General features: G+C 27.1%; 365 protein-coding genes across 365 annotated transcripts; 176 read left to right on the top strand and 189 right to left on the bottom strand. All coding sequences in view use genetic code 12, as the record gives it.

Annotated features, from left to right (window-relative positions):
- Positions 1 to 75: 75 nt before the first annotated feature.
- KGF54_005111 (uncharacterized protein) lies at positions 76 to 2,205 on the bottom strand (the record flags this gene model as incomplete). Its single annotated transcript, XM_051765884.1, has 2 exons — positions 76 to 2,106; positions 2,176 to 2,205. Coding segments are annotated over 2 exons (2,061 nt in total), but the record flags the coding sequence as incomplete, so codon positions are not given.
- A 580-nt stretch (positions 2,206 to 2,785) lies between these two features.
- On the bottom strand, positions 2,786 to 3,760 carry KGF54_005110 (uncharacterized protein; the record flags this gene model as incomplete). Its single annotated transcript, XM_051765883.1, has 1 exon — positions 2,786 to 3,760. One exon carries the CDS (start codon positions 3,758 to 3,760, stop codon positions 2,786 to 2,788), a length of 975 nt encoding a protein of 324 aa, XP_051619151.1.
- Positions 3,761 to 5,266: 1,506 nt separating this feature from the next.
- KGF54_005109 (uncharacterized protein) lies at positions 5,267 to 6,595 on the bottom strand (the record flags this gene model as incomplete). Its single annotated transcript, XM_051765881.1, has 1 exon — positions 5,267 to 6,595. The coding sequence occupies one exon, from the start codon at positions 6,593 to 6,595 to the stop codon at positions 5,267 to 5,269; it is 1,329 nt and encodes a 442-aa protein (XP_051619150.1).
- A 2,204-nt stretch (positions 6,596 to 8,799) lies between these two features.
- On the bottom strand, positions 8,800 to 9,081 carry KGF54_005108 (uncharacterized protein; the record flags this gene model as incomplete). Its single annotated transcript, XM_051765880.1, has 1 exon — positions 8,800 to 9,081. One exon carries the CDS (start codon positions 9,079 to 9,081, stop codon positions 8,800 to 8,802), a length of 282 nt encoding a protein of 93 aa, XP_051619149.1.
- A 2,273-nt stretch (positions 9,082 to 11,354) lies between these two features.
- KGF54_005107 (uncharacterized protein) lies at positions 11,355 to 12,869 on the top strand (the record flags this gene model as incomplete). The annotated part of the gene is made up of 1 exon (XM_051765879.1): positions 11,355 to 12,869. One exon carries the CDS (start codon positions 11,355 to 11,357, stop codon positions 12,867 to 12,869), a length of 1,515 nt encoding a protein of 504 aa, XP_051619148.1.
- A 45-nt stretch (positions 12,870 to 12,914) lies between these two features.
- On the bottom strand, positions 12,915 to 15,206 carry SMP2 (phosphatidate phosphatase; the record flags this gene model as incomplete). Its single annotated transcript, XM_051765878.1, has 1 exon — positions 12,915 to 15,206. One exon carries the CDS (start codon positions 15,204 to 15,206, stop codon positions 12,915 to 12,917), a length of 2,292 nt encoding a protein of 763 aa, XP_051619147.1.
- Positions 15,207 to 15,544: 338 nt separating this feature from the next.
- On the bottom strand, positions 15,545 to 16,726 carry KGF54_005105 (uncharacterized protein; the record flags this gene model as incomplete). Its single annotated transcript, XM_051765877.1, has 1 exon — positions 15,545 to 16,726. The coding sequence occupies one exon, from the start codon at positions 16,724 to 16,726 to the stop codon at positions 15,545 to 15,547; it is 1,182 nt and encodes a 393-aa protein (XP_051619146.1).
- A 498-nt stretch (positions 16,727 to 17,224) lies between these two features.
- KGF54_005104 (glutamine-dependent NAD(+) synthetase) lies at positions 17,225 to 19,363 on the top strand (the record flags this gene model as incomplete). Its single annotated transcript, XM_051765876.1, has 1 exon — positions 17,225 to 19,363. The coding sequence occupies one exon, from the start codon at positions 17,225 to 17,227 to the stop codon at positions 19,361 to 19,363; it is 2,139 nt and encodes a 712-aa protein (XP_051619145.1).
- Positions 19,364 to 19,396: 33 nt separating this feature from the next.
- Positions 19,397 to 20,458, bottom strand: PPE1 (carboxylesterase-mitochondrial 37S ribosomal protein YmS2; the record flags this gene model as incomplete). The annotated part of the gene is made up of 1 exon (XM_051765875.1): positions 19,397 to 20,458. One exon carries the CDS (start codon positions 20,456 to 20,458, stop codon positions 19,397 to 19,399), a length of 1,062 nt encoding a protein of 353 aa, XP_051619144.1.
- A 122-nt stretch (positions 20,459 to 20,580) lies between these two features.
- On the top strand, positions 20,581 to 21,387 carry KGF54_005102 (tRNA(adenine34) deaminase; the record flags this gene model as incomplete). Its single annotated transcript, XM_051765874.1, has 1 exon — positions 20,581 to 21,387. The coding sequence occupies one exon, from the start codon at positions 20,581 to 20,583 to the stop codon at positions 21,385 to 21,387; it is 807 nt and encodes a 268-aa protein (XP_051619143.1).
- Positions 21,388 to 21,784: 397 nt separating this feature from the next.
- On the top strand, positions 21,785 to 23,281 carry KGF54_005101 (TFIIH/NER complex subunit; the record flags this gene model as incomplete). Its single annotated transcript, XM_051765873.1, has 1 exon — positions 21,785 to 23,281. The coding sequence occupies one exon, from the start codon at positions 21,785 to 21,787 to the stop codon at positions 23,279 to 23,281; it is 1,497 nt and encodes a 498-aa protein (XP_051619142.1).
- A 166-nt stretch (positions 23,282 to 23,447) lies between these two features.
- On the bottom strand, positions 23,448 to 26,219 carry SPT5 (transcription elongation factor; the record flags this gene model as incomplete). Its single annotated transcript, XM_051765872.1, has 1 exon — positions 23,448 to 26,219. One exon carries the CDS (start codon positions 26,217 to 26,219, stop codon positions 23,448 to 23,450), a length of 2,772 nt encoding a protein of 923 aa, XP_051619141.1.
- Positions 26,220 to 26,417: 198 nt separating this feature from the next.
- On the bottom strand, positions 26,418 to 30,623 carry SRB9 (Srb9p; the record flags this gene model as incomplete). The annotated part of the gene is made up of 1 exon (XM_051765869.1): positions 26,418 to 30,623. One exon carries the CDS (start codon positions 30,621 to 30,623, stop codon positions 26,418 to 26,420), a length of 4,206 nt encoding a protein of 1,401 aa, XP_051619140.1.
- Positions 30,624 to 31,374: 751 nt separating this feature from the next.
- KGF54_005098 (cyanamide hydratase) lies at positions 31,375 to 32,058 on the top strand (the record flags this gene model as incomplete). The annotated part of the gene is made up of 1 exon (XM_051765868.1): positions 31,375 to 32,058. One exon carries the CDS (start codon positions 31,375 to 31,377, stop codon positions 32,056 to 32,058), a length of 684 nt encoding a protein of 227 aa, XP_051619139.1.
- Positions 32,059 to 32,326: 268 nt separating this feature from the next.
- On the top strand, positions 32,327 to 32,666 carry KGF54_005097 (dynein light chain; the record flags this gene model as incomplete). Its single annotated transcript, XM_051765867.1, has 2 exons — positions 32,327 to 32,348; positions 32,413 to 32,666. 2 exons carry the CDS (start codon positions 32,327 to 32,329, stop codon positions 32,664 to 32,666), a joined length of 276 nt encoding a protein of 91 aa, XP_051619138.1.
- Positions 32,667 to 32,801: 135 nt separating this feature from the next.
- Positions 32,802 to 33,368, bottom strand: APT1 (adenine phosphoribosyltransferase; the record flags this gene model as incomplete). Its single annotated transcript, XM_051765866.1, has 1 exon — positions 32,802 to 33,368. One exon carries the CDS (start codon positions 33,366 to 33,368, stop codon positions 32,802 to 32,804), a length of 567 nt encoding a protein of 188 aa, XP_051619137.1.
- Positions 33,369 to 33,704: 336 nt separating this feature from the next.
- Positions 33,705 to 35,486, top strand: KGF54_005095 (uncharacterized protein; the record flags this gene model as incomplete). Its single annotated transcript, XM_051765865.1, has 1 exon — positions 33,705 to 35,486. The coding sequence occupies one exon, from the start codon at positions 33,705 to 33,707 to the stop codon at positions 35,484 to 35,486; it is 1,782 nt and encodes a 593-aa protein (XP_051619136.1).
- Positions 35,487 to 38,400: 2,914 nt separating this feature from the next.
- On the top strand, positions 38,401 to 40,068 carry CLB2 (B-type cyclin; the record flags this gene model as incomplete). Its single annotated transcript, XM_051765864.1, has 1 exon — positions 38,401 to 40,068. The coding sequence occupies one exon, from the start codon at positions 38,401 to 38,403 to the stop codon at positions 40,066 to 40,068; it is 1,668 nt and encodes a 555-aa protein (XP_051619135.1).
- Positions 40,069 to 40,459: 391 nt separating this feature from the next.
- On the top strand, positions 40,460 to 43,060 carry ESC4 (Esc4p; the record flags this gene model as incomplete). Its single annotated transcript, XM_051765863.1, has 1 exon — positions 40,460 to 43,060. The coding sequence occupies one exon, from the start codon at positions 40,460 to 40,462 to the stop codon at positions 43,058 to 43,060; it is 2,601 nt and encodes an 866-aa protein (XP_051619134.1).
- A 189-nt stretch (positions 43,061 to 43,249) lies between these two features.
- On the bottom strand, positions 43,250 to 44,824 carry KGF54_005092 (epsin; the record flags this gene model as incomplete). Its single annotated transcript, XM_051765862.1, has 1 exon — positions 43,250 to 44,824. One exon carries the CDS (start codon positions 44,822 to 44,824, stop codon positions 43,250 to 43,252), a length of 1,575 nt encoding a protein of 524 aa, XP_051619133.1.
- A 1,360-nt stretch (positions 44,825 to 46,184) lies between these two features.
- KGF54_005091 (uncharacterized protein) lies at positions 46,185 to 48,338 on the bottom strand (the record flags this gene model as incomplete). The annotated part of the gene is made up of 1 exon (XM_051765861.1): positions 46,185 to 48,338. One exon carries the CDS (start codon positions 48,336 to 48,338, stop codon positions 46,185 to 46,187), a length of 2,154 nt encoding a protein of 717 aa, XP_051619132.1.
- A 3,012-nt stretch (positions 48,339 to 51,350) lies between these two features.
- Positions 51,351 to 53,684, top strand: MNN24 (Mnn24p; the record flags this gene model as incomplete). The annotated part of the gene is made up of 1 exon (XM_051765860.1): positions 51,351 to 53,684. One exon carries the CDS (start codon positions 51,351 to 51,353, stop codon positions 53,682 to 53,684), a length of 2,334 nt encoding a protein of 777 aa, XP_051619131.1.
- A 989-nt stretch (positions 53,685 to 54,673) lies between these two features.
- Positions 54,674 to 55,900, top strand: KGF54_005089 (proteasome regulatory particle lid subunit; the record flags this gene model as incomplete). The annotated part of the gene is made up of 1 exon (XM_051765858.1): positions 54,674 to 55,900. One exon carries the CDS (start codon positions 54,674 to 54,676, stop codon positions 55,898 to 55,900), a length of 1,227 nt encoding a protein of 408 aa, XP_051619130.1.
- A 267-nt stretch (positions 55,901 to 56,167) lies between these two features.
- KGF54_005088 (uncharacterized protein) lies at positions 56,168 to 57,910 on the top strand (the record flags this gene model as incomplete). Its single annotated transcript, XM_051765857.1, has 1 exon — positions 56,168 to 57,910. One exon carries the CDS (start codon positions 56,168 to 56,170, stop codon positions 57,908 to 57,910), a length of 1,743 nt encoding a protein of 580 aa, XP_051619129.1.
- Positions 57,911 to 58,962: 1,052 nt separating this feature from the next.
- Positions 58,963 to 61,529, top strand: SIR2 (Sir2p; the record flags this gene model as incomplete). Its single annotated transcript, XM_051765856.1, has 2 exons — positions 58,963 to 58,979; positions 59,039 to 61,529. 2 exons carry the CDS (start codon positions 58,963 to 58,965, stop codon positions 61,527 to 61,529), a joined length of 2,508 nt encoding a protein of 835 aa, XP_051619128.1.
- Positions 61,530 to 61,610: 81 nt separating this feature from the next.
- On the bottom strand, positions 61,611 to 63,437 carry SNX4 (Snx4p; the record flags this gene model as incomplete). Its single annotated transcript, XM_051765855.1, has 1 exon — positions 61,611 to 63,437. The coding sequence occupies one exon, from the start codon at positions 63,435 to 63,437 to the stop codon at positions 61,611 to 61,613; it is 1,827 nt and encodes a 608-aa protein (XP_051619127.1).
- Positions 63,438 to 63,922: 485 nt separating this feature from the next.
- Positions 63,923 to 66,628, bottom strand: DCW1 (putative mannan endo-1,6-alpha-mannosidase; the record flags this gene model as incomplete). Its single annotated transcript, XM_051765854.1, has 4 exons — positions 63,923 to 64,109; positions 64,383 to 64,547; positions 64,821 to 64,985; positions 65,259 to 66,628. 4 exons carry the CDS (start codon positions 66,626 to 66,628, stop codon positions 63,923 to 63,925), a joined length of 1,887 nt encoding a protein of 628 aa, XP_051619126.1.
- A 456-nt stretch (positions 66,629 to 67,084) lies between these two features.
- On the bottom strand, positions 67,085 to 68,872 carry KGF54_005084 (uncharacterized protein; the record flags this gene model as incomplete). Its single annotated transcript, XM_051765853.1, has 1 exon — positions 67,085 to 68,872. The coding sequence occupies one exon, from the start codon at positions 68,870 to 68,872 to the stop codon at positions 67,085 to 67,087; it is 1,788 nt and encodes a 595-aa protein (XP_051619125.1).
- A 1,244-nt stretch (positions 68,873 to 70,116) lies between these two features.
- On the bottom strand, positions 70,117 to 71,214 carry CHA1 (Cha1p; the record flags this gene model as incomplete). The annotated part of the gene is made up of 1 exon (XM_051765852.1): positions 70,117 to 71,214. One exon carries the CDS (start codon positions 71,212 to 71,214, stop codon positions 70,117 to 70,119), a length of 1,098 nt encoding a protein of 365 aa, XP_051619124.1.
- Positions 71,215 to 72,856: 1,642 nt separating this feature from the next.
- On the top strand, positions 72,857 to 73,603 carry KGF54_005082 (uncharacterized protein; the record flags this gene model as incomplete). The annotated part of the gene is made up of 1 exon (XM_051765851.1): positions 72,857 to 73,603. The coding sequence occupies one exon, from the start codon at positions 72,857 to 72,859 to the stop codon at positions 73,601 to 73,603; it is 747 nt and encodes a 248-aa protein (XP_051619123.1).
- Positions 73,604 to 73,678: 75 nt separating this feature from the next.
- Positions 73,679 to 75,295, bottom strand: HNM1 (Hnm1p; the record flags this gene model as incomplete). The annotated part of the gene is made up of 1 exon (XM_051765850.1): positions 73,679 to 75,295. The coding sequence occupies one exon, from the start codon at positions 75,293 to 75,295 to the stop codon at positions 73,679 to 73,681; it is 1,617 nt and encodes a 538-aa protein (XP_051619122.1).
- A 2,778-nt stretch (positions 75,296 to 78,073) lies between these two features.
- KGF54_005080 (linker nucleoporin) lies at positions 78,074 to 80,980 on the top strand (the record flags this gene model as incomplete). The annotated part of the gene is made up of 1 exon (XM_051765849.1): positions 78,074 to 80,980. One exon carries the CDS (start codon positions 78,074 to 78,076, stop codon positions 80,978 to 80,980), a length of 2,907 nt encoding a protein of 968 aa, XP_051619121.1.
- A 2,006-nt stretch (positions 80,981 to 82,986) lies between these two features.
- Positions 82,987 to 85,959, bottom strand: KGF54_005079 (uncharacterized protein; the record flags this gene model as incomplete). Its single annotated transcript, XM_051765847.1, has 2 exons — positions 82,987 to 83,261; positions 83,583 to 85,959. 2 exons carry the CDS (start codon positions 85,957 to 85,959, stop codon positions 82,987 to 82,989), a joined length of 2,652 nt encoding a protein of 883 aa, XP_051619120.1.
- Positions 85,960 to 86,224: 265 nt separating this feature from the next.
- KGF54_005078 (uncharacterized protein) lies at positions 86,225 to 88,351 on the top strand (the record flags this gene model as incomplete). Its single annotated transcript, XM_051765846.1, has 1 exon — positions 86,225 to 88,351. The coding sequence occupies one exon, from the start codon at positions 86,225 to 86,227 to the stop codon at positions 88,349 to 88,351; it is 2,127 nt and encodes a 708-aa protein (XP_051619119.1).
- Positions 88,352 to 90,567: 2,216 nt separating this feature from the next.
- Positions 90,568 to 92,910, top strand: REG1 (protein phosphatase regulator; the record flags this gene model as incomplete). Its single annotated transcript, XM_051765845.1, has 1 exon — positions 90,568 to 92,910. The coding sequence occupies one exon, from the start codon at positions 90,568 to 90,570 to the stop codon at positions 92,908 to 92,910; it is 2,343 nt and encodes a 780-aa protein (XP_051619118.1).
- Positions 92,911 to 93,537: 627 nt separating this feature from the next.
- KGF54_005076 (uncharacterized protein) lies at positions 93,538 to 94,485 on the top strand (the record flags this gene model as incomplete). Its single annotated transcript, XM_051765844.1, has 1 exon — positions 93,538 to 94,485. The coding sequence occupies one exon, from the start codon at positions 93,538 to 93,540 to the stop codon at positions 94,483 to 94,485; it is 948 nt and encodes a 315-aa protein (XP_051619117.1).
- A 983-nt stretch (positions 94,486 to 95,468) lies between these two features.
- KGF54_005075 (uncharacterized protein) lies at positions 95,469 to 99,782 on the top strand (the record flags this gene model as incomplete). The annotated part of the gene is made up of 1 exon (XM_051765843.1): positions 95,469 to 99,782. One exon carries the CDS (start codon positions 95,469 to 95,471, stop codon positions 99,780 to 99,782), a length of 4,314 nt encoding a protein of 1,437 aa, XP_051619116.1.
- Positions 99,783 to 99,835: 53 nt separating this feature from the next.
- KGF54_005074 (S-methyl-5-thioribose-1-phosphate isomerase) lies at positions 99,836 to 101,035 on the bottom strand (the record flags this gene model as incomplete). Its single annotated transcript, XM_051765842.1, has 1 exon — positions 99,836 to 101,035. The coding sequence occupies one exon, from the start codon at positions 101,033 to 101,035 to the stop codon at positions 99,836 to 99,838; it is 1,200 nt and encodes a 399-aa protein (XP_051619115.1).
- Positions 101,036 to 101,178: 143 nt separating this feature from the next.
- On the bottom strand, positions 101,179 to 102,513 carry PEX12 (ubiquitin-protein ligase peroxin 12; the record flags this gene model as incomplete). Its single annotated transcript, XM_051765841.1, has 1 exon — positions 101,179 to 102,513. One exon carries the CDS (start codon positions 102,511 to 102,513, stop codon positions 101,179 to 101,181), a length of 1,335 nt encoding a protein of 444 aa, XP_051619114.1.
- Positions 102,514 to 102,872: 359 nt separating this feature from the next.
- KGF54_005072 (NOT3) lies at positions 102,873 to 105,677 on the bottom strand (the record flags this gene model as incomplete). Its single annotated transcript, XM_051765840.1, has 2 exons — positions 102,873 to 104,809; positions 105,095 to 105,677. The coding sequence occupies 2 exons, from the start codon at positions 105,675 to 105,677 to the stop codon at positions 102,873 to 102,875; spliced, it is 2,520 nt and encodes an 839-aa protein (XP_051619113.1).
- A 107-nt stretch (positions 105,678 to 105,784) lies between these two features.
- KAR2 (Hsp70 family ATPase) lies at positions 105,785 to 107,818 on the bottom strand (the record flags this gene model as incomplete). The annotated part of the gene is made up of 1 exon (XM_051765839.1): positions 105,785 to 107,818. The coding sequence occupies one exon, from the start codon at positions 107,816 to 107,818 to the stop codon at positions 105,785 to 105,787; it is 2,034 nt and encodes a 677-aa protein (XP_051619112.1).
- A 678-nt stretch (positions 107,819 to 108,496) lies between these two features.
- BCY1 (cAMP-dependent protein kinase regulatory subunit) lies at positions 108,497 to 109,729 on the top strand (the record flags this gene model as incomplete). Its single annotated transcript, XM_051765838.1, has 1 exon — positions 108,497 to 109,729. One exon carries the CDS (start codon positions 108,497 to 108,499, stop codon positions 109,727 to 109,729), a length of 1,233 nt encoding a protein of 410 aa, XP_051619111.1.
- Positions 109,730 to 109,800: 71 nt separating this feature from the next.
- On the top strand, positions 109,801 to 110,211 carry ERG28 (Erg28p; the record flags this gene model as incomplete). Its single annotated transcript, XM_051765836.1, has 1 exon — positions 109,801 to 110,211. The coding sequence occupies one exon, from the start codon at positions 109,801 to 109,803 to the stop codon at positions 110,209 to 110,211; it is 411 nt and encodes a 136-aa protein (XP_051619110.1).
- Positions 110,212 to 115,310: 5,099 nt separating this feature from the next.
- Positions 115,311 to 116,006, bottom strand: KGF54_005068 (uncharacterized protein; the record flags this gene model as incomplete). Its single annotated transcript, XM_051765835.1, has 1 exon — positions 115,311 to 116,006. One exon carries the CDS (start codon positions 116,004 to 116,006, stop codon positions 115,311 to 115,313), a length of 696 nt encoding a protein of 231 aa, XP_051619109.1.
- A 393-nt stretch (positions 116,007 to 116,399) lies between these two features.
- RRN3 (rDNA-binding RNA polymerase I transcriptional factor) lies at positions 116,400 to 118,225 on the top strand (the record flags this gene model as incomplete). The annotated part of the gene is made up of 2 exons (XM_051765834.1): positions 116,400 to 116,546; positions 116,603 to 118,225. The coding sequence occupies 2 exons, from the start codon at positions 116,400 to 116,402 to the stop codon at positions 118,223 to 118,225; spliced, it is 1,770 nt and encodes a 589-aa protein (XP_051619108.1).
- A 1,193-nt stretch (positions 118,226 to 119,418) lies between these two features.
- Positions 119,419 to 120,585, bottom strand: KGF54_005066 (uncharacterized protein; the record flags this gene model as incomplete). Its single annotated transcript, XM_051765833.1, has 1 exon — positions 119,419 to 120,585. One exon carries the CDS (start codon positions 120,583 to 120,585, stop codon positions 119,419 to 119,421), a length of 1,167 nt encoding a protein of 388 aa, XP_051619107.1.
- A 214-nt stretch (positions 120,586 to 120,799) lies between these two features.
- On the bottom strand, positions 120,800 to 122,617 carry MPP10 (rRNA-processing protein; the record flags this gene model as incomplete). Its single annotated transcript, XM_051765832.1, has 1 exon — positions 120,800 to 122,617. The coding sequence occupies one exon, from the start codon at positions 122,615 to 122,617 to the stop codon at positions 120,800 to 120,802; it is 1,818 nt and encodes a 605-aa protein (XP_051619106.1).
- Positions 122,618 to 122,898: 281 nt separating this feature from the next.
- DUR4 (Dur4p) lies at positions 122,899 to 124,890 on the bottom strand (the record flags this gene model as incomplete). Its single annotated transcript, XM_051765831.1, has 1 exon — positions 122,899 to 124,890. One exon carries the CDS (start codon positions 124,888 to 124,890, stop codon positions 122,899 to 122,901), a length of 1,992 nt encoding a protein of 663 aa, XP_051619105.1.
- A 381-nt stretch (positions 124,891 to 125,271) lies between these two features.
- On the bottom strand, positions 125,272 to 126,459 carry KGF54_005063 (uncharacterized protein; the record flags this gene model as incomplete). Its single annotated transcript, XM_051765830.1, has 1 exon — positions 125,272 to 126,459. The coding sequence occupies one exon, from the start codon at positions 126,457 to 126,459 to the stop codon at positions 125,272 to 125,274; it is 1,188 nt and encodes a 395-aa protein (XP_051619104.1).
- Positions 126,460 to 126,580: 121 nt separating this feature from the next.
- On the bottom strand, positions 126,581 to 128,287 carry FAV3 (Fav3p; the record flags this gene model as incomplete). Its single annotated transcript, XM_051765829.1, has 1 exon — positions 126,581 to 128,287. One exon carries the CDS (start codon positions 128,285 to 128,287, stop codon positions 126,581 to 126,583), a length of 1,707 nt encoding a protein of 568 aa, XP_051619103.1.
- Positions 128,288 to 128,628: 341 nt separating this feature from the next.
- On the top strand, positions 128,629 to 129,279 carry KGF54_005061 (uncharacterized protein; the record flags this gene model as incomplete). Its single annotated transcript, XM_051765828.1, has 1 exon — positions 128,629 to 129,279. One exon carries the CDS (start codon positions 128,629 to 128,631, stop codon positions 129,277 to 129,279), a length of 651 nt encoding a protein of 216 aa, XP_051619102.1.
- Positions 129,280 to 129,521: 242 nt separating this feature from the next.
- Positions 129,522 to 130,682, bottom strand: PGA52 (Pga52p; the record flags this gene model as incomplete). The annotated part of the gene is made up of 1 exon (XM_051765827.1): positions 129,522 to 130,682. The coding sequence occupies one exon, from the start codon at positions 130,680 to 130,682 to the stop codon at positions 129,522 to 129,524; it is 1,161 nt and encodes a 386-aa protein (XP_051619101.1).
- A 903-nt stretch (positions 130,683 to 131,585) lies between these two features.
- On the top strand, positions 131,586 to 132,134 carry KGF54_005059 (uncharacterized protein; the record flags this gene model as incomplete). Its single annotated transcript, XM_051765825.1, has 1 exon — positions 131,586 to 132,134. The coding sequence occupies one exon, from the start codon at positions 131,586 to 131,588 to the stop codon at positions 132,132 to 132,134; it is 549 nt and encodes a 182-aa protein (XP_051619100.1).
- Positions 132,135 to 132,175: 41 nt separating this feature from the next.
- EMC9 (Emc9p) lies at positions 132,176 to 134,518 on the bottom strand (the record flags this gene model as incomplete). Its single annotated transcript, XM_051765824.1, has 1 exon — positions 132,176 to 134,518. One exon carries the CDS (start codon positions 134,516 to 134,518, stop codon positions 132,176 to 132,178), a length of 2,343 nt encoding a protein of 780 aa, XP_051619099.1.
- A 4,036-nt stretch (positions 134,519 to 138,554) lies between these two features.
- On the top strand, positions 138,555 to 140,615 carry NDT80 (transcription factor; the record flags this gene model as incomplete). Its single annotated transcript, XM_051765823.1, has 1 exon — positions 138,555 to 140,615. The coding sequence occupies one exon, from the start codon at positions 138,555 to 138,557 to the stop codon at positions 140,613 to 140,615; it is 2,061 nt and encodes a 686-aa protein (XP_051619098.1).
- A 1,180-nt stretch (positions 140,616 to 141,795) lies between these two features.
- Positions 141,796 to 143,040, top strand: LEU5 (coenzyme A transporter; the record flags this gene model as incomplete). Its single annotated transcript, XM_051765822.1, has 1 exon — positions 141,796 to 143,040. One exon carries the CDS (start codon positions 141,796 to 141,798, stop codon positions 143,038 to 143,040), a length of 1,245 nt encoding a protein of 414 aa, XP_051619097.1.
- A 155-nt stretch (positions 143,041 to 143,195) lies between these two features.
- NAT2 (Nat2p) lies at positions 143,196 to 143,879 on the bottom strand (the record flags this gene model as incomplete). The annotated part of the gene is made up of 1 exon (XM_051765821.1): positions 143,196 to 143,879. One exon carries the CDS (start codon positions 143,877 to 143,879, stop codon positions 143,196 to 143,198), a length of 684 nt encoding a protein of 227 aa, XP_051619096.1.
- Positions 143,880 to 144,063: 184 nt separating this feature from the next.
- KGF54_005054 (tRNA threonylcarbamoyladenosine dehydratase) lies at positions 144,064 to 145,365 on the bottom strand (the record flags this gene model as incomplete). Its single annotated transcript, XM_051765820.1, has 1 exon — positions 144,064 to 145,365. The coding sequence occupies one exon, from the start codon at positions 145,363 to 145,365 to the stop codon at positions 144,064 to 144,066; it is 1,302 nt and encodes a 433-aa protein (XP_051619095.1).
- Positions 145,366 to 145,578: 213 nt separating this feature from the next.
- KGF54_005053 (uncharacterized protein) lies at positions 145,579 to 146,487 on the bottom strand (the record flags this gene model as incomplete). The annotated part of the gene is made up of 1 exon (XM_051765819.1): positions 145,579 to 146,487. One exon carries the CDS (start codon positions 146,485 to 146,487, stop codon positions 145,579 to 145,581), a length of 909 nt encoding a protein of 302 aa, XP_051619094.1.
- A 393-nt stretch (positions 146,488 to 146,880) lies between these two features.
- On the bottom strand, positions 146,881 to 148,287 carry KGF54_005052 (peroxisome biogenesis protein; the record flags this gene model as incomplete). Its single annotated transcript, XM_051765818.1, has 1 exon — positions 146,881 to 148,287. One exon carries the CDS (start codon positions 148,285 to 148,287, stop codon positions 146,881 to 146,883), a length of 1,407 nt encoding a protein of 468 aa, XP_051619093.1.
- Positions 148,288 to 148,548: 261 nt separating this feature from the next.
- On the top strand, positions 148,549 to 149,433 carry KGF54_005051 (mRNA splicing protein; the record flags this gene model as incomplete). The annotated part of the gene is made up of 1 exon (XM_051765817.1): positions 148,549 to 149,433. The coding sequence occupies one exon, from the start codon at positions 148,549 to 148,551 to the stop codon at positions 149,431 to 149,433; it is 885 nt and encodes a 294-aa protein (XP_051619092.1).
- A 378-nt stretch (positions 149,434 to 149,811) lies between these two features.
- On the top strand, positions 149,812 to 150,048 carry RPL38 (60S ribosomal protein eL38; the record flags this gene model as incomplete). The annotated part of the gene is made up of 1 exon (XM_051765816.1): positions 149,812 to 150,048. The coding sequence occupies one exon, from the start codon at positions 149,812 to 149,814 to the stop codon at positions 150,046 to 150,048; it is 237 nt and encodes a 78-aa protein (XP_051619091.1).
- A 406-nt stretch (positions 150,049 to 150,454) lies between these two features.
- Positions 150,455 to 151,630, bottom strand: KGF54_005049 (transcription factor IIF subunit; the record flags this gene model as incomplete). Its single annotated transcript, XM_051765814.1, has 1 exon — positions 150,455 to 151,630. One exon carries the CDS (start codon positions 151,628 to 151,630, stop codon positions 150,455 to 150,457), a length of 1,176 nt encoding a protein of 391 aa, XP_051619090.1.
- A 239-nt stretch (positions 151,631 to 151,869) lies between these two features.
- On the top strand, positions 151,870 to 153,288 carry KGF54_005048 (arginyltransferase; the record flags this gene model as incomplete). Its single annotated transcript, XM_051765813.1, has 1 exon — positions 151,870 to 153,288. One exon carries the CDS (start codon positions 151,870 to 151,872, stop codon positions 153,286 to 153,288), a length of 1,419 nt encoding a protein of 472 aa, XP_051619089.1.
- Positions 153,289 to 153,380: 92 nt separating this feature from the next.
- On the bottom strand, positions 153,381 to 154,550 carry SOD6 (Sod6p; the record flags this gene model as incomplete). The annotated part of the gene is made up of 1 exon (XM_051765812.1): positions 153,381 to 154,550. One exon carries the CDS (start codon positions 154,548 to 154,550, stop codon positions 153,381 to 153,383), a length of 1,170 nt encoding a protein of 389 aa, XP_051619088.1.
- Positions 154,551 to 155,944: 1,394 nt separating this feature from the next.
- STF2 (Stf2p) lies at positions 155,945 to 156,211 on the top strand (the record flags this gene model as incomplete). The annotated part of the gene is made up of 1 exon (XM_051765811.1): positions 155,945 to 156,211. One exon carries the CDS (start codon positions 155,945 to 155,947, stop codon positions 156,209 to 156,211), a length of 267 nt encoding a protein of 88 aa, XP_051619087.1.
- A 398-nt stretch (positions 156,212 to 156,609) lies between these two features.
- Positions 156,610 to 157,848, bottom strand: MUQ1 (ethanolamine-phosphate cytidylyltransferase; the record flags this gene model as incomplete). The annotated part of the gene is made up of 2 exons (XM_051765810.1): positions 156,610 to 157,679; positions 157,776 to 157,848. 2 exons carry the CDS (start codon positions 157,846 to 157,848, stop codon positions 156,610 to 156,612), a joined length of 1,143 nt encoding a protein of 380 aa, XP_051619086.1.
- Positions 157,849 to 158,138: 290 nt separating this feature from the next.
- On the bottom strand, positions 158,139 to 158,942 carry KGF54_005044 (uncharacterized protein; the record flags this gene model as incomplete). Its single annotated transcript, XM_051765809.1, has 1 exon — positions 158,139 to 158,942. The coding sequence occupies one exon, from the start codon at positions 158,940 to 158,942 to the stop codon at positions 158,139 to 158,141; it is 804 nt and encodes a 267-aa protein (XP_051619085.1).
- A 373-nt stretch (positions 158,943 to 159,315) lies between these two features.
- Positions 159,316 to 160,044, bottom strand: KGF54_005043 (U2-type spliceosomal complex subunit; the record flags this gene model as incomplete). The annotated part of the gene is made up of 1 exon (XM_051765808.1): positions 159,316 to 160,044. One exon carries the CDS (start codon positions 160,042 to 160,044, stop codon positions 159,316 to 159,318), a length of 729 nt encoding a protein of 242 aa, XP_051619084.1.
- Positions 160,045 to 160,214: 170 nt separating this feature from the next.
- On the top strand, positions 160,215 to 160,871 carry KGF54_005042 (J-type chaperone; the record flags this gene model as incomplete). Its single annotated transcript, XM_051765807.1, has 1 exon — positions 160,215 to 160,871. One exon carries the CDS (start codon positions 160,215 to 160,217, stop codon positions 160,869 to 160,871), a length of 657 nt encoding a protein of 218 aa, XP_051619083.1.
- A 246-nt stretch (positions 160,872 to 161,117) lies between these two features.
- On the bottom strand, positions 161,118 to 162,092 carry CKB1 (casein kinase 2 regulatory subunit; the record flags this gene model as incomplete). The annotated part of the gene is made up of 1 exon (XM_051765806.1): positions 161,118 to 162,092. The coding sequence occupies one exon, from the start codon at positions 162,090 to 162,092 to the stop codon at positions 161,118 to 161,120; it is 975 nt and encodes a 324-aa protein (XP_051619082.1).
- A 956-nt stretch (positions 162,093 to 163,048) lies between these two features.
- Positions 163,049 to 163,678, top strand: KGF54_005040 (GET complex subunit; the record flags this gene model as incomplete). The annotated part of the gene is made up of 1 exon (XM_051765805.1): positions 163,049 to 163,678. The coding sequence occupies one exon, from the start codon at positions 163,049 to 163,051 to the stop codon at positions 163,676 to 163,678; it is 630 nt and encodes a 209-aa protein (XP_051619081.1).
- Positions 163,679 to 163,720: 42 nt separating this feature from the next.
- HIR1 (Hir1p) lies at positions 163,721 to 166,608 on the bottom strand (the record flags this gene model as incomplete). Its single annotated transcript, XM_051765803.1, has 2 exons — positions 163,721 to 166,512; positions 166,572 to 166,608. The coding sequence occupies 2 exons, from the start codon at positions 166,606 to 166,608 to the stop codon at positions 163,721 to 163,723; spliced, it is 2,829 nt and encodes a 942-aa protein (XP_051619080.1).
- Positions 166,609 to 166,830: 222 nt separating this feature from the next.
- Positions 166,831 to 168,309, bottom strand: ARO8 (bifunctional 2-aminoadipate transaminase/aromatic-amino-acid:2-oxoglutarate transaminase; the record flags this gene model as incomplete). Its single annotated transcript, XM_051765802.1, has 1 exon — positions 166,831 to 168,309. One exon carries the CDS (start codon positions 168,307 to 168,309, stop codon positions 166,831 to 166,833), a length of 1,479 nt encoding a protein of 492 aa, XP_051619079.1.
- Positions 168,310 to 169,210: 901 nt separating this feature from the next.
- On the top strand, positions 169,211 to 172,645 carry KGF54_005037 (DNA helicase; the record flags this gene model as incomplete). The annotated part of the gene is made up of 1 exon (XM_051765801.1): positions 169,211 to 172,645. The coding sequence occupies one exon, from the start codon at positions 169,211 to 169,213 to the stop codon at positions 172,643 to 172,645; it is 3,435 nt and encodes a 1,144-aa protein (XP_051619078.1).
- A 128-nt stretch (positions 172,646 to 172,773) lies between these two features.
- Positions 172,774 to 174,879, bottom strand: KGF54_005036 (aminopeptidase P; the record flags this gene model as incomplete). The annotated part of the gene is made up of 1 exon (XM_051765800.1): positions 172,774 to 174,879. One exon carries the CDS (start codon positions 174,877 to 174,879, stop codon positions 172,774 to 172,776), a length of 2,106 nt encoding a protein of 701 aa, XP_051619077.1.
- Positions 174,880 to 175,505: 626 nt separating this feature from the next.
- On the top strand, positions 175,506 to 178,534 carry PDR6 (Pdr6p; the record flags this gene model as incomplete). The annotated part of the gene is made up of 2 exons (XM_051765799.1): positions 175,506 to 175,541; positions 175,604 to 178,534. 2 exons carry the CDS (start codon positions 175,506 to 175,508, stop codon positions 178,532 to 178,534), a joined length of 2,967 nt encoding a protein of 988 aa, XP_051619076.1.
- A 197-nt stretch (positions 178,535 to 178,731) lies between these two features.
- Positions 178,732 to 180,606, bottom strand: RFA1 (replication factor A subunit protein; the record flags this gene model as incomplete). The annotated part of the gene is made up of 1 exon (XM_051765798.1): positions 178,732 to 180,606. The coding sequence occupies one exon, from the start codon at positions 180,604 to 180,606 to the stop codon at positions 178,732 to 178,734; it is 1,875 nt and encodes a 624-aa protein (XP_051619075.1).
- A 679-nt stretch (positions 180,607 to 181,285) lies between these two features.
- On the top strand, positions 181,286 to 182,761 carry KGF54_005033 (uncharacterized protein; the record flags this gene model as incomplete). The annotated part of the gene is made up of 1 exon (XM_051765797.1): positions 181,286 to 182,761. The coding sequence occupies one exon, from the start codon at positions 181,286 to 181,288 to the stop codon at positions 182,759 to 182,761; it is 1,476 nt and encodes a 491-aa protein (XP_051619074.1).
- A 37-nt stretch (positions 182,762 to 182,798) lies between these two features.
- KGF54_005032 (uncharacterized protein) lies at positions 182,799 to 184,355 on the bottom strand (the record flags this gene model as incomplete). Its single annotated transcript, XM_051765796.1, has 1 exon — positions 182,799 to 184,355. The coding sequence occupies one exon, from the start codon at positions 184,353 to 184,355 to the stop codon at positions 182,799 to 182,801; it is 1,557 nt and encodes a 518-aa protein (XP_051619073.1).
- A 1,304-nt stretch (positions 184,356 to 185,659) lies between these two features.
- KSP1 (putative serine/threonine protein kinase) lies at positions 185,660 to 188,002 on the top strand (the record flags this gene model as incomplete). The annotated part of the gene is made up of 1 exon (XM_051765795.1): positions 185,660 to 188,002. One exon carries the CDS (start codon positions 185,660 to 185,662, stop codon positions 188,000 to 188,002), a length of 2,343 nt encoding a protein of 780 aa, XP_051619072.1.
- A 2,949-nt stretch (positions 188,003 to 190,951) lies between these two features.
- CPH1 (homeodomain family transcription factor) lies at positions 190,952 to 193,057 on the top strand (the record flags this gene model as incomplete). Its single annotated transcript, XM_051765794.1, has 1 exon — positions 190,952 to 193,057. The coding sequence occupies one exon, from the start codon at positions 190,952 to 190,954 to the stop codon at positions 193,055 to 193,057; it is 2,106 nt and encodes a 701-aa protein (XP_051619071.1).
- Positions 193,058 to 193,453: 396 nt separating this feature from the next.
- Positions 193,454 to 197,653, bottom strand: KGF54_005029 (uncharacterized protein; the record flags this gene model as incomplete). Its single annotated transcript, XM_051765792.1, has 1 exon — positions 193,454 to 197,653. The coding sequence occupies one exon, from the start codon at positions 197,651 to 197,653 to the stop codon at positions 193,454 to 193,456; it is 4,200 nt and encodes a 1,399-aa protein (XP_051619070.1).
- Positions 197,654 to 198,065: 412 nt separating this feature from the next.
- Positions 198,066 to 199,244, bottom strand: GPI8 (GPI-anchor transamidase; the record flags this gene model as incomplete). The annotated part of the gene is made up of 1 exon (XM_051765791.1): positions 198,066 to 199,244. One exon carries the CDS (start codon positions 199,242 to 199,244, stop codon positions 198,066 to 198,068), a length of 1,179 nt encoding a protein of 392 aa, XP_051619069.1.
- Positions 199,245 to 199,406: 162 nt separating this feature from the next.
- On the bottom strand, positions 199,407 to 201,449 carry KGF54_005027 (DEAD/DEAH box helicase; the record flags this gene model as incomplete). The annotated part of the gene is made up of 1 exon (XM_051765790.1): positions 199,407 to 201,449. The coding sequence occupies one exon, from the start codon at positions 201,447 to 201,449 to the stop codon at positions 199,407 to 199,409; it is 2,043 nt and encodes a 680-aa protein (XP_051619068.1).
- A 130-nt stretch (positions 201,450 to 201,579) lies between these two features.
- On the bottom strand, positions 201,580 to 203,523 carry KGF54_005026 (DNA-directed DNA polymerase alpha subunit; the record flags this gene model as incomplete). Its single annotated transcript, XM_051765789.1, has 1 exon — positions 201,580 to 203,523. The coding sequence occupies one exon, from the start codon at positions 203,521 to 203,523 to the stop codon at positions 201,580 to 201,582; it is 1,944 nt and encodes a 647-aa protein (XP_051619067.1).
- A 418-nt stretch (positions 203,524 to 203,941) lies between these two features.
- Positions 203,942 to 204,934, bottom strand: LHP1 (Lhp1p; the record flags this gene model as incomplete). The annotated part of the gene is made up of 1 exon (XM_051765788.1): positions 203,942 to 204,934. The coding sequence occupies one exon, from the start codon at positions 204,932 to 204,934 to the stop codon at positions 203,942 to 203,944; it is 993 nt and encodes a 330-aa protein (XP_051619066.1).
- A 966-nt stretch (positions 204,935 to 205,900) lies between these two features.
- FGR41 (Fgr41p) lies at positions 205,901 to 206,785 on the bottom strand (the record flags this gene model as incomplete). The annotated part of the gene is made up of 1 exon (XM_051765787.1): positions 205,901 to 206,785. One exon carries the CDS (start codon positions 206,783 to 206,785, stop codon positions 205,901 to 205,903), a length of 885 nt encoding a protein of 294 aa, XP_051619065.1.
- A 1,534-nt stretch (positions 206,786 to 208,319) lies between these two features.
- KGF54_005023 (uncharacterized protein) lies at positions 208,320 to 209,591 on the top strand (the record flags this gene model as incomplete). Its single annotated transcript, XM_051765786.1, has 1 exon — positions 208,320 to 209,591. One exon carries the CDS (start codon positions 208,320 to 208,322, stop codon positions 209,589 to 209,591), a length of 1,272 nt encoding a protein of 423 aa, XP_051619064.1.
- A 71-nt stretch (positions 209,592 to 209,662) lies between these two features.
- Positions 209,663 to 211,735, bottom strand: KGF54_005022 (uncharacterized protein; the record flags this gene model as incomplete). Its single annotated transcript, XM_051765785.1, has 1 exon — positions 209,663 to 211,735. One exon carries the CDS (start codon positions 211,733 to 211,735, stop codon positions 209,663 to 209,665), a length of 2,073 nt encoding a protein of 690 aa, XP_051619063.1.
- Positions 211,736 to 212,884: 1,149 nt separating this feature from the next.
- Positions 212,885 to 214,162, top strand: KGF54_005021 (uncharacterized protein; the record flags this gene model as incomplete). The annotated part of the gene is made up of 1 exon (XM_051765784.1): positions 212,885 to 214,162. One exon carries the CDS (start codon positions 212,885 to 212,887, stop codon positions 214,160 to 214,162), a length of 1,278 nt encoding a protein of 425 aa, XP_051619062.1.
- A 10-nt stretch (positions 214,163 to 214,172) lies between these two features.
- KGF54_005020 (N-acetylglucosaminylphosphatidylinositol deacetylase) lies at positions 214,173 to 215,129 on the bottom strand (the record flags this gene model as incomplete). The annotated part of the gene is made up of 1 exon (XM_051765783.1): positions 214,173 to 215,129. The coding sequence occupies one exon, from the start codon at positions 215,127 to 215,129 to the stop codon at positions 214,173 to 214,175; it is 957 nt and encodes a 318-aa protein (XP_051619061.1).
- Positions 215,130 to 215,459: 330 nt separating this feature from the next.
- Positions 215,460 to 216,422, bottom strand: KGF54_005019 (uncharacterized protein; the record flags this gene model as incomplete). The annotated part of the gene is made up of 1 exon (XM_051765781.1): positions 215,460 to 216,422. The coding sequence occupies one exon, from the start codon at positions 216,420 to 216,422 to the stop codon at positions 215,460 to 215,462; it is 963 nt and encodes a 320-aa protein (XP_051619060.1).
- Positions 216,423 to 217,427: 1,005 nt separating this feature from the next.
- On the top strand, positions 217,428 to 218,294 carry KGF54_005018 (uncharacterized protein; the record flags this gene model as incomplete). Its single annotated transcript, XM_051765780.1, has 1 exon — positions 217,428 to 218,294. One exon carries the CDS (start codon positions 217,428 to 217,430, stop codon positions 218,292 to 218,294), a length of 867 nt encoding a protein of 288 aa, XP_051619059.1.
- Positions 218,295 to 218,359: 65 nt separating this feature from the next.
- CAT8 (DNA-binding transcription factor) lies at positions 218,360 to 221,635 on the bottom strand (the record flags this gene model as incomplete). The annotated part of the gene is made up of 1 exon (XM_051765779.1): positions 218,360 to 221,635. The coding sequence occupies one exon, from the start codon at positions 221,633 to 221,635 to the stop codon at positions 218,360 to 218,362; it is 3,276 nt and encodes a 1,091-aa protein (XP_051619058.1).
- A 776-nt stretch (positions 221,636 to 222,411) lies between these two features.
- On the top strand, positions 222,412 to 223,548 carry NTG1 (bifunctional N-glycosylase/AP lyase; the record flags this gene model as incomplete). Its single annotated transcript, XM_051765778.1, has 1 exon — positions 222,412 to 223,548. One exon carries the CDS (start codon positions 222,412 to 222,414, stop codon positions 223,546 to 223,548), a length of 1,137 nt encoding a protein of 378 aa, XP_051619057.1.
- A 76-nt stretch (positions 223,549 to 223,624) lies between these two features.
- Positions 223,625 to 228,511, bottom strand: KGF54_005015 (BPT1; the record flags this gene model as incomplete). The annotated part of the gene is made up of 1 exon (XM_051765777.1): positions 223,625 to 228,511. One exon carries the CDS (start codon positions 228,509 to 228,511, stop codon positions 223,625 to 223,627), a length of 4,887 nt encoding a protein of 1,628 aa, XP_051619056.1.
- Positions 228,512 to 229,450: 939 nt separating this feature from the next.
- Positions 229,451 to 234,202, bottom strand: KGF54_005014 (uncharacterized protein; the record flags this gene model as incomplete). Its single annotated transcript, XM_051765776.1, has 1 exon — positions 229,451 to 234,202. The coding sequence occupies one exon, from the start codon at positions 234,200 to 234,202 to the stop codon at positions 229,451 to 229,453; it is 4,752 nt and encodes a 1,583-aa protein (XP_051619055.1).
- Positions 234,203 to 235,696: 1,494 nt separating this feature from the next.
- On the top strand, positions 235,697 to 237,214 carry KGF54_005013 (uncharacterized protein; the record flags this gene model as incomplete). The annotated part of the gene is made up of 1 exon (XM_051765775.1): positions 235,697 to 237,214. One exon carries the CDS (start codon positions 235,697 to 235,699, stop codon positions 237,212 to 237,214), a length of 1,518 nt encoding a protein of 505 aa, XP_051619054.1.
- Positions 237,215 to 237,259: 45 nt separating this feature from the next.
- On the bottom strand, positions 237,260 to 238,366 carry KGF54_005012 (uncharacterized protein; the record flags this gene model as incomplete). Its single annotated transcript, XM_051765774.1, has 1 exon — positions 237,260 to 238,366. One exon carries the CDS (start codon positions 238,364 to 238,366, stop codon positions 237,260 to 237,262), a length of 1,107 nt encoding a protein of 368 aa, XP_051619053.1.
- Positions 238,367 to 238,486: 120 nt separating this feature from the next.
- Positions 238,487 to 239,812, top strand: KGF54_005011 (aminoacyl-tRNA hydrolase; the record flags this gene model as incomplete). Its single annotated transcript, XM_051765773.1, has 2 exons — positions 238,487 to 238,824; positions 239,182 to 239,812. 2 exons carry the CDS (start codon positions 238,487 to 238,489, stop codon positions 239,810 to 239,812), a joined length of 969 nt encoding a protein of 322 aa, XP_051619052.1.
- Positions 239,813 to 240,094: 282 nt separating this feature from the next.
- Positions 240,095 to 240,837, top strand: KGF54_005010 (uncharacterized protein; the record flags this gene model as incomplete). Its single annotated transcript, XM_051765772.1, has 2 exons — positions 240,095 to 240,152; positions 240,239 to 240,837. The coding sequence occupies 2 exons, from the start codon at positions 240,095 to 240,097 to the stop codon at positions 240,835 to 240,837; spliced, it is 657 nt and encodes a 218-aa protein (XP_051619051.1).
- An 89-nt stretch (positions 240,838 to 240,926) lies between these two features.
- KGF54_005009 (uncharacterized protein) lies at positions 240,927 to 241,415 on the bottom strand (the record flags this gene model as incomplete). The annotated part of the gene is made up of 1 exon (XM_051765770.1): positions 240,927 to 241,415. The coding sequence occupies one exon, from the start codon at positions 241,413 to 241,415 to the stop codon at positions 240,927 to 240,929; it is 489 nt and encodes a 162-aa protein (XP_051619050.1).
- A 266-nt stretch (positions 241,416 to 241,681) lies between these two features.
- ZCF30 (Zcf30p) lies at positions 241,682 to 244,006 on the top strand (the record flags this gene model as incomplete). Its single annotated transcript, XM_051765769.1, has 1 exon — positions 241,682 to 244,006. The coding sequence occupies one exon, from the start codon at positions 241,682 to 241,684 to the stop codon at positions 244,004 to 244,006; it is 2,325 nt and encodes a 774-aa protein (XP_051619049.1).
- A 47-nt stretch (positions 244,007 to 244,053) lies between these two features.
- KGF54_005007 (uncharacterized protein) lies at positions 244,054 to 246,201 on the bottom strand (the record flags this gene model as incomplete). Its single annotated transcript, XM_051765768.1, has 1 exon — positions 244,054 to 246,201. The coding sequence occupies one exon, from the start codon at positions 246,199 to 246,201 to the stop codon at positions 244,054 to 244,056; it is 2,148 nt and encodes a 715-aa protein (XP_051619048.1).
- A 317-nt stretch (positions 246,202 to 246,518) lies between these two features.
- KGF54_005006 (tRNA dimethylallyltransferase) lies at positions 246,519 to 247,850 on the bottom strand (the record flags this gene model as incomplete). Its single annotated transcript, XM_051765767.1, has 1 exon — positions 246,519 to 247,850. The coding sequence occupies one exon, from the start codon at positions 247,848 to 247,850 to the stop codon at positions 246,519 to 246,521; it is 1,332 nt and encodes a 443-aa protein (XP_051619047.1).
- Positions 247,851 to 248,011: 161 nt separating this feature from the next.
- Positions 248,012 to 250,342, bottom strand: RIM20 (Rim20p; the record flags this gene model as incomplete). The annotated part of the gene is made up of 1 exon (XM_051765766.1): positions 248,012 to 250,342. One exon carries the CDS (start codon positions 250,340 to 250,342, stop codon positions 248,012 to 248,014), a length of 2,331 nt encoding a protein of 776 aa, XP_051619046.1.
- A 149-nt stretch (positions 250,343 to 250,491) lies between these two features.
- Positions 250,492 to 252,294, bottom strand: CEF1 (Cef1p; the record flags this gene model as incomplete). The annotated part of the gene is made up of 1 exon (XM_051765765.1): positions 250,492 to 252,294. One exon carries the CDS (start codon positions 252,292 to 252,294, stop codon positions 250,492 to 250,494), a length of 1,803 nt encoding a protein of 600 aa, XP_051619045.1.
- A 1,519-nt stretch (positions 252,295 to 253,813) lies between these two features.
- Positions 253,814 to 256,738, top strand: KGF54_005003 (uncharacterized protein; the record flags this gene model as incomplete). The annotated part of the gene is made up of 1 exon (XM_051765764.1): positions 253,814 to 256,738. One exon carries the CDS (start codon positions 253,814 to 253,816, stop codon positions 256,736 to 256,738), a length of 2,925 nt encoding a protein of 974 aa, XP_051619044.1.
- A 198-nt stretch (positions 256,739 to 256,936) lies between these two features.
- On the bottom strand, positions 256,937 to 257,572 carry KGF54_005002 (uncharacterized protein; the record flags this gene model as incomplete). Its single annotated transcript, XM_051765763.1, has 1 exon — positions 256,937 to 257,572. The coding sequence occupies one exon, from the start codon at positions 257,570 to 257,572 to the stop codon at positions 256,937 to 256,939; it is 636 nt and encodes a 211-aa protein (XP_051619043.1).
- Positions 257,573 to 257,881: 309 nt separating this feature from the next.
- Positions 257,882 to 262,986, bottom strand: KGF54_005001 (GSK family serine/threonine-protein kinase; the record flags this gene model as incomplete). The annotated part of the gene is made up of 2 exons (XM_051765762.1): positions 257,882 to 259,113; positions 261,300 to 262,986. 2 exons carry the CDS (start codon positions 262,984 to 262,986, stop codon positions 257,882 to 257,884), a joined length of 2,919 nt encoding a protein of 972 aa, XP_051619042.1.
- A 2,289-nt stretch (positions 262,987 to 265,275) lies between these two features.
- On the bottom strand, positions 265,276 to 266,328 carry CAK1 (cyclin-dependent protein kinase-activating kinase; the record flags this gene model as incomplete). Its single annotated transcript, XM_051765761.1, has 1 exon — positions 265,276 to 266,328. The coding sequence occupies one exon, from the start codon at positions 266,326 to 266,328 to the stop codon at positions 265,276 to 265,278; it is 1,053 nt and encodes a 350-aa protein (XP_051619041.1).
- Positions 266,329 to 266,622: 294 nt separating this feature from the next.
- On the bottom strand, positions 266,623 to 268,455 carry SSN3 (cyclin-dependent serine/threonine protein kinase; the record flags this gene model as incomplete). The annotated part of the gene is made up of 1 exon (XM_051765757.1): positions 266,623 to 268,455. One exon carries the CDS (start codon positions 268,453 to 268,455, stop codon positions 266,623 to 266,625), a length of 1,833 nt encoding a protein of 610 aa, XP_051619040.1.
- Positions 268,456 to 268,680: 225 nt separating this feature from the next.
- On the bottom strand, positions 268,681 to 271,151 carry VPS36 (ESCRT-II subunit protein; the record flags this gene model as incomplete). Its single annotated transcript, XM_051765756.1, has 2 exons — positions 268,681 to 270,389; positions 270,602 to 271,151. The coding sequence occupies 2 exons, from the start codon at positions 271,149 to 271,151 to the stop codon at positions 268,681 to 268,683; spliced, it is 2,259 nt and encodes a 752-aa protein (XP_051619039.1).
- Positions 271,152 to 271,453: 302 nt separating this feature from the next.
- HYM1 (Hym1p) lies at positions 271,454 to 272,533 on the top strand (the record flags this gene model as incomplete). The annotated part of the gene is made up of 1 exon (XM_051765755.1): positions 271,454 to 272,533. The coding sequence occupies one exon, from the start codon at positions 271,454 to 271,456 to the stop codon at positions 272,531 to 272,533; it is 1,080 nt and encodes a 359-aa protein (XP_051619038.1).
- A 51-nt stretch (positions 272,534 to 272,584) lies between these two features.
- Positions 272,585 to 273,778, bottom strand: BAT21 (branched-chain-amino-acid transaminase; the record flags this gene model as incomplete). The annotated part of the gene is made up of 1 exon (XM_051765754.1): positions 272,585 to 273,778. The coding sequence occupies one exon, from the start codon at positions 273,776 to 273,778 to the stop codon at positions 272,585 to 272,587; it is 1,194 nt and encodes a 397-aa protein (XP_051619037.1).
- Positions 273,779 to 274,473: 695 nt separating this feature from the next.
- Positions 274,474 to 275,429, top strand: TAF14 (TATA-binding protein-associated factor; the record flags this gene model as incomplete). Its single annotated transcript, XM_051765753.1, has 2 exons — positions 274,474 to 274,482; positions 274,647 to 275,429. The coding sequence occupies 2 exons, from the start codon at positions 274,474 to 274,476 to the stop codon at positions 275,427 to 275,429; spliced, it is 792 nt and encodes a 263-aa protein (XP_051619036.1).
- A 205-nt stretch (positions 275,430 to 275,634) lies between these two features.
- On the bottom strand, positions 275,635 to 277,116 carry STE4 (G protein subunit beta; the record flags this gene model as incomplete). The annotated part of the gene is made up of 1 exon (XM_051765752.1): positions 275,635 to 277,116. One exon carries the CDS (start codon positions 277,114 to 277,116, stop codon positions 275,635 to 275,637), a length of 1,482 nt encoding a protein of 493 aa, XP_051619035.1.
- A 1,902-nt stretch (positions 277,117 to 279,018) lies between these two features.
- TBF1 (Tbf1p) lies at positions 279,019 to 281,208 on the bottom strand (the record flags this gene model as incomplete). Its single annotated transcript, XM_051765751.1, has 1 exon — positions 279,019 to 281,208. One exon carries the CDS (start codon positions 281,206 to 281,208, stop codon positions 279,019 to 279,021), a length of 2,190 nt encoding a protein of 729 aa, XP_051619034.1.
- An 821-nt stretch (positions 281,209 to 282,029) lies between these two features.
- UGA1 (4-aminobutyrate transaminase) lies at positions 282,030 to 283,448 on the top strand (the record flags this gene model as incomplete). The annotated part of the gene is made up of 1 exon (XM_051765750.1): positions 282,030 to 283,448. The coding sequence occupies one exon, from the start codon at positions 282,030 to 282,032 to the stop codon at positions 283,446 to 283,448; it is 1,419 nt and encodes a 472-aa protein (XP_051619033.1).
- A 460-nt stretch (positions 283,449 to 283,908) lies between these two features.
- On the top strand, positions 283,909 to 284,910 carry KGF54_004991 (uncharacterized protein; the record flags this gene model as incomplete). The annotated part of the gene is made up of 1 exon (XM_051765749.1): positions 283,909 to 284,910. The coding sequence occupies one exon, from the start codon at positions 283,909 to 283,911 to the stop codon at positions 284,908 to 284,910; it is 1,002 nt and encodes a 333-aa protein (XP_051619032.1).
- A 355-nt stretch (positions 284,911 to 285,265) lies between these two features.
- KGF54_004990 (uncharacterized protein) lies at positions 285,266 to 285,499 on the top strand (the record flags this gene model as incomplete). Its single annotated transcript, XM_051765748.1, has 1 exon — positions 285,266 to 285,499. The coding sequence occupies one exon, from the start codon at positions 285,266 to 285,268 to the stop codon at positions 285,497 to 285,499; it is 234 nt and encodes a 77-aa protein (XP_051619031.1).
- A 294-nt stretch (positions 285,500 to 285,793) lies between these two features.
- On the bottom strand, positions 285,794 to 286,672 carry KGF54_004989 (uncharacterized protein; the record flags this gene model as incomplete). The annotated part of the gene is made up of 1 exon (XM_051765746.1): positions 285,794 to 286,672. One exon carries the CDS (start codon positions 286,670 to 286,672, stop codon positions 285,794 to 285,796), a length of 879 nt encoding a protein of 292 aa, XP_051619030.1.
- Positions 286,673 to 286,858: 186 nt separating this feature from the next.
- Positions 286,859 to 287,236, top strand: VMA7 (H(+)-transporting V1 sector ATPase subunit F; the record flags this gene model as incomplete). The annotated part of the gene is made up of 1 exon (XM_051765745.1): positions 286,859 to 287,236. The coding sequence occupies one exon, from the start codon at positions 286,859 to 286,861 to the stop codon at positions 287,234 to 287,236; it is 378 nt and encodes a 125-aa protein (XP_051619029.1).
- Positions 287,237 to 287,360: 124 nt separating this feature from the next.
- On the bottom strand, positions 287,361 to 289,022 carry CHS5 (Chs5p; the record flags this gene model as incomplete). Its single annotated transcript, XM_051765744.1, has 1 exon — positions 287,361 to 289,022. The coding sequence occupies one exon, from the start codon at positions 289,020 to 289,022 to the stop codon at positions 287,361 to 287,363; it is 1,662 nt and encodes a 553-aa protein (XP_051619028.1).
- A 283-nt stretch (positions 289,023 to 289,305) lies between these two features.
- On the bottom strand, positions 289,306 to 291,393 carry KGF54_004986 (Rpd3L histone deacetylase complex subunit; the record flags this gene model as incomplete). The annotated part of the gene is made up of 1 exon (XM_051765743.1): positions 289,306 to 291,393. The coding sequence occupies one exon, from the start codon at positions 291,391 to 291,393 to the stop codon at positions 289,306 to 289,308; it is 2,088 nt and encodes a 695-aa protein (XP_051619027.1).
- An 828-nt stretch (positions 291,394 to 292,221) lies between these two features.
- On the bottom strand, positions 292,222 to 292,987 carry KGF54_004985 (uncharacterized protein; the record flags this gene model as incomplete). The annotated part of the gene is made up of 2 exons (XM_051765742.1): positions 292,222 to 292,649; positions 292,948 to 292,987. The coding sequence occupies 2 exons, from the start codon at positions 292,985 to 292,987 to the stop codon at positions 292,222 to 292,224; spliced, it is 468 nt and encodes a 155-aa protein (XP_051619026.1).
- A 219-nt stretch (positions 292,988 to 293,206) lies between these two features.
- Positions 293,207 to 294,703, top strand: KGF54_004984 (uncharacterized protein; the record flags this gene model as incomplete). Its single annotated transcript, XM_051765741.1, has 1 exon — positions 293,207 to 294,703. The coding sequence occupies one exon, from the start codon at positions 293,207 to 293,209 to the stop codon at positions 294,701 to 294,703; it is 1,497 nt and encodes a 498-aa protein (XP_051619025.1).
- A 997-nt stretch (positions 294,704 to 295,700) lies between these two features.
- Positions 295,701 to 297,239, top strand: KGF54_004983 (C1 family peptidase; the record flags this gene model as incomplete). The annotated part of the gene is made up of 1 exon (XM_051765740.1): positions 295,701 to 297,239. One exon carries the CDS (start codon positions 295,701 to 295,703, stop codon positions 297,237 to 297,239), a length of 1,539 nt encoding a protein of 512 aa, XP_051619024.1.
- Positions 297,240 to 299,042: 1,803 nt separating this feature from the next.
- Positions 299,043 to 299,300, top strand: KGF54_004982 (uncharacterized protein; the record flags this gene model as incomplete). The annotated part of the gene is made up of 1 exon (XM_051765739.1): positions 299,043 to 299,300. The coding sequence occupies one exon, from the start codon at positions 299,043 to 299,045 to the stop codon at positions 299,298 to 299,300; it is 258 nt and encodes an 85-aa protein (XP_051619023.1).
- A 173-nt stretch (positions 299,301 to 299,473) lies between these two features.
- On the bottom strand, positions 299,474 to 300,205 carry KGF54_004981 (uncharacterized protein; the record flags this gene model as incomplete). The annotated part of the gene is made up of 1 exon (XM_051765738.1): positions 299,474 to 300,205. One exon carries the CDS (start codon positions 300,203 to 300,205, stop codon positions 299,474 to 299,476), a length of 732 nt encoding a protein of 243 aa, XP_051619022.1.
- Positions 300,206 to 301,434: 1,229 nt separating this feature from the next.
- YTH1 (cleavage polyadenylation factor RNA-binding subunit) lies at positions 301,435 to 302,049 on the top strand (the record flags this gene model as incomplete). The annotated part of the gene is made up of 1 exon (XM_051765737.1): positions 301,435 to 302,049. The coding sequence occupies one exon, from the start codon at positions 301,435 to 301,437 to the stop codon at positions 302,047 to 302,049; it is 615 nt and encodes a 204-aa protein (XP_051619021.1).
- Positions 302,050 to 302,118: 69 nt separating this feature from the next.
- Positions 302,119 to 304,764, bottom strand: COG4 (Golgi transport complex subunit; the record flags this gene model as incomplete). The annotated part of the gene is made up of 1 exon (XM_051765735.1): positions 302,119 to 304,764. One exon carries the CDS (start codon positions 304,762 to 304,764, stop codon positions 302,119 to 302,121), a length of 2,646 nt encoding a protein of 881 aa, XP_051619020.1.
- Positions 304,765 to 305,781: 1,017 nt separating this feature from the next.
- Positions 305,782 to 306,219, bottom strand: KGF54_004978 (uncharacterized protein; the record flags this gene model as incomplete). Its single annotated transcript, XM_051765734.1, has 1 exon — positions 305,782 to 306,219. One exon carries the CDS (start codon positions 306,217 to 306,219, stop codon positions 305,782 to 305,784), a length of 438 nt encoding a protein of 145 aa, XP_051619019.1.
- Positions 306,220 to 306,656: 437 nt separating this feature from the next.
- Positions 306,657 to 307,685, top strand: KGF54_004977 (uncharacterized protein; the record flags this gene model as incomplete). The annotated part of the gene is made up of 1 exon (XM_051765733.1): positions 306,657 to 307,685. The coding sequence occupies one exon, from the start codon at positions 306,657 to 306,659 to the stop codon at positions 307,683 to 307,685; it is 1,029 nt and encodes a 342-aa protein (XP_051619018.1).
- Positions 307,686 to 308,166: 481 nt separating this feature from the next.
- On the top strand, positions 308,167 to 308,838 carry KGF54_004976 (60S ribosomal protein eL33; the record flags this gene model as incomplete). The annotated part of the gene is made up of 2 exons (XM_051765732.1): positions 308,167 to 308,185; positions 308,534 to 308,838. The coding sequence occupies 2 exons, from the start codon at positions 308,167 to 308,169 to the stop codon at positions 308,836 to 308,838; spliced, it is 324 nt and encodes a 107-aa protein (XP_051619017.1).
- Positions 308,839 to 309,236: 398 nt separating this feature from the next.
- On the bottom strand, positions 309,237 to 310,697 carry OSM1 (Osm1p; the record flags this gene model as incomplete). The annotated part of the gene is made up of 1 exon (XM_051765731.1): positions 309,237 to 310,697. The coding sequence occupies one exon, from the start codon at positions 310,695 to 310,697 to the stop codon at positions 309,237 to 309,239; it is 1,461 nt and encodes a 486-aa protein (XP_051619016.1).
- Positions 310,698 to 311,327: 630 nt separating this feature from the next.
- KGF54_004974 (oxysterol-binding protein) lies at positions 311,328 to 312,713 on the bottom strand (the record flags this gene model as incomplete). Its single annotated transcript, XM_051765730.1, has 1 exon — positions 311,328 to 312,713. One exon carries the CDS (start codon positions 312,711 to 312,713, stop codon positions 311,328 to 311,330), a length of 1,386 nt encoding a protein of 461 aa, XP_051619015.1.
- A 744-nt stretch (positions 312,714 to 313,457) lies between these two features.
- Positions 313,458 to 314,903, bottom strand: GWT1 (glucosaminyl-phosphotidylinositol O-acyltransferase; the record flags this gene model as incomplete). The annotated part of the gene is made up of 1 exon (XM_051765729.1): positions 313,458 to 314,903. The coding sequence occupies one exon, from the start codon at positions 314,901 to 314,903 to the stop codon at positions 313,458 to 313,460; it is 1,446 nt and encodes a 481-aa protein (XP_051619014.1).
- Positions 314,904 to 315,365: 462 nt separating this feature from the next.
- On the top strand, positions 315,366 to 316,814 carry SPO7 (Nem1-Spo7 phosphatase regulatory subunit; the record flags this gene model as incomplete). Its single annotated transcript, XM_051765728.1, has 1 exon — positions 315,366 to 316,814. The coding sequence occupies one exon, from the start codon at positions 315,366 to 315,368 to the stop codon at positions 316,812 to 316,814; it is 1,449 nt and encodes a 482-aa protein (XP_051619013.1).
- A 247-nt stretch (positions 316,815 to 317,061) lies between these two features.
- Positions 317,062 to 318,297, top strand: KGF54_004971 (uncharacterized protein; the record flags this gene model as incomplete). Its single annotated transcript, XM_051765727.1, has 1 exon — positions 317,062 to 318,297. One exon carries the CDS (start codon positions 317,062 to 317,064, stop codon positions 318,295 to 318,297), a length of 1,236 nt encoding a protein of 411 aa, XP_051619012.1.
- A 53-nt stretch (positions 318,298 to 318,350) lies between these two features.
- Positions 318,351 to 318,689, bottom strand: KGF54_004970 (uncharacterized protein; the record flags this gene model as incomplete). The annotated part of the gene is made up of 1 exon (XM_051765726.1): positions 318,351 to 318,689. The coding sequence occupies one exon, from the start codon at positions 318,687 to 318,689 to the stop codon at positions 318,351 to 318,353; it is 339 nt and encodes a 112-aa protein (XP_051619011.1).
- Positions 318,690 to 319,133: 444 nt separating this feature from the next.
- MKK2 (mitogen-activated protein kinase kinase) lies at positions 319,134 to 320,561 on the bottom strand (the record flags this gene model as incomplete). The annotated part of the gene is made up of 1 exon (XM_051765724.1): positions 319,134 to 320,561. One exon carries the CDS (start codon positions 320,559 to 320,561, stop codon positions 319,134 to 319,136), a length of 1,428 nt encoding a protein of 475 aa, XP_051619010.1.
- A 643-nt stretch (positions 320,562 to 321,204) lies between these two features.
- Positions 321,205 to 323,875, bottom strand: RFC1 (replication factor C subunit 1; the record flags this gene model as incomplete). Its single annotated transcript, XM_051765723.1, has 2 exons — positions 321,205 to 323,757; positions 323,828 to 323,875. The coding sequence occupies 2 exons, from the start codon at positions 323,873 to 323,875 to the stop codon at positions 321,205 to 321,207; spliced, it is 2,601 nt and encodes an 866-aa protein (XP_051619009.1).
- Positions 323,876 to 324,137: 262 nt separating this feature from the next.
- On the bottom strand, positions 324,138 to 325,541 carry KGF54_004967 (uncharacterized protein; the record flags this gene model as incomplete). The annotated part of the gene is made up of 1 exon (XM_051765722.1): positions 324,138 to 325,541. The coding sequence occupies one exon, from the start codon at positions 325,539 to 325,541 to the stop codon at positions 324,138 to 324,140; it is 1,404 nt and encodes a 467-aa protein (XP_051619008.1).
- A 1,567-nt stretch (positions 325,542 to 327,108) lies between these two features.
- Positions 327,109 to 328,839, top strand: KGF54_004966 (uncharacterized protein; the record flags this gene model as incomplete). Its single annotated transcript, XM_051765721.1, has 1 exon — positions 327,109 to 328,839. The coding sequence occupies one exon, from the start codon at positions 327,109 to 327,111 to the stop codon at positions 328,837 to 328,839; it is 1,731 nt and encodes a 576-aa protein (XP_051619007.1).
- A 1,164-nt stretch (positions 328,840 to 330,003) lies between these two features.
- On the top strand, positions 330,004 to 334,896 carry KGF54_004965 (uncharacterized protein; the record flags this gene model as incomplete). Its single annotated transcript, XM_051765720.1, has 1 exon — positions 330,004 to 334,896. One exon carries the CDS (start codon positions 330,004 to 330,006, stop codon positions 334,894 to 334,896), a length of 4,893 nt encoding a protein of 1,630 aa, XP_051619006.1.
- Positions 334,897 to 335,008: 112 nt separating this feature from the next.
- Positions 335,009 to 336,556, bottom strand: PZF1 (Pzf1p; the record flags this gene model as incomplete). Its single annotated transcript, XM_051765719.1, has 1 exon — positions 335,009 to 336,556. One exon carries the CDS (start codon positions 336,554 to 336,556, stop codon positions 335,009 to 335,011), a length of 1,548 nt encoding a protein of 515 aa, XP_051619005.1.
- A 1,752-nt stretch (positions 336,557 to 338,308) lies between these two features.
- On the top strand, positions 338,309 to 339,850 carry KGF54_004963 (uncharacterized protein; the record flags this gene model as incomplete). The annotated part of the gene is made up of 2 exons (XM_051765718.1): positions 338,309 to 338,355; positions 338,476 to 339,850. 2 exons carry the CDS (start codon positions 338,309 to 338,311, stop codon positions 339,848 to 339,850), a joined length of 1,422 nt encoding a protein of 473 aa, XP_051619004.1.
- Positions 339,851 to 339,998: 148 nt separating this feature from the next.
- On the bottom strand, positions 339,999 to 340,403 carry KGF54_004962 (uncharacterized protein; the record flags this gene model as incomplete). Its single annotated transcript, XM_051765717.1, has 1 exon — positions 339,999 to 340,403. One exon carries the CDS (start codon positions 340,401 to 340,403, stop codon positions 339,999 to 340,001), a length of 405 nt encoding a protein of 134 aa, XP_051619003.1.
- A 199-nt stretch (positions 340,404 to 340,602) lies between these two features.
- On the bottom strand, positions 340,603 to 341,295 carry KGF54_004961 (uncharacterized protein; the record flags this gene model as incomplete). The annotated part of the gene is made up of 1 exon (XM_051765716.1): positions 340,603 to 341,295. The coding sequence occupies one exon, from the start codon at positions 341,293 to 341,295 to the stop codon at positions 340,603 to 340,605; it is 693 nt and encodes a 230-aa protein (XP_051619002.1).
- A 342-nt stretch (positions 341,296 to 341,637) lies between these two features.
- On the bottom strand, positions 341,638 to 342,927 carry KGF54_004960 (uncharacterized protein; the record flags this gene model as incomplete). Its single annotated transcript, XM_051765715.1, has 1 exon — positions 341,638 to 342,927. The coding sequence occupies one exon, from the start codon at positions 342,925 to 342,927 to the stop codon at positions 341,638 to 341,640; it is 1,290 nt and encodes a 429-aa protein (XP_051619001.1).
- A 1,305-nt stretch (positions 342,928 to 344,232) lies between these two features.
- Positions 344,233 to 345,579, bottom strand: KGF54_004959 (uncharacterized protein; the record flags this gene model as incomplete). The annotated part of the gene is made up of 1 exon (XM_051765713.1): positions 344,233 to 345,579. The coding sequence occupies one exon, from the start codon at positions 345,577 to 345,579 to the stop codon at positions 344,233 to 344,235; it is 1,347 nt and encodes a 448-aa protein (XP_051619000.1).
- Positions 345,580 to 345,789: 210 nt separating this feature from the next.
- On the bottom strand, positions 345,790 to 346,470 carry HIS3 (imidazoleglycerol-phosphate dehydratase; the record flags this gene model as incomplete). The annotated part of the gene is made up of 1 exon (XM_051765712.1): positions 345,790 to 346,470. One exon carries the CDS (start codon positions 346,468 to 346,470, stop codon positions 345,790 to 345,792), a length of 681 nt encoding a protein of 226 aa, XP_051618999.1.
- Positions 346,471 to 346,708: 238 nt separating this feature from the next.
- Positions 346,709 to 348,079, top strand: MDM10 (Mdm10p; the record flags this gene model as incomplete). The annotated part of the gene is made up of 1 exon (XM_051765711.1): positions 346,709 to 348,079. One exon carries the CDS (start codon positions 346,709 to 346,711, stop codon positions 348,077 to 348,079), a length of 1,371 nt encoding a protein of 456 aa, XP_051618998.1.
- Positions 348,080 to 348,396: 317 nt separating this feature from the next.
- Positions 348,397 to 350,901, top strand: KIC1 (putative serine/threonine protein kinase; the record flags this gene model as incomplete). Its single annotated transcript, XM_051765710.1, has 1 exon — positions 348,397 to 350,901. The coding sequence occupies one exon, from the start codon at positions 348,397 to 348,399 to the stop codon at positions 350,899 to 350,901; it is 2,505 nt and encodes an 834-aa protein (XP_051618997.1).
- Positions 350,902 to 351,136: 235 nt separating this feature from the next.
- Positions 351,137 to 353,986, top strand: KGF54_004955 (SWC3; the record flags this gene model as incomplete). The annotated part of the gene is made up of 1 exon (XM_051765709.1): positions 351,137 to 353,986. One exon carries the CDS (start codon positions 351,137 to 351,139, stop codon positions 353,984 to 353,986), a length of 2,850 nt encoding a protein of 949 aa, XP_051618996.1.
- A 148-nt stretch (positions 353,987 to 354,134) lies between these two features.
- KGF54_004954 (mitochondrial 37S ribosomal protein bS1m) lies at positions 354,135 to 355,205 on the bottom strand (the record flags this gene model as incomplete). Its single annotated transcript, XM_051765708.1, has 1 exon — positions 354,135 to 355,205. The coding sequence occupies one exon, from the start codon at positions 355,203 to 355,205 to the stop codon at positions 354,135 to 354,137; it is 1,071 nt and encodes a 356-aa protein (XP_051618995.1).
- Positions 355,206 to 355,400: 195 nt separating this feature from the next.
- KGF54_004953 (uncharacterized protein) lies at positions 355,401 to 356,864 on the bottom strand (the record flags this gene model as incomplete). The annotated part of the gene is made up of 1 exon (XM_051765707.1): positions 355,401 to 356,864. One exon carries the CDS (start codon positions 356,862 to 356,864, stop codon positions 355,401 to 355,403), a length of 1,464 nt encoding a protein of 487 aa, XP_051618994.1.
- Positions 356,865 to 357,284: 420 nt separating this feature from the next.
- Positions 357,285 to 358,031, top strand: KGF54_004952 (uncharacterized protein; the record flags this gene model as incomplete). The annotated part of the gene is made up of 1 exon (XM_051765706.1): positions 357,285 to 358,031. One exon carries the CDS (start codon positions 357,285 to 357,287, stop codon positions 358,029 to 358,031), a length of 747 nt encoding a protein of 248 aa, XP_051618993.1.
- A 29-nt stretch (positions 358,032 to 358,060) lies between these two features.
- Positions 358,061 to 359,440, bottom strand: KGF54_004951 (uncharacterized protein; the record flags this gene model as incomplete). Its single annotated transcript, XM_051765705.1, has 1 exon — positions 358,061 to 359,440. The coding sequence occupies one exon, from the start codon at positions 359,438 to 359,440 to the stop codon at positions 358,061 to 358,063; it is 1,380 nt and encodes a 459-aa protein (XP_051618992.1).
- A 1,241-nt stretch (positions 359,441 to 360,681) lies between these two features.
- RPS8A (40S ribosomal protein eS8) lies at positions 360,682 to 361,287 on the bottom strand (the record flags this gene model as incomplete). Its single annotated transcript, XM_051765704.1, has 1 exon — positions 360,682 to 361,287. One exon carries the CDS (start codon positions 361,285 to 361,287, stop codon positions 360,682 to 360,684), a length of 606 nt encoding a protein of 201 aa, XP_051618991.1.
- Positions 361,288 to 361,741: 454 nt separating this feature from the next.
- On the top strand, positions 361,742 to 361,960 carry KTI11 (Kti11p; the record flags this gene model as incomplete). Its single annotated transcript, XM_051765702.1, has 1 exon — positions 361,742 to 361,960. The coding sequence occupies one exon, from the start codon at positions 361,742 to 361,744 to the stop codon at positions 361,958 to 361,960; it is 219 nt and encodes a 72-aa protein (XP_051618990.1).
- A 6,279-nt stretch (positions 361,961 to 368,239) lies between these two features.
- Positions 368,240 to 370,042, top strand: KGF54_004948 (uncharacterized protein; the record flags this gene model as incomplete). Its single annotated transcript, XM_051765701.1, has 1 exon — positions 368,240 to 370,042. One exon carries the CDS (start codon positions 368,240 to 368,242, stop codon positions 370,040 to 370,042), a length of 1,803 nt encoding a protein of 600 aa, XP_051618989.1.
- Positions 370,043 to 370,448: 406 nt separating this feature from the next.
- VPS35 (retromer subunit) lies at positions 370,449 to 373,226 on the top strand (the record flags this gene model as incomplete). Its single annotated transcript, XM_051765700.1, has 1 exon — positions 370,449 to 373,226. The coding sequence occupies one exon, from the start codon at positions 370,449 to 370,451 to the stop codon at positions 373,224 to 373,226; it is 2,778 nt and encodes a 925-aa protein (XP_051618988.1).
- A 1,236-nt stretch (positions 373,227 to 374,462) lies between these two features.
- On the top strand, positions 374,463 to 377,786 carry PNG2 (Png2p; the record flags this gene model as incomplete). Its single annotated transcript, XM_051765699.1, has 1 exon — positions 374,463 to 377,786. One exon carries the CDS (start codon positions 374,463 to 374,465, stop codon positions 377,784 to 377,786), a length of 3,324 nt encoding a protein of 1,107 aa, XP_051618987.1.
- A 197-nt stretch (positions 377,787 to 377,983) lies between these two features.
- KGF54_004945 (tRNA splicing endonuclease subunit) lies at positions 377,984 to 378,790 on the bottom strand (the record flags this gene model as incomplete). The annotated part of the gene is made up of 1 exon (XM_051765698.1): positions 377,984 to 378,790. The coding sequence occupies one exon, from the start codon at positions 378,788 to 378,790 to the stop codon at positions 377,984 to 377,986; it is 807 nt and encodes a 268-aa protein (XP_051618986.1).
- Positions 378,791 to 378,992: 202 nt separating this feature from the next.
- Positions 378,993 to 380,843, bottom strand: CNT (Cntp; the record flags this gene model as incomplete). Its single annotated transcript, XM_051765697.1, has 1 exon — positions 378,993 to 380,843. The coding sequence occupies one exon, from the start codon at positions 380,841 to 380,843 to the stop codon at positions 378,993 to 378,995; it is 1,851 nt and encodes a 616-aa protein (XP_051618985.1).
- A 1,543-nt stretch (positions 380,844 to 382,386) lies between these two features.
- Positions 382,387 to 387,759, bottom strand: SPO72 (Spo72p; the record flags this gene model as incomplete). Its single annotated transcript, XM_051765696.1, has 1 exon — positions 382,387 to 387,759. The coding sequence occupies one exon, from the start codon at positions 387,757 to 387,759 to the stop codon at positions 382,387 to 382,389; it is 5,373 nt and encodes a 1,790-aa protein (XP_051618984.1).
- A 440-nt stretch (positions 387,760 to 388,199) lies between these two features.
- On the bottom strand, positions 388,200 to 389,612 carry LAS1 (rRNA-processing protein; the record flags this gene model as incomplete). The annotated part of the gene is made up of 1 exon (XM_051765695.1): positions 388,200 to 389,612. The coding sequence occupies one exon, from the start codon at positions 389,610 to 389,612 to the stop codon at positions 388,200 to 388,202; it is 1,413 nt and encodes a 470-aa protein (XP_051618983.1).
- Positions 389,613 to 390,281: 669 nt separating this feature from the next.
- KGF54_004941 (uncharacterized protein) lies at positions 390,282 to 391,424 on the top strand (the record flags this gene model as incomplete). The annotated part of the gene is made up of 1 exon (XM_051765694.1): positions 390,282 to 391,424. One exon carries the CDS (start codon positions 390,282 to 390,284, stop codon positions 391,422 to 391,424), a length of 1,143 nt encoding a protein of 380 aa, XP_051618982.1.
- Positions 391,425 to 391,874: 450 nt separating this feature from the next.
- KGF54_004940 (uncharacterized protein) lies at positions 391,875 to 392,945 on the top strand (the record flags this gene model as incomplete). Its single annotated transcript, XM_051765693.1, has 1 exon — positions 391,875 to 392,945. The coding sequence occupies one exon, from the start codon at positions 391,875 to 391,877 to the stop codon at positions 392,943 to 392,945; it is 1,071 nt and encodes a 356-aa protein (XP_051618981.1).
- A 458-nt stretch (positions 392,946 to 393,403) lies between these two features.
- KGF54_004939 (uncharacterized protein) lies at positions 393,404 to 394,300 on the top strand (the record flags this gene model as incomplete). The annotated part of the gene is made up of 1 exon (XM_051765691.1): positions 393,404 to 394,300. One exon carries the CDS (start codon positions 393,404 to 393,406, stop codon positions 394,298 to 394,300), a length of 897 nt encoding a protein of 298 aa, XP_051618980.1.
- A 655-nt stretch (positions 394,301 to 394,955) lies between these two features.
- On the top strand, positions 394,956 to 395,879 carry KGF54_004938 (uncharacterized protein; the record flags this gene model as incomplete). The annotated part of the gene is made up of 1 exon (XM_051765690.1): positions 394,956 to 395,879. The coding sequence occupies one exon, from the start codon at positions 394,956 to 394,958 to the stop codon at positions 395,877 to 395,879; it is 924 nt and encodes a 307-aa protein (XP_051618979.1).
- A 411-nt stretch (positions 395,880 to 396,290) lies between these two features.
- Positions 396,291 to 397,352, top strand: TES15 (Tes15p; the record flags this gene model as incomplete). Its single annotated transcript, XM_051765689.1, has 1 exon — positions 396,291 to 397,352. The coding sequence occupies one exon, from the start codon at positions 396,291 to 396,293 to the stop codon at positions 397,350 to 397,352; it is 1,062 nt and encodes a 353-aa protein (XP_051618978.1).
- A 204-nt stretch (positions 397,353 to 397,556) lies between these two features.
- VPS33 (tethering complex ATP-binding subunit) lies at positions 397,557 to 399,590 on the top strand (the record flags this gene model as incomplete). The annotated part of the gene is made up of 1 exon (XM_051765688.1): positions 397,557 to 399,590. One exon carries the CDS (start codon positions 397,557 to 397,559, stop codon positions 399,588 to 399,590), a length of 2,034 nt encoding a protein of 677 aa, XP_051618977.1.
- An 863-nt stretch (positions 399,591 to 400,453) lies between these two features.
- Positions 400,454 to 400,759, top strand: COX8 (cytochrome c oxidase subunit VIII; the record flags this gene model as incomplete). The annotated part of the gene is made up of 1 exon (XM_051765687.1): positions 400,454 to 400,759. One exon carries the CDS (start codon positions 400,454 to 400,456, stop codon positions 400,757 to 400,759), a length of 306 nt encoding a protein of 101 aa, XP_051618976.1.
- Positions 400,760 to 401,142: 383 nt separating this feature from the next.
- On the bottom strand, positions 401,143 to 403,749 carry KGF54_004934 (uncharacterized protein; the record flags this gene model as incomplete). Its single annotated transcript, XM_051765686.1, has 1 exon — positions 401,143 to 403,749. The coding sequence occupies one exon, from the start codon at positions 403,747 to 403,749 to the stop codon at positions 401,143 to 401,145; it is 2,607 nt and encodes an 868-aa protein (XP_051618975.1).
- A 1,062-nt stretch (positions 403,750 to 404,811) lies between these two features.
- KGF54_004933 (SUMO ligase) lies at positions 404,812 to 406,057 on the bottom strand (the record flags this gene model as incomplete). Its single annotated transcript, XM_051765685.1, has 2 exons — positions 404,812 to 405,872; positions 405,931 to 406,057. The coding sequence occupies 2 exons, from the start codon at positions 406,055 to 406,057 to the stop codon at positions 404,812 to 404,814; spliced, it is 1,188 nt and encodes a 395-aa protein (XP_051618974.1).
- A 774-nt stretch (positions 406,058 to 406,831) lies between these two features.
- Positions 406,832 to 408,124, top strand: IDP1 (isocitrate dehydrogenase (NADP(+)); the record flags this gene model as incomplete). The annotated part of the gene is made up of 1 exon (XM_051765684.1): positions 406,832 to 408,124. The coding sequence occupies one exon, from the start codon at positions 406,832 to 406,834 to the stop codon at positions 408,122 to 408,124; it is 1,293 nt and encodes a 430-aa protein (XP_051618973.1).
- Positions 408,125 to 413,427: 5,303 nt separating this feature from the next.
- On the top strand, positions 413,428 to 415,569 carry KGF54_004931 (uncharacterized protein; the record flags this gene model as incomplete). The annotated part of the gene is made up of 1 exon (XM_051765683.1): positions 413,428 to 415,569. One exon carries the CDS (start codon positions 413,428 to 413,430, stop codon positions 415,567 to 415,569), a length of 2,142 nt encoding a protein of 713 aa, XP_051618972.1.
- Positions 415,570 to 415,946: 377 nt separating this feature from the next.
- On the top strand, positions 415,947 to 418,247 carry KGF54_004930 (Golgi transport complex subunit; the record flags this gene model as incomplete). Its single annotated transcript, XM_051765682.1, has 1 exon — positions 415,947 to 418,247. One exon carries the CDS (start codon positions 415,947 to 415,949, stop codon positions 418,245 to 418,247), a length of 2,301 nt encoding a protein of 766 aa, XP_051618971.1.
- Positions 418,248 to 418,335: 88 nt separating this feature from the next.
- KGF54_004929 (2-(3-amino-3-carboxypropyl)histidine synthase) lies at positions 418,336 to 419,619 on the bottom strand (the record flags this gene model as incomplete). Its single annotated transcript, XM_051765680.1, has 1 exon — positions 418,336 to 419,619. The coding sequence occupies one exon, from the start codon at positions 419,617 to 419,619 to the stop codon at positions 418,336 to 418,338; it is 1,284 nt and encodes a 427-aa protein (XP_051618970.1).
- A 194-nt stretch (positions 419,620 to 419,813) lies between these two features.
- On the top strand, positions 419,814 to 421,337 carry KGF54_004928 (Hsp90 cochaperone; the record flags this gene model as incomplete). Its single annotated transcript, XM_051765679.1, has 1 exon — positions 419,814 to 421,337. The coding sequence occupies one exon, from the start codon at positions 419,814 to 419,816 to the stop codon at positions 421,335 to 421,337; it is 1,524 nt and encodes a 507-aa protein (XP_051618969.1).
- A 13-nt stretch (positions 421,338 to 421,350) lies between these two features.
- Positions 421,351 to 422,778, bottom strand: KGF54_004927 (uncharacterized protein; the record flags this gene model as incomplete). Its single annotated transcript, XM_051765678.1, has 1 exon — positions 421,351 to 422,778. One exon carries the CDS (start codon positions 422,776 to 422,778, stop codon positions 421,351 to 421,353), a length of 1,428 nt encoding a protein of 475 aa, XP_051618968.1.
- An 831-nt stretch (positions 422,779 to 423,609) lies between these two features.
- On the bottom strand, positions 423,610 to 425,790 carry UBP13 (ubiquitin-specific protease; the record flags this gene model as incomplete). Its single annotated transcript, XM_051765677.1, has 1 exon — positions 423,610 to 425,790. The coding sequence occupies one exon, from the start codon at positions 425,788 to 425,790 to the stop codon at positions 423,610 to 423,612; it is 2,181 nt and encodes a 726-aa protein (XP_051618967.1).
- Positions 425,791 to 428,313: 2,523 nt separating this feature from the next.
- Positions 428,314 to 429,987, top strand: KGF54_004925 (sugar porter family MFS transporter; the record flags this gene model as incomplete). The annotated part of the gene is made up of 1 exon (XM_051765676.1): positions 428,314 to 429,987. The coding sequence occupies one exon, from the start codon at positions 428,314 to 428,316 to the stop codon at positions 429,985 to 429,987; it is 1,674 nt and encodes a 557-aa protein (XP_051618966.1).
- A 1,034-nt stretch (positions 429,988 to 431,021) lies between these two features.
- On the top strand, positions 431,022 to 432,710 carry KGF54_004924 (sugar porter family MFS transporter; the record flags this gene model as incomplete). Its single annotated transcript, XM_051765675.1, has 1 exon — positions 431,022 to 432,710. One exon carries the CDS (start codon positions 431,022 to 431,024, stop codon positions 432,708 to 432,710), a length of 1,689 nt encoding a protein of 562 aa, XP_051618965.1.
- Positions 432,711 to 433,104: 394 nt separating this feature from the next.
- KGF54_004923 (mitochondrial 54S ribosomal protein uL16m) lies at positions 433,105 to 433,740 on the top strand (the record flags this gene model as incomplete). The annotated part of the gene is made up of 1 exon (XM_051765674.1): positions 433,105 to 433,740. One exon carries the CDS (start codon positions 433,105 to 433,107, stop codon positions 433,738 to 433,740), a length of 636 nt encoding a protein of 211 aa, XP_051618964.1.
- A 212-nt stretch (positions 433,741 to 433,952) lies between these two features.
- Positions 433,953 to 434,329, bottom strand: KGF54_004922 (uncharacterized protein; the record flags this gene model as incomplete). Its single annotated transcript, XM_051765673.1, has 2 exons — positions 433,953 to 434,077; positions 434,134 to 434,329. 2 exons carry the CDS (start codon positions 434,327 to 434,329, stop codon positions 433,953 to 433,955), a joined length of 321 nt encoding a protein of 106 aa, XP_051618963.1.
- A 122-nt stretch (positions 434,330 to 434,451) lies between these two features.
- Positions 434,452 to 435,225, bottom strand: KGF54_004921 (uncharacterized protein; the record flags this gene model as incomplete). The annotated part of the gene is made up of 1 exon (XM_051765672.1): positions 434,452 to 435,225. The coding sequence occupies one exon, from the start codon at positions 435,223 to 435,225 to the stop codon at positions 434,452 to 434,454; it is 774 nt and encodes a 257-aa protein (XP_051618962.1).
- A 548-nt stretch (positions 435,226 to 435,773) lies between these two features.
- On the top strand, positions 435,774 to 436,985 carry ERG10 (acetyl-CoA C-acetyltransferase; the record flags this gene model as incomplete). The annotated part of the gene is made up of 1 exon (XM_051765671.1): positions 435,774 to 436,985. The coding sequence occupies one exon, from the start codon at positions 435,774 to 435,776 to the stop codon at positions 436,983 to 436,985; it is 1,212 nt and encodes a 403-aa protein (XP_051618961.1).
- A 212-nt stretch (positions 436,986 to 437,197) lies between these two features.
- KGF54_004919 (uncharacterized protein) lies at positions 437,198 to 438,925 on the top strand (the record flags this gene model as incomplete). Its single annotated transcript, XM_051765669.1, has 1 exon — positions 437,198 to 438,925. One exon carries the CDS (start codon positions 437,198 to 437,200, stop codon positions 438,923 to 438,925), a length of 1,728 nt encoding a protein of 575 aa, XP_051618960.1.
- A 141-nt stretch (positions 438,926 to 439,066) lies between these two features.
- KGF54_004918 (uncharacterized protein) lies at positions 439,067 to 440,116 on the bottom strand (the record flags this gene model as incomplete). Its single annotated transcript, XM_051765668.1, has 1 exon — positions 439,067 to 440,116. The coding sequence occupies one exon, from the start codon at positions 440,114 to 440,116 to the stop codon at positions 439,067 to 439,069; it is 1,050 nt and encodes a 349-aa protein (XP_051618959.1).
- Positions 440,117 to 440,573: 457 nt separating this feature from the next.
- Positions 440,574 to 441,113, bottom strand: KGF54_004917 (gluconokinase; the record flags this gene model as incomplete). The annotated part of the gene is made up of 1 exon (XM_051765667.1): positions 440,574 to 441,113. The coding sequence occupies one exon, from the start codon at positions 441,111 to 441,113 to the stop codon at positions 440,574 to 440,576; it is 540 nt and encodes a 179-aa protein (XP_051618958.1).
- A 361-nt stretch (positions 441,114 to 441,474) lies between these two features.
- Positions 441,475 to 443,640, bottom strand: SUV3 (ATP-dependent RNA helicase; the record flags this gene model as incomplete). Its single annotated transcript, XM_051765666.1, has 1 exon — positions 441,475 to 443,640. One exon carries the CDS (start codon positions 443,638 to 443,640, stop codon positions 441,475 to 441,477), a length of 2,166 nt encoding a protein of 721 aa, XP_051618957.1.
- A 481-nt stretch (positions 443,641 to 444,121) lies between these two features.
- On the top strand, positions 444,122 to 446,773 carry KGF54_004915 (non-specific serine/threonine protein kinase; the record flags this gene model as incomplete). The annotated part of the gene is made up of 1 exon (XM_051765665.1): positions 444,122 to 446,773. The coding sequence occupies one exon, from the start codon at positions 444,122 to 444,124 to the stop codon at positions 446,771 to 446,773; it is 2,652 nt and encodes an 883-aa protein (XP_051618956.1).
- A 215-nt stretch (positions 446,774 to 446,988) lies between these two features.
- On the top strand, positions 446,989 to 448,209 carry KGF54_004914 (uncharacterized protein; the record flags this gene model as incomplete). The annotated part of the gene is made up of 1 exon (XM_051765664.1): positions 446,989 to 448,209. One exon carries the CDS (start codon positions 446,989 to 446,991, stop codon positions 448,207 to 448,209), a length of 1,221 nt encoding a protein of 406 aa, XP_051618955.1.
- Positions 448,210 to 448,282: 73 nt separating this feature from the next.
- KGF54_004913 (tetrahydrofolate synthase) lies at positions 448,283 to 449,782 on the bottom strand (the record flags this gene model as incomplete). The annotated part of the gene is made up of 1 exon (XM_051765663.1): positions 448,283 to 449,782. The coding sequence occupies one exon, from the start codon at positions 449,780 to 449,782 to the stop codon at positions 448,283 to 448,285; it is 1,500 nt and encodes a 499-aa protein (XP_051618954.1).
- Positions 449,783 to 451,893: 2,111 nt separating this feature from the next.
- On the top strand, positions 451,894 to 453,150 carry KGF54_004912 (uncharacterized protein; the record flags this gene model as incomplete). Its single annotated transcript, XM_051765662.1, has 1 exon — positions 451,894 to 453,150. The coding sequence occupies one exon, from the start codon at positions 451,894 to 451,896 to the stop codon at positions 453,148 to 453,150; it is 1,257 nt and encodes a 418-aa protein (XP_051618953.1).
- A 1,360-nt stretch (positions 453,151 to 454,510) lies between these two features.
- On the top strand, positions 454,511 to 455,779 carry LYS22 (Lys22p; the record flags this gene model as incomplete). Its single annotated transcript, XM_051765661.1, has 1 exon — positions 454,511 to 455,779. One exon carries the CDS (start codon positions 454,511 to 454,513, stop codon positions 455,777 to 455,779), a length of 1,269 nt encoding a protein of 422 aa, XP_051618952.1.
- A 293-nt stretch (positions 455,780 to 456,072) lies between these two features.
- On the bottom strand, positions 456,073 to 457,035 carry CHS7 (Chs7p; the record flags this gene model as incomplete). The annotated part of the gene is made up of 1 exon (XM_051765660.1): positions 456,073 to 457,035. One exon carries the CDS (start codon positions 457,033 to 457,035, stop codon positions 456,073 to 456,075), a length of 963 nt encoding a protein of 320 aa, XP_051618951.1.
- A 621-nt stretch (positions 457,036 to 457,656) lies between these two features.
- MDM34 (ERMES complex subunit) lies at positions 457,657 to 459,501 on the bottom strand (the record flags this gene model as incomplete). The annotated part of the gene is made up of 1 exon (XM_051765658.1): positions 457,657 to 459,501. The coding sequence occupies one exon, from the start codon at positions 459,499 to 459,501 to the stop codon at positions 457,657 to 457,659; it is 1,845 nt and encodes a 614-aa protein (XP_051618950.1).
- A 1,360-nt stretch (positions 459,502 to 460,861) lies between these two features.
- GPX3 (Gpx3p) lies at positions 460,862 to 461,476 on the top strand (the record flags this gene model as incomplete). Its single annotated transcript, XM_051765657.1, has 1 exon — positions 460,862 to 461,476. One exon carries the CDS (start codon positions 460,862 to 460,864, stop codon positions 461,474 to 461,476), a length of 615 nt encoding a protein of 204 aa, XP_051618949.1.
- A 77-nt stretch (positions 461,477 to 461,553) lies between these two features.
- KGF54_004907 (chromatin-remodeling ATPase) lies at positions 461,554 to 464,669 on the bottom strand (the record flags this gene model as incomplete). Its single annotated transcript, XM_051765656.1, has 2 exons — positions 461,554 to 464,598; positions 464,652 to 464,669. 2 exons carry the CDS (start codon positions 464,667 to 464,669, stop codon positions 461,554 to 461,556), a joined length of 3,063 nt encoding a protein of 1,020 aa, XP_051618948.1.
- A 1,300-nt stretch (positions 464,670 to 465,969) lies between these two features.
- Positions 465,970 to 467,274, bottom strand: RME1 (Rme1p; the record flags this gene model as incomplete). Its single annotated transcript, XM_051765655.1, has 1 exon — positions 465,970 to 467,274. One exon carries the CDS (start codon positions 467,272 to 467,274, stop codon positions 465,970 to 465,972), a length of 1,305 nt encoding a protein of 434 aa, XP_051618947.1.
- Positions 467,275 to 468,817: 1,543 nt separating this feature from the next.
- Positions 468,818 to 470,578, bottom strand: AGP3 (Agp3p; the record flags this gene model as incomplete). Its single annotated transcript, XM_051765654.1, has 1 exon — positions 468,818 to 470,578. One exon carries the CDS (start codon positions 470,576 to 470,578, stop codon positions 468,818 to 468,820), a length of 1,761 nt encoding a protein of 586 aa, XP_051618946.1.
- Positions 470,579 to 472,397: 1,819 nt separating this feature from the next.
- Positions 472,398 to 472,680, bottom strand: KGF54_004904 (H(+)-transporting V0 sector ATPase subunit e; the record flags this gene model as incomplete). Its single annotated transcript, XM_051765653.1, has 2 exons — positions 472,398 to 472,608; positions 472,673 to 472,680. The coding sequence occupies 2 exons, from the start codon at positions 472,678 to 472,680 to the stop codon at positions 472,398 to 472,400; spliced, it is 219 nt and encodes a 72-aa protein (XP_051618945.1).
- A 163-nt stretch (positions 472,681 to 472,843) lies between these two features.
- Positions 472,844 to 474,313, top strand: VPS23 (ubiquitin-binding ESCRT-I subunit protein; the record flags this gene model as incomplete). The annotated part of the gene is made up of 1 exon (XM_051765652.1): positions 472,844 to 474,313. One exon carries the CDS (start codon positions 472,844 to 472,846, stop codon positions 474,311 to 474,313), a length of 1,470 nt encoding a protein of 489 aa, XP_051618944.1.
- Positions 474,314 to 474,449: 136 nt separating this feature from the next.
- On the top strand, positions 474,450 to 475,880 carry KGF54_004902 (pseudouridine synthase; the record flags this gene model as incomplete). The annotated part of the gene is made up of 1 exon (XM_051765651.1): positions 474,450 to 475,880. One exon carries the CDS (start codon positions 474,450 to 474,452, stop codon positions 475,878 to 475,880), a length of 1,431 nt encoding a protein of 476 aa, XP_051618943.1.
- Positions 475,881 to 475,920: 40 nt separating this feature from the next.
- Positions 475,921 to 479,484, bottom strand: KGF54_004901 (uncharacterized protein; the record flags this gene model as incomplete). Its single annotated transcript, XM_051765650.1, has 1 exon — positions 475,921 to 479,484. The coding sequence occupies one exon, from the start codon at positions 479,482 to 479,484 to the stop codon at positions 475,921 to 475,923; it is 3,564 nt and encodes a 1,187-aa protein (XP_051618942.1).
- Positions 479,485 to 479,806: 322 nt separating this feature from the next.
- Positions 479,807 to 481,492, bottom strand: PEA2 (Pea2p; the record flags this gene model as incomplete). Its single annotated transcript, XM_051765649.1, has 1 exon — positions 479,807 to 481,492. The coding sequence occupies one exon, from the start codon at positions 481,490 to 481,492 to the stop codon at positions 479,807 to 479,809; it is 1,686 nt and encodes a 561-aa protein (XP_051618941.1).
- An 880-nt stretch (positions 481,493 to 482,372) lies between these two features.
- Positions 482,373 to 483,833, top strand: APN2 (DNA-(apurinic or apyrimidinic site) lyase; the record flags this gene model as incomplete). The annotated part of the gene is made up of 1 exon (XM_051765646.1): positions 482,373 to 483,833. One exon carries the CDS (start codon positions 482,373 to 482,375, stop codon positions 483,831 to 483,833), a length of 1,461 nt encoding a protein of 486 aa, XP_051618940.1.
- Positions 483,834 to 484,479: 646 nt separating this feature from the next.
- On the bottom strand, positions 484,480 to 485,193 carry TBP1 (TATA-binding protein; the record flags this gene model as incomplete). Its single annotated transcript, XM_051765645.1, has 1 exon — positions 484,480 to 485,193. The coding sequence occupies one exon, from the start codon at positions 485,191 to 485,193 to the stop codon at positions 484,480 to 484,482; it is 714 nt and encodes a 237-aa protein (XP_051618939.1).
- A 1,014-nt stretch (positions 485,194 to 486,207) lies between these two features.
- Positions 486,208 to 486,606, bottom strand: KGF54_004897 (uncharacterized protein; the record flags this gene model as incomplete). Its single annotated transcript, XM_051765644.1, has 1 exon — positions 486,208 to 486,606. One exon carries the CDS (start codon positions 486,604 to 486,606, stop codon positions 486,208 to 486,210), a length of 399 nt encoding a protein of 132 aa, XP_051618938.1.
- Positions 486,607 to 486,799: 193 nt separating this feature from the next.
- On the bottom strand, positions 486,800 to 488,014 carry KGF54_004896 (uncharacterized protein; the record flags this gene model as incomplete). The annotated part of the gene is made up of 1 exon (XM_051765643.1): positions 486,800 to 488,014. The coding sequence occupies one exon, from the start codon at positions 488,012 to 488,014 to the stop codon at positions 486,800 to 486,802; it is 1,215 nt and encodes a 404-aa protein (XP_051618937.1).
- A 1,706-nt stretch (positions 488,015 to 489,720) lies between these two features.
- KGF54_004895 (uncharacterized protein) lies at positions 489,721 to 491,856 on the top strand (the record flags this gene model as incomplete). The annotated part of the gene is made up of 1 exon (XM_051765642.1): positions 489,721 to 491,856. One exon carries the CDS (start codon positions 489,721 to 489,723, stop codon positions 491,854 to 491,856), a length of 2,136 nt encoding a protein of 711 aa, XP_051618936.1.
- Positions 491,857 to 492,186: 330 nt separating this feature from the next.
- KGF54_004894 (uncharacterized protein) lies at positions 492,187 to 494,172 on the top strand (the record flags this gene model as incomplete). Its single annotated transcript, XM_051765641.1, has 1 exon — positions 492,187 to 494,172. The coding sequence occupies one exon, from the start codon at positions 492,187 to 492,189 to the stop codon at positions 494,170 to 494,172; it is 1,986 nt and encodes a 661-aa protein (XP_051618935.1).
- Positions 494,173 to 494,220: 48 nt separating this feature from the next.
- Positions 494,221 to 495,177, bottom strand: BUB2 (Bub2p; the record flags this gene model as incomplete). Its single annotated transcript, XM_051765640.1, has 1 exon — positions 494,221 to 495,177. The coding sequence occupies one exon, from the start codon at positions 495,175 to 495,177 to the stop codon at positions 494,221 to 494,223; it is 957 nt and encodes a 318-aa protein (XP_051618934.1).
- Positions 495,178 to 495,773: 596 nt separating this feature from the next.
- On the top strand, positions 495,774 to 496,064 carry KGF54_004892 (uncharacterized protein; the record flags this gene model as incomplete). The annotated part of the gene is made up of 1 exon (XM_051765639.1): positions 495,774 to 496,064. The coding sequence occupies one exon, from the start codon at positions 495,774 to 495,776 to the stop codon at positions 496,062 to 496,064; it is 291 nt and encodes a 96-aa protein (XP_051618933.1).
- Positions 496,065 to 496,188: 124 nt separating this feature from the next.
- Positions 496,189 to 496,647, bottom strand: NCB2 (negative cofactor 2 transcription regulator complex subunit; the record flags this gene model as incomplete). The annotated part of the gene is made up of 1 exon (XM_051765638.1): positions 496,189 to 496,647. The coding sequence occupies one exon, from the start codon at positions 496,645 to 496,647 to the stop codon at positions 496,189 to 496,191; it is 459 nt and encodes a 152-aa protein (XP_051618932.1).
- Positions 496,648 to 496,826: 179 nt separating this feature from the next.
- KGF54_004890 (putative hydrolase) lies at positions 496,827 to 497,900 on the bottom strand (the record flags this gene model as incomplete). The annotated part of the gene is made up of 1 exon (XM_051765637.1): positions 496,827 to 497,900. The coding sequence occupies one exon, from the start codon at positions 497,898 to 497,900 to the stop codon at positions 496,827 to 496,829; it is 1,074 nt and encodes a 357-aa protein (XP_051618931.1).
- A 310-nt stretch (positions 497,901 to 498,210) lies between these two features.
- On the bottom strand, positions 498,211 to 499,164 carry SGT2 (Sgt2p; the record flags this gene model as incomplete). The annotated part of the gene is made up of 1 exon (XM_051765635.1): positions 498,211 to 499,164. One exon carries the CDS (start codon positions 499,162 to 499,164, stop codon positions 498,211 to 498,213), a length of 954 nt encoding a protein of 317 aa, XP_051618930.1.
- Positions 499,165 to 499,352: 188 nt separating this feature from the next.
- On the bottom strand, positions 499,353 to 502,865 carry KGF54_004888 (uncharacterized protein; the record flags this gene model as incomplete). Its single annotated transcript, XM_051765634.1, has 1 exon — positions 499,353 to 502,865. The coding sequence occupies one exon, from the start codon at positions 502,863 to 502,865 to the stop codon at positions 499,353 to 499,355; it is 3,513 nt and encodes a 1,170-aa protein (XP_051618929.1).
- A 1,685-nt stretch (positions 502,866 to 504,550) lies between these two features.
- KGF54_004887 (uncharacterized protein) lies at positions 504,551 to 506,194 on the top strand (the record flags this gene model as incomplete). Its single annotated transcript, XM_051765633.1, has 1 exon — positions 504,551 to 506,194. One exon carries the CDS (start codon positions 504,551 to 504,553, stop codon positions 506,192 to 506,194), a length of 1,644 nt encoding a protein of 547 aa, XP_051618928.1.
- A 258-nt stretch (positions 506,195 to 506,452) lies between these two features.
- On the bottom strand, positions 506,453 to 507,349 carry KGF54_004886 (uncharacterized protein; the record flags this gene model as incomplete). The annotated part of the gene is made up of 1 exon (XM_051765632.1): positions 506,453 to 507,349. The coding sequence occupies one exon, from the start codon at positions 507,347 to 507,349 to the stop codon at positions 506,453 to 506,455; it is 897 nt and encodes a 298-aa protein (XP_051618927.1).
- A 1,393-nt stretch (positions 507,350 to 508,742) lies between these two features.
- AMN1 (Amn1p) lies at positions 508,743 to 510,311 on the bottom strand (the record flags this gene model as incomplete). Its single annotated transcript, XM_051765631.1, has 1 exon — positions 508,743 to 510,311. The coding sequence occupies one exon, from the start codon at positions 510,309 to 510,311 to the stop codon at positions 508,743 to 508,745; it is 1,569 nt and encodes a 522-aa protein (XP_051618926.1).
- Positions 510,312 to 512,569: 2,258 nt separating this feature from the next.
- Positions 512,570 to 514,015, top strand: KGF54_004884 (uncharacterized protein; the record flags this gene model as incomplete). Its single annotated transcript, XM_051765630.1, has 1 exon — positions 512,570 to 514,015. The coding sequence occupies one exon, from the start codon at positions 512,570 to 512,572 to the stop codon at positions 514,013 to 514,015; it is 1,446 nt and encodes a 481-aa protein (XP_051618925.1).
- A 661-nt stretch (positions 514,016 to 514,676) lies between these two features.
- ROD1 (Rod1p) lies at positions 514,677 to 517,076 on the top strand (the record flags this gene model as incomplete). Its single annotated transcript, XM_051765629.1, has 1 exon — positions 514,677 to 517,076. The coding sequence occupies one exon, from the start codon at positions 514,677 to 514,679 to the stop codon at positions 517,074 to 517,076; it is 2,400 nt and encodes a 799-aa protein (XP_051618924.1).
- Positions 517,077 to 517,144: 68 nt separating this feature from the next.
- Positions 517,145 to 517,645, bottom strand: KGF54_004882 (uncharacterized protein; the record flags this gene model as incomplete). The annotated part of the gene is made up of 1 exon (XM_051765628.1): positions 517,145 to 517,645. The coding sequence occupies one exon, from the start codon at positions 517,643 to 517,645 to the stop codon at positions 517,145 to 517,147; it is 501 nt and encodes a 166-aa protein (XP_051618923.1).
- Positions 517,646 to 519,513: 1,868 nt separating this feature from the next.
- Positions 519,514 to 521,289, top strand: SRD1 (Srd1p; the record flags this gene model as incomplete). The annotated part of the gene is made up of 1 exon (XM_051765627.1): positions 519,514 to 521,289. One exon carries the CDS (start codon positions 519,514 to 519,516, stop codon positions 521,287 to 521,289), a length of 1,776 nt encoding a protein of 591 aa, XP_051618922.1.
- A 273-nt stretch (positions 521,290 to 521,562) lies between these two features.
- TLG2 (Tlg2p) lies at positions 521,563 to 522,744 on the bottom strand (the record flags this gene model as incomplete). Its single annotated transcript, XM_051765626.1, has 1 exon — positions 521,563 to 522,744. The coding sequence occupies one exon, from the start codon at positions 522,742 to 522,744 to the stop codon at positions 521,563 to 521,565; it is 1,182 nt and encodes a 393-aa protein (XP_051618921.1).
- A 448-nt stretch (positions 522,745 to 523,192) lies between these two features.
- Positions 523,193 to 525,565, bottom strand: BMT8 (Bmt8p; the record flags this gene model as incomplete). The annotated part of the gene is made up of 1 exon (XM_051765624.1): positions 523,193 to 525,565. The coding sequence occupies one exon, from the start codon at positions 525,563 to 525,565 to the stop codon at positions 523,193 to 523,195; it is 2,373 nt and encodes a 790-aa protein (XP_051618920.1).
- Positions 525,566 to 527,247: 1,682 nt separating this feature from the next.
- On the bottom strand, positions 527,248 to 529,467 carry KGF54_004878 (beta-mannosyltransferase; the record flags this gene model as incomplete). The annotated part of the gene is made up of 1 exon (XM_051765623.1): positions 527,248 to 529,467. One exon carries the CDS (start codon positions 529,465 to 529,467, stop codon positions 527,248 to 527,250), a length of 2,220 nt encoding a protein of 739 aa, XP_051618919.1.
- Positions 529,468 to 530,588: 1,121 nt separating this feature from the next.
- Positions 530,589 to 532,901, bottom strand: KGF54_004877 (beta-mannosyltransferase; the record flags this gene model as incomplete). The annotated part of the gene is made up of 1 exon (XM_051765622.1): positions 530,589 to 532,901. The coding sequence occupies one exon, from the start codon at positions 532,899 to 532,901 to the stop codon at positions 530,589 to 530,591; it is 2,313 nt and encodes a 770-aa protein (XP_051618918.1).
- Positions 532,902 to 534,257: 1,356 nt separating this feature from the next.
- PAN1 (Pan1p) lies at positions 534,258 to 538,445 on the bottom strand (the record flags this gene model as incomplete). The annotated part of the gene is made up of 1 exon (XM_051765621.1): positions 534,258 to 538,445. One exon carries the CDS (start codon positions 538,443 to 538,445, stop codon positions 534,258 to 534,260), a length of 4,188 nt encoding a protein of 1,395 aa, XP_051618917.1.
- Positions 538,446 to 538,732: 287 nt separating this feature from the next.
- THI20 (trifunctional hydroxymethylpyrimidine kinase/phosphomethylpyrimidine kinase/thiaminase) lies at positions 538,733 to 540,370 on the bottom strand (the record flags this gene model as incomplete). Its single annotated transcript, XM_051765620.1, has 1 exon — positions 538,733 to 540,370. The coding sequence occupies one exon, from the start codon at positions 540,368 to 540,370 to the stop codon at positions 538,733 to 538,735; it is 1,638 nt and encodes a 545-aa protein (XP_051618916.1).
- Positions 540,371 to 540,512: 142 nt separating this feature from the next.
- KGF54_004874 (AMP deaminase) lies at positions 540,513 to 542,804 on the bottom strand (the record flags this gene model as incomplete). The annotated part of the gene is made up of 1 exon (XM_051765619.1): positions 540,513 to 542,804. One exon carries the CDS (start codon positions 542,802 to 542,804, stop codon positions 540,513 to 540,515), a length of 2,292 nt encoding a protein of 763 aa, XP_051618915.1.
- A 308-nt stretch (positions 542,805 to 543,112) lies between these two features.
- On the bottom strand, positions 543,113 to 544,870 carry PGA17 (Pga17p; the record flags this gene model as incomplete). The annotated part of the gene is made up of 1 exon (XM_051765618.1): positions 543,113 to 544,870. The coding sequence occupies one exon, from the start codon at positions 544,868 to 544,870 to the stop codon at positions 543,113 to 543,115; it is 1,758 nt and encodes a 585-aa protein (XP_051618914.1).
- A 1,242-nt stretch (positions 544,871 to 546,112) lies between these two features.
- KGF54_004872 (uncharacterized protein) lies at positions 546,113 to 547,744 on the bottom strand (the record flags this gene model as incomplete). The annotated part of the gene is made up of 1 exon (XM_051765617.1): positions 546,113 to 547,744. One exon carries the CDS (start codon positions 547,742 to 547,744, stop codon positions 546,113 to 546,115), a length of 1,632 nt encoding a protein of 543 aa, XP_051618913.1.
- Positions 547,745 to 547,838: 94 nt separating this feature from the next.
- Positions 547,839 to 549,008, bottom strand: HOG1 (mitogen-activated protein kinase; the record flags this gene model as incomplete). The annotated part of the gene is made up of 1 exon (XM_051765616.1): positions 547,839 to 549,008. The coding sequence occupies one exon, from the start codon at positions 549,006 to 549,008 to the stop codon at positions 547,839 to 547,841; it is 1,170 nt and encodes a 389-aa protein (XP_051618912.1).
- Positions 549,009 to 549,830: 822 nt separating this feature from the next.
- Positions 549,831 to 551,108, top strand: AVT7 (Avt7p; the record flags this gene model as incomplete). The annotated part of the gene is made up of 1 exon (XM_051765615.1): positions 549,831 to 551,108. The coding sequence occupies one exon, from the start codon at positions 549,831 to 549,833 to the stop codon at positions 551,106 to 551,108; it is 1,278 nt and encodes a 425-aa protein (XP_051618911.1).
- A 61-nt stretch (positions 551,109 to 551,169) lies between these two features.
- Positions 551,170 to 551,865, top strand: KGF54_004869 (PITH domain-containing protein; the record flags this gene model as incomplete). Its single annotated transcript, XM_051765613.1, has 1 exon — positions 551,170 to 551,865. One exon carries the CDS (start codon positions 551,170 to 551,172, stop codon positions 551,863 to 551,865), a length of 696 nt encoding a protein of 231 aa, XP_051618910.1.
- Positions 551,866 to 552,291: 426 nt separating this feature from the next.
- On the bottom strand, positions 552,292 to 553,035 carry GPM1 (phosphoglycerate mutase; the record flags this gene model as incomplete). The annotated part of the gene is made up of 1 exon (XM_051765612.1): positions 552,292 to 553,035. One exon carries the CDS (start codon positions 553,033 to 553,035, stop codon positions 552,292 to 552,294), a length of 744 nt encoding a protein of 247 aa, XP_051618909.1.
- A 492-nt stretch (positions 553,036 to 553,527) lies between these two features.
- On the bottom strand, positions 553,528 to 553,806 carry KGF54_004867 (uncharacterized protein; the record flags this gene model as incomplete). Its single annotated transcript, XM_051765611.1, has 1 exon — positions 553,528 to 553,806. The coding sequence occupies one exon, from the start codon at positions 553,804 to 553,806 to the stop codon at positions 553,528 to 553,530; it is 279 nt and encodes a 92-aa protein (XP_051618908.1).
- Positions 553,807 to 554,972: 1,166 nt separating this feature from the next.
- Positions 554,973 to 557,180, top strand: KGF54_004866 (uncharacterized protein; the record flags this gene model as incomplete). Its single annotated transcript, XM_051765610.1, has 1 exon — positions 554,973 to 557,180. One exon carries the CDS (start codon positions 554,973 to 554,975, stop codon positions 557,178 to 557,180), a length of 2,208 nt encoding a protein of 735 aa, XP_051618907.1.
- Positions 557,181 to 557,231: 51 nt separating this feature from the next.
- On the top strand, positions 557,232 to 558,491 carry KGF54_004865 (uncharacterized protein; the record flags this gene model as incomplete). The annotated part of the gene is made up of 1 exon (XM_051765609.1): positions 557,232 to 558,491. The coding sequence occupies one exon, from the start codon at positions 557,232 to 557,234 to the stop codon at positions 558,489 to 558,491; it is 1,260 nt and encodes a 419-aa protein (XP_051618906.1).
- A 1,301-nt stretch (positions 558,492 to 559,792) lies between these two features.
- NSP1 (FG-nucleoporin) lies at positions 559,793 to 562,390 on the top strand (the record flags this gene model as incomplete). Its single annotated transcript, XM_051765608.1, has 1 exon — positions 559,793 to 562,390. The coding sequence occupies one exon, from the start codon at positions 559,793 to 559,795 to the stop codon at positions 562,388 to 562,390; it is 2,598 nt and encodes an 865-aa protein (XP_051618905.1).
- A 588-nt stretch (positions 562,391 to 562,978) lies between these two features.
- On the top strand, positions 562,979 to 563,851 carry KGF54_004863 (uncharacterized protein; the record flags this gene model as incomplete). Its single annotated transcript, XM_051765607.1, has 1 exon — positions 562,979 to 563,851. The coding sequence occupies one exon, from the start codon at positions 562,979 to 562,981 to the stop codon at positions 563,849 to 563,851; it is 873 nt and encodes a 290-aa protein (XP_051618904.1).
- Positions 563,852 to 563,969: 118 nt separating this feature from the next.
- VPS20 (ESCRT-III subunit protein) lies at positions 563,970 to 564,590 on the top strand (the record flags this gene model as incomplete). Its single annotated transcript, XM_051765606.1, has 1 exon — positions 563,970 to 564,590. The coding sequence occupies one exon, from the start codon at positions 563,970 to 563,972 to the stop codon at positions 564,588 to 564,590; it is 621 nt and encodes a 206-aa protein (XP_051618903.1).
- A 35-nt stretch (positions 564,591 to 564,625) lies between these two features.
- Positions 564,626 to 565,651, bottom strand: HEM2 (porphobilinogen synthase; the record flags this gene model as incomplete). The annotated part of the gene is made up of 1 exon (XM_051765605.1): positions 564,626 to 565,651. One exon carries the CDS (start codon positions 565,649 to 565,651, stop codon positions 564,626 to 564,628), a length of 1,026 nt encoding a protein of 341 aa, XP_051618902.1.
- Positions 565,652 to 568,534: 2,883 nt separating this feature from the next.
- ROM2 (Rho family guanine nucleotide exchange factor) lies at positions 568,535 to 572,698 on the top strand (the record flags this gene model as incomplete). Its single annotated transcript, XM_051765604.1, has 1 exon — positions 568,535 to 572,698. The coding sequence occupies one exon, from the start codon at positions 568,535 to 568,537 to the stop codon at positions 572,696 to 572,698; it is 4,164 nt and encodes a 1,387-aa protein (XP_051618901.1).
- A 952-nt stretch (positions 572,699 to 573,650) lies between these two features.
- On the top strand, positions 573,651 to 574,664 carry FEN12 (fatty acid elongase; the record flags this gene model as incomplete). The annotated part of the gene is made up of 1 exon (XM_051765602.1): positions 573,651 to 574,664. The coding sequence occupies one exon, from the start codon at positions 573,651 to 573,653 to the stop codon at positions 574,662 to 574,664; it is 1,014 nt and encodes a 337-aa protein (XP_051618900.1).
- Positions 574,665 to 577,035: 2,371 nt separating this feature from the next.
- Positions 577,036 to 578,349, top strand: STP4 (Stp4p; the record flags this gene model as incomplete). Its single annotated transcript, XM_051765601.1, has 1 exon — positions 577,036 to 578,349. The coding sequence occupies one exon, from the start codon at positions 577,036 to 577,038 to the stop codon at positions 578,347 to 578,349; it is 1,314 nt and encodes a 437-aa protein (XP_051618899.1).
- Positions 578,350 to 579,862: 1,513 nt separating this feature from the next.
- Positions 579,863 to 580,612, top strand: KGF54_004857 (uncharacterized protein; the record flags this gene model as incomplete). Its single annotated transcript, XM_051765600.1, has 1 exon — positions 579,863 to 580,612. One exon carries the CDS (start codon positions 579,863 to 579,865, stop codon positions 580,610 to 580,612), a length of 750 nt encoding a protein of 249 aa, XP_051618898.1.
- A 134-nt stretch (positions 580,613 to 580,746) lies between these two features.
- Positions 580,747 to 590,496, bottom strand: TOM1 (E3 ubiquitin-protein ligase; the record flags this gene model as incomplete). Its single annotated transcript, XM_051765599.1, has 1 exon — positions 580,747 to 590,496. One exon carries the CDS (start codon positions 590,494 to 590,496, stop codon positions 580,747 to 580,749), a length of 9,750 nt encoding a protein of 3,249 aa, XP_051618897.1.
- A 521-nt stretch (positions 590,497 to 591,017) lies between these two features.
- PRP3 (U4/U6-U5 snRNP complex subunit) lies at positions 591,018 to 592,364 on the top strand (the record flags this gene model as incomplete). Its single annotated transcript, XM_051765598.1, has 1 exon — positions 591,018 to 592,364. One exon carries the CDS (start codon positions 591,018 to 591,020, stop codon positions 592,362 to 592,364), a length of 1,347 nt encoding a protein of 448 aa, XP_051618896.1.
- A 357-nt stretch (positions 592,365 to 592,721) lies between these two features.
- Positions 592,722 to 593,043, top strand: KGF54_004854 (uncharacterized protein; the record flags this gene model as incomplete). Its single annotated transcript, XM_051765597.1, has 2 exons — positions 592,722 to 592,769; positions 592,873 to 593,043. 2 exons carry the CDS (start codon positions 592,722 to 592,724, stop codon positions 593,041 to 593,043), a joined length of 219 nt encoding a protein of 72 aa, XP_051618895.1.
- A 1,288-nt stretch (positions 593,044 to 594,331) lies between these two features.
- RNR1 (ribonucleotide-diphosphate reductase subunit) lies at positions 594,332 to 596,917 on the top strand (the record flags this gene model as incomplete). The annotated part of the gene is made up of 1 exon (XM_051765596.1): positions 594,332 to 596,917. The coding sequence occupies one exon, from the start codon at positions 594,332 to 594,334 to the stop codon at positions 596,915 to 596,917; it is 2,586 nt and encodes an 861-aa protein (XP_051618894.1).
- A 456-nt stretch (positions 596,918 to 597,373) lies between these two features.
- Positions 597,374 to 599,560, top strand: KGF54_004852 (uncharacterized protein; the record flags this gene model as incomplete). Its single annotated transcript, XM_051765595.1, has 1 exon — positions 597,374 to 599,560. The coding sequence occupies one exon, from the start codon at positions 597,374 to 597,376 to the stop codon at positions 599,558 to 599,560; it is 2,187 nt and encodes a 728-aa protein (XP_051618893.1).
- A 250-nt stretch (positions 599,561 to 599,810) lies between these two features.
- Positions 599,811 to 602,105, top strand: KGF54_004851 (putative carboxylic ester hydrolase; the record flags this gene model as incomplete). The annotated part of the gene is made up of 1 exon (XM_051765594.1): positions 599,811 to 602,105. The coding sequence occupies one exon, from the start codon at positions 599,811 to 599,813 to the stop codon at positions 602,103 to 602,105; it is 2,295 nt and encodes a 764-aa protein (XP_051618892.1).
- Positions 602,106 to 602,127: 22 nt separating this feature from the next.
- On the bottom strand, positions 602,128 to 602,757 carry KGF54_004850 (protein-arginine N-methyltransferase; the record flags this gene model as incomplete). Its single annotated transcript, XM_051765593.1, has 1 exon — positions 602,128 to 602,757. One exon carries the CDS (start codon positions 602,755 to 602,757, stop codon positions 602,128 to 602,130), a length of 630 nt encoding a protein of 209 aa, XP_051618891.1.
- Positions 602,758 to 607,577: 4,820 nt separating this feature from the next.
- AMO1 (Amo1p) lies at positions 607,578 to 609,698 on the top strand (the record flags this gene model as incomplete). Its single annotated transcript, XM_051765591.1, has 1 exon — positions 607,578 to 609,698. The coding sequence occupies one exon, from the start codon at positions 607,578 to 607,580 to the stop codon at positions 609,696 to 609,698; it is 2,121 nt and encodes a 706-aa protein (XP_051618890.1).
- A 418-nt stretch (positions 609,699 to 610,116) lies between these two features.
- Positions 610,117 to 612,828, bottom strand: EFT2 (elongation factor 2; the record flags this gene model as incomplete). Its single annotated transcript, XM_051765590.1, has 2 exons — positions 610,117 to 612,641; positions 612,825 to 612,828. 2 exons carry the CDS (start codon positions 612,826 to 612,828, stop codon positions 610,117 to 610,119), a joined length of 2,529 nt encoding a protein of 842 aa, XP_051618889.1.
- A 359-nt stretch (positions 612,829 to 613,187) lies between these two features.
- ADE8 (phosphoribosylglycinamide formyltransferase) lies at positions 613,188 to 613,868 on the top strand (the record flags this gene model as incomplete). The annotated part of the gene is made up of 1 exon (XM_051765589.1): positions 613,188 to 613,868. One exon carries the CDS (start codon positions 613,188 to 613,190, stop codon positions 613,866 to 613,868), a length of 681 nt encoding a protein of 226 aa, XP_051618888.1.
- Positions 613,869 to 613,960: 92 nt separating this feature from the next.
- IDH2 (isocitrate dehydrogenase (NAD(+))) lies at positions 613,961 to 615,070 on the bottom strand (the record flags this gene model as incomplete). Its single annotated transcript, XM_051765588.1, has 1 exon — positions 613,961 to 615,070. The coding sequence occupies one exon, from the start codon at positions 615,068 to 615,070 to the stop codon at positions 613,961 to 613,963; it is 1,110 nt and encodes a 369-aa protein (XP_051618887.1).
- A 1,145-nt stretch (positions 615,071 to 616,215) lies between these two features.
- ECM3 (putative ATPase) lies at positions 616,216 to 617,955 on the bottom strand (the record flags this gene model as incomplete). Its single annotated transcript, XM_051765587.1, has 1 exon — positions 616,216 to 617,955. The coding sequence occupies one exon, from the start codon at positions 617,953 to 617,955 to the stop codon at positions 616,216 to 616,218; it is 1,740 nt and encodes a 579-aa protein (XP_051618886.1).
- A 1,254-nt stretch (positions 617,956 to 619,209) lies between these two features.
- On the bottom strand, positions 619,210 to 619,986 carry KGF54_004844 (uncharacterized protein; the record flags this gene model as incomplete). The annotated part of the gene is made up of 1 exon (XM_051765586.1): positions 619,210 to 619,986. The coding sequence occupies one exon, from the start codon at positions 619,984 to 619,986 to the stop codon at positions 619,210 to 619,212; it is 777 nt and encodes a 258-aa protein (XP_051618885.1).
- A 1,399-nt stretch (positions 619,987 to 621,385) lies between these two features.
- Positions 621,386 to 622,825, bottom strand: KGF54_004843 (uncharacterized protein; the record flags this gene model as incomplete). The annotated part of the gene is made up of 1 exon (XM_051765585.1): positions 621,386 to 622,825. One exon carries the CDS (start codon positions 622,823 to 622,825, stop codon positions 621,386 to 621,388), a length of 1,440 nt encoding a protein of 479 aa, XP_051618884.1.
- A 1,246-nt stretch (positions 622,826 to 624,071) lies between these two features.
- Positions 624,072 to 626,999, bottom strand: KGF54_004842 (uncharacterized protein; the record flags this gene model as incomplete). The annotated part of the gene is made up of 1 exon (XM_051765584.1): positions 624,072 to 626,999. The coding sequence occupies one exon, from the start codon at positions 626,997 to 626,999 to the stop codon at positions 624,072 to 624,074; it is 2,928 nt and encodes a 975-aa protein (XP_051618883.1).
- Positions 627,000 to 628,109: 1,110 nt separating this feature from the next.
- On the bottom strand, positions 628,110 to 629,093 carry PHO100 (Pho100p; the record flags this gene model as incomplete). The annotated part of the gene is made up of 1 exon (XM_051765583.1): positions 628,110 to 629,093. The coding sequence occupies one exon, from the start codon at positions 629,091 to 629,093 to the stop codon at positions 628,110 to 628,112; it is 984 nt and encodes a 327-aa protein (XP_051618882.1).
- Positions 629,094 to 630,944: 1,851 nt separating this feature from the next.
- Positions 630,945 to 632,381, top strand: PEX3 (Pex3p; the record flags this gene model as incomplete). Its single annotated transcript, XM_051765582.1, has 1 exon — positions 630,945 to 632,381. The coding sequence occupies one exon, from the start codon at positions 630,945 to 630,947 to the stop codon at positions 632,379 to 632,381; it is 1,437 nt and encodes a 478-aa protein (XP_051618881.1).
- Positions 632,382 to 632,880: 499 nt separating this feature from the next.
- SKP1 (SCF ubiquitin ligase subunit) lies at positions 632,881 to 633,375 on the top strand (the record flags this gene model as incomplete). The annotated part of the gene is made up of 1 exon (XM_051765580.1): positions 632,881 to 633,375. The coding sequence occupies one exon, from the start codon at positions 632,881 to 632,883 to the stop codon at positions 633,373 to 633,375; it is 495 nt and encodes a 164-aa protein (XP_051618880.1).
- Positions 633,376 to 633,503: 128 nt separating this feature from the next.
- KGF54_004838 (cystathionine beta-lyase) lies at positions 633,504 to 634,718 on the bottom strand (the record flags this gene model as incomplete). Its single annotated transcript, XM_051765579.1, has 1 exon — positions 633,504 to 634,718. One exon carries the CDS (start codon positions 634,716 to 634,718, stop codon positions 633,504 to 633,506), a length of 1,215 nt encoding a protein of 404 aa, XP_051618879.1.
- A 398-nt stretch (positions 634,719 to 635,116) lies between these two features.
- On the bottom strand, positions 635,117 to 635,830 carry KGF54_004837 (uncharacterized protein; the record flags this gene model as incomplete). The annotated part of the gene is made up of 1 exon (XM_051765578.1): positions 635,117 to 635,830. One exon carries the CDS (start codon positions 635,828 to 635,830, stop codon positions 635,117 to 635,119), a length of 714 nt encoding a protein of 237 aa, XP_051618878.1.
- Positions 635,831 to 636,579: 749 nt separating this feature from the next.
- KGF54_004836 (uncharacterized protein) lies at positions 636,580 to 636,972 on the top strand (the record flags this gene model as incomplete). Its single annotated transcript, XM_051765577.1, has 1 exon — positions 636,580 to 636,972. One exon carries the CDS (start codon positions 636,580 to 636,582, stop codon positions 636,970 to 636,972), a length of 393 nt encoding a protein of 130 aa, XP_051618877.1.
- A 240-nt stretch (positions 636,973 to 637,212) lies between these two features.
- Positions 637,213 to 638,517, bottom strand: SAP30 (aspartyl protease SAP30; the record flags this gene model as incomplete). The annotated part of the gene is made up of 1 exon (XM_051765576.1): positions 637,213 to 638,517. One exon carries the CDS (start codon positions 638,515 to 638,517, stop codon positions 637,213 to 637,215), a length of 1,305 nt encoding a protein of 434 aa, XP_051618876.1.
- A 1,061-nt stretch (positions 638,518 to 639,578) lies between these two features.
- Positions 639,579 to 641,285, top strand: CDH1 (Cdh1p; the record flags this gene model as incomplete). Its single annotated transcript, XM_051765575.1, has 1 exon — positions 639,579 to 641,285. One exon carries the CDS (start codon positions 639,579 to 639,581, stop codon positions 641,283 to 641,285), a length of 1,707 nt encoding a protein of 568 aa, XP_051618875.1.
- Positions 641,286 to 641,368: 83 nt separating this feature from the next.
- SAS2 (Sas2p) lies at positions 641,369 to 642,388 on the bottom strand (the record flags this gene model as incomplete). The annotated part of the gene is made up of 1 exon (XM_051765574.1): positions 641,369 to 642,388. The coding sequence occupies one exon, from the start codon at positions 642,386 to 642,388 to the stop codon at positions 641,369 to 641,371; it is 1,020 nt and encodes a 339-aa protein (XP_051618874.1).
- Positions 642,389 to 642,603: 215 nt separating this feature from the next.
- Positions 642,604 to 643,323, top strand: DPB4 (DNA polymerase epsilon noncatalytic subunit; the record flags this gene model as incomplete). Its single annotated transcript, XM_051765573.1, has 1 exon — positions 642,604 to 643,323. One exon carries the CDS (start codon positions 642,604 to 642,606, stop codon positions 643,321 to 643,323), a length of 720 nt encoding a protein of 239 aa, XP_051618873.1.
- Positions 643,324 to 643,347: 24 nt separating this feature from the next.
- KGF54_004831 (uncharacterized protein) lies at positions 643,348 to 644,200 on the bottom strand (the record flags this gene model as incomplete). Its single annotated transcript, XM_051765572.1, has 2 exons — positions 643,348 to 644,111; positions 644,173 to 644,200. The coding sequence occupies 2 exons, from the start codon at positions 644,198 to 644,200 to the stop codon at positions 643,348 to 643,350; spliced, it is 792 nt and encodes a 263-aa protein (XP_051618872.1).
- A 599-nt stretch (positions 644,201 to 644,799) lies between these two features.
- Positions 644,800 to 648,534, top strand: KGF54_004830 (ATP-dependent RNA helicase; the record flags this gene model as incomplete). Its single annotated transcript, XM_051765571.1, has 1 exon — positions 644,800 to 648,534. One exon carries the CDS (start codon positions 644,800 to 644,802, stop codon positions 648,532 to 648,534), a length of 3,735 nt encoding a protein of 1,244 aa, XP_051618871.1.
- Positions 648,535 to 649,236: 702 nt separating this feature from the next.
- Positions 649,237 to 652,545, top strand: POM152 (Pom152p; the record flags this gene model as incomplete). Its single annotated transcript, XM_051765569.1, has 1 exon — positions 649,237 to 652,545. The coding sequence occupies one exon, from the start codon at positions 649,237 to 649,239 to the stop codon at positions 652,543 to 652,545; it is 3,309 nt and encodes a 1,102-aa protein (XP_051618870.1).
- A 78-nt stretch (positions 652,546 to 652,623) lies between these two features.
- Positions 652,624 to 652,989, bottom strand: PHHB (4a-hydroxytetrahydrobiopterin dehydratase; the record flags this gene model as incomplete). Its single annotated transcript, XM_051765568.1, has 1 exon — positions 652,624 to 652,989. One exon carries the CDS (start codon positions 652,987 to 652,989, stop codon positions 652,624 to 652,626), a length of 366 nt encoding a protein of 121 aa, XP_051618869.1.
- Positions 652,990 to 653,236: 247 nt separating this feature from the next.
- On the top strand, positions 653,237 to 655,225 carry KGF54_004827 (uncharacterized protein; the record flags this gene model as incomplete). Its single annotated transcript, XM_051765567.1, has 1 exon — positions 653,237 to 655,225. The coding sequence occupies one exon, from the start codon at positions 653,237 to 653,239 to the stop codon at positions 655,223 to 655,225; it is 1,989 nt and encodes a 662-aa protein (XP_051618868.1).
- A 576-nt stretch (positions 655,226 to 655,801) lies between these two features.
- ZCF9 (Zcf9p) lies at positions 655,802 to 658,333 on the top strand (the record flags this gene model as incomplete). The annotated part of the gene is made up of 1 exon (XM_051765566.1): positions 655,802 to 658,333. The coding sequence occupies one exon, from the start codon at positions 655,802 to 655,804 to the stop codon at positions 658,331 to 658,333; it is 2,532 nt and encodes an 843-aa protein (XP_051618867.1).
- Positions 658,334 to 658,588: 255 nt separating this feature from the next.
- On the top strand, positions 658,589 to 659,632 carry KGF54_004825 (uncharacterized protein; the record flags this gene model as incomplete). Its single annotated transcript, XM_051765565.1, has 1 exon — positions 658,589 to 659,632. The coding sequence occupies one exon, from the start codon at positions 658,589 to 658,591 to the stop codon at positions 659,630 to 659,632; it is 1,044 nt and encodes a 347-aa protein (XP_051618866.1).
- Positions 659,633 to 660,364: 732 nt separating this feature from the next.
- DFG5 (putative mannan endo-1,6-alpha-mannosidase) lies at positions 660,365 to 661,723 on the top strand (the record flags this gene model as incomplete). Its single annotated transcript, XM_051765564.1, has 1 exon — positions 660,365 to 661,723. One exon carries the CDS (start codon positions 660,365 to 660,367, stop codon positions 661,721 to 661,723), a length of 1,359 nt encoding a protein of 452 aa, XP_051618865.1.
- Positions 661,724 to 661,973: 250 nt separating this feature from the next.
- KGF54_004823 (uncharacterized protein) lies at positions 661,974 to 663,779 on the top strand (the record flags this gene model as incomplete). The annotated part of the gene is made up of 1 exon (XM_051765563.1): positions 661,974 to 663,779. The coding sequence occupies one exon, from the start codon at positions 661,974 to 661,976 to the stop codon at positions 663,777 to 663,779; it is 1,806 nt and encodes a 601-aa protein (XP_051618864.1).
- Positions 663,780 to 664,805: 1,026 nt separating this feature from the next.
- On the top strand, positions 664,806 to 666,615 carry KGF54_004822 (uncharacterized protein; the record flags this gene model as incomplete). Its single annotated transcript, XM_051765562.1, has 2 exons — positions 664,806 to 665,040; positions 665,246 to 666,615. The coding sequence occupies 2 exons, from the start codon at positions 664,806 to 664,808 to the stop codon at positions 666,613 to 666,615; spliced, it is 1,605 nt and encodes a 534-aa protein (XP_051618863.1).
- Positions 666,616 to 668,591: 1,976 nt separating this feature from the next.
- KGF54_004821 (uncharacterized protein) lies at positions 668,592 to 670,447 on the top strand (the record flags this gene model as incomplete). The annotated part of the gene is made up of 3 exons (XM_051765561.1): positions 668,592 to 668,862; positions 668,952 to 669,089; positions 669,168 to 670,447. The coding sequence occupies 3 exons, from the start codon at positions 668,592 to 668,594 to the stop codon at positions 670,445 to 670,447; spliced, it is 1,689 nt and encodes a 562-aa protein (XP_051618862.1).
- A 368-nt stretch (positions 670,448 to 670,815) lies between these two features.
- Positions 670,816 to 671,307, top strand: KGF54_004820 (uncharacterized protein; the record flags this gene model as incomplete). Its single annotated transcript, XM_051765560.1, has 1 exon — positions 670,816 to 671,307. The coding sequence occupies one exon, from the start codon at positions 670,816 to 670,818 to the stop codon at positions 671,305 to 671,307; it is 492 nt and encodes a 163-aa protein (XP_051618861.1).
- A 185-nt stretch (positions 671,308 to 671,492) lies between these two features.
- Positions 671,493 to 673,253, top strand: KGF54_004819 (uncharacterized protein; the record flags this gene model as incomplete). The annotated part of the gene is made up of 1 exon (XM_051765558.1): positions 671,493 to 673,253. One exon carries the CDS (start codon positions 671,493 to 671,495, stop codon positions 673,251 to 673,253), a length of 1,761 nt encoding a protein of 586 aa, XP_051618860.1.
- Positions 673,254 to 673,305: 52 nt separating this feature from the next.
- Positions 673,306 to 674,868, bottom strand: SMF3 (putative divalent metal ion transporter; the record flags this gene model as incomplete). The annotated part of the gene is made up of 1 exon (XM_051765557.1): positions 673,306 to 674,868. One exon carries the CDS (start codon positions 674,866 to 674,868, stop codon positions 673,306 to 673,308), a length of 1,563 nt encoding a protein of 520 aa, XP_051618859.1.
- A 766-nt stretch (positions 674,869 to 675,634) lies between these two features.
- KGF54_004817 (uncharacterized protein) lies at positions 675,635 to 677,230 on the top strand (the record flags this gene model as incomplete). The annotated part of the gene is made up of 1 exon (XM_051765556.1): positions 675,635 to 677,230. The coding sequence occupies one exon, from the start codon at positions 675,635 to 675,637 to the stop codon at positions 677,228 to 677,230; it is 1,596 nt and encodes a 531-aa protein (XP_051618858.1).
- Positions 677,231 to 677,315: 85 nt separating this feature from the next.
- KGF54_004816 (uncharacterized protein) lies at positions 677,316 to 678,068 on the bottom strand (the record flags this gene model as incomplete). Its single annotated transcript, XM_051765555.1, has 1 exon — positions 677,316 to 678,068. The coding sequence occupies one exon, from the start codon at positions 678,066 to 678,068 to the stop codon at positions 677,316 to 677,318; it is 753 nt and encodes a 250-aa protein (XP_051618857.1).
- A 614-nt stretch (positions 678,069 to 678,682) lies between these two features.
- ATP18 (F1F0 ATP synthase subunit i) lies at positions 678,683 to 679,192 on the bottom strand (the record flags this gene model as incomplete). The annotated part of the gene is made up of 2 exons (XM_051765554.1): positions 678,683 to 678,819; positions 679,129 to 679,192. 2 exons carry the CDS (start codon positions 679,190 to 679,192, stop codon positions 678,683 to 678,685), a joined length of 201 nt encoding a protein of 66 aa, XP_051618856.1.
- Positions 679,193 to 679,451: 259 nt separating this feature from the next.
- Positions 679,452 to 680,426, top strand: KGF54_004814 (protein-lysine N-methyltransferase; the record flags this gene model as incomplete). Its single annotated transcript, XM_051765553.1, has 1 exon — positions 679,452 to 680,426. One exon carries the CDS (start codon positions 679,452 to 679,454, stop codon positions 680,424 to 680,426), a length of 975 nt encoding a protein of 324 aa, XP_051618855.1.
- A 19-nt stretch (positions 680,427 to 680,445) lies between these two features.
- On the bottom strand, positions 680,446 to 681,462 carry KGF54_004813 (allantoicase; the record flags this gene model as incomplete). Its single annotated transcript, XM_051765552.1, has 1 exon — positions 680,446 to 681,462. One exon carries the CDS (start codon positions 681,460 to 681,462, stop codon positions 680,446 to 680,448), a length of 1,017 nt encoding a protein of 338 aa, XP_051618854.1.
- A 726-nt stretch (positions 681,463 to 682,188) lies between these two features.
- KGF54_004812 (aromatic acid exporter family protein) lies at positions 682,189 to 685,635 on the top strand (the record flags this gene model as incomplete). Its single annotated transcript, XM_051765551.1, has 1 exon — positions 682,189 to 685,635. One exon carries the CDS (start codon positions 682,189 to 682,191, stop codon positions 685,633 to 685,635), a length of 3,447 nt encoding a protein of 1,148 aa, XP_051618853.1.
- A 1,541-nt stretch (positions 685,636 to 687,176) lies between these two features.
- On the top strand, positions 687,177 to 688,154 carry KGF54_004811 (uncharacterized protein; the record flags this gene model as incomplete). The annotated part of the gene is made up of 1 exon (XM_051765550.1): positions 687,177 to 688,154. One exon carries the CDS (start codon positions 687,177 to 687,179, stop codon positions 688,152 to 688,154), a length of 978 nt encoding a protein of 325 aa, XP_051618852.1.
- A 538-nt stretch (positions 688,155 to 688,692) lies between these two features.
- Positions 688,693 to 691,569, top strand: KGF54_004810 (m-AAA protease subunit; the record flags this gene model as incomplete). The annotated part of the gene is made up of 1 exon (XM_051765549.1): positions 688,693 to 691,569. One exon carries the CDS (start codon positions 688,693 to 688,695, stop codon positions 691,567 to 691,569), a length of 2,877 nt encoding a protein of 958 aa, XP_051618851.1.
- Positions 691,570 to 691,839: 270 nt separating this feature from the next.
- NPL6 (Npl6p) lies at positions 691,840 to 693,219 on the top strand (the record flags this gene model as incomplete). The annotated part of the gene is made up of 1 exon (XM_051765547.1): positions 691,840 to 693,219. The coding sequence occupies one exon, from the start codon at positions 691,840 to 691,842 to the stop codon at positions 693,217 to 693,219; it is 1,380 nt and encodes a 459-aa protein (XP_051618850.1).
- A 55-nt stretch (positions 693,220 to 693,274) lies between these two features.
- Positions 693,275 to 695,335, bottom strand: FGR15 (Fgr15p; the record flags this gene model as incomplete). The annotated part of the gene is made up of 1 exon (XM_051765546.1): positions 693,275 to 695,335. The coding sequence occupies one exon, from the start codon at positions 695,333 to 695,335 to the stop codon at positions 693,275 to 693,277; it is 2,061 nt and encodes a 686-aa protein (XP_051618849.1).
- A 928-nt stretch (positions 695,336 to 696,263) lies between these two features.
- KGF54_004807 (uncharacterized protein) lies at positions 696,264 to 699,060 on the bottom strand (the record flags this gene model as incomplete). Its single annotated transcript, XM_051765545.1, has 3 exons — positions 696,264 to 698,878; positions 698,940 to 698,979; positions 699,040 to 699,060. The coding sequence occupies 3 exons, from the start codon at positions 699,058 to 699,060 to the stop codon at positions 696,264 to 696,266; spliced, it is 2,676 nt and encodes an 891-aa protein (XP_051618848.1).
- A 468-nt stretch (positions 699,061 to 699,528) lies between these two features.
- On the bottom strand, positions 699,529 to 701,229 carry KGF54_004806 (uncharacterized protein; the record flags this gene model as incomplete). The annotated part of the gene is made up of 1 exon (XM_051765544.1): positions 699,529 to 701,229. The coding sequence occupies one exon, from the start codon at positions 701,227 to 701,229 to the stop codon at positions 699,529 to 699,531; it is 1,701 nt and encodes a 566-aa protein (XP_051618847.1).
- Positions 701,230 to 701,605: 376 nt separating this feature from the next.
- On the bottom strand, positions 701,606 to 702,013 carry KGF54_004805 (uncharacterized protein; the record flags this gene model as incomplete). Its single annotated transcript, XM_051765543.1, has 1 exon — positions 701,606 to 702,013. The coding sequence occupies one exon, from the start codon at positions 702,011 to 702,013 to the stop codon at positions 701,606 to 701,608; it is 408 nt and encodes a 135-aa protein (XP_051618846.1).
- A 614-nt stretch (positions 702,014 to 702,627) lies between these two features.
- On the top strand, positions 702,628 to 703,770 carry PDR17 (Pdr17p; the record flags this gene model as incomplete). The annotated part of the gene is made up of 1 exon (XM_051765542.1): positions 702,628 to 703,770. The coding sequence occupies one exon, from the start codon at positions 702,628 to 702,630 to the stop codon at positions 703,768 to 703,770; it is 1,143 nt and encodes a 380-aa protein (XP_051618845.1).
- Positions 703,771 to 703,912: 142 nt separating this feature from the next.
- SER2 (phosphoserine phosphatase) lies at positions 703,913 to 704,836 on the top strand (the record flags this gene model as incomplete). Its single annotated transcript, XM_051765541.1, has 1 exon — positions 703,913 to 704,836. One exon carries the CDS (start codon positions 703,913 to 703,915, stop codon positions 704,834 to 704,836), a length of 924 nt encoding a protein of 307 aa, XP_051618844.1.
- A 41-nt stretch (positions 704,837 to 704,877) lies between these two features.
- Positions 704,878 to 705,753, bottom strand: KGF54_004802 (aminodeoxychorismate lyase; the record flags this gene model as incomplete). The annotated part of the gene is made up of 1 exon (XM_051765540.1): positions 704,878 to 705,753. One exon carries the CDS (start codon positions 705,751 to 705,753, stop codon positions 704,878 to 704,880), a length of 876 nt encoding a protein of 291 aa, XP_051618843.1.
- A 346-nt stretch (positions 705,754 to 706,099) lies between these two features.
- KGF54_004801 (uncharacterized protein) lies at positions 706,100 to 706,948 on the bottom strand (the record flags this gene model as incomplete). The annotated part of the gene is made up of 1 exon (XM_051765539.1): positions 706,100 to 706,948. One exon carries the CDS (start codon positions 706,946 to 706,948, stop codon positions 706,100 to 706,102), a length of 849 nt encoding a protein of 282 aa, XP_051618842.1.
- Positions 706,949 to 707,233: 285 nt separating this feature from the next.
- On the top strand, positions 707,234 to 710,233 carry KGF54_004800 (uncharacterized protein; the record flags this gene model as incomplete). The annotated part of the gene is made up of 1 exon (XM_051765538.1): positions 707,234 to 710,233. One exon carries the CDS (start codon positions 707,234 to 707,236, stop codon positions 710,231 to 710,233), a length of 3,000 nt encoding a protein of 999 aa, XP_051618841.1.
- A 310-nt stretch (positions 710,234 to 710,543) lies between these two features.
- On the top strand, positions 710,544 to 711,665 carry KGF54_004799 (polyubiquitin-binding protein; the record flags this gene model as incomplete). The annotated part of the gene is made up of 1 exon (XM_051765535.1): positions 710,544 to 711,665. The coding sequence occupies one exon, from the start codon at positions 710,544 to 710,546 to the stop codon at positions 711,663 to 711,665; it is 1,122 nt and encodes a 373-aa protein (XP_051618840.1).
- A 97-nt stretch (positions 711,666 to 711,762) lies between these two features.
- On the bottom strand, positions 711,763 to 712,404 carry HPT1 (hypoxanthine phosphoribosyltransferase; the record flags this gene model as incomplete). The annotated part of the gene is made up of 1 exon (XM_051765534.1): positions 711,763 to 712,404. The coding sequence occupies one exon, from the start codon at positions 712,402 to 712,404 to the stop codon at positions 711,763 to 711,765; it is 642 nt and encodes a 213-aa protein (XP_051618839.1).
- Positions 712,405 to 712,892: 488 nt separating this feature from the next.
- KGF54_004797 (uncharacterized protein) lies at positions 712,893 to 714,131 on the bottom strand (the record flags this gene model as incomplete). Its single annotated transcript, XM_051765533.1, has 1 exon — positions 712,893 to 714,131. One exon carries the CDS (start codon positions 714,129 to 714,131, stop codon positions 712,893 to 712,895), a length of 1,239 nt encoding a protein of 412 aa, XP_051618838.1.
- A 782-nt stretch (positions 714,132 to 714,913) lies between these two features.
- Positions 714,914 to 717,739, top strand: LHS1 (Hsp70 family chaperone; the record flags this gene model as incomplete). The annotated part of the gene is made up of 1 exon (XM_051765532.1): positions 714,914 to 717,739. The coding sequence occupies one exon, from the start codon at positions 714,914 to 714,916 to the stop codon at positions 717,737 to 717,739; it is 2,826 nt and encodes a 941-aa protein (XP_051618837.1).
- A 525-nt stretch (positions 717,740 to 718,264) lies between these two features.
- On the top strand, positions 718,265 to 718,582 carry ASR3 (Asr3p; the record flags this gene model as incomplete). The annotated part of the gene is made up of 1 exon (XM_051765531.1): positions 718,265 to 718,582. One exon carries the CDS (start codon positions 718,265 to 718,267, stop codon positions 718,580 to 718,582), a length of 318 nt encoding a protein of 105 aa, XP_051618836.1.
- A 684-nt stretch (positions 718,583 to 719,266) lies between these two features.
- KGF54_004794 (phosphoprotein phosphatase) lies at positions 719,267 to 721,219 on the top strand (the record flags this gene model as incomplete). Its single annotated transcript, XM_051765530.1, has 1 exon — positions 719,267 to 721,219. The coding sequence occupies one exon, from the start codon at positions 719,267 to 719,269 to the stop codon at positions 721,217 to 721,219; it is 1,953 nt and encodes a 650-aa protein (XP_051618835.1).
- Positions 721,220 to 721,498: 279 nt separating this feature from the next.
- MXR1 (peptide-methionine-S-sulfoxide reductase) lies at positions 721,499 to 722,020 on the top strand (the record flags this gene model as incomplete). The annotated part of the gene is made up of 1 exon (XM_051765529.1): positions 721,499 to 722,020. The coding sequence occupies one exon, from the start codon at positions 721,499 to 721,501 to the stop codon at positions 722,018 to 722,020; it is 522 nt and encodes a 173-aa protein (XP_051618834.1).
- Positions 722,021 to 722,595: 575 nt separating this feature from the next.
- On the top strand, positions 722,596 to 723,678 carry RFC5 (replication factor C subunit 5; the record flags this gene model as incomplete). The annotated part of the gene is made up of 1 exon (XM_051765528.1): positions 722,596 to 723,678. The coding sequence occupies one exon, from the start codon at positions 722,596 to 722,598 to the stop codon at positions 723,676 to 723,678; it is 1,083 nt and encodes a 360-aa protein (XP_051618833.1).
- A 934-nt stretch (positions 723,679 to 724,612) lies between these two features.
- KGF54_004791 (uncharacterized protein) lies at positions 724,613 to 725,182 on the bottom strand (the record flags this gene model as incomplete). Its single annotated transcript, XM_051765527.1, has 1 exon — positions 724,613 to 725,182. One exon carries the CDS (start codon positions 725,180 to 725,182, stop codon positions 724,613 to 724,615), a length of 570 nt encoding a protein of 189 aa, XP_051618832.1.
- An 872-nt stretch (positions 725,183 to 726,054) lies between these two features.
- On the top strand, positions 726,055 to 726,807 carry VPS24 (ESCRT-III subunit protein; the record flags this gene model as incomplete). The annotated part of the gene is made up of 2 exons (XM_051765526.1): positions 726,055 to 726,102; positions 726,166 to 726,807. 2 exons carry the CDS (start codon positions 726,055 to 726,057, stop codon positions 726,805 to 726,807), a joined length of 690 nt encoding a protein of 229 aa, XP_051618831.1.
- Positions 726,808 to 726,863: 56 nt separating this feature from the next.
- KGF54_004789 (uncharacterized protein) lies at positions 726,864 to 727,679 on the bottom strand (the record flags this gene model as incomplete). The annotated part of the gene is made up of 1 exon (XM_051765524.1): positions 726,864 to 727,679. The coding sequence occupies one exon, from the start codon at positions 727,677 to 727,679 to the stop codon at positions 726,864 to 726,866; it is 816 nt and encodes a 271-aa protein (XP_051618830.1).
- A 195-nt stretch (positions 727,680 to 727,874) lies between these two features.
- On the bottom strand, positions 727,875 to 732,114 carry KGF54_004788 (uncharacterized protein; the record flags this gene model as incomplete). The annotated part of the gene is made up of 4 exons (XM_051765523.1): positions 727,875 to 728,629; positions 728,923 to 730,139; positions 730,332 to 731,355; positions 731,661 to 732,114. The coding sequence occupies 4 exons, from the start codon at positions 732,112 to 732,114 to the stop codon at positions 727,875 to 727,877; spliced, it is 3,450 nt and encodes a 1,149-aa protein (XP_051618829.1).
- Positions 732,115 to 732,356: 242 nt separating this feature from the next.
- KGF54_004787 (uncharacterized protein) lies at positions 732,357 to 732,983 on the top strand (the record flags this gene model as incomplete). Its single annotated transcript, XM_051765522.1, has 1 exon — positions 732,357 to 732,983. One exon carries the CDS (start codon positions 732,357 to 732,359, stop codon positions 732,981 to 732,983), a length of 627 nt encoding a protein of 208 aa, XP_051618828.1.
- A 394-nt stretch (positions 732,984 to 733,377) lies between these two features.
- Positions 733,378 to 734,577, top strand: POT1-2 (Pot1-2p; the record flags this gene model as incomplete). Its single annotated transcript, XM_051765521.1, has 1 exon — positions 733,378 to 734,577. The coding sequence occupies one exon, from the start codon at positions 733,378 to 733,380 to the stop codon at positions 734,575 to 734,577; it is 1,200 nt and encodes a 399-aa protein (XP_051618827.1).
- Positions 734,578 to 734,752: 175 nt separating this feature from the next.
- On the bottom strand, positions 734,753 to 735,835 carry KGF54_004785 (diacylglycerol kinase; the record flags this gene model as incomplete). The annotated part of the gene is made up of 1 exon (XM_051765520.1): positions 734,753 to 735,835. One exon carries the CDS (start codon positions 735,833 to 735,835, stop codon positions 734,753 to 734,755), a length of 1,083 nt encoding a protein of 360 aa, XP_051618826.1.
- Positions 735,836 to 736,359: 524 nt separating this feature from the next.
- PGA27 (Pga27p) lies at positions 736,360 to 738,324 on the bottom strand (the record flags this gene model as incomplete). Its single annotated transcript, XM_051765519.1, has 1 exon — positions 736,360 to 738,324. One exon carries the CDS (start codon positions 738,322 to 738,324, stop codon positions 736,360 to 736,362), a length of 1,965 nt encoding a protein of 654 aa, XP_051618825.1.
- Positions 738,325 to 738,407: 83 nt separating this feature from the next.
- KGF54_004783 (uncharacterized protein) lies at positions 738,408 to 739,319 on the bottom strand (the record flags this gene model as incomplete). The annotated part of the gene is made up of 1 exon (XM_051765518.1): positions 738,408 to 739,319. The coding sequence occupies one exon, from the start codon at positions 739,317 to 739,319 to the stop codon at positions 738,408 to 738,410; it is 912 nt and encodes a 303-aa protein (XP_051618824.1).
- Positions 739,320 to 739,410: 91 nt separating this feature from the next.
- On the top strand, positions 739,411 to 740,919 carry KGF54_004782 (uncharacterized protein; the record flags this gene model as incomplete). The annotated part of the gene is made up of 1 exon (XM_051765517.1): positions 739,411 to 740,919. The coding sequence occupies one exon, from the start codon at positions 739,411 to 739,413 to the stop codon at positions 740,917 to 740,919; it is 1,509 nt and encodes a 502-aa protein (XP_051618823.1).
- Positions 740,920 to 740,985: 66 nt separating this feature from the next.
- On the bottom strand, positions 740,986 to 742,887 carry KGF54_004781 (uncharacterized protein; the record flags this gene model as incomplete). Its single annotated transcript, XM_051765516.1, has 1 exon — positions 740,986 to 742,887. The coding sequence occupies one exon, from the start codon at positions 742,885 to 742,887 to the stop codon at positions 740,986 to 740,988; it is 1,902 nt and encodes a 633-aa protein (XP_051618822.1).
- Positions 742,888 to 743,183: 296 nt separating this feature from the next.
- KGF54_004780 (NAPDH-dependent diflavin reductase) lies at positions 743,184 to 744,908 on the top strand (the record flags this gene model as incomplete). The annotated part of the gene is made up of 1 exon (XM_051765515.1): positions 743,184 to 744,908. The coding sequence occupies one exon, from the start codon at positions 743,184 to 743,186 to the stop codon at positions 744,906 to 744,908; it is 1,725 nt and encodes a 574-aa protein (XP_051618821.1).
- A 118-nt stretch (positions 744,909 to 745,026) lies between these two features.
- MSF1 (phenylalanine--tRNA ligase) lies at positions 745,027 to 746,361 on the top strand (the record flags this gene model as incomplete). The annotated part of the gene is made up of 1 exon (XM_051765513.1): positions 745,027 to 746,361. The coding sequence occupies one exon, from the start codon at positions 745,027 to 745,029 to the stop codon at positions 746,359 to 746,361; it is 1,335 nt and encodes a 444-aa protein (XP_051618820.1).
- Positions 746,362 to 746,618: 257 nt separating this feature from the next.
- On the top strand, positions 746,619 to 746,909 carry KGF54_004778 (uncharacterized protein; the record flags this gene model as incomplete). The annotated part of the gene is made up of 1 exon (XM_051765512.1): positions 746,619 to 746,909. The coding sequence occupies one exon, from the start codon at positions 746,619 to 746,621 to the stop codon at positions 746,907 to 746,909; it is 291 nt and encodes a 96-aa protein (XP_051618819.1).
- Positions 746,910 to 747,404: 495 nt separating this feature from the next.
- Positions 747,405 to 748,331, bottom strand: KGF54_004777 (uncharacterized protein; the record flags this gene model as incomplete). Its single annotated transcript, XM_051765511.1, has 1 exon — positions 747,405 to 748,331. The coding sequence occupies one exon, from the start codon at positions 748,329 to 748,331 to the stop codon at positions 747,405 to 747,407; it is 927 nt and encodes a 308-aa protein (XP_051618818.1).
- Positions 748,332 to 751,104: 2,773 nt separating this feature from the next.
- On the bottom strand, positions 751,105 to 751,962 carry KGF54_004776 (uncharacterized protein; the record flags this gene model as incomplete). The annotated part of the gene is made up of 1 exon (XM_051765510.1): positions 751,105 to 751,962. One exon carries the CDS (start codon positions 751,960 to 751,962, stop codon positions 751,105 to 751,107), a length of 858 nt encoding a protein of 285 aa, XP_051618817.1.
- Positions 751,963 to 752,740: 778 nt separating this feature from the next.
- Positions 752,741 to 753,430, bottom strand: SOD5 (Sod5p; the record flags this gene model as incomplete). The annotated part of the gene is made up of 1 exon (XM_051765509.1): positions 752,741 to 753,430. One exon carries the CDS (start codon positions 753,428 to 753,430, stop codon positions 752,741 to 752,743), a length of 690 nt encoding a protein of 229 aa, XP_051618816.1.
- A 1,290-nt stretch (positions 753,431 to 754,720) lies between these two features.
- KGF54_004774 (uncharacterized protein) lies at positions 754,721 to 755,173 on the bottom strand (the record flags this gene model as incomplete). The annotated part of the gene is made up of 1 exon (XM_051765508.1): positions 754,721 to 755,173. The coding sequence occupies one exon, from the start codon at positions 755,171 to 755,173 to the stop codon at positions 754,721 to 754,723; it is 453 nt and encodes a 150-aa protein (XP_051618815.1).
- Positions 755,174 to 755,347: 174 nt separating this feature from the next.
- On the top strand, positions 755,348 to 756,538 carry KGF54_004773 (DNA-directed RNA polymerase I subunit; the record flags this gene model as incomplete). The annotated part of the gene is made up of 1 exon (XM_051765507.1): positions 755,348 to 756,538. The coding sequence occupies one exon, from the start codon at positions 755,348 to 755,350 to the stop codon at positions 756,536 to 756,538; it is 1,191 nt and encodes a 396-aa protein (XP_051618814.1).
- Positions 756,539 to 756,569: 31 nt separating this feature from the next.
- Positions 756,570 to 759,374, bottom strand: LIG4 (DNA ligase (ATP); the record flags this gene model as incomplete). Its single annotated transcript, XM_051765506.1, has 1 exon — positions 756,570 to 759,374. The coding sequence occupies one exon, from the start codon at positions 759,372 to 759,374 to the stop codon at positions 756,570 to 756,572; it is 2,805 nt and encodes a 934-aa protein (XP_051618813.1).
- A 657-nt stretch (positions 759,375 to 760,031) lies between these two features.
- On the top strand, positions 760,032 to 760,256 carry KGF54_004771 (uncharacterized protein; the record flags this gene model as incomplete). The annotated part of the gene is made up of 1 exon (XM_051765505.1): positions 760,032 to 760,256. One exon carries the CDS (start codon positions 760,032 to 760,034, stop codon positions 760,254 to 760,256), a length of 225 nt encoding a protein of 74 aa, XP_051618812.1.
- Positions 760,257 to 760,616: 360 nt separating this feature from the next.
- INO4 (Ino4p) lies at positions 760,617 to 761,090 on the top strand (the record flags this gene model as incomplete). Its single annotated transcript, XM_051765504.1, has 2 exons — positions 760,617 to 760,766; positions 760,830 to 761,090. The coding sequence occupies 2 exons, from the start codon at positions 760,617 to 760,619 to the stop codon at positions 761,088 to 761,090; spliced, it is 411 nt and encodes a 136-aa protein (XP_051618811.1).
- A 260-nt stretch (positions 761,091 to 761,350) lies between these two features.
- Positions 761,351 to 763,303, bottom strand: KGF54_004769 (diphthine--ammonia ligase; the record flags this gene model as incomplete). The annotated part of the gene is made up of 1 exon (XM_051765502.1): positions 761,351 to 763,303. One exon carries the CDS (start codon positions 763,301 to 763,303, stop codon positions 761,351 to 761,353), a length of 1,953 nt encoding a protein of 650 aa, XP_051618810.1.
- A 1,437-nt stretch (positions 763,304 to 764,740) lies between these two features.
- RPS9B (40S ribosomal protein uS4) lies at positions 764,741 to 765,934 on the top strand (the record flags this gene model as incomplete). Its single annotated transcript, XM_051765501.1, has 2 exons — positions 764,741 to 764,747; positions 765,366 to 765,934. The coding sequence occupies 2 exons, from the start codon at positions 764,741 to 764,743 to the stop codon at positions 765,932 to 765,934; spliced, it is 576 nt and encodes a 191-aa protein (XP_051618809.1).
- A 499-nt stretch (positions 765,935 to 766,433) lies between these two features.
- On the top strand, positions 766,434 to 767,312 carry RPL21A (60S ribosomal protein eL21; the record flags this gene model as incomplete). The annotated part of the gene is made up of 2 exons (XM_051765500.1): positions 766,434 to 766,444; positions 766,841 to 767,312. 2 exons carry the CDS (start codon positions 766,434 to 766,436, stop codon positions 767,310 to 767,312), a joined length of 483 nt encoding a protein of 160 aa, XP_051618808.1.
- Positions 767,313 to 767,623: 311 nt separating this feature from the next.
- On the top strand, positions 767,624 to 769,708 carry KGF54_004766 (uncharacterized protein; the record flags this gene model as incomplete). The annotated part of the gene is made up of 1 exon (XM_051765499.1): positions 767,624 to 769,708. The coding sequence occupies one exon, from the start codon at positions 767,624 to 767,626 to the stop codon at positions 769,706 to 769,708; it is 2,085 nt and encodes a 694-aa protein (XP_051618807.1).
- Positions 769,709 to 769,944: 236 nt separating this feature from the next.
- KGF54_004765 (uncharacterized protein) lies at positions 769,945 to 771,276 on the top strand (the record flags this gene model as incomplete). Its single annotated transcript, XM_051765498.1, has 1 exon — positions 769,945 to 771,276. One exon carries the CDS (start codon positions 769,945 to 769,947, stop codon positions 771,274 to 771,276), a length of 1,332 nt encoding a protein of 443 aa, XP_051618806.1.
- A 242-nt stretch (positions 771,277 to 771,518) lies between these two features.
- Positions 771,519 to 772,541, top strand: KGF54_004764 (uncharacterized protein; the record flags this gene model as incomplete). Its single annotated transcript, XM_051765497.1, has 1 exon — positions 771,519 to 772,541. One exon carries the CDS (start codon positions 771,519 to 771,521, stop codon positions 772,539 to 772,541), a length of 1,023 nt encoding a protein of 340 aa, XP_051618805.1.
- An 834-nt stretch (positions 772,542 to 773,375) lies between these two features.
- On the top strand, positions 773,376 to 776,549 carry ATC1 (alpha,alpha-trehalase; the record flags this gene model as incomplete). Its single annotated transcript, XM_051765496.1, has 1 exon — positions 773,376 to 776,549. One exon carries the CDS (start codon positions 773,376 to 773,378, stop codon positions 776,547 to 776,549), a length of 3,174 nt encoding a protein of 1,057 aa, XP_051618804.1.
- Positions 776,550 to 776,683: 134 nt separating this feature from the next.
- Positions 776,684 to 780,496, bottom strand: PGA63 (Pga63p; the record flags this gene model as incomplete). Its single annotated transcript, XM_051765495.1, has 1 exon — positions 776,684 to 780,496. One exon carries the CDS (start codon positions 780,494 to 780,496, stop codon positions 776,684 to 776,686), a length of 3,813 nt encoding a protein of 1,270 aa, XP_051618803.1.
- Positions 780,497 to 781,409: 913 nt separating this feature from the next.
- Positions 781,410 to 782,780, top strand: KGF54_004761 (uncharacterized protein; the record flags this gene model as incomplete). Its single annotated transcript, XM_051765494.1, has 1 exon — positions 781,410 to 782,780. One exon carries the CDS (start codon positions 781,410 to 781,412, stop codon positions 782,778 to 782,780), a length of 1,371 nt encoding a protein of 456 aa, XP_051618802.1.
- A 216-nt stretch (positions 782,781 to 782,996) lies between these two features.
- On the top strand, positions 782,997 to 785,753 carry KGF54_004760 (CCR4-NOT core subunit; the record flags this gene model as incomplete). The annotated part of the gene is made up of 1 exon (XM_051765493.1): positions 782,997 to 785,753. One exon carries the CDS (start codon positions 782,997 to 782,999, stop codon positions 785,751 to 785,753), a length of 2,757 nt encoding a protein of 918 aa, XP_051618801.1.
- Positions 785,754 to 786,021: 268 nt separating this feature from the next.
- On the top strand, positions 786,022 to 786,605 carry MMD1 (isoleucine biosynthesis protein; the record flags this gene model as incomplete). The annotated part of the gene is made up of 3 exons (XM_051765491.1): positions 786,022 to 786,057; positions 786,137 to 786,197; positions 786,277 to 786,605. 3 exons carry the CDS (start codon positions 786,022 to 786,024, stop codon positions 786,603 to 786,605), a joined length of 426 nt encoding a protein of 141 aa, XP_051618800.1.
- A 642-nt stretch (positions 786,606 to 787,247) lies between these two features.
- KGF54_004758 (60S ribosomal protein eL34) lies at positions 787,248 to 788,058 on the top strand (the record flags this gene model as incomplete). The annotated part of the gene is made up of 2 exons (XM_051765490.1): positions 787,248 to 787,284; positions 787,724 to 788,058. 2 exons carry the CDS (start codon positions 787,248 to 787,250, stop codon positions 788,056 to 788,058), a joined length of 372 nt encoding a protein of 123 aa, XP_051618799.1.
- A 241-nt stretch (positions 788,059 to 788,299) lies between these two features.
- On the top strand, positions 788,300 to 791,977 carry SPO22 (Spo22p; the record flags this gene model as incomplete). The annotated part of the gene is made up of 5 exons (XM_051765489.1): positions 788,300 to 788,330; positions 788,402 to 791,048; positions 791,104 to 791,191; positions 791,248 to 791,258; positions 791,746 to 791,977. The coding sequence occupies 5 exons, from the start codon at positions 788,300 to 788,302 to the stop codon at positions 791,975 to 791,977; spliced, it is 3,009 nt and encodes a 1,002-aa protein (XP_051618798.1).
- A 223-nt stretch (positions 791,978 to 792,200) lies between these two features.
- On the bottom strand, positions 792,201 to 794,225 carry KGF54_004756 (uncharacterized protein; the record flags this gene model as incomplete). The annotated part of the gene is made up of 1 exon (XM_051765488.1): positions 792,201 to 794,225. The coding sequence occupies one exon, from the start codon at positions 794,223 to 794,225 to the stop codon at positions 792,201 to 792,203; it is 2,025 nt and encodes a 674-aa protein (XP_051618797.1).
- A 1,577-nt stretch (positions 794,226 to 795,802) lies between these two features.
- Positions 795,803 to 798,091, bottom strand: PCL7 (Pcl7p; the record flags this gene model as incomplete). The annotated part of the gene is made up of 1 exon (XM_051765487.1): positions 795,803 to 798,091. The coding sequence occupies one exon, from the start codon at positions 798,089 to 798,091 to the stop codon at positions 795,803 to 795,805; it is 2,289 nt and encodes a 762-aa protein (XP_051618796.1).
- A 1,279-nt stretch (positions 798,092 to 799,370) lies between these two features.
- Positions 799,371 to 799,637, top strand: KGF54_004754 (uncharacterized protein; the record flags this gene model as incomplete). Its single annotated transcript, XM_051765486.1, has 1 exon — positions 799,371 to 799,637. The coding sequence occupies one exon, from the start codon at positions 799,371 to 799,373 to the stop codon at positions 799,635 to 799,637; it is 267 nt and encodes an 88-aa protein (XP_051618795.1).
- Positions 799,638 to 800,521: 884 nt separating this feature from the next.
- On the bottom strand, positions 800,522 to 801,625 carry KGF54_004753 (uncharacterized protein; the record flags this gene model as incomplete). Its single annotated transcript, XM_051765485.1, has 1 exon — positions 800,522 to 801,625. The coding sequence occupies one exon, from the start codon at positions 801,623 to 801,625 to the stop codon at positions 800,522 to 800,524; it is 1,104 nt and encodes a 367-aa protein (XP_051618794.1).
- Positions 801,626 to 804,039: 2,414 nt separating this feature from the next.
- On the bottom strand, positions 804,040 to 805,512 carry KGF54_004752 (microtubule-binding protein; the record flags this gene model as incomplete). The annotated part of the gene is made up of 1 exon (XM_051765484.1): positions 804,040 to 805,512. One exon carries the CDS (start codon positions 805,510 to 805,512, stop codon positions 804,040 to 804,042), a length of 1,473 nt encoding a protein of 490 aa, XP_051618793.1.
- A 1,132-nt stretch (positions 805,513 to 806,644) lies between these two features.
- CHO1 (CDP-diacylglycerol-serine O-phosphatidyltransferase) lies at positions 806,645 to 807,520 on the top strand (the record flags this gene model as incomplete). The annotated part of the gene is made up of 1 exon (XM_051765483.1): positions 806,645 to 807,520. One exon carries the CDS (start codon positions 806,645 to 806,647, stop codon positions 807,518 to 807,520), a length of 876 nt encoding a protein of 291 aa, XP_051618792.1.
- A 146-nt stretch (positions 807,521 to 807,666) lies between these two features.
- FGR39 (Fgr39p) lies at positions 807,667 to 808,335 on the bottom strand (the record flags this gene model as incomplete). The annotated part of the gene is made up of 1 exon (XM_051765482.1): positions 807,667 to 808,335. One exon carries the CDS (start codon positions 808,333 to 808,335, stop codon positions 807,667 to 807,669), a length of 669 nt encoding a protein of 222 aa, XP_051618791.1.
- A 287-nt stretch (positions 808,336 to 808,622) lies between these two features.
- Positions 808,623 to 810,098, top strand: TIM50 (protein translocase subunit; the record flags this gene model as incomplete). The annotated part of the gene is made up of 1 exon (XM_051765480.1): positions 808,623 to 810,098. One exon carries the CDS (start codon positions 808,623 to 808,625, stop codon positions 810,096 to 810,098), a length of 1,476 nt encoding a protein of 491 aa, XP_051618790.1.
- A 1,182-nt stretch (positions 810,099 to 811,280) lies between these two features.
- HAP43 (Hap43p) lies at positions 811,281 to 813,374 on the top strand (the record flags this gene model as incomplete). Its single annotated transcript, XM_051765479.1, has 1 exon — positions 811,281 to 813,374. The coding sequence occupies one exon, from the start codon at positions 811,281 to 811,283 to the stop codon at positions 813,372 to 813,374; it is 2,094 nt and encodes a 697-aa protein (XP_051618789.1).
- Positions 813,375 to 813,658: 284 nt separating this feature from the next.
- KGF54_004747 (uncharacterized protein) lies at positions 813,659 to 820,012 on the bottom strand (the record flags this gene model as incomplete). The annotated part of the gene is made up of 1 exon (XM_051765478.1): positions 813,659 to 820,012. The coding sequence occupies one exon, from the start codon at positions 820,010 to 820,012 to the stop codon at positions 813,659 to 813,661; it is 6,354 nt and encodes a 2,117-aa protein (XP_051618788.1).
- Positions 820,013 to 820,529: the final 517 nt, after the last annotated feature.

Below are 820,529 nucleotides of genomic sequence, written 5' to 3'. Positions count from 1 at the left end.
CGTACCGCAACATCCGTACCGCAACATCCGTACCGCAACATCCGTACCGCAACATCCGTACCGCAACATCCGTACCGCAACATCCGTACCAAGACTTTTGATTTTGGTCACTGACAGTTGGTCCTTGTGCCAATAATCATGCGGATTGGTGAAATCCTTAGGGACATTTTGAGGCATTGTCCGTGGAAGTAAATTTAAGCTATATACAGTTGCTTCGACTGCAAAACACCAGTAGTCTATCGGCATTCCTGCCTTTTTCAAAAGGCATCGGGCTGGCTCGGTAATGGTCCTATGAGACCGTTCGGCAGAACCGTTTTGGTGCGAGTTGTGGGGAACCGTAAGATTATAAGCGATTCCTTTTGAATCCAAGAACAGCTTTAAGCTGTCGTTGATAACCTCACCACCATTATCGACTTGAATAGCTTTGACGTGATTACCATGAGCATTTTGATTGTTACAGTTAATGATGAATTGCTTGATTATATCAGCACAATCCGATTTAGCCTTGATTGGCCAAGCGTTAAGGTATCTTGAACCATCATCAATTATTGTTAAAAAATAATTATAACCTCTAGTAGATTCTGGAATTGGACCGCATACATCAATATGAAACTTCTCGCCAACTTTAGACGGCTCTGAAGTACGTTCTTTTGGATAATGCATGATAGATTTGCATGTTTTACATTCCTCGCAATCTGGATCGAACGCGTGTACGCCGGATCGACGTAACTTTTGGGCAATGGTCGTACCAGGGTGACCGAGTCGGGCGTGCATAAGTTTTCTCTCAAGAAGTGATTCATCAACTACAAAAGCGGATTCAACCGCCGGATAAACAGATTTATTGTGTGTATTACTCTTAAATGTAAAAAGATTACCAACTAATGGACAGATTTCATTGAATTCATTATCTTTGAAAACAAAATCTTTGGAAATATAAGCACCATTTGCATCAAAACCGAATGATAAACCATGCCTAGCAGCGCATGGGATTGAAATTAAATTGACCAGACCAGTTGGAGTATATAAAACATCAGTTAATTCATATAATTTACCATTTGGGAAACGTAATTTGACTGAACCAATACCTTCAACCGTTAAAAATGAACCATTAGCTACTCTGATTTGAGCTTGGTGAGGTTTTAAATTTGTGAATGCAGCTTTATCTGAAACTATATGACGTGAAGCTCCAGTGTCAAGATGATAATCCGTTAAAACTTTAAAATCTGTCAAGAATGCTGTAGCATCTTCATAAACAATGGCAGACATAGTTTGAATTTCCTCGTCTTCAGCAGAATTAGCAGTTGGTGTCGGGTTCTTTTTGTTGTTGTTGTTGTTGTTGTTGTTATTGGTGTTGTTATTATTAGACTTTTTCTTACTTTGATTCCTGTTGTTGGTATTATTGTTTGGAGGAGTGGGACAATCTTTAGCAAAATGACCAATTTTGCTACATCTCAGGCACTTATAATCTTGGGCCGAGAAAGCAGTCGCGGTAGTTGCACTTGATGTAGAACCAGCAATTGAAATTTTGGTCGGAATAGTAGCAGAAAGCTCTTCCGCATAATCCATAACCGCTTCAAATGAAAAAGCTAATGTATCATTGTCTCTCTTTTTCTTTTGATGTTGAGTCTCAATGGGAACCCAATGTTGCTCCGGTAAGTTAAGTAATGCAAAAATTCCTCCTAAATCTTGGGTAGGAATATTAATAATAATATTATTAAGTAATGTCTTAAAATTTGAAACAGTAGCATTTGTAGAATGCTTTTTAATTAATTTCGCGCTCTTGACCAAGGTATTGGTCTTGTATAAGGCAACAATAGCGCGGTAGTGGTCTAATCCGTAGACTAATGAGAATTTCTCTCTAATTTCTGGTTCGACAGTGTGAACCACCATTTCTTCAATAAAATGTTCGATCAATGTAAAATATTGATTCGAATAATGGACAGGAACATGTTCTGTAATAATCGCATCGCGGCCTCTAACCAAGTAATCTTGCGTTACTGATTTTGAAAATAAAAATCCGAACTGTTTTTCCCATGTATGAAAATTAAGGTTTCCTTTTAATTTTGATACAGAAGCGTACGTGCTGGAAGCGTGACGGCTCATAACCTGTTGTAAGGTTAGAGTTAGGGACATGATAAACTGTGTGTTTGGGTGCACAGTTTGACCATTGCCTACGATACGATTTGGATTTGGATCAAGATCCATTTGATCACTAGTATTATTCATTTAAAAATACAAAAACTTAAACTTTATTAAAACTCTTTTAAATATAAAAACTATGTATTTAATTAACTCTATTAAATACTCTTAATGTTATGGCAAGACTTTATTTTGTGTGGACTATTTATTTTTTCTCACCAAATATCCATTCGCTGAAATGTTGTGAGTAAAAAAGTTGTATCACTGTTTTATGTTTTTTAGGACATAAAAAAGTGTTGTTTTTTTCATATTTTTTTCCACGTCGAANATCACTGTTTTATGTTTTTTAGGACATAAAAAAGTGTTGTTTTTTTCATATTTTTTTCCACGTCGAGGCTTTAGGTCGAGTTAGGTCGATTTTTCGACCCAAAAAAGTGAAATGGTAGCAGAAAAATTACCTAATCCGGTAATTTTTTCTTTCGCCCTAAATGCTCGACTCATTGTTTGGTCGTCATTTCGACATACATTTTCTATTAGGTCGATCCTTCTCACTGTTCTCGAAAATCAATCACGTGACCAAATTATTATGAATGCTCGACCCAATCATTAAGGCGAGGTCGACCAGAAAATTCGAGAGTAATATTTGTTAGAGAACAAAATTACAACAAGCAGCACCATTTGAATTGTTGTAATCAGCATTAAACCTACCAGTTTTTGCACCAAATCTATATTTAAAAGCTAATAATCTTCTTTCTACATCTGGAATACTTACAAATCTCCTATTTGGTGACACACAATTACGAGCAAGATGACCTAAACCAAAACAATTTGTGCATTGTACTTTGAAAAGGTTACCAACATTAGCAGGATTAACAATCACATCTGAAACATTTGATGAAACAGCGTTAACATTAATAGCAGTTGTACCTTCATCTAATTCTGGATGAACTGTAATAAATCTTTTGATATCTGAAGTATTTAATTTTGGATCATAGCCATCTAAATATTTATCAATACATCTTGATTTTGAAAGATGAAGCCAAATAAAATGAAAAAGAGCTTCTTGTTCTTCTTTTGGTAAAGTATTAACAAATTGCAAATATTCTTTTTCAGTAATAAATTTTGTTTTAAGATTAACAGTTGGATCAGCAAGTTTTTCCCAATATTTAACAACAATTTTAATTTTATCATGAGTATGAAATACACCAAAATCTTTAAGGATTTCTAAATAAATATCTTTACCAATAAAACCAAGTGAACGAATTGGAGAAATAATTGATTCTTTAACAGTTAATGATAACAAAATGTCAAGTTTATTATTATGAATAGCAGGGTATGAATCACTAGCAACCTCATCATCAACAAAAGCCTTAAATTCTGGACTAACACCTTCAGCTAATCTTTTCAAATTATTTTTCCATAACATAAAATTGACCTTTGATTGAAGCTTTAATTCATTTGGAATAACTAAACCAGAAAATATGTTATAATTACCACCTAAGCCTTGAGTCAATTGGCTCATAACCTGTTGAGTTGATTCTCCTGATGAAGTTGTAGTTGTAGTTGATTGAGCAATTGGATTTCTAGTTTGATTGTTTGAGTTATTTGTAGTATCAGACATTATAAATATAAGTCTAAATATATGTTTATTATTATTATTAAACTTTTTAATTAATCTATATAAAATATCTATCTTCAAGGAAAATCTATCTCTATTTATAATCTTTCAAGTCTACTAATCTATCTTAGACTTTTAACTAATATTCAATTTACTCCACACTATCATTTGGAGTTAACTATCTTTCTTTTCTCTTCTCAACTATCTTTAGAAGCTCTAAGAAAATCTATTATTCCTTTCTCTTCTCAACTATCTTTAGAAGCTCTAGGAAATTCTATTATTCTATTTTAATCTCCTGATCTATCTTAAGGAGTCATCTAATTCAATAAATCATTCTATCTTATTCTAATTTAATCTTTTGTATGACCATTAAATATTACCTTATATTAAAACCCCTTTATTATATTAACACCCCTTAACTTATTACACAAATCCATTTAAAACAAACTTAATTAATACAGTTCTAGAACCATCCAGATAAGTCTTGAATTATACCTTACAACAAGTGAAAGCATCGAAAATCCTCCTAATTGCTTTGGTACAACAAGTCTTTGATGACTGATTTTAACTTGTAATTTTGATTGAACAGATTCAATGATTCTTTTTATTATATGTGGTGGGATAGGTTGATGTAAATCCTGATAATAAAGTTTGCTAAATATAAATACATTGATTAATCGAATAATGACAAGTATATTTAAATCTGAAACTGGTATTTCTTGTATCTTTTTTATTAAGCTAAATGTGAAATTGTGCCAAGGATTTATTTGAAATCTGCTTGTTGTCATTGGAATTCCTAAATGATAGTGCGGTGTATCATTATATATATGTTCTGTGTAATGTAGCACTTTTTGAGTTGGAATTGCATTTTTATAGTAGATTTTTGACTTTGTCATATTTAGTTGAAGCCCACTTTCTTGACTAAAAATTTCTATTATTTCTTTAAATTTTATTTGGTCTTCTTTGTTCTTTAATAGAACCAAAATATCATCTGCATACCCTATATATTGAATCCTATGAGAATTTTTATCTGGTTGTAATCCCTCCAACTTATCCAGGAGTTGAACTAGAAGGGTTTCAGCTACGAGGTTAAACAACAAAGGACTTACGTTATTGACTTAAATTATTTGTCTTGAAAATTTTGTTTAAATATTTTTCGACTTCTGTTACTTGGAAATTTTTTCACTAACAAATCTTGTTACTTGGAAATTTGATTTTTTAGCACTACTAACAAATTTTGTTACTTGAAAATTTAACTCGCTACCACTTTGTTACTTGGAAATTTTCTCTCTAATAAATCTTGTTACTTGGAAATTTTTCGCATACAAATTTGTTACTTGGAAATTTGACTCGCTACCACTTTGTTACTTGGAAATTTGATTTTTCTTGCACTACTAACAACAGAAAAAAGAATTCAAAATTTACTAAGTGAATTTACCATACAAAAATTGTCCCGCTACCACCTTGTTACTTGGAAATCAGAATTTTGTTACTTGGAAATTTTCTCTGTTACTTGGAAATTTTCGCACTAACAAAATGTATGGCTGTTACTTGGAAATTTTTATAACACAATAGTATTTGACTTGTAGTATAGTTGTCTTGGTATTTAGTTCTAATAAATTCTCTTAAATTTCTATTTAATTTTAAAGAATTTGCATATTCTAGACTCATGTGGTCGTGAGTATGATGATGGTTAAATTGAACAGTATGTTTATCATGGTTAACAATTATTTTTATTGTGGCATTGCAGTTATCTTTTATTGATGATTTGTATTGTGTTCGTGTTCTCTTTATAGGTTTCAATTGGATTTTTATAGGTTTCAATTGGATTGTTGTTGTTTCGTCAAAGATTGATTCTGTTAAATTATTTAAAATACATGACTCTTCAATATCACCAAAAATAGAAGAACCACTACCACCTTCACCAATTGAATCTGAAATTGAACCACTACCACCTTCACCAATTGAATCTGAAATTGAACTTGAAGTTGAACCACTATCACCTTCACCAATTGAAGCTGAAACTGAACTTGAAGTTGAACCACTACCACCTTCACCAATTGAATCTGAAATTGAACTTGAAGTTGAACCACTACCACCTTCACCAATTGAAGCTGAAACTGAACTTGAAGTTGAACCACTACCACTTTCACCAATTGAAGCTGAAACTGAACTTGAAGTTGAACCACTACCCTTTTGACCAATTGAATCTGAAATTGAACTTGAAGTTGAACCACTACCACCTTCACCAATTGAAGCTGAAGTTGAACCACTACCACCTTCACCAATTGAATCTGAAATTGAACCACTACCACCTTCACCAATTGAATCTGAAATTGAACTTGAAGTTGAACCACTACCCTTTTGACCAATTAAAGCTGAAACTGAACTTGAAGTTGAACCACTACCACCTTCACCAATTGAAGCTGAAACTGAACTTGAGTTTGAATTTGTATTCACATCACCACTTGTATCACCTATATCTGTTGCTAAGACTCCATTATTGAACTCTGAATTAGTGGACATCGAATTAGTGCTTTTGACTGACTTGGAACCACCACTTGCTTTACGATGGCATTTGTAAATCTGATATCCACATTCTGCAAGATGAAAATACTTGGTGGGTGTTTTTAATTCTTCCCTTGAAAGTTCGACACCATCTTTATATTTTTGAATTTTTGATTTCTGTAGAACATAAGTGGAATACATTGATCGTTTTTCTACGAATTTCATGCATTCCTCGTACGAGTTAAACTCATACGTTACGCTATTGCATTCAGGATTTAGTTTTGCATATTCAGGATCCACCAATTCCCTAATGAAACGATGAGGTTGCATATTTGTATTGAATATTGGTAATGAATTGAAGTTTTGAGCTGAATTGTTGTAAGGAAGAGTGAAAAAGAAAAGTTTGAGAAGAAATTTGTTTATAAAACAATTGTTTTGGTTTCGAGAATTGAAAAAAAATAAGACGCGAAAAACTAAAATTATTTGGATCAATTAATCAAAAAATATCCGATAAAGATCCTGTATAAAAGAAAAAAAAGAGACTGTATATAAAACAAGTCCTGTATATTATTACAGGACTGCATGTAAAAAAGTGGTTATTTAGGATCACTCAAAAAATAAATTATTCAGAACCATAGAGAAATATCCATGCTCAATTTATCAATTCAATCTCCTAAGTTAGTATTTTACATAATCGTAGAATCATAATAGATTTGATTGATAGATAATTTAAATTTATAGTGAGCTGAATTAATGTTTTATAAGAAGTAAATCATCAAATTTCATAGGTAATTAAATTTCTAGATGATCAATTTTAAGATGTATAGTAAATTCATCTGAATTTTATTTGTCCTGATGGAGACATGTAAAACACTCATTAAAAATTTAAGTGCGTGAAATATTTGGACATGTAAAACACTCACCAAATTGTAAGTGGGTAAAATTCTTAGACATGTAAAACGCTCATCAAAATGTAAGTGCGTGAAATGTAAAACACTCACTAAATTTGTATGCGTAAAATTCTTGAGACTTATAAAACACTCACTAAAAATTTTTGTGCGTGAAAACTCTCAGTCCTGTATGTAATCCACCTTCAAAATCTTTTTTCTGCTGCTACCAATATATTCCAACTGCCATACAAAATCTGAAAAATTAACTATGGTAACTTATCGATTCAAAAAAAAGTAACTTATCGATTTAAGAGTAACTTATCGATTTTTTCCCTAACAAATTTTCGCGCTTAACTATGAAAAGTAACTTATCGATTGTTTTATTTTTATAGTAGCTGAACTTAATTATATTTTATTTAAAAAAAATTGATAGAAATTAACTCGTATAAGTACTTCAATTCATTAACAGAAACACAGATTGTAAAATTGTCTTGTTACCTTTTATATCAACTGATTACTTGATTTTTTTATCAATAAGATTTACAAATTTTACCTGTTTAGTTTACAGTTAAAACACTCACTAAAAATTTAAGTGCGTGAAATATTTGGACATGTAAAACACTCACCAAATTTGTATGCGTAAAATTCTTGAGACTTATAAAACACTCACTAAAAATTTTTGTGCGTGAAAACTCTCATTCCTGTATGTAGCACATTTTCAAAATCTTTTTTCTGCTGCTCCCAATAAATCCCAACTGCCATACTAAAAGCTGAAAAATTAACTATGGTAACTTATCGATTCAAAAAAAAGTAACTTATCGATTTAAGAGTAACTTATCGATTTTTTCCCTAACAAATTTTCGCGCTTAACTATGAAAAGTAACTTATCGATTGTTCTTATTTTTATAGTAGCTCATTTCGAATGTTTCTGTGATTGAACGAGCTAATTTCCTATATTTTGCTTTAAGTGAACGAAAAATTCCTCTATCCAATGGTTGGGTTAGATGAGATGAGTGAGCTGGGATAAAAACTGGAATAATATTATGATCTTCACATAAATCAATAAAGTCGGGATTGGTGTGACTTCCATGATTATCCATTGTTGTAATTTTGTTCCCTAACAAATATTACTCTCGAATTTTCTGGTCGACCTCGCCTTAATAATTGAGTCGAGCATTTATAATAATTTGGTCACGTGATTGATTTTTAAGAGCAGTGAGAAGGATCGACCTAATAGAAAATATATGTCGAAATGTCGACCAAACAATAAGTCGAGCATTTAGGGCGAAAGAAAAAATTACCGGATTAGGTAATTTTTCTGCTACCATTTCACTTTTTTGGGTCGAAAAATCGACCTAACTCGACCTAAAGCCTCGACGTGGAAAAAAATATGAAAAAAACAACACTTTTTTATGTCCTAAAAAACATAAAACAGTGATACAACTTTTTTACTCACAACAATTCAGCGAATGGATATTTATGCAAGAATAATAGATAGTGCTACACAAACTAAAGTCTTGCTACAACATTGAGAGTATTTAATAGAGTACATTAAATACATAGTTTTTATATAAAAGAGTTTTTTAATAAAGTTTAAGTTTCGTATTTTTAAATGAATAATACTATTGATCAAATGGATATTGATCAACCAAATCGTATCGTAGGCAATGGACAAACTGTGCACCCGAATACACAGTTTATCATGTCCCTAACTCTAACCTTACAACATGCAACATTACCATTGGCCTTTTTTTGACCCTTTTTAATTCTTGCTCTCAATCCGGAGGGACTGCATCCATTTAACTTGGCTATTTGGTTCAAGGAACGTCTTCTGTCACTTTTAAGGAGTTGATCCTTCTTGTATTCTCTATAGGCAAGGTTAACCCTCTCAGTTTTTGACAATTTGGACAATTCTTCTGGTGTCATGGTTGGTTAATTAGTGGTGATGTTTATGAAAACACGTCTTTTTTTTAAATTTTTGAGGTGCGCTAAAAACACCGCGCAAAACAGCACCAGGTCTCTAGTTTTTCTCTTGAGAATTGCGAAAATAATTTAGTATGAAAATGTACTAATTTTTCAACGACAAAATAAGTCAAACTGATTTATCATAAGTACAATATACTTGTGATCATTCAACTTAATAAATTATGTTGTTAACTTGTCAATTTTAATTATATTTATTAAAATCAAATATTGATCAAAAAGTACTTATAAAAACACTTCAATTTATTCATAAAAAAGACAGATTATTAAATTATCTTAACACTTTTTACATCGGCTGATCACTCGATATTCTTATTAATGAAGTTTATCAAATTGGAGCTGTTAGATTTACTTTTTATATTTACTTAATTTTAAATTCTTAAGACATATAAAACACTCACTAAAATTGTAAGTGCGTGAAATAAATTAGATTATAAAAAAATAATGAATATTTATATTTTATAAATGAAAAAGTAGAGATTACAATAATATAAGACTGTTGTTATTTGAATCCGAATTATTTGTAATATTCAACACTATTTATAAAATATTTTTACATATTGTCAACAAATTTGATTGAAATTTTGGAAAAAAAAAATTATTACTAAATATATACTTCAATATTGAAACTTTTAAATCTACAATGTTTATTGTAAATTCTTTTTAAATAAATTTTAAAACTTTCTATGATTTCCATTACATTATGAGCCTTATCATCAAGTAATAAATCTTCGTATTAAAGAAATTTGGCAAAATTATTTAAAATTATAATTTATTGTGAATTATCTTATATCAATTTATTAAATTTTTTTTTTTTTTTCTTAAAATTTGTATCAAAGTATAATGAAAATTATGAACAATCCATTTGAATTATTTTGATATTGAAAAGTAAATATAGTTTTCGAAATTTGTGTGAAAATGTAGAAAAATTTAAAATTTTTTGTAGTAGTAATACTAGTGATTTTACACAACAAATAATTATTCCTTCAACTTCAATAGTAAAAACAAATTTACCGTAATACCTATAATTTTTGATCAAAGAACATGGGCAAACAAAATATACTAATCAAGTATAGATTACATAATATATATAGCTATTTAATACTATTAATATGCTTTCATGAGATCAAATTTAATTATTGAGTATTTAAACAAATAATTTGTAGTAATGAAGTAATTTGTACAAGATATATTAAGTATATGATCAATAATTCTCATCTTTAAAATTCTCCATAATTTAATCTTAATGTCTTAATTAATTCCTTGAAATATTACTAACTATTATTTATAGTAATAATCTAGTTGAAATTAGTTGAATCAATATAGTTAAATTTGATGATTTGAAATTACCAAATTTTAATTTCATATATTATATGGTTTTTGATAATTTAACAAAACTTGTTATGATGAAATCAATGAATCCTCTGATTTACATTTTAAATCAATGAGTATCAATTTGTAATAAAATAGTCATTATTTAGCTTCTTTAGGATATTTTAATGAATAACTTTCAAGTTTTTAAAACCATCAATTAATTATTAAAGAGATAAAATTCAAAAAAATTATTATTGAAATTTTATTTAAAAACCATTAAACAAAAAATTCAAATATTATTTATAAATTACAGAACAGCTTTTAATTTTATTAACTTGTGTATCTAAACCAGCTAAGGCTATTAAAAAGTTCATTTTATTTAATTATCAAATCGTCAACTTATGATCTATAAACAAATATCAAAATTTATAAACTTAACCCTAAATCAAAATATAAACTTATTAAAATAATCTCAAGAGAAGAACCTAAAAAATTAAAGATGTTCTTAGCAACAAAATTATTATAGGGTTGAAAATCTCTCTAAACCAACGAAATATGAAAAGAAAGTTAGGTAGTAGATTTCAGTTAAAAAGTACAGTAATTAAGAAAATTTGTAGCCTATTATATTACGTTATTGAATTTTGAAAATTGAGCTACTTATTTTTAATTTCTGTATTCAAACATAGAGTCAATTAATTTACATTATGTAAACAAAATGAAAAGTTAAAACTAACTACCCAAAAATTTGTAATTGAAATATACTTTAATCAATATAGTTAGTTATGAAGTAATCAAAAAATCAAATTTTATTTAATTTTGCAACCAATCTAATTTTAAAACGAGCACCAAAAAAATTTAAAAAAATTTTGAAATTATGATATTTATAAATCAAATCAAACTTAATGATAACACTACGGAGAAATTTATTCAAAGGAAAACTAAAAACGCCACCATCACCATCACCATCACCAGCACATTATGAGTATTCTATAACTCCAAATACTTATACATTCAAAGTTCCATCTTTTAAAAGACCATTAAATCCAATACAATTAATATATCAAAAAGCAGTAAACTTCCCATTTGAAACTTCCATTGATGAAACATATAAATCATATCCTCACATAACATCAAAACAACTACTAAATAAAAAAACAAGACCAAAAGGAGTTATTATGACAACATCTGATTTCATTGAAGATCTGTTATATAATAAAAATTATGGATATTTTATGAAAGAAGTTGAAATTTATCATTCAAAACCTTTTAATTATAATCAAGTTGAAGATATAGATGAATTTATTGGTGAATGGAGTAAATCATATTCAAAATATTCTAAATCATCACAATTATGGCATACACCAACAGAATTATTTAATCCATATTATGGTGAAAGTTTAGCAAGATATATTTTATTAAATTATAAACTTAATGGGAATTATCCTTATGAAGATTTAATCATTTATGAAATGGGAGGTGGTAATGGTACATTAATGTGTAATATCCTAAGTTATATCAAGAAACATGAACCTGAAATATACACCAAAACTCAATATAAAATTATAGAAATTTCAAATCAATTAGCAGCAAAACAAAAGGAATCATATACAAAAAAATTAAAAGAAGAAGGATTAGATTCAAATATATTAACAATATACAATAAATCAATTTTTGATTGGGATCAAATTGTAGAAGAACCATGTTTTTTCATAGCACTTGAAGTATTTGATAATTTTGCACATGATATGATAGCTTATGATATAAATAGTGGTGAACCATTAGAAGGTAAAGTCTTGATAGATAAAAAGGGAGATTTTTATCAATTTTTCACTCCAGAATTAAGTGATTATTCAAATGCATATTTACAACTACGAGAGAATTCTAAATTTTCAATACTTGATCAACAAAAGACATTTAACGGGAAATTGGAAACCTTCAGAAGTCTTTTTGGATCAACTCACCCTTTATTAGAATCAACAACCAAACTTAAGATAAAGAATCTGATTTTACCATTTAATGATGATTTGACTCCACCAGAATTTATTCCAACAAGATTAATTAAATTTTTCAATATATTAAAACATAAATTTCCAAATCATTCATTAATCAGTTCAGATTTTCATACATTACCAAACACAATTAAAGGATTTAATGCACCTGTTGTGCAAACAGTACTAAATAAAGAAACTATAGATGTTTCTACATATATGGTACATCAAGGATATTTTGATATAATGTTTGCAACAGATTTTGAAATGGCTAATGAATTATATACAAAAATAACAGGTAAAATATCAAAAATTAATACTCATAAAGAATTTTTAGAACAATGGGCAGATGTTGATGCAACAACTACAAAATATGGAGAGAATCCAATGTTAGATTTTTATAGAAATGTTAGTTTTTTAACAAGTTAAATATTTTTAATAATCTATGCAAAATTAGTCATTAAATTTCATTTTTTATATTTTTAAATTTTCAAAATCACTAGCCTTTATGAGGTTAGAATCTGTTGTTATTTTATCATTATCTACTCCTAAATTTTCTGTAACTGCACCTTCATTTTCTAAATCTTGATCTATATCATCTTCTTCATCATAATCTTCTTCGTCATAATCATCATCGTCTTCGTCTTCTTCTTCATCATCGTAATCATCATCATCTTCTTCAACTTCTTCTTCTTCGTCGTCTGTATAATCATCATCTTCATCTTCGTCATATTCTTCTTCCTCTTCTTCCTCTTCTTCTTCTTCTTCATTATTCTTTTTCTTATTAAACAGCATAAAGCTTTTAAGTGGTGATGCAAATGACGCAGATATAGGTCTTTCAAAAGTAGAAGCTCTCGATCTTTTTTGTCTTTGTATTAATTCTGGATTATCAGTATGATCTTTCTTTTTTTGTTCATAATGCAGTAATTTATCATTTCCTTTCACTTTTTTTGTAGTCATATCTTCTTCTTCTAAATCACTTAAATCATCAAAATTTAAACTTGTTTTCCAATAATTCACATCATTATATTTTTCATCTGCTTTATAATCTTCAACAAAATTTCTTGGTGAACCTGGAGTGGGTCCAGGAGATCCAGGTGGCAGATAATGTGAATTTATTGATCTTGCGTCAAATTCATTTATTTCATGATTTTGCATATATTCCGACCATTGAGCATTATTCCAATATGATGATATAGAATTTACTTCTTTTATTGGTGGGAAAAAATGATCAACTAATTCTCCAATATGTAAATAAGATGATTTATAACCTGCCAATTCTAACAACTCCATATGAACTTCACCATTTGGATTTATTGTGAAAATACGATGACTTGGTATATGAACTGATCTATAACTTATGGCATCAGTAATTCTATTTCCAAAACCTGCATAAAATGGAGTTTGTTCATTTTCTTCTTCTTCTTTTTCATTTTCTAAATCAATTTTATCAAAAAATAAATTTCTTAAATCTGAAAGACATGCCATTTTGAAAACTTCTGGTTTTTTCAATACAACTTCTCGTCTTAGTGCAGCAAATGTTCTATCAGGACTTAATATTACTGGACCTTTTGGTAATGTTAATCCATCTTGATTTACTCCTTCTAAATATTGTCTGGTTGAATCTGCTTGTCCAACAGATCTTGCAGTTAAATATACTATATGATAACCATTTTGATTTATTTCTTGAAATAAATTTGCAACACCAGGATGAGTCCAATCTCTACCTATTAAATTTAGTACATGACCCAATGCATCTGATTTAGTAATTGTACCATCTATATCCGATATTACTATTGGAGCAGTTGATTTCCAAAGGTATAAACTAGCAGTAACTTGTGATGTACCTTCACTTGATTTAAATTTTAAAGTATTTAATCCATAATTTAAATTCATATTTTGTAATTGTTCTGAACTTAATCTTAATGTTTTAAAATAAATTTTATCATCTTGAATCGAAGATGTTCTTGATATTGTTCCTGATGCAGTTGTAGTTGATGTTGCTATAGTTGATGCACTTACTAAATCATCTTCAGTATCAATACCTTCTACATCAGATATATTTGAAATTCTTATATTTCCATTTTCATCTTTTGTTATAATTTGATCCCAAGCTTTTACTGAATTTTCACCATGAGGATAATCACCTTCAATTTCTTGTAAAAATATTTTTTTAAATAAATCTTCTGAATTATCAATATTTTTTTGAGAATTTGGTTTATAACCATCCATATCAACTAACATATCTCCATTCATATCAATTTTTGTTGGTATATTTAATTTTTTAGTAATTTTCCTAACATTTTCCATTGCTAATTTTGCTTTTTGTGAAGGAGAAGGACTTTTTGGACTTGGTATATTACTTAATTTACTTTTTTCATTTAAATCAAATTCATCTGGTTCTTGATCACTACCAGAAGCTGCATAACTACTTGGTGAAGATACAGGTGATATTACTGGTGAAGTTAATACACTATTTGATAATTCATGATTTATATCATTAACTTCAAAAACAAAATGAGCTTCACCCCCTTCACCTAATTTCATTGGTAAATTAGTTTTAACATCATTAACATATAAATCTATTTTTTTTTGTGAAGGTTTTATTATTTGAAATAAACCAAATCTAATATGCCATGGTGAAGTATGTAGTGATCCATCAGGATGTTCAATAACTATAACATCAATTGCTCCAGATAATGTTGCTGGATTTAATGAATTCCATTGATTGTATACATAATCCCCCACTTTACCCACGTACTGCATTGTTGGTAAATTATTTGGTAATTTGTTGCTAAAGTCTAGTGGAGTATAAATATACAATTGAAATGAATATTAATATGAAACAAAATTAATACTTCGGATATAAAGAAATAAAAGAGAGAGATCAAATACCCCTACAAAAATTGAACTACCAAATGTATCTTCATAATTCTTAATACAAGAGATATTGACAGATTTAATCTTTATCAAAGTTATAGAATTACATACTTTTAGAACTATAATATAGCTTTATATTTTGTAAAGATATTGAGAAAATGAAATTTATTTATATTATTTAATATTATTATTACAAGAACTAAAACAACAACAACTTCCAATTTTTATTTTACAGTTATTGGATCAATTGAACTTGCAATATTACATTGATGCATTAATCTTCTTTCATCTTTACCATCATTACCTAAACCTTTAAATTCTCCAGTAACTGAATGCCAAACACCACGATTGAAAAATAATACTAAATCACCTTGTTTCCAAGAATGAGCTAAAACATTTTCTGGTGAAATTGCAGGTCTCATTAATTTATGAACTTTTTCTCTTGATTCTTTTAAATCATAAGTTTTACCATTATTAGTATTATGTAATTTATATAAACAACAACCATGTACTTGTAAATGATGTTCTTTTGTTGTTGGATTTGTCCAAACCATTGGTAATTTTTTAACTTTCAGTTCTTCCCACTCTGGTAATTCATTAAAATCCATTTCTTTACCTTCAGAAACCATTGTTAAACCATCTGATGTTGCTCTTGCTGGTGATATAAAAATATATGGATGAGGAGCATATTCAACTGTAGTATTTAATACAAATTGTTTATCTTCTTCACTTAATTTTTTAAAAGCTTGAGCACCACTAATAAAACATGTAGCACCTTGAGTTAATTTTAATTCACTACCATCATCTTCATATTTTATAGTTTGATATTGAGTTGAAGGTGGAACTTTTATACCTAATAATGTTGTAACCATTGGTGGTGATAAATCATATAAAGCACTATCAATATGCCATCTATAAAATCTAGTTTGTTTATCTTCTTTAATTTGTTTTTCAGTTAATGGAGTATGATGGAAAGTAGTATGAGAAGGATGAGTTAAATTTATTGCTTCACCATTTTCATTACCATCTTCATCAGCCTCAAATTTACCTTGACCTAATATTTGAACTTGAGGTTGAGATTTAACAGAACAACCATCTTTTCTTAAAACTGATTTATCATGTCTAAATTCTTTACCATGACCATAATTTGCACCTTCTTGATTATTTTCTTTTGGTTCAGGAATTGATGGATCAAATCTTTTTGTTAATATATATTGAGATTTTGGTAATAAATTAGTTTGATTTGGTATAATAACAACTAAATTAGTTTCAACAGCTTCTTTTAAAATTTTAAAATCTTCATCATTTAAATAAGCAGGATCATTATTACAATAAGATGGTAAAGTAATTGAAGCACCAAATGGAGTATCTTGTAATTTATCAACAACAATAGAATCTTTATGCATTTTTTAAGTGATATTATTAATTATTGATTAAGTTCTTAGATGATATTGAAAGAATTGAAATTTATTTAAACAAATTATTCAGATCTTTTCTTCCCATTATATAGTCTATATCTCTAAGATATAATGTATCTTTTGTTTTAATTAAATTTAATTGATAAGAGAAAAGATAATTTTTGCGGAGTTGAACTTTTTAAATTTGAATTTCTTCCAACGGAACAAATAAATCTATAATTGAGTTTTCGTTTTATTCCATTATCATTATTGTCAACAGCTTTATCAATCTTGGTTCAATTAATTGATGAATCAATTGAAAATCTAATTACAAAAATATTAAATATCATTTTATAATAATGAGATTATTAACTAATTTTATGTAATTATAATATTATATATCAATTCTTCATTCTTTGTTATTTGAGTCAATTAAAAAGAGAAAAATGATCTAGAAAAAATAAAGCGGTTATTGAAATGTACTTTTATTAAACAACATCTTAAAAAATGGGTCATTATGTTACTGTTGCAACTTGTAATTTAAATCAATGGGCATTAGATTTTGAAGGTAATAGAGATAGAATCCTCAAGAGTATTATTGAGTCTAAAAAACAAGGTGCAAAATTAAGAGTTGGTCCTGAATTAGAAATTTGTGGTTATGGATGTTTAGATCATTTTGCAGAAAATGATTTATATCAACATAGTTGGGAAATTTATGGAGAAATTATATCAAATCCTATAACTCATGATATTTTATTAGATATTGGTATACCAATAATTCATAAATCAATTAAATATAATTGTAGAATTATATCATATAATGGTAAAATTTTATTAATTAGACCAAAATTATTTTTAGCAAATGATGGTAATTATAGAGAAATGAGATATTTTACTCCTTGGAATAGACCAAAATATTATGAAGATCATAATTTACCAAGACATATTACAAAAATTACTGGTCAACAAAAAGTTATATTTGGTGATTGTATTATAGAAACTCCTGAGACAAGATTAGGTTGTGAAACTTGTGAAGAATTGTTTACTCCTCAATCTCCTCATATTGCAATGAGTTTAGATGGGGTTGAAATTTTTACAAATTCAAGTGGTTCACATCATGAATTAAGAAAATTAAATACAAGAATTAAATTAATTACTGAAGCAACTAAAAAATGTGGTGGTGTTTATTTATATGCAAATCAAAAAGGTTGTGATGGTGATAGATTATATTATGATGGTTGTGCATTAATTGTTGTAAATGGTGAAGTATTAGCTCAAGCTTCTCAATTTTCTTTAAATGATGTTGAAGTTATTAGTGCAACTATAGATTTAGATGATGTACGTTCATATAGAAATCAAAAATCTTCAGGTTTACAAGCTGTTGATCAAAAGGAAACTTATAAAGCAATTTTTACTGATGTTGAATTATCACCAACTGAAAATATTTATGATCCAACTATTGCACCAACAAAACCAAGAAAATTAAAATATCATTCACCAGAAGAAGAAATTGCTTATGGTCCTGCCTGTTGGTTATGGGATTATTTAAGAAGATCTAAATGTGGTGGTTATTTCTTACCATTAAGTGGTGGTATTGATTCTTGTGCAACTGCTGTTATAGTTCATTCAATGTGTAGATTAGTTGCTGAATCAAAAGAAGAACAAGTGTTAAAAGATATAAGAGCTTTGACTCATGATCCGGATTTCAAACCAAATACACCACAAGAAATTGCTCAAAAAATTTTCTATACTTCATTTATGGGTACAGAAAATTCATCATCTGAAACTAGATCAAGAGCTAAAATTTTAGCAGATAAAATTGGTTCTTATCATGTTGATTTAAATATGGATAATTTAGTAAGTGCAGTTATATCATTATTTCAAGTAGCTACTGGTAAAAAACCTGTTTTTAAAATATTTGGAGGTTCACAAACTGAAAATTTAGCATTACAAAACATTCAAGCAAGATTAAGAATGGTTTTAAGTTATTTATTTGCTCAATTATTACCATGGACAAGAGGTAAAACTGTCCCAGGTCTTTTGGTTTTAGGAAGTGCTAATGTTGATGAATGTCTTCGAGGTTATTTAACAAAATATGATTGTTCTTCAGCAGATATAAACCCAATTGGTGGAATTTCTAAAACCGACTTAAAAAGATTTATTTCTTGGGCTGAAATCCATTTTGAATTACCTATATTACATGAATTTATTACTGCTACACCAACTGCAGAATTAGAACCAATTACAAAAGATTATGTTCAAAGTGATGAAATTGATATGGGTATGACATATGATGAATTATCAAGATTTGGTACGTTAAGAAAAGTAGATAAATGTGGTCCTTTAGCTATGTTTATAAAATTATATCATGAATGGTCTCAACCACCTTACAATTTAACTGCAGAACAAGTTGCAGAGAAAGTTAAAAGATTTTGGTTCTTTTATGCTATAAATAGACATAAAATGACTACTATGACACCAGCTTATCATGCTGAACAATATTCACCTGATGATAATAGATTTGATTTAAGACCATTTTTAATTAATCCAAGATTCCCATTTGCAAGTAAAAAAATCGATGAAATGGTTGAAAAAATTAATGAGAGACAAAAAGAAATCGATGAAAGTAATAAAAGTGTTGAATAGAAATTTTACAGACTTTTAGTTAATAATGTATATTTATGAATTAATTTTACCACCCCATTTGGGTTTAAATCCTAGATCCTCTTTCATATATTTTTCAGGAGCAATTGTCTTTTTAATGAAATCATTTATACATATAGCAACTTGTTTTGGTAAATCTTCATGAACAAAATGACCACTTTTTTGATTGTTGTTAAAAACGACCAACTGATATTTACCTTGCATTTGACCAATTATCAATTCTTTATCTAAGGTTTCATGAGCGGATAATATTAATAATTTTGCTCCTTTAAAATCTAGAAAATTCTTGGATAAACCATGAAACCAAGTATTCCAATAATTTTGAGTATTTTTCAAGTCAGTTTTCCAAGAAAGGTCCTTTAGGTTTAACAAATCTGGTACACTTATTTCCGCAGAAGTTTCATTAAATAATAAAAAATTCATATGCCATTGTATAGCAGCTGATAATGATGGAAATGTTTTCGGTATTTTCTCTATGAACTGAGGCATAACAACAAGTGATGATACTGCTGTTTCTTCGACTATATCTAGTAAAATCAATCCTTGAATTATTCTATTCGGATACTTTTTGACATAATCTGCAAAAACGGCTCCTCCTAAAGAATGACCTAGCAAAAATAATGAAGAAGGATTATGTTTTTTAGTAAACTCTTGTAATATGAAATGTACATCTTCAACTAAAGTATTTAATGAATAATCACCATCGTAAAATGATTCACCATGCCCTCTCATATCAAATAAGAAAATACCAAAATCTATATTTTTACTTAATTCAGCAAATGTCATCGATGAAGATCCAGCTCCATGTAGACATACCAATACTGGACCCTGATCTTTTGCAGGTTTATAATAGCATTTAAAAAATTTATTTGTATCTCCATAAGTTGAAGTCTCAAAACTTGATCTAGCTTTTTGATATTTATTTAGTATTTCTTGATCTAGAATATCATCTTCCTTATTACTATTACTTATTTCCAGTAAATTTGTATTGCTTGGTTCTTCCGATAACAGTGAAAGTCCTAAACTTGCTTCTTTCTGTTTAACTCTTTTCAAAAATGATTTATGTAAATCAGACATATTAATATTATATAATATAAAACATATCGAAATTAACTTGAGAATATACCAAGTACAAAAATATAATTTATATTCATTACACTAGAAATATGAAACAAAAATTTATTTCACTATAATTATTTATGAATGACTTAACAAATCATTTTAAATTTATGGCAATTGCCTTATTTGTTGGTTATAAAGCTTTGCAAAATAATGAAACACCTGTATCATGTATAGTAGTGAAAGGAGATCAAGTTTTAAGTATTGGATATAATTATACAAATATATCATTAAATGGTACAAGACATGCAGAATTTTTAGCATTAGAAAAATTGAAAGGAATAAACTACAACGAATTATCATTATATGTTACAGTTGAACCTTGTATAATGTGTGCATCATATTTAAGACAATTAGGAATTGGTAAAGTTATTTATGGATGTGGAAATGATAGATTTGGAGGAAATGGAACTATACTTTCAATTCATAAAGATATTAATTTACCTAATAAAACTTATCATAGTATTGGAGGAATATGTAGGACTGAAGCAATACAATTATTAAGAAATTTTTATATTCAAGAAAATGAAGCAGCTCCAAATCCTAAAATTAAGAAAAATACAAATTTAGAAGAAAAAGATTACCCACAAAATTCATTTAATTTAACAAAGGAAGAATTTATAGAATTTTATGGAATTGAAAGATTAAAAATTTTCGATGAATTTTTGGAAATAACTCCGGTTATGGGGGAAGGTTATTATATTAAAGATTTGATCCACAAAGAAGAATTGAAGCAGATACCATATCTTGAAGAGGAGTTGGGGATTATTGATGATGATGAGATAAATGAGTTTAATTCTTTATTTTATGAAATTGGAGATAAAGGTGAAGTGAATATTACAAGAAAAATTGATAAATTCTCACATAAAAAGAGAAGAATCAGTTGAATAATGAGAATAATAGCATAAATCGATCTCAGTACATACTAGTTTGTGGCTACGATTTTTATCATCAATTGTATCATTGATAAAGATTATAAAATGCTGTACCCAACACTGTCTGAGAATGGACCCACCTGGTTTACACATGTTTTAGATTTGTAGCCAGCGTATCAAGAAAGTGATTTGATTTAGTTAGATCAAATTCTACACTTCATGTAAAACTCTTAGTTTTCAATTCTGAATAGCTTTATACTTTGAAACTAGTATCAGATAATAAAATGAGATATATAACACAAAATTAAATATACATAAAATATAAATTTATTTAAATACTTTACCTTTTTATTCTTTAAAGATCCAATTTCTACCAAAATTATATTACTTCTCCATTTAGTTATATGATATGGATGATTCTGATGAAGAGTTCTTGTCTGGTTCAAATTCACCATCGTCAAGGCTATCATCTGTTGTTCCAGAATCACTTCCAAAAGATGGTGTATCAGCAAGAACAAGATCAAGAGGAGGTAAAAATGGTGAAATAAGTGATTTAAAAGGTGCAAATGGTTATGCATGGGAAGATGAATATCAAAGATCTTGGGATATTGTTAAAGATGATGAATCTGGTAGTGGGTCATTTGAAGCAATGGTTCAAACAATTATAGAAAATAGGAAAAAGAAAATTATGAAAAATCCAAGTACACCATTTCAAAGAGGTATAATAAGAACTTTAGTAATAGCAATTGATGGATCACTAGCGATGGCTGAAAAAGATTTACGACCTACAAGACTTTCATTAACTTTAAATTATTTACAAGAATTTGTTGTTGAATTTTTCGATCAAAATCCAATATCACAATTAGGTATAGTATTAATGAGAAATGGTGTAGCAAATTTAGTTAGTGAAGTAAGCGGACTGCCTCAATATCATATCGATAAATTACGACAACTCAAAGCAAGACAACACAATAAATTTGAACCAAAGGGAGATCCTTCTTTACAAAATACTTTGGAAATGGCAAGATCTTTATTAAAATTCAATTTTGGTACCACTTCTAATAATACAAAAAATTCCAAAGAAATATTAATAATATTTGGATCATTATTTACAAGTGATCCTGGAGATATTCATAAAACAATTGATAGTTTAGTAAAAGATGATATAAAAGTAAGTGTCATTGGACTTTCTGCTCAAGTAGCCATTTGTCAGGAAATGGTCAATAAAACTAATCATGAACCAAGAAATACTACATCAAAACACTATGGAATTATAATGAATGAATCACATTTCAAGGAATTATTAATGGATTGTGTAACACCACTACCGTTAACAGAAAATGAGGAAAAAATTGAAGAATCAAAAGGTGTACCAATTATAAAAATGGGATTTCCTTCAAAACTACAACCAACATTAACTTCAAGTATTGGAAACACAGAATTTACTGTGGAGTTTCCTCAACTCAATGCTTCTCATCCAACTCAAGGGTCTGATGAATCAAGAGACGTTGTTGAAATAAATTCTAATATACCACAATCATCATCTTCAATAATTGGTTATCAATGTCCACAATGTAAAAGTAAAGTTTGTAATTTACCTACAATTTGTCCAGTATGTGGTCTTATGCTTATACTATCAACTCATTTAGCTAGATCTTATCATCATTTAGTGCCCTTGGCCCCATATAAAGAAGTTCCTGTAAGTCCTATTTATGATAGTGAATATTGTTTTGGTTGTCAATTAAAATTTCCCAAGGGAGTTAAAGTAGGTACTCATAAGGGGACTATTGAATCAATGACAAGTTCAAGATATCAATGTATAAAATGTAAACAAGATTTTTGTATAAATTGTGATGTTTTTGTACATGAAACACTTCATAATTGTCCTGGATGTGAAAATAATTAATCACAACATGTAAAAATTTTAATTTATTTAATTTATTTATTTAGAAAATATATATTTTTTGTTTTCCAAAAATTTAGTTAATACTATTTGTAGAAGAAGTAAATCATTAAAAATCATTAAATTTTTTCGGTACAACTCATCATCAACATCATCATCACCATCATAACTATCGATTTCCCCAGCTACTATTATTGCCTTTTTTACCCCAGGTTGATCCACCACCCCAAGTTGAATTTCCACCATTATTATTACCACCCCAAGTAGAGTTGTTGCCTTTACCACCCCAACTTGAACCAGCACCATTACCCCAGGATGAAGCACCTCCATTATGATTATTATTATTGTTGTTGTTGTTTCCACCCCAAGCAGATGCTCCTCCTCTATTTCCACCCCAAGCTGATGCATTACCACCAGCTGATCCACCATTCCATGCAGAAGCACCTCCCCAAGTTGAAGCTCCGCCTTTATTACCACCCCAAGCAGATGTACCACCTCTATTCCAAGTTGATGCACCTCCTCCTCCAACAGCTGGTGTAGCTCCTCCATTCCATACTGATCTATCTCCACTTGAAAAAGTGTTTGGTGGTTGATTAAATGAATCTGAAGGTGCTTGATCAACATTTGCACCAATGAATCTTAAATAAGGAACAGCTCTATCTTTAAATAAAACATTAAGATTATTTTTAAGTACTTTAATTTTTTTACTCTTTGTATGTAATTCAATTCTTGCGTATAAATCATCAGCCTCAGTAACTTTTCCCTTAAGACCTTTATAACTTCCACTTGTTACAGCAACATCTTTATATAATAATTTATCTCTTCCTCCAACACGAGTTTTCAAACCTTGTATAGCTAATGGATCAGGAAGTTTTAAGGAAGGATTCATTGTAGATAAATCTGGACCAAACTTTTTAGAAACCATTGAATCTTTAGTTGCAACAGTTTCAACATTCATTCTATTCGTGACAAATATACCTAAATTTTCAACAAGTTCATTTGACTTTATAAATAATGAATTTTTGTAAATATGAATAATTGCTCCTTCTTTTGCTTTGTCACCTAACGCTTCTTTCACAGTATCACCAACTTTAATGGTATATCCATTTCTATCAGTTGCAATTTGTTCTCTACGACTTAATTTTAATTTGGAAGCAATTTGGGTTGGTTTTACATCTATTAGTCTTCCATCAGCTGTAAGAATATGAAAAATGTTTTTCTCTGCTTTTACAATGACACCAACGGTTGATGCACTCAATTCAACCAAATCTTTAATATCATATTTGAAATTCCTATCATCAACATTAGAAGAAGCATCTGTTGCTTTAACTAAGTAGTTTGCAAATACTCTAACATCTTCTTTAGTTTGATCACTTACTAAAATGACAGAATCACCATCAATTTTAATAACTAAACCTGTTTCATCAAAATGTTTTCCTTCAACGATTCTTACATGATCACCTTCATTAAACAATTTTCTTAAATCGTTTGCAGGTACAGTTAATTTTTGATTAACAAATTTTGGATCACCACTATTAGTAACTGTTATTCTAATTTCATTTAATGCGGCTTCTACCACAACACCTACAGTCTTAGCTTGTTCTCCTCTTCTTACTTCAACTTTATCACCTGGTTGGAAAGCTGTAGATTGTTTACCATCGGTTAAATTTTTATTTTTCAAAGATGCAGCAATAGCTCCCAAATCCAAATTATCCCCATCACCACCCGTTTGGAATCTATCAAGTTCTTCTAGTGTTGGATGTACATCTTTGGTTTGAATGTATTGTAATTTGAAATCCTTAAATAAAAATCCATCCATATATTCTTCACCTTTATATGTATAACTATTTGGACCTTTTTGTTGTAAGTTTAATCCATCATACATTTTTGCATCTTGTCCATTAAATAAATTTGGTAAAGGTCTAATTTTAGATCTTATTTTTTTCCCTTCTGAATCAACATCATCATTTCTTCCATAATCTAATCTTGGGACTAATTTACATCTTACATCTAAACCATTTTCAGATAAATTATCAACTATTGCAAGGTCTCCTTTGTATTTACCTCTTAAAATTCTGACATAGATTCCTGGAATAACCTCGACATCTGATGATTTAACTTGTTTCAATAAGTCTGGATATTCTTTAACTGAAACAAGCAATTTATCTCTTACAAATACATTTACCATACCTTGTAAAGCTTTATCAATTGCGTCGGGTCTTTTAGCTTCAATATATATATAACCTTTAAATGAATCTCTTTGAAATACCGTTAAAATATCTAAAGGCAATTTTTGTCTTTCTAAAGTTCTTTTCTTTTGATATAATTTTCGAACTAAGACTTTTTCTTTACCTGGTGTACACCTTATAGCATAAATTGATGGATCATTAATAGATGGCATTAAAAGTTTTTGTGATACTGTACCATTGGCTGCAGTTTCCCCTCGATAAACTGAATGGGTTTTTCTATATCTTTGTTTTAAAGTCTCTGCCAATTGTTCAGCATCTTGATCTTCGGCTTCTTGTCTTCGACGATCATATTGTCTATGTAATCTATCATCTCTATTTTCAGATCCGTCTTCTGCTCCATGATCATCACTGATAAATTGTTCTCTAAACATTTCTGCTTCTTCCTCATCTTCATCTACTTCATCTTCATCTTCATCATCAACTTCTGCTTCAATATCAAAATATTGATTTGCCCCTCTCTTTCTTTTCCTTCTTCTACTTGATACTTCATCTTCTTCCTCATCATCTTCGTCTTCGTCTTCCTCTTCATCTTCTTGAACATCATTTCTATCTTCTTGGTTATGATCAGATTCTCGTGGTCGTTTATTTGAATTTGATGTATTATGATTTTGTTCTTCCTCTTCTTCATATTCCTCTGGTAAACCTGTGTAATAATCTTCAGTTTCAGCTTTGACCTGTTCTGAGTCAGACATGATTGATTAATTTGATAACGTTGTAAAGTGTACAATTAATCTTTAATAAATAAAAATTTAAAAATTATTTTGTTTGTCTAATAAATTTATTACTGTAAAAAAAATGTCTGACAAAATGAAAGAGAGAGAAAAAATTATAAAACAACTGAACTACAATAGTAGTGTGTATATTAAAATTATGATCAAGGCATATTTATATCATTCATCAACATATATATGAATCAAATAATCCAAGAGTTTACCAACCGCATTTATATGCCATGGAACTGATTGAGTATTATCTGTAACCCCCAAAATGTTATTTAATATTATTAATTTTTTATATTGCATTAAAATAATCCTCATTAATGAATCTAAATTCCAATAATTTGAACAACTTAAAACATTTACTTCAAAAGTCATAAGTTGATCATTTGAATATTCTTTAATCAAATAACCTACTTTCATACTCGCTCTACTTGGGGAATTAAAAGATGGCAATTGTATCTTTGGTATCATTCCATAAATTTCCTCTCCTCCATCTTTTAAAACCATATCAGGCTCAGTATACGTTGGAGCATCTTGTGGTGATAAAAAATTTGATGGAGCATTTAAAAATTGTTGAGGAGAATGAAATGCTAACCCATTTGGTGAAGTTACTAGAAGTGATCCAGCATTTGATGTATCTCCATCACTTAAAAAGAACTCCTCTGAAACGGGATCATTTTTGGTAAATATTATTTTCGATGACCGATTTACCGATAAAACAATTAATGAAATATCCTTATATTTTAAACTTAATCTTTTCCAATGAACTAGTTCATCATCTGGTATAACACTATTAATTCTTGTTAAAACTAAGAATTTTTTACCACCTGGAGAATCAATAGATTTAAATAAATCAGCAGATATATTCCAAATGTCATCAGCTATCGATCCAATATCATGATTTGATTGTGAACAATACCATGATTTTGTTTGTGTAACGAGTCCTAAAGGATCAGACCATGCAGCTGCTATCCAATTTTTATCAATTGATCTTTCATAAGCTATATGTAAAAAGCTATCCTCTGTATTATTATTATCACGATAACTTCCATTCATGAATTTGAATTGAATTTTTGAAGGGGGTTCTCTTACTATTGGTGCAAAAATATTATTGTTGTTGGGGCATTCATTGTATAACATCATTGAAATTTTTGATAACGTATTATTACTGAAAACTTTTAAATATTGCTCTGATCTAGCAATTAGCGAAGATGGTACAATCTTAGTGAATATTTGAACTAATGGAACTTGATAATTTGTTAATGCCACTTTAAAATTTCTCAAAATTTTTGATATTTGAAGAATTGAATTGAAATTTGAGTCAAAATTGACAAACATTAATAGTAAAGGTCTGTCAAATTCATAATTATTGGTTTTGTTTATTAAATCCAATTTGATTAATTCGACTAAGGAATTTAATTTCTTATTAAGTTGTGTATAATAATCAATATTATTGGTTCTAGACTTTAAAAGCAATAATCCATTAGAAACTGGCTCTAAATCTGGTCTAGTTTCCACAGTTGATAAATTTAATTTGGATATGTGACCAAAATGACCTTCATTATAATTATCCAATAGTCTATTTAAAAATTCATTTGCATAAGGGCCAGATTCTCCAATAATTAAAATTTGGAAATTTTTTGGGGCATTTATTGGTTTGAAGTTTAAATATTTCCAGAATTCTAAACTCAAGCTATTAAGATTTACTAAATTACCATTTTTTTCAACTTTAACTTTAACTTCTGGTGTTTTGAACACTTCAGTTTCTCCAACTGGAGTTGCGATATTCAATTTTGACATGTACTGGTTATATTGATCAAAGTTAAATGGTTGATTTTCCATGAAGTTCCAAGTTGTGTCCTTCATTTTCTTATTTATAGATTCCTCTTCTCCAAACATTTGTAAAGGATCCTCATTTTCCTTAATTTTCATTTCATGAATAAATTCAATTAAAGAAACTTGATAAGTAAGCGGGAATGTTTCTTTTAACTTGTCCAAAAAGCTAAAAGGAGGGATCTGATACTCTATTTCGGAGGTTTTTGTGATATTTTTCATCAATCCTAAATCGAATACCACATTAGATGATATAAATTGAAGTAATTCTTTAACGTTTTTTGACTTTGTTATCATTTCATTACTATGCGATATTTCTAAATCATTTTCAGAATATTCTTCCATCATTGAAAAAGAAGGAAGGGCTGAAAGATTGTTCAACAAATAAGAATCTGGTATGGATGAGACGTTAACATTTCTTAAAATCAACGGTAGATAGTTAGAAGATTCACTAACTTTTGGGAATTCAAATTCCTTAGCTGAAGTAATTGATGATGATGTTGATGATTGATGATTGTGAGGGGTCTCGAAAAAGTTTGGAGTCATTAATACACTTGAAGGAAAAGGTGATTCAGTTTTGGTACCAAACTTATTATTAGTAAACGGTGACCCAAAAAATGGGTTTGTTGTTGGAATTTGTGTATTATTGTATTCATGTACTGGTTGAGCAACTTGAATATATGACTCTTCATTAGTTTCTTGTATATTATCTTCATCTTCATCACTATCGTCACTAGAAGAATCTGATGATTCACTAGAATTTTTATAACTAACTTGCTCTACTCTTGTTGCTTTCATTGACTTTTCAATAGGTTCACAATCCTTGTCATAATAAAATTTCCCACCTTTCCCATATTTATTATCTATATCCTTTTGTATAATTGGATTAAATTCTATGGGAGAAAAAGCTGATTTTTGTTTAGGTGTTGATGATGAGGCATCATCAGATGCAGTTGAGCTAATTGTTGCTGTGTTGTTTCCCGATAAAGTGGTATTAACATTAATCATTGGAGTTTGATTTACAGGAGCTGGTGCACCTGGATCTTTATAATCTGGAGTGAATTGTTTCATTGTCATTTTATTCTTTAGTGCTTCAATATAAGGAAGTTTTCTTTTATCCAGTTTCACAATTACTTCAGGATTTTCTTGAATGATTGATGTTACCTGTTCTGTATTATTATCTATAATTTCTTCTTCTTCTTCTTCTTCTTCTTCTTCTTCTTCTTGGTCCTCTCCAAATAAATCATCTATATTTTTTTCTTGTTGTTCATTATTTTCTACTACATTAGTAGTTGATTCTTTTTCACTTGAATTTTCTTCTTCTTCACCTCCAAATAATTCATCAATATCCATATCATCAGATTTTTCTGGTTTTGTGAAAAAATTATCCGAAACTTGTAAATTATATTCATCAGCTCCAAAAGGTGTTGTCATATTAACTGGAAATTCATTAGTTTGATCTGCTGTTGAGTTCAGTGATAAGCCATTGGTTGCTGGTGCCGAAGGATGTAATGAAGGTGTCTGTTCTGTTATAATTGAAGGCGGTGAAGGGGATTGAGGAGTAGGTGGTGATTCCAAATTTCTTTTCATATTAAAATCTAAATATTTTGAAAGTATATGACTTGGATTTGTTTCATTTTGTTTATGATTTTTATTATTATTAATTTTTTTTTCTTCTAATCCAAATTGTAATAAACAAAGACACCATGGCCATAATATATATTTTTTATTTTCTACTGAATGTATAAATTTTGAAATAATTGAAGTTTGATTATTTAAATGTTTTAAATTTGGTATTAATTTAATCCATAATGTATCTTTTAATTCACATTGTGTACTTAATTCTAATAAATGTAGTAGTTTTTCACTTTCAAAATGTGGTTTATCAATAAAATTATTTTGTAAATTTGTTGAATCAAATAAATGACATCTTATACCACTTGGAATAATATATATAACATAATTTGAATTATTTAAATTATTTGCTAATGAAGAATTATATAATTTCAATAAATTTCTTTCACAACATGATATTATTAAATCTCCATTATTAAGTAAAATAGGATCAATACAAATAATTGAATAACTTAAATCATCATTCCTAAAAACACAATAATTACCAAATAATTTTATTATTCCTTTAATTGATAAATTATAAAGTATCATTTTTTTAATTGCCTTTAAAAAACTAACATTTGCAAATACGAGATAATCATCATTTGAAATTTTAGGAGGATTTGTAAGTTTTTCGACAGAAACAACATCTTTATGTTTTAATGATAATTTCAGATTCAAAGTTTCTTCTTCTAATTCATTAATATTATCAAGACTAAAATAAAATAAACTTTTGTTATAGTAAGTTATTAATATATTAGGATTTTGATGACGAATTGATAATTCCAATTCAAGTAGAGCTTGGTCATTATTATTATTATTATTATTGTTATTATTATCTTGAATTGTATAAATGGAATAATGAATTTGTTTCAAATGTCCAATTTTAAAATAATTTGTTTTTACATTTGATAATTGAGTTTCAAACATTTGTTCCTTGCTATATTGAAATCATTAGATTAAGTTGATTCGGATTGAATCTGTGGTTTTAAAATAAGTAAATGGTAGTAGTACGAGTGGTGGTGGTGTGTTGTAATGTAATAATAAATTATAATTTTATTAAGCGAAAAAATTAAAATCCGAATTTATCTAAATTTACGAGATCAAAATTGGTAGCATGATAAGAAGTAAATTGAATATAGCAAGAATTGGTTTACTAGATAGGGAACTATATAATATTAAAATGGTTTAAATCTGGTGTTAATTAAAGTTGTATTGTGATTATCAAGTTAATTAAGTAGTTTGTTATGAACTGTTTATTAATTATTTTGGATGGAACTAAGTGTAGAGAAAGAATTATAAATGAGAATAGTAAACTCAAAATCAAAAGTACCTCATTTTATAGACCTTGATTATAATTATCCAATTCATGAATTAATAATTACATGAAACTAAACTTATAATCCTTCAAACATAAAAGTGTCTTTAAATTATTATTTGAAACAATTACTTAATTTGTTTTAATGTCAACAATAATAATAATTTTGCAGCAATTAATTTTCTTTAGTATTAGAAAAAAAGATATAAAAGCAATTAATAATCAACTATATGAATTTTAAGATTTCACACTTTATTTAATTCTGACTCCCTCTTTTTATAACAAGTTTTCAATAATATTCTATTCTCAATTATTCAATCTATTCTCAATTATTCAAAACTATTCAATTAAAATTAAATAAAGATGTCAAAATATGGATTTACTAAAATAGAAAGAGATATTAAAAAAGCAATACCAAATCCAAATTCACCAACTCCACAATTAATAACTGATTTACCTTCAACCCCTTTATCACAATTTACTTTAAATTATGTTAAAGAAAAATTACCAATAAAAGTTTTAAATCATTCTATTAGAGTTTATTTATATTCAATTGCTGTAATAAAAGATCAATTTCCTGAATGGGAATTAGATTCAGAAATTATATTTATTACAAGTTTATTACATGATATTGGAACAACTGATGATAATATGATTGCAACAAAAATGTCATTTGAATTTTTTGGAGGTATAATTTCAAGAGATTTAATTTTAGAACAAACTAAAAATCAAGATTATGCAGATGCTGTTAGTGAAGCAATTATAAGACATCAAGATTTAGGTGAATCTGGTTATATAACAACTTTAGGTTTAATATTACAAATTAGTACAATTTTAGATAATGTTGGATTAAATATTGAATTAATTCATAAAGATACTTTAGATGTAATAAATAAAAAATATAATAGAGAGGGTTGGTTAAATTGTTTTGCAGGAGCAATTGATAATGAAAATAAATTAAAACCATGGGGTCATACAAGTTCTTTAGGAGTACCTGATTTTAAAAATGATGTTTTAAATAATAAAGTTAAATATGAAAAATTATAATTTTATAAATATAGTTGTTATTGAATTGATATTATTAGTTTTAGTTCTTCTACTTCTGTTGACTCATCCTCTATATGTTTATTATGTTAAATAAAAAGTCATTTAACTTAGTTTGGTTCATTCTCGTGGAAAATTATATTTAAATAGAATCATAATAATAATAATAATAATAAATAATAGAAATTTAAACACACAAAATTATATAAACAAATCTATACAAACTTCTATTTATCAACACAACAATAATTACAACATTTTAAAGACTCAAATGTCTGATCAAGATAATACTCGTATGTGAAAATATTTATTTGCATTTAATTGGTGAATCAAGTTACTAACCATATTTCAATTAAGCAATACTAAAAGCATCTGATTTATCAGAAGAAATTCAAATTAAAATATTTGAATTAGCAGATCAAGCATGTCAAACTTATAAAATTGAAAAAGATATAGCAACATTTTTGAAAAAAGAATTAGATCAAATATATGGTCCAACATGGCATGTAATAGTTGGTAAAAGTTTTGGTAGTTATGTTACTCATGAACAAGGTTATTTTATTTATTTTTATATTGGAGAATTAGCATTTTTAATATTTAAAAGTGGATAAAATAATAAATTATTGAATTAATTGTTGATCAATTTCATTCTATTATCATATTAGTTACAATATTACAAAAGATAAATATATATATATATATATTCTATTTAATGTTTCATGATAAAATCATTTTTTTTAATTAATTTAATCTTTATATTTTTCTTCTTGTCCACCAAATAATGTAAATGAAGGTGCTTGTAATCTATTTCTACCTTTTAAAAAATCTAATTCCATTACAAACAAAAATTCTAAAATATCAGCACCTGTTTGTTGTGCTAAATCTCCTGCTCCAAAAGCTGAACCACCAGTTGCCAAAATATCATCAACAATTATAACTTTTGAACCTTTTGGTATAACATCTTTTTGTAATTCAAATATATCTGATCCATATTCTTTTTTAAATTCAACATTATAAGTTGGACCTGGTAATTTTCCAGGTTTTCTAATAGGTACAAATCCAGCATTTAAAGCTAAAGCTAAAGTTGGTCCAAATAAAAACCCTCTACTTTCTAATCCAATAACATAATCAATTTTTTTATCACCAACATGTAATTTAAAAGCAGTAATTAATTTATTAAATAATTCAGGTTTTGTAAAAATTGGTAAAAAATCTTCAAATAAAATACCTTCTTTTGGGAAATTTGGAAATTGTTTTAAATGTGATTTCAATTCTTTTGCTAATGAATTGATTTCTTTTGTGGTGTCTGACATGTTATTTATTTATATTAAATTAGAATATATAGTCAGTTGTTCAATTTCTAAATAAGATACTCTATTGAATAAGTTCTTTATTAATTTATAATAATGAATTTGTGTCTTCTTCTTCTTCTACTTCACATGTTTTAAAATAATTTTGATACACAGTTTTTTGTTAAATTGTCACATTTCTGTACTTTGTGACACTAAAATCTTAATGACAAACGCGTTTAAAAAATGTAAACAAAAACTTTCTCAAAATAATAATAATAATAAATATTGTAATATCAAAGTTAATACATTAATAAAAAATTCAACTGTCATAACACCAGCAATCAAGAGTAATTAACCATGGAATATCCAGAGGATACTCCTCGCTCTCGTATGGATATTAGACTTTATGATTCAGATGTTGAAGAAATTGATGATAAATCTATGTTAAGACAAAAAAGAAAAATTACAACTTTACCTGATGATTCTTCATTATTAAATAAAAATTCACCAGTAACTACCCCAACACAAAGGAAAAATAGAAATAGATTATCACCAATTAAATCAAATGTATTTGTTGATAGAATTTCAAATTCACCTTTATCAAAATATTCATTACAAAACAGTCCAACTAAAAAACCAATATCAAATAGAGAAGAAGTTTATGTTAGAGATGATATTTTATCATTAAAATCAGAAGTTAGATCTTTAAAAAAGGAAATTCTTAAAAGAGATGAAGAACGATTGAAAAGGGATAAAGAATTAGAACTTGAAAATTTAAATTTAAAAGAAAAATTAAATAATTCAAAAGATATAGATAATAACGATTATGATAATAATGATAATGATAATAACAATAATAAACAAAATCTGATTCAATGTTATTTGCTACAATCTGAAAATAATGATTTAAATTCAAAATTGAAGAAACAAATTGATATAAATAAAAAATATAAATATTCAAATCAATTATGGGAATCAAGATTTGATACACTTCAAAAACAATATAATGGATTATTAGATGTTTTTAAATTACAATCTACATTTGTTGATATGTTAAAATTACAATTGGATAATGATTCAAAAAATCAAATATCAAGAGACCATAATGAAATAATCAAAAATGAAGAATTAGTAAATAAAGTAGCAGAACTAATTAAAACTTTAGAAAAAACGAAAGAATTAAACACACCTATAACAACTTCATCTACACCAAGTATTAATAATATAACATCACCTATTTTAAAAAAAGACAAATCAAATTCAATTGCAACAAAAGTTGATAAATCAATTCTAAGTATTGTTACCCCAGATTCTACTCAATCAAAAAATCTGAAATCAAATGAAAAATCAATTTTAAATCAATTTAATGAAGATCAAGATAAATTTATTGAAAAAATTATTGAAGGTGTTAGTAATAAATTAAATTTACAACATCAAATTATCAAATCACCTAATGTATTATCTGATAAATCAAGTATAAACTCTCATACACGAATCCATAACAAATCCAAACCATTTCCAAATTTGGATGAAACTCACCAAGAAATTTTCAATTCACCACTTGCAGAAAAAAAGTTCCCTCAAAAATTGAATAGACCAATATCTACTAACCAAATTAATAAGTCGACTCAAACCTCAATACATTTATTACCTGGTCAATCAATTAGAGAAGAAGTAAAAGATAGAAAATTAGAAGAATCAGAAATAAATGAAAAAATTTCAGAAAATTCAACTAACCAAGGTAAACGTTCACAATCCGTGAACTCGACAAATCAAATCAAAGACCATTCAAGTCCAAATTCTACTGACAAATTAAACGAGAATTTTGTCGATTCCTTTAATGCATCAAACATATCGATTCGAAGCAATAAATCATCGTCGCTTAGTTCATCAACTTCAAAATTAAATACAACTTCTAAAGGCTACGAGCCATTATCTAAATCGTTCACTTCTAAAAGTTCAAAGCATGAAAATAAAAATAATTTAAATTCCATGAAAATATATGAAGAACAAGAAGATAAAACTCAAGAATTAAATCTTAATGAAATGTTTAAATTAAGTTCAAATTGTTGTGATCAAGATAAAGAATATACTGCTTCTTGTATGATCAAAGGTGTAGAAATTATTAACAAATCTTAATTAGCAATTGCATTTATATATAATGACTTCTTACACTTTTCAATCTAATGATTATTAATGAAACAACATGAGTTGTAAAGCATCTAATAAAATTTTCTTTTCATCACTTTACTATAACTTAAAGCTCAAGAATTTATTTTTAAGCATTTATAAAATTGACATATTCGATAAGTAATCAAAAAATTTATTATTACGTAAATTTAAAATTTCAAAACATTATCTCGTAAATTCATTCTATTATTTTTTATTCTTAAAATATTAATTAAAGAAACAAACAACAAATTTATTACAAACCATTTTCATTTAAAATAGCAACTTCTTAAAATCAATATTTGAAATAATAACTTATTGTTATTCAATGAAAACTTCAAGTTGCTAATGTTTTAAAAGATGAACATTTTGCACCAAAACCACATAAAAAATAAACTCTGATCAAAATTAAGTTTGTTTTTCATCAATCTAGTATACTTCTTAGAATGCATAATGATTAAATTGAACAAAAATAGAGCCAGTCCAAAAATTATCCTAAAACTTAAGATTATACATTCTATGTATTAAATATAAAAGAATGAGATTAATAAAATTTAGTAAATTTTGTCCCCCCCCCCCACACTATATATTTTAAATTCCATACCGGATTTATCAATATCCTTTTACCTAAATTTTACACGTTTGCTAGTTTTTAGATGAATTTTTTTAGTAGATTATTTACATTTAAATGAAATTCATATTCTTAACCATATTTCATGTTAACTTAAAAAGAAAACAATAAAAAAAACAATTTAAGATTTATGCATAGAAGAAAATGAAATAAAAGAAAGTAAAATTATATTAAATGGTTTACTAACCAAATGATAGTTTAAAGTTTGAGTTATTATTATTATTAATTTGTTTTAAAAAGAAATCAAAGGGCTAAAAAAATTTGAAATATGAAATTTTGAAACTTGAAATAATAATATTGCTTCTTAATTTGAAATTTCATCAATCAAAGTACATATGATGAAAATTCTTTGTTGTTGTTTAATCGTGATAAAATTGTTTTCAAAATTATTTATATTCCCCAATCGATCTACGACTTTGATCTAATGTTAGATAATATATGTTTTTCTACGGCATTATAAATTAAAAAATGTATTGACACTAATCTCCATTTTAAATGATCCACTCACTTATATAAATTATAAATTATTGAATTAAACCTTTATAAGTTTTTAATATTTATTTCTAATAACATTAATAATTCGTATTTTTGTGTATAAGTTCGTATTTTTGTGTGGTGTGTTATAAATTTATTTATTTATTTATTATTAAAATCAATGTATATCGCGTAATAAATAATAAAATACTAACTAAAATTTGATTATAACGATTTTAAAATTTCATTATGGTTATTATATTTAATTATCCAAATGTGATTCAATTTAGTTTAATTCAATTGTATATCATTATTACTAAAATAAATTTATATAATATTATAGTTTCAAGTTATAGTTTCAATTTATTTATATAAACTTGCTTTACCCATAAAAGCCCCCTAACATTAGTTCTTCTTTTGATCAAAAAGTAAACATAACACAAAAATAAATATTAAACTCGAAGAAACAAATAAAAAAATTTATGAAACTTCAAAATTTATGATATCTCAAAAAATTCAATTTTTATAGATAGAAAGAATCAACTTATTAAAATATTGTTTTAAAATTCAATCAATATTATATTAAATCAGATCAAGTCAAGTTATTATAATTGCTTAGTTTATTAATATATATATAGATAAATGGTTATATTATATAATTAAAATATTTAATTTAATTTAATTTAATTTAATTTAATAATAAATCTTAATTTGGTAATTTTATAAATAATAAACAAAATTTACTTCGAAACAAATAAATATTCTTAAATTTTACATCATTCATTTTTTTTATTTTTAATCTATCTAACAAGTATTGTCTTTTTCATATTTAATAATGTAATCTTCACTTACAAATTTGTGCAACTTAATTCAATTAACATTTATTATAATTTTATAACTGTTTAAAATAATAGATATTTGTTTGTTATATATATTATAAAGTATATTCTCCTACTTAATTTCCAAAAAAAATCTCTCTGATTGGAATATATAAATTCATTTATTCAAATTTACAATATATATCATTTATTCATTTGAAGAAAGATAAGTATACATATTTGTGAGATAGAGTATATATTATTATTATTGTGTATGAAATCAAATAAATAATAATAAATAAAAATAATAAATTTTGGAGCATAACACTAAACTCACTAAACATAATACATAATAATATATAATATAATATAAAAGGAATAACCAAATAAATAATAAAATACTCAAAAAGGTAGATAATTGAATAAATTTAAAATAAATAGCAAGAGATACACAAATATCATTTTATTAAATTTGAATATTCATTATTACAAATTATTTTACTTTTACTTTTTTTTTGATCTTCCTTATTCAAAAAAATTAATCAATAGATAACTTTTTTTTTTTTATATCAATACTTTCCAATATTAGAATAAAGAATTAGTCAAAAAATTATAGAGAATTAATTAATAATCAATCTTATCATTCAATTCATTATCATATAAAATTATTGTCTAATCATTGTAAATCATATAGACATCTTAAGATCAATCTTTTTAATTAGATCAATTTAATCCATTTTACTTTTTTTCAAATTTTAATCAAATTTTTAATATCATTCTTTACATTCATTAGTTTAATCTACTACTATTATAATCATTCATTAATTACTTTCACTCAATCCATTAATCATTTAATCATTTAATCATCTTAAATTCAAATTTTTTTACTGAAATCTTCACATTTTGTAGCACAACATTGGTTTATTCATCAAATCATCCATAACTAACACATTCAAATAACATGCCTCAACTATCAACTAATAATGAAAATGATTATAGACTAACAAGAGCCAAAATTCAACAAAATAATTTACAACAACAACAACAAACTCAATTAAATAATAATTCCAGTGATCCAAAAGTAATTTTATATAATATTAATACATCACAATTAGCAAATCATTCATCATCACAGGGTCCTATGGAAACTTCAACTCAAGAAGAAAATATACCACCACCAAATCATCCCATTGCATCTATAACATCAACTATATCAGAACAAACAATAATAAATAATAATAACAACAATAATAATAATTCAAAAATATCTTCAAAGCAATCGACTAAATCAAAAATAACGCGTCAATATTTAGGAGATGTTTCAAATCAATATCAAACAACTACAAGTCAACAACAACTACAACAACAACAACAACTTCAGCAGCAGCAGCAGCATCAGCAACATCAACAAAAGCAATTGTCACAAAATTTACAAAAAAAGAGAAAAGCATTTGGTGGTGATTTAGCGTCATTAAATAAACCATCAAAATCAATACCAATAGCATCAGACTCAAATTCTAATATAAAACAGAAAGAAAGTTTATCAATACCATCAAGATTACCACAGAAGAGACAAGCAACAGAATCATCAACAAATTTAGTTGAAAAATTAAAAATTCAACCAGAATTTCCAAATTCATCAATACATATATCTGCAACAGCTACAGGAACAGCATCATCAATCACAAACACAAACAATATTAACAATAATAATTTAACTCATAAAAAATCAAAATTAATAGATTATGAATGGCAAGATTTAGATGAAGAAGATAATGATGATCCATTAATGGCAAGTGAATATGTTAATGATATTTTCACATATTTTTATGAATTAGAAACAAGAATGTTACCAGATTCTCAATATTTATTCAAACAAAAAAATTTAAAACCTAAAATGAGATCAATTTTAGTTGATTGGTTAGTTGAAATGCATTTAAAATTTAGATTATTACCAGAATCATTATTCTTAGCTATAAATATAATGGATAGATTTATGTCAATTGAAATTGTTGAAATTGATAAATTACAATTATTAGCAACTGGTTCATTATTTATTGCAGCAAAATATGAAGAAGTATTTTCACCACTGATTAAAAATTATGCATTTTTTACAGATGGTTCATATACAGAAGAAGAAATTTTACAAGCTGAAAAATATATTTTAACAATATTAAATTTTGATTTAAATTATCCAAATCCAATGAATTTTTTAAGAAGAATTTCAAAAGCTGATGATTATGATGTTCAATCAAGAACTTTAGGTAAATATTTATTAGAAATTACAATAATTGATTATAAATTTATTGGAATGAAACCTTCATTATGTTGTGCATCAGCAATGTATTTATCAAGATTAATTTTGGGGAAATTACCAGTATGGAATGGTAATTTAATACATTATAGTGGAGGATATAGAATAAATGATATGAAATTATGTATTGAATTAATGTTTCAATATCTTATATCACCAATTGAACATGATGAATTTTTTAAAAAATATGCAATGAGAAAATTTATGAAAGCAAGTACATTATGTAGAAATTGGGGTAAAAAATTTCAATTAGAAGGTAAAGATTTATTTGATGAAAGATTATCTACTCATCGATTAACGATTGAGGAAGAATAAGAAATATATAATTAAAGAATAAGATTACAAATTTACAAAGTGGAATGTTTGCTGATCTAAATTTATAATGATGCTATGACTTGTTGCTTTTGCTTTTTTTCTAACCAAAAACTTATTATGGATACTTCAACTTAATCCATTTACAATATAAAGTATATATATAAATCTATAATACATTTGCATTACATTCAATTCTACTAATTTTGTATGCTGTTATAAAATATTTGTATTCTTTAATAAAAATTACTATATACAGTACACATCACGTAAATAATTTATATTAATACGCGTTTGTATTTAATAAATTAATACACAACAATTGACAACCAATTTTATCAAATCAATCATTCATTAATTTAATCATTTATGAACTGACCAACCAACTAATCTAATGTTTCAAGGTTCAACGTTTCTAATAATAAAGTCAATAGGTTTATCTGATCAAATAGCTGATAAATTAAAATTACAATTAAATACTTATTATGCAACAAAAATTTATATAAAAGATGAATTTGATAATTCAATAAATTATATGGATCCACCAATTATTACTCATATTATAACGAATTCAATAGAATTTATTGAATATTCTCAAGCTTTAAAATCAATGATTCCAATTATAACTCCAGATTGGTTATATAATTCATTAGATGCAAATTATTTATTACCAATAAAATCTTTTAATCCTGATCCTTCATATTTTTTTAAAAATTGTTTTATATGTTGTGCTGATAATTTACCTCAAGGTGACAAAGAATTAATTTATTCTGGTATAAAAGCTTTTGGTGGTAATTATCTTGATATTTTAACAAAACATACAACTCATTTAATTTCAATGGATATGACTAATGAAAAAGCTATAGTTGTATCAAGTATGATACCTGATAAAGATAATAAAGATCCAATTTCAAATATAAAAATCGTATTACCTCATTGGATTGATCATTGTATTACAATGGGTAAAAAATTAGATGAAGAAAAATATTGTTTACCAGATTCTGATTCTTTTGATTTAAGTAATCATGATATGTATTTTGGAGATTTAGCAATGGAATTTAGTAAAGAAGCTCTTTTACCAATAACAAGTGATTCAATACCTAAAACTACTTCAAAAAATTTAGATTATTTTCAAGATAAAAAGATTTTCATTAGTAGTGATTTTAATCTTTCACAAAGGTTAAGTAATTCTTTAAAATGTTTAATTGAAATACATGGAGGTATATTCAATTCTAAATTTGATGAAAATAAAATTGATATTTATTTAGGTAAATATCGTAATGGAGATGCTTATATTAAAAGTAAATTAAATAAAAGAATAATTATTGGTAATTTACAATGGTTTTATTCAATATTAGTTACTAAAAATTGGACATTACCATTAAATTCAAATATACTTTATTATCCAATACCTATGCATCCTATTGAATATTTTAAAAATATCAAAATATCTATAACTAATTATAGTGGTGATGCTAGAAATTATTTATCAAAGCTAATCACTTTAATGGGTGCAACTTTTACTAAAACATTAACAAAAGATAATCATTATTTAATTTGTGCAAAACCTGAAGGTAAAAAATACGAAGCTGCATTAAATAAATGGGTAGATTCTAATGGTAATCCTGAAGTTCAAATTGTAAATCATTTATGGTTAGAAGATTGTTTTATTCAATGGACTAAATTAGATGATTCTGATATAAAATATAGAAGTTTTGGAAATAATGAAGAATTAGGTATGGAACCTTTAGTGGGTAAAGCTCAATTGGATCCAGATTTATTAAATCCAATAACTAATCAAGAAGTTTCTAGTAATATTGATGATAGTATGAGTGAAGATGAAGCTACTCAATCTAGAACGAAAACAAATCCAACAGTAATATCAAGTATTGAACAAAAATTAAAAAATGAACAAGATCAACAAACAAATTTATCATCACCATCACCACCACAAGAAGTCATTAGTGTGATGTCACCACCAAATGGAACCCCAAATAAATCTACTGACGTAACTGAAGATATTATATCACCAAAAACTCCAAAAGACACCACCCCTAAAGATTTTAAAATACCGACAACTATCTCACGTTATGGTGGTAGATCAGCAGCTAAAAAGGCAGCAGAGAAATTACATAATAATATGAGTGATTTAAATGATTATTTACAGATATCAAAAAGTAAACAAAAAATGAAATCTTATATGGAAGAATTAGAAAATTCAAGTAATAATAAAAAAAGAAAAAAAGAATCAGAAACTAATGTTAAACAAGAAATAGAAGAAATAATACCAAAAGATGTTAAACGTCCACGGACAGAAGATTGTGATGTTATTGCAATAATGACAGGATGTGAATCAGAAATTGAATTGAATAAAAATCAAATTAACAAATTACAATCAATTGGAATTAAAATAATAACAGATTTATCAAAAGCTAAACCAAATACATTAATTGCTCCAAAAATATTAAGGACAGAAAAATTTTTAAGAAGTTTAAGTAAAGTTGATAAAATTGTTCATCCAAATTATTTAATTGATGTTTTAAATAATATAGAAAATGATAATATTATACATAATTTTAATATTAATGATTATTCATTAGATAAAATAATTCCAACAACGAATTCAGAATTAGGTGTTAAAAATATGTCAACAATTTTAAAAAATTCATTACATGGTAAACTTTTTGCAAATATGAATTTAAATTTAAGTGAAAATTTAAATGGTGGAGTTGAAGTCATATCAAGAATTTTAAATGATCATGGATTAGAAAATTTTAAAGAAATTAAATCAAATATACCAAATTTTAAAAAATCACATTTTCTTGAATCAACACCAAATGAAGATATTATTCTAATAGCAAATAAAAAGAAAGATACAAAATTGATAAAAAATTTTAAAACTTCAATACCTAATGGTATAGTATTAAATTGGGATTGGTGTGTTAGATCAATATTTGCAATGAAAATACAACAATATAAAGATTTTGAAATTTAATGAGCAGAATTAATTAATTTTATACTATATTTAATGAAATATCATATATATTTAAAATTTTGTAGAATTTTGTAAAAACTTATAAAGAACAGTTGTAGAAGAAGTAAGAAATAACATCTATATGAACTGAAAAATTTTATGGATGGTTAAAAAAAGTGAACATTTACATAACCTTTTATTATTTGACTCTTAAATATCTATTAAACTTGGTCCATCGTTACCTCTTTGTTGTTGATATTGTTGAGTAGGTTGGCTTTGAGCGTTCCCAAATCCATATCCAGTATATGCTGTATTCAATTGATATTGTTGTTGTGCAGGTGGTGGTTGTTGTTGCTGTTGTTGCTGTTGATATCCAATACCAGTATTTAAAAATGGATTACCAGTAGCATTTGAACTTAATCTTTGTTGTTCATTACCAGTTTGTTTATAACCTGTACCACTTGAATTTATAAAATTTTGAGTCTTGGTGTGATGATGAGAAATACGTGAAGCCCCAGTATTACCAAATGTATCTAATCCTGTACCTTGAGATAATAAATCATTTAATTCATGAGTTTCATTAAATCTTGATCCTGATGTATTTTGTTGTTTTAATGGAGCTGTAGGTTGTGTGAAAAATTGAGGTTGTTGTTGTTGTGGTGGTGGTTGTTGAGATTGTTCCTCTGCTAAATTATTCAATGTTTGTTGATGAGGTTTATTATTATTATTATTACTTGAGTCATTGCCTATTGCAAATGGATTGTTTGAACCTGTTTTCAAAGGTTGTAATTGATCTTGTGGTTGATTTTGTCCATAATTGAATCCAGTGAATTGATTAGGTTGATATTGAGGTTGTTGCTGTTGTTGTTGTTGTTGTTGATAATAATTTTGTTGATCATAAAATCCAGTTTCCATTGGATTCTGTATTGGATTTCCAAACATGTCGTATTGTTGTTGATATTGATTTGGATCTTGTTGATAATATTGTTGTTGTGGTTGTTGTTGATAATATCCTGTTGCAAAATATTGTTGTGGTTGTTGTTGATATTGAGGTTCTTCATTTAAATCTAATAAATTAGTATTATTTTTTTGTTTTCTCATTTCTTCTTCTTCTAATGATAATTTTATAGCTGCTTCTAAATCTGGATCATTTTCTGATTGTCTTGCTCTATTTTGATCTTCTTCTGCTGTAACTCTTGATAATTCTAATGCTCTTTGTAAATCTTCATCATAAGGTTCATCACGATTTCTTTCTCTTCTTCTATCTCTTCTTCTATCTCTACGATCATTACCAAAATCATCTTCTTCATCATCATCATCATATGATCCATTTCTTTTACCACGTTTTGCTAATAATCTTTCTTGTTTTAATCTTTCATCATCTCTTAATAAAGAAACCAATTCTTTTGCTTTAACTCTTATAATTGCCCCTTGATCATTATTTGATTCATCCAAATGAATAAATTCTCTTAAAGTTTTTATAATATATATATTATCTTTTGCCCATAAAACACATTTTTCAGAACCAAATCTTACTAAATAATCTAATACTGTTAATGATTTTGCTATATGTCTCCAATTTTTACCTTTATCATTAAGACGACGATCCAACATATCCATAACTTCCATAAATTCAGTTTGTGTTTGATAAGTAAATGATGCAATTTCTTCCATATCATATTTTGTAGGACCAGTTGCATCATTTGAAGTTGCATTTCTAACTAATACTTGTGAAGATGAATAACCACCAGCAACATTCTTTAATGAACGTACTATCTTAGACATTATGATAAGTGGTTATTTTATTGAATTGTTCTTGTTGATAACAATGTATGTATTGTTCCGGACTAATTGTAAGTATAATTAATCAATTGATTATTTCTCTAATTCTTTGATAACTTGAAATTTAAGTTTTTGTTCCGGATAAAAAAAATGCGAATTATTAAAATAAAAATAAATTTGCTATAAAAAATTGTTGTTTTAATATTGTTAGTTTCAATATAAATCTTTAATTATTGAATCAATATCTTTCGTTATAAACTGATTGATTAAACGGTCCAACTTGAATAGCGTAAAATTTTGTAATCTGTTAAGCACTTTTTCTCCTACAATTCCATCAATCACTTTAAAAAGATAAGCTAATATTAATTTGTGTTCAACTTTTTTTTAAATTATTGATCATAATTTTTTATTTTTCTTATTAAAACAATTTTGTGTTACACGACTCCTATTTAATGAAATCTTGTAACAATTTTTCTTTTATTTTGCAACCATTAAATAAATTTCAAAAAAACAACTGGACTAAAAGATGCCGAGGCCTCAAAATTCTGCAGAGCCGTATCACCAAGTGTGCAGCCAATAGCTATTAAAATTGATGCTACGATCAAAATACCATAAAAAATTAAAATTGAACCCTCCACCCCCAAGTATTGTATACCAGTCACTAAACTTGATGAAATACCCAACAAACTATTTGTAAATGAAAACCCAATTATTGCTGAGACTATATCAAAATAGTTTTTCTAGATATTTTTATCAGCACTTACAACATCACTTGAAAAATTGGTTTCTTTTAAAACGAATTGAATGGAGTCCTCAAAATCTGAAACCATTCGCATATGAACAAATTCAATTTTTGCTGATACGTATTAAAACAGCTTCTATTGAGCTCATCTTTGATCTGCCGGCTCTGTAAGACTATTTTGTGCATGTAAATTTTCAAAATTAATCTTGCAAAAAAAAATATTCAAATAATGACTGCAAAAAAGTGGATTGAACCTCCAAAAAGTGAAGAGTACGAGATTCGAACTCGCGCGGTAGACATACCAACAGATTACTAAGTCTTTAACGAAGGGTTTGAACCTTCTTTACTTAAGTCTGTCACCTTAACCAACTCGGTCAACTCTCCAATTCTGGTTTTTGTTCTAGCCCTGGTTTTACTGATTGCAAACCTTCTGGTATTATTTTCAGGCAGCTCCATGAGGCTGACTTTTTTATTTTTTAAACATTGTCATTCCAAAAATTGAGTTGTGCGTGGTAATCTCGAACGAATTATAATGAAACATGTAAAATTTGTTTTTTTAAGATTAAAATCGTTATATGTATATTATTAATATATTATTTTTTATCAAAATTATAAGAAAATCTATTTAATTTCAATTTCATCCAGTGAATTTTCTAAAAATGATTCTTTAAAATTTTGCCAATTATTTAAATTATCTTCAAATAATAATTTACCATTTTTAATATAATTTACCATTATAATAAGCCATTTTTTTTCTAATTTTTTCATAAATTCATTAAATGTATTCATTAATGCTTTTGTTAATTGAATCATATCATTATTACATAATTCAATTAATTGATTTATTTTATTTAATTCTTTTTCTATATGTTGTAATTTAAATTTTAATGTTGTTGTTTGTGATACAATTGGTGTTAAAGTATTTGTTGAGGATGATGAAGTTAATGAATTTGTTTGATTATTATTATTATTATGTGGTGGTGGTGGTGCTGATGAACTTGAATTTGATGTTGTTTCTTCTGTCTCTACAGGTAATTGGAAATTAAATTTTTTTGGTTGATTATTACCTCCAAATAATCCATACCATGATGATTTTTTAGTAATTTTTTTCATTGATATATTTTTTAATGCATTGTTTAAAGTTGGACTATTTAATTCTTTTAAATGATCTAAAGAATTTATAACTACTGCATCTTCTTCTTCTTGAGTTTTGGCTTCTGCAAAACTTGGTGGTGCAGAATTAATAGAATTTGAACCAATATCATTGCTATTACTACCACCAACAGAACCACCATTTAAATTATTTATATTTATTAATTGTTGAAATTTATTAAATTTTAATTTATATAAAATTTTAAATTGAATAATTTTATATTTATAAAATTTTATTAAATTTAATGAAGTTTGATGATATTGAATTAATTGATTAATTGGTTCTTGCCATTGAGGAATTAATTGATTAAAAACAAAATTTTCAAAATTTAAAAATGATTGATCTAATGTTGAACCAAATTTTTCAATTGATTCTGATAATTCATTTATATTTGAATCATTTTTAATTTTTTGATTATAAATTTGTAAAGAAAAATTATTTAAATTTCCACCAAGATCAATTAAAATATTTATTAAACCTTTAAAATCTTTTGTTGTTTTTAAATCAATTTTATTTAAAAATGATAAATTTTTAATAATTTTATGAAATTTAATTTCAAAATTTATTAAATCTTGTGGTATATTAAATTTTAAATCTTGTTCAAAACCTTTTAATTCAAATAATTTAATTTGATCATTTAATTTAAATAATTCATCATTAATCTTTTTTAAATTTGATAAATTATCACTTTTTGAATTAATATCAAATCCATTAACTATAGGTAAAATAGAATATAAACCATTTTGATCAGCAGGATTTACAGGATTTGCTAATAATAAATTATTTGGTAAAAAACTTATTGGGGGTTCATTTAATGCATTATACCAACATAATTCATAATTTGGATCAAAAAATTTATGTAATAATAAACAATTTTTTAATTTTGGATTTGAATCAAATATAATATCATTTAAAAATAATTTAAAATATCTTTTTCTCATTTCAATAATATTAATTTCATTATCAATATTTATTGAATTTAATAAATAACTTAAAATAGAATGTTTTTCAGGAATTGGAGGTATAATTAAAGTTGGAAATAATTTTAATAAATTATCTCTTAAAGATTTAAATTCACTATATCTTCTTTTAACAACAATTTTATTTTCAGATTTTTCAGATAATAATTGAATTGTATAAACAATTATTGAAGAATTTATTAATTTTTCAGAATTTATAATATCAATTTGTAAATCTTCATCATTTAATAATTGAGTAATTTTATTTGATAATCCAATAGTACTATTAACTAATTCATTTGGATATTCATTATCATTTAAAGGATTTGTATTTAAATCTAAATTTGAATTTAGATTTGGAGAAGATTGTCTTGATTTATTATTTTGTTGTTGATTAGTGGGAGATTTAGGATTATTGTTTGATGATTGTTTTAGAGATGATTGTTTATTATTAATGTGATTGTTGTCATTTAGATTATCATTTGATTGTGATTGTGATTTTGGTTGTGATTGTGAAATTGTTGATTGATTAAATGATGATGATGATTGCGGTAATGATTGTGATTGTTGTATATTATAAGGATTATTTAATATTGAAGTATTACCATAAAATGAAGGATTATTATCTTGTTCTAAATCATCAAATAAATTATCATTTGACATAATATCTTAAATATTTAAGAATAATCTGATTTTAAAATTAAAATAAATTCGTATTGAAGCAATTAAGTGTTACCTGAAAGATGTTGATGATAACAACTATATATTCTAATAATGTTAATATAAAACAAATTATTAAATATTAAAAATGAAGTTGTTGCTATTAATTAATTAGTTAATAATATATTTCTATAAATCAATATATTAATTAAAACAACAAAAAAATATATTTTATTTTTTTATCTCACTTTTAATAATTTACATAATATTTTTGTCTGTGAGTGTTTTATCAGTCTAGCCTACAAAAAAATGACTGTCAAATAAGCTACCAAATGTTTAGATACACTACCATGTGTTTAAAACGCGCGCTTTTGTTGCCACCAATATTTATCAATGATTCTACATTACTTTTGTATAATTATCTCAATAGACTTAATCTACTGTATTCACACAACCCAACCTTTTTTAATTCGTGATTAATATATTCTATTCAATTATTAATAGATAAATTAATAGATTTGTAGAATTTAATTGAAATTTATAATAATTTAATTTTTCAAATGAATCATTAGTTAAAACTCATATATATTAATATTACTAATAAATTTTATTATATTCTAATACTTTCTATTTTAGATTTACTTTAATTAAAATATTCTAAATTAATTTCGTAAATTACAAGAGAAATAAAAAAATATTAATTATCATTTCAATAAATTAATCAATTTTCAACAATTTATGTGTTTATTAAATGTTGATGACTTTAATTATTTATCTGAAAAAAATTATTTAAATAGTTGAAGATTATTTAATTAATATTATAATAAATTATTTGTTTAGACTTCAATTATCAACAAAATAAGAATAGGGTATTATTAAAAATAGCAAATTTATTGTTATTATTAATACTTTAATCTTTAAGAGGTAGAGAATACAGAAATTTTAAGGGGTAAAAGACTTTCTTTAAGGATATAATCTATACAATCTTATTTATTTATAGATTTAATATCACTAATTGAGTTTCGAGATCTTTGTAAATTTTAACGATTTTTTTCCTATATATATATTTTCAATGATTCATGAATTATGAAGAAAACAATTTAAAGGAGTTACTCATTGAAGAATGCTTAATAAGTGAATTGGACTTAATTATTCAGTAATGCAGCCTTGTAAATTCAAGAAAACCATTCATTCTTGCTTAAGACACAACTTTATTAATTCAATACTTCTTTAGTATTCCAAAGTCATTATAAACTAAAAGTCATTATAAACTAAAAGCTATAGCAATTAGTTAAGAGATCACCAATTGGTTAATTGGTTAAATGAAGATTTATGAAAAATTTTTGACTCAAGTTTTCATTTAAATATTTAATTTCGCGATAATTTGAATAATATTAAATTAAAATGAAACAACATAATATAAAATATTATATAATTAATTGATTAGACTTATAAATTAATTAACAAATATTGAGATTCGTAAATTATCTTAATTATTATATTTAATTTAAATTATGTTTTCATTCTAATTTATATTAATTTATAAGGAATAATTATTATAGACAGATAAGTATTCATTATTGAGTATACAAATAATTTATTAAATTTGTAATAGATGAATATCTTAAATAAATTAGTATATAATGCCAGTTCCAATTCCAATTTATTCATATTAATTGTAATTCCTTTTAATGATATTTATAATGCAAGATTTTTCAAAATATTTAACTCAATAAATTAAAGTCGTCAAACTTTTAACTATTCTCTATGCGACTTTTAATTATTTTTTATATAAGGCTATGTCTTAATGTTTAATAAAAAGAATCTTAATTTAAATTTAAATCTAAATATAAGAAATTTAACATTATTTTTTTAAACTAAAAAACTAAAAAATAAAAATAATAAAAATAATAAAATAAATAAAAAAAGATCTACAAAATCAACGTTTTAAGGTACATTTAAATAGAATTATTATTATTATAATTACTTGTTTCTTATTAATAAGATTATTTTTAACATCATTAACATGTTATATAATATATATATATATTATGAAATCTTTTGAACCATTCTATTTAGATTTATAGGTATTATACGAGTGAAAGTTATTAAAATAATGACATAATTTAATGAGTATATATTCCCATTTTTGTTACATTTATAATATTTTGAATTAGTGAATCATAGTAATAGTAATAATAAATAAATAAATAAATAAATAAGAAATTATTTTTCAATTCCTCCCTTTCAAATTTATAATAATAATAATAATTTATTATTAATTAGTCTAGTGTAAATAATATGTCAAAATTTTCAATTATTATTTTAATTATTAATAAACTAAAACTTGTAACGGTTTTTACTTCACAAGACAAGAACATATCAAAAGTTTCTAATTGTATCAAATAAAAATTGGCTATATTTTTTTTTAATATTTCAAATTGTAACTGTACATTCATATACAATTTTCTAAAGTTGTTGTACGGATGTTTTAATTAATTTACAAGAAGAAAAAAAAAAAAAAAATTAATCACAAAATAATTACACAAAATTAAAATAAGATTTTGTACATATAATTTATTAATAGAAATTAAAGTTTATGTAAATAAAAAATAAAAAATAAAAATAAAAAAATTTTTAACTTTTAACTTTTAAAATTTAAAAATTATCAACAACAACAACATCATCATTTTAATAATTTATATTTAAAAGATGAATAATTAATTGATATATTCATTTTCTAATTTTAACAACAAATCAATCAATTGAATTAAAAACTTTTAATAGCTAAATTATTATATTATTCATTAGATCATTTTTAATTAAATATTAAAATATTTCATTTATTTCAAATTAGACAAAAACCTTTTCAATTATAAAAGATTAAGATCAATTATCATCATTATCATCAACGTAACCAATCAATTAACTTAATCAATACCATAAACAAATTCATTGAGGTACACCACCAACTATACATTTCATATACAAATAAAAACACTCATTCTCGCAAATATGAATTCAAAATATTCTATTCCTTCAAAATTATCAATTCCTTTAAAATATTTACCTTCAAAATTAACATTTCCAACAAAATTAAAATTAAATAATATAATAATAATTGGATTATTATCATTTACATTTATAAATATATTATTTGTAATTAATTCATCTTCAAATTCAAATTCAAATTCAAGTTCTTCTTTATCATCATCATCATCATCATCATCATCATCATTATCATCAATTTCAACAAAACAAATTTTAAATAAATTATCATCATCTTTTAATATTTTTAAATTTTCAACTAATACAAATGATGAATATTCATTAATTGGTTATCATCATGATGATGATTCAAATTTTGTTATAATTGAAAAAAATCATATAAATGAATTTAATATAAATTCAGAATTAAATTTTAATAATCATTATTATAATTTTTTAAATTCTGATTTAAATTTTAAAAAAAATTATGATTTACATTTAATTGAAGGTTATAATTATCAAAATTATTTAAATAATTTAAAATTAAATATAAATTTACATTTAAATAATTCATTAATTTTACAATATGAAAATGAATTAAATTTTAATCAAGCTTTTAAAGATTTTTTTTTAAATTTAATTGAAATTATTGAAAATTGTAAACCAATGATGAGTTCAATTAATAATAAAGAACATTATTCAAATGAAAAAATTATTGAAAAAAATTTTCAAATTTTAATGAAAATAAATGATGAAGAAATGAATAAAATTAATAAAGAAGATTTTATTCATAGAGATGGTAAATTACCTTTTTATTTAGGTCATTTAAGAGAAAATTATATTAATGAACCAATAAGAAATAAAGATTATTTATCATCTTTTTTACAATTAAATTCTTTTGAAATGGATTCTCTCAAAAAATCTCATGAAAAATTTATAAATTTAATGTTAAAAGAATGGCCAAAAGATTTAATAAAATTAAATAAATTTAATAATTTTTTAAAAGGTGATGGAATTGTTTATTTAGGTGGTGATAAATATGATCAATTAGTTTTATTATCTATAAAACTTTTAAGATCAAATGGTTCAAAATTACCTGTTGAAGTTATAATACCAAAAAGAGAAGATTATAATGTTCAATTTTGTGATCAATTATTACCATCATTAAATGGTAAATGTAAAGTTATGAGTGATTATTTACCAAAAAAATATTTTGAATCCATAACAAATAAAGATGATAGATCTGGTGGTTATCAATTAAAAAATATTGCAATTTTTATTTCATCATTTGAAAATATTTTATATATTGATGCTGATAATTTACCTTTAAAAAATCCTGATATATTATTTGCAAATCAACCTTTTATAAATAATCATTTAGTTTTATGGCCAGATTTATGGAGAAGATCAACATCACCAAAATTTTATGAAATTGCAAATATTAAAGTTGATCCACATCAAAAAATTAGAAATTCTTATATAAAGGGAGATAAAAAAGGTGAAAATCAAAATAAAGAATTTAATTCATTTCATGATTGTAAAGGTACATTACCTGAAACAAGTTCAGAAACTGGTCAATTAATGATTAATAAAAAAATTCATTTTAAAACTTTGGTATTATCATTATATTATAATTATTATGGACCTGATTTTTATTATCCTTTATTAAGTCAAGGAGCAGCAGGAGAAGGTGATAAAGAAACTATTATAGTTGCAGCACATAAATTAAATTTACCTTATTATCAAGTTCAAGAATTTAATAGAGAATTTGGTCCAATCTTGGATAAAACAAATAAACATGAATTTTTTGGTATGGGACAATATGATCCAATTATTGATTATATACAATATACATCATCAAAAGCAGTAGAAGATGAAGAAAAAGAATTAGAAAAATTGAACAGCAATAACAATGATAAAACCAAAAATAAAAAGAAAACAATAAAGAAGAAAAAAACCAATAAAGATTTAATAAATTATAAATCAACTCCACCAACGACATTTGCTAAAAATTTTGAAGATAAATCAATATCAAATTATAATTATCATTTATTTCAATCATCTTCATTATTTTTTTTACATGCAAATTGGCCAAAATATTATATTGAACAATTATTTACATGGGATGAAAGAGGTCCAATAGATAAAAAAGGTCATAGAAGAAGATTATATGGTAATGATTTAAAATTAGAAGTTAATAATAAAATAGATTTTGAATTAGAAATTATTAATCATTTATATGATATTTGGTGTAAACCTCCTTGGATTGATTTAAAACATGTTCCTGAATCAGGTTCTGCAAAAAGAGATGAAGTTTGTAAAAAAATTGAATTACAACAAGGATTTTTAAAAACTACTTAGTCATAAAAACTATCAATATAAAAACTACCTAGATATATAATATACTGTAATGCCTACTTTCTGTATTGTATAATCCTTCATGTTGCTCTTATGTCAGCTTTAATCAATCTCATAATTAATTTTGACTATCTAAGATACTATAAAAGTACTGCTGATCATTGAAGATGTTGCTAAAAAAAAAATTTTAATGACTGCAAAAATCAACATCAACTGATATGAAGAGTACGAGATTCGAACTCGCGCGGTAGACATACCAACAGATTACTAAGTCTTTACGAAGGGTTTGAACCTTCTTCACTTAAGTCTGTCACCTTAACCAACTCGGTCAACTCTCCAATTCTGAAATTTTTTTGGTGTAGGATTATCCAGTATTAGCATTTAATGATTAAATGACGCAGTAAGATTTGGTTTTTTGGTGCAAATTTTTCTTGAATTTTGGACCTAAGTTTATAAGTTTAGGTCGAAGAAATTTTGGGAGTTATATTTCAGGACCTTTGTCCATCAAATTGTGCTCTAATCAACTCATCATCACATGTAGCTTGAATAATAATGAGTAAAAGCTGACACTTCTGAATTATTATGAAGTTTGAAGATTTGTACATGATTTGTAGATTTTATAAATTTTTGCAACAAAATGCTTTCGATTTATATATTTTTTTGTAGAGAAAGGTTTTTAAATTGGTTTGAATCTCTTAAATTCTCACTTCTTTTCTGCTAAACTACACAGTATTTTCACTCTTTAAGCAGATACCGAATCATTCACAGCTTCCGACTTATATAGTGTGAGCTATTACAAACAATTAGCCAAAGTTCTGAATGTTTCAAATTTATCAGCCGCACAAGTTTCCTGATCAAGCGTATTTCTAACACTATTCTCTCTTGCCACCAAAATTCAAAAATTTCGATCAAATATGAAAAACAAAATAAGTTCAAATAATTTTATCAATTGCAACTACTACGATAGTCAAGTAAATATATTCACATAAAAAATGTCAGCAATGGATATAGATTCTGATGTTTCCACATTGTTAGCAAGTATAAGGCTGGAACTAGAATCACCAGAATTGATTAATATTTTTTATCAATTAGAAGATTTTTATGAACGTAAATTATGGCATCAATTAACTCAAATATTGGATGAATTTTATTATACATATGATCAAACTCAAATTAGTCATGATTTGAAAAATAAACTTTATAGTCTATTTATTCAACAATTCCAATCAAAATTAAATTCAATAAAAGTTGTTGATTTTTTATTAGAAAGTTATCCAGTAAAAGATACATTAGATAAATTAATATCATTAAGAAAAGAATTTGTTGATAACTTAAAAAAAGAAAATAATTTCAAAGATAATGAAGATCCAGAATTTAAAAAAATTTTAGAAAATGATGATTCATTAATATATATTGATTTACAAATTGCACGTTATAATTTATATCTTGAAAAATTAGATGAAGCAGAAAAGACATTATCAAGAATTGAACCCAAATTTGAAAGTTTAAATAATGAATATAGTAGTAAAATCAATGCAGCATATTACTTAACAAAATGTCAATTATATAAATTAACTAAAAATTATAATGAATTTTATAAAAATGGTTTATTATATCTTTCATCAGTATCAACATTAAATCAAGATGAAAAAATAAAATTATGTTATGATTTATGTATAGCAGCATTATTGGGTGACAAAGTATATAACTTTGGAGAATTAATATCACATGATATTTTACAAGAATTTAATAATGAACAATCACAATATTATTGGTTATATCAATTAATTCAAAATTTAAATTCAGGAAACCTAAAGGAATTTAATAAATGGAAAAATATAGCATTTGAAAAATCACCATTTTTAAAAAATCATGAAATATTTTTAAATCAAAAAATTATAATAATGTCATTATTAGAATTAATTTCATTAAAATCTACAACAAATAAAAAATTAACATTCAAAGAAATTAATGAATTTACTGGTACTCCATTAAATGATGTTGAACATTTAATTATAAAATGTTTTTCATTAAAATTAATCCAAGGTTATATAAATCAAATTGATGAAATATTAATTATAACTTGGTTACAACCAAGAATATTAAATTTAGATCAAGTTCATTCATTATATACTCATTTAGTTGATTGGGATAATAAAGTTGAACAATTAGGTAATATTGTACATCAAAGTGGAGGAACTGTTTGGGCAGGATTGTAAAAAGAGAAATTCAATATAAAGTAAATTGCTAAGTAGTTACTTTGATTAGAAACTAATAATACTACAACAATTATTGATTCCAAACCAAACAACTCTTTGTAGTAAGTTTTACTTCTATTAATAAAAATTAACTATGAAACATTTTTTTTTCTCGGCTTGAAAAATTTAGACCTTTAAAATAATTTTGTTGATTTTAATAAGAAATCAATTATAGCCTTTATTACCGTATTAAAAATCAATTCCTAAATCATTCAATTCATATATACAATGATAATTATATCATTTTTATGTTGTCTATCTTTAGTATTGGCAAATTTAGCTAATTTTGATGATAATAAACATTCACAAATTTGTGCGGGAGTTTATTCAAAAAAGGATTGGGGTGGATCATTAAAACCTCATATTGGATTAAATTTAAAACAATTTAAAAATCATAAATATGATCCTAAAAATAAAGATAAAAAATATGATGATATATCAGTATCTTATATAATATTTGAATATAAAGATCTTATAAATATTGGAGTTGATGTTGGTGATGGGAAATATAAATTTATATGTGATGATTATGCAGTTGAAACATTAAAAATATGTACTGATGAACAAAAAGGAAATTTTATTGTTAATTCAAATCTGACAAATTCAACTATATTAGCATCTCAATTAACTCAATTAGGTCCTGCAGATATTCATTATCCAATAAATAGAACTGGTTATTATTGTGTTTCAACTTTTTCAAAATTTGATAATGATCCAAAATATAAAGGAATTATTAATTTTCAAAATGCTTTTGGACAATTAAATGCTAGTGAAATACCTAAATTACCAGCTTATGGGATTTTAACTTTATGTTATGCAATTGCTTTAGCATTATTTGGATTTCAATTTTTTAAAAAAAGAAAAGAAAATCAAATATTACCTTTACAAAGATATTTATTAGCAATGTTGGGATTTTTAACATTTGATACTTTAGTTGTATGGTCATATTACGATTATTTAAATAGACAAGGTCATGGAGGATTTGCCATAGCATATATGGTCTTTATGGCTATTTGTAATGCTATAAAAATTACATTTTCGTTTTTCTTATTACTTTGTATTGCTTTAGGTTATGGTGTTGTCAAATTAAAACTAAACAAAAGAACAATGTTATATTGTAAAATTTTAGCAGGATTTAATTTTGTTTCATCTTTGGTATATCTTATTTTCAATTATTTAGGAGGATCATCAAGTGCTTTAGTTAGTTCAGATAGTATTGATGAAGGAGGAGCAGGAAGTTTATTATTATTACTTCCCTTAATCCCAATATCAATAGTGTTATCGATTTATTATGTCACAATTTTAACTTCAATTAGAAAAACTACGCAATCATTACATCAACAAAGACAAATTATTAAATTACAATTATATCAAAATCTTTTTAGAATTATTTTCCTTGCTATTGTTATAACATTCCTTGGATTAACTTTAAGTTCATTTATATATCTTAGTATGTCAACAACTGAAATGTTTGAACAACATTGGAAGAGTGCATTTTTCATTTTTGATTTTTGGCCAAGTGTGGTATTTTTTGTTGTATTTTTAATTGTTGCTTGGTTATGGAGACCAACTGAAACAAGTTATATGTTGGCAGTATCACAACAATTATCAACTAATGCCGATGATGATGATCCAGATTATCAACAACCAGGCGGTCATGAATTTGAATTAGATGATTTATCATTAATGAGTCATGATGATGAAGAAAACAACAATCACGGTGACGACGAGACATTTGGACACACAAATAGAAATGATAGTTTTGAACTTGGGGAAGATGATAAACAACTGAAGAAAAAAACCAATCAACAACAACAAGCACCACCAACTTATGAAGAAGTGGATCATAGAAATTCAACACAAGAAAATGGAGAGAATAGAGAGAACGGAGTTACTTTATTTGATTTAGGTGAAGATGATAGCGATGCGGGAGAGGATGATCGATTGAAAAATGATAGGCATAGAGATTAAATAATAAATAGATAATTATTTTTCAACAGCTATTTTGAACTCTAAAAGAAATCTCCAACATCTTACAAGAGCGCCCCTTCTCAGACAATGCCAAAATTTATACACTAGCTGTTAATGTATTCATACCTCTTAAATGAACGTAAATGAGAAGTTTTGTCAAGTTTAAACACAGCGCCCGCATTGTTGACACCAAATATTTGTGTTTGAAGTCATTCATATTAGCAGTGGAATCTAAATCCAAACATAATAAAGCATTTATTAATCACACTTTTTAAATTTTGATTTAGTCGAACCTAACTGAACTCTCGCGTGTAAAACAAAAAATTATTAGAGAGAATTCGTTGGAAAGATTTGAGAAAGAGGATGTTACACCACAAGGATTTTAATTCTGTATAGTATATATACATTATGTATTAGATCTACTGGTAACCTTGTTCTAAATAAAAAATACTAATATATCCAATAAACCAATTTAAAAAGAGCAAAGTAATATTTTTCAATCTATTAAATTCAAATAAATCATGTATTAGTATATAATACAAAGTAGTAATAAATTCTTATTGTTTTAACTTAATCTGAAACAAAATAAATTTAAAATAATATGTCTCTTTAATTCATTATTGTTTACATTTTATTTATTACAACCATTTTATGATTATTATCAATATATACATACATTTAAAAATTTAATTTACATTCACATTCAGAGTTATTATAGCGATTCCCGATTAATAGCAACCACCACAGAAACGCCAAAACAAATAATCACAGTCCAACAAACATTATGCACTTATAACCTTAATAATGAACCAACAACAACAATTGGATCAAAATCGACAAAATCACTTTGGCAATTCTTCTGAGTTAACTTTTATAGCATCAAAATTGCCTCCAGATACAGAATTAAGACAAATTTTTAAAAATTATATAATGGAATTAAATAATAATCCTTCAATGAAAATTGCAACCCAAAACACTGTTTCCAAAGCGGCGCCAATTTAATGAAGAAGTATTAAATATTAATCATCAAGATACTTATGATAAAACAACGAATGAAATTCAGGATCATGTATTAGCTGCTTCTGCATCCAGTGCCGTTTCAATACTTTCCGGTCATAAAAAATTTAGAGAATTAAATGTTGTACAACCATCATTGTCTATTCAAAGTAGGAGACCAGTATTACCAATCCAGGCGGATAAATTATTGCCACCACTACAAGCATCATCGTCAAAATTATTCACTCCAAATACTAAAAATATAAAACAATATCAAATATCCAACGAGAATATCAAAAAATTGTTTAAATCACAAGTTACGTTTGGACCACTTTCATCACCAGACATCTTACATTCATATAAATTGCCGAGTGATGAAGTCAATGAAATTTTCAAGAATCCAAATGCCAACCTGCTCGCCCCAACATTGGCAAAATCACTAACAAATAGATCAACTGACTTGGCAACTACTCAAGTAAAAAGAAGTATTGATAATGTATACGAGGTAAATAAGAGAGTTAAATTCAACGATACAACCACCAATAGTCAACCTGAAATTTTTGTCGAATTCAATAATAAAACGAGTTCAACAAATGGAAAAAACACAAATGATGTTATTGACCTTAACTTAGATGCTGATATAACAGATGAAGCTCATCAACTGCCTTCTAATTCCACCAATATTTCGGAGCATAATATAATTAAATCAAATTTAGTTGAGGATTCAACCAGTGCAAATATTCAAGATTCAAAAAACGACACCTCCAACAATAATCCCGCATATTTAAATAGAGTTGAAAATTTAGACAACAACAAAGGCGAAGTTAGTGAGATTGAAAATTTGGACAACAAGAAAGGCGAAGTTAGTGAGATGAACAACTACACATTTATCTGTCGCTTTCGCTGGCGGGATATTAATCCAAAATGTATCAACGTTCGTGAGCATAGTAAAGAAGGAGACGATGTTGAAATAGCAAAGCTGGTCTTAGCCACTCCAGACATTACCACAAACTTACAAGATTCTAATTCAGATAAGGATGCTTCAATCCATGAAGGTGACTTTTCCAATTTAGGAGATCAAAATATTGTTGAGCAAGAACCTGATACAAATAAAGAGAATTGTGTTAATGAAGATTCGACTGTTGATAATGCAGGTACCCACGAAGATGTACAAGATTCTGGATCAAATAATAATCATGATTTACTCAATCCAAGAATGACACCAACCTCAAGTAATTTTCATAGAGAAAACTTGATACCATCTCCTTGTACATTAACTGGTGGTAGACTTGCTTTAGTTACAGAAATTACCACAAACCATGAATTTAAAGAAGACCATTTTCATGAAGGTAAGAAATTAGATCAAAAATCAACGTATCTTACACCAGAGTTGAGCTCATCAGATTCTGAAGTTGAAGAATTAAAACCATTAAACCAACGCAAAGAAGAAAAGATTTTGTCAGCCAAATATATTAATAATTTCAAAGTTGATAAGAAAGTTAGACATAGGTATAAAAATTTCATTAGAAGAAGAGGTGTTGCAGCATTTTTAGAGAAAAACTTAAATGATTCAGTTACAAAATATGATATTTGCAAATTAATATTAGATTTGGGATATCCTAAAAATGCTATAAAAAACCATACTATTCAAACCGTTAATGAACTTGCTCAGGTATTAATCAAATTAATTATGTGGGATGAACAAGGTGATTTAAATACAGTCAACAGATTTTTCCAACAACAATATTCATTAAGTAATTTTATTCATGATTTAAGATCAAAATCAAATATTTTAGTTATAACAGGAGCTGGTATCCTGACATCATTAGGTATTCCTGATTTTAGATCAAATGAAGGATTATATTGCAAATTAAAAAATCTTAATTTATCAGATCCTCAAATGGTATTTGACTTAATGACTTTTAAAATTGATCCATCTATATTTTATTCAATAGCTCATTTAATATTACCACCAGATGAAAAATTAAGTTTATTGCATTGTTTTATAAAATTATTACAAGATAAAGAAAAACTCAATAGGTTATATACTCAAAATGTTGATAATTTAGAACAATCAGCCGGTATCAATAATAGAAAATTAGTTCAATGTCATGGATCATTTGCAAAAGCATCTTGCATCTCATGTAAAAACACAATCGATGGTAAAAGAATATATGGAAATATTCGAGAAGGTCAAATACCTCGTTGCTTTGCGTGTTGGAATAAGATTGAAGAAGCACCATTCAATCATGGTATATATAAACCTAATATTACATTTTTTGGAGAAAATTTGCCTGAAAAATTCAACGATTGTTTAAAAATCGACGTTCAAAAATGTGATTTAGTGTTAGTTATAGGTACATCATTAAAAGTTGAACCGGTTTCAAGTATTATTGATAAAATTCCTAAAACTGTTAAAAAAATTTTAATTAATAAAGATTCAATTACTGATAAAAAGTTTGATTTGAGTTTAATTGGGTATTGTGATGAAATTACAGCATATTTATTACAGAAATTGGGTCAAGATTGGTTTATTAAACATAAAGATTATTCAATTCATACAAAATATAAAATTAATAATCTAGGAGAAAAAATTATCAAAATTTCAAAAAAAACCACTTAACTAAAAGGTATGACTAATTCAGTTCTTCTTAGTAATAATAATATGTAACTTTATTCATTTGTATTTCTATTTACTCAAATATTATTGAATACTATTTAATCTTTGAGTTAATTTCAATTCAACATCAGTCCATTTATTAACTAAACCCTTGTAAAAATCGATTTGTTTATCACACAAACCAACCATTGAACCTTTTAATTCGTTTTTATTAAATTTATCCCAATTTGGATATTCTTCTGTAATTATTTTATTCGTGAAGTCATTAATTAATTTTGTTTGAACTTGAATTTCATCTTCTAATTGAGCTGCTCTATTTTCTAATTTATGTATTTTATTCTCTTTCGAAGTAGATCCAATATATGGTGTAGCAGAAGTTGAAATTGTATCTTTAATTAACTGAGTAGTATTATTGACTATCCCACTACCACTACCACCACTACTATACGTTGATGAAGAAGAATGATGACCATTACTTGCGTTGCTTAATTCATTTCTTGTTTTATTAAGATAGTCCTGTAATACTTGTAAATCAATTTTTTTGTTGTGTTGCAATTCAATTAAATTGGTGAGACTTATTATATATTTTGAACAATCTTTTAATGATACCAAAAAAGATTCATCCATATATTTGTAAAGTTGAGACCACGAATCCAGAAAGTAATCAAGTGATTCTGCAAAGATTTTAAAATTTGAAGTTATAGAACTATCTTCTTCACTTTGAATTGATGATAACTTTAATATTTGATTTGAAAATTGCGAGTAGTCACTACTTAGTTCCTTATTTTTTCGATTCAATTTTAAAAATATTCTATCCAACTTTAGTAAATTTTCATAAAGTTTCTTCAATTTATCATTAATTTCTAAAATTTCTCGATTTGTTTCCTTTTTATGCTTTGATGAAGTGAGAAAATTCATTACTTTCTCTGTTATTAAATCTTCGTTTACAACCTTGTTAACTAAGCCACCTTGTTGTTCCCCATTAACATTTAATTCTTTTAATTTTAATGATGTTGTAAAAGTATTCCAATCATTTGAATCACTTATAAATAAATGGAAAATTGACAGTTGTGATAATAGTTTATGTTGAATTATAAATCTCAAGAATCTTTCTAATGAATGTAATCTTTTGTGTACAAACTCATGACTAAAAGTATCACCAGTCAAATATTTGATGTTCAGTTTTGAAGGTAAAGGTGGAATCATTGTGGTTGGGAAATCATTAGTCAAACTTTCATGTAGATATCTAAAATCACCATATCTTCTACGTACATTAAAAGTTCTTAATTGTCCATCATCATGTTCAGTTTTGTCTTTTCCCAATTTTATAATGTTCGGATTGTCGGTTGTTGTTGTTACTAAATATGAAATAAATGGTTTTGATGATGCATCTAAATCCCTATTTGGAGAAGTAGCTGATATTTTTATTGAATATTTGTCAAAAAATGAAGTGTCAATTTGTTCAGCATTCGATTGGGAAGATAAATCCGGATCATTAGATGACTGATCAATTGATTGATGAGGAATTAATGACTCAGCCTGTGAGCTCAGGCTTCTTCTTTCCTCTGTATTTTGATGTAGCTGCTGAGTTTGTACTTTTTGTTGGTGCTCTTCTTGATTTCCTTGCTGAGATATTAATAATGAATTACTTGGATCTGAATTTTCTGTTTCCTCCGTATTCTCCTGGATTGTATTATGAAAATCTTGTTCATTTTCTAACCCAATTTTAGATGCAGATAAAAAATCTTGTTCATTTGGATCTTCTTCATCAACTGATTGTGAATCAATCTTGGGATTGATAGGGTTCTCTTTCATGGTGTTTGTAATGGAATCAATTTTCTTATTATCTTCATTCTTATTAAGTTCTTCTCTATCCCAACGAATTGATGTAAATTGATCTTCTGGATTCATTTGAAAGGGTTAAAAACTAGCTGAATAAAAACCTTAGCTTCTCTTATAAGATTAAAATAGACTAAATACTTGATGATGTTATGAGACAATTGATGGCAAAAGTGAATTGTTAATTAAACAACTAATATTAATTAAATTTAGTGGGGAAGTTCTAAAAAAAATGTGTGTAAATATTTGTAAGAATAGATAAACAAAATAATCCTTTATCTAAAATAAAAGAATTAAGATAACAAACTTTTACGACACTTTCTATATTTTTAGACATTAAAATTTAGGACATACATTCTGTCAATTTCTTAACAATAAGAACTTGACTGACATTCTATAGAGTTTAGCCTGGAACTACTCGCATTATAAACTCTAAATTCTTTAATTCCACAAAGGTTCTTTGAAACCCACTTTCGATTATGTTTTAAAATTTCAAACTATGTTAAATGTTTGTCTCTAAATAATCTCTGAAACAATTGACCCTTCAAAACATCAATTTAACTTAAAAATAACCAAAACATAACTCCTAGTATTGATATTCCAATCAAACATGTTATGATTGAAGCTCCTGCTACATCCCCACGGTCTAAAGATAAAGGTTTCGAATTCTGAGGAGTAGTTGAATAACCTGAAGCTGGATGACCAACAGATGAACCACCAGTTTTCTCCGTATAAGGCGGGGGTCTAAGAGGACTCATTATGACATACATACTGTCAATTTTTTTACTATATAAAAATCAGATTGACATTCTATAGAATTAGTTCAGGAAATGAATACATTTAAAATGGGAACTACTCGTAATATAAACTCTAAATTCTTTAATTCCACAAAGGTTCTTTGAAACCCACTTTCGATTATGTTTTAAAATTTCAAACTATGTTAAATGTTTGTCTCTAAATAATCTCTGAAACAATTGACCCTTCAAAACATCAATTTAACTTAAAAATAACCAAAACATAACTCCTAGTATTGATATTCCAATCAAACATGTTATGATTGAAGCTCCTGCTACATCCCCACGGTCTAAAGATAAAGGTTTCGAATTCTGAGGAGTAGTTGAATAACCTGAAGCTGGATGACCAACAGATGAACCACCAGTTTTCTCCGTATAAGGCGGGGGTCTAAGAGGACTCATTATGACATACATACTGTCAATTTTTTTACTATATAAAAATCAGATTGACATTCTATAGAATTAGTTCAGGAAATGAATACATTTAAAATGGGAACTACTCGTAATATAAACTCTAAATTCTTTAATTCCACAAAGGTTCTTTGAAACCCACTTTCGATTATGTTTTAAAATTTCAAACTATGTTAAATGTTTGTCTCTAAATAATCTCTGAAACAATTGACCCTTCAAAACATCAATTTAACTTAAAAATAACCAAAACATAACTCCTAGTATTGATATTCCAATCAAACATGTTATGATTGAAGCTCCTGCTACATCCCCACGGTCTAAAGATAAAGGTTTCGAATTCTGAGGAGTAGTTGAATAACCTGAAGCTGGATGACCAACAGATGAACCACCAGTTTTCTCCGTATAAGGCGGGGGTCTAAGAGGACTCATTATGACATACATACTGTCAATTTTTTTACTATATAAAAATCAGATTGACATTCTATAGAATTAGTTCAGGAAATGAATACATTTAAAATGGGAACTACTCGTAATATAAACTCTAAATTCTTTAATTCCACAAAGGTTCTTTGAAACCCACTTTCGATTATGTTTTAAAATTTCAAACTATGTTAAATGTTTGTCTCTAAATAATCTCTGAAACAATTGACCCTTCAAAACATCAATTTAACTTAAAAATAACCAAAACATAACTCCTAGTATTGATATTCCAATCAAACATGTTATGATTGAAGCTCCTGCTACATCCCCACGGTCTAAAGATAAAGGTTTCGAATTCTGAGGAGTAGTTGAATAACCTGAAGCTGGATGACCAACAGATGAACCACCAGTTTTCTCCGTATAAGGCGGGGGTCTAAGAGGACTAAGAAGTGATTGCGCACATTCTAATGCTGACATCTGCTCTCCGAGTCCATAATATGAGTCCCAACCAGCAGTCCAATTAGTCCAGCTCAACCCGCAAGTCACCCCATCTGAACCACCTGAGCAAGAACCTGCAGCAGCATTTGCAGAATCAACCAACCATTTATGAATTTTTGGATAAGTATCAGGTACTAATACTGAAGTTAAACCTAAGAATCTTGAAAAATAAGCTTTGAAAGATCTTTGATCATTATTACAAGTATTTGATGGTTGACAAGCAGCTTCATACATAACAGCACTATCAGGATAACCATAATCTGACATATTTTTAAAAAATACTTGAGCACTATTTAATAAATGATGAGTATAATTATACCATTTTTCTTCTCCAGTATAATTATATAAATAAGCACAACCAGCTAACATTAAACCTTGATTATAAGTCCATTGATATTTTGTTATAGCAGAACAATTATCATGAATTTTAACACCATCATAAACAAACCACCAATCTCCTTCAGTCATTAAACCAACCCCATACATCCAATCCCAAACTCTTTCAGCCCAATCAACATATGAATCATTCCCAGTAAATCTTGCTAATCTTGCTGCAATATGAAATAAACAACCATTTGAAACTGAATTTTTATAATCATAACCAGTATTCCACTGGAAAATTTGCCATCTTAAACCACCGTTACAATCTTCAACATCCCATCTTGCAGTCATTGTATTAAATACAGCTTGAGCTAAACCTAACCAACTGATTTTATCATCATCAGGATTACTAAAATTTCTTTCGGCTGCTCCCATAACTGCAATTCCCCAAAATCCTTGATCATCATTACCTTCTGTTGTACTTTGATTTAAAGGTATATAATTATTATCATCACCAACTTGATATAATAAAGCTTCCTTAATTAATGGAACTAAAGTATCATTCTCAAAAAAATAAGTATAATCAATTAATCCACCCCAAGCTCCACCAGCTTCCCACCAATAATATGGCCAAGTAAATTCTCCAATTGTACCTCCGTATTTAGTACCATCATAGTAGTCTAATAAACCTTTTGCAATTATATTACATGCTTCTCGTATCGAAGTAACATTATTTGTATCTAGTGGTATACCTTTTATAGATGTTATTTGTGTGAATAATAATAATAATATATAATAAATTGACAAGAAAAATCTCATATTATATTATGTCAAAACTGAGTTATTATATCAATGATTATTTCTCAAAAATCGTTATGAATATGAATTTTGAGTATCACGATTGATTAGTATTATAAAAAATTTGATTCGTGTGAAAATTTTAGAATATGTAATGATAAACCAATTAGTTAAGAATAATGATCTGAAATAATTTGTTTTATAGATATAGATTTCTTCACGTAAAGTTGTACTATGTACTTTAAATTTAATTCAATTAGATTCTAATAATTTTTTTTTCTCTTTTACTTTTAAAATTTACGAGAAACAACTTTAAAGGGGATTTCTTTTTCCATGAATAAAGAGGAAGATATTTTAAAAAATGAATTGGAGAAGTAATATAGTTAAATGCTTTTTATTAATACTATAATGCAAGGTGTTTAGTTTCTTGATATAGTTTCTTGATATATACGTTAATTATTCGTCAGTACTGACAGTTTATGGTTTAAAAATTGGATCCACTATTTCAGCAGTTGTTTCTTTCTTTGTGAATTCATTTTCATTTAAGTTATTGTTTCTTGAAATATTAATTTCTGGATTATTAATCAATAGATTTCCATAATTTCCGTCTATATTAGTATCACTTTCAGTATTATTTTTATTACTATTATCATCTCCTTTTTCTATTTCTTTGTTTATTTCTTCAACAACTTTATCTTGTACTAAACTTTCTTCATCGTCCTCATAACCTTCTTCCCCTTCTTCTTCTTCTTCATCTTCGTCATTGCCCTCCTCATCTTCGTCGTAATTATCTATTTCCATTTCTTCTTGTTCTTCTTCTTTGATCACTTTCATATCTTTTTCAAAATTTATAAAGTCCTTTACAAACTTATCTTTAATTAAAGTTTTAATTGATGATTGTAAATCAGAATTATACGTTTCAAAATTTGACTTCAATTGCTCATATACTTTTGAACCATGAATTTGATCAAATATTATTTCATTACCTGATTGTGCAAAATTTTTTAAAATATTATAGATTACATTTTTAAATTGTGGTGAATAATCCATTATTTCCTGAATATTAATTTCGTAATTAACTTTAATGGTAAGGATTTGAAATTTTTTATTAAATGAAAGACTAATTGATGAATTTTTCAATTCTTGATTAATTTCGCTTGATTTTGGTATATCTCTATATTGATAATAACTTCTAATGTTATTTGAATATTTATAATCATGAAGATTTGTAGATTTTTGTTCAAAATCTAGTTGTAATGAAGCTATAATTGGATCGATATATAATAATTGTAAATTTTTTATTAAATTTATTCTTGATTGTTTTTCGTTAGATTTGAAAATTTGAGTATTAAGTTTGATACCTTCATCAAAAGAATTGTCCGAGATTTCATTACAAAATTTTAAATCAAATTCTTTTAGTAAAACTAAATTATTAAAATTTTCTTTTTTATGATTTGAATCAATAATTTTTAATAAAAATGGTTCAAGATCGGAATAAACATTTGAATATAAATATGGATTAAAATTTTCTGAGTTTTTTGTTGAATCATTACCTAACGCTCTCAATTCCTCTTTGAAGGCATTCAATTCATCTTCATCATTAAGTAATGTAAATTTTTGACCACGAGCTTGTGTATCAGATATACTAGGTAGAAGCTTTGTTTGAGTTGATATTTGCTGAGAATGTGAAGATCGTTGCTGCTGCTGCTGCTGTTGTTGTTGATGTTGTTGTTGGTGATGTACATGTTGCTGATGACTTTGATGATATTTATTAATTTTACTTTGTGATGGTTTCAGAATACTTGCTGGTTTAGGCTTTTTAACTCTTTCAATTTTTAATTTCAACGGTGCTTGCGAATCTATTGGTTTTAATGTCATTTGATATCTTGTTCCACCTGGTGATAAAGTTTCTGCAGGTACAACAATTTCATCAGTAGTATTAACTATTACTGGAGGAACATAATTTGGATTACTTAAAACTTTTCTTATTTCAATATCATAACTAAATGGTTTATTATGATATCTTTTGAAAAATTCATCTTTTAATAATCCTTCTTCTTCAATATAATTTTCAGTTGATTGTTGTTCTCTAAATTGTTTTAACCCATATAACATAGTTTCTTCAGCTAGTGGTTTTCTCAGATTCTTTTTATTTCTTTCTATTATCCTACATTTTGCACAAGTTTTATATTGTTTAACTTCCAGTGGTTCATCATCTATTCTTTTTCTCTTACATCGACGACATCTTCTTACTTCCGCTCTCATGTTCTCCATTTCTCTATTTATTTAAAATCTTCAAATTCAAATTGAAGTTTGAATAAAGTATTATTTAATATTCTTTATTTATTAATAATGTTCGTTTCAAGTTGTTAAATATTAATACCAGTAACAAGTTTTTTTTTCTCACTGCGAATATTTAAAGTTCAAATTTTGCAACTATTAGTGATGAAACTCGATTAAATTAAGTGATAGCTTTGGAATGGTCTATTCTGAATAAAAATACACGAGAATTAAGATATGATTGATGATGCAAATTGTGGTTGTATGAATGAACAAATTAATAAATGGTATGATAATGGTTGATCAATACTTTTTTTCTTTAATTTTTTTTTTTTCTGAATAAAATTATTTAACACAGAAAGAAATATATATAGTCACGTGTGTAGAATTTGAGCTGAGCTTTAGAGTATTACAGCTATGATTACTCTGATTTAAATATAACTACTAGAATGCGATTCCAAGAATTGTTTTAGACAGAGCAGTACCTAAATCTTATTTTGCAACCAATTCAACATCTCGAATTTTTTTTTTTTTAAATTAGATCGAGTGAGAATGTTGAAGTATTATCAAATTAATTTTTTTTTTGCAGCCAAAATCACTAGCGAGCATTGAACAATTATTACAATTAAGAACATTGAATTAACATTGAGAAAAAAAAAATGGTATGAGATGAATTCATATGAAAATTTATAATCATATTGTTGTTCCTATTTGAGCGTCAGTTGAAACAAAGTATGATCAAGTAGCATATGAATAATTCAGAGTTATAAGCTTTGAGGATAACAACAAAGACGTTCAATGATACATAGTAAAAGTTTCTTCAAGACATATTTATCCCTGATTGCTATTAATCTTCTCATATCTTTCAATTTTAAAAAACTCATTTGTACAAAATGATAAATCATTTTTGCAAAAAAAAAGGTTTTACCGAAAAAATGAAGAGTACGAGATTCGAACTCGCGCGGTAGACATACCAACAGATTACTAAGTCTTATCGAAGGGTTTGAACCTTCTTCACTTAAGTCTGTCACCTTAACCAACTCGGTCAACTCTCCAACTCTGGGTTTAAAATGTAGCCTGTTTAATAAGTCTACATATCAGCTGAACTTTTCTCAAGCCCAAGTTATAATTCTGAAGCCGGGGGTAACATAAATGAGTCCCATTAAAATCTCTCGTTAAAAATCTATAAATACTTAAATCTATTTATATTAAGAATGCTGAACTATATCCTAAAGTTTAATTTCCGATTTTCTTACCATTTGTTCAAATTGTTTCAAATCTTCATCGGTTGTACAAGAACCACCACATACAACAATTACTAAAATATCATCTTCTTTTAAATGTGATAAATTCTTGTATAACAAGTCAATTCTATTATAACAAACAGATAACGCAGTACCACATGCTGGTTCAACTGTTTTGTTACAACATTTTTTGTATGCTATACATGCTCTTAATGCATCCATATCATCTATTAAATCCAAAGATGATTTTATTCCATTTGTTTTAATTTTATAATACTGTAATGATTGTTTTGTAGTATATGAACAAGCTAATGAAGTAGCTAATGAATTGACTTTATTTAATGTTATAATATTATTTGCTTTGATAGTTTCTGTTAATGTTGGTGCTTGAGCTGTTTCAACTAATAAAATATCACCTTTTATATTATTTTTTATCATACCTTGATATAAGCCATTATATAATCCACCACCACCAAATGAACAAACAAATCCTTTTATCTTGTTTATATCATTTTCACCAATTTGTTGAGTAATTTCATCAACTAATGATGAATGACCCTCCCAAATTTCAGGATTATCGAAAGGATGACAATAAATTGGGTATATATCTTGATCAGCTGAACTTATAATATTTCTTAAATATTGATCAGCTTCATTAATTGAGTTACCAAATAATATTACTTTTGCACCATAATCTTTTAATTTTGATTGTATAATTGGTTTAGCAATTGTGGGTATAACAACAGTACATGGAACCTTATAAAACTTAGCAGAATATGCAGCAGCTAATCCAGCATTACCACCACTTGATGCAAATACATGAATTCTTTCCAAAGGTATTCCCTTTGATCTTGCATTTTCAATTGATACTTTGACTAAATTTCCAATACCTCTTAATTTAAAAGAACCTGAAGAATGCTCCATTTCATTTTTGAAAAAAATTCTACAAGGTGGTTTAATTGGTAATTTATTTGTTACTTCTATTAAGCTTGTTTTTGTGTGTGGCGACTTTAATTTTTTTCTTGTGAATGATTCAGAATTTGAATAGGTATCTAAATTTGGTTGCAAATTAATTGATGACATGTTGAAGTCTATATTATAATGTTAGAATTGATTAAATTAAAAAAAAAAAACAACAGTAAAATCATTAACGAATAATTACATTCATATATATATATATATTTACATGTATAAAAAACAATTCATGTTCCACATTCCATAAACCCTAAATAACATAGCTCCTGGCTTAAAATATAATATTTAAAAGATAAAAAAGTTATAAAATTCCTTCAAAACAATGCCGCATCTACGATTTATTTATATCGAAGTCAGTTTTACTTGTAACTTCTTTTTCTTCATGGTGTAGTTAAAACTTCTCTTTTTGTGTATTTAAAATTTGACTCTGTAAAAAAAAACTTGGACTTTAAAGTCCGGAATGGCATATAAATTTATAGATTTTTACCCTATATTAATTTAGTTTTTGAGATGCTATAACCATTTATAGCCGATTTGTGTTGAACATACCGGTATGTTATTAGCGATGCCATTTTATGAGCAAAAACTGTGTGGTTTTATAAGATGATGAATACGGTCCTTAAAAAAAATATCTCAAAATTAATATAAAATTCTAACAAATTCGATAAAACACAACTACATCCCTCCCAATGTTTTAAGAAGTATTAAATAATTGTTCTTTAAATTGTATCTTAATAACAAGATTCCTCATCATCATCCAAGATTCGAATCTTTCTGAACTCAAATCTTGATATCATAACAAGAATAGGATTTATACTCGCTACCAAATAATTTCGAAACATCACCAAATTGGGTTAAATTGTTTACAAAAACTTTAAATTCTAGGAAGTATAATTCATTAAACATTTTATTATAATTAAATGAAACTTAAAATGACAGTGTTACTTTAAAAACACTTAGATTATTTGGCCTCAATTTTCAATAAAAATTACTAAATAATAATTTTGAATATTTGCTTAATTTTGTAACTACAACAGCAAATAAGAAAAATAAGAAGAGAAAAAAAAAACACAAAACAGAATGACATTAAAACTGTTGTTTGATCGTAAAATGATCCATCAAAATTTTTTAAAACATAAAATCATGTCAATTACACGAATTCATATATGATTTGAAGGAAATCGAATCAAATTAGTTTAAGTCAACGAAATTTAAATTTTTATGACTTGCATTTTTCAAAACATTTTTTACTACTATTATACCACACACGTTTCAGAGCATAATATCGAAAAAAATCGAGTCATAGTGCAGTTTATAAATTCAAATTCAAATTCAAATTCAAATTCAAATTCAAATTCAGCTTCTGAATAGCATTCCGTATCATTTTTATCACAACCTATTGCCCCAACCTATTTACTTAACGTCTCATTCATACTGACTACATTTTGCGATGGCATCACCAATTTTTATATCCACAAGATCCGAATATTTTTCAATACGAATAGTCCTACGAAGTATAGAATTAACCTTAACATCGATATACAAATCATTAATCAATAAAGAGTTTTATACCACGAATAACATTTACTTATTTTTAAAGTATTCAAAATTATCAATCATACTATACATTTTATTAAATGGTCCACTACTACTAATAAAATTTTCAATAAATTTATTAAGTGAAAATGGAATAATTAATTCTAAACAAATAGAAAATCTAATAAAGGTGGAATATTTTTTAAGACATTTTATGAATTTAAATATCTTTATAATAACTTCTTATTCATTTTTTGATCAAGATTTGGAGAAATTATTTTTATGTAATTTGAAATATCAAGATTTTCTGAAAAATTTTAAAAATTATGAGAATTATTCAAAATTATCATCAAATTACAAATTAGACAAGTCAAAGCATTGGATTACAAATGTGACTCATTTATTCAAATTCTCAAGAGAGTTCAAGAATTTCATCAAGAGATATACAAATTATTATTTATTAAACTGTTTAATATTCGTATCAATAGAATTTTTACCAGAAAAGATAGCTTCAGTCGTATTAGGTTTTATATCATTTCAGACATTTGTTGATAAATTTGGAACAGTTTTTTCAATCATATTGGTCACAATTTTACAAATGTCAAATTATCATTATACTGTTTTAATTTTAACAACATTTTATGGATCTTGGAATTTATCTGAAGATTTATTAATACCATATTTCAATAAAATACATTTCACAATGTCAGAACAAAATCAATGGTTAAATACAAGAAAAGGTGTTTTATTTGGAATTGGATTAGTTTATTATATTATGATGCAAAAATTCCCATTAATATCGTTTATCATATACTCAAATGCATTTTTCAACATGGGGTTTCTAATTACCAAAATCACCAATGAAATACCCGATAATTCTAAAAGTCTAGGTACTTGGTCAATAACAGAAAGTGTATGGGACGGTCATGATAAATTTTTGGGAGAGTCTTTAACTTCTTAAATAAATAAATAAATAAATAAATAAATAATGGAATTGAAAAATTATAAAATGTATTTACAAAATTGTTTATAAAATTTACCATTCGTTAATGCAAACGTTTGGATATTCTGTTTCTTCTTCATTTTGTTCACCACCTCTAAAATTATATTTACATGCATATTTTTTAATTGGGAACCACCAAAAGACTAACATACAAATGACATAGACAACCAAGACAACACAGAAATAATTCATACCTTCAGCAGTGACTGGATAATAAGCCGGGAATGAAAAAAACACTAAAGCAAAAACTGTCCAACATAATAATACAATGTTTGTGAAATAACCAAATTTACCTAACCAAAATGGACCTGGTCTAATTTGACGTCTTCTCATCAATAAGAAAATTGTTGGAATTGAATAAGCAATTAATAAAAATGAAACACAAGCCAAAGCGGTTGCTTGTAAAGCAGCATCTGAGAAAACTAAAACTGAAACAACTGAAACGATACCTGTTGAAAAAAGATGAGCATATAATGGACTACCAGTTTTTGGATCAATGATTGATAAATATTTTGAAAATGGTAAACCATTATCTCTTGCAAAAGACCAACATAATCTTGCTTGCCAAGTTTGACTTGCAACTGTACATCCAGAGGCAGTTAAAAATACCAATGAACCTAAACAAATAGCACCTGCTTTATTACCTAAAGCTTGATAATAAATATCTAAAATTGGTAAACCAGTAGTTGAATTAATAACAGCGTCTAAATCAGTAATACAATAAAACATTGCAATAGAATAAGTAAAAGCAGTAATAAATCCAATAGCTACTGTTGATAAAACAGCTTTTGGAATATCTCTTTCAGGTTGGGAAGTTTCTTCACTTAAATGAGTAACACTATCAAGACAAGAAAATGACCATGCAGGATTAATTAAACCAACAATAAAAGCAATTCCTTTAGATGACCAACCTGTACCATTAGTAAATTCAACAAAAACGAAATGAGCATCTTGATAATTGTTTCTCGAGCAAACAAGAACCGTAATTAAAATAATACAATATGAACTAATACTGATACCAAAAATACTATTACCAATTAATGGTAAAAATTTATGCCAAATATTAAACAAAAATAAGAACCAATTCATAATGTTATAAATGATGAAAATCTCCCACTTCTTGGTAACATGATTCGGATGTGATAAATTCCAAAACCCTAACAATTCTAAAGAAACAGCTAAACACATTGAAGCTGTTGTGAAAATAGAACCTCCCCATGAAATACTTCCTGTAATATATGCCCAGAAGTTTGCATAACGTTTTGGAGCAAGTACTCTACTCCAAACATATTGTCCTCCTGCATTTGGAATCGCAGATGCCATCTCACCTAAACAACAAGCAATAGCTACTGAAATTGATGCTACAATCAAAATACCATAAACAATTAAAATTGGCCCACCAGATTGTATACCAGTTACCAAACTTGATGAAATACCTAACCAACTATTTGTTAATGAAAACCCAATCATTGCTAAGGCTATATTTGAAAAGTTCTTTTTCATATTTCCATCAGAACTTACAACATCATTTGAAGAATCAAGTTCTTTTGAACCATTTTTAAATGACATTGAGTCCTCAAAATCTGAACTTTTCTCATTTGACGGTATCGATTTTGCTGATACATATTGAGTATCTTCTATTTTACTCATATTGGATGTATTTGCGTTGTAGTAGTTGATTGAATATATAGATAAATAGAATTGATATCGAAAGGTTAAATCTTTTTGCTTTTAAAATAAATAATAATGTTATTGTCTATAATATATAATGAAACCTATGATTTAAACCAAGAAATAAATATGAAAATAAACAAAGATTGAACTAATTGAACTGAATATTAAAATTTTTAAATAAGTTTGCTAGATATATTTCATATAAAAAATCTGCAAAATAATATGAAACAAGGATAAATTTATACGAATGATTGAAGTATGAAAAGTACCTTGTCAAGATCTAATTCAAAAATGAAAGATTAGATAAGAATGGAAAACTAATTAATTACAAAAATTATTGTGCATTATCAATTAACTTAAAAAAAAAAAATTTGGATTTATCTTCCTAATTTATATAATTTTTTTCATTTTTTTTTTTAGTGAAGTTTTGTTGCTTGAGTTTGTGTAAATTTATATTACTGCAAAATTGATTATTTTTTTTTTTTTTCTTTTTTTTTTTCTTTTTTCTTTTTATTTTTTCTTATCAATAATAAAAAGTTTCATAATTTTCTATTATAAATATGTTTCATAAATTCTTAACTAGAAATTTAATATAATTATGTCATTTAAATGATCCAGGATTTAAGAAATACCTTGATTTTGAAATATTTTATAATATATCAATTTACTTTCTATTATTACTTTAGAAGTATTCAAAGTAATGTAACCAATATATTATTATGGTCATCTTTACACTACCTGTTTTATACTAAAATTACACGAAGATCTTTTTTAAGTCTAAATATATTTCTTTTTTACTAATAATTTCTTTTGCATGGTTTTTGTTTTTTATTGATTGCCTTAGATTTAATTCTTGTGATTCTATATCTAATTATGGAGATGAGAAAGATGACTTATTTTATTTATTTTTCATGATGAAAGGTAGTTTTCATCATACCGTAAGTACTTAGATAGAAGATCCCGTACAAGTCGTCAATTTTAAATTCGTCCTCTGAATTTTCACTTTGTACTACTTGGAATAATTTGAAATGATCATATATTTGTGTTAATTAACTTGATATACATATATCATCTTAAATGCACACGATATTATTTCTTGAATAGTAAATTATTCCTTGAATAGTAAATTATTATTGGTCTGATATTAAATATAATTGTACAAAACATTTAAAGTTTTTTATACGGCCAAATGAGCTACCAATTAATTTTCTTAGTTGTTCTGTACATAACTTTTGATCACATTTTGGAAGAGCTCGAGACAAGTATTATTTGCTATGCTTTATATTGACCTAATGTCTTAAAAGTGTTTCTATTACCTAATGGTTACGTCCCTCTGGGTAAAAGATGCCGACAACTTGTAATTTTTAAAAAATTTTACATTTGATTAACTATAAACTATTCGGTTGTCATGAAATCACGTCGGAAATCAAATATAAACTTTGTATTGTGCAGCTGATTTAAGATTATACGAAAGGGCTACCAAATTATTCGTAAAATTTTCTAATAAACGGCCTCCATTTGAAACAAAATTTCTACAAAAATAATTGAAATTTTAAAATGATAGAATATATTTAAAAATCTGTATGTTATTAAAATGAGCCTATTTTAGAGTCTGTGAGATTGAATTGTAAACAAGATATCTCAAACTTCAATCATCATAATTATCAGATTTTAAATTAATTTGGTTCAATACATATCTCGTAACTAAAACATTTTAGAATTTCATGAGTATTACAAAGTAGTAAATCAAAAGTATACCTAATCCTATTACAATATAGTACTTTGAATATTGACAGTGTAAATTTGAATTTGATAGAATAAGCATTATTTTGTAATTCTCACCATTTAAATTATTAGATACCAGATTTCATGATAGTTTCAGTAGCTAATCTATTCAAACTGGCCACATATCTGCTGAGCGGATGTCTCAAAGTTGGTTTATGTGCTTTGTATTCATGACTTTCATTCCCATAAAGCTAAATAGACCTTGAAGAATTCTTCACTGAAAAAAGTAAGTGAAGTTTTCAAAATCAAAGAAGAAGAACACTTTAGTGATACTTTTGAAAATTAACTTGTCAATTTCAACGCCCTGCAAGGTATCTGGAGTTTCACTATTCGGAGATTCTACCCTCAATTAAGATGCTAAGACACCAACAGACTAGTTCAATCGCCTGAAGATTGACATTAATAATTACTTCTTTTTAAATTAAAATATTTGTACCATCTGACACCTCTCTTTCATTACATAATTCCAGACAGGTTCTTAAAGATACAAGAGTTTAATCTATCCATCAACGTATCGCAATTAATATTGATTAATTTTAAGAATTAAAAGATATTATCATATTTCAAAGTAATTGATATGATACAAGGTCGGAAATCAAAAACTGATACCTAATATTATGTACCTCCCAATTTCAATTATATTATAATAACGTATATAGTTCTAGTAATTCACAAGTATAATGCACTGTCTAAAGTGATGGAATAACTTTTGGACAAAGTTAAAGAGAAAAGAAGAAGAAGAAAGAAAGATATGAAAGTGAAAAATTTTTGGTTGTAAAAAAAAAAAAACAAAACATTTAATTTTTTTGGATGAGTAGAAGAAACATCCTAACAACAGTACTTTATGCTTTCATTGTAAAATCACTTCAATTTATTTTTTTTACAACTAAAGTAAACAAAAATATTTATATTAAAATTATCAGCTAAATCAGTTAATCAAGAATTTTAATAATAACAAAGATTGATTGAATGTTTGCGAATAAACTGACTAATGCCAATCCATCATTTGGTGGTGCATTCAATTTTGGTCAATCAAATACTCAACAACCACAACAGCAACAGCAGCAACAACAACAACAACCAACAGCATCAATTGGATCAACAACTCAAACCATAATCAATCCACCAACATCAAACATAAGTTCAACTTCAAATATTGACATTACAGCATCATTAGATAATTCGAGTTCTGATAAATTACTACAAGATCTCTTGGAAGCAGCAAATAATTTACCAAAAAGTAATTTGGGAAACAATAATCAACTTGGATCTATACATTTAACTTTAGATGAGTTAGAACGTAAAACTCAAGAATTAAGGAATATTGAAATTAAACAAAACCATTACACCAAAGCTCATTATTTATTAGCAGATGCTGGAGTTAAAACTGGGGATATTGAAGATGAATTAAATGGAATTCAACTACCAAAATCATCATCATCAAACTATCAACAGCAACAAGAACAATTCAATTATAAAATAGATAACAACATAGAAAATTATTTGAAAAATAGAAAAGAAGAGAATATACTAAATACCATTGAGCAGTCATTCAATTTAGCATCACAAGATTTTGATACATACATCAATTCTAGTATATCAGTAGATTGGAAACTCAGAAGAGAGAAATTGAAGAAAGCAGTGGGGTTAAAAGATTCATCAAAATTTCAAGAAGAAGCATTAAAATGTTCAGTAGTTTGGAAATCAAATTCAGCTTCGGCAAATATTTTAACGCCATTATCAACAACATCACCAATTAGTGGAACAAGAAGCATATCTAGAGATAAGTTTGAAAATTATGCGAAAATTATCTATTCATTAAACGAATCAAGAATAGAAAATAAAAACTTTCCGTTATGTTTAAATTTTTATGAATTGAATAAGATTCAAGATGATTCAAAATCAAAACAAATTGCAGAAATTTGGAAAATTCTACAAAATTTGGTTGAAGAGAAAAACTCAAAAGTTTTACAGGAACAAAAATTTTTCAAGTCTGATAAATTGAAACTAAATAATTTGATTGTTGAGAAAAGTAAAAAATATTTGGAAAAAGAATTTTTAAATTATGTTGATCATATTTATAGAAAAGTCATTGATAAACCAAAAAATTTTACACCAGCTACAAATATAAACAAGATTTCATTTTTCATTCACCAGATAATTATTAAGAATGAACCAGATTTAGTCAATAAAACTTTGTTAGTCAATGGGGTACCAATCTGGTCATTAATTTACTATTTAATGAGAGCAGGATTATATGAAGATGCAAATGAATTAGTTTTCAAGAACCGTGAATTGTTCAACAAATTTGATAAAAACTTCCCAATTTATATTAAAAATTATACTGATAATTCCAAATTTCAATTGAATTCAGATTTACGTGAAAGAATTCATCAAGAATTCAATCAGCAATTTCAATATGTATTAAATGATATTGAAACAAATGTCAATTATGATCCATATAAATATTCAGTTTATAAAATCATTGGGAAATGTGATTTAAATAATAAATCACCACCGCCTTCAATAAACTTGAGTAATGAAAATTGGTTATGGTTCCAATTTTCAATAATCAATGAAAACGATAGCAATGATGAATCTTCATTAATTTTTGAAAACTATAGTTTAGATAATTTACAAAATAAAATAATACTGTTGGGTCCAAAATACTTTTCATCATCATCTAACAATCCATTATATTTGAAAACTTTGATTTTATCTGGTTTATATGAATTAGCAGTGCAATATTGTTATGAATCCATGAATGAAGCCGATGCTGTACACTTGGCCATTGGTTTAGCGTATTTTGGATTATTGAAATGTTCAGATTTCAACAAAGATGGTATTCTAACAGTACAAAATAATGAATATGAAATCAATTACAGTAGAATTTTAGGTTCTTATACAACAACTTTCAAATTAAGTGATCCAAAAGTAGCATGTGAATATTTAATTTTGATTGCATTAGGACAAGGTGGTGATTCAACTGAAGAACTTCGAGTGTGCCACGATGCATTGAGAGAATTACTTTTGATATCAAGAGAATTTGGTATATTGATTGGTGAATTAAATCAGATAACAGGAGTAATTGAACCTGGTGTATTAGAAATTCAAAGAAAATTAATTGGTTTGGAAAACCTAAATCTTTTCCATCGTCAAATTGTTTTAGTGACTGCAAATAAATGTGAAGAAGAAGGGAGAATCTTTGATGCATTATTATTATATCAATTATCTTGTGATTATGAAACTACCATCGTTTTAGTTAATAAATTATTAGCTGAATTAATTGCAACGAGTGATTTGAATAAACCAATAATATTATTTGGTAATTGTGATGCTTTAAACAGTGGATCAATTGATGTGAATAAAGAAAATAATATTGATAATAATATCATTTTATTATCTGAGCATATTTGGAATAGTTTTTCCAAGAATAGTCATATATTAAGTAACATCACATCACAAGTTAAACAAACTTGTGAATTATTAATCTCGGTCATTGAAATACGAAATGATTTCATTCAAAGAAATTGGAGTGAAGTTATAAACAAGATAGATAAATTGAATATCTTACCAGCTAATTCAACCGATGATTTAAGCAAAATTAGAATTTATTCCGAATTAATAGAGAATAATGATTTAGATGAAAATGTTATTAAAATTATCCCATCTTTATTGATTTTGGTATTGACTTGTGTTACAAATTTAAATTATAATATATTGACAAAAAGATACCAATCTTTAAACAATGAAAAAGATGAATTACTTCAGTGGAAAAAGATTGCTAAAAATTGTATTATATATGCTGGTATGGTTCAATACAAGATGCCTAGAGAAATTTATAGTTTATTAATTAATTTAGAATCTTCTTTATAGACAATAAAAAGTTGAAAATGTGATTTTAGGTCCAGTACTGAATTTTTCTCTGTATTTTAATGTTATTGGTTTCGTAAAACTAAGAACTTTCGTAAAAACTTGATCTTTGCAAGAGTTGTAACTGTTTTTTCAGAAACACTGCACACATTGGATCGAAAGACCTCGAAACTTTGAAAAATTTTTTAATCTCGTCTTCATAAAAGGGTTAAAGGGCGTTGAATCATTTGGTTGCCTTTTGTATGAGAAAGTTTTTTCAACTCTATTGTATCTTCTTTCTTTAAATCAAATATTCCATCTCTTGTTGAAGAGCCAGCGATTTTTAGAGCTGTAAGAGAAAGCAAAGTAGAAAGTATCTACGTGATTCATTTGAGTTAGTTATACATCATACAAAATTTTACATTAAATAACTTTATACATGAACTGCAATATTGTTGCGAGCATATTCAGAAAGGTTTCATAAAATCAAAATACCCCAACAACATAATCAAGGAACTACCTGTACCTTACTCTCCAGACGTAGAATTCAATCTAATTAACGATCACGTACTAATGGACAACCAAATGTAGTCTTGAACATCACAAGATCACACAGCAATAATTCCTATAACTAAAATGATTGAACAGTTTTAACAATAACTTGAGTTTATTTATCGACAAAAACGATCATTGGATTCCATTAATACACATTATAAGTTTGAAGGGGAATTAAAAAACATTCATCTTTTCTAGTCCCTTAAAATAAAACAATAAAGAACAATCATCATTTGTAGATCCTCAAAATCAAATCAAACCTTGAGCTAGATAAAGTTGATTTAACTCAAAAACCTCTTGAAAAACTTTCGAGAATTTTGAAAAAACCAGAATTTCAAAATCTCAAATTATTTCCCTCAACTTGATAGATTTCTCCGTTAACAGAAAACAAATAAACGCTAGATTTCAAAAGCTAATACATTCTTAATTGAGAAAACCTCTCTAATCCACGGGATTGAAACCCAGACCAAACAGGTTTACCTCAAAACCATGGGTAATATTAAAGGACGGACATTAAACCCAAATCAAAAATCCAATTGAGACTTCTTCAATATAAATCAAGTAAATCTTGATATATACTTAAAGTGATGTGTCTCACCTTTGATTTATAAACTAAAACAATTGCCAAAACTCAACAATTTTTTTATAAATGAATTCTCCAAATTTAAATATAAATCAACCATCAGCTAGCAATTGTATCAGGTTCATGATGATGCTGATAATAGTAGATGGCACTAGTACTAATTATTCAGAACAATATAGGTACGCAAAGTAGTGTTATAAAAGTGTGATTAAATTTTTTAATTCATTTTTTTTAGTCTATTTCCTATTTTTCCTTTTGTGTTTTCTTAAGCATAGATGTTCTAAGAATTTAAACTATGAAGTTGATCAGCTTCAAATCCAAATAAGCTTTAATGTAAACAGTAAATTATCTCTTGAAATGTAGAAAAAATATAGAAGATTTAACTGATAAGTGAGTATTAAAAATTTACAAATTTGTAATTTTAAGACAAAATTCAGAAATGTTCAAATTTATCAAAATTTTTGCAACCAAATTTTCAAAGCGAATTGAATTTCTGAATTTAATTAGTACATAAAGGTAAAGGTATGAAAGAGAAAATTAATGATTCTTTCAATTAACGAAGAGAAAGGATAGCTCAAATATAATTTGAACTGTTTTGAATGATTTAGTTTTAATGAGTTTTTTTAAAAATGTTGATTGTAGCTGTGATTGAGAGAGTTTGTTTGAGTCAAAATTATACAGTTTGCTTGAAACGATTGGTTGTTGAAAATTCTCTCGTGGCCTTAAAACTACTGTTTCAATTTTTAATTTATAATACAATTATCGAATTACCTACATAATTTATATTTTAAAATTTATTTCCCTACTGATTAACTATATAAATGTTATATTGCTTGTTATTTAATTCCATTTTATACACTATTAAATAATTATAATTTTTAAAATTCCCCCTTCAAACTTTTTTCATTTGAAGTTTCTCTTGCAAAGTCTTTAGCCATATCAGAACTAAGTTCGAACCACAAATTGTTTCAACCAAAATACCAGTAACTAAATACAGATCAGTATTTGAAGCTAGTCTTCCATCTTCGAAATTACCATACCTTTCTTTTGCAACTTGTCTTGGAATTTTAACTGAAGCACCTCCATTAGCAACACCTGATGAAAAAGTATCACCAAAAGCAGATTCGTGTCTACCAGTTAGTTTTTGTTCATTGTCAGATGCATGCACTAACATATATTATTTATTTCTTTTCGCAAATTTACTAAAAGCAACTTTCATAACCATCATACCACCAGATTTTCTCTTATGTTTAGTATAAACATTAGTATGACCATTCCAATCACCTTTATAACTGAAATATTTATACCAGCATATAAACAAGTTCTCTAATGAGCTTCAATGTCATCTCTTGCAACAACTTTACTTTTTTAGTTGTAAATAGTTTTGATGATATGAGTTCATCAATCAAACAATTATGTGAAATCCATCAAAGATATAACAAGCAATTATCATTGATGCAATTCAGACAAACACAAGCTTCTATTGACTATGTTGGCCAAAATTTTTGAATTCAAAGAATTCCCTTGATTCTTCCATTATATTAGCAGAAGCATTAATTAATCTATCTTTAACCCATTTACTTAATTTATTTTGAATTTTGGAAAATTTAAATCTTTTATCAACGAGGTATATTAATGAGTAATCATTTGCATGTCTAATACTTCTACCAATACTTTGATTAACAGCTTTCATACATAAATTTTCATAATAATCTGAAGATTTTTGTTTTGCTGATTCTAAAGTGCCACCGTTGACTAAAACTTGAGATTCTATATATTTACGCTTAGATATTATTTCTCCACTAAATGCATTTGGATATGGTAAACCAATCATAAGAACAGCTCTTGCCAAATCATTTGAAAAATTAATACCTTCTGATAATTTCCCACCAACTACTGAAAATAATATTGCACCTTTTCGTTGAATGTTTATTACATTGGAATAATCATTTAGGACATGATCAATTTTGGAAGAATTTGATGGTTCTTGGAAAATTTGCTTTTCATTTGCAATTTGTGAATATATCGCTGTTTTTTGCCAACATTCTAAAACTTGCTCCAAGAATTTGTAACTACTAAAAAATACAACAACTCCGTATGGTACATTTTTACAAACTTCCAAAATAAAATTTCCAAGGTTTTCCAATTGCATTAGATCACTTCTTCTATTAAACAGAAATTCAAATTCTTCACCGTTGAATCTATCAATTGCAAATACTTTTAAATTTTCATCAGGAATTATATGACCACATGAAAATTTATTAATTTTACTTTCAGGAACAAAAGGAAATAAATAGTCTATAAATTCACTCATTGGTTCCATAGTACCACCGCAAAGTAAAACACATTTAGCTTGATCAACGATTTCTTTGAAAATAAAACTTGGATCTAATAACATGTAATTTAATGAAACTTCATTATTTGATTTATCCCAAAAGAACTTTCCCTCTTTACTTGGATTTGTGAAGCACTTTAAGAATTTTATAATTTCAAATAATAAAGGACTTGATGAATTTTTATATGATTCATCAATTTTTGACATGTATGATTCTATTTTATATGCTAATTTAGTTTTAGTTAAAAAATCATCTAATTTATGAATATTAACTAGATCACCAGTGGAATCTGTAAAAATTTCATCTACTTTCACTTCTTCTCCCAAATTTAGATTTGAATTTTGATTAATGAAATTAATAAGTATTTTACAAATTTTGACTAGTTTCATGATTTGAATTCTATTATTACTATTTAATCTCTTCACAAACTTTTTGAGATAAAAATTTAATGATTTAATAACATGATCTAATTGTTTGGACGTTATTTTCACAGAATATAATGAAGTGATGGTGTCGATAATATTATGTGCCTCATCGATTATAACAATTGAATCTTTGATGTTCAAATTCCAAATATTTCGGGTACTTTTTTGAAATAACAATTGATAAGGTAATGATATAATTTCCGTTGCATCAACACTTTCTCGTGCTGAATAATATGGACATATCTTTAAATCTGAACCTAAATCCGCTAATTCTTCAATATCCCTAATTTTAGCCAAACTTAAATCAGAAAACTCCTTCGCTAGAGAAGAATCATTTTTTGATAAATATGAACAACCATCTTTGGATTTTTGTAAATCAATACATGCATCATTTATCATTTGATCTCCACTTTTATTAATTTGTTTATTGATTTTTTCATTTATACATAGTTGTTTTCTTGATCCTAATGGTAAATATTTGGTCCTTACTTTCATTTCGTCAAATGATGCATCAAAAGTAGTTAATCTTAGTTGACTTGAAAATTGATTTAGTTGTGTATGAGTTCTTGATGAAAAATATATTTTCGTAGGGCAATTGGTAATTTCATCTATAGGTATGTTTTGTTCAGCTATTTTCATCAACTTATTGATTTCTTGATTGATTTGGAAATTTTTCAATTCTGCGGTGGAGTTTTCATTAAAATCGTTGGGTAAAAATTGCGAATCATCATCATTATCTTTCTCTAGTGATGTTTGCTTTCTTCTTTTTATTTTGTCTTTGATTTTTAACTCCTGTCTCTTTCTGGATTTATACTCCTTTTCTACTTCATCTAGATGTACTTCAAACTCTCTCAATTTATCTTTGGTCTTGTTGACAATTGATTTTTGATATTCATCTTGAACCCAATCTGGCTCATCATCATCCTCTTCTTCTTCATCTTCTTCAGACGCGTTTTTTGATTCTTCAAACGTGTTTTTCTTTTTGAAATTCCTTAACCAAGTCATTGTAGAACAAATTATTGATAATGTTTTACCTGTTCCAGTTGCACTTTCAAATAATCCTATTTTGTAATCATTTTCAATAGTGTCATAAATTGCATCCATTAATTGGGTTTGAATTTCATATGGTTTGAACGGGTGATGGTAGTCCCTACATAATGAAACCATAACTTTTTAATACTATATATCAATCATCAATGATAATTAGAACTTTCTGTTTTGATAATTTATGAAATAGAATGATAGTTTGAGTTTACTTAAAACACCAGTATAATTATAAAAAAATGCGCGTTTGTTTCAGATTCTAAATTTGAAATAACAACAACATCAATAAACTTACAATCAATTCAAGCACAAACAATGATATGAGATGTCAACAATATTGGACCTTAAAGTAATTAAAGCAGATGCGGCATTGGCAAGAAATGATCCCATAAAACTATCAGATAATTCACAATTCATTATAAATTCATATGATTCATTACATATAATTGAACCTCGTTTACCATCATATCATAAAGCAATAGGTGAAACAACTACTTTCAAGTTTTTAAATACGAAGGAACTTTATTCGGTAAATAGATTATTACACTCTGAAAGTATAAAAAATTTACCGGTTAATAAGTTCAATAATGTTATATTTAAAGATGGTGATGAATTTTTAAATTTTACTGCTCAAATTCCAAGTATTGTTCAAAGTCAATGGAGTCCTATAAATATAAATACAAGAGATTGTTTGTTGGGAGTTCTATTTAACTCGGGAGAATTACTAGTTATGGGAAGAGAAAGTCTTGATTTTGGTGATTACAAAGTTAGAATTAATGTGTTTGAAAGACTTATTAAATTGTACGATGAAATAATTGAATGTGAAGGTCAGTATTACGTATCTGCTGAAGTTTTTAAACATTTGAAATTAAAATACTTTGCTTTCAATATGCTTGATAATAAGTTACATTTAGCAATTGTTGATATGACTAATAGAATAATAATATTTGATGATAAAATGAATGTTTTTAAACAAATTGATTATTCGAAGGATATTGCTAAAATAAAATGGGAAAAAGGAGTGTTTTTAATTATTGGTCAAGACAATTCATTATCTGTTTTTAATGAAGCATTAGAACAGACTAAAGAACTTATTGAATCCGGTAGATTTGTAAATCAAAGAAATGAGATTATTAAAGTTGGTGACAAAACGTATTTGGTTAGTACATTCACGTCTAAACTTGTCATATTTGATGGCGATGAAACATTTGAATATAGCATCAAAAATTGGTACAGTAATACGTCAATAATTTTGGGAATTCAAGAGAATTTACTCACCATACTACTATCGTATGAAAATGGAATGTTTAAAACTTTACAATTTGACTTGATCACCAAAAAGTTTACACCAATACCAAATGATATTTCAATGAGTCTATTCACAGAAGGAGTTATAATGTCCTTTCAAAATGCAACCGAGAGAGAAGAGTTATCACTAGAGGAAAATATCATCATACATGGAATGAATGCAATTAGTGATGAGATTTTTGCAATTACATATAAAGTATTACCAAAAAATTCAATCCACTATAGATCAGATGCTGATCTCTCTGTTAATGTTGCATTTATCAAATTATCTTCACCAATAGGTAAGATCAAAGTTGATTCTGTTACAAATACCTCAATTTCAAAATTAGTTACATATTATCTACATAATTTCGAAAAGATACCAGTTTTGATAGAGGATTTGTCGTCATCAAAACATGAAATATTTGAGTTTTTCTTAAAGAATTTTCAAGAATTTGTGAATTTAAATTTAAAGGAATTACCACAATTGAATCGAATCACTATAGATACAAGTTTAAATTTGAATCAAATTTTAATCGAGAACTTTTTGAATCAAAATCAAGTTATTGAACTACAATATTTACAAACTTTTGCAACTTTATTATCAAATACTTTAGAAGGTTATATTTCAACTTCTGATGATGCAAAATCTTTATATGACAAAATCAAACAATATAAATTCGATATGAAATCGATTGTAACTCAATATTTAAAAAATTTATTACTAGAAGCTTATAATAATAAAATTATAAAAGATGAAGCGGATAAATTTTTTTTAATTACATCTTATCAACAATTATCATCAACATCAGTTTATTCAAATATACCTACACAAACATCACTTACAATAAATGTTCACGATTCAGAAGAAAAATTTGAAATTAACTCTTTAACAAAATTGGAAAATCAATCACAACTAGATGAAAATACAAGAATGATATCTTCTACTTCGAATCATAAATGGATAACTTGTAATTTAACAAATTATCCATTAACAAAATTGAATAATAAAATAGATGAATCAAATCAATTTAAATATCTATCTTTTAATACTGAGTTTAACGATAAAACTGAAGAAGAAAAAGATAAAATGATTATTAAAGAAGTATTTGAAAGTCTTGGATTTTGTTATATAAGTGGGAATAGAATATATGATGTTAGTTAGAAAAGTAAATAGATTGTAATTTTTAATATGAAACTGAGACAATAGATTTTGTAATTTTGACATCCTAGACCCCAGCATTCAGCAGAATATTAAAACTAAACAATTTTTTTAAACTTTAAAATATCAAGTGTTATTCTCACTAATATATCATATCACTCTTACTTATAATACATTACACAAAAGTATTTTCCCCCCACATATCGGATAAATTAATAATCTTACTAAAAAGAAAAAAATTAAATAAAAAAAAGAAAAAAAAATCATATCATTTAAATTACAAATCAGACACTTACTCCACAAGAGTTATAAAACATAGTAATTTTGTTTCTGTTTAAACTGTTCGTAATACCAGTTTATAACATAACCCTTGTGTTTTTAATGGCAGAACACCCACTCAAACTTATTTGTTTATAATTTCTATTTTCATAAAATTAAGGTTTGAAATTTCACGTCAAAATTTATATTACCTCGAGAAAAAATAAATAATTTATCCGAATTATTTACAACCAAATAAAATTTAGAACGTTGCAATATACAACACTTAAATTTTAACCAGAACTTAAATTTTCTTATGAGATTGTTCGCGACAGGCGTCTTCATAACGAGGTATAACGTCTAAATGTGTGATAAAAATCTGGGGGTATAATATATACAAAACGTTTATTATTTTTTGATGTTTTTTCCGTTACTATGGTTATGAGTATAATAAAAATAAGACCACTCGATGGCTTTTTCTGATTGAGTGTCAGAGAAAATTAAAAACCAGGTTGAAAGCTACAATTTTCATATAAAATCACCTCATTTGAGCTGATTTACGCTTTTTATATAATTCAATCATCAACAAAATATTCAAGGATTACTTGATAAAACACAACGATTTGTTAGAATTAGTATATTAATTAATTAGATCTCATTATATCAATACTAAGTCTGAAGTTGATGAAAATTATGCTTAATAACATCGGAGAAATATCACCGCCTAGGTATTCCGATTTTTTCCATGATGCATTTGCTACCAATTATTAACTTAACTTAACATAAGGAACGAGGGAGAGTTTGAAACATAATTATCGTATCTTTGAATTCATCATTTAACTTGTTTAATGAAAAATTTTAATAATCAAAGTAATACGAAGGATTTGATTCAAAGCAAAAAAAGTTTGTAAAATTTTGTTTTTTTGCCAATATTTTAATTTTAATGTAAGAAATTTTTAAGAATTCAAAATTAAAACTGAAAAAGAAAATCGAAATCAAGTCAATGAAACAATGAAAAATATTTAAGCCTATTAAATAAAACTTCTTATGACAATCTTGTTGTTAAATCAACACATTCATAAAACTTTGATATTTAATAAGAGGTCAATTGTATTGTTTTTGTCAACATTAATGGATACCCGGAACAAAAAAAATGATTAATTTTCTCATTCTTATCTCCCTCTCTCTCACGCTTACGCTTACTCGAATGTAACTCTTTTAACACTTTAGTCTTTAACATTAATTAACTTTCTATTGAACGTAATTTAAATTTTAAGTCTATTTACATTTTAAATGTATGTAATAAGTGTTAACAATTAACTATTTCGATGTGTTTTATAAATAAATCAATTATTAACAAGAGAGAGAGAGAGAGAGAGAGACAAAAAAAATACAGCAAACCAAAATTACTTTTTTTTTTTACTAGACTACTTACTATTAATATTATTTGTATTGTATTATATAATTAATAAAATCAATAATTTACCTAATTGATTTATTCATCAATCATTTATATGTTAAAATTAATATAAGGATTTTGAATCTAAATATTAGTCAATAATACCTAGATTTGATATATATCTATCGTTTAGTAGAATATTCACAATCAATTTTCTAATTAATAACATTAATAATAAATAAGTCAAAATAAAAGTAAATACATAATATTAAATACATAATTTTTAAAAAGGGAAAATAAAACCAAAAAAAAAAAAAGTCTACAATTTTATTATTTATTTTATAATAGAGTTAGAACGTTATTATATTTATCATATATATTTAATACATCGACAATAAATACAACCTTATTATAATATTTAATCAATTTAACCATCATTAATCAATAAAACATCATCATTAAATTTTAAATTATCATAAATAAAAAGAATTATCATATAAACTAAAAAGGATATAGACAACCCATTTTTCAATTTAATTTTCGAAAAAAGATATTAAGAAAAATGTCTGGAGAAGTATTTACTGGTGGAGCAACAACTTCACAACATGTTGATGCGGAAGATGATGATCATTTTAATAATACAACTTTTAAATTGAAAAGAACTAGATCTTTAGGTTTATTAGATGAATTTATACCGGAAAAATTAAAAGAACAAGATCAATCTAATGAACAACAACAACAACACCCACAACCAGAAACTAATAAATCAACCCCTAACTTAAATCAACAATTAAAAAAGGGATCAATTCAAAATAATACTAATGACAATTCTATTAATAAGGATAATCAAGATATAATAAGTTATAATAGTGATTATTCAAGTTATTCTGATAATAATAATTATCCTCAACATAATAGTAATCAATCAACTTCAGTATCATCATCCCCATCTCCCATTGCTTCACCTACAACAACTCCAACTTTAAATTTACAATCTCCAGAATTAATACCTTATGATGATTCAGATTTAACTGCTGAACCTTCACGTCATGTTGATTATTTATCTCATCAATGGGATGTATCTGATATATCAAAATCTTGGAGATATGTTATTTCTAAAAAAAGAGATGTTGCAAATGCTGCAAGATTAGAAAATGCATCTTGGAGAACTTGGGCTCAAAGAAGATCAAATTTAAAAACTATTAGTCCTGAAGTTGTAAATTGGTCAAAAGAAAGTGATGTAACTTGGTTATATGGTCCAATATTAAAAAATAATAATAGAAGTAATAGTCAAGATGGTAATAATGATGGAAATGATGAAAATGATGATACACATCCAATGGATGATGAATCGATTGCTTCAAGTGCAGTTGCTGGTGATATATCAATAGCAAGAAAACCAAGACGTAATGTTAAAAATAAACCAAAACCTATATTAAAGAAAAGAACAGTTGAAGAATCAATTATAAGTCATTCAAATTTATTTAAATTAGAATTAGCAACAAGTATATATCAAAAGAAAAAAGAACAACAAAAACAATTACATGAACAACAATTACAACAACAACCACCTGATGAATATTTTAATTTTGATGCACTTCTGGATAAATTAAATGCTCAATATACAAATAAACAATCAACTGATAATACAAATGTTGCAAAATTACAAACTTTATTAAATTCAAATTCTTCAAGTTTATCAACAATAAAACAAGATGAAAATACTAATAGTAATCAACTCACTAATAAAAATGAAAACCCTCAAAAAACAAATCAATTATTTTCCAAACCTGTCCCAGCTGCTAATAGACATATTAGATTTAATGAAGAAGTTCAACAATGTATAGCATATGATTCTGATTCTGATGAATATGAAGGAGGTTTTAGTGATAATGATGATACAGAAGATGTTTATGATGATTATCATGATCAAATAAATAATAATTTATTAAGAAGTCATCTTTATGAAGGAGATAATGAAGGAAATGATAATAATGAAGAAGAAGAAGATGACGACGATGATGAAGAGGAAGAAGAAGAAGATGAAGAAGGAGGATTTTTTTTAAAAGTAAAATCAATGTCAAATATTCCATTAAAAATGGGAAATCATCAATCACAACAATCACAATCATTAAAAGATTTAAATTCTTCAGATAATGAATCAATATCAAGTAATAAAAGTTTTAGTTCTATAAAATTATTACCACCAACATCATTAAATTATGGATCAGATGAAGATTCAAGTGATGAAGATAATCCATATACTTCATCATTATCACATAATGTTAATAATGATATAAGTAGAGGTTATGATTATTATTATGATTATAATACTGTATATACATGTGATCCAAATCATTCATTATATCAAACTCCTGATGTTGTTGATTTACCAGAAAATTTAAATTTAGGATCAAATTTTGATTATGATACACTTGAAAATACAATTGAACATAATGAAAATTTTGAAGATAATAATTATAAAAATAGTCCTATTATATCACCAAATATAGATCAAAATTCATCAACTTCAAAACAATCACCTTTTCAATTCAATGATTCTGAATCTGAATCTGATGATGAACAAGAGGAAGGATTAAGCATATCATCAACTAATTCCAATCACAAACCAGGTTCAATCCCAAAACAAACTACAAGTTCAAATACATTATCACAACAATTTAGTGGTGGTATTTCAAAAGAATTAAGTGCTCAAGATAAATCATTAAGTAAAACATTTTTAAATACAAATACAAATAATAAATCATCAGTATCTCCACCACAAACAACTTCAGAAAATGTTTTTAGTTCATCACCTCAATCAGAATCAACTCAATCAATACCACCAAAACCAAAAGGAAATACTTTTCTATTTGATGAAGATTCGGATTCTGATGAAGATTAATTATTAGTGATGTCTCTCATATCTCAAAAAATAGAAACGAAAACTTCAAATAAATATTTTAAATTAAATATTCTTATAAAATTTATAAAAAACAACAACATCAAAAGAATAAAAAATAATAATAAGATGGTGATTCATTTCTAAATTAATTTCTTTAAATAAAATTGTATAAAAATTGTATAAAAATAAAAAATAGTAATAATAAATTAAATAAAAAAAATGGTAGAGAGTTTAGAATTTTAAAAAGTGTATAACAATAAATTGTAGAATTGTTTTTCTAAATTAATTTATTTTTAATTTGAAGTCATCATTAGATCTCAAATTGTAAATTTAATCGAATATAAACGTTGGAATTAAAGTATTGTTAATACTTATACTGTATGGCAAGTATAAAAGCATATAGTTCGTATTATAGTAGAGAGATCTTATTTCTATTAACTATTATCAGTTTAAGCAATTTTAATAATAATAATATTATATCATTTTTATTTTTATTTTCGTATTTATTTATTTTATTTAATTTATCTGAATTTGTACATGACATTACAATTTTTATATTTTAATACCAAACTCATTCATTTAATAATCTAAGTCGGATCAACTACATATACATATATATATATTCAAATGCTAAATATATTTATACCCAATACTTTATTACATTCAACTAATTATAATAATAATAATCCATCAAATGGAGATAATAATTCAAATAAATGTGAATTAATTGGTACATTTTCATTATTAACTCAAGCATTATTAGGATTATTATGTTTATCAAGTTTAATTTTAAAAAGATTTTATGAATATCCAATACGACGTACTTGGCCTGTTTGGATATTTGATGTTAGTAAACAATTAATTGGTGCTTTAGGAGTTCATATTTTTAATATTATATTATCTGTTTTAAAAACTGCACCGGAAATACTAGTAAAAATAAAAGAACAAAATGGAGATGATAATAATAATAATGATACTGATGAAGATAATGCTTGTGATTGGTATTTTTTAAATATGGTATTAGATTGTACAATTGGAGTTTATATATTATATTTGGTTTTCACAAGTTTAAATTATATATGTCAAAATTATTTTAATATAACTCAAATTAAAAGTGGAGAATATGGTAATATAAATAAACCAAGTTTTAAAGCATGGTTTAAACAATTAATTATTTATTTTACAAGTTTAATGATTACTAAAATTATATTATATTTATTTGTTGAAATATTTGAAATTCAATTAATTTGGATTACTTCACATATTTTATTAAGTTGGTTAGATGAATTTTCAAATGAATTTGAAATTTTCATTGTTATGTTTATAATTCCCATATTATTAAATTGTTTACAATTAATATTAATTGATAATTTTTTGAAAAATAAAATTTGGTTTAATAGTAATAAATTATTAAAATTAAAATATCCAAATTTTGATAATGATAGTGAAAGTACAAGAAGAAGAGAAATTAATAATATTTTAGATGATGAAGAAAGAATTGAAAATCAAGGGAATAATTCAAGTGATTCTGAGAATAATGATTTAAATAAAAAATATGGTTCAACTAATGAATAAAATTGATAAAATTGAAACACTTTTATATATTTGAATATTTATATATACATTATAGAATCTTTTGTAACAATATAATAATTGTTTAATATTTACAAGAACTTGCTTTATAATTTGATTATAACTCCACACTTTGTCCGCTTAGTTTTATGCTCCCCTCTTCCATTATGATTTAATTGGTTGATTTGGTGTAAATCCATAACCTTTCATACATGAATTATATTTATCTAATATTGATTTACAATCTTCACTTTCAATACCATGAAATAATGTACATTTATCTCTTTCTTTTCTTTCATCTAAACAAACACAACATGGTTTTGGTTTTTGTTCTTGACTTGTTGACATTATTGTTAATGATTTTATTTAATTTGGTTGTAAATAATAATTAGTAATATGAAAATTTATGTAAAATTAAAAGAGAGAAACTGGAAAATAGGAAATTTATATATTCAATATTTACTTTAAGTTATTAACTGTGGTTTTTTAACTATTATAATCGAATGATTTGGGACCCTTACATATTCATAAGTTGATTCTCATAATTTAAGACAGTTTTTCAATCATATACTAATCTTCGACTGATTAACTTTAGTTTTTTTCAAAGTTCAACAAGATTTTTGTATATAGAGTTAAATTATTAGAAAAATATAGATTGAGTCCGTTAATTTGTAAGAAAAGCTTATAATTATATCCCTTTATATTAAAGATACCAGTCTGAATTTGTAAAAGCTTACAATCTTTTATCGTTTCATCATAATTGATAACTCTTTTCAACTTTATCCATTTCTCAAGATCAAGGTTCATTCATCTTTATTATTTACATTGATTTGGAGATCAAGAAAACTCCTAGATTAGACAGAAAAAAATAATTGCAGCCTTTTTGAAATATTGACAACCAAAATTTAAAGAACTTTCTATAATTTATTAATTTTATATCACAAGACAATTATTATTATTATTATCAAACCAAATATTCATTACATATGTCAGATGATTCATCATATATACTAAATCTGTCATCTGTTAATGAAAGTACAATTAATTTAAATGATGATTTACCAATTGGTTCTGAACATTCTTCAAATATAATAGAACAATCTCCTTCATTCAATCATAATAATAATTATAACAACAATAATAATAATAATCATCTACGAGTTCATAGAAGAACTGAATCAACAAATTCATTTATTAAAAATAGAAGAAGTATAGATAATGAAAGTTATGTACTGTCAGGTACATTATTTACATTTGATGAAAATAGAAATGATACAGCATATTCACCATTAGGACCAAATTCAATATATGAATTAACAATTGGATCAGATACAGCAAGAGCAAGAAGAAATAGAATTCCTAAAACATCTGTTACATTAAATGGAGGTACTACAACTATATATAACATTAACACTCCAACATCAAAAGATATACCACAAATTCAATTAGAAAAATTAAACTTAAAAGTATCAAATCAAGAATTAGAAGCAAAATTTGTAAATGATATAGCAAAAGAATATAAGAAATTTGAAGATAGTCATAAAAAATTAACTGAGGATTCATTAAGAAAATTATCACAACCATCAGCACAAGGAGAATTATCGACTTCATCATCAATTGAAAATTTTCAAAATATAGAACCGTTGTTAAATGAAGTTCCTGATATATTTCTTGATCCTGATTTCAAACTAGATGATCCAAGAACATTTAAAAAAGTATTGGAAAATTCAAATCTTAAATATGAACAAGATCATATTATAAATGATACAGATTTACAAGAAAAATTTTCACATTATTTAGATCTTGTTGAAATGAATTTAATTGCAGAAATTGAAAAATCTTCTGATTCATTTTTTGATACTATTGGAGATATAGAAAATATTCAAAAAAAATCAGATAATTGTGTAAATGATTATCAAAATATTATTAAAAAATTAAATCATCTTGAACAAAATCAAGCAAAACAAGGTTTAAGAATATTGGATAAAATGATTGAAAAAAGGAATGTTGAGGCTTTGGAAATAACTACTATACAATTACAATATATAACTTCGATTTTCCAATTGGCAAATTTATCATTTCATCATAATGATTATTTCAAATGTTTGAATCAAATTGTGGCCGTCGAAAGCTTAATTCATGGAGTGCATTATGATGAAATAATTGATGAAGATGTGAAAAACCTTTATCCCAAATTAACAGTCATTAATTTGAGTAATTTACCTGCTTTAATACACTTAATAAATGATTTACAAACATTGAAAACTAACTGCTCAAGAAAATATATACATGATTTTATTGATTTATTACTTCAAGATTTGAGTTCTCATTATAAATCTGTTCCTACAAAAGATACATTGAATAGAATGTATGTGAATAAAGACAAGTCAAGAAAATATGCATCAAAACCAATTAATACATCTTTCAGGAACTTAGATCCAACATTTCAATCAAAATTACAAGAATACGTATCTAACCTTATAAAGGCTGGAAATTTAATTAATGCATATACACTTTATCAAAATAGATTCATCGGTGAAATTAAAGAAATTATTAAACTGAATATACCAACAACTCAAAAAATTGATGATTTAGACTCTGAAACTTCACCAACACCTCCAGATTCTGCTACCACAACAACCACCATAACATCAAATGCATTAGGTACTAATATAAAAGTACTAACACCAAAAGAATTTGAAGCAATGCTTTCGAAAACTTATGCACAATTATCTGAATGTTTAAGAAGGCTAACGGTTCATCAAAAATTATTATTAGATATTGCATTGAAAACGATACCACCTACTTCAAATATCAACATAATGTCATTAGATATCACAAAAGCAATTCACAAAGCGATTGAATTGACTCAAATTAGGTTGAGAAAAGTTATAAGTGTACGACTGGAGCAAACTGCTGATTTACCAATTCAATTATACTTAAGATTATTTTCTATAACATCAGCATATTTACAAGAATGTGAATTAATAAATCCAGCTTTTGAATCAAGTGGAGCAGTTGGTGATTTAAAAGCATGGTTTCAAGATCATACGGTTTATTTTATACATAGAATTCATGTTAATTCATCTAAGCTGATGGCATTAAGTTGTTCAAGAGAAACTTGGAAAATTATGGACGATCCTGAAATTTTGGGGCCTGTTCAAGTTTCATTAAATGAAATTATAGAATACTCAGAGTACCAAAAAACAAATGGTTCAAGAGGATTTTCTGGTAGTGACTGGCTAAACTCAAATGATTTTTATCAAGATGATAAAGACATAGTTGACGAGCAACCACAAATTACTACGAATAAACTTATAATTGATGATAATGAATTCATCATCCCCAATTTAGCAGTAATAACTGTTAACCATATTAAAAATTACATTATTGCATCAAAAGCATTTCCTAATTATTCAACAACTATTGAGAACAATTTATTAAATTATTTTAAAGAATTAAATTCAAAAACATCTCAAGCAGTTTTGGGTGCAGGAGCTACAAGAACTGCGGGATTAAAACATATAACAACTAAACATTTAGCAATATGTATTAGATTTATTGAATTTAATATTTCATTTTTACAAAATTTGCAACATATTTTCAAAGATGAACGTACTGAAGATCAAATTTCATTTACTAAAATGATAAGCAACTACAAGGATCATGAAACTGAATTATTTGCCAAAATTATTACTATTATGCAAGAAAGAACAATTGCTAGTTGTAATAAATTACCAAATATCAATTGGTCGGAACCAGTTAAACATCCACTTCATTGTCATCAATATATGGAAAATCTTGTTAAAGATACTTCAACTGTTGCTAAAACTTTAATGAAATATTTACCAGAATTAAAATATTCTTTAATTTTACTGCAAATTTTTGATAGTTACAAGAGATTATTTGTTGAAAGTTATTGTACAAAATTGCCCACATTTAAAGATTTTAATGAAAAACATAATGTATTGAAAGATGTTGATTATTTTAGAGTAAAATTAAGTGAATTTCCAGGTTATGGTAATTCAGGATTAGTTATTTGGGAAAATGTTAATTCAATGCCGACTGTTGAAGATATTGAAATGGAAGAAAAAATGAGAAAAAATGTAAATTTAGAACAAAAAGAAGTTACAACACCAGTAGCTGCAGAAGTTTCAGCTAAATCTCAAAATACTTTTCAAAAATTGGTATCATCTGCAAGAAGTTCATTTGAGAAAAGTAATACTCCTAAAGCAGAAGAAGTAGAAAAAGTATTGAATGAAGTAGTAGGTGAACCAGCAACTGAAAACAATGTTTTATTTGATTCTGAAAATATACAAGAAACAATTGCGGACCAAAAAGTTGAAAAAGATCTTCCTGAAATCAAAAATGACCAAAGTGAGGTTATTGAGAACGGTAATAAACCTAAAGTAGGGAATATCCAAAACGGTTCAAATGAGTCAGAAACATCAGAAGCTATAAATATTAACAATGGTCACCATTCCATTTCTGCAGACGAAAACAAAAATGGTAATCCGGAGAATGAACAAGATATTAAAGAATTACCAGAAGAAACTGTTGCTCATGAAAGTGAATCAAATGGTGCTCAAATTGTTGATGAAAGAGATGGAATAGCTCAAATGGTAAATAAAGAAGAATCCTCAATAGCTAATGAAGAAGTGGTGAATGATAAAGATGAAACAACTAACGAAGAACCAAAAAAACTTGAAAATAATACAAAAGAACGTGAAGGTGAAACAAAAGATACAGAAGAGAAATTGAAAGAAGATGAACTTGAGTCAACAGAAAGTTTAGAAGATGAAGTACTGACAAAAGAAAATGAGAAAGATCTACAAGAAAATGTAAATGAAAAACAGGAAGTTCAAGAAGAAACCAAGAATGATTCAGAACAAGATAAAGAGTCTTTAAATGACATCGTAGAAAAACAAGCCACTACTGAAAATCAAGAATCGTATGATAACAAGGATGAGCCAGCAGTTGTCGAGGAAGATACAGATCTTGCAAAGGATGCATTAATGGAAGAAGCTCAAGAAGAAGAATCACAAATAACTAAAAAAGATTCAAAAAACGAAACAGAAAAATCAGATGGTGATCAAACTCAAGAAGTAAATGAAAAGGGAGAAGCTGAATCGATATCAAAAGAGTCAGAAACTTCACTCAATGATGAAAATGAGATTACTTCACCGTCAGATATCACCGAAACAACAAACAATAAAAACAACAACAACAACGAAACACTGACATCTAACAAGTCCAAAAATCAAAAGAAGAAGAATAAGAAAAAGAACAAGAAAAAATAAGTCATCTATAATTTTTCACTTCTATTTATAATTATTTAATGATATTTTTTTAATTAATTTGATAAATCAAAATTACCATCTTTATTCTTAACGAAAGCTTTTGAATCTTCTGTTATAATAGCATCAATTAAATTATGAGGAGTTACATCAAATGCAGGATTCCAAACTTGTATACCAGGAGTTGCAATTCCTACTGTAATTTTCTCACCAACTTCTGATCCATTTAATATTGGACCAACTAAAGTAGTCAACTCTTTTCTTGGTCTTTCTTCAATTCTAATATCTTCACCATGTTGAGTTTCTAAATCTATAGTGGTCCTTGGCGCTGCAACAATAAATTTAATACTCGTATTTTTATTGGTATTAAAATAATTTGCAATTGTTGCTAATTGGAAAGTTCCAATTTTATTTGCAGTATCACCATTTTTAACAATTCTATCAGCTCCAACTATAATGAATTTTACAGGTGATGTTTTTTCATGAACATCTTTACCAACATTTAAATGTTCAATTAATGAAGAAACCATATTATCACAGATTAAAATTGAAGGAATTTTTTCATATTCTAATTCATATGTTGTTAATTTTGCTCCTTGATTATAAGGTCTTGTCTCTAAAGGATATATATTATCTAAAAAAAATTTTTCATTTGATTTTTCCTTTTGTAAAGCTTGATAAGTTGAACGAATAATTCCTAAAGCTGTACCATGACCTGAAGTTGCTAATGATCCAGTATTACAAATTGTAACAATTGAAAAAGGTCCTTCAAATTTTTCTTCTTCTAATGATTTTTTTATGTAATTCAATCCATTTTCTCCAATCTTTAAATTATTAGCTAAATCATCATCATATAATTTTGTTGAGTAATCGAGTAATTTTTTAAATATACTTTCATCTATTACTTGGGTTGTATCATAATCTGCTAATATTTTTCTTATATCATCAATTGCATTTTTGAGGTTCACTGCGGTTGGTCGAGATTTGACTAAATGATTTAATGATTCTTGTAAATCTCCAATAGTTTGTGAATCCTTGAGATGACTATAAGTATCTACTACAACTGAAAAAGCACCAACTATGGCAATTGCAGGAGCTCCTCTAACTTGCATAGATTTTATAGCTTTATATGCATCATCAATTGATTTGATTTGTATGTAATGAGTTGTATATGGTAAAACTAATTGATCTAATATTTCTAGTTTAATTTCTTTTCTATCAAACTTGATAGCTTGTAATGTTCTACCTTCACTCATTTCAATTCAACCTCGTGGGTATATTCTAGTGATCAAAAAGATTAAAAATTAAATTTTGCAACAAAAAAATAAATATGTGGCAGAATTTCAAGTTTTACTACATTCAGAAATAAAGTAAGAAATTAAAACTATCATATATTAAATTAGAATATTAATCTTCTAATACCTTCAATTTGCCATTGTTCAGTTAATGGATTCCATTTACAACCTAATAATTTCCTACCTGTTATTGGACATCTACCACCTTTATTTATATCTATTGTTGTTGTAGCTGTGATTTTTTCAGTTTCTTCTTCTTCATCATCTGAATATTCATTCTTCTCTTCAACTTCTTCTATGTTTTTAGATACTATGATGTGAGATTTTTCCAAGTAATTATATATACAAGAATAATCAAAAACATAACCTGTTTCAATAATTGCTGGATTTGTCATTTCTTTTTTACATAATGGACATAATTTACCAGATTTATATGGTTTCTTTATGGATTTTTTAGATTTTCCTAAATTTTTCAATGATAATGTTAATGCTGATGGTGGTGGTAAAGTAAAATCAAGTGAATTACCTGAACTTTTTAAAAGCTTAGATGAAAAATTTGAATTATTCCACCATTCAAGAAATTTTAATGTGAATATTGCAACTGGGAAAAAAGTACCTAATATTAATTTTATTAGTTTCCATGATGGATGAGTAATTTTATTGCTAAGGAAATTTAAAAGAAATTCAATGGTTGTTGGTGGTGCGATTTTATTTGGCTTTTTGAAATCTTTGAGTTTATCTTTTGGTTCATTTTTATCATAATCATATTGATTTAGTCTTGAGTAATTCATTTTGAAAAGGTATGTCAAAATTGTTGGTGATTTTGTAGATCCACTAAGGTATAGTAAGGTAGTTATAAAATTTGCTAGTCTATACCCACTTTGAACATAAGGATATATTTCAATAAATTTTCTTTTAATTTGAATTTTAATGTTTTCTTTCCTTGATAATGATTCATGGGTGTTTAGCTGGTTAGTGATGTATTTTGTATACCAAACTTCATAACAATAATTCATCTTTTCAGATAAAAATGCTACACCCGTAATCTCAAACAATGATATAAATTTTTGTAAACTTGTTAATTCTCTTCTATCTTCAATCATTGATGGTACTAATTGTGTTAATTTCCCACTATTGAAATCACCTTGGGATAAAGGTGTTTGATTTACCCTTTTCAAACCATAAAAATTTTCAGTGAATGATCCTTGCCAGTACTTTAAAAAGTACCATTCAATAAAACTTCTTAGCACTAAGTTCAATTCATCAAAATTGTTGTTTAGTTTTAAAAGGTACCTCGGATATTTACTTGCATAATGAACTAGAATATATCTTAATGATGGTGATAATAAAGCTTCTAATTGATTTGCAGATATTAATTCAAATAAGGTTGGTCTTTCTGAATCTAATTGTGAAGCATCTAATGATGAATAATACTCCATGATTTTGATAATGATTTGGTGATAATTAATAACCTAATTATATTTTTTTTGTGGAGAAAAAGTTGATTTTGTTGCAACCAAATACAAAAAATGATTTCATTGAAAGAGTTAATAACAAAGAATAATATTCCAGAGAAGAAATTAAAAGAGTTTGGTTTGGATAATTATAAGTTATCAAAATTTGTTGACGTTGCTATTGTGCCAAATCCTTCAACTTACACTAATATTCCAAATTTGGTTGCAAAAAATAAATCATACAACCTCATAAAACAAGAACCAGAAATACTTACATCAAGTTCTCAAATTTTAGAATCTACAAATACTCTGATATTAACATCATCACAAGATAAATTATATATTTAAAATAAAGATTTAGATGGTTCTATTTGACATAAATTAAAATCAAATTTAAATCCATATTTAATAAAAATTTCCCAAAAATTTAAATCAAATACTTGATAATCACCAAATTCAAAATTATTTTGTTCTGTACGTTCATTAATTAATTTCAATCTTCTAAACCAGTAAGAATATTGATTATCAGAATCATTTACATTATCTAATTGAGTTTTATATGGTTTCCAACCTAATTCAAATAAACAATTTTCAGCAATTAAATTTTCAGCTGGTGTTAAACCATAATAAAAACCATAAAATAAAACAAATGTTAATTCCGTTATTAATGTTGAATTATCATCTTGAGCAATTAAATTTTTAATTTCATTTGTTAATATTTCAAAACCATAATGTGCTCGTATTTTATTCCAATGTAATTGAAATTTTGTTAATTGCATTGGATGTTTAAAACTGAAATTTGTAAATTGTGAATAATAATTTGGTTGAACAATTTTTGGTAAATATGGTTTATAAATTGGTGAAGTGTATTGATTAAAATTATCAGATTCAACAAGTATTTTGAATTCATCATTATTTCTTTTTGATGCAAATGATATTACCAAATCTTGAATCCCAGGTGGTACTCTTACTAAATTCATATCTGAAAATAAATTAAGTTCTGTTTTGGATAATGGTGAATTTGAAATAATTTTTTTATATTTATATAAGTCAATGTTCTCTAATTCTAATGGTTTAAAAGGTATTATATCTTCTTTTAATTCTTCAATTGGTTCTTCTTTTTCTAATGCTTCTTGAATTCCTGCTGCTGCTGCCGCAGACCATTTTAATCCTCCAACTGGTTTAGATGGAGTTGTAGCTGGTTTTAAGGTTCTAACAATTGCGGGAGAAGCCATTTCAGGACTCTGTTGTGGTTGTTGCTGCGGTGGCGGTGGTGGTTGTGATTGTGATTGTGATTGTGGTTGAGGTACTGGTTGTGATACTGTTTGTTGTTGTGGTAGTGGTGGTGGTGGTGATTCTACTTCTTTTGAAATTTCTTGTTTCACTGGTGAAGGTGACGGCAGATTTTGTTTACCATTTATATCTCCATTACTACTAACATCTGTTGGTGCAGTGTTTTCTTCATATACTTCTGAAAAATCTTCATCTGCTGCAATTTGATTAAAAATATCATCATATAGATCAGTATCTTTTGTAAAATCATAATCACCATTTGAATTCAAATATTCTTCTAAATCTCCCTTTAATGCAAATATAAGATTAAATTCAGTGACTATACCATTTTTTAAAGATCTTATTAGTTTACGTAATTTTTTTTGATGAAACTTATTGTTAGCTATAGTTGATGAAATTTTTTCCTTTTTAGCTTCAATGGTTGATAAGTTGTTTTTTCTTAGTTTCTTTGTTGCCAATTTTTCAAATTCATGTGCATATTTATCAGTTTGATCTCTTAATTGACTTATTGCATTTTTGAAAAATATTATGGAATCAACAGTTTCTTCTGATAAATCTTCATAATCATTTTCATTTTCTTCATCTGAATCATCATCATCATCACTTCCTTCATCATCGTCATCTCCATTTATACTATCGATAAAAGTCATCATGATTGATTGATTTGAAAAAGTTTTTAGTTTGGTTTGTTTTTCAACTGATTTATAAGTTTCCATTGCAACTTCAATTGTGTTTTTATTTTCTGTTAACTTTGAACCGTAGGATGTCCCCACAGGGCCCAAAGTATTTACTGCATCATTCAGTAACCAATGTTTGATTTGTTCACGATATTTTTGAAGCTTTTTGATTTCTTTCTTAAGGTCATTCGATAGCTTTTCTTTTTCTCTTTGATTATCTGAATCATCTTCTGTATTCGTTAGACTTTCATATCTTTCGTAATGGTAGTTGAAGTCTTGTAACCCTTCCTGGATTCGTTTGAAAATGATATCTATATCCCTGGGAACTATGTTAGTATTCCACTCTAAAAAACTATTAGTTTAACTTGAACATACTTCTGTAGCTTTCTATTAGCCATTTTGGTTGTTGGTGATTGTAAATGAAATTTGATTGTTTCAAATTTTTTTACATTAAAACACGATTTAAAATTTTTTATTTCTCTAACTAATCTACTTATAAATTATATCACTTCTAAGAATCCACTTAATTCCCTTTTTAACAAGTTCTCCTTCATGTTTCAAACAATTATCACCATGTTTATGTAACAATGCCATACCTTTAGTTGGATGAATATTTAGTTTTTGTTTACCCTCATAAAAAATAGTACCACCACCTTTGAAATCATCACCACCAGTTAAATAAATTAATAAAGTCCATTGAGTTTCACCTTTCTCTTTACCTGATGGTGGGATATCACAAATTACTGATTCATCATAATGAGGTCCAAAATGATGACCTTGTAAATATCTATAAATTCTTAAATTTGGATTTAACCCCACGGCATTTTTGAAATGATTTGAAATTTCTGCGAGATCTGGATTATTATATGGATTTGATAATAATATCTTTTGTAGGTATTTCCATAGTATATCAGCAGAAATTAAATCTTGTGTATGAGCTCTATCATTATATCTAGCTGCATATTCTTTACTTTTAATTAATGGAGTTGTTTGTAAATTTAATTGTGATTCAAATGATTTCATTAATTCATTACATAATGCCTTGGAAAAAAAATTGGGTATTGTTATAATTTGATCATCTATGATAGACTCTGGTTTCGGAGTATTATAATCTGTCAATGAATTCGGTAGATTATTGAATGTTTCAGGAAACTTGTATGTTTTGGTCACTTTAGCCATTTTCTTAGTTCTTCTACAGTTCAATTTTTGTTCCTCAAAAAAAAAAATACAAATGTAATAAATTTCTATTAAATTTTAAATACCTATAAAAATTTTACTTTTTTTATTTACAATTCATCATGATCTAATTCGTCATCTGAATCATCATCTCCAAATTTAGCATCTCCACCTGGTGCACCACCTGCTCCTGCTTCGCCTCCATATAATTTAGATGTTATTGGGTTAGCAACATCAATTAATTTTTGTTTTTGTTCTTCAAATTCTTCTGCAGTAGCAGTATCAAAGTTATCTTCAATAAATTCAAGAGTTTCCTTTATAGCATCATCTAATGCTTCTTTATCATCATCCTCTAATTTAGATCCTAAACCAGTTTCTGATTTATCACTTAATTGACCTCTTAATACATGAGCATAATTTTCTAATGAATTTCTTGCTTCAATTTTTTCTTTCAATTCTTGATCTTGTTGAGCATATTTTTCAGCTTCTTCAACCATTCTGTCAATATCTTCTTTTGATAATCTACCTTTTTCATTGGTAATGGTAATACTTTCTGATTTACCAGTTCCTTTATCAGCAGCTTCAACTTTTAAGATACCATTAGCATCTAATGAAAAAGTAACTTCAATTTGTGGAACACCTCTTGGTGCTGGTGGAATACCTGTTAATTCGAATTTACCCAATCTATTATTATCTTTGGCCATAGTTCTTTCACCTTCATAAACTTGAATTAAAACAGTTGGTTGATTATCAGCTGCAGTTGAAAAAATTTGTGATTTTTTGGTTGGAATAGCAGTATTTCTTTTAATTAAAGTAGTCATAACACCACCTGAAGTTTCAATACCCAAAGTTAATGGATTAACATCTAATAAAACAATGTCATCAACACCTTCTTCACCACTTAAAACACCTGCTTGAACAGCTGCACCATAAGCAACAGCTTCATCTGGATTTATTCCTTTAGAAGCCTTCTTACCATCGAAAAATTGTTCTAATAACTCTTGAACTTTTGGAATTCTTGTTGAACCACCAACTAAAACAATATCATCAATTTCGGTTTTTTTAACATTACCATCTTTTAATACTTGTTCAACTGGTTTCAAAGTTTTTCTGAATGAAGCCATATTTAATTCTTCAAATTTAGCTCTTGAAAGAGTTTCTGAAAAATCAATACCATCAACAAAAGAATCAATTTCAACTCTAGTTGACATTTGTGATGATAAAGTTCTTTTAGCTTTTTCAGCTTCTCTTTTCAATTTGGAAATAGCTTTAGCATTTGAAGTAATATCAATATTATGTTTCTTTTTAAATTGTTTTGCTAAATATCTAACAATTTTAAAATCAAAATCTTCACCACCTAAATGAGTATCACCAGCAGTAGCTAAAACTTCAAAAACACCACCTTCAATTGATAATAATGAAACATCAAAAGTACCACCACCTAAATCATATACAATAATTTGTTTTTCTTCATTAGTTTTATCTAATCCATAAGCAATTGCAGCAGCAGTTGGTTCATTAACAATTCTCAAGACATTTAATCCTGCAATTGTACCTGCATCTTTTGTTGCTTGTCTTTGAGCATCATTAAAATAAGCTGGAACTGTAACAACTGCATGAGTAACTTTTTTACCTAAATATTCTTCAGCAATTGATTTCATTTTACCTAAAATCATACCTGAAATTTCTTCTGGTGAAAATACTTTTTCTTCTCCATTAAATTCAACTTTAACAACTGGTTTATTACCTTTATTTTCAATTTTATATGGTAAATGTTTCAATTCTTTTTGAACAACATCATCATTATATTTTAATCCAATTAATCTTTTAATATCAAAAACTGTATTATTTACATTTGATGATGCTTGATTTTTTGCAGCATCACCAACTAATCTTTCTTCAGCATTAAATGATACATAAGATGGAGTAATTCTATTACCTTGATCATTTGCTAATATTTCAACTTTACCATTTTTCATAACACCAACACATGAATAAGTTGTACCTAAATCTATACCAATAACAGTACCATAATTATCAGTTATATCATTTTCTTCTGCATTAACAAATTTAGTATTAAGGAAAGGTATTAATATTACTAATACCACATATAGTAAACCTAAACGTGATACCCAAGATCTCATTTTGTTGTTATAGATCAATTGAAAAAGTAAAGTTGAAAAAAAAAAAAAAATAATGAAAAATAAAATTTATATATTAAATATTAAATATTCCGTTATACATTTTTTCTGGTGGTGGAAGATTGACGTGGCATTACTATTTAAATTTTATTATTTACGTAATTAAATAGAGAATTCTTTAGAAATTGAATTTGGTAGCTTTTTATTGGTTGAGTGTCTGACTTTTAATGTCTCAACAATTACATTGAAGAAACAATACTTCGATATACTAATGTTATGAGATAAGTGATCACTAGGATGCTTAGTGATTTAATTTTTTGTTGAATTTTGAGATCTTATTTGTTGATTGGAATCATATACTATTTCATGAATTTTAAAATCAGGTTCCATTGGTTATAATATACCTAATTTTGAAGCTAAATTTGTTGATGCATCCCAAATTCAACCAACTTGTACAACGTAATTTAAACCTAGTTGATAAGAATCAGGATTCGTTGGTGATCCAATAACTTTAAAGATTCTCCAAATTTGATTTAATTCATAATTATTTTGGCTATTACTTCACAGTAACATACAATATCTCAGGTAGTGTATAAACCAAAAATATTCCTTTATCAAATTTCAACAAATCCCCATTTTTTTACATTTGCTATAATAACCACCACCACTAAAAATCTCATCATGTCTAATCAATTAGTTACGGAAGAGTTATCTCAATTACAAAGAGAAATACTTGCTAAAAATCCACAAGATGTTGTACAATTCTGTGCAAATTATTTTAATAATAAATTACAAAGTCAAAGATCTAATTTATGGTCACAACAATCAAAAGCTAAAGAAGCAGGTATAGATTTATTTCCTTCAACTTCAATAGTGGATAATCGAGAACCAAGTTTTAAATCACCATTTGGTGCTAATGATCCTCATGGTAACAAATCAGAATCCACCACTTCAAAAAGTGGGGTATTTAAATCAAACTACAATGTAAATGAAACAGAACAAGCACCACCTACAAAAGAAATTGACCCAGATTCAAAAGTACCAAAAACTTTTAATATAAATAGAAGAACATCAGTTTCAGCCGAAGCATTAAATCCAGCAAAACTAAAATCCGAAAGTTGGAAACCACCACAAAATAATTTATCAACAACAGAAGAAGAATCATTAGCAAATAGTTTACAAAATAATTTCTTATTCAAACAATTGGATGATTCTTCTAAAAAGACAGTTATATCAGCATTACAATCAAAAAATTTCAAAAAAGATTCTATAATTATAAAACAAGGAGATGAAGGTGATTTTTTTTATATAATAGAATCAGGTATTGTTGATTTTTATGTTAATGATTCAAAAGTAAATTCAAGTGGTGATGGTTCATCATTTGGTGAATTGGCTCTAATGTATAATTCTCCAAGAGCTGCTACTGCAATTGCCGCTTCTGATGTTACTGTATGGGCATTAGATCGTTTAACTTTCCGTCGTATTTTACTAGAAGGTACATTTAATAGAAGATTAATGTATGAAGATTTCCTAAAGGATATTGAGATTTTAAAATCACTTACAGATCAAGAACGTTCAAAATTAGCTGATGCTTTAAGTACTGAAATGTATCATAATGGTGATAAAATAGTTGTTGAAGGTGAAAAGGGGGAAAATTTTTACCTTATTGAAAGTGGTAGTTGTCAAGTTTATAATGAAAAATTAGGAGAAATTAAAAAATTAGGTAAAGGTGATTATTTTGGAGAATTAGCATTAATTAAAGAATTACCAAGACAAGCAACAGTACAAGCTTTGGATAATGTAATAGTAGCAACATTGGGGAAATCTGGTTTTCAAAGATTGTTAGGCCCAGTTGTTGATGTATTAAAAGATAAAGATCCAACAAAGGTTCAAGATCCAACTATTATTAATTAATTTGTAGAGAATAAATATTTCGTAAATTCGCAAAATTATTTTTTTTTTGCTTTTTCAAAGTAGTACCAAACATGTTTCCATTGAGTTTACCATACATAAGAGGTGGTAAACTCCCTTATTGGTTATTATTCATATCAATAGTATCGATCTTCAATTCATTCCAGTCATATCAAAAGGATTTATCATTAACAAAAAGAGTCTACAATTCAAAACCTCAAGAAGTTACAAATTTATCAGCAAGAACTTTTGGTACTTGGACTTTAATCACATCAATTGTAAGATTATATGGAGCTTATAATATTACCTCACCACAAGTATATCAATTAACTCAATTTACTTTTATTATCGCTGCGTTTCATTTTTTAAGTGAATGGTTAATATTTGGAACAACTAAATTGGGAAAGGGATTGGCTGGTCCTTTAATTGTCAGTAGTTTAAGTTTAGGCTGGATGTGGTATTATAAAGATTTTTATGTGTTTTAAGGATATACAATTAGAGTTTGGGAGAATGTAGGAGGATTGTATAGATTTTAATATTAGCGTTCAAAATATCATTTCATGTATAATATAAATTCGATCACACATGTATCCATATTTTGAAAGTCTATACGTAAAACCGGCTTTGAATCTTGTTTTCATGAACCCCATTATGTTTTTATTGATTTTATTGTTAACTTCAAAATATCTAGTTTGTGTACTTTGCTATTCTTAAATGTGTCTGAAGTTGTACGCTCTTTGAAATCATTTTCAGCAGCGATAACTTTTAAATATGCTGCATTCTCTTCCATCTAGTCATTTTCAATCATCAATCAATCCTAGTTAATATTCATTGTTAAAATTATCTCATCATGTATAATGAATATAATGACAAATAGAATGGTACCAACACAAATGTTTTGGCACCCGACTAATTTACAATCTGAAGAGTCATTATTATGAAAACAATTCAATCAATGAACAATTAAGTGGTTCAATGCCTCGATAAGTTTGAAGAATGGGTTTAACAATAAGTTAATTTGCACTTAACAATTTCTGTTGTTTCATGATCTAACATGATCGCATTCATTTCTAAATTATTAATTACAAGAGAAGTGATGATATTTGATCTTTTTCATCATTTTGAAACACGTGCATTACATAGATTATCATGATAATATACGTATATATTACATTTGCAATTATCACATATTATATATGTTTCAAGTTTGTTTTAAAATTTGTCTAATTTTAAATTCAAGTTTTACAATTTATTAAAATATATTAATAAAATAATTAATATTATGTTTTTGTGTTAATAATTGTTTAATTTTAATTTATTTTTTAATGTTTATTTCTTTTTTTTCTATTTTTATATTCATGATTAAATAAATAAAGCATATTTTACTATACGAGAAATAATAAAATATATACTCATAAACTAAATATTAAACTGATCCTCCTCTTTAGTTAAGACTTTGAATTATACCTTTTTCTCCGTGAACTAATTCTAACTTTATCAATGCAAATATAATTTAGTAGAAAGAATAAAATACCTTTAAAAAAAAAAATTTAACAAAAAAAAAGTATAAATTAATATAAGTTCCAATGCATAAAATATGCAAAGAAAATAATACAAAATCAATTTAAATTACTACAAAAAGTTAAATAAATGTTAATTATTTAAAAGTAATATATTAATAATATAAATATGTAGATCAACTTTTCAAACATTTTCCATATTACATAATTTATTATTGGTATAATAATAATTGAAATATAGCCAAATTTTGGGAAGGTTTCTGTTAATTTCATTTTTATGAGATTAAGTAATATCCATCAGTCACATAGTTAAGAATAAGTACGTACTGCATATAAAAAGGAAAAACTTTTTCTCGTTTAAAAAAATTAAATTCCGCACTGCACAAAAATGCAACGTTCTGCATAGTGAGTAAAATAAATTTAAATTAAAAATTTGACAAGATTCAGTCAAATCAGCAGCAAATCATCAGCAACATAACCATGAAACTCAAATTTGGTCAATAAAGGTCCAAAAAAAAGGAAGATGAAGTGTACGCGATTCGAACGCGCGCGGCTTTCGCCAATAGAAATCTCTAAGATACAGAGAAAGGCTTTTTGGACAAATTTTTCAAATGAATTCTCCAAATGGTCTCTTAAACCTTTGAAGACCCATTGAACGATTCGAACGCCCGCTGCCTTGAGTCTATCACCTTAACCACCTCGGTCAACACTCCAATTCTGGTTTTGTTTGAGAGCTGAAGTTGTAGGTGTAGTCAAACATTCACTCATTTTTTGTGAATTTTACAAAATTTGAGTGAATATTGTAAGTGTCAATTGGTTTCAGTATCTCGCTGATATCAATTTTAATACAATAGAGTTATACAGATGCTCCATTAAACTTGAAACTATATAGCCTGACTGTTATTTTGTTGTTCTTATTAAAATTGTATTTTTTTTAAAATTTGTTTCACCATAGCTTAAGTGAGCATCTGGTTCCTAATTGCCAANTTCGCCAATAGAAATCTCTAAGATACAGAGAAAGGCTTTTTGGACAAATTTTTCAAATGAATTCTCCAAATGGTCTCTTAAACCTTTGAAGACCCATTGAACGATTCGAACGCCCGCTGCCTTGAGTCTATCACCTTAACCACCTCGGTCAACACTCCAATTCTGGTTTTGTTTGAGAGCTGAAGTTGTAGGTGTAGTCAAACATTCACTCATTTTTTGTGAATTTTACAAAATTTGAGTGAATATTGTAAGTGTCAATTGGTTTCAGTATCTCGCTGATATCAATTTTAATACAATAGAGTTATACAGATGCTCCATTAAACTTGAAACTATATAGCCTGACTGTTATTTTGTTGTTCTCATTAAAATTGTATTTTTTCTAATTTTTGTTTCACCATAGCTTAAGTGAGCATTTGCATCAGATTTCTCTTATACTTGTTAGGTTTCTGATTGGATGTAGTTATACGTAATATAGAGTGATTACAAGAAAGAAAAAATAACGTTAGTCTTCGTTTAAAATAAATTTAATGTATAAATATTCATCAAGTATACTTTATCTCGATCTAGATTTAAAACACGACTCCATTTAAACAATACTTAGATTTTGTTACTAAATATAATGCTCTATAATAAAATATGGTATTTCTAGCCTCATCAAATATTAAAAGTTAGAGACGCCTTAGTGTGTTTCAGATTTTTAATTTTGATTTACCTTTTTTATCTGTACTATTTACTTTTTAATAGTAATAAAAAAAAATGCCACACGAACTAAGTGGGGATTTATTTTCACAAAAGAAGTATATTCATTAAAATAGGTAACAACTTCTTTACTTATGTCTTGCTATAAAATTAGGTAATGGTTAATTAGGCAAAAACCTTTTAGTTAAAGCGTAAAATAGTTAATATGATACTTGATACAATATTAAAATTATTCAAAATTGATTTTTGGATTATACAATATTGTATTACTATTAATTATTTTTTCATTTTTGTCTAATTATATTTATAAGGGAGTCCAATTGCTGTTATTAGCACAGATATTAAATAATCAATTTTATCTATGCGAATATTCTTACCTAGTGAAAGTTAACATGGTTTGAAATGTTTTTAGTTGTAATAAATATGATTGAACAGATTTTTTTTTTCTTTGTAACACTTCTTGTCTATGCTATATTATTAAGTATTGCAAAACCGGGATAAACTCAAACAAATAAAATCACCAATTGAATTTTATTGATTTTCTATTGTCATTCTAATTTATGATAAAGTGCGACTAGTCCTAGAGAAAAAAGAATGACCAATCTTTGTTCATTTGCAAGTTTTTATACAAATCATCACGAATTATATACTATCAACTAATTGTTAATTCATATGTGTAATTACCAATTATTTTTTAATTGATCAATGTTCGTCTCAATTAGCTCGATTTATTTAAATAACTCTAAACCAACAAACTTGATTTTCCAAATCAAACACCAAATCAAAAACCTATTTAGTAATCTTAATGATATGAAATAATCGTAATAAATGTTTCATAAAATACCCTTTTAATTCCTAATTTGGCATTGACAATGAAAACATACGTCGTGTAATAACCTGATAATATGAAACACTTAGTATAAAATTAAAAAAAAAAAAAAGTATTTAATCTTAAGTTAATTTCAGAAAAAAAAAGATAAATCTATTTTTTCTTTCTTGATAATTACTTATAATATCACTATTGTTTGTTCACCTTTTTTCTCCAACAAAAACACAATCAAGTACAACACTATGACAGATCAATTATTTGAATGCCTCAAATGCAACAACTACTTTGAAACAGAAGAAGAAATCAAAAATCATCAAGTTGGTCATCATGCTGATAATTCAAATAGCTACATAAAAGAGCTTGATAGATCACTATACACCAAGTGCACCGAGCCAAACTGCACCCAATTTATAAAAGATTCCGATTTCATCGATCATCTCAAAACCACACATTCATTGGATTTGAAAAAGAAGGATAAGTACTGCAAATTTTGCAATTGTTTTTTGGCCAAATCTAGCTATTATAATCATCTTCAAACAGTGGACCATAAATTGAATAGCAATACGGAAATAATATATTACAAATGCAATAAATGCAATATAGAATTCGTAGAAAACAGAAAAAAGTTCCATATAAGAAAATATCATAGAAAAGAAAAAGATCATGTTCCATTCATCGTTAAATTAAATTAGATTAGGATTGTATAAAATCATAATTAATAATATTTTGGTGTTTCACTCTTTATTACAATTTATCTCTTTCTTTTTATCAATCTTTCGTAACGAAGAATATATTCAGACTTGTGTTGAACTTAATTTCATCAAATTATTTATTTTTTATGTTACTTATCACAATTTTTTTTATTTCGTCTAATCTGAAACAAATAATATAAATACAAAAATTTTCTCCCCTTGAATTTTGTTAAAACAAATTTTCGTTTTTCTGTTTTTACAACTTTTGCTAAGGCCACTACTTTATATCATTAATTTACAATAGAATCACGATTGCCGCCAAGTCATTTCAAAATTACACAGGAACAGGACATCGTTCTTTTTTGTGTGAAACATGAGGTTAAATATATTACTTTACCATGCTGCCGATCTTTTACGTGAAGATTAGGATGTTGATAGCACTATAAATGAATTAAAAATTGCATAATCTTATTATTTGGAGGTATATACTGTAAATATGTTTTAATGCAAAAGACCAGGTTGCTTTTATCATTGTATCAATCCAATCACCATGTTCGACTACCTTGATTCAAAACACAAATACCGTCAATGTCAATTTCATGGATGTATAATTTCTCTTTCAAGAGGTGACTTCGAACGTCACATTGAGAATTGTGAGCTTTATTTAGCATTAGTTTACACAACTAATCAAGTTAATCAAGTTGGTACATAGAGTTGTTATTTTGCAGCTCAGTTTATCCTTAGTCAACTTGGTTTATAGCTTAACATAGAGTATTTACAAAATTCACGAATGTATTTAATAAGTTTTTTTTTTGCACTTTTCAAGCTATACGACTTCTTTCTTTGATTTCCAATTATCAACTTAATCTCCATTGTTTAACAAATTGATGATTAATTTTATCTAATAAAGCTCTTTGTTCAGTCAATAAAGATAATTGAATAGTTTGAAGGTTTAAAAATTTGGCTTTATCAATAGCTTGTAATTGAGCAGATGTTAATTGTGAATTTGAATTTGAATTTGAAGTTTTAATAAGTTGATTTATTTCTTGTAAATGATTTCCAGTATTAATTTTTTGTTCAATTTTCGCTGAATTGTAATTTTTATGTTTATCAATAGTTGATGCTACGATATTTTCAGTTTCACTTGATGCTATTTTGATTTTCGGGTGGTCATTGGAATTTGCTGAATATACTTGAAATGGAGTTTCGTTGTTGTTGTTTTTGGTGTAAATTATATATATTTGTGATTGTGATATTGGTAATTCATAAGTTTGACATAATTCATTAAGTTGTTGCAATTTTGCAATAGTTGACGATGTTAATTCATTATCTATTATATGATAAATTCCTAAAATTAAACATTGAGGATAAACTAATTGTAATTGATTAAATCTTGTATATAAATGATCTATATTTAATTCAAATGAAGTGACAATATTAAAATTTTCACCATCTTTATAACCTAATAAAACTCCATATTCAATTTTAATACCTCTTGCTAATATATCTGATATATTTAACAATAAATTTGATGATAAAGTTACAACTGACATTGTTTGAATTAGAAGATTAGATTGTTTTAAGAGTGATAAAGATTTACCAAAAATATTTAAGAGTAGATAAAAGAACTACCAAATGGCACATCTAATTGATAGGATTTACTAGAGAAATCTATAATTAAGTATAAAATTGTGAATTTAAAAAAAATAAAGACTTAATCTATTATAGACGTTGTTAATCGACTAATCTTTGCAACTCGGTATTACTGTTATTCAAAGTAAAGTATACTGTTGATGTATCAAATCAATCCCCTTAAAATATTGTGGAGTTTAATAAAAAATTAAAAAAAATAAATTTTGTAAAAAATAATTTTTTTTTTTTTTCAAATCCTTTCTCTTCTTATTCTTCTTATTCTTCTTTCAGGAGCAGACTTTTTTAAATACAAAATGTCATTAGAAGATCCAATAACAAGAAAAAGGAGTGGTATGGAATCTGATCAAATATCAAAACGAATAAAAAATGAAGAATCTACAGAATTTACTGAAAAAATGTATATAACTTATGTTAAATCAGCTTTTGGATCATTAGAGAAAGTATGTAATTTAAGAATTTATTTTATGATTTTTAAGGATACTAACTTTCTCATTAGGGTGATTCATTACAAATTGATACATTAACTGATAGAATAAATCAAGAGGAAATTAATATATCACATTTTAGTATAATATTAAAAGGATTAATAAATAATACTTCAAAATTAGATAATAAATCATGTAATAATTTAATATTTGCCATTTTAAGATTTAAATGGTTATCAAAAGAAAATGATTTAAATTTTATTGAATTATATTCTCAATTTTTAGTGGTTTTAGTCAGTACAATACCCAAATTTTTAAATGAGGTATTAAATAAATTAATAAATGATTTTGAAAATCACGTAAATCAATATAGTCATGAAGTAATACGAAAAATATTGAGATATATCCCTACAAGTATAAATCAAATACCACAAATTTTACAAAATAATTTCCCCCATCATATATCTTCTACAACTGAAGAAATCAATAATTACGTTACTAATATAATAAATATCCTTTCATATTGTCCTGAATTACAATTCAGTATATGGCAGTTAATAATAGAAAGTTGTATAAAACTAGATGTGGAGTTACAAAATGAATTAGATGATCTAGATGATGAAGAAATTGAAGAATTAATAAATGGGAAAGAAGATGACGAAGAATTATTGGAAGCAGAAGATTGGGATCCAAGTGTCACAACAAGAAGTATAAAAAATTTATCATCAAAATTGGATAATATCATTAATTTATTACTACAAAAGACATCTAACTCCTTCACCAATGAACAACTTTCCGATGGGGTAGGTGTCAATTTATTCAACACTATAAATTCATTATTTAAAAGTCATATTTTACCAACACATTTTACAAAACTGATTCAATTCATAATATTTCACATCACACAATATCAACAAGATTTAGCCGATTCCTTTTTGGTTTTATTGATTGATGTTGCTTTCAACCCTAATGAAATCATAGAAAAAAGATTAAAAGCAATGCAATACCTTTCATCGTACATTGCTAGAGCTAAGAATTTATCACGTCATCAAATTGTATTTATTGTAAGTTACCTTATGGGATGGTTGAACAAGTATATTGTAGAAAGAGAACAAGAAACTTTAGAAATTGGAGCAGGTATGGAAAGATTTAAATTATTTTATTCAGCATTTCAAGCATTACTTTATATTTTTTGTTTCCGTCATGATATACTAAAAAAGGAAAATGATACATGGGAATGTGATATTGATAAATTTTTTCAAAGAGTTATTATCGTCAAATTTAATCCTTTGAAATTCTGTGATGAAACTGTGGTTTATATTTTTGCAAAATTAGCAACAAAATTAAATGTTTGTTATTGTTATTCTATAATTGAACATAACAAAAGAGAAAGAATGATGCAAACTAATGGATTACCTTCATCTATTGGGAATTTTAAACAAAAACAAGAATTTTTAGATCTTGAAGCTTATTTCCCATTTGATCCGTTAGTATTACCAAATACTAAAAAAGCAGTCTCAAAGAATTATGTTGAATGGTCAGAAGTAAATCCAGAAGAAGATGATGATGAAAGTATTGGTAGTGGAAGTCATATGGATGAAGATAGTAGTAGTAGCGACGATGATGAAGATGATGATAGTGACGAGGACAGTAGTGAAGATAGTGATGACTCTTTAGATAGTGATGATGAATAAATTGATTGTTGATGAAGAAAATATTGTTACTCTTGCCAGATTTTGTTGTAGGGTGGGTGCTCTTGTCTAGCATAGGCAGGCTCATTAAAAAGCTCACTTCAATTTCACGCATTTATTTCACTCTTAACTATTGATGTAGGGATCTTAATGGTAATTTTTTTGCAACCAAAATAGTATTATATTTGAGCTTTAACATCGATAAATAATGATATCATTGTGTAAATCAGTCTGAAAAAAATAACAATTACCATCATTACTGGTGTGGCAACGTCCAGGTTTTACAAATAGGATTTGAGGATTTTTTCAACAGTACTAAATTTTCCAAGATTTTGCGTTTAAATACGTTTTAAAACTTTATAACCAACAACTAAAACAAATCAAATGTAAAGAACCAAACCAAAAAATCTCAAATTTTAACGATATAGCATTCAGATCTGGCAAAATCTAAAAGTAAAAGCTATACCCATGAGCTCTTTTGCCGGTTTGACAAATTTGCAACAAAAATGAGCATCATTCTCAAATAGTCTATTTCGTACTTCACATACTTCAAATCAGTCAGAGGTTTCTGTAATAGCTCATTAATTAGCAAAAAGAGACAGTTTTATTTTGACTTTAACCTTTGAAAGATTTATTAGATCATATAATGTAAACTGATTTTTATTACTTTGAATATGGCAAGCTAGATAGACACTCAATGATCGCTAAATGTTTTGAAAAAAAAAGTAATAGACATACAAAGTATTGGAAAAAAAAAGTTAGGGGGTAAAATTTAATTTTTGATGCACTAATGCAAAGAAATACTTTTTACACTTTTGATTGCAATAATTTACAATACAATTGACAATAATGATTAACTCAATAAAAATGAACATTTCACACCTACTGTAGTAGTTGAAGTTGCAAAAAAAATTCCTCAACCTGATCCAGCCGAGGTTTGAACTCGGGACCTTCCCGGACTTCCAAAAAAGTGTGAACGGAACATACTGACCACTATACCACTGGATCAAATTTCAAAAATGTTTTGGTCGATGTTGGTGGGTCTATCTGATTCATCGAAAAATTATATCTGAAACAGCAGCACTTTCTAATTCTTTATTCTATATTAATTTTCTCATTCCACTAATTTATACTCTAGTTGTTCTATATTTCTATACATTCTAATCTCATCTATAATTCTATTCGCATCTATAATTCTATACTCGGTCATTTATAAATTTTGAAATCAAATTAAAACCATATTTACCTTTAAAATCCCCCTTTAAAGCCTTTTTAGCACCTTTTTTACTAATATAATCTAAACTTTCAACATATACAACACCTGCATGAATTCCACCTGGTTCAACATAATAATCAATACTTCCCTTTTTATTTATGATATTATAAAATTCTTCAACTCCATCTCTTAAAACTTCTCTTTCCCCCACTATTATTATTGTGTTTCCATTATTTATTGGTATAACTTTTTTCCAATGATCTTCCCAATTTGTATTTGTAAAAGTTAAGAAATTGTTTATAAAATTTTTATCATTCTTGCCACAATAATAGTCTCCCATATTTGTTTCCATTGATCCTAAATCTCCATAACAATTAATACCTCTTTTTGACGCAACTGCTCTTTTTGTACATGGTTCAGGCCATGGTGCATCCAATATTAATGCTTTTGGTTGAGGTAACGCAGATAAATCAAACTTGATGGATCTACCTGCATGTTCAAATTGAGTTAAAGCTTCTTCAGGATATGCAATAGCTCTCGCTATTGATAATGACATATGAGCACCAGCTGAATCACCAAGTAACATTATATTTTTATAACCGTCTTTAATTAAATTTGAATAAGTGCTCAAACATTCTATTAATTGAGTTGGAAATTCATGATCAAACATAGTTAAAGAATAATCAATAACTAAAATTGAAGAATTTTCTGAAGCTTTATCATTTAAAGAATAATGTAATGCAGAAATGAAAACAAATTGTGATTCAAATAAATTTAACATATAACCACCACCATGAATATATATTATAACATTTTGTTTATCTTTTGGTTTATCACATTTATGAATCCAATAACTATATTCATCAAATTTCTCACCAAATTCATTGAGTGGTAAAGCTAATGGATGTTTTTTAAATTTAGATATTACTTTATTTATAGGTTGATAAACTACAGCTCTCATATCACTTTTTTGATAATTACCTGAAACATGATATTCAATTGATAATAAAACATTTTTCCATAATGAATTTTTGAATTCTGAATTTGTTTTGGAATAAATTGTACCAGTAGTATAATATTGTATAATAGATTTAATTATAGGATAAGGTAAAGTTAATATTTTCAAAAAGAATTCTAAAGTAATCATCTTTGATTATTTGGTTGTAAAATTCAATAAATTTAAGATGTGTTTCTATATTCATACATGTATATATATATAATGTGATTTAATAATCCACGCGTATCAAAGATAATTAATATATTTGCGGATAATAAAAATAAAAAAATAAAAAATTTATAACCGATGAATTACACTAAATATTATATAAACATGGCTTTAAACTAAACTAAACTAAACTAAACTACAATTTAAAATTATTTGAAGTTTGTGGGCCAATTGCTTTTTTCAAATTACCTTTAATATCAGTTTTTTCACCTTTTTTACCAACAACTGTAATATTTTTAGCTCTTGATAATGTATTAATAACATCATTATTTGAACTTCTTTTTGATGTTGATAATGGTTGTTGTATTGTTCTTTGTCTTTTATTTTCTTCTCTTTCTTTGTAAATTTTAGATTTCTTTCTTTTATTCGCTCTTCTAAGCCTCTGTTTTTCATCCCGATCTAATTCATCTTTTGAATATGATAATCCTGATTTTAATAATACTTCTGATTTACCTTTTGGTCCATTACCACCTTTAGAATCATCACCAATTTTATAAATTTCTTGTGGTGCTAATCTTGATTCACTTGATACATGTAATGGTTGAGCATCTTCCATACTTATAGCCGCAGGGCTTGAATCTGTAACTTTAATTTCAATATTTTTACTTTGATGAGGTTTTGGTATAAAATGAGCTGAACATAATGCATCTAATTTATGTATAACATTGGTAAACAAACCTGAAATTTCTTCATGTTGACGTTTTTCCTCTTCGTTTAATTCTTCTTGTTGTGCATCAATGTCATTGTATTCATCTTCATATAATTCAGCTAATGATTTTGATGATTTTTGTTCTGAAACTTCTGCTTGTGGACCCTTATGAAATCTTGATAAATCGGTAATTATTCTTTTTGGTAAATCATTAAATTCATCGTTTTTGATTCTTTTCCTTATAAGGTCCTCTATTGATTCTGTAATTTCTTCAGTTATTGTTGGAACTGGTTTTGCAGTACGATCAAAAGATAATTCATTTTCTTCAAGTAATGATTCTTTCGGTCTATCATTTGACGTTATTTCTCCCTTTAATGTCCATTTTTTATCTGCAACTAATTCAGCTTCTAATTTTGCTATTTCTTGTTGTAACGATCTTTGTTGTTTTTCAAATGATGATAAATTTTCTTTTTGTGGTGCTTCTTCCTCTGCAAATAAATCGAGTCTAGCCGATTCAACTGCTTTATCGTAGTCATCATCTAAAAATTCACTTTCACTTATTTCTTCGTCTTCTGGTGGTTGTGGTATTGGTTGGTTCTTTTTAGTGAATTGGCCAGGTTTATCATAAAAATCATTGTAATAATCCATTTCTTCTTCATCTTCTTCATCTTCACTCATGTTCCCAAAATAATCTATTTCTTCATCATCTTCTGGCTCTTTCTCCATTGCTAGTATTTGTTTGTTAAATTGATCTAAGTCAAAAAATCCATCATTTAATCCAAATCCATCTTTTTTGGCTCCCGATTCATTTGTTTCTTCCTCACTTTCAACTAATGTTTCTCTGTCATCATCAAATTTTTCGTTTTCCTCTGAGTCTACTTCATTTCCCTTTAAATCAAAATCCTCTTCATCCTCGGAGACTTCCTCCAGTTCATCTTCTTGGACTAACTCTTCCCCATCTATATCTACTTCATCATCTTGATCATTTAATTCTTCCTCATCCTCTTCTTCTACTTCTTCTTCTTCTTCTTCTTCTTCCACTATGCTTTCCTTTATACTAGGTATGTCTTCTCCCAATAATTGTCTCCCAATTCCATCTAGTACCATTTTAGTTTGCCCAAAGACTTGAGATGAATCTAGTCCATTTATATATATTTCATCTAAAACAGAATAATCTTTCACTATTGGATTTATTATACTTTTTGTTAGTTCATTGAAAAGATTTTCTTTGACTGATTTATCATTTTGTAGTTTGAATATATCTTGAGGATTGTCTAGTAGTTTTTCTAATGATATAGTACTCATGTTTAATGATTGTGTGATGATTTGATGATAAAAGTACGTTGTAGTTCATTTTATATGTGAGATGATATTAAAATAAATTTATATTTATTTTTGATCTATATGCAGAACGAGAAATCAAAAGCTGAAACTTCATTTTGCAACCAAATTTCTTGTTTAGTGAACGAGACATTAAAATTAGGCAGAAGTTAAAGTGCTTTAATATCATTAAATGTTGTTATTAAAAATTTCATCTATTTACTTCTATTACTACTCTATTAATAATTTAACCTCCAAAAAAACCTTTACTTCTTCTTTATGATCAAAGTTTTGATAATCCTCCAAATACTTTTTCTTGATTCAATCACCGGTAAAATTACAACAAAAAAGAAGGAGAAGAATAACCATAAAAGTATAACAATCATAAAACCTAATAAAAACTTTGGACTGAAGACATATGGAGAAGAACACAATGGCACTGGAATAACTATGACCATAATGAATGATAATAGAGCAGCCAATCCACGGTATTTTTTATATTGGTGTCTCAAGTACTTTTGATCAATTTCAGGTCTTGCTTTTATACTTAAGTCTGAGCTATTTGATTCGGTATCAACATGCATTAAGACTTCTGGTGCTTTCTCAATTTTTTCAGTCTTATTAGGAGTTGCCAGACTTTCTACTTCTTCAACTTCTTTTTCCTTTTTGATCTCCTCTGTATTCTCTTCCAAAGTAGTCCTATTTCTTGTTTTATCAAAATCAAAATTAGCTGGCCATATCAAAGATAATGAAACCGATATAACTCCTCCCAACACTAATGATGTTACATTACCAGTGAATGAGACCCATTGGTTTGATAAGTTAGTGACTGTGATCTCTCCCAAATAAGCTTTGCACATGACTAGCCATGCAGTTATTCCCAAAACCATTCCACCAATACATCCACCAACCGCACCAGCTCTATTGATATCTTTCCAAGTTACCAGAAGAATGATAGGCACAACACCACTGGCAGTGCTCGTTCCAAGAAAATTAAATAACCAGCCCATATTAATTTTTGCAGCTCCGTAAAAAATTGATGACAAACATGATGAAAATATAGCCCACAAAAAAACACTTATTTTGGCCACTTTTACAACTTGTTGAGGAGTTGCATCCGATTTATAATAACGTTTAAATATGTCAACTGAAATTAATGTTGAGGTTGCTATCAACTCACCTGAAAAGGAAGAGGTAACGGAGAAAAAAATCATTATCAAACACATAGCTGATCCTGACTTGCCCATTAAGTAAACTATTGTAGCAACAGCTGGTAAACCTTCTCCAACCTCTTGTTCACTTAATGTGGGGAAATCTGAATAAATTGAAAGGGCTTTGGCGGCAACTCCAATCATACCCATAGCAAATGGAATGCAAAACCAACAAAGTGATGCAAAAAAGTAACTTTTAGATGCATGCCTCTCGTTACTAGCGATTGCACGACTGAAATATGATTCATCATTAATCACCAAACCTAAACCCAGTATGACGCTGATAATTGAGAATACTGCTGCTGATTTTGAGTTGAAAGTTAGGTACAGTCCATGAAAATTTCCTTCAACCGAAGGTAATGTATTTAAAGCTTCCCAAATTTTCTCAGTAGAACCAATTTTGTCATTTCCAAAGTAAACTTTAATAACAAATACTATGATAAAGATTAAAATGATACATGTATGTGTAGCATCTGAAATAAAAGTTGCTCTTAAACCACCAAAACTTATATAACATGCACAACCAAACGGAATTAAAAATAATGCAGCATATTGATTAATACCAGTAATAGCAGTAAATACAGATGATCCACCAAGAAGAATGCATGCACTAACTATAGCATTACATACAAATCCACACCATAAAAAACTCAAATGACCTGCGACTCCAAATCTAAAATAACCCATTTCAACAAAAGTTGTTAAAAGATTACAATTCATTTTAATCTTTGATGATAATATTACAAATAAAAACACTTGTAATAATCCTCCAATTGCATAAAAATAACCTCCACTTGCACCTATAGTATATCCTTTAACTGAACTTTCCAATAATGTTAAAGACCAGGTCCAATTACTTGTAATTGAGGCTACCATTAATCCAAAACCCACATTTCTATTAGCATTCACAAACTCTTCAGCTTTTCTTGAATCATTTCCTGTATATTTATTTTGAATGTATGTAATTGAATTTATCAAAATTATGAAAAATAAACTTCCAAAAATGATAACGCAATACCCAGTAACTTGATTTAATGTTGGCTCCATTTAGTTGTTGTTGTTAATTTGACAGCTGTCATACTTTGAGATAATGGATTCTGTCATCTTCATTATATAGTTACTACTCAAAATGCCATAGTATTCATAGTCCTCCATCGGTTTGAAGCATGTCTAATTAATTTCGTTTTGCTACAACAATAAGAATCAAAATTACTACAAATAATGTGGCTACCAATTCATAAAATCTATTGTTTCAAATATTAAGACTGTATATAAGACTTTGTGTAAAGTTAACAAATTTAGAAATCTAAGATAACATATTTATTTTAGCTCACAAATCAACTAATTAATAGATCCAATTAGCAAATTAGTCAATCGGGCTTTTTAACGGGTGCTTCAACCGATGAAAATCCACAATTCTTTTAGACTCTACATATTACTTAAACTATATAAAATTTGAGCAACACTAGCATTGGTTATCAAACTTTTTTTCGTAGGACTTGATAAATTACCATTACAAAAGTAGTTTGGATTTTCAATAAACTCATAATTTGTAATATTAAATTTAGATGCAAAATTCGAATAAATTAATTTATAACCACAATCAACCAGATCAAAATAGAAATATTTATCTTTTGGATCTTGTAAGAATTGATATATGTAATTAGCTTGTCTAAAAACTTCTGGTTTAAATTGATCAAATTGCGAACCAATCTGAAATATATCTCTAAATCCGTTAAATAATAAATGGGAATTTTGTAAACTATTATTCCAAATTGTATTTGTATACAAACCACAAGATCGGTTGGTAGCAGCGGTCGCTAATTCAAAAATTTTGTTCAAATAAATTTTATTTTTTTCAATTAAATATAATTTTGATAACAAACTTAAACAACAACCAACTGTATACGATAGCTTACCTTTATTAACTGATGCAAAAGCTGTTTTATCCAAACCATCATAAAATAATTTATCATTAGGATCTTGAAAATAATCAAACATAAATTTCAAACATCTATGTGCCAAGTCAATTAAAGATTCATCACCATTGACTTCATATAATCTAACAGCAGCTAATGCAGTCTCAACCGTAGAAATGGAAGCAATGTAATTTTGATCATTTTGCCAAATGATTCCACCAGTATCATTAAAGTTTTGAGTTTTCAAGTATTTCATTATACCTTCAGCATAACCTAAGTATTTATCATCTTGACTAATAGTATAAGCATCAATGAAAACCCAACAAATTCGAGCATTATCATCTGAATATATATCTGTTGAATTGGGATAGCCAGCAAAAGCACCAGTTGTTGGATCATAATATTGTAAAATTGCAGTTATAAGATTTTTAAGAGTTTTAATCGAATTTAAATTAGTTATAGCCTTGCCAACTACTGCAGTATCCCATAAGGATGGTATCTCATAAGCATTATCTTGACAAATATTATCATTATAATTCCAAGTAATTTTGTCATATTCAAAAAATCTACCCCATAATTTCTTAATAGTTTGTTGGTAATTATAAACTTGAGTTTGACCTTTCACAACTTGATTGAGAAGTGACAAAGGGGAAACAACACAAACTAACCAGAATTGAAGTAAGATTAGAGGAAGCATGGTAAAGAAAGATCGTAAGGGTATCTAATACTTTATTGATAAGATAAAAAAATCATACACACACAAAGTAACACATTTTGAAACATACACAAAACTAAAAATAAAGTTTAAAATAAATTGTTTAATATTTTGCTAATTGATATAATATCTGAGCAGCACTAGCATTTGTTAAAAAGCTTTTACTTGTTGGTCCATTGGGGTTGTTGTTACAATATATACTAGTACTTGGAGTATAATTTGAATCAACTTGAAAAGTTTGAGCAAATTTATTAAAAGTATTTGTGGTACCAACATTGATTGAATCAAAATAAAGATTTGAATCCAGTGGATCTTGTAAAAATTGATAAATGTAATTAGCTTGTCTTGTAACTTCTGGTTTAAATTGATCAAATTGAGAACTTGATTGGAAAGCATCACCAAAACCAGCAAATAATAAATGTGAATATTGTAAACTATTATTCCAGATTTTTTCACCAGTATAAAATGCACCATTGATATTAGTTGCAGCAGTTGCTAACTCCAATGCTTTAGTTAAAGCGCTGATATCATTTTTTAATTTATACAATTTTGATAATGTACTGATAGCACAACCAACAGTATATGATAACTTACCTTTATTAACTGACGCAAAAGCTGTCTTATCCAAGCCATCATAAAATAATTTATCATTAGGATCTTGAAAATGATCAAACATAAATTTCATACATTTATTTGCTAAATCAATTAAAGACTCATCACCATTGACTTCATATAATCTAACAGCAGCTAATGCAGTTTCAACAGTTGAGATAGAAGCTATATAATTTTGATCATTTTGCCAAACTATACCACCAGTATTTTCAAAATTTTGAGTTTTGAGGTAGTTCATTATCCCTTCAGCACAAGTTAAATATTGTTGATTATTGGTAATTTTATAAGCATCAGTGAAAACCCACATTAGTTGAGCATTATCGTCAGTGTAAAATGTTCCAGTTTTTGGCTGATCACTAAATGCACCAGTTGCTTGATCATGATAATCTAAAATACTATTTATAACTGTGTTGATACCACTCGAGTCACCCGTATTTGTTATAGCTTTACCTAAAACAGCCAAACTCCAAAGAGGTGGAGTGACATATGAAGCATTTTCACAAATAACATCATTTTGATTCCATTTACCGTTTTGCCAAAATCTTTGCCATAATCTGTTAATGGTGGACATGTACGAATAACCAGATTGAGGAGTTGAAGAAACTACTTTAGAAAGAATTGGATTAGATTGAGATGTTTCTGTTGGTGGTGGTGAAGATGAGCTTGGTGAAGATGAGCTTGGTGAAGATGAGCTTGGTGAAGATGAGCTTGCTGAAGATGAGCTTGCTGAGGATGAGGTGATTAAAGATGAGGTTGTTGAGGTAGAAAAAGTATATATTGATGATAGTGAAGGTGACACTATTTGTAAATTTATTGATGATGAGGATGGAATTGGTTGTAAAGTTGATGTTGAAAATGACAGTGACGGGGTTGAAGTTGATGGATTTGTAGTTGTTGATGATTGATATTGAGATGATATTGGTGCTGTAACTGTTTCAAGTACTACTGAATATCGAGATTTGGAATTAAAGAACTCGGATTGTACAGATTGTATAGCATCAAATAAATTTAAGCTGGTAGGTTGAACTAAAATTGTCTCTGGAGTTGTAGGAATTTGTGTAGAAGTAGGAGATGGAGTATAACCAACGGTAACAGTAACATATTCCATGGGGGCAGTGACAACAACAGTTTTGATTATTAATGGTGCTGATGAACATATTGAGATATAAAAAATTAATGAAAGTAAAAGTTGGATCATAATGAATGTAAAAAGTTGGCTATTTTAATGAATGAATGATGAGCTGAAAAACATTTCAAAAAGTAAAGAATTTGAAAAATAAGAAAACACCCTTTCACTTTATATAGAACAGCGAATTAAAATAAGCAATGCATTGCATGTCAATTTGTATTTTATTCAAGTTTCATAATTGCATTAAAAAATAAATTATGAAACAAAACTTAAAACAATAAAAAAAAGAAAATATAAAAAAATCTTGAAACAAATTTACGAGAATTATAGATTAACTGATAACAACGATTTTCAGAGAGAAAATTCCGAAACAAACAAATTTCGAAAATTAATTGATTTAATGTACACTGATGTCACGACAACAATTAATTTTTAAAAATCCATTACTTACAAACCCAAACAAATGGTTAAAAGACGTACCCAAAAAGCATTGTAGTGATTTACTACAAAATCAATATTATAACAGGGAGGAACTTGAAACAAATTCATACGTTCAATCATTAATCAAAACTGATGCTAATTCAATAAATACTGTACTACCTATGGGGAATGCAATTAGATTATCTGAAATCAAGGATGAAAAAATTAAAAATGTGATTAAATTAAAACCAAATATTACTGAAATTAACGAACCAACTAGATTAATATCCAATAACAAAAAGTATATTCAATCAATACTACAATCTAAGAAGATAGTGAGTAAGTATAGACCATTTCATCCGGATAAACAATTTCTGAAAGTTCAAATAGAATTTGTAGAGAATATTGTTGAAAAAATCGATCAATTATATAGAGATGAGATAGAGAAGTACATGGGAGATATAAAAAAAGGTGAAGGTGATGGAATAAAACTCACTGAAGGAGAAACAAAATGGGATGGCGAAACTCTTAATGTCAATAAATCGGCTTTTAATATGAAGGAGGATTTGTTCATAACTTTTAAAGAAAATCCTATACTATCACAACTCATCATAAGGTATATTGATTACAAAGGTCTATGAAACTTAGGAACTTAGCTCAAGAATTAGCTGCATTTGCACTGACTATGATTTTGGTTGCTGGTCATCAAAATAATTTATTAAAGACAATTGCATTGACAATTGCATCAACGAATCTCGAAAAATTTCAACCGACAAATACATGTAAAGTAACTTATAGCATTAATACACACATAGAGTACAAGACTACTCTCAATTTATTACAAAACCCAAATAAATTATATTGACTAACTACCAATAAATATCTATAAAATCCACATTGTCAATAACGCAACCAAATTCATCAAAATTGATGGTTTATAACTCATACCATCTCCCTTTTTACTTGAACTACTACCACCGGTTGCACTTGCTAAAGAAGCTGAAGATAAAGTAGTTGTAGCAGAATCTTTATCATTTTTAATCCAAGAATTCACAGAACTTGCATTAACTGATTGATCAAAAGAAGTTGAATTTGAAATCCAAACAGTAACATCACCATTTGAATCAAAAGCAACACCACCAACCATTGTACCACTCAAATCTCTTTCAATATAATCACTTATAGCTAATCCAGTTTCTATTTGATCAGTACCTTGATAATCATGAACAGTACTATATAAATGTAAATATTCAGTTGTATTCATAATTTCAAAAATATCAAATTCTCCACAACCTGATCTCCAACATGAACAATTTACATTATTTGAATATTGAGCAGTTCTTGGAATTTGAGCGTTTAATAACCAAATTGCTGGCATGTTATAATTTGAAATTTTACTGGAGGTATGAGTTTCATTTGGCATTTGGAATTCAAATAAAAACATTTTAACAGCACCAGCGAACCCTTTATAAGCTGGTATGTCAGTTCTATAAACTCCACAATCATTATTTGAACCAGATGATTGACAAGTTAAATTTGAAAAAATAACATATTCATCATTTGAATTAATTAAAGTATCTTTTGCTAATATAGTTGAAGAATTAGCTTTTGAAATACCATCTTTATCAGCATAAGTTAAACCTAAACCTAAACATGAAGAATTTTTACCAGCACGTGTTAAAAATGTAACATTATCAGCTGTTTGTTCATCAGCATCATAATAACTCAATCTATTCCAATTACCTGAATTATCATCACCATATTTAAACCCATCAGATACATAAGATGCAAATTTATTTAATACCAAAGGACCTCTAAAATGAACACTAACTTCTTCATTTAATGGAGTATTTATACCTGAAAATGCTACTGGAGTTGAATCTAATGAACATGAACATGAATCTTCGTAGATATTGTTTATTTGACCAACTTTTGAATATGATCCAGAATAACCGAAATTTTCGAATTGTAATACTTCAACTGCATCTTTTGCAGATATAATTGATATAAAGAACAAAATTATTATATTAAACGATTGAAACATAGTGTAGTTACTTAATAATTGAATGGAAAAGAAAGAAAAGTAAAGGTCCAAGTCTATTGAAAATCCTTTTTATAATCATTAGTTTTATTTTAAGTTTTATTATCAAAAGTATTTATTAAGTTTCAATTAATTTTAAATGTAAATGCTAAATTACTTAAAATTAAAAATTTTAAAACAGTTATGAACCATTGATTTAAAATGATCAATTAATTTTCTGTTTTTGGAATAATTCCAAATATTAAGGGATCATCTTTTTAATGAAAATTTTCTGGCTTCGGTTGATAGCCAAGGCTTCTACCACATGGCTTCGAGAACTTAATAACATCATCATCGAATAAATGTCAGTGAAAATATTAAATACTTGACTCGCTTCGAGACAATATAAAACAAACTAGAAAGTATTTCGGTTAATTTATATTTTTTAAGCCTTGTAAAAAATCAATTTATCAATTGAGAAAATCAAAGGATCAACTTAATTGAGTTATTATATTATATCATATATAAATAGCTAGCTGAAACTATGATCTGAGAATAATAACAGGTAGACCCTAAGAAATCTGCCAGGTTACACAAGATCTAAGATCTGTAACATATTGTATTCATTTATAATCTTGGCTAGATTATATAATCATTAAGATTTATTATTCTTTTACAAGTCCGATCAATTACGCTACCAAACAATTCACGTGAGTGCGGATTCCAACCACCGAATATGATAATTGATTATCACAAATATGAAAAATTAAATCTATCACATTACAACCAAATAAAACTCAATTGTAAAAACAAGAACATACTGCCACTAATGAAATGAAAATATTTCTTCGTCAATTCAATTCATCAACAATTCGTTTCAACCATGTCTCACATCATACACAAATATCAAATTCATTTCGACTAACAATGTCAAAATTAGCATCACAAGCAATGATATTAACTTCATCAACTACAAAGGAAGAAATTAAAACATTACATGGAATGACATTAAGTTCAGTAGTTTCTTTATCTGTTTATCCAAAACCTTTTTTACAATTTAATTTACATTTACCTTCATATACTTCAATATCATTAAAAGAAAATAAATATTGTGCTATTCATTTAATGTCACCTACACAAGAAAGTAGTAAAATTGCAAGAATTTTTGCTAAAGGTAATAAATTAAAACAACAAGATGAAGATGGTGAAGTTTTTCATGAAATGACTACTCCATTTAATGAATTAACCGATAAAGATTATGAATATTATAAAATTAATGATAAAGTTGAAATACCAATACTTAAAACTGGAGTTGAACTGATATTTATATGTAAAGTTGATCAATTTATTCCAATACATGATCACGAAATTTGGATAATTGAAGTAATTAAAATTTTGAATTTTAATGATAAAAAAACCGGTGGGTTATTATATTACAATAGAGGATTTCATAAAATTGGAGAATCAGTTGAGTAAAAAAATATTAGTATATAAAAGTGATTTTTTTTTTTTTAGTTCTATACATGTACATAATCATCATCATCTAATAATTCAGAACATTCACGAGTTAAAATTTCAGTCTCATGAATAATTTTAGGTATTATGGTATCAAATTTTTCATTTATTTTTTTAATTCTTTTGGAAAATTTATTTAATATTTCAGTTTTTTTTAAATTTTTCAATTCTAAATTTAATGTTTTAATTTCTTCTTGTTTTGTTGATTGTTTTGAAATTAATTTTGATAATTTTAAATCAAATTGTGATTGCTCTTGTTTTAATTTGGTGAGGTTTGATTTATCTTCTTTAATTCTGTTTTCATAATCATTGTAAGTTTTTTCCAATTCTTTAATATCATTTTGATTATTTTGCTCTTTTAATTTAAAATTTGATTCCAATTTAGATTCTTCCTTTTGTGATGCTTCAATTTCTTCTTGTATTGAAGATATTTCATTCTCTAATTGAATTACTGAATGTTTTAAACCTTTGATTTTACCAAATACTCTATTTTCATTAACCGGTTTATTTGAATTATATTTTGAAATCTTATTTTTCAACAAGTCAATTGAATTTTTAATGTCTTGAATCTTTTTGTTCTCGTCCTTTTTAAATTTTTTCAATTTTAATTTAACATTGTTTAATTTTGTCATTGTGGAATTTAATGAAGTTTGTAATGTAACTAATGATGATGTTTCTGGTAATGACTTGTTAATAATTTCATTATCTCCCGTAGTGTTTATTAACAACTGATTGATTAATTTACCACCACCAAAGATCTCAACGTCGTATTGAAACAAGGGAGTTAATCCATATATAATCAAATATTGTTCATTGTTTTCCTTCACCAACTTGAAATATGACCATTCGATATTATTTAAAATAACATTAATTTTCCCAGTGGTTGCTGATAAAAACTTCAAAATAACTTTACTTGAATCAATAACCAACACGGCCATTGGAGTTTCCTCCACGTTGATTTTCCTGGACGATTCTCCATTAAACAAATTTGGGTTTTTTAAAATGGCTCTACAAGCAGCAATAATTGACCAAAATGGTTGAATAATTATAGTATTTTCAATAATTGTAACATTTGGTGAAATTGTTGTAGTAGTTAATGACTTTGAAGTTGCTGAAGAAGTTGATGAAGTTGTTGATGTACTTGATGCAGTTTTAGGTAATACAATAGGTTTTGCGGTTATTGAACTTGCTCTCATTCTATTTTTTAAATTTGTTAATTTACTATTAAATGGTGATACAATAAAATTTTCAAAATTTTTAAATGCAATTGAAGAATTCTTTGAATGGCTTTTATTCTTTAAATTTATTTCAATATCTAATAATTTATTTTCATCAACATTTACTGATATTTCATCACTTATATTTGGTATTGAATTTGATATAATTGTTGATTTTTTTAAAAAAAATGCTTGATTTATAATATGTATTGATAAAAATAAATAAATTTGTATTTTATAGTCCTTAAAATTATAATTATTAATATATGATAAGTTATTTACAGGTATTAAATTTATAAATGATGATGTTGTGTTTGTAAAATGAAACCAATTTAATAAATAATTTATATAATTTATTATGATAAAACAAAAAATGGCATTAATTAAATTGTTGTTGAAAAATATTTTATTTTTATCATCATATTGTATTTTGGTGGTAATTTTTTTAGTTGATATTGAATTTATATAGTTTATTGATGATGATCCAATTAATTCACTCGATACTATAGACTTTGATAATATTATAAAATAATTGAAATAACTTTTCTTGTTTATTAATTTAATCAAACTTAAGTAAATTATTGAATCAAGAATTGTAATTTTAATCGCTGAAAATGATAAATTTCGAAACCCTTTATAAACAGATTTATGTTCATTTGGAAGTAAAAAATTAATTAAAAATTTCCCACCCATAAAATTTGATCCCAAGATTAAATAAAGTACACATATCACTAATGATAATGATTGTGGTAATGATAATGTAATAAAAACTAAAGATAAAATGTCTCTCAAACTTGATGAAGTTGGAAAAATTGATGATGGCGAAGAATGATGATGATGATGGTGATGATAATGATGATGATGTTCAACAGCGCCACTACTTAGTTTTTCATCATTCTCATTTTGAGCTGTTGATGGTTGTGAAGGTTGTCCATTAACATTTTTTCCATTTAAATGATAATGATGATGATATGAAGTTGGTTGTTGTTGTTGATGTGGTTGAACTTTCGGTTTAGATGGAACCGTTGAAGTCATTGTAGTTGATGATGAGTTATATGATGTAGATGAGGAATTCAAAGTTGATGAAACTGACTTTTTATTATAAGAAGGTGTCAGTGATTGTTGCATTTAAATAGAATCATATAGTAATTTTAAGTTAATGAATGAAATGAAAACCAAAAAACTTTTGAAAAATGAAATGTATTTGTAATAATCAACTCCAAATTTTTAAAGAAATGTGTTACTAATGTAAAGTAACTTTATATTCCTCGATAATTTTATATATTTATAAAGTTATGATTAAGTTAATTATTGTTTCACGTAAAAAAAGCAAAAATTGGTTTAAAATTTTTTTTTTTATTTTTTCTATAAAAATTTAAAACTTACTATGGAGTATTTTAAATGGTTAATTAAAGACTTTCTGCACAACCTATTACAAAATTCAGAATTTTGAGTTAACAAATATCATAAGATGTTTAATGAAAGCTTTGGGTCTAAACCTTGATTGTTAAATAATCTGTAAAAGATCTTACTCATATATCTCCACATAAAAACTGTATATTTTATAAAATCTTAATAGGAGAATTATTTAACAACCGAACAGCAATAAATTGTGATATTAGACTTTCGTAAAAATTTTGACAGTTTGTCACGCGACTTCTGCATTGTCATCAAATTTACAAAACTGACATTCTAGATTAAAATAGTATAGAAAAGCGATATATATAAACTTGATTCACACAAATCATCATCGCAGTTTCGTCTAGTAAGACTGAGAGTCAAGGTCTAGTAGCTGTTTCAGCTTAAGTCGAACATAGTCAATGAATGTTTTAAGAATCGAGCTACTACAAATCAATAAATTTGGTTGCAAAAAAGAATTTCAATGATGATAAGTTTGGAGGGACGTGCCAAAATAGATATTACTCCCGGTAAATTTTAACAATGTCTTTAAATGCAGTTTGAAAAGGTACTATACTGGAAGAAACCAATCTTGATTGTAACTATAAGAAACTACATTCAATCTTTAATATGTGTTTTAAATATCATGAATACTTCAAGAGAGAGGCACAATTAAGTGGAGATTCACTTTTTCTTAGACTATTATTCTCGTATCTGCATTTAGATCTACTTTATATTGATTTTGTAAAATTAAATTGGTTGACTAATTTTGTCCTTCAATTTTAAGTAAGATTTTTTAGTCGTAAATTTGAATTTTTTTAATAAATATTTTATTCTTTAATTCTCTCTCTTGTGATCCAACGGTTTTTTTCCATAACATTTGAATTCAACACAAAAAATTGTAAAGTTTAAGATTTAGTTTGGGGAAATATGGGTAATAAAATTATTAAGTTTGTGGTGGAATTAATCCGATCATTTTTACGTTAATTCTTTCTATTTCAAGCTTTGTTAGATTAATTCTAAAGTAACCTTTTTAAATCATTTTGTAGATTTTAAGGAAATAATAAGAATATTTGAGTTAAAGCTAGCGTCCATAGATTTGAGATCTAGAGTAATTTCATCATACGAATTGACAATTAACAATATTTCATTGTAAAATCGTAATTAAAAAGACGTGTCTTTTCATTGCATTGAATCAAAGTGAAATAACAATAAAAAGAACAATACTAACGATAATAATAATAATAATCAAAACTGCGTGTGGGCAATATCCAAATTAAGTTACGATTTTTTCTCCACTTACCACAGATTAGACAGAATTTATAAAGGTCAATTATATTTGGACTTTTAGCTCTTACTTTTGTTAAATAAACTGTAGTATAATTAATTGAAATAAATCTATTTAATTAATTAGCCACTCTATACTTTTTGTATTATAAATTTTTTACTTTGAGATCAATTTATGTGTGAACTTACTTTTTATTAAGAACGATTAAATAAATTTAATAAAATACATATTTTGTGTTATTAAAATAAAACACGCTTAATAAAAATAAGCTATTATATGAAACTTAAAAAACCTGAAATTTTCACTCAAATCTGGAAATAATTCCGAGATAATTTGATATTTTTTGAAATTTTATTATTCATTTGAATGTCTTAATTTTTTCATCTTTTTGTCAAAACATTAATATCAATATATCCAAAACTATTACTAATTTTTTTTAAGACGTAAAGGTCAAGTGATAGTTTGTTTTGAAATTAAATAATAAAAGTATTATAATTTAATAAGGAAATATAATAAATTAAAGGGATGAGATTTGTACAGAAAAATGAATCCTAATTAAAAATATTTTGTAAATCCATTTTTCATTTTCATTAAAATAAAAAAATAATAAAAAAAAAAAAATAACTTAAAAAAATTAAAAAAAATAAAATAAAATGATGTCAATCAAATCAAATGATTTATTTGGAAGTTAGGAAATTAAAAATTTATATTAACCAATTAAATTCATCGGAACTAAATTTCAAGATTTCGAGTATTCCATTTAATACGTTTCATACTAAATATTGTTATTATTTGACAGACTACTCAATTTAATATTGATCAAATATATATGATAGGTATATAATCAATGTTATACGATAAATTGGTACATAAACTTCTAAGTACAACTACTTATAAAATATTATAATCATAATATTATAATAATAATAATAGGCTTTATATTTTAAAATATACTTAGTAACTTAACTTAATAATTGAACTAATAAACCCAAAACCAAAAAAATAAAAAAAAAAAAAAACGGTCGATTTATCACAAAAATTAATTTACAACCAAACCAAATAAAAAGTTTAATTTAGAAATGTAAAGTTTTTAAATTTAGACGACGATGATGATAATAATATTATTAGAACTAATAATAAGTTATTCAATCTGTCTTTAACGTATGTATTATACACTCATGAATTATACCTCACATATTAATGAAATTTGAAATCCCTTAAGATCTACAATCCCTATCCCATTATCTAATTTATTTTGTTATTATTCACAAGGCTGAAATTTTGTTAATATATATATATATATATACTATATATATTGGACATCATATATATCTACCAATAATATTTAATGTTTTTTTATTTTTTTTTTCATACTAAAATCTTACATTTATTATCAAATTTATAGATCTTTCAATTAACAAATTATACTAATTCTTTTTTGGGACCTTCTTTACATAGTCCTCTTACTTTATATTGAGAGACTCTATAATAAATGATTACATCTTTTACTTATAATACTACTTTATATTAACATCCTAATTTGTTAATAGGTTTTTAGTATTAATTATAATAATATACTAAAGCGAGAAAGAGAGAAGAGTTACAAAAGTACACTACCTCATATATTAAATACTGTATATAAATAGCTTATAANTTGAACTGATTATCTAGATAATAAAACGTAATCTAAACTCCTTTATGTATGATTTCAAAAATTTTTTTTTTTTTTTTTTAAATTCATTTTTTCTTCTTTTGTTACCAATTTTTTTATATATTAAATATTGAAAGAAGAAGAAGTTTACAACAACATTTAATCAATCAATCAATATAAATTAATAATACATCAATAATATTCATTACATTGATTATATACATTGAGTGACATTATTGTATATAATAGAAGTTAAAGATATTCCAAGATCCAATATATTTTTGTATTGAACAACAAACATAAATTAAAATTTTTTTGATCTATCTTTAGTTCAGTAGTACTTAAGTGTTTTGAGTTTGTTGAAATTTAAAAAAATCATCAAAAAAAAAAAAATAAAATAAAAAAATTTTCGTTATTGTGTTCATTGAAAATTACAAAATCATTTTAATAAAGTACTTTTGTTTTTTTCAATAAAGTATTACAAAACATATATTGATAGGATTGAATTTAAGTAATCAAATCAAAGTCAAAAGATTTAAGTGAAGGTTAATAACAATACAGATTATTATTATCAAAAAAACAACTAGATAAATTAGTAGTAGTAAAGGAGTTTTACACGTATAATTACTACTAAATTTTGTTCATTTATTATTGATATCAAATATTGTTATAACATTTTGATTGAACTTATCATATAGGTTGGGTTTAACTTGGTTACTATCCATTCATTTTATTAAATCTTAAAGTATCAACCAGATTTTATACCTTTAAAAAATTTTTTTTTGTTTGTGTTCATTGATTAAATTTTTTTTATTGGTAACCAAAACATGATGAATTTATCAAATGAAGATACTCATATATCTCATGAAAATACTAATGCAACTAATACTCAATCAAATACTCCAGTTCCATTAAATAATTTACATCATCATATTAAACATGAATCAAATTCAAGTAGTATTAATAATAATATAACTGGTAATAATACTTCAAATTCAACTCCAAGAGTTAATGATTCTTCATTACATTCTCAATTTCCTCAACAACAACTGCAACAACATCCTCATATTTTACAACAACATCCATTATCTCATCCTTCAACTTCAACTCATCATCCTTATAATTATGATGGTTCAAGTAATGGGTTAACAAATAATACTACAAATAATTTAAATGGTTCTCATTTACAACCTTTACAACAGTCTCATTTACAAGGAATTCATCAAATTCCAAATCAACAACAACAACAACATTATTCTCAATCTCATACTCCACAACCTTATCAACAACAACAATTTCAAGCTCAACAAGCTCAACAAGCTCAACAACAATTACATCAACAAATGCATCATCAATTATTAACTCCAAATCCTTATCAACAACATTATCAACAAGCTCAACAACAAGCTCAACAACAGGCGCAACAACAAGCTGCAGCTGCTCAAATGTTACCACATTTACATACTTCAACTTCTGGTAATCATGATAATTCTCATGATCATCTTAATATGCAATTTAATCCAATGGCTTATCAACAACAATCTCAACAACAACAATTGCATCATTTAGGTCATCAAGGTGTTCAACAACAACCTCAACAACAACAACAACAACCTCAACAACCAGCTCCTTTACCACCACATTTAAATCATCATTTAGGTGGTTCAATTGGTCAATCATTATCTCATCATCAAACTCCTCAACCAACTCCTCAACCAACAGCTACTACTTCAGCAACAACAACAAGACAACCAAGACAATCTAAAAAACAACAAAAGCAACAACAACAACAACAAGCAGCAGCTGCAGCAGCAGCATTACATGCTAATAATTCATCAATTGATCCTTCAACTACTCATGATCAAAATGCTATTGATGCTCATTCATTAGCTCAACAACATCATATGGAAATGTTAGCAAGAGCAAGTCATAATGATATGATGGAATCAGCAAATAGAAAAGTTGCACCAAGATCAAGTGATTTATTTAAAGTTGGACCACCATTTGGAATGTTTAAACAACATCAAAATTTATATTGTAAATCTAATGATTTACAAGTTTTCCCAAATTTATCAGCAAGAATTGATAGAGGGTTTGAAATGGGAGAAACTGGTACATGGATTGGTTATAAAAGAAATTATTTTACTTTATGTGCATCATTTAATTTACAAGATTTTGATTTTAATAGATTTATTAATAATCAATATTATACTTATGATAAATCTCAATTAAATAATGGTTCATCAATTAATAAAATTCCAACTCATAATCAACCACAAAATCATCCTCATCATCCTCATCATCAACAACATGCAGGAGAAACAAGATTAAATATTAGTTATTTTGCTATTAGATTAGTTGCAAAATGTTCAGATGATGATATTGCTATATCATTAATTCAACATACTGCAAAAAGAGATAAAGGTCCACAATTCCCACCACCAATTTATCCAGCATTACCAGGTGATTTACCAGATCATGAAACAATAAAAGCAAGTTGTAATAAAAGAAATGGTAATAAAATTGAAAATATGAATAAAGTATTTTATTTTGATAGAAATCAATATTATCAAGATTATAATATAATGGATAAAGATAATTCAATATTAAAAAATTATCCAAGTTCATCAATATCAAAAGTTGCAAGATTTGAAAGAATTCAATTTACAAGTTCAATAAGAGTTAAATCAAGTTCAACAGCTGCAAGATATTTTACTTTAAGTTGTGAATTATTAGGTATAGTTGATGAAAGTAATTCAATTCAACCAATTTTATTAGGATCAGTTGAATCACCACCATTAATTATTAGAGGTAGATCACCATCAAGTTATCATAAAGATAGAACATCCGGTTATAGACCACCAAGTAGTGCATCACCAGCTGCTTGAGCATATAAGAATTTGGTATAATCAATCATTAATTGATATTGTTGTCGTTGTTGAAACAAATCCATAAAAAGAATTATATTCATTTAATTGAATATAATACTAAGAAAAAAGAAAAATCAGAAAAGCAAAAAAAGGAAAAAAAAAAATATGTATTACTACTTTTATTATTACTATTAACTATTATTACTATTATATAGCAAAAAAAATAAATTCTTAATTATATAAATTTACTTTACTTCGAAGTAGATTTCTACGCGATTGCAAAATTCTAAACAAATTGATAAAATGCAATTTTGTAAAGAACTATCTTGCGACTTAATTTGAGGTAGTACAAAATAAATTAGATCTAAATATTTGGTAGCTACCGTCCTGATAAATTAAACTCCGTCGGATATGGTAAGTTTATATCTTGTTCTACATAGACATTTGTATTTGAAATCTAAACATAAACTTCGAGATTCAAATATCAGAATTATAATATTGAAGATAACAAAGGTTCATCTACAAGATACAACTTTGAAAAATTTAAGTTCCAGAATTAATTGATTTGATTTTGTGACCTGAGAGTATAACTAATCTAAAGTTTAACTATTTGTAAGTATATATTGATAATATAAAAGATTTATTACAATTATAATAATTATTATTTGAAAGAAAAGATATGTCAAATTGACATCGTCTCATTTTTATTACGGATTTATATGAAATTCCAATTGTATTATTAAAATCATCTTTAGTTTTTAAACTAAACATTTGATAAAAGAAATCAATAGTTATATCAAGTAGTTATTGATAACTAATATCTATAGTCATAATACATTTTTTTTTTAATTCACATTTTCCATTCTCATATTATTATTTTACTTTTCAAATTTAAATTTTAATTTTTTCTGGGGAAGAAATTTTTATCAAAATTTTAGACCAAAAATCAAATAATATTATTTACAATACACAATATACTTAAAAAACTTTTTATCTTTAGATTATTACTTCGACTTTACTTTGATAGACAAAACTGATTAGAAATTTTTAATTTAAACTGATTATATATATACTATTTAAATAATATCATTACCTCAAATGTTAATTATATAATATTTATAGAATGTCAAATAATAATATACTACATAAAAATGAATCAAATAATCAAATACAAGGAAATAATATACAAAATAATTCAATGACAACAACCACTACTACTACTACTACTAAAAATCAATCAATAACTTCATTAATACCGACACAATTTAATTATAATACTAATATTCAAAATAATAACCAAAATATACCACAATCAGGACTTTATTCAAATGATCAATCTACACCAATAGAAAGTCATAGAGTTTTAGATAAACAAAGTTTTAAATATGTAATATTATCAGGTATTGCAGGTGGAGTAGCAGGATGTGCTGCAAAAACTTTAGTTGCACCATTAGATAGAATTAAAATATTATTTCAAACTTCAAATCCTGAATTTTTAAAATATAGAGGTACATTTTATGGATTAATTCAAGCAGCAAAAAGAATTTGGTCAAATGATGGGATTTGGGGTTTATATCAAGGTCATTCAATAACATTATTAAGAATTTTCCCATATGCTGCTATAAAATTTGTAGCTTATGAACAAATTAGAACTATTTTAATCCCCAATGATTTATATGAAACTGCCGGTCGTAGATTTTTAGCAGGTTCATTATCTGGTTTAGCATCTGTATTTTTCACATATCCATTAGATTTAATTAGAGTAAGATTAGCATTTGAAACTAAAAATTTAAATCATTTAATTCAACATCCAAAACATTTAGATTATATGACACATCATAGAGGGAAAATTTTATCAACAATATTAATGATTTATCAAGAAAATCCCAAACCATCAAAATTGAATGATCCAAATTGGTTAAAATTTATGAGATCTAATTTACCTAAACCACTACTTAAAATAAGTAATTTTTATAGAGGATTTTATCCAACAATATTAGGAATGATACCTTATGCAGGAGTATCATTTTATACTCATGATTTATTACATGATATTTTAAGATCAAAATATTTAGCAAAATATACTGTTCAAAATTATAAACAACCAACAAAAACAATATTATCAAATTCATCAAAAAAATCAAGTAGAGAATCAAGACAACCTCTCAAGGCATATGCTCAATTATTTGCAGGTGGATTAGCTGGATTATTTTCACAAACTGCGGCATATCCATTTGAAGTTATACGTAGAAGAATGCAAGTTGGTGGAGCTATAAATCAAGGACAATTTTTAACTTTTAAACAAACTGCTAAATTAATATATAAAGAAAATGGAATTCGTGGATTTTTCGTGGGGTTAAGTATTGGATATATGAAAGTTGTTCCAATGGTTGCATGTTCATTCTTTGTTTATGAAAGAATGAAGAAATTTTTAGGAATATAAATAAATTAATTACCCTAAAAATTGTTATAATGAATATAAATAGACTTATATATAAAGAATACATTATATATAAAAATTGTAATGAAACGAAATATTTTATTTATTTATTTATAATTGTCATTATTTATTGTATTAATATCTATCTATTTACAAAACTAGAAAAACCACCACCATTTTCTTTTACCAGGTTTAATACCAAATTTAGGATTTGAAGCAGTAATATCTTTATAACCAGATTTAGCTAAATCTTTTGCTATTGAAGCAGTAGTACTTAATTTATCGGTACCAATTCTAAAACCCCAACATCTTAATAATTTAACTAATCCAGGAGTTATAGCTGCTGTTATTGGTAATCTTATAAATATTAAAGATTTATGTAATCCATAAGCTATTGCAAATTCAGTCCATGAAAATTGATTTTTAATATATGTAAACCAATTATTATTATCTTTTTTAGTATTTTGATATTTTTCATATTCTTTATTTTCTATATTATTTTCAATTTTTGTTATTGCTTGTTTTTTAGATAATTCTTCATCACTTATACCATAACCAAATTGTTGTTTTATTTTATTTTCATAATATTCAATTTTTTCTTGTCCCATTGAATGAACTAATACATAACATATAGGTAAATCTATCATTGATAATGCTAAATATACTCCTAGAGCTGGATACCCATATTCTTTCATTAATGCTTTTATTCCCTTCGCCTTTGGTTTTGTGTTTGTAGTAGTAGTTGATTGATATCTTTTAAAAGATTGTTTTATAGAATTTATATACAATTGAGTTGGATTAGTTTTTAGAAATGGTGTCGTAGTTGGTCTGAATCGAAACATTGTTCGAAGCAATGGATTGAAATGAAACATCTTGAACCTTTAGCTTGTTTCTAAGATTGAGCGGGCGTTTTAAAGCAATTAATCAAGATGAAGAGAGATTTTGATTTTTTGTTCCAGAAATTTATCGGTGCGGATTTAAAATTATATTCTTTCTATTAATTTTAATATACATTTTTATTTATCTTTATCTAAATTGTGAAAAATATGCTTCATCTTTAAATCTTTTATTTACCAATTCAATTACTTCTCTTGGGTATACAACTTCTAAAGGTTCACCACCTATGAGTACTCTTTTTTCATGTAATTTTTGTTCTTCTTTAGTCATTATAACAACATTTTGTAAACTAATTTCCTTTGTTGAATCCCATCTACTTAAAGTTAATCTTGTTGAATAATTTGAAATAGGTGATTTACCTCTAAAAACGTCTTCCAATAAATAAATAACATCAAGCATTGATATTTGAACTCTTTGATCAGTTTTCCCAATTCTTGTTTGTTGTCCTGCAATACTTTGTAATAAATCATCATATAATTTATATCTATTTTTACCTTCAATTGGTTCTATTGGATAATCTGATACTTTTGCTAATACATAAGAAGCAATAGCTAATCCAAACATACCTGGCATTGTCCCCAATACTGGTAGAATTCTTACTCTAAAATCTCTAAGAGCTGATAATTGATCGACATCTCCCTTTTTTATTTCATCATTTGCTAATGGTAAAAGTTTAGCTTTTCTTGGATCAGGTTTTTCTGCTGAAAAAATCATTGGTATTCCTTCAATTATACCTCTTTTTCGTAACACAATTCTTAATTTTTTACATAATGGATCTTCTTCAGTTTTAGAAATATCTGATATATTAATTCTTGTTGGATCTGATTTTGTGGCTGCTCCACCAGATGATACTACTGGTATTTTTTTATTATAACAATAAGTTAATAAATCACATTTTGTATCAAAATTATCAATACAATCAATAACATAAGTTGGATTAAAATCTAATAATTCTTCAGCTGATTCTAAATTCCATAATTTATTATGTACATCTATATTTATCCAAGGAACAATTTTCAATAAATGATTTTTTAAACAATCAACTTTGGATATCCCAACATCAGCTAAAGTAGCAACAGAATGTCTATTTAATGAACTTAATGAAACTTGATCAAAATCAATAATTCTTAAATTTTCAACTCCAGACCTTGCTAACATTGTAGCTACCCAAGATCCAACACCACCAGCTCCAACCACTATAATTCGCTGATTACGAACTTTGGTCATACCATCTTCTGTTAAAAATGCATAATTTCTTGCTAATTGTTCTCGAATAAGTTCTTCTGAATGTTGTTTAGGTTGTGAATTTTGTGACGTCTTGATAAGTTTATGACTAGTAGTGGTTGGTGTTACATATTTGTGATATAATTCAACAGCTATAGTAGTTATAGCAGCTGTAGCTAGCACCGATAGCACTATATTTCTAGACATTTTGTATTCTTTTTGTTTGATGGTGGTTGTAATTTTTCACGATGATTCAAAAGCCGCATCAAATTATTTTAGTAAAATTTATTTTTTGCAACACTTTCAGTAAATAGATAAGAAACTTTCCAAGTAAAAGAAATGAAATTTATTAATATTTATAAACACTCTATTGAATCTAATGAATTAAACTACTACAATAATCTATCTATGATATTCTCTCTATAATTTTGGTTTACTACCTTTTCTACCAACAGTACATTTAATTAACCCATTTGGATCTGGTGATGGATAAAACAATTCATCATTACCTTTTATACCTTTCCATTCTAAATTAAATAAAATATAATGTTTATTTGGTAATACATAAGTAACATCTTCAATTTGTGGAACATTTTCTAAAATTTTTGTTGCCATATTATACATTGTTGCTTGAACAGATGGTGAATTTTCTTTACAAAATAATTCTAAAGTTACATTTCTTGCTTCATTATAAGCTTTATCGAAAATTGAACCATTATTAATAATATCATCTAATGAACCGATTTTCTTAGAATCAAATTTCCAAGTTGATGAAACATCAGTAGATAAAATTCTATCTTTTGTTGGTTTTAATGTAGTATAATCACATACATTATATCCATAAAACATTGATCCTGTTGATTTTAATACAGTTAAATCTTTAATTGATGATTTTAATATATATTCTTTGGTTTTTTTATCAAAATTTAAATAAGTTTGACGAGTTTCTGGTCCATCATGTTTAAAAGAATGTTCATGATCTTTACCATTTAATTGAATTTTTGTCCATTTACTTTGTACAATATTTACTTCAACACCTTCAACTTGATCATATTTATTTGCAAAATGTTTTGCTAAATGAGCAGCAAATGATTCAATTGGCCAAACATTTTGAGTTTTAGCTTCAACTAAAATAGTGTTTTTAACAGTATCTGTTGGAACAATTGATGAATTATCAGCATCAGTATATGAAGTATCAAATTTACCTCTTAATAATACTTGAACATTAGCTTCTAAAACATCTTGGATTTTAGGGTTTGAGGAATCTTTTTTAACTTTTAAGAATTTGACGTTACCTTTTCCGTATGAACTTTCAAATAATTCTGACATTTTTATAAAATTTATGATTAATTGATTGAATTAGTGATTGAATAATGAAGAGATTTTAGAGAGGAAAGTTGGAAAATTTAGATTTAATTTATATTATATTGTTTATTGATAAGAAATGAATTATTTAATAGTATTAAAATGATTTCGGATTATACCGATATGCATAATTTGTATAAAGAATTTAAAAATGTTAAAGGCAGACCTTCACAAAATTAGCAAAATTATAAAATTACAAAATCAGATCATAAACTATAAGTAAATTAATTCATTATGCATTAGATTAAGTAAAATTACAAAAGATTACGAGAACAACAAGGAGATATCAGAGATTTTAATTTCTCTATCTCTTCTCAAGCACATCTGATTTCTATTTATTTACTAAAAGAATGTAAGTTATATATTTTTCTTATCATCATCAACAACATCATCTGATACTTCTACAGTATCTGCAAATCTTAGGTTTTTCTTTTTAATTTCTGTATTACTGCTGTTAGGATCAAGTTTTTCATTGTTTGTATCATCGGAAATTTCCACTATTGATTCTGATACAGTAGTACTATTATCATTACTTTCATATATTAATTCTGCAGTTCTTATCCATCTTCTTCTTCTTGTATACTTTGAAAAAGTATCATCAGTTGATGGTTTCTTCCATACATTATCATAATAAATATAACCTTCATCAGTTGATGGATTTGCAGTTGTTTTAGATCTTTTGGAATTTGGTAATGTAATTGCACCATCATTTGTTAAATCTAATCTCCAAGTTTTATCAACCCATCTCCAATTGGCACCGTGCATTTTAGAGTCAATTGGTAAATTAGCATCATCAATTGCATTTGGTAATTTAAAAGTATCAATTGAACTACTTTCATTTAAAAATTCATCTGTCCATGGAGTTCTTTCATACGATAAAAGATTCGAAGTCCATCCAATACCTAACCATCTTCTTTGATTTTCATAAATGACATAAGTAAATCTAACAGGTTTTGATGAAGGTTTTCCATCATTATTATTTTGAACTTTTGCAAATGCAGCTGCAAATAATGAATGATTTTTAGTTTGTGATAAATCAAGACCAGTTAAATAAAAACAAATTAATCTTGCTAATTTAATTTTCCAAATTATTCTACGTATAATAATTGAATATGATGAATGATAAGTCATAAGGAAAATTCCTGTAAATAATAATATAATTCTTGGTTTTATTAATAAAAATGTTATAATTAAATAAATTGGTGTAAGAAATAAAGTTGTAAATAATAATCTCTTCACATCATAAGCTGTTAATGATAATGAAGTGATAGGCATTAATAAAATATCTGCTTTTATACATGTTGAAGTTAATGCTTGTACAACATCATCTAAAGTTGGATGTAAATTCGTTTCTTCAATTATTTTATCATTTAATAAAGCATATAATGTAATTATGCAAACAATTATAATATGACCCAACCATGTAACTAAATTCTCGAAATATAAAACAGCAAATGAATATAAACATATTAATACTACATTTACCCAACTATCTTCATTTGTCCATGTTGCAATTGATAAAAGTTTATTGATTATTAATAGATAAGGATATGCTTTTACTAAAGCTTTTGAAACCAGTGGTGGCGTAGATGATAATAATGGTGATGATTGTGGTTTTCTATTTATTTTATTTGATGACGTTGTTGGTTCATTTGTGGCAAAGTTTGCTCTAAAATCTGAGTTGACATTTGATTCCGTTTTATCATGTATATCTGATTCTGACTCACTTGTTGTCCTTGGTTTTGACTTAGGATTCTCGGACATTATTTAAATGTTTAAATTTGTCCCTATGATATAATAAATTAACCCAATTAAGTAGTCAATTGAAGAAAGAAAATTAGTCTGAATTAAATCAATTTTAATCTTGTGATTTTAAATTTTGAATTTTTGGGGGTAATTTTGATTGTGTATTTTTTTCTTGATTTATCTATCAAACTTGTTTGGCTGTCAAATTTCCAGAATTAACAACTTTTATAACATCATTAAACGCTGACCAAGTAAATTATTTCAAATGAGTTCATAGCAATGGATTTTGCAAGCCTTATAAATAAGGAGATCAAGAAAAAGAAACAATCTCATAAAGTCAAATTAAAGAAGTCAAAAGTAATCAAAACACCAGACTTGGCTGAAGACCCTGAAGTAGGAAATACTAAAAATGAAATTGATGTGAAAACTCAGGAAGAACAATTTGTCAAAAAAGATGATAATGAATTGAACAAAGTCGAAAAGAACGAATCTCAAACACCAGAACTCACAGAAGATCAGATTAATGAGAGATTAAATGCTTTAAATGCATTAGATGAATCCTTATCGAAGGAGGAGAAATTGAAAAGGCTACAATATTTGATACAACTAGACATTCGAAACAAAAAATACAAGGTTTGGCTTGACAAAGAAGAGGAGTACTATCAAGATCCAGAGAAACAAGAAATCACTCTTAAAGCAATTGTAAATGCAGAATTAAATAAGTCAATTTTGAGAATTCAAATCAGAATTTCAATCAAACAAATTTTTCATGATTGGGAGCAGCAAGCAATTACAGATGAAGACAAATCGTTGCTAAAAGAAACAAAAAAGGGTATACTAAAACTATTGTATAAACTAAGAACCGATAAATTATCAACAGAAATGTTAATCTCACTATCAACTATTTTTTACCACATACAAACGAATGAATTTAACAAGGCCAATGAAAGTTATATGAAACTAAGTATTGGTAATGTATGCTGGCCAATTGGGGTTGTTAATGTTGGTATTCATGCAAGAAGTTCAAGTTCAAGAATTACAGGTAGTAAAAGTGTAAGTAATATAATGATTAATGATTCCACTAGACGTTGGATTATTTCAGTAAAAAGATTGATTAATTACAAGGAGAAGAAGTTCAAGGAGTTAAAGGGGTATAAAGGCTAATGATTTATGACTGTAATGAATATACGATTAATGTAATGCAAAACAATACTTTTACCTTAATTCTTACGCAATTAAATTTCATACGAGGCAACATCAACCTTTAGACCATTATTTGCAATAACAGAGGCAATTAGCAATTTGATCAACCAACTTAACCTCTTCACCTTAAGCTCTTGTTGAATACATGTAAGAGTTTTAAAATTGAATTAAAAGTATTAGGGCCAAACCCTAATTTAAAATTTATGCACACTTACTAATATTAATTTTTTTTTGTATGCGATTAACAAAATGAAAATTTCAATTTTAATAGCATTGGGTTAATATTTGAAATCTTAGTTCAAACCAAACCAATTAATAGAACCAAACACATACATAAAAATGGCCAGAGAAATCAAAGATATAAAAGAATTCGTTGAATTAGCTAGAAGATCAGATATCAAATCAGCTGTTGTTAAAGTCAACACCAAAATCAATGCTAATGGTAAAAAATTCAAACAAACTAAATTTAAAGTAAGAGGTGCTAGATATCAATATACTTTAGTAGTAAACGATGCTACTAAAGCTAAAAAATTACAACAATCATTACCACCAACCTTAGATGTCAAAAACTTATAAGTAAGAGGAAGGAGATGACGTTTTTATTTTTTGTATAAATAGCTATTAATAAAAAAAATTTAAAATTGGGTAAAAAGATTAATTACATGTAACTGGATTTAAGAGAGTATAATGAATTATGATGATTGTGATTAATAATAGATTAGGAGTTAGAAATTGTGGAGTGTAATGAACTTAGAGGACCAAGCAGAAAATTCAACTATGTTGCAGTACATAATGATGTTCTATGTGGCATAAGATAGACGAGATAACCATACGAATACACTGTCTATTATTATCATTCTGATTCAAATTAATTCCTGCTTCTTGAATACTGATTCTCTTTGACTTTGACCTCAATTCGTAAGAATACAGAGACAATACAACTTTCTATTTGAAAAAATAAAACTTATATTTCTAGGTCAGCCTATATAACATCTTCCATATCTTCATCATCATCATTGTTATCTTCTTCATTTTCTTTATCTTCTTCTTCATCAAGTCCTAGTCTTGCAGCTCTTTCTGCGTCTCTTAATTTCTTATATTCAGGTTTCAAACACCATTTTGAAGTATATGGACCTTTCTTAATTAATGTTGCAATTGAGTCTAAAGATTCTTTTAAATAAGATTCTGGCTGTTTTGTTCTCTCTTTTAAACCTTTTATTGACCAATATTCATATTCTTCAAATAATCTGAATAATAAATCTAATAAATCCTTTTTTGGCATTCTTATAGCTCTTCCTTCTGATTTGTTCTTTGGCTGTGTTGATTTTAAAAATATTGATGTGTTATTACCTCTTATAGATGGACCAGCATTTGATTGTATAACACCAGGAATTTCATTTAATAATGTGACTTTTGGTCTTGGTGGTCCTTGAATTGATGCATCTCTCTTTTTAATTAACGATGAATAATTGGCGTCATTTCTTGATGGAATTACTTGACAATCATGTACAATCTTACCGACTAAACTTGTCTTTTTGGGAATTGTCTTAACGAAGGGGATATATTTTTTGATTTGTTCACCACTTTCACCATTTTCATTGTTTTTTGTCACTTTAAAAAATTTGAATTTCCTCCTTGGTTGAAATTTTTTCCTTTTATCTTCTGGTTCTTCGATTTTGGGTTGATTTGGTATTTCGTCCATTTCTGTTACTTCCGTATTTTCCTTCTTGAACTTTTTCAAATTTTCTTCAGTAAATGCATATGAGTTCCTTACTTGAGTATTTAACATTTTTATATCATATTCTTTAGGTAGATCAGGTAATTGTTCATTTAATATCAATTTGACTTGTAATTGACCTTTAGGATCTTTTCGTATTTTAACATTTCCAAGTTGTTTACCACTTGACATAACTTCTGGTTTATTCCAATTTTCCATTAAATATTTTGGCAATTTAACTAACCATACTTTTTGATCAGTTCTAGATAAATTCATATCCAAACTTTCATTTTTTTCTAAATACTCTTCTGGATCAGATAAGATTGATGGGTCTTCATCATAATCTTGAGTCGTAGGTGAATCTTTGCCATTCTTCAAATCTATTTCCTTTTTAACTTCTGGTTGTTCTTTTTTTACAGGACTAGTTTTAGCTGAACTCATATATTAAAATTGAAGACAGGTTTTATGTTATAAAATGAGACTGATGACTCCTTTATAGTAGAATTTATGGAATCGAAGTGGTTTGATCAAAAGATGATGATGTAATTATTAAACATATTTATTTTCTCACTTTGATTTTGTTTTAAGTTTTCGTAAGCATTTAAATTTGGCAACCTAATTAATTATCACCAAAGATTATACAATTACAACCTCAATAATAGTTTTAATGGCTATATAACATGATATTCACGGCTCCACTATATGCATCAGAAAGGCATTGTGGTTATTGCAAGGATACTAAGACCGATTTTTTTGCATTAGAGAGTCAAGCAACCACCTTCAAGGAAACCTCAAATACTAAAACAACACCTTCCAAACAGTCAGTAACTTTAGGTTCTTCAATTTTAGAAATGACATGTCAAGAATATGACGAATTAATTAATTGTGGGTTCAGAAGATCAGGAGATTTTTTATATAAACCAGATTTATTGAGGACGTGTTGCAGACTATACACTATTAGAACTAATAACTCATATTTACAACTAAATAAAAAGCAAAGGAAGTCAATTAATAAATTTATCAAGGAAATTTGTCCTGATGAATCAATACTAGACCCAATACCGAAAAACACATTTAATTTAAACAGATTGTTTGAAGCTCAATCAAAATCAACAAACTTCAAAATGAAATTTGAACCTTCAAAATTTAGTAGAGAAAAATATCAGCTATATAAAAAATACCAAATCAACGTACACAATGATGATCCAGATGAAGTTAGTGAAGTTGGATTTAGAAGATTTTTATGTGATACTCCATTTCCATTTGAGGAGATAAATGGAACTAAAGAAGAATGGGACAACTTAAATATTCAAAATTGGTTTAAAGACAAAACCAACAAAGTTAAAAGAATTGGTCCAACTCATGTTTGTTACTATCTAAACGACAAACTTATAGCAATCTCAATTTTAGATTTTCTACCGAGTGGGATTTCATCAATTTATTTTATATGGGATACAGACTATGCTCATCTATCATTAGGTGTAATATCAAGTATTTATGAAATTTTATTGTGTGAAAAATTAGGTTATCGTTGGTATTATTTGGGTTACTACGTTGAAGATTGTGACAAGATGAATTATAAAGCAAATTTTGGTGGTGAAATATTAGATGTTTGTACTGAAACATACTATCCATTGAAAGATATAAGACCGTTTTTGAAAAATGGTAGATTATTTGTCATTGGAGATGAAAACACAAAGGGAGAATTAGATTGTGAAGTCAGTGGGAATGTACATAGTAAAGCCTTAACTGATGATGATACTAATATCAGCGAAACAATATATGGTAGGGCAGAAACAGAATTGGAATCAAAAAAAGATGAGTATATACTTAAAAAGAGATATGAAATATACAGTAAAGGCTTAGGATTATATAAAATACCAAATGTAATGCCAGGCTTAGTACCGTTATGGAAAATCAAAAAATGGCTAGATGAAAAAGAAATTAGTGCATCATATGAACAACAATTGCTACTCGGTGGGGATGATGTTATATATGAATTTGGAGATTTAAATGCTCAAGGAAAATCAATAATAATAGATTGTATTAGAGTTTTTGGATTAGAAAGAGTTAAGAATTCTACAATTGCATTACAATAAGTTTCAAAAAATTAGGATATTATTAATTGATTTCTGTGGAAGAATTATAAAAAGTTGTCCATAGATTGAGAGATACACCGGCCCACCATTTATCAAATTATCAAAGATGTTAAAATTCCAAGTAATAAATTTATAAAAAATCCTTTAAAATTATAACCAGAATTTGCACAGTCACTTTCAACTCCATGTAAAGTAACGTTTGATAAATTACTTAATATTGAATCAATAAATGTCTCATTATCATTATTTTTAGGATAATAAGCTTTATTATTACTATCTGGTTGAAAATTTAAAAATTTTTCAATTTTTTTCTTTTTACTTTGATGTTGATGTTTATGATCTAAATTATATTGAATTTCATCATCTTTTGACCAATGATTTCTAGTTTTGTTTACTAATTTTTGAGGTAAAACTTTAGCATCTTTTAAAATTTGTTTTAAATTTTCCTTCTTGGAAGTTTTTAATTCATCTTCTTTTATTTCTTGATCAAATTGAATTTCTTTACCTTCACTAGTTGTTGGTTCTTGAATTGGTGGAATAACTAAACCATGTTCAATTTGTTTACCATCACTTTCTTTATTATCATCTTCATCAGATTCATAAATTTCATTTTTTAAAGCTTCTAAATTATCAAATACAACACCTGGTTCTAAGGATTGTTGTAATTCAATTAATTGTTGAGTATCATCAGTTTGAGTATATTCATCAACTAAACTTTGAAATCTTAAATCATTTGCTAATTCAATATCAGCACATGCTATTTTAGTCATATTTGGATAATGGAAAACAATACTTTTACCAACAATATAAGATTTTGATCTCTTATTTAAACTTAAATAAGGATCAGTAAATTTAAATTCAAAACATGTTGAATTAATTAATCCATGTTTTCCACTTAAATCCCCTACTTGACAATAACCATCATGTTTTTGATCTAAACAATTAACTTCTGCATGATAAGGATTAAAATGTAAACCACAAGCTTCACAATTACCATTTTCTGGTACTGACCTTTCATGAATATGATAATAAAATGGACCAGAATCTTTGGGGAATCCAGTCATATCAACATGAACATTAACATATTTACCTCTTGTTGTAAATACAACATTACCTTGAATTTCTCTATTACCACCAAATGGGAAATCTGCGATGGCAACTATATTTTGTGGATTTTTCTTAATCTTTGGTGCTTTATTTGATATTGTTAATTTACTAAATAAAAGTATGTAAATTAAATTGATTGGTGCTAAAAATTTCATCTTCTTTTGTTTGTACGATACTTAATATAATCTGATTAATTTTTTTATAATAGAAAAGTTTCTAGTTGGCAATTGGTGATGAATTTGAAATCTTAAATGATATCTCTTTCATTTTGCAACTTTATTTGTTTTTTTGGTTATGGCTGCAAAACGAGATTCAAATGAAAAACATAACATAATAAAAAATCTACTAAGAAGTAATTAAATCTTGTAGTAGGTCGTACTCAGTAGATCTCTCAGATACAAGTTAAGAAGGGTCACAAAATTCTTCACTCACACGTTCAACACAAAGAACGTAGCAAATAACTCAAATAACAAAACTTATACGAAATGAGACTCGTTTGACAAATAATTTTGAAACTGTCGAAAAATATTTATCCGAGATTAAATCAATTGACCTTTCTAGCTTAATATTGAACATACGTAACTGCTAAAATAATTTCATTGAGTAATTCAAATTGGTAAGTATAGTACTCAATTATCTAGAATTTTCCATTAAGTATTAGAAATACCAATCTCGTAAAATGAATGACTTTAATAACATGACAAATTCTAGAATAAATCAATCTTATAATGTAACTTAAAAAATAATGATGTGCTGGCTTATTAATTAAATTATTGTTTATTATTTTTACTTATTAGTTAATTAATTAATTTGATTTATAGTACCCACTGTATGAGAGTATTACACAAAAAATAAAAAGTTTAGCCGCGTGACATATTCCCCACATTTCATTCCATTGAAGAATCATTCATACAAAATTAATTAAATTCATTTCTAAGTTGATGTTTCATTAAACGGATAAATTAAAAATTAAATAGTATTAGTATCTAGCCCCGTTAACGCTTTTATATGTTTTGATTTAATTAATATTTATAAAGAATGAAACATACATTAGATTATTATATACTTTAAGTTAGTCCCTATTTTTTTATATCAAATGATTCTTATCAACAATATTGATTTTGTGATGATTTTGTGATGATTCTGTGAATAAGAAAATAATAAATTTAGTTTAGGTCAGGTCATTCTAATATTACTCATTAGTTGGTCTTTCCAATTAATAGAACATTTCAATTTTGTAAAAATAACCGTTTTAAAATTACATCACAATATTATTAAATAATTGTGTAAATTAAAATTGTTGTTGAATAAATCATCAACAAATTTCAATTTGATAATAAAAATAAATTTCTTTTTGAATAAAAATCATTAACCCCTAATTTTCAAATTTAATATAAATATCAATTATTATCCCTATTTTCTAATCGACAATCTTGTTAATTTCAGAATTTTTATTTTTTAATCAATTACAAATAAATCAATTTTCATAATAAATACAACTATAGTACAATAGTATATAAAACATATAATATAAATATAAGCATCAAATATGTCAAAAACTAAAAAATGGGGAGTACATGAAAAATCACCAAAAGAATCAAAATGGTTTACTCATAATGGATTTTCAAATACTAATCCAACAAAAATTAAAAAAAATGGTGCTGGTAAAAATAATTGGGGTCAACCTGGTGATGAAATTGATATGAAAATGATTAAAAATAATAATAATAATGAAAGAGCAAGAAGAAATTCAAATCATGATTTAAATGAAATGAAATTTAATAAATTGAATGATGCAATTGATGCAAAATTTTAAATTGATGTTGGTTTTAGAGGTTTATAAAAGTGACAAAGATAACGAAGATAATGAAGATAATGAAGTAATGAAAATGATGAAAATGATGAAAAAAATGAGATAGATGAATACGATGATTACGATTATGATGATGCTGATGAGATTTATTATATATATAGTATGATGTGATTAGAATTTTTTACAAGGTGTTTTTTTATATTTTTGTATACAAACTTATAGTAAAATTTAAATTTACAAGTGTCGATATATTATAATCAAGTTGTAGAATGATTTTTCAGTGATTACCTTTTACTCAATGAAAAAAACTTAGCGGAAGTACAATTTTTTATCATATTCAGTTCTATAATTAATAATTAGTAAATTAATGAATTTATAAAAATCTATAAATTTATAAAACCTCAACTTGAAGGAATATCTCTTGATTCTTTACTCTTGAGAACTTTTTCAATTTCAGATTTCCAACCTTTCTTTTTCTGTCTTTCTTCATAAGCAGCTTTATTATTCAATACTCTATTTACAATAAATTCAGTATTCATATTATCAAATTTATGTTTTGATATTTCTTCAAAAATGTTTGAATCTGTTATAGAGTCGTAAACATTTTCATCTATTTCTGTTGGTCCATGATATACTTTTATTACATTACCTAATTTTGACAAGAAATCAGGTGTTGGTTTATATGGAGCATTTAATATAATACCACCGTTTACGTAACGACATTGTAAAACGCATAATGATCTTTCGAAAATATTCATTATTGGATAATTTAAACCTTTATATTTATTGATCGTTAAATCGTCATGTATACCAACAACTACTTTTGCACCAAGATTTTGAGCTTTTTCATTAACAATTTTTAAAATTTCAATATGACCTGGATGAAATAAATCAAATCCTCCATCTATATATACTAATTTTTCTTTTGTGATATCAAAATTTGGTGATATAATTGTTTTTAATTTGGGTTCATCTGGTAAATTCAAATAGACTCCTGATCCCTCATGTAAACCAGTTTCATCAGTTGAATAGTTTTTAAATCTTGTTAAATTATCTTCCGTCAACAAATCCTTGTAGTTTTTATTTAAATCTTTATAATGATGAGTCTTTGTCATTAATAACATTCTACCAACTAAATCAGTAGTACTTATATTTGGAGTTCTTTTAACAACAACAAATTTCCCTAAATCTTTAACTAATTGATAACAGTCTTCTCCATTTGCATCTGTTGTAATATCATCACCATGAACAACATATTTACAATCATATTTATCCATTACTTTTGGATCAGTTACATATGGTGCATCACTTATTGTTTTAGTTGACCATTTACATGCTGTTACTGCTGCTAATCTTTCTTCTAATGTCATTACTGTAGGTCCTTTGTTTTTTAAAATTTCTTCATCAGAATGTACTCCAACATATAATTCTTTACCTAATTGACGGGCTTGTAGCATTGCACCAGCATGACCTTTAAAATTAAAAAGTTAGTTCGTAGTTCATAAACTTAAAAAATATATTTCACATGTTGTTGTAGATAAGAAACAGTGAAAATTTTATAACGTACCATGATGTGCAAAGTCAAAACACCCATCAATCCAGATTCGACAATTTTCTATGCCTTCTGGTCTTTCATACATCTTTCAATTGTTGTTCTTGTAATGAACTCGGATTTTTAAAATTTGGCAACACAAATTAATTTATTGATTCAAAATTTAGACTTTCTCTCCAGAATAAAATTTCATAATAATAAAATTTGAAACACACGAGGTTTTCGAGGCTACCAAATTCTCAGTAGTTTTTTGATAACATTGCAAAATGCTATAATAATTATAGAGAGAAACTTACAACAACTCGTAATAAGGAATATAAAATGAGCGTAAATACATTAAAACCTTGTTGGCGTGATGCGTTGGACTAATAAAAATGACTATATAAATCCGGATTGTTGTTGTTGACCAACCTCGATAGTGTTCTGAGTATTTGTATTGCCAACAGTCAGCTTCATAAATCCTCGAGCTCTTTTTGGCTTCGGCTCTATATAAATTGGTTGAGGTTGTAATTGTTGAGAATATTGAACGTTTCTTGCATTTTGTTGTTGACCTTGACGTTGACCTTGAGGTTGACCACCACTAATACCAAAATGTTGTTGATTCATATCAGCAGATCCAGCTGTTTGACCTCTTCCTCCATATGTCATACCTGATGCTGCTCTTTCTTTAGCTAACTTATCAATATAAGAATAAATCAACCCAGCATTTCTTGTTGAACAGCTATGTAACCAACCAAAAAAGCTACCTATCACGGGAGGAAAAGTAATTAATAAATCAAATCCAATATTTGATTGTAATTGAGCTTGTAGTTTATTTGGTAAATTGAATTGTTTTTGAGCTATTGAAATTAATCTTGCATGCATTGCATACATTATCAATGGACCTAATACGGGGAAAAACAAAACCACAAATGGTACTAAACCTACTCCACAATCCATCCCTACTCCACAGCTTCCTAACATACATTTGTCATGTTGCCATGCTAATGACTGAATTTTATTCCAACATTTTTGTTCCTCTTTTGTCGTTATGTCTTTTGGTAATTTCAATTTTTTACCTGTTTTTTTGTCGTAATATGGATCTACACCTTTATTCCAATTCTCTTCGGCATATTCATTGAATTTATCCATTGCTATGCTGTAGCCTGGTATATTCTCTAGTTGGTCTTGAATTTGTGACATCGTAATTGTTATGTTATTGAATCAAACTGACTTGAGACTATCTAAAAGTTAGTGGTATAAAATTGAGAATGAGCTTGTATACGGCTGGGTTGGCAATTAAGTTTGAAATTAATAAAATAAAGCTCAGAGGAATGGCTTAATTATTTAGGTGAATGAATGGTTAATCAACATGATAAAATCATTTTTATTAATTTTGCTATTAATAGAAAATTTAGAACAAAAAAAGGTACAACCATAAAGTTTTGTGTCAAATTTTGTGCGGCTTACAAAATATATTTTACAACCGATATTGAAGATTAACAGTAATACAATAATTTATTAATTTATATACAACTGTTAATACAATATTTTATTAATTCATATACAACTGTTATCAACCATTAATTAATTGATCTAATTCTTTTTTACCAACAGGTATCATTATACCATCAACATTTTCATTACATATAAAACAATTGGGCTTTTTATCAATTTTGTATCTTTTCAAAAAACATGATTGACAGAAAATATGATTACATTTAGTTTTGATTGGATTTTTATAATCATTTTTACATATAACACATTTAAAAGGTTGTAATTCAGTGGTTGACTTTTTTGAACTTGTTTTAAATTTGGGTTTGTCTCCAACATTTTCCCATTCTTTTTGTATCGGTATTTTTTGCTTTGATTCACTTCTGATGTGTAAAAACTTACAAGTATCTCCATAACCACAATAACCAGTTTGTTGAAAATCTTTACATACATCAGGTTGAAAATCAGTTATTGTTGTTAACTTTATATTTTGAGGTGTCTTGCTTTGTGAATTTTTAGTTATTTCTGTTGTTATTCTATCATCATCTCTCTTTGTGGCTAGCTCTGTTGATGGAGGTTGTTGATCTACTTGTGATAGTAGTGATGATGGTTTTTTGTATGCTGTTGTTGTTTTTGAAGTAGTTGGTAAATTGGTTGAAGTCAATTTTGATTTTTTTAGTACTTGTTCTGAATTTTGATCTTTTGATTGATTTGATTCCTGATTTACCTTAGTATCGTTATCATTATTGGTTATGTCTGATATTCTACGTTTTGATGTATTAGAATCCTTGATGATTCTTTTCTTGAACATATATGGTTATAAATCAGTTGTATTAGTAAGACTGCAAAAGAAGCTAAATTAGATGATGCAAAACTAAAAATTCATTTTCTCTCTTTTTAAATCAAGATCTTCTTATATAATTTCCCCATACTTTTTCTTCTCATTTCAGCAACACTTATAACTTGTCACAAGGATTCAAGATGTTCACGAATAGACTATATATAAAGTCGCTACTGAGACGTAGTAAAAGAATAAGTCTTACGAAATTCAATTCCACTTCAGCCACCCCAAATTCATATTTCAAATTATTCCCTAAATCATTTCCAAATGGAGGACCACCAAATGATTCATTTTTGATCAATGAAAAACAGTTACGTAGAGAATATCGAGCTTTACAAAGTATAAACCATCCAGACATATCATCGACCACAGACAATTCCACCAATATAAACAAAGCATTCACAAACCTAAAAAACCCCTACCTTAGGTTAGCACATTTAATAAAATTAGACACAGGAATTGATATTCAAGACGACTCCGTGTCCAAAAAATATATAGCCGATTTCCAAAATTCAAATAATGAAAATTCTTTGATATACAAAAACATGTTATTACAAGTAATGGAAGCCCATGAACAATTAGAATTGAGTGAACTGGAAAAAGAATTAGAAAATTTAGAATTAGAAAATAATGAGAGAATTGATGAAAGTTGTGACAAAATTGAAAAAGAGTTACACCAGAAACCAATTGATTGGGATGAAGTCATTATTGATGCTATAAAATTAAAATATTGGGTTAATATTCAAAATGGTATTAAGGATTGGGAACCTGGTAAACCGGTTCATCTTACTCATTAATGGTTATACAATGTTAGATTTTATGAATTTACATACTCAGCATTTCGGTTTTTTTTTTAAAAAGGTATTAATTAACATTACTATTACTTTTTAAAACAACTTATAACTCTATAAACCTAACCTAAGATCATAATATAGCTTTTTAAAATATTGCCTTATTAGTTTTGTTATTTTTTGTTTTTATTAATATATGATTTTAATATTAATGTTTAATTATCTTTTCAATCTTTAGATACTTTACTATAACTACTCGCTCGCCATAGTTTTATCATCATCTTCTTCTAATTCTTCTTCCTCCTCATCATCCATATCTTCATCTTCTTCCTCATCTTCGTCTTCATCATCTGAGTAAGTTATCTTTGGCACACTATACTCACAGTAATCATACTCCTTTTTCTCTTCTATTGTTTTGGGATGAGTTCTTAACCATTTCATTCGTGGACCAGTTGAACTTACCTCATTTATTTTGAATCCAAATAATTTCAAACCAAAATCATTTTGACTAAACTTCTGTATTCTTATTCTACATTGATTTTCAATTTCTGGAAACATTTTCACCAATAATCCAGGAAAAGTTGTACCAAAAAATGCTCCATCTATATTCAAATATCTTGAACTTGAAGGTATATATATATCATTACAGCAGGGACAATATAATCTTACTGTTTCTTGACCAGGTATATCTGTTGATCCAACCGGTATTAAATGCATCCCATCACAAAAATATCTTGGACATGAACCAAAATCATTTTTTTCAAATTTAGATGCCATTGCCGTTAGACCTTGTTTTGATACTATGTATCTCGCATGAATTAATCCATATAGTAATTCTGCCAGATGAGCTAATAATGATTTATTTGGTAATTCTGATGTATTAGATGATTTGGATTTACTGCTATTATTGTTATTATTATTATTGTTATTGGCCCCTCGAGAATCTATATTTATGCTATTATTGTTGTTATTGTTATTTGTATTTATATTGGTTGATGTGGTAGCTGTTGTTGTATTATTATTTGTGTGATCTTCCGCTGTTTCAACTTGATAATCTAATATTGTATATAATGCTTCTCTATAAAACGGGACTTGCAGTGATAGTCCTGTTAAATTGAAATCATCTTCGATAAAATCTTGAGATACTTGTACAAAATAATCATGACCAAATAATTCACAAAATTGTTGTATCCAAGGTATATAATCGTCTTCTGGATCACTAGGCATTATTGTTTATTATATATATATTGATGTTTATTGATAACTAATATTGGAAAGTTTTTTTCGATGGAATAGATATTTATGTGAATTCCGTAATTTGAGTCTGTAGTAAAAAGTTTTGATAACTTATACTATATTTCGATGGTAAATTTTAGATTTATTTGTAGTCAATGTGAAAATTTTGATATATATAACAATAATTGGTGAATTTGATTAAATTATCTTATTAAAAATGGTAGTTGTATAATCAATAATTGAAGTATTTTACTTATCTAAAATTAATATAATTATATTTCTAGTATTAATCTCTTTTTTCGTTGATATTTATTATTAAGATATAGACTATTTGATGATACTTAAATTTTTTTTGAATGACACAATTGAATAATAATTAAATTGATAGTATTCTTAAACCCCCCTTCACTTTGATTATTGATTGATCAAGAAATTAGTTTAGTTGTTATAAAATGTTATAAATTAAGTAAATGATAAATTATTTTATTTTTTTCTCAATGATTATTTTTTTTTTTTTTAATTCTCTTCTTTCTTTATTTCAATTTTGTAGGAGAAATTAAAGAGATTTTTTATAACTTAACCACAGGGGACAATAACTATTTTAATCATAAAGAAATAATGATTTAAGATAAAGATGAACTACATATGATCGTAAGCCCAGATGTTATATCATAGGTTTCAACACAGAAGTATGCGACTAAGTACTAATTAGAATATAAAAATATCATGTTAATATATAAATAAATTTAAATAGTAGAATTTACTAAATAATAATTAACAGGTTTTACTTCTTTTTTAATGTATGAGAATAATGTCTTAAAAACTGTTCAATGTCACGATATTTTTTTCTGACATATATTCACATCTTTTTAAAAAGAGTAAATTTATAGAAAATCAAAATCATTCATCAAGTCGGTTTAAAGTCATTTTTGCATTAATCTGCTAATATGTTCACAATTGACATTGATCCATACAAGGTCATTATTATAACATTCATAATATTATTTATCCAAAAATTGATAACAAACATAGGTCAAAAGACAATTGAATCCCATATATCAAATTTTTATTTTACCAAAATATCATCAAATAATTCATTTAAAGAATATAATTTAAAACAACAAGAATTAACAAAATTAATTAAACAACAAAAATCAATAAGTGCACAAGATGAATATGCCAAATGGACTAAGATTAATAGATCAATTGATAAATTAAAACAAGAATTAGTAAAATTAAATGAAATTAATTCAGAATCAAAAGCATCAATAGTTAATATTGTTAAATTATCAATAACTGTAATAACTACATTACCAATATGGTTCTTGAGAATATTTTGTAGAAATAATCAATTATTCTATTTAAGAATTGGAATTTTACCAAATTATTTAGAATGGGTGTTAGCTTTACCCTTTTTCAAAACTGGTATTATTGGATTAACTTGTTGGATGTTTTGTGTTAATTATGTATTAGATAATTTAATCTTCTTAATTAAATTTCCATTTGAACCAACAGTTGCCAAACCTGTTGAACCTGTCAAAGTTGATGTAAAAAAGAAAGTAGAAGAAATCAAATAATTGAGTAGTATGTATATATTAATGCAGTCTTCTTTAATTATTCTATATCATTTCAATCATTTCTTTATTTCTTTCAATCATTACTTTTCTTAATAAATTATTTGAATTTCCAAAATCATAAGTATTTATCTTTTTAGTCAATTTTTCATTTTCAAATCCTAATTTTGATCTGTGTAGTATCTTATTAAAATTTTGACTGTTAGTCTTGGTTGTTTCATCAGCTGTCACGTTATAATACCAAGAATCAGTTACTTTGATCCAACATTTTAAATCCAATGAATATCCATATATATCATTACTAACGTCTGTTAACACATAAGGTGTACCATCAGATGAAATCTCAATTGATTTAACATTAGGGGTTAGTACCTTGGTAACTTTAGATTCAAGTTCAATTAGATTTAATACTGCTGCAATTGAAACTTTATTCATGTAAATCTTAAGTTGATTATTCAAAAATTTCCAACCATAGAATAACCCCAAGCTTGTCATAATTAATAAGTTTGAATTATAATACTTCATGAATATAACATTTTCAAAAATCTCAATAGTTGGACAGAAAAATTTACCAGTTTTAGCAGATATGATCTGCAAACTTCCATTAAATGAACATAAAACATAATATTTTAGGTCTTGAGTTGATTCATCTATTATTGGCAAAACTTGTTGAATTCTGAATGGAAAAAATAGTGTAAATTTACGTTTTTCACCTTCATTCGTATACACAATGACTTTTGTTGGATCATCAAAATCTCTGTCATTTTCTTTTGGATCTTCATGCCATGGTTTACCATTTCTAACTTCAATTGTTGATACTAAATCTTTTGACTCTTCACCTAATACTGAATTTTTAGGCTGTTTATAATTTGATTTTGCGAAAACTACTGAGAAGATTAAATCTTCATCAAAATCAATGGATGACCCTGTGGATAATTCAGTTGTTATATCTTTGTTATCAGCATAGGCTTTATAAATCTTGTTTATTTCCAAGTTCTGCAATGCATTGTTTACGAATAAATTTTCTGGTAAATTACTGACAAATTTAAAAGAACTAGGATATTTTGATTCAAAATATTTTCTTTTTTGTCTATTTTTCTGTCTCTTTAATGCTTGTTCCGATAATTGTACATCGTCTTGAATTCCATTAGTTGTTGTGCCTATGTCATCATTATCATTATCTTCTTCTAATGTCGTTGAACTCTGAGTAGTTGATTCTCGTTTTTTTATTCCACATACTGATGTTGATAATCCATTTCTAGGTAGTATATATGTAGGCTGAGATATTTTTGAGATCGACTGTAGTTTTCTTTTCTTAGTTGCTTGTATTGGTGCAATATTCGTTGTTGGTTTAGATGAGGAAACTAATAAAGGTGCCACTTTCTTTTTCCCTGATTTAGTGATTGTGATAGTTTGTTTTCTTAATCTGGAGGCATCTATGGTCTTTGATGGGATTAATGTTGGTGTAGCTGTATTTACAGGTGCTTGTATTTTTGTTGTTGTTGTTGATGCTGTTGCAGTTGTAGGTTTTTTAGGCTCCATTGACATCATTTTCCTTATAGCCAAAGCTCTTGCATCTTTTGAATTTTCTTCTAATCGTAATTGTTCTACACTCTCAGGTAGTATTGTAGATTCTCTATCAGCACCATATCTATTTAATTGTTGATCAATTAATTCTTCACTTACAACTTCACCCAATTCTTTATTTTCAAATTTGATACAAGTTATTGAACCATCTAAACTACTGAAATACAATGTTTCACCATTTGGCATCCAACATATATCAGTAATTGCTCCTTGAACAATCTCCAGTAAAACAACAATTGGTTTTGATTTCGAAGTTGACCATATAGCTAACGTGTTATCTTGACCACCTGTTGCTAAAATAGTTTGAAATTTATCATCATCTTTTTTACTTTCAATTTGAAATAGTCTTGGTGAAAATGAACAAACTTCAACTGGTGCTTCATGACCAATTAATGAAACATCCGAACCCCAATTACCTCTATTTACAATTGCAACTGATGGAACAGGACCATTAGTAGCATTGGGTACTGCTATATGTTGACCATCTGGTGACCAACTCATTCTTCTAAAATACGATGTAAGTGGTGATTTTTTAAAAGGATCCATTACAATATGCTCCATTTGAAATTCGTAATTATTGTATTCATTTAATTTCTTGTAGTATCTGAAAATTCTAACTGTTCTATCATCCGAAGCTGTTGCAAAAAATTTATTTGCAGGATCAAAAACAATCCCTTTTACCATTGATTGATGAATATCATATCTTTTAATTCTTTCAAAAGTTAATGCATTCCATATTATAATTGATCTATCTAGACCCACAGTGACTAACAAATTCCCATCTGGTGACCAACAAATGTCTTGAATATCATTATCATGAGCTACTAATCTTTTTCTAACTGTCCAATGTTCTAAATCTTCTTGTTCAACACCAAAAGAATTAGGTCTTTGAGTATCATCTTTTTCCCATATTAATACAATTTTATCATCTGAACCACTTGCTAACCATCGACCATCTGGTGAAAACTTTAATGATGTGACAACACCATTGTGTCTTGACATTGAACACATTGGTCTTCGTAATGATTTATCTGGTAAGTCTGATGCATTATCTAAGTCTGAAGTAGTTGTGGGGTTGTTGTTGGTTGTTGACTTTTTCAGTTTGTTATATGGCTTCTCCAGCATTTTGAAAAACGAGTTTATTGTATTTGTATCCCATATTCTAATGTATCCATCTAGCCCTCCAGATGCTAATCTTGTACCTTGTGAATTGATAGTAACTGAATAACATTCGATTTTTTTGTTTTCAGCTTTTGGTGAAGTTAGTATCGCACTTGTAAATCTGAAATTTGTACAATTGTTGACATACTGCTATGACCCAACCAGGGTATTTTTAATATTTGCATATTATATTAACATTGGTTGATATGACTGAATTACTGCAAATGGCTGTAAAACTATACTTAGATTTACACAACAAGAATTTCATTGTGCGTAAATACATAAACAGAATTTTTGAATTGTTTGGTAGCTTATTCCCATGTTTCAGAATTATACCGCCATTACAAACTAAAATTAAATAGAAATTATTATATTTAATCAAATTTACTTACAGTTTTTAATTTATTTTAATCAAGTCCAAATTCAATACTAACCGCTTTACCAAATTTTTTTAAACCAAGTACCAATTGGTCCAAAGGTACAGCAGCGTAAGTACCTCTAAAAAATACCGAAGTTTTTTGAGCAGGGTTTGATGGTAAATTCTTTTGAGGTGGGGTTGATTGACCCTCAGATTTAAACCATGAACCAGGAATCATTAATGCACCTTGCTTTATACCTTGTTCATAAATCAATGATTCAATTTGAATTGGATCTTCACCCAATTCTTTAAATTTTGGATGTTTTGATACATCAATATGAACTGTGAAAAACATACCTGCAACTGGAGGTACATATGAACAAACATCTTTGGGGAAAAACTCTTCCACTGAATCAATGGCAACATCTCTTTTGTGAGTGTATTCAGCTCTTAAACCAATTAGCCAATCTAAATAACCTGATTGTCCCCAACTTTGAAGTAATGAATTTGTCATGGATTGAGTTAAACCGGATGGACATTGTATTGATACTTCGTGCAATCTTACATATCTTTCCAATAATCTTTGTTGACCAACAATCCAACCAAATCTTAAACCTGGAGCTAAAACTTTTGAAAATGAATCTAATCTTATTACTCTTCCTTCGACATCCATTGAAATAAATGATGGTACCATTGCTTTCAAAAATTCTTCATGTCCATGAACTGTTTTAGCTTTTCTTGCTTCTTTATCCTTTGTATAAGTTTCCATTTGTAAGAAATAATAAGGTTCATCTTCAACAATTATAATATCATATTTACATGCTATTTCATAAATTCTTTTTCTTCTTTCTGCACTTAATGATGAACCTGTTGGATTTTGACCTGTTGAAATCGTATATAATAATTTTGGTTTATTACCAACCCAATTGGCTAATAATTTTTCTAATGCTTCTGGTAAGATACCATAATCATCCATTGTTACAGGTACATTATTAATTCCTTGACCATTGGAAGTTTCCAATGCAGATGAAAATGAATATTCTTCTACTAAAATTGAATCACCTCTTGAACAAAAAGTTCTTAAGGTTGAATCCCAAGATTCAGTATTACCAACAGATGCAATTAAATCCCAATCTTCATAAGGAACTTTATGAACCATATCAGTATGTTCCTTTAAAAAACTAATAATTTCTGGTTGACCTTCAGTATAACCATATTGTAAAGATCTTGCTAATTCAATTTGGTTTGGTTCGTTTTGCTCGGGTTTTTTAAAGACCTCAATAGTAGTTTTAGTTTCATCAGTTAATGGTGCACCAATTCCTTTTGTAAATGATGGAGTTGGAACATCTGCTGATATCTTGTTAAATGGAAAATAATCTGATAATGGTAAACCACCTCCCAAGAAAGTCATTCCTGGTAACTTATAATATTTAAATGCATCTTTTAATGGTGAATTTTGTCTTGATTTTGCTTCACCAGATAATAAATGTGTTAAATCTTTAGATTTATGAGATTTTCCTTGAGTCATTTTTGAATATATATGAATAGTTAGCGCAATTGAATTTTATAAAAGTCAGATTAAATAAACGATTGTCGATTTATTGAAGTATATATACTAATAAGACTGATTTAGTTTGTAGATTTTATGACTAAATTTGAATTATAGCGAGTAATCTTGAACTATAATGGATTTTAATTTTGAAACGGAATTAATACAAGTATTGTATTTGAAAAATTTTGGAATCTTACTAATAAAATTTATTTTGTGTTAATTAATAAAGGAAAAGATAAAGAAATATTTGATGTTAAAAAAAGTTAGCGTTAAATTTCCAAATTTTATTTATTATTACTCATTCGAGAATTTCATTCAAATCTGTTTGAATAAACTTATACGAAAATAATCTAATTTACTATACGGTAAAACACGGCTAAAATATTACAAAACGTTTTTTTCAAGAAGTCAATGAGTGAAATTCTATTTGTGAAATGGTAGTATTACATTGACATTAATAGTATTTGTTCTGTATCATAAATTAAATATATATAAATGTAATGAATAAAATTCAATGTTAAACTTCAACAGTTATTTGTTATTTTGTGTATTTTGTGTATAGATTCTAATTTATTTGTCAGATTTTGAGATGTTTCAAATAATGTCTTTTTTCTAAAAATTGCGACACTTTATGCATTATTATTACAATAAAGGCAACCAAAAATATATTAAAGATCTGTTTCAAATTTGAAACACATTTTATTTTCTCACATAATTCCTACCACATCTTGTTTAAATGGCAAAATAAGTAATTAATAATATAAGTCTTTCCATCATTTCACTTCTTGTTCATAGCTTAAGACTTAGTCACCAAAAATACTTTTTTATTTACGTAATAAGGTATCATTTAATTAATTATTAGGTTGTCAGAATTTTGATGCAAGTTACTAAAACAAGGTTTTTTGTTCCTCAAGAAGAGCCCATAGTTACTGAAAAAGAGTCACAACAATCTACAAATACAAATGAGGAAGGTAGTTTATTTGTACCAGATGAAGAAGATGATCAAGATGATGAAGATATAGATAGTAGTCCAAGAAAAAAGAAGAAGAAATCTGATACACGTCTTAAGGATACGACTATTTCATTGGAAAAATTTGAAAAAGAAATTAGATCAATAGTTGGAGATATTTCACCTTTAATTTTAAATTATTTATATGATAAATTTTCAACTGGTCAAGATAGTATTAGACATGCAGTTGATGAGTTATTTACAAATCCACCAGACCTTGATAACTTGACGCGTCATAATAATGGAACTCAACTTCAAACTTCAAGAATTCAAACTCAATCACCAGGTAAATCCCAATCACCTTCAAATAGACCAACTTCTTTGAAAAGGAATAACACCGATGAGATAAATGAATTAAATAAAAGAATGCATTTGGCATCAGAAGCAATTAGAAAAGAAATCGAAGCAAATTCTTGGAGTAGATATGTTGGAACTTTAGATGTACAAGCGTGGGCAACTAGACCAACAATGAAACCATTACAATACCAAGAAACCATGACGGTTAAGAGATTGATACCTAGAAATTCAACAATGCAAAAAAGTTCCATTATAAGGTTGTATTTAAATGACAGGGAAATTGCGAGATTACCAGAAGATTTAACTAGGATTTTTAGTCCATTAATTGATTTAAATATTGTCGAATTTAAAGTGATTGTTTTAGAAACAACAAAAAGAAGATTATCAACTGGTGATTCATTTGTTATTCAAATTGAAATTTACCTAAAAGATACTGGATTTATTAAAAACATCGATTCAATTGAAAATCCAGATTTGAAAAGAGCTGGTGCGAATTTTAATTTTGCTACAGAAAGTGAAGGTGAGGCGGCTCTAAGATTAAGGCAATTTGCCATATCAAATCTTTTTGAAAAATTAAAATTAAAACCATTAAAATTAAATAATGATCAAAAAGTGGATGATGATAATGGAGCAAATGAAGCTGCTGCAATAAATGAAGTGCAAAACTTGGATGAAAATGTAGATTCAGAAACTGAAGAACCAGTAGATGAAGTAAATTTAGATCAATTAAGGCAATTTTATCAAGCTAACAATCAGTCAAAATTACTAGAATCATTACCAGAAACAACAAAACCACCAGAAAAAAACTTCAAATTAGATTTGAGAGAATATCAAAGACATGGATTAGCATGGATGTTAGCAAGAGAGAAAGAAGTTGATGTGTTAGAGCAATGTTCTGGAGAGTTTCAATTATCAACTGAAACAAGAAAATCAATTGAAGAGACGGGTGTTATGAATCCACTTTGGAGAAAATATAAGTGGCCAGTGTTTGGACTGAATCCTGAGGAAGTTCAACAAACTCAAGTTGCAACTCAAAGTCAATCAGATAATTATTTCTATGCTAATTTATATAATGGTGAACTATCAATTGAAAAACCAATAATTAAAACTAGCGTGAAAGGAGGTATATTAGCAGATGAAATGGGGTTGGGTAAAACAATTGCGACATTAGCACTAGTCAATTCAGTTCCGTATGATATCAGTGAAGAAAACACCAAAAAAAGATATGCATCCAAAACAACATTGATTGTGGTTCCTATGTCATTATTATCTCAATGGAAAGATGAGTTTGAAAAAGCCAACAATAATTTGAAACATACATGTCGATTATATTATGGTGATGAAACAGAATTGGACCTTTCAAGATCTTTATGTAATTTAGATGAATCTTCGAAAATACCAGTTGTTGTAATTACTACGTATGGAACAATTTTAAATGAATTCACAAGAATGTCAAAACATCGAAATCACAAGGGAGAATTACCAAAGCAAGGATTGTATTCAGTTAAATATTTCAGAATCATCTTAGATGAAGGTCACAATATTAGAAATAGAAATACAAAAACTGCAAAATCAGTTTATGAGTTAGAAGCTACTAGAAAATGGGTATTAACAGGTACACCAATAGTTAATAGATTAGATGATTTATACTCGCTAGCAAAATATTTAGAACTTGATCCATGGAATAATTTTTCATATTGGAAAACATTTGTTACATTACCATTTGAACAGAAAAAAATATCACAAACTTTAGATGTTATCAAGTCTATTTTAGAACCAATCTTTTTAAGAAGAACTAAGAATCAAAAGAAAAACGGTAAACCATTAGTTGAATTACCTGCAAAGGAAGTTGTTATTGAAGAAATTAAATTTAATGATCAAGAAGCAAAATTATACCAGTGGTTCAAATCAAAAGCTTATGAATCGTTCTCAGAAGGTGTAAAATCTGGTCAACTATTACGTCAATATACTCAAATTCTAACTCATATCTTAAGGTTAAGACAAGTTTGTTGTCATCCTGATTTAATTGGTGGGGCTCATGAAATGGATGATGATGTTATTGATTTAGAATCAGATGAAGAAATGAAGACGTTCTTGAAATCAGTTAAAGAACAAAGTAAGCAGTTTTTAAATGATACAGAAGTTAAACAAACAATGTATAAATTATATGATGTTATAAAAGAAGAAAATGAATGTTCAATATGTACAACAAGTCCAATTCCACAAAATGAATTGACAATTACACCATGTGGTCATACTTTTTGTTTTTCTTGTATATTGGAACATTTAGATTTCCAATCTGATTCAAATAGACCAAAATTATGTCCAAATTGTCGTGAACCAATTTCAAAATACAAATTATTTAGAGTAAGAAATCAAAAAGTTACAAGTAAAGAAATCAAATTCCACACTCAAAGTTCAACTAATAAAAATTATGATTTTCAAATTTACTTGTATGATCCAAATAGAACAAGTTCTAAAATCCAAGCACTAATCAAACATCTTAATGTTTTACAAATCCAAGCTCCTAATTCAAAAGTTATTGTTTTCTCGCAATTTGCATCATATTTGGATATCTTAGAAGTTGAATTGAAATTAACATCAGATGATTTTATAGTTTACAAATTTGATGGTAGATTAAATATGAATGATAGATCAAAATTATTAAATTCATTTAATGAATCTTTAAGTAATGGTAAAATCGCAATATTATTATTAAGTTTAAAAGCTGGTGGTGTGGGATTAAATTTAACAACTGCATCAAGAGCATTTATGATGGACCCCTGGTGGAGTCCAAGTATAGAAGATCAAGCAATAGATAGAATTCATAGAATTGGACAAAATGAAACTGTTAAAGTTGTTAGATTTATAATGGAAAATAGTATTGAAACTAAAATGTTGAAAATTCAAGAACGGAAAAAACAAATTGGTGAAGCCGTGGGAGTTGAAGAAGAAGAAAGAAGGAAAAGAAGAATTGAAGAAATTCAAATCTTATTTGAAGAATAAGGTGGTGGTGGTGGTGGTGATGAAAAATTAGCATATAAATAATGACGTAATGAGAATGTAAATAGAGTTAATGAAGTTATCCTTAAAATATATATGATATTTGCATTTATAACTATTAACAAACAATATCATGTACTATATGGTTCAGTTTCTCTTCTCAACCATTTGTAAGCAAAACTATTTTTATCAAAACTACCACTTAATTCATTCCAAATATTTGAATGGTAATTGTTAATCCATTTAATTTCATCACCAGTTAATAGCTTAACATCAATTAATTTTCTACAAAATGGAACTTTTGTAATAGTTTCAAATTCTAGAAATTTTTTACCATTATAAGTTAGTGAACTTTCTTTAATAAACATAACATTTTCAATTCTAATACCATAATCACCTTCTTTGTAAAAACCAGGCTCATTTGAAATTAAATTACCTGCTTGTAATGGATTTACTGCAGCATTAGGTCTTGGACCAATTCCAATAGGACCTTCATGAACGTTTAAATATGCTCCAATTCCATGACTTGTACCATGACCATAATCTAAGCCGTATTTCCATAAAAATTGTCTTGCTATTGAATCTATTAAATTTCCAGTTGACCCTTCCGGAAATTTTAATGTTGATAATGCTATATTACCTTTCAACACCAATGTATAATTTCTAATTTCTTCTTTTGTTGGTGTTCCATAATGAATAGTTCTGGTTGTGTCAGTTGTGCCTTCTAAAAATTGTGAACCTGAATCATTCAAATAGATTTTATCTGGATTTATTATTGATGATGAGCCTTTTATTGGTTTGTAATGAATAATGGCACCATTTGCACCTGAAGCACTTATAGTATCAAACGATAATCCAACAAAATTGTCTTCTTGTTTTCTGAATTCACTCAATTTTTCATCAGCTGCAACTTCATCAATCATTTCCTGATTAGTATTTAATTCAAGTTCTAACCAAGAAAAAAACTTGATCAATGCTCTGCCATCTTTCAAATGCGCAATCTTGGCACCTTCTAATTCCGTTGAATTTTTTATAGCCTTCAATAACTCTACTGTTGATAATCCTTCGTTGAATGAACATTTTAAATTTCGTACAACTTCCCAATTTGAATTATTTGGAATGAAAAATTTTTTGTTTTTTAAACTAAATTCTTTGGATATAGAATTTAATGAATTATAAAATTGATCATATTCTTCAATTGTTACTCCAATATCTTCTAATGAATTTTTGATTGTACTGGATAGTCTATCTTTGCCAATGTAAAATTTAATTTCAGTTTTAGTCAATATTATGAAACTATAAAACACTGGATTATAGGGTATATCTGAACCTCTTAAATTTAAAAACCATGCAATCTCATCTAATGAAGTTATTACAACTCCTTCAATATCATCTTTGAATAATTTATCCTTGACTTCTTGTATTTTGGTTTTGGAATCTTTACCAGTAAAACTTATATCTAATTGTTTAATTTCTCCCAAAGTTGAAGTCGGTAATGACTCAAATTGTTCCCATATTTTATTTACTAGATTATCAAGTACTGGTACAAATTCAATTGATGCTTTAGGTGTCTTTGCCAATTGTTTTTCAATTATGGAATTAAATTTTTGAAATTGTTTATAAGTAATTAATTTTGGATCAATACCAATTCTAACTTTTTTACCACTGTCTAAACTTAATTGTGAAGCTTGAATTACTGTCCATTCTTCCCAACTTGGTTCATCTTTTGCCCCTTGTTTCAATAAAATCCAATTAAAATCGAATTCATCTAAAGCTTGAGTAAAATATCTACCATCTGTTGATAACGCTGCAGTACCTTGAGTAAAATCATCACCGGTAAAATTATTCAAATCTCTTGTTACTATTGCAACTCCAGCACTACCACTGAAACCACTAATAAAACTTCTTTTTTGATCATAAGCACTAACATATTCACTTTGATGTTGATCTTCACTTGGGATAATATATATTCCTAAATCATTCTTTGACATTTCTTTTCTTAAACTTTCTAATCTTTTTGAAGTATTAACTTCTTTTGCTTCAGGTAAACATAATGATGAAGTATCTAAAGTAAAAATTGAATTTGCTCTTGATTGATGTAAACCATCTTTTGAACCACTATTGATTCTATTAAGATTAATTCTTTTAATTAATGATGATGATTTTCTATTAGTTCTTGATAATAAACCTGGAGAACAAGTACAATTTGCACATTGAGCTCTTGATACTCTAGACATGATTTAATATACTATGTAATATAATGATAATAATCTAAGTCTATATTTGAATTTTAAAATGATAAAAATAAGTTACGCAAGGCTCAAAAAATAAATGATGTATAAAATATATAATTTATAATAAATAAATATTATTATAAATATTTTTTGTGTATAGAAATCAACTGATGAATTAGATAAAAAAAAAAGGACTATTTAAATATATATTACGTATAATTAATAATAACTTAATGTATAATAATGTATAAATTTTGCTCTGGAAAAAAGTGAAAGTATAATAATCATCTCATTTCGAAAAAAGTTTAAGATGAATACTTTTGAAATTAACCGAGCTTCTGTCTATAGCACTAATAGATTGTTTCAAATTGTTGGATTTATCGATATCCACCTGACTGAATTCAGCGTTGCAAGTAATCGTTAGCGTTTATTTTTTTACCAGCATATATAACGTATATATGTACACGACCTTCTTATATAACATGCACTCAACTTACAGGACCTTACCCAAATGGGAAGTCTAGATTTATGTACATACTTTAGTTTTTACAACCAAATTTTGCTACTTGAAACCAAACAACTAAATCAATTTAAAACTCAAATTCTTTGAATAAGTATCGAGCTGTTTCATGTCAACTCAATTGGATGTGAATAATGTCATTAAAGTACGTAACATTATTTGTTTTAGTTTTGAAAAGAAACTTTAACTAACAACTATCGCTAATAGCATATAGAATTACTTTATACATCAAAAGATGCAAGTCAAATTAATTTGGTACAAGAACAATTACAACAGTTCCAAAAACATGAACATAGCTATGAATTAGGAATAGAATTATTGAAAAATCAAAACAATCAAGTTAGATATTTTGGTGCATTGACTATTACTGTCTATTTAAATACATATGGATCAAATGAATTTTTGATTAAGTTTAAAGAATTACTGTATAATGTTCAGCAGTTAATGCAAGAAAATTTTAATGGTAATTTGTTCATAATAAGAAAATTATTAAGTAATTTATCAAACATTTATATACAAAATTTTGAGAACATAGATCCAATATTGGCATTTATCTCCATTTTAACTAAGAACGAAAACGAAAGTGTTCAAAACTTTTTATTAAACTTGTCAGACTTAAAGCAAATACAAGTTTTAATACTATTTTTTGAGATACTAGCAGAAGAAATTCAAAAGCTTATAACATTTTCACCTGAATTGCATTTACTCATTCATCAATCTTTATTTTTACATTTATTAAAATTATATGATTTTCTACTAAATCAATACTCTAACTTATCAACTGATACTTTATTACTACTGTTAGACTGTCTAAGTGCTTGGGTCATTTATATTTCGAAAGCTGAAGCAAGATCTGAACAAAGATATACCAATGATTTAAATTTATTGATTACATTTACAATGAAAAAATTGGGAGAAGATTTTGATGTTGAAAAAATGGAATCTTACAACAAAACTTTTACAGTTGTAACTGAATTTATTGATAATATACCCAGGGTAATTAATCCTTTTAAAAGCAAATTACTGGAAATTTTCTTCGGTACGGGGAACTTTGGTATTACTTTTTTAAACTCAATTTTTTCAGATCAAGATTTATTGGAAGAATATAGAATGGAAATTGATAATTACATAAACCTTTTGGTGAACTTTTTGGATTCCAACATCATTCATATGACTAGACATTTGCTCGATGAAAGTACATATAATATACTTAAGACTCTCATTGCTTTAACTGATGCTAATGGAAGGCCAATTATTGATGAGAATATAAGTTTTCAATTGATCTCATTTTGGGAAGACTTTTGCAATACATTAATTGATGATGAAGATGTGATAAAAGAGATATTGCATAATGATCAAAAATCAATTGATGAATATAATCAAAGAAGAACGTCCATACTTATGGAAGTTGCTGTAATATATTTCAAAAAGATACAAAGATTTTCAAATGAAACGACTCAAGAGTTTACAAGATATCGTACAGTAGTTTCTGATTTATTTATACTATTCTATACTTTGTTAGGAATTCCATTATTTGCCACAATTTGTGACTCGATTGGTTCAGATTTAATTATATCAGAAGCTGCAATTTATCTACTACATAAAATCACAGTAGATATACGATTTTATGACGATGAAGACGATGATGATACCAGAAACATGCCATTGATCAACCAATTTGATAATTTATTTAGTAAGAATCTTCTAGAACTAATTAAAAATAATTTAAGAGATCAACATATAACTATAAGTTTATTAAATTTAATGTCAATTTTACCATTTTTTTACAAATCAGAAGCAGGTAATAAATATTTAGCATCAAGTTTTGAATTTTTATTTGATATTATTAATAACAATCCAGATGAAAGATTATCATTAATTGCTTCTAAAACAGTTTTCAAAATATGTCAAAATGCTGAAAATAAATTGATTCCATTTTTACCTCAACTAGAATTAATTTTGGCTGAAATGTTAAGAAATCAAACAATAGATGGGTTAATTCGTGAACGTATTACTTTTTCATATATGTCCATAGTAAGATCACAAAAAAATCAAAAGGAGTTGGGAGATAAAATATTTGCAATTTTACAAATTATAATACAACAAAAACAACATGTTAATGAAGAACACAATGAAGACTATGTTACTAGTTTGATTGCTTGCATTAATGAGATTGGAAAAGCATGTCAATACCCAGAAGAAATTGAAGATTATTTCAATCCAACACAATTAGAAGAGTTTAAATCGTATTGGTCGGTGGATCCATTAAATATCAGAAGTTTAATATTAGAAAGTCTCAAAATTTTTTCATTAGATTCTGACTTTTTGAGTCAAAATACAATAGTCACTGAAAAATGTTGCTACATTTTAAAATCGGGATTAAATGAAACAATACCAGGACCTTTTACGTTTAATTTAAATTTAATATTTCAGTATATAATTGCAAAAGCATCAAGGTCAAATACTGCTTCAATAGATTATATTCATCAATTGTTAATAAGTGTAATATTAACGAACTTTAAACTAATTGAACCGGTTCAACTAGAACAAGTTTTAACAAAGGTCATTTTGGACATTGAATCAATGATCAAATTAGATGAAGACTTAATAAAATCATCTTTAGATGTATTCACTTCAATAATTGAACTAAAGCCAAGTTTATTAATTTACTCATCGGATATTTTCAATTATATTTTACAATTTGCACTAAATGCTTTTGTCAAATCTGAAACATCAATAATTAAATCAACAATAAAATTCTGGAACACATTAGCAGTTTTGAAAAAGGGTAATCAAAAAGATCAAGAATACATTAGGAACTTTATTACAAATGATTCAACTGGCACATCATTAGGTTTTAAATTAATAGAAAATCTAACATTAGCATTTATATTATCACCAAGATCGAATTTAGATTATTATTATCCATTGCTTAGAACATTTATAAGTAAGTATTCAATTGAGTTTAAAAAATGGGTATCTGTAGTTTTAGAAACAAATCAAGTAGGTAAAGATAGTCTAACAAAAGATGAAATAAATCAATTTATTGGGAAATTAATGCTTACTAGAGGTCAAAGAGTAGCCAATAATGTTTTAAAAGAATTTTGGTTGAAAATTAACAAATTAGTGGAATATTAAATAGATTTTTTATTAATGTATATAATCAGATTCACAAGAATATGGATTTGTAGATTTTATTTTATTTTCTTGGATTCACAAATTTGTTTGCAAAATTTATTCAGAACTCAAATCAAATTATTAATTGTCTCAAATATCTCAAAACACAAACGATTTATATCAAAGTAGTATTATACAAAGAACTAAAAAAAAAAATATTAAACATTAGCTAATTTATCACATAATAATTCACACTCAGCATTGAAATCTAATTCGCTTAAACCATTACATTGGAAACGAGTTTTTAAGTTATCATTAAAACTTTCTTGTCTTGCTTTAATTCTAAAATTGAATTCTTTAAAATAAGCTTTTGATATAATTTCTGCAACTTTTGATGATTCATTTTCTTTTGAAATTTTCATTAATTCATTTGCATCCATACCTAATAATTTTTTGGCTTGTTCATCAAATAATGTAACCCACATTTGATCTGTTTCATCAATTATTGATATATATAAGATATAACGCCATGTTGGTGTTTCATAAGTAGTATCACATTTTTCACATCTGTATCCATCTCCAGTTTCAACTAATTTTTTATTACAAGTTAAAGCAGGTTTACTTGAATCAGCACTTTGTGTTATATTTGTACAAGCTGGATAAGCAAAATTTTCTGGTTTGGCATATGAAAATGCAGCTTTTACTGTAAAATAAGCTGGTTTATCATCCAAGTCTTCACATGCACTATTAATCTCTGCAATTGTTTTACGTTCTGATAAATTCAATCCATGAGACCCAGTTGATTCAGATTTCAAAGATTTATAATTTTCATTAACACCTTTACTATCATACCAACCCTTTAATTGATAACTTTCTGGAGTACCTGGGTTAGGAATCAATGATCCAGATTGAGTTAAACCTAAACTTCTACCGTTAAAATCTTGAACTTTACAAGCTTTAAAAGCAATAACGGTACCTTCTTCAACATTGAAATCAACTGCTGTATTATTCCAAAGTCCAACATCAATTGCAAATCCTGTTTCATCAACAATTGTAATATCTCTTCTTTCAAATGCTCTACCAGTAGATTTTGCTGTAATTTGGAATGGTTCTTTTACTAATTTTAATGCACCAAGTACATCAATAATTGCATTTGGTTCTAAATTTTGAATTTGATCTAATTTAACGAAGTTGAAATTTAATTTTGGTACATCTGATTCATCAAAACATTCATTTATAATAGTATCTCTATCTAATTGTAATTCATATGGATGAGTTAAATTATTAAATTTTTTTCTTGCTGCAGAAACTTTTGCTTTTGAAATATAATAAACTTTACCTTCTTCCACCAAGTTATGAACTTTTTCTGCAACTTCATTAAAAGCTGAAGCTTTGATTTCATCTGATTCATCTAAAAAGTTAACACTTAAAACTTTTCCTTCACCTTTAGAATTTGACCAAGATCTTAAATCTCCTTTATATGATACTCTTGCTTTTATAGTCCAATTATTTTGATATGGAGATAAAGTTTCAATAGGTGAAACTCTTGGTGCTGGTTCTCCGGAAGGATATGTATTAGTTGGTTTTTGATTGGAAGTAAAAGGATTATGAATATTTGACTGTGCAGTTGATTGAGCTATTGGAGGAGTTTGACCGATATTAGCACCTGGTGTTTGCTCTTTTTCAGATTTAGGTTGTAATATAAAATTATCTTCTTCTGGATGTTCTGAAAAATATGTATCAATTGCTGTTAATGTATTAGTTGGTTTTTCTCCGATAGTTGAAATTACTTCGAAATCATTAATTATAACAAAATGTTTGACCGTTGCCATTGCACTATAATCATTTACTTGAATATAACAATATCTGTTACAGTTATTATTCTCCAAATATGGAGTACATTTTTCTTCAACTATACCTTGACATGAAAAAACGCCATCAGTAACTAATACTCTGTATTTTTTTTGATCATTATGTGTAGCAACTGCTTTTAAATTAGTGACTTGTAAATTTATTGGACCTGTTACTTGATCTTGAGAATCTTTTGAAAATAATTTCTTTAAAACGCCATTTGTTAATTGAATTGGTGACATATTTGATTGATTGTACTAAGATTGATCTGGAAATATAACGTGTCTGATTTATTTGTTTGTAAAAAAAGTAAACTTTTAACACGCGTTGATCCTTAAATAAAAAATTATACAAAAATCTGGTCACGTGAACAGATAGCTCCAAATAAATCCATCCCCAAGACAATCAGTACAGGTTCAGGTGGTAATTAAAATTTTGCATTTGAGATTAAGAGTGACGAATACGTTCACAATATTAGGATATGACCTCTTGCTTCCAATATTAGCATTATTAGGAGTGGAATGACTGCTCGGTCTTAATTTAAAGTCCTAAATTAAAAGTTGAATGCCTTCGATTTTCAAATTTCAATAGAGAACAGATACGAATATTCAGTATTTTAGGCTTTTCTGCAATTATTACTCAGCAAACTCCACTCATCATCAAATTCTAAGGATCTATAATTGATCAATTTTCAAAATAAATATGTCGTGTAAAATTCAATCAGCATATGGTTGCGCAAATTAATTTTGGTAGCTCTGGTTTCAAATAATAAAAAAAAAGAAAATTAAGTTGCACCTAAATTTAAAAATCAAATGGTTGTGAAATAATAAATTAATTTATTTATAAACATTCACAAGTCCTAAAACATTAAATTTATCACCCATACCTTGCAACTGGTATTCCATATCAAGTACTACGACTATGGCGGGCTTATCGGATAATGAAGAAAATGAATTTACAACATCAAAATTAGAATTAAATTCTAATTTAAAACAAGATTTAAATAAAATGAAATTAAAACAATTGAATGAATATGAAGATAAAATTAAAGAAGAATTTAAAAAATTATCCAAAACTTACTTAAAAAATAGAATATCAAGAATTGACAATATAATAGAATCATTAGTATCATCAATTAAAATAGCTCAAGAAAATGATAAATCTTGGTTAAAAATTTATAATTTTGAAATTGAAACAATTAATAATATTTTAACAAATACTGAAGATTTAATAATGGTAAAAAATGGAACTATTCCTCAGAAACCAGATTTATTAAAATTAGATGAATATGAAGAAGAATTAAAAGAAATTTTTTCAAATTTACAAAGTCCTTTTGATTTTGATGATACTTTTAAATATGATAATAAAGAAATTTCAACAAATTTAAACAATCACCACGAAAATTTAAATAAATTGCCATTTCCCTTTTTGTTCAATGATTGTTTTAAACCATATAGAGATGAATTAAAAAGTATAAATTCTTCAAAAGATTACGAACTGAAATTGATAAAAAATAATTTTAAACATAATTCTGAAATTATATGGAAACAATATTATTCAAATTTATTAAATTACAAAACAAAACTAGTTAAAGAAACGGATCATAGATTAACAGAACTATATAAAGATTATCAATTATTCAGTCAAAACAAAAATGAAATTTCACTAGATAATTATTACTATCGAAGTTTAATATCACCAGAATATTTATATTCCACAATAGATAATGAAAAAAATTCATTAACTTCATCAACAACGGAAGAAATTACAAACTTTAATCATGATACAAATTATTTCGATCTAGATACAAGATTAAACCCGAAGAACAAAATTCAATTATCAATGATACGACAAAACATTCTTAAAAATTCAAAATTAGAAAATATTCAAAAATCAATTAAAAGAACTTATCATGACGCATTTGAAGATGAAGAAATAAACCAACCAGTAGATGACCTAGATAAAGATTTAAATTTGATTAGATCAAATATAGCACTTAAGAAATCACGTCATATAGAAGAAATTGTAACAGAAGAAGAAGATGAAGATGATAATGATATGGAAGGAGAATTAATGCATTTAAATGATTTTACTTCAGAATCTTCATCTTCGTCACCTCCACCATCAGGGGAAGAACTAGATGATCATTCAGATAATGAAGAGTTAGAAGAGGATGAAGATGCAACAAAAAAAGAAATTTATATCCCAAGAATTATTAGATCATTGTGTGAATCAGTTTATGAAGAATATGATGTCGAAGAAGATATGAATGAAGAAGAATTAAAAGAAAGGAGCCTATATAAGAATGTCTTACAACAAACTAATTCGCTAATTGATGAAAATAATAAATTTATTATGCAAAATTTACCACCACTTGAAAGCTTTCCGACATTGTGAAAAAAGGCTACAAGTACATAGAATTATATAATATTCATTAATCTTTTTCTAATAATATATTTGCATTTTTCAAATTTGAATCTTCAATCGTTTTATCCAAGTTTTCAATAAATTTAAATGATTTATTTGAACTATCAGATAATGTAAATTTATCCAGTTTCTCCAATCCATAATCTTGTGAATTATTTTCTAGCACAAATTTTAACCATTCAAATAACACCGTTAATTTATCTTGTACATTTAATTTTCTCACTAGTCTTTTACCATTTGGAAATCTTATTTGTACTCTTGTAATTGGTTGTTCTGTTGGTTCTGGATGATCTATAACTTTTATAGATTCAAATGGATCTTTTGGTTCTTCTATAATTTCTTCATCTTCTAATTCTGGTGGTCCACTATCTTCTTCATCTTCATCACTATCTAGATCAATAGCATTTTCAATTGAATTCCCATTACTATTACTATTACTATTACTTCCATTATCCATTACACTTTGTTTCATAGCTAATTCAATTTGTTGTTCTTCAGTTAAGCTATCAGGATCAATTTTTCTTTCATGTTTAATTAATGGATTATTAACTTGAGGATTTAAACTAAATTCATCTAAAAATTTATAAATTTCATCAATCCATTTTTGTACTTGTGGTACTTCACCATCTTTCCATTTCATTACTCTTTCACCAGTTAATGGATCTAAGATAGCTAAATGAGGTAATTTATCAACATGATAAAAATTTATATAACTTTCTCCATCAAATGTATCCTTTTGATATTGTAAAAAAATAAAATTTTCTCTTACAATTTGTTTTATTCTTGAATTTGACCAAAAATCTCTATTAAATACTTGTGATTGAAATTCTGATGAATCTTGTATATTAATTAAAATCCATTTTGATTCTTCTTTTGCTTGATTTCTTGCTTGATCTAAATTTAATATTGAAATTATATCAAAAGGTGGTCTAAATAAATTGGCTAATCTCCTTTGAGTTGATGTTAATTCTGTATCTCTATCTTGTCTAAGTCGCCTTCTACGACCTCCATTATTTCTTGTACTACTTATTACTTCTATATCATCATTATCTTCTTCATCTGAGTCCAAAATTTCTATATCATGATTATTAGTGTTATTTGATGTATCGTAATATTCATCATCCTCTTCTTCGTCATTATCATTGTCATCATCGTCATCATATGCATTATAAGAATTTATCAGTCTATCATTAAAATTGAAACCTTGATGAAAGATTCCTTGTTGTCTTTGTCCAAATATATCAACAGGTCTATTCATTGGATTCATTGCACCTGAAAATCCTCCAAATGAATCAATTAAAGTTTCATGTCTATGTATATTTGTATCTGCTTCTCGTACTTCTTCTCCTCCATATGCTTGTTCTTGTAATTGTTTTGCATAAGATTCATCAGATGTGGCAGTATTATTATTATTATTTGAGTTTCCACCACCATGTTGACCAGATTCCATATATAAAGTTACAGCTAACTCCAAATCACCACCTGTTACTTCTAGGAATTGTTTTGCAATTGATTCATCCTCTATACCAGTTACTGCTAAAAATGTTGGGATTTGTTCATCCATTATTTACAAGATTAATGATCTGAATGAATTTGAATAAATATAAGGTATTGATCTATTAAATAATTTTGTTATGTAAATTTCAAGTAATAATTTTATTGTTGCAAATTTGAAAATGGCAAATTATAATTATTATTAAGCTACTTAATAATATTTAATATGAATAAATGATTAAATACTCTAATAGTAGTAATTAGAGCAAGAGAAAAATGTAAATGTACGTACAGACTTTAGTGAGAAGTTTGGGTCGGGAATATCTTACTCTGGGACGCCATATTTTGTCTTACAACGAAAGGTTCAAACTATGCTCGATTATAGTTCTTTATTAATACAGCAATATTACTTTAAATCAGATAATCAACCTTCGAGATGATCACCAAACTACAAACTATTCATATTTGGTTAATAAAGATACACTTTTAATAATTCTATAATATATGAAGTGTATAGAAACAATTTCTCTTTATTGTGGAATGATAAAATGTAAATAATAAATAAATAATAAAAAAAGGAGAGAAAGAAAGAAGGATCCTAAACTATGTGGAAATTGATAAGATAAAATGAACATTCATTTGAATCATATTAATTAGTGGCTCATCTCATTTTTTAATACTACATAATTATATAATGATTATAAACTTTCATCGATTAAGTGTTATCAAAACTTTATACAATTCTAAATTAACAATATTATGGTGACCCTAATATTATGATAATAATTATTGTAATTATAATAAATCTTGTTAAATAATTGATCTAGTAAATAAATTGGTAGTACGTTTCTTTATATAGAAGAATCATTCATTCTAAAACCCCAGCTTTTATTTTTTTGGTTTCTTTTAAAATTTCTTGTTGAAATAAAACAGAGAGAGAAAGAAAGACTCATTTTATTATCACGTATTACTAGTACTACGTATATAATAATTTAAGATAGACCAAATTTATTTTATCAACAGTTTTTTTTATAATATTTTGATCTTTTTTAAAATACACACAATTAAATTCAATTCACAATTATACAATTATAAACTTAATACAATATATATATTATACAACTTATGTCTTACTGAATTAATTAAATATAATAAATAAATAAATAAATACAACAGAATAATCAATCTAAAAATAACAGTCCAAAGATCAACTATATCAACAACTCAACAACTCAACAACTTACAAAAAAAAAACAATCATTTGCATTTCAATTGAAAGATTTTATATAAATCTAAGCGTCAAGATTAAATCATCAATTCAAAACACACAAGGTAAGAATAATTTATCAAATAGATTGATAATTGCTTTCAGTAATGGAACAATTTGAACAATATGATAAAGGGAAATTTTTGAGAGATCGTTATATAAAAGTTAGTGATATAAGTGAAGGTTCTTATGGTTTAGTATCTGTTGCAAAAGATACTAAAAGAAAAGATTTATTAGTTGCAGTTAAATTTATTTACCCTGTTGATTATAAGAAAAGAAAAGATTCAACATCAACATCAATAACAAATAAAAGAAGACCTTCATCAAGTCCTGCAAGATTAAAATCTCCTCAAATTGGTTCACCAAATAAACATCAACAAAATTCAATTTTTACAAGTTTATTAAATGAAGCTCAAAAAGAAATTAAAATTCATGAGATTTTAGGTTCACATCCTCATATATCACAATTATATGATCATTTTGATTCATGTTTAATATTGGAGTTTTGTTCAAGAGGTGATTTATATGAAGCAATACATAATGGGAATGGACCAGTAACAACTCAAGATTTAAAAGATGTATTTCAACAAATTTTAAATGCTGTTGAATTTTGTCATTCAAAGGGAGTTTATCATAGAGATTTAAAACCTGAAAATATTTTAATTGCTGAAGATTGGAGTATAAAATTATGTGATTGGGGTTTAGCTACAACTAATAAATTTATATCAAATAAAGATGAATTTGATATTGGAAGTGAAAGATATATGGCTCCTGAATTATTTGATAATGAAATTGAATCTTATGATGCTTCTAAAATTGATATTTGGTCAATTGGGATTATATTATTAACATTAGTATTTCACAAGAATCCATTTCAAGTTGCAAATTATTCAGATAAAAGATTTTTACAATTTGCAAGTAATAGAGAAGCATTATTTGATATTTTTTCGACAATGAGTGGAGACTTGTTTTCAGTTTTAAGATTTTGTTTAACAATTGATCCAGATAATAGAGACTTAAAAAATGTATCTGAAGAATTGGATGCATTAAGATTTTTTACAATTGATGAAGAATATGATGCAAGTGATTATGAAGAAGAAGATGAAGAAGAAGATAATTATATATCATATGATGAAGTTGAAGAAAAAAATCGATTATCAAATGTTACAGTTCCAAGTTCTCAATCAAGTAGTGTTAAATCCACTAATGGGAAAATTGATGATATTGGTTCAAGCTCAAATTCTGATAAATCAAATTCACCACCAGATTCTCAATATGAAATTCCTCATAATCATAGAGCTGATGCACTTTTATCAACAAATACAAAAGCAAAACCTATTCCAATTAATACTCATGATTTTAAATTTATTAGAAATACTAGAAAACCATTAAATGTTGCATCTTTTAATCAAGTTGCAATTATGAATAGAAATGGATATACAAATAGTCATAATAATAATAATAACAACAATAGTTGTTATAACAATAAATTACAAAATTTCAATAGAGAAGATTATTTTACTCCAAAGTCTGTTTTCAATCATTATATGGATAAATATGGAGAAAAGAAACGTAACCCTCAACTTAATGGTAATATAAATGGTAATGGAACTTATGATACTTCAAATAATAATAACAACTACAAAAAACCACCATTGAGAAGAAAACGAACATGGAAAGCTAATCAAAATAGATACAAACAAAATGGAGCTGGTCAACATCATCATCACAAAAGTGTTAATGGTAGATCATCTCATCATGAAAAATTCAACAATAGTTATAATCAAAATGGTGGTACTACAATTTTAAATGGTAATGTCAAAAAGAATGGAAATTTATCATCTACTTATCATCCTTTACCTCATCCTTCATCTTTTAATGGTTCAGCAAGTTCAGGAAAATATATTCCACCAAATTTACGTTCTCCAGTACAACAACCTCACCAAAGATCACCATTACTCGAAGAGATGGATAATTTATCATTAGGTAACGGAGATGAAGAAGTTTTCCATTTAGAAGATGATTTTGAGACTAGTGAATCAAACAAAAATAGTAATTCTATTGGAGATAGTACTACTAATGATATTTTCTCAATGTACAATAATAATGGCGGTAATAGATTAGATAATGGAAATGGTCCAAAGGGTTCAATTAAAGCATTAAAAGCTTCTCCAACTCAAGGAATTTCCAATTCTAAATATATTCCCCCTTTTAGAAGAGCTTCAATTTCAAGAACCAATAATATAACTGGAAGTTTAAATAATAATCATTTACAACCACAACAACCTCAACAACAACACCAACAACAAATACAATTCAAAAATACATTTATGAATAATGATAATAATAATGGTAATGCTACAACTATTAATAATAATAATGAAAAAATAATTACTAATAGTTTTGATGACTTATATACTGGTGAAAAGATAGACTGGAGTGATTATTAGTTCTATCTTTATCACAATGCAAATCCTTTTTTTTTTTTTTGTTTTATTTTTCTTTATGTTTTGATTAATATTTTGTATATGTATATACTTGTTTAGAATAATTGTCATAATTGAAATTTGGAATCATGAGTCTTTTGATACGTAGAATTTTTAATTGTGAGAGACATTCTAAATCATGTAACTTTGACATAGAATGATGTCACACGGAACTTTAAAGAATTTTGTAACATGTCGTAAGTTTCAGAGTTTAATAAAGTAACTAATATGAGATAAATATTGAATTTAGTGTGATGATTCAACTATGTTTCAAAAGACTAAAATTGTTTCAAAATANCCCCCCCCCCCCCCCCTGTATCAAAAACTAATATAATAAATTATTATATTTATGTACTTAAAGATCTAGATCTTACTTCGTAACTTTACTTAACTATTCATTTAAATGTATTTAAAGACGATAAATTAAAATCAATAAATTATTTAGAATTTTTAATAAAATGTGCATAATATCCGTATACAGACCAAATTAGAAATAATATTATTACTTTAACCCCAATCTAAGGGTTTTCTCAAAAAATATTTTTAAAGTTACATTGATCTGACATATACGATAGATTTATAGAGATAATCCTTTAGTTTTGGAGATTATTATTTTAAGAAGTGATATTTTTTGATGGCCCTTAAATTTTGTTATTTAGTTTGACACAAAATTTTAAGTTAACATTTAAAACACGGCTTAATATAGAAGAAGCATTTAATATTGAGTAATTACTGAATATTTCTGAATAAATTCTTAACTCTTCAACCAATAACGTTAAAGTAGGTTCATACCACATAGATGTCTTTTGAATAGAGATTGATCAAAAGTTGATACGAGGGAATAATTTTGACGATATTTTATAATTTGCCTTAAATTGAATTATAATATTTTTTCCAAGAATTATAGCAAAAGCTTCAATTATTATTTAAAGTTATATAAACAAATAATAAGTAAAAAAGATTAAACGCATTTGAGAAATATTATAATTTTGAGCATCTTATATTAATTTATTTTTAGATCCTTTTTGATACAAATTAGGTATATTAATAAGGTACGGCTATTTAAAGTTTAGTTCTTTTAGACTCTCATTCATTATTTAGTCAACTAAGATGAAATAGTTGTAAAGATCCATTAATTAAAGCCTTTTCTATATATGAAACAAAAGTGTGTCAAATATATTTGATACTATTTTTTATTTATTAAAGAATGTGTCTAGACTCGATTAAAATTCAATTTAATTTTGATTTTGTGCTGCAATTTCATAATTTGCCGCTTGAAACTTAAAACATTTTATTTAAATTGAAAATATTTTGATCTAAAGATATTGAATATTTCAATTGGTTTTCGCATTCTCAATTTGCAAGTGAATATATCCTGACCATATATTTATTTAATTTTGACTATACTGTTAGACAGCACTTAATAAGTTGAACTTCATCGAATTTATGATCATGAAATTTTTATAAAATTTAATCATTTATACATTTATATAGTAATAATAATATTTTTATAAATTATACGTTTTCAATTTCAAATAAATAATAAAAGTTTAAAATTTCATGTCGATCAAAATCAAGAACTTTTTGAAAGAATAATTTTGAATTTTAATATAATTTACAGATACGTCAAAAATTAAAAATTATTATATAACTGTATGATCAAATTTGATTATATTATTTATCAATTTTGATGATATATCAATAGATGTGGTATAGAGTTTAAACAAATACTAATGGTTTGTATATATTTGTAAAATAAGTATTAGACTAATTAGCAACAAATATATAGTACTGTATATAAAATTCATATGTCGTAAAGATAGAGACATTTTTTATATAGTTTAATTAAACTTATATAAGTTAACAAATATTATTATATTAAAATATAAAATTTGTATCAAATATGTTTCACTTTTAATTAAAGTTGAAACAAATTGACAATTGAATCATTTTAATATAAATTGATCTTGAATCCTCGTTGAATTTACAATTTTGAAACTTTATTTGTGTATTTATTTTTTTACTATTTTTATTCAAATCAATCTCGAAAAATTTTGTTTTATTGATTTAGTATATTCCACTTAATACTTAATATTATCCATTTACACAATTCAATTAAATTGATTCATATATATTCAAAATCATCAATTATATTTCCAACAATCCCAAATTCATTCATTATAATCAATCAATACCTTCAAATCTAAGAATTTACTTATTTATTACTATACATTATAATTTATTTACTTGTTAGTGTAAATTAGACTAAAAAAATAATTAATTAAGTATAAAAATTTAAAAATAAAAATTAAAAAAAAAAAAGTTTCATATTTTTAAGACTGAAACAAAATTTCCTTAAATTCAATTTTTTTTAATTTTTTAATTTTTTTTAGACTTTCAAATTCTTTTTTTTAAATTTTTAAATTTAAGATCAAAATTAATTATATAAATTCTTACAACCAAGTTATACAACCAATAATTTATATTCAACAATATATTTTACAATCAATCATTATAATCTAAATCAATCATTATTATTCATAATATATACTAATTATTAATTAATTAATTTATCAAATAAATAATTTCTCAATTTATATTATCTATAATTAATAATTTTTTTTATCAACGGAATAGTCAACAACATCAAATATTTTAATCAACAACTAATATAACCAATAGAATTTATCATTTTTATATACATATATTTTTCAATTATAAATCATTTAATAATAATATCACAAACGAAGTTGTCAAGTCAATATAAGTTTTTGAAACAATTAAATAGGAGATTTACAACACGTTAAATTATAAGATTCATTTTGAGAAGATATATATTATTAGCATAACAAAAAACAAATTGACTAATTTTTAAAACAATTTTGAAACATTTTAATCATTTTACTATAAATTATGTCTACACTAACAACATCACCATTAAATAACAATATAATACCACAACAACCTCCTGGATCTATTGCAACACCAGTATCATCATTACATTCACCAAATCCAAGTAATATTATTCTATCACATAATAAACAACAACAATTATTACAACAACAACCATCTCAACCATTAGCAGAAAGAACTAAAAAAGAAGTTGATGATTCATTAAGATTAATTGAGGATTTAAAATTTTTTTTAGCAACAGCTCCAGCAAATTGGCAAGAAAATCAAGTTATAAGAAGATATTATTTAAATCATGATGAAGGATTTGTTAGTTGTGTATTTTGGAATAATTTATATTTTGTTACTGGTACTGATATTGTTAGATGTATTGTTTATAAATTTGAACATTTTGGTAGAAAAATTTTAGATAGAAAAAAATTTGAAGAAGGTATATTTTCAGATTTAAGAAATTTAAAATGTAATATTGATGCAATTTTAGAACCTCCAAGATCAGAATTTTTAGAATTTTTATTTAAAAATTCTTGTTTAAGAACTCAAAAGAAACAAAAAGTATTTTTTTGGTTTAATGTTCCTCATGATAAATTAATGGCTGATGCTTTAGAAAGAGATTTGAAAAAGGAAAAAGCTGGTCAAAAACCAACAACTATTGCTCATAGAGAACCTGCTTTAAGTTTTAATTTTGATGAAAGTTCGAATTTATATAATCAATTAGTTAAACATATGGATACTACTAAGAATTTATTGGAAATGGATGAAAGTGATGAAGAAAATAATATTCAAAATTTTGTTAGAGTTAAAGAAGAAGTTCCACCTCCAATTACTGGTTTTGGGAATCAACTTAGTCAACTTAAGGCCACTAAAAATACTAATGATGGTGAAAATAATTTGAATACTCAATCAACAAAATTAGATGGTAAAAAAATTAGTAAAAGTTTACTTGATGATGAAGAATTATCAGATGATGAAGAAGATACAACAAATGATAGTACCACCAATAATATTAATGAAACTAATAATAATAATAATACCAATAGTTCAGATTATGAAGATGATTTCCCATTAGATTATTTTGAACCACAACATAATTCAGACGATTATATTACATTAGATTCAAATAATTATCAAGATGGTGAATATCCACATGTTATTGGTCCAAATTATGATCAATTATTTGAAAATCAAATATTTTCTCAACCTATTACAAGTCAAGTTGCTTCAAATACAGAATATTTAATTGAACAAACTCAACCTTTAAAAACTCCTTTACCTCCAATTTCATCAATACCTCCACCAAAATCTTCAGCAACAACTAAATTTTTTCAAAGTAATGCAGAATATTATAATCAATTACAACAACAACATACAAATCAACCTTTACCTCCATTATCTGCAAAATTACAAACTTCTTTTAATAAAAGTAATAATCAAAATTCTTTACCACCTCCACCAATTCATTTACCTTCACAAAATCAAATGTATCCTGAAAATTCTCAACAACAAAATTATTATCAACAACCTCCACCTCCACATCCAAATTATTCACCAAATGATAATGTTCAATACTACAAGCAACAACCACAGCAACAGCAACATGCACCACCACAACCTCAACCACCTTATTATGATGCAAATAGTCAGCCACCATATTATCCAAATCAGCAATATCCCCAACAACAAGCACAACCAAAACAACAACAACAACCAATTAATCAAAATGGCGATAAACCAACAAGACAGAATTCAACAACAAACCCTCCAATGTTAGCATCATTTCAACAATCGCCACCACCACCATCAAATCAACCATTACCAAATAAATCAGCACTACCAAAACCAAATAGACCAAAAATGCCATTAGCTGCTCAACATCCAGCAATGACAAAACAACAAGCAGTTAGTACAAAGATGCAACTTAAGAAGAAACAAATGGCTGCTGCTGCTGCTGCTGCTCAACAAAAATCAAGAGGTAGAGGTAGACCACCAAATGTTGTTAAAAAATCAAATAACGATAAAGATCAAGATCATAAAGATAAAGATAAAAAACATAGAGTTTCAATTCAAGATGTTATTGGTTCAAAAGCAACTAAAGTTGTTGATAAGAAATAATTGCATTATTATTGGAATTGAAATTTATTGGATCTGGTATTCAAGTTATACAAAAAGGGTTTTGATTGTTGTTGGCTTTTTTTCATTTTACATTTTATTTTGTCATGTTGTTCATTTATATTCAAACATTCAATTGATTTTTATTTAGTTCTATTTCATTTTTAAAAAAACAGAATTTTCTTTTAGCATTAATTTAATTTTATAGTTTATAGGTTTTAATTTTTATACAAATATATTGTTTTAGATTACAATTCATTTCAATGTTCATTTCTCCTTTATATGTGAATTTATAATTAGAGTTTGTTGTAGTTCAAATTTGTACCTTACATCATTATCATCATTAAAAATTATATACTATAAGTATACTCTATTTAGTTCTAATTTAGCACCACCATATTATTTTTGACTATAAAATTCAATAAGCCTTTGTTGAGAAATTGAATATTTTTTCTTTAACTGATTCAAGACTTCAACAGTTTTAAAATCAAAATTTGAAGAAATTTTAAACAATTTACTATAACATATGATTGAGTTTTTTCGCAAATTTATATCATTCAGGTTGAAAAAATTTCCTAATAATAAATCTAATTTTTTCAAGTTTATTTCTTCTTGATTTAAAAATTCCAAGTTGTTTATGAAATTTGATAAGTAAATTAATGATAAATTTATTATAATCTGGGAATTTTTTGGAAATTCGTTATTTGTTGATTCTGTTGATAATTTTTCAAAACTTTCAATTATTATTTCATACATTTTTTGATTTAAATTGTTGTTTGAATTAATTTGTTGTAAAATTTCAATCCATGCATAATATAATTGATTTTCGATTTTGATTAATGAATTTAATTTATTTAATACTTCCCATACTTGATGAAGATCAATTAATTCATCATATTTTAATATTAATTTCAAAAGATATAAAAAGTCAAGTATTCTCTGCAGTTGTTGTTGATAAATTTCCTCAGAATTTCCATTGTTGCCATTATTAGTGTTATTTGCAAATTTATAATTTTTGGAAAATGAAATCAAAGAATTGGATAATTTGTGCTTACCATTTTTTAAGAAAAATTCTCTAAATTCATAATTTGTAGTAGTCAAGCTTTCTAATGTTGATGATAAATTTGATATTACTCCATTGATTTCTTCCTCTTCTTCAGAGTTGTTTACAATAAAATTGGCCAATTTGACACAACTAAACTCAAATTGTTCAACTGATGAAATATTACCAATGTTAAAATTATTGAATTTAAATGAGTTTACATTGTACGTGATATTTTCCCAATTCCAATCTTGATGGTTATTGTTCATATATAATTTACCATTGGAGTTATTATAACCATTCTCACTAGTCTTTTTACAATCATTGTCTTCATAAATACTAATTTTACGAATTTTATTTGAAATTGGATTTAATGGATCTACTTTCTCAATCATTGTTTGTAATGACTCAATGGTAGGTGATCTGGTTGGACTAGATTTACGATTATGATGAACCAGGAAAGGTGGCGGTGCAATATTTATTTGAGAAAATTCATCAACTAATGATTCTGATTTTTTGGAATTAATTGAATTCAAAGTTTCACTTGATTGATGACTTATTCCACCTTGATCTTCTTTTTCCGTGGAATATCTATGTTTGACCAATTTGAAAGGTTTACCGTGAAATGAAGTTTCAATAAATGGGTCATCAATATCGTTCAGTTCGTGTATTGCTTGTGGTTCATCTTTCATATCCTCATCTTCAGCTTCCTCATGATCTAACAAGTCATTTGAATTTCTGTGAGGTACCACCATAGTAAAACCACCATTCGAAGACTCTTTAGGTTCAAAAATTTCAATTTTACCAGGATTAATTTCAGTCATTTCAAATACAGAATTATCTAAAGGTTTTTCAATCACCGTCATGATATTGTTATCGATTCCAACAATTAATTCCACTTCATCTTTTAAATTAAATTCAATATCATCTAGCAACAGCAAAAATTTATTACAATCGTTTGAATATAATTGACAAAACAATTGCTTCAAAAGATAAAAAGTCTTCAGATGTTGTTTTGAAACCATAATTAATGAAACCAAGGTGTGGAAAATTTCGCCAAATTGAACATCTGTGATTGGGGAATTTATGAAAACAATCAGAAGAGCTTGTAAACACAGCTGAGCAATTTTGAATTGGTAATTCGATATTTGCAATTTAAAGTTGTTATTTCCAGGAATATTTGGATATTCGATTGTATAATTTAGTAATTTCAAGTGTGTATCAATAAAATCCAGTAACTCATAGCATGAACATATTAAGTCAACAACATTTTGATCAAGATCATTAAATAAAATACAACAGGTTCTATTAAAATCTTCAATGGAGAATAATTTAGAGCTTTTTCTGAATAACTCATTATTTGTAGAAGGAAATAATTGTTTCAATAAAAATGGATCTTTTTCACTAATGTATCTTAATTTACTCTTTAATGTGTATGAATTTGTGAAATCATCTTTATTGTAGATTGCTGAAATTAGCATTATTACACCTTCGTAAATTTTATCTGCATCCTTTGATGCAAAGTACTCAATCATTATTTCATGTCTGTTCTTTAACGGTTCTTTTGATTCTAATTTTGGTGAATTTTTTACTATTTCTTCATTTTCCAATGGTGACGTCTTTAGAACTTCTGTTCTACTTCTTTCTCTCTCAGCTGAATTAGTTGGTTTTGGTTGTGGATTCCAACTTGATGCTCTTGGTGATGGTCTATTAGTTATATGTGGTGGTTTATTGTCGAGTTTTGGATTTCTCTTAGGTAATGATAATACAGATGGATTATGTGAGGATTCTCTTGATTCCATTCGAGACGAAGAGCGTTCTTGTTTTGTTTCTCTAGCTCTCTCAGACATTAACATTGACATTGGCTCTCTCAATGAAGGTCTTGAGGATCTTGAAGTTAACACTCTTGTGGTTGGTGTAGTGGTTGTAAAACTAAATTCACGTTGAGATCTTTCTAGTGCTTTAACAGTACTTGAGTCTAGTCTTTTAACAAGTTTCTCGGATTCCTCTGGGAGTATTTGCGAATAACACCAATAATAATCTTTTGCCATTTGTCTGACATTGGGGTTTGCATCTTTTAATAATTTAATTAATAGTTTATTTGATATATCTATTACATGTGGTAAATGATGACCAAAAAATGAATTATCTAATGAGTACCTTAAAAGTAAAATTTGTAACCACAATGTGGAAAATAGTCTTGGTTGATGATTTCTTTCAGCCATTGAACTCGAAATTTTATTTAATAGTCTTTGATTATAAGGTAGATTTGCATAGAATGCAGCAACTGCCATATTTGCATTAGATGATGTTATGTTTTTAGTTGATAAACATTGTTTCATTAATGTTGGAAAAATCAATTCAGCACATGCATCAAATTCTACTTCGAAAATTATTGCACACTCTTTAATTAATTGACAACTATGGGTACATAATGTAGTTCTCAATGAACTTGCACCTTTACAAAGTGGAACTGCAAAGTTTTTTAGACAAGATATCAAATCCGATATAAACTTAATTGAAGCTGATCCTCTAATAATACCTCTTACCTCGACAATATCTTTTTCTCTCAATTTCCAATTAGATTCTGTTTCTTTTCCTTCGAAATGATTGATGTATGAATCAAAAATATTGTATAATTCTGTTGCATTTAGAATTTCCTTCAGACCAATCAGGGATTCAAGCTCATACTTATTTTTTAGTAATAATTCAGATAATTTTGCTTCAAATGGTTGGACTTCTTGACTTTTGTTTTCACGTATTTTGGGAAATTCCTCAACAGCAGAAGGTTTGGTAAAAGATCCATTGCTTTTGCCAAAATTGCTGGAAATCAGTTGGTTGATCGTTGATGTTGATGCTGCTGAATTTGATTTGCTTCTTGGTAGTGTGATTGATACTCCATTATGTGGTATATTAAATAAATCAAACTGATCTTGAATATGATTTGCAGCATCGGTATCATTTGAATTTTGAACGAAAATATCCATTAAACTGTTTACGGTATCAATTAATTCTTTGTCATTTGAAATATTTGATAATGATCGGATAATATCAGGAATAAAGTAAGCAATATTAAATTTTTTACTTATGTCTTTAACAATTTGAATTATCCACCGTATTGATTCAATGATAAGTTGTTTGTTATTTGTATTGAATGATATTTCATTCAAAGCCTTTTCAACTTCATTAGGAGAGCTTAACCAATAGTCTTCAAGCGCCTTTTTGGCAACTGATGTATTACTACTTCCAAGTTTATTTATTAAAATTGGGAGAATCAAAAAACTCTGATCTTTTAATATTTTACCTGATTTATCTTGGACACTAATTCTTTTGATTAAATATGATAATGAGTTAAAGCTAACACTAGTGATTCTTGAATCATTTAATTCTAATCCTTTCATTATTATTTGTAAATAAATTGGTACTTTCAATAAGTCTATTGAGTCTTTTTTTATATGAGTTTTAAGTGATTGGATATGTTCAAATTTTGCATTATTGGATATAGTATCTGAATTGAAAGTATCTAGTAGATCTTTTGCTGAGTCTGAGTTTATCATGATTGGTTGTAAATGCAAAAAGAATGAACTATGAAATTAAAAATGGATTGATTTTATAGATTATTATAAATTAATATTAATATACATGTATGAAATCTATAACTCAATTATGAAGGCAATCAATTAATGTTCAGATCTGAAGTTTGAAGGTTATTTAAACGATGAGTTGTAAAAAATATTTCAATTGATCTAATAGATTTATGATATGTTTTAAAATAATTTGGTTGTAAGAAAAATGTAAACATAAAATTATAATTCTTATTTTTGTGATATTAAAATTAATACGCGATTCTATATATAATATCTACTGACAATTGATATCAAAAGTTATCTATTGCTTTTGAAGAGTTCATAGATTTTTATAATAGTTACTCTTGAATATGTTTTTATTACCAATTATATCTATAAAAGTTTAAGCCTTTGGAGAGAAAAACCATATTGTTGATATAATTATTATTGTAATTATTGTAACTGCTTTGGCTTGAGATTGTGTTATTAATTTTGATAAATTAGATGATACGTCGTCGTTACTATCTGTTTCAAACCCAAATTGAGGCAATCCCCTTATGATTTCTTTTTTAAGTGCGCTTAGTTGAATTTTATTTGAATCTTTAAATGCTTTTACTGTAGAATTTAAGACATCTTTGTCTGAACCCTCATCATCAACCAAAACATTTTGAACATTGCCAAAAAAATCAGTTAATAATACTTTATTAATATCTCTTTTAAACAAATTAGTTCTTATACCTGCATGAGAATGAACATTTTCAAAAGTTAAAACATCAAATAATTTATTCATTGTTTCTTTTGAATTTCTATTAATTTTTTCCAAAAAATCTAAACAATAATAAGTAAATCTATCAATAACTGCAACTCCAATATCCATATCTGAGTGATGGCTATAAGAACTTTCATCTAATCTTGATGATCCAACACATAAAATATTTGGTGAATATATTCTTTCATACATCGTGTTAGCTTGACATGTATCAATCATAAAAAATATTTCATTATATCTTTTCTTTTCATACATTTGTTCAAATGCATCTGCTATATCATATGCTCCAATTTCTTCCGCATCCTGAAATTTTAAAAATTCATTCCCTCCATGTCCTGTCAAATAAATTAAAATATTTGAATTTTCATCAGTTAATAATCTTTTTGATCTTGGTTGTTCTGGTCCCCATCTATCTGTTAATAATCTTATAAAATTTTCAACTGTTACTTCATAACCTCTATAATCAACTTCTATACTATCTCCATATAAATCTAATGCTTGATCCATATTATTAAAAACTGTACCTGTAAATGCATTTCTTGAATTACATGCTATGTCATCCGATAACATCAATATAATTTGTGAATCTGGTATACCCAATCTTTTTACTGTTCTATAAAAACTTAAAACATTAGCCATATGACGATAATTGAACCAAAATCTTGAAGTTGATACTAATACTGCCCAATTATTTGTATGATTTGATTTTTGAATTGTATCAAAAGCATTTTGCTGGTCTGATAAAACTACCTCTGACGCTATTAAAGTAGCAAAAAATACAGATGTAAATATCGGTAGTAGTGTTAGTCTCATATATGCTAATTTTAGTGTATTTTGATTGTTCTTTAGTAGGTTATATTCGAATTTGTATCTTTACTTGAAAAACAAACTAAATTTTGTGATTACAAATTTGACTGCGAAAAATCGTGCCAATATAATTTACAAGACTATTAAAATCTCTACAAAAAAACTAATTTAGGACAGATTGTATACTTTATACGCGTTATTTAATACTTGAGCACACTTAATCAATTCATATTCATTTTCCCCTTGATACTTTAAAGCAAAAATTAATTTACCAGTTAAAGCTTGCCTTTCATTTTGCAAAACATTTGAAACATATTCTGAAAACTCTAATTTGGAAATTCTCACGTTTTTCCTTCTCATAAACGAGTCAATCTTTTTATCAATTAACATCATTATCCAAGCAACTTGCTTTTTACTGGCTTTTCTTGCAAATGTATTTGACCTTTCAGCGTATTCCATATGAGCTTTATAGTTTTCATTTAAAGACTGGAAAATATTAAGTAAATTCTCACTAGTATGTATGATGTTTTTAATTTTAGTCAGATGAGTATGATGCAGTACCTCAAATAAATATTTACCATCTCTGACGACTTTGTTTAATATAAAGTAATCATCATTTTTACCTTGCATCCCCCAAGTGGAATTACTTTTAATGACAGTCCACGGATATTTACCTTTTAGTAAAACTCTATTAGTAATCTCATTATCTTGAAACCATATAGCAGGTGGAGAAAATACACGGTCTTGCTCTTTTAATGTAACGATTTCTTTTCTATGATAATCCAATATTCGAGCTATAGCCTTTTCTCTATTATTGTCAGTCCAAGTCGGGTTCTCTATTAGTTCTTCTTCTTCTTTCTCCTCCTCTGGTTCTTCTTCTTTATAAGTTTTAGCACTTGCCAAATCTTCTCCTTCCAAAGTCGGCACCACATCAATACCTTGTTTTGTGATGTCAACCATATCAACAATATGACAATGAGTTTTGCCTTTATGTAATCTCAAACCTCTACCGATCATTTGTACCATTAATGATCTTGACAATGTAGGTCTTGCTAAAATTAATGAATCTATATTTGGCATATCTGTACCTTCAGTAAAAACTTGAACATTACATAGCACTGGTATTTTACCTAGTTTAAAATCCTCAATTATTGCAGCTCTTTCTGTCTTCGATGTTTGACCAGTAACATATTGTGCATTAATTCCATGTCTTTGAAGTTGAGAACAAACATCATAACAATGATCAATACTAACACAGAAGATTAATGTACTATTACAATTAGTATCCTTTTGTAGTCTCAAATACGACAAGATAAGTTTTTCGTTGAAATCGATTTCTTTCATTGTATTGTATAAACTCGTAGAATCATAATCAACTTTCAGTCGTGAAACTTTATTCAAGTTCATATCAACTTGAACTTCACTAATTCTAGCATCAGCTAATTCTTTACTTGATATCATATTACTTAAAGATCTTTCAAATACTATTTTTTCAAAAACATGTCCTAAAGCTTGTCCATCTAATCTAATAAAAGTTGCTGTAAATCCAATCACACTAATTGTAGGATTATCATCTAAAGCTTTGAAGTACTTCAAAATTTTCCTGTAAGAAATTGCTGGTGCGTGATGACATTCATCAATAATAATACTTTTAAACTCCATTGGATTATATCTTTCCAATCTTTTCCTACTTTTCAAACTTGGTACTGATGCAACCACTACATCACAATCTGGTCCAGCTTTTAATCTCCTCATTTCAATATCAACTTTCAATTGAGGATTCATAGTTCTAATCTTATTAGCTGCTTGATCTATTAATTCTTCCGTATGTGCTAGTACTAAGACCTTATTTCCTCGTTTTGAATCTAAGGGCTTTAGATGATTAATTAAATGTGAAAATACAACTGTTTTACCTCCACCTGTTGCTATTACCACAGCAGGTCTTTTTATGCCACTATCTAAACTTTCAAGGACGGCATTAACTGCTTCTTCTTGGTAATCTCGTAATTTGTACTGGTGATTATTGACATTATTAAACGCGGCTTGAAATTCAGGTATGAGTTTATTTGTAGTGGAAATCTGATCGTTTGCAGATGATGGTAATGAGATTACTTGGCTAAGTGGTTTTAATGAATGGAAATGCCGTATAATTCTAGTGCATGATCTACCATATATAGTATTAAGTGCTCTTCTGAGTAGTTGATGGTTCATATATTTATCATTTGTCTTGAGAGTTTAAAAGGAAAGGATAAAATGTGCGTGTTTTGAATTTGCAAATATTTGCAACTTATATCTTACAATTTCTTACAAAGGAATTTACCTCTAATAAATATTGATCTTTTTAACTAGTATACACATCTACTCTTGAACGTTTATAAATATTATGATGATATAAATCATTTTCATTTGCAACTTTTTCAACATTGTTTTCATCAATTTCATTAACTTTTGGTGGTAATAAACTTAAAACAACGTAACTACCATCTTCAACTTCACTCGATTTACTTGGTCTTATAAATTGTCCAGGATTTATGACAACAACTCCTTTTACAATTTTAGCAAATACTTTCAATTCTGATGGTAAAATTAAAACATCTGGAATTGAAGAACCTAATTCAGATAACCCCATATATGGAATTTCTAAGCATGATCCACCTATATTTAAACCATTCAAAAATTCTCCTGATGCACCATTTGAAAGATCAGCGACATTCTCTGATTGTGTTGTGATTGTTGCAATAGAACCAGGAATTACTGGATAATATCTTCTCTGATCAAAAATATGGTTGATGATTCTGTCAAATCTATTGCTAGATAATGTATCATCTTGTTTTAAGACTTCTTTTAAATCTTTGAAAATGTCAAGATTTGATGAACCTATTAACATCTCATTTATGGCAAAACTTGAAGGGTTTGGAAAAACTTTAATATTTTTAGGTAATTGAAATTTTTTTCTGTCAAATGAATCTTGAGGATATGAGCAATGATCAGAACAACTATCTTTTAATGATGGTAATAGTATGACTTGTATTTTAGAATCTATTTTTTTCAACAATGGTGTTATTATAATTTTGAATACATCATCGAGATTTCTAGGTTGTTGATCTTTTGGCAAACTTGTAAACTCACCTTGTTCTACTTCTTTATTAGTAAGATCAATGAAAGGGCCATTTAATATCACAACATTTGGATGTATGTCATTATTGATTTTCTCTATTAAATTCTCCAATTTAGTATACGCTAATTTATTCAGGTTGGAATATGGACCTGAAGCAACAACAACTTTTAATCCTTCACCATTTTGTAGGGTTTCAAATTCTTCTAATTCTTCCTTACTTGAAACGGGAGTACCTAATTGTGGCATTGGCATAACTTGTTCAACATAAAACTCTTTTCCCGTAGGATTTCTTCCTTTTAAAATTACTATTTGACCTGTGAAAAATGAATAACCTTTGAGTTTGGATAAATCTAATGGAATTCTTTGACCAACCCCTGAGAGTCTAGACGTTTCCAAGTATAATGATTTATTGTTTAAAATTTCTTGATTATAATTTGGAGAATCCGGAACAATTCTACCACAACATATAATATCGAATTGTGAACTTAAACATGGATTACCAAATTGTAAATCTTCAGTTTTATTTTGTTCTTGATATAATTCAGCCATGGTATCTATCTGATCATCTAAAACATCTGCACTTTCTAACAATTTCATTTGCATCGTACGAAATTTATACTTTGAAGGATCAAAATTTGCAGCTAATTTCACTGGATTTATATCCTTAGTGGTTAGCTCGAAACTTTCAATTTGAGGATTTAAAGTCTCTAATAATGTATGTGATTGTTTTGTCGCTTTTATTGGTGAGGTTGTGAATGTATTATTTGCAGTATCATAGTCACCTGGTGCAGGTGATGAAGTTTCAATAGTTTTTCTTTTTTTAATTTGAGGTGTTGAAGGAGTATTTTCATTATTCATACTTCGTTTTGACAATGGTTTTCTTCCTGAATTTGTATCTTTGTTGACTTTGTTTGAGCTTGGAGTAAATTTATTGTTTGTAAGTTTATTTTGTAAATAATCATGAAATTTTATCAAATTTGTCATTTGTAATTCTAAATCTTCACCTTCTGCAAAATTAAATGATTCCCATTCTATGTATAAATCTTCTAAATCATTATGAAATATTTGAGTTAATGAAAAAAGTTTATCATATTCATCTTCTGATAATTTAGTATTGGGTCCAAAGTTCTTGCTAACTGAGGTCATGAAAGATTCTTCCACAGCCATGCCTAATATAATTTTGTCTGGGTTAATTGGCGTTAATTAGCCTTGAATGATCTTGAGGTAATGTTTTTAATAGTAAGATTTGTTAAAACAAAATACAAAACAAAAATTAAACAAATAACACAAAATAAGACGCGTTTTTTATGTATTATAGTATAATAAAAAAAATAGTGTAAAACTTAAGCAGCATTTGAGAAACAAGCAAGAGAATCAATTGTACCATGAATCCTATTAGGTCTAATGTTAGTACTGTAACAATTTTTCCAGCTCTAGACTTTGTGGTTGAGGTCGAAGTAGTAAACTTGACCAGAATATTGAAGAGACAAACAAATAAAATACCAATATACTTTGCTAGTTACATTATATATTTAACACTAGTATACATTTACATTTAACATAAATAGACATTTGACAAGTAAAGTTATTCTTTGAGTTCAGCTGCTGCTGGTTCCTCTTGTTTTTTGTCAGTTGTGTCTGAAATTTGAGTAGTAAGTTCCTCCTTCTTACCTGTTTCTTGTTGTTGTTGTGGTTGGTCTTCTTTGTTTGCTGATTTTTCTTCCCCATTAACTACTTTACCTTCTTCATTAACTTTATCAAGTTTGTTTTCTTCTTTTGGTTGATCCTCACTTGTTTTATTTCTATTATTATTTCCTTTCTTCTGATTGTGATTGTTTTTGTTGAATTTTTTACCTTTTTGATTGTTTCCCTTGAATTTTTTGTTTTTATTGTTTTCGTTAAAACTGTTTCTTCTTTTGGTGACTTCATTTTGACCAAATCTTTTACTGCTTTCTCTCATTTCTTGGAAAGTTAATAATGACATTTTTTTTAAAAGTTGTTTTTTATCTAAATCTTTTGCTTCGTCTTTTGTTAAAATACCTTTTTCGTAACTTAATTCAACATCATCTTTAACTAAAAATTCAGCATCTTGTTCATTTTTAAATTCAACATCAACAACTCCAAAGAAATTTTTATTGACTCTTCCTTTAATTCTACGAATTGAGCAAATTTCTTTATCATTTGGTAAAAATGGTATAATTTTTTCATTGAACCAATTTTCTACATCTTCTTGTGATAAATCATGAGAAAATCCTTCGATATGGACTGTGTTTTTCTTTTTGGTATTTTTGACTTCATCTAAGTCTTTCAATGGATCTTTTCTCTTAATCATGTCATTATTATCACTTAAAATTAATTTATCACTTGATTTTAATGCGTCAATAACTTTTTCTTCTGGTCTGTATTGTTTCATTCTTCCGAATGTTAAAATAGTTTTTAATTCAACCCATCCATCATTTGACTCATAAATTTTCCATAAAAATTTATCTTGTTGTAAATTAGAATCTGAAAAATAAAATTCAACTTGTTTTCTAACTTTATCATCAAAGTCTTCTCCTTGATATACAAAGTCACTCATTACTGATCAATTTTAAATTGTATAAGATTGAATTGTTGATCAACCTAAGATTACTGATTTTCCCTTCCCAAGAAATTTATTTTGAAGAGAAAAAAAATTACAATATATTTCGATAGCACAAAACAAGGGAAGAGCTATCTACAATGCAATATCCAAAATTAATAAAGAAATTTAGAATTAAAATTTAATGCAATATCACTTTCGTTTCACTTGCTCAACTATGTATGTAATTTGCTTCAGCTAGGTGTTAATTTCATAGTTGAGAGGACCAATATAAAATGTTGTCAACGTTGCAAAACCTTTTTAGTATGAGATTTTTACCATGTATGGAATTTTTGTTTTTGTGCACAATTTCTAGATCACTACAAAATTTCTAAATACAAAAAGTCCGTAAAACTCAAATTTCTAACTTGATTTTGAGAAGGATAAATGATACATCGATCTCGTCGCTTTCTTAAACTGTCGAGAATGATTAAAGATTTTGAGTGAAATTTTCCCAGCTGCACCAAACGTCATTGTCGTGTTCTATTTGGCTCATTATATATAAAAGAAGTAGTATTTCAATCATTAATAATTTATGACCGTATCTGATCATCTTTAGCATGAATTATCTCTATTAATGTAGATTGTTAATTGGATTCACCCTATGAATTAATTTATAGATCAAATGAAACTAGATTTTTTACTTGCATAATACTCAATTTAGTCGAGAATCCAGCAAAAAAAAATATTTGGTTGCAAAAGTACTAAATAGTACAAAAATTATCACTACATCAAAGTTTTTCTCTAAACAAATTTCAATTAATATAAACTACACAAATAAACGAAGATTAAAAAAAAAGACTAAAATTACCGAATAACTTCTTTAATGAAGCAGAAACTAACATACATAACCGAAAAAAATTAACTAAAACCGAAACTTTCGTAAAAAATCCACATTAATAAATTCTAGAAAACCGAAAAAACTCAATTAAGAGTAACAGTAGCATAAATTGTTGAAGTCAGCGTTACAGTAGTTTCAGCATCATCACTTGCATAATAATAATCATAATTTATATAACAAACTCCTGATGATGTTAAAGTTGTGACATTTTCAATTATCCAAGAATCAGTTGATGTTGGTACTGAATTAGCTGCTGTAATTGTTGGACCATCTGATTGATCATTTGAAACTGTAATTGCTGGTTCTAATGAAGTTGATGTAGTTTCTGCAACTGCAATATTTGATGTACTTGGTTCAACCAATGTGGTAGCAGAAGATGAGGTTGTTGAGCTAGTTGTTGAGGTTGTTGAGCCAGTTGATGATGTTGATGTAGTTGTTGGAGCTGGTACTTCATTAGTTGTTGATGGACTTGCAGCAGGTGATTTTGAAGTTACTTGAGCAGCAATTGAAGTTGATGAACTTGTAGATGAACTTGTAGTAGTAGCAGCTGCAGCATTTGTAGTCTCTATTTGTTGTTCTGTAGTCTCAGTTGTGGTAATTGGTTGAGCAACCTCAGTTGATGATGATGGGTGAACTTCATTTTCAGTAATAGGTTGAACATCAGCAGCAGATATTGGGGTAGTAGCAACACTTGTATAAGTATGAGCAATTCCCCAAATAGTTGAAGTTACTGTTGCAGTATAATGAGTTACAGTTTTTGTACTTGCGCTAACAATATAATTTGTATAAGTTGAAGTTGGAGCATTTACAATATGAGTATTTGTTTGAGTTTTTTGTATAGTTGTTTTAAGTTTTACAACAACGACTTCATCACCTGAATCATCTCTTTTTTGGTCAATTGGAGCAGATAATGTTTGTGAAATTAATGAAAGTGAAGTCAAGGTTGATAATAAATTTATGAATTTCATTGATAGGTATTATGTTATGAGAATGTGATAAATTGTAGAAAATAAGATAAAGTAATGAATGACTGTAGTTAGAATAATAAAACTAATGATTGACTAAAGTTGGAATTAACGAGTGTATAATGTTTTAAAATCAAATCTTGATTTGGGTATAAAGTACTAACAAATGAACTTTTTGATGGGTATTAAGTGAATGAATAAATGTAATTGAGTTTGGAAAAAAAGAAAAAGTTATAAAATATTTAGAAGTTTGGAAACTTTGACTTTATATATGGAATGTATAAAACGACTGTTTTCTATTGTTCAAATCATCTATGCAGCATTACGAGCAACTAAAATTTCGTCCACGCATGAAATGCTGGTTCAACTGACCTGTTTGATACAAATGTCAAACTTTCTTTTGCAACCTGAAAAAAATTATTTTTTTTCTTTGCAACAGAATGTTACACAAAATGCAAATAATGCTGGATGCAAAAAACAAGTTAGGAAATATTCATATCCAAAAAAAAAAAAATTTACGAAGTAAAGAATATAGAACCAACCAATTAATTATAAATTTCATAGTTGTTAAATTAAATATAGTAATTGAACGTAGAAGAGTGATGTAATGTAATCTTAAATTAAGTTAGTTAGATGTACGTACGTTCTACGTCATTTTAAATTCCATTTTTTAAAGTGAAAGATAATCCGATAATTAACAATAATAATTTTGTCTATAAAGATGTATATACTTGAGCAACTTATGAACTCAATATATATTTAATGTCTGGAGGTAGACACTTTCCCCTTAAGAATTTGCCTATTCGTAAATTTGTAGTCCACTTTCGTTATATTAAGGAACCCTTGTTCCAAAAATAAATATCGGTTAATACAACAATAAATTAAATCATAAGATAGAGTGATTAGATAAGGTCGTAAGCTTAAAGCAGGTGATTACTTATCTACTTTAGGAATGTGAATACCAAACATCAATTTTCTATTTACTTCCATTTCATTCTAGTTATTTCTTTTGTTTTAAATTAATCAACACAAAAATACCATTTTGTATATCCCCTCGTTAAATATGTAAATAAGCCAAAATAAAATATAAATAAACTTGTAAGGAAAGTACGGTTGTTCAATTGATTTATAATGTGGAATTGCTTGACTAAAACTTTTAGTATTTACTTCAAATGAACAATAAACCTTATAAACATCTCTAATATATATATAAACTTTAGAATATTGCAGGTTTTCCCATGACTCTACTTTACAACAATTTTATAAATGTTTCAATTTTTACTTCATAAAAAAAAAGAATAAAATATTCAAAATTTATTCTTTTACATTAATTAATTAACTGGGGACAGAAAAAAAAAGAAATTAATAATCAACACAAATAATAAAGTTACGAACAACCGGAATTGAAAAAATCTGTCTGTCAGTAAATGATATTATATTTTATTTAACATACATTACAAACATACATTACATATTAATTTAATATAATAGATAAGAGATATAAAATTAAAAGTTGCTTTAAACTAATTAATAATATATGAATTTTTTTAACGCGTCTGATTATTATATGAATAATAATAGACCCAATGAATTAACATCAACTTCAAATTCAACTTCAAGAGCTACTCCAACTCCGACCCCAACTTCAACAATTCCAGCTTCAACAATTAATCAAAATGAACCAAGCTACCAATCATCTCAGTTAATATCATCTATTCCTACAAGTACTGCACGTGAAGGTATTCAGCTAAATTCACAAAGTAGAAGAAGTTTACAACCACATCATAATCAACATCATAATCAACATCAACAACTACCTCAATTGCATCAACATTTACAACATAGTATCAATGATCCAAATTTAAGTACAGAAAGACTTGAGAATGACGTAGCTCAGCAGGCTGTAGCTTTACAAATTGCTCAACAACATCAACAACAATTACATAATCAACAAAATTCTCAACTTCATTCAAATGAATCAAATACAACACAATTCCAACCTCAATTACAAAGTCAACGTAGTTCATCATTAACCAAAACATCATCAAACCCTTATGGTCAACAATTGCAACCAAGTCCAACATCTCCAACAATATCATCATCAACCAATCCAACCAAAAAACATAGAGTAAATAAACCAGGTAAAAAATTTGGTGCCAAAAGAAGATCATGGGTATGGCAGTTCTTTATAAATCCAGATTCAGATGAAACTGATTCAGCTGAATGTCAAGTTTGTAAAAAAACTATACAAAGATTACCATCAGATAAAGGATCACCAAAGAAATTAAGTGAACATTTAAAAACTCATAAAATTACAAAAGAATTAATAGTACAACAACAATCAACCACAGAAGGATCTAGTCAATCAAAAGATAATTGGAAGTCTAAACATCTGAAATCTAAACTAAATCAAATCTCAGAAGCACAAGATGAAGAAGGAAAATCAGCATCAGATATAGATTATGAAGAATTAGATGATGAAGAACTTGCTAAATATGAAAAAAAACCGTATTCAGCAACAAGATTTCATAAACATGTTTTACAATTTTTAATGGAAAATAAATTACCAATTAGTATCATAAATTCGAATTCTTTTAAACAATTAGTATTTGATTTAAGACCTTCTGTGATAAATGATATTAATGCTCTAACTAATTTATATGGATCTATATTAAAAGTTAAAAGATTTGGTGATGGAACTGGTGGTGATGGTGATGATAATGATGATAATGAAGAATCTTTAATAGAAGGTACTAGTGAAAATGTTATGAGAGGTATAAGTGATCAATCAAAATCAAAAAAGAGTTAAAAAGAGATAATTTGAGTATGAAGAGAATACCAAACAAAATTTATGAATGAATGTATATGACTGTGTAATATTTATATAGATAGTTCTTGAATATTATCAACAACTCCATCTATACTTGAATGACTAATTTGTGCTTGTAATGCAAAACTACCAACTAATGGGGTATCACCTCTACCATATAAAATATTTGGTGTTGTTTCATGAATTGTAGCTTGTGTTGTTGGTGGAGTTACTAAATTATTTAATATTGTTGCAGGATCATTATAATTTGGTGGACTTAATGTTCGTACATCTTCATAAGTTGGTGGTACTTCATCATCCCATGCTATACCCAATCCTGATCTTTCAGTTACTGGTAATTTAAATTGCATTCTTAAAACTCTTGCTGCACCAGTTGGAACTCCCATTGGTATATTTTGAGGTTGTTGATTAGAACTTGAAGATTGTATGGGGTTTGATGTATGAGGAGTTAAAGTTGGTGATGAATTACCATGATGAGAACCAGATGATGATGAAGATCTTCTTCTTGATGATATAGTTGCACCTCTACTATTTGATATGACTGGTCTCAACCCATTTAAATTTTTATTTTCAACATTATGAACTAATTCTTCTGCAACAACAACCTCAACAATTAAGGTATGATTTACAAATATACCTAAATTTGGATCATCAATATCACAAGATACATTAGCACCATTTGAAAAATCATTATCAATTTTATAATTATCATCAGTACTTACTTTTGTTATATGATTATTTGAACCTGTTGAAAATTTATTTGCACTTATATTTCCAACTAATTCAATTCTACCTTTACCTGTAAAATCTGATTTCCAACCTGATTTTATTTCTCCATAACTTATTGTTCTTGTTTCTTCAAAATAAATATGTTTCTCATTTTCTAATTGATTTTGAGTTGATGTTGAATTTTGAGGGGTTAATGTATTGACTGTATTATTCGTACTTGGACTAACAGCTGCTTCTTCGGTAGTTCTAATATTTGAATCTCCAAAATCTTCTAAGAAATTTTGATGTGCATTTGAAGGTCCAGACCTTATTGTTTCTTCTATATCGTGACTCCCATCATCTACTATTTGATCTGCTGGTTGTTCATTGTCTATATTTGGTATATCATTTGAATTTTGTATACTTGGATTAGAAATTAATGAAGTGTGAGTATGAATAGTACTATGATGCATACCGGACGTTTTCTCTCTTTTTTGTGGTTGTTTTTGATGTTGTTTTTTTAATGATTCCAATTTCAGTTGATGTTTCTCACATACATGAGCTCTTACTTTTATATCTTCTTCTATTCTCCAACCCAATTTCCTCATTCTCCATCTCCTTTGTTGATTATTACTTACCATATTATCTAATTTTAACTCTATTGGGAAAGTAGATTTTGGGTATATGACATTAGGTAATACAGCACTAGCTGTTACATCAGTGGGTGGGAAAATTCTCAAGGAATTACGATCTGGTCCTCTTAATATCAGTCGACTCACATTTATTGGTAAAGTCAATTTTTTACTTTGTGATGAATCAAGTGCAATAATTTCTGCTATAAGATCATATTTTATATAAGAATTTGAATTTGATGAACCTAATTTTGATGTTGGTGGTAATGATCCCGGTAAAAGATGTGAAAATGGATATGCATGATTACCTGGTGTGAAATTTGATTTAGAAGTTAAAACATCCCATCTTGCTAATACTTCTTTCCTTATTGTACAATCTTTACAATTCGATGATGAATTTGATAAAATAAATGGTTTTGTATATTTCATAGTTTGTATTAAGGATAATGTTACACTCTCTAATTCAATGTTTGTGATAGTAATTAATCTCAATAAACCAGATATTATTGATCCAGTTGACTCAGTAGGACTTCCATATAGTATAATAGGAGGAGATTCTAAAGTTATTGAAACAGAATAATTTGTGGGGCTAGATGAGGTTAATGATTTATAATTATTTGTTGAAGAAGGTGATTTTGATGGAGCTATTGATGATGATGTAGAAGTAGATGAATTCATTGGAGTTAAGTTTGATGATGATCTTGGAGATGATGCAGGAGATCTTGGATGAGATGATGAATTAGATTGCAGTTTATCACCAAAAACTTTTGACAAGAAAGCCATGATTTAGTAAATTATTATTAGTCTTATGCTTGAAAAATTCTTAACTTTTTATCTATTAATCAATAAATTTATTATAATTCAAATATCTGTTCTAAGATAAAATTCATTAATATATATTTTCTTATTATTTCAATATTTTTTTGATTCGCAAAAGTCCGAAATAACCTTTAGTTAATTACCTAACTGTGGTTGCATGTAAATTTTAGTTATACTTATAGTTGAGTACGTTTACACTTTATAATTTCAAAGAACTACTGATTAATGTGAGTTCTTAAATGTAAATTTATATCAATTATATAATCTTGGTTGTAAAAATATTTGAGTGTATTGTAATATATTTATATATTCTAATAAAGATCTTCTTTATAAATTTTTTTAATAATTTTTAATATTTAAGAATTAATTTTTTCTTAAACTGGGGAAAAAAAAAAAATTATTTATAGAATAAAAATTTAAATTTTTTGTGTTAAATCAATCTAATCTGAAGATTTAATCTTAAATCAATTTGTCTAATAATGATATTAAAATTAAGAATATTTAAATTTATGAAGTAAAATAAAACTTGAATATTGAAAAGAATGAATACTTCCCCAATTAATAGGCTTTAAATTAAAAACAAATGATCAAATCAAAAACAAAAATATATTAATTCACTCAAATTTTAAAAATAATACGCCAATTATTTAAAACAATTTTTTTTGATTGTTCTGAAATAATAAATGTACTTCGAAATTAAGTAAGACACTTTTTTATTATGTACGAGTTTGAAGTTGAATATTATTATTGTATTATTGTCTTCCCCACATATTTTCTAATGTAATGATTGTATAACTGTATAATAGTAGTTGAATGAATTTGTTCATATGTGGCTCTTGCATTTTTATGTCAAAATGCCCTTTGAAGAGACGGGCCCTTTGTTTGAAACATTGATGAGGTTATTATTGTATTAATTTTTTAGTTTTACATAATTCATATTTCCGACTTGAACCTTATTGTGGTAAAAATATGAACGCAAAAAATAATTTAGTGACGCTTTCAGTGGCATGTCAAAACTAATCAGTATTTGTCACTCTGGTGTATATAAACAAAACACACAAAAAATTATAGTTTTAAAAATATATTGAAGAATTGGCAACCAAAATTAATTTCATGTCAAAACAACATTTGATAATAGATAATGGTTCATATAATATTAAAGCTGGCTTTAATCTAGATACAGAAAATACAAATCATAACAATAATGATGATGATACTGTGCTATCGAAACCTGTAAAAATATTCAATGCAATAACTAAAACAAAAGATGGTTTAATACATATAGGAAATCAATTTAAATCTCATTCCAATGCATATTCTGGTTTACAAATTAAAAGACCATATGATCAAGGGCATTTAACATCTTGGGAAACCGAAAAACCAATATGGGATTATACTTTTGATCAAATTCAATCACATAAAGAAATTGAACCATCTGAAATTCATTTAATTTTAACTGAAACTCCATTTCAATTACCTCAATTATCTTCAAATACTGATCAAATAATATTTGAAGAATATGGATTTAATGATTATTATAGATGTATACCTGCTTCATTAGTTCCTTTTAGTGTTGATCCATTATCAGTAAATCAAGATTTTACTTTAGTGATTGATTCAGGTTTTAATTCAACTTGGATTATACCTATGATTTATCAAAAAGTATATTGGGAAGGTGTAAAAAAATTACCAGTTGGAGGGAATTTATTGAATGGATTATTAAAAGAAATTATAAATTTTAGACATTATGATATTTCAGAAGATCCAATATTAATAAATACAATAAAAGAATCTACATGTTTTATAGCAGAAGATTTTAATAAAACTTTACAAAATAAAAAGGAACAAATGTGTGAATTTATATTACCTGATTTTAAAACTACAACTACTGGATTTGTTAAGACTAAAGATTCACCATCAATATCACAAGATTCTCAAATTTTAAAATTATATGATGAAAGATTTGTAGTACCAGAAACTTTATATCATCCAGAAATAATATTTGAAATGAATTCAACCACAGCATCAAGTTCAGTAATACAATCTGCACCAATTAAAAATTTGACGGATTTAATCGTAACAAGTATAATGACATGTCCCGAAATTACAAGACCTTTATTACTGTCAAATATAGTTCTAGTTGGTGGTACAACAAATCTCAAAAATTTCAAATCAAGATTGACTAATGAATTAACAAAAGAATTACCACTGAAATGGGTTGTTAAAGTTCATGACAATCAAAATGATATTCCACAAGATGAAATGAGTTGGTATGGAGGATTAAACTTGTCAAATGATGATATACTAAATAAAATATCAATTTCCAAAAAGGAATATTTCGAACATGGAAGTAATTGGTGTCAAAAACAATTTGGTTTCAAGAATATTTAGTTGTTGGAGGTTATATTTCAATTAAATGATTATAAGTTAAATATCTACTAAATAAAAGCCAGCCATATCTAAACCAAACCATTTGACTGAAATGACCATAAGCCATAGCTGCATAACTACAACTTAACATATTTAAATCTGAATATATCTTGATAGACCCGCCGTTATTAGATTGATTATTTAAATTTTTAGAATTTTTCAAAGTTGAACCAAATAAACTTATATTAATATTTATGATAGGTATGAATTTTTGGATTAAAAAATTACAATAATTGACAAAAATTTCAATATTTGTAAGTATTGTAAAACTATATTTTTCAAAAAATCCTAAAGTCTTTAATGTATATAATTTTGTTGTTGTTGTTGATTTTGGTAATTTTTCAACAAATGATTTACTTCCATGATATAAAGAAATATGATTCGGATGATTAGATACTCCGTATTCATCAAATGTAATAATTACATTATTTTCTTGATTTTTCTTAAAATCTATCAAAGAAGTTAATGAATTTATTATATCTTTTGTTGACCAAGTTTCATTCATTCCATCTTTATAATTTAGAATCTTAACTTTCTCTTTGTCTATTCCCAAAATTCTAGTAGATTTATATAATTCTTCTGTTCTTATATCTTTCAATGGTTCAAAAAAATCACCTTTTGAAAAACAAATTAAATTCAAATTATTATTGTATGGTAATTTAGATAATTCTAATATAGTTGGTGCAAAGAACATTACTTCATCATCTGGGTGAGCTATCACAAAATATACATTTGAATTTTGAATTGGTATTTGTTTAGGAAAGGTAATTGAATTCACTGGATATTCAGAAGTTGTGAAATTATTTGATTTGATTTCTGAATTTGTTCGTTGAATTATTAATTGTGGGATCGATGTCGTTAGTATTATCCATGTTATAAATGATAGTATAAAGGACTTAATGATTAGTGAAGGTAGTCTAAAAATCATAGCGAATATATATATGAAGTTAAAGTGAATTGAGTATTGAAATTTATGTGTGACTTGTTTATAATTTTGAAACTTAAAAAATTTAGAATTTGTGTAATTATTTTATTTTGAAAATTTAAAAAAAGAAAAAGTTGAAGATCGTTAAAACAAGTGAAAAGGCTACCAACTTCACCCCACAGAAAATGTTTCAAGTTGCAAAATTTTTTATTATACAATTAAAAGATTCTTCAATTTTGGGTATTTACAATAAATAAATATTCTTTTAAATTACTAAAATTAATATAAAAAGTAGTCAAGAAGTATAAAGGTCAATCAATTATTCCACACAGTTCATTTTTTTCTCATGAATGTATAGCCAGTGTTATAAACCAAATCGATTTTAGTCTTTTCTAAATCCCAACCAGTTAATTCCAATAAATCATTCAAAAATTCCTTTTGTAACAAATCAACATTACCGGTTTTTTCCTTATAATTATGGAACCCACTATAAGTTTCAAAATATCCAAGATATTCTTTAATGGAAATATTTAATTTTTTCATATCTAAATCAGTATCATCACTTGGTAATTTACTAGACACGGTGGTTGTAAAAGTCTTGATTTCTATATCATCGTAAATATCTTTTGGAATATGTGAATTAACTTCTTCACAATAATGTTTCAAAATATTTCTACCAGGTTGTTCCCAATGTGGCCCAATTAAATTAGGATCATCATATGCATACTTCAAATATAATTTATAAACTTTATCCAACATTTCATCCTTGTTGTTGGAGTTTGAAGGACCTTGAAAATCAATAATCATTGGATCAATATAATAAAAATAAGCTAAAGTACCTCCTTTTTTCAATAATTTAGAACTATTTTCAAAAAAAGAATCATAATCTTCAAACCAATGAATACATTGAGCAGCAGTAATTAAATCTACTGAATTTGGTTCAATCCCACTTTGTTGATTATTAACAAATTCTTCAACTGATCCAACTTTAAAATTTATTCTATTTGTATCAGATATATTTAAATCTTTTAATCTTTCAATTTTTAAAGAATTTGCAGTTTCTATCATCAGTGGTGATAAATCTAATCCTATAACATTTTTAACAAAATTTAAAAGTGGATATGTTGCAACTCCTGTTCCACATCCTAAATCTATAGCTTTTTTTATTGGTAAAATTTGTTGATTTTCTCCCTTTTGAATGTACTTACCTAAAATTTTGTAAAATGATGATGGATAATGCGGTCTAAACGAATTGTAATTCAAAGTTTTGAAATTTGACTTTGAAAATGTTGACATTGTAAATATTAATACTTTGTAGCTATGTTAATGAACTGTTGAAGTATTTGATGGTTCACTTAATATGAACTCCAGGTTGAAATAAGTATTTCCAAAGGGTTTCGACTAAATATTTATATAATTTGACTTTATAAATCAATTGAATTAGATTTTCATAATTTCATTTAAAAAATAAGAGTTCATGACCATATATTATTAGTTCTTAAATATGAAATTTGTCGGGGGAACAATTATTAACCAAAAGTCCGTAAATATTTGATTATACCGTGCGGCTTCAGATTTTTTCACTTTTGAAACAATTTCTTTGCATCATAATAATTTGCATCGAGGGTATAATTATTGGTTCAATTCTTTGGTCTACCTCTACATTGATGCCAAAACACTTCAATCAGAAGTAACTAGTTCGATCTCGACTTAATTTGTTTGATTCAAATTTGTACTTCAAAGAGTAGTTTATGTTTACTTCTATTTTCCGGTTCCGTAAAATGAACTTACACTTTTCTATTGTTAAAATAAATCAAATTTAGAGACCAAGTATGCATTTGAACAAAATACTAATAATTTATGTCACGGAATTTAATTGATTACTTAATCATCCAAAGTAATTTTTACTTTAGATATTAGTAGACTTTAAGTTCAATTTTCACTAATTTTAAAGTTTTTCCATGGAAAAGGAAGAAAATCTAAATTATACCGAGGTAACTGTCATAGCTGATTTTGATGGTCAAAAAATTTCACATAAACTTAGTGCCATTATTCCCTGTACTGCTCAGCGATTGATCGATAAACATAAAGTACAAAGTACATATGAAGAACTCAAACCAGTGAAGTATAAAAATTAATAATAAGTCAAATTTTGGTTTCAAAAAATATAAAAAAAGAAATCAAATCGCGTCAAATCGAAAACAAACATAATTTGATTCAAGATCAATTCGAACTTTATCATTCAAATCAACCAAACTAAAAGGAAATGACAACCAACATATGATATAGCTGAAAAATAATATGCAACATGATGATGAGGACATAATATCAGATTCAGAAGATGAACTTTTTCCGTTATATTCACAATCACAACAACTACGACAAACTTTATCAACTGAAAATTTAAATTCACAGATAAAAGATCGATTATCACAACAAATTGATTCTCCGCCGCCAACGTTCAAATATGACAGACAGCCGCCAAACGTACAACAAACACTTGATTTTCAACAATCACTTGAACCATTAGATGTAGGACTTGAGAATGAAGAAGATGATGGTGTTTTTTTCAATTGTACTCAAATGCAAAGTGCTCATGAAACTGTGATGGAGGAAGAAAGAATATTAAACAAACAAGCTAAAAGTATAATGTCTATTATGTCTTTCAAATTTGTGGAAGAGCCAGAAGTACCAAAATTGAATGGAACTAAGAAGAATAAATCATCATCAGTCCAAAAACCATCTCGATTAAAAGCTCAAAAACCTACCATCAATAAGAAAAAAAACCAATCAATGAGTAAGAATGTACGTGATCTATACAATGGTAGTGAAAACGGCTTTAGAGAAGTCATGGTTGAACAACAACAAACTAGAATTGATGAATTTGTGGGGAACAAAGTCAATGGAACTCTAAAATATAAGAAAATGGAGCAATTGCGGACTGACAGAATATTAATGAATGCTTCAGAATGGTATTCTTTTTCCAAAAGCATCAAAGTTAAATTCCCCAAAACACTATTTCAAGACAAATTGGAAATAGATGAAATTGAAGACTCAGAAGATGAAATCAATAGTGATGACGAAATCGACATGTGCCGATTATGGAATGAATCAAAATCAGACTTACATTTATCAATGGAAGAATTAAAGCATTTATACAATAAATAAGACTATTTAATTTAATGAATTTACGACACAATGCATATACATATTTATATTAAAGATCTCAGCTCTTAGTAATTATTCATATCTTGGAAAAATTGATCATTATTCAAATCCGAGTCCAAAAATGGAACTAAACCTAATGAACCATCAGTTACGAAATCATTCATGTACATTTGATTATTTGAACTAGTAACACTGAATGGATCAAACTTTAGTAAACTTTCTAAATTTTCTAAATCTTCATAATTTATATTTTTATTTGAATCTTGATCTTGTTGATAGTTTTGATTTTCAAATGATGATGCATTGGTATTGATATTGGTGTTGTTGTTATTCGGAATGATAGTTGATAAAAATTCTTCTTTAATAAACCCACTGTTTTGTAATTGCCTTGGAGTAGGTTGAGTTGAACCATTTGTTCTGTTTTGATGTTTTGGTTCTCTTTCAACTGCTGTTTTGACTATCGGTTGTGCTAATGATGGTTTCTTTTTGACTGTAGTGGTTGTTAACTTGTTCAAATTCACTCCTAATATACTCAATATTGATAATTCTAGTAATTTAGTTGAGTTTCGACTTAAAGTTCCAGGTAATTCTGATTTTGATTCAGTCGATAAATCATTGATTGAGTCTAATAATAATTGCTTGGAGTTGTTGAATAATGGTCCACCTTTAATATAATCTAAAGTTCCTTTAGCAACTAACAAGGTAATTAATGCTTGTTCTCTTGCAATATTTAAAGGTATTGGAATCATTGAAGAATTTGATAATTTTGAATATGATTTTATGACTTCCAAGATTTGACTAGCTGATTGTTGAATTAAACTCATTGTTGATACAATAGTCGTAGTATCACTTTCACCTTTTGACAATTGTTCCTTTTGTGATAATCCAACATTATGGTGATTGCCATATTTGGATATGATGGGTAGATAAATTAAAATTTTAGCATGATAGTATAAATATATTAGAATTAATTGCAGATTATTACAATTTTCCCAAACATTTCCTTCTATATGGTTGCCTTCTGAATCTTTCAATGATAAACCATTAATATCTAGCTCGAATTTTAATCCGTTTGGTAATTCCCTTCTCCAACAATCCAACATCCTATCCCTATGTAATGCTTTTCTATTTGCATCACTACCATTATCAAACCTTGAATAAATTGAATCTAGTATATTAGCTAAAACTTTACAAAATAGCATAACGCTTAAAGCCATTTTGGAAACCTTACCAACAATTGATAATTGTGTATTATTAACAATTAAAATATTGACGTTATCATCATCATAAACTTCATTAGCATTTCCATTATTAGCGTCATCATCTTTTTTACCTGAGAAAGGCATTGCACATTCAATCTCATAATCTTTCATTAATCTTGGAACGCCTAGATTCAATGATGAATAAGTATCTAAGCAATAAATACACCAAAACAAGATACGTCTTTCAGCTTGCATCAGATTTTGAAAATTTAAATCACCTTCATTATTTGAACCTAATCCCAAGACTGCAGCAGGACACCTATGAAGTCTTAATTGTTGAGCCATACTAATAACTCTGCCTCTTAAGTCGTAGCATGTCACCATATCACCAATTGCAAGACAATATTGAAGTGCCAAAGATAATATTTGTAGTGATTGAATGGAACAATATTTTGTAATTATACAGCTTGGTTTTATAATTTCGTGTATGAGGAAATCATAATGTTTCATTAATGCGATATAAGTTTGAGCATTTTCCAGTTTTAGGTAGGTATTTTTATTTCCCAAAAATCCCAAGCTTAGAATCAAAACTATTAATGCACCTACTTTTTCAATCAGTTCGTATGATTTTCTTGTAGACTCTGGTGATTGAATATTTGCTTCTCCCTCCAATATCTGTATTAGTGCCATGTAACTATTCAAAAACTTATTTTTGTTCAAAATTGGTAATGTATTACCCCATTTCTGGAAATAAATTGTAATTAATTGATCCATGTCTAATCTTGATATAGGAAATTGAACTAAATCTTGTAAAAATCTTAGTGATTCATTTTCATTTAACTTCATAATATCATCTCTATTCATAATTAATTTAAAAAGTTCATCCTGAATGGATTGATTGAAAGGGGATTTAGGTATAACATGTTCTTTCATAGATGCCAAAGTATTTGCGGCTAGTATTGATGGTTTTGAATCGTACCCATATGCTTGACAGATTCTTGCTAATAATGTAGGTACACAAAGAGTTTCTTCTGTACTTCTTGGCATAGATGTTGCTACTAACAGAGTCAACATTCTTTGTTTATCTGTTTCTTTTTCAAGTTGTTGTTGTTGTTTTTGAAATGATTTATTCTTCTGCATTTGAGCTATAGCTGTTGCTGCTGCAAATGCTCCTGGAGCTGGAGTTGATTCTCTGTTTGTTGAATTTGATGCAAAATGATGTCTTGAAGCTGTTGGTTGATACTGTGACGAAATCTGGCTTAAGTCATCTATACTTAATAAACTATCATTATCATCATCCTCATCTTCACTTAATTTTATTGAACCGGCTATAGAAGCTGGACCACCTAATTCATATATTGAACCTGCAATTGAAACTGGTTGTTCATGAATTGCATTTATATGATCACAACCACATGAACATCCATTCTCATGATCATGGTCATGCATATGTAACTCTTTGCTATTCTCTTGATCTAGTAGATTAAGATTTGATGCCGTTATCCTCAGTCCATGTTCATCTTTAACAATTATACTATTTTTTGTATCATCAACATTAAAACTATTACTATTACTATTATTGGTATTTAGAATTTCAAGTTGCTCATCTCTCATATCTAGTAATCCTACTAATTTTCTATTTTCTGCTTCCAAATGTCGAACTCTTTCTTCTAGACTTTCAGTATAACCTTTGGGAAAAGCTTTTCTACTTAATTTATCAGATACAATACATTCTAACCCAACAGCTGAACAAGTTGAACATGGATTACCTCCATCACATTTAGTTTTTTTGGATCTACATCTGTTACATGCGGTTGCAACCCTAGTCTTACCGTTGGTTTTGATCATTCTTACATTTGGCTGTTGATTGTTGGTGGTGGTGGTTGGTTTTTCCTTTCTAATATTTTCTACTCTTGATATATCTGTGCGATCAGTATCCATCCCTGAAAAACCAGTACTATATATCCTTGGATCATGTGCCCCATTAGTTTGATTATTGATATTTAGATCTTTCCTTTTGGGTATTTTATTTGGTGGTGATTCTTTATCTATACTTGATTGAGGGATATAGTTATGTTGATTTGTGTATTGATTATTATTATTGGGTATATTAATATGATTTTCCATATAAATCTGCATCTCGTTTCTTATTTATAAAGTGTTAGCCATATGACTTCGTTAAAAATTATTATTTATTGAAATATTGGTTGTAAAAATTTCCTTACTCCAGATTATTTATAAATTTTCATACAATATATAGATTACATACATACATGTGAATAATAAAAGAATATTTGAAAAAAATAAATCAGCCGCTTAACCGTTCCGTTTTTGTGTTATGAGTCAAGTTTTGAATCCAGGACCCCATAAATTTTAAACAATTGATTATCCAAGGTTTAATAAAGGAATGGGGTAGAGGGGTACTAGCAGGGTTAGGTTATGTATTTGCTTGAACACTGCTGGCTTTGCAAAGATGCTGTACTTGTACTCGTAAGTCGAATTTGCAAAATTCATTGTTATACATTAAATAAATTTTTTTTTTGCAGCAAATTAAACAGAAAATCATAAATACCAGAATCAAGTTTAAGACCCAATTAAAACCCATAAATTACTTAAAAGAAGGTCAAAACTCAGCAATATACTCACAAACCAATTAATACGTGCTGGAACACAACAATTGGCTTTATAAGTGGTAAACATGACTAATATAATGAGTTGCAAAAACCCAAACCTTAACATCTCAACATACATACTTACTTCTTGTCTCAGATTTGAAAAGATTTTATTTTAGCGCAGTCTCAAGTATGATCTTCAAATCTAATTACCAAACTAAAACGACTGCATCCTTTCAAAACTTACTTGATACCTAAACAAGCTACATGAGATGGTTTAAGAAATGAAATATTGCTCGAAAAATGGTACAAAAGAGACAACTAAGATCGAAAACATCAAAATATTTTTATGGTGATCAAGTGATTAAAAAAATCAAAGTTGAAAAGTCTAGCGATAAACAAATTATATCGCTGATTAAATCTGAAAAAACAACTCAGTTGGAGTCCAAATGTGACAGTTTAACCAAAAAAGTTTCCAAAGAAGAGTCAAACTCAACCATTACGATTAAAGAAGAAGAAATCAAAGTGGAAAAGAAACTACAACATATTGAAATAGAAATCAATCAAGATGAACTAACACCACCAAACATATTTGCAAAAGTAGATCCACAAGATGAATCAGTTGGTCCTGAAAACTGGTCAAAAATATACAACTCAATAGTTAAAATGAGATCAAAATTTTTAGCACCAGTAGATCATCAAGGTTGTGAATCAATGCCCAATACAATCACTAAAAATTTAAAACTAACTAACCCTAAAAAATACAGATTTCAGCTATTAATTTCACTAATGTTGAGTTCTCAAACTAAAGATGAAGTTAATTTCGAAGCTATGGTGAAATTAAACGATGCATTAAATAAAAAACACCAACAAGGATTTTGCATTGAGGCTGTTTCTCAACTCACTGAATCTGAAATCGATTTCTATATATGTAAAGTTGGTTTCCACAACCGTAAAGCCGTGTACATTAAAAAATCATGTGAAATACTACTACAAAAACATAATGGAGATATACCTAAAACTATAGAAGAAATTATAGAATTGCCTGGAGTTGGACCTAAAATGGGTTATTTATTATTACAATGTGGTTGGGGAATTACAAATGCAGGGATTGGAGTTGATGTACATTTACATAGATTATCATTAATGTGGCATTGGATATCATCAAAAGCTAAATCTCCAGAAAAATGTAGATCAGAATTAGAAAAATGGTTACCTTCTAGATATTGGATGGATATTAATCCATTAATTGTTGGATTTGGACAAGTTATATGTGTTCCAAGAGCTCCTAATTGTGATATTTGTGATTTAGGTAGGTCAGGATTATGTAAAGCTGCTGATAAGAAATTGGTTAAACAACAACTGATTACTGAAGAGAGACGAGTAAAATTAATGAAACAAAGAGCTGATTTAACTAATTTACTAAATGAAATTATATAAATTAAAAAGCTAATGAATATTTATTTATAAATTGTATCAAAAAGCAAAAAAAAAAATTTAACTAATGTCTATATCTCTAATTTATATAACCACCTTCTTTTGATAAGGAGTAAAATATACTATCTTTATTCTTGAGTAAATTTTGGGGTGAATCAAATTCGGCAACTTTTCCATGATCAAGTACTAAAATTTTATCACTATCCATAATTGTATCAATTCTATGAGCAATTGTTAAAATAGTTTTATCTTTAAATTCTGATCTTATAGTTTCTTGAATAATTTTATCAGTTTGTGAATCAACAGCAGCAGTAGCTTCATCTAATACTAATATTTTACTAGTTTCATTTAATAATGCTCTTGCTAAACATAATAATTGTTTTTGACCGGCTGATAAATTTGAACCATTTTCTTCAATTTGTGCATCTAATCCCTTTTTATTTGTTAATTCATCTGCATTAGAACTTGCCGTTTTCTCATCTTCTGTTGGTTCAGTTTCCATAGTTTCAACATGTTCCTTAAGATGAGCTAATTCCAAGGCTTTCCATAATTTTTCATCATTATATTCTCCAAATGGATCTAAATTCTCCCTGACTGATGCTCTGAAAGTATGTGCTTCTTGTGGGATGATTGTTAAATGATGCCTCAAATCATATAATCCAATTTCTCCTACATTTATACCATCAATTTCAATATCACCACCAGTAGCTTCTATAATTCTAAATAATGCTAATGTTAATGAAGATTTACCAGCACCAGTTCTACCAACAATACCAACTTTTTCTTTGGAGTTAACAGTTAATTCAATCTCTCTTAACACTGGATCTAAATTTTTTCTATAAGCAGTACTATATTTTTTAAATTTAACAATCCCTTCACCTGGCCAAGTTGGATCTGGTCTCTTGTCCTCAATAACCATTGGGGCTTCACTTGGTAAATCACAATATTCGATGATTCTTTCAATTGCAACACCTTCAGATTGTAAATCAGCCCAATATCTAACGACAGAATTCAAGACATATGTAATAGTTAATGAATAAGTCATAACAAAACCTAATACACCAGGTAAAATTGGGTACTTACCACCTAAACTAACAACAGCTAATAAAGCAGTTGAAAACATTATAGTTGAAGATATAAATTGTAATCTCATAGATAACCATCTATTACAATTTTGAATAACAACACCAATTAAAGTCTTTTCATCAATGAATTTCTTACTCTTGTGAACAAATCTTTCTCTTTGGAAAAATGCTTTGATTGTATCAACACCATTTATAGTTTCTTGTATAGTTGCTAAAACTGGAGATTTGGCAACAGATTCTAATCGTTTCAATTCTCTTGCAGCAGGAATAAATCTTGCTCTAAAATAATTATAAATAAATAATAAAATACCAATAATGATAATCATTGCAGGTAATGAATAAAATATAACAGCAAATGTAACACAACCACTTAAAACAGTTGTAATAAATCCAATTAAAGTCCATGGTAAATGCATATCAATCTTACCAATATCTTCAGTAAATCTATTTAAAATTCTTCCAACTGGTGTAGTATCAAAGAATGACATTGGAGAATGTAAAACTTTATCAGCCATTTTATCATGGAAGTAAGCTGCTCCTTTAATGATACAATAACCCCATATAACTAAAGCAGTTAAATAAGTCAATAAACCAGAAAGTACTCCAAATAATGCATAAATACCTAAAAAGAATGTTGGATTGACAGTTCTATTTTCTTCTTTATTTAATCCTGACCAATAACTCAACAAATATTTTTGACTGACTGTAATCAATAATGTAATTAAAGTACCAACGACATAAACTGAAAAATATTTATAATCACAAGCCATAATATATTGTTTGAAAATATCCCAGGGTACTGTTCCCTTTTTAGATTCTTCTTCAACATGACCTGTTTTTCTAACAACACCTTCTTCATCTTCATCATCTTTATCATATGAATGATTATAGGATACTAATGATGCACGACGTAAAACAGCTTGTTCAACAATACCTCTATTAGCTTCACCAACATAATCACAAATTTCATCGACTAAATCTTCAGTTTGTAGAGCTTCTTTTGGATCAATTGGTCCATTGTTTATTGGTTCTGTATTGATTGGTTTATGTTCTGGCCTATCTTCTTCTTTAGTTTCATCTTCATCAGACAGTGAGTTTTCAGTGCCACTCTTTTTACCATATTCTTTGATTAATTGAGCTAAATCACCGTTTGATTGCATAACTTTTTCGTAATTACCATGTTCAACAATTGCACCTTTGGATAACAAATAAATGTCAGTTGCTTCATGTAAGACAGGTATAGAATTAGTGGCCAAAATTTTAGTACGACTTCCAATTATACCATCATCAGATAAGACTTGTTTGATCAAAGCTTTTCCAACATGAGCATCAACAGCAGATAAGACGTCATCCAATAAATAAATATCAGCTCTTGAATAAACAGCTCTAGCTAATGAAATTCTTGCTTTTTGACCACCACTTAATGAAATACCTTTTTCACCAACAACAGTCTTATCACCATCGGGTAAATTTTTGAAATCAGCAATTAATTCACAAGCAGTAATTGTTTTTCTATAAAACTCAGAATCATATCTGTGACCAAATAAAATGTTTTCTTTAACAGTACCATTCAAGATCCATGGTGATTGTGGACAATAAGCAATTGAACCAAAAGTCTCAACACTAGGTGAATTAGCATTAGAATTGTCAGAATACTGAGGAATCTTAATTGGAATATCACCCAAAATTGCACGAATTAATGTCGATTTACCACTTCCAACTTTACCAACAATACATGTTAATTTACTCTTTTTAGCAACAAAATTGATATCTTTTAAAGCAATATTAGTTTTTGGGGTATCTTGAACTTCACTTTCTTCATCTTTAAATTCTTTAACATCAGTTGAATTTGTATTCCATTCAAATGTAGCATTTTTAATAATAACTGAATATTCAGAATTATCACTTGCTTCAGGATCTCTTTTAACATGACCATTTTGATCATCTGCTAATTCATCAAGACAAAGCAAATCTCTTATACGACCTAATGAAGTTGTAACTTCAATTCCTTCTACAATGAAATTTGGAATTAATAACATTGGATCAGATAATAAATCAAATAAAGCTAAAGCTGGGAAAACAATATCCGGAGTTAATGGAACTGAATAAAAATAAGAATAAGCAGCATAAGTTGAACAACTAATAAAAAATGGAATACAAGACCATAAAAATTGAGCTAAAGCACTAACAACACCTAATTTCTTGATATTATATAATTCTCTACCATTTCTTATATCACTTAAACGTTGCAACATTGGTTTTTCCCATGAATAAAATTTAATACTTTTAGCAGAATTTAAAATTTCTGTAATTAAACTTGTTCTATCATCTTTATCTTTCATTAATTGTAAATAATATTTTGACATTGATGTATTTACCCAAGTTGCAATTGGAGTAACAATAAGTGCTGTTATAACACCAGCCCAAGTTGCTCTATTAAATAATTTATATAATGCAACTAAACAAACTCCCAATCTTAAAGGAGCAGAAATAAAATCTCCAAGACTCCAACAAAACCAAAAGATAATATCAATATCCATAGTAATATGATTTATAATATCACCAGTTGGTTTATTTTTTCTTGATTGTGGAGATAACCTCAAAGATTTTTCATATATAATTGTAGTTAAAGCAGATTGAATACCATAACCCATATTGAATTGTAAACTAAAAGATTGATTAAAAGTTATGAAATTAGCACACGATATAGCAAACATAGTAGCTGCCCAACCATAACCAATAATAATTGGTGGTTTTACATCACTATAAAAATAAGCTGTGAAAAATTGAATAAACTTCATCAATACAAAAGGTTGAGTGAAAACTAAAGCAGTTTCAATAACTTTTAAAGCAAAACTTAAATGAAATTCTGGTGAAAAAGCAGCGAAAATAGCAGCAAATAAATTTGGTTTATTTTCACCAACTTTTGTTCTTCTTATAAATGCCCAAACATACCAAATCCAAGAAGGTTTTTTACTTAAATGAGTTACTCTATAATCCCAATTCTTGATAACTTTTGCTTTACTTGCATCACAACTAAGACCACCTAAAACATTTGGTAATTCATCAAATTTAATATCATTAGTTTTATAAATTTTATCTATAATTGGTTGTAAAAAATAAAATGTTAAATATGAAAATAAATTTATTTTATCTAAAAATGGAACATTATTATCTTCAAATCCTGGTTTATAATATCCTACTTCTAGTATAAAAATTGATAAACTATTAACTAACATTAAAATTTCTATTATATATGAAGGTCCATTAAGTGCATAAATTTTATGTTTTGAGAAAGAATCTTGTATAAAAATTCCAAATGTGAAAAAAGTATTCGATAACCAATATAATAGTGAAACATTTGTTGGAATTGGTGAATTTCTAAATTCTATTAAAATTGTTAAAAATGCTAATAAAGTAACTGCTAAAATTGGTATAAATACAGCTACATTAGTTAAAATCCAAAATAGTATAATAAATACTACTTGAGCCAATACTAAAAATACTTTGAAACTTTGTAGTATTGGAGTTGATGTATATATGAATGATTGCTTCCTATTTTTAATTGATAGTTTGATAATCTTATAAGCAAACCAAAGTCCAAAAAATAAATTAATAAATACTGATAAATAATAAATAAATTGAGGATTTAATGAATTACTATGATTTGAATATAATATATTTGGTATTTTCAAATGATATTTACCAATTGATTGTAATTTTATTAAATCATCTTGATTCAGTTGATTCAGATTCAAATTCAAATTTAAAAAATTAAAATTATGTAAAAATGATATTGGATTTAATGTAGATAGATGAAAAGGTGTATACCCTAAAATCAAATCATCTTTTAAATTTAAATTTAGCGATTGATTATTCATAAAGAATTGATCTATTAATAATTTGATTTTAAAATTAATAAGAAAAAAAAGAGAAGAAATTAGTTACATTTAAATAAATATAAAAATTGAAATTCAAATTGGTTGTTTCTATTTAATACTAAAAAAAGGATTTTCAATATTAAGTTAATGTATGTAGATAATTAATATAAATATAATATTTTGTGTAATTTTTCAGCTTGCGATAAAAACGACTGTAGTACTATTTAGCTGATTATGAAATATCAAATAAAATATAAATAAAACAAAAAATGAGTAATAAAAACAATAACAAACAACGTTTAGCCTTACTTCAATCTAACATTGTCTTCCACGACATGAATATTAGTAGGTTTGAAGCTACAGAGTTTGAATTTCGGTAAATTAGATTTAAGAGTTGTGGTTATACTTAATATTCGCTAGATTCAATCAAGTGAAAAAAAAATAATAATTTGATGTAAGTTACATTCTCAATTTCTTGTGATGATGGTATGAAAATTCTGAAACAGAAATACAGACCAAATTATAATATTATTGTAGTAGTAATTTGACATATTCATATTTTTCTTGATTGTATTGAAAAATTGATGCCATTTATTTGTATGGATTTAAAATTTATTATATTTTTTTCTCTCTCGTAAAATTTAGTAAAAGGACTGTATATAAAAAGGATTTAGTTTTGAAGTTTTTTAAATGGATTTAAACTAAAGTCCGAATCTTTTTTCACACGGCTTTTACTTTTTTAATGTTTTTGTTTACTTTTTAATTGTATGTATTTCTTATGACTCAAATAATCATCTAATTAAGTACATAAACAAGTTTTTAAGAATCTGGCGAATGATAGAGCAATTTACAAATTTTGTAACCAAGCTAGTCTTAAAATGCGATATCTCTTATATCTATAAATTAATATTCTATACTATTGAAATATATTGTACTTAACTAAATATAACCACCTTCTTTTGATAATGAATAAAATATACTATCTTTATTCTTAAGTAAATTTTGAGGTGAATCAAATTCTGCAACTTTACCATGATCAAGTACTAAAATCTTATCACTATCCATAATTGTATCAATTCTATGAGCAATTGTTAAAATAGTTTTATCTTTAAATTCTGATCTTATAGTTTCTTGAATTATTTTATCAGTTTGTGAATCAACAGCTGCAGTAGCTTCATCTAATACTAATATTTTACTAGTTTCATTTAATAATGCTCTTGCTAAACATAATAATTGTTTTTGACCTGCTGATAAATTTGAACCACCATCTTCAATTTTAGCATCTAATCCCTTTTTCTTGATAATTTCATCTGGATTTTTCAGTTTTGATTTTTCATCTTCTGTTGGTTCAGTTTCCATTGATTCAATATGTTCTTTAAGGTGAGCTAGCTCTAGAACTTTCCATAATTTGGCATCATCATATTTACCAAAAGGATCTAAATTTTCTCTTACTGATGCTCTGAAAGTATGTGCTTCTTGTGGTATAACATTTAAATGAACTCTTAAATCTAATAACCCAATTTCTCCAATATTTATACCATCAATTTCAATATCACCACCAGTTGCTTCAATAATTCTAAATAATGCTAAAGTTAATGAAGATTTACCAGCTCCTGTTCTACCAACTATACCAACTTTTTCCTTTGAATTTATTTCAAATCCAACACCTTCTAAAACTGGTGGTAAATTTTCTCTATATTTAGTACCATAATTTTGAAATTTAATAACTCCCTTTTCTGGCCAATTAGATGGTGGTCTTTTATCCTTTATAATCATTGGAGCTTCACTTGGTAAATCACAATATTCAATAATTCTTTCTAATGCAACACCTTCTGATTGAACTGCACTAATTTGTTTAATCAAATTTGATAAAATCAGTGAAATATTTAATGCATAAGTCATTATAAAACCTAATGTAGCTGGTGAAATTGGATTTTTACCAGTTAATGTCCATACTGAAAAAGATGCAGTTGAAAATAATATTATAGCTGATATAGATTCTAATCTCATTGATAACCATCTACTTATATCAACACTTACCATATTTACTAAAGTTCTTTCATCAATATATTTTTTACATTTATGAATAAATCTATCCTTTTTATGATATGCTTTTATTGTATCGACACCATTTAAACTTTCTTGAATAATTGATAATACTGGAGATGCAGCTATAGATTGTAATCTCTTCAATTCTCTTGATGCTGGAATATATCTTACTCTATAATAATTATAAACAATCGATAATAACAAGATAATAATTATAACTGGTGGAACTGTTATAATAAGTACTGAAAAAGTAATTATTGCAGTCATAACTAATCTAAAAAATGAAATTAATGTGAAAGGTAATCCAAAATCAATTGTTGAAATATCTTGAGTAAATCTATTTAAAACTCTACCAACTGGAGTTGTATCAAAAAATGACATTGGTGAATGTAATACGGCTTTTGCCATTTCACTATGGAAATAAGCAGCAGCTTTGATAATACAGTATGACCAAAGAATAAAATAACCAACATATGTTAAGAATCCAGCAAATGCTCCTGCAGCAGAATATAAACTTAAATAATATCCAGGATCAACAGTTGAATTATATTCTTTATTTAATTCAGTCCAATCTTTTAAAATATAGGTTTCTGCAACATTAAATAATTTACTTCCTAATATAGTTGCTAAAAATAAACTGAAATATCCAAGATTACATTCTTTAATGTATCTAAAGATAGTTTGCATTGGAACCATTCCCTTTTCTTTTTTCTCTTCTTCAAGAGAAGTTACTGGTTTATTACCTCCTTCAAAGGTATCAGCATCTTCATATATGTGATCAAATGATGCAACACTAGCACGACGTAAACGTTGATTACTAATTTCCCCTTCGATAGTTGCAATATTACCTTCAGTTATAGCATTTTCAAGTTCAACTAAATGTTTATTTGTTTCATCTTCAATTGTTGATTCTTCTTTTTGACGTCCATGCTCTTTTACTAAATTGGCAATTTCTCCGTTCTTGTCCATGGCTGTTTTAAAATCTCCATGTTCAATTATCGATCCTTTGGATAATAAATAAATATCATTTGCTTGATGTAAAACTGGAATAGAATTTGTTGCTAAGATTTTTGTACGACTTCCAATAATTCCATCCTTGGATAATACTTGTTTAACTAAAGCTTTACCAACATGAGCATCAACAGCAGATAATACATCATCTAATAAATAGATGTCAGCTCTTGAGTACACTGCTCTTGCTAATGAGATTCTAGCTTTTTGACCACCACTTAATGATATACCTTTTTCACCAACTATAGTTTTATCACCATCTGCCAAAGTCTTAAAATCTGCCACTAACTCACAAGCTATAATAGTTTTTCTATAAAACTCAGAATCATATTTGTATCCAAATAAAACATTTTCCTTAACGGTACCATTTAAAATCCATGGGGTCTGAGGACAATAAGCTATAGATCCAAAAGTTTCAACACTTGGTGTTTTAGAGGTATCATTATCTTTATAACCTTCTTGTTTAATTGGTATGTCTCCAAGAATAGCATTTAATAATGTTGATTTACCACTACCGACTTTTCCAACAATACAAGTCAATTGACCCTTTTTGGCAATGAAATTAATGTCATTCAAAGCAACATTGGTTTTACTTTCACTTTCTCCTTCAACTCCTTCTTCTTCATCTTTATAAGAAGTCTCAGGCTCATTCGAATCCCAAACAAAAGTAGCATTTTTAATCTCAACCGAGACGTCACCTTTAGGATATTCATCTCTTTTGATTTTACCATTTTGACTTGGACTAATTTCTTCTAATGTTAAAAATTCTTCCAATCTTCCCAAAGAAACTCTAACTTGAAGTAAACTAACAATAAAATTTGGTATAATAGCCATTGGCATCATTAATAAACCTACTAAACTTAACGCGGGAAATACAATTTCTGGAGTTAAAGGTGTATCATAGAACCAAATGAAACCTCCAAAACATGCAACACTAATTAAAAAAGGTACACAAGACCATAAAAATTGAGCTAACGCAATAACAACACCAATTTTTTTTAAATTTTGTAATTCTCTATCATTTCTTATGTGACTTAATCTTTCCAACATTGGAGTTTCCCAACTATATAATTTAATATTTTTAGCAGAACTTAAAATTTCAGTAATTAATGAAGTTCTTTCATCTTTATCTTTCATTAATTGTTTATAACTTGTGACTACTGTTGCTTGAATTATTGCAATCATTGGAGCTGAAATTAATGCAGCACCTAAACCAAGGAATGAAGCCGATTTAAAAAAATTGAATAAAAATATTAAACAAACAATAAGTTGAAATGGACTTGATACATAAGTACCCAACGATAAGAAAAACCCATTAATTTGACCAATATCTACTGAAATATTGTTTATAATATCACCAGTTGGTTTTTTTCTTTTAGATGCAGGTGATAACTTCAAAGCTTTTTCATATATTAATACTGTTAATGCACTTCTTATAGACATTGCCAGTTTATTTTGTAAAATTGCTGCTTGATTATTAACAATGAAATCAACAACACTAATCAAGAACATCAATATAGCTAATGAATATCCAACAATAATTGGTGGTCTATCTTCTTTTTTATGGTAAGTGTAGTTACTGAAAAATAATATGAATTGTTTGAAAACAAATGGTTGTGAAAACATTAAAAACACATCAACAAAACTGTAAATCAAATCACCAATTAAGTATTTATAATAAACTTTGAACATAGCGCTAAACAATACTGGTTTACTTTCATATTTCTTCCTAGTAATGAAACTCCATATCTTACTAAAAAAATGATTCTTAACTTTTAATTCATTATCCCAATATATTTTCAAAATTGGTGTATGTTGATCACATTTAATATCCTCTATAACATTTGGTAATTCTGATACTTTGATATCATCTGTTTGAAAAATCTTGTTAATTACTGGTTGTATAAACCCAAAAGTAAAATAAGAAAGTATATCAATTCTTTTATTCTCTTGTTCATCATCAGTTTTAAAACCAGGTTTATAAAATTCAGCTTCTAAAATAAATAAAACTAAGTTGAGAACAACTCCAACAGTTTCTAAACCATATGAAGTTGGATCAATTGCTAATATTTTATGTTTGGAAAAGGTATCTTGAATTAAAACAACAAACGAATAAAAAAAACTAGCAAGCCAATATGTAAGTAAAGAAGCACAAGAAATTGTTGATACTCTATATTCATAAATCGATAAAAAGCTAGCTCCAATAATAGTAATTATGTTGTAAAACACGTATTGATTTGAAGTAAAGAAATATAATATTGTTTGAATGACAATTAAAGATACCAATAAAAAATATTTTAGTATTTGAATCCATGAAGTTGGAATATATTTCTTATAAATATTTTTATTTTTAAAAGTCAATTCAATTGATTGATAAATAATAAATAATAAACTAACCCCATTAATAATTGAACTGATTAATTCAACAAATTTAGGATTTAAGGAATTACTATGTGGTGAATATAATGGAGATGGAAATTTCGATTGAGCGGACGAAGTTGTGTAATCCTTGAGTTCATCACTCAAGTATGAATTGAAAAAATTGAAATTATGGAATAAACTCAATGGCTTTAAAAAAGCATATTCTATGTTTGAATAATCATGAATATTAGACCATGAAATATTACTCATTTTTGAACTTTTGAAATATTCTAGTAAATTATAATTGCAAATTAATGTTCTATCAATTTATTTCATGACAATTAAGTGAATATATATAGGAATGTTTACTAAAACCTATTAGATCAAGTGGTTATCAATTATTTATTAGATTGATAAATTAGAATTTAAAAATTTTGGCCACTCTATTAAATGGTTATAATTGTTATAATAAAATTATTATTGTTGTATTTTTAGATAACTAAAAACTAACAATATAATATTAGTATAATTTATTGTAATAGTATAATACAATATTAATACAATATGATGCAAGTAAGACAAAAAAATTAGATTTTTGACATGTTTCAATTTAAAAGTTTATTGAACAATTTGAAAACATGTTCAAAATTATACTTATAGTCTAAAAAATTAATAAAGCCACAAAATGAATTAATTACAAGGGAAGGGCCATATATTGATAGAATTTATAAAGAGAGCGCAAAAGTTATCAATAATGTAAGTTATCACTTAAAGGATTAAAGGGTTTCATTTCAAGTTACATTTCAATTTAATTTATTTAAAATAAAGTAGGTGAAAATGTATGTTTTAAGCGTTTTAATCTTTTGATTACAAATACTACCTGAATGAATTTGAGTCAACATGAATACTATACTCTAGTTATAGTCGTTGTCTAAAACTTGAATTTAGTATAAACAAATACCTTGTTACAATATATGTAATTTTAAATGTCTCAAAATTATACAGAAAATTTGTTATCTATTCAATCAGTAAAATAAATCTAATAAAAATTAAGAGCTTGACAAAACTTCATAAGGGCTTCTATAAACAATGTTTTAATAAAGTCATCAGTTTCCTATTTTTCAATAAGTTTTGATATTCTAAGAGATATTTATAATTCTAAATTAGTATCAAAAACTATCATATTTGATATCAAGCTGTACCGAATACGGATAAATTAATTCTATATACTTAATTAGTCTAATTATTTTGCGTTTTCAGTAATAACTCTCAAATATATAATAAATTCATTCCCATATTATTTGAAGTTGAATATAAGTTAGTTTCTTTTCACTTTTCAATGACTGCTAAAACTTTTGAAATCTAACATTAAGTTACATCTATATTTGATAAAAATAATTAATTTTTTATGTATCTACTAATTTACTATTACTCTTAACACTCTTACACACAAAATCGCGATCTCACTACTTTACAATATTTATTATTTTTATTAGTTAACAAAAAGATTAAAGTATTAACACTAAACCAATTATCAAATAATGTATTATTTTTAACAACCAAATATATATTCTCATCACAAGACCCTTGCAATTAACCCCCCAGTTGGGGTACACATAACTATTCATTATACTTATTAATCATTAAAAATTGAACAAGTGATTGAAAAAATTAATCATTATTAAAACAGTTTAAGGTTGAAAACTATACATAATATTATACTAAAAATAATCTAATATTCAAGATTTTGCTCACAATTTAATCATGGAGAACCAAAACTTTTTATTGCCATTTGCATTTACTAAAACTTCATCATTTAATGAATCAGATATTTTGAATACAACTCCAAGAAATAAATCAGAAATTGATGAAAATGCAAGTAGTTTTTATCATACAAGAAAAACAATTGAGGTTGAGGTTGAAGTTGATAAAACTGATAAATTGAAAAATAGACCAAAATTGAATTTAAATCCATTATCTATGAAATCTTTAAAACGTAGAATGGGAGAAAGTTTTAATGATAAAGATGATGTTAAAAAATTGGATTTTGGTGATAAAGAAGAATTAATTGATAGTGATGACAACGATAAGAGTAGTAACGAAAAAGAAGAAGAAGAAGAAGATTATGAAGAAGAACCCACTTTTGTTGATGAAGAAGAGAATGAAAATGATAATAGACCATTACCACCTAGTTCACCAATTGGATCAATTCATAATGAAATTAATTTAATGTCAGAATTTGATTTTAATACCAACCCAACAACAAGTTTTCATGTACCTAAATCACCACCTAAAAAAATTAATAATCTATATAGTGATCACTTAAGAACTTCACCACATAAGCCAATAAGTTCTGATACAGATTTTGGAATTGATAGATTTAATAGGTATAGAGGAAGTTTTAATGACAATTATAAAAATCTACCGACTTCTTCAAGTATTGATGAAGATTTTGCAAGTATAAGAGAAGAAAATAAACAATTATCATTTAACAAGGCAAGAAATATTATATTCGAAGCATTTGAAAATACAAGAACTATTATTGATTTACGATCCATGAATTTATATGAAATACCTGATGAAATTAAAGACTTAAACAATTTAGTTATATTTGATAGCTTCAGTGAGGAAACTTCAATAGAGTTCCCATATCAGTTATATCTAAGTGGTAATAAATTAACTCAACTATCAACCTCATTATTCAAATTTACAAAATTACAAGTTTTATCACTAAGACAAAATAAATTAGTATCATTACCACCAACTATAAATAAACTAGAGAGTTTAATTGATTTATCATTGAGTTCAAATAAATTACAATTTTTACCATTCCAAATTCTAGATTTGCATAAATTGTCAATTCTCACATGTGGACCAAATCCATTTGTGAGTTTACCATCAGATGCTATTCCTTTGTTATCAAAATCGTCCAAAAATTCAGCATTCCATCCAAAAGCTAGATCAGAAATTAACTACCTAATCACAAAAACTACTACATTACCATCATTAAAATCATTATGTCTAAACACAATAGCAAAACATGATGTATCATATCAAGAGACGAAAGAATGGAAAAAACATACACCAAAACTATATCATAACCTAATAATCCAAGCAATAAGAAAAGGTAAATTCAATGATAATTGTTCACAATGTAAAATTGTTGTAGTTGAACCAATAGCAGAAGTTTATGAATGGTGGGATCTTTTACAAAATAAAAATGTTCCAATTAGAAAACAATTTTGTTGTCAATTATGTATAAACAAATATTTAGATTCTTAGCATAGCATTAATTAAATTAGAAATATTTTAGATACTTTTTTTTTTTCATTCAAGTGTAACATAATTAGATGGTAATTTCCCCCTTCTATTACCTAGTTCACCTTCCCACCAATCACCATCTTTTGATAAGATTTTAATTCTATTACCTTTACTAAATGAAAGATGTTCTAAATTATTAGTTTGATAATCATATAAAGCAAAACAAAAATTTAATTCTTGTTCTTTAGTTTGTAATTTTGAAATCTCTTTTTTTTCATAATTTATAATACCTAATTCTTCTATTTTAGAATATAAATGATTGTTTTTATCAGTAAAGTTTTTAATTATTGTTTCTGTACTTTCATTGTGTTTATTAAATGATATTAATTGTTTTAAAGTAACATAATTATATCTTAAATTTAAAAAATAAACGTCTACTTGAACATACCCCAAAATTTGTTTCACATATTCACAAACTTGTGGTAATTCATTTTTTAATGTATTATTTACAATATCATATTTGTGTTTATAATCTTCCATTTTTCTTTTTGTAGAATATAAAGTATTGTTTTGTTTTAAAGATAACTCATTAGCTTGTTGTTTAAACAATAATGAATCATAATTATTACATAAGTTGTCATAATCAATAAGACTATTGTTTCTTTCTCTTAATTTTTGATGAATAATCTTAAACATTTCTAAAACACCTTCCAATTTGTTTACATTATAATGAATAAATTCATCAATTTCAGAACCAATATCAATTTTAGATATCAAGTTTTTATATTTCATCATATTATTCCATTTATTATGTTTTTCTTCAAATGTTTCATGAGTATGATTAAAATCACAAAATGGATTAATTAATAAACTAAATGAATCACCAATTGATATAGAATCCTTTAATAAATCAGACATTGATTCATTCATATGTTTTAAGTAGTTAATTAATCTTTTTAGCGACTCTTCTTGGGTTTTAAATTGATCTTGTAAAGTATCAAATTCTTCATCTACAGTATATGATTTATCATTTAGATTAATTTTTCTTCTTATAATTTGAGGAGTTCTTTTAATTTGATTCCAATCTATAATATTGCTCTTGATTACTTTCTCATCTACTAATTTTAAAGTCTTAGCTACTTGATTACTTAGTTTGTTTAGTTCTTGATTCATTATGTTTTGGTAACAGTTAGGTGGTAATATAAATAACAAAAAACATTATTGTTGCAAAAAATTTAAATCTAAAAAAAATAATTGGCAACCAAATCACAGATCTCTGAAAAATAACCAATTATGATTCAACAAGATAATTCTCAAATAAATCAAACAATAAGTAGTTTAGATATAGCAAAAGAAAGCTTGGATAAAATAGAAACAGTATTAAAAACCAATGGATACAATTTAAATGATTCATCATTAAATATTGAATTTCCAACTTTAAAAGAAATTAGAAAATGGGTTAATCAAGATGATAAAATTTTAAAAATTGATTGGGATAAAGTTGAAAATTGTTTTGCTATTATGTTGAATGAATATTTGGAAAAGACTAATGAATTAAAACGTAAAATTGAAGATTGTGCTGAAGTACGTATAATAACTCGATTTTCTGGTGGTGAATTACGAACTAACTTGTTTTAAAGCGCAGAAGAGCATTAATCGATGAAAGTCTAAATTTAGAAGTAGAAGCAGTCAAACCAATGTATGTATAGAAAAAATACTGCGGCTGTAATATCAATTACTAATTCAGTCTTTAGTTTAGGTGAAATAAGTGAGTTAATTGTTGTAAAAGAAAAAGAAAATAACTCATTGAATGGTACAATAAATGAAACAATAAAATACGTAAGAAAAGGTTTTGAAAAAATTGATAATCCCACAAATTCAATAAATAATAATACCATCACTAACAAGAACCACAATAACAATAATGAACAAAATAATACCACTGAGTAATCACAAAAGATAACAACTACCAAAAAAATGCTATATAGTTTAATTAATACTTTTCTACCTATAAATCCAAATCCTTATTTAAATTTTACTCGTTGTTTATTTATTGCATCAATTGGAAATCCTGAACCTCAATTTAAAGGTACAAGACATAATGTTGGACATAAATTAATGGATCAATTAATTGAAATATACTGGAAAGATCATTTATACAAACAAGGTTCTTATTATTATTCCAAAAAATATCCAAATTTAATTTTATTTAAATCAAATGATACATTTATGAATTTACAAGGTAGACCAATTCAAAAACATTTTCAACAATTTCATAAAAACTCAAAACTAGTAATATTACATGATGAACTAGAACAGCCTTTAGGGAAATATCAAATTAGAAAACCCGGAACTTCGTCAAGAGGTCATAATGGATTAAAATCAATTGATGGAGTTTATAAAAATAAATATACTAAAATTGGTATTGGGATTGGTAAACCAAGCTCTAAAAATATAACTAATTATGTGTTACTGAAATTTGATCCAAAGGAAGAAGAAACCCTTGATTTTGATGTCTTACCTAATGTTGTTAAAGATTTAGAGAAAATGATTGAACAAGACTTGAAATTGTCCAAGCAAACCGAGAAAGTTGAAGAATCCACGAATTCAAATATGTAAATAGTTTGGTAATAGATTTGTGTAATTACAAATATCATTTGTTGTTTATCATTAAGTATTTAGTCATTTAAGAATGACTCTCTAAATAAAGTTGTAAAACATTCGAGATTATATTAGTTGTATATTAGTACTTCATAATAGATAACGGAATAAAATAAAATGATATAATTTGAAACTTACTTTATTTTTCTTTTTACGTTCATTTATATACCACGAGTTTAATTTTACACTTTGAAAGCATTTCACTTTATTACAATATTTATTAAGTTTGAATGACTTTCAATGGAATTTACGATTGACTTGATTGCAGAAAGATCTGTACTTAGAGAGTCAATTAAAGGTATGTATTTTTACATTTTGCATTCTTTTGAAAGAGGCTGAATCAAATATATTGAATATCAAGTTTATATACTAACGTGATATAAGGTATTATATGGACTATATTCTTTAATAGATTATTTGGACCAACAATCCCATCAACTAATGAATTTTTATCAATAACTTATCCATTAGCAACTAATTTACCTGATTTAGAAGCATTAATTGATGAAAAAATATCAGTTTTTATACGAACAATAATTGATAAAAAACCATTACCGATAAAGGGTATTATAAATATTCAATTTTTAACCAAATCAAATTCAAAAAGGAAAAGTAGTGGATGGTTTGGTAGAGATTATGAATCTGATGATTCTAAAATTTGGGAAACTTGGATTATAAATATTGAATGTTTACCTATAAAGGAAAGAACTTCAACTACTTCAACTTCAACATCAACATCAACCAAGCCAGAATATTCACAAGCTGTTGAAATTTCATTAAAAAGTTTTGAAAATAATTTATTCAAAATTTATGAATTTGTTGATAGAGAAAAAGATCATATACCTCCAATTACTTCTTTGGAAACTTCACCATTTCCTTATACTATAAATATTATGGAGTTTGGTAAAAAATTAACACCAGAGAAATCAAATAGTGATTCTGATGAAGGTTGGGGAACTTATATTAAAAAAATACTAGATTAAAATAATATCCTCTAATTGTTATAGTGTATATAGTAGTAGTATAATGTAAAATAAAAGTAATCTTATAGCCAAATACTTACTTAGTAGTTTTATAAATTAGCAGATATTAAACCTTCTTCACCTCTAACTAAAATACATTCATCTTCTTCAATAACTTTATCAAATTCACCTAATTTTTCAGCTAAATCTAATACTTCTTGATCATAACTACCAGGTTGAAACCAAAGACCTTTTATAATAGATTTATAACCTTCAATTTCTCCAATTTCTTTTAAAGTAGCCACAGTTATAGCAGGAGGAGTTAAAAATGAAATACTTAATCCATCAACTTTTGAAGTCTTGTAAGTATCTAAATCTTTATGATTTTCTATAGCTTTTAATATAGTTTGAACATTAGAAACAACTGGTTGATTTAAAATTTCTTTCTCTTTTGGATTTATTGGTATTGCTGATAAATTATGTTTTATATACCAATTTAAGATTTTATAACCAAATTTTGACGGATTATTTGATGCTCCTGCTACAGCATATTGTCTATTAGCACCAAAGAATGTTTTAATTTTAGATTTCATTGTCATTTTTAATTGAATTGATAAGTTGTGATGTTTGAAATAAGAAGTTGAGTAAAAATGATTGAAAATTGTTAATAATTTATATAATAATGGATCTATAAATTTTCCGGGGGAAGTTTTGAACTAGTAAGCCGCAGATAATACTTAATTTGGAATGTTAGTAAAATAATTTTTATCGTAAATTTTTTTACAACCACTTTTTATCTTTGCAACATAGCATTATTTAATAGATCATATCAATTTATAGAGATATTTGAAAATAGACTCATAGCATGGCTAAGGAGAAAAGAACAAAACCATGTTGTAATTGTAAAAGATCAAAAGTAAGATGTGTATATGAAGAAAATTTACCATGTCAAAGATGTTTAAAAACAGGTCAAGCTGCAACTTGTCAATTTGTACCAAAATTACCTTCTTTAAGATTACCAAGTCTTGAATCATCTACTGGTCATGTTGTACCACTACCGTTAAATTCACATCATTATCCTCAAACGCAATATGATTCGTTATCTACCATGTCCAATATACCTTCAATGATACCGACAAATAATCAATATTTACAATTAAATCCAAATAGAATGCCTCTACCTCATCCTGGATCAACAGTTCAATTACAGCAAAATACAAATACAAATACAAATGCAAATGATGGAGATAGAATGTCACACATGGAAAAAAAACTAGACTCATTTGAAAGAAAATTTGATAAGTTCATGGATTCGTTTAACCTACAACAAACTCAATATAAAGAACCAGTACCCCAATTACAACAACCACGAACCACGTATCAAAACGGAATGAATATGAATAATCTTATAAATCAGTCACCGTCAACTAATCAAACACCACAACCAGAAATAGAAAACTATAAAAAACGAAGTTCAACAGATCCAGAAACCTCTCCTAGAAAAAGGATTTCTCCCTTGCATATTGATAATAACCTAAAAGATTTCAGAAATGGTTTTCTAACGAAGCAAGAAGCAACAGACTTATTTCGTTACTTTGATACAAATATTTCACAACAATTATTTGGATTTGAAATATCAAAGTTTAGAATAGACGACATTTGGGAAAGTTGTCCAGTATTAGTTTGTGCAGTAAGTACAATTGCATCAATCCATCATCCGAAATTAAATTCAAAATCATCACAATTACAGATATATTTAAGGGACCTTTGTGGAAGTTTATTTTTTGCAAATAAACCAAAAAATAAATCAGATGCATTTAATACAATAGTTGCATTAATATTATGTAGTTTTTGGTTATCTGATTCTCAAATGTTTACTGGGTTAGCTTTACAAATTGCCAAGGAATATGGATTGAACAATCCAAATTATGGTCAAAATAAAGAAGATTTAAAATTATGGTATTTACTTTACGTACTAGATGGTCAACAAAGTTTAGCATTTAATAGACAACCATTAGTCAATTCACAAGAGTATTCATTAAAACATAGTAGAGCATTGTTAGTTAATGAAGACGAAAAGAAAATTTCAAATTTAGATAAACAAATAACATATAAAAACAACTCAACAACTAAAAAGCCATCAGATGAAGATTTAAGGAAACTTTTATTGAAACAAAAATTAACAGATTTAAGATTAGTTTCACAAGTTGAATATAATCAAGCATTAAGTGAAGCTTTCAGAGGTGATGCATGGGATTTATTAGTACCTTCATCATTTGGTATCCCATCAAAATCAAATTTAGAATTAGATAAATGGATGGTTTCATGGACTGTGTTGTTATCACCAGCAAGTTATGGAGCAATATGGTCAACTAAAAGTACATTAATCTATTATAATTTTGCTAAGATGCATATTAATTCTTCTGCTGTTAGGCAACTAACAATGAATCCAGATGATGAGAATTCATTACCTAAATGGAACGGTGCAATAGATCTGAATAATTCAACAGCAACAACACCTACTCCACCACCACCCCGACCACAACCAAAAGAACAGCCACAAAAAGAAGAAGACTATGATTCAGATGATTCAGAATCTTCTCAAGATGAAGAAGAATTTATTTCCAACCGAGAATTATTATCACCAGATGAAGCAGCAGTAAATGCAAATATAGCATTAAACGCAGCACATACAGTTATAAATTTGGTCATAAACGACAAAGATATATTAGATAACTTGAAATACGTACCAGTTCATGTACATATAATGTTATATTACGCAGCATTATTATTAATCAACCCACCATCAAAATCGAATAATATTTCAATTGAACTAACACCGGAATTATATTACAACAATTTATTAGATAATTTGAGAACTATAAATATCCTAAAGAGAAAAATTTATAGTAATCTACCAATAGATATGAAATTCGGTACAAGATTAATCAAAAGTTTAGAAGATTTAGAAGGTGAAAAACTAAATGAAATCAAGAATTTTTCATACAACTTAAAGAATCAAGATCTGAAAAATGAATTTGATAAAAAGATAGATACATTTATAGAAACTAGTGATAATATTCAAGAACTAATGGATTATAATGATAGTGGTGGCGATAGTAGTAGAGCCTCTACTCCATTACCTGAGAAAATAAGTGCTTGGCCAGGTTCTCATCATGGACATCCATAATACCTAATGAAAAGAGACTAATTAATGTAACTATATATCCATAGATATTATTGAATAAATGCATCATTAATTAATTGATCAACACTTGATCTTTCTTGAGGATCCCAAACAAAGATCTTTTGTAAAACTTTCAAAAACAAATTCTTATCACTTGAACTTTCTAAACTATTATTAAATCCCAATACAATTTCCAAACTTTTTGAATTTAATTTAATTTGCTTCTTTATTGAATTAGTTGAAGATTTATAATGATTCAAAATATTTAAATTTATCTTACCATTAAGATCAAAGATCTTATAAAGTAAAGTCTTTTTAACTTGTTTTTCATTTGGAATTGATGAATTCGACATTTGATCAAAATTTATAGATTTAATCTTATTATGATTCTGATTAATTAAAGATCTTGATAATTGTGATCTCATTCTTAGAATGGTAGACGATTTAGGAGCTCCAAAAATTTCTAATATCAAGCCAATTTGATCAATTTCATTCTTACCTGGTAAAATAGGTGTTCCAATAAATAATTCACATAATGCACAACCTAATGACCAAATATCAATTTTATTATCATAATTTGAACCAATAATAATTTCTGGGGCTCTATAAAATCTTGATTGAATATAGGTGTATATTTTTTCATCATCAAAACAAGAAGATCCAAAATCTATAATTTTGACTAGTAATTTATCAGTTTGAGGGTTAGATGGTAATTTGATCATTATATTTTCTGGTTTTATATCACAATGCATTATTTTCAATTTATGTAAAAATGATAGTCCATTCAAGATTTGTTTTGTAAATTTTTTAATTACTGGTATTGACAATCCTTGAAAATTTGTAATCTCCATTAATGAGTATAAATTCAATGACAAATATTCAGCTGCGATACATATGTGACTTCTGAAATTGAAATGATTGTAAAAATGAATTATGTTGGGGTTTTGCTTGTTTTGTTGATACATATATTTCAACATTTTGATTTCATTAATTGATTGTATAGATGAATTAAAATTATTGTTGATAATTTTTATAGCTACTAAATTCCCAGTTGGCTCTTTCAATTTATGATCTTTTGCTAATATGACATTCCCAAATGATCCGTTTCCGACTTTTTCTAAAACTTGATATCTATAGTTGATATGATCATTTGGTATGACGATATAGTTCCCATCTTTGTCGTCGAACCCAAAATTATGACCATTTTCAAGCTTCATACTTATATGTCTTGGACAATTAGTTGGAACATAATATAATGAATTTTTTCTAATAATTTCTCCTCTTTCATATACATTTAATGAATCTAATGGAACATTGTTTAAATCTAGTGGTTTTTGGTATTGGTTATGATGTTCCTTTACACACGATGAAGACTTCAAGAATAAATCTGGAACTCTTTTATGTAATAAATCATACAAATCCGTTACTGATTCAATTTTGGCTGAAGCGGAAGATCTTTTTGCTGATTTTGAAGTGGTAGTTTGAGTTGGTGTTGGAGTAACGCTTCTAAATTTTCTTTCAACAACGTTGGAGCTCTTGGTCTGATATAATCTTTGAAATACGTCATTTGAAGATGCAGGTGGTTGAGTAAACACTCTTCTTGGCTTTGAAGGAGATTCATCAATAACATAATTTCCAAAACTTATATTTCTTGGTGAATTAAATTTATGATCAATTTTAGGATTATTATAAATATTGGATATGTCGGATGGGAATGATGATGAATGTTGATTTGATATTGCTCTTTTAAATCTTAATTGTTTCGAATATTCTAATCTTTTTTTAGTTGATGATGTGGGTATTGGTGTGTTTGAATTAGACGTGTTTATGTTTGATTTTGAGGGTGTATTTAGATTGTTTAATGGATTGGATAAAGTTCTTTTTTGAATTGATGATGATGTCTCTTTCATGAATGAAAATTGGAACTCCTTTTTTGATGTAGATTGTTCCGAAAAGGAGACATGATTATCAACTATATGATTTTCATTATTAGTTGAGAATTTTGATTTTATGGTACTTTTCGATATATGATTTTGATTACTGAAATTTCTTATTGGGGTTTTAAATTCTGGTTGCTTTATATTACTCAAGTTTTGATTTGAAATTGGTTTTGGTATTATATTTGATGGATATACTTTTCTTTTTCTAGGTGATTTATTTATATTAATTAAAGCAAATTGCTCTTCAATAATTGACATGAGTAATTATATCAGATCGCGGGCTTGGATTTATTCAAACAAACTAAATACCTAAATTGAACTGAATTATGAACGGTTTGAGTTAAATTGAGATTGTGAATAGAATTGCATTCAATGATATATAAAAAATGTAAATTAAAAATAGGTGTTTATATAGAAAAAAACGCAAAATCAAATTTATTATTTAAATAGATAAATTGTAAACAAACGCTACCAGTAACTAGTTGAAACAGAAGCACAAAATTTGACATTTGTGTAATAGAACAAATGCACAAATTTACATGAATATAGGAGAATCCAATTAAGTGTTATTTGATCTATTTACTTTTATGTAATGCAATCATTTCTTCAATATGTCTTTTCTTTGCATCAGAATTTAAATTTTTTTTATGTCTTTTACCAGTTAAATGTTGTTTCCATTTTTCTTCATCAATTGCAATAAATTCTTGATCTTGAGAGTCTTTACATATTGAGCATTTATAATGTTTCCATTGCGAATTTGAACCTATTATTTTATTTGATCTGGAGTTAGATTTTTCTGTAAGTAGTGATTCCAAGCCTGGTGGAGTTTGTGGTATCGGGAAATTCGTAGGTGGTGAGTTGGTTAAAAATTCATCTGTTATTCTTATACCTCTATCTCTTACAGTTTCATTCCAATTAGTCAAGTCAGATGCATCTAAAACAAATAATTTCCCACCATTTATATAATCAAATTTAGATTCCTTTTCCAACTCAAGATGTAAAGTTTTTTGAATCCATTTAACTTGATATTTTGCGTATTGACGAGTTCTAATTTTCATTCTTTCTATACCTTCAGCTAGTTGCTTTGAATCTTGTTTCGAATTGTCTAACCATGGTAAGAACTCTTTGAAACCAATAACCTGATATATTCCAGTTGTACAGTCAGCTTTATTTTCAACATAACTCTTATATAATTCATCAATTTCTTCAATTGCTCCACTATCTATCATTTTATCAACACGTATATCTAATCTCTCATTTAATAATTTCATATCTGAATATAACCAGAATACAATAGCATTATATTTTAAAGAACTTTGTTCTAATTCATCAATTTTTTGTACATGATAAATTTCTGAAGGTTTTGTATTTGTGGTATACCAAATTTCTAATGCACGTCGTAGTTTTCTATGATCTTTTGGATGGAATTTTTCAGCTATAATTGGATCAATTTTTAATAATGTATTGAATAGTATATCTGTTGGTCCATCTAGTATTTGTAATTGATTAGAAGTTAATTCGGTACCTTCAATTTCTTTTGACTTATCCATTGTTTTATTATTGAATAATAAAGATTGTAAATAATAATGAGTACCTCCAACAACAATAGGTATTTTACCTCTACTATGAATATCATCAATAGCTAAATTTGCATCTTTTGTAAATCTATGTATGAAATATTCTTCATTCCAATTTACATAATCAATAACATGATGAGGTATACCTTCTCTTTCATTTAATGGATGTTTGTTCGTTATTAGGTCCATTCCTTTGTATACTTGCATTGAATCTGCATTAATAATTTCTCCATTTACATGTTTTGCTAAATCTATACTAAATTGAGATTTTCCAACTCCTGTTGTACCAACTATTGATATGATTGGTTTTTTTGGTTTAATTGTTGACATTTTAGATTTGAAAATTTGAGATAGTAGTTTGAGTATCATATAATCATTTTAAATAGTATTGATCTAAATTATTGTTTATTGAAAGAGTTGTCTATACAAAGTAGAGAAATGATTTTTAAATAATATTTTTTTTAATTCAGTTTTGTAACTTGTTTCATCAATCAACCAAATTTAATATTAGAATTTGGATCCCAAACATTTGATTTTTGAGATCTTGGAGATACCAATGGAACAGATTGAGTTAAATTATTATTACTAGCTATTTGTTGTTCCTCTTGTTGTAGCTGATAATTTCTTTGAATCTCAATCTCTAAATCTCTACTTTCAATTCTTCTTTTGTTTAAAAATTCTTGACACTCATTTAATACGTTATGACCTTTTGATATAAAATCATTATAAAATTTTAAACCTTCATCTAAGTTAGTTATGATTTCGTTATATTTGATATATGCTGTATCTAAATTTTGTAATGAATCTTGTCTTTTCCTAAGAGTGGAGTTTATATTTGTTGTATATTCTTGAACGAAATTTTTGTTGGTTGAATCAATTTGACTCTCTAATGATTGTTGATCTTGTTTTGTTGTGTTGATATAAGATAGTTCGGGATTGAATAGTTTAATATGGTCTTCATAGATCAATTCAAATTTTGTTGGTTTGAAGTTTCCTTGATCGTCATATAATTGTTTTTTATTTCTTTTGTATTCATCAATTAATTTTGGTAAAATGTTGTTATCTCTACTTTTTATTTCAATAGATTGTAAAAACTTTTGTCTATTTGTTCTTAGTGATGTAATTTGACTTAATAAATCTCTCAAGTCAGTAACTATAATCGCAATGTTTTTGTCTAATTTGATATAGTTTGAGTTTGGAATGTATTTATTCAATGAAGCAAATCCACCCATATAAACTTCCAAAACTCCTCTAATTTCATAAAATCTATTGATTATTACATCATCTCCATTTTTAGCTTGTTCGAGGTACTCATTCATACGTTTAATTTTAGCTATTAGTACTGACGCTGATTTTTCGGTATTGGCTCTATTCCATCTTGAAGTGCCTTGTTTTTCTCTCAACATTTGATCTTCATGTCTATCCATATCTATTCTATTTTGACATTCACTAACTAAATGATTACATTGAGATGATAATCTTGCAATATCTTTTAATAAATTTTCTATAATTTTTATTCCACCAGAATTCATTATTTCTCTTGAATGATTTATTATTGCATCGGGAATATTTTCAGGTTGTTGTAATGCATCTATACTTGCTGGTAAATTTCTTTCATTTAAGAATTTGGTTATTATATGATCGAGAGCTTGTATGGGTTCAAAAATTTTATCTTTTATGTAATCATCTTGTCTTTCTCTCATTGCTTGAGCAAAATGTATTATAACATAAGGTAACAAATCTTTAAATAATTTATCATTTGACGGTACTTCTTGGAATTTCTCCAATTCTATAGGTTTTACCATTGATACTCCAATAATAGGTTTCAAATCATTCTCTTTAGGCACAAGCTTCAAATAAATTAAATCATTATCCTTTTCAGATGTTCTTAGTTTAGTTTTAACAATCTCAAATAACCCCAATAAATCTTCAATAACAAAATTATTAACATATTTTTTATATTTCAAAGCTTGATTTATAGCATTTGAGGCAATACGTAAATGAGCTACTTGTTCACCATATTGGAAAGAATCTAATGCAACTATACTACTTCTATAATGAGCAGCAGCTAAAAAATGATAATATTTTACAGTTATATGGTTTATCCATTCTAATTTGATATAATCTGATAATTTAGCGTATTTTAATGCTTCTTCATAATATTGTGAAGTTTGTAATGACAATCTTGCGATTATTGAATCTTTTGTAGTTTCTGAATTTATGGCTTTTTGCCATATCGTTTCTTGTGCTTGTGCCAACATTAATTCTATTAAACATAATGTAGTCAGATTCTGTAAATCTCCAGGAAATTCAATATGGGAATTTGGATTTGAATTTATTTGAGTAACTAAAGTTTTGATTAATTGGAAACATCCAGCTGATATTTGAAAATATTGACAAGACTTTTTTAATCCTTCATCCAAATGTCTTGATTCACTAAGGGCTAGTTGTGAATATATTGCTCCTATTTGAAATATAATATTTAATTCTTCATATTTGAAAGATCTCATACCAATTGGTCCAATTGGTGAATTGTATAGTGTGATATACCAACTAAATTCAATTGAATCCTTGGGGAATTTTGAGTCTATGATCTTCAAAAGTGAATAATATTCAAATAATTGATCAATTGATGTTGTAGTAGCAATTGAGCCATTACTGATCTCCGTTATTGAATCTCTAAGGTTTGTTAACTGTTGTAAATCGTTCTCAAAATTTGAAGCGGGTTGAAAAAACTGAGATTTTATAACCTCTGTTAATTCTTGACCCAAATTGATAGGTTTTGATTGCTTCAAAGGTACATTTAGTAGATTATTCGACATTTAATAATTGTTAGCAATTTAGTTGTTATCATTGACCTAATGATAAAAGATCTAATAATACTAAAAAAATTCACGCGCTGTTTTGAATTATGGGGTACATTTAAGAGATCAAAGTTACAACCAAAATTGAGTTACAGATTCATTATTCATTAACTTCTTTGCCTAACTTCTTTCGACTTTCTCAGTTGAGCTATATCATTCCTTTTAAGCTCCACTGTATCATTTATTCTTTTAACATCTTCGTGTAACATCTTATTTTCCTTTTTCCGTGTTTTCTCATCTTCCCCAATTTTATAATGTAAAGAGTGAAATTCTTCATCAACTTCTGCTAACCTTAATTGAGCTTCATTGATTTGATTCAATTGTTGAGTTAGCTTATCGTCATATTCCCTACTTGAGGAATTTAACAGATTTTCAATAATCTGTGAAGAATTATGTAAATCATGTAATTTTGATATTACCATTTCAGCAACATCAAAAGTTCTAGGTAATTCAAAATTTGGTAAATTTTCATGTAACTTTGATTGACTTTTTAATTCTTTGGATATTTGATCATTGACTTCATCACTTAATATTTGATCATAATTAGTAAGAATTGGAATATTAATAAATGGATTCATTTGCAGTTTATAGTCAGCTGTCACTATATTCATAAACTCCGTTTCAACTAATGTTTCAATCTCTGACTTGTCTCCTGAGGTTTTTTTTATTGATGATGGATTGATTACAGGTAAATTTCTTTGTATTACTTGTGATTTTTGTAGTCGTGATTTCTCTTCACCTATTGATTTCAATAGTTCAAAATCAACGTCTCCATTATTTACTGATGTCGGTTCCTGTAGCAATATCTCATCTTGATTTTCTGTAATGATTGGTGTTGGTTTACCTTGATGATGAATTGGTTCCGGTAACTTATCAAAAAATGCTTTCAAAATAGGTATTACTGATTTATTTGGTTTTCTTATATTTGGAAGTACCTCTAAATTATCTTCGTCAATCAACATATCATTTTCATTATCCAATTTTCTTTTTTTAAATTCAATTTTTCTATTTTTATCATCTTCAATGTCTTCCTCTTTTCTTCTCTTTCTTTGATCAGCTCTTTTTTGTTTTTCTCTATTTGATCTAATTTTATCATCAACTTCTTTATTACTTATACCTTGTTTTGAAACTTTATACTTAAATGAATTCAACTCTTTTTCATTATCTTTATTTTCTTCACTAACATCATATGGACCTAATCCTGGTATAATTTCATGAGGTATATCTGCATTATAATCAAATTCTTTTCTTTTACGTTTATTTTTAGATTTTAAACTTATATTTATTCCAGCAGCTTTTAAATCTCTTCTCTTTTGTAATAATGCTAACCTTTTACTTTCTTCTAACATTCTTTCTCTTGCTTTTCTCTTAGCTTTTTTACCCTGGGTGTTAGCCAATCTTGCTTTTGCTTCTGCTATCATTTCTCTATCTTCATCTTCCATATCTTCATCATCAGATTCAGGAGGTTTTGTTTCTGATGCAAAATTTGGATCATTTTCTTCATCAAATATTTGTATACTTGGTTGACCTGTTGCTGGTAATGTTTCAATACCTGGACCTGATAATTTAAATTCATTGTTCTCAGTACCGGATGCTTTATCCAATAAATGTTGATATCTTTCAACACATTGAGTTGCAGTTCTACCAATTATTGATGCTATTGATCTCCATTGATTTGGTAAAATTTTATGTAATTCAATTAATCTTTTGTCTTGTTCTTGAGTCCAATCTGATTTATTAATTAATGGATTTAACCATTCTACCCATCTCGATTTAGCTTGTTGAGCTGTCTTTTTAGGTAATAATGATGATACTCTTGCCCATTGATTAGTACCATATTTTTGTACTGCTGCTTTTAAAATTTCATCTTCTATATTAGTCCATGCTCCACCTTTGACATAAGTTGACATTGTGGGTTGTTTAGTTTATTGCTATATAGACATATGTTTTCTTATTGTAATTTAATGATTATTCACATATATGATTTTGCAAAATTATATGATTATAATTTTGTGATGTTTTATTTTTGTGAGACAATAGATAATAGTTTTTGAGATATGAAAGTAGCTACCAAATGCACTATTGTTGCAAATAATCACAGGGACAACTTTGAAGGTATAACGCTCAAACATGATTGTGTTATAAATACTATATTTCGGTTGACTGATTAGCTTTGAGAGATACCCGCTCAGATTTGTTTCTAGTTTCTAGTTATTCAAAATTTTTTTGGTGCACCTATATTTCGAGAATTAAATCATGTCGAACAATACTTGTCAATATAACTTATTATCATTGTGGAGTAAATTGGTTTCTGTTTGACTACAATTAAATTAATTATGAGCTTTTGGTAAGCCCATTTCAAATGCACCAAATTCCTGAGCGGATAAATGATTGTACATCAAATAATAATGTACGGCTAATATAATTAATGAAATAAATATGGAAAACCCTTTTTAAAACCTGAGTAAAAATTTTAGTACAGATAAGAATTAATTATTTTAATTGTATTGTTCAATAGTTTTTTTATCATAACAATAATTTGGACCAGTTTTATTCAAATAGTTTGTTGAATTTTTCATTACTAAAATTGAAATAGCTTTGCAAATACACTTTCATTCATTTAATTTTTTGAATAGAGGTTAGTCTTATAAAACCAATAACTTCTATCGTTAGCTTATTTCTATATTTTAGAATGATAATCTTAGACTTAACTTTGTTATCATAGTTACATTGATATGATATGGCTAATTATAATAAATATTTTTGTATAATATATTTAATTAATTTCATAATAGAATTTAAAAATTTTAATTAACTTAATTAAGTAATTTATAATTATGAAACACCTTCAGAGAGAAAGCAAAAAAAATTATTAAACATCGGATTTTAATACGAATTTATATAAGAATTAAAAAATCACCTGCGTAAAAATAAATTAAATTTAAAAGTTGGAGATAAAAAAATTAAATACGTTTTATTAAATTTAATTTATTAATTTAATTCAAATTTTAATCATTCAAAATTATAATAATATTTATTTGACAACCAAATTTTTTTGAAATATTTAATTTTTTACAATTTTTACAACAACTTTTTTTCAAATTCATTGTATTTGTTATTCATTATTTTGATTAGATAGAGTGATAATCAAGGTGTATTATCTATTGATTATTTAACAACAATCATTAATTTTAATTTACCTATCCATTTATTATTTTCATATTGAATCAATTAAACTATAGGATCAGGGGTTTTTTTAACTTTTATATAATATTCAATTCAACATTTTGTTAATTTTTAAAATCTTATATTCATATATTATATATATATATCTACATATCAAAGTTCATTTCATTTCATTTCATTTTAATACCTTAAATTTTTATTCATACTAGTTATATTTTTATCAATTTCAAATCTCACTTCAAAATGAATAAAATATTTCAACATAAACATCAAAAATTAATTTTACAATGTTATCCAGCTGGTAAAGCAGTTGATAAAAAACCAAATTCTTCTGAATTAAGTTATTTATTATATTATGCATCAACAAGAAGAATTAAATTAGAAAAAGTTATTCATTTTATTAAAGAAAAAACTCAACATGATGCTGCAAGAAATAGAACTGGTAATTTACAAGTTACTTTAGCTATTATAAAAGAATTAATTTTAAAATGTAAAGAAAATTTAAATGTTTTTGCTCCTCAAATTTGTACTATTATGAAAATTTGTTTAGATACAAAAGATATTTCAGTTTGTAAAAATGTTGTTAAAACTTATCAAGTATTATGTCTTAATTTAGATGGTGGATTATTTAGTGGTGATAAAGAATTTGTTCAAGAATTTACTGATTTATCACAGCAATTAATTTCTTCAGGTAAAGATAAAAATATTAGTGGTCAAAATCAATTAGATTGGCAAATGATTTCAATAAAAGCTATTAATTCAATTTCAAATTGTTTAGGTTATACAAATAATACTAGTAAAAAATTTATTGCTATATCAATTCCTTTTTTAATTCAAGTTATAATGCATAATAATAATATTAGTAGTCTTATGCAAAGATTAAAATCAAATATTAATATTGAATCTGATGGAAATAAAAGATTATCAAGAGTTCAACTGCAAAAATCTCAAACAATTGTTAATCAACAAATTGATGATGATTTTGATAATGATAATTTAACTTTAACTGATATCAATGAAGAAAGTTTAACTGCTTTAAGGTCATTTTTCAATAATAATACTACAGCACAAATTTCAGAAGTTACAAGAGCTGTAGTACAACATATTTATTCAACAAATCTTAATTTAGATTGGGGGATTGTTTTATTAGAACTTTGTGTTACTTGGATTCCAATTCAATTAAGATTTGTAAGTTCATCAACTTTATTATCAACTTTAAATCGTATGAATGTTGAAGGACCAAGTAAATCAAATTATTCATTACAATTAATTTATGCAAAATATTTATTAGGTTTATTATCTTCTGGTGTTAATATGATTGGATTATCAGTTTCAGATATTATTCAACAATTATTAAATTTACAAACTGATTTAATTTTAAAACCAAGTGATTTAAGTAAATCAGAGATAGATGTTTTAACAAATATTTATTCAGATTGTATTTGTAATGTTACTACACATATTTATTATTATGATCAAGTACCAGATTCAATTCAAGAAATTTTAGTTAAAACTGATTTTGTATTAGATAGTTCTTTTGTTGATAATTCAAATCAAACGATATCAGGTGAAAGAATTCATGATTTAATTATTCAATTTTTAGATAATGTTTCTAAAATATTTTTAATTTTAAAAAATAAAACAAGTTCAATAAATAGAAATCATGTTAATTTAGAACATTGGGATATAAGCTTGGGGTTATTAGCACCAGAAACTGAATTTGATGATGATAGGAAAACAGTTTTAACAGTTCAACAAATTCATAATATTCAAGCAAAATATTTAAAAGTATTTGATGAATTTTTAAATAATGAATTAGCAGTTGCATCTAAAACAGCATATGAAGTTACAAAACAACAATCAAGATTAGATCCAGGATCAAAATTCAATAGTAGTCAAACTGATATTGATGATGATGATAATAAACTGAATACCAAAAATTTAATTGAACCAGATGTTAATCAATATATTACTCAACAACAAAATTTCATATCACATTTATTAATGTATACTGATAAATTTTTTGATACTTATGAAGCACCAAATACTGAATTAGTTCTTTTGTTGGTTACAGTATTAAAAGATATGATTAGTATATTAGGATTAAATTTTACAAGTAATTTTATACCATTTTTCCATCATTGGGTTTTAAAATTAAATAAATCCAATGAATTTACTCAAAGACAAATGTATAAAGATACAATTGCTCATATAATATTATATTATATTTTAAAAAATCTTGATCAACAATATTCAGAAGATTTAGATAATTATTGTAAAAATTCAAAATTATTTAAACAAATATTAGATGGTATTGCTTATAGAAAACAATATAAATTATGGATTCATGGATTAGATTCTTATTCATCAGATTTAGAAAGTTATTTTAAAAATGGTAGAATTATACCAAAAGATAATCAAGGAATTGATTTAAAAATTAAAATTCAAAAAGAAAATATTGAAGAATTTGCATGTGGTAATAATTTCTTGATTGTTTGGTTACATCCTCAAAAGCCATTACTTACAGAAATTGAAAAATCTCAAATTTCAACTCATATGAGTACTTTTAATAATGATTCAAGAAATACAAATAATACCCAATTTGAAATGGCAATGAATAATAATAATAATAATGAATTTGATAATCATACTAGTAATGGTTTACAACAACCTGATCATTTTATTCCAACAAATTTTATAAATCGTACAGGATTATCATCAGATGTTGTTTCATCAGATTCTGAAAAGGGGTTATATACTGGTTTAGGATTAGGTACAGCAGGAGATATTAATTCGATATATGCAGAAATTTTACAATTTAGTCAACATTTTCAAGAAAGAGGATTACCTCATGCTAATGGATATTTAACATCAAATTATACAACAATAAATGGAGATTCTCATTATGATGATACAAATGGATCAATATATACTTATAATTCCAAAACATTAAATTATCCAAGAATTTCAGAATTAAAAGATTCAATAAGTTTAAATTCAAAATTTAGAACCACTTCAGGTAATAATGGTCATTCACAAATGACTTCAAGACAAATGGATCATACTATATCAAATGATTCTATATTAAATAAAAATTTATTATCTACTGATGTTGATTCTATATTAGCTGGATTAGATAGTGATGATGATGTTGCTTTTGTTGTTTAAATCAAAAGCTAGTTACTTACACATTATATATTTATTTAGAAAATAAAATTAATTTAGATCAAACAGAACTTAAAATGTAAAAAAATTAAAAAAAAAAATAGTATTAACTAATAAAAGTATATACACATACAACCGTCCACTAAAAGAGCTGCCTTCTTTTTAAATTATTCTAATATCATTCATTCAAATTATTCATCATTATTCATCATCTTCATCATCTTCATCATCGTCATCTTCGTCATCATCATCTAAAGCTTCAAAAGCATTAAAACTTCTGGTTTGTTTATCACTTACAATTTCTCTTGGATCAACTGCCTTTGAGGACCCTAAATTTTTATTATTTGGTCTTGCTCTAATTCCAATACTTGATCCTTTAGATTTTTGTTGTTGTTGATCTTCATTTGTTGTAGTTGATGTTGAATCTTCAACTTGTGGAGTAGTAAATGATTCCCAACCATCTTCATCTTTTTTAAATTCTGGTTTCTTTTTATTATATTTATGAGCCGTAGACGTGGTGTTACCAATATTTGAACCAATAAAACCACCAGATTGTCCATTATTTTTTGAATTTCTTCTTCTATTCAAATGATGATAACTTCTTTCATTTCCCTTTTCATCAATATAAGTATCTCCATTATTCCATTTGTTTGTAGTGGTTGAGCCAGAATTTTGTTGTGGTTGTTGTTGTTGAGATTGTTGATATTGTTGTTGTTGTAATAATGAATGTTGTTTTACTTGTTCAATCATTTCATTGAATGCTTGTAAAATTGTTGGTTGTGGAATATAAGATTCTGATTTTAATTGTAATAATTGATCTTCTGTATATTTAGCCATTTTTGAAAAATATTAATTAGTAGATATGTTTAGTATTTGAAACTTTGATTAAAGTATTTGGTGATTAATTGGCTTAATTTATTGATGAATTTTAATTAACAGAATGTTAAGAAAATTTTTTTAAAGATTCTACTATACAAAATATTGGTAGCGATGCAACATAAAACATTATGTATACAAAGATTTCATAAAATTATTAAAGATCATTACATTTATATTTTTATTTAAACATAGTGTATACATACATGTACTTATACATATACATTTAATTCATTCTATATCATTACTATTGTATTTATTATTATGAATTTATTGTTGTGCTTGTTGTTGTTGTTGTGGTGGTTGTTGATAATTTTCTTGATTATGATTTTGTTGTTGATTTTGTTCTTGTTTCCATTGTGGAATTAATTTATGATTTAAATTCGGTTCAACTGATAATTCTAATTCATCAAAATCAAATAATTCAGGTAAATTTTTTAAATCTGGTTGATTATTATATAATTGATATTGAGCAGCATTTGAATGACCACCATTTATTGAACCATTATTATTACTAGAATTATGATGATGATGAAATTGTTGACTAAATAATTTTCTATAATTTGGTAATTTTGTTTGTTCATTTCTTAATTCATCAAAATATGGATCAATCATTGCTTGTATACAATTAATTCTTTCAATTGGTGAATATTGTAAAACTTTAATTAAAAATTGTATACAATCATTATTCATTTTTTTGAAAATTTTATGTAATGGTATTGGTTTTATTTGTGGGAATCTATGTTCCATATAATTAGGATTCATATTTTTAATTTGATCTTTTGATGGTGTACCTAATATTTTAATAATTTCAACTAATTGATCAATACCTGATTCTCCTGGAAATAATGGTTGCCCCAAGATTAATTCAGCCATTACACATCCTGCACTCCAAACATCTATTTTTGTTGTATAATTTGTTGCACCAAATATTAATTCAGGAGCTCTATAATATCTTGAACATATATATGAAACATTTGGTTCATCAGGCAGTAATTTTTTTGCTGAACCAAAATCACATAATTTTAATTCACCAGTTGAAGGATTTATTAATAAATTTTGAGGTTTTATATCTCTATGACAAATTTTCATACTATGAATATAATTTAAAGCTCTAAACATTTGATAAGTATATAATTTAATTTCTAATGATGGCATATTTAATCTTTTTGATACATAATAATGGGATGCTTTATATAAAGTTTCAGGTACAAATTCTAAAATTAAATTAAGATATAATTCATTTTTATCATTATTTGTATAAAAAAAATATTTTAAATCAGCAATATTTCTATGATGAACAGTTTTCATAATTTCTAATTCTCTATTTTTAAATCTTTTATCTTGTAATACTCTTTTCATTGCACAAATTTCATTAGTTGGCATTATTTGAGTTTGGAAAACAACTCCAAATGATCCATGACCAACCATTTGAGATTGAGTATATTGAATGGTTTGTACTTCCCCAGTATGACCATTTGTGACATTTTCTGTAACAACTTCTATTTTAGACATAATTAGTTAGTATTATTGATTAGTGTTTATATACAATTTATTGAGCAAAAATTATTTTTTCTTAGGCACAATCTGGATGAACAAAGTAATGAAAGAAAGTTTAGATTAATAATAATGGTGACAATAAATAAAAATTTTGATTGATAGTAATTGATTTGGCTATAATGTTTAACAAATTTAATAAATTTTTGAAAATAATGAAACAAAATGCAAATATGAAATATATAAATATAAAAGTAATAGGAAAAATGCTAATATGACAATTTAAAAATAATGAAATTTGATTAATTATTAGTAATTATAATTATTGTTTTGTAGATAAAATAATAATAAAAATTAATCAATTATTGTAAAACAAGTTGAATTGAATCGAATTTGAATCGAATTAAAAAATCTGAGATATGAAATTGTTCTTAAAATTTGAAAAGGAATGAATTATGAATTATTATTGGAGATAATCTGAAGGAATGACTTATATGGATTTATAAAATCAATTTGTTAATTGTTATTGATTTTTGTGGGGGCAATTAATAAGTAGTTTGATGAAGTACAAATTTTATTTGATATGATTCAAAATTAATCAACAACAAATATTTGGTAAAATTGTTATAGTGGATGATAGTAACTAATAAAGCTAAAAAATAAATGAATCAATTTATTTCCAATCAATTTAATCAAATGATATAAAAAATTAAAGAAACAAAAATTGATTTGATGAAAATGAAATGGGGTAGTGTAAAAATTTAATGAATCTTAAAAAAAAAAAGGAGGTTCACAATAAAATCAATTTGATAAAATAATGAAGTGTGTTTAATTGATAGTAATAATAATAATAACTTCAGTTGATGAATGTGATAAACTAATAACTATTTGAATTGATACTATAATTCTTCTTCAATGTTTGAAAAAAGAAAAAGCAAATGTAAAATAAGTTATTCTATTAATAAAATAATAATAAATTGATTTTTAGATTGTTGATTTTTTTTTTTTTTCTTTGTTTTCTTTCAACTCAATATTAAAATTCTTCAAGCAATAAAAAAAAATAAAAATAAAAAAAATGAATGATTAATAAAAACATAACACAAAACATCAATCACCACCCAAATTTTAAATATTGAAGTTAAGATTTTGAACAACAAATTAAATATTGAATGTTTTAGAATCAATAAATCAAATTTAATAAATATTACATTCTTTTTATATTTATGATTGATTGAAAATTTGATTTGTAATAGTTGGTTCAACAGGTAATTGTAGATGTTATAACTAATGATGTTGATTATGCTTTTTTAAAGATTCATTACTTATCTCTTGTTTATAAATTATTAATGTAATTAAGTTGTATGGTGATGATCATTACATCATACGCAATTTGTAAATTTGCAAAATATGGAGAATATTTCGAATAATCATTTTAATAAAGAACAATCAAAATTTAGTTTAAGTTGTCTTGCATATAATAATAATAATATTTTGACAAAATGATTTGTGTACTGTTTGATCAACTTTATGAACTTATAACAACCAACAAACGAACAAATTTAAATCAATCAATTTCAACAAAAAATTTCTGATAATCTTCAATTAAGTCAATATCTCATGATTTATGATAATAATTCAATATTAATTTTGGTGATAATATTAAAAATGATTAAAAAAATTTCTTTTTTTGTGTAAAATAGATTAAAATTCCTACCCCACTTTTACTTGTATTCCAATAAATTGTAATACTTATATACAGTACCACCACATCTCCCTTTTACTAAAATGAACAAAAACGGTACAAAATCCAAATTATTTTTTTATTTTATTTTGGGAATCTTAAAATTAAAAATTAAAATTTAACAAAACAAACGTATTAATTAATTAATTTAATTTGTTTTATTCAATCCCCTTTCTAAAAACCCCGATTATTATATTACAATTACAACCATATTGTATTCCTTGATTATTCACACTCTCTAGTTCCAGTTCATAATTCTTGTTCATTTCAATTCAAACTTGTAGGTCCCAATAGTCATTCCATTATATCTATAACTTTCTTTCTTTCTTTCTTTCTTTCTTTCTTTCTTTCTTTCTTTCTTTCTTTCTTTCATATTTTTCCGAAAATTGAGTTGCCAAAAAAATAATTGTATATGTTGTTAGTAAATTGTAGCAAAAAAAAAATACATACCAAATTGTTCACTATATCTTCTAGATTCATTAGTTAATTTCATTTTTAATTTATTTTTTAAAGTAGTTTTTGAAGATTTTGTTTGATCAAAAGTATTTGATTTTTGAATTGGATACAGTTCAAATTGTTGAGGTTGATGTTGTTTAAATTGATTATAAGTTGGTAATTGTTGTTGATATTGATTTTGTATACCATTACTATTAAAAGGTTGTAAATTATTTTGATGATTTAATTTATGATTTATTATTGAGCCTTTTCTATTCATTCCATTACCACCTCCACTACTATTAAATGATCCAATATCATCAATTATTAATTTTTCTTCATTTTCTGTTGATCCTTCACTATTAAATTGTTGATCTTCATCTGATGTATTATTATGATTTTGATTTTGATTTGAGTTATTAGAATTATGACTAGTACTTGTAAACATATTCATAAATTTTGATGCTATTGAAGTTGATCTTCTTGGTTGTATACTAGTCATTGTAGTTGATGCACAATTACCATTACTATTATTATATCTATTTTGTGACCCATTTTGACTACTGTTGATTGAAGTAATTGATGATGATCTTCTTTTTGATCCATTAATGGTAGTATTCAGATGTAATGGTTGTAAAGGATTTAAATTATTTGGAATATTTATTGAGTTATTTCTTGAATTAAATGAGGGATAATTATAACCATTATTATTATTATTATTATTATTGGTGGTGGTGGTTGTATAATTATTAAAGGAAGAAGATTTTGACATTGATATAGTTGATGGAATTTTTTTACCCATTTCAAATGGATTATTAAAAAAAATTGGATTAAATTGATCATCTTCATTTTCAACTTCAGTTTTTTCAGAATCATAACCCACATTATAATTATTATTTTGATTATTATTAGTTTGTTGTTTATATAATGATTTATTATTACTACCAGTATTATTAAAATCATCAATTTCATCAGTTTCTGAATCATAATTAAAATCATTTGTTTGAGTAAATTGAGAATTTGATCTTGACATTGTATTATCAGTATTTTCCGAAAATTGAGTTTTCATTTGATAAGGGTTTATTTGACCTGAATTTTGAATTATATCATTACTACCACCATTTGCATTATTTATATTATTAATTTTTTTAGAATAATGACCACAATAAGATTTTTTAATATTACTTCCTACTAGTTGTTGTTGTCTAAAATCTTTACGTTCTTGTTTTTGATCATTATGTAAATTTTTTATTTCTTGTTTCATTTCTTTGAGTTGTTCCTTTTGTTCATTATATAATTCTTTACGTTGTTCTTTTCGTTCTTTTCTCAATCTTCTTGATTCTCTTAAGTCCCCACAACCACCTTTAACTCTTTTTTTCTTCTTCTTTTTAACATGTTTATTTGCTTCATTATATATTGGTTTATCAACTATTAAATCTCTTAAATCAGGAGTAGTAATATTTGAATTATGAATATATGATGGATAATGTTTAAAAATTTGATAATTTTTTTCTAAAAATTCATAATCTATATTTTTAATATTTATGGAGGGGAAATTTAAAATTTCATTTGTATCATTTGGATTATAATAATCATTTGAATTTATTAATGTTGAATTATTTGTTATTGATTTTTGTAGATTATGATTATCTGAAGTTAATGAATCTAATGTTAATTTATTTATACTTTTTGATAAATGCATGTGTAATGATATTATTTTTGAATAGGAATATTTATAGATAATAATTCTAAATGAGTAGTAAAATGGAGTAATGAATGAAATGAATGAATATTTAATAAACTAAATCGAAAATAATAAAATTTTATGATGTATAATATATTTTTATGTATTTATGTATTGAAATAACCCAGCAAAAAGAAAGAAAGAAAAAAAAAACAATCTGAATTTGATAAATAACTTCTAATTCTAAATTAATTTTGATGAAAATGATCTGTGATCTAGCTAGTATCTAATGAAACAAATGATAGTATATATATAAATAGATGTTGTTGTAAATAATTTTTATAATTAGTTTGTTGTTTTTTTTTGAATATTTAATTTTGCTCCACCTATCTAATAATTTATTTTAATATTTATTATTTATTATTGTTATTATTATTGACAATTTATAATAATTCTAGTGTGAGAAAAAAAGTAATTAATATTTTTAAAAAGAAAAAATATAACAAATGTATAATATAATATAAATTATCTAGAACTTGAGTTTTGAAAGTTGAATAGTTGAATAGATGAATAGATGATGAAGGTAAGAAAAAAAGTTGTATAAAGTGTAGAAATAAATGATGTACAATTTACAATGATTTTCTTTACTAATTTAATATTAAAAGATAGACTATATGTAATAAAATTAATGATATATTAAATTTTTTAATTTTTTTTATTTTAATATTTTTAATAATATTATTTAATAATATTTATAATATACAGTACCAAATTACTTTTATAAGTTATATTTTATAATATTATAATAATTAATAATTATAATAATTAATAATTATAATATTATAATATGTCAAATATAAGGATTCTAATTAATAATATTATTATATATTAATCAACACTTTCTTTTAATAAAATTGTTGAAGTAAGGTTGTTCAACAAAATATATTAGAAATAAGTAAATTCAATAATAAATTGTTTAAATATAATATTGATATTAATATATAAATATAAATTATATTGATTAACATAATAATTTCTATAAATACAACAATATAGAAAATATTAATTAATAGATAAAAATCAATTAATTAACTAACTAACTAACTATTCACAATTAAATTAAATCATTAAGTATAAACTTTTATTATTAATCATCTTTAAAGGATTTAAGACAAATTCTGTTTGATTTGAAATAGAAGGAATTTGAAGAAAGGGTTGATAAAAAATAAAATATTTTATTTTTAAACATTAATTTTTATTTTATTTTTTATTTTTTTATTTGGGGGATGTACGAACAAAAATTACATAATTTAACACAATAAAAAAAACTCTAAACGGGGACAACTAAAAAACTTTAATAATTTTGAAAAAATTTTAAAATAATATTTTGCGGGGTAAGTGCATGAGCCGCTTTTATTACCCAATTTGTAATGTTGAAATCTATGAAATCTAAAGAATTTAATTAAATATTATATAAATATTGAACAATTTTTCTTTTTAATTTAAAAATTTTCAATATATCATTGATCTAATATAATCTAATCTGATCTAATTATTATCAAGATTATTTTTAATCTTCAACTGATCACAAATTTCCCATGAGTTAGATTGTAATAATTCAAATGAGTCGTCACCACTCTTAATTTTATGTACTTTTATTATGGTTGCAAGTTACAACCAATAATAAATTTGGTGTGAACCCAATTTAAATAAATTGTTTTTAGTAAGTTAATTAATTTGAAACGTTCGATTGATCTATTATTAATTCATTTAAGCATTGTTATAGATATAAAAATTAGAGATTTTTTTATACATTTCTAATTTCTTAATTAGAGATTTTTTTATACATTTCTAATTTCTTATTATTGGAGCTTTACTTTACAACTATGTCGAAAGAACTATTACAGAACATCTTATTTAAAGATCTCTTAATTCACCCACAAACTTTGGTCATTGCTATTTGGTATAGAATAAGTTGAATAGAGAATTATCACAAATTTAATTATGCAATGATTGTTTTCGTTAGTTATTTTACAATGAACTTGCACAGAAAAACAAAAATTCAATTTACGAAATTTTCTTAAATTTTGCAACCAAAAATTAAATAAATCTTATTGCTTTTACTTTATTGTTTAAAATTGATTATCGTCAATCGTTTAGTATAATCGAATGAAACTACATGTCAAACTTTAATTTCATACTTCGTAAACTTTTAAATTCTCGATATTTTTACCATAACTTTCCTAAAACCTAATGCATTCAATTTACCCAAAACTATTTACATTTCTAATTATTATAGAATTAATTTTAATCTTCTATATACATTTTTCTTTTACTTCTATCATATCTTATTAAGTTCGAAAATAATTTTTCAACATATTCATCATTAGAATTTGGTAAAATTTCCAGTATTGATAATCTTGGTAATTTTTGTAAATTAAATTTTTTAAAATGTAAATCATCATTATTTAATTCTGGCCAATATAAATTTTCATCATTTTCATCTTCTTTTAAATAAGTTGGAGTACCAAAAGTTTTAAAAATACATACAAGTAAATGTAAATCATTTATTTGTGAATCATTATTTAATTCATTTTCATTTTTTATTAATATTGATTTAAAATTTTTAGAATATAAAATTGTTAAAATTATACCAATACTCCAATAATCTACTTCATATGAATAATTAGTTATTCCTAATAATAATTCTGGTGATTTATATATACTTGAAGAAATATCAACATATTTTAAATCAAACGGTTCATCTTCTGGAGGATTTTGTAAATTATAACAACATCCAAAATCTCCTATAATTGGTTGAGTTATATCATCATCTTTAAAAAAAATATTACTTGGTTTTAAATCTCTATGGATAATTTCATTTGAATGTATAAATTTAATTGAATTAATTAAATTTTGTAAAAATATTTTAATATCAGAATTATTAATTTTATTTTTAATAATATGTTTCATATCTCCTTTTTCATCAATTGATCCAAATTTTAACGTTTTACTCATATATTTAGGTGTTTGTATTAATTGATTTAAAGTAAATGGATAAAAATCCAATACTAAAAACTTATCATCAATAATTTGAAAATCATTAAGATATTCAATTATACCAACATATCCATCTTTCTTTTGGTGATGTTGTAATTTTTTCAATACTTCTAGTTCTCTAGTTATTGAATGTGGTGGGATTTTAAAATCTAAATCAACTATTTTTAATACAACATATTGTTTTGTTTTTTGATTTTCTGTTATATATGGTGATTCAGGAATTGGTTTTACTTTACATATATCTGAAAATGGACTATTGTATATTAGTGTTTTGTTTGTATATAGATCATCTAGTTTCATCACTCTGTAAGTAGATGAATCAATTGGAGTTTGCTGCTTTTGTTAAATGTAATATGTGTTAGTGTTTTAAAGTGGTTGTATTTTTTTTGATATTTATCAAGAGATCAAAATATTGAATGTATTGCGCTAAATACGCGATACTTTCATTTATCCGAATATAAATAAACGATTTTTTACAGCTAATTCCTAATTGAAAAGAAGTCTTTGACTTAATGTTGAATTACATAAATGCTATATAATACTGTCTTCAATAAAATGACTATATAATGCTTAATGTCGATTCACTAATTTTGTTTAACCTCTTTTTCTTTTAGTACCATTACCTTCATCAAATCCATTATTATTACGTTTTACTCCAGAATTAGCAACCGCTTGATTATTTTGATTATTAGTAACATTTTGTCCAGTCCCACTATTATTATTCTGTTGATTATTTTGATTATTTCCTTGATTAATATCATTATCATCAAAATAAATTTTTCGATTAGGATATTTAAAATTTAAACCATCAAAAGCATTTTCTTTCACTTTAGGTAATTCCAAAAAGAATTGATGTAATAAAGCTTGATCTGCAGTTAATCTTATATCTGGATCATATTTTAATAATCCATATAATAATTCTAAACATTGTTTATTTTCACCACCAATCATTTTATACCATTGAGATAAATTTGATGAATAATTTTGATTCAATTGTTGTATAAATGAATTAAATTCAGGATATTTATTTAAATTTTGCCAATTTTTAAGATTTGGAGTACCTAATATTTCTATAATTTTTTGAAATTGATTTTTTTGAAAAGGTACTGATTTTTTATTATTTATATCAATTTTAGCTTCTTCTCCTTTAAAAATAGGTCTTAGTGATAATAATTCAGCTAATATACATCCAACAGCCCAAAGATCAATAGCTGGTGTATAATGTCTTGTACCTAATAATAATTCAGGTGCTCTATACCATATAGTAACAACAACTTTATCACCAGTATAAAAACTTTGTAATGGATTGTTAAATTTTCTAGCTAATCCTAAATCTCCAATTTTAACACATCCATTTGATGTAACCATTATATTTGCTGGTTTTAAATCTCTATGAAAAATCCAATTTTTATGTAAAAAAGTAACACCATTTAATATTTGCCAAGTTAATGATTTTATTGTTTGAATAGGAATTGGTTTTAATTCTGGATGTGAATGATAATGTATAATTTGTAAAAGATCATGTTCACAAAATTCAAAAATCATATATATGCTTTTGTTTTCCAATATGATATTTATTAGTTTAGTGATGTTTTTATTATTTAATTCTCTGCATATTGACATTTCTCTAATTGCACTTTGTGATATACCAGTATAATGAGTAATGTCATTATCTATATTTTTATTCATATTTAAATTTGAATTCATATTATTATTTGATGCATGATTATCACTTTTAAATTTTTTAATTGCATAAAATTGTGGTAATGCCTCGTCATCTTTTTTTGTTTTTGAATGGCTTGAATCAGTAGTGGGTGTAGTAGTTGCTGCAGTTAATGTTGATGTATTCGACGACGTTGTTGAATTTATTACTAAATCTGTCTTGCTCTCAAGATCTTCAGTATTACTCGAGCTACTTCCATTAACATTATTACCTATATTATTATTCTCTTCTTCTTTTTTGATATTACCTCGTAGTTTAGCTTTATATACTTTTCCATAAGTTCCTGCTGCAATATAACCCATAATTTGATAAGTAGATAGTACTGATTCTCTTGTTAAATCTTTACGATGTTTAAACGGACCTAAAGTTAAAATTGAATTCGATGCCATTAATGCAGGTTGTGGAACTGTTGGTAATTGATTGGGTATTGATCCTGGTTGATGATGATGATGATGTGAATGACTATTTGTTGGTAAAAGTGGATTATTTGTAGGAATTGTTTGGGTTAAAGAAGATGAAGATGGAATATACATTTGTTGCTTTTGTTGTTGTTGTTGCTGCTGTATGCTGGAATTATTTGAAGTTATATTTGGATTATTTCGTTGTTGTTGTTGTTGAAGATTATTCTGTTTATTGGTTTGTGGCTGGGGTATCGGCACTCCATTTATTTTTCTATATTGTGATGATGTCGGTCCATAATTCATTGCAAAAATGATATTAGTTTTTGATAATTATGGATGCTATATTGTAGTATCTTGAATGTCCTTTATGAATGATATACAATGATTTGATTCAAACCGCTTGAAAATTGGGCCAACGCTAGATTCATATAAATTTTTTGTGTAAACTTTACTAAAAATAAATTTAAGAGGTAATACTTGGTTAAGAGGTAATTCAAATATGGAGATGCAAAATAATTTTATATATTACTAAAATTGTAGACCTTCTAAACCATTTAAAGAAATCGTTGAAGGTATATGACTAGTTACTGGTGTTGATTCACTAACTATTGATTGTTCATCATTTATTGTACCAAATTCATATTCAGGATTTAAATTCACCAAATTGTTCAATTTCAATCTCTCATATTCCAGTTTCATGTTTTTGGTAATTTCATCTTGTTCTTTGACAATATCTTCTTTTATTTGTTCAATTTCTTTCAGATTATCCCAATTGAAAGTTGATGAAAATTTATTAACATAATAAAAAGTCCCCGAAATATTTTGATCAATAACAATTTGACCATTTTCAATTGATTTTTCTAATTCTTCTTTTGTAATATTATACGACCAATTGAAAAAATGAGAAATTTCTGATATTGTACATCCATAATTACCATTTTCGTGTCCACTATAATCTCTATCATATTCGTTATCATCAATCATTTCTACTCTTAATTTATTGATTTTATATTGATGTTCTTGATTGTTTAGGTATGATACTATGAATTCATCATATGCATTTGTATGAATTCTTGGTTTGATTACTACTAAATCACTTTTTTCATATTTGTTTTGCACAACTGGTAAATTTAATGAATCAAATAAATCCACCAGTTTTTGAAAATCATTTACATCTACTAACTCACATCCAAATCCTTGAGACTTAACTAGAAATCTATTATAATCTGCGAATAAGTCTTGTAATGTAATCATGGATGAATTCTTGATCAATTTGAAGTTTACTAGATATTCACTGATATGTCGACTTAGTTCATTATGATATAAATTAGATGATTTGCTTATATTGATAGGTGGTAGACTTTTGGTGATATTGACTTTATTGTTTATTAACCCATTAAATGACGATGATAAATGTAGTATATCTTTGAACTTGAACATTAATTGCTCCAAATCTTCTAATGAAGAGCTTAGTATTACTTCATTGTTCTTTCTTTGTTGTTCACCTATCAATTCTAATGCATGGATCCCTGCTCCAGTTCTTTTGATTTCAAGTTTTGGTTGTTGTAATTTTTTAGAATTTTGATTTATGCCACCTTTTTTACGTAAATTATCCCATTTAATTTCATCTATTAAATTGGCAACTTCTTGAAAAAATTTCTGTTCACCACCTTTTCGAAAACTTATTTTGACATATGGTTTATTGTTTGTATATAGTTCTGGTGATTCTAATTTCAATTTCATTGGATTAGTTTCTAGTGATATGTCGTTCATTGATTGACTCAATTCTGAAGTTGATGATGATGAAAGTTCAGTTCCACACATTTCGCAGAATTTAACGTATCTATGATTTATGAATGTACAAGTTGGGCATTGACCATTTGCTAGGGTAGATTCTGATGTCAGAACTGCAGGTGATGGAGATGTCTGAAAATTATTTGATTCTGATATTATTGGTTCTGTTGATGCTGGTGTTGATTCTTTTGACGAATTCGCTATTTCTTCTATGTACTTTTTGGTTGGCCGTATACCACATGATATACATTTGGGTAGTTCTTCTTCATCCCAGTTGAATCCACTCGGTATATGATTATTGAATGAACAAATCTTACAAACCCAATCAATTCCTTTTATTTCTTCATTCTTTTTAGGTATTTCCGTCTTGATATATAATTTAACTTTCGGTGATGACCTTAAAAATTTTTCAACTAATTCGGCTGAAGTCAATTGTTCAATATCTATAGCAATACAATTTTCAGTATTGGAATTATCAAAATATATTACTCTTTTATTAGTTAAATATAATCTTCCATTTTGATGATCCGTAATTTTCAGTTTTCCTTGATATAATCCTATATTATCTTTTATATATATATTATATTCATTTTCAAATAGTATTGGTCTATTACTTCGATTTATCTTGATCGGTGACCATATTTTTAACCAAGACATTTAACAATAAAATAAAATGGAAGTGCCATTAATATGATTAATTCTAAAAATAACACTACTGGTTTGATATCAGTTTCTTTTGGGGGTAATGGTGGTTTCTTAGGTGGTGGATCAAATACGATAAAGTCTGGTGAATGAATTTCTTTAAAACTTTTGACTATATCTGGTCTAATATTCTTAATTTCAGATTTAACAAATTTTGAATGTTTAAGTAAACTTGATTTTTTGAAACTCTTGTATAAATCTGGTTTTATATTATGAATTTCACCTTTAATATACTTTGATGGATTATGTTTAACAAAATATGAATTTTTGAAACTTTTCTTGATTTCTGATTTTATGGGTCTAATTTCTCTACAAATAAAACAAGGTTCTTTACATAAAAAGCAAGTTCTTTTCTTTTCCTTTGGTTTATCTTTGAGATCTTTAACTGAAGGAGTAGTAGTAGTAGATTTAAATAAATTAAATTGTTTTGATAAATTTGATAATTTTATAGATTTAAAATAATTTAAATAATAATTATAATTTTTGATAATTGATTCAAACATAACTTTTTTTTTCTTTCTATTGATCTACTTAATAACAAATATTAAAACAAACCATTTACTTAGAAATCACAACTTATTATTAATCAATTGATCATCAATAGTGAAGTTTGAAAAATTATCAAAGGTTATTTAAAACTCTTTTTATATCATTAACTCCTTTTAACCTTATATTAAAATTTCTGGTCATTAATCTCATAACAAATTAATTAATTATCATAATATAAATTAGTAGACTTGACAACAACAACAACCTTAAAAATTCATGTGCATAAAACCCCTCCAATTAACTTAAAACAAATACCATGGCATTTTTATTTAAACGAAATCCCAAAAATCCACCAGAATTAATAAGAGCATTGAATGATCAATTATCAAAACTAGATTATACAAATGATCCATCAAGTTACAAGAAATATCAAGATGAATCAGCAAGATATTTAAAACAAATTAAAAATATTATATATGGAGATGATGAAAATGAACCACAAATTGATCAAATAACTCAACTACTATCGGAAATCTTAACAACAAATAATCTTTATGTATTAACTACAAGTTTAAATAAATTAGATTTTGATTCAAGAAAAGATGTAGTGATAATATATTCAACTTTATTGAGACGTAACTATATATCGGGTATGAATGGAGGTATGGGAGGTATAAAGTCAATGTTATCTTCATCAAATCCTCAATCAGCACCTCCAGTGGTTGATTATTTAGTACATAAAAAGCCAGAAATTTTGAATATACTAATAAGAGGTCCTGAATCACCAGAGATTGGATTAATATCAGGTCAAATCTTAAGAGATTGTAATAAATTTGAAGAGATTAATAGATATATTTTGTATCGTCCCGAGTTTTGGAAATTTTTTAATTATGTTGAAAATCCAATGTTTGAAATAGCTTGTGATTCAATGATGACATTAAATGATTTATTAACAACTCATAAGAAAATGGTACCTGAATTTCTAGCAAAGAATTACGATACTTTTATGAATCATATAAATGTATTAATTAAATCAAATAATTATGTTACAAAAAGACAAAGTGTTAAACTACTAAATGATTTAGTTTCAGAAAGATTAAACTCCGAATTTTTACAAAAATATTTCACAGATACCAAGAACTTAAAATATACAATGCTTTTATTGAGTGAAAAACTGAAAAATTTACAATTGGAAGGTTTCCATTTATTAAAATTTTTTGTTGCAAATCCCAAGAAAACACCAAAAGTTAAAGAAACATTAATTAAGAATAAACAAAATTTTTTAGAATTTTTCAAGAATTTTGATATTTCAAGTTTCCATGATTCAAGTCTAATTGAAGAAAGAAATTACATTATAAAAGAAATTGAAGCTTTACCTGATAAAAGTACAATATAACATTCAAGTCTATAAATTTTCTAATAAATGCAATAAAGTCTCTTTTCTAGTTTATTTGGCAACTCTCGACCAATCTTTATATTCTTCTTCACCATATTGAATCTTACTTATCCAATCAGCAATTTGTGCAGTTAATTCACCAGTATTACCTAGTTCAACAGGAATATCTATATCTTGACCTCTATATCCAATATGTTTTATAGGAGATACAACAGCTGCAGTACCAGCTCCAAAAGCTTCAACCAAATTACCTTCTTCAGCAGCTTTTTGAACTTCATGAATAGTAAATTTACGTTCAGTTACATCCCATTCATCTGATGGTAATCTTTCTTTAGCTAATTCTAAAATTGAATCTCTTGTAACACCTTCCAATATAGTTCCATCTAATGGGTGAGTAGTTAATTCCTTTTTACCAGTTTTTGGATCTCTAAATACAAAAAATGCATTCATAGTACCAACTTCTGTTATGTAACCTTCATCACCAAATAACCACAAGTTTTGATCAAATCCCCTCGTGGCTGCTTCTTGTTGTGGTAATATACATGGAGCATAATTAGCACCTAATTTTTTATCACCTACACCACCTGGCCATGCTCTTACTGCATAATCTGTTGCTTCTAATGATACAGGTTTAAAACCATTCTTATAGTAAGGACCAACTGGACTACAGATTGTATATATTTTGGCTTGATTAGGTGTACCAACACCTAAAAATGCATCTGTACCAATCATTGTTGGTCTTATGTATAATGAATAACCTTTACCTTCGGGTATAAAATCTTGATCAACAATTAATAATTTATCAATCAATTTTTGTAATTCTTCTCCATTAAATTCAGGTAATGTAATTCTTGCAGCTGATTTATTCATTCTTTCCATATTTTTATTTCCTCTAAAAGTTCTTATTTTACCATTGGAATCTTTATATGCTTTCATACCTTCAAATAATTCAAATCCATAATGAAATACAACACTTGATGGATCTAATGATAAGTTGTGATATGGTGATATTTTTGGAGTACCCCAACCATTTTTGGAATCCCAGTCTATTTCTAACATATGATCAGTGAATGATTTACCAAATAACAATTGATCTTTGGATTTTTTAGGTTTTGGATTATTAGTTTTCTCAATTACTAATTTTGATGCATCTAATGGGCAAACTGTTGATGATGATGAGTTATATCGTATTGATGACGTAAGCGCTCTTCTATTCAAAGAAGCCAAACTCTTGAAATAAGACATTTTTCTAATATGTAATTAAATTGAGTTTATGAATTAAATTATTTGCAACATAAAATAATCAAAAGTATTTGCAGTAATTTGTATCATACTTTATATAATTTTTCAATAATCAACGCTACCACCGCTAACTTATGAGTAAAAGATTAAGTATTACTCACATTTATCGGGAAATTGATTACCATTATGACTTGTTTTAATTGGAGTCTGTTCTTGAGTCTCTTTCAGTTTGGCCATTCAAGTAAAAGTTTGATCGTCAAATATTGGCTATTTATCACCTAAATCTTGAGATAAATGTAGAGGTCAAAATTTCTATTTTCGGAATTGTATATGAAGTAGCCTACTAAAGGACTATACTCAAAGTCTCCCAGTTTTAATATTTAACTATCAAACATGTAATTTGGTCAAACCCTTAAGGTCAATTCAAAATGTCAGTTAACTCTAATTTATCAACTGATTTATGTAAATTCTTGATTATCCAAATTTCTTTAATAAGGGAAGAAAAAAATTAAAAAATCGCACAACAACAAACGAACCAACGATTCAATTTCAGATCAAAAAGAGGAAAAATTCTAACTCAAAACAATTTCAAAACTAAATTGTTTGTTTATTATATTTATTTGATTATTATCGTTCATTAATCTCACCATCAATTAAATTCAATTTATCAGTTCATAAGTCAATCAAAAAATATCATAATGTCTGATGTATGTATTTATCTGATTGCAATTGCCCATGCGACGGCTTAAATTTGCTCATAGTCCACACTTTTGAGAAATATCATTAGCTCAAAGTCAGATCTGATATAATTGAGCTAAAATAATGCCTTCACACCATGAAGTAAACCTCAATTATACTAACGCCTACTTAGCAAGTTAAAAGAACAATTAGGATAACAACAGAACAACATATTATGAAAGATGTACCACCAGTTGAAAATTATCCAATGAGAAAATGGTCAATTTCAATATCAATGTTAGATTCTCAAGGTAAAGAAATACCTGCCAAAATCTTGGATAAAGTAACATATACTTTACATCCAACATTTGCTAATCCTATAAGATCATTAAAACAACAACCTTTTAAAATTGAAGAACAAGGTTGGGGAGAATTTGATATACCTATTTCTATTCATATTTTAGGAATAAGTGGTAAAAATGGTGAACGAAAATTTCAACATGATTTAAATTTTTTACAAGAAAAATATATTAATGATCATGTAATTTCAATTCCTGTTGGACCAAATAAAAATCCTCAATTAAATAAATTATTAACAGAAAGTGGGTCATTACCATTTGAAGAAAATTCAAGTTCTTCTTCAGGTATAAAAAGAAAATTAGATTCAGCAAATGGTCCATCATCATCATCAACTTCAAATGTAAATCAATCACAAGCTTCAATAATTGATAAAAAGAAATCAAAGGGAGCAATGAAAGGTAATATTGATTTAGAAAAATTATCCAATGGATTAACTAAATTAAGTGAAGATGATTTAATTGTTATAGTACAAATGGTTACTGATAATAGAACAAATGAAATGAATATTAAAAATGATGTTGATAATGGAGAATTTACAATGGATTTATATACTTTACCTGATTCTTTATTAAAAAGTTTATGGGAATATGTTAAAAAACATACTGGTGAAGCTTAATTCAGGAAGTAGCTTGTGTATCTTAGAAAAATATTAAAAAATTTAATTCATATAAACATAGTGGACATCTGGTATTGATCTGAAGCTTGTCTGCTTAATGCGCTATAAAATTGTTATATAATGTATAAAAGTAATAAAGTACTGAAGGAGTAGTATAAAAATGTCAATAAGATGCACCAATTCTCTACTTGCTCTATCTTCTATTTTATACACTCCATATTTTAATTGTTGAATCCCATGAACCAGTAGCTAATCCAATTCCATCAGGACTTACAGCAACTTTATTGATCTTATTTAAATGTTCACTACCTAAACTTCCAATTATTTCATTTTTCAAAGTATCCCAAACAACACAACCATGATCAGAATAACAAGAATATAATAATCTACCACTTTTACTAAAATCAATTGAAAAAATTCCAGAATTTTCTAGTATGGAATTTCTTGAATATATACTATTTCTTCCATTTGTACTTATTATATCTGATTGATAAATTAATGATTGTGATTGTTGTTGCTGTTGTTGTAATGAAGTATAATTGTTTCCATATTGATACGTCTTTTTATCAATTGGAGTCGGTGGTGAAGTCAATTGAGGAATTTGAGACCCACCATTAACAAAGGAATTTTTAATCTCTTGTTGTAAAGAATAGTAAGAAATTTCACAATCACTTCTTAAATCAAATAATCTAATCATACCATCGTCAGAACCAGTTGCAAATGCGTTCCCATCTGGAAAAATCTTTACGCAATTGACATCTGAATTTGAAATACTAAAACTTTGTATTGATGTTGGCAGTCTTAAATCCCAACATTTAACATAACCATCACTTGAACCACTTAAAAATAAATTATTCTCCAATATACTTTTAGGAAATACGGACAAACATAGTACATCACCAACATGATCAATAAAATCTCTTATTTTGGAGCCCTTTGTAATATCCCATAATGAACATGTCATATCTCCACTACCAGTGACTATTGAATTATTATCAATAAATTCACATTCTGAAATATACGCAGTATGACCTTTAAAAATTGATTGAATAGATTGATAAAATCCAGTTTGCAATTGATAACTATTGTTAGTGTTTTTAATCAGTTTTTGTTGCTGTGTTTCTTGAACTGGATTATTTAAATTGTCTGGTTGAATTTTATATATTGTACAATGATTATCTAAACCTGCCGATGCAACTAATTTTTCATCTGGTGATAAACTACAAGTTAATACCCAATTGTTATCCAATTGTATTGCTTGTTTCTTGTATCCAGTTATAGCGTCCCATAGAATCATATAACCGTCTTGTGAAGCACTTAATATTTTGGTTGAGTTTGTATTCCAACATATTTTACCTATTTTGTTTTGATGACCCTTTAGATTATTGTATAATTTTAGTTTACATGAATCTCGAGGTATATTATTCACATTTATTGAAACTGTTTTTAAATTTGTATCTTGAGTTTTCTTTTTGACCACTATTATTTCATCATATAGTTGTTTTGCTTTAACTTTTGCTAATTCTATTTGTTTTGATATTGAAGCAAAATCTGCCTTTTGTTGTAATTGTTGATGTTGTAGAGACTTCGGCAAAGTTTGTTGAGAATGTTGAGTTGAATTACCATTTAGCATGTTATTTGATGTTGATAAAATTGGTCCACTCTCGTTAGAATATTCATTATACATCTTGTATTAATTTGATTATGTAAAAGTGTTTGAGCTTTAAGTTGTAGATGAAAAATTGAAGCTTGATTTGGTAATACTATTGGCGAATGCAAATTGTGAAAAGTGAAAAGTAAATAAATTTGAAATGAAATATGATAAATCAAATATTAAAATGAAATGAAACTAAAATGGTGAAGTGAAATTAAACTGATTTGAGATGAAATGTATCGACAATAGTAATTATTTGATAGTAAAAGCTTAAATGATGAATATAATCAAATTGATAATAAAGTCAAGTAATTAAAAACTTGGAATATCTGTTTCAAGTAAATAAAAAAAGCAAAATCATTAATCAAGTCAATTTATCAAAAATTCATTAATTTAAAAATAATTCTTAATCACTTATTAAATTGAGTTAGTACTTAACAACTACAACAAAACTAATTAATCAATGAATATTATAATTCATAATAATTAAAAATGAATAATGAATTAATGTGAGAAGTGTTAATTGAAATTAATTTTTGACTTTGATTTAGATTAAATTTTAATATTAATTTTGTGGTAAATTAAGTGTCTAAATTTAAGGGGGGGTGTGGACAATTGAATTAGAAAAAATAATTTAAAATAATTTGTTTCAGAATTGTTAGAGTTAGAGCTTGTTACGAACACAACTGTATGTGATTATATGAATTCCAAATTTTCAATTATTATCACATGTTAGAAGATTTACAATAGGAAGAATTATAAACAAATGGTCTATTGTTTATAGCCTCATAATAATTCTCGAGCTATGTTAGTTTTAAATCATGCATTTAATTTCATTAATAGTAAATTTCTTAAAAAATTTGGATGAAACTTGCATAAATAAGACAAACTTTAAATTGTAACTGAAATTTTGAATTTATAAATTATTTTTTGCATTATAGTGAATATGAATAATATAATGTTAATACTCATAAAATTAGATATACATTTGAAATATTGCATTATCAAATAAATAATTGATGATTCTCAGTAATACAGATAAGAAAAAAAAAAAAAAAATGGGGGAATACCGCAATAAAAAGTACAATAGATTAATTGAAAAAATTTAAAAATCAAGGGTACTTATTTTTAATCTAAAATTATAATAACAAAAAGAACAAAGAGAAATATTAAATGTAGTTTGAATTTCTGTAAATAAAGCAAATTCACAAACAACAAGTGATACATGTTAAGGGTAATATTAAGGTTTTTTAAAATAAGAAATGAATCTTTAGAGAATAAAAATTAAAAACTTTAATTGGATATTATAAACGAATAAAATATCCAGCCTCAAATTTTATAGATCTAATTAAAAATATTTTAATTTGTGGTAAATGAGTAAATGACTGAGTCTAAAATTTAATTAACAGATCCAAAAAAATTTACGCAAAAATTTTAGTGCCATATTTCCGAAAATAAGATCTTTGACTAAATCTTAGTTTTTTAATTTACTAATGGATAGACTACACATAAGGCTTTAATTGAAAACGAAAATAAACAATTTAGTTGGATTACGATTTAAGAAATATCACATTTTGATACTAATTTATCGTATTGGTTAGTTTTTTCTTAACCTTGTTTAAATCTATCACAATACTCTTTTTTTTTTGTGATAATTTCATTATAATTTCATTGAAATCTTCTTGTGATTTATCGTCTAGATTTAATCTATTTTTCAATATACCCGATAAAAAAGTTTACTAATAGTATTGATACTACTTTTATAACAAATCATTTCTAAATTGGCTTTTTAATTATTCAAGTTTAGGTCAGACTAATTTCATAACAGATGATTTAAATCTAAATTTAAAAGATAAATATAGAATTCTATTTCATTTAATCATTAATATATAACTAACTACCTTATCTTAATTATTATTGACCTTGTTGTTATTGTTACAGTTGTTTTGGAGCTTTTGGAACAGGAGCAGCGGCGGTTTTATCATTTCTTGATATTGATCTTTTAACTCTATCATCTAATCCACCAGTAACAGTTTTTAAATAATGAGGAACTTCCATACCATTTTTAAGATAAAAAACTTTCCAATTTCTTGCTTTATCTTTAAGTTGGATTTGACTTCTATTTTTAAGGGATTGATTTATTTTACCATCTTTACCAAATAATTCTAAAATTGCTGCCCAATGTGGACCTTTTAATTCTAATGCATGTCTAAATGCTTTTTCTTCATCTCTTGTCCATGGTCTTCTTTGACTTGGTTTATGACCATTTACCGGTATTGCTTGTTCTCTTATTTCTGATGGTAATAATTTTGAATGATCTTCACTATCTTCTGATGTAGTGTTATTTTGATTTTGGTTATATTTCATTCTTGCATTAATTTCTTCATACATTTCTTTTGGTATAACTGAAGTAGAAGGTGAACTATTTCTATCTCTTGTTGGTTTACCTGATTTGCCCCATATCAAATAACCCATATTTTTAGATACATAATCAAATAAATCCTTTAAAAAATTAAACCATTTGAAATTTTCATTTAATGGTAAATTTGTATTTTCTTCATTATAATTTAATAATAAGTTTTTTCTAATTTTACATCTTTCTATAAAATCATTTTCGGTTGGTAATAATAAATTAACTTGTCTTTTAATCATTAATAATTGATCCATATCGTCAGGTAAAATATCCTCCAATATTTCTTCTCTTGATCTTTCACCTGCTTCAATAGCTGAGATATATGCTTGAGTTTTTAAATCTAAATATAATAATGCTTGAGGTTTTAATAATTTCCCAATTTTACCACCTATGAAAGAACCCGCACCAGTTTGTATAGATGTCGTTAATGCTGACGATGAATTTTCCAAATAACTTGTATCACTTAAGTGATTCTTAACATCTAAATCGTTTGATGGACAGAAAATATCTAAGAATGATTCATTAAGGTAAAAAAACCCAACTTCCATTGTACCTAAAGTTGCTGCTAGAAATGTAGCTAAATTAACTTTTCTTAATGTAGATTCTATACTTTGTTCTTTATTTTTAAAAACTTGTGGTGTTATTTCCCCAACATGCCACATACCAGGTGCTAAATGTTCAACAGTTAGAAATGGATCTTCTTCTGAGTATAATCTTTTAGTAAATTCAAATAATGATGTTAAATCTCTATAGGTTGCACCTTCAGCTGTCTCAGTATTTGATGCTAAATCTATAATTCTTTTATATGAAGAGCTCGCCACTATTCTTAATAATTGAGTAGATAAATTATCTAAAGTTGGTAATGTATTAATTAATAATTGAATTCTTGGTGGTAAATAATCAGCTGCAACAATTGGTAATGGTAAAACTGATAAATTTGCCAGTGAAAAAATCGCATCATTTGATTCAAGATTCAGTGAATGATATTGTGATGATAATGAAGCATAAGCTGCATGCACTGTATTTGTATTAAATAACTCTGAATCTGAGGGTATTGCTGATGAAGAATATCGCTGAACTGGTTGTGGTTGTTGAAGTTGTTGTGATGGTGGTGATAGCTGAAGTTGAGTCTGTTTTTCTGTTTGTGTTGGTGGTTGAGATTGAGGTTGAGGAGATCCAGATTGTTGCTTTTGTTGCTGCTGTAGTTGTTGTAATTGATCATGTGCTTGTTGAATCGCGTTATGTGATGACTCTGGTGTATCTTGGTGATTATTGATAGTAGTAGATTTAGTTGAATTATTTATATCATCCAGTGATTTTTGTAATTCTTGTACTTCTTGTGGTTGTAACAGATCATCTATATTGTTGCTCTTATCATTATTACTCGATGATGACGTATCTAATTTTTGTTTTTTCGAAGGTGGTTCATTGTTTCCTTCATCATCATCATCTTGATTTTGACGTAAAAATAATTCAGCATTTTCTCTTATTATATTTTCACTATCATTTGCATTTTCTTCATTCACTGAATCTTTTGATAAGGCATTTGCAATAGCTTCTTCTTCTGCTGTTAATGTAGTTGGATTTGAATCCTCTGTATTAGTTTGATCATTGATAGTAACTGGTGTTGCTGATGATAGCCTTGTAGCTTGAGCTTGTTCTGATGGTTGTCGTTGTTGTTGAAATATATCATCTATATTTGAATCATCCATGATTCAATCAAGATATTTTAATGGTGTATATTAGTTGTAGTGAGAGATATCTTTAACTCGTTATAAAATACTGCATAAAATATTAATATTTAATTTTTTCTTCTTATTTGTTTTGTTTACATTTTAATGAAATTTTTAGTACAATTAACACAACATCTTTGAGACAGACATTGTTTTTTGCTAGGATATACTTTTGATCCATAGCTTAGGCATTACTTTCAGATGTGTTATGAAAGGTATAAAAAACTAGACCTAGATAAATTTTCGTAAAGTATAATTTGAGCATTCGTCTGCTGACTATCATAAAATTTTCCTGGGGTCATCAAACTGTTTGAATCGATCTAGTTCGAAAATCTAAATGAAGGAAATGATTGTTATTATAATGCTTACTTGCATTACCTTTTGTAAAGAGTCCAGATATCCGCTTGCCAGATTTAAATTCTAAATCCTTTTTCAAGTTTAAAAAAGAAATCCGCCAAAAACATAATGAATATACATTTTTTTAATCGATTTGTTAAATTACTGAGCAAATACCGGTTATTAATTTAACTACTATAATTAAAAATCCCTTTCTTAATATCAATATTGACATGATTTTAAATGGAAAGATGAGTTACAAAAGTCATTCTACCATTACTTCTAAAAAATTTGTTAGCGGCTGTTTTAAAATAATTTTATGATTACCGCTAATAATTTTTTATTATCATCATGTATTTATTCAGTTACTTTTGCTATTTTCATTAAACACACTTTTTTCTTTTTTCTTTTAATCATCATTCAACTATTCTATTCAGTTCAGCTTTTATTTGTAACAATTCGAAATGACTGTTCAATCAATTTCACAAGAATATTTTCCAAATGAACCAAAAGAACCAGTAGTTAAATCAACTACTCAAACAAAATCAAAAGAAGGAATTGAACAATTAGAAAAATCATTTGATGCAAGAAGTGCTTATTTTATTGCTGATTATGCTAAATCAATTGGTAATTATATTGCAGATGTTGATGGAAATTTATTATTAGATGTTTATGCACAAATTGCCTCAATACCATTAGGTTATAATAATCCTGCATTAATTGAAACTGCAAAATCTGATAAAATGATTAGAGCAATAGTTGATAGACCAGCATTAGGAAATTTCCCAGGTGAAGATTTAGATGATATTTGTAAAGAAATTTTAAAAGTTGCACCAAAACATCAAGATAAATTATGGTCAGGTTTATCTGGAGCAGATGCTAATGAATTAGCTTTTAAAGCTACTTTTTTCTGGTATCAAGCTAAAAAAAGAGGTTACAAGAGTCAATTTAGTCCGGAAGAAATTGAAACAGTTATGCATAATCAAGCACCAGGATCACCAGAATTAGCAATTTTATCATTTGAAAGAGCATTCCATGGAAGATTATTTGCATCAGGTTCAACCACTTGTTCAAAACCAATTCATAAATTAGATTTACCAGCTTTTAAATGGCCAAAAGCTGAGTTCCCATCATATAAATATCCATTAGAAGAAAATGAAGAAGCTAACAGAAAGGAAGATGAAAGATGTTTGAAAATAGTTGAAGATTTATTTAAATCTTGGTCAGTTCCAATTGCTGGTGTTTTAGTTGAACCAATTCAATCAGAAGGTGGTGATAATCATGCATCAGCTGAATTTTTCCAAGGTTTAAGAGATATTACTTTAAAACATGGTGCTTTATTAATAATGGATGAGGTTCAAACCGGGGTTGGTGCAACTGGGGTTATGTGGGCTCATGAAAGATTTAATTTACAACCACCACCAGATTTAGTTACTTTCTCTAAAAAATTCCAATCTGCTGGTTATTTCTTCCATGATCCAGAAATTGTACCAAATTTTGCTTATAGACAATTTTGTACTTGGTGTGGTGATCCAGCAAGAATGATTTTAGCCGGTTCAATTGGAGCTGAAATTGTTAAACATAATTTAGTCGAACGAGCATCTGAAGTTGGTGATTATTTATTCAGCAAATTAGAAAAATTACAAACAAAATATCCAAAATATTTAGGTGATTTAAGAGGTAAAAATAGAGCTACTTTTATTGCTTGGTCCTTGGAAAATGGTGAAGCAAGAAATAAATTTTTAAATGATATGAAATCTGTTGGTGTTAATATTGGTGGTTGTGCAGAAGATTCAGTTAGATTAAGACCAACTCTAGTATTTGAAGAAAAACATGCTGATGTTTTAGTTGATGCTATAGAAAAAGTTTTATCAAGTTATTAATGAATAATGAAATTAAAAAGTGATGTATCTGTATATTTTAACCTAATTTTTTTTTTAACTAGTATCATGGTTTAGTTTGTTATAGATTGAATTAATGAGATAATCTACGTTGGAATAGTGATTAAATACTGATTGTAGGATCTAGTCAGTATAAACTGAACTAATGCGCTTAAATAGTCTTTAAAACTTTACTCCATGTTTCATTACTTTGATTTTGTGTTTCTAAATTTGTATCAAAGTTTTAAGTTCACAAGATTTAGAAAAAAGAATTTTTCTAAAATATCACAGACCAAATTTAAATAGCTAAAATATCTATTCAATATCAAGAACTGAATTGCCAAATCATAACAGCTATACAACGCTCTTTAAATCAAAATCTAACACCAATTAAATGATTCAAACAATAATTTCGCTATAATCAGAGAGAAAAAGAATACAATCACCTATAAAACCATACAGAATGGAGGAATTCAAATTGCCAATGTCACATAAACAAAATAATTTTTATCAAGATTTAAAACATTTTATAAAAAATGATTCAAATGCATCTTTCATAGCTGGAGGTATAGCCGGAGCAGTTTCAAGAACTGTAGTTTCACCATTTGAAAGGGCTAAAATTTTGTTACAATTACAAGGTCCCGGGACTAATCAAGCTTATCATGGAATGTTCCCCACAATAGCCAAAATGTATAAAGAAGAAGGTTGGAGAGGATTATTTAGAGGTAATACTTTGAATTGTATTAGAATATTTCCTTATAGTGCTGTTCAATTTGCAGTTTTTGAAAAATGTAAAAATCTAATATTAAGTTATAGAAAACTACATAACCTAAATAGTCCACAACTAAGAAATAATCAACTAACTGGTTTAGAAAGATTATTTGCAGGATCAATTGCAGGTATAGCCTCAGTAGCAGTAACATATCCATTAGATTTAGTAAGAGCAAGAATTACTATACAAACGGCATCATTAAATAAATTACAAAAGGGGAAATTATCAAAACCACCAACAGTATGGGGAACTTTAAAAGATGTTTATAAACATGAAGGTGGGATATTAGCATTATATAGAGGTATAATACCTACAACTTTAGGAGTTGCACCTTATGTTGCAATAAATTTTGCATTATATGAAAAATTAAGAGAAATGATGAATGAGTCGCCAAAAGATTTTTCAAACCCAATTTGGAAATTATCAGCTGGGGCATTCAGTAGTTTTGTTGGTGGTGTATTAATTTATCCTTTGGATGTATTAAGAAAAAGGTATCAAGTTGCAAGTATGGCAGGTGGAGAGTTAGGATTTCAATATAGATCTGTTAGTCATGCTTTGTATTCTATGTTTAAACATGAAGGATTTTTTGGTGCATACAAGGGATTAACTGCTAATTTATATAAAATTGTTCCATCAATGGCTGTACTGTGGTTATGCTATGATACTTTAAAAAGTTGGATAGAAAAGTGGTGAAAAGAGGTGATTTTGTATTATTACTTTAGAATATAGATTTATAGACGCAGAAAAGATGAATATAGACAATGAAATGATAGTACATAATTAATGATTTAACAATACTGGCTGGTAGTATTAAGCTGAAACATGTCCCTATAAATTTAGTATAATTTGGTAGCATTGTGAAAAAAAGAAATCGAATGATAAATTCTGCATATAATCAACAACCAACCAAATTTATTTTAAAATAAAACATAAGGAGAAAAAAATATTAGTGTTAGTTAGTTCATAGGAATACAAGTTATCACTGCAAAGTTATACTTTCATTATTTATTCAATTAACTTCAAATCAATACATTAACAATCTGCAAATATGAGACCATCAAGAGTATTGTTATCATCAATTAAATCTGCTAAACCAAAGATTAATTATCCAGTAGAAATGACACCGTTATTTGCTGCGGTTGGTGTTGCTATTGTATCAGCTACTTTTTTCACATATAGACATTTTTCTCATGATAAAGAATTAAGATTATGGAAAAATGCTAATTTATCTGAATTGGATAATGTTTTAAATAAAGCTGAGAAAGATGAAAAAAATAAATAAGTTGATTAAATATCTACTACTACTACTTTGCATTTTTTTTCAACTTATCAACTAATCAATATCATCAAAACAAAAACATCCAAAAATTAAAATAATTTGATTGCAATTCAACTAATTACTTACGGTTCAAGTGTTACTTTTTTTTTTAAACTTTTTTGAATTGAGAGAAAGATATTTATATGTTATCAAATTTGTGAACAATTAATTAATCAATATATATATGTGTTTCAACGATATTTAAAAGATTCATTTCTATCTATCAACTTTTTTGTTCAATTCTATTTACATGGATTTCTAATTAACAGATGACATTATTCTACCTTGATGTTCATCTTCAATATTAGTAAAATAATCTACAACTTCTGGAGTCTGATCTAAATTATCAATGGCTCTAAAATAACCTTTTGAAAATTCTTCAGGGAATTGAACTTGACCATCTTTATCAGCTAAGTATCTTACTGAACTTTCATGTAATTTATAACCTTTTGAACTAATTTCATTACTTATTTTATGAATTTCTAATGGATCACATATGACTCTATAAAATTTATAAGTTTCTCCAGGTTTATACTCATTATCAAATTCAACTTCTTCAATATCTTCTGCTCCCACCTCCAAAACCATTTCAAATATATCATCAAAATTTTCAACCGTGTTTGGTTTTGGTTCAAATAAAATTTCACCTTTTTTCTCAAACATAAAATTACATGGACTTAATGAAGCTTGAAAATAAGCCATTGCAGTTTTAACTCTCATTACTGTTCTTGCCTTGTTATCAGTTAATGCAGATATTATAAATGCAACACCACCAGGTCCCATAAATTCATAACTTACTTCAGTTTGATTATTTGCACCATCATTTAATTCTCCTGAACCTCTTTTTATAGCATTTGTTATAACTTGTTTTGATACATTTAATTTTTTAGCCTTGTCTAATAATTGTTCAAGACTTGCATTTGAATCTTTCCCACCGGCTCGTACACAACTTTCTATTTTGGTTGCAATTAATGTTGCTTCTTTTGATTTTTTGGCATCATTTTTAGCTTTATCATGTTTAATATTTGCCCATTTAGAATGTCCTGCAAATCTAATAGACTGTATGGGTAGTATTCTGTGATGAAGTGTAGTTTTCCTGAGGTTGAGACGTAAGTTTTGTCGTATAATTGAGTTCATTGTTGGAGAAACTAAACAATCTGATCTATTTGGTTGTGAAAAATTAATTTAATCGAGAAAAAATATAAGGTTTGAAGTTTCACCAAAATTAATTCTAAATTGTATTATCTTTTAGCAACACATTTTAAATCAATCAATTCAATTGCCTTCTAGATTCCATACAATACATTAATTGACGATTCAAAAATGAGTTCAGGAACAGAAGCAATGGCAAAACGTAAATTAATAGCAACAATAGCAGATGAAGATACAGTAACAGGATTACTTCTAGCAGGAATTGGACAAATTTCAAATGAACCAGGTAAAGAAACTAATTTTTTGACAGTTATACCAGGTAAAACTTCAATAGAACAAATTGATGAATCATTTGATAATTTTACAAAAGAAAGAGATGATATTGCTATTTTATTAATAAATCAACATTTAGCTGATTTAATTAGATTTAAAGTTGATAGTTATACAAATGCATTTCCTGCAATTTTGGAAATTCCTTCAAAAGATCATCCTTATGATCCTGAAAAGGATTCAATTTTGAAAAAAGTTAGAAGATTATTTGGAGAATAGATGGTTCAAAGAGAAAGAATGTTGCTTTGATGATAAATTTTATTCAGTTCTTTGCATTAACTAATATTGCATTTTTTTATATTGTATATTAATATACTATTACTTATTCATATTTTTTCAATGCTTACTTCTTTTTGCCTGCTTTTTTCTTTTTAATATTCTTTTTCTTTTTATTTGAAGTTCCTTGTAGTGATGGTGAGTTCTCTTTGGAAGTTTGCTCCTCAGTTTCATCTCCGTCTTCGTTCTCTTCGTCCTCTTCTTCCTGTTGACCTTTCTCTTCTTCCTTATTTTCATCTTCATTAGCTTTAGTGACTTCAGCAGAAGGTTCCTCCTCCGCAACGACCTGATTTTTCTCTTCGGCCTCTAATTCAGCTTCTTGTTTGTCAACTTCTGCTTCAATTTTTTCTCTTACTTCATCTTTTGGTCTTTTATCTTCTAAAGGCACAGTATCAAAAGCATCATCTATATCTTGTTTTAATTCCTCTTTATTTTCTTCTTCAACTTCTTCCTTTTTATCATCTGTTGGTCCTTCTACTATCTCTTGGACAGCAGCAGCTGAATTTGGTTCAGTTGTTTGTACTACACTATTTCTGACTTCTTCTCTTATATTGGAGAGATCATCATTTTGTTCTGCAAGTGGTTCAGCAGCTAATGTTTCTTTATTTTGATCTTCACTGATTTCTTTGGGTTGTTCAAGGTCTATTTTTTCAGATATATCAATATCTTCATTGGGGTTTATGCCATCTTCAGTTACATCGTTTGAGTTTTCGACTTCTTTCCCACTAATTGGATCTTCAACTTCCGTTTTTTCGACAGGTTGGGCTAAGTCTTCCACATTGATACTTGGTGCTGTATTTATTTCCTCAGTTGAAGCAGGTGGTTCTTTATTTGATTGAGCTGTAGCAATTTCAGAATTGACTTGATTTGTTGAAGCAGAAGCAGATTTAATATTCTTACTACTATCAGCCCAATAATTCTTAGCAAACAAATCAGGTAATACACAATCTTTTAAATAAAAATCTCTAACTCCAACAATTCTTCTTTCTCTTTCACAAGCTTTTAACCATTCAGGTCTTATAATTGGAATATTCATATCATTTGCCTTGTTGAATTCTGAATTATTTTTATTTTCTCTAGTACATAAGAAATGAGTAGTATCAACTTTAACCTCTGATTGAGAAGGAGTTTTAGCACCCATTTTCACTAAAGTATTTTCAATGTCTTCTTTGTTAAATGGATCATTAGGTGAAAAATCACCTAAACATACAGTTATACCAGATAAATCAGTCATTTTATGAGTTTTTAATTCAATTTCATTACTCCATAAAGTACCTGCGGTTGTATCTAATCTTAATTGAAATTTGAATTGTTTATCAATTGGTAATCCTGATAATTTCGATGTATGATTACTAAGAGGTTGTGGGATTGATCCTAATTTTTTACCATCTTTGAATAATATTAAATTTTTTAAATTTGAAGTACCTAAATTTAATGAATCCCATTCCAAAACACATGAAGTTTGAGTTATGTTTTTTATTCTGAGGGTTGGGGATTTTGGTGAATTTGTTGTAAATGTTTCTAAAATTTCTTGTTGAAGTTTATCAAATTTTATTTCTTCTTCTTTTTCACTTTCATAATCTTGATCACATTTTAATTTGATTATTGAACCTGCTTTTACGCCATTTGGTAATAGTATTGTTGGGAATTCAATTAAATGATGATCTTTGGTTAGCAATAATGCTAATGATGCATCTAATTTACCAACTGTTAATGAAACCTCGACCATTACTAATTTGGTGGAAGTGCAATTGTTTGATAATTATTACTAAGGTTTATAATTGCAGCGGCTGTATTATGTTTGTTATTGATCTACGTAATTTATTTGAAAAACTTGTGCTACCAAATTGGGTTCAATCTATCACCATATAAAAAACTAGCTACAACAGAATCACATTAATGAAGAATACAAGAATAGTTTTTATAATTGCAATATATAGACTATAAACACTTCTTCTAGTTAGAAAATAATACAACATTAGAAACAAATTAGCAAACAAATTCTAGAATAATTATGTCCGTATAATACCCATTGCTTTTAAATCATCATTAATTTCTTCATCACTAGCTTTTCTCAACAATAATTCTTTGACATTACTTGATTCATCATCATTCTCGTCATTAATAGAAGAGCTAATAGCAGATGGAAACCCATGAAATTGAATTAAACCATTTAGTATACCCAACTGTTCATTTAAATTATTTCTTTGTTGTACTAACTCAATTATAGTGTTTTGTTTTATTGCTTTCCTTAATTTTGGTGTTGAATTCTCCATTGCTTCCAAATATGTTGATGATGTACCCATTGTAATTTCTTCTTGATTTATTATATTATTCGGTATAGCTGAATAATTGAAATCTGGTACAATTTGATCTAATTGATTTCTCTCCTTGTTGATTTTATACCACATTGATGTTGTCTCTGTTATCATGTCATTCTTGGTATCCATTATATTTTTTAAGTAGTTTTGATGTATTGAAGTTCTTGTCGCCAAGGTTTCTTTATCAATACATTTAAGTTTGTATGATAGATTTGAGTTGGCTAGATTTAGACTATCTTGATAGAACCCATTGACTTTGTAATATATTTTTGATAATTCAGGATGTGAACCTTCTAGACATAGCTGCAATTCCTTTTCTAATAATGCTAATTTATCTTCATATAATTTATCCCTTACTTCTGCAAAACATTTTTCAATAGCAACTAATCCTTCAACAGCTAATCGTCTTTGTTCGTTTAAATCAACATCGTTCTCCTCTGCTACTTTTTGTTCAGTGGTAATCGCATCTTGTTTTTGTTTTATGTCTATATCTTCATTTGTATTCAACTCTTCACTAATGTGGCCTTCTGTTTTCGCTATTAATTCATCTTCGTCATCCTCTTCTTCCTCTTCTTCAATATCTTCGTCCTCTTCTTCATCCTCTGCTTCAGCTTCATTTTCCTCATCATCTGGAGTTATTTGTTTGTTACCATTGGCTTTTTGTAAATTGTCTATTTCATATTCATCTTCTTCTTGATCTTCTTCTATTTTATCATTTTCTTCAACAGCTATTTCTTTTACTTTCGGTTGTATCACTTTGTTCTTCCGTATTTTGTCTTCTTCTTCTTCTTTTTCCACATTTCCGTCTTCTTCCTCTTTTTCTTCTTCGTGTTCTTTCACATCGTCTTGTTCAGCTGATTCAAGTTTCTGTTTCTTTTTATCACTCTCATTATTTTCCTCATACTCATCTCCTTCGGTTGATGTCCTTTTTCTAGTTATTATTGACTTAAATTCATCATTAACGTCACTCAATTCATCTTTTGTGAAAGAATCAGAGTTATTTAAACCTTCAATTGATGATGGTTTTGTATCTTTTGAAATCTCATGATCATCTTCATCAATGTCATCATTTAAATTAAAATCCATACCTTCTAATCTTGCTAATTCAGTTAATTCAGATAATGTTTGTAAATCAGTTGGTTTATCAGATGAGTCTCTATCCTCTAAAAAATCCATTTTATCAGTTTCTGCTTCTGAATCATCTCCAACTTCACTTAATTCTGAACTTTCATAACTATCTTTTCTTTGTGGATTCATTCTTATTATATTTTCTTCTGATGAATTTTCAGTTATATCCTTTAAATCGTTTTTTAGTTCTCCATTTTTTTCAGTATTATTATTGAGTTCATTTGATTTAACATTTGGTTCATTATGCATAAATTTTTCAAAAGTTTTAAAAGTTTCATCTTTATCTAAATTTTCTAAAGTATTTTTCAATTCTCCATCAAGATTGAAAGTTGAATCAGCTAAAGATAAATCAAAAGGTGGTGGTGATGTAGCAATATCAGTAAGTGGTGAGTCCTTTGATATTGTATTGTTGACATTATTGTTATCATTAATTTCAGTATCTATTACCTCTTCTTCTTCTCCATCTTTTTCTTCTTGAGTGGGTTCATCTTTTTCGACTTCAACTTTGATTTCCTCCGTGATATTTGAGTTTTCGTCTTTAGATAATGGTTGAATGTTTTCATCCAGTATTGGTGGGGATATTGGATCTGAAGTCTTATCTAGAATCTTTAGATTATGTGGTTCAGTTTTTATTTGCTCCATTATTTCCATTTATGATGTATTGTAATAAAAAATGTAATGACTCGATTGTGGGTGATATATAAACAATTTAATTTGAACCTTTTATCAAAATAAACTCTTATATATGTTAGAATCTCAAAAATTTAGTTAAAATTATAAAGAATTCACGTTTTCGAGTTTAAATTGAATGGAAAGTGATGCTTTAATAATTAATCTTATATTGAAAATTGTACTGAATACTTTAGAATTCAACTGTTAATTTTGAATTTATTGAATAATGGTGATGATTTGGAGTAATATTAAGTTGATAAGTATGTTAGAAAGATGTAATACAATTAAATTATTGATTGGTTGTCTAATATTTTTAAATTATGTATACAAATATTAAATTCTAATATTTTTAATTGTTCCATACAAATTTTATTAAACCGAAATTAAAAAAATAATAAAAATAATATTACAATGTCGTACTTATCAGTAACTTTTTGTCGTTAGATTTTGCAAGTAAAATTTTGGAAGAAGAGAGAGACATAAATATATTTGTACGACTTTCTATTTAAAATATTTAACCTGAACTCCGCATTATAATTCCAAATAAAAATTTCAATAATCAACAACTGTTGAACATATTGATCTTTTTATCAACCGAAGTTTGAGCTAACAACTACCTCCCTTAGTCTAACAATTGATCTTGATCTGCACTAGGTTTATTAATTAACGTCACAAGGTTGAAAAAGTCATAGTAACCTAACCAAGAACATGTTAAGGTAAACGTTATAGTAACAAATTACATATTCCTCTTGATGGAAGCTTTTTGAAGATCAAAAATCCATTTTCCCTAATACCGCGTCTAAAAAGCTATTCGTTATTTCGATTTGACTCTAAAACTGCAATAAATATGCCTAATATAAACAATAATACTGCAATAATTGAAAAAACTAGTGTTGTTTTGGTGTGGGGACAACAATTAAAATATTGCAGTAATTTTTTTTTATTAACTTGATTAGACTTAGCTTTACTTGTTAATACTTTTTTGGACTGTTGTTGTTTTAAACCTGGAAATGTTGACAATGCTGTTTCAAAAGTATTATTATCACTATGATGAGAGTGTTCATCCTCCAAGATATTTGGTCTTTCGTTAACTTGACCTTGTTGTGCATTTAAGAATTGATCGACTTGAGGTGGAGTATGTTCATGTTCTTCGTAACTAGGCAAAATTTCTGATTCGTCTTTTCTAATTTTTGCAACCATTTCCATTTTTTCTAAACTTTTGAAAATTTTACGTTCTTTTTAGTTTTTATAATTTGGTTCGTTATTTTGTTTGGATATATTTCCCGTTCTGTGATTGGGTTTTGGGTTCAAGGTTTTTAAATTGTTCGTTACTCAGCATTAATGGTATGCCAATAACTTGTTCATGGAAAATATTAAGGAAGTTTCAAGATTTAGCAAAATTTAAAAACTGAATGTTGAACTAGTTCACACTTCAACTTCAAAGACTTTTGCAACTGTTGTAAAGTTGTATAGCACAGCAAATTTAGTAAGTACAATCAAATTTACCAAAATCATTTCTAGTATTTTTAGAACCATTCGAGTCTCGTAGTGATATATCATTTGTTTCATTCATAAGGGGTATTTAAAATTTTGCTACTTCTAAAAAATTGAGTCTACTCAAGCCGCACAAAATCTACAAAATAGGAAAATTCGATATTCTTGAAAATATTAAGGGCTCTCATCTCACATACAAATGGATAACATTCCTTACACAAATTATATCACTATCATTATATTCTTACTTATTAAGTTAATAATCATAAAGAATACATTATTACTCAATTAATTAGTAATGTCAGGCTTTTCATCATTATTTGGAAACTCAAATAAAAATTATGATGAATCATTAAATAAAATTTTTAGTACTAAAACTGATGGTCCAATATCAACTGATCAATTAATTTCTAAAAAGAGAACCATTATAAATGTACCTGAGAGCTCAGTCAAAAGTAAGAAAAGAAAGCAATCAGCAGACAAGGAGGAGGAAGTCAATGAAATTGTAAAAGATGATGAAGAAGAAGAAGAGGAAGATTCAAGTGAGGATGACTCAGATGAAGCTGATGATTCAGAGGATGAAGATGAAGAAATTGTAGAAGATGAAGAAATAATAGAGCCAAAAATTACTACTAAAAAATCAAAAAAAAGAGATGAAAACTACGATTTAGAAGCCAGATATTTCGAGAAAAATTTCAAAAACGATGAAGAACCTACAATCCCAAAAGAACAAGAAGAAAAAGATGTAGAAGACTCAGAAGATAATCTAGCTAAAGAAACCAAGCCCTCAAAAGCACAATCAGCATCAACTATAGATTTTAAAGAATCAGAAATGGAAAAAGCAGAAAGAACTGTATTTGTAGGTAATGTACCAAGTGATGTTGTAACATCAAAAACTAAAACCAAAGAATTTAAAAAGCTTTTCAAAAAATATGGTAAAATTGAATCAATAAGGTTTAGATCAATATCATTTGAAGAAAATTTACCAAGAAAAATATCATTTGCTAAAAAGAATTTACATAAATCAAGAGATTCAGTTAATGCATATATTGTATTTTCAGAAAAATCATCATCATTATTAGTTTGTAAAAAATTAAATGGTAAAATATTTGAAAATCATCATTTAAGAGTAGATCATATTGCACATCCATCACCAAAAGATAATAAAAGAACAATATTTGTTGGAAATTTAGATTTTGAAGAACAAGAAGAAAATTTATGGAAATATTTTAATTCAAAATTAGAAAATGATGTTGAATCAGTTAGAATTATAAGAGATTCTAAAACAAACATGGGGAAAGGATTTGCATTAGTACAATTTAAAGATTCATTATCAGTAAATAAAGCATTAATGTTAAATGAAAAACCAATGGATATAGTAAGTGGTAATAAAAAGGGAAGAAAATTAAGAATATCAAGAGCAAAATCAAATGCAAAACCTTCATTGTTGTCACCAAATCATTATGAAAATTTGAAAAAGACATATGCATCAAATAAATCAAAAGATCAAGCAAATAAATTAACTGATTCACAAAAGACTAAAATAGGAAGAGCTCAAAATATTTTAGGAAAAGCTGATAGATCAAGTATTGGTAAAAAAAGTAGAACTACTAATAGTAATAATCAACAACGAAATAAATTTATAGTTGAAGGTCAAAGGGCAACAAAAGGATCAAAAATTGTTGGTATAAAAGGTTTAAAAAATAGTGGTAAAGTTAAAAAACCAAGAATTAGAGATAGATCAACAAAATTTAGAAATGAAAGAGCATCAATGGAGAATGAGTTAAAGAAATAAGTTTAAATAGGTTCTGTAATAAACGTGGCTAGTATAAATAATAATTTTTTGTATCGAAGTATTTTGTATTAGTGTTGGTATTTTGTGTTCTTTTCGTATGTGTGTTTCAAAATTTTAAATTTTTATCCAAAGTTAAATACAATATCTTGTCATTTTCAATAACAAACTAGTCATGCATTTGAGTCATAAAGCTTTGACCTGTAAGTAAAAGCAAATTTAACTCAATAAAGGGTTTGTGAACTCTTTCTTATTATGTTGATTGTATATAGTATATTCAAAAATATGAAAAAGAAGTTAAATAAATTAGCCCAACAATTGACTCTAATATTGTGGAAACCATCATGTATATAAGTAAAAGCGAGTTTTCTAACAACTATAACAGTTATGCTCTTTAGTTATTATACTTTTTAAAGTAAATTGTTAATAAATATAAATTTGAGCCTTTTTAAATTATGGCATTTTCAAACCAATAAATTCCGATCTAGGACTTATTTCCGTTTCAATCCTTTTTTTTTAAGGGTAGGACGAGTTTAATTGAAGTTTACTAAAAATAAATTAAAGAAAATTCGTTGTAAATGAGGTAGTTGTCTTAATAGTTCAGAACCTAGATCTAATTGGAGTAAATATCAAGAATGAACTTAAACTTACAAATATTATATTGATATATTCTAAATCTAATTTGAAGTTTTTCCATAACCTTTATAATATTTTTATCTTTGTATTTATTATTTTATTTTTAATTAGATAGATAAGGAAAGTAAAAAGATAACACAACAATTTTTTGAGGGGGGGGGGGATAAAAATAATTATTACAATAATACAAATAAATTCGTAATTTATAATCAATACTAAAAAGAACAATAAAGATTATTAACTCAAACGGAATTTATTGAACTTTGGTATAAATATTGAATCAAAATTCCAATTTAGTTTTTAAATTATTTGACTTAACAACATATATATATAGCATTTCAAGTTGAATAAATTATATTTAATAATGGGACTTATTTTTAAATTTGGATATGGTGCTGAACCACAACAACCAATTAGTAATGATAAAGAAATTGAAGAAAAACCTCAAGAAGAATCATTACCAGAAAATTCAAATTTAGAAGATTTTCAAGAATTTTTTAAAGGTTTAGAAGTTACAACAAAGGAAGATGATAATGGAGATATTAATCCAATTTCAAAAGATATTTTAGGAATTTGGGAAGATGATTTTCAAAAACAAACTAAAAATATTTTAAGTCAAAATATTTTTGCAAATAATGCAATTGAAAAAGTTATTGCAAAATCAAATAATGCAACTCATTTAAAAGATCGTTATTTATTTAATACTGCTGTTGAAACTATTGGTTCACCAAGTTTTGCAAATAATCAAAAATCTTCAGGTAGATGTTGGATATTTGCTTCATCAAATGTTTTCAGAACTCAAGTTATTAAAAATTATAATTTAAAAGATGATGAATTTCAATTATCTCAAAGTTATTTATATTTTTATGATAAATTAGAAAAAGCTAATTTTTTTTTAGAAAATATTGAAGATACATGGGAAGAAGAATTAGATTCAAGATTAATTCAGTATTTATTTAAAGATCCTGTAGGAGATGGTGGTCAATGGGATATGATTGTTAATTTAGTTAATAAATATGGTTTGGTTCCTCATGAAGTATTTCCAGATAATAGTCAATCAACAAGTTCATCAAAATTAAATTATATAGTTACTGAAAAATTAAGAGAATTTGGTTTGAAAATTAGAGAATTAAAACAACAAAAGGCAGCTGACTCTGTAATTCGTCAATTTAAAATTAGTGCAATGAAGACTATTTACAAGACTTTGGCTTTAACTATTGGTACACCACCAAAACCAACTGATGAATTTTTATGGGAATTTTCAGATAAAGATTCTAAATTTAAACATTTTAAAACAAATGCTCTGGATTTTTATAAGACTCATGTTAAATATGATGCTAATTCTCATTTTTCATTAATTCATGATCCAAGAAATGATTATGATAAATTATATACTGTTGAAAGATTAAATAATATTAATGGTGGTAAACCAATTGAATACGTCAACACAGAAATTGATGAAATTAAAAATGTTGCTATTAAAATGTTGAAAGATAATGAACCAATTTTTTTTGGTTCAGATGTTGGTAAATATTGTGATAGAACTAGTGGTGTATTAGATACTACTGCATATGATTATAAATCTGCTTTTGATTATGATTTAAATTTAAATAAAGCAAATAGATTAAGAACTGGTTCATCATTAATGACTCATGCAATGGTTATCACTGCTGTTCATTTAGATCCTATCACTAACAAGCCAATTAGATGGAAAATTGAAAATTCTTGGGGTGAACAATCTGGTAAAAAAGGTTGGTTTATGATGACTGATGAATGGTTTAGTGAATTTGTTTTCCAAATTGTTACAAATCGTAACTATGTTTCAAAAAAGACTTTTGATGTTTGGAAAGGTAAACAATTTAATACTTTACCTTATTATGATCCAATGGGTTCATTAGCTTAAATTAGAGTTAAATTAGTAAGTAGATTTAGATTAGAATGAAAATGAATAGTAATGAAGAATTATAAATTTAAAACGAAAAGAAAACAAATTATATATTTATAATATAAGAACCGAAATGAAAAACTATAAACCTAAACAAAAAAAGAAAGATAAAAAACAACTATAAAAAACAACTAATCACATTTTTTAAAAATAATAACAATTTCAACTTTATGACATTTACTATCAATTGATTTATCATATAATTTATAAAGGTCACAGTCATTGACTGGACATTCGTAGAATTCTGTTTTACCACATAATGCTAATAAGTAGTAACCATCTTTGTAAACGATATTTTGGAAATTTGGGAAAATGATTTTCAAAAACAAACTAAAAAGTCAAAATATTTTTGAAAATAATGCAATTGAAAAAGTTATTGCAAAATCAAATAATGCAGCTCATTTAGAGTCTCGTTATTTATTTAATACTGTCTTTGAAACTATTAATGAAGACTTTAGCTTTAAACCACTTAAAATAAATAATCTTCCAAATCGATATATATCAAGCCCAATAGTCAATATAAGAGATAGATTCAATTAATATAACCCTTTTAATGCTAGCTGTAAAAACCATTTAATACGATTCAACTCAAAGTTTACTTTTAAAATTTCTCTAACAAATGAATTTTAGCGAGTTTTGTTACATTTTGCTGCAAAAGAATTTGTAAAAATATACTTAATCTGTAGCATATCAATTGAGAAACATTTAGTCAACACATTTTTTTCGTTCAAATTAGTCACAAGTCAATCATCATGTTTTCGAAATTCATTACTATTGTACTACTTATCAACCATACATTATCAGTTTTCTTCAGCCACAATCAGCACCGTTCTTATTAGTAGCTTACTGTCCCAATTATGAAGAAAATAATGAAACATCATTATTAAATTCAGGTATTCATAAATTATATCAAAGAGATACTCTAACTTTTATTACTGACGAATTCGAAGTTAACAATAAAACAACAAGCTCATAAAAAGTTCAATATTAATTAATGGATTTTTTAAATTAAATAATGGATGATGGCATGAACTTTATTAGAGTTGATTCTAAAACAAACAGGCTAAAAGCATGTCCTCGTGGTAATTCATCGACAAATTTTACAATAGATGAGTTGCTTTATAGAGATTCAAATGTATGGTGTATATGTTTTGATGAGAATTTAAAATTAAGTTTTATATAATTTGGTACATTAAAAAGAAACAAATAGTATTGTAACTTACAAGAAGATCATGAAATTCAATTAAGAGTTATTGGCAAATACGATAGTTTTGGTACTGTTCCAGATTATCCCTTCATTAAAATTCAATACGCTAGGCTAAAAGATAAGATAATTGTGTAGTTTACGAGAGATAATGTAATATGAAACAATTTGTAGTAAATATATGCAACACGGTTTTTTTTAAGTGGTAATTCAATGATGTACACAACAAAAAATATTGAAAAAGTAAGAAATGTAAAAATCGTATATGAAACAAAAAACTATACAGAAAAAAAAGGACTAACACAAACCTCTCAAACCTGATCTTCACAATAATAATTTCTAACTTGCTCCAATCTTAATTGATTTAAAACTTCTTCATTATAATTCTTATTTTTAGATAGTTCATTCATTTCAAATTTATGCCGAAATTCATCAAATTGAATAGATTTTTGTTTTAAATTTCTTTAAATTCTAAATTATAATTCTCATTAGTTTTAATTTTTAAAATTTAATAATCTTGGTGTTATTACTTGGGTTTTTGGTATGGTTCATTATTAATGACTCATGCAATGGTTATTACTGCTGTTCATTTAGATCCTATCACTAACAAGCCAATTAGATGGAAAATTGAAAACTCTTGGGGTGAACAATCTGGTAAAAAAGGTTGGTTTATGATGACTGATGAATGGTTTAGTGAATTTGTTTTCCAAATTGTTACAAATCGTAAATATGTTTCAAAAAAGACTTTTGATGTTTGGAAAGGTAAACAATTTAATACTTTACCTTATTATGATCCAATGGGTTCATTAGCTTAAATTAGAGTTAAATTAGTAAGTAGATTTAGATTAGAATGAAAATGAATAGTAATGAAGAATTATAAATTTAAAACGAAAAGAAAACAAATTATATATTTATAATATAAGAACCGAAATGAAAAACTATAAACCTAAACAAAAAAAGAAAGATAAAAAACAACTATAAAAAACAACTAATCACATTTTTTAAAAATAATAACAATTTCAACTTTATGACATTTACTATCAATTGATTCATCATATAATTTATAAAGGTCACAGTCATTGACTGGACATTCGTAGAATTCTGTTTTACCACATAATGCTAATAAGTAGTAACCATCTTTGTAAACGATACTCCAACCTTTTGAATATAATGCACCTGCTTGAATAGCATCATCAAATTGGAATTGATGATTTGAAACAATTTCTCCAATTCTATGTTGATAATCATATAAAATAGTTTCACATAAAGTAAAATAATCATAACAATCTTCTGAAACAGTACAATGATCATAACATAAATCTTTTTCTGAATATGTATCATAAGATTTATATTTATAATAATCACCTCTTTTATAATGTTTACCTTTTCCATAATGTTTACCTTTTCCATAATATTTTGTTTCACATTCTGGTTCACATTCATCAGTATAACAGTCATATTCTTCTTGACATTGAGTAATTGGTTCAGGAGTATAACATGATTGACAATCATAAGTTGAACAAGATCTTTCTAATTGACCATCACCAATTTCAAAAACAACATAAATTTCATCTTCACCACAAACTTTAACGCCTAAAGCAAATTCATCAGCAAAAGTAGTAATTTCACTATCTTCTTCACAACATTTTGAATAATGAGCATAACCAGCTTGAACAGTAACTAAAGCAATAGAAGCAGCAACGATATTTGATAATTGCATTGTGGATTGATGATTGTAGTTGATAAAGATTTAAAAAAATCTCTGAGACTTGGGGAATTTTAACTGATATTTATAATTTTTAAATTTGATGAATTGGTATAACTTGAAAAGGACGAATTTGATAAACGTCTCATTTTAAAATTAATTATCATAATAACCCCATAATCAAATGCCATGATCTCCACTTTTGAATTGATAAATGACCTGATCATTTGATTAATTAATTTAAAAAAGCATACACATCTAAAAATAATCACCAATGAGATTATTTGCTCACATAACACATTGAAAATTTGTAGGGTAATCGAAGAAAAATATTCTTTTTTGTTTCAAATTTAAAGTTGCAAAAAAATATGCATCAGATAACACAATCTAATAAAATGCCTATTTATTTATGGGGAAACAAAATATCTTTAGTAAACAAATCAAAGAACCCATATTTGGTCCTTATCTCAACAAATTCATCGGCTGATTAATTAAATTTACTCCGCTGTGTTAGTTTACATCAATTTTGTAATATTAATTTTGAGCACATTAAATTTTTAATAGGACTCTTTGACCTAGTAAATGTAGGAATATCACATATTTAATTGATAAGGTTAAATATTAACCTAAAGTATAAAACATATGTATAGAGGGGAAGAGGTAAAGAAGAACCTATGAACTAATCTATATAGTTCATGTAATATTTAATTTGTATACTAAATTACTGTTACTACCAATTTCATCGTAACTTTTTGATATGTAAAATAAACTGGTTTATTCATTATTCAAAATACAATAACATCTGAACGGTCAAATTATTCTAGAAAAAAAGTACATTAATGTATTTTGTAGTAGTGTGGGGTATAAGAACTCACAACAAATTGATCTGTTCCATTGACTTTTAAGTGACCTAACGATCATATGTTCAAGTCCAATCTCGAAATAAAATGCTATTTGATTACGTAATAATATGCTAATAAATTACATAATAATATGTTGTTTAATTACGTAATCATTAAGTCATGTATACCAAATTTATTAAGTACAAAGATTACTAATAAGATCAAATGAATTTAAATATAATCTATAATATCGATAAATATATCAACTAATCAATTACTTTTTAAACTACAGTATCTTATCATCATCATATAAAAGAGCATTATTTAGCTTAGCGTTTCGATATAATAGCATTCATACCCAAAAGGTCATTATTTTACATCATATTTTCACAGTTATAAATCATGCTACAGCTGAATCCAATAATACATCCAAATAATCAAAAACATAGATTTAAATTTGAATCATTCTTAAGAAACGAATATAATTTTGGTTTAGATCCAGATAGACCTAAATGTCCATTATATAATCCACAATTTCCACAAACATCTTGTCCATTAGGTTCTAATTGTCCAAATAAACATGTATCACAAATGTATAACAATAAGATAGTATGTAAACATTGGTTAAGAGGACTTTGTAAAAAAGGTGATCATTGTGAATTTTTACATGAATATAATTTAAGAAAAATGCCTGAATGCTTGTTTTATACCAAGAATGGATTCTGTACTCAAACTCCTGAATGTCTTTATTTACATATTGATCCACAATCAAAAATTCCTGAATGTATGAATTATAATGCTGGTTTTTGTTCAGAAGGTCCTAATTGTAAAAATAGACATGTTAGAAAAACTATATGTCCTCATTATTTAGCTGGATTTTGTCCTAAAGGTGGTGATTGTGAATTTACTCATCCTAAATTTGATTATCATAATTTATATTTGAGAATTAAACCTGATCCTGTTTCAGTAATTACTAAAGATGATGAACCAATACAACAAAAAGAGATAAGTGTATAGATATTATAGAGGCTGTATAGAATATTTTAATGATTAATGCAAAATAACTTTTTATTAAATGTAACTTCTTTATACTCTGTAATTACGTATTTGATCTCTTTCTTGTGGGGTTAGAATCCAATTAATACCTCCAATTTCTTCTTCATCATCTTCATCAACATCATCAACTTCTCCATTTTCATCTTTTTCAAATTTACTTATTACAGGTTGATTACTTTCTTCATATTCATCATCATCCATTCCAATCAACAATACAATTTGAGTTAATTTTAAAAATTTCTCTCTCAAGTGATAATTATCTTCGCATACTTCATTTATAATAAAACTTAAATCTTTTTCCAATTTAATTGATCCCATTTCATTAATTTTAAAATTTTTTAAAGTTGAATGTAATTTTCTTTCCACCAAATTTACTAGATTTACAATAATTAATCTCAATAATTTTAACCAAATGGACTTATGTAATACTTGTAAATAAGGTTTTGTGAGTAGTGACCAATTTGACTTAAATTTAATTAGTACTGATGGATCATTGATTTGATTTGATGAATATATTATATAATTTGATTCATTTGATTCTAGAATAAATTCATTAACTAAGATCATTAATTTTTGTTTTATTGATTGATTATATAAATTAATCAAACTTTCATTTAAAATTTTATTACTTATTGAAGTAAAAGGATCCAAAAAATCTTGATTTAAAATTAATTTAATCTTTTCTGAATCTTTACCGAATGGAAAATTACTATTCACATAATTATTGGTTGTACCATCCTGTCCAATTATATTTTGTATAACTTTCACAAAATAATCTTGTGATACTCCAATAGAATTTAAATATATTATAAAATTAATTAATTTGGGACTATTTGCAGTAGTAGATGATTGTAGACTACCAACTATGGCTCCAGATCCACTAACAACACTTCCAAAAGCACTTGATGCACCTTTGAAAAATCCTCCATGACCATTAGAATTTGAATTGTGTATAGATGATCCATGAGGTTCTGGAGTTCCACCTCTTGAATTTTTTGGATTGGTTAAATGAGAACTTGTAGCTTCATCCAGCGCGAAATTTAATGATTGATTATATTTTGGTCTATTATCATTTAGGTTCTTTATAAAAAACCCATTTATTAGATCTTGTTGTAAAATTTTAAAACTTTCAATAATGAAATTTTTAACTGATATGGGGAAACCTGATTTTATTACATTACGTAAAGTAGTATTTAAAATTAATGTTAGATCTTCAATAACTGATGATACTGGTGTTTGATCTGGTGATTTTGATTTAGTTGAAAATTTTAAGTAGGTATCTAGTGGTTGTAATTCTTCTATTGTTATTGATTTTTCTAATGATCTTCTATAATAAAAATTATATAATTTCTCAAAAGATGGTAATAGTTTTTCGTTTATTTTTTTAGTGAAATTTGACTTATTAATAATATCGGGCACATGTAATTCGTCTGTTTGATTTGAATCATTAAAATATTTAGCAGTTATAAATTTACAATATAATGACCAATTTTGTAAAATTGATGATAATTCCAGTATTAAATCTCCGATTGTTTGTATAGGTAGTAAATCATCAGTTGCTTTTGAATCAACAATTTCATCTTGGTTATTATGATCTTGTGAATAATGTTCTTGCATTTCACTTGTTCTTTGAGTTAAGATGGGGAAATTGTATAATCTAATATCTTGGAAAATTTTATCTAATCGTCTTGCATCATAAAAAGTATCTGCTATTATACCAATTTGTAAGTCAATTTCTCTTTGAATTTTATTCACAACAAATGTTAAAGCTTCAGGATAGGTTGAACTATAGTATCGTTTAATTAAAGGACCATGTTGTGATAACATCATAGATACATTTTCAAATAATTGCATTGATACAGTTGCAAAAATTCCAGGTTTTAAATCACTTGCACTAATATTGTTCACAGTTTGAGTTAGATTCTTTGATGATTCATTTATAACTTCACAAATAAACTTTGAATAACAATTTAATCCAACTTCCTCTTGTTTTATTAACGGAAATAATTGGAAAAATTTAGTTAATTTTTCAACATTTCTTTCCTTTGCTGCTTCATTAAATTGATTTTTGAAAACTTCCACTAGTTTTTTTGTCCAGTTGTCTATACAAACTCGTGGTAATTCTGGAATATCAGTTGATGGAATAACCACCGAAGCGTATTCTCCTTGAATTAAACTTTGTGGAATTTTAGTATTTATAGTATGTATACAATGAGCTGCTGAATCCCATTGTTGATGATCAATTGCATAATTTATTTGATTTATATTGTTCTTGAGTAGTTGTATATTTTCAACATAAGTTAAAGTTTCATTTACATTGCCAATTTCTTGATCTAATGATTTTATCTTGTATGTTAAATTATGACCCAATTCATCAGTATTTGTGAAAAATTCAGATAATTGAGATGAATTTGTAATGGTAGATGATAATTTTGAAGTTCTTAAAGACTCGATATTTGTTATATCTTGTTGTAATTTTTGTTTATGAATTGTTATGTAATTATCTAAATTTAAATCAATTGTAGATATTGTATTATCAATTTTATCAATTAAATTATATAAATCATTGGGTGTTGTTGATGATTTGAATTTTGTATATATTTTCTGTATATTTGTATCTAGGTTTTCATTATTTAGCAAATATAAAGACTCATTTTTATTATGTCTATTATTCATACTATTTTCTAGTTTTGAGGTCTTTAAGATTTGGTTGTAAAATCATATTTTTCAAGTATTATGATTTTTTTGGTCTTACAAAATCTATAATCTCGTGTCAACACTAATGGGGATCTAATTTCGCGAAAATTTGAAATTTTACGCAATAAATATCAATACTATTAAACATTTGGTTGCATAAGAACTTAGATCAAACCTATAAGATTGAAATCGGCATATATAGAAGAGAATTTTATTTAAATTTAATGAAAACAAGGGCTGGAAGATTGAAAGTGCTAGCAATGAAAAAATTTCGGAACATGGTGGTAAATTATTAAATGTTCACAATTTTACAAAATCGAAAAATTATCAAGTTTATGAAGAACAAACCTATCATGCAAAATTAATAAACTTTCTCAATTTCCACTCAACAATATATCAAATTTTCAAAATAGTCAAAACAATATTTATATAAAAATTAATAACATTTTTGAGAAGCTCAAATTTTTAAATTAAAGTTGATACAATGTCATTTAATCAAGTTTTAACATATTTAGATGCAAAATCGACTAAGAAGGGTTTGTGTCACATCCTAAAACACTTCAAAGGAACAAAAAATTCGTTTGAAATGAAAATATTTTTATATTGTTTTACTCTGATTTCCGATTTTGTAGATTGTATAATTAATTTACCTCAACAATTAGGTTTTAATTTTAATATTAAATTTCAAAATAAGAAATAAAATTATGGAAATGATGAATTGGAGTCTTTTGATAATTTTTTTTCGAGTGTTATTATGTAAATATAGTTCATTTTTAATTTATTAATGAATTTACTCATTAGATTGATAATACTGCAGAGAATTTGTTGGTTTCAAGTAAATTGTTGAAATATTGAGAAGATTATATATTTATTTTTAAAATATTTAAATGAATCACTATATAAATATATATTATTTAAAGCATTTCCAAATTTTCAATTCTTCAAAAATTATTAATAAATCTAATGAATATCTAGTGACCAAGCAGAATTTCATCTTTAGTTTTCAAATCTAGCTACTTTATCATCGACAATGATATTAAGATCATTATGTTTCCAATCAAATACATCTAAAAATATTTGTACTGTGGAGTAACAAATTTCAGTTGATTCACCCCAAACATCAGCATATTCATCATGTAATGACTTCAATGAAAGTTTATCATTTCTTTGTAATAATTTATAGACTCTAAAAACTATTAAAGCCATTGCAATTGCTTTTGGGGAAGTAAATTCGATAGTTTGTACCTTATCATCATAAAAGATTTTAAATTGTATGGGATCTCTTCTGAATCTTCGTGTTCTTATTCTGACAACTAATTCTATGAATACCTCCAACGGACTTTTTTTTGGGTTTGAATTAATGATTTTAATAATCGGACCATAGTCGTCTTCGGGATGATAATCATCCATGTCGTATTTTCTTTTATTCAGCATTTGACAGTCTTAATGTTTAGGTGTATTTGTTGTAGACATTATGAAATGTATAATAATTGGAAAAATGAAATTTTTGTATTTGCATTAATATATATACAAAAAAATGTGGGGTATTTTTTACCCCTTAAACAATTGTGCAAAGTCTGGTACGAGTGGCTTAAAACTGGTACGGATTAAGGATGCTTCTGCGTCGAAAAAGTTTGCAATGGTGTTACACGACGAGCTCGCATAAAAATAAAAACATTTATGTTACATGTATTATTGGTAATTAATTAATATTGTTATTATTTATATAATACTTGAATTCTGTTTGACGTGTATTTTAAATCATCTATAAATATACCAACACTTTTTAATTCATCTATAAATATATCAACACACTATTAATATAATCGTTTCCATTTTTCATCATCAATTCCTATCCAAATATAAGGAAAATGAGTTCGACGGCATCTTCATCACGTCCAATTATTAGTCAAGTAGAAGTTGAATATTTAAATAATGATGACGCAAATGAGTTATATCATACAAAAAAGTTTTATTCAAATGGTGTATCTGAAACTTATGTGGCTTCCATAAATTTTAACACAACATCATTACCTACATTACCTGCAGATGATTTCAAAGTCATTTATAATGTGTATGCAAATGGTGATCTAGTACTAGGAAGCGAACAACCTGGTATATTAAAGTATATTGCAGAATACTTAGCTTTATTCTGGAATTCAAGAGCTTATGATATAAAAGTTGATTTTGATAATAAAGATAATTCAATTGTTTTACATTTAGATTGTAAAATTTTGAAAATGTTTGAAATATTTAATGAAGAAACTGGATTTATAGCTGACACGACAGACAAGATTGAAATTGATTTATTCATATTCACCCCAAGACTAGAATTGAAGTATTCTTGGACGGTAAGACCTTTAAATAATGTCTTGAGTTATTTATATATCGACCTTGAACATAAAGTACCATTAATAATGTCCTTATATGCAAGAAATTTGTTATACAAATATGTTACTTCTTTAAAATCGTGGGATCAAATTAGTGGGATTATTTTTGAATCTGATTTGGAGGATTGTGATGTTGGAGAAGATGGATTACCTGATGTATTACCTGATCAACCACCTAGTTTCACGTTAATTCCAATAAAATTATTTAAGCATGCAAATTTATATCCAGTCAAAAAAGCTCAATTTCCATACGATGAAAAAATGGCTGAAAAATTAAGAAAATGGGAAAAGAAAAAATTTAAAGAACTTCAAAATATAAGTGCAAAATTTTTAGAAAATCAACCAAACCCTTTGAAAGAGATTTCAATAAAATATTATCAAAATGAATCTATAACAAATTTATCAAATCATGTAAAAGCTTTTGGTGATATGGAATTTAAAGACTATAAGCCATGTCTTTCAGTCTTTTGCATTGATCCAGAAATAAATGGTTTAAAAATTCGTGATTAGGTATTAATTTGATGCAATCGTTTTAATGAAAATTGTTAAGTGAGTTTTAGCCTCTTTGTACTTTTCTCTCTTTAAAAATCCCTAAAATATTTGTTGATTTTGAGTTATTCAGTGTTTCAGTGTTTCATATTCTCATTTTTTTGCAGCCAAAACAAGTAGGGCTTATCACGTGTACTCTGGTAGGGTTCAGAGTTAGTATTAAGTATATTGTAAGACTCGCACTACTCGGTTTTTTCTAGAATATGCTACCAACTATACTAGTAATAAAATGTGAGTTTTATGATTACATAATCTCACGGTGTATAGATTACATAATACTATAGTTAATTAATTTTACATAGTAATATTTTGTTAATAGTAATAATAACATAGAGACAAAGAGAAAAAAAAAATTCTTAATAGAAGTAATAGTTTTTCAAATTTTCATTTAAACCATTTTAAATAATCACAACCAACAAACCTATAAATAATTACATTAACAATGGCTGAATCACACAGATGTATGTTTTTAAACCAAGGAAAGATCCCAATAGGATGGGGAAGAGAATATAGATTATATTGGAAGAGATTTTGACAAGTTACCAAGATCTGTAACTGCAATAATGAAAATCAAAAAATGAGTCAACGATAATAAAATTATCAACAATCATACAACGACGAATCCATATAATATCAATCCAGAGTTATTAGAGGTTTTATGTTTTGAATATATAATTATCAAGAAATTAGTTCGATCATAACCAAAGTTAGAGTACAATTGCAAGGATAAAGACTTTCAATATAATTCTATCTCTCACCTGTTTTAACAAAATTAGATGAAAACAAATTACTAACATTTATTTCTTTAGTATACGTTAAAGGTAAACACATCTCATACCAAAGATCAAAAAACGTTACCAACCCAAAAGTTTCATTAATTGAAATTGAAGGAGTTAACAGTCCACAAGATGCTAAATTTTATTTAGGTAAAAGAATTGCTTATGTTTATAGAGCTCAAAAAGAAATTAGAGGTTCAAAAATTAGAGTTATTTGGGGTAAAGTTGCAAGAACTCATGGTAACAATGGTTTAGTTAGAGCTAATTTCAAAAAAAATTTACCACCAAAAACTTTTGGTGCTTCAGTTAGAATTATGTTATATCCATCAAACATCTAAGGAAGTTTATACTAATCATAATTAATAACGAAGAAAAAAAGTTTAATAAACTCATTTACAATTTTAACGAAACATAATCATAAAAATTCCAAATCATAGATCAAATATTACAAATGAAATCAATATCATCATCATCACAATTTTTCAAATTCATACGGTATTACTAAATTAGTTTAATTTGTACATAAAACTATTTTGGTTGTAATCGAAATCAAATTTTTAGGGGAGAGTAATAAAGAAGTGTGTAAATTTATAGTAATGACAGTTTGGTGTTTTAATATAAATAAAATATTCCAAAAATAAATTATAAATACTGTAGAGTCATTTCTTATTGCAATTCATTTCATAAATTCATAAGCTAAATAATGCTATATACATTCATCATAAGATTCTATTTTCTAGTTTAAAATATGATTACTAACTTCCCTACCAAATACAACACACTCCAATAAGGAATTACCACCTAATCTATTTTCACCATGTAATCCACCACTAACTTCTCCAACAGCATATAAATTTTCAAAAATTTCTCCGTTCTTCTTAATAGCTCTTGAATTTTTATCAATTTCAATACCACCCATTGAATAATGTAATACAGGAGTTGTTAAACCAAAATATATTGGCTTGTTGGAGAATTTATTACCAAATGATTTTCTACCCAAAGAATCTGTTTTGGAACCACTAACCAATTCATCAATGTAGGTGAATTTTTCAATTAATTCTTTATATGATAAATCCAAATTAGGATTAATTTTTTTTAACAAGTCATACAATTGTTCAAAAGTACCCTTTTGTAATAATTTTTGATATACATAAAAATCAATATGACTATTAGCTTTTGCATAATCTTCTTCACTTATAACTAATACAGAGATATAAGTGTCCTTTTCCATTGCTAGTCCATTAGAATCACAACTAACATTACAATGTTTCAAAACTGAATCAGTAACAACATCTCTTGTTTCTAATTCATTTATAAATCTTTCTCCGTTATGTGGTGATAATAAGACCCCACCAATACCTCTTAATAATTCACCACATAAAAACTTCCATTTTGAATTTAAATCATTAATGTTTAAAAATCCTGTGGGATGAACTTGAATCTTATTCATATGAATTAATTTTACGTCAAGATCTCTTTCAGCGATTTTAACTCCGTCTCCCGTTGTTTGTTGACCATTTGATGATGCAAATTGTAATAAATCAGGTCTATGTTTTGAAATTAATGATGTGTCTAATGATTGAGTATCTGCTGAATAACCACCAGTTGCCAATACTAAGTTTTTACAAGATATTTGTTTAGTTTCATTTGTGACTTCATCAATATATTCTACACCATTTACTTTATTGTTCTTTTCATCACTTATAATCTTATTCAACTTGCTTTGCTTCAATATGGTTATAGTATCTGGTTTCTTTGTTTGAATATCTTCAATTTTTTTAATTAAACTCGAAACAATTGCAAATCCAGGAGGTAATGGACCAGAACCTCTATGAGTTCTTGGAAATGAATGACCACCTAATAAAGTAACTTTTGATAAATCCACTCCAATATCTTTAGTTAACCATTCTATGGCACTTAAAGATTTTGAAGTTAATGTTGACACTAAATCAGTGTTTGATAATCCTTTACCTGATTTTATTGTGTCTTGTTGAAAAAATTCAATTGTATCACCATTATTATGTTGATATATTGTTGGTACACCATTTATTCCGGAACTTGCTTTAACTGAATTACCACCTAATTTATCAGTTTTCTCTAATAGAATGACTCTCGATCCATTATTAATTAGTTGAAAAGTAGTTGTCAAACCAGCTAAACCTGATCCAACAACAATTGATTGATTCGTTTCTGTCATTAATGTTGATGATGTAGTAAATTTTAAAACCGAGGCAATTGATTTGTTCTTGGAAATATCAAAACAATAATTTCTAATACTTAATATCAATATGAATAATAATGAAATCTGGATATATTTACTATTTAAGATAAACAATTTGAATTAAAAATGAGTTGATTTTCCAGGACAAAATAGTAGTATGACTTTTGCTTAATTGAAATGTGAAGTTTTGGTAATGCTGAATAAGTAAAATAATGTAAACTTATTCACATTTTATAGAACGAAAATGTGAAACTTCATAGTTGAGAAATTTAATATCGAGTGGACTGATTATTTTATTTTATAATATTTCAACATTTATTTAATTATTAATTTTTTCTTTTTATATTTCTCTGTTTCTCGTATGTTTCAGATAAAAACAAATATTAGATAGCGTTTAAAATACACACTTTAAATTCATCAAATATTATATTTGATTTTTTAGATGATTCAAGGTTTCTACCTCGTAACATAGACCCTACAGTCGTTGCATATATTTCTTAGAATGATAAATGTTAAAACAGAAAGCAAATAAATTTATATAAATAGTAATATATAAAATAGTTCTAAAATGATTTATAATAATTTATAACTTTGAATACAATTTCATTATATTTTGATTTCATTTTCTTTAAATTTTTCCAAATTAAATCTCCAATGTTTTGAATCACCATGATCATATTTTGATTTTTTTAAAGTACCAGATGGAGCATTATGTATAGATAAATTAGCTTGATTAGTTAAATTAATAAATTCATCAGTTGGTTGTAAATTTGCATCTCTATCTTTATTTGAAGGTAAATCATTATAATCTAATTGATCAAACCATCTTGTTGACCATTTTATTCCCTTTTCAGCTTCTTCTTTTCTTAATTCTCTTTGTTCATTTTCAATTTTTGATTTTTCTTGATGAATTAAATTATAATCTGATTTTTTAATTGCTTCTGCTACTTTTGACCATGCTTTTCTTGATTCAAATGGCAATTGTTCTTCAATTGGTTTAACTGTTAATTTTTCTGATTTAATTGAATTTGCATCATAAAATAAATCTGAAGTTTTTGAATGTGGAGTTGAACTTCCTTTTCCAATATATGATTTTCCTGACCATTGACCATTTATTGTAACTAACGCGTTTTCCTTATGTGAACTTGAAAAAAAATCACGATAAATTCTTGCTTTAAATGAATTTTTTTTACCTGAAACCCAGCCTCTACCACTATATTCTATTACTGTATAATAACCATTAGATGCTTGTATATATGATGTACCTTCTAATTCAACAAATGGAGCTGCTGTTATTAATCCTTCGATATGTAATGGTGGTAAAGTGACTAAATAACTTTCATTTAAATCATTATAATCTAAAAGTGCATGACCATATTGTTTTATATTTATTGATGTAGTAGAAATACTTGATGTAATACCATTATAACCTTGTAATGTAATATTATTTTTGGTATTTTTAATAGCATAAGCTGTAACAGGTGGATGATGTGAGACTTGTTCACTTAATAATAAAGTTTCTCCAATGTCATCATCATGTTCCCATTTACCAACAAATACTTCCCCCAAAAATGGATTTAATGGTTTTTTTTCACTACCCATACTTTCATTTCTTGAACAATATTGAGATTTTAATGTTGATATAAACCATTTTGTAACTGCAATCATTCTTTTTAAAGACATTGCTTCAATAACTTCTGATGATGAATTATCTGGATTACTTGTTAATTTATTTGCAGCAATTAATAAATCTGGATGTTCTGCCCAGTATTGAGAATATTCTACTAATGATGTAGGTGACAATATAAAAGGAGGTGCTGTTAATGATGATAAATCACCATTAAATGAAGCGATAGATTTCAAAAATGAAGTCCAGGAAGTTGAACTTGCAGTTGATGATGATGAGGATGATTGAGTTGGAGTTATTGGAGCTGATGAAGTAGAATTTGTGGAATTCATTGAAACTTGATCGGAATTATTGCTGGATGACATTTGGTGAGTTGTTAATTTCTATATCTTATTCAATTTATTTCTATAAGTTTTATTCAATAATTCCGAATTTATTCAAATTTTGCTGATAATCAATGTTCTAAATTTTGAGCTTGATCACTGTGTAATTTATGATTTTACTTTAAAAAAGATTCAATGATATCTTTAATTTATAATAGTGCTACTAATAATTATCTATTAATTTAATCCTTTTTTCTTTTTTTTTCGTTTATAAACGATATTATTAATTTAAAATTTATTACTATGATTGATTTATTATAATATTGTTTATTATGGAAAGACGATTACAGAAAATAAAATAAAAGATAACCAGATATTGCAAGAGAAAGTACGAAAATTGCTAATAATTTTAGCTATTTTTACATAATTATATGAGATTACAACCTTGAGAAAGTGAAGAAAGATAAATTATATTGAACGTGACACATTTCCGAAAATTGACAATTTACTAATAAGTAGCCATTGGGGTGTTGATACTAAATTAGATTAATGAAATAGGACGTTATTGTTACAAATTAAACTAAATATGGAGATATTTCTTTCAGCTCAGTAAAGAACAAGCAAAGTTAAAGGTTTGAAGAAAGCTGAATGTAGAAGTTCTATACATCCTGAAGTTATTGACCGACTTATCCGTGATAGTGTAAGAAGATCCGTTTTCACTATTGTTTCAAATGTACACAAACTTCAATATAAATCTATCTGAAAACTTTTATTTTATAAAACTATTTACAACTTTATATAAATCTTGTATCTATTTAATAAATATGCAATTGAGCACCAAGTAATACTGTATCCGATTAATATAAATAATGATTCGGTATTTGATCTCTCCAATGTATTAATACTCATATTTGTTAATCCTGTTAATAAATTTGATAACAAAAAAATAGCTAAACCATTATTGTTTATACTTTCTAATAAAATTGACGTGAATCCTCTCCTGGATTCTGGTAAGAGTTTGTCGATTAAATTATAACCTAGTAATAAAGTTGCATTATATGATACTACCCATAAAACATATGATGGATTTGCAATTCTTCTTGAAATTGAGGTAGTAATTGATGAGTTATTTACAATGTTGAATACAATTTGATAAAAAATTGTAGATAATACTAAACCCTTGGTAGTTGTGACTGACAATAATGAAGATAATGATGATTTTTTATTTACTTTCTTATTGTTAAACGCAATCAAATTGTCATTAGTTGGATAACTAGTTAATACAAATGATCCAAATGATTGACCAAAAACAAAGATTGTGAAATATCCTAAAAATGAGTAAATACCTTCTTTATTCATGGTAATAAAATTTGTCAATCTATTGTCTTCTGACAATATAATCTCTAAAACATTTGTTTTTTGTAAAATTAATTCGTTTAGTACTAGTAAACCGAATGCCACAAATACTCTTGGTACTAAATTCAATATAGGATCTAATATACCTAATAATATCGGTAATAAACCTAAAGTTATAAAAAAATTCCAATGAATACCATACTCTGTAACATGTTCTTGATACTCCAATTTTTTAACACTAACAAATCTAATAATTCCTAATATCAAAATAGGTAATGCCTTTATAGTATTCTGAGTAATTGTATTGATCCAAGTCCCCAAACTAAATTTGTAACTTTTCAATTTAACTTGATTTTTAATAATTTGTCTTGAATTAACTAACCCCATTGAAAATACAAAAGATCCAACACCTAAATCCATCATTGAAGTACCCCAAGTCTCAACTTTTGCAAATCTTCTTGGAAAAATCTTAAAGTCAACTGCTAATATAGCTAAATTTGTTATAATTAACATATGAGATCTATATGCTGTAAGAAATTGTTTTCTCGGTAATAATTCAATTTGTTGATTGGTGGTATGGGCTCTTCCAATTGTTGTTGAAGTATAATGATTTAATAAAAATATTGAAAAACATGGTATAAATATTGAATAATGTAATGTTGTTGGATTATTACTGTAAATTGTAATTGAAATTAATATAGTTAAAACATTTATTACATAATCATATACAATTGGCAACAGATTAATATTATCTTTAATAAGTTTATATGATAAATATGAAGTTAGTGCAATTGATGTTACTAAATAAATTTCTTCAATTGATCCACCAGTTAAATCTGATACAAATTGTTCTTTAAGTTGTTTTAATGATGACATTTTTAAATTAAGGTTTGTACGTTTGTCTTTTGCTTTGTCAACTATTAATGTATCATATATTAGATGACTCCTTCATTTAAACTTCCTTTCGTTACTAATTGATGAGCTAATGAACGTTTTAATTTACTTGATAATTCAACTGAAATATTGTGCTGCAATTTTTAATAATATGTTTATTAAAAAAATCACAGTATAAATTATTATTATTTTTATTTGGAGTAAAAGAAAAAAAAATTGTATCAGATTTACAACCAAATTTCATATCATTATAGTATTGATACAACTTTACTTGATTAAAAAGTTTAACACTAACTGACATACATACATACTTTTAACAAGAGGTGTATAAATGATTTAAGCTCACAAATTAATATTTATCACAATTTAAATTTAAGTAATTTCATTTCCATTCCATTTTTATCAATCCTTAATATTTTTTACAACCATCAACAAATTTAATAAATGGAAGAATCACCAACATCAAAAGAAGCTATAAAAGCACCAATTCCCATCATACCAGATCAGCCATCTCCTAATGATATCACGCAACATTCATCAGATGATAAATCAAATCCAAGTTTACTAGATTCACCAAATGAAAAAGAAGATAGTAGTATAGTATTTGGATCCTCAAATAGTAGTGAAACCTCAATACCTATGTTTCAACCACCAAAATCACCAAGATTGGGAAGTGGAGGTGGAATATTTGATCCTTTAAATGGGAATGAAAATGATTTTGTTGTATATTCAGACTCGGATGATGTTGCATCACAAAGTTCCTTAGAATTACATCGTCAAGAAACTCCAATAAGACATAATTTAGGTTATAGATTAAGAAAGTTAGCTAAAGCAACCCAAAGCTCAGATGAAGAAGATGAAATAGATGAAGATGAAATAAATGTATCAAGTTTAATGTCAAATAGAGGTACTCCAATCGATTCAAGCACCAAAAATAAATTCACAAATTTGAAACCAAGTTTTTTAATTGAAGAAACTCCAAAAAGATCTAAATCAAGTTCAACATCATCCAGATCATCATCACCAAGAAGAAGAAGGAGAAGAAGTAGCTCACCAGATTCTGTAGATAATAATGAAACAGCTAATGGAACAACATCCACCAAGAAGACTAGAACTCGTAGAAAATCAAAAGAACCAAGTGAAAAATCTCATAGATCATATGAAAAAGTTGGAACTGGATATACATCAATGCCAGTTTCGGGTAAAGTTTTTAGAAATTTATTAATTTTGGAAGAAAGCATGAGAGAACAAGTGATTCAACAAAGAGCAATGAGAAGAAAATATCTAATTTTTTTAACAATATTATGTTCGATTATTGGAGCTTTGACCCATCATTTATTTATATTAGATGCATCATTTTCATCAACTGGTACAACAAGAATAATTTTACAATTTTTCTTAATCTCCACCATTATAACTTTATTACTATATCATCTTTCAGGTGAATATCAAAAAACTATTGTATTACCAAGAAAGTTTTTATCATCAACAAATAAAGGATTAAGACAATTAAATGTAAGATTAGTTAAAATCAAAACTCCATTAATTGATCAAATCACGGATTTAATTCGTGAAATTTCTTTGGGGTTAGTTTCATATACATTATTGGCATTTCATAAAATTTCACCAAACTCAATCCAAAATAAAAATTCCAAGATTGAAGTATTTTTAGTTACTTGTCAATCTCAATGTCAACCAAGAATTGGAGTTACTGATGTTAAATTGTTGCTAAATGCAAGAGTGTTTAATATTGATATAAGAGAAGGTTGGGAAACTTATCGTAGTGAATTTTGGATAAATGAAGGAATGAGAAGAAGAACCAATATGTTGACATTCATTAGTGGAGAGAAAGTCATCAAGAAAAAGAAAAGAAAATCTATTGATTTTAAATAATGGTTTATAGATGAATAGCTATCGATTTAATGATTCAAATGATTAATTAAAACTTCTATTGTACTTGTTTATTTTGAAGTATCATTCAACTCCTAATTACCCCCTTTGATAAATATAAACTTGATTTTGTGTATTGAAAAATTAATATCCAGACAGAAAAAGATTAGATAAATTATCTCATCTCCTAAATTTAATTAAGATTTGAAACAACCAAATTGCAAATACACCAACAAATTCCAATTTTATAATGAGTAGTGTGGAACCGGCGGCAAAGAAAAGACAAACTTCAAGAAAAGGTAAAAAAGCATGGAGAAAAAACGTTGATATAGAAGATATAGAACAAATTTTACAAGATAAAAGAGATGAACAAATTATAAAAGGTATAAATAATGAAGATGATGATTTTATAATAGATAATTTACCAAGTAGTATATCCAAATCTACAAATGCACCAAAGAAATTAAAAACCAAGGAAATTTTAACTAATAAATCAAAAGTCCCAGCATTAATAAATCCAAGAGTTAAAAAGAACAAAAATGATACAGTACAAGGAGTGAAGAAGACCGAAATGTTAAGATTGTTAAGTTTGCGTGGTGGTAAATATAAAGATGAAAACATAACACTCAACAGAATTGCAAAAGATGGGTTAATAAATGGAGATAGTGAAGATTTATGGGATGATGAAGAACCAACTCCTAAAAAGGCTAAAATTCCAAAATATAATACATCAACCGCAGAAGTTACAAAAGCTACAACTATACCAAAAACAATGAAAACTAAACCTATTCAAATATCCAAGAATGATTTGACTGAAAATTCCATACATGCTGGTAAATCATATAATCCATCTTTAGAAAGTTGGAAAGACTTAATAAATAAGGAATACGGAATTGAATATAAAAGAGAATTAAATAGACAAGCTATGGATGATCATAAGGAAAGGATACAAGAATTGATATCCACATTAAATGATAATCAATTTAGTGATTCAGAAGACGAAGAAGAAAATCCAGAAGAAGAAAGAAGTACAGGAGAAAAAGACTACTCATTATCTATAAATAAACCAACTAAAATCAAGATTAAAACTAAGACTAAGAGAAACAGAGAAGTCAAACATAAACAAAGAATGAAATTAGAACAAGAAATAAAAGATTTGAAAAAACAATTAAAAGATTTGAATAATTTAGATCAAATATTACAATCTCAACAAGAACAAGAAGAAAAAACCATAGCACCAAAGGAAAGAAGCACTAAAAGAGATAAATTATTTAAATACAAGCCAATTGAAACTCCAATAGAATTAAAATTATCAGATGAATTAACAAACAACTTAAAGAATTTAAAACCAGAAGGTAATTTATTTTATGATCAAATGTTGAATTTACAATCAAATGGTAAAATTGAAAGTAGAGTGCCAGTTAATAGAAAGAGAAAATATGCTAAAAAAATTACTGAAAAATGGACTTATAAAGATTTCAAATAAAGTTTTAATAAATATCATTTCGTGAATTCATTTTACACACAACTTATCCCCCTCTAATTTCCATCATTCTTCCAATCACCAAAGATGTAACCTCTAAACAATTTATCCCTCAAACTGAAAAATTGATTTCTATAAGGATCATAATAAACTTGATCAATTTGTTCAATAGTTTTAAAACTTTCAGGGGCTATGGCTTCACTAGTTTGTCCTCTATGTGTACCAGTTAAATAAAAATCTCTTGCTAACATTTTTTTATCCCATGAATCTAAAAAATAACGATCATTTTTCCATCCATTGTCCCAATATCTTATGGCTCCTACACCGTGACCTGCTAATCCAAAAAACGCGGTCATTATTGCGTAAGGGATTAAACCTTCAAATGGTACTGGCATTGTGTATTTATTATATTATTTTGTATGTAGAATAGATATGTGAGTGAAAATTAATGATATAAATGTTGTTGATTTTTTGCTCCTTTTTTGTGGTAAATATTTTGAGCTAAACGACTGTCTATGTAATGATAACCTGAGCTAGTAAATTGTAAAAATTGGTCTATAAATGTTGTAGTTTGATGATGTAAGTCTCTTGTATTAGTGTAATTGTATATGAAAATTATATTCAATAAATTTTTGATTGGTTTACTTTTTTGAATAAATTACACTACCAGTTTCATAATGTATAGATCCTATTTAATAGCTTTACTTGGAAAGAAAGTATGAATTATCAAATTATTTATTAAATTAAATCTATCTATAAGTAAAAGAAACTCATTAACATGAATTGGAAATTTTAAAAAAACTGTATACAAGTATAGTGTATTAAATGAACTGAAAAATTTATTGATTTAATTTTAAAACAACAGTTACAAATTTATCCATTTTAACATTAAGATTGGCAGACAACAAGCACCATTGATCATTTATTAATAGTTGTTTTGGAGTTGGCCTTTTAAAGCCTTCTTTTATTAAACATTTCGAAATAAAATTTTTAAAATTGGAACTCCAAAATATTTTGTCAATTTCTGAATCTTTTAAAATCAATTCACTTCTGGATACCATTTCAACAACTTCAATTGGACCTAGTGCGATATCGATTGGAAATTTACCATTTGCTACTTCTAATAGGGTCATACCCAATGACCATATATCACTTGATATTGAATAATCTTTACCCATGATTCTTTCTGGTGCCATGTAATATTGAGTACCAACAAATGTTGAAGCTAATGAATCAACTGCTTCTCCACTTACTCCAAAATCACATAACTTAACATTTCCTCGTGAATCTAACAAAATATTTGAAGGTTTAATATCTCTATGTATAATGTTTTTCAGATGTAAATAATTTAATCCTGATAATATTGATAATGCAATTTTCCCCAAAACTTTCTCATTAATTCTATTAGTTTGATCTCTTTTCAACACTTCTTTGTATATGGAATCTAATGATTGTCCATCCATATATTCCATTGCAATACCAATCATTGATTGTTTTTCTAATAAAAAAGTACCATAATATTTTACGATATTTGGATGTTGACATTTTCTTGCAATTTCTAGTTCTCTAAATATTTGTTTTTTAACATCAGGGTTTGGATCAGTAATAATCAATTTTAATGCAAATATTTGTTGACTACCGTTCTGTAGGTTGGGTATATAACATTTTGTAACTGAACCTCCATTACCTTCTCCTAATTTATTTATTTCTTTTATTTGGTTATTATTTGCTAAAAATTGCCAATCATATGGAGTTAATTCTTCTAGCGTACTTCTGGATTGAATTGGATTATCAGTTGTTGTTGATGAAGTTACTGTGGATGAACTTGATGCGAATTGATTTTGTTGTGGTTGTTGGTGTGAAAATTGGTCATGTCGTATGTTTAAAGATTCATCATCTATTATTTGAGGTAATTCAGAAGTTGATATAGGTGGTGGTTTTCTTTTTAATTTCAAATTTGTGATTGAGCCTGAAGATGAATGTGAAGTATTTGGAGTTGATGATGATAAAGATGATGATGAATTCGAATTTAATTGTAATGGAGGTCGTTGAAATTGTTGATATTGGAAATCATTACTGGTATTGGAGCTCGAGTTATATGTATTTTGATTTTGATATTGTGGTTGTTGATTGGGTACAGTGTTAAAATTTAATTGTAAATTTGGTTTTGCATTATTTAAATTTGGTGGTATCGATAATGAAGGTAGTATAGGATTATTAATTGGTTTCCTTGAGTTGGGTATATTGAATAATGGGATATCTGACATATTAATTTTGTGAACTCATTTGCTTTTTATATAATTAAAGTATATTAATATGATTCTATCTGGGGAAGAAGAGGCTTTACTTTGTAATGAAATTTCTATTAGTCTAGTGATTTTATTCTAATTATTATTAACGGAAAGACCGAATGTAATCTTTAAATTGATATATGAAGACCGTGCTGAGATTAGTTGTAAATGGGAGTATAGTAAAAATGGTGAATTTAAAGTGTTGAATTGATGATAATCTTGAAAGAAATATGGTTGTTAAAATATTACACACTATTAATTATTACTCACTATTATTATTAATAAAATTTCATGTGGTTTAAAATTTATCTCTCGTTAAATCTACTATGAATAACGATTAGACCTTGTATAAGACGCGTCTAATTATACTATCAATGATGCAATTCAATAAAATTAAAGGACAGAGATTCATTTAAAAGTGTTAATCGAAAGGTTCATACTATTATATTCCTTAAACATCACAAATTAATGAACTAAAATGATTATAAATTCTATATATATTTACTCTTTTAACCCAATCTATGCAAATAATCATATATGATCAATGGAAGAAAACGAAGAATTCAATAAGATATTATTAATATTTCATTAAATTTAAGTAAATACCTTTTTATGCTATTTATTTTTTGACTCTCTTATTACCACTAGCTTTTATTGAACTTTTACCATTTTTACTATCACCTTTAATTTTAGCTTTAATTAATTTATCTTTTTTAGAATCTATTTTATCACTATTTGAATCTTCATCATTATCATCATTATCAGGTACATCAACATCATCTTCGACAACATCTTCATAATCAACTTTTTGAGCTGGTTGTTTTTTATTACTACCTAATGAATTACCAGTTTTATAAATGACAGTTGGATGAGTAGTTGAATTATATTTTTTAGTGAATGCAGTTTTTTGTTTAGTAGTTAATTGACTTTTTTGATCAAGAATTTCAAGTAAATTTTCGAAATCATCTTTGGTGAGGTAATAATCATCCATAGTTGATATTGCTTCATCTACTTTGTCTTGTTTCAAATGATCATTAATTTTGGTGAACAATGGATATAAGTAATCGGTTCTTAGTTCTGTTTTGGTGGTTGAAGTTTGAATTCTAGTATGATAATGAAGTTCTTGGAGAATACGTTGGAATTTCAACTGAGATGAATTTTTGCCCAACCATGAGCTAAAATTCAATCTCCCAGTGACAGATCCAGCGATTTCAAAACTTGGTTTAACAGTTGATAATAATCCATGAAATGGTAATAAACTCCATTGTTGTTCACTTGATCTAATTAATGAATTAATTTCATCAGAAGCACTAATATCATCAGCAGCTTTTGCAACATGTTCTAAATGTTTACCACCTAATCTTGGATTTGTACCTAAGTAATTTTCTTGAATCATTAAAGGAGCAAAATCAATATCATTAAAATATAGATCCAATTTTTCATTTAAATTTTGTTTTGGAGCTGTCCAAATACCTGATGATAATAATCTAGTTGCAATATCAAATGGTTTTAGTATAACTTGTTTTTTCCAACTTGCACTTATATCTTTCATATTATTATTACCTAATTGTTTTTGAGTTGTTGAAACTGTTGATAGCAAATTAATCATTTGTCTAATATCATTTGATGTAGCTTGAACCATTTGTGAAATTACAGTTGGGTCTAATTTGATACCTTCTCTCATTGCAATAGTCATTAATCTACTTCTAACTTCATGTTCCGCTGGTCTTCTGAATTGTAAATCATAAGTTGTTTTATCAAATACTTTCATTTTAGGTAAATTTTTATCATTACAAATTAAAATTATTGGCATTTTAGTTATTCTACAAAATTGTGATAATGCTGCTGTTCCTCCATGATCACCAGTTGACATACCATCAACTTCATCCATGATTAAACAAATTTTCTTATTATTTTTATTGGTGATTTCATCATCTTTATGTTTAAAAAACCCAACAACTGATGTATTACTTAAAACACTTTTAACTTGAGAATTTAATAATGATTTTGAACGAACATCTGATGCATTTTTTTCTAAAATATCAAATCCTAAAGATTTTGCAACCATGTGAGCAGCTGAAGTTTTACCAATACCTGGGGGTCCACTAATTAATGCAGCACGAAATGTTTCTGGTTTCATAAAAGATCCTTTAAAATTATTTGCTTGATTTTTATGCCAATCTCCTAACCATTTTTTCAATTTTTCAACTTGACCTTTATTACCACATAAATGGGAAAATTCAGTTGGTGCATATTTCACAGTCCATAATTTATCTTTTGCCGGAATGTCGTTGAACGAAGGTTGTTGAAATGTTGAGGCTCTGATTCCGTTAGCTTGTTCTTGAGCTCTAAATTGTGCTTCTTTTTTTCTTCTTTCTTCTTCTAATCTTTCTTCCCTTTCTGCTTTTGCAACTTCTTCACGAACTAGTCTTTCTTCTTCTTCACGTTTTTCTTTAGCTTTTTGAGCATTTTCTCCAGAACCACCATCGGCTGGCATTTTAGATAATAATTCAATGAAGCCATCTTGATCAATTGCTTTAAGTTTTAATTCTTTAATTTTTTCAACTTTTGATGGACCTGCTCCAGCTCCAATAACAACTAAACTTGTTTTTCCAGAAATTGATTTTGTTACTTTTGCACCATAACCTTGTGCAGTTACTTCAGCATTATTTCTTTCTAAACCAGGCATTTGACCAGTGAAAACTATTGTTAAACCACTTAAACAATTTGGTGCAGCTTCCGGTAGTTCAATCGATGTAGTTGAAGTTTCTACTCTATTAGCTGAGAGTTCTGCAAAAGTTGGTTTTGGTGCATCTGGATCGGAATCTGGTAATACAGCATCTGGAATGGTGGCAAGAACTTGTTCAACTAATGAGTCTTGTTTAAATTCTTTTGGTGTTGATTTTTTCTTTGGTGACGCTTTGGCTCTTGCTTTTGATTTAGTTGTTGATCCAGATGATGATGAAGTTGATGTGGTTTTAGTTGATTTCTTTGGTGCTGCTTTTTTTGGCATTTCATCAATTTCCATCAAATCATCGGCTTCTTCATCTTCAAATTCAAAATTACCATCTTCATCATCCAAATCAATGACTTCTGGTTGTTTTTTTGGTTTAGCTGAAGGTTTGGCTTTTTTGGAATTTGAAACTTCTACCACTGCTTCACTTTTACGTTTCTAAATAGTTTTGTTAGTATGATTAATCCCCAAGGCATGATTTTCTTTTTTCATTAAATCGTATACATACAGTTCCCTTGGAGTTTTTTTCACCAAAGAACTCCCGGATATCTACCATTGTTGATGTTGAGGCCAGGTAAGAAGTAGATAAAAGTGTGATCTGATCTGTAGTAGATCATTATTTGATTTTACGCGTTTGAAACACATATTGTTTCAGCCTCTGCTACCAAGTTCCCTGAATCAATGATATGCTTAGAATTCGAGATGAAGTTCAGAAGATAATATTTGATTTAAGAAAGTATTAGAGGTATCTTAAACATCGCTAATTAATTTGATGTAGTTACAATCTAATTTGATTCATTGGTCGTTTATTGTAATCATCATTTTTTACTAGATTCTTTTTCTAAATATTCAGTCCATAATGATACAAAACTTTGTCTTTGAGGAATTTCATTACCATCAACATCGAATTTATTTTGTCCTGTAGCGCCTTTTTGATTCGGAATATGTTGTAAGCCAGCAGCAACTTTTTGCAGTTGATCCCATTCTAATAATGCACTTATTAATTGTAATGCTTCAAATTTTTTGGAATCACCTCTTGGGAATTGCAAAAAACTAATTATTACATTTGAAATTAATTCTCTGTCAACTGATTTGTTTGAACTATCTCCACCTTGTTTTAACATTGTTAATGCTTTTGTTAAATGTTCATTTAGTATGATAGCTTCATGACGTAGTTTTCCTATGAGTAATTGTTTATTATTAATTTCTGTCTTTAGGTCCTGTATTTTTGCAACTTCTTTTTCCAATTCCATTTGTTTTGCGTTTTTGGTTTCAAGCTCCTCTTTTAATGCATTGTTTGTGGAGTTGTGATCTTCAATTGATTTCTCCAAAGTATACACTTTTGATTCTAAATTTGATTTCTCGAGCTTGTATTCAGCTTCATTCGTAGTTATTAAATTATTAATTTCATTTAATTTTTCAACATATTTTTGTAAATCTTTTTCTTTTAATTCTAATTTTTCTTTAGAGTCATTAATTTCATTAGTATAATTTTTTTGTTCTATATTAAATTCTCCTTGAGCTATTGTAAGTTCATTGATTTCTTGTTTTAATTCATGTATGTTTTTGGATAGTTTTGAGTTTTGATTTTCTAGATTATATTTTTCATCTTGTAATTCTTGTATAGTTGTTGTATACTCTCGTCTACTTTTGGTTAATGCATCACTTAGTTTTTCACATTCATTATTCAAATCATTATTTTGTTCTTGAAGAATTTTTAGTTCTGAGGAATCAACTTTATTCTTGGTTTGTGCTACTAATGACTTACTTAAGTTGGTATTTTTAATTTTCAATTCTTCATTTTCTTTGGTTAACTCCTCCAAAGATTGTTCTAGTTGTTCTTCATTTTCCTTCATTTTTTGAAAATAAGCCTTAGTTCCAGATAGTTTGCTATACAATGAATCATATGCTTGTTGTATCTTATCTTTCTCCTCCTCTAATTCTTTTAGTTTTTGAGATAGCACTACGTCTTCAGACTCTTTAGAATTATTTTGTATATTATTGCTTTTCCCATTACTTTCGATAGGTTGATCTGAAGATGATAAATCCTTTGTAAGTTCTTCTTCTTCTTCTATTGTAAGTGAGTCAACTGATGCTTGAATCTCTGATGTTCCAGATTTTTTGTCAACTTCTTCTTCTTTGATATCCCCATTCTTTTCTAGATTGGCCTTAGCATTATGCCCATTCCCATTACTATTTTGTTTTTTCTTGTTTTTACCCATATCCTCTAAATCAAAAAAAAAAAATTTATTTGTGGAGATCAAATGAATGAATACTAAAATTTGAAGAATCAATTTGGTAACTAAGAAATACTTGAAACATTTGGATTTTTTTCAAAATTTTGTTTGTTGTTACTAATTTTGTTTGTCGTAGAATTTATATTCGTGACTTTAAATCTGAAATATTCAATACTAACATTATTTGATTTTTTTGCAACCAAATTTCACAAAACTTGACATAATTATTTTCATACTTGTATTTGAAGGTAAACAGTATTTCCCCAATTCAGCAACCAGAGCAATATAACATATGGTGGTTGAAATGTTGGATGACACGTTGGTTGACACGTTGGTTGGTTGAAACGTTGGATGAAATAGCTTTTGCGTGAACTATCATTGAAGTTTTGAAAAATAATGGGTCAATCACACAATTTAAATCTCATCACCGTTTGATGGCTTATATTTGAAAAATTGACAAAATTAATTTTACTTTGTTCATTGGGTTTTTTAAATTAATAATTGTACACTATAACTGGTCAGAGACTCTAGTATTAGTTAAGACTTCGAAATCTTATTAGTGGAAATAGTACCATACTCCTAAAACTTACGTTTAACAATTTTAGTTTCAGATCAATTAAGAAACAATTCAACCTATTTAAATGTGGAATAAATTTAGTTCTATTTACATGAGACAAAACAAGTCAAAACAAAAAAATTCCCTTTTTGATTAAATTAAATTCAAATGCGGAAAGAAGAAATTATACTAGGTTAGTAGCAAGTGTTTAGATTAAGATGATTTTGACAACTTCAAAATTTCATGAATTTCATTTATTAAAGTCAACTTTTACGAATAATAAATCTTTGAAATTATATTTATAAATATTTAATTTAAAAGCAAAGTTCTTTTTCATTCAAATTATAAAAAAAAAAAAAATTATGAATCTAGAATTTTTTAATTATAAAATCATTGATGACACAAAATCTATAATATAGAAAAAAAAATAAAAAAATCAATTAAGGGGACAAAATCAAATAAATTAATTCTTTAAAAAACGAAGATTTATTATTATTATAATTCTAATATTTTATTAAGGTTAACAAATTTAATAGATATTATTAAACTAGTTGTAAAAAGAATAAATATAAATAACTTATACATAATAATAATAATAATAATTTGAATTAAAATAATATTACAAAATAAAATTATAAATACAAATTTTACATTATAGAAAGAAGAATTATCAAATGTATCTCACGTACTAGAAGTTTAGATTTTTATCAATTCATATTTATAATTTACTTATAGAGAAACGTTATTACAAATTCTTCATTGAATTTTTATATTTTAGATTCAATTAATTCACTTCACTTTTTATCAATATATATCAAGATCAAAAAAGGGTGCAAAATTTATTTTAGATCTAACTTGTTAGATCTTTAATCTTAACAAATCAATAATTGATTTTTCATATATCAAAATTTACTTGAAAATAGAACTTGGGAATAGATTGAAGATTCAAAAGAAAAATAAACAATTATTCTCAATTTATTTTGAAGAATAAATAGTATGGAATCATCAAAAATACTTAAAAAAGATGAAGATAAACTTACTGATATAGATACAAATTATGAAAAATTAACTGAAAAAGAATTGAATCGAAAAAGCTCACCTGAACTAACTCAAGGCAGGAAAATACAAAATGAACCATCAACTAATGCATTAAAGTCACCGTATAAAGAATACCAAAAACCAAGTCAGTATCCGCTGCATCAATCTACATCTATTCCATCATTATCAATGTTAAATGAATCAATTCAAAGATCATCTGCTATGCCTAGTGCTCCAACTTCGCCACAAAAACAGCCTCAACATATAACTGATCCGGGTTTATTAGTATTACTAGGGCCTAATATAACATCATTTCCATTTTCAGAGGTAGCATATATAGAAACTATGAAATTTAAGTCAGAACAAGAACGTACAAAACAAGAGTTTTATAGAGCTGAAACAGCTAATAAAAATTTGAATATTTTACATACAGCATTACAAGCTCAAATTCCTCCCAATATGATACCTCAATTTATAAATGCTGTTGGAAGTGGTAGTTTTCAGGCAGGTTTCAATGAGAATGAAATGATTTTACAATCAATTAGATTACAACAGCAACAACAGCAACAACAACAACAACAACAACAACAACAACAACAACAGCAACAGCATCCACAACAACAACAACAACAGCAGCAGCAGCCTCAACAACAATCACTACAACAACCGTATCAAGCGTCACAGCCATTCTTGCAACAACAACAACTACAGCCACAAAAGCAGCAACAAGGGGGTATTTTGCAGAATCCACAGCATGCACAATTTATTGATAATAATCAAAAACGTATGCAACAAGAGTATCAAGAACAGATATCAAGACAACAGCAACAACAACAAACACCTTCTCAAAATCAAAAAAGTTCCAAACCATTTGGATTAATTAATCAAGATTTATTAAATGCCAATCCCAATCCGGCTATAGGATACAAATTTGGATCTTCATTTACTACATCACAAAAAAGACCTTTGTCGCCTGCAAAAATAGGAGCTGCGGCAGTAGCGAATCTAGCATCTCCAACAACACCATTCAGAGCACCAGCTTCAACCTCATCATCTACAACAACCAATAAAAGATCAACTAGAGGTCATCAACGGCATTATTCCATGCCAACAGAGTCAAGCTTATTGGGGAGAAGTAAATTGAGAAGAGAATCAACAGATCAATCTGAAAGTGCTAGAACTTCAAATCAAATACTTCAGTCTCCATTAGGTGCAACATCAACAATTCAAGTCAATCCAATTCCAGCTCAACCATTACATAAACAAAATAAACTGCAAGTTCAACCACTGCAAGAGTCAATGCAATCTTTCCAACATGTTATACAATTTCATCATTGGCAACCAGAAACTGGAATTCAGAGTAATACTAGTAATGCATCTCCATCTCACAAACGTCATAAGTCAATGTCAAGAGAAGAAAGTATATCCTCAGTCAATGCTACTCCAAAACCAACAAGCTCTGCGAAACATGGAATTCAACAACAGCCAACCATAAAAATTGAAAAACAACCTCAACAACAGGAAGTTGAAGAGGATCATGATTCATCAATGGATATGGATAATTCTTCAACTAATATTGATGCATCAAAAGAGACAGATCAACTGGCTCATCCACCATCTCAATCTCATTCACGTCAACGTTCAGATGTTGGAAGATACCCTCATAACATATTATCATCAAATAAATAGATTTATTTTAAATTTTTGAATTTATTCAGCATTTGTTTTATTTCCCACTAAATTTTAATTGGGATATAAACATCAAAAGTTACTATAAATTTTTTCAGGTTTATTTTCATTATACTTCAATTCTTTTATACATCCTTATATAGTTTCATATATTTATTAATACCATTAATTGCTTTAATTAATGTTGACTTTTCCTAAGATTTAAATAAGTTCACGTTCAATTTATGTCGTAGCACAAAATCAAATCACATAGCCAACTTTCAATTTTCAAATTTTAAATAAATTGGAGTGAATTTGGTTTTTTTCCGTCTGACGAGTCTAAGTCTTGTAGCTTGCTCAAGATTAGTAGTACTTCTCATAGTAGTTTGGTTAAAAAAGAAATTGTTCTAGTTAAAAAGCCAAATTCATTGCTGTATAAAAATTATAGAAGTCCTATAGATTTTTTTTAACCTACGTTTTGCTGCAAAAAAATCAAAATTTATAAAAATATGGAAACGAAGTGCAAGCCAAAATTAGACCTAACAACGCTCAAAATCAGCTTAGCTGAAACTATAAGGATATAAGATATCAAAAATCAAAGCTATTTTAGTATTTTTTTTTTTTTTTTTAAACAAACTACCAAAAAAAAAAATTTCAAAAAAGTTGGAAAAATTACATAACTCCCAGACAGGGAATTGAACCCTGGTCTACCATGCGACAAACGGTAATTCTAGCCACTAAACTATCTGGGATGAATTTTTACGTAAAATTTTGCTTGGTTTAGTATAAAGCCTAAAGCTATGCTGGAAAAAAAACGACCTATTTACGAGTAACCTCGCTAGTCTTCCGTGTTATTAAATTTAAGGCAAACTTGAAGGAGCTCCCTTTTGAACCAGTTCCTTCCATCTAGTTTCTAAACTACTTCTGATGAAATGTGCTTATTAATGCTGTGCTTATGTAAAATGGACTCGAAACTTCAGTCTTCAGTTGTCTTGTTGATCTACTTGAAATAACATAATTTTAATTTGTTTTAAATCTGGAAATATAAATGTTGATCGAGAAATGTAAAAAATGTGAGGTTTAAGAAAAAAACAAACTTAAAACTTTAGATTAATTTTCACAATTGCAAACAACTCATAATATTCAAAACAAGAATACAACCAATAAAGCTCATTTTGTCTATTCATGAGCTTTAAATATTTCACAGATGAGTTTTTAGAAGAATTTTCAGGAGGAGCAGGAGATGTAAATATACTAGAAGCATTAGATTCATATGATTCAACTAATTCTGAAACAGAAGATGAAATTGTATTTTTATATACTGAATTAATTTTATCATTGGAAGAAGATAAAATAAAAATTGAACATTTAATTGATTTCTTGAATGAAACCGTTAAAAATGATGATTTTGCAAGAATTTTTTGTCAAGTGTTAAATTCATTCCCAGTTAGTGAAAACTTGAAAAACTTATTAATATCATTATATAAATCAGAAAAAGTTATCAAACTTGATACAATAGCTTCATACATAGGTACGGATTTTTTAAAAGAAGCAGGAATTGTACCAGGACAAACTTTGTCCAAATCATTAAATTCAAAGTTAAGAGATAAAATATATACTCAAAAGAAATATAATTTATTAATTGAAGAAATTGAAGGTTATTCTAAATTTGTTATTGGATTACATGAAATACTTTCGAACGATAATGCAGAATTTCAAATTGATTATGCATTACAAGTTACAGAGTCATTAATTGGACATTATAGTTTAGATCCTAATAGATGTTTAAATATTGTATTGGATATTTGCACTAATAATGTAGTACGGAATTGGAGAGCAGGTATACAATTCTTGAAAAAAAGTCGATGGTGGCCAAGTATGGAAGGTGATTATTCATCATTAAGTACATTATCAAATGGAGGAAACATTAATGCATCTAAAGTAATTGGTTTACAACTTTTGGATTTTTCACCATTGAAAGATCTTTCAGAGAATTCTAAATTATTTATGACTATTTTAGTTAGAGAAGGATTCATAAGTTTTGGATCTTTATACAAATATTTACGTCCAGATGATAATGCTATGAAAGAACTTGAAAATGAACATAATAAGAGATTGGAAGAGGAGGTTCTAAAAGCAGGTGCAAACGCATTAGCGTTGGCCGCCCCACTAGCGGATGATGAAGCTGAAGTTAAAACAGAACCAAAAGCTAAAACTTTTTCAAGAGAGCCGAAACTTACTTTTGAAGAGAAATTAATCCTCAATTTAAAATTTCAATTTTTAAAGCTATGTTTAACAAATGGTTTATATTGGCCAGCAATATATATACTTTCGGAATATCCATTTCTTGCAACAGTTGATGATGAGATTAAACAGTTATTATGTAAAGTCTTTAATGCAATTATTAATGATTTATATGAGCAAGTTAATGTTAGAAATTTAAAAGGAGAAGATGTTGCAAAATTTAAAGCTTCAAGAGGAACTGCATTTTCTCGTCCAGCAAATAATGTTGTTATTGATAACACACCACCACAACAAATTAGTACTTTTAGGTTTTTGTCAAAAGACTATCCAGGAAAACTGTTTGTCTATATTGTGGATAATTGGGCAGATCGTTTACCAAAGGTAGATGACTTTAAGTCTTTATTCAAAGTATCGAAAGAATTTCTCAAGTTTATTGGCACCAATTTATCAAGGGACGTTACTACATTTATAAAATTATGTGTTGTAGTTCGTTCATTTCAAAAGAACGAAGAATATCTGGAAGAGATCTTTCATTATTTCAGAAATTTTATTTTCCCTGTCATGCCTTTATTAGATCATAATTCATTTGCAATTGATGAAGCTTACTCAATATTAGCACAATACCCACTTGAAGATAGATTTAGTGTTTATGGAGAATTATATAATAATCTTAGAAAGAACAACACGTACATCAAAATTGCATATAGTGTTGCAGAAAAAAACACCAAAGATGTATTAAAAAGATTGTCAAAAGAAAATGTCAAACCAATGATGAGAAGGTTAGCTAAAATTTGTTCATCTAATCCTTTGCCTTGTTTATTAACTATTTTACAACAAATCGAGAGTTACGATAATTTGATTTCATTAGTTGTTGAAACTGCTAAATACTTTAATGAATATGATTGGGATAATTTAACTATTGCAATTTTAATTAGATTAAGTTCAGATAGAAGTTCAACACACGATAATGGTATGGTTGAACGTCAATGGTTGCAATCACTTGCTTCTTTCATTGGTAAAATATGTCAATCATACCCTAAAAAGATTGATGTTAAAACAATTATTTCATATTTATTAAAATCGTTTTATTCTGGTGATAGAATTGGTCTATTGGTTTTAAAAGAAATGTTTATTTCAATGGGTGGGATTCAAGCAACTTCAGATTTAACTTTGAGACAAATTGATGCTATCAATTGTGGATCATCATTACAAAAGATCGTTTATAGAACCATTGATGATTTAAGATACAAAAGATTTGATTCTGGTCATCATTTATTAAAGTGTTTCATTGAGTTAGATGCTGTAAATGAATTGATAGTTCTTCTTTGTTCAATTTATAATGAATTAGTATTTGGAGATGAGGAATATCATTTAAAAGTTTTAGCAAGCCGTGCAGACGACATAAGCTCAGTCATTAAATTATTCACAACGTTAGTTTCATTTTTCGGAAAAGGTGAAGATTCTCATTTAATGCCAATTGATGAGTTACATAATATATACAAAGTTCCTATTTCATATGCATTTGACTTATGGAGATCAAAAAAAGATAATTTTGAGGTAATCAAAAGTCAGGCTCAAAAAGTTTGTCCTGAAGAATTTTCACCTAGTTTGTTTACTGCTTTTTGGTATTTAAGTTTAAGCGATATCAACTATTCGGAATCTTTATATGATGAAGAAATGGCCAAATTAGAATCCAGTTCAAAAGGGTTGAAAGATGCAATAAGACTAAATGCAAGAGATGTGGATTTTCCAATTGCAACTCTTGATAAATACGACGATGAAATCAATGAAAATTCTAAATATATTCAACAAATTCCAATTGACAAATTAAATCACAAGGAATTAAATGAATCAGTAAATAAAAAATTACTAGAATTATCTACAGATTGGTTCACATCAACTGAAAATACAAGTCAAATTGAGAAATTCGTCCAATATTGTTTAATGCCAAAAGCAATACATTCTTCATTTGATGCAGTCTTTGCTGCCCGATTTATTTTCAAGTTGAAAGAGTTGAAAGTTGAGAATTACCTGTTAGTTGATGTGTTGGATGCACTAGTGGCATCAGGATTATTATACGATTCGTTATTCTCCTCTACACCATCAGAAGCTGAAAATATTGGTTACTTTTTCGCAGACATTTTGAAACATTTACAAGATATAAATAATGAAGAAAGTATAAGGGAGTTAGATTTAGGTGATGTTGATGATTTCAAAAATTGGATATTCAAATTCCATACAAGCATATTGGAACAAATTGATAAAAGTTTAGGAGTTGATGAATATATTTCAAGAAGTAATGCAATTGTGTTTTTGAAAAACCTATTAGGTATTTATCCGGTTGTTGAAGATCATTGTGTCAAATTAATAACTTTAATGGAAAAGGTTTATGAAAATGATGAAAGAGAAGATATTAAATTAGCTTCAGGTGCATTACTTGGTCATATCAAATCCAAATCAAAACAATGGATACCAATTTGGGATTTCATACCAATGAGTGATGAAGAAAAACAAAAGATATTAGATGAAAGAGAAAAATTGAAAAAAGAAAAAGAAGAATTGGAGAAAAAAGCTAAGGAAGAAGAAGAGAAAAGGAAAGAAGAATTAAATAAAGAGAAAGTAGCTAAAGAAGAAGAAGAATTAAGGAAAAGAAAAGCAGCATCAGCTATAAATTATGATGAATCAAAAACTTCAAGAGGTAGACCCAATCATAGAGGTCAATTATCATCAGGTACTGGTAAATATGATGCTTACCAATCGACTGAGAAAGGAAAACAAGTAGAAGATTCTACTGAGAAATCAAAAGATGGAGATATTGAAAATGAAAGATTACAAAGTGCTGAAGATGTAGGTGATAATGAATCTAGTTCAACAAAATCACTGCAAATTAAAGAAAGATTGTCTCAATTAAAATCAGACTATCATAAATCTTCATCAACGGAACCAAAAGATGTTGAGATGGAAATTTTAGATGATGATGACCAAAATAATGCCAAAAACTCACCATATGACGACCAGCAACCAGATAGATCCCACGAAAAAGATCAACTAGAAGAGAAAAAAGAACCTACTAAAAGTAGAACTGGAAGTATTGAGGGAAATGTCTTTGAAAATGAAAAAGATAAAACACCAACAAGTAGAAGACCAAGTTTTAGAAAAGATCCTTCGCCTTCTCAACAAAATGTACTTAATAGAACCACTAGTCAATCAGATATAAACCCAAATAAAAGAAGAAAATCATTGTTAACACAAGAAGAAGTCTTGAGGAAAATGGCAGCTGCAGATAAAGAATCTCAACAATCCCCATCAGTAACAAAAAGAGTTCCACTACCTCCACAAGGAAGAGTATTTGATGAAGATGAAACTGCTGTAAGATATGATTCAAGAGGTTTTCATAATAATATCAGTAATACTAGATCAAATAATAATGATTCAATTCCACCACCTCCACCACCTCCAGTGACTTCATCACAACCAGCAAATTTCGGAAGAAGAGGTTATAGAAATGATCAAAATCGTCCATATGACAACAGAAATAACAGATATGATAATAACAATAATAATAATAGACCACAATACCAACAACAATATTCACAACAAGGATATGATAACAGACCTCAACATCAACAAAATCACAGACAAGGTTATGGTAATAATAATCATAACTCAAATGGTGGACAAAATGACACAAGATCAAATTATAGAGCTCCAACATATGATAATAGAAAACCACAACCAAGAAATATGACACCTGAATCACAAAATCAAATTAATAAAAGAAGAGCAGATGGTGGTCAAGGTGGTAGATCTTATGATAAAAAACAAAAATATTAAAGATTTAACGAATGTATTTTATAACTTTATATTACATTATTAGTTAATAGTTAATAGTTAATGAATAAACAAAAGTATTTATTTGTAAATAAAGTTATACAATTTTACCCAGTCAATAGTTTACTTCTGTACTCATTTCTCTATCTAAAATTGCATCAAAATCTGCATCATCGTCATCATAATCATTAAAATCATTATCATAATTAGTAGGTTCGTAATCATTAATCTCATTAGCATCATTAGCATCATTTATTTTAATCCTTTTATCTTCATTAAAATCATCATCAGTATCAAGCACTTCATTTAATTTCCTTTTCTTCAAATCTTGCTTTTCATCATTATTTTGTTCTTCTTGTTCCAACCCACTTAAGAAATTTTCAATCCTTTTCAAATTCTCATCATGCCATTTTAAATGACGTCTCAAATCATGTTGTCGTTCGAAAATTCTATCACATTTCAATTTTGGACATTTAATTTGTTTTGTTAATTTTTTTGAAATTATATTGATTATATTATTTGAATCTATTGGTATGGTTTTAGGTCTTGAACTTGTTGTTGAAATATTTGATGATTCATTTATTGATGTAGATAATGTTGAATTCATTGAGTTTGTTGATTTTAAAGCTTGGGCTGTATCTGATCTTACGTCATTGTTGAAGAAATTATCTGATGATTCTTCTTCTGTTGATAAAATTGTACTTAAGCTTTTAATTGTAGTTGTAGTAGTTTTCGTTGATGGTTTTTCAGTTGAAGTAGATTCAGTAATATTACTAGCTTCAACCATCAATTCGTCACTAATAGTTTCATCAGTGATTTTATTATTCAACAAATCCAAAGGTATATTCCCATCATGAAATTCATTATAATGATCAATTAATTTTTCTTTTTCATTAAATTTCCCTAAATCACAATAATTACATTTCCAAATCTTAATCGCATCATCATGAGTTAACATATGTGATTTCAACCCCTTTTTACCAACGCATCCCTTTCCACATACTAAACATTTTAATTTAGGATGTTCTTGTTTTAAATGGAATTGTAAGGCTGACCAAGTTTTAAAATTTTTAAAACATCCAGTTGAATCGCATTGATATGCTGGACTTTCTCCGTGGAATTTTAATTTGTGGGCTGATAATTTTGAAGGTCTTGCAAATACTTTATTACATATTGAACAAGTTAAACTTTGTTCATGAACTGATTGGATATGATGTCTTAAAGATTGATGTTTATAAAAAGATTCTTCACATCCTTCATGAGTACATTTGAAAGATTTTGTATGAGTTATTTCATGTCTTTTTAGATGTTGTGATGTATTTACTCCCTTACCACATATTGAACAATGGAATGGTTTATCTCTTGAATGAGAAATTAAATGTGCATCTAAATGAGATTTTCTTAAAAATGACTTGGTACATTCTGGATATGAACATGGATATGGTCTTTCTCCTGTATGTGATCTTAAATGTTGATCTAATAAAGATGGTCTATTATATGCTTTGTCACAATTTTCATATGTACATAAATATCTTTTAGGACGAGATGATGATGATGATGATGCTTTTGATGTAGTTGAATTTAATGTCGTAGTAGAATTTGTCGATAAATTCGATATTTGTGAGCTTATAGATCGTGTATCTTCCTCTTCTCCTTCCTTCATGTATTATTTCCAAAAATTTTATAGTAGTAGTTGACTATGTATTTATTCAAATGATATATATTATATAGACTATATAAAAATAATTTATGTATGTTTCACATTAATTATTCAGCTAACGATTAAATTTTTTTTTTTTTTTTTTTTTTCTCGTTTGTGTAAATTGTACTTTTGCTACCAAATTTTTCACAAATAAATTTATCAAAAGGATCTTCACAAAGTACAAAGAAATCAGTGGAATTTCTTTGATGAACGAAACTTTAATATTTGGAGTAAAAGGCTATTAAAGTTTTTTGACTATCGAAACACTCAATATATAAAATGTATTATGCTATTATTCTATTAAGTTATAAGGCTCAAGTTTTTGAGACAATGTACCTCAAACTCAAAAGCAATTGCCAACCTTTCTGAATATTTGAGTCTTAACCTTTGAAAAGAAGTTTATCATCATTTTGAGGTGAGACACTATATTTATACACTGTACTACAAACATATTTGATTGAACTCTAAGAAAATTTCAAAATTCAATGTGTTAGACTTAAGGGGTAAATTAAAAAGTGGCGAAGGAGACTAAATTCTTATTGATGGCAATATCTAGTAAATTTTAATACGTTACAAGTTTTTGATGAAGATGAAAAAGTTGATTATACTACAGTTTTTACTTAATCTAAGATGTTTCTAGTTAATATATTTCATTATCTAATAGAAAATTAATCATCTAGTATAAAGAAGCTGTTTCAACCGTATGGATCCGCTCGAATGAGATGTTTCAAATCGGAGTTAAATTTGAAATTTTTTAAATATTTGCAACTAAAAATTTAATTTCTTTTTAGTTTCAAAACCTTTGTCATTTAAAAATATTAAAGAGCCATTTCATGATGTATAGCCTATTCCTAGTGGTTTTTTAATTTAATGACTACACTCTTGCCAAGACTAAATGTATTTTTAGTAGATTTAATCCTCCTTCTTTAATTAAAAACTTGAAACATATGAGTGAAGTTTCCTTATCATTTCTCGGTTACTAAATTTAAACAAAATGATACTTTTTTGAATTTGTGAATAAATAAAGCCGGGTTTATATTTGAAATTTAGAAGGATATGTCATACTGAAAATAAAAATAGATTTGATCAATTAAAATATCTAAAAAGTAAATATTCTTAAGTTAATTATGACAAAAGATTTAAGTTAATTATAAGAATTCTTTTTTGAATTTAAATATTTAGAATTTTGCGGACTTTTTTTTTCTCTTCACTCTAAAATAACATGAAAAAAAAAAAAAAGCTTATAACAATTTTAAAGTATCATCATTTTAATTTAATAATTTTGAACAACATTTCATCAATGAATTTAAATATTACAAATATTTGATGAAAATTTTTTTCTTCTTTTTCGAATTGTTATAATTTTAATTAATTATTTCATCTTTATTGCAATTAGTTTTTATTCTTACAAAAGTACTTAATTTCCGATAGTAAATTTATTATTATTTATTACTGGTGATTGGTAACACAAAATTTAAAATAATTTAAACTTTAAGAAAATCTCGTTCAATTTAAATAATTCAATTTAAGAATCCAGTGTGTGGTATATTAATTGTACTAAAAGAGGAATTAAATTTAATACAATACAATATATAGTATTGGAATTCAATTGAATTGATATTATTCAATCAATAACTTAAATCAATAGATCAAGTTATAAATAAATATATTAAATACTTTCTTAATTAAAGAAAAGAATAATAATTATATATAATGGGTATTAATAATCCAATTCCTAGAAGTTTAAGGAGTGAATCAAAGTATGTATAACTTAATTCAATGGTTTAATAAATTTATCTTTTTAATGTATACCATTATTTCGAAAGTTGCATCAAATCATTATGAAACGGAACTGGCATACTAACATCAATCTTTTTTAGAAAAGCAGCAAAAGTATTATCAGCATTTATTAAACCAAATCAAGTAGCAGGACCAGATCAAGTAATACCTCCAAGAATTTTAAAAAATGCAAAAGGTTTAGCTGTTATTACTGTTTTAAAAGCTGGATTTTTATTTTCAGGTAGAGCAGGTTCTGGAGTAATAGTTGCAAGATTACCAGATGGTGGTTGGTCAGCACCTTCTGCAATTATTACAGCTGGTGCAGGAATGGGAGGGATGATTGGTGCTGAATTGACTGATTTTGTATTTGTTTTAAATACAAAAGCTGCTGTTGATACATTTGCACAAATGGGATCAGTTACTTTAGGTACTAATGTATCTGTTGCTGCTGGTCCATTAGGTAGAAGTGCTGAAGCAGCTGGTACTGCTACAATTGGTTCTGTTTCTGCAGTATTTGCATATTCAAAAACAAAAGGTTTATATGCTGGTATATCTTTAGAAGGTTCAGCCATAATAGAAAGAAGAGAAGCAAATCGAAAATTTTATGGACAACAATGTAAAGCAAGAAATATTTTAGCAGGACAAGTTGATGCACCTCCAGCATGTGATTCATTAATGAGAGTTTTAAATTCAAGAGTATTTAATAATAGATATGAAGAAGATTATGATTATTATGATGATGATTATTATGATGATATTCCTGATGATTTTTCAGATTCAACTTCTCAATATAGTGGTAGACGTGGTTCAGCTGCTGGTGGAGGTGGTGCTTTTGGAAGTGGTGGAAGAAGAGGAACACATGGAAATAGAAGAAGAAGACATTCTGATGATTATTCAGATGATGATTATTATTCAGATGAAGATGATTATGATGATGGTTATAATAGAAGAAGAAGAAATGAAAGAGAAAGGGAAAAAGAAAGAGAAAAAGAAAGAGATAGAGATAGAAGAATTGGAGGATCATCAAGAAGTGGGAACACAACATCGTCAACAAGTGCTGGATTTTCAGCAGCAAGATCACAAACTCAATCATCATGGGAAGATGATATATATGATTCAGGATATAATGGAAATGGTGGTACAAAGACAAGATCAAGAGGTAATAGTGATGTTGATAGATTAAATGCAAGATTAGGTAATACAAGATTATCACCCCAAAAAAATGGTTCATATAATAATGGACCATCAAGACCTTTAAATTCAACAAAACCAAATTTTGGAAATTCACAAAAATCAAATTCTAATCAAGCTATTGCTTTATATACTTTTAAAGGTGAACAAAGTGGTGATTTACCTTTTAAAAAAGGAGATGTTATAAATATTATGAAAAGAACTGAAACTGTTGATGATTGGTGGACTGGTTCAAATAATGGTCAAACTGGTATATTTCCAGCAAATTATGTTGAATTAGTTTAAGAAAAAAGTTTGGTAAGTTGTTATATTTATTCAATTGAAGATATGTAGTTAAAAGATTAGTGTAAATTAAATTTAGTTTTTTTTTTTTTGTTTATATATAATAAAATTTGTATTAGTTAATTTTTTATTAGATTATTTAAGTAGTGATTTAGCTTTTTTTCTTCTTATTGAATTTTTTATCATGTTTTTGTTTTATACTTTTGTCAGTTTCTGATCTTGATTGATTATTTGATAAAGGTATAGTAACTTTAATTTTAATTTTCCATTTTTTGAAAATAATATATATAACATTAATTAAACTTGGTTCATCCATAATAAATCTTGAATATTGTAATTTTATAACATGATATTTTGTATTAATACCAATAGGTGCAAAATCATAAGAAATTAAATGACTTAATTTTCCGAAAATTTCAATTAATACATGTTTTGGAATTAAACTTGATAATCCATATATTGTTATATAAGATCTTGGATATTTTGTGACTGGTTTAGGGGGTAATTTAAATTGCTTATTGTATGGAATAATTTGAGAATTAAATTCTTTCAACATTTTTTGAATTTCAAAATTTTCAAAAGTTGAAACTATTAATCTATCATTATCAAACCCATTAATTAAATCATTTTTAATTTTATTTGTTCTATATTTGATTTTACAAGTTTTATGATGTATTTTATTTTTTGGTAAACATACAATTAATCTAATACCAAAAATAAAAGAATTTAATTTCATAAACAGTAAATTTAAAGCTTCATCTTTGAAATGCATTAATATAGCTTCGCCTCCCACCACTTCTAAAATCAATTGATTTTTTATCTGAGTTTGATTCTGATTCTTCAACCCCCAAAATTTGGAAATAATCAATTAATTCTAACATTTCATTTGCAAAATCTAAAATATATTTTTCAGTTTCTGAAACTTTAAAATAAATCATTACGAAAGTTTTAAAAATTTTTGGAATTTCTAATATCCATTTACATGGTTTAACTAAGGTTGAATCGGTGAATGATAAGTAATCATAAATTGGATGAGCTGAATAATATTCATATTTATTTGTTTTTAAATTGTCAGATAATTGGAATGGTAAATTTTCTGAGTTCAAAATTGAATTTGATTCTTCAGTTTTATTAGAACTATTATTTAAAACATTTTTATTTTGATTATCTTTCATTAATAATATACTTTTTGAAAATGATTCACTTGGAGTTAATGTTTTCATTGGATTTTTGAAACCATTTGGAGCAGAATCAGTTACTTTTATTGGTGTAGTAGGGATGGGTTTTGTTAATTGTAATTCTTTCAATGTGTTTGTTTTAGTTATTTCAATTTGATCGATTGATTCTATTATAACTTTGTTATTAGCATCAGCGGCATTGTTTTGTTTTGTTTCTGCTTTCTTTTTAATACCAAATATTGATCTCATATTATCTTTAAAATTTGACATAATAAATTTAACTTAAATTTTGAAGAATTTTATAATGAATTGTATTGAGTTAGTTGGTATATCAAAAAAAAATTGTTGTAATTAAATTATAATTTTACAACCAAAATATATTACCTCTTAATATAAAAATATTCTCTCTTTTGCAACCAAAAAAATATACTTATCAATTAATAACCTACATTTCAGAGCAAAAACTTTATACCAATAATATGTTAATTAAATCATTTGAATATCAAATAACATAGTCTAATTAAATGTAGTATTAAAAGTTTTTCCCACCTAATACAATTAACCCAATTCCATAATAACCCATTTTTCAACTAAAATCTCAACTATTTTTCACTAATCTAATTTAAAAACTTTTTCAATAAAATGACGAACGACAACTTTACCTTCATCAAAGTTAGGATCAGCATGTCTTACAATAGCAGCAGCATGAGTAGCACCAGTATGTCTCAAAATTATAGGATATTTATTCCATTTTATAGTATTTAATTTTTCAACAATAAATAATTGATTTGAATCTAATTTTATTTTGGGGAAAATCTTGGAATAACGAATTTTAAAATTCATTGCATTATACATATCTTCGACTAATGTTTCTTGTTCATCTTCTAATTTATTATTTAAATCAGTTAATAATGAAGTATCTTCATTATATTCATATAAATGATTTAATTTATTATTTGAATCATTATTAAATTTACGTAATCTTGAACTTAATTTTATTCTTTGTATTATTGATGATATTAAAAATGATAATGCCCAAAATGGTGTATATATTGCTATTGAACTTAATAATTTTATCCAATTTATAGTTTTCCAAAAAAATCTCACAATTGATGATTTGGTGGTTATAGGATAGTCTTCAATTTGTTTATTATCCCTTTGTATAAAATGTAATGGTTTCAGTATATCTATTAAATTTGGTTCATATCCTTTAATGTATTCACATTGTATATTTTTAGGTGATTTATTATACATTGAATTAACTGGATCATCAAAAGATATTGAAGAAGTAAACCATGAACATCTTTTATCATTTACAACATTTGCATATAATGATTTATATTTAAATTTAGAAAGTGCTTGATAAAATTTTGAATTTTGATCAGCCATCCATACTAATAATGGTTTATGAAATTCTCCAACTTTATCTTTTAAAAAAAATTGTGAACCTGTTATTGCTAAAAAATAAGGTGCAATATTATTATATAATCTAACTGAAAAATTATGAGTTTGAGGATTTGATACACCAATATGAGGAGTACAAAATGTAACAAAATTTATAGGTTCAATATTTTCAAAATAATTTTTACTTTGTAATATACCAATTGCATATCTTGAAATTAATCCACCTAATGAATAACCAATTATTGAGATTTTTATAACTTTATCCCCTTGTAAATTTAAATCATTTGTTTGTTGTAATATTTCATCTGTTATTCTTTTACCATTAACATCTATACCATCATAAGTTAAATAACCTGAATGTGAACCAGTTTTATGAACATGTAATTTTTCACCATTAAGTGGTTTAATTTCTTCATTTATGGTTTTTTCAAGATATGATAAATGTGATGAATTACCCCATACTCCATGAACTAATATAACTAAATGAGTACCAACCATTGTAAAATTTGTGAAAATTTAATTGGGAAAATTGATTTGAAAATATGAAAGTGATAAAAATGTAGAATTTGAAAACGATTGAGATTTGTAATTAATATATATATATATATAATTTATTGATAATTCAAATTGGTAATTATTTGGATACTTTAAAGATTGAATGAAAGAATTGAAAACGTTGTGTAAAAGTTAATTGGTTGGTTAATTGGTTATTGAAATTTGGTTGTAAACTGAAAATTAATTTATGATAATATTAATAATTAATAATAATAATAATTAATAAATAAATTAATAATAATAGTAACAAAATAAAAAATATCAAATGCAAAATAAAATAATTTTGAGGGGAGGGGGGGAAGGAAAAAAAAAATACTAGACGTATTAAATATTTTATACGAGAGACAAAAAGAAAAAAGGGAATATTTATTATTTATTAATATTATCAATGAAATAAAATAAAGTAGGAAGAATAAATCAATATTAGATGATGAATAATTATTGTGATTCAATAGGAAATGATTTGTAATTTGATTGATATTCTTAGAAAAGTAAATGAATATTAAAAATTGTTTTTAATTCACCAACAGAAATAAAGTAAAATGAAAAATTCAAATTTCCATTTTTACCCAAAAAAAAAAAATAATTATTATTAATAAACAAATGAATACAAAAATAGAATACGTTTAATTATTTTTAAACTTTTTGGTCTTTAATTTTAAAATGATAAAACGATAAAACCACGGTATTGATATTAGAAGTACTTTAACTGAATAGATTTACTTATTAGTTCATTCAATCAATCGAATATAAGCAAATCGAATTGACTTTTTCTTAAAACTCTTTTAGTTTTCTACAATTTATAATTTGAAAATATAATAGAATAATCTTAAGGATTTGTGATCCCTTAATAATAATAATTATTATTAATCATTATTATTAATACATAAATTATGATAAAAGTAAAGCATATGAAATTTTACTTGGAAAAATTATATCTGCTTTTTAGATATGTATGTTGAGATGTATTATTAAAAGTATGTGTGTTAAGATGTACTGCAGATAGTTCAAATTTCTTGTATTTTTTACTTGAATTTTGCAACCAATATACAAAAATTTTTACTTTTGATTTCCTCTACATGTATAAAAATGAAGTTATTTATTACGTTGGATAATAATTTATATGAGATGATTATTTGAATATCAGTTTGGTTTTAGACATATTTGTATTAGGAAAACTTGAATTTTGTTGTCGTCATTTCATTCATTAACTTCTATATACAAGTCTTCTTCTCATCAATTTTAAGTCTATAAACAATTTTGAATAATTACACCAGTTGCAACACCAACATTTAATGAATCAACAATTTCATCATTATCATTTCTATATTTTGGAATACCAACTAAATAATCACTTCTTATTTTCATATTAGTTCTAACTCCTTTACCTTCACTTCCTATAACTAACATTATTGGAGTTTTATTTATTATAGTTTTTAAATCATTTAATTCAATAAATTTATCTTTTAAATTCATTTCAATTTTATAATTTTTATCTTTTAATTCTTCTAAATTCAAATTATCAGGTTTTGAACTTGTTGATATAATATTCCAACCATTATTTTTTACAGAATCTATAAATTTTAAACTTTGATCAGTTTGATAAATATCAATTAAATCTAATGCACCTGATGATGCTTTATTTGCAACTGGTCCTAATTTTGCACTTGTATGATCTGGTATTACTATAAAATCAACTCCATAAAAAAATGCTGTTCTTATTATTGATCCCATATTTTGAGGATCTGTTATTTCATCTAAATATAACGCTAATGGATATAATTCTTCTTTTTCTTTTAAGTTAGTTCTAATTACTGATTTTTCAATGTTTGTATCTATTCCATCATCATCTTCAATTGTAAGTTTATATTTACTATCTTCAGAATGACCTACCTCAGTAATATACGGTATGTCTAAAGGTTTTGTTTTCAATACTAACCCATTATGAACTCCATTTTTGGTTAAAATATTTAATGCATTTTTGTCTCTAACATTTTGAGTCTTTATTCCATATTCTTTTTCTGCTTTTTTAATTAAATCATTATCATCTGAATTGAAAGTATATAATCCCAAGATTGGTCTTTTTCTTGCTTGTAATACAGATTTAATAGGATGAGTTCCATAAACAAATTCAAAAAAAGCTCCACCAATTCCATTACCACCACCAAAAGCCCTTTTACTACCTCCATCTTCTTCCATTATTTCTTTAGCACTTTGTCCATCATAATCTATTTCTACTCTAGATCTTCTATATTCTGGATTTTCTTTTTCAAATTTTTGTTTTTCATGTTCCTTTTTCATTTCTCTATAACGTCTTTGTCTTGCAACTTTTTCTTGTAAACCTGATCTTCTTTCATCTGACATTTTACCATATTTTCTTTTAAAAAATCTATCTTTACTTATATTTTCAACTTCCCATGGCTTTTGTGGTTTTTCTGTTAATGGTAAATTTTTTTGAAATGATTGATTATTGTTTTTTGGATTTGAATAATGTGGTTTGAAAATTGGTCTTATATCCCTGGTTTTAAATAGTCTTGATGTTTGTATTGAGAACTGTCGCCTCTGTATTAGATATCGACAGTTTAGTAATGACATCTTGTAATGTTTTAATGTTGTGTAGAATTATGACCTTAATTTTTATGAGTGGTTGTAAAATTGTATTAGTTTTTTTGCAACAAATTTTGTGAGAGATGATGATACATAACTTTTACAAACAAGTTCTAAGTCAATAAATAAATAATTAATTACATAAATACGTGGATAAATATACTATCTAAATTTAATTAGCGACAAGTTGATAACTCTTTAAGATAAAACACCTTTGGTACTTGGAACATCATTTTTACCAGTTTTGGAAATAGCTTCCTTAATAGCAATAGCTAAAGCTTTAAAAGCACTTTCGGCACGATGATGATCATTAAATCCTCTTAAACAGTCCACATGCATTGTTATACCAGCAGATGTAGCAAAACTTTCCAATACATGAGGGATCATTTCACAAGATAAATCACCAATTTTTTCTCTTTTCAAACCTAATTCAACAACTGCAAATGGTCTATTTGATAAATCAACAACTGCTCTACTTAATGCTTCATCTAACGGTGCAAAACCATGACCAAATCTTTTGACTCCCTTGATTTGCCCAAGTGCATTTTTAAAAGCTAAACCTAATGCAATACCAACATCTTCACTTGTATGATGATCATCAATATGTAAATCTCCTATACATTCAATTTTTAATGACCAACCTGAATGTTTAGCTAATGCATGTAACATATGATCTAAAAATCCAATACCTGTTTGAATATTTATTTGTTGACCTCCTGTTGCTTGAATTGCATGATCTTCTATATGATCTGATTTAGGTAGTATTGAATTTGGAATATTTACTGGTCCACCATCTAGACTTATAGCTATTTGAATTTTAGTTTCATTTGTATCTCTTTTTATAAATGCTGCTCTTGCTATATCTCCATTTGATGTCATTTTGGTTGATTGTGATGTATGAATTGAAAAGACAAGAAGTGACTCAAATATGAAACGAATGCAAAATAAATTAAATTTTGATTTTTCAATTAGTACAAAATAAGAAATTTAAAATCAAAACAAAGATTAGATTTACAATTTATTAACTTATTAACCAAAAATAATAATATACCAATTGCATTAAATATTCCTCATTCACTTTCCTGAATTTTCAATTAAGACGCAAGGTCATAAAGGAATGTATACTTATATGGAATATCTTCAAAAATGTTTTTATAAATCTACAAATTGGAATGAAGATAACATTTTTTCAAATATAAATGCAACTTCTCAAGCTATATTAGATTTCCCTATTCCAAATGGATTAAAAATTGATACTTCATCAAAAACTTCGGATTATTCTGCTTCAAGTTTTACGTTGTCGAATTTTCATCAAATAAATGGTTCATTAGCTTATTTATATTCACTGAACCCGTTAACTAATACTATGGGTTCGAAAGAGATTTCCTTACAAGATGCTATAGCCGGATTTAGAATAATTGAACCAATGATGGTATTGAGAAGACAACAACAGAAATTAAAACAACCACTAATAAATAATAAACATCTGTTATTATATGGAAGAATGTATTTTCCAGGTTCAGCATTAGAAGCTATGATTATAAAAAGATTAAGTGAAAATACTCAATTATTGATAAAATGTGTAAATCATCCTTACCTCGAAAAAAACGGGACAATGATTATATATTTACAAAATAATCACGTCAAATATTCAAGAGAAATTATATATTCAACAAATGAATCCTTAATAGGAGTTAGATTTCTTTATAATTTAGGAAATACAATTGCCAAAAATATAAACCCAAACCTTATACCAAAATTTGATAATTCAGTAATATCAGTAGGGACAGAAATATGGTATGCAGCAAGAACCATGAGTCCTGGATTATCAACAGCATTAAGATATTCAACTAGATCAACTTCAACTGGGAAACCTCTAACTATGACATTAGCTATAAATCCCATATTAGGTCATGTGTCTTCCACATATACTGTCAAAACATCAGTTGCCTCAACGTTCTGTTCCAAATATGATTTCAACTTTTTTTCATATGCAAGTAATTTATCACTAGGATTTGAAATATACAGCTATTCCAAAAGAAAATCACCACTACCATTACAACCACATCAATTACATCAACAACAACAACCTTTTGTAAATGATGATAGTGTAATACTATCTAGTAAGTATGATAAACAACCCACTAAAATCAAAACCAAAACTTTCAAAAATAGAGGAACTGGCAATACCATTGTGGAAGAGAAATATCAAACAGAATACTCAAATCCAACGTCACTAAAACCTACAACAGCCAATGGAAACAATGGAAAACCAGTATCAGCAGCATTTCAAAATCTAGTTAATGAAAGTGATTTTTCAAGTGTTATAAAAGTTTCAACATCACTTAAAGACAAAAATTTGAAATTATTATGGGAAGGTAGAATTAAAGAATTTTTAGTAAGTACTGGTACTAGAATATCTATAAATCCTATAACTAATGTTCCAGAATTTAATAAATTGGGTATTAATTTTGCATATGCTTTTTGATACTATTATAGATTCACAATATTTAATGAATAACGAATAGACTAACAATTGCCAATTGTCATGTAGAACCTTCAAAAACACAAATGAGCTCTTAACTTGTGGAATTATTTTGTTCTCCTATGTAGACCAAAAAAATTGCAAAACAAAAAAAAAAAACAAAATATATTGTTTGAGATTTGTTTCATTTAAACAATAGGCTTAGTCATTGCCAATCATTTATTGTAAATCAATCAATTAAATTTTACTCAACAAGCTAATAATTAAAAGAACCATTTATGATCAACTAGGTGAATACATAAACTTACAGGATCATTTTAATGAGTTCCATTTCACAATATAAAAGAACAGAAGTTATTGGAAGAGGTAAATTTGGAGTGGTTTATAAAGCGTATCATAAACAGACAAAACAAGTATATGCAATAAAAGTTTTAAATTTAGATACAGAAGAAGAAGAAATATTAGATGTTCAACAAGAAATACAATTTTTAACTGAATTGAAAAATGTTCCAAATATAACTCATTATTATGGTTCGATATTAAACGATACAAAATTATGGATTGTTATGGATTATTGTGCAGGTGGATCATTAAGAACTTTATTGAAACCTGGTGTAATGGAAGAAAAATATATTGCCATAATTGTAAGAGAATTATTATTAACATTAAGTGCTGTTCATAAATTAGGAGTAATTCATAGAGATTTAAAAGCAGCAAATGTTTTGATTTCAAAAGAAGGTAATGTTCAATTATGTGATTTTGGTGTTGCAGCGAAAATATCAGCAAATGCAACTAAAAGAACTACAATGGCAGGAACTCCATATTGGATGGCACCAGAAGTTATAAAAACTGGAGAAACATATAATAGTAAAGCAGATATTTGGTCATTAGGGATAACAATATATGAAATTGCCACGGGAAATCCACCATATTGTGATAAAGATGCGTCTTGGGCAATGCAATTAATTTCAAAAGCAACCCCTCCTAGATTAGAAGGTAGTCAATATTCACCAGCATTAAAAGAATGTATTGCATTATGTTTAGATGAAAATCCAGAAGAAAGACCGTCAGCTGATGATTTGTTTAGGTGTAAATTAATGAAAATTTATAAAACATATCCAACTCATATATTGAAAGAAGTTATATCAAGATATTTATTATGGAGAGATAGAAATTCTTCAAGAGATTCAGTATTTATAAATTTAGAAAATGAAAGAGAAGATACTGTTGATGAAATTGTACAAAATAAATTACCTAGCTATAATGATTATGGGGTTGAAATTAATAATAATAATGATGATCAATTACAAGTTAAATGGGATTTTGACTCGTTAGAGTCTAGGGAGTACATGATGGAGAATGATATTGATATAAACAATATTGAGTATAGTAAAAATTATGAAACTCAAAATGGTGAAAACACTTACTCAACTATACCAACTTTAAAAGCTACAACTTTCAGTGGTGGTAGTGGTGCAACTTTAAATACACAAACAAAATCAATTGCTGATATACCTAAATCTTTACAAATGTTATTTGAAGATCCAGCAGAAGAAAGTAAAAATGAACATCCAATTCTAGCTCCACCTTCAATGATGAATGACATAAATGGTACAGAATCACCCACAATTGAAATACCAGACATGGATGCATTGTCAAATTTTCCATCTACTTCAACACTAATAAATCATGGTCATCCAGTTCTTAATAAACCACCAACACTTTATCATACCCAATCTGCATCAGGAAATTTAGAAACAAGGTATACTTCTGTAAATACATCACCAATAGAGAACAGACCTAGAAAAAAAACTATATCAAATACATTAGGACAAAATACACCCGTGAATACAACAACTACAATTCCTACTCCTCATACACCACCATATGTATCAAATGCTTCAGCAAGAAGTCCATCTCCAAAACCTCCAACAAGTTTAGGTGTTCCAGGAATATCTTCCAAAACTAGTTCACCATCCAAAATGAAAGCATTGCAAGGTCAAGGAAATAATAATCCACTTTTACAACCAATCAATTTTAAAGCAGGAAATGATTTACATTCCAAAATAACGTCAGCTGCAAATCCTCAACCCCCAATACAAGCACCACCTCAATTAGTACAACAACAATCAATGCCTATTTTACCTGTCAATCCTCCATCAAATATCAAAAATAGAAGAAATAAACCTGCATTCATTCAAATGCCAACACCATCAGCAACAGTCAACTCATTATCAGCACTAACTAACGATCATCATGAAGAGGATGAAAATGTAAATCAATTTGGAATCAATCCAGCTCAAGCTGCTTATATGCATGTATCAATGACTCCAGTAACAGAGAAAGAACCACCTCAATTTCCAACAAATTCAACAGCATCATCTACATCTACAAAAGTTGAAGAACAACAATATGAAAAACCAATCAAAGAAAGCTCACCAAATCCTCAAAGTCGACCTCATCAAAATAGTATACTGGCTCAAAAGAAAACTCAACAAGCTCCATCAAATTTAAGTATAAATACTAATATCAATCATGTTCATTCAAATTCAATACCACACAATTTATCATCATCTAATTTATCAAACCAACATCCTAATTTGAATAAAAGTAATACAACAATAAATCATTCATCTCAAGCTTCACAACAACAAAATGGATTAAATACAACGATTCAACCATCAATAAATTTTCCCATTATTCCAACTATTAAAAATGATTTCTTCATAGATTCCACAACAAACAAATCAAAATTAGTTAATGAATTAGATACAATTATAAAATTATTTAATCATGGGTTAGATGCATTAGAAGAAAATTTATAAATAGATAGACACAATCACTTTATGCCTTTTTTTACAAACACAGTATATATAAATTATATATAAATTATAGTTTTAATGAATGATTTTAATGATATAATATCTTTTAGTTCCTTATATATTTCTCGCGTATATTATAGAAAAAAGTATTTATAATTAATTTATCAAAAACAACCAACTTTTTTCTTCTTGATCTATACACAAATTAATAGAGTTTACATGTTTGATCAATTATAATATGCCACCAAGGATACGAAGAAGGCTAACGACCTCAAAAAGAAATGAGATTGAAAAAGAACAAGAAATTCAAGAACAAAGTCAACAAATAGTTCGTCCTTTTGAAACAATTCATTCATTTCCTGTTTCATTTTCATCAATATCACAAAAATCATCACTAAATCAACCATTAACGATTAAAGATACTGGAGTACTTTACTTGTCATTAATGAAATCAAGGTCAAATTATTTAAAAATATGTCCCATGTTTCAATTATATTGGGTAAAACAATCAAGTTATATCAAAAAATTAATTGATCAAGATAAGCCAATACCTGAACATTTAATGAGAGATGATATATATGCCAATAGACCAAGTATATTGAGTAATGACGTAAGTGCAAGAGATGTAATGATTAAATTAATAGATTGTGGACTATCTATTGGAGTACATTTTTTCGAAATTAGAATATTTATTGCAAAAGATGAAAGAAGTGATACAAAGGATGACAAGATTCGAATAAAACAAGAAAAGATAGAGAAAAAACTTCAAAAAGAAAAAGAGAAACTTGAAAGAAAAGCTCAAAGAGAATTAGAAATGAAGGAAAGGGAAGAACGGAAAAAGCAAAAAGAATTAGAAAAACAAGAATTGTTAAAAGTTGAAAGGGCCAAACTTGATGAAAAAATTAAACTAGAAAGTCAACCACCACCAATAACGAATATCAATGGAACAAAAAACACAATCAAAAAAGAAGCACCACCAAAAAAGAAAGAGACAGAAACTAAATCGAGTATTCCAAAACCTGAACAAAAACCTAAAAAAGTTTCTCAACCAACTCCTAAAACTCAAAATACAACACCATCGCCAAGTCCCACAGATATGCAAAGTCCAGAAAATCAAAAAATGATTGCAAATTTAAATTTCATTGGTATAAAAAATATAGAATTTAATACTTTAATGACATTAGTTGCACATGGACAAGGCAATTCTCATCAAATCATGATTTTCCAAAAATATATTAAAAAGGCAAAAGAAATGAAACCTCCACCTCATAGTGACAAAGTTGTAAAAAAAATCGTTGACTCAATTAATAAGGAAGTTGAATTAGAAACTAGAAATGAGGTTAATGCAGTTAAAAGACAATTGGAACGTGGAGAATTTGGAGAAGGTCCATCACAAGTAAATGGCAAAATAAACGAGGAGGAACAAGAAACAACAATTAAAAATGGAGCTAGTACCAACATTAAAGCAGAGAGTACAAAGTTAGCTCAAACCACCACTAGTGCGCAAGTTAAAGATGATGAAGTTAAACAGGACGGAAATAAAGTAGATCAATCAATATCAAACCAATCAGACTCAAAACATCTAGAGCAGAAACAACAAGTAGAAAAACCACCAATTCAAAATAAAGAACAAGTCAAAGAAGAATTGACATTATCAAAACAAGAAAAACCTGAGAAAATTCAAGATCAAGAAAAACAAATACAACAACAACAAAATTCACAATCTCCAAACCAACAAGAACAAAATCTACAGGACCGAACCAAGAGCTATCAAGATCAAATCAAAGATAATGAACCCAATGGTATCACCAGTCAATATCAAACACAAGACCAACTTCAAGAACAAGCCAAACTTCAAATGCAGAAAGACCTTAATATAAACCTAGACCCCATAAATTATCAAAACCCTTTAAAAAGTCTGTCAACCGAACCAAAACCTTACAAAACCAAAAAACAAAGACTTCAAGAAATTCCAAAAGATCAAAAATTAACTGCATTTCAAGAAAAATATTTAACAAATGCAACAATATTATTTGAGTTCTTGGAAAATACCAACGTAAGATTTCAATTTCCTAAATATGCAATATGTGAAATTTTAGATCCAACTACTTTACTTAATGCTGAAAATGGTGATATTTCTGATAATAAAGATATATTGGTAAGTTTTCTTTGGGTACACAATCAAAGTGAAATCGATGCTTATGAAGTTGCATTAAAAGAGTATAATGATAAATTGAAGGAGCAAGAAGAGGAAAAAAACAGGAAGATAAAGGAAGAAGAAGCTGAAGAGCAAAAAAAGAATCAATCCGAAAATGCTGAAGTTAAAGTAGAAACCAAACCTGAAGATGAAATTAGTCAGAAAGAAAGCGGAATTAATGGAAGTACCTCGCAAGAGTTAGAAACCCAGGAATCGAAAGAACAAACACCAACAGAATCAGGTATGGATATAGATGTTAAAGAAGAAGAAATTGAAGTCAAGGAAGAAGATTCTGAAATGAAGGAAGAAACTGAGGTCAAAGAAGAACCAGCTTCCACTATACCAGCAAAAAGAAGAGCTCCACCACCAAGAAGAGGCAAAAAGAAAAGAAGAGGACCAGTACCTAGAAAACCAACAGCTCCAAAGATTCTACAACCACCTGAAGAACCAACATATATTTATTCAAGCATGTCATTTACAATTCATGGAATACCAAACAAATTTGTACCAATTATTGTCAACTCATTTGAATCAATTGAAAAAGTTCAAGCTAAAATGGAACATATTTTGAAAACAGGCACTAGATTAACACCCTATCAATTATGGTATCAAGTTGATGGTAGATTAGATGAAGAATTAGCAGAAAATATAAGACAAGAATTAAATCAAGAAGAAAAAAAATCTACTGGTATACCTACTGTTAAAGAGAAACCTAAAAAGTATCCTAAGAAAAAAGTGGAAAAAGTAGAAAAATTAGTTACAGAAACGGTTGTTCCAGAAATGGTAGTACCAGATCAAGCAGTATCAGAAAAGGTAAAATCAGAGGAGAAGGTTGCACCAGTCAGTGAAATTTCTCCAGAGAAGGTTATTACGGAGCAAGTTGGTACGTAATTGGAGACTTGCTTTTGGTAAAATTTATGAATTTGTTTCTACAATCTGAAATTTGATTGTGATTTCACAAAGATGAATTATGTATTATTAATTTTACATGTATATACAAAACTATAATTTAATGACCTTTTTTAATGACACCACTAAATTATCTTGATGGTAAAATTAAATTAAGTAAACTTTCCAAACTTTCATCATCAGCTTTATTTCTTTCTGAAGTACTTGCAAAATTTGATCTATTTGAACCAGAATATCTATCATCAGTTTCTGACCAGTTACCATTTTTAATACCTTCTGAAAATAATCTTATTGATCCATCTTCACTTAATTCTGCTTCACTAATTTTAAAAGGGACAACAAATTGTCTATGATGTTTACCTGGATAATTTCTTGCGTAATTTGTTTGTAATGCTATTGAACGATCTATAACATTTGATATAAATCCTCCAATTGCTGCTTCTTTTGTACCTACTATTCTACCAGGTACTATATGATTGTATTTTACACCATTTGGAGTATTTTGTAATCTTCCTTTTTGATTATATGAAAACCCACCAGTACCTTGAATAGTTTCAATATTTTCTCTGGTGTTGTTGAAAATTGTATTTTCCTTTTTTATTATATGTTGTGAATTTCTTAAAAATTCTTTTATTATTGGTATTATTTCATTGTTTGAAGATATTGATATTTGATTTGAGGAACTTGATGATAATAAATATTGAGGATAATTTTTTGCTAAAAATTTTTTAAAATTTGAATATAACTTGGTGTTTTGAGATAAGATTTTCAAAACTTCTTCGGTTTTAATTCTTGTGTCCAAGTTTAATAAGTTAGTTAAAGAACCTTCTCTTATTGTTTTATTACTTTTATTTAAACTTGTAGGAAATAAAGGATTAGTTTGAGTGAAATGATTCTTTAATGGTATTCCAATTTCTTTGAAAATTAATTGAGTATAATGATGACCTGAATTTTTTTCAACATCAGGCATTCCCTTTGAATTATCTATATCATTGAATGAAATGTGAGATTTCCCAATCTTTGAGGGTAAGGCAGTTTTTAAACCATAATTTGATCTATATGCACTTGATGATGGTGTAAATATGATTTGATGTGTTGGTATGTTGGATGAACCTCTTATATTTTTCAGATGTGGCTTTGCTACTTGGGCAAGTCTTGAATTCTTCACCAAATCAAATAGCTCTCTACTAGCAGCCGACATTGATAATTGTATTTTGATTCAATAAATAGAATTATTTCATACCAAATTCGATATGAAAAAAAGTTTGTTCTAAAAATTTTAGTTTCCAAGGCTACCAAATTTTGGCTGCAATTTTTTATCTTGTGGACTTGACTTATTGATTTTCCTACATGAATTACTTAAAGTCAACATTATTATATTAAATCTATAAATCTATTATTGTTGTAATTGACTTAATAATTGTAATTGTTCATATGTAAGCAGTCTAGGACGCTTTGAATTTTTACTTTTTTGACTTTGCTCAGATACAATTGATAAATTTATAAGGTCATTAGTATCTTCATCTTCATTTATTTCATTATCATTATTTTGATTATCATTTAAATCTATTAAATGTTCATCTTCATTAATATTGGGGATTGTGTCATATGAGTTATTCGAGGAAGAATTCTCAATTAATGCTGTCAGTTCTACTGAATGATATGATTTGTTATCGTAACTATTTTTTAAGCTTAATAAATCAGTGTAGCCTAATGTTCCATCTTCATCATTTGAATTTGATTCATTTCCTGGTTGGAATGCACTATCCCAACTTAAAATTAATACACCAACTAAAACACCAGTCAAACCTATAATAATCCATGTGAATTGGAAATAAGTCATTTTATGTTCAACCAACAATTTATTAAAACTTAAATCATTGATCAAATTCATCAAATTGTAAACCAAAAAACATAATGGATATAATATTGCAGTTGTAATTTGTGCTAAACCTAAATTAAAAGCAGTTAACTGTAGTCCAACAATTCCCAACATTATAATGACCAATAAATACGGTGCAAAATTAGTTATTTTAAAAATATTTTTGATACCATCTTTTATTATTGTTTCAATAATTACATCAATTATAGATTTTGCAAATAAAAATGTATGAGCTGTTAAAGTACCACTTACTATACCATAATTTATACCTTTCCAGAATTGATATTTGTTGAACTTTATGATCAATACATCATTTGCACCATTTCTTATTGAAAACCTTTGCCTATGTTGTTGATTTTCTTTGATTTTTTTATCCAAATAAGTCTTATTAATGATTAAAAGCATTGCCATTAATACAAAAGTTCCAATAAACCAAATCAAAAAAGAAGGATCTAATAATTTATTACTTATTATCTTGAATTTTTTATCAATATTATGAATAGGTTCATCATTTAACGAAGGTGGTATGGATCCATTATATGCAATTGTAAAAGCTCCAACAGCTATAACTCCTGTACCAATCCATAACTTCTTGGTGAAATGATCACCAGGTAGTAGTAAACAACTGAAAATTGAATTAAATATTAATCCAATACTTTGTAATGGTGATAATATAATTAATGGTAAAGTTGAAATTTGTATCACTGATCCTAAAACATTTGCAATTATAAACATTGAAAATCCTATATACCACATATTTCTTCTATATTTTTGATGTTGATGATGAGAGTTTTGATTACTCGCGTTATGATTCAAAAATGTACATTCTGTTGAAGTTGAATGTGAAGTTGACGGTAGTTGTAAATGTAATAAATGTGATCTTCTTTGTAATGTGACTCCTAGTGATTGAATCGCGGAAGATATAACTGCTACTGAACATCCCAATAATATAGCTGAGCTTGATTCTGAGTCCGACATATTTGGTATTCAAAAATAAGAACCAACTGGTAATGAATGTGGGGGGTAAATATCCAAACACTTAGTTGTAAAATAAAGTATTGTTGTTAGCAATTAAATAGCTCGTAAATAGTAATTATTAGTTAGATTTAGTTAAGGTGATTTCCCTTATATAAGTGATGTAAGATATAGTAGTAGTATGATTGTATTAAAAATGGAAGATGATATGTATTAATTTATATTAACAGCATAACTTATAAATTTTAATATTACTTAAATTGTAAATAATTAAAACTAATTGAATTTTAGATTCGCGAACTAAAATATTAAGGCGAGTGACTTACAATCATATTTTAAGACATTTAAATGACATTCAATTTATAACTTATTAATATATTTCTTAATCATATAAATGGAACAACAGTGTGCTTTATATGTATAATGGAAAATGATATATCAGTCATAATAGAACTATTGGAGTCTCAAAATGCAAAACAAATCAATAAAGGTTTAAGTTTACTAGAGAACCTACTAAGGAACTTGTTACCAACAATTGAAAATTCATTCACAACCATTCACGCTTCAAGATCAAGTAATACACAACAATCACAACTTAATCAATTCTTAAGTCTTCAAGACAATTTTAGCTATAACTTGACCTCAGTTTTAATTAGTATATATAATCAACGTTTATCAACAGAAGAAATACTATCATGTAATAAGTTAATTCAAGGTTTGCTTCTACTACATCCTCAATCAAAGACAATATTCAACAAGAAACAAAACATGAAACTTATTCTAAATTTATTAAAGTATAATTCTTCAAATCAAAATCAAAATTTGAATATTATAATATCAACAATATCTACATTAATTCATATATTAATCAAAAACTACAAAAATTATAGAATATTTGAGAGTTTGAGTGGTTGTAAATTAATTATTGAAAATTTGAAACTAAATTCAATAAATGATCTAACTTTGAATGATACATCAAAAAATAATTCATTATCAATTATTCAACAAAATTTAAATTTTAAAATTATTGAATTTTTAATGTTTTATACTATTGATGAAATAGATAATCCTGATCCAAAATCTCTAGAAGAAAAAATTTCATTCTTTAAGGAGGAGTTCCCTGAAATTGATTCGTTAGTTGAAAGTTTGAATGAATTAATTAATTTATAGATTATAGTTATGTACGTTAGAATTTTAAGTCATAATTTCTTGAAAAATTCAGTATGAGCTTTTGCAATATTATTTAAAGAATATCTTGATGAGGATGATAATGTTGATGTAGATGAACTCAAAGAATCACTTGCTTTATTTTCATTAGCTATATTTTGTCTTTGTCGAAGATGAGTTTGTTGATTATTTTGTAAAAATTGTCTATTTAAAACTGACTTACTATAATCTAAATCAGTAATCAGTTTTCTTGCTGAATACATAGATTGTTGATTTCCATTACCTATTATGGGTGTTCCTATTTTAAAATTTGTATAGTCGCCAACTTTGTTGTACTTTGGTATGGGTTTATAAGGAATAATGTGATCAGAATCATATCTTCTTTGTTTTAATGTTAATTCTGCTTCTTCATCGATATCAATTGATCCATCATGCTTATCTTTGTAGTTTAAACCAATCAATTTTCTTTGCTTTGTGCTCAATGGTAAATCCCAACACTGATCTTGCCCTTTCACTAGTGTAATACAGGAATATAAGATGTTGATTATTGAAGGTAAACATATCAATCTACCAATTAGTATAAAATAAAAGTTATCCACCAAGGAAGAATCACTCAAACTTGTTTTTGCACCAACATTGCTTTTCATCATTTGCATATACAATGGTTGACTCTTTAATTTTAACTCATAAAGAACTAACACTTTTTTGATCAATGATTTAAACAATAGTATTATTAACAAATATAGTATATTTCTTATAAAAACTTTCATGTAATATTCAAGATCAATTTGTCTTGCAATGGCTTCTTTAACAACTGGGCTTACCCAATCATCAGTTGGGTTATCATATTGAGGGCTATAAGCAGTCAAATCATCATTTTCCAATTCATTTTTAATACTTTGTATAACATCATTATAATCATGTGTTTTTTGGGTGGTTTCATAATTGTATAACTTTGGAATTTTAAATTTTGTAGTGGATGATGGTTTCTTATACTCATCAAAGTCTATATTTGGTGGTAAACAATCTTTTATTTCATTATATATGTTTTTAACACTTGAACTTGGTGGTTGATAATATAAGGGACGATCATTCTTTTGTATTTTATTTTTAACTGTTTTTAATTTATATTTTTCTTCATTGATTGCCAATTTTGTCTGTAGAAGTCTAAAATTGATATCACTTAATGATGGAATTTTTGAATTGTTTGATCCTGCGACCGTTATTGGTTGTGATGGTTGTGGTACTTTAAACTCCATTCTTGATGCTGTATAATTTGGTAATTTCGTTAAAGCATTATTTACATTGTTTTTTGTTACACTTGCATCTATTTCTGGGTCAGGACGTGAGTATGAATCAAAATCTATCAAAGCATCTTTATATACTTGGTCTGACAATAATGATGCAGACATTAGTTGGATATAGTTGTACTGATTAAGTTTGTTATTAAATATTTAAGCTCAATTATTTACCTTTCCTATTTATTGCAAAACAAGTCACGTGATTACCCAGCGTAGAAATCTCATTACAATATTTTTTTTTTTCATATTTTTGATTTCAAATTTTTGAATCACCTTTCTTTTAAACTAATATCAATTGTTTAATATATTATTAAAGTATGTTTCAAATTTTAATAACTGAATTTTTAATGATGAATAAAATGTTTACACAGACCTGTACTGAGGTGGAGATTACGATTTCCACTCCTTGAAGGATAACGACATGCCTCTTCTGACAACCATTTGAAAATTAAGAGTATTTTACTAACTATTTCAGATGAGATTATTCAAAATAAGATTTAATTGAGCTTTAATAACTTGAACCCAACTTAAATAGGGATTTATGAATATATAAACAAATTTTGATACACGGCATTAATCATGTAAATTCACTTACATTTATACCCTCTCTTATTAGTTATAATTAATATGATAATTCACTATCACAATGACAATTTACTCAAAGCTCACTTGTTATAATCTTCAAGAGTTACAGTTTAGGTGTTATTAGCCTTACCTAGGTATCTGACATGATCAAATAACAATTGATGGACAGAGATTTGAGACAGTCTATTTAGAAGTTGTAAAGTTATTTCATTTATGCAGGTTGATCTAAAAAGCGCACATTCCAATTTACGCACTATTGACAGCTAAAGATTCACTATGTAAAATCCAATTTTTTCAACTTTGATGAAGTCAGTTCATGTTTAACATTACCGGACTCTGAATAAGAAACAGACTGTTATTCGCTTGTCTAAATTTCATTCAAAATTTGTTGTTGTAGATGTATAAGTCTTAAGAAACTTTGAAGGTATACTAACAGTTATTAAATTACACGGTATAGCTTAATAAATTAAACTCACGCAAATTACATTTAGAAATTTCATGAGGATACTATTAAGCTAAAAAGTTTGGTTCCTATCACATTTTTGAATATTTGGAAACCAGTTTCAAGTACTTGTTTCAAAAAATCTTGGGGGAAATGGTCGCAAACTTTTACAATATTCGAAATAAAGTAAATATACTTCCCTTTGAGTAAAGATATTATAGTCTAATTATTCTTATTTTTATTTATTAACAGATCCCAAGAAAGATAAAATGCTATACTTATTTAAATATACAAAACCCCAAGTATAATAAATGAATGTAATCATCTATTTTTTAGCAGTTAATCTTCTTAAGTAAAAAGCTAATTCTTCACCTTCTAAAATATAACCATCACATCTTCCTGATTGACCTGGTCTTGATGAAATAACAGCATATAATCTACCAGCACCGAATTGTGAATCAACAGCTTGTTCAATAGCAGCAGCACCTGATCTACCAGCTAATTTTCTTTCTAATTTTCTTGATTTTTTGACATCTGAAACTTCAACTGGGGCATGTTTCTTTTTACCTAAAGTTGATCCATAATGATTTTCATACCATTGTCTGAATGGAGTAGCATCAATTTGAACAACTGCTGATTTGGTTAAAGTATTAGTTCTGACTAATTCATTATTTGATGGATGGTAAACGACACCTGCAATTCTTGTTTTTCTTGAAACACCTTCAGAAGCCCATGAGAAATTCCCGGTTTCAATTCTTAAAGCTCTGAATTTTTCATTTCCTCCTCTGGTTCTAACTGAGTGAATTCTTTTTGGTCCAATTTTGGTATTAGCTGATTGTCTACCTAATTCGAACTTTCTTTTCTTTCTGAATTGGGCTCTTTTGGCACCAGTTGCTGATCTTTTATGACGACTGTCTCTTGAAATACCCATGGTGTGTTAATTAATGAAATAGGTAGAAAGAATCCAGAATATTGTTCTGATTTTTTTTTCTCTTTTACTAAGTACTAGCTCTCTCTCTCTCTCTGAAAAGTTTTTTAAAAACAGAATTACGATGATTAAAGTGTCGATTTGGTAGCATACAACGCATTAGCAGTACAGCTATCGTGGACCTATAATTTTTTTTTTCGCACAAAAAACTGTTCCAAATTTCGACCTGTATGTCAATTTCTCGCTCGCCTACAGGCTATTGCAAGTCAGTTAGGGTTATAAACCTATTCGTCTGACATGTCTTTAAATTTCTTTTTCTTTGAAATCTGATCACACAAGTCGCTAACGATAAGACTATAATTAGGAATGATCTTCTCGAAAAATTACTATAGTAGAGCATAATCAGAACTTAAAATAAGGTCAGAACAACCACCACACTAACCTTGCTTCATCCGTAATGGAATCAATATATGATGAAATTGAGATTGAAGATTTTACTTTTGATCCAATAACACAATTATTTCAACATCCTTGTCCCTGTGGTGATAGATTTGCTATTAGTTTAGATGATTTAAAAGATGGTGAAGATATAGCAATATGTCCCAGCTGTTCACTCATGGTCAAAGTTATATTTGAAGCTGATGACTTGGAAGAATATATTAAGGAGATTAGCTGATTTTATTTTGGAGTTATAATCGCATCAATTTTGTGAAATGTTGAACTGTCAACAAGTTAGTCGGTCAAACCAGTCATACAAATATCCTGTTACGCGGAGTCACTTGCTGCCAAAATGGAGAAGTTTTGCTAGATCAAATCTACACCAAATCTCAAAAGAGTTATGCAACTAGTGATAATTCAATAGTTATATCCATCAGCTGCAATTACATTTCGGCTCAGTGGTCAGTAAGTTCGATGTGTTTTAGTAGAGGGTCATCATCAGATTTACATGTTTATCAATGCCAATTTTCAAACATTATACTCCATGATTTTGAATCTGAATTATCGTGTGGTTCTCATCATCATAAACAGTCACCTTATTTTCTCCACAATATAGGTTGTACAGATATTGGATATATATACTTTACAAGTGTAGTTCATAGATCGAATCATTATCAAAATTCGATAGTTAATAAACCTTAATGTTTTGAAAAAAAAAAAAATCGATCGGTCTTATAAATTTTTTTTTTTTTTTTTATTACCCCTTAAACAAAATACAATTATTTTTATTTTGTCTGTTTTATAGTTAAATTAATTTACTTATTTAAGTAAAATAAAAATTTTTCAGACATTTTTGTGTTTCACATTTATTACTTATTGTTCTAAGTTTGTGTGAAAATGAAACCGATTTCTATTATTTCAAACCGTTTGGAGATATGGCATTGAATTTTTTTATAAATACAATAAACCATTGGAATTATCGTGATACAACGAGTCTGTTTACAAAACAGAGCTCAAATTTTCGATATTGATATTATTAGGTAAAATTGTTTAAAACAATTTTGTTAGATTTTTCAACTAAGGATAAATTTTTAAACAGAAACCTAAAATTAATCTAATTAAACAATGCCTTGTTGAGTAAGATCAACAAATGGGGTAAGTTTTAGTCATCTAAATTTTCATGTGTTAATTGAAATTCAACATATCTATTTAATCAAAATGAAATTTAAATACGAGTTATAATTCCCAATCCAGAGAATTGAAAATTTCAGATTGAAAAATAATCAATAAATAATTAAGCTTTTCTAAATTAGTATCAATATCGATTTTTCCCTTTTTGATTTAATTGAATTGCGCTTCTCCGATTATTTTGAATTATAAAATTTTTTTGTGGTTTATCTATGAGAGACCTAATATTTTTAAGTTTAATGTATTAGTTCAATTGTATAAGGTAAACAGTCAGTCTTCACTTTTAAAAAACGTTCTGCCATAAGCTGTTTTGTACGTATTTAAAATAGGTTGTTTCTTCCATTTCTACTTATCAGACTTTGTCTTTTTCGCTTATAATTCTTACTTTATTGTTTATTGTGGAACGAATAAATTTAACTTTAAACTTTTGTGGGGAGGTAAATTGTAATACCAAAATTTATAAAGTGACAGGCAAGCTTTGTTTATAAAAGAACAATTCTAGAAATATAATAAATTTAAACGGAGAAACAGCCTGTCAAAAATTTTAAATTGTATTTTTGAATTTAAGGTTTGAACAATAAAAATTAAACTACCAAATAGGCTTAACAACTTATCACATCTTTTATTTTATTGTTTATATCAAGATGTTTATCTGTTACATTCAAATATCTTATTGTATCAAGGAGTATAAGTCAAACAATTAATGTCTAATTTTGATATGTATAATAATGATTGTTTTTTCAGCCCTCTTTTTGGCACATAAAATTATGTAGTCATATCACTATATCGGATAATATAAAATAAACAAATTGGTATTGTTAATTTTTAACCGATACTTCCCACGAATTAGTTCAATATTTTGTGCAGATATGAACGTTATAGTCAAAAAATCTATAAATTTAATTCGCCAAGCCATGTCCATTTAAAATTTGTGAATAAACGGCTCCAAATTACTAATAAACTAATAATTTTGCTAAACAATAAACTTAAATTCAAATTAGTGTCTCAGAATTAATTTTAGTACAACACAAATAAAAAGATTTTCCCCATTTTTGGATCTAAAATTTGATTAGAACGAATGATTAAACAGAGGTTACTTTTATTAATTTTAAACATCGTTGATGCAATGATATGTACATGTTATAGTTTGATTGTTGATTGAGTCAAATTACAAAATGACGTAAAAATTAAAAGAATATAAAATTTAATTTAAAATGAAAAACCCCCTCAGCTGTAATATCTAAAAAACGAGATTAATAAGATTGCAAAATTTAGATAGTAGTTAGTGGCACTTTTATAAATATGTCATGTTCTTACATGAAATGTAAAAGATGTTATGTATGTATAATTCGCGAGTAACTACTTGTACAAAGATTTACATGTGCTTTTTTTCCAATATAATTTTTTATATTGTACTATTGTTAAACTTTTTTAATTCTCTAGTCTAGTATAACATCCATTACATCTAATCTATTGTTCACAATGCCAGGGTGCAATTGTTTGTTTCAAGAAGGAATGGAAACTTGACTTCAATCATATTACTTGTCATGAATCTATATTAAGAATGAACGAACATGTTAATTTTAGTACAAATTTGCATTTAAAGTGATGACATTCCTTGTCTAAAATATTGTGATCTCAAATCTAACATTTATAATTGAACCTTAATACCTTCTTCAAGCCCACATCAAATTACTACCAACATCGCAACGGCTTGCAAAAAGTCATTTGAGATGATCATTGAGGGGAATATTGTTACAAAGAGTGATCTTTTTCTTTACAAAAAAAGGAACAAGCAAAATAATAATAATGCAAGAAATACATAAAACGTTTGTTTGAAACCCAATAATAGTTTTATTAATTAAAAGAAGATTAAAAAACTTGTAATCAGTAAATTTGGCTCGCCATTAATTAAACGTCATTCTAATTACATGTAACCTCCTTAAATGACAATTGATCATCAATGGTGCCATGCTGGCACTCCTAATTTAATCTTAGTGATCAATACGGATAGAATACACAAGTGATAGTTTAACATTAATGATTAATCGGATTTGTTTTTCTTTTTGTAGTTCATTACTAAGTCCGGCAAAATTTAGTTTAAAATTAAAGTTTAGATTTGGTTTTTTTTTTTTGTTTTTTTTTATTTTAGTTTTGAACGAAAGAATCAGACACAAAAAATTAATCCGCTTGTGTAACAATTTATTTCAACTTATTTTATTTTAATATTTTAGTTTTTATTTACTTAATATTCAAGTATAAAGTATAAACAGCGATCTTCAAAAATGCACATTTATCAAAGATTTTTAACTATTTTAAGAAACAAAGTCCAGTTTTCTAAAACTTCTAAAATATTAGTGTTGTCAAAAATCTACTAATTCGTTTTATCTAACTGCTGTGTTCACTTAAAGTAACGACGTTTCAAAAATCTCAACAAAAAAATGACTTAGTAAATCTGTTCTACATTTGCTCATATATATTAATCCTTAGCATTGATTCTTAAATACAAAAATAATAACAAATTTGATTGAGCGCAGGGTAAGATGGTTCAAATTGGTAAAAATAATCAATAATACTAAATTATCAAACGTTTGATGCAAAATTTAATTAATTAATAAAATTAGATTCAATACATAAACTCAAGATTTTTAAACGAATTAAACGCATTTTTTAACCGTGTAGAACGGAAACTTGTGGTAGTAGATCTTTTTGTTCATACAAAATAAGGTTTTGTTGAAATGTAGGACTATCTATTGGCTGACTAAAATGAAGATTAATATTGTTTTTTGCGCTGATATCGTGGCGATTATTAAATAGAATCTCTTGCTGACTGAACGCAGTACTAATTGGTTACTAACTTAAAATATTATTGTAATTTTATTTTTAAGATTTTTGTAAATGAACGATCTAATCAATTAAAACACAAAACTTTACAAAAAATCATTCGATTTGACTTATAATTTTTATTTTGTTTAAGTTATGATATTGTGATAAATAACTTGATTGTTTTAAGTTATTCCGGGCGTTAGATTAAATAATTGAAGTTAGATTAAATCTGTGTTTTCGAATAATAAATTAATACGATAGTGAATGAATTTTATATAGTAATAGCAAAGTGGGGGGAACGAAATTTTAGATTGTGATTTCATCAAGTGATATAAGCTTAGCAACATATCATTTCCTGGACTTCCACCATCTTTTTTTATTGATGTAATTGATCAAATACTCTTATCATTAGTATCTATCATTGAAAACCAAAGTTAACTTACTTAAAATATATTAATCATTAACTATATCTATATTACAATGTAAATAATCACAAATTTTTGTCTGTCTGATATTAACAATTTGACAAAAAAATAAAAAAAAAAAAAAAAAAAAAAAAAAAAAAAAAAAAAAAAAAAAAAAAAAAAAAAAAAAAAAAAAAAAAAAAAAAAAAAAAAAAAAAAAAAAAAAAAAAAAAAAAAAAAAAAAAAAAAAAAAAAAAAAAAAAAAAAAAAAAAAAAAAAAAAAAAAAAAAAAAAAAAAAAAAAAAAAAAAAAAAAAAAAAAAAAAAAAAAAAAAAAAAAAAAAAAAAAAAAAAAAAAAAAAAAAAAAAAAAAAAAAAAAAAAAAAAAAAAAAAAAAAAAAAAAAAAAAAAAAAAAAAAAAAAAAAAAAAAAAAAAAAAAAAAAAAAAAAAAAAAAAAAAAAAAAAAAAAAAAAAAAAAAAAAAAAAAAAAAAAAAAAAAAAAAAAAAAAAAAAAAAAAAAAAAAAAAAAAAAAAAAAAAAAAAAAAAAAAAAAAAAAAAAAAAAAAAAAAAAAAAAAAAAAAAAAAAAAAAAAAAAAAAAAAAAAAAAAAAAAAAAAAAAAAAAAAAAAAAAAAAAAAAAAAAAAAAAAAAAAAAAAAAAAAAAAAAAAAAAAAAAAAAAAAAAAAAAAAAAAAAAAAAAAAAAAAAAAAAAAAAAAAAAAAAAAAAAAAAAAAAAAAAAAAAAAAAAAAAAAAAAAAAAAAAAAAAAAAAAAAAAAAAAAAAAAAAAAAAAAAAAAAAAAAAAAAAAAAAAAAAAAAAAAAAAAAAAAAAAAAAAAAAAAAAAAAAAAAAAAAAAAAAAAAAAAAAAAAAAAAAAAAAAAAAAAAAAAAAAAAAAAAAAAAAAAAAAAAAAAAAAAAAAAAAAAAAAAAAAAAAAAAAAAAAAAAAAAAAAAAAAAAAAAAAAAAAAAAAATAAAAAAAAAAAAAGATCGTTTTCAATCAATTAATAAAAATAAAGTAATACATAAATTTTAGAATTTATGTAAGAATTGAAATATGTTAAATTAATAAAATGTACGTACATAAACTGAATTAAAATTAAATTAATAATATAATAGAAATAATTCATATAAATTATATTATAATGTAGGCGTTTCTTCAAATAATTAAAATTATTTTTGGAAGATTTTGAAAAATTTTTATCAAAAAAATATAATCATACTAATCATACCCTTCAATATCAGTCAACTTCTTCGTTAACTATTACAGTTTTACTACATTAAAGGAATATATACATTTCAACAATTAGAATCGAAGATTACAAAAAATTCATAATCGATAATAAATTTAAAATTTCAATTTTTTATTAAATTAAACATTATAAACGAGGCGAAATATACAAGAAATTTAACATTTTGTTGGGAAACTTTTTGATTAACAATTTATGACCAATTGTCAGCTCGTAAAATCACTTGATTAATTCATCAATTGTATATCAATCCAATCAATCAAATTGTCAAGTTCATCATTTCATCATTTGATTTACATATATCTTAAAAAAATTTTGTCAAGACAATTAATTTACTAATAAAGAAAAAAATCCGTCCCTTTGTTATTATTATTATTTTTACTTTATTTTTTAAAAAACCCCCCAAAAATTAAAATTAAAATAAAAATAAAAAATAATAAATAAAAAAAAAAAAGTTTATTAATTTATTTATAAAAAATAATAATAATAATAATATTTATTCATCAACAAAAAATAAATATATAATAAAGATTTTCATTAATTTGTCAAACGAGTTATTAAAAAAAGTTAAAAACTAATTTTTTATATTCAATTTCAATTTATCATTTTAAAAGAGCTGGTCTCTAAATTTAACATTAATTATTACAACTAACCCTAATTTTTCACTTTCATTCTTTTCAAATTACAAATTTAATTTCATTTTCATTTCTAAAATCTATTTCATAATTTATAAAAACTTCTAATAAGATTTACAAAGGGCCTTTCAAACTTAATAAATAATAATATCAAATTAAATTCAATTGTTAAGAGAAACAAATAACAAAAAAAGTATCAATAAAAAAGTAATAATGATGTATGATAAATCAGCAAGTCATTTTCAGTATTTACCAACGCCCAGTGGCCATCATCAGCCAATAACGAATCAACAACCACCAATTAATGCATATACTCCAAATACATCTTCATCATTACATATATCATCAATTCCTCAACAATATCAACAACCATCACAAATAAATTCAGATCCTCATTTTCAAAATTCAACACATCAACCACAAATGTTAAATTATAATCAGCCACCGCATCAAATTATACAACAGCAAACACAACCGCAATTATCACAACCAACTACACAATATAATCAAATGCATATACCGACTCATCTTCAAAATGTAATGCAACAACAACAACTACCACAACATTTGCATCAATCAGATCCAGCCCAAAATTCAAATTCAAATTCAAACTCAAGTAGACGAGGTCCGTGGTCTCCATTAGAAGATAAAAAATTATTGGAATTAATTTCATTATATGGACCAACCAATTGGGTTAGAATATCGAATAAATTAGAGACACGTACCCCAAAACAATGTAGAGAAAGGTATCATCAAAATTTAAAACCAAGTTTAAATAGAGCTCCAATATCGCCAGAGGAAGGTGAGTTGATTGAAAAATTAGTTGCACAATATGGTAAAAAATGGGCAGAAATTTCAAGACACCTAAACGGTAGATCTGATAATGCTATTAAAAATTGGTGGAATGGAGGAGCTAATAGAAGAAGAAGAGCCAGTTTAGCAACAAGTACAAGTCAAAATAGTATAATCAGTGAAAATGAAAGAAAATTAAGTGATGATGAATCTAAGGTAAAAGTTGCATCATCTTTACCACAACCACCACAAGCACCTCCTTCTGCGGCTAGTATGAGTTCTTCATCAAGTTTAAATTATCAAAATCAACCACAACCACCAAATACACATCATTTACCACAAATTGCATTCAATACTTCAATGTTTGGTAATCAAGGTAATGAAAAAGTTTTACCAAGTATTTCAAACCCTTTGGTAAATAATCATTCACCATTAAAACCATCAAATTTTAGATCAGCAAGTTTTGATATAAATTCAAATACTTTACCACCGATTTCACAACCAAATAAAAGAAGATTGATTGATGATCAATTTAGTAGAAGACATTCAAGTGTTCATTCAATGTTATTACAAGCTCATTCAAATGGTTCGCATTCAAATTTAGCACCGCATAATAACAATCAATCGCAAAGTGGGAATGTATCGCCTTCATATCATGGGTCCCCATTAATGTTGAGTACTGCTCAATCAAGAAATAATTCAATTTCACATTTTGAATTAATTAATAATAATTTAAATTTGACTAGTAGTTCTTCAAGAAGATCAAGTTCAATAGCTCCAGAATTTTTCCCAAACCCTTTGAAATCAGATCATCATTTACAATATATCTCGCAACAGCAAAATCAACATTATCAAAATCAAGCACAATCTCAATCTCAATCACATAAAAGAAATTTCTCCCAAAATTCATCTTTCAATTCACCCTCTTTAACTCCATCAACAAGGTTTTCAATTTCATCAACTAATTCAATACTAAACCCAAACTCAACAATCAATACATCATCATCAATATTGACATCACCATCACATTCATACTACAAGAATGAATTCGCAATGAGTAATACATCAATCAACAAAGTAGAAGAACAAAATGAAGATGATTCAGTGAAAGATAAAAAGGAAAGAAATAATAGTAGTGATGGCGATGATTCAGAAGATCATGAAAATGGAAGTCCAGATGGTAAACCTCCAAAACTTAAAATGTCAGTTTCTTCATTAGTTGATTAAGAAATGAAACAATTTGTATAAGTACTCTTAAAAAAGAATATTGATTATTCTTTCAAAATATATATTATGTATTTGATATACATGTCATGTAACATTTCACTCGAAAGCAAAGAATCAAAAGAATTAAAAGAAAAAGAATATTTTGTATTATTTTGTAATTTTTTAATTGTTAATTTATTTAATTTTAAATTGAATTTGTAGTACAGTTTCTTTGTATCAGTATATGTACTCTGTGTCATTTAATTTTCGACACTATTCTCGACAAAAAACAATTACCGGTTTGATATCAAATTATTTTACAACCAAAATAGGTTCACTATTGGAATAACATACTAAATTTTGTCAATTCAAAAATACCAACAAGTATTCAAGATCTCATCAATCCCATCAATTTATCAATATCACAATGGTATTAACAGCATCAGAACAAGCAGCTATACTAAATAGTTGTATATCAAATATAAAACATCAATCAAATCTTATGAAGAATGATTTAGATGAAAATAAATTACTACCAGCTTTGAAACATTGTTCGAATTTTCTTAGCGAATTAAGAACAAACCAATTAACACCCAAGCAATATTATGAAATTTATATGTTAGTATTTGATTCTTTAGAAAATTTAAGTTTATATTTAAGTAATAATAATTCAACCACCACAACAACAGAAACTTCTTCACAAAATGCATTTTTAGCTGATCTTTATGAAATTGTACAATATTCTGGAAATATTATACCAAGATTGTATATGATGATTGTTATAGGTACAACATATATGAATTTTCAAAATTCTCCAACAAAAGATTTAATGAAAGATATGATTGAAATGTGTCACGGAGTTCAACATCCTATAAGGGGATTATTCTTGAGATATTACTTATCACAAAGAATTAAAAACTTATTACCATTTGGAAATAAACAAGATTTTAATGAAACAATTGAGTTTTTAATTAATAATTTTATTGAAATGAATAAATTATGGGTAAGATTACAACATCAAGGTCATTCATCAGAAAGAGAACTTAGATATAAAGAAAGGAAAGAATTGAAAATTTTAGTTGGATCTAACTTAGTTAGATTAAGTCAAATTATGGATGATTATGAAGCATTAAACCAAAAAGAAACTGAAGAAAATGAAAAAACAGAGAAATTCTCACTGATTGAATTTTATCAAGATAAAGTATTTCCCATCATAACTGAACAAATCATACAATGTAAAGATCATTTGGCTCAAACTTATTTAATTGATGTTATAATACAAATTTTCCCAGATGAATTTCATTTTGCAACTTTAGAAAAATTATTAAATGATGTATTTATAAATTTACATCCATTATTGAGTAAAAGTGAATTAGTAAGTACTTTAATTGATAAATTTATAACTTATGATAAATTCAATAATGATATGGAAAATCTTTCAATTAATGGAAACACCACAAAAAAAGTTGATGTTGATGAATTATTTCAAATATTTTGGAAATTTTATTTGAATATGGTTGAAAATGAAAATTTAGAATTATCAGTTGAAGAAAATTCCAAGTTGTTACAATCATTTATTAATTTATCTTTGACTTTTGATTCAAATAATTTTAAAAATTTAGATATAATTTATAAATTTGCAGGAGATTATTTGATTAATAAACTTGAAGGTAATGAAGAAGAACAACAAGATTTATTAATACTGTTATTAATGGAGTCAATCAAAAAATTTACCTCAATTAAAACCATTTTCACATTTCAAAATTTTTATTCCTTTTTTGAAAAATTAAATAAATCATTACAGAAAGAAATATCTCTAGCTCTTATAGATAAAATATTGGAGTTATATAATGGAGATGAATTTTTCACAACAGCAAATGAAATCGATGGAATATTTAAATACTTATTAATATTAATAAAAGATTCTCCTTCAAACTTAGATACTGCAAAAGATTTAGGAATTACCAAAACAATTAAAATCAATAATGGTGAAAAATTAATAACTCCAGAATACTTGGAAGTGCAAGAAAAAATAAGTTCAGTCATACAATTAATCAATGATCCAAAAGATTTAAATAAATCAATAAATAATTTATTTTATATTAGAAAAAAATATCTCAACAGAAATCATGAAAATATCATATTCACATATCCATCATTAATTTCACAAATACTTTTCAAACTCAAGATATTAGGTTATATAAATTTAAAAAATCCAACAGAAGAAAAACAAAGAATTTTAATTTCAAATTTTAAAAATTTATCAATTATAATAGATGAATTATATCAAATTCATTATGAATATTCATCAGAATTAATTTTGTCAATTTATTTAAATATTGCATCAGTTTCAGATCAATTGAAATTAAGCTCAATAACTTTTGAAATTTTCAATCAAATTTTTATAATATATGAAGAAAATTTATTAATGTTAGGTCATCAATATAAACCATATTTAGAAATAAATCCTTATGATTCTTTATCAAATGGTTCAATTGCTTATCAATCTATTATAGCAATAGCAAATACATTAATTAAAATTAGATTTTTAAATAAAGATCAATATAATGAATTAATTACAAAATTAACATTATATGGTTCAAAGATTTTAAAAAAACAAGATCAATGTAGAGCAGTTTATTCATGTGCTCATTTATGGTGGTGGTCTGAAACTTTATTACCACCAAATGAAAAATCACCAATAGTTGAAGAACAAGAAGAAGAAGAAAAAGAAGAAGAAAGAGAAGAAAAAGAGAAAGAGAAAGACGTAAAGAAAGAAGAATCAACTGAAGAATCAAATATAAAAGATCCTGAAACAGAATCTAATCAATTAGAAATTATTCCTCAATTATATAGAGATCCAAAAAGAGTATTAGAATGTTTACAAAAATCATTAAGAATTGCTGATTCATCAATTGATCCATATTTATCATTACATTTATTTATTGAAATATTAAATAAATGTTTAATTTTTCAAATTTATGGTAATAATTTAATAAATTTAAATTATTTAAATGGATTAATTAATTTAATTAAAACAAATATTGAAAATTTAAATGATTCAAATAATTTAAATAATGATGAATTAAATAATAATGAAGAAGAAGAAGAAAATAAAGAATTAAAAATTTTTAAATCTAGTATCAAATTTTTCAATGATACCCTAAAACAAATTGATGAACTTTTGCACGTGAAGAAGATATGATGTCAAATGATTATCTAGTTTTTAAGATACAAATACAAGTTACAAAATTTGATTAACTATATAGTTACTTAGTCTATTTCCTTGATCCTCTCGTTGTCCTTTCTTCTCTTTTTTCATTTCTCATTTTGAAGATTATACTTTTTGACGATACTTTAAAACAAATTAACAATCATTTTAATCAACTTAAATAAATAAACTAAATACTACAATTCTAATTTCAAATCCCGAAATGGATTTCTATAAATTTTAGTCTATTTATGATGTAAAGATAAAACTTTATACTCTTAAAAAAAACGCTAAAGCATTATCAAACTTTTTTGATAAAGCCTGTAAACATTTCCTATTCTAAAGTTGAACCTTCACTGAATGATCCATCAAAAGTAAACTTTTACAATGTGTTCCCAACCGCCAACAAGTCAACACAAGAGTCGACCCAAATTAATCAAAATTAATTTACGTGGTGCAGGCCACAATCTTTCAACTGTCTATTCTTTATTTAAAATTCTAATTTCAAATCCCGAAATGGATTTTCATAAATGCCGAGAACAAAATAAATACAAAAACTTAAATTTTCAATCACCAATATAATAATAAAATAATAATAACAAGTAATGAATAACAATCTTGGCTTCATTTGCTGTAACATAAGAAAAATTCAAAGAATATCAGCCATGCTTTTTAACATTTAATTATCTATTAAATTGAGATTGATTATTGGTTAAAACTTTATATAAATTCATTAAATCCGTGTAAGCCTTGTTTATAAAATATTTAAGGATATGAACAAAACGAATTAAAATCTTTTACTTTCTTTATGTTGCTAAACCATTACGCTAGCTTCTATTAACTCCTAAGCCGATATATTATTTATGTGAGCCATGGGACTGTAATCAATAAGTTAAATCTATTTTAAAATATTAGAGGTTACATTATATAAATACAACAATAAATGATGTAATTCAAATTGAATGTTTTCTTTCTTTCTTTCTCTCTCTCTCTCTAATTTGCTTTGAAAAAAAAAAAGTTTAATTTACGGCTTCAAATAATTTTAAAAGGGGGCTAATTATTTAATAATATTTATTTATTTATATATATAGAATTCTAATCCTTCTTTTTTTTTGACAACCATAACAACCACAACTACAACAACTTATTATTATTATATATATTCTTTTTTATTTCATTATTTAATAAATTGGTATTATATATACTTTAATTTGTGAATCAGATTCAATAATGTCTAATCACAGTGAAGAAGTTGATAAACCTTTATTATCATCTATTGATGGTATTAATCAGCAACCACAACAACAACAGCCACAACAACAACAAAGAGATTCAATAGATTCAAATTTATCTAATTATTCAGATGATGAAAAAGAACCATTAATTTATAATGAAAAAGAAGTATCAGAAGAATATATTGATGAAAAAAAAGATAAAATTGATTTAGAAGCAAATAAATTAAAACAATCAAAATCAAAAAAATGTTTGACCACAATTAGATTGATTAATGGTATATTTATTTTGGGTTTTTTAACTTATTTATTATGTTCAATTTTCAATATTCAATTATTTAAACAAAATAAAATAGAAGAAGCATTTATTACATCACCAGAATCAATTATTGAATCAATGCAAGGTAGTAAGATTAAACATCCTCATCAATATTTACTTAATTTAATGAGTATTGCCCAAACTGAACCACAAGAATCAAACGAAGTATTAGATTCAAAACCAAAAGAAATTATTGAAGTTTCAAATCCTTTTATTCCAAGTCCAAGATTAGGTAAATCAGTTTATAAAACTGTATTATTAAATCATTCATTTGGTAATTCTTATGGTCATCCAAAAATTGAAAAATTTTCAATTCCTGAAAATATTACTTTTAATTCAGTTGTATTAAATTTATTAACAGAAGTTGATGGTGTACAATATGATAGATTGGCTAATATTTTTATTAATGGTATACAAATTTGGAGAACTTCAACAATTGAACCAAGTGGTAGAAAAGTATTTTCAATTTTTAATAAAGATGTTACTAAATATGCTAAATTATTTAGTGGTGAAGATAATGAAATTTTATTTGAATTAAATAATATTGTTAATAATAAATATACTGGTTCAATTAATGTTACTTTAGCTGCTGAATTTTTCAATGTTGAAAAAAAACATCATAAAGATCATGAAGAACACGAAGGTCACAAAGAACATGAAGGTAACAAAGAACATAAAGGTCACAAAGAACATCTTGATCTCCCATCATTGGAAATGGAAAAATCAAAATTAGGTTGTAATGGTGCCAAAAAACATAGTTCACATTCATTTGCTAAGTTCGCAAAAGCTCTTGGTTGGAATGAACATAAACCAAAAAATAATTACAAGAGATCAGAAGTGGATTCAGATTCAGATTCAGACTATGATTCAGATTCAGATTCAGAGGATGATAAATCTTTAAAAACTAATGAAAGAAAATTTGGATTTAGAAAAGGTGGTGTTGTTCATGTCAATGAGGATGATAAATCTTTAAAAACTAATGAAAGAAAATTTGGATTTAGAAAAGGTGGTGTTGTTCATGTCAACGAAGATGATAAAAAACCTGAAAAATCTCATCATAGTAAAAAACCTGATCATACTTCACATTCAAAAAAACATCATCCAACTCATCCTCCTCATGAAAAACCTCCTCATCATAAACCACCTCACCACAAACCACCTCATCATAAACCTCCTCACCACAAACCTCCTCACCACAAACCTCCTCACGAGCCTCCACATCATAAACCACCACATCATTTACCACCGCCACCTCATCACAAGCCACCTCATGATGGTAAACCTCCACACCATTATGCTCCACCACATAAAGATGGTTACTTATTTAAAATCATGAGACCAGCAGATTCAATTCATTCATTAGTATCAAGTAAAAAAGATGAAGCAGCAATTGAATATCTTTCAACTGAAAGACTTCAAGTTAAATTACCATCAGTTCCAAAAAATACAACAAGATTACAATTATCAGTTTTCACTTCAGGTAACGCAGCTGAAGAATTTTGGTATACCAATGTTATTGACAGCTTTAAGGATATTTTTGAAGATGATGGAAATTCATTCATTGGTAAAGGTCCTTTGAGAATTTTGAATGTTTATCTTAATGGTGAAAAAATTGTTTCTCAAACTCCAGAACCTGTTATTTTTACTGGTGGTATATCTCCAGCATTATGGAATCCAGTTGTATCCAATTCAGCTTTTGATGTTCCAGCTATTAATGTTGATGTCACTCCAATTTTACCATTAATTTGGGAACATCAATATAAAGGTGATCAAATTTTGGAAATTGAAATTAGTAATGGGTTAGGTGAAGTTGGTCTTTCAAATACTACATCAGTAAATCAAAATTGGATTACTTCTGCTAATTTATTAGGTTATGAAAATGCTGATGTTGTTGATTCTTCAGGTGAATTAATCAGTGTTGATCATAATAATAGAGCTAGTGTAATTCCAATTGCAATTCCTTTTACTCATTCATTCCAACAAATAGTTAATGGTATATTTAGTGCTGAAATTGTTAGTAATTTAGTGTTTAATTTGAAAAACAACGATACTTTGAATACTACATTCAGTTCATATTCAAAAGGTGAAATTTCAAATATTCAAAATTATAGACAAGATGGTAATGTACAAGCTTTAGTTCATGTTGGTCATTCAGCAAGCTCGTTTATTATTCAAGACAATGATTTACCAGAACATCCAGAACCAAAAGGATCAGGAGAAGAAAAACACCATAAGAAACATGGAAAACTTCCTTTTAATACTATCCATCAAGTTGATACCTCATTAAGTTACCCATTAATTTTGAAAACTAATATTGTCCAAAAAGAAATTACTGATAATGATTATGATATTGAATTTGATGTAAATATTGTTGATGTTAAAACACTCGCAATGCATTTTGATGGTCACAGAGGTGGTATCTTCATTGATAAAGCTCAAAATGGTAGTTCAACATTCGTCATCTCCAACAAAGGTAATCATGGATTTGGTAGTTTAACTTCGAAATTCAAGGAAAAAATTCATTTTGGTAAATTTAACAAAGGATTACGTAGAAGAGTCGATGCAGTTAATGGTACAATTGTTAATGAATCTTTAACTTTAGATCCAGATGAACCAGAAAAACATTCAAAAGGTAAACATCATTTTGGTAAACATCATGGTAAACATGGTAAGCATGGTAAACATGGTAAAGATAGAAAAGATGCTAGAGACGCTCAACGTGGTGAACATGATGGACCTGAAAGACATCATAAACCATCATTTTTTAAAAGAATCTTCAAACATTGTGGTGCTGGTCACAGAAAAGTTCAATCGAAATATGAAAAAGTTTTTGAAGTGTTACATAAAAGTCCATATAGACAATATCCAAGAATAGTAGCTATTGAAATTATGAATAATATATCAGATTTCCAAAATGAAAAAATAAATCTTCATAAATGGTTGAAATTTAATGTTCCTTATTTAATGGGATTTACTGAATATTTTAGAGATATTACTAATTAAAAGAATAAATTTATACCTAGTTTATAAAAATTAAAAAAAATTCTATAGCTTGTTATTTAGTTGCTTGTTCTTTATATAATATATAATATGAGAGTATAAAGAGAATTGTAAAATTTCACACTTCATCAAGTTGTTTGTACAAAGTCATCACATTTCATTAAGTTGTAGAGTTTACAAATCTAATTAACTCTATGTCATTAACCAAACCCAGCCCATTCAATTGAGAAACAGAGAGGCACTTCATCATCGAACAACTCCTCAATAAAATCATCATCAACCACAACTTCCTTATCATCTTTCTCCTCTACTTTACTGCTTTTATTTCTTTCTCCCATTAAAATTAAATTTTTTTTAACACTAGTAGCTAATCTACCACCACTAATAATTTCATAACAATCAATAAATTCAAATTTTATAGTTGAATATGAATGATACCTTAATGGATCACCTGGATATATCACAAAATCTCCACCGAATTTTAAACCTGGATTTATGTAAAAACCTTGATTTATTAGAAAGTTATAATAGTGGAAATATCTTGATATATTTGATTTGTTAGTTTGGGTATGTAGGTAAGAATGCAAATATTGTTTTATGGATAGTTTGTTTTTATTGATCAAATCCCAATCTCTATCTGATTCAGTACTTGGAATTAATATAACTGAACCATTATGATTTAAATTTTTTGATTTAGTGGTAGTTTTCAATCTCCTTTCATTTCGATAAGCCAATTGATCAACTAATACCCCATGATCGTATTTAACTAACCATATAACATCATATACGTTGATCTTTAATGGAATTGATAAGAATAGATTTTGTTGTGGGAAATTTTGTAATGTACCTATTAAAGTTCCTAGAATTTTCAAATCACGTAAATATTTAATATCGTTTAAGTCAAAAATTAGGACTTCCGGGTTTTGTATTGGGTTTATTACTGGTAGTACAACCTTGTTTGGTTTTGAAAATTCTTCATTTGTGATTGTTGTCATATCATTTTGCATAATTTATTTATCTTCGATAGGAATAAAACATTATCTTATTTTTTTTTAATCTATTTCATCTTTAGATGTTTTAAAAATTGTTACAATTGCACTACTAAACTTATTACACAAAACCACAGTTATTTTGCAGCCAAAAAAAAAAAAATCAGTAGATTAATGTCATGTCAAAACTGAAAAATTCCTTTTAAAAAACTTTTTCTATCTACTTTACAAAATTGGTAAGATCATTAAGTACCATCCCACAAATAGCAGCAGATGTTAATGTAGCTATACCAGCACACACCAAAGCTGACATAATACTTTGAGATATATCTTTAGCACGCAGATTATTTGTCAAAGTATTTAAAACACCTAAAGTAATACCTAAACTTCCTAAATTTGCAAACCCACAACAAGCATAAGTTGCAATTAAATGACCTCTTGCGGATAATTCAGTATATGGAGCTTGTGTCATTAATAAATTATAAGCAACATATTCATTTTGAATAAATTTATAAGCTAATAATTTTGAAACATGTAAAATTTCATTTCTTGGTGTACCTAATAAGAAAGTTACTGGATACAAGATATATGAAAAAATTAATTCTAAGGTTAATTCTTTGATATTCCAATATTGACCAAACCATGTTAAGATACCATTACATAAAGCAACAAGTGCAATAATACACATACATTGAATCATCATAGTACCTGCAATTCTTAAACCTAAAGTAGCACCATTTGAAAAAGCTTGTAATGCATTTTGTGGTTTATCTGCATCATTTTTTGATTCATCTTTCTCTTCACTAGGTATCATTACTTTACCAGATGATAAAGGTACATCAGTTTCTGGATATCTTAATTTTGAAATAGCTAATGAAGCAGGAATTGACATAACACAAGAACTAACTAATGCTTGAGGATTCAAACCTAATCCAATATACCCCACTAAAACAGCACCAGAAATAGTTGAAAACCCAGATGTCATAACTTGATGTAATTCAGCTTTTGTTAAATAAGGCATTAAATCTTTAATCAAAATTGCACTTTCCCCTATTCCAATAAAAGGTGAAGCAGCAGCTGTCATTGCTTCAGCACCTGAAACTCTCAAAGACCAAAAGAAGAAATAAGCAAATTTTCTGATACCCCATTGAACAACACCAAAATAATATAAAATATGAACAAAAGCAACAAAAAATGCAACAGCTGGTAATACAGTAAAGAAGAACATTGGAAAGTGTGCTACTTCAGTATTAGTTAAAAAAGCTACCCCGTCTTTTGCAAATCCTAAAAGACTTCTACATAAGGAACTGATGAAATTGAAAACATCATAACCACATTTGGTTCTTAAAACAAATAATGCAACAATAAATTGCATTAAAAATCCTCCAATACAAGTTTGCCATTGAATCTTTTTTGGATATTTTGAAGTTATAAATAAACCAAATATTGCCACTATGATACCAAAAAAGGAAACAGCTCTATCCTTTCTTTTTGAAAATTCAGTTTCACTTGGTACGAAAGTTCCCAACAAAATTACCGCTGTTGTAATGGTGGCACCAGCTAATAATCTTTGATAATGTTTTGGTAATACTTTATTATAGACGATTTCACATAAGAAATCCCAAACCTTTTTAACTTTTGACAATAAATAAGGTAAGATACGGCAATGCCATGTAATTAATCTAACCATAATCATCATCCATAAAATAGTTGGAATTAACCATTGATGTCTGTGTTTATCTTGAATAATAATTGATAACCACCATGATGTGAAAAAACAACCTAAAAAGATATCAATTGCTAATCTATACCATGGAAATTTAATTTTTAATTTTTGAGAAAAAGTCAAGTGGGTATTTGAAGTTGATTCTTTTGATAATTCATTGACGTGAGTTTGATCGAATTCACTTGTTTTTTCTTCATCTTTTGATCCCAATTCTAAATCTTTCTCATGAACTTGATTTTTTGATATGGAATTTGATTCGTCTGATGAAATATTTGAGTTGTTCACTTCGATTATTGAATGTTGACTTGGATAATTATTATCGCTCATCTGTTTAGAACTTGACATTCTTATATGTGCTTTTTATATGAAATTTTAATATAGTATTAACTTTGTTATTAAAGTTAATGAACTGATTGTAAATAATTTTTAACTTTATGAGTTAATAAATAAAATGACATGAGCCAAAGGTAGTTAATCTGTCCTAAAGATACTAGTAAAATTTGAATGATCTACAAAGAGGAAAACAAGAGAAAGGGATAAGAGAGTAGACCAAAAATTTAAATTACTTGTTGATGAATACTTTGAAGAATTAAATTCTTATTTATACAAAAATAAAACCCTAAAGTTAAAATACACTGAACTGAATTACTGAAAATTTTATCCGAAGATGTATAAATTTTGTACCTTCTTTTAATCAAAGTCTTATCTAAATTACGTTACTTTTTAATTTGAATTTTTAATCATGTAAGTAAACCAATGTAATTGTATCTAAACTAAAAACAATGTGAAAAAAAGTTTTTTTTTTTTTCTTTTTTTTTTTGCAATCATTTGAAACTTGAATTTTTTTATTGCTCTATCTAATTATAATCTAATTTTTACTACGGTAAAGCGTAATAGAGGAATTTGTTATAGGAATCAAGTATTAATTGTGACCATAATACTATCCAAGTACTAGATTCCTCTTACCAAAAGCTTTTCCATGTAAGTATTCATACGTTTATAATTTTGAGGCCGTATCATCTCACTTAATTAGCATTTTTTTACATCATTCTTCGTAAGTTTGACACAAAAACAAATGTATAATTTAAAATTAATTTTAGCCACGAACTAAAAATTTTGTTTCACCTTTGAAGTAATCAAGAAAATAAGAAAAATTTGAGCATATATTTGAGGAAAAAAATGTAATCTATAGCGACAATACAGCGGAAATAGAGGAAAGATTTAAATTGAAGAGATAAGAGCTATTAACAACTGATTAACATTAATTAGCCAAGATAAATTTCAACAAAAGGGTAACATGAATAAATTGAAGATAAAGTTTTTTTCACTTTATTGTAAAGATAAGTGCGAAGATGTAAAGTGTTAAGAAAAAATTTACAGGAACAATCTCAAATAGCAAATTTTTTAATTTAATTGTCAAAGTTAATATTTGATGTGAGTGATGGTGATATTCTTCATTCATTTATCCATCTATAAAACACTCCACCTAGGTGAATAAAGAAAGTCCGCCCCGTTTAAAAATTAAAATTAAGTTGTTCTACATTTAACTCGTGTGAGATTAATATTTTTTGACTTAATTAGTTTAAAAAATTTCTTTTTAATTTTTTGGCACATTTTGACATAAAAAAATAATAATATTATCACAAAACCAAAATAGAGAATTTGCAAATGCCTTACAATGGATAGTATAAAAACATAGGGCAACTTAAGAATTGTTTTAAAGTTTACTCCGCATTAAAGAGAATTTGTGATTAATCATGTAGAACAATGAAATCAAAAGTTCTAAGAGATAAAGACAGATTTCAATGCTCTTATCAAATTAATCTATAAACATTAATTACAATCTCCAAGAAAAAACAAGCTAACCCAAATTTTGAACTCTAATTATTCACTTATCCTCCGAACTATCTTTATCTGATCTGTATTTATCTTTATTTTCAATTATATTCTTAGAATCAACCATATTCCCCAATCCCATTAAAGTTTTAGAAATAGCTTCAGTAGTACCAATCATTGGTCTAATTAAAATTATAGGAGAATTTTTTAAAATTGTAACTAATGAATCTTGAACATTATCTTGTTTATTTAATTCTGATTTTAATTTTACCAATTGTTTATTTGTTAATTTAAAATTTTTACCTAATGATTTATAAGCACTTACAAGACCTTGTTGTATAGATTGTGGTTGATTTGAATAAAGACTTATCATTTTTTCTTTAAATTCTTCTTCATCTTCTTCATTAATTGCATATATGTCATATTCTTCTGGATTATTACTACTTTTGGATGTTGATTTCGATGAATTCTGAGCCTTACTTTCTGGTTCATCATCATCTTCTTCTTCTTCATTTGGTGGTAATAAAAAGATTGATTTTTTTAATAATTCTTGATCAAAACCCATTGTATTACCATAATCATCATAATCATCAATTTCAATTATATTTGAATATTTTAATCCTTCAAATGTATCTTTATTTCCATATTTCATTTTCATTGCTTGTTTATTCAATATTTCTGAACTTAATAATACATTTGGACTTAAACTATTACTATTACCACTACTTATATGTGAACTCTCAGGTATTGAATTATCCGAAGCATCTGAACTTCTTCTTCTTATTAATTTATTGGTTCTTGCTGATGATCCTTCTCCTCCAAACATTTCTTCACCTTGTTCTAATAATACTTGGGTTCCCGAAGCTAATTTTACTCCCATGTTTATTAATTCATATCCAGTTGTTTTAGCTAATGAAGTTGTACCCTTTTGTAAACTTCTCCAAAATCTACCATCTTTCTTGTATTCTTTTCTTGAAATTAAAATTAAATCTTTGAATCCATTACCAATATTAACAATTGATCTCAATGAAGAAACACCAGACAATAACCCTAATACTTGAGTAGATTGAAATACATTATTCCATTTATACCCTAAATTTGAACCCAATTCTCCAAATCCTGACATGCCAAACAATTTAACACTTGGTAAAGTTAATTTTGAACCATCTAATATGAATAAATTAGCTAATTCAGCAGATTTACCGGATCTTAACCCAACATAATCTAATTTTTTTGGCTTATAATCAATTTTTAATTTTATTGGATTTATTTCAAATTTTTGGATATACATTATTTCATCAGGTGGTAAATCAAATCTTGAATCTTTAAATTCAAAAAATCTAACTAAAAAATCCAAAGTATCTTGATCAATATGTAATCTTAATGGTAAAACTGAAATCTTGATTATGGCTTCACTAGCTACTAATGTGGGTTTGGGTCTAACATTCAAAATATTTAATTTTAACATACTAGTACCTATTTCTCTTTCTCCTAATATGTTCATGTATGATAAAAATTTATTCCAAGTTGAACTCACGACATTATCATAAATATCGATAGTATCTAAACTTATCTCAATTTGATTTAGGAATTCAAATTTTAAATTTGGATCAGTTTTATCACGTCTTGGATCTCTTGTTGAATATATGATAACTCCAATATCAATGTTTTTTAAATCAAATAATAATTTGTGAAAAGTTGATCTTCTTAATTTGAGGTTTTTGTAATTCTTACCCTTTTCAATATTTGAGCTTATCTTATTTTCATTCACTTCTTCAAATTCGTCATTTTGTAATCCTAAATTTATACTCTTGGCCAAATCAATATTTGATGTTCTTGGTGCACTAACATGAATTGATTGAAATAAAGTTTCTCCTATAAAAGATCTTGCAGTATCTTCTTCTTCATCAAATTCTTCCTCACCTTCTAGGTGATCTTTGACTTTATCACCTGATAGATTTTTTGGTGTTTCTTCTTCTCTCATCTTTTGTCTTGATTCAATTTTTTTAACTGCACCTCTAATAGCTTTTCTAGTATCTTTCCAATCAAATCCATCATATAAGTAAAACTTAACGGTAGTCAAATTTATATTGATCTTTAATGGATCAATTTTTTCAACATCAATATGAGAAGTATAATCAAAATGTTCTTCTTTAAAATCCAACCCTGAACTTGATTGAGAATTATTTTCAGTTCCTCCAGACTCTGTTAAAGAATTACTACCACCATCTAAATTTAATTCAGTAAATGCATCTGAAATATCATTGAACATTTTATCATCAATGTCTTGAAGCACGTTTAATTCTTCACAAATGTTTATTTTGACTTTATCTTTATCATCAAAATCATAAGGTAATTTTAAATCATTAATCAACTGTGTTAACGTGTTAGTTGAGTCAGAACATAAATCTAATTGTAATTCATCCAAGTTTATTTTGAAATCTATAATCGATAAACTGTCCCTAATACCTAATTCGTAATTTCTTCTCTTAATTTCTTCTATATTTGTATTGAAAGTTAAGCCAACATGACCAACATTGATAGATCCAACCTGAATGTAACTTTTGTTTATTAGAAATTCTGTGGTAAAATTGGCACTCTCGTTCGAGTTTATGACATTTTTCAAGTCATCAATTAATAAAATGTTAATTTCTCTCAATGAACTCTTAATATAAAATTGATTAGCAGTAAATACTAAATCCATATTTCCTTTTGACACAGTCAAATAACTTTTACATTTTAGTCTTCCTGGTAATAAACCTATTGAACAATTAATTACACTCATCCTTATATCAAATCTACTTGATGGAGAATTTGCTTTTGGAGGACATTTATCTACCAATTCTTCTTCAACTTGTTCTATAATTGATTCATCTTTTCCAAATAATGAAAGCCAATGAGTGTAATATTCCAACGCTATATCTCTTGCGCTTACTTCCATCACCTTTTCCTGCGTTCTATATTTTAGCAAGATTAACGGTAGCTCGTATTTACTAATAGGTAAATCTTGATATTGATGAAGAAATACATCGAGTTTTGACCTTGAAATATTTATTGAAAAAATTGAACCAAAAAGATCATTTTTCAATTTAAAGAGATTAATGTTTGTAAATTCAGTTTCAATATTACCAAATTTAGGTAGGATTTGATCAATTTTAATATCAACCTTTTTGATATTTATGAAATAATCTGCAATATTAAATCTCGAGGGCCGTCCTGCGCTATTATTTATACCTAAACCAACTCTGACTCCTCTTCGTAAATTTAAATTAGACTGTGCCAAATTTTGTTGCTCTATTTTGGATGTCGGTACGATGGACTCAGATAGTTTTTGAATTATTGATTGTATACCTTTTATGATAATTTTTAATTGACTGCTACCTAATGCAAAACTTATATTATCAACTTCTAGACTCAATTCAGTCTTCATGTTGGTTAATTTCGGTAAATCATTAGCTCTATTTGAATTTGAAGGAGGTGGTTGTAAAAATGCTTTGAAATCTTGAGCTTTTAGATTGATTGTAATATCACTAATATTAAATATATTTAATACTGGTTTATTTTCAATCATCCCATTACAAGTTATAGCAGGTACACATAATTCTTCTTGAGTCGAATCATATTTCACGGGTAGTATTCTGGTTTGTAATGAAGTCTCCTGGGATAAAATCAAATTGATGGCTATACTTGCAGTTTGAATAATTAAATGGTTTTCCAATCGAGGTTCTTCCTTTTTATCTACTTCCTTGTGAGTCCGTATACTATTTAAAACAGTTTTGAATTTCGTAAACTCATCAGATATAGATGATAATCCAGTAATTACTTTCGTTATTTCAACTAATGTTTCAGGATTCAAATTAACATATGCAGTTTTAGCTAGTAAGAAAGTAGTCTCTACACTTGAATCATCTTTCTGGAAAACTTCAAACCTGAAATCTGCTTTTGAAGTCACTGAATAATTGGACAGTATACTCAGTGGTGAAACAGATCTATTACCTAAATCATTTATATTCTCAAAATAAAACATTTTTGATTCATTATTTTCGAAATTTACTGTTTCAATTCCTCCAAATAACTTCAATTCATTTTTTTGTTTTAAAATTATATTTTCAAAATTTAACATTAACCCTTTCTTCGATAGAAAAGATCCATCTATATCTAATGCTGAAGCAGTGGATATTTTTAAACTTCCTAAACTTAATTTGTTAAATAATGGCTTGTCATTATCTATATTACCTTCAAATAATTCATTTTCTGCAACAGCATCATCTTCATTTGAATATTGTGGGAATTTCTCATTCTTGTTTTTTGAGGATTTTGATGATCGTCTCTGTTGATAATGTTTAATTTTCAAAGTTTTAGTTATACCATTAAAAATTGTAATTAATGTTGGTGCTATTGGTGTATATGCAAAATTTATATTATCAACTTCAATATCTAAATTTGAAATTGCTTGTAATCCATCAAATTCAATATTACATTGATTCATATAAAATAAAATTGGTGGTTCTTGACTATTCATTTGATGTTTATTATCTATGAGTCCATTTTGTGCAGTAGGTTTTTCAAAAGACTGTGATGTTGCACTCATATAGATGGAACTTGCTTCTTCATGTGTGAAAACCATACTATTCATTAACTCTTCTTCTCCATAATCATTTTCTTCATAATCATCTTGTGGTTCTTCTTCCGGTTGGTTTGTTTCTGTTTTGGTTGATTTTGAATCTCCAGGATTCACTGTTGGTCGCAACGTCTTTAGTTTTACACCTTTAATTGTGACGTTTCTAGTTCCATTTACGGTGGTTATATAAATTTCTTCAATTTCAAATAATAAATCAGTCAGTTCTGTAATAACTTTTATATTCATATTAACAATGCTAACTTGTAGTCTCAGTAGAGCCATCTCAACTGCTCTTTGCATAACGCTCCCCAAAGTCGATTTATTAGACATTGTAGAACTTCGCCTTCTTGAATCTGGTCTTATTATTTCTTTAACTGCTTCTTCTTCATTCTCCAAATCATCGTCACTGTCAATAGCTGATTCATTTTTCATTTCTTCAGTATCTAACATAATAGTATTTGCTAAATCAGCAGTACTTTGAGCCAAAGAAAATTGAGACTGAGTTGTATTCTCTTCATCAAAATCAGGTGAAATAACAATTTCAGCATTTTTAACATCAATTTTAACTCCACTAATACCTGATACTGTTGCTAATTCCATAACTCCCAATTTCCCAAATCTTAGATTAAAACCAGGTATTTTACCACATTTCTCAGGATCTATTGTTACATCTTTTAATGTTATATTATTCAATGAAACTTCTTCAAGATTAGGTAGATCAACTTCTGAAAATAATGATAATTGATTTAGTACATATAGTAGTAATCTTTTTTGAATATTTTGTGGTATCCATTGAGGACTCATTTATGAAACATGTGTATTATATTTTATATTAGGTAGATAAAGGAATAGAATGTTTTTAAAAATGCTTCTTAAAAATGAAAATGTGGTTCAAAATGTTAAAATTGAATATATATATTTTGGATATGCAAATGAATAGCCCCAAGTTCCAAAGTTATTTGTGTTGTAAATATTTGATTAAATATTTTATGGCACTTTCTAACTTGGCTTATGATATAATACAAGGTATGATGAAGTTTTGATTCGAAGGGCTAAATGTATTAATAATTGATTGTTACTTTACAACCATTAAATTATAATATTTATTGCAGATTGATTTTAATTATTTAATCGTGACACAAAATTATTCAAACAATCTAATCAATATTATTAAATAGATAAGAGATTGATATTGAAATAACTGCTAACAAATTCATCAAAAAGTCATTATATTATTAATTAAATTATATACACATACCAAAAGGAGTTGGTCTCCAGTCTTCTTGTTCTTCTAATAAATAAACTTTTTTCTCATTAGAATTTTTCTTTCGTTTCTTATTAGTATTATCATCATTGCTTGAAATGTCGTCATTGGCTGATCTTTTGCTAGATGTATCTTCAGCCAATAAGTCGTCTATTGAAGGTGGTAATTCGAATACTGGCTTGTCTTTGGTGGCCTGGTTTTTCTTTGTTAGAGTGTTCAATTTCTCAATCATTTCTTTATCATAATTTTTCTCATTTGCTTGAACTGAGATGATATTTAGCAATTTATTTAACGTCTGATCCAGTTTATATATAGTTTTCAATTTGTCAAAAACAGAAGTGAGTAGTTCGGTAGGTGTGCAACACAATGTGCTTGGAACTTGTGAAAATGGTACACTGAAGATGAATTTGATTAAATACGGTGTCCATTCAATTAATTGTTCCGCTTCCTCATGAGATAGTATTGTGGAAAATCCTAATTTTTTATAAAGTTTTTGACTTACTTCACTTATGTCATTATACTCAACCAAGTTTGAAATTTGATAAAGCATTCTCAAATGAAATTCAACATTCAATTCATCAAACAAAGGTTTATATAATTTTTCAAATAATGGATTGTACTTTATCTTTTTGGCTTTAAGTTTAGTGTTTGGATATATTATATAATATTTTCTTATCAATATATCAATTAGTAAACTAGGATCTGAATTCCCAAACTCAATTAATTCTTTTATACATTTCTTGAATTTGATATCATTGTACTTATCTAATGGTTCATCTAAATTATCTTTTCTCTCCTTTTTGAACAACTTGAGGTTGTCATAAACTGAATAATTATCTATCTTTCTCTCAAACTCTTTTGTTCTAAAATCTACAACTTCAAAATATATATCATTTTCATTTTGTAATTCTTCCACTATATCTTCATTTACATGACACCAATAATGATCAAATAACCAATTCAATGCATTTTCACAAGCTATGCGTAACATTTCTAGACTTGGTAAATTTTCATGAGTTCCCATATGTCTTAATTCAACAAATGATGTTGGTAAATTTAATTGTTTTGCTAATAATTGCATTGGAACAACATAATTTGATTTTTGGAAAGGATCAATTAATCCATTTACAAATCTTATTATAGCCATTGTATATGATAGTTGTAATACATTTGATTCCATATTTGGATTTTTTAGGTCAGTTAATATAACTGATGATAATAATGATGTTGCTTCTATACCATGAGGTAATCTACCTCTTGTTAACATTGCTTCAACTTTATTTATTGCCCTTTGACGATAATCATTTTTGGAATTGAAATTATAAAACCATTCTTTTAATTCAAATAAATCTTTATCTGATTTATATGCTACTATAGTTGGAGTTATTTTCATATCATATTTAAGATGTGCCTTAAATTAAGTTGGTATTGAAATTTTTTAAGCAAGAAAGTGCGCTAGAAAAATTGTAGGGTTGCCAAATGAGTAAAATGGGAAACAATCGTATCAACTTGGAGCGAGACTTGAGCAGATCGTGAACCTATATAGGTCAAGCTCAGGTCGAGAAAAAATTCACATGCAAAAATTTAAAAATCGTTTATTTCGATATTTTTCGATAAATCTATCTATATTAATGAATTCGGGCTAAGATACTTATAATTATCTACTGGTTGATGTTCATAATCTTATACTTTTGATTGACACTTTTGTCAATATGTTCAAAACTTTTTAAAGTCCGAATAGAAAATGTCTTTTAAAGTGAGAAAAAATCATTCTACATAATAATTCAAAATTGAAAAATTTATTTTCTCTTCTAAATGTGGGGTTTATTAAATTTTTTTAAAGTTTTTATTTTAGAAAACTATTAAATGTTTAAAAGTAAAATCAGAAAATACGTTTGATAAAAAGTAAAGTATAGAATTTATAAATATATATAAACTTATTAGGTTTCTACATCTTTTTTAATGAAAATAATGATTCAGTAAGAGTTGTAATCAACAATACTTTAATTAAAGAATTAGATATATTTATTCAAATCACATTTCAATATTAGTATAGTATCCAATGTTAAAATTAAGTGCAGGAGAGAATCCATTACCAGACTTTGAAGAAGCATTAAGAATTATTAAAATTGATGATAATAAATATGTTGGAGCTCATCCTTTAAGATTACCAGTAATTGGAGGAAGAGGGGTTTATGGAGGACATATGATTGCCCAACTGTTATTAGTTGGTATTGAATCAACAAAAAACCCAGAAACAGGAGAATATTTTATACCTGATGCTTATCATTCACATTTTATTAATGCAGGAAATTATAGAACTCCTATGGAATATAGAGTAACTAAATTATATGATGATGGATTAATAAGTAAAAGAGCAATATTAGCTCATCAAAGAGGTAAAAATAGAATTAATTGTATAATAACATTAAGAAAACAAGGTACTAAAACTCAACATAATTATAATGAATCAATAACGCCACCTACTTTATCTAAAAAATATCCTAATCCAAATGATCTTTATCAAACTCAACATACAGATTTTGTAAGAAATGCATATGATGATGAATTTCTAGATTTTAGAAAAACACCAGAAGAAAAGAAATTAAAATTTTCAGATAGATGGATTACATTATTTACAGGATTAATCAATAAATTAGAACCAGGAGCTAAACCAAGTATAAAGAGAGAGAAATTTTATGATGCGATAGATCAACCACATTATATCGATAAACGAATTATATTACCAGAAAATACTCAATCAATGAAAAATCATATGTATAATTATGTTGGATTAGCAGATATTTCAGATTCTGCATTTATAACAACATTAGCAAGAGTTTTACATATACCTTTTGCACCAGCTTTAGAAAGAGGTGAAGAATATGATGAAGAAAGAGATGCAACTCATATAATAAATTCTACATTAAATGCAATGCATTTATTTCATTATAATGCAATGTCTTTAGATCATCATATATATTTTCATAATAATGAATATGATCCAAAAGATGGTTCTGCATTTGATATTTGTAAAGATTGGTTAACTTTAACTTATCAAATGAAAAGATTAAGTAATAATAGATTGGTATGTCGTGGGTTTTTATTTAATAAAAATGACAAATGTATTGCAACAATTGTACAAGAAGGTTTAACTATATTATTTGATGGTGTTGGTAGTACAGCAGATCAGGCACATTTATAAATCTATAGAGTAAAATTAATAAAAATAATATGTGATAATATTGAAACACTAAATTGTAGTATATAAGTCAATTCTCCAGTGGTTCATTTGATTGCAAGTGTAGTTTATAATGACTATCCAGACAACTTGACTTTATTTCCTAATATGAAAATATCTGGAGTTAAGAAATTGGTTCATTCATTTTTGTTACCCACTATAAATATCTTATTAAAAAACCGTCAATTTAAACGACTAAATTTACGACAAGCATCACAAAAATTTTGACATAAATCTGAAAATGTAAATAATTTTGTTCCTCGGTAAAAGCCTCAATATTATGATACAACTTAAATATATAAATAGCAAATAGATGTAACAAGATCTAATCAGGTACACAATTATTTTTTAAATAATTACTAATCCTTTCTCACTAATATTAAATATTCATATCATACATATTCACTTACAAAAATGGCATTAACACCAATGGAAAGATTAAAACAAGATGTTTATAACGATGATAATCCAGTTGGTAAAATAGAAGCAAAATCAAAAGTAAAATTTATAAAAGAAGAAGGCAATAAAGTAATATATCAAGGTGTATACCCAGTTGAACCATTTAGAGAAGGAGCAAGAGGTACATATGGAGGAGATTTTTTATCACAAGGTTTAAATGCAGCATGGGAATCAGTAGGTAGAGAAAATTTCCAACCACATTCATTACATTCATATTTTGTAAAAGCAGGATCAAATGAAAGTTTATTAAGATGGGAAGTTTTAAAAATTAGTGATACAAGAAATTTTGCAAATAGAATAGCATTAGCTTATCAAGAACATACAAATGTATTGGTTTTCACATTACAAGCATCTTTCACAAAGGATAACGATTTAAATGTTAAAGAACAAGAATATCAAAAATTATTAAAAAGTGGATCAGATATTAAAAGTTTACCTTTCAATTTTAAAAGAAGTCCTAATCCTAAATATTTTAAATTTAAAGATGAAGTTGATGATTTACCATATTTTGAACATACAAATGGTAATCTTGCACATGCTGTACCACTTGATTTTTTTAATAAAACTAAAAATTTTAATATAAATTTAATAGGTGATGTTGAATTGGGAATGTTTGTTAAATTTCTTGATGATTATTCTTTGGGAGAAGATAAAGTAAAACTATCATTTTTAGGTTTAACTTTTGCATCAGATGCTTTATGGTTAGCAACTATAATAAAAGCAATTGGATTACCATTAGATAAAAATGAATCTGAATTTTTCAGAGTAAGTTTGGATCACATATTATATTTTCATGATTTGAATTTTGATTCAAGTAAATGGTTATATTTAGATTATAGATTTATTTCAATGGGTAATAATAGAATTTTAGCAGTGGTCAATTTTTATACATTAGATGGTAAATGTATTGCCACTGCCATTCAAGAAGCTTATGGATTTATTCCAAAACGTATGGTTGAAGAAAGTCAAAAATTACATGAGAAATATAATGGGAATTCACAATCAACAGCTGTTGCTAAATTATAGAGTCAGTTACTAATTAGAATTATTGATAGAAAGAAAATGGATGAACGATGTTTTAATTTTATTTTTGGGGTCTTCGTATTTGGTTATTTATTTTAAATTTTTTATTCTTCTCATCATATAGAGTTTAATTTCAATATTGCATTATTCATCCATGAAATAAGACAGTTTTCGTAATCAAAATCATCTCTATATTCTACAAACCTTTCTAGATCTTCTTAATTTGAATTCTATACATTTTTAAAATAATACTTTTTTTTCTAATATGCATATCGCTTATCATATTCATCTAATTTGTACTCCGCAATTTTCCTCGGTAAGAAATAAAGAAATACGTACAAACAAGAAATTGGTCAATGAAGAAGTCATCAAATCACTCATCATACTGAAAAGCTAGTCGACGTTACAAGTTATAGATTAACAAAATAGAATAGAGAATAAAACAAAAAGTAGCTACAAAGATGGATGCTTCACAACAAATAGTCAAACAATTACCACCAATAGATCTTAAATCTTTATTTGATATAATTCAAATTGATTCAAATACATATAAAGGAGTCCAAGTATTAGCAAAACCAAATGAATCTGATAGAGGAGCATATGGTGGTAATATAGCAGGTGCAGTAGTTGCAGTAGCTATACGGAGTTCACCAGCCAATTTTGTTCCTCATTCATTACATTCATTTTTTATAAAAGCAGTAAGTGATGAAATCCCAGTTATTTGGAAAGTTGAAACTATATCAAGTGGAAGAACATTTGTAAATAAATTTATAAAAGGTTATCAAAATAATCAAATTGTATATACTGCTAATATATCATTAACTACTAAGAATTCAACATCAAAAACATCACATAGAAATAATAGTAAAATCAATTATCACACACCATTAAAAGGTGAACCAGAAGTTCCTATAAATGAAGCTCCAACAGTATTTAAAATGCCATCATTATTTACATTTCAAAAATTATCACCATACGCACGAGAAGATACAAGTGCATCATATGTATTAAGTTTTGGAATATCTAATGATTCAAAATTTAATCAACCTTTAACCAACCATGAAATAAGAGAATTTAAATACGCAGGAATAACAACATTAACAGATTGGATAGTTTTAGAAATATTATTACCAAGATTAGATATAGATATAAGACCAAGATTTCAAGCATCAATAGATCATAATGTATATTATCATGATGATGATTTTAAATTAAATCAATTTATCACTTATGTATTACAATTAAAATGGATTGGAAATGATAGAGCTGTTATCAAAGGTGATATATATACTGAAGATAAAAGACAAATTATAAGTATATTACAAGAAAGATTATTTATAACTAGTATTAAATTGTAAAATTAGTGAGACGTTTCAATTAAATAGACATAAACATATAATGTTATTTTGTATTCTTTTGTAGTAAGCTATTAGATATCCTTCTATGAAGACTTGTGTATTTAAGTAAATCTTGAATCAATCATAATGTATATGAGTGTTACTATAATGATAATACCGTTCGTAATTAATAATATATTATGTCTTGTGAAATAAATAAATAATAAATAATAAAAATTTAACCTTAAATTTCTTTTTTCTCCAACGGTAATTTTATGTATCTTTTAAATTGAAATTAAAGTTTTATTATGGCTTCATTAAAAAGAAGTTTATTTATTAACCGAGTTGTATTCCATAATATATTCTATAAATTATCAACATAATTTTAAAAAAGATACTTAATTTAAGAAACAAATTTAATCATAAATTAATATATCAAATTATAAAAAGTGAAACACTTAATTAGTATAGACCAAATTATATTAAACAATTTTGATTTAATAAATAACGGAATAATATAAATAGAAACTAAAAAGCCGCTATTATTAAAAATATTAAAATTTTCAAATCCCGATTTAAATAAAAATCAACTTAACTCGACTAATCATTGACCTATTGATAGACCATATTATTTTCAAATCTCAAAAATTACGGGCAAATTGAAGCAATTCTCACTATGGATGCTGATCAAAATATAATAAATCCAAATCAAGTATATAAAAATGAAACTTTTCCACCAGTTGATATAGTTTCAGAGCTAGATGTTATAAAAATTTCAGATAATGAATATAGAAGCGTGGCACCATTAAGAAAACCTGGCCCTAGAGTAAGAGGCGTTTACGGAGGCGCCTTGTGTGCTCAACTGCTTGTCGTTGCTGCGGCAAGATTCCCAAACTCAAGTTTTAAACCAAATTCAATTCATACTTTTTTTGCTAAAAAGGGTCTTCCTGATGTTTTAGTAACTTGGAAAGTTCAAGATATATCAATAGGTAAATCATTTGCAAATATATCTTTGCAAGCTATACAGAATGAAGAAATTGTATTCACTGCAAATGTTTCGTTAACTTCCAAAAATACCGACGCAGATGATTTAAAACTAACCAATAAGCCATTTTCATTTCAAAGTTCAAGACAATCAGAATTAGAACATTATAATGTAGATAATTTGAAAGGTTATGATGTAGCAAATGTTCATTTAAGTGTACGAGATTTTGATGAATATGAATCTAAAGATGTTTATTCATACATAATAAAATATGGACTTTATAAAAAAGAAGAAGTATTACCAATACCAGAAAAATTCAAATATGCGGCTCTCGCATGGATAACGGATTGGATGAGTTTAGATTATGCATTTAGAACAAAAGGTCATAGAGTTAAAATTAATTTTAATGTTTCATTAGATCATATAGTTTATTTTCATGATGATGATTTTGATGCTACTCAATGGACAGGTATATGTTTAAGAGCTCCTATATTACTGCATAATAGATGTTTAATTATTTGTGAATTATTTAATGAACTGGGTAAACATGTCGCTAGTGTAGTTCAAGAAAGATTATTTGTTACTGAAGCGATTGAACCAAAAGCAAATTTATAGACAAACAATTGGGATTATTTATTTAAGAGAGTTATTGATAAATTATTTATATAAAGAAAAACTGTTGACAATGGTCAAATTGACTTCTACTTTCGTTTCTTTCCTTTTGGTATTCTTGAAATATTTTAATCGTTAACCAATATCTTCTTTTGTGATTCAAGCTCGGCTTTAAAAATCTTTTTTTTTTTAACGTGGGGTAAATATAGAAACTTAAATGCGGCTTTCCTTTTTAATAGATAGAAAAAAAAAATGTTAAATATTTGATTTACAATTAAACCTTGAATGAACTAAGAGAACTTTCACCAACGTTTATACTTCGAGAACCATAACAATAACCGACGATTATAGCCAACGCTTTTACTAATATTTTACTTCAATATTCAAAATAATTTTTAATCAATTAATTACAAGATGAAAGAGATAAATTATAAAAGAGGACAAGCAGTTGATGTTCAAGAAGAATTTGGAGTTATAGAGATAAATAAAGACAAGTATATTGGCAAAAAACCATTGGTAACTCCGATGTGGGATAGCCGTGGAGTATTTGGAGGTAACCTTGTTGGGCAACTGCTTCTCGTCGCCATGAAGACTTGTGATCCAGAGTTTAGACCACATTCTTTACATTCTTCATTTGTAAGAGCAGCAAATCCTGACGATCCAATCACTTATGAAGTTGAAGAAATCTCAAACGGTAATAACTTTTGTAATAGATCAGTCAAAGCTTTACAAAATGGAGAAATTGTATATTATGCCAATATATCACTAACTAAGAAGAATTCGTACAAGGCAAGTTTAGCGAAATATGAGGAGTATAATACAAAATTCCAACAAAGAGCTAAAGAACGAGATGTTGAAGAAGATATAGATGATGATGACGAAGAAGAAGTTGAGAAAAAACCAATAAAACCATTTGGGTTCCAAACACCATTACACAACTGGTTTAAGAAATATGATTTAAAAGATTTACCAGTTTCAAATATTGAATCAAATATGTTATGTTATTTTAAATTTTTCCCGGATTTTTTACAATTAAATAAATCAGAATATGAAAATGATATACCTGTAGCAGAAAGAAAATTTGCATTTTTAGTAAGATGGGGAATAGATAACGAACAAGGTTTTCATCAACCTTTGGTGGGTGTTGATTCACAATTTCAATACGTGGGGTTAGGTAATATATCAGACTCTTTATTATTAAATGTCATTTTGAGAGTTTTAAGAATAGAAGATGTTCAATTAACTGATTATCATAAAACATTTTTTGGAGTAAGTCTAGATCATGTATTATATATTCATGATGATGATTTTGATGTTACTAAATGGATGGGATATGGGTTTAAAACTATTAGATTTGCTCATGATAGAATTTTAGTTGAAGGTGAAATTTATAATGATGAGGGAGTTCATGTTGCAACTGTTGTTCAAGAAGGTTTATTGAAATTTAGTGGTAAAGAAAAAGGTGCTAAATTATAGTTTTTGATAGACTTAATATTTATTCAATGATAAAAATATATATATAAAATAATATATACAATAATATAGACTTAAACTATTCAAAAAAAAATGCTAGTATTAAATTCTTTATCGTAAATCTTTATTTTTTGCAACAAAAAAATAATAATATACAAAATATCAAAACTACAATTTTTACAACCAATTTCACAGAACCGAATATAAATGACAATTGAACAAACAAACTCAATAAATCTAAATCAATTCAATGAAAATACGCTACATAATCTACTAAACAATTGTTTAAATAAAATATACTCCTCCGATAATTTATTGGTTCTAGATCCAGTACTATCACCATTTATAAATAATTTAACAACATTTCTGAATATAAAGGAAAATGGAAAATGTCAAAATGTTACTTGGTTGAATGACGAATTGATTGAACTACCTTTAAATGTACTATCTAAATATTCAAGCTTGATTATATTATTACTTGAATCATCAGAGAACTTGAAAAAACTCGAAAGATATATTCAACATATACAGAATAATGTTCACAACTTAAAATTTAATATTATCGTTAAGGATTTAAGCAAGACTTTTTTGTATCAATTAAATAAGTCATTCAACGGAATAAATGATTTCGAAAAAATACTAGCTTTGAACAAACCATTGAAACCTATAAGTATAACATCAAAGATTAAAGTATTTAATTGGGAAACTGATCCAATATATTCAGATGGAATATTAATCACTGACATAAGCCAATATGGAGGGTTAGATGATTATTTTGAGAAACCAATAAAACAAATAAATGAACTATCAGATACATTAATAAAGTTATTATTTCTAAACAATGGTGAAGATAATCTACAACATCTATTCAAACTACGAAATGTTTATGGTAAAGGGGATCATTCAGAATTATTAATAAATACATTAATGAAATCAAAGATTCCAAATTATTTAACAGAAAATAAAACAAATATTGAAATTGAATTTTATAATGAAAAATTAACAAGTAATACAGATTTAGTGGTTATTGAAAGAAACTTGGATTATTTTCCATTGATTTTTAATCAACTAAATTACCAGGGTATTATTGATGACTTGTTTGAGATCAAATTTGAAAATATAGTAAACTTAGACAAACAAAATTTATCGGATGAATGGTACACAAAGGACTTGAAAGATTTAAATTTTTCAACAATCGGGTTAAGATTAAATAAATTAGCTAAATTAATTCAACAAAAATTCAAAGATTCAGGATCAGTTGGAGATTCAAATTTGAATGATATGAAGAATCTAGTGTCCAGTTTGGGTAATTTAACTTTACAACAAGAACTTATCAAAAAACATACAATTATTGGAGAAGCTATATTAAGTAAAGTTAATAATGAATACGAAAAATTCCTAACACTACAGAATGACATCTTCGAAATGGATTATAAATTACAAATATCAAATTTAAAATTCTTTATCAATAGTAATTACAATATCGAATTTATATGGCCAACAATCTTATTGATCAACTTCATAAATGACGGAATTTTAAATAAAGATTTAGAAAAAATATCAATAGATTTACAAGATAATTTTGGTTTAGAAGCTTCATTATCATTAGAAAAATTAATCAAATTAAAATTAATAAGAGTTATAAATGATTCATCAAATGATTTTTTAACTACCTTGGGATTAAGTAGTCAAAAGAAACATCAAACTCCAAACATTGAAGATACTCAAACCTTGAAAGGAATAAGTGGTGCAAAAGATGTTTTTAAAAGTAATTATACATTAATTAATAAATTTTGGAATTTACATCCAATTGAAGATGAAGATGAAAATAGAACAACAAATAAAGAACTGACTGATTTAATTCAAATTTATTCAAATCCAAGTTTTACATTACCAGGTAATACAATACCATTAACTTATAGAATAATTGAATCATTATATTTTAGAGATTTTTTAAAATATAAACCAGTAAATAATTTAAAAAAAAGACCAAATTGGGATAATTTAGGTTTAAATACAATGTTTTCTGGTAAACTAATTGATTTAAATTTAAATAATATAAATAATGATAAACTGAAATATTTAATATTAGTATTTTTAGGAGGTATAACAAGAAGTGAATTAACTTGTTTAAAATATTTAGAAGAAAAATTAATTGAAAAGGGAAATAAGAAAGAGATAATCATAATCTCGAATGGAATTATAAACCATCATAAATTATGGGAATACATAAGTCAATAAATAATTAATTTGAATAAAATACTACAATTCTTCTTCTATTTTTGAATTAAATGCAAAAATATAACTTATTAATTGAATAGCTATTAAAAAAAAATATAAAACTTCATTATAGAACTCCATTAAAAAGGCCCACTTATTAATGGAAGAGTAATTTTCAATCTTCCTTCTTCAAATTAATAAGATTTTTCAAAGTCCATGCCTCATCTTCCTCCTCCTCTTCTCTCCTTCACTTCTTATTCATATTATTTAGTCAAAAACTCTTCTTCTTCAAATCTTAAGCTATATTTTCAGCTTCTTTTTGTTTTTTTAATTGAGCATAATAAGCTTCTCTTTTAGCAACAATTGGTTTATGTTCAATATACCAATATAAAGTAGCTAATGAAAAACCAGCAGCAAAACCAATTGTAATATCAGTTATAATTTTTCTTTTTAAAGTTCCTGTAATTGGTGTAATGGCCATTTTTGGTTGTGTGATTATATGTTTTTTGATAAAGTATAAAGTTGATGTTATTGTTAGTTAATTTTTTTGTTTTACTTTATTTGATAATAGAAAAAAAAATATCACCTTATTTTGGTAGCATTGGTTTTTATACTAGTACATTATTTATTTACTATGATTTAATTAAACCAATTAAATATTTAATAATTTTATAATTAGTTAGTATAATAACAATTTTGTATGATTTTGCACTACCATTTAAAGTATATGAAAAAAACATCTGACAATAATATCAATCAATACAGCTTACAATCTCATAATTCAATTTACAATTTGATTTTACAATCTATTCATATAATTCAATTCATTTAAAGATCAAATAAAAAATAAAGAAAATAATTAATACAAAATGTTAGCCAGATCAATGTTACAAAGATTTTCAAAAACTCCAATTCAACAATTAACTTCATCAATTTTTAAACAAAATTTAAATCAAATTAGACAATTTCAACAATCTTCAAAATTATTAAGTGGTGATGTAATGACTCAAGTTTATGGTACTCCAAAAGAAGGTGTTTATTCAAATTTACCATTTCAAGTTAAAAATAGAAAATTTATTCCTTTTGCTGTATGGTATTGGGGGGTTTTAGGTTTTTTCTTTGCTTTCCCATTTTTAAGTACTGGTTGGCAAATGTATAAATCTGGTTCTTTTAATGAACCAGCTATGTAAGCGGGATGAGAGTCTGATATTTAATGTTGAGAATTTTTTTCCTTTTGCTTGGGTCATATGTTTTAAAAACAAAATTATTAATGTGCAAGAGGATTTAATGAAAGACAATTATGGAAGAAGAATAAGTTGAACATGGAGAGGATATTTAAATTCTCATAAATGATTACGGTTTGAATGATAAATTATTTTATTAATTATTTTTTTAAGGCATATAATTGAATATTTTTATTTGACATAATAACTTTATAATAATACATATTCTATTGTTGAAATAGGAAAATTCTCTAAACCGATTTTCTGCCCCAATAAGAAGTTGAGAGGTTACTTAACTACAATAATTGTATTTATACATTTAAAACTTTTATTAATTAATGCTAGCAATATTATAAGGCATCTAAAAATCTGACTCTTTTAGTTGGAATAGGATTTTCAGCTTCTTCTTCATCATCTAAACTTAATCTTCTTTTTTTCATTAATGCAATTTCTTCACTAAATCTTCTTTCATTAGTGGTATGATTATTATTATTATAATTATTTTTTTTTAATATTGATTTAAGACCATTAGAATTACCAGTAATTCCAATGTTATTAATATTATTATTATTATTTGTATTACCAAAAGTTAATCCCAAACCTGTTGAGTTATCAATTGGTGGGGGAATATCTGAATTTCTTCTTGCTGATCTATACGCTGAAAAACTTAATTTTTTAGGACCTAAAGAAGGTGATGGTTGAGTAATTGGAGATTTTGGTGATTCATTTGTTTCAGTTGACTCAGTTGTACCATTTGTTTCACTAAATGATTCAATAGTTTTATTTGGTTGATCTAAACCATTTGTTGATGGTTCACCTAAAGTTCCACTTTCTTCTATTGGACTCTCATTATTTGATGATGGTGAAATTGATTTTGCATTTGTTTCACCAGCAACTTGTGGAGGAGTTGGAGGACGAGGAGCAATTGGTGGTAAATCATTTTCACTATCAGAATCAGATTCTTTATTAATTCCATTCATTGATGAAATAGTAATTGGACTACTTTGTTTTGAACTATGACCTTGATTTGGTGGAGTTGGTGGTCTATAAATATGAGGACTTGATTCTCTACCATCAAGGTTTAAATGTAATCCCAATCTATTCAAATTTGTTTGATCATCTTCCATTAACTCCAGTGAATCTGATTTTTCTTCTTCTATTAATTCTTTCTCTTTTTCTTTTAGTTCTTGAGTTTGATCAGCAGGATGAGATTGATTAAATTGAGTTTGTGATTCATCTAAATGAACTTGATTGTTTGAAATACTTCTTTGACCAAAATTTTGAGTTTGATGGTTTGCTGTAGTTGAAAAACTTTGAGATTCAATTCCTTTACTTGTATTTGAAACAGTTGATTCACTATCTGAATAATTTTGTTCAACATCACTTTGTACATCCTCATCAGAACTGATGTCATAAACTTCGTTGGCTTGATCAACTATATTATTACTTGATAAAGGTTCAGAAAATTCAAAGGTACCAGGTTCTCCTTTTATTGCAACAAATTGATTATGTGGTGATTTTTCTTTTGGTGGTGGTGGATAATTTGCTGAATAATCATAATCTTCATTAGTATCATTAGGATTCGAATTTAAATTTAATTGATCTGTTGGAAATAATAATGATGATCCAAAACCATTTGAATTATTCGAAACTAAACTCATATCATTTGATGAATTATTTTGAACAGTTTGATGATTAATAGTTGAGTTTGTGTTATTCAAAATTGAATTTTCATTTGATTCTTCATTTGATCTTGAATTTTCTTCAATTGCATTTGCTCCAGATCCAAGAATTAAGCTACCAGCGCCACCAAATAATCCGAGCATGTCAATCGTAGTTGGTTGTTCATTTGATTCTTTTTCTTTTTTAACTTTAACCACGTTATTATCTAATGAACTAGTATCATTTGAACCAATTGATTGATTAGCATTACCAAAACCAGAAGCAAAACTTTGTTCTCTTCTATTATCATCTTCTTCAAATTTGAATTGAGTAATGTATTTTGTAACTGGTTTACCAAAACCTTTTAAAAAATCTGTAAAATTGATTTGATTTATTGAATTTGGAAAAAATTCCATCTTAGGGGCTCTATCTAGAATGACTTTATTTGCTTCTAAATACAATCTTCTGTTATATTCTTTTTCTTCTTTTACTCTTTTCCTATATTGACTTTTTTTAATTTTATTAATTCTACTCCAACTTTGTTCTAAAAATTTATCTTGTTCTTTGAATTGAGCATCTAAACTTTTTTGAATTTCGTTATAACTGTCATCAAAATAACTAAACCCATTATTATCATAAGTTAATCCTCGATTTAAATCAGCTTCTAATAAATCTGATATATCATTAATTTTTGATATTAAATTATTTCGTCTAATTTCAAAACCTTCAATTCTTGAAATTTCTGATTTAACTAAAAAACTTGACTCTTTTCTCAATTGATCAAGATCTGCATTTAATCTTAATATTATACCCAATAATTGTCTTCCTCTATAAAGTAAAGCATCAGGTGTTGAAGATGATCTATCATTTTTTATAATTTTAAGAATTAAATCATCAATTTTGTTTAGAGTTTCTCTTGGAAATATCTCTTCACCAGCTTCAGCATCTTGCCAAGTGTAGAATGTTTCTTTCAAACTTGCTCTAAGATTCCCTTCTGATGATTGAGTGTATAAATATCTAAATATATCAAAAATCCTTTGACTGAATAAAATATTATATGGATTTTTAACAAATTTACAGATACTATCTATTAAGTAAAGGGTATACAATTTGCGTACTGGAGTGACCGTATATATACGGTGCTCCAAAATATCACAAATTTCCCTAGCAGCTGTACCTTTAAATGTATCTGCAAGTGTTGTTAAATCGGTTATTATATTCTTTTTGGCTGTTGTTAATTGTTCCAATTCATTTTTAAATCTTAAACCTTCTGAACTTAAATTTTGGAGATTCATTGTAGTACAAATTATTGTATTTGAATTGTTATAATGTATTTAATTAGATCCATGTATTTTGCAACCAAAATAAACTTGACTATATGCAGATTTATGTAAAAGAACTAATTTATTGATTTTGTGTTATATAAATTTTTATAATCAAATTTATATTTTGTAGGTAGTGTAAATTATTCAAAAATATATGATCCAACTTTTTTAGTATGCAAATAAGTGAATAACGCTGCTATCAAATGTTAATATATTTATAAATGATCAAGGAAGCGTTTTTGCAGTATCACAATTATAGCTTTAAATTATTAAATAAGTCGTGTAGGTTCTTTATTCTTTATTAAAGTTCAGTTGAAGATCGTTTGTTCAAATGATAGATAATAAAGATAAAGTAAGAAAAGTATCTCCCAACCTTTAATATAGTCTGTGATCAAAAATTAGATAATAAAGATAACAAAACTGGATTATATTTAGGGTAGGCCAGTTACAGTTATCTTATATTTATTTTCAAACTTTTGAACAAGACTCTTCTTCTCTGTTGTCGAATATATAATTATTTTTCTTTTAAACGTTAATATATTTAACAACAGAATATTGAAAAGATATTCTTCGGAACTTGATCTTTTTGATATGATATAGATATATATATATAAATTGAATGTAATGTAGTGGTGTTGGCTTTTTATAAAAGTGAATTCTCAAATTATAGAAGAATAAAATGTAAAAAAAGGAGTTGTAAAATAAAAGTTCTAAAAAAATTTGAATAATTTCAGCTGTATTTATAGTCTCACATAATAATAAAAGGAAAAAAGACCAAAATAATAAAATGAAACAAGAAATTTAAATCTAATTAAGGGATACTTCAACTTTCACTAAACAAATCACGCAATTGAATAATAAAATGATAATGAGCTTTTAATTCAAATATTAGATAACTCAAGTAGAGGTTACTTTTAATCAAGATCAAATGCATTAAAATAGCTATATGTTACTTCAATCAAATATGAATACAACGTGGTGATTAATCTTAAACTTCTATATATTTAATACAATCAGGTGAAAAAGCAATAATTAATGTTGAAAATGATGAGATGCTCCGCTAGATGCTCTTTTTAAAATTTTATTTAATACTGGACCTTTACCAATCATATTTGAACCTGTATTAGCCATTTGAAATCCAATACCAATATTATTTCTTATTTTATTTGTGCCTTTATCATCATTTAAAGTTCCAATTCTCATATTTGCTGTTAATCTTGAAGCTAATTGACTAGTTGCTGATCTTCTATTTGATTTACCATATTTATTATTAAATTTTTGAAAACCTGATCTTGAACTTGTTATTGATGTTGTACCAGATGAAAAAACAAGTGGATGATTATTATTATTATTATTATTATTATTAAATTCTCCGATTTTGGTTGATTCAGCAAAAAATGATCTTTTATGAATTTCGTTTTGGTTAGTACTACGATGATTACTATTTATGTTGGTGAGTGGGTTATTAATTGATTGATTTTTTGTGGAGTTTGTATTGCCTAATGTTTTGCTTATTGGTTTCTGTTGTTGTTGTTGATGAAAATTACTTTTGTTTAAATTTTGATTAATGGATTGTTGGTTGATTTTATTTATGAATGTATTCAGTGCAAAATCAAAAGGTTTGGATTTTATTGGTTCCTTAATAGGAGATTGTAAAAAGCTATTATCATTAATGTTATCATTGATATTATTGTTATTTCTACCATATTCAATCTCATCCAAATTAGTTAAATCAAAAGTTTCAGGTCTTTTCAAATCTTCCAATTTATGATTTAATTCATCAATTTCTTGTTTCAAATCTTCAACTTGAGATTTATATTTACTTAAATGAGTGATTTCTTCCTTTGCTGCATACAAAAATTCTTTTTGTTTCCTAATTTTATCATTCAATCTATTGTTTAATTGAGTTAAATGTTCAATTTTATTGATTAATGTATTAAATTGATGTTGACAAGAATTTGATAAACTATTTAATTGTTGAGTAACAGGAGTAAAAAATAATTTTAAATCTGATGGAATAGATTGATTAATAACAATTGTAGTAATATTCTCTGATTGACAAATCGGGCAAACTTCTGGACCATTTGAATATGCTATTTAAAATCATGGTTAGTAAACTATTTCAATAAAATCTATGATAACTGAACATACAACTAAGATGTGACAGACAAGTTATATGAGCACATGAAGTCAAGCACAACAGTTCTTTAGTTTGCTTCAAATCCAAATAGTCTTTATAACAAACTCCGCAACATATAAATGGTGAATTTATATTCATTATATTTGGTTGTAAATTTTTTGATAAAGTTTTGCAACCAAATTTTTTTAATCGCACAAAAATCTTATATATTAAAATATTATATGATAGTCAAACATAAATAAGTAAGTAAGAAATCATGGAAACTACTGTAATCAATTTAATTGAAAGAAAATTTTGTTTTATTGATGCTTTTCACAATGTGTATGGCAATCTTTCCATAAAATGCAAGAAGGTTACTGACATGGATTGGTCAAATAAACCAATAATGAAAATTTAAAATCGAAAATGAAAATGTTTAACTTTAAGTCTACAAAATATATAAGTTCATATCAGTATCAGTCAATTGTTCATCTCCACTAGTTTAAAAGTAGAAGATCATATTCTAATGATTGCAACTCATCTTTTCATAAATATGTTTTCATAATTAGTCATTTTATATTAGACACATAGACTACTGATAACGAGTCAAACTTAATTTCAGGCCCGATAAAATTTAATATCGGGTTTTTTTTTCCACACTTAATAAAAATTCTTTTATTAGGCCTAATACAAAAATGAAAAATTTAAACATAAACTTGAATAAAAAAATAATATTATAGACAAACAATTAACATATTCAATTTATTAATATTATAATAAATTCATATTAAACAATTTTTATTTTTTATATATTTCAATTTAGAATTTGAAGTATTTGACTTAATTCCAAAATAGTTCAAAATACTGTCATCAGATTCATCTATTAAATCTGTATCTCAACAACACCAATTATCAGAAACAGATTTAAATAAAATGATAAGTTCATCAGCTATAAATCGTACAAAGATGTTACTGAATCATCTTCGTACTTTTGCAACTTCATCAAAATTATCAAATAAAATAAAAGTTAAAAATCCAATTGTTGAATTAGATGGTGATGAAATGACAAGAATTATTTGGGCAAAAATTAAAGATGAATTAATTCATCCTTATTTAGATGTTGATTTAAAGTATTATGATTTAGGTATTGAATCAAGAGATGCAACAGATGATCAAATTACGATAGATGCTGCTCATGCTATACAAAAATATGGTGTTGGTGTTAAATGTGCAACAATCACACCAGATGAAGCAAGAGTTAAAGAATTTAATTTAAAAAAAATGTGGTTATCACCAAATGGTACAATTAGAAATATCTTGGGTGGTACAGTTTTTAGAGAAAGTATCATCATTCCTTGTATACCAAGATTAGTTCAAGGATGGAAAGAACCAATTGTTATTGGTAGACATGCATTTGGTGATCAATATAAAGCAAAAGATTTAGTAATTAAAGAACCAGGTAAATTGGAATTAAGATTTATTCCAGATAATGGGGGAGAAGCAGAAACTCATTCAGTTTATCAATATAAAGGACCAGGTGTTGGATTGGCTATGTATAATACCGATGAATCAATAACTGGGTTTGCTCATGCTTCATTTAAAATGGCCTTAAGTAAAAATTTACCATTATATATGTCCACAAAAAATACTATTTTGAAAAAATATGATGGTAGATTTAAAGATATTTTTCAAGAAATTTATGATTCAGATTATAAACAACAATTTGAAAAACAGGGTTTATGGTATGAACATAGATTAATTGATGATATGGTTGCTCAAATGATTAAATCAAAAGGTGGATTTGTTATGGCTTTGAAAAATTATGATGGTGATGTTCAATCAGATATTGTTGCTCAAGGTTTTGGTTCATTAGGTTTAATGACTTCTGCATTAATGACTCCAGATGGATCAGCTTATGAATCTGAAGCTGCTCATGGTACAGTAACAAGACATTATAGACAACATCAACAAGGTAAAGAAACTTCAACAAATTCAATTGCTTCAATATTTGCTTGGTCAAGAGGTATTGCTCAAAGAGGTAAATTAGATAATACTCCAGAAGTTGTTGAATTTGCTAATAGATTAGAAAAAGCAACTATTGATACCGTTCAAGAAGATAGAATAATGACAAAAGATTTAGCTTTAGCTATGGGTAAAACTGATAGATCAAGTTATGTTACAACTACTGAATTTTTGGATGCTGTTGCCAATAGATTAAAACAATAATTGGGGAGATGAGTAACGATATATTCAGGATTATATACATTTGACTAATAACGTTTTTGGTTTCGTAATTGTTCAATAGATTTTGTATTCATGAATGATATGCATTTAATATTTGTATTGAATGAAGGGTAACGATCTTGCTCTCTTTCAAGTGTAGTTAGTTTGTAGCTCAAAATAACTAGAGGATAAACCAACAACAGACCTCTCGCCATTATTTATCCTGAATTGAGATAATAATTGTTGGTGTACACTTTTATAAAGGAGGTATGAGAATCCCTTGAAAATTTAACCTTCGTTATATTTCACTCTCTTTCTTTTCCAAATATTCCCAAGTATAAATCATGCCATAATAAGTTCCAATAGATAATAAACAGATTTTTGCAAATGGTTTAGAAAACTGTCTGTAAAATACGGACTGTATGAGATAAAGATTTGTTAGTAAAATTGAAATTGGCCACAATGATTAAGATTGAGTAAATTATTTCAAGTCACAGTAAAATTATGCATACGTGAGGATTTAGTCTTGGCTCTTTGGTAGAAGTTGAGTATAATGCTTTCCGTATAATTGATGTCATATTCCTAAATTTGCACCTTTGGCCTGTGAGTTGTGATATATTTTTTGAATCTGGAATTAGTTGAGTTTGATCAAGTGAATATAGTACAATCAGGCGTAATCTTTATTTAAATTGTTATTCGAAAGGGATAAATTGTTAGATAGTAGGCTGGATCTTTGTAATGACGTCGATATTAGGGTGCACTTCTATTATCAAGATTTCGAATTTCTCTGCTTACCTAGTTATTTTTTTCGGTTCTTTGTGTCTTTTTCTTTATTTGTTTGTTTGTTTGCATTCAACAAGAAGAAATTTCCGAGTTATAAACAACAGAATTTCTTTTGACGTTTTTAAAAGGGTTATCTAGCAGACAGCTTCGATTTGCTGGTGAACTGCGGGTAAAGTTTTCGTCTTCACAAGGAAACATATGAAATTTAAAGATTCTATCGAGATCAAGAAGCACAAAAGTAGTATTCACTTTACAAATCCCAATAATTTGTTATAAAATCTGATTTTGACTCAATTAACAAGTCTTTTAATTCAGACAAAACTCTACTTACCAGCAACAGTTTTAGCAATGAATAGAGAGTGACAACGATGGAGCCAGTCTTAGTAAAAACTCGGATCCTCCAACCCCTATTTAGCTAAGATTACATTGATCAGGTTTAATCACTTTTTCCATTGAGCATGTACCTCCAGAATTTTTCAATCTAAAATGGAAAAATAGAAGAAAATAACCATCTGCTCGAACTAGGTATTATTTCATCTTTTGTGTTCCACTGTGTTTAACGGTTTTTGTACAAGATAGAACAAGTATCGTTTTATCTTAAACATTTAGGACTCATATGTCAAGTAAACTTAATTAGGCAACTAGAATATTCTCAATTCATTTTGAGTCACAATTTATATTATTTAAATGCAGCAAAAGTGAAACATATGTAAAACATTTCACACAAAAGTTGAAAAGTAATGGAAGATAAATAATTTATTTCTTGTAATTATTTCAATCTGCATCAAAACTTATTTAAGGTTATTATTTGCATACATGTTATCGGTACGTGGCCAGAAAAGTAAGTAATTCTCAAAGGTAGATATTAACTGTATCATGTATTATGAGTTAAATATCAGTAGCAAATTAAAAAAATTAATTTAGGTGCAAAAAGAAAACTCTTACTACAATATATCAAAAAAACATAATCGACAAAATAAATTAGTATTATTAAAATTGCCGGTGAAAGAAAAAGAAATAGTCTAATTCTGGTAGTACCATATATGCATTCGAAAGGGTCATAAAAAATTGCTATGACCAAATACATTATGTAAATTATTCGAAAAAATTGGGTTCACTGATTTACACTATTGCTTTCTTTCTCGTCTAAGTTTTGCAAATTAATATTTTAATGGATCTAGACTTCAAATAGAATCCATTCATCAATAAGGTTTGCCTTTTAGTTTTTATTGTCAAGTTTGCTTTTATGCAAACACTTTAAAGCATATCAATCTGAACTCCCTAAATTTTGGTCTCTTGATAAGAATTATTTAATTATGGCTTTTAGTCTTCAGCACTAATATCTCTATTTTTGTTTTTGATCAAACGGCTCATTTTTAGATTTAGATTTCTACTTATTATTAATTAAATCAATTAATATAATTTAATAAAATAAATTAAAATAAAATAAAATAAAAAATATTTATTCGTAATTTTCTGTAAAGGATTAATTTTGTGTCGTAATGATATCAAAATTGTAAGCGATTAAATATTTTTTAAAATTTTAAAACAACTGAAATTATCTTTCTTTGAAGTAAAAAGATAAACATCATTTTTATATAGACACAAAAACTGTTACTTAGTTGTTGTGGAAATACTTGGTCAATCAAAATCATTCGTCAAATTGTTTAAAAAATTTGTAAATCAATTGGATTAAGGGGTGATTCCAAATATTTGAGAAATTTTTTAATGCTTCCGAGAAAATTATTATTGATCTGAAATAGGTTCACATTTTAAATTCAAATTTAGCCTATTATTACCATCAATATGTGTAGATCAATACAAGTTTGAAATATGGAGAAGGCGGATCAATTTGAAATACAAAGAAAGAAAAAAAAATAGAAAAAAAAAAAAAGTACAAACAATTTACTATAATTTAAAATTAAAGGAATTTCAGATTGATTGCTACACAATATCAAAGTATTCTCGAGGAGTTGTACAAAAATAGAAAATTTGTTATTATTTCTTATTAGGTCTGAGACACCTGCAGATTGATGGGGTGAAGTAATTTAATTAATTTTTATCAAGAACAAAAAAATATATACATAAAAGATCAAATCATTCCCATAATTACCAACTTCTTCTGTATTGATAATTAAGGATGTTTTTATCATTTGTTGACCATCTCAATTTTATTCGCATTCTTGGAACCTGTTTATATACCGTATTTTGTACAAGTTTAAAACATTTTGGTTAAACTTTCAACAGAATCTGTAATGATACATTTATATTTCATAAATCACAATTGGGAAGTAAATTACAAGAAATTTAAACTTTTTTAAATTCCTTTTTATTGGTTACTTAGGTTTTAACTCAATAATTTTAAGATAGTTTTTATTGAAACAGCTTTATTTTGATTGTCAAAGTTTATGAACTGATATCAAAATGGTTTTAATCAAAATTTAATTCTCAAGAGATCCTTAAAATTTGAACAATATTTTTCAAACTATATTTTTTAGTTATGATATATAAAGCCTATTTGTATAATACTATTCTTACAAATATAATCTAGTGATAATTTATGTTAGATTAATTTTTATATTATTCATGCAAGTACGTTGACTTAATAATACTAATTAAAAAAGGGAGTTGTTCGAGAAAAAGTTTGAAAACATATACAGAATTAATCACCATGACTAAATCATGATAAGCAAAAAAATGTATTCCTTATGGATCAACGAAGTTAGTATTAGGGTGTTACAAAGTGCTCGGTAACTTACTGACAACCGAACTTTAAATTTTAATAACTTCATGTGATTGAAAGTCATATTTTATTCAATAATGTTCAAAATTGTCAAAATTGATTTACATATAATCTTAAGCTTTTTTAGTTTACAAAAATAGTACAATATGAATTTTTAATTTCTAAAAATGATTAAACTTCAAAATTTATATAATTAAAATTTAAGATTTTGACTTAAATGCTTTATTGTAAGTACAATAAAATTGACTATCAACTAAACTTAGAGACGATAATCTGATTGACATAGGTGTGTGATTTTATCGGTAAATTTGCTGGTGTAAAAATTCTTTTGTCTTTAAATCACACTTCCATATTTTTCCAATCTCGATCGAGAAGCTGTACACACCCAAAAAATCTCTTATTTTTGCTATAATAATTTGATATCTTTTTTAGCAAAAGTCAGTATTGCAAATTGCTTACTTAAGGGGACCAAAAATTAAAGGAACAAAAAAAAAAAACTGAAAGAGCAAGTTAATCTGTAAACTGAAACTTAAAATTTCTTTCACCCCAAATCTTTGTTAAACTAAAATCAAGGTCGACATAAGAATTAAAAAATCTTAATACTTTTCTTCACTAAACAATAAAAAAATTAACTTTTACTTTTTTTGACTTTGATTGTCTTTATTGACGTTTTTTTTTATTTATTTTACTACGATTAAAAATTAGAACTTGGTGATTCTCGAACAAATTTTTACACCTTTTTTTGGTTCTACTTACTTTCTATCGCTGAATCATTTTGCCATATGTTAAAGATGATGATAGTTTATAAGCCGTTTTTATATAGATATATATAGTCCGAGAATCTTTATAATTTATTTTACAAGATCTAATTTTTGATTCAATCACTTATCAACATTCACTCACTTAATCACATATTCAGCCTTTCACGTTAACTAAAAATCCCTTACAATCAATAGACAGTAATACAAGTATTACATATTCATAAGGCTTAACTTACAGAACTGAAGTCAATTTGTTCATAGATAAGATTTCTTGAACAAAAAACCAGTATATAAAAGAAGATTTAGAACAAAGAACAATAAACCTCAAAAATACAAGTAAATTTACGAAAGTCTTAGTTTTCAAGGATAAAAAAGTCTAAAATTGCAAATCGAGAAAGAAGGTAAAAGAAGACCACAATTTAACTTTACCAATAATACCTATTTCAATATTTCCACTAAACCTAATCTTGATTTTTTAGTTCAGAATTAGTTGGCTTCGATAACAAATAAATATTTGAATTAAAAAGATAAACATTTTAACTATATCCATCAAAAAGTTTATTAATTCAAAACACCCCCCTAATTTCGAACTGAAATTTTAATTTTGTATAAATTTTAGTAAATTTGACATATCAATTTAAGAAATTCAACACATAAATCAATCTTATAATTCTAGCTCATAATTTTGGTTTATTAACTGTTGACTAATTTATAAATTAAACTATATTAAATTGGTTATAATTGTTAAAAATTTTAAGAAATTTGACATATTTTGTTTTTGATTGTTACATATATAAATTACACAAAACAAATTTAGAAATTTTGCAACTTTTTCAATTTTTATTACATTAGAAAGACAATTGAGACTTATATCTAGATTTAATTCCTCAAAATTTTGAATAAGACATACATTTGAGAAAAATTTTAAAACTGAAAAAGTAAGTAAGGAAATCATATTACTTCAGTCCCTCATTTTTCTCATAGTCATTCATTCTAAAGTATTATAATAAGAGACAGAAATGGTGCCTAATATTCAATCACTTCATTGGAGTGTCAATAATAGAGATCATCAAGATTCAAATAATTACCTACACTCACCTTTAGATTATCAAAATCACCACAATGGGTCTTTACCTTCTATTGAATCAACTTTAAATCAAATAAACAATGAACATAAACTGGATAATCGTTTACCTAAACTTCCTTCGATACATTTCTTGACTAAAAATGATATCAATAATACCATCCATTATCCACCACCACTCCCACAACATCAAACTAACTCATCCATACATTCATTTCAACCAACTTTAGCGTCACCATTACAATTCAGATCTAATGTAAACAATCAAGCGATTCAACACCCAGTCATGTATCACAAGAATGACGTAAATCAAAATCAATATGCTCATAACTCACCAACTTCACCAGTATCTCCAATACTTTCACCATACTTGAATAATCAACAAAAATTTTCATCATATTCTCCTCCACAACATAACAACGTGCCACATCCTCAACAAACTTATGGAAGTTATTCTTTATCATCTTCAACTCCACCATTGTATGAAAATCAAATAAAACCAAATTTTCAACAATCACCAATAATCAAAAGTGAACCCAAGACCAAAAAGAAAAGGAAAACTACAAAATCGTCAAACAACAACATGAATGCAAACATAAAGTTCCGATCAAAACCTGACTCAACTAAAAATAGAAGAAAACCAAAACAAAATTTGATTATCGATACCAAAAATATTCATTATCCCATACATCATTTGGAATCACCAAATGTCAATCACGTTCCAGAGTCAATTTTGAATCAGTTTAATACATCAATTTATCCGAAAATTGACACGAAAAAGTATTCAACTTCTGCAATTGATCAAAATAGAAATTATTTAACAGTTTATGAATACAATATTAATGATCATTGGGTGATTTGGGATTATGAAACTGGGTTTGTACATTTGACAGGTATTTGGAAAGCTTCTTTGAATGTCAAAAACTCTGAAACTAACTCTTCACAAAATGAGAATCATTCTGCTAACCATTTGAAAGCTGATATTGTCAAATTGTTGGAATCAACTCCAAAAGATTATCAATTTTATATAAAACGTATTAGAGGTGGATTTTTAAAAATTCAAGGAACTTGGCTACCATACAAATTATGTAAAATTTTAGCAAGAAGATTTTGTTATTATATTAGATTTGAATTGATACCAATTTTTGGTAATGATTTTCCTGAAAGTTGTTTGAAACCAAATGAAAAGGGGTTTGGAGAATTGAAATTGAATGATTTGGAGAATTTCAAACAAGAAGAATTACCAGAACCTGCTCCTTTACCAATTGAAGTAAATCAACCATCTCAAGAACAACAACAACAAACTGAAAAATCGTTTGTCAATCAAGCAAAATCAGGTCAACAAAATCATCCAAAATACCATCAAAATAATGTGGAGGAACCCGCAGTTTTAGTACCACCAGCTAACTTAAATCAAGAACGAAATCAATCAGTTCCACTGATGGGCACTTTTATTCCATTACCTCAACCGGAAGCAATAAAAATCAGTAGACCATTCGGATTTAATGAAGGTTTGCAATTACAGTCACCAATGAGTTATCATAAATACTCTAGTTCAAATAGTAGTGATACATCATTGAACTCATCGGTTTTTTCGCGTTCAAACTATGGCGATGGTAATCATTCAATTCAAATGCCAATGACTCCGATGACTGCAGTTCAGGACACGAAAGATTTTGAAAAATCAAATTCTTCATCATACGCAGACTTGTTAGATATTGTTAATGCATCCAAATGTCTTCAATCTTTGAGTCAAGAACCACCAATTCAGCCTATCAATCGTAAAAGAAAATTTATGAGTATTGGAAGCCTTCCAAAACCAAATCATCAAAATGATGAAGACCAAACCGACTTAGAAGATGAAAGTAATAGTAATTATACTACTATATTACCATCAATTAAAAATCAAATTCCCGATGATAACGGTATATCATCAATTTTAATAGCAGCTGAATTGAACAGCCAAAAAGATCAGCAACAAGTACAATTCCCACAACAAAAAACATTTAATCAAAAACAAAATACTTCTTCAATTAGAGAAAGACCAAGTATGAGAGTTGGTGATTTAGCAGCTTAATCGTCCTAGTTCACAAATTAAATTATTTGCATATGTTTTCAATTCCGTCGTATTTAATTCTAGTGAAATTTTTTTTTTTCATATTCTATGGGTGTTTATATTTTCGGCTGTGTCATAAAGTGATGTTATTTTAATAATAAATACTTTATATTTTATCAATGTGTATAATGAGTAATTTAATGAGAATATAATGAGTTTAAATTATCTATGTAGACAGAACAACCTCTCAACATATTTCTCAACATAACCTCTTTATAAATTTTGGTGTAATTGGTAGCATATTTATCTGATAATTCTGATACAGATTACATTTTTGTACCAAGTACTTGACGACCAAATTGTTCAATTATATTAATTGCATCAAAACTTAGCACTATATGGATTTTATAGAGTTTGATAGTTTCACGTCAGATGATAATGTCAATTTACCACAACCACAACCCGCATTATCACTACCCATATCTACAAATTTAGAATCATTTGGTAAAAAAATATCTAATTTTAGTCTATCAAAAAATTTCAAATCATCAATCCTCAATGACTCAACGACTACTGAAAGTAATAATACGGAGAACGAACTTATGAATAAATATGCTCAGCTATCACTAAATCTACTAAAGGATGATAAGAACAAAGATGATATTTCATCTCCAACAAAATCAGACTCATTAGCTATAAGATTATCAAGAGTTTTGAATGATTCATTAAGTGACTCACAATTAAGAGAAATTTTTACAAACTTTGAAAACTATGATCAAGACTACTTGAAAGAGTTGGTGGATGCAGGATTTGTCGGAACTATGTCAAGGAAGAAATTAAAAGGTGTAATAGAACAAGAATTGATTAAAAACCAATCATCAGTTTTAAAAGAATATCAACCTGTTATAAAACAATTGAAAACTATTGAGCTGAAATTAAAAAAATTAAACGAACTCAACAATTCTACAAACGAAAGGATCTCCAAAAATTCTAAAAGTCTGAGTGAATTTAATGAAAATGTTGAGAAATTAAATAATGACAAACAATTGATAGAATTGAAGAAGACATTACTAATAGCTTTCAAAGAAAAATTCACATTAAATGAATATGAAGAATTTACATTAATTCAAGGAGAATTAAATGAAGAGTACTTTTCAATATTAGAAAAAGCTGAAAAAATAGTGGAAGATTGTTCGATTTTATTATCTGAAGATAATCCACAATTAGGATTAAAGATTATGTCCAAGATGAACTCGATAATAAACAAGTCTATTGACAGAACAATCAATTACTGTTATAAAACATTAGACAATCTATACTCCTTAAACTCAAAAACAAGATTAAACATTTTGCATGAGTGTTTTCAATATCTTAAAACGAAGGAACAATTTGATCAAATAATTAATAAATTCAGTGACTCCAGGTCCAAATTATTACTAGAAGAGTTTTATCATCAAATTCAAGGTCAGCTGGATTTAGAAAGACCAACCATGGATCGAAGATCAAGTACTAGAAGTTCTATCTCATTGTCAAGTGTTGATGCTAGACCAGTATTCATGTCAGCTCACGATCCAGTAAGATTTGTGGGGGATTTTCTCGCATATATTCATTCAATTGCGGTAAATGAATCGGAGACTATAACGAACATTTTCACTATGGGAGATGATAACGATCATGAATTTGATCATATAATCAAAATTGTAACAAATAAGGTACTAAAATCATTATCAAAACCTATAAAATCAAAAATAGAGCAAAATATATCGATAGAAACAAAATTGACAACAATTTATCAAATATTCAATCTTGTTGAATTATATTCAATAATGTTCAACAAACAACTACACGAATCTGATGATTTAATTGTCACAATTAAAAATTTAGTTAAAACATGTCACGATCGTATATTCATGATAATTTCAAATAAGATATCAACCATAAGATCGAGTAATCTGGCAAGATTAGAATTAAATTTGGACTTACAACCTCCAGAATGGATCATTGGATTTTATCTGGATATTTTACCAATGATTGATCAGATGAATACTGAAACAATATTAAATTTATCACAAGAAGAACATGAAAGATTCTTAAATTTAATAATAAACCAACCAATATCAATTTTCAAACAACATGTCAGTGATAATAAGCAGTTTAACAAAATCGATTCGTATATAATAGAGTTCAATTTTTTAGATCTAATTCAATCAAAAATTATGCCAATATCATTATTATCGGATAAAGTTTTGGAGATCAATGATTTGAACTCAGATTTAACTCAAAATTTGATATCAATAATTCTCGATAACATGTTGAATAATACTGAATTGTTTGATTATTATAATATATTAAATATGATATGTCCGTTGTCTGATGATTTTTTTGATGTTTCAATATATGAACCAATTAAGGAAAATAAATTATACAATTTTGAAAATTTACAAAAAAGTGATATAATTATCCAAAATTATATTCCCAATGCAATGATTGAAATTCAACAACAATTATTAAAACTAAATTCTCCATTAATTGTTAATAATATCATAGATGAAACATTTGTGAAATTTGTTAAATTTTACAACAAGATAGATCTTATAAATCAAGAAGTCTTACAATTTTCTTTTGCTTGGTCTGATTTTGAATTGGCTACAATGTTGGGTATAGACGAAATTTATGAAAAACAATTACAAAATTTATAAAATTTGTCAAATAAAAAAAAATTAATTTATAAATAATTAAATAATGCATCACGTTAAACAAAAGTCATCTTGTTGTAAATTTCACAAACTAAAGATCGACGTTTTCATGATCAGGAATTTGACCTCTACCATAACCGTCTTTTGAGTAATAATCCATTGGATAATATTTTTCATCCCACATTCTATCTTCCTCTAGCATGACCATTGCTTCATAAGGTGTTAACAATGGTTTATTGAAAGCATAACCCCAGTCTATTGATAATCTTGGACATGCAACTTGTATAAAAGCGTCAATATCATCAAACATTGATAATTTTTGCGGAAAGATTTCACTTAAAATAATCTTTACTACTTGAATTCCTTTTTCCCTTAGTTGTACTTCTAATTTTTGTAATGTTACAGGATTACCTTGTCTTCCTAATGCACCTAGAATCAATCCAATTTTTCTAGCTTTTCTAGTGGTTAGGACAGCATCTTTCCTAACGCTTATCATTTGTTTTTGATCATAATATTCTCTGGTAAATTTTCTATCATATGGATCATATCTATAAGCTGGGATTTCAGGGTTATGTATCATTGAACTTTCTAGATGAAATCTACCGTCCCCTACGTAGATGGTTGCTTTTATATGTTCTTTGTTTAGTCTTGCTGAGGTACATCCTAATACTTCACCTTTCGATAATGGTCTTGTTTGTGGTGGTATCAAATAAATTGGTTTTTCGTCATCATTCTCCAAAATTGATTTTACACTGTGAATTGTAGGATTAAATTGTATAGTTCCAAATATGGCAATTTGTGAACCTTGATCAAAATTTCTTTTTATAGTATTTATCAAATGTTTTTCATCAATATTTATGGTAACAAATACGTATAATACTTTAATTTCTGTTACATCTATTGGTACAAGACACGAATGAGCATAATGTACAATAAAATCACAGTCTAGTGATCTTGCTGTAAAATCATCAATACAACAGGCTCCATAAGATACATCTCCCATCACTAAAGTTTCAACTTGACAGAATTCTTCTAGTATATCAGATATAATTAATGAATATATTAATAAACCTTCAGGCATTTGTAATGCAATTCTTTTGGCATTATTTTTCCTTATGTTCCATACTGTTTTATGAATTTCAAAATTATAGTTAGAAGGTAGTAATTTTATTGCTTCATCTAAGTCTTTATCGTCTAGTATATCATCAGGTATTTGATTTATAACTCTTCCTATATGACGTTTTACTTCTTTTTTAACTAATGATTGATTATGTACCTCTGAATCTGTAGGTGTGTTGGTTGTTTTTTTGCCCACAAATCTTCTTTTGGCAATTTTGGGTTTTCCCAGCTCTTGTTGAATCTCTACTGGACTCATATTGTTTGGACTAAAGACTAGATATAAATACTAACTGATAAGATTAGATTAAAAATAATTTTCATATCTACATCATAATTCCTGTATATAATGTTACAATATCTCATCTTTATATGGAATCATATAGTAATTCTATTTATGCTATAATTTTTATGTAGTTCATCATTAAACTACTCATTCCAACTCCAATTTCGATGATTACTCCATTTTTCACAATAACTCAAAATGAAGAATTCATATATATTGATGTAAAGATTTCACATATACGGTTCAGTGCACCAAATATTGAGATGATTGTTAAAAACGAATTATTTATATTCTCATTACCACCTTATTATTTGAGACTAAGATTTCCGTATCCTTGTATAGATGATGAAAGGTCTCATACAGAATTTGACTCCAAGTCAGAAAGTGTTAAAATAAAAATACCAAAGGAAAATAAAGGTCAATTTTTTCCTGATTTAGATTTGACTGCAAAATTATTGGCAAGAAGTAATAATAACGAAGTACAATCTACTGAACAGAGGAAACCACTAATTGAAGAATTGGATGTGAATAATGATAATATAATAAACAGTCAAGCCGAAAAAGATTTAAATGAAGGTGAAAATTTCAACTGGGAAGTTGAACAGGAAGTTCCAAAGAACCCTACATTAGGACCAAATATACAAGAAGATAATACTTTAACACCAGATGTAAAATATGGGTTCAATAATCAATATGATGGTATAGTTGGGGTTAGTGTCTCAAATGGTAATGATATCAATGGTTTAGGTAACCCTGAACAAACTCCAGAAAATGATAGAATAATAGAAAGATTGATAAAGGAAAATATACAATTTGATCCAGAGATTTATGCTGCTGATTATATTATGGAAAAGTACCCAACGCCAGATGATGACAAGAATTTCAAAGAGTTAATAGATTGGAAGAATCCTCAAATTATGAAATTTCTCAAGTGGTATAAGTCCCAACAACAACTACAAGAAAAAGATCGTCAATTCATCATGCCAATAGAATTTAATAAAAAAGAACAAGAACAAATGATGGATTTACCAAGAAAAAGTTATTTAGTAGATGAATCATATAAACCACAAATATTAATTACTATACTAAGTTTATTATTTGCATATCAATTTGACATGAGAGAGACTGAAGGTGAACACAATGTCGAAAGTGCATGGACAATAGGTAAAATAACACCTCAATTTTCTTATTTAGACTCAAAATTGAATTTGAACTCCAATGACAATTTATTGAGATCAGCTATAATAATAGGTGTTAGAAGAGCTTTAACATTTCCCCTTCATAGAAGTTTTAAATTATGTGAAAAAGTATGGGAAGATGTTTATTATAACTTAAGAGGTGGTAAAAGATTGGTACTACAATCATTATTAGACTTAAAGGAGTTGTTCAGGTATCATGATATCTATTATGTATATGATAAGATTTGGATAGAAGATTTATGTTCTTATTTAATAAGTGATAATATTTCTGAGTCGACTATAAGATCATTAGCTCATGATTTAAAGAAAAATTTAGATGAGATCAAAAAATCCGATATAACATTTGAAAAAGCTGATGAAGAGAAAATAGAAATTGATCAAGACGGTATTGGAGAACAAGAACAGGAAGATGATGAAATGGTGGTTTTGAGTTTGGAAGATATCGAAGAAATGGCTGAGAATCTGTACAAAGAATATCAAGAACAACAATAAAGTTGTAAGTGTCTTATTTAACCATATAACTCAAACCTTTACCCACTAAACCCCTTAATCTTTTAGGATTCAGTCTCGCAAATGCAACTAAAGTAGCAAAACTCAAGCTAAATCCAATTACTTCCAAAGTTTTATTTAATGTTGTTGGTTCCATATTAAAGAATGTTCCTAAAGCTTTTGGAGTAACAAAGATTAATAAATCATTTCTTCTTTGAGGATACTCAAATAATATACCAAATCCTGCAAATGCTGCACCAATTTTAGCTGAGAAAATGTCCCAAAATTTCTGATTTTTCCAGATTGGATGATTATTCCTAATGAAACATATGAAACACCATTGTATAGTGGTTAATGAACTGATGAATAATGATGACCTTATGGTCTTTTTGAGTATGTTTATGATATTTCCTCTAAATCTTTTGACAACTATATACATGAACAAGTTAATGTATGCGTAAAATTTGAATGTTCTTTTAAATTGTTTGACAAATGCTATCATTGCATTTTTTCTACAACTTTTGGTTCTAAATTGATGTAGTACCTCGCAAGGCAATTTTTCGTGTTTACTTAAGTCACCTAGTTCTGGATTTTTATTGTTCTTTATTGCATAATTTATAAAATGATCTTGATGACACGGTGAACCCTTCTCTGAATCTTGTGGGTTATATTGCAAACTTCCATCATTTAAATATCTCATACCTTCAACTACTTCTCTATCGACAACGGACATTTTGTTGACCCAACTTACATAACTAGGGTTTAATTTCTCTGGATGGAAATACCAAGAATTGGTAATAAGATAAGAACTTACTATCGCTAGTAAAACATCCATATATTCACTTGGTATAGGAAAATATGTAGAATCTCTAGAAGCTAGTGAAGTTACAACTGTATCAAAGGCTTTCACAATTAAAATTAAAGTCCAATCAAAGGTATAAAACCTATCTTGTGAAATTTTTACATCTTGGAAAAATGGGAAATTTAATAATGAAGCAATAACCCCAGCTAAAAATGTTGATACAAATTGGATATGCTTACCTTTGACATAAGGTAGTAATGCTTTTAGTAGTAATGGATTTAAAGCATTTAAGGTTGCAATCAATTTGATCATAAATATAGGCAATCTGTCTGATTCTAATGGATCTTTCAAGATCTCCAAGATCTTTCCAGGTAAATCATTGAATTTTAGGTCAAGTATACTTTTAACAACAGCTTTAAAAGTTTTTGGTAAAACTTCACATAAATATGGGAATAAAAAAGCAAATGCTATTGATCTTTGATAAAATATTAGTCTTAAAACTTTGTTTAAATTTCTCAAGCCTATTTTATATAGAAAATAAACTGTTTTTATTTGCTTTTCAAGTAATTGTTTTAAAAGTTTGATTTCATGCTTTAAACTTGCTAAGTCCTTGGATGGTTTCAAACGCAGATACTGAATCATTTAGTTGACATGGTAAAAGTAGTTGGTAATAACGTGTTATAATATTTAATTGTTACAATCGTATGATAAGAAATATTTTATAATTTAATATATTAATCAATTTCTCCTTAAGGGGAAATAAAATTTGTTAAGTTATACTAAAATTTTTCATATTTTATTTTGACACTTTTAAAAATCATGTCAATAGAGTTCTTGAAGAGTTGAATATATTGTAAGTTTTATTTAACGTGGAATATCTCAGCATGTAATGTAAATTTTTGAATACCGTATAAAGTCACATAATTCAAATGGACTTACATAATTGTGCTATTTGGCATCATTTTAGGCAATATCTAATACCAAAAAAATGTAATTTAATACCCCAAAATATTGGCTTCTAGGATACTCAAAAACAATGCAGTTTCAAAGTTCTAGTTAAAGCTTAATGATACAGTAGAGTTAGAGAGCAAATAGCTTAGTTTAAGTAATACCACTTGAGAGAATTGAGTTAGAATATCAAAGTCACGCTTTTGGTTGGTCAAAGTCGCGTGGGCAAAACACATAAATTTGTAGAAAATATGCTCTTATGGCCAAGTTGGTAAGGCACCTCACTAGTAAATTTCTCAACTTTCTCGTTGTAATGAGGAGATCGTAGGTTCGAATCCTGCTGAGAGCAATTTTTAATTTCTACCATCAATACTTTTTTTTTCTGTTTTTCAATAATTTAGGTCAGCATTCTGAGTTAGCTATATGGTCTAATCTTACAAAATAATTAAAATTCAATTATTTGCAGATGTCTACAATCGTTTGATATCAACCTCATCGAATTCTATAAATTACTAATAAGTCTATTTAATTTTTCTTTTTAAAACCAAATAAGCTCTTTCGTTTCTCTAATGGTGGAGGAGGTTGTTGGGGAGGCATTAAAGGTGCTGTACTATTACCATTCGTTGTATTAGAAGATGCGGTAGAAGTAACAGACTCACTATTCAATGAAGATGATGTATTCTTTGAAGACAATTTTCTCTCCAAACCTGTTCTCTTTAATGAACCAACCCATGATTTTTTTTCCTTTATTGGTTGTTCTGATTCTTTTCTTGGTATAGCTCCGTTACTACTACTTCTTGATAATGATTGATGAGGTTTATCCTCAGACGTAGGTTTTTCAAATTTGAATGACTTAAACATACCTCCAGTAGTTAATGGTGGCTTTTTTGGAGGTTGAAGTGTATTTAATTGTGTACCTACAGTGGACGCTTCTAATGGATTGAATGAATTGATGGATGACATTTCTGATTTAGTTTCAGAATCTGTAGTTGGTGGTCTAGATGTCTCATTAATCTGTACTGAATAATCATCCCCTTTATATATAGTTGAAGGATCAAATCCAAAGTATTCACATTTCTCATCAAATTCAATTTTTTGATAGAACAAAATATAAGCACTAGCTAACCCTGGGCCATTACCAAAAAATCTCATTACATAATTATCATCAACCAATTCAACAGTTTCATCATCAAATAATAACCAAAGTCCAGCTTTGATTTTACAGATAGATACATAATGTCCATGCATTGGACCACCTCCTATATGAATAACTAAAGCATATAAGTCATATAACACATTTTGATTAAAGTCATCAGTAGTATTGAACAATCTCAATTTGAATGGATAACTTATAGAATCAAATAGTTTAACCATTTTATCAATTTGTTCGTCATACTTGAATCGTTTTAAATTTATGACTAAAACTTCAGGTAGTTTTTTTACTTTTATATTCTTAATAGCTTCCTGCAAAGATGAACAAGTATTGCAATGAAATTTGTTTTGATTAGTTAAAGTCTCTGACTTTGAAAAATTGTTGATTGCAAAATTTAATGAGTATGAACTTTCACCAGGTGGAACATCTATGGATAAATCTATGAAATTTTCATGTTTTGAAGTGATAGTCTCACATGATAAACATTTTGTTTCATTTGTTATTAGTCCTTGAAAAATATCATTACACCAATTTTGTCCTTCACCTAATTCTTTGTTTAAACTTTCTATTATTTCATTGGTTAAATAATTAAAAAATTCATGAGCATCATGATGCATATTATTTTGCCTGAATAGATAATTCTTCTCTTTTAAAATGGTTATAAAATGATTTGGTGACACTACACCTATTGTAGATTTATTCTCTACCATACTTTCAAATAAGTCTTTCAAAGCATATAACAAACAAGTATCTTCAGTTTGTTCACTTGGCAATTGTAATGCAGTGTCCAAATTTATTATTGGACCGTTAATTAATGCGGACCTCTTTCTTTGATCTGAACTTGGATTATTGTTAAATGGATTGATTGGTGTTACTAAATTAGTTTCAGGTTTCGGTATACCAACAATTATGGCACTTGATTTTGTATTTATCGATCCTTCTTGAATTGTTTGTAATGGCTGATCATTCAAAAGCATTGATGAACTTTGGGAGTGATCAGTATTATTTGCGTTGTTGTTATTATTGATAGTTGAGATGTTCCCATTATTTGTGGCTTTCGGCACTGGATTTATACTTGGTTTAGTGATCATCATCTCTAATTTCGAAAATTCTGGACTTTTACTTATTAGAATCCTTTGTTCCAATGGCAAAGATACACAGTTACCTGCCTCTGTGATATATTCATTTTTCTGTTCAATTAATGTAGTTGAAACATTTGCTTGATTATTAAATTTCAAACCAAATAATGAACTTTTCCTACTACTTTTTGGTCTTTCATCACTATTGGTTATAGGTACTCCACCTTGATCTTTTAATTTTTTTTGTAATAATTGATCATACTTGGCGGTAAATCCGTGATATCGTATACCATTCACTACTAACTTTGGTTCATGTTTAGTTTGTTTATGTTGAATTAATCTCTTTCTAAATGATTCGGTGTAATATAAGCATTGTAATATTGAATTGCAGTAACATGTATTCCCAAAATTTTCCATCCCGAATATCTTTGTTGAACCATCTCCAAAAGGAAATGATTCCCTTGAGATTGACATTTATATACAAGTGAGTAGTGAACAAATTCAATGATCAGTTTATAATTGAGGTGAAATCACAGGGACGGTTAAAAATGTTAGATATTTCCTTCCTAACAATACTGGTGTTGTAAAATGATGATGTATTTATTAATTAATTGTATTTATTTTTTACTCCAGGTTTTGAATTTCAAATTGATGTTCCATAAATTAAAACAAAATTCTCAAAATACTTTTCGGTTTTAAAACTCCTACTCAATTGACTATTTTTTTTAATTTTTTAATCTACTTGAATTTTAGTTTGAGTTAAAGCAATGCGTGATTAATCGGTTTGGTTAGTTGGATCGATAGGTTTCATAAAATTCTTGTTATTTTTCAACTTAAACAAGTCTGACAGTAAAGTTTCATGACATTATTGTATTTCAAATACTCAAAATAGTACTGTTAACATTCATCAATTTTTACTTATTTACACGACTTCATAGAAGTTCAATAATTGTTTCACCTCTAGCCGACTTGATATTGGTCCCTCAAAAAATCCATTCAACGAGTCCTAAAAAATTTAATCAAATGAATAGTAGATCTTACTTGTAGAAAGAGATAGATGGCGTATCATTCCAATTTTTGGATGTGGTAATATATTTATAATATCTGTGACAGTGTTTGTGACACTAATTAAATTTGAAGAAAGCCTTACAATATACTCCGACCTGAGTATAATTGTTTCACCCAAACTTATCTCTCAAGGTTTTTGAACAGTTTTTTAAAATAAGCAGTCAGTTTTTAAAAACCATTGATCAAAATTAGTATATTAAGTAAAGGAAGGGCAGTAGATTATAAACTTTTTATAAAATGTACTTACGTGTATTTTGAGATTTTCTGCATTCGGAAAAATTACCAAACTTTCCACAAAATTTGAATTGTCCGAGTCAGTAGCTCAAAATCATCTTTGTTACCTATCCATGAACTTTTACTAAAAACAGATCGTTTTGCGAGATACAAGTAAATTGGTGAAAATTTTTTCATGTAAGTCTACACAAAATGGATACTAAATTGACTAACTAAGCATCACCAAGTCTCCAAGAATTCAAGAATAATTAAGTTTTTTATAAAATTCTAGCAGTGTAGATAATTTTCAAAGCTCTCAGAAATATAATAAACAATTTATTGATTTGCTGCTTAAAATTGACATAAATATTTAATAAGTTACTGCAATTCTCAGTGTATCTTATTAGACAACGTAGAGAAGCAAATCGGTAAAATTTGATTCTTAAGAATCTTTATTCAGGCAAGTCCGATTTCGTAAAATTTTACTTTAATTAAATACCCGACTATTATAAGGGACTGCCAACTTAATATTTTTTTCTAGACTACATTTATTTGTAAGAATACGAGATTTTTCTAAATAATCGGATGTAAAAAACTAATTAACTGCGAAATACACCCTAGTAATTGGTCAAATTTGCCATCATTGTTAAGGTCTTTATGCTTAAAAGGACTACCACCAATTCTTGAAAAGCAATGGCTCATCACTGCTCTTTGAATTCTTAATTAATCTGGATGGAATGGCAAATCATTATTATTTGCTTAACAAAACAATGATCTGACTTGTTTTTTAGTCTCTTCTATTATCGGAAAATATACAAATATGTGCATAAATATCTTATTTTATATAAATAAAGCAGTGGTGTGAGATTATAAATTTCGTGCATACCCTTACAATTTCATCACATATCTGGTGTTTTTGGAATTCTCGGAAAGTCTCAAATACTTTTTATAGTAAGCTTAACACAAAAAGAAATTTTTTGCCTATTAAATTTAAGTTTGTGTTAAAAATGTCACTCGGAATAATTATTTAGTAAGCTAAGATAATTTTTCCGAAATGCACAATCTATAATTTTAAATTAACTAAATTCAGTTAAATCGTACTAGAAAAAAATATTCATCAATAAAACAATAAATAATTTATTCTGAGGTCAATGTCTCAAAACCGTACAAATAAAGAACCCACATGAGCCTAGATGAACTTGATGTCTGGTAAAATTAATTTCTCAATCATGGCGGTGAATAAAGAGAGCTGACACCTGTGACAAGCTTTCATCTTCGTTTGGAAGCTAATCAAAGCTATTTGAGAGTTTTTTCAATCGAGGACAAACATATCTTAGACAAGATTTATTATGCAAGAAAGCCTATTCGGAAAAATCTTTTAAAACAATTTTTTACTGTAAAATTTTAAAACCGATAATTAGCGCACAAAACGCTTTAAAAAACTTAAAGTCATGACGAGTTTAATTAAGATTAAAAGAATGATACAGGTTTTGAACAATTTGGGGAAACTTTGGAGACGTTTGGAGAAACACATTGGGGGTTATTGTTCTTGATATAAAATTTTTTCTTTGTATAAATATAAGTTTACATATTCTTACATTTTTAAATTTCCAAGTATTTTTTCTTGTCCTTCAATATACTAAGAAAAGATATTATATTCAAGTTTCAAATAGATTTCAGATCTAGAAAATAAAAAGAAATTTATATTAAGTAGCTATGTCACAAGAAGAGAATGCTTCAAATGCATCAACTGCTGGACATGACAATAATGAAATTCAAGCGAAATACGAAGAGGAAAATACAGTTGAAGATGAAAAAAGAAATCACGATAACCTCCACGATCATTTGAAAAATAAGCCTTTAAGAGAATACACAGGTATAATTATTATGTGTATTTTAATTGCATTTGGTGGGTTTGTTTTCGGGTTTGACACTGGTACTATCTCAGGTTTTGTTAATATGACTGATTTTCAAAGAAGATTTGGTCAAAGAAATGATCAGGGTGAATATTATTTTTCAAATGTTAGAACTGGTTGTATGATTGGTTTATTCAATGCTGGTTGTGCTTTAGGTGCTTTATTTTTATCCAAACTAGGTGATATGTATGGCAGAAGAGTTGGTATCATGTCTTCAATGGTTCTCTATATTGTAGGAATTATAGTTCAAATTTCATCAAATCACAAATGGTACCAAGTTATGGTAGGTAGAATTATTACAGGTGTTTCAGTTGGTTGTTTATCAGTATTATGTCCAATGTTTATTTCAGAAGTCTCACCAAGACATTTGAGAGGTACTTTAGTCTGTTGTTTCCAATTAATGATTACATTAGGTATATTTTTAGGTTATTGTACTACTTATGGTACTAAAACTTATACAGATTCAAGACAATGGAGAATTCCATTAGGTTTATGTTTTGCTTGGGCTTTATTATTAGTTGGAGGAATGGTCAGAATGCCAGAATCACCAAGATATTTAATTGGTAAAGATAAAATTGAAGATGCAAAAGTTGCCTTATCAAGAGTTAACAAAGTTTCACCAGAAGATCCAGCATTATACAACGAATTACAATTAATTCAAGCAGGTGTAGAAAGGGAAAGATTAGCCGGCAAAGCTGGTTGGGGTACTTTAATTACAGGTAAACCAAGAATTTTCGAAAGAGTTTTAGTTGGTGCTATGTTACAAGCTTTACAACAATTGACTGGTGATAACTATTTCTTTTACTATAGCACCACAATTTTCAAAGCTATTGGTTTAGATGATTCTTTTGAAACTTCAATCATTATTGGTGTTATTAATTTTGCGTCAACTTTTGTTGGTATCTATGCGATTGAAAAATTGGGTAGAAGATCTTGTTTATTGGTTGGTTCAGTAGCAATGTCAATTTGTTTCTTAATGTATTCGTTGATTGGTTCACAGCATTTATATATACATGGTCAATCTGGTCCAACTAGACACCCAGATGGTAAAGCTATGATTTTTGTCACTTCACTTTATATTTTCTTCTTTGCTTCAACCTGGGCTGGTGGTGTTTACTCAATCATTTCAGAAATTTATCCATTAAAAGTTAGATCAAAAGCAATGGGAGTTGCTAACGCATCCAATTGGATTTGGGGTTTCCTTATTTCATTTTTCACTTCATTTATAACTGATGCTATTCATTTTTACTATGGTTTCGTATTTATGGGATGTTTAGTTTTTTCAATTTTCTTTGTTTATTTTATGGTTTATGAAACAAAAGGTTTATCATTAGAAGAAGTTGATGAAATGTATGCAAGTGGTGTTCTTGCATTGAAATCCGGAAGTTGGCAACCACCTTCAGAAGAAGAAATGGCTACTTCAACTGGTTATGCTGGTTACGCTAAACCTGAAGAAGAACATGTAAACGTTTAAAAGTTTACTAAGATTTTTAATGACTTTACGATAAATGGAATTTATAGAAAACGATAAAATACCTAATTTTAATATTTTTGTAATAGATGTTTGAATTAATAGATAATTCATAAAGTAATACAAAATTAAGTAATTGATAATAAATAGACTGATTAAGTTTAGTATTACGAAATTGTTTCGATTTTTTCACTAATTAAATGTACAAATATAATATCCGTAAAATATTTTGCAGCCGTAAATTTGATTTAATATTATTTTTAAATCTTAAATCCTGAAGTGTTAGTAAATTTTAATTGCTCTAGCCACTCAAACGATGAACCTAACAAAGTCTAGCTTTATATATAAGATGATGACTTACAACGGTCTACCAGTGGATTAAAACCAATCCAGACACATATCAAATCACTCTCTTCAAACGTCAAGAAAAAGAAGTACAACCCATGATAAGAAAATGTAATGAATTATAGAGATAAAAAACGAAAGGAAAAGAAAAAAGAAAATAAAAGATTATGACATAATTCATTTTTTTTTATCTTATTATTGAGAAAATTAAATTTATCATTTTTAGTTATAATACATTTAATTTAAGATCAAGAATAGTAGTAGTTTATGTAAGCTGACTTAAATTTAAGTCACAATTATATAGAATTATCAGACTATTTGCTGAGAAATTCTGGATCTGTATTATATTAATAGTTTAGTGCAATAATTCTTCTTACTTGTCCTGTCTAATTAATCAATATTGTAGTTGATTTTGTTTGTGTTTTTTTTTTTTTTTTTTTATTTTTTTTTTTTTTACATAATTAAAAATTTTGCAACAATTAAAATTGCACAAACATACTTTATTATTGCTCCAATTTATATATTACATGATGAAGTCTTAATATTAAATATAAAAAGTTTTTAATAATATATATAGCTATAAGATTAATTATAAATAAGATTTGAAATCCTAATTTTAGATATATTAAAAAATCTCGGAGAGTTTGTTTCTGTTTTCAACTTAAATACACTCGAACTAATTTTTATTCAATATGTCACAAGCTTCTTCAAATACAATAGAGGAACCTACTCAATCTTTGACAGAAAAATATAATCGTAATGATTCAAATCCACAATCAGAAGATTATGAACAAGAAGATAAAATGGATGATGAAGTTGATCATTCAGCAGATGAATTAAATAGAAAACCATTAAGTGCTTACACAGGTATAATAATTATGTGTGTTTTAATTGCATTTGGTGGATTTGTTTTTGGTTTTGATACTGGTACTATTTCAGGTTTTGTTAATATGACTGATTTCCAAAGAAGATTTGGTCAAAGAAACAGTTCTGGTTATTATTTTTCAAATGTTAGAACTGGTTGCATCATTGGTTTATTTAATGCTGGTTGTGCGTTGGGTGCTTTGTTTATTTCAAAAGCTGCTGATTTGAAGGGTAGAAGATTAGCAATTATGTTAGCTATGGTTATTTACGTTGTTGGTGTAATTATTCAAATTTCTTCTCAACATGCTTGGTATCAAATTATGATTGGTAGAATAATTACTGGTTTAGGTGTTGGTACTTTGTCTGTCGTTTGCCCTATGTTTATTTCAGAAGTTTCACCAAGACAGTTGAGAGGTACATTAGTCTGCTGTTTCCAATTGATGATTACCATGGGTATATTTTTAGGTTATTGTACTACTTATGGTACTAAAACATATTCAGATTCAAGACAATGGAGAATTCCATTAGGTTTATGTTTTGCTTGGGCTCTATTATTAGTCGGAGGAATGGTCAGAATGCCAGAATCACCAAGATATTTAATTGGTAAAGATAGAATCGAAGATGCTAAAGCTTCATTGGCCAAAACTAATAAAGTTTCAGAAGATGATCCAGCATTATTAAAAGAATTAAGATTACTTCAAGCTGGTGTTGAAAGAGAAAGAATGGCAGGTAAAGCTGGTTGGGCAACTTTAATAACTGGTAAACCAAGAATTTTTGAAAGAGTTGTTGTTGGAGCTATGTGTCAAGCTTTACAACAATTAACTGGTAACAATTATTTCTTTTACTATAGTACCACAATTTTCAAAGCTATTGGTTTAAATGATTCATTCCAAACTTCAATTATTATTGGTGTTATTAATTTTGCATCTACATTTTTAGGTATTTACTTAATTGACAAATTAGGTAGAAGATCTTGTTTATTAATTGGTTCGTGTGCTATGTCAGTTTGTTTCTTAATTTATTCTTTAGTTGGTTCTCAACACTTATATATTGATGGTCCAGATGGTCCAACTAGACATGCTGATGGTAAGGCTTTGATTTTCGTTACATGTTTATTCATTTTCTTCTTTGCTTCAACTTGGGCTGGTGGTGTTTACTCAATCATTTCAGAAATTTATCCATTAAAAGTTAGATCAAAAGCAATGGGTGTTGCTAGTGCTGCTAATTGGATTTTTGGTTTCCTTATTTCATTCTTTACTTCATTTATTACTGACGCTATTCACTTTTATTATGGGTTCGTGTTCTTTGGTTGTTTATTATTTTCAATTTTCTTTGTTTATTTCATGCTTTATGAAACTAAAGGTCTTAATTTAGAAGAAGTTGATGAATTATATCAAAGTGGTATTCCAGCTTGGAAATCAGCTAATTGGCAACCACCTTCAGAAGAAGATATGGCTACTTCAACTGGTTACGCTGGTTACCATAAAGCCCAAAATGCTCAAGAAGAACATGTTTAGGTATATGAAACTTAGTATTTTAGAAGTATAGAAAAAAATAGATTTATGAAACATTGTGATGACAAAATTATTATTTGCATGAAAAATTGTTGATTTAATAGATAAAATTAATTTTTCCAGTTTATAAAACTTTAATAAAACTTATTATTTAGACCTGTATCTAACTTATGACCTCTATCAGTAATAGTCAAACATTGCTTTCCTAAATAATGCATGCATCAAATTAGTTGATTTATACAACGTTTATGCTAGATGTCTGAAAATTCAAATTTCCGACTACGTCAAGTTTTTTTAAACTACCAAATTCTGAAAAAAAAAATTAAGAAAATTATTGTTATTGAACTATTCAAATTTAGAATCAACTACAACTCAAACCACAATCCATACAAACAAAATGTTCACTAACATAGCGAAAACCAAATCGAACCTTCAACTAATATTCAACCGTTTTAAGCACGAATATGCACCAAGATTTAGAGAAGTGGAGAAAGCACAAAAGGGAAGAGTTTCAGTAAGAACAGGAGGATCAATAAAAGGAAATACATTAGAATTTGGTAAAATAGGATTACGTCTAAAATCATGTGGATTAAGAATGAGTGCTAATCAATTATTAGCAGCAGATAAAGTATTACGTCGAGAATTAAGACCAACAAAATCAAAATTATTTACAAGATTTGTATGTGATTTAGCTGTTTGTATAAAAGGTAATCAAACAAGAATGGGTAAAGGTAAAGGTCCGTTTGATCATTGGGCTACAAGAATGCCCACAGGAAAAGTATTATTTGAAATTGATGGAGCAATTCATGATAAAGTAGCGAGAGAAGCTTTAAGAAAAGCTGCTGATAAATTACCAGGATTATATGAAATTATAACGCCAGAATCAAAGGTAAGAGTAAGTATGACTGATTTAATTGAAAAACCTAAACCAGTTGATTATGTTGCAAAATTGAATGCTAATCCAAGTAAAAAATGGTCAAATATTCAAACTTTTAAAACTGATCCTATTTATAGATTATATAGTGGAAGATGATCAGATCTGTACATGACATCTTTGATCTAATATAAAACGACTTGTACATATAAGAACATATAATTCTAAGATGAGTCTGTAGTGACATTGTGTTGTTTAAATCAAATTCCAAAACTCTTTTTCCTTACCTTGTCTGACTGAAGTATATGACTTGACCAACAAAAAATGTATCGGACGATACCTTATTTATAAGACCATTCCTAACCCATTATTCATTTTTTTGAAGCGGCCTCTAACTCAATAGACCAAGCATCTAATTCATTAATAATATTTTCTAATTTCTGAACTTTTTCTTCAATTTCACCCAACACCTTGGTATGGTTATCAATCTCAGTTTCTTTACAGGTTAGTATTCGTCTCAAAAATAGCTTTTATCGTTGTCCAAACACATACTAAAATTCTCCAACTGTTTACTGTTTGACTCCAAGTTGTTTAAATCATTTTCTAATTTTATATAATTTAATGATTGATTGGTGTTTAAATTTTCTAATAAATTTAAATCAATTGTTGATATATTTGTATCTGTCTCGACTAATTTAGATAAGACATTCAAAGCATTATTAATTAGTTTTGATGTGTCTTTTGACATTTAGTGTCATAAGTGGTTGTAAATGGAATTTCTCGATTTAGTGTTTACAAATATTACAGACAAAATTAAATTTATATTAATACATTTAATCAAATTTTATGTACACATTGAATATTTACTCCTTATAACCTTGGTTTTTCTACTTTTTTCAACTCAACATTTTGATCTTTACCACTTGTAATTTTCCCTTGCTCTTTTTTGGCTTTCCTAATTTCCTTCATATTACTAAAAATATTAGTTATCGGTAATATAAACCATCTTGCAAACCAAGGCATAAAATATAAACTTATAACAACTCTTATAGGTAATAAGAATTTAACAATAGTAAAAGCATAAGCTCCTTCAACTATAACTGAGAATTTATCAGCAGTATTTAAATTCCAATCAAATTTACCCATCATTGAATCCATTACTTTTGCACCTTTACTTATTGCCCATTGTGGTAAATCTAATGGTATAAATCCAGGATGTTGATGTATATAATACCATATACCAATTAATGGAACAATTGCAGTTATTTCATGTAATATAATAAATGCTACTAAACTTGAAAATGGGGCATTTACAAATTTTGACGCATAATTTCGAAGAAATTTGGGAACTCTTTTCAATATTGGATGAGTTTTAAAATCATGTTCTGTTACTCCTTTCGTCGGGGCAGTATTATCAATTACCGCAGAATTGGTATTGTCCTCTGTTGAAGCGCTAATTGGTTGGTTATTTAATTTTATTTGATTTTTTTTAATGGGATCATTACTATGTTTGCTCTTTCCAAATAATTTTGAAATTGGTGGAGAAGAATTGAATTGTCGAGCAATCCGTATTGATGGTAGTAGTATGGGCCTCTGTTTCAAAACAGAATTTGTTAAAAACCTTGATTGTAAGAATTTATACATTAAATTAATTTTATAATGTATTAAGTTAATATATTAATTATAGTATTATTATATATTGTGATTAATGATAAGATAGTTGAAAAAAATATATGACAAAAATTTGGTAGCCCTATAAATATTTTAACTGGGGTAAAACACCTATTAGTTATTTATAAATAGACAGATTTGGTGTTAATAAATAATTTTAACCATTTCTGGCAGGGTATAAGACTTAACAGTCAAATTTAAACAAATATTATAAAAACCCTGAATATTAAAATTTTTGAATATTATAGACTAGAAATATTATTTTTCTATTCTATATCATCAATCGTACAATAAATTTGATATTATTTATTGTATTATTTGCAATAATAATCTTTTATTTTCAATTTATTTACTTTCTGTTTAAAATTTAAACGAGGAAATTTTTGAAAAATTGATTTTTTTTTTACAACTTATAAAATATATAAACGATCAAATTTAACTTTTTATTCTTAAAGTTAATTTTTATATTTACTATTCAACCAGAAGTATATCAATTATCAGTTTTTCATAATCAATTAATAATGGCATTAACCCCAGTATATATTGTTTCAGTTGCTCGTACACCAATTGGTTCATTTCAAGGTGGTTTATCATCATTATCATATTCTGATTTAGGTGCTCATGCTGTAAAATCTGCATTATCAAAAGTTCCACAAATTAAACCAGAAGATGTTGAAGAAATAGTTTTTGGTGGGGTTTTACAAGCTAATGTTGGTCAAGCTCCAGCAAGACAAGTTGCATTAAAAGCTGGTTTAAGTGAAAAAATTGTCGCCACTACTATAAATAAAGTTTGTGCTTCAGGTATGAAAGCTACTATAATAGGTGCTCAAAATATTATTTGTGGTACTAGTGATATTGTAGTTGTTGGAGGTGCAGAATCAATGTCAAATACTCCATATTATTTACCATCTGCTAGATCAGGTGCAAGATATGGTGATGCTTCTTTGGTTGATGGTATTCAAAAAGATGGTTTATTAGATGTTTATAGTTCAAAATTAATGGGTACAGCTGCAGAAAAATGTGCAAAAGATCAAACTATTTCAAGAGAAGAACAAGATGAATTTGCTATTAATTCTTATAAAAAAGCTGGTGAAGCAGCATCAAAAGGTAAATTTGATAATGAAATAACTCCAATTACAATAAAAGGAATTAGAGGTAAGCCAGATGTTACTATAAGTCAAGATGAAGAAATTAAAAATTTTAACGAAGCAAAAGTCAAATCAGCAAGAACTGTATTTCAAAAAGAAAATGGTACTGTAACTGCTCCAAATGCTTCAAAATTAAATGATGGTGGTGCTGCAATTATTTTAGTTTCAGAATCAAAATTAAAAGAATTAGGTTTAAAACCATTAGCTAAAATTATTGGTTGGGGAGAAGCAGCAAGAGATCCAATAGATTTCACCATTGCACCAGCTTTAGCAGTACCAAAAGCTTTAAAACATGCAAATATTCCACAAGATAAAGTTGATTATTTTGAATTTAATGAAGCTTTTTCCGTTGTTGGAATTGCCAACACAAAGATTTTAGATATTCCTCAAGACAAAGTAAATGCTTATGGTGGTGCTGTTGCTTTAGGTCATCCATTAGGTTGTTCAGGTGCAAGAATTATTATAACCTTGTTGTCTGTATTAAATCAAGAAGGTGGTAAAGTTGGTTGTGCTGGTATTTGTAATGGTGGTGGAGGTGCATCATCAATTGTTATTGAAAAAATTGATCATGAAACTAAATTATAGGTAAACTTGTATAAGTAATTGATTAGCTATTTAGATAACAAAATAAAAAAGTTAAATTTTTTGCAATCATTTTATCGTAGTAGGTGATAGAACAAAAAAACCGTTTTAGGATAACGAGCAGCCGCATATAATTTTTATTTTACAGTACCCTTAATGAAATAATAGCAACACGTTTAAATTTGAATATCCAAGCAATTGCCCTTAGAATCAAGATGTTAGAGGTAGACTATCTATGGACGGAAGATGAGTTACTACCTCATGAAGTAGAACAATTATTCCCCGAATCAACAATATCATTCATAATATTATCACCAAATATAGATCAAACATTATCTAACTTTATTAAATATATGCAACCATGGATAGAGCAATACCCTTGGAATTATTCACAACCTGAATTTCAAGCACATACAACAAAGAATATAGAATATATATATGGAGAATTAAATTATCATGATCATTCACTAGATATGGAGTTATTTATTGCCATATTAATGAGTTTCACAAAATATGAAGATTGCTTTATACATTTATTTGATTCCTTAGAAATTGAACCTATCTTGGTGATATGTCATGAAGAATTGAGTGATGATTTAGATGATGTAACTACTACAAGAAATAGAGTTTGGTTACATGAAGATAGTTGTGTAATTTTGAATAGGAATGCAGCTGATTTTAATAATTTTTTACCGTTGCAAAATGCTGCGTTACAAATATTCAAGGGTGATTATACCAAAAGTAATAGTTTAACAGAAACACTAAAAGAAAAATGTTCAATTGATGTTGGATTAAGTCATGTACATGATATTATTTTGAATTTACCTTTGCCAATTGCAAAATTGGTTTCAGCTAATCCCAATATAACTGCAAGAAGTCTAAAAGGTTTGGAAAATGAAGAAGAGGTTAAACCGATGGAATTCAATGAAGGAATTGAAGTTACTACACCAATGAATAGCTTAAATTTAGGAGTTATGATGGGGATTGCTTTAGCAAGTGGATCAAAAGATTATTTAAGTGGGATATTTTTATCTGGTTTACAGAAATATTACGAAAGTAAACCTGAACCTAAAATTCCAGACAATATAAGTCATAGTTCAAGATATATCTTACAGGATGAACTAATAAACAGGGGGATACTTGAAAAAAGAGTACCTGAAGACACAGAATTTGTTGAATTAATATCTAACATCTCAGCTCCTAAGATGGAAGACGAAGAAAAATATGCCAAAAATTTACAGAACTTATTTGAAACCAACAATTTTGAAGAGATTGTTGATCCAATGGAAGATGATTTAGATGATGAAGAGAGTGATTTTTCAGATGATGAATTGAATGGATTTAGATGGAAATATCATGATTTAACTTCTGAATGGATTTCTAAAGAAAAAGTAGTTTCAAAATATCAGGAGTTTAAACATTCTATAATTTCACTAACGAATAAATTTAAAGATGAATTTAAAAACACAGAATTTGAAGATTTTCCTGAATTTATGGAACTGGAAATAATTTTAGAAATGAATCAACGAGATGGTGGACAAATATATAATGATGATTCAGATTATAAAAGTGATACACCCGAGCAATTTCAAGGAGATATGGCATTTGATGATTATTTAAAATTCAAAAAGAAACTAGGACAAGAAAAAGCAAATTTTAGTGATGAAGAAGATGAAGATGCAGAATGGGAAGATGTTGACGATGTCGATAACACTGATGACGATGATGATGATGATGCTTATGATAATGATATAATGAGTGATGGCGAAGATAGTTATGGAGAACCTTATGAAAATAAACCTAAAATCGAAGAACTTGGAGAAGAGGTAAATGTCTTGGATACTAGGTTAACAAAAGATGACGTTGATAGATTAGCTAAAAATTTAAAGACTTTGAAAACAAGTGAAGATAAAAGTTTAGAACTGCAAATGAAAAAGAAATGAAATATGTATAATTAAAATATAATGCCTAACAAACTAATAAGACTAATGAAGTAAATATTAATATAGTAAAAGTAAACTAATTAATTCTTAATGCAAATCCACGAAACCCCCCACTGACTTTCTCTATGACTTTTAAAAATTTCAAGATCCATCAATCGCAATTCCCCTCTCATTTAATTCATGAATAGTCCAAATCCAAGTCCTAGCAGCATAATCCATATTATTAGCAATTTTAGAAGGTTGAATTTCTTTACCACCAGGTCCAAAATATTCTCCATTATTTTTTTCAATAACAAAATTTGAATTTAAAGATTCTTTTAAAACTTCTTCTGATCCTTGTTCTGGAGTTACACCAAAGAAATATGCAAATATTTGGAAAAAACACCAAAATAAAATACCTACGATTGGTAGATTTGTCCAATATGTAAAGATATTGGGGTTCATTACAAAACCAGGATGAACTATTAGACATAAAACCTTGGGGTTTCTTAATGCTAACATTTTCATAAAATGTATACCTGCTGTTTTAGCTATTCCATATCTTACCCAAGTAAATACAAAATCAGGTCTATAATTCATTGGCTTTTTCAAATTAAAATATTTTATAGCAATTTGATGACCTATTGAACTTAGGTATATGACTCTTGGAGTTTCAATAATATTGGGAAATTTATCTTTTGTCTTTTCAAGTATGGGTAGTAATTTTAAAGTTAATAAAAAAGGTGATATAAAATTAGTTTGTAATTGAATTTCAAAATTATCTTGAGTTAATGTATATGGTACAGCCATTGCTCCTGCATTATTTATTAATAAATGTAAAAAATCTTCTTTTTGTTTAAATGTTTCAACTGCTTTTAAAACTGATTGTAAACTACTTAAATCTAATTCTAAATAATGTAATTCTCCAAGTTTTCGATTCTTAATTTTAGTAAGTTCTATTAAATTGTCATTATCACTTTCTTCATTATTTGTACTATATGTGGAATCTAGTATCTCATATGCTTTTATTTGTAATTCTTTTATCAGTTTATTACATCGAGATCTAGATCTACCGGCAATATATATTATATAACCATGTAAATATAATTGTAATACTGTATAAAATCCAATCCCACTATTTCCTCCTGTTATAATTGCAACCCTTCGATCTTTTGCTGGATCTAGATATGGATAATTATCTATTGAAGGCATATGATGAACTATATATAATGGTTGCTAAGAATTAATAGGGAAAAATACAATGAATAGTTAATCAGCTCGATTTAGTAGTATTGCATTTAGGATACCCAAGATATTGTAGATTACTTTTAATTGATAATTAGATTTAAAACAAAAATATGAATTGAATAAGTTGAAAATTGTGTATTGCCTTTTCACTTTAAGTTTGAAATTAATAAAGCTTAATTAATTAACTTGATTAAGAAAAAGGGTTTCAAAAATATTTTATTATAATTTATACGAAAATTAAATTATTATTCAACACTTGATTCAAGACTTGATTTTAAAGAATAATATCGTTTTTTTTCTTAACTATACTCAGTTAGAATTATCATAATAGAATGATTAACAATATGTATGAAAATGCTTTTGTATATATTACAGTTTAGTCTATGAACAATGTATTTTTGGTTAAAAAGTATTAAATAACTCAAAGTTTCAAATCACTGAAAATTTCCTTCTCTATCACATCAGGACTTTTATTGGTTGTATCGACACTAACAGCTTCACCACCATTCTTTATAAGTTCACCTTGTTCAGGAATTTCCATAATATCATATTGTGATTTAACCATATCTGATTTCATAAAATGACCTTTTCTATTCCCAACTCTTTTAAGCAATTCTTCAAATGTCGTATATAGAAATACAAATCTAAAACTCATGTCTTTGATTGATGAATTTTGTTTAATATAATCTCGATACACTTTTTTCAACATTGAACAAGATACAACTGCTATTTTAGATTTATCTTCTTCTGCTTTTTCACTTGCTATTTGAGATAATTGTTTTAACCAACCCCATCTATCTTCATCGGTTAATGGTTCTCCTCGAGACATCTTGTCAATATTTGCTTTTGGATGTAATGCATCACCTTCTATGAATGGACAATTAAATTTCTTAGCTAATAATTCACCTTGAGTTGTCTTTCCGGTACCTGCTGGTCCTCCTACTACTATTACTATTGGCATTTATGAATTTGGTGATATATGTTTAAAATATCGTAGTTGGATATGGTGAATGGTGATTAAAACAATTTGAAATTACTATTAAGTTCTTATTAGGTAGTACAATCTTTAAATTTTTCACTACGTAATTTGCTGAATAGTCCGATCGGAGGGTGGAACAATATATGTATAAATTTAAAAATAGATGTACCTGATGAAGGTGGGGGAGAAATTTTGGGGGACAAAAGTAATTTTATTTTTACATAGTATTGTTTAATCTTGATCTTGAAATTGAACCCAAAGGTATTATAATATTAAGTCTATATGCAATTAATTACTCTAATCTTGATTTGAATCTAAGTTTGTAAACCTATCTATATACACATCATCTCATCTTCATCTTGTTCATTCTTCTAGCATTATTTAATTCTTCACTTATTCTTTTTTCAACTAACGCTTTCAATTCCATTGCTGATTGTTTATCAATAAATAAAGTTGGAAATCTTTGACTTAACCAAAGAAACAATAATAACAACTTATGCATACTTTCTAATTTTTCAACATTATCTAATGGAATATGAATGTTTTTTGATATCATTGGTTTTGCTGATAATAATGGTAAGTCTAAAAATTCAAAATCAAAAACTGATTTGCATTCTCTTTCCACTATGTTTTTAAAAAATTTCTTGACTGTTGGAACTACTAGTTGTTTGTTCATTGGTCCATGTAAATTTATTGGTGTTTCGCTCAAAGTTAATTGATCATCAATTGTCATGTTTTTTAATTTATTATCTTTTGATATCATTTCTAATAATCCAGTTTTAACTTCTAAATCTGCAATGAAATATAATTCAGATTTAAATTTCATTGTATTTGAAATAAAATGTTGTAATGTTTCAGACAACGGAGCTTCAGTTGAATAATTAGTCATATAATATTTCCAAACTAAATCAGTTGGCCATAAACATGCTTTTTCTAATTCAGTTATTGGTTCATTAAGACATTCTTTTATATAAATCAAACTTGCTCTTTGTAAAGCAGTAACAAATCCCTCCTTAGAGCCATGTTCGGCACTAAATCTACCTGCTCTACCAGCAATTTGTTTAACTTGTGATACTGATAAATTTTCAACTTCTGATCCATTAAATTTATTGATACCACTGAATACAATTCTATTAATTTTCAAGTTTAATCCCATTCCAATAGCATCAGATGCAACCAAAACATCATATTCTCCATTATTAAATTTATTAGCTTCTTGTGCTCTAATTTCTGGAGGTAAAGCACCATATATAATACCAACTTTTAATTTAGTTTGTCTTTCGATACTGCATTTATAATCTAAAATTTTCCTCTTAGAGAAAACCACCAAACAATCACCCTTTTTCAAATCATTCAATCCAACTGGTTTTTTCTCAACTGTTAATTTCCCCAATCTATCAAACTTTTTGACCACCAATTCATCACCAGTAACTTCAACTAATTTTTCAATAAGTGGCACTGCACTTTCTTCACCACATAAATGAATTTCATGAGCTAATACTCCCAAAACAGCATTAGTCCAAACCGAACCTCTTTGACTGTCACCAATCATTTGAATCTCATCAATCACACAAAGGTCCATTTTCTTGTGTAAGGGTATCATTTCAATAGTTCCGGAAGCTATCCCACTAACTTGACCATATTCATCAATCGAAGGAATAACTTCTTCACCAGTAATTAAATTACATCCAATACCTTGTTGATTAAATCTTTCATATATTTCTCTTGCTAATAATCTTAATGGACCAGCATAATATCCAGTCTTAGAATTTGATAATTCTTGTAAAGAATTATAAGTTTTACCACTATTTGTTGGTCCCACATGCATTATTATTTTACGTTTCATTTTTCTTGCTTCTGGAAACCATTGAGCTGGATTTGAGAAATCGATTAATGATTTTTCATAGGGGGTAGTTTCTGTTTTAAATTCAAGGTATTCTTTGTGCAATAAGTGAGTTAATATTTGAGTTATTAAATCTTGTTTGTTACCTAAATTGTAATATTCCAACATTTCTTTGGGGTAAATGTCTTGATTTATTGATAGTAATAATGAAGGTAGTACTTTTATATTGGGGTTTAAGAATTCCATAAAACTTAATTTCTCAACTTTTGGATTAGTTTGATTTGAAATTTCATCCTTTATAGTCATTTCAAACTTTTCAAGAATATCTTTTTGTTGCTCCGTTTCTTCATTTAGAAAAGTATATGGATATTTGAATGATTTTGTATCAATTTTCTCAGCTATCACTCGTAGTGATTCTTGGATCAAATTTAATAAAATGGGTTTGTCATCATTAGTATGATCTTGTTCTTTTATGATTCGATTTATTGGATTCAAGTTGGTTGTAGTATTTAAAGCATTAATTAAATGGTGATGAGATGTTGCAAATGTCCTGATCTTAAGGTTTTTTGTTGAAACTATCGACGAAGCCCGTATGTTGGACGAGTCAAATGGTAATGTCCTTCGTCGTATGCATTTGAAATAAGTATTTAAATTTAGTTTACTCATATAATCCGAGTTCTTTATAAAATTAATTGATATTTTGAATGTAATATTTAACTTGAAACATAAAGAAATTAATTTTTATCTAAATATTAAATAGATAGAGAATAAATTATATACAGGATATGAATATTTAAAGTGGTTTTTTATAATAATTTTATTTTTTTATTTTTTATTTTATTTATCATTTAAGTTATCAGACAACCATTTTTTTATTACATTATATTCTTAAACAACAATATATTATTACTTCAACAGCTAATAAGAAACATCCATTCTATAAAACTTCTATTCATAGAAATACATTTCAGTTTCAGATTTTACTTTTAAGATATCCTATATCAATATTTAGACAAAATAAATTTACTATTATCAATTACAAATCGAACCACACTGTTTTACAACCAATATTTGTTTCTTTCATTCAATTTAACCATTAAAACCCAATCCACCATAAGCTATCCAAAATCACCAATAACCTACTCACATGGACGGAGGAGGATCTTCCATTAAGTATTTGACTGATCAAAATAATACAGCACAATTGGCAGAACAATTTAATGATTTTTATTTATCAATTACATCACCAAAGATAAGTCAAGTTGGGAATTATAGAATTATTGAAGAAATTGGGGGAGGTACATTTGGGAAAGTTTATTTAGCAAAACATGTACTATTAAATATAGATGTTGTTTTGAAATGTGGACTACTAGATGATCCAAATATTGTGAGAGAAATATATTACCACAAGCAATTAAAACATAAAAATATTGTTAGTGTTTATGAAGTAATTAAAACTGAAAATCATCTTTGGATTGCAATGGAATATTGTGAAGGTGGAGAATTGTACTACTTAATATATGAAAAAAAAAGATTAACTCTAAAAGAATGTCAAACTTTATTTTTTCAAATAGTAATTGGAGTTCAGCAAGTACATTTAATGAATTTAAGTCATAGAGATCTAAAATTGGAGAATATATTGTTAGCAGATAGTAGGAAAACTATAGTTAAATTAACAGATTTTGGAATGATTAGAGAATACAATCCACAATCTAGGAAATTCCTATCAACAATTTGTGGAACTCCAGTTTATATGGCACCAGAATTAATAAGTGGTCAAAAATACTCAGGTTTTGCAATAGACATTTGGTCATTAGGTATTATACTATATACAATGTTGTATGGTCAATTACCGTTCGATGATGAAGATGAAATGAAAATAAAAATAAAAATTGTACACGATAAACCTGAATTAAGTGAAATGGTACCCGCTGATGTTAATCTGTTAATATCGAAAATGTTAAACAAAGATCCAATTAAACGACCAAGTATTGGAGAGATTTTAAACGCACCATTTTTGATTGATTTATACAATAAGCACCTAGAAAGAACTCAAAGAAGGGCACATGGTGACGCAGAATCAATCATTTCAATCAATCAACATTACAACTGTGTAAATAAACCATTCACCACAAGAATCGAGAGAGAATTACTTCGGAAATTACAAAAACTTGATATAGATATTGATGAACTTCAAGCTAGCGTTTACAATAATGAAATGAATTCATTGACTGCATTTTATGAGTTACTTTTGACACAAGAGTTCTCCAAAAAGAAGAAGAAATATATAAGAGACAAAAAGAGAAAATATTATGAAGCCAAAAGCTCGTTGAGAAAATCAAGGAAACGAGTTAAAAGTGCACTTTCATTATCCGACCAATCTACAGGATCTCAACCATTAGAAAGAATTATATCATCATTAAGTTTAGCATCAAATAAAAATTCAAGTAAAACCAATTTAGCAAGATTGTCAACATACTCAAGAAAATCAGGAGAACTACCAAATCTGCCCAAATCACCATCAGTTAAAGGGTTTAATACCGATCAAACAAATAACGTGAATACAACTACAGACTTACAACGAGATCTGGCAGTTTCTCCTACTGCAACCAAAATTGATACTCCATTGCATCGCACAGTTTCATTTGTACCAGATGAGAGAAGACTATCTAATGTTTCGTCTCAAAGAGACTCCATAAAAAAGTTAAATAAAAGTAATAAACTTTTTAATAAATTACAATTTTGGAAAAAAAATAAGTGCGAAGATGAGTTTGAGAAAGATGATGATATTGTACTGTATTCTAATGAAAAATCAGATATGGAGATAGAATCAAGAGACGAAGGTTTAGAAATTAATGTTCAACCAAGTCCTGAAAAAATTGCTCAGAATCAAATTCATCATTCAAATAATGATACCAACGGCCCTTCAATTATAGTTCAAGAACCTAGTTTGGAACCAAAGCCAGAAAATATATTTTTAGGAAACCCAGTAGCAATATCAAATTCTTTAGAGTCTCCAAGAACACCTCCATCTGCAGAAGGAAGAAGTTTTGCAAGAACCAGACCATCTTCCATGATTTCACAATTCAGTCAACTCAGTAGACTAAGTCAAATGTCAACCATGTTATCAGAGTCAGAATTAGATATATTAGACGAGACAGATACATTAGATGATGATTACGAAGAAGATGAAGCATATGAATCAAGTTTAAATATATCACAAGCAGAAAATAGACCAAGCTTATCTAACAGGGTACCTATGAAGAAAAGACCAAGTTATAAAAGAACTTTATCATCGGATTTATCTATACAATCTGCATCTACTAGTGGTATACCTGCAAATATTAGAAAGAAACTGTCAATGTCTAAGTTGCATAGTAATTCTTCTGCCGAAGATGGACCAGATGATATGAAGAATGATGAGAACATGCCTATTGGTGTTGATCGAGAGAAGAATAAGTTGAAACTCTTATCTTCTGACGCAACGAACCTTAAGTTAAACAACATAAGCAATGGCCACGACCACGAGAATTTACCATTCCACCGTTCACCATCTCCTCCAGTGTCATTTAAATTCAACAACAAACCACCGTCAAAAGATCAAAAAGTGACTAAAAAATTAATATCTCCATCTTTTACTAGTGGTAATAACAATCTACCTAAAAGTTATCAAGATACAAAACAAGTCAATGATTGGATTAATAATTCACAAAGAATTAATGGAGGTGTAAGTGGCTATAACAATAAAGTCATGTATGGATCAGTAATTAATGAAGAAGAAGAAGGTGATGAATCATGAAATTAGATGTAACTTGTAATAAATTGTAATAAAATGCATTAATAATTTATATTGAGACAACTTGAATTACCTCTTAAGTTTTATGTTCTCACACGACTAAGTAAAACCTGTATGTTACAAATCTCACTTTAAAAAATTTTTTTTTGTAGTTTGATGTGAAAAATTCAGTCAAGTCAAAGACACTGTAATAATCAATAGTCAAAAAAGTGGGGATTATGGCTTCTGTAATAGTTGTTGACAATGATTTGAAAGACTCAATCAAGGAATATACACAAATTATTGATGGGGTTAACGGAAACGCAGAATTCACACAACAAATTGAATCATTATTACCAAAACAAGAAGATCAAGAAATCACCAATAAATCAGAATTATATAATAAAATCAATGAAAACTCAACAGTTGATACTTTAAAAAAGCTCACTGATAGAGAATTTGAACCAACTATCTATTTATTAATCCATATACTTTCACAATTATCAAGCATAGATCAAGTATTAAATTCAACATCATCATCAATTTATAAATTAATTTTATCAATAAACCCACAACAACCATTAAGTTTAAGAGATAGAAAATCCATCAAGTCATCATCTATATTATCCATATTAAGTACAATTTTCAATTTAATACCCAAATCATCCAAAACTAGAATTTTTTTAATTCAAAATATTTTAAATATTTTAAAAACTTCAGAAATTAATTTTAATTCAATTGAAGATAATATTGCTTTAAATTTAGTAAGTTGGTTGAAAGAAAGTGGAGCTTCTGAAGAAGAAATTAAAGAAACATTTTGGAATTTTATACTTTTGGATTCTGGATATACTTTAAAATCATTAGAATTAATCAAAAATTTCACAAACAATTTTAAATTATCAGAAATTGAATTGTTCAATTTAATTAAATTTGCGTTATCTTCAAAAGTTGTTGATGTTTCATTTTTAGTAAATAATAATGTTGCTTCAGCTTTGAAAAATTCAAATAATGAATTATCTAAAATTTTCTACAGATATGTTAAAGGAGATATTATACAAGCCAATGAAATTTCAGAGTCTTCATTAGATTCAAATTTTATTCATCAAAAATCAAAAATATTAAATTTAGCTAAATTTTTTGCAGAAAAATCCTTATCACCAGAACATGACGATATTGTTTTCAAATATAATGAAATTTCAAACGTAAATGCATCAGAATTAGAAGAATTATTAGTTGAATCAATAAAAGCTGGAGTAGTTGAAGGTAAAATCAATCAAATTGATGAAACTTTTAATTTAAGTAGAGTTAACAGATTTATTATTGCTGGTGATGATGAAGCAAATGAAGAAAATTGGGAATTAATTAAAAATGTATTACAACAATGGTCCAATTCTATCTCAAATATTGATGAAATTGTTCAATCTACTAGAGAAAATCTTGTTAATAATGCATCAAATTAAATAATTTAAAACAATATTATAAATTTGGTGTAACAATAATATACATTTTATTAATGATAGAAAATCCATCCGATTAATCTCTTTCATTATCTAACACAACTAAAAATCCTCCAACTAAATGTAATGATCCACATACAAATACATTCACTTGATCTTGCTTCTTAATATATTCAACAGCAGTTTCAATATCTGGGAATATAAGTCTTTTTGATTGGTTTCCATCTAATTTTTCCCATAACTCACTAAACTTATTTTGAATTTCTAATTTTTTAACTGAATCTTCAGATGTGTTTTTCGCTATTAGTTCTGAATTATATTGACCTGATGACCAAGTAATATTTGGTGTGAATATAACTTCATCAAATTTTATTTGTGGGTCATCAATACAAATAACTTGATGTAACTTAGTTAATAGTTCCTCATAATTATCTCTACCTTGTTGATTAAACAAAAGTACTCTTTTTTTTTGTAATGATGAATGTAATTGTTCTTGTTTAAACCAAGTTGAAGAAGCATTTATTGATTCTATTGTATGAGCTCCATCTATATACCACGTTATACCCTCTGGTTTGTTTTCTATTATTTGACATCTTCCTGGCCAATCCACGTTTTTTAATCCAACCACAAACTTCTCTGGTAGACTAGTAATTTTATCATCTTTTCCAATTTTCAATCCACTGTCTACACCTAGAGCTTTCAAATGCGTATCTGCTAATCTAACAGCCAATGCTGCATTTTCTTTTTGAAATTCTCCTGATAATCCCAATTGAACATCTGGCAATTGATCAGCTTTCACAAATTCCAATGAAGATGCACCAAGCTCCTTAGCTCTTTTCTCGATTTGTTTATGAGTTTTAGGATATTCTTGTTGTTCACTTACAAAAACAGGACTTCCCTTTTTGAAAATACCGGTTTTATTATCAGTAATACTATCAATTGTATTACCCAACATGAATGTATGATCAATACCTAGAGCACTTATACCAGTTACTGTAGGTTTTTCTATGATATTAGTTGAATCAAAAGTTCCACCAACTCCAACTTCGTAAATTGCAGTATCAATACCTTCTTGTAAAAACACATGAAATGATAAAACAGTCAAATATTTAAAATACATTGGTTTAATTTGATCACTTGGTTGTAAAGTTGGCCATTCTATGGGGTCAGATTTTGTTGATGACAATTTATCCCAAACTTCAAAAAAATATTTTGTAAAAAGATCTTTATTAATTGGTTCTCCATTTATTCTAATTCTTTCACGTACTGATTTTAAATGTGGTGATGTATATAGTCCAATTTTATTTATATCATGAGGTTGATATTGTTTTAATATACTTTCAGTAAATGCACATGTTGATCCTTTTCCCTTAGTACCAGTAACGTGTATAATATTCAATTTATTGAAATCTTTTGGGTTGTAGCCTAACCTTTTTGTAAATTCTCTAACTTCATTTATTGATAATTCATTTCTATTTACATTGGGACCTAATTTTTTCATCGCTTCAATTGATGCAAAGTTTGATTGTAACGAGTTTAAAGCATTAATTGCATCTTTATATGTTCTTGTAGTCATTCTTGCAATATTCATAACATTTGATATTTGTGGACTAGGTATAGATTAATTGATTCGGATGTTGCAATTAATTGAAAAATAATTTTATGTGAATCAATATAACATGCATATGATTATATACAGTACAAACGATAAGAAAACATTAAGTGCAATTACAAAGTATCAGAGATGAATCAAGATTGGTAGGATTTGAGAGTATAAGCGTTGTTAAACCAAAACTCTGTATGAACACTTGATATAAGGGTTTGGACACTTTTTAAAAAATGGCCCAAACGACCGATATCTGAATCTGATAATGAAATTGGACTTGATCTATTAGTAAAGATTTAATTGAATCTAGTACTATTTTCAAGTTAAATTGAGGTGTTTTCTATTCTCAAAATATAATACCCAGTTCATATCAAACATCTTGTTAATTCACTTCTATACTAATATTTTCAATTATAGTAAATCCTTACTATAAAAGTGGCAAAAAAAATTACTCCTTAACATTTAATTAACTAACAGAGTTACAAAAAAAAAATTGAAAATATATTTTTTAACTTATTTTCTTTGCAACCAAAATATCATTTCATTCACAATTCGAATTTAGTTCATTGAGAAGCCATTAAATTGCATTCCTGAGGTCAATTGGCTTGGTAGATTTGATTCACAAAGTAAATTCAATTGCAGTTCGAAGAATTTTCAGTTATGTCTTAACAGAATGTTAATTATGCAACGCGCTAGAGTATTGCCTTCCATGACGTGTAATTCAATATAAATATTGTGTCTCAGTTTCAATTTGTTGATTCTACAATTGAATTGGTTCAATTGGACTATAAAGGTTTGTTTAAGAGACAAATAAGGAGCAATTGTAGAGTTTTTAGGTGTTTCAGTACATGAGGAAAGTAACTACGTGTTATCGCGTTAAATTCTGACTTTTGAGATAAAAAGCTAATTAATGGAAGTTAGTAGATAGATTCAGCAATGGCTCTTCGATATTAATGGGTCATTTATTAATGGACTAGTACTTGGAAAATTGCGACTGCAAATTGTCTCAAATTATTTAAAAAAAATTCGAAGATTAACAGGGAAAAAGTTATGAAAGGAAGTTCACACATTGATTCCTGTTTTTTATGAAAGAAGAACTAAACTTGGAGTCTAAAGTTGAGGATTTCAATATACAATTTTCAAATTTCCCTGGGTAGTAGATCAAATGAATCAAGATGGGAAGTTTCAGTTTGTACCAAAATTAGATGCGTTTATTTCAAACCATAATACAACTGAGATAATTGAGTCATTCAGTACAAATACTTCTGTTTGTTGTTGTTTCACTATTTTTTCTTCTTGGTATTTGCTAAATCAAATTTAGCTGCAAAAAAAGAAAAAAAAAGAAATTCATTAAACGACAAAAATAGTAATATGAGGCTTTCTTTTGGCTACCATATGATGCACTATAATTTTCTCAATTTTATAATGAGTCAATCAACAAAAATTAAATTAATATAAATATTTAAATACGGAGATTATAATCTTATCATCATCACCATCATTCAGATTACAAACAAAACAAACAAACAAATTACTCAACTCAAGTTCTTTTTATATATATAAATATTTTAGACCTTGATTATACAAAATTTTTCAACAAAAGATACTTAAACTTTAACTACCAAATAAAATTTACTATAAACTAGCTCATTAGCTACAAATTTTCAAACTGTTTTCAATTTTTATATAACAACCATTTCATCAATATAATCAATAACGTATAATGTATCAAATCATTTATTTTTCCTTATAAATAAAGTTAAGAGAAGGTCGATTAGTGTTTAATTTTTTTTTATTATCAGTTACGAATTTCTAGTGTAAAAAGAAAGGCGTAATATTTTTATATTATAATAGTGATATTTGGTTAAGGTTTATTTTATTTCCAACAATTTGTATAATTAATTAAGAGGTTCATTCAAGATTAGGACATCATTTTAATATTTTTTAAAAACTACAAGATTCAAAATTTCAAGTTGATTTCAATTTAAAGAATTTTAAGAGTATAATTGGTTGAAGTCTTCCTGAATTATAATTGTTTTTCAATTTTTATTTTTATTTAGATTTTGTTTTCAAATTTCAAAATGATTAATGATAATATTAATAATAATATTCAATTTACTCCTTCTGCTGCTTCAGGCGTTGTAGAAGGGGAATCTACAACTGCCATCAAGAACAACATTAATGTCAAATATGAAGCAAATGCTGTTGATTCTAATTTAGATGAACAATTCAAAAATATATCACAATTTGTTTATTTAGAAGCAGCAGCAGAAGGATCAGGAAGACATGAAGATAAAGAAGTTGAAGAGAATAATAAATTTCAAATTAGTTCAATTAAAGAAGAACAAATAGAAAAAGAATCATCATCTTCATCATTAGATATTATGTCAACTCAAAATAATGAAGATTCAAATGATGATTTTAATGAATTTATTGATATTCCGAATTTAGTATCTGATAATGAATCAGATGAAACAAGAACAGTTTCTACTAATTATGATATTTCATATTGGAATCAACAAAGATCTTTGCAACCAACCCCAGCAACAATTCAAACATCAATTGCTTCCCCCTCCCCATCACCTTCTCAACCACCATCACCACAACAACAACAACAACAACAACAACAACAACAGCAACAGCAACAGCAACAACAACAACAACAGATTCCAAGAAGTGTACCAACAGCTAATGAAATACAAATCAAAAAAGAGATCATTGAAAGCTTAAGTAATTTAAGAAGTAACTTTCAAAATCAAATAACTCCACAACAATTTAAATATCAACGTACTCAATTAATGACAATAATTGTTAAATATGTTGCCACCAAAATTTATAATACTTTCCCACCAAATCCAACATTTAAAAAAAATGATTTACCATTAGATAAATTTCTTTTATTATTAACAAGTAGATTAAAAATTTCATTAGATGTATTTTTAAAATCAATAATTTATTTATTTAGATATATGGATATTATATATTTATTAAGATATTTAAATCAAACAAATAATTTTGTTAATTATAATGATATGGGATTTGAATTAAAGAAATTAATAATTGGATGTTTTAAATTAACTATTTTAAAAGAAAATAAAATAATTAAACAAAAACAACAAAAATTTAATAATAATAATTTAATTAATAATAATAAATTTGGTTCAATAAATAATTTAAATTGGGAAAGGATCACTGGTTTAAAAAATCAAGAAATTAATAAAATTGTTAATCAATTAGTTAATAGAATGAATGGTAAATTAAATATTAAAGATATTGAAGTTGTTAGAATGAAGAATGAAATGTTTAGATTTGTTAAAATGGTTTCAACTGAAGCTTAGAAGAAATTTTGAATAAATGAGAATATAAGATTGAGCACTAGGGCTTAGTTATAATTATTCATTGTTCCATTTACAATTTATGCGTGGTGTTATATTGTTTGGTTTGGTTTAGCTGTGAAATGACTTTTTATTTTTATTTTACGAGAATGGTAAATGATGGATTTGAATAATTTGGAGGTAGAAATTTTTTTCCACTGAATTGTGAAATCCCCGTAATTTTTTGTTTTTATATCTTTTTTATATTTTATTAATATGTTTTTAAAGTGTATAGGTTTTTTTTAAGATTATTTGATATTAGAAAAATTAGTAAAAATTGAGTCTTTCAAATTCAAAAGACTTTATTAACTTCAGGAATTGAAGCTGAAACTTAAGGTCATTGAAATTCTGCTAAAACAATTAATTTGTTTGAACTGGATTTTTGAGCTGTGTTTCAAGTACTTCAGTTCAAAAGAGAAATGGAAGAGAACATAAGTGATCAACCAAATTCAATTTTCAGAAATGCTTTCGCTTTAATGGACTGATAAGTTTAATAATTCAAGACTTCTTTCCGTTGTGTTTCAAATTTAATTCAACAAAAGAATCAAAGAGAGCATAAGAGATCAAAGACTAAATGCAATTTACAGAAATGGAATTAGTTGTACAATTCTAAACTGACTAAAAGTATTAATGACTCAAGACTTTTTTTATTTAATGTCATTTGAAACATTATACTTTTAACTTGATTTAAAAATTTTGCAACCATAAATTCTTAACAAACAAAAACGAGAACTATTTCAAATCATATATATCAGAAAGGTAACTAATAATTTATGACTCATAAATTATTTTTTTAATTCATTTTAAGGCAAATTACCAGTCACTACCAATTGAGATTAAAAAATTTTATTATGACACATTTTTTTCTTAGTGAAAAAAAAAAAATTTTTTTGTGAGCCGCGATAAGAAATCAAGGTGTAAAGATATTTATAATAAATTATGTAATATTAATACTAGCTATTATATAATTTAGTTGTAAAATATTACATAATTAGTATGACTTAATATAATTTAAATTTTATTACATAATAAAAAAAAGAATCATAGGAAATATAAATTTTTCACTTTTTTCCATAGCTATTTTTTTTAATTTTCACTTCTTTTTTAAAAAACATCATCAATTACATTTGTATCGTTTATATATATTTGAAAATAATCAAACTAAATAATCAAAAATCTACAGAATTATTAATCAAATTTTCAATTGTCCAAATAATCAAATATTAATTTTTTGCAACAATTACCCCATACAATATCATAAATATCACTAGATTAAATAAATAAATAAATAAATAAATTCAAAATAACAAATAATTTTTAAAAAATGTCAGTACAATCAAATCCATATGGACCAAACCCTTCTGATTTTTTATCAAATGTAAATAAATTTGAATTAATAGAAAGTACATTAAGAGAAGGTGAACAATTTGCAAATGCATTTTTCACAACTGAAAAAAAAATTGAAATTGCAAAAGCTTTAGATGATTTTGGAGTTGATTATATAGAATTAACTTCCCCAGTTGCTAGTGAACAAAGTAGAAGAGATTGTGAAGCTATATGTAAATTAGGATTAAAAGCTAAAATATTAACTCATATAAGATGTCATATGGATGATGCAAGAGTTGCAGTTGAAACTGGAGTTGATGGAGTTGATGTTGTTATTGGTACTTCACAATTTTTAAGAAAATATTCTCATGGTAAAGATATGAATTATATTGCTCAAAGTGCTATAGAAGTTATTGAATTTGTTAAATCAAAAGGTATTGAAATTAGATTTTCAAGTGAAGATAGTTTTAGAAGTGATATAGTTGATTTATTAAATATTTATAGAACAGTTGATAAAATTGGTGTAAATAGAGTTGGTATTGCTGATACTGTTGGTTGTGCAAATCCAAGACAAGTTTATGAATTAGTTAAAACTTTAAAATCAGTTGTTAGTTGTGATATTGAATGTCATTTCCATGATGATACTGGTTGTGCAGTTGCAAATGCTTATACTGCTTTAGAAGCTGGTGCAAAATTTATTGATGTTAGTGTATTGGGAATTGGTGAAAGAAATGGTATTACTCCATTGGGAGCATTAATGGCAAGAATGATTACTGCTGATAGAGATTATGTATTATCAAAATATAAATTGCATAAATTAAGAGATTTGGAGAATTTAGTTGCTGATGCTGTACAAGTTAATATACCTTTTAATAATCCAATTACAGGATTTTGTGCTTTTACTCATAAAGCAGGTATTCATGCAAAAGCTATATTAGCAAATCCATCAACTTATGAAATTTTAAAACCAGGAGATTTTGGTTTAACAAGATATATACATTTTGCTAATAGATTAACAGGATGGAATGCTATTAAATCAAGAGTTGATCAATTAAATTTAAATTTAACTGATGATCAAGTTAAAGAAGTTACTGCGAAAATTAAATTATTAGGTGATGTAAGACAATTAAATATTGATGATGTTGATTCAATTATTAAAGATTTTCATGCTGAACAAACTACTCCTGCTTTAAAACCTGTATATAAAGGTAATAATGAAGAAGTTATTGAAGTTGAATCAGAAACTAAAAGACAAAAATTAGAATAAAAAAAAGTTGAAACATCTAATTTATTGTGATTAATAGTTTTACGAATAATGGTGTTTGTTTGTTTTTTATGGTTAAAAGTTAATTTATTTAGATTGTTTTTATTAGTTTACAAGTTAATTTATTTAGTATAAAAGTTCGCTCAAAAGTCATAGCGTTTTATATTACTTGCTTGTGGTGAACAATCCACTAATCTACGTATAATTCTTATTGAAAATTTTCCCTTTTATTCCTAAATAAATATTTCTTAATCAAAATCTAATGTACATAAATTCCTACTAATATTGTTTTTATTTCAAAAATACATATTACTTGATCTTTTTTCATCATCATAATTTAAAACTCCTACACCTCCATTATTATTGGAACCAAATTCATTAACAACTTGTTCAACATTAGCAACACTAAATTCTAAATCATCAGTTGTAATCATATCCCAATATTTATAAATCATCATTACTGTGAAAACATTACAAACACTACCAAAAAATAATCCATCAACATAATGAGAAGCACCTGAACATATTTGCATACTAAATACATAAGTTAATATTTGACCAGCAACAAAGAAAAATATACCTAATAATATAGCACCTAATGGCCACCATGAATCTAATGCAAATACAACTAATATAATTTGTGATACAATATAAGTAGCTAATATAATAGCATTAATAACATAAGTAAAAATAAATAATGTAGTAGTTTTTCTAAAATCTAAAGCAGTATTCCAATGTTTAAAAGTAATTAAACTTATAATAAAATTAACAGCAAACCAAATAAAAGTTATAATTCTTAAACTCCAAATAGATTTTCTTGTACCATCTTCCCAAAATTGAAAACATAATAATCCATTAAATAATAAAACAATACAACAACTACTAGCTAAACCTATTTGTAATGAAACAAAATAAGCATAAGTAGAACTACTTGGTGGTGCAACTCCACAATCAACAATTAAACTAGAAACAATTAATCCAATCATTAAATACATAAAATTTAACATTTCAATTCTACCAATAGCTGTATATTTTGCTCTCATATTAAATATAATAATTAAAAATATAATTAATCCACCAAAATGTACAAATGCATTACCAATTTGAAAAATCATTGTATTTGCTAATTCAACACTTCTAGCATAACATTGTGGTACTATACCTCTTTGAAATGATGCTGATTGATTTATTGCCCCAATTACTGAACATAAAGGTAGTGATGTTTTATTACATATAGTATCAAAGGATCCAAATGCCATTGTAATTATGTTTTTGAGATCAAATTAATTTAAATAGTTAAGGTTAAGTTGGTTTTAAATGCTGTTTGATTTATGAAAACACGATATATAAAATTTTTTTTTTCTTATATGTTGTATTGTAATGGCTGTGTAAAGTTATATTATTCTAGATAATCTAGCCAAATGATTAGTGGTTGGTAAGGTATATATGTATAAATTAAGCGAGTGTCGATATCCTTAAATGGTTTTAGTAAGTTTGATAGAAATATAAACTCGTTATTACTTTTAAATATATATTGTTATATTATTAGATCAATTTTTTTGATTTCGTAATTAAAAAACAAAAATTCTAATTTTGTTTCTTTTTTTTAGTTCAATATTTTTAATAAAACACAAAATCAAATGAATATATTTTTAGAATTTTTTTGATCTGGTGAATTAAATATTGAAGAATTAAAGGTAATTAAAAGAGATCAATATTATTAATCAATTGTAACTTAAAACAAATTTCATTATTAAAACTATATACAAATACTAAAATAATAAATTTGAAAATAAAAAACAAAGTATACATCAAGAATTGAAATTATATTATTGAAAAATCCGGTTTAACACATATAAAGTGAAAAGTATTAAGTTTATTTAATGATAATAAGGTGGTGGTGGAGCAGTAAATAACCCTGAATAATTAAATGAATCATTATGAATTAAATTTGGTTGTTGACCAATACTACCAATTTTATTTAATTTCTTATTATCAGTATTATTTATATTCAATTGTTCTTGTAATTTATTATTAATCTTGTTTATATCAATATGATTAATTGATTTCTTATTATCTAATTTATCTTCCTTTATATCATCAAGATTGGAATCTTTTTCATTGTTATTTATTAATAAAGCACTGTTTGTTCTTATTGGTGAAGTACTTAAAGTTCTTTGAGGTACGAAATTGAAATAACCAGTATTTCCTAATCCTAAACCTCCACCATTTGTAATTACTTTATCATAAATTGTAGAAGGTGTTGGAGATTGTGTAGCTTTCATAAATTCTTGATATATACGTGATGCTTGAGCATTATGATTATGTTCTTGTTGTTGTGATGGTTGTATATCATATTCTTTAGTTTGTTCTGCTTTTCTTGGAGTTGGATGTTGTAATGATGTTGGGGTTTTTGATTTGATCGGTGTTTTTATTTGACTATACTCATGAATTGTGGAATTGTTTACTGTGTTATCTAATAATGTTGAATTGGAGCTTATTGTAGTTGTTGGAGTTAATGGTGCACCGATTGATTCGCTCATGGTACTATTATTATATGTTGATGATGATGATGAAGAAGATGATGATGATGAAGATGAAGTTGATGGTGTAGATTTCTTCTTATTAAATTTAATGACTCTTCTTTTTGGTTTAATTGGAGCATCTTTTGTAAATTTATAATAATTATTTGCTTGAATTGATGAAATATCTTTTAATAAACCATCTGTTTTATTATATGGTTCATCAGTCAATACATCAATTGGAATTCCATTATTGTTTAATGAGTTTGATTGAGCAACGTATTTTTGTAATTCAATATTATTAATTGATAAAGAATTTAATAAATTTGGATAATTTTTATTGAATTTATCCATATGAGTTCTTTGTATAATATTTTTAAATTTTAAAATATTTAAACTCATAGTTTCTCTTGATTTATAATATCTTAAATTTTTTTGTAAATTTTTAGAAGAATAAATTAATGATAAATCTTCTTCATCTTCTAATAATTTCAATGTGGAAGTACTTGAATTGTTATTGTTAGTTGAATCTACTGAAACATTGGCAGCAAATTTATTTTTTAATTCATTAACATTATTATCAAGACTTAAATATTTTAGAGATAATTGATGAATTAAAGTAGGTAAAGTTTCTCTAAATAAATCTCTTATTTGTGATTCAATTTGTTTTTGTAAAAAATTTGCCAATACTTGAACTGTATCAAAAGTAGAACTTACTTTTATACTATCTAATGGATCATTTTTAAATACTAAAGTTAAACCTTTTGATTTTGAAAATACAATTGTACCAATACCACTAATTTTAATATCAGATAATTTTAAATCTAATGGTATAGCAAATTGTTCATTTGATAAAACAAATTGAGGAGTTATAAATTCATAATCTTGATTAATTTCTTGTTCCATTGAATTTGAATAATAAATATTTAAAGGATTTGCTTGAACTTTTGTATGTAAAGTTAAATGAAAATCTCCATTATAATTTATTTTAAATATACCTCTAAACCTATCTTTATCTAATTCACCAATTTCTAAAATTTCAAAATCTGGTGCAGTTTTACCAAAATTTAAATCTTTTATTGTTATATTTGATGCTAAAATATTTGGAGTTTTACCTGAATTTAAAGCACTTGTTAATATTTCTTTAGTCCATATTGATAATGAATCAGTTTCTAAAGAATTCCAATTAACTTTAAAAGACATTGTTGAAATGTTCTGGTTATTCTATTTAATTAAAATGAAAAAAGGGTTGTTATAAAAAAGTTGAAATGATAAACAAAAGAAAAATTGTATAAAAATAAAAGGGGTGCGTAATATTGTAGTATAGATAATAAGATAGTATTGAATAGATTATATATGTGTGTGATTGTAAAGTTAAGTGATCTTCTTAATTATAAATTGGTGATGATGATGATGATTGAATGATAATATTATTATGATCAAGAATAGTGAAATAAATGATATATATATTAAAAATATATAAAAAGTCTTTAATATCGTATGATAGAAAATAGAATTTTTTTTGTAAGTAAAAAATTTTTTTTTTTTCTTTTTTTTCTTTATGATTTTTTAAATTTGCTTAATCAGAGATTTTTTGCGTAATAAGATTTAGAAGTAAAATACCGGGGAAGTTTTGAGATTACAAAACTAAATAATTATTATCTATCAAGATAAACTTGACATCTTAATTGACTACAAAGAGTTTTCTTGGAGATTGAATAACTTATATTTGAATTAAATATGTCTCAACTTAAATTGTATCGTCAATATATTTATTTATGTATTTAGTAAGTTTTTAAATCGATATTATATACTAATTCTTTTTGTTTATATTTCGTCATTTAACATACTAAACTATAAATTTTAAACTCCGTATTTAACCGTTGCGCCATCTATAATCTATAATTGTTGCTACCATATTATTCACTCAATTGAAAATTTCAAATAACAATCTTATGTCAGGGTTCGTTAAGTTACTGTATTCCTCAAATCAACTCGTAATAGTAAAATATAATTAGTAAAAATGTAAAAGTTAATTGAATTATTGGAATAAATGACTTTGAATGAGGTGTAAGAGTTAATTTTTAGCTTCATTAATAAAAGTTCAACTAAAAGTGATGAATGATCAATTAATTAGCAGCTTGAAGAGACGAAGGTACAACTTTTTGTTAGAATTGGGTTTATGAAGTACTTTACAACGCTTTTAACTGTTTGTACAAATCAAATCGTCTCTTTTAGTCAGAGAGATTCACAAAATCATATTTGAATCGTAGTGGTACAATCTAAGCAAAAAAATAGTAAACATTATACGAGACATAGAACGGCTAATTTTTTATAATTATGAGAGAGAGAGAGAAAAAAAATGATTTTCAATATTTAACATGTTTTATAATTATACATATTAATACTGTATATTATAATATATTCTACAAACGAAATAGGTTTAACCGCAAGTATTATAGTGTTACACCACAACTACAAAACACGTCTATATTAAACTACATTTTATTAATTAAAGTATAAAGCTATTGCGAAACGTTAAAAAAACGCGTGAAAAGGTCACATGTCAACTACTACATCAATAAATAAAACTCCGAATCTACCTCAAATCAATTCAATTTATGATTCCAAATTACAAGATTCGAACAATCAAATAATTGATTTTGCAAATTATAAAAACAAAGTCATAATAATATGTAATACCGCATTATTATGTTCATTTACACCACAATTTTTACAATTACAAGCATTATATTCAAAATATCACCCCAAGGGTTTAGAAATTTTTGCATTTCCATGTAATCAATTTGGAAATCAAGAACCAATTGAACATTCTAAAATTATTGCATTACAATGTCAAAAACAATTTGGTGTAACTTTTCATATTATGAAAAAAATAAAAGTTAATGGAGAAGATGAACATGAATTATTTAATTTTTTAAAATTTCAAAAACCAGGGATGTTTGGATTTAGGGGAATTAGATGGAATTTTGAAAAATTTATAATTAATAAAAATGGTGAAGTTGTTGAAAGATTTGATTCTTGGATTGTTCCTTTACAATTTGAAAGTTATATTAAACGATTATTAGAGGAAGAAATAAAAGAAAAAGAAAAATTAATAGAAAAGGAAGACGAAGTAAAGAACAAAGTAGAAGTAACGAGTACGGAAAAAGAATAACAATGATCCTTTTTAAATATTTTATGATTAGATTAATGTTGAACTTGTATATAGATAATTTAACTTTATGGTGCTATTTATTTTTTTGCTTTTTTAAAAGTTGTTGTAGGAGTTGTATCTTTTAATGATCTTTTATTATTTCCATTACTTGAACCATTTAATTTAGCTTGTTGTTCAGGATTTATTTCTTTTGTAACACTTAACAATAAAGTTTGACATCTTCTTGATAATTCAATTAAATTTCTACTTTGTAAAAAAAAATCAAATTGAAATAATGGTGAATCTCTTATAGCATCTTTTATACTTTCATAAATTCCTGGTGAATCAATTCCAAATCTATATAATTGAACCAATAAAAATCTATCTTCTTCTTCTGAATAAACTTTTTTACTATTTGATGATGGAGGATATTTTAATTTTAATTCTAATAAAGGATATTTATATTGAGAAATTTTTCTTCTTAAAGCTTCTTTTTGTAATTTTAATTTTATAATTTTATCTTCACCTTGTTCAATTTGAGCAATATATTTTTCAAATCCTTCAATTTCTTCATAATTTAACCAAAATGCTTTAGCATATTCTCTTACTTCATCTTCTGTCTTTTCTGGAAATTTTAATTTAATTAATGGTATTGAATTTCTACCATATTTAACACATTCTGCTATAAAATTATAAAAATCTTTTCTATTCCAATTACCATAACCTTGTTTCATTAATTCTGTTTTTAAAATTTTTTCTTCTTCAGTTAATGGTCTTGAATTGTTAATTTCTTCTTGTTCTAATTTTTGTTCTAATTCTCTTTCTTTTTCAGTTGATGAATCACCAGATTTTAATGGGACTTGATAATTTATTTGTTTCTTGTAATAATTTTTTTCTAATTCATATAATTCCAAAACTTTTGCTGGATAAAATTGATGATCATATAAATTTAATTGTTTTGGAGGTTTTGGACCTGATTTGTTAATTGTTGGTTGAGCTCTATTACCAGTATTTAAAACATCTCTATAATATGTATCAATTGAATAATTTTCTTTACGTTCTCTTTTACCAGGGTTAATCCATGCATGACCAATATTAGTTATAGCTGTTGGTTCTTTTCTTTTGAAATTTTCACCATTCCAATCATAAACACTTTCATCATTACTGAAATTTTGTAATGCATTAAGATTTAATTTTGAGTATTTATCATTTAATTCTTGAGTTTTTTCTTCTGATCTTTTAAGTATATCTTCAATATCAATATCATTTGATTCATCTGATTCTCCACCTTCGTTTTTAAAAATATCAACAGCTCCATGTTGAATCATATCTAATAATTCATTTTTATTTGCTGCTTTACCACTTTGTTGACCATCTAATCCATTCGAGTTACGTCCTTGTTGTATAACTAATTGATCTAATCTTAATTTTTGTGCTGCTCTTTCAAGAACTTTTTCTTCAATTGCATTTTCAGTTATAAATCTAAATACTTTAACTTGTTTTGTTTGACCAATTCTATGAGCTCTATCCATTGCTTGTAAATCAGCTTGTGGATTCCAATCTGAATCAAATAAAATAACAACATCCGCAGAAGTCAAATTTATACCCAATCCTCCAGCTCTTGTAGTTAATAAAAATACAAATTTTTCACTTCCTGGAGCATTATATTCATCAATGGCATTGATTCTATCACTATGTTCAGTTTGACCGTCTATTCTACAGTAAGGATATTCCCTGAAATAACAATAATCTTCTAGTATATCCAACATTCTACTCATTTGTGAAAAGATTAATACTCTTGAACCTTCAGATCTAAATTTTTTTAATAATTGATCCAATATAATCATTTTTTGAGCATTGAAAACTAAATGTTCATCAGTTGTATATGGAGGGCCAGGTTCAACACCGTCAAATAAATAAGGATGATTACAACATTTTCTCAATTGCATAACTATATTTAATAATCTTGTTTTTGATTCTTTCTTGTTTGCTCCATTAACTGCATCAATATCCTTTTCCAAGATTTTTTGATATAAATTTTTTTGCATTGGACTCATTTTGGTGTATATATTTAATTCTTTTTTTGGTAATAATGATTTTTCAACATCTGCTTTAATTCTTCTTAACAAGAAAGGTTTTAAAACTTTATGCAATTGTGATATAACTTTATCTTCTTCATCAGTAGATTCACTTTGTGAAAACCATTCATCAAATGATTCATTATCTGCAAAAACATCAGGTAAAATAAAATTAAGTAAAGCCCATAATTCTCTTAAATTATTTTGTAATGGAGTACCAGTAATTAATAATCTATTTTTGGAATGAAACATACGTATTATTTGTGAAAGTAAACTTTCTTCATTTTTAATTCTATGAGCTTCATCTATAACAATATATTCCCAATCAAATTTTTTAAAAGTTGCTTTTTCTCTTATAACAATTTCATATGAAGCAATAACAACATCAAAGTTACAAGTTAATATTCTATTTTTAATTAAATTTGCTCTTTCTTCTTTATCACCTTGTAATACCAAAACGTTGATATCTGGGATCCATCTATTAAATTCCCTTTGCCAATTATCCAATGTAGATTTTGGTGCAACAACTAAATGAGGTCCATTAATTTTATGTATGAATCTTAAATAACCCAAAAATGCAATTGTTTGAAGGGTTTTACCCAAACCCATTTCATCTGCCAAAATTCCAGACAAATTATTTTCATATAATGATACTAACCAATTTAATCCTTGAATTTGATATGGTCTTAAAGTACCATTTACATAACCAGGACTTTCAAAAAATTCAAATGGTTGTTTTGCTATTTCTTGTTCATTTAACAATTCGGCATCTTCTTCTTTTTCTGTTTTTCTTCTTCTTATTGATTCATTTGTTTGAGATTTGGATTTTGAGGATTTGGAATTTATATCATCAACAATTCTTCTGAATAAGGGATCTTTACTTGCTTTTGCTTCTATAAAATGACTGAATAAACTAGTTAATCCTAAAAGATAGCTGAATCTGTTGGATGTTTTTTCTATATCAACTTGTTGCTTTTCTGATTTAGTGAAATATTTATCTGGATTATTGGTAAACTTGATTTGATCTCTATCTTTTAAAATTTCTTCAATATCAATAGTAGGAGTCTAAACAAAGTTAGTAGTTGCAGTTATAATTCGATGGTTTCGATAGTACATACCTCCTCTTTAGAAGTCATTTGATAGTGGTGGTTGATATTAGTAACTAAATTATTTGTGTAAAGTTTGTTTTTTTGTATGAAAAATAAATTTATATGTTGATGTTTAGACGTGTTGAAACAATAATGAAACAATGAATTGCAACACATAAAATATTTCAAGAATTGTTTCAACAAGAATCAACTACGCGTACTTTATTCAGTTAGCGTACCTCTTTGAGTATGCCTCCAAATATATGCTTTGAGTGTTTAGTTTCACACTGTTAAAGCATATATTGAAGAGCCGCACACTTAGCTTAAAAAGGAATCTATGATTTGTTTGAAAATTGGTTTGGTTGTCAAACTTTCACTGATAGGAAGTTATTTTGAACAGTCCTAAGTGGTAAGTTAAGTCTCTTAAACCAGAAAAAGTATATATTTCGATAATTGGGTGAAGACGAGAGACCAGAATCGTTTTAGTTAGGACAAAAGTAAGTACATAAAAATTAAACATCAATAACACAACAAAATGATAAACCATCATAAGGAATATTGTAGTGAAACTTAGACAAGTCCAACAATTGTACCCCATAACCTGGTACAAAATGACCTTGTTCCCAATCTTTTCAAGGAGAGGTCTACTTCTGATACAACGGCTCTCGAATATTACCTTCAGGTTGAAAAATTTGTGATGCAAGTACACTTTCTTGATGGTTGTTTAGTACTTGCACCTTTCAAATCCATATCATAGTATAAATAAAATCTTTACGAAAATCAAAAGTATTATGAAACATTGTATCACCTTCAATTGTAAATTTTTCCAAACTAGAAATAAATGGATCTACTTCATATTTACTATCCTTGTGAATGATAAATGGTTTTATATCTAATTTTCATTATCTATTTTTTGGTTAAATTCAAATCAAACCTGGTTTCTGAAAGTGTGACGAACTTGATAAAGCAATTGATTCAATCAATAGAATATTCAATATGATTAAGATATTTATCATTGGTATAACGTTTGGCTTTAGTCGAGTCAACTAGGAAAGACTACAGTTTGTACTCATTATTTTCAATCATACAAATTTAGATAAGACTTGTAAAAAGCACAATGGTTTAGATAAATCGCAAAATTAATCTTGATAATCCGATTTTGAAGGGTTGTTAATGAACTTTTATATTTTATATTTTCTATTTTCTATTTACTCTAATTCTAACTTTTAATTTATAACCCAAACTTTTTACAACCAATTTAAAAACACTCAACCTTAGAATTGAAAATCAAGCAAAAACCATTCTCATAAGAGACTGATAATAATGAAATAAAAAAACGCCCCAAAACTCAAATTTTTCTTCTTTTGGCAGCTTTTTTGTCACCACTACCTCCATCAACATAATCGGGATCATTATCAACATTTGAACTTCTTTTAGTAGCACGAACTAATTGTGGTGGACGATGAATTAATTTACTATGTCTTGTTAATGAATCAGATCTATAAAATGCTTTACCACAATTAGGTTTTTCACAAACAAATAATTCATTTCTAAGTTCATTACCATATTGAGATTCTAAATCTTGACAAACCCTATTATGATCAAGATGTTCATGATGAATATGGTGTCTTAAATCAGTTCTCTTCTTAACACCAATAAGATTGATTGGACATTCAATAACTGGACATCTATGTTCACGTTTTTTTAAAAATTTAGAACCTTGAGCAAAATTGAAACTTGAAATTAAATCATAATAATTTCCTGCATTTTGAGAATATAATGTTCCATTTAAATCTGATTCAACTACTTTTGTATCCTTGAGAATTGATTCTGAAAATTTTAAAAATAATTCGATTTTAAAATTATTGAATAAAGTTCTATCAATTGAAATAGTTCTTTGAGGATTTTGAACTGGTGATTGTAATTTAATTGATGATCCTACTGATGATGGTAATTCTACTCTAGTGATTTTTGTTGGTGTTTCAGTTTTATTTTCATTTGTTGGTGATTGTTGAGTTGAGCTTGAAATTTTAATTGGTGATCTTAATTGACTATTTGTTGGTGGCTTTGAATAAGTATATTCATGGGATACTAAACTACCTTTATATGAATTAAGTGCTGAGGCTTTGGTTCTTAAAGGAGATAAACATTGTTTTGGAGTTGTTGAGATTGAAGTAGATGGAGTTGAAAATGATTCATTATCAAATATTTCTTTAAGTTCGTCAATACTATCTTTCTTAGGTAATGAAGTTGAAACATCTTTGATAATTTTACTTTGTGAAGTAATTGATACTTCAAAACTTCTTGGAATTGAATAGTCATCTTGAGTATTATAAATTATTGGAATCGGAACATACGATGGATTTTTAGCTTCGATACTTTGATCCAAAAGATTTTGTAAATTCGAGACAGTATTTGTTTCATTTGGTGTGAAAAAATCATAATATATTGGTGAACTGAAACTATCTTTTAATTTATTTGGTGATGATTTTGAAAAGTATTCATCAAAATTTTCTTTTGGAGTTACAAATTCTGGTGAATCACATAATGAAAATGAATCTGTAAGTGGTGGACTTTTCAAAATGTTTGATCCTGTTGGTGTATTTGGTAATTTTGCTCCAACTAATTCTATTGATCCAACAATATCACTCATATTTTTGACAAATGAAATTGAATATGATACATGATCTGTGAAATACATATTTATGAACTTTTCTACTCAATATATATTAATCATAACCACTAAATTTTGAAAATTTTTCAGGGGAAATATCCTCAATTAACAATTTGAATGACATACTGGTGACCTAATTTATTGAGTACAAAACCTAGAATTCTAATAATGTTGGCGAAAAAATGAGCAAAAGTGGGGATTGATTTATTGATTGTTTCATTTTCTGGGGTAATTAATACAATCCATATATAATTATAGTAATTAAAAATGGAATTAAGAAAAAGTGACTCTAATAATTCAATTGGACCACTAGAAGTAAATGTAGAATTAGATTTTATACATACGGAGAACTTTTCAAGGATTTTTCAGAAAAGTTTTGTAGATTAAAATGTTATGTATCATTTTGGTAAATATCTGATTTTTGGGTATTATTTGCATGATATGATTAATAATTTTATGTAGTGGTAGTTGATCTTCAGATGACTGATTTTTGTTAAATAAATTTTTTGAAGACTGGACTTCTATTCATCTTAACCCCATTGATGAAAATTATTTGAACTCCTCAATTATGTTTCAATTTAATGAGTATATTAAGTGAAATATAATAAATTATTTTTTCTTTAAAAATATTACACATATACGGAGAGAAACAAATTTTTAAGCTTAATAAAACTGAGGAGTTAAACCTTAATTCTTTTTCAATTTAGTGTTTCAGGGATATGAATGTTAACTTTGAGGAAGATCAGAATTTAACAAATCAGTGTGATATAATCAGTATCATCTATCCAGCAGATGAATCAGAGATATACATTTGTAAATATTCAACATGAGAAATTTTCAGATCTCGTAACTGTAGCTCGTAAAAATGAAATTGATCCGATGAAGAAATTGAAATCATCAGTTGAAAATTATTTTCCACCGAAGTAAAAAAATTCTCCTATTTGATTAAGGCTTAAATTATTAGGCTATTATGTTTTTTACAAATAAATTACGAAACAGAAATTAATAAAATTAGTGTTTTGTAGATTAGGTAATTAAAATTTTGATCTTGAGTTAATGTAATAAAACTGTATATAAGCTCTTGTGTTTGTGTTTTAATTTAAATCACAAAGTAAACATCCTTACAACAATACTTGAATGCAACTTAGCTGTTGCAAAGTTGCAAACTGTAAGTTATCGTCTAAATCTGGTAATGAAAGCCAGTATCGAGTATTCAAGTATTTTTGGATCGCATTAGAGGCTAATTATGTATTGCTTGAGTATGTTTTTCTATTGCTTTCGAATAGCTAATAATTGTTTTTCTAAATTTTTGTTCTAAGATTGACGCAAAAAATTAGACTTATATCTTGAATTAGTTTGAGGACTTAACTCAAAAGAATTTGGAATTTTACAATAACTAAAATTCTTAGAAGAAATAAGAGTAAATAAGCTCAAGAGAGTATCAAGCTACATATAACAGGCTCGTAATATTGTGTCACTCATTTAAAATATTATTTATTCATCACAAAATATAGCAATCCAATTAAACCATCCAAGAGTACCATCTCTCGAATTTCTTAGGTCCAAGAGCTTCTTCTTCCTCATTATAATAACGATCCACATCCTCTCTCTTATCTACTTCCAAATCAACATCTTTAAGGTTTACCCACTTCCATTTTTTGAAAATTCCTATGGCAAAATACAAAATTGGAAAAAGTGGAAGTAAGATGTAAGCGTCAACGAAATTTCCAGCATCAAATGGTTTGAAATATGACCATCCTTGGATTAAAGCAACTATAATGTTTAAGGTAATACCTGCAATTGGTAAATATGGGTACCAAAGACCTTTATAAAAAATTTCATCTTTTGACTTTCCTTGAGCCTTTAAAGCCATTCTAAATCTAATTTGATAAAAGCAGACGCAGGCATATGTTAAAAAAACACTAACACCGCTTAGATTAACTATATAATTGTAGGCAGCGACTGCTGATTTGGATGTGTTGATTAATGAGATGAGACCAAACAAATTTGAAAAAAGCACAGCAACATAAGGAACTTGAAATCTATTGAGACGTCTGAACACACTAGGCAATAATCCTTCAATCAGCAAATAATAAATAGTACGAGATGAATTGAATATACTTGAATTAGCAGCTGAAATACATGTAACAAGAATGAAAGCATTAATGAGGTGCACTCCACCATTCCATCCAGCTCTAGCTAAAGCAATACTCATAGGACTCTTTAACGATTTTGAAGAAGCACCTAATCTATCATCATTATAAGGAACTGTGATACCATAACTTACAGCAATACCAATATATACAATTAAAATTCTCCAAAAAGTTTGCTTGATAGCTTTTGGAACAGCTTTTTTGGGATTCTTTGTTTCACCAACACAAATAGCAACTATCTCAGTCCCACTATAAAATGTAGAAGCAAATGTCAAACATGAAGCTACTGAACCAAAACCTCGTTTAAATGGACCGGGATCATTCCAGTAATGAAAACCAAATGCTTTTTGTCCTTTAACCCCTCCAGCACAATAAATGATAGAAAATATATAGAAAGCAATTAGACCTACTAATTTGAGGAGAGCTAACCAAAACTCAACTTCCCCAAAGAACTCAATAGGTAATATAGCAATAATATTGAAACCCATCCAAAAGATTAGGATATAACCATATAACGGAACCTCGGGACCCCAGTATTGTAAAATTGAACTAACCGAGTTATACTCATTAGCTAAGACAAAAATCCAAATTAAGAAGTAGTAAATTCCACATACATAACCAAACGATTCACTCACGAAACGCTTTCCAATCGAGATAAACACATTTCCATCTGGATATTGAACACTAAGTTCCGAAATCGATTGCAACATCGTGAAAGCAATAAAACCCATAACACCAAACCCAATAAGTATAGCTGCTGGTCCTTCAGCTAAAGCAGAAGCTGCACCAACCAAAATACCTGGACCAATAATACCCGCTAAAGCAATTAATGAAAGATGTCTATCTTTAAGTCCCTGTTTCAACTTGAATTTATTTTTACCATCTACTGAGTCTCCCAAATTACTTGATGTTTCATCTGTAAAATGACGTGAATTTGCCACCCCCAAACCATCTTTATTGTCTTGACTATTTATGTAACCGTTTTTATAATCATTATCATAATTATTTTCATTGTAGTTGTTATTATTTATCGTATTGCCATAGTTATGAATAACTATATCTTCTTCATTCTTTTCATTGTTGTAAGTCCTTCTATAAGAAGAATTTGTTTCATGAGGCTCTTGAGGCATTATTGAAAAAGTTTAGTTGTTGAAAAATTAAACCAATACTAGATTTCTTGTTAAATAACTATGCCAAAACAGGATCCTTTCTTGAACAACAACTATAATAATACTAAATCTTTAATTATTGTTAAAAAAGAATTTATTATCTTTTTATATCAGTAATTTTTTTATAACAATAACAATTTAAAATCAAATAAAAAAAAAAAAACCCATTTAACCCCCCTTGCAGCAATTTTCAATTTCAATTAATTAGATTAATATTTCTTTTATTATAAATAATATCAAAATCCTTTGTTACTATAACTCTAAAAACATATTATGTTTATTTATCTTATCTTTTCATATATCCATAAATGTGTGTGATATCGTAAAAGCTCATTAGACCTACAAGCCTTGAACATCTTGTTTCGCAATTAGATGGTTATCTATTTGAGAAAAAAATTTAATTAAGATGATATCAACTGTGGCTGTAGTTTAAAAAGGTTATGAAATTTTTGTATTTGGGGAAGTTATAACGCACTAAAGATAAATCTTTATTAAACAATTAAGTTCTAGAATGGGCATTTATGCTATATTTTAAATTGTTAATCGGTTATTTCCATTTTTGAAAGATTTCCATCAAACCCTTAATTTTTCGTAAAACTTTCAATTTATCAATGGAAATGTATCACTGAGCCTTATAGTAGAACAATGTACTTAAAAATATTTTGAACTGATCCCAAGAATTATTAAAACTAATGAGATAGGTCATATTCTTATAACACTTTTAGTTTCAAAGACCATGTGAAAATACATCCGAAATTATATACATTATCACAAAATCAGCCTGATATTGAAAAATACGCTTCGCTTCAATTCACAAGTATTGACGTTAGAATTATTTATAGAATCTAATGTTTTAGTGAATGAAATCAAATGTCACATCCACAGTCAACAAGGTTAGCTTTTAAAATAGACAAATAGCCAAGTATCAAGACTGAAAATTGAAGTTTAGTTTGACTAAACTTATCTTAAACAAACTACATTTGCATTAAATTTTATCTTAAACAAACTATATTTGCATCTTTTTTTTTTTAATACTTTATATGTTGGTTAAGATATTTAAGAAAGCTTTACGAAATGTTGAACTGATATGAAAATATAACACAACGTAGCACTATTGTCGACACTGATTTTGTGTATTGCTAAATGATAGATTATAAGAGGCTTTAACCTCTTCTAAAGTTTGTGAAGTAATTATACAATTATCGACTAATTTTGGTAAATAAAAAAATACTCGTCCGGGTAATATACGTTCATCATTAAATTTATGCCTGAGGCTAGTTATAAGCAAAATTTTTTTTCTGCAATTTATCAACTTCAATTCCAACTTTACTACAACAGTACATATTAACAGAGTATATAGAGTCAAATCAATATATACTTTATTTGAACAACTCATTAACGTAGTATTTAATTCCTTTCGACAATTATATCATTTTGTTAGAGAGCTGGAGAACATGAAAATAAGAGAATAAATTTCTGTCAGATAATTGAAAAAATATATGTCCTGTTTCTGCTTCCGTTTCTTTTTCCAATAGATTCGAGAATTCTGGTGATGGACAAGATAAAGCTTAAGAATGATCATTTTGATTTGATACTTCGAAATTTATTGTTTTTAAGATCGTGTGGAATGCTTTGTATCCATGAGTGGTTTATTAAACTCATTGTTACTTTGTTTAAGAACCTGATCGGCACCACTACATTTCTTACGTGAATATTATATTTCAGCTATATTATTTGTTGTTGTACATTATATTTTCTCTACTACCTAGTTACCAAGTTTCTAATCAGCAAATTCTGGTCTTAAATCTGACCTCCTTGGGGCTTCTAATGGATGTAATTGAGCTAGATATGTAATGGCCCACATTAGATAACACATAGCTAAACCTAATATAACTGATGATCTAAATACTGTTGTATTTTCTTTTGGAGCAAAAACCCATGCTAAACATGATACAGCAATAACAACTATTAATACAGCAACTACTGTGTAACTTTAATTAATGTTAGTATTAACAATTCATTCGTTAAACTGATTGATGACTGAAAATTACATACCCACTCATTAGTCTAATAATTTTATTGTTGAAATTTGTGTGAAAATGGGTTGGTTGTTGATTTGATATTAAATTATTTAGTATATTTTTTTTGCGATAAAAACTCCAACTAATTATCAAAGACTGCAAAATTACATATTAAATTAAAAGATCATTTGAAAAAGAACAATTAATGTCATATCAACAACCTCCACCATTACTACCGCCACAACCTCAACCTCAACTTCCACAACTACCTCAACAAGTTTCCAATTGGTTATATAATGTCATTCAACCACTGTATAAATATAAACAAATAGTATATTCACAAGTGTATCAATTTTTACAATTACATTTAAAGAGAAATTTAAATTTTAAAATTAGGACTCAAGTTCATACTTCTGAAGATACTGGAGAATCAAATTTATTAATTAATTTATTTGGTAATATTTTCATAAATAATGAAATTAGTGTACCTATAGAAATATGGATCCCATTAGATTATCCAAATGAAAGTTGTCCCCTAGTTTATATAATACCAAATCATTCAAAAAATTGGTTTTTAAAACCAAATAATTATGTTGATGCTCAAGGTAAATTCTATCATCCATATTTATCGAATTGGTTTGGACAATGTATGGAAGGTAATGTTGATTTGTTACATTTTCATTTAAATGAATTGATAAATATAATTTATCAAAGTGTTAAATTAGAAGTTCCCATACAGAACAGCGTATCAGTCATACCTTCTAGAGTTTCATCTGTACCTACATCAAACAATATAACACCTCAAACTACGGGTCCTCCATTACCTGCTAAACCTCCAAAATTGCTATCACCTCAAAACACAACCCCTTTGAAGTATCAAAATCCTTTGCCATTACCCCAGGAACAAGTTCAAGTTCAAGCACCATATCCTATGAGAAATTCTCCAACACCATCTCTACAACCAAATTTACAATCACCACAGCATACTCAAGCATATCCGCAACACCAAGCATTTCAACAACATCAACCACATCCAACAGGGCCAGCACCAGCACCAGCAGAGATACCTACACGACCACCTGCTACTATAGACTTAGTAGACAATATAAATCAACTATCAATAGAAGACCCAATAAGAAAGCACTCACTACAAATATTATCTAATCAATTCAATGAAATCTTTACAAATGATTCTATACACCAACAAATTAAGTACATAAATGAGAACGTAGCAAAATCAGATGCACTATTCAACCAATTAAACCATCATTATCAACAAGCTGAACAAAATTCAAACATTTTACAAGATCATATAAATCATCTTTCTACGCAACTAAACAGTTCAACAAATTTGAACCAAGAGTTGAACAAGCTAAACCAACTTAACAATCAATCCAACAACAAGATCCATATAAACTCTAATAGTGGGATCTTGCTAGATGACTTAATTATACCTGATCTGCCATTAGTGAAACAATTGTATGAAATTGTCTCTGACATAAAAGCAATCAAAGACACTATCAATTTAATCAGTGGTAATTTCCTCGACAATAATGAATTCATAAATGATAAAAATAGCGATAATTGTATAAAGATAATGAGAAATTTAGGAAGAGAATTATTTTGGTTGGAATTGATAAAAAATGAAATTGTTAATACAATGAATCTTAAGTAAAGACTGTATATATATATAACTAAATAGGAAATTAATGCGGCTTTCTATATCTTAATTTATTTTAGTGAAAAAAAAAAAACTTTCCAAAGCTCATCATTTTTTGTAGTAGCTAATCTACAATTACAAATAACCAAAAATGTCTACAGAAGATGTTGTAATGAAAGAGGATTTCCAAATCAAACCGGAAACAGTCACTCCGGCCAATAATACATCAGAGTGGCCATTATTGTTAAAAAATTATGACAAATTATTAGTAAGATCAGGTCATTATACTCCAATACCATCAGGTTCATCACCATATAATAGAGATTTAAAATCATACGTATCATCAGGTGTAATAAATTTAGATAAACCATCAAATCCATCATCACATGAAGTTGTAGCATGGATAAAAAGGATTTTAAGAGTTGAAAAAACTGGTCATTCAGGTACTTTAGATCCAAAAGTTACTGGATGTTTAATTGTTTGTATTGACAGAGCAACAAGATTAGTCAAATCTCAACAAGGTGCAGGTAAAGAATATGTTTGTATTGTAAGATTACACGATCAATTAAAAGATCCAAAAGAATTAAATAGAGCTTTAGAAAATTTAACTGGTGCATTATTTCAAAGACCACCATTAATTTCAGCTGTAAAAAGACAATTAAGAGTTAGAACCGTTTATGATTCCAAATTAATTGAATTTGATAACAAAAGAGGATTAGGTGTATTTTGGGCCTCATGTGAAGCAGGTACTTATATGAGAACTTTATGTGTTCATTTAGGTATGTTATTAGGAGTCGGAGGTCATATGCAAGAATTACGTAGAGTTAGATCAGGAGCAATGAGCGAATCAGATAATTTAGTTACATTGCACGATGTATTAGATGCACAATATGTTTATGATAACACAAGAGATGAATCATATTTAAGAAAAATTATTCAACCATTAGAAACTTTGTTGGTAGGTTACAAAAGAATTGTCGTTAAAGATTCAGCAGTTAACTCTGTTTGTTATGGTGCAAAATTAATGATTCCAGGTTTATTAAGATATGAAGATGGTATTGAATTATATGATGAAGTTGTATTAATCACCACAAAGGGAGAAGCCATAGCTATAGGTATAGCACAAATGACAACAGTTGATTTACAAGGTTGCGATCATGGAGTTGTTGCAAAAGTTAAAAGATGTATAATGGAAAGAGATACTTACCCAAGAAGATGGGGTTTAGGACCAGTTGCACAAAAGAAAAAACAAATGAAAGCTGATGGAAAATTAGATAAATATGGTAGAACTAATGAAAATACTCCTGAAAATTGGAAAAAAGAGTATAAAGATTTAGATGAACAACCAGCTCCACCAGTACCAGAATCAAAATTAATTGCACCAACTCCGCAATTACCTAAAAAGACTTTGATAGAAGAAGTTGAAACAACCACCACCACCACCACAGAAGAAGAAAAACCCAAAAAGGAAAAGAAAGATAAGAAAGATAAAAAGGACAAAAAGGATAAAAAGGAAAAGAAAAGAAAAGCTGAAGATGATAGTGAAAAATCAGAAAAAAAGAAAAAATCTAAAAAGGATTAGAAGCTAAATAGCAATATGTATATTATAACTTAAAAAATTACTAGTTTGAAGTTTTAAATTTTTCAACATCCGAATCGTAAATGACATTATTAGTTAAAGTTTCATACTTATTTTCTAAAAGTTCGCAAAATCTTTCTAGTTGTAAATTTATCATTTCAACTTTATCTCTATCACCATTAGCTAAATAACCTTGAATTAAATCTCTTAAAAGAAACACTCTACAGCTATCTGATGATTCTGAAGATGAAATCATCATTTTTCCATGTTTTGTATCAACCTCTAAAGCTTTTGAACTTGGTAAAATTTCCGAACAAGTTTTTAATATTCTTAATTTTTCACCACTATAGGCAGTATATGAATAAGCAATTGAAACTAAAAAATAAATTAAATAAAAATAAGTGTTATCACCAAGTCTGTTCAATATGGATCTAAAATTTTCTTTTGGTGGTTCAACATTATGTAAAATACTCATGATTATATTTATAGTAACTCTTGATATTTCATTTCTTGATATAAAATTTTGGCGGAAAATATCTGAATGTTTGGAAGACTGTAATGCTAAAGCTAAATCATTCCCCATCTGGTTTCTAATAGTTTCATTTATGAGCATTAACTTGTTTGATTTTTGAATTTCCAACATTTGATCAATTTCAAAATCAAGAAGCATGACCAATTGAATTGTACTAAAAATATACAATTCACTGAATCTACCCTGTGGATTACATGGATAACATCCAATACCTGCGTTTAATTGCACCAAAGAAACAGATGGTGATTGATCAATAAGTGTTGTCATATTTCTAACTTTTAAATAATAATATTTTGCTGCTTGAATATCACCTTTTGAATGGTAATAAATTCCAATAATGTAATACATATTTGCATAAAGACTTTTAAAGATTATATATTCTTCTTTTGTGAAAAATTCATTATTAGCAATCATGAATTCATTAATCTGTTGGATTTTCATGTCATTGTTCAAAAAGCTAAACCATTGTTGATAAAATTGAACCAAGTACCTTAAAAATTTTAATTTAATAATTTTTTGTCTTGATGTTTCTATTGTTACATATCTTGATACAACTTCATTATTTCTTAATTCATTTTTAGCTTTTGTTAAACTTTTTAAAGCTTTTTCAAATCCAACCAGTGCTTGTTCCTTTTTACCATGCATAATTGATACTGAAGTAATCAAATAAAATATAATTTTAAATTCTGCAACAGTTAACCAAGGTATTAAGAATTTGATCTCTCCTGACTTGTAATCATCTGGGTCGACTTTAATAGTAAATTTGATTTCACCATGTGGTAACCAATGATTCCATTTTGATTTTTCACACTCCAGAATAACATTCACTAATTGCTTGCCGACTGATTTTGCTTCAGCATATTGATTTAAACTCATGAAAGCCAATAAACGAGTCATCAAAATATATGCTTTGAAAGGATGTTTTGTTTCTTTTGATTCATCAATATTTTTTATTATTTCAATTGCTTTGGCTGGATCACCTCTATGAGTTAGTAAGTTTGCAAGATACAAATTTGCAATTTTTTTAATAGTATGATTCAAAGTTTGCTCTTTTAGGAGTCTTTGCAAATGAATAAAAGCTAAAGAAGTTTCAGTAACCAAAAGATTTCTAATTCTCATTAACTTAAAACATTGACCAAATACATTTGATGGTCTGTCTTGATATTGATCTATTCTTCTTCCAATAAAACTTGAAGCAGCTTGTAAATCAATTTTTTCATATATTTGTATCAACAAAAGATCACAAAAGAATCCTTCTCTTGGTAAATTATCTTTTTTACTAATAACTATTGCTTTATTAATATACTTGTCTGCTAATTCATATGATTCAGTTTCATCAAAATAAATTTTAGCTAATTTAAAATAAGTTGAAATTTTTAATTCTGGCCACATATGTTGATCATATTTTTTCAAAAGGATTAATAAACTTTTAATGGCAGCTTTAATAAATTTTCTATAATTTGTATCAAAATTACAAGTTTTATCTTTAACGATACTTTCATGAGCTAATTTCAAAAAATGATCAGCTTGAGTTGTGAAAAATGCTATTTTTAATTTTGGGTGATGTTTATTTTCTTTTAAGTATTTGAGAATTTCTGTTTCATTGTATAATCTATGGGCTCTGTTTTTCTCAAACCCTGCAAAATCATAATCAGTTTTGCTGGACTCATCTTTTAAGGTTGGAGAAGATGATGAAGCAAGCTTGGGAACTGAAGCAAAAGATGAAGCTGGTGTTGATGTGGATGTTGATGATGATGCTTGAGATTGTGGCTTAGGAATATACGTATCAATTCCTTGACGGTTTGACGGTATTGATGTTGATTCATAAGCTCTTCTACGTTTATAAGATGGTTCTGAAGATTGTATTGATGCGGGACGTTTATATGATTGATTTTGAGCTGGACCTGATGGCAATGAAATCAATGGTTTTGTTGATGCAGTTGTTGCTGCCGAAGCTGACATTATTGGTTTTGTTGGTGCATTAGTAGTAGTTGTGTTTGTTGCTGAAAACATTTCAGTATTTGGGTTTGACGTTGTTGGAATCAATGTTGGAGTCGTCGTATTAGTTGGATTTGTGGTTGTTGTTGTTGCCATAGATGTAGGTATTGCAGCCTTTGGAAATTTTTCGATTGTGATCTTAGGTTTTGAAATTGTAGTTGTAACATCTTTTGAGGTTGCATCAGTTTCTTTTAAGGTCGGAGTTGCTGAAATTGTTGATTCTGCTAATTCTTTGGTGCTTGTTACAACACGTGCTGGTTTTTCTGTTGGGGGAGGAGGAGGAGGAGGTATTTGTGAATCTGATTGTTGTTTTTGAGTTTGACCATTTACTTGACTTTGAGCTTGTCCAATCACTTGACTTTGAGCTTGTCCATTTACTTGACTTTGAGCTTGACCGTTTACTTGTTTTTGAGGATTTGAAATAATTGAAATTTGATCAGGAGTAATAGGTGGAGATTTTAATGAAGACTCAGAAGATAATGAATAAACAGGTATTGGTTTTGGAGGCGATGGGCAATGGATTTGTTGTTGAGTTATTGGTGCCGGTTGTTCTCCAAATAATGGTTGTTTCTGTCCAAATTGAGGTTGTTGTTGTAGAGATGGAGCTTGAGGTGGTGATGAATTTGATATTTTTGATGGATTAGATAAAAATTTTGTTGTTGGTGGTGGTGTTGGAGTTTTGTCATCAATAACGTAAGTTGGTTGTTGATGTGATATACCATTAGATCCATGATTTGGGCTGTTTGAATAACTACTATAATTATATGAAGTGGTCGGTTGTGTTTGAATTGATTTTGATTCTGCTTGTGGATAAATGATACTTGAATGATTCAGTTGATAATTCGCCAAATAGTTTGAGCTTGACGAGTAAGAAGAGTAAGTTTGTTGTTGTTGTTGTTGTTGAGGTGGTTGTTGTTGAATTTGTTTTAATAATTCTAAAGTTGAATTACTTTCTTGTTGGTTTGAAATTTGATCATTTGATGGACCATTAAATTTGCTGTATAATGAATCTATATTATTTTCTAAATCTATATCATGCTGTGGTCTTGATATTGCTGATTTTTTTTTTCGGGCCATTTAGTACTTTTTAATTTGGCATTTGATATATTTGATATTATGGATTTGAATATTAAGGTACGTGAATTTTAATTTTTGGTTGTAAAAAAAATAATAAATTTATCACAAGTAAGTACATAACATAATAAATAATTATTAAATTAAATATAGTTAAGAAAAAATAATATTTTATTGTCTAGATTTATTATGAAAATTTATTAAAGGGTACTACAATTAATAATATGATAGAATACAAAATAATATAAAAATCTAGGATATATATAATAAATATAACAGTTATATAATGAATTAAACAAATAGAATAAACTAAGATATAGCTCTATCAGCTATTATCTGTTTCCATTTTTTGTTTCAACTCCTCCAATTCTTCTTCTAATTTTTGTCGCCTAATTTTTTCTTCAGTTAATTCAATTTCATATTGATCTTGCATTTCACTTACAATTTTTTTAAATTCTTTTCTTAACATGCCATTACTTATGCCATTATTCGTTGTTATTGGTTTATTTAATGAATGTATGGAATTTATATCATCTTCATCACTAATAGTCGAACCAGGATTCGAAGTTGAACTTCCTCTTGTAGAAACTGATTGACCATTTGATAGAAACAATGAGCTATTGGTGATTGATGTAGTAGAATAATTTGGTTCTAAGCTAGGAGAGGTAATTAAATTTGATGATGATGAGCCCATTTTATCAATTTTTAATGATAATAACTCTTTACGTAATTTTGAAATTTCTTTATCTTTTGTCTCTAATGATAATTTTGATGGTGATGTTAATGTTGATGTACTTGAATTTTCCAAATTTTTTAATCTTTCTACTTTATCTAATTTTTTTTTGTATTCTTGTATTGATTTTGAAGTTGATAATTTGGAAAGTTCATATTCTTTTGCTAAATATTCGTATGAAAATCTTAAATCATTAAATGCAGTTTTATAATCTTTTGGTTTATCTTCAGTGGTTGATTTGGAAATTGAGGTATCATTATAAGTATTGGAATCCGGAGAAGGTGATGGAGAATTTAATAAAATAGTGTCAATACATTGTTGAAGCCATATTGATCTTGAATCATTTTCTTCATCGTCTTCATTAGATAATGCAGATGAAGGAGAAGGAAGCAGTATTCCTCTTTGAGCTGCTATACTAGCTATATGTGCAAATACTGAATCAATTAATTTTTGAGAATTATGTAATTTTTTAGGTGATGATAACGTTGATGATGAGATTTTACCGGGAGAATTTGTATGAGAGCTTGAAGGCTTTGAAAATTGGTCTTCCTCTTGACTTCTTTTAATATCTTCAATATATCCTAATAATAAACATGATAAATTATGATTGTTTAATTTCTGTCGTGAGCTTTCCAAATCTTGAGTATTAATGATAAGTTGATTTTGTAATGAAGTCATAGTTTTAATTATTCTATTTAACGTTGATGCTTCTGTATTATTCGTTACAACTTCATTTATGAATTGTTGAGATAATGATATTTTAGATTTTAAATAATTTATAATCTCTTCTTTTTCTTCTATATCATGTTTTAAAAATTGGATATCAGTGATTGATAAAATGGAATTTTTGTTAATATTTGTTGATTCAAATATTGAGTTTTCTATAAGAATTTTTAAATTAAGGTAATTATTGGGGTTCGTTTGGGATAAAAATGAATCCAAACTATATTCATCTTCATTTTCTTCTTCGTCTTCATCTTCAGTTGAAGTTGGAGTTGATGATAGACTTGGTACATTCAATAAAATTTGATTTGAATCTAATTTTCTTTGTAAATGATTGTGGAAAGAATCTTGAAATAAATCTTTAGTATGTTCATATTTTGGTTCATTAATATCTAAATTACTTTCATTATTTTTATTGATGGAATTCCTATATTGTTCTTGTAATTGAAATTTTATAAGATCTGAAGTTGTATTTGTTAAATTATAATTATTTGATGAATCAGTATGACTTTGATTAAAAGGGGAATTTTTCAAAAATAATTCATTATCAATCATTGTATGAGATTGATTAACAGGTATACAAATTCTCTTAAATTTTCATAAATTAAATCTTAAATAAAGTTTATTGAAATCTGAATATTCTTAAATATTTTCTTTCCTGATAATATTAAATGAAATTTGAAAAATCTTTCAACAAGTATGTAATAAAATTAAACTTAGTACTCCTTAAATTGTATCTCCAAATTATAATAAATTTCTTGGTAAATTCAGGTTTAATTATATATAATAATTTAAGACTGAGTTAATCTAAAATAGTTTGATTTTGAAAGGTAGACAATTCAACGATAAATTTGGTTAAAAATAAAATCAAAAATAATAATAATAATTTATTATTTATTTTCTTCTGTGATCAAATTTTTCGTGTAAAAAATTAAATCAAGACGCGTCTAATTAATTTACTGAATAGTGTATACATTCTAACATGAAATAGTTTATAATGTATCTAATTTAGAGAGGTAGATCTTTTTAATATGTCAATTATAACAAGTTATTTGTTTATTTGTTTACATGATCATCTACTACTAACTATTCATTATGTGTTTTAAGTATTGTTGTTTTAATGTTTAAAATCCTAGCAAATAAAGTGTTTTACGAATCAATTCTTATATACAAGAGCATTTAATAAATAAGTATAAAGAACAATCGAGTTCATACATAATCAATTGATAAGCACTGTTGTTGAACCAAACGTGGACACAATAACGTTTCATATCTCACCTGGATTTATTTGACAGTTTGCGTAAAATCTTTAATTTAGTGGTAAATTATATCGTAAAACCTTTTCGCGCATAAAAACGCAAGATTGTAAAATAATAACAACAATATTGTTATTCTCAATAAATACTTAATGTTTGATATTTAAAGCTGCACATGAATGGAAGAAATATTATCACAACCTCCGTTTACCAAAATACCAACTAAGCAAAATGGTAACAATACGATAAGGTTCATAACTTTCAACGTTAATGGTATAAAAACAATTTGTAATTATCATCCATGGAACAAATTCAATAAAGAATTTAATGAAATGTTTTTATCTTTAGGAGGTGATATTATAACGTTACAAGAATTAAAACTAACTGAAAAGACTACTTTGGGAGAAATTAAAAATATTGGCCATTTAAATAATTATAGATCTTTTATATCACTACCTATGAAGAAAAAAGGGTATAGTGGTGTTGGATTATTTATTAAAAAACCTGATAATGATGTCCAAAAACAATATTTAACTGTTATAAGAGCTGAAGAAGGTATATCTGGTTGGTTATGTGATAAAAATGGAGATAAATATAGGGAGCAATCAGATAATATAGGAGGTTACACTGATATTTCTGAATCAATTGGTACGAACTTAGATAGTGAAGGTAGATGTGTAGGTGTTGAATTGATTAATGATTTAGTTGTTTTTGCAGTATATTGTCCAGCAAATTCTCAAGGTGAAATAGAAGGTGAAAATTTCAGATTATTATTTTTATCTCAACTACTAAAGAGATGTGAAAATTTACATAAACAAGGTAAAAAAGTTATTCTAATGGGTGATATCAATGTCAGTTTGGATTTAATTGATAGTGCAGAAGGTATAAACGATAGACTAGCCATAAAAACAATAGAAGATTTGAAAGATGGAGTTGAATTTGAAGAACTAAACTATAAAGAATGTATGGGTTTTAAATTTACAAGACAAGCAAGAGAATTATTAAATAAATATGTTATACAATCAATGATATATCTTTGTCGAGATAACAAGAAAATCAACTACAGTAATGATCAATTTTTTTATGATACAACGAGAGTAATTCAAGGTAGAAGGAAAAAAATGTATACAGTATGGAATACATTAACAAGTTCAAGACAAATAAATTATGGTTCAAGAATTGATTTAATACTATGCAGCTCTCGGAAAATGATTTCAAATATTTCAAATGCTGATATTTTACCATTTATTTTAGGAAGTGATCATTGTCCAGTATTTACAGATTTTGAATTATGGAATGAAGAAGAAGATAGAGATAAAACTGATGCTACTGCAGTAGTTGATGAAGATAAAAAAATAATGTTTGAAGCTAAAAATCATTTTAAATTGAATAAAACGAGGGATATTTCAACGTTATTCGGGAAAAGAAAAAATGTAGAGACTGATTCATCTGATTATTCCACATCAAAAACTTCGTCACCACAACCAGAATCATCTACTTCAAATATAGAAAAAATCGAAAATGAAAATGAAAGAAGTAAAAAAAAATCAAAATTACCAGTTTATAAGAGTAGAAAAACTGAAAATAGTAAAAACCCAACTGGACCATCAAAAAAGTCAATCAATGACTATTTTTCATAGCAGTGTGAAATAGAAACAAATAATAAATAAACGACCTTTTCTTATTATTTTCTTGTTATTATGTAGAGTTTTGTTTTCTGACCTGTTTTCATTATAGCTTACTGAGAATTTAATGTATTGAATGTCAGAATATTCCAAAGGGATATATAGTCTCAAGAAACAAGGGTACCAATACAAAATTTAAGGGGCTTTATTATAAGGTGACTAGAATTGAATTTAATGTAAACAAGAATGCAAATTTTCAGGGAACTTTAACTATCAAATTGCGCCAAAGAATAATTGGTTATATTAAGTTAATTTAACAGTAGCGTTTCTAAACCATTGGAGATCATTAAGTTCGTGTAAGAAGGTAACGCAGAAGATCAAAATTATTAAAAATTTTATGTAATTGCTTTTAATAAAGCTACAAAACTATTGAATATATAAATTATTTGAGTCTATAAATCAATGATAATCACACGCTTTTCTAACAGGCGTTACCGAACAAAACTGGCTCTACTATATGTCTCTACGCCTCAATTGTTATCTCAACTTAGTATAGTTGTAAACAAAGGGTTGAAAGATCTCTATCTCGAAAAGGAGCTGCAAAAAAGAAATGTTAAAAAAAAGATAAAAAAAAAAAAATATCAAAGTATATTGATACAAACTACAGTTTGCGAAATTCAGAGAGAACGGGATATATCGCCTCGAAAGCAGCATATATCTCTTCTCTTTGTTTAGCACCAGTTAGAACAATTTTACCACTCACGAAGATAAGTAAAACAATTTTAGGTTTAACCATTCTATAAATTAGACCAGGAAACAATTCAGGTTCATAAGATGAGAAAGTACCATGACTGAAAGCTAAACCTTCTAATCTAATTGGGAATTTAACATCACAAGAACCAACAATATTTTGAATTTTAAAATCAGTAAATTTAGCATTAAAACCTAATTTTTGAATAATTCTTGCATATTTTCTTGAAGCTAATTTTGAATCATCTTCTGATTTTGCACCGGTAACAACCATTTTCCCACTTGCAAAAATTAATGCTGTAGTTTTTGGATCTCTAATTCTCATAATAACTGCAGCAAAACGTTTTGGATTATATTCTGCATTTCTAGCATGTAATGCAATAGTTTTTAAATCAAGTCGACAATCCAAATTAACTGTTGCAACTATATTTTGTAAAGTTGGCACAATACCTGAAGTTGCTCCATCATCTTCATCTTGTTTTGGTTCTATTATGTCTAAATTTGATGATTCCTTTTTAATAAGTTCTTTATTTTCTTCCTCTAAACCTTTTGGAAATAAAAGTGAATTTGGAGCTGTGAATACTTTTGCTTGAGCAGCAGTATTTGGTAATTTTAATGAATCCATTTTTGGGTTATGTTAATGAATTTGAGTTATGATATTTTTTTTGTGTTATGTTTGATTAATCACAATTATTTTTTGAGATCAATGATATTATAATAATGAAGATATATGATTTATAAAAAAATAATATGAATATGATATGATGTAAAAATGCAATGAAAAAAAAACCCCTTGAAAAGTAATAATTCAAGTGTATATATAATTTTATTTATATTTATAATAATTGTATATTAAAATATATATAAACTTGTTTAAAGTAATGAAATGAAATGAAAAATGTATCAACTAATAATAATAGTACAAAAAGTGATGTTTTAAGATTTGCGCGTTTTAAATTTAAAATTAAATTAATAATTCAAATTTATTTTGTGTATGTAAAAGTAGTGTAAAATATAAAAAAAATAAATAAAAGTGAGTGCAAACTTGCCGAAAAATTGTATCAAAAAAATATTTGAAAAAAAAAAGTGGGAAATTTCAAGTTGCTTTTATACTAATCGACTTTATCCGGGTAATTTTACAAAAATTAGAGAAATTCGCCATCAGACAATTCTGTTTTCATGTACAAAATGGTCATTAATGATCAGTTTTGAAAAATTTGAAAGATCAAATCAAATCTTGATATAATATTTTGGGTATTGAGACCATCCATAAGCCAAAATAGACGACCGATGTGGTATAAATCAACACTTTTCTAATTTCATCATTGGATTTGGACGAAAAAGAAGTTGCTGTTCAAAAAATTTTTTTTGCTCTCTCTCCTTTTTTTATACAATACTAAAATTTAATGTTATGGTGACTCATAAAATAGTCTTTGTTTTTGTGTCATTGCGACACTAATACTTATGATATACATAATCTGTAAAAACCTATTTGTATAAAGGCATTAGCTAGTGAATGTTTCCACAGAGATTCAGAATATTGAACAATTCAAATTGATATGTTTGAACCATTCAAGAAAAAAGCGAGTTTCTTAAAATCCAAAATTATATATTTCCCATTCCAACAAAAGTAGTAAATTTATCTTTCTTTCAATAACTTATTTCTTTTCTCCCTCTTCCTCAATCTTTCAACTTTCTTAGCGTGCATCTTAGCAGCCATCTTTTCATATCTTTCTTTTTCAGCTTTAATTTCTCTTCTTCTTTTTAAATCATCAATTTTTTGCTTTTTTGCTTGATCTTTTTCATCTTTTAATTCCTTAAGTCGTTCTTTATATTGTTGTTCTTGTAATTTTTTCAATTCTCTTTCCTTGTATGAATTTCTTTTACTAACTCCTAAAGTTTTAACTCTGAATGCATCTTTTTTCATTTTCCAATCTTTACCATTGACTCTTGAACCTTCTCCTTTGTCTTTTGATGCTAATGGGTCTAAGTATTTCTTGGGTATTTCATCATACTGTAGATTTGACGTTGAACTCATTATTATATTTATATGCAATGGTGTGTGTTATATGACTTTCAATATGAGAGTTATTTGTATAAAAAATGAGATGCCTATCATATCTTAGGATTATTTATTTTTTCTTTGTAACTATTTTGTCATAGATCTTATCAGTGTCAGAGAAAATTTATTGCGTCAAAAATCAGATTATTTCAAAAAGTTTTAAACTTACCTATTCATCATATACAGTCTGGTGTTTATCGATTACTAAAGAAGCAATCCTTATCCATTTTCTTGACCTTGTATATTTACTAAAACCATCAGTATATCTCGGATGTTCCCAATTACTATCATAATAAACCCAACCATCTGTACCTTTACCTTTATTAAATTCATTATCAACTTTCCAATAATCATCAGTCCATTCCCATTGATAAGCATAAACATCATTCTCAAATATAGGAAATGGGAAATTATCTTGATCTTGTAAAATATTTGGAGCTGGTTGAAACGTATTATTATAACAGAAATTACTTCTTTCACTAGGATATAATAATGTTGACCATCCAATTCCTAACCATCTTCTTTCATTCTCTAAAATTTCAAATACTACCGTTTGTTTTAATTGAGTTGGTGATATCATCTTTTTGCTAAGTGTTTTAAAATTTGACAATGTTGGCAAATTATTTTGTTGATTTCCTGATTCTGTTATTGTTGTGTTGGTGGTGGCAGGACTATTTTGTGGTTGTTCAAATACTTCTGTAAATTCTGTTGAATTGGAGTACTTTGAAACTTTTATATCTAATCCCGTTATATAAACTATTGCTATTCTTAAATATAATGATCTCCATAATAACTGTCTAATTGCATATGAATACGGACTATTAAAAGTGAATATAAATAAACCAACAAACCATAAATATTTTTGGGGAGGTAAAACAGTTTTAACAAGTAACAAATGGATTGGGGTGATCAAAATAGTACCCACGAATAATCTTGTAAAATTTTTGAAAGTAAATGGTAAATGTTTGATTGGTCTTAATATCATTTCACACCTGATTGTTATATTATGTAAGGTATATATCACTTCTTCAATTGTAGGTTTTTCATCATACTTGGAATCATATATTACTGAGCTAATCAGCCATACAATATTTGCGAAAAACACTGCCATTAGAATTGGTATAATAAAATGACTGATTAGACTCCAATACATTACCAAACAAGAATATATTGTCATGATTAAAAAGTTTTTATAATGATCATCATTAGTCCAAGTTATAGTTTCCAAAAACCCATCTATTAGTAATAAATAAGGAAATATTTGAGATAAAGCTGTCACTAATGTTGGTGATTCAATTAGTAGTTTTGTAGTAGAAGATGAAGTTAATAATTTAGTGTCACTTGGTTCAAATAAAGCTCGTAGGTGATGAGCGTATTCAGGCATATCAAAATTGATAATGATTCATGTGATGTAATTGGTTTGATGTAGTAATATAGCTATCAATTGATAAATGAGTTGTTAATATAATACTTCTAAATTATTAAAATATGGAGAAAGATTTAACTATATTTTTTTTTTTCAGAAGACAATTAAAATCTGATAAATTTTAGTGGGGAAATAATCAAACTTGAACAAGTTATTTGAGGTAGAACGACTACGAAACCAACTACTTTCGGCATACACCAGATTTTTGGTGCTAATAACCGGTGCTGATGAGTGAACCATTTAGTGCAGGGAAATCTTGTAGATATTGTTTTATAGTCCAAAACGTAAAGTATTCAAATAACCGAATAATAATGTTATTACTAAATGTATAAGTTTAAGCAATACATCACATTGGTTTGCAATTTATTGCTTGACTGAAGCGATGCCTTGACTCTCTTTATAAATATTACAAAGTTTTTTTTCTTCACTAATTATCTTTCAATTAATCTCTGGATTGATTTCGTATTGAAATTTCGAGCTGACTTCCGTACAAAAAATCGGAATATTTCGCAACAACAGAAAAAAAAGAAGGAAATCGTTGAAGACCTGAATGCTTATACTTCTATTCATGCAAAAACTGTTTATTTGGAATACTTCTTGTTTGAGTAATTATCAATATATCATCGAAGAACTGATAACTGNAAAAAAAAAAAAAAAAATGGCGACTGTCTGTCTGAAGTATATTTGTCTGTCCGACGCAGACACCATATTTTTGTCTGTCTGAAAGAATTTTTTTGTTCTACATTGCATAAAAATTACTATAATTGTTTGAATCAAAAACAAATCAATTACAATTTTCATACATTTTAGCATTATCAACAACTTCAAGATTATTACCAATCGACAATGCATTTATTGAGCCATCTACTTGATTGGCATTTATTGATAAGCATGCAGACATAAGACCGGGTAAAAGAGTCTGTCTGATAAATTCAGATTTACCAATTTAATAACAACAACAAATTTATCAATCTCAATTAACCCAAGTATTCAGTTGTGTTTTCACTTCTTCTACAAAAGGCAAATTCGTTTAACAAGATGTCTGTCTGTCTTACAATAACAAACACGTCCACATTTCTTATTATTCAAGATATCAATATTTAACATTTTTGAGGTCAGTTCATCAAGACACCTAAATCATTGATAGCTTACAAATTGCTTCATTAAGTGAAATACAAAATACAATTCAAAACTAATCAATTGAATCACATATTGGAGCCACTTCTTGAAGAGGACAATGCTTTTCATCATGTTGTTGTTATTTGAAAACATTGTTGTTGACAAACTTTTAATATTTACATATATGAATTTAAAATATCTTTAACTACAAGAAATTAAAATATAAAAGAATAAACAAACTGGATTTTGTGATCTATTCTCATACATTCTATTAGAAAATTTAAAAAATAATTTAAATAAAATTTTTTGTGAATTTTTGATGGCAATTTACCAAATAAGGAAAATCAAGCCTCACCATCTCATTTCTTTACATAGTTGAGACATAGTTGAATAATAAATTTCAAATTTGCAACATTTAATAAATTATTTAATATATAAAGAGAGGGTTTTCAATCTCATTTTACTTTTTTAAAGGATATAATTTTTTTTTTTAATTTTATTCAATTATTAAATACCAAAGTTTTTACAACAAATCAAATTCAAAAATGAGATCAAATAATCGTAAATATAATAGGAAAAATTTACATAATACCACACCAAATAGAAATCATACTTATTCATCACCAAATGTTACTCCAATAAAAAAGAAACATTATAGAAAATATTATCATCAACAACCATCTAAAAAATATGTTTATGTTGAGGAACCAGATAGTGAAGCAGAATCAAGTGAAGATATTGTTTTAGATGAAGAAGAAGATAACTCTTCTAGTTCTAGTTCAAGTTCTAGTTCAAGTTCTAGTTCAAGTTCTAGTTCAAGTTCTAGTTCGAGTGAAAGTTCAAGTGAAAGTTCAAGTGAAAGCTCAAGTGATAGTGATGATGATATTGAAATTGATTTTAATGATATCCCAGAAGAAATTTTATATGCATTAGCAGGTCAAGATGTTGATAATACCTCATCATCAAGTAGCTCAAGTGATAGTGATAGTGATGATGACAATTCTTCAAGCTCAAGCTCAAGTTCAAGCTCAAGCTCATCTAGCGATAGCGATAGTGACAGTGATTCAAGCTCAAGTTCAAGCTCTTCCTCTAGTGATAGTGATAGCTCAAGTTCATCAAATGAAAGTTCTAGTGACGAAGAAGATGAAGAAGTTTATGAGTTTGCCCTCGAACCAAGAGGAGAAGAAGTTGAAGAAGACGAAGAAGAAAATGCACAAATTGTTTATGTCGACTCAGATGATAACGAATATTACATTGATTTAGATGACAATTTAGTTGATGCTGAAGAATTAGGTGTTCCATCTGTTCATGATTTAAATGATGAAATTGTTGCTTATTATGATGAAGATACTAGTTCCTCGGATGAAGAAAATTTAGAAGGATATGTTCGTTTAGTTGAAGCTGATGATTCAGACGATAGTGATGAAGATTTAGAAGATCAATTAATGATTGAAAATGCTCAAGCTGACGAAGATAGTGATGAAGATGAAGATGTAGATTTAGGTTCAGAACCAGAATATTTCGAAGTTGAGAGCGAATATGAAAATTCATCAGATGATGACGATGGTGTTGTTATTTACGAAAAAGATGGTTTATGTGATGACTGTGAATGTGAATGTCAAAATGAAGAAGAAGAAGAGTCAGAAGATGACTTATGTGAAGATTGCAAAAAGGAGGAGGAAGAAGAGGAAGATGAAGATGACGAGGATGACGATTTAATAATTGTTAAAGATAATGAAAATGAATTTTCAGTAATTGATTTAACTGATGATTTAGCAAATAGTCAAGATTATAAAATTGAAGAACTTGATGATAATACATATAAATTAAATGTCAGATTCCCATCATTAGTCAAAGATGAATTAAAAATCGAATTTTTGAAAAATGAAAATGAATTAGTTATTAAAGGTAAATTAAATTTCAATGGTATTGATGTTGAAGAAGATGAGGATGAAGAAGATGAAGACGACCAAGCTATTGAATTGACACCAGCTGAATTCATTGAATACTCATTAAGAGAAGACGATGACGAAGACGAAGAAGAAGATGAAGATTTTGAAGACGAAGAAATTGAAGATTTCTCGGAGGAAGAAGATTCAGGTGATGAAGATCCAGCTGTTTTAGAATGTAGAGAGAAATCAAAAATTGCAAATGCTAAAAGAGATATAATTTTAAGACAAATTGAAGAATTAGAAAAAGCTCAAAATTACGATGAAGATGAAGATGAAGATTACGAGTTTGATAGTGATGCTGATGAAACAGCAGAATTTGAGTGGTCTGGATTTAACGAAGATGTAGATGACGAAGATGACGAAGATGAAGATGAAGAAGTTGAACAAGCAGCAATTTTTGAAGCTATTGATTCATCAGATGAAGATGAAGAAGTACAGGAAGATGCACAAGAATTAATAGATGAATTTAAAAATCAAGAAGTACATTTTGAAAAACATTTCCAATTTGAAAAATTAATTAATTTTGATCAAATAACAGCAAGATTTATAAGTGATGATGAATTGGAATTAATTGTACCAAATGAAGATATTTCTGCAGAAGAAAATAATTCAGTTATCATAAATGTCGATCCTTATGAAGAAGATGAAGATAAAGAAAGTAGTACTACTGAAGAAATCGATAATGCTCCAATATTAATTAGTTTAGAAGATTTAGTTGAACAAGTATAGAAAAAAATATAGAAAAAAGTAAAAAAAGTGTATAGGCTAGAATATATTTTATAATAGAGTTTTTTTTTAATCAGCAAGTTCTGTAGCTAGTGATTAATACTACTAGATTGTATTGAACTCATACTTTGGTGGTATATCTTTAATGTTATAAGATACTCTTTAAATTAATTGAATTAATATGCAGTACTTTGCAAATATTTTATAATTACATCAACTTTATTTAGAAACTTAAAAAAGAACTTGCCTGCAACCAAAAATCTGCTAACATTCAATTCATAAATTTGCAATAACAAAGGGAATAGTATAGAAAGGTCTCAGTGTCATATCAGTATGTCAGCACCATCGAGGTATAATAACTATAATAAAGATGATACTAACAATCAATCATCAGAAAGGTCATCTTCATCAATACGATCATCACAACCACCACAAACCAATGGAAATCAAATAAATCAACTCCCATCATCAAACACTTCAAATCCGTTTTCAAATGTATTTTCCAGAAATCATGATCAAAGACCAAGTGCAGTGTCCAATCAATTCAAAGATCGTGGAAGAGAAAGGATAAGTGGAGGACCTGATAGTTTGAATAATTCAAATGATAATAAAAGAAAATATGATGAGGTTTCCCGTGGTAATTCAGAACCCTACCGCCCTAAACAACCAAGAACTAGTAGAGATCAGAATCATCCTCAACAACCAAGAAATAATAGAGATCAACATATGAGGAATCCTCGAGATCATCAATTCTCACAACATCCAAGAAATAACTCACAATATCCTCAACAACCAAGAAATGGAATATCACATCCTACACTGGGTCAATACCCATCACATACATCTGGTCAATATCCACCACAACCAAGAGCAAGAGATCAACATCAAAATTTTTCTCCAAGAAATAGGGAACCTAGCAAGTTTCAACCACCTAGAGATCAACATTATCCGCAGCAAATGACAGATCAACAATCATCATTACCACAACCTCAATCTACCACTACAAAAGTTGTATCTCAACCACCAAGAACTAAGCAATCAGTTGAATCCTCAATCCAAAAACTAGAAGAGAAACTAACAAAATTACAAGATGTCCAAACAATAGATGAAATTAAAGTAATAGATTCGAGATGGGGTGTTAAACCAAAAGGTTTTGAACAAGTTAGTGCACCAAGAGCTAAATTATCTGGTTTATTTCCATTACCAGGATATCCAAGACCAGTAGATTTCACAAAATTAGAAGGGTTGATTAAAGATAGGTTACTGAATACTAATGACATATTAAATGAAGTTTCCAAAATAGATCCAATAGATTCAAGAGTTGCTAAAACTTTAATTGTGAATAATATTGAAGAAATAAATTATTTGAAAATTGTGGAGTTTTTTAATGACTATCTAAAAATGATTGACTTCGAACAAAGTTCAAGTAATAATATACATAGTAAAAGAAAATTAAAAGATGACAAAACTTTAATTATTGAATTCAACAATAGTGAATGTGCTACAATTATTAATTCATTAAATGGAACAGATTTACTTTTTAATGCATATAAAAATGATGATATACCGAGAAAAGAAATAAGTGACAAATACAAATTACTGATTTCGAGACCTCATGAATACGTCGTGCAAGATGAACCCGACAATTCAGAAGATGTAAACGAAATTGTTAAAGATAGTCCTAGAAAAATATCAGTCTTAATTGCTTCAAGTATTTCAAATAATGAAGCATTGGAAGAATTTCAAAAAATTGCACCATTACAAGGTTTCCATTATTATAGACAAAAAGGTACAAAAGAACCATTAGGGTTGATAGAAATTGAATTTAGAGAGCAACTACCAAATATACTAAATCAATTAAAAGATATATCATTTGTTAACAACGCGTTTTTCGCATGTAAAACTGAAAATGAGACACCTGTACAAAAAGGTCCAATAAATCATCACACACTCACAAAATTTGTAAATAATGATTTGGTTCAACCACGTAAAAACTCAACAGTAATTCAGTTAATAAATGTTGTTTCTTCAAAAGATTTGATAGATGATTCAAATTTTAAATTTATTAACGAAGACATAAAATCAGAAGCTAAAAAATTTGGTAACATAAAGTCAATGAAAATTCCAAGACCTGCTAATGATTTCACTCCTGGTTTACAACAATTTGATGTACCTGGATTAGGTAAGATATTTATAGAATTTGAAGATAGTGAATCTGCTTTAAAAGCTATAATGGAACTATCTGGGAGATCTTATAATGATAGAACCGTGCTTGCTTCTTATTTTGATGATCAAGACTATAAAATGGGATTGTTTTAATATACATGTAATATTATCGTTTCGTAAATTCATTAGTAGACTAAATATCTATAAAGTCTCTGCTATATAAGCTTTTAACTTTTTTGGCACACTTTTATCAAATCCATGTCTTGCAATTAATTCATAAAGTGATTTAGGTAATTCAGGTATAAAACTTAAACTTAACTTTATTATTTCATTTTCTTCGAGATTTGGGAAATTCCTTAATATTTTCATTGGTTGTTCTGACTCCAAAATGGCAGATCTATTTATGATCAATTGAGCAACAACAAACAAAATATTCATATGAAATCCATAAGCAAATAAGAAATCCCATAATTTTAAAACTGATTTTAAAGGTGGAGTACAAGCACTTAATGTCAATACTGATGGAAATGCATAAATTTCAGGTTTTAAAAATTTTGAATCTAAATAATCACTCAAAACTGGATCTATAATTTTTAAAACTGTATCAACTAAACTTAACCCCGTATGTACACCTTCTAGGTTGGGTGTTATATATAATGGTATATGATAAGTTATTATTGTATGTAGTATTGCAAAAGCTTGAGGTTCACTTTTATGACAACAATAAGCTATAGGAGCCAACAACACATTAAGACCTTGTACATAACCTACTTTATTTGTTATTCCAATACATGATAATATTCGTATTAAAAATTCCTCATTTACTTTTTGATGAAATTTTTGATCATTCATTAATGTTCTAAATGTATCATTTTTGATCTTAGATAGTATTTCAGTAGATAAATTATTTTCCAGTTCTGTTAACAATTGTACATAATTTTTTGTGGGAAAAGTTGAAGTTCGACTTAATATGGACCATACATAACATCTATATGGACATTGATCGTACCCTTCTGGTATTGTTAATCCTTCAATTAATATCATATATCGTAATTGTGATAATCCATTTTCTAAGAAAAATTGCGAACTTCCTATGAATTGTTCTATATTATCTTTTTTCCTTCCTTTGATAACTTCATCGTTTCTTGCAAAGTTCATTGATTGTAAGGTATAAGTTTGCTAATTGATAGTTGTAGATTGATTCGTTTCTCAATAGATCAAATAATTTTTCAAAATATTATTTGTTTACATTTATCTGATTTAGTAAATAATTAAGCCGCACTACAATACACTTAGTTTTATGATATAATATCGTTCAACCACTACTTAGTTGAATGCTTCAGAAGTAAGTTTAAGCATTGAGTGCAAAAGCAGGGAGGTCATTGTGCTGACTCAAAGCACAATAGAGTTTTAGTTAATCTATAAATACACTCAGGGAATCAATTTTTACATTCGAAAGCTCTGTCGTGAAAATAGATTGATTATAGATTTTGAATATAAAGTCTCTAGCATCTTTTGATCTCAGGTAGATTAATGTTGGCCAGCTTACACTTTATATCAACTGTATTCTACATATACTGTGATCTACAATCTTTTGTGAGTTTACCATATGATTCATTATCTATGGAATTTTTTGGGTGTAGTTAAGGAATTTAAAAAAGCATTTATCGCACATTAAAATTAAAATCATTTTTACAACCATTATTAATATAAATTTTACTACTTCTAATCAACTTTATACTCATAATACATTAATGTTTGGATTAGGAAAATTACTTTATGTGGTCGTATTGGTAATAAATGGAATAGCAGTACTAAGTGAAGACAGATTTTTGAATAGAATTGGTTGGGGTTCAACGACTACAACAAATAATGGTAATGGTATACAAAATCAATTCAATCAATTTCAAACTGGTTTAGATAATAATGAAGGTTCTATAAAGACAAAACTAATTAATCTAATAAGTGCTGTTAGGACTTTAATGAGGATACCTTTGATAGCTGTTAATATTGCAATAATTTTATATGAGATAATCTTGGGATAAGCTAGATGAGATCATTGATAGAGTTAAAAGAGGTACGAATGGGGCAGAATTAGGATACACAATACACATCATTAAATATAGTATTTATTAATCTATAACAAACACATACATAATAATAATAATATTAAACAGATGAATCTTCTTGTTTAACTTCATGATTTGGTGAACCAGATTGACTTTGTAATCTATCTCTTGATTTTTTAAATAATTCTTCTTGTTGTCTTAATAATTCTTCTTCACTTAAACCAGAATTTTGAAATTTATTATTCCTTTTTTCTTTACCTTTAAGTAATTCTTTTTGTTCACTTAAAATTTTATTTATAATTTCAAGATAATTATAAAAATCTAATTCTTCTAGTGCTTTAACAACATGATCTGATGCAATTGTCTTTTTAGCTTCTTTTTCTGCTATATCGTTCAGTTGAGTAGATAACATCATTATAAATTCTATACTACATTCTGTTATTGCTTCTCTTGCTTCTTTTGAAATTGCTATATCTTTCGGTAATATTTCTGCTATAATTTTTTGTACTGTTGCTTTCGGTAGTGATAAATCATCTGAATTTGAAGGGTATTCTGACATTATGAGTTATGGTATAGAAAACTGGTTGTAAAATTAATTTTGGTGTCTGGTTGTTTACCTTTGTAAATATTTTGATGATTATAATATTCTAAAAAAAGAGTTACAAACACATAATAGTAAACTTTTTACATTATTACCAATAAATATATTACATTAATCTTACATACTTGTAATAAATACTATTTATAAGATCTATGAATTTTTCCGTAACCTTTCTTTTTCTTTTTTGGTGATGGTTCAATTTTTCTTGAACTTGGTGGTGATATAAACATTATTAACAGATTTATAAATTCTTTTGGTTTTTCTTGAGATATCCAATGACCAGAATTAAATTCTTCAAATTTAATATCACTAAAATATTCTTTAAATTTATCAAAATATTCCTTTTTAACAAAATTTGATCTATTTCCATACATCACCAAAACCGGATTTGAAAATTTTGGAGTAGTTGAAGGTATATGAGGCCATGAACCCATTGCATTTATAATATTATGTTTCCAAAAATTCATAACTGGTACTTTGAATACTTCTTTTCTTTTATCTTTTATATAACTGTTTCTAACATCTTTTTGAGTAACTAATAAATTACTCATTAATAACAGTCTACTTAAAGGATCTTTTTGATATTGACTCAACATTTTATCAACGTCTTTTATTTCGGTGACTCTTTTACCATTTTCACTTTTTTTAAATTGTGAACCTATTTGTTCAACTTCACACATTCCTAATAAATCATTTTTAAATTGTTCATCTAATTGTTCAGCATGTGGAGTATTATCAACCACCACCAATTTTGAAACTAATTCAGGATAAATTAAACTGACAATCATTGCAACTTTAGCTCCCATTGAATGACCCACTAAAACACATTGATCCCAATTTCTTTCCTTGATAAAATTATAAACATCATGAGCCATTTGTGAATAAGTATGTGGTAATACATGAGGTGATTCTCCATGATTTCTTAAATCCAATGCATATGTTGGAACTTTTGTTAATTCACTAAATAATCTACCAGCTTTGTTAAAACTTAATTTTGATCCAAATAATCCATGTAGAAATAATACAGGAGTTTCTTCTTTTCGTAGTTTTATCTTATAAGGTATTAATTGTTTCCATGCTAATTCAATATTTTCATTAAATGGTAAATCTTTAACATTATTTAAATCAAAACTAGCTTTTAGAACGTTCGATTCTATTGGATCTCGTAGTATTGAACTTGATTTAAACTGTCGAATAATAGTTTTCAACATAAGTGAGTATAAAGTTTTGTATCTTGATCTCGGACTTTTTTATTGATAAGAGAATTTTCTTTTTTTATTTGATCTTTATAGATTTTTTTCACTTAGTCTACATAATAAAAAATGTTATTATTATTTAACCCCACAAAAAATATTTACAAATGGTTTCATGCAATAGAATATTATAAATCATCATCAATTAAAAAATAAATCATTAAAAAAAAAAGATTAAATTCTTATAGAAATGAAGAACTATATAATATTTATAAAATTTAATTAGTAAATGGGTGAATAATATATTTTAATACAACAATTAATATAATTAATCACTACCACCTTGATTACCATTATTTCTACCAAGACCACCCATGAATTGACTAAGCATTGGGTTATTTAATAAATTTTGCATTGCTTGAGGATCTGACATCATTTGTTGAGCTGCTTGCATTAAAGCTGGATTATTCATTAATTCTGCAAAATTTGGCATTCCTCCTGCACCACCTGCACCTCCTAATCCACCTAATAATGAACTGAAATCTGGTAATCCACCAGGTCCAGCACCTGGGTTGCTACTACTGTTATTATTATTATTACTACCAGTTCCTCTTTCATTTGTTGAAATTGAATCTTCTAATAATTCTTCAACTCTTCTTTTAGCAGTTTCATAACCTTTTTTCATAGCTTCTGATTTATTATCACCTTCAATATCTAAACCATTCTTGTAAGCTTCCATTGCTGCTTTTGCATCACCTAATGCATATTGGGCTAAACCTAATCTCGAATAAGCTTTTGAGAATTTTGGATTTAATTTGATAGCTTTTTCAGCATCTTCAACTGCTTGTTCATGTTTTTTTGCAGATGAATAAGCAGCAGCTCTATTTGATAAATATACAACATTAGTTGGATCTAATCCTATAGCTTCAGTATATTTTGAAATTGCAGTATCATAATCTTTTGCCGCCATTGCTCTATTTCCTTCAATTTTTGATTCATCAGCTTTTTGTTTAGTTTCTTCATCAACTTCAATTGGAGTTGGTTCATCTTCTTTGGTGATTGTTGCTTGACTTTTTAATAATTCAGATAATGATTTACCACCGAATTTTGAATCAATTGTTGATTTTTCATCATCTTTATTAACTTCAAAGGCATCAGCTATACAATCAATGGCAACATCCATTGATTCTGCATAATCTTCTGCAATTTGTTTTGATTCAACTGCTTGTTTCAAAAAATTTATAATTGATAAAGCAATGTCTTTATTTGAAACAGATGACATATTTGATTTGTGGGATGGTTGTAATAAGATCAATTAAATTCAAATTTTAAAACGTGTAAAATAAATATTTAAAACAAGAGAGAGAAAGAGAGAAAAATCAACAAAATATTATTTTTTCGTTTGATCCGTTTCGTTTGATCCGTTAAAACATTTAAACGAGAATATTCTCATTTTGGAACCAAATACATTCATTTCTTAATTCTATACAAAGTTTTATTCAATTCCAATTTCCTTTGTTTTAAACATCTTATTTCTTCTTTAATATATTGTTTTATACCAAATTGTAAGAAATTAGTTTTAAATTTTAAAAAATTTGAAATCTCAGTTGCAATAATTTCAAATTCATATTTTAATTCAAGATTTAACTTCATTAATTTTTCAACTAATGAAACTTTTAAAACTAATAATTCCTTGTATTTTGATTTTTTAGATTTACCAAATGCAAAAAACCCTTCTGTCTCTTCTTCATTATCATCATCCAATTTAGACTGGGAATTCATAGAATATACAGAAGTATTAGTTCTAGTTTTTGTTAATTCCGATTCAGTTGATGATGGTGGTTGTGCTTGTGGTTCAGGTGCTGGTTCCTGTAATCTTATTTCTGTATTTATTGAACGTATTTGATGAAAGATATCATTCCATAATTTGAAGCTTTGAAATAATTTATAGATATTCTTTTTCAATTCATCCCCAATTAATTCAATCCATAAAACATAATCAACTAATTTACCAAAACTTGCAGCCTGCGAATTATACTCAGGTATCCCAAAGGACTTTGTGAAAAACACTTTTTCATTTATTCTACTTATGATCAAATCTTCAATATTTTTCAAATCTAATTGCTTTTGTTCACCAACACAAAATAGTTTAATAAATTTATATAATACTTGTCCCTGGTTGTGTAGATCTTGTAATGAGAAATTAAGAAAAGTTTCCATTTCTTGTATCTGCGCAGATTTTAATCTAACTTCTCCTAATTTCTCTTTCTCCTCTTCTACAAAGAGGGAAATCTCCTGTTTCAGTTCAAGCACAGATACTTCATCTTCATTTAAAAATGAATTATAAAAATTTTGTAAATTGATTTCTTGAAAAACCATACTCTGAAACATAATATTTATTCTATCAATAAGCTTGTTGATCCTAAATTTTTGAAACATTGGTGTTGTTCCAAAACCAAGTGCATAATTTCTCCAAAATACTTCTGTGTCTGGTATGGTTGACATGGGATGTTTCAATTTTTCAATATAATACACTTGTTTCAAAGACTTCAATGATTTACTTTTCAGTTTTTCCTCATTCTTCAAATTTAGTATCCAGTCTTTTGATTTAGAATCATATTTTCCATTTAAAACAAATACCTTTGACGAAGACTCTGGAAAATGATGTTTGAAAACAAACTCCGTTATAATTTGATCAATTTCTTTAAATTTATCAGATTTTGATTTTGTTGCAACAAAGCTTAAATAATCAAATACACTATAATGATTTTTTTCATCTTCAAACATAAAATCTAACCTTTCATCATCTAAAATTTCTTTTAAATTTTCCAATCTGCTGTATTTAACGTATGACATTAATGGAGTTAAACTCTTTGCATTGATTGCATTCAAATCTATTAAATTATTTTTATTTGATAAAATTTGAGTTTGTGGCAAGCCCTTTAGTATAACATGCAATAATGAATTACCAGTTTTATCGACATGAACATCAAAATCAATTGTCTTGTACTTTTTATAAACAACATCAAATCCACTTTTTAAAATTTCAAGATAATCTGGATGATCATAGCATCGACACAAGCTAAATAAAGGTGTATGAGAATTGTTGTCTTTTAATTCCCAGTTTATTAGATGACCCAATTTATAGATCAATTTATGATTATGGAAAAGATAATGCCCCACGGTTCTACCTGAATTATCCCTCATTTTCAAGTAAGAAATTTGTTCTTCAATAGTTGCATTATCAAGTAAAATTGTTACCAAATCTTCTAGTATTTTCTCATCAGTTTCTTCTACTAAAGCTACCGCCAATAAATTTTGATTTCGTATAACATTTTTATCAAAAAGTATAAAATCAATCGAGTACCAATTAACATTTTGCATTATCATTTTATAAATTTCATAATTTTTGACTTTTATTGCAAAATTAATTAAACTTTCTCCACTAATGTTTTTGCTTTTCATGAAATGATTCTCAGGTAATTCAGAATCAACATCAACTTCTTTCAAAATCTCTTTTAATTTTTCTACATTTTGTTCAAACACAGCACTCCACAACTCGAAATTTTGTTGAGAACAATGCAACAAGTTTGTGTCATGACTTGATAAGTGGCAAATCACAGCATCCAAATTACTCATTATATAATTAAACTGACCATCATTTGATTTTTCAGATGCATTAAAATTTAACATATAATAAATTTGTGCCTCAAGATTATCGATCTTTGAGTGGACCACTGTCATAACCAACAATCCCATTAATGTGTCGGCATCAATTACTAGATTTTTATCACTTTTAGATAGTATTTCTATAGTTTTTCGTATTGTATTAATCTTCAAAGTCAGATTGGTCATAGATGGATCAGCTAGTTTTCTCAATTCCTGTATTCCAGAGTACATCCGTGAATGTAACTCATTGATCTGCCATGGTTTTTCAACTGGTAAATCCAATTGATTTAGTGATAAGCATGATAAAGTTTCATATTTTGATGACAGTAGAACTTTAATTGCCTCATGATCATATTCTTGTTTATCATCATTTGAATAGTTAAATTGGAAAACTAATTGAGACCATAGCACGTCGTATAAATTTAATTCCACATACTCATGAACTAATTTATTAAGATCAATTCCTGGATAAGTACTAATTATGTGATTAATTAGATTGTATGTTTGTTCACTATTTGGATTCTCAACTTTCACACTATCCAGTATTATTTTAAATGCTTCATCTACTAATTTTTTAAATTCAGTCTTGATAACATTTAATTTTTTCCTTGTTCTTGTTCGTAGTAGCTGTGATTGATTACTATTATGATGGAAAAGTCTATAAAATTTATCACCAACTGCTTTTGATAATAATGGAAAATTTCGTAATAGTTTCTCAAATGTCATTGTATCAATTTCTTCTTTTTGAGTTAATGATCCATTTGATTGTATGATTGATGGAGGTATAGAATATGGAGGTGAACCACCAATTAATGAACTTTCAATATATATTAACATGAATTGAGATCCCTTGGGGAAGTAGTCACAAAATGATTTGAAATACAGTATCGATGTGATTTTCAACTTCAAACTTCTTTTGAATCCCTTCCCAGTGTATATCATTCGGTTTTTGATCAAAATTTGTTTACTATTTAAAGTGCTGTAAGTAACCAGTTGTTCTTTTGATATTGCAGTAATTGTCGATGATATTGGAGCTACGGTCTTGATGATATGCAGTTTTATAAATTCTTCACTATGATAGCATAGATCTTTTAATTTTATTTTGGTTTTTGAACCATCTGAAGCTGGATCATGAAATTCATTTAGTATATAAGCCGGTGGAACTAGAATTGTATATTGATTATGCTTCGTTTTTAACTCGTCTGTAACAGTTTTAAAAGGGGTTTTTGAATGATTAGGATTATTGAATATACAATTTAATAATGGATTATAAAGGATTGGTAAATGACTAGACTTTTGATGATTCTGTACCATTACCGTACTATAGCATAGACGTTTTAAGTATATTGGTACTATCTAATCATGCTAAATATGAGAAAGAGGCGCTCCCAAATTTGAATGTCTGCTTTAAAGTCAGAGTATACGAAAGTGCGACTAGAAAGTGAAACAGGTTCTTTTCATTATTTCTTTTGTGAAAGAATTCGTAGCCCCAAATAAGTTTTCCTTTACAAGAATTTGGAGAATGTAATCTAGAATGGGAATTGCGGATACACGCTAAGAGTCAAAGAGGTTCGACAAAGCTTTAAAGAAATTAATTATAGTATTTAAAGCGGAATTATTCTACCCCTTTTCCTTGCTAAAAATTGGAGAAGCTTTAGACCAAAAAATTGACGAAACAAGACAAACCCGTCATCGATAATATCAGACTTAAATTTGAACTTTTAAATGTTTTAGCTGACGTAGTAGTATCCTGAATACACATTCTCTGAAATTGATTCCTGCATCATCTACTTTCTCAAATAGAAAAGTAGTTGATAAAAACTGGATCAACAATTAATGATGCAGTTTTTATTTTATCATTAACTTGTTCATGGCTATGAAAGACGAGCAGGACCTAACATCTAATTTGAGCTTACCAGATTATCCTGGAGCAAAAATTAATAAATTGGGTGAAGTCATAAACGAAAAAGACTAGGTTTTTATGTTGTACAATCGATTCTGACATAGGACCTGTATAGAAATGAACTACAGGTGCTGCCAATTTGTTAATGTCGAGTCATATTTTGGTTAAAAATGACTTGAAATTTTGTTCAAATATTCTCATAATCACTTGATCAAATGCCACTTATAACACAGTTTGAATTTCAGACTAAAAGCTGCGAGGAGTGTTATATTTTCTACATCGATTCGTAAATCATTTAGATTAACTAAACCATTTACTAAAAAACTGATATAAGAAAGACTAAATTTAGTTAATTTCACGGAATTGGTTTACCATTTATTTAAGGCTGAAAAAGGAAATTTTATTTTTAGAGAGTATTGACGTAGATATTTAAACTAAAATATTTAGCTATTTCAGATCCTTGATTTACTAAATTCACTTAACGATGAAGTTTAGTAAGGTCGAATAATTTTCCAACATCATACCGTTAAAGGTGCATAAAATAGTGAGTTAAGTTTTTTTTTATATAAATGCCAGAACAACCATTTATCAACAATAGGCAAATAACGATTTTTGCACCTTAGTTTGAAGGGAACCCGCCAAAAGATAATACTTTCATGTAAAAGGTATAAAATTATTCCATCTTATTGTTGATAAAATTTTAAGCGTAAGTATTGTTAATTAATTTTTCAAAATTAATAGATAAGAAATTGGTTATATGCAGTTTGATTGTACGAATTTTTTTCGTTATCAAATGAATTTTGATTGTTCAATTTATTTATCATAATCTTTATTTAAATAAAACAATACCACAATGCAGAATGAATTAAATATTTGGTATCTAGAATAATTAAGATGAAGGTTTGTTAAATTGAATCTTTATCTATCCATGAAATTATATAAGTGATGACTTTTCTTTACATGAATAAAATTCAATCTAGTTGCTTGTAATTTTTCAAACAATTTTATTCAATTCTTAACCTTTCATCTTCACAACTACTTCAACTTTATTACTTTACAATCCCTATTTCAATCTAACTTACCCTATTAGTCCAAAATGGAAGCTATTAGATCAAGAACAGAAACTCATTTACATAATATAAGGTCAAATAGATCAGAGGTTAGATCAATTGATCCACAACATAATGCAGGTGATGAAGACCTTTTGAATCAAATTGGTTATAAACAAGAATTAAGAAGACATTATTCCACTTTAGAAACGTTTGGTATAAGTTTTTCAATCATGTCTTTATTACCATCAATTTCTTCAATTTTACCAACATTATTAGAATCAGGATTAGGTGGAGCATTTTGGAGTTGGTTGGCAGCTTCAATTATGATAACGATTGTTGGAATTTCAATGTCAATGGCTGCTAGTGCTATTCCTACCTCTGGTGGTTTATATTACTACACCAACTATTATTGTCCTGATAGTTACCGTGTTCCTTTAAGTTTTTTAATTGGTTGTGCAAATTCTTTAGGTTTATTAGGTGGATATTGTTCAATTAGTTATGGATTTGCAGTAGAAGTCTTATCAGCAGTTAGTATATCACAAGATGGAGCCTTTGAAGTAACTAATGGTAAAAATTATGGTGTATTTGCAGCAACTGTTATATCAACAATGATTATTGCATGTTTAGCTACTAAACAAGCTGCAAAATTACAAGCTATCTCAATTTACGTCAATGTTTTCTTGGTATTATTATTTGTCATTGCTGTACCAGTTGGATTTTCTAAGCATCACACATTCAACTCTAGAGGTATGATTTTTGGGGATTTTACAAATGCAAGAAGTTGGCCAGTTGGATGGAGTGTATGTTTAAGTTTACAAGGAGCTGTTTGGGTTATTGGATCATTTGATTCAGTTATTCATTGTTCAGAAGAATGTAAAAACCCTCAAAAAGCCATGGCTTGGGGTATAGTTGGTTCAATCGTTGCATGTGCTATCTTGGGAGTTGCAGTAGTTGCAGTATGTTGTGCTTGTATAATTGGTGGTGATATTACAAGAATTTTAGATAGTGAAACTGGATCAGCAATGGCACAAATTATTTATGATTCATTAGGAAAAAAATGGGCAGTTGCATTTATGGCATTAATTTCAGTTGGTCAATATCTTATGGCTATATCTATTACTATTGCCATTAGTCGTCAAATTTGGTCTTTTGCTAGAGATGATGGATTACCTATTATTTATAATTGGGTTAAATATGTTGATCCAAGAGTTAAAGTACCAGTTAGAGCTACTATTTTAGCAGGAATTATTGCATTATTATTGGGTTTACTTTCATTAATTAATGGTAATGCTGGTTCAAATGCTTTATTTTCATTAGCCATTAATTCAAACAGTTTAGCTTGGATGATGCCAACATTATTAATCTTATTACCATATGGTAGAAAAAAATTCATACCTGGACCATTTTGGTTTGGTAAACCAATAAGTTATACTATTATGTTACTTGCAGTACTTTGGTTAATGTTTATTATTATATCATCAACTTTCCCAGATAATAAAGAAGTTGATAAAAATACAATGAATTATACTGTTGTTATAAATGTTGGTGTTTGGATATTATCATTATTTTATTATTATGTTCATGGATATAAAAAATATTCTGGTCCAAGATCCAATTTGGATATGCCAGATTATGTTGATGGTTCAAGTGTTGCTTTAATGGATGAAGTATTATCTGAAAAGGCTTAAGACGTTATTAAATAGATTTTTGTTGTGTGTTTATAAATTTTTCATTTCTTTACATTTAATTTACTTGATTATTTATTGGAACCATTGGATTTACTTGTAAAATTGATCGCGATCTTTTCCTTGGCGTAGCAACTATTGTCAATTGACATGAACTACATTTTTATCACCATTGAAAACCTATACCTTAACTTTTTATTATACCAAAATTTCTAAATACCCTATAAAACCTAAAATTTACCCATAACAAAACTCCAACCATCACAAAACTTCTCTTTTGATATTATATTTACAAGATATTTGATTTAAAATATTCCATAATTTCATATTTTTAATTTTATTTTGATTTTTACCATTATTTGAATTATGATTTTTTTTATCTCTAATATCTTCTTTAAATTCTTCATTTTCTATTAATTCTTTTTGTAAATTATTTTCCTGTGAATTATAAAATTCATTTAAAAATATTTCATAATTTCCTATACAATCACCACATATAAATTCATTTAAATTAGAAGGGTTGATAGTTGAATTTATTGTTGAATTTATTATTGATGATATTTCATATAATGGTTTGCTGCACAAATCACAATATTTTAAAAGTTTGAAACTTGGTAAGTCTCCATATATTGCTTGTAAATCATCTACTAATTGTTGTTGTTGTTGTTGTGGTGGTAGAGCTGGATTCTGTGGTTGATCAGATGATATTGAAGATTGGTTTGTAGTATAAGTTTGGGTATCTTGCTGTATTGTATCAATTGATGAATTCACACTTGAAGTCGTTGAACACGACGACATGATTCTCTTTTTAAAATCTGCCAAAGATTTTTGTCTTAAAATTTTATGACTTGATGAATTTATAGTGTATGATGATTCTTGATTTAAGTTTGTTGATAAATAATCTTCAACTAATACTATTGGATCTTCTTCTTCATATGAATATTCAAAAAATTCATCATCATCAACTTCTTCTTGTTCCATTTCTTCAAAATTTTCTTCATCACTTATTGTTGTAGTTTCATTACAGTTTGTTTGTCGCTGTGATAATGCTGATGATGATGTGACTGGTCGTATTCTATTGAAAGATGAACTATTTGATAATGTAGATGATCTTTTAATTGGTGGAGGAGGTGGAAATGGTAATGAAGTTATTGTCATGATTTTTTGGTTTTGTTGTTGCTAAATTGTAGTTGCCGGAATTTTTTTTAGAACGTTTTAATTTTATTGAATGAAAGTTGTAAACGAGTGACTATTGAGTATTATTTTATAAAATGAATAAATGGAAGATAAATAATAGCTTTGAATAAATTGTAACTAAAATTATTTAATGTTTATGAAAACTCTTTGACGATTAAATATTTCCTAGATTTTTTAGTTACAAGTAATAATTTTTTTTTTTCAATTAAGTGGTTTTTTATTCCATTTGTTTACAATTGGAAAACTAAATAATGAATTTGACAGAAAGTTTATTTAAAATGGTGAGAAAGGAGTATTTTCAATTATTAATGAGAACTTTTTGAAATGAATTTCTTAAAGACTTTGTTTATATATTTACTGCTGTAATATTATAATAGATAGATAATAATAAATACATATATTGAAATTGTAAATTTAAATTTGTTGAGTTTCATACATGAGATTATTATTATATTTATTATTATACATTATGTACAAAAATATTCATAGACTGTATATAATTAATTTCTTTATAATGTTACAAATTAATCTTAATTAAGTAAAATTAAAAATTATTATTATTCATTATATACAGTACAGTACAGATCTTTTTATGGAGGAGAAAACAAAGTGTAACCAATATACACTACCCTAACTTTAAATTTGTAAATCTAGAATCATTTTAAGAAATTCTAAAAAATTAATTATTTTATTACAACCATCATATTATTATCATTATAATTGACAACATTTTATTCAATTAACTAATGATTATTCTTTTTAGATGATATTATATTCATATTTTATTACTTTACAACATTGAATTGGTAATTATGAATAAATCATCTTTAATAATAATAATTCTGTGTTATTATTTCTACAATTAATAAATAAATGATCACTCAATTGAATTTAGATTTTGACGATATAATATGGATAATTCACCTCGAGAATTATATCCCTTCTCTATAAGAATAGTCCACTGAATTCTAGGCTCTAATTTCTTTGATTTTAATTTAACTCTACTCGGTACCCCCCTTGCTTCTTAAAAAAAAACTTTAAACGAAAGAAATTAAAAAATTAACTTGAATATATAATTTGTACATAACCGCCTGAACTACGTAATTTTAATGTTCATATTAAATTTAAACTTTTAATCTAATCTAATCTTAATATTAAGATTTTTTGGAGTTTAAAGATAAGCTTTTATTTTTAGAATGAACCTCAATTACTTTGGCACATGTCTCCTTATTCTTAAATTTGAATTAATAGAAGTCAAGTTAAGAAGTACTTTTCCTTCCTTTTAGAGATTATATTTAGTTAATATCAAACTATACTACAAAAAATACTTTTAATTAAATAATTATATATTGAACTATGAATTAATAAAGAATGAAATATCCTGCAAGATGTTATTTGATATGACTTTATCCATCTGGAGCTCTTGGTCTCGGTAGCGGACCATTAACTCTTCACAGAGTTCCATTAAGAAGCACTCAGATGATTGATTAAAATTATTGAAATTCTTATAATTTTTAAACTTAATTAATTGAGTTAAGTCTAAAATCTGATAATTTAAACAAAGTTCCAAAACTTGTAAATTTGGTAGTATTTTAACATCAGCGAAAATTGAACTTATCCCAAAATTAGTTAAATTTAAACAATTATTTAATGATAATCTCTTAAGGTTTGGTAAATTTTGGGAAATTTCCCATAATGATTTATCAGAAATATAAGTACCTGCTAAACCTAAAGTATCTAAATTTGGATTATTCGTAATCAAATAATGAATTGATTGATCAGTTATTAAATGATTTTTATTCTTTCTACCAACATTTACATGAACTAAGTTTTTATTAGTTTTGAATATAAAATATAATCCAGAATCTGTTATTAATTCGCAACCTCTAAAATCCAAATGATTTAAATCATGACAATTTAAACTTATTTGATAACAAAATTCATCATCAATTGCTTTTGATCCTGTTATTATAATTTTTTTCAATAAATTGGAACTTTGTTGTAATAATGATAAAGGAGGTTGTAATTTTGGACACATGAATAATTCAAGTGAACTTAAATTATTAAATCTTATATTTGATATTAATTTTAAAAATTGAGCATTTTTCATATGAAATAATTTATGTAAGTTTAAATAGGTTGGATTTTGAAATTTGACTTTGTTTGTGGTGGTTGATGATTCTAAATATTTCATTAATTGAATTTCATCTGAAAAATATAATTTTGATGATATGATATCTCTTGTAATTCTGTTGAATAATTTGTTGATTAATAAACAATTAAGTAGTGGATTGTTGAAATGAGTTTGAATATTTTGATATGTTGGTTGATGATCGTTGTTGTACGCTACGAAATTGTTTGAATCTGAAATTGCAGCTTGAGCTTTTGCTTTGTCTCCATATATTAATAAAGCATGTTTATAACTAGTTGGTTTTCTTCTAATAACTGAAGTTTCATTAGGTAATTGAGTGTTTTGAATATCAACAAATGAGACAATTTTATGTACGATTTCAGGTATATCAAAAATTGATAATTTATTATGTGAAGGTGGTTGAGTTAATTGTTGTAATTTCAAATTGACATTTGTAGTTGTTGGATTATCCAAAAATATCAAGTTATGATTAGATATTGATTTTATTGGTGAAGATTCAGGAGTTGGATTTTCATCATCAGTTAAATCAGGTAAACTTTCTAAATCTGAAGAATATGGTGAAGATTTATTTGAATTCAAATCATTTTTGTTAAATTTTGATTTCTTAAAATCTGATAATGAGTTTAATGAATTAGTTCTTCTTGCTTTTCTAAATGGAGTTTCATCATCATCATTGTTATCATTTTGATTATTTAAATTTTGATTAAATGGATTATATGTATAATTTGAACAAGATTTAAATGGCAACGGTTTAGTTGAATTAAAATTCATAATTAATAAGTAATATTTAAATATGCAATAAATATGAATGAATTTAATATAAATGAATATATTAAAATTTTAAATTAAAGTAGTTTAATGAATTGAATTATCTTAATTGAAGATTTAATAAAAATAAACATAAAATAAAAAAATAATGCTAAAGTAGTTAATGATAGACTAGGGTGAGTTATTAAAAGAATGAACAGTGAAGTTAGTTAAGTTGGATGATGATGAAAGTTGTTGAGTGTTTTAGGTTCAAGTTCCCCTTTTCAGTATTGGGTTGAACTTTTCAAATGACGTTGATGAAAAAGAAGAAAAAAATAAATTGTTGTAAAACAAATATGGCTAAATTAAATATATTTATAATTTAGTAAAGAAGAATTTTGAAAACTTGTACAAAATTGATAGATTGTAGAATCAATTAAATTGCTTGACCAGTTATTTAATTAATTAGAAGACCCCTTACTTTTTTCATTAGTTATAAGAGGATATAAAATTTAAACCAGCGTGAATGATAATTTAATTTTTAACAGTGACGACAAATTAAAAATAAGTCCATACCTATTTATGCGAGATTTGCTTTTATTTTGATTGAATTGGTATTAAATTTGAATAAAATAGAATTAATGAAACATTTGTAAACTTTTCAATAATAATAAACCAGCATAGTAACAATTAACATGTACAGTTAAATAAAAATATATTACTGATGGCTGGTAATAATTAATTAAATTGAAAATTTATAATATGACACAAAACTAAATATTTACGAAGAGAAGAAAAATTACCGAAGTGCATTAAAAAAATAAATTAATTGTAACATCAAATTCTATTATTCATTATTATATTTGCGTAGTTAGTGAAAATATTTGTTCTTTTTGACATATATTCTTCACAAATATAAACGCAATTTGCTTGCAAGTTAATGTCCTAATATCGATCACTGAAAAACAACCTGGATTCTACTTAACTAATTCATTGAAATTTTTACTGCTTTAATTTTTACAAATTTTACAGTTACTTAGGAACCCTTATTTGTACTATCAAATTTTAAGGTACGAAAAAAGATTTTTATTTTAGTTTTGTTTACCTTTACAAAATTATGCTGGTTGGTAAAAATTAGGCAACTGGCTTAACTTATAGTTAATCCATACCGTCTAGTTAGGGACCCTTACTGTGACTGATATCTATAGGATTTAATGCATCTTTCGGTCCCTTTATAGGGTTTAAAGAATTTAGAAAGGTTTTGATTTATACCAAGTTTTGATTACTTAACTCGAATTTCATTTATTATCTAATTTACTAAGTTTTTAGTTTTCTCTGAAGATTGACCAGGATCTGCATATTCGATTGTTAATTCATTGTATACTTGTTAGGCTTTTTCACTTTCGTATATGATTAACAATAATAATGTATTGTATTTTTACTTGCTAATCTCTCTTGTTTATTGTTAGATTATACGGTATTAGTTTTATTATATAGTCTTGATGAAACTATTTTTATTTGGATTCACAAAACGATTAAAGACATACAGGTTACTCTTCAATAAACCTATCGTCTAAATTATTACTTAATATAAATGATCATACAAATAAACTTTTTAGTCCTGAAACTTCGTCTAATTTTTCATTTACGATAATTAGATTTACATATCAAGCCATGTTTCAACTTGAAATGAGTTAGACGATCTACTTATTTGTGTTTGTCTTAGTTAGGAAAACTGAAGTAAACAATAACTTAGCCCTCAATTACTCACAAGCATTTGATTTTTTAAGTTGGAATTGGATTTCTAATAAATTTCTAGAATTTGATACAAAACTTTGGCATTCTTGTTTTTTCAACAAGTAGGCTAAAACTTTTTAATAAAAACGGCCCAGATTTGAGTAACATATACAACTCTGAGATTTGAAGGGACAGACAGATTTAAATTTTTGGTAAATTAAGCGAGTCCAATACTACATTAATCTCAGCGTAGTTCAACTTTATTTTCTAGCTTTTTTATATGAATGCATCTTCAATGAAATCCGTATCTAAGTTTTGAATAGTTATTATATTAAGAATTACAAACCTCCTACAGATAGACAATATTATAATGTTGTATTGTTTTGTTATCTATGTATCGGATTTCAAAGTGCGAGATCTGAGATCAAGCGGAATTTTTAAGATCTAATTTAAATGTCCAAATTTACTTTTATATAATATGAAACAAATCCTTGTGAATATGGTTAGTTAATCATTGTCTTTATGGAAATATTAATTTTAAAGTCATGTCTGCTACAAGTACTGAAATAATGGTTGAAGAAATTGAATTAAATAATACTTTTCATTCAAGATTAAACACTAATAAAAATGAAGAAATAACTACTCAAATTCAACAATCACCACAAAATGAAGTTCAACTGTTTGAAAATAATGATCTAAACTCAATTACAAACAATGAAGAAGAATCATTTGAGGATTCTTTAGATGATCCAAAAAATTATCCAGATGGTGGTTTTAAAGCATATTTAACATTATTTGGTTGTTTTTTAGGATTAATAGTAAATTTAGGATTAATTAATTCAATTGGTGCTGTACAATCATATGTTTCAAATAATATTTTAACTAATTATTCACAATCTACAATATCTTGGATTTTTTCTATTTATTTATCATTAGCTTATGCTGGTGGAATTTTTAGTGGTCCATTTTTTGATAAATATGGAACTTTATATTTATTAATTGCAAGTGGTGGATTTATTTTCGCGGGGTTAATGGGAGCTGCTCAAAGTAATCAAATTTATCAATTCATATTAAGTTTTATTGCTTTGGGATTAGGTAATGGAATTGGAATGGCTCCTTTAGTTAGTGTAATAAGTCATTTTTTTTATAATAAGAGAGGAGTATGTACTGGGATTGCAACATCTGGTGGTAGTGTTGGAGGATTATTGTTTCCTTTAATGTTGAGGAAATTGTATGTTAGTGTTGGATATGTTTGGGCTATAAGAGTATTAGCTTTCACTTGTCTTGGATGTATGATTTGTTCAATTTTATTAGTAAAAGAAAGATTTCGAAGAAATAAGAAAAAAATTGTTGAAACTAATCAAATGAATAGTTTTGAAAAAATTAAATTAGAAATTTTGGAATTTGTTAAAATTAAAGATATTAAATTTGTTTTTGTTATATTAGGTGGATTTTTTGCAGAATTTAGTTTGGTGCTTATAGTTACTTATTTTGCAAATTATGCCATTGCACAAGGTATGAATGAGGGTGATAGTTTATTATTATTAACTATTTGGAATGCAGTTGGTATTGCTGGTAGATGGTTACCAGGATTAGCAAGTGATTATTTTGGTAGATTTAATGTTAATATTGTTATGTTGGTGATGTATTCCATAAGTATATTAGTCATATTATTACCATTTGGTCATAATCACAAAATCTTGTATGCATTTGCGGTTGTGGGAGGTATATCACTGGGTTGTATATTAACTTTATTACCTGCATGTTTATCACAAATTACAAGAACTGATCAATTAGGTAAAAGATATGGTTTATTAAATTTCTATTTATCATTAGCTAATTTGTTTGGTATACCCATAGCTGCTGCTATATTAGATACAAATTATAATAATTTAATTGTATTTATTGGTTGTTTATCAATAGCTGGATTGATATTTTGGACTGCGGCTAGAATATCAATAGTTGGTATTAAATTAAATGTTAAAGTATAGTATAATTAGAATCTATAGACTTTTAATAGAATAAAGCTTCAAAGATGACTCAAAATCTTATCTGTTGAGACTCATTTGCATAATATAATAACGTCAAAATAAAGCGGATATTATTTTCCGAAACGGTTATGTATTTATTATTGATAAGATAAAAAAAAAGAAACAAAAAAGATTTAAAGATGTCAATTAACTAGATGAAGAAGGCTTGTATCGGAAAAACTTTTAGATCTACCAATGCATTATTGTTTAAATCGCGATTTAATGAAAGGAGATCTGACCAAGATTAGAAGTTTATAGATTCACAGATCTGATGTAAGAATAAATTGACGTAGTTTGTAACATCTCAATATAAAATAATTGCTTTTTTTCTTAAACTCTTTTTTTGCTGTCAACGATATTGTGTTGTTTTTGGTTTTGATAATTTAATTACAAACATTTACTTTTGTATTGTTTTAAATTTAAAAAGAACTTTTCTTTACTCAACAAATATTCTATACGTGTTATAAACTATTGAGGAGATTAAATTACTCAGAAGTATAATCATATATTCAGTCGTATCATAAACTAATCAACAAGATTGATTAATCTATATTTNAAAAAAAAAAAAAAAAAAAAAAAACTCCGAAACTTTAATCGATAGTATAGACCAAATACCAAAAACATGTTAAAAAAGCAACATCACAATACTAGTAAATCTACATCATTATTTGATATAAGGTTAAAAAATCTAGAACATGATGTCTTGGTGTTAAAAGGTAATGAACATGAAGCAGGTTCAGCATTGTTATCAGGTAATATAGTATTATCAGTGAATGAACCAATAACAATAAAAAAATTATCACTTCGACTTTATTCAACATTAAAATTAAAAGCAGATTTAACTTCTGCTTCTTCAGCAGCTGTTGGTTCAAATCGAAAATTATTAAATTTTAAGAAACAAATTTATGAATATAATTGGGATTCAAATGAATTTAATCAATATTTTGATCATATGTATGAAAACACCAATGGATCTGGTACAAATACTCCTCCACCTCAATTAATTAAAAATCATTCAACTTCTAGTATAAAAGGGTTAAGTAGTTTAAGATCTAAAAGTTCATTAAATTTATCAAGTTTATCTAATAATAATAGCTCTACAAATTTAAATAAAACTGCATTAAATCATTCAATGGGTTCAAATCATGTTTTAGTTCAAGGAAATTATGAGATTCCTTTCAGTGCAATTTTACCAGGTAATATACCTGAATCAATTGAAGGATTACCTGGATGTTCTGCAGTATATAGATTAGAAGCATCAATTGATAGAGGAAAATTTCATAGTACAATGATTACGAAAAAACATATTAGAGTTGTAAGAACTTTAACTACTGATGCAGTTGAATTAAGTGAAACTATTGCCGTTGATAATACATGGCCTAAAAAAGTTGAATATTCATTAAGTTGTCCTACAAGAGCTTTAGCTATTGGTAGTGGTACACCAATAAGTATGATGCTTGTTCCATTATTAAAAGGATTAACTTTGGGGGATATTAAGATTCAATTAGTTGAATTTTATTCTTATGTAGGTAATATACCACCAATGCATTCAGCAGAAAGAATTATAGCTTCAAAAAAAGTTTCAAAACCAAAACCAAATGAATATGAATTTGATAAATGGGAATTAGAAACTTTTATGAAAATTCCTGCAAGTTTATCAAAATGTTGTCAAGATGTTGATTTATTACAAAATGTTAAAGTAAGACATAAATTAAAATTTTCAATTGGATTAGTAAATCCAGATGGTCATGTATCTGAGTTAAGAGCTTCATTACCAGTACAATTATTTATATCACCATTTGTTACCGTAAGTTCAAAACATAATGAAGAAGTTAGTGAAGATGAACGTAATGGCCAAGAAGATATATTATTTACAAGTGATTCTTATGATAATTTAAGTGGTATGGATAATAATAATAGTAATAACAATAATAATGGTAATCCAAATTCATCAAATAATAGTTCACATGCATCATTAACAGGATTAGTAGCTCCACCATTATATGAAAAACATATATATGATAGATTATGGTCAGATGTATCACCTATAGAAACTCCAATTACATCTGGTTCATCAACTCCAAGAAGTAGACAAGGTGGTGGATATGGTGAATTTTCAATGCAGCCATTAGATTCATCAGCATTAAGTGAAAATTTAAGACAATTAAGTATACAAAGACAAGCTCAAGAAGCTGAAAGTCATAATCAAGAAAATAATGTAAGAGCTACTTTTAATTTAGATGATGAAGATAACACAAACAATAATAATAACAGCAACAGCAATCATCAAAATGACTATTTTAACAGTGGTAGACCATCTTCATTATCAAGAAATCATAGTTTCTTAAAAGATCCATTAATGACACCAATGACTCCTCCAATACATTTATCAAGAGTTAATTCAGATGCAAATATCCATAATACAAATGAAATGAAACAAGTACCATCATATAGTCAAGCTATTAGAAGTGATACAATGGATGATTTATCACCAGCTTATGAACCACCTTCAAATGGTTCAAATATAAATTTGAATGAAGTTAATAAAAATTTACAATCACATCAACACAAATCAAATTTATCAAAAAATTCAAGTTTATCAAAATTAACCGGTTCAAGAAATTCTTCAACAAATTCATCACCTTCAAATTCAAGAAATGTTTCAAGTACAAATTTATCAAATTTATTATCTTCATCATCATCAAAAAAATCATCATCAAATTTATTAAATCTAAATTCATTAACTCCATCTCATAATAATAATGGTAATGGAAGTAGTGGTGTAAATTCAGGTCCAAATAGTAGTGGTAATTCATCAACGAATCTTTTATCATCATCACCAGTAAATCATTTAAGAGCTCCTCCTCAAAATCAATCCGGTAGTAATGATAATCATAATAGTATAAGTCAATTATCAAGTAGTGCAAGTGATAGACATGGATTATTAAATAGAACTAATTCAAGTTTAAGTTTACATAATTTACATTTTTTAAGTAAGAAAAAAGATAAAAATGTTGGATAAGTATTGAATTAAACATTTATATAAATAGATTAGATTAGATTAATAATAAACTAGAAGCAATTATAGACTTATTTGAAATTTAAACTGTGAGTTTTTTTTTTGGTAAATTGATTCGTAGTAGATTTTTTTAGTTTATCTCTACCACAGCTTAATGATCTAGAGTCCTCAAATGTTGAAGCCCTTATTGAACTCAAGAACTTTTGACGTTTCAAAAACCTATTGAACCAATTTTTACCAATTTTTTCATCCTTACCTATTTGTTTCAAAATGTTTTGGGCATACTTAATTACTTCAGCAGATGATAATCCTTCATGTTTATCATTTGAAGCTCTCAAATAGGCACTAATTTCATTCTCTTGTTTTGCTGTAAACAATTGTAAGTGCTGGTGGCTTTTTACACGAGATTTTTTACCATTAACTCGATCTCTGAAGGCGTTGTACGGAATTGATTTAAGTTTTGCAGCCGATTTTATCGTGAGTGAAGGATCTTCATTATAAGCTTTTAAACAAATTTCTATGTCATTTTCAGTATATAATGGAGTAGCTTGAGCTTTTCTCTTTGCAACCATGGTCTTAAACTACCAGAATTTTCTGTGTTTTGGATAGTTTAATAGATAATTTAAAAATGGTTGTTTATGTTTCAGATCTTTTGTTTACACTTTGTACATACATTATTTTTTTATTTTTTATTTTTTTTTTTGTGAGAACGACTTCTAGGTGCAGAACGACTTGTAGGGGTGGTTCATTATTGTAGTTTCAGCTGTGTAGTTAAATAAGTGATAAGAGATTATTTAGATATATCGAGCTTATATGAACTTTATAATATATTGTAAATAATAAAGTATTATCTATTCAGTTGATAGTTTAATGATAAGTGTTCTTTAATCTATATGAATATCTTATCTAAATTATTATACTTAAATTGTTAGAATCTTGTTTCTCTAAATTGATATAAATGTCAGAACTAAATACGACATTATTTAATAATTGATAATAAATAAAATAGGGGGAGGCACTACTAATAAAAATATAGATAGGTAGTGTAATCCTCGACAATAATATAGATTTACGAATAAATACATAATACATGATAAAATAAAAATAAAATATTGTTACTAATAGATAGAGCCGTATGAATGAAAGTAGACACAAACTAATTAAAATTTACCACAATTTTGAACAAGTTTTGATAAGTAGATAAAGATTGTTATCTAAGGCGACCACATTATTCAAATTATACACAATTAATTCATTTTTTGTCTTTATATAGTCTATTAAACTCTGTTGTTAAAAATGGCAAGGCTATGTGAAACAAAAAGTATTCAAACCAATTCGATAGATCAAAATATAATCGGAAGGTAGTAGTGATTCGGCAACTTTATAAGATTTTGCAATTTTTTCAAATTTTTCATTTAGACTTTATCAATTATAACTGAAATAATACAACAAGAATATCTACAGAATACAAAAATAAATAAAAAAAAAAGCAATAAAGGGGCAAATTTTACATATATGAAATATAAAAATGTATATTTTTTATATCTCTATGTGTTAATTATTTAATACTGTAATCAATTAAAGATTACTTCTGTATTACAGCAACAATTCTGTCAAATTGATTTTAAATTTATCTTAGTTTCTTTTCTATATGTTCTTTTTATAGACGAATCTTAGTTTAAAAAAACTATTCTTGATAAAATCAAAAAAGTTTACTAAATGAATTGATTTTGTGTTACTTTAGATTTAGAATTTTATTTTTATTAGTTTTATTGAATTAATTAATTAAAATAATAAATTGTAAATTGTAAATAATTATTCTATCTGAGGACAAGTAGATTGAATTCTTTTAATAATGGGTTAAGATTAATAACTGACTTGATGATTAGTATCTTTATTCAACTAGATTAAATAAATAAAATAAATTGTTATCTAATCAATTAATCAATTAATCTATTAAAATAATATATGATACAGCCTTATATTTAATTTAATTAATTAATAAAAGTAAAACACACACGCGAAAGTACGAACAATAAAATAATAAAATAATAAATATTTTAATTATAATATACAAAAAATTCAACAACAAAAATTTTTATTAAAACATCAACTAACATTTTGATCCTTAAATTTTTATATATTATTACTTTCTATTCTCATCAGTAATTGCTATTTTCATTAACATTATATATTTATCAATACTAAATATATTAAAGATTTACATTCTTTTAGAATTTATATATTAATTTAACCTAAAGATTTCAATTTTTACAACAATATTTTATATTGATTAAAATTCTTTTACAACACACCAAAATATATTTAAATTATTTGGCAACCAATTTGAAAAAAATTATTTAATTTACTTCAATTAAGACTAATTCTTCAATATTTCACTAATCAGAACTAACTATCAATATCATTTAATACAACAGATATGGGATTTAGACTAAGTTTTAATTCAATATCATTTATATTGATCTTGGTATCATTTGTATTTTTATTATTAGCTACTATTAGTTCACCAATTGTTACTACTTTTAATTTAGGTAAAACTTCAAGTCATACTTATGGTATATTTGGTTATTGTTCAGATAATAATTCACAATGTTCATCTGCAACTTATCCTTTATTATTAAGTTCAATAGATGATAAAAGTTCAAATTGGATTATGAATTCATCAACAAGAGATACTTTAGCCAAAATATTTATATTAACTCCTATTGCACTTGGTTTTAATTTTATTTTATTAATTTTAATTTTCATTTCTCATTTTGGTATAAAACCAATTGTTTTAATTGGTATTGCAATTAATGTTATTTCTGCTATTTTAACTATTATAAGTTGTATTATTGTTATTTTAGTATTTTATCCAAATTTAGCATGGACTGGTTGGATTTTAATAGGTGCAGCTGCAGCTAATTTAATTTCTATTATTTTCATGATTTTAACATTAACTATAGTTGGATCATCAGATAATGATGATGATGATGAAGATACAGATCTCAATGAATTTGGTAGATTTGGTAATACTAATAAATATGATAAATTGGATGATAAATTTAATCATATTCAAACTTCAACTTTTAAAAGTCCAAATAGTACAAGTTCTTTAGATAATGATTATGATTATAAACCTTATGGTCATAATAATAATTCTTATGGTAATTCATCATCAACTGGCTTTGGTAATACAGCCAATCGTGGTGGAGCCACAAATAATAATAATACTGGATTTTCAGGTCCTACTGGAGTAGCAGCTGCAGGGCTTGGTACCGCTGGATTGGCATCAACAAATGCTTATGGTGTTAACAAACCCAATAATGGAGGTCCAAATGGGTCATTTACAAGTAATTCATCATCATATTATACTAAACCACAAACTGTAAATGATTTCACTCAAAGACAAAATAATAATGGAAGTTTAACAAATATTAATAATTCAAATAATACTGGATACAAACCAGTTAATTCAATTAATCCACCATATCCAGCAGCAAATACAAACACAAATGCAAATGCAGATGTTAATTCAACATTTTCAAGAAGTGTTTTTGAACATCATCCACAAGTTGAAGGTCATAAACCTTTCACTGAATTAGATGATGATTATGAAGATGAAGAAGACGATGAAAATATAAATACTGGTAGAACTAATGTTATTGTAACAACAAATGATTCAGATGAAGATTCAGATTTTACAAGTGTATCTCAAAGAGCTCCAAATCCTCAATATAATCAATATTCTCAACAACAACAACAACCACAACAAAATTATTATAATACTTATTCAAATGTACAACAATATCAACCAATAAGTCAACAACAACAACATTCACAACAACATCCCCAACATCCACAACAAGCTCAATATTCACAAACTTATAACCCACAGCAAAACCAATACATGACATCACCAACATCATATAATTCAAATCAATATTTCAGTCAAAATCAACCACCTCAACAACCTCAACAACAAAGAACAACAATATCAGATAATGTATTAAATAATAATCCAGATTTTAATTTTAGTAGAACTTTACAATTACAACAACAACAACAAAAAAGAAGAGTGTCACCTGGTTTTATACCAGTTGCAGCAAGGTATAATAATAATACAAATAGTACAAATGCTAATGCTAGTTCATTAATGGGTAGAACTGGTGGTACACAAGCAAGAAGTGGTCCATATGGAATAACTAGAAATTAAATTTAGGTTATAGTTTTTCGCTTTTATTTCATTTCATCCTTATTGTTGATTTTCAATTCTTATGTTAATTTAGTATTATTATTAAAAAATTATTAATTTTGATATTTAGTTTCTCATGTTAATCATATATTATATATATATTTATAATTATAATAAATCGTATTTTTCAGTTTAATGAATTACATTTTATACATACGTAGATTTACTAAAATAAGGTCTACTATAATGACGAAATTCTTTAAACGTAAACTTCATTTATTTAATCTATTTAAATTATATTAAATCATTACCAATAGCTTTAGTCCCATCAATATTAGCATTAGGATGATTAACTTCATTATTAACTTTATCATCACCACTCGATTCACCACTAGAAGGTTTATCATTGCTACCACTACTGTTATCATTATTATTATTTCCAGATGAAGGTTTTTCAATAATCTTGGTCTTACCCCCACTTGGTTTCAACAAGAAAATCATTAATAAAGCAAATACACATAATGCTAAAAAAAATATGATTTTACACTTGGTTGTACGTTTTTGATAAGTTTTAGCTTTTATTAATTCCTTATTAGCTTGATTCAAATCTTGTGTTGTAGATTGTAAATTATAATCAATACGATCTAATAAAGTACCTTGTTGATTTATAATTGATGACATTTCTTTAAAAATTGTTGAAATTTCAAGTATACCCATAGCTAATTTATTTATTTCTTTTTCTCTTTGATTTAAATAAGGATCCTGTTGTTGTTGTTGTTGAAGTTGTTGTTGTTGTTGTTCGTGATTTGAATTTGTAGTATTTTCAATAATTTGTTTACTAAATTCATCTAAATTTGAAGAATTTTTTAGATTCTTGGAGTTTATGATTAAATCAATTTCATCATCTTCTGATCTTAAAAAATTTATATAATTATTTTGTAAATTTCTAAATTCAATTAAAGAATTTTGAATTTTGGTTATATTCTTGAGTTTTAAATTATTTAAAATTTCTAAATCGTAATTTGTATAATTTAAATTATAACGTTGATGATTTTTGGCAATATTTTCAAATTTCTTAATACATACATAACATTTTTCAAAATTTATCAATATCTTATAGTTGAGTTCTTCAATTTTAGTTTCTAATTTTTTTTTATCTTGTTTATTTATAATTATTAATTGTTTATATAATGAATTTAATTCTTTTGTATCTTTATCAATTTGTTGCAAATAATTATTTAAATCATTTGAAATTTCAAATTTTGTTGGAACTAATGGTTTCATTTCTATATCTGTACTTTTCCTTTTACGTGATCCTAATATTAATTTATCTTTTTCTGAATCATCTAAAAATGGATTTTGTAAGTCTGTTGTAGAATCAGATAAATTATCTCGATATGGTTGTGATGATATTGGTGTGTCTCTTGTGATTGTTCTTCTATATGATAGGAATAGTTTCGTTCGATCTCTAAACATTATGTAGTAAAAATGCTATGATTGATAAAATATTAAGTTTTGTATTTGATATTTGTTGATATAAATAATAATATAAGTATTGTTCTGATAAAGTAGTCGGCGTATATTTAAACAACTTTTGATTAATTGACAATTGAAAGTGTATATGAGTAAAAGTATGGTTTCAAATTATTGAGTCTATTTGTAATTATTGATGAACTACTGATAAATATATACAAATTCTGATAATTCCGTATTTGAACAATTATTTTTTATTATCAAATACTTCGCCAAAGTGCTACCAAATTTGCACCACCTCTCAAACGTATCTTTATTCTACAAGGCATGGATTATTCTTAGAGATAAATTCATTACTAAATTGACTTTACCATTACATTTCTGTCATTAATATTCAATTAAATTAAATTGCCAAATTATACACATTTTTTTTTCAACTATTCTCACCTATTCATTTATACCAATTCAGATCATCATCTTTTAAATAATTTATTCCTCTTAATCCATATTTATTAGTTAATTTAAAATATTTTACTTTTAAAGGATCAATAACTAAATCTTCAAAATCAAGATCAAAATTATGTAATGAAAGTTCTTTATGTTGTAAACCATAATTTTGACAATATGAAACTGATGAATCTAATGCACATACGACATTATCATTATTTGATTTTGAATTTTGATCAGTTGAAGTTTCGAAAATCCCCCATTCTATCATTCTTTTTAATAAACCTTTAATATTTAATCTATAATTTGTAAAATCACTTATTGTTAAAGTCAAAGTAAGATAATCAGTTTTAATATTTTTTAAAATTTCAGCCACGTTATCGTTATATTTTGTATCATCTTCATAATCAATTGACCATAATGATAATCCATTGGGGATCAAAATATTTGATCTATCACATACATTTTCGGGATACATTAAATCCCAACCAAATACATACAAATCAAATGTTAATGCTGATGAAACATGAGATAATTTATATATTGATTTACCTTTTGAATTGATCTCTTTAGTAATAATAACTAAATTTGGTCGATACATTGTTTTACCACATCCACAATTATCTAAATGAGCTCTTGCTATTCCAACCCATATTTCCTTTTGGTAGTTAGTAGGTAAATTTAATATTTCATTGATATTTATTAATTGAGTACCACCTCTTAATGGTCCAACTTGATTTTTAGGTGATAAATTTTTATTTAATCTATATTCAAATTTACAATTTCCAAATTTTAAATCACATTTTAAAATATCTAAATTAGCCCATCTAAAAATAAAATAAATATGAGTATCATATCCCAGACCATCTTCTTGTACAAATCTATCTTGATAACTTATGAAAGGTGTCCAATTTTTTTGAGTTTTTAAACTTTTAAAATCTTGTAAACTTAATTCTAATGTTTTAACTTCTCTTTTGTGATTATTTAATTTAATTTGCCATGGCCATGCTAAAAACATTGATCTATAATAATCATATCTTTGATTTATTCTATTATCATCATCATCATCATATAAATCTGGTTTAATATGATATGAATTATATACAAGTAATGGTTCATCATAACCTAATTTATTTCTTATTAATATTAATCTTGGATCTTCTGGTCCATAATATTTACCATTTAAATTATCTAATTCATAAAAAAATGGAATTGATACAAATTGTGGGAATTCAAGGATTTTATGTTCAAATTTTCTTGGTGGTTTTTCTTCAATAACTTCTTCAATTTTTGGAGGTACTTTTTGTTGATCTTGAGATTGTGGTGGTTTAACTTTAGGTTCTATTTTAATTTGAACATTTGTGTCAACAAGTTGATTTGAATTAGTTGAATCAATATCTTTATTACCAGTATCTCCATTACCTTCATTGTTTCCCTCATTCTTAGTCTCTCTTTTATTATACTTCTTTTTCTTATCACCTCCAACAACTTCTTTAATTTTATTTTTTAATTTTAATTCCAATTCTTCTTTATATTTTATTTCATCTTCAGCAGCTTTTAAAGATTCTTCAATAGTTTCAATAGGTATAAATAATTTATAACCTTTTAATTCATTCCAATTTTCATCAAATATTTGTGCATAACTTAGGGAAAATAATGGTTGATTTCTTATACCCAGTGAACTATACATAATTCTTGATATCATATAATGAACTCCATAATCTTTTAACCATACTGAACTTTCTGCTAATTTAAACCAAAATTTATCAATTATTCCTAAAGATAATTGTAATTTTAATTCTGGTAACATCATTGGTTTCAAATCTTTTAGATAAGCATTACCTTCACCATTTGGTTTTTCTATATCTTCTAATATCTTTTTAACTATTGGAGTTAATGAATTTTGTAAATTTTTCGCTTCACTTATTTCAAATGATGTATTTAATTCTATTTCATTGCATCGAGATAGATTTAAATCTATTGGATGTTGATCATTGAATATTTTGAACTCATATGGTGTATATGACGTTTCCTTCTGAAAATGTATTGGGTTCTTGATATTGGAAATTTGATAAATTGGTTTAATTTTATTATTTAATTCTAGTAGAAAATTTTCATTATATTTTATAAATGAAATAATTTGATTATCATTTTGGAAAAAATTATGAGGAAATATAATTGGTTTATTATTTGATTTTGATTTTTTTGATGCAAATGATTTTATTATTGATAATGTAGTAGATGAAGTTGTTGATGAATTAAATGAATCTCCAAAATATAGTTGAAGAAAAATGATTGAAATTAGTATTCCAATTAGCCAATAAAATGATGGAAGTTTTATTCTTCTAAATATTTTTAGATTGAGATTTGCAATCATTATTTAATATGTGAAAAGGATTATTGATAAGAAGTTATAATATTGACATCTATTAATATGTAGTGATGAATGTGTGATCTATGAAAATGTGTAATGAAGAACTGAATATAATAAATAAGTGTATGAATAAATTATATGAAATGAAATAATAATCTATATGTGAATATAAAGTTCAGTAAATGAATTAAAATGAAATATAATGAGATCTATAATTCGTGTGTTAAAAATAATTTGATCTATTAGATCTTGTAAAGATATTTAAAATGAGATGAAATTAATATAAATTGATAATAAATAATAATAATAAATATTAATTAAGTTGACCTTGAAATATAATAATTTTTATTTTAATGGATACGAATATATGAATTGAAATTGAATTTGAAATTAAACAAACACATGATTGATAGAATTATATATATTATATATATTATTAATAAATCACTCGTAATATAAAAATATTTGTCTAAATCAATAATTAATAAGTGTATAATGTATAAATTCTTAAATTAAATATATATAATTTGAAATATCCGGATATATTTGGAAGTAATTGATATTTAATTTTATTTTTCTTTTAATAATTATCTAGTTATAATTTGATTTACAAAGTATTCTTTGTATACTTATCTTTAAAAGTAGATCTTCATAATCAATTTCATTCTTTCATTAAAGTGTTACAGCCCACAATTAACAAAACTTAAATTAAAATTTTTAAAATTAAAAATTAAAGTTTAAAATTAAAGTTAAAAGTTTAAATTATTTAATCTATACTGTACTGTATATAAGTATATATAAAAATTTTATCGTAAATTATTAATTTAATTAATCTTATTGTTTAGGATTACGTAATATATAATAATATCATTATATAATTAATTATGTAATAAAAAAAGGGGGTTATTAATTTAGACAGTTTAATTTAATTTTATTAAAAATATGAATAAGTTACTAAATTTAGAATATTAATCTTATTTATTTGATTCGTAATTGTTTTAAAAATTGTTGAAAATTTAGATTAATAGACGTGTAAATTTAGGAAGTCGTCAAGTAGATGTATTAGATATTCACATCAAAGAAACAAGTTTAAGTCTGTATAGTTTCAGCTATAAATTTTATCTCTACAAATTTGCTAAATCATACATGTTGCAACTAATGTTTTATTCAAATAAAGAGAAGGCTTGTATTGGTTGTATTATTGAGATTTAGCATTAAATTTTAGCTATTCACAAACTTATTCAGAATTTGTTAATTGTACTAAACATTCGCTTAAAAAATAATGTCATTAATTAAAAAGCTTGAATTTTTAAATCTTATATGTGGAGAATATCAAACCAGGTTCTCAGAAAACTAAAGATTTAAAAATTAGATCTGGAATTAAAAGTTAAAGGAATTAGAATGGAATTTAAAATTAAAAATAAAGTTTTGTGTAAAACTATATCTAGAATAAACGTTTTTTATATGAACTAAAATTAATTTTATTTATTGATAGAATTAATTTGAATATTTATCAATAATAAATTAATGAATTACGATAACTAGATATTATATTTTATTTTTTATAAATTAATAATGTCATATAATTTTTAAATTAAAACTCTATAAAATCAAAAATTGGAAACAAAATAAATAATATATCTATAAATAAATTATGGACTATATAATGATTATATCGTAAATGATCAATTTACTTTATTATTTGGTATTATTTGTTTATTTATTATAGGTATTGTTTCTTTTGTTTTATTATATTCCACTGCATAATCAAAACAATATTGTTCACCACTTTTAATGGAACATTCAATATTAAAATTCGTAAAATCATTAGATTTAAAATCTTTATATGTAATTTGATTAATATCATTATTATTCTCAATGAGACCTTGAAGATTTAAACCAAAGATATAATCATCATCTTTATCTTTAAATAAACTGTTTAATAATCCTTTTATATAAATAAAATCAACAGTTACATCAGCTCTTGAAAAAGATAAAGTTAATAAATCTTCTTGTTCTTCTTTTGAATTACCATTATCATAAATTTCCCATGATGATATACCATTTGGAATTATTAAATTTTTACCAAAACATAAATCTGGATTTTTAATATCCCATTGTTTAATATTAATATTAAAATCTAAACTATTTGAAATATGTGATATTTTATAAAATTCACTAGTTTTAATTAACACAAACATATTTGGTCTATAAAATTTATCACCACATCCACAATTAGCTAATGAAATTCTTGCAAATCCTATCCAAATTTGTAAATTTGATAATGATGAATTTAATAAATTATTTAATTTATTTAATTTTTTATTTCTTATTTTTAATTCTTTATTATTTTTTTTATTTTTATCTTTATTGACATTAGGATTATTTATTTTTCCTAAAATTGTTTTTAAATTTATTAATTGTGTACCACCTCTAAATGCATTCAAATCTGTATCTTCATTCATTTTATATTCCCATTCACAACATTCTTCATGAAAATAACATTTTATAATTTTTAAATTTTGAAATTGATATATAAGATTAATTGAATTATCATAACCAATCATTTCTCTTTGATTTAAATCAATAAATGGAGTCCAATTTTTTTCTTTTAGCATTCTTTTGAAATTAGGTAATACTAATTCTTTAATTTTAACATACTCATTCATTTTATATTTTTCATCTAATTCATCTATATTATCTTTACCAAGTTGTGTTTCCCATAACCAACCCATAAATATTGATCTATGAAAATCAAAATTTTTATATCCTTTCTTTTTAAATTCTGTTGGAATACTTGAAAATCTTTTATGATATGAATTAAATATTATAACTGGTTCATCATAACCTAATTTATTTTTAATTAAAATTAATCTTGGATCTTCAGGTCCATAAAAATTTCCAAATTTTTTTCGAACATTATTATATATTGGTATTGGTAAAAATTGAGGATATTTTACAATTTTATAATTTGATTTACGAGTTTTGACTTCTTCTTCTTCAATATAATCTTTATAATTAGTTATTGTGTTTCCATTAGGGATAATTAATTCAAGATTTTCAATTTCATTCCAATCTGAATCAAATGCTCGTACATAAACTAATGATATAACAGATTCAACTTTATTACCACTTCGAGTATAAAAAATTCTTGAAGTTAATAAATGAATTCCATATTGTTCTAACCAAACTGAACTACCAATTAATTGATACCAATATTTGGTATAAGTATTTTGTTGTAATTGTTGTTTTAAATTAGGTATTAAAATTTTAATTTCTTCATAATATGGACTTGATGATTTCATAAATTCAGTTAATATTTTTTTTAAATTAACATTTCTATTTTCATATTCACTAACTTGGAAATTTATTTGTCTATATTTATCTGAACAATTATATTCTAATTTTTCTGACTCTTCAGGTAGAGGTTGTGGTTGATCTATTATGTTGATTAAATCTTTGCTTTCTTCTACTTGTTCATTTCTTTTCAGTAGTAATTTTTCATTTTTATTATTATTATGAAAAGAATCAAATATATCAACTTTATAATCTTCAAATTTTAAATTATTAGGATATTTAATATTAAATTCATCATTTATAATTAAAATATCATTTTTTGTAACTCGTTTAAATAATTGATTTTCATATAAAGAATTTAATTTTTTTGGATCTGAATTTAAATCATTTGGAAAAATTATTATCTTGTAATTTTTATTATTTTCTTTTAAATGTTGTTTATAATGATTATTATAATTATCATTATGAATTTTTGATAATTTTGTTTGAATTAAATTTGTTGTTGGTATAATTATATCATTTATGGGTTGATTAATATATAAATTAATTATTAATGATATAAATGATATAGTTAATAATGCTAAACTAAATTTATAAAATTTCAACATTATGTATGTAAAAACTTTGGCAACACAAACTTAGTGGTTGTAAAAATGACTTTGATTTTAATTATTTAATGTATTAATAGTCTGGTTATATTGAACTTGAATTATCATATATATACATTATTAAGACGCCAAATGTAATATTTGAAAGTAAAACCGTAAAGTAAACTGAATTGGACCTTTCTGTTTTTACTTTCTTAGGATACCTTGTTTACTAAGTAGTAATTTTATCCTTGACTTTTTCAGTTTTTTGAAAATTTCTCAATATAATTAATCGAGTTTATTCTTGATTCGACTGATTTATGATTGATCTATAAATTAGATGTTTTGTACTCTGTAGCTGGAATACCAAATTATAACCGTTAAGTTGTTCTATATTCCTATATTTTTGTATGTGATGATATATAAAAGTAATTTCTAGATAATGTACTTTGATGAAAATTTTGTTTGGACGTGTAATTATTTTATTTAATCATTCTTTATATAAAATAATTTAAGTATCCCGAGATTCGACTTGATATTATAATTATTGATAATTTTCTTCAAAATTTCCTAATATATAATTATTTAAATATACCGCGATTTCGATTAGATATTATAATTGATAATATTCTTCGATGATTTTTAACATATAATGATAGCAATATATGTAATTTTTCTGTGACATAATTTATTTGGTATGTCTTCCACTTAAAGTATATACGTTTACTCACTAGCTTAATTTATGATCAAGTTTGTTTCAGATTTAAACTTAAAACGTTTATTTATAACTTAAATTTTAACATACAATGTACTGTATATAAAATACAGATCATAATTAAAATCGATCTACAAACTTATCGTAAATGTAACATTTTACGCGATATACATCATAGTATTATTATGTAATTATAATATAAAGATGATGAAATATTTTGTATTTTGTACGAAATCATTTAAAAGTAATTATCATATAAACGTAGCAGAGTATTCCTAATGCTCATTCATTTCAGAAAGAAAGACACAATGACAGTTAGAGATGTTATCAATAATAAATAAATATGCAATATGTCATCCAATTAGTAATTATAAAATGAACAAATATAAATAAAATATAAAATAAATAGTAAGTATATAGCAAATGATCATTTTAAATTTTCATCATTAGTATTTGTAATAGGTGAAGTTTCACTAGTTTTTATATATTGTTTTGAATAATCAATACAATATTGTTTAGCATTCTTGATGGAACATTCAACGTTAAAATTTGTGAAATCATTAAATTTAAAAATTTTAGATGTGAGTTGATTAATTTCATGATTATAAGTTCGTTCTCCTTTATTCTTTATAACTTGATTGTTTCCATAATTAAAATTTTCTGAATATAATTTGAAAATATAATCATCATCTTTATCTTTAAATAAACTATTCAATAACCCCTTTATGTAAATGAAATCAACTGTAACATCAGCTCTTGAAAAAAATAATGTTAATAAATCTTCTTGTTCTTCTTTTGAGTTTCCATTGTCTAAAATTTCCCATGATGATATACCATTTGGAATTATTAAATTTTTACCAGAACATAAATTTTCATCCTTAGTATCCCACTGTTTGATTTTAATATTTTTAAAATCTAAACTATTTGAAATATGTGAGATTTTATAAAATTCACCAATCTTAACTAAAACAAACATATTTGGTCTATAAAATTTATCACCACATCCACAATTAGTTAAAGCAATTCTTGCAAATCCAATCCAAATTTGAAAATTTAATGATGATGAATTTAATAAATAATTTAGTTTATTTAATTTCTTACTCTTTAAAGTTAACTCTTTTCCTTTTTTATTTGATTTAGGATTGTTGATCTTTTCCAATATTGTTCTCAAGTTAATTAATTGTGTACCGCCTCTAAATTCATTGATGGTTTTTATTTCATTCATCATATACTCCCATTCACAATATTCTTTATGGAAATAACATTTTAAAATTTTCAAATTCTTGAATTGATATATAAGATTTATAGATTTATCGTATCCATTTTTATCTCTTTCATTTAAATCAATAAATGGACTCCAATTTTTTTCTTTGTTGGTTCTCTTGAAATTTGGTAATATTAATTCTTTTACCTTGGTATATTCATGTTTTGTATATGTCTCATCAAATTCTTCTATGTTATTCTTACCAATTTGTGTTTCCCATAACCAACCGATGAATATTGATCTATGAAAATCAAAATAAATTGACCCTTCGTCATTATCGTTTGTTTTAATTTTTGAAAATTTTCTGTGATACGCATTGAATATAATTACTGGCTCCTCATAACCCAATTTATTTTTGATCAAAATTAATCTCGGATCTTCAGGTCCATAAAATACTCCTGTTTGTTTTTGAACATTATGATATATTGGTATTGGTAAAAATTGAGGATACTTAACAGTCTTGTATTTTAATTTACCATTTTTGTTCTCATCTTTTATATAATCCTTATAATTTGTAACTGTATTACCATTGGGCATAATTAATTCAAGATTTTCAATTTCATTCCAATTTGAATCAAAAGCTTGTACATACACAAAAGATATAACAGGTTGAACCTTATTACCAGTTTGTGTATAGAATATTCTTGAAGTTAATAAATGAACTCCATATTGTTCTAACCAAACTGAACTACCAATCAATTGGAACCAATTTTCAGCAAATGTGTTTTCTTCTAATTGTTGTTTTAAAGTTGGTATTAGTGCTTTAATTTCTTCGTAGTACGGATTTGATGAAGCCATAAATTCATAAAGTATTTTTTTCAAGTCAACATTTCTATTTTCATACTCACTAACTTTAAATTCAATTTCTCTGGATTTATCTGAGCACTCAAATACTGGTTTTTGTGGTTCCTTTAGTTGATTTGTTGATATGATAGAATCTTGTGGGTTTTCTTCTTCTGGATTAGGATTTTGTGGATTTGGCGCTGGTTGATCTGATGTTTGATCTTGATCTTTCTTTCGTAGTTTTCTGCTCTTTTTTTTTACTTTATTATTGATTTCGTTATCATTAGAAGAATCAATAATTTCAACTTTATAGTTTTCAAATTTTAAATTATTAGGATATTTGATATTCAATTCATCATTCGTAATTAAAATATCGTTCTTGTGTATTTTATTATATAGTTCCTTCTCATAAATTGACTTTAACTTGTTTTTATTTAGTTTCAATTCATTGGGGAATATTATTATTTTATATTTGTTATTTTTGTGTTCATTTCCAGTTGGATTATTATTAATTTGATTATTATTAATTAAATTATATTCTTGACCATTATAAATTTTTGATAATTCTGACTGTATTTTATTAGATGTTGGTAAAATAATATCATTTATAGGTTGATTAATATACAAATTAATTAATAATGATATAAATGATAAACTTAATAATATTAAACATATCTTATAAAATATAAACATTTTTTTATGCATAAAATTTGTCAAACACAAAATTATTTGGTTGTAAAAATAAAATTTGATCTTGATTGATTAATGATTTATTAATTGATATGAGTATATTAAATGAATTGTATACATTATTAGATTGATTGAATATAAAATCTGAAACAAAACTTTAAACCCTTTGAAATATTATATTCTTGGTATTTTCTTGTTTTTTTTATAAATAGTTGTGTCTCAATAAAATAAACTTATAATAATAATAATTTAATATGATTGATTGATTAATTGAAATATATAAATCTCAAACTTGTGAAAGAATTTAAATAATTGATATAATTTTGAAAAATAAATATATTTATAATTTCATGATTATTTAATTAATGAAAATTAAAGATGATTTTATAATTATTTGAATTATTATTTTATAAAAATATGATTTGATTTATATTATTTTAAATATAATATTCAAAATAAAATAGAAAGAAAAAAAAAGGTAAATATGGAAAAACATATATTATCAAGTTAAATCTTATATTATCAAGTTAAATCAAATAATAATAACTTAATATTTAATAATTCATCTCTTGATATAAGAAGTTATCGTGTGCCTCCTTTTCTAGAAATCACTTATTAATCAAATAGTTGAACTAGTAACAAATTACTTTAAAAAAAATTCAAGGTAAAACCTAATTTTAAACCAGGCTTAATTAAAGTAGAATCAAAGTTTCTAAATTTAGATTATAAAATATTAAGTTTATGTATCATCAAATTTATTAAATTATATATCATTATAATAATTTTACAGTGTTGTTTAATACATTAATACATCTTATTACTTTTATATTATCGGGAACTAAAACTAGATGAAATATCTGTAAAACATTTTGATCAGTAATAGAATTTTTATATCTATGGATCAATGTACCACGTTGTTTCAAAATTTGATAATTTTTTTTTCCCGGTTAAACAAATTACAAATTCAAACTAAAATATAAAATTTTAAAACTAAGCCTAATAATATTATTTTTAGTATACACAATCATTATAGCTGTAGTATTCTTAATAAAAGATTAAGGTACCTACTTGCGAACACTATATTGAATTTTTGCTATTTGAAAGAAGTGCAATATCGTAAGGTGTGAATTATTGTAATTAATTTTGATAATCGTATAATCACCAATTAATGTAGGACACATAAACACACATACACTTTGATATAATCATCCGTGCATATCTCTGTATCTGTAATTGTTTAGGTATATTTATGCCGTGTTTATTCAAATCTTACAATTGATTACTAGTGTTTAAAATGAAGAACGATGTATATTTATAAACTATATTTGACTTAATCAAAACAAATAACAATACTTTTATTTAAAGAACTCTACCAACAGTTGCACCACTTGAAACTTTAGTTTCTACTTTACGTAATGTTGAACCACCAGTAATTTGATTTAATAATGCACCAATATTTGGATTACCAGTTTGTTGATTTGTTAATTGATTATCTAATGGTGGTGCTGATGGTGGTGCTGATGGTGGTACTTGTGGTGGGAATGGTGGTGGTGGTGGTGGAGCATTATTACCGTTTAATTGGGGTGGTAATGATGAAGGAGGTGGGGGTGGTGGTGGAGGAATATCCGAAGGTAAAGCTGGTGGTTCATTTGTTGGTAAAGAAGGTGGAATATTTGAAAATTGTTGAGAAGGTGGTGGAGGTGGAGGTGGAGCTTGAGGAATTGAAGGAACGGACTCCATTGGAGGAGGTGGTGGTGGAATAGATGATGAAAATTGATTTGTATCTAAAGGTGGTGGTTGTGGAATTGATTGTTCCTGTGGTACCTCTTGTTCCTCTTGTTCTTGTTTTTTATCTTCATAATTATCATATTTCTCTTCTTCTTTACTTTCGTTAAACGTCTGTGGAACAGAAGCTTCGTTTTGATTATTTTGTTGAGTTGGTTGTTCTTGTTCTTTTGGTTCGACTTGATTTCCACCAGTTTGTTGAGGAGCCATACCACCAAATAATAAGTTAGCTAAATGAGCAGCACCTGCTCTATTTGGTGCATCATCTTCTGAATCTTCATCTTCTGAATCACTCCAATTATCATTATTTGCAATACCTCTTTGAAAACCTCTTTGTATTGAAGCCTTTTGTGCATCAACTGGAGGATTTGATGATTGAAATTGTTTTTTGAAGAATGGATTATTATCATGTCTTTTTGGAGGTTCTGAAGTGGTTGATTGATTAGTTGGTGGTTGTTCATTTTTTTTTTCTTCTTCTTTTGAAATTTGGTTTTGTTCAGTGGAAGGAGTTGGATTTGAGTTGAAACCTTCAAACGATGGTTGTTGTGGTTTTGATGATGATGATGTTGATGATCCATGAGCAGTATAAGTTTTAGCTGGATTAGGTTGGAAATCAAAATCTTCGTCATCCGAGGATGATTCTTCAACTTTTTGATTATTGGGTTGTGGTACCTGTTGTTGTTGTTGTTGTTGTCGTTGTTGTTGTTGTTGTTGTTGTTGTTGTTGTTGTTGTTGTTGCTGCTGTGGAGGAGCCGGAGGAGCTTGTGGTTGCTCTGGTTGTTGTTGTGGTGGTTTTTGAGTCTCTTGTTGTTGTGATTTTTGAGACTCTTGTTGTTGTGGTTTTGGAACATCGATAGACTCAACTTCTTTCTTTGAACCAACAACTTTAGGTTCCCCTTTTATTTCAGGAGCTTTTGGTGGTTCAACTTTCTTTTCCTCTTTTTGAACAATTGGAGTTGAATTTTGAGATTCGCTAGGTTTCTTTGCATTTCTTCCAGCACGACTAATACCAAGTTTCTCAAGTCTTGCTGCCATTCTTCTTTCTGCTTCAGCCTTGATATAGGCAGCTCTTTCTTCAGCAGAATTATAAGTGGATGTGTTCGTAGTGGAATTTGATTGTTGTTGCTGAATTGGAGCTTCTTTTTGAATTTGATTTGAATTAACAGTGGAGCTATAATTGTTTGATTGTTGTGGTTGTGTTTGTTGTTGTTTGACAGCTGCTTTTTCTGGATTTTGATACCTTGATAATTCTCTAACAAATGATGCAACGGCTTCATTAATACCAAACCCCTTTTCCCATTTTTCATATCCAGCTTCTAATCTTGCAGAAGTTTTCAATTTTGAAGCACATTCATTCTCCATTGACTTTATACCAGATTCAATATCCTTAATCATTTCTGATTGACCACTTAATTCTGATTTTGATTTTTCAATTGCTTCTTTATATCTATGATCAAGATTACCACTTGGATTTTTTCCTGTTAACATAGCCATTTTTTGTTTTAAATCAAATTTACCAGGATTGTTTACATCAACTTTTGATTCATCCCAACTTGGATTTTCTTTTTTAAGTTGACTTTTAATTAATTCAATTTTTTTAGTTGAAATTTCTTGATTAATTTGATTGATGTCTGAGATTAATCTTGGAATTTGATCTCTAGTTATATGATCTAATTTTTTGAGTAAAGTCAGTTTTTGATTATCTCCACCTTGTTTAACAATTTTAGTATGTAAATCAAAAATTTGAGTTTTCAATTTATCAATTTCACCTGATCCACTTTTAATTTTTTCTTCATCTTCAACATCCATTGCATCTAATAAAATTTTCTTTTCTCTTATTGATTTCTTTAAATCATCAATACTTAAATCTGAAGATTTTGAGTTTCTAAGATTGGAGTTGTCTTTTTCTTCTGACAGTCCTCTTTTTTTATAACGTGAGCTTGAAACGTATCCAACGTCATCATCGTCATTCTTGTATCTAGCACCAGTTGATTTGGTTTGTGGTTTATTATTTTTGGAATTTTTGGCACCATTGTTTTTCAATGAATTCTTTAAACTATCCATAGTGTCTCTGAAAGTTTTATCGGCTGGTGGAATTAATTCTGGTGGTAATCTAACTGGAATTTCTAACCCATTCAATCTTCTATAAATTAAATGCATTGCAACTGCAAATTGATTTTTATTTAATTTACCAACATCATCAGTATCAGCTAATGTCCAAATTGATTCCAAATCAGATCTACTTAAACCTGATTTTGTAAATACATTTAAGGCTACATTTGAATCAACATATCCTTTCTTACCAGTATCCCAAGCTTGAAATAAATTATCATATATTAATTTTTCTTGTTTTGAAATTGCCCAAGTTACATTGGTTGAAGAATTATTATTCATCACTTTATTTAAATCTTGATAGTTTTTGGTATTATCTGGCTGGAAAACTGAATGCATTGTATTTAAACCTTGATAACCACCAGTTGGCATAGAAACAAATCCCCATTCCCCAGGTCTTCCAGTTGGTTGTGCTCGTAACATTCCCGTAGGTTGCAGTTGTAAAAACCCAAAGGAGCCAGTAGGTTGCAGCTGAAGCTGACCAGTTTGTTGAGATTGAATTGGCATTGGTCCGGTTTTGTTAGCTTGCAAAGGTCCTGTTTTTTGGGGTTGTAATCCAATTGTATTAAAACCTCCCATACCACCAGTTTGTTGAGGTTGGAAACCTGTTGACTGTGGTTGGAAACCTGTTGATTGTGGTTGTATACCATTATTTTGAGGAACAAACCCACCAGTACGTTGAGGTCCAAGTTGATTAAATCCTGTACCTTGAGCTTGAAGTGGTATTGTCTTTTGTATTAAACCAGCTGTTTGCTGTGGTTGTAAAGGTACAAATTCACCTGCTCCGAATGAAGTTGATGGTGGTTGCTGTTGTTGATTGAAGCCTGTATTTTGAGAACCCAACCAATTATTCTGAGTTTGTTGCGGATTAAATCCTGTGCCTTGAGGTTGAATGAAATTACTTTGTTGTTGACCAAAACCTGTTTGTTGTGGAGCAAATCCAGTTTGTTGTTGCCCGATTCCACTTTGTTGTTGACCAAAACTTGTATTTGGTGGATTGAATCCAGTTGTTTGAGGATTTAACCCAGGCTGAGTAAACCAATCGTTTTTTTTAGCAAATGGTGTATTGGCCAATATCTTATTTGGGTCATCGGGTACACTGAAATTGATTGCATCCATAAAACTTTTGACTTCATTTAACCATTTAGCCGGAAGTACTCCAGGTAAAGGTTCTCCTCTTTTAGCCATGTTACATAAATGTAAACTCAATGCAAATTCTGGGAATAATAATGATCCAGTTTTATCAACATCTGATAAAGTCCAGATCTCTGCTAATACAACAGCATTTAAGCCTGATCTTAACAAAATATTACTAGCTGAATCACCATTTATTGATTGTTCACCTCTTGGCACTGCTGTTCTAAATAAATGTTCAAATTTACGTTGATCTTCAGCTGTAATAAATGATAATCTAAAACTTGGAATTTTTAATTCATTATTTTCAACAACTGTTGGTGCTCCACTAAATCCCGTAGCTTGAGTTTGAATGTAACCTGGTTGAACATTCGATTGAAATAAATTAGGTTGCATAAACCCAGTACTTTGTGTATATAAAGGTTGTTGTTGTTGAAGTTGTTGGTATTGATATTGCTGTTGTTGATTATTGGGTGGGTTGTAACCCATTCCCGTAGCTTGATACGAATTGAACATAATCAATTGTATTGATTCTTGATAGCTGAATTATTGATTTTGATATATTGTCGGTTCAAATATTTCCAACTTTGATAATTAATTCTCGTTGTGACAAACTAAAAATTTACGACAGATCAATTTTTAGTGCTTTTTTGATTTTATTGATAATCATTTAGCAAGCTATTAAATAATATTCAGCGACATTTTAGGAGAAAACAACAATCCTTCATAAAGAGTCTATTATTTCGTATTGAAACTAAACATATCAAGAAATCACTTCTATAGATTTATCTACTCTTATATAATCATAAATTTAATACTTCTGACCAAAAGTTTATCTCTAATAAAGTAACATCATTGAAAATTTTGACCAATTCATCTGCACGCTTTCGAGTGATTCCATTACCAACAAGCAGATTTAAAGCTAAAGCACCTTCTTTGTCAGCTTTTTTATACCAGTCTGAAGTATATTCTTTAAGCCAAGATTCATAAACTTTTTGATGTTCAATTTTTTTGAGGTTTTCTTGTAAATTTAATTGAGCTATTCCATAATCTCCTGCTTCGGCATAGCCATGTAAACAAGGAGCTAATGCTGTTTTAATACCTAAATAATCTTCATTCATTCCACAATTGATAAGGTAATCACAATATTCAATACATGCTTTACCTGGTTTTAAATCATCTATATCTCTATCATAATCGACATCATATGCTTTTAGTTTCCTTTTATGATTTTCAATTTCTGTAACAATTTCGCTGATGATTGTTGCTTGTGCATGAGTTTGTTGATATGTTTCAGCTTTAGATGCCGATAATCCATGCATTCTAGCGTAGATAATTAAATAATGATAATCTTGTTTTAGGTAATATAAAAATTTATCAAATTGTAATGAATTTTCTGCAACTTGCTTCACAAATGGATGTTCAGTATATTTTTTCCAATTTTCCTTCACCGTTGGATGGTTTTTCAAGTAGTCCAAGAATGTGTGATTTTCATCAAACGTTATGATGTCTCCATTTTTATATTCCACAACTTGATGTAAATGATCAGCAGGTTTTATATTATGATTCAAAGGACCATTTCCATGTCCCAACTTCGACATTTGTAACATTCCATTATGTATATAGTCTATTGAAATACCAACTGATTCAACAAGATTTTTACCTTTGGCAATATTTGCAGCAATTGCTGATGATAAAGTGCAACCAGTACCATGAGTATTTTCCGAATTGATGTAGTTGGATTCAAACACTGTTAATTGATCATTTGCACTTTGATAAAGTATATCAATGATTCTTTTACCGTTATCTGAAACTTTATCATCATCATCAAATGGTACATGACCACCTTTGACTAATAAATTTTCACATTTCAAAACTTTCTGTAATTCAACCACAAATAATTTAAATTCTTCCAAGTTGGTGATTTCCTTTTCATTTTCGAAAATAGTATATAAAGTTTTAGCTTCAATAAAATTTGGAGTAACCAAGAATGAGTTTTGCATTAATTTGTCAACACAAAATTTAATACCCTCCAAGTCAAACAATTTACTGCCTGATGTACTAACCATAACTGGATCGATAACAAACTTGACATTTTTCAAGTCATATTTAGTTATTTCTTGTATTGCTTCTTTGGTTAACATCCCAGTTTTGATAACTCTTAAAGGTCCATTATTATCATAGAAGTCCTCCAAATTAGCTTTCAAAATTTGGTCTAACAAGTTAGATGACGTTTTTTCAAAAGTTTTAACTCCCATTGTATTTTGAGCTGTTAATGCTGCAATACATGTCATGCCATAAACCCCAAATGCACTAAATGTTTTTAAATCAGCTTCAATACCTGCCCCACCTGAAGAATCACTACCAGCAATTGTCATCACCACGGGTAATTGAACATTTTTAGACTCTGTTTCTCTTATTTTCACATAGTTAGACTTCATTTTAGAATCAGTTTGATGAACATTTTTGTAAGACGTTGATTTTTCAATAATCAGATAAATAATATTTATTGTTCTATATACTTAAATAATTATGCGCTTACAAGTACTTACAAAAAAAAAATATATCGTTAGTAAATTATATTTATTTTTTTTCAGCTTCTTTTTCACCAATTTTATTATAATAATCTATTAAATGCTCTTCAGATTTACGGGTTTGATCACGAAATTCACATCTAATGTTTGGAATATTTGTCTTTTCAATGTCATTACCTTCAACTCCACCAAGCATATAATTTTTACCTAACCAATGTTTTTTGTTTTCTGCTTCATACCCACTTTGTAAACATGAATTTTTAGCTAATTCACACATATCAACGCTTGATAATTTATAAATTTGGGCAGCAACTGAATATTCTTCAATCAATGGTTCCTTAGTGTATGAAAATTGTAAAGGATCATCAGTAGATAAAGAAACATTCAATCCCTTTTTGAAAAAATTATAAAACGGGTTTTTGTCGTATGTTAAAAATAATGCATTGTTTGAAAGTGGTGACATTGCAATACCAATTTGATCAAGATAATAAAGGTATTGAATAAAAGGTAATTTTCTTAATAAAATACCATGAGATATTCCATATGATGTTAAAAATGCACTAATCAAATGTTCTGGATCTCCTGCTTCTCCACAATGAGGTCTTAAAACAAAGGTATTCATATTGTTTTTCAACCTGAGATGATTCAAAGTTGCAATATTTGCATATAAATAATATAAATAGTAAGAGTATGGAGGATTTGAAGTATAATTCCATTCGCTAGCAGGTGGATATTTTCTTGATTGTATAGGTTTATCGGCTTTTGACTCATCATCAACTGAATCAAACCCTACAACTCTTTGTAAAAATACATAAAGTTTTGGATGTGTTTTAGGATTTTTAGATACTTCAAATAATGGTTCGAATAAGTTTTTAACTATATCTAAAAAGCAACGGACATTTCCATTTTTCTTATAGATGTCATATAATCTTGGAACTTGAATCAACCATCTAACATTATGACTGAATAACTTGTTGTCAATAACCCAAGCTGCTAATTTATCCCATTCATGAATTGATCTACCATATATAGAAATTCTTAGCTCGCACATTTGATATTTTGAGTTTTCTAAATCTTCCATTACTTGTTTTGTAATTTCAGCTAAATATTTACCATCAATGAAATTATCTGTTTTTAAAAAAATTTCTCTCAATCTTGATTCACCAATGGGATTATATTTCAAATTGAATTTATCAAATCTATGGAATGTGTCGGTATGTGCATGCATATCTAAAGTATCAATTGATAAATCATAAGCTGTTAAATTTAATGATTTGAATACTTCAGCAAGTGTCAAAATCTTACCATCTCTGAAAATTACTGGCTCATCAGGATCAGTTTTTAATTTATATTTGATAAATCTAAGTAAATGTTTTTGATTCATACATGCAGAATGATGAATGTGAGTATCAACTTTACGAACATTATAAAAATCACGATGAGGATTTCTTTTGGACTGTTTAGTTTCTTCAAATTCATTTAATAAATAATACATATTCCATTTAGCTTCGAGATATTGTAATCTTTTAAATGCAAATGATTTTGTAGGTCCATCCGATGAAATTCTACTGATAGTATTCATATCTGAATAGTATTCATCTAAAGTTGGGACGTCAACTAATTTTTTATCAGCTTTTGTATTATAAACTTGATAAACTCCTTGATCATCTAAAACAAAGTAGTATTCATTTCCAATTAAATCCGGAATCTCACACTTGCTAAAATCAAATTCTTCTTGTTCATTTTCATGTTTGCTAGTTTGATTAAATTTATTTTTGGATTTATAGGTCGGTTTTGGTGGTGGTGGGTAAATTTTCCAATCTGGTTGATTTTTAGGGTTTAACAGTTCTGGAATTTGTAATGATAGCTCCAAGTATTTATGTCTTAAATCCAAGCATTGTTTAACGTGTTGATAGAATTCAATCAACTCATCAGAAGGATATTCTTCGGGCAATGCGTTTTGAGCAGCTAATGGGTTCGCTAAAGAGCTTTCAAGGTGAGGTGCTTGAGTTGGTAATGGATGACTGTTATGACCATACGGTAAATCAATAATTGATGGTCTTCTTTTGATATTTGATTTTCCAGGAGGTGATGGAGTAAATTGTTGATTCCCATTGTGTAATGCTTGAAAAGTTTTCAATTTAAGGTCGTGGTCTTTCATATATCTATCTTGAGATGTTGAAAATTGAGCTGAATTGGTTTTGGAGTATTCATCATCACTTTCTGAATCAAAATGGTGATCATACTCATTGTCATTTTCTGATGTCTCTGGTGGCTTATCTGGGAGACTATGAGCTGAGTCGTCTTTCAATTGCATACTTAAATTGGACTTCCCGCACATACTTGTTGCTTGATGAAATATTTCCCAAAAGTAAAAGCAATAAATGAACCGTTAATTTTGACATATAAAATAAAAAATAAGATTATAACACAAAAATGAGACAGCTCAAAAAAATACCCCTTAACTATAAATAATCTACAACCACTTAATTATTAAAAAGATGAATTAAATTAAAAATGTGTATTAACAAATTTATAAACTAAGAATTGAAAAACTAAATTAACGAAATTTTAAAAACGTTTAGGTATTTTAAATGCAAACAATCTTGATGATGATGATTTTTTTTTGTGGTTAGTGTTGGTAGTTGATTATAAAATTAATGCTGATAAACCAATTGCAGCAAGAGCCATTGGAGCATATTTGTTTGAGTTTGGAACTGCACCATTAACAGTAACAACACTTGATGAGTTAGTTTTAACGCCTTGAGTTATAGTTGAAATTGAAACTGATGAATTAAATTGATCTCTTGCAATAATTTGTAAATCTCTCATTTGTAAATCAGTCAATTCTAAATCTCTTTTAAAAATTTGTTGTAAATCTCTATATAAAGCATTTTTTAAATCTTCATCATTGAAGGCTTTTGTGATGATATCGGTTAATAAACCTGAATTTAATAATGCATTAACTAATGGATAGATTGTTGACCAATCAGTACTATAAAGACCAGTCAAAGTTGAACCAATGTTTGCAAAAACACCTTGTAAGATTTGTACAACAGCACCTTCAAATTGATCATCAGTAACTAAATATTGGATAGTTTCATTAATTAAACCTGATCTTGCAACCGATGAAAAAATTGTTGTTAATAAGTCTTCAATATTATCTCTTTTCATTTTTTGTAATGCCATTTCAACTTCATCTTCTTCTTGTCTTTTTTGTTTCATCATTTGTAATACTTCTTCAACTGCATCTTCTCTTTTTTTGGAACCACCACCTAATGCAGCAGTAACTTGAGCTAAAGCAGAATAATTGATTGTAGTTGCACCAATTCCAAATTGTGATGGTGGAAGTGATTGGAAAGCTGGTCCTCTAATGGTAGCAAGATCATATGAAGTAACACCACCAGCACCAACAACACCAGCAGCTTGGGTAGTAGCTGGGGCTTGAGCAGCAGTTGTAACAGCAGCTCTTGTAGTTGTGGCAGCAATTTGAGTGTTTGTAGCAGCAGCTAAGGTTAATTGAGTGTTTCCACTTTCTTGAGCAGCAGCAGCAGAAATTAAAGCAGCAATTGATCCAGTATTAATTTGATCAGTACCTAGTGTCTGACCAAATACAGTATTAGCTCCACCATTAGCAGCTCCAGTACCAGTAACAGCAGCTCCAGTACCAGTACCAACACTAACACCACCATTGGCGTTAGCACTATTTATGATTGAACTAACTAAAGCAGGAGCAGTACCAGCTGAAGCAGAATTATAAGCCAATGAACCAGTAGCTAAAGTAAAAGCTGCAGTATTACCATTAACACCAGAGACTTGAACTGTTGTACTTCCGCTACCTACAATACCTCCAACAATATTACCGATAGAAGTCCCTCCTAAAGTATCTTTAATAACTTGAATTACAAATGGTAAAGTATTTGGATTTTCAATTAAATCCGCAATTAATGTATAAGCTAAACCAGAATCTTTTAATGCTTCAAAAACTGGAGTTAAATCAAATTGACCTGAACCAATTAAACCAACAACTGCATCTCCTGCAAGACCTCTTGTTTCATTGTTTGACAATATAAAGCTTATAGCAACTGGTACTAAATTAGTTGTACCAACAAATTCCAAAATATAATCTAAATATTTTACATTATCATCTTCAGTTAATAAATTATTTGCCCAACCTGCAATTTGTTCGAAATCAATTGAACCTAAAATGGAAGTTAAATTAATTGATGATAATAAACTTTCAGCAGTTGATAAAAGATCTCTTTCTTCTTGGTAGTGATATAAATCATTAAGTTCTTCTCTTTCTTTCAATTGTAAACCAAATTTCTCAGAATTTGGAGTTATTGGATTTGATGAAACTAATGTAGCTATTGAAAAAGTGGTCGCTAATATAGTTGAGAATCTCATTATGTTGTGATTGTGATTGTGAATGTTGAGATACTAGTGATTAACGAATGAAGATGAAGATGATTAAAGATTTAAAATAATGAAAAAAGAAGCACCACTAAAATTCATGACTTATAAATGTTTATATACATTTTCGACGATGAATATCTCAGAATAATTCACTCTGTATAACTAATTAACCATAATTTACTGTAAAAAGTAAAGTCATATATATTGGATGGTTTTGTGTTAGTTGATCTTTTTTAGTTAGATCTTTAGAATACATTAAAATTTAATTTCATTACCTAAAACAGTAATTTATTTTATTAGTGGTGAAAATTAAATAAGTTGCAAATTGAGGCTATCCATGTTGAATTACTATAAGCCATTGACACCTACAGTCTGAGGAAATAAGCCTTGACGGAGAGTATGGAGTGTGTGTTCAAAACAAGCTTTATTTGAGGACTTCTTTGAGATCCCTAAGACTTTAACTAGAGATCAATTTTTAAAGCTTAAATAAATATTATAAAACTACGGAATCTGGTGTTGAAAACTAAATAGAAATGTTAAACTCAAGAAACTCAATCACCTTTAAAGTACGAATTATTAAACGTTGAAATCATTAATTATGAGGGTTCTACTGCTGTAAAAAAAAAAGAAATTATTGACATTTCGAAGTTTTACAAAAAAAATAATAATTTGGCTTAAATAGTTCATATACAAATTAGGAAATCAAAAATTTGTTAGTGTGTCTCGAGGATTTTTTATTTAATTTTGAAACAGAACTACAAAAAAATCTAGAACTTTTAGGGGACTTTCTTTCTTTAGTTAGAGCAACTATTCCTATTAAATTTCAACAACACTAGCCATATCCCTTTCACTCATGCGTATTGTATTATGGATTTTAAGGTATCAATTTCATATTAAGTATACGAATGCTTAAAAATACATCTACTAATTTCTGAATTATAATATTTTTTTAATTTTACATCAAGAACAACTTCTTTAGCAAAATTAAATGATATTTTAGAATAATTCATTGATGAATAATTGAAATTGTGATAGTATCAACTTGAGAGAATTTCATACTCTCAATCTATGGTAAGAACAATTGTCCCAAATCCCTTTCACTTTTGCAAAAGATGTCTCACTTTGTTTATGCAATTCTAATTCGGTAAATTCAGCTTTGAAGCATTCTTTGATTCTCTTCTTTACTTTATTTATCCATAAAACATATCAAAACTTTTATATATTCAATTCATACTATACAATATATATAGGAATTTTAAAATGATAAGTGGATCCAGTAACGTCAGATTTATAATATTTATTATGTAAACTATCTTCATCTTCTACTTCTAGCGTATCTTTTGCAAAATTAAATTGAAAATTTAAATAATATTTTAAATCCATGAATGATTTAGCTTGAAATTGTGATGTTATAAATTTAGGTATATTTATAAAATCATTTATTAAATTTGATGATGATGTTGATAATGATAATGTATTTAATTTGTTGTTTCCTGTTATATTGTAATTATTAATAATATCTTTCTCAGTTGTGTGATAAATTTCATTTGCTTCTATATATGAAATTAAACCAATTATTTTAGTTTCCCCTGATGATAATTTTAAAGTGTAGTGTATATCTTCCCCTATATGAAAATAAGGTTTGGACAATGAAATCTTGCATATATCTTCATTATTAACTTTTAATTGATACAGTGTTTTCAAGTGGTGTGGTAATTGTTGAATATATGAACCATTTTCAGTCTCCACAAAGTTTGTATTGATACTCAGTTTTCTTCTCTCATTGGTTGATATTTTAGGCATACTATAAACATCAGAATCTATTAACTGAGATAAATCATTTAAAAAATCTTGTTTACCTGAGCAAGCAGAACCGTTCGATGTTGGTGGCTCTAAAATTTCATTGGTTTCTTTAATTGACCAATTTTTGTCTAAACCCAAAGGTTTTTCAAAATAATTTGGTTGTAAATTTTGATTTATGGAGTGTTTTTGTGGTTTCACATGTAATGGAAAATAAACTGATTTGGAATTGTTGATATTATCCTCGTGTAAACTTACAACCAATGAGTATCTAATGCTAACCCAACCTTGATCACAAGCTGGTCCAGTAGATCTTGAATTATAACTTGGTGGTAAATTTTCACTAATGGGTATTTGGAAGTTGAAACTTTTGGAGCTGTTTTTGGGTATGTTTAAATCAGTAAATAATAGTGATTGTTGAGTTGTATAAAATGGTAATATTGTATCAGTAAAATCTTTTATTTGTAAAGTGTTTGTTGTTTTAGGGAATGAATCAAATACATTAATTAAATCATGAACTAACGAAGGATCAATATCTTTTTCAGTGGTTATCAAATCTTTCACACCACCTAAATTCCCTCCAATTACTAATTTATTCTGTAGGTGGCTTTCAATAAATGGGATATTATCAATAGCCGAAAAAGCTTCTTGCTCTATTAAATCTTCTTCTTCATCTTTTAAGTTATATTGACTTAAATACTCGGTATTGTTCCACCATTGATAATGTTTTTGAATATCTAAAGCGGATATATCAATTGAAAATTTATAGTTCAATACTATATACCCAAATAGTTGAATATACCCTAAAAATAACTTTACAGTTTTATCTTCTGGTTGACTAATCATCTCTTCTTTGGCTTCATCTTCTTCTTGTGTACTAAAAAAGGGAAACCAACTTTTGGTTGTACCATTTGAATCTTTTGGATTCACCACTATATCTGATTTTGAGGTATTATAAAAACATAGTTTACACCTCTGAAGTTTTTCATTTTCACTACACTCTTTAAACTCCAATGATATCGTTAAATTATCATTCAATTGTTTCTTCCATACTTTGTTCAGCATTTATTGTTGATTTACAACCAAATCAAAAAAAAAAGAGAAAAATGCGCGCTTATAGTTTTTTCTAATTTACACTTTTATTTTTACAAAGCTCTCTCTACTTTATTTCTTGTTGTTGTTGTTGTTGTTGTTGTTGATATTGTTCTAATTTTTCAGTATTACCATCAGCATCGGCAACTTGTTGTTGTTGATAATCTAAACCACTACCACCAACACCAATATTTTGATGAAAATCTAAAATTTCTCTATACATCATAACTCTCCAATTATCAACTGGTAAATCAGCATCATTAAAACTCCAATCAAACTTAGATTCACAAATAGGTTCATCAGTTGGGTCATGATAAGGTGCCATATAAGGATGTGTTAAAGCTTCTGCTGCACTTATTCTCTTTTTGGGATCAAATACTAACATTTTAGCTAATAAATCAATGGCTTCTGGTTCAACATGAGTACATGATGCAAATCTTTCACTAAAAGGAATTGGATCTCTATGTGGTAAGCTTTGTACAAACCTAAGAGTATTTTCTGAACATATAGTATCAATAACATCTGAAGGTGGACTACCCAATAATTCAGTTATTATAGAAAATTGATGTACATGATCTTTTCCAGGAAATAAAGGTTTCCCTTCAATCATTTCTGCTAATATACAACCGACTGACCATAAATCAACTTCTGTATCATATTTTTGCCAAGTTAACATAATTTCTGGAGCTCTATAATACCTTGTTGAAACATACCCAGTCATTTGAGGATCTTGAATTCTTGCTAATCCAAAATCACAAATTTTTAAATCACAATTTTCATTAATTAAAATATTTGATGGTTTTAAATCTCTATGTATAACTCCAGCTGAATGAATATATTTCATACCTCTTAATATTTGATAAGTAAAATATTGTATAAATTGTTTTTCCAAAGGTCTTGAAGTTAATAATCTATGTAAATCAGTACCTTGTAATTCATTTACAAAATATATATCTTCTAAAGGTGAAATAAAAATATCATCTAATGTAATTAAATTTTCATGTCTTAAATGTTTTAATAATTTTAATTCTCTATATGTTCTTTTAGCTAATACTGATGTTGAAAAAGGTTTCATAATTTTTTTAACGGCAACATTTTGTCCAGTCAATTTATCAACGGCTGAACAAACTAATCCAAATGCACCCATCCCAACAGGGTTTAAGTCGGTATATCTATTGGTTATTTCAAATACTGTACCAAATATTTGAGTTCTAGTGAATTCTCCATCTGATGACATTTTGGTGGTAATATGATAATTAATTTGGGTGTGAGTGATAAAAAAGTAACTGAATTGGTTGATTTGGTGAGTTTGATAAGTGGTTGTTTATCTAGGTTGGTAATTGATTAATTGATTAGTGGTTAATGAATGTTTATGAAATTGAAATGATAAAACAAAATTTAAATTTTTATTTGGTTTTGTTGATATCAAAGATTTCAATAAAAAAAAAGTCACTAATAAATTTTTCTGTTAAGTAAATTAAAAATATTTTTAAACTTTTTTGGGACTAAAATAAATTTCTTTGACGTAATTATTTTTATAATTTGTGTTCAAACAAAAGTTTATTTTTTAAAGAGAATTTTTCAATCAAAATTGAGCGAAATAGAGATTGTAATAGATTGTATATTGGACTGTCAAACACAAGACATCTATCTTGCTAACAGGTAAAGAAATTTTTGAAACTAAGCTCGAATTATTAGAGTGAAACCATCGTATTTAAAGGTATTGTTTTTGTATTATATTTGGATTAATTTTGCATATTTTAATCAATTCTTTAAATTGCTATTATGGAAATACAAACTAAATTAATGTTTTACGCTTAAATTTGAAAATATTAAATTATAAACTAAGAGAATTAATATATGGACAGTGACACTACTTGTAAAATCTTTTTCCTATTGATCTTGAAAAAAAATCGTATTTATCTACTTGATCTAAAAATATGAGGCTCTTTTGCATTTGTTTCACAAAAACTTAATTTCTTTATAAAACAAATACTACTTAGAATTTCTATAAAAAATCAATAAACAAATCGACTTCTTTACAAACTCTACAAACAAAATGCCCTCAATTCAAGATCAAGGTGCTGGTACAGTTTCATCAGCTATCAGCTTACTCAAAACAATAATTGGTGCTGGTTTATTATCTATGCCATTGGCTTATTCAACTGATGGTACGATTTTTGGAAGTTTTATAATATTAATTGCAGCTTTAACTTCAGGGTTTGGATTATTTTTACAATGTTATGTATCAAAATATACAACTATTGGTCATGCAACTTTTTTCAACTTGTGTTCAATTACTTATCCACAATTATCAGTAATATTTGATGTTGCAATTGCTATTCAATGTTTTGGTTGTGCTGTTTCTTATTTGATTTTAATTCGTGATTTAATGCCAACTATTATTACTAATGTACCTTTCGTTGATCCAAAACATTACAAAGTGTTTTGGTTGTTTGTTTCCACAATATTGACTGTACCTTTATCGTTTTTAAAAAACCTTGATTCTTTAAAGTATACTTCAATTTTAGCATTAGTTGCAATAGCTTATATTTCAGTATTGGTAGTAGCTCACTATTTTGTTGGTGACATTCCAAGATCTGGGTTAATTGAATATTTCCCATCTAGTGCTACAAAAGTATTTAGTACTTTTTCAATTATTGTTTTTGCATTTACTGGTCAACAAAATATGTTTTCAATTATTAATGAAGCAAAAAATAAATCTTTACCAAGTTTAGTTCATTTGGTAAATTTTGCAATAATTATTTCAACTTTATTGTTTATTGTGGTTGGTTTAACTGGATATTTGACTTTTGGTTCAAGTGTTAATGGTAATATTATTTTGTCATATCCAAATGGTGTCACAACTTGGATTGGTAGATTAAGTATTGTTTTCATGGTTGTTTTCTCATTCCCATTGATGTTACATCCAGCAAGAATTTCAGTAAACAATATTTATAATTGGGCTATACAAGAAGAAAACAAATTAACTGAAGAAACTTCATTACTTGAAAATAACCAAGAAGAACAAGTAGATTCAAGAATTGTCCCATTCCCAGAAAAGACCTTTTATGCAATCACAATTGTGTTGTTGGTAGTTGGATATATACTTGCAACAGTTATAAATTCATTTGCTTTTATTTTAGCTATTGTTGGTGCTACCGGTTCAACTTCGATTTCATTTATTTTACCCGGGTTATTTGGGTACAAACTAATTGGATCAGAACTGGATGATCCATCAACTTTGGAAAAAATATTTAAAAATTTATCATTAGCTTTGGTGATTTGGGGTGTTTTAGTAATGATTACTTGTTTATATAGTAGTATAGTTTTATAAAAATAGACAATTACCTCTTAATTTAAAAAAAATCATTTACTGACTTCTTCAGTTAAGCAGAATGTCTTGTGAAGATGAACATCATAATCACAACCACCATAATGGTTCAAGCCATCAACATATAGCTCCTATACCTACCACCACATCTCAATCATTAAACTCCAAAATAGATTTATATAAAGTATCAGCATTAAACTTACAAAATCCACCAGATCAACTTCAAAAATTATTTAAAGACCAAGAACATAAATTTGAAATTCACCCAACGATTAAATCAGATTGTGATGAACAATTAATTATAAATATTCCTTTTCTCAATGGTAGTGTGAAACTATACTCATTAATACTACGTACAAACGGTGAATCATATTGTCCCAAAACCATAAAGCTATATAAAAATGATAAAACAATAGATTTCGATAATATCGACTCCAAAAAGCCAATTCAAGAAATAACTCACCCACAAATAGGTATAGCAGATGATGAAATTCTGGATGTTATAGACTCAGAATCTACATTTATTGAACATTTTTTACAAAGACATAAATTTACAGGAGTTCAACAATTAACAATCTACATACAAAATATTTATGAAGATGAAGATCAATGTCAATTTCATTCAATTGAATTGAGAGGTGAATTTACTGAATTGAATAAAGATCCTATTATTACTATTTATGAACTGGCTGCTAATCCTGCTGATCACAAAAATTTAACTGCAATTGATCAGAAGGGTAATATACAATTTGGTAGTTGATGAAGCTATTTTTAATACGAGGAAGAAGAGTGGATCTCACAAAAATTCGTAGTCTTGATTAAGTGAATTCAAATGGCTAAATTTTTCTGTAAAATGTAAAATCACCAATAATTTCTCCAAATCTCTATGATTTCACACTAGGCCAAGCTCAAGATTGAGGTTGTTCACGGTAGTTGTAATTCATAATAAGACTTAGAAGAATGAATTGGCTCACCTCAATTTAAAAAGAGGTGATAACTTAGCTCAACTGTAAAGGTAAAGTTACTTCCAGCTAGAGATGAAGCTACTCAACTTAAACAAATAAATATAAAAACTAAAATGTGTATTAACTAAACACTGAGAGTATTGAAAATTTCTTGCATGAATACGAAAGCATCGATTTCAATAGATAGTTAGCGTTGCAAAATGTTAGATCCACTACAAAGCTCATTTCTTTTGTCCTTGAGCTGCAACAGCTGCTGCACCAGCTTCGGCGGCCTCAGGATCAAGATAGTAATGCTTGATAGGTTTTAATTGATCGTCTAATTCATAGACTAGTGGTTGCGCCGTGGCTAGATTTAGTTCACTTACGGATTCATTCGAAAGCCCATCCAAGTGTTTAATTAAGGCTCTAAGTGAATTCCCATGAGCAAAAATCACAACTGTCTTCCCATCCAACAACTTACTAGCAATTTCATCTTCCCAAAATGGTAATAATCTTTCAATTACGTCTTTCAAGCTTTCTGTTTTAGGAACAATAGCAGGATCAATTGTATCATATCTTCTTTCCCCAGCTTGAGACCATTTATTATCAGGTGAGATTGGAGGAGGTGGAATATCATATGATCTTCTATATTCTTTGAATTTTTCAGGACCAAAATGTTCTAATGCTTCAGCTTTGTTTTTACCTTGTAAATCTCCATAATGTCTTTCATTGAGTCTCCAAGATCTTGTCACAGGTACCCACAATTGATCAGCAACGTCCAAAGCAATATTAGCGGTTTGAATAGCTCTTGATAAAAGTGAAGTGTAAATAATATCTGCTTCAATTTTTGCATCTTTCAAAAGTTCACCAGCTTTTTTGGCCTCTTCTTTCCCTGAATCGGACAATTTAGCGTCAATCCATCCCGAAAATATATCTAAGTCATTAAGTTTTGAGCGACCGTGACGAATAAGAACTAACTTGGGCATTGCTGTGGTTGAATTTTGTTGATGAAAAGTTGTATATCAATTTGAGAATTATCAAAAATAAAAAGTTGTTGAAAATCCAAATCGAGAAAATTAGTCGGTTTTATATTGCGAGAACGTGAGAAAAAAAGAATCACAAATAGGATGCATAGGATTAGACCCGGCCGTTTCAATTTCAATAGTAAGTTGAACTAGTCGTGTTCACTCTGTAAAGTCAATTGACTCGTAAGTATGAGTGAACGTAGTCAATGTCAGAGTGATGGTCAATTACAGTGCAAACTTAAGTTCGGGGCCAATCTTTTGACTTTTTCAAAAAAACTGTGGTGCACCCCTTGCATTGTTAAGAGACATGTTTCACCAATTGAATGATTCAATCATCAATTACAAACAAGTAGAGAAGGGTAGCTCTCAAAATACACCTTATCTCATCCAATCAGTCAGTACTACAATTATTTAGAAAATCCTTCCTTCAAAATTCAAAACCTACACACTCTATCAACTACCAAACTGTATGTTATTTTGTTGATCAATTGCAGTTAGATTTTTATGATCCGCAGGATAAGCAGCTGATTCGTAGATAGTGATAATTGGATCTTTATTCAATTCAATGAATTCACCTCTCAATTCAATTGAATGCAATTGACATTGATCTTCATCATTGTAAATATCCTGAATATAAATAGTCAATTGTTGAACCCCTGTGAATTTATGTCTTTGTAAGAAATGCTCGACAAATGTGTCTGATTCTACAAATCTCTTATTGTTGAAATCCATGATAAATATTCTTTGTTTTATTTGAATCAATTACGACTAACTGATAAAGTGAACGCAGAAGTTTGAGATGAGCTCTATAGACTTTTGAACTCTTTTCTCAGAAAAATTAGGATGTAATTTAAAGGAAACTGTACAAAGCAAAAACTTCCCTATCCTCGAGTATGTTGGACTTCAGATAGTTTTAGACAAAAAGTTGACGCACAATGTTTTGCAAGTTTGAGTACAGCATACAAAACACATTCAAAACCTACCGGGATTTAATCCTTGAAGTTGAAGATAGTCCAGTTCCAAGCAGCTGAATTTTTTACTTATTGTAACAATTCTACATCAATGTTTCATTAGAGACTTCACGAAAGTAAAAACTTTAAGTCTTTGTATTAGGATAAATTCCAATTTTACAAAATTGATCTTAAAAAATTGGAAAATGGGTTGGTCAATTTTTCTTAACCTCTCTAGAGGTCAAATATAACTGAATAATTCAAATCTAATACAGTAGTAATTCTTTACTCTATTTAAATTCTCGTACTTAAGAAATTCTATTTAAATTCTCGTACTTAAGAAATTCGAAGCGCTTGTTTCAGATCTGTTTTGATTAGTTCGACAAACTTGAAGCATCATAAAATTCTAAAAATGTTTAGAATAACATTTTTCTGGTATCATTTTCTTCTTTGATCTTACTAATAATCACATCCAGATTATCAATTTCAACCATTCAAGCATGATGATAATATTCATATGTTTACTCATATACAAAAATTCAATTTTAATATCAAATATTCAGGGGCTTGTCGCTTGGTAGCATTCACACATTTTTAAAAAAATAATATGGTCTTTGCAACCAAAAAAATTGGCAACCAAAAAAATTGTGTATCGTCAAAACAATCTACAAGTCATATCAAAACTACAACACATTATTAATTTACACATTTCAAACTTTTTTACCAAGATTCATAAAAACGTATTCACATCATATTTATTTACAATTTTTATTTTTAAAAAGGGTCTAACACAAAGTTTGCAACCAAGTTTAATTGTGTGTTCTAAACATCAACACTCAACATTCAGCCATCATCAATTCTCAATTAAGTTTAAATCACTATATTTGGAGCAGGAGAATATACATATAAATATTAATTAATCAAAAAAGAAAAACAACATCCTTAAGAATGTTCAAGCTTGATGGTCCAGCAAAACCTGGAGCCAAAGTCGGAATTATATCCACCAAAAACATTGGATCAGCATCTGATTTATCAACTTTAAGAAAATTTTTGGTTGGTGATGTAGTTGCTTTCACAGAAGCAAGAGTTACAAATGGTAAAAATGAATCATTGTCCACTTTAAAAAAATTATCAAATCTTGATATTGCAGGTGATAATAGAGCTTTATTAATCATTAATGACTCCACAAATGTTAAACCAATAATAGATTTCAATATTTATGAATCTAAAATTTTGAAATCAAGACATGGTCCAATAGATTCATTTCTTCAAAAAACTGGAAGTGATAAAGTAGCAGCCAACACTAATCAAAAACCAATTGGTAATACATTCACTGAACCACAACAATTATTAGAAATACCACCACAATTATCAGAAGTATCACAACAATTATTAGAACCACAAGCAAAAGAAGTAAATCCTCAACAACAATTATCAAATATAAAAAGTAGAACTCCATTAAGATCAATAAATGTAAACACAAAAGGTAATCGAGTTACCAAGCGTAATGTAAAAAAGGTCCAAAAAGGCCCACTTGACTATTACTTCCAAAATGTCAATAGCAAAAATCAATTGAAAAATTTTAATAGTAACATCTCAGTTAAGACTCCTCAACAACAACCATCAAATTTGGAACATCAACAACAACAATTAAATTTAGAACATCAACAACAACAAATAAATTTAGAACATCAACAACAACAAATAAATTTAGAACATCAACAACAACAAATAAATTTAGTACATCAACAACAACCCTTAAATTTAGAACCTCAACAACAACAATTAAATTTAGAACATCAACAACAATTATCAAGTTATTCTGAACATCAACAACAACCATCTTTATATGCAGCCCCATTAGAACAACCAAAAATTTCATTGGGCGTTATTGATTCCTCCTTAGTTTTATCTTCTGCATATCCTACTGTTCCATTAATTAGCAATGATCCAACAGTAAATTCAGCATCAACCTTACCCATCTTAAAACTAAGACCTAAAAGGATTTGGAGAAAAGAAGAATTATTAGAAGAATTTTCCAAAAAATATCCTAATGCAATAACAGATGAAGATTCATTAAATGCAGCATTATCAAAATTATCTCCAGATGGTAAAATTGAATTTCCTGCTACTCATCCTAATGTTGAATTACCAGTTCCTAATAAATCATTAAAATTTGATGCTTCTGTCATTGAATTTCTTTCTTCAGATGAAGCTTATGAAAAAGGATATAACATGATTGATGTAACAAGATTTATTAGCAGAGTTCTGGTTCAATTGCTAAAAATTTATGAAACGCACATTTTGTTTATTGTTGTTTATGCACCAAATAAAGATAAATACAACAGACAGAGTCAAGAATTTTTTTCTGATCTCAAAAAATACTTACTGTTTTTCAATTTTGAAAAAATTCTTTTAGGGGACTTGAACATTGTTCAAGACCCCAATCATTCTCAATTATTTAATTATGCAATCACTAATAATGAATCAGAATCTATTACTACTGTCAAACGTATACATGAAGAGAACAATTTATGTAACACAATCAAATCCATCTGTTCAGAAGCATTAGTATTTAGTAATCATCATAAATTAAATTGCAGATTAATCGATGCTTTAGATATTTCAACAGAAAGATTATCAGGGTTAATTGATTTGGAGATAAATTTTAAGATTAAAAATTCAACACATGGTATTATTACAGCTCAAATTAATTTTGGAGAATATGAAGTAAGAGATGAATTACAAAAAATTAAAACATTAAATGAAGATAAAGTTAGCAAATTGATCATACCATATTCAAATAACTGTGCTTGTGAGCACTTTTTTGGGAGAGAAATTGGCTCAATTTCAGATGAAATAAGAGGATCAGGTTTACCAATTGCAGAGGAAATACCTCAAAATATTTTGAACATGGAAAGTGTTCCATATCGTTTTGACTTATGTAAACGTTCAAATCAATATTATGCAATATACAAAGTTGGAATTTTGAACGGTATTGCCACCTTAGATATTCTTCCTAACGTGGATTATGATGAATTTATGGAAATAATAAAAATTGTCGAAAGTAATGAATTCAAAGCTTTGACAATAACAACAATTAATGCTGGTTATAATAGTGGTAAAGCCGAATGTTTAAAATTGTCTCCAAAATGAGTCGTTTATGAATACGAAACTCAATTTACAGGAACGTATGTAACAGATGTAATGGCTTATAAATTATTATTGAAAAAGAATTTACAAACCTTGTTTCCAATTTTACCAAAAGTTACCGTTCCAGTATTTGAAAATCCTAATAGAGTTGATGGTTTTACACCAAAAATTAGTTTATTAAAGGACGAATTAAAAATCAACAACAATGTATCAACTGTAGTGGTAGATGTTGAAAGAGGTTTGGTCAAGCTTAAAAGTTTAATAATAGCAATTGGGTTGACTCAGAATGAAAATATAAAACTTCAAAAAACAGATGCCGATGCTAATAGATATAATTTATGGAAAGATAAAATGACGGTGTGGGTTCCGTTGGAAAAGTGTTTGGAAGTTGCACGAATTCCCTTCAAAAGAACTCAGGATCAAATTAATAATTCAATAAACAGCTTGTTTCCTTTGTTTGAAGATGGGCTCCAACAATTGGCCACAAATATAATTCAAGGCTATGAAAGCCGACCATTAAATATATTGATTATGAATAATTTTGTCTACTCCCAAGGAATTTTGTTTTACAAAGTTGAATTAAATGGCAATTGTACATACATTGCAAGAGATAAGAATGATTTAATTCGTGCAAGAGAGGTATTTATTTTACATTATGGAGAAAAATACAAGGATCCATATATTAGATTCATGAGTGTCCAATCCAAAAAAACTGATGTTAAGCATAAAGTATATAATTATCACCATCCTGAACATTTTAAAGTTGATACTCCATTTTCTTTATTGCATGAAGTTTTACAATTCTCAATTGAAAAAAATATAATTCATTTAGTATGGCCAATATTTAGTCCCCTCATCTGGGAGGAACCAATGATACAAGAATTAACTAGAGCTATTGATTATAATGAACCAGCAAAAACTCACAATAGAATTTCAAGATTACCTGCTGGATATGGTGGTTTTAATTATATATCGGTTGGTGGTATATTAAGATCAATAGATGGAGAATATTTTTCACTAGCTGCTTCACTTAATACTGTTGATTATTTAGATCCAAGACAGAGATCAGAAATTTCAGTTGAAGAAGGTCAAATCAAAGAAGATGGTACTCGTCATTATTTATGTGATTTAGACAAAATGAGGGAACTTGCTGAAAGATACAGAATTCCAAATGAATCTGTTTATCCAGCATTAGCTGAAAAATCAGTTTTTTTAGCGTTTTTAGTCAAAAAACGTGTTATTAAATTAAGGGAAATTGAAGATGTTGAAATGAGAGCTCAAATTAAAGCTGCTTTAGATGATGATTTAGTTTGAGTGAATAAATTCAAAATTTATCTCAACTACAAAACAGAAAAATTAAAAGTGATGAAAATTGAAAAATTATATTATTCTTTCGTAGCTATATACATGGCTTATATAAATGAATCTTGATGATTATTATAAATTTCTAATTTTGAAAAGTTCTTCGATTTTTTAATTCTGTCCAATTACGTCTTGTCTGAATCATTTGATAGATTACAAAATTCAAAAGACAATTCACCAAACAGTCGTTGTGTTGCTATGTAGTATGAAAGGGTTTATTTGATTTGAGAATGACGATTGACATTCAATTTTTGCACTATCTATTTTTAAAAGTCGTTAATCTATAGTTCAGAAATTTCATCACAATTCATATTCATTTGAAAATTAAACTAGAGGGCTTTTGCTTGATCATAGCATTAATTTATGGATAATTGAGATTGAGGTCGTATTGATGATGAAAACATATTGGCTCTAACCTAGATCATAAAAAGCAGCTATCAACTGCTGTTTCAAGACATTAAAATCTTATGACTGTAGAAACTTATCCGTAAATTTGTAGATACTATACCAACACATCTTCTGCTTTTCTATTGTAGTTGGAGCAGTCAGATGAAAACCAGCAGAATTATTTTTATTATATTCGGTTAAAGCATAGTTATCAAAATTATCTCCCAAAGATTTACCTTTATAAATAGTATCATCCCAGCATTATCTTTTGAACACCCTTCAATTTGTATGAAATAAGTAAGTACTTAATAAACATTGGTAGTAATCTTATGATAATGCGTTACCTTTAATTGAGATTGAAGAAGTGATACATGACAATTCTGATAATAATTCATCTTTCACTAGCTTTGTACGGGATAGATTTTTCAAAACTATTCCGAGTTTCTTCCATTTAAATTGAGGTTCCTTATTCTTCTTTTAAACTTGGTTTTAGATTTTTTAAAATTGATCAATATTCATTCTGAACAAAACTTTCATAATCATAATCAAATTCCTTCTAAACCAGCATATTCAAGAGCTTTGCCTGAATTGATTTTTGCTCGCAATTTGACGAATGGACTTAGGATAATAGGCGGAACAAATATGGTGCATGCTTTGGTAACTTCACTTAAACTTTTCAATCATTATATTCGATAAGATTTTTTGATTGTCGCAACTAGTGGGGCCTAAATTTTGCGAAACATCAAATCAAATAAAAAAAAAAGTAACAATTGAAGATTAAATTACTTTAGTATTAGCTTATTTTCACCACACAATTGACAATAGATCATTCATCAATCTCCTTGCGCTGAATATTGTAGCTGATTATGTTTGGTAATAACTCCTCGGGAAATCAAAACTCGTCATTTGGTACTGGTTCTGGCATTGCATTTGGCTCTTCAAATACAGGAAATAAAGAAAATAGCATCAATAATCAAAACAACACTACTGACTCACGACCCAAACCATTCGGATTTGGTCAATCAAGCAACACAGGCTCTTCAAGCGCCTTTGGTTCAAATAATGCATCCTCGTCTAATGTATTTGGATCAAACAATACAGGACCTTCAACAAACGCATTTGGATCAAATAATACATCAACAAATGCATTCGGACTGAATACTAAACCTAGTGCATTTTCATTTGGCTCATCAACAACACAACAACCACAACAACAATCTAATTCAAGTCCGTTTGGTGCAACAACTTCAAATACAAATACTACTTCGGCATTTGGTCAATCATCAACATCTCAACCTATATTTGGTCAACAAAATAATTCAACAACTGGTAATTCAAATTCAAGTGGATTTTCATTTGGTGCTAAGAAAGATGACTCGGCTACTCCTCAACCAGCTGTTGCATCTAATACTGGGAATGGATTATTTGGGTCAAATAATAAATCTACTACCTCAGGATTTGGAAGTTTTGGTCAATCGACGGGATCTACTAGTAATGCATTTGGTAATGCATTTGGTGCCAAAAAAGATGATGAAACTACAAAACCACAAGCTTTTGGTTTTGGTTCAACCACTTCAAATAATAATAATGCATTTTCATTAGGTAATAAAGATTCAACAACACAATCAAACGCTTTTGGATCAACAACAACTTCAAATGATCCATCAAAACCTGCAGCTACTGGGTTTTCATTTGGTGCTGATACTAATAAATCTGAGTCTACACCAAAGTCACAATCACCAATGTCATTAGCTGGAACAGCATCACCTCAACCTCAACCGTCAGGTTTTGCATTTGGTGCTAAAAAAGATGAAGATAAAGAGAAACCTGCAGCTGGAGGAATATTTGGTGCAAAAAAAGATGATGATAAACCTGCTACTAGCGGTTTTGCATTCGGAGGTAAAAAAGATGATGATAAACCAGCAACCAGTGGATTTTCATTTGGTGCGAAAAACGATGATGAGAAGGAAAAATCAGCAACTCCAAGTGCCTTCTCATTTGGAGGTAAAAAAGATGAGGAAAAAGAGAAGTCGGCAACCCCAAGTGCCTTTTCATTTGGTGCTAAGAAAGATGATGAAAAAGAAAAATCAGCAACACCAACTGCATTTTCAATTGGAGGTAAAAAAGATGATGAAAAGAAAGATGATAAACCTGCAACTAGCGGCTTCTCCTTTGGTGCCAAAAAAGATGATGATAAACCAGCAACAAGTGGGTTCTCATTTGGTGCTAAAAAAGATGAAGATAAAGACAAACCTACAAGTGGTTTTTCTTTTGGTGCTAAAAAAGATGATGATAAAGCTACATCTGGTGGTTTTTCATTTGGTGCCAAAAAGGACGAAGAAAAAGATAAACCAACAACTGGTGGTTTTTCATTTGGTGCAAAAAAGAATGAAGATAAATCAGCAGCAAGTGGATTCTCCTTTGGTGCTAGGAAAGATGAAGATAAACCTGCAACAAGTGGGTTCTCATTCGGTGCTAAAAAAGATGAAGAAAAACCTGCAACAAGTGGGTTTTCCTTTGGTGCTAAAAAAGATGATGATAAAAAAGATGATAAATCAACAACAACAGCTGCAATAAATACTGCTCCTTCAACTGCAAATACCACAACAACCACAACTTCATCATCATCTTCATCAAATCAACCAAATTTAAAACCAACAAAAATAGAACCAATACCAATATCAATTGATAATAAAAATATGGATGATTTAATTTTAAAATGGTCAAAACAATTAAATCAAACAACAAAATTATTTGATCAATATACTACAAAAGTAAAAGAATGGGATTTACAATTAATTGAAAGTGGAGATGCAATAACTAAATTAAATCAAGATTCGATCGAAGTTGAAGCATTAGAATCTAAAATTGATCAACAATTATTATTTGTTGAAAATCAACAAGATGAATTGGAGAAAATTTTGGATAATTATGAACAACAAACTGATATTTTAATTAATAATATAGAATTAAATAATAATTCAGGAAGTGGTAATGCCAATATAACTACTAATCCTACTACTAATACAACCACTGGTACAACATCATCATTATCAAAACCAAATACTTCAACTACATTAATAAAAGATGATCAACCACAATCAGCAAATTATCAAATTAATTCAAATTTAAGTTTAACTGATAAATTAAGAGAAAAAGCATATTATAATGCAGAATTATTAGATGAAAGATTAGATGGATTAGGAGAAAATTTAAATACATTAATAAATGAAGTAAATTCAATAAGTGATGTATTTAATAAAAATTTAATAAAAAATTTAAGTCAATTAAATAATAAAAATAATGAACAATCAAAATTACAAAATAAAGATAATGATAAAAAATTTAATAATAATTCAATTGAAGAAATTATACAATTATTAAATTTACATTTAGAAAATTTGAAATATATTGAAGATAAAGAAAATGTATTGAAAAAGAAATTAGAAACTATTCAGAAGTAAGTAAGTAGTCAATAAAAGTTGTTTATTTGAATATTGGTATCTCTGTATATTTTATAGTTGTTAGTTAAATAATGGGTTAATATTTAATATTTAAGCATTAATAAAAAAATTGTAAATCACATGACAAAATTTATTCAATTGTTTTTTTTTGGGTTACAAAAATGTGGGGAAATTTAATTTATAAAAATACGTATAGTGAATCTTCAAATTAGTACTACTACTATTTAAACAATCGCTTAATTCAAGAGATTGCTCTCAATCATCATAAGATTTGGATTTAATTTATAGTTATAATTAAGTCCGGAATTGAATGAGATTTATTTAGTACTGAATTTTCAAGTCTCAATTTTTTTGACATAAATTTCAAGTTTTATTTGTTTGAAGATTGACTTTTTTTTTTCAGTTTTAAGTAATAAAAAAATCACTTACAAAAAAGATTAAGTTTCAAAATTTGTTGATCTTTAATTAATTACATTTTAAATATAATTAACTACTTCAATCTTCTTTTTTGAATATCCACTAATACCGAATACAAAACTTTACTTTATCAATTTTATAACTCCTTCAAACTAATTACCTCAACGCAATATGGGATCTCCAATTTTTTTATTAATTAATTTATTAATGGATCCAGATGTATCCAAAAAAGTTGTTTTACAAATGGCTTGGTCACAAGTTAAAGCAATTGGAATTGGTAAAGTATTAGCTGCTTTATTAAGTGCATTAACGGTTGGTGTATCATCATTTATAAGAATTCCTCAAATTCGTAAATTATTAGTTAAATCAGAATCTGATAGAATTACAGTTGCAAATGGATTATCATTAAAATCATTATCACTTGAAACTTTAAATAATTTAATTCATGTTAGTTTCAATTCTCAACATAATATTCCTTTTATTCAATATGGTGAATCATTATTATTAGGTATTCAAAATGCTATTATAATTTTGTTAACTAAATTTTATAGAATGAGAGAAAAAGAAGAAATTGAAGATTTAAGTAAATTAACTTTTGAAGATAAATTAAAAGCTTTAAGTAATGGATTAATTGAACCAATTGCTATAATGATTGGTTCAGTTATTTTCTTTACTAAAATTGCCCCATCAAGTTTAATTTCAGTTTTAGAAATTTTAAACATTCCAATTTCAATTCTTGCTAAAATTCCACAAATTCAACAAAATTATAAATTAAAAACTGTTAAACATTTATCTGATATTGTATTAAAAGCAAATGTTCTTGGTTCAGGTATTAGAGTTTATACAAGTTTTACTGATTATAAAACAAAAGCTTCTAAAAATAAAACTACAGTTGATGAACAAATTTTATTAGCTGGTTATTCAACTTCATTCATTTTAAATTCTATTTTATTAGGTCAATCTATATTTTATGATAAATTAGGTAAAAAATCATTAAGAGATGAAATTGAAAAAAAAGAAGAAGAAGTTAAAAAACATTTATAATTTTAAAGTTAATAAATAAATCGTAATATTGAATAATTTTGTGGTTGTAGATTAGATAAGATCAAAACTTTTTCTTGCGAAAATAAAAATAAATCATACTCTAAAACAACCGAAAAGAATGGGGAATCAACCTAGTGCACCTAAAATTACACCTCAAGATAAAGCCATCTTTCAACTCAAGCAACAAAGAGATAAGATAAAACAATATCAGAAAAAACTTAATCACATATGCAACAAGCAAACAGAATTAGCTAAAATCGCAATCACCAACAAGCAATATGAGAAAGCCAAGATCTACCTACGTTTGAAAAAGAAACAAGAATCAATGATCTCAACGACTTTTCAACAACTAGATAATTTGGAAAATTTAATAGGTACTATTGAATTTAAATTAATTGAAAAAGATGTGATATATGGATTAGAACAAGGTAATATAGTATTGAAAAAATTAAATAATGAATTAAATGTTGATAAAATTGATAAAATAATGGATGATTTAAGTGATGAGAAATTAAAAGAAGAAGAAATTAGTAATGCTTTGGGATTAAATTCAAGATTAAATAGAGCAGATGAGATTGAAATTGATGATGAATTTGAGAAATTAAATCAAGAACTTCATGGTACAACAACCAAATTGCCTGAAGCACCAAAAAATCAAATTATGCCTAATGTACCTACCAACATCACCAAAGAAGAAGAAGTTCAAGAATTTACAAAGAACGAACCAATAGCAATATAATATATACATTTTTTAATAGATATTTATTCTTAATATTAAACTTCTAACCAATCCAAAAATTCTGGTGTGAAATAACTTATAATTAATCTTGCACCAGCTCTTAAAAATCCTTGATGAGATTCATAAGCTATTCCTTTTAAATCTACAATTCCCTTTTCAGCAGCTGCATGTAACATAGCATATTCCCCACTAACATGATAAGCACAAATAGGATAATCTTTACATAATTTTGAAGCATCATTAATAATATCCAAATAAAAAGTTGATGGTTTTATTATTATAGCATCTGAACCTTCTTCCATATCCCTTATTAAAGCTCTTCTTGCTAAACCTGATCCACCTGGTGGTAATTGATAAGCTTTTCTATCACCATGACTTGGTGCACTTCCTGCTGCATCTCTAAAAGGTCCATATAAATTACCTGAAAATTTCGCAGAATAAGCCATAACCAATACTTTATTTTCTAACCCACAATTCATTAAACCTAATTTTATATCTTTTATTCTACCATCCATCATATCACTTGGTGCAACTGAATCAGCACCTGCTTTTGCGTAATTTACAGCAACTGCTGCAATTCTTTGTACTGATAATTCTCTTTTCAAACTACCATCTTCATTTAATATACCACAATGTCCATGAGAAGTATATTCACACAAACAAACATCACACATTATAAATAAATTGGGGAAATTCTTTTTTAAAATTTTAATAGCTTGAATGACTGGACCTTCTGGATCATCGGCTGCAGTACCTACTTCATCTTTAACTCCTTCTTTCAATGGTACACCAAATAATATAACTGCTCTTAAACCTTTTTTCACTAAACTTTCAACATATGGAACCACCGTATTTATACCAAATCTTTTAATATTTGGTAATGATGGAATTTCAGTTTCTTCATTTGGATCATCGGATATGAATAATGGGAATATAAACATATTCTTAGTTAATTGTCTTTCTTGTTGCCATTCTCTTGATAATTGATGATTATAACCACCTTGTAAAATTGAGGAAATAGATGATTCTTGTGATTTTATATATTCAGCTTTATGGACCATTTTGATTTTAAACTAGACTTGGATTGGGGTAGAAATGAAATGAAACAATACTTTGAATGTTTGAAGGTCGATCAACACTGCAGGAAGGAATTTCTCTATACGGTTTAAATTTTTCAAAGTGCGTGATTTGGTTTTTACGCACTCATGGCGGGTTTTATAAAAAAACTGGGGGAGGAGATAAGAGGTCTTTCAAACCTCATCAAAGTTAGAGTGGGACAACTTTGACAATACCTGGTTGTTTTATATAAAGTTTTCTACTCCATTGAGGCAGACTTAGCCCACAAGTCACCAGTATATATTTGCGGTACGGATGTTTTACCTATTATGTCATAAAACTGAAGTAAATTAGCATCAAAATGGGTATAAGTTAGCAATGAAAAGTTATTAATACAATGAATGATCAAATTTACATAATTGAGATCAAGCCAGTTAAAACCAACAAAAGTCCCAAGCTTTTTTAGGAACGATGCAATATCAAGTACTAGTATAATTCAAAATTAGATGAAGTTACAGTCGAAACAATATCTGAGTAAGGTTGCAAAATATTTTGGTAGCTTTGCATTTTCTTATTTTGGTCTGTACAAATATGAAGTTGAAACAAACCCTTTCATTGCAATAGCACATTAAATTTGTAAAAATATACATATAGACTCCCAAATAAATTACATTTACTTTTTGCCAAATTTTCTAATGAGATGAACTGTGTAATTCTAATCTAAATTTTGAGAAATTGTGTTTCAAATTCTCGTATGGAAGAAGGGCATAACAGGACATAACAAAATCAAAAATGATTTTAACAGGACTATCTTTATCTTCAAAGATAAAATCTCCGGTAGATTTTGAATGCATTTTGAATGCTAAAATTTGAAAAACATTGTACGTCAACTTATTGCCCAAAAATATCTGAAGCCCCACATACTCGAGGACATGGGAGTTTTTTGCATTAAACAGTTTACTGTAAATTACATCCTAGATTTTTTGATAAAAAAGTTTGGAAGTTTATAGAGTTAACTTTCATCTCAAACTTCTGTTTTCGCTTTGTTAATTAGTCGTGATTGATTCAAATAAAACAAAGAATATTTATCATGGATTTCAACAATAAAAGATTTAGGATCACACGACGTTTAAACTTCTCTATGTATAACCAGTACAAATAGTCGGCAGATTTAATAAAGTTAAGATGGCTTGAGTTTCTTGGACTTCTTAGATTTCTTTGTTTTTTATTCTTGACTAGCCGTAAGTTCCAGTAATTAATTACACGTTTTATAATTTATAGACCGGAATAATAATTTCTTCTTGGTCGATAATGTATAGGTACTAGTTGGAGATAAATTAGAAAGGAGACAATTTGAAAAAGCGAAATTCAATTGAAGAATAGGTGGATCGAATATCGACCAATTCTTGTTTGTAAGGCTTGAATTAAAGTTTAACTTAAAACTTTTGAAGACTTTACTTGAATAAGTATTCTTCTTGAATTATTTTGAATGAACCCTTGAAAAGAGAGAAAAAATGTTAAAGTAAATTTCGAACGTTTCATATGAATAAGAAGAAAATAATTGAGAATAATTATTGTATCAAATGTATTTATATAACTTAAACTTTTCCAGTGATTGCTTAATCGTAATTGAACAAGGCAATATTAATGTTTTAAGAAAATGCTTAAATTTAGTATTTTTACTTTGTAAATAAATAATAAAATTAAGAGGCTTATATATTTTTAAATTGCAAAAAAATAAATGACTTAGTAAGTGTAATTATTAGTGAAATTTAATTTTGCAACAGAATTATTCAAGCATGATTTAATGGTTACTTTTACAAATTAAAGACATCAAAATCATTTGAGACTCTAGGTGGTAGTATTGAAAGGATTATTCCATACTTAAAGTAAGTTTGATTCACCATGATCTAAAAAATTAAATTTTTTTGTATAGTTTGAAAAGCTTAATGACTTTGTATACATTGAACTCAATTCTTGCATAACAAACTCACGAATACAAGTACCAAGGACTTCAAAACATTAGCTCAAAGACAAATACTTATAATAATAGAAATAGTTCGATCTGAAATCAAGAAGTTCATATTAGTAGTGAATAATAATATAATTGAAATTAATAGTTTCCCTAAATGAATAAAAATTTAAGATTTACTCCATGAAAATTAATTTGTCTTTCAAGTTCAATATCATTAATCTTTATGTTAAAGTTCTACCCAGTCGTTTAAGTTAAAATTAAAATATACGAATAGTAAATTAGTTTCACATCTTAAAAGAAAGGTTGTAAAGTAAAGTTAAACATACTTTATATTAATTTAATTGTCTTACATTTTTAGTAAATTTTTATTATTTAAAAACCAAACCAGAAATTCGAACTATATATTTTTAAAAAATTATTGTCAAGTACTAATTATCGATACACTATTTCGATTTGTGAGAGCACAAAGGTCAATAATGCTCAAGTTTTCGTAATTTATCTCTTTGTTCCTAATTTCAAATTTCAAAAATCTTTTAAAAGTATTGATCTATATGAATTTATAGAAATTTGAATTATTTATTAATTATTAATTATTAAATAATATTAAAATACAATTTAAAATATAATTATAAAAAAAAAATAAAAATTAAAATTTAACAACTTAAATTCAACATTTATATAATTTTAATTACTTTAATAATTAATTTTTAATTTGACAACCAAGTTTAAAACAATTATAATTTATATCACAATTATCATCAATATCCACGATCTTTTATTAAATAAACAAACAATAAGTTGATTTATAAACAACTATCATAATCATTCTTTTAAGGAAGTTTAATTTTAACATAAATCAATATTCTGACAACTCAAATTAATCTTATAATTTACTTTACTTTACACATTATAAATGAATAATAGTCAGAATTATCAACTGTATCAAAATCAACATCCTCAATATTCTCAATATTCTCAACATCCACAACATCCTGAACAGCAGTCACAAAATTACCAACAAAATTCAAATTATAGTTATAATCAAAATCAAACTTCATTACCGAATCAGAATCAATATTCTCAGTATTCGCAAAATCTCCAGCATCCTGATCAAAGTATAGGTCACAATTACTCTCCGTCGCATCAAAATAAAAATTTCCAACAATATCAGAATCAAAATCAACAATATGAAGATATAAATCATCAAAATTCAAATTATGGAACAGTGGATAATAAACAATGGGGTTATCAACAAGGACAACCTAGATCATTAGATCCTCAACTATATAATTATCAATCTAATTCTGAGGATTATTTTCAACATCATCAACAACCACATCACCAACCCCATTCCCAACAACATAATCAAATGTTGAATTACCAAAAACAATCTAATTACAATGAGAGACGAAATCACAATGACAATCAAAATTATGCTCAACAACATCAACTGCACCAGCAACATCAACAGCAACAATTACAACAACAAAAGGAGCCATTCAATGAACAACCTTTAAACCATTCAAATAAATCTGCACTGTCTTTGACTTACGAAAATGGAAATACTAGATTACATAAAAATTCTACACCGTACCCAATTGCAAATAATATACCTGAGTATCCATCGGCATCGCCACCACCACCACCACAACAACAACAGCAAATACAACAACTACCTAGTCAACAACAACCAGCACCACCACTTCAACAAGCAGTACCCACTTCCAGAAAACCATTTCGTAGAGCTCCATCAAGCAATTTAACACCAATACAAACTGATCAATTACACATGAACGAAGGAAGAAGAACTTTTTCATCACCACATCAACAAAATATGCCTGGACAATTGAATCATGAAAATAGAACAAAATCATTATCTTCTACTTCAGCAAGGTATAAAAATCAACCACCACCAACAAATTTTGAGCAACCACAGACCAATAACAATACTCGTCCTTTATCAGGTGGTAATTCGGGCTCATCCACCTCATTGCATCATACTTTTAGTTTAAGTTCAAAATCACGATCATTTACATCAATAAGTAAATTATCATCCTTGTCGACTAAAAAATTCGGTTCATCTTCATCAATTAATAAAAATGATAAGGCGAGCACTGCAAGTTTGAAAACTTTAGTCCCATCAAATAATAATAATATCGCGAATTACCCCAAAAGCTCAGTATATCCTGCAATGTTATCTGAAGTTGCTAAATTATTTAAAGAAGCAATTATACTTACAATCAATACAAAAGATGGATTAGAATATCATGACACTTTTACTGGTAAAATGGCTGTTGATATTTTATGTCGAATTATTAAAACAAATGATAGGAATTTGGCTTTATTATTAGGTAGATCTTTAGATGCTCAAAAATTCTTTCATGATGTTACTTATAATCATCGATTAAGAGATTCAGTTCATGAAGTTTATTCATTCAATAATGTCTATAATGATGTGGAATTCTATCAAGAAGATGGTTCAAATAGTAATGGAAATAATAGTACAACTCCATCAACTCATGGATCATTTGTTGATGGTTTTCAATTACAACAAGCCATTCAAGATAATTTTTTATCACAACAATTACCTTCACAAGTAAGTCATCCATCATCAGCAGAAATTCAAAATTCTGGATCAAATAGATTAAGTGGGGGAGGCAATCAAACAATTACAGTTGCTGGTAAAAAATTAACTGCATCTCAACAAACTGGTGTCAATGGTGTTTTCACAATTTTAACTGATTGTTATTCACCAACCTGTAGTAGAAATAGATTATGTTATAGTATTGCATGTCCTAGAAGATTAGAACAACAAGCTAGATTAAATTTAAAACCACAAGGTGGATTAAAAAGAGCAGTTTCAAGATTATCACTACATGATCAAGAAGAAAATGAAACTTTATGGCATAAAACTGTTCCACAATCTGTTTTAGATAAATTAGATAAACATGAAAAGACAAGACAAGAATTAATATATGAATTCATTTATACTGAACGTGATTATGTTAAAGACTTGGAATTTATGACTGATTTTTATATCATGCCTTTAAGAAATCCTGTAAATAATATTATACCAGAACATCAAAGAGAGACTTTCATACAAACAGTTTTTGGAGGAGTTGGTGATTTATTGAGATTAAGTAAAAACTTTAGTGATGCATTAACTAAAAGACAACAGCAACAAAAACCTGTAATTGAATCAATTGGTGATATTTTCTTAGATCATGTTGGACATTTTGAACCGTTTATAAGATATTCTGGTAACAAGGTATTTGCAACTTTTGAACATGAACGTCAACAACAAGTTAATATGAAATATGCAAGATTTTTGGATGCCATTGAGAAAAAACCAGAATCAAGAAGACAAGATTTATCATCATTTTTAATTAAAGGTGTTCAAAGACCCGCAAGATATCAATTATTATTAGCTGGTATATTAAAACATACAAAACCAGAAAGTCCAGACTATAAAAATTTACAAAAGGCAAAAGAAGAAATTGAAGCATTATTAGTTAAAATAAATGTACAAACTGGAGAGAGTACAGATAGACATAAAATTATGGTGCTTCATAGACTTTTAGGAAAACAAACATTGGAAAATAAATTTAATTTTAAATTATCATACAACAATAGAATTATTTATCAAGTCACCCTCAACAGGAAAAGAGATAATGAAAAAATTGATTTATATTTATTTGAACATGCATTATTATTAGTGAAACATAAAGTACAAAATAAAAGGGAACAACATAAAGTATTTGAAAAACCAATATTATTACCTTTATTATTTGTAAATAGTGGATTTGAAATTCCAACAACAAGATCATTAATTAATAATAGATATAATGCATCATTAGTTTCGGATGTTGGATTAAAAAATCAAAGAACTGAAAGTAGTAATTATATTGGTAATACTTTATCATCAAATACTGGTAAATTTCAATTAAATTTCTTGGGTTTGGGAAGTAATCAAGTTCATACAACATTATTTGCAGAAGATTTAACTATACAAAATCAAGCATTACAACAAATTAGTCAACAACAAAGAAAATTAATTGATGCAAATGATTTATTTTCAATGAGTAAATTTGAAACAAGAAGATTTACTGGTAATAATAAAATTAATTGTGCAGTTCCATGTTATGGTGGTAAAAAATTATTATATGGTACAGATTCTGGAGTTTGGGTAAGTACTGTTAGATCAATAAGTACAACATCAAATGAAAAAATTTGTTCTGATCCAACTTTAGTTATATCAAAACCTTATATTACTCAAATTGAAGTATTAGTTGAATATTCAAAATTACTAGTATTAAGTGATAAAACATTATATGAATTTGATTTATCATGTACAGATTCATTAGATCATATTAAAAACACAAAACTGGGTAAATTAATGATGTCTCATATATCTTTTTTCAAAATTGGAGTTTGTGATGGTAAATTATTAATAATTGGTGCTAAAACAGGCTCACAACATTCAATATGTATATTTGAACCAATAAATCCATTTGATCCAAAACAAAAAAATAGAAATAAAAACAAAATTGAAATTCAAGAAATTCCCTTTTCATCAGATCCAATTTCAATATCATTTTTAAAAAGTAAATTATGTATTGGATGTACAAAAGGATTTGAAATCTTATCATTACAAGCTGGTAATAAAGAACCAATATTAGATGAAGCCGATCCATCATTAGATTTTGCAACTCAAAGAGAATTAGTTACACCATTAGCTATACATAGATTAGGTAAAGATTTCTTATTATGTTATTCAGAATTTGTATTTTTAATTAATAGAAATGGTTGGAGAACAAATCATGATTGGGGGATTTTTTGGGAAGGTAATCCACAAAATGTTGCATTATTTTTCCCTTATTTAATTTCATTTGAACCAGGATTTATTGAAATTAGAGATTTACATACAACTAATTTATTAAGAGCATTAATTGGTGAAAATATAAGATATTTACATTCAAACGAACATGAAGCAATGTTTGCATGTGAAGAAAATGGATATGATATAATTATATCAATTGATTTTTTAAATTTAAAACCAAAATCTCCAGCAAAATGAGGAAAATTCATATTAAACTTCAATTTAGTATTTAATTTAGTATTTAATTTTGTATAATATTATTTAATTAATTTAATGAAATCAAAAAGTTATTTGCAAAATTTAAGAACGTTTAGAATTGTAGATTTTTTTCTTAATAACAGTTGAAACTTGTCAATTACATCGCGTGAACTTATAAGATCAATATTATTATTTTTGTTATATAAGTTTTACGAGTTATTATTATTTGATTTTGTCATATTATTTTTTATTTATTGTTCTTGAAAAATCACGAGAAGAGAACATTAAACTCCGAAGTATTGCAAAATTTCTCAATTCATAACCAGATTGAACAATGTTATTATTAATATAGTAGTAATCATTAGTAGAAAAACGTTTCGTTCAATTGATTTTATTCTCAATTATAGCCGTGAATTAATAATTATTAGTGACTAAAAATCATGTCAACTTGAAATAAGTCGCGTAACGATCAATGTATTAAAGCGGGGAGAATATGAACAGAAAATTATAGAAGATCAAACAATAATGTAATTCAATTAACTGAATGAATATATGTCGGCTCTTAGGTTATGACTAGGAATTACAATAGATAAACGCAATTCTTTCAAGTTAATATTTGAGCTTGAATACTGTATAAAAATAAAATGTAACTGAAAAATTTATAATTTCTTGGAGAAAGAGAAACTATATTTTTTTACTTTTTTAATTTTTTCATCGAACAAAAAAAAAAGGTTTATTTTAAGAAAAAAAATAATCAAAACATCAATTTTGAAATATTTCTTTTGAATATTTTATTTTTACATTGTATCCAAATATTTCGATCTCATTCAGTTGAAGGACCATATAATTTTCATTTTAACATAATTGTTTAATCGAAATATTCTAGACTCATCAATACATTTTTTGTTTAAAGAAAAAAGAGGAAAATACAAATACTAAAATCAAAATAGCAATGACATTATTTTCATCACCAAATAATGATTTAATTCAACTTAGTTTACCATCAATTGATAGACCATTTGGTTTATATTTATGGCCGATTTTCAATAAAGTTTTTGAATTAATAATTGGATATCCAGCTGATGATTTTGAGTTTATTTATCATAAAACTTTTTTAGCAAATGGATTTCATGCTATAAGTATTATTATAGTTTATTATATAATTATATTTGGTGGTAGATTTTTAATTAATACTTTTAAATTACCAGCTTTAAAATTAAATTTTTTATTTCAATTACATAATATTGTATTAACTTTATTATCATTAAGTTTATTATTATTATGTATTGAACAATTAATTCCAATGTTATATAATCATGGATTATTTTATGCAATTTGTTCAAAAGGTGCTTTTACTCAAAAATTAGTTACTTTATATTATTTAAATTATTTAACAAAATATCTTGAATTAATTGATACAGTCTTTTTGGTTTTGAAAAAGAAAAAATTATTATTTTTACATACTTATCATCATGGTGCAACTGCATTATTATGTTATACTCAATTAACTGGGTCCACCTCAGTTGAATGGGTTCCAATTACTTTAAATTTAGCAGTACATGTTGTAATGTATTGGTATTATTTCTTAAGTGCAAAAGGTATAAAAGTTTGGTGGAAAGAATGGGTAACAAGATTTCAAATTATTCAATTTATATTAGATTTAGGATTTGTTTATTTTGCAACTTATACTTATTATGCATTCCATTATTTCCCAAATTATTTACCAACTATGGGAGATTGTCATGGTACTGAATTAGCAGCTGCTTATGGTTATTTAATTTTATCATCATATTTAGTATTATTTATTAGTTTTTATATTAAAGTTTATAAATCAAAAGGTTCAAAAAAATCATTAGATAAAAAATCAGGAGTTGCTGGTAACAATAATGAAAATGTTATTAATACTGAAAGTAAATCAACTGGTGTTTCATCTGGTTCAACTAAACCAAAATCAAGAAAAGCTTAAATAAGTCGTTTTTGAAAAAGTCCGTTATAAAAATAAAATTAGAGTTTTTAGTTAATTAGAATTTAAATTTTTAATGAATATTCATTGCATTTGTATATAATTTTATCTTTTAATTAAAATACATAGATAGAAAGTAAATAAAACACGTCAAGGTCTGTCAATATTTTGTAAGAAATTTATATCCTATAGTTGGAGTTGTATTTGGAAGTAGAAGATTATAGTATTTACCGATAGATTTAGAAAAATATTATTCAAGCAAAAAATTAGCCGTTCATATAGTTCTGTTTTGATTTATCCGATATATCAAGTATGGTATTGATTACTTCCATATGAAATTTGATCAAAATTGAAAATTGTTGCTGAAGATTGTAAATCCTACTGGACAAGAAGAACAAATTATACAATAGACAAAATCTTCCAAATCAATCAATCTGTTACTGCTCATCCGTAATTCTAAAAGATTAAATAGTAAGTTTTTCAAACTTGCTGGAATCAATTTCAAATTTGGTCTGGATTTACACAATGGCTGATTCGGACTTGTTTATTTGCTGTTAATTATTTTTTACCAAAAAAAGAAAAATGCGAGTTTTTTTTTTTCAAGCATTGTCACCACCCCTATTCCTTTAGTTTTAGTTTAAGCCTTTTCATAAGTTTCAGATAAATGACTTGGTCATGCCCTATTTCCCATTATTAACTTTTACCAGAGATAAAATTATTGATATAGTTTTCAATTTTATATCCATTTAATATGAAACACCTCAAAGCTACCAATTTTTGCTGTCAAAAATTTAATCTTCCCCTATTAACACATTTGTGTCATTTAAACTTTAAATTATACGGTATTAAATACTTAAAATGTACTTAAATAAGAAGTTGAAAAGAAATATTTATGAAGGCAAAATGTATGAAAGTCATCGAAATTAAAAAGATTATACTCCATGATATAAGCGGATCAAGTCTACATTTCCAAACTTGAATAATATGGGAATATTCACTTTATTTATTAAATGCAAATTTGTCGGTTAAAAATTTATTTAAAATATTAATCTGCGCTTCGTACATAATTTTAATAATAGAACATTTTTTATTAATAAGAGATTTGATATTTTTACCCGTTAATACTTCTTTATTTTGTTATTAAATACGTAATAAAAATATCAATTATAAAGATTAACAACGAAACAATAGAAATTACTAATAACTAAAATTTCAAATCAAATAAAAAAAATTTAAAAAAATAAATACTTTAGCCGTATTGTCCGCAATTTTGAAACACGGCTAAACAATTATTTTTATTTTTTATTTTTATTTTTATTTTTTTAATATATTGCGGCAAATAAATTAATATTTTCTAATCCGTTACAAAAAATTCAATTAATTTCATTCTTTAATAAATCAATGTTGACAATAACCTTAATTAATTATAGTTTCATTGCCTTCTTATATACCTCAATTGTTAGATTAAGATAGAAGTAACAAAATCATTACAGGGCAACTTTTTGTTCAAGTATAAAAAAAGGACTTTTTCAAATTTCAAGCCTTTTCATAATTTGATGTTTATTTGCTATCAAAATATTTAATACAGAAATTTAGTTTAAGTGGTCTTTTCTTTTCTTAATAATTCTTAGTTTAAAAATCAAGAAAAATTTTTGTAAAACACAACTCTTTTTTACCGTAAACTTTACTCCTATAGTCCATGCTAAACAACTTGTAAATACAAGGCTGTAACAATTATAGTAAGATAATAGTAATAAGAATTCTATCAATATAAAATCTCCTTTAAATTATGTATATTAATTGTGTATATATTTACATTTAATCATCAATAGATTAAAAGATATTTGATGTAAAATAAATATTAACTCCATCTCTTGTTATAAATATATTTTATTAGGTTAGTAATAGTTGTTTACAAATTAATGTTATTAAATTGTTGAAATTAATAATTATATGAATTAGAAATTTCGGATATAATTTTCTTATGTTTGAAATAAAAAATAAAATAAAAAAAATTAATTAAATCGGTTACAAAAAATTTTAATTTTCCCCTATTAAATATTCAAGATTTTAAATTTTGACATATACCAATTTTCAATATTTTATATAAATATAAATACAAATTATTCATTAATAACTATTTTTTTTAATATATTTTACATATTTAATATATTTTGGAATATTGTTTATATCTATTTATATTATACATATATACAAGCTTGTTCAATTTTATAACATTTATTCTCCGAAATTTTTAATAATCAATTTATATATTCATATTCATATGAATCAAATTTAAATTTTTTATATATAAAGGAAAAGATCATTTCAAATTTTTCAAATTAATTACTTTTCAAATCAATTATATAATTCAATGTTAACAACTTCATATAATTCAATTCATTCAAGTAATTATAATAATATTTCACCTTTTATAATGAATCAAAATTTAAAACACCATTCATCATCAAATCAAAATTATCAATCATCATCAAATTCTTCATTTTCACAATATGTATTAAATCAAAATTTTTCAAGAAATTCTGAAATTCAAAATAGTCCATATTCTTCACCAACTGGTAATAACAACAGTAATTTACCACATTCTTCAATTACATTACCTTCAATTCATTCATTAAATATTCCATCATTTCCTCATATTGAAGAATCTAGTAATAATAATATCAATTTATCACAACGTCAAAATTCTTCAAATAGTGGTAGTATAAGTGATAGATCATCATCTATTCATTCACCACCATTATTAATTCCAAAGTCTTCATCATTTTCTGATGAACCAATTTTAGATTTAAATCATCATACTCATCATCCTCAACCTTATAATTATACTCATACTACTACCAATACAATAAATAATAATAATCATAATCAAATTATTAACAATACAATTAAATATCCAACTTCACCAATAATAAAATCACCAAATTCTCAACAATCAAATAATTTTATTATATCTACTTACAAATCAAACTCATCATCACCATCATTTAATTTGGATTATAATCAACAACAAAAGCAAAATGATATGTTATCATATAATCAAGTAACTTCACAACAACAACAACAACAACAACAACAACAACCAAGTACTCCTACTTCATCATTTGACGAAACATCAAACCAAATAAAAGAAGAATCACCATCAAATTCATCCAAAAAAAATTGGAAACCACGTAAAAAAAGACAATGTCCAGAATGTAAATTATATTTTTCAAATTTAGCAACTCATAAATCAACTCATTTAAAACCAACTAATAGACCTCATATTTGTGATTATTGTCAAAGAGGTTTTGCAAGACCAAATGATTTATTCCGTCATGTTAAATGTCATTGGAAAGAAATTGGTTCAGATAAAGGTCAATTTAAATGTCCTTTTAAAAGTTTAAATAATAACAGTAATTCGAATGAATCTACAACTACTACCCAAATTTTACCAGATCATTGTTGTCATAATACTGGAATTTTTTCAAGATGTGATACTTTTAAAAATCATTTAAAAGCAATACATTTTCAATATCCAAATGGTACAAAAAAAGATCAAAGAAATAAAGTTTCAGGTAAATGTAGAATGTGTTTACAAAATTTTCAACATGTTGATGATTGGATTCATAATCATATTGAAACTAATAGTTGTCCAAATGCTATAAATATGATTAAAAAAGTTTAGAGAAGATGATTTGGTAGAGTAAGTAAGGATTTAATGATAATGATGATGTATGATGATTTTTTTTAGTGTAAATTATAAAGGTTTATGGAGTTAACTTTGCATTATCGGGCAAAATTTAAAACTAAAACAGGAAAAGGAAATAGAAAAAGAGTAACTCTTTATTTTTATTATATATTTAATTATATAAATTATATAAATTATTTTACAAAATTGGGTTAGAGATTATTTATAGAAATCAAAATGTTAAAATAAATTTATTTAAAAACTAAATTAGTCTAAAATCTTGATATATATTTTGTGTATGTATTGTAATATATTAGTAATACAATTTTGTTGATATATAAACAAAATTAGTACATAATTAAAGAAAAACTACACGGACTTATCAATTTAAAAAACCCAGCTCAACACTTTTAAAATTTATAATACGAAATTTAAATAATTAAACCAGCTAGACCTAAATCCTGATTGATAATCAAATAATTTTATATGATGATAAATAAAAATTGAAAAATTAAAATAAAGAAATAAAAACCGAGATTTTAATCTCCCTTTATTTTCTTAATTATACATTAGCCTCATTTATTTTTAAGTAATAAATAAAATTAAGGATTTAAATAATAAAATTTATTTACTTATCAACTTCTATTCTATGAAATTATAATTTCATAATATTCATCCGCTAATTTTCTGATTTTATCAAATAATAAATTGAGAGTAGAAATTATCAACAATTAAAGAAACCTATATCTTGATCATGATGATAATAGTTTATTAGATATTTATAAATAAATTTTGGTTTGATTTTGTGATTTTATTGGAGTTAATAATATAATTTAAATTTAAAACACAAAATTTTATATATATATTTAATATCCTTTTATTATTAATTTTATTCCCAATTTATATTACCAGTTAAAACCACTCTTCATTTCATGGAATTCAACACTTATTTAATTAAAAATTCTTATTTCCTTCTTGTATATCCTTTAAGATTAATTTCTTAATTTCCGCTTAATTACAATAGTACCCATGTATGTTTCAAAGTTTAAATATTTTTTTAATATCGTAATTTCGATTACTTTTTTTCAGACACCGTTTTTTCAAAAATCTAATTGTCAACAAAACAATTTTATTACAATATGATTGCCTGATATACATTGACCAAATACAAATTTTAATACAAATTAGCTGAAGAAGATTTTTTGTCTCTTTATGTCTTGCAAATTCTAAATTATCTGGTAGCTCGAAATAATTTGATAAGATTAGGCGTAATCTTTTAAAACTGAAAATATCAATTTATCCGTTATATGTCACAAAATAATAACGATTTTTTTATGTAAGAGTTACTTAAAAAATATTTCGCTTATATAATTTTAACCGGTTAAATAGAATTTCTAATAATATTTTAAATCTAAGATCTAAGATTCATTATTACTACTGCATTATAAGGATAAAATTTACCCTATCTTGAAATTCAATTGATACCCAAGAAGATATTTTATTTCTCATAATGTCACTTCAATCAACAATAAAGTGGGCATTAATTGCTTTTGCAATAATTTCACACAAGACGATTCCATTTGCATATGTAATTAGATTTTATTATCATGCAATTATAGGATTATTATCATCAAAATTACAATTATCAAAAGATTCAACAAAATATAATTCATATAATTTTAATAAACCATCAGATTTATTTAAAACTATAACTTTAAATTCAAGAGTTTCACCATTAGAAATTGATATGTATTTACATAAATCAAATTCAACTTATTTTTTAGATTTAGATATAGCAAGAACAAAATTTTTAATTAGATTATTACAACCTTATTGGTGGTATGCTTTTGCAAATGAACATAAACAATTTGGTGGTGCAGTAAAAAAAAGTTATAGTATTTCAAATTTCCCTTATGTACCAGTAGCAACAGTACAATGTCAATTTAAAAAAGAATTAAAACCATTTGAAAAATTTAAAATTACTTCAAGAATTTTAGCATGGGATAAAAAATGGTTATTTGTTTTATCAATTTTTACAACTTATAATAAACAAACTAAAAAATTTAATACAATAAATGCAATTGCTTTAACTAAATATGTTTTTAAAATTGGTAGGTTAACTATATCACCAATTGATATATTAAAACATTGTAATTTTATAAATGAAGAAAATTTATTAATTAATGAAAAAAATTATAATTTAGTTCAATATCTTGTTGATACTGAAAATTTAGAAAAATTAGCTTCATTATGTATTTAATAAAATACCAATAGACATATTATAGATAAATTTATAGACAAATTTTATAGACTACAAATGATTATTTATTTATTTTACTTAAATAATTTCATTAAATATATATACATATACATATAAACTTTTTACTTTTAGGTTTAAGCTAATCCAAAACCTTCATGACCTTCAGTTATAGCCATCAATACAGAACCTCTTAAAGTTTCATAATTTTCATATGCAGGTAAATCAATTTGATTAAAACATGTATGAGATGATGGTAATCTATCAGTTGTACCATAATCACGATGAATACTAAATTTACAAGTACCACTTGCACCACTTAATTCTTTAAACCCATTTAATGGAACTTTTGATGTACCAGTTGCAAATTGTAATAATCTTGCTCTTTCTTCATTATCAAAAGATTTAACAGCTCTCCAGAACCATTGAATTTGTAAAGATGATGGTGAATAATTATTATAACTTGTATGAGTTTGCCAATCATGAACATCAATATCAGGTAATCCAGATATTAATAATTCTAATTCTTTTTCATCAAATATTGCAATTAAATCTTTTGATATAATTTCATGAAATCCAATTAAAAAATTTTCCATTTGTTCTTCAACTGATGTTTGTAATTTATATTCAACAACTTTTTTTACATAATCTTGTTTATTTTCTTCAATAACTGGAATATTTGCACCATTTTCAATTAAATCAATAACTTTATGTTCTCCATAATCATCAGTTTCAACACTGAAAGTTTCAGTTATTATATCAGTTATATCATTTTCCAACATCCAAATTAATGATTTATAATAATCTAAATCTAAAGTTTCCATATCTTTTAATGATTGTGGTTGACCTAATATTCTTTTATAAACTGCTCTTGAAAAATGACAATCTAAAAAGCAGTTATCATATATGGCTTTACCTATTATACGACCAATGAATTTAAAAAATGATAAATGTTCAGGATTAACATATGAAGTACGATTAGGATGGAAAGTTGTTTCATCAGATACAACCGGAGTAAATAATGCATAATCTGGATTAAACATTTGTCTACTTAATACTTGATACCATTCTCTTGTAACACCACCAGCGTCGATACCTTGTTCGCCTTTGAAATTAATATCTAATTTAGAATTTTTAAATTCATCTTTTGGTTTAAAAAATAATGCACGATAAGAATCTAAAAACACTTGATCACGACGAACATTAACTGATAATTTTGAATTTTCCTTTTTATCTGTATGTAATTTACGATCAAAATAATTCTTTTTATTATCAAATTCTAATACTCTTGGATTTTTAACTAACATACCAAAAGGACCACTCATTAAGTTTGGATTTGTTCTAACCATTTGATTAAGTATCTTTTTATGTTCATCAGTAAATGAAAAGAATAAGGATTCAATTGGTTCTTTTGAAAAATCGATTCTTTTAACTTCATATTTAAGATTATCTTTAATTTCACGTACTTTTCCATGTTTACAAACAACCATCAAAGCTTCAATTAATGGTAATAATGCATTTGCAATAGTATGATATTGAGGTTTACTTTCTAAAGTTCTTAAACATTCACTTAAAGCATCCCAAAGATTTCCAAGTGCTAATTTCTTATACAATTCAGTTAATTCTTCAATATCATTATTTTTTTCTTTAATTTTTTCATCTTTATGTTCAAACATATAATCCAAAGCAGTTAAAACACGTAACAATTTAGCTTGATCCGATGAATGAGCACTAAATTTTGAGAACAATTTACTACTTAATTCTCCCTTATCATTCAATTCTTTACTTAATTTATTTAAGTCATTGATAATTTTATTACCAAATTCACTTGCTTTTTCAGACAATTCTTTTGTAAAAATTTCCAGTGCACTTGATAAAGCTGCCAAATTTTGCATTGCACTAATTGCTCTTCTGAATGTTGAATTTGAACAATCATTACCGGTTAAAATTTTAACAATATATCTAAGATTTTCTTCTGGAATTGTTGGTATTGGAATTGGTGTGATTGGCTTGCCTTCTTCGCCGCTTTTTTTGAAAGAATTTAATGGACGAGTTGAAACTTGTAATACTCTTGCTAAAATATCTAAAAATGTTTGATCTTCTGCAACCAATTTGTTGTCTAACAATTTTAACAAACTATTTATTGGATAAATACTTTCTTTTAATGATTTTTTACCTTTTTTAGTTGATGATACCAGAATTTCATGCTCTGTTAATAAATAATACCTCAAATGAATATTCTTTTCAAGTAAATAATCTATGGACTCGATGAATTGAATACCTATTGAAATTGGAGTGGTATTTAATGGTACTCTAACTTTGACTTCTTTACCGCCTAATGCACGAGAACAAAGTTGTGAATATATTTTTTGAATCAGTTTTTGACTGGTAAAAATATCATGTAATATGGCAATCATTAAATTCATAGTTTCAATTCTACTTTGTTTGTTATGACAAATATATTGAAGTGCATGATAAATTTGTTCTCTTTGGATTATTGACAATGGAGAAAACAACAATCTTACTAATGCAGCTATACCATTTTTATCAACTAATGGTAAGAAAAATATTTTACCTGATGATTTCTTTTTCGATGATTCAGCTGAATTTAAAGTTCTAGCAGAAGCAGAAACAGAAGCAGAAGTAGCAGCAGCACTGGTACGTCTAGATTGAGGTCTCATGGAATAAATCATATTTCCAATATCCTCATCATGATCATCTTCATCATCTTCATCATGATCTTCTACAGCATCGCTAAATTCGTCTCTGTTTCCTTCAAATGCGGAATATCTTCTTGCTAATGATTCTTGTTGTAAAATTTCTTGTCTAATATTACCGGGTAATGCATTTAAGAAATCTGGATCAATTTCTCTAGCGTCAGTACCAGTAGAAGTTGCATTTGCTCTTCTTTCTCTCACATACAGCGCTAGGACTTCCTCTCTCATATCTTCTGGTAATGCTTCAATGTAATCAGGATCTATATCAGTTCCACTAATATCAACATCTCTATCTCCAATTCTAACCATAACTGGATCTCTTGGTGGAGCATTTGCTGCAATTTCTTCTCTTCTTTTAGCCTCTTCTTCACGTTTTTTTTGCTCATCTTCCAATCTCTTTTTTTCCTTTTCTTCTCTTTCCTTTCTAAGTTTCAGCATCTCTGATAATTTTTCTTGATAAACTTCAGCACTTTTTTCATCTATTTTGTCTATAATTCCGGGTATAACTCTTAAGACTAAATCATCTTTATCTTTTGGATCAAACATTTTCAAAGCGTCCACCCATCTCTCCTTTGTAGATTTAATATGAAGATTATGAGTATGTTCAGCATGTTTTGCAGCTTGTCCAAGATGCATCATATTTTCAAACAATCTACCAATTGAAGTAGCACCACCACGACTGTCTTCATTACTTATTTCAATTGAACCTCTGAAATTTCCTTCTCTGAAAAGTCCATCTAATAAAACTGATAAAGCCGGTGAACTTCTTTCCAATTGTGAAAATCCAGCTTGATCAAATACTCTTCTTAATCCATGATTATGAGTATTAATCATTCTTATATCAACTTCCAGTCTTGATTCATCGTCACTATTTTCAGCTTCAGATCCTTCATTCTCATCATTAAAAATTTCTCTTCCAGATCTGAAACCATGCGGATCATGCAAAAATGAATGAAATGCATCATGTACATTACTAAACAGACGACCACGCAGACGATTATGACTACGACCATTTGCAGATTCGTTTGGATCTTGACCATCTTCAAACTCTTCAATCCAGCCGTCTAACTCATCTTCATCATATTCACTTTCTGAATCTTCGTCTTCACTTTCGCTGTCATCACCATCATCATCATCATCGTCATCTATCTCAATTTCTTCTTCACCTGAATTATCAAAATTTTCAACATCACTTGATGAGTCGATATCTAATTCATCAATAATTTCTATATCATCTAGACTACCTTCTGAACCAGAGCCATCTTCATAAATATTACCTCCTTCAAATGATTCTGCATCCATATCTATATCCTCATCCTCATCATCATTGTCATCTTCGTCACCAGAAGAATCAATGGCTGAAAGTTCAGATGATTCATCACTATCAATTTCATCACCAGACATAATAACTTCTAATGGACCATCTTGATAAAATTGTTCATCATCACTATCAATATCAACATCATACATACCCAATGTAGAATTACGGAACAAATCTGGAGTTTCTTCTCTACCCTCATGTTCATCTTCAGGTACAATATCGTCTTCATCATTTTCTTCTTTGCTTTCTTCTTTAAATAAGTCTTGATACTCAACTTTGTTTTTACCCAAGTATGCAATTGGTTTCAATACAGTTTTGATTACTCTGTCAATTTCTGGAAAATTTAAATCAAATTCGGCAATTAAAGTAGTTAATAATTGTGGTAAGTGTTTTTCAACATAAACTTTGGTAATGTGATAAATATCATATTTTGTAGATTCCTTGTTTAATAAAGGTCCAATAGCATCTCTAAATTTAGGTGAAATCAAAACCCCACTTAAATCGAACAAATCTAGTAATTTACCATACCTTGATCTAGCTGTAATATTTAGATTCGAAGTATCTTTCATAATTTTAATTAATAGATCAACAACAAATCTTCTGATTAAAGCAAGATCTGGATCCTCTTTTTTAGGACTAGTTTCTTCGGAATTATCCAATAATGGTGAAGAAATTAAACTCATAATTGACATTTTTGCAACAGACGAAACAGCACAACGTCTATCATACTCAGGTCCAGAACTTTCTAACAGGTGTGTTGGTATCAATTGATGAATGAAGAAATTTAATGATGTTGATCTGGGTTTTATTTCACTTTGAACTTTTCTTGAAAATGTCAAAAAATCAAATTTAGCTTGTTTGTATGAACCTAATAATTCCGTGATACTTTGTAATAAGAAACAAATATATGCAAAATTGGTATTTTCAAATAAATTAACTTCTTTTTTATCACTTTTGTCCTTGTCTTCTTTGTCAGACTTAGGATTTGATACCCAGTCAGTCTTCACAGCTTCCATTAATTCAGTCAATAAAACACCCATAATTGTTCCTGATTTTAATTCTTTTGTACCATGATCTGTCATTTCAGTGTCTGACGATTTAGAGTCTTCTTCCTTCTTAGCTTTTACAACTTGTAAATCTCCAAAAACAAGATCTTTCCCACCATCATAATGTTCAAGTAAAATATTTTTAGATATCTCATCAGTAAGTGCCTTAGGATCTCTGAAAACCAATGATAAATTATCTTTCAATAATACCCTCAAATTTTTGGATTGTTTGATACCATGACCAAAAATGCTGGAAAGTTCAGGTTTCATGTAAGATTCAACAATATCTCTTGATTCGAAGCAAAATCTTAGCATAAGAACTACACTTGTTTTTAAGGATTCTTGAACTACCTTATCTTTACTTTCAGCTTTGGAAAATTGTATTAAATTTGCAAGTAAGGGTAGTTGTGATATTTTTTCAGCAAACGAGTGGTCTTTAGCAAATAATGCAAGTACCCGAGCTAAACCATTGGCAGATCTAAGACTCTTCACCTCTTTTATTGGTATTATTTGTGAGTAAATATTTTCTTTCATTTCATCGACTTGACCTTTATTACTTTCTTTTTTATAGTCAAGTTTATCATGTTTGGATTTTTGCGGTTCAGGAACGTCTTCAGTTATCAATTTCTGTTCTACTATGGACATCAAGTACTGAAAGTACCCTTTATCAACGTTTTGTTCATCGATGACTCCTTTTTTGAATATTTTGCCAACTTCGGTCAAACCACCTTTCTTTTTGACATCATTGTCTTGAAGTAGCAATGAAATCAAATGAATATAAACCACATAAGTTTCTTCTTCCAAGTTTTGAATATCTTGAGAAACTTTATTAATCAAAACGTCAATAATTTGACCTTTATGTAATGTCAAGAATAGATCAGCAATTAAATGAGCAGTTTTTGGATAAGTAACTGCAATATTCAACCAATCATCAGAAGACCATTTTTGATCTCTATCTTTTAGTATATCTTTTCTCTTTTTAAAATCAGGAACATACACACTAAAATCAACATCACTTTCATTCAATTCTCTGGCAAAATTTTTCCAGTCTTTTGCTGAAAATTCACTAAATTCAGGACAAGGTAGTGCTTTCCCTTTACGTAAGTTTGATAAATCAGTTTCATGCTCAAAATAATGCTCTGCTTGACTTTCTGACATACCTAATGATATTAGAAAAGCCACTTGTTCTTCGGGTGGAAATACCAATTCTTCTGCTAATGGAACAAATTCTGAAGGTATTTCCTTCTTAGCACCAAAAATGTTCACAGCAATATATATAAGTTGTTCAATCAATGGAGTGGGTATATTCTTCATTTCAAGAGCGTTGTCATTTGATTTTGTAATTAAACCAGTTAATCTTTCAACCAATACAAGTGCTTTATCTCTAATTTGAAGTAAAGTTGATGATATTATTTCAGAATCAATATTTGGACCATAACCTTTTGCAAAAAACCCTTTAGCAAATGGAAAATTACTCAATTCATCACCATTAACCGATTTAGCAAATATCATAAGGTTTTGACTAATAGCATTTTTAACAACACTACTTGGTTGTGGGCTTATATATTTAAGTTCTGCAGTTTCTTGTACTTCTTCTGGATCCATTTTAACTAAATCTTTTATTAAGTCAAATGTCACTTCAGTAAGTACGTCATAAAATAAAGTTTGAAATAATGCCATTATTATAGGAGTGAAAACATTATCTTTGTTTCTCTCCTTTTGATTAATTATATATAAATTAACGTTTGATATTGCCATAAGGTAACATTGTTTATTGTATCTTGGTTCAACGGGGTGAGCATATGAATTTGTCATTAAATAAGCAATCCATAATATGAATATTATTGCATCTTTTTTAGACAGGTAGCACATAAAGTCAGTTCTTTTTGGCATACAAGCTCGAACGGCAGTGGCAAATATTAATGCGATGTATCCTTGGAAATAATAATTAAGTGTACGGAATTGCAAAGTGTTTTTAAATTGAGGGTTTGTGTATGAAGTATCAGCTTTTGAATCTGCTGGATCACATACATGAATTTGTAATGGTGGACTGTCATTAGGGAAATTGGAAGTTAATTTTAAAACTTCATCAGGTGTTCGGTTTCGTAAAATGGTTTCTTCGATTATACTTCTTTGTAAAAGCATGTATAAGCACTTACTAAAAGTTTGATAGGTACCAAATTGATCTAAAATTTGATTAATTCTATCGTTAAAAAGTAAACCTAAATTCATGTAAATTTCCGTTAATGTAAACAATAAAGTATTAACTTGGTTTAAAACTTGCAATAATTCATCTGCTTCAGTTGGATCAAGGGTATCAAAAAAGGAATCATCTCCTTCATAAAATATATAATTGTTTAATAATTCATTACCAAAAGAATCTCTTAATTTTTCCACCACTATAGGAAAACCATATTCTCTATTTTCATCATCAAAATATTTTAATATGCCCATCAATGAAGATATACCATTTGATAAAAAGTAATCATAAGGAGCATTTTTAAGGGTTATAAAATGAAGCCAAATGTTAAAATCGATTTTACGAACAACATCAGATCCCCATTGGCCACTATCTTGTAATAAACCACCAAGGAAAAAATATACATTATCAAGTAAAAAAGCACAATCTTGATTATCCCAACTTTCTACTTCTTTCCCATCTTTAGTCAATTGTAAATTTGCAGAATCTTTTCCATTGTAAAAGAAAGATTTGTCTTCATTATAAATTTTGATTCCTTTCATGCGTTCCTCGACATATGGTACCATTTCAACTAATAACTTCTTTACCTCTTCCAAGATGATCGGTTTCAAGCTAGAATAATGTCTTCCCAATTCATCAAATGAACATCCTAAATTGGTAGCCATATCTGACTTAACCAAAACTTTAGCTAGTGATAAGTCATAAAATGATTTGAAGAAAGTTGCAATACTATTTTTTTGTTTAACTTTTTCTAAACCTTCATTGTTTAAACAGATAGCTCCTAAAACTTCAGGTAATGACATTAATAATTGACCAGATGGTAGAAACAATTTTCCATAATTATCCAAAATTGTATCAATCACTTTAGCTTCATTCAATATTGAAAATGCGGTTGGTTCGTTATGAATTATGTAAAACACTGAATCAATAGTATATGCTAGAACTTGAGGTCCAAATAGAGTAGGATTTGTCACTATTTGATTGAAACTTTCAAGTATTGGTGAATCGAATAAATTCCTAAGTCTATCACCTTGATCTGAATTTAATAAATCTGCAACCAATTTCATCAAATTTTTTAAATAATTAACTCTTCTTAATGGTAGACCTGAATATGGAGCTATTTCACCATGAAATGGATCTGAATGTTGGGGATTTGCAAGGGCAAATTGAATTTCGTGTCTAATAGCATTAATTAAAGATGTAAACCCACCATTTGCAATAAACTCATCCAATGAAGACTCAATATTTGCTGAAAGATATAAAGCAAGCAGATGAACAGCTGCAGAGCAACTCCATTTATATTTTGACCGTATGTTCAAAAATGGCATTAAATCATTCAATAATCCACCTGATGCAAGTCTTGGAAGAAGACTTTTAGTTGTTATCATATTACCAAGCATATTGAAAAATAATATATAAGCTTCTTCATAATAGTTTGGATCATCACGTTCAACCATGTCTTTAATATGTCTTAAACATTGAAATAAAGTTCCATGACTAACATTTCCATTCATGCACCTTAATATGTCACCACCCCAAACTTTTTTCATTGAGATACATTCAAGTGCTTTCATTGCTGAATAAAAAACGTCTTTTGAAACAATCTTATTATTATCAGGCAGTATTGCATCAACTAAAAAGCTTAAAATGTAAGGTTCAGTTTCCAATAATTTTGATGAAGTATTTTGATTTGATAACATACAACATGAAAATCCAGTTGCTAGACATTTGACTTGAATTAATTTTTCACGTAGTTGAAATGCTTCTTGCAGCAGTGAATTAAAAGATTTTGCAACTTCTGCAGCTATAGAATAGGCAAACCAAGAATCTTTAGGTAAAATTTCCATACCTTTTGCAAACAATTGATCTAGTGAAAATTTTGCAACTGAATCTTCTGGAATTGAAAAAATTTGAAGACCTTCCAGTACGGAATTCTTATCTTTTGCATTTTGATTTGCAACTGTTGATTTATAATATTGAAAATTTATACTCTTCCATTTTTTTGGTAAACTTTTATTTGGATTTAATGTACTTACAAAATTATAATGATCTCCTATAATACTTGAAATATCATTTGATTCTTTTGATTGATCCATTTCATACTGTCTTGATGGACAATCCAGTGGAACTAATGGAGGATACGATCTTGCTAATTCCAATATTTTATTTCTAGCATTTTTTGGAGCAGAAAATCTCGAAGCACCAGTAGTTACAAATTTTTCTCCCAACATAACTGCTACTTCTAATGCTTTTAGCCTTATATTTAAAGTAGGTGTATTTATTAATGCATATATTCTTTCTGAACTTGAATAAATTTGTTTATCTGAACAGTTATTTAATAAAGTGTTTGTGAACTCCAAACATGAAATGATCTTGGTTTTATCTGGTTCTGGTATTATAAGTAGTTTAGGATATTCATTTTCTAAATCGTATTCTTTTATGTAGGTTGCTAGAATATCATCAATTCTATTTAGAATTGGAATCCAATGTAATAAATCCCCTCTTGCTCTATTCCATTTAATATTAGATTTCAATTTAATAGGAAATTCATCATCTGTACTGTCTATTAGATCACTAATTAAATCTTTTACAGGTTGAGCCATTTCCATCCTCTGGAGATGCTCCCTTTTCTCGATAATCATTATTATGATTTATTAATCAATAGTTGGTATTAATGATTTTTTGATTTAAAGTTCGAGAGTTATTTGATGAAACTAATAATTTTTTTAAGGTTGGTTGCCTATAACTTTTTTTTATAAATAATTTAAAAAATATGATTTGAAATTAAATTTTTTTTTTTGTTTCAAATTAAATATTAAAGAGAATAATAATAAAAATATTATTAATCAATACAATTTAAAACTGAAAAAGACAGCAGAAAGACAAAAGTTTAATCAGATTCTTGAAGTCAATACTGGCTTACTTTATTATTCTTGAATAATCATATAGTTATTGAATTGTGGTTTCCCCAAGTTATTACTATTGACTTATCAGATATAGAGCTACCACTTGACCCGAGCTATTTCCTAGTAGTAAAGATATATTTGCTAACTATGAATACACTTTGTAATTACGTAATGTAAAAATATTAGTCTTATATCTTATATTTATTAAAGTGGTTAATATGGTTAACAACAAAAGACAACATGAAGATGATAAGTCAAATACAATAGATAAAAAGGCAAACGTTAACAAAACCGGGAAGGGATTAGATGTTGAACTACATCCATTGCTAAAAAATTTCAATACACCATCAACTTTTAAATCAAATAAAAATCCAATTAAACAAAATTCCAAAAAATGGTTTGATCCAACTGCATTTAATCCATACATTAACCAAACCAATTCAATCCCAAGTCATAAACCAAAAAAACTTAATTTCAATAATAAAGGTAAATATATTGAAAAAGGTAATAAATTTAGGGAAAATTTAAAAATTGAAAATGAAGAAAGAAAATTACATGAAGAATTAGCTGAAAAGGGATTAATTCCAGATAAATCAGTTGGAGAAGATTTATATCAACCTGAATATCCACCTTTAATTGAATGGTGGGATAGACCTTATTTAAGAGATAACAATTACTTGAAAATAAATGATGATTCAAGAATAATACTAGAGAATGAAGAACAACCAATAACTATTTATATACAACATCCAGTATTAATCCCGCCAATATGGAATAATCCCGAACAAAATCAATTAAAACCAATGTTTCTCACAAAGAAAGAACGTAAAAGAATACGAAAAAATGATAGACAAATAAAACATAAAGAAAAACAAGATAGAATTAAATTAGGATTAGAACCACCACCACCACCAAAAGTGAAATTATCAAATTTAATGAATGTCTTGACTAATGAATCTATAAGAGATCCAACAGCAGTTGAAAATAAAGTTAAACAAGAAATTGAAGAAAGGTTGCAAAAACATTTAGCTGATAATGAAGCAAGAAAATTAACAAAAGATGAAAAAAATGCTAAAATATATGAAAAACAAGAAAAAGATCTAGCTAAAGGAATATTTTCAACTGTTTATAAAATTGATAATTTAGATAATCCATCACATGCTTTTAAAGTTGATAAGAATGCAACACAACATAATTTATATGGAATATGTTTAAAAAATCCTGAATTTAATTTGATAATTGTGGAAGGTGGTGAGAAATCAATTAAACAGTATAAGAAATTGTTAATGAATAGAATTAAATGGGAAGAAGTTATTAGTAATGAAGGAGAAGATGAAGCAATGATTGAAACTTCAAACAGTAATAAATCTAATGGTGATAATGATGATGATGATAATGACACAAAAAACTCTTGTAAAATAATTTGGGAAGGTCAATTACCAGATGTTAATTTTCAAAAATGGAGTATAATGTATTCAAGAAATGATGATGAAGCAATGAATGTATTAAAAAAATTTAAATTGGAGAATTATTGGAGATTAGCTAAAACTTATAAATCTGAATAATTGAATATTTTAATAGAACTTATTTTAATCTAATAAAATTGAAATAGTTAAGTTTCAAATTTCCCCTTAATCGCCTCGACTTCTCGATAAAAATTCAAATCTCCACAATTACATCACAGTCTTACCTCATATTCATGGTACGTACGTAATGCAGATCTCTTGTAGTACGTCAAGCAGATGTTTTAATTTAGTACATATTACATCGATTTTTTTAGTTTTGCTCTTATGATTTTTTCAAAGAATTGTATAGAAGCAATCAAATTTAAATAAATTATATAAATGATTAGATTTCCGCAAAATAAAATAAAAAAGGACCAAATTTAATCAGAACATATTTCACAAAGTATATTAAACAAAATGGCTAATCACTACGTTATATTTGGACAAAAAGTACCAGCACATGTTGTATGTTAAAAAAATACACTAACCAATTGAGCAATTGAGGAGATAATTTGCATTGGTTCTTATAATTAAAATTTACATATACTAACATTACCCAAAAATATAGTTAGCAATAGTAACATTAGGTTTAGTAGCAGGATCAGTTATAATTCCACCATTTTTAGGAGTCAAAGATAAAGAAATTAAAACTAAAGCTGCTGATGCAAGTCCTTATAATCCGATTAAAAGTCAAGGACAACAAAATGAAATTGATAAACTTGAAGGGTATGTAAATTGATTAGTATTACTTTGTTAAAGAAAAAAAGACCAATTTTAAGGGGCAATTGTTATCAATTACTTCAACCATTCATGGACTATTTTTCCCAATTAATTATGCAATCAAATACTAACTTCATTTCTAGGAAATTTAATAAAGATGAAAGAAGTCATTGAAACTCTAAGCTAATTCAATTGAATGAGATCAAGATAACAATTTATAATGATTAGGGTTTTTCTGGTAGAAGCCTCGAAATTAATCGTTTTATTTTAAGAATACATATTTATTTTTTGACTTTTGAAAAACCATTGTAGAGTAAGTGAGTACTTTCTAATAAACTGATGAGACTATACAAAATTGTGCGAATGACCGTATTTGCTTTTTGGTTATCATTAATAGTGACAATAACCTCTCACCGTTTTAAGATATAAGCACATTATTTCTTATACATGAAAATCAAGAAATCAATAAAGAAATCAACCAATTTTCAGACAGAAAATATCGAGAGATTAATATTATATAAAGTACTTGTAATTTTCATAGTCCGAATTATGGACTATCAATTCTTAATTTTTTAGTCTTAATCTTAACTTACAAATTAGGAAAGATGAGATCAGATCCACAAAATCTATTCACAAAAAATAAAATTTATATGAGATCGAAATGGAAACAAAATATTTATCAACATAAATATATGAGTCAAATTAAGTAAATTAACTAGTCATTGATCTAAACAAATTAAGCTAATTTAAAAATACATATATCATCAAATCAAAAAGAAAGCCGAAATATTACAATTGATCTCTTAATTTAAATACAAAATGAAATTATCAAATATATATATATAAAAATTATAATCAATATTTTGATAAATTCCAAAAAAGGTATAGTAAATAGATCATTTAAAAAGTAATTGATTTAGTTGTGTAATGATGATATATTGATAACTAATCAACTTACATAATAACAAATCTTAATCAAGTAGTATTATATAGAATTTCAATCGCGTATATATAAAAATAATTCTTTATAATAAAATTACGCGTCACGTTAATTAATGTATAGAAAAAAGAGAAATTATATTAATAATACTATTATATTATACTTATGATATTAATATTAATAAATTATATAATCTTTTCAATATTCTTTTTTTTTTTTACAACCAAAATATAAACATTTCATTTTGATAGTATCTTTTTTCTTTTCATTTATATATATCATCATTTATTATTAGAGTAATTTTACTTATATCATCTTATCATTATTCTGATTTCATCCATTTATAATAAGAAATAAGTCATCAATAATGTATGTTTTTAAAAGAGATGGTAGAAAAGAACCAGTTAGGTTTGATAAAATTACAGCAAGAGTACAAAGATTATGTTATGGTTTAGATCCAAATCATGTTGAACCTGTTGCTATCACTCAAAAAGTTATATCAGGTGTTTATCAAGGAGTTACAACTATTGAATTAGATAATTTAGCTGCTGAAACTGCTGCAACAATGACAACAATTCATCCTGATTATGCTATATTAGCTGCAAGAATTGCTGTATCAAATTTACATAAACAAACTACAAAACAATATTCAGTAGTTTCAAAAATGTTATATGAATATATTAATCCAGAAACTGGTAAACATGCACCAATGATTTCAAGAGAAACTTATGATATTATATTAAAACATTCAGATGAATTAAATTCAGCTATAGTATATGATCGTGATTTTAATTATAATTATTTTGGTTTTAAAACTTTAGAAAGATCTTATTTATTAAGAATTAATGGTAAAGTTGCTGAAAGACCTCAACATTTAATTATGAGAGTTTCTATTGGTATTCATGGTGATGATATTCCAAGAGTCATTGAAACTTATAATTTAATGTCTCAAAGATATTTTACTCATGGTTCACCATGTTTATTTAATGCTGGTACTCCAAAACCTCAAATGTCTTCATGTTTTTTAGTTGCAATGAAAGAAGATTCTATTGAAGGTATTTATGATACTTTAAAAACTTGTGCTTTAATTTCAAAAAGTGCTGGTGGTATTGGGTTACATATACATAATATTAGATCTACAGGTGCTTATATTGCTGGTACAAATGGTACTTCAAATGGTATAATTCCAATGGTTCGTGTTTTCAATAATACCGCTCGTTATGTTGATCAAGGTGGTAATAAAAGACCAGGTGCATTTGCATTATATCTTGAACCATGGCATAGTGATATTCTTGATTTTATTGATATTAGAAAAAATCATGGTAAAGAAGAAATTAGAGCAAGAGATTTATTTCCAGCTTTATGGATTCCAGATTTATTTATGAAAAGAGTTGAACAAAATGGTGATTGGACATTATTTTCACCAAATGAAGCTCCAGGATTAGCTGATCATTATGGTGATGAATTTGTTGAATTATATGAAAAATATGAAAAAGAAGGTAGAGGTAGACAAACTATGAAAGCACAAAAATTATGGTATTCTATATTAGAAGCTCAAACTGAAACTGGTACTCCTTTTATGTTATATAAAGACGCTTGTAATGCTAAATCAAATCAAAAAAATTTAGGTATGATTAAATCTTCAAATTTATGTTGTGAAATTGTTGAATATTCTTCACCAGAAGAAGTTGCTGTTTGTAATTTAGCTTCAATTGCTTTACCTTCATTTATTGATTCAGATGATACAAATAATTGGTATAATTTTGATAAATTACATGCTGTTACAAAAGTTGTTACAAGAAATTTAAATAGAGTTATTGATCGTAATTATTATCCAGTACCAGAAGCTGAAAAATCAAATATGAGACATAGACCAATTGCATTAGGTGTTCAAGGTTTAGCTGATGCATTTATGGTTTTAAGAATTCCATTTGATTCTCAAGAGGCAAGAGAATTAAATATTCAAATATTTGAAACTATTTATCATGCAGCAGTTGAAGCAAGTGTTGAATTAGCTGAAGAAGAAGGTGCTTATGAAACTTATCAAGGATCACCAGCATCTCAAGGTTTATTACAATTTGATTTATGGAATAGAAAACCTACAGAATTATGGGATTGGGATGAATTAAAATCAAAAATTGCAAAACATGGATTAAGAAATTCATTATTAGTTGCACCAATGCCAACTGCTTCAACTTCACAAATTTTAGGTAATAATGAATGTTTTGAACCTTTTACTTCAAATATTTATTCAAGAAGAGTATTAGCTGGTGAATTTCAAATTGTTAATCCATATTTATTAAGAGATTTAGTTGATTTAGGTATATGGAATGATTCAATGAAAAGTAGTATTATTTCAAATAATGGTTCAATTCAAGCATTACCAAATATCCCACTGGAAATTAAAGCATTATATAAAACAGTATGGGAAATATCTCAAAAACATATTATTGATATGGCTGCCGATAGAGCTGCTTTTATTGATCAATCACAATCATTAAATATACATATTAAAGATCCAACTATGGGTAAATTAACAAGTATGCATTTCTATGGTTGGAAAAAAGGTTTAAAAACAGGAATGTATTATTTAAGAACTCAAGCAGCAAGTGCAGCAATTCAATTCACTATAGATAAAGAAATAGCAGCTGCTGCTGGTAATCAAATTGCAAGTCTTGATAAATTACATAGAAGAACTTTTTTAAATAAATCAAGAGATACTTCATTAGCTGATGATTCATTTGATACTGGTAAAAGTTCAACAACAAGTCCATCTAACGAACCAGCAACTGAAATAAATTCTTCAATGGAAGAATTATCAATTAAAAATGAAACTAAAAAAGATGTAGTTGAAGAGAAAACAATTGAGGAGTTAGAGAATGACATTTACAATAGTAAAGTCATTGCTTGCTCAATTGAAAACCCTGAATCCTGTACGATGTGTTCAGGATAAATTAGAAATTTTATAGATTGATTTTATAGTTTCTTGTGTTTGTATTTTAATAAATATTAATAATTTTCAAATTTCAATATTTCTTATTCTTTATTAACTCTTATAATTTATTTTTCTGTTTCAGATAATTTTTTGTATTCACACAAGGTTTTCAAAATCATGATTTGAGAGATTTTGCAATCTATTTCAAAAACTTTAGATACAAGATCTAGATCGGAATAAAGTTTGAGCTTTAAAATCTCTAAAATAAAAAGCTTGGTATATGACCTACACTTGATTATATTTTGTTAACAAATATAAACCCTTGAATTTTTATTTATAAAACTCTTTAACTAAAAAATATTTAATTTACGATAAAGGAAAAATTTAAATTAAATAATAATAAAATTATAAATTAACAATACATACATAATCTTACTTTCAAGTATTAATAATTTTAATTTTACATTTTACTTTATGAAACATAAACCTACTACCAATAATAATCAAAAGATACAAGATTTAAATTTAAAAAGATCAACTACATTATATAATAATTCAGATCTTACTGAATCTGAAGATATACAATTGAATGATTTAAGTTCAAGTTTAACTACTTCTTCTTCTTCAACTCCTTCCATAACAAAAATGTCACAATCTCATTTATTATCACCTGGAAATTACGATAATGGGAATGAAAATGATGAAGAAAATTTTGAAATAGAATCTGACAATGATGAATATATTGGATTATATAAAGATGAAGGAATTAGTTCTAAAATCAAAAGATTTTTTTATAGATTATGGAATGGACCAATTGAACCTAAAGATGAATATGCTCCAAGAATAACAAAACTAGAATATTTTGAAGAAATACCTGATAAATTTAACGGAAGGATTCCATTGATTTATAAAAGATTATTATTAGTTGTTTATCTAATATTTTGGTTTGGATTGATTTATACAATTTTAATACCTTATTTCACAATACCTCCTTATTCAAATAAAGATCCAAAATCTCATATTTATTCTTTATCATGTTCATCACAATCAGAATTCTGGAATGGTAAAAACACTGCATGTGGATTAAATGGTGAATTATGTCCAGATATTTTAAAACATACAGGTGAAAAAGATATAATTATAAGATGTCCTGCATTATGTGATAGAGGTAGTTGGACATATTCTTTAATGCCCATAGGTGATCAAAGAATTAAATATCGTGGTTATTTTATTGGTGGTGGTGATAAAGTTCAAAAAAGTATAGATAAAAATCAAATTACAAATCCTTATAGAGCTGATTCTTATCCTTGTGGTGCTGCTGTACATGCTGGTATTGTTTCACCTATTTGGGGTGGTTGTGCAAGGATGTCATACAAGAGTGGTAATCAACCATTTTTTAATTCAACTAAAGGTCATTATGGAGTTGATAATTCAATAAATTTTAATTCATTTTTTAAATCTTCATTTTTTTTCAAAAACTTGATTTCTAGTGATGATAATGACCAATTTATTCAATGTACAGATCCAAGAATAATAATTTTGATAATAAACATTCTATTAGGAATACCAATAGTTTATTTAGCTAGTGGAGCAATTACATTTTGGGTAACTAATATAGTTGGATTTTGGACTATTTGCTTAGCTACCGATCCACCAGTCAATGTTGATGCAACAGATCCACAAGATTTTGCATATTTAATTTCAATAGGTTTAGAAAGATTTTTACCTACTTGTTCCATTTTATATATTCTTTGGCATTTTTCAACAAAAAGAACCTTATCAGAACCTACTTCACCAAATGAAAAAGTTTCGTACTTATCAAGATTGTTTTTGTTTTATCCTTTATTTTGGTTGGGAGTATTAAATAATGTTACATTTGATAGATTGCCTGTTGATAGATTAACCATTAGTGATTTAAAAGAACAATCTGGTGCGATGTTGGCAGTCTCGGGAATCATAATAACTATAACAACATGTGCATTTATTCAAGCTTATAAAATTTGGTTATCTGGTAGATTTCAAAAATATTTACTTATATATTCCATATTTGTTATTGGTTTAATATTTTTAGCGGGTATACCTGGTTTAACTTTAAGAGTTCATCATTATATCTTAGCAATGCTATTAATTCCTGGTTGTGCTACAAGAGGTAGAACAGCTTTAATGTTTCAAGGGATATTACTAGGTTTATTTTTATCAGGTGCCTCAAGATGGGGGTTAGCAGCCATTGCTGAAACTATAACATCACTAAAAAGAGATGATCCAAAAGGTTCATTGATACCACCTATCATTACAGATTATAATTCACTGACTGGTTCATTGAATTGGCAAAATATACCAACCAACATAACTAAAGTTTCAACAAATTATGAAAAATATTCATCGATATCTATTCTAATTAATGATATAGAACATCTCATATTAGATGGTTCCTCATCAATTGATTTGAAACAAGTCTTAACAAACACTTCAAACCCTATATATGATTGGGTACAAGATGGCTTAAGCAATGGTTTAAAAGATTCAAAAGGTGATATTCCAATATATATAAGAATTGGTAGGAAAATACCAAATACAAATTTATATAGTGATTTTTCAAATGCTGCTATATTAAAATGGCCAAGTGGTGAATTGACTTTACCATTACCAGGATTGACATAATAAATAATATACAATTGCTCAACAATATTAAGTGTCCAAACTCTTTGTGCTCTATATAAATTGGTCTCGTGACTTCACTCGCGTACTCCATATTTAACATGTGAAACCAAATGAAAAAAAAAAAATGTGAAACAAAATCATGCATTAAATATAATTAATGTAAGGTTGCTATACAAAATACAATAAAAAGAAATGTTTATTCACAACAACCACAAAATCAGTAAATTATATATATTGATTTTCAGAGATCATGATTATAGTACGAAGAACTATACCATTGACATATAAGAGTCCGTATTCATGTCTGCGACCGAAACAATTAATTTCAATACGGTTTAAAACAACCACTAAAGTGTTGCCAAACTCACCTCAATCGAAAAATGATGTATCAAATCCTAATGTAAGGTGGTTTTATGCCTCCGACGTACCAATTTCAAAGCCAGATTGGTTTCACTACAAACAAACAAAACAACCAGAATCTTTTATTCCATTTTCAGAATATGATTCAAATAATCTAGAAAGAGAATTTAAAAATAAAGATAAACTGAACAGTAAACCAATTGAAGTAAATGAAGATAAGTTATTTGAAGTAGATGTTAATGAATTTCAATTAGCTCCTGTTTATTGGGATGGACCAATTTATGAAGTCAGAAGAGGAGTTTGGTTTGATTCTGATGGTAAACCACTAAATGGTGAACTAACTAAAGAGTTGGAAATTGGATTCAAAAAAGTGAAACCATATTCATTTGATTCCGACTTTAACGAAAGTAATGCAAAATTAAATAAAAATAAAATATCAGAATTTAATAAATCTCAAATTGAAGGGAACGAAGATGAAGAAGAACATGAAATAGACGTTAGCGGACAAAAGGATGTTTATAAATTAAGTAATGATCAACTTGTACTATATTTTAATAAAAATCAAGCAGCTATTTTCCCAATAAACATCGCAACTGATTTTCGAATTGATATTATAAGATATTTTGGACCAAATCAAGTTTCTTTATTAGGTGTTAAACATATTGAAAGAGGATATTCTGAAAAATTGAAAAAAAGTTTATTTGATAAATTACCAGATAATCCATTACCTGGAATTGCTGATACTTTCCAAAATGAATTTGGTTATATTTTGGGAAAAGATTTAAATAAATCTGATTCTAAAAATGTTGATGAAATTTCAAATGAATCATCCACTGCTGATAATGAAATTGATGATAAACATATGCAACAATATCTTGAAAAAGATTATGATTTAGAAACCTCAGTAACTAAATCAAATAGAGAAATCGATCATTTGATTTTATGTGTTCATGGAATTGGACAAGTTTTGGGGAGTAAATATGAATCAGTTAATTTTACTCACAATATAAATGTTTTAAGAAATACAATGAAAAAAGTCTTTGAAGAAAATGATGATTATAAAAAGCTAGCCTACCCAAATGGTAAACAAGATGAGCATAATAATAGAATTCAAGTATTACCAATATCTTGGAGACATAGAGTTGATTTTCGACCACAAATGACAAAAAAGGAAAATAAGGATTCAAGATTACCTACGTTATCTCAAATAAATGTCGACGGTATAAAAGCTTTAAGAAATATATTTGGTGATGTTGTATTGGATGTTTTGTTATATTATCAGCCAAATTATTTACAACAAATTTTCACTGCTGTTATATCTGAGACCAATAGAGTTTATAAATTATTCAAGGAAAAAAACCCAAATTTTAATGGTAAAGTTCATATTTTGGGTCATTCATTAGGTTCAGCCATTTCATTTGATATTTTATCTGGTCAAAGTGGAACAATAACAGGAGAAATTGATGTTGAAAAAGATCTTGCATTTGATGTTGAAAATTTATTTCTTCTTGGTTCTCCAGTAGGTATGTTCAAATTATTAGAAGGTAAAAATATTGAAGCAAGATCTCAACAAGATAAAAATTATCAACCAAATAAAGAGTCTAATATTGTTTCACCAAAATGTCAAAACTTATATAATTTATTCCATCCATGTGATCCAATTGCTTATAGAGTAGAACCATTAGTAGCACCTAAATTTGGAGATTTTAAAGCTGTACCCGTTGAGTTTGCAGTTAAAGGATTAAATAGTCAAATTAAAGATTTGGCTAATTTAGGTGATGATATATCTGAAAAAATATCATCTGCTGTAAAATGGTTAAGTTTAACTCAAAAACAACCACCAAACAAAGAATCAAAATCAATAGAAGAGAAAGCTCAAAATGAAAATGCATTAGGTGATATAATATCTAGTGTTATAAAACCGGATGGAGAATCAGAACAAAATGATGATGTCGAACCTCACGAAAGAAAATTAACTTCAAAAGAATTAGTCACATTAACAGCATTAAACGATTCCGGTAGAATTGACTATAGTTTACCAATGGGTGTACTAGATATATCCTTAGTTTCTGCAGTCAGTGCACATATATCATATTATGAAGATGAAAATACTGCTGGATTTATAATGAAAGAAGTATTATCTAAAAATCAAAAACCTGTTACTGAAACAGTAACGTTATATTGACATTCTTTAAAAATAAATATATTTATTCATCTATTAATAAATCATCAATACTTTGATCTGCATCTTTTCTAATCAATTCCAACATTCCTTCAGGTAAAATAGGTTCATTATTATCATCAACAATGTATCTAAATGGCATTTCAGTAGATTCATATTTATTATATTTTATTTCTGGATAATCCAAAAATTTTATATCTTCAAATTTTGTACCATCAATTATCCTTTGTGCAGTTCTTACAGCACTATCAGTAGTCATTTGTAAATTTCCTAATCTTCTACCTAAAAATTTATATTTTTCACGTAATATTCCTGTTCTATCTTTTCTTGGATGTTCTCCTAATACTCCAGCTAGAAGAAAATATTCAATTTTGGATTTATCTTCAGGTATTAAATCTGTTGTAGCAGCTGGATCAAGTAATGCAATTTCATCTCGATTGATAATTTTCCCATCAAATTCCAAATCTATACATTCTTTTGTAGTCCATTGTAATCCCATATCTAATAGTCTTTTAGGGATATCTTTTTCTGTAGTTGTTGATGGTAATGATGTTAATATAAGATTTTCTTTTCCAACGTCTCGTATTATTTGTGAATATTCTAATATGACCCATTCAGAAAATCCTTCTTCCATATGCTCTACTATGTACTTCATTGTTGAATTGTATATTTTGGAAATGCAAATTTAATTATGGTTGATTCTGATCGTTTTGAAAGCTTGATTTTAATGATTTCGCAAATTAAACTTTTCTGCGAGATGTTTTCGATAACTTGGAGCTACCAAAGTTGTAGTAAATTTTGCAACCAAATTTGATCAGAATGTTTCAAATTCAAATATGACTCGAGCCATTCAATCCTACAACATAGCTCTTAATATACAGCGCAACGAGTATTATAAATTTAAAAGCCTCGGATTTTGAAGTTGGTAAATTTCAAGCAGTCGTTGTTGACGAATTTGAATTATCAAACAAAAATACAACCATGGTAATTGCAGTAAACCGTATCAAGGAATGTGAGTCCAGCCTTAAAGGTAACAATGCTTTCCTTAGATTGAATTTATATTAGTATTTGGAATTACCATTTTAAATCAGTATATGAACGATACCACAATAATCTAACAAAGCAAAAGTAAAGAGAAAATTTTTTAGTTGAGATGGAACAAAATCAAGTTATCTATGGCTCGTATGCATTCAAGTGTCTTCAGGTCAAACTTACTTATACGATTAGAGCGCAAATACAAATGAATCAGATCAAATTAAGGTTATTTTTAAGAAGGGTATTGCATGCGACAGACTTTGATTGATTCATAATATGCGTTATTATTATCGGTAATAAATTTTCTTCTATAAAATAATTTATAGCCGAGTTTTCTATCTTTCAAATTTCGGATGTTTTTTTTTTGCATTTAGTCTCATCGTATATTTCAAATTTATGCAAACAATTTAACAAATTAGTTTATGAATCGGCTGATATTAAATTTTAAGTCTATTGTTTTTCATTTAAAATGACAATTAGGTACCCAAATTAAGTAACATTTGAGAAATTTCATGTTTTAATTAAATTATTTAGTGGAGTAAGTCCAGACCCAAATAGTTAAAATTAATAAATAGAGATGAGTTATGATATTACCAAATAGTATGAATTTATAAATAGAGATGAGTTATGATATTACCCGATTTTGATTTATCAAAGCAAAGGGGTTTTCTACTAGAAGTATTTCAAATTTGTTGTTCTTTAATTGTCGTTTAAAAAAAGTAATTGTAAATCCAGAAGTAGAAAAAACGCATACGACAACTATTTTAAAAACTGAAAAACCAAAAATCTTTTGGAAACTTGAAAGCCGGATATCAGTACTTTGCTATCGTATCGTGTTAAAAAAGAAGTTTTAAAAGTTTTGCTTACTATGAGATCTAATACTTTAGCCATCCCTTATAAAAAATTCGAAATGTATAGTTTGTAAAAAAACGTTTTAAATTTACAACTTAATGACCTTTTCAAAGAATATCGATTATCCCGGACATCTTAATATTATATAACCATGTATATATGTATATAATCTTTTTAATCTAATATCCTACTTATATTTAAAGTATAAAATCATAGTATCAAATGAATGTAAAAGCAAATTTCGGAATAGATGGAAATCTCTCATATAATAAACTCATACTTATTCTAATTACACAAAAGTACATATACATATTACTATAACTTAAAACGGTTTAATTAAATTTTATTATTTTTTAATTTTAAACTTTAATTTTTTTTTGACATATTTTTTAGTTTATTTCATTTATTATATGAAAATTCAATAAATTTATATTACTTTTTTGTATATACTAATACTTAAAATTGAACAGGTCAAAGATCTATCCAGATATCATAAACGACGAAACTGGATTAATATTAATTGGAAATTTTAAGCATTTAAGTCAAAGATCTATTTATAATTTTTTATCTTATTACGTTGTTACCTTAATTACTTACATATTCTTTTTTTTTGATATTCTTTATTAATTTTAATTTAATTTATAATGCATAATGCGTAAAGTATAAAGTGTTAATTATTAAAAAATTATTAATATATCATTACAATATTATTATTAATATATAATATATATATATTTCATTTATAATCCAATAAATTTTTGAAAGATGTGTTAAACAGCTCACTTGAAGGAAGTCTCAAATTTCATATTTTCATATTGTAAGAATTATTGGCCAAGTCAATAGCTCTTTTCACAAAAGATTACAATTTACACTTAACATCACTTCGTCATTAATTGAGTTAACTTATTTAAAACAATTGAATAACCAGGTAATAAATCATCACGTTTAATATGAGTATCTTATCATCGATATCAATTACGAATTTAGAGAGTTACAAATCAGTAATGGATGTAATAATATATCAATTAACAACATTTTCATATTTTTATTTGAATATAATAATATCAATAATTATTTTAATATACAGCTACATAAAATTAAAGTCCAAATTACTTGTTCTACAAATTATATGGAATTTTAATCTAATAACTTTAACTATTATACCCATGAATTCGTCAAACTGTTTAAAATTTTCAAAATTGCATGATTTTTTAATTTTTTTCATATATTTAATTTCAACTACATTATCATTTTCAAATAATATAAATTTCTCACAAAATGACATTGTTGATGAGAATAAGGAAAAAAGTGAAAACCGTATCACCAAAAAAAGGAACAAATCTAAAATACTAGAATTCTTTGTATATAATTTGTTTTTATTTATTTCATTTTTAATAACTTCAATAATCATAATACCCAATAACTTATTATTATTGTCAACGTCAGAAGTATTTACTATAAAGTTTGATTATTTTTATATATCGTTAACTTTAACTTATTTATTCAATATCATTTATTACAATTTAAACTTTTACCAATCCATCAACAAAGTTGACTGTCAAAATCACAGTATGATATCATCAACCACTAAAAATAAAAATTTCTTAAAATTTTTCACCCAATTTATATGGTCATATAATTGTTTATTGATCATTATATCAATCTGGTCATTGATATTAGGAAAAGATACAATTATAAATATTTTACAAATATTAAATTTTAATACAGAAAAAGTTTCATTTTTAACATCAATAATTTTAAATAATTTAAATCAATTTGACTATAAATTATGCTTATCAACAAACCCACAAACAATTTCAAATTTTTGTTTAAATAATTTGGATTTAAAAAGTATAAAATCAAGTTTGAATTTAATTAAAATTATACTAATTAATTGTTGGAGTATTTATAATTTATTTGGATTTGTTTTATTACCTTTTTGTTTAAATATTTTAAATAAAAGAATTAATTATGTGTCAAAAAAGGTTAAACATGAATTAAATGTATGAAATACCCTATATAGTAAAACAGTAATTTGTATATAATGTTTTAATAAATGAATAATGAAACTATAATTTAAATTTGTTGTATTTTAATATCTTGAGTTCTAGACAGTTATATATAGTAATTTTAAGTTTTATTGAAATTTCTATTTTTAGACTAATTTACGAGACTTAAACAGTTTAACACAAAATCAAAAAGAATTTAGTTCGATCTAATTTACAAAACAGAAACACAAAACCGTTTCAAAACTTATTCATCCGTACCTCAACATATAATGATTTCAATGAGCAAAAAGAAATTGAAATATATCTTGTGATGAATAGAACCATCAAAGAAGTCTTAGACTTTAAAGAGTAAATTGAATTCTACAATTATGCGATACACTAGTCAAAGATCAAAAATAAATCCCCACTAAGCAAAAATTATCATTTAATTTAATGCAAAAATATTACAATTTGCTGATTCTTTGAGAAGAATGTAAGTTTGTTCAAATATTTGAAAAATTTTTCTTCCAATGATCAGTCCTCTACTATGGAAAATTTGGTACTTCAAGTATTGTCTTTTGAAGTCAGCAAGTAAAAGTTTTACTAGACATTAGAACAGCCAGCATGAGCCAAGTAAGTAATTATTACTTGATAGATGACATAAAAAGCTTGAACAAATTATTATAATTCAAATTTAACAATTAATTGACCAGAACAAGAAAAAATCATATATCAACATTTTTTCTTCATTGGTCCTTAATGATATTATTTTTTTTCTATCTTCATTTAAAAGTCTCTAAAGCATTTAAAAGCTACATCAATTTGCTTGATATTACATTAATTGAAAATTTATCAACGAATAAAAAGAGGGATCACCAAGTGGCTGTAATAGTCTGCAAATATGGTACCAATACCTCTTTCCTGTCCATGCCAGCAGACACAGTTTACTTCAAGTATTGCTGATTAAGCGTATCCTAGAAGATCTTTGAGACATCTGTATATTGGTGATGAGCATATCCTCGCAATTTTACTTGGTTGTTCATTGATTATAAAAGAATCTCCTAGATTATTATTTCACAAATACCGGATATAATATTGGCAATGATCAAACCATTGGTTGGCTAATATTTGATAATTAATAAATCAATCTCATTGGAATAGTATAATCATACAAATTGAAAATTGAAGTCCAGCGCAAAAAAGTTACCAATTAGGTAATTTATACCACCTCTCTTTGAAAAAAAATTAGTTACAAAATCTATCAACAAAATTAATTTTAGTGGAAAATTATAACAAATTGAGTAATGATAAGATCTTGTTCAGATAATTTTTCAATTTTTAATTATGCAAAGAATATTAAATAATATATTTTTATAAGTATAGATCGATAATGAATAATAATAATTTAATATGTATAACATAATTAATTCGATAAGATTATTTTTTTTTCAGCTTTTCTTGCCAAATAATTTATATAAATAAATAACCAAAGTCCTTGTCAATTATTCATTGAATTTTTCATTTCATTTTATTTCATAGTCAAGAATTAAGTTAATAAAGGGTTTTAATTATTTAATCAATTTTATTACTTTATCAAAAAATGGAAAGATTAGCTCAATTAGCATTACAAACTACTGCAGCAGTTGGTGCTCCACCAGCTCCAGCTCATCCTTTAGATCCATTATCACCTCAAGAAATTAAATCAGTTTCAAATATTGTTAGAAATAATTACAAGAATAAATCAATTATTTTCAATACTGTTACTTTAAGAGAACCAATTAAAAGAGCATATTATGAATGGAAAGAAAAAAATGGTCCAAAACCACCGAGAATTGCTTATTTTGTAATTGTTGCTGAAGGTGATGAAGGTGTCCATGAAGGTTTAGTTGATATTTCTAATCAAGAATTAATTGAATTTAAAAACACTACAGGTGTTCAACCAATTTTAACTCCTTATGATTTACAAAAAACTGAAAATATTGTTCGTAATGATCCTGAAGTTATTAGACAATGTGAATTGAGTGGTTTACCAAAAGGTCAAATGGATAAAATTTATTGTGATGCTTGGACTATTGGTTATGATGAAAGATGGGGTGCAGGTAAAAGATTACAACAAGCTTTAATGTATTATAGATCAGATGAAGATGATTCTCATTATTCACATCCATTTGATTTTTGTCCAATTGTTGATATGAATGCTGGTAAAGTTATTTCCATTGATATTCCTCAAGTTAGAAGACCACTTTCTAAATTTAAACATTCAAGTTTCCATCCAAAACATATTCAAGAAAAATTTGGTACTAAAGAAAATCCATCAGGTTATAGAGATGATAATACTATTATCAATATTACTCAACCAAATGGTGTTTCATTTAAATTAGATGGTAATGTTATGACTTGGTCAAATTTCAAATTCCATATTGGTTTCAATTATCGTGAAGGTATTGTTTTAAGTGATATGACTTGGAATGGTCATGGAAAACCAAGATCATTATTTCATCGTATTTCTTTATGTGAAATGGTGGTTCCATACGGTTCACCAGATTTCCCACATCAAAGAAAACATGCTTTAGATATTGGTGAATACGGTGCTGGTAATTGTACAAATCCATTAGCTTTAGGTTGTGATTGTAAAGGTGTTATTCATTATATGGATGCTCATTTCCCAGATAAAGATGGTGAAGCAACTACTGTTAAAAATGCTGTTTGTATTCATGAAGAAGATGATGGTTTATTATTTAAACATTCAGATTTTAGAGATGATTTCCAAACTAATGTTACTACAAGAGGTAAGAAATTAATTGTTTCACAAATTTTTACAGCTGCTAATTATGAATATTGTTTATATTGGATTTTTAGACAAGATGGTACTATTAAATTAGAAGTTAGATTAACTGGTATATTAAATACTTATATTTGTGGTGATAATGAAGATATTGGACCATGGGGTACAAAAGTTTATCCAAATGTTAATGCTCATAATCATCAACATTTATTCTCATTAAGATTACATCCAAGAATTGATGGTGATAATAATTCAGCAGGTACAAGTGATGCTAGACCATCACCATTCCCAACTGGTTCAAATGAAAATATGTATGGTAATGCTTTCTATTGTGATAAACAAACTTTTAAAACTGTTAAAGATGGTGTTACTAATCTTGATGGTGCAACTGCAAGAACTTGGGATATTTTTAATCCAAATTCAATTCATCCATATTCAGGTAAACCAGCTACTTATAAATTAGTTTCAACTTTCTGTTCACCATTATTAGCTCAAGAAGGTTCATTAGTTAGAAAAAGAGCTCCATGGGCTGCTAATCATACTCAAGTCATTCCATATAAAGATGATCAATATGGTTATGGTTTATTATATCCATCAGGTGATCATGTTGCTCAATGGAGTGGTGATGGTAAAAGAGGTATGAGAGAATGGATTGGTGATGGTAAAGCAAGTATTGATAATACTGATATTGTTTTCTTCCATACTTTTGGTATTACTCATTTCCCAGCTCCAGAAGATTTCCCAGTTATGCCAACAGAGATTTTTGATTTACAATTAAGACCAAGAAATATTCATCTTGAAAATCCTGTATTGGATGTTAGACCATCATATGCTAGAACAACAAAAGAAGTTAAAGCTAATGCAGTAGGTGTTGATACTTGTAGTTTGACTGTTGATAAATCTTCAAGATTAGCTACTGAATGTGTTCAAAAATAATTTAAATAAAAAATAAAAATCAAAAATTAATTTATATATTTGTAAGTAGCTTTTTATGAATTAATCGTTTTAATATTGTTAAGAATTTTAAACAATTGTAGATTTTACCGAATTGAATATTTTTCGAAACTGAATTGAACATAGTCATAGAAATACAACTTTAGTAAATTTCAAGACAACATAACAGCTTTGTCTTTGTGCTGCACAGTAAAATCTAGTTTGAAACAATATATTAACTATGAAGTCACGCATCGCAGAGCAGACGAATTTAAAGCAATTTCATCAATTTCATCATAATTGATCGAATTCGTGTGTACAGACTACAAAACATTAAATATTTTTTAGATCTTTCAATTAATTTCAATAATATATATATTTATTTATGTAAAAAAGTTTTTCAACTTGGACCAGTATCCACCTATAATTTATCATAATATTCAGTATAATCTGGAACTTCTTCTTTAAGACCTTGTCTTTGTCTTTTTTCTTTAACAATTAAACCTGGTTTTGAAGATGGATCTTTAACATCACCACTTAAAATTGACCAATGATCAAAAATTAATTGTGGGAAAGCTTGACCACCGGTAGCTTGTCTTAATTCACCAGTGAAACCAAATGATTCATTAACAGGTAAGTAAGCTTTGACAGTGAATAATGGAGTACCTGGTCTTTGTTCTTCTGAGATAACTTGACCTCTTTTTTTGTTCAAGACTGAATAGATACCACCGATAGCATTTTCTGGACATTGAATTTCAACTAAGAAAACTGGTTCTTGAATTGCTGGTTCAGCTAATAACATTGAAGCATAAGTAACTCTTCTCATAGTTGGGATAATTTGACCACCACCTCTGTGGATAGCATCAGCATGTAAAGTAACATCTAAAATATTAACTCTAACTGATCTACAGTTTTCACCAAAGATTGGACCTTCTTTAGTAGCCCATTGGAAAGCAGCAACAACTGAATCTTTAATTTCATTCAAGTATTGGACAGCTTTAGTTTGATCAACAACTAAATTTGGACCGTTACCATCTGGACCGAAACACCAAATTTTTCTTGCATCAGTAACATCCCAACCGTGTTTATCTGCTAAGATTCTTGCTCTAGCTTTGAAATCATCTCTTGGGTTAATGACACCATTTTCAATATCTAATGAAACTTCTTCATCAATTGGTTGAGCTTTAACATAAATTCTGTTATGTTTATTTGGTGATTTAGATAAGGCAACCATCGATGATTCACCTTCAACAGTTTCTCTATAAGCAACAACTGGTGGTGAAACTCTAATTGGAACACCAGCATGATCATTTTCTAAATCTGATAAACAAATTTCTAAATGTAATTCACCAGTAGCAGCAACAATATGTTCACCTGATTCAGACATTGAGGTTAAGACACATGGATCTGATTTTGATAATCTTTTTAAACCTTCAACTAATTTTGGTAAATCATTAGCATTTTTAACTTCAACAGCGACTTGGACAACTGGTGAGACTGAGAATTTCATAACTTTCAAATTGTGAGCAGCTTCATTGGTAGTAATAGTACCTGATTTTAATAAAAATTGATCAATACCAACTAAACCAACAATGTTACCAGCTGGACAATCATCAATTTGTTCAACATTTCTACCCATCATTAAAACAGTTCTTTGAATTGATTTTAAAAATAAATCTTCTTTTTTACCAACTTGATAGTTTGGACCTTGAATTCTAACTTTTTGACCAGATTTAACAGTACCAGCGAAAACTCTACCAAAAGCATAGAATCTACCTTTATCAGATGTTGGAACCATCTTAGATACATACAACATTAAATCAGCCTTTGGATCACAATTTCTGATAGCATTACAGAAAGCATCATCTGATGGACCTTCATATAAAGTTTCAGCTCTATAGTTTTGAGCAGTAACTGGGGATGGTAAATGTAAAACAATCATTTCTAATAAAGCATCAGCAGCTGGTAAGAATTTTCTCATAACAACTTTTAATAAAGCTTTACCTTCTAATTCTTTTTCATCAGATTTTAAAGTAATATCTAATTTTTCTAATAAAGTTGGAATTTCATCTTTTTTGAAATTCATAATAGCTGCAAATAATCTGAAAATTGGATCTAAAACAAACATATTGAAAGCTCTTTCTAATGGTTTTCCATCAGCATCTTTATCTTTGTTAGTCCATTTTTTAGTTTTTGGATTAAAGAATGAATCTCCCCATAATCTTTCCATCATTTTAGTTTTATCAACACCGAATTTTTTAGCATATCTGTTAGCAAATTGTCTAACAGTAAAAGCCCAACCATGTAAACCTGAACCAAAAGCAACAGTTCCTTTATCTGGGAAAACTTGACAATCACCTAAGACTGGATCAACATAAGTTGAAATAATAACATTAACAGATTCAACAGTTCTTGCAAATGATTGGTATAAATCTTCTTTAGTAACTTGTAATTCTAATAAAGCTCTATCAACTTTATTAATAATAACAACTGGTTTAATTCTTTCACCTAAAGCTTGTCTTAAAACGGTTTCAGTTTGAACACAAACACCTTCAACGGTATCAACAACAACTAAAGCACCATCAGTAACTCTTAAAGCAGCAGTAACTTCTGAAGAGAAATCAACGTGACCTGGTGAATCAATTAAATTAATTAAAAATGAGTTACCATCAGTTTTTTGTTTAATATCTTTAACATCATCATCAGTCATTGAAGCATATAATGAAATGGCAGTAGATTTAATAGTAATACCTCTTTCTTGTTCATCTTTTCTAGTATCCATAAATCTAGCTTCACCAGCTTTACCAGCAGAAATAATACCAGCTTTTTGAACTAAAGAATCAGTTAAAGTGGATTTACCGTGATCGACGTGAGCAATGACAGACATGTTACGAACATTGGTAACTTTGTCCATCAACTCACGGATTTGTTCAATAGTGAAGGCAACTATAAAATTAATTGTTAGTAATCAAGTCATTTAAAATTTTTGCAGCCCTTTTTGAAAAATTTTTCAAAGCACACGTTTTAATTGATCCAATGGCCAATTATTGAAATTGTGATGGTTCAATTCATTATTCAAATAGACTATTGACAATCATGATATGATCTCTATCATAATTTGAAACATACCCATCTTGTTATATTTAAATTAGTTGTATTAATCCAATGAATTGGGGAGAAATTCAAAAAGGAAGAGGGAAAAAAATATGAAAAAATTTTATCTAAAAAAATTAAAATAAGATTAAAACACTAAAAAAATTATTTATTAATAAATTTGTTAATTATTGATATTAAGATGTAATATTTCACACGACCTCTGCTACATACATAGAGCCTTATGACATAAAAAATTCTTACGTCAGACACAGAAAACACATTTATGACATTGAATTAAGTTTTATGACATTGAATTAAAGTCTTAAAAAAATATGAAAAATTTACAACCAAATTGTACCTGGTCTAGCTCTTTCAATTATTGAATAAGCTTCCGACATGGCTTGCAACATAACAGTATTAATATCTGGTTCTGGTACTAATTTACAAGCATTAATAGATGCTCAATCTCAAGGAAAATTAAATGGTAATATAACTCAAGTTATATCTTCATCAGATACAGCTTATGGATTAAAAAGAGCTTCACAAAATCAAATACCTACAAAAACTCATCTTTTAAAAAATTATTATAAAGGAACAACAAAAGATCAAATTGAAATAAGGAAAGAAAAAAGAGAACAATTTAATAGAGATTTGGCAAATTTAATAATAAATGGATCAATTGATTCAAAACTAGAAAAAAATAATTATATACCACCAAAATTAATAGTATGTGCAGGTTGGATGTTAATTTTATCACCAACTATTTTAGAACCATTAGAAAAAGCTGGAATAACAATAATAAATTTACATCCTGCATTACCTGGAGCATTTGAAGGAACTCATGCTATAGATCGTTGTTGGAAAGCTGGTCAAGATGGTGAAATTAAACAGGGAGGAGTAATGATACATAAAGTAATAACTGAAGTTGATAAAGGTGAACCTATTTTAGTTAAAGAATTAGATTTAATAAAAGGTGAATCATTAGAACAATATGAAGAAAGAGTACATCAAATTGAACATATTGCAATTGTTGAAGGTACAAATAAAATTATTAATGAATTATCTAATAATTTGTAACAAGTTTATGTGTATATTGTTTATATAAGTTTAAAAATGTATATAAATATAATAATTATATAAATAGTGTATATTTATTATTCATTAATTGTTTATAAATTTTTAATGACTTCTTCAGTAAAATGTTTAGTTGTTGAAGTACCTTTTAAATCACCAGTTCTATTTTCAGGACCTGAAGCAATAGTTTTTAATACAGCATTTTCAATTCTATCAGCTTGATCATTTAATGACATATGTCTTAACATCATACATGAAGATAATAATAAAGCAGTTGGATTAGCTAAACCTTTACCTGCAATATCTGGTGCTGAACCATGAACAGCTTCAAAAATTGAAACTTTATTACCCATATTACCAGAAGGAGTTAAACCTAATCCACCAATTAAACCTGAAGATAAATCTGACATAATATCACCATATAAATTTGGCATAACCATAACAACATCTTTATATTGAGAAGGATCAGAAGTTAATTTTAATGAAGTATTATCTAATAATTCAAAATCTAATGTAACATCAGGATATTCTTTTGCAATTTCTTTAGCAGTATTTACAAATAAACCATCTGATAATTTCATAATTGAAGCTTTATGAACAACTAAAATATGAGGTTTACCAATTGATTTTGCATATTCAAAACCATATCTAATAACTTTTTCAGAAGCAGGTTTTGTAATTAATTTTATAGATTGTACAACACCTGGTACAATAGTATGTTCAATACCTGAATATTCACCTTCAGTATTTTCTCTAATTAATACAGTATCAACATTTTCATAAGGAGTTTTATAACCAACAATTGATTTACATGGTCTAACATTTGCAAATAAATTAAAAGTTCTTCTTAAAGTTAAATTCATTGATGTATGACCTTTACCAACTGGAGTAGCTAATGGACCTTTTAAAGCAACTAAATTTTTATTTACTGAATCAACTGCAGGTTGAGGTAATGTAGTTTTACCATCAATTAATATAGGAGTAACATCAACTTCTTCCCATTCAATTGGTACTTCAGCAGCTTTATAAATATCTTTTACAGCTTGTGAAATTTCTGGTCCAATACCATCACCTTCAATTAATGTAACAGTATATTTACCATTTGAATTTTTAGTACCAGTAAATTGACCAGCAATATATGATCTTGTTAATAATGGTGATTTAGCTGATTTGAAATAAGTTGATTTTACAATTTGCTTAAACATTGTATATAGGAATATGTAGTTTGAAGGATGGTTGAGTTGAATTGATTCAAAATGTATAAATGAGATGAATTTATTATATTTATTGTATTAAAAAATGAGAATCAAAATTCAAAATTATTTTATTTGATGAAAATTTAAATTTTTTTTTTTTCTTTTTTTTTTTTTTTTGCAATATACAAATTCTTAAAGTAATTAATTCTAATATATTAAATTGATAGATTTAGTATTATAATAATAAATATAACGCATTGAAGAAATTGAAAAAGATTTTATTCAAATTGCAACCGTTTTCGTTTCTTGATTTTAAAATTGGCTTGATTGTAGATATATACTAGAAAGAGTAGAGATTAAGAGATTTATTTTTGATGTTGATTTTATTCCTACTAGCACTTATCCAATCTTTTACAATTAAATCAATTTTGAATAATATGAAATTCCTCAGATCTACTCATAAATCAACATTTATCGAGTAAAGATTTCGGTTTAAATATATTCTTGAAAAATTTTGATGTATTATTTTTACTAAGTAATCGGAGTTATATTCAAATTTGTGTTATAAGGAATTTTTTATTCTTAGTATTTTGAAACTTCTCAATTATTTAAAAGTAACCAATCAATTATAAGTTGATTTTTTGTACTATATTTTTTCGGTCTCGAATAAAGTTTAAATTTAATTGAAAAAGTCCGAAATATTTAAATGTTGGTCCAACTATTTGGGGTTAATTTGAAATCAAGTAAGTAATAATTGTAAAAAGGTGAATACTTTGAAACTTTTAGTGTTCAAGGATAATATATTGAAATTGACTAATACATGTTGTTACTATCGACGTTTTTTATGGGTTAAAATTTAATTTTTTTTTGATACACTTCCCCTCCTTTTCGGAGTATAAATGAGTCGCGCTCGACTAAATGATTAGACCTATTTTTCTCAAAATTGGGTGTGACTACCACAATTCACTCTTTCATCAGTTAGAGATAATTGCTGAACGTAGTCATGGTAAATGATTACGAAGTTCATTAATAGCCTCGCAATGTAAATTACAAAATGATGTTCAAAACAAATGTAATTATAATAAATCAATCTAGATTAAATTTTATAAATGCAATGTATAAATGTCTATTACTAACAAACTAAAAAAACTCTATTATAAACCCATTGAAACTTTTAAAGTAAAAGTAATTAAAAAAGGTAAAGTAAACCATAATATCAAATATTGGAAAATTAAAACAACAGCTAAACAATCCATTTGTAAATGTTCTTTAGCTTGTGGATCAGTATAAAAAGCAGTAAAATAAACTAATGAAGTTGCATTTGGTAATCCAAATTCTAAAACACTTACAAATCGTACTAATCTATCTGAACCATACCAACCTGCTTTATATATTCCAGTAGTTAATCCAACTCCAAATATTGGTAATATAATTAATCTTGTTGCAGTTACTAAAATTGCAGTTTTCCAAAATCCTGGTGCCATATTTTTAACTTGTAATCTTGCTAGTGTTGCACCTAATAATAATAAACCTAATGGAACTGATGCAGCTCCTATATAACTTGTTAAGTCTATTATGAATGATAATGGTGGTTGTTCATCTGGTGCGTTAGGTATATAAAATGTTGTTGGAACAAATAATGCTTTTAATGGTGGTGACATACATATTGCTATTGAAGCTAATAATGCAATTGAATTTGATGATGTGAAATTTTTAAGCATTGTTTTAGCATATGATTTAAATTTTGATTTTTTTGGTTCTATTATTTTATCATTTGGATTACTTACCAAACTTTCTTGTCTTGATTTTTCTTTTTCAATTTCATTATTTCTTAAAGTATCAAATTCTGAATATTCATTAATAACATCATCCACGTTTTGTGATTGTTGTCTTCTTATATCATTATTTCTTGATGGAATCATTTCTAATCCATATGGATTACTTGTTATTGAACTTGTTGAATCTCTTCTACTTTTTGTTGTATGTGGTGATAATAAATTGGTACTTTTATTGGTTCTTTTCCTACTTATTATTGAATCTGATGTATTTTCTATATTTTTTTTAGATTTTGCTTTTAAAAATTCATTATGTTGATCTTCTTCATTTGAAATTTTTTCTCTCCTTCTTTCTGCTTCACTCGAATTTGTATTTATAGATTCTAAATCTGAAGTTGTTGTATCAGATCTGTTCAGATCAGACGCTAGTATGGGACTTCGATTTCCTATTGTTGATGATTTATTTGTAACTATTTTTTCTCCATCATCATCATCATCTTCTTCTTCTTCTTCATCTTTATCATCACTGCTACTACTTGAATTTGTAATATGTTTATTCTTCTCCAAATCATCACCCAATAATTCATCTCTAAAATCCCATTCAATCAATCTATATAATCCAAAAGTAAATTGAAATAAAATCATTCCCATTAAAAAAATACAAACATATGCAACACCTTTACTTCCTTCTTCAGCTGTAAAAATTTTATTCCCCTTTGCAAATGTTTGTATATATGCAATTGGTAAATCACTAATATTTGGGAAAATCCCAACTGATAATAATCCACCAAGCCATCTTTTCGGTGATCTTGTAATAAAATGATTAGCAAATGATATAGATCCACCAACTATAAATAATAATATTGCAGTAAATATAATAATTCCAACATTTTTAATATCTGAAGATTTTAAATAACTTACCATATTATTAAAAATTAAACATGGCATAATTGCAGTTACAACTAAATCTGATATATCTCTACATGTTGTAACTGTTAAAATATTTCTTTTTGCTAAATAAAATCCAATAGCTATAATAAAATAAATTTTAAAAATTGGTTTTACTGATGCATAAATTACTAATCCTAATGATAAACTTTCAGATGAAGTTTCAGACATTTTTGATTAATTTTAAAATATGCTGAATATTTGGTTAAAATGATTATTAATGATTTATTCTTGGGGTATTTAAATCCCTGATGCAATTTTTTGAAGATTAAATTATATATTGTATATATTGAATTTGATTCAGAATTTGCGTTTCTATATTATAAAGTTTGACATGTAAATCTGATCTGTATTAAAAATTTGAATTAGTTTATTTGATTAAGATATAATGCGATTGAGCAATGGTGATATATTTGATAATTAGTGTAAAGGATTGATATTTTTTAATATACTTTATCTAAAATATTTGGGGGATCTCTTCTTTATTTTATAATTAATATATAATATTAGAATGAAAATAAGTTTTAAACATTAGATACTTTCTTTTTTCTTTTGTTCTTAATTAAAAATTAAAAAATTTCCTATCTGAATGATCATTGTGCGGCTTTTTTATATTTTAAATTTCGGTATAATTTATTATTATTTATATAGAAGATGAATCATTACCCGTCAACTACAAAGATTTCAAAATAATTATGAAGCTACAGTCTTTAATTATGCATTTTGATTGATGAGGAATTACTTGGATTACGAAGAAATTTTTTCTTTTCGTACACTACTTTATAATAATTTACAAAATCAAGAGGATCAAGGACTTTTTAGTTAAAACAATTAAAGTTCTTCTTATTCGTTCGACAAGAAAATTTGTTGACGATTTAAAAAGTCGTATGGATTGAGATTGAACAAGAATTGAAAATGAAAGTCCATCTCACTTTAACCTTCATCATTAAATGATAAGATACAGATACCTTCCCTAGCCGAAGCGTATATGTCATTGATTTAGCCATTCGGCAATTCAAAATATTTAGAACGGCTGTAGCTCTAAAATTTTATACTCTTAGACAGTTTCAGAAATTGTTTTTCTATTCTCTATTTTTTAATCATTTCAATAATCTAGTTTATCGGATATAAATTTAATTCAATACATTAACTTACATTGTGTAATGATTTGACATAATTTAACAACATAATACAGCATAACGTGATTTTAAAAAACTTTGTGGTTATAAATTGGTTGCAAAAACCAAAATTTAAGAATTGAAGTAAAATTTAAAACGGTTAAACATGGAAAGAAGACAATTAACGGTAGAGAAAAACATTTCGAGTTTAGAGACAGCACTATAATCATAAAAATCTCATTATTTAATCTATATCTAGAAATTCAACAAAAGCATTAATTCGTAAAAAACCCAAAAAAACTCATATTTATTTTAAAGTATTAATTTCTTGTAAAATATCATCAGTTTTAACCATTCTTTGATCAGCTATTAATTCAACTAATTGAAAAGCAACATCTTTTAAATCATTATATTTTTTTAATTCCATTATATGTTTTTTTACAATAAGTTCTGGTTGTGTATCACCATCTAATTCTTTTATTAAATTTGAACATTGTTGTTTTATTTGAGCTAATTGGATTTCTTTTAGTGTTATTGATGATGATGATGATGTAGAAGTTTGTGGGGTTGTGATTGATTCTTGAGATGTAGTATTTAATTTTGAAATTGTTGTTGTATCGTTATTAGTGATTATATTGGATGAAGGTGAATTTAAAGGTTGAAACTTGGATCTTGGAGTATTTTGAATATTAATTTGAGTAGATTTTAATTTATCTGAAGGTTTTCTACTTAATGAAGTGAAAATTGAAGTTGATGTTGTAATTAAGTTGGGTTTAGTGGTATCATTAATTGGAGTTATTTCGTTATCATTATAAGTTGTATTTAAAGTCGTATTTAAAGCTGTGTCGTTGATTGTCGATTCTGAGTTTTTGGTTGATGTACTCGAAGATGATGAAGTTGGTGGAACATATTGTTGTTGTTGTTGTTGTAGTTGTAATGGTATTTGTTCTATTTGTGAGTTGGTATTATCATTTGTCTTGATTTCATCATTACTATGATTTGTTCCACTTGTTTGTGAAGTTGTAATTAAACTCGAAGTTGGATTAAGTAGTAAATTGTTTGTTGATTCTAATATTCCTGGCATTATTTTAATTATAAGACAACAAAGAGCTGTTCAATATATTTCGATATTTAATTTTATTTTAATTCTTTGTATAAATATGTTTAGTGGTTGAATATAATTGATGAATTATATGATAATTTAGTTTTCAAATTAATGTGTTGCCAAAAATAAAAAACAAAATATAATCAAACAAAACTTTTTATAAGATAAAAAAAGTGTTGTAAAAAATTAAAGTGAAAAGGCTTATTTGTAAAACTTTAAAATTTCTGGTATTAAATTAATTCGATAAATTGATAAATATAAGATATTGAATTTTAATTTGATTCCTTATTATTGGTGATAAATGATAAAAGTAATTGAAGAAGTAAAGTAGATTAAAAAATTGGATTTATCAAAGAAGGAAACAGTATTCAAAGATGTGAGAAAAAAAGAATAAAAAATTCTTTACTTCTTTTATCATTTCATCAAACACTTTTCTAATTAATTTAATTAATTATAATAAATCACAAAATTAATGAGACAAAATTGAATAAAATATGTCAAAATTAATTAAATTAGGTAATTATACATTTATTAATTGTAATTTAACTTTAATTAGATATCTCATCTTATTGAATCAACGAGTTAAATTTGTCTTACGTCTAAAACGAATCCAATAAAGAATAAGGAATAAGATAAGAAATGTATATACATCTCAAATTATGTTCTTGAACATTGAAGCTCGTTGAACTAATAAATTATTTATATTATAATTTTATTCATTAAATGAAATTTGATTTATTAATCTTTGTTTTTGTCTTATAATTGTTTAAGACTTTAATACTATTATTTTATTATTGATGTAATTTAGCATTACAAAAAAACAAGAAGTTTATGTTTTAATTAAATTAATTATATTCTGGTTTTAAATTTTTCCGAGGACTTTTTTATTTTGAATCTTTTTTTTTTAACTAATTTTTTTGACTATACCTTTTATAGAAAAAAGGTAAGGCAATTTGAGTTAGATTTTTAAACTGATTATTCCTTATATTGATTAGTTGAATACTTTTGAACACTTCTAATGGATTTACTGCTGATGACGAATGAACTTCTTAAATATATATAGGGTTCAAAAATTTAAGGCTTTCCAAGATTCGGTACACAAAACAGTAAAATTATGATGTAAGAATACGATTGTAGATTTTAAATACATATTAAATTTGAGTGTGATAAAATTTTTAACAGTGAGATAATTTATATTAGGAACCAAACAGATACAATTCTACAAGTAACATGTATATGAAATAAAAAACCCTATAAAAACTATTTTATAAAGTACAATTATGAATAAAAACAAGAACTAAAATAAAATTTTTAAATCTAAATTAACAATGAGTTAGTTGAATAAGCTAATTATAATACCAACTTTTGCACTTCAATCCTACTGTAAAACCATTGAAGGTGTTGGAACAGCTGGTAATTCATTATTATTATTTGAATTTTTTAATTGCTCTGAAACACTTCTCATTGCATTTGAATTAACTTTGTAACCACCATTATAGTCTCTATATTCTCTATTATTTATCCTATTATTATTTGTATTGTGATGATTATTATTGTGATGATTAAATTGTCTATAATTTTCCAGACGATTTAATTGTGGTTCATAATTGTAATTTGAACCTGATGTATTTCTTGATGATGTATTTGATTTGACTCTTGGTTGATGTTGTTGTTGTTGGTGTTGTGATTGTTGTTGTTGGTAATACTGTTGTTGTAGAGGTTGTAGATGTTGATGTTGTATAAAAGTTGGTTGAGTTGGACTTAATTGATAATCAATATTATCGTTTTTATAAGAATGAGTTTGTAAAGGTGATTGTGTTGGTGATTGAATTTGAACTTTTCCAGGTGATTGAGAATGAGCTTGATGTTGTCTAAATTTTAAAATCAGTGAGTCCAAGTCATAATCACCATTTGACTTTGATCTTCTTTTAATAAATCCTTTACTATTAGGTATTGTACTTATAGCTGGATATGGTATATTATTATTAATATCAGCAATTGGAGGTGGTGTACTACTTATTCTATATTTTGGAATTGTCATTAAGTTTATCTCATCATTATTTGGTTGTGGTGAATTAGTACTAAAAATGGATTTTGGTGATTGATATTGACTCTTCTGTTGTTGTTGGTGTTGTTGTGCTGGTGGTAATAGTATGTCAGATGAATTTGAATTTGTTGATTTTGAACTTGAATTAGATCTTGAACCTACTGAAGTAAATGAAGTAAAAGATGATTGTTTTCTTATTTTTTTCAATTTTTTGGAATATGAATTCGAATTTGGTGAATCGATTGAATGTATTTTATCATTACCAAAAAAATTATTAATTAATTTAATAAAATTTATAATTTGTAATAATATTAATTCAAAATTAATAGAATAATTTGAATCAATTGATTGTGAATAATTTATACCAAATTGATTTAATCGATAATTTAAATCTCCAATTTTATTAAATTTTGGTGAAATTTTGTTAATTGTAAAATTAAAATAATTTTCAAAATTATGATAATTTTTATAAAATTTTTTAAATAATATATGATTAATTAATACAATGTTATTAATTTCAATACTTTCATATTTTGTTGAACCAAAAAATAACCAAATTTTAATTAAATGATTACCAAAATTAATTATTCCCAAATTATTAAAAAATGTATAAGTTATATAATCTAATATAATATAATATAACCAATAATTTAATAAAAATTGATATGAATATTTATTAAATTCTAATGATTTATCTAATGATTTAATGGTATATATAATTGGAATTAATGAAGTTAATAAACCAAATAATAAATTCAATAAATTAAACATTATAATTTATTTGAAGTTTAATGTAGTTTATTATTAAACTATTAAAACCTTCCAAAGCAAATGATTGTGAAGAATTAAATAGCTAAAAGTATAATGAACTTAATTTCAATGATAATAATGAAGTCAATATAGGAAGTCAATATAGTTGGTTGTTGGAAAAGAATTAAAATATAAAAAAGTTGGTTGTAAAAATTGTAAAAATTATTATTATTATTTATATAAATATTTATATATAAATAAATATAATAAGTATAGAATATTACACAATAATAATTTTAAATGATGTAAAAGAAAAATGTATTATATTTATTTTTTTACTACGAAATAATCAATCCCTTAGCATAACAATAATTCAGCTAATTGATTCCAAATTTATAAATGAAACTCATTTATATCCTTTGTAAAATATCTCCGAGTAAATAAATAAACTTTTAAAATATGACATATATTTCGCTTAATTGAGAGATGAACTTTAATATGGTTAGTATTTTCACTTTGTTTATTATTGCTATAATTTTAAATTTACAATAGAATTGAAAACGCTTTATTATTATGTTTTTGTATTACATTCTCGAATTTTAATACGGGAGATTCTTTACATTTCCGAGCAGAATCTATATTTTGTTATAACACAAAAATACTTTTTTTTTCTTTCTAAAGGGGTAATTTTGACTGACTTTATCGTATAATTTTAATGAATAATTAAAAAAGTTTCAATCTACCAGTGCCATCAATCTCAGATAAATAATTGAATCAATATTTAACTTGAAGAGCTTTTAACTAATCGAACACGTTTCAACTACAAGTGATTAAAATTTAGATCTTGACATTTTGAAAGGGTATCGTAACTCCAAATTAATCCGAAAATATTTAATATATTTACTTGTGCAGTAACTAAATAGGAAATTTTTCATCATATGCCGCACAAGTTTTGGAATTCTTATTTTTTGATAGATTCTAGAATTTCTATTTTTAAATCTTTCTAATTTTATTTTGACACTAATATTTTCCTTTGATAAAAGTTGGTAATTTGAACCTAATAATACTGAATTAAGAATTCATAGTTTGGAGTTAGTTATGGATACTTATTTATCCGCTATGAGAGGTTGATAAATTAATTTACTTGCAATTGATAAAAATCACATTCAATCATTAAATTTTTAAGAAGTTCAACTTTATACAACTCTAAATATAATATCACAATTTTTTTTGTTTATTGTCTAATTTTAATGTTTTCTATAATCATTTAAGGATTTGTTAATTTTTCATTACTTCTTGAAATAATCCATTCCCAAACATCTCTTTCTGCATCACAATATATTTTTGATTTATAATCATCTTGTTTATAAAATAATAAATGATTTATTTTATTTGTTATATAAACAGCAATGAAAAATGATAATACTAAAATAATAATACCCACAATTGTACTATCTATCATTGGTATTGGTATTAATTCACCAATTGATTTACATAATACCAAGATTTGATCAAGTATTCCTTTTGGAGGTTCTTCTTTTGGTTTAATTTCTTCTTGTTTCTTTTCAGTATTTCTTTTACTTCTTGTTCCTCTTCTTTTTGATGATGCTGTACCACCTCCACCACCACCTGATTTTTTACCACTACCTCCTTCTGAAATGATTGAATTTAAAGTCTCAATCATATCTTTCATACTATCTTTTTGACCATCTATTGTTCCTTTTTCAATTGCTCCTTTTATCCAAGATTTACCACTCCATTCAATTGATGTTAATACATATATTTTGGTTTGATTTTTTTCAGCCCAACTTAAAAATATCTTGGTTTTAACTTTAAAAGAATTACCACTTGGTACATCTGGAGTTTGAGTAGTTTGTTCAATTTCATAATATTTATCAGGATTATATTCTATTAAATGATCATCAATTATACATTTTGTTTGTTTTGGACCAATACTACCACCTAAAGGTTTTGTATAAGTATAATGACGATCTTTTTTTTCTTTTGTTAATCCATGAATTTCTGATTCATCAATATCAAAATTTTTTTGATCTTTTAAAATTCTTATAAAATATGAAGTATCTGATCCAAATAATAATAAATATATTACTCCTGGGGGAGCTTTTAATATATCTTCTGCTATAAATGTTTCATCTGATGATTTTTCATATCCTGTTTCTGTTGGTTCATGAGTTGATGGTCCAACTAATGGAAGTCCTTTAAATTCTCCATCCCCTCCACCACTACCACCTCCACCACCAGCTGCTGCTGCTTTTTCACCTCCACTACTACCATCTTCTCCTTCATCATCAGATTCATTACCCAGTGAGTCATCATCATCTTCTCCTGATCCACCCAGTGCTTCATCACCTGAAGAATCACCACTTGAACTTATATTTGAACCATTAGTTGACATTGAACCGACAGTTGCAGCTCTTGATCTTGCAGCTTTACGTAATTTTTTAGGGTCAACATCTGAACTTTCTAAAAGTACTCGATGCCATACATTTGTAATTAATGAAAATACTGTATCTCTTCCAATTATACTAGCAAATGTATATTTTTGATGTAATGTTTTTATAACCATACCATTAGGGAATAAACCAGCAGTTGATTTTTTTTCAATTTGTATGACTTCTGATAATGGTATTACTATATGTTTTATCCAACCTAAAATATTTGAATTAAAACAAACATAATGATCACTTAAATACATTTTACCTTGAACTAATATATCTTTTGATAATGCACAACTTATTTCTTCAATTAATTTATCTTTTTTAGGTATTTTTTTAAAAGTTGAATGAAATTCCTCATTTTCCTTTTCTGGTGCATGTTTAATCTTTTTGGAATAATCTATTACATTATCTAAATCTTCATTTTCAGAACTTGAAGTGTTTTCAACTTCTTCTTTTGTTCTAGTTTCAGTAAGATGTTTTGAATCATCATTATTACTTATATTGGTGGTATTCCCATTCAGATTTGAAACTTGTGAATCAAGAATTGAACTTCTACCATTGGATAATTGTCTTTCTGGTGCCTGCCCATTTATTGACAATCTATGAACTCTTTTCACGTCTGATCCATTAGATGTGGCTTGTAGTTGGTTACCATGTGGTAAAGTTTTGTTGATTATTTCAGGACTTACATTTCTATGAATATTTGGTGACTCGTTTGTTATAATTTGAGGAACATTGGTCGCTATTGTTTGATTATTGTTCATTATAGGATTTACTTGTTGTTGATTGTTGTTGGAATGTACAAAATCATCCAATGTTAGATCCCCATTCCCCAAAGTATTTAAGGGACTTTCTCTTATTGGTTCAAATTGTACGTTTTGAGCTGAATGTAATGATTTTAATTCATTTGAGTTTCGTACTTGTTGTTGAGTAGTGGCGGATCCATTACTTTCTGGAGGAGTTTTTGCAGTATCTTCATGTTTAACTGATTTTATAAAATTATCAATTTTATTTACTAGTGAATGATCCTTCTTTTTCTCTTTTTCCTCATATTGAATTGCTGTTGATGACATTTTATTTGCGGCTGCAGTTAAAAAGGATATTATTCCTCCAGATTCTTTTGGTTGTTCAGGTGGAACTGTTGTTGGTTGAGTATTTTGTGAAGTATTATTCATTGATGAATTTGAAGATGATGATTGATTTCCTTGATTGGGAGTTTGTAAATATTGTCCTTGATTGTCTCTTGTATGATTATTTTCTGTTTCTCTAGTAGACTGTCGCATTATATTTATTGCAATTCCAGGATCTTGAGTTATTCCTGGATCACTTGTTCCGTTAAATTCATTAATTGCAAAATCATTATTTCGATTGGGAATTCCATTTGGTTGTGATTCTATTATTTTGGGAGTAACCATTTGATCATTTAAAACGGTAGATTGAACTACCGTAGGATCATTAGTATTACTACTATTTGGAATTTCATTTCTTGTTTTATTTATTGGAGAAACAATTCTATGAACAGTATTTGATTTTGGTTTTGTCATATTTAAAATAGAAGGACCAGATGCAATTGATCTATCTTCAGAGGGTCTTGAAGTATAATTTGATATTGATGATTGAAACGAAGATTCAGTTTCGTCTTGTAGTCGATGATGATCTCTTGAATTTCTTTGTTTTTTAGTTCTATTTTTATTAGGTTTTGAATTTGAAAATTTCCGCTTCAGTAGCAAGCCCATATTTTAATATTTTATTATTCTTTTAAATTTATTTTTTTGCTATTAACTAAAAGTTTAATTTCTTGGTTATTAAATTATTATACAAATATACTTTGTGAATAAGTTGAATATTCATCGATTGAAAAAGTCAAATCATGTATGTAATATATTAGATTGGTCTGTAAATGAATATCAATAAATTTTAAGAGAAATCAGATTTTAAAAATCTATAAATTTCTACATAACTCTACATATTAATGTATTGTTTTACCTCTTAATTTTATTATATATTTAAGCTATTTAAAGCCGAAGTTTCCAAGTAGTCTTAACACAATTATCATATAAAATTAATTGTTAGAGTAAAATAAAAAAGATTGCTTATTGATACCATGGGTTCATAACACTTGGAGTTATGTTTGAGGCTAAAATGTATTTTACGCCCTATTATATTGATCGGATATATGTGAAGAAATAAGTTCGAATTTTTGATTAATATTATTTTAGCCAACAATCTTTACACAATCGTCTACTAATTTCTTGAATATCAACTTACAACCTTTCATACATATATACATACATACAAACATACATGTTGAATAGAATTGGAATTTATCGAAAATGTAAAACACTCCTAAAAGATTATTTTGTGTAATGTTCATTAATTGACGATAAATTATTTTAATTATTTTATTATGCTACTACTATTATACTTTGTAATTGTGATTCAGTTACTATTATTATGAATTGTGTCAATTATGTACAAGTGTTTGTACTCAATTAAAGTGAAGTGAGTGTCAATCTTTGAAGCATATCTAAAATTTCACCTGTAGCGATAACTTACTACAACTTTATTAGCAGCTTATCTAAATCAAAGAGTGTGAATATTGATACAATAAAAACTTTTTTTTTTCATATATTAATTAATAAACAAAATGGTATAAAAAGTAAAAACAACAACAATTTATATATAATCTATAATAATATCAATGTAACTGAATCATTGATATTAAAAATTTAAAAAGTATTTGATAACGTTTGAAGAATTAAAATTAAAAAAATAAAAATCAACTTTTTTTTTTTCAAATTGGCTTTGTGATAATAATTACATCACATATATTTCAATAATTTAACTCAATTTTTTTTAACAAATAATGGATCTAATAATGATTCAACTTGATGAGTTAAACCTAAATTAGCATCATAATCAGTTGAGAAAACTGAAACTGAAGATTGACATCCGGTATGTTCAATAATGAAATTTTCTGATGGTAATGAACAATCACCATTATTACAAACAGTTAAAGCAGCAAATTGATCCAGTGCATAATAAAATGAATTTGATGTAGCATTATATTTTAAATCAGAAGTTGAAGCATATTGACCAGTTAATCTTGTAAAAACAAATTTTGGATTAGTACAATTTTCTTGTTCATAACCAACTTTTGGGAAATTAACATTTAAACCAACACCAATTGGTAAAGCTCTTGAATTATTACCTTGAGCTTTAAATAATTGATTAACAAATTCAACAACTTTATTAGCATAAATAGTTGATGGAGCTTTAGTATCATTTAAATCTAATGAATCTTTGAAAAAAGAATTATTACTATTTGATCCACTAAAAGCAATAGCTGGGTAACCTCTATAAATAGCATTATAAGTAGCACCAACAGTACCTGATACAGTAAATAAACCTGGTGACATATTAGTACCTTCATTTGGACCATTAACAACTAAATCAATTGAAATATTTTTAAATTTTTCTGGTATAACATATTGTAAACCAAAAGCAACTGATGAACCTGGAGTACCATTAAAATACCAAATATGATCATCAGTTTCTTCATGACCCCATGATGGTGCACCAGCTGGTGGATATTTAAATTCACCATTAGTTTGTAAAGTTGGTGAAGTTGGAATATCAAATTTACCACTCCATCCTGATCTTTGACTAACTGGAGCAACTAAAAATACATTATGACCAGCTTCTTTTAATTTATAATAAGTGGCTCTAATGTTTGTAGCTGACCAACTATCATCATTTGATAAAAGGATATTTTTAGCAATAACAACAGTTGCAATGAATAATAAGATTGAAGTAGTTAAGAATTGCATTTTTTTCCACTATGAATACTTGAATTGATGTTTGGTAATAGTGTAATATGAGATTTCAATAAATTGAAAAATAAGTTTCAAAGGAGATTTGCATCTCAATTTATAATCGTAATAATGTATGGGAGAGATTTTAATATTATAAAGTTGAAAAATTTGGTTATGCAAGGACTCTATTTCAAAAGTTAATTGTTATTGTTTTTTGTTAAGATTTTGATTGAAAAATTTAATGATATTCCATATTTCATATTCCATAATTCTAAATTGTTGCAAAAACATAATAGATACTGCATATAAAGATTCAATTTACACAATAAAAATAATCAATTAATTAATTTGTTAATAGATAATTAATTTTAATAGTTAAAAGATAATGAACGTGGTATTGTTTTTCTCATTTTTCAATTAAAGTGAAGAAGAAATAACCAAAAAATTGATCTAAAGTAATCGAGATTTACGAAAATCATAGCCTAGTAGAAAGGAAAACCAATAGCATTGTTGGATTATACTTTTTCTTTTTGACGTTAATTGTCAATATAATTTTGATATAATATTAAATGATTTTGACAGTCCCTTTTTCTGTAAAGATTTTTTCAATTATTTCTTGTCTTCGTTAAAACATTAGATTACAATTGTGTGATTGGTTTTCATTTCAAGATTTCAACGTTCATGTAAAAGAATAATTAATGTAACATTGAACTAACTTGACCTCATGGGCCAAAATAAATTAATCCGTAAATTATTATACAAGTCATGAACCATTGCTCTCTACCATTTAAATAGAAGGCACAATTAACTAATGATTCAAATCTAAATCTTTTTTAACCGATTTGCTTTTAAAAATTTAACCCTTTTTACAATTTTGGTATTCAATTGATCAAATTTGGAATCTTTATTATTTACATTTAAAACGAGAATAGTAAAGTAATTACTTACATATCGACTAAATTTTTAGTTTATAGCTAAGTTTCAATTTACTAATTTTCAGTCTACGATACAATAAGTTTTTAGGAGTTAAACAACGTTTTAGATTTCTATAAAATTGAAGCATACTTTCGAATTTGCAATTGACCTTGGGAAATTGTACCCACGAGGTTAATGTTTAAAGCAATTTTTCGTTTTTTCTCATCTCTATTTAGCTCTCAATAACAGCATTCGAGGTTAGTAGAAATTTTGTATCGGTTACGTTCTTCTTTGTTGAGTAGTTTACTACTTTAAACTGAACCTTAACTTTTCCAGTTGTATAATGTCATTATTTGGATTTGAGTTTTTTCAATTCTTTAATCTTCTGAATACTTAATTTTCTGAAAATAAAGACTCAACTAGTTTTGACAAGTTATTAGAAGACCATCATTTCACCGAAGTACATTAATACTTGTACTTTATTTTTACATACATTTTTATACAAAAATTGTTGCAAAAAAATGGTAAAATGGTAAAAATTCATTGGAAAAGTTAAAATTTTTATGGTAAAAATTGGACAATGCAGAAATTTAAATATTAGATTACAAGAATCACCATCTACTACAAACTATCCAAGATTTATGGTCAGAAGTATATATTTTAATTTTATCATCATTTACTAACAATAAGATCAACCATAATAGTTGAGTAAATTGAAATATGGGGTAAATAAAAATCTTAGTGCAGATGGTAGCATACTTTTGAGACAGAGCCACGGAAAAAAAAACAACAATCAAAAATTTATCAACAGATTTAATCTAAATGAGATAAAAGAAAAGACAACCAAAGGCTCATTAAAAAAGAATACCTATCATTTGCCAAATCATCATCATATAAAATTTATTTATATTGTCAATATAATATCATATATTCAATAATTTTGATTGCATAATGGCTATATTCTCATCTTTAGCCGGTTTCTTTAAGAGAAATAAAAGGAGAATTTTAATAACTAGTGCAGTTACATTATCAGTTTATTTAATAGTTAATGAATTTGTTATAAAGAAATTTAGAAATTATCAAAATGCATTAAGGCAAGAACTAATGTTCAAACAACAAATTAAACAAAGATTTATTCAAACTCAACAAGATTGTTATTATACAATATTAGCTTTACTTCCAGTTTTAGCTACTCCAATTGTAGATTCATTACCAGTTGAATTTATAACACAAGCATTAAGATTGAAAAAAGGTCAACCCCAACAACAACCACCTCAACAACAAATACCAAGTGGGTCAAATAGTGAGTTAACTACTGATAATCTTAATTTATTAGATAATAATAATAATCCGGAATCAAAATTATCAATATATATGAATAAAAGTAAATTAGAATTATGGAACTTATTAAAAATTAAAACAATAACTAGAACTTTAACATTAATTTATTCAATATCTGGATTATTATTAGTTACAAGATTACAATTAAATGTATTAGCAAGGAGATCATACTTAGAGTCTGCTATATTAATGGCAGGTGTTAAAAACAACAATAATGATTCGGATCCTCATGAGACTTATTTGATTGAACAAAGTTATTTATCATTAAGTTGGTGGTTACTAAACAAAGGTTGGTTCAATTTAAGTTCATTAATTGAAAATATAGTTATCAAAAAATTTGAAAAAATCACTCCAAAAACAGAATTAGGAATAATTGAATTTGAAATATTATTAAATGATATCATCAATGAAATAAATACAAACAACAAAGAATTAATTTTATCAAATTTATTCCCAATAAATTATCAAGATTTATTAGATACTATTGTCAATACAAACCCTGATTTAATTCATTATTTGGATATACCCGATTCAAGTTTAATCAAATTAATTAACGAAACAAATAATATTATGTTAGATGGTAACTTATACTTTTTCGATTTATTAAATTCATTAATATTAACAAATTTAAATACTTTATCTTCAAATTTATCAGCAAATTTATCAAATGTTTCAAATAGTTTGGTTATGAGTGGAAATTTACCAGATCAAAAGGGAGAAGAAATTACATCTCAAACCAATAACAACAGTACTACATTAACATCATCAAAAATAGTAGAATTACCAGATAAATCATATAAATTAGCTAGTTTCTTAGCTCAATTATCAGTACAAAATGGTATAATGATAAATAATAATGAATCAAAAGATGAAGAACAAGATGAATTTGAAAATTTAATGAATAATTTAAATAATTTTTCAGGTGGAATAGAAACAGAAAATTTCCAATCAAATAATGAATTAAATGGTAATATTTATGTTAATACAATGAATCAATTAGATGATTTAGATGATTTTAGTGCAGGTATATATTCAAATTTTGAATAATTTTATTGAATTTAGAGATAAAGACGATTATATCAATTGTATTACATAAAAATTATATATCTTATTTATGTAAGTTATTACTTATATACTATAAATTCTAATTATAGGGACAAAGAATAATTCTTGTAACTTCATAAATTGTAGAAATCATAATTTATAGAAATTTAATATCTTATCAAAAAGTCTAATTAGTAAATTGAATTTCTATCAAAATTAAGGGTAAAAAAAAATATAATACTCAATAAATTTATAAAGTAATGTGTTTTAAAGTTGAATTAAATTTTTAAGGAAAAATAAAATTATAAAAATAATAATAATCAGATCAGTCACTATAAAAAATCATTTTTGAAACAAACATCAAACACTTTCCATTATTTCACTCAACAAATTCAATTAGAATTTTAGTAATAATTAATCACCACTACTAATTTTTTGCCACTTTAATAAAAAACTTCTTTATCACTAAAATTAAACAAACTATCATATATTACAACTAATAATGTCAACACCAAAAGTTATTATAGTATCATCAGATGATGAAAAATTTCCAGTTGAACAAAAAGTAGCAGAAAAATCAATATTAATTAAAAATATGATTAATGATTTAAATCCAGATGGATTAACTGAAGATTTTGAAATTCCAACTCCAAACGTTAGAGCAAATGTTTTATCAAAAGTTTTAGAATGGTGTGAACATCATAAAAATACTGTTTTTCAAGATGATGAAGATGAAGATGCTAAAAAATCAGTACCTGTTGAAGAATGGGATAGAAATTATTTAAAAGTTGATCAAGAAATGTTATATGAAATTATTTTGGCTGCTAATTATTTAAATATTAAACCTTTATTAGATTCTGGTTGTAAAATGGTTGCTGAAATGATTAAAAGTAAAAGTCCTGAAGAATTAAGAAGAACTTTTAATATTGTTAATGATTTTAGTCCTGAAGAAGAAGCTGCTATAAGAAAAGAAAATGAATGGGCAGAAGATAGATAAATTTTATGATATAATTTTTCTACATTCATTATAAATTATATAGTAGGGTTTGGAATATATATATATATTGATTATATGTAAGATTCATTCTATAAAAGCTACCTCATATTTATTTGCGTGAAATTTGTCTATAATTTTGGTTGAATATGAACAGCATTAAATAATTCATCTTTATCATTAATTTTAACAGCTCCACTTTTCAACAATGCTTTTGTTAAATCATCAATCAAATCATCAGAATTTTCAATACCAATACACAATCTAATCAAATCTTCAGGAAATTCTCTTTCTTCTCTTGTTTTAGAATCTATTGAAGCATGTGACATTTTACATGGCATTGAAATTAATGAATTTACACAACCAAATGATACTGCTATACCAAAAATATCAGTATTTTCTACAATTTTTTCACTTAATTTTATTGAACCAGTTTCAAATGATAATACTGCTCCATAACCTGAACACATTGAATTATGTAATTCATATTGTGGATGTGATTTTAAACCTGGATATCTTACTTTGAAACCAATATTTTCTAAAAATTTTGCAATTTTAATACAATTTTCTTGTTGTCTTTCAACTCTTATTGCTAAAGTTTTTAATCCTCTACTTAATAACCAACAATCAAAAGGTGATAAACCACAACCAGTTGAGTTTATTACATAATATAATTGTTCTGATAATTTTTGAGATCTTGTTGCTATTACTCCTGCCATAATATCATGATGACCATTTAAATATTTTGTAGCTGATTCATATTGTATATCAACTCCTAAATCTAATGGAGTCATTAATATTGGTGACATCATTGTATTATCGAAAACCACTATACAGTCTGGATTTACTTCATGTGCATGATCTGTTATTGTTTTGACATCTACTACTTTTATTAATGGATTTGTTGGTGATTCTAAAAATATCATTCTTGTTTTTTTGGTTATTTTTGATTTTATTAATTCTGTATTTGTTGTGTCATAATGATTAGCTACTATATCTCCCTTTTTATTTAAATATGTTAATAATCTATGAGTACCACCATATAAATCATCACCTGCTATTACTTCATCTCCAGGTTTTAATAATCTTGTTATAACATCTAAACATCCCATTCCTGATGAAACTGCAAATGCATATTTAGATTTCATAATTCTTGCTATGTGATTTTGTAAATGAGTTCTTGTTGGATTCCCTGATCTTGTATAATCGTATTCTCCCATATTTGATAATGATGGTTGTTTAAAAGTAGCTGATTGATATAATGGTGGTACTGAAGCATTATATTGATCTCCTGAATTTGCCAACACTAGTTCTGTCTCAAGACTATATGATTTCTTTGGAGCCATGATTTATTAATATTATTGTATATATATAAAAGTTTGAAAAGAATAGATAGTTTGTAGTCTAATGAAAGTTTTTAATTTTGATAAGGGCGTTAAAGGTTATTCTTACTATAGTGATTGATTTCTTTTTGTCATATTATTTCTTTTTTTTCCATAGTGAAAAATTATTTGAGTCAAATTGCAACAGTCACATGACTAGGAAAATAAATTCCGATTTGATTATTCAGTTCATGGATTGAGGTACTCATTACTATCATTATAGAAAGTAGATCCTCCTCCTTTATACATTGTAAAGATCACAAATTAGCAGTATAAAGAGTAGCAATATAAGAGAAACAAATCGTATGGGAATAAAACTTTTTCAAGCATTAAATAACTTATATTGTTCTATTACACATTACTTATAAATCCGATCTAGTAAATTTCCTTATATCAGTTGGTTCTTTACTTAATAAAACTTTTTGTCCACTAAATGGTTCACAAGATTCTCTTTTATTTAATACTGGACCAATTGAATCTAATTCTTTACCATCTTGTAATTGTTTTAATAATTCAACAGTTGCTTCCGGAGTTAAATCTTCATGATAATCATCATTTATTGCCAACATTGGAGCATTTACACAAGCTCCTAAACATTCAACTTCTTGAAATGTAAATAATTTATCAGGTGTAGTTTGACCAGGTTTGATTTTTAAATAATCCGTAATTGCTTTCATTATACCATCACTTCCACATAATTGACATGGAGTAGTTGTACATACTTGAATATTATATTTACCCATTGGTTTTCTATTATACATTGTATAAAAAGTTGCAACTTCATATACTCTCATTGGTGGCATATCCAATAATTTTGCAACATAATTCATTACAGAAATTGATGTGAAACCTAATTGACGTTGACCTAAATCCAAAAGTGGCATAGTTGCTCCCTTTTTATATTGTGGTGGATATTTTGCAATAATTTCTTCAGCTCTTTTCTTATTTTCAGAATTGAATTCAAATGGTATATTTTGATTATCTTCTTTTGTTTCTCTATGTACAGATATTATAGATGAATATCTTTTAGTTGTGAGTGAAATTAATGATTGTTTAGTAATAAATCGAGATAACATTGTTGATGTGATATGATATGTTATTAGATGAAATGAAAAATAATGCAAATTAATCAATAAATGTATTGACAAAAATTAGATTGGAGATTTTTATGAAAGTATGAATAATGAACGAGTGATAATAGAATATATAACACTTAGTGAGACTGAGATGACTTCTGAATTAAGTGATTGTTTCAAATATTTGAAAATGAAAATGTAATAATCGTCTAATATCTTTCACTATACAAACTTTTACTAGTTAAAAAAAAATTAATTTTCTATAACATAATTAAATTTTGATTTTTTTTGATTGGTTATATTTATTATCAAATGCTACCATATTATCACCCAAGTTTTTATATATGAGAGTTAAATTGTGAAGTAACGATGAATTGTGTTTATTCAATTATCTCAAGATAAGTTACTGATAATATCGAGCTCCTTTTTGAGTCAATAAATAAGATTGTTAGTTTTTTCATGGTAGTCTTGGTAAAGTTGGATTGAATAATTACTGTAAAATTTGTGTTGCCAATAATGATTGAAGCAAAATCATGTATAAAGATAAGGGGTTTTACTTTAATACACGTCTAATGACTATTAAAGATCATCTGAAACAACAGTTAGATCATTGGAAATGCAGTATAAAGTTTGATAAGATCAGAGGGGAACGAATCAATAATTAGTCAAATTTAGTATAAAAAGTAAAGAAGTGTAAATCATTCATGCTATAGCAAATTTTGTTTAATTGATTAATTTATTATTCAAAGATGTCAAGAATCAACAAATTACAAGAAACTAAAGAATCAATGTCGGATACTGATTTATTCAGATTGGAAGATCCGTTTATGACAAAAGAATCAATACCTCATGATTTAAGTGAACCAAATATATCTCAAAATAAAGGTCCCGAAGAATTTAAAAGTATCAATGAAAAAATTAATCATGTTGATAGTAAAGGTGAAGAAAATTTAAGTTATTTGCAGAAATTAGGATCAAGTAAATTAAATAATCCTTTTAATAATTTTGGAGTTCGTTCATACAATGACAAAAATATGAATAAAGATAAATCATTAAACAAAGAATCCCAAAAGAACAAATCAATAGAAAATGATGATGATGAAGAAGATCATATTGATGATTTTATTAATCTATTGGGGTAACAGAAGAAAATTAAATTTCATTGAGAATGAGCAAGCGTACAAATATGGAGCTGATTTAAAGCTTGAATCATTTTGGGGTATTTTTCTGTGGTAAGAGTTAGGGAGTAATTGTACTATAGTACTGTTTATAGTTAATATATAGCATTTTTAATAACTTTTACTAATAATAATCTAGACAATTGTAAATAGTATGAAACACATTAAAAATCTTAATGACAATTAATAATAATACATTAACATCTAAGCTGTGGTATATGATTGATTGTTGGAACCAGCATAAGTTTTTGGACTATTAATTATTGAATCAGCTCCAGATACAGTTGTTTCTAAACTAGTTTGATAACCAACAGAATAAGTGGTGGATGCATGAGGTACATTAGTTGTAGCAACAGGTAATTGATCTCCAGAATCAACAGCAATTCTACCATTACAACCTATTTTACCTCTATTTTTATATTTAGCAAAATAAATGAAATGATTATCGTAATCCCATACAGAATAATAATGTGTTAGCAACTTTGCAGGAAGGAAAATTGCATCTACTTGAACATCAATTACAGCTTCTTGATAAGCTATACCACCATAAGCTTTACCATTAATAATTTTAATGCCATGAATGACGTCTATAACTGGTAAATCTAATTCATAGCCTTGAACGTCTAATTTTATACTAAGATCTTTTATAGAATCTAATGGAAAGTAATAGAACGGAGTTTCATTTGGATCATCTGGGTTAGTGGTATTGACATAAAAGTAATCCCCAGAAGCGTCATTTAAAGCTGCAAATAAATTTCCCAACATAGGTTTTGAAAAAGGAAGTAAATCAGCTCCAGTGTCAATGATACAGGCACAAGTTTGATTAGAAATCACACTTCCATCACTTAATTTAATTCCACTAACTGTCAAATATGGTTGAAACCATTTTCTATTTTTATATCTTGGTATTAATTCAACCTTAGTTAAAACATCTTCATAAATATCAGTGTAAACACCACCAAACAAAACTGAACCTCCATCAACTTGACCATTTATAGAAAATAAAGTTCTTTTAATTTTATTTTGATCTTTAAATGAACTTATAAAATTTGGATAATTTGGTCTAATAAATTGTGTAGTGTCATAACCCATACCAACAATAACATTATGATCATTAAGTAAATTTGGATTTACATTTGTAATAGCTAAAGTTTGATTAGTCTTCACTCCATTTGGAGCAGTAATGACATCAAATGCTTTATATAAAGCAAATTCCAGTATTGAGCCATAAACACCATTAAAAACTAATGAAGAATTTTTGAATGTTTTAGATTTTTGAGGGTTAAATGCAAAAGTTGAAACTAGTGTATCTGATGATCCAGTATCAAGTAAAACTTGTGATTTAATTTTTTGAGGAGGACTTCCAAACTCTAAACCATGAATATAATAAAGTGTATCAATGGTTAATTCAAATTCAGGCAAGGATTGACGTGGATGTGGCCAAGCATTGATAAGTTGAGATAAAAAAATGATAATGAGACCAAAAAACATTTTGATAAGTTGTAACATTTAAAATAGATGAGTTGCAGAAAAGGCACAAAGAATTTGGAAAGATGAGGAGTTATATTGATATTTATAAAACTTTTCATTTTCTTAAAATAGAAATTTCCATTAGAAATTGTTTCATATTTTCCAAATTGTTAAAAATTAATAGTTTTAATTTTAATTGTTGCAAAAAAACAATTGTTGCAAATATTATATAAAAAATTACCTAATTAGTTCGTGACAATTAATGTAAGCGGCACTAAATAAATTAATTTACATTTCCATTGCCAATAAATTATAAATTAAGCTTAATGAAACAATAGAAACAATAAAATACAAGATTGCCTTCACAATAATATTTTCAAATGTTTCAAACGTCATTTGAAGTTCTTAATGAAAACAATAAACTTTGATTATCCTTTGTTTCATATTATTGACTTGACACATTCCACACGTAGTAATGTAATCGAGCTGTTTAATCCATTGAAATGATTGAGATTCTGAAATTGGAGCAATTTAGATTTAACAATAACATCAGTAACTAGTTGAAAATAAGGCAAATTTGAAAACTCTCTATCATAATCTTCGAAACGAATCATGATTTTAATCATTTCAGCTTGATCTCCCTAAAAACTCTATGCATGATTTCTGATTTCACTATTTGAAAATTGCTAATTGTATATAAGTAAGATTAATCATTTAATTCTTAGTTTCAATTTAGTTAATTGTATTATCTTTTTCTTTTGATTTATCAATTATAATCTCTTTGATTTAAACAGACTGACCGAAGTTGCTACCAAAATTATCACTATAAAAATTAAAAATTAATTAATTAATCCAGATAGAAAAATAAATTTAAAACAAACAAATAAAATTAATTTATATTATAACCTTTAATATTTAATTAAACTAACTAATTTAAAAGCAATTCATCAAGATATTTCCATCAACTATTAATACAATTTTCACACAATTGAGATTATCCGAATAAGAAGAAAGACTAAGAAATATTATTATATTTCAAGAATTATAGTGCAATTTTTGCACAATACTAATACTTATCAAAATTTAACCAGCAATTAATAATGAGTTCAAATCATAACGCCGATCATATAAAACGTAACTCACTACATCCATTTGAAACACCTAAATCACCGTCAAGATCAACTAGAATACATGATCCACCAAAATTAAACGAAACACAACTACCTATTACATCATCTTCACCTCCAAGAAAACGAGCTAATAATACAATATTTAGTGATCGATATATTCCAAATAGAACAGGAGTTGATTTACAAGCAGCTTTCAGTTTAACAAATGAAGAAATACTACCGGATCTAAGGAGTAATAGGAATGCAGATAATGAGATTGAAATACGAAGAGAAGAAGAAGCAAATCGAACCTTTTCCACAGTTTTAAAAGCAGAATTATTTGGAGATAATGTACCAATGGCAACTGCAAATTTATCTACATCAACGAATAATAATTTGAGTAATAGAATCAAAACAACAAATCTGCGACCGAGTAGTAGTTCAAGTGCATTAACTGGAACTCCACCAAGAACATCTAACTCAATTCCAAATTCGTTATATTCAACAACTTCATCAACTCAACAAGCTGGGTCAAATAATTCTATATCAACATATGATTCAGATGATGTCACTTCAACACCAAGACGTAAAACCAATTTATTTACATATCAATCACCTAAAAAATCACGACCTATATCTAGAGATTTACAACAAGAATTATATTCATTATCACCAGTAAGGCAAGAATCACAAAAACTACTATTGTCACCACAAAAGAAACCTAGAAATATAGCAAAAGTTCCATATCGTGTACTTGATGCACCTGAATTATCAGATGATTTTTATTTAAATTTAGTAGATTGGGGTCAACAAGATGTTTTAGCAGTTGGATTAGGAGATAGTGTATATTTATGGGATGGATCAACTCAATCTGTTGACAGATTATGTAATTTAACAAACAAAGATAAAGTAACAAGTCTCAATTGGATAGGCACTGGTACTCATTTAGCTATTGGGACATCAAAAGGTTTAGTTGAAATATGGGATGCGACAAAAATTAAATGTATAAGAACAATGACTGGTCATTCATTAAGAGTAAGTTCATTAGCATGGAATGAACATATTTTATCAAGTGGATCAAGAGATCGAACTATTTTAAACCGTGATGTTAGAATTGAAGATCATTATATAAATAAGTTGGAAAGTCATAAACAAGAAATATGTGGTTTAAAGTGGAACATTGAAGAGAATAAATTAGCAAGTGGTGGGAACGATAACAACTTATTTGTTTGGGACGGATTAAATACTAAACCATTATATCAATTCACAGATCATACAGCAGCAGTTAAAGCAATAGCTTGGTCACCTCATCAAAGAGGTATATTAGCATCGGGAGGTGGTACTGCTGACAAAACCATAAAAACTTGGAATACATTAACTGGAAATATGATTCATGACGTCAACACTGGATCTCAAGTTTGTAATTTAATTTGGTCAAAAAATTCAAATGAAATAGTATCAACTCATGGTTATTCAAGAAATCAAATAATAGTATGGAGATATCCTTCAATGCAACAAATTGCTCAATTAACTGGCCATACATATAGAGTTTTATATTTATCATTATCACCAGATGGTGAAACCATAGTTACTGGTGCTGGTGATGAAACATTAAGATTTTGGAATGTTTTTGAAAAAAATAAAAATAATGAATCGCCATCTTCAGTATTGCTAGGAGCATTTCTGCAATTACGTTAGAGACACTTACTATATGGGCTTTATTTAATTCTTTTATTTATTTTATTATATTTACATTAAGTCATTATATCTTTTATTTAATATTACAAACGAATCGATTTCGTGTCTAGTAGATTTTTATTTGTATTTGCATTATTATCTTTTAGCCATTTATTGAAAATGTTACCTGATAATATTATTTCATCATTTGAAGTAGTAACCAAAACATTCATGTGTTCTAAAGTATATAAAATATCTTCTTTTCTAAAACTTGATATCTGAGATAATTTATCAAGACTAAAATTTAATTTCCCATTTCTTTGTTCTTCCCATATTATTGATGCTAATTTCTTAGACCAATACTTTAGGTATACAATTCTACCATATGGTGATAATGGGATTTCAGGTCCACTGCAAAATTGTGATTTATTAGCTAATTCATACAGGAACTCAATTAATAATGAACCGATATGTCTATTTTGAAATGGAGGAAATACACAAATACATGCTAAATTTGTTGTTAAATCATATGCAATCATTTCTTTTGAGAAAAACCCCATTGGTATATAATTTGAAGTTCTTCCATCTATTCCATAATAAATATAAAAATTAAAATGATCTAAGTTATAATATACACTTTTATCATCCAAGAATAATTTACCAAATAGTGAAAGATTTTGAGAAAATAAAAGATCTTTATAACCTTGAATTTCTCTAATCATAATTCTTTTTTTTTCATCATGATAAACTAATCTCCCAATATTTGGTTTATCAGTATTATATTTACATTTTGACCAATGTTGTATTATTTCATTCTCCTCAATACTATATTTAAAACAATATTCACAAATATATAAATGATCCACATAACAATCATTTTTATTGTAGTTTTTCAGTCTTGTTCTCTTATTTGGATCCATAGTAACCATATTCGAATAATTATAACCTAACATATCATACTTACCTTCAGTTGGATAAAAATAAGCAGGATTTCCAAACCATGGTTTAAATTCATAATTTCCAAACGTTAATTTACCTATATTTGGTTTAAGTGATTGACCATAATAAGAAGCAACTTTTGTATTTGGTTCCTTGGTGGTGGTATTAGTAGTTATTAACAGCATTCAAAATCATGAAAGCTGATATGAAATGATAAAATTGATTTATTTATTGATAGTAGATCAATGGAAATATAAATTTTTGATGTTTATAAAAATTGATTACACAGAACTTGCAAAAAATAATAAATTAATACGCGATTTGAATCTAGTTCATATAAGATCAAGTATTATAACAACTTCATTAGCCTCTTATCAATTACATTATATATTTATCAAAAATGCCACCAAAAGGTTGGAAGAAGAATGCTGATCCAAGTCAACAACCGCCAAGAGATGTAGATCCAGTATCTATAGATGATATTTTATTCCCCAGATCAACTTTACAAAAATTAGCAAAATCAATAATATCAGATGAAGAAAATTCAAATAATATGACAATGGCAAAAGATTCATTATTAGCATTACAAAGATCAGCTTCAGTATTTGTAAGTTATATGTTATTTCATGCCAAACAAATTTCAAAATCAACTGGTAGAAAAACTATAACTGCTCAAGATATGTTATTTGCATTAGAAAGAGCAGAATTTGGAGGATTTGTACCTGAAATTAAAGATAAATTAGCAATATATGAAAGTTCAATAAGTGCAAAAAAGCAAAAGAAATTGGAAGATAGAGTTGAAAATAATAATAACAATATTGAAGGAGTAATACCGAAAAAATCAAAAACAGAAGATGGAAATGCAGTAAATATACTTAATGAAGAAACAGACGAAGAAGAAGAAGAAGAAACTGCTGAAATAACGGAAGATGCTGATGCTGATGATGACAATAATATTAATGAAGAAGAAGAAGATGAAGAGGACGAAGGTGATGATGACGACGACGAAGAAGCTTTTGGTAATCCAATCTCAGAATTAGGTAAAGATGAGGAGGAATTAGAAGGAACACAAATAGAAGAAGATGAAGAAGAACTTGATGATGATGAAGATGATTACTAGGAAAACCTTTAGCTTTATATTTTATTATCTATATAGACTGAAAAATATATAAAGAATTATTAGTAGTATACCAACAACAATTGAAACAATAAATTTTGCTTTATGAAACCACATTCTTCTTTTAATTTGTTGAGCCTTTTTCTGAAACAACAGTGACGAAGTATTTAATCTATCAGTTTGATCCACTAAAGAATTTATCTTGTCACCTCTATTTAATAATTTATTAATATTTTCCAACATTAATTGTCTTACTTCTCCAACTTCTTCATTTGCTAATATTAATTGGTTTGGATTTATTTGACTAGTATTTGTATCGTTTTGATCATTTGTTGACCCGTAATTATAATTTTGTTGATTCAGATCAAAATTCATTTCTTCATATTTTATAATTTGATTCATTAATAATTTAAATTCTCCAGGTTTAGCTTTTGATGCTTGATCATTTTTATCATCTTGTCTTGATTTAAAATCAATATATTTATCCATTATATTTTTCAAAATCATTAATATAAAAGTTCTATTTACTCCAACATGTGCAATAACAACTACTGTAATTAAATCTCTACTTCCATCTAAATTAAGATATTTCTTCATAAAATATAATGATAATTTCAATGAAGAGCTCATTGATACTGGAATGGATCCAACAAGCGTTTTGGATGAATTAATTAGTCCCAATTCTTGTGATATAATTTCTGAGCAATTCATTCTAGGTAATGTTGACGTCAATTGATGATTTTCATAAGTGTATAAAGTAGATGAATTTATTGTTAAAGTACAAAATATTACTGCAAAATGTTAGTAATTGAAAACCTTACACTCATAAACTAAACAAAAAATTAAACATACAATGTTTATAAATATCTGGTTGTGTCATGATTGTTAATTGAATACCAGATTAAGTTGTTAAAGAAGTCGGAGTATTACAAAATATATTTAACTATTTGGTTATGAACTTTCTTGTATTAATTTTATGGAGAAGTTTGTAAAACTAACACGACCAAGCATACCATTACAAAGTAAACTTTGTTAGCAAATTTATATTAGCTATGAATGATTGATATCTATTTACTAGTTTGAGAAGAAGTACAATCAAACTATCAGTTACTTATTTTTGAAAATATTAAAGTCCGTTTTCACGTTTGACCTGTCTTGAAACATATCATAGATCAGGATTATTGTAGTGAGCTACCAAAATCTATCAAGATGATCATCACTGAATCAATATTGGGGATTTCTAATTTATTCAAGTAATTCAATAAGAAATAAGCTTAGTATTGTTATTTCTTATCTTGAAAATCAAATCAAGGTTACAATGTAAAATCTACTTATATCAGTGATAAAAAGAAGTTGCAAAATTAAATAAATTTAAATGTTTCAAATTCTCTCTTCTCATAGAAATTATATTTTTACAGTTAATCTATACATTTAAGATTATATTATATACAACAAAGAACTTAAAAAGAACACCCGAAGATGGGGAAATATAGGAAAAGGTTCAACGAGAAGGCGAGAACCGGTATGCTTGCTAAACAAGCAGCTTTAAAGAAAGCAAGAAATAAACAATTTCATACACAACCAGAAGAAATAGGATCAGATACAGAAGATACAAACCCACAATATGATATTACAAATCTCAATGACCAAGACTCAAATGCAGAAATACTAGCTCCAGTATCAGAAGAAGAAAGACTAGCGAGAAAAAGAGCTCTAGAAGAAAACCTTTATACTCAAAATGCTAAAAGTGAAAAACTATCGAAATCAAAAAAGAAAAGATTAGATAAATATATAGAGCATCAACTAAAGCGTGAAGAAAGGAAAACATTACTAGAGAAACTAGCGGAGACAAAAATGGATACTTCAAAACTAAGTGCATTAAAAGAATTGGGAAAAGGTAAACAAACAAGGAAAGAACAAATGATTGAAGCTTTGGATCTAGAACAACAGGGAAGAGGTGATGAATATACAAAGGGAGTTTTATATGAAGAAAGAGATGTCAAAGATTTTGATGAAGAGAATCTGGCTCAAGAAAATGTGAATGAAGTCAAGTCATCGTTTGTGGATAATAGACCCTCAAAGTTTGGTGGTTCTGGATTTGGATTTGGTTTTAATAATATACCTGTAATAAAAAAAGACGAGTCTGCATCAAAAAAGAAATATAGTTGGAGAAAAAGAGTTGAAGATGAAGAAAAAAAGAAGTTGAAGCTAGAAGAAGAGGATGATTTTGCGTCAGATAGTGATGTGGAAGAAGATAAGCAACAAATGGAAGAGCTCAATGGAGTAGAAGATGACGATTCAGAAGAAGAAAGCGAGATGGAAGACGAGTTAAGCCAAAATGGTGAGATTGGTGATGAAAGTGATGAAAATGGTGACAATGAAGGGAGCGAAGATAATGATAGCGAGGAAGACGAAGATAACGAAGATGAGAGTGAAGAAGACGGGGAGGAGGAAGATGAAGAAGAAGCCTCGAGATTCATGATGCTAAAACCACGTCATTCAAAAATAGCAACTTCATTTAAAGAATGGGCAGAGCAACAGCTAAAAAAGAGTGAAGATAGAGAAAATATTCCACTCGTTGCTGAAGTTTCAGAAGAAACCAAACAAAAATATTCAAAACCAACCATTCACGAAGAAGATATAGATCATAGTTCCGATGAAGAGGGCTATATACCAATCAACAAGGACCTACTGAGAGAAGCATTTGTAGTTAATATTGAAAGATCAGACGAAATACAAAAACAAAGACTTGAATTACCAGTTTTTGCAGAAGAACATAAGATAATGGAAGCAATTTATCATCATGATTGTGTAATATTGTGTGGTGAAACTGGTTCTGGTAAAACAACTCAAGTACCTCAATTTTTATATGAAGCTGGGTTTGGTAATAAAAATAATAAATTATATCCTGGAATGATTGGAATAACTCAACCAAGAAGAGTTGCAGCAGTTTCAATGTCAGAAAGAGTTGGTAACGAATTAGGAAATCATAAACATAGAGTAGGTTACCAAATTAGATTTGATACAACTATAAAAGATGAAGGTACAGAAAACGGTACAGCTATGAAGTTTATGACTGATGGTGTTTTATTAAGAGAAATGATGACTGATTTCTTATTAACTAAATATTCTGCTCTAATTATTGATGAAGCTCATGAAAGAAATATCATCACGGATATATTAATAGGTATGTTAACCAGAGTAATGAAGTTGAGAAGAAAATACCATAATGAAAATCCTGAAAAATATAAACCATTAAAAGTTATAATTATGTCAGCTACTTTACGTGTTAGTGATTTTTCTGAAAATTCATCATTGTTTAAAATTAAACCTCCCATCATTAATGTACAAGCTAGACAATATCCTGTTTCAGTTCATTTTAATAAAAAGACAGAATTTGATTATCAAGAAGAGGCATTTAATAAAGCATGTAAAATTCACAAAAAACTACCTCCTGGTGGAATTTTAATATTTATGACTGGTCAATTTGAAATAACGCATTTAGTTAAAAGACTCAAAGAAGAATTTCCAAGTAAGAGACAAGTTCATGAAGATGAAATTATAGATGAAGTTAAATTATCTAATAATGTTCAGCAAGAACTGGAAGATATAGAATTTAGTATCACTTTAAATGAAGCTGAAAATTATGATGATTATGATGATGCAACATCTGATCAAGAAGAGGAAGGATTTGAAGAAGCAATTGAAAATACAGAAATTGGTCCTTTGCATGTTTTACCTTTGTATTCACTTTTACCTACAAATCAACAAATGAAAGTATTTGAAGAACCACCGAAGGGAAGTAGATTATGTATTGTATCCACTAATGTGGCAGAAACATCTTTAACTATCCCAGGAATAAGATACGTAATTGATTGTGGAAGAGCTAAAGAAAGAAAATATAATAAAGAGAATGGAATAACTTCATTTGAAATTGATTGGATCTCAAAAGCATCAGCTGATCAAAGAGCAGGTAGAGCAGGTAGAACAAGTGCTGGTCATTGTTATAGACTTTATTCATCTGCTGTTTATGAAGAATTTTTCCCACAATTCAGTCTACCAGAAATTCTCCGTACACCTTTTGAAAGCATTGTCTTGAGTATGAAGAGTATGGGTATAGATCAAATTGTGAACTTCCCATTTCCAACTCCTCCAGATAGGACCGCGTTAAAACAAGCTGAAGAATTGCTTGTGGTTTTAGGTGCTCTTGATAGTGAAAACCGTCAAGTAACAGATTTAGGAAAAAAAATGTCATTGTTCCCATTAAGTCCAAGATTTGCAAAAATATTAATTATTGGAAATCAACAAGAATGTCTTCACTACATTATAGCTATAGTCTCAGCATTATCAGTCGGTGATCCTTTCATTTCGGAGAATGAGATGATTGGTAATATGCCTGAGGAAGACAGAAAAGATTTCAGGAACAAATATTATAAATCAAAAGCCATTTTTTCCAAGTTAGATTCTTCAAGTGAGTGTATGATGTTGCTATCAGCTGTTTGCGCTTTGGATCATATACAAAAAGAGCAGGTTAAAAACTTTATATCCACTCACTATTTAAGACAGAAGGTTGTTGATGAAATACAAAAATTAAGGAAACAGATAAGTTATATAGTTGAAAGATGTTTAATCTCAACTGTCGGTGGCTCATTTGATCAAGTTGATAAACTAGCAGTTCCTTCAAAGAAACAAGTATCTGCCTTGAAACAAATGGTTGCATCTGGTTTTATTGATCAAGTAGCAATAAGAGCAGATCTTGTAGCATCTGATGTCAAAATTCAAAACAAGTCTAGCATTGTCAAAATTCCATATTGTCCAGTAATGCCAATTGATCACGGACAATTTGTTTATATTCATGCAAATTCAATAATGACAAAAACTGGTAATATTCCAGGACCATATATTGTTTATCAATCATTAAGTACAAGATCCAAACAACCAGAGGATCAAGAAGAACAACCTAAAATTAGAATGATACCATTAGTTGATATATCTGGCAAACAATTAGCTCATATTGCTAAAAATTCTATGTTGTTAACATACTCAAAACCTTTAGGTCATCCTTATGCACCTAAAAATTTAACTCCAACTAAAAGAGAATGTTATGTTGTTCCCAGATTTGGTGCTGCTATTGGTACTGCTGGTGTTGGATGGGATTTACCTGCAATTAAAGTCATTCAAGAAAAACAACACGGAAAATGGGTTAATTTATAGATTTACGAAATACAAATAGCATTGTTAAAAAATCTTCTTACTTCTCTAAGTTGATCCGCTTTAATTTGCAACTCTTAAATCATATATGGTAGAAGATATTTTGCAACAAAAAAAATGCGAACTAACAGATCTGTATAATTTTTTTAGTTTGTTTACATCTGCAAAAAATAAAAACGTAAAAATATCATTAAAACCCCCAATTCACAACAACCAATTTCTGTCCTTATGGAACAGCCAGATGAAAGAAGATGGGAAAGAAGGACGCAAAAGCGTGGAAGAAAGACACAACCTTTGATACCGAGTAGTATACTAGATCAAGCATCACAAAGAATATTTATTGTTTCATTATTCATTTTAATACAGAGTTATAAAATATATGATCTTGTACTACTAAAGTCAGAACTTACAGATTCAAATATACCACTAACTAACTTAACTAATTTTACATTTGTTTTAAAATTTGCATTAATTGATGGACTATTTTTATGGATTTTACCAATTTTACATATTCAATATCTTACTTTTTCACCATCAAAAACATTATTCTTTACATTGATATTAAACTTCATTTCGATTTTTTTAGTTAGTTCATATGCATTACCACTATTATCTAATTTCTTACTACCTATATGGAAGTTCATACTACAAAAGAAAGAATTAAATATAATTGGAGAATCAATCTCTAGGTCAAAAGTAATTGATATGGAATCACATTTTAAAGGAAAATTAACAATTCATTATTTACCAGATTCTTCAGCTAAAATGAACCCATTTCACTTTGATCAAACTTGCTTGGGATTATCAAATAACTACAATTTGGAAATGCCAATTGAGTTTAATACAACTTCAGGTATTGGTTTCCTACAAGTTCAACAAATTACTCCTCATAATGAAGTAATATTGCATAATTATACCGGTCATTCATTAAATAAGTTATTTAAAAAAGATTACTCACATTTAGACAAATTAAAAAACAAAAACAGCGATTACGGAAAGGTGTTTTATTTGGAGTACCCAATTAGAGAGCCAGGAATGTACAAATTAAAGAACATTTTCGACAAGAAAGGTAACAGCATAAGATCGTATAAGTCAGAGTTTATAATATCGAATTGTCCACTGGCCAAATTTTTCTATCCACCACATTTCAATTTTGATAAGAATTACAAATGCCTAAGCAATCTCGAACAAGACTCATTCCCAGTCCCATGGTTAGAAGCGTATGGTCCAACTCCAGAGTTTGTAAATGTTGATATAAAGTTGGATGGAAGACAATTCAAATCCTTAAACATTACCATACAGCAAGAAATTGATAATAGTATTAAATTGCGGACATCTGATTATAGTTATTTAAAACCAGTTAAATTACTTCGAAATTCATTAGAACAATCCATTATTTCAAATATTCAAGATTTAAAAGTTAATTCGGATTCAATATTGGAATTTCAACTAATATCAATTCAAGACTCCTTTGGTAATTTACATAGATATCAACCACTTTCAAAAGATAAAGATGTATGGTTCAAGTTAAAGTTGAAAAATTCTCCAACTGTCACATTAATAGACTATCACAAGGATAAAAAGTTGTTGATCGATGGAACCAAGACATTGCATATTTCAAATTCTGAACAATTCCAAGAGGAAGATTTTCCAGTTGAAGTTACATTATCTCATGATGGAAACAATCTCACCAAAGTATTTGAAGATAGAAAACAGCTTAAAGAAGGAATTAGAGTTGCAGAACCAGGTTTATATGAATTAATTACTGCAGAAAATAAATTTTGTCCATGTAAAATAGCAGATTCAAAGCCATTGAATGTAATTTTAGCAGACACTCCACAATTAAATATTGTCGCACAACCAGAAAGTGATAGATGTTTAGGTGTTGTGGGTTATAAATTTGATTTCAATTTCACTGGTGAAAGTCCATTCAAAGTTCAATACCAAATTTACTCAAATAAGTCTGGTAAATTAAGACATGTTCACACAGACTCTGGTAAAATAAATCGTGAACTTATTTCTCGTCAAGCCTCACATTCCTTCAAATTTCAACCACCAAGTGAGGGTAGTTATACTATAGTATTTAGTAACTTAAAAGATAGTAATTATTTTGAAAAAGGTTTTCCATTAGATGAGTCCAAGTATAGATATGAAACATATTTCAGACAAGCCTCAGAAATTTCACTAAAATCTCATAGTCCAGTCATATATACTTGCTATGGAGAAACGGCTAAAATACCAATGCACTTCAAAGGTAACGGTCCATTTTCATTTGATTATGACTTTATTGATCCTCATAACAAGAAAAAGTTGGTATCCACAATACATGAAAAGAATGTCACTAGTTATTTTATTGAAACTCCAAAATCATTGATTGGAAAAAACTACGAATTAAAACTAAGCAATGCAAAAGATAAGTTTGGTTGTAATGCTAAAATAATGAATCAGGATAAAGCTGTTAAAGTGATTAGTAGACCAGATATTCCTGAGATTGAATTACAACAAGGCAAAAAGCAAATAATTGATGGAGGATATGTTGATATCCCATTAAGTTATAAATCTTCAATTGGACCGAAGTCAAATGATGTTATCTATTTGAAACGCTGGAACTTAAATGGGGAAGAAATGAAATCCCAAAGAGCTGAATTAAGAGGATCATCTATTAGATTACATGAAGAAGGAATATATGCTTTAGATTCTTTCGAAAATGATGGATGTAAAGGTAAAATAATGAATAAAGATCATAAAATTACAATAACTTATTTTGAAAAACCATCATTGTCTATATCCTCCGCTGATGAATATTTACAACACAAGGACGATTCTACAATTCATCTAAAATCTGTTTGCAATGGTCAAGTTAATGAATTAAATTTAGTATTAAAAGGTGCAGCTCCATTTTTAGTAGATTATGAAATTAAATTGCCCAATGGTAAAATTGAAGCTCATACAATGACTATAGAAAATCATGAGATAAAGATTAAATTACCTAGTAGAGAAAATGGTCAATATGAACATAAATTCAAAAGAATTTTTGATGCAAGATATACTAAACATAGTGGGAAATCAGTTATGGCAAATACTCCAACTGTTATTTATGAAGTAAATCAATTACCTTCTGCCCAGTTCATATCGGGAAAACATTTTTCACAAACTTGTGAAAATAAAATAAATAATGATGATTTGTTGGTTAAAATCCCTATAAAGTTATCAGGCTCCTATCCATTTGATATCGAAGTTACCATCAAGAATGAAGAAACTGGTAAATCAATTCCACTTAGTTTCAAAAATATTTATGAACCATTTTTACCATTGAACAGTATGAAGTTTTTTTCATTAGGTGACTATTCAATTAAAATTGACAAAGTCTCAGATGCGAATGGATGTACTAAAACTTTGAATACGACTAATCAAATCAATTATGTCTTATCAATAACCGAGCCACCAAACATTTTTAAGGCTTTGCCTCAAAAAAATCATTATTGTGTTGGAGATCACGTTGCATATAATTTGTCAGGTGTACCACCAATAACAATATTTTATGAATACAATAATATTAATAGAAAAGCAGAACTGTATAATCATTTTGAAAGATTAGCTTCAAAACCAGGTATATTAAACATCAACGCATTAAAAGATTCCGGAGAAAATCAATGTTTAGTTAATTTTACTAAAAATTCCGATAAATCGAAATCTTTACAATTACAAGTCCATAATTTACCAAGTGTTGAAATAAATAAAGGTGATTATTTAATTGAAGATTTACATGAAGGTGATCAAACAGAATTAGTATTTACGTTTTTAGGTGATCCACCGTTTAGTTTAACATATATTAGAACTATTGATATAAAACAAGGTCATAAAAAAGTACGTAAATTATTAGAAAAGGAAACTATAAACAATATATGGGATTTTGAATATGTTGTATTAGCAAGTCTTGAAGGTACTTATGAAGCAATTGAAGTTGAAGATAAATATTGTCGAGCTGTGAAAACAATAGATTATGTAGAATGAATCATTTAAATATAAAAGTTAATAATAATTAGTTTGTATTATGTACATTTTGAGTTGTAGAAAGTTGCAAATCATATCTTATTGGTTTGGTTTTTGTGATATTAGATTATAATATTCTTTATGTATTGATTCAGCTAAATTTAAATCTTCATCAGTTATATTATTACCAACATCATGAGTAGTTAATTCAATATCTATTTTATTATAAGTTGTAATAATAGTAGGATGATGCTTTTTTAAATCAGATTGTTTTGCAATTAAATTTAAAAATTCCCAAGTTTTTTTAAAATTCTTTAATTTATAATGAACTTCTAAAACATGTGAAGGTGGACCTAATTCATCTACTATCCTAAGAGACCAATTGGGCTGTCCTAATGAGTTAATTGACTTTAGACCTTGACGAATTGATTCTTCATGTAAAATTGAAGGTAATTTCCTTGACATATTCAAATTGAATATTATAACATTTTAGAGTGAGCCGTAACACAAAATATTATTTAGTAGAAGTAGAATCTTTTAAAACATCGACAAGAAAAAATTATGTCTATGATTCAAAATTTAAATTTACGTGAATCAAAAACATAATTAGATCAATTTTTACACATTTTTCAACAAATATATTCTAAACATTACAACAAATACAGTATAATTAAAAGAGTCTCCATGATTCAAACTATTTGGAGAAAAGATTATGGTTTCAGCTTTATATGTATTACATATTCCAATTAATAATAATAATAATAACAATGATTTTAATATTTTAGATTCTACAAATTTTCAATGTTTAATAAGTAGAAGATTTCACGAAGATCATATACCTGAAGATTCAATTATACTAAACTCATTTTATAAACAAATCATAAATTTATCATCAGATCAATTAGTTCCAGTACTAGAGAATGAAAAATTATCATATATCTTTATACGATGTGAAAATGATATAGTCATATTAGCTGTAACAAACAAGAATATAAATGTAATGCTGGTCATTATGTTTTTAAAAAATTTCCATTTAATACTACTACATTATTTATGTAAAACAAGACAAAAAATACTACATCATCAAAAGCAAAAAAATCTAACAAAAGAAGTAATACAAGATAATTCAATATTAATATCAGAATTAATAGATGAATGTTTAGATTTCGGAATCTTACAAATTACTGATTATAAATTACTCGAGGAATATATAAAAGTAGAACCAAATTTACCCAAATATGATCAAGAAAATGGGAATATTAGTGATGATTCAAATGAAAGTGACGAAGAAGAAGATCCTGATGAAAAAAAGAAAACTAAAAATAAAAATAAAAAGAATAAAGCTACTGAAGATATAAAATCAACTCATAATCAAGCAGTAAAAACAGATGTTTTAAAAAACCAAACAGGTGTTGTGAATAGTTCCATTTTACGTACATATTCATCAGCTATAAATTGGAGACCAAAAGGTATTTTTTATGCCAAAAATGAAATTTTTATTGATATAATTGAAGATTGTGAATTTATTTTTGATTTACAAACATCAACTATAAAAAGAAATGAAATTTATGGAACTTGTGTAGTAAAATCTTATTTATCGGGAATACCCATCTGCAGAGTTGGATTTAATGAAAATTATATGTCAACTATTGAAAATGAAGATGTTATTGAAGCAACAAGAGTTGAAGAAGAACAAGACGAATTGCCAGAAAATCAAATAATCGATAATGATAACTTATTAGATGAAGATGATCTAGATGATGCAATACTGCAATCATCACTGCAAAATTCATTACTCACAAATAAACCTCGTCATAAAATACCAATTAGAAATATTCAATTCCACCAATGTATTGAATTATCCAAAATTTATAGAGAAAATATTGTTACATTTATACCACCGGATGATAAATTTATACTAATGACATATCATGTTGAACAACATAAGAATAAAAAGAAATTACCATTGTTACTAGTCAAACCAGTATTTAAAATTGATAAAATTAACGGAAGATTACAAATTTTGTGCACATTAAATACAAATTTCCCAAGAAGAAGACATTGTAGAAGTTTAATTATTAGAATTCCAATTAATCCATTTTATTTTAATATAAATTTATCAGATACAAATTTAAAATATAAGACAGAAAATGGTGAAGTTTCTTTTAAATTTGATAGTATGGAAATTATTTGGAAAATAGAAACTATTGATGGTAAAAAAACTGTTAGAATGATGTGTGAGTTATCTTTATTAGATATCAATGAAATATGTATTGAGAAAATTTCGAATTATATTTTGAGAAAAGTAAGTAAAAAAAATTTATCTCAAAGAGATATTAATGATGAAGAGGATATGAATGAAATTGAAAATAATGATACCTTAAATGAATTAAATGATTTTTATGGAGTTAATGGAAATAAAACTTCAACATCAAATAAACAAATGTTAAAAAAAATTAAACAAACATTTAAAAGTGATGATATAGTTTTAACTTTTAAAATTCCAATGTTTACATATTCAGGTTTAAAATTATCATATTTGTCGATTAAAGAAGAACAATTAGAATATTCTTGTTTTCCATGGATAAGATATCTTACTAAAAGTTCCGATAAGATTGGTGAAATTGAAGATGAGTTTATAAATAGCTCAAATTGCATGTATAGATTTAAATTAGGCGTTGATTGTTTTACTTTTGATTAATTTTAATTTTTGTTTTTTGGGAGTTATATAATACAAAAAAAAAAGTAGGTAATTTAATAGATAAAAGTATAAAACTTTGTATAATTAATTCTCATGCGATTATCAATATGTAAATATTGTCTTCCTTGCTCAGGGTACAATTGATGTTAAAACTTTAAAATAAAGTTGATAATCTTTATATTATTGAATTTGAAACGTATATATAAACTGTATTTTGAAACATGGAATTTATTACCAAATTAAGTAACCAAATACGAAAGAGATTAAAAATTCTCTTATCTAACATACACAAAATTAATTTACATAGAAAAAAAAGAAAAATCAAATATAACGAGATTATTTGAATTTAAATAATATATTAATTGATTCCTAAAAACTTTTATTATGATAATGCTTGATTATACTTTAAAAGATTAGTTTTAATGATTTATAATAAATTATTTTATAAATTTATATCATTTTTACTCCGCTTTAATTATACTTTTACAGTTATGAATTTACATTTAATTCATTAAAATATTCAAGTTTAGTAGTATATATCAATTACAACATAAGAAATCAAAATTAATACCATATATGACTTCAGTATCCAGTGTACGATCAAATACTACAACAGGGATAACTAGTTCAACAACAACTATTACAGGTATTAAAAAACCATCAACAAAACCTAAATTAGATTCAACAAATAAAAAAGTTCTAGTTAATGGATTGAAATCAAGAACTAAATCAAGAAATGGTTGTTTAACATGTAAAAAGAAGAGATTGAAATGTGATGAAACAAAACCAACTTGTTTAAATTGTAATAAAAAAAATATTGAATGTGGAGGTTATGCAACAAATTTTAAATGGAAACTGTTTAATGATGATAAACCTCGCATAAACGATAAATCTTTACAAAAACATTTGGAATTAGCAAGTTTTTCGGTTACTGGTAGATCAATTGAAGAAATTGCAAAAGAAACTGAATTAATTTCTAAAGGGTTTAATCCAAATTCAACAACAACTGTATTACCAGAAACAAAATCAATTAACGTATCACAACAGCTACAACCAGAAGCTTTAACTCAGACGACTCCTCAAATTCAACCACAACCTCAACGTAGATATAGTCATGCAATCATACCACCTCCACAACAATCACCAACTACTTCTGTGTTAAGTAGATCTTATTCGGACCTGACGGTTGGATGTGATATACAAGCTTTCAAAAATAATGATTTAAATTCCTTAGCAGATGCAGCAATAGTGGAAATTGAAAAACTGGAAACTCCAAAAGAAACAGTATTTTTACCTAATTTTGATAACATTATAAATCCAAACCAACCACTAGTTAAGAAGCATCTAACTAAAGATCGAGAATTTGAAATCAATTTATCTCCTTCATTATCAGCCATTTTAAATTTTGCATTTAATTCAGAAGATGTTGATATACCATCTGTGGAAACTTTATCTCCATTAAATTTAAGTAATAAACCGGCTCATTTCGAAATATCAACTGCACCATCACCCCATTTTGACAATAATAAAGCATTAGCTAAATCAGCAGAACAAGAACAAATTTTATTTCTCTATTCAGAATATACATCGGGGTTAATGTCTATAAAAAATGGCATTCATGAAAACCCATGGAGAAATATGATACTACCTTTAGTACCAAGATATAATTGTTTATATAATTCAATAGCATCCATGACTTTATTTCATTTGGCTGGTTCAAATGGAGTTGTTTCATCAACAGAGGAGCTCAAATCAAGAGGTTATACTTATATGAAAAGATGTATATTGGAACTAGCTAGTGGATTATCTAAAATGGAAAATGGTGGGGAGGGAGATTTTCCAGCTGATATCGGATTAGTCACTTGTTTAAATTTAGCAGTTTGTGAAAGTTGGGATACTCAAACTTCAAGTGGTATCGCTCATTTAAAAGGTGCAAAAAGTATAATAAATAAAATATTAACTTTATTAAAAGAAGAACAAGCAAGAATTAGAAGTAATAAGATTAGAAATGAAAATTCACCAATTGATTTTAATGATGTTAATATGTTACAATTGAAAAATAAATTGGTTTTAATTGATCAATTTGAATATGAAAAAATGCGTCATGATTGTTTAAATAAAAGTGATATATTGGTAATTCCAAAAAGTATTCATTTTTTGTTCAATATTTGGATTTATTTTGAAGTTTTAGCTCAAATGACAAATGATTCAAGTTGTGATGATAAAGGGGTGGATTTAGTAGCGACAATCACGTCGATGTTACAACAAGAGAAAAAAGGATTAGAAGCAAAATCTCCACTGGAAAAAAGTGATGCATCAGATAAATTATATACATTTTTTGATGAATTTGATGATTTTAATTATGATTCAGAAGTAGTTGATCCTTTATTAGGTTGTGGACAATCATTATTCCCAATAATTGGGAAAGTTGCAACCTTGGTTATAAAAATTAGAAAAAATAAATCAGATGGTAAATGGAAGAAAAGAAATACATTACATACAATAACTCATGCATCAGAATTAAAACATTTATTAACTGAATGGAAACCAACTATAAATTCTAAAATGTTAGAAAATGAAGATGAAAATGGTTCAAAAACTTGGGATTTATCATCATGTCTTGCAACTGCTGAAGCATATAGATATTCAGCATTATTATTTTTACATCAAGCAGTTCCTGAAATTCCATCATTATCATCTCATGCATTAGCTGAAAAAATATTCATATTGTTAGCATCAATACCAAAATCTTCAAATACTTGTATAACTCATATTTTTCCATTATTAGTAGCATCATGTGAAGCTAATTTAGGAGAAGAAAGAGAATGGTGTAAATCTCGTTGGAAACTTTTATCAGATAAAATGTGGATTGGAAACGTTGATAGAACTTATGAAGTTGTTAAAGAAGTTTGGAAAAGGAAAGATGAATTACAAAATGTTGAAGCAACAAATAATATAAAAGATGATTCAACTAAAAATCTAATGTCATTTATTAATTATGATCAATTGATTAATAATGTTAATCCTGATTCTTGTGGATTTCTTAATTCTAAAACTCATTGGTCAAGTATAATGAGAGAATGGGGATGGGAAGTTCTTTTAGGTTAGAAGTAATAATTAGCATTACCTATTTATTAAACCTATTTATTTATTTAATTGTTAATATTAGTCTTGTAAATTTTATTTACTCTTGAAATTCTTTACCCTTTTAACCGTTTCAAAATTAATTAAGTACTTTTGCATATATACTAAAAAGAGTCGCAATTATAAATTCTTAAAATCTAAAACTTCAATTAATAAATCAAATTATTGAAATTACAATAATTCAAATGACTAACTTATTTATCAATTCATTTATCTTCAATGTTGCAATTGACTAAAAGACTGATCTTATCAAGATCTATTTATTTCCAGACATTCAGAAAAGTAACCACAAAATCTCACTTAGCATCAAATCCATTTACTGTTGAAAATATGCAAATGATAAGAGAATCAAAAAATCAATTTCCTAAACCTAATCTAATTAGTTTTGATTTATTTGGTACTTTATACTATCCAAAAAAGTCAGTACCTGATCAATATTATGACATACTGAAACATGAATTTGGTATTAACAAATCATTAGAATCAATTACAAAAGATTTTCCCAAAATATATGATGAAATGATGAAAGAATATCCAAATTATGGTAAAGGAAATCCCAAATTTGAAAATACTGATACTTGGTGGGCTGAATTAGTTAAAAGAATTTATTCAAGTGGTGAATCAAAACAAGATGATGAAAAATTAAATGCTTTAGCTCATAGATTAATTCATCATTTTACAAGTAATGAAGCATATGAATTATATCCTGATGTAATACCAACTTTAAAATTTTTAAAAGACAAAAATGTGAGATTAGTAGCATGTAGTAATTCAGATGAAAGAGCATTAACAATATTGGAATCGTTAAAAATAAGACAATTTTTCCATTGTAATGAAATTTTACATTGTGATAATGTATTTTTAAGTTATAATTTAGATCATTCAAAAGGTGAAAAAGTGTTTTATGATAAAGTTGCTTTAGTTGAATACAAATCAGAAATTAATCCAAACTATAAGGGTAAAAATGTACCCATAGAATTCTTAAGTGGTTGTTATCAAATTGGTGATAATTATAATGAAGATTTTATTGGATCTATAAAATCTGGTTGGAATGGTGTTTTATTAGATCGTGATGGATCTCATAGTCTTAATTTAACAAAAAATAGAGAAAGTAATCCTCAATATGATGCTTGTGCTTTAAGTCTGCAAGAAAAAGAATTATCTACAAATGATGATTCCGATGATGAACCTTTGGTGCTTGCAAATAATAGAATTGTCATTACTAATCTTACGCAATTATTAAAACTATTTGACTGGAATTAGTATACTTTTTAAGAGTGTATAAAGAATTGTTCAAAAAAAGTATATAGGTCAATATAAAACGTTGAAGTTGACTAAGACTAATTATTGTAAATCAATTTCAGGTTTAATACAAATTTATAGCTTTGTAATTCATCTAAATTTAGATCTTTATTTTAATACATTATGCATTATTGTAAACAAATTAAACTAAAGTTGTAACAGAGTTTGATAAATATTCCTCCTCTTTGCAAACAAATTTGATTTAGTTGGGTTAATTGACTTACCGCATAAGTACAATACCTAGTTAAACTCTACCAATTTTAGGCTATCCAACTTGAATTCCATAATTTACAAAATTTGAAACAATAACCCTTTAGAGTCTAATCATAAAAAGTTAGACTATTATTAAATATTAGGTACAAAGAGAGAAAAGAAAAAACAAAAAAAAAAGATCAAGAACTTTTTGAATTTTATTTAATAAAAAATTTATTCTAATAATTATAAAATAAAACTCAGCCAATATATTACAATATAACTTTACTTTCAATTAAATAACATTAACGTTTCACGTTTCATATTATTAATCATTATTAATCTATCTTTAAACTACGACAGATTCATTTGTTTATTTAAAAATCATTATCAAACGCTAATTAAATCTCAAGAAACTTCCACAAAAATTTCGTAAATCTTAAGTTATATTATAAATAAAATACAAAATCCAGTAGATCTGGTTCAAAAATATAATTCAATATGTTCAATTTAATCAAACTAATATCTTTATTTTATTTATTATTTATATCATCTGTTTTATCAATCGACATTCAAATACAAAGTAATGATTCAGTTTGTGCTGCTGCAAAAGTTGTTGCAGATGGGATTTGGAATTATTATGAAGGTTTCAGACCTGGAGGAGTAATTGGAATGTTTGCTCAACCAAATTATTGGTGGAATGCAGGTGAAACATTTGGTGGATTAGTTGATTATTTTACATATTGTGATCCTCATAATGAAACATTACAAAAATGGATTCATGATGGTATGTATCATCAAGCTGGAGAAAATTACAATTATATTCCATCTAATCAGTCAATGACTGAAGGTAATGATGATCAAGGTGTTTGGGGTATGGCAATTATGCAAGCAGTTGAAAGAAATTTTACTAATCCAGATTCTCATTCTTGGTTAGAAATGGCTCAAGCTATATTTAATACAATGAATGCAAGATGGGATAATCAACATTGTGGTGGTGGATTAAGATGGCAAATTTTCACTTGGAATTCTGGTTATAATTATAAAAATTCTATTTCAAACGGTTGTTTATTTCATATTGCTGCAAGATTAGCAGCATATACTGGTAATAAAACTGTTTATGTTGATGCAGCAGAAAGAGTTTGGAAATGGATGGATGATGTAAAATTTTTAACTGAAGAAGATAATGGTAATTTTAGAGTTTATGATGGTGCAAATGTTGATGATAATTGTACTAAAGTTACTGATTTAAGATGGTCATATACTTATGGTGTATTTATGAGTGGTTGCGCTTATTTATATAATGTTACTGGTGATGAAATTTGGAAAACTCGTGCAGATGAAATTGTTGAGGCTTCAACTTCATATTTTTTCACTCAAGATAAAGTCATGCAAGAAACTACTTGTCAACCTTCTAATTTATGTAATAATGATCAAAGATCTTTCCGTTCATTATTTGCAAGATGCTTGGGTTTAACTAAATTAATTATACCTGATTTTGCTGATCAAATTGACCCATATTTAGAAAAAAGTGCTGAAGCTGCTGCACAATCATGTTCTGGTGGTAGTGATGGTGTAACCTGTGGTGAAAATTGGTCTCATTCTGGTTGGGATGGTGTTTATGGATTAGGAGAACAATCCTCAGCGTTAGAAACAATCATGTCATTAATTGTAAAAAGACCTTTGAGTATTGCTACAGGAGGACAAAATAGAAGTAATTATGCTGCTGGATTAGATTCTCAAGATTCTCAAAATAAAAATAAAATTAAAGTTACTTCGAAAGATAGAGGAGGCGCTATTGCTCTTACTGTTATTGTACTTGCTGTAATACTTGGAGGATCAGTTTGGATGTTTCTTTAGTATTTAGATTCTAGTTGTGTACATTGTATAAAGAATTGATTTCTATTACAAAGCTCATACTTTTTTGAAAACTGTTACAATTGTTAAATAATTTATAAAAGGCGCAACATTGCGCGATAATATTCTATTATGTGAAAATAAGATATAACTCCGAAAGTATTGAATTATTTCAATTTACCAACAACTTTCACAAAGAAGAACGACTTCAATTTGTTCAAGAAAGACTTAAGTACTAGTCAATGATTACAAGATGGTTTTATTTACATCGATCAATAACTTAGCAAACGTTAATAATGGTGCAGCTTTCAGACGAAGAAAACTATTCATTCCGCCATCAACTAAACAACCTATGTTTAAATATGGAGAAGATGATGATGATAGATCTTTTTTGAGTTTAATAGAAAATGGTTCCGAATTTGAAGAAGAAGATATAAGTGATACAGCAAGTGTTAGTACATCAAGATCATTACCCGATTCATTAAGTAGTGCTCATACAAATGAAGATCAAGAACTGTTTCATTCATGGTTAGTTGAGGAACGTAATAGAAGAGTAGCAGAAATTGAAGAAGAAGAAGATATGTTTAATGCCAATATATACGGAAGTAGAGGTAGAAGGCGATCAAGTTTAAACTCATCCAAGAATTCACAAAAATGGGAAGATTTTATGAAAATTAAAACTAATTATATTCATGAATCTTATGTACTATTTCGTCATTCATCACCATTAATTATAACTTTTATACTAGAACATTTTTTTTCAATCGTTTGTTTAATAGTCGTTGGGAAATTAGGTACAAATGAATTAGCAGCTGTAAGTTTAGCAACAATGACTTCAACTATAACATTTGCTATATTTGAAGGCACAGCAACTGCTTTAGATACACTATGTCCTCAAGCTGTTGGAGCTGGTAATTATGAAATGATGAGTTTATTTGTACAAAGATGTATTATGTTTTCGTGGGTATTATTTATTCCATGTGGTTTATTTTGGTGGTTTAGTGCATATGTATTAAGGTATATTATAGATAATGAGGATGTTGTATATTTGACTTCAACTTTTTTAAGGATACTTATATTGGGGGCACCAGCATATATTTTTTTTGAAAATTCAAAGAGATTTTTACAAAGTCAAGGAATATTTGAAGCAGGAACTGGTGTTTTATTTATAAGTGCTCCAATAAATATTTGTTTATCTTGGTTTTTAGTATGGAATGAAAAATTTGGATTAGGATATATTGGATCACCAATTGCGACTGTAATAAATTTTTGGATGATGTCAATATTATTGGTGCTTTACGTTAAATTCATTGATGGTAAAAAAGGTTGGTTTGGAATAGCACCAATTAAAGAAATATTTTCAGATTGGGGTCAAATTGGTCAATTGGCATTACCAGGTATTGTAATGATTGAATCAGAGTATTTAGCATATGAAATTATGACATTATTTGCGTCTTACTTTGGAACTACAGCATTAGCTGCTCAAAGTGCTGTATCAAGTATTGCATCAATAGCGTATATGGTACCATTTGCTGTGAGTATAGCAGCATCTACTAGAATTGCAAATTTTATAGGTGGTCAAAATCTAAATGCTTCATTAATATCAACAAGAATTGCAATGATGGGATCACTTGTTGTTTCAAGTTTAAATTGTTTAATACTATTTACATTTAGAACTCAATTGGCTCATATTTTCACAGATGATCCAACAGTTGTCAACCTTATAGAAAATTTATTAAACCCGTTAGTTGCAATCTTACAAATTTTTGATGGTATAGCTTCTGTAAATAGTGGGATATTACGAGCTCAAGGATTACAAAAAATTGGAGGATTAATAAATTTTATTGCATATTATGCATTTGCGTTACCATTAGCATTGATATTAAGTAAATATTTAGGTTATAAATTATATGGATTATGGATTGGAGTTGGTTCAGGGATGTTTATTATTGCTTTGAGTACATTTTTTGTAATAATGTTTAGTGATTGGGATCAAATTTTAATGCAAGCTGGTTTAATAAATGACTCAGATGATGATGACGATGATGATAATGATTAACGTTTATAAATTAATAGAAGATTCTGCTGAAACTTTTTGTGTAAAAATTCATGAAGGTCTAGTTTCATTAATCTTTGTCTAGATTGTGAAAACGTTTTAGTATTAATTTTTAGATATAACTCAAACATTTATTTTTTGAACAACTCTAATCTTAATTTAGGTCTATTTGGCTATCTAGCAGTAAAAATCCATGGATGAATCAAAATATTAAAAATTTGAGATAAGACTAAGTTTGATTTTTTTTAATCTTGTTACATGAAAAATATTATATTCCTGTTAAATATAATATTACTGATTATTTTTTTATCCAAAATAGGTCAACTTTTTGTATTATTCAGTTTTGACGTCAATTTTGAGCCATTGGTAAATCTTGTTATATCTAAAGTCTGCCACCAAAACAAAATGACAGTTGTTTTGCAAAGTAGTTAGAATCTCATCTTCTACAAGTAAATTTGATCACTTTCGGAGAAAGATAGTAAAATTTGAACTTGATATAGTGACTTTTAGCTGATCAACGTTATTGTCAGAAAATAAATCAAACCCTTTTACGATTTGAAAGATTTGAGATATCGTAAGTTCTTGACATGCATTAAATGACCTAATACATATTGAACTTACGATCAAGGGTTTATCAACTATATGTATTTTAATTTCGAGTTAATAAATCCATTGAATAGTATATAATAATTCGAAAAGCAGAATAATGCAGGCTATTTAATAATCGTACATTTATCACCGATATTATATAATTTAAAGCTAAAAAAATGTTATACACAATAAGCTCACGCATACTAGACAATTCAAGAGATTTGAGCAGTATTACATTTTCAGCTGAAATTTATAATAAATCTTAAATAAATAAGAAATATTTATGTGGAGAAGGACATATTATTTACCTTCTATTATATTTACTTTACTTCACCACCCCTCTTATCTCATAAACCAAACTAGATATATATAAACAAACTATCAACCACCAAATCTGTAATTACAATGTCAATCAACAACTAAATCAAGACTACAAAAATGTCAAGTTCAGTTGAACAAAATGAAACTACAATATTTGTAGAACCAGTTAAAGTTCATAGCTCAAAAGTTGTGACCAATGATAAAGAAGCAAATCATTTATTAAGAGAAGCTCAAGCAAATTTAGAATTTTCTGCAGATACTGGATATGCACCAGAATTGAAAAGAAACTTTAGTTTGATATCAATTATGGGTCTTGGTATGACCATTTCAAACGCGTGGTTGGCAGTGAGTGGTATGTTTTGTAAATGATTTCAGTATTTTCGATACTATTTTGTATAAATCTGCATACAAGAATTTTTTATTACACAAATATTTTATTTGTTTCAAAAGTTTTTACATTTTGCAACCAAAATAATGTTTTTGAGTTGCGGCATTAGAGGTTTATTTTATAGTTGAAAAGAATTTTTAGAAGACAAAATACTAACTATTACCTTTAGCTTCGTTAATTGCAACAATTGTCGCAGGTGGTCCAATGATGATCATATATGGTACAATAATTATGTTTGCATTTGCAATCTGTATAGCTATTACATTAGGTGAACTTTCAAGTGCTTATCCAAATGCTAGTGGACAAATTTACTGGACTATGAAATTGACACCTGCAAAATACAATAAGTTTTTGAGTTATGCTACTGGATGGTTAGCTTGGAGTGGTTCTTTGTTTACATCTGCATCAGTTACAGTTGGTGCTTCTTCAGCAGTAGTAGGAATGTATATGTTATATCATCCAGATAAATCGGTTCAAACTTGGCATGTATTTTTAACTTATGAATTATTGAATATTGCAATTATGATTTTCAATGTTTACGAAAAACCATTACCATATTTATCTAAAGCCACTTTAGTATGTTCAATTTCATCATTCATTATTATCATAATTGTTGTGTTGGCTATGCATCGTGGAGAATTTGAAACTGCTAAATTTGTATTTGTTGAATTTAATAATCAAACTGGTTGGTCAAGTGATGCAATAGCTTTCTTAACTGCTATGATGAATGTTAATTGGGGTTTTTCATGTTTAGATAGTGCTACTCATCTTGCCGAAGAATCACTTAATCCAGCTGTTCAAATTCCACAAGCTATTGTTGCCACCGTTGTTGTTGGTTTTCTTACTTCCATGCCATTTGCTATTGCTGTATTTTATTGTATCAGAAATTTAGATGCTATTTACAGTTCAACTACTGGAGCACCTATAATGGATATCTTTTATCAAGCTACAGAATCAAAGGCAGCTGCTGTCGGATTAGAATTTTTAATATTTATAACTTTAGTTGGTTGTAATATTGGTTGTCATACTTGGTCAGCACGTCTTGCTTGGTCTTTTAGTCGTGATAAAGGTTTACCTTGGTCTCAATTTTGGTCAGTTGTTCATCCAAAAACTAAAACACCTGTAAATGCTCACATTATGAATTGTTTCTGGGTTGGTGTTATTGGTTGTTTATACATGGCATCAACTACTGCTTATACTGCACTTATTGTTTCATGTATTACTTTTGTTTACATTTCTTATTTACCATCAGTTATAATGTTTATTATCAAAAGAAATCAAATAAAACCTGGACCATTCTTTTTGGGAAAAATTGGTTTAGTATGTAATTTAGTGTTAGTATTTTGGGTTCTTTATTCAGTTATATTTTATAGTTTCCCATTTGGTATGCCAGTTTTAGCAGGAAATATGAATTATTCATCAGCTGTATTAGGTATTGCAATTGTATTATTAATTTTAGATTGGAATTTTAGAGCTAAAAAGAATTATATTGGTTTCCTTGAAAGAGAACAGATGAAAGAGCTATATACAGAATATTAAGTGCTCAATTATCTAACATTGAAGCTATGGTTTCAAAAGAAAATTAAAATATATGATGAGTTGAATTTATCAATATTCTTCAAAATATGAATTTGTACAATATCAAAAAAAAATTATGATTTATGGCTAGGGAATACTTCTTTTATATATAGAGTAGGTCTAGAGTCATTGTAAACTTGCAGCTTAATATATTAATGTAAATTATACTTTCTAAGGTAATAAATTATTTTACATTGTTTCGAAGTTCCAAAATCAACTATTAAATATCGAGAACTGTTCTTATCAAGAACGTAAATCAAGTTATAGGGGTATTACAAATGGATGAACCAAATTTCACGATGGTGCTGTTAAAAATTTTATTCTTACTGATTAAAAATAAAATTATATATTATATTTTGAGAACTATAGTAGTTCAATACTGTAAATTGAAACAATGTGTACCCTTCTTATAAATCTGGAATTATTATATCTTACTAAGATTATATCTTATATTCTTAGTGATACCCCCTCCTAATAATTCAGTTTAAGGAGTGGAGTCAAAAGTTTTGAGGGGTTGAGTTTGTATAGGACATCATTAGTCGAAATGCCACGCATACCAAAGTTTGGTAATTGTTATACAATCATTAGTTGTGAATGGCTATTTCAGTAAAGACCTTCATACTGGTTTGCATCAGGAGTATAAAGAACTTCTTAATAAATTAATATTGAAATGAAATTTTAAAATTAATGATAAATACAATTCCAGAGATGTTATGGAGTTGGTAGTTGGTGATACAAAATTGACAACAAAATAACAATTTTAAACAAGACGCCAAGTGCTTTCATGCATATTTGTACTCGTATCTCTATATTTTTTTGTTAAATATAAGAGTTAAGGAATTACATAAAATGAATTAGGAGAAGCAGTGTGTTGACCTAGAGCTTTGATCAATTTCTACGACAACAAAGATTCAAATAGACCTTTTTTATATGCAGCAAATTCTGAAAATAACTCGCTTTTCACAGAATATTAATCAACCTTCATAGTAACTATGAAATATCTTGTGTTATATGCTACAAGTAATAAGTTTGCAAGTTATGCAAAATTGATTTTTTTGATGATTTTAATTGGTATGCAATTATAAATACAAGAATCATGCATATTAATGCAAGTTTTTACCTAATTTTGATAATATTTTATTATCTTTGGTATTTTTTGTTTTGTGCATAAACTCTTATCATACATTTTAATCTTTATTTTAATCAATTCATACATTTAACATATAATAAATTTTTAATTTCATACTTTCTTATCTATGTCACAAAATTAGGGACATTTGTTTCAAATCAAGTTTTGCAACGACCGACCCTGGACCGACTGTGGGGCGACTCAAATAGGGATTTTTTTGTTGTCAATAAAAAACGCCAAATTTAATTTAATTTTTTAATAATAATAGAAGTTTTCAAAAGTGAGGGTTGAATATTGGGGTTTGTTTCAAAAACTGTTCCAAAAAATCTTTCACTTTTCCAAAGTCAATTCAATGTTCTAGTCCTTTTTTTCAGGTGTTTGAGTCTTTTACTTGTCCTCTGTAAATTACGACTTGATTAGGAAAGGGTTTTACAATTGATCTAACTTTTTTCTTTACCTATGAATCTCTTGAGAAAAAGATCTTGGTAAACTTTGATAAACTGATAAGCGCAGAAAACAATTCATGCATCCCAATTTTTGTGATAAGTTTTAAGTATAATTACATACATTGATTACTTATTGTAATTTGGATTTATGTTTGATTTAAAATTATTATATTTCATTTTCATTATTATTTTTTAATTTTAATTGTTATAGTTCTGATTAAATTTGTTCGATCTAAAAGGTTGCAAAATAAATACAAATACTATATATAAGATGTGAAAACCCTCGAGATTATGAATTGCACAATATATCAATAAATTTTCATCAACCATCTATACACTCATTATATTAGTACATAATGTCGATGGAAAAAAAGGAATCATCAACATCATCAGCGGGACAAGGTTCTATATACCAAATAACTTCAAGTACAATAAATCTTCCTACTACAAACATAAGAAATTTAGCTTCAATTACAGATGAAAAAAACGCAACAAGAATATTAGAAGAAGCTCAAGCTAATTTACAATTTTCATCTGATACTGGTTATGCGCCTGAATTAAGAAGAGATTTTAATGTTTTATCATTATTAGGAATAGGTTTTGGTATAACTAATTCATGGTACGGAATTAGTGGTATGTATAGTGATAGTATCAAGTTCTGTAAATCAAATATTAAACACAGAACTCAACTATGGGCTCAATTGATACTAACAATTTTATAGGTGCAATGATTGCAGGTATTTCTGGTGGATCTACTTTAATTCTTTATGGTATACTTATGTTGGCTTTTGTTGGTATGTGCATAGCTGTTACACTTTCAGAAATGTCGCTGATGTTACCAAATGCTTCGGGTCAAACTTGTATGTATATATTTTTCGCAATTTTGTTTCATGTTTCAAGATTTTTCATTTCATGATTTTGATACTAACAATTTTTAGATTGGGCCATGAAACTTGCACCACCAAAATATTCAAAATTAATGGGTTATATTACTGGTATATTAGCATGGTTGGGGAGTGTTTTCACAAGTGCTGCTGTTACAATGACAATGGCTTCAGCAGTAACAGGAATGTATGTTTTATATAATCCAGAAACAGAAATTAAAAGTTGGCAAATCTTTTTATGTTATGAAGTTTTCCTTTTACTTTTAGTCCCATTTAATCTTTGGGAAAAACCTTTGCCTGCTATAAGTACATCTACATTGTATATATCATTAGCATCATTTTTCATTATTATAGTTACTGTATTATCATTGCATACGGGAGAGTTTCAAAGTGCTAAAACTGTATTTACTGAATTTAATAATTCCACTGGTTGGAATTCACTGGCTATTGCCTTTATTATTGGTCTTGTAAATCCAAATTGGGCTTTTTCCTGTCTTGATGCTGCTACTCATATTGCTGAAGAAACCTTACATCCTGAAACACAAATTCCAACCGCTATTATCGGAACTGTTTGTGTTGGTTTTGTTACATCATTTAGTTATTGTATTGCTATGTTTTTCAGTATGAAAAATATTGATGACATTATTAACTCAAACACTGGTGTTCCAATCATGGATATCTTTTATCAAGCTACTAGTTCAAAAGCAGCTGCAGTTGGACTACAAGCTTTAATTTTATTAACAGCTTTTTCTTGTAATATTGGTTGTCATACTTGGGAATCACGTATTGCTTATTCATTTTCAAGAGATAGAGGATTACCATTTTCTAAATACTGGTCAAAAGTTAATGAAAAGACAGGTACCGTCGTAAATGCTCATTTAATGAGTTGTGCATTGAATGGTGTAATTGGTTTAATTTACTTAGGTTCTTCATCAGCTTTCAATTCAATTTTAGTTTGTTGTGTTACATTTTTATTATTATCTTACATGGTTCCAACATTATTTTTAATTCCACAAAGAAATACTATAAAACATGGTCCATTCTTTTTGAAAAAATGGGGTATTGGATTATTCTGTAATTTAGTAACTTGTGCTTGGGCTATATTTGCATTTGTTTTTTACAATTTCCCAACTGTTATGCCTGTTTCAGGTGGAAATATGAATTATTCAACTGTTGTTGTTGGAATTGTTTTAATTATTTGTGTTGGTGATTGGTTTATTAGAGCTAAAAAAGAATATATTGATATAACAGAAAGAGAACATATGAAAAGTGAACTTACTGAACAATTGTCAGCCCAAGTCTCAAATATTGAAGCTGTTTTATCACGTCCATAGGGATAATTTAATGTATATAATATAGATATGGTTTTTAGACTTACTTAATATAATTTTGTGATATATATGTAAAATAGCTGCAAAAGAATTGCAACATGTGAAAAATGTACTACAATTTTTGAGCTACCAAAATTTGGCAGAAGATAATCAAGTATCAAGACTTTGATCTTCGAATGTCTCAAATGTGGGACTTGATCAATCTATACGTTTTCTATTTCCTAAAAAACTCTCAGAGATAAATATTTTTTTGAGTACGCTCAAAAGTTGCATTTGATTAAAGTTTTTAATTGTTGTGTATTTTGCTTCATAACTAAGAAAAAAAAAAGTGCTGCAAAACTTTTTGTTTTCAAGTTGGCAACACCAACTCAATGAGCAACGAAACAACACTTAATTGGAGTTTTTCATTTTATGAGGAAAGTTATGATGAGACTTATGAAGAAACAACCCAAGAAAGTGATACAGCACAATTAGATCAGCTGAATGAGACTAAGCATAAAGATATTTTGAATGACATCAAAGAAATTCAATCAACAAGCTCAAATCAATACAATCCATTTATAATTGCAAAATTGAACTCCTTGAAAAGAAGTAGCTCAAAATATAAATCAAAAGTTTATAACAAAAAAATGGTTGTTTCATCAAGAGATTTCAACCAAGAATTGATTGACGCCAGTAAAAACCACAAAAAAGATTTACTTTGGATAAATTTAACCAAATGGATAAATAGAAAAGGTAATCCATCAAATTCATTAATCTCAACATTTGCAAATAAAGTCAATTGTGAATTAAATGATGTTGCTTTTATTAAAGAACAACAAAATAATTGGTATACACTTGGGGTCGTGCAAAAAGAAATATAAAAATAATATTTAATAATATTAAATAAAATTATCAACAAAGGAAAAAAAAAAAAATTAAGAAAGTTATACAAAGTAAGAAAGAAAAACAAATACTTTATAAATATAATTGTGACAAAATAATATACCAATTTTAGAGTCAATTAAAAAAAAATAAAATAGTTGCAAAAAAAAAAAACACCCATATAATGACTATTGATAGAATAAATGATACAACTCAACAAAGTATGTATAATTTGAAGCTAATTTATAGAGCAATATGGAGTGTTACTAACGAATGTGTAGAATCCAAAGAATTTAAAATAATAATACCAGATTTATTCAAAGTTTTTAAACAAACAAATGAAAATATACTACAGCAAAATGTATTACCGACAAACTTTTATGAAACAAATTCTCAAGAAATTCTAAATTCATTAAACAATAGAAAAGATAAAGATTTCACAAGTATTCAAAAACAATTTGAAGAAAATAAATATGAAACATCTCCATACAAATTATTTCATGACATTAAAGTAGTTTCATCAATATTGATAAACCAAGAAAATGTAGGATCGGAACAATATAAAGAAATTGATTTTTTTTACAAATTTTCAACTGAATTGTTATTAAGGGAAGTGGGGAATATAATAGAATCTAAGTCATCAACAACGATAAATAATGATCTTGAAAATCAGTTAGACGAAGAATTCAATCAGATTTTAACTTCATATACATTGAGTAATGGTGAAATTATAACTTATATATCTAAAACAGAGGAAGTTGATCAACAAATTCAATCAAATATATATAATCCACATCATTCACCACCACAACTTAAGCAAAAAATTCAACCATTATTTTCATCAATTATTGGAAAATCAAGTTTAGATACAAAACCAACTTTAATAAAAGAGCCTTATTCAATAGCTAAAGTCATACCTACTATTAAAGATACAAATTCGAATACATTACTTGAAACTGTATCTCCACAAAGTCAAATGATATTTACAACTTTAAATGAACCACCTCAAATATTAAATGGTTATTTTCATCCAACCTGGTATACAGTAGCAATGCCAACATGGTTAACTCATAAAGCATTACAATTAAAATCGAAAAATTCTGATTTCAACAATAATCTACCTCAATTAAGCATCTTAAATCAACCTCAACAAGATCAATTAAATACAAACACTTCATCGAAATCACCATTTGTCTGGGGATCAGGAGAAAATTATAGATCATTTGTACCTTATGTTGATAGCACTAATACTGCTGTTACTGATAGATTAAGAGGTAATATATGGTTAAATCATATAGGAATTGGAATAATTGATCAATTAAAGAAAAAATATATAAATAATCAACCACATTCAACTGCTCCAATTCAAATTTCAGAAGTTAAAGATGTTGAAATGAAAGATGTTGATGAGTCCATAGCAGAAATTAAAGATACTGAAACAAAAGCAGATGAAGTTACAGCAAAAACAAATGAAGTTGAATTAAATGAAATTGATTTATCAAGTTTACAAAAATGGAATCCATCAGAAATAAAAAATTTAAAATATTTAAAAGAACATGAAAAAGATATAAAATCACCAACAAAATTACAAAAATTAATATCTGAAAATTTAATAAAATTAAATGAATTACGTCAAGATAGATATTATAAAAGTGACCCAAGGAATCCTTTAACACCAAATGAAGAAGAAAAACAAATTTTTAATAGAGCTCAACGTTTAATAATATTAGCAATCAAATTACATAATGTTCATCCAAGTGATTTGAATTATAAAGTAAATAATAATTTCCCAGTTTTAGTTAGTGAATACACTGGTACTTTACCTGGTGTACCTAACAATCGAGTTTTAAATGGATCACAAATCTCAAATAATTTACCAAAATCAAATAGATTACAAGGTTTGAAAACTCCAAGTACTAGAGGAGGTAAAAAAATAAGATTTTAAACAAATAAATAAAAATAAAGCTAGTGAAAATAGTATATATTTATAAGTATCTCTATATGTCAGCTCCATTAATAAATGCAATTATTAAGTAAAAGTTTAAAGCAGTAATTATAATCCATGTAAGTATACTTGATATTCTCAAAAATTTCCCATTTGCAAAATTTATTGGTTTACCTTGTGATTTATTAGACTCTCTTTCCATCTCCAACAAAGGACTTGTTTCTGCCACAACTGATGGTTTGCTTGTATCATAAACAATCATATATTCCTTTTTACATGTAAAATAAATCAATGGAGCACTAACAATTGGTAAAATAAAACTTAAAACAACTTGTGAACTATTCATTACTTTTGAAACTCCCTCCCTACCTAATATTCCAATAACAATAATAACAGGTACTATTGCAATTATTCTAGTTATAATCCTTCTTTTCCAAGGTTCAATTGTCCAATTTATAAATCCTTCTGCTATAATTTGACCTGCCATTGTACATACTATACCAGCACTTTGACCAGAAAATAACATACTTAATGCAAACAATAATCCTGCAGCTGGTGATATGTAATACGATAACATTTCATAAATTGATAATAAATCAGCATCTGCTGCATCTGGTTTACCATATAATGTTGCACCTGCCACTATCAAAATAGCAGAGTTGACGAATACAGCAACAAAGAACAAAGACATGTTCAACTCAATATATGAATAATTTAAACAATATTTTATTGCAGAATATGAAGGTTTATATTTTTTCAACAACATTGATCCATTTGATATTCTTCTTAGTCTTGAAGTTGGTACTTGAGTGGTTGTTGATGAATCTTCAAATGATGTGGCTAATGAATCTTGAGTCAGCACGTTATCTGGTTTAACAGTAGCTTCTTCCATTTTATTTAATTTTTCATCATAATCTTTTAATCTTGGTTGAACTAAAGCTGAACCCAAAAATAATGAATGTGGCATAACTGTACTTCCAACAATTCCACAACTTATAAATAATGCATTTTTATCCTTAATCAATTCTTTATTTATTGGTAAAAACCCTTTAAAAATCTCCCAAGCTGCACCTGGTTCAAAATTACATTTAAATAATTCCAATATGAAACAAGCACAAGTGGCCATTACTAATATAGATACCATAATTTCAAATACTTTAGTTTGTTTTAAAGTTCCATTTTTATGATAAGCCATTAATATAATTAATACATCTAATACAGTAATTAAAACACCATATAATAAAGGTATTCCAAACAAGATTTCCAAAGATATCGCTGTTCCAACAACTTCAGCTAAATCAGTAGCAATAATAGCAATTTCAGCACATATATACATAAACAAATTCAATCTAGGGTCCAAATTAAGTCGACACATTTCAGCTAAATCTAATCCCGTTATTGTACCTAATTTTATACATAATGTTTGTAAAACTGCAGCAAATAAATTTGACATAAATATTACAAAACATAATTTATATTTATATGATGAACCAGCTGATACTGAAGTTGAATAATTTCCAGGATCTAGATATGCAACGGATACTACTAAACCAGGTCCAATAAATGATAAATATTTTTGGAATTTATGATACAATAAATTTATTTGTGGGGGCATTTTATTTGATATTTGAATGAAATATAGTAGTTTTAATAATACAATTCTATATATGAATGTGTAAGATTTTCCAATGTCTTTATTAAATATTATTCATCTAAACGTATTTTGAAAACAAAAGATTCAATAATTTTTATACAATATCTAATTTTTTTAATATTTTAGTAGTTGAATGAATTATTAAATCTCTTTCTTACATAAATCTCATGTTTTATAAGATTTTTTTATTTTTAATTTTGTGAAAAATAAAAAAAAAGAAATCGTTATACTTACGCGGTTTTTTTATGGTAACATAATTTTTGATTTCCTTAAGAAGTAACAACTGTTCAGTAATAATTGAATAATTTGCATTTACTTACATCGTTTCAAAAAACAATTGTAATTTCAAATTTTGTTACTAATAGGTACTATAAATATGATTCTATTTTTTCTCTTTAAAATACTTAAGGAAAGCTGATAAACCTGGGGAAATACTGAACTGAAATTACAACTAAAATTTATTTGGTGCATCTTTTGGAACAACGAGATAGAGGGTATTTGTCAGCTATATAAAGCGGTAATGGTAATTTGTTTAGAACACATATCAAACTTATCTCTGAACTACGGGAATTGTTCAAGAGTTTACATGTTCTTAATGCTTGATTTGCAGATTTGAGATCCCCAGCGCTACCACATTCTCTGCAAATTTAAAACCATTTTTCCACTAAATAATCGAATTCTGAAGAATTATCAGGAACCAATGATACTACAACTGAATAATCTTTAAATGTTAAATATAGGAACCAGCCAATATAGTGGGCTAAGTTTATGCATACGGTCAATCAGTAGGGTACTGACAATAAGACTCAATTCCACATCCACAAAGTCTAATACATTAATATACAATTTAAACAATTATCAAAGCACATTTCCTCAAGATACATTAATAAACAATGACATTACAACTTTAAAACAAATAATATCCAAAAAACACGAGCCACAAACTTTCAAAATAGGAGTGCTATACGAATCAAAACAAATCGAACAAAATTCAAAAATGATTGAGGTCTTATTGGCTGATCCATTAGCTTCAAATAATCAAATTTGGTTTGAAAAAATTGTAAAAAGACATGGATTAGGTAGATTTCTATTTGGTGAATACAAAACAGATTTAGTCGATGATAATCCAGAATTAGATAATCTCAATCCTTTTGAATTACCATCTCCAATTTTAAGTGGGATTTATAGAACAAGATATGGTAAAGAACCTGATTTAACTCAAAATGATTTAATTATTGAAGAAATTGACCCGCAACAACATTTGGAAAGTATAGATGATTTTACTTACTTTATCTATGTCACAAATCAATTTAATACATCAATATCAAACTTACCAGAAGGCTTAAAAAATAGAATATTCTTAAAAGTCATTGATAATGTTGAATATTCACCTAAAAGTTCTGAGTCTACACCAATCTCATTAGATACGTCCATACATACTCATATCATCAAAATTGATTCAAACTTGGCCTATAAAGGGATAACAAATTTTATGTTAAATGACGTCAAAGCCACTGATTCCTACCTCAATAGTTTAACCAATAGTAACGTGCACCAACTTTTCAAATTTATCGATTACTACGCTAGAACAAATAATGCAATCAATTGGTACTTAGGGAACGTGAAGTCATTAATTCATAATAAATTAACTAAGTCCAAATCATCTTTCGAAGAAGATCCTACAACTATAAAATTGGATATAGACAAATTCATTCAATTAGTTAATACCGAACTACAATACGACTTTGAGCCAAAAACTGAGAATTTTATCAAGAAGAATTTATCATGGTGGAAATTATATTACAAAAATGATAATGTCGAATATGATTTAAAAGACTTTTTCAATGAAAATTTTATGAATAAAAGTATAGAAAATTATAATCTTTTAAGGGGTAAAATCATTGATTCTGATGAAGCTGATAAAAATCCATTGTTAGAATTGAAAAATGAAGTTATCAATAAACAAATCAATGAAACTGTTCAAGCTATGGTTGTTTCAATTTTGAGTAAAGCTTTTATTTATTATCAATTACCAATTACTGTAATATCTGGATTAGCTTATCAATTTTTTGATTTTTCTGCAAATTCATGTATTGCATTATTATGTTTAGGTTGGGTATTAGGATTTAATCAAGTTTCTAGAGAATGGTTGAAGTTCATGAACAATTGGTGTAACAACTTATATGAAGAGATTAGATTGACGTTGACAAGAGATTGTATAGATGGATTATCAAAAGAAGCCAATAATCAAATTTTTAGAATTAAAGATGAAACAAAATTACGTGAAAAACTTTTGACAGAGATTGAACATAAAGTAGATTAATAAATAATCCAATAAATAGTTAAATTAATAACAGTGAAAATACAAACTCTAAAATTAATTTATATAAAAGCGACAGATAAAGTTTTTACAAAGTTGGAGGTCCATCATCAGTAGTAGCACTTGAACCACTTCTTTTACTCAATTGAGCTTCTAATCTTTCAAATTCTTTTAATGCAATTTCTTCTTCAGGATCCAAAATTTGTTCTACTTCTTTAACTTCTTCAATATAATGTTTTAACATACTTTCAATTCCACTTTTCAAAGTATCTTCACTTGAACTACAAGATTTACAAGCACCTTGTAATTTTAAAAAAACTGTACCTGTTTCTTCATCAAATCCTTTATATTCAATATCTCCTCCATCATCTTGTATTGCTGGACGTATTCTTGTTTCAATTAATTCTTTAATCATTGATACTATTTCGGTATCATTCTCATCATCTATTAATTTATCTTGTTGTATCTTGTTTATTAATTCTTGAGTTATTACAGGTACTTGATCTTTTTTGTTATCTAAAAATTTATTCATTGTATCCATTACTTCTGAAGATAATTGATTCCAATCATAATTACCTAGCTTATTGATTGTTAAAAAATCAGATCCCAACATTATTGATTTGACTCCTGGGATCTTAAAAATTTGTAATGCTAATGGTGAATGTATAGCTTGTAAAGTTGATGTAAATTCAAAAGTTGTATTTTCAATAGGTAGTATAGGACATTCTGGTGATATAAATTTTAATGCATTTTCATTTGGAGTTGATGCTGTTTTAAAATGTAGTAATCTTCTTGATATACCATTAAATTTGGGTATTCTATTGAAATATCTTGATATCATTATTGAATAATTATGACTTTGATAAAAATATAAGAATAAAGATTGTTATAAAAAGCTGATATATTATTACTAATTATTTGATCATTAATATTTTATACATACTAAGTAAGCAAAAAAAAAGATTAATATATTTTTAAATCCTCCACAAAATCTTAGCAGTCATTTGGTAGTGATATTTGATCTGCTTAACTATAATAAAACAATAATTGGTTTTAGAATAAATAGAGAGTTTATCAAATATCAATGCATCTCCAGACTTACTTGTAGTAATAAACGAACCAAGATGTCTCGTTTTATGCTTTTACAGCTTCAATTTAAGAGAAATGTATAATTCATAATCCGGTCAAATATAGATTTACAAACAAGTTTAACGATTTTTGGATTTGAACGTGACTTTATACTAATGATTTGAAGTCAAATAGAAGTTGTACCAACATTGCCTCTCAAAAGACAAACAAAACTTCTACCAGCGGGGTTTCTTAAAATACAATGCTTTATGTATTAACAAAAAAAATATTCTATATCGTTTCAAGCCATTATAGATTGGCTATATTTATATATCATTTAAAATTTTTAAAACCCCATACCTATTGACATCATTTAATAAAGCACCTCTAAGCTTCTTCTTTTTTACTTAAATCAATATATTTACCACCATTTTTAAATCTTGGATGTCTTGGATCATTAATAAATTCATCTGAATTCATTGAAGCTACTGACCCTTTGTATACTAAATAGTATGTGATAACAGCTATACGAGTAAAAGTTAGTAACTGGGGAAAAACAATAATGCAGAACAAAATCTTGGATTGAAGTCTATTGAATTGAACAATGTTGTCTTGCCTGAGTATCTAAAAATTGATGTTTCTTCTACCTGATGTTCCTTCTACCAATCAGTTTTGAGTGGAATCCCAAATGTGAGCCATTGATATAATCATTGTGAATCCCGCTAATAATTCTCTACTAATGGGCAATTTAATATTTCTTTACTTCATTCTTCAATATTCTTTAAATTCTTTTCCAAGTCTTTTCAATTTAATTTCAATTCATTAAAACATACCACCAACAGCATATGGCCAATAAGTTTTAGCAACTGGGAATGGAAATCTTGGAAGTGATGACATTATATAAATGTTGTGTTATGAATATATAAAAACTTCTTGTATTGTCTTTGATACTTCAATATTAATTTTTTTTCACATAATTTCGGTTCTCACTTTACATTCATTTATTAATATAATTGGTTCATATTTATATACAGGAATAATACAGTGGAGGCACTACCAATTGTATAGTAAATAATTTATTATGCAGTTGTGTTTGAGATGTTTCATCAGTATAGAATCTTTTGCAATCATTAATTATTAATATTTATCGAAATTAATGGATAAAATCCAATCATTCATTGATCAAAGGGTGCCCATTAAATATATAAATATAGAAGATGATATAATAAGTTATGATAACCAATTGGAATTAGTCAAACTAATAAATTCACATATAGATCAAAATGCATATTATTTTAAAAATCTACTATCGAAGTATATAAAAAAATTAGAATTATCAAATGAAGAATTATCAGATGAAGTTTACGATTTATTTGTTGATCCAAAAATTTTAAATGCTAAAGAATTATCACCCGATACCCCAGATATAATCAAATATCATGTCAATGGTTTTACATCAATAGCAAAAGATGATAGCAATAAAGTCATAATTAAAGAGACACCGAGATTGATATCTGGGAACAATACTACAGGACTTAGAACTTGGGAAGCTGCGCTTTACCTTTCCAATTGCTTGAATGATCAAAATATACTTCAGCATATAATTCCTTTCGGGTTGGAGAACAAAACCATACTAGAATTGGGATGTGGGACAGGACTTTTAAGTTTATCATTAGCCAAGATTCATCATAAAACAAGACCCTTAAAGAAAATCATAATGACCGACGGATCAATGACAGTTTTTGATAATGTACAGGAAGTACTCAAACTCAATGATTTAGAATCTGACAATTTAATACATTGTCAACAATTAATTTGGGGAGAGGAATTGACAATCAAAAGTAAAATCGACGTTGTTATAGCAGCTGATATTACATATGACTCAAGAATACTACGGCCATTATGTCAGACTATTGCTGAACTTTTCCAATACAAAGATTTGAAATTGGCGCTTATAGCAGCCACTGTTAGAAATATAGATACCATCAATTGTTGGGAAGAAGAACTAAACAATTGGTTCCCCAATCGATGGGAAACTACAAAACTGGAAAAAGATCCTGGTTCAATGAAATCAATGTGCTTTTTTAGCCCCAATACTCCTGAAATTCGTATTTATTCTATAGAAATCTAACGTATTTAATTATTTAATTTTAGTTTGCTTTAACACCAAATGCTCTAACTCTTTTTACACCTCCATCTGGTATAATTGTAACTTTAATATGAGTGAAAGTAATGTCATCATTTTCAACTTTAAAAGAATGTTCTTTATCAGCACTTGTTTTTGAATCATTAACAATTGGAATCCATTCAACATAATTCAAACCATTTTCATTTTCCAAATATGCACCCTTTACATTAACTTTTTGTGGGAAATTACCTCTGAAATGAGCTGTATCTATAACTATTTCTTTTAAATTAGTTGGTGCACCTAATCTTATTATAACCCAATCTGTATGACCAGGTTCTCTTGATCTTTTAGTTTCCCATCCATCACTCATATCATGACCTCTACCTGGTAATAATAAATTATCAGCTGTACCAAAATGTTGATCACTTACTTTTATTGCAACTCCTCCATTCTTAACTGATGCATAATCTATAATTTCAGTAGAATTTGAATCTGAAACTACTGGTATAACACTTCCATATAATCTAAATCTTGCAATTCCTCCATCTGGATACATTCTAATTCTAGCATAATTATAATTTTTTTCAGTTATTTGATCTCTTACAAAAAAATGTCTTTGACTTGGTCCACATTCAGTTTTTGGTATAATTTCATCCCATTTACTAGATAATAAATCTTTATCATTATCAAAATTCTGTAACGCTTCAACTGAAATATATGGTGCATGATTTCCATTGAAAAAAGCAGTATCTACTTCACAACCAATCAATTTTGCTGAACTAACACCTAGTTTAAAAATAACCCAATCTGCTTCTTCAGTATTATGTCTTCTTGTTTCCCAACCATCATACCATGCACCAGCGTAAGTAAATTTTGTTGCATCTCTAATTGGAGCTTTTGGTTTTATTAAGTTTTCAGCTTTGGCAAACCATTCATCTGAGAATGAATGAATTTCTCCTCCTAATTTTTCACCAATAACGTCTGTATATTTTGAAACTATTTGTTCTTTGAATTGTTCTTCGTTTAAAACTTTAGCCATTTTGTATTTGTCAATTGAGTGTAGTAATTAAAATTTTAAAATAGGTAAATATGTTGAAATTAAGCTATTATATATAACTTAGATTGATAAGTTGTACCAAGCGTTTTAAGTTGACTTAAATTTAATATTTTCAATGATCTTTATGAATCAACGGAATTATCCGAGATCAATTTGACACAAAATTTTCCTCTCTCTAATCTGAGCCGCAACAAAATGGGCTTTGTTTGGTAGCTTATATTTTTTTTATTTTATTTTATTTATTTTTTTTAATTAAAATTTGAAAAAAATTTAGCCGATTAATTCTACAGAATTATAAAGTCTAAAACTTTAAGATCTATAATTCATGTTTTATTATGAATTAGACAAAAATCTTGAAGTTTTTCTTAGTCTTTAATCTTTGGTTTAGTAATCTATTTAATCAACTCTTAAATCCAACAGACAAGGCTTAACGAATTTACATCTAACTAAGTTCAAATTAAAAAAGAAGTCACACAAAACTCTAATGGAATTTAAAACACAAACAAATAAATTAATATTATAGAATTAAAAAAAAATATGTGAAGCAGTTTATTTTGGAAAGACCAATTTTGAAATACATTATTCACCAAAGTTTGAACCTGACACTAACTTAATTAATTGCAAATTATCAAGTTTTATTTGCATTTTTCACATTTGCAATCAATCTTAACTAAAACTAACTCAGCTTAAACTAATTTAAAAATAGATATGGTTGATGAGAAGAATCATAATGAACCACAACAACCAGAACAACAAGAACAACGAGGGCAACAAGGACAACAACATATAAATCAGCAATATGATCCAAATGACCCACTACATTCAGGAGAAGAAGATAATGATGAAGATGACGAATTCTCACTAACGTCAATATCTTCATCAGCAATCTCAAATTCTTCACCAATTATAGAAGATCCAATAGCTTATAGAACGAATTATGAAGATCCAATAGATGATGAAACGATATGTAATGAGTATTACCCCAAGGGAGATAAAAGAAATTTTGCCACCACACTAATTACGGAGGAACCAACAAGAAAGCAACCTTTATGGAGAAAAGTTTATGAAATTTTTTATCCGGGGTATATAATAAATCATTTGAACTATACATCTTTTAAAGTAGTTATTCAAAGTTGGTGTTATGTATGGCCAGTTGCTGTTTTGACTATAGTTCCCAAAACAGGTCATTGGTTAGGTACTGCTTCTTATCTAGTATCAATTGTTTCATTTATTAGTATTTCCGGTGGGTCACCTGTTATAATAAATTTTTTAGGTGCTTGTGCTATAATGATTGGAGTAATGATTTCATTCATTCATCATATTGTAAGGTCTAAAATTATAAATGATCTTCATGGAGGTATTACACAACAAGAATTAGTGCAACAACTTATTAGTGAGGGAAGTTGTCAAGTTGGTTCTGGCTTACAACTATGTATTGAAAATCAGATTTTTTCAGGTAGATATATACAAACAAAATCAATAGCAATAACTATCCTATCAATGATTTCAAATACTTTGATCTTAGGAATGATTAGACAAATTCATCCATTATGGAATCCAGCTTATATATTTGGACAAATAGGTAATGTTATATTTTCATGTTATGGTCATTTTTCACCATTATATGATCCTTTATCGGTTGGATTAATTGTCATAAAACCAGTGGGAATATCATTGGTATTTAAAATGGCAACTGCTTTATTGATTTTTCCTTCAACTTCGAATTTTAGATATTTTGCTGCTAGTATTGGATGTATTGGTGGGTTGAGAAAAGCATGTACAAACCACAAAAGATTATTTAATACAATGAGACCTTCCGCTCCAAATTTCGCTAACTACAAAGGTTTTAAAAAGGAAATTACTGGTATTAGAGCCAAAATGGCACCATTAGAAATTATAGCGTCCACAATTTGGTTAGAGTATTCGTATGGAAGATTTGACGTTGGTGATGTTGGGCAGTTCAGGTCTTCATTTAAAAATTTAGTAACATCAACTGCAAGTTATGCACATTTTTATCAATTACTACAAGAAAGAACTTTTTTCGCTAAGGATGATTTTGCAATAACAAGAAGAAAATCAAATGCTTCATCTTTTGCTCATGGACATGCTAAGTTATTTAGTGCATTTCATGATTCATACAGGAAAGTCGGAGAATATGAAAATAGGAAAAGAATTAAAATTTTAAGAAATAGAATTATGCAACATGGAGAAGGTCATAGAATTGGAGTTACTCAAATTGATTTGATTGCAAAATATTTAACTGAGAAATTTAGTCCTATTCTTGATACTACAGACCAAGGATTTGATGTAGTAATACAATGGCTTACAGCAGCTAATGAATTTAGAATATATGCTTGGTTACCAGGACAATGGGAAAAACACATCAAAAAGAGAGATGAAATGGCATTAAAAGTTAAGCAAGTTAAAAAGGAAATTAAAGAAGTTATTGCAAAATATGATGATACTGAAACTTTGAAAAATTTAATGTTTGATAATTCAAGAACTGAGGAAGCTTTATTATTTTTGATAAGTCAAGGTGTTTTATTTTTACAAATTGCAAGATTACAATGTTCTAACTTGTTAGATTTATTAGATTTTTGTATCGATCTTGATGAAAGAAGACCAACTCCAAAATTTATAACATCATTCACAAAAACAAAATATCTCAAACCAAGACATTTGACAAGTGAGTTAGATGCTGAATTACCTGATTATTTAAAAAGTACTGTTGAAAGAAGAAATGCTGATAGTTTACCACCTTCAAATTGGTTTCAATTTTGTGGGTATTATTTATTGAATGTTATCAAATTTTTAATGTCTGATAAATTATGGTTTTGGATACGTGCTGGTGGATTGATTTGTATTGGAGCTATACCTTATTTTGTAAGAACTACTGCAAATTGGTACTACAGTAAAAGAATGGTATGGTTGGTTATTATGATTGCTGTATCAATCAGTGAAACTTCTGGACAAACGATATATGTATTTGTTTCAAAACTTATATATACATTTTCTGGTTGCTTGCTAGGATTAGTTGGTTGGTATATATCATGTGGAAATGGGTCAGGTAATTATTATGGATATGGAGCGGTTACTGCTGTAATATTTTTATATTTAATATTTTTCAGACATTTTTCAATTCATCAAACACTTTTACCACAAATTTTATTTGGTGTTACCACAGTTTTAGTCTTAGGAACATCTTGGCTAGATGCGAATGGTAGTACTTCAGGAAATGTTGGATATGGATGGGTTCCAGCATATTTAAGATTTATAGGAGTTATAATTGGTCTTTGCATTGGGTCATTAGCTGCTATTATCCCCAAACCAATATCATCAAAATTAATAGTTCGTAAAATTTTAGGAAGCTCATTATTTGAAATTGGTAATATACATTGTGATGTTTCCAAATTTGCAATGAGAAGATTAAATGATCCAAGTTTTCAAATTCAAGAAAGAAATGATTTATTATTAGCTAGGTTTAGATATTTATTTATGAGAATTGCTGGATTAAATAAGTTGTTGTTACCTTTAAAATTTGAATTACCAATATCTGGATATTGGCCGGAAAGTAAATATATTAGATTACAAGGTTTATTATCAGATACAGTACAATTATATTTAATGTTATTAGTTGCATTTAATCAATTGGAAGACCCTAAAACTTGGATTCCAATAATAACAAAGAGAGTTGGAATTTGTTATTCCGATTTAGATGCAGAAATATTTTCATTAATTCACATGGCATCAGGTGCATTAAAATCAAAAGATGCATTACCAAAAATTACAGAGGCAAATATATCAGTAAAACATATGGAATTGTTACGAAACCAATGGGGAATAAATAAAATATCATTAAGTGAAAGATTTTACAGTAAACCTCGAAAAAATTCCACAACAAGTAATAAAGATCCTTCAAGTATAACTGAACATTTAGATTATAATAAATTTTTAAGTAAAGATGGACAATTAAATATAGCATCTTTACTTATAGCTCATATGATATATAATAGATTAGATGAAATTATGATTGTTGTTAAAGGATTAGTTGGTGAAGTATTTGATATTGATGAAAATATATTAATAGACGAAATAGATTTAGATGGTGAGAAATTTCAAAATCAAGAAGAGGCGGTTTTATTAAAACACATGTAAAACAAAGAAAAGAGAGGACAATCACAAAAATAGTAGTACATTTAGTTTATAGTTTACTTATTTTTAATTTAATTTTTTACGGTTCATGACGTTATTTCATTTTATTTCTAGTTCAATTGTGGTGAAACGTGTTTCAAGTGTTGGACTAGACTAGTATAATAAGACTTCTCATTAACTTAACTCTAAGGTGTAAAGTCGTGAGGTAAAGCTATTAACTTTATCATATGAAGCAAAAGGTCTTCTGACTTCAAAATTAAATGTGGCATATAGAGGCCAAGATAGGAAACCCACATGGTTTAAAATACTTATTTTAAATCGGAAATACTACCAAGTAACTAATTTATGTGAATAAATTATTTAAGTCATATTACATAAATATACTTATACACAATTTTTGATTAAGTAGCCTTTAAATTTCTTTTTTCGTGAAATTTAAGAAGTAAGCTATTGTCAATTAGAGTGAAGCTACACCTTTAATTTTAGGTATTGCGTAAATTAATGCTTCATTATATTGTTCCTATTGTAATTATTATATTTCGTAAAGTAATAATAATTTAAATTAGTTTTAAAGTTGATATTGTGTATTGTGTTAAAAATTATTAATATTTAAAAATAGAAATTTTTAAAACGTTGCCAAGAATTGAATTTTTACGAGAATAGTAAATTTTTATAATTAAATTGAAACATTAATTAACACATTTTTTTTTTTTCAATTCTTTTTACACATTTTTAATTACAACTTAATCTTACAATGTTACTTTAAACAAATAAAACGTTGTTGCTAGTGAAGTACACGAAGGAAGGAACAATTATCATAATGTTTGACTCTTTACAAATCACACTTGAAGTTTCTAAAAATAACTTTTTTTCTCGAAATGAAATTTTAATGCTGAGCCAACAAATTAATGTGGTCAGAAAATGAATAATATTCTCAAATCAGTAGTGGTAAATTAAATGAAGTAGAAAAGCCCCCCAATTTATTTTTAGAAGTTTTGTTGATCTTTTGATTTATCTATATGAATTGATTCATAAATCTTCATATAGTTTTCTATTTTATTCTTCACAAAAATTAAATTTTTTTTGGTTATATTGTATTATTCGATTTCTGTAGCATGTTACTTATTAAACTATAAATTTTAAATTTAAATTTTTAAACTTCTAACCAAGGCAGGGTATAATTTATTGATATCATTATTACTGAACTAAAATTTTTTCTACTCCATAGTTTTTTATCAACCGTTTTTTACTTTCAGATTAAATTCACTCATTGGTTACAAATTCACTTTTTAATTATTTAAGTTAATATACATTAAATTTTAATATGTTTTAAAGTAATAGATTAATTGAAAACCATAAAATTTCTATTTTTATCCACGATGGTTAATAACTTAAACTTTAAAATATCAAATTAGATTAACCAGTATTGGTCTAGTATATATAGTTCTGCTAAATTCTCATAAATCTGCAATCTAAAATGATCATTTTAGGTCTCAGATCAAAAAACTTTAAGGTTTCAAATCAATTAGTTACATACAGGAAATATGTTATTTTCATTCATTTTAACAACCATAATATTATTTTCAACTAATGTATTTGGAACTTCAATAAAAAAGCATAAATCACCAATAACCAAAGTTTTATATAATGGTTTAGGTGTTGGTAATAGTACTGATGGAGGATTTGATTTACAAATCTATAGTAATAATGTTCGATATGCCGCTTCAGTATTTAGTAGAAAAAAATATGAATTACCATGGGGTAAAAGACAATATGGAGTTGTTGATGCTATAGTTAATAAATTAAATGATAACCTACCAATACTAATTGGATTACAAGAATGTTTACATAATCAATTAGAAGATGTTTTACATGGGTTAAATACTAAAACAACTGGTTCATGGAAATATTTTGGAGTTGGTAGAGATAATGGTAAAAAAAAAGGTGAATATACTCCAATAATATATGATGAATCGATTTGGGAATTTACAAATGGTACTTACAAATGGTTAAGTGAAACTCCAAATAAACCATCAAAATTTCCTGGTGCTGGTACAAAAAGAATGGTTACAATTGGAACTTTCAAACATAAACAAACAAATCAATCAGTGAATTTCATAAATACTCATTTAGATGCAAAATCTCATGCTGCTAGAGATTTTGGTACAAAATTAATTAATGATTATATTCAACAAATTCCAAATAAATTTCCAGTCTTTTTAAGTGGAGATTTTAATTCAAAAGATAATGAAGAAGCTTATAAAACTACTGCAAAAGAATTAAAAGATTCTGCTTTTATATCATACAAAGATATAAATTCAGATTTAAGAACTTATTCAGGATTTGGTAATGAAACTGGTTATAATATTGATTTCATTTGGTCACCAGAAAATACAAATTTCGATTCTGGTATATATGCATTAACTCATGAAGTTGTTGATAATTTATTTGATGTCGGTCATAGATTTTCTGATCATAGGCCTGTTATTGTTCATTTCACAATTGATATATTGGATAATTAGTGTGTTTTTTTATTGGTAGGAGTTTAGAAAATTGTTATCTGTATTTTACGGTGAAACTTGCTTTTTACTCAGTGTTTTAGTTCTTATAAAAGTATTTAGTTTGGGGTCACTTGTTTTCCGTCTAGTTTGTATAATAGTAATGCAATTCATTTTAAATTTAATCTATAGAATGACTTAATGAATTGATGCAAAATTTGTTGAATTCTTGGAGGCAACAACAAAAGCTGTAGATCAAAGCTTAAAGTAATTGAATCTCTAAGAATCTCTTCCAAAATTAAGATAAAGTCTAATCCAGTAACTCGATCTATCGGTTAAAAACATTGGTAAAATATAAATGATTTTTTTTTGCAATCAAAATTGTATACTAATAATAAATTTATAAGTTCGTGTATTTACAAAGTTCGGTGATAGTATATTAATTTTTTTTTTTCAATTGTATGAGCAAAAAAGGCAAAATCAAATTTATCTAAAAAAGAGTAGATTAATACATATTAAATTAAAAATCCAACCACATACCCACCAATAAAGTCTATTCGATATGAGTTTAAGGCTAATGGTACCTCGTAGTAGGAGACATATAGTGTCGTCATTAATGAAGAGAAATATATCAGTTATAACACCATTAGTAACAAGAAGATCATTTCATAAATCATATTATCATTTACAACAAAATAATAAGAAAAATCCATTCGAAGATTACCTGAAAGATTTAGAAAATTTAAGGAAGAAATATGAACAAATTTTCACAAATAAAGACGCACAAAGTATATCATTTCCAGAAATTGAACTTCCTGTGGATCCATTTGAAAGAAGATATCTTGATCGTTTATCTCATGTTTTCAAATTTATGTTGAAGGAATTTAATAAAAAGTGTGATGAATTTGAAAAATTAGGTGGGGTTATGGTACTAGATGATAAAATAGCCGATGTTATGATCAAAGATATACAAGAAGAATTTGCAAAAGAATATCCATCGTATCTGCCATTAACCAAAGAAGAGATACTAGAAACAGTTCATATTTATTATGTATTATCTAATAGTTTGGGTTATTTAGATGAATTGAAATTTAGTAATATGGATGTTCAAAGATTATTAACGGAATTTGATAAAGCAACTACTGAAAATAAAGATATAAGTTCAGATGAAATTGCAAGAAATTTAAATCTTGATCCAAAAGCAGTTCAATATTGGTTTGCTATATTTAACACATTAATTTCAACTCCATTTGCAGTAAATGGTAAAAAGACTTTCCCATTATGTCCAAACGAATATACTATTATTAATGACTTTAAAAACATTCAACAAAAATTAGCACTGCAAAATTTTCAAAATGACATATTCTCAGCTTTTTTCAGACAAGCTAGCGATAAAGGCAAAGACAGTAAAAACAAAAAGAAAAAAGATAAAGGACCTATTAATATCGAAGTTGAATTTACACCAAAACAAATATTTCAAGCAATTGCAATACTAGCTCTTATTGTATTATTATTATCTTTCACCAATAATGAAAACGCAAGAGAAATTACTTTTCAAGATTTTATTGCCAATTATTTAAGTAAAAATTTAGTATCTAAAGTTGTTGTTGTTAATAACTCTGTTGCATATGTTGAATTAAATGATAATGGATTGCGTCAGAATGCACAGAAATTATACTTTAATATTGGATCAGTTGAAACTTTCGAGCGTAATTTACGTGAAGCACAAGACAAATCAAACATACCACCGCAATTAAGAGTACCAGTCACTTATACATCAAAGGGAAACACTACAAAATTTTTAATAAATTTCTTACCAACAGTTTTATTTTTAGGTGCTATTTATTGGATGACCAAAAAAGCAGCATCATCAATGGGTGGTATGGGACCAATGGGTTTTGGTAAATCAACTGCAAAAAAATTTAATCAAGAAACTGAAGTTAAAACAAAATTTAAAGACGTTGCGGGTATGGCAGAAGCAAAATTAGAAGTTACTGAATTTGTTAATTTCTTACAAAATCCGGCAAAATATGAAAAATTAGGAGCTAAAATTCCAAGAGGTGCTATTTTAAGTGGTCCTCCAGGTACTGGTAAAACCTTGATTGCAAAAGCAACTGCAGGTGAAGCTGGGGTTCCGTTTTATTCAGTGTCTGGTTCTGAATTCGTTGAAATGTTTGTTGGGGTAGGTGCTTCAAGAGTTAGAGATTTATTTAAAACAGCTAGAGAAAATGCACCATCAATTGTATTTGTTGATGAAATTGATGCAATTGGTAAACAGCGTTCAAAAGGAAATGCAACTGGTGCTAATGATGAAAGAGAAACTACATTGAATCAATTATTAGTTGAAATGGATGGGTTTGATAGTACAGATCATGTTGTTGTATTGGCAGGTACAAATAGAGCAGATATTTTAGATAAAGCATTATTAAGACCAGGAAGATTTGATAGACATATTCATATAGATAATCCAGAATTACAAGGTAGAAAAGAAATTTTTGATGTTCATTTAAGAAAAATTACTTTAGAAAGAGATGTTGATAGAGATTTATCAGGTAGATTAGCTGCATTAACTCCAGGTTTTTCAGGAGCTGATATTGCAAATGTATGTAATGAAGCTGCATTAATTGCTGCTAGATATAATGCAAATGCTGTTACATTAAGACATTTCGAATTAGCTATTGAGAGAGTTATCGGTGGTGTTGAAAAGAAATCAAAATTGTTGAATCCAGAAGAACAAAAAATTGTTGCATTCCATGAAGCAGGTCATGCAATTTGTGGATGGTTTTTAAGACATGCTCATCCACTATTGAAAGTTTCTATAATACCAAGAGGTCAAGGAACTTTAGGTTATGCGCAATATTTACCACCAGATCAATACTTAATGTCAGCTTTACAATTATATGATAGAATGATAATGACATTAGGTGGAAGAGTATCAGAAGAATTACATTTTGCATCAGTTACTAGTGGAGCTCATGATGATTTTAAAAAAGTTACGAATATTGCTCAATCAATGGTTTTAAGATTTGGTATGTCACCTAAAATTGGTATGGTTAATTATTATGATACAAGATCTCAAGATGATTTAACAAAACCTTTTAGTGATGAAACTAGTAGAGAAATCGATAGTGAAGTCCAAAGAATTGTCAGTGAATGTTATACTAAATGTAAAGAGTTATTGACTGAAAAATCAAAGGAAGTAAATTTAGTTGCACAAGAATTATTGAAAAAAGAATTCATAACAAGAGAGGACATGATTAGATTGTTGGGTAAGAGACCATTTCCGGAAAACAATGACGCATTTGATAAATATCTCGACGGTGATCAAGCTGCTTTCAAGAATGTAAAACCGGAGAATGAAAGAAAAGATAATGAAAAACCAACTGAGAAAAAAGATGATGAAAAAAATGACGATGAAAAAAAAGATGATGAAAAATAATATTATCATAGATAAAGATTTATGACTTTTAACGACCCTTTAAATATATAGTAAATTTAATAATTTTTTAACTTGTAAATAAAAAGATGCTTTTTTTACTACTGAGTAACAATTTTTGAATTTTGGTTGCAAAAAATTTGACTGTCTTAAAACATGTGTTGAGGCAATAAATACGTCACATACGCTTTTATATATTTAATTTGTTTTCATTTTTTTTCAAATTTAAGCACAAATTAACACTGTTACAACCAAATCAAATCAATTACAATAATGGCTAAAAGAAGAAGAATTGTAAAGCCAAAAGACCCAGAAAATAAATTAGATGATGTGGAAACGGAATTTGTTGAAGAGGATACTAGTATAAATGATCCTGATGTGAACGATGAAGATATAACTAATAAAGACGACGATGAAGAAGATTATGAAGAAGACGAAGATATGAAAGATGATATAGAAACTACTAGTGGTAGAGGTAGGAAAAGAAAAGCAGCAGCATTAAAAGATGATGACGATGAAGACGAAGAGGATCCAGATGTAGCACATGATGATGAACTACCAGAGGAAGAAGAACATGATGACGAAGAAGATGAAGAAGATGAAGAAGAAGAAGAAGATAATGCAGCCAATGGAGAAGAAGGAGAAGAAGGAACAACTAAACGTAAAAGAGGTAGAAGAAAAATAGAAAAACATTATGTATATAATGAAAGTGATGTATTTGATGAAAATGGTAATCCATTAAATACAGATAATGATGAAATTCGAATTCCCAATGAAGATCCAAAAGGTCAAGCTAAAATTGATGAATTAGGTTATTTACAAGACGGTCGAGAATTCAGAATCAAAACATTCAAATTATTAGGTCATGGTGATAGATTATACATGATCTCAACAGTACCTGCAAGAATAGTTGGATTTAGAGATTCATACTTACTATTTAAAACTCATCGTACATTATTTAAAAGAGTTTGTGATAACAATCAAAAACAAGATTTAATAAATCGTGGTATAATCCCCAATTCATATAAAGGAAGAGCAGTAAATTTAGTAACTGCAAGATCTATATTCAGAGAATTTGGTTCCAAGATGATAAAAGAAGGTAAAAAAGTTATAGATGATTTTTGGGAACAAAGAGCTATCGATAATGGTGATATACCTGGAGAATACGCAGATCCCGATGAATTATATAAAAATAAACTTTCGAGTGTTTTAGGTGAAGGTATAACTTCGAATAATTCAGGAGTTGGGACAGGTGGTAATGCAACACCATCAGCTCCTGCTCCAATAGTAAATTATCAAACTGATGAAACTTGGATGTATCAAATTGCTCGAAAAACATCAGAATATAATCAAAAATTATTAGATTCAAGATCACAAGTATTACAAACTGGGTATAGAGATGTTTTTACAAATATTGTACATTTCCCAACTTTAACTCAACCTACAAAAATGACATATAAGAAATTTCAAAAGGATGATACTAAAAATAATATATTTTTAAAATATGATTTAATTTATCATACAAAGAATATAAAGAGACCTGTCACTGGTTTGGCTAGTGTCTCAAAAGATTTAATAAATGAAATAGATGATGATGAAATTAGAAAAGCAATAATTGATCAAATTAATTATGAAAAAGAATCAGTATTATAGTAAAATTATAGAACTTATATAGTTAATTAATGATAAATTCTTCTTTTTTTCTTTTTCAAATTTGCCTGTTTGGATCATTGAAAATAACTTCTTCATCACCAGATTCTAAATCACTTGTTTCTAAATAACCACCAAATGAATCACTACCAGTTCTTTCCATATGAGCTCTTAATTCAAAATCAACTTTAGTTTTTCTTCTACCAACATGAACAGTAATATCACCTTCTTCAACAACTTCTGCATGTTTTTTAGAATATGCAACTTCTGCTTTTGCTTCTTTACCAAAGATTTCATGATTTACTCTTATATGTTTTGCTAAAGTATCATGACGTGTAAAAATACGAGGACCAACTCCTGGATTTTGTTTAACACATACATAACATTTAAACAATTTTTTCTTTTTGGAATGAACAGTTTCTTGATGACGTATTAATTCATATTTACGAGAAAATCTTCTTAAACATAATTTATGAGGTACTTCAGCTGATGGTAATTGACATTCATGAACAACATCAGGATCATAATTTGAAGATTTTACTGTAGATTTATCTGCTTGAGGTACTGGTTTTTTAATAATTTTGTGATGTTCTAATTGAACATCTGGTCTAAAAGTTCTTTTTTGTTTATTACGTCCTGATAAAATGTCAGCGACATATTTATCATGATCAGCTGTATCTGGATTTAATGAGAAAAATTTTGCAGTTCTTTCTTTTTCTTCCGCAGTTAAATCTAAATCTTCAATTAATTTTCTGATTTTACGTTTTCTCACTCTAATTCTTGTTCTTGGATATGGTAATGGTTGAGCTAATTTATCATAAGAAAAATTATTATAATCATTTAAAAATTTTTGATAAGTATCATTAATATCTAATCCAATAAGATTTATAAAATGATAAATTGAAGGTTTCCATTGTAATAAATTATATAATTCCCAATAATTTAAATTTATGAATACTGTAGTTAAAAATCTTATAACTTTAGTTGAAATATCCATTATTTTATAATTTGTACCAATTTGTATTAGGATATCAAAATTTCTTTCAACAATTGAGTATAATTGAGATTTTAAAGGTGTTGAGTAATTAACAAATTCTTCAATTATATCCATTAATTCCATAAATTTATTATGTAGCTGTTCTCCAAATTTTGGATCACATTTTTCATCAAATAATATTTGTGCAATTTTTTGAATATGACTTGCGTATTCATTAGTATCTAATGGTTGAGCCTTTATCAATATTGGAATTTGTTCATCTAATGGCATATTTTCTTTAATTTTTTCAGATATTGCATTTGTCTTTGCATACATTGTAGCTATATCAGTTAAAATATCTTTGGCTTTACTGTTATTACCAGTACTTACTGAAGTTGATCTACTCCTAATACTAGCAGAATTTCGACGTGATGAGTTTGGTGATAAATTTACTGATGGTGAGAAACTATTATTATCAAAATCATTATCAATATCCATTGAATCAATAGAATCATCCCTATCTTGCAATTTTCTCTTTGACATAAGTGACGCGTCAGTTTTATCGTTGGTGGTATTACCAACTTTGTTTGGTTGTGATGGAGTAGGTTTATTTGAAGATGGGTTAATGCCTGCTTGTGGAGTTGATGAATTAAAATTTGCATCATTTTGTAATTTATTTGGTATTGGAGTTGAATTTAAAGAAAATGATACATTATGAGGCGATGGATGTCTTTTGATTGGAGATTTTGGATATAGTAATGATGGATCAGGTTTTTGCTTTCTCAAAATATTATGAGGATCAGCTGGAATTTGTTTTATAATTTTTGGAGGTAGTATTGGAGGAGGATTTATAACTTTTCTAGGTTGAGCTTGATTTTTTGGTGGTAGACCTTTTGGTGGTAAAGCTTTTGGATTTTGATTATTTTGAGGCTGATTTGGTGGTTGATTTGGTTGTTGGCGTTTTGATGAATCAATTTGATCTGAATTTTGAGGTTTTGGTTGTGTTATAAAAGTTCTCATTGGCGGTGGGGGAACAACAATTTGTTTATCAAAACCAATGCCATTTTTTTTAAGGATTATAACATCTTGAACTCTATTTTTAACCATAGTTGGCCTTGGAGGCAACTCTTGTGGTTTGTCCATTGTTTGAATTGTTTCAAGATTAATGGTTGTAAATTATTAAAATGAAAGGATAATATTCTTTGTATTTATTTGATGTTGAGGATTGATTATATGACTTGTATTGAAAATGTTATATGCAATAATTGAAGTGCCGTTTGGTATTTTATTCAAGTTTATATAATTGAAAATTCAAATGTTGTGAATAACTCCTTGTAGATAATAATGAAAAATTGAAACGTTAAATTTTAATTAATAAAATGACTTGATGTAACAAAAAATGTTGTCAGTGAAAAGTAGGGATATGATTATGGCTGTAGGTACTATTATTTGGTATATTCAACCTTAAAATATACTATAATGATGTTGTTATTAATTTGGTTGTAAAATTATTAATTGGCTGTAAAATAAAAATATGATCTTTTTTTTTTGGTTGTAAAAAAATTTGGGAATTTTTTTTTCTTCTTTTATTTAAATTTATTTTAATTTTTACAACCAAATTTATGATTAATTAGTTAACTACTTTATTTTTGCTATAATATTTATATGTATTAGGAGCTACTTGCTGATACTTTATAGAATTAATCAATCACAGACACCAACACCTATATAGAAAAATCAATGTATAATAAAAGTTATTATTTTCATATCAACTTTTAAATTATTTTTAATAATGGCGTCGTTAATTAAAGTAGTTGTAAAAGAAATAGATCAAGTTACACTACCCCCTTAATTTATTTATATGTAACAAAGTATATAAAAATTATTACACAAAATTACAAGTTTAAGAATTTTAGACGGATCTAATATTTTTTTTTTTGCAGTCAATTTAATATTAAGTATTAGAATAATAAAATAATGCAAAAAAATTTATTTAATTATTGAGATTATATAGCTTTAATTTTGATGAAACTATAAATATGTATCTATATATTGGAGCTTAAAAAATTTTTTAATCATCAACTTTTTTGCTTGTTGAATCAATAGAAGAATTTCTTCTAGATTGTGAAACATTAGTAGATAATTGATTAGTTGAATTCGGACCCATATGAATTGAAAAAGGTTGATTTTTTGAAGTTGATGATTGATTAAAATTTGATAAATTTGGTAATTTATTTACTCTTGTAAATAATTCTTTTTCTAATTTTTGTTGTAAAATTTGTTGTTGATCAGGACTTGGTTGTTGATTTTTATTCGATTTATTTAATGTGTCTGGAGTTTTAGTTGAATCGGTTAGATTTTTTTTTGGCCTTTTTGAAGGTTCTGGAGTTTTTGTTGGATCAATATCATCAGCATTTATATTCATCACAATATAATTTCTACCTGATCTACCTGGTTTATTAACACCTGAATAAAGTAGCGTTTCATTTGGTCTTTTTAATTCTTGTGATTTTTGTTTTTTTAATTTAACTCCATCACTATCATTATCTTCTTCAGTATTCACTGATTTAGCTTGTGGTGATATAGATGATGATGATCCTTCAACTGGTTGATCATTTGTTGATTCTTTTTTCTTTCTTGGTCCTTTTGCATTACCATGATTTCTTTTTCTTCCTAATGTTAAACTTATTTTCTGAGTTTCACTTAAAGGTATTTCACCAGGTTGTAAAGCTTCAGTAGATGGTGTAACAATATCATTGAATATTGGAAATCTAATATCATCAATTATATCACAATTTTCTTTTGCATAATTAACTGCTTGTTTATTTTCTTTCCCAGTTATACCATGTTTTCTTCTAATATGTCTTGCTAATGAATCATGACGTGGATAACTTTGAATTTTTAAACCAGTTTGTAAACAATATATACATTTATAAATTTTCTTTTTTGTTGCATGTACAAATTCTTGATGTCTTAATAATTCATTTCTACCATAAAATACTTTATAACATTTGAAATTTGTGTTAGGATCTATTAATTGACATTGATGTATTATTCCTGTCCTTGGTATTCGTTTTCCCTTTTCTGTAATTAAATAATCTGGATTTGTTTCATCAATTCTTAAATTTTGTAATGAATTTTCGTGGGTATCTGGATCAAATAAAACTCTAGACGATCCAAAACCATTAATAAAATGTTCCGCAGGTATTTGTTTACTGCTTGATTCTGATTCAACTTCAGTTTTCTTTTTTGCTTTTGGTTTTGTTGTTGGATTTTTTGGTTTTTGCGGTTTTGCAGTGACTTCTTTCTTTTTTTGTGACAAATCGGTTGAGATTGACTTTTCATTTTGAGTTGAGGAAGCAATTTTAAAAGCACCTTGTGGAATAGTATTTGCAAATTTTTGTGGTTTTAAAAAATCTGAGTTAGGATCATTATTTGTAGACGAACCAACTTTTGGAGGTAAAGGTCTTTTTTCAATTGATTTCTTTCTATCAAAAAAATCTTCATCATCAATATCGTTATAGTCATCATCTTCATTATCTTCATCGATCTCATCTTCAGTTTGATCATTTTCAATCTTAGATGATTTAAATTTATTTAAGGTCTCATCATTTTCTTCATCATCATTGTCCTCGTCATCATCCAATGATTCTGAATCACTCATTGTTTTACTAAGATCATGGTCATCAGTTTCATCATCTTCAACATCCATAATACTAGGAGTTACCAGATCTCTTTCACCACTTTCCTCATTATCAATAAGGGATGCAGTACTCGATAATTTTCTTCTAGTTTCACGAATTAAATCATCATCTTCTTCTCTCATCAATAATTTTCTTACTTTTCTACTTCTATTCTTATCACTTAATATTGGAGATTTTTTCAATCTAATATCAATATATGGATTTATTTTCACATTTTTTAATTTTTCATCTTCCACCCTAGAATTAAATGAATGATAACTGTAGTTGTAGAATGGATAAGGCCAAGGATACTGCAATCCTTGTAACATACTATCATTTAAATAATTTTCAGGAGGTTTAATAATAAATCCGAATAGTGTATCAATAACTTCAAATCCAACAAGTCTTAAAAAATTTAAAAACTTCTCATCTTTTGAATGTGATAAATGAACAATTTCCCAATAGTTTAATTGATAAATTAATTCAACTATATATTTTGTAACTTTTGAACTTAATGATAAATTAAAATAAGTTGATGAAAATTTAAGTAATAATTCGAAATTATCAATCAAAATTTTTGATAAATATGAATTTGGATATGTCATAGTTGATGGTTTTTTAGGTTTTGGAATATTTTGTTTAAATTTGTATGATGTATCTTTTTTAAATTTTGGCAACTCTTCGGGCGTTTCTTCTTCAACATTGGGCAAATACGATATAATATCAGCTAATGATTGTTCTATATTCATTCTTATATGATCATCCATTTCTTTTTCTTCAACTAATAAATATAACAATTCCTGTAAATTTGCTGAATATTCCACCATATCATCATCATAAGTTGCTTTTATTGTTAACTCTGGTTCATGTACTTGCAATCTTGTTAATTCGCTTAATATTGGATCTTTCTTCTCTACTATTGACGTTGATCTACTATGATCTCCACCTTGGTTTTCATTGATGATTGATCTAGGTACTCTGGATTTGACTGTGTTGAGTAAGGCTAGCAAAAATAAGGTTAGTATTCAAATTCATTTGAGTACTCTCAAAATTAGTAAACATACCATTCGGATGAAAATCATTAGTTACTTGCATTTGGTATGACTAAAGAAATAGTTAGTATAACCGCCCATCAATTTTAATTTGAGTCTAACGAGAACATACGTATGAAAGCCTACTAGGCATGATATTTTAGGTGACAAATTTGAGAACTAATATTTAATTAGTGTAGCTGTAATAAGATTTGTTAAATGAATAATTTTGGTTGTGAAATTTGATTAATGTATGTAATTAATTATTTTACGTGTTTAATGTATTAACCCTTTGATATAAGTTATACAGAGCCAGTAATGAGCTACTGATTCAACCAGCAATCAGAAAGAACTAACAGATTTAATGTGTTTTGAAAGTAGTTTATGAATTGAGCCACCAAAAAAATAACTATTAAAATAAGATATTTAATTAATACTCATATTATAAATTAAATTTAAAATGTCTTATATTTTAAAATCTGCAACATTACCCTTTTACACGACTAATTTTTAATATTATTAATTTTTGCAACAATAGTATTTTCAATTGTTTCAAGAGAGTTTAATAAAATGAATTTACTCTAAATACTTTTATTTGTTTGATATGACTATTTATCTACGATTATACGAATACAGAACTAGATCCACCAAATGATTGATGTCTATCAACAAAAGTTGAAGAATTTGATCTACTATGTGAATTATCTTCATTACCATTAATTTTAAGACTACCATCTTTTAAACCTTTATTATTATTTATTTGTTTTAAATATGATTTAGTTGATACTGGAGTTATCATTTTCCCATCAACATTAATAGTTGATTCTTCAACTTCTCTAAAATCATCAACATCAGTAGAATTATCAATCATATCTTCTATAAATTTATTATTATTTTGTCTAAATAATAACAGATTGACTTGATCTAAATCTTCTCCCAAATATTTTAAAACTTGTTTAAAAACAACTTCATAAACATCATAACCCCATAAATTATCTAAATGTTCATGATCAATTACAGCATAAGTTGTAGTTAATTTATTTGGTAATTGATTCTTCATAACATCAATATCAACTAATGAATCCGTAGTACCATAAATTAAATGAATTGGGACTTCAATATTTTTTAAAGGATAACTTATTGGATTTAAACCAGATAATGAGGAAGAAGTGGAAACATCATGATACATTTGAAAATTTTTAGCTCTCATAACTTGAAACCAATGAACAACACATTTAACACTTGTTGTAGAATATAAATGAGCATAACTACTTAATTTTTGTAATTTTGAAATATTTGTTGCTTTCCAATTAAATAACATATAATTTGAAAAATCAATCATTTTATCAAATAATGGTGGATACATTATTTTTTGCCAAAATATACAAGATGGCATTAGAACTTTTCTACTAAATAAAAGATAAGTAATATTTGGTGAAGATTTTAATAAAATATCCAAAAAATTTGAATATAATCCATGAGGTGTTGTTGCAGGTGATATAGCAATTAATTGATCTATTTTAGAATTTAATTCGGAATTTATTGAAACACTTGCAAAAGCTTGAGCACTACCTTGACTAAAACCAATATATGTTAATTTTTTCTTTTTTGTTGCATTTAAAATATAATCAATTGTATTTGGAATATCAAATATAGCAAACTCATCTAATGAAAAATTCCAATATTTTGTTGAACTTAAATTATGAAATAAATGTTTTTGACTATATTTGTTACCTCTATTATTACCTAGCCAAACATCATATCCTAAATCGTATAATATAAATGGTAAATTTTGATACTTTTCAGTCATTGTAACCCAAATTTCACTACACATTAATAAACCATGATGTAAATATATGACTTTACCATTTGGAATTCTTGTATTTGAAGTAGTTGAAGAAGATTTTATACGATGAATAGTTAATAAATATTCATCTTTAGTTGTAACTACTCTACTTTCGATATCATAACCAAATAATTGAACCATTTCTTGAATATTATCAGCATTTAACATTTCAATCATAATTTCATAATTTTGTTTATTTATAGAACCTTTTGAAATATCTTTTGCTTTTAAATATTTAAATTCTTCTTCATTTTTTAAATTATTTTCTCCTTTTGATGATTGACCAATTATTAAATCAATTGGATTTGAAGTCAATTTGAAAAATTGTTTGGTTATTATTGTACAGATTTTTATAATTGGTCTTGGTAATAACGTTGTTATAATTGATACAATAAATTCAAACCATGCTAAACTAAAAGAAACTATTATAACGGGCCAATCAAATAAATTTAATCTTCCTAGTAGTGGTACTGGCATTGTAAAAGTATTTATAAGATTGAAAATAGGTTGAAAAAAGTGGTTTAAAGACAAGAAATTATATCTTGTAACTTCTTTCCATGTGATATAATATATTTTATTTTTGGTTTTGAGTTTGCTTAATATTTTTTAAATTTCTATTAGATTTTATTTTTTACGGTACCTTAAAAAGAAAATAATTTAATTGCTTGTAACAAGTTAATATTATTAAAATTACAATATATTATAGTAAAATATATATAGTATTACTTAGTAAAAAGTAAAAGAAAATTGAGTAATTTACAGACCTAAGCTCAAAAAATCTAAGAAAAAGAGAATTCAACTTTTATTTAAATATCTCGAAGTTATTTTGATATTATTTCATGACAGCTTAAAACTATACACTAATCCAATATATAGTAATAAGTAGTGAATTGATATTGGAGTTATTGGGTATTTCAGATTCTTTATCAATTCCTTCACTATTTTCTACACTTTCAATACTTTGACTTTTACTTTCATTTAAATCAATCAGTAAAGTTAAACAACCATCTTTTGAAGCATCCCAATTAGAAGTAAAACCAGTATTAATTTTTAAATTTGAAATTTCTTGTTTACCTTCAATTGCTGTATATTGTATAATTATTTTATGCTTTGAACTTATATTATCTAAATTATCAGATAGTTTTTCTATTATTTCATTTGGTGAATTTGAATCAATTTTATTTAAAATATTTATTAAATTTTCTTCAGTAAATGGTGATTCTTTATTCGAGGATCTATTAGTAATTGTTATTTTGGACATATGGAATTGTTGATAAGATGTTATGATCAGATTGAAAAAATAAATTTGAATAATTTTGAGATTGGTCTGTATAATAATTACGTATAATAAATAATTTCGTACAGTGAAAGAGGAGTTGAAATTAATCACTCTTTGAAATTGAAATGCTACCAATTACAGTCTCGTAAAATTATTTTTAAGTTTTTTTATTTTTTTTTGTAACTTTCAAATTAACTCCATTCTTTTTATTTAAAGCCTTTATTTTTTAAACAATCTATCATTAAACCGCTAATCTTAATACTTGGATTAAAAGATATTTAAAGTTTCGATGAATTTGGAGATCGTCTTGGATTTTCAATACATTGTTTATCTCGAAGATTTATATTATACGGTTTTTCAGAAAAACACAGTGTTCATAACGTATTTTTTAAAGCCGTTAATTTACTTTTAATAGAACTCGCGAATTTTTTATATATACGATTTACATATTTGTTTTTTTATTGTCCTGGATTATTCATAAGACTATTTCATATATATATATATATATAACAATAATTATTCCTCAAAAGTCCCATTGAGGGTCAAAAGTATCTATTCATTGAGAATTATTTAACTATTCATTCTAAATTACACTAATGTTCTTTTTTAACAAGAAAAATGAAGACACCGAAGTTTTAAGTCAAACTCCAGAATCGGAAACATCAGTACCATCAAATTTAACATCTACAACATCATTAACAAATCCGTCAGAGATTGAACCTACATCCAAGCCAGAGGAAACTAAGAAATGTCATATACCTCCCGCATATCCAATAAAACCAGTTAGAAGAAGAAAATTTGAGTTAACAGAAGATCAACAAGACAAATATGATAAAGTACTAGATCACTTCGAAAAATTTATTCAAAAAGATATACCAATAAATGAGACTTCCACAGCTAAAACGCATCCAATAACAGATCAAGAGAAAGCATGGTTAACTAAAGAATGTTTTCTAAGATTTTTAAGAGCATCTAAATGGGATTTACTTGCAACTATTAAAAGAATGGAAGAGACAATGATATGGAGAAGAAGTTTTGGATTAATTAATATACCAAATTTAATAGACTCTAAGGACTTATTAACGAGTCAATCAGTAAGTCATGAGAATTCATCAGGAAAACAAGTGATTTATGGCTATGATTCAATAGAGAGTAGACCAATTTTGATATTAAGAAATGGTTATCAAAATACAAAATCAGGAATTGGTCAAGTCAAACATTTAGTATTTATGTTAGAATCAGTTATAAAATTTATGCCACCTGGTCAAGATCAAATTGCATTATTAATTGATTTTGGAGCAGCACCAAAAGAATTAAATTTATCTGCATCATTTCCATCATTATCTATAACAAAACAATCATTACATATTTTACAAAAAAGTTATCCTGAAGTTTTAGGTATTGGATTATTTCATGATTTACCATGGATTGCAAATGCATTTATGAAAATTTCAAGACCCTTTGTGGATCCATATACGATGCTGAAAACTCATTTTGACCTGTTTCAGAATTTCGTACCTAAACAACAATTATTTAATGAATATAATGGGATTATAAATTTTAAGTATGATCATGATATTTATTGGCCAAAAATGAATGAAATCGCAGAAAATAAATATAATATATATATGAATAATTTTAAAAAATTAGGTGGTACAATTGGTCTAAGTGAATTTGATTTAAGATTAGATGAAACTTATTTAAATGGACTTATAGATTTAGAAGAATCATCAATTTAAGACTAGATAGAGTAAATTCTTCAGTTATGGACAGTAAATTAACGATACTCTAAATCAAAAGACTATTTTATTGAAACGCGCGAAATTGAAGTTTTTCAAAATTTCAAATTGTAAAACAGCTTCGATAATGAATCATTGAGTCATGTCGGAAGAAATTTCTTGTGTAATTACAATGATATCTCATGGTGACGATATTATAGATATAACTTCTGAAGATGTACAAGACTTTATAAGTTTCGATTTGCATCTCGAAACTGACATTGCACTTCACAGTTATAGATGTCAAGAATGGTATGTCAATATAAAATCATCTGAATTTAATTCAATACTACAAAAATGTAAATCAAATTGTGTTGGTAAAGATTATGACTTAATATTACAAAAATCTGAAGATCAAAAGAATAAAAAATTATTTGTATTTGATATGGACTCAACTTTAATATATCAAGAAGTTATTGAATTGATTGCAAGTTATGCAAATATAGAAGATAAAGTTGCAGAAATAACGGAAAGAGCAATGAATGGAGAATTGGATTTTAATGAAAGTTTAAAAGAAAGAGTACAGCTATTGAAAGGTATAGACTCAACGAATATATGGAAAGAATTGAAAGAAAAAATTGAAATTACAAATGGTGTAAAACCTTTGGTTAAAGCTTTGAAAAAACTTGGATGTACATTAGCCGTTTGTTCTGGTGGTTTCACACCATTAGCTGAACATATAAAAGAAGAATTAGGATTAGACTACGCATATGCAAATAATTTAGGAGTTGATGAAAATTTAATCTTAAATGGTGAAACAATAGGAAGAATAGTCAATGGTGATATAAAAGCAGAATTATTATTAGAAATTGCTAAAAAGCATAATATAGATCCTAAACAAGCAGTAGCTATTGGTGATGGAGCAAATGATTTGAAAATGATGTCTGTTGCAGGTTTTGGTATTGCTTGGAATGCAAAACCGAAAGTTCAATTAGAAGCTCTTGCTTGTTTAAATACTAAATCTTTATTAGATGTTTTATATATTATGGGGTATAATGAAAAACAAATTGAAGAATTAATAAAATAGAACTTAGTCATTACACATTAAATAAAATACAAAATAATATATTACATACCTAAATCAACTACTTTACCTTTTACAACCCCAATTATCCCATTAAATAATAGAATCTCAGTACCTAAAGAAATCTGATCAATTGTTATAATATCTTCTTCAATATAATTCTTTCTCAACAAAAAATGTCTTGTCACTCCACATAAACAACCACAACTTAATAAAGGAGTGATCCATTTTCCATCATAATATCTTTTAATTGCAATATTAGTAAATGAACCTTCCATAACTTGATTTTGACTATTGAAAAGTAATACTTCTTCTTTACCTGGATTTTTATTTGGTAATATTGATCTAGCTTCATTATAAACATCTCTTTTTGTAGTCTTAAAAGAAGTGAAAGGGGAAATTAATGTTGAATTTTTGTTCATATATATATCCCAATCATCTTCTGTAGTAATTTGATCAAAATATAAATCAAATTCTGAAACTTGTGGGAATAATCCAAATAGTAAATTTGTTGTATTTTTAGTTTCATGAATTTCTATTTTAGTCGAACCATCTAATTTAACTAATACCCTGATTTTATAAGGTATAAACATTAATTTTTCCAGCTTTTTTAAACTTGTTATAAGTTGTTGTAAAAAAAATTCTTCAGTTATTTCAAAATCTAATTTAATTTGATATAAGTTATGGAAAAATTGTAGTGTGAAATTTAATCTATCGATATGTTCATTTAATAAAAAGAAGTTTTGCTTGGATATATCTTCATATTCAATTGGTGGAGTTTCTGATAAATTTGGATCATACCGTATTGTTGATAAAATTTCGAAATCCTGTGGAGAATCTTTTGCGGGGAAGTCTTTTTTTATATATTGATCTTGTATCGTTTTGATATCATCTTCAAATGTAGTTGAAGTTTTAGTCATTGGTAATGAATCAGTAAAAGGTTGCAAGATATTATATTGTTGTCATTATTATTTTGTTGTATACTAGAATTAAAGCTGAAACATGCTGCGAAATTAAGAATTTAATTTGGTATTAAGAGTTGAATTTTCTCGTACTTCTTTAACTAATAGATGTAAAACAACTCATAGTAGTGAAAAGTTTTCCTTAACTAAATCCTCTTTTAACGAAGCAAGTTGTTTAAACAGTTCACTTTTATATAGAAATTGAGACACCCCAACTACTTAAAGATTGTAAGGTATTATCTTTAGTTTTAGTATTACATTAGAATTATATTTTACTCACATATACAATTAGCTCCATAATTTATCAATAGGGTCTAAATCTTTTCTTTTCTTTCATCAATTTAACTTTTTCTTGATCAGCTCTAAATTTACTTAATAAATCATTCATTTCCTCCTTCTTCTTTTGTCTTAATTGAAATCTATAAAAATCTTGTTTTTCTTTCTTTTTTAATTTAGTTTTAGCTTTTTCATTTTCAATAGTATTTGCTATTCTTTGTTTACCTAATATACCTGCTTTTGTTTTTCTATGTGATCCAACAACTAATGTAAATCCATCTTCATCAACTAAATTCGATTGATTATGTAAATTATCTATACTTTCTTTTTCTGCTTTATCAAAATCTATTAGTGCTTGTGACACTTGTTCAGATAATGCTTCTTTATTATTTATTTGATCTTGATATTGTTTTATATAAAAATTTGATGTAATTTCTTTCATTGGCCATATTGATTCTGTAAAATTTGTCGATAACTTTTTTAATGAGTTAAATGCTAATTGAAATGATGATTTATCAATGAATGTTAATATAGCACAATTTTTTGGCAATTTACTACCAACTGAATCAACATTACTAACATCTAATTCAGATGTTAATTTACTTAAATCTAGCCATATATCCTCTGTACTTGTTGTGATGTATGATTCAACATATGATTCAATAGTTGATCCTAACGCAACTGATTGAAAGTATTTTTTAATGGTTTGTAAATCACTTAGTATTGGTAAATTACAAAGAAATAAAGATCTATTATCTGATGATGATGACGATGAATTATTTTTAGTATCATGTTTTTTAAAAAATATGTATTGAGTTGATTTAGTATTGGGTATTTTAACAGGTAGTATATTGAAACCTTTTATTTCTGATTTCATTTCAAGTATCTATCCTTACTATTTATGTATTGATAAATTAATATGATTTACTTGATATATTAAATGATATAATAGATGGTAGTGTAAAGAATGAATATAATATTAAGCTATAACAAAAAAAATAAAAAAATTTGATGCTCTTTACTTTAAATAAATAGTACAGTATAATTACAATATATTACAGAGAATATTATTAAACAGTACTATTAAAGTTGTTTATATATTTTTTTAGCAGCCATTTTAAATTTTAATAGTGGATCAAAGTTGATACAGAACTAAATAATTATGGATAAAGATTCATTATTACAAGCATTAAATGGTACATTAGATTCAAATAGACAAATTAGAAAATCAAGTGAACAATCATTACATGTTTATGAACAACAATCAGGATTTACAAATTATTTATTAGATTTGATAATTGAAGATGATATACAATTGGGTATTAAAATTGCAGCAGCAATATTTTTCAAAAATAGAATTATAAATTATTGGATTATACCTGATAATACAAAAGAATCAAGTTCATATTTTATATTAGAAGATGAAAAATCATTAATTAGAAATAATTTAGTTAAAACATTAATGAAAACTTATAAGATATATCAAATTAAATTTTCATTAGCAACTGCATTAAATAATATACTAAGTCATGATAAATGGGAAGAAATGATACCGTTAATATCAAAGTTAATAACATCTCAAGATAAAGATCAAATTTTTACTGGATTAATTTGTTTATATGAATATGTTAAAAATTATAGATGGGATGGAATTGAACTGAAAAATTTTATAAATCCAGTAATGGAAGATATTACAAAAGAATTGTTTCCCTTGATAGAACAATTAGCACAAACTTTAATTAATAATAATAGTAATACTGATCAATCAAATGATGAAATGTTATATTTAATTATCAAAATATTCAAAAATGCAACCTTTTCAACTTTACCAACTTACTTATTAGACGTAAATAAATTAGGTTTATGGTGTCAAATTCATATAATGATTATTAATAAAGATTTACCAAAAGAAATATTGGAAGAAGATATAATAGAAGAAAGAGCCAAAAATCCAAGAATTAAAACAGTGAAATGGTGTTTTGCAAATTTAAATAGACTATTAAACAGACATGGTGGTGGATATCTCACTAAAAATCAAAGTGAATTTACCTCAAATTTTTTAACAAATTTTGTACCAGAAATTTTGAATGCATACTGGAAAATTATTGAAAAATGGTCATCCAAAAAGATTTGGTTAAGTGAAGCATCATTATATTATATGATTTCATTTCTAGATAATGTTATTGAAACACCGTGCTGGCCATTGGTTCATGAAAAGTTAGATGCTATTATAAGACATTTAATTTTACCCTCGTTACAAGCAAGTGAAGTAAGTGTTGAATTATACGAAGATGATCCATATGAATATATTAGAAGGTACTTTGATGTTAATAGAGAACAAAAAAGTAGTGATGTTGCATCCATCAATTTTATTCATAGACTTTCAAATAAGAAATTTGATCTGACTATAAATTTGATATTCAATATTATAAACGAAATATTCACCAAAAGAGTGAACGATCAAAATAATTTAGAAATTGCAATGCAAACTGAAGGAGCATTAAGAATTTTATCAACAGTGTCTAATGAGTTGGATAGAGAATCATCTCCATGTCATGGTCAAATTGATAAAGTTTTGGAAACATATATATATCCAGAATTAAATAACTCCGATAAAACCCCATGGCTTACAGCAAGAACATGTGATGCAATTGCAATGTTTCACAATCATACATATAAAGACTCTCAAGTACTACAAAAGATTTTTCAAGATGTTATTAGGTGTTTCCAAAATGAATCACAATTTCCTATACAATTAACTGCAGCAGATGCTTTAGCTACTTTAGTTCAAGAAGATTTAGTTGCACAACATGTAGCAGGTCAAGCACCTCAATTAATGGAGAACTTATTGGAGAAATCCAAGAAATATGAGAGTGATATATTAACTCATGTAATGGATACATTCGTTGAGAGATTTGCTAAAAATTTAGAACCATATGCGGTAGAATTAGGTACTAAATTATCTGATCAATTTTTAAGATTATGTAATGAAATCTTGGAACAAAGTTCAAATGGTCATGTTGATACTGATAAAGAATATCAAGCAGGTGGGTTATTAAGTACTTTAACTACACTAGTGATATCCATGTCAAATGCATCTGAAGTTGGAGAAAGTTTGGAAAAAGTGCTAAAAGATTTGATAAACTTTGTGTTGGAAAATGCAATGGTTATGTTTTTATCAGACATTGTGGAAATAATGGAATCATTATTATATTTAAGACAAGAAGTTTCAGAAATAATGTGGTCAATGTTTCAAAGTGTAATAGACGCTTTTGATACTTATGCTTTTGAATATTTCGATTCTTTCCAACCATTCTTCACGGCGATAATAAATAAAGGTTTTACTAATCCACAAATTAATATGAACAGTCCTTATGTTCAATCATTATTAAATGTTTGTTTTGGAGTACTAAAGCAAGCTGACATGGAACCAATTTTTGCACATGCTGCATTTGAAGATATCGAGTTAACTGTATTGGCATTAAACTCCAGATTTACTGAATTTTTACCAAAATTATTACCCGAAATTTTTGAGATTTATCAATCATTAGATGAGCAAGATGCATTTGACGGTTATATGTTACACAGATTATCATTATTAAGAATTTTGTTTGCATCAATTTATATAGATCCAATAACTTCATTATCATTTATATCTTCACAAAATTTTATGATTGAATTCTACAAATTATGGATCAAATACAGTGATGATTTTCAAAGTGTTTATGGATGTAAATTACAATTATTATGTGCAATTTCAATTGTTAAAAGTGATGCTATAAAAAACATACCAGAAGATTTAATAGGAGAAACAGTCGATCTATTATTAAGTAATCTTATTGCATTACCAAATGCAATCAAAACCAAAAATGCAATTTTATCAAATGAAACAAGTCAAAAGGATCAAATTAAAAATGAAAACTCCACAAATGAAAATTTAGAACAAGCAATAGAAGATCAATATGAATTAGATGAAGCAGAAATGGAAGCATTGAAAGAAACCCCGATTGATAAAATTAATGGATTCGAAGAATTTGCAAATAGTTTTCTTTCAATTCAACAAAATGATCAACAGAAATATCAAGTATTATTTAATGATTTAGATGATAATAAAAAAGAAATTATACAAGAATTAATTAGAGTCACTCAACAGACTAAATAATGTTATGAATATAGAAATTTTATAGATTTAAGTAGATGAATATAAACAAGAAGATTAGGATGTAAAATTCATGAATTGATTTCAAATTGTATTTCCCTAAAAATGAAAAAGTGATTATGTGTGAGGTATTGCATATAATAAATTACTATACAAATTAAATTTATTTAATGGCAAATATAAAACACATTACTAACTTATTAATTTTCACATTTATATCTATCAATACCTATTCAGTTTCCTTGATCTCAACCATTGCATCATCAATTAGTACATTCAATACCCATATCCCCAACTAGAATCACAACAAATCATGTTTTCAAACTTTGGCTCATCAGTATTTGGTGGAGGTATGTCAGGTTTTGGAATGGCCATGAATAATAAATTTGAAGAATATTTTAGGGTATATCCAATATCAATGATGCCAGATCTTATAAGAAAAGATGATGCCAATTATGGTGGTAAAATATTTTTACCTCCATCATCATTAAATAAATTAACAATGTTACATATACGATATCCAATGTTATTTGAAATTAAAAATGAACAAAAAGATTTGATTAGTCATAGTGGTGTATTGGAATTTACAAGTGAAGAAGGAAGATGTTATATACCTCAATGGATGATGAGTACTTTAAAGTTACAACCTGGTAATTTAATTAAGATTTTAAATTGTGATTTAAATTTAGGTAAATTTGTTAAAATTGAACCTCAAAGTGTTGATTTTTTAGATATAAGTGATCCAAAAGCAGTATTAGAAAATGTATTACGTAAATTTTCAACACTAACAGTAAATGATATAATAGAAATAAATTATAATGATTCAATATATGGTATAAAAATATTGGAAGTTAAACCAGAAAGTAATAATCATGGTATATGTGTAGTTGAAACTGATTTAGAAACTGATTTTGCTCCACCTGTTGGTTATGTCGAACCAGAATACAAACCAAAGTCAATTACTCCAAGTGCTGGATCATCTTCATCAACTCCAATAAATCCATCAAGTGTAAATAGAGGAGCAGGAGCTGCAACAATGGCAAAATCAATCAATTATGCAAATTTAGTAAATGACGCTAATAAAGAAAATAAATTTATGGGATCAGGTCAAAAATTATCTGGTAAAAAAATAGATACAAATAATTCAACAAATAATAATCCTTCAATAAAGATTGATGATCTAGATATAAATGCACCAGCAGTTCCATTAAATTTACCAGAAAATCAATTATTTTTTGGGTTTCCAGTAATATTACCGACTCAAGAAGAAATAAATGAAGAAAACAAAGAAAATGAAAAACAAAAACAACAACAATCATCATTTAATGGTTCTGGTCAATCATTAAGACAAAGTAAAAAAAGAAAAGATAAGAATTTAAATCATCCACCTTTGAAAAATCATGAACGAAGTCCAGAAGTTATAGAAATTGATTAATAAAAAAAAAAAATTGGGTATATTAATTGTACATTTCTATAAAAATTATTCGTTTTTATTTAAAAAATAAATAAATTCATTAATCTATCAAATATTTTTATTCTTTTGTAGTTGATGGTAAAAATACATCATTACCTTGTTCTTCAGCTCTTTTTTGATGATAAACAATATCAGTTGATTCCCAAGGATAAGCAATCCAACAATCTGGTACGGTTCTTGCAGCAAAATAATTCCCAGTTTTCATTATTTCATCAGGTAAATCAGCTTTTTTAGTCTTATCTTTATCATGTAATACAAATATTCCAAATTTTGTTGAATTTGGATCTTTACCTTGAGCTTCTGATTGTTCTTTTACATCTTTTTTCAATTCACTAATTGCATAATGTAAAGTTGTTCTTGTATCATCAACTTCATCAATTATTAAAATATTTTTACCAACTAAATCTACTTTGGATTGATTGTAATCAATCCATTGAGTTCTAACAACTTGAGTACCAGGTTTTTCTTCAACTCCATCTGAATTTATAATTTCTTCATATAATGATAAAATAATTGCCATAATTCTAACATTTGGTTGACCTGGTTCTTTTAAAAATGATCTTAACATTCTTGCTGGTATAAACCCACCACCACCAATAGCAATGATTAAATCTGGTTTAAACTGCTTGATTTTATCTGCTGACTCTTGACATAATTGATGTACATTGTTGTACGATATATACATTTTATCATCAGCCATAATGAAATGATTTTAGTCTGTCTTTGATTTGGGGTGTTAATCCAATTGATTAAATACCCAAGAGTAAAAGAAATAAAAAATAGAAATGTAATAAAATTTAGTGAAAATTAAGGGACTATATAAATTTTAATAATATTTTTTTCTTTAGTGATGACATACGAGTTTAAAGAAATTTAATGAACAATAGTTAATACTTCAGATTTATCATCACACTAAAGCTACCGCTGGAATAAGATATGACAAATTCATAAAATAGATTAGATATAGAATACTAAACCTATTCAATTGAGCGCAAAATTATGTACAATTTAAAAGGAATTTGAATAAACTTAAATAATAGACTAAAATATATAAAAAAATTTGTTCCGTCGGAATAGAACAAAATTCAAATTTTAAGTCAATACCATGTGTTTTAAATTTTAAGATTTTTTGCAACCAAATATTTAAAGTCAGATACACAGACAAATATAATTCCAACCAGAAAAATTTTATTCAGGAAATGGAATATTTTTTCTCCATTCTAATAAACTAGCAGCAACAACATGTTTATAAAAATATTCTCTATCATAATTAACATCATAATTAAAATCATTTTTCAAAACATGAGCTATTAATTTTCTAAATCTTTTAACAAATCCATCAAATTCAAATTTATTAACAATCCAAATTATATAATTTGATTGAAATAAATCATTAAACAAAATTTTCAATTGTAATAATAATTCTTCATTTATATCTTCATTTATTTTTAAATCATTTTCAGTAAATGGTAAATCCAAATGAATTTTTCTAAAATGATTTGAAAAACTTTGTTGAATAGCTGCATAATTATCATGTCTTTTAAATTTCTCATTCAAAATTTCCAAATATTTACAAAATTCAATCAATTCAATTACTCCACTCGTTAATAGATGTAAGTATTGTTTTTTAATCTTCATTGGTAATGATTGAGATTTTGATAATATACCAAATCCATTGATTTCTCTTGATCTATAATTTATTGGAATTAATGGTAGCTCAATTAATGGTATTGAATTTATTTCGTTTGAACCATCTTCTGAACCAGCACTTGAAACAAAAGATGGTCTGATTCCATTATTTATTCCTGTTTCCCTGTTAAGAATCCAATTTTTAATATTCTTAAATATACATTTCAAATCTAGTTTTGAAATGGTTGAACAACTACTAGCAGCATGGTTTGAATCAACCTGGTCATTATCTTGTACAAGTGAATTTGGTTCTTCAACGAGATTGCTTTCGATTCTTTCCTTTCCTAAATCTTTAATTTTTGCTGAATTTAATTTGGCATCGACTTCATCTACTTGTTTAATCATTGACAATTTGGGCTTTTCATCAGTCACAAATTTGTCATGTTTTTCATTGACTTCATTAGCCTTTAGTTTATTACTTTTTTCAATAGCACTAGTAAGATTACTTTTATTTGACGTTTTGATTGTATTCGACTCTTCCTTTTGATAGCTGAATCTCGTTTCTTTTTCAGAAATCCCTTCATCTAAAGTTAAAACTGCGGTTGAAGTTGATGTATTTAAGGCTGATGCTCTCTTCATTAAATTTTTATTAGTCTCACTTATTGACTCATTCTTTAAAAATTCATCAACAACTAGTGTATTTTGACTTTCATTTTTTGCATTTAAATTTGACTTGGGAGTAATTTGCGTTTCATCATTTGTTGCACTCAAATCATTACTAGGTTGCAAGTCTGACATTGATAATAAATACTTGATGTGGGGGACCAAAAAGTAGGAAAAAATCTTAAAGTTTAAAAATATAATGACAGCGTTTATATCTTTATATAATAATCACATCTGCTTTTAGAAGCTGATCTTAGGGGTCAAATTTTATATATGATTTTGTCTTTCAATCAAGTACCTTTTGAATTTTGCAGCCAAAAATCGCTACCTTTTCCATACCAAAAAGTTGCAATAAATAATACGTCATCAATATCAGCAGATTATATATCATAAATTTAATATTACATCAATAGTGCTAACTTGAGATTTCCAATACAATTTATTAGATCATTGGTTTGTATAGATCCATCTCTACAAAGATTTCGGTACATTTTTGTATTGGTTATTAAAATACTGATACTCGCTTATCCATTTATAGTAATATTAAAATAAGTTTTTTTCTTAACACGTAAATGATAATTTACTGATTCAGATCTAATAAATCTTTCATTGACGAGAAGAGGTTAAGGTAAGTTCATTGAAAGAAGGGTAAGGATATCAAGATGTAATCACTTTGAAATTGATCGAATAATACAAGAATTTTCTCTGTTGTAAGAGGGTTAGTAGAATTGAATAGAAAATCGTATTATGAATTAAATACGTCAAAAAGTTTACGTAGAAAAAAAAAGGTATGAAAAATGGAGTAATAAAGTATTTGGAACTTTTGAAAAATTATTTACAACCATTTTCTTCTTTTAAACAACATTATTTATTACTTACTACCTGTCAATCCTACTTTACTTCACATCACTAATAAAATGAATTATTTAGTTATATTCACTTTAATTAATTGTATACTAGGGGCAATAATTGGTATCGATTATGGTGAAAAGTTTACCAAAGCAGTGTTATTAGCACCAGGTATACCATTTGAAATTGTTTTAACAGATGAAGGTAAAAGAAAAGATTTATCAGGTATATCAATACGACCTGATTCTAAGAATGGTATAGAAAGAATTTATGGATCACAGATGGGATCATTAATTACAAGATTTCCACAAAATTGTATATTAGATTTAAAACAATTAATTGGTAAAAAATTTGATGATCCAATTGTTGAAAAATATATGAAAACTCATTTTGGTTCAAAATTGATAAAAGATGATTCAAGAGGAGGTAGTATAAAATTTGATTTAAATTTAAATAATTCAAGTTATGAATTTTCAGTTGAAGAATTATTAGCTATGTCATTAAATGATATAAAACAAAGAGCATTAAATGATTTAGAAGAAAATCCAAATGCCGCTGCTATAGTTGAAGATGTTGCTATTAGTATACCACCTTTTGCTTCTCAATCAACTAGACAAGCATATTTAGATTCATTACATTTAGCTAATTTTTCAAATGTTTTAGGATTAATTGAAGAAGGTACTTCTGTTGCATTAAATTTTGCTGGTAATAAAAAGTATGAGAATTCTGAGTATAATGATGTTAAAGAATATTACTTGGTGTATGATGTTGGTGCAGGATATACTACCGCGACTTTATTCTCCATTACTCCAAAATCAACTGGTCAAATTGTTTTAGAAATGGAAAGCGTTGGTACAGATGAATCATTTGGTGGTCGAACTTTAACAGATTCCATTTATACAATCATATTAGAAAAATTTTTAAATCATTTCAATTTAGAAGAGTCTGAAGTATCAAATAAGATCCTCGCAAGATTATATGAAGTTGCAGAAAAAGCAAAAACGATTTTATCTGCAAATAATGAATACCACTCCACTTTAGAATCAATTTATGATGATAAGGATTTTAAAGTTCAAGTATCTAGACAAGAGTTTGAAGATGTCAATTCAGATTTAATGGATCGTATCACAAAACCAATCGAGAAGGCATTAGAATCTATTGGATTAAAAGTTGATGATATAAAATCAGTTGTATTGAATGGTGGTTCAACAAGAGTACCATTTATTCAAAAACATGTTGCATTATTTGTTGGAGATGATAAAATCTCCAAATCTGTGAACACTGATGAAAGTTCAGCCTTGGGTACTACTCAAATGGGATTAAAATTGAAAACTAAAACTCAAAGCTCAAAAGATATCAAATTGATTGAAAAAAGTAATCATAACTTTGAAATTAGTGTCAGTGGCAATGATGATGAACAAATTCCAGTTTTTCCAAAAGGCTCAATTGTTGGTAATACCACCAAAATTAATTTAGGTAAACTTGCGAACAAAGAGTTAACTATCTCTTTATATGAGGATGGATCATTAGTAAAATCTTATACATTTGATGATTTTGCAGCTAGATTGAAAAAGGCTAACTGCAAATCAAAAGAAAATAAAGAAGTAGTTGCCACATTTGAATTAGATAAGAGTAAAATTTTTGATCTTATCAAAGTAGATATTGAATGCCAACCAAAAAATGAGTCATTTTTGAACAAACTTTTGAAAAAAGAAGATGAAGAAGTAGTTGAAGATGATGAAACAAGGGATAATTTAGTTAGTGATTTATTAAATTCTACAAATTCAACAAATTCAACTGAGGCTGAAAAGATTTTAAATTCAATCAAAACAAAATCAAAGTCTACCTATGTTTCAATTCCATCACCAGTATACCCACATATAAAACCAATTGACAAAAAGTCACGTAAAAACTTAATCAATAAATTATTTTACTTGAATAAATTAGATGATGCCAAAATCGAATTAACAGAGGTTAGAAATCAACTAGAAGGTCAATTATACAAATTAAGAGATTATGTTGAATCCAATGAATCAATATTACAAAAGGAATTAAAAGATTCTGAAATCTCAGCATATACTGAATTTGTTAATGAATTAATCGAATGGTTAGATTTCGAAAGTGATGATGCATTAGTTGATGAATTGAAATCCAAGATTAAAGAAGTTGAAACAAAGGAACAAGAAATTAAAGATTATATACAAATGTCAACTATTGATTTTTCAAAAGAAGGAGTTCAAAAATTATATGATGATGGAACAAAATTAATGATGACAATTCAATCAAGTATGTTAAAATTTGGTCAACATATTTCAGAAGCAAGAACAAGATATCAAGAAGCAAATTTAGATTTTGATAAAGAAAATGAGCGTATCAAAAATAAATTAACTAATAGTAATAAAGAAGATAAATTAAAATCATTTGATAAAACGTTACAATTATATAAAGAGACCATTGCCAAAATTGGAGAATTTTTATCATTACCAGAAAAGAAATTTGATAAAATCAGTAAAAAAGAACTTTATTCTTATCATGATATTTTAGCAAAAGGAGTTGCTGATATGATTTTAGATTTAATGGAACTCGAATCAAGTCATAAAGAAAGAATGCAATTAATTGATGAAACTTATGATAAATTAATTGAAAGACAAAAGCAAAAAGAATTTAGAAAAAAAATGAGGGAAGCTGCAAAAGAAGCAGGTAAGAAGCAACAAAAAGATGAAGAAGATACAGAACAAGATAATGAAGGAGTTGATATTATAGAAGATGATGATGAAGAAATAATACAAGATAGCACGAAAATCACTGCTACATCATCTGATTCTCAAACAAAATCAACTACTACATCTAGTGATGAAGAGGTAACAAAAGAACTTGAACATGATGAATTATAGAATTGTTTTACTTAATTACGGCAAATTTACATATATATAGTTAGTCAGTCTAAAAATAGAAAAGTAATAGATTTTTTTTTTTACATAAAATTCAGTTGCATGTAGATCTTAAGCTTTAGTAGATCTTGCTGAAAATAATACAGAAACTTGGCTCAAACAAACAATTACCACTCTATTTGCTTCTTGTGCCTTTTCTTAACTTTATATTGTAAACTAATCTATTTGTGTTTCAATATATGATTTTGTATAAAGTTTGATTTTAGCAATTTAAAAGTGAGGAATATTAAAAATAGTTCTAATTGCCACCCCTTTTTTAAAAATAAAAGAATATTAATTCTTTGATTTATTCAATTATACATTCTCAATTTTACTTACTTAATATTTCAATTCCTTATTATAAATTTTAAATTTTGAATGAATTCCATTTTATTTAATATTTTATTAATTATATCATTTTATTTATTATATAAATATATTATTATACCAAATTCAGAATCATCATCAATTAATTTAAAAGATTCAATAATGTCACAATCAAATAATCAAGAAAAAACATTAGATAATTCAAATGATCCAAATGAAATTATTGTAGATATTAATGGTAAAAAAGTTCCATTATCAAGAATAAATAAACCTCATAATGTTGTAATACCAGGTAAAGATCAATTACCACATGTTGAAGCAAAACAACAAGAAAAAGAAGATTTAAAAGAATTTAAACAAGCTAATTTAGGAGGTGAAGATACTCGTCAGAAAATTAATCCTGCTGATTTCCCACCTGTTGAACCTGAAGCAAAAGAAAGAGAAGCTAAATTAGAAGCTGAAAGAGCTAAAAATCATTGAGGAATTATGATACAGGGATGAAAACTATTTAATTGAAAAGGTGGATATAAATTAAATAGGGTAATATAAAAGAGGTGAATTTTCAATCTGAAAAGACGGGGAATTAATATTATATTCTGATTCGTAGAATTGTCTTTGAATAAGCGGCTCTAATTTATTGGATTTGTTAATTGAGCTAAAACTGCTCATAATTAAGTCAGATCAAGATATTTGGATGGCCAGCTGTTTTGTTGCAATAACTAAATTACTCTGAATTCAGCTATTCAATCAGGTCAGATCCTTCACTCTCTAATTAAGTAATGATATTTAATAAACTCCGTTTTATTCATGAAATAATAATTTTTCCCCCTTAACATTCAAATTGACACAAAATTTAATCTTAAGTTTAAAAATTATTTACGATATAATTAATTAATCTATTTTATTTTATTTATATGTAGAATTTAATTTATCAAAGAATTGAAAAATAAGTTTAAGTACAGCAGTAGATTGTTTTATTTTATTATCTTATTTCTATTAGATTTATATGGATATAAAATTCAACAATTTCTTAAAAATATTAATATTATATCTTGTTTAGTTTTCAATAATACATTTATCAAAGTCATCAATCAAATATTCAATCGATTAAGTTTTGTTCATAAATAGTTATCTCATATTCTAATAGCCATATTTAATTCAATTATGCTACCTAAGAGATTATTTAGAGTAGTTTTTTATACATTATTCTTTTTATCATTTGCTTATGTCTTATTATTATTTGCAAATAAACATCAAATAATTGAAATAAATAAATTTATACCATATGGATTATTTTCATCAACTGCTCCATCATTTTTTCAACCACCATCAGATCTGTTTATCGTGGATTTTTCAATAAATAAATGTTATTTTTACAATTATAATAACCCGAATTGTGGGAAACCTGAACCACAAGATGGTAAATTTGGTGATTTAACTTCTTTTGAAGGTGGTTGGGTTAGATTGAAAAAAGATTTATGTCTTGGTAAATGTTGGACTAATAAAGAATTTTTTGCTGTAAAAAAGATAAATCATGATAAATATCAAAATCTAATTAATGAGAAAAATTTGAAAGATGAAGTTATAGTTGATATTGCTATTGCAAATCCTGAAATTGATTTGAATATAAAAGGAAATGAAAAATTAAAATTACCTCGTTATATAATTGAAAGTTATCATAATCTGCAACAATTTGATGATTCTGTTCATGCTAATTTAATTGATCAAGATAATATCGACAAAACAAATGGAAAAAGACTGAAAGTGAATGACAGAGATGATTTAAATAGAATGTTATACGTGCCAACAATTAAAGAATTAGTTAAAATTGGTTGGGAATATAAATCAAATGGAATCTGGGTAAGATATGGTAAACATGATGTTGAAACTTCTATAAATGCCATAGATTTCTTATTTGGTCCAGAAGCTATTGAACCTAGACCAAATTGGAATTTAATTAACAGTCCAATAAAAGGTATATCATCACCATTTGGATTATCAGCTTATATAACCTATCGTCGCGGACCAAAATTAGATTATAAAAAAGAATACAATAAACCTTTAAAAATGGGAGATAATGATGAATTTAAAATTTTACAAGTTGCTGATTTACATTTTTCAACAGATTATGGACAGTGTTATAATCCTGAACCTCCAAAATCTGCTATCGGTTGTAAAGCAGATTCAAGAACTTTAAAGTTTATAAATAAAATATTAGATTTAGAAAAACCAGATTTAGTTGTTTTGACTGGTGATCAAATTTTCGGATTAACTGCCCCTGATTCAGAAACTGCTGCTTTTAAAGCTTTAGCACCATTTGTTGAAAGAAAAATTCCATTTGCTATAGTCTTGGGAAATCATGATGCTGAAGGTTCTTTAAGTGCTCAAGAATTAATGGGATTATATTCGGATTTACCTTATAGTGTATCAGCAGTTGGACCAGTTGATGTAGATGGATTTGGTAATTATTTATTAACAGTTCAAGGTAAATCATCATCTTCAGTTGCTTTAGCATTTTATTTTGTTGATTCTCATGCAAATAGTCCAAATCAAAAAGTTCATCCTGGTTATGATTGGATAAAAGAAAATCAATTAATTTATATGAAAGAAGAAGCAGCCTCAATTAAAGATGATATCAAAGTATTTGAAAAAGAAATTTTTACTGATCCTGATACTGGATTAAGTAGAACAAGAACTCATTTATCAATGGCATTTTTCCATATCCCAATCCCAGAGTTTAAAAATGTAAATAAACAAAAATATGTTGGTGAACATAGAGAAGGAGTAACTGCTCCTGGTTATAACTCAGGTGCAAGAGATGTATTCCAAGAGATTGGTGTCAAAGCAATTGGAGTTGGTCATGATCATTGTAATGATTTTTGTTTATTAGATGAGAACCAAACAACTGATGAAGAAAACAAGATATGGCTTTGTTACGGTGGAGGTGTTGGAATTGGAGGCTATGGTGGTTATGGAGGTTATCAAAGACGTATGAGAATTTTCAATTTGAATACTGCAAAAGGAGAGATTAAAACTTGGAAAAGAACTGAGGACAAGCCTGATACAATTATAGATGAACAAGTTATTGTGACTAGTGGTAAGATTGTAAATTGGTAAATAGTTTATATAGTTAATAAATTCAGTTAAGAAATATTAGTTTTAAACTTGTCTGCTCTGCGATTAGGGATGTTATATAAAGTCCAACCCGCTGCTATTTTTAATGGGTATTACCTACTAATTTAAGGTTAATATTTTAGCCACACCCTAAATAGTAGTGTTAGATGGCTGAAAAATTACCTTTTGGATTTGATTATTAATTACACAACTAAGAAGGCAATAAACCAGTATTATCTTCTTCTACCAAATAACTATCAACTTTTGTCAATTCAAATCAAGATGTCATCAGTTTTAGCCTTAGGTGGTGGGTGCTTTTGGGGCTTAGACCATATATTTAGGAAGCAATTCACCGGTAAAGGATTAATCAACATAGCTGTTGGTTATGCTAATGGTAATGCATCAGCGGCTGAGGGTTTATCTTATGAAAAAGTTTGTGCAGGAAACACTAACTTTGTTGAAGTTGCAAAATTAGAATATGATTCAACAAAATTACCAACTTCAGAAATTTTAGATTTATTTTTCAGATTGCATGATCCAACAACAGTTAATTCTCAAGGTCCAGATAGAGGAACTCAATATAAATCAGCTATTTTCACTACTGATGAAAATCAATTTAAATTAGCTAATGAAATTAAAGAAAAATTTCAAAAGGAATGGTATCCAAATAAAAAAATTGTTACTTTAATTGAACCATTAAAAATATTTGTTGATGCTGAAGAATATCATCAAAACTATTTGAATAAGAACAAAGGAGGGTATGAGTGTCCTAGCCACTACATAAGATCTAAACCAAATATTTAGGGTTCGTTGTACTTCCTTTTCATCTTAAATTAAGAATTATGGTTAGAATTTTCTGATTAAAACTACAAAATAACTAATTTACGCTAAATTCGCAATGCAAGTGCTAATGATTGATTTTATATATGTAATTGATAGACAAGTATATATTTCTTTGAAAAATAGGATAGCTTATGAGTTAAAGTTTCAGTTTATACGTTATTTCTTCTTACTTTGATTAACTTATCATGAAAAGATTCTGTCTATCTAGTTCTACCAAATGGATGTCACGTGATACATAATTTGTATAACAATAGAGATTAAGCGACCTCTGTATTCTGTATAGTGATATTAAATAAGTGTGGTCAGTTCAATAATCAATCTGCATTATTATTAATGAAGATCAATTGCAGTTATTATTTGAGCCCAACTAAGATTGTATCTTTCAATTTAATTAACAAAATATTTAAACTGTGCGTGAAAATTAATTTTATATGCGACGCGTTTTGAAACATTTCTGATTTATATTATCATTTATTGAATTCAATCATCACCATCTTTATTTAAAACCTACTTTTAATAACTCAAACTGACCAACAATGTCATTATGGGTAGACAAATATAGACCCAAAACATTATCACAATTATCATATCATGAAAATATTAGTCAAAATTTAAAAGCATTATCAAAATCAGGAGATTTCCCACATTTATTAGTTTATGGACCAAGTGGAGCTGGTAAAAAAACTAGAATTTATAGTACATTACAAGAAATATTTGGATCATCAGTTGAAAAATTAAAAATTGATGTTAAAAATTTTGTTACTTCATCAAATCGTAAATTAGAATTTAATGTATTAAGTTCTCCATATCATTTGGAAATAACACCATCAGATATGGGTAATAATGATAGAGTTGTTATACAAGATTTATTAAAAGATGTTGCATCTACTGAACAAGTTGATTTTGGGAATCAAAGTAGTAAAAAACATAGATTTAAAGTTGTTATTATAAATGAAGCTGATAGTTTAAGTAGAGATGCTCAAGCTGCATTAAGAAGAACTATGGAAAAATATTCTTCAAATATTAGATTAATTTTGGTCTGTAATTCCATATCAAATATAATTGCTCCAATAAAATCAAGAACTTTATTAGTTAGAATTCCAAGTCCCACCATCAACGATATAAGTAATATATTAAATCAAGTAGCTAAAAAAGAACACGTTAAATTCACATCATCATCAGAACAAGATATTTCACAATTTTTTAATCAAATTGCAACAGTTAGTAATAGAAATTTAAGAAGATCATTATTAGCTTTTGAAACAATATATATGCAAAATGAAACAATTGATGTTAAAAAAATTCATAATGTAATAGTATTAGATTGGGAAACTATAATTAATAGTATGGCAAAAACTATAACAAATCAAAGAAATGTTGCAACATTAGCAAAATTAAGAAGTACAAATTATGAATTATTATCACATTGTATACCAGCAAGAACTATATTAAAGAATTTATTATTTGAATTGATAAGATTAAATCAAAAAAATGTAAATTTGATTCAAAAAATTGTTCAAATTGCTTCTGTGTTTGATGAAAGATTGAGTTTAGGTCAAAAAGCTATATTTCATTTAGAAGGTTTTATAGCTAAAGTAATGGTTGCAATTGAAAATTAAGTCATAAATGGATAAATAATGTTTCTTACGCATATTTTACAGTTCTTTGAGTCTTTATTGTACTTGTAGATACTTCATTCTCTCTTCGTGCCAAACCCGTTAGTTCTTTCTATTTCAGACTTCAATTGTTACTGAACAAGTAAAATGAACTAGACAAAATGCAATTGTCTTTCACAATTTAAAACCCTGAATTTTAGAAGCCAGAAGCCCTATGTTTAAACATTTGAAACAATAAGATTCGTTTACAGCTCCTTATTGTTTACTAAAGTTTTGCAACCGTCACTCAAAGCTAAACAAACTTGAAAATACTATTTTAATAAAATCACAAAGGTTTGAATTCCAGTTTAATTTCTTGTTTTGACTGAATCTGGTCAATTGATTCTTGAAAATATATTCTTAAAATGGAAATACATTTACCCCTTAACTACGAAGTAGGTGAAAATGTTGCGACAATTTCTAGTTGGCTAAAGCACGAAGAGCAAGTAGGCTTGAAGCAAAAACAAATGCTAGTGATGTTGATAAGGATGATGTTGTTAAAGATGATGAGTTGCCAATGCCCAAATGACAAAACTTTAAGTTTCCAAATTACGTCAAATAGATTAAAATTTTAGATAATAATTTAATATTGAGTATATCATACCTCACGAATCAGATAATAAATTATGATAGAATTTAGAGAGAAGTAAAAAGAGTCAAATTGAAAATCCAGTGATAATTTTTTCCACTTTCTGATAAGTAGACTAAAAACTATGCCCTTAACCATCGAATTTTGGCATTCAGAGTTGATAAAGGGAAAATTAATTGAGTAAACTAAACTACAAAGTTAAATGTATTGACACAAATTATTTAATCATTTCATATCGCTTTATAACGACAAAAAACTTAATATCAATTTAGCTTTTCTAACCAAAAATCAAACCAATCCAAACACACTTTAAAGTTGTATTTTATTATCTCCACCAGATTTTCTATCTTCATGATGATGATGTTTTTTATTTGTTGAATCCATTATATCATCATAAGCAGGTAAATCATTAGCATTTAATAAAGGTGCATTAATATTATCAGAATCACCAGCTGGTACATTATCTCTATATGGTTTTTGTTTAGATTGTTTATTTGGTGAACCTTGATGATGAATAAAACCATGAATTTGTTCAGTATCATTATGATCATGATGATGATGATTATGATTATGATTATCTCCGTCTCTATTATTATTACCATTATTATCTCCACCTAATCTATGTTCTTCATCATCTCTTAAAGTTGTATAACCATCAACTTCACCTCTTCTTTCTGGAAAATATATACATAAAAGATAATATAAACTAAAAATCAAACCAGGTAAATGACCGAATATTGTTAATAATAATCCAACCAAGAATTCTTTATTAAAAATTGATCTTTTAGCAAAACATATAGCTAATGGTGGTAAAAATATTGCAAGTAATACTAATACAAATTGTTCTTGATTTGAAGGTGGTACTGGAGCAGTTGTCATTATAATACTTTAATATGTTTAATTTGATTACTAATTGTAGATTGTAACTTTTAAATTGAATCTAAATGATAACTGAATTATATGGAATAAATCTTTAACTTAATTATTGTACTTTGATATTTATATGTATTTATATCTTTTATTAAAAGAAGATGTATTAAACTTGACTTCAATTATTATAAATTAAGTCTGTATGATTCTATATATATTTTTTTTAATATAGGGGCTTGGTAAAGGTAAGTAATTAATTAAAATAGAAAATTCTTTTTCATAATTTTTAATTTTTATATTTAATTTATAATACAATAACGGATTTTAATCTAAAAATAGAATTAATGGTTATACTTTATCTAGTTAGTTAATTAGTTAGTTAGTTAGATCATTAATTATCAAAATATTAATATCATATTTGAATAGATGATGACTGTGTGATTATCATTTTCTTTTACTTGTTCAATGAAAGTTTATTACGTTTTTATAAATTAAGTTAGAAACTTGTTAAAAGACGGAATTTTATAACTATTAATTTTTGTTTAATTAAACCAAACTTTTATACTACTCTTACTATTACATTCTATTACCAGGTAAAAGTTCGATTTGAATAATGATCTCAATGTATTGATTAAAGGAGATTGCTCAAAAGTTATGGTAAATTCTTTTAACAATTTTATTAAATCAAATACTTACTCAATGAATAAATACAGTATGAAAAAAAAAGTAAAGCCGCACAAGACTTTTCGTCAACTTAATTTAGTTTGCGTAATTATCTAATTTATCAATTCAGCTTCAAGAAGATATCAACAATTACAATATAAACATAAGCAAATCATAGACAAAATTTACAACGCTAAGTAATTGATTAAATTTTAGTCATGGATTATATAAAGAAACAAATATGGGGACCAGACCCTAAAGAACAAGTATGTCTATCTTCACAACCTTTTTTATTTTCTACATTGAAACTAACCACATTTATAATTTAGATGAGAAAGATTAATCAATTATTAAGAAAAAATAAAAGAGAACTAGATAGATCAATAAATCAATTACAACCACTAAAGAAAAAAACTGAAGGATTAATTAGAAAATCAGCAAAAGATAAAGATTATAAGTCAGCAAAATTATATGCAAAAGAATTAATAAATATAAATAAACAAAATAATAAATTATATACATCAAGAACTAGAATAGATTCAATAACAATGTCAATAAATGAACAATATTCAATGAATAAATTAACAAAGTCAATTCATTCATCAACTTCAATTATGAAAGATGTAAATCAATTAATACATATTGGTGCAGTTTCTCAAACTATGCAAGAATTATCAAAAGAATTAACTAAAGCTGGTATAATAAATGAAATGATGGATGATATGGTCGATTTAGAAATTGAAGATGATGAATTAGAATTAGAATCTGCTGAACAAGTTGATAAAATTATACAAAGTTTAACTGAAGAAAAATTAAATAAAATTGAAAATGAAATACCAATTACAAAAGAAAGATTGGAAGAAGAAAAACCAGAACAACAACCACAAGAAAAAATTGAAGAAGATGAAGATGAAGAAGATGATATTGCTATTGATGAAATTAAACAGAGATTAAGAGCACTTCAATCTTGAAATTATATTGTAAATTCATACTATACAATTAATTGAATTTAACAACCACCACCACCTCAAAGAAAGCAAAAAATTGCTAATAATACTGTCCAAAATTGTTTTGAAGTTAGATTAATTGATAAACAATTATTCTCAGATGTATCAACTGAAGCATCATAATTCGAAAGATCATATTTACCATTTTCCTTTTTATTATATTTAATTGTAACATTATTATTACTATCATCATTATCTCCATCGTAAAGTCTAACATATTCAGTTATATTTTCAGCAAATAAGTTTCTGGTATTTGGACTTGCTCTTGAAACAATAGAAGAACTTGGGATATGATGTATTACATTGGAATTAATAACATCACTTTCATCATCTTTAGTAATTGATTCAATATCATTAATTTTAATGTCACTAACTCCACCATCATTTTGAACTTCAGCACTTTCAATTCTAATATCATTCTTGTTATTATTAGTATCAAAATCAGTACCATTTAATATAGACATTAATTTAAAATCTTTCATTGCCTTTTTCAATAATTTTTTATTTACTTTATGTTCGAGATAAACACCAGCACTTAATTGCCATTTGGGAATTAATTTTTTCTTTTTTTTAATTAATGCAATGATTTCATCTGTTGTTGAATCATTTGCTTGATTTATTATTTGAGTTATTGTATTTGTATTGTTTGAACCAAGTACTTCATTTTGATAAGAATCATTTTGTAAGAATTTAATTATCATATCTTCTGGGTTATCAATTGTTGATTTTTCTAAATTTGTGGTTTTTTGTAATGTTAATGACTCTAGTTCATTACCTGAAGTTAAATGTAAATTTGAAAGCATTATTATACTATACAAAACAATTGAAGTCAACATCTCTAATATCTTTTGAAATATTGAATATGGACGATTGATTTATTACTTTTTTGATCTGGTGCAACGTAAAAATCCTATCACTTTTGTGTTGATTTTGCAGCCAAATTCAACAAAAAATCAAAATTTTTCAGATTGAGGAAATCTACAACTAATCTGAATAACAAGAAAAATTATAAACATTTATTAACATTCAAATTATAAAGCGAAAGCAATTATTAACCAAAATAAAATGTAAAGATTATATCTTAATTGAATTGCATTAGATTCTAACCCATCATTATTATCCATATTATAAATTTCATCTTCTTCTTCTGGATATTTAAAAGTTGTGATATTTGTAGAATTATCAATTACTTTAATAACCAACTTATTAATAATACTATCATCAAACTCAAAATCACTGTCCTCATATCCATCGTCATTTTCATTATAATTCTCAATTTCTTTCTCATCAACAGATTCAATTAAATCATCAACACTAAATAAACTAAATTTCTTTTTATTTTTTCTACGATTCATCAATTTCCTCTTTAAATCATCATTTTTATCAAATCCATCTTCATCCGATGAAGAACCAGAATCAGACCCATCATCATTTTCACCCTTATCTACTTCTTTATAAATTGTAGTGGGTTTTTTAACTGGTTTTACTGGAATAAAAGTAGTTTCTTTAATAGTAGCACCTTTATTTAAATCTTTATTCATATACATTCCTGCACCAACATGCCATTTTGGTCCTTTTGCCTTTTTACCACTTCCTTTAGAAAATCCAGAACCTTGAGCTACAAAGATTTCTTCACTTGAAGGTTCTTGTAAATTATGATCCATTATTAATTGTTGATTTTGGAAAATTTGATTTCTTTTGGCTAAATTTAATTTTGTTTCTTGATCTTTTTCATTGTCCCAATTTATAACTTGTGTTGTGAAATATGTTATGTCGTTTTCATTTTCTTGATCATTTATATACGAACAGATTGTTAAACTTAGTGGTATGAGCCATGTAAGTATCAATTGATAATGCATGATCTTTGTTGTTGCACTTGTTAGTAGATTTGAATTTAATTGGCAAAACGTAATCCTAAAATATTGCAGATCTTTTTTTTGCAACCATTTTTTTGTTATTCTCAAGATAAATTTAGAGGCAAAATTAATTTTTTACAAATCTAAATTCCCATCTATTAAAAAAAATTGTAAATTTATAATATACAATATAAGCCTAATATACACAACTTTTTAAATCCACCCGAAATTTCAAATTTTTCAATTTTAGTATAATTTGATGTAATCTTAGACATTGAATAAATCCTTGGAGGTGTAACATATATATATTCAATTTCATCCATTCTTTTATAAATTTGATTTTCAAAATCATATTCATTATCCTCGTCACATTCTTCATCATCAGAAGAAGCAGTCCAAGTTTCACTTTCTAATTCTTTAAATTTATTTTGTTGATTTTTAAATCTTTGTTTTTGTTTATTATATTTTGCTCTTTCTTTCATATAATCACTTTTCCAATAATATTTATTTCTAGCTAACAGTTTCCCACCATCATTAAGAAATTTAGTTGATCTTAATTTTGAATATTTTCTATTCAAAAACTTACCTCTCTTTTCGATTTCAATTGCTTTTGATTTATCACTAGATATTTCTTCTTCAGTTTGAACCATTGATATATTGTTGTTACTGTGAGAGGTCCAAATTTCAGAAAGTCTATCTCCATATTCTATAAGCTCATTTCTTTGATCCATGAACAAACCAGGTAAATTTTCACTAACTCTAGAAACCAATAATTGATTAGGTATGAATGGAACTCGTTCATCATTAACATCATCACTTGAATTAAATCCTAAAAACCATAATTTCCCCAAATTTTTTGAACTAAACGAATCATCATCACTTGAACTGAAATCACTATCACTTATACTCCAAAAATCACTCTCTTCCTCATCTGTGAATGGATCATCACTAGATGAATCAAACATCCAATACGGATAACTTGGTCTTTTTGCTGGTGGGGGTTTTGGTCTTTTAGGGTAAACTCTTGGTTTTGGTTTAGGTGTTGGTGGTTCATATTCTTCTTCTTCATCAAAATCGTCATCTTCTTCATTTTGACCTGGATTGACTACAGTGACTGGAGTAGTAATGAATTTAACATTTTTATCACAATCAGGTTTTGGTTTCTTAGGTATTTCTTGTTTTTTATCCGCAAATATACCAGCAGTAAATGTCCATTTAGGTGGTTTTTTCTTTTTACCTTGAGCTGTGAATATGATGTTCTCAAAGTCTTGATCATCATGGGTTTTATTTTCAAAAGTATTTAGATTGTCATTATTTGGAGAAGTGAAGTTGGAACCAGGAACTGATGATTGTGTCACATTTTTATCACCAATTAACTTGTTCTCAATTGCCCCATTAATTGATTTCCGATTTTGTGAATAAAAATTGTCTGCCTCCATACTCAATACAGTTATTATAAGCACTAGTAGTAATAAATTTGAGTTGAATTTCTTCATTACTTTAATATAAAATTAATTGATTTATTATATTTTGTTTGTTCTAGATTTGTGATGTTTATCTGTTATGTTTCATACTTTAAGTGGCAGATTTAATTTTTCTCTCCCATTTTGTTGCAACTAATCTTGATCATACTTCAACCCATTATCTTTTCTAATTTCATCCATTAAACCCATCACCAATAAACTTTCATCGTGAGGCATAACTTCATTTTCTAATTTACCAGCTTCAATATCATTTGCAACTGCATTAGCTTCATATATAAACCCATTATAGCCAGAATCATCTTTATATTCGTAAATTTCTTTACCATCTTTATTAAAAATTTTAAAATGTTTGGCTCTTGCTGGATTATCACTATACATTTCAACCCAACCTTTAGTACCTTCTAATCTAACATATGATTTTGGACCATCTACTAATTCTGATGATGTTAATAATGCTTGTTTACCATTTTCGTATTTTATAATTATGGAACATAAATGGTCCACCAAATCATCTTCATCTATGGTTAAAAAACTCTTTTGTTGAAACTTTGAAGCTTTTGAACCAACTTGATCATCTAATAAAATTCTTGAATATGTAATTGGATAAATACCAATGTCTAACAATGATCCAGCTGCTAATTTTTTATCTCTTACCCTTGATGATAACGGTAATTGTTTAACATCACATTGATAACTTAAATCAGCAAATAGTCTGTAAACATCTCCAATTACTTGTTCTTTGTAGACTTTATTTTTTAGTATTTCAATTGATGGGAAAAATCTTGTCCATACTGCTTCCATACAAAACTTATTATTCTTTTTAGCAACTTTGAATATCTCTTCTGCATCTTTTTTGGTCACTGTAATTGGTTTTTCAATAAGTACATGTTTACTATTGTTCAAACAGTTTATTGATTGCTCTTTATGAAATGTATGAGGGGTCCCAATATAAACAACGTCAATATCTGGATTTTTATAAAGATCTTCATATGATTGTACTATTGGAGTGACTTGGTAATTCTTTTCAGGAACTATACCATTTGACTCTATGAATTCTTCACCTCTTTCTTTTGAAGAACAACCAATTGATTTAATTATATGTTGATATTCAGTATTTCTTTCATTGTTCAACAATAAATCGAAAACAAATTGTGAAGAAATGTTACCTGCACCTAGAATGGCCCAATTGAGTTTGATTGTCATATTAGTAGCTTGATATTGATAAAGAGTTGTTGGTACTTTTGATAAAAAGTTCTGAATTTATACTGATTAAATTTATAAAAGCAAAAATGTAACAATGCTACAATGCGGATTGAAAAATTAGTTTTGTGGGGGGTAATTTAGACCAAAAATTTAGTAAGTCTACTACAAACATGTCCAAACTATTAATCATTTATTCATTACGCTATTATTATCAAGTTCATATAAACAAAGTGGACAAACTTTCAAAATTTTAAGTACAATGGTTCCAGCGTACTTAGTTTACAAGAATCTTTTATATCATCACTTAGTTTACTAGTTTTTTCCAAAACTTTCTTTCTATCATCTTCATTATAAAAATAAGGAAATTGTTTTACTTCATCATCTTTATTACCATTTTCATTAATTTGATTAGTTTGTGATAATAATAATCCACTATTACTTCCATTATTAATTTGATTTGAATTTAAATTTGAATTTGTACTTGCACCAGTTATACTATTTGAACCACCACCATTTAAAAAAGTAGCAACATCAATTAATTTATCTGATAAATCATTTACTATTGATGATAATTCTTGTTGTCTTTGTTGTTGTTTTAATAATTCTTCTTCTTGTAAATAATCTGATTGATAATTTTGTTGTTGTTGATTTCTTCTTAGAAGTGATGTATTTTCATCATATTCATCATCATTTGAATTGCCACTTAAGCACGATAGACAAACTCCCATTATGTATTATATGTTAATAATAATTGTAATAATATTGATTTTTGGTTGTAAATAATTTTGGTTGTAAAATATTAGACTATTAGTTTTAGTTAAGTTATTTGCAAGTAAAAGAAAATTATTATTATATACAGGTTTTGTAAAATTTATTATTAATAGAGATAAGATAATAAAACTATTAGGAAATACTTGTACAATTCTAATAATACGCATTTTAATATTTTTGTTAATTCGGCAACCACAAAATGTCAAAGGCATTATGTTGTTATGCATTTGAATCATTAATTAATAAATTAAATAAAGAATCACCAAAAATATCATTATCTTCATTTCAAAAACAACTTGGTGAAAAATCAAATGATATACCAACTGATGCACCATTATTTATAACTTGGAATAAAAATTCAAATTTAAGAGGGTGTATAGGAACTTTCCAATCATTAAATATTGAACTGGGAGTTTCGAAATATGCATTAATTGCAGCATTACAAGATCCAAGATTTCCTGAAATTTCATCAAGAGAGTTACCTTCTTTATCAGTTAGTGTTACATTATTAGATAATTTTAAACCAATAAAAAATCAATTGGATTGGGAAATTGGTAAAAATGGGTTAAAAGTATCATTTAATTTAAATCATGAGCATTATTCAGGAACTTTTTTACCATCAGTTGCAGAAGATGAAAAATGGGATAAATTAACAACATTATATTATTTATTAAGAAAAGCTGATTATTCAATTGATAAAAAATCAGTTGATAAATTTTATACAAAAGGTTTAGAAGAAGGTTGGTTAAAATTAACAAGATATGATGGGTTAAAAAGTGGATTAAGTTTTAAGGAATTCAAGGAAATTAGGGATGAATTGAATTAATTAATGAGTTTATGTTTAGTTTTGGATTAATATATTGGTTTAGAGGATTGGATTATTTTAATTGTGGTTTAAGTATTTTATTATTATTTTTATTTGATATATAGATAATATAAAATTTGTCAATTTTTGTTTCTTGTTTGACTGGTTAAGTATTTCATGTTCCTTAAATAATTATATTCTTATATCGGAAATACTTTTTCCTTTAATTATATTTCGGATTTTCCTTTTTCCCCCACAATAATAAAATTTGTGTCGGAATTATTATTATTTACAAAATTTATTTTACTGAAATTTTAATAATCATTTAGAAAACTATAAAATTTTCATAATCAAAAAATATATCATGACAGTCCAAATTACTTCCTTGCATTAAAGTTTCAGTCAATTTTGAATCATGTCATCATCAATTTTAAAAAAATCAGCAAAAGATATAGTTATTTTATCAGCATTACGTACACCAATTACAAAATCAATTAAAGGTGGATTATCACAATTATTTCCGGAAGAATTATTATATCAAGTACTAAAAGGGTCTATTGATAAATCAAAAATTGATCCAAATTTAATTGATGATATTTTAGTTGGTGCTGTTTTACAAACTTTAGGTGGCCAAAAAGCAAGTGCTTTAGCTGCTAAAAAAGTTGGATTTCCAATAAAAACTACTATAAATACTGTAAATCGTCAATGTGGATCATCAGCTCAAGCTATAACTTATAGTGCTGGGTCTTTAGCAAGTGGTGAAAATCAATTTGCTATAGCAGCAGGTGTTGAATCAATGACTCATGATTATTTTCCACATAGAGGAATACCACAAAGAATTTATCAACCATTTTTGCAAGATGCAAGTGATGAAGCTAAAAATGTATTAATGCCAATGGGTATAACAAGTGAATTAGTTGCTGAAAAATATGGAGTTGGTAGAAAAGAACAAGATGAATTTGCTGTTCAATCACATTTAAAAGCTGCTAAAGCTATTGAATCTGGCCATTTCGCAAAAGAAATTATTGCTATAGAAGCAAGAAATGAAGATGGTTCGACCAAAATTGTTGATAAAGATGATGGTGTAAGAGCTGGATCAACTTATGAAAAATTATCAACTTTGAAACCTGTTTTTAAAGAAGATGGTTTTACTACTGCTGGTAATTCTTCACAAATTTCAGATGGTGCTTCTGCAGTTATCTTAACAACTAGAGAAAATGCTGAAAAATATGGATACAAACCAATTGCAAAATTCGTTGGTTCAAGTGTTGCTGGAGTCCCATCAAATTTAATGGGTATTGGACCATCAGAAGCTATTCCTCAATTATTAAAAAGATTTGGTTTAACCACAAATGATATTGATATTTTTGAATTAAATGAAGCGTTTGCTTCTCAATCAATATATTGTATTAATAAATTAGGTTTAGATTATTCAAAAGTTAATCCTTACGGTGGAGCAATTGCTATTGGCCATCCTTTAGGAGCAACTGGTGGTAGAGTTACTGCTACTTTAATTAATGGTTTAAAAGCTCAACAAAAGGATTTAGGTGTTATTTCCATGTGTACTTCTACTGGTCAAGGCTATGCCGGTTTATTTGTAAATGAACAAGATTGATAACATCTTTACAAAGGTCAATTGATAAAATCTCGATTCAAATTTTACTTAGATATTAACTTAGATTAATTAAAATAAATATACATGAATTAATAAGATTAAAAAACCAGAAAATAATAGTCCTCTTTTTCTATAAAAAACCCAATCAAATATTCAAAGAACTTTATTCTATCATTTAAGTATGTGCTAAATTGGCAATCCAATATAATGAAGTACCACTTAAAACAGGTATTGTAAAATTATCATCTAATCCCCATAAATCAATAAATTCAGAAACACTTGCAACTAACCCAACGATTAATGAAAAATTATGAATATTTAAATAACTATGATTCTGTGACCAAAATATTTCACCTGGTTTATTTACTGGATAACTTGGAATGAAAAACCCATACCATAAGTAAGAAGCAAAGACACCGGTAACAAAAGAACCCAAACTACCAGCTAATGATTTATTTTCACTAATTTTTGGAGTATATTTCCCAAATTGTCTACCAACGGTTGAAGCAGCAGTATCAGCCCAACTCAATAATAATATACTCAATACACTTATATCTTTTGGATATAAATATAAAACAATTAAAACACCAGCTAAATAAAATAATACTCCATTATAAGAATCTTTTTCACTTTCTCTTATAATAAACCACATTTTGGAAGTTATAAAGTTATTTATTTCAGGATTATTTAATCTTATTAAATCATTTGCTAATACCAAAATAAATGCAGTAAATAATGGGATAAATAATTGTGGAACTGTTGTTCCTTTGGTGTATAACCATAATGTTAAAATACCAATTGATGAATGGAAAATCTTTCTCGGTATTTCATGTTTTACAAGGAATTTTTTAATTGGATTTTCTTTTATTGCTGAAATTGTTGCATCCGTAGTTGATTTGTTAGTTTGTTGAGATTTATTTTTAACAAATTCATCATCATCTTCAATTTCTGTATCATTACTTTCTTTAGATATTCTTTCTTTTACTTCATCATCTAAATCTTGTAAATCAACTTCATCTTCATCATCATCTTCATCATCTTCTTCATTATCATCTTCTTCATAATTTGACGAAATATCTTCTACGGTAGTATTATAAATATAAGTTTTATCTTCTTCTTCTATATATGAACTATCATCTATATTAATATTACCAATTGTTTTGGTTTTATTATTATCATTAAAATCTAACATTGTAAATTCAATTTCTTTTCTTAGATCTTTTGGATTTGATGTTGTATTATTATTAATTGATGACATTGGTTGGGTTGAAGTGAATTTAATATAATTAAATTTTTGTCCCCCCTTCGGTTATAAATTATATTTGTCGCTTTGTTAGTGAATGTACGTTGTTTTTTGATTAATTAATTGGTTGCAAAGAAATACTAAGCCAAATTTTTTTATTTTTATTTATAGAAGAGATTTGTTTATCTTTGTCAAAATTTATTTTTTGTGTGATCTTAAAAATTACAACACAACAAAATTAAATTTAATATTTTGTACATACAATCATTATTAATAAATATAGTTTTAAATGATATCCGTTATATTTCAATATTTAATGTATAGAATTATGTAATGGAATTATGCAATGGAATTATTCTATTTAATAAGTTGAAAGAAATTTAACCGAATAATCGTAAATCTTTTAGTTATTTAATTGTTTTATTAGTTTATGTATGTACTTGAATTATTTCATTATGCACACAATTCTATATAACTCAACTAACCTATCAACTTAAGCTTGTAGTTGTAATGTTTAATAAAATCAAGACTGATAATTATTATATGAAGAAGAAGAAAACAAGAGCAATATAAACTATAACTCTATTAACTTTGATGACTTCAAAATTATTTCTAGAAAATTTCTCAAAATCAAAAACATCAAAATTGTAAGTTTTATGAGGTAATCTATTCATTTGTTCAATTCCTGGTGTTTTTTTTCTTCTTCTAGCATTTTTTAATATAGCTTCATCGATCAAATTAGACGCAGTACTATTTTCTGGTCGAGCCATCTGATCATTTTGATTTACAATATCTGATTTATCATTTTGATCAATTTTAGTGGGATATAATGGTTGATTGAAATATTCATCATTATAAAACTCTTTAAGTTGTTCAATCTGTCTTTGATCTTGAAAAGGGATATTTTCATTGCTTGATTTTTCTTCTATTTTTAATAATCTATCTTCCACAATAAACTTTGGAGAATAGTCTTTATTATAAATATCTTTCATACCACCTACATCATGTATATTTTCATCAAAATTATGAGAAATCAATTTCTCATTGGTGTTATGTCTCTCATCATCGACATAATTATTCTGAACAGTTGTTGCAGTAATTGACTTCTCCTTTTCTTCTTGAGGATTTAGAATAATTTCAGGAATTGGTTTTGCAACGCCTTTGTCAATAGTTGGAGTGGTCTTAGACGCGTTTAAATTCGCTTTGTCTTCTAAATTATACTGAAATGAATCCTCACCTGGTTCACCAAGCATCAATCCATCATAATATGGATCACCGCGATAAAAGGGCTCCTCAACTGAGTTCAATATATACTCCACTTGATTTTCATTTTCATTTTCATCTTGGATTATATCATAATTTGATTCATCTGGTAAGCTTGCTTGTGATAGTAGTGAATCTCGATCAAAATTTTCATTGATTAAATTCTCTTGATAGTTATCATGAGATGTTGAAGTAGGTGGTGAGGTTGACAAAATGGATATTGAGGTTGATGAAGTTGATGAAGTTGATACTGACGTAGAAAAAGTAAAAATATCATTCCAAGCAAGTTTTGGTTTGAAATATTTTAATTTATTTGTATGTTTTACTTTTTGATGTTGCTGGAATTGAGGTTCAAAAATGACTGAATTAGGTGGATTTTTTTGACCCATTACTTTTTTACCATTTATTTTATTACTACTACTCAACTCATACTCAAATTCATCAGGATTTAGAAATTTATCAGCTGTCGCAAGTTTCATAACTGGACTTGGAGTAGGAGTTGTAATATCAAAAGTTTTAATTATTGATAAATCTGACATTGATTTCTTTAACTTTGAAGCTAATTCATTTTGCTTTACATGTGTTGCTTGAAACTCTTGCAATTGCTTTTTGAAATATACTTGTTGCTGATACATTTGATTTTTTAAGGACACTAAAAGTGATTCCAATCTTTTAATTTCTGCCACTGCGTCAAAATCTTTAATTCTTGCTTGATATTTTTGAAATTTATTTAATGTTGTTGTAGCTGCAGTAAATGTTTCCATTGGTATTAGATTTGGAAAAGTATGGGTGAATTTGAATTCAGGTATAGTGGTTGAGAATTCAGCTGTTTTACTTTGAGTGATATCAGTTACTAACTCCATATGCTTTTCACCCAAAACTTCTTCTATAGGTCTAGGAATTTGCATTGCTGTAATTAATTGAGCTTTATTTACGATTCTCTTCTTTGTAATACCAAAACTAACGTTAAATTGACCATAATGAGTAAACTCTTCATTTGTGGTTGAAATACTATTATAATTTAGTGGTACTCCTTCATTTGAAATTAGTACCAATGGTCTTATTTCATTCACTCTAAATAAATTTTCATGAGGCAAATGTTCCTTAATGAAGTTGATGTGTGCATGAAACCTACGCTCAACATCTGAAATGTTGAAGTTCTGTGCTTGGTAAAATTGAGCTGAAATCGAAGGTAGTAAACATAAAATACAAATTTTGACTAAAAATTTTGTATATTTCATTGCATGAACTTTGTAAAAGATATTTCTCAACAATATATGTGCCTCTGATATTTATTCAGCCGCTAAAGTCAAGAAGCAACTCTCTATTTATTTTTTTGTGATTCTTCGAATTTGATTATAGATCTAGCTATATCAAAATAATTCTTGGAGATCTCACCATCTGGATCTGAAACAACTATCGGCTTACCAGCATCAGATTGTAGACAAATATTTTCATTTAACGGAATATTAGCAATAATATCAACTCCATTTTCATCGGCTAGTTTTTGAGCACCGTTGTTTTTAAAAATGTGAGATTCATGATTACAATTTGGACATAAATAATAACTCATATTTTGAACAATACCAACTATCGGAATATTAACTTTTTTAAACATTGTAATACCTTTCACTGCATCAATTAATGCCATATCTTGTGGAGTAGTAACTATTACAGCGCCAGAAACTTTTAAAAGTTGACTTATTGATAACTGAGTATCACCAGTACCAGGAGGCATATCAATCACTAAATAATCTATTGGAGACCATTCAACATCGAATAGTAATTGTTGTATTGCTTTCATAACCATTAATCCTCTCCATACTACAGCTTGCTCATCTTTCACCAAATACCCCATTGACATAGTTTGTACTCCGTAATTAATCATTGGTAATAATTTTCCAGTTGTTTGAGATATTCTTGGTTCGCCTTTTAAATTCATTAATTTGGGAATTGAAGGTCCAAAAATATCCGCATCTAATAGTCCAACTTTTTTACCCAATTTTTGTAAAGCTAATGCTGTATTTGCTGATACTGTGGATTTTCCAACTCCTCCTTTTGCTGATGAAACTAATATTATATTTTTGACATTGGGTATATTTTGCTTTACTGGCAACCCTTTACGAGCAATTGATGGGCCATTTGCTGTCGAAGCACCAAATTTAGGTAAATTCAATGGATTTTCATGACTGTAGTATCTCTTCGCTAGTAAGAATCTTCTTGCTGGTGGAAACATTTGGATCGAATTGTTATAAAATGATTCTTGCACCTTATTTTTATTGCAAAAAATAAATCTTTTGCAGCACAACTAAAGCAGTATCATCTTGATGCTAAGACAAATATGGATAAAGAGATTATATAGCACAAACAAAGTGGCTCCGAAAGCTTCAACTCAACCAACCATATTTGCATTATCAACAAAGTTTGGAAAGTCAGCTATAGGAGTAGTTAGGATATCAGGACCACAATCATCATACATTTATAATGAACTAACAAGAACTAAGTCAGAACCTAAACATAGATTAGCTAGTGTGAGGAAATTATACAACCCCAGAATTACTTCCGCCACATCATCACAGATATTAGACGAAGCTTTGACAATTTATTTCCCCAAACCCAATACTTATACTGGTTTAGATTTATTAGAATTACATTTACATGGTGGAATAGCTATAATAAAATCAGTCTTGAAATCGATACGTCAATTACATGATCCCGAAAATGGCATCATCATAAGACAAGCTGAAAATGGAGAGTTTTCAAAACAAGCATTTATGAATGGTAAATACGATTTAACTGCACTAGAAGGTATTAGTGATATGATTAATGCAGAAACTGAACAACAAAGAATTGCTTCATTAGCTTCTATGTCAGGTGAAACTAAAATTATCTTCGGAGAATGGAGACAAAAAATATTGGAGAATGTTGCTAACCTAACTACAATTATTGATTTTGGGGAAGATCAAGATATAGAAGAGACGTTAACCTTATTTGAAGATGTTGACTCTAAAGTGTCATTACTTGAGGAAGAGATCACACAATATTTAAAAAAAGTTAAATCTTCGGAAGTGCTTTTAAAAGGGATTCAATTAACCTTACTAGGTCCCCCAAATGCAGGAAAGTCATCCATCTTAAATACTTTATCAAACAAAGATGCCGCGATAGTGAGTGATATAGCAGGAACCACTCGTGATGTATTAGATATCCCATTAGAAATTAGCGGGTTCAAAGTTGTGTTAGGTGATACTGCAGGTATAAGACTGATGGAAGATGCTGACCAAATTGAACGAGAAGGTATTAAAAGAGCTAAAGCTAAATCTATAGGTGCTGACTTGAATGTAGTTGTGTTGGATCCTACTTCTGAAACTGATATAAGTGATATTGAACATCATGTTACAGAGTTAGTACATGATTATAACAGAGATGTACTTGTTGTACTCAATAAAAAAGATCTATTTAAGACTAATAGCAAATCATTGATAACAAAATATGCCTCCAAATTCAATATTTCAAAAGACAAGTTTTACGTAGTTTCATGTACAACAGGTCACGGAATAGATCAACTCAGAGAAGCATTAGTTAAAAAGTTTCATTCAATAACTTCATCAGAATCATCAGATCCAATAATTTTGTCAACAAGAGTACAAGATATACTTGAAAATGATGTACTTTATGGGTTCAAGGAATTTCATTATTGGAAAGAACAAGATGACGTCGTTTTAGCAGCTGAAAGTTTACGACAATCAGTTGAAGGAATTGGTAAAATTACCGGTGAAGCGATTGGTGTTGAAGAGATATTGGGAGTTGTATTTTCGAATTTTTGCATTGGTAAATAGACATAGTCAATACTATAAAGTGATTTATTAGTTATTAATAATAATACAGATAATATTTATTCATTTCTACTGATTTGGGTTGGTACATACAATATATAAAGTAATAGTTTCAACATCCCAAGTCATTTTAATTTGTTGTAATTGATGTCTTGTATGTCTTGACCCACTTAATTCTTCATGTTGATCATATTGAATAACAGTATTTTTAATCTTTTTACTTAATGACGGTGCAACTTTACACTCAAAAGTCAATGCATTTAAACCGTAAGCTAATTTCACATCGTATTGAACTGCAAGTATACTTTCTTTACCCATTTTCTCCTCAAAACAATCGTTTGGTTGAGCTAGTTCATCGTTGTTGATTGTCAACTTGCATTGGAATTCATCATCTGATGTCAGATTAAGATAACCATGACCATCTACTAAATCTGCTTTTTTGGCTTGATATAACAAATGGTGCAAAGAAGCTTTAAAAGATACAAATGGTGAAACTTCACTAAGAAAAGATATTGTGTATGATTGATCAACGTATCCATTTGCTGGTATTTTATATGAAACTAATGTAGCGGTCGATTGTGGAAAATGAGTTGGGAACATAGATTGAATTATTTGAGATTCTCGAGACAATAAATAGTTTGATGCTTTATCTTCCAAATATTTTGTGACATGTGGTATTATAGCAGGTGATGAGAAAATAGATGATTCTTGAATTATTGAGTTGCTAGTTAGTAAAGTTGGTAGTGATCTACCCATAGTATTCTCGATATTTTTTTCCAAATGAATCTCTGGAGCTGCATTCTTGGTTTGAGGTGATTGTTCTCCTTGCTCAGTCTTCGCCACGCTTTCTTCTTTCGTTTTTTCATCTTCAATTGGTTCTATAGCGGTTTTGGTGATTGTGATTTCTTGTTCTTCCTGAGGTTCCTCTTTCACGGTTTTTCTTTTCTTCTTTTCAGTTGGTGCAACTTGACCTCTATTTAGACTAATTTTTAACTTTGGAGGTTTCACTTTTGATGCTTCAGCTGCTTCCACTTCAGATTTTAATTTGTTGTACTGTTCTACGAAGTACAGCTCAAGTACATTTGCATCTTGATAAATTTGAGAATCTCCGTTGTTATATGCTCTTGCGTTTGCAAAGATTAAACCAGTGGTATCATAAACCTTTTTCAAATTATCAAGTAATGATATCTTTGGAGTGAATAGCTTTTTATGTTGTAACAATGATATTATAGTATTGAAAGCCATTGGTTTAGTCACAAACTTCCCATAATCTGTATATAAATTCTGATCAACTTCATCTAAAAAAGGTCCACTTATGACTCCAATATCTTCGAAATCATGATTGATAACATCATTTAATAGCTGTATACTCAATTCGGGTAATTTTCCATAAGCTATAATTTTATGTTGATTTGTTTCAATTTTAGGAGTAGTCGTTGTAACGGCATTTGACTGTGTATTAGATGATGATGAAGAAGTACTAGGTGCTGATGGTTGTTTCAATTTTAGTTTAATTTTTGGAGGTTTTGGTTCATTTGTACTTGGTGCTGGTGCAGCTTGTGCAGATTTTTCAAATTCCGTGACCTGATCTTCAACAAATTCCACTATTTTTGATGCAGTTTGAACAATCCACGAGTCAACGTCATTATATGTTGAAGCATTTTTCAATAGTAAATGAAAGTCATTTAAAAATTCTTGCGTTGATTCTCCAGTATATATATTATTAATTTTTTTCTGTATATCACTTATCGCAATTGGATTTTGTATAATTTCGTAATAATCAGGATATATTTTTTTTGGTGGTACTTTAATAAATTCCGTTGATAACTTATGATCATCCTCTCTTAAATCTAATACAAGATTAATAGTTGACTTATAAAAGTTTTTAACTTCTTCTGGTGTATGAGTTGGTAATTTTTGCTTTTTTGATTGACCAGGTGAGCCATGGCCAGCTTTTCTTTTTGGTGGCATTAATTAAATTTATTTATCTTTTGATATTACTATCACAAATGCATTCACAATCGAAGGTGTCTTGAAATTTAGTCTTAAATTGTTAATAATTAATTATGATTTTGTTTAGTAGTTTTAATTGTACATTCTATATTTCTATTTGTTTTTTTTTTTTGTTGTGATTTTTCGAAACAGAAAATTTCCACGACGCAAACTAAAATCTTATGACATCTGATCGAATTGATAAGATTCTACTATTCTTTGTGAAAAATATGCCTTCACAATATTCTGAGTTATCAGATTAAGTTAGACAGTTAATGCCTGAGAATATTACCATACTATATGGATCGGAAACAGGAAATGCCGAGGAATATGCAAAGTATCTAAAGCTTCGCTTAAAAAGCTATTCATTGAAAACTACCTTATCATCATTAGATTCATATGAGTTGAAAAATTTAATTACAAGTACAGAATATTTAATTATAATATGTTCAACTACAGGTCAAGGAGAATTACCAAGGAATGCTAAATCATTTATGAAATTCATATTGAAGAAAAAGTTACCTTATGATTTATTTCAACATATCCATTTAACAACTTTAGGGTTAGGCGATTCTTCGTATACTAAATATAATTATGCAATCAAAAAGATACATACTAGAATGATGCAATTAGGATGTCAAGAATTATCACCAAGATGTGAAGCAGATGAAATGTCACCAGAAGGAGTTGATGGATATTATTTGGAATGGGAATCACAACTTATAGCGTCATTATTGAACCATTTCCCAGATTGCAAAAAGATTGAAGAAGGTGTTGTACCTATGCCACAGTATAAAATTACAATTGATAAAAGTTGCAAAGAGCTAGAAGAAAATTCATTGCTACCTAAGATATATAATGATTTACAAAATGGTGTTGTGCTATCAAATGAAAGAATAACTACCTCAGACCATTTCCAAGATGTAAGGCATATTAAATTTAAAGGTGAAAGTCTAAAATATTATCCTGGAGATACGATATCATTATACCCTTCCAATTTCGATGAAGACGTTGAAGCAATACTAGAATGTCAACCCCAATGGTTAAAAGTTGCAGATAAACCGCTAAAAATTAAAAACTTGATTGATGGTGAGCAAAATATTACCCTTAGAAATCTAATAAAGTACCACTTGGACATTATGTCTATTCCAAAAAGAAGCTTTTTTGCAATACTATGGCATTTTTGTAGTTCCTCAACTGAAGACGGTTTGAGAGAACAGGAAAAATTAAAGGAGTTTGGATCATTCGAGGATCCTGAGGAGCTATATAACTATGCAAATAGACCAAGAAGACTGATATTGGAAACGCTCCAAGAATTCAAAAATAATTTGGTTATACCTGTTTCCTATGTCCTAGATTTGATTCCTTTAATTAAACCAAGAATGTTTTCAATAGCATCAAAGCCAAGTGAAACAGAAATAGAAATCGTTGTTGCAGTTGTTGAGTATAAAACCATAATAAGGAGAATTAGGAGAGGTTTGTGTACTAGATGGTTAAAATCATTAACTCCAAATGATGACATTAAATTCACAATCGATAAATCGTCTTTCAAATTGGCCCAATTTCCTCTCATAATGGTTTCACCGGGAACAGGTGTTGCACCAATGAAGTCAATCATTGACGAAGTTTTGCACAAGAATTCATCACAAGAAATGTATCTATTCTTTGGTTGTAGATTCGAAGAAAAAGATCATTTAATAAAATCATTCTGGGAAAAATCAAGTAACTTACATATCTATGATTGCTTCTCCAGAGACTCAGAATCTAAGTTTAAATATGTTCAAGATGCTCTAGTTGGTAATTGGAATTTGATTGGTGACTTATTGATTAATCAAAATGCTTCAATTTTTGTTTGTGGATCAAGTGGTAAAATGCCTAGAGAAGTCAAATTATCATTCATAGAGATCGTAAAAAAGTTCAAAAATATTTCTGAAGATGAAGCTAAAACATATATATTCAAATTAGAAGATATTGGTAGGTACAAGGAAGATGCTTGGTAAAAAATTATAATTGTATAGTTAATGTACATTGTATTAAATTATATAAAAAAAACATGAATTGTAAATTTACGAGAAATTTGAAAAATTTCAATCGATCAATTAACTACAGCGATTGGAAATGATAAAATTGTCTATACGACCTTCGAAACTACTACCTTTGAGACAATTCACTAGATTCAATTCAACAAATGGCATAGTAGTGGATGGCAAATCATACAAGTCAGACGAATGGACCAATGTTCCACCATTTATTGTAAATTTAATTAATAGAAAACTACATAAAAATCCAAATCATCCAATTGGTATATTACAGGACTTGATTAAAACTAACATTAAAGGAATGGGATTCACTATATATGAAGACTTTCATCCAATTGTTACGAAATATCAAAACTTTGACAGTTTAGGATTTCCAGAAGATCATGTCGGTAGATCAAAATCTGACACTTACTATTTCAATAAAGATCATCTATTAAGGACTCACACATCAGCTCATGAGCAAGAATGTTTCATAAACTCCAAAACTCCCGGATATCTAATTACAGCTGATGTTTATAGAAGAGATGAAGTTGACAGAACTCATTATCCTGCTTTTCATCAATTGGAAGGTGCAAGAGTATGGAATAAAGGTGATTTAGAACAAATTCAAAAAGATATTGATTCTATACCAAAGACGAATATCATTGTTGAAGATCCTTTCAGAGATGAGCCAGTTACTACAAATAATCCAGGACAATCATATATGACTAATGAAGAAATTAGATTAGTTTCCACTCATTTAAAAAAAACAGTTGAATTTATAGTTAATCAAGTTTTTGAAAAAGCAAGAGAATCTGCCAAACTAGCAGGATCAACTGAACCATATTTAAATGAACCTTTAAAAATTAGATGGGTCGAAGCATATTTTCCATGGACTGCACCAAGTTGGGAAATCGAAGTATGGTGGAAAGGTGAATGGCTAGAATGTTGTGGATGTGGTGTAGTCCAAAAACAAGTGTTACTTAATTCTGGTTTAGGAGATCAAAAAATTAGTTGGGCGTTTGGTATTGGATTAGATAGAATTGCAATGCTTTTATTTCATATTCCAGATATTAGATTATTTTGGACTATGGATGAAAGGTTTCATAAACAATTTAAAAAGGGTTTAATTACTACATTTGTTCCATATTCAAAATATCCAGGGGTAAAAAGAGATGTTTCATTTTGGTTGAATGATGATGTTAATTTGCATTGTAATGATTTGATGGAAATCGTCAGAAATCATGCTGGTGATTTAGCTGAAAGTGTTGTATTAGTTGATGAATTTACTCATCCGAAAACTGGTAAATCTTCTCAATGTTACAGAATTAACTATCAATCAATGGATAGAAATTTAACAAATAATGAAATTAATGATATTCATAATAAAGTTGAAAGTCAGCTAGTAGATGAATTTAAAGTAGAAATTAGATAAAACTGTACATAGACAAATAGTAAATATTTAAATGAAGTAATGATGCATTGAATATTTGCCATCTTGTAGCTTGTAAATAAAATTAATAAAGTCTCCGTGTATATACGGAAATTAAATTTAATTTCAATAGTGATTGGTAGTCATTTACAAGTTAAAGCCGTATAAATAAAACTTATATAAGTACTAAGTAAACTCCTAAAAGATTGCAATTCAAATTCAGCATTAAAACAACAACTAAATATCATAATAAACACAAAATGAGAGGATATTACAGAGGATTTTATGGACCACATCCATTCAGATTTGGTGGTTTCTTTTTTTTAATTGGTGCTTTCATGTTAGGTAAAGTTACAGCTAATCATCATTACAATGGTCATTGGAATCATGCAGGTATTTGTGATAGAGGTAGCAAATATCAAAAACATCTTTTTGAATGTCAATGTCCAAATTGTATGCAACAAAACTCAAGAAACAATGCTGACGGCAATTGGAAACAAAATTATCAAAGTATGAATCATGAAGTAAGACATAATGAAAATTTCGTTTAATAATTCTAAATAAGTGAGTATGTTTGGGAGTAAATAAGGTGATTAAAATTCTTGTACATAAATATGCATAAATATATATATATTATTTAATTCTGTAAAATCAGGTAGGCACCATATGATTTTATTAAAAACAGGGGGGGGGGGATTACTAGGGAGTATAAAAACCACCTAAAATGCAAACTTTTGTTTGAACTTTCTAATGATCACAGCAAAGTTATGAAACCAGTATTTGGAATAGCAGCTGCTACTTTAGCAACAACCATCATAAGTTATAGACTTTTTGTTCAATCCGATTTAAATTTAAGCAAGAAACATCCAAAAAGTTGTCACCATTGTCATCATCATAAGCAATGTTCTGAGTGCAATAAGAACTTTGAGGAATATAATATAAATGTTGAGAGACCCGTGGATTTTTAAAGAGGGATGCAAATTAAAGTGAGTGCAAAAAAGATGTATATCAAAGATCGTAAGTCATAAGTCATCATGTATTCAAACTCAGCAACAATTGTACCATCTCAGATACTCAACTAGTATCAAAATAGTACCAAAAATCTCAGGCATTAAAGCTGAATACGTATAATAAACATAATCTCCATATAAAAACATATATTTGTTTAAATTCTCAAGATCTAATCCACCCCACGAGCTTATAACAAAGTTTGAACATTTAATCAAGATTGAAAATGAAGTTATCATCAACAATATTGTTGAAGTTCTTGATTCTGAACTGCCCTTGCTTATAAAGTTTATCATTATATAGAACAATATCAAAATTACCACTATAATGTCAATTAAAAACAAAACTGAAGAAACTTGAAGTAAACATGTAGATGTAACTTGATTGTTTAATGCAACACAAGATCCAATGATGTTTAAAAAAGTTGCTATTATAGATATGCTAGCTATAATCCAAAATAAAATTACACTTAATTGTTTATTCTTTGAATCTTCTTTTGGAGTGCTATTAACCTTTGTTTCACTTCTCATTGTCTCATCATAATAAAAGGCTCTTACTGTATTGACATTGAGTCTATTAACCTTAGTGACCAATTGTGAATGATCTTGACGCTTCAATAACCGAGTAGTTAAAGTTGATATGCAATAAAAAAAAAACCTCAATCCAATAGTGTCCAAAATGTAAATTGAGATGAATAAATGTGGTTCAGGTTTTTTACCATCATTGTAATTTGATAATAATATTAAACTTAAAAGACTTTCATCGATTTTGAAACTAATATATAAGCATATTGATATCAAAAATATTACTAACTTTTTGACTTTTTTCATTTTTCTCATATGAAATAGTGAAACTGAGACAAAAGAAAATAATAAGACTGTAAAAATCACTCTTTGAATAATTTCTACTACTCTCCATGTTCCATAATTCTTAATTTGTAGTGAAGTTGTCAAATCTAGTGTCATTATGATTATTGTATGGGAGTTTGAATTTGATAATTAAAAAATAGAAAATTAAGAGACGGCTACAGTGCAATTATATTTATAACAGATAATTTAAATGTGCCTTTTAAATGCAGCATTTTCAATTCTGGCTTCTCCTTATTTTTTTTGTTTTTGTTCCACTTTTATTGCAAAAATTAATTAAAAATTTGGGCGCAGTTTCAGAATTTAGTTTTGTGTAACGGATCTAAGATGAATTACCAACATATTTATGTTATTTACCAATTGAACGATTCACACAATTCAAAAAGTCGAGATTTCGTCAACAGGTTATATGGACACTCGTTGTGAAAAGACTGAGTAAGTATTGATATCAAAAACTAGCGTAACCTTGCAATGAGGGTGAGACTTTCATTTGATTCTTTGCAAAAGTGAATCACAAAACATTTCAAAGAACAATTATATAAGGTATTAGTTATATTTTATTGTTCGGTAATCATTAACTTCCACAGAACTGAAATTAGATGCTACATATTGTATTCTTTAATTTTGAAAGCCCTAATTTTAAGCCATGCCAAATTTTGTCACACTTCATATGATAATAAAAACTTCAATTATCATAAAAGAATACAGCAGTTTTGCTAATTGCAGATTAGCTCTACTTTTTTTAATCATAAAATTTTCTAAAAGACAAATTCTTAATTTCAAGTATATTTTTAAGCATGTTGGAGTGACTGGATAGATGCGTAAAAAAATGCACCTTAGAATATTTCATTTCCAATTTAGCGGGTCAAGCTCGGCTTCGAGTTGGTTCATGCCACTATTCATTTCTTCAATACTTTAATCTCTCTAATCTCCCAAAAATCATATGAGTAATGTGGTTAGTGTGAAAAAAAATGCAAATAATAACAACAAAATCTCTATACTCTTCATCCTAATCATCCTATTTGTAACTTCATTATTAGTCAATTTTGCCGACACTGAGTAAAATAATACTATTGTGAAACTGCCTCAATTCGTCTTTAATTGCTAGTATTAAAATTTTTGTTAAATGAAGTATCTTAATAAGTAAGATCCCCCACAAGCAGATTTTTTAATCGGTAATAGAACCTGATTTAGTCTGTTCTTTCGGTAATTAAACTCACAGTGAATAATTCCCTATTAATATTCTATAATTAGATATTTTTTGATTAAAGGCTTATACTTCTCGTAAATTTTTGGGTTTTTGTAAACATTACACAAAACCAGTTATCTAATATTTGTAACAGCCAAGCTTTTGTATTTGGTTGTGAAAAGTTTCAGGTTCCTGATTATAATCAGAGCTGATTTGTATGGTTATTTGCTATATATAGACTAACGGAATTTTATAAAGACAATGCGCTTATAACAATAAACATTGGAATTTGCTTTATTAATGAGTCTTTTCCGTATCATTTATTATCATGATTTTTTCTTCTCAGTTTTAGTAGACGAAGTAAGTCAAAGTTCAAGATGTTTCAAGACATTTTACAGAATTCACAGGACAGTTTTCAAAGCCAAACCATAGCTAATGCTCAATTCACAACAGCTTTTACAAGACTTAAAGAAATAATGTTTTACTCAGAATGGAAAGTTGTCTTTGTAATTCAATTAGTATTGTACATAATAATTTTTACATGTTTCATAATTGTCACATTCGTTCATATGAGAAGTTTGAGAAAAATAAACAATCTTTTACTTTTTTTTATAACAATTAGTACTTGTTTAATTTTGAAAATAGTTGAAAGTATCACGAGTTTGGTGTTCTTATCAAATAATAGTTTTAGTAATAATAAAACTTTATTCGTCTTCATTTGTATCTTGGACACAATTAGTTCAGCTATTATCATTTTTTGTATTTTACTTTTAACACAACGTCTATTGAAACAACAAGATCATTCAAAACTAGTCACGAGAATTAATAGAAGTGAAGCTTTTCTATTGAGTGATTTTGACAGTAATTCACAGTCAAGAAGAAGAGTCGTAAGTTCTCATCGAAATAAATATCATCGTGAAACAAATTCAAACTCAACCAGAAACTTTACTACCTACTTATTTTGGATAGCAATTTGTCTTCTAGTAATTGCTATAGTTTTGGAAATTGTTGGATTTTGTCGCTCAATACATGTTATTCACAAATCAACGAACCCTATGATTCAAACTTCTTCAATTTTATATTTAATGAGTATTTTATTAACACTCGTTATAATAATCTACATTTTGATTAATTTCTTCACAATTCAATCATCATCATTTTTAATATCACTAAACTTATTACTTTTATGTTCATTTTGCTTATTGGTACGTACCGTTTATATGATATTAACTTCTTATGCTGGTTTCCGTTATGATAAAGAAAATGAATACATTATGTTCTATGGTGATTATAAATATTACGCTTTTTTGACTTTACTCCCAGAGGTATTGAGTTCAATTGTGATTTTTCTTGCATATTCTAGGTGGTATGCATAAACAAAAGAATTGGATAACGCAAAGGTAACAAATATAGCAAAGTAGGACAGATAAAGCAGGACAAGTAGAAAAGATCAAGCAAGATATGATGAGTTGATTTAGTTGATCAAATTCGCTTTGTGGTTTTTGCAAGTCATTGATGCTTCGGCCATACTTCATAAGATGTTTACAATATTATAAGAGAGCGCAAAGATTGAATTTGTAGCTATCTGCCATTCGTAGATTTACTAATATACAAATTCCCCTGTCGAAATATTAAACTATACTGATTGAAAAATACACCCATCTCTTGTTTGATTGTACTAATTTACCATTGAAAAAATACAACCATAATTAAGATTCCAGCAACACCTTCTGGCAATAAAGCTAAAAACCCATAATATTTTGAATCGCCAAAGATTAACATATATTGACTTGGTTGATTGAAATTAACACCATGAAAAGCACTTAATAACGAATAAATACATCTTATTATTAAAATCAACAAAATAACAATCAATAATGTACAAGTCGGTTTATTATTCGGGGAAACAATTATAAGATAGATCGAAGCAAGAATCAATAAAATCATACCAACCAAAAACAAAACCGCAGATGTTTTGATTAAAGTTTCTGTAGTATTATCTGGAGCAGTTGAACCAGAAAGATTAGACATACCAACAATGTTACAAATAACAGCAGCTAGTAAAATTAAAGTAACAATAGTGAATGGTGATTTTTTCTTGACTTGCTTTTCATCAATCTTATATTCACTTTCAGTAGATTCAAATTTTTGATTTTCCATATCAAAAGTTGAAACCGATACATTTGATGTACGTTGATGCAGATCTTGATCTTTAGTATTTAACATATGTTGAATTAAAGAGCTAACACCTCTTGTAATAAAACCATAACTAATTGAATCACATATATAAGTTGCAATGAAGACATTCTGATTAAAATTTGAAGAATCTAATAAAATTATACCAGTTATACCACCAACTATTTTAGCTAATTGGAAAACAATTAAAAAAATGAAAAAACCTCTAATTGATGTTAAACTTATACCTTTTCTAATTTGGACCAAAGTTATTAAAACAAATGATATCATCAATAATATAAAAAATGCTAATTGAATTATACTAATAACTTTCCAATCAGTTGAATGTGAGATTTGAATATTCATTTTGATATAGTGTTGACTTGATTAGCAATTTGATTCTAGTAGTTGTTGCTATTAAATGTAAAAATCAGAATTGACATTTTCATGAATGAATTGACACATTATTTATACATTGAATTTTTTGACTGATCCCGTAAATAATTTATCAAAACCTTGCATAAAATCCTTATCATCATCGTTAATTCATTTCGTTAAATCATTTAGATATGATAAAATTTTAAATTTCAGCCGTTTAACAATAAGTTGCAAAATTGTACTTTTAACGCTTACGTAATATGATTGTTTCAAACAATTTTAACATTAAGCGATTACATAATAATTCTACTGAACTTATCTAATCATAGTAATAAACTTACATAATTAATTATGTCAGCGGTTAAAAATTATATTCTTAATTAATTCCGCTTTATTCACAAATTCTATTTTTAGATTTTTTTCAGTCAAACTTAAAAAGAAAAAATTTACTCCGACCCAAATTTACGAATATAATTAAATGTACATTTACTTATCAAGGTTATTAAAAATTAGTAATTACTCAACTATTTATTGAAATCACTGTATTTAAGCCTTGACAATTTTTAAAAGATTTGACTGATTAGCGTGACTCTTAATAAATTGGTTTCAAAATTTATCAAAGGTTGTAAATGATTCATCATTAAAAAATTTTGATGCGCTTCCTCAAAACTGGAGTTATTCTTTACTTTAGAATCGCTTTTGCTCACTAAAAAAGGAAATTTAGAATTCAAGAATACAGTCTAATACAACATATTCATATATTAATCTAAATTAGCATTGCAGCAACACCAGCAATTGCTCCTACAACTAAACCAGCACCAGTTTCAAATTGTCCATTAGCACCACCAACGACAGTTGAAACAGCAGCAGAAGTTTTTCCACCAACAGAACTTGAAGAAGTTGTGGTACCATTGGTCTTATTGACTGAACTTGATTCAACGCTAAACTCGGTGGTATTTGCACAATTTAATCTTGAATTGTTTTTTGAGTGAATAACAATTGATAAGTCACCAATAAAAGATTTTGATTTTGGATTTAATGAAATATAATCATCAACATATTTTGTTTGATAAGAGAGACCTTGTATATCTTCATGTCTACCTGCTAAATCACCAACTTCTTTACCTTGAGGAGTAGTTGCATTGACTGAACCTAAATAAGGATTTAAATGTAATTTTGTACCTGCACAACTACCATTTGATGGAACTGGAGCTTCATGGATATGATAGGGGAATGGACCTCCTGTCGATGGTAAACCCGAAATATCAACCGAAACTACTACTGATCCATTTTTTGATGGCTCAAAAGAAATGAACCCTGAAATGTTGGAAGTTTTTGTTGCTCTAAAAGTTGCAATATATGAATTTTCACCCTCTGAATCATCTGTAATTGGTGCGTCACCAGCAAGTGCATCAGAGGCTAAAGCCAAAGTTGATAACATTGAGTATGATACCATTATCTTTGTTTGTTGAAGTGATTCTAGGGTACTGATTTCTAAAAAATAGTTTGCAACATTTTTGCAACATCAATTAATGTGGATATTCCATATCTTTTATAAAAACTAAATTCATCAATAAACAATATTTTAGGAATCTAATATAAAATATAAATAACCTAAATTGGAATTACAATACCCGTGTTTGATTTTTTAAATATTTAGATTCAAGTAATTTAATTAGTTGAAATGCAACAAAATTTACCAATTTGTGAGATCTACCAACAATTAGACTGTATACATTATTGTGATTAAGTAAGTGTTCTATTATCCTATTGTTTTTCACTCAACTGATAAATTTTTATAAACTGTACATTGATTTAATGGGGTTCTTTTAACCTCACTAACTGAATGTAATTTATAAATTAAATTCATTTTCAAATATTCGAAATAGTTGTCCTTGCACACAAACCCAATTTATATTGTTTATTTATAATTTCTCCTGAAATAAATTAATTAAGAACAATGCGAACTGCAACCAATATCGGAATAGATCTTTTCATGATTGGATATATTAATTTTTATTATTATTCCTTTTCATATGAACAAAAGTGAGGTTATAAAAATTGTATCAAATGCGGTAATACTTAGGTACGAATGGTATGAAAAATTGCAAATAGTTGATGGTCTAAATTTTCTTGCTTTTCTAGATCTCATGAATATTTGGTTCTAGATTAATATTTTGAACTTAGTAATAAATCTTGTTGATCCTTTAAAAGCACATTTCGAAATTTCTTAAAATACCTATTCTTGAATATTCATAAATTTTGAGAGGAAAGAACAACTATTTATATATTTCAGAATGAATATAAGTTTGATCTAACACAAACGAGTTGTATATATGTGCTCATTTGGTTCAATTTATGGGCGTAAAAATTTGCTCAATCGTTTTCTTAGTTATTTTATTGATGAATGAAACAAATACTTTTATCAAAAACGGGTTAAAATAAAAAAACTTTAATCGTTATACATTTAATAAATGTATATAATACATACTGTATATAAATATTAATAAATTTTTTATCTATTTAATCAGTATTACACAAAATTACAAATTTTAGTTTTTATCAAATTGTACACTACTTACTTTATTAACATTTTTAATTATTATGATTTACCAACTTCATCATAGTAATACGTGAATAATTAATTTTGAATCTAATCTATTATAAATATAGTAGTAAAATGAACATTGGAAAATGAAATGTATTTTTACGAATTCCACCCTGGTTTGTTTGTACAAACTCCACCCTAATTTGATTCGTAATATTTAACCTGAATCCATAAGCTACAACTTGAACATTGTACAATAATATCAAATCCTCCATTATTATCTGAGGTTCCATTTTCAAGATCATCTTCCGATAAAATTAAACTATTAACATGTTCACACCGTGGACAAGATTTCACAAATAATTCATTTTCAAATTCAAATTCATCTAAACTATAAGTGTCTAATCCACCACCATCGATATTATAACCTTTAATTTTACCATCGTTTAAAATCTTTGAATCATATTCTTTTCTATTACAAGGATTTGATAAGGTATTGTAAGCGTCAACTATTACTGGTATTAATTGTGGATTTTTGGGGTTTAAAGTTTTATCTGGATGATTTTCTAGGAGCTTCATTCTGTAGGCCGTTTTTATCTCTTCTAAAGAAGCTGTTGATGATACATCTAATATTTCATAGTATGATTTCATGTCATTATTACTGATTTATAGTCTTGTAATGTTGTTAATGTAAAAAAAATAGTTTCGTCTGTTAGATTAAAATTGAAACTCGCATCTTCGATTCAGTACGATCTCATCTTCATTTTTTTTTTTTTAGTGTTTCGAATTAGTGAATATATTAAACCCATAAAATTAACATCAAAAATGTCAAAATCATCTCATATTAAGGTAACGTCATATACAGACGAACCAGTAGCAGCTGTTGGATCTTTTTTTAATGGTTTATCAGTACCACCTTCAACTAAATTTAATGTATACCAACACAAAAAGAAACAAGATTTTATAATACATGGAGAAAGTGAACATTTAAATTATGATGGAGATTCTCAAAATAATGATAATGATTATGTATTGGCAGTCTATGATCCAAACACCAAATCTGTTGAATTATATAAAACTCCATACTTACCAACGAAAGTATCAGCTAAAAAAAATAGAGTATATAAAGGACCATCAGTAAAATCAGTTGGTTTAAAAAATAATGTACAACGTAATGCATTGGGTGAAGCTTTTGGTACCAAAAAAGCAAAACAAGCAATCACAAACTTGGAGAAGAACAGAATTGATTCAGAAAAATTGCAAGATTTAGAATTAGATATAGTGGATACTGTACAAGAATCTACTGCACCAATAACTACTGAGACACAAACTTTCAGTATAATGCCTAAACCAAATGTTTCAGCTACTAATGTTGAAGATGTGTATCCTATCAAGAAAATCATACCAGAAAAAGATTGGAGTTATATACGTGTACAACCATTATTAACGGATTCAAATCCATTGGAACAATTACCATCACAACCAGAATTTGTTAAATCAAGAATTTCAAGATTAATTGAACAAGAAAATATCGAAAAATTACAAATACTTTATTATGCATCATTACTATTTGGAGTTTATGAAAATAGAAGAGTGTCAAATAAAAGTGCATTATTAACAAGATTACAAAATAAAGTATCAGAATCATTAATTGATGGAATATTAAATAGATTTACAATAAATCGTGCATCTAATTTTGGTAGATCAAAAGATAGAGCATTCACAATTGATCCAAATAATGAAGATAAACTATTATGTTATTTAATTTTACTGCTTTTACATTTATCCAATTTTACAGTTGAACTAAATCCATTAGCAAAAGATTTAAAATTAAAACCAACAAAATTAGTATCACTTTTTAGAGCTGTTGGGGCTACAATTAAAAGTGCAACTGTTGCAGAAGCTGAAGCTTTGGGGATACCGAAAAGTGCTGCTGGTACTTACAAAATTGCAAATTTAAAAGTTCCTTTCAAACTTCCGGAATTAACAAGAAAAGGAAAAAGTTTAAAAAGATAATTTTTGGTGATTATGGATATATATATTGAAGCTATACTAGTTTGTGATCTTGTGGGTCAACTATGCAATTTACATCAATAGATGCTTCAATAAATCCTTCTAACACAGTAAATGGTAATTTATTCATAAATTTACCATCTCTAATTTCCAAATTTTCATCAATTTCTCTATATATTCTTTTAATTCTGAAAAAAGTTTTATCTCTATTTTTAATTTCTTCTACTTTTGGAATAACAATATATCCACAATTGACATAATCTTCAGTAATATTACCACCGAATCTTTGGATTCGTTCTTTCAATACTTGTGTAGATAATGAATCTCCTAAAACAAAAAAATCAACACCTCTGAAAAGATATAACAAAGGTTTATTTGAATGCCACCATTCAAATTCTGATCTCAATTTTTCAAGTTCATACTTTTTTAAAGTAGGGGTATTAATTGTTTTCATTGGTGTATGAATGATGTATGAATCTCCAAATTCATCAACTCTTTGTTGATACATGTCCCAATTTTTAGTAGCAAATACGAAATATGGTTCAATTTGAACAATTCTATTTCTTTTTACACATTCCAATATCCATGAAGGTTTGATTAGATCAATACCTTGTTCAAGATAATTTGATCCAACTGGTAGTTGTATTTCGGTAATTGCAAGAATTTGACGATCAGTGTTTGGATTTAAAGAATGAACAATATGACCACCATATCTTTTAACTAACTCCTTTAGTTTATCTTTGGGTGTAATTGATCCATCAAAATCTTTTTTATCACTCATTATAAGAAATTCAAAATTTGAAAATAAATCCGATTCTATTTTTACTTTCTTCAATTCAATTGGGTTATTAAATGAAGTCATAAGATTAAAATTACGCTTTCTGTTAAGTGCAGTTTGTTTCTTTTCAAGACCTCTGGTATGATCTTTTTTTAATTCTAAATAATCTTGTAATGTTAAACAATCGTCAATCGGTTTATCTTCTCTAATTTGTCTTGTGTATAAATTATGTAAAGTGGTTCCAACAGCATAAGTTAATTCGGGTCTAACATCAATTGATCTTGCTCTGATTTCCAATACTAATGAATCATTGGGATCTATCCAGAATTCTGGAAGTTTTCTACCAAATTTAATAAGTGATTCTGGTGGTCTTTGTTTAGCTAATTCAACCCATTTTCCATTTGTTAATCTTTCAATTGTGCTAAAGTCTGAATGCTTAAATCCATTTCCCGAAGTACAAAAACTATAGTACGAACCATCCTCATTATTTCTCAAACCCATCATGTATGCATTTTTAGCACCGGGGGTTTTACCAATAACAACTAAATCAAGATTTTCACCTAACTCCTCTAAATACTCTGGTTTTACTTTAATCCAATCCGCGTTGCGGTACGAATCTATGAAATATTTTGATTGAAGGTGCTTTAAAACTAAACCTTCTCCTCTTGATTGAACAACTTCTCTAACTGCTCTTTCAATGTCTGCTGAACCTGAACCAATTCGTGTTTCATGAATTTCAAATCTATGAGGAACTGGATTAATAATCTTTTTTAAAATATTTTTCCTGAAAAATAACGGATAATTAGTCAAATCTTTACCATTCAAATATAATATGTCAAATACCAAATAATAAGGATAGCTTTTAATTTGATCGTATTCGTCAATAGTAGTAAATTGGCGGACACCTTCTTGAATCGCCAGCGATTTAAGGGTTCCAAATGGTAAAATTGCTTCTCTTTCATAATCCCAAGCAACCATTTCTCCATCAAGTATTACTGATTTAACATTACTTGCAAATGCATTAGCAAGATATTTAGTTAATCCTCCAACATGAAGTTTCTCTCCATACAAAAAGGAATAATCTTTTAACCTCCTCGTAAAAAATTTGAAGTGATCACCATCTTTATGTAACAACATTCTATCACCATCCATTTTTTCTTCAATATAAAATTTATCTTGTAGATTCCATTCTTTCAATTTAGTCTCGTATACCTCATCCATGGGGATAGTTTTATGTAATTTTTTAACAATTGCATCATAATTTTGATTTAGTCTCGTTGCTAATTGAGGTTTGAATTTGAAACGAGGATGTAATGTTAAATCTTGTTTTGTTAATCTCTTTTCAGGATCCCAAAGACTATTGAATGTCATTTCTAAATTGTTGCAAAGACTAAATAATCTATAAGCATCTGGATGCCAACTATTGAAGAATAATTTTTCTATATTTTGTAGAATCGGTTTTTTTAAAATAAATTGGATAAACCATCTTAATTCTTCTAATCTTAAATGATCAAAAATGGGTTTAAGGACTCTAATTTTTGTTTCTTGCTTATTATCATCTTTTATATCATCTAATGCCTTATTGATATCAGATACTGTATATTCTTCAAACTCAGTTACTTCTCTACGATGTGCAATAATTCTGGAAGCTTGGATTGCCAAATCTCTCAATTTCCTTTCATCCAGTGAAAATCTTTTGGAAGCTTGATATCCTCTATTCCAATTAAAAAGAAATTTATAATCTTCTGACTCCTTTGGAATATTATACATTTTAATAATTAATGTAGCTAAAGTTTTTTCTTGAATGAAATATAATCTACCAGATTTCTCAGGAAATATTAGTTTTGAACTTGGGAACATATTACTACCTATGTGAGTTCTAAATGTATCGATGAATTCATTGATAATTTGAGCTTTCCTTTCTGTCAAAGTTCTAGCTTCACCCAAATTTTCTCTAGATACTCCATAAATTTTATCAAATAATTCTTTTGTAAGAAGTGTTAAAGTTGGTTCAACATTATTTGGAGGCGGTAGTTCAACGCCACCATCAAATGGTGACATATTGAGATTAAATCTTTGATGTGTTATACGTGTTTTAACTTTTTTTAAATTTGGTTGTAAAAATAAACAATATTGCACATAATAAGTTTTAATAAATAAATTTAGTAAGATTTAAGGGGTAATTCTGAAAAGCTTTCAAATACTTAAGGGGTTCAAATATAACTTATAAAAATATTAGTAAACTCTCAAAATTCAAAAACACTTTATCAATAGATCTGAATATTCACTCTACTTCATTAGTACGTGTAAGTCTGTTATTTTTTTGCTTAAGAGATCTAGAATTTGATATCTATGAGTTGTTAGGTGGACATGATTTTAAAAATGTCATTTAAAATCATTAAAACAAATTAGTAAACTTCAAGAGATTTTGACATAGGCTCATGTCAACTAATCTTTTCTCAGTGATTGGTTCATTTGTCAGGGATCCCTTAAATAATTATTTGTTATGCTCTTTATTATAGTTCTTTTGCTGTTGATTGATTTTCAAAAACTTACAAAACAATTAGGAAACAACAAGTTGGTAATCAAATAATACTAATCCAAATATTATATATATAATCCATGAAATGATAACTCAATTTTACAAATGAATTTTGAGTTTTCTTTTGTCACATATATCAACCTAGTTCTCCATATAACTCAGTTCAATTTTAAATCATGCAATTAAAAATTATAATTTTATCATTAATTTCTTCAATTACTTTAGTTTCAGCTGTTTCTAAAAAGGGAACAAATAAAGTTTCAGGTCATCATCATAAGAATGCTACAATTAAAGCAAATGCAACAAGTGCAGGTACAAAATCTCAAGCTGGAGATGCAATCAGAGGAGTAAACATTGCTGGAGCCGTGGCTGCTATTGCTGCTGGTGCTATATTATTATAGGTTGAAATTTAACCGTTTAAGAGAAGGATTAGATAAGATGAAAATTTATTTAAATTGTTATAGTGTTTTGTTGAGTGCTTAAATTATATTTAAATTTATATTTATATTAATATAACAAAATGAAAAGTTACTTTTAGTTATCATTCTATTTGATCATTCTTCATTATTCGCTTCTTTGGCTTCTAAATCAGTCTTTTTTGAAAAAGTCTTACTATCTTGATCGTATATTATAATGTCTGATGAAGTACACGTATTTCTCCAAAGAATATGAAACGTACCATGAATTAAATTACTTTTAAATCAGAAACAGTGAGGACCAACTAATTTACAAATTCATTTACATCACTTCGAGTAGCCTTAATGTCAGCGAATAGTAGCTCTCCCGAAGCAGTATCTACTATCACAGATGAAAACAAACTAGAAGAACCTACGGTTGAAGAGTCACCAAATGCATCAGGTAAACTGAAGAAAAAAACAAAATCATCGACATTATCAGACGAACAGAAGAAAGTATGTATCATTAGAGTTATCAAAAACTTTTTAAAGAAAACCCTTACTGACAAATTCTATTAGGCTCATCATATAGCATCAGAACAAAAAAGAAGAGAAAATATAAGATCAGAATTTGACAAAATAGTATCATTAACTCCAAATTTAACAGAACTGGAGAATAGATCAGAACTAAACATATTGACTAAAAGTGCTGATTATATTGATCAATTGAGAGATGAGAATATTAAATTAATAGAAATGTGTAGATCAAAGGGTATTGAAGTTCCTGATGAACTAATTTATAAAGGTCCTCAAAATGATGGTAGTGATGTTGCTAAATAGAACAAGCTATAAAATAATTGTGATGACGTGTTACGAAAATGGTTTTCAATTCTGTTTGTTTTGTTAGTGGTTTATTGAAAAGTTTTGTTAGATGATATATTTATATTATTAGATATAACGTATTTTAATTAGTCTTAGATTTAAAGTTGAGTTAATTCACCTCTGTTATTTCTAGAAACTAAAGTTGATACTTTATGCTATCATTAATCATTATATATTAGGTGCAGATACATGCGTACTTTTTACAACTTATACACTAGTTAATGCGACTCTTGTCTTATGATTAAAGCGTATTTAAATTGAATACCTTCGTGATTATATAGCGTCCTAACTGGTATATATTCTGCATCAATATCATCAATAACCTCAGTGGTCAACAAAGTGATAAATATTGATTCCGGTAAATCATTTATGAATTGTTTTAAATGGTGTTCATCTGAGGTGAAAATTGAAATGAATCTATATGAGTCCTTTGCAATTGAACATATATTATGATATTCAAATTTGGGTAGACTAGAATCAATTATTTCTTTCTTTGAAGCAAAACTATTATCTGAATTCTCCCTCTTATTGGCAGTTTCTTCATCTTCATCTTCATCGTAATAAGTTTCCAAGTTAAATTCTTCAAAACTAAAACCTCCCCATTCGACATCTGCACCTCTAGGTAATGCTCGTACTTCAGCAATGATTAAATTATTTTTATAATGAGAATCAGAATCACATTTAAGATTAATAAATCGAGCCCAACATTCTCTAATAATTGGAATGTACGCACTATTTGTAACAAAGCAGATTATTGAGGCACTCTTAACAACGCCTACCAAATTTTTAACCCTTGATAAATGTTGTAATGATAACGCAGCATTATATGCAATATTGTTCTCTGAAATATCCATAGTTGCCGGTATTAATGGAATTTGACCTGATAAACTAGCCAATTTGTACTTAGATTGTAGATCCACTATACTTTGAGAATATGGACCAATATTTTGAGGTCCCCAATACGATCTTGATCTTATGTGAATTCCTGTTTTAGAATGTGTAATTTTTGGAACGATGCATGAAATTTGAACGGTCGTTGATATATCAGTCTCCACACAAATTCTTGAAGGTGGTAAATATATGTTTGTGAAAAAAGTGGAATAAATTTTGTTCATTCGAGCGAATAATGACATATCTGATAATAGGACATTTACATGCTGTACATCATTGAATGTTAAATCAAAATCTTTTAGAATTGCCAGCAATTGTTCAAAAATTTCTCTTGTTTGGTCTTCAATAGTCTCGGCGTTTGAAGTTAGATTTGAAATGAAAATTTTGCTTGATGTGGTTGTAATTTTGAGGTTGGGTATGTGACTTGAATTGAAATGTGATACACTTTGAGCTGAGACGTCTTCGTGTAATGACTCGGTTTGTGCTATTGACAATAAGTCTGTATCCAATAATGGTGGCGGTTGTACTAATGTTAATCGTGACTGATCTTTATCAACTAATTCAACTTTCAATTTTAAATAAAATACATCATTAGAATGAGTGATTACTTCTTGATCCACAATCTGTAGTTTTTTCTTTTTGAAAAAAGGACAGTCTAATACAATTGTTTCAAATTCTCCTCCCTCTCCACATATATGAACATCATACATCTGATTCAACTTTAATAAATGAGGATACATTTCTTTCAAAGATTTTCCCAAATGTTTTGCATTTAATCCAATTGCTGCAACTTTTATCAATCTCGCATCTAATCCATTATTACACATTTCAAGCATTAAATCATTTTGATTTCTTTGCCATAAATAAGTTAATGAAGTTAAATTTAATCTACCACAAATATTTTCAACTCTTGTTCTTTGATAATGAGATAAAATAGCTCCACAACTAACTGCCTCTATACTTGGATGACAGTCTTTAATAGTCGAGATTAATTGATACAAATCCTCAATTTCATCATTTTCAGTATACAGATATTCTAATTCTTGATTTGATGAAGAACCGGTAATTGGTTGTTTGTATAATGGTACCTCTAAAATTTGACTATAATAATCTATAATATCATGACCAACGGTTTGAAACATAAAAGAATCAATCTCATCTTTATTCGTGTCATTTGGATATAAATTACCAATTGCAATTAATTCATGTCCTTGGGATAAACAATGATATATATTATAAAATGAATCTTTACCTCCTGATATTAATGCTATAAACTTCATTAACTTGTTTTTACATGAAGTTTAATGAAAACGATAGTGAAAATGATAGTTGAATATGATATTCTGAGGTGTTGTCTCTCAAATTGATGATGTATTTAAATTTGAATCTGATTGAATTACTGAAAAATTTCATATATCAATAATTAATATTATTATTTAATACTCTTCGTCGTGTAATTATTAATTTATATAAATTTTAACTAGTTAAAAAAGCTAGGTTCTAACTTTTAATTAAAATAAAAGTTCATAACTTTTAAACCCATAATTATTATGATGAATTTATTCATCAAAACATCAACTTCTAGTTCGTTATTCTTGTTTATTGAAAAGTTTTCCATCATTCTTTTTTTTGTTTCATATCGAAATCTAGATTTATTGTCTAAATATGACTACCAAAGCCTACAATGATAAATTATTTCTTTAAAAATTAACAATTTTAATGTGGATACCAACTTGTGCCACCTGCTGGTTCTATCAACCGATATTTGTATTTACTTGTGCTTGTTTTATCGCTATCATTTCAATTACATTAACATATTACATATTGTTCGTTTATTATAAAGAAAATATTGAACTGAGAGAAGTAATAGAGTCAATTGATGAGAAACATAGTCCAGAAACAATTTAAGAGATTAAGATCATTTAGAATTCCTGCTTTTTTAAATCAAAACACGAGTTTTTTTGAGTAGAGACGTCTGTTGCTTGTTAGTGTGTAATTTTAATTTAAATATAGTCTTTACAAGTGAGAATATGAACTGATTACTTTACCATGAATTTGTAGTATGGACTGGAATTGGTTTAAGAAAATTAAACTCTCTCTCTTAGCTAAATAACTTGCTAATGGATGTAATAAGATTAATCCTTTGGAAGCTCTGTATCATGAACGATATTTTGTTAGTTTCGTGGTCTAGAGCAATTTTCATACGTTTTGCAACCAATTTTGCACAAATCAAATGAAGAACCACTTTTCATCTCTAAAATTGAAAAATGCAGTTGTAACCAAACTCGAAACGACCAAGAATATAAAACTCGAGATTTTCACTTAAATTGAATAGTTTGAGTGAAATAGATACGAAATGTGGTAAAACAAAAGCTCAAATTGAGATGTTAACTAGCGAAGGCATACCGTTTCTGCTCTTCCACTTCTCAGAGGTCAGTCAAATAAGTAACCTATCAATGTGAGAGACTAAACCTGTAATTGTATTTGTGGAATCATACTACTTGGTGTTTGATATTTAGCTATATAAGTTTACTTTAAGTTCGAAAAAGAGAGCTACCATACAAACAATAGTTTTTTTCATGTACCTGTATATAACTCCATCTAATAATTTTTTTTCACTTTACAAATTTTTCAGTTTTGATTTTCTCAAAGTAATTTTTATTTTCACTTTTACTCTTCTTTTACATTCATCTAACAACTACATCAACTGATTCAATATGCCACGTATGTTCCAATATATCATTTACATTATACTAATTACATTTATCAAAAGCTAGTTGGCTTAATGATAGCAACCTTTATATGAACGATTTCAGAACTATCGAAGATGTTAAATTTTGATTTTATCAATTTTTTTTTATTCTGAAGATGGTGCTTACTGGTCGTTGAGGTTCGGGTCCTCCTTTCTTTGATTAAATTTACAATCTGAGAATGCCAAAAACCTTTAAATTTGATTATGTTTCTGAATTCCCGACACTTCAGTTACAGAAAGAACATTATGAATAAATTTTTTTTTAAAAGTTTATTGTTCAAATTCAGGAATTTTTTGTCATAAGTTCATTCGATTATACAATAAAGACACTGTTGAATTTGTATTCAATCATCTAACGAACTTGTGTTCAGGTTTATGATTGTTACAACTTTTCAGGTATAATTAAAAATATTTTGATGACATTCAATTTTCCGATTTGAATCAAATAATGGTTAAAGGTTTTGTAATTGCATTTTTTTGATTCAGTTTTTCATTGAGAGTGTAGGATCCCTCATTAACCGACTCTTTTGACCTTGAAATTTACTAGTTGATATAATTTTGAACTTTGATTCTAACTTTATGTTTTAAAGGTGCTCCAAGAACTTACTCAAAAACCTACTCCACTCCAGCTAGACCATACGAATCAGCTCGTTTAGATGCTGAATTAAAATTAGCTGGTGAATACGGTTTAAAGAATAAAAGAGAAATTTACAGAATTGGTTTCCAATTATCAAAAATTAGAAGAGCTGCTCGTGATTTATTAACCAGAGATGAAAAAGATACCAAAAGATTATTTGAAGGTAATGCTTTAATTAGAAGATTAGTTAGAGTTGGTGTTTTATCAGAAGATAAAATGAAATTAGATTATGTCTTAGCTTTAAGAATTGAAGATTTCTTGGAAAGAAGATTACAAACTCAAGTTTTCAAATTAGGTTTAGCTAGATCAATCCATCATGCTAGAGTTTTAATCTCACAAAGACACATTGCTGTTGGTAGACAAATTGTTAATGTTCCATCATTCACTGTTAGATTAGATTCACAAAAACATATTGATTTTGCTCCAACTTCCCCATACGGTGGTGGAAGACCAGGTAGAAATAAGAGAAAATCACAAAAGAAAAACTCAGAAGAAGGTGGTGATGCTGAAGAAGAAGAATAAATTAGCTGATCAATTATTTACTATTATTATCCATTTTCATTCATACATTCTTCTTTGGTTTTTTTAATAAAAATTTTTACATGTAAATTAATAGGAGTATATATTCCATATAAATATACCAAGTATACATATAATTGGGTTCATATCAGCACGTTCTCTCATATTTGCATCCAATCTTTGACTATTTCATGAGGTGTTTCAAGTTGTAAATTGGATGCAAACTTCCACGTGTGAATACACATTGTTAGGGCTATAAACATTTTGATGGCCTAAATAGCTACCAAATTACACTAATGCACAAAATACATATTATCGTATTAAATCTGTCGCGCTCTGTACTAAATTAGTACAAAGTAAATTTACTTACTAAATTTTGTTACACTTTCTCTCTCTCTCTCTCTCTCTCTCTCTCTCCTTGTAATAGTGAAAAATTATTTGAAATTTTTTTTTTAGAATTTTTACCAATACATTAACAACAACTTAATATCAATATACAAAAATGGGTAAATCGTATGTGAGATAAAATATAACGTTCAAAATGGATAGTATGAGTAGAAGATTTGTCATTAAGACTATTTCCAATATTTCACATTGAAAGAGTTAATTTGAATCAATCTTTAAAGAGTCATTGAAAAGCACCATCACAAAAGAAGAAAAATATTATCTACAAACTCCAAAACATGTTCGATTTATCATTATTAATTAGCTACGCAATTATTTTAGAATCATCACCACCTGTTGAATCATTTCCAAGAAGGAGTTGTTATTTATCAAGACGAAAATTTTAAATTTAAATTGTCAATATCATCATTTCAAAGAAAACACATATAAGATTCATACTCATAGTACTTCCATAAAATAATACATAAGCGTCTTAGAGTATTCATATACTAACTTTCTTTATAGTCGTGGTTACAGATCAGGTACTAGATACGCTTTCCAAAGGGATTTTAAAAAACATGGTGCTATTCCATTATCAACCTACTTAAAAGTTTACAAAGTTGGTGATATTGTTGATATAAAAGCCAATGGTTCAATTCAAAAAGGTATGCCACACAAATACTACCACGGTAAAACTGGTATTGTTTACAATGTTACCAAATCATCAGTTGGTGTCATCATTAACAAAGTTGTTGGAAACAGATATATTGAAAAAAGAGTTAACTTAAGAGTTGAACATGTTAAACATTCAGCTTGTCGTCAAGAATTTTTGAATAGAGTTAAATCAAACGCTGCTAAAAAAAGAGAAGCTAAAGCAAATGGTGAACACGTTAACTTAAAAAGAGCTGCTGCTAAACCAAGAGAAGCTAGAGTTGTTGTTGCTACTGAAAACATTCCTCAAACCTTAGCTCCAGTTCCATACGAAACTTTCATTTAAATTCATTTATTCTACCATCATTTACAAGAATATTTCACCCACAAAACAGCTGTTTCATTTATTTGTTTATATTTTTCTTTACAGTATAAATTAATGCACAATTAAAACGAAGAAGATAGATTAAAGAGACTCGTAGTTGAATCATCAGCTCTTTTAGTACTAATCCCGATTGTTTGTGCGTCAGTATGATTCCAGCTCGACTCTGTCTCTTACTTTTACCCTTTGATCGAGAAATCAAAATATGTAACTGTCAAAAAAATATATGCATACTAAATGAAAATCATCAAATTATTTGAATTACTATAAAGGTTATGTCTTCTAGAGCTCAATCGGAACCTAATCATAACGAATCTAAGTCAAATGTATTTGAAAAGGCCCTACAGACATGGAGCGAAATAGATTTACAGTCCTTACAGAAAAAATTGGACGAACAGGGGTTGGAAATTAAAGAATCTCAAAAATCAAGTTTAATCAGTAGAAAGAATTTAGCTTCAAAAACAAAAGAGTTCAGAAAATTGGAGGATTCTGAGAAATTGGAACAATTTAAAACTTTACTAAAACTATATCAGAATGAAATTGACTCGTTAACAAACAAGAATAAGAATGTTGAAAATTACTTTTTTGGTACCTACAGAGTACTATCAGAGGCTCCTGATCCAAAACCTTTGTTGGAAATGTCATTGGACTCAGTAATGGAAAGCAAGGATATGATAAATTTGAGAACAGAAGTTGGAGCTTTGCAAGAAGAATTATCAAAGAAAGCAGATTATGATCAATTGAAACAAAGACTACTACTGAATGAACAAAAATCAGCAGAATTATTAAGTACAAAGTTAAAAGCAAAAGAAGCCGAGATGAAATCAATAATAGAGGAAAAAGAAAGTAATTGGCAACAAAAGGAGAAGCAATTTGAGGATCAATTGAGTACTGCTCAAAAGCAAATTGAAGAAATGAGAGCTTCAAAAGAAGTGACTGAATTGCAATTGGATAATCAAAACAAAGGTCAATCTAATAATTATGAAAATGGATCAGCATCATTGATGGCAGAATTGGATATGGTCAGAAGAGATTCAGAACTGTCAAAAAAGAGAATTTTTGAGTTGGAGAAAAGAAATGAAGAGTTAAGAAGAGAAATATCAAAATCAAAAACTGATAACAGCGTAGATATTGTCAAAAATGAATGTGAAAAGAAAGTCAATGAAATGGAAAGTGAAAATATATTACTTGTCGCTAATGTTGACCAATTAAGAAAACAAATTTCGGAAAGTTCAAAATTACATGACTCTAGATTAGAGATAATGAGTAGAGAGAATTCTCAAATGAATCAAGAGATTGCAAATTTAAAATCCAAATTACATAAAACTTCAGATTATGAAGAAATTAAACATGAATTGCATTTATTAAGACAAATAGAGTTTGGACATGAAGAAGAAGAAGGAAGTGAAGCTGATGATAAAAATGTAAAGATCGACTCAATAGTGATAGAGAGAAATAAAGCCATGACTCAAGAACTAGCCAATTATAGGTCACAACATCAAGATTTCTATACAAAAATCGATAACCTTGAACAACAATTAAGCTCGTCAAATCAGATGATCAGTTCATTAAAAGATTTAAACACGAAATTAGAGAACGATTTAGCTGAATTGCAAGACTCAAACCAGGGGTTTAATGATAATTCAAGTTTAATATCTGGAATAAGTAGGTTGGCAAGACCTACAAATATAAGAAATGGAAGTATAGTTTCAGGAATATCAGGTGAAAGAGGAAGTATAAGCGGTTTAGATGATACATCATCTATTTTACCAATTATAACAAAACAAAGAGATAGATTTAGGGAAAAAAATAATGAATTGGAAGAAGAATTAAGAAAACAAATTAATCAAATAAATGATATGAAAAGACAAATAAATTCATTAAAACAAGATAATGAAGAATTATATGAACGTGGTAGATATTTGCAATCATTTCAAACACCAGGTACTAAAAATATCACTACAACATCATCGGGAAGAAAATTTTTAAACCCCAAACCAAACAATTATGACTTGGAGAATAATAATCAATCAAACTATCAAAGAAACTATGAAAATAAATTACATCCAATTGAACAATTTAGAATTAAAGAACAAGAAAGAATAAATTCAAGATTATCACCATTAGAAAGATTATTTATATCAATAACAAGAGCTGTTTTAGCTACAAGAACTACAAGAATGGTTTTTTTTGCTTACTGTTTAGGTTTACATATTGTCGTTATGTTTATGACTATATATGCTATGAATATTCATACATCATTGATACCTGAAGTTGGTTTAAATTCAAGTACTGGTGGAATAGCTTCAAATCAAGTAGGCTCTCCTGGATCGGTTCGAAAAATTCAAGATCCATCATGATTATTCATAAATAGTAAGCATAGTCAAATAAAAAAACTAAATTTGGATAATTTTGATTAAATTTAGTTCTACTCTATGAATTATTTAAGTCTATATATTAATTTTTTTATTGTCACAAGATTGGCACACAAAATCAGATTTTAATCAAATTAATTTTATAATTTTTTTGCAACACTTTTTTTGAAAACATAACCACCTTCCATCATTATACTTCTTCAAATTAGCACGTTTCCAATATGATGTTAAGAAAAAGAAGAGAAAAGAATATCTTGCATGATAGTATAGTTGGGGTGCAAGATTATAGTGCTATTCCTGCTACTAATTTAGGATTTTTATCTGGTTATAATCTTGGTTTAGATTCAGGTAAAGAAATGTATTCAACATATGATGTATTCAGAGCTCATTTTCATAAAATTGTTTTAAATTATATTACTTTTTATTATTTCATTTTTTTCAATCTTCATGAAACTGTTATAAACTCAGTTGAATTAGTAAGAATTTTCTTTTTAGATTTTAAATACAAAATTCATGATTATAAAAAATTACCTAACCAACGTTATTTTCAAAATTTACTTACTGAGGTTATATATTATTGGGAATTGGTTTGGTCAATTCCTACTTTATTATGGAAAGTTATTGATCCAAGATCTGGTACACCTGCCGGTTTAAAAAACTGTTTACTTCATATTCCTAAAACAAATACCCCTTCATCGATTGGTTTAATTTTACATAGTGATAATTTGATGATAGAACCACCACCTGAAATTCCTCAACCTTATTTAGATTCTGATAGAAATATCAAAATTCCAGATAGAAAAAAAATTCAGTATTCACTAGCTATAAGAAATGAATATTTTACTCAACTCAAATCACATAATGCAGCAGAAAGGGTTAGGTTATTAAGAGAAATTGGTAAATTTATTACTTGGAGTTGTTTAGTTCCAAGTATTCAAAATGTTTCAATTTATGAAAAATCAGCTAAATGTTGGGAAGGTGAATCAAATTTTTTAGATGCTATCAAGAATGCAATTTTAATTGAATTAATTGCAGTTAAAAATACTTTTAATCCAGAAGAATTGAAAAAATTTAAAGAATCTTTACCTAAAATTGTTTTGGTAAATAAATTTACAAAATTAAAGTATGTTGTTCATGAAGAAGATTTTATGCCAAATAATCCAAATGAAGAAGTTACTGTTGCAGATATAATCAGTGGGTATGAAAATCAAAGAACATTATTTGTCAATGTTTGTGATAGAAGAATTCGTGAAATTAGTTACAATCTTTTAACAAATAAACTAGACTTAAAGCCAGAAGATGAAATATTTGACATTGAATTTCCAACAACTCCTGAATTGATTATTGGTGCTAAACATGATCGTGGTATTATGAATACATTAGAGGGTTTTGCTTGTATTGATGAAAATTATAGACATCAAAATTCTCAAACTGTTGTTTATTTTTCACATCTTAGATTTGGTTTTAAATTTTTTTCAAGAAGTTTATATCATTATGTTTTAGAACATCCGTTTAAATCTCCAGTAGATGAAACAGCTCAAGTTACTGGCTAATATTATGGGGCTAAATTATTGTTCATCTTTTTTCTGTTGTTTCATATTTACATATCTCGCTTGGTGTTACCATTTTAAAATTTATTGCTGTCTTTTGCTTTCTAACTGTTAAATAAAAACTTTAATATATTCTCTCTCTATATCTAAGTACTATTATTATTATAATTCTGATAACAAGATATAAAGGTACATCAATCAACTACTTAATCCACACACACAATCTTCACCAACTGGTTATAACTATGAAACAATGTCTAGGAAGGTTGTATAGCATTTATCTTAGAACAACATCTTTCTACAATTCAGCTAGTCATTTTAATAAACATATATCACATCACAAGACACCAATACGACCGTTTACAAATCAATCGAGATTATATCAAGAACTAATTAGAGGGAAATCACCACAAGTACCAAGTGATAATACGCAAAACAAGCTTCTGAGCGCACAAACTAATCAAAGTACAACAGATCCTCCAAAACCAAAAGAAATTACTTATTTACAAAATATACATAATCAATTGAATGACCAAATTAAACCAGGTGATGCTAAAGTTTTACCAGAAGGAACAAGTAAAGATGAATTTTTAACAGAAATTTTTGATAATTTAGAACCATATATTGATACGTACAAAATTTTCACAAGATTGAAATTAGCAGGATTTACAGATGCACAAAGTGATCAAATTATTCATCTATTAATATTCCAATTGAATTCAAAATTATCGAAATTGTCAACAATTTATGCACAAAAATATGAATTAGAAAGTGAACAATATCTATTTGAAAGTGCACAACAGGAAATTAGAGTTGATATAACAAGAAGTAGGGAGCAACATATAAATGAATTAATTTCATTAGTCAACATTCTAGAAAGAGATTTTAATATAATATCAGATGAATTAAATAATGATTATCTCAGATTGAAGAATGATTCACAAGTTGCAATAAGTGAGCAAAAATCAGATAATACTTTAAATGTTAAAAAACTATTTTTAAGAATTCAAGAGACAAATCATAAAATTACAACAGAATTAGATTCTTCAATAAGGTCAGAAATTGAAAGTTTAAGATGGTATTTATCAAGATGGGGTTTAATTACTTTATTAGTTTCATTATTTTTGGCAACTTTGATATTCTTTGGTAAAAAATTTAAAAATGAAAAAGATGAAGCTAAAAAGGAATTTGTACCATTAGTAATTCGTGAACCAAGTGAATATGATGAAGATGATTATCATACTGATTTAGACAAAGATGAAGTATAGAATTTAATTTAATGAAATAATAATGATTTTATAAATGTAAATGATAATCTGAGTAATGTTCATGTCACATACTTATAAATCTAATTCCAATTATATCTATATGATAAATAAACATCAATTTCTCCGATTTTAATTTGTTATTTTTCCGTACTCTTCTTGGACTTCTTTTGAAAGTCGTTTCATTTAAATATCACAAATTATTTTTTTAAATTCAGGTACACAATATCTTTTGACATTTTAACACAAAATGTTGAACTATTAGTAGATAATAGCAATCTTAGTTCTTCAACACAAACTCTATTTCCAATCTTTGTGGGGGGTCACTCCAACGGTTCATAACTCAACAAACTCTCTTAGACCTTAATTATACAACTGTTCTTCTTTCGTTAACTTTTTGACTAAATTTGTAAAAAAGACATTTACTCTCTCTACTTTACATAATTATGCAGAGATTTGAATTACTAGAAAATTATAAAAATTATTAATCTACTTTTTAGATATTGTTTCTTTTTTTTAACAACCATCAACAAATTTTTTTTTCAAATTTTCTTGATCTAAAATGAGATCTTTGAGTTGCCTAATTTAAACCAATTGAATTAATTAAATTATATAAAAATTTATTTGATTAAAATTAAATTTGACTGTTTTTTACCGAACTCATACAATTTAAAAGTACAATTGCTAAATTCATATTAACTTCACTTACATTATTTCAACTACTTCACTCCACTTTTTTCACAATTTTAGACTATTGTTTCATAGTGTCATTTCACATTCCTACATATCCACTCGTTTTTAGACTTTCCCATTCACATATATATATGTTAAAATATTATGATAATAGGCAAGAATGTGATGAATAATTATCAAGACGAACATCATAATTTAATTCAACAATTTTTAAAGAATAAAAGTCTATTTATATTAATGACAATAATTGCAAATTTAATATTATTTTATAGTATACATTTATTAAATACTAAATTTTGTGAAGCATTTCCTTCAGTTATTTCAAAAACTGAGAAAATTCAAATTCATTCAGATAATGATAACAATAATTTACGAGATCTTGTTAATAGTTTTGAAAATAAACAAATTTTTAGTCAATTAAAATATTCAGAAAATGCATTTTACGATAAAGATTTAAATGTTGTTGGGACTATAAAATTTCCTGAAGCTAATCAATATCAGAAACAACCTTATGTTGCGAATGGTTACATTGGAAGTAGAATACCAAATTTAGGTCAAGGTTTTACTTATGATCAATTAGGTCCAGGTTCTAATGAGGATGATTTATATAATGGCTGGCCATTATTTGATAAAAGATATGCAGGTGCTTTCATCGCTGGGTTTTATGATCTTCAAGAAAATACAACAGGTACGAATTTCCCAGAACTTTTACAAAATGGATACGAAAGTATAATATCAGCTATACCGCAATGGACAACTTTAAAATTATTAATTGAACATGAAGGGAAAAATTATACATTAGATCCAACTCAACAACAGCATAATATTACAAATTATGTACAAAATATGTCTTTATCGAATGGTATAGTGACTACTCAATTCACTTGGCTTGATTCGTTGGATGTGAAATATACAGTGTTAGCTCATAGAACAGAGATCAATCTTGGTTATATTGATGTTGCTATTCAAAATAGATTAAATGAATCAGTTTCAGTGATGGTTATAGATGAACTAGATTTTGACTCAGCTCAACGTTGTGAATTAGATACAATTGGTCATGATGATTCTGGAATTTATGTAACGTTTCTGCCAATAAATTTGGATTATGTTCATGGTGCTATCTATTCAACATTGCATACTAACAGTCTCAAAAAGACTGATAAAAAGGCGCAACAAATGACTACATTACAAATAGAACCGTTAGATTATACTCATGTATCTAAAACAGTTGGTATTGTTTCTTCTGATTTAGGAGTTGGAGATGTATTATCATTTGCTAAGAATGTCTCACAAAGAGATCCATCTGATATTATAAACTCACATATAAGTGGTTGGGAAGAAAAATTAGGTGAATATCCATTAATTGAAATACCGTCTGATCCTTTATTAAATCTTGGTGCTAAAGCATCTATTTATCATCTATTAGCTAACTCTAGACCAAACGCTCAAGGTTTAACTGGAGCTTTAGGTGTTGGTGGACTTAGTTCTGATAGTTATGGTGGTATGGTATTTTGGGATACAGATCTTTGGATGTTTAGAGCTATACTACCATTAAACCCAACTCATGCTAGAAGTATAGTGAATTATAGAATGCATACAAGAGAACAAGCAATAAAAAATGTTCCACAAGGTTATGAAGGTGCTGTATACCCATGGACAAGTGGTAGATTTGGAAATTGTACGGCTACAGGACCTTGTTTGAACTATGAATATCATATTAATACAAACATAGCAATGGCTGCATGGCAATTGTATCTTAGTGGCGCTGCTGATGACAACTATTTGAGAGAGGTGGCCTTTCCAATAGTAAATGATGCTGCTAAATTCTTTTCAAGTTATGTTACTAAATACAATGATACTTTTGACAAGTATGTTACATATAATCTTACTGATCCAGATGAATATGCTAATCATGTTGATAATGGTGCTTATACAAATTCTGGAATTGCATTATTGATGGATTGGATAAATTCAATGGCTGATCATCTAGGGGAGGAAGTACCCAACACTTATAGAGATATATCGAACAAAATGTTTTTACCAACTGCTAACAACTCACAAAATATAACTTTAGAATATTCAGGCATGAACTCGTCAGTTGGTATTAAACAAGCAGATGTAATTATGCTTACTTACCCGTTAGGTAATAATCTTATTAATACAGATCAAGCATATATAAATATGGAATTTTATTCACAAAAACAAGTAAGTTATGGACCAGCAATGACTTTTTCAATTTTTTCAATAGTTGCATCAAATTTAGCAGAGACTGGATGTGCATCACAATCTTATTTACATAAAGCTATTCAACCATATTTAAGAGGTCCTTTTGCCCAATTTTCAGAACAAAATAACGATAATTATACTGAGAATGGTGGAACTCATCCTGCTTTTCCATTTTTAACTGCTCACGGCGGTTTTTTACAAGCTCTTATGCAAGGGCTAACCGGGATGAGACATACTTTTGAAGTCAATAATCGTAAAATTTCAAGAGTTTTGCATTTTGATCCTATTTCTATACCTTGTTTGGGAGAGGGGATACAATATAATTCAATTCATTACGACAATCATACTTTATCATTCAACTTAACATCTACTGATTTTACAATTAAGAACAATGGGAAGATTGATAATAATGCAAATGATTTTATAACAATTTCATTAGCTGCTAGAAATCCTAAGTCAGGAAAATTTAAATTGAAAGATAATGAGTCAGTCACTTTACCTTTATTCAAACCATCAAATAGTTTCCCAGATAGTATATCTGAATGTGGTGATGCTACTTTCTACAATATCACAGAAGGAGCTCCCGGTGATTCATCATTTTCAATTAATGACGGAGATAATACAACTCGTTGGCAAGTAAGATATAATGATACAGTAGGTAAAGTACTAATTGATTTACATTCCATCAAGAATATTTCAAGCGTTGTTTTAAACTGGGGAGATAAACCTCCAAAATCAATGAAATTGTTGAAATATATTGGTTCAAAATTTAATTCAGTTACTGACTTTTTATCAAAAGTTGATTTTGGTAATAAGTTATATAAAAACTATAAATTTGCAAATCCAGAAGATAAATTATATAATCAAAGTGAATTATTTGAAGAGATTCATTCAAATGATGTTGAAATTAGTGAACCATTTTCTGAATCAGAATATCAAGAAGTATTAGTACCCACAAGGCATAATGTAACTATATTAGATTTAAAAATTGAAAGTAGATTTTTACTTTTGGAAGTTGAAAAAATTCATAATACTATTCCTATTGAAGATGATTATGGTGGTGCAAAATTAGCGGAAATTGTTTTTTATTAAAAAACCATAGAGTTTTTAGACATTTTTTATATTAATTTATTTATTACTATTATTTAGAATAGACAATATTTAATTATTTATTAATACTTTTATTTGTAGTTTTTTTTGAATTTTTGCTTCTTCTCTTGCCAACATTAATACATTGCCTCTGCCATTGTAATTAAACGTTTAAGTCCTGTATGCCAATTACCTAATTCATCACTAAAATTTGTTGCAATTTCAACATTAATAGCTTTTGCTTGATCAAATTGTTTTTGTTCTAAATTTGAACTTAATTGTTTTAATGATTCTATTAATGATTTACTGATTTCTTCATTATTTAAATGATCAAATAATATATTTAATCTTTGTTCCATATCTGCTCCATGTCTTGCATATTTCTCTGGAATGCTTGGTTTTATAGTCTCTGCAACTTTACTTAATGATTGGTAGATTGGTAATGAATCCTCTGAAATATGAGATCTATCACCTTTAGGATGTTTTATCTCTTCTGGTTCTGGCTCTTGCTGTTGATGTTGTGGTGGTGGTTGTGGCGGTGGGGCTGTTGTAGATTTAGCTGGTGGCTGATTTTTGATAATTGAACCAGTTGGTGGTGGTGGAGGGATTCCACTGAATGGAGGTTGAATTGGAGTTGCCATTGTAGTTCCAAAAGGTTGTTGAGGTGGTGGAGCTGAACCGAAATTCTTATCTGGTAATGCAATTCCTTTACTTGGAGTTAAATTTGAAGAAGGTGGTGGAGCATAAGGATTTTTTGGTGGTAAACTTATATGAGCTGGAGGACCATTTGAAAATTGTTGAGCTGGTGGTGATGCATAAGTAATTTTTGATGGAATGTTTTCAGTTGTTGGGGCATATGGGTTCTTTTTAGCTGCACGAGGTGATGCATTTGCAGTTGAAGGAGCAGTGAAACCTGGAGTTGAGATAGCTGATTCAACACCTGGTGGTGGGGCATATTTATTTGAATGTTGAGGTTTTGGTGATGAAATAGGTTGGGTTGGAACTGTTGATTTTAAAACTGTACGACTTGCACTTTTTGGCGGAGGTGGTGGAACATTATTAGTTGAAACTGTTCGTTTGAGTGGTCCAAAAGAATTAACGCTTGATTGACTTGGTTGAGAGGTTAATGGACCAGGAGATGGTGTAGTTGCTGTAGCGGCAGCTGAAGCAGCAGGACGACGTGGCGCACTAGCTTTTGATTTAAAAGAGTCTGGTAAATCATTCCAACCTTCAGTTTCTTGTTTAGATCTAGATCCTCCAGATGGTGGTGGTGGAGGTGGAATACCAGTATTTGCTTGAGCTTGTGGAGCCCCAGTTGGTGTTGTAGCTTTATAAATATTTGATGGAGCATAAGGATTTGCTCTAGCATAAGGATTAGATTTTGGAGCGGAAGTTGCATAATTATTTATTGGTTGAGAAATTGGTGGTTGTTGAGAAATTGGAGGAATTTGTGGTATTGACGATGGTTTATTGTATTGTTGTTGTGGATGTTGTGGTTGATATTGAGAATGTTGTGGTTGTTGCTGTGGTGGTTGATATTGAGATTGAGGTGTAATTGGATTTGAAACATTTGAATATGCAGATTTTTTAGGTAAATTTTTTGGTAATGGCTTTGGTTCAACTTTTGGTTTAACAGAAGTGTTAGCAACGTCTTTACCAGTAGCTTTCAAAATTCTTTCTTTTTCAACACCTGCAAATTCACTTGGCAATAATTGTAAAAATTTATCAGCTAAATCAAATTCACCAGTACCTGCAACAAGATTAACAAATTCCAATATAGCTTTTGAAATTGGTTCTACTAATGGTCCAGAAATAATACCTTCAGTTTTAGAATAATGTCTATATGTTGCAATTTTCTCAACAAAATTTGTTAATGCTTGTAAACGAGCTTCAGATGGAGTTGAAATATCCTTTGTATCAGATTTTAACAAGTCTGATTCTAAATCAGGTAATTCTTGTAGCCAAAGGTTAGCAATTTTATCCAAAGCAGAACCAGCCAAATAACAGGTTATAGCATTATCCCTATTCTTTTTGTCAGCTTCCAAAAGTCTATCACCTAGTTCTGACATCTTTTTATTGTACTCATCTGTGTCTGTAGTAAAAGAAGTTATACCAATTGCAATTTCTTTAAAGTTATCAACATTCGCATGAGCAACAAGATCTGTAACATTCTTAGATGAAACATTATAAATGACTCTTGATAAACTGTTAGTTTTATATTTTTCAAAATATGCATTTTTAACATTCTCTTTAACAGAAGCTGATGCATCTAAAGCCAAAACCAATGCATCAATTAATTTATCTTGACTCAAACTTGATTCAACAGCATCTTCTATTTTATTTTTCAATATTAAGTTTATCAATTTTTTATCAATATCTGAAGAACTTGATTTATATATGGTGAAATCTCCTGAAGGTACAAACGTTTTGCTGGTAGTTGCTTTACCATTTCCAAGATGAGAAAAGAAATCATCTTCTTCAACTTCAATTTTCTCACCGTCTTTCTTCTCTTCATCATCGTTATTATGGACATTTTTCTTATTGTCTTTTTCTTCTGGTTCTTGCTCATTGAATAAATCTTTTTTACCGTGTTTTGAGAAATTTTTTAAAACTTCCCAATCGGCTTTATCAAGGTCATTAACAATGTCATCTTTCAAATGAGTGTCTATAATGGATTCATAATCTTCATTTTTCAAATCTTTAAATATTTTATCTGATTTTTCATGACCTTTAACTAAAAATTTTTCAACAGTAACAACTGATTTTGGACTATTTTTTACAATAACTAATTTTGATCCAAAACCAAATGATGCGCTTATTGGGGTTTTTAACCAAGCTGGAGCTTGTCTTGTTTCAAATACTGGTTGTTGAGTTTCAGTAACTGATAATTCACTCCAAAATTCATTATCATCATTAGATGCAGCAACTTTTGTGGATACAGGTGGTGAAGTATCTTGTATAGTTTGAATTATTATTTTACCATCAAATGAAGCAGTCGCAAAAATATCTGGAGCTGATGGAGCAAATCTCGTTTTAAAAGCCCAATTAGCAGTAGTTGGATATTCACCTAATTTTTTACCTTCAATTGGATTCCATAATAAAGTTGAATTATCCTTACCACTTGAAATCAATAAATCTGGATCTTGTTTACACCAATCCAATGATAAAACTCCCTTTTTATGACCTTCTAGAACTTTTTCTGGTGCATTCGAATTTCTTAAATCCCAAGTTAAAATTAATGGACATGAATCATTATCACTTGATGTTACTAATTGAGTAGATTTTGTTGGATGCCATGCAACATGAGAAAAATTAGCTCTACCTGATGGTCCATTATATGATAAATGTAAAACTTCTTTTTTACTTTTCAAATCCCAAATTGATGTATAACCACTATTACCAGTACTTGCAAAAATATGACTAACTGAATTATTCCATGAAACACAACTTACTTCATCCATTGGAGTCATTGCTTGACCAGGTCCAAAAGGTTCTTTAAAAGTTTTAGTATCCCATATAAGAATTGAACCATTTGTACCACCAGTAACCAAAATATGAGGTTGTATAGGATTAAATTGTAATGATTTAATAACTCCCTTTGATTTTTCAGCTTTATGTATAGAAGCTTTTGAAAGATCTTTAGTTTTAATTAAAATTTCAGCATCCCAAAATTCAATATCTCCATTTTCAAATGCACCAGCTATTATTCCCTTTGATTTACCTTCAAAAGGTTTTGACCATGCTAATGCATTAAATCTATTTTCAACTGATGAAGTAAAAATGGGTTTATCATTATTTGTTGGTGAAAAAATATCCCATAATTCTAAAGTTGCTGAAGAACTAAAATCTATATCAACAGTACCTGCAACAGTTCCAGTTACTAATAATGGAAGACTATCCAGACTCCAAGCAAAAGTTGAAGTTCTATTTATTTCACTTATCTTTACCATTATTTCATCAATCTATATATATCAATTTATGAGATTATTTCAATTCTGTCTTTTAATGAAATTAATTTTTCTTGGAAAGTGATTTGAACTAATTAACTGTATCAATTGATTAAATATAAATAAATAAATTAAATATGATTCAATATTGAGATGAAAATAAAAAAAAATTGAATTGTAACTAGTAATATATTAAGACTGTTTGATCCACTTGTATTGATATTTTTGTTCGTAATAATTATTCGAATCAATTTAATTTTGACCAACACATAATTTTCAACGACTTTTTTTTCTATTGTAAGTAGAGAATATATTTTAATTAAATGTCGAGAATATTATGTGGAGAATTTTTTATTTTACTTTTTTTTTATCATGTCGCGAAAATTAATACTGTGACATACGCGTAATTTTATTATTACTTTTTTTTTATAGTCTTATTATATTTATTTCAAATGTTTTATTAATATTGCTATAAAAGTGTCGTTTATTAATTGTATATCAACTTTTTCATGATTAGTTATTATTTACATCAGAATCTCTAAACACTTCTTCTTTTTTTAAAAATTAAACTGAATTCATCATTTATTAACTTCTTATTGAAACTTATAACTAATAAAAAGTATGAAAACAATATAATGTCACTAAAAAAACTCAATGTCAATAAATTCAATAATTTGACACTCAGTATAAATTAAATATCACAATACAAAATTCTGGTAATAAAATTAATTAATAAATAAAAAAAAAAAAAAATATTTCACAAATTAAAATTTATTTAATTTCTCTATTTACTTTTATTATTATTTACAATTCTTGAATATTTCATTAACATTTAAACATATAGAATAAAAAAAAATTAATTTTTCCCATATTATGTTGAATTAAAGGATTAAATTCCCATATATGAACTTAACAGATGCTGACTCAAATAAAATCTAATATTGGTAATAAAAGAATTATACAAAACCAATTATTATTAAATTATTTAATAAATGGTGTTGCAAAACCTTCATTAAAAGCATTTATTTATGCTTATCTTTATTTAGTATTACCAAAAGTTTTAGGACAAATTATAAGTGCAATAAAAAAACATAAATATGATAAAATTATTCCAAGAGTTAAAAAGACAATAATAAAAGCTTTACATTTTAGAAAATTTCCTATATTTTCTGCTAGTTTAATAGCTGGTATAAATATTTTAGAACCATTAATTTATGGATTTTTGAAAAAAAATAAGAATTTTAAATCACCAACTAAAACATTATTTTTTTCAACTTTAATTTCTTCACTTATTTCTGCTTTAATTACTTTCCCATTATATCAAAGTCATATTGTTAAAATTGGTAGATATAATTCATTAGATTTAACTTTATTAGTTGCAACAAGAGCTTTAGATACTGCTTTTTCTTCATCATTATCCAAAATCGTACATCCAAATTTATCAAAATATGGTGATGCATTATTATTTATTGCAAGTTGTACTCCTATAATGTTTTGTTGGTTTTATTATCCAGAAAGATTACCACCTGCTTATTCAAAATGGATTACTTCAGCTGCAAATATGGATCCTGATTTTGTTGAAGTTTTAAAATTAGTTAGAAATAAAGAAATAATTTATGGAGAACATGGACCATATGAAGATTATTTAACTCCATATTTTATAAAATATGGTAAAGATCCAAAAAGAGGTAATACTGTTATAAATCAACCTATTGAATGTGAAGCTGTACATGCTTTTGTAAGTAAAAATTGTGAAATTCATGCATTATGGAGATTTTGGAGAGGTTTTAAATTTGCCGCTACTGTATATTTACCATTGAATTTATTGATGTTATTATTCCCACTGAAAGTTAAAATGTCAGCAAGATTATTACGTGCTATAAAATCTTCAATTAGATCATCTTGTTTTCTTGGTGCATTCATTGGTTTCATGTGGTATGCAGTTTGTTTAGCGAGAACAAGAATTTTACCCAAATTATTTCCAAATGTACCAAGAACTCGTTGGGATGATACAATTTGTGTTGCTGCAGGATCTCTTGCATGTGGATTTTCTTCATTTGTTGAAACACCTCAAAGAAGAAAAGAATTAGGATTATTTGTTGCTCCAAGAGGTTTAGGTACATTTATACCATCAGAACCATCAAAAAGAAATTTAAGAATTGAAAGTATTGTATTTTCAATAAGTTTGGCCGTTCTAGTTGCATATTCAAGAAGCAGGTCTTCAAGTGTTAGAGGTATTTTCGGTAAAGGATTAAAACAAATTTTCAATGTTAATACTTATAATTAGATTATTAGACGTTTTTAAATAGACTATTTAGATAGATCAAGTATACATGATTGATTTATTTACAAACTTTGTCTTATTTATGCTCTTCATTAAAATGTGAAACCTAAAACCTTATACGCAGGATTTTGTATTTTTTATTTCTTTTCAGAAACTTATTTACAACACTAATAAATCAAGAAAACTTACAACACAACATACATTTGTAATGGAAATGATATGCTGGATCAAGGATCGGGTGATGAGATAGAGCATTCAGAATATGAATTTGCAATACCTCCAAAAGGACCTTTCAAAAATTTCAATAAAAGACATGAAGACATTGCCAACATACTAAAAATACCAATTGAAGATCAATATCTTAGATTCATATTCAAAGTTGCAATTGCATTATGTGATCCTTTTACACAACCTGAAGAAAATGATGATAATACATTGGGAGTTCAACTTATTTCTGATTTATTAATCAGTTTCCTGTATGATAAATATGAAAAAGATGAATTCATGGAATTAGATTCTATAAAATTTGATCTTTCAACTAAATTTTTCCAATTAGTTCAATTAATTCATTTAGGATTAAATGCAAATGATGAATTAAGATTGAGGTTTATAGATAATTCAGATAAAAACTGGGCCAAGTCATTATCAAAATGGACTCCAAATCCTTCACTTGCATCGAATGAACATAGTTTAAAATTAGTTTATTCAGTAGCGTGTGTTTTATTGATGGCAATTTATAAATTAATGCCTAATCAAGATGATATTTTTAATTTACTGCAGAATCCTTATTTACATACTTTTTTAAAACTTTGGAAATGTCATACAAATATAATCTTGTTGGGTCTTGAAATTGATAGGAGAATTGAGTTTAATAATCTTAAACATGATTCTGAATTAGAAACACCACCAATAATTTTACAAGTATTAAAAGGCTCAAGTTCAATAAGATATGTTTTAGCTTGGGCATTGAATAAAAATCCATCACTGTCTATAAATGGTGAATCATATGAAAAAAAATTAGATAATGATTATTTAAAGGATTTCATAGATTTAAGTGATGAACCAATTTTTAACTTTATACAACCTTTGGCAAGAGTTATAGACAACGGTGGTGCTATACTGCTTGATATGAGATTAATTATGATTGCGTTATTGGTTCTTTATTCAGGTACTTCTTTCACTAGTGAACAATATTCACAAATTGATGAACCATCAAAGAATAAAGAGCACGCAAGTAGAAAATTAAACCGCTGTAAAAGTGTATCTGAAATAGGAGATATTTTAATTGATTTGGAATATGCTGATAGATTTGATGAAGATATCAAATATATGTTGGAAGAGTATGAATGTCTTGAAGAAAGTGAAGATGATGACGACGAAGATGAAGAAGAAGAAGTGGAAGAAGATGGGAGTGATGAAAATGATGAAGAGAGTGAACTGATTCGAAAAAATTACACCAAAGAAGAAATCAAAAGAAGACTGAAACAAGTGGAAAATGAAGACGAAAATATTGATATTCAATTTGATGAATTTGGTCGAGATTGGAGAGATATAGCTAGAGGTGAAAATGGAGAATTTAAAACAGAAACTCTTAAATTATTTAAAACAGTTGACTCTTCTAGAGAATATATTTTGCACGAATGGAGTGATCTTGAACTACGTTTTGAATATTTAGGTCGAAGAAGTATTGAAAGTAATGCCAGTCAAGAGCAAAGTATGGGTCAAAGAATAATAAACACAATTTCAAAAGCTATTTATGATGAAAAACATAATATAAAATCACAAATAACTCCTGAAAAAATTTACAAATATTGGACATCTCCAGCAACTGATAATCAAATTGAAATAGTACAAGATCAAAATAAAACAATAATACCAATTTTTAGAATAACAAATTTTGAATTGTTTTTATTAAGTAATTCACAATTAGCAAGAGCATGTATGGATGAAATGTTGATGTGTAATGGTCATAGAAGAATAATTATTTGGTTCTTAACTCATGATATTAATTTATCAAATACTTTAGTTGATTATGTTTTCCAACTTTCAGCTGGATTGAGAGGTCAATTTGAAACAACTAAACCTTATATTTTCACAAGGAAAGGAGATAAATTAATATTAAGTGAAGTTGAACAACTGATGTTATTACATGAATTTTTTACGAATAGTGCTTTTTATTTAACTGCAAATGAAGGATTAGAAATTGATGGTGGTTATGAAGTTGTATTGGCTGAATCAATTGCCAAAAAATTGATAACTATACTTTGTTTAATGATTAATCAATTAATCAGGTTGGATATCATCAAATTGGATAAAAATTTTAGTAAAAAAGATGATATACATGACTATAGTAATGAATTACTGGTTTTATTAATTGGATGGATTGGTAAAGTACCTGAAGCAAGACAGCTCTACTTCAAAGTGAAACTGGCCAACAACGAACAAGTTGAAAGAATAGTAGAAGAAGAACCAGTTGAAATAACGTCAAGACAGGAAGTCGAATTATTTGTCAAATATGACAAAATGACACCAAATGAAGTTAATAAAGATTTAGCTTCAAATCCAGTGCATTGTAAAATTATAGCAAATTATGCAAGTAAAATAGAGCAAGATTTAATTTCAGTCTACAATAAAGATCCAAACAAGAACACAAACAATCTCCAACAAATTGAAGAAGATTTCAAAAATTTTATAAAATATTTCAATGCCTTATGTAAAATTGAAGCATTATGTGAACAATTATTTGAAAAATCAGAAGCTGTTTTATCTAGTGGTGACATTACGCAATTTGGTAAAATATCAGAACCTGAATTAATTGAAGAATCTAAAAATAAAATAGAAAATGAAGATGATGCTGAATTTAGTTCTGATTTTTTGAATGGTCAAGGTAAATTTCAAGATAAATCAAAATCAAAACAATCAACAAAGAAAAAATCCAAATCTAAAAAGAAAAATAAATCAAAAAGAAGGGGTTAAGCTAAACTCAATTATAGATAAATGTAAATAGTAAACTAATGATAATGTTGTATCAATATGTCTCACTTACCAGTTTTGACTCTTTTAGTGTTCGTATAAGTTTGACTCGCGCAATTTACTCCAAGATTGGGAAGAAATTCCGAAATAAGGGATCTACTACTTTAACAAAATATAACCTTATAAATCATTGAAATTTTAAGATTTGTAATCAAAAAAACACAACTCAATGTTTAATAAATTAAGTCCACAATCATTTAAATCAACTATTATGTCTGCTAAAAGATTCAATTCATCAATTACTCCAGTATGTTGAATCAATTGATACTAAAAACACGAATTTAAAAACGTGAAGAATCGAAATACTAACAAGATTATATTAATAGGTAAGAACTCAACAAGCTCCACCACCTGCTGCTTCATATTCGCAAGCAATCAAGGTCAACGGTATGTAACTATAGGACATCAATTGATTTAAAAAAGATTAGAAAGAGTCAATTTTTACTAACAAATTTATCACCAACAGGTTTCATTTATGTTTCAGGTCAAATTCCATATACTCCAGAAAACAAACCATTACCAACTTCAGCAACAATCCAAGACCATGCCGAACAAGTTATCAAAAACGTTTCAGCCATTTTAGAAGCTTCAAATTCTTCATTAAATCATATTGTAAAAGCTAATATATTTTTAACTGATATGAATTCTCAATTTGGTGAATTTAACAAAGTTTATGGTAAATATTTTAGTGAACATAAACCTGCTAGATCTTGTGTTGCTGTTAAAGAATTACCTTTGGGTGTACCTTTAGAAATGGAAGTTATTGCTATTGAAAGAGATGATAATAAATTATAAATGTGAAGATTAGTTTATAAATGATATAGACAAATGAACAAGGCATAAGCTCTTCGGTCTCAAATATGACAGGTTATTTCTATAAAACTTCTATAACTCAACTCCTTATAGTTGATGTTGCAATAAGTTGTATAAGATATTATCTTACACACAGAATTGCGTTTCTTGAACAATACCATAACTCGACTGCCCAGAAAGTAAGGTGTTGAACTATCACATATATTATTCTCCTATAAGGATAATTTTATCATTATTGAGTAGTCAACTGATTACCCTTAAACTTCTTCTATAAATCTATGTACTTTACATGAATATCGGGACTGTATAAAATATCTATCAAAAAAAAAGCAGTCACAATTGATCATGTGAGCGAGGATTGTAGTAATAAAAATTTTGTATGATCCATAGTTAAGCCTGTAATATGGTAGCATTACTTCATCAATCAATAGTTAAGCAGAAATAGTAACACAAAAATAAATGGTAATAGAAGAGAGAGAGAAAAAAGAAAAAAAGTTTTGTTAATAAAGTAAGAAATTAATATTGTATAGTGAGAAAGAGAGTGAAAAAAAATAATATTAATAAATTTTTCACGTTAAATTTTTACCAACAACTTATATCCATACTTTAATAACATAATCAACAATGGCTCAACGTGTTACTTATAGAAGAAGAAATCCATGTATGTTTTAATATCAATAACTTAAGATTAATATTTCAACCACATGCTGTATAGAACTTGTTTATTGAAAGATGAAATAAGGGGAATAAAGTGAATACAAATCATCGATGGAGTACCATATAAATTTTAAATCATAAGATATGTTTATAAAAAGAACTAGACAGAGGCTACAACAAACTACATATAGCTCATCAAGATCATCAATATTCAAAAAGTAATGTCCATGTGTTCACATCCAAGAAATTCACAATATTTATTAAGTAAAGTAGAGAGCAAAATAATTTGCCTTCATCTCATCGATAAAACGAATAAATTTTCATTTACGGACGTCAAGTTCAGTCTTCATGTTAAAAGATCAATCAGTTAGCGAGACAAGCAATTAGTGGTTGGAATTTTCATAAACAATAAAAAAATATAATACTAACAATTATTTTTATAGACAACACCAGATCAAATAAAATCAAGGTTGTTAAAACCCCAGGTGGAAAATTAGTTGCTCAACATGTCAAAAAAGCTGCTTCAAGAGTTAAATGTGGTGACTGTGGTTCCGCTTTAGCTGGTATTTCAACTTTAAGACCAAGAGAATATGCTCAAGTCTCAAAAACTCATAAAACTGTTCAAAGAGCTTATGGTGGTTCAAGATGTGCTAATTGTGTTAAAGAAAGAATTGTTAGAGCTTTCTTAATTGAAGAACAAAAAATTGTTAAAAGAGTATTAAAAGAACAACAAGATAAAGAAAAAAAAGCTTCAACCAAAAAAACTAGTAAAAACTAAATGATTTAGTTTTAATGAATGAGGTTTCAAATAAAGGTGTTTTGGTGGAATTATAGTTAGCATGACTTTAAATGTACAATATAATATTTTTTACGTTAAAGTGAAGAATTTGATCTTTGATTCTTTTGAATTGTAAACTAAACTGTTTTGTAAATTATTTTTTTTGTATATAAAAATTTGGCAACCAATTTTTTTTACAACCAATTTATTTTACTTGTACTCTTTTAAACACTTCATAAATATGACACATTTAGTTTCAAATATTCAAGGAAGTATAAATAATTTATTAAGTAAGTAGTACTGATTATAAGAATTTTATTGAACCTAGGCTAACGTTTCATAGAAACTGCTAAAGAAATATATAATACTCTTAGTTCTAAACAGTATGAAGGAAATACAGATTTATTAATTCAAAAAAAGATTGATTTGATATTACCAATAGCGGAAAATATATGTGGAACAATTGATCTGGATCCTTTATTAATTCAACTACCTACAGATTTACAAGAACTGTTAGATTCAATTGCAACTAAAATTTGGAATATTAGTGGCTCAATTACTTTGGATATAGAAACTAGTCAAGAAATTCAACTATTCGCAATTACAATATTGATAGTATATGAAAAATTAAATCCAAATATAACCAGATGTTTCACAATAATTAATTGTCTTATAAAATTGTTTGCAACTTCAGTCCAAAACACTAATAATTCAATCAATATTGTTGCAAAAAAGAGTCAAAATCATTTAGAAAATATTTTAAATAAATTATTAGTAGAAAATGGTTTCAATGATAGTCAAAAATTATTACTTGATGAATATTATAACAAATTTTTACTTTTAAGTTTAAATTATACAGTATTGTTAAAAGATTTTAATCTATCAAAAATTTATGAATCAAAAATTAATAAAAATTTAAATGTTTCAAATTTACCATTAGATTTTGTGTTAGATTCTACACGAATTCTATATAACTGTGGTCTAGATCAATTTAATGAAAGAAAATATGATATTACAAAATTTTTAGTAACAACTGCAATTAAATTAATTGAATTACATTTAAATGACGATAGTTCAGAATTAATCAAGAGAAGATATCTCAATTTATATATCCTATTGATAAAATGTTATAAATGTATTGGAAATAAAGATTCTACATCAAAAGCTATAACTGCATTGGAACAAATTCAAAATCAATTTTCAGAAGTATTTGAAGTTTATTCTTTATATTTTGAAATTTTAGATGAACCACAAGATTTAGCCAAATTTGATGATATGTTGATGCGTATGGTGATGTCAGTTGATATCGCAGATAAAGTACATGAAACTATTAGTTTATTAGAACAAATTACTTTAAAAAGTTACAAAGGTGTAAATAATTGTTTGGACTATTTGATAACTAATGTTAGTATTGAACATGCACAACTTGAATCATTAATTATTGCGAAATTTATGGTAAATATAGAACTAGCTGAAAACAAAGAACCATTTTTCCGTATTAAAGAACTAGTCCTGTTTGTTCAACTTATTGAAAGAACTATACAACAACCTTTAAGTGTTACGACCAAAACAAGTATAATGGCATTAGTTTGGAAAAAGGGAATTCTGATGTATAACAGTAAAGATTATGAACAAAGTTCAGGTTGGTTACAATTATCACTTTCAAGAATATTTCATATGGATTATATGGATAATCAAGATAGAGGTAAAATAGTTCGTGCAATTCAAAACAATCAATTATCAATTGGAGATGCTAAGGCAGTGATAAAGTCAAATAATTTGATGGATGAAGAAGATCAATTTAATATTTTGTCACAATATAATTTATTTAGAGCTTACTTGAAGTTAAATGATGAAAAAAAAGCAATAGTCTGTTTTTCCAATATCACTAAACATCCGATAAATTCAACTACTATATTAACAATAGCTGCATGTATTATTGAAAGTACTGAAATTTTATCAAATGAATTTATGAAAAATTCATTATTACAATTATTAAATTTATTAATGTCCAGAGAATTGTCAACTGAATTTATCGATAAATTAGGATCTTTCGGCATTGTTTTACCAATTTGTTTTAGATGTGCTATATTATTATATTCAACATCTATTGAAAAAGATTTTGAAATTAACGCAAATGATTTAATAGATGTTTGTGAAATGTTAGAAAGTTGTTGTAAATTTGCACTTACAATGGATAAAATAAATAATCATTTATTTTCAACAAATGATTTAGAATGGTTTGCAAGTAAAGCTTATAATTTATCTTTGGTATGTCAAGAAAATAATAATCATGATAGAGTTATACAATTATGTCACACTTGTATTGGTTTTACAAATTTAATTTCTCCCAAGATTGATAAATTAAGGTATGAAAGTATATTTATATGGAAAGTTAGAGCAAACTTGATAATATTTTCAATGATTGTAAATCAAACCAGAACTGTTGAAAATCAATTAAATTGGAGTTATGTAAAAGAGCAAGGGGATAAAATCATTGATGAAGTTACGACTAACAAAATCGACAATGAAGATTGGGTTGAATGTAAGCAATTATTATATGCTTATGCTTTTGAAGCTGAGTTAATGATCGGTTCAATTGATCAAATTCTACAGCTAATTCGAAAAACATCATTATTAAATTCCAAAATGAAATTGAAATTATTTGATGTATATGTCAATCTAATCAATTATTCAAAGAAAGTTGTGAATAAACATGTAAAACAACAGATTTTAAGGTCAATGATTAATTTTACATTTGAAACAAGTGAATCTTCTAATTTATCTACATTAATAACATGGATAAGAATTTATTTGGAACTTTCGAATTCAAATGACAATTATGATGATAATAGTAAATCAACTTCAATAAATATTGTTGGTCAATTTTATAAATTATACAAAGCTAATATTACTGAAACAAATATTCCAACATTTGAAATTGAATGGCTTGCAAGCATGTCATGGAATTTTGGAGTAAAATATATAATGTATGTATTACCTTGATTTCATTTTTAGATTAAAAATACTAACTTTTTAATTCAGAGATTTTAATGATTTGAAGATTGGTTTGAAATGGTGTGCTTATGGAATAGTATTCTCCAAGTTTATTCATGAAAAAATTTATAAACAAGTATGTTTACAATAGTCGAGCTTATTTTCAATAAATTACTAACATTATCCTTTTAGTTTGATGAAATGTGGAGGCATTTAGCTAGAGAACAAAAAATTGATGCAAACTTATTAAGTAATGAAATCAGTAAGATATGAGGTGGTGTCTAAAGTTGTTGGCTATACTTCTTCTCTATAAATGACTCAAATTATTAAAATCCCAAATGATTAATCGGCTACAAAATTTAATAGATAAGATAAGAAAATGCTTAAATCTGATTTTGTGTAATGTTTTGCAACAATACTTCAAAAAATTATTATTTTTATTAATTTTTAAAGTTTGCTTATCAAAAATTTAATTATGAAATTAAAAATTGTTAAAGATCTTGTGATTATAATAATATAAAGATAACAACAAATTATTAATTGTAATTTTATATGTATTATGTATTTTTACTTTCAGTGACTAATAATTAGTATTTATAAAATCTGATTACTTGTATTTTTCACTTCAACTTATAATTGAGTTGAATACTAGTAATGTTCTAACAAATAATCATCATAACAAGTTAATAGAACAATGTCACCAACAACAACAACAACAAATTTAACAACAGCGTCAAAAGACTCATACGTATTCACAAAAGATCAACTTAAAGATAAAAATACAAGTACAATATCAAATTATCATCCATCATTAATTTTACAAGATAAACAAACTGATTTAGTAGAGTATCAAAAATGTGGATGTTGTGGTAAATATTGTGTTAAAAATATTCCTAATTGGATTCCAAGAGCTAAAAGGTAAAGAAAATTATGGAAAAAATTGTGATATCAAGATCAATTTCATAAAGATTTGGCAATAAAGGAATAGAGTTAGAGAATTTAGAATATTGTTTGGGGAAAAGCATTTTAGAATCTATATTTAAAGTATATAGAAAACTGAAGTATATAGCAAACTATTTAATAACTAATTTTAATAATAAATATGCAAATAATATCTAGTATTGTATAATGAACTGAACTTTTGTTTAACGTTGTCGATTATAAGTATTAAATTCAAAGTCATGATTGTTTGATCTTGGAGTACTGTTCGTAGTGTCTGATCTTGGAGTATTGTTTGTAGTTGTAGATGAATTATTTCCATTATAATGAGCAAATCTTGTTGGTGTTAAATATGGATTGGAATATGTTTTTGATTGATCAGATGAATTTTTGGTCGATGTGTTATTTGAGCTTGAATTTGAATTTCTACTATTTGAAGTATTCATTGTATGATTTTTGGTATTGTTGATGTAGTCTGATTCTTTATAATGATTGTAAGAGTTCTTGTTTGTTATATTACTATTGCTTGAAGTTAAACTAATTGAATTGGTCATTGGTTGGTCAACATTGTTAATGTTGTAAGTTTTGTCTCTACTATTGTAAGGATTGAAATTCTGATGTTGTTGATTATTATTGGTATGATAATTGTCATAAGGATTATATTGTAGATTTTGATTATTATTTCCATTTTCTTGTGGAATTTGAGCTTTAATTGGTAATGATATACTATTAAAAGTAGTACCAGAAGACAACGTACTAGAAGAATGGACCTCATTCTTGTCAATATTTGAAATATCACTAAATTTTTTAATACTACTATCATCATCAAATTCATTATAATTATAGGATATAAAACTTCCATTATCTTCATGAGATTTTTCATTAATTGACAAACTTTTCTTAATTGAAATATTGAAAGTTTTACCTAATATTAACATAGGATGGAATGGGACAAATATTAAACAACTGCAAAATACCATTAATCCATCTAATGTTAATAAAAATGGTTCATGAGTAATTAAAAATCCTCTCCATCCTTCACTTAATTCGATTACTCTATATATGCATCTAATATATATGCAAATTGATGAAATTAATATAATTAATGGCATATAATTGAAATATTTTCTATTTCTTAATTCTTGATACCTTGAATCATATCTTGCTTCTAATTTGTTTTCTTGTCGTATTTTAACTCCATTTTTGGTGTTGAATAATAATGCAAAAAATTCTGTTAAATTAAATCTCCTGGAATCTGAAACAAAATAAATTCTCCTCAAGAAATTCAAAACAAAAGTTAGGAATAAAGTCATAGATAAAACTTGAAACCCAATTCCTGCAACCATTATAAAAGTCCCCACAGCAGTATTTTGGAAATTTTTCAATGCTATAGCTGCAATTATCCCTCCACAAGCTTGAGTACACAAACTAATTAAATCGAAACATATGAAAATCCAAGATATAAAACTAGGTTTTAGTAGTGAAAAATTGGAACCATAAACTACTATTAGTTGTGATAAAAAATAATATATTGATGCCATTATAAATGTAGGTGAAACAGTTAAGCAAATAATTTGTAGTACGAATAAATTTGGATTTGACCAATTATAATGAGCAATTGATCTGCATATATACCCAACCGCTTCTAATAAACAACCAGCACTCATACAAATTGAAAAATATTTTGATTTACTTCTTAAACAAGCAATTATGATGAAACTTAATAATAATAGTATGAAAAAAATGGTAAATAATAAATTAAATGGTACTGATATATTTATGGCATATAAGTTTGAATCCCATTCTAATTTTTTTAATAATAATGTTGAATTTATCATTTCATCAGTTATATGTGATAAATTTATTGAACTTGTTAAAGTTGAAGTTTGACTAGATATAGTTTCAGTGGCAGTTATAACAAATTCAGTCAATGGTTCAGAAACTGCTGCAGTAGTTTCAAAAGAAGTTTCATAAGTATCAGTAATACTAGCCAAAAGTTGTTGATTACTTAAAATTGTATAAGAAGCAGCAGCAGCTCTTGCATTTCTTGATAAAAAATATAATGATATTGAATTAGTTTGTGTAGCCAATTCTTGTTGTAATTGTAATGCAGTTAATTTTAAACCTTCTATATATGTTGGATTTATATAACTTATTGAAGTTGTTGTTGTGGGTATTGAAGTTGGATACCATGATGTTAGGTATTTATCTATTATTGAATTGATATCCATACTTTTTTTTTAAATTGGTTGTAAAATGTTGAAGTAGATGCTAAATGATTGCAACAAATGATATGAAATAATTGAAGTTAGGAAACGAATGAAATGAATAAATTAATGAAGTACTTGAATCTTATTTTATTTTAGTTTATGATTAATGAAATGAAACTTTGATAGTGGTACAAGATTGGATTCTTATATTGAATACATCAAAAAATATCTAAATGATTTGGGGGTATAATAGTAATATAAATAATAATAACGTCAGAATTTGAATTTTAATCCTCACAAGATTACTAAATTAAGTTTTTAAAATCTATTGTTAAGATTTTAGTGATAATAAATCTAAAGTAATGATAAACAAGAAAAATCTTAGTAGTTTTGAATAGTTAATAAACTAAAAAGTGTTAAGAAATAAGGATATTATTACTATTATATATGAATTATAATGAAACGTTTATTGGAGAACAATTTAATACGATAAGCATTAAGTCAAAAATTTTGACTCAAATAAATTGATTCATATTTGATTATGTATAGAAATTATACATGATAATGTAAAGTATATGCCTTAAGGGGTAATATTTCATGTATAATTTTGTGTTATTACAAAAGAAGATAAGTAGTTTGAAAGATTTGAAAATAAACAGGGCTTCGAAAAACTAAACTTGTACTAATATTATAAGCCATGTAAATACTTGAATAGTTTTGGTTAATTGTATTTCAGTTTAACCGGTCTTGCCAATAAAATTTTAAAGTTGGGGTAAGATATAATGTTAAAGTTAAGATCATTTGAATTTCCAAAAACGTATTGAAATTTACGAATTAATTTCTATTATATTTGATATTGTGCTTAAATATTATATTAAATACATTTAAAAGTATAAAGAAAACAAATTTATTTATAAATACATCAAACAATAAAATATATGTACATTTGACCTTCTCGGTTTTTAAATCAAATGACAAATTACTTCAAATTAGATATAAAACCGTTATAACTAAATAAAGAGATCTTTATTGTATTTGATTTTTTAGGGAAAAAGTGTGGGTAGTAAAAATCAAATTTTTAGTAATTAGAAATTTTACTAAAATTGATTTTAAGCCATTAAATTTATATCAATTGATTAATTAGTTTACCTAATCAAGTAATTTCTTTTAATTGAAGTTTATTTCTCGAGATAATTAGAATGGAAACAAGTCTTTCGAGTATAGAAAAGTGGGGGAGGTACCATTTCAATGTAATCACTGATCGATTTCATGTTTAGACATTATTGTTTTTTATGAAACTTTCGGAAAAATAATTTACCTGCTCAATATTACACAAAATTAAATATTTACTCTGGTTTATAAAAACTTAACAATTACAAAGATCTTTTAATACATTTAAAATTCGTTTAAAATCAAATAATTTTATTATTATTTATTACTTTTTTAAACTTAACAAAATACTTAATATATATATTTATATACAACATTTTAGCAATATTTTTATTTATTTGAATTTTACAATAATTGTCCATTTTAAAATTACATATAAATTCACATCTTCAGAATTCAACAAAATTTTATACAACACGTTTTAAAATTCAACCTTTTACTTCACTTGTTTGATGAATACTTTGATCATCACCATTACCATTACCACCACTAGGTTGGTTCAATTGAGATTGAGCAATACTATCATGATTTTGAGATTGTTGTTGTTGTTGTTGTTCTCTTTTCCAAAATCTTGATAATAAATCACCATAATTTTGTAAATCTTCAACACTAATCATTAATTTAAAATCTAATAATAATAAAAATTGTAATTCTAAATAATTTAATTCTTCTAATGGTAATCCTCCAACTTTTGCATACCTTAAATTTTTATAAAAAATATCTGAAAAAAATTTTGAACTTACTGTTATTCCACTTATTATTAATCTATGAATATTATAAGAATCCATTACAAATAATTGTTCTGCTTCTGACGATGTTGAAGATGATGTAGTTGTTGAAGTATCAGGTGTTTGTGGTGGTTGATGTTTTCTTTTTTGATTTAAATTATTTGCTTTTTTTGCAATTCTATCAAAGTATACTAATAATGATAAAAATACTTCATTTGTAACTGGACAATATTTCAAAACTCTTGCTAAATATGCTTGTAATGATATACCTGGAACATTTGTACCATGAAATGCTAATACATTAGCTAAATATTTATTTTTCATTTCATCATCTTCTTCATCATCGTCATCTTCCTCGTTATTATCATGATTTTCTTCATCATAATCTTCTTCAATTTCATCTTCATCTATTTTATAATTTTCTTTTGCAATAATATCTTCATCCATTGAGTTCTCATTTTTGTTATGGTGGTGTTGATCTATTATAAAACCTTGATTAAATTCATTTTGATTTTTTGATTTATGTAATTTTTTCATTTTTTTCTCTTCTTTTATCTTTTGTCTAATTGCTATTGTATTTTCAAAATGATTTGGATGTAATTTATCATTTGCTTCTATTATTTTAGTTAATAAACATGATAACATTATTATTAAATCATTGACTGGGAAATCAACTATATTTAAATGTTCTTCAAAATTTGTACCATTCTCTAATTGATCCTTTTTATTAAGTTCTTGTAGGAATTCATTGTATGTAAGATAATGATCTGGTTCTGGTTGCACATATGGTTGTTGTTGTTGGTGTTTGTGACTTTTATGATTTTCTTGAGCTGTTGAAGGTTGTGCTAGTGGTTGTGATTGTGGTTGTGATTGTGGTTGTGAGAAAGTATTACCACCACTTTGTGGTATAGGAATTGATCCAGAAGTAGGAAGTGAATTTGGTTGTTTATCATGAGATAAAATTTGTTGAAGTCTATTAACATATTGCGGTTGTTGTGAGGGTTGTGAGGGTTGTGGGGGTTGTTGTTGTGAATTATCTATAAATGAAGATTGTTGATTAATTGAAGGATTAGTTGGTAAAGAACTTGGAATTCTTTGTTGATAAGTATGTTGTAAAGAAGAACTTCCAAATTGAGTTGGATGATAAACTATTGGTGGTTGATAATTATTGGGGATTGAAAAAGATGATTGTTGTTGTTGTTGCTGTGGTGGTGGTTGATTTAACAGTGATGGTGTAAATTTTGGAAAATTTGGTAATGAAGATCTATTATTTAATGATGACGAAGATGAAGTAACAGTATCTGTATAAACATTTGTAGTAGGTAATGCATGTTGAGTTAAAGAATTTGGTTTAAATCCAGAAGAAGTTAATGAACTTGGTGGATGTATACCATGTAATTGATTTTGATGATTATTATGATTATTATCTTGAAATGAAGAATTTGTAGTTGGGATTGGTTGTGATATAAAATTATTAGTTGAAGGTAATGAAGCATTATATGAAAGATTTGAAGTATAAGATGTTCCAACAACAGTAGGAGTATTATGTGATGATGGTATATAATTAAAAGAGTTTTGTGAATTTGGAATTTGTTGTGGAAATGATCCATTATATTTTTGATTTGATGATTGATTTTGTTGATGATTGTTGCTATTGTCATCATAATGAATTCCAGATATATAATCAGTAGTAGTAGTATTTAAATTTGTTAGAGTATCATTATTGTTGTCGGCATTGTTATTATCGGTATTGCTAGTACTATTATTAGTATTATGATTTGATGATGATGATGTATTTGAAGATAATAATGTCTTTGTTAAATTAGATACTTGAGGTTTATTAAATGAATTATCACCATTAGTATTATTTTGAAATTGTATTGAAGATGATAAATTTGGATCATTCATATTATTATTATTAATTAAATTAGATGAAGGCTTTGTATCAATAGTTGTATAACTTTCATTATTATTAAAATTTGAAGTCATTCTATTATATCATTTAATCCAAAAAAATTATAATTTAAATTTATGGAAGTAATATGAATAGTACTATTTCTTTGAAAAGTTTCAGTAATAAAATTAATTTCAAATCTTGTACATGTAAAATCTATTACTTTAAAATATCAATGATTAATTGATATATTAACTTGATAATCTTTCTAAAATTATTATTGTTGTTGATTCAAAATTTAAAAATTTGGTACAAAGAAATATAAGTGTTTGTGTTAATTTTTTTTTTTCTATTATTTTTTTCTATTATTTTATTTTATTAATTTTACTATTTTTATTTGGTTGTGTTAAAAGAGAATTATAATGTATATGAGTGATGGATATACAATATACAATTACTAAGTAATAAATTATTAAAGGTTGAAAAGAAAAGGTTAATTCAAATAATTGAATTAGAATAATCAGAAGCTAAAGACTGCAATAACTTTAAGTTGATTCATATAAATAAAATCAGTTGTAACAAGATTCTCTTATAAAATAAATAATAATAAATATATATTTCTTCGTTAAATTCCGAGAGAGTACAAATTAATGATATATTTATTTAGCAAAGTTGAATTTTAATATAATTCCTAACTTTAAATTTTAACAAATAACAATTGAATTATATATAAATTGACTCTTAAACTAAATTCTTAATATTACTTCTTTGATTATTAATCAATATAATAATCAGTTTACGATTGGATTTTGGTTTGTTCATAGAAAATTAATTTAATACTTTAATACTAAATACTAAATACTCAATAAATATTATTAAATGTATGACGTCTTAATTTTGATGATATTTAATCCGGTTTTTTTAACAAATACGATTATTTCCGAGATATACTTAAAAGTAATATTATCATTGAACAATATTGTATATATGATATTTGAATTGTTGGATATATATGTCACTAGTATTGACGATATTTTATATATTGCCATCGAACATCAATTATCAGTGAATATTTTGTTCAAGATTTCCATATGGATTATTTCTTAGCTAGAATTAGACCCTTTTATCATGAGAAGATTTGTATGTGTTTGATCAGAAAGGAATAAGAAACTAATGACTAGACATCTTTCTATGTTTTACTGATTGAACGTTTAGCATTTCACATTAATAATTTTAGCTCTTCAATACTCGGAAACGTCTTGCAACTCCAATTCATTAGAAGATGAATATTAAAGACTGTTCTTTAAATAAAAATTAACGAGAGGAAAAAAATAAATCTAATGTATATATTAACAATATCAAAATATTAATCAAATGTCAACAGCATCAAAAAGAACATTAGCAGCATCAATATTATTTGCAACTGGAGCATTCATATTCATAAATTATTCACAAAAAGCAGAAAGAGCAGCATTAAGACAAGGTCCAATAAAAGATGCAGCTCGTCAATTAGCTAAAAAATCTAAAAAACAAGAAATTAATGAATTAGAACATTTAGAACAAAATAAATTAAAAGAACAATATCTAAAGTTACAACCTTTGAATGAAGAAATTATACGTGGAGTTGATGAAAAAAAGTAACCTAGTCGGGGATAATAAAACGCTTCGATTAAATTTGATCCAGTATTGGGAAGTTTAAATCTAGTGCTAAAACTAGACAACGACGGAATTGAAACACCAAGCTTAGTAGCTAATGAATTAACGAGTACAGTCGTGTAAGTAGAGTATAAAGAGATCATGTAAATAGTAGAAAAGTTAATGACAAATCAATAATGAATATAATTAAAAAATGTATGTGTTCTTGGAGACACCAGAAAGTAGCAAAAAAAGGTGAAAGACCTTCTCATAAATTAATCTCTGATGTACTATGATGCACTTCTTTTTGGTACAAAGACTTATTTTACAAATATTAGAAAAAAAACCATAAGGTTTAAATTCTTCAAAGTAGAATTACAAAAGTTTTGCTTTAATAGACTTACCAAAACGGTTTGTCAATGAAAAAAGATGTTTGATCATTTGATTTAAAAGTGAAGAAAGTTTGCATTTTCCTTTTACGATCGAGCCAAAACTTTTCATTCTAAATATTTGATGGTTATTAAGAGAAAGAAAATGAAAATGTATAAAATTTGGTTGTAAACTTTTTTTTTCTTCAATCTGGTGATGCTTGTAAAAAATTCACGTATTTGGTAGCGACTCATGTTTTTTATACTGTTTTAAAAAGTACTAGCATTGTAGAAGTTTTGAAGAAATTTACAGCAATCCCAATCATAAATAGAGATCAAATAATTTTTATTTATACTTATTAAAAAAAATCAAAATTATTATTAAAAACTATATATATACATAATAATAATAATTTATACTTAATGAAAAATTAAAAATAAATATGAAATAAAATTAAATAAATATAATTCTATTATTCATATAATTTACGAAATGAATAAAAATAAAACTAATGCTATTTTCTAAACACTAGTTGCACGTTTATGATTTTTATTTGAATTTGTATCAGAATCATTATCACCACTACTAATTTCAGCTGAACTTAAAGGAGAATTCAAATAATTTTCATTCATACCAATTAATATAGAAGCAGCTTCTAATAATTGAACTTGTTGATGTTTTGAAATTAATAATTTTTTTGTAACATTCCATTCTGGTGTATGTTCCCATAAATGTTTAGCTAATGATGAAATATGTTTGTATCCTTTCCCACAAGCTTCACATCTAATATCTTCTTTAACTCTACCTGATTCTCCTTCACTTATTCTTCTAACTACAAATTCTCTTGATAATTTTGGTAATATTTCATGATGTTGAATTATTCCTGAATGTGATTGTTGATTTTGGTGGTGGTTATGATTGTGATGATGATTTGGGGTATTACTTGTGTTTGTTGTGATTGTTGTCGTTGGTGGAGACGATATAGCTGATGATAATGATATATCTTGTGGAGTATTATTATTACTACTATTATTATCATCTTGATCTTCTTCTATTATATCTTCCTCTTTTAAATTAAGAAGTTGTTGTACTTTATTACTATATATTGCTTGTTGTTGTTGTTGCTGTTGTTGTTGTTGGAATTTTGGTACTATATTCCCATTATTTAAATTATGATTATTAATGTTATTATTATTTGGACTATTATGAAAATAATTTTGTTGTTGTGATGATAAAGTAGTAGAAGACATTGGAGAATTTAATTGTTGTTGAGTAGTTGATGGAAATTGAGAATCTTTTGGAGTTGTTGTTATAGAACTTGATACTGAAAAAGTTGAAAAATTAGGCAGTATTTGAGGACTTTGTTTTAAACTTGAAATTGAATTTGTTGAAGAAATTGAAGAATTTGATTGATGAAAATTATGATGAGGTAATTGAGATATTGGAGGTAATTGAGTATGTTGTTGTTGTTGTTGAGGATATTGATGTTGTAAAATTGGTGAATGTTGTTGATGATTATTCATTTGTGAATGATTACTATGATGATCAAATTTTATAGGTATTTGATATGGAGTTGTATTTGAATTTCTTCTATTATAATTATATTGATGAGTTTTAGTAGTCATTTTTAAATATTTGGTTTTAATTTAATAAAAAAAATAAGTAATAATTGAATTTTTCAGGTTGATCTTATAAGTTATTTATTCTTCTTCTATTTGTTACTTTTAATTGGGTTTTTTCTTTTAGACTTTTTCAAATTCTATTAATAACTTAATTCCTGATTCAATATTATAACTGAACTATTATCTATTCTTATTCTTATTCTTTATATTATTTTAGATGTTATACAAATATTAAAATTCTTATACCATTAAATTGAATATTTGTTTAAATAAAAATGTATTGCTAAAATGAAAAAAAAAAAAAATTTTGTTGTTGGAGTAAAAAAATTATTTTNAAAAAAAAAAAAAAAAAAAAAAAAAAAAAATTAAATTAAATTAAATTAAATTAAATTAAATTAAAAAAGAACAACATCTTATAATAAGATTATATAATCAAATTCTATGAATTAAGTTTATTACTTACTTTATAACAGTAGCTTGACATAGAATTTTGGCATTCAATTTTTAGTAAATCTTTAAGTATGTTATACAAAAGTAAATCCTTCATAAAATCCAAAAACATTAGTAAAAATATATTATAAATAAATTTGTTGGAAATAAATAAATAAAAAAAATAATTTTTATAAATAATTAAAAATTTTGTTTTTGTGTAATAAAAAGTTTTTTTAAATTAAATTAATTTGGTTACACAAATCGGATTTTTTTTTTTTTCTATTCTTTACATTCATTGCGATATTAAATTTTATTAAATAAGTCTAATGAATTTAAGAAATGAGATAATTGAGGTATCAAATTACATTAAAAGAATCTTTGTTAGTACTAAATAATCAATACCAAATAAACTAAGCTCGTAACACAATTTTTGATAATGAAGACTTAGGTTCTAAATTCCATTGAAAGAATTGACGTTAATGATATAAAATTAAAATGTTAATCTAGCAGCATATATTATTATTATAATAGGTAGAAATAGATCATAATTATTTAATTATTAAATAAATTTATTAAGTAAATTTATTATCACAAAATTTGATTAAATTAAATTTAATTTATTTGTTAATAATAATTTATAGGAGGAGAGATTATTATTATTATTATTATTATTATTATTATTACTTAGTAATTCTATAATTATTACTATTAATATACTAATTAAATTTAATGACCTTATAAATTTTATATTGGTTAATATTAATATTGAATTCATCAAAAGTAAAAGTTATTTTTATACTTTCAATTCAATAAATTTGAAAATGAACTTGAAAATGAACTTGAAAATGACTACAAATAGTAATATTTGATTCAAATTTCATAATTAATTGTAAGTTGTAAATTGTAAAAATATATATACGTTCATAAATTTTCCCATAATCTACTTATATTGTAAATTTAAATTTTATTGAGGTCAAGGAAATTTTTATTAATTTATTTAATTAATTTTTAATTATACAAAAAATGTATTGAAAATGTCCTTATTAAAAATTGAATTAAAATTTTTTTTCTTTCTATTAATAAGAAGCATATGTCGTGACAGTTTAACGTATTTTCAGTCTTTGATTGTTAAGTCATACCAGCTCGAGTTATACGAAGATTTAAGATCGAATCAATTGATTCTCTATCTTTCCTTACATTCTAACCTGACAATTAAATTACAAATAAAGCGTTATGTCTACGACTTCATTAGTTCAGTTTAGCTTTCGGCATCTATGAATATGTGTTAATCGGACTTATGTAAATAAGAGTGAGAGAAAAAAAAAAAACATCAAAGGGGCCAAAATATTTTATATATTTTATTTTTTAAATTATTTAATCTAGATGAGAGATATTATATCGATTAAATAAAATATACATAAAAAAAATTAATCAATGTCAAATTAATTACATTTAACATAATTAGATAAAACAATTTATCAATTAAGCCTATTTATTTAGTATATTAGTTGAAATATGTCAAAACTCCTAATTTCTAACAAATTATTTGCTAAAAAGATGGGATAGATTAAAATAATTTTAAATGTTCCTTATAAATTTATTTATGGAATAATTATTTAAATTTAGAGTTTTTTAGATTTTTTTTTTTACACTAAATTAAAAGATAATTAAAAAAACAATACACAAAACGGCTGAACTAAAAATATCTGACACAAAAGTAAATTTAGTTATAGTGGATTAATTAGTATGCTTGTCCAAATAGTTTAAATGACAGTTCAAATTTCTTCAAAAAGTCATTTAAAGAGAGCATGAGTAGGAGTCATTCGTAGTTAATCCAATAAGAAAGAGCACTGTAAATGAAGAAGTGAAGAAAAGAACCAAATTGAATATAAAATCTACCTACCTTATTACATTAGCAACGAACAAAATTTACTTTAATGATGATTATTTCAGTATTTCAATATTTCAATGTATTAAATTTATTTTCAAAATGAATTAGTATCCAACATATTATCAGAATCAATTTGATTATTACTACTACCATTAGTATTAATATCATTATTATTAAAACTAATACTCCCACCTGTTTGTAAATTTAAATTATCATTATCATTATTATTTGAATTATTATTGAAATTTATTTCATCACTATTTGAATTACTACTAAAACCTTCTTCAGTTGCATATAGTATATCTTCAATTTTTTTCATAAATGTGAATAAATCAATTTTATTCATAATATCTGTATTGTTTTGATTATTTGAAGTTAAATGTTGAATTAAAACTTCAATATCTCTACATTTATTAAAATAAAAATTCTTTTGAATATGTAAAGTTTCATTATTTAATTCAATTTCTTTTAAATTTAGTTCTAATTGATTATATTCTTTATTTAATTGATTATAATCATTTAATAATAATTCAATTTCTTTTTGATGTTGATTTTGATTCTGATCATTATGATGAGGTTGTTGTTGTAGTTGTTGTTGATCTGAGTAATATGATGATTGATAATTTGAATTGTTTTGAGTGCTATATCCGTTTATTGTAGTACCTGTGGTAATTTCACTGGAATACTGTGCAGAATCGTGTAATTTATTATTGTTATTGATATTAATGTGATTACGATTATTATTTAAATCGTCAATTATAGTGTTTTGATTATAAGCTAAATTATGATTATTTGAATTTATTCTTTTTTCAACATGTATATTATTATTACCTGAAGTTTTTCTCGATGTTGAGGATTTATGATGTATTGGAGTTGTAATTCTTGAAGTCGATGGAGTTAACGATCTTTTTGGTGGTCTAATTTTATTTGACATATTACTACTTGTATAATTTGATGATACAAAATCATTTGGTGAATGCCCATTATAATTATTAGTGGAGATTCCATTATTTGGGCTATTATTATTACTATTATTCAATTGATTTAATTTGTTATTCCCATTACCACTATAATGATTTTGATTTAATTGATGATGATCTTTTGATCCTAAAGGTAAAGTTGAAGCTTTATTATTATTTGGAGTCATATTAGTTATAGAATTATTATTTACAGGTTTTAAAGTTTGATGAGGACTTGCACTAATTTTTCTTTTTGAAATTGAATCATAATTTGAATTAAAATCATTATTTTCATTCCAATATCTTTTAAACCATTGTAATAAATCTAAATTATCTTGTAATCTACATTTTATTAATCTTTCAACATCAATATTTTTTGTAATTTTATGTTTTGTAAATTCCAGTTGTAAAATTTTCCAATTATGTCTAAAATCATAATCTGTAGTTGCATTAAATTTAACTTTATTTAATGGAACTGATCCAACTATTGAATCCATTAATTGACAAAATGCTGATCCTGTTCCACATTGTTCAATTTTGGTATAATTCAAATCTAACATAGTATTCAACCATTGTAGTAACTCAGTTCTTGATTCTGTAACAACCATTGTATTAATTTGAAATTACTTAATTTGGTTGTAACTCAAAATATATTTTTGGTTGCCAAAATTTTAATGACACTTTAGCGTCTCAAAGTTGGTGTAATTTGTAATTTTTATTTGATGAATGGTGAGGATTATGATATTAAAAGGTAATGATACGTTTTGGTAGTACTTGTATATTGTATATATTATTGTTGTTAATTAATTGTGAAATTTGGTCGTAAAATATTGGCAAATTGTATCAAAATCTGTTATGTTTAAAAAAAAAAATATTTTTAAATTTAAATTTAAATCAAATAAAAAAATAAAAAATTACAAAAATGTAAACAATAACACAAAAATAAAATAATTTCAAGACGTATCTTTTTTTTTTCACAGCTCAATTTCAATACTTACTGATCAAGTATTGTGATAAGTGAAGCTACAATAACGAGGCAAGAGTAAGCTGTAAGGATTGCTTAGAAGAAATTTCCGTATTCCTATTGTCTGTAATATTTTTTATCAGCTGAAAAAATTTCGAGCAAAGTATAATCGAAAAACACTTGTTGTAATGATTCCGTCATTTGCTTAATATTTATTCAAAACTCGAATAGAGATATCCTTTTATCTTTAATGGCAAATTCTCGACCGATCTAAATCTATCTCGACCAAATTATACTGAGTCCAAATTAATTTTTAAAATAAATTATTTTGTCTCCTCTTCCAACTAAGAAAAAGCTACCAAATATTTTACGATCGAATTATTTTTTTTGTCTGTTATAGCCTCTCAATAATTTACTAAAGTAATAGTCAGTCATTATATAAATAATTTAATAGCAATATTAATAAATTCATTTTAATATTTGAATTTCATCATAAGTCAATGATAATTTTATAATCATAATTTTACTTTTTATAATTATCATATAAATATAATCTCAATTCATTTCAATTATTATATTATTTAATTGAATTTTATTTGAATTCTTTTTACTCAACATTTTTCTATTTTTAAAGGGAGTATTAAAATTCACATCTTCATTTTATTATAATTAAATTAATAATATAGAATTTTTTTTTTTTTTAATTATTTTATTTATTTGGTCTTATAATTCCCCATATATTTATTAATCAATTTTCATTAACAACATCGAAAAAAATGTCATCTACAGGGTTTGCTAAATCAGCAAAACATTCAATTGATCCATCTTCATCTTCAGTACCAACATCATCATCAAATTCTTCATCAGCAATAATATCAGATTCAGATGTTGATTTAAATGATTCACAAGAATTAAGTATTGGACAAAGAAATCCAACAACAAAATTAAGAAGATCATCATCATTATTTTCTTTAAGTTCAAAAGAAGATATTCCAAAACCTGAACAAGTTGAATATTTAAAATTTATAAATGATAATAGACATTTTAGTTTAATTAGAAATTTACATATGGCTGATTTTATTACTTTAATGAATGGTTTTAGTGGATTTTATGCTATTATATCATGTTTAAGATATACTTTAACAAAAGATACAAAATATATTCAAAGAGCTCATTTTTTTATTGTTTTAGGGTTATTTTTTGATTTTTTTGATGGTAGAGTTGCAAGATTAAGAAATAAATCAAGTTTAATGGGTCAAGAATTAGATTCATTAGCTGATTTAGTAAGCTTTGGTGTATCTCCTGCTACAATTGCTTTTGCAATTGGGTTTCAAACTACTGTTGATGTATTATTATTAACTTTTTGGGTATTATGTGGATTAACAAGATTAGCAAGATTTAATATTTCTGTAAATAATATACCAAAAGATAAAACTGGTAAATCTCAATATTTTGAAGGATTACCTATTCCAAGTAATTTAACATGGGTTGGATTTATGGCTTTTTTAGTTTATAAAGATTGGATTCATTCAAATTTACCTTTAGGGGTATTATTTAAAGGTACTCCATTTGAATTTCATTTAATTACTATTGGATTTGTATTACAAGGTTGTGCTAATATTTCTAAATCTTTAAAAATTCCAAAACCATAAATTTGATTGTTGTTATATATAGTAAATTAAAGTTATTAAAAAAAAAAATAGTTGAATTATATATAAAATTATTAATAAATAAATCATGTTATTTATTATTGTATATTGAGAGTTTAGTATAAATTATTTGTAGTAAATTCTTAAGATTAAGAAGTTTCAACTTCTTTTTCTTCAACTGCTTTTTCTTTTTTATGATATTTTTTAGGTAATGAAATTTCTTTAAATTTAGGTCTTGAAAATGAGAATATGATAACATTTCTAAAATCAATTCCATTATATTTACCAGTACCTAATTCTTCAAGAAACAGTTCTGGAAAATTTTTCGGATCTAATAATCCAATATTTTGTAAATTTCTATAATTTAATTTATGTACATGTTGAGCTTTATTTAAAGTATAACAAGTATCCCAAAATGCATTATTTAATGGTACTAATTTTGTTAAAAAAATATACCAAAATTTTAAGGATCTTTTTCTTGATTCTATATCATTATGTAAAATATTAATTTTATTACATTCATAAAAGAAAAAATTTAATTGAAATAATAATTCTGGTGTATCTTTAACAGCTTCAATTATTTGTTTTACTTTTTCTTGTGTTGATGTATTTTCATCTAATTTTTTAAATCTTTCATCTATTTCATTTGCTTGTTGTATTGCTTTACCTATATTTAATGGATTGAATGATATGGAACGGATTGGAATTATTTGTAATGTTGATAATTTGGGTATACAATTATTAATTATTAATTGATTTTTGAGTAGTGTCCTCCTACTTGTATGAAAAATGGACATTTTGGTTGTTGTATTTATCATAGTTGCAATGGAGTCGAAAGTGTAGCTAAAACCGGATTGAAAAGGATGAATTTATTTCAAGTTTCAAAGATCTATTAGTCTAGTATAATAATAATATTTATTTTGTGTTATCAAGATTCAAAAAAATTTTGTTTCTCTCTTACATCAAAATTTTTCATTTAAATTTAATCATTATTATTATAATCATTCTTTTTTCACATTTTACATCATTATTATTAATTTTCAAGAGTATTTGCCACTAACTTTGTATCTAATTCAATTTTTATAATCAATAATAATTCAATAAAATGATTAGACACACGACAAGACTGTTGTTAAGAAACATCAGACCTTTAAATACAACATCATCATTATCAATTATAACATCTCGTATACTTCTATCAAATAAACAACAATTAAAATTTTATTCATCTAAAAATTCATCACCTATTCCAAAAGATTCTAAAAATGAAGCATCAAAACCAAAATCGATTTTAGATGAAGATATGTTAGCAAGAGCAGGATTCGAAGATATTGGTCCATCAAAAGAAAAAACTGAATCATCATCATCATCATCATCATCAACTGAATCACCAGAAACTGAAACAGAATCAGAAACTTCAGAGACAAATCCAAATAGACGTAAAAGAAAAAGAGCTCAAACTTCAAAAGATCTTAAACGTGAAAGATATGCAAATATATTTTATTTAACAACTTTTGTTGGAGCAATTGTTGGTTTAGGATACATGAGTAGAGATTGGGATTCAACAAAAGAACAAGAAGAATTAGATGGATTAAAAATTGAAAATGGTTATTCACCAAATTTAATGTATCAAAGATTAAATAAAAGATTAAGTTCATTATTTACATTTTTTTCAGAACCAGTATTTGAAAATTTATTACCACCACCAGCACCAGAACAATATAGAAGACCATTAACTTTAGTATTAACATTAGATGATTTATTAATTCATTCAGAATGGGATTCAAAACATGGATGGAGAACTGCAAAAAGACCAGGATTAGATTATTTTTTAGGATATTTATCACAATATTATGAAATTGTTTTATTTTGTACAAATTCTCAAATATATTCAGAAAAAGCAGTTGGTAAATTAGATCCATATCATGCTTATATTTCATATGCATTATTTAGAGAAGGTTGTCGTTATAAAGATGGGAAATTAATTAAAGATATTTCATTATTAAATAGAGATTTAGGTAAAACTGTTATGATTGATGTTGATGAAGATTCAGCTTCATTACAACCAGAAAATTCAATTATTGTTGAAAAATGGGATGGTAAACCAGATGATTATTTAATTAATTTAATCCCATTTTTAGAATATTTAGCAACACAACCAGTTAAAGATGTTAGACCAATTTTAAATTCATTTAATAATAAAACAAATATTGTTGAAGAATTTTCTAATCGTGAATCAAAATTAAGAGCACAATGGTTAAAAGATCATCCAACAAATAAACCAAATGCAACAAATTTCTTAACAAAATTATTAGGTATGCCAACTCATGAACCAAAAATGCCTTTAGATATTATACGTGAACATGGTCAATTACAATATCAACATTTTCAAAAATATTTACAAGAAAATGCTAAAAAATTTTTAGAAGAAGAACAAAAATTAAAAGATGAATTTGGTAAATTAACTTTAAATAAATTAATTACTGAAGGTGCTCCAAATCCTGAAGATATTGCTAAAATTCAACAACAAAGAGCTGCTGAAGAAGCTGAAAAACAAAAAGCTGTTGATAATATGAAATAAATAAAGGTGAGATGATGAACATTTTCTTTACGATTGCATTGTATATTATTATTTGGATAATTATAGTTACAAACCATAGTAACTTTTACCTTTTCTGTTAGTGAAATATTATTACTCATGTATATATATATTAAATAACAATAAATAGTGTAATATAAAACTAACAATAAGAGAAGTGAAATATTACTATCAAATAATCGAACAATCTCTCTTTATTGATGAAACTAATGTAACCTAATTATCGGATATCATAAAACCTATATTAATTTTGCAAAAGCCACTTACCATTATATCACTAATTAAATGTGAGAGAACGATAATTTTTGAAATGAATTGTTCTAATAATTAATTTTTCTAATAAAATATTATCTGATCCGAGACCGGATTTTTATTGTCAGACAAAACACAAATATATTTTGCTCACTTTTTCATACTATACTTTGACATAACTTGCCAAGTATATTAGATTGATTTTGGAATCAATACGTGGACGTTGTTTGTTTGACTATTTCTTGACGATTTACAGTTGAACGTTCCTCTATTTTATAATGAAGCATTTGTAATCGAGAATTACAAGACCTTAATTTTACTTGATTCGTTTTAAAGCCAACTCGTAGTCATCATTTGTTTTCATTGATCTGCATTTAGCCTAAACCATTCTGTTAGAAAGTTAGACTAACCCCTCTCTAATTAAATTATATAAAGACATTTGTAACATGTACATTTAGCTAAAATTAAAATTGTAATAACCAATCATAGAAATGTTGAAATTTCTTATATAAATTAAATACTAAATTTATTAATGTTACACAAAACTCATAAAATTTTTTATCTATTTCATCAGCAAATACAAAAAGGAAATTACTTTTACTTTACATTAATTTAAAAATATAATATTAAGAATTCGAGATCTTCAATATTTTTCAACATTTACTTTTTAATTTTTCGTTCAAGAAGTATTGAAATTTCAGCTACATAAACCTACAATATTCATCATCATATATATTCATATATTTTCATCATCGTATTTCAACTTAGACTTAATACTTACACATTTTCGAGAAAAAAATAAGCTATAAAAATTAAAAAGGTTATTACTATACTACATATTTTATACAATATTTTAGAATATCATACCACATTTACAACTACGGGTTACAAACTTATAGATTCATATACAAAATGAGTACTAAAGGTCCTAGTATAGCTCCTAGACATTCTTCTACTCAATCACCAATAGCTATTGCTGGATCACCGCCATCTTGTTCATCAACTGGATCAACTCCAAGAAGTATTGCAAGTCCAAATAATCCTCAATCACCACTTAATAATTCAGCTATGTCACCTTCAAATACAAATGATACTACTCAAATAACAACGTCAACCACATCAACTATAAGACTCGGAGTATCACTGATTATGACATCCAAAGAATGGGTTTTACCACCAAGACCAAAACCAGGTCGAAAACCGAGTATAGATACACCGGCTTCAAAAAGAAAAGCTCAAAATAGAGCAGCACAAAGAGCATTTAGAGAAAGAAGAGCAACAAGAGTTCAAGAATTAGAACAAAAATTAATGGAAGTTGAAAAAGAAAAAGATATAAAAGAAATGGCATTAGTAAATACAATAAATAAATTAAAAGCTGAAAATAATTACTTGAATAAAAATATGGAACAATTAAGACAAGAAATGAATCAATTCAAAAATTCTCAAGATCAAATGAGAATACAAATGCAACAGCAACAACAACAAAGTCAACCGAATCAAAATAGAAATAAACAACCTTCCAAAATTCAAAATAATACTTCACAACTACATCAAAATCAACAAACTCAAACTTTTAGAAATACCAACAATAATCAACCGTCACCAATGAACACGTCGTTATCACCTACTGGCTCATCATACTCACTACAACAAATTTCCCCAGCTCCTTCAGCAGATCTGCCAATGAATACAAATATATCATCTTCACAGAACTACCCGAATTCATCTAATAGCGCCTTAACTCCAATATCGAATAATACAACCCCTGATAAACTAATATCAACTACAAACTCAAATGACAGTGTAATTGATTCATCAAATTTCGATTGTGGAATATGTATCAAAGATGAATGTTTATGTGAATCAGTAGGATTAAAAGATCCAAAACCAACAAAAACAAATGATGTGGAGAAACAGTTACAACAACAATTAAATTCATTTAAACCTGAAGCTCCAGTGCAACTTAACAGGAAAAGAAAAGCAATAATAAATTCAGATATTGAATTAAAAGAAATAGATTTTACTAAAAAATTCGCAACAAAAGCTAAACCAATGCCAGATTTAAATAAATTGAAAAAAATGTCAACTAAAACATCATCACCTATCAAATCCAAACCATCATCAACTGATAATATACTAAATTCAGAATTTAATGAAAACTCACCAATGGAAAATTGTGGGTTTTGTTCAGATGATACTCCATGTGTTTGTAGAGAAGCAGCAAAAGAAGCAGCAAGATTGAATGCATCATTAAATGAACAAGAAAGAAATATAATATTAGAAGAAGATGAAAATGATCATGGCTTAGGTGATTATCAAAATGACGAAGATAATAAGACTTCTTTACCTCCACTTCAATACAATTTATCCAGTAACAATATAATGAAATCATCTTTACCAGTAATGCATCCAGGACCATCAGTTGAAATTAGTACAATCACAAACTTAACACCAGGTGCTATTCCAACAGTAATACCGAGAAGAAATAACGAAGAACAACAACAATCTGAAACAATAATAGAAGAATCAGTTCAAAATGAAGAAAAAGATGGATGTACAGGAAATCCAGGTACTTGTAAACAATGTCAAATGGATCCAATGTCAACATTATTTTGTACAACAGTTGCATCAAAATCAAATGAATATTCAAATATAAGACCAAATCTTTCAAGAAAAAATTCAAAATCTTCATTAACTTTAAATTTCGGTGGTCCTTCAACACCAACTAATAATAATAACGCACCAAGTCCAATTCCACCACCATTAATTGCATCATCAAACAACAACGCACCAAGTCCTGGTCCATTGACTCCAGGTTCAACTAACAATAATGGTGGTATTTTTATTCCATGTGCTGATGCATATAAAACTTTATCAAGACATAAAAAATTTAATAGTGTTGATTTTAGTACTTTAGTTGGTAAATTAACTACTAGAGGAATGCAAGTTGAAGTTCAATCTGTTGCTAATGTTTTGAGAGAATTAGATAGACGAGTTTATAATTAAATATTTTATGTAATGAATATAAAAATGAAGCTACGAAGTACATGAAGTAATTTTGTGAATGTAAGATGTAAAGACTTCTACACATGTCTAGATTGATTTTGTAAACAATAAATTTATATATTAATAATAAGTAAAAACAATTCAATAACAACTATTCGATTCAGTTAGGTAAAAAAAATGATAAAAAAATAGTAATAATAAAAATAATATTAAGCTTGAATGAATTTAGCATAAGTCAGTACCTCTTATAGCTAAATTAGATCATACTCTAATTTGTGGTTTGTTTAACTCCAAGCACCTGGCATTGAGAATGAACCAGAAGAAGTATTAGCTTCATCAAAATTATCGGTAGCAGTTTGACCACGGGCAGCAGATGTGGTTGAACCAATACCAGAACCAGTAACTCCTGAACTTATGTTATGAGCAGCAGTATTTGAAGTATGAGAAGTTTCTGGTAAATTTGTTGATTCTTTATTTAAATATTCTGAAGCAATAACACCAGATTGATCTCTTGAAGTTGTTGAAGTTTTTTTGCTTGAGAATTCACTTGGAATTGATTTTGAATATAATCCAGATTCTGGAATATAACTTGATGTTGAAGCATCATTTATTTTGTTATCTAAACTTGTAGTATTTGAAGATGATGAATAAGCATCAACAGCTGATTTTGGATAAGCGTTTGAACCAGATAAATGAGATTCAGAAATTGGTGATCTTGTTGAATCTTCATAAGTTGATGATGAAGTTTTATGTTCATGACCGGAATTATCATGAGTTTTATTACCTCCAGTTACACCTAATGATTCTAAAGCACTTCCAACACCTGAAGCTCCAACAATACTTGAAGCTAAACCAGCTAATCCACCTTGAGTAGTTGATCCTTGTTGTTGGCTTTCATATCCTCTTGAGGTTGATGATGATGGGCCATCAGTTGATCTAGTATTACCAGTAACATTTTGATTATCATAATTTTGATGTGATGGTAATCCACTTGATGATGATGAATAGTTACCGGTTGATGAAGTACTACCAGTAGTTGAAGTATTACCATAACCAGTTGATGAAGTGTTACCATAACCAGTTGAAGCATTTTGATGACCAGTTGAGTGAATTTTGCTTTCATCATAAGTATCTCTACCATGACCAATACCACTGACACCACTAGTTTGATGACCTTCTTTAGTAGCTGGAATACCTTGTGGGTATGGTGGTTCAGCAGATTTGCTAGAATAATTACCTGTGTTGGCACTTGTGTGATGAGTTGGTTCAGTTAAACTTGAACTTGGATGCTTTTGAGATGCTTCTGAGGCGGCAGCGGCGGCAATACCTGAACCAGCAAGAGCACTACTGGTTGTAGCACCATGGGATGAACTAGTTGGACCAGTATTTGTACCATAAGATTTTGAAGAACTTGGTGAATGACCATAAGTTGATTTTTTTGGACTTGATTCTTGACTTCTTGATTTACTTGATTGTTGAGCTTCAACAGCTAAATCAGTATATTTAGCAATTTCATTACCATGTTCATCTCTAACAATACCTGAGCTTGCATCAACTTGTAATTCTTTAACTTTTGAAATTACTGAACCATGAGTTTTTTGTAATCTTGCAACTGCGGCTCTAGCAATTTTTGTGGCAAGGGCATTGTCTTTAATACCTTTAACATTAACAAAAATTTCATCATCATGGTTTTTAGTACCTGAAGTTGATTTTGAGGATGGTGAAGTACCTTGATGGTTAGTTGATGAAGTACCAGCGGTTAAACCAGCTTTGTTTCTAGCAGCTTCATGAAGTCTTTGTTTAGCAATTTCTGATTCATTTGTATGATTACCAGCAGTTTGGCTACCAGTGTGATTACCTTGACCAGCACCTAAAGTGGTTCTTTGGCCAACGCCTTCACCTTCATATTGAGTATTCGGTTGATGTTGGTGAGTACCTTGAGTAAATCCAGCGGCTCTGGTTTGTCCTAAAGTTTCTGGCTCAACTTCGGTTCTTTTACCAACTCCATCACCTCTGTATGAAGTATCATTGTGACCAGTAGTACCAAAATTCGGTTGAGTACCTTGAGTGAAACCAGCAGCTCTACTTTGACCTAAAACTTCTGGAGCAGCTCCAGATGAACCACTGTAACCTTGACTTGGAATTTCCCTTTCTGAAACATATTCCTCCTTATAAATTTCTCTATTATTAGCATCAATAATTAATTTACCCGAAGTTAAATCAACACCTCTTTCATCTAATTTTTTTGAAGCATTTCTAGCAGTTCTTAATGCTTCTACTTTATCTTCAATACCAACAACTTCAACAACTAAATTATCTTCAGTATCTTGACCTCTTTTATGAGCTGTATTTTCACCAACTAACTCAGAATTTCTATCGAGTTGAGCACGTTCTGATGGTTGACCATACTCGTTTTGATGTCTTTGACTAGTACCATAACCAGCGGCGGCACCTAAGGCAGTAGCCTCTTTATTTGAAGTACCATATGGTTTGTTATGGATGTAATCATCCCTCTGTTGTTTCTTTTCAGTACTACCTTTAGCATAGCCATGTTCATACAAATCTTGTTTTAATTTTGAGTCTAAACCTGAACCACCAATTGATGAACCTTGTTGTTGCCCTTGAACTTTGTGGCCATGAGCATGTCCATGTTCATATAATTGTTGTCTTAAAACTGGATCTAATGAAGCTGTACCACCATAAAGACCACGAGGAGCATGATCTTCAGTACCTTTTTTGTGACCATGTTCATATAATTCTTTTTTGAACCAATCTTCTAATTTTTGACCAACACTTTCATGATCTGATTTACCTTTTCTGAAACCGTGTTCATATAATTCTTTCTTTAAACCATGGTCTAAAGTTGCTCCAGTAATACCACCAGCGGCTAAATCTCTACCGGTATGGTTTGATTGTTGAGATTCTTTATCTTTCAAACCTTTGTTATATCCATGTTCATAAATTTCTTTCTTGGTTGAATGATCTAAAGACTGGTTTTCAGTATCTTTATTGTGGCCCAAAAGTGAACCAAGAATACCACCACTAGCTACATCTCTACCAGTGTGGTTCGAGTGTTGAGAATCTTTTTCTTTCAAACCTTTATTGTAGCCATGTTCATAGATTTCCTTTTTGGTTGTATTATCTAAAGATTGATTTTGTTTATCTCTAATTTCAGAAGCACCAATTGGTTGAGTAGTGTTATATGAGGCACCAGATACATTTCTTTTATGAGATGAAGTATGAGTATCTAATTTACCTTTTTCAAAACCTTCTTGATATAATTCTTTTTTGAAATCTGAATCTAATGAATTATCTGAATTTGAACCTGAACCTAAACCAACGGCTGAGGCAACAGCTGCTCCAATACCAGCACCACTACTTGATCTATTGTTGTTGTCAGATTCTTCATAATCCTTGGATTTTGAGCTGTCGTCACTTACTGATTTCTTACCACTATCAACTGATTTTTTACTTGATGAATCACCTGTTGGAAGACCTAAACTTTCCTTTATTTCAGTATGCCTCGCAGTTGGATGATTAGCTGGTAAAGCTTGGACATCAGCACCAGAAGTGGAATCGGATTTATTAGCTAATTCTTTATCAACTGATTGACCTTTATGAGCTGGTAACTTTTCAATTTTTGGGTCAGCTTCTTCGGCAACTTCAATTAATGAAGCTTTAGTGTTTGTGAAACCATGTTTTTTATTGTAAGCTGCAACTTCATCTTCCATGTCTTTAAATTGATTAGCATCAACAATTTCTTTTTCTTCTTCAGTGGCGTCTGGGGCTAAAGTTTTTTCTTCTTTTAATTCCTTTTTGTTGGTTTTATGAGCAGGTAAATTTTCAATTGATGGATCAGCTTCTTCAGCAGCATCAATTAATGAACCTTTTGGATTTGTAAAACCATGTTTTTTATTCCAAGCATCAACATCTTTTTCAGCTTGATTAAGTTGGTTACTTTCAACAATATGTTTTTCTTCATCAGTGGCTTTTGGTGCTAAAGTTTCTTCTTGTTTAAGTTCCTTTCTGTTGGTTTTATGAGCTGGTAATTTCTCAATTGATGGATCAACTTTTTCAGCATCAGTTAATAGAGAGTCTTTGACATCTTGTTGTTTTTGTTGAGGAGTTTGATTATAACCAAGAGCATTTCCAATAGCTGCTCCAGCGCCTCCAATAGTAGCTCCAGCTGAAGCTAAGTAACCTGGCTCGTTTGATGAACTCTTTTGCGAGTTTTCAACTCTGTTATCAGTTGGAACGGTACTAGTGGTTCTATGAGAATCATAATCATCATCAGCTTTATTATTTGATCCATAACCTAATTTATCACTAGCATAGTTTGTAGCAGCAACTCCGGCCCCAGCAGCGGCTAATGCAGTGCCACTGGCAACTTCTTTAGCTTCTTGCCAAACACCACCACCTTGTTGTTGAGATCTTTGATTAGCTGGGTCTAAAGTTGAAGTGTTACCACTACCATAAGCTGATTTTTCTTTTTCACCTTTTGCTTTTCCAGCTTCATAAGCTTCTCTTAATAATTGTTGATGACCTTCAATAGCACTGTGTGGTTTTGATGATTCTAAACCTAAATAACTAGCTGCACTGGCTGTGGCTCCTTCAATTATTGCTTCAGCTCTTTCAACAAAAGTTTCTTGACCTGGTTGGTTTGAATAAGTATGACCAGCCCTTTCATTCTCATATCTTTGTTTACCAGCTTGATAAGATGAATCTAAAATATCTTTATGTTCTGGTGAAGTAGTTGAAGCTGAGCCGACACCTCTATTTGTACTAGTTTGATCATGACCAGCTCCATAACCCAAGTAACTGGCAGCAACTGCAGTAACTCCTTCAACAGCATGTTTAGCTTCTTCAATAATTCCACCTTGTTCATTTCTACCTTGATGATAACCTTCACCATAAGCTTTTGATTCAACATCTTTAGCATTGATACCTGAATTTGTCGAATTTCCGACAGTTCTATTGGTTGTAGTAGTGGCACTTGGATCATAAAGATCTTTACCTTGTTTGAAACCAGCATTATAAACATCTTCTTTGATAGCGATGTATTCACCTTGATGGTATGAATCATTTGTGACCTTATCTTCTGGTTGAGTACCTTTGAAACCTAAATAACCAGCTGCGGCGGCTAAAGCCCCTCCAGCTCCAGCAAAAACTCCAGTTCTTTCAGCATTATCATTAGTATTTCTGTCAGTTTGAGCATCTTTAAATTCGTCATGATCATAATCATCGTGAACATCTGATAATTTTGGAGTTTTAATTGGTTCATCTCTAACTGCATAAGTTGAAGCATTACTTGGATCACTTCTTAATTGTTTAATTTTGTTGTCAGTTTGGTTAATTTGAGCATCAAGGTCTGAAATTCTTCTATCAGTGGCAACAGGGTCGTAGTTATCTCTTCCTGACGAGGCAACTCCTGAACCACCATAAACTACACCGCCAGTTTTAATAATATTATCATGATCAGCATTTCTTTTATTTGATGGTGTTGATTGACCGTGTTCTTTTTCCAAAACTTCGGCAACTCCACCTTGATTATAAGCAGATTTATTTTCTTGGTGAACTGCTTGTTTATCAATATCTTTTTGATCGTTAGAAATACCAGAACCACCAATTTGTCTTGAACCTAATAATGATGGATCTTCTTGAACATCTTTTCTACCTTGTTTATTACCTTCGCGGTATGCTTCTTGTTTAAGTTGTTCTAATTGTTCTCTTTCCTTATCTTCTTGAGCATAAGCTGTTGGTTTAGTTTTTAATTTATCTTCATCAACATATTTGGCTTTAGTAGCTTCTTCATGTGATGAACCAAGTTTGTCTTGATTATAAGCACTGGCTGTACTTGTTGATCCAACTGCTGCACCTAATACACCACCTTGAGTATCTTTTGGATCAAAAAATTTACCTTGACCTTGAACTGTTTCTGCTCCATCACTATAAGCTGGTTTAGAGTTATCATAAACTCCTTTATCTTGATAACCTGAATTTCCACCTGAAATAACTGAAGAATCAATTGGGTTTTTTGCATTTGAATAATCACCTGGAGTTTCATGACTTAATGGTTCTCTTGATCTTCTTGGTGGAGAAGTTACAACTCTACCTTTTGAAGAGCTTGAAACAACATCATTACCTTTACTTGAATAATCTGGTACTGTAGATTTTTGATCAAATTTGGACCCTGCTGAATAACCACCAATTCCACCGGCTGCTGCCCCAGCGGATGCGGTTCCACCATGAAGAACTCCTGTATTTCCAGTTTTTGAATGATGATGAAATAATTTCTCTCCTTCTTTAAAAGCTTCTTTCAAAATATTTTCATGTTCTGAAGAATGTCCAGTTTGAGAATGTGAATAATTACCTGCTCCTCCATAAGTAGTATCAGCTCCAGTTCCGGCTGTAGCTATACCATCTGTTTTTGAAGCAGAAGTACTACCTTGTTTATCATGAACAGCTTGTTTTTCACCTTCAACTTTTGATTCTTTCAACACATTTTTAGGATCTGATGAAGTTGAACCTGATTTTGAAGATCTTGAAGCTCTTGGTGAATTTTGAGGTGATGATTCATTACTTTTATCATTTTTGAAAGCATTTTTTACTTTATTAAAAAATTTACCTTCTGAACTCATAATGAATTGTTTAAAATATTTCGTAAATCTATATGATATTTAAAATTGTGGGGAATTTCTTTATAGTAAGTTTGTAAAATTTATAATTAAAACAATTGATATTGAATTGAATCGAATAGTATCTAAAATGTATAAAAAAAATTAAGTCAATTGATTGTTATTGTAGTTTGAATTGTAATTGATTGTAAATTATAAAAAGATTTCAACCAAAAATTTCAATAAATTGAATAAATTGAAAGCAATTGATGAGATTTATATAAAAAGAATTGAAATTCTAATTATATATTTTAATTTTACTACTTACATTATTTAAGCTTAATATTTTAAAATTGCATATTAAAGTAAGTTTTAAAAATTGTATGATATAATTATTAATTTTGAAATTTTGTTTGCTATTTTTTTTTATTTCATTTCTATATTTTACAATTTTTTAAAAAACTCCTTTAGTATTAAAATAATTAATAGTAAACAAAATATTGTTGTTTATTATTGACTTTTTGTATAGTCATTACTTTTG

Source organism: Candida jiufengensis (assembly GCF_024610255.1).
Source record: "Candida jiufengensis strain CBS 10846 chromosome Unknown scaffold1, whole genome shotgun sequence".
Classification (NCBI taxonomy): domain Eukaryota; kingdom Fungi; phylum Ascomycota; class Pichiomycetes; order Serinales; family Debaryomycetaceae; genus Lodderomyces; species Lodderomyces jiufengensis.
Note: the sequence above shows the minus strand (reverse complement) of the source record. Positions and strands in the feature narration are given on the sequence as shown.